Source organism: Falco biarmicus, chromosome 4 (assembly GCF_023638135.1).
Source record: "Falco biarmicus isolate bFalBia1 chromosome 4, bFalBia1.pri, whole genome shotgun sequence".
NCBI classification, from domain to species: domain Eukaryota; kingdom Metazoa; phylum Chordata; class Aves; order Falconiformes; family Falconidae; genus Falco; species Falco biarmicus.
Genome location: NC_079291.1, coordinates 53,689,896 through 54,732,972, shown reverse-complemented (window position 1 = coordinate 54,732,972; position 1,043,077 = coordinate 53,689,896). Strand labels below are relative to the sequence as shown.

At 41.9% G+C, this 1,043,077-nt stretch overlaps 3 protein-coding genes and 1 long non-coding RNA gene across 8 annotated transcripts; 2 read left to right on the top strand and 2 right to left on the bottom strand.

Moving 5' to 3' along the window:
* Window positions 1–39,161: 39,161 nt before the first annotated feature.
* On the bottom strand, window positions 39,162–53,704 carry XRCC2 (X-ray repair cross complementing 2). 2 transcript variants are annotated; one of them, XM_056334265.1, is made up of 3 exons: window positions 53,562–53,704; window positions 48,944–49,025; window positions 39,162–43,188 (listed from the first exon to the last, which is right to left on the bottom strand). In XM_056334265.1, exons 1-3 carry the CDS (start codon window positions 53,598–53,600, stop codon window positions 42,473–42,475), a joined length of 837 nt encoding a protein of 278 aa, XP_056190240.1. In that variant the 5' UTR covers window positions 53,601–53,704; the 3' UTR covers window positions 39,162–42,472. The 2 variants fall into 2 exon arrangements, with proteins under 2 accessions (XP_056190240.1, XP_056190241.1); XM_056334266.1 differs by lacking the exon at window positions 53,562–53,704 and adding an exon at window positions 50,607–51,137.
* Window positions 53,705–75,963: 22,259 nt separating this feature from the next.
* On the top strand, window positions 75,964–102,874 carry ACTR3B (actin related protein 3B). The gene is made up of 12 exons (XM_056336810.1): window positions 75,964–76,162; window positions 83,689–83,744; window positions 85,585–85,709; window positions 86,672–86,782; window positions 87,177–87,272; window positions 87,439–87,546; window positions 88,850–88,993; window positions 89,601–89,774; window positions 92,976–93,068; window positions 100,891–101,016; window positions 101,469–101,552; window positions 102,158–102,874. Exons 1-12 carry the CDS (start codon window positions 76,119–76,121, stop codon window positions 102,251–102,253), a joined length of 1,257 nt encoding a protein of 418 aa, XP_056192785.1. The 5' UTR covers window positions 75,964–76,118; the 3' UTR covers window positions 102,254–102,874.
* Window positions 102,875–200,468: 97,594 nt separating this feature from the next.
* Window positions 200,469–220,496, bottom strand: LOC130148320 (uncharacterized). Its single transcript, XR_008821522.1, has 3 exons — window positions 220,371–220,496; window positions 206,090–206,139; window positions 200,469–202,164 (listed from the first exon to the last, which is right to left on the bottom strand). It is a non-coding gene; the product is annotated as an uncharacterized LOC130148320 (long non-coding RNA).
* Window positions 220,497–465,256: 244,760 nt separating this feature from the next.
* DPP6 (dipeptidyl peptidase like 6) lies at window positions 465,257–1,037,561 on the top strand. 4 transcript variants are annotated; one of them, XM_056336842.1, is made up of 26 exons: window positions 465,257–465,449; window positions 855,255–855,369; window positions 861,953–862,051; window positions 886,853–886,947; window positions 890,359–890,433; window positions 910,326–910,378; window positions 927,247–927,328; window positions 948,370–948,490; window positions 978,073–978,227; window positions 979,361–979,458; window positions 984,318–984,441; window positions 985,304–985,342; window positions 993,492–993,599; window positions 994,188–994,279; window positions 995,882–995,929; window positions 998,112–998,230; window positions 1,018,865–1,018,912; window positions 1,023,188–1,023,286; window positions 1,025,661–1,025,730; window positions 1,027,686–1,027,880; window positions 1,029,153–1,029,207; window positions 1,030,116–1,030,221; window positions 1,031,083–1,031,141; window positions 1,033,541–1,033,613; window positions 1,033,713–1,033,786; window positions 1,035,320–1,037,561. In XM_056336842.1, the coding sequence occupies exons 1-26, from the start codon at window positions 465,390–465,392 to the stop codon at window positions 1,035,464–1,035,466; spliced, it is 2,409 nt and encodes an 802-aa protein (XP_056192817.1). In that variant the 5' UTR covers window positions 465,257–465,389; the 3' UTR covers window positions 1,035,467–1,037,561. The 4 variants fall into 4 exon arrangements, with proteins under 4 accessions (XP_056192817.1, XP_056192815.1, XP_056192819.1 ...); XM_056336840.1 differs by lacking the exon at window positions 465,257–465,449 and adding an exon at window positions 614,856–615,242; XM_056336844.1 differs by lacking the exon at window positions 465,257–465,449 and adding an exon at window positions 709,242–709,331.
* The last annotated feature ends 5,516 nt before the right edge of the window (window positions 1,037,562–1,043,077 follow it).

The window sequence follows — 1,043,077 nt, the reverse complement described above, 5'->3', positions numbered from 1 at the left end:
GATGTTTGTTATGAAGTCAGCAAACGACAGCATAGGTATATTGCTCATACAGCTTTGGATACAGGGACTTAATCTGTTTACGTGTTATGTAACAAAGAAGAAAGTGCCTTTGAATTTTCTTTACTTGGCCAAGATAGCAGAGTTTAACTAAAAACATGTAGTGCTATACAGGCCCAGACTTGGGTGGAGTAGAGAGTGAAAAAAAAAAAAAGCAGGGAAGGGGCGGGAGAGGGAAGTAAAAGGCCACAGCCTCTGCCCAGTGGGATTGCTGGTGTGGCATTTGCTAGAGTTGCCAGGTTGCCATCTGGTCTGCTAAAAAAAATGGCCATCTCCTGAAACACTGACTGTTCATGTGTGGATCTACTGCACATGTGCAATGGCCTGGGTGAGCCTAGGATGTGTCAGAGCTACTATGCATGTGCAAATTGATTGGAGCCAAGACACGTGAGCATGCTGTGGGCTCAGATCAACTGCTAGGTGTATGGGGAATAACTGTCACATCCCACAGCAGAAATATGCTCAGTGAAATTACTAGATTCACTTGTCCATGCATGGTTCATCCAGCCCTCCCATGTAAACATTGTTTAATTCCTTTAGATCACCCGGAAGTGGTTGAGCTTTGGGCTTTGCCTCTTGTGCAAAAGCAGATATGCGTTTTTAATTTTTGTCTCCATTGTTTATATTAACTATATTTATATGTAGCTAACAGTGTAAAACCTGAGTGGAGGCAGGATGAAGTTGGCTTTGCTGTAGCATGGTGTGGGACCATGAGCACATTAAGGGACTTGCACCTATTCATTACACTACTGTGCCTTTTCTCGTTACATGTCCAAACAAAGCTAGGCAGGTCTGTTCTGTGAACTGCTGCTGCCATTGCTGTGGCAATCAAAGGTGTGAAGAACTGTATAGGACTGAGAGAGACTTGTGAGCAGGAACCTAAAGCAGCGATGGAATAGTAGGAAACTATATGCTAGCATTATATATCGCTCAGGTGAAGGCAGGGGGACAAGCCTGAAGAAATTGTGTCGCCAAACATAAATGCAGTGTAGGAGTGCTTTGTTGATTCAGGACATTTGAACAGCTCTGTCAGGAAATTTTTTATGTTTATACCTGGCCCATACTGGCCACCTATTATAAATTATCTCTGGAAGACACACATTTTTACGGCAAAGATATAACAATAAATGGACAGGTCCTCTGCTTTACAGAGTGGTAAGAGTTCTTCTAGTTAATTGTAAACTTAACTCAGGTGAACTGACACACCTGATTTATTGGGGGTTTTTACTTTCAAGGGCAGGCAGATTTGAAACTTTCAACTAGAATTTGAGTTCTAGCCTTCCTTAAATATTTCCGTGGTGTTGAAATTGCTTCTGAAATACAAGTGAGACTCTTGCAGTACTGAATAAACAAGGCATGCTAACGGTTTTAACTTAAAAACATCTGAAGTTGTCCCAATGTCCTTTATGACAAAGAGTGATACTTTCATAACAGGAACAAATTGGAGACAGGACACTGCCTTAAATCAGCTAGTTAAGGAAAATTATCCCGTTCTAGAAATAATTACAGGAAAATGACAACTGGTATGAAAATACCATTGTGCCATTATACAACTAAAGAGGTATATGTTACAGAAATAATGACAAAAGTATTCCAGATTCTGCCTGGAATGGGATCCAGATACTTTCTCTGTTATTACATTGGTTCAGAACTCTGCCAGTTTAACAATTGTTCACAACTCTACATAAAACAAATAATTTTAAATTTTGTTGTCTTTGCACATGTGTTTCCATTGCAGAAAAGTTCACCAAGTTATCACAAAGGCTTCATTTAAGATACATCAGCCACATGCTAACATTTTAAATGTTCAGTGTATTGAACCACTTAACCTGTGCTAAACTGGTAACTGACTGTAGCAATCATCTGCTTGCTTCAATATGCTGCTCTGAAAACTGAGGAGATTTTGGTGCTGGTGCATTTGGCTATCCTTGCTGCAAGAGCAGCGAACTGCAGGAAAAATGTGCAATGGGCAGTTGAGGGTAGTAACCGTATCAACTGCCCATGGTAGGTTTTTTACATCTGCATTCATATTCACCCAAGTACTTTAGACATAGCTGAATTACTGTGTTTTTTTCAGTATTAAAAAAAACCAAAAAAAACCAACAAAACAAAACCAAGGTAATTTAAAGGAGTTCTAGAAAAGGCCTAAATCAAGTGGCAAAATTAGAATTACCTCATATAAATCCATGTCTCCTAGATTTTTTGTACTAAACTTGGCTGAACTAAAAGAAAAGTTGGCATATATTAATTGTCATACGCTAACAAATGCATTGTAGAAGTCTAGTTTTAAACTTGAAATGTTTGTTTCTTCTTTTCATCAGTTTTGCTTACTTGCCATCTTGTAGATCTGTCTCACTTTAGGCAACACCACCGCCTGGTATGACACACCCTTGAGTGATGGTAGCTTTTCCAGCAGTGTGGCGAGATGCTTGTTGCTGCAGATGGTAGGGAATAAGCCTCATTTCTCATCCTGACCAGCATTCCCAGGCAGCTGGAGAATTCCAGTTGTCAGGTGCTCCAGAGCGATGGACAGATAGTGTGGAGGTCTAGTCCCCCTAAAATCCATCTCCCTGCTTTCTTTGGAGGCAGTATAGTTCACAGTCGACCAGGAAAAAACATTTCATTCTATTTCTTGTTTTCCCACCTGCTCCCCACTGTGAAGTATCCTGATTTAAATTCTTCAACAGCTACTCCCCGCACAAACTAATCCAGAATTTGTATGAACATTGGCTTATGCAGTCCAGGCTCCCCATCCCCTGCCTGCTTTGACTTGATTAGTATGTGTTAAAGGCAGCATTGCCCACGCTGTGATATATGTGCTAACCTCACACCTTTACACCTTAGTCTCACCAAAGCCTAAGGCCTTTTCATCATATTAAGCTACTTTGACTGGGCTAATGTGACTGAGAAACACACCTTTTTTATCCATTAAGATGAGGCCAAAAATGTTAAGTGCTCAAGATGCAAGCCCCTAGGGCTTGTCTATATATCGAGTTATTACACGTGGAGGCTTTTATCTTCGTAAGAAAATGTTCTTTTTGTGCATGCCAAAGTGTGAATTTAAAACTAGTGGTTATACTATAACCCTCATTCATTCTGGCATCTTCTGGCTTTTTTTCAGATTAACTTCTTTAATTTTTTTAAATGAAATCAAAAAAGGTACCTGCATAGCAGTGAGTTTGTCCACATGAGGAATTTTGCTTGCCTGACTTTGGTAGCATTATTAATAATACCTTCCTATGTGGAGAAGGTTTGTCTATTAGGAATGTTAATTTTGCACGTTTGCACTTATTAAGGGCATCACTTGTTTACATTCCTGTTTTGACAAGTGGTAGCTAATGCACTACACTGAAATTCATTGGTATTCCATACCAAGGCGTGATCCTGGGGATGCTAAATTAGGCAGATAAGTGACTAAATGCATATATAGTTTCACTGAAGACAACTACCTCCTGAATAAAGCTTGTGTTGTGTTTAAGCATTTGCAGAAACACTGAAATTCTTCCTAAAGTAGCAATTCATATACTTTGTTGTTTTAAGAAACAATGGACTCTGCTGTGTTATGTTGTATTTTGTTTGCATCCATGTGAAGTCACATGAAGTATCCACAAGTTACTTGTGGACTTCAGTTCCATTCTTTGTGACTTGCCTAATTTGTTGCAATTCCCATCTTGCTTACAACTTTCTGAAACAGTAATTTTATAAACCGCAATATTCTGAGTTTTAGTTCTGACATATAGGTGGTGGTGGTCAGCAGAGAAATAATATTTTATGACATATTATTAGTTGCATGAGTTTTTAAATCCGAAAAGGTTGACTGCTAATAGTTTGAGTAAAATAAAATTAGTATTTGAAACCAGTACATGCTGAATGCTGGCTGCACTGCAGATATATGCAAGCCAGGAAAAACCCCACAATCAGTAGCAAGCATGCAGGGCAGTGGCTGGCCGTTTTGTGTGCACCTCTGGGGAAAGACAATAGACTGGTGTGAAGTTAGGACTTTATCATGCAGAAAGTTAAATAAATGTCTGAGCGGTGTTTGCTGTTTGCAGGAGTGGTGCCTTGCACTCAGATTACTTAATAGAAACAATACAAACCTGGCCATGAAACAGGGGAAAGGATTTGTTTGTGTGCATTCAATCATACATTTTTTTGAGTAGGATTGTGTTTTTATTCTGTGTTTTGTACAGCACCTAGTGCACAGGGGTCATGGTTCCTTATATGAGGCCTTGGGTGCTATCATAATAGGAATTTAGATACTATTAGTAGAAATGACCTTATCATGTATTGCCAGTTTTGCGAGGAAATAATCTCTTTTCCAGATGGGATGACCTCACTTTTTATGGAGTTGTTGTAATGTGGGAGAGGCAGGTGCCTTGGGTTGTAGTCAGGTAAACAGTAGGAGCCCAATCCTGTTTGCAGCTGTTTACTTCAATAAAACTACATGTCTGAGTAAGAAGGGAAGAATTTGGCCTTTGGTTTTTGAAGTTAATTACAGACAATTAATGGGAGCATGTCACATACAGGAGGTCCAGCCAGAATTCAGTCCTTTACTTCTTTAACAACTGATGTTTTGAACCAATTAGCTACATACCCATATGGAAACAATAGTAGAGCCTCCACAGTCAAGGCTATACCAAGATTCTAAATTACATACATTATAAAGGCTCTGCATGTGTTTTCTGGCTGAGAGCAATGTTATATTTCAGCCCCAAGCAAAAATTTTCTCCAAGCCATAGCCCCTCAACAAAAACACACTTTTTAATGAAAGTCCTGCCACCACCTTAATTGCAGTGCAGCAAACATTACCATTGTAATCCCATTTCATCCTTAGGCAAGGAGACCATCCCTGGGGGCCTGGCTGCCTTTCTTTGCTGGTGACCAGTTTTGCAGAAGCAGCCTTTCCCCAGTGCATTTTTTTATTTAACCTCTGTTGCACTGTTGGGAGGAGATGCATGGGGAGCTGCTAGTGCTCATCTCCCCACACTCCTTGCAGCTGTCCTGGCAGTCCCTGCAGCCCTGGGCCTGGAGGATCAAAGGGCACCCAGGGATTCCCAGCCTGGGGCCAGCTGTTTGGCGTCCCCACAGCCCCCCTGCCTGTCTCCCATGGGAGCCCAGCAGGAGCCAGAAGTTCAGGTTCAGCCCCTTTGTACCACATGGGTTTCACCCTGACTCTCCTGCAGCCTCCAAGCTGGCTGCTTTGCATATGCCGGTGCCCAGAGACAATCCCCTCGTTCAATGGCCAGCCACACTTCAGAAAAATCCTTGCTTTGGATCCAGTAATGCAGGGGAGAATGGCTCTCCCAGTGGCAGTCCTAATCCAGGTGGGTGAGGATAGAGCAGTCTGAAAAGAAGAGCTGTGGGCACGCTTGAGCCGACTGCAGTGTGCCCAGCGTGCGTCCATTTGAAGCAGCCTTGCAGTGTCTCCAGGCTTTTACATTGTTTGGATGGGTAAGTAAAATGTGATTAGTTTCTCACTACCATACTGATTCAGTGAGTAGATTTTGTTTGTGGACTGCAATATTGACAGGACAAATTTGCAAGGCTCTTTGAAGCTGGGATCTTTTCCTACCGGACATGTGGGGAGATACATATGTACATATAGAAACACAAGGGTATACTTGTGGTTCCTACATTTTTTTCTCCTGTCTTCTTAAATCAAAGTAATAAATCTGTATGATCAAAAGAGCTAGAATAATCAATCTCTCCTACATAATTGATCTGAAAATCCTCATTAAGGCTAGAGAGAAATTAAACATAAGGTTTCTTGTTCTCTCTACAATGTTGTCAAGTACAGTAGAGCCTTCTATTACGGAACTCCTACAGTTCTTATGTACAGAGTAAAATCATGCAGCTGAGATACTTTCCCTAAAAACAAGCAAAAGCCCTATGTCTGCTGTGAGGACATTTCTGTTACCCTGTTCCCTTCTATTTAGGTTCTCGTACGGTGTTAATCACCATGGTATCTTACAGCTTTATAAAAATACAGTGCACCATATGTCATAATTCATTAATATTAAGAATGAAGATGCTGGATAAAAATATCCTTCACAAATCTATAGCAGAAGATGTGCAGTAATGGACATACTCAGACAGCAGCCTGAATAAAAGGAGCATGTATATGAATACAGGAGATGGGGTCACAGTCATTCCTTGGGTGATAATGTCGCATCCAGTCACTGTATGTGAGTGTGAATGGCGTACTGACTCCATCCTTCCCTAGCCTGTGCTACAGCATGCTAAAGCAGAGGGACTAGGTGCAAGCCAGGTCCTGTTCCCTACTTTGCACTGCAGAAAAGTGCCTGCCTTGCCGTGTTCAAGGTCATCAGTCAAAAGAAGATAATTTGCCAATAAATGCAAAGTAAGCTTGTGCATTTATTGTTAAATAAGTGCACACATAATTACAATCCAAACATAAAGCAAAATGAGGGACTGTACTTCCATTGGAAAGAATGCACTAGAGCGGTCATAAGTTATCCCCCCAGCTGGTAATCTCGGTTACATATTTTCTCATGTTTTTGATGTCCCACTTAGTTTCAGCCAGATCTGTTTTCTATTTAGATTGTAAGTGTCAACACATAAATAATTTTCTCTATTGTATCCCTCACTACGAATTTTTCTTGATGAAATAGAAGAAGTAATTATATTTATAAATGGAATGCCTGTTTTGCCTAAGTACAACATGTAATTCCCTTCTCTAAGAGGGATTTTTATAATTCCTCCAAAAATGCCTTGGCAAGGATCAACCCACCAGTTGGTAGCTTGGATCCAGCCTTTAGGGACTGAGCTCAGGATTCTGATCCCTTTGGCCAACAGGCAGGAGGGCACCACAGAAGAAATGCTCTAGGTTGTTTGAGAGAATGGTGCTGATGTTAAGTATGTGTGGTTATTAAGCACCCCAGAAAGCAAATTCACCGAGAGTTGCTTCCCACCTGTGGATTTCGCTATTCAGCACAGAATTATTTTGGCAGCTGGAGCATTCTTCATTGTGGATGGCTGTGGGAAGATATTAATCCTGCTCTTCAAGTAAGACATACTCACTGATCTAGTAGACTGTTCCACCTCTACTGTATCATATTGTGAAAGGAAATCAAACAAATCCCAAGTGAAAGGATGGGTAATCTCGAGTCCTTATCCCCTTTCTACCTTCTTTTTCAGCTGCTTTCTACAGGCAAGTTCATGTCTGTTGCTCAATAGCAGCTGTTGTGAGCTCTGCATTAAGGGAAGTCCAGTTTTTCATCTCTGGGCACTCCTTGAGAAAACCTCAGTCGAAATCATTGTGTGGGGATGGTGGATCCTAGCCATGAACAGTTCACAGCTTGCTCACTGGATGAAACAGCAACAGGCCTCCTGGAGCTGCTCTGCCCTACAGCGAGACAAAATCATGACTTACTGGGTTGTGCTGTCTATATGTGCATGTGTATTCCTCTATTGTAGTTTCTTTAATATTTGCTTTGATTAAAGGTTATTTGAGGGTGCCTACAAAGCAGTGAGACATTATGTTCCTACAGATGTGGCAAGCTTGAGGAAGGTTGTAATGGTGCATTCAAAGCCCGTGTCCCATGTGGTTTGGGAGCTGCAGATGTAGGGGTCTGTGTGGAAGAGATGTGGCTGATGTAAGACGAGAGGACCTTGCCCTTGGTGAAAAGGTTGTCTAAACCTCTAGAGCCTCCCAGGGTTTGACACAGGGCCCTGCAGTGTGGTTAGCATTTCCACGGGTACCGGTTCCTCAGCTGCTGGAGCTTCCATTACCCAGTTTTCACTGAAACTGCAGTATGATTAGCAGAAACAAACACATGCTGCTCCTGAAGCTCAGCAGCTCCCAGTTTGGTATCTGTAACATAAATCAGTTTAAACTAACAGGGAAGTTTACTAGCCGCATCAGTGAGTCAGCACACATTTGCATCTGCCATCTCGGCAGGAAGGAGTCCTCCACTAGAAAGGCGGGGATGTCACATCTTCAGCCACTGCAATGAGATCCATAAGGGTAGTGAGCGTGAGTCCCAGGAGTGCCTGTGCTGCAGTGGCCTAGTTTATGCAGATGCTTTGAACCAGCTAGCTCATGTGCCTCTAACAGCGTTATTCCAGCAGTGTCAGCTACAGAATCCATCAAACTGGGTATGCTCCTGGGTGGTTAGCCCCAGCGCTCCGTGGCTCTATTGCTATCCTCTTAGTGAGTCTGACTGAGCTCCTTTAAACCTCTGGCTCCATAAGCTGCAGCCTCTGAAGTACAGAGAAACCCACGTCCATTTCCCACTCCACTGTACATTTGATCAGAGGCCTCTCAGAAGTTTTAGACTGTAGTCTTTCCTTTTCCCTGTGTACTCTTACGACGGGTTCATGTTTATTTAAGATTTAACTTTATGAGCAGTTTTCCTTCATCTCAGTATACACAGTACAAATTTGGTCTGTTCCCGCAGCTTTTGCATTCAGCTGGTTTGACTGATCTAACATTGCTGATTTACTGGTATAATTTAGCTTGTCTGAAAAGAAGGAAGATTGATGTTGGCTGAAGCAAAATTCTGAGATGCCTATGGAGTTTTATTGCCCTAGATTTTTGGATTGCTATTTATTTTAAAAGATAGGCAGAACTCTGACTTTAGATTTTCAGGAATGCCTACATTATGTCAGCGTTGCTAATTCTTTGAGTCAAGTCATTGTGGTTAGCCAATCTTGTTTTCTGTCTCTGCGGTAAGATTTTAAATCCAGAAGGCTAACCTCAATGCTCCCCCAAGAAAGCAGACAGAGATGACAATGCATTTCCTTCTTTGACCTCTATAGTTGAGTTTTATAGAAAGATGGAATCTATCCAAATTAGACCAAACATCACATCACCTGCATGAGAATGAAAGGGTCAAACCCTGTTCCTGTAGCAATATGTGGAAGAAAAATGTTATGAAACTTATTTTAAAAATTGATTTCCCTTTAAAAATTGTTTTTCTACTAAATTCAGACTATGAACTGTAAAATTTTCTCATGCTTGTGTGTGACACTTGGTTATGTATCACATCAGAGCAAACTTGAGGTTATTTGGATTTCTGAATTGTGCATTTCAGTGCTGCAAGATTGTGCATATATACTTGCTTTGAATTTCCCAAGCTTGTAACATTTGAGAGGGGATAATATTCAGATTTCTTTACATAATTCTGGCTTAACGTCATTTCTTTGGGGAAAATTCCATGTTCAATATACACTTCTGATAGAGGGAGGGGAGGAGGAAGGTTTAGAGAAATCCTGCCCTGCGTTAACTTCAGCCTTCATGTCCTTTCCCAGTGCGGATGCTAGTTCAGAGTTACAGCTTCATGTGAGCAGTGCCAATGTCGTGGCTGAAGGTGTGAGCAAAAATGCACCTTGCAGAGGGCCTGGGCAGCCCTGCTGCCTTCACACTGAGTGTGGAGCCCAGGCTCCGGGACAGCGTGAGACGCAGTCTGCTTCTGCTGTGACAGCGCTGGGCTGAGCCACTTCTGCTGAGACAAGGGCCATGTTGCAGACCCTCAGCACCTCCTCTCGGTTCACACACCGGTTGTGTCTCTCCTTCCAATTAGCAACGTAATCATCCATGGATGTGAACTAAAGAACTCAGTCCCACCCAGATGGGACTGGAGCCTATTTAATGAGTGGAAGATATAGAATATCAGCATTACATCATATAAAAAACTTTGGCTTATCACCATGAAATTCACTTGCATGCTCTGCTTCTACCACTGGAGCTGTGCAAAGCAGCTGAAGTGAACTGGCCATTAGATCAAGCTTAACTCCTACCGTAAATCACAGGATTATCATGATAAGAGCAGGAGTACTCATAGTGCTGGAGCTGCTCCTACCTCGCCACTCTGCAGCCCTGGCATTTTTCCCCATCAGTGGCAGATCAGAACAATGACAGCAGGTGGGTGACCAGGAACCCTAGCAATGACAACCCTCTGCATGTGGTTGAGAGGACCGGTGAGCATACAATTCCCTCATACTGGAGGATTTAAAAATATAAAACCACAGTTTGGAAAGTAACTCTAATAGTGGAGGGGCGACTGACAACTTTGTCACCACTGCCACTTTGGCATTACTTAAGACTGACTTGAATTCTTGCTCTGGCCAGACTGTTGATCTATAATCACAGTGATCCGTTAATTACCTGGCTCAATTACAACTGATTTATTCTAGCGAAAGGTTTAACTATATGTAGATTTGTAAGTTTCCATGTTACTCTTCACTGAGATAATTCTGAGGCATAGAAGACACCGCAAGGAATGCCTTGGAACAACCGATTCCTCAAAGAATGTGGAGCTTTACTGGTAGATTCTCAGTACAATGTTCTTCACTCAGGCAGTAAATATAGCCGTGAGAAACATCTTGTATTCTTCACACACACACAACAGGGGACTGGAATCCCTCTCAATACCATTTCAGCCATGCACTTACGACCTGTACTGCCATGATATACCTCTTCGCTGTGATATTAGCACCAGGTGTACCTACACCTACCTTTTCATGTTATCTCTGATAGAAAGATGCAGTTAGCAAATGGCATGCAGAAGTGACCTTTTAATGTCATGCACAGATACATGAAGAAAGAACTGCCACTGAAAACTTCTGATTAAAGATAAAAGTAGACAGCCTGTAAAAACATTAAGATAAAAAGTAAATCCATTTGCCCTGCGTTTCCCCTGCTATCCCACCTCCTACTCTAAATTGATGTTGTCAGCACTCATGATTTTATCACAAGTCTTGTGATGTTTGATGTTTCACTTACACTCCAGCTACTGGAGTTGTGTAATGAGGTTAGAAACTCAGCTTTCCTCTTTCTTTAATTTAAAGTAAGTTTCTAGTCCTAATGGTTAGAGTATAAAGCTTGTAAGTGTGACCCAGGTGCACCCTAACAGCTCAAAAAACAGAAAGCAAAGTAAAAGAGCTCCACATTTATCATTTTACAGACAGACTTATGATTTCGAGGGTCAAACTGTAATTGTTGAACATTTCGAGCTGGCAATAGTGGCTTGAAAAAATAGTGCCTGAACAAAGTACCACACCACGTTGCATTTTCGAGGGGAGCATAGTAGTCATTTTACCAACAGTGACAGTTCTCTTTATAGACATACACATTTTCCTATTTACTTTGTTACGCAACATCTCAGGGTTCAGCCCCAGCCTGACTGGGCCAGAGGGGATCATACTGGTGCGTAACCATACTGCTTGATGTTGAAGGGCTCATACTGCTTCCTTGTGCTAACACAGAGGAAAAGTTCCGCAGGGCTCCTTTAGTCCCCTGGGGCATCTGTGCTTAACACCTGTAAAACCAGGAATGTTCTGACCTCCAGCCTTGGAAGGCGATCTGCCTTTTGTAAAGGTCCAGCAAGAAACTAGGAATAACCCACCCCGCCAATCCAGCAACAAAGGGTCAAACCAACCAAGCATGCAAATATGTGAAAACAGTAACAATTAAAACGGTTGGGTTGACTTACGGAGCCCAAAATGTACCAAGTGCAGGTTTTGATGTACAGACCAAAAATACTCAGCTGTTGGTTTTGGAGAACCAAGCCCCTCACAGAAACAACTCATGATATGAAAGAGACACGATACTTAAATGGAGTTCCAAATTATCAAAGACTTAACAGTTTATCACTAAAACTAGGAATTATACCTAGAACTGAAGAAGTATCCAAAGCAGTGAGTGGAGCCTGAATATTGTATGGGCACATTGGTCAGAACTTCTCTGCAGTCCACAGACTGATGGTCCCAAAGGTCCTTCTCTCCTTGCCCTAACTTACTGTGTAATCCATTCTGGAGGTGACAACATTACAGATAGCTGTGGCAAAGTCTAATTGCAAAGATGAGGTAGGAGTCTCTCAGACTCAGCTTCTACATGAGCAAACAGAATACATAAGGATGTTATGTTTCAGAAATGCAAACATATGTGACAAGCTAAAATTTCATAATATTTTCAAAGAAGTAGTATTTGAAACTGAACTAAAGAAGCGCAATTGATCCTACACGGGCTCTGTTATTAATTTTGACCTTGAATTTCCATGAGACTGCCACGTTGCTTCCGAACTGCTTCCCCTGTAGAAAGCTGAGGAAACCATTATTGAGTCGTGATCACTTTGCTGAGTGTTTCAAAGGGCACATACATTTTTGTGCATCGTGACCTATTTAAGACTATGGACTTGTATTTTTTGTCTCTGTGTTAAAGCACTGTGGAAAATATGTGTCTTGCAAAAAGTATATTCTTCAGCCTTAGGAACTTCTAAATCACTTGGAAAAGGAATTGAAAATTCATCTCCAGGATATGCAAAACATTGGAAGGGTCTACATCTTCCTTATGTTTCTGTGAAGAGGAACTGCACTTTCTCTTCATGCTCTCTCTTTCTTTGTAATCTTTTCCAGCTTCTTTCTAGCTCTATTAACGCTAATTACTTTCAAATATACCCAAATCATCATCCCCGTATTGAAATGAACTGTCTCTCACTCTCAGCTGCTGCAGAGGGCTCTGCTGCTGCAATACCAAAGTCAGATGTATTTCTAAAATCTAAAATGTGTAAGGTTTAAAAGATTGGCCCACCTGTATTGTTCCTGCTTCCACTGCAGTCTGTGGCAGGACTTCTGTTAATCTAGCAGGACAATGTAATGCTTGTTGTGGTTGTTTTTTAAATAATGAAAGGTGTATTAACTCCTTGTGGTACAGCTCTGTGTAGGTACAGCTGCATTCAGGCCATTGATTTGACTTTGAAACTCCACAACGTATGAATTAAAATGCTAGAATTGCCATCCTGTGAGTCTGTCCTCTTTTTCTGCCTCACTAAGCATTAATTATTGTGGTCTTGACACTCTGTTCTGCCTTTTTATTCTCTTTCCTCCTCCCCACCCCCCACTGTCACTCCCAGTGGCTGGGGAGTCTTCCCAGTAAAGCAATCCAGTTCATCTCCCAATAAAGGGCCATCAGCCAACACATTCTGGGCCTAAATTCATCTCATAAATATTGGTACAGGCTTAAATAAATGCAGTCCTTCAGTTCATGTACTAGATTTCAATGGAATTACATAGGGAATTAATTTTCCTCTGTCTGTAGTCTGAAAAACAATAAAATCGGGAAATGCTTAGAATCTATGGTTCGGCTTTCCAAACTGGTTGAAAGACTGTTTTTTGCATGTTGCCCATTAATGTAGACTGTGGTGAGATGCTCCTGATGTGCATGTCTTTTCTATAGAAACACGTAACACATTAGGCCTTACTGATAAAGAAAAAAGCCCCTCTAGTTGGCAGCTCCGTAGAACGGCAGCCTGTAGGCCTGCGTGGTTATTTGTTACACGCAATGGCATGTATTTTAGCATGTGTGTAATTTCTGCTACATGTGATGAAGCTTTGGATAATAACAAGAGTTATAATTTATGTAGCACATCACAAAGCAGTGTACCAACAGCAGTTGCAGAAATTAATCTGACAGGGTCCAGCAGAGTGTATGCAGTGGGTCTGGCATGTGCTGGCGTATGCGATACTTCGTTAACTCTCTGTGCCTTGTGACTTGCTCTAGTACCTGAGCGAAAAGCTGAATATCAGGATATTCTAGTACAGCTGGATGGGAAGACACACAAATAAAGAACTCGTGATGAATTTTTGGCTAAAACTTGATTCTCTTTTCTTTTTTTATTCCATGCATTTATCTCCCATCCCTTCTGTCTGCGCATTATGCACTGTTCTCTTTCTTTACCATCTTTTCCCCCATTGCCCTGTGCCTTTTCCTCCCCAGATGAAACATCCCTCTTTTTCCCACTCATTGCCCTCAGTAGGTTCTCTCCATATAGTTCATAATTTCTCTCCCTCACTTCCTCCACTCATCCTGATGTCTTGGGCAGAAGCAATTGAAGGAATGGTTTCTGAAAGAGCAAACCATTCTCTAGAGTAGCGTTTCTCTCTCTCTAGAGAAACTCTACAGATCATTATCTTTCTGCCTGTTAATGGAGAAACAGAAAATGTGTGAAGTCAGTTGATAACATAGTAAATGTGCAGATGGAAGTCCTTTTGCTGCAGAGGTATCATAAATATAAGGTACCTACAGGTATTTATTTGATCTAAGCAAAGTCTTCCTTGACTCTTAGTATTCTCATTCCATATCAATGTCTAGCAGATGTCTGTAGAAGCCCACTGAAAATCCAGATCTGTGCATTAATTAAATGAATGGGGTTTTAATGTGGAAGATGCAAGAAAATATTTGTTTATCTCTTCCAGAACGGACAGCACACAGATTGTAATAGTTTGCCGGCTGATTGGTACTGGATAGAACTGAATCTGCCCAAGAGCCTTTTGCTGACTCTTTATGGGTCAGCTAGGTCTGTTCTCATAGTGAAGTATTTGAACTGTAGCGTTACCATTTCAGATTATTTTCTAACCGCTCTCTGAAAATAGAAGAAAAATAAGAATAAGATAGTCAGGACCCCTTATAAAACCTTCCTAGAGGAGTCCAAGGACGCTCACCATTGGTCTCAGTGGAACTTTCACACATCCTTGAAAGGAATTCATTAAGCTGGAAGAGCTGGCTAGAAACCAGTCTTCCTATAATGTCTTCCATAATTTGCTTCAAGGGACACATTTGTAGTCACTGAGCCTTTTTTATAGATCTTGTGCAAGATGAAGGGCTGGGTCACAATTGCAAGACTTTAATGACTAGATGTTTGTTGCATGCCACAACCCAAATAATTTTTCAAGCATCTCAGCACAGTGCAGTCTTTTCAGTATGGACTTTCCCAAGGAAATGCAACGGGATGGTAACTGCAGCCCCTGGAATACAACAATATAGTGACCATGTTTGTTCCAGGTGCTCCTTCTTCCATGCTGACCCATTCAGATGCAGAAAGAACACATCCAGCTACTGCAATTTTTACTCTTTATTTTTTTCAAGGACTTGAAGATTTCAGTTACTTCTTTTTTTTTTCATTTTAACTTCTCTACGGGCTTGCTTGGAGACAGATTGTAATAGAAAAGCTCCTCCAATTAACAAAACATCACTGAAACTTTGAATATTTATCAAACATGAGCAGATATCAGGATAACACACTGCTTTTCGAAATAATTCTAAGGTCTTCTTCATGAACTCAATTTAATTTATGAGAATTGTCTGTCATTCCCATTCCACCAAATGCTGCTATTGGATTATAATGGTTAGAGACAAAGGGAACCAAAAAAAAAGTTCGGGTTTGGGTGTGAAGCTCCTGGGAGTTTTAGAATAGTGAAGTAGAGTTGGCTGCTGACTTTTGATTTCCAAATAGAAATTCAGTCAGAAACTTTTTATCTGAAGGTAGCCCAAATTAAGAACTACTTCCCTTCCTAATTCTCCCTGTCTTTCCGAGAAAACTGGGCACATTGGCACTGGACTTTTTTGCTGGACATTTCCACCTGGTCACAAACATTGAAAGTTATGTCTTAGCATGGTATGGAAGTTATGCCTTAGCATGGTATGCCGAGTAGCTATTACACAAAGAAGCACTGAATGCGTTTATATATTGCAACAGAAACAGCCTTGCGTCACCATATTGATATACAAAGGATCGCAAAGTAAACTTTTTAATAGCAGCCAGGAATTTCTTTTGAAAATTAGTCTGTTTCTTTGACATCCCTACATATGGGCTGAAGGATGCCGGTACAGTTCTCTTTCTATCAAAATAGGATATAATGTGTGACTGTTCTAGAAAAGTGTTACCTTTTTTAACAGATTTATAATTTTTTAATGTCAGACCACCACAAAGCTTTCAAGCAATAGCTGCTGGCCAAAATTACATTAGGAAAGTGCACCTTATGCTCCATTTCCCTCAAGGAAGGGGAGGTAAACGTAGGCAATCTGGACTGGGAGGGCCAGAGCAGAGGCAAGGAGGCAGCCAGCTCCCCAGCATCTTGGCTTTTACTGTGCTCTTCCTAGGGTCTCTGCTGGATTGATCCGTGGCAGTTTCAAAGAAAGATAAGAGGCCTTTCCTGAAAGTATCAGCCCTTTGCTTTCACGTTGTATTCATATTTAAGAAAAATTGGTCCGTTACTCAAGAGAGGTAGCTGGTCCTCCACTTTCCAGGGCAGACCTGCTAGGCTCTGTGCAGACAGACACAAACTTCTGCCCATGCCTTCTCAGCAGGCGTATTAGCTTGGGCACCGAGCCACGCTAATACAGCTCTGCGGCTCCTAGGCAGGGGCTGGCACACGTCCGGCTGGCGTGGAGTACGGGCAGGGTGAGCTCACATCTGTCTGCACCTGTCTCTGCTGACAGAGTTAAAAATCAGGGTGGAAAAAGAAACAGGAGAAAACCTAAATGGGCACCTCCGCATCCACCTTGCGTTAGCAGCCGGAGCGCTTGGAAGTCGGGGGGACGCTGGGGTGCAGCCACGTGCACGGCAGGAGCTGTTGGGCTGAATCTTGCCTCTGCAAGAGGGAGAGAGGCTCCGGAGCCTGCTTGTTCCGTATTGCCCGCAGGAGCTCAGCAGGAACAACAGCTCTTGCTGAGTGTCTGCAGGCAGCCCATACACCCGTTTCTTCCCAAAATGGCAATACAAAAGTAGCAATACAACACAGCAAAGAAGGGATATTGTGTTCTGCTGAATACCAGCTATTCCGAGGACTAGGCAACACAGTGTGATTGTTGCATCCTAAAGGAGAGACAGAGATGGCATCCACAAAGGGGGAAACAATATTTATGGTGAATTAACACTGCTGACAGACATACCTGGTACAATAGGGCTGGGGGATGCTGTTCCTTCAATCTGCAGGGAAAAGCAATGTACTGTAAAGCTCAGTGGCATTTTGAAATACTTGTAAAATCTGTGCGGCACAACCTGAAACTTATTATTATCCAGTTAGTCACAGTGCTTCTAATTGTAAGTCACCTTATACCAGGGTAGCTGGGTTAAGGAACTGTGCTCGGGGAAAAAAGCCCACCTAATTTAGGTCCCCATTAGTCATGGCAACAGCTGAAATTACATGACGACTCCAGCAGGTCAAGCCGGGTCACCTAGGTGAGACATCTAGGCTTCATGTGCTGACAGTGAGTCAAAAAGCCAACCTGCTTTCCTAGGTGGATGAGGTGGTGGTGGGACATAGCCGGTGATAAACGCTGCGTTTGCATTTGCTGCCCAGGAGCTCCTTGCCTCAGGGCTGCCCACGGGAACCGCTGTCCTTCGGGCTCTTGGCCCTGGAGGAACCTCTTCCAGTGGGCACCAAACACAGCCGGGTTCGCTGCTTTTGTTTTTTGAGGAACAACCAGTGGCACTGGGCTGAGCAGAGCCTGCAGTGCCCTTGTCCTGCTTTCTGAGCACGTGTCCAAATTGCTATGAAAAAGATGGGGAGAGATTTCACCTTCATCATTGTATTTCTGTTAGCATTTGTCGGTGTCCTCTGAGTACGCCCTTCCAGTGATCTTCCAAGTGATTTGCAGGATTTGGCCTAAATCTGGGTTGCAGAAAAGCTTAGGTGGGAGACCAAGCAGGCTTGCAAGCTGAGCAGAAGGGCCCCTCAGGGATTAGGCAGTGATCGTGGTTAGGCAGCGCTCTCTTTGGCACCTCTGGAACCAAGGTGCTAAATTCTGCCTAAATCCAGAGGTTAAGGAACAGGAATAACACTCTGAGTACCTTTCTGAAAAAGCGGTCAATACATAAATTGCTTCTGCCCATAGACAGCCTGCATTGTTTGGTTCAGTGGCAGAAGGAAGCAGGGTCAGGTGTTTCTTTTGTGCTCAGTGAAATGATATCTGTGTGCCCAAGAAGCTGGAAGGGATATCTGAGGTCACCAAGTTCAGTCCTTTACTACTGCAGACAAACACGATGTAATGCCTTTCATTACATGAGCAAGCTCCCATTCTAAAGTAGTCAGTTCTGCTTGTTTTCCTTTTTTTTTCCCCTACTTGATTTGCTCTCCTGTTCTCCTGCAGTAAAGTCATGCCTAACCTTACTTTTGATTTTTGAGCCTATCTTTATTCCAAGCTGTGTTTTAATTAATTATTATACTCTTATGTCTAGCCCTTGTCTCCACATTTTTTGCATTTCTGGTGAGTGGAAATAGAAGAAGAAATGAAATCCACAAGAAACACGGTATTTGTGCATATTAACTATTCAGCCTGCTAGTGCTTGATTAGGCAATTTTGAGTTACAGGCAAATGATAATTACATTGGTCACAATACATTTAACTGGACATCTGAAGTAGCCATTAAAAAGCAAACTCTTCTAGAACAAGAAGAACTTTTATTATATTAAACAATTTATAATTCGGTCATGTGGTTCTTGAAGATACTTACAGCTGAATTATAAAGTAGCTTATTTCACTTAGCGTCACTTTACATTTTACCAGTTGGAAGATCTGCAGAGCATTTCACAAGGCAGAGATAAGTCCCCTGGAACCTTCCAATTTCATCTGAAAAACTTGGGCTCCTTTGCTCTCCCTTAGTCTTAGCACATTCCAGCTACCAGCGATGTCCCAGTCAGCCAGAGCCCCCGCCAGCAATCTGGCATCTCTTTGCTCTTCATCTCTGTCACATCAGACTTGAGACATGATTTGAAGCCAGTTTTGTAGTGGAGGTAGAACAGAAAAGCATGGGCTTGGGAGCAAAATGATGAGGGTAGAAAAATGTTCGCTAACTGTGTGCAGGTGACTGTGGTTAAAAGCAAGTGTGAACATTTGCTGGCTTGCCTAGCACAACAGAACACTTTGAGCGGCCTTCCCTTGTGATACATTCAAGGCAATTTTATTTTGAATTTCTTTCCAAGTAAAATTTTAAACTTGTTTTTTGATCAGTTTAACACATTGGTCCCTGGGACATTCTGCTCAATGCCTGTAAGACTGCTTCTTCTTCCCATCCGCCCTCAAAGCTTGGCTCTCCCGCATCAGCTATAAAACGTAAAAACTCAGATAGATGCAATCAGCAATATATTTATTGATTCACAATAATACAAAACCAGTTGGAATGTGTATATATGCATAATCAGCACTACATGTATTGATTCACAATAACACAAAGCCAATTTGAATTTATATGTGTGCATAATCAGCATTGCATGTATTGATCCACAATAATACAAAACTGATTTGCAAATATGTAGGTACTCCTGAATTGCACACAGACATTTGGATGTCTCAGCTTGTAGTTTGTACGAAGTAGTCACCTCTGTAGGCCAGTTCTCTAATTGTGACACAGGTACCTCCAGACCCTGGGTGCACCAACAGCCTCTGCAACACCTCGTCCTCCCTCCCAGGGTTTGGCTGCCGGTGCTCCGGGCCGGCTGGGATGCGGTGCGGCCGCAACCTGGGAGCGGGTTGCTGGGAGAGGGGCTGTGTGAGACGAGCTGGGAGAAGCCCCGTCGGGAGCTGACCGCTTCGCTCAGGAGCTGCCTTTGCTCCAGCCCTCGCCCCAGGTCCTTGCCCTGGTGATGCTGCAGCTGTGCCTGAGCCTGGCCACATCCCTCGCTGACCCTCCTTCCCGGCTTGGTCTCAGAGCAGCCTCACCCGGTGCGCAGGCAGGTGCTCCCTGACCCTGCGCAGGGGGCAGCTGGCATGCATGGAGCCGAGGGACGTGCTCTCCTCGCCTGCATCGGGGTACGCGCTGCGTGCTCTGGGGCAGGGGTGCGCAGGCACATACTACTCACACGCGGGATTAGCAGTACTGGGCCTTGTTCCTGCGCAGGCACCTGAGTGCTGTGGTCATGTATCTTTCTATAAATAATTACTTCACTTCATCACTCGCAGCCTCTTTTCATCACCTCTTTTCCTTCAGACTGATGACTGTTTGGGGATGGAAGGCTTTTTTCCTCTCTAGCTGGACCCAGGCCATTCAATGGAGTGAGCAGCAGGAGGTACTGAAAGAGAGATACTGTTAGTACTGTTTCCACACACCCGAAGACTGATCTTTATGCAGCTGAGACTACAAGGGATATCCCTTAAAATAAAGGCCAGCTTATTACCCATCTTCTCCAACTCCTGTGGAACTAAATATCCTGAAGTTGAGAGAAGCTGCTGCACAAAGCTTCTTTATAGCTCTCAGTGTGCCTTCTTTGCTGGCTCCAGCTGCCCCTACACTCTGTTTTTCCTCAGTCTTTTCTTCAATATTTTTTCCAGTTGACTTAGTTATTACAGTACATGGACCAGACTGAGGAAAATACACTGAAGGTTGGAGCTGGCAGAGCAGGGAGAGCTGCGAGGGAAGTGCTTTTGCCATCCACTGACATCATCTGCGCGTTAATTGGTCACATTCCCTGGGATGGGAGGCACTGGCCAGCATCCTTGGGCTCACTTCCGTGATACAGAACAGAGACGGTGCCTGTCTCCTGCCAGCCTCTTTCATTGCCAGCCTTCTGGCAAAGCTTAGGACATTTATAAAAACAGTACAGTACTTTATTTAGCCTCTAGTGAGAAAAAGTCACTTCACAGCTCCAGTTTAGGCACAAGGCACTAACAAGCAGATTTAAAAAAAAAAAATCCCTTACATAAAAACATTTCAAATGAATACATGAAAGTTGATTTGTATTCAAGATGACCTCGCAAATCAGGAGATTGAGCTGTGCCTTTTATCTCCAGCGAAATGGGTTCAAATCCTGATTAGCCCATAGAGGAAATTCCATTTAATGGTCTTAATTTTGGTGGGCTGAAAAGCTGTTCCCTGCCTAGAACCACCATCTATTATGGCGTGATTGGCAGTCTGTGTTCAAGACAGAACAAGAACTTCACCTCATCTCTACTCCTATTACTTCATCCTGCCATCAGCTCGCACTACCTAACCCTCCACTTCCAAAGAGCCTGAGAAAATAGACAGGGTTTGCAGCATGAACAGAGTCAGCCCAGCTGTGCCCGGGCAGCGCAGTGCATGCATGCGGCTAATAGGGGCTGCGGTGGTGCCAAGAGGAGAATGGCGAGGTGGCAGAGGGGAGCATGAGAAAACAAGAAGGAAGCTGTGGGAGGGAAGTTTCAATGTGAGGAGATGGAAAGTAGACAAGGTGGGGAAAAATAGGAAATGAGGATGGACGGGGAAAGGATGCCTGGATAAGCAAGGGGTGGGGTGCAGGTATACCCAGAGCTGAAGGCAATAAATCAGAACGAGTCTAACTGTCTAAACGGCAGATGGAAACGTCAGCTGTGGGAGGGGGTCTCTCAGGGTCACTTCCCTGAATGGCCTCACTGTGTCTGGTGGTCCAGGTTGGTATAGAAATGCCCTTAATCCTCATCTTGTGCTGTTCTGTGAGAAGAGTATCTTAGCGCTGTTGTTTTCTCAAGTCTTTATTCCTCAGAGCACAAAACTCTGTTCTGCAGGGGAGCGGAGAATTTGCAGGACTGATCAGCAGCCAAATCAGGCCTCCATCATCTCTTTGCAGAAGCCACAGATTTAAGAAAAAGAATGCTCATCTCCAGGAGGAAATGCCGTGTTCCCAAGTTGTTCCGTCGTAGTTCTCCTACCAGCATCAGAAGCCCGCAGGCTGTCCCCCTAGGTGTTCTCTGTAGGCAGAGCGAGCGGAGGAAAGCGATGGGAATTTGTACTGGGACACTGGTAAGCCTTGTGACCCTGTTCTGTGCGGTGCTGTGGGCAGGCACAACACTGTCACTCACTGTACAGTGGCTGCAGAAGTGGACAAGAACCCGCAGGCGGTGGCTGTGAAGGTATTGCTGTCGCGCGAGGATGGCATCTCAGCCCGCCCTCACTGGTCTCTTCATCCTTTTCATAACCACCTTGGCTGTGAGAACCGTGAAGGCGCTTACAAGATCCCTCTGTTTGGGGTGGTCTTACTCGGGGCAACAAAATCTGAATTTGGAGTGGCATTGATAATGGGGGGAAATGTTACGAGATCAGCCTGATGATTAAATGCGAACTAGTGCTCTTTGGGAGGAGAAATGGAAAAAGAAGCCCTCCCGGCTGGGCAGCAGCATCGGGAGGGACTGGGGCGCGGAGCGGACAGAAGGCTGGTTGTAAGCACAACAGCAGATACCCTTTCCTGGCCACAGTCACTCCAGCAGGGAACGCCGCTGTCCATTATCCCGTCACTCATCAACTCATCCCACCTCAGCTTCCAGCTTCTTCACACCTGCTTATACCTCAGCCTTGCCTGCCTGCGTTAAAGTGACGATTAGAAAAGCCCTGTTGTTTGAACTGCCGACGCTAACCTGGATCGTGTACCCAGATTGTGTTCGGGAGCGATTATACGGCAGTTATGCTGGTTGACCTGGAAGGGGGAGAGCCTGCAGCTGAGGGGTGGTGATAAGCAGCTGGAGTGGGTGAAAAGTTTATTTCTTTTCACCCAGCTCAGCTGCAGGCAGAACAGGATGTGTGAATGCAACCTAAGACATAGGAGATAATTATTCTACTCCACTTGGCACCGGTAAGGCCTCAGCTGGAGTACGGTGTCCAGTTTGGGGCACTGCACTGTAAGGAAAATGTAGACAAACTGGAGAAAGTCCAAGAGAGAGACACTAGTAATATTAGAGGCATAGAAGGAACAACCTAGGAGGAAATGTTGAAAGGATTGTTTGTTTAGTCTGGGAACAGCAGAGTCTGAGGAAGAGACATGATAAAAATCTTGCAATATGTTAAAGTTTATTGTGAGGAGGAGAGTGATAAATCTTTCCCTGTGGCCACAGGGGGGATAGGGAAAGAAGGAACCAGCTTCATTTGCAGTTAATAAAATGTAGGTTTGACACAGGGAAAACTTTCTAGATAAGAGGGTGATGAAGTAAAGCTAGCGAGGGGTTGCACGGGTCTTGTTAAAATTCATAATAAGGATGTTTTATTTTAATAATGAGCATCGAAGGAATGAAGATGTTTCTTGTTTAAATAACTGTTTTGGGCTAACGCCTGGGACTGGATTTCCACACACTGACAGTACAAGCGTGTGGATGCACTTGCAAGAAATAGCTCTTGGGCTGCAAGCTTCAGGGCATATACTCTTTTTTTCATGATCAGTGTGTACAAAACCCAGCATCTTGTGACTGATCATGTATTGTGGGGTCTCTACATGTTGCTGCAATACAAATAAGTCACCGTGTAACACAAGACACGTATAACATTTTACAAATACGGGAATAACCTTTCTCTTACGATTTCATTTCTGGGTCCGTTGTATTTTTTTCCTTGCAGGTTCGTATCCTATATCTCTAATCCCTTCTTTGTAGATTTGCTGTGTGTGCACAGCTAGAGATATATCCCCTGATTGCTGTTAATCCTTTGAGTGTTTTTACATTATACAGCATATGTCCAGTGAAAGTTCTGTTGTATGGTTTTAACGATCCTCGCTGCTCCTCCAGCAGCACTACTGGAAACAGAAAATCACACCATCGTGTTTCCATCCCAGCGAGTTCTCAGGCTGTGAATTGGGTTTTCTTCCACAGCAGCGAATCAAAGAACCTCTTAATATTTTCAGAAGCTCAGTCTGAAGTGTTTGCAAACTTGGGAAAGAGATGGCAGGCTGGTCTGAAGGCTGGATTTGGAGGTGGGGAGTCAGCACACAAAGGTTGGACTTGCCTGTGGCTTTGCAGATGTCAAAATCTGTGGCTGTAGCTGGTCAAATGTTTTTTTTCGTGAGACTTAGGTAGAATATGGGTTGTTCTCATTAAATAAACTCTACCAGGGAATATATTTGCACTTTCTAATAATCTTAATTGGTTTGGATTTTAAGTGTAACTTTAGGTATGAGGACTTTGAATTTTCTGCTGCTTCATTTTAGTTTAGTTGCAAAATCCTTTAGAGGTGTTTTACTTTAAATTCCCGATATATGTGCTTAACCTTCATTCTACCTTGAGATAATTTATCTGTAAATGAACACTAATCGAGAAACCTGAAGTCAAGGCTACTGTGGGATACTTCTAATATTTTGAAGATGGATAATATTAAGCCTTAATCCCATTTAAAGAGTATATTCATGAGAGTATTGGAGCAGCACAAATCAGCAAAACCAAACGGCCCGTTAAACTGGGTTTATAGTTGCTTTGCTTTCCACAAAAGCACAGAGCACCCACAGGGTATTAATTACCATATTAATAAATAATTTTTTCACAGTTCTTTGCAGAAGATAGGTGTGTACAGCATCTGTTGCAAAGAACCAAGAAGGGGTCAGTCTTGTCTATTAGAGTAAGCTGGGAGAGGAAACCATATCTCATGAATTTCCTCTGCTGAGGGGTTGCTGGGTCACAGGAGAACTTCCGGCGATGATTCGAGCCCACAGCTCCATGGTGAGCCTTCTAGCCCTTAACTCTTGGTTGTTCTGCGGGGGATTAGGGTAACCGTGTGCTCCCAGGTCTTCCTGTTAGAGCTGCTGCAACGTGACAGGTTTATGGGATAGAAAGAGAAGACAGAAAAAGGGTGGAGGGAGGAGAGGGGGGACGCATCTTCCCTGATTTAGATATTGAACAACTGGACTTCAAAGACTGTGTTAGTCACCCGTACAGTCAGTGGAGGGGAAAAGGAACTCGACAGAGATCCTTTCAGGACAGGAAATGCCTGTCTCTCTGCTGCCTGTATGAGACGTCTAGCTATCTAGCTACTTGATAGGTGAAGTTGGCTGAGATGGCCTGACACGGCCTATCGGTTACGGCACTCTCCTGGGAGGCGAGAGCCTGAGCTCTGGCCTCTGCTTCAGGGACTTGTGATTGAGTTTGTGCAGATTGCAGGTCATACAGACACAACCAGCAATGACCGCAGACCCTTCCTCCTCCCTCCTGCACAGGAGAGTGCATTATCACAGGGGCTGTGGTGTTGCTGAGGAAGGTGGGAGATGTGTGTTTGAACATCCTCCTACAGGAGCAGGAACTCAGTCCCCATCCTGGAGAGTGTTTTTACCATTAAGCAACTGCCCAAAAGTGGGAACCACCTCCTCTACAGTCTCTGCTCCGTCTGCGAGGCAGTAGCGATTACCGTTACCTCTTGTAAGGAGGATGACTCCACCACTGAGGTCTTGCCAAGACCCAGAAGCCCTGACAGGCTGGTTGCTTTAGGGTGTGTACGCTGAAGAGAAATTTCAGAGGCCCAGACGGACTTGGAAGTGAGCTGGGTGCTGAACTTTTCAAGCTTGTCAGGCCTGAGGCTCTACCTAGGCAGGAGCATGAAACATCCAAGTTAAAAAGATGCCTCTTCACCCATCCATACCTGGCACTGAGGCAAAGCAAACCTGACATCTCTCTCACAAAAGGTATCAAACTGACCTCTTGCTGGCCCTCCCCTGGGTTTCTGACAGCCCTTGGACGATCCACAGTAGATCACAGGGATGAGGCACCGGCTGAGAGGCTTTAGATGATGGCTGCTCCAGGGCACTGGTGTTTTTCCAAAGCCTTGCAGCACACCACAGTAAAAGCCTTGCAGGCAGAAGGCTGTGCTGTGGGCTGGTGGGAGGGAGAGCAGGAAGAGGAACAACACAGCGCATTACAGCCGGAGAAAAGGATTCTGCATCAAGGGTTATGTAACTTTTGACATGGCCTATATATCACGATCCAGTACCGGGGCGCTAACACTGCGCCATGCCATGTTAGCAGTGCTTGCTTCAGACAGTTATTGTTAAATGACATTCCCGTCTTGTCAGAGGTTCTCCAATTTCATGTCTACTGTGTCCTTACGAGGCAGCTCCTTAGGTAATGCCTGCTGCGTGGCACCAAGCTGGAGCTGCACGTGTCGGTGCCGGAACAGTGGCAAAGGAAGCCGCTCTTCTCTCCTACTTCAGCTGCTTGCAGTAGGAGGGAGGCTTACGGGCAAGCCCTTCACCCTGCTGCAGACCAGCACCCATTAGGACCTGGTTTGCATTTAATTGCACCCCAGGAATAGGAATTCTCATCGTTCAGGAAGCAAAACCCTTTGGCGCTGTAACCAGACCAAACCCATCTTTGCTGGCTTTATGGCCCCTGATAGCTTTTCCACATTTCACTAGGGACTGGGCTCTCAAATGCTTTTTACAAACTTTACCAACTCCCTCCAGTGCCTGGTGGGGCTTGTTTTCCCACTGATACTTTGCTTATTCCTAGTGAACTCCACACCTTGATTTTTTTTTTTTTTTTCTAGCAGCAGCAGTAGAGAAACAGGCAAGTGAAAGTGCATCACGTGTAACGTCTGTGAAGAGCGCGGAGGCAGCCAGGCAGCCGTTGCAGGGGTTTGGCACCTTGCGCGGGAATGAGCACATGCAGGTAGAATGTTATTCCGCTGCTCCTGCTGAGCGCTCGGCAGTTCGCTCTCTGCTGAATCCTAAAGTTGAGCAAAAAGCAGCTGGTTAAGGTGGAATTTGAAAATCAGTCATAAGATAAACAGGTTGCAACGTTAAGCACTCTCCAAGGGAAAAGCAGTGTGCAGCATATGTTCTTACTTTGGAAGATATTTTAAAAAAAAACTTTAATGGACCCTTTACTGGCTTATGCTAGTGGAGCTGTTAATTAATTAAATAACGATATGTGAATGGCATCCATTGGGAAAGAGCCTCACAGCTTCCAGATGCCAGTTATTGGCCCCATTACGGGCCTAAAACTATTACAGTAAATCATTACATGCTCCAAGATGAACTGGCACACGATTGCTGCGAGGAAGGATGGAGCTATTCTCACTTGTGCCATTTTGTGCCAGTTTTTATCTAGTGAGATTAATTAGTACTTTTAGAAGTGCAAGTCAGAGCTATAAAATATTAAGGGATATTCCATCAATGGAGTGGAGACATGCTTAAGCAGGGCTTTTAAAACTTTTGGATGTTGACGGATAGATAGGAGTTGGAAGAGATAATGAGCAACATCTGATTTTGATTATTTTTTTTAAAAAGAAAGGTCGGATTTATAGCTAGTGGGACTGCACGAAGTCTCCTTTGTGTGCTGTGGGAATACTCAGAGGAGGACATTAAAGTTTATCACTGAAGTTCAGGTGCCAGGTAAGCAAACAGTGTCTCAGGCCAAAATCAATCATTTAAGGCAGTTATTCCAGATACAAAATCAACCAGAAAGTATTAAATAACCTTTTAGCCTGGATCTCCTGCCGGGAGGGGAACATTTCCTGACATTGGATGGCAGCCTAGAATCTATGATCTGGCCTAGAAATGGCCTCCTTTTTTTTTTTTTTTTTTTTTTTTTTTTAATTAACAAGCTATAAATTTTCACCCCAAATGACCACTGTGGGCCTTTCTGTCTTTTTAGGCTGTGAGAGAGAAAACCACGGAGTCACCTACATCATCCCTTGCCCAGACAGACTGTCCTTTGAAAATATTCTTGCCTGCTCGGTCTGTTTTGAGCCCAAAAGCTGAGTACTAAAGAGGCACTCCAGGGACTGTTTATATAGTTTACCCAATAATTAGTTCTTAGAGACATGAATTCAGGGGTAGACACTTCCTCTGAGAAAGTATCCCACAGCTGAAAGTCCTCCCACAGCTGGACGAGGCAGAGATTTTACAGTCCATCAGCCGGAGCTTGGGAGAGGCAGTGCCAAGGGGACCTCTGCTGCCGTCCTCTTGCTCCCCGCGCCGGTCCGGACCACATGCAGCTCTGTCTCCTGAGCGTGGGAGTCCAAGCGGGGCCAGGGGGGCTACAGGGAGCTGCAGTGGTGCCTTTGCTGATGCTGATCACCAGCAAAGGCCTTCCCAGGCAGCACCACCAGGGCAGGCTGAGAGATGCCATCGCTGATAGACCTCTGCTGCTTACCACAGCAACCTGTTTGCTCAGGACAGGCGAGATCTCCCATGGCTCAGTGGGAAAGCATCCCGGACTGCTCTGGCACAACGAGCCTCTGTGTACGCCCCCGGGACACGGAGCAGGGGCTGGCAGGGGGGCTGCAAGTGAAACACAGCTCTGTCAGGCCAATTGCTTGGAGGACAGCATCCCTCTCCTACACCGTGGTGTATGGGTGTCACAGTCCACTCAGTGGACTCGTGATGGTTCATTAACTATGATCTCGAAGTGCAAAAATCAAGGCGACCACGCCAAGCGGTTATGCTTCAATTAAACAGCACAATTTTATTGTTTGCCCATAAAGCGGCATGTGATAGGTAAAAAGACAGAAAGTGAAGGAAAAGATACAGTAAAAAGAAAAAGGAAAGAGGATGATAGCTACCACCACGGGTCCAAGGCGTCCCTATGGTCCCAGGTCCTGGCAGCATCCCGCCGGTCCTTCCGATCATCGTGATCCTTGGTGGGGGAGATCTCCTAAAATTTGGTTGCTAAAGAGTCCTCTTTTATGCCGAGCAATACACGTTGCTTCTCCTCTGGCCCGTGGATTGTTGTCAGTCTCTGCCTTCTCGAGCAAGATTATCGCGCATGTTATGGTTCATCGTAACAACAGTTGTTATGCGACCTTATCGTCGTTTTTCCTTCCAGCGCCAGGTATCAGGGAGCGGCATAGTACTCCTCGTACCGTGCAGTTCTCCTTCAGGGTCTTAGCATCTCGGTGTCCTTGAGGAGCACATTGCATCTCCACGTCTCTGTTAGCAATGTTGAGACAATATTGTTCTCTTTAGACCGACTCTTACAATGGGGGACAGTGTAGACCACGTGTCCAATAACTCTTCACTGTGGGTAGAAGAATGAGGTCTTTATTGGTTGCGAGGAGTCACAAGAGTACTGATAACTCAGGAAAACCAACCTCATCTCGCTGCTTCTCCTCAAGCAAAGGTAAGGCCACAGTCAGAAACCGCATTCACACGAATGCTACCGGGAAGTGTGACTTACTGTATGAGAAACGCATGAGTAAGAGTTTGCTGACTAACCCTTTGTTAAAGAAAATAAATTAATTTTTTATATGAGCATGACAAATTGAGGCACCGGTCTTGCAAGTTGGGCTGTGTGAGCACATCTCTGCGTCCACGTGGCTCTGATAGGGCCCAGTGAGGCTGAGAACTGGGTTTTGTAATTGCTAACCTGGCAATATAGCTGGCTTGAGAGCAAAAGTTTGGAAAGTTTGTGTTTATACTTTCCTGATGCATCTGAGATTTGGGTGGGAGCCGTGGGACCTACGGCACCTAAGCTGAAGCACAAGGACAGACAGCTGCTTTGTCAGCAGGACAGCCTTCCCTGGTGTGTGTGCTAGTAGGAAAGCACTGCCTTTTCTGTTTTTAAATGAAAACAAATTGCTTTTAGGACCTTGGATCTGATGAGGGGAGCGTCACCATGTGTCCAACACAAACAAAAAACCGAGCTGAGCCAAGACCAGCCCAGTGCTTGTCTCCCATTCCCTGGCTGTAACCACAAGAGACTTCTCCTGGCTTGTGTGAGAGTGGGAGGGAATGCAATCACCAAGCAAAAAATGTTGTTTCTACTTGATCGTTTAATGTTACGTAGGCAGCAGTTATGCTTTTTTACTGAGCGTACTTTTCTATTCTATGAAGTCTTAGACTGGCCCATCCTTGCAGTAGAGAAAATGAAACTGGGATAGGAAAAATGCAGCTACTTTTTATCCACGACACAGATTATTATATTTTGTTTGGTTTTTTTCTGAGTGGAACATTTATACCAAAAAGACTACTGTGGTGTTAAACCATCGACGTGATGACTGATGTGTTTGATAGGAAAGTGCTACAAGTGCTTGGGCATGAAGAGTATAGGGGGCTGCCAAGATGTTTAGATCGTGGATTTTGATCCAGAACAAGGTGGAAGTGAGTGCAAGTCATCACAGTCTGGTAACAGGACACTCGCCTCTGTGCAGTGAGCCTGTGCATACCATCGACGGGCCTCTGAACCACAACATGAGCCGACAGCAAGTGGCAGCACAGCCTGCCGTCCTTCTCCAGTCACCACCAACTGGCTCTGTGTGTCCATGCACGTTCCTAGCCACCCCAGTGATTGCTTCATGTCCCATGTTCTGAGTATTTTGGGAAAGAAGTAGGAAAAAGGAAGACAGTCATATAAGATGATTGTACAGTCAATGGTGCACTTCAGGTTTCCAGTTGGAGCAATAATGGCCCAGTGTTAGAAATTTACTGCGAGGGTGGTGAGGCGCTGGCCCAGGCTGCCCAGAGCAGCTGTGGGTGCCCCATCCCTGGCAGTGCCCAAGGCCAGGCTGGACGGGGCTGGGAGCCACCGGGGCTGGTGGCAGGTGTCCCTGCCCGTGGCAGGGGGGTGGGAACTAGATGGTCTTTAAGGCCCCTTCCAACTCAAACCATTCTGTGATTCTATAAATCCAGTTCAGTTATATATGTTCTGGCAAACACAGCTGGAGAAAAGCGTTAAGTATAAATGCAAAGTCTAGTTTGACTTTGTAAAGATGTATGTACACCCTTACAGATACACATTTTCCCATTGACTTCCCTGGAACAATCCATGCATTAAACGTATGCATGAGCCTTTCTAGAAATAGGGAATATAAATGCAACTACCAAAATAATTAACCAGAAATACTTTCTGTACAATGAAATATGAAAATTTACAAGGAGTGTGCACAAAGGAGCTCTTAGGAATAGATAAAATCTAGGCCACATTGTTAAAGGACAAGGCATTGTTGCTTATGTACGTACAAGAGGGTGCTTCCAGCTACCTAAAGCACAGACTAGAGTGCAGTTTGCATTTGTTACGTTAATTAAGCAATTTACTGGAATTTAGCATGTGGCAGATTGGCAGGAGGCAACTTTGACTTGGGTTGTGCGGCTGAGATCCTTTCATTGCGCTGACAGCCCTGAGTCATGCCAAGAGAGCAGCACACTTGGTAACGCGTTTCTGTTGGTGGCTTCTGTGCAAAGTCAAGTATTAGAGCCTGACAAAGGGAATTGATAAAAATGAACAAGATCTACACTACTTAAGCAGTCTGCTGTGGGCAGGATACTCAGAGTCTGGTGATAAGTAACAAGTTATCATTCAATGAGTAGCTTCTCCAGACCAGTAAGACTTCTATTAGTTATTAGCCTCCTAATTATTTTTTTTTTTTATATTCACATAGGAAATGTTTCTATTTTTATTGTCTGTATCTGTTTCTTCATATTGTTTCAAGCCTGTTTTTCTTGGTAAGTTTATTGTTTAGTTTACACTGTACTCATTAGCGTTTCAATCTATAGGTTGTTCCGGAGTTGCTGTGCCCCATGTTTGTGAATGTTAGCTACACAAACATCCAGCAAATAAGCAATATTGTGACTTGAGCTAGTGGTTGGAGATGGCCATGAAGCCAGCCTAGAGCACCACTGAGTCCATTTGGTGGCTGAAGGCCACTTGTTTTTGCAAAGCTGCACTATACTCCAGCCTTTTAGACCTGTGTTTGCTAAATCATCTTAAAATGGACGTTCAAGCTTTGCTGTTTCATGGCAGAAGCTTTGGCAAGCTGCATTCTCAACTGTCCATCTACCATGTCTCCTTTCATGCATTAAAAACAGATACTTGGAAAAGGCCATCAGCTCTAAGTCTACAAGAAGGCAACCTCTTATTTAGGAGTACTTAAGGCTTTTATGCCGTTTCATAGGCCTGAAGGGGTTTGGTTCTTTGTATCAAGACTACGCTCTGACCGCTCCTTTCTTCTGGATTCCAACCTAATGTCACCCTACCCAGGATTATGAGGATCTGTTCTCAGTACTAAGACCAATAAACTAGTGAGGAGACCTGTGGGGACACAAGGCAGGTCCAAAATGAGACGAGGCTCCAGTGCCTACTTGTATTTGTTCTGATTTATTGTGGCCTTCTTTTGGCAAGGGCAGATTCTGCTCTGAGCTGTGGCACACTGTTTCAGACAGGGAAGACATCTGGGACAGGGGACGACAGTGTAAGAAAATGTATCCTGCATTCAGTTTTCATTAAGCATGCTGGAGCTAAAGGGTTTCTCCATTCCCTTTGATTGTTGTTTCGTATTGCAATGGCTTTGCAAGATGCAATGCCTTCTGTCCTGTCTCTGTGTTGCTGTTGTTCACAAGAATCCCAGAGGCAACTAAATGTATGGGTTTAGTTTTAGTATGTCCTACCCCATAATTATACCGAATGGTTTTTGGAAAGTGAATCTGAAAACCTACCTGCTTCCCAAGAATAATGGTTCTGGCTTCAAATGAATGGCAGGACGACACTAACACTGAAATCCTGCAGAGCAGAGATTGGCCATCACCAACTCTAAACACTGAAACTCAGCACATTTTGAACTTTCGCACTAATTTTTGGTGATTACTTATTCTAACAGAAAACACTTTCACTTGCGTTACCTTTATTTTCCTAGAAGCTATATCTTGCCCCTGGAGAAAACAGGTTGTAGGATCAAAAGATCTAGAAAATCAGCCTCCTTGTTCTGTGTCTGCACGTTTCCATCTTCAGGCCCTAACTCAGCTGTGCTGCCTATGTGAAAGTGCAAATTCAGAAGGAATAGCTCAGTTACACTGCTGGCTTTCAGAGGCTGCAGGATTCTGTTCTTTGTATCCAGTCTGTTCATTTAAATACCTCTCCCTCTGTAGCTCCGTCCGCACTGCCTTCTAGTGCTGCCTCCTACTTCTCCCATTGCCCATAGTATCCTTGATCAATCCATGAGCGGAACAACACTGTTGTGTAACGCGCAGCCCCAACTGGAGTATGGCTTCAGTTCAGAAGATAAACCCAGAGACTGTGTCCCCTGTGTCCCTTTCTTGCCTTTTGCCTCTCAGATCTCCTGTGGGTAGGATACCACACACACTGTGTGACTTACCAGAAAAGGAAACATTGGGAAATTTTGTTTCCTGGAAGAAATAGCAGTAGCGGCAATAAAACCCAAACAAACACGGAAAGAAAAGTCTGTTTTGAAATCTCAATGCTTTGTTATGCTGCTCTGACTCATTAACATTCAGTTCATGGCCAGTACTGCTAGGGTTGGGTAAAATGTCACCAAAACTGGGAGATAAAACCTCTGCCCTTCATTCAGAGCAGCAAAACCACTTGAGTTTCTTTACAAAACAAAAGTGACTTCAATGCAAAACACCAGCAGGAGATCCTGCCAGAGCAGAGCCACACAGAGAGCTAAAGAATTTGATCAACATGAGAGAAAGGGGTTTACTTGGTAGTTTCTGTACTCTGGGACAGTGCTTAGGTGTCACTGCCACCACACTGGAGCATTGTGCTCTAGAGAGGAGATAAGCCTGCTGTCCCCGCGCCACAGGAACGTCCCTCCAGGAGCCATGTGGCACCTCCCAGCAGGTGCCTCTGGGTGAGACACTCCTTTGGGCTCTGCTGCTGGTGGTCGGTCACGGGGGTAACTTACTGACGTCACTGTGAGCTGATCTGCAACCAGCAAAGACCTGAGAAATGTCAGAAAGTCCTGTTTCCACCACTGAGAGAGGCTGGTGTGCTACTGCGGCGAGCATGGTGAACATCAGGCACATTATGATTTATCTTCTGAGTCCAGCGGGGTCTCACTTACTCCCCTGCTGTGGTGGGAGATGAAACCTTTCCTGAGCATTTAGTAGCCAGCAGTGTCTTTGGGTGGCCGAGCAGCGGATCGGGGGCACTCTCTGGCAGGCACCAGGCAGCTGAGCCCTGCCTGCCTCCAGCTACCACTGGCTGTGCATTTGTTTATATTCATATACACCTGTGGGAGCAGAGGAGAGGGTTCAGGCAGTTGTTAGGGTGCTTGCAGACATTCCCACAAAATCAACAACGGTGCTAGCAAATGCTTTTGTGCGTCTGCTTTGAGGGCCAGGGTGTCGCCAAATGCGTCCTTTCAGTTAGGTCACTTAAAGAATCACCATCAAAAGTATGAGCGAAATAGTTTGAATATGAATTTGTGGAAATGGAACTTCACAAAGTTCAAGGGCAAGGTTCATTCTATTACTTATTATATGGATAGAACACACAAAGAAAATCAAATTAAAATTGAGTGATAATTGATTCAAAATGGGTTACACAGGGATCAAAGATGTAAATCCTCCTGTTGAGTTACGAGGTTTAGAGTGGACCCTCTTACTTTCTAAACACTTTTGATAGAGTTAGGTGCAGCTAGATCCAGTCTTACTCTCAGACTTGGTCAACAGTTATGTCTAAAACAAAAGATATAAAGAGTAAGACAAGAGAGTAAGTGAGACCCTCCCTTTGAGTCTGAGGTTCAGAACAGACCCCTGTGCCTTCTAAACTCTTAACAACACTTAGGAGTGGCTAGATCTAATCTTAAGTCTCAGACTTGGACAACGAGGTGTAGATCTGAAGGAATATAAAGAGGTAGGGGAATCCTACCGTTGAGTCATGAGGTTCAGAGTAGACCCCCTTGCCTTCTAAACTCTTAGTAAAACTTAGGTATGGCTAGGTCCAATCTTAGTCTCAGACCTGGACAACAGTTTATATCTGAAGGACGACTAAGGTTTATTCACAGCTTAAGGTTGACCATAGGATTTTAGCAGCACTTAATCTATGATTATTTTTAACATCTACATAGCGAGTCAATAGGATTTACTTATATTACAGAAGTGGTTCAACTATGGATTTGCGATTGTAATATACTATACTTACTATGAGGTATCTAAATAAATTCACACACATACACATACAAGCACAAAAGATATCTAGAGGGATACACACTAATGTACAAAGGTATACCTGTTAGAAAGTTCCCCTCAACTTCAGTAAGGCACTTCTCAGTGGGCAAAGGGTTAAGCCTGAAGGAGAAGGGGTATTGGCCCAGGCCCCGTCACCAGCTTTCAACGACAGTCCCCCAGTATCACAAACTTGGGAGTTTGTGAGCTGTGAGCGTGTCCGACTCCGAGGGAGACGCTGGGCGCAGCCCACTGCTGTCCAGGAAACCTCGAAAGGTCTCGCTTAGGACCACTGCTCGTAAGGTTATGAGATGATTGGCTTGAGTCATGTGTAAATTTCCATCCTGGCCATAACCTGAGCCGGTAATTTTTCAAAACTCCCGTAACAATGGTACCGTTCCACTCGGGCTACGACCCGGGGCAGGAATGTTCCAGGGCTGTCAGGGAATAACAGATTGTCTCCATTCTTGTTCCCTACTTTGACCAGTCAGCAGGAGTTCCTGGTACAGACAGTGCCGTTACCCACCTTAGCCATGCAAGACCTGCTGGTGCGATCAAGGGCTGCTTAATTGCCCAACTCATTACTCAAAATGCCGAGGCCTAATGGGAACTCCTCAGGCTGTAGAGCGGCCCGGGGAAGGGGGAGAAAGGCACCACCACACAGGGGTGTTTAAGGTATTCTCTTCAGCCAGGGGCTTCAGCCTTCATGTGCTCAGAGTGCTTGTGCAGGCCGTATCAATCAGTGGGAAGGGTTGTCGCGTCAGCCTGCAAGGTTTGTTGTGAACGGGATTGCAGAACAATCATATTTTGAAAGCCTCCATGGATTTTAAAAGCGGTGAGCCCTTTCCTTTAACTGCATGGGCTAGTCAGCCTGGCTTCTGTAACTCCACTGCCTATGCAATCAGTCTGTATCATTTGCTCAGTGTATTCATAGATTTTATTTAATAGCATGATTTTTTTCTGATGGGTGAAAATACAAGCACTTGTAGAATTTCACAGAAATGTGCCTTTATTGTCAGAAAAAGTGCCACGCATGTGTATGATAACCAAAGTGCAATCAGTGACAGTAGCTTCACTGCAGAACCACAAAGTTAAAGCACTAAAACAAAAAGGATGAGGGGAAGTTCAGTGATGACCTTGTAAGCAAAAGCTCCCCACCGTGGGGCCAGACTGCTCAGCGGCTGCAGGAACAGGGTGGCCTCCCACCAGCTTCCCACTTGCCAAAATGGGTTGAACTGTGTCCCATCTCCAGCTGGAAGGAGCTGTGACAGAAGCTCTGAGTGGCCATGCTCAAGGACATGCTCACAAGAGTTCTGGGAAGCAGAACAGCAGCTCTGGTGGTATGTCCTCTCCAGCCAGGTTTTCCTCTTCATGGTGGCCACTGGCTGCTCCTGCAACCTTCTGACCATTTCAGAGTCTGTTTGCTGTTTCCAGTTAAGCCATTCCTCGCCATTGTGGGAATTTTTTTACAGCCTCTTAAGTAAAACAGAGCCCTGCCAGCTTTTGATGAGTCTATGGCTTTCCTTTTCCCCATGCTTTAGCAAAGTGTCGAGGAGTTCCCCAAACGGCCTCCCCTTGTCTCTACCCCTTCCCCTCTCACTTCCCTACTCAGCCTTGGCAGCAGCTAACACCCAGCTTCTGGATGGTTTGGCTGTGTGAGTTGATAGCCTTGCTGGACGAGAAATTAATAACCTCTTATTCATTATTCAGCTTTGCATTAGACAGTTTTTATAAAATACTCTTCACAGTTTTATACCCCTGAGCCTCCTGTGGCATAGCTCTTCTACCGTGGAGACTCCCAGCTGCCCTTCCACGCATGTTGAGCCTGGAGTAGAAGAAAGCTCCATCATTTCAGGGGTGGTCTCAGGCGCTCGGGACAAGCTGGATTGTTCCTCCACTGCATTGCATTTCACATCAGCAGGGCAGCAGGTGATGAGCCTTCAGGTTAACTGTGGAGGGAACCAGCTGAAGTCCAGTTAGGAGATGTCATCATACTTGCACTGCTACAGCAAATTCATTGGAGAGCATGGCCCTATCCACGAGCCAAAACACTGAAGGCGTATGCAATTGCAAAACTGTGCAATTAATGGGTTTAGGAAAAGTGTGAAGGTTCTCCTGACCTTATAATGTTGGGGACACACTAGAGTAATTTCTGTACCTAAACTTCTCATTTTATATTCCCTGGGAAGATGGGTGGGGTGGGGGTGGGGCGTTTGGTTCTGCTTATGCTGTTTTATAGCAAGTCGTGGGTCTCTCTGGGACTAATCTTACTTGTGTCTTGTGAATTGTGGGGCGCCATGTGGTGCCTTGTTTACTTCTACAGTCATTCTTTACCAGATCAGAAAAACACTCTGCTATTTTACTGAGAATTGTTTATTTTAACTTTTAAAAAACTAGTTAAAAGAATTCTAACTCTGAGAATTTACTGAGCAGAAACCAACCTGCTTTGACAAGATCTCCACTAACATACACCATTTTTCTAAACCCATTAATTGCATGGTCCAAATACAGCGTAGATTTGTTACCTGACTGTAGGGTAATACTTCGAAGTTGTGCACTCCTGTAAAAAAGGATTCTCCAATGAACAAGGTGAACACACAGCACAAGAGGCTGAGGGTCAGCTGGGGGCTCAGCGATGGTACTACTGGAGTGCTGACAAGAGTCCGGAGGGTGGGTTTGCAGTTGGAGGTCTGGCTGTTCAAGGGGTGTGGACTTGCTATTGCATTTTCAGACCAGTGTCATCATGCTGGATGTTCAGTTGGAAAGCGTGGCTCAAGCCTGCCCCAGATGACGCTGCTCAGCACCGTATACCAATGTGCACGGTCTCACTCACGTCCAGTGCAGGCAAATGTGATGATGTTCAGTGATCTCTGCAGCACTGCTGTTCACATTGCAGAGGAAGAGGCTGAGAGTCCATGGGCATGCTGGGCTGGAGACAGAACTGTCAGTGATGGAGCCTGAACAGAGCTTTTGAGATGCACTTCAGAGACAGCACTTCCCATGTAGCACGATCTTCTTTCTCAGCAGTATGATAAAGTATGAGAGTATGCAGATATTCTAAGTCAAAAATCCTATTTATTCACCCTTTCACAATATGGACAGTTGGTAAGGAAGACGTAGAGTCTATTCCTTAACCTTCACCAAGCCACCTTCGAGGCCTAGATGTCTGCGGGCTGCTGCCAGGGACCTCATGGCCTTGCTTGGCCTCTTTTTGTAGCAATGGCCTAAAAATCCTCTCCTCCTCCTCTTTCCTATCTCCCCCCAGGGCTAGGAGGTCTTTAGCATAGGCCCAGCCAGATGTATGAGAAAGAAGCCTGGCAAATGGTTTAAATTAAAAACTATAGTGATCGTGCCAACTCCTGCAGTACGAGTGCCAAGATGCAGAACATGGCTGTTCACCAGCATTTGGCAAGGCGGTGACATCTTGTCACTGCTCTCCTTGAGCACCAAGGCCCACACAGGTACACCAACCAGTTGGTTAGGGCAGGATGCAAGGCAGTGTGGGAAAGCAGTGCCAAACTTGTCCCCAGGAAAGTCACTGCTATGTTTCTTCAAAATCATCTACTCTAATGTGACATTACTCCTGATTGCAAATAGAGTGAAGTCTCCAAAGCTATTTACCAGTTACACTGATGTGTCACATGGGTTCAATCTTCTATATTCGGGTATCCCAGTCTGCACTGGTAATAAAGAATGTACGCATAAACTCTCGGCAAAGGAGAAAACTATCCACTTCCAGTAAAGCATGGCCCTGACACAGAAAGCTGTGAGAGTGCTTTTGGAGCTGTGTGCTGACTGTTGGGAAGATGCCTAGAGCTGAAGGGAAAAAAAAGAAAACCATAAAAAAAGGAAGTCTGTTTTTACATTTAATTCCTCCCGAGTCCAGAGAAGCAGAGGTTTATATCTTCATTATAAATAAGTGGTACAGCATCTACATAGTGGAATCCATCACCAGTTTCAGCCCTTGGTGGGAAGAACCTGCAGGTCAACTATGGCCAACTTTGTATTTGAAAGCATTACCATGCTAGACATGCTAGTTAACAGTTCAAGAATCCTTTTTGTTGTACTACATGTTATTCACAGCTCAGTGGCATTCTGCTGTCATCTTTCACGCACAGGGATGGCCAGACCTTTCATTTCAGAGACTGTTGCAGGGCATCAGTTTCCTATCCAGCAGATCACGCTGATGTATTGTACTGATACTCCTTTCCCTGTCTGAAAGTTTTTTCCACTGCCAAAGTCTTCCAAGCTCTTCCAGTGATTCCCCTTCTTTAGAAAATACATGGGTCCTATGCTACTCTATAGTTCTTGGAAACATTAAACATGTCTGCAGCTTTTACACAGGTGTTCACTGCAACTTCCTACACAAGTTGAAGCTCGGTGGCGTGGCATGGCTTTCTCCTGAGGCGGGTATTAAGTTTGGCATAAGGCTTGCTGATTGCAAAATGATGTCACCCGGTACGATATTTGCATTATCCAAAATGTATCTGAATAAAGAGGTTCAAGAGACAATTATTACTGCAGCCACAGAAAATAACTCAGATGTCATGTTCCTCTACAGGACATGGTCCGAGCCTTATGTCCAGCAGCCATCAAAATGGTATTGTCTTTTGCCTTTCTGCATTAGTCTCCAGTAAAAATACAACTGCAGGTGTGCTTTCCACACGAGAACCTTTATCTTCTGCCGTTTCCAAACACTATGGGAAATTAAGTGGCTGGAATCAGTTACGTAAGAAAAAGGAAACTTGAATTCTATGCGCAAGTACGAAGTTAAACCAAGCAAACTGTTATTTGTATTTCATTTGCTCTACAGAAACATCTAGGAATACAAAGAACTTTTTGCTGAATATAAAAATCACATTTTCTTTCCAGGTGTCCACAGAAATACCAGTTTATTTTAAAATAAACATAAAACCTGCAAAATACCTTTATTTGCTTTTGCTAAGAAGCACTCTCATTATTAAAAGGATGGAGAAGAAAGAGTGAACTAGTTCCTCTTTATTTCAAGCTTGCTGCTTTAATTCAATGTTGCATATGAAGCAACAAACAAAAATTCTAAGGAATGTAAAAAGTTCCTATGCCTACAAAAGCCTTAATAATACAACACGGAGCTGAAGAACAATGACACTGACATGAAAGGATTTTCATTTCTAAGAAATACCTGGATAACTTAAGAGTTCAGGAATATATGCATTCTATCCTCCTACTTAATGATATGCGGTGGCACTTAACGTTTGCAGGGCTGATTTCCAGCAGCACAGATCTACTAACCCAAAACGCGCTTCCTCCCTGGGAAAGCGAGCTGCAGCAGCAAGGTCGTGCCAGGTTAGACAGTGGGCTGGAGACTGGGCGGTAACTTAGGTCTAGGTGAAAGAGGAGAATGTGGATTTAATATTATATACTAAAGATAATGCTACATTTAATATACTGTTCCTGATTCCTGAGGACAAACTGCATTCTCCACTAACTACAGTTTCTACATAGTTTTAATGGAGAAAATTCTCCATTAAAAAATGGTAAAAATAATTTTTAATACCCATGGTTCATTAGGATACAAGCAAAATCGCTGCTTCCCAGGTTCTTTATCACTGCATCTTTCTTAAGACTTGTATCCTAAAGGTTCATTTTTCCAAACAGCATAATTTTGGCAGAGGATAAGGTCAGTGCACTCCCAGATTGCATGCTGCCTATCCCTCCTACAAATTTACAGGGATATGCAGATGCTCAGCATCTCTGAAAGCTAGGCTTGTTACACATCTAAAACAAATGTGCAGAGCATGAATATTACAATTACCAGAGAATTAAAAAAATCTGTCTTCATTCAAAATAAAAATAAAACTGGGAAAATTCAAAATTTCCTGAGGTGCTCTTTTTGATCAATTAGAACTTTGGCTTCTTTTCAATTTAGGCATTTCTTTTATAGTACAATGCAAAATATAAACTACATTGTGAATAATATAAAAGCTTTTTTCCAGACAGGAATGCCGGAACATTTCCATTGTTTTTTTCTCAAACATATTTTTTAGCAAGTATGATTTTATGAAGCAGTTAATCTTCAGTGGAGCTGTATTCTCCAGTAGAAAAGGGGATTGTTGGGGTTTTTTGTAGTAGAAATCATGTAGTCTTATAATTTTCACATTTAAAAGTTCTGTAGTTCTACTTCAATCTTCTCAGTTTCTTTTTTAAAAAAAATTCAAGTGTGCCCTTTATAATAATTCCAAGTAAGCGGCTACTCATGTTAAACCATCTAACTTGGGTCCAGTCTAGGCTGAGGGGTTAAGTTGTATGTTTTTCATGTATTTGTGTACTTACGCAAGTTCTGAAATAAAATAAATAATGGTGGTGATGGAAGAAAAAGCACAAATGAAATGACAGTCTATAAAATCATCACCTCTGTGGAGATGTTGAAAAGGCAATGTTCGCTCATGTGTCACAGTGAAAGAACTGACAGCACGAAGAAGTGATCAGATGGAAGGTTTAAAATAAGAGGGGGAAAAAAGAACTTTACCCACAGAAAGAATACTTCTACTCTCTGGTGTCTGAGGTAGGACACACATTGTCTTTGCAAAAATCCAGCCAAATCACAGAGGTGCCCAAGTCTATAAACAACAGTATAGATCCACGCTTCTAGTTCTATATACAGAAGCCTTTTGAACTGTACACAACTGGGAATCCATATATACATGCGGCTTGGAAAAGCTGGCTTCAGAAGTTGCAAAATTAAAAGGCAAGTGTCTCTCAATAGTTTTTCAGGCATCTTCCTCAAAAAGATACTGTGCTAGATACTTCTTCTTAATATGCATTTTTGTTAATAATCTGTTCAATCTAAACTATAAAACGTGCTGTGCAACATGACTGAACGAATATTGCTGTGAGAAATATTTTCCCCTTGTTTGAGTAATTTAAATTTGTAAGCTAATGTAAGTTTTTGTATTAAATAATGTACTGTGTGCAATTTTCTTTCTTGTAAAGCACTTTGAAGCTTTCAAAGAGCACTCTAGGTTAAAAAATAATATGGTATTCTTTGCCAGAACTGTAGGGCATTTCCCATAAGTTCTGAATCTTCCTTGCCAGAATTGCAACATGTTGCATGCCAAATCCTGCACACAAATGTTCTACATGTGGCAAATACATACTGGTAAAGACCAGAGGCATGGCATTCCTGGATTTCTTAGAGAGAGTGGGGGAAGGGAAAGAAGTGGGAAGGAATAATGAGGGAGGGCAAAGAAAAAAAAAAAAGTCTGTGCATACATCTAAAAGAAAAACCCAGCAAAAAACAACCCCCCACACCCAAAACAACCCATAACCCACACTTCATTATTTCCAAAGACTAAATTGTTTTGCTGCATGCAGCAAAAACTCACAGGTACCCAGAGCTGGGTCTTTAGTTTTCCTTCAGTTATGGAAATCAGGTCTCCATTTCTGCAACAACTATAGATTCTTCAAACCCAGATGTTTGCAAGGGTCAAAACACCCGCAATCCTTGCTCCTCCAAGCACATGCTAACATAAGCAGAGAGGCTGCAAGCTTGGAGAAGCGTGGTCAGGATTACCACTATTTAACAGGCCGTGAAAATGACAGCTCTTCTTCAGGCAAAGTCGTGAATGCATTTCATACGCCCTGGGCTACTGGGAATAAACCAAGCCCACCGTATAAAGAGCAAACCCTTGCCTTTCTGCAGCCTCCCCCATGGACAAGGCTCCTATTTCTGTAGCTTGGAAGAGGAGTGTAAAACAGGGAGACCCAGAAATGAAGTCAATGCATTTGGCCACATACTACATTGGTTAGATTACTGAAGAATACTAGGGGTTTAAAATGTCTTTGGTTATAATTTTCTTGATTTAATCTCTTAATGCATTAAGCACAAACAAGTAATTTCAACGTGCCTCACTAGTTTGAACTGAACATCTACAGTAATTAAAGAATTCTACCATTTCTTTCACTAAATTTTAAGAAAATGGTGACAAAAATTCTTAATCACTCAGAACAACCAGTTTAAAAGGTACTAAAAATTACTTAGACCTCATCAGGCCTTAAGCATCAGGATTCACTACACATTTAAAAAAACAAACTGAAGTTAAAACTGCACTCCACATTCTGTAACACTAAATGAACGTTTTACTACATGGTTTCTTTTGAGGTGGCAAGAAACGACTGTAAAACTTTTGTTGTTGCCACAATTACATTGCCTAGAGAAAAATATCCTGTGGGTTACCATTTGTTGCCATGATTTGCAAAGATACGGTCTATAGTCTGCATCAGTTTCATGTTGAAGTTTTAAAGGAAAAAAGCTTTCTGCAGAGCTTGTAGATTTCTGCATAAGCGTCTGTGTTGTTGCAAAGAGGGCTAAGTGATGCTCTCTCACAAGCTTTTCAAGAAAGTTAGCACATTTCTTCAGATTCATCTCCTGCAAGTTAACACTCTCCCCTCCGTTGCTTCTGTCTATCCAATAGAAAGCAGATATGCTATCTAAAATCAAAAGGCAGAGAGAAGGGTGAGTGCAAAACATGTTTTCTAAAGAGTAGAGAGTGAGGAGTAACTGAGTGCTACTACTGCAGTTCACAAGAAAAAGCCTTCCCAGGCATTGCTTTATCATTTCTTCTGTCCTTTGTGCCAATCTGTTCTCAAGAATGGTAACTAGACGAAGCATATCAAAATGGTAGTCTGTATCAATGAACATGACTTCTACTTCCAGTCCTCCTCCTGATTTTGGAATGATGCAGCGGACTATTAGGTGATAAAGCATTTCCGTTTTTCCTGTTCCTTCTGGACCATGGAATTCAATGACATCTCCTGTTCAAAAACAAAGCAGCAAGTTGTCAGGCAAGAGCATTTTTTGCTCAGTTTTCTGAATCAATACTCACTATTCCACTAATCGGAAAACATTTTAGAAAGACAGATATGCATTAAATTGTTTAAATCCTGGTTAGCATCTGCCAAGAGAAATTTCAGTTGTCAAGGCAGGCCTCTAAAGTGAAGAAAAGCAACTGGGAACAAAGGTTGAAACGAACCCCTGCCAACAGCATCTAGGACATAGACATCAGTAAAAGGCTGGCAACTGGATTTCATCTATATCTTCACAGGTAGATGAAGGCTGAAAAAAAGAAAGCAGCTACACAAAAGTGGCTAAGAAACCACCTACTAACAGTATACACACAAAATTAAGGAATAAATAAAAAAGTAGAGGACAAGCAAAACAAAAAAGTTTGACATATTACAGGTCCAAATCATGTTGGCACATCTATTTTTATAGCACAGACTGTCTTCAGCATTTCATGTCTGCTATATGCTGGTTCAGTATCTGCATGTCACAAGATACCAACAGGAACCCATGACCAGTAAGGAGAACGCCAGTCTATTTATTTGGCACTTACATTCTTCTGTGGTGATCACAATATGAAACTGCTTCTTTTTACAAGGGGGACTCACAGATTCCTTCAACTCCAGGCAATGACTCTACTGTATGAAGCAAAAGATCTCTGTTCGCAAATGGACTCAGCCTAATGGCCTGATCCATGTGGATCAAGTAAATACATATAACATAAATCTAGAATGTTAATTAAAAAAAGCATTGTGCCTCACTAGGAAACCAGTTCTTTTGCTGGACGTGAATAAGAGATACTCTAAAGTCTTTTCTGAAGTTGCCTGATGTCTCTTATCAGAGGAAGACTCTAAAAAAAGTTAATTTATTAGTCACTCTTTATAAATCTTTGATTTTAGAAAATGGATTATTTATTTATGATATTTTGTGTTTTAGGCAGAAGGGTAAAGGCATGAAGTAAGGAGAATCACACAACTGTAACTGCAGGAAGGTGAGAGATTTTTATGGTCTTGGCAAGTGCAAATGGCATAACAGCTTTTCATAAGGGGGATGCAAGAGTAGAGAATTAATTGCAACTTTACTTAAACATGTTTGTGCCTGCCTGAGTTAACAGGGTTTTTCAAGTCATTACTCAACTTCCAGAGGATGTCCTTGTTCATAAGTGCGTATAATGTCAAGATGCAGCTTGGGATGAGGAGCAGCGGGTGGTGGGGAAGAAACTAAGCTCTTACTTCAAAGCAATTTACACCTGATGTGACAATTCTATCCATTTCAGTGACACTCAGACTGCCTGCCCCTCCATAATGAAATTCCTGCTGCTCCACAACTGCAGTTCCGCTGTTAGGAATTTCTGATACTTTGAAATTTATTAAAAAGCTTGATTGCCTCCCAAAGCCTTATCTGTTCTGAATGGCTCTCCCCACTTTTGAGAAGAAAGATGACTACACTTTGTATGACATAAATCTTCCTTTTCTCTTCCTGTTCAGAGGTTGCAATGTTCATTCAACTCTGCCACTTGCAGCCAGCAGCTGCTCTGCTGTCACAGACTGTGCCAGTGACGTAACTGCACCCTGTTAGGATAAGACACCAGCTTGGAAGAACTCCTCCTAAATGTGTTGGGTAGGTCATTCCCTCATATTTTGTCTACTTAGATATGTTAGAACAATAGTGCAAGGCACCTCTTGTTAAGGAACAAAGTGTAGCTTCTGTCTGCTGCTGCCTTCGGCACAGGACTTCTGCCACCCTAATTGGCATTTCCAAATCCAGACCAGTAACTGAATCGGGCCAATATGCAATACAGATTACTTCACCTACCTTTACAGCAAAATAGGACTTGTTTCACAAAAACCATCAACGCTATATGGCCACTCAGAAGCAGCAATGGGCAAATCCGAGTTACTGTTTGGCAATAATTAAAAAGAGTTATTCTGTGAAATAAATGCTTGACTTCATCCATTTGAAGATGTTCTGTCAGGATGCCCGTGTGTTACAGAACAGCATTCGATGAGCTTCTATTGGCAGAACTAACAGATTTATTTAAGCAAAAACTCTAAGTTGAATGAAAAATCATTCTTAGGAGGTTTTGTGGTCGTGGTTTATAAACTTTAACAGCAAGACAGCTAAGCACCCTTCAAAGCTTTTTCAACATTACTTGTTCATCTGAAAAGAGTTAACAGTTTAGACTGTAAGAAAACCCCAAGAGAACTGGGGATTTCTGTGCCTTCATGATTATCAAAAAGGCTGCCCACAAGAAGAACGGATGCAAGACAGAAGCCATTTATAGCAACATCTATAAATGTAGGGTTTCATTAAATTAGCAACCAGGCTGTTACAGTAAGATAAGAAGGAAAATTCATCCTCCTGGATCAGAGAGGACAAACCATGACACAGCAGAGGAGGAACTGTGGCCAGCAATGTTTGCAAGAAGCCTCTGACACCCTCACAATAGGTCACGGAAGAAACTTAGTTGTCAGTACTGGCATCATCATTAATGTCAAAATAACTTTGAAAGGAGGATTCGTAAAAAGACCCTATCACAGGATGAAAACAGTCTGAGAGGCAGAGTTGGAGCCAACACTTTAACATGGAAGAAAGATAATGAGAAATTTTCCTATTAGAATTGCCCAACGTTAAACGTATCAGTAAACGAAGTTCCATTAGCTTGGCAAAATGTGTAGAAAATGTAACTGGGTTAATAAAGACTTAAGTGCAAAAATTTAACAGATCAAGATGGATAAGGAGAATAATTTCACATGAAAAGCAGCACTGAAATTCAAGAAGTACGTTTTAAGCAGTCAACCAACACACTGCTTGGCCATGGTAGATTGAGCTGGCAGACTATGGGCAAACTGAAGAGTACAACAGTCCACTGCTATTCAGTGGCACACAGGATGAACTAAATGATGTTGCCTAAGTGTAAATATTCAACTAACACTAATATATTTTAACTGAAACACTGTGCTCAGTCCTAGTCACCAATTCAGCGTTATCTTTTGAATGAGAAGAGCCTTCAAGTTTTGTCTGTAAGCATTTACACTAGCAAACACTGGTTACACTTATTTTCTGACACTGCAGTTACAAACAGGCTATGAGAATACTCAGCAATAACTCTGCAGGTTTCACATCGTCAGATACCTTGAAGTTACTGGACTAGTAATTTACGATACTGTTCAGAAGCTGTCACTAATATTTGTACCATGTATAAGTGAAGTAGAAAGGCCTAATATTTATTCCAAGGGAATCCTGGGTGTCATACTATTGCTGAACATCAGAGCTTTATATTGACACACACACCTTCATAGCAATGGCACAGGAGAAATATGACTGGCAGTAGTGGAAGATTATTTAAAGCTCCTGTCACTTTTGCTCCATTCCAGAAGAGCTTAAATGGTACGTAATTAATATGCTTATGTGTTCCTAAATATGCAAGTCCATCATAATTAAAAGCAGTAACTAGAATATCACAGCATTACCTGTATTAGCTGTTCCTGACATACATGTTAAGAACACTTAACTACAATGTAACCTTTGGATAGTTTTTTGAAACTTCATATATATGTTTATTTATTTCAAATAGCATCAGGAAAAACAATAATTTAGGTCTTTGCATTGCTTTAATCACAGCATTTTGGACTAAGAGCTGTTCCATACGGACTTCCTGGGCAATATATTACAGTATTCCACAGTGACCTACTCAAAGTCAAGTTCATGACAAATGGAGAGGTAGGTCTTCAACACAGGTTTAAGACTGAGTAATGAGAACACACATCAAAATAACACATGGACTCAGTTAAGACTGTTGTATTAGAAGACAAAGCAAAAATGTAATAAAAGGTGAAGTTCATTTACATATATATAGCTGAAGATCTGTTCTAATGTTAGGCGGCTTCATTAATGTCAGCCAAAAAGTACGACCAATATGGATAACTGATGTCATTTGTTAAAAGCAGAAGAAAAATAAAGTGCTTCAGAAACTCAAAGACCGTGTTGACACAGAGAAACCAGTGATGAATTTAGAAGGTTTACAGCCATCTTAGAAGTGAGGCTCTGGAACAGTCTTTGGACAGACAAGAACAACCTACATAGCTTTAAGATCAAAGCTGATAAATTGATGATGGAGTTATGTAACACCATGGACTGTGACAGCAAGGGCAATTATTGACCCTCAGGAAGGCTTCTTACAGTCTGTCTATCAGAACACGGCCAATTTAGTCTCAAACATTTGTTTCTTGTGTGTAAATTTCATTTAAAAAAACCCCAAACAACAGACTGAAAGACCAGCGTTTTCTGTTGCTGCATTTCTTAAAAACAAAAGTACATCTCTTAAAAAAAAAACCTGTTAGGAATTCAGGAGACTTGTGAAGTACATACCAATTTCACTACTGGTTCTTAATTCTTGTGGGTAACACAGCAGTTCAGAATTAGAGGGTGTATTTAAATAATCTCTGCTCCATTTGCACTGGCTTACCAGTATTTCTCTGCCCTTTATCCGTTACATTGTATTTGAAATTTTCTGGGGCAGGAATCAGATATTGCTAAACCCCTAACGTATTCTCAAGTGCTGCAAAATAATACATGAATAGTCTCACAGTGACTGCATTTATAGACTAAGCATCATCTCTCATCCAATTATCCTGATTCTTTTTATTGCTTTTTCTGCTGTTTCTTCTGAACCTTCTATAATTTGTGGGAATTCAAACTGCAGACAAGTATGTTGATAACCACTGCAGCCACATACTTTTCATATGAAATCCATTTATTCATACATACATTCAACTATAGTACCTTGCAGCATGATCCTTACAGTTCACTATTTATATGGCTTTTTTACTATGTATTTCTAGCTTTGCGTAATCAGAGCACTCTCTTCCATTTTGAAATCCATAAAACTTCATATGATCTGGTAAACCTGTCCGACTTCCTGAATAATCAAGGGATTACTAAGTGTGATAATTTCTGTTTAGCTCAGTAATTTCTTTCATTAAAGCATGCAGTCTTGATCTTAGAAATTCCTGCTAGAAGAATCTACCTTAAAGTTGTTGTACTGGTGTCATTCGGAGGTAGCACAATCTCTCCAGTTTGAAATTCTTACTTGTTCACTAAAGGTCTATATAAGCCATTTCAATCCCAACATCACTGCACACTCATTCAGCTGATTAGTACTTATGTTCATAATGGAACTGTTTCCAAAGTGCCACCTAAGTATAATTGGGATTTTTCAGGCCAATGAATGGCTTGATGACTTGGCTTTATTGAAAAATCCTCTTTGCTCATGCCCTTTTTCTAAATGATCTAAACCAGTCCATATCACTGAAGTCTTTGCTATTTATTGAACCTCAAGTTCTTTGCAAATTTCTGCAGTTATGACTTTGGGGTGGTTTTTTTAGACCACGGATTAAAAAAAAGAAAGAAAAAATGAAGAGGTTAAATGACAGAATCTAGAACAAACTTCTGAAAAACTACTAGAAACAGACCAACATGGTTGGTATTTACTCACCTACACTTGTGCTTTGATACGCATTAAGTACATTTTAAAGTCCATTTAATAATGTTTGGAATGGTGACTGCATTATTTCATTTTATCTAGTTTGCATAAAACTACATCAACAATTAAAATTCTGAATTCAGGGCAAAAAGATCTACTTGTACGCTTATCTCTGCCATACTGCTATGAGAATAATTTTACATGAACATTTTTCCATAAATGGGGTAAAGACACATTTTTACCATGAACAGGAGATCCTTCCTCGGCAAACAGATAAGGTTCGAGATTCTTCAGAGAACCTCTACCCTCAAGTCGTGCAAGTAGCTTTTAAAGACAAGACAAAAGAGACATATTGTTAATCCAAAATAATGGACCTTGTGAATCAAATTTAAAGGATTCTAAGAACTGAGAGTTTTCCATGACAGCCTTATCAAAAAATTTGTCTGATTTTGAAAATGTTTTCATAAATACATCTGGAAAGCTATAGTCTGGACTACAGCAACAGTAGGTTCCATCTTTACAAACACATTCAATGGTAACAACGGGTATATATACATTAGGCAAAATAAAGCTAAAAAAAAAAACCAAAAAGAAAAAGCTGCACAGGTACACCAGCAAGAGGGATCACCTCTGGTATACAGCAGCACTGCCATTTGACAGAACAAAGGGAAAGAAGATAATTTGTAATAACCATCATGCCCACAACAAACTACTGGTTGAGAGGTGAAACATTACCCCTCATTAGTCTCCTGAGTCAGTTCCTCTGAGTGTAAGTGAAACCATGTACATTTCATCTGAAAAGTTATACAGGACTCTTCTGGACTACAATCCCGTATCATCATAGTTACTTGTTCAAACAGAGTATGGATTAAGAATGATGAAAAGTAATTAGCCACCAGTGGCTGTGCAAGAACCTTTCTAAAGCAAGCTCGAATTTGTAAAGCAAGTCCACTGTAAAACAAATTAGTCCAAAGTTCATGGACAATTTCTTAAATTGACAGGTATTTGCATAGCAAGTAGACAGGTATTCACATAACTTGTGTTATTTGTAGTTCTGGCATACATCCATAAACCAAGAATGAACATTTCACCCAATGCCAGAACTGTTATTCCCTACACGTATTAACACACAGAGGAAAGGACACGAGCAGGATGCTCAGAGCATTGCCACAGCAGGTACCCTGGTGCCAGATATTTCATTCTCCAAGACACACAGCTGTTATTTAAAGATTTAAATGAAACAAATCCCATTGTTTTATCCTGTCCTCCTTAAAGGCAGTCACCAAGCAAACAGTGAGCACACACCTTTACACACTCACTTATCTTGCTTTCCTCCCTGCTGCATCAACGAGCAACATCTGTGCTGAATTGTCTTAAAAGTTGTTTAAATAGTTGTGCGTGAGTGTGTTTGCCTTTAATAGCAGAGTAAAACTCCATTAAATGGCCCTGAATTTACTTCAAGTGGTCACGACAGGAACCCAAGTATGACGTTTTCACTAACATTTTAACATTCCCTTCCATTAATAAAATGTCAATGCGTTTGTGTGTTCACACGTATTCAGGAGAATTTTCTGACATGTCCACTGAAGGGCCATAAAAACACTTTGACCTTGCTCTGGATCTGCGGATCCTCCCATTACATTTAATGCATTTGTGCAGCACAGAACACACTCAAGACTGTGAACTCTTGAATATTCTGGGAACCAGTAGGGTTCTGTGACCTGGACAAAGCAAAAATCCAGATGGACATATGCACACAAGAATACAGGAATGGATCGTGGGGCGCACAAACCAGGAGCTTGCAACTACCAGGAGGGCCATTGCAGACCCTATGCACGCAGCCTGCCTGTGCAAGCAACTGCCTGCGCCTGGCCCTGGCCCCCAGTGAGGAGAGGCTGTACCCACCTCAGAGGAGGACTGGGAATCCCTCATCCCCTCGCCTGGCAGTGGAAGTTGAGAGAAACAGGAAAACCACCACAGGCTGCTGCTTTCTGATGCTCCTTGTTTCGTAGAAAAGGAAGCACTGCTCTGCCACTCAGCAATCGTGGGGGCTCGGTTATGGGCGCTGCTGGGACCAGGAGTCACAACTAGTGCTGGTATAAACACATTTCTGCAGCCTCCTGCTCCCAAATTTATTTGTACATTAATGAATACATCCTCTGTAGTTTATTTCTTGTGGAAATTATGTCCCCCATCTCTTCTTAGACTATCACCTCTAAGCTTACTGCTACAGCACTGGAAATACACGATAGATTGATCGCTATCGTTTAAATACAAATCTGCAGTTATTTAAACGACAAGTTTATATATTCATTTTAAATAACTACAGGTGCTTACTCTGAGCACTGCTCATGTAGGTAATTTATGGTAATTCGCTGCTGATAGCACACCTGTGTTTTTATCAAACTTGTATTTACTTCCGAGTTCTGAAGCAGAATCTCCAAAGGCACTTGCCTCATTAGTGTCACGCTGGGAGCAACGGGGTTCCTGGCAGAAAGAGCTAACAATTTTCCTTCGAATCTAACAAAGGTTTGTCCACACTACAGCACAAGTGATGGAAGCAAAGCTGAGATGACACACTACACAGGCATCCCTCACCACCTCTGCAGTATTAAAAAGACAGGGACAACACGAGTTTTTCCAAATCAGCAAAAGCCAACTTGGCTCTGTTCCAGGGGAGGCATTTCCATTTTGCCTTCTCACATTTTCTTCTCTAATGAGAGGGAGGGAATCCACAGCATTTAAAGGGTAATATGAATGGACATCAGGTGTCCCAAGCTTTGTCATGGACAGCATACAGAACACAGCAGCACAGCACTGCTGAAGAGAGCCTTTGAGTGGGAAGAGCTTGGGGGAAAAAAAGAAGCCAAACCAATTTCGAATCAGGTATTACTATACTTCAGATTCTATAATTTAACTGCAGATGCTCATTTCTTCTTTCATAATGTTCTTTTTATTTTCTTTTACACAAAATACCACCTTTTAGCAACCTGCTAGTGGTAGGCCTTCACTCTTAGATGTTCTTCAAAAGTGTAATTATGCAAGAAACGGCACATATGTGCAGTTACGTGTAGAAAACAAACTATACTGCAAGAGTTAGGCAACAGTTGCACTGAATTTCATTAATGACAAGGCTGATGGGCCTCAAATATTTCAACTATGTCTTTTATAATAAAGAAATATGCATACAGACAGTCCCACTGACTAGTACATTGTATGCTTATACTATATTGGTTTCAATGAAGCTATGCATAAATGTAAGTATACATGTAGGTCTTGTCAGGAATGAGATATTACTTCATTAAAATGTTAAAGAAATTCAAATTAAATACTCCAGCTCTGTTAGAAGCTGTGAGCTAACCTACAGGCTATTTACACATACAAACCTATCTCGAGTACGAGACAAAATTTAATTTTCAACCACTATAACCGCTCTGTAAACTTTGGGCACAAAGACATATGCAAGCAATTTATCATTTATTTTATTGTGATATACCAAGGGTGTTTTGCAAGAAGTTCTAATTTGTTGTATTAATTACATTCAATAATAAAGAGTACAAGACTGCGGTCTCAGTGTAACTCTCAGTAAAATGTGATCTTATGTATGAGGCTATTTGAGGAAGTATTGTTTTAAATGAAGTATTTTCTGTTTAAAGGGCTTTTAACATTTCTTCTGCATGATGTACTCATTTGTTAACCTTTCTTAACCCATCAGTTATCAACTCCCCCCTCAATGAGGTTCGGTTATCCATTCCATCACAGGTAGTTGCTGCCATGTGCATTCTGTCTTGGCACAGCTCATGTGAGCAAATAAATGCCTTTACCCACTTGAACACAGAACACAACTCATGTTCTTAATTTGTGTATATTCCCTGATAGCAGACAGCTGCTACTATTTTTTTCTCCAGCATCAAAAGGGCTTAAGAACTCAAGTCCCCACTGAAAAAACAGGGTGCTTTAACAGGAAATAAATACTGATTATCACGTTTCTATGCTTTTATGTGCACTACTCAGCATATTCTGATAGAGTAACACACAAATTTCCAAGTAATTAACTTGCCGATTGCAAGGGGAAGTCACTAGTAAACGAACCATCCAGCAGAAAGGGGGGGGGGGGGGGAAGCACCCAACAAAATCCCAAAACTCAAACCCATTTTCCCCAAAGAACAGGAAAGCAATTCCACCTTCCATACTGTTGATTTAAACCAAACCTCCCTCAGCTCTTCTTCCTTACCGCATCCACTCCAGCGTTGGGAGGAGGGGGGAAACACGTTTATAAAGGAGTTACGGGCACACCTGCACAGCCCCCCCCCCTCCCTCCGCAGGCCCCAAGGCGACCCGGAGACCCCCGCTCCCCTCCCCGGCCGAGCCGGCCGCCTCAGCCCGCCGCCAGCCACCGCTGCAAACCCGCCAGCAAAGCCCCAGTGTTTCAGGCGCGGTTGCACACCCGGGGGCCTCCCACCGCCCCCGCAACCCGCCTCAGCGAGAGGCGCCCCGCCGGGCTCCCGGCCCCAGCCCCGCTCCCCCTCACGCCGGGGAGGCGGCAGGCGGGCGGGGGAAGGGCGGCGGAGGCGGGAGGGCGCGGCGCTGCGGCGCGGCCCCCCTTCCCTCACACACGGTCCCTCGGGAGGCTCCGCGGTCGCCGGGCGCTCCCCTCCGCCCGCCCCGAGAGGGTGGGGGAAGGGAGCACGACCGGGGGCGGGCGGAGGGGAGCGCCCGGCGCTTCCCCTTCCCCGGGCTGCGGCCTCGCCTCAGCCTCCCCGGCCCGCCACGGGAAGGCGGTGCCCGGCGGCCCGCGGCTGAGGGGAACCCGGCGGGGGTTGAAGGGGGGGGGGGGGGGGGGGGGGAGCAGCGCCTCACCTGAGTGCCCGACTCCGCCCGCCGAAACGCGTCAGCCATGGCGCGGCTGGGGGCGGGGGGAGCAGCGCGCAGCTCCTCCTCCAGGCCGGCGGCGCTACTGCGCAGGCGCGCTGCCTCGGGCGTCCCCCGCGCCCCCCAGCGCCCCCGCTCGGCCGGCCGGCGGCTCTGCGCGTGCGTCCTTCGGGCCCCGGGAGGGCGGGGTGGCGGCCCCGTGCTGTGGATTCCCTGGTTCGAGTCCCGCCCCGGGCTAGTGTCGCGCCCGCCGGCCCAGCGCAGCTTGGGATTCCCGAGGGACCGCTCACTGTCGCGAAGTGGGTGTGTGTTTATTTATTTTAAAGAACCTGTCTTTGTATAGGTTTATGAGATTTTCCCCCCCTCCCCCTGGGGCAGGCAGCTGACTTGGCGTGACTCAAGGGATGCTCATCCGTGACGCTGGGGGTAGATGTGACTCAGGGCAAGCTCATCCGTGTGGCCACGGTTAAAGTCTTGACGCCTGCGAAACTGCTCTTTGCAAAAGCCAGCTGTCCATTATGGCTCAGACTGAAAGGGGAATGGAATATTTGACTCTAGGTGGCCTTGAGCGAGCTGGGCCCACGTGGCGTGTGATGCTGCAGGGCAGGAGGTGGCCAGTGGCAGGGCCATTTCCATAAGACGAATTTTTGAAAACACTGAGGTAAAAGTAGCTACTCCCGATTATCTGCGTATGAAAGAGCAGTCATGATACCGTCCCTTTGGGTTTAGCGAGGTTGTTGGCAATACTTCATGTTCTTACAGTTAGGAGGAGAAACAGGTGGTGGAGTTCTTTGTTTCTTCAAAGAAATAATGTTTATATAAAAAGAGTTTCTGCTAGCTTGGTCCTGAATGCACCACAAATCAGAAAAATCTAACCTCAGGTGCAAGGCGGTGCCTTTGTTTACTCTTTCAACCCTCTTTCAGCCCAGAATACGCAGCTCCGATTGAAAACACCCTGTTGTTGCCACCTGACACTTAACTCCAGGTTGTAGGTGGCTGCTGCTGGCCTCCGCAAGGCCAGCCAGATCCCACCCGGTTGAACCACTACTTTTAGTGTCCTATCACTGCTCATTAAACTACAGAAAGGACATGGTCTCTTTGCACAGCCATAGTAGCTGTGTAGTATGGATAGTAGCATAGTAGTATGGACACACCTGCAAAATTATCAAGAGCATGGAAGATGGTTCTCTGGGGAAAAAGACTTGGATGGCTGCAGGGGAGGGGCATGGCACAAAAATGCAACTACAATACTACTGGTTTATTTTTGTTGAAGGGACTTGCTGCCTTGCATTTTAGAACAAGTCACCATAAGGCATAGACGACCTTAAGAGCTGCCTGTCTGTTACAGCACCTTAGAGGTCTGGGCCACGTTCCCTGGAAGAGTTCAAAAGACTTGTTAATTAGAAGTGATTGCCCTTGAAGCTGGTTGAACCTAACACAAGTAGAGTGGACTTGCTGTGACTTATGACAAAGACACTACTCACTGTATCAACCACATGATATATTTTTAAAAAATTATAGGTTCTTTGTTGCTGTTCTCCTCTAATTAAAGCCATCGCACTCATTTTTAAGAAGTGATTGCTACTTGAATTCAGAGACATAAAATATACAGCACACATAAATGCCAGTTGACTGAAACCCACTCCTACCTCATCACTCACCACTGCCTGTATCCCAGTAGGGTCCTATGGGAGCTCTTCTACTGCATGGGTGAACACAGTTTTGGTATTACAATCTAATGCAAGATGAAGTATCACAGTTCAGTGGAGATCAAGCAACAAAGATTCAAAAGCAAGAAGCTAAAACCACTGAATTCACCTGAGCAGTAGAAAAAAAAAAAAAAAAAGGATATTTAATTGCTTGACATGTTTACTACATAACAGAAATGTGTAAATCAAATACACTGGTCACCTTGATAGGTGGATTACCGTAACTACCTCTCATGTGTTGCCTTTGCATTCATTTGTTCCATACAGTGTGGCTGGCATTATGAAGTTAAAAAATTGATACTTATTTGACAGCATTCTGCTTTAATACAGACTCACATTTCTGCTCTTTTCATTTATTTGTCTGTACTATCATCTCTTTTCTTTGCAGATCAAAAGCTAGATTTTGGTGATGATGCACACTTAAAACTTTAACCCCAAACCAGACTTATTTAGATCTCTGTCTATCTAAACCCCTGCCCTCTGCACTTCAGCAGTCAGCATTGCTGGCATCTTACCAAATATGATATTGTAATATTTTCTCGAAGCTGTTTATGTATTTCTCATCCATTCATAATATTCTTGGTTTTCTGCCAGCAAAGTAAAGCTCTGCATCCTTGTTCCTTTGGAGAAAAACAGTAACACAGGTAAGTAGGAAAACTCTTCACCATTGGCTTCAGCAGAGCCAGGATTTTACCCTCTGCTTTTTAGGTTTGTGGTGGTTGCGCGGTTTGGGTTTGGGTTTTTTTTTTCTGTTTTTAAATTCTGTCTGCATTCTTTCATATTTCTCTGTAGCATTTCTGAGTGATACTGTGTGATCCAGGAGTAAAGGATCCTACCCATTCCTTACTCTTCCTTCTTAAATAGCAGAAACCTCCTTAATGCAGAGTCCTCCTTAATGCAGTACAGCTATAAGTAGCTCATAGTATCCAGGGACTGTATGCCCCAGCACTCCTGTTTCTACAGGCAGAAAATTAGTCTTCCTTTGTTTGGCATGTGGGGAGCCTGAGGGTGCCCCTCAAGCCACAGGCACTGTTCATGTAGCAATTCAGAAGCGAGAGCAATGACTTTTCTAATAGCAGAAAGATCAGACTCTAGGGGTGTGCATCTCCATCTTTATGAAATGTGTATTGTGGAGAAAATTCCTCCTTTCCAGTCTTGATTTTGAACATTTTCTACACTGAGATTCTGTATTTTCCACTGCACATGTTAAGACCTTCATCAAAGGTCTTATTTTGATATTTTTATTGTTTGTTATAATGTTTGTTTGTTATATTGTTTATTATTAAAAAATGACAGTGCAAGAGAGGAAGGTATTTAAAGTGCAGTTGCAGTCCTGAGCAAAATTATTTTTTATTATTTTTTTATTGTTATAGTTATTATTATTAGCTAGTTCATACATTCATCATTGCTAATCTCGGCTAACAGAAGGAAACTGGGCTGGGTTCCGGGGAAGGAAGGGCTAGCCCAGGTACCCTGGGGCTGTACAGAACTGAGTCTACTGTTTATGAAAACATTTACTTTCTATTTAAGAAGCAAAGTCCTAACTTTAAATTGCCAGTTGGTCTACAGTACAGAGCCAGCCTAAAGAATTAATACCCTATCCTGGAACAAGGCTGAAGGTAAGACCTTAAACAAAAGGGAAAAGCATGAAGAAAACCAATGTGGTGACAAGAAATTCAGGTTGTGTGAAGATGCTTGCAAAAACATACACCAAACTTTTATATTTGATTAAGTAATAGCTAAATTAGAAACTGGAATATAAATGTTTCCTCCTTGAAGCATTTTTTTCCAGCCACAGAGATTTTGCTCCAACATAAGCTTCATCATTTTGAGCATATTGTCACTTAATGTTCCCTCGCAAGATTTGTGTGGGTGATATTCCAGCAAAAACCAGTTCCAGACAGATCTTCTAGGTTGAAAACAGTTTGTCTCTGTTCATAGAGTTGAATTAAACCCTTTCACTAAAGTCAGCTGTTGTTTTTCTAATCAACCTCTATGCTCTTAAATACTTTCAGTCCAAACGTGACAAATTGACTATCTGAAAAGTCATTAAACAGAAGAAATGAGAGAGAAATGCAGAACTTCAGTCCAAGCAATAGAAAGGTCTCATTTCCTAATTCTGTCATACTGACTCCTTTGTGTAGTAATGCTCAAAACCCAAAAGGTTTACCAGCATAAGACGTCTCAAAGTTGTAGGTAGACCTCAAAAGGGATTAAAAATTAAGAATTAATAATAATAGTAAAAATTAAGACTTAAGGTAGACGTTGAATCTGTATGTGGCAAAGGAAATGATGAACTGCCCGTCAGATTATTTGCAACCTCTCTGTTGTGTGACTCCTCCAATTTCGCATTGCTGATTTCAGCCCCACTGTTCCAAGTTTCTCTCAGTGAGTGAAGTGATCTGTCACTGGGTTTTATTAGATTTTTTTAGAGCAGATGGCTGATTCTTTTTACCTGGAGAGCTGCCACTTTCTTTAGATACATTTCAGTTTTTATGGTAGTCTAATTTATCTGTTTACTTGAGAAATAAGTAACTTAAATGACAAGGGTGTTATAATTTCACTGACCTCAGAAAAGGTGATAGATTTGCTGCATAACCTGGAAAAAAAACACAAAAAGAAAAAAATTTAATCCATTAGTAGATGAACTGCTGGCCATGAAAAAAAACAGTCCAGGGCGTTATTAAGTTCTGGCATCTGTGATAGAGTTCCGTAGCTGGTTGCTGGCTATTCTGCTTTACATTTCAGCTTGCTGATTTACATCAGGAATAAACTTGCTCTGTGAGGCCATTCACCTGTATTTATGTCTAGATTTCTTATTCCTGCAGGTTGCCTTTTATCAGCTTGTATTCCTGACTTGGAATTACTCTTTGTTTGTTTGTACCATGTTGTTCTCTTCCTGCTGCTTCTTCTGTCCTGTCTGAGTAATTCTGCAGTGGCTCATTGCGAAGCTGCCAGATACTTCTTACTCGGACGTTAATCACCCAGATAAGGACGAGTTTTGTATTGGTGACCTGGCCAGGAGTGTTTTCTTGCTTGCCTATGGGGCACAGTTTAAGGTTAGCAACAAATAAATAAAGGCTTATAGAGAAGAGCACTTGCCTGCAGCCTACGGAGGGAGAAGTCTTGTGTTTGACCTCATGAACCTCCTTCACTGCTCCTGTCCCACTGACAGGAATAATGCAAATATTGCCCTAGTCAAACATGCTTGTGAAAATGTTCTCTGCCTTCTACAGAGCTGTTCAGTGAGGTATAAATGATCTTTCTAAATTCTATTCTTGCAAGTTCCCCTTTGCTTGAATGTTGATGCTCTTAAAAGTCCCAGGTTTTACAAAGAAGCTCTGCAGGCAGTATGACCTTGCTGAAAAATTAACACAAATCCTAGGCCTGTCAGTAGGAATGAATCAGTATTTTAATTAATTAGCTATGTATGCCACCCTGGATATGCTGATAGAAGACACATCCAGGTAACTGGCACCAAGTTTAAGCTGACCGATATTCCTTGGCAGGCAAAAGCAAACCAGGATTTGCCCCTGTGGTACAAAGAACTAATGGTATAGTTCAAGTGTGCATTTCTAACCATGAGATAAAGCCCAGGAAGAATAACTGTACAAACCAGGCCATTTCTTTTTTTTTTTCTTTCTTCTTTTTTAAAAACTGACTAGGGAATCCCCATTTTACTCTTTTTACACAAATTTAGCATTAAAGTTTCTGTTTTCTGTAATCCCCACAGACCTCCTGTCAGCGTGGAATATACATCTATTTCTTTTCTTTTTGATCTTAACACTTGTAAGTAATAAATAATTGATTGCCAAAGGAATTCTGGGAATATATTCAGCCTTAAATTGAGCACTAAACTATTTGCAAATGTGCTTAGGCACTAGCCCAAAAGATACATCAAAAGAATGTCAATTGGATATTGGGAAGTGAAGTGCCATCATATGTTAGAATTAGGAAGCATAATATATAAGTAGAGAGATAAGAGCTGTCAGATCCGCTGCCAGTAGTAATCCAAAAGGTATGTTTTTATAGAAGGCTATAAACTTTTGTTCAAGCTAGACCACACTTTCATCTCAGTAATGACACCCCAGACCTTATTCAAGGAATGCCTCGTCTACGCTGCTGTGGGTTCGCTGTTTGTAGGGTCTGAGCTAACCTGACTACACCTGCACTGCTGTGCTTTTAACAGTCATACCCCAATATCTGGATATCTGTGAATAAATGTAGACGTTGTATGATGTTGGTCTTGCCACTGCAACTAAAGCTTAAGTCTGCTCTTCATGGTGCGCATCCTCTTGGAATCCATTTACAAACACACAAATGACAAGAAGGTAATGACAAGAGAGAGTGAAGATGAATTTATTTACCAATGGTAAATCATGCTTGACCAACCTGGTTGTTTTTTATGGTGAAATGGCTGGCTAAAAAGATGAAAGGAGAGTGATGGATGTACTATATCTTCTCTTCAATAAGGTTTTTGACACCATAGCATTCGTATCTGGAGGCTGAGGAAGTATAGCTTGGATGAATAGACCATCAGATCAGTTGAAAACTGCCTGGACCACAAGGTCTGAAGAACAATTATCAGTGGCCTGACGCTCAGTAATCGTGTACCCCAGGGTTGATGTAATTCAGCATTTTCACTGTGATCAGTGAGAATGTGAACTCAGAAAACTTGTGTGTGATGCTAAATTAAGGGAAATTATTTGCACCCTGAACAATAGAGCTTCAGTCTGGAGGGATCTTCAAACACTTGTGGATTGGACCTTAAGACATTCAGTGGTGTGCGTGAAGCTTAATACCTGGAGCAGGTTTAACCTCATGCAGCAGTACAGACTGGGAACTTGCTGTGAAAACTGGAAGCTGAGGGCAAATTTGAGGGTAAGGGCCACAGTTTGCATCTTGGGAGATTCAAACTGGACATTAGCAAAATTTCTTCAGTAGGAGGACAGTACAGCACTGGAATACATTATGTGGAAATGTCGTGGAATCTCGGTCCTTGGAAGTTTTGAAGACTCAGCCAAATAAAGCCATAGCTGATTTGATTTAGAGTTGGTGATAGTCTGGCTTTGAGTGGGAGGTTGGTTCAGATGGCCTTCAGGAGCTTATTCCAGTTTCTCTGATTCTGTAATCTTTGCTTCCACACAACAGCTAGAAGAGTCACAAGTGAGTTTGCTTGTGATGTCCCCAGATCTGTTAGGTTTTTCTTGCCTAGAAGTTTCTTGCATCTGTGCAAACTGGACATCTGTGACCACAGGCATAGACCAAAGATGGCTTTGCACTGGCTTTGTCAGAAGCCATTCTATCTTCTGGTACTGTGGAAAGATATATCATCCGTGACATATGTTACATCAGCCTCAGAGATTCTGTTGTGTAGGGCAACATGTAGTAACTCTTAGGAAGTTGCACATGTGGAGTGTTCCATGGAAAGCATGTTGCACCCATGTTCATCTAGCATGCTTGTGGTTCTTCTGTCATGATGAGGGAAGATGGTCACAGCAGTGACATAGAATTGAATCAGTCAACAGTCTACTAATCCCTAGTTTTCCTATCAGAAAATACAGGCTGGTAAAAACCCAAAAGTTCTTGTGGACTCTCTTTTGATTGAATGAAAATGGGTTGGCTGGATTTCTCATCTTCAAAACTTCAGGGAGAATTTTTTTGGAAGTTGTTGAGACATCATAAGTTAGCAATTTCAATCTAAGAACTGACCTGTGAAACAATTTTTCTGCTAGATCTTAAAGGTAATTATACTAAGATATTTGAATTAAAAAGGGCCACAGCTGAAATGAAACATTTGAAAAATGTTCTTGTTGGCTCACTGGTGAATTGGAGTACAAGACTTTGCCCTTTTGGTTTTGAAATACCAAAACTCCTGTAGGATGGGAAGCCTCTTCATAAAGAAAATAGCCATCTTATGTTATATTAGGCTAGAGTGGCACAAAATAGCCTTGTTGTGGCTTGGGAACACCATCCTGCAGTTTGATTTCCTATATTCAGTGCATCTTAACACTAGTGCGAAAAGTCACTTTGGGATAAGTAGCATTTCTCTAATTTTTAAATGTATATACACTTTGCTTGTGTTCATACCTATTTCAATGCTTGATTTTCTGCAAATGTCCTCACAATAAGCTGCTGGTAGGAATGTTCACTGAAGCAGCAAATTTGTAAGTGAACATTCAAGTATATCCGCAGAAAATGAATTCTAAATATATACAGATGTATACGTACATTACAAGATTTTTTCATCAACTGTATGATCTGTGCGCTCACCTAAGCAGCGATGGCCTGAATTTTCTGATGGTGCATGTTTATAACAAACTTGCTGAGGGATAGGTTACAAAAAGAGACTTCTTACAGAAAATTTTGAAAAAAAGGTTAGAACTGAGATTTGGTCATGGTAGCCTCTGCAGAAAAAAAGTATATGATAATGTTCTTTCTCTGCAAATGTAGTTTTCTGATGTACATGCTCAGATTATGTAGATCATGAAAACATGGTCACCTCTTTCACTGCCGTAATCTTTGACAAATAGTGCAGCAGTGAATAGTGTTGTATTGAAACATTAACTGTGAAAATTAAACACTTCAATAAAATAAATATGCACAATTGAAGATTTTCAATGTGCAGGCTAAGGCTGCAATAGCCTGATTGCTTTAAAACAACATCAATTCAAGCTGCTCCTGCAAGACGCGATCCCTCTCTGGGCTGTCCATTCTTGCTGCCTCCTTTGGGCTGTGCTGGTGGTTGTGTAGTGAACTAGCTCTGCCCTGCGACCCAGCTGAGGGCTGATGGAGGTGAGAGGAAGGAGTCTACCTTTGTTTTGGGTGCTCAGTTCCCTGATGTGGAGATGGCAACATGAAGCCAGAGGTGAGAGAGGGCAGGACTGCCTCACGCCAGCAGTGTGTATTTAGGTTGGCCAAAAGTGACTACAGAGCCAGTTGCAGGGAGACCTCAAAGCACTGATTAATCTCAGTGGTTAATTTCTCCTCTGTGAAATTTGTGGGCTTAAAAACAAAGCCTGCAATTCTGAAGCACAAAATGAAGCATCCAGAAGAGAACACCTTGTTGCTAGGCCATCTGGACGTGATCCAAAATGGTTTTTGTGACTGATCCAACACAGGGCACTTTCTACCCTTTAATTTGTGAGGGAACTGCAATAGATCTGTAGGCTAAAAAAAAATTCTGTATAAATCCTCTGGTGGCAGCAGAGTTTCAACAAGAGTGATTTCACCCAACGTAGCAACTGCAGCAAGAAATATGTTACGATGCTTCCCAAAGACCTGCACGCAAGCACTGGCTTGGATTTATTAAACAGATGGTCAATAATGAAGAAGATGATCTAAGACAATGTGGAAAGTTGGAAAGTAGTAGCAGACTTGTGGGAGCTGCACAGCCCATGAGCACAGACTCCTGAGAAACTCTCCATGTCCACGTGGCATTTCAGAAGTTACCCACAATATTAAAAATTACTACAAGGATCCTATGCATCAAGAGCAGGGTTTCTGACACATTATAGCTATCAACAAAGGTCCCTGGATTTCTGAGAGTTGCAGTTTCCAGAAAATCTTTCTGTTGCTGCTGCCATCCCACAAGCTGATTTGTGTCTATGTTAACTGGAAGATCTGCTTTTTAGGAAGAGATGCAGTTGTAAGAGAACGAAGCATGGAAACATCTGCAAAATATGTGCATCACTTAAGGGGAACCACTGGTTTGAATGGTACTAAGGATGCTGAGAGCAGAGGACTGGGAAAGAATGGGACTGGTTTGCAAGAAGAAGGGAAATTTGGGCTGATATGGTTAGGACTCTGAGATTAACACCATAGCTTCTAATTGAACACAACAGCCACTAATATTGATGATTTTTTTCCTGAATTTAAGGATAATATGGATTATTTAGGGAATTACATAGTTATGGGGACCCAGAAAAGCTTTCCTCACCCTGTAATCTGGAGTCAGAGAATCACAGAATGGTTTGGGTTGGGAGGAGCGTTAAAGATCATCCATCTAGTTCCCACCCCCCTGCCACAGGCAGGGACACCTGCCACCAGCCCAGGTTGCCCCAAGCCCCGTCCAGCCTGGCCTTGGGCACTGCCAGGGATGCGGCAGCCACAGCTGCTCTGGGCAGCCTGGGCCAGTGTCTCACCACCTTCACAGTAAAAATTCTACATGTCTAATCTAAATCTCCCCTCTTTCAGTTTAAATAAAGTACCCAGAATCTTTCTCTCCATTCTCCTTTCCCTCTTGACATTGGCAAACAAAGCCCAGACAGACAAAAGCCTTCACCAGTGTAATCCCCAGCCCCCAAAATTAACTTAAAAGGTAGCATGGAGGTAAAAAGAAAAAAAAAAAAAGTATAATCTGTGTGATTTTACCCATTATTACACCCTGAAGGCTGTATAAGTAAATGTTCTTCACCTCAAAAAATTAGGTGCCTCTGAGGAATTAAACAAAGCTAGATAGATGAGGAGTCTCAGGGGCAGTGAAAGGGAATACAAATAGATTTGCTTGACTTCCTTGGAAGCGACTCTGCTGATGTCTTAACACAGACATAAATTAGGGGCCTGGAGAAGGAAGAGGAAACAGTCCTTATAAGTTTGAACAATTGTGGAGGTATCTATTGGAGGTAGAATTCAAACTTCATCTGTACCTTCAATATCTTCCTCTTTCTCTTGCGATTCTGTCTGGAAAAAATATCACATTTCACAATCCAAAGGAATCAGCCAACAACTGTGATTTAAAACATTAATTCCAAGCATGTCTGCTTACATATGACTATGCATTGACCTTTGTATGGCTAGATGAACTCCTGTAGCACTGCTTTCATGTATCATTTTATCACCTTTTATGATCAGTCCCTTTCATCCTTATGGCATGTTGTCTTGCTGTGCTTTGCCTGTGGGGTATTTCAAGCCAGGTAGCAGCTGGATGCTCCCCTCTTCACAGGCAGTTCTTTGACTTGTGTCATTTTCCACCAGCATGCTCAGTCCTCAGTGGCAGCGGTGATTTGGCACAGAGAAGGATGACTGGGGGGTTGTCATAACACAGTCTGCACAGGGGCAGTCAGGTGTTGACCACAGCAAGAGTAATAAATGTTGATTTTCTTTTTCTCAGGGTCATCCACTCCCTTTCAGTTAAACAAGAGAACAAGGCCCAGCCAGTGCTGAGATGCCTGCTGACATTCTCCAGCTGTGCATGCATCATCTGCTTCTATTCTTTATTTCCTGTGCTCCCCCACCCCCTGCCTCCATTTTGCAGGATGAAAGTAATGATAATGTGGGATTCTAAATATATCTGAGCTGCTTGCAGGTTCTGTGATTGCACTGTAGGCTGTGCGAAATCTGCAGGCAACAGTACGCCCGCCTGCAGGGTTGCTTTAGGTGAGAATCTGTTTAGTGCCCTAAGACAAAGTTAGAGGCATCCAAATGCCCAAAGGCTAACACACTGAAGGAGATGTTGGCAGCGTTCGCCTGAAACCCTCTGTCTGTTAGCAGGTAATGTCCCTGCTGGAGAATAATGAGCACATTCTGTGGTAGATCTCCATTACAGTGAATTAGACACTGACTAGCGCACACAAAGATTTATCAGGTGAAGCATTTCAGGGAGAGAGAGAACGTCCATCCTCACAAGGGCACCCTAGGAGCACTTGATCCCAGCGAGGCAGTTACTTTTTCAGGCTGCAGGCCTCAGACCCGCTGAAGTGGTCCCTTCTGCTCCCTCACCTCCTCCTACTTCCAGCCACTCCTTCCCACGCCCATACTCCTCCTTCTGCTACGCTGGCACAAGCATTTGGGCATGTGGTGAAGTGCAAAGGGAGAGCTAATCTGGCTGAAAAAATCCTGGCTGAAAAAGAAGGGGTGGGGGGTTAGCCAGCTCAGCTGACTGCTCTGATTTATTTGCAGCAACCTAGGAGGTACAAGGAGGAATGATGTAGGAGCAGGAACTCTTTAAGCAGACAAAGCTGCTGAAAGTAATGCTCATCAGGCTATGATAGGATTTCCTTCTTGTGCTGACTTCTTCCTGCCACCCGCAAGGAGACAAGAGCCCTATGACAGTTTGCTTGGTGAGGATGGGGAGGAAATAACCCGCTCACAAGTGCTGGATGCCAAACTGGGCATTGAAGGGGAATTTAGAAGAAGCTGTCAAGTGATAGTCAAGGTCTTTCCTATTTGTGTTTGGTATATAGTTCAGTATAAAATAACAGTTTTCAGTGAAGCTCTTCATGGTTTGAACCTCACTACCTCCAAACAGAGGAAGTGCCACTTAGTTCAAAGCACTGATAAGAGAAACCAGTGGACCATCAGAGAATCGTCTACCAAAAGGGAAACGTCTGCTTGGTTTATATCCAGGAGTACCTCATTTGTACTTGGAAACTTCATGGTTTATATAATTTGTAAAATATCTTTCCATGCTTTTTTATTGTGGTGCTAAATATTATCATTATGTGCATACAGATAGATATCCTCCCCTCTTTTATATCCCAATCCTATTTACCTCTTGGCCTGAAGAGAAAACTGGAGGCTGTAGAGGGGCATGTTCAATGAGTCGGTCTGAGAGTTACCCTGGGGATCTGAGGGTGCACAAGTGCTTTAGAAATCATGACTGAGGACATGAATATCCCCAGTAGCTTCAGGCACTGGGTTAAAGTGAAATAATGCTTCACAACTGAGTCCTGGCCATCAGGCAGTGATTCCAAGCAGCTGACCCAAGTCCTGTGGGTCTCCATGTAGTAAGTGAAGACTGACAGCTCAGAGCCAGAGGCAATACCTCTCTTTCTCTGTGTAATGAACCTATGGGATGATGAAGCCTTTGGCTGAGGCAGAAGCTCTTGGGCTAGCTGGTGAGAAGTGATGGATGAAGATGTGTGTCTGAGACCAGGTGCCTGGCTTGGGACTGCCTAGGGAATGTCTCTGTCCCTTAGACATCAAGAATACTGAGCTCTAGGAAGGTAAGTAATGATAAGTGGACTCTTAAATAGAAAAATAAAAGCAGTCTCTGTGTGAGAACCAGATTCTTGCCTTCTGGAGATGTTTATTAGTAAGGAGTCAGATTCATATTTAGTGGCCTGCTGAATGTTGTCTTCTTTGCAGCTCAGCGCTGCGGTAGGACATGCATGGGAGTGGGACTGAGCATTTGATATTCTGATGGCTGGAAGATCTCACTGTCATGTAAGACTCTCTTGGCTATACCAAGATAAACCTTTTTTTTTCCCCAGGGAGCTTTGCAGGAAGGCAAAATCTTCACAGCAATTTTGAATCAGCCTTTAGGGGCTCAGCATCTTTCTTCTTTTTCAGACCTCAGGTAAGTTTGTATTCCAAAGCGATGACAGCAGTTGATATATATATATGTATATACACACACACACATATATATGTATACATTTAGTTCCTCTGGGAGCTATTTGGTAGTACAGTAAGCGGTCAGAATTACAACCTGAGAGTGAGTTCCCACAAACTGGCTGATTTGCTGACAATGTAGGTAGGAGGATCTAGCCTTCTGGCTATTAAATCAGTCAGGCTTGCTCTTTTTTTTTTTTTTTTTTTTAAACTGAGTTGTGTTAGAGAAGTACAATATAGAATGAGCCCCTTGTGTTTTGCTATTTTCTCATTCTCAGGAGTGGCTGGGGACAGGGGTGTGGTGCACAGAGATGAGCCATGACTTTGTCATTAAAAAGTGAATAAGGGTTTACAAAGTGATGATGCAGTAGCTGTGTTCTTGCAGTGTGCTGGGCAGATTGTGACTGCTGGATAATCTTTAAACTATTGCCTTGCTCTGTGTAACTTTGAGCTCCTGAATTACATTAGAATCTCATATTTCATCCATAAAGTTGTGAATCAGATACATTTTTCTTATTTTTTTCATGCCAATTCCACACCTTTCCTGAGGTAGTTTGAGTACCTGGCTAAGTGGAAAAGTAATAGTGGGTCTGCAATAAACATAAGATGAAAAACTTGCTCTATTGTAAAGGGTGCAGAGGCTTGGTTGCATCTGCTTATTTTGTCAGTGTGTGATACCCACTTTCTTGTTGTCAGGCTTTGAGATTATTAGTGCTGAATCTTCACTTCATTGCTTGCATCTACTGATTGTCTTTCTTACGTTCAACCTCATGATGTGATAGTCTCAGCTACTGTAATGATCCTGACTTTATGCACCCCCCACCCCACCCCCTCCAACAACAACAAAACAAAACCAGCTGAGGGAAGGCATGGCACCCACACGAGTAGCAAACAAGTACTTCTTCCTTAGCTGCTCTAAAGAGTTGCTACAGACCTTAACATTTCTCAGAGTGGGAGTATAGGCAAGAGGAAACTTGGTATGCAGAGACTCACAGAGTAGTGGAGTGGTTGTGCATGTCTGCCTCAGCTGGGGGTCTGCTTGTAGTGTGGTTAAATACATTTGATTTAACTTTAATCTACTTTGCTTGGGAAACAAGCAGGGTGAAGAGATCAATGGAAAAGCCACCCACTTGGTTAATCACCCACAACCCACTCCATGCTGCTGTGTTGTCACTGCTACCCATAGCTGAGATATATAGATTAGGAACAGTTTGCATATGGTTGCAGGTGCTGCAATTGTATTTTTTTTTCCAGTTGCAGAACTGATGTGTTGCTTTGTGGTGTATGTGAAGGTGTTGTGTGAAACCAGGTGTCCACAGACTTGGAAGTCTTTGTTTTCACAAATGCTGATGTTATAAGAGACTTGAAACATGGGGTGGGGTGTATGTCTTTATATGGTAGTAGTATCAAAAATTTTGTAATTCTTTAGCAAAATTCCATACTTCATGGAAAAGACCTACTTTGTCTATTAGTTGGTGTATATTTCAGCCCCCCCAAATAAGCGGAGCTGGATGCAGGGAGATATGAGCAGAGATACAGGAGCTGAGGGGGAAGAAGCAACAAAGAGTATTTGAGAAAATTTTTTCCATATAGCAGATGATGAAAATACTGGTTTGGGAAGACGGCTTTCCTGTGATATCTCATGTAGAGAAATATTAGGTTTTGATAGCGACTAAGCTGGCATAACTTAGAAATGCTGAGGCTGGCACAAACCTTTATGGTGCTTGAGGTAGAGAAGCTAAAAAAGTGTAAATCAATGGTCAGTAGGACAACTACTGCTCACAGGTCTGAGCACTCTGCAGCAGGTCACAGCTGTTGGTTGTTGGATCTGTGAGCTTAGAGTCAAAGTAACACCCCATACTCAGCATTTTTTACTGCTAAATGGATGCATATTTGCAGTGAGTTAAGTCCGACTAGAGATTTTGAGGATTCTTAATCAGTTTTAATATGCAAATACCCAATAAAGGTATATTTGTTTGAATTAGAAATAAGGTCCAGCTCCAGTTTTTGTGTATCTTTTTGTGGGGATTTTCCTTTTCCTTGGAGAAGGAAACAGCCCATTCCCCTGCTGGCAGAAAGAATATGCCATGATTTTTGTATTGCTGAAAAGAATTAGCCCCTGGCCTCTGTGGAAGGCTGAGTTTCCACCTCCAAGTACTGTGTGCCAGTACCAGCCTCAGAGACCTTCTGGTGTGTGACTTGTTGCAACCTGAAAAATTCACAAGATTTTCCTCAAAAGCCTTTTTTAAAAACAGTTCTGCTGCTTGAGAAAGTCAAACGAGTCTTGGAAATATATTTGGTATAAATAGCAGGGGTTTAGGAGACGGGGAATGGCGTGTTGCTTTTAATGGTGCTTCAGACCAGCTAGTGCCCTACTCCTGCAGCAAGGCTTGGTCAGACCCCTTTTTGTGCCTCTGGGGTTGATCATGCCATAGGCAGTTTGGGATGGCTGTGATTTTGGACAGCTGTATTCAGCTACAATAAATGTTTTCTTAAAGCCTGATAAGATCAAAATGATGTTTGTGTTGTGTGTGACAGTGCTTGTGGAGACTTGGAGAACCAAAGACTTAATTTCCATGAAGAGGCTTCTTGATATCTTGGTTTGGCTGATTAACACATGCATTTAGTAACTGGAAAAATATGTTGCTGCTTTGTTGATGTGTTGACTTATTTGATGTATTTTAAAAGAAAACAAACAACAAACTACTTGTCCAAACAAGTCTAGCTGACAAATCTGCAGAGGTAGGTAGGCTGGACTGGAGGATATCAAGATCGTCTCCCATCAGCTTATTGTGATCTCTTGTTTGATTCATGGTCCATATGAAGAAATCAGTTCTGTATACCATCAACTCTTCCGGGCCTCAGATGAGGTTTCATATGGCATCATTGTGACAAATAGATCTATGCTTTATGAACAGCACATTATGGGAAACTTAGCAAAACCGTGAAACTTGAGCATGTTTGATGTTGATAAAAACTACATTGTGTAAAAGTTATCAGAATGGTATTTTAATGACTCAGCCAGCAATAGGAGAAAACATTCCATTCAGTGCACAGGAGATGAGATGTGCAGTTTTCAAGCGAGAGTAATAGAGGGTTAATTTAATCTGCAGGCAATTTTATTTAAGGATGGAAACCACTGCATAGGAGGTTATACACATACATATGCATGCAGTTGCTTTTGAATGACGTGCTTCTTATAGTGGGGGTGGTTCTGTATAGTGTGGAGCTGGGTTATTGTTTGCATCCTGGAGCACCCCTGGAGGAACTTAAATCTCTCTCTTTTTTGGTGTGTCTAAACAGCCTGAATTGCCATTTTTGGAACTGGCTGTAATGCATCTGTTCCCAAGCAGATAAAGATTTGGGTGGCTATACATGCTCCAACAATGACAAATCCATCACTGTGTTGCTGCTTTCTGCACTGCTCTGCTGGCTTTCTGTGGCTGTTTTGGGCAAATTAAGGAAATAGTCCTTTAGACAGTGGCACCTGGGAAAGTTGCCTCTGCCATGTTAATTTGTTGTATTTAGTAATATAGCTGTGCTGATGCTGCAGGCTCTCTGTGAGGGTGATATTGGCCTTTCTCTGTAAGCTTCTTGGCTGTTTTCCTTGCACAACTACTGGAAATGTTTACATCTTTCAGGCCTCTATCTTTGACTCAAGCTTGGTTGAAGTTGCCCAGTGAGTTCCAGTTGGAGGGAGGGAAGAAACTGTCAGATAATACAAGCTTTTTTCCTAAGAATACCAAACAGAAAACTCAAAAGATGGAATGTGAAAGTGCATACTACAATTAATATAAAAACTTGACAAACACAGCTGACTATGCTATTCCCATGTTCAATACGGACAGTCGTCTTCTTTCCTCCCCCTTAATCTTACAATTCATAACTGTATCGCTGGTATTGTTTAGGAAGATAGGGATGAATGAAGTCGTTCAGACCTTCCCTAGGGACTAGCTAGACCTTCTGTTGTTTTCCAGATCACTTCAGAAGTGCAGGGGTAAAATCCCTTGATGTAAAAACAAAGCTTCTGGTGTATTATTTTTAAAATTAGAGGTGTTAATGCTTGGCAAATTCCATGGTGCAACATCACAAAGTACATAGAACTGAGTATATGGAACAAATTTTTGTGTTCTATTTTAAAACCATGTATTGCAGTTATGTCATTGTATATATACATATATATGCCGAGTTTGAGTGTATAGTTAATAATAACCAGATTTCAAGGTAGGCAGGCATGTTAGCTTAGTCGAAAGCCTAAGAGTTTACTGTAAGTCCGCTGGCTTTGCTTGAGTTTAAGGAGCTGCTGCTTTCACTAATTATGAACACGCTGTATCATAACATTTACTTTAGAGTAAGAGAACTATCAAAATAAAAGTGTATTATTTACATAGGTGTCAATTACTGCAGTTAATATTCTCAGCTAAAACTGTGTCCCAAGTCATGCTGGACTGGCTTCAAATTTCAGACTGTTATTTGCAAAGTGCAAAAGGGTAATTTCTCAGCTGGGGTAAGATGAAGTTGTTAGAATTCAATTTTAAAGGCAAAGAATCAGAGTGGTTTAAAATAAGCTTTGCATAGCCTCTACCTCAAAGATACTTTCTAAGACATTCAGCTACCATGGTGATGAACGTGGTATAAATAGAAAATAGATTAGATAGAATCCAAGATGTTTCTGAGTAGATTTAAATTAACAGTGGCCATTCAGAAAAGAGAGGTAGGAAGTCGCTGTGCAAAATTTAAGAAAATACACACCAATAGTAAATCTAGAGTGGTTTATGGAAATAGGAAGGTAGGAAGCAGCTGGCAGTATGGCTTGTAATACAGTACCAACAGCAGTATTGGATTCTGATTCTGTTCAACCATAGCACTGGAAAAGCAGACACAGGAGATGTTTTAGAAAGTTGAGAAGCACAGAAAGGTTTTTGCCTGGGAGACAAAAGCCTCTTTTGAACAGAGGTGCTTAGAAATGGCAATGTTCCCCCATGTATCCATGAAGCAAATAAAGGATCCCACAACAGCAGGATACACAACTAGGAAAGATGGTCAGAAATAAGTCACCTATTCTGCAAAAGACACACATCTCTGTCCCCTGTCAACCAAACCCTCTTTAACTTGTCTTGTAGCATAAGACCCCAATATAATTTAGAGACAGCGAGTACTTTTTAGTCTGTTTGCATAAGCAGCTTGTAGTTTTCTGCCGCAATATATTAAGGTCCACTGTTTGGTAGGAATTAAAGCTTGTTTAGACTCCAGTTTGCAATCTTACTTAAAGGACATACAACTTCAGGGACACAGACAATTCTGCTGTTTTCAGTGGGACTGTTCGTGTGCTCTAAATTGCAGTTGGACTGAAGTACCCTGCTGAAGAATGGTCTTGGAAACAGCTGTGTACAGGTCCATGTAGACATAAAGAATATACAATAGGTTAATGTGGACTCCACAGATAGGTCTTTGTATGAATAATTTGCACTGCTGCTGCTTCTTTTGGCTTTGTTTCGTCTGCAGCCAAGGGGAAAGCTTAGCTTCTCCAGCAATTTACTTTCCAGTGACTGAGTAATATTCTGTGATTGCTAGTGTGTGAACATTACTTGGTGACCTTTCCTAGTGATTGTATGATGACAACTGCTAACAGCTGCCCTTAAACTAGCCTCATGTTTGAGATGATCAAGGGATTAAAGACCTGTCTCTCATGCTGCTACTTTTTGACCTTCTGAATTGAGTCTTTTTTTATGTTGTCATCATTTCTGGTAGTCAGAAAACAAGGTGAAACTCCGATCATGTATTTGTGAACAAGATGTAAGCACTGGCTTTGGCTGCTGAGATGAACAAAATCAGAGGGTGTAGTTTATCTAACTCAAAAGTAATTAACTGTATATGATCTGATAACAGTTCTCCACTACTTACCAAAAATCAAAGTTTAAAGGAAGACTGCTGACCAGCCACTTACCTAGAGATAGACATTTTAGACTTTAAAGTAATTTAAAAAAAAAAAAAACATAGCTGAAATTATTTTGGATAGAGCATGACAGCTGTACAGAATGGAAACTTCAGGGGATGTGAAGTTTTACCCTTGTATTTCTTGATTCAAGACACTGATGACCCCTCTGTGAGGAGGCAGAGGTGCAGGAGAATGTTCTCCGGGCCTCTATGAAGGTGTCCACTAAATAAGGAATGATGGAAGAATATACCCTTACAACTATTCCTTTAACTAGAATTCACTATGAACATGTGGCCTGAAGGTAAGCTGTTCACCCAGTGTGAACCTAAATGCCAGCAGTACAGTCCTTCCACAGATCTTAGGTCTTATCAGTACCACTGAGATAGCCTGGTGCCTTCAGAGATCAGCTCAGCAATGAAAAAAAGCTGACTGAAGCTGATCTCAAGCAAGGGAGAGGTTATGTAAACAAAGCAAGCCTTTTTTGTAGCCTCACTTCTTTGAGGGCGTGCAAACACAATTGGTTAACTTGCTAATTAATTTGGTGATGGCCCTGGACTCTGAGCTGCCACTAACCTTGTGCAGGCATTTTGTTTAGGAACCCCTGTCTCTTCCTGGCAGATTACATATGTAACCAAAGCTGGGTTTCCATTACCCCTTCTCTGAAATAGCAACGTGATATATCTGGGTATGACACTACCAGCTTTGAAGATGCGTGATCTAGAACACAACATGCAGTTCATCTGAATAACATGAAGCTAGCATAAATGCATCAAAAACATTCTCTTCTTGCATACTGGCTTCATCTGAGTTTCTTGGGGGCTGCTGTTACTGTTGAATAAACTCTCATGGGAGTAAAGGGTTATCAAAACTACACCACCCTCTACTTCTTTAGATTACCTTCCTCATTGTAAACATACAGTAGCATCAACACTTTAAGATAAAACCCCTAAAATAAAAAGTAAAAAGACCAGTCCTCTCCTGCCTACACAGTTCTCCCTTTGAGACTGAAATGAAAGAATGGCAGATATTAGCCACATCACTTAACATATTCCTGGAAGGTATTTGGATACCGTGGTGAAAAGGGGTGTAGACAAACCAATGTAAAACAGCATTGCTTCAGTTGTGTAACTCATGGCAGGCTCTACAGATAGTCAAACTGAGACAACATACACTTCTTGTTATGTATGATCATTTGCCTTTCAGTATAGCTTAAATTTGGTTAACTGTTGTGGCCTATATGGTGTTGAGAGCAGAAGGACATGATGATCCCTGTGGGCTTAAAGGATGAAACAATAATTACAACAGATGTGTTCTGAGGGAGAGGCCAAGATATCCTCCAAGTGCCACATGATGATAGTTTCAGAAGAACCTTATAATTCAGTAAGTTGTATAGCTCAGGTATCTCCTCCTTCCTTTTCTACTTAAGGAACTAGTTATCATTTTTGTCAATTAAATAATCATTAGATACTTTATGTATCACTGGGATGAATCAGTGTTTTCACATCTCTAGCTGTTGTAAGACCGTCAGCTGATGTCTGTTATCATAGTTTCATGGCACAATTTTTGTTCCAGCTTCTCCACAGACTTGTCTCTATGTTACTTAGACTACAGATAGATGTCCTCTTCTGAATCCAGCTGGAACAGTTTAACATTACTATGCTTTACCCCTCCCCTCACTTCTGCTAACAAAGCAACTTATTTGAGTTCTCCCTAACCCACTTCAGGCACAATCAAGTGACTTAGTGCATAGCTTCTATGTAAACTGTTTGAATTATCTCAGCTGATTCTGCTTGAAGTGGGTTAGGGAGCACTCACACAAACAGCTAGCAGAGCTACTGGGGATCAATGCCCGAGGGACCCTGATAAACCGCTTGAGAAGAGAAGGGCAGGGCACAAACATTTCAAACCTCTGCAGCTGCTTGCAAACTGAATGTCTACATAGAGCCTGCAGGCTGCTTGTGAGCTATGGCACTACCTCTGTTTGCAGATGAGGTGTTCTTCTCAGCCATAACAGCTAGCAACTTCTTAAAAAAAAAGTTGAGAACTGTAAGAAAGTTTACAATGATGTGCCTGTATAGCATATGAGCAGATATTCTCTGAGCCCAGCACAGCATATTGTGCAACAGCATGAGAGAGAGGAAATTTTGGCCAGGAAAGTCAAAGCATATTCTTTCTTTTATCTGTTGGATGCTGAAGCAAGTGCCTTTCACGTGCTGTTTTGATTTGACTGGCCTGAAGAGGGGAGCAGGCAAATTTCTATCGAGCTCCAATCCCCAGTTCTGGAGCCTACTTATTGGAGTCTGAGTGTTAGCTGTTTTAACCCACCGATAAGTGAGCCCTTCCAACAAACAAATTGGGCTGTCTCCCATCACACTCCCTTCCAAAATCTCTGAGGGGAACAGAGTGAACAAATATGTTGAGCAAGTGTGCTCAGTTTGCAGTAAATGGCTGTACAACCACGCAGGGCATATGCAAAGTCTATAGCAATCACACCAGTGTCGGGTATAAGGACCAGAGGATACATCTCATTAATTTTCTTCCACAGGCCCTCGGTCTGCAGGAGCTTCTGGTGTAGCTGGGAGAGGTGATAGAAAACACCCCCCTCATAGGAAACATGTTTGTTCCCATGGATCATGCTTGGGCCCAGGCACACTGAGGATCCATTTCTCACATCACCACCTATTTGCAGGATGACCAGGGCTGAGCCACATTATCCTGTATGTAAATTAGGTATCAACAGCTTTGCAGGTGATGTTTGTTGCCATCTATTTTTGTTTTTTCTTTTTGTAAAGCACTTGAAGCGTACTACTAGGTTATATTCTGGGCCTGTTTACAGCTAACCCAGAAGATTTGTGGGCTAGAGCGTGGCCACCTGTGCCCAGAGAAACACAACTTTTGTGTTTTTTACAACTGACTGGTTTAATGCTGGTGCTTTTTTCCTGGGGCAAACCCCACCTTCACTGAAACGTGAACTGTGAGGCATGGCTGCCCGAACTGTGAGGCATGTCTTGCTCTGAAGGGCAGCCGCATCTGCCGTGTTTGCTGGGGGGCAGTGAACCCTTTCTCTCCACGCCCCACCCCCCCTCCCGCACTGTGTCCCTGTAGACACACATGGCTTTTAAGAAGCTTTTAAGCTGAGGAAACCCATCTTGGCCAGCAAGCCCTTGCTGGGGCCAGCCCTGGTTGACAAGGCCGAGGCACCAGCCTGGATGAAGGCACACCCTTCAGAAAGCCGGAAAGCGAGTCCGGCATCAAGGCTACAACCCTGTGGCCACACATGACCTCTGACAAGCTTCCCCACGCGCCCGCTGTGCCCATGCCAGCGGCCGGCGCCGCACGCAGCACCCCGCGCTGCCCGGACCCAAGATGGCGGGCGGGGCGGAGGCCGCGTCACGTGGGGGCGGCGGGCGGCGCACGCGCGCTGGGGGCGGCGCTGACAGGCGGCTGCATGGTGCCCGCCGCCCCTTCGCCGCCGATGCAGTGAGGCCGCGCCGCGCCGCGCCGGGGGAGCCGGCGACGGCGGCCTGGATGGTGGCGTAGGGCCCGTATTGCCGGCTCCCCAGCATGGCGACCTACCTGCCCCCCTGCGTGATAGACGGAGGCACCGGGTGAGTGCGGGGAGAGGGGAACCGGCGCTGCCCGTCCCTTTTCTAAGGAGGCGGGGGGGACGCGTCCCCGCCGTGCCGCCGGTGCGGGCCCCCAGCGGCGGGTCCCTTCCCCTCTCACGGGTCCGGCCTCGCTGCGTCCCGGCCCCCTCTCGGCTTGTCGCCCCTGTGGCGGAGGGTCTCCCTCGGCTCCGGGCCTGCGCCCAGCACCCTCCTGCTGCCCTTCCTCCCGGCTGGCAGCCGTGTGGCCCCGGGGGCGGTGTGTTTCCATGTGCCCTTTTCTCCTCTTGGGTCCAATTTTTGCTCGTGTTCTCTGACGTTCAACTATAGCATGATTAAAGTGCTAAAATTGGGGATGGGGTATTTCAAGCGGCAGCCTGGAGAGTGGGGACACGCGTGCCTGGGGTCTGTGACCCGGGGCCGGTCCGGCAGCAGGTGGGGTGTGCTTGTTGGGCTGTGGCGTTTCCGTGCACCTGGGCCAGGTGTTTCCAGCTGGATGGCATCTGGCTGTGCCTCTAGACAGCGTGTCCATCTCCTTGAACCTTTCCAGCCATTACCTCTGGGCAGCAATGGGATGGGAGCTGCCTGACTTACACTAGTGTTTTTTCTTGGTCATTAGGTCATCCTTTTTTCACCTTTGTCAGAGCAGTGTGAGGTCTATTCTACATTTAGCCAAACCACAAGTTTTGTAACTTAGGTATTTAAAGATAGATGAATCTAAATTGCAGAGGCTGTGCTTGGGTGGTTCAGGAACAGGTCTTTCCTACCTATCTGTAGCTAGAGAAGACCCGTTCATCATCTGATAGACCAGTTCTGCTGTGCCTCAGGCGTGGGAGGTGTCAGAGGGAGCTGTAATGAAGGTGATAATGAACGTGTGGTGTGCTTTTGCTAATATCTTTCCTTTGGCCCAACAGTTATGGACAGCTCTGAAGAGGAGAGGAGACGCCAGTCCATGAGTAACTTATTCAGCCAGTAACTTTACTTGTCAGGCCCTGCCTCAGTGTCACTGATTGCATTAATTTATTGCAATAGTAGACCTTTTCCCAGCAGTGAATTTACAGCACTATTTCCATTTCTTTAATGCTTGGAAAGCTACCTTTAAAATTTCCAAACCTGAGTCATCTTAAAAAAGCCAAAACCAGACCAACCAACCAACCAAAAATCCTGACCCCTTAGCTAATCAGAGGAATCATTTTTTCAGTGGTGTGGTGTCACACGGCCTTTTCCTGAAAAAGTGTTTCGTATTTTGAAGTACATCTGTATTAAACTGTCACAATACTTTTAGAGGTCCCTTGTCTTGTTTCTGTTTATACCTTATCTTACCAGAAATCAGCTCTGTCCCTTAGTGGAGAGTACTGGAGTCCATGTCTGGAAAGTTTGGGAGTAGAATAGAGACTGGGTTCCATCTTGCATATAATTTTGCCTATGCGCTAGATACTCTTTGGTAGTTTCCCAGGTTCCTTCTGATTATTTGCTGAGGATATTTTAAATACCTGTTCTCCACAGAACTGTTGGTGTTACAGGAATATTACTTGACGGTTTTGAAGAGTTTTTCAAGGAGAGAAATGGGGATCTCTAGGTGTAGCCTTTAAAAAGGCTACAATATAAACTACAAAATGCATAAAATGCAACATCTGTCTTTTGCAGGAGACCTCCTTTCCTCTCAGTGTGTGGAGCGATTGCAGTGTTGCACTAGCAGTAGATATTGTTGGCCAACAGTTGTACAAAATAAATAAGGACAGAAAATGGCTTATTGTGTCCTTTCAGAGAAATAATAATTTAAGTAGAATTTCTAAAATCTATTTAGTGTTTGCATGAGTAAAACTGGTGGAATTTGTGTATGGGGGCTTGTATATCGGTTTGTTTTGGGAAGGGTTCAGACAGTCCCCAAATGATGCGACTGCATTTCCATGCCTCCAGATGATCTTAAATCATATGAGACGATGCAATGTCTCTGCTGAATGGACTTTTGCTTGGCTTTGCTGCAGGGCACTCAAATGTGGAAGGCTTTTCAGTAAAGATATTACTGCATTTGAGATAACTTATCTTGCAGAATTCAAGAAGAAATGAGAGTTTGAACCAAAGCAGCCAGAAGAAGTAGCTTGACTCATTGATACGCAATCTCTGGAATTTTCCTCTGTGTGGGCTGAAAACCTTCTTATTGTTAGAATGAATCTACTTTGGGTTACAAGCTTCAAACAATTCATTCAAATTATTCATGAAAAGGCTTTCAGATGAAAACCTTGGGAGAGCATAGTGGAAAGGAGAAGGTATATGCAGACGTGCATGGTGGAACATTGTGTATATAAAATACATTTTTCTGCTTACATCCCTGGTACTGAATGAGGTGCTTTGTCCAGGCACTAATCCTCCTTCTTTTTGCATAAGGGGATTTAAGAAGTTTGTAAAAAGACTGTTGTTGTTAGTGTGTAAGGAGCCTGGTTTAATTTACCATAGGCCTCAGTCCTGTAAAATGATGGAATTTTTCAAAAAAAGCAATGACAGATACATGGAAAATTGGTATAGATCTTCAATGAGAAACATATCATTGTAGCAGGACAGGATAACATTTCTTTATTGGATAGATGACTTGAACTTCCTTTGTCAAACTGCTCACTCTTTAGTCACAGTTTTTGCATAAAGTGATACTAATTTGCTATCATCTTTTCATTAGTATTTGCAAATAACTTGTCCTACTTCAGTTTTGATGCACATCTTCGTTTTCTTTGCATGAGGTTTTCCTCGTGATCAGTTTACACATTGCTATCAGTCTTTTTGTGGAGAAGGGCATGCTATTTTTAGTTTCTAAGGCCTACCAGGCCTTTTTGCTGTTGCTGTTTTAAGTAGCTTAAACTTTGTAACTAGTTTTATTAACTGGCATTTAGCTGTGGGACATCAGAATGCTAATAGGTGGGTGTGCAGAACAAAGTTGTCTTAAAATATCTTTCTCCCCTTCAGAGTGTGTATTTGCAGTCGCTAAGGAGTACTTCTATTTTGGGTGTATTTTATTGAAGTCGCTCAATTTTTCTTTTACTAAAGAAAAATTACTTTGGTAAAATCTTACTGGTGAGTTTAGAGGTAAACGCTTGATTTCTGGGAGAAGTGAGCTGGACTTATCTTAAAACTTGAAGCTTTAGGTGGTTTTTTTGTTGTTGTTGCTGGGCTATTAAAGATAGCTGGAACCTCAGAAGATGTTTATTTTTACCTCTCTTACTATATTTCTGATGCTAAATGAGTTGCTTTAGCCAAGTATTACCACTGCTTCTTACATGTGAGGCTTGTGAACAGGCATTATTGTAATTGCTGTTCTGGATCCAAGGAGCCTGAGTTAATTAACTGCTGTTTATAATCACAAGCTTCAGCCCTGTAAAGTGCTAGACTCTCAAAAAAACCCACTGGCTCTAATGTACGCTTTATTCTTATAGTGGCTGCTGGTGCTTTTGGGTAAATTGTGCAAACATATTTTTTTCTGTTTGATATTTCCTCCTTCATACCTTCTTTCTTCATTCATATTCCTTCATCACATCCTTCTTTCAAAAGTACCTTTCCATATTGTTATAAAGAACTTGTTTCTTTATAGTTTCTCAGGCATATTTGTAATAATGATAGCATAGTCTGTTTATGGCAGCACTGCATCAGAGGTGTTCTGGCAGTAATAACTCTTAGTTATTTAGCGTCTTTGCTGTCGGAGAAAGTGTTCTCTTTACAAAGGTTATTTTTTGTTTGCTTATAGGACTTTCTTAAAGTATTTTGCTGCTTTCAGTCAGTTTGTATCTATTTTTTCAGAGCTTTTTTTTTTCTTTGTGTGTGTGGGTGTAACACATTGTTTTAAAGATCCTGAACCAAAAAGCAAAAGAAATTGAAGAAATGCTAAAATGTTCACAGCTGGGCTTTGGTCTTTTACATACTTGTCCAGAGAAAATTTGGATGTCTGGTATTTTGAGATGGCTAAAGCAACTACCTGAGTTTGTGAATGTGAATGCCTAAATTTTGTTGTTCTTGTGCTTTAGTAAGTTTCCAAAACATATCTCTGCTCTTTAAAGTGGTTGAGGGTGCAGCATCTGCTTCCAAGTTTTGTCCATTTGTATATTTTTGCAGGCCTCTTCCTACATAAGTTTGGGGTTTTTTTTGGTTTTTTTTTTTTTTGTTTTTTGTCTTTCCATGGTAGGACTTCAGAAGAGAACAGGGTTAGGATGACCTATTCCTCATGCAAAAGCTAGTGAAACTGATTTGTGTACTAACTAAACACCTGGGAAAAATAGTATGTAGGAGACAACACTATTTTTAGAAACTCCTTGTTTCAACAATGTATAATTTCCAGTGATTCTTTTTTTTTTTAAAAAAAAGATGAGTAGATCCTCCAAATCCACTTGCATGAAATAGCCTTAGTCTATTGGATCAGTTTTCTACTAATCTTTGATGCAGCCTCTGGTATCCTGTATTTTGGAGAGTTTCCAGTAGGTTCCCATCTCACTGGCAATAAATCTGCTACCTATAATGAAATTAAGTTGGAGTACTGATTATCTACATGTTCCCTACAGCTGTCTCTGCAATTTACAGATCACAAGATGTTGCTTTACCATTAGTCTGCTAGGCTGTAACCCAGGAGAAAGAAACCCATGTTTTAGGTGCTTAAATATTCATTGGAGAAGGGACTGGAGACCAGGTAGTAACCTCTCTAACTGTTTAAGTCCAGAGCCTTTCAGGTCAATGAATATTTAAATAACTTGTATAAAAGGGAAAAAATTCTGTAGGAGGTCCTGGAAGTGGGTCACCCAAACACTTTAATGTACTCCTGGGTATGGCTCTGGAAGGTGGAATGTGTTTGCGTCCTGCTGGGCAGAAGAAACATCTGGGACCAAATCTGCCATGTCCTGAGTGAATAAGCTACTGGGTAAGAGAGGGAAGTGCAACTGCATCATTTTTCCTTCTCTTCCTCAGCGGTTTTGAGAGTAGTTTGAGTTTCCTATTTGGCTTTCTCACAACACCTGAAATACAGCTTGTTAGAGTCCATCTCTTGTTTGATCCTAAATAGATATTTATTTTTTGAACAGCCTTTGTTTTCCTTGCCTTAACATTGAACTGAGAATTTAGTTATTAATATATTTAGTATTAATCCTCCATGGATTAGTGCCATGCAAAAGAAATCTTCCCAGATGTTCTCTTCTGTAAGATGTGTTCTTTGAAGAGAACTTTTTCACTGATACTTAGAAATAAGCTTATCCTGTAGCTTTAACTGGGATTAATTCACCTAGTGAAAAAATAAATCTGTAAAATATTGAGCTGTAGGCCTTTGGTAACTTTATAAGTTATTGTAGTAAAGGGATCTGATCCCTGCTTGAGAGGGAAGATAAAGCTATTGCAGACTGATAGCCCAAGCTAACTTGTAGAGGGTATTTTCTTTTTAATAAATGGGTATGAATTTAGCATGCGTGTAGCTGGGGGTGGAGAATGGCAAACTAAACTCTTGGCCAGAGTCTAATTTAAGAAGTGAGTTCTGGTTATATTGCAGGAACCTTTTAATTTTATATATATATATATGCTCACCCACATATATGTAAGTTGTATAAAAAGTATATGTGCATACTTACATGCTTAGGTGTATTCATGTATATGTATATATTGACTTTGGCTTTTGTCTTTGGGGTTTGAAGGGCTGTTTTCACGAGGTGTCTGCCTGATTGCCATTTCTAAGTTTTAGAACTAGGTCTCTTGAATCCAAAAACGGTTTCCTTGGTCCTCACTATGTGTATTTGAGCAAAACTCATTTCAGAGAGAGAAATGAAGAGGAAGTATCCTGTAATGCATCTTGAATCCCAGTGGAGCTCCTGTTGTTGCTTGTTATATTTTAATAATATTCTCTATGTAAGCCTCATTCTAAAAGGGGAAGAAGCTGTGCAATAATAATCACAAGAAGAATTCTTAATAGTAATGGCTTTCTTACAAATCGGTCTAATGTCCTGATTATAAGTTTTTGAGAGTCACAGAAAGTATGCATAAACATTTTGGATTATGCTGAAAGTATATGCCCATACAATGATGATTAAAAATATAATAAACCCTTGCCCCCAAAACACAGTCCTCATCTTTTTATGCTTGGGGAAAATGGCTTTTTAAACTATTATTTGAAGTCTGTTGAAGCTATAGCTTTGAAGAGATGTTGAAAATACAGTATTTAAATTCCGAGGTCATTGCTGAATCAGTTTTGATTTAATTCCTTTAGCTAAGCAAACTGATTCTTAATGAGTGTTTTTATACCAAATGTTCTCATAAAGGGGTACTTACTGTTTAAGCTGTTAATGAAGAAGCAACTCTCTGCTTTATCGATGGTATAATATTGTTTGCAAATATTGAGTGTAGGATGTAGACAGAGACCTTAAATATACTTTAGGATGGAGATTGTGATTGATGACATTTAAGAATTTCATGGGTTTAAGTTCTCATGGTAAAAATGGATGTGAGTAATGCTGATTTCCCTCAAATCACGCTGTTTATTGGACTTCTATTCCAGTGTAATTACAATACTAGAGAAAGACTTCAGTTTCTGCAACCATTAAGTTAATTTTGTTGGGTTTTTTTCCCCTGTTTTTTGAATTTCTTCCTTAATTGTTTGTGTTTTGTTTTGTTGTGTATCCTTCTGTCTGTGTGTGTGATTGTCGTGTCTGTGTCCCATCCCATCCCTTGCACCCCCCCCCCCCCCCCCCCCCCCCGGAATTAGAGCTGGTTTTTATGGTGTGTGATGTTAATTATTTCTAGTTGCTGAAGACCTGAACCAGCTTCCAGTGAGTAACACCATGCAGAGATTTTAGGTTTTGTGTGAAAATTCCTTTTCTTTCTTTCTTCCCCAAGTTACCAGTTGCTTTTTTTCTCTTCATCCTTTACCGGTTAAAATATATATTACATATATATTGAAAGACATGGAAAATGCTTTATATCATCTGCTGCCCGTTTTTAAAGCGTTTTATCAATGCATGCGTTGGTGTAGTATGTATGTTACCACACACAGATGCTGTACCTGTGACAGAGTGGTTTGTGTAAGGCACAAAAGGGAATTGTATCAGGATTGCAACTGGAGTTCTCAACTGTGGTTTGTACTTAAGACACACTTCTTTTTTTCCTATGTTTGACAATGTTAAACAGATATGCAAAGTCTAATGACATCTTTGGTCATGGTAGCTTTCTGAAAGATGAGATCTGCACAAAAGGGTGGAATATGGCCTGCCTGTCTTTTGTCAGAGCTGGTCAACAAGATTGAGAAAGTAAGAGATGAATCTTCACTTTTCAAATACTACAAAAATTTGTAAGCTGAAGGTGTTTGAAAAATAAATAACCCCTTAAAATATTTACCACTTCTGAGCTTTCTTCTCAGCAGGATGACACTTGAAAGCATAACCCAGAAAATGTAGATGTGGTATGTGATTGCTTGGCCTTCGCTTTAAGAGCTGTAGTGAATTGAAAGTGTTTGTTTGTTTTTTTTTTTCCCCATAGTCTAAATGGATCTAATAACTTCTTGATCATTTCTTTTCTAGGTATACGAAACTTGGCTATGCAGGAAATACAGAACCTCAGTTCATTATCCCATCATGTGAGTAAACTTTTGTCCTCCAAATTGTAGTGTACGCTGCTATCACTGAACACCTCCATGAGGGAATGATGTGCTTTCCAACTCCCAGCTCCACCTTCCTAGCCCCTGGTCCCTCTGGCAAGTGATACTCATTGCGTTAGTATCTTTGGCTACAGCGTAGCTAAACAGAACTCCTTGTTTGCAGTTAGCTAGGGCTGTTGCTCCTTAAATCAGCTCTTGGTTGCTATGACAAAGATGAAGAGAACTCTAGTCCAATTTCCTTTTTATCTCCATTATTTTTCTGCCAGGGCTCTTGAGTAGACAGAATGTAATTTACCTCCTGTCTACCTGACACCATGGTTACTGCCCGGATAATCTGGGGAAGGTTTCCTGTCAAATTAAGCACTAAAGTGCAGGTGGTGTCTGCCTTATTTACATTGTCTGGGACTGTAGACAGTTTAATATTCAAGAAAGTTGTTCCTATTAGAAAATGTTTTTTTGGGTGTGCGTTTATCCATTAAAATGACTTTGCATATTTAACATGTTTTGTTGAGCAGATTTACTCTGAATTTCTTTTTGTATGTTAAACTTGTTTAAAATGTTATACCTTTCTGGTGTTCTTGATTTTAATTGTTGTCTTAATAGTTTCTCTCACATGCTACATATATAATTATAAATAGTAGCACTGACTACATATTTGCATCTATAATGTCATCTGTTATCTCATGCTTATCTCTACTTAATGTTAAACACCGCCTTTTACTTTTCATAAGCTTTGCCAATTATCTCCTTATTAATGCATCTAGACTGCCTTGTAGCTACTCACAGTAGAAGGTAGAAAGATAAAGAAATAATAAAGGTCATTGAGGGCCAGAGAGGGGGAGGGGGACATGCTCTTTACCAGATGTAGCTGCAGTACTGGTTACAGTCTTACTATTTTAAGTTATTTTTAAAAAAATTAAAACCTAAACCACTGGTAAAAATTTAAATGCCTTATGTTAAAGAAGTTGGTTAGCAGGAATTTCCTGTGAATTTGTTATAAATCCTGTTTAGTAAAACTATACACTTGTTGGGGCTTAGATGTGTTTCCAAAAGAATTGTTTGCCTGTCAGTAATTTTTTGACACTGATAGTATTTGGTGTGTTTGTGGATGATGCCTGTCTGCGTTTTCTACTGTATGTTATTTGGATCCTGATTATGACCCATTAAAAGAGAACTGTATATAAATAAGGCTATGTTTTAAGAGTGCTTTATTCCATTTTTATTTATAGCTTGCCCCAGATTTGTGTTTTTTGCTGTCTCATCTTCTTGCCTATAGCAGCCATCATCTAATAATTTCTGTGATAGTTGCAGCTTGCTAATGGGAAGCATAAGTGTCTCCAAAGATTTCTCGTAGCACTGGAAATTGATTTCTCCCCTCCCCACTTCCTCCTTCTCACCAACCAGGATAATGACTCCAATACTTTTTTTCTGAAGTACAGTTTATTTTCTTCTCCACCTGTGCTCTTTCTCTTGACTCTAGAGTTGAAACTCAGAAAATCACGTTGCTTCCTGGAGCGCTGCACTTGCACAGGTTTAGTGACTGCTGTAGTCTGGAACATAACACATTTTTAAGACTATTTTTCCTCAGAGTTATTTACATGAATGAGGGATGGGTGACCAGAATCCTGTGTGACACAGTGAGAATGAACTCTGCTATATTGGATTGTCAGTAGATCACTTACATAATTTCTGCAAAGTATGCTTTCTATATCCGGATTTTTTATTTCTGGAAAAAATCCTGAAGTAAATAAATATTCATTGCATGGTATTTAGGTGTTTTAATTTTGTTTTCATTTTGGGGCCTGTGTGTTATTTTAAGGTATTGCAATCCGAGAATCAGCCAAAGTAGGTGACCAGGCTCAGAGGAGGGTGATGAAAGGTGTTGATGATCTGGACTTCTTCATAGGAGATGAAGCCATAGATAAACCTACCTATGCTACAAAGGTAAGCATTGAGTATTTTCAAGAAGTCTTTCCAAATTTTCATGTTTTATTATATAATGTTCTAGAACTTCTTGATAAACTTCTTGATAACCATTTAAAACATTTACTTTTTTTGCTGCTTTAAAAAAAAACATCTGATTTGGTTCATGGGTTTACCTTTTTTTTTTTTTTTTAAAAAAAAATGTCTGTTTTAGTAGTGCTGTCCTGTGTGATTGGTGCTTGAACCCTTGTGTAAACATCCATTGATACAGTGCAGCCATAAACACTGAATATTTAAAATCTTGCTAAAAGTGTATCCTCTTAACACAGCATATGAACTGGGGAATGTGTTGGATGCTTTTGCTTCAAGGAATGTCACAATTGTTTTGTGGAGGGCTGTCTTCAATGCAGCTTTTCTGTGAATCACATTTTCCATGCTTTAGTAAAGGACTTCTTGAGCTTACAAAATGTTACCAGCTTATGAATTATGTGGAAGAAATCATATTTTATACATCCTACTGTATTACTTAAATGTCAGCTGTGTTCTTAACGTTGAACAAAATGTAAACATTATCCCTGCGAGAATTTTAATTTAAAATAGCCTATATGGTCTTTTTTTTTTTAATAGATTGGAAGGTGTACTGAAATAAAGTATGATTCTTAACTTTATAAATGATGAAATTTATACAAAAAGAGATTAAAACAGTGCTGCAATAGAGCAATAGCAGTATTAGGAATAGAGTCTGGATTCTGGCTTCTAGTCTTGTAAGATAGAATCACAATTTGAAGTACCTGGGAGCAGGAGATAACTTCTCATAGTACCTCTAAATTAAAATTAAAATGGAGTATTTGATAAGATAACCATGAGATGAGGTGTTTTCATTCTTGCAGAAGATGTAAGGGTTTGGGGACTTAGGCTGTTCCTATGTCTGGGTTTGTTTATCCTTGTGTGGCCTAGAGTGTTGACAAGTTTTCTTGCTGTAGTGGCCTATACGACATGGTATTGTTGAAGACTGGGACCTCATGGAGAGATTCATGGAGCAGGTCATTTTTAAATACCTACGAGCTGAACCTGAGGATCACTATTTTTTAATGGTGAGTTAATGAGCCTGGGCAAGAAAATATTTTTGTGAGAGGATAACTAAATAATACTGCAAGTGCAAGGCTCTGTTGGAGAGTTTTTCTCTTTGTCTTTTATTTCTTCAGCAGCTGGGGGGAGCAGTGAAAAGAGGGAGAAAAATGTAATTTATGAAGCTGCATTATAACTAAACTTCGTTCATTTTGCGATGCATGCTGCTACAGGTTGGATTTTGGTTTTGAGAAGCTTCAGTCACTTAGTTTAAATTCTGTTTGAAATTTTCTATTTTGAGTGCACTGAGAATTTTAGAAGCTTGATTACCATGCCAAGCTAATCAATGCATGAACTGTTAGGACTCTGTTGGGGTGCTTTTTCAAAACTCCCTTTTAATTTTTTTTTTTTTTCTTCTAGACAGAGCCTCCGCTGAACACACCAGAAAACAGAGAGTATCTTGCAGAAATCATGTTCGAATCATTTAACATACCAGGACTTTACATTGCTGTTCAGGTGAACAAAGCAAATACATACTTCTAAAGAACAGTATGGCTGCAGTATGTATAGTCCGTAGGCACACATCTAAAATGTTTGAAACAGTATTTTCTGTTTGTAAATATTACTGATTGTAAATTAGCACACTCTGCCTTCTTCTAAATATAAACGCTTTCTCATGTAGGCAGTGTTGGCCTTAGCAGCCTCTTGGACGTCACGGCAGGTTGGAGAACGTACTTTAACTGGAATTGTCATTGATAGTGGTGATGGAGTGACCCACGTAATTCCTGTGGTAGGTAGCAGGGTGCAATTTAAAATTATTAGTGGTTTGGACAATTACAGGGTTTATTTACTATAAATTTAAATAAGTAGTGTGAAATGAAACTTTAAATTTTTAGTGTTGCTTGGTTGTATGAGATGTTTTGAAAAGTATGTATTATGTGAGCTTATTTATGCAGCTGATGTAGCTTGCACATTATAGAAAGGTCACAAGTAAGGAATTGTCAGGCCATCTTTCAAAGGCTATTTCTATGTAAAACTTTGCCTTCTGTTACTGTGGTTTCTTAGTTTAGTAATAATGTTTATCACAGTTTTGGATCTCCTGCATGCCACCAGCATCTGACAAGAAATGTCCTAACTGTTTGATGTCCTGCGTTTTGATTAATATAGCTGATAACGTGTGCTTTTTATATGATTTTATTGTACCATAGAAGTTAGTGAACTCTGTTTGTGTGGAAACGAGTACAAGCTTGTACAGATGCATGTTCATACACATGGTTAATCTCATACAGCTTAATTAAGTTATGATGTTAAAAATATAGTTATCTGTGCATACTGACATCTGTTCTGCTGATGTCATTTCGTGTATTTCTGAAGCATATAGTATGCTTGAATGATCAGTTATTTTAGAAATGAAAATTTGATTCCCTTTAACTCTGTCTTGCATTTTGGTATTAACCTGGTCTCAGTATTTTCTTCATATGGGAAATACTGGGGAAAAAACCAGCATTTACCGTATGAAACTCTGAAAAGTATAAACAAACAAACAAAAAAAAAAAGCAAGGGAGGAAATAATGTTGGCTCAGTGGTATCATTGTTTTCAGTAAATGTGTCTTGAAAAAAATTCCGCAAATAGATTTCTTGTTTTTAGGTTTTTATTGTGCTTATAATTAGATACTACTTAATTTTGGTTTTCTTGTCTGAGAATTTTAATAAATTTTATACATTTTCCTATTAATTTTCACTCTCAAACAGGACACAAGTGATGTATTTGTTACATTTGTTTTTCAGATTATGCCTAAAAGAAACCATCTGATCAGACTGTCTTCTAATATGTGCAAGATTTTTTTTGTCTTATCACATGTGTATCTATTAGATAATATCTCTTTATATGTGAAGTCAAGGTCTTTAGATAAAAATAATACCCATTTTGCAGTGGGTTGCACATTTTTAGAGTAATTATACAGTTTCAAGATTTTACTTCTAATTAAAAATGAAAACAGAATATTATAAAAATGAGTGTTAGTTTTGTTGTTAATGATTGATACATGGTAGGTTTTTCCCTAAGTATTTTTTTTTCCTCTCCTCCTACATAGGCAGAAGGCTATGTAATTGGAAGTTGCATCAAACATATTCCTATTGCAGGTAGAGATATTACTTACTTTATTCAACAGCTCCTAAGGGAAAGGGAGGTGGGAATTCCTCCTGAACAATCTCTGGAGACAGCAAAAGCCATAAAGGTACACCCTTCTTTATCTCTTAATAAATACATAAATAAAACTTGAGCTAATTTTTTGGCTTTAGTAAGTTGCCAGTGGCTCTCTTAAAAATGCAAATGTAGGCAGTGTATTGTAATTACACAAGCTTCTGTTAGTTTATCCAATCAAGTGCGGGGGAAGGAGAAAGAGGAAGAAAATCTTCATGCTAGACTGTTCAGAGTGAGTATGTTCTGCAGATTAAATCAGCATTTTAAGCTTTAGATTTGTTTAAAGTTTGCTTTTTAATATAATAAATGTATGTAATGTTAGTAGGGTGATTGTGTGGGTCTGATCTTGCAACGAAGGCTTGCCATTAAACTTCTCTATCGTCACAGACCTAATGGTTGCGATGTTTTCATTTTGAGAGAGACTAGATGAGTCAGCGTGTGATCTGCTTGAAACAAAAGTTTAATTTTTTCAATGAATTTGAATTTCAATGGAATTTCACAAATTCAAAAAAATGTGCATTGTCTTGTAGGGTTGAGTCTTCGGTAGTCATTTGGGTGAGAATTCTTGTGTTTTGACTGCGTTATGCTTTAATGATGGAATCATTTTTTGACATTTTTAAATGGATGGTATTTATTAACAGGAGAAGTACTGTTACATTTGCCCTGACATAGTGAAAGAATTTGCCAAGTACGATGGAGATCCTCGGAAATGGATCAAACAGTATACTGGCATCAATGCAATCAACAAAACCAAGTTTGTTATAGATGTCGGTTATGAAAGGTTCCTTGGACCTGAAATTTTCTTTCATCCTGAGGTAAGAATAGGGATTAAGCCATATTAAGTTATAGAAACTTTACTATGGGAGTGAAGAGAGGGGGGAGGGAGGCACTATCATTTTTGGTGCCAGTGCGCCATCAGGTGGAAGTAAGGATTTCAGGGAGTCTCCCGGTTGTGAGCCCCGTGCAGCCTCAGAGAATTTAAGCACAGAAGAATGTGAGCCCGGCAGTGTCTTGGTTTAACTCCAGACGGCAGCTAAGAACCGCACAGCTGCTCTCTTAACTCCCCCCCGCCCCGCTCCCCTGGTGGGATGAAGAGGAGAATCAGGAAAAGAGGTAAAACCTGTGGGGTGAGATAAGAACAGCTTAATAATTAAAGTAAAATATACTGCTGCTGCTACTGCTATGAAAAATTATAATGAAAGGGAGAAAACAGAGAGAGAAGAATAAAACTCATGAAAAACCAAGTGATGCACAATACAGTTGCTCACCACCTGGTGACTGATGCCCAGCCAGTCCCTGAGCAGTGGTCAGGGGCCTCCCCCAGCCAGCTCCCCCCAGTTTATGTACTTAGCATGGTGTTCTGTGGTATGGAATAGCCCTTTGGCTGCTTCAGGTCAGCTGTCCTGACCACGTTCCCTCCCAGCTTCTTGTCCACCTCCTCACTGGCAGAGCACGGGAAACTTAAAAGTCCTTGACTTAGGGTAAGTACTACTTAGTGACAACTAAAAACATCAGCGTATTATCAACATTATTCTCATCCTAAATCCTAAACAGAGCACTGTACCAGCTACTAGGAAGAAAATTAACTCTATCACAGCCAAAACCAGTACAAACAAATACTTTTTTTAATGTCCCATGTAACATTTAAAACATCTTCCTCCGCTTCTTTAAAGGCAACCTAAAATTGAGAACTTGCTTGAACTTACAGGTTTTGTATAGTATTTTTGTTCATTCTTTCAGTGTTGGTTTAAACCAGTATGCCTTTATACTGTGTATCTGATTATGTTGCCAGTCCCTTTGGGCACTACTCTGCATGGTAGCATTACATTGATGATAATCTAAATGTTGGACACTGACTTCTGATACTGAGTCAATTTCTAAAGCATGGATGCTAAAATTGTCCTTGAGGGAAGTCCTTTGAAATTTCTGGTGATGTGGTACATAAGTAACATTCTGGGAAACATTGCAATACCTAGTTTGTCAGGGTTTTGGTAGTTCAGTTTGAGTGAGCTTCAGGTTATTGTGATATTGTGGGAGAGGAAAGAGTCCATTTTTAATATGTTACAGCATAGCAGAAAAGGTTTTCTCCATTCCTGTGCAGTCCATGGAGTTTATTGCAGGCACCCATAACCTGTAATACTATTAAAAAAATTAATCAAGATCCACCATTAACATTGATGAACTTTCCCTTTGTCTACCCTCCTTCTATTGGAAAAGTATTAAAACCCTCATTCTTTCACCTTTTGTCTAAATTCCACTGTTAATATCTTTGTGGTCAGTTTGTAGCCATCTGATCTTGTGCCAACATTAAACCTCTGGGCTATATAGTTTGTGCTCCCTGCTGTTTACTGATGTGATCTTACAGGGAGGCATTGAATCCCATGTCAGATGTCATTTTAATGGTTCCTCTTTCCATAGTCCCTTCAAAGACTGTTAGGAACAGGATAAAGGACTAATTTCCATTTTCTTCATTTCTTGATAGTTTCTTGGCTCTGTATTGAAAAAAAAACAAAACACCAAACACTGAACTGACTTTCTAGACAAGAAAAACACTAGATGATACGTACTGCATCCAAAGAGAATTTCTCGCTGGACTTCATTAACTCCTCACTTCAAAGGGTATCGAGTTAGCTAGGTAAAAACTGCCTTTGGTAAAGCTGTCTTGTAATCTTTTCCTATTTTTAGTTTACAAAATTTGTTCTGAAGTCTTTAATGTTCTTGAAGTTAGGCTTTGGGGTTTGTAGTTATCCAGATCATTTCTCCACTTTTAAAATTAGGTATTTTACTTGCTATTCTCCAACCATATGGTAGCAGACTGCAATTTCACATGCCAGTTCTCTTGTCCCCATTCTTGGAGCATGTTATACTCTGCTTTGGATGCCATAACTCTCATTTCTACTTACTCCTTTTGCCACGCTGTTTTAGCAATATCTTTATACAGGGCTTTGGGAGAAGTTTTCAAGCTGTAGCTTGTTCGGATGAGAACTCTGTGTGAAACAACACCGCTTCTTTCTTCTCTTTTAATTTATGCGGCTTCATGTTTTAGCTTCTTGCATGATTAATTCTTACTATGGAAGTTAGCTTGAATTCTTGGGGATTTTTCACATCATTCTTATGGCTCCTGATCTCCAAGCCAACTTCCTTTGCTAATTTCTCTTTCAGTTCAATGTATACTTGTGTTCTGGCTTTTGTTATTCATCCAGTTAGATACTTTATCTTGTTTAGTTGTAAATCCCAAATAGTTTCTAGACCTTTGGGAAAGTTTTAAAGTTAAATAATAATATATTATTATGTATCAATAATTAATTTCTCAAATTTTAATCTCTGAAAGGGCAAACCCTAGGCTATGAACTGTTTTATTTTTTAAAGCTTGTGTTTTAAGTGGAAAATTGCCACTAGTCCAAGAATATTTTCCAGCTTTAGCAACTCTGACTCTCTCGTATGTATAAATGCAGAAATTTACATTAGCACTGTATTGATTGCATTGATGGGGGCTTCCACTCAACATCTTGGAGTATTTATGCCTTTTTGAATACTAGAGATTTTGTGTGTTTAGGAGAAAAACAACTTTTTGGTGGGAATTTAACAGAATTATTTCAGTAGGGTTGAAAATTTTTTCCAGGGGAACATTCTGATTAGCACACTGATGTTTTTGATTTCACTTAAAAGGAAAGACAGGACCACACTGCAAAGGAACGGTATGTTTAATATTTCAGGAGAACTCACTCATGTCACATGCAATAGTAGGTCCATAGTACATAAATCGTGAACAGTGAATTTATGACCAAGGAAGAGAATCTGAATTTCTCAGCAGGAAAAGGAATTCGCATTTCTTGTGTAGAGAAGTGGGTTTGTTATAATGTAGAGTAAGTGGTGAGCAGTAGTAATACTGCCTTTGATTTGCACCTGCTCCCTTTAAAAGTGCTATTACAAAATCTCTCTGCAGTCTCACTTCTGCCTTTTTGTTTCTCCATTCTTTGGGTGGAAAATCTAATGCCTATTCTATTTCATTTTAGTTTGCTAATCCTGACTTTATGGAATCCATTTCGGATGTAGTTGATGAAGTTATACAGAACTGTCCTATTGATGTTCGACGTCCATTATATAAGGTATGGTCTTTCTGTTGTAAGATTTAACTTATTTGAAAACTATCATCATCGTGAAGCATATGCATAGCTATCACTTCGCCCACTATGAGAAATGTGAACTTTGACTAGAAATAAAGTTCAGGTTAAAAAAGGTGCCATTTCTGAATGAAGAGTACTTGGTATTTGCTGCTTTTTATTTTTTAAATAAGGGTTATCTGTGACGGTGGCTTGGTACATAGGTAAGTATTATCCCTGAGGAACTGAGGCAGACAGATGTTACTTGTATCTGATGTTTGTAATGTGAGTTCTTGTGCATTAAGGTTTTTGGCTTTCGCCTGTTTAAGGGTTACATCATGGTCTCATCCCTCCACCCCCCCACTTACATCAAGCAGTGGTTTCAAATACATTTATTTTTTTCATGGTCTTGACTTGTATCTGTTCATTCTCTGCCATTTTAGCCAGGTACTGAACCCAGTATTAAAGTACATGAAGGCTTAAAATCTTTTAGGAGACAATAATTAGGCCTGCTTAAACTTGCCTGGGGTGTAGTCCAGAGAGTACTTTCAGTCACTGATTTTTTTAAGGAATTAAAAGGTAGGTACTGACAGACATAGCCTGTGGCAAGCTCCTTCTGTATTGGCAGCACATCCTATGCTTCCCGGTTGTTCTCTGCTTGTGCAGCAGCATCCTTTTGGAAATCACAGTGTAAAGTAATAGCATGGACAAGTTTGCTTGCTCATGTAGAAGGTGGTAGTTTTCCTCACCTATTAGAATGAGTATTAAGTTCCAACTAAATCGTATCTCAGGGTAATTCATAACTAGTACAATTTTGCAGTCTGTTCTACTTGTCTAGTAAACATACTGTGTAATCTAGAATGAGACATAGCAAAGGAGACATTTGCTTCAGAGCAAATCCGTGGAGCAGTTTAAAACGGGAAGTTAAACTACTTAACAGGCTTGTATGTGGGGTGAATTTTGCAGTAGATGTCTTCAATGGCTTCAAGCTTAGGTGTATTGCAGAAGGTTATAGGAAACTCTTTAGTGTCTGGTTGTGCTTGGGGTCTGTGCTTTTTTCCTGAAAGACCAAAGTTGCCATACAGTATAGCTTAACTGCTTGGTAGGGCAGGGGTTAGTACTGGCTTCTGAAATGTGGTATTTAAAAATTGAGGTTACGTTACTCTTTCCTCACCATAATCAGTGGGCAAATAACTTTCCTTTGGCTTACCACTGAATGAGACTTTGTTTTTCCATTTTGCTTTTCATAATACTTGCTTAATTAAAAGTGTTACACAATTATCTATTGAATGTAATGATAGATGTCAGTAGTTATTAATGCTAATAGTTACTGTCTTCTTTGAGCAAGCTCACTGCAAAGCTTCGAGCATCTCTGTTCTCATTGTTTAGAAGTATATAGGTGCAGAAAACCACTCACACTTTCTCTTGCTTTCTGTGGTTTATCAATTTCACTTGCCCACTGTGCTGCATGGTGGCCAGCCAAGACCCTGGGCTTTGGAGCTGGGTTTCCACCAAATGTATTTGGATTCTTCCTCAGTGTTCATCCAGAAAATACCCACAAGTATCCTTGCAGTTTATATGTGGTAGGTAGCCTTTGAAGCATTGCTTCATAACCCAACTTTTGATGTCCTGTGTTTCTTTTTCAGTTCTATTGCCAGTATCCCTGTTCCCCAGGCTAATCAACGTCTCTCTTATGAAGCCAGTTATCTTACCTTATGTTGATGTTTGGACCAGCAAGACCTTCAGAAGACTGACTTCTTCAGCCAGACCCCATAGCCTGTAGCTATTCAATACCAGGCACAAACATTCTTTCACATGTGATGAAGCCTTTTGTAACTATGTAGTGGTTGCCAGCAATGCACACTTCTAATTCTTAGGATTACACCATCTTAATGTGATTGCTTGGAAGAATTGATTTATATTCTTATTCTGTGTCTGTAACACAGAGTTGAGAGTTCTGGATTGCTTGGGATGAGCTGCTTTCTGCTAAAATGGAAGAAGAGACGTAGGCTGCTGGGTTTGGAACCAAGGGAGTTGCATTGAAATTTGAAGAAATAAGTGGACTGTATTTTTTTTAAAACAAACCCAAATCTTCAGCAAGTGGAATGAAATTTACAGTGAGTGCTCAGGTGAAATGGTAGAGCAGGTATTTTGGGTCTTGCCACATGGCTGAAATAATCTGGCATCCTTGTGAATGTTGATCATTCCTGTGTGTTGAATCCCACTGAAAAGCGAGCCATCCTGTGTGCAGCTAGAAATGTGGCCATGCTTTTGTGGGGCTCTGTGAGGCATTACATCACCCTTGGCATTCTTTGGGAAAAATGGTGTGTGGTTTGTCTAGTTCTGTTTTTTTGGAAGAATTCTGTAGCTTCCTTTTTTCTTAAAATACTGTTCCACACCTTTCCTTACACTTATCTTTACATAAACGCATAGCATAACTGATATCACAGAAATGCTGAGAAATTAGAGGGAGAGAGAAGTAGCATGATGGTGACTATGGTCTGCAGAATAACACAGTCCTTCCCCCCAGCTTTCAGGTTACTATGAGCATACTACTAAACACGGTGTAACTAACGCACACCTAGCTTGCATCAGTAGGAAACGTGTTTTGTGGTACAGCCACAACAGATGCTAGTGTTGGATGTTTTTAATACTAGATGCTATTAAAAAATATCTTTTCAACCTGGAAATGCTCTGAAACTTGTCCTAACATTTGTCAGTTAGGGCATGAATTTCTGACACTTAATGTAAAAAAAAAAAAAAGAGTAGTTGAATTTAAGTCGCCACCTAGTGAAGATGGTAATAATAGCTTCGAAGGTAGACAAAGGGCTTTCAGAAATTCTAAAAACTGTTTGATATTCTAGTAAATGGTATTTTTTGTTGGTAACAGATACAAAAACTGTCACTTTTTCTCCATACTCTACTTCATCTTCCTTTTTCCCCATCCAGAGCCTGTCCCCAGATACTTCAAGAGTTCAGGTGGTAACAGGAGATGAGAACAGTATTGACAGTTACGAGGCCTGTGCCTTCTACTGATGGAAAGGATGTAAGTGTAGGGTCATGGGCTGTCCCAACAATCGATTTCTTTCAATTTTCTCTGCTATGTTTTTGGCACAAATACATGGCTGAGAGAGTTTGAGATAAGTGACATCTGAAACCAGGCAAATTTTTTCAGAAATACCTCTGTAAGATCCTAGCCAAGCATATTTAAATACTCATGATGCAAATCGTGGTGGATCAAGTTAGAATACCCTCAACCTCAAACTTTTAAGCTAGTTTCTCAAGCTGAAAAACGTTGCTTGAGGTGGGGACTGTAGCATGTTGGCAAGTGTGGTAGTTTATTGTAGATAAATCATCCAGGCTTTTAGTAGAAACACAGGTGCGTGGAGACAGGATTTTAACTATGTTGGCTCTTTTCCTTAGAGGAGGAGATGTTTTAGCTGGGTGTGTGGCTGTTGTGGATGACAGTGAACTTTTGAGCTTGCTGATACAGTTAGGATTTGGATTGCGCTTGCTGTACTGGTGTTCCCTTGGAAGGCTGAGCTTGACTGCCCAGCTTATAACGAACCATCCTTAAAGCTTGGGGAGCTCGGGGGTGCAGGAGGCTAAAGGAATAGTAAATATTCCTTTACTATCGCTTCTGCCTTAAGTTGCCGGTACATCGGGTGCGTGAGAACAGCTTCACGTGCGCTGTGCGGTGAGTAGATGGCGCTGCCGTACCGCCGTGCCGGGCCGTACCGCCGTGCCGTGCCGCCCGGAGCCGCGGGGGGGGCGGGCTTATTGCTGGATCGGTTCTTGCCTTTCCTCTCTGAAACTGTAGGTATCCCCAACCAGAAGACTGGGTAGGGTTCAACTGACTTTTGCTTATCTACGCTTCAGCAGAATGACAGCGTTTGCTAGTAATTACTAAGCAGAGAGAGGGGAGGCTCTGTGGGGGAGGTAAGGTTGGAGAGACTGCCGGGCCACTGGATCTGCGTCATACCGGCACTGATGTAAGAGATGGGAAAGCAACGGTATTCCTGCTGGTTCAAGCGGACGCTCCAAGCGATTAACTAACTGTTGGTGTAGCACAGGAGCACTGAGGAGAAGCCCTGTTTATTCCTGTCCCGGCTGTAATTAAATTTGTAACATTAGCTGTGCTAGCTGCTTTAACAGTAGCTCAGTACATTTGCAGCATTCCATGGTTACTTTTGTGTCTTGAGTGCAGGCATATTTCTGTGGAACAGCGTGACCATAAGTTGTGCTGAGATCTTTTGCTGTTACTCAAACTCTTAAATGAACGTGGAAAATGATGATTTTAAAGAAACAGAAATTGTTTCCTCATCATTAAAAGTCAAACTTACTTAAAGTTTCTCACACTAAATTTACTGCTTAATAATATGTTTGTTGTTTGATATGTATAGTATTTCTCATTGTGCTTTCCATACAATGTTGGGAAATATTTGCCCTGTTTTAACTAAATTAAGAGGCATGTACCTTGATTCACTTGCTCATGCTCAGCTTGTGAACATTCCAGTTTTTACCCATAGTAATTTTTATTAACGGTTATACATTGTTCTCATTAAATCTCTGCGGTGGTGTGGTTGTGTCACGTTAAACAACTTTAATTTAGCATTTGGATGGAAGAGAAACAGATGTGTTGTTTAAGTTCATATTTATCACAAAAGCAGTGGATGCTTCTTAGTTTGGTGCTGTGAAATCTGAAGTGTCCAGCTGAGAGTTTGCTTATGCCACATTACCAGATGCGGTGTAAAGATGGACATACCAGTTCTGCATTTTGTATTTGGTGGAGATGAGCTCTGCAGAAGCTAATTTTACTTTTTGGAATTCTAATGTAAACTTTAGAGATTTTTGTTACCGTAGCTGTTTTTTTTTTGTTAGGTAGCTTCATATCTCTGCAGCATTACATTGTACATAGTACCAGAAATGGTATGGAGAGAAACTCAGTATCCTAGAGTTCATAAGAGAAGCAAAGGGGATGGATGAGAAGTGAGGAATTTCTTGCCAGCTCTGTGGTGTTTACCTCCCCACTACTGCCCCCCTCGCTTTCTTTCCAGAAATGGCCTACGTTCATTATTTACTTAGTGTGGTTAGCTTTTTCAGGTGTGTGGAAAGGTCTTCATCCCTCTCTTCTAAGGGAACACATTCTTTTGAAACAAATTTTCAGCCAGTTAGCTATCAAAGTAGAAATCAGCTGGAGCTTTCCATCAGATGATATGGTAATCAGTGTTAGCTCTGAAACCTGAGGTCTGCTTAGAGCTGTTAAACCAGCCAAAGTGTGTTTGAGCCGAGTAAGATCAGAAGTCTTGTTTAAAGGAATCAGCTGGAAACAGATACTTAAATCATAACTTCCTTGATTGTTTTTTTTTGACAAGAGGCCAGAGAATGCCCAGGCAGACTGAAAGTCCACACATCACTCGTAAGCTTTCTCCACAGACATATTTAGCAGGCTTCATTGTTATGTTTTTCATTAAGTAGTTACTGGAATTACTGTTATTCTAGGGAAGGTATTTGCTGTAGGGAGTGGTTTCTTGGTGTTTTTTTGTTGTGTGCTTTTTTTTTTTTTTTTTTTTTTTTTTATCTGACCATCTTTTCCCACCTTCTTTGGGTCTTTTGTAAGTGAGGGGTGGGGAATGTGTATGGATTCCGCTTTCATTGCGAGTGAGGACTACCTGGCTTCTGATCTCCTTGCAGAAGTCTGGCCTGCTGAGTTGTGATAACTTACTGAAGCCCATATGTGAGCAGCCTGCTGCTAAAGAGCACGGATTCGGCCCAGTGCTGACAAGAAGTGCAGGGAGCAGGGGAACTGTGAACTGTATAATTAACCATCTTATAATGGCAGTTGGTGTCACCTAGGTACTTATATCCCAAATTCTGCTTAGCCTGGCTTGTCCGAATACGTGATAATGAGATGACTCACCTTTTCAACAAATATACCTTAGTGCTTCTGTTCTCCTTGACCAGTATTATTGTTAAACTTATTTCAGTGTTTAGAAGTACTTGAATAACCGTAATCTGAGGAAAGTATAACTTCTTAGTTTTAACCTGGAATGATAAAAGATTCTCCCAGTATTACTGCTAAATCTTTAGTTACATGAGTTGATCTCAGATGTATTCAAACTATTATTCCCAGGTATATTGTAAAATCTATTTTTAGTGGTAGCATTGTCCACTTTATGGAGTATACATTTTAAGTTTAATTTGCTTTTAATAGAATTACTGCTGTCAGCATCTTTGCCAACTTCATTATCTCCAGGTAATATTTTCTGATGGCATCTTCCTTAATTGCTATTTCATCACTCAGGTTGGTGGCTGTCTTCCCCCACATTAGCAATTTTCTTTTCCCATGTGGAGTGCATGACCACTATGAGGCAGGGGAAGAGATGTTCTTGTGTATGGGGGGGAACAGTGGGAATCTCCCTCCTACTTAAATTTTAGGACCAGCTGTGGTTTCTGGCTCCTGCTTATACGTATGGCTCCTTTGCTCTTCTCTGTTCCCGTTTTGCTTTCTTTTGGGAAATATTTCAGTAATGTTATGGGGATTGTGTGCTTTTCTTTTAAGTATACCTGCCTTGCTATGCACTCTTTTATACTGTAGATAATCTGAAGCTGTGAAGAAATGAGTTTTTCCGACTGTAATGGTTTTTATGATGCGCAGAGAGATAATTTTTTTTGTAAAAACAAAACAGCTTTCTTCTCACTTAACAAGGAAAATCTTGTTTGTAACTTGTAATCTGCTGCTTAAAATCCAAGCAGTTACTTCTGTACCCTGCAAGTGTGAACGCTTATTAAGCATGTCTTTAACTCTGCATACCTCTGTGCAGGCTTTCTGGCTGAAAGCACTGGTTCAGGGATTCTTTTGTTACATTGCACAGTGTTGGTCTGTAGTGTCAAAAACTATTACTGAGAGATAATCGCTTAACCTGGGTATAATGAACTCTTGATCTCAGTTGAGTTCCTTGTGGACACGTATCTAAGGCATGTAAGTGGTGTTGGTAAGTGCTAATGGGCACTTTGGTTTGCAATTGCATCAATATGCAAGGGCACACATGCACTTTTGTCTTACAGGGTTCGTTTTCTGATTATGAATTGTGTTTTTGCTGCCACCGATGTTATGTACTAGAGTTTCTGTTTTGAATTGCCCCACCTTTGAAATGACTTTTGCATTATTCTATGACCCTGCAACATTATCATAATTAAGGATGGGACATTCTAAAACCCCTATTTAGAATCCAAGTCCAGAAGAAGAGGCTTTCGATTCTGCTCTAAAAACTATGTAATACCAGGCAAGTAGGTATAGATAAGACAAATGAAAAGGCATTGTGTCTTTCTCTGTACTGCAGTCCTCTTTGGAGGTGTGGTATCTTTCTGAAGAATCATTGGACTTGCTGGTTGCTATGTTAGAAGTTTAACTCTTAAAATAATAAAAAAAAATAAATTCTGGAAAACTTGACAGCTTTTTGAAAGACACTAAGAGTAATACGATGCGTCTAGAGCCTTATTGGTATCAGGGCTAAAACTGCTTACTATGAGCATCCCTGGGAAACTTGATGTAGTGTCTTATTTCTGCTGCTCTGCACATGTAGGGTACTAGCTCACCGTTTTAATGAAATCCTTCTCTGTTGTAATAACATGTTCTACATAAAACTCTTTAAAGGAGAAAAAAAAATGGACCTCCTACAGAAATTGAGCAGTGCTTAAGGTCTTCTGTGTAGATTGTCAGCTTCCTAATGATGTTACAATCCAAATAGTCACTTCTGCAGTGTTGGCTTTTTGCAAAACTTGCTTGAAGATGGATTTAAAGAATGTGTCTTTAATTTCTGCACAGAATGTGGTCCTCTCGGGAGGATCCACGATGTTCAGGGACTTTGGACGACGACTGCAAAGGGATTTGAAAAGAGTAGTGGACGCGAGATTGCGGCTTAGCGAAGAGCTCAGTGGTGGTCGGATAAAAGTAAGCAAGCATTTCAAGTGCATTAATTACATAAGTAGTGAAAGAAATACAGTTGAAAATTTTCACCTCACTAGTGAAAATGCAGTGTTGTAAAATTAATAGTGTGTATGTTTGCAAGGCTACCAATGCATTTATGACCACAATGTATGACATATGTCTTTGTTCACAGTAACTGTAAGATTCTTGTAGTCTTTTAAGGGCAATTCTGGTTTCCTTCTAGGAGATACGTGATCTTTAGCAGTAGGCAAGAGGGATTTAACTGTTGTGTCCTTCTGCATACTAATCATGAAGAGTTTTATGACTTAGTCTCCTAGGGAACATGACAAACTGAGTGATTAGTGTGAGATAGTGATGTGAATGGAAGGGTGAAGATGTGTGGGCCTGAGCATGTTCTGTTTGTAAGTATCTTGCCAGAAAATATAAACCAACTAAATACAAACTGTTTTTCTTAGCCCAAACCAGTTGAAGTTCAAGTGATAACACATCACATGCAGCGTTATGCAGTTTGGTTCGGTGGTTCCATGCTGGCTTCAACAGTAAGTCTTTATCAAAATTGTTCTGTCTTTTCTATATTGCCATGTATTATGTTGTCTTCTGGCTATATTTGGTTGAAGTGCTAAGTTTTAAACCTTTTCATTGTGACAGCCTAAACTGTGTCACATTCTGGAATCCTTACCCAACTTTTATCTCAGTAAAATTTTTACAGGGCAAGTGGGAGCTTTACTTGAGTAAGGATATTGTGACTTGACACAATTCTGAAGTAGTTTTTATATGATAATTGCAACGTAGTCCCTTTATTCTTGAAGTCAGCAGTAGGGATTAGTTAGGACTTCAGGAATATAGGATCCAAATCAATGGTCTTAAACGTGAGAGAGAAGCAAATACAGGAAAATGGGAGTAATTCCTGTCCCCTCCAAAGTGGGTTTTCTCATTACTGTGTTTAAAAGCAGTCTTCTGTTCAGACAAACTGTTCTTGATTAATTGTATTCACATCCTAATACTTCTCGTTTTACTCCATTTAAAAAATGTAATACAACATCGTAAAGCTGCAATTTATGAAAATATTAAGGCGTTTGTTTGTTGGTTTTCCTACTTTATATATTCTTATGCTGTTGAGGGGTTTTGTTTTATACTTTCATAGCCAGAGTTTTTCCAAGTATGTCACACCAAGAAAGACTATGAAGAGTATGGCCCTAGTATCTGTCGTCATAATCCTGTTTTTGGAGTCATGTCATAATGCTCGTCTAATGGAAACAAGATCGCTGATACCTTGCTGGTGAAGAAACTCATGTAATGCAGAGGAAGGCAGCAGATACTGTAAATACTGAAGCAAGATGTGGTTACCTCTTGGAAGCTTTTGGATCACCACCGTGCACTAAAGCACAACTTACAGCCCCAAGTCACTTCAGTAAAAGCCATTTCTCTGCTGACTACTTTAAAGCCTATCCTTCTCTCTTCCTAAATGTGAGGTAATTGAAAATAGGTAAGTCTCAGTTTAGGAGGTTGTGCAAATACTACTGAAACTGTATCTAGAAGAAGAAGAAGGCAGTGTTTTACTGCTTGTGGAGAGATTGAAGCCTTTCCCACTTGTGCCCTGATTTTGCAATCAAGTCTCTTAGCAATGGAGCACTAAATACCACATTGCCTTCAGGGGAGTTGGAATGGATGCAGGTACCTGCCCAAATAGCTCAGACTGCAGGATTGGGACTGTACTTTGTAAATGTAGGTTTTTCATATAATTTTGTATTTTATGATATCGGTAGGATGATTTGATGATTAGTTCTAAGCACGAACAGCTATCAATGTCATGGAGTGATGTTACACATTTCCAGGTGTGAGGCATGTATTGGAGTTGTGCTGGTATTTTTTTGGGGCAAAAAAAAACAAAAACAAGCAAGCCATGTATGCTAGAAACTGATGTGTTCATGTTTGGATGACACAAACCAAGTGATTTACAGTATTGTATGAAGTTCATTATAGCCACTGTTACTTTGTTTTGAATTTTCTGAAACTGTTTTATAGAAGATGATGTTTTGTTTTGATGTTGGTGAGTGGTGGATGACGCACGGGCCTTGCACCAGTGAAATAAAAGCTGTTAACATCTTTACAAATGTTTGTGGTAGTCTGATTTACATACTCCTCCACTTCATCGCACAAGGTTAGCTTGCCATTTGTATGTCAGTGTATGTGGAATCATAGTAACACTGAAGCTGGAACGGACCTCTGGAGATTTCTGGTCCAGACTCTTGCTCGGTGCAGGGCTTACTTTGAAGTCAGATCTGGTTGCTCAGGACTAGTCAAATTTCAAGTTTCTGTGAATGGAGGTTCCTGAACATCTGGGCAACCTGTTCCAGGGCTTAATTACTCTGGTACGGTTACATGGGCTCATGTTCTTTCGTTATGGACACATTTGTTCTGTGGTTTAAACCTAAATAGAGTAGGAAATCTTACTTGTTCAGTCTGTGCTGATATTTTTCTGATCTCTCAGCAGAGGTTTTGTAACAGTTCGTGTAGCCCAGTAAGAATTTTGTAAGACGCATCAATTTGGCTTTAACTTGCGTGGAGGGATTGAGACCAAGCAATTATTTGTTCACCATAAATTAGAAATTAAACCAAATAGGACTCCACGACTCAAGCCTGATTCCAAATGCTTTTGAACTTAAAGCTCAGCTCTCAGGAGAAACACACTGAAGCATGCTTTCCTCAATCCTCTCACTAAGAAAAAGTGGGTAATCTAACACAATGTGTACTATTTCAGCTTGTTCCAGTGTCGCATCAGCTTGTCTATATTGAAATCTGTCTCAAGTTTGTCACTGCACTGCTGGCTACTTGGGGTTTTGGCCTGTGCAGCAGAATCCAGAACCATGAGCACAATGTGGCTGGAGTGAGGCTTCAGAGGAAGATTTACTTGTGCACTGAGTAAGTGTGGGCTAAAGCACTGGCATGCTCACTTGGTGCTACAAAATAGGGAATGCTGGGGATGTGGCATAGTTACATGTGGTCTGCAACCAGTTTTAGCCTGGCATTGAGCTAACAGTTAGCAGGAGGTGGTATTTTTGCTAAACAATTCTGACACAAGCCATGGGTACCCTTTTTTTTGGGGTGGGTGGGGTGGGTGGGTGGGTGGAATTTTTTTCAAAAAGTAGGCAAGACCTGCATTAGAAACAAATGAGGAAATGTGGTCATGTTCACTCTTCATAAAAACCCCATCGACAGCAACAATGCTAATACAGGATGTTTGAATGTCCTGAAGCTGAGTCTCTGTTCTTCAACTTATTGGAAGGCTGACCTACCTACCACACTACAGACCATATAAGTTTAAAAAAGTAATTGGGCAGAAAACAATTAAAGATGTGTGATGTGTTGGAGGACAAATACAGATGTGAGTTGTTAGCCCCTTTTCTTTTGTCTTGCTGACTGCTGTTGGGTTAATTTTAAGCTTGTTGGCAAGTAAGCTTGCCTTTTCAGTTACAGTTTATGGAGTTTTTTGCAAACAGTTAATGAATAATCACAATGACCTGTGAACAGCAAGTTGAAAATGCTTCCCTCACCTGAGAAGGAGCCTGTGCATTGGCTTTGAATCCTCTTGGACAGAGGAAGGAATTGAACCCAGGACCTAAAGCCAGAAGGTGTCTAGTCTACCTCCAGACACTGGAGCACCAGCAGTTACGAGTGCACTTCTGCAAAGTGTGACTTCTTAAAGAGTGCTGTCTCTAAGCCTAATGCATCAGGGCAGATTTCTGGAGCTTGCTGAGTGTAATAGTTTGCTGCTGTAATAGCTGTTGCAGGAGTCGTGGTCCTGCTTTGTCCTTGGAACAGGCTCTGGTGATCACAGGACACTTCTGTGAGATGCTTTGACATTTTAACCTTGCAGAAAACTGCGCCCCCCCCCCCCCCCCCCCCCCCCAGACCCCAGTTTTCTTGAATGCAATGATCCATTAGATTGGTGCACCATATTTGGTGAAACTGCAAGTTTACTGAATAGAAGAATGAACCCGCACCTAAACTGGTCTTGAGCTTTGCTACTGGTTGCTAAATGAGTCTTGTGAAGTTTGTTCCTCTGCTTTGGTGTGTATTTTTTTTTTTTGTTGTTGTTGGCTTGTAAAATACCTTGAAAATCTATTGAAAAGCACTGTAAAGATCTAGGTGAACAGCATTGCTTCCATGGTGGGAATGCGTAAAGACAGAGCATAGGTAAGCTAAACTGCAACAAGAAGTTCAGCCTGATCTGCATAGTTATAATTAGGGCTTCTGACTTTGTTGATGGCTTATGATACCATCTGCCCATTAGAAAAGGGGATTAGCTGTCCTCATCAACCAATTAGCAGATAATGTGTTTGAGCATTGATTAACTTTGACTTGATTTGAGTCAATGATCTGGAAGTGGAAGGTATTGTTTCCTGCTACTGATCCTTTGAGCCTCTTCCTTTTTAAAGTAGTATTTAAGAGCACTTAAGGCTTTTATGAACCTGAAGAGCATTGTGTATATGTTCAGTGTGGTACTTTAACTACAATTAGTGAAGTCTTGACATGAACTGGAGTACTGATCTTCCTGTAAATAATTCATTCTTTATGATCACTGGGTCCTCTCTCATCTGGAAAAATTACTGTTGTGTCAAACAAGCGTTGGAGATGGAACAAGTGAAAACCTTATTTAAAAACACCAGGAACACTGAGCAGAGATACATAGGCCTCTGCCTAATATTATGCAATACACTTTGCAATTAAAGAGTGCTGTGTGGTGGCTGTCAGTTACGGTCAATGAAAACTCGGGTAAAACCATGTCAAAGGAATAGCCGGTTTACACACACTGGTCTCTAGCAAGAGCATTTTTGCAAAAGATAAGGAAAAACAGAAAGAAATTAGTGAAGGGGAATGTCTGTGTGATTTTTCAACTACTTAGGTTTATTTTCTGCAAGCTAAATGTACATGATACAAGAAAGAGGCAGAACAGTATGTATTTGTATCTTGCTTCTCTGGCCTTTTGTTCTTGCTTTTTCACATCTGATGATTCTCCTGCAGACACTCAGGGCCTGACCCAAAGTCAGTGGAAGAGACTTCTCTTTGGCATTATCAAACCTGTAATGTTCTAGATTCCACTTCTTACCGACACCTACTGTGTCAGTCTTGACCATGCTGCATCATTGTGGGCAAGTCACTTCATTTCTGTATGCATTTTCCCTCATCCTTTTCCTTAGGACTGCATCTTAAACAATGCCTTTGTCTGCTCTGACATAACTGTCCGATCTTTAGGGCAGATGTCTGACATGGGCACTTTGGCTTCAAAGAGAGTAGCAGAATTATGTCCTGAGGGTAAGGCACCTCATCCTAGCATATGCATCTAACTCAGGTTGGTTTCTTTGGTGGTGCTTTCTCCATTCAGTTGACTACAAAAAATCTGTGATGCCTACACAGATGTTGCATCTCATTCTTAAGGGCTCAAAGTTAGAGGAAAAAAAATTTCCACCCTGATTTTGGTCTTTGGGCGCTATGGACAGTACATGCTCAGGCAGTGTGATTGAGGGAGGCGGACTCACTGAGGAGGAGGGCTGATGGAGTTCACTGCACTATACCCATGAAAAGTGATGAAGGATGAGTGTTACGCTGGCTTTAGCTTCCAAACGACTTGAGGATTTTTTACCTTAACATTATTTAAATGAACAACCTCTGCAGTCCTACTTGCATGTTCACAGGTCTAGTCTAACTGCGCCAACCTGTTAGGTGTTGGTTACACTTTCTACTTGTTTTTATGAATGGTTTAAGGGTAACTCCTGTGAACTGCAACTTACGTGCAGGTAAGGGTGTGCTAGCACGGCAGTTTAGAGGTGCCTCAGGAAACACTAACAGCTGCCATGCTGTGTTCTCACAGCATTCAGCGCAGAGCTCCTGTGAGGCCATGGCTATCTCATGTCTACCAGCACTTGTCACATTGTTCCAGAAGGAAATTTTGACCCCTCCAGATGCAGTGCGATTTAAGTGGTGCCTGTGTCTTGCAGCGCTCTCCTGCCAGGCAGATGAAAGGCTCTGGAGCCAGTCTAAGAATCTGTCTGCTGCCTTCAGCTATTGTTGAAGTAGAGGTCATAATAAAATAGGACATTTGGGTTATTTTTCAGCTTTCCCTCTGGTGAGATTGGGAAGAAGAGTGAATGCTTTTTAATTCCTTAGGAATTTAAATGAGACTTGAATTTTTTTCTACCAATACATTACAATAAAAGCTAGGTGTTGTGCTGGGGAGAGGCATGGGGTTCATAAGTATGTGTAAATAATTAAACTCCCTGTCACTTCACCTGCTTCTCTAGTGCTGTTTCCTTTTTAAGTTCTCTTGAGCTAATGAATGTAACTAGGTTATGTTATTAGTCATTGTTTCTCACTTGTGTCTAGTTTGAAGTTTGGTGCTGCTTTGCTTGTGGTCCCAGGAAACTCTTGCATCTTCCAAGTTACATCAGCTCTTCTAAAATTAAAGATCGTACATTTCCCAACAAACACAGCATCTAGTTTTATAAATGAATATATGGAAAATCACGAAGGATTTTTTTCTCATTTTCAATTTATCTTCTTCTGTAATTAGGGCAAAGAAGTGACAAAGCTGCCAGTAGTGAGAGGTGCTTAACCCTTTGACCACATGGGAGACAAAAGGAGCGATGTGGATTTGAAAAGTCAGAAAATAGAGGGTATTTAGGAGAGTGATTGCCACCATACATCTTGAGTTTCTGATGCCTTTGCAATCACGTACATTTCCACTTTAAGAAGTGGTGCCCTATTATGTCTGTTGTACATAGGTAAATAGAGGAGCAGTGCAGTTTAACTGTGAGGCTGCATTCATCTTGAGCAATTTTTCAGCACTTTGCTGTGCTATTGTTTTTCTAGCACCCTGCAGGGTAATGACAAGAGTTGCAGCCACTTTTGTGACGGGAAAATGGTTTGCTGCCTTTGACGGGTGGTAGATACTGTATATGAAAGAGAGATACTTTTAATGTAAACCTGTATTGCTTGTAAGTCTGTTGCTACTGGTAATCTGTAGTTTAGTAGGTGCAAGGGACAGATGCTTTGTATCAGTTACAATAAGGATGTCATCAAAAGAAAATGGAAGATACATTTCTGAGGTGGTGGTCACCTCCCTGCCCACAGAGCAGTACAGAATTGGCAGCTGGGTGATAAGGGTGTCCCCTGATCTGGACTTCGGGTGACTGAAATTAGTTCATGAGCAGGGGCAGAGGCAACCTCTAGAAAATGCCAGGTAGGACTGTGTCCTAATTCTTGTCCTTTCTGTGAAACATTGGAAGTGCTTCAGGGAAACTTTGGATCCAGAAACAGGGTATGTTTCAGGATGGGGGTTGCCTTACACTTCTTCAGCGTTCTCTAACTTGGCAAGGCTCAGCCTTTTCAATGTAGCAGGTGTTGCCTCCTACAGGTACTAATCTTGTGGTAGGAACAGCTGTTGAGGAAACTTCTTACTAGGTTAGAATCATAGAATCATTTAGGTTAGAAGAGACCTTTGAGATCAGCAAGTCTGACTGTTAACCCAGGACTGCCAACTCTGCCACTAAACCATGTCCCTAAGCACCACATCGACGTGTTTTTTGAATGCTTCCAGGGATGGTGATTCCACCATGTCCCTGGGCAGCCTGTTCCGATGCCCGACCACCCTTTCAGTGAAGAATTTTTTTCCCAATGTCCAATCTAAACCTCCTCTGACACAACTTGAGGCTGTTTCCTCTTGTCTTATCACTTGTTACCTGGGAGAAGAGACTGACTGCCACCTGCCTACACCCTCCTTTCAGGTAGTTTGTAGGGAGCGATAAGGTTCCCCCCTGAGCCTATTATGCTCCAGGCTAACCCCCCAGTTCCCCCAGCCGCCCCCCACCAGCCTTGTGCCCCAGCCCCTTCCCCAGCCCCTGCCCGGCTCTGGACACGCTCCCGCCCCTCAGTGTCCCTCCTGTAGCGAGGGGCCCAACCCTGAACACAGGGTTCGAGGGGCGGCCTGACCAGGCCGAGCACGGGGGGATGCTGTGTGTGACCCCCGGGCAGGGCCCGGCACGGGGCCGGGGTGACCCTCACACAGCTCGCTCGGCCCCTCGGCCCGGCCTGCCCAGACCCTGCAGAGCCCCCTGCCCCCCGGCAGGGCAGTGCTCCCACCCAGCGCGGTGCCATCTGCAAACTGACCGAGGGTGCCCTCGATCCCCCTGTCCAGGTCATCGATAAAGAGATTAAACGGGACTGGCCCCAGCACAGAGCGCTGGGGAACACCACTCGTGACTGGTGCCAGCTGGGTGGCACTCCAGTCACCACCGCTCTTTGGGGCCGGCCGTGCAGCCGGTTTGTTACCCAGCGTACAGCACACCCATCCAAGCCATGAGCACCAGTTTCTCTGGGAGAATGCTGTGGGAGACGGTGTCAAGGGCTTCACTAAAGTCTAGGTAGACACCATCCACAGCCTTTCCCTCAGCCATTAGGTGGATCTCCTTGTCATAGAAGGGGATCAGGTTAGTCAGGGAGGATCAGCCTTTCATTAACCCCCGCTGGCTGGGCCTGATCCCCTGGTTGTCCTGCACATGCCTGTGAGGGCACTCAGGATGACCTGCTCCATAACCTTCCTCGGCACCGAGGTCTGGCTGACAGGCCTGTAGTTCCCTGGATCCTTCTTCCAGCCCTCCTTGTAGGTAAGTGTCACATTGGCTAACCTCCAGTCTGTTGTGATGTCTCCAGTTTGCCAGGACTGTTGATAAATGATGGAGACTGGCTTGGCTAGCACTCTGCCAGCTCCCGAATGTGGAGGGATCCCACCCAGCCCCACAGATTTGTGTGTGTCTAAGTGGAGCAGCAGGTCACTGACCATTTCTTCCTGGACTGTGAGGGCTTCATTCTGCTCCTCCTTATCCCTGTCATCCAGCTCAGGGGGCTGAGTACCCAGAGGGAAGCCGGTCTTGCTATTAAAAGAAAGCATTAAGTACCTCAGCCTTTTCCTCATCCTTTGTGGCAATGTTCCCCACCACATCCAATAAAGGATGCAGATTGTCTTTGACCCTCCTTTTGCTTCTAATGTATTTGTAAAAACATTTTTTGTTATTTTTTGCAGCAGTGGCTGGCCTGAGTTATAGCCGGGCTTTCACCTCTCTAACCTTCACCCTGCATAATCTTACAACCGTATAGTTCTCCAGAGTTGCCTGCCCCTTCTGCCAAAGGTGGTAAACTCTCCTTTCCCCTCTGAGTTCCAGCCAAAGCTCTCTGTTCAGCAGCGGAAGGTCAACTTCTTCAGGTTGAAGTCACGTCTCCTACTTTCAAAGTCTCTTGCGCTAGGGGAACATGTGAGAGGCTGGATCTCCATCTGGGGCTGGAGTGGGCAAGTTCAAGTTTCTACATTTGAACTGTTTGTTATGCATTTGTCATAGTGTCCTTGGTTAAAAAATACAAGTAACTCTTGGATCAGTGAAGAGATTCTTGAACACTGCATTACCTGCCTGAAAATAATAGCTAGGCTCCAAATTACGTTTCCTTTTAAGCTTTTTCTTTCTGGTCCTATATGCTGTACGTGGTCTTAGGGTATAGACAAGTAAAAGGTTTAAGCAAAGTCCTTCACCTTCCTTGGCTCTTATTTTCCAGGGTAAAACCAAAATCATTGACAATGTTAGTGTGGAGAATATAAAAAGATGACCTGAAGAACAGTCCTGAGCAGGACACGGGTGTACAGACTGTTGTGGTTTCACTTCATTTAGAACTGGATCAACGTCTACTGCAGTTTAAATCCTTGTAACTTCTTTCCAAAGAATTGCAAGAAATCTGTTTCTGTCCCTTGCTTGGTTGTTTGACATAAGCAGAAGTTTATGACAGATGTCTTTCAGTAGTTTTGATTTGTGCATCCAGTCAGGTACTCTTGAAGACCATCTGTTGGTGCAACAAGTAAGCAAAGTGAGAGTAAAAGTCCTGATGTTTCTGGTCTGTGTGTTCTGATGCTTATTAATCGTGCTTTTTGTTTAATAGCCTGCATCACTGGCTATGCTATCGCTTTTACTGTGGCTTGCTTACAGAATGTTTTAGCACATTTGTTCACCTGGTCGTATGGTACGTCTATAATGCATTAGATGATATTGGCAATTAAAGGATTACAGCTAGGATATAATTATGGCCCTGTGGAATGAAGTTTTTCAAATTATTCTGCCGCAGTCTATAATTATACTGTGTGTGCCCTGATGCCAAGGATTAATAGGGGGATTACAAACTGTTTTCCCAGAACATGCAGTTCACAGATATGCAGTTTACAATTCACCGGGTTTAAGGAGCTAGTGACCTTTCATGGGAAATGTCACTGAAGGATATTGTCCAGCAGAATGTTTTTGTGTTATATTATGCTTGTTTCCCTCCCTTACCATAACCCTCACCCTTACCCTGGCAGTGACTGGTCAGGGTGGCTCAGATCTTCAGTAGACAATCCTTAGATTGGAGTATTAAGGGGGTAAAAACAGGCTTCAGGAGACAGTCTTGCACTGTTAAACTTCTCTTCTGTGCTCTTCTTTCACACCAGAGACATCCTGGCTAGGTGCTCTGGATTCTCCATATCTGTGGAGTGGAGGTGGGAGCCCTCATGATATATTGTTGCATATTACACAAGGAGTAGAATTCAAACATTTTATTTCTGTGTATCTGAAAATGATTTACTCCAAGAACATCTTCAATCAGCAGTTCTCTGAAGAACTGCAGTTGTTTAGTTGTAATGAGGATAAACCAACACTGATGCTATTTAAAATGGATGAGAATGTAACTAAGGATCATCTTTGAAGTAGCAAATAGAGCTGAACTGTTAGTTGAATCCCCAAATGGGAAACATAGGCTTCTTTCTGCCAAATTACAAGTAAACTAAATGCCATTTAATTTTCTGTGAACTTGGATGACTCTCTTTAAAGGTATTATCAAACCTTGTATTAACTTCAAAATGCGATGTCTTGCTTCCTTTGTCAGTTCTGAGTGCTTCTATCAATGCTTGTAAACGAAACGTGCTCAAAGCCCTTCTTCAGCACTGAGACCCACTTGCATGAAACAGCCTGTTCTTACTAAACTCTCCTGACTTTGCCAGTAAAGTGACTACACGTGGACTGCTTTTTGGGCTGGGCTCTGGCCTGTGTTAATTCCTGAGCTGTGCTTTGTTATTAGTTGGCTCAGCGACAATTTGCCATGGCCAAAATGGTACTATGGATCATGCTTACAATTTAACAGTGTAGTTGATGGCACTCCGGTGCCTGGGAATATTCCTCGGCACTTTTTCATTTACCAGCATAAATTGTACCTGTATATTATCAGTGGCAGAGTGTTTGAAATATTTGGCATCAGGCTATTTTGTTTTCTTAAGGCTCCGGATCTTTGTCATGTTGTTTTTTACATTAATCTCATTTACATTTTAGGAGAATGCTTCTACTATAGTTACTGAAGAAACGTGAACCTTGGGCTGTCAGATAACAATGATGAATAAAGACTCTCCAGTTTGTTTTGAAAAAACACTGTAATTTTTAAGCCAGTGTTATGGTTCTTCATGTCAGAATAATAGTAAATATATAAGTTGTACATATGTAAGGGTACAGGTCAGCTTATATGCTTAACTTTCTGTAGTGCGGGGAGGTGGGTTTTGGAGGTTTTCATGGTTAACAGGGTTTTTTCCTTAGTCTTTTCATTTCACTATTTCACATGAGTTACCATCATTTAACCTCAGTAAGGCTTTCATTACAGAGATGAATCTAGATCTAATTTGTCATTGACAATCTTTCCTCCTGATGGGAGCATGTGAGAAGGAAAAAGAACCCAGCTTGACTTTTACATTTCTCTGGATGGCTTTACGGAACTATAAATCGAACAATTTGTTCTGGAGTATTGCCACAAATAAGGCCTGGCAGCTGGAACTAGCCTGCTATGTGCATTGCATGAACATTAAAGTTCTTATGTCTTTTTCTTCAAGCAGAAGCTGCTTTGAAATTGTAATCAAAATTCTTCTTTCTCCTTTTGTGTCTGTATGGTGTTTTCCTTGTTCCCCCCCTGTGCCAGTTTTCATCTGTCTTGTAGCTGAGAAGCTTGCATGGATGTTTTGATGAAATGATAAAATTAACAAAAAGATTGGCTGTGACAGGATGGCGCTTTTAAATGGAAAGGGGAAGACTTTTGGAGCAACTCTGCCAGAAATTGTTTCTTTGCATAGTCATTTTTTGGGACAAGGAATACAATTCCTGGTATGTGGCAGGATGCAGTCTTTAGAACCTATGCATTCCCAAACTGGTCAAAGTTAATGAAATTGTAAATCAGAATTAAATGTGCTGCTAGATGCCGTTGCCATTGTGGTTTGCATAGCAGCAGAATAACACTGAAAAATAAATCGTTACTGTCAGCAGATGACAAGTTCAGTGGTGTCATTTTTTTCAAAGCCAAGCATTGCTTTCTTTTTCAGAGGCTAGGCTGTATACTCATAATAAAAACCAAAGAAAGCAAATCTTTCACTGAATAGTAATTTAAATCTGTCTTGTGAGTTAGAGACGCTGGGTCACAAGTACTCCAAGTTTTAATAACTGAAGGTAACACTGAAATTAATTCCCCTTTCCTCTTCTGGGGCTAAATGTAATTGGGCAACAGATCAGTACTACAAGCAGTTAGACTGCACAGATATAAATATAAAAAAAAAATACACTAAGTAAATTGCAGCAAAGCCAACTCAGTTCTTTCCCAAGGGAAGGTCTGCTTGTTCCAATCATGATTTGTGCCACAGGCTTTTATAGCAGAACTGGAAAAAAATCATATAAAAATTGTATTAGAGTGGGATCAGCCACCCTTAAACATATTAAGCTTCCAGCTGTGAGCAAATTTGTCCCAGAAGCCCAGTGAGTTTTGTGCAAGGTTCCTAATTTTCTTAAAATCTTTCTTTAATGGTGTCTATTATTAAAGCTGCTTCTTCCTCCTGGGTGTGTACAGAGAAGCAAGCAACTTGTGATTGAATGCGTGTTGGGGTTCTTGGCCACAGCACTTACTGATTCACGAGCCATTGTGTCTTCAGCATCAAAAGACAATTACGCTCCAGAGAGCACACTTTAATTGTTCAAATAGGTACATTAAAGTTTTACACGTGAATAATAAATTATGTGGAAGCAGATCTGCCTCTTGGCAGCTACTTTTTATCTGCTCCATCAGAAATCACCAGGCCAAGCAGCAGCCCCCTGAGATCATTCCCGTAGCTTCTGACCATGTGCCGTGGGTCGGTGCTTACAGGTTACCTTTTTCAGGATTGCATTTTGGCTTCTGCTGCCTTTAGAGGGATAGTTCTGTAGTTTTTCAAAGCAGTTGTCCCTTGAAGTGAGATGCCCTGAATTAAGCATTAATGTTTGTTGTTGTTTTTTTTTTTAAATGCATGTAAGACAAGAAAAGGGCTGGGTGGAAAAAACAGCATTGCAAATGGTTTGTTTACTGGATTTTATGATCATGCAGAAGTGTAATGAGGCACAGCACTGATGAGCGGGAGAATGGACGTGACAGGCAAGAGTACACATATAGTGTGGACATCAAAGTAAAAGCTACCTTTCTTTAAATGAGGGAAGTTTAAAATAAGTTAGAATAATCCATTTTCCTCATTCCCCCCATTCCGGGCTCTGTGAAAATTCCTAATAACATATCAAGCAGCATCAACTATGGGGACGGTTTCTGGATCAGCACAACTGGGAGCTGAACTGGGATCAATGAGCTCATGGGAAAGGCACGGTCCCTGTTAGCTTTGGCTGTCCCAAAGTGGGTCTGGTTTAGTGAATAAGACTCAAGGAGGATTCGTGATGGGCTGCTCAGCATTCTCTTAACCAGATTCATTAAGTCTAAAACCCATTTTTTATTAAGCACTTTTTCATGAAAAGAATCTTTTTTTGTGTTTAGAAAATAAAGCATTTCAATCCCCAAACTAAAATGGTTATTTTCCAAATGATGCTAATGTAAGTATTACAAATCAGTTATGACTGTTGAGCTGCACTTTCACTGAGGCTGGCTCTGGCTGGGGTTTACCTTTCCTTTGGGATTACAGCCTAGCACTTGTGCTTCCAGGATTTCTCACTGTTTTTTTCCCTCACCTCTTTTGTTTTGTTTCAGTTTTTTTGGAGAATAAGTTTTCATTTCTTTTGACAAATCTTCTTAAAAGAGTTTGGTCAAAGAGCTCTTTTGATTTTATGAGCAAAGCTCCAATAAATCTAATATTTTGACCAATATTATGTACTGTCAGTGATGCACTCAGCATGCCACCAGAACTTCATGGCAATAACTAACAGCAGATAATAAATTTATTAAATCCAGATGATCTCTGATATTATCATGGGAACAGTGAGTAAACATATGGCACCCTGGCATGCCTGGTCAACACTTGCACCTTTTGCTCCAGTTTTCCCTTTTTTTTTTTTTTTTTTTTTTTTTCCCCTCTCCTATCTGGTCAACCATGCTGTTGTGTTTTTTTCAGCTCTTTGGGCAGTTCTGTGAAGGGCAGCAGCGTGGAGCTAGAAGTGAGCAAATCCACCTGGGAAGGGAAGTATTATGAAAAACTCGTTATTTTACAACCATTCCTTCTCCTGAAGGTGTCAGCTTTCAATGAGGAGAACAGTTTGATATTCTTGATTCCTCAGTGGATATTCAAGTAACTCACTGTTGCTTGCTGAGAAAATGGGGTTATAATTTTGAGACGTGGTGCTATTTTTTTAGGACAGAATTAATCTGTTCCACTTCACGATTCTCAAAGATACCTAAATCTGAGCTCATCAGTTTTGGCTCGCTTTATAGTCCAAGGAGAGAATTATGTGCCTGTGAGTGCAATTTGCGCAGTCTAAAATAGGTCAGAGGAATGACTCTGTGGCACTGCCTGTTGCTTTCCATGGAGTTACATCAAGATACGCAGCTGAACTTAGTTGAGAAACTCAAATCTGTGTCACAAGCTTGGGCTCAGATTTTTTGGTGGTTTATTTGATCTCTGACAAGAACTGATGTTTGCTAACCCTTCTCCAGAAACACTGGGTTTTTCTGAGTCTTGAGAGCATCAGATTAGGACTAAAACCTCTGAAAGGCTGAGAAAACCTGTTTACTCCTAGAGTAAATGCAGGGAAAGACCCTGCATTTCTTAATGAAATTTCTGCTAACATTTTCATGTTGTCCTGAATTTGAGTCAATTCAGACATCCATTTACCAATTACCAGCTGATAGTAGCACTAAATTGAGTGTAACGGTCATGATCAGATAAACTGTGGCTGTTTATTCTTTCCTTTCTGCATTATTCAGTTGTACTTCGTGATGCTGTATTTTAACTGCCCGGTGTAATTTGTATGAGTATGAATATTATATATTTTCAAAGGCGCTGGGTTGTTGTGCAGGATCAGAGCCAGGAAGGTTTGTTTCACATTGCTGCTGTTTCCGACAGTACTGCTTACGTTTAAAGATCTTCTTTTGTCATCTTTGAAATCATCTTACTCCTAGACTGTAGCTGGGGTCCTTCCTTGTTTGTGTCTCGTGATTCTACTTTTAAAATTATTTTGCTTCTTATCTTCACAGAGCTATCAACATGTCTTCTAACAAGCAGTGCTGCAATGACTTGCTATATTGTGATTTATCAAGTACTAGGGTATCAACTAAGGCATGTATTATAGCTTTGTAGTTCAGTAATAGGGAGTTCAGATTCTGGGATTCTGTATTATTATCCTGAAGGCAGCTGTTCACCAGTGAGTGTAATTCCTGTTCCTGGGTCTGTATCTGTTGCCACTGAAGGCAAAGACCAAACTCCTAAATAGCTTTATGTATTCATTTCATACCATTTGGGATTGCTGTAACCTTTTCCAAAAAAAGAACTAGAGCTTCCAAGGAAAAGCAGACAGAAAAGGAGGAGGAGAGCAGTGCGTTAGAGTTTAAACATGTGCGCACTGAAAAACAGATGGGGACTAAAAGCCTGAGTAACCCTGTGGGGGGAAGGAGGGCAGCCAGCTCTCCAGCAGAGCCTGTTTTTCCGTGTTTGTGTGCTACATGGATACCAAGGTGGAAGGTGCCATAGGGTCAAAGGAGCACCGTTACCGTGAGCCTCATCTTTTATTTTTATTTTAATCTTGATGGGAATTAGACCTAAGACAGCCATGCCATGGCTTTGCTGCAGGTGGCCTTTTCAACAGCTGGCCTGCTCTTTTTGGCACCTCTGATGGATTGCCGGTGGTATTGATGAAGAACGTGACTAGTATTGACAAGGGCTTGGATGATGATACCCGGTTCAGCAGTCCCTCTCGTGTTCTTCCACAGAGTGGGTGATGTGGTGCTGAAGGGCTTGGTGAAAAAGCTGTGCTGTGGTTCCTCTGGTGTCGTCTGAAGTCCCTGTGTGATCTGCTCGCTGTGTAGCACGAGCAGAAGTAAAGAAGAACTTGGAAGTCCCCAGTATTCCCTTCAGATAAATTTTTAACAAATAAACGACTAGTGCCAAGTTCATTGGCCAACAGTTCAAAAATCACTTTTAGCCAGTCTGAAGCGTCACTGTGGTCAGCTTAGCACTTGCCATTCAGGACATTTGGACAACTACACCTCGGTCGTGTTTTCATTGTTGCTATAAAACTGAATGCTGTGTTCCCTTCCCCTGCTCTCAGCTGCCATATGAAGTTTGGATGATTGTTATTATATGATGACCATCATATATGATGACCATTCAAGCTATTCAGCTACACAATATCCAGCTATTTGTCTTGCATTGAAAATTACTGCCAAGTGGGCTGTTCCAGTTGTGTTTGCTTCTTGTAAGGTCGTTACCTGGCTGATCCATTTACGTTCTGAGGTGAACAACATCAATTGCCGTTGACATCAAACTGCTGTAAGTCTCTGAATTTCGAGGTGCATCCCAAGTTGCTCATCACAAAGACATGATTCTAATGGTGAAAGTAAGTTAACCCAGAAAGAATGACTCCAAAGAAGCAAAAGACACATGCTGTTACCTACACCTGCTTGTACTGTTACACCTGCTCTTCAAACCACATCGTGGATTGTATGGTTAAAAAGGGTGTGCTCATAACAGGGAACAATTTATTCCGTGTCACAGTAAACACCCTCTGCTTCCACGAGGGCTTCCTTTTTGCAAGTCAAGGATTGTACAAGGTGACTAAATATTTTTATGGCCCCTTCACAGAGGCAGAGGACAGTAAATGACTTTGCTGTAGAGCATACAAAGGCTCAGTGGTGGTGGTAAAAACAGAGCTGAAGTATCAAAGGTTCCTCTCCGAGCCCAGGCTGGAGCATTTTCCCTGCTTACACACAAGGCTGTTAATATTCTCTTGCTGTGGGCTGCTGTTGTACAGGCACGGTACTCTCAGGATAGGCTTCTAATTAAATTGTTTACAGGTGGGTGATTTGCCGGACTACCCACACAGTGTCTTAATAAAACTGGCTGTCCTGAGGGTGTAGGGTGTTACAGTGAAAGAGGTCTTTCAGCTGCATTGATTGGGAGTGCCAAGCACATTGCGGGGCTTTTAGGTTCCTTGCAAGAATGTGCCCTGTGAATGCACCCGAGGAAGTGCGGCAGCTCGGCCCATGCTCGCTCTTTTCGCATGACTGACAGGAGCCATGCAAGCAGCTCAAACATCAGTCCTTGTACTCTATGCTGATGCTCTTCAGGAAAATACCATTTTCTTCATCTGGGCATCTGGAAATCAATTGCATGGGTTTCCTATGTGCTGTACCGGTGTCTTTGAAAAGCATAGCATGGCTCTGAGATGGTGGTGGTTGTAGTGGACCAGTATTTCATGGGTGAATGTTCCTGAATAATGTTTCTTTCTGTGGTTATTTGTTGGCAGCATTAGAGCAAGTTTTGGAGACACCAGCACACACACAGGGGCAAATGTCTCTTACCTCCTTGGCTGGGAAAGATCTTGACAGTAAATGTTTCTGGCAGTGAGGTGGAGCTCTGGGGTGCCCGGGAAGGAGTCACCTACAGAAAGCATGCACTGGGGAGAAGGTAGCAGACAGGATCAAGCAACCATTGTTTTTTTCCAGGCTAAAAAATAGAAAAGCAACAACAGTGGCTGCCAACGGGATCTCCTGTCACTCACTGGTACTGGGGAAGCTGTCTTCAGTTTATCCTTTTGCTTGAGAGCACGGTGCAGTTCTGTTAGTCAAGCTGTTACAATATGTCAGGCATAACTGTAAGAGCTTCCTTAGGGAGTCAGAAGTAGTGTTAAATCACTCAAATGGCTGCATTACTCTGGATTGTGTTGACTTTTGAACACAAAGAGTTGTGGGACACAGAAGGACGGGGAGGAAGGTTGTGCTGACATTTAGTATAAAGCCCATGAGCACCTGATGCTGTTTTCTCTGCCTGTGTTTGTTCCACAGGTGCATGTACAAGCTGGGTGAAATTCTGTATCCATCTTCTTTCGGAGATTGCTAGGTTTATCGTTGCATTGCATTTTGTCCTGCTGGTTACCGTAGTACTTCTGATAGTCCTAAGCAAGAACCTGAGCTCCCCTGCAGGTTCATAATGTGGGAGAAGATGCACTGATTTATCCCGTGTGATCACAAAGGAAAGTATTTATATTGCTCTGTACTTTTCTCTGAAGAAGTTGCTAAAAGTACAAATGCTTTTAAAGAGCTGATTTACTTTTGCCTATTTGTTGTTGTGCTTAACTTGAATAAGAATTTGAAAACATTTGGTCTTCTTAATTTTGGTGAGAAAAGTTTTTACAAAAAATTTCCCAACTGCCATCCACCACCACCACCACCTTGAACAGTGTCCATTAACCTTTCGGGTCCTGCTTTCCAGTCGGTTTTAAATCCTTCTTGTAGTGTTAACATCCTGCCATTACACTTGATAATTAAAACAAATCCAAGCTTCTGGCCAGTTCGTTGCATGATGTTTTAACTGACGCAAACCTTTTACTCTTCACTTAACATTTGTGTAAGCAGAATTAAATGGCACCACTGTGGTTAGCCTACAAGGTACAAAGTCATAGCTGTTGGGCAGCAAATTATTTCATTACTCTGATTTTTGTGTAGGTAAAGTACTTATGGTATGTTGCCATGTTTTCAAGGTCATTTCTATTTTGTGTATCTTGCTGCTTAATTCTGCTACAGCTGTCCCTGAGCTGAATTACGAATCCCTGTATGCTGTAACAGCTTCTTCTTAAAGCATACTTTAGTTATACTTTTCAGACCAGTGAAATAGCCAGGTATTAATAGAGGTGCTTTTTCAAGGTTTTTGAAGATGGTAAAAAAAAAATCTGTCATTCACCTCAGCGCTCTTTCCTGAAATTTAACCAGGGCACCTGATGGATGTGTGGAGGCAGTCCCAGAATCTGGACTTGATTTACTTTCTCCGTTTCAGAAGCGAGTGGGACTCAGCAGAGGAGATCTTTCAGGCAATGTTGATAATTGTGAATCTGATGGACAGAATTTGCCATTTTATTATGCCCTTTATACAGTCAAACTGTGTCACTCATTGGTCTTAGCAGGATCTGAAATTCTCAGTAATGATTCCACCTAGCACTGTCCAGGGCTTGCTGTTCCACTGGAGATCAAATGCAGAATATAATGTTCAGCGGTGATTTAAACTGGGTCTGGGAAGGCTGCTTGTTCCTTATATTCTATTTTTGTTATCTGCAGAAGAACAAAGTTTAGGAGAGGTGGTGGGGTAGGAGGATTCAATATCCAAGGGGATCTTGCAGCTTATTTGGGAAAGAGTGGTCTCAATTCTTCTCTGCTGCCTGTGTAGGATCCTGAACCTGGTGGGTGTAAATAGCAGCTTCTGGTCAGTGCAATCGGGAGAGGCTAGAATACAATCCAGCGTTTGATGCATAGCTACAATTTACATTCCGTTTAGGTGATATATACACTAACACTGTATGCATAGAAATGCTACAGATCACATAGTCTACTGCACCTTTTCCCAACCACAAAAATTGCTGCGTAGCTATTTGCTCCTCTAATTAACATTTATGTCTGGTAAGAAAACCCTTCGTTAAAATAGTTAGGGGTGGCAGGGTGGTGTTTTGTGCTTTTGCAGAAAAATGTATTTAGAAAAACTCAACATTCTGAAGCTGAAGGAACATTAGAGTGAGCAGCACCAAGCGAGCAGGGAGAAATAGCTCAGTACACCTGTAGGATAGTGTGTTTTAGTTCTGCCAGCTGGTACCGACTGCCAGCTCTTATTTACACCTGCCTTAGTCTGTCAGCCTGTGCCACAGACAGAACACGCTGTCCGCTGGGTGTAACAGCCTCTCTGTTGTTGTGCGCATGTATCCATCCTCTGCGACTTGTCAGCCTGCAGACCACACTCATCTAACACCTCGTTAGCATCCAGGTACCCAGACCAAGGGGTCTTCTGGCCCAAGAGAGGTGTGATGGGTCTCCACTACAATCAGAATTGTGCTGACCCATCTAGGAATCCCTCTGTCTTTCAATAAAACCAGTTAACTCTGGGAAAGCTGCTAAGTGGCAGCAGGAGTTTTCCACTTGCTTAGCTAGCTAGGCTGTGTAGGGAAAGAGTAGCAGGAAGGGAAAAAACCACAGTGGGTTTGAGTTTCTATATCCTAGTTTCTAATTTCTTACTTTTTGTAAGTTCAGCTTTTTCGTAGTTTGGTACTTAGAGTGGACACATGATCATAGAATCATAGAATAGTTTGAGTTGGAAGCAACCTTTGAAGGTCATCTAGTCCAACACCCCTGCAATGAGCCCTTCACCTCGACTAGATTGCTCAGAGCCCTGTTCAACCTGATCTCCAATGTTTCCAGGGATGGGGCGTCCACAGCTTCTCTGGGCAACCTGTTCCAGTGTTTCAACACATTTATTGTACAAAATTTCTTCCTTCTATCTAGCCTAAATCTACCCTCTTTTAGTTTAAAAGCAGTACCCCTTGTCTTATCCAACAGGCCCTACAAAAAATTTTGTCCTCTTATAAGCCCCTTTAAGTATTGAAAGGCCACAATAAGGTCTCCCCGGAGCCTTTTCTTCTCCAGGCTGAACCACCCCAGCTCTCCCAGCCTGTCTCCATAGGAGAGGTGTTCCAGCCTTCTGATTTTCATGGCCTTCTCTGGACTCACTCCAACAGGTCCATGCCTTTCCTGTGCTAAGGACTCCAGAGCTGGATGCAGCACTCCGGGTGGGGTCTCAGGGCAGAATCACCCCCCTAGACCTGCTGGCGTCACTTTTGATGCAGCCCAGGATACAGTCAGCAGTGATGCTGGATGGTAATTTAAAGTTGAAGCTTCTTGTCGTGGAATAATGAAGAAACTTTAGTTTTTGATCTGACTGAAGGCAAGCAGGAAAGCGCCTCTGAACTACAGCCTGGCAGGGGTGAGATTTCACTTCATCCTGCCCCATCCCTCAGTTGTCCCTTCTGCCCAGCTTATGCTGTGCTTGACTTGGCAGCCTCCTGTTTGGATTCAATGCAGTAAAGGGAGACCGTCTTTGGTAACCGAGTCCAGCCCAAATTGCCCCTGGACCCTAAGAGTAAAGCAGAGGTATTCATGAAAGCTGCCTTGTGCGTTTGAATGTTTTACAACAGCCATGTTGTTTGCAAAATGTTTTTGCTGTCTTTCATCTATTTCTTTTCTCCTCTAACCAGAAGTACCCTGGCCTCCTAGGTGATGGTTGCAATGGGTTTAATTTCATAATAGAAATACTCCATCTAGCAGTGTTTGGACATCACTGCAATGCGGTGACTTACTCGACCAGCCAGCTGCTGGTTGGTAGATAGGTGTTAGCATCCCCGTGACTCTGTGAATTAAAGTAAACTAACAACCTGGACTAGTTTGTTAGTTATGGAAAGGGAATTAAGGTACTGATTGTAAATGGGGTGCATAAATTTGACTGGCATGAGTAGGAAATGCCTGAGGATGCTGACAATCCATCTCTACAATGTTGTTCCTCAGAAATTCTAATTAGAGATAGCAATTGGGTTCTTTTCATTTTCTTCCATGTGCACTCCAAGCAACATGAAACCAATTAACTTTCTCATTGCATGGACACATTATGTACAGAACTAGTGATAGAAGACATTTCTGTTTGAATTCTTGCCTTTTGGCCTTTAATAGAAAATCAGATAGTTGCAGTTTATTAGACTATTAGAGAGTATATAGGAATGCAATTTTTTATCTTTTTTTCTACCAGAAAGGAAATCCTAGACCTTTCTATTCTAGAAACTTTTCTATATAGTGCTTGTGATTTCTCAGTAATTTTCTAAAACCTGATAAGAGCGCACATTAATTAAGTTTAGATGAAGAAGCTTCTTTGCAGTTAATCTCTGAAGTCCAACTGCTATTCTGTACATAAAGCTCTCATGGCTAGGAGTAGGTATTTAACCACAGTTTTGTTTTGTGGCGAGGAAACATGCAGGCTTGAGTCTGAGCACTGTGCAGATTCATACAGAGCTTTAATTGAAAAGAAGTGTCTTGATACAGCTTGGGATGATTAATAGATCTGACTTCTCCCTTCCTGGCTTTCTTCTCTTTAGGTAGGACTTCTCAGGGAAAGTTGTATAAAGCTATAAGCTAAAGTTTTATGGTGATTCTAATTACTTGGTTAGGTGTTGCCCTAACGAAGAGAAATACTTAATTGAGTCTGATGGGGGGGGTTGGGAGGAGGCAGATGCAGATCTGTCTCAAGATGTCTTACTCTAAGGCCTACTTCCATTTCCTTTCTTTATCAGTTCTTCCTTCATGGCTTATAAATCAAGAACAAGCATGATGACTTCTGAGAAACAGTGTCTGTGTTCGGGGAAACTCAACAAGGGGAAAATAGGCAAAGACTGAAATACCTGGCACTGTCTAGGTGTGGATTTATGGTATTACAGACCCCCAGCCACCCCCCATCATGGCTTCACATGGTGCTGTCTGTGCTCCATGATACAGAAGAAGGAAGAGGCTGTCTGCTCCTAATGTAGGAGCCTCCCCAGTCTTTATCGCAACCCTGTCCAGCTCTGATAGAGATCCAGACCCAGCTCTCTGTTCAGACATCACCACCAGACAGATGCAGCTGACCAAGAAACCAGATTCTCTATTGCTCGATAAGGCAATACAGGGCAGCTGTACTTTATTTTCCTCATAAACTGTGCTGACATCCTTGCCACAGGATTAAAACATGACTTGAGTCCTCATCATTTGCAGCCGTGTAGCCCAAACTTTGCAAGTGCTAGATTTGGGGAGTGTGACCCCATCCCCATGATCTCTCTCTCCATCAATGTAACCTTCTTTGCCCTCTGGAAAATCCACTATTTTCATCTCCTCTCCCACCTCCCCAGCCCCTGCAGCAGCCCCTACAGCCAATCTTTGAACCTACTTCTTACCTGCTACGTAACACACAGAGCAGGGATGTTGCTGCTGGGCATGTGGGTGTTTAAGAAGCAGGGATGGTAGCTCAGACCCGTGTTGAGTCTGTGCAAGCTCAGCAAGGGGTGTTAGGGCAGTCAAGCTGCTTTAAGACCTGTGCCCCACCTCTGCTGAGGACAAGACAACAGGCCCATCAGCAGGTTGGCTGGTAGACCAGGGCTCAACCCTGAATTTATCAGCATTCAGAGAGATTCTGAGCAGGTGGAATCAACCTTTTTGGGATTGCAGGGTGACGTTAATTAGCATGGCTGCAGTGAGTGTAGGCACTGCCCTCGTTAGGTTCCCATGAGTATTTTGCTGGAGGAGTACTTGTCCTTTTTTCCTGGCCGGTAAGTAGCTGTGTATCACAATCTGTTTCCACTGTGTTGGTTAGTGGGGGAAGGCTGACTCTCTACATTTGCTTTCTAAAAATGGGAGCTATCCTTTGGCTAGTGCTGCCACAGGCGTTTGAAGAGGTCCTGCCTCACCTCCCCCAGTGGCTGCACCTCAGAGGTAATCGAACCATTTCTGCTTTGCCATCTCCTGGCGAACCTGGGGGGAAAACAGGTGCATTACACAGACTGACGTAACAGTATTGAAGCTGTGATTTTATTTTTTTCCGGTAAGATGCCGAGAGAGTTAACAGAAGTGGCAAAACCACTTTTAAGCCAGATTGGATTTAACACTAAGGAAATAACCTCAGAAGTGACATCTCGGGAAGCTGTGCTTAATGACTGACTTGTTCATTTTTATCGCTGTTCTCTAACCTGCGGGGTGATGACATTCATACTGCGTATCCACTGCACTGCAATAGTTCCTGTAAAGTACAACTGGTGTATGTGCGGTGTTGCTCTGTGGTGCAAGGAATAGTTTTGTGCTACTGAACGCTATTGGATTAGCTACTAGAGGGAGCTCTTTGTCTAAGATATGTGCTGTTTCAGCCCTGCTGCTTCTTTAAACAGTAGTCTTAATATCACCAACCTGTCACAACTGTTGTTTTCCAAAGTGATTTTAAAATGACATTTAAAGATTTGGAATAGGTTTTCTCTGTAAGAAACTATTTTTTGTTGAGTTTGTTTGCCTGTCTGATCTCCAGAAAAAGTTTGGTCACCATGACAGGGGAATTTTTTAGCTTCCCTTGCGATGATTTCTGGCTACAGCAGAAAGGCAAATAATATCTGTTTAAAAAAATCTCCTTTTTGATGTCTGAAGTTGGTAGAGCTGTATGTAAGTGGTGTTTTCAAATGAGAAGCGCATTTGCTCATGTGCTTGCTCCCTAACAGCCTGACCCAAAGCTGTTTGCTGTCTGTGGGATGACGCTCATTGACTTCAACAGTTTGACCCCAGTTATTTCCTGCTGGAGTTGTGGCTTCACAGAGGAAGGATTCTGTGTCTGTTTTCTTTAAAAGTTTGTGAAGACTTTGTAGGTTTTCCCTTGCAGCAGCTTTTCCTTCATCTCACATTTTGGATTTGGTTAAAAAATTTCAGTGCTTGCTGAGTCTTGAATTAGCATTTTCCCATGTTCAGATGATCTTGCAACTCTTAAGGAAATAAACTCTACAAGATCACACAAGCCCAGCAATACTGGTGTTCCTGGTTTACAGGTGGAAGGTCTGAGGTGGAGCATGAGTCAACAGAGTACATCGAGACACGCAGGATTTCTGTGACAAAGCCATCAAGCCCCCAAACCTTCCTGTTTTCCTGCCTTTACCGTGTGACTTGGACTACAGCACGTGCAGGTTTTAGATGTGTCAAGAGTGCAGCTTGTGACCCTTTTCCTTTCTGGTCCAGATTTTGGCTGGTTTATTTCTGAATATCAGTACCTCCACAAAATTTGATGTGCCGGAGACAAAACAAAGTGCCTGGCTGGCCTATACCTCAAAATTCAGTTGGTTGAACTAGAGCAATAGTGAGATGTCTCAGATGTGTGCAATGGATTCATACCTGTACACCTTTTACAGCAAGATGGCAACTTGATCCAAAAATGTAATGTCTTAAAACTGGACTGTTGGCATTTGTAATTCAAGGCTGCAGGAGATGTTTTTGTGAGTGGAGGTAATTGGTGTCAAGTCTAAAAGACTCCTGCACAAAAGCAGCACTAAAATCAAGTGGAGCATGGAGTACTTTTCAGTGCAGATGAAATCAATGACTCTTTCAGTTCCAGCTGCCTCATGTGATGTCCCAGCCAGGTCTGTGCAGGAAACTGGTGGTGCTGGGAAGACTTCCATAGGCAGAGGGCTAGGTCAAGTACCTGACTCCATGGAGGGTCGGGAAGAACTGGCTGTGTAACTCCACCATCACTATGAGCCTTCTTTCTCAGTTCTGAGCAGGGAAAAACATCATTCCCATGTTTCCATTTAAAAATAAATATATTCAGGGTGAAAAATATGTTCAGTTTAAACACACAAAATACCAAATAATTTAGGAATGACAGAATAAAATACTTCGGGGCCCGGGAAAACTGCCTCATTTTTTCTCCTCAAAATGATTTAAATGAACTCATGCGAAATTTCACTTTCATAAACAGAGATTTTTGAAGGGAATTGTCTGGAAAGTTTTTCCCAGCTCTAGGCTTCAGCTTCTGCACAACACTACATGGCACAGTTGCACATTGGCTGAGAATTGTAGAAGTGTAGAGTAGATTAGATTGGAAAAGACCTTTAAGATCAGCAAGTGCAGCCATTAACCCAGGACTGCCAACTCTGCCACTAAACCATGTCCCTAAGCACCACATCAACATGTTTTTTGAATGCTTCCAGGGATGGTGATTCCACCATGTCCCTGGGCAGCCTGTTCCGATGCCCGACCACCCTTTCAGTGAAGAATTTTTTTCCCAATGTCCAATCTAAACCTCCTCTGACACAACTTGAGGCTGTTTCCTCTTGTCTTATCACTTGTTACCTGGGAGAAGATACTGACCCCACCTGCCTACACCGTCTTTTCAGGTAGTTTGTAGGGAGCGATAAGGTTCCCCCCTGAGCCTGCTATGCTCCAGGCTAACCCCCCCAGTTCCCCCAGCTGCCCCCCACCAGCCTTGTGCCCCAGCCCCTTCCCCAGCCCCTGCCCGGCTCTGGACACGCTCCCGCCCCTCAGTGTCCCTCCTGTAGCGAGGGGCCCAACCCTGAACACAGGGTTCGAGGGGCGGCCTGACCAGGGCCAAGTGGTGGGATAGTCGCTGCCCTAGTCCTGCTGGCCACGCTGGTTTGGATACAAGCCCAGGTGCTGCTGGCCTTCTTGGCCACCCAGGTATGCTGCTGGCTCATGTTCAGCTGCTGCCGACCAGCCCCTGGCCCTTTCCCACCAGGCAGCTTCCCAGCCACTCTCCTTGGATTATGGGAGTTTCATTCTGCTTCCCATCCCTGTCTTCAGGGGAGCTCCATCCTGAAGGGGGGATGCTGCACCTCAGCTGTGAGTTTGAAATATTTCTTCTGAACAACCTTGAGAGGCAAGGTGTGGTTTGCCCTTTCCTATCTCTCAAGTGACTTCTGCAAGAATTGCTTTTCAGATGCTCTTTAGGAATGTTAGTCAGTCATTTTGGTCTGTGGGGGAGCACAGATGAAAACAAAATTTTCTTCCTTATCTGCAGTCAAAGATGCTTCAATTGGCAGCTGTTGTTGAAGTCAGTTCCAATCTCATCTTGCAGAAATACGCTGCCAGTTAAGATGCACTGACTTTCACTTCTCCCCATCACAGATGCAGCCGCCAGGAGCTGGGGCCAGTCTCAGCAGGTAAAGTGGCCCTCGAGTCTGCAAGATGATGTGTGTATAGAGCAAGAGAGAGAGAGAGTGGGGAGATGGAAGAATGCTTTTTCCTAGGGATCTCATCCCAGACTGGGGATCCTGGACCCGGCAATGATTTTCTCTTTTGTTTGTTGCTTTCAAGTACATTTTGCCTGCAAGTGCCTGCCCAGGGACTGCCTCTCACCGTGTGTTTGTGAAGGGCTCAGCATTTCTGTAGTGCAAGAATTGATAGCATCAGTCTTGGGGCTGCTCAGGTTGTGTGGGTAGCAGTACCCAGATGAAACTCTTCTGTAGGAGAGAGAGGCTGTGACAACATTAATCACAGCTGCATTGGTGGACTGTACGTACTAGCACAGATTTACAGTGGACAGGCTAAGAAAGGTAGAGTCCACCTTGATCAGCACCAGATGCTGAAGCATATTCCCACCTCACCTGATAAAGACACGGCTATGTATCTGTGCAGTCCGTGTATCGCAACTGCATCTGGCCCTGTGGAAAGGTCAGAGGGATTCCCAGTACTGCTATGGTTGTTTTCTGGCTGGCAAAGCACTGAAACGGCTGCACAGTCTCAGATTTAATCTCAAAAGAGATTAAAGTTCCCAGTCCTGGGACATCTTCCATTACAAAATTTTGTGGCTGAAAAGTTCCTGCCAGGTTAATGTTTTCAGGCCAGGACAGGAGTTTTCTGGATAGTTTGTCTGTGGTGTAAATAACCTATTATACAGATATATGTTGTAAAAAGCTAATTTTGGGGAAAACGTTTAGAATGCAATTGTTCAGAGATATAAGCCAAGTGGTATGGGCTGGAAGTCTTGGAGCTGCTCCAGAGGCTTGACTCCACTGGTTCGGTGGAAAACAATGTAAAGTAAACGGGGATCGTTTGATATCTGGTTTAGATACCAAAGGTTTTATGGCTACAGTGTAAGCATCTGCAGGCAAAACAGATGTCTAGGCTGTGATAGCTGATGAAGATGTAGGCAAAACGGTCAGTGGAGATGGCTGCTTTACAGTGAATGGAGTCATTCTCTAAACTCTGTTGACTGACTGTCAGCTACATTGGGATCTTAGACACCTGGCTTCCACGTATAGAGCTGTAGATATCACTTACGTATAGGTTCATTCATCTGGAACTGAATCTTACTGTAAATTAATAGAAACGATAACTTGGAGAGATTGAAAACAACACTACAGTTGCTCAGCCCAAATCTAAGACTGAAGAGGAGCAGTACTAGTCATCAAATACACAGAGCACTGCTACCAAGAATTTTCCAGTTCCCTGGAGGATAAGAGGAGAATTGATGGATTTTGGTTGCTACAAGGAGAATTTAAAATAGTCATCACAAAAAACTTGGTAATGAAACACTGAATAAATTTACTGAGAAGGATGTAGTGCTGTCAACGTTTGAGCTATCTGTCAACGGGTATAGACAAATATCTGTCGGAGGAGGCTGGTTTGGATTCCTTCCAGTCCAGTGGCTGAAAGATAAGGTCACTTTACTATTGTAATGTAATTGAAAGACAATGTATAGAACGCTACACAAATCATGGTGTTTTCACAGAGACAGTTTTCCATCGTGGAACTGGGGATAGCATCAGACTGGGATGGGCCCCATCTGTAGGTTACTGACCATGCTGTTATTTTCCTGAGGAGTCACTGGTGTGACAGCAAGAAGAAGGATGTCTTTCTGGAGCAATGCAAAGGCAGTTTGGTTTTCAAAGGCTTAAGCTACTTATAAAAGCCAAGTGCTATGAGCATTGCTGCTAGCTTTTTGCCTATTAAAGGAATCCCATGCACCATTTTGAAACTGCAGGTCATCATGCCATGCATCAGCAGCTTCTGAAGCTGCCAGAGTCCTAGCAAAACCTGTGTGATCTACAACACATTGCACCACTTGTGCTCTGTCTTAAAGCTGAGAATTTGCAATATGCACATAAGAAATGCTTGGATACTGGATTTTCCTGGCAAAAAAAAAAAAAGAGAGAAATGAAATCTTCAAAGGCATTTGACATAAAGTAGTTTAAGCCTTGTGAACTGCTGAAACAGCATGTTTGGGTAGGGCTATCTGCTGTAGCTATTATAAATATCAAGCAATATATTACTGTGGCTGTGTTATCTCTGACAAGATTAAGTGCATTCCTGTCAGGGAGAATTTTCCGATAAAGATTTCATTGCCCGTTCCCCACATATAAAATGATAAGTGACCCTGATATTTCTCTGCTCCACTTTATCAATAAAAATTGTTCTGGTTGGATTATTTCTGTTTGTCTCCTAATGAAGTGACATTTTGTGATGTGTCAGTCAATCCTGGAATTGAGAAAGACATACCTACTCAAATCCACATCCTAAAAGTAGTAGATATGTACCACATGCTGAAATGTGCTGCGCTGTGCATTTAATCTGCTTTACTCATAAAAGCATAAATCAACCATTAAAAATAATTACTGAGGTGAGGGAATAGATATTTGATGAACCAGATTTCTCACTGTGAATCATAGCATCACTTGCTGAAACAGACATATGATGGTATGAAGTTGGAGACATCAAAACTGATTTAGGAAGAGACACTAGCAATGTTAAATCAAAGTTACTGCTTATGGAGCAGAATATATGGTTTGCTGGGCAGACATGCTGAGGACCACATGGGGTCCCATGAATATTAAATATTCCATGCCGCATGTGAGAAATGCAACAGAAAGGTCTAAAATATGCACAGGGACCTGAATTGATGACAGTGGCTGCTGCATTGAAGTCTGCCATCGTAACCCTGTCATCACTCGCTCATACTAATGCATCCGTTTCCAGGGAAACTCAGCAATGCTGTGATGAACCCTCCACAGTCAATTGGACCCGGCACAACAAAGGCAATTGGGATTTCGACATTGGCACAGGTGAGCTTCCCCAGAATAAAAGTTGCCCGTTAGCATCTGTGTGGGTTGGGAGAAGCTCATGAGGGCTGAGGCTAGTTTCTAGGGCTTCTTGTGAAGTGTGGATCCTGTTTTAAGAATAGTTTTAGCAATGGAGTGGTTTGGGGGTGCTAGAAAGAATCTGTGGCCAAAGAAGTAGGAGCTTGGAATATGTGACCATTCCTGACTTGGGATATTAAGGAACTGCTGGCACCTGGTGGAGATTACAACCAGAGTTACACCTCCACCAGGAACAGACCAAGGCACATGCTAGTCCCCCCCGTCCCCCCCCCAGGCATGACAGGAAGAAGGTGGAAAAGCATTTAGGAAAGGCTGAGGCTGGTGAGATTGTATCTGATTTAGAGTGTGGGATTTACTATCAAAACTGAGGCAAGGAGCAAAGCAAAGAGCCAAGAAAATGGAGCAATAAGGTGTGACTCGAGAATTGACCCCACAGCATCAGTGAATGATTTATTCCTTCCATCCAAAGGCCCTTTGGTTCATCTTAGACTGGCTGGTCTCGTGGACTCCGACTATCTGAGTACTAAGACCAGAGACTGAGAAAGTCGATGTAAGTCTGCAGCAGTCAGTGCTGCTGGTTCTAAAGGATCTGCAGCTGTTTTCATAGGTGACATAGTTTTCATTGCCCATTATGATGTCAAGTGTGTTAAATTTATGATGCAATGTGTTTATTTTAATGTGCAGTGTCTGCATCTCACCAGCCACATATATTTCAATCTTTAATGTAGCCATCTCATTGTATTATAACACTCTTGCATATTTACTCACAGTCTCTCTGAATGGAGAATTGAACAGTATCTCATGGCATTTTACTAATTAAATAGATTGTGTGTTTTGCTGGCAGTGTGTTGTGAACATTAACTTCTGAAAGCTTTTTCATTTGTCATTGTCTCATTCCTTGGCATTATGATTACTGCAATTTTATATGTGATAAGACTTTACAGCAAGTTAGACTGTACGTCAGAAATTCCTGCCTGCAGCAATCTGCTCCACGAGATAGAAGCGTAATGGGATTCATAATGTTCACTCACACTCTCTCTTCATCAGCATTTCCTCCCTCCTCTTGACTGGGGGTTTTATTTGTGTCTCTCCCTGTTCCATTTGGACTGTGGGGAGGGGGGGCAGTGCTCATTTTTTATTTCCTGCTTTAACCTTGACTACGAAACACTCTTTCTTATCAGGAAGCTGTTAGGTGGTGTTTCAGAAGGGGTTGGATGCTGGAGGAGCATATGGCTGTGAATAGGATATGTGCTCTGGCAAGCACTATTGAAAAAACCCTGCCTCTCAGGATGTGAAAGAAGCTGCTCCGTCCCCAAACCTCCAGCTCAGTGGCACTACTCTGTCAGGGGGTGAGGCATAAAACCACATCGCTGAGCACTCGCTTGCCCCTGGCACTGGGTAGGTTGATGTAGCAGTTTATAAATCCCCATGCTGGCTTTAGGGTTGGCACTGCCCTTGCAGCACAGTGGTATTGGTACCTGTTTGTGCCCATTTTCTACTGTAGAAGAGCCGTGGCCATCAGTCTGAGTGGTTTATATCCCCTAATATGGGATGTCAATGTTATAAAAAGTTGCCTCAACTATACTCCAGTATGGAATGGAAAAACGATTTAACTTTGGAAAAAGAGGTGTATTCTAGCCCTGATTTCAGAATCTGCTGGCGGGATTCAGGTTGTCCTAAATTTAGGGGTAGTTCAGCTCTCAAATCAAGGTGGCTGTGTGTGAGCCAGGTGCCTGAACTCCCATTTTAATCCAAGAAGATCCGGTTATTGGAGCCAGGAGAATGCAGAGAGCTGTTCAGCTATGCATAAATGTAGGATGAGACAAATACCTCTTAGGTTTCACTATGGGCTGGCTCTCTCTGAGTATAATGGGAGATCTGACATTTCCATGTAGACGCTGGCAAGATGTAGTGCAGAGGTGGTGGTGCTGGATGCTGAAGCTGTTGTCCTAGCTGCAGACTGCCCCTGGTATCTGTCCCTAGGGATGGCAGGGACCTCGAAAATTGCCTTCTCCAGACACCTCATATTTCCTCACCTGAAAGAGAGCCCTTCCAGAAACGCTGTTCAGGTGAACCGCAGCCTAGACATGCTTCTTTATTCCTTGTTGATGCTTCCAAAGGCTACAGGCTTTGTGTGTTGCAGACTGCTTCCCACCTGAGCAATGGAGTGTGCACAGCGGTGCATGTGCTGCTTTGCCGTTTCTGCAGGAATGTTGTACCTTGATGCCTGTTCTCAGCTGCATCTCCAGGAGCAGTCAATCTCCTCCAATCTGATGAATTACGTCCTTCTTCCTCCCTCTCCGGGTGGCCTCATTGCTTGGCGATGTGCCTGTTGTTTTGGAACGCCTCTAAGCACTCTGATCTTTGACACTTTTTAATGCTTATTAGGCCCTTCTATTTCTTTAAGGTAGGGAGCTGCTCTTGTAAGTTATATGTTTTGAATTGATTTTTTTTCTCAGGCAAAATAAGATCAATCAAATCATACGGCTAATAAAATTGATAAAGAACCAATAAAAGCCCAGTGACACACCATCTGGTATGCTGAAGATGAACGACGAGAAAAGCAAGCCACTGCTCAAATCTTAACCTTCCTTATCACATTAGAAGCTCATTCACACTTCATAATAGCCCAACATTTCATTTCAGCTACTGAGATTAATGCCAAAGAATACATAATCAGACAATAATTCTCTGTATCTTTCTATCCAGATGCATCGAGTAGAGTCATCAAAATAAACAGATCAGTTATTTATTCCCCCCTGATATTCACTAGCACTGTAACAGCAGCAACTGAAACAGAACCTCTGCAGGAACAGAGGATCCTGCTGTTAAACAAAAGGCAGCTGGAAAAAGCAGATTTTCCAAAGCATCAAAACTTTTTAGGAGGAGAACCTATTAAAATCCATGAGGTCTCAGCTTGTAACTCATGGGGCCTCATGCCATTGAGCCATCAATGGGACCTGGAAATTTTTACCTGAGCCTGCCAAGAAGGATGTTACCACAGAATGTAAAGTTGAGTCACAGATGGAGATCTGAGGTGATAGCACCACATTGCAGTCAATGGAGTTGTATCTTGCCAAGGGCTGATTTTGGCTTTCAAACTTCAGAAAGGAATTGCAAAAGCCAAACAGGGGTTATTGGAAGTCATAGTGCTGAACAGCCACGTCTGTAACATGAGTGACCATTTAGAAACTGTGTATGAACGTATCCTTAATACGGATTGTGACCCTGATGCACCCTGAAAATACAGGGTATTATAACAACTATTGACAAATCGACGGTATAATCATACTGGACAGGGCTGGACATTTGACTGCATATTTGAAGTATATATAGGAAGCTAAAGCTTCCTAAGTTACACCTGCCCCAGTACTGACCATTCCTCTAGTAATGTAGGATATCATGTACACGTGTGCTGAAGTATTGGGAGCTGTTTGCAGTCCAAGTGACGGGTTTTGGTAATCTGTCACCGCAAGTCCTAATCAGAGTGCTGCTTTGCTCGTGATACGTTGCTGTAATACATCTGCCCAGAGACACGGGTAAAGATTGCATACCCACACATCTGGCAAATGTATATGCCCTGCGTGGTTATAGATGTGCGTAGAGGTGTGTATGGGCACACACACGTAGCTCTGTACTGTTGCTCTCTTTGGCTTTAGATTAAAATTGTATTGATGTTTACGGCATAGCTCAGGACTCCCAAAGAGAGGGATATGTATCTCTTGAAATACCTGTGGGCCAAAATAATCCTTGGTGTATCTGCCATGGGGGATGACATGAACTGGGACCAATGACTCTGGGGAGAGGATTACAGAAATTGCTCCCAGTGATATTAAGTGATCATTAAACCATTTATTAAGCCTCACAATAAATGTCATATTAAACCATGCAAAATGACTCAAAAAGCTGACTTACCAGGAGATCTCTGTGAAAAGTTGTACATAGGGTGTATCTCAGTGTAATACACTTACGAATGATCTAAAGGAAGAGATTAGCTCATAACTAGCAACGTTTGCAGTTTGGAGCAATAGCTGGCAGTTGTGAATAATGGTAACGGAAGGGCATTTATACATTGTTTTGTAAGCTGGAATGATTTAAATAACAAATGCTTTTAATGTAACCAAATGCCAGCGTATGCTTCTGGGAAGTGGAGATGTGCATAGCGCTTACAGGATGTGGGGCTGCCTCCTGGAAGGCATTGACTTGGGGAGGGGATGGGAGGTCATAGTCAATAAACACCCTACAACAGTTATCCAATATAATCGTGCGGCAAAGAGAGCTAAGGGGAGCCTCAGGTGTATAACCAGGGGAAAACAGAGTAGAAGGAAGAAAGTGATATTACTGCTCTTTGCTGCATGTGCCTGTTGGTCAGAAATGATCCTGGGGTCTGGATAAAGGCACAACGCAGTAATTACTGCTAGAATAACTACAAATGTCTTTGTAAAATTATCTGAGTTTAGGGAAGATCTTACAAGAGGAATGTTACCTAGAAAGCAAGACGCTTCTTACTCACAGACTGTAAACACCCACCAGGAAAGAAATTACTGAAGACAGAGGACTGGTGAAATGAGCAGGTAAAGACACAGTGAGATCCTATGCCTGGAACTTCAAGCTGAACATATTCAGGGTAACAATATGAAGTAACTCTTATGGGGTAACGGCCCTGGTAATACTGCATCTAATGGTTTTGTGGATTCTCCATCATGGCTAGATTTCTCTTGGTAAGGTCTGCTTGGTTCAAGCAGAATTTATGCAGGAATTACCAGGTGAAATGTTATACCCTGTGTTACGCTGCTGGCATACTCACTGATCATAAAGTTCCCTTCTGGCATTACAGATCTATGAACCTAAGAAATGCATGACTGAAGGGCAGCTATGGTGCAGTCACTGCATTCTTAAGTGGAGAAAGCTATCTGGGTCATATCTTGGGAGAGAGACAGTGTTATGCTGGGGAGATGGGCGGAGGTGAGGACTGACCTTTGGCTTGTTCACAGGAATTGCAAATAGAAGTTCTTTGCAAAAATACACCTTTTCCTCCAGTCCTGCAAAGCCTTGTTTCTGCAGAGTTCTATAGACAGTACCTGACTCGCCCTGCACTAGGCTTTGGGAGGGGCACACAGTGGGCCAGGCGTTTTTGCAGAGGAGCATACACGGGGGTTGTAGCAGAGGAAGGCTATTTAGGTGGCTGGTGAATGAGCCAGCATGTTTCTACCCTATTCAAGCAACATTTCAGACCAGTATTTCCCATATTTAGCACTGTGCCATCCCCTGCTGGCAATGCTCCTCATAACGCAGCCCAGGATACCATTTACCTTCTTAGCTGCAAGGGCACATTGCCATTGAACTGGTTCATGTTCAACTTGGTGGCCACCAGGACCCCAGGGCCTTTTCTGCCAAACTTCTTTCCAGTCAGTCAGCCCCCAGCACATACTGGTGCATGAGGATATTCCTCCCCAGGTGCAGGACTTTGTGCTTACCTTTTTTGAGCTGCATGAGGTTCCTGTTGGCCCATTTCTCCAGCTTATTGAGGTGCTTCTGGATGGCAGCACAGCCCTCCAGTGCATCAGCCACGCCTCCCTGTTTTGTATTGTCTGCAGACTTGCTTACCAGTTCGCTAGCTTCAGTAGCCAAGCTGATGGTGAACGTTCTGCCATCTATCAACATTTTCACCGATGCAAGGAAGGCATCATGCCCGGGCAGCCTGTCCTTCCCAGGGCTGCGAGCTGAATGCCACATTTGGGACACCTCTGCAGAGCAGGTTGGTGGGACAGCAGCACCCTTCACTTACGTAAGCGGCAATCAGTGGCCCAGGAACACGGGTATCAAGCAGAGGATGGATAGGTTCTGGTTTTAGTAGCTTCAGTTTTGCCTGAGCTGCCAAAACCAGCCCTGTCTCCTTAACCCCCTTGCACCCTTCACTAGTGCAAAGCTACACTAGATCATTGCTTGATCTGTCCTGCTTTTAGTCATATCTATACCTTGTAGCTGATTTCAGTGCAAACATCAGCAGGTTAATGTGGAGTCATCTGTTGCAGACACAGATCATGTGACCTACTGAGGCATGTAGAGATGCTAGCCCAGAGCCTAAGAGAAATTAATTGCTCTTATCACACTGATAAACCCAAGATGATAATCTCTGCCTCTTAGTAAATCTAATGTACTCATAGACAGGGCTGTGCTGTTGTGGAGCCCAGGTGGTCTTCGTTTGTCCTGGCATTTCTGCTCCATTCAACGTGGTGCGATGCAGATGCGCTCTTAGATTCTTTTCAGACTCATTAAATCACAGCAGTTCCCAGGAACTGAATGGGGACTTGTGTTCTCTGCTCCCTGGAAGATGTGGGCTGTTATAGTGTCACCTCAATAATTGGACAGGCACCTTTACAGGCAAGTAACAGGGAAGGTAGGGGGATGGAAAGGTGTAATCAATAAAAAGAACAAAGTAACAGGGATGGAATATTTTTGCAGTGCAGATTAATTGCAAAGCAGTTACAGATGTAAAGCACCAGTTAAACAAGTTAGGTAGGCAAAAGAGAGCTGGATAGACAAGGAATAAAATGCAAAGTACAGGAACACGTGCAGTTTCAACAGGAAGTTTTATAAGGAATTATTGCTCTGAGGTAAAGAATCTGAGGCTGGAAGAAATAGCAATAAAGCAGAAAGAGTGTATGATTTGAAGAGGTTAAGGTTTAGGAGCAACATCTGTGATGGTCCTCTAATATCAGCAGAGATCTGAGTGCCCTTATTCCCCTGGGTAACCTTGAAACAACTCTGGGTCTTCTCCAGCCCACAGAATAAGAACCAGCAGTAGCCTGCCCTGTTCATGAAATGATTGTGGGTCCCTCTCCATAATTCAACAGCAGAGGATGAGAAACTCAGAGGTAGAAAATGTGAACCTGAAGGCTGAATGAATTTGATGAATACTTAACTTCTGCAATGTATTGCCCTGAGCTGTCACAGAGCCCACAGCATTCAGACAATTCATTGAAAAAATAGTCATAAGGAGAAAGGCTACGTTATATCGACAGGCTGACATTACAGCTGAGCCAGTCTGACCTATTGAGCTCGTGTAGGCAGCGTGTACCAGTTTTTTCAGCTGGTAGGCAGGTGATGCAGCTATCATCTATTCGCCATAGGTGGCAGCTCCTGCAGTATTCGCGGGTAACATTCCTGTCATTGAGGCTGCTTGACAAGCCCCACTGTAAGACTGTCATATTCAGTTGGCATAGCTTTCCCAGACATTAATAGTTAGGGAGAAACCTTCTCGGATGGACAGTTCAAGGAGGGTGGGATTGGTGATTTTTGTCTTCCTCAGCCTGTGTCTCAGCCATGCCCAGCTCAGGCGTGTGTGTATGATTTTTCTTGGTTTGGGGTCCCCTTGGGGCAGCCAAGGCCAGCTGCCTTCAACCGTTGGCATATTACTGATGTGTTAATTTTCCTCATTGCCGCAAAGGGTTCCAGCACACAGGTACAGAAGTTGTGTGTGCAGCACTTGTGTTTCCAGGGCAAGAGGAGTTTGATGTCTTTCCCTCCTGGTGACTAATGCAGAAGATTAAAACCTCTCATATATACTGATGCCTGATCCAAAACCCACTGAGTCAGTGGCAGTTTTCCAATGAAAAGCATTTCATGGAAGGTGCTTGAAAACCCCCTAAAGATTACCAGTGTCTTGCAGACTCCATGCTGCCCCATACTAGATGAAGGTCCTTAGAGAACTTACCCAACTCCATCACTTCATGTGTAGATGGCTGCCTTATGTACAAAAGATCTTTCTGACAAAGAAAAAAATATGCCACTTACACCTTTTTGGTTTGTTAACTTGTCCATGTAATAGGAAAACTGAGCTGACTACCAGCCTGAAGGGAGATGAAATAGTTTCTACTATAAACTTTACTGAATGAACAATTTGTAAGAACATGAGAATGACCGTACAAGGTCAGATGAAAAGTTTGTCCAAGCCTGTGTTTGGCACAGCCAATAAAGGTTGCACAGGGACAACGAGGAAGAAAATAGCAAGCAGACAATATACCCTCTTTGCTGCCATGCTGCCAGCACTCTAAGGTTTCCTTATATGTCTACCTTTTTTTTTTTTTTTTTTTTTGGTGGTTTATTCTCTTACCTTCACAAGCACAGATCATGGTGCTGAAGTCAGTAGCCTAGATTTATGTAAATACGTCTGGTGCTCTCATCAGGTTGGGGTCAGTAATGCAAGTCATCCTTAGGCAGACCTGCCACACTAATAAAAAGCCCTTTCTGCAGGAAAAGTCGAGACTTGGAGGTCTTCAGTGGTGAGATTTAGGTACAATTAAAGACCAGATAAGATTGACTGGCTCTCTGGGAGCTGGGATAGTGTTTGGACATTCTCGAAGGGTAAGAGTAGTCCTGTTTGACCTACCAGGGATTATATTTCACTAATAAATAAACTTTGGTAGTGAATTCCCTCAAATAGCTGCCAAAGATACACATTGGTGTTTCAGTAAAATGAGAAGCCTTGATGGTATAACAAAGCTGTTGTACTAACGCAAATGAAATTTTCACGTGGGAAGGCTTGAGATTCAGCTAATCAGTTCTTTAAAGCCAAGACCATTTATTCTTTTCATTACCGACTTTAGTCATATCATAACAGTAAATACAATAAAACTTGTTATAAATTGTGCCAGTTGTGTATCGTCAGATTATTTGTGGGAATGATTGCCACACGGACTAGAATTACATTACCTTAGGTTATTGGATTACATATCATGTCCTGCTGAATTTTAATATCATTTTGTTTAAATGCAAATGCTAAAATAAATGATAGCTTCTGCTTTAGGGCCATGGATTAGTTATTCAAGATGATCTTACTATTAACTGTGCAGGGAAGATAAATTGGTTAAAGGAAAAACTTGACATCTTATCAATTTTTTCTATACAGAGGCTTTAGTGGAAAAAAATGCTTGTTGCAGCAGTTTCTTTTTAGTTCCTTAATCATGTGTTAAGTAAGTCTGTACTAGGAGTTTAATAGAGAATTGTAAAGCTCATAGACCTGGTAAAACCGCGCTGAACAGCGACACTGTGGCAGCAGCAGGACAAGGCGTATTGCAGTAGGAACGGCCTAAACATGTCATGCCAGAATTCCTCCTTCCCAAAACCAAATTTGCCAAAGCATTTGTGGTGTCTGATGGCACCGAATTTGGGTGCCAGAGATTCACAGGAAAGGCAGGTAACTGCTGTGTCCTCCCAGCGAAGGAGGGACATGTGACTGTGCACTATCCCAGAGAACAGTGATGTTTTACAGCTCTGTACAAAACTTTTGAGAGAGCAAACTGCGGAGGTCAGAACATGAGATAGAGAAAAGTGAAATGAGAGGAAATTTAGAGAAGGAAAACCTGGCACAAAACCCAGGTTCAGTGGAAGGATCAAGCACGGGAGGAGTAGTAGGAAAGGGTGGGAGTGAGAGTGTGGGTGTTGTGGCAGGGAGCCATGGGACCATTGGGCATTGCCTCCACTCTGCCTGAGCTGGTGTGCCTGGAATTTTCTGGTCTCCCTGGGCAGGTCATAACTGGGAGACACTGATGGACTGGATAGAATTCAAGCACAGATAATAATAAGGGCCGTACAGCAGGATTTATGAAGAAAAGTTAAGCACCAAATGTGCACAGTTTGTCTCCGTGACAGCCTGACATTAGAGCAGTGTAAATACAGATGAAAAGGGAGAGGTGTTATTTAATATCATAGAAGGATGCTGTAAGCAAGGGCTTTCCCAGGTCCTTACTTCAAGGAAGTCTGCACATTAATGAAGACTAAACTCAGCCCCCTCTGTATGCTTGGCTGCTGCTGAGATCTGCCCCCCTGCCCCCGACTCCTCAGCGTGTGCCCTGTCCCTCCTCCCTGGAGAGAAAGCTCTATCAACTACATCCAGGTGGGATGAAAAGGGAGCCCTTCACTCTACTGGGAGTCAGCAAAACTCCCTTCCTGGTTCTCCAGAGGCTCAGTATAAATCTCCTCAGTCAATGTGGTGCACCCCCTGCTCTCCTGTAGCTCAGGCTGTGTTTGAGTTGTAAGTACTGAGATTGTTATCTCCAGCTATGAGTGTTCTAACCAAACACTGCTCCTTGGGGCAATGGCACTGAGAAGAGAAACATCTGGGTACGTTTGGCCCTAAGGAACTACTTAACCAGTGAAATGGGTCACAAAGTTACCAAACCTTAGGGAAAGCTTTGGAGGCCATCAGATGGAAAAAACCACCTGTCCATGGGAGCTGTGCCTCCTCTCTCTGTTGGCAGCTCTTCCTCCAAACATCGCCATTTCTCTGCTCAAGGGTAGCAGCTGCCTGAAAGCTCCTACAGCTCAGAACCAGGCAAATGGTGCTGAGCGATCAGGAAAGCATCCAGAAGTAGTAATTTCTCATTATTTCTTAGATTGCATTTTAATTATTGACAGGCAGACAGCCAGCATTGGATGGTGATGACTGCCGAGAGCCCAAAGGCGTTCTGTAGTAGGGGGTTAAATTTTGTTAATGATCTGAGATTCTGCCAAACTCACACTAACTAGACTTGGAGGCTATTTCAGCTAAGTGCTTTCACTTTATTTACATGAGCCATTTCATATAGTGCCACTCAGAAAATACAGAAGAGCGCAGAGAAGAAATAAGGATGGATAATAACCTCTGGGTAGCTGACCAATTTCCTTCCCCACGTTGTGGTGTTATTTTTCTGCAGCTGGGGAAGGAATTAGCTCTTACGTTGTCATAGTTATTTAAGAAAACTCCCTCTTTCCACTGATACCTGCCCTTCTGCCTCCCATTCCAGGAAATAATTTTATTAGGGAGTTTGGAAATTTTTGTATGAGAGGAATGTTATGATTTTTGAGCCACTTTATTAAGTGTGAACGTGTCTGTTTTATTTTTCCTTAATGCTCCAGCCCAAGCAGTCACACAGAGAGTTTAGATAATTTACTTCCTTCAACAAAGTCGCTCGTGACCTTCAGCTTCCTTCCTGGTTACCAAATCCATCTCTCCCCACCCCTACCCCTTACTTTTCTTGGGGATGCAGCTCAGCCCATCTGTATTTCACTTTTGCCCTTACCCCTGGTGTATTAAATCCGGAGATCCAGCTACCCATTTGGAATTCATTTTCATCCTTCCATTCTCTACTTCCTGCAAAACCATCTTTCTTGCATTACTCGGTGGTCTGCAGCAAACCATTATGCTATCCTATCCACCCTTCCCAGAACTCTTGGTAGACTCCTGTGGCTCTCACGCTAAACAAGATGGTGCTTATGCCACCAAAGAGTATTGCTGCCACCAGTTTCTTGGCCATAAGGAGGTTTTCCACAGGGCTTCAGTTTTTCCCACCTCCTACATTCCAGAGGATCCAAAATAAATGCATATAGCACTGACAGTATGCTCAGCAGATAAGCTGAATGCACGTGGTATTGCAACAGGAGATGATGCTGACAGGATGGTAATTTCAGCTTAGCATTCTTGTGGCCAATACTGTCAGGGCTGGCTGGCAGAGGGAATGGGAACATTCAGTGTCCGCCTTGCACCTGGAGAGTTTGCCTGACCCCTGCCCTTTCCTTGAGCAGTGGACACCTTTTGAAGACCTTGCAAGGTGATTACTTGGAGACTGAAGAACATCTAAAATGCGTATTTACTGCCCATACCCACACAGCTTGATTACAAACCTAGAAGTCTTAAGCAGGATTTAGGACTGAGAAGTGCGAGAAGTTGTATGTATGACTCCTTACTTTAAAGCAAGAAAGCAATCATCTGTCAAGGCAATCTGTTTTCCCTGGTTTATCTTCTGAGAAGAAATGTATGGCTGATAAATTTATAGAAGTTAGCATGAGCAGGTAGTTTTAAAGGAAATATTCACCACCCTCACAAAGTCCTTTCCTCTCAAATCTGTCTGGCCACTAAATGTCTTGCAGAAGGGCTAGTACTGACTGTTTTAATTCTCCCTCCTGTCCTCCACAGCTTTGTATTCTCAATCCCTCCCTTCAGATTAACCTCCACTTTATTCTGAAGGTTGCACAGCTGTGGAGAGGAGCAACATTTGTTCAGTACAAGAATGCCATCCACTTACGTACTATGTGCTACGAAAGAACAAGCAACCTCTATCCTGTCAACTGGATTTAAGCATGATGGGAATCATGATGAATGTCTGAACTGTGGTGGCTATTCATTCATTAATGTATCTCTCCTTGATGCTTACTGTGTTGCATGAGTCCCTATGATCGTGCTATGACTGATCTACTATAAGGAATGAAACAGGGCTTGCCTCCTGCCAGCCTCAGTATTCCTGCGTCTCGATCCCATCTCTGGGTTTCTTTGGCCTGTAGGTCTCTGAGTGGCTGCACCATCTGCACACCTGATGGATCTTCTTGTAATTACACTCTCACCATCTTCAGTGGTGTCTGCCATGATCCAGAATGGATCAGATGAACCGTGTCCATTAACTATGCAGAGACACCAGTGTGATGAGCTGAGCTTTGAAGTTCTTCACTGTAGACATCCAAAGTCTTGGTGCCTGGTACCCCCACTCTTCCCTGCAAATATGGGGTCTGCGGTTCTCTTTTGGTCAGTCACATCTGAAAGCTGTCCGCGACCATCCTGAGAGGGACCTATAGGGAGTATGAATTTAAAGACAGCAGGAAAGGAGTGAAAACTCTGTCACTTCGCTGAGATAAGCTAACATGCTGTACTCACGTGGCTACATATTCTGAACAAAACCAACTATTAATGTTCTAAGTCTAGTGGAGTTCTTTTCTTTTCTCTTTTCTTTTCTTTTCTTTTCTTTTCTTTTCTTTTCTTTTCTTTTCTTTTCTTTTCTTTTCTTTTCTTTTCTTTTCTTTTCTTTTCTTTTCTTTTCTTTTCTTTTCTTTTCTTTTCTTTTCTTTTCTTTTCTTTTCTTTTCTTCTCTTTTCCTTTTCTTTTCTTTTCTTTCTTTTCTTTTTCCACTTATTGTATAAATAAAAATCTAAGTGCAATGCAGATGAGTAGTGATCTTTCTTTATATTAGTTTAGGTAAACCAGGAGAGGACACTGTATAAAGCACTTAATCGAGTAATAGGCTTAGTACTAGCATATTGGGCAAATAGAAAAAGAAATTCCCAGAGGGCTCAGTGCTTTGTGTTTAGCTCACTGCCTTACCTAGTTCCTTATCCTGGTAATAGACTCCCAGTAAAGTAAAATAATGCTTAATAAAACTTACACTTGAAAAACTAATTTGCTTGGGCTATTGATTTAATTAACTTGAGTCCATTTGTTTAAGCACTGTTTGGTTTTAAATGCATAGCACAGAACCTACATAGCAGAATGTTCCTCGCTGCAGTTGGGCACTACGTACCTTGCTGCAGCGAGGTGATGTTCGGTGAAGCAGTTTCACTTTGCATGTGCCCTGTTGAAAATCTAAGGGTGGAGGGTTAAAATAATCCATTAATGACCTTGGGCCCCAGTTGAGACCTAGGCTGACATCTGTCCACTGGGATCCGTCGGTGTACTTGGTTTAATAGAATGTGTGGTTCTGGTAGGGAGAGTTGGCAGGTTTACATATATGGGGATTTTTGCCTGGAATTGGCTGGCTTTCCTTTTCATTTCAACAAATAATAATAATAAAAAGGCCTTTTAAATACCATGAAACTTTTCAGGCTTTGCAAAGCTAACACCTGTTCTACCAACTCCCTCTCTTTTTTTTTTTTTGTTAAATTTATTCATCTCTATGATTTTGTGATGCCAATATCACTTCGTTAGCTATGAGTCATTCATGAGATCTGACAGAGCAAGCGTTTTAGAAGACCTCATCTGTGAAAGATCTTTCGCTGAGAGGTGGAAAGGTCCTTATTGCGCTTTCTTACTTGGTTTAGGGCTGGGAAACAGTCTTCAGGTAGAAGCAGCGGCAAGTAAAATAAGGTGATTTTAGGAAACTTAACCCTTTAGTTCAAGAGTATATAAACAGATTGCCTTGGCTTTATAATTGCTACTAAGAGATGAGAAAATGTCAGATATCTCTATTTATAAAGCTGAGATGTAAAGAGTGCTTCTTTCAGCAGTGGCATTCCTTACTCCAGTCGCTCACTCTGAACTGGAAGTCAGTAGCGTTCTGTAGGAGTGTCTCTAAAAATTATAGAACTGATTAAAAAGTGTATTTCTGTAAGGTTTTACTGGACTAGTACAGAATAAAAATTGTAGGGCAAGGTTATAACTGCCTATTGAATTCTGTGCATCACTCTTGTGGGCATGAGAATAAAGAATTACATATTCTACTAATACTAAACTTACTTTGTACAGAGAGTAGAAAGTTAAGAATATCCTCCTCTTCAAAACCTGCAGAACAAGGTGGCACAACTCTGCCATCTGGGGATCCTGACAGGTCCTGTCACCACTTAATTTTTGCCTGCAAGGCTCTTCAGCCCATATTTCCATTCATGAAATTTGCTTAAATATATTTGAGTGTTCACACTCAGATTTCGAGGATTAAGGGTGGTATGAGAACATGAACAGGATGAAGTAAAAAAAAATAGTTTTATTCTGCTTCCTGTTAATGCACTGTATTCTTCATAAAACTCAAAGGTGGTTTTTATTTTCTTCTTCCAGCGTGATATAATTGTGTATATTGCCCTGACATTTCATTTCCCTCCTCTGCCACAGAGCTGCCACCTTCATTAGAGTTGGAAAAGGGGGGAAGGAATTAGACAACTCCACAGAAATCAGGAAGTCACTTGGTGTCTTGGTGGGGTTCAGGCAGCTAAGTGGACACATTCATGGTGCAGCTAGTAACCTCTACTCCTTTGACAGCCAAGATACACCCCATCAAGCCGATGATATACGACAAACTAAACACTCTCATTAGGTTTTGCAGTGAGGGACTCAACACATAAGCTATTGATATTTCAACTCATTTGGAGAACTCTCAGCATCCTTGAGGTGCCTGGTGCTTACCGACTGCTGGCCTTCATGTTTAGTGATGCTAATGCTCTGTTAGTTACGAGCAGGTTCATGCTCTTAAAAAATGCTGATGTGTTTACTGTCAGAGAAATGATTTCACGATCAGCGAAGGTTTGGACAGGAAGAGCTGTTGGTATTATTCCTCTTCTTGATTTAGATTCTCATGGACTTCAAAAGTGTTTTTATTAGTTTATTTAAGTCCCTTTATTCAATATCTCTGCCTAAAGAGAACTCAGAGCAAGAAGACACTGGGATTTATTCTGTCTATTTCCTAACATGAATGATATGTCAGAAATTTTTCAGATTGCAAATCCAGATATAAAGAACTTAGAAAATTACAGCCATACCTCTTCTTCTTTGTGCATCATTTAATTAGGCACACAAGGGAAAAAATGTGTGAAAGTGCAGTTAAAGATTTCATCGTGATGCATTTATGGATGGACTGCTTGCTTTGTATGGAATTTCACAGGGCTTTCTTTTTTAAAAGCTAAGATCACAAAGTTCACTGTGTAACCACTAGCACCTCAAGACTATATCTGAACATTGGAAAATTGTTTCCTCACGAGTATTACCCCGTCATCCTCTGGAGCTTTGAAATCTGTTCACCTAGGTGTAGAAACTGGGTTTTTCATACCAACATAGCAAAGATTATGTGTGAGTTCTAGTGTAAGAGCTGTGCAAGATGCAGTATAACATTACAAATCACCTCAGCCGTTCTACATCCTGTGAGCCCTTCTGCTCCTCACCAGTTCGCCTGTGAAACCACCATTTGCAATGTTACTGGTCATTCTGGGTAGCATCTCTCCTTAAGCCATAGCAGAGGAGAAAAAAAAAGGAAGCTGGGAGACCACTGGTACCATATTGATTGTGTGCAAATCTTTCTCAGTGCTGTTGAGAATAAGAATAAAGAAAAGGAACAGCTTTTAAATAATTAATAATTATATTAATTAAATAATATAATAGCAAGCAAGTGCTAGCTTTGTTTTTGTTATTAATTTTAAAGAAGAGCTTATTGTCTAGCCAAGCAGGATTTTTACTGCCTTAATGAAAGCAATCATAAAACCCATAATGTGTCCCCTTCCTCCCCATCGTCTCCTTGTTGAGCTAAGACATACTTGGCCAGCTGCTGCAGTGTACTGATACTTTTAAATCCAAGCCATCCATCTTATAATTGGTTGCAATCAGTGAGGTCAAGAAAGCTTTGCAGAATCAGCTTTTTTAGGCTCAATACATGCAAAAAAATTAAAAGCCCATACTTTTGAGCTGAAGAATTCATTCAGCAAATTCTTCCTTTAATCACAATCAAACCCGATTTCTATTAACACTCACTCAGCACTTGACTGCACATGTTATAGGAACCACAGTAAATGAGGTACTAGTTGTCTTTTTTCCTTTCCTTTCCTATGACCCTTAAATCTGTACAATATCCATCGAGTACAACTAACTACAATCCCCATATTTAATCTTAAAAAGTAATTAAAACAACGAAGTGTGAAATGAAAAGCAATCAGACAGAAAATACAGACTCCAGTCAGAGCACTTCTATCTTTTGTTTTGGGAATATAGATTGGACTGATCGCATAACTTGGACCAGTCTAATCAAAATAGTACTGGAAATCCAAGCCAGTTTTTGAGGAGAAAAAACAGATGTCATCCATAGTTTTTCCACTGTACAGTGGACAAAAAGCAGCCAACATTGCAAAGGTCTTCTCCAGTGTTGAGTCAAGCTTGGACTATAAGGGATGAGCCTGTGCTGGGAGTCCGTGGAAAGGCTTGGGTTCTTGTTCTCCAAGGGAGGGAACAAGTGCCAGCCCTGCCAGTTCTAGTTATCACTCTGTAGCTGCTGAGTCCAAAATTACAACAGTGGGCATGCACTCTTGGCCAAGTGAACAGCAGCCATGTCTGTTTTCATTTGGCATGTTTCTCACGTCAGATCTTAGCCATATTCTCCTCTGGTTTTCTATTTTTATCTGATCTTCACCGAGGAGGATTTGCAACCATTAAACAAATAGTTTAAAGCTTAATCCCTTCTGTGCCAGGCTTCCTACCCTGCAGGAAAAAAAAAAAAAAACAACCCAATAAAAAAACCCAGGAAAAAAAGAGAAAAGAATTTCTGAGTTTAGGAACTTCTTGGGCAAGGTTTGCATGATCTATATGTGTACAGCTCCCTGCCTAGCGGGAGCTTCATCTCTTTTGACTGTTTTCATGTTACCAGGATCCCTATAATAAATGAAAGGTTCATGGTCATGTTGTTTTAATGCTATAGATCAGCCCATTTGACTCAAAAATTAAATAATAATAATATGAACATCAGGTACTGATACAGATAATAAAGTTCTCAATCAGCATATCTAAGAGTGCTTCATGAAGGTGGTCAAGTACAGCAGTAACTAGACTGCAGACAAAGCAAATGTGTAATACTCAGCGTTCTCTTTCCCAATATAACACAGGCAGGGGTCCATTTGTCCTTATCATTGTCCTTATTGTGCACTGGCTGGGCTATAAACTGTTCAAGTGGCAAATTATTTTTTTTATCAGCGTTATCTATGGTCATGCAGTGGGAAAGCATCTCATAGTCTTTCATAGATGGTTTTAAAACAAACCTGCTGTGTGTCCTCTCAGGAACTTAAAACGAAAGGGAGGATCTCCAGCACCATTGGCAGGTTTTGCTCTGTTGGTAAATTCACTTCTGCATTTGGCCTATATCCACCATCAGTCTTTGGCAGAATTAGGATCAGTTCCATTGCTGCACCTCTTGGATGGATAGTGGAGGGAACTGTGAAAATATCCATGGAAAAAATAGCTTTCTCAAGGGCTATTTTTATCTTTATTTGAATCAGGATTATGAAAAATCTCAGGGCTGTGCTGTCCTTCCAGGCTGCAGATCTGATTAACATGAGCTCAAGAAGTTTGGGGATGAATCTTGCATTTAGCTATGGTTAGGTGTAGAAGGTGGAGAGCTATGCAACAGCAGGAAGAGGACATCCTTATCACCTTGTCCAGGCTGGTAGTCCTTGGGTCAGGGAGCAGCTGCTCCTTCCCAGACCGCAGAGCTCACTTAACTGGAGACACCTCTCCTTGATGTGAGGATGCAGTGTGCAGGGACTGGGAGACGTGAAACGGGGCTGTAGAAAGAGGAGGTAACCAGGAAAATCTGGAGGGTGTCAGGGAGCAGAGCCACATTCAAGCCGTCAGGGTGAAGGAAAGAGACATTTCTTACAGATCCGGAGGGATGCAGAGTCCACTGAGCCTCAGAAGTCACTAAGGGTTCCTGGGCTGGGATCCACTTGGGAGGAATGAACCCAACGTGAGGACCAGGAGAGATCTGTTTACAACTCCTTTACTTTCTCGTCCTGGTCTACCACACCTGTAAGACCCAAATTTAATCCACCTAAAAGTTACCTCCTCCTACTCTGTGCTCTGATAAAGTGCAGATCTTGGGCTTCCAAGACCTCTGGGAGTTTTTGATGGGGAATATGAAGACAGATCCCTTTTGAAGCCTGGTGCTTTCACACAGCACCAGAGAGCCCAGCCAGGCTTATGTTGGGGTCAAGCCATGGTGTCCAGCAGGGACTTCACCCTCAGTCTCCCCAGCACCGAGCTAAGACCCTCGCACCTTGTTTTCTGAGAACACCATTTGCCTGGGAAGGGTTGGGAAATGGCTCGGTGCAGCCAAATTTCTGACCACAAAGCCAGACCTCCCCCAGCAGGACTGAGTAGAAAAGAAGGAAATCCTGGAAATTGCCTTTGGTCCTCTCCAGTTGATAGTTTCCATAGTTTGACAGGAAGGATGACTCTGTATCTTTCATCTGGTCATTTTAACATGCCTCATGGCTTCAGGTCAAAGGGAAGAGGGAAGCAGGTGGAACACAGCATTGGATGGAGTGCTGCTCCAGTGCTTGCTCATCCGGAGGGTGTGCTGTCCACCAACTAGAGGAGAGGTTCTGGGTGTGCTAAGGTCTTCAACTACCCGCCTTTCCAGTCTGGCAACATGGCAACACCACAAATTAATTTATGTCCCTCATTCTTCCCACTTCTGGTAGTGTTCCTCTCTCCTCTGTTTAGTTTTCCTGCTCTCTGTTCCTTTTCTCAAACTAATTCTCTCAGCATTTTCATCAGTGCACTGCCAGCACTGTCTCCTAATTTCTTCTTTCATGACAGCTCCCTCTTATCTTCTTTTGAGCCCAAATTACTTTTGTTTAGTACCACCCGGTGTTCTCTCACCAGCTCTATTCTTCCTCTTTACAACCCAAACTCTGTTTCCCCAGGAGGCCTGGCTCATCCCAGCTCTTTGAATTCAATTAATTGATCTTCATCATCCAGATTGCCGTTGGCAAAGAAACCCAGCACGCTGACTGTCTTTGTGCTTTAACTTCTGTTTTATCCTCATTTAATTTGTGCCCTTTGCAGCTTACTGAGCCCTAATTACCTCTGCTGCCACCTTGCTGTATTCAATTATAGCCTTCATCTCACTGACCTGATGTCTCTGTCCTCATCAAATCTCACCTCTCTGACATTGCCCATTATTTTTGTACAAAGTCAGTACCCTCCACGGGGACCTCAGCTCTTTCCATCTCACTTTGTTTTCTTGACTACTCCCAAGCATGAAGGACATGCTTGCTTTGCATTTCCCTGCCTTCACCTCTCCCAGCTATTGTGGGGTCCACCAGAGCATGGATGGGCCAGTGCCACTCAAACAGTGGCTTCAACCAGCACACCTTGACCTGACTTGAGGAAACTTGGATCTATACACCAACATTTTACGTATTTTCATATGTAAATTCATAATTCATATGGCAGAATTGAGCTCTGGGTTATGCCCATGGCTCTGTCCTCTTTCAGCAGGTTTCTTGTCAGTGCTGGTATCTCTGTGGATCACCTGAAGCAAACTTTATCTACTGATGCCAATATACCACAGTCCATGGTGCCTCTGTATCTGTTAATTCCACTCATGTCATTAGTGCTTCTTGAAAAAAAAAAATTCTGCAACTGGCAACTGCTGCCATAGTGCCCCATGTCGGGGATATTATGAGGGGAGAAGATCTGGGCATGAGGACCTGCTGCAGGAGCCCAAGCCTATTAAAAAATACCCATTTGTGTAATTTATTTCTATTTTTTAACCCATCTCAGAGGTGAGGAGGGTCTGGGCAATTACCCTTTCTAGGTTGCATGAGCCCCAAACTCATTAATCCGGTTTCTGATTCCTTGCAACAGTCTGATTCCCATTTCAGCTCACTTCTCAGTTAGATGTTGGGCTTCATCAGTGATCCCAGGAGCTCCACTCCTCTGGTTTGGCTGAAGAGCGGCGCTTGTTTCTCACAGTGCTGATGGTGAGAAGTGGCCATGAGAACCTGTGTGCCATAGGTCTTGTGGTGCACGTGAAACCTACCCACCTGGGTCTTTCGCTGTGTGCAGGGAGCCAGGGGCTTGCAGCTGAGCCCCACCGCAGGGGAAGTCTCCAATACTGACCTTGAGCTTCTCCCTCTCACAGTGAGAGCTATTGCCCTGGGTGGGAGAGTGGCTTCTGAAATCCCATGCAAATTCCCCAGCTGCTAGTGCAATCTCAGATGAATATTCCTCCTGCGAGGGAGCAGGCTGTGAGATTTCCGCTGATTTTCTTACCTGGGACTTGCTCCAGAGGCAACAAGCAGAATTACTGCTCAATCTCTCAGTTGCAAAGGAGTGAAATATGGCATGCCAGGTTCCTCCTCTGACCTTATGTTATAAGAGAAAGTACTTTTTAGTACTTTTTCTTTTTGACATAACTGTACTCATTTGCCTCCTTCATATTCTTCCTGAACATTAAACTCCTATTGCAATCCCTTTGCTCACTACAGAAGTCCTTTCTTCCTCCCTCCCTTAATTTTGCTGTGCTATTTTAGAGAGAATAAAACTATGAGAAATGAGAATAAAACAAAAGAAAGTGTAAATTTGGAAAATACAGACCTATTTTATCTGGTTGCGCCATCCTTGAAAATACTATTTCTGTGTAGGATACTGTTGTTTTTTTTTTTTAAATTGGGAGAACTCTCTGCTTTCACTGCTCATTGAGATGTTTTGTGGTACACACAGGTACAAAAATTTGACAGCAGAGCTTCAGGTATGTTCAGGTTCCCATTTATCCCAAAGCTTTCCACGAAAGCAAAGTATCACAAGGTCATTGAGTGAGTCTTTTTTTAAGGCTCCCAGTCTGGACCCAGCCCCTTCCCAGGACACAATGAAATGATGTCTTCAACCCTGTTTCAATATTTAAACCAAGACATCAGAGGGGAGCGACAGAGTTGAATACTGTAATTACTGTAATTACAGTAGTGTTTTTTATCATGTCCAACTTATATCTCAGCTTTGCTTTAATTTACTTACCTTTAAGTTCAGTGTATTTATGCTCCAAATGTGCACTGTGGCTGTTTCTGCCTGGTAAAAAATAGATCATGTGTGTGCTTACAGCTTGTCATGAATGTGTATGGAAACACATTAGGAGTGTCAGATTTTCAGCAGATACAAACCAACACTAATTTCATTAACGTGTTTTGAAATACCAGCCAACTTGCACTGCTTAGAGGTATTCATAGCCATTTCCCCCTTGATAAAATGCATGGGTATCAGGGCCGCGGTTAGCAATACAACAGTGAAGAACTGGGTCAGACTGGAATGTCTGCAAGATGAATAAACTACTTCAAAGTGGTGGTGGTGCTGTAGACACCAGCTGACATCTAAATAGGCGAGTGTTAAGTGTGTGGGCTTGGGAGCTTAGTGTCTGGCAGGAGGGATTGGAAGTTTTGCTGCCTGTTTGCTCATGGACGTGCTGTAAGTGAAGCAGAATGATGCAACGACGATGGCACTGGGCGAATTACTCAGGGTGTTGTGCAGTTTGGGGCGTATCCTTCACCTAGCCACAGCCTCTGCTCACTGCGGTGAAATAAAGGTACTCCTCCTCTCCTCTGTACCGAGGACCTGACAGAAGAGCAGCTTTTTTTTTTTTTTAACATCAAGCCCTCATTGAGAAAGACAGGTCATCCCAGCCCACAATGTGCTGCCTGTGGGGGTGAACACCAGAGCTCTTCTGTTTTGAAAGTGAATCATAAGCCCTCCTGCCAATTTTTGGGTTCCCTGGGGGAACAGGTAAAGGCAAATCTCTACAACTTGCAAGAATACTCAGATGTTTTGTGAAACCTGCTCCTTTCCTAGCCTGGCTAACGGAGACTTTGCCTTGATGTCATGAAAGACACTTTTACGTGTAATGTGCTTTCGGTCCCCACACTCCTCCTGGCAATTTTCTTCCAAAGCAATCTCAGAGTTGTAATTTGGGAAGTCATGCTTTAAGTTTCCAATTCCTCTGTTGACAGACCTCTTTCAGAGTCCAGGTCACTCTTTTAATGGTGATTCACCTTTTGCCACTCTGTGCAATAGGTTTACTACTTCATAAATTTAAAGTAGGCTCAAAATGACACCTTCTGTTCCGAGGTGCTGGTAGAGCTGCAGCAGTGAAACACGGCAGCAAACCTCAGCCCATCTCTCATTTAGGAGCTCTTCCATCCTTTGGAGCAGCTGGAGAGGTATTTCTTACCTTCTGTGACATCTGCTGCATTTTAGGCATCTGTCATGCCTTGGGACAGTTGCTGCACTTTGTGCCCTGTTTGCTTTTAGGGTGGATGGGTGGGAGGGGAGCACGGGCGGCCAAGGGTGGCTGAGCGTGGGGGTTTACTGCTGGGCTTTAGCTGGGAGCCTCAGCTGCATATCGCTCTGGAGCTCAGGCTCTGGAGTGAGGAGGAGACAAGGAAAGCAGGCATTTGAAGATGAAGCATTTCTTAAGCAAGGAACATGGTCCTTGGTGCAGGGTCTCTCCAGGAGAGCACTGCACAGGAAAAGGGACTGTAAGGGAGGTGAGAAAAATAGCTTTTTTTTTGAATGGAAGACCTTAAGGAAGATATGAAAGGTACTGGCGAGTGAGAAGAAAACAGTTCAGTCCATTTTTGATATCTGTATTAATTATCTGTGCCTGACTAATGTCTTGGGACCAGGCAGTGATTCAGCCTTGCTTTTGTGCTTAGGGGTGTGCAAGGACCTGAGAGCCAAGACCCCATTACTCGAGATCTTCTGTGGCTGAAAGACAGCTTCATCCAAACAGACAAGATCTGGGACATTTTTGAATCTCTCATTGGCCTTCTGTGTCTTGTGTCTGACATGACCTTGAGTGGCATCACCATGTACACAGCCGAGTTCCCAGTGCCGACTCCAGTCTCCTTTCCTGGCTCCTGTTTGCAGATGACTTACTACAAAAGGGTTAATAATTCAGCTTAGAGTTTGTTCGTGCTCTGCCAGTGTTGCCACCAATAATGACTGAACAAACTTAAAGGCTAACCTGCAATGAATGAGGCTTGCTAAAGAATAATTCACTGACTTCCCAGGATCGTACCTTGCTGAGATATTTCTTCTCCTTTGGGGAAAACGAATGCTTATGTGACTGGTGCTAGAACTGGGCACAGTCTCTAGCTCCTCATCTTTCTGGCAGCATTTTTTCCAGGACCACTGGTAATTGCTTCAAGGCTGATGATGTTGAAAATTAATAATTCCCCACTTGAATTAATTAATGTATTTCATTTGTCTTAGTATTAGGAATGTAATGAAGAAAAAAGGAGATAGAGGGGAGGTGAACGCAGTTAAAATGTAATTGTTTTATTCAATTCAGTCTTGCATTAGTGAGTCTGTGAAAAGGAGCTTTTATAATTAAAAACAAAAATAGGTTTGATGATGACCACAACCACATTGGGAGTCCATCTACATTACAACAAAAAGAAATTCAAGATGCCTGTGTTTGGAAAGAGCATCTGCTATGTACCACTCCTTTCTGAGTTGCTAAGAGTTTATTAATCATTTACGTGTGAATAGGAAAAACCAGTCAGAAGAAGAAAATCTATAATGATCTTTTACATCTTTTACCACCATTTCTGGAATATGTCATGCCTCATGGTGGGGACCCTCCTCCAGCATGGTAAGGTTTATAAGCTTGATGAAATGACTACCTACTAACTAAATTCCATCTGTTCAAAATTCTCCAGGAAGTACCGCATTGCACTAGGTTTTGGCAAACTGTTATATGAAGTTCAGCCCTGTATTAGCATTTTAATTGCTGGCTGATTGCTTTTATGTTGCAAAACTCGGTTCACAACAGTATGTAAGTTGCAATTAGTTTTTACTGTGTGATTCATTAGTTCCTATAAAGCATGTCGTGCTGCAACATTTGGAAGGTAATACGCTAGAAACATTAGCACTCCCATTAAAAAGTGTGGAGTGGCATTGAAAATGTACTAGACCTGCCTTTCACAAACACATACTCGGCATTTGTTGGCAGACATATTCTCTCAAATGAGATTTAGCTGACAGCTGCAGATAAAATTGTTTCATAGTGACAGGTTTTCCATGTAAACAGCATCTTGGTCCCGCAGTCTGTTCCGTCTGGGTTTACATCTGCCTGGGATTTGACCGAAGTTGGTGGAACGGACACAGGTGTGAGAGTTTCCTTTATGAGAGCTTTTGCTGCTGAGCTCAGCCAGGTTTGTGATTTTCCTCCGGGGAAGTATCTGACATCTTTTTCATGCCTCAAGAATCACATGTTTCTTTTGGAGATGCTGTCTTGCCCACATTGCTGGTGATGGGGAGGATGGGTATGTTTAAGTTACAATAATCAGTTCTGCCCTGAGAAAGGAGGATAAATTAAACAGCATCTTCAAAACTTTCCTACCTCTAGCATCCTATATTCCTTAAGCAAAACAGCAGGCATTTTGACTGTGTTAAAAACCAGCCAAGAATTATTGGCTTAATTCTGATAAGAACTGAGGTTCATTTTGCTTTGTTCCATCTCTTTTGGAAATTGTTGTCTCTGGCAGAAAATTTCAACAAATAATGCATGAGGACATGATCAGCGAGTTTTCCACTACTTACATGCATGGTATGACAGCTTTTTGAGTATCCGTGTCACTCGTGTTATTTTTATCTTCCCTGGCTGGGTGAAACTACTCTGGAAAGGTTATTCTGCATGTGGGTGCTGGCAGTCCAGATTGCAAATCCAGGCTGCAGATGGTCTGTCTGGGTGGTGGTGCCACGTCTGCTGTGCCGTGTCATACATGGCCCTTCAGCACCCACTGTTAGTACCTTGCTGACGGCGTAAAACTCAAATTGTAGCCTATGCTGTTGATAGGGTATTTGAATTTTTCAAGGCTGATGAGTGAAGAATGGATGCAAAGAACAATAGTTGAAAAATCTCTCCCCCAGGGCAATTTCCCATTGTTTTTTCTAGGTTTTCTTTCTTCTGTTTTCACAAAAACCCTGAAGATTTGATCTGAAGCCAAAATTTTGTCCCTGTTGGCAACCAGAAGTTTTACACCAGGAGCATTTGCCCAGCAAAGAAACCACTGCTTATTCCTGCAGAAATATACTTAAGTCAAACTAAACTTGTACTTTTGTAATTGCACAGCAAATTAGGTAAAATACAAACTTTCAAGACTTCACCTCAGACTCAGCTCAATTTTCTAGCATATGCTTTACACCTGTAGAAGCCAAAAGCAGCTGTAGCTGTTCAGTCTTCCCCATTGATTGGGAATAAGCAGCAGCTGTCTCCTAACCCTGGTTCTGATCTCTTGGTTTAAGCATTTGCTGCTCACACCGCACTGTGATGCAAGGTGTGGTTTGTGCTGGGAGACTTTAGTTGTGGACTCTGGTTATATGTTGATAACTTTGGTTTTGGAATAGGAGTTTCTTCATTATTATTATTTTGTTTACTTAAGTGGTGCGACATGATCTCTGTTGTGCTAGAGCAGAATGACTACTGAGAGCGTCAATGCCATCGTCAGATGTACTGATGCAGCAGCTTGAAATGCAGGTAAGATGATGACTCCAAAGGTTTTGTGTCAGAGTTTATGGCTCTTTTCATGTTTTTGCTGTCTGGAAAGTGCAAACCATAGCAGTTGTCCTGCCAGCAACAGAGGTAACACTAAAGTGGGAGAGATGGAAATATTTCCCCTTCCTTTTCCTATTCTAATAGTGTATGGTGGATGGAGCCCAAGCAGCCAAAACCTTCACTGAAGTCTTGGGTGGTAGTCGCAGCTGGTCTGCTGTGCCAGCAGTGCCTGTGAATGATTTCTGTTTGAGTTTTTGTAGAGTAAGAACACGTGGGATTTCCTGAACGTGGGTTTGCCTTGCTCGGGTCTGAGGACCAAGTCCCACTTGACTGGTGTGAATCAACTGCTCTTCTTGTGGTGAAATAGGGGTGACTTTCCTGGGTGGCTGCACTTGGTTTATTTAAAGCCTTGCTCCAAATGTAAGAGTTCATGAAGCAGCGGCTGGAGAAACCATGAGCACCATTAGCTCTGCTGATCCGCCCCCTGCTTCGAGCGCTGTGGTGAACGGGCAAGGTTCTGAAAAAGTTTATTCTTTGAGTGGGAAGGTGGAAATATGGGGGGAGCGCAGAGCAGGTGGTGTGTATCAGGGGAGGGGAAAGAATGGGCAGAGATCTGAATGGTGTGCGGGGTGGAGGAAAGCGGACAGTGAGTCTACTGAGCTGTGACTGGTCTAGACACCCTGGATTTAGTCATGTGCCACCCAAACTCTCCCTGGGATGGTGGTTATTCAACACGCAGCAGAGCTGATCTCCAACAGTGTGGCTAAGACTCTTGCAAATCATAAGAATGTAACCATGAGGACAGAACTCCCTTGTAGGTCCCTCTCTGTTGTAGTGAAAATATTTTTTTATTTTTATTTTTTTTTTTGGCACAGCTTAAACTGGTTAAAATGACAAGCTAAGCTGGAAAAAAGGCCACGTTACGCTAGAGGAGTGTCTGTGGGGCATACGAGTATAACTGTAAGCAACCGAGAAGTACATGGTGCGTTATAGTGATCAAACTTCACTGCAGAGACAAATCCTTAGGCCGGACTAGTAATGCATTTGTCAGATAGCATGGCTGTAAGGGAGTCTTTTCCACAGTCATATTTTATGTGTAAGCTGTAAAGGAAAATGGTGACTTCTTTGATGTCCTATAAATTTGCATTCAAGAAATAAGTAAATACACCAAGAATTTTCTTTAAATGTGAAATTTTCTCCCCCCTCCACATTTCCCAAACATTTCTTTGGTGAAGGAGGGTGGGATGGGAGCGTCACCAACATTTCCATGTTTCATCCTAGCACTGCTGGTCTGTGGTGGGATTACAGTCCTCTGTAATCTGTACTGAATTCATATGTGGCTTCAGATGGTAACCTGCTCCTTCATCAGCCAAAATGGAAAGACGTATTTACATGTTAAGTGCTTTTTTGTCTGCTGGAAACTGAGTTTCTAAACTGACTAAATTAACTTGAGAGGTGTTTAATTTCAGAGGTTTCCGTCTCCTCTGGCTGCTGTTAGAGATTACCCCAGAGACTCCTTTTGCAGGGATGAGGAAGGTGTTTAGAGATAAGGCATTTGCTTTGTGATGCTGAGGGGAAACAGAGGAACAAAAGCTGATGATAGCATAGGTATCGGTACGTACTGTTTAAAAAATACATGGCAGCCCAGTGCTGCTCAGACTTCCAGCTTTCTTCTCTTGTTCTTTTTTTTGCGAGCACAAGCTGTAGGTGGGGAGAGTTGAATGGAGGTGGCAGAGGCATGTTGTGTGAATCTATACTCCTTTTAACATATCCCACATGTCACTGGGAGTGTTAGCCAGCACTGCTGCTTCCCTGAGATTTTTGATGGTGAGGTAGTGGTTTGCTCAAAACTTTCTGGATGTCCAGAAATCCTGGAAAGAAATTTTACTATTTCACTGTTTCTTATGGATTATTTTTCAAATGAAAAGCTGAACTTCTTTGCGACTCAAATCATACGGCATTGCAAGGGGAGAGGAGGGTTCATAGGCCAGCTTTGCAAATGGAAAGTGAGCGCAAAATCCTGTGTATGGGAGAAGAAAATTTGCTTCTTTCTTGGATGCCTGTGTGGGCTGAGGGAGGGGGGTTAAGGTAAGCCTGAGGTCAGCCTGGCATGGGTGCAAGGGGGTGTGTTTGGTGTCTGCTTTGCTCTGCGAGGCCATGCCAGGTCAAAGGTGTGGGCACATCTTTTGATATTTTGGCATAATGGAAAATCCAGTGTAACAGACAGCCTAACATTCTTAGGAGCTACCAGGAAACTCCTGCTCTTGTGAAGGAAATGGGAGCACAGGAAATTTTACCTTTAAAGAGAGTCTTTATATAGAAGTGTCAGATCAGAGGTGGCATAAAGCAAATGCATAAGATCCCCCCCACTCCCCCTTCTAGGTTTGGCACCAGACCAGCCGTATGCTCCAAGATGCTATGGGAGTGCCTAGTGGTGGCAAAAGCTCATGGTAAGATGAAAATAAAAATGTGGCAGTCACTTTCAACTTGGCAAACTAGCCAATCTCTATGCTACAGCAGATCCATTAATGGTTGATTGATTTATCTGTGTATTTCTCTGGCACACCCAGCCTCCGTTTCTGGAAAAGCAAAGCATTTGTGTGGCTGCAGCATGTAAAGAGTTGATTTGTCAGTGGAGTGGCTCAGGGTGTTAGTTAAACGCAAAATAATTTTGTGTATCTTACTAAATGTAATTCATCAGAAGCTCTGCAGATTAACTGGGTAGAGCTACAGTGAACACAATGGCATCTGCAGATAAAAAATGACAAATGATGATATTACTCCTGCTCTGTGATTCATTGGGAAGAACTCAGAAGCCAAGCATTTTCTTCAAACAAATTATTCAATGAAGACTGAACAGCGACTATAAAACAACAAAAACACCTCCTTTGCAATGGTTTTAAATATTGTTGTACATAAAATCTAATTTATATGGTACTAAAGGCTTTTCTTTGGACTACAAATCATCTCTGGAAAATGCTATCTTCAAAACGGTTCATCAAACACATCTCAAATACTTTTATGATTATTAGTAAATGGAATTAGAGCACCTTGTAGTAGTTTTATTACATTTTGCACAGCTGTAATGGATTACAGAGAGGCTCAAACTGCTGTAGTTCAGGCTGCATAGCAGCTTCTAAGTCCGTACACGTTTTTCATAGGTTCTTTTGCTTTCTGGGAAGATACACCACTTTGCTCTGAAATGATCCGTGCCTGATCTCAGCTGAAAGTGGGAGCAGCGGAACTGAGCTGCATAGGTTGGTTAAGAAAGCCCATTAGGTGTGCAAGTCCTTCGCCTTTACCACCTATTTTTTGTTTCTTGCTTTATCTGGCAATTAGAAGGAGATCTGCTACGCCCCACTGAGCCATTAACAAGGCAGAAGACAGGGAGGGGTTCACCTTTAGGTAATGTTGGGTGTTGCTTGCGTAGGGTTCAGGTGACGTTAGCCCCTAAGCTCCCATGCTATGCAGTGGTGCCAAGGGAGTGATGCCAGACCTGCACCCTGCTGGGGTGGCAGCTGGTGAGCGTGCGGGGTAACCCACGGCACCCAGGACAGGGCTGGGCTCCTGTGGTTATGGGGCTGAATCTAGCCCTCTCTCTGCAGCTAAGCTAGCCAATGTAGGCTGGGCTGGAGAGAAATTAGTACGTTTAGGCCATGAGCCACCTCCGTTTAGAGGTCTACTTTGTGGCATGTTAGTCTGCAACATGAATGTCTTCGTTAGGGCTGGACACGTGTATTTGGTCAGATGAAGCCAATGTGTTTAAACTAGTTGTGTGGGCTTTTCCAACAACACAGAAACAGAGTGATTCATCTTACCTTTCTTGGAAACCTTCGGGTGGGATGGATTACTATCTAGAGATGTTCTCCATTGCCTGCTGAGAAATCCTGGGTGACTTGTTTAGAGAGCATAGCTTACCTGTCACCAGCTCAGGTCAAATGGGATGAATCCCAGCTTTACCAGGCTGAAGAAAGATTTCGTCTGCCTAAAGTTTGCAAGTTTTATCCAGCTACATACCATGTAGTAAAGAATACTATTTTCTCCAGAACTCATGTATTTTTGTCCTTAAATTGCCATAGTTACAGCACTGTGGCTAGGTCACACTAGAAACTGGTCTTGCCTTCTGATTTGTATAGATAATTTAAAAAATATAAGCCATTACCCAAGTAGGTTAGTGTCTTATCCTGGTAGTGGCTGGCCTAATAGCATTGGTAGGACAGTTCTTGCAGCTCCCATGTTTTTTGCTATTCACAAAAGGGTCTATGTGCATGCTAGATATGTGTTGAAGTTAAAAGCACACACATAAGTGCCTTGTTGAACAGGGATTGATTAAAATACATGCTTTGGGGCCTTAGTTAATTATGTGTCAGGGACTGCATAATTGGCACTATACTGGAGACATCTAATAGCTTTCTTCTGATAAATTTGTACATGCACAGCGGTCCTGAACTGTAATTTAGCATGATAATGCCAGCTTCATCAAAGCCCACAGAAAAAGCAGAAAGACATTTGGATCTCTGAGTCCTTGTGAGCTGACTGAATTAGTGATTGTGGTCTCTGATCTGATAAAAAGCAGCTTCATTGTGTTGTTCCACTGAAATAGCTTCTTATTTGAGTGGAACCAAGGAATCCCTGGACATCTGGCAGAAGCTGAGCTTCCCAAGGTAATAAGGTATGTTTTCAGCCACTAGTCAGTCATGCTGACAAACAGAAGCACAAGGTAAATTCACTGCATAATTTAGGGATATTATAACGCCCTAAATAAGTTTTAAATGGAAGTCCAGTGTGTGGTGTGCAGGACACTCACTAAAGTCTGGGTATCCTAAAAGACATTAAACTATTTCTGAGTCCTCAGCCCTGCACTTTCAGGGTCATTAGAAAACTACTACACCACCAGCAGTGACAGAGCCTCACAAAACATGCACCTTTCCTTGAGATGCAGTTCTGCCCATTTTCTTCCTTTTTCTTGTAATACAGAGAGAAAAAGACACATTCTTGTGCTATCAGAGTGCAGGCATCTGTTGATGCCCACACCGAATACAAGCAGAAAGAGGCGGGAGAGAGACCGCTGAGGAAGGTGCAAGCTGTGATCCAAAGGCTGCACAGGTCAGCTTTCCAAATAAAAGTTGTGGATGTAACTACTGGTTTGCCATTCCTAGCCACGGACAGGGCTTACAACTTTTCTTCCCTGCTACTGTCTTTCTTCTCTTGGTCATTCTGCAGGGCCTTTCTCATGTCTATATGCTGGTGTGATCTCTGCTGAAGAAAGCCCAAATGAAGACTTGTAAGATGTGTTGGGGGAAAAAAATGTGGCTTTCATTGCAACTGAGAAGGCATTGATGTGTATCTTTGAGTTTTCCCGTGTGGTCCTGGAACTCAGCATGTACCGTATTGTGTAGCACAGGGAAATAAGCCTGTGCAATATTAATAACCCTGTGGCCAGGGAGTCTGTGGTGGGTGCAAGGTCCTCTCTACCTTTAAGAACCTGCAAGAAGCAGACAGGTGAATCGTGAAGTCATGAGATGTTTAAATTTGCCAAGAAAACTGGCATTTGCCAAGAAAAGCTTTTGAATACCCACCATAAAAGTGGGAAATGGTTACTCTGCAGGATAACTTGCTGCCTCCTCCTGCCAGTGCTTCAGAGCTCGTGGGAAGGAGGGGTCTGCCTAGCCTAAGGCCCACCTGGGGGTATTTGTCATGGGATTGGATTCATCCTACCAGCCCAGGTTCAGGGCCTTGTTAAGAGTGTTTTTTCCACCAAGAGGAGAGCTGATGACTTGAACAGATACTCTTTCCTGTTCATTTACTAAAACCATTCAAAACAAAGTTCTGCTCCCCTAGGGATTATAGAAGTTTGCAGTAGTGGAGGGTTTTACTACTAGAAGTTTCTTATCCTGTAGCAGTCCATCCCCAGTATGGTTTATTTTGTCACTCAAACTTCTAGGAAAAATATTTGGCTTATTTTCAATAAATCTGAAGGCCGTTAAGTAACGAGGGATTAGGTTTATGTGGACATCTATGTATCATCACAAAATGAAGGGAGGAGGAGAGTTTGCCTTGTGTATGTTAAAGTCCTACAGTGAGAATACTTTTCTGTGAGAGAAGAGATCCAAAAGCCATGCTCCACTCTGAATCTGGCTGAAGGAGTATTTCATCAGTTCTTCCGCTGTGCAGGGAAGGATGCTACCTGCTAAGCTGTCAGAACTGAAGGGTCACCTGGAGTGCACCAAACCTGCCACAGCATCTCTTCTGACATGTGCAACTGCAATCCACCAAACCCCCTTACTCATGTTCCTACAATGAATACTTTTTGGTCTTCCTGCTTCTTGCTCAGGCCTTCAGGAAGACCAGTGCTGTGCATGGTGGCTGCTGCAGTGTTGGACCTGAGGGCTCCATGCGTGATCAATGTAATGACAGGGTCAGACGTACCGAAAGCCTAGATCTGTAATGAGAATTATGAATGATTGCATTAGAAACACTCATGTTTACTGCCAACCATACTTTGTATATTGGTATTGTTGTTGAGAGCTTTTGAGGATGTAGAAAGCTACAAAAAATCCTTTAACACTCCAAAAAAATCCCCAGCATCATCATCTTGAAAATGGACACATTGCATTGCTAGGATGTACTTATAGCACCTCCAGCCAAGACTGACCAGATGAGCCACTGCTTATGTGACCTTACACTGTCACAACCCAAGGAGATCTGCCTGCAGCCGTTCACAGACAGAAGCATCCTTGGATGTTCATGCTCGCCTCTGAAGGCATGAGCACAGCCTCAGGTGAAGCTGAGACTCCCTGAGTGGTGACCTGGACATGTTCACTGTAGAGCTAATAGGGCTGTAGTGCCCCCACACCTGTTGCATGCTATGTGTTATGCAATGAGAAGGGGCAGCACAGACCCACTCCACCTCCAAGTGAGCATCTACAGCTTAAAGGTCACCCTGGTCAAAAGGCACTTTGAAGCTCTAGTGTAGGCTGCTACGTAGCCTAAGTCCATGCACGATCAAACACAGATCCCAAAGACATGGAGAAGGATGCATGACTGTCTGGAGGGTACTTCCATATGCAGACTGGCTCAACTTTGCCAGCAGCAAACTGTGTGAGAAGTGTCAGGGGACCTGGAGAGAGGGCAGATGGCACAGCTTTGGATATGCTTTGCACGCTGAAGAGAAAAGCTGGTTGCACGAGACAAAGCATTTGCCAGATTCTCCCATAATTATTATATTTCCAAGCATTTAAGAAACTGAATGTATGCTTTTCTTCTTTTTCTTTATTATACCTTCTGTTGTTTAGATTAAATTAATTTTCTGTTGGCTTCTCTAGCACTATTGTTGCAGTGTGTTTCTACATTACTAGGACTAGATGAATAAAAGGAGGTTAAATAGCTTTTCTTTGTTTATGAACATACTGCTGAAATAAATATTTTAATATCATTAAGTGGCTGCTCCTCTTCATGAGAGTGCTAAATATCATGGAAAACTGAAATAAATGTTATATCGGGGAACTCCAGGGAGCAATAAGAAAAATAGTCTTTAAATCAGGACCAGAACAGTAATTTATGTTTTTACTTAATTCTGTTTCCCAGGAAATTATCCAGGTTTATAGTATAAAAAGAGTGATCTTGTCCAAAGGGGAGATATATTTTACTAAATATTGTATCACCTTAAATCAGGACTTACTCCTTCTTGAATAAGGTGGAACAGATGTTAGAACAGCATAAAAGAAAACAAAGCATCTTTGACAGTCCCCTGAAGTTAAGCAAATGGCATGCAATTTTTAAATGGAAGGTAGAAAATGGGATGTAATTTTCTCGTAGGTTTCTTCAGGGGGCGGGGGGGGAGCGGAACTCCCAACCATTTCAAGATGTTTGGGAAAGGTGAAAGGTACAATCCAAAGAGATGGAGTTGTCTTCAGCAGAAGTGTTTGCTGTGCAAGGCAAACAATAAGTAGGCACAGATGCAGGTGGCGGTCTCATCGTGGCCTTGCTTGTCAGAGCTGGTGCCTCCTTCTGTAGCTGCAGGCAGCCCGCAGCTGTTCCAGGTAAGGTTTCTTTGGCTGCGTGAACCTTTGGAGTCCCTCTGCGATCCCTTTGTAGTCGGTAGAAGGTCAGTACTCGCCAGTAGAAACTGTATCGCTGGCATAGACTATCTACAGCAAGCCAGAGACTGTGTTCTTAAGGTTGTTTAATGGGAAGGAAAGGGATTGTGAGCTACCAGCTCAGCTGCAGCAGGTTTCCACAGGCACAGCAGCTGTGGCATGGGTGGCGAGTTTTTGGGCCGTGCCGCTCACTGTGTGCTACCTCCCGTGCTTTGCTGTTGAGCTTTAGCATCCAAGTATGAGTGTCGCTCGAGGGAGCGGGAGATGCGTGAAGGTGTGGGCAGGGCATGGGGATGTCTCTGTGCCCTCCTCACTTCACAGAGCTGCCCACTTTGTCTGAAGAACTATCACATCTATCCGTAGGGGCACACAAGAGGAATGGCAGGCATCTAAATTTAATGAGAGGTGTACCACAAACAAAGTAGGAGGAATATTAATTTAATGATTGTTAAGGCGCTAATAGAGAACCACAAAACTTCTGGGAATAGACAGTGATGAGGATTGAAGAGTTGTGAATAATTAACTTCTTGCCATCAGAGGCAGAGTGCCACTGGTCCTCTCTACTTCCCTGCTATGTGACTTAAATTCACCTTAGATTACAGAATCTGCCATAAAAATTAAATCACCTTGCTAAGAAAATTTCAAGGCCAAAGACAAAATGTTGAAGGACACTCCCACCTCTGCAGATGCTGGTGTTTGACAAACAGTAAAAATTTACCCAGCAGTTCAAATTTGTACCCCAGGGTTTTCTGCTGCATGTTGGTGACAATCTCACTGTTCCTTCAGTCCCTGTGTCTCCTTTGAAGGAGTGTCCCTTCTGGTTCGCTCCTGCAAAGGCAAAAAGGTGCATGTGAATGAGTGTAGCTCTGTCAGAGTTATGCACTGTGTTGTAGCCAGCCATGTGAGATATTCCCATCGCCTTGCCAGTCCTCTGGCTGTGTGACCCCAGTCGTCTCCTATTGAAATTGCCACTCCTCAAGTATTTGGATACTCCTCCCTCTTCTTGTGAACCAGATGGGATGCTTTTGTCCAGCTGTGCTATGAGCAGGGATCTAAGTGCTGTTGAATGGGTTCATCCCCTGTTTTAGCTGCATGCATCTAGAGGTACCACAGAGCAAGCACCCGAACCCCTCTCTGTCCTGCATCCCAGCTACTTTTTGTGTTTGTCAGAAGGTGAGTTGGATCAATGAATGATATAAGACCCTTTTATTTGCAGCTGAATTTTCAGCTGTCAATGCATCCTGATGTAGCTTGAATGGCTCGAATGGCTACTGGCCAGCCTGGCACTGAAATGCCCAGACAGATGGTGTGACCCTGCACTCGCTTATGAGGCAGGATTTTGAGCTTGCATGACTTTGACTCTCCGCTGTCTCCCATGCAATATCTTCTCCTTCACGCTGCTGTCACCAAAAAGCACGCGGGGATTGCTCTTGCAGCAGATTTCAGGCTGATAACAGTCCGTTGACAAATGGTGCTAGGTAATACAGAGCTCGTTCGTGTTCTGCTTTGCTCAGCTCTGCTATCAACTACCAGTTAGTTCTGGTTTCATCATTATCAGGCTGCTACAGAGACCTTAGTGTGAGGTGCAGTGTAAATTAAAGACAAAGAGGTGTATCCAATAACTCATGCCTTTCTCACTTCTGATTTGGCACTGGGAGAATATCACTTCCTAAAACAACATTTGGTGCTTGGCAAAATGCTAAATTTAGGTATTCATTGTCCCCTGTTTACCATTTTCATGCAGAAATAAATATTGCTTGTCAACTCATTGTTATTACCTTAGAAATAGTTCAGCTGCCCTAAAAACTTACTCCTTAATTGAAATGGGCAAAAGGTGTGACAAGTACAGAAAGCAGAACAGCTAGCAGAGGTGATGCCATGCCCTTTCCTTGTATACAACTTGATTAATTCCTATTGTTTACTGCCTGGAGGGAAATGTTGTGCATCACTTCTAGGTAAATATTGTAGGGCATGACTTCATCTTTAATACTGGAGGTGATGACACTGCATTTATTATCACATTCTTAGCTATTGCAATTTGTTTTTCCTGACAAGCACAGATCCCAGTGTAGTCTGTCTCAGAAGGACGTTGCTAGTGGGGAAGTAGTTTCTCCAGAATGGAACTCTTTGTGGGAAAATTAACAAAAGAGCTTCTCCTTTACCACTGCTCCCTTCCCTTGCTGACTTTGATAAGCAGATAGTAGGGACTGACCATAGCTTGTGCACAAGAACTTGCCGTCTACACATAGACTGTGCCCTAATTCATCTGGAGGCAGGACAGCCACCTACTCATTTGCTTTGGTGAATTTTCTGCAGTTTCCCATGTGAGTGTATTTTGCTTTTTTATTTTTGTTTCCTTTCCTGTTTTCTTGTCTTAGGCAAAAGGATTATCTTTGCCCTGTGTGTTTGCAGAGCCACCCACAAGGAAGGTTTGTTTCTTGACAGAAGCCCTGGGTGCTCCTGTATGTGGGTGAGCCATGAGTGTCCCTCTTGGTGCCAGAGCAGGTGTCAAAGCCACAAGGTGATGTAAACACACAGCTCAGGCTGTGTGTACAGCTGCCATTTCTTTTCTTAGCTGCTAACGTGCAGAAACTATGCTACAAAGATGCTATAGCATTAAGATATGAGCTCAGTTTTGCAATGTTTTACACTACTAAGAGCTGCTCAGAAGCTGCAAAGTGAATTTTGTTTGCAAACCACACCTGCCTCTTGCTGACTTGTTTGGCTGGCAGGCACAGGGAAGGCACAGGCCACTTGTTTCTGCTTCTATGTGAGAGCGTAGTGACATCCGTTCTGCTTGACGTTGCCTGTGCTTGTGTGCAGGATGCTGAAACACAGGTTTTATGACTGCTGCCTCTTCGGGAACTCCAAGAAAATTAGATATTTGTCTCACGAGGTTCTTCCAGGAGGAAAAAAATATTTAAATAACAGCACAAGTCTGGAGTGATGCCATTCTTTTCCCTTAAGGTGAGAAAGCAAATTGGTTTGGTTTTGGCCCTTCACCTCCGCTGTGCACACATTTTATCTCATGCTCCAGCTGATGGTTATCCCCGACAAAGAGAACAGGCTGATTTCCACAGTGCTTTTGGGCAGCATTTATACCAGTGCACACGTACCAGTTTTTAACACCGGTTAATTATAATTAATAATAATAAAAGCAGTATGTGGAAAAATTTAGATTTATATGAGTGTTGTGGAGCAGTGAGAATGACTCTGCATACACCTGTGCCTGTTAATTATTGGCCTGAATGAGTTAAATTTGACAATAACTGGCTATGTCTGTGTTAGGAAAGACAACCTGGAGCTGCTGGTGCTGAGCCCCCCACTAGAGCTACATACTATGATGGATTTTATTTCAGACTGAATTTAACCTGGTGCTCTGGAATGAGCATTTCCACCTTGCAGATAGCTTGAAGCTGTTCAAAGGACCAGCCCTTGGTTTGGATCCCCAAACCCTGGTTGGGAGTGGGATTTGGTGAACACCCGGGGATGAGCTTGTGCTGTAGTTTCCTCCAGAGGAAATCTATTTCACCCGTGGCAACACTACACTGTGGACCAAACCAATGCATCTGGAAGTCAGGATCATTTGGGGATTCACTTCAAAACCTCCTTGCTGCTTTGAACCAGAAAAAAACACTCCAATGCACACACAACCATTGTGAACTAGGCATGACTCTTGAGTTTTTTCACATGCCCTGTCCACATCAACAAGAACAAATCTGTCTGCTCCCACCCTATCTGTGTTTTGGCTGCAAATGGGAAAAACAATCAATAAAAAAAATGCACATAGGAATTGGATGGGAAGTGAGTTGTAAACCCTTTATTTATCACTAGACTGGGTGAATTGTGGTCCTGAGCCGAGGCACCTTGAAGCTGTATGGGATTCATTAGCTACAGCCCATGGTGACAGCCCAGCCAGGGGTCTGGCCCAAGGACCAGGACAGAAGAAACAACACAACACCCCCCCGAAAGACTCTTGAATCACATTAGAACCTGTATTTTTTGGCAGATTTTGTGGTCTTTCTCTCCCCACTCCCCTTTAATTCATATTGGTTTAAGCTTTTCACTTAAAGTTTGCAATTATCCTAAGAGAACACTTTGAATGAACACAATTTTCCAGTATAAGGCCATTATTAAACATTTTTGATCAGCTCTGTTGATTGTTGAATTCTTAAAGATTTCCTCTTGGCATGGTAATTCAGACTTTAAAAAGGAAATTTCTTATGAGAGGTCTCAGTGGTTGGTTGTAAAAAAAAAATGCAAACAGATGTGGTTAGCAATGAAATCACACCATGATGTCTTTTAATTCCATATTAATATATAATTGAGTAATAAAGTAGTAGCCTAATGTTTTGCATGCTGCAGTTTTACATACCCATAATTTAGCTTGTAAAGTTACCTGGCTTTCTTAATCTCATCACAGTATAAAATTGGAATTTCATTATTGGAATTAAATTCTAGTTCTGCTACGCTTTATGTCTGAATATGCCAGGCGGTACTGAAAGCCTTCAGGACAATTTACTAAAAGCTAAAAGTGCTGTTTATCTTTCAGTATAAGATGCAAATTAGACAAAATGACATCTTCCAGTAATGTGGGTAATATGCAAAAACTGATCTCTATTTAAAAAAAAAACACCAACAAACAAACGGTGTGTGTTTATTTATAATTAAGAGTAGGATAGTCCTTAAGCCTATAAAGCCAGCATCCAGAATTGATACTGAAATGTTTATGCCACAGATAGTCTGGTGGTTTTTTGTGGTTGGGGTTTTTTTTTCTCAGGAATCTGTAATCTTTCAGAAAACATACAAAGCCCTGGCTTACCAACATATTTTGAATGCAACTGAAACAGGTTTTTTTTACAGCAATCCTTCAGTGAAGCTTCTCTATTGCCTACAGATTCAGTTCCCTCTGGCTCACTCTTATGTCTAAATGTTTCTTATAGAACAACATTCCTGGCTTTAATGATGTACCAAATAAAAGTATAATTGTGCTTATTCCTGTAAGTCACGATCATTTCTGTAGGATGGAAACAATACATGTGTGATTTGAAAGTGGTGTTAATGCAGAGGCTGCTGCTGCTTCAAATGCTCTGGACATGAGATTGCTTTTGGATATGGGGAGAGAATTAGATTAAACACACAAAATGGAGATCATCAGATAATTTTGGAGCTCGTTTTTTATCTCTAAGCTGGGATTTTTAGAGATGCCTTAGCTAGGTGCAATGTTTCTAAACTGTAGAAGATTTGACCTGTTTTCAACAGCACATTAAGAAAAAAATACAAGGATAGTTAATCTGTGGATCTAGCAAATCATAAATGTTGCATTTAAAAGCTGAGGTAGATTTGATTTTTAACAGTAGCTGGTGTACCTGAAAAGCCTTGCTGAAAAATGAGGTTTTCTTTTGAAAATGCTCATTCAGCAAAGCCATGTTGCCGGAGGCGAAGCCTTTGGGAAGCGCTTTGGACTCTGTGTGCAGCGCTGGCGGACGGAGCCTGGTCTGATGTGTTTCGGAGAAATGCAGCCTGTGACCTTTTGGGACTAAATGGCTTTTTGGTACCAGGTCACAGCCATGGGGAACAGGTCTGAGCTAGGACAGAAACATGAAGTGCAGAAAAAGGCCTTTTTTTTTTTTTTTTTTTATTTTAGACAATTTTCCAGGAAAACAACATTTCCCTTGGTATATCACGTGTTTTTTTATCTCAAATGTATGTTTCTACTGCCTTCAAATGTACTGTCAGTCATCACAAGCCTCTATTTATTGGTGAAAATGCTACATGTTATCACCTTTCATATATTTCAGTACATTTTGTTTTCGTAAACCAACTCTTAAAAATCCATACCTGTTCCACTAACAATTTTAATAGAAGTTCAGCCTTAGCAGAATCCGTATTCAGCAAGCTGCTGCATCTGCCCAAATCCATTTACAGAGAAAAACATTCTTTCTGTTGCTGCACTAGAGATAGGAAGGGATGTAATAAATTTCATGTTTTTAAAAAAGTTGAGCAAACGGATGTCAAAGGTTCTGGAAGTCTGTGTGTACTCACTGTACCAAGTCACTAGGTACAAGGTATTTCTAACAGAAAAAGTTCAGATCCAACCTTCTTCTAAGGTTTGGCCCATCAGTGCTTGGGATAACCTTAAAAGTAACCTTTTTTTTTTTCCCCTTCAGAGAAAATGACTGATACGGGGTAAGATTACCTTATTTGCTGTGAAACTGGGTATCCAAGGCCCAACATACTTCACTGAATGAAATGATTTTCTTTTTTTTTTTTTTTTTTTTTCTCTGACATGTTTTTAGGTGAGTTACACTTCTGAGTACAGAATTTGTTCTGGTTATTTTTGTTATAACTTGCTCTTCAGTGAATCTTTTGTGTCATAGACTTGAATACACCCCAGATGAGACTGCTCTACTTCTAAGACAGCACCTTGAAATTTTTAGCATGCAATTTTAGCACATAATTAGTATTCAGTCACCAAAAATGTCTTTCCACTATCTTCATCTTTGCCACTGTGAAGAAAAGTTAAACTTCACCTTGACTCTACAGAAAGTGGTAATTGTTGGAGATAATTGTTTAAGAGCCTTTCAATATACATGCAATTAGTCTGGGTGTGCCTCAACATTTTGCTGTGCTGAAGGCTGACAAATGGATTTCCTATAATTTTGAAATTTCCTTGGCAGATGAAAAGTGACTGAGAGCTTATGTTACATAAACTTCCAGATCCAAGGATGGCTTTCTGACCGTGCTCTGCTGTGTTATGCAGTATGGGAGGGAAGCACCTGGGTGGAAGAAAATCATAGGGTTGTAGAATTATAGAATAGTTTGGGTCTGAAGGGACCTTAAAGACCACCTAGTTCCCACCACCCTGCCATGGGCAGGGACACCTGCCACCAGCCCAGGTTGCTCCCAGCCCCGTCCAGCCTGGCCTTGGGCACTGCCAGGGATGGGGCACCCACAGCTGCTCTGGGCAGTGTCTCACCACCCTTGCAGTAAAGAATGTCTTCCTTATATCTAATCTAAATCTCCCCTCTTTCAGTTTGAAGACGTTCCCCTTTGTCCCTATCGCTACATGCCCCTGTAAAAAAATCCCTCTACAGCTTTGTTGTTGACTCTTCTAGGAAATATTTATTCTTGTTTTCCTTTGAATAGTGAATGTATTAAAATTAGCAGCTCCAAGTGAGGTTGCGTTTTTCAAAGTCCCAGCCATTTATTTGATTGCAGTAACCTTTTTCCATCAGTAGCTACTCTAAATTAACTTTCGCTGCTGCCTGTCAGATAATCAGACAATGGATTGTTTCTCTTTGAAGCACAAAGAAACAAGCAGGTTTTGGAGACATAGTTGTATATCCATGATTTCAAATATTAGTGGCTGCAGAGAAAAAATAAGCTTTTTTCAACCATTTAATGTATTGGGTTTTTTTCAGTTGGAAAAGGTGTGTGTATATATATGTATAAGGTATGTGAAGGAAAGGCTGATATATTTTTGGCCATGCACAAAGCTACTGAGATACACCCTGTTATCTCTACGTTTTTTCCAAGATTCGCACTTACCTTTGCAGTTACTTTTGGGGGATCCCTGTGAGTGACTGTGAGTAATGCTAAAGGACTCTTCCATCCCTTCTATAACCTTGCTGTTTTCTATCTCCTCCAAGGATTTTGGCAACAAAGTGTTTCAACAGTCTTGCTCTTCAAAGCTATACAAATGTATTATGATTTGCTCCATTTTCATGCTGCCTTCTGAAGATCCACCATGAGCAACTGAGAAACTCTGCCTGCATAAACTACAATAAGACTTAAGGCGATTATTGCTTTCTTCAGTGATCCATGGAAAATCATATCTCCACTCATTTAAGAAAATGCAAAGCTTTTCCTTCTTTCAGGGCTTATGTCTTGCCTTGCTGATAGGATGTTAAAATCTCTGCCACTGTATTGGTCATAAGCCCTTTAATGCTCTAATGCAACCAACTGTAAGACATAAATAATCCACTGATTTGAGTTTAGCTCAAGTTCACTTAGTCTGCTTGTGTTCCCCCTGTGCTGGCTCATAGCTTCCCAGACACTGTGTCTAAGTATGATCAGTACTCATCATGGACAGCCAGCCCATGGTTGAAATCATTTTTGGAAAGTAAAAGAGCATGTGCATATGGTAATCTTCATGCACTAATCTCTTTTTCTGGCCAGGTTTGAGGCTGTTCTAAGAAATTGTTTCTCAGTTGGTGGTCTTGCCACATCAGCAGTGGTTGAAATTCCCTCACTTTGAAGTTTCTAGTGAAGCTTATGATCCCTTGTTCTTAAAAGGGTTGCATGACTGTATGATTTTTGTCTAGGATCAAAAGTAGTGGATATGATATTGAGTAATAAAGTGTTTCAGAGATACACTTCAGTCTTCCCTAAAGTCCATTTTTTTTAATGTGATAAAATTGCCAGATGAATAGCTTTTCTGGGAGTTGCCTAGTTTGTGCCCTTTGTTATACATTTGATTTTTTTAGACTTATTTGAAAGGTATCAATAAACTGTTGTGCTGCCTACCACGTACTTAATAATTTTAGATTACTACCTATGTCATCTCAAGGGATGGACACTGAAGAAGGAGTCAGTAGAGTTCCCTTCCTAGGAAGGCAGAATTGCTACTTCAAGAATGTTAACTGCCAGTTTAGCATCAGCAATGGATGCAATCTAATGGAACATTCTTCTGAGCTTCCCGGATCCACAGCCATTTCCACCTCCAGATGCTATCAAAGCCTTGTTAAAAAGGAAATACCACAGATTCAAAATCCTCTTAACCGTTGGAGCAGTTTCCTGGTAAAAACACTTCTGAATGTAATCAAAAAAACCTGGGCATTGGGACTCTAATGAGGGAAACTTCAAGGAAATCACCAAGGTGGGCTGCAAGCTGATCAATGACATGTAAGCTGCAGTACATCTCTCAGAAATAAAATATGTACTTGAAAAGACAAAGTGCTAATGAAGTATTGGGTAAGTGCAATACATTTAGATGAAGATGGGCAAGTAGAAAATAACTTGGCTAAGATGATAGGTGGAAGGGTTCCCACCATTGCTCATATAAATACTGCACAAGGTCCCTGGGCCAGTAGTTATTATCACTGTACATAAAATCAAGAACAAAACCAGAAGTGCAGAATACAGTTAACATTAGTAATATATACACTGCAGTAGAAAATGTTGCATTCATCAGAAACGAACCTTTTGCTAATGGCTTCCTAACTCCAGATTTCACAGAACGGTGAGTTGAAGCTTCCTAAGTAAGAGATGACATCCAAGTACAAAAGATGGTTTCCTTGCTTTGAAACGCATTGTAGTCAATCATACCTTTTCTTCTTGTGAAATTGTCAAGAGAGTCAAAAGTAGTTCATCGGAGGTACTACTAAGTTATTTCAGTGATGCCTTATGTAACTGCAGATGGAAAAATAGTTCTGCTGAAAGCTCATTTTGGTTCTGTTTGCTCTGGTCACTAATACGGATTTTCTGAAAACAGCGATGCCGTCTTATTCTTAGCAAATTAATGAGTTACTTGTACAGTTCTACCGGGTTTAGCCTTCAGAAGTTAGGATTTGTTTCAGAACAATGTGTTTACGAGAAATGTTGATCTTGCATGTTTTCTACTCCAGCCTGGAGCAACACAAGTAGACTGAAGAGGTGGGTGAGTGTAGGTGTCTAGGCTGAGCGGGATAACTGCTGATTGACTTTTTTACCTGGCTGGTAATACTGGAAAGAGTAAACAGAGAAAAGTCAACATCACAACACTGTATCTGCAGAATGGTTATAGAGAAATGTTTTTGGATTTCTGCTTTACAGATACGAGAGATTGCAAACGCTGAGAGGGAGCAAAGAATAAGTACCTGGATGCTCACATATATTCCCAAATAATTCTATTTTCTGGCTATAGGTCTGTACCGCTAATAGATTGAGTGTGGCTGAAACAGTGAGTGGTGTTAACAAGACATTAGCCAAATGGGACATCTCTGGTCATTAGAGCTCTGTAACAATGCAGAAAGTCATGGAATTAATGTAGTGTTCAGCATCTATAAGGAGATGTCAATTAAAGATGCAGAGAAATGAAACGGGGGTTAAACACAAACATTTATTTCAGGAACACAGGTGCAGATTACAAAATCCAATCTATAGTCTCATCAGCAAGCCAAACCTTACCACATTGCAGCCAGAAAATGGGCATAAAAAAGGATTAGAAAGATACGGTATGCAAATTGTCTATAGTACTTGCCAGCCTCTCTGATTCAGTTAACTTAGAACACCGAAAGGAAGGAGAATTTGTGCACATGCCTCCTGAGGACCATGATCCAGTGGCTTTCTGCACACACTGTTTGAATCCGGTAATGGGTACAGAACGGTCAAACAGAGGATTGCAGTCTTGGGCTCTCTGCCTTGTGTTCAGCAATGGTAACGGTTTTCTGGTGTATAAACAGTTGGAAGAGACTTGGACATGGTTTATTGACGTTAATGAATTTGCATTTTCCTTTGAAACCGTTGCATGGAAAACACTTTTTCCTGCTTGGCTTTTCAGGGGACTTCGGTAAGTGGGACCTTATTATGGATTTTACTGGTAAGAGAAAGCTGGTAAACCAAAAGCTTTTCAAAGCCCACATCAGTGAATGCCTTTACCAACCCTCCTGTGCCGAGAGGAGTGAATTTGAAGCTAATCACCCTGTTCCTGCTTGTGTGATGTGCAGACCATTAACAAGGAATGGGGCCATTCCTGACAGTGGGAACGTGATGGTGGGCAGGACACCTATGCTGCAGATGCCAGTGGGGTTTGTTTAGGTAGGTCATGGCAGCCAGGTGCAAAGCTGCCCCGGGGGCTGTGAAAGGCAGCTGTCTCCATTTTTGACAAATCAATGAATGCAGGTATGTTAGTAATGTGCTTGACTGTGTGGTGATGCACAAGTGTTACCAGTCAGAAGCCTGATGCTGAAGAGGAAAAGAGGGTGTTAGATCATTTCAATGAAGATAATAAGGAGGAAAAATTCACCATAGTGTCCGAAGGCTACATCAAGTGTCTCACAAGTGCCTTACCATATGTCTGATGTTCTTTCATCGGAAGAAAATACTGAGTTATTTATGTCACTTCTAAAAAGGAATGTATTACATATATTTAGTTCCTTGTATGTATTAAAAACCTCCTTTTTGAGTAACAAGTAGTAAGATTTAAGTGCAAACCTAAATAATATATAAGATTAAAGATTGTCACTGTTCAGATTACCATACTGCTGCTGAGCTATCCCTCAGGGAAGGATATCATACCCAAACCATGTCTGTGACCATAGATACATTCAAAGAGCATCTGCAGTGTTTGCCTTAACAGGTAAAGTCCTGGCAACAACTAGTTTGTCTGAGGCTGGTTCGCTGCTGATTGCCAGAATCATCTTTCTGTTGCGTGTCATTTGTTTATTGAATGCAGGAGTATTTACCAGGAGTAAATCACATTTTCAGAAGTCTTCAGCGGGAAGCGAAACTCTTATTGTTTACTTTATGTTGTCAATTCAATGTAGAATTGTCCAATTCTGGAAATCGGATAATTTTGTAGAAAAAGAGAATTCCCTGTATTTTTCCTTCGCATTACCTTCTGTTGGAGTACGGGGTATGTAGTCCACTTTTCTACACAGCAGCCTCTGACCCAGCTGTACTCATTGCTAGCTTGGACAGCACACGCTGGGTTGCCACGCTGCATGTGTGGTATGTGGATGATTCTCTCTTGGGAGCTGACCAGAAACTACATTGCTTTAAGTAAATAACATCTTAATGTGTTTATTTGGCATATGTCAATTGCTAGTGGCCTCAGGTCTAACCTGACTTCTGTTTTCAAAGGACTACTGGGACCATTTAGACAAGGCAGATTGTAAATGTGTTGGAAATACTATGAAGCCATTTGTCTGATATTTTTTTTTTTAAAGCATTGCTGGACTTAAGGGCAAACTCCCAGACTTCGAAGGTCTATTTCTGTCTCACTAAAGTTAGTGGGTATGTTGTTATTGATTCCCGCAGAGGGAAGGCTGAATGGTGCAGTGTGCAGCTTTGGTGCTTCATTTCCCAGTGCTGGAGGAGGTATGATGCGGATGAGAGCAGAGTGGGTGGTTTGAAAGCACCAACTAAGACATTGATCTTAGTTTTAGGTCAAAAATGACTGTGCTCCAGGGGCCTAATGAGAAATCCTTATGTGAGGCCAAGCACTTAGGCCAGAGTTTAAAGGCCATCCTCGCTAAGGAAAATACTATGCTCTTCGTGAAGTGTATTGCCTGTGTAGGTCTGACAGAGTTCAGTGGGACCAAAGCAAATAATTGAAGTTTCTACAGTGTGACATATTCTCTGTAGCATTTTTTTTTTACCCTGCTCAATGTATTTTGTGACTACTAAAAGAACACCTCATTTGGCATGTGGTGCAATCAGGCACAACAAACTTTAATCTCCTTGTGCTTGTTCTGATAGCAGCTTTTCCCCAGCATACTTCAGATGTGTGGGGATTCCTTCTTTAATTTGACAAGGGTAAGTAGCTACAGAGCTATTTTAATAAAATTAAGATGAGTTGTTGTTAGGGCTTTTTTCCATACTCCTTAGGATTCCTGTTTAGTTTTTATCTCTGAGAGATCTTTGGTCTTTTGCCTTTAGATGGAGAACAGAAAGTTGAGGACAGAAGCAATGAAGTAATTTATATTTAATTTTTTTAAATTTTTGGTTTATTTTTTAACGCTAGATGTTATTGTAGTGGATACATCCCATGATGCTGATAATAACGATGAAAGATCAGGCACAGATCATAGAATACTATGATGTAAGAGATAATGAATTAAATGCAACTGCATTTTTTTTTTTATTCTGAGTCAAGTTTAAATTAAATGTGACATTCAGATCAATGAGATGGTTTTGATATTAAATACCCCAGTAGCCTCTAATGGAACAATAAATAGTGATGTAGGTGTTCCTTGATAATAAGTCTGTTTGGAATACAGTTTATCTGACTGTAGAACACTTTAGCATTCAAATAATAATAACATTTAATATGTTTGTGTGTTAACCTGATATTTTAAGATTATTGGAACCACCCTTAGGGAAAGAAAATGACAGATGCAGATCTCTACATGAACTTGCTTATCACTCCTACTTAGTATTTCCAAGTTTTTTGTCTGAGAAGGTACTGCAATCAGTATGTAGTTAGACTTGCTAAACGAACAGTAGAAAAGACGTAATTGAAGGGAGTCACAATAATGAAAAAACAGACAGCATAGTTAGGGTATAAATCATGATATATTTAAACAGGAAAACAATGCCATGTCTTCATACCTCCACCCCTTGTTTCTCTTTATGCATGCAAGAGCAGGGGACATTAATTCAAAGTGGAAAAGCTAAACATGCAAGATTGGAGTTGTACGCTGTGTTTCTTGCCTATGCCAGGATTGACTAGGGCCTCAGAAGAAACTGGAGAACAGTGGGAGCTCTGTTAGCACTGTCCAGTTCACTGCAGAGGGACAACTAGGGGTACAGGGCTCTCAAGGGAAGAAGATCTCCAAGGGAAGGAAGTCTGTCACCTTCTGGGCACTCACAAGGCTGAGATCAGTGGCATTGTAGCCTACAACAGCACCATCCCTGCAAGAGGTACTCTGAAGGCAAAGCTCCTTTCTTCAGGTAGGGCTAGGTGGCTAGAACAGGTCTTGAGAAGGGTTTCCAACAAGATGAAGAAAATTCAACACACCAAACAGTAACAATGGGTTATCCTTTAACTTGCTCTTCAAACATGACTGGGTCCAATTCCTAGGTGGTGTGAATTATCATGTGTTCCTTTTTCCTTTGGGGAGAGGTTTTCTTGGACTGTGTGATGTTTTTAACTTCCCAAGTCCAGGCAATGGCAGTCTACCTTGGGGAGAGCACAGCAGTGTCGTTAATCTAAGAGACATGCAATGCTATGGGAAAAGAATTGGCTGTGTAACCGTGGGGTTACACAGGTTCAGTACACCTAGGACTCAGTGGAACCAGAGACCCACCACCCAACGTAAACTTCTCCTGTGAGTCACTTCTGAGGTCTTTTAACTCATAGACTCGTGGATGACATTTAGTTGTTTATGTGTATTCTGTTGAGGCAAAACTTTTTTTGAAGTACAAGTGAGAAAGCCATATTGCTTGGGTCTGATCTTATTAAGCAATCTCCTGAATGTTACAGTTATCCATTGCCTGCAAACTTTGCAGTCAGGCTGACTTCAAAGACAGAGTGGATCTGAAGAAGTATCTGACCAGGACCCAGCTTCACAAAGAAAATAAATGTGACTGGCTTATGCCGTGATCTGCTTTCCCCAAGATTCCTCCTGCAGTTCTTCCAGGGATGACTCTACTGTGCAGAAAATATGTCAGATATTAAACTCTGAAGGCAAAATTAGTGACAGAGGTCAGAATTCACGTCGTGCTGAGTGCAGTCTGGGAAGTCTGTTCGGGAGCAGTGTGAATTTCCCTCCCTTGGAAGCAGCTAAAGCTGGGCCCTTATGAGAGCTTAGAGAGCACTTTTAGAGCACTTTTTAGAGTTGTAACACTTTGAAAGACACATGTCAGCAGATGCAGTGCGTGAAAATTATTTCCCTGTATTCAGCTGTTTTGAGTACAGTGGAGGAGCATGTTTTAGATGGCATTTGTGATTACTGCAGTGTTTACAATAGACAAATGTGGTAAATAATACACAACAGCAATGGTGTCTCACATCTGGTGCACCTACTGCTGCTAGGTAAGGCATGCCAAATACTTTCTGTATAGCCTGATATTTTTAGATTTTTTGATTGCATTTTGTTTTTCCTGAGTGTCAAGTTTGTTTTGCCATTGAACAGAATATGAAAGTAAGAAGGTTTTATATGGGTGTGCTTTAGCTTTGCTTTGGGGTTTTTGGATGCAATACCAACAAAAAACAAAGGTTGGGCAATCTAAGCCTGATCTTGCGGTCTGTGTTGCTCCTGGGTTTAGCTTAGTGTTAACCCAATCCTCATTTTTTTGAATGGGAAGGGTGGAACTGAGCTCTTGTTGACCCAGTAAACCCCTTAGGTATGAATGAATTTTGTTTGTAAGCATTATATCATGACAACTTGTTTAGTCAACTAAAAAGAACATATAGGAAACCTTGTTTATCATAGGCATTGAGGTGGCTTGACCCTGGCTGGACATCAGAGGCCCGCAAAAGCCTCTCTATCGCTCCCCTCCTCAACCAGGCAGGGGAGAGAAAATATAATGGAAGGTTCATGGGTCGAGATAAGGACAGGGAGATCGCTCAGCAATTACCGTCACGGGAAAAACAGACTCAATTTGGGCAAAATTATCTGATGACCATCCAAATCAGAAAAAACACCTTTCCCCCACCCCTCCCCTTCTCCAAGGCTTAACTTAGTTCCAGATTACTCTACCTCACCACCAGCCCCAGCAGTGCAGGGGGATGGGGAATGAGGGTTATGGTCAGTTCATCACATGTTGTTTCCACCCCACTCCTTCCTCCTCACACCCTTTCCCTGCCCCAGCATGGGGTCCCTTCCCACAGAGACAGTCCTTCATGAACATCTCCAATGTGACCCCTTCCCATGGGCTGCAGTTCTTCACACACTGCTCCAGCATGGGCCCCTTCCATGGGGTGCAGCCCTGCAGGAACAGCCTGCTCCAGCGTGGGTCCCCATAAGGGCACAAGCTCTGCCGGCAACCAGGAGGCTTCAGACATCCCTCTGCTCTGGCATGGGGTCCTCCAGGGGCTGCAGGTGGGATATGCTCCCCCGTGGACCTCCATGGGCTGAGGGCACAGCATGTTTCACCAGGGGCTGCTGGGGAATCTCTGCTCCGGCACCTGGAGCCCCCCCTGCCTCCTCCTGCACTGACCCAGGGGCTGCAGGGCTGCTGCTCTCACAGCATTGCACTCCTCTCTCATGCTAGCACAGATATTTTTAATACATTATCCCAGAGGTGCCACCACCTTTGCTGATGTGTTTGGCCTTGGCCAGTGGCGGGTCTTGGAGCCAGCTGGCACTGGCCTCATTGGACATGGGGGAAGCTTCTGGCATCTTCTTACAAAAGCCAACTTTGTAGCCCCCCCCCCCCCCCCAAAAAAAAAACACAAAAACAACCTTGCCATGCAAACCCATTATAGGCATGCACAAGACTGCTCCTGCTCCCCCCGAGTGTATATATCCCCTGCTGTTGCCTGTTACATCACATTGAGCAAATGGCTAGTGTCAGTCTCCTGCCCAAACTTTGCTGAGTAAGTTAACATGCTCAGACCTTTGCTTCCATTGTGTATTAACTGTGGCTAGCCTGATCTTAAACTCTGTCACATTTTGATTAATGAGTGTATTAAACTCTGATCTTGTGATGCAGCAAGAAGGAGTAATAGTAAGGACAAGTGTGTTTCTGTCAAAATACGTAAAGCATAACTTAAGAAGTCTTGTATCTGACTTGGAAGCCTTCAAACCTTTAAGTACATATCTTAAAGGTTTAAGTACCTATCTTCTGTTTGTGGTCAGTGGGAAAAGCCTCCATTCTAGTTACACATGTGTGGATCCAAAATAGCTTCTCTTAAAACAATAAATCAAGGGCTTGGCTTTGCTGAAGTGATCTCAGGTTTACCAGGGTGAAGGAAAGAGCAGCACCTCGCCTATTGAAGGTGTCTAAAGGACCAAAGTAAACAGTCACTGGGACTTGGCTTGAGTAAATGGAAGAAGAGTTTGACTGAAAAGCTAAGTACACACCAAGACATGTAGTTACAGAAGATGAATTAATATTATTATTCTTTCCTTACTTTATTTCAGTTTACTTATAGCCAGGGAAGGAGGGGAAATTAAATGTTTTTTGAGAAAATAGAAATGTTCCTGCTGAAGCTTTTGGTTCGGAAACTATTATTTTCTACTGGAACTAACACTTTGACTGGCTGATCATTCCTCTGGCTGGCAGTTTATACTGCAGCTCTGTATATTTGCTTTCAGTGTGAGCTTGGTATGCCACGTTGTGGTCCCATTTCCTCACTGGAGTAGCTGTGAGTGTGTCAGCACTGACTAATCCACTGTGCTACATCAGTGGTCATCTTAATCCGCTTTGTACTCAAGTTGAGGCCAATATATTCTGAAATGAAGAAATCAATAGAGAGTTGGTGTCTCGGAGGGAGTGAAAAATGAAACTTGAGTTGTGAAAAAGATGCACATAAGTATGATGGTGAAAATGGCCTTAGGTAAAACAGTTTCACCTGCTTTGCTACGCCTTTCCTAGAGAACTGGTGACTGTTGTGTTTGCCAGAACAAGCAGCATTTTCTGATAGTTTTGCACCATTTCTTTTACTTGATGTGATGTTGCTCAGGTCACTGTCTTTGCTGGTCTGTCTTGCCTCCTTTTCTCAGTCTGATGTGTTTTAGGTAGTTCTTTCATTTGCCTGCTCTTCAGAGACCACGTGTTGTTCTGAGCCTGCAATGTCTCCTCCTACCTCGCAACTTACTCTTTATCTTTCTCTTGCTTCTGGCATCCTTCTACCATTCATGCAGCACTCCACACTTTTTGAATTGTTATCTTGTGTGCTGATTGCGATCCTTATCCTTCTTTAAATCTCATTTATTTTCTAAGGCTCTAATAAAAATCCCCCAGGCTCTAACAAAACCTTTTGAAATGGGCTGGTTGGTGCTTCTTGCATTGACATCAGCAGCCTCTAGATGAGTCTAAGCTGCTTTCCCTTAATATCTTAATTCATTAAGCTGCAAGACCTTACTGGTGAATAGCCTTCTTGTCTTCTAGCCTGCAAACTCCAAATATTAGTAAAGTTGGCTTATGAGTGAGTAAGAGTTAACTCACTAATGCTGAGCCTGCAAGCGTTGAGAAGAGCTGCAAAACTGAGATCCAGACAGGTTTAAAAATACAACGGTTTGCCACCAAGGGAACTGAAATCTTGGTTTCCTGTGGCTTTATATTGTGTGGTTGGATTATTCTCCATCAAATTAAGTGCAGGCTCTGACTGAAACTTTTCCTGAATTTGTAACAGCATTTGTAACAGTCTGCACTCAGGGGGATTCTCTGATGTCTAACTCCATAATTAAACTCATGCTGAACTAATTTAAGTTTCTTTCCTCTGCACTGGAATCTCTTTTCACAAAACTTTTACAGACTAAATGCATTTAAGACTTCAGTTCCTCTCTTCAGAGTTTCACTGACACTGGCTGAGTGGCTCAGATGTTAAGAGAACACACGGAGCAGTGTGATTGCCAACCCCTTTTTGTCTCAAACCAACCTTAGAAAAACGGTTGGAGCAGGATTCATGATCCAAATCTTTTGAAAATTGATGGCAGTTTCCTAGTGATGGGAATGGATGGAGGATCATCTACAAAATTCTCTGCTTGTCTTTAGTGTAAAGTGTCAGTAAAACTCAACAGATACTCGCTGGATGACAAATATACTGTCAGTATCCATCATCCACGGGCATGAATAAAAACCATTTTGGCATGTCAGAAGACGTAGAGAGCAAGGTTGATTCCTGTTTTACATATAATTTGTTAAGACACTTTCATTCTAAGTAAAAAATGGGAGATAGAACTTTGTAGAAATTTAAAATATCTCCCCTTTTCATGGAGTTATTTTTGAAGCGTGCTCCTATAGAATTAGAAAGCATGGACAACTTACTGTATAAATGAGGTAAAAAGCAAGAGTATAATTTGGTTTTTGGAAGTCATTAGACAAAATCCCAGATTTTTAAGCAGCCAGAGGGCACTTGCATACTTGCCTTTTGAAAGAGATTCTGCTTGTCTGGGTAGTGTACACATCTGGCTTTTATAGTTATTGGGCAGCACAGGGGGGCATGCTTGCGTTGATTTAGGTACTTGTTCTGAATGGGGAAACCACAAAAGTGGCTTGACAGGGTCTGGGTGCTGGTAGAGAGTGGGAAGGAGTGGGCTGCGGTTGTGCATAGTCAGGGAATAAAGTACTGGTGTCTATCAATCTAAGAATGCTGCCCGTGAAAACAGAAAGGACTGGCTCCTCCACCCCCCAGTTTTTCACGCTGATGAAGCTAGGTAATGGCACAGGGTTAAATTTGCCCCCATTCACTGTGCTGCCTTGCTGTGCATTAGGTTTGAACATTTTTGAGGCAGGCATCATCTTCCCCCGTTGAAATCCCAGTTGACGGCTAATGCCCATCTGCCTTGTAGAAATGTCAAATGAAAAAACAAAGATGACGTGGCCTCTAATGTGAGGAACCACTTCGAAAACAATTTCTGCAGTGCTTTCTGAACACAGTGTTATTTTCCTCTGCAGAAACACTGAGAAAGGGAGTGCCTGTAAAAGTGTATTGGGATTTAGTCAAGCCTGTCTTGTACTAAGTCTCCCTGAATAAACGTTATTTTTCCAAAACATGTATTTTAGAAAGGTGGGTTTTATTTAACTGCAAGGAATGGCCAGTGCCTTCTAGTCACTTGTAAGCATTGTGTAGTGATTAATTATTCTCTCCTAAAAATTTGGGTTTATTTCTTGCTGGAATTTGTTTCACTTCAGACATTGGACCATGTTATGCCTTTCTCTGCTAACCTAAAGATCCTGTTAAGTCAGAAAAATCTTCTCCTTTGAGTAGGTATTTACAGACTAATTCACCACTTAAGCCAAATTGAGCATTTTTAAATCTCTTGGTGCAAAGCTGAGTTTTACAGACCTTGAATTATTTTGCTTTATCCTTTGTGAACCCTTTTCTGACCTCCCCACTCTAAAAATGATGATGACAAAAATGTAATGGGCTGATCTCTGGTCATGATATCTCCATGGTCTTGTGAACAGGTGGTCCTATGTTCCCATGGGATATTCCTATTTTTAGATTTCACAGTTCCACAGCCATCTCAGAGTATTGTTAAGACATCACCTGAGGTATATAGAGAAGATGTATATTTATTCTTTTTAGCTTAATAATGTAATGCTTTGCCTTTTAGGCTTCACTGGAATTTTAAAGTAAACTATAGCATTTTATTATGTTTTTTCACTCTCTCCTCTTGCCTGTTTATCTGAAAACTTCAGAGAAATTAACTTCTTTTTTTGTTTTTGTAAAGTAAGATGTGCATGCTTAGGGGTAGAAAAGTCTCCCAAAAGGTTTTGCTGTCTGCTCTTCACTGCATCCCAGTCAAGTCCTAAGAGCTGATGAAACAGCAGTCACCGATGATTCAGAGAAAGCTTGTGGGTAACTAATCCATATTCCTCATCACTTCATTGTGTGTTCCTTGTTCTGGTGTTATCAGGCAGCAGAGTTAAAACATTTTTTTCACCCACCAAATATATGATTAAGCCACGGAACTTGTTGCTACAGAAAAATATGAAAACCAGGTGGGATGGGACAATTTCACACAATTGCTCCACTTTTGGCTATTAAACACAATCATTCAGCTGCAACCCTCAGTTCAGAAAATTGCTAGTCATCTTCTTGCTAGGAGTGTACATCATGTCGTCTTGTGAAGGAGACTTCTGCAGAGTTGTCAAAGCCAGCTCAGTGGGCATGAGTACCCTGAGGATAAGTTTCTACAGCACATGATTCCTGCCAATAGCAGAGAGAGACATCCCGGCCAAAAGGTGTCGTAAGCATCAGGGCTACAGGAATGAAAGGATTTAAAATGAGATTAAAGAAGAAAAATGGGCTTGTAATGACTGCAAGACATTCGTTTCTCAGTGTTGCTTGAGTATCAACAAGTCTCTGGGACCTCTGCTCCGCAGCAAGTGGTGTCTCTTTTGCCTCAGCCGATGCTGGGGTTACACTGTCCACAGTGAAACAAGCTTCTACAGAGAGAAGTAACCTGGGGTTTACTTCTGGGTTTGGTCCTATTAGTCTTTGCTTTTTTTTTAGAAGCACTCCAGCACAGCACATTCCAAGAAGGGCTTTCAGTAATAGGAACAGAGCTCAGGAAGCTATCGGGCTTCTTCCTCTCTCTGGGCAATAAGAAGATGTACTTTCTCATTATGGAGCTTTGTTGTGGGCACATTAATCTGAAACCAGGAAGAAAAGACCAACAAGTACTAAGGGTGATATGGGATTTGCTGATGTTTCGTGAAGGCAGCTAGATTGCTGCAGTACAGCTGGGAAATAGGAATATTAAAGTCTACTCTAAACTTCATTTTACTGTAATGATTCTTAAAATATTGGCTCTTTGCTTTAAGAGACTGTGGTTGTACAGTGGCTATGCATTTCTGGAGAAAGTATCTCTAAGTTGGGTATTAAGACTAATTTATCAAATTGAGAGGAAATGAGCAAAAGAGTTAGATTATTATTTTTTTTTAAGCCCAAATGTGATTTCTGGCCCCAGATTTTTTGAGTAAAAATTGAAGATAAATCTTAAGGTAAGAAAAAATAAACTATAAATGTAATAACTTGCTAGAGCACTTTATGAACCCTCAGTACAAACAATATTTCTTGTGATAGCTTTGAAGATGGAATTTGGTCATATTTCATGTGCCGATGCATACAACAGTAGCTGTAGTATGTGACAGACGTAATTTTTTTTGAGATAGCCTATATCCCATCAGAGCAAAGACCTACCACCCAGAACTCATATTATACTTTGTTATTTTGATCACTATAAATCTACAAGTGTTTTGTTGAGGGGAAACAAACGACAGCAAAAAGCTGGATTATCATCTCTTCCAGTTTAGTTGAGTTCTTTATTTCTTTCGTTGGACTTCAATTTGAAGTGGACTCTAGAAATGCTGTTTGCAATGAAATCATGTCAAAGAGCCAGGTCTTTAATTCATGAAAGTAATGACGCTCCACAGAAGTCAGCAGAATTGCTCCAGATAACCCCAGCGGAGGTCTGCTCCATCTGTTCGGTGTCAGAACAGCTTAAAGCAGGGCTGATATCATTCTTCCTAGGTTCAGTTTGCTGTACAGTTATTAAGGGTGACCTCATCCTGTTCAGCTCTAGATGTCTGTAATCTAGTCATCTGCAGCTGAACCCAGCCAGCCTGTGCTCCTTTTAGTCAACAGGTCAGGTGAATTGCACCCTAAAATTGTCTGTTCCAGGGAGATGGATGAAATATGAAGTAGGGATCTAACCTTTGTAAAAAGAGGCAGAAAACAGATATTTCAAGTCCTTTGTAGATGGTTATGAGCTTGTTTTGCTCTTGGTCTGCATTTGAAAGAAATGTACTTGTATTAATGTGAATGTGTCCTGTGTTTGAGTGGGCTATACACCTGGGACATACACCAGGTACCCATACTTGCTTGGATTTGAATTTGGAGCAAGAGAAGAGCAAGCGTGTCTACCAGCACAGTGCCTCTGAGGCTGCATCCTAACTATGACCAGCCCTATCCCATGCAAGGACCTGACGTGATTTACATGTACTAATGCAGCAAGGTGGGTGAGCAGCTGAGCCAGCACTACCCAGTGTCCCCCTCAGCTGTGCGAATCCACAGCTAGGTAGCATGGGATATGAGAAAAGCTGCTGTAGGCGTGCCTTCTGGCTGGTTTTACCCCGCAGACTGCTTTTGTGTTTCACAGGCATCATCTAGCACATCTCAGTCATTTGAAGCAGGTACCCAAAGAGGGGAAGGAAGATGCAGAGTGCGTAGCCCTCAGGACTAACCTGCTGATAAGGAGACAGTACACAGCGAGTATCATGGAAGTACACTTATTTACACCACATGTTTTCCTTTCCCTTGTTTTGCTGCTATATCTCAAGGAGGCTGCCTGTGTCTCCTGTTGCCATAGAGCCTGCACCAGCCAGGCAGCAAAAACGGAGTTGGGTCAGAATAGCAATTTTTGGCCTCTTGTGATTACTGCAGCCTAGTGAAAACTCAAAAAGCCTGGAATTTGTTGTAAATGTGAGGGGAATATGAAGGAAGCCTGCTAGCCATCTTTTCACATCTCCTTGTCATTTGTGCTGCTTTATTCTGCTCCAGCTCACAGTAGCTGCCCAGCGAACAAGCTGAAATACAGTTTAGAGCGCCCAAGCCAGGGCAGGAATACTGAGGATGACCTTGCCTTGCAACAAGGACCCCGGTGCTGTGCGCCTTGCAATATAATATTGTGGTGATGGGCAACATCAGTGTCCTTAAATTTGATTTTTACTCTCAGGAGCAGACTCTGGACAGCAGTTATTGCAGCAGGCTTTAAAGGGAATGGTGAGTGGCAAACACTATGCTAGAGAGTGATTTCTCCACAATTTACCCTTGACGCCTTCTCCGTCTTTCCTAGCACAGCTCAGAAAAGGTGTGAGGAAGTAGCAGCAGCTGCTTCATTGGAACCTGTGTGTACCTGCCAGGGTGGTGAGCTGGGACAGTGGCTCCGTTGCTCAAAAAGCAATGTGAGGATGTCGTTGTAGGAACAGATGACACCAAACTGTATCTCATCCTGCCCTGAGCCACTTCCAGTCCTGAATTCAGAAGTACAATGTAGTGGTGCAGCTAACACAGCCTGCTCCTCCTGTCTGCTTCTAACCAATACAGACTTTTTTCTGGATTTAGTTACTCAGAGAAAAAAAAAAAATTCTCTTAAAAGATCCTTAAATCTGTGTCCAGAGATAAAATTATATTAGTGCACAAGTTAGCCTGCCTCAGGACCTGGGCAATAATCTAAATCAGTCATCAGTCCAACATACAGCAGCACAATACGCAGTGAAAAAAAACCCCAAACCCACATCATCTTTTTCCCTAAGCAAAGACTCCAATATAGTGATAACATTTAACCTTCTCTCCTATTCTGTAAATATCTGTCCCCTGAGAACACAGACAATGGTTTAAACCCAACTGTTCAGTCCATCAGAGCTCCAGAGACATCCTGCTGTTCTAAAATGGTGACTGTGAAACAGGATGGCGATATGTCTAATTATAAAAATACCCTGTGATACCATTTGGGAGTCAATTTAGTATTCAAGAAGTGTCTTGGAGCAGGATAGAGGCTTTCTTATTTTTCATTCTCCTCTGTGATATCATCTGTGTAGGAGGCAGCTGTTAGAAGGCCTGCAGGAGCTTGAGAATTTGTCTGAAAGCCATAAAGTTCCACAAATATATTCAAAAGCTTTGTACAGTTTCCACCGGAATTTGGGCTGCAAGTTTATGATGAAACCAGAAAACTTTCTCTGCCTATTATCTTTTTTGATGTGAATGTTTCAAAACATCTAATTTGAAATATTAAAATATGTAATAAAGAAGAGGTATAAATACTTTCCTGGAATCAGCCCCCATGCAAGAAATTAATTACAGAAGAGAATTCTCTGCCACAGCTAGCCGTACGTCTGTTTGCATCTAGGGCTGCCGTTCATTGCTATTCAGAGGTACTTTCAAACTGTTTTGCACTATCGTGTTAATTAAGATGATGTTTTCATTAGTTTCAGTTCACATATTATTTTAATCTAGATATTTGAAGAGAAGGATTTTAGCAGATAATGGAATGTGGGCAGCGCGGTGGAGGCTACAGGGAGCTCATTACCCTTTTCTCAATTCATTGTAGTTTCATCAGTCATTAATTCCACTTTAAGCTTCCCTGTTGTTAGAATGTACTTTGTGAGTGACTTTATTTTTCATATTGAACAATGTGCCACTTTCTACACATAATACAAAGGTAGAATGCAATTATTGGCAGTATTAGAATACTTCAAAAGGTTTAAAGATGTGGAAGAAGGCTCCCTGAGGAGGGTGCGTTTGAGAGTGTTTGAGACAGCAACACAAATAACCTTGTAAGGCTGCAGAAAAAGGCAGAGAAGGGATGGTGTTGAACTTGATCTCTCTTATATCACAGAGTCATGGAGTGAGATAGGTTGGAAGAGACCTCTCTGGTCCAAGTCCCTGCTTAAAGCAGGGCTGACTTCAATGTTAGGTTGTGTTACCCAGGTCCTTTCCCAAGTGGGCTGTGAATGTCTCCAAGGATGGAGATTCCTCAGCCTCTGAGGATACTGATTCCAGGCTTTGACTACCCTCATGGTGATAAACTTTTACGTATATCTAATAGGAGTTTTCCTGGTGGGAAGTAGCATCTCTTAGCCCTTGTTCTATTGCTGTTCACCTCTGAAAGAAGTGTTGGTGTGTCTTCTCTCTATAACACTCCTGATTAGGAAGTTAAAGGCAGTAATAAGATCCTCCCTTAGATCCACTCTCTTTTCCAGGCTGAACTAACCCAGCTTTTACAGCCTCCCATGGTACTTTATCTGCTCCAGACCCTGGAGCACCGCGGTGGCCATCTGCTGTACTTGCTCTGGTATGTCTGTGTGTCTCTCATCCACGGGAGCCCAAGTGAGACGCAGTACTCCACATGGTACTCCATATGCTGTCTTTCAAATGGCAGACAGAGGAAAAGACCAATTCCCTTGACTTGATGTCTGTGCTTTTGCCTAGTATTTGGTTGCTTTTACTTGGTGCACTGCTCACTCATGTTCAACTTGTCCACCAGCACCCACAGGTCCTTGCCTGTGGAGCTGCTTTCCAGCTGGCTGGCCTCTAGCCTGTGCCACCGTGCAGGTTATTCCTTCCCACATACAGGGCTTTGCGATTGCTGAACTCCGGGAAATTTCTGCCAGCTCATTTCTCCAGCCTGTTAAGTCCCCCCAAATGGCAACCCTCCAGTGTATCGACTACTTCTCTCCTGTTTGCTGTCATCTGCAAGGTTGCTGACTGGAGTCCATGCTTTTGTCCCGTTGTCAACATAATGCTCAACACTGTTGGCCCTAGTATAAACCCATGAGCCGTAGGCCTCCAGTGGTGCTGTTAACCTCTTACTGCTGCTCCCTGTGTCTAACAATTTGGACAGCCATCCACTCATCTTTTACACAACACATCTGGTCCATATGTCACCACTGTGGCTAAAAGGATATCATGGGATGCCCTGCTGAAATATTTCTATATCAACCACCACTGCTCTTTTCTTGTCTTCTCTTACTGTAGAATGCAATCATGTTTGTCAGGTATGATTTGCTCCTGGCAAATCTGTCCTGGCTGATCCCAAACACCTGCCTGTCCCACGCATGGCTGGAACTTGCTTCAAGAAGGGTGTGCTCCATAGACTTCCCAGGGCTGGGGCAAGGCTGGTCTGCCATTTCCCAAGTTCCCCTTTGGTGCTGTCCTTGAAGAGGTATATGATGTTTGCCTTTTTCAAGTCATCAGAAGCCTCCACAGTCACCATGACCTTTCAAAGACTTAAAGAACAGATTCTTAATGACATCAGCCAGCAGCCTTGGATGCATCCTGCCTGGTCTTACATACTTTGGTACAGACTTACGTAGTCCTTAACTTGATGATCTTCTACCACAAGTAGCACGTCGCTGCCCTTGACTCTGCCCTAAGCACAGGGATGTGGGAGGACTGAGAGAAGACCTTTCCAGTAAAGACAAGGCAGTGAAAACACAAAATACCTCAAAATACCTCATTTTTCTGTGGAGGGTTAATGTCCACACCCACATAAATTCACACATATGTGCTCATATCTTTATATCCTCCCCCCACCTGATTCACACACAAGAACCAAGGGCAGCACTATGTATATACATACAAAACCTTGTGCTCTGACATCCCTGTCTCCTTTTAACTCTGCAAATGTATTATATGTGTATTACGGCCCTCACCTGGGAGCTGGAAGCAAGCTCCCCAAAATGGGTTGAGCTGGTGTGGTGGTTTAACCTCCAGCTGGCAACTAAGGCCCACACAGCCACTCGCTGGCTTCCTGCTGGTGGAATGGGGAAAACGGTCGGAAGGGTATAAGTGAAAAAATTCTTGGGTTGGGATAAAGACAGTTTAATAGCTAAAGCAAAAGCCACGCACTCAAGCAAAGAAAACAAGGAATTCATTCATTGCTTCCCATGGGCAGGCAGGTGCTCAGCCACCATCAGGACAGCTGGGCTACAGTACCAGTAATGGCTCCTTGGGAAGAAAAATGTCATCACTGAACATCTCCCCCTTCTTCCTCCTCCCCCAGCTTTATGTGCTGAGCATGATGTCATATGGTAAGAAATGTCCCCTTGGCTGGGGGGGCGGGGGCCAGCTGTCCCACCCGTGTCCCCTCCCAGCTCCTTGTGCCCCCCAGCCAGCGCTGGTGGGGTGAGGTGAGGAGCAGAGAAGCCCTTGGCTCTGTGTGAGGCTGCTGGGCAATAACGAAAACATCCCTCTGTTATCAACGCTGTTTCCAGCACAAATCCAAAACACAGCCCTGTAACAGCTACTGTGAAGAAAATTAACTCCATCCCAGCCAAAACCAGCGCAGCTGGTTACAGATTTATGGCTGTACTATGTTTCATTAATAGATTTACTCTCTTCTGTTGGTTGCTTATGAGGTGTCACAGCTTGGTCAGATCCAGAAGTGAAGGGTGCCCCTAGGAAAATGAAGTGATGGCAGGTTATAAGTCAGCTCTTAAGCAGATGTATGCAGGGAAAGGTAGGACAGAGAACTACCAATGATCAGAAAAGCTGAAGAATAATCCTGGCACAGTCATATAACTCACAGAGCATATTAGGTGCTGAAATTCTTATCCCTCATTTTCTTGATGAATCATGCAACAAGAGCAGAAAATGGCTAATATGAATCTTGTCTCAAGACTATGATTGCAGCAGTAATAAGGAATGATGTAAACTTAACTCATTCTTGTTACAGAGTACTAAAGGGAGTGACTTGGACTACAGGAGCAGTGTGCAGTCAGTGCAGAAGTTTGCTATGAAATATCTCTTTAATCACCATTCATAATTTTTGACCTCTGTTTAACAAGAGTGGTTCTTGTGTAAAAGTGACAGAAAACAAACGCCTCTTGGCTGTACCCTTTCATCAGCAAAGAGAATTTTATTTAAAGGAAGGATTTTTTGTAAGGATTATAGAATCATAGAATGATTTGGATTGGAAGGGACATTTAAAGGTCATCTAGCCTAACCCCCTGCAATAATCTCCAACAGGTTGCTCAGAACTTGAAAGTGTCCAGGGATGGGGCATCTACCACCTCTCTGGTCTACCTCTTCCAGTGTTTCCCTAAATATTACTGAAAAAAAAAAATGTGGTAAAAAATGCCATCCTTATATCTAGTCCAAATCTACTCTCGAAGGCCATGAAACATTTGCTCACAGGCAACATTCTGGCCAGGCTCAGTGCTGGTTTGCTTTACTTGAACATGAAATCTTGCAGAAAACAAAATATATGCTATAGAAACCATGGGAAAAGGAGGCTTCTGTTCCTGGAGAACTCTCTTTACTGCTCTGTCTTTTGATTGCTTTCTACCCGATTTTAAGTGAAATATTACTAAACTAGTAAGCTCTACCCCTTTAGTTGGCTTTTATGCAGCTTTAATGTGTCTCAGTGTCTTAGGACGGGGGCACAGCCTTTGGAGGTCACTTTTTGCAGTCCTCTGGGGCAGCACGCTGCTGAGCTGTCAGAACACGATTACCAGGTGTCTGCCCCTTTTACTTGATTCTGTCAAATTCTGAGGACTCTCAAAAGCTTGATTCCCTTAAAGATCTTGTCTTCATTTCTCATTAGTGACGTGATTGAAAAGATTCTTTCTGGAACATGATAGCTTGGCTTAGCACTGTCCATTTTGCCAAATTTTTGTCGCTTTTTTTTTTTTTTTTTTTTAAACTGTGGAATCACTTTTCTTCATTTGTTTGAAATGCTTTGTTATCAGCATCTCTGGTGGTTTTTTTTGGTACGTTAGTATTTCTTTAATGCCTCCATTTATCTATGGCCAAATGAGAACTGTCTCACTTTATTGGGATTTTCTGATTCTGGTATTTTCCTTTCTGTCACTGTAGGAGTTTGTTTGTTCAGTCCTGAAAAGAATCCCAGACAACAGTGTTAGTATTTTGATAGCAGAAATATGCGCACAGGCTGATTTTCTTGTATTTGCAATGTTTCTCCTCAAGTGATTTGTTTCTGGTTCACCTTGCAGACTTGCAGATTCAATGCAAAGCTTTTTATCATGTTTGCATGCAGGTTTACTGCTTGTTTCAGATCATTAGCTGCTCTTGAAAGTGTTTTTGCTATTACTAATGGCACCCAAGCTGAACCTCAGTTGTGATGAAGTACTGCCATATTTGCAAAATTCTCTGTGGTGATATCTGTTAGAGTTTCTTTTTTGGGTCTTGCAGCCAGTGCTCATTGATTAGTTTCTGCTTTGAAAATGCAATTCCAGAGGAAACTTGGAAATGTTATTCATAGATCCTTACTTAGGTCAATATAGAAAATGTACCATCTATTTCAATTTGTGTACACATCTTCAAGTAGCTCTCAAACCTGTGGGTGCGTAAGAGGCTAATAAACAACGTGCTCTATGGCTCCCAGCAGCACTGTTCCCAACCCTCCCTGCTGCTTCTGTGAGGAGAGTTTGATGTTTCAACAGGTCAAAAGTTGTTGTTTGCTGCTGATGCCAAAAGGTTCTTTTTTTCTTGTGCTCTTCTGGTTCTGTAGCATCAACACGCATTTGCTAATCTAGCACAGGTTCTCTGAGCTTTGCAGAAAGCTTACACTTACACCTCTGATTTTTGAACTGTTTTATCTTCTAGCCTTGACACATGTAATATAACTTGAAAATGAGTTTCATGGGACAAGGTATTTTGCACCTGAGAATGATAGGGTCTTGCTTGAAAGTAAGGTTTGGCTTCTTCTATGGCTTAAGATCCTTTGCTTTAGTTATTCCTAATGTTTGCTGCAGCTCAAATCCCTATGCCATCAGTATGCCCTTTCACATTTCTCAGATACACAATGTCTGGCTTGTTGTCCAGTGAAATTTCTTTGGAGACAAACATATTCCTATAGAATGCTTAAATGGTGAGGTTGGCATGGATGTAAAGGATTCACCTCTGCTTATCAATTTAGTACTCTGTTTTCCCATTTTGCTCTCTCTCATGGCACAGAAGCTGCAAGAAGTGTCATTGTGGATTATTTGCTGCATCCCATGGCCTCATCTTGAGGGAAAGGGAATGCTCAGCTCCTTCTCTTATTAATTTTGACACTGTTGCAACTTTTTGACCAATTGCATATCAGAATTGAAAACTGTGCAGTCCAAGATAACAGTCCAGAATTCTTCCAAGTTGAAGAAAATGGTGCCTACTGCAATAGAACTTACTGTGCAAGGGAAATGTGCTGGAGGGCCACCTCCCTCTGATGGAGTTGCATAAGTACACCCAAGCTATCAACATATGACACTTACCTAACCTGTTTTAGAAAACTGTATGAGGAATATTGAGCAGCTTCTCTAGATGGCATGCAAATATTTTTTTAATTTTGATATAACATTGCCTTCCTCCTTGCTTCACTGGTAGCCCAGGAGAAATAAAATCTGCTGATTTGGCTCTTCTCCGAATAACGACTCTTGCTTTTGTATAACAGATGCCACAGGCTCCACATCTTTTCTGAACTCCTGTGGTTTTGGTGATATACTGTGTTGAGTCATAGGATACTCTTTTGGTGAAACCTAGCAGTTCCCAATGTGCTTAATTTGGTTGCCTTCTTTAGCTATACTTGTTCCTCTGTGTCCATCTTGTATGTGTTAGGTGTGTTATTGGAATACTATTTAATTAACAAGATCTCTTAAGAACAATGTTTAAAAATCCTTTCTGTGTTTAGAACATATCTTACTGATTTGTTGGTATACTGGAGCATAAGCGTTGCACAACAGCATAACCTTTTTTCCATTGCCTGTGCAGGCTTGAACAGGAACGTTTCCTGCACTTGTGCTGATTGCCGTGTTTCTGGCATTGCTTCCTGCTTTCCACCCTTTGCAAAATACATCAAATGTCTCTATTGCGTTTTTTCCACAATTTTGCTTACATATGCTTATTGATATATCTTCCTGGCCTTTCTCTAGGGTTCTGTATAACTGTTTCTTTTGCTGCTTGATATATGCGTATCTGTATATATCTTGACTTCTGTGGTGTCAAATCCATCCCAGTAGAGCTCAGGAACTTGCTTTTTAATAGTTATAACCTGTCTGGTTTTTAATAAGAAAGTCTTTTATGACCCCATCTTCAGCGAAAAGAGTCCCTAAATTTGTCTTTTCATTCCATCTCCTCCTGATTGCAGTTTTTTAATAAGTAACACACAAGGCTCTAGACTTGCTATGGATCTGTAAACACATTTCCATCTTTGCTGAGTTTTTCTATTAATTTTCACAGAATACATTGAATTCACAGGATGAAGGAAAAATAAGGTAAATGAGACTTTCTTCAAAAAATTGGCAGAAACCTGACATTCACAAGCCCTAAATCTCACGGTGGACTTAAGCCACCATGGTATCTGCTGCAAAGGCCATGCAGCAGGGCACAAGCAACCCAGCAGCTTTCTGGAGGGCACTGATGGCCGCTTCTTGACGCAGATGATTGAGAAGCTGATGAGTAGGGAAACGCTCTGCTGAACCTCATGCTTACAAACAGGGAGACGGTGCTGGGGGATGTGAAGTGTGGCAGAAATCTTGATGACACTGACTGTGTGGATAGTAAAAGTCAGGGTTATGAAAGAAGGGAACAAGGCAAAAAGTAGAATCAGCGCTCCAGACTTTGATAGAACAAGTTTTGGCCTCTTCAGGGACCAGGGCCTTGGCCTGTCCAGTTTGAAAGTCTCCAAAGCCAGAGAGCACCACTCTCCCTGTGAATTCTTTTCCCCTCTTCCATTGTCCTGTCTTCTGTCCCTTCATGGTGCAGCTGCTGGATTGTCTTGCCTCTCTTCAGCAGCTAAACACTTTCACTGAACTGAACTGTTGAAGTCAATCTGCTGTGGTCAGCCATACAGACACAGGTTTCAATTTCAGTGACTTGTTCAGGTTTCCTCTTTTGTGGGGCTTTTATTCTCTCCAGTGAATGTTTCAGCACTGCAGGTCAAAGTGGTCATAAGGTTGCTGGGGAGAGGCAAGGATGAGAAAAAAAAAAAGGGCACAGCTGGTATTACTGTCATGCCATTCAGTCTGGGGCAGGTGTACAGGGAATGCCAACATGCATCTTGGAAGTAAATGCATGGCTACGTACCAGGAAGCTTTTGTTTTCCTTACCCAACAATGACGTTTGACATGGTGATGAGTAAAAATGGAGACCAGTGAAGATATTCGACTTGGAATTAGTCAGTCCCAGAAGTAGCATAAACAGTGATGACTTAAATGGATGTAAAAACCAGGCTGGGTTGTTCTTTGTAAAGTCATAAGACTGGATAGTAATCACTGTAATGCAAGAAGGATGAAGAATAAGCAGAAGGAGCTCTAAGTCTTTATGGAGGTTATTAGAAATGTATTTCAGAGAGTCTGTTTAGAAAGCTCTTTGAATATGCTTCTGGTGGACTTTGCTAAAGATGATTAAGATAACTAGAATAGGATGAACTTTGATTAGATACTGAACAATCGGAATAGACATTTGGTAGTGTCTAGACAAAGGCCAGGTTAGGTGAGAATGATCATGAAATGATACATCTATGATTCATAGGACTTGAAGGAAGGTAAGTAGCAAAACCGTAACAATGGTTTTCAAGCAGGAAGACTTCAACACTCATAAAATTTGTAGGTGTTGCCTGGGAGGCAAGCCTGATGGAACAGGGGATTTAAGAAAGCTGGCAGTTTCTTAAAGAGGAATATTAATAAGGCTCTCTCCTTGTGGAGGAGAGATAAGGAGTCAGTAAGAGATCATCAGCTTGGCTAAATTACGAGCCTTTCATTGACTTCAAACACAGGAGGAAAGCATACAGAAAGTAGAAACTAGGTCAGGCTACTAAGAAGGGGAATAAAGGCATTGCAAGAACTCTCATTGACCTAATCAAAAAGGTCAAGACATAAAGTGAGATGAAATAGCAAGGTGCTTTAGTTATGAGAAGTCCAGACGTTGACATTTAATAGACAGAAGATTTGGAGAAGCCTGAAGTGATGAATGCTTTATTCTGTATTGATCTTCACTTGCCATCAGGTGGACAGCACTATTAATACCAGTGCCCAACGAGTGAAATGCCTGCCTAGAGTAGAAGAACACAGCCAAAATGATCATGAGAAGTTTTTTGTTGAAGCAATTTTAGCAGCCCTTAGCATTTTTTTTTCTTTTTTTCTGAGGGTGCTTGGAGATAAGTAGGATACTTGGTGGGCGTAGAATGTGGATGGACACTAGGGATGTACGGTCTAGGGGAGATGACCGTACACTGATTAGTAATCTCAGAACAACGTAACACACAAGCACTTCATGTTGAAAGAAAGGATAGTGTCAGCGAAGTTCTTCAGGGGTGTCCTCTGAGTTTGGCTGTGCCCAGTGTTTGTGTTAGTGACACGTACAATGGAGAGAATACGGAGATAAGAATCCCTATCAGTGTGATACAGACCATAATTCAAAATTATCTTGACAGAATGGAGGTATGATCTGAAAAATGAGAATAGTATTTAATAGGGAATGGCTACATTTATGTAGGAATAATCAAGTCTATGAATATAGGATGAGAAAACTATCTGGACATTCAGAGATAGGTAGAGAGGTTATAGAGAACTGCAAACTAAACACAGGTGAATGACAGCAAGATGTTGCAAACCATTTAGTGTCACAGGGGACATGTGAACAGGAGCACAGTCTGCGATGTAATGCAGTTCTTCTGTGTAGTGAAAGGGTGGCCTTAGATGAAGAATTGTGCCATTTTTGGTGCTGTCCTTCAGGAAAGAGAAGAAAAAGATAACCTGTTCTCTAGCTGAGAACAGCTAGAAGTGTGATCTACAAGGAAATATCAAACCAATTGGGCTTGTTCAAGGTAACAAAAGAATGCTGAAGAGAACATAGTCTCTTCCTCATTTAATTTTATTATTATTTTTAATTATCCCCCCCCCCCTCCTTTTCTCTATTTAAAGAAAAGAAGAGAGTATCTTCTGTAAATGTATTTTGAAAATAGAAAGAGAAAAGGACTTGCAGCAAGGAAGATTCAAGTTGAGTTGTGGATACTCTATCATTAGAGCTGGTTTAAGAGCAGGTTTGACAAATATTCATCAGGAATGTCACCAAGGATCCTGCCTCAGGCAGGGACATGGGTGGACCAGTTAATGCCCTCTGGGATTTCTTCCAGCCTAATTTTCTGCGGTGTTCATGAATGAGATTTTTATTTTCACGGCTGTTTGGAGGCAATGACCCTTCTTACTAATGCCATACTGGCTTGTGAACAGAATGACATGAGGATGAATGTAAATAATGCTGACAGTAATCATTGTTTGTTGCCCTATCTTTAGTTTCAGACACCTAGTCACTGAAAAGAGGGATAACATCACATGCCATAGCCGACTGCTCACTTTATACCAACAGCTAGTGAAATTCAGATATAAGCGTTTGATTGAAAACTGTTTAACTCTGTAATGTGTAAATACTACATTCTCACTTCACAACAGATGAGTGAGCAGAAAAGTAAACATCTTTGTGATAATTTGTTCATAATACAGACAAATCTGTTCACAGTATGAAATTAAATCATTTTGCCAGCTTCTGAGAATTTTTTTTTCCAGTATTCATTATGCTTCAGAATTGAATTAATCTGAAAGAGCAACTTCAACAGGAAAAAGTATAATTGTTGAAAATAGAAGTTGGCCAGGGTGTTAGGACTAAGTTGTCCATCATCTGTCACCTACCAGTTGTAGAGGGGGCATAGATGGCTCTTGTTAGACTCTTGAGATGGTTTATGTTAAGACAGGGTTTGTTGTGGTCAACGGCATGAAAGCTGTCTGTGAGGCAGTATGTTTCAGCCTTTAGTGCTCTCAGTTCTCTAAAGTATTTGTAGATAGAATTTCCTAGAAATAAATGCTGCTGTGGGTTGATGAATATATATGAGCCCAAAGCACCCAAAGATGATTTGGCAACAACAAAAAAAACTTCTGAGGGAACGAGGACAAGAGTGACACTTTTCTTCCTAATAACTCTGTTCTCATAAATCATCATGAATACTTCTGATTTTTTTCAGCACAAAAAGCATCATGTTTCAGGGTTTGGTGTGGTTACGCTTACATGTCACTTGCTCCTGTATACAGAAAATAGCTGTATTCTGTTGAGGAAGCTAGTTTGAGTACAATCAGAATGTGTAATAAATTTTGTTTGTTTTAATATTTGTTACTTGTGGGAAGTTATGCATAATGCAACATCTGAAAATACCTTTAACGCCACTGGTAAAGAAAATCCATTTTTTAAAAATCTCAGGATTTAATGAATGCAGGAATGTGTTATTCCTTGCAGTCATTATTTTGAAGATTATCCCAGGTTATTAGATTTGATTAAAGGATTTTACGCTTGGCTTGCTTGAGAGCTGAGGATTAAGCAATAAGGAGCTTTCTCCTATGCTGTATCTTTGAGCTTATCATTTCAGTACTGCAGGGCGCTGATTCCTTACCCATTTTTGTAAAACATACAGATTTTGTTCATTTACAGCTTATTAGATCAGTCAGAGCTATCAAGCCTGCTAGGTGATATCCTGGCTGACAAGTCCTATTCCAGGCTAGGTTTGCTTCTGTTAGCTTGACCGATGTGTGTGTCCTTTGTCAATGCAGAGCACTCAGGCCATGTGGCATCTACAGGGACTTCAGTGACAGTGGGTGTGGAAATTGCCTCCCTGTTAGCAAATACACAGAAAGTTTTGGGATCAGAAGCTTTTTTATTTAACTAATATGAAGGACTTGACATTCTTCAGCTTCACCCAGAGAGAAGGACAGACACTAAGATGATTTGGGGGATGTCTGGCTGGACTGTTTGTATACCTTACTGTAGTATATACTCCTCATCTGCTTTTGCACAAGACCAGGCTTCACGTTGTGCTTTCTTCTAAAAAGTGTTTGGAGGGTAAGGTGAGGAATCCAGGTGCTCGCTTTACTGTTATAGTGGTTTCCAGGCAAGAGAAAAAAATGCATTTCCACTCTGTGGAGGCTGGAGACTGAAGATATATGTCTGTATGTCCCCTTTCTGAGGCAGTACAGAGGTGGTCAAAAGTGCATGAACAGGGTCAGAAAATCACTGTGAATTATCCTTCTGAGGAGGAAAAATTATCCTGCACATGGTTCTGCCTGCCATGTACCAGGAGTTAGGGCTAGGAGAAGTCTTCTCCAGGCTGATGAGTATATGCCTGGCTGTTGGGATGCATTTGTTCTCATCCACAGCAGTCTGTGTACTGGGGGTGTGGAGATTGGAATCCTGTCACTCACATCCCTCCCAGTTAAGCTGTGGCAGTTTCTGCAGATACTCTGCTGAAAGCATCTCTGCAGCTCAGTCTTCCCAGATACACTGTCAAGTATCAGGTCGAATTCAAGGGTGTGGGTTTGTATTTTGTGGTGTTCTTCAATTCCACTGGATGCATGTCACATAAATATGGTCTTTGTCCGTGACAAATGACTTTCCTGTCTCTAGACAGCTGCCTCAAGGTTACAGCTTGTGTTCCCCTGACACTCCCTTGTGATGGTCCTTCAGCTCATTTCCAGTGTGGGATGAAGGACCTTGGAGTTTAGGAAAAAACAAAACCTCTGTTTCTTCAACCTAACCTAGGTTGCCAACAGAAGTGGCCCAGCAGACTGTCCAGGCTGCTTTTTGTTATTTCAAGACCTTGCATGCTTACAGATTCCTTGGATGTTCTTTTAAGCATGTGGACTGGCGGTCACTTCAGTGTTAAACCTAAGTGTACAGAAGCAGATAAATATAGTTGCTGAGCTTTCACAATTGCTAATGCGTTTAATTGTTACTGTCCCATCTGACTTGATGTTCCCACTTTGGTCTTTGACTTTGATTTTTTTTTTTCTCCAGCTTTGACCTCTTTTCTGTATCAAAGAGAAAAACAGACACCATTCTCTTACTTTTTATTCCCTGAGGTCAGTTCATAACTTATTCAGCCTATTAATTGTGTGTTGCATCGTGCTTGGCTTATCTTTCTTCAAACAACTCATTTGCAGAGTTGCAGTTCGGTCTTGTTGCTGGAGTTCTGCTGCTAGTTCTCATTTAAAAGGACTTAAACCCACATTTAGCAGAAAACAGTGTCTGTAGCTAATAACCCATGGGAGCTCAGGGAAAGCTCTTGATTGTGCAGTGAGTCAACTTCTAATATGTAAGGTGGTCCGGGTGGTGATGGGGGCATAGGAGGAAAATGTTACAGCAATGCTGGAGGAAAGGTGTGAAAGGGAGCCAAGACATTTCTAATGCCGTTGATCATGTATATTCCTTTGCTTTTCTTACTTGCCATTGCTTGCCAGGACCCTCCTTCTCCTTTACATACTTTCCTCGGTAGAGGCATTTTGACAGGTTTGATGGTACAAGGGTGCATGTTTCCACATAAGCAAAATGCTCTGTTCAGCTGCTTTTCTCTCTGCTGTCCCTTTGTAAGGTTGGGAGGGATGGACCTGGGTAACCCGGGGGAGCAATAAACAAATTACAGTGACTAATAATTCAGACACCCTTCCTGGCTGAAACACATCATATTTGTTTGGTTTTGGTTTTTTGGTTGTTTTTTTTTTTTGGTATTGTTTTAATCATCCAATTAAACTTATTAAAATATAAACCATATTCAGACATCAAATGCCTTTCACCTAAAATAACTTTAGGTAGAACCATTTTATTTGTGTTCTTAGACCTCCAATGAAGAGTAATGATGGTAAATCATTAGTGTATGTTCTGCCATTTTAAAAATTAAATCTGTGCCATGATGTGTTTTACTGTTTTATAGCTATTATAGGAAGCCCCTTGGGATGTTCTCATAAAAGGTGCCCCATAAATTTTATATAGCCTTGTACTGCATTACAGTTTATTGCAATATTCCAGCTTTTCAAAAAACCTCCAAGGCATCATTTTTTTTCCTAAGGCCTCCATGGGAGAAAGACATCAAAATTTGTGTTGGCAATTTCTATTGCAAACACCTACCGTTTGCAATTGTCATCTCTGCTCCCAGTGACATATTGCCTTCTGTCATTTTCAATGGAAAAAGCTTAGGAGAAAAAGATACAAAGGGAAATAGAGCTGCAAGAATAAGAGGGATCTCTTTTGTAGGTATTTCTTCGGTGTCTGAATATACATCGGTTGGTTTCTCTCTGCTTGTTTTACCTTCCCACTGAGCTTCAGCATGCTTTCCTGCAGTTCAGCTACTTCTATAAAGACAGGTGAAGCCACAACCTACAGGGGAGCGCAGCGGCAGATGCTGGGTGTGATCCACACGCTCCCAACTCCTCATCATTGCCCCTAGGGTAAAAGAGTCAGCCCTGGGGCAGCACTGAAGCTTTGGGGACATTGCCCCATAACCCCTCGTGGTAGGAACAAACGGAGACATGCTGATTCTGTCAAGCCTCTGAAGGCTTGTAGACCCTACAGAGAAGAGGAAGGATGGTCTCATGGATGCTGGCCTGAAATTTACTACATAAACTTAATTCTGCTATATATCACAATGCACTGTCTGTATATTAGTATAACATTAGAAGAGGGCAGGTTTTTAATTTTTTTTTAAATTTAAAAAAAAAAACCAACAAAATTTGGGGTTTTTTTAGGTCTGAAGAGGCAGATCCTCTGTGCATTTTCAGTATAGGGATGCTGCAATGTTCTGGGGTGTTTCAATGGTAAAATATGGAGGTGGCTATGGGGAGGAGACTGTGGGGACAGGTGGCATCTCACTGAGTGTGTGGCACCCAAGGCAGTGCTGCCTGACGGGAAGGGAGTCTGTCAGGAAAGCAGTGCTGCTGGTGTCTGCGATTCTTGCATTCCAGAAACAACAGCTGCTCCGGCTCCAAGCTTTGATGAGGAGGGATTGCAGAAACCCAGCTGCTCAAAATAGACTTTTGCAGACATTGGGGAATACAGAGGAACTTCCTTTACACTGTGAATACTCTTCAACATCACATCAGTTGTTTCTTAATGTGGAAATGAGTTTGCTGCTAGTGCTTTGCTTAAGGATTGAAATTAGTCTTTGCTTGAATTACTTTGGGACATGCAGGAAGGATATACTTTCCAGGTCTTTCAATTTCTTCAAGATCCATCAATGCTTTTCCTTAAAGCCTTACTTGCAATGTTTCTCAATTATCAATTAAAATGCTCCCCTACTTTCCAAGTTAAGATCAGAAAACATTACAAACCAGAATTCTTAAAGCTGCTTTCAGAAGGGTCTCATGAGTTTTCAGGCTCCCGATGTTTCTGAGCACTTGTCAGCCTTTTCAGTTATTTTTGGCAGAACTGGTGATGTGCCAGCTAACTCTGCCCATCTTCAGATCTCAGTCAGTACAGGACATATCAGAGTTGCTGCCTCTGAGCAAATTGCTTGAGAAGTAATATCTCTTAAGTTGTGCCTTTTGAATGATGCATATATCTCCTACCCCCTTCGACACCCACTTCAGCTATGATCTAATTCAAAGGGTAAACTAAAACTGGAAAAGGAAAGACTGTTTCAAAGCATGTTCACTTGAAATTTTGCCTCCTGAGTTCTTCCCTTGTGATCTGGTTTTGCTGTTGTATTAGGTGTGCTGTTGTTCCTAATGCCTCCGTAAGCCCATTTACGGTTCTACTATTTGCTGTGCCTGATTCTGTTCATCATTATTTTCCCTCCTTGTCAGCAATTTTAACCACGGCGATGAAACCAGATTAAAACTATTTAAATATGCTAATATGGTGTCAGGCAATTGAATGGCTTCTTATAAATGATTCAGAATCAAACACAGCTTCCTGTGCCTCACACAGCTGCACCTTATTAGCTTTGATATTTCTGCTTGTCAAATACATTATATTGCCACTTACTTTCTTTGTGGTCTGACTTACCCTTTTGATTGCTCTCAGTCTATTTCACATTCTTCCCAAATTGCAGTCCTGTGTTTCTCTCATCACAAAAGTGGCTTCATAAAACTGCACCACCAATTGCACCTGATTGCATTTCTTATGCATCATAACCTACCACAGAAACAGGTGATCGGCCACGAACAGTTAAACTGTCATGTTAAACAGTTAAACAAGCCGACTGATGGGCTTAAAAGGCTAAATCAGGAATTCTTGGCATCCATTTTGCAACTAGGAAGACTGGAGACTTAAATTCAAACTTTAGAAAACACTGACTAGCAAGACATAGGAATGCACTGGTAGCACAGGGTTGCCAAATCTGCCACTGAGGGGTTTCAGCACGACACCATGACAGTTACAGGGCTGATTTTATTGCCAAGCTTAATTTGGTCAGCTAGAAGTAAGACTTTATTTCATGCTCCTGGCTAACCTAATTATGGTAACAAAACATCGTGCATTAGCAGCCTCCAGTGTAACCCTAAATGGAAAAGACAGCCCAGATCCCAGCAGAGAACCTGGCCTCTTTCATAATTCTGTCAGAGTTAGAAGGGGTGGGAATAGGAAAACAGTGTTTCTGGTTTGTGGTTGCAGCAGAAGTGGTTGTCCTGCGTGGAGTTCTGCGGCGGACACAGGCTTTGCTAGAGGATGGGATCTCTAAACAGCTTTCCTCAAGAAGTTGTTGTTTTCTGCAGTGCTTACAAACCAAGCTAGTGAAGAAACTGCAAGTTCATAACATAAGAATTGAAAATACTGGATTTTGGGGGGGTTTAGATGGCATTGTTTAGAGAAAACTAATTTGTGAAATCTTAGAGCAAAAGTTTTCCCAGATATTAACATTTCAGAAAAATTAGGAAAGTCTAATTTTATATATTGTCTTTTTGCAACATTGTCATGAACCCCTGTGTACTATGCTGTGCTGTTGTAAACCCATAGGTTAGGCTGGGACATGTATATACAAATACTTATTTGCAAGAGACTTTAAGTCTACACACATGTAGCAGTGGTTAGATCTCAACTGCGATGTTATATACATATATTGGTAAGACACTTAAAGAAAATGCTGAGCAGTCATAGACACCCTGGAGAATGAACTGTGGAAGGAGAGGCCTAGAAAATCTGACCTAAGTCTTAAATTTGCTGAAAATAGGGAGTACGAGTTTTGCAGTGCTCCAGGAGCTGGACAAGAAGTAATGAGCTTAACATGCAGAAAGTGAAATTCAGGTTAGAATTACATTCAGGTCAGGAAAAAGTCTTCTTGGAAGAGCTTTAGAGCTGTGTGGGAGATGTACAGTATCCATCACTGGAGGTCTCCAAGAAGCACTTAGTTCAGCATTGCTTAGGATGATTAAGGTACAGCAGATCCTCAGCTGGGACATAGCCTGTAGGTCTGCTAGAGCCCCATGTTTTCTAATTAATGAATCAAACGGGGTAATAATAAAGTATAAAGCCACACACACAAAAAAATCACAATAATTTATCATTTCAAATAAAATACAAACAAAAAAAAGAAAATAATACCTGGACGGCCAGAAACTCTTCCTTTGAGAATGAATTCCCAATTCTAGACTCTGCATAAATAAATGGTAGATGAATTCCATAAGAATTGAGGAAAGAGTTGGAGAGATCAAATAACATGCACATCATTCTTTTCTAAGCAAGATGCCATTTGCATACTTTGTACCACAACAAATATAAAAGTGCAGTAATTTGCCAAGTCTGTTTTTACTCAAGCAAAAATGTCTCTTACTGTCACCTACACCCAATATAGCCTCCTTGAAGGTGAGCTGGGAGAGAGTGAATTGCCTTTGTCAGAAGAAGCAGGTTGTGTGTTGAGGTTACCTTGGGATGCCTTGTCTCGTTACATCACCACTGCGTGCACCTAAGGAAGTTTTTCATGAGGTAACCAAAATCCAGCTCTTACAGGGATTTAGTCCAACACGATGAATCATGTCTGCTACCCAGGCATGAGATTAATCTTGATCCCATTGCTACTACTCATATAAGCAGGAGCTCACTTAATGTAGGAGCAGGCATCAAAAGCGGGCAAATAATTTTATTAATTTTCTGCCCTGGTATGCATAAATGAATCTACATGCACAAGATTTGCCTCTGAGTTTAAAGAGCTGATGGAAATAAATCAGTGTCTATAAAACCAAGAGAGAAACGTAATTAATGCCTCTTAGTGCACTCTTCTCCAAATAAGAAACCTCCAGCAAAACCGAGAAAGCTGCACCTGCAAGCGGCTGGATAATGTAAAGTGTCACTTACAGCCTCGGCTAATGGAGCTCTTGGTGCATAAAACGATGAGCTCCTAGCCACAGGGTTTATGGAAGATGTTAAATTGTTTAAAGCCTATGAACACAAGCTGAACTGAACTTGCTGCTCGCTTTGCCAAGTGATCTGCAAAAGGGAGATTTAAATGGGAGATGGCAGAAAGCTGCTGCCCTGGCTCCTATCCCCCTCCCCAGCCAGAGCAAGGCTCCTCTTCAGCGTTTTCTAGTGTTTGTCTATATATGATCTGTGATTGAGAGGGACAGATCTGAAGATAATTACACACTATTTTAAACATAGCTTTGAATTAATACAGAATTAGTGTTGGGTACTGAAGTGCTGTTATTCCTTTGTTGAATTATTATTGTCTTGCTGAGCTGGACCAGCCAGAAGATGTTTCTTCTTTTCTCACATAGACTTATGCTGCAGTGTTCTGTGATTAGAGCAGCAGAAAAGCTGTATTTCAATATCTGCCAGAAATCTTAATGTAAATGGACTTTAAAAACATCATTCCTTTTGTCAGCTTTTCACTGAAATTCTCAGCTTTAGTTTTGAATTTTGTACTTCATTTTCACCTATTTATATTCCAACCTGTGGCTTCAATAACACAAAATAGTGTATTTTATTTCTTTCCTGTTCTTTCCATTTTGTGTGTCCCAAAGCTTCAATGCCAGGTCTCAGCTATGAACCGTGGCACTGATTTAAATTCAGTTCCCTGAAAGATGTAATTAGGTTGTGGTCTGCAGAAGATCTGCTTTCCTGGAGTTTGGTTTCACAGAAGGTACGATTGGAGGAAACTTCCATCTCTATGAATGAGCAGCACTAGGCACAACAGAGTCTTAGTCTTGACTCCAGTCTTTAGGACCTTTTTAGTAAAAATAAATAATAATTAAAAAGTGGTTAGAAGAACATAATTACAGAGCTGTTACTCAGCATCCACAATCAAGTATTTCCCCTGGCATCATTGTTAATAGTGTTCAGCTAATCCTTTGAAAAAGTTTTTACTGCTTATACTAAATTCAATTTATTTTCCATTTTTACTTCTATTTATCTGTTTTTATGACAATGAAAGCTTGATCCACCATTATGTATGATGTATGATCTTAGTATGATCCATTTTTGAACACTTTAATCTGATTATACCAGCAACGTAGCACAGAGAATGTGAGCAGCAGGACATTGTCTGTCTTTTCTCTTGTGGGTAGTTTGTTTCAGGGGGTATTTCTATTTTTTTTAATGAAAACAAATGAAATGGCAGTGCTGAAGGGGAATGTAGGAGAAGAAAGGATTAAGTACAAGGTTTAAATGGGTTAATAACAGCCAGGCAGAGTAGTTGTGTGAGACCTTATTAGCATCACTCCCTCCCTGGATGGTATAACCGTTCAGGTGGGGATGGCTCCCCAGTGCTCTGGTCATTCATTTTTACTGGCTCTGTATAAAACCATAGATCTAAGAGAAACTTTAGGAAATAAGATACCAGTAATGCTATCAAAAGTGACAAGCCACAGACCAGACCAGACCAGACCTGTTTTTGATGTTATGTAGATAACCCGAAGCTGATGCCTTGTTGACTTTCAAGAAGAGTAAGACCTGAAGGCTGGCGATTGAGGGCCAGGGTAGTTGTATCGATGAGTATTTGGCTGGCCAAATGCAGGTGGGGAAAAGAAGTTTCTGCTGCCACAGCTTCTTCCTTTACCCTTGAGCAGTGCAGTGGCAAAATTACATGTGCAACACAACCACACTGCAAAGCTTTTGTCAGCACAGCTGTTGGTCACAAATCACAGCTTACCCGGCGGCTGGGTGAAAGTTGTGTAGCAGCAGCTGGTGACAAAGATCTCTGCTATTGGCCCTGTTCCTCCAAAAAACCCTCCTGCTGTAGCAATTCTGGCAAAACAAGGAACCCAGACCTTGCTTTGCTTATGACAGCGTAGATGCTATTAAAAGTTAATATCAGAACTATTTCATCCTAAAGCTGCTCCACTAAGTTGTATTGGGAACTAGTTTACAAAGCTTGAGCAGAGACAAGGTTGAGGCAGTTTTCCTTTGGACATAGTTCTCACCAGAACTTTTTAAACCTTGCCAAAACCTTTCTTGGCTGTTCAGTCTTAAGAGTGACGTGTTATAGAGGTACCAAGCTGTAGAGGTTTATAAAAACAGTATCGCATAATAAAAGAACCACACAAGTTATTCATTACCCAGATAATACGAATAAGGTAAAAATAAATAGTTATAAATGGAAGTTAAAAAAATGGTCATTTCCCTGTAAAGCATCTTGTAACTTCTTGCTGCACAGCCATATCCTGGTCAGCTCAAATCACCACTTTTCTCTGTGACACAGTAAGCTCCAGATGTGACAAACTGATTCCATAAGATCATTTCCCCCCCTCCCCTCGTGTCTGCACTTATTGCAGAGTTCTTGTGCATTTGTGTACCCATGCAGCAGACATTAGGGGACATTTTGCTGGCGAGCAAGGTATGTGGCAAACTTCCCTTGTGTAAAGCATATGTGCACACACACAGGTCTGCTACCACCGGCTTCTCACCAGCTAAGACACACCAAAGATATTATTGGACAAGGTTTTAAGCTTCTCTTTGCCTCAAGTCTTTTACTGTATCGAGGCTTCAAACTCACTAACAATTTTTCACAATCATTACCCCCAACTCCTAAAACCCCTTGCCCTGTAACGTAAGGGTTTGGAAAACATACGAGTTCCCCGAGGGGTGACCATCTCAGGGTCAGCTACCATATCCCTAGCCTGGAAAAAATGTGAGTAGAGCGATTTAGCTTCGCTTCCTCCTCCACAGATCAGATTAACTTGAATTGCATCATGTTTGTGGCAGGCTGTGAGTTGCCTATTCAGAGCTGGAAAGTGTGGGAGTGTGTTCAAATCCTCCTGTCAAAATCAGAATCAAGATCAGTTCAGACATGGAAAAGGTGGAAATCTTGGTAAGCTCCATGTGAAAAAGACGAAGGAAAGAGAGAGAAAAAAAAAAAAAAGGAGTAAGTTAGCAGGCACATCTGTGAGAGCAAGAAGCTGCTCTGCACATCAAGGCAGAGGGGTGCAAGCTGAGTGGAGTCTTGGTGCAGGAGAGAAACAGCAGGAAAAAAGATATTATAGGCAGATTTATGTTGGGCCTTTAAAGAAAAAAGTGGGAGATCTGGACTTGATCTATTAGGAAAGAATACCTGGATTCAGTTGGACAAACAATAGGAAGGAGATTAATGGACCTCTCTGGGCAACGTTGAGGACTCTGGCTTGTATGTCACTCCAGCCAGCCCTGTTTCCCCTGACCCTCGTATACTGAAGCATGGACCTGCTAGGAAAGCAATCAATGGAGAGGGGCCAGAGCACAGAGAAGGTGGCGAGCAGCTGGGGTAATGCGGGTGTAAGTGTGGCTAAAGGAAAAGGCAGTCACAGAGCTGCTGAGATCCCTGATCCAGCTGATCAACGTATTTCTTTAAGAGCTTTTAGCTTTACAAAAACAGTCTCCATTTGATAGGCAAGAGGAGGGAATCCTGCAAACTGATTAATCTTTCCCAAAGAGGACTAATAGCTCATACAAAGGCAGAATTATGTCCTAGCTCTTCTGCCACGAGCCGTTGAACTCACAGTGAAATATGAAAATCCCATTTTTGGCCGGATTGGATTAGTTAAACAACTGCATCTATTAGCAAAGCTTAAGGCACTGTGAGATACAGTTATCCCATGGAAAATAGTGTGCTGCAATATAAAAGGTAGGTTCATTTGGCATTCTTGATGCCTAATGGCTTTGAAACGGCTTTTGTTAGAACAGTGTGTGGGGGAGGGAGGGGGGGGGGCTTATGAATAGAAGCAAAAAAACTTTCATATATACAGTGTATATATAAACTGTGAAATGACTTAGGGAACATAAAGAACACAGTTTTCCCTTGGTAGTCGGTTCTTTCTATCATTTTGTGTTGGATTCTTCCTCCATTGTCATGTTGTCAAAAATAGGATGGAAAACATATGTTAGACAAATGGACAACTTGCATTCCAGGTCTGTCACATTTCATTTCTCAGTGACAACGTCCCACCTGGGACATGACAGAGGAGACAGGTACCTCAACCCAAATTTTCAGAGTAATTTTGATCCAAAAAAAAAGAAAAGAAAAAAGATTTCTAAAATAATGTTATTACAGTCTCATATTGTTTCCATGAAGAGGGAACAAAACATTTTCACCCATGTATTAGGGATGTGCACCCAGCTCTGCCTCTGAATTTGCCGCAGCAGACAGCTTGCTGGGGTAGGGCAGGACAAGCTGCCCTGGGAGGCTGCATCTGCCTGGGACGCTGCACGGGGAGCTGCAGTAACAGCATGTGTGGAAATGATGTGGTTACCAGTTCTGCCCTGGGACTGTCCAGTAGCTCCCCTACTGCACATAACATTTCCATGGTTTCAAGAGCTGGTCTACTGACTCCTTAAATTTTTAAAGTAGTAGGGTTTTTATCTTGCATTTATATTTCACGGGTATGCCACTGTTCCCCATAAGCAGACTTCACAGCATGGACTGTGTAAAGAGCTTGCTTAGTTTTCCTTTTGTTTCAGCTGCGTCTTGTATTTGCAACACGCAGCTGGGAGCACTATAATGGGATATTAATTGAATTGTAAAGACCATTTCCAGCGGATTAAAAAAGTAATAGAAACATTAGACTCAGGTTCTGCCTAAAAATAAAATTCACTGTAATATGCTAAATTTTAATGGATAGTTTCTGTAACGCTTGGGTGTAAAGAGTCTTCTAGACTAGGAGTATGTGGAAATATTAGCAGTCTGTGCTTAATGGTATTGCAGCATCCCAGTCTGTGTCAATATATCACAACGAATCCCTACATCAATACTTATTTTCTTTACGTACTTGCAAGACTGAATGATTAATTTAGCAGTTAAAAATAACAGAATGACAATTCCCTACTGGAGACCGCTAGAGGAGCAGCATGATTCCCTTTTCAGTAGGGCTGGAAGCCCATATGTTTTGTTACATCTTGTTTCCAGATAGTGCTGCTTAGGTGGTTGCTCAATCGGTTGAACAAAAGGTGATGCACGAGGGACTCATGGTGCTCAAAGTGAGGGATCATGTGACCTCTGCCTTCTCGTATTTCCACTGGATGTGGAAGATGGGGCAGGGGTTATCGTCTCAGTACACGGCCTGCCGAATCCTTTTCTGGAGCTCAGAAATTCCTGTACCACATTCATGCTTTGGACTGTTGTTTGGGGGTTTTTTTGTTTTTTTTTTTGTTTTTGTTTTTTTTTTTCCTGCACAGCTTTCAGTATTTTACTCAGTCATTGTTCAGCTGTCTCTTGAGATGGAGAGTCCAGCATTTTACTATGTTTATGAGTATTTTATAATACCCATACAAAATACGCTCCTTGTTTAGAGTCTGAAATTCATAGACTCATAGAATAGTTTGTGTTGGAAAAGACCTTTAAAGATCATCTAGTCCAATGCCCCTGCAATGAGCAGGGACATCTCCAACTAGAACAGGTTGCTCGGAGTCCTGTCCAACCTGACCTTGAATTTTCCAAGGATGGGGCATCTACCACCTCTGTGGGCAACCTGTTCCAGTATTTCTCCACCCTCATTGTACACATTTTCTTCCTTCTTTCTAGTCTAAATCTACCCTCTTTTAGTTTAAAACCATTATCCCTTCTCCTATCATAAAAGGCCCTACAAAAAAAGTCTGTCCCCATCTTTTCTATAAACCTCCTTTAAGTAGTGAAAGGCTGCAATAAGGTCTTCTCAGAGCCTTCTCTTCTCCAGGCTGAACAACCCCAAGTCTCTCAGCCTGTCTCCATAGGAGAAGAGTTTCATCCCTCTGATAATTTTCATGAACTCCTCTGGACCTGCTCCAACAGGTCCATGTCCTGCTTCATTCTGTCTTAAACATCTCATTCTACTTTCAGAAATCCTTTTTGTCTGTGGGATGCAAGGCTGACACAGTCGCTCTCTAGGAACCAAACTAAAACCACACCAGAATCCCTGAACTAAATAATTTCAGCTATGCCCACTGACCTCCTCACAACCAGCCTTGTGTCTGCTGTTGAGCTCATGTATACAATACGACTTTGAGTGTTCAGCTCACCTTGGTTCTCAGAGCTGGACACCTTGACTTTCTGTAGATTTCAGTAGTTGAGTCTTTCCCCAGAAACCCATTTAGAGCCCTTTACTCTTTTCAGTCTTTTACCTGGGGTTTTGCTCTCCCATAACATCACCTTCTTGGAGATGATGTCCATGCCAGGCTGTCAGATGCTGCTAATATTCCTTCTGCACCACCTCTTCCCCTAGGCTGCTTCTCAGCATTTCTGCTGTCAAAACCAATTCCCTTGGACTCTGTTATGGACTTTGAAGAACAACCTGAATGCTATCACAGAGAGGCTGTTTGACACTGAGGTACTTAATGAAATGATGATGGCGAAGCTTCATTTATTGTTGATTTCACCCCTTGCCCAGGGCAACTGTAACCCTTGTAACCCTTAGAAAATGTACTGCTTGATGCAGAAATGCTAAGTGGTGAAGTGGCATTCAGTCTCCAAGAGCAGAAACAAAAGTGGTGGTATATGAGCCACTTGTTACGGTAAATTTCTGCACTTTGCATAGAAACAAGGACACAGCGGTGTGCCTGTGTATGCATTACCTCTGGGGTCTGGTGGAGGATGTCACTTTGGCAGAAATAAGTTCAAATCCCAGCCTTGCCTAGCTGATAACAATGCTTTCCTGTCCTTGTCATCCTGGATCTGGTACAATTAGGGCGGAATTTATCTCTTCAGGCATCCATCTCCAGTAATAACTGTGTTTTCCACCCCCAGCCTCTGGTGTGAGTTGCAGGAAAATGCAGAACCCTTGCCAAATTTTCTTTCTGATCAGTTCTGTACAGAGGAGGTATTACAAATGGTTCGTTTCCCAGACATGTGGAGTAGTGGAAATTGTACTTTCTAATTAAAGATGGAATTGCCACTTAAGTAGCCAGACAGGCATTAAACCACATTCTGATCTGAAGGAAATGGCTCCATGTCAGAAAACAGGCATAAATCAGCTGGAGACATGAGCTTGAAAGTGGTTTGGTGGGTTGGTATATAAAGGACAGCTCTCAGAGCTTTTCTAAATAGCCTGTGTTCAGTTAAGAAATAACTTGAAATACTGAAAGGATATGCTTCAGACAAGCACTAATTACTCAGCTTGATGCAGGAGTGTCTTTGATAAAGGCAAGAAATTCTGTGGCCAGGTGACACAGAAGATAAGAGCTGATGTTATAATTGGTCTCATAGGATGTTGCAACCCATGGACACTGCAGGGAGGGGGAGAAGAATGTGATAGGAAATTTGCTTTGGGAGACAGCTGAACCTGTGGATGTCAAGACTTAAGGAAAACAATCAAGAGTTTAATTCAAAATGGGAAAAACATTTGCATTTAAAATATCGGGCCTTTTCATGCTTCTCCCTCTCCAGTTAGCTGCTGTAACTGCATTGAAAGATTCAGAAATACAAAAGATACTTACCATAGATCACATCTCCATCACTTTGTTAGTAAAAGATAATTTCTTCCAGAAAGACCACTATTATGCGCCACTGCCCCAGCACTCTGCTCTGTGGATAAGCCCCCGAGAAATCATATTATGTTAGTGGAGGAAGGTAAGAACTGCAATGTTGGTGGAATTGGTCCCACGTATCTGAAGATTAGACTTTTAGTCAGAGGGATTTTGTCACTTGTGACCTTAATTCCCTCACCGTTATCCATGGTGGACAGTGCCTCCTGCACATGTCTCCCCAGTGACACCAAAGGCAGTTTGTTTTCTTTTTGTGTGCCTAGGCTTCGTTTAGCGCAGTGGGGAGGACAACGGTGTCTAAGGGTTGAAACGGCGTGTGGGCTTTCCTGTGAGTAGGTGGAGACAGCAAAGAGTTGCTCTGTGTTTTTTCAGTGCTCACTGGCAGAAAATACCTTCTTGCAAGTTGTCTGGAGCCATTAGCATTTCAATTGTATTAGTGTGCTTCCTTCATGCATGTAATCACAGCCCTTGCCACTGCTTCTCTTAGAGGAAATAATTATCGAAGAGAGAAAGGAGACCTCAAGGTCAGTTTTCTATCCGAGTGCTTTGTATTTCAGACACCAGCAGTGACACAAGCCCTGGGACCTCCCCGGTGAGCCTCACCTGCCTAAAAATAGGTGTCTCGTTGGTGGAAAGCAGTGTTTCCACACATGTCCTCCATATAAGTGATGGAAGTTTAGATGCTTGCCTTGACCTTGTCACTTCCACATGGTTCCTATGGGGTGGAATGAACCCTTCCTTTACTGATTAAAAGGAATTTTCTCTGCTCTCCAAAAAAATGTGCCTTTCAAAGGGTTGGCAGTTGGTGTCAATGGGATTTCTTTATGCTTGGTACAAGTCAGTCAGACTAGAACTTGGAGATTTATGTATTTATGTACTTTAAAAGAAATTTACAGGTAAGTAAAACGGTATGACATCGGGCTTGACTTCCCTGTTTGAGGCTTTGCCCAATTTTTTTAATCTGTGGAAAGTGGGAGCAAACTTTGTTATTCTAAAATGCACTCAGGTCTCACCTTTCAATATGTAGAAAAATGACATAAAGAGCGAAGGAAAATTCAGTCCCTTAAACCTATTACATTAGGACATTGAATAGTCTCCGTTCCTTATATGATGGCAGCTGCTTAGCTGTGCTGCACAAAAGGGCGTGATGGCCAGGTTTTTTTGACACCGTTAAAACCTCCTCCTTTTTCTATAATACTTCATGCTGCACTTTCCCTGGGTTTTTGCCTGCCAATTGTTGCACCCATTGGCTCGTTGTAAATATTTTTCTCTTTACATGTCAGTCAGAGGGGAGCAAACTTTCAGGAGAAGCAAATGCCAGATGGAATTTTTGTAGCTTTTTGTGGACTTTTCGGAGCCAATGTCTTTTTCCCTTCCTTTCATCTGAGAATTAGCGAAGGCTGCCTTGAAGATCTAGCATTGTTTATACTTACCCATGTGGAATAGCAGGGCTCAAAACTTCACTGGTTTTGCTATCATTGCGCTCTGAGAGATGTGCTGTGAGGATAGGGACTCGACATAACATTTCTTTTCCTGTCATCTCTGATGATGCAGATGCACAAACGAGGTTCTAGCTGTTTACTTGCATGTTAATTTTAAGCTTAATTAGTAACACAAGGGGTGTGGGGAATTACTGTTTGACAAATGGAAAAAGACACATTCAGTAGGAAAATGAAGCAATGTTTACTTTTAAGCTCCTAAGAGGCTGTTGCAAACTATGAAGAGAAAAGGAAAACAAAGTTGAACTATAGGAAAAGTACTGAGAATGTTTCCTTTGAAGCATTCATTCCTGAACTTTAGAAGGCTAACGACTACAAATATAAAGAATGCAGCAAATTTGTCCTGTATTTCATTTGCTAGAGGAACAAGAGCCAGTTTGAACCTGGATGTTCTTTCACCAAAGATATGGGACTAAGTTACAAAGAAGGAAACATTGGCTATAACCTCTGTGCTGGTTACATCTTCCTCCTAAAAGTCCTACTTACTTCCTCCTACCTGGTCAAGTTGTTCAACTGACAGAGAGAGATTTACATTTTAAAAAGGTTTTGAGACATTTATACTCTTCTTCAAAGTTTCCTCAGTTTTATTTTGAGGGTCTTACCCCATCCATCAGCCATATCAAATCACAGTGGAGCACCTGATGTATTTTCTCCTAGGGGTCACCTGTTTGGGTGCTTTCCTGTTTATGACTGTGTCTTTGTCCCAAGACTTCCTGATCTTCTCTTAGTGTTGTCCAGACATGTAGGACTTCTTCAAGTTAAATGGATTTCATAAAATAAATTTCATGCTTAGGTTAGCTTCTACTTAAAAACCCTGTACCTCTGCTAGACCCACTTCTTTTCTCTTTCTCTTGCACTGATTTATTTGTTCCCTTCTGTTGGCTATGTTCAACCCAAAGCCAGACTTTGGCAAATAACAAAAGTGCATTTCTACTGAAGGATATGCTTGGTCTCCCTGTGGCCAGCAGGTAAATCACAAGCTACATGGAGAGGCTGGTTGAGGATCCAGCCTTCCCTTTCACAAGGCTGACAGCCATCCCACTCTGCTGCCCTGTATGTACTGAGGCTGTAGAAAGGGATCAGGGGAGCCTGAGAGCTGGGCTAGCAAACCTTGGCTTGGGATTGAAGTCAGGAAATAACAGAAGAAAGCATTCTATATAATTTTATTTTGGCCCCTCTGTGATTCCACACACACTTTATTCTAGCCTTGTGTTGGGTAAACAGTCAATAAAAGAGCCACGACTGGAGCACAGGGACTATGGCTTGGAGGACCCCTGCCAACCTGCTTTACCCCTAAACCTTCCCCTTCCTAGCTGAAAGCAGCCGTTGTGAAGAATCTCACCTGCTGTTATTTCTAAACTCCTCCTTAGACTGCAAAATGGTGCCAAGGGTCATATAAAAGCTGTTGGAGGGTGAAGACCTGGTCTGAGGTGTAGGACGTGTACAGATGCTAAGCAACTGCACCAGTTATTTGGGGACAAGATTTAACCCTGGCTTATGTCGTACTGTTGTCCTCAGTAGTCTTAGAGGCAATATCTCACCCTTCCCTGCTGTACATGCCACTCACTCACCTGGAAACATGGAACAGCAAGATCAAAGTGCGTGCAGCAGCTACATTGCACTTGCAAGGTACTTTAAAGTTTTGCACTTGTGTTCTCGGGAAGACTGCAAGCTGTCAGTTGTACAACCTCAGCAAAACATGATGGCTTTGCTCCACAGCTTGCTTTTGATTCTGAGTGACTCTGGAGGGCAAGCACTTGATTTATTGTTGGAGGAAAAGACTGTAAAAGCTCAGTAGGAGCAGGTGAAGGGTGGGAATTACTATGCAGCTTATGCATCAAAGCGGAGAGGTCACAGTTCCTGCAGCATTTAAGCTTTGAACGGTTATCTCTTTGGAACAGTACTTTGCACAAGAAACTTGTCTCAGGTCCTCCCAGCAGCTGGGGATCCTTCTGGTTTTGTTTTGTTTAAAATGTGATTCATCAAAAGGTCACATGGAGAGGGCACACTCAGTCACCCACGTTGAAGGTTATGAGAAACAGCTCAGCACTTCTCATCACCAGGGAGGACTCCTTCCACCGCTGTCCTCCAACAGGATTCTCCTCTTGGTGCATTTATGCCAGTGCAGGAGCACCATGCAGAGTTGCTTTGTTGCCTGGTTTGATTCTGGGAGTTGCCCTCACCTGTGCCCACTCTGCATGGACAGCAAAACCCAACAGCACCTTCTGGTTTTGCTGGTCCCTGGGAGACCTCCCATAAAGACATTAGGGGCTTCTTCCATCTCCCCCACCCCCAGCTCTGTCACTGAAACTTCAATGGCCAATTGTTGTTAACATTTGGTATAAGCGTTGGTGTTCAGCGTGTTTCTTCTTGCATGTACAAAGAGTTGAAGAGTAAAGAGCACGTCTCTGCCAGGTATCTATTCTGTATTGATCTGCAGACCAGGTTTGAAGACCATATGGGTTGTAAAACCTGTTGATGTGGGTTTTGTATATATGTGGGTTTGTGGTTTGTTTTTTTTTCTCCCCCTTAGAAAAATACAACTTTGGTATTTGGCATTGGGCTCTCTTCTGTTCCTTGCTAAACTGGTGAGTGTTGAGAGAAATTTTGGTGTGGCTGGTAGTGAAGCGAATTACTTGGGGCTTCTGAGTGGAGCAGCTGGCTGCACATAGATATGGCTTCATTGTTGTGTATAAGCTGATCTATACAATTTTAATTCTGCTGGTTTACACCTCCCCTGAGAAACCATTTGCTTTTCCTTGAAATAACAGGGATTGCAATGGAAAATGGATTGGATCCCAAATGCTGTAAGTCTTTTTTCCTGGTTTTGGGAGGGACTTTCAAAATCATTGACAAAGCTACAAGCACCTACAAGAAATCTATCTCTAATGTTTACACTATGTTAACTATCTTTATGTCTGTTTTTTTAAAACCTGTTACAACTTTTCTTAGAGCTTCAAGCTGTTAGGGCATTCTGTAGTTATTTATGGATAAAGGTAGTATATGGCATATGTGGGAAACTAGTAACCTTCAGCAGCCCTCTGCTGAGTTGCTTAGAAGGAAAAAGCCCATTCTATGTTTTAAATTTACCAGCTTTAATAAAAGTAAAAGGCATAGAGAGATTTCTCCTTCCTCCTTCAGACTGAGCTGAAGCCAAATATTTTCTGTCTTCCACAAGGGACTAAGTGAAGGATGTTCGGAGCATTCTCAGCAAGGTCTTCTGAAATCACAGGGGAGGGTCTCCTTGTCATGAATTCAAAAGGCGTCAGCACAAACTCTGGTTCTCAAACCAGCACTCACTAATACTTTTCTGTCTTTATCAAGTCAGCTTTCCCTAGATCAAAGAGGGAATTTTCTAGATCTAAGAGGCATGTAAGGGTATGTGTTCTGGTCATATTCGCTATGCACAGGTTATCTGATATTGTTCCAGAAATTTTCTGGACTACTGTTGCAGTGTTTTATTTTTCCATTGCTTAGCATTATTATTTGACCTGGCTATTTCAATGGAATGTTGATATGAAAATTATAACCCTATTTTCTTCTCCTGCAAAGAGAATGGTGGGTTTGGGTTTGATTTATTGGTTTATTTATTCATTAAATGTCAGGATGTAACTCCATTTTTGCTGGCAAAGTTTTAGGTCACAATCATCTTCTGAGTACATGGCTATTATAACTGAGTTGAATCTGACAACTTTTTGTCAGTCTTCTGCAGCTGGATGATAACTCTATTGAAGTTTGTGTAACGATTCAATCCCACTTCACCTGCTTTTGCCAGTCACTCATGCTCAAGTAAATCTTATTAATAAGACATAATGCTACAGACCTATGTTGACTTTGATCCTGTTCTGCTTTAAGGATAACTCCCACCCTTTTCCCTGTGGTATCAGTTTCCTGTTCTTTGTGCTCCTACAGATGATATACTGTATGCTTTCAGGTTTTGTGTTGGTCTTTTTGCTGTACTTCCTTTATGCATTCTGCTCACCTGATTGAAATTATTAATGTAAAACTTCCCTGCTCAAGTCTCTTTGCATTTTTATAAAAGTTCATATTGCTCCCCTCAGAGATACTCTTGTCTCCAATCTGCACAGTAACTTTCTCATGCACCTAAATTTTTCCCTCAGAAAAGAAATCCGTATCCTCTCTTAAGCTATACATTAAGATTTTTGTTCTGGTCTGTCCATTTGAATTTGGAGAATGAGAAAAGATGATTCAACTTGATCCAAATTTTTTTCAAAACCAGACGACATTTCTGTGCAGCTTGTTACTGAAACCTATCCTTATTACTGACACATTCTACTGTCTGGGAGCCCATTTAGAGACTAAGTTATCCCCCGTATTTTATAACGTATGTGGAAACAGCTGTTAGTTTCCCTGCTGGTGAATGCAGTGCTCTATTTGATTTTGTGCATTCATGCCTTTTTTTCAGCATCTTTAAAAATTATTTACAAAATAAGATTTTTACCTACTTTTAGAAAAAGAAGAGTGGTATTTTCTTCTTTCTTTCACAGACTGCTTCCACCCTTGATGAAAACCGAGCTGTTGGCACTACATCTCTTCGTGCCTCCTTACTCCAGTTCTTATATTAAGGGAGATTTGCTGGTTCTGTGTTGTCTAATCCAGTGGTTCAGGTGTTTCTTGTTAGCCTGGTTGGCTGCATTCCCATCTCTGTATGTGATGTTATAGTGCTGCTTATCAAGATGATAGATGAATAACCTGGCTCTGTGGGATCTTAACAAAAACAATACTGCATGGAAGGGAAGGATTAGTAAAGTAAATCAAAATAATGAAACAATTTATAGAAAAATTATGTTTCCTGGTCTTAATTCTGTCTGATATTCCCTTAATAGAGAAGACATTATCCTCACATATTTCCCTATCGTATCCAGATATCCCTCCTTTTCTTCTTCCCACCGTGGTGCTGTGTGTCTTACTCCTGTGTGGCTCCACAGAGGAAGTCCACATGGACCACGAGCAAGAGCAGTGGATGATTTGGACTACAAGAGGTTTTGTCTAGTAGAAGGTTGCGAGGCTCCCTGTGATGAATGGGCTGAATTTCTCTGACTCTTTGGAAAGACAGTGTGTGTATATATGTGTGGGTGTGTGAGAAAGGGCTGGCAACCCAGCAGGAGAGCAAAGCCTTCTGTTGGTGTACGCTCTTTTGGGAGGGAATGACCAACACAGCAGAGAAATGGAGGTGGAATTTTAATTTTGGCAGTGTAGGAAATAGTCATAAAGAACCAATAGTTTAAGGCTAAACACTCCATAGACCGATGCTAGAGCAGGCTGGTCTTTCTACTTACACCTTCCCCTGAGCCACCACAACAGAGTCACTGTCTTCTGCCAGTATGTCTGGACCTACACAGTTCATGGCTAATGGTCCTTTATATGAACTGAGCAAAGCTGCTTTGTTCTTTGGTATCTTGCCTTCCCTGGGGTGAAAATAATTTGCATCCACTTTTGCTTTCCTCTGCTGCTGTCTTTCCCTAGGGAGGAGCCCTGGTACTTTTCCAGTGTCTCTTATCTAGGTGTGTTGAGGAGACCTAAACACCACCACTTCTTCCTAAATCCTCTGCTGTCACTGGTAGTACTCTAGAGGTAAACATAAATCAGGACTAATGACTTTTCTTTCTCTGTGGTAACACACCTGGCTCCATTAACTTGGCCCCATCTTTCAAAAAACATCACTAGTCTGACACATTCAGGTCCTGATGTGAAAAGCTTGGTGGTGAAGGAGGAGGAGCGCCACATCCCACCCAACCTTCACACACTGTTCCTTCCCTGAAAATGCTTGTGTTTACCGATGTTGACCATGAGCATAGGGCAAGTCCAAACATGGAGCTCAGCATGAGCTGGAAAACAGCAATTTTAAATGAGAGACAATTTCCAGCAATCATCAGCAGCTGTAAGAGGTAACTCAAGGAGGCACCGCTGCCTTCCCACGCCATTAGCATCAAGGGCAGCCACTGTGTGGAGAGGGACACAATGCAAACAAAACAAGAGTCAAACTGTCTCTCCCATGGACTCTGCTCCTACCCCCCTAGAGGCACAGCTATTCTCAAGCCCCACTTTGCCTTCCAGTCTCCTGGTGAGGATGAGGGCTCTTTCCTGCTTCTTTCCATTTTATAGCCAGGATCAGTCCCGAAAAGCTTGGGAGATGAACATAGGACTCCTGGTTCAAAAGTTGCTACCGATTTTGCTGGGCTGTTGTCCTTTGCTTGTCTTTCTCCAGACATTAGGTTTGATTTCTTTTTAAGAGATGCCGAGTAAGCAAATGTTAAAGAATAAAAAAATTATAAGTAAGTGTCTTAAGTTGTAGTGATAGAAAGAAATAACTTAGCATGGTACTTCTTTCCCCTGCTGTCCCACCTCTGTTGTCTGAGGAGATGGTTATAAGACAGTTCAGAGCCTGGCCCATGCTTTGCAAAATACAGAGTGTCTTTCCCCACAGTGATGCTCTGAAATGGGTTTTTGGGAGGAATCTCTCATTTTGATCTTCCCACTCATCAGCTTTTGTTAATACTACCTGTAAGCTTGGGAAAAGACTAAATGGCCATAAAAGTCACCTGCTCACAGACTTTAAGGTCCTTAGACAGACATAAGAAAATTATGTTCATCCCTCTGAGATAAAAAAACTGTTTGTATTTATACATGTTTTCTCTCACTACTCATCTGATATTGGGAAGGAAATAAATAATTTTATCCATTTGAGGACTTTTAACCATCACTTACTGGTGAACACATCTCTGAATAATAGCGGTAGGGTAGGGCACTTGTATCTGTGCCTCCTTCACTGTATTTCTGTACCTGAGCTACAGCAGCTGAAATGAGTGGTGATAGATACAGCACAGGTGGAGCAGCTTGGTGAGGGTGTACTGGCAGCACACCCAGAGCAGCATGGGGAGCACTTGTGCAAGGGCTAGGCAGTGTCAGACAGCACCCCGAACATGTCTTGTGAACCAAAATTCCTCCAGTTTGTCAGCCCTAGAAGCAGCATCTCCAAATCTGTCCGAACTCACTGATGACGGAATCATCACTTTACAGGACACTCTCAGAAGCACATCTCCAGCAACACTCCCAGTGCTTATGTCAGCAGAACGATGGCAGTTTCACAATGTGAATAATTTCCTAACTCAAAAAAAATAATAATAAAATGAGGGAGTAAAAATGATAGCTTAGAAAAGTTGAAACTCATAAAAGTAAATTGAGTTCAGTAAAGTCAAATGAGATCCGATGGTCTTGTATTTTTTGGCTCCCCAAAATCTTGTTAATTTTAGGTCCTAGTCACTGAAGTGTTTTACATAATGAGTTCACTAAAAATAATTAGGTATGTGTTGCTGATGTAAAGGAAATTCCAGCAATGTTTGTATATAAACTGATAAGGAATGTCTGCTGGTCAAGTTCCTGAATGTTGGAGTTGGAAAGAAGATAATTATTGTAGAAATCTTGTTGACACTAGTCAATGGTTACATGAAACTGTCCTGGTCTCTTAAAGGCCTGTCCTGGTCTCTTAAAGGCAAACCTGTTTTCTCAGAAATAAGGCAAAATTTTTCACAACAAGGATATCATTTGGCATTGCTGCCATTCATTTAAGAAGAGCTATATTCCCTTCATAGAAGGAGGACTGTGCCTGTACATATAGAGCTATAATTTGGATAGGACTGTGTTTCAGATAAAACAAAAGGCACCTAAATCAGAGCTGGACTCATGGTTTTGGGTAAATTCTTATCTTTTCCTGCAATTATCAATTATTATGAAGATGCATCTCACTTCAAGCCATTTCCATCTATAAGATCACAAGGAACCGGTAGCTTGCAATTACCGCCAAGGATCTGGGAAACTGGGGGCAGAGGAAGCTGTGGGTACAAGCGTTATTACAGAAGCCTGTAGGGCCACAACATGTCTCTGGTACCAGCCCTCACCTCCTGCAGGATTTGGAGTCCAAGCCAGAACTATGGGGAGCCCAAAGGCATGGCTCAGCATCGCCCGAGGGTCAAATCTCTAGGTGCCCAGCTTGGGGGAAGCCATGGGGGGGTAAGTCCAAAAATACCCAGAAGTCGTCAGACTGGATTTTCCCTATTAATCTTTTTCAAAACAGCAGTCGCAGAGGGTGGTTTGCCAACAGCCTGCTTTTTTTTGGAGCCAAGGACAGCCCAGGCTCCTGGGTCTGTGCTCCTCCTGCGCAGAGGCATATGAGCATCTCCATCCCTCCATGTGCTGAGGTGTTAGGAATGTTGCAGGACTGAAGGTGCCAAGATGCACAATGAACTAAGTAGTTTTCCTTGGGTTTTTGATGGCATTTTCAAAGTAAGGCATAGAGGTTCTGCCTCTGCTGAGGAGCTGGGGAATAGCAGCTCTGTGAAGGAGGAATTTTGTCTTGATGTTTTCAGTCAGAGGGAAGGAGGGCTGGAGAATACTAGCACAAAATTCCACATACAAAGGCAAGGTTCACAATGAAAACATGGAGACTCCATGAGGGCAGGAATATCTGTGTGGCAAACGCTGCCTGCTTGCAAGCCAATTCCTCTTTGCACTTGGCTTGCTCTTGGCTGCTACTAATCATTGATCTTGGTGTGACCCAGCTAGTTCTCAACCCTCAGAGCCAGAGAAAGTGCTTTGAATCCTACTGTCTGCTCCACAACAACTGTTTTCTTCTGCTGTCAGCTTCCATACAGGCTAATAATGTCTTGTTGTTTTGGAAGTGGAAATGCTGCATGCCTTGGGAGGCTTAGGTTCATCTCTTGGCAGATAATTGAGTCTGAATGTCACTGAATCAGCTTCTTAAAATGATTCACTTTGATTCAGTGCTCTTCCATGAATTCAGAACTATTCTTTTGTTTGCTTCACTTTTTCCCTAAAAGCTTGCATGCCTTCAAAAGCAAACTCCAGGTAAAAGTGCCAAAACTTTGTGTTCAGTGCCAGCGTTAAAAAGATACTGGAAGCAGTTACACTGGCACTAATAAAGGTAATTGGAATTGTTTGGCTTAGAGGAAGCATGGTGGTTTTAAAAGCCTAAAAGCTACTGAACTCTGCAAATATAGAGATCATACTCAACAAGGAATGATTTCATTTATTGTACAGATGTGAGCTTCTACCCTGGACAATGAGTACTGAGAACAGGGTTAGGAATGTTTTGGCTTTTAGAATAACTGGCCTGATAACTTGAGTCATAGAAGAAACTTGACTTCTTAAATCCTGGTCTTCAGAAAAACTTTGTCGGAGTCCCAGCATTTGGGAGTCTTTAGACCAATTTGTATTATGAGGCCAGTTATACTGTGCTCATGCTTACAAGGAAAAAGAAGCTTGAACTGAAATCCTGGTTTCAGTAATAGTGAAACTGTTAAGTGGGAAAAATTGCCTTAATGACTTACGTTGGGAGAAAATTGATGTGGTTTACAGGTACTGTAAAAAGCGATTTCTTGTGTAAAATTAATCCAAACTGTCAGAAATGTCCACCTAAAAACCAGGGAAAGGCTGTTGGAAGCCAGTCTAAACTTAACTTTATAACTGAGGCATAAAATGTTACTCTGTGTATCTGAAAAGAGAATAGAATAGCAGAAATAACTATACTGGGAGCATTTGAAGTCCAGGTAAACATGAGTTAATGAGGTTTAAACTTCTTCCACTGAGATGAAAGTAACTTGGATTATACGGTGCTTGCTGTGGGCAGCAGTGCCTGTGGATGGTTATCAAGGCTCAGCTAGCCCATGGTAGCCGTTCCTCAGTAACCTGACTGTACATATGAACCTTACAAAAAAAAAAAAGAAAAAAAAAGGCTCCGAACACTTCATAAAGCACCAGGGCAAGTGAGAGTGGGATTTTTCTTTATCATTATCTGGAAGATCAAAGCTGCTGGCTGTCTAGTTTGTCTTCTCCTCTCATACTATGGTGAGCAGCCCATTTAGCCCATAGGTATGTAACAGATGATCAAAAGCTTTTATGCTTTTTCTGGCTATATCAGCTAGCCTAATAAAAATAAAGTCATCTTCCCTATGCACGTTGCTTCTCTTGTATCTTTAAAAGCCTATAGCATTATCACTGCCATACCCTTAACACATACAAAATGAGAGGGAAAACAGATGAGAAATGAAGAATTAACCCTGTATCATTCCTCCCCACTCAGTTAAGACAGTCATATAATGATACTCTATCTATTTTAGTGTTAAGAGTATTCAGGCTTAACTGAATACTATATTTTTGCTATTTCTTAATCGGCCCTGATCTGATCCACTGAAGTCTTGAAGCTTCTCTGTTGACTTTATCAAGCTCCCAATGAAAACCATTCAGCAGGTGGTAGAACCTGCTCAGAACTGTCTGCAGTTCAGGTAGGAGACACCCAGGTCTGCAAATATTGACTTTCTCCTTTGTACCCTGCTGTGAGTGGCATTTGTTGCTCTCTATTCTCTCCTTAAAGCTTGATTACTAATATTGAGGAGCTCAACATAATCCTGACTCCTTTTGTATTACTGAGCCAGTGACTCCTTTTGTGATATTGAACTAGTTAACCTCTGATCTATTAATATTAAATTATAAAATTCAATAAGTAAGGGCAATGCTTTAAATAATTGAGCACAGGCTAGCAGGGTAATTGGATATTATGAACTGGGGGTGAAGAAGATCTAATAATCTGGGGAGAGATGCAAATCCATAGAGAAAACATCTCTAGAGAGTTACTCCTTTTTCATTTCAGGGCTGCTAGGCAGACAATGTGTAATACATATGTCTGCAAACTAGTCTGTCAATACTGTGTAAGTTCAGGAGGAAAATATGTATAATGCTAACATGACCAATATGGAATATGTGCCAGCCAGAGTCCAAATCATTCAGATTAATATTTCTTAATTAGCTTAGGAAACATGTTGTAATTCAAATATATGAACACTCCTAAGCATCTTCATGATTTATTCACGGCTGTTCCTAGCTGCTCTGGAAGCAAACCATACCATACTACAAACCTCTTAGCTTCCTCTTGATAATAAAACCAAATCCAGTGGTAATTAACTCCTTATCAAGTTATTAGTCCTATGCCCCAGAAGATTTTTTTCAGGCAGCGCTGCAGGGAAAAGGTCCAGATCTCAAATTTTCCTTATTTCTGAATGAGATTAAAATACTTACTCAGAGTTTATAGGATCACTGCAGTTGGAGACCCCAGAATTTAAGGCAGGGATGTGAGGTCCCTTGGCGACCACCAGAGAGCTCCTGTTGACACAATGTGTTTAAAAATCACCTTTTGTTTTCATGAAAGACACTGGTGCTTTGATCTGAACATTTTCAAGGAAATCTTGAGAAGGTGGGTAAGTAAATGTCTCTTGCTATTCCCTCCTGACATTTGCTTGCAAAAGTTGAGTCAGTTTGCACATACTGTTGAAATTGCCTGCAAATATCCACCAGTTCACAGCAATTGCTCAAACTGTGATAGGGAACAAGATTTTGGTATGATTAAGTCAAGACAGAGTCTTACTGGGCTAATGCATTTTGAACTCAATGGGACCTCTCATGTGGTTAGAATTAAGTGCCCATATAGCTCTAAAATTAGTAGACAATGTCTAGATTTCACTATCATTTTATTCACTCCCTTTCTAAGGGCATATAACTGGAAATTGTGCATCTCAAAACAGGTGGCTATGAAGGGCATCCTCAAGTAGCTTTGAATCTCTGTTAGCACTTTGTTTTAAAAAACTGGATTCGAAAAAGGGGTATTTACTGCTCCTGAAAAGAGCAATTCATCTTCCTGAGCACCCACTGTTCCTAAAGAGGAGAGAAAATCCTCCAGGCAGTTGAATTACTGACATCTGTAGCTGGACCAGTCATCCCATCTAACTGACATGCACTGAATCTCTCTGTGATTCAGCCTCTTTGTGCTTTAGAGTTGCTATGTGAACTTACTCCTATAGCCAGCTGTATCCAGGGAAGATATGCTTGAACCATTTGCAATGAGAAGCAAAGAATAATTCAGGCTTATATCCTTTTCTGTTTGCCTTTGAACCTTTTTCTAACACAAAAAAATGGGGAACTCTTCATCTTCAGCAGAGAAAACACAGATGTTAAGTTCCGATACAGCAGCTATTCCTGTTGATGCAGGCCATTTGGGCAACTGTTCATATCCAATGAGTATTCATGACTGCCTAGTGATCTCAATAAAAACCCTGAGGTCCCTGGGTAGCACAGGAGGCAGAATCTCTTGGCTTAAATTAATTCTATTCAAGGCTTCCTCTGGAGTCCCAAGTAAAATCAGAATGGTGTCAATGTCCCTAGAAAGCATGAAGAGGCAGCTCTGGAGGTAAACTTAGCATCTCAGCTCAGCTTTGGCATTTATTCATTATGTGGTAATTCCCAGTGAGGCTCCTACAATGTTCTGCCGGAAATATACACAAATGGAAGTTCTCCAAAAGAGGGAACATAGATGCTGTTTATAGATTGAAAGTAGGTTATCAGGAAATTAAATTATTTTTGTAAAATTTTGGCAGAAAATCTTCAAGGTCTCTTGGGCTGAAATAAAAAAAGAAAAAAATATGCACTGATTTATTTCTATCTGTAATTTCTGATGACTTTGGTGGTCTGTAGAATTATGTCTTCTGTGTCAGCAACATTGCTGTACGGATCCAAATGAAAACATATTCCTCACCTTGAAGAGCAGAAATAAAGGCTATGAAAAGAGAAACAGCATAAAGTGTAAAAGGAATTTCCCTCTTTAATCCACTTTTATATCTATGCTACAAGCTTTGCTGCAAGACCCTTCATGCTAATCAGTCTATATCCTCCTTTTACAGTTTAAGCAGAAAAATGAGTGATTCAGCTTTCATATTCACTCCAAATACAAAGCTCACTGGCTTGTTTATGAATCCTTTCTTTGCTCTTTCTTAATTGCATCCATGTGTATTAGCAATCACTCATGTCTCTAATAATGTGGCAAAACTTACAAAGGGTGAATGCCAAGAGTGGGAATACTGAAGTGTGAGTGTGCTAACTAACACGGTGTTCTTTTTTTATTGTGTGGGTGTGGGATTTTGTTTTTGCAATGTGCTGCAGAAATGGCACCCCTCAGGGATGAAGAGATTGCTTTTAGTAACCCTAGCCAAAAGAAGAATTAGGAGTAAACAAGAGGGTTTTTCCTCTTTTTCTTTTCCTTTTTTTTTTTTTTTTAATAAAATCTTCCTAGCTTTGATTTTGTGTGAGATGAGAAAACTTGCACTTGTAGTAACTGTTTAATGTTATATTTAACCAGTAAAATATGTCAGGCCTCACAGATAGAGGTGATAATAGTGCATCTCAGGTGGCAATTTATTTATTTATTCATTTCCAATTTCTATATGCACATTAATGGAGCACCTTTTCCTGCGTCTAGACACCCGACCAGTTAAAAGTTCCACCAAATTAAGACAAGAAAGAGCCTTGGCAAAGTAGGATAAGCCTTTCTGGACACTAAAATAGTTGTCTGCAAAGACCAGATTTCTCCTTTCCACGTGTCCCTCAGATCATCTCAACCCTTATGTGCAAACACAGACGCTGTATCTCTGAAGCCCAGTAAAGACCATCCCCAATGGGATTTTCACATGCCCTCCAGAACAGCAGACCTGGGGTCCTTTGGAAGCAAAGAAAATGAGGATTACAAGCTGCAGCATTCTCACACAGCATGTTCCAGCAGTAGCTTCCTTTCATATGTTCAAAGCAGGGTTCAGCACTTCTGTTGGTCTTATCTGTGGGAACATAGGAAGAGAGATTGCCTTGGCTTAGAGAGAAGCTGTGAAGAGAAAATACACTGATCCAGAGATACAGAAGCATTGCCAAATGCTGAAACAAAATATTTCAAACTAACACAGAATTATAAAAGTTGTACCCATGCATTTTAAAATTACTTACTGGGTATGCTTTATTTTTTTCTTGTTATAAAGAAACCACGCAGAACTCACCCTCTACCTGTATGCATAAACATTTAAAGATGTTCAGCTTTGCAAGACCAATACCTCAACAATTTAGAAAGTGCCAGTATAAAAGAATTATACTCAGTCTTTTTTTGGTCACTTTGGGCATATGCTGTCATGGTATTGACTTCAATAATTTGTAAGCATAGTTGATTTAATTAATTTCCACAGGATTTCTATATTTCAAGACCACAGCTTTCCTATTTTTTTGTACTCTTAGATGTCACCCAGCTGCAGAAGGAGCAATGAAAGGGAATGTTTTGCCTTATTCCTGCAGTCTTGAGTTAGACCCTTCTCAGTACAAGCAGTATATTCGGAAAGTGAAGTATGGCTGCATGTGTTTGTCGGGGTTTAACCCCAGCTGACAACTAATCCCCACGTAGCTGCTTGCTTGCTCCCCCCTGGTGGGATGGAGGAGAAAATTAGAAAGGTGAAAGTGAGAAACCTCATGGGTTGAGATAAAGACAGTTTAATAGGTAAAGCAAAAGCTGTGTGTGGAAGCAAAGCAGAACAAGGAATTCATTCATCACTTCCCATGGGCAGGCAGGTGCTCAGCCATCCCCAGGACAGCTGGGCTCCAGCATCAGTAACAGGGACTCGGGAAGAGAAACACCATCACTCCCAGTGTCCCCCACTTCCTTCTTCTTCCCCTAGCTTTATATACTGAGCAAGATGTTTTATGGTATGGAATATGGAATATGCCTTTGGCTAGTTCTGGGATGTCCTGGCTCTGCTCCCTCCTGGCTCCTTGTGCCCCTGCTCACTGGCAGAGCACAGTAGTGCAATCACTACAGAGCAACAACTAAAACATCAGCATGTTATCGACATTATTCTCATCCTAAATCCAAAACACAGCACTGTGCCAGCTACTGAGAAGAAAATTAAATTTATCCCACCCACAACCAAGACAGTGTTGTAATCTCTAACCAGATCCAACCTCTAAATCCCCTTGATCACCTGGGCTGGGGTGAGGTAAAGTGAGTTTTGCCCTTACTGACTGTCAGGGGAGGCTGTGGGAAATATGTCATAGACAGATATCCAAGGCTGACACCTGAATTTCCTTTCAGGATTATTTAGCAAAGAGGCAGGAGTATGTCATGAGGATAGTGGTAAGTCTACAATGCCAAGTGGAGCCCTGTATGGCTGCTTTCTGAGGCACAGAAATATTTCCAGTTCAAGTGTGGTTGCTAGTCAGCAGAATGTATGGTGAATGCATATAATGACACGTGTTTTAGAGCCTGCCCCTGGTTTCTTCCTAACTAATTGCATGGACCCATTAATAATGGGTGTAGGTGTGTTCTTAGATGGTAGAATAATTGATCCATATTCTTCATTTCACTAAAAGCACATTTTCTGTGCATCTCATTAGTCACAGAGTGAGAAATAGGAGCGTGACATGCATTCCTGATGGCAACATTTGGCTGGGAGTGTGCTGGGCATGCTGGTGGCTGGCCAAGTGAGTATCCAGGTGGCAGGTGTGCAAAAAGCAACCTCAGTTGCAATGAGCTAACCCCAGAAGAGCCCCATGTGAAGAGAAACCTGAAGTGGCCCATAAATTACAAACCTGCTGCTTTCAGTTGATGGTGCTATAGGTGAGCCACTTGTAGTGCTATCTACAGTTTGCCAGCTCTCTGCAGAGTTTCAAGACTGGTTGCTTTTTGGGTTATGGACCTTAAGCTCCTTTTGGATAAGTAGTCACTGAAGCCAACAAACTTTCCACAGGAATTAACACGGAAAGAGGGCTTTAAGAACAAGCCAATGCGAAGAGCAGGGTCTGGTGGTTGGAACAGGGCATCAAGTGGACAGAGATCTGGATCGTACTGTACAGGTAGCTGGAAAATGGGCTGGTGTGGTAACAATGTCAACACAAACTCATAAAAGAAGGAGAAATAAGAATGCACAATTTATCTACCCTGGAATACTCTGTGGTATATAAATAGCAGACTGAGAAAGCTGCCTCCTCAGATAATCCAATGTACTTGGAGGACCCACTCTTCTTCAGTTGGGCCAGAAACAACATGCATTAGAAAGTCCTATGCCAGTTTGAGTTCAGCTTGAACCTGTTGTTCGAAAACTCATCTTGTTTCCAGTTCTGTGACCTCCCATAGCCCAACAACATTCTTCCCCCTAAGACCATCAATTGGACAATGCAGCTGAAAGATTGTGAGATGCCCCAGAGGCAGAGATGTAACACTGAGACACCTCATGTGCAGGCTATGTCCCTTGTCCTGTAAAGATTTGGACAAGGCAAGAGTAACTGGATGCTAATGATGCAAATGGCACCCTTAACTATTCTATGCAACAGAAGAGGTGAATTTTTGCTGTTGGTCGCACCTATGTGAACCCAAGAGAAACTTCCCTGGATTTCCAGCATGACTCAAGAGCAGAGCTTGATCTACTCTTTGTTTTTGTTCTCGCTTGTATTTGTCCTATCTGCTTTCCTCTATCCTTCAAACCCACTTTCATCTTTTAGAGCACCTCAAAGCATTGCACAAATGTAGGTTAATTAGCAGTTTCAGACCAGCCTTTAGAAATAAGCCAGAAGCCTTTATCTAACACAGGAAGGCTAGAATGGTTTGCCCTGTTTGCTTTGGATCTGAAGGATGATGGCTATCTGTTGGATAAAATGGGTATGTGCTGACACCAGGAATGATATTTTTTTCCTCTGGTGCGGGATGAAGTTTAGCTACAATGTTCTCAGAAACTTATAATAGTGACAGTCTACACCCCTCCCTGCTGCCTGTTCCAATTTTTAAATATTTGTACAGTAGGATAGTTTTCCTAGTGTCTAAACATCCATTTGCGTAGCTTAAGCCTCTTAGTTCTCCTAGCTATAGCTGGCATGAAGAACAGTTTATTTCTGTCTTTTTTGTATCTGTCTTCTACGTTGATGATGTTTGTTTTCTCAGTGTTCTCTTTCCACACCCAACTGACCCCATGCTTTAAGCCTTTCCTATAGGTCACCTTTTCTAGAGCTCTTGTTTTTCTCTACTCTCTCTGATCCATACATTCCTTGAACTGTGATGCTCAAAGCAAAACATAATGCGTTCTTAGCAATTTGATCAGCTTTGAGTTGCAAAGAAGGTATTCTGCTTCTATTTCAAGAGTTATTTTACAGGTGGTTTTTTTGTTTTTTTTTTTTAATGGCAGTTTGACATTTACTTCTGTTTACTTTGAGATCCTCTAGAAACTCCAAATCTTTTTTTGTAGAATAGCTGTATAACCAGTTGCTTCCCAGATTTTAGCAGTTGATTATTCTGTGGAGTCTGAGCTTGTGCTCTGCATCATGTTCCTTACAGGCCACTTCTCCAAGGGGATAGTTTTATCAACTCTTCACACTGAAAGGCAGAACTCACTAGCCTTAATTTATAGATATGCTAAACATATTCACTGTGCTTCTGTCTGGTTTAGTGTCCAGGAAAAGTGTGTCTGCACGAAATGTGGAAAAAAGCATGTAATTTTTCTTTACTTTGAGCATCTTTTATCCCATTCATGCATAATATATGTACACACTGTTAACTACTGACATGGAACCATTTTGGAACAGAGGAAGATTCACATCTAGAAGGACAAGGGAGAATTGTAGCTCACTGGAGCATTTTTCTAGTGGAGTTTTACTGAAATCTGTAGAAACATTCAGGATTTGATGTCTTGGTATTTTCTGAGGCTGAAGTGGCAGACTTCCCACCAGTATTTCCCACCGGCTCTAGGTCCGAGCTGTGTTACAGCAGGGCTTTTTTTACAGGCCAAGTTATACAGAAGATGTAGGAACTTCCTGCTCTTTTCTTTGCATGAGCCTGAGAATGTTAGCTACTGGTAGTTAATAACTAGTAGAAATTAATACATGACTAATATAGGGGAATAATTTAGGTCCTGCTTATGTTCTTCTGTAAAGAACAGCACTTGCATTTTCATGATCGCTATTGTCACAGCGTGACCTCTGATAGAATAAGAGAACTGGGGGTGTAGATCAATTTATGATCAACAGAAATATATTCAGTCTGGATGAAGCCAATTCAGTGACTGAAGAATCCTAAACAATGTCATTGAAACTCAGTGCTGTTCACTCAGTGACCGTGCCGAGGGTCGCTGCTGTATAAGCTGTAGTGTCACGGCTGTCATTCTTCGCAACTTCCAGTAAGACAAGGATCCTGCAAGTGAAGTCAGCCTGCTGCAATCTGCATATCTGTTCCTGGCTGAATTTTCACTTGGTTGTGTCCTCTTTCTTGGAAATAGTTTTGCACTGTCATGTACCCCCTGAGCTACTACCAGCACCTGCAGCTCTGTCCTCTGAGCTCATAGGGTGCTCCACGCTGTCTGCCAGCTAGAAGTAGCGTCAAATCTAATTACTATACACTCTCTCAGGCACCAATTAAAAATGATCTTAAAATGTCTTGTAGCATGTAGCCTTAGAAACCTGAGAGCTGTATTATGAGAAGTAGGAAGATTAGCTTTCTCCCATAATCATGGGAGTATAACACAGTATTTGTGAACAATGATTATAAATATTATATGCGTCTTTTCCATACCTGTTTTAAAATACACAGACTATTTAGGAGCTGGAATTAAATCTCTAAAACCTCTGTGAACTCTGCTTCACTTTTTCCCATCACAGGAACATAAATCTTCGCTAGGGGAACTATTTGCAAACCCAAGCAGGGGATTTCAAGGCTGTGTGAGCACCTCTTGCCCGTATCGTGGTGGATCAGTGAATACCACAGCAGCGCGATAATGCTCTGCATCAAAAATTCTGCAGGAGCCTTATCAAGACCTACCAGGGAATGAAGTTGTAAAGCGTTACTTTGAGTGCAAAGGCTGGCCACACATTTTGAGGGTGTGACTGTTAATCTCAGCACTGTCAAAAAGCATGGTACCTGGGGAAGAAAGAAAAAAAATATTGCCTTGCTTTTGTTTCATATAGGGAATGCAGTATTTCCTTTTCTTAATCCTGCTTCTGCCTTTCTCAACGGGTTTCCCACCATCGTTGTGTGATAGATCAAGTCAATAACTGATAGTGCCACTTGGTTTGACTAGAAAGAAGCAGATGGTATTTTTTCCCCTTTCTTTCTGTGTACTTTTGCTTGGCTGTCCATTTGTGGTATGCATATTTTACAGATTATCCTGGAGGACTCGGTTCCTAAGGCAGAAGAAGAAAAGCATTGTTACAGATTATTCACGTCATGCATATTTTGAAGCTGACTCTCCAGCATTTTGTTGCAATGCAGCTACTTTGGAAGGAAGTAAAATTGTATTTTAACCTACAAAGCATGGCTTGCTCTTGCTTCTTTTAGGGAAGAGATCATCATAATCTCTTCCAATAACACTCTTGTTAGTCTTACAGTATTTACGTTAATCAGGGCCAAACAGCTGACCTAACGTGACTCATGTAGAAATCAAGAACTTACTGTGTCTCTTAGCTCAGCATCAGTGTGATGGGTAATCAAAAGCCAATCAAGTGGTGTCCCAGTGGTTCTGGGCCATAATTTACCACTGTAGCCAGCACGATGGATTAAAGCAGTAATTCTACCTGATAAGATAGAATCCATGCTATTTTTCCTTGTTTTAATTCAAATGACAGAATTTCATCCTTTTGGTAAGGTAGATGATGCCATTTCAGAATATTGTATGTTTGTGATGTTTGTGGGTAGATTTAAGAAGGGAGGATATGATCATAAGTCACAGGGGAAAAGAGAAAGAGGTTGTTGATAGAGCAGTAAAATACAGACAGCACAGCAAGGTGGGCAAAAGAGCCCTTGTAGAGCTCAGCCCCTTTTTAACAAGAGCTGCAGTTTGGAGCAGTTCAGCTTATGCATCCTCATGGATGCTCTGAGAGCTTGTGTAGGAGGGTTTTTTCTGACAGAGGGGTTCCAATATACCTCCCCACCCCCAACCTCTTACTTCCTATTTCCTACTTTTCTCCTTTGAGAGAATCTCACCTACTTGGAAAGCGAAAGTGCAAAGCTCAGAAACTACAGGCTAGCTAGTGTAAATCACCATAGTACCTAGGGAGGCTTTGTTAGCTGTGAATCTGCTGTGATGTGTCTGTGAATGGTGAAACTGTCTGGATTGGTGCGGATGCATATGAAAATATGCACTGATCATCCTCTTGACTCAGTATTAATTTTGATTTATAGTTCTAGCAGGAGCTGCCACCCCAGCCATTTGGTACCCTGGACCACTCTCTTAGTAGCACAAATGGAAACACAGAGCTAAACACTTGAGGGTGTTACATTCGTATAAGTTAAGGTAAAAATCACAGTGCAGGCTAGTCATGGGAAAAGTAAATGTTTAAGAATCTGAGCCTCTTGAAGGCCTTCATGAAATTGTGTAAGATGTATCATCCTACACTTACTAATGTTAAAAAGATACTATGATAAATTAAGATGCATAATGCACTTTTTTATTTAAAGCTAAATGCATGCTTCAGAGACTGAAACCAAGAGAAGCAGGGTTGAACAATGCCAGGTGTGCTTTGTGGCTTCATCATGGCTTCCTAAAATTGTTAACAATAACAATAACATGCCTTTGCTATCTATCCTCAAAGCAGTGTCATTGCACTGCTTGCTTTAGTGAACGGAAAACCACTCTCTTCTCCTCAGCAAACTCACTTGCCTGGTGAGTTTGTCATTAAAACGATGCACTGCACTGAGAAGTTCAGTGCTTGTTTACAGTAAACACCACGACCTCATATTTGACTCCATGACATTTATCATTAGTGATAATTAGTTGTGGACTGAGTCCTACAGCTTTCTCTCTCCAACATGTTCTCTTCATTCTCCTTCGCTTAATTTTCCAGAGTTCTTCCTAGAGCATATTACACCAGGAATACCTGGTTACACTCGAGCTTGTACTTCTCCTTGATGAAGAATATGAAGCACATGGTTAGCTAAATTTAGATCTGAAAATAATCAACTATTAAGAAACACCTTGTTCTTACTACTAGCAATTAATGTAATCAATACCTTACTGTTTAGAAACACTTCAAACAGCATTCTTGGAGGGATGGTGTCCTAGCTGCAAACCACCAAATATAAATAACAGGTTACATTTTTGATGGCCAGCGTTATTTCATTCTTCCTTATACACTTCTGCTGAAGTGAGATACAGACTATGAACACACAGCTTTATAAGCCGTAACGTCAGTAGTGGATTTGAATTGAGAGAATTGCTAAGACTCCTTGAAAGCGCAGCTGCCACACAGTGACTTAATGCTGCTGTAGATCAGCGGCCCTTCTTTGGTGCTGAGCCAGCTCTGGGCATCCTCACATGGTGGTCCCCAAGGGGCTGACTCTTCTCATATGCCTCCTGGAACCCACCTGTGTGAAGAAAGAGGCTTTTATGGTGAACCTCTGTGTTGTTCCAACAAACCGTGCACTTGTTTCTCAATTCATTTATTTTCATCTGGTTCAGTGTTGTGCTGATTCTGCAATATAGCTGATTTTCTGCCCTTCCATAGCAATGACCGGTCTCTTAACAGGCAGTAATAAAACTTGACCTCTCGACCATTTATTTTTCCCAGATAGTGACTATATTTTAATGTGGAAGGAAATACTCTCTTGGAAAACATTTTTCAAAGGAGAAGGAATAAAAATAAATAAAGGAGTGAAGGAGTAGAAAGAAAATGGGACTTACTCTGCTTATTCCACTCCCTGTGACCTGACAATAATTTATGTGCAGTATTAGGTAAAAGAAAAGTTGCCATGAAGTTTCATATTGTCTCCCTCTTGAAGGTATAATAATAGTAAAATTGCAAAACCCAGATCCAGTTTACTGTTATAAATGGATTGTATATATGAATAACTTCTGGAGGTAAGTGGTGAAACTGTTGCTTATGAAGGTGTTTATTCTATATTGCTTTTGCATGCAGGGCGATCATTCTCCACTTGTTTGTGATTTTTATTAAATATGACGCCCACTCATATTTTATGAGAAATGTTTATGCAAAGTAATCTATTTGATTCAGCATCTTAATATTTACCTAATGAATATATACTGCGTATGATTAATCTTCTTATATTTTATTGCTCCAAGCATTTAAAAAAGACTATAACCAGAGTGGGCAGCTTCATGCTATGCAATAAACTGCAAATGAATAGAGGCTTTTAGCAGAGGTGTTTGAACTTATAGCTCATGGCTGTCTTGCAGTGTTTTGCTTTCAGACAAAATGAGTTTTGTAAAAGAATTCTATTTTTTTCTTCTTGTTCTGAACCAAACTGAACTGAAATGCCTGACTTGCAGTTTATATGATTTAAGAATTTGAACTGTGTAATTGGATGGCATCTGCAATCTGTTTCCATCCTGTGGTTGTGTTTGTCTCTTCTTGTTTCATCAGGTACTGCAGAGGGAAAAGCTAGCCCTCTTCATGGTGAAACAGAAAACGCCAAAAATATTTACAAGTTTAGACACCTTTTGCAAAGCCCTTTTATTCCCTAATATGTTTTTATAAATTAAAAACTCCTGGAAGTTGTTCTTTCAGTTACTGGTGTCAGGGCAAAGGGTGGACTTCCTTTGATACGCATTGGGATTCTCTCTTAATCACTATATCCCCAGAGGTGGAAGTTTCAGAAGCTCTGCAGACAGATGGCCAAAGTGATATGTGACACTTTTTACGTGACCCTTTTGTCTTGGAATCAAAATTGTGTCATGGAGGTCTTGGTCTGTCGATTCCCCTCCTATAGCTTTTGGTGCAGTTGGCCATTTTCACTCAAAACTGATGCAGAATTAAAGATGATCTTAACGATATCTTTTAAACTTAGGTAGATAAAAGACGAGAACACTGAAGAAGGAACTGAGTGAGACCCACTGAAAGAGGCATTTAGAAGGTAATTTGTCCTGAGGGGTAAAAGCCACCTAGCCAGCCTCCATCAGCCATGTCACATATGACCCAAATCGGTCTACTGGGAAGAGCTGGAAGTACTGGTTGGGGTGGATGGGAAAGAAAGCAGAAAGTGTGATGTAGGAAGTAGGACACATCTGTGAGAAAACTTTTTTAACTTTACCATTCATGAAACAGCTTGTTTATTTTGGGGCTGGATTGAGTTTCTGATATGGTTACAGCCATGCTGTGAGTCTCTACTGACAAGCAGGACACTTTTTGTTCATGACCGATGGTCCCTATATTGCCATGCAAGGTAACAGATTTGAAGAATTGAGTCTGTGGCAAAGTTGGAGTGATGGGGAAGTAGGGAAGCTGATTAAGATACGGATATTATCCCAATAAGTAGGAAAGCAAGGCAAATAATCCATTTTCCTATAGCCTGCCAATTTAAAAATTGTTTGTCCCATTGTTTTCACACCTCCTCTCATTTTCATGCAGATGGACAGCAGTTTGGTTTAGTGCTTTGTAAACATGGGTAAGAATAGTGTTATTAAAAATAGAAGAACCAGCTTCCTGGGCTAGACAAAAAGCATGTAGTCTCCAACCCTGTCTCTCTTAGCAATCACTGATTCACATGGATGAGCATTAATGGGCCCTGTATGAAGCTGTCTTTATCGGGTATAGCCTACCAGCTCCTGGCAAACAGCAGTTCAAAGAATTTCTGAGCCAGTGTTAATATGCAGTGACATCTTCTCTATCAATGGGTTTAAGCTCTTTTATGAACCAGGTTTTGCTTTTGTCTCTACAGTTTCCTGTGGCAATGAGTTCCACAACTTAATTATGAAGTGTATGAAAAAGTAATTTCTGTTGGGTTTGGGGTTTTTGTGTGTGTGTGTGTGTTTTTGTTTTGTTTTTTTTAACATTCCTCCTGATCATTTTATTTCAGACTGCCTATTTTTTGGGCATCGTGAATAATTATTTGCAATTTTTCTTGTCTGCACAATTCCTAGCTACACAGACCTGTCCTATCCCTTTCTTCCCTCTCTATAATTCCTACAACCTATAATTTTGTATGTGTGGTTATGTTTCTTTTTTTCCCCACAAATGCATTACTTTGTATTCATCAGTATTGAAATTCAACTGCAATCTTATCACCCTGTCACTCAGCATTGTGAGATCCTTTTGTGAGTCTTTGAAATCAGCACAGAATTGACTATTCTGAATAATTTTGTGTTATTTATTCCCTTTTCCAGACCATTTATGAATATGCTGAACTGAACAAACTCTGGGGCAGATCCTTGAGGGACTTCCCTGGCAACTTTCCTTCACTCAGAACTTCTTTGTTATTCCTTTTGTTTTTAAATTGGTTATTAATCTGTAAGGAGGTATTTGTTCGGTTGGTCTGTCCGTGCCTGTGGTCACAGTACATTGCTTCCTGTCCGTATTCACACGATCCTGCTCCCGCTGAGTGTTTATTTCACAAAGGGAGCCCTTCCCTACTGATTACATAGGGGCGAACTGGAAGCAAGGCTAGTGGAGTTAGGAGCAGCTCAGCAAACCTAGAGATCCCACTGGTAAGGGAGGCTGTGATACCTTTCTCTTCCCTTCATCACCACCAGGAGAGAACAACTACAACTACTGCAATAAACACAGCCTGTGCTCAGTGCAACAGCAAGACAAGGGAAGGGGAGAGCAGCAGACCTGGCTGGCCGTTAATTGAACCTGACAAGTGTTTACATGAGGAATCAGACTGACAGTGGCCTAAAAGCTCTGATTTATAAGGCTATTGATTAGCAGTGACCCAGTCAGCAAGAGAAATGGCAAACTGCTGCTTCAGCATTGCCCATATGAGCAAAGCTCAGTGCAAACGGCCCACGCGCGTGTATTTATAGAGGTATCCATATGCTCATTACCATCCCAGACTTCTGTTAACATGTCCATATATTACAACATCTATGCATTCACCAGACCAAACCCACACTCTGTTATCTTTCATATTGATTGGGTTTTTACACACATATTGAGACAGATGTACTAGATGCACTTGTTTTTAGCTGATACATATTTATAAAGGCAAACAACTAAGTATGCACCTGTGGTCACAGTTTATCTTCTGCTGCCTTGCTTTCCTAGGAATACAATGTAGCTCTCTTCAAGATTACTTCCTTTGTTATTGGTATCTCATCTTCCACACTGAAGCTGCTTCAGTCTCTAAAGTCCTTCAAATTATAAATACATCTTAGTACTCCCTGATGCAATACATTATATGTATGCATCTCACACTCCAAGTATGAAATATTCACTTGGTCTACTCGGCTTGCTGTACGTGGAATATTTTAATATTGTACAAATCAGCTTTTTCCAGGCAAATATTTTTTAATCATCTTAATATTGCAGGACTTTTTTCAGATGTGTAAACAAATCCAGTATTTTAAAATCCTCATTTATACTACTGCTTTTGAACATGAGATACAAATACAGTGCAAAACAAGAGCTTCATCATTTGCCCTTTCTCTGATAGCTGAGAGAAATATTCTATTTCAAGTCCACTTTCAAGTCCAGTGAGCTGACTCCCTCAAATGCCTTCTGTTCTGATGAAGTTCCATCTCCTGAGAGGATGTGAGCCTTTTAACAGTAAATTCCCAACCAGTTCCGACATGCTCTGTGTTTGAAACTCTGCAATTCTCTTTCTCCATCTGTGCTGTATCTATCTATTTACGCACAAAATGCTGAGAAATATGGATGCAGAACCCAAATGCGCTGGAGCCCTAGGGAGCCTTCTCAATAATATTGCCTCTCCTGATTTACACAGCTCATTCATATCAGTTGTTATTCACATTTATTATTTTTCCTTCCTCCCTTTGCACAACTTAGCAATGCTCAAGAGCCCTGGGGCTGGTGACTGGGAAAGCTAGAGCAGCCAAGGGTAACACCAAAATGCCCTTCTGCGCATCCAGACTTCCCCTGACCATCCATCAGGCAGGGACTTCTCCCAGTTTACCATCACTAGGTGAAGGATATTTTTCTTTCTGCTTCTCAGGTGAATCAGACCTGACTTCATGATTTCCACATGCCATTGAGTTTCTAAGCCTCTTCGGGAGGGTTCTAGCTGCTGGCAGGTGCCTCTTGAGAGATGGTGGCTGGAAGCAGGGTTTTGAAATCACAGGCTTTTCCTTTCAGAAGCAACATCGTAGATATTGAAGTCAGCCAGAGCCAGCAGCTAACACAGCTACCCAGTGTGGCACGGGCATACTTTGCTTCCTTGGGCAGCTTTTGGAGTCACCATCAACATCTGGGACTGAAAGCAACCTGGGTGTCACCACGTTGTCCCTACAGGTTAGATGTATTGCCATGAATCTTTGCTTGAGGCACTCAGAGGGGCCTGCTGGTTTAGTTCGTTACAGCGCCAGGGAACTTTTGGGATGGGCGCTGCAAAGTGCAGGATGAACAATATCCTTTACTAAAGAGTTAAGAGTGCAGAGTAGGGCAGTCATCAGCAAAGAGAGGACACAGTGCCATGAATGCCAGCTAGCAAAACACTGCAAAGTTTAGATTCTCTGTTAAATAAATAAATAGGTTTTTAACCATCGAAGCTCTCATTTGCACAGAAACTGTTCTGACCACTAGTCTGGAGTTTGCCTCAGATGTTACAGGAAGAAGGAATTTAAAAGCCAGAGCTGTGCCAATGGGCTTGGGAAGGAACATTATTTGTGAAGACCCATACTACAGCAATACTTGTAACAATACTTTTACTGGACTGGTCAGAGTCCCTGAAGCAACCCCCCTGTTCTCTCTGCCTCCTCCGCTTTGGTCCATTGCTGCAGCTCGCAGCTCCACGCAGTAACGTCTCATTAAGCAGATTAGTCTCCCACTGCGACCTGGGTAAGGCTGACCTGTGAGCAGGTCCTGGGTCCACATCGCTAGCTCTCTCCTTCTGGAGAATGAAACGAGCTTTTTTGGGAGACAGGCTAGAACTGCTCATCCAGCACCACCAGGACCCTTTCTAACTGTCTTTCACTCTTCTACTAGTTCTACAAGAATCTTCGTAGGAAGCTGTGTGTTCTGCAACTCTATAAATTGTCCTGGCAAGAAATCAATAAAGACTAAAGCTTAATGAATTAGGTTTCCACAACCGACTTCATTAGAGGCCCCAAATCAGCCAGGTGCTTAGGTAGGCTTACCTTTAAGCATCTGATCAGTCTTCTAGTCAGCTCCCTGATATCTTAGCTCCAGGCATGCAAGCAGTTCAAGTAAAGATGTCTTGATGGGGTAAGTTTATGAGTGTGATATATCATGATAAATGAAATATGTGCTTTGTGCTTTCCTAAGCATAGACCTAACCAAAAAAAGGGTGATTACTGGTCTGGTTTTGCTTTCAAAGTCCTTTGTATAGCAGTGTTCCTACTAACTTCAGGTAAGACTAAAATTCACTGGGCTGCACAAACAGAAAAATAACTAGAAGAATTTTCTAATGCACATTAGCTTTAATGCTGGGGAAAGTTCAGAGACTGCAGTCCGGATCTCCAAGCATCTGTTCTGAAGGCTGCTTTGGACACTTGCTATGAACAAGCCTGGATTGCACCTTTCCACCCCTCTGCTGCCCCTACAGCATGACAGCCTGGAGTGATAAACAGCTATACTTACACTTAACAATCCTTGTAACCTTTAGCAATGTCTGGCAATTATTAATTAAATTTCTTATTAGTGCCTATTATTAGAGAGGCTCTGTTTCCTTAACTGAGAAAGTGTGTTGGAGAGAGGCAGGATTTAAATGAACAGCAAGAACGGGGCTGGAATACTGAAGGTATCCTAGTTTGCAAAGTACATTCAGCTGTGACTGTTTTGCATATATCATTCTTGGTTTGCAGATAAATAGCAGCACAAATGGATTCACATGTAAATTTGTCCCATGATGATGCTATGTAACAGAAAAGAACATGGCTCTCCAGGGCTTATCTGCTTCAGTTCACGGGGTAGCAAGTTCCTCCGTAAAGCTGGATGATGTGCTCAATGTTTGCAGGAGTGAGACCAGAAGAAAAAGTGACAAGTCACATGAATTCTTTTTTTAAAATTTTTATTGATTTTGTGCAATTGTGAGCTAGCCTCTCCAGCAGGTTTATGGCATACATTAAAGTGTGTGGGGTTAAAGGGGCATATTTCTGTTAGGGAGCTGTTTTCCTTTAGAGCATCTCCACTTCCGAACCGGCACAGTCCCCGCCGCTGTTTAACTGCTGGTGCTCATCCCCCCGAGTGCAGAGGACAGGCACTGCATGGCTAAGGGGAGCCCAAGCAACCTGATGTTTTTCAAACAATGCAGACCCAGCTGTACTGAGTGATGGCACGCTTCTGTCTGCAGGAACGCTCGGTCCATTCCCCCTGAAAATCAGCTGTTTGTAATGGAAATGCAGTATCTTATCTGCAGTGACAATAATGGGGGAAACCATGAAATACACCCAGGGAGCCCCTTTATTGGTTTTAAAGTGGAAATGGAGGTACATTCACAACCGTAATCTGCTTAGGACAGAAATTTGCTCCTTGTTATCTGCAGGTCCAAATTTAATGTGGTTTTAATTGCCTATTCAACATACCTAGCAATTAAGGCAAAATGATATCTTTCCTTTTGAAAAATGTATGAGCTTTACAATTAGAAGTAATTCTTCTCGTTAATTGAAAGTACAGCTTTATTTTCTGTTGATTGTATTTTTTTTTATTAAAGGATTCTCAAGGCTTTTGAAATCCCCTTAAAGGGCAAACGCTACCATGTGCTTCCACTGCAGTCACAAAGGACAAACTTGGGGGCTCTTTAAGATCTGTGGGTATTCAGCATAAAGTTAGTGATACTTAAATATGCTAAGTTGTGCCCAAGTGTAACTTTCACACTGGACATCCTTTTCTCATGGCAGTCAGTAGGGCTCAGATTCTTGCCTCTTGGGACAGTGGCCATCGCTATATTATGTGTATGTGCTATGCTAAGGAAATAGTGCCGTGCCCTCGTGTGCTGCTGTTTGATGAAGGAAGACTAAATATAACTGCACTGCACACATGTAGAAGAAGACACTGGGGGAACACCAAGAACTTTGACAGGCCCGGAATATGGGGCACAGTGCCAGCAAATCCATAGCTGGACCAAGCAACCAGTCAAAACAGAGCACGCTGCACAGTGTCCCCAGCTGTGAAGGTTGCAGGAGGTCGGTGTGATCAGGCTGTTTTTCAAATGATCATCTTGTTCAGTGTACAAGGGAGAGCCCCCATCTGTTGCTCTAATGTCGCATGCTGGGAATGGTCAAACTAAGGAAGACAGGAAAAATGTTGAGCTCAGATGAAAATATTGAAGAAAATATATTTTGGGGACAGAAACACCAGGGCACCTCATATGTCCTGAACACCTCACTCCATATACAGTGGTATCTGTAATATAAGCTGCATCACGATTTTGGTTACAACATCACACCTCTAGTAGAGGAATAGGGACATATTCAATATCCAGGCTACTCTGACTGGCAGTGAATGCCAAAATTAAACATCAGTGCATGAAATGAAGCCTCACTGCTGTGCAATGATCCTGCACAAGACCCTCAGAGACCCTCTTTGCCCTTCAGCAGAGAGCTGGAGCGTGCAGAGGTGCACTGACTTATGTGCAAAGTCATCTTTCATCTTTTCTCGTCCATACTTTTGCAAATGGAAGTAAATGGACATGGCCAGGCTTTTCTTCTGAAAACTCCCTCTTATTCTTCATGTCACCTTTAAATTACTACATGCTGTGTTTCACAAAGCAGCTCCAAAGACAGACACAAGGCAACTGCTTCATTTAACACTGCTTGACAAAGTGATCCCTCCTGACCTCCCAGCAGCAACCTTCTCACTCATTTTAAGTACAATGTAATTGCTGGATGTCTGACTCACCTCGCTGTCTTTCAAGTGCACTTCTATGCTAACATTTTTAGACATGACTTCAAAATACACTGCTAAATATTATCTGCTCGTATTTCTATATTACTCTGGCATTCTGGCTGGGACATCTGTCAGTCAAATGGATGCTTAACCTTTCCTTCTGAGGGGAGAAAATAATGTGGGATAGTATTCATCGGTCTGTGAGAAATGACTACTTGAAAACTGTGTGCCTGTGTGTACTTGTCTGAGTGTAATTAGATATAATGGGACAATGTTTGGGTTGCTTCTCTCCAGACTTGGCAAACAGCTCAACCATTTGATTTGTGAGTTTTTCAGTCAGGGTCCAATTCAGCTTTTGAGTGGTTCACTGCCTTTCTGACGAGGGGCTGTGTATTCCCAGCAGAATACTGGAGGATCCAAGCTCACCGGTAACAGGAAAAATGGAACTGTGGCTGTAGTCAACATTAAAGCACAAATATATGGTTTGTGCTGTATTCATGTCCAGAGACCCTCACCAAAATCATGATCCTACTGAAGCAGAGGAGGAGTGGGCAACATCCCCAGAAGATAATTAATCCTGTCTTAACAGCGGTGTCTGAGCAAGCAGCATGTAGTACTCTCAAGGGGTGCCTCTCTTTCCTTTAATTGTAGTGGAAAGCTGGACAACTAGCCAAGCTAAATAGTATTAGCTGAAATGAATTCCCATCATGCTGGCTATATAATCACAGTGTGATTAATGTGTTGGAAAATACCCCATGTGGAAAACCCTATTTATTCTACAAAGGAAATTCATCCTCATTCTTCTGACATGATGGGCTGAACAGCTCTGCCGAGGTGCCCCTCTCCCCACCAGCTATTCAAGGAGCCCAAGAGTGGACTTTCAGATAGCCAGAGTAGTGAAAGCAACCCCAGCCTGGCTTGGTGAGCCAGATTGGCCACCTATTCCTTAGTTACAGTCTTTACATATAGTTTATTTATTATTTTTTTTTTAGCTGCAATGAATATATTTAGAAGTTTAAATATATAAATGGCACATTATAGTATAATACAATATAATACAATTTAAAAACACATGAATAACGTTCCCTTATTCTGGGGCATTCAAGATCATGCTACCATTTGGCACTAAAAATAGGTGTCTTTAAAACCCGTAATTACTTCTGATTCCTGCTGGGGAAACTGCACTTAATTTGGACCTTAGGGACAGATTTTTGGCTGGTGTAAATTGGTGCCTGATGCTCTGTCTTCAAGTGCCAGATGTTATGTCTTCATCTGGAGATTAAAATGCTTTTCACCCCTGAGCATGTGTAGTCCAATGCACTGGGCAGTCAGGAGAAGTCTTTCCTTCTCCTTGCTGCTGCTCTGCTGAGGCTAGCCAGATGCTGCAGTTTTCCATCCCAGAGCCCCTTCCAGCAGGGAGTTTTTAAAAAGTAGGGCTTGCCTCCTTCCACATGTCCTTGTCGATCTCATCTTTCCCAGCCTTCCCTCCTGGTGTAAATGAGACCTCATTCCTAAATCCAGAAGACAACTTTGCAAGAAAGTGATTACACAGGGTGTTGTTTACATTAAAAATTGTTAAAGTATGATGAGAATTTGGGGTGAAGCAATTTTGCTACCTGCTAAGGCTTGAATGGTACCTCAGATTAACTTATAGTACTCATTCCTATGTTCTGTAATTCGTATGGATTTTTAATGCTCCTTCAAGAAACATACTGCCTACAGTGATGTGCGTTTTTTACCTTATTTGTTTCTCCTGCCATTCCCAAGCTGGTAAGTGGGGAGAAGGCATCTTTGAGATGTAGACTAGCAATTACCATTTCCATACGTAATTTAGCCACAAGCAGTAGGATATGTCTGACTCAGTGTAGACTGAGTTGCAATGCAGATGAGCTGGTTGTCTGAAGCTGCCCAGGGTAATGGTGTGTGCTGGTTGTGGCTGGGATGGAGTTAATTTTCTTCATAGTAGCTGGTATGGGGTTATGTTTTGGATTTGTGCTGGAAACAGCACTGATAACAGAGGGATGTTTTCGTTATTGCCCAGCAGCCTCACACAGAGCCGAGGGCTTCTCTGCTCCTCACCCCACCCCACCAGCGCTGGCTGGGGGGCACAAGGAGCTGGGAGGGGACACGGGTGGGACAGCTGGCCCCCACTGAGCAAGGGGACATTCCATACCGTACCACGTCATGGTTAGCAATAAAAGCTGGGGGAAGAAGGAGGAAGGTGGGGACGTTTGGGGAGATGGTGTTTGTCTTCCCAAGTCCCTGTTACTGATGCTGGAGCCCGGCTGTCCTGGGGATGGCTGAGCACCTGCCTGCCCATGGGAAGCGATGAATGAATTCCTTGTTCTGCTTTGCTTGAGTGTGTGGCTTTTGCTTTAGCTGTTAAACTGTCTTTATCTCAACCCATGAATTTTCTCACTTTCACTTTTCCAACTCTCTCCCCCATCCCACTGGGGGTGAGTGAGCAAGTGGCTACTTGGGGCTGAGCTGCCAGCTGGGGTTAAACCACAACATGGTGTCAATATAGTACAGGATAAAATTTGTGTCCTAAAGCAGAGATTTCAACTAAATCAGATACATCATGTCTTCTCTCTATTTACTAGGAAGGGAGCTAAGAGCGAGTGGTTCACCTTTACAGTGTTTATACTGTAGCTGTCTGAAGTTGAATAAAGTAACACCCCTCACTGATGGGTCCCATGTGATAACAGTTTATTGGGTTATGCCCAGTCATTGTCTGGGCTATTGTTAGGGCTGTGTCTCTCAAGATCATGAGCTGGCCACAGCAAACGACATTTTTGTAGTTCCATAAAATATGGTGCAGCTGCTGACAGGAAATGCTGATGGGAAATAGAGAGTTGAAGGTTTTTGTGTGGACATTCATTCTCCAACTTGCAAATCAGAATAGAATTCTAGAGTTTTCATTCAGCCTGTCCCCAGAAATTTCTGTCCCTGCCTTTCTGTGGGGACTGGTCTCTGTCCCTCGGAAAAACTCTGAACTGCTGTAGCCCATTCTCAGGACATAAAATCATAGTTTATTGGGTCCAAGTTCACATTTGCTAGGAGACCACTATGTGCTGTAGAAATGAGTTGACTTTGTTGCTACAGGAATGTCCAGAGACAGCTTTGAGTTCTAAGCATGGCTATGAACTCATCCCACTCTGAGGACAGATGCCAGATACAGCTGGGGTGGGTGACCTGGGAGTTTCTATCTTCAGACCGGCATCACTTGCCTGTCTTTGCCTTGATCAGGACACAGCTGCTAATCTTGAAAAATCACCAAATAACTTTTATTTTGCTTATTCATGGTCTAAAGGAGTTGTGGAGTTGTTCATTATGAATTATTTAATGCTTTAGTATATATCATACTATTTCAGTGCCTTCAGGGAAACACTAATCAGGATGGGGAGATGACGGAAAGCAAACAAGAACTGTGTATTACCACTGAGGGAAAACCTAAAGGTACAGTTGTTTGTGATCAGCTTGGGTCCTACAAGAAAGACCTGAACCATCACATGTCCATTCCCTCAGTCCCTAGTGCAAAGGGCTGCAGTGGGCTGTGAGGACCAGTGCCTCTGTGGGCATTGATGGGAGCCAGGCACAAGAATGATGGAAAACGGTCTCTTAGGAGAAATAATTATAACCCTCATCTCTGTTTCACTTGCTGTGCCAAAAGGTAGGTAAGGCTACCCTGAATGTGGGGAAAAAATACATTGAAAACCTAAGAAAATGCTAAAACTAAAAGTGAAAAGCCAGCACCCTCCAATTCCCAAGTTTTCCTCTCACAGCAGCTTTCCTCAGTGTTTTCTGTCCTTTCACATATTCTTGGCAGATAACTCTGTTGCATCTTAGTGCTCTCCTGTGATCTCTTCCCATACAGGAACGGGTTTATTTTGATTTGTCATTTTAATGATTTCTGAGTGTTTGATTTTAATGATCACAGCATGGTCTGAGGTGAGGCAGTGCATGTGAACCGAATGGTTGATAATGTGGCTGATCATGACCTGAATCATATTAAGCAGTGTTTTCAGCAAACAGCAGGCTGGCTCCAGACAAAGGTATCTTCCTGGGAGGAAGGTAGTGTTTTACCTGGAATGTGACTGTCTTGTTTCATTGGTTGAGACTACTCACTGTGTACAGTAATGTCAGGGTAAAACATCACGACACAAACCATCCTCTGACAACCTTTTCCACTTTTCTGACGACTGACAGTGATATAAGGCTTCCCTAGCACCATGCTGGGGGGAACTGGTGTGAAGCAATTCTCTTTGCTTAGGATGCTAAATTAGTGTTTCATCCATACTATGGTTATGTTCTCCATAGATAACAGGGGAGGTGGTCCCAATTTTAGGATATCATGATGGAGCTGGAGGAAAACGTATTTGCAAAACATCATCAGTGACTTACATTAGTCACAAATTTTGGGGAGATTTCTCACCAGAGGGCAGTTTTCTCATTGGATTGAAGGTGGCTGGGGTGGGTTTCGTTGTAGAGGAGTGGAAAAAGGAGGTAAACCAGTTCTACAGACTGGGATGCAAGCATCCCTGTGCTGGGGCATTTCCTGGTAGGGTTGTAAGGATTAGGGGTGTGTCTGTTTCTTTTTAAACTATTTGTTAGTCCAAGTTTCTTGCCTACATTCTTGCTCATTCCCATTTTCCTTTACATGCTGAACTTCTTCCATTCCTCTGATGTTTCCTTTCTCTGTGTTTCTTTTCCCTGTGCTACACATCTGTTATTCTGTCTCTTCCTATTTATTTCCTCTTCCTACTGTCTAAAATCACTTAAAATCCTCCTCACTTCCCCCTTTCTTCTCTGTCAGCAACCCTCAGGCTTTCCATCTATTGATCTGTTATCCTGCATTTTGTCTTGTGTATTCTTGTCTGAAAAGTGAAGCTGAACTGTGCAGGGGACTTGTCATTCCTGCACCAACAAAGCACAGGACAGTTTAAATGGTATTAGACATATTTTCCAATAATAATCACCTATAATGTTTACATTTTCATGGCAAAATAATAACTGGAGGCAAGTTAGAGGCATAAATCCTGAAAATTGTAGAGGTTTCTAATTATGTGGCTACAGCAATGACTTAATCATTATTGATGGCAGTTCTGTTCTTTCTGTGTATGATGTGAGAAGAGAGGTAGCAGGCACCTGTTACAGAATTTTCCTTTTACCTCACCCTGCCTTTACCAGAATAAGTACCACCACCAATTCAGCACTTAGTTATTTTTATCACAAATTTCTGAGCTCAGAACAGTGCAGCATTTTACAAATCATAAGTAGCTTTGTAGTTATAGTAACGTATGGCAGAAGATCAATAAATAAAAGGGTGGAAGCAAGGCTTTTTTTTTTTTTTTAATGTTATATACTCACCACGTATTAAACTTAAGCTCGAAAGATTTTAATACAGTCTTTTATTACAGGTACACATTGAGCAGCAATGGGCAGGCCCCACACTCTCCAGAGTACAGGGGAATGTCACTGGGTCCTTTACAGTGTGGCAATGGGTGTGTAGATGATGGCACATCATCACTAGTGAGATTTTCAAATATGTCTCAGGAATAAATCCTTATGAAAAGCAGACTCTTAAGCATTTAACTTCTGCTAACATCAGGTCCAAATTAAGTTCCTGGGGGCACTGTTGAAAGCAAAAGATGTCAGATTATAAGAATGTGGCTTTTACTGTCACTTGAGTACCTAAACAAATCACAGATAGTTATGTTAACAAGCTGTTCCAGCACCCCAGCATAAAAAAATACTGCTTACACACAGACGAGCTACGCACATGTGTATTCCCACACTGGCATGCATACATACAACACCCCCCATACATGGGAAGAGAGAGAGGGAGAGGATTTTTTTTGCACCATTAATTTCAAAGATATTTTAGAACAAATTCAGGGAGATGTTAAGCTTTGTCTGCCACATTAAGTCAATGTGTATTAAAGATGCAATAACGATGCAAAGACATCAATGAGCACAACACCCGGTGCAGTCAGAACCGACAGGCTGAGGTCTCTGGAATACATGATTTCTTCCCTTTGACTTTAAAGCTTTTTTTTTTCAAAAGTAGCAGTGAGCATAATTTACTGTCCTAGCGAGATATAAATTTTTTTCTGCGAAAAACACTGGGCTTTTACCTACATATTTCATGCAGCTGCAATTATAGAAAAAAAAGTTTTAGGAAACTGGCCTCCTCTGATTGCATCCTTTACATTCATTTCCATTTCTTTGCTTGTTACAACTGCAAAGATGTTTTGTGGGTTTTATTTTATTTCAATTAGTGTTTATTTTTTAATCAAAACAAATATGTCATAAGAAAGATAGTCCTTTTAAACAAGGTTCCTTACCCACGGTTTAGGCATCTTTTGATAATTTGTTTTCTCTCTCAGCAATGATTCTTCCCCTGATGGTCTCACATCAAGATTAGTTTTCTTTAAGGGGAGATTAAAGAATCATTACTGGTGGTTTTTATTTTTGAATCAAAAGTCAAGATAGACAAGCTTGTGTCAGAAATGGCTGACACTCTTCTGATTCTGCATCTAAGGGCCGCTCCTAGTCTTGTTTTCCATGATTCTATGGTAAAACATCACCTCATCAAAGGAATTCCTGGACTAGTGTTCTGGGAGTGACAGAAAATGGGGAATGATATACCAGAGTTGTACTGTACTCTGTCATACTGTGTGTAAATTATGAAATTTCCAATGTTAGAAATTTTACAGGGCTGAGCCCTGACAACCTGGCTCAAGAAAGAGTCTCTGCTCAGAAAAGGTTCTGGGTAAGGACAACCTGTTAGTCATGTTCCACAGGGTCTTCCGTGTGAACCTAGTCCAACCTTATCATGCTCTTGTAGAACACTGCAATGTCTGAGTACAAATACCAGATCCATAAAGACCCCAAAGCCTATCAGAAATATGCAAGAACTCAGGATTTCTCCTCGATCCCTGGTGGAGCAGACTGGAGTGGTAACATCTTCTTCACACCTGCCAGTCAAACACCTTTACAAATACAGTCCTCTCTGCTGGCACATCTAATTACAGTGAACACTCAAAATACAAAAATTGTGTAGTTCTTATAAAAAAAAAAAAAAAAAAAAGAAGAAGATTTAGAGTAGTGCCCATCCTACACAATCTCACAGCCTTACCGGTCCTCCATCCCGAGGAACTCCTCCTCAGAAGCAGAGCCAGTAGTTGGCATCACAGCAGGACTCATGGCAGGGATGTATGTGGGTCTGCAATATACAGCAAGATGGTGGGTGCTGCTGGAGCTTTAAGCTGAAATATGTTTTCAGATATGGCCGGATAAGTCTGTCTGAAGTCTTTGAGGGCTGCAGGTACTTGTCTGAGGGTAACATTAGGTATGTTCTGCACGGAGCCAAGACTGAATGTGGTGTATGTGGCAAGATGCACAGAGCTTCAGCACAAGAAACACATCTTTTCAGGTCACAGTGGCAAGGATTGTAAGCTGAGCTTACAGTCTGGACTTGCTGGATAAATTAGTTCTCTTCTCTGGTTCATAAAACTAAACAACAGCTATTACTACAAGAGGTGCAACACTGAAATAGCCTGGCCCCTCTTACATCTCTGGTCAACCAGCATCCTCAGTTGTCCAGTTCCCTGCATCTACAGCTGCTTCTTAGATGGGGCTAAACCCCTACCTAAACCTCTTTTTTATAACTGTTGGATCTGATGTTGCTATTTACCTGCATTCTCCATAATTATTGGAGACTTTCTGTTAGGATGTGGTGTGCAATTTACACTTTGTTGCTAATTCTGAAGTTGAAACGAAGACATCTTCTACTTAATAATGTTTTTTGTAACAGTGCCCTTGAATGGGTAATTTAGAGCTGAAAACATAGCTCTGTCTGTTTTGTTGATGGATTAGGTATTTAATGACAGTACAGATTCAAGAAACTTCCCTTTTGAGGCAGGCAATGGGGAAGTCAAAGATATACTGTTTATTATCCCCAAACAATGGAAATCTTGGAGCTCTGGAAATCAATTTCTGCTAAAAGAAATATCCATGCCATGCAATCTAGATATTGTCTTAATCTGAATTCTTACTAAAGTTTATATAATGCATTCATTGTGTAGGGAGATGTTGAGGAAAAGCAAATCAAACTCTCACTCTAGACAACCACAAAACCATTCACAATTCACTCTGCCTGGACAAATTAAGTCATAAAATAAACTCCCCGCTTGCAAGAACTTCCCCAGAGGCAAGACATCACCACAATGACAATATGGCCTTTCTTCAACACTGGCATCCAGAGAACTTATAAACATGGGTGTAGCAGAATCTTTAAGTGCCTCTCACAGTCAGAACAAAAAAAGGCTGTGTCTGTGCTAGGTAGGTAGGCAAACAATTAATCACTGTTTGACACTTTATGAAAATTAGAAAAAATTGAACTTGGGGTTTTTGGGATGTTCTTACCTACTTCTGCATCTAATCATTTGAGTAATAACTATCTTTTTGCCCTTTAATGGGAAAAGAGAAGTCCTTTGGTGGGAATGCTCCATGGTCTCAAGAGATTTGTTTGGGTTTTCCCATAACGAATGACAGGGAGAAAGGCTGTGTTGAGAAAGACATGAAGAAAATCATGTTCTGCTTAATTACGGTACTTAAAGAACTTGTTCTTTTTTTTTTTAGCTGAAAATTTGATTCACCACAAATATAAAGAAAATTTAATTAGAGTGTGTAAGCTTCTAGCATCATGTTTTGTACAGTACACAGCCATACCATGGGGAAATGTTGTAAGGAAGGTCCGCTTGTGTTCCACTTGCTGGCTTTTCTTCCTTGGAAAGATTCTTTGATGATAAATGTGTTTAAAAATCCATTACAACTAGTACATTGGGTTGTTTTCAATTGGAAAGGGGAGAAGAAAGCAGCATAAACAATTTTATATTTCAAATGCAATTCATGCTGAAACATTCTGCTGCAGCATAATTTAAACTGCAGACAGATTGGAACAAATAATGCAGAACTGCTTTGTTTTAAAATATTGGTACAGATAAAAAATGTATTATTCAAGGGACCTCTTTGGACTAGTTCTGAAATAGAAAATAATGTATGCAGATGGTCTTATATACATATGTAAGCGAGAAATTTGAAGAGGCAGTAGCACATGGGACCCAGCTGTGATCTCATCAGATGCTCTACAGGGATGCTGTCTAGCTTGTAAAGTTTATTTTTCCTTCTTTCTCTTGCAATTCCAAAGGCCCTGGTAAATATTTTCCTTCCTTTATCCTCTTCTCTAACCTCCTTATCTAATCTTCCCTTGCCTTTTCCTTATTAGACATCCTTAATAAGGATACGATCATTGGTTAGCTTGCTTATACTTTTGTTTCCCCTGTTCAGTGTCACTGCTTTTGAGCTCTTCATCTGCAATCTGTCTTCAGTGGCTCCAAAGAAGACACCTTCTCTGTTCCCTACTCTGACCACCTCCACACCTCATTAGAGTGTTTTTTGGGTTGCTTGCACAGAGGCTGCTCTAATGCCCATGCCACATGCTCATGCTGTTGCTTGGTCTGGAAGGGGCCAGTGTACGGGTCTCCCTTGTGATACAGTGGACATTCCTTCTTACACAAAGGCCCTTTCTGCAGCCTCTCCATGAAGTCCTGTTGTCAAGATGCTTAAATGTTCTTGAACATCTTGTGTTTCTTCCATCATCCATCAGGGAGGTGGAGTCGTTGCACATTGTCCATTTTCAGAAAGCGACGGTGACCTACAGTCGCGGGGGGCACTCTAATTGCTGTAACACACTTCAGAAGTGGAAACTTTCTACCCTAAAAGCAGCTGGACAAATGTGACACTGTTATTTTAAAGCGGGGATCACCAGCGTTTTACTTTGCAGCACAAACGCTTTGAGTGGGAAGTGCCCACTTGCAGTAAATCTTTAGCCTGTAGCTCAGGGAAAATGTGTGTTAGTTGTTGATGAGGACTGAATTATGGTAGGTGCTGTATGGTCAGAAAACAAAGAGACAGTGTGTCTGCAGGAGTCTGCGGTGCTGTCCACTGCTCGAGGGCAACATGCTGCCTGAGAGGCTTTCTGGCACTGCTTGCTGCCAGGGAAATGCCAGCCCCGGGGTTCAGGGCTGGCAGGGAGATGGAGGCGTGATGGTGACTGCAGTCTGCTGCTTCCTCCGTACAGCTGCCTGTCCCCCCCCCCCCCCCCCCCCCCCCCCCCCAGCACATTTCCCCTTCTGTTCCCAGCACATAGTATTGAGAAAGGAGCTGGGATTTATCTTCTCCATTGCAAGCATCAGGACCAGTACTAGGAAATTGTCAGGGCTTACGCGTGCTGGTGCTTCCCTGGAGGGAAGACACGGGGGTTGTGGGGGACTCCCTTGCCAGCATGGCAGATCTGGGGGAGCTGGGGGGCAGCCTTAGCCCTGGGTATCAGGCATCTCCAAGGAGACAGGCTGAGGCCAATTCGCAATATTTCAACAACAACAACAAACACTGCATTTTTGCACTCAGACTTGCTATGGGAGAGATGGAAGGCATCTGCCACAGGGCTGGCAGGTATTTTTATAATCCTCTTCATGTCCAGCAGCTGTAGATAGGCAAAATTATCTCAAACCCTACCGCCTTTCTCTGCCCCAGGACAAAATATTGATCTGCTCATGAGTAAGTTAGAAGGAGGGTAGTCTTCAACAAGTGCCATCACTGTTCCCCTGGCAAAAATTACAGTGAGCCTCCAAGGGAAGCATCAGAGTGTTGCCCTCTGTGGTGGCCTGAGTTTTAACTTTTTCATCTCCTGTCAATAAACAGCAGCCAAACCTTTCTGATCACTTGAGATGCTCAGGACTACGTGAATCCACTTGCCATTACAGTCAGTTTTGATGCCAAAAATATAAGGCCAGTGCTTTAGCTAGAAAAGGTGTGGAGCGTACCCTAGGCATGATTTATACCTGTTGCCACGTACTGACATAGGATGTGGTTTAACTTATTCTGGGCTAGTGTGAATGAGGGATTAACATTTTCCAGTGTGCCTAAAAGACAGCTGTTGAAAGGGACTGCAAGCCTTATAGGCAAGGAGGAGTCTGTCTTCAAAGCCAATATTGCCATATTGTAGATGACTGAGAATCTTGTGACAGCCTTTCTTTTGGTGTATGAGTAAAGAGACAATGTAGACTAAAGTACCGGAGAAAAAAAATCAGTAGGCAAAACCACAGAAGGCAGAAAATCTATTTAATTTCTGTCCTTGAGAGAACTGGTGATGGGAGGGACATTTAAGAGCGAAGACTTAAAAGAGTGTTATTTTATCTTCCTAATGTGTTTTGCCATACATTTCTCTTCCACTCTTTCAGCCAAAGAAACTGTATGTCAGGTGACATTTTATGTAAAAACAGATCTCCATAAATAACCAGATAAAATTGAGGGATGTCTTTAATATCAGTGATGTACATAAGTACCTTTAATAGGCACAACACTAGCTGTAAAAGTGACTGCTCTTTATGAATACCTCAAATTGGTATATTCTGTTGGAACCTTTGATGTGTAGATGTAATCTGTCTTTAAGCAGTAATCATGCAGCTCACACAATGGTATTAGTATGTAGACCATGCAGTTTGACTCTGTAACTGCATTCTGCTGCAGCAGATGGAGTAGCAGCTTGTTTTTGAAATTGAATTGAAATATAAAAAACTAGAGGCCATATATTATTTGTGTGTGTGTGTATGTGCAGTACTGATTGTAATTTTGGAAGTTCTCAAGACAGCAAGATCAAGCACCTGGACCCTCTTTAGCTAAAACTTTAACACCGTGAGATAAAAACGTTGATTAATTCTTCACAATATAAGCATTCAGATTTTCAAAACCAACCAGTTATTTCTGGTGCCCCAGTTTTGAGTTTCCTAGATTTTTTCCACTATACAGAGACCTATTTTTGCAAAGAGACACTTCAGAAATCAAGCCTCTTCAATGAGATTTTAAACTGGATACACCAAATCCCTAGTTATTTGTGAATAATTCAGGCCCAGATAATTCTAATGTAAATACCCACTTTTTATCCATATCAGAATCAGTTAATACCAGAGAAACAGTTTAAACTGATATCAATTCCTTAATATTTTATGTGTATGCAAAAGGAAGGAATAAACTATTCATCACGTCCACGTTGGACAGAAAGTGATGAGATTAAGCACAATGGTTTAGCTTAAATATGAAGAGCAGCTTTCTAGTGGAATCATCACCTGAATGGTTTATTGGGGAGGTTGGGCAATCTGCTGTTCAAAGTTTTTGCGAAAAGCTTAGATACCTGCCAAGAATGATCTGTTAGATCTGGTCCAGCTTTGCAGGAGATGGACTAGGTGATCTCACAAGGTCTTTTCCAGCCTCATTTTCTATCATCCTGTCCATGTATCATAACATGCTATATGATACATACATCCTGAACATCATGTATGTGATTTAATAGATGTAACTGATTCTATTCCCACATACACACAGCTTACAGATCAACCTACACTGATAGTTTTCACATATGGCCTGCTGAATGAGTAGTTTCATATTTGAATTTCTAATTTTTCACCATGTAGAATGAAAGGCTAATCAGGCTAATAATAACGAAGGCCACTTAATTTGCCAGGTTGGCAAGATCAGAGCAGATACAGAGGTTTTGCTAAAGAACCCATTCTTCCTATCTGGCTCTAGGAAAAGTCTGCAACAGGGCCACAAGGTGGCAGATGAGCTGCAAAGATTACAGATTAATAGCTGCAAAATGAAAAACGGATTGCAAATGACAAGCTAAAAAAAAAAAACCGAGAAGAAAGAAAGCATTAAGGATAGAGTAATTACTGTGCTTTTGCGTGCTTTCCTGAAAAACCCAGCAATGCTTCCTATCACATAACAAAGTAAATCAAATACCCCCGTCCCCATTGCAACTGGTTTGGATTCCAATTGCACTCAGTGGTAACTATACGCACTACAGGCAGGTTTTGGGTAGGCTCCTTGTCTTGGCTTGTCTTGGAGGTATTATTCCAAAAAATGTGCCGTGTTTGGCATTTCATCAATGTTCAGACTGAATCAGTCCAAGCATGAATTACATTTTATCTGATGCTTTGGAACTGTAGTGAAGACAAAGAAGAGGCTGCTTGAGACTGGAACGTAGCCTATCCGTTGTGTGTTTGTGCTGGAGCCCACACTGGCTTGTTTAAATGCCTTTGTATAGCTGATGCCTGTAGCAGGATAGAGAGGAATGATAAAGAATTGGCAGCACCTATTTGGTGCGGTTCAGAACCAATGACCAGCAATAGGGAGCAGGGGATCCCAGTTCTGCTCTGAGTCGTTTGCTCAGTGTCTGGTAGACTCATTCGCTTTCTGATGGCTCCACAGTATACTTTTCCTGAACAACAGAAAGTCTGTTCTGCACGACTTACAACCAAGCTCAAAAAAAAGTTCTCATGAACTGCAATAATTTGTCTTTTGGGATGGACTAAATTATAGGTACTGTCTGAAGCACTCCCCACCTCAACAAACATGAAGCAGACAGAAAACATCCCAAGCAAGCTCTAGTTCACTTCATCCTTTCTCAGACTAAACAAGCTAAGCCCCATCCTGCACCTTAAACGCATTTAAGGCAAATTAATAAGCTTCCAGGATATTTATTGCTGCTTTAAACTACTGCTTCAATTTTCAGGTGCTATAAAACCCCACAGCCTTTACATATCAGCATGTCCTCTGTCCCTGGCCATCCTGGGGATGAGACCAGGAGGCCCCTGCATGCCATGACGTGTGGATGGTCATGAGGATGCTCGAAGTAGGCTGTTTTAGCCACCCGTGGGGATTCAGCATCCCAGAGCTGCCGTGGGGGCAAACAGCCAGCATCGCTCTGAGTGTTTTGCCTAAGCGCTAGCTGGTGGCCAGATCAGATCAAACCAGCCTCTGATAGACACAGCAGGTTGTGGATAGATATCTGAGAGCATGTGGAGCAGGGAACGCTGCAGATATCCTGGCCCCTTGACACCACCTCCCTGACCACCTCCCATTGCTTTGCAAGTCCTGTTCTACTTGGTTAATTTAAAGAAGACCGAGTTATCCTGCATATTATTCTCCGAGGCTGTTCTGATCCTGTTATTGCAAGAGCCATTTGAAGCACAGAGTAGCTTTCAGACAGTGACAGCCCCTCGCTAGCAGTAATAAACCTAATCGGAACAAAGACATGCTACTCGTTAATGGAAACATTAATAACAGTTCAATTGCTTTTTTAGTTTTAAATAATTTTACTGAATAATTAAACATTAATTTATTCTTTTCATTTTGAAAGCAGTCCTCTCACTCTTCAGCTTGTTTTTGTTATGTTGTTGATTTTCCTGTATTTGATCTTATATTTGCTATAAGAAGGATATATACTGAAGTACTTGCTGCCTGTAGTCTTATGAAAGGTCTTATGAAAACTATACAATTGAATCTTTTTTCATAAATAATTCAGTCATTATTAATTAAAATTTCTTGTTTAGTAATTACTGGGTTCCATGTCTTCTGTTTATTAGTTTTCCTGTTACTACAATAGCCTCTCATAAATTATTGTCATTAAAGGAACTTTCCAAGCATATTCCACAAGGATCTTGTGACAGAGTAAGTGGCTGAAAAAAGATTCCTGTCAATGTTTTTTTAAAGGTTCATCCAGTTTCTGTTACTTTTCTTACTTCCCTGTTCTAAGAAAAAGAGTAGCCAAAATTTCAGAGTGCCAAAGAGAAATGTTCGCAGCGCTTTTTGCTTTATGGTTGGTTATGGTGGTTTATCATAATAAATCAAGAATATTTAATGATTAAATTAATCAGAATTCAGCAAAATAAAGAATGCTTTTTTACTTTCTCCATTTCAAAAGGTAAGTATGAATTAGTAGCTTATACCTATAAAAAAAATCCAGCTTATTATAGTCAGAGAAAGAAGGAAAAAAGATGTTATGAGATTGTCCTCTTTTCGGCTGGGGTAGGGTTAATTTTTCTCCTAGTAGCTGGTACAGTGCTGTGTTTTTGGTTTAGGATGAGAATAAATGTTGATACCACACTGATGTTGTAGTTGTTGCTAGGCAGTGTTCACATTAAGCTTCTCACCCTACTCCACCAGTGAGTAGGCTGAGGGAGGCACAAGAAGCTGGGAGGGGACATGGCCAGGACCGCTGACCCAAACTGGCCAAAGGGATATTCCATACTGTATGATGTCTACCCAGTACACGAACTGGGGGGAAAGCTGGCCAGAAGCCGCTGCTCTGGAACTGACTGGGCATCAGTCGGCAGGTGGTGAGCAGTTGCGTAGCACATCACTTGTTTTGTATGTTCTCATTCTTTCATGATGATGATGATGATGATGATTTTCTGTTCCTTTTCTGTCCTACGAAACTGTCTTTATCTCAACCAACAAATTTTACTTTTTTTTCCCAGTTCCGTCCCCCATCCCACTGGCAGGGGGGGAGGGAGTGAGCAGCTGTGTAGTGTTTAACTGCCTGCCAAGTGAAACCACGACAGAGAGAGATATTTCTGGAGTATCAGAGCTGAACAACCAGAATGGTAAATTCCTAGCCTTGTGGTGATGTGAGCATCCGTAACTTTGACTGGCTTTGGGGGACTCCAGGGCATTCAGTGCACCTCAGGTGTGGGCACAAGCGCTGGAAGCATGAACAGAAGAGTCTAATGGCTCCTTGCTGGAGCTGGCACAGCAGAGACTGGAAGTGTTGATTTTCTCTAAGCTGCAGTACTTACACTAATGAGATAAAATAATTTGATTCAGGTAGTATTTGTTCACTCTTCTCCTCTGCATTTCCCAGTTTATCTTGGTTAGTTATTTTGATCCCTGAACAGCATTTTCAACAAAGCCTCATCACTGCAAAGAATATGTTTGTCATAGTTATCACAAACCTTATAAAAATCAAGTGCTCTTTTAAAATCAGCTCTTTTGATATTACTCATCAAAAAAAATGAACCCACTAGGATTTGCCATTCAGTGAATTGTTTTTTTTAGGGGAGAATGATATATATCATTACCTATATTGACCACACCACTTTGAGTATTTAAACGTTTAAGCAGCAGGGAAATGGCAGTTAAGAAGTTACGAGGAGTGCACAGTTTGTTAAGTCTTCTGGACCTTCTCAGTCTCTTGAATTGTGTTTCAAATTTTGTCTGACATCCTGAATGAAGTCAGTATTCTTTTGGAAAAACTCAAACAGTGAGACCCTGTGCACAGCAGTTACTTGCACAGGTATCTACATCTGCACTCGTCACCCTTGCCTCCCTTTACAGACACCAGAGTCAAAACACGGGACTTGTAAGGTGTTACTCTTCCCATCCTAAAATAATCTAAATTAATCACATCCTTGAAGCACCTAATTCTTCCTGCTGACCACAAAGAGACATTGAAGTATTAGTTTGGCACCTGACACCCTTTCTGTGGATGTATGAAATGAGATGAAATCCCACACAGACTTTGTGAGACAAGGCTTTGTATAATATAGCATTGAGAGAACTTAAATGGTGTAAACTTATATTCACTGATGAGTCAATGTCGAGGTTTTTGGAATAGCTAAATCAACATCATGACTATAGCATCAGACTTTTTGCATATTTATAGTTACAATACTGTGATTAGATATAATATTATGCCATAGTTACAAGGATAATATTATGATCATGAGTTATGCTATGATGTGTTTCCTAGGTCAGAAAAAAGAGAAGTTACCTCTGGAAGACTGAACTGAAATTATTACTGATTTAAAAGCCTATGTGCTTTCCTTATGGATCAGGTTTAAACATAGTATTTATAATGTAAAATAGGCATTTATGAATTCTTGCTCAGAGTCCTATCTGGGGGATCTCAGATAGTTCATATTCTTGTTATAAAGTGCTAATGTGATACCCCACTTGAGAACTGAAGTGAAGAAGCTCTGGCTTGGTAATAGCTGTGGCTGAACATTATCTCCATTTTATAACCTACTGTATGTTAGTTATACACTAGAGTAAACGGATATAGTACTTAGAAGGGGAATTTTTTCTGCCATTATATGCCAACAGTGCACATGAAGACCTGCCTTGCTGGTGGGCAATGGGATGGAGCGGAGGCAATACCAGAAGATAGGGATGACAATTATGGTTCTTGGCAGCTGTGGCAGAAGACATCTTGAAAACTAGGTTATTGCTAAATCTAGGTAACAGCTGTATTCCTACAACTTCCTACATAGAAATGAAAGCATGAATGGAGAAATCTGTGAAAGGAACGGCATGTTATAGTCTTGGAAACTGTTACAAGTGAAACTTTGAAGAAGGCAAGGTGAAGGAGATGATGGATTGTGAATATGTTCCCACTGATCCTGGCAACATGTACATGTCAGAATCTATCTTTAGACAACATCTCTTGTCTCACACTCCCATTATCTTACCTGTAAGGAACCTGCAAGAGAATACTCAGGGTATATTGTAGCAGATGAAAGACTGCCAAAGTTGATTAGCTGGCGTTAGCCTTCTTTATATAGTTTTTATCAGAGTCCTGAAATTAATTTTATGTCCTTTGGTATTGTGAACTCTATTTCTTCCAATGGCAGACAATACAAGACGGGATTTTCACAGATATAGGGTATATATATATATATATGCACTTTTCCTTTGCTTTCTTCTCTCTGGAGAAGGTCCTTTCTGTGGTCAATGTTTCATCCAGGTATAAGCTGGAAAAGCTCTGCACAATGACTCTATGAGTCAGTGTTGTGCAACACTGATAAAAAGTTATCAACAGCTGAATCCATAGCATATTCATTTTTCTTTTCAAGTCCTACCTACACTACAGACAAAAGATACTTGTCAGCTAAAAACATGTCCATTCAGTGGAGATGTTCTTATATATATATCTTTATCATCTGGGTTTTTTTTTCCTGTATTAACACTGCAGCCAACCCTTTGCTCAAAACCTCCTCAAACTAGTTTTTATAATACAGGAAATATAGACCATCAATTATAATATTCTTCACTCCATTGTAGCTGGCCACTCTTCAAAAATGCAGGGACACAATGGGCACCTGACTTCTACAACAGGACACTTCCACTGGGACTGTTGCCGATGAAGGTACCAGGAGACAGATTTAGCCCTTTTGCCTGCAGCTATGCTAAGAAATTAAACTTGTCTGGGACCGGCACAATGTTGAAGTGGCACCATACAGCCCATGTCCATATTGCCAGATTCTCCTACCCTCTAAAGTAATCTACTGGGAATGGCCAACTGTGCCCAGAAATCTTGTGAAGTTCTGGGAGACACTGGTCAAATCTGCCCTTGGAAGGACTCTGACAGTGCACCAAGGTGGACAACACTTCACAGTCTGGGGACATCGCCTGGCACTTTTTGGTTTAGTAGTGGAGATACAGTTTTTGCAATAACCAGAGTTACATAAATTTTGGTATCACAAATGCCAGTACTCCAAAAGCTGCCTTTATCAGCAATGCTTAAAGAGTTATGTGCCAGTTACATATGCTGCCAGTACAAAAAAAAAAAAAAAAAAAGTTTTACAGTTGCTGGGGGTGAGGATTAGGGGAAGAACACATGATTCAAGAATTCAGAAACTAATTTGTTCTATTAGATAGTATCCCTTCTAGACAAATACTTCTAAAAGCCAAGAGTTCACACTATACCTCAGTTGCCTCCATCCCGAGATACAGCTGCCTCCTTTCAGACATTGTGGCTATTGGTGGGAATTGAATCCGTGACCTTCAACACCCAAAGAGTAAAATCTGAGCCAAAAAAGTAAGCCTTTTATCTGTAAGAAACCAGTGGACTATTACAGACACTGGGGCTCGCTATTAGATGAAGACATGATTATATACTAAGCCAGCATATTATTACACTTTCATTTCCTCTGCTGAAAGGTCTATTATCCTCTCTGTGAGCATGATCTAATGTCTGTTGAAGCCAGTGTGAGCTTTTCAATGAGTTTAATCGGCTCTGAATCATGATCTAAATGTGTGAGCCTGTTCATACCAGCTAGAATTAAACAAGATATAAGAAGTATGAAGAGGTGATCTTTAAGTATCTATATCTACCTATCTATATATACACCTGTTTTCCATGTAAACACTGCTTTGGATACAACAGAATAGCTATCTGAAGATGATAACACAATGTGTGAAGGAATCCAGCCTGAATTTAATCAAGGGGTTGGTTGTAAAGGTCAATTTGTGTAGAACTGATAGAAAGACAAAGGAAATTTGTGGGTGAAAGGAAAAGAGGAGTCAGGAGTTCTCAAGGGTAACCTTCCCAAAGAAAGGAAGAAGCTGAGACATGGTTTCATGGTGGATGGTTGTCCTTCTGTTGCTCTGAATAACCTGGCTATCCCAGTTCTGATAAACACATTATCTTACCATAGTTTTTTTATAATCATCATATATTTGTTTGAGGATAATTTTCTACTTCTTTCTTTCTATGCTACTGCAAGGAATATATGGCTTTTTTCTCCCTGGGAATATTTACCTCAGAATTTTGGCCACTGATTTCATCATAGTTCTAAATAGAATATTAGAGTGGAGGGGCTCATTATAAAGTTGTATAAAGTCATTTGTTCTAGGTAAGACATCTAAGCTCACCCTTTAATCAATGGAGACTGATAGCTCCACAGAAAAATGTATAGCACACACCTTAGCCACTTAGGATGAAACACTTTTTTGGAAGATGCTCATCAGCTTGCAGAAGATTCCTGGGCCACTTATGCCTGTGAGTGGTCACCGGTGGTACTGGTTCTTTGCCTCTGTACCTGTGAGCTCCCAGGTCTTTCCTGTTCCAGCTCTTAAACATCTGTTTCATATCAACTGAACAGCTCCTACCCATGACCTGCCTGAGCAGCTCCATCAGTGGGCTCGTTTGCATTTCCCACTTTACCATGCACTACGTTTCACTACGAAGGCCTTAAACCCATGCGACAGCGAGTGTGACAGCTGTCATCAAAGGCTGGTTCTCTGAAGGTAGAGTGGGTCCAATCCAAAATCCATCAGCAACTAATCAGCTCTCTGAAGGTTGTGTAAATCATATGTAAAATTTTCCCATCTTTCTCATCCCAGACCGTGTGAAATAGGCCCCAAAGTCTGAATATTCAATTATTTGAAATTTTTGCCAGGAGGCAATGCTCTTATAAGAATAAGACTGGGGCTTTAGGGCAGTTTTATAGGGCAGGAAAAGGGTTCTCAGTCATCTTCAAGTACTTGACCTGAATCTGTTAGGTCTACTTATACTACTGCATGTAAGAATGACAACACTGGTCGAACCAAAGCTTTGTCTAGCACTTTCTCCTGTGGCTGACATTTGATAGGCACTGATATTCAGTAAACACATAGGAAACTAACAGAAAATCCATATAGAGGTGTCTTGTCGTACGTACCATTTAGCTTCTGTTAGTCAACAGTCTAGGAAATTTCTGATCCGTAGGTTTCATAAGTGCTATTACGTTTAACAGCCAGTCTCAGTCTGCCCCTCTGGCATTCTAGTTAAAATTTCCAGCAGAGTAGGGGATTTTCTAATGTATTTCTATCTTGACAACTCTGGCTTATTTGCATATATTCTCATGGCAATTCATTGACGAGCAACCGAGTCAGACTCTAAAAGGAGCTGTACATACTGCAGTTCTGCCTACACCTCAGATTTCCCAACTTTCGCCCACTGATAGAACTGCACAATTACAAATCTTTATTGTGACAGCCAAAACTTCCATTTCCACCAGTGGAAATTGCCCCTGTTGGAAAACAGGCAAATATATTATCCTGCAAATTGTGGTTGATTGTCATAAAGAGTCCATTCAAATGGAACTGCAGTTGTGCAGCTACAGGAGTAGATGGATCAGTTTAAATCTATAGTATAGACAAATATAGACATAAATCAGTAAACATTCTCAGTTGACTAGCTATTTCAGCCACAATTATTTATTGTAGTAGAGATTAACATACATTTGATGTGTGTATATAAAAGATGACGGAATATACCAGCTGAGAGTATTACATGGCATACAGCTGTGGGTTGCATACTGCTGGGATCAAATTCTCCTTTGCACCAAACTCATAGAAATACCAACACAATTTAAATCTTTTCGAGCTTGTCACTGCCAATAGAGAAATCACCTGGCCAGTATTATGCTGTCTGTAAATAAAGGAAAACTATCATAAATCAGTCACTCAATTTTTAAATAAAAAAATATGCTTAGTACCAACACAGTGCTGGCAATGTCAAGCTCTTGGAAGGGCTCATGGAGACTTGCATCCAAAACCCTCTGCAGAGAGTAGAAATAACTTTCAAGGATTTGGGTCCAGGCTTTCTGAATTTCTTTATCTTCACCTGCTTCTTCCAGTCAGCTGGCATCGACATCAATTACTGTATGTACTGCAAGAAATGAGAATGCTTTTCATACTGTATTATTGATCTACAGTTCATATTTTATCAACTGAACGTGGCAATTCAAAACAGAGACCAAATCATGTGTTATGTAGCAAGAACACAGGTGTAGGATGGGAAACACTGTGGTTTGTGTCTCTACTTTCTCCTGCCAGAGTAACGGAGTGGCCATGGCACAAAGCCAGAAGTCATCTCCCTGAGGGTCCCTGCGTTTCCAGGGACCTTGCCAGAAGACACATGTCTGAGGATGTGGCCCCATCCTGCAACTTCCCTCTTTCCCACCCTTCCTCTATCACATGACTTGATGTGGGTCCCTTTTCATCACTTGGTCCGAAGAGGCAGAGGTGCAGAAGGTAGTGAGAGGAGGCTGGAAGATGCATTTTCTGGAGGTCCAGGCCATGCTTGCATGCTGCTTTGGCACCCTGAGCATAGGATGCATCTGTTCTCTGTCGCATGTTCTGCTTGCCCCATAGGCAGCAAGAATAGCTTGGATTGTGACCATAACTGTGGATGAATGTTGCTTTTTTGAGAACAGCATTAAGCTTCTGCTGTGGACAACAAACCTATTAATAAAACTTTCTCTAGTAACAACATGGCATCCCTAGAGAGCTGGTTTAGACAGGAAATGAGGATAAAAAGGAAGGAAATATAATTTAGGGCAACAGTAATTATTTTTTTACATTACCATTTTGATGCACTTAGCAGGGGTGGGCAGGCTGTCTGATCAAATTTACTTTTGACCTAATGACCTCTGTCTGCCTTAATATCAGTGGAGACAAGTAGGTACTGCTAAGGCATGACTCATCTCCTGAAAGGAGACATCTGAATCAGATGAAGACCCCAGAAGTGCCTGTTCCTTTCCATTGATCATATAGGTCAGATGTAATTGCTCACATTATTGATATATAAAGATGGGGGGTGTGAAGCCTCCCATAAAGACACTACACGGTTCAGAAAAGCACTTCCTACCTGTCCATCCACATATAACAAGCCAAACAATTACATGATTAAATGTTTTAGGCAGGAGATATCTCCCTGAGATGCTGTTGCAGGTACAAGTCTTGGAAGAGCAGTAAAGGCTCTCAGTAATATCAGAAGAGAAATAATAATAATTTATATATCTTACTCTCTTTGGGCTGTTATCTGATTTCTAGTGAGCTGTGGATGTTCAGCATTTTGCAGTATGGAAGCTCAACCACTACACTGAGATCTGTCACAGAATCTATGAAGAACAACTGACATTAAAAGAAAGTTAAAATAAAGAAGGGTAATTTGGTAACCTCTTAACTATTCTGGGTGAAATTAGTTTTTATCAGTTTAGAGGATCATGTTTCCGCATAAACTTTTATTGGCTACGACATCTTTATTACTTGAATCAAACAGGGTCTGGTTTTCTGGATCTTATTTTGGTCTGGCAGAGATAGTTTTATTAGACTGTTTGATCTTGTCGAAGTGCAGCTGTTAATCAGGCCCTTTCTACATCCTCCTTTCTTGCTCTGTCTTTTCTGGAAAATTATTTCTGTCATTAAGACCAAACTCTGCTAGTCTTAGTAAAAAACATCTTGCCCATTGCCATCATAGGAAAAATTTACATTCTTTGCAGAAACCCAGATGCTTTCCATAGGACTCCACATCTATCAAGTAGGTGAAGGAAGATCTTTGTGGGTTTGGGCAGCTTTGTTACACTTGCCTCTGTGCTTTGGTTTAGGCTCTCAGGTCATTAGCCCCACACATTATTTGCACAGGATTAATGAGGATTTAGACCTTGGTCTTTAATTACATATATAAAATATTAAGATCTCATCTTTTTTTTTTTTTTTAATATTACACTTAAATATAGATGAATACTGCCAACAGGGACAGCTGTGAGATAACTTTCATTTTGTGCTTCTGTTCATATTTTTTTTTTTAGTTTAACCTAGTCTCAATCTTCTTGAATCTCAAAGGTTTTCTAAATGTTTTTTCTGTCTTTGTTTATGCAAGAATAAAAATAGCCTGATGCAAAATAAAGCAGGTATGTATTCTTTATAAATAGAAAGTTAGTTTGTTGTTTTACAGGTTGCAAGCTATCCACTGCTACACAGTTTAGAAATATATTACTAATTTCTGCAGAAAATCAAGGAACATGAATCAAAAATGAAGATGAAAAGAAAACTAATGTTGAACTGACCTGTTCTTTCAGCATCTATAATTGGACATTACAAAAATCCTAATTTAGTTTTACACCACAAAGGATATAACAAAGCTAAAAACAGAGTTAAATTAGCCATCCTATATCTCAATAATATACTATGTGAATGTATGTTCCTGAGAAAACAGCAGTGTTCCACATATACAAAAAGATTGAAAGGTATAGTTAGGAGTCTACTGTTCTGAATTGGATTAGTTTCAAAGGAGATAATGAGGTGATACAAAGGATGCTCTAAAGTTGTTCATTTCCTATTTATTGTCGACCTCTAAGTGCCCCCAGTGGGCGTTGTTAGTGGATATGCAGTCAGTCCACATCACTACCAGGTTATAATTCTGTCCTTTGCATCAGTGGCCTGCATAAGTAATTGCAACTATGCAAAAGGTTCACGAGCTGCTGGAGTTTGTGGGGTTTTTAGTTGTTTGGGTTTGGGGATTTTTTGTTTGTTTGGCTTATGATGTAATTTCAGCAGGTAGGATATAAATAGCCAGTCTTTCTAGCTTGGCCCTCAAAGGAACCAACATTTTCCCCTGCCACCTCTGTGCTGGGCTATGTATGGTACTGACATTCTCTGTACATTTGGATGTTTTCATGAACTGTTTGTGGAGGATTGCATTAAGCCAAGCGGCATAGATTAGCGCACTTCAAAAAGATCAAACCTACAAATGTCACATTAGAGACCACGCTTTGACCACTTTTCTGATGTTAACGTAAGCAGGATAACGGAGGCAATGGAGAAACATTAACCTCAGGAAATCATCTCCCCTCTCCCGGTCCATGCTGTAATTGTCCCCTAGCTGGAGAGGGGCACAGCCCCAGTGCCACGTCTCGCTCCTACGTGGTAAAGTAAAGTGGGTAAAGTGACCCACTGCACAGCTCAGGGCATGTTAACTCAGGGAAAACCCTGGGCTTACAAAATACCACCAGTCTTTTTAATTTGGTCCATTCCAAGCTGGGCACACGATTCCACTGTGTGTCTGGGGCAGCAGTTTTGCCTTGATTTTGGTTGGTTGCAGCATGTTGACTTGTAGGATGGAAGAAGTGATGCTCAGCTGCAATGACCTGGTGGTGTGTGCTCCTCTGCCAGCATACCGGCAAATAAATCAGCACATATTGTGTCTCCCTTTCAGGATATCTCCAAATGCTGATCATTAACCCATAGGCTCTTGCAACCCCTGTATCATATGGTTTGTGTACATAATATACTTTTTGCAGCTGATAATTGAGTCTAAAAGGAGGAATTACTGTACTAGCTCAGTGGCATTGCTTCTTCTGTAGCTATATTCTTCTTGTCCTTACCAGTTCATTCCCCTCCAGAAGCTTAACAGGCTGAGCCGGTCTTTGAGTTTGAAAATCTCAATTGTGTAAAATGCAGTTTAACAAACTGTGAAACTCCCGACAGTACCGAAACAATATTAACCGTAGATGATGATTAGAGCTATTGGAGCCCAATTGTTAATTGGATTGTTACAAATGAAACACATGGACCATTAAAAGGACATCGAACATGGTGGCTTGGGGTAGGGGAAGCAGGCTCTGGCAAAAATAGATTGTTCATTAAGGCCATATGATGACTGTAAGTAGCAGTCATTAACACCAAATTTCACTCTAATGGGATGCTCTTTGGTGCCTGGCTAATTTCCCTTCTCATCTTCTTGTGCTGCTTTAATGGGCTTTTTCTTTTTCTGTGTGTTTTCTTTGGATCTGTCACTGTCAGCTGCACACACTCTTGCCCTGACAGTCTCCTGACAGGTTTGCTGTTTACCTGTTTGTTTGTGCAGCCATTTCTTAACTAAGTCACTGACGTACACCAGGAGACACATCAGTCCTTTTTAGCCTGGTGGGAATGCTCCAGTGCACATGAGACCCCCTTACTACACTTTATTATCCTGCTTGTTTCTCCTTTCTGTTCCACTACAGCTACCTGCACAGCCACGCCAGACCTAGAAATACCTGTTGTCCTGTACCCCATCTGCTTCTTTTCTTATTTACCCTGCACAGATCAGAAGAAATTCCACCAAAATGACAGAATGTAATACCAGTGTATGCAAAATCAGGAGCAAGGCCTCCATAAAGAGGCCCTCCACATATGCCAAGAAGATATGTTAGTGCTCTAAGCAGAGTTGGTTCTGGGGGAAATGTTTCAGCTTGCATTTCTTAGGTGTTTTTGACTGATTTAATGATTGAACCTTTATTTTTCTAGTATTTCATTTCTGGAGGAGTTCTACACTAAGCAGCATTTAGCACTAGGCAGCTAGTGGCAGCATCTGAGCTGAGGACTGGGCGCATCCTGCCATGTGCCTTGAGGTCCTGCCTCCCTGTTTCCCATATCAGTGTCCTTGCTCCAGTGCTGGGTCTTGTCTGCAGCTGCTTGTGGAGGCTTTTTTTTTCCTCAAAGGAGCAGGTCAGGTGCATGTTGCAAACTCAGGCTTTGTCCCAAGCCCCTACACTCAGTTTGGGATATAGCTATGATATATACACCTTTGCTTAGGGTCTTGGAAATGCCCAGAGTTTGACTGCTTTTCCCAAAGAAGTACTGGCCATGGGCTAACAGCAACAGCCAGTGACTATGCTACCTCTTCAGATGGGCTTATATAGCTTTGCCTGGTCATGCAGTTGAGTGCAGCGCTAGATTTAGCACATTCCATCATTGAGAGCCTGTTTTATTGCTTCTGAGAGGGTGCCTGATAGGTCCAAGTCCCCAAAACCCCAAGCTCAATGCACTAAAGATAGAGTTCCTCTTTGTGTGTATTTGACCAGTTGTTTATACATTATGTAGCAATAGGAAAATCACTGCAATAGTTCTCATCAAGCATCTGTCCTGCCTATTTTTATTGCTTAATTACTTTACCATACTCCTAGCACACAAACTACCTCCAGTCTTTAGCCAGACCAAGTATTCCATTCATACCATGTATCTTTAAATGCTGTATTTGAACATTTTCCTGATCTACTCATCCTCCTCCACACAAATACCCAACGTGTCTTGTGCAGACCTGCATTAGTCCTCTGATGGGCTACAGGCAGCCTGCTCATTATTCTTTTATTTAATTGGTTATCAGTCACCCTCTTAAGCTTTCCATCCTTTGAGTTGCAAGGCTACTTTTATTGAATTTCACTTTTTTTCCAAGACTTTCCAGAATTTTGTTAGCTTTTGCTTGGATAGCGGAAGCCTCAAAAGTTTCTAAAGACACAATGCTGGTCAAGAAAAGAGTGAAGAGGGGAGGGATGCTCTATTACAGCTTTGTCCCAAATAGGTGAGGGACTTCTAGGGCTCACGGCAATGTCCTTTTAGCTTGATGTGGCAAAGTCCTTTCAGCCTGATTCACCCTCTTTAGTGGCTCACGTTGTATGTTTATATCCAGTGGGATCTGCCTGTATGCAGGCCTGCCTGTATGCAATCATGTGCAGATTCAGGGCAGGTAGTTCCGTGAACTGACCAAATGCTTATGTGCTTATTTAATCCGTGTGAAGCAACATAACCAGGTACTGCGCTGGGGGAAGGGGCTGTCAGTTTGGCATGTAGCTTTGCTTGAAAAATTAGACTGAATGAATTCATGCAGGTGCTCTGTCAATCAGTTGCTGCAGCTATGTGGCTTTGAGGTGTTTGAGATTCATTTGTGTCCTTCAGGGACAAGCCTGTGGCAGACATATGGTGTGATAACAGCATCCATCTCCATACAGACCTTGATTTTGATGCTGATATTGTGAGCAGAAGTCTCTTTCCATGAGAAAACCCTCTGATGAAGTTTTCCCAGGGTGGGCAGGGCCATCTGCAAACAGGTGACCATATTTGCAACATGGTGGCCTGTGCTCTACAGGAATAGAAAAGTCTTTGATAACAGACTTACTTTCAGTAAGGACTAAATAATGCTTCCCTCCTGTTGGTAAGATTAATACATCATATGTACTTAAATATTGTCTCTCAAGCTGTCTGGCTTAAATTTGGGGCAATGGAAATTATATTTTTTCCTCCTTCCCACTTACAGTACTCTTCAGTTGTTGAAGAAATAGCTTTCACAGGAGAGGCCACACTTGGCAATGCTTTAATTTTCGTAAACTCAGAAATCTGAAGTTTATAATTACTTCCAATTATTTCTTATAGCAGGCCTTTCTAACACTAAGGTTATTAATGTAACTGTGTTGGATCCTTGCTAGGCAAATGATATCCTGTAGAGTGTTTTGAGCAAAATTAATTGCTCTTTTATTGATCTGTTTGGTTCATGCAATTGATTTACTTTTTATTATTGATTGGCTGATGATATTCGCAATACAAGCAGATAGATAAATCCTTTTCTTGTGCCAAGTATCACAAAAAGAAATTGCGCACCAAAATCCTTTTCTTTGCAATAGGTGTTTAAGTGGTACAAAAGGAGATCTATCACAATGAATAAAAAGCAAAAGTAATTTTTTCAATGGGGAGAGATAATTTCTGAGAATTGAAACTGCTTTCTCTGGTCACGGATAGACTATTCCCTATGGAAAATACCCTTCTCCCTAAAATACCTTCTCCTGTAAATTTAAATGATCATTAAGTTCACTAAACCCGTTACGGAGAATGAATGATGGACAATGAATGCAGAATGAGACAGCATGTGAAGCTTTTTCTGTGAAATTACCCTCTGTAATGCCACTTCTTGAGGATATCCAAATTCATAGCTGGTGGCAAATTACATTATTGTTGAAAGATGCAACAGGAAGGTGAAGCCCTTTGACTGCTCTGTTGCCCTTAGTCAGCCTTTTCCAAGCCGTCTGGCTGAAGTAAATAGCCTGAGGTCTGAGTCCATCACCCAGTGTGTGTAAAGGCAGCTCTTGTTTGACTTAAACACGGCATGTGCCTAATGGGATGCTGTCGGTCTGCTACCTACTCTAGCACTGTAAGGGCCCTTTCTGAGAAAAGGCTTCGTTCCTTGTCTGGGTGCCAGGCTGCAGAGTGATTGTGCCTTAAAGTGTAGTGAGGAAGCAACTCACACTAAATCTGGCTCTCTGAGCTCACCTGCAGGTCAGGCCTGTGCACACCTGTCTGCAATGAGGGGCTGCCCAAAGCCTCCCAGCGAGGGGCAAGCCCACCACCTCCCCCAGTTTAAGTACCGGGGAAGAAGAGGCCTCCTCAGGTGAGCATGGAGGGAGTAAACAGCTTGGTGGAGTGTGAGCTGGCTGCAAAGGTGCTTTGCTACACCTGGGTGGGTAAGTGGTTGTATATAACCAGCACTTATGTGGGCAGTAAAGGATCTTACTTGGGGTCTGCGCCTTCATATGCCACATAGCACTATACTCCTTAGTAGTGCATCATAATAAGGGAGGGTTGGGAGTCTAGTCTAATGAGGTTTGGCTCCTTTTGTACTTGTCTTGCAGCAGCTTGAGGGGGAGAGTGGATGGCAGGCATACAGTGGTGGCTTTCAGCCAGTATGCTATGGAGTCATAAGCATTACCTTATGATCTGTGGTCTATGCGCCTTCTGAAAGATCTGTGAATTGTGACAAAGAGTGACTTTACCTGTGCTGTGTGTCCAACTGTGTATGCGAACTCTCTAAATTGAGCCTTACCCCCGTTGAAAGGGATCTACCAACCTGGAGAAGCAAGGCAGAGCTACTTTAAGAAGATGGAGAACCACTTACTCTTTCTTTTATCTCTCTAATCATCTTCAGGATCAGCTTTTAAATGCAGAAGATATCAAAGGTGTATAGATAGGTACAAAGTTTTTCTGAAATGAAAGCCTTAAAAAAACCCCAAAGCCTGCAGTATCATTGTGTAACATGGATTCAGTTGTGAAATGTGCTTGGACCCACTGTCCTGTGCCAGTCATGTCCTGGGGGATGGGAAGGGTTTGGAGACCATTGGCTTGTGAGCATTTTAACTCACTGGCCCTGAGTAGTAGGCTTCAATAAGATGTTGGTAACTTCTACCACCCCTAAACAGGAACAAAAGGTGTTTGTGGTCAGTACTCAAATTGTTGGTAGTTTTCCGATCCATACAGCATTGCAGGGAGGTAGAGTTCAGGTGCCAAAGTATAAGGTACCATTTACATGCGATTTTAAGTGAGTTCTTGGAAATCAAGAGAGGGTTATCTGTCCATAAAAACATAGTTGACAATTGGGACCCAAACTGCTTATGCTGAAGTTAATAGTAATTTCTGCCTTCTTTTTTTGCATGATCAGGAGCAGGACATGAGAAAGCTGCTTCCACAGGAGTTACTGAAGGTAGGAAATGATGAAGTAATCAGAATCCTGCCCTCTGATTATTTTCTGCTGCTCAGTTCTGACCTTCTGACCTGCTGCTTCTTTTTGTCAGAAAATGCAGGACAGTATTAATTTGTCTTACACAAACCCCACGTTCTTATTAAATAGACTCCTGCCCCAGGATCAGCGCTCTCCGAGAGCAACTTTGCATATCCCAGTCTCTAATTGCCAGCCACACTGACCTTCAAGATCTTTCAGCAAAATGCTGAAGAATGTCCAAGAGCAACGTTTTAATAACTTTGCTGGCATGTTAAAATATGGGAAAAGAGCTACTTTATTGTGTGGAGCAGCTGGTACTCATTCCAATAGGATTTACTGAAAAACTTTTTCACTTCTGGCTTTAGGATGAACCATAATTGATCCCAAGAGGATCGACTAATCTCTGAACAAAACATAATTATGATAAGTATTTTGGAAAATTTAATTATTCTGCCCTGGGAATTTACAGCCTTTAGAAGAGATCAGCTTCATACCAGATTTATTTGAACTAGTGATTTGTAAAAGGACAAATAATGTTTAACTCCCATTATAAAAGAACGTTAAATTTGGTGTCACGAAAAAAATGAATCAAGGGACATACTCTTTACTCTAAATTACATTGGTGTGTGAGCCAAGACCCAGGTCCTCAAAGGCATGCAGTTGTCCAGATAGGAGTTAGACACCTAACGTGCATTAATTTTGATGGAATTATTTGCTGAACTACCTTTGTGGATCTGAAATGAAATCCTAGTGGGGACCTGGGCTTTCAAGAGATGCTTGCAAGCACCAGCTGGCATATATGATGCTGTTTAAATGCTGATGTTACACAGCGGTGACTGAGATACTGAGAGAAAGGCTTTGACATGGTCTGTGGCTGATAAATGTGGGAGACTGGTAGTTTGGGCAGCGGAGGCAGAAAGCAGAGCAATGTCAATGCCATCAGACAGAGAAGGGTAATGGTTTCACACGAGGGGAGCAAAGACCATATCTTAACTTTTCCAAGTATTAGAAGAAATTTGCCATAATTCATTATTGCTCAAGCATATTCACAAACATCTCCTGAATGGCATCTATATTTTATGGGTTCAGACATCATCTAGAGCATCTGGCAAAAATATATTGAGGCAAAGACTGGAGCTAGAGAGGCTACATACTAGAGTAATAGCAAATCTTGGTCAGTCAGGTAACACTCAGATTTTGGTTTCCAGGACTACTGCTGGAGTTGTGATTCCACAGAAAAAAATTAATTCTCCTGTTGTATGGTGACTGGAACAACATATTCCTAGCTTGTTTTAATAGGGAGCAGAAACCAGTGGTAAATCTGCTCCTAGGCTTCAGCAGAGACAGTGTAGAAATATTTTGAGGAAAAAATTTTGTCTACAAGGTACAAAAAACCCCTTTAAAATGAAAAAAAAACCCGCACCCAAACAACCAAACCACAAAACAAAACAAGGAGAAAACAATGATATTTTCTACTGAGTTCAAATGAGCATTCAGTCTTTCTGTCTGTGGTAAAATAGTCAAAATAATTGAAAGAATCTATTTTGGTGTCCCACAAAAATAATGTCTGCTTTAGTTAAATAGTGTAAATATATTTTTGTTGGTTGGAAAAAATACATTATAATCCTAAACTGTTTTCTGAATTCCATGAGATAGTCTTAACGGGGGACCCTGAAGCTAAACAAGTGCTCACACTTAGCAAATTCATTGTCACTGCATACCTGACATAGTAACGCTTAAGAATGGAAGGAGGTTGGAGTCTACAGTGAAGTGTAGATTTAAATGTTGTGTCACTAATTTCCATCATACAAAAACTATATCAAGTGATAACGCTGATACCAAAAAAGATAGGGAGCTGGACTCTGGTCCATACACAGCACCGTCACTATTCAGTTGAATGTGTGACCCATCAGCTGTCACCTGTTGATGTTCAGATATAGAGTGCCAAAAGAAGGGTGTGTTTCTGCCGTATGCTAATGTCAGATCCAGTTAGGAGCTGCAGATGTTGGGACAGTTTGGAGCCAGATGTGGGAGCTCCAATAGGAGAAAGCTGCTCTTTCTCATGGACACAAACTGCACTGGTGCTGCTAGAGATAAACTTTGTTGTCATCTGGAGAGTGCAGATGGAAACACCCCTCAGGGAAACAGGCAGCACTTCTGAATCCAGAAAAGAAGGAGCCAAGCCTCATGGATTCAGTTACGTGGCCCCAGGTTTGGGGAAAGCAGCAACTGTCTAGAGGTGAAAAGCCCTGCAGTATCTATAAGCTGCAGTGCTTATCGTGGTGGAGGTGTCCCAAGGGTTCTGCACTATCAGTGCCACTGCTCAGGGTATTGTAAAGATGGTTAGCTACTATGATGTGCATGTATAATCACGTCTGTGTGTTTTTTCTTTGGTATGACTATGCTTTCTGGGGAGGGCTGTAACTGCAGGAAGCTCCCATAAGCTCTGCTCGCTGTGCTGCGGACCATATTCACGTAACTTGCACTCTGGAGAGCTGGAGAAAGTGGATTGCAGAATAGAAGTGTACAGGCTGGTGTTTCACAGACCTCTCCATAGATTTATTTGTCTTGCAAGTAAAAGATTCATTTATTCATTTCTGCCAAATATCAAGTCCAAATACGTACTCAAATCTGGAAGTCAGGCTGGAGACCACTTCCCATTCATCATCACTAGTGATAGGAGTTCTTCCTGTCAAGCTATCCCTGTTCAAATCCATGAGCCTTCAGCTGGACTGTAGGATTTCTGTAGCTGGGCTCAGTGCACAATTTGCATTCAATGGAGTTATACATTTGAAAATGTAGTGTACTGTCTGTGACTTCTGCTTTTGATCTACAAGATGATCTTTATTGGTGAGCCACCCTTTTCCCTTACATTTTTTCCTCTTCATTGTTTATGAGGATTTCAAACAGCTTTTTCTTTCTCCATCTTTTCTGGGGCTTTTTATTGACACTGATGGGCGGCTGTTGTTTAAATGAATAATTGAGTGGATTCAGGGTTAAATATTGATTAATTGTTAAGGAGTCTGGATTCAAGTGGGTGGCTGTACAAAGGGCTGGCACATGTGAGGAGGGAAATGCCAGGAAGGAAAAGATCATATTTATTGGCTGATTTTGTCATAAATTAATACATAGCTTTAAAAAATAATGTCATAAGCTTTCCAGCTCCTGATCTGATCCTGCTATAAAAAGAGAAAACTATTTTCCCTGTTACTCTGCTACAAAGCAAGAATTATGTGACATGCCTATGTCTCCTTGCAGAGATGCAAAGAGAATCCAGCCACCATATCCAGATGTTCTTGTCACACCGTCATGTTGCCTCATTGTACTTGAAGGGTGGTTGGTGTTTGAAATCCAGGTGCATTTCCCAAACTGTAAATTCCTCACCAGTAAGATTCCAGTTCCCCTAAATGCTCAGACTGTGAATGAGTCCTAACGTACACTGATATATGGAAGCTTGGAGTCTTTGAATTTATGGTGCAGCTATGTTGTCCTAATGGCAAATCCTTAGTTGAAACAAACAGTCTGTGTGCTATTGAAATCAGAGAAGTCACAGTGGTTTAGAATAGAATTGGAATAAATTTGTTTAGCAGAAGCAGTTAATGAAAGACAGAAATATCCTGTAGGATGTTGCAGCCCAATGGATCACCAGTTTTAGGAAGCAGAAGAATCTCTCAATTGCAGATCTCCCCTACTGTCTCCTGCATTACCATCTCTTGCAACAGGGGATCATAGCTGTGTGGCACTAGCAGTTACACTACTGAAACCAGCTGAATTGGTTTAGATTTACTACGGCAAAAACAGATTTAGAATTTGGTTTCTGTTTTTATAGCTCGGATGTGTGTCAGTTCATGTGTTTGTTAGGTCTCTGCCTAGGTGGAGATTGGCCACAAAGAGCTAGGTTTAATAGACAGATAAACCCATTTCTGTCGGGAAGCAGGAAGGAAAAAAAAAAAAGGCAACTCTTTGCTTGCTGACCCATACAAAACAGCCCATTTTTCTTTCATAACAAAACCAAGGAAGTAATTTTCATTCTGGAGGAAACTGCAGAAATGACATGAAAAGTGCTTCTTCCAAGGATTTTTCTCCAAGGCAGATGCACCTTGCATCCCAATGACAACTGAGGGCTGGTGTTCTGTGCAGTCCCTGTGCTCCAGAGGAGGATGCGGTTTATTAGTCCCGTATTACAGATGAATGAGCTATGTCCTCCTGCTACATTCAGATCAGGGTGATCAGTCTGTCCATCAGTCTCAGCAACCGGTGCTGCTGCCCATCGTTATGACACATTAGCACTCACCATGCAAAATTCACTGGCGATAGCAGTTTCTGATTTGGTTCCATTATCATTCATTTCACTATCAGGCTGCAAAACCCATGTGGCTAAGAGACTTGGAGAGAGAGTTAAAGGAGCCCATTCTGTGTGAAATAACTAGTAAATCTCTGATGCAGTTTTCTGTTTAGGTGTATCTGATATGCAAGCCTGGACATACTGTTTCTGGTAACATCGATTTATCCAATAAAGGGATGTAGGGTCACTCTCAGAAGCAGAAGCTCCAAACGTCTCTGTGCGTCTATGTGGAAAGTCAAAAGAAGGAGGGGATTCTGGCTTTGGCTCTTTTTGTTACATATTTTTGTGGAAACTGGTGATCTGAGGCAAGCATGAATTTTAAGAGGAAAAGTAAAATTGTAGAGACCAGTGCTCCAGAGATTTCTGCTGCTCAGCATGGAGCAATACATTTCCACAAGCCAGTGCATTTGTTTCTAGGAGGGGGGGGACAAATAGGACCGTGGGGATTCATTTTTTGTCCCAGTCAGCAGTGTTTGCTGCTTTGTGGGCTGGTTGGTAACCCCGCACAACGGCAGTCTTTATTACTTACTTGGCTACTCCATTAGTAGTATTGCTGCCTTCCTTGCTGCCACTTGGCTTTTTGTGCTGTCAAAGATCTGCGCTGCCAGGGTGAGAAACAGCCAGCAGGCTGGAGGAGAGGCAGCTTGGAGGAGGATGACCATGGGGAGATCTTCGCTCTTTTCAACAGCCAAACAAAAGACCGTTGTGTTTGTACTTTCAGATGGCGAACTCATGTCTTGTGATTTGATAAATCAATATCTCCAGAAACAATCTGGCCAGGCCTGGATATCAGACATGCCCAAACAGTAAACTACTTCAGAGCTGTGCTGCATGCCGGGGGTGAGCAGAGAGGTCATTTATCTACATCTATATGCTCCAGCAGAGCTGCCCTGTAGCACTGCTGAAGCTCTTGGCACAAATAAACTCTCTACTACCCAGCTGAGAACTAGAAAGCTGCAGTGTAGCTTGCCTGGTTTTAAAAGAAACAGAATTAGACTAGCAGTAAGTGATTCCTAAAACTTCAGCTCTCCTTGAGCATTTTTGACAATTCCAATTCTTTCTTTGATGCGCTACCTGCAGAAATGCCTGTATCCAGTATTAGTTTGAAGAAACTGCAGTTTTGCTCTCATAAATTAAAGCAACACCAAAATGCAGGCTTGGCCTTTTGCAAACAGCCAGGGCAAGATGCCACCAGAGTGTAAGAACATAAAAACAGCCATACCGATGGAGATCAGTCCCAGCAGTGTATCCACTAATCTCAGCAGCGTATCCTGTTGCTGCTCATGAAACTTCTATGCTCACTTCCTGAAAAACCCTGAAGTGGAGGGATGAGCTCCAAAAAACCCATCTCATGGCTGTATCAAGATCACTGGCTTTGAGGGGTTCGGCCAGTTGTGTTGTGTTTTCCAGCCCTTTGCTCCCGCACGGGCAGCAGCCCCTGGAGCTGGTGCAGTGGTGACAACAGCAGCAGTGGCTGGACTGACTGCCCACCCAGTGCTGAAATGAGGGGAGTCAAAGCTGAAACAAATCACATGTAATCTAACATTTCTGTTTTCTTTCCTTATTATGACTTCTACTAACTCGCCTGGTGCAGCTATCAAGCTTTCAGGTTGTTAGTGACCCAGGTCCCTCTGTGATCCTTTTATTTTCCACCCTCTGCCTGCCTCAGTTCCCAACGAAGCTTTAAGTGAAAGGTTAAATGTTGCCATTGGTAATTCTGCTATTTCATCGCTGGGCTCCCTTCAGAGGAATGGATGCCCTGGGCAGCTGCTAGTGTTCACTTTGCCTGTTTGTAGGCACCTCTGCTGTGAAAATTTCACTCTGAGACATACCTACAGGCTACCAAAGAGAATACAAAACACTTCCCAGTTTCTTCTACAGCAAATACCAGTACAAAGAATTTATTAGCTGCCTGGCAATGGCTTTGTCTTCCCTGAGTGCTCCTTGTCTACTGGGATTATCTGTTTGCCCTACAGACTCTTTGGGCAGGCCTTTTGCTTTTGGTGTATTAGAAGAAGAAATTACAATTTGTTTTAATCTTTTAGTTGATTGCTTCTAAAACTTTTTTCATCTGCCTGATTTTATTTTGTGTTTACTAAAAATAATTTATGATACTTCACTATTATTTTTGTTGTTATTATTTGGTTTGGGTACAGTTTCAGTCTGTTGAATGATGCCTTCTTAATTCTAACAACCTCTTTTTCTTTGCTGTGTCATCACACTGGTTTCCTTTTATCTTTTTTCAAGACTTTCTTAATGGGTGCTACTCACTGGTGCTGTGCTTCCCGTTTTGCATCCTTCAGTAGTCTTCATACTGCCTAAAAATTTTAATTCCCTTAGCTGCCTGTGTCAACTTTTTAACAAGCTTTCTCATTTTTACTGAAGCTGTCTTATGGAGTTTAGCTCTACTGTACTGGATTTTTGTTGGTCTTACAAGGATATTGAATCTAAGTGCATTTTAGGCACTGTTAAAATGTGCAGCTTCCACCGTGCAAGTTTGAATCGGATCCAGTGTATTGCTCAGCATTAAGGCAAAGGTTGCTTTTCATCTCACCATCTGCTCCGATGAACTACTGCAGATAACAGAAATCCCTGATACATTAAAAATGTAATTCCTGTTTCACCGAGGTCATTGCAATCGCCATTTTAGAGGATCCACTTAAAGACGCTACAAGTGTACAAGGTTCAAACCCATGCTCCTGAGATTATCCACTTAAAGCCAATCTTCATCAGTGGGGCGGAGAATAAATTGAGGAATGGGAGCTGTTCTTGAATTTTGGAGTATCATTTCCCCTTCCATGCATCTCATTTCACCAGCAGGCAGTCCTTAGTCTTTGCTGGATGTGATAACGCTGCTCCCTGGTTCACCCCGTTGTGCTATTTGCCAGTCTTGTAGAGACATCCTGTACCCACAGGGTGGCTGCAGGGTGGGAGAGGAGGAGATCTTAACAGTGTCACAGAAGGAAAATCCCCTCCAACTGCAAGTCAGACACAGCCTTTGGGGTTGTGCTTGTACCATATGGCACCGCACAGCACTGAAAAAGAAACCTGATGGAGCAGGCTTTGCACAGTCAACCTAACATGTTGTTTCTTGCTGTTATTTCACACTTCTTAGATGCAGCTCTGGGAAATGTTCAGCATATGCCTGCATAACCCAAATACATATTCTTCTTTGTCTTTTTTTTTTTTTTTTGTCTTTTTTTTTTTTTTTTGTCTTTTTTTTTTTTTTTTGTCTTTTTTTTTTTTTTTTTTCTGGGGTCAGTAGTATTCAGTAGTATTTGGAAGAAGCTGTAGAGTAAGGAACAAAGTGATGTCAAACGTACCTTATTCTGCACTGAGATAAGGTGATAGTCTAATTTCATTCACAAATGTCTGTTCCCTATTCTATATGCACTGATGTCTGTGATAAATTTTCAAGTGTTTTTAGGAGGAGCAGGATTATGAGACAGGGCTGGAGTAGTTTTTGCAGGAGAGAAAAACCACATTTCTAAATCCTGAATGTAGGATTTGTATCATCACAGGCAGTAGCTCTTACCCTGTACTGTTAAACACTTCTACAAATCTGGCTCCAGACACAGATGAGTTGAAAGCAGACCGATGCCTGCTGAAACTCTGGCATTTTTATTCTTGCACTATGAATATCTTTAGAGGAGAGGAAAACTTACCAAGGACGAAAGACATGGCTATGCCATCCTGGCAAAACCCATAGCAAGAGGAAGGTATGCAGGTAAGACAGACTAAGTAAGGGAAAACATTCTTCTCCTGAAAAATCTTATTTTTGTTTGAAAACAAACAAACAAACAAAGTCCATGCTCCAAAAGCAACAATAAAAATAATGCATTATAAGTATTTACCTCTCCCTCTTACTGTAACTGGGTGAGGACAAGTCCTGTTGCTGAGGTGCACTCATGCTGCTTTTGGATTCAGTTTGGCAATGGTGTCATGCTACTGGCAAGAACACAGGTGAACAGAAACCCATGAAGATACCTAATGACACATTATAATTTCTGGATGTGTTTGTCTAGTGGCTTGTGCATTCTTAATTACTTATCCTGCTGACCAGCTCTCGGCACTGACAGCCCCAGTTGTAGGCTTGGCCGCTGGATGGAGCGTAAAAGAATGCAGAGATCGATGAAACACAAGTAAAACACACATTGGAATCCCACTGTATTTCCCTGGGCTGTCAGATGACAAATATTTGATCAGTCGTAGATCAGTAAAGCACACATCCCACCTGCCAGGCTCTTTATTTGGAAGCAAAGCCTTTAGGAGCCAGACCATTGCAATACAACTCTTGTTAAGGGTGTGTAGAACGGGGAGAACGTGGCTGTTGATGGCAGTCTAATTTGCAGCCATTTGTAATTTCATTAGGATTTGATTGTTTCTCCTAGACAATTTTATGAGGCTTCTTTTTGTTGCTATAGATTGTTAGAGAAGCTCACACTGTTCTGTCAGGTCTTACAGCAAGTGCTCTTATGAACTCTGGATGCTATGTACACTATTGGGAGCTTTTGCCTTTTACGGTGAATTGCAAAACTGAAATGAGAAATCCAAGTTTGCACCCTTTATTGCTTCTTTATGATGCATAAAGGCAGTTTCAGTGTCTATTCTGCCACTGGCCTTTCAATACAAATATCAAGCCCTGAATACCTGGTTTTGCTCACAAGCTCTGAAATAGGTTAAATGGGACAGAAATATCACAACAGACAGAAGCAGAACCTGCTTTTTATTCCTCATTCAGCCCCTGAACTGCCGTGTGACTCCCAAACTTTACTTTCTCTGTGTTGGGGTCTACCTTTTTGCCAAGATTGATTTCCCTTAACTTTAGGTGTCACCCTTTTAAATCAAGGGAGTGAAATAGGTGTGTTTAGGGAGCGGCTCATGTGACCTATCTTAGATGACATCTGTAGTTTGAGAAGAATCACACCATTGATCCAGACACGCTTCACCCTGTCATAAAGAAGATACCCAGAACAGGTCAGAAGAATCACTTAAACTCGTGGAAGAAAAATCACTGACAGGAGAACTTGGTGCCTCCTTAGCCTTATTTGCACATAAACACTTCAGCTACGCAGCAGAGAGAGTCACCAAGGCCACCAAGGCCTTCATCCGTTTCCTGCGATCACATACTGAGCAGCACTATCTGATTCCCAGGGCACAGTTCTGCTTTATTTATGGGTCTGGTTATTTTAAGGCAGAAAAACATCGGAGCTTCTTCTGAAGAAATGCTCTAGCTTTTCATCCAAGAGTAAGAAGCTGCTTGTAGGCAAAATAAAAATCAGCTGGGGAGATGGGGTATGACAGTACCTTCCAACTATATTTAAGCATAAGAAAAGCAATTCCAGATGTTGTGTGGGTGGAGCTGGCTGATGGCACAAGCCGTGGTGAACTTGAGTCCTCGTCTGAGCAGAGATAGTGAAGACGCTCTAGAAATAGATGGTGGGTCTCACATACAACTCATGTTTCAGTCTATTTTGATCACTACCAAATAAACCCCAGGCTAAAAGGATAAAAGCAAACTTTCTTATTCTTGGTAGATAACAGGAAAAAAAACCCCCAACATTCTGATTAAAGGGGCATAGTGACAGGCATGTGAAAGATTGACCTAACACTTGATCAAACACTTCTAATATGCTAGAAAACGTATTCTTGTTGAATGCTGGTGCTGGTAGGCCCTCGGGACACATAACAAGGACCAGGCTTGAATATAAATGTGTGCTGGAAAGGTTGTGCTCTGAGCAGGGGAAATCTGTGCATCGTGATTGCCTCTCATGCAGATCACAGCAGCTGCTGGTGGCAATCTGTTGTAGATAACATGAATGTATCCCCATACTGCACTGTTATCCACACCTCCACCTCCACCAGAGTTTTATATACCCACACTTCTTAAGCAGAGGTAGGGAAGAAGGATAGAGAAATGAATGGAGGATTGTGTATCATCTTTGTCACATACCAAGTGGGTGTTCCGAGGCTGGTTAGGTTCCCGGTGGGTATCTTCTAAGAAGAGTTGATCCCACCCACAGATCTATTGTGTCTGAATATGGAGGAAGCCTTGAAGCTTGTTTAAATGAGACAGGTAAAGTGGGATCAGTCAGAGTGCTTGAGTTCTTCCTCCCAGAGACAAGAACCATTTTATCTTTACTTTATCTCCTTTTTCAGTCAATTAACATAAAGGAGCTATTTAGAGGATGATGTATACGATTGCTTAGACATCTGCTTTAGGGTGAGATAAATCATAACACTGATTCCCTTGACTGGACAGGAAGGCGAAGGTTGAGTCATGTCTAAGTGAATGTGAGCCAAACCTTACTGAATCTTTTCTGCCTCGAATCTCCTTCTCTTTTCTTCCTGCTCTCTTCTTGCTGTTTCACGGGCAGTAGTTAGTGCAGTGCAGAGTGATGTTGGTCCAGCAACACAAGCAGCAAACCCAGAAGTACTGAAGTATCACTTTCTAATAAAAAATTGGCAGGCAAATCTGATGAACGGGGCTGCGTGAAAGATACCTATCATACTGTATTTTGGAGGCAGCACTGGAGCATAGCTTCCTTGGAAAAATAAAATAATGTACTTCAGATTTTAGCTTTGGGTTGAAAAGTCAACATATGTAGTTGCCTGAACCAGTGGCTTCAGTTTCCTATGTTCACTTCTGGAAAATTGCTGCTCATCCAACTGTGAATATCTGACAGCGAGCCAGACACCCCTGAGGGCACCTCAGGAGCAGGCAGTTTCAGTGGATACTGGTATATCATTGCCTTATACTCGCCCAGCAAAAGTGTGCTTGTGAGTCCTATTCCCGAATGATAGCAAGTAAATCAGAAATAATAACCTAGGCCAAAAGATTGCATCTCCGGAGGTTGTTGTGGTGTAGTTAAATGGACAGAAAGTGAATGTGAATGACCTTTAGATGCAAGGAAAGAGAGGGAGGTATCTGGGTTTAATGAGGTAACTCCTGAGATGGAGAGGCAGGACTCTGAAGGGGGTTCAGATAGCAGGGAGCACTAACAGCCACCATGGAGATGGGACCGTTGTGGTTGGAGGGGAATTAGACTAATGTTTGCAGCTGGTGCATGAGAAAAGTGTCTCTGGGCAGGAGCTAAGTGAATGTCCCGCACCCTGATGAGACAGCAAATAGATCAAGTGGAAGACGATGGGGCTAAATCGCACTGGCAGCACGGACCTTGACAGACTGCAGCAACCGAAAATGGACCTGGGAGCAGGGTGTGGATTACAGGTGCATCAATCCAGAGGCACCCATGCCCGCCGCAGGGACCACCACTTCTGTTCTTGCACCAAAACCAGAAGAGCACAGTGGCGAGGTGACCGAGCCTCAGGCTGACCCAGTTATCTGGCTGGTGCACCCCACGAGGAGTGATGGTCTGTACTTGGTTCAGCTTCTTCGCTCTTAGCCAGCCCTTCAAGGGGCTAACTAAAGGCTTGCTCCAGCAGGAAAAAGTCTGGAAAAGCCAGAGTATAAACCCAAGACAGAGAACTTGGTTTTCTGTACTGATGAAATAACTTGATCCAGGCCAGCTAGTGTGTGGGGAGAGCCAGAGAACACCAGGTTTTAAGGGGAAGCCACTGTACTTTTGGGGTAAATAACAGAATTTAGCTAGACTTAAGCCAGTTAGAGTCAGAAGACATTTCGTTTACCAATACATGTATGGTACTCAGATCAAATGGAAGAGAAGAAAATTCAGGAAAATTGTTAATGAGGCTAAGCATCCTGTTGAGATGGTCTGGAAATGTAATTTTTCTCATCCAAATGTTTTGATTTAGCAAAATTCAGATGTTTTCCATGGAGATCACAGATTTTGCTGAAGCTTCAGTAAAACAGTGATCACCATGTACTTTTTGGAACCTTCTTGTGACCTTTGTGCCCTGCCACTGGCATGCACGTTCCTGGGGTATGATTTTGTGACACAGCCAGCCTGCTGAAATGAGCAGTGCCACTTTACCATTTCCCTGGCCCTGGCTGGCTATTTCCATCCTCCACTTTGTATTGCCACTGCTCTTCATCAAATCCTACAAGGAACTCTATCTTCCTCCACTTGCTTTCATTGTCATTTAAATATACACTTTTGGTTTTCTGCAAGCACATCATCAGTCCTCTCTTACAAGTGCCTCTTTGTGGCACTCAGACACATTGTAAAGACCATCTTAAATTATTGCACAGACACATCTGGTTTTATTTGCACTATTATGCTTCCAGTCTCATCCAGCCGAGGAATGGTGCTGGAGGTAGAGCTTGTAACTGGCACTGATTAGCTTTGGCATCTGTATGTCAGGGCACAGCCAGAGCAGGGCCATGCTGTGAGCAGGGGAGAGATGCCTGTGACAGCCAGGCTGGCATGGGATGTGGTTGGAGTCTGGAAACTTCTCGTATCTCTTTTTCAAACTTTGCGGATTTCAAAGAAAACTTATCCCAGATTACAGGTAACATCAGATGGGAGCAGACCTCGTGTGCAGGCAGCCAGAAACCTGGGAGGGGAATGAGAGAAAAGATCACAAAGGAAGATTGCAGAGAAAGATGGTGACAGGCTACTCCGGGGAGTTAGAGCCTGTTGGTGCACTCAGGGCTTGGCTCTGTGTGTTTCTCTCACAGACTTTCTGAGTATTTAAGTGCTTTTGGATCATATTTATAAGGAATCTCGAGAAAAGCCTAATTCACAGTCAGAACGGTGACCAAAGGTATATTTGCTTTTAATACTTCCGTGCCCGTTTCTTTCCTGGAGAGCAGAGGCATTATGCTTCCTTACTCCACAGAGGTCTTGGTGGGTGGCTGTGTCAGGATTAATGTGGGCAGCTATGGAGTTAACAGTTTCCAGTATGACACAGCTTGCTTGTAGGAGGGTGTTTTGCAAGCAAAAAGGACATGTCTGTATATTTTAAGGTAGAGTTATGTTTTATAGCATTCTGCACGATGTCTCCCCAAGGCCAGTGCTGATGTGTTGTATCTGCTACAATCACTTGAACAGAACTACTTCTGTTGCTCAAGAGAGGAGGGAATTTGCATTATTTTGTACTTCAGTCAGAGCAGGGATCTCACTCTGACGGTTTAGAGAGTCTCTTTGTTGGAAATGGATGGGAGCTCAGCTATCACCATATTCTGGGTACAAATCTGATAGCAACTTCTGCATGAGGAAAAGCTTTGAAGAAGTCCACATTTCCGTTTCTCCTCCTTTTCTGCACTGAACTTTTTCATAGCAGTATGATGTGCAAGGTCCTATAAATGGCATTTATTTTTAGCCCGTTGCAGCTGAAAAAGTGACTAATGATGTCTGCACAGGTGAGGTGGACGGAGGGCTTCCCATGTCTCATCTGAACCCATCCTTTTGCTAACAGTGAGTCCAAAGTGATTGTTATTAATACTATTTGAGGCACATGAAGTGCAGACCCTGTCTTGCCACTGGGAGGGTATCTGAGAACAGATTGCAGTTTCCTAACGTGGTTTGCTCTTCAGTCTTAATAAATCTGGGCTATGAAGGGTTTGGTTTTGGGTCCTGTTTTCTGAAGTCTGAACTCACTCAATCATTTGAGAGCATTTCTGTTTCTGTGGCTGGAGGTCCCCAGGATCTATCCCTGTTGCATCTGGTGGTGGCTGCTGGAGAGCCACGGGGTTGATGCACTGCTCAGGGACCCCGGCTGGGCACAGCTTTCCTCCTCATGCCCAGACCACAATTCCTCCCGCCACATCCCAGCATGGACACTAAGTCCCATTCCAGTGGAGCTTGCGAACTGATCTTCTCATCCCTTGCTAGTAGCTGACCACGTTAGATACCCAATGCTTCTTCAGTCTCCACCACAGCAGAGGTCCAGGGAACCAAACCCGATCCCCTGCTTTTGTCACTCTCTGCCATACCTGAGCAAGCCGATCCCTAGTGAAGAACCAAGCAAAGTGTGAGGTATGTGAGGTGAATATCAAAAATCACTGTGTGATGGAAAGCTCCACTGAAGGGCATGAGCGTGAAGGAGAACAAGGTAGCAGAGCTGCCTTCACACCACCTCACCAGGTATGCTGTAGCCCTTCGTGCCCGCAATGAATTGTGTTCAGCAAGTAAAACCAGATATCAGATTCATGTGAATCCAATAGGCTAAGCTATAAAACTGCTAATATGATATGGAGGTGTTACTCTGATGTAATAGGCCATTTAGAAAAAAATGGGTATAGATTTTCTGTCTTTTACCTGATCCATTTCCTTTCTCACAAAGGAACAGCTAAGAAGGAAAGTGCTGTGCTCTTGTTTCATAACCATTCCTCTGATGCTTATGGCAATGCTTTAATGGAAATGCTTTGAATCATTTTGCTTTAAACTGCTGTTACCTATTATTTTCATATCTGTTTTGCATTACAGTTAAGCCAAGCACCTGTTTAGTAATTCTTACCCAAGGCCATGAGCAAACAATAGCAAGACATTTAGTGTTACTAAGAAGCCTCAGGAACTTAGTGTGTGTGTCCATAAATTGTACAAATATTTCCATGAAGCCAAGGAGTTTGCACACATGGCTGGGATTTGTGCTTAAAGTTGTAGCGGTTAGTTGTGCAGGATTCTTGGCACCTGTGCTCCAGGAGGAGGAGATTTCAGTATTTTAATAAAAAATGATGGATTATGAAAGGTGTGAACACTTTTCTAATGCAAAGGATTGAGTGTATGTTGCATATCCCTCACACCTTGTCTGCAGGGTTGTTAGGCTCACAGCAATCCAAGCAAAAGCAAATCCCTTGCTGAAGCAGTAAAACTCCTGGATTTGGCCCTGGGGATCCTTAATATCAGTGTCAGGGCAGATGAGTGATGTGGCTGCTTCCAGATTTGATTGCAATTTCTTATTATTATGACTTTCTGTCAAAAAAATTGTGATTTCATTAAAAATAAATAAATAAATAAATAAATATATAAGGTCAACAGGAATCTATCAGCTTCAACAACATTTTGCTCAAAACAAATAAAATACTCTAAGCCACCCTGTCTCTCCCTGTCACACACAGTCACCCTTTGGAAACCTAAGGAAAGATTTTGAAGGCAGCAAAACATTCTGATTTTGACATTTTCTGAATGCATCATTTTTCACTGGAAAGTCATCTCATAGTTTAGAATTTCCTAAACCTTTGAGACTTATATTAAAAAACTGCACGAACGAAAGGGTATGACAACAGCAGCAAAACAGCACATACTTCAACTGAAGCCTTTAAATAAAAATGTTTTTCCCATTTTGTCTTACATGCGATGAGTCCCTTGAGTTGATTTGTTCTCATCTGGATGCTAAGAGATGTGGTAAGTTTGGGATTTGGCAGAAGAAAGGGTTCTGCTGGAGATATCCCATGCAATCCTTCACTTTTCAGCCTCTGGTAATTATTTAATTCTTCAGGCATGACATCGTGGATATACAAGTAGCATATTGGCACTTACCTGCATCTTACAACCAAGTGGTGTCAGGAATGGGAGCCTGGGGAGCAGTGGGAAGCTATACTGTAGTATATTGTATAGCATATCGTATGAAGCAAGGGACAGGTTCACTGTCTTTCAGCCATGAGGGCAAAGTCCATCAGCTGAGTGCTGTGGGAATGAATAAGCTACATCCCCTGACCAAAGTGGCTGGTTTATCCATATGTACCTCTTCACTTATATTAGGTGCCAAATGCAGGCCTCTTTCCAAATTTAGAAAAGAATTAGTTGGATGCAACCAAATGCAGTTTGAGCAAGGCCAAGAGAATTAATGATTTGTCAAGTCTGTGTTTAGTAAATACCAAAGCAGAAATTAAGACACTGTCAAAAAGATTTGCTTCAAAAGGTAAGTAAAAAGTTTTTATTATAAAGTGTAAATCAAACCCTTTATGTTTTGCTAATTCATACTGTCATGCTTAGTATTTATTATGTATCCTGTGGTTTTCCCACTACCTTACTCTTAATTCAGTGAGACAAACTTAGTAGGTGACTGATTCAGTAGTAATGTAATTAAAAGCCTATAAATCATATTGGCTCAGTGTTTAGCAGTGTTTGGCTTTCACTCCTTTTTGAAAACTTGTTCCCAAAGCATTAGGACATGATTTAGTGGACATGAGGGATTAATCTTTCTTTACTGTTCTTGTTTTTACAAGATGGTTTCAAAAAATAAATTAAAAAAAAGTTGTTTGAGTCACACTACAGTGCTAACAGAAAAAGGCACAAAAGAAATTATTCTCAGCATAATTGCTGCTGCAATTCCAGTGCCTGCCCCACCTGGTTTGTACAGTATAATAAGAAAACTGTGTTGGAGTTGTGATACAAAATTCTAGTTCCTTTATTACTGTCCACAGTGGGGATCACAAAGTACTTGCTCCCTAACCATTCCTAGAGGGTGTAAGGGGTTCATCAGTCTGATCCTTCAGCAGTCCCTGACTGCCCAGCCTGGATTTCAGCAAGTTCTCAGACAGCTCCATTTCAGCCAAAATTTCCCCCATAACTGGGAAATGTGCCTTTCTTATGAGCAGGCTATAGATTGCTCTATCTATCAAACTAAGGACAGATTTGTCCTATGTCCCAAAAGGCTCTTTCCATGGAAGAGCGGTACCAGTGGCAGCTTTGGATTCTCCTGGGACATCCTTGCTTGCTCCTGGGCCCTGTGATGGCGAGTGTGCTGGGATGGCTGGTGCACTCTCTCGGAAGGGGGTCTCTCCCCTCCCTGCCTTTATACTAAGCCCAGTCTCTCTGCAGGGGTCTTGTAGGTACCAGCGTAATGGTGTTCATCTTGCAGCGTAAGTGTGTGCTGTCACTGCAACTCCAAAAGTTAATAGGATTGTAAAATAACGGAGGTGGATAATTTGCACCCAAGAATTTTAAAGAAGCCGGCTCAGGTACTCTGAGTGTCATTAGAACGGATAGCTAGCAAGGCCATGACACCGCAGGGAAGTGAATACACCAGTATTTATAAGGATAAATAGAATGACTTGGGTAATTACAGTTCTTTGGGTATGACATTGATCCCAGAGAAGATAATGAAACATTCAATATGGGATTTGACTGATAAAGGATTAAAATACAGTAATGTAATTAATGCTAATCTACCTAAGATTATTGACAATAGATCTTGTCAAACTAAAGTGGATAACTTTACTTGATGGCTTTACAAACTCTGTTGGTAAGGGGAATAATATCAGTTTGATGAACTTAGGCTTTGCTGAAATATTTGCCTTAGTCCCAGACAGAAAAATGGAAAATCATCATGGATGCATTAAATTGATTAAAAGCTGCTAATAGGGAGAACTCAAAACATTCCTGTAAATTGGGTGAACTGCTAGTTAAGACTGCTGTTTAACACTTTTGTCAATGCATCGAAAAAAAGCTTAGCATCCTTCCTGATAAAGCATGGTGATGACAGTAATATTGGGGAAGCGATAAATAATGAGAGAAGGGGTGATGGCCATGGAGCGGTCTGAATCGATTGGTAAACTGAGCTTGGCCAAGCAATGTGCCTTTTACAACAGCAAATATGAAGTTGTAAATCAAACAAAGAACAAAAAGGCATTGATGCTGGATGAAGGCTGCTGCTCAAGAAGCTGATTGCCTGGAAAGGCTGGTCATGGCAGACAAAACTGACTCCTCAGATAACTGAGGGGCTCCTTAGATTATCAAATAGGGGACTATCCAGTTGGATTTTTGAGTTCTGAACATCCCACATCCAGCTAGGTTGTTGCCATGGACTGGTTTTGTTTTATTATATGTCTGTACATAACTAAAGCCTTCAGTTCACAAGATACATAGGACCATGCTAAGTCCTCTCTTCCATTAAGCATATGCTTAAAGAGTTTGCTGAGCTGGGGACCTTCACCACAAGATCTTCTTCCATTATCTTGTGGTTGTTTTTTCCCCCCTTGGTTTCATAAACTCATTTGGATGCAGTGGTTTTCTGTGGTTTAATTTACTTTTGCTGTGTTATTATTGTCTCCAAACTGTGTATATTTACAAAAGCAATTAAATGAGTACTATTTATTTTACAGCCTGTAATGGCCCTTTTGGAGGGAAGCCATTATGTAGATACTTATAACATACATCTTTTCCTATTAGAGAGCTCTCATGACATAAATACAACAAAACAAATATTGGGCTCCAGTTTCTCGCAAAACAGGCTTTATTTCCAAGAACAGCTCTGTAAAAACACTAAAGTATTCATTCAGCTTCACAGAGGCTGGGAGTGTCTCCTGATTTTATCCCACTACAGCAGATGTGTGGTTATAGACGTCTGGGTAGACGTGTCCTTAAAAAATGGATATGCTTGTGTGCAAACAATTGCATGTGCAAAAATCTCAACCAATTTCAGTAGGACTGTTCCTGTTCCTCCCAGTTTCAGCTCAGTAAGCAAACTTATGGTGATTTTAAAACCTTTTTGTGCCACAGAGTCAGTACAGAAAACTTAAGCAGAAAACTGACTCTGGAGCAATGTATTGAATTCTACATAAAAAGGTGAAAAAATATTTCTGTTAAAGTAAGAGAGCAGAGAAAAGCAGAGAAAAATGAGAGGGAGAGGGAAAGGAAAAGATGGAAAAGGAAAATAAAAAAGGAAAAAAGGAAAAGGGAAAGTAAGAAATAAAGGAGAACAAAGGAATGGCAGGAAATAAACTGTTCCCTTTGTGCCAAATTTGTTCCTTTCAGAAAGCTGATGAAAATAAAAGCATTGCAGACACCTGCAAACATATTTTTCTCTTTGAACAAAATATTTTAAAATCTTGGGATAATTCAGGTTGGAAGAGACCTCAGGAGTTCTCTAGCCCAATCTCCTGCTCAAAGCAGGTCAGCTCTGAAGTCAGACCAAGTTATCCAGGGCTTTGTTCAGTCAGGTCTTAAAAACCTCCAAGGATGGGGACTGCACAGCCTCACTGGGCAACCTGTCCCACAACATGTCTGTCTTCATGGAGAGAAATGTCCCTCCAGATAGCAACCTTGCCCTCAAGTATATCATCTGGTCATCCTAGTTTGGCATCATCTGCATTTTTGAGCAAGTACTCCATCACCTCCTCCAGGTCATTGATAAAGATGTAAGGACAGGACACCTCCCAGGATACACCCCTGTGGTACCTCACTGACTGCTGGCCTCCAGTGGATTATGACCCATTAACCGAGATGCTCTGAGGCCAATTATCTGACTAGCTTTTTATCCAGCTGGTTGCCTACCCGTCTACACTATAGCATCCTAACTTGGATACATGAATATTGTGGGAGACGGTGTGGAAAGCCTTGCTAAAACTGAGGTAAATGACATCCATCACTCTCCTCTTGCCCACAAATCCATTTGTTTTATCATAGAAGGCAATTGGGCAGACCAGGCATGAATTATTGTGATCCATGTAACTGTTTCCCATCACCTCCTTGTTTTCCATGGCCTGTGGAATGGCTGTATATTTTTCCCAGGGACTGGAGGAAGGCTGACTGGCTTGTTCTTTAGATTGCCGTTGGAGGTGGGCTCAACATTTGCCTTTCTCCAGTCTTTGGCGGCCTCCTCTGATTTCTGTGACCTTTCCAACAATTATAGAAAGTGGACTTTGTTATGAAATTGGCCCATTCTTTTGACACATTCAGATACGGCCCATCTGGTCCCGTGGACTTGTATGTGTAAATGCAGAATCTGTAACATGGAGGCTTCTCTGAGCTGTTTAAAGGTTTCATCCCCATCCTCACCCTGCCTGCTGGTTGGTAACATGCTGCCACGCCAACATCACCCTCACAGGCTTCTCCTCTGATCCTGACCCCCAAGCTCTCACGTCCCATCAAGTACCATATAAGAACTTCATATATCTGAGCTGCCGCTTTGCATAGAGGGTAACCTCTTCCTCATTTTCCATGTGCCTCCTGAAGAGTCTGTATCCATCCACTGCAGCACTTCAGTCACACGAGCTATCCCACCACATCTCAGTTATTCCAGAGGTGTTTGAGTTTGCTGACAGATGGCTATAAAAGATATTCAAATGTTTATTATATATCTGCTGGAAGCACCCACACCCTCTCAGGGTAGGGTTAAGCCAGCATCCCAGAATGTAAGATGTTGTACAAATGTAGAGCAAAAACTAGCACCTGCCTTGAAAGCGCAAGGCAGTTCCCAGCCTGCCTTGTCGTCAGGAGGTTGTTTGGGACAATGTCACGTGTTTCTAGCAGCCATGAGAACCAACTTAACAGAGGGAAAGTAAAGTTTGGGGTTGCCTGCAGTGCGTGCTATTCTCCACTTCCATGTGTCAGGGACACAGGGACAACAATGACTGCTCTTTCAAATTTTGGCTGGGGGTGCATTAACCCCCTTTGTCAAAAATGCATAGGTCTGCTTCAGCCTGAATGAAGCGGTATTTTAAAAAATGAGTGTACTAGGAAAGTTTTGTGGAGTGAGTATCATATATTCTGCCTACACTCAGTTTTGAAAATAATTTGTGTAGGCTTAAATGCAATTGGTCTACCACAGATGAAGCCAAGGGGTCTTATATTAAACATAAAAATTGTCTGGGTGTGTTTAATGGGACAACAATGATTTATCCCAGCTGAGAATCTGGCTCTGCATGATGATTTATTTTCTTTGTTTTCTTTCTCTTCCTTACTCCTATACTTGCCTTCTCTCATCCCTCCGTGCTCCTTCTGCCTTCTGCACACAGACATATATATATATATATATATATATATATATATATATACACCTAGACTTGTTTCTCATTCATGGGTTTTTTCATTTTGCTATCAGGCTTAAGTCTGATTTCTGAACAGAGCCAGGAGTGCTTCAGGTTTTAAACTCAAGAAATTTTTGCACTCTTTATGCAACTCAAACCCAACAATTTGTACAGGATAAAGGCAGGCTGTGACTAGCCAGGCTCAAATATTGTTTCTTAAATGCATTTTAATGCCAGAAAACTTGGTTCTTTTATTCTGGTCACTGCTGCTCTGTGGACACAGGAAAACACTTTTATTGTTTTTGTATGTCCTGGAAAATCAACTCAATTTTCTTTGAAAGCCTCTCTTGCAAGAATGCATCCCTCTGATGCAAAGCCTGGTATGTTGATCTTATGTCTAACTCACAGCTGGGTACCAAAGACCTTGAATAATTTACTTCAGAAGTGAGATGAAACAGATTTATCATCTACTGAACTGATACTTCTTGGGCAGCAAACATTTTTTATTTTTTTTTTAATGATACTCCCCATGTCTGATCCTGAAAATCGAGTGACTTAGGACTTTTCTTGTCACAGCCTCATTGATTAGCTGAGGCACTGGAGCCATCCATGGGACTAGTACTCTTAATAGTGATAAGCTGGTCAATCTTATCACTTTCTTCTGGCCATATCACCTTCCTGCTTCAGTCTTGGTGGCTTTCTATATCATATATCAGAGCTTTTGGACTCTGCATAGCTTCTTGTTCTATCCCATGCTCCAACTCAAGCATTAGGCTTTGCCCATGTGCAACTTACAGAAAATGGGAAATGTGATGTTGTTTCCAAAATTATTTCTTTGTTATGGAGAGCCCCAGAAAGAGATGTAAAGAAGAACAGTGGTTGTATAAATACTTCTACGAAGAATTTTGCCTAAATTCTTGCAAATATGACAAGCTACAATTAAATGAACCCCTTTGTATTTCCTCCCTCTTGCATGTGTTGGATTGGCTCTTACTTTCTCTTGCCAGTGTCTTTGGGTGTTCCCCATTTTGATTTATCTGTACAGATCTTTAAGGTTTATTGCAAGAAGTAGGTACCAAGAATTTTTCTGCTTCTGCTTTTGTTTGAAATTCACACTGACAATACTGATAGTTGGTGGAAAGGGAACAGATAAAAGAGAGTCCAAGTCTTTCAGTCCTTGGATTCTAGCTGGGTACAGCCAGGAGAGCCAGCCTGTGGTCAGCCCCATGTGACAAAACCAAGCACTTGGCATAGGGACATGAGGAGTAAAAGCAAAGCAAGGCAGGTAGTGCCTCATACAGTTTAGTTTGTGTCAGTTTCCATTCTAACCCCTAGTTTCATTAGCTGGTAAGTTTGTTAAATATAACTATTTTAGGTGAGATTTCCAAGTAAGATGCCAACTCAAGTTGATGTCTTTTTTTTTTTTTTCCTTTTCTAATTTCAGCTAAAATATTCAAAGCATGAATCTATGGATAAAAATGTTGTGTCAGCTGTGGTAAAGGCTTTTTTGCAGTCATGCTGTTGAGAAGCTGTAGCCTTCTGTGTTTTGAGCCAAAGGCTGATGTCTGCAGCTAGAAGGCCTGTGTTTCAGATCTGCGCTTTTGCCCTTCCTCTGAAAAATCTGCCAACATAAATCTAATGTAATAACCTTTGGAAAAAGGTGATTTGTACATGTTTCTTATCAGGTACAGAGATCCAAGGTCATGAGCATCAGAGAGAGTAGGGTGGAACAAGGACCAAGTGTGATGACATGCAAGGGGTTAGGAGACCAAAGACGGGTCTGGAATAAGAGAGGTCTAGTGATGAGAAACCCGAGATGATACTTTGCTGGGAACAGCAGAAGACAGCACCATAACCTTTGCAGTGCATCTGTCAGCTTGTAACCCAGCTTGCAGAGACTCAATAATCTCTGGCTGGTAGCAAACACTTGTCAAATCTAGTAGCGAAGTGCGTACTTTAACTGTGTTTGATGCTGATTCCATATAGGTTGATGACTGTTGATATGGGTAATGGCCCTATCCCTTCTGACAACGTAAGGGTTGAAGGTTTCAGGGGGAATTTTACCTGAGGTCTACTTTGTCCTTAGTAAGCAGAAAGGAAAAAAAGGAGAAAAAGGTAACCAGGAAACTGATGATTTCAGAGAGCACACATAAGGAAAACTGTTGCCTAAAACTGAAAGAGAGGAAAAGCTGTCATAGCAGAAGGCAGTAGAAAAATTCTGGTGACCAAAACACTGAGTGAATAAAGGGAAAGAGCCTTGCTGTCATGGTGGCTAGAAGGCCAGAAGTGCTTGTTGAAAGGGAACAATAATATTTTAAGTTACTGTTCTCTATGACAAGGCTAGCAGGTATTTGCTGATTGGTTGGCAGAGCTGTAAAGTTCCCACATGTTATGCATTGGATCCAAAATATTCCTAAATGTTTCTTTTAATGGTGCCATTAATTCAAGACTTCTTTGTTTTATACCCTCCCAGAATAGGGGGAGCAAGCAGAGAACCTTGTAAAACCAGGAAATTTGTAGGCAAGCTGTTGTCGTCTTAAGGGTTTTGCATTCCTCCATGTGTTTCACCTTCACTTAAACACTTGCATAGTTTGGAATTCCCTACGTTTGTAGACATTTCTGGGCTTCATCTTTCTGCAAAGAGCACTGACACCTCCATCGTAATAAAGGCTACTTTCACAGCCAACTGACAGCCAGACTTGGATCTGAGCGGTCAAGAAAATGAGAAATTTACCAGGTTAACAGGGGAATTGGTGGCTTTGCTGTCTCCTGCAGCCTTCAAATCAAGACTGGATGCCTTTCTGGAAGGCAGGCTTTAGCCAGACACTAATTATTGGACTTATCACAAGAGTAAGCAGATGGAACGGGATGGTTTCTGATCTGCTGGAGAAACAGGTAGTCCCTGCTGACTTTAAAGTGTGTGAATCTCTAACAAGCAGACATAAAGAAACACTCAGGCACTGTGCTGTTGTCAACCTGTTGCCAGTGTGGAGTGTTTGTGAACAGGAACTCTTCTTGCCCTACTAGATCTAATTTTCACTGTGGCTTTGGCAAAGAGCAGTTCAGCTCTTGCCTGTCATGCTTGTGTGGTCAACTCAGTGTCTTCTGTGGGACCTGAAGTGGGACTGCACAGGTACCAGCACTACCAGTGTGCTGATAATTGGACCAGGACAAAGGCAGCATCACATTATGAACTTTGCATCTCCTTTTTTTTAGTTGTTTACCTTGAATATTCGGAAAGGCCCAAGGCATAAGCAGGTAGTCTTTCTTCAGGACTAATACATTTTTGGGGCTATAGCAAACAATAGTAGTTAAGCAAGACATTTTAAAGGGGTTAAATTTAATCACCAACAATACTTTTGTGGTTGCAGTAGTAACAGTTTTGTTCACACTAAAGTTAATGGAAATCTTGAGCCATGGACTTCAGTACATCCAAATTGATAAGACCTGATGACCTTCTGCTTCCGTTCTTACAGTTAATAACGATGCTGCATTGTCAATAGTGGGGACAGAAGGAAGCCATAAGGAAAGTGTTTACTTCTAAATAATTTGTCTTTAAATGATTTCCACCCCACAGGGTACCAGGTCATAGAGCCTTAGAAAAATGGCTTAAGGCTGCAATTAGATTGGTGCTGCTTTTTTTTCCCTGTGCAATGCTCATCAGTGTCGTAAATCTAAAGAAAATAAATGCTCTGAAGCAAACTTATGTGGCTTCACGGACTGATCAATGGATTAGTTAATATAAGAAGGTTTAGCACCTCTCACAAACACTTCATTCTAGTAGCTGTTCATCATCTGCCTAGGAAAGGGTTGCAAGACTCCCAGATGCATCTCCTGCATATATCTCACTCTGCTCTGAACAGTGAAGGAAGGGGTGTCTAGGATGCAGGGATTAAGCTGTGGACTTAACAGGCAAGGGGAAGGAATGGTCAAATCTAAGGAGAAGATTTGGCATGAACTTTGTTAAATTATCACTGTTTTTTTTATTTTGTATGTGAATTTCATGCCCAGTATGGTTGCATGGTTGCTCTGTTGTGCTTTATAGGTTAAAAGATATCTGGCATTTATAAATGTCTGACAGAAATTCAATAGTTACTGTTTATATTCAAGGTCATGGGCCTGGGAAATTGGAACCAACCCATAGCCAGAAGCGTGCTCTCAGCTGTGGACTGCCTTTTATAATAGGAGAAGTACCTGATCTCGGAGCAATTGCAAGGAATGCTTTTGTTGGTTTGTTTTTGTTTTCTTTAATGCATGCATTGCAAATTACCACAGCCTTCAGATTTTTAGGGAAAAAAAAGTCATTAAGAGGTAACCATTCCACATTTGTAGGATGGTTCGCTGGCAACATTTGCTCTAATTGATCCATTCAGGAGAGTTATGTTGGTAGTGTGAATATAATCGACCCACAGCAGATTATTATTTCTGTCACAGAGCTTCTCTGCAGATGTGATAGAAAGTAACTTTGGCAGGGGCTTACAGGCTTCAGAGAATCTCATCAGCCTTGAGCAGTACACATACTTGTATGCTACTGAGATAAACATGAAATACAACATTCATAAATACCAGACCCTTGGGCTCTGAACACCTAATGAATGTGAAATGTGTTTCTTATATTTAAGTAGCTGAGAGGGAATGCTACATGCTAACTTAAAATAGAGTGCTATTCATAAAACATCCTTTGTAAAAATATGTATTTATGTTTATCCTTAATTAATACATTGCAATCGCATCTGTTCATATTATAGTAGGAAAATCGTATACTCAAATACAAGTTATGTGAACAATCCTAGTTCTCTGACTGACAGCTTGCTAGAAACATTCACATTTTATACCTGCATCATGACAGGTCTGGCAAATTGTATCTTACTAGCTCCCTAACATTCAGAAAAATATCAATAATGTCCTTGTTGGAAGATATTTATTTATTTTTGTCATCTATCATATAGGAAAAAAACCAACAAATTAAGTGAGATTTGTTTCAGTTTACCATGAAGACACTGTACTTTGTAAAGAACAAACTGTAATTGGAATGTACTGAGGAGCTTAATTAAAGGATATCTCTTGGTATTGGACTTAATACTTTAATCAAGTCTTTTCTGAAACCGTGGCATGCATGTAATCCTGTATTTATGGTGGTGGCAGAGAAATACCTTCAGTGGCCCACTGCTAATAGATTTTATAGAACCTGTGATTTGGCAGCAGCTCCCCAAATCCTAATTGTATTCTCTTCTTGCCCACCATCAGTACATTGCCAGGGTTTTTTTTGTATTTAAATTAAAAATGAAAATACATCATGTGCAAACTGTGAAGTAAGCCAGTATATGAATCATTTAAACTGCAATATATACCACTCCAGAAAGTGGTTTAGACTGTCTTTCTGAAAAGAAAATAGTTTGAAAAAATGACACCATCTTATCCATAGATTTGTGGCTTCCTATGTTTATTTCAGGAAGATTGCCTGGTTTTGGTGACAAATGCACTTTATTACTGTTGTAGCCAAGACAACTGCACAGCGAAGAGGCAATGAACTGTGCATTCGATTCTTTGTGTGTGTTATCATCAGAGTTTCTTTCCTGCCTCCAAGTTGTGCCTGTGCAAAGCCATTGAAAACAATGGCATTGAAAAAAATGCTTCTGTGAGCAGTTAAGGCTGAAAACCTTTTGCCTTTGCTGCAAAACAAATTTAAGATTTTCGGCTCTTACCTTAAGCCTTGCACACACAAAATAATCTATGAGGTGGAATGAGATGGTGCTTTAAAGTACACAGAGTAGACTGGTCTTTATAGGTCACGTAAGCCAGAATCTAAGTTCATGCAACTCATCAGATTTTGCAAGGCAATCATTTCATGGTTCCATACAAATCCTAAAAGTCTGTCAATGTCTTGCTGAAATGGTTTCCCCCTTTCTGCTCCTCCTGACTACAAAGACAGAAAAGTAGAAGAAGGCATAGAAAGACACAGTTTACAGCAGTGCCAAGAGTTTGGCATTCCAGAGCTGGAACCGAAGGCTCTCTTTGCATCATCAGATGATTTCAGCATGAGTCCCTGGCTCCCTGATAATCCAAACTGTAGTGCTTATTCAGGCTGGAACATCAGCACATCCTGGCTGGCCATCCTGGCAGGGTGATGGGCTCTGAGCTGTACTCAAGCTCTGATATGTTGTATGGATGCCAAAGCGTAGATTAGGTTGGATCCATAACAAATCTGTTCCCTGTTTAGCCCTTTTTGGCACCCTAGCAGGCTCTGCACCGCCCCCCCCACCCCCACCCCCACACTCACCCATGTCCTCCATGCACTCTCCATCACAACCCCCTTCTTGCTCATCTTTTGCTGGCAACTCAGTTCAGAAACACCACAGCCTGGGTGCTGGAGGAATGGAACTCATCTCTTTGTGGAGGCAGCATGGACACACCTGAAATTGTGCCACTGGCAAAACCTTTAGGTGCCAAGCTTGATGTGGGATTGGATCTATGACATATCCCGAGAGGAAAGGGTGAGGAAAGACAGGAAAGGGAAAAGGGAAGGCAAGTAGGATGAATGCAAGCCACAAACATGCATACCTGTATGGCTGGAAGCAAGACACTGGCAGCTTTTGTATTTGCCTGCGTGTGAGATAAATATGATACTCCACAGCTCGGGCTCCTGGATCACCCTGCCGCTGTCCTCCCCAGGCTCCAAGGGATCAAACAAACCCGTCCTGGGCCGCGTGTGTAACAGGGGTTTCACAAGGAGGATGCTTTGCTATGAGAAATGAGCTCTCAGCCAGAGTACAGGGTGTGACAAAGACCCTGCTGCTGCCAGGCTTACCCAGGGGCAGCCCCTGACATCTCTTCATCTGTGAAGATCACCCAGGCTGTGATCCTCAGGGCACCTTCATCTTCAGTCCCAAAGTGCATCCTAAAAGAGCAGATGTGTATCTCCTCGGATGGCACCCCTGCACACAAACAGCCAGCTTATCTATGTCCAGGAGGAGTAGGGATGCAGCTGTGGCAAGGAAAGCTGGCAGATACGCTGGGACATTGGTCTCGGGGCCACCATAACCTTCAGTATTATTTCTGGAGAGCTCAATTTCTCTTGGTTTTGTTTTTTTTTTTTTTTTTTTTTTTTTTATTTGACTCTCCAGCCAGACTGATATTTAAATTTATCTGGTATCCATAATACTGTACTGGCTCATGGGAGGACTGTTTTATCGCTCTTGATTTTGAGATTCCTGCAGCAGGCTTTACTGAGGTGAAAAGCTGTCGTTTAAGTCTGCAGAATGGTTTGTGGCTGCATCAGCTACACGCTGTGTGTTTTTTGCTTTTCTTTTGTTTCCTTCAGGAAAGTATGTTTGAGACTGGAGTAGCCCCGTGTGAAAATGACTCAGTTCCTGAGTCCATTTCATTTGGAAACCACTGAGAAGCAATAAACACGGAATCTCACACTGGCATTAATACAAAACCACTTTTTAGAGCAGAAGTTGACATTACCAGGCGCCAACTGATGCCTTTTATGAGCCACTGACAAAGTGCTATTTGTGGAGATAATTCAGCATATTAACTATGTAGGGAGAAAGAACCAGGGTTGCCTTGTTTTTATCAGATTATTTTGCATGAAACTATCACATTTGCTTCTCAAATGTTGACTTATTCCTCTTGCTGCTGCTTTACTTGAATGGATTAAGCCAAATTTCTATAAGGTGCAATTCTGACTTGAACTAAGGTAAAAGCCACCTTTAATCAAGTACCTCATGCTCTGCAGCTCCCCAGCCAGCCCTTGTCTATTATTTGAGCACATTACTTCCTTGTCATTTTAATTTTGTGTCAACGATTGCCAAGGTTGGTTGTCATTGTCCACCCTGACCAGCAAATACTTTAATAGAAACAGTTGGGGATGGCCAGGTTGTTTCAAACAAAAGAAAGCAAAGCTTTAGCACTATTTGTTTGTGTTGAAACTAGTCCCTAGAGCCTTCTTGGCAAGTGAAGAGTTCTGGTTTTTAGACAAACTCCTAGTTTTCAGGTGTCTTCTCTATTTCCATGCAACTTCAATGCCTTGGCTGATGAAGTGACAGAATTCTGGAGATGTTTCTCTATAGACAGGTGTTTTCGACCCTTGTAACCCTGGAGAGAAGGAGGGATTGCTCTAGGTGGCAGAGGGAAGCTCCTAGAGGGGTGCATATGGCTGGGGTTTGAGCTTTTGACTTTGCAGGGGACCCAAGCATTATGCCTTTCACATGTAAGCTCTCCAGTAAATAGAAATACCAGCAGGGCTTCTAAAATAAGCTGTAGGACTTGGAACAAAAGCAGAGTCTCCAGTTTATTTGGGATGGTTACTTTTTTGTTTGTTTGTTTGTTTTTAAAGAACAGTAAAACTTTTATTAACATTTGCCCTCAGGTTTCCCACTACTGCACCAGGACAGTTCAAGTGGCAGCAGTAGGAGAACCAATCTTTGCAGAACTAGTACCATCTATGCCAGGTCATTGAAATGGAGCTGGTGACTTCAGGCTGCTCCTTATTTCAAAACCTGGACTGGGCTATGTTTCTGAGAGAGAAAATTTGATGTGATCCTCTGGAGAGACCTGTTTTGTTTCAGGTTATGCAGTTGGTAAAAGAGGCCTCCAGAATCACCACTTACTTGAGAAAGTGCAGAAGAGTAACTGAAGCTAACTGTTGTCACTGGCAGTCCCACGGTGTACACCCCTGTTGGATTTTCCCTCATTTTCCATGGGATATAGTAGGAAATGTAAGAGAGCGTGGGTAACAACAGAAGCAAACATAGACTTACTGTCCTTGACAAGTTGATGAGATATGCTGACCACACAGATCTGCTTTACAGTTTTTGAGACATAATTTCTTTCCTCTTCTCAAAATAAGTTGACAGATCAAGGTACAAAACAATCTCTCTGGGCTGTGATTTGGATTGTTATGCCTTGAGAGGGGTACTGCTGTTTAAAGGGATATACTTACGTTTATAGCAAGACACTACAACACAGCCCTTGTGCAGAGACCTGTCAGTAGAATCACAGGATTATAGAATGGTTTGGGTGGGAAGAGACCTTAAAAATTGCCTAGTTCCACCCCCTGCCATGGGCACGGACACCTTCCACTAGACCAGGTTGCTCAAAGCCCCATCCAGCCTGTCCTTGAACTCTTCCAGGGATGGGGCATCCTGGAATATAATTAGGACCATAATTAGGAATAGAAACTGGTCTATTCCTAATAATACCCAAATATTTGCGGTCCAGACTTTAGAGGGCCCATTCTCTCAGAGAAAAAATCAGTCCAGGCACGAGTTACATAAAAAACTTTAAAAAAAAAAGAGCAGCTTTTAGCTGTGAGATGTTGAAAGCAAATCTTAATAACTGGATCATTTCTCATTTTGATTTACAATATTCAAATTCTATGAGCCCCAACATGTTACTTTAAGAGTCTGTTTTGTTCTGGACTGGTTTTCAGTGCATTTGGAACAGGCTCTGAAATGGGAAGGCACAGACAGAGAGCTACAAACAGTCTGGCTGGAGAGATACTGAAAAATCTATGTGGCCTGATTTTCAGCTTATGGTCTGTGGTCCCCTGGAGGGAGGATGAGGGCAGGGGGCTAAGAGGGTTTGTGCTTCCTTCTTAGGGATCCTGAAGGAGTAATTAGGAAAAAAAAATACTCTGGCTAACTATTCAGAGGTTCCTGCCTCTGTGGGAAATGTCCAAAGGTCTGCAAAATAATAAAAAAAAATAATAAAAAAAAGAGAGAGAAAGAAAGAGCTGAAACCCACCAAAATACACCAACATTGGAACAGCACAATGTTTCCAGACTTTGCTATGAATTTGCTTGCTTCCAGGGGATGCTGAGTGAATAATGCATAACAAATAATTTATTTGACCTGTTTGTTTGGGGTTTTTTTCTTGTTCTTTTATTCTGTCTGTATATTGATCACAATTTTTAACTGTGCCTCTGGGCTTGTTTGTAAAATGGGGGCCCTAATGCTCACCTATCACAGAAGGGTCTTGCAAGCATAGCTGGGTGAACTCTGCAGTGTGATCGTGCAGCCCAGTGCTGCAAGTTCTTGGAAAGTTCAATGAACTTCAGTGTTGAAGAGACCAGGCGGGATTTGCCTCACAGAGCTGTGCAAACAGCCTCACTCCAGGGCTGAAAAGGCTTTTGGGAGTGCTACACTGGGGTCTGTGAGTGTAGATCCAGCTTGTACAGATCCAAGGCTCTATGCAAACACTTAAAGCAGCCCTAAGTTGCTAGGCTTTGTTCATTCCCTCTGTAAAGTCCTCTTGAAGGATTAAAGGTGTTACCAGAGTACATGATGAATTATTAATTTGTAATAAATAGATGTAATTTTAAGTATAGTCTGCACATCTGCACATAGAGGCCATATCAGCAACAACAACAAAAAAAAAAAAGAAAAGAAAAGAAAAAAAAAAAGACTGGTATTTTGAAGAATGGCACATGTGGAAGGACAGTATATTATTATAAAGTAACGTAGGAAACATCCCAAGGCCGCCTTCTGTGTCTCATATAAATAGGAGTCCTGGGCTAATAGTATTCTGCCAGCCCATGGGGTACAATGATCATGACCCACAAACCACCTGCACGATTTACTGACAACTGGAGCACCTGCTTCTTTGAATAAACAGAGCTATTCTTTATGGCAAGCTCACAGCAGGATGTTTAAGTTCTAGATCCTTATGGTAGGTAAAGGAGGACATCCCCAGAGGTCTGTTCTGGGAGCGTTCATTGCTGCATGGAGATCTCCTCCACTGGGTGCATGAGTGTAACTGTGAAGAAGATGAAGTCTCATAGATAATGCTAGTTGCCATTCTGAGGCTTCATCATGGTGGGGGGTGGGGTGGGGGGGGTGGGGAAAGACCAACCAACAAATATTTAGTTTCCCACTTATAACTAATTTCATGTAAAAGAGAATTCTATAGGATTGTCCTCAAGAAACCATACCAGAAATTTCAGAGAAGCAGATCTTTTCTGAGATTTTTGATAAACTTTGGATCTAAGCTGCGTACATCATGACAACAATCTTTCTGAGAGTACATTTTATTCTAATCATAGACAAATCAAGAGGTATAATTTAAAAAAAAAAAAGCATGGAAGTTCACAGTATTCTTGTTTCTGTTTTTATTCTACCAGTTGGATATAGGTCTATGTGGCTTCTTGACTCTAATTTGAGCTATTGACCGTTACCAGCCAAAGACTGCACCCAGCTGATGGATTTATTAACAGAAATGACAGAGGTCTGCATTTGAGCTTGAATGTCTCAAGTTTAATGTCTCCTGACAATCACTCAATCTTGCTCTTAAAGAATTTGAAGCAATTTGCCCACAATTCCCAACTGCTAGTGAGCCAGCTCTAGTCAGTGTGTCCATCTCTTCGAGGAAAAATGTTGCCGTTTGTTCTCTGTGAAAGAAGTTCTGGTACTATTTTCACTTGGAGAGGGGAGAAAGCCCTGCATAAAATAACCTGATTTATCCAGGAGAGGTATGATAAGGATGTTATTTTTAATGATAGCTCAGCTAAAATAATACGTGCAATGACTAGGAGATTATCATTTGAGAATCAGAACCACACAAAGACAGAAAAAGGGCAGCATAAAAAATTGATCATAGGGATACCAATCTCACACAGAAGATGTTTTTCAAAGGGGAACTCCTTTTATGCTTTCAAAGGGAGCCCTACCACCTGAAAAGATGTTTATCAGAGACAGCAAGCAAGACTGCTGTAGAACTTGCAACCTGAAACTGAAAACTGCAGAAACACATCCCTGGCTTTGTTGCAAACTTGAAATTTTGGATATATTCACTGAAAGCTCTGGGTAAATTTGTGCAAATCTTTGAGCGAATCTAGGCAGGTTTAAGAGTGTCACTGAAGCCTGGGTAGCTGCAGTAAGAGATCATTTTTGGTTTCCATGTCTTAAAACATCCCCCCAATACATAAAACTTCAGGGAAGTCCTGGCCTTAGTCCTGATGTTGGGAAAGGGTCTAAGTGAGGTACTAGAAGTACTGCCTTTTCTTTTTCATGGGATTCTAGGAAGGACCGAAGTGGCCTCATTGTATGAAAGCAATGCCCATTACAATCAGTAGAAGCAAAAAGTGCTTAAGAACCTCAGAAAAAAAAAAAGGCCACATACCTATATGTTATTTATATATTTAAAAGACTACTTTTAGTTTGATGCAATAAAAAAAAGCTAAGATAAAACATGGAGTATATTTCAGTCCCTTCCTTTAGTTCATCCCAAATCCAGACACACAAGTCCGTGTGTCCTGAGTGCAGTTCTGCTCTACCAGATCAAGCTGGCCAAGTCTTTTGCATCAGGCTCAAATTTTTAATCTTTAAAACTCGGTTAGATTTTCCCCTCTGAGCACATTAGCAGTTGTACTAGTCTGGGCCATAAAACCTCACAGATTTTGTAGCACTGCTGCTAGATCTGCTGTTACGTCTCCTGGAGATGCTCCCAGACACAGGATGTAGCTGTGTGATATTTTAAAGGCTGTTATCAATAATGCTCTTGAGCTTGCTGTGAGCACAGTTTGCTTCTCACGCTTGTACACTCCTATTTTCCCTGTGCATTTGGTTTGGACTGATATAACAACATTTGCTGATTATGGTGATTTTTTGTGTGTGTGTCAGACTGAAGGTGCTGGAACTTGGGTGTATTTCATGAATATCTGGGACTGTTTTGCATCACAGATAGATCAACACTTACCTTGGCAAAAAACTCCAGGGATTTGTATCTCTGCGCAGAAGACAAGCACTTTCTTGAGCCAAGCTCACATTCTGACAGCTAATGGGATTAATGTTTTGGCTTTGCACACCACTGCCAGAGTAACTGATGCAGCACACAACAGTGACCTATAACTTGTCCATTCATCAGAACCTGAACTGAACAGGTTCATGGTGTTTTCTCTATGACTGGATAAATGGCTTCATCCCAATGCCACTGGAATCAGTGACAAGATTGTGTTAACTTTGCTGGGTTTTAGGCTGAACCCACAGATAGTAGAGATTTTTGGATGGGAGATATTTTTGAATGGCCTTTTGAAATCTGTCCTTCCAGACAGACCTCCTACATAGGATGTGTGCTGAAGGTTTAACAGTACACATCATCACAACTCATTAGGGTCGTCACATGGAGATTCATACACTTCTATATGGTTTGCTTAGCAGAACTAGGTATTTTATGGTCTCTAGAGTCTCAAAGTCCCTTCTAGAGGTAGATAATGTTCTTGTAGTTCACACGTCACTTCACAACTGGGATCCACGTTCAGGCTATGCTGCTTATGGCCCACTGATGGATTTACTGTTAAAGGTCATAGTTCACTTGCTATCATACGCAGATGAAACATTGCGCTGAATGTAGGGATTTTATGGAATAAATAAACCAGGCCAATTGTGGGCAGTTTCTAACACCTGTACTGGATACTTAAAAAACCTGTGATGCTAATGGTATCCCATTAAGGCCATGGCAGTCTGCATCTTGCTGAGAATACAAATGGTTTGCAGTAGTGCCTGTGCCTTGTGCTCATTGCCTTGCCAGGAAGTGAATACATATGGACTCGTATTTGCTGACAACCAACAACATGGTTTTGACATAAATTGCAGTTTTGGCATAAATGTCCTTTTGCATGGCACTCCAATGAATATTTACACAAAGCCAAATTCACTCCAAGGGCAGTGCTCAACTGAATTTAGAATAGGTGCAGAGAAAACAGGAGTATCCTTTTTTTATGGTGTGAAGTCTGTAGACCAATTCAGATCTTCATAAAAGCTACAGCATCTTCTTCAGAGCCTTAGAAACGCCAGAACTGATCATAGGAAAAGTAGGTGTCTTCTCTCTTTGCAGTCTTGTCCATTATCAGAATGGTTTAGAGGGAAAAAAAGCTTTCATTGGTAATGAGTGACCAAGGGTGACTGCTCCCCTGGCCAGCAGTAACACCACAGAAGCCATGAGAGCCTGGGCTTCTGAGAACCAGAGACAGGAAAATCACTGAAGTTTCTTGATGAACAACCAGGTAGATGGCCAGGGAGCTGGGGCAAGGTGATGGGAAACCAGGTCTCCAAAGCTATGGGGCAGGCAAAGATCAGCTGGCAATCAACATATGACCTGCTGAAACTTCTTCAAACCTAATACCTCCTTGGAGAACTTTCCCTTTCCAACAAACCAATAAGGTCAAATAGCAGAGTATCTATTAATACATATGACATCGATCTCTGTCTGATCAGGCATCAGCTTTCTTCTTCTCACAGTTAACTATGTCTCAGAGTAAGTTCAATTTTTGATCACAGTCTAGTCCTAGGCTTGTGTCCTTCCCTGGATCTGCTTCAGACAGCTGAAGCATAGCTGATGCTCCTGACAGCTTCAGCCTGATGGAAAGTTGTTTTACTTCATAGATTCTGAAAGGATTATATTTTTATTCCACCACCATTTAACTATATATTCTTCCAACCTCCATTAGTGTATTTGATATCATATTCAAGTTTATGTGCTTCATTCTAATCTGTAATGACTTCTTCCTCATGACTTCCATGACTTGCAGCAAAATTGGTGTTTTGGTATTTTAAACTGTAGGGAAAGGTAGAGAAAAGCATTGTAAGAAGAAAACAGAAGTGTCTGGCTCACCTCAGCAGCCTTTAATACAAAATCTCATACAGTCCTGGTTCACTTTTGAAAGTGAGTTACATCCTTTTGGACTGGAACAGTGCCATTGAACAAGTGCTACCTCTAGGCTCCTACCACATGTAAAGCCCTGTAATACCAAACTGGAGAAAGGAAGGACTAGTCTTAATTGTCTCTAACAAACATTAGAGAAGAAAAATATTTTGCACTTTAAAATGGTTGCTTTCCAACTGTGAGCTGAACAGAGATGTATAGCTTTAGTTAAGCAGCAGTTTTATTTTACAAATTAGGAGACTATGTGTTCATTTCCCCAGGATGAAAAATGAGATGCTTTCTTCTCCTTTTTTGTCCTTTGGAGAAAAACCGCATGTGGATGTTGTAGGAAACTGTTGTTGCCTGTGAAATAACAGAGGAGAATGTACAAGTGAGGGGAAAGAAATGCTTCATCCAAAGGTCAGAATTGCAGCAACACAAAATTACTATATTTTTTCTGTGAATAAATTTAGACTGGATTGCTCTAATTAACAAAACTACCTTTCAGTTAGTTTAATAAGGGCAAAGCAACTTGTCAACTCTTGAAGCAGAGCTCAGTAAGCTTGCAAGATAAACTGTAATGTAGTAACCGCGATGGGAGCACCGCAGCAGTGCCTGCAGCTGGCAGCAGCTGCAGAGGTCCCCCTGGGAAGGCCCTTCTACCTGCTGTAGACTACTGGGCACGAATGGCCAAACTCCTTTCCCTGGGCACATGTGCAGCCCCAAGCTGTTGCTGCTGCCACTGTCACCATGAAAGGTGCTGTGGAGACCTAGCTTGTCTGAAAATGTCATTCATTTTCTTTGTCTGTATATAGTGTGGGTTGGTTCAGTTGCAAACACACCTGGGGCTGATTGAGATGTTCAAGTGATTCCCACCCAACCAGTGTCACTGCAGCAGGCAAGTCTTCTGTAGATCTTCTGTCTTACCTGCAAGACTCACATCCCAGATACCCAAGGGCATTTTGCATGGCAAGTACACTTACTTTTAGGAAACTAATTATGGCCCCACACAGAAGTTTGTCTGAGTAAATCTACACATCTACAATGCAGACATCTGTATGAGTTAGTCAATATGTCCATTGACTACGCCATGACTAAATCAATTGAGATTTAGTCAGTATAAGTCACTGGGATCTATGGTGCAGTTCATCTAATCCTGAAGCAGACGTCTAAAACTGGCCACATGACTCCCATCTTAGAAGTGCCAATTTCTCTCCTTTAACTGTAAAGGGAGCCCACCATAAGGTGGTCTGATGTAACCCTCCATTTTCAGGTGTCAACAGTTAAGTGAGCTCTATTACTTTCTTGTTGTACCAGTCATGCGTGAACCCTGACGAAATCCAAGGAACCTCCCCACATGCATGAGTTTCTGGTTGGAAGAAGGAGAGGTACAGTTTTAATAACTTCTGAACCAAAGTTTTGTCTGAGTGATAGGGTCAGCTCGGCCATCCGCAGTGATGGCAGGCAGCCCAGTGACTCGTGGTGACTAGCTCAGCTCGGAGCAACAGCCGCAGCCTGACCAACAAACCAGCTGCTGAAGCTGCCCACCTAAACAGCTATGGGTTCAGGGGACGTTGCCCAGCTTGGAAATCAGAATGAAAAAGAATTTGTTAAACTGTGCAGGTGCATTATCCTGTCTCTTCTTTAACATTTATGGTATTTGCAGTATTTAAATATTATGCCTTTTTTTCTCCTTAGGCAACCAGTGGCTGGTTGCAGTCAAGAGCAGAACAGCTCTGTAGATATGCTGTGCTTGTTTCCCTCAGTACCTCTGAGGACAGAATTAACTGATATAAGAAATTATAAGACTACAAGATTCATAATTGACCTCCTTTGGAGTGACTATATAAGATAAATGGATATGATGCCACTAAACTGCTCTCTGATTATCCTTTAAAATCACAAACATTCTTCCATATAACACTTGGGATGTTCTGTAGGAACAAATACAAAATTCATTGATGGCATATTGATTTTATACAGTGACTCAAAGCATTTATCTTATCTCTACTTATTACTTAACTCCAAGGATGCCAGCAGAATCGGATTCTCACTAACGGAAAAAGGTTTTCAGGTTTCTCTGAAGAGAGGTATAAATTGTTTGGTAATAATATTTTGCATAATGACCTGTTTAAATAATTACCAGCATCATTCTCCTGCTGATGTTTTATAATAAACCTAATGATTTCTGAAAACATTGTATAACCTTCTCTAACTGGCCCAGACATGTCAAGGTTTTCTGGTCTAGCAGTCAGCAAGGTGAAGAAATCGTGCTTTGCATACATAAGCTTTTTTCCTCCCGTGTCAAAGCCAAATGTTTTGTCAAAGACCTTGCTCATGTGTAGTGTTTTCTGCACACATCCCGCTGACACTGCCCTGCATCACAGAGCTTCTTGGATGAAGAAGAGAGAAAACCGTTTTGTCTCTGGGATTAGTCTAGTGATTTATCTTTACAGTTTTCATGTTGATTTTTTTTTTTCAGATAGAGTAACTATGGTTATTTGATGCTGTTGTTTTAATCTATGATATTTATATAGTCTTTTCCTGTCAGGGAAGTGGGAAATCGACTCCTCAGTGGGGCTGAAAGTGTGCTTAAATAAACAGCAGTATAAAATGTAAAGCCTGTTGTGATTTTAGTTTGCCATTCCTTTCAAAATGGAAGAAAATTTGGAGGATATGTTTCAGTGAAAAACTTCCTTTGCTTTAATTATGATAGCATTTAACCCTAATGGAAGCCTGTAAGTTTTCTGCAATGACACACTGAATGCTTATGGCAGACAAGGGTGGTCGCATGCAAAAGTTTTCATAGATGTGAAGATCTCTTTTGCAGATTCAAAGTGTGTGGACCAGGTGGGTTCCTTCAGTGCTTATAGGTGCACAGTGTAGAAGAGTCAAATACTTGCCCTTAAAACAGGGAGATCATCTGTCAGAAGGTGAGAAGTCCTCAGTAAAAACAATCTGGAAAGAGTCAGTCTTAGCCTAGAACACGGGTTGAGTTTTGCTTCATGTTTCAATGAATCCAGAAGAAACCTCCCAGAAAAAGGAGACACTGCAATGACTTGTGGAGTTCCCAACTGCCAGGCAGTTTGCTCCTGTTCTTGCTCTGGAGCACAGCTCCTTCATCCATGCCTGCCAAGCTGTATAATGAATAAAACAACAGATCTGGGTAAAAAATATCTCTCCCTCCTTTTTTTTTTTTTTTTTTAATATATTTTTAGTTTGACTCGGTAGGCTCCATCAGTATTTGTGACACCACCATTCAGAAACTGGTGGTTTATAGCAGTGTAATAATAACCAGCACTGCAATAGCGTGACTTGTAGCTGTGATGGCATCAGACTGTGGCTCCAGCCTGGACACCTCATGGTGGCAGTGGCACATCCCTTTCTGGCTCTGCTGCTTGGTGGTTCATTCTACTGGTACTTGCCCTTTAAATTGAACAAAGATGAGATGTTTTAATTATCCTTCTCAGTTTAGTGGAAGCGAGGTCATTATTTAACTTTAATATTTTCTGTGTCAGCATCATTGTTTTTTCCACTAAATGTCCTTATTTTCCATTGTGCTTTCAAATCCCTGAGAAGATCACAGGTCCTCTGTAGAATGAAATTTTAAATATATCGATGTTAAAACCCATAGATACAGATAAGCCAGTATTAATGATTAAATCCCAAGGGCTTCCAAATGTCAAAGACAACATGGGGGTTGTGCAAGGAACTGATCTGAAAACTTCCACAAAGACTGCTTGTCAACAAACACTGATTTTCACTTGTTCCAGGCATTTCATTCAAATTCTTGTTCTCAGAAATTAACACTTAAGAAGGTTACACATTACTTCAGTTTCTGGGAGGATTGATTACACTGAGTGCAATTATCATTCCCAACCTGTGGTGCAATGAAGTACTTCATGCTAAAAGCAGCAGGGATGCTGGGTGTTTGGCCCCCCCCTTTTAAAAGCACATCGGTTTGTACGCACTGGATGTGCTGCCCTCTGTTTTCCTGCTACATCTTGTGGTTGGCTGTCTAGTGACTAATGACGTGTGTGTTTATGTTGCATCTTTTAGTGCTTTACAAGCTTTTGTTGGCAGCCAATTTTCATGAAACATCTCTAAGACTTCTGCTCTTATGTTGAATTTCTTTTTATTATAGCAGGGAGAGTCACACCGTTTCTCTTGCACCCACACATGCAGCAAATAGCTGCTTAAACTCAATATCTTCAGAGAAGGGGTTTAAAGAAGTCTTGGATGCAAATAGTTACACAAATTCTGAATTTGCTTGCTGGGTTTGCTTGTGTGCAAATCACTGTTGCAATGGTCGATTTATGTATTGACTAGTTGTTGCATGAGTCCATGCCTTGACCTTCCAGTGATGTTCTTGCAAAAGAAAGTTGCCTTGGGATTGTATACATCAGGGAAGTGTGATGGCTATGAATGCTATTGAAAAGAATTTACTGGTCTGGAGGGTTTTCTTTAGTCAAATGAATGCTAGGGGGTAGCACTTTGTAGTTTGAAACTTAGCCTGGTGATTGCAGTGAAATTACAGCTCGTGGCAGAAACAGATGATGGTTGTGTTTGGGACACAGAGTCAGAACATTTGAGTGAGGTTTTAATGAGGCAGAATATTGTTACCCAGCCCTAGATCCAATAGCTTGTCATCTAGTTGTGTGCAGCATAATTACCAGTGATAAGGATTCATTAGAAAGGTAACTTGCTTTTAAAAGGAACTGCTGTCAGAAGCTCAGCCTTTGGGCATTCAAACCTCTGAGTGGGACGCAGGGGAAGGCGATGAGATGGCAGTCAGCGTGCGGCTCGGAGGATTGGGATGGAGCAGAACACTTTGTAATGTCACCCTCCATTTGCTGAAGGAGTACATTGGATAGAAGTAAGAGGAAAACCCAGCTGTAAGAACTGCAACGGGTCTTATCACTCCCAACCTTTTTAACTATAGAAAATATGAAGAACTCAATAATATCTGGCTCCACAGATGTGAACAGACTAAATAGCAGGGACAAAGGCAGCAAATTGGATCTGAAATGAATAAGAGAGGAAAAGCATTTAGAGCAACAATGACTCCAGGAGCTTCAGAGGTGAAGACGCTTTTGGGGAGATAGGAAGAAAAAGGAAATCTTTTGTTCCTTTTAGGAACGATGCCTTCACAACTTTTTTTGCCCTTGGATCTTGTGAAGGAGTGATTTGGCTGACTGGCGGAACAGACAGAGCTGTAGAAGTTTGCTGGCTTGTATGAGCTTAGGAGAAGGGTCGACATCAATTTTTGCCCTCTTACGGAGCTACTTGGTGAGAGACTCATAGCTAAATGCCTTGAGATGAAGTTAGGAGAAAGTACACTTGTTTTGAGATTGGAAACACACCTTCCTCCATTGCTGGATGGGACTGTCGGGAGGGAGGGGACTGTCATTTGTGGAGATGGCAGGTTCCCTTCCCTAGGGCAGCCTGAGTGGGCAGCAAGTGGCTAACGCTGGAATATGCTCATGTTCTCACAGCATAGCTGGGTACTGCAATTAGACCTTTCACTTTGTAAAGCATTTCCACGTACTCATGAAAGCAGCCAAGGGGGTGTGATTTCACTAGTGGTTTGATGGCTGGGAGATATGTAACCAGCTCTCCCCACTCCAGCATGGACACAAGTCGATGCAAAGACAACCAGTTTGCTTTGCTTATTTTCAGTGTTCATTCGGTTCGGTGCCCTGGAGCAGCTGCTCTCCTGCCTTTGCAGCACCCAGACCCCAGCACACTGAAGAGGACCTTAGCCTGGGAGCCTGCCTCCCAGCTGAGGTTGTTGGCATGGTTCCCCTGACGCTGCTCAACTGAGAATCCTGGTGGTTCAGATACCTCCTGTGGACTTTTTCTTCTTGTGCTGGTGGTAATTCCTTCCTTTTAGAAATCTCACCAAACCACATTTTTCCTCTGACTGCCAGTATGTGAGTGGGAAGCGTGGAGGCTAAACTGAGGAGATAAAGAAGGAAAAAGCTTTGAGGTTTTTAGACACTTTTCTCCAAAAATTAGCAATTTTCTCAAGCCCACATTCACAATCAACATGGAGGGAGATTAAAAAAATGTAATACTAGTATTATATACTATGTATTTTGTGTATCGACATAATTTTACTTTATTAGCAGGTTAAGTGTATGGCTTTCTAGTAATTCTCTTTTCCAAGCTCAGCACAGTTATGTGAATTCCTTCTCTCTACATTTGGGAAGACTTTTGATGTAGCTTGCTTAGGGAGGAAGGGGACAGTGCACCCCTGCTCTAGTGGCTTTCCTGCACCCTTCCTCCTGGGGCCACGAGGTCTCTTCTGCTCTCTGTCTGTTCACCTCTTTTACAGCCCTTTAATACATGCCCTTCCAGAGCATGTGCAGTGAACCAAAACCCCTCAGGACCAAAGATGTCAGAATTTAATTTGCATTTTCTTGGGTGCCAGACCATCCTACTTGAGAATGCTCAATGCATTTTGGTCCTGTTACTCCAACAATTATTTTTCAGTTAAGGTTGAGCAATAAAGCTGAAATCCCACTCCTTCTCTCTCTCTCTCTCTTTACTCTTGTGGCACTGCAAAGCACATTTTAAGGCACATTTTTGTGTTCTGCCTTAGGAGTACACACTGACCAGGGACGAATGGTCCCTGTAGTTCTATCAATGTTAAATGAGGCTTTTCATAAATCATGACCAGATTTCCTATTACGTTATGCCAGAAATTCTTATCTTAGTGCTCAGTGAAATTGAAGTACCAAACAAGGATTGATATTTAAGTTGCATATCTACCTAAAAATATATTAGAAACTCCATTTAAAAGTTGAAGACCTTTTAAACACATTAATTTATATTAATGTCATTAAGTAGAAATACAGTATATTTTTAATGCTGAAAAATGTTTATCTGGCAGCTTAATGAAATATTTAGAACAAACAGAAACAGCTGAGATCTAATTTTCAAATGCTTCTGAGTCATATTTGGAGAAGGGTAAATATACCTGCATCTGTCTGCCTTTCCAAACAGAAAGGTTGTTAGCTACAGGGGATCACTGGAAGGTTTTTATGTCTCTTTTTGTCTTTCATCTACCTAAAACAAATAAAATTTGTGCTGCAGCTATAATGATGGAGGTAATAAGGCAAATGGTACGCAAGCAGAATTTAACACTCTGAAATCGCCTAGAAATGAGTTACTTTAAACGAATGTTTAAACTGCATAATAATTTATTGGGAGCTTGGGAAATGAGGACTTATCAGACACTGCAGATAGACAGATGGAGAGCTGAGGGTCATCCTTTTCCATGAGTTCAGCGCTCACTGATGAAAGTGCCCCTCCCATGGGTTGCTGTGACTTGCACACCTCATTCTGCAAAGCTCCATCCCTATTTCTATGTTTACACTTGAGGCCTCACCATGTTCGTACCACTTTGGGACTGACTGATCATCTGCACAGCCTCCTCCTCTCCCTTCAGATGCTGGGTTTGCAGGAATTGCTGCAACTGCCCTACACTGCCTAGTCCATCTCCCCCAGGCCCCTGCCTTGCACAGACCCTGGTTCCCCTGCGAAGGCAAGGCAGCACAGATGAGGGCTGGGAGTATTTACAGTATTTATCTGTGTGTCTCAGTTGACAGCATCTCCTAGGGGCAAGGCTGGAGGCTATCCCTGTGGCTGTATGAGCCAGAGCCATTTGAAGGAGAGAAAGCAGTGCCTTGCTTCTCTTTTGCTATTTACAGTCATTTGCACACTCATCAGTCAGTATGGAAGTACTTCACACCCATTTAGAGTGGTGAAAAATCACAGCAGGAGGTACTGGAGAATCCCAGCTTGGGGCCCTTTAGTGTCTGCAGACTGCAAATAGGGCACGACTGTGTCACTGTCTTGGCTAAACCTCCCTGGGTCACTTTGGCTTGTGCCAGTCTGGTGCAAAACAAGCCTTAGCACTGAAGGTGTGAGATGAATAGAGAAGTTCTGCAGAACCTGGGTCCTTCTGTCCCCCCTGCTCTAATTCCTACTATAGGAATTCATTTTACTGAAGCAGAGCAATGCAGCCTTAGAAGAAAAAGAGTTAGTACTAGTGTCAGTCCGCAAAAGTGGGCCCAATACTGTGGGGCTGGTGATGTTCCCAGCTAGTTCAAGCTGATGCATGGCTGAAGCTTTTCTCCTCTCCTTTCATTGTGTTGCCCTGTTCTGAGAGCACTGAAGAGCCTTCCTTGCCTGCTGGAAAATTCCTCAGGAAAACATGGCTCATTTTGGCTGGTCTTTCCTCATGGTAGCTACAAACCTGGCTACAGGAAAGATGTTAATGGGCAATATCCAATTCCTGGCACACCCGCAGGGATCTACAAGATACAACCTGCAGCAGCAGCAGTACGGCTGATCCTGAGGGGGTACCTGTGTCACCTGAGATGTCTTTGCTCATTTAAGCCATCCACACGAGGCTGGCAGATATTGTAAGGCATAAGAAGGACCTCATTGTTCCAGACGACAGCCTCCACATATGAACAGCCTCTAATAAAGCATGTGATAATATTTTTTCAGGAGCGCTGGCCCCAAAAGGGAGGTTTATCCATATGCCGGAGTCTGCAGACTGTGACAATGCACCTGCTTCCGAGGCAGCATCCCTGGCCGTGCAGTGGTGGTGTGTTTCTCTGTTTCAAAGCAGTAGATTACTGTTTGAAAAAGTTCAGTGGCCTTATAAAGAAATGTTTCAACTGGGTGAAATCTCTCGGGCCCTCTATTATTTTTGTACTTGCCAGCTTTCCCTATGGGTGAGTTTTTCCTCCTCTCGTTCAGAGGTTTAACAAAAGTCATTAAAATTGCCACAAAGCTGCCTGTGAGCAATTCCTGTGTGTGCAAGAAAACAGAGAGGAGGATGTTGGAAGAAACGTTTAGTTTTGAAAAACTCTTTTCATTCTGCCAATCTCCTTGTCCTCTTCAATCATGTGAAATAGAAGCAATCATTTAACTAATAAGACATTTGTGTAAAATTACTTTTTTCTTGCCCTTGTTTTATATTACATGAATCTATCCATTTCCCCTGCGTAAACAAACAAGATTAATAATTCCTGGACATCTGAGAATATACCTACCTCTTATCATCAAGCCCATTCAAATGATTAAAGGGCCTAATAAGAACAATATTTCATACAGAATAAAATGCCTTTTATTTGGGCATTAATGCACTGTGGTCCTTACTTACCAACACCCTAAGCAACAAAATTCTCATGAGGTAGATTAGCCTTTGAGGGCTAATCAGGAACCCGACAGAAGCACGTTTGAAGGGGCACATATTTCAGGAGCTGGCTGAAGGATGGATGTTAAGAAGTACTTTTGAATGCAAACTGCTCAGAGCAGAAAATGGTTTGTTGTCACCAGAAGTGAGCATGAATCCATTTTCCTGGCATGTGAAAAATGTTGAAGCTTCAAGGGGTTCTTTGTGTCAAACCCATGCACATTGGAGACCTATCAAAATGTTTGTGTTTACCTATTTATTTTTCCTGAGAAAAGAGGAAGGGAGGCTGAGAAACAGAGGAGGCTTGGGAGAGCAAATAGCTTGGTAGTCGGGTCCCTCTCCTGCATCCCCTGTGGGATGCTGTGCTTGTTAGGAGGGAAGGGGCTCTTTCTACCTCCCTTCCATGTCTGATACCACTCTGAGCAAACAACTCTGCATGACACATGTTAGAACAGAGTGGTTTGTGCCTCCTTCCTCTACTAAGCTACTGATGGGGGATTTTGTTTTCTCATCTTCTCCAATGAAAATGACCTGGTCTTGGGGGCAAAGAAAAAAAAATAGCAAAGGCTCTTGTGGCTTCATCATTTTTAAAGAAGGAATATGTTGCTGAGCATTTTCCAATCAATTAACTCTGCTTTTTCTGTGTTCAGCTCAGCTCCTAACTTTTCTTCCCTGTGCTAAAAGTGATGGCACTGCTGTGATACAGAAGACAAAAGTACTGCTTTGCTTCTTTCAACGCAATGAGGAGAGATTGAGACATAACCGGCAGCATTTTGTAAGATTAGGATGAGTCTTGAGCACTTGCTTGGTGTCTTAAGAGAGCAACAGCACAGGGAGGCAGAGGACAGACCCTTCAAGTCTTCTGGAGCCGGACCCAGTGGGCTTAGCCTGTATCAGCACCATTCCTACTTACGTGAAATACTCAGCTATGCAAACAGGAGTAACAAGGCAAAATGAGAACGCCCTGTCAGCATCAGGATGAAAGGGAGATAAGGCAGAGTCTCCTCTTCTTTCCTTATCCTGTCCCTTGACTCCACAACTTGTAGGTTTGATTCTTTATCCAAAGGACAAACCCTCTTGGCAGCAAGCATCCTTTTGAGATGGATCAGCTACAAGAGAAAGTATAAGCAAACTGATACATGGCTGAGCAGTAAAATGCACCGAAGAGGATGACAGTGACCATTTTGGAGCTGTACCATTACACGGGCAAATTTCTACCGGTGCAAGAGCATTCAGTGGGGGTCCACCTAGTTTGGGACCATCACCCAAGCCATGCAGGCACAGAAACATGGTGATGTTTATCTCTTTCCACTTCTCTTACTCCTTTCACCTGACCATCTTATGTTCAGTGTTTTAATGCTTCTGGAAACCTGAACTGAAGAAATCACCGGTGCTGCTGGTCTGATAGAAACCTGCAGCGTTCTGGTGGCACTCTACAGCCCACTCTTGTACATTCAGAGCCTCAAACATCTCTGTCCTCTGTCACATTCCTACTGGACTTGGTCTAAGTCACAAAGTTAATGGATATCTCTCTCTTCATTTCCCCTCCCTTTTCTTTCTCCTTTGGTCTATGGATATGGGAAAGATTTTATGCTGGGTTCATCTTCAGTTCAACCTTCATCAATAAACACTATAAAAGTAAAAAATTTACCAAAGAAAACTTATTCTGTCAGCGCGAACGTGTACTCAAGTCAGACGTGCTCAGACAGGTGGGTGAGGGGAGCGTTACGTGACCGACTTCAGAAGGGTTGTTCCGTCAAGTGTCACGGCTGCTTGAATTTAAAATGTCAGAGACTTGCTCCAGTTATAGCACCTGCTGGGCACCAAAGCCTGTTGAAAAACCCTAAAAGACAGCTGGAAAGAGAGTATCGTTAGAAATGTCAGTGTGTTTTAATTGACTGGTCTGAGCAAGGAAATCCACAAAATACTGAGAGGCCAAATCTTTGCCCTCAGTTGGCTTCAGGAGAACTTGCAGGTGCCTTCAAAGTGTACGTCACGCATTCCTGTTGTCTAAGAAGATAAGAGTCTAATGCAGCTCGTGAAGTTCAGCTTTGAGTTTGAGAGGTGTAGATCTGTGTTCAGCTCCACAGGTCAGGGGTTCAAACCTTGCTAACGACTCTTCAAGAAGCAAATCTCACACATGTATGGAAGTTCATTCCCAGAAGTTCAACACCGGTGAGTTCTCATTAATCTATTGAAAAGCAATACTGCGAAGAAGGGAAGCTTTCTGCCTTTGAAAATGCAATCTCCACACCCTACTGTATCTGAAATTCTGCTTTAGTGGTGGTGAAAATGTCACATTATCACCAGCGCTGAGCTCACTGCATTGGACAGACCTGCTCAAAGCAGACAGGGACCATTTAATATACTTTGGCAATGAGTAGAGACTGTCAGTGTTCAGTGCATTTGAGGAGATTTGACATTTGAGGACTAGCATTTGACCTAGATTTGAGCCAACCCACCAGGGAGGGATGCTCCATTTTCCTTAGTCACCTGTCTCTTCACACTTGTTCATGACTTTCTCCTAAAGAACACAGAAGGTGTGGTAAGGTGGCTTGCTCTGCAGAAGGCAGGAGAGCTAACACATCTCAGATATGAAGATGTGTTGTTATGGAGCTAAGGGCACAGGCCTGGGCAGGATGGCACGGGTCAAAATATCTTGAAATTCCTTTCAATCAAAGAATTATAAAAGCTTCTGGGAAAAAAAATATCGGTCAGGTATCACCTTCGGAGCTGATGCTACAATGTTTTTTATATGTAACTAAATATCAATAAGGCCAGTGTGCAGCAATTACTTATTTCTTTCATTCCTCTCATGCTGACTTTTGCTTACTTCCATATATGTGGGGAAAAAAAACCAAACCCCAAACCGAAGAGCTTTATTTCCAGTAATAGTAATATAGTAATAGTAATTTCTAGCTTTATTTCTAGTAATAGTTTTGTGGAGGACTTTCTAATATCTTACAGGGCAACAACAGCCGTTAGAGGTGCAGAACCAGGCACCATAGATGCAACTTTCCTGCATCTGGGACATGTGCAACATGTTGTGATGGTCATTGGAAAAGACAAAAAATATGGGAGAGGGCAGCAGCAGCCAAGGAAAGCTGGTAAGCAGGCAGAGGTGGCTTAAGTAATTTAGAAAGAAGATATGAATACCTATTCCTTGTGAAAGCCAGTAGAACCTACTCTGCTGTAAATCCCCTGGCATGATGCAGAAAGAAACGAGTGCTGTACCTTGCAGCACAGCCCTTTAAAGAGTGAAAAAGATGCTTTAGCTCCTCTGAAGTTTACTTCAAATAAAGTTCCAGTTTTGGCTTGTGAAGAAGAGAGCCACCTTGCTCTTTTGCATCCCTGCTCCCACGTGTGTGCACACAGTGTGTGCTGAGAGGAAAGCTCCCACTCCCGAGTGGTGCATCTGCTCATGGCAGCACCCAGGACAGGAAGGGAGCAGCTCAGATCTCAAGTGAGGGTGGAGGGTTAAAACAGAAACAACCTGAGAGGACTGGTATATTTTTTGTGTTGTGAGAAGCATCAGGCACCAAAAAGAGATGAAAGAAAAATCCACTTCTGCCCCCAGAGATCCAGCAGTATAAACAGACAAGTGAACAAAAGGTGGGAGAGGAAAGAGAAGCCTGGAGAGGTGAACCAGTGGCCGAAGGTCACAGAGCCAGGGCATGGTTCGTGGAGTCAAAGCTTTCCTGATTGCAGCCCATCCTTTGTCTATTTGTTGGACGATCTTGACTTAAGCTGCCATTTTCAAAGCTGAGTTAACAACTGTAATTGCACTCCAGTCATCTTTAGTGCATTCTTACAGTTTACTCCGACAGCCTTTTAGGCACAGCACTTTATGACCCTCTAAAATGGCAGGTATCTGCTGTGAGCAGCTCAGTTTAGACTGTGCTTAGCACTGTAAAGTAATGGCAGACAATAAACTAAAGAAGACAGGTGGGAGGGCTGTAACACTGAATGTGCTGATATATCAAAGAAAAGGTAATGAAATTCTACGTGGTCAGATCATCCTTCATCCGTAAAACAGGACAGTTCACAGCAAGGGAGGATTACATTTAAATGCAGCTCTACCTTACTAACAATTTTTGGCCATCTTCCCTTCTCTCTTGCCTGTGCTGTGCTGACCACCAGAATTCCCCTTTGATCTCAAGTTTAGTGGGTGAGCAAGGAAAGAAGAAGATTTTTATAACCTTTAAGGATGAACAAAATATAGGTCAAAACCTGAACGTTTACCTAGCATCACTTTTCAAACAAATGGATGAGGCTGGACCTGGAAGTAAAGGTGTGCTGGCCAGTAAGAATGCACATGTGGAAAAATACATTGCTAAAAGTAAGGGAATAGTGAACACCAAGAGATTAATGTGCTGCTCTTGGGGACACTGGAGAATCGCTGTTCTGCACTTCCAGCGTATTTCACCCAGAAGGGTGAAATTGCATTCACAGTGGCAATTCTGTAAATGTATGCTATGACTCTTGGAGAATAGTGTTGTCATTGAGAAAAAAAAGCAGGGAAACTGGTAGAGACAACTAAACAGTAATAAACTGATTGTAATTGTACCAAATGTCTTTGAATCTGTGTGAAAGCAAGGAACAAGGAAGGACATGGAGGTGAGAAGAAGGCAGACTGAAAAATAACACATTTATCAAAGGGAGACCATGTCATGCTGCCTGATATCTTCCTTTGATAAAGAGGTTATATCCATGGGATTTCCCTTGTATAAGAAACTGAAAAGCATTAGAGACAGTCCCACATGGGAAACTATCAGTAAAATCAGAAAATGTGAGGACCAGTGCAAGAACTGTTTGGTGAATAAGGAAATGTCTTTAGTAGTTGCACGGAGAGAAGCTGTATCAGTCTCAGGGAAGTTACTGACAATCTTTCTGAAGAATCCTTGCAAGATCATGCAATAGAGAAATAAAAGAGAAAGGTAAAGAAAGATAATACTTTTCTTCACAAGATGGCCATGAGCCATGGATGTGGCATGGCTATGAAAAGGCAAATACCATGGTAGGCTGCACTGGGAGAAGCACACCCAGTAGAGGCAGTGACACCACAGTGTAAGGCACTGGTCAGGCATCAGGAATTGTAACATTTTTCTATATGAAATATAAATGTAAAATTCTGGCTGTCTACATTCAAGTGAGAATAATCACTAACCGACAGGAGTGGGAAAATAAAGTCGATAGGAGCAAGATACTGTCTTTTACAAAAAGAGCGTAGAAGGGTTCTTGTGGCTTAACCCCAGCCAGAAACTAAGCACCACGCAGCCACTACCTCCCTCTCCCACCAACCCCCCACCTGCAACCCCACTGGTGGGATGGAGAGGAGAACTGGAAAAAGAACAGTTAATAGTTGAAACAAAGTAAAGAAAAAGAAAGAAAACAAACCCTCGCCAACTACAATAGAAATAATTGTAATGAAGAGGAGAGGGAGGGAGAGCAATAACTCCAAGGGGGAAAAACACCCAAACAAGACTGTGGGGTGCAATTGCTCACCACCTGCTGACTGATGCCCAGCCAGGCCCCGAGCAGGGACTAGCGGCTCCCAGCTGACTCCTCCCAGTTTATATACTGGGCATGACGTTCTATGGTATGGAATATCCCTTTGACTAGTTCGGGTCAGCTGTCCTGGCTCTGCTCCATCCCGGCTCCTTGTGCCCCTGCTCACAGGCAGAGCACGGGACACTGAAAAGTCCTTGACTTAGAGGAAGTACTACTGAGCAACAACTAAAACATTGGTGTGTTATCAACATTATTCTCATCATAAATCCAAACCACAGAACTGTACCAGCTATTGAGAAGAAAATTAACTTTATTCCAGCCAAAAGCAGCACAGAAGTATAACTTACAGCCTAGCAAAAGAAGGATGAGCAAGTAAGTGTATGACCAGTGTCAGCAAATATGTGAGGATGAACAAATGCACAGGATGACTACTCAGCACCAGAGAAGAAAAGATTAATGCAGCCAAAAGAACAGATATGCACAGAGTAGCTAGGGATACTCCTGAGCTAGAAATTTCTAACCATCAGAGGAGCAAGGCCCTGGAACAGTTTCTGGATAGGGTCAGGATACAACACTGAACTATTTTGAGGATGGTGTGTAATTTGGCTACCTGCAACAGCAGGGTCTAGATGCAATGAGCTGGGGAACCTCTTGCCAAGGTCCTCTACCTTAAGGAGGAATGGGCAATATCATGGGTGCATGTAAAATCTCCGCCTGAATTGTTATTCACTGCTCTCTACTGGGGATTTTTTTTGGCTCTCTTGGCAGTGTTTGAACACTGGCTGACTGAGTCTTGGATGTGATAACTTTTGGAGTAATCTGCACACCTTTCTTGCCAACCCTGAAAGCATCCAGCAGAGTACATCCCTGAGCATCCTGCCTTTCAAGGATATGTCCAAAAAAGCTGGGTGTCACTGAGAGAAGGCAATGAATCATTGAGGCGTAAAGGCAGGTATGCAGTTGTAAGAGACGCTCTGTTTTATATGTCTGCTGTGGGGAAGAGGTAGTGTGCAAAGTACAGAAAATAAACTGTGGGTCGAGCACTGCTTTTACGATTACTAAGAGACTTCACACTCCATCAATTCTAAAAAGACCTCTGGTCTTTAATCCAATAGCTGAGGCTTACAAACAACTTGCTACCATAACTTACTAAATCTTCATGACTCTGTGGGTCAGAAATGCAGCGCTGGTGATTAGAATTCAATAGATCTCCACCTCTTTACAGCATGATTGGGTCTGGACGCACAGTCATCCTGGTGGCCTCTGGCTTAGACTGTGTATTAATTTAGATACAGCATTTATCTCTGCAGTTCAACAGAGTAAAGTTATCAGTTATCTGAATAAAATAATATGAAAAGGAAATACAACTTCATTTAGAGATCTACAGGGATAATTTAGTGTTCCAAACAGCCTCTTGACAGGTACCTGCAAATTAAAGGTTACTATCTTCCTCAATTTAATAACAGAGCTCTCCTACTTGCATCCATCTTAGTAAAAAAAAAATAAATCTAATTTAGCAACTCCCACATAGTGCTAAGATATTTATAAGCAAGTAATATCTGAATTATTTCAGCCTTTAATAACTCTAAAAATATCACTTACAGCAAAAGACACCGATACTTCTCCTTCTGTGAGCTGGACTCACTAGGTTACCATTCAAATCCTCCCAAACAACCCCCAGCAGCTGGGCTTCAGACTTCTGGCTCCACAAGAAGCTACTAAAGTCAATGCCAGATTCATGATTTTGATTTATATTAGTTGTATACAGTGTCTCAGAGTGTATTTATAGCCATATCTCAAGATTTTCCCAGTTAAAAAGATTATCATCTTGTGAAAACAGGACTCTCCCTTCTGTGACATGTAGAAAAGAGCTGTGAGATCTGTCTGAACCCCATCCCAGAAGCAGGAGCTTTGTTCTTGCTAGCCCTACCAATTTCATTACTCAGTTCCAGCCAGGCTATGGCAAAGACGTGTTCCCCAGAGCTCTCCTTCTCAATTTGTTCCACAGGTATCTGGAGAGAGAGTGTGAGTTCCTGAACTTGTCAATAGATCCAAACACTTTGAAGGCCATCACTGTAGCTGAACTTTCAATGGCCTGGTTTGCATGCTCAGCTAGGCAAAAACACCCTGAAGCTTGGACCAGCTTCTTGAAGCCCAGACTCCTGACCAGCACTGTGTAAAGACTCTAATGCTACCTTGGTCCTTATTGGGATCTTTGGATGGTGCCATAGTTGAAAAAATAACTGGGAAGATTTTATTTTGTAAGGCTAAATCACTAAGGGTAGAGAGACTGCATAGGTCAAGCCTTATATCCAGTGATTCTTTTAAATTGTGCTGCCAGTAAGCGGCACAACCTTCATTTACCAGGATATGAGTATGTCTTGGTGCTTAGCAAGAGACAGCACTTAAAGAGAGGAACAGCACTTGAGAAACAGAAGGCTGCTGCTGGAAATGAGCAATCATTTCTTATCACGCCATTGAAGGATTATAATTTTCATCCTTGTTTTAATCTGCCATCCTGAGAAGTTTGTACAAAAAGAAGTCATTTATATGAAATGAATGAAGCCTTGGAAGACTTAGAGAGACCTTTTGAAACATGTATCTGATTTTATTTCAATTAATATGTGAAAATGTAAAGTTAAAAGAAAAAAGACAGGGTTCCTTTGCCACTGACAGTCGTCACCCAAGAAAGGTAACATAACTTCTGAAATAAAGATTTCTGTTCATTAACATCTAGGCTTCTACAAAATAAATTTTTGCCAGCATAGTTACTTTGCTGCTCATGTGATGAGGCTGATTTCATCTTGAACTTGGCATCCAGGCAAAAGGCCCTAGTTCACCTGTGGTGACACTGCCATTCTGCTGATACAGTTTATTTCCAGATGACTGAACTGTTGGAGGGTAGAAACCAAGATCCAGATTCTTAAAGGATGCCACTTAACTTCTCCTTCACCATCTGATTAACGACAATATCAATTTGTCCCCTTTCTTTGTTCAAGCAAAAAAACTTTGCAGTATTAACATAAAAGGTTCAGACAACATATGTCTCCTGATCAATTATCAGGGTTTAGCAATGTGGCCCTTCCCATCATACCTGTGTCTTCCTATATCTCTGAAAATTACTTGCTGCAGTGGCTGCTTTTAGTGTCCCAGGTGGAGGTGTTTGATTTGTGCTAGTCTTTGGCATTCTTTTTGGCCCAGCTTCATGGGACTGCAAGCAAAGCAAAGACAACAAAGAAGTATCTTGTATCTTGAGCTTAAAGCATTTTTAAAATAACCCAACTCAGTGCCAGAGTGAATAGAAGGTCACAGGGATCTCTGTCTAAACTAGGAAATTCTTGTTCCTCTCATCAGATAACCAATGTGCTTGGATAATAAATTCCTAAATTAGTAGCATGCTAATTTATTATCCCTAGTCTGAGTTATATGACTGGGACACAGCGCTCTGCATTCAGAGAGGATGGACGGGTAGTGCTGCTACCTGCCTGTGGCATTTTCTTTCCTCCCTGGGATGTAAACTCCTCTGAGTCACTATCAAACAACATTTCTGCAGTCTTGGTTCTCTGCTTAAAGCTGGGTTTCAGACCAGATCCCAGGAAACACCAAACGTATCTTTTAAATTCCTGTTGAAAAAGACACATACAGTGAGAGTCTTAACACCTACTCAGGTCAGGTACTTCTTTGATTCTGCTACAAAAGAGGGAAGCCGTGAGCTGCAGTTCCCGCAGAGTTATTCAGTGTTTATCTCCAAAGGGGTATGACATTTGAGGCTTAGTAAGGAGCACCTATCCTCCTAAGCAGACAAAGGTAAATGCAAATTTCATGGCAATGCAAATGCGGAATTTCCATTTCATGCTTGGAAGAAAGAGGTGGCTTTGTATGACCTGATCCAATTTCAGAGTCTTTCTGATCTGATCCAAACTAGCTGCTTCTGCCCTTGTGCCTGCAGTCCTTGCTGTTTTCTTGCTGTTTCTGTATTTCTTTCCTGAAATCTGATCATCTGCCCTTCCCTGTCCCCCAGCACTGGCTCCATTTCGCTGCTTTGTGAAGTTCCTGCTTCTGTCCCATGGGATTCATTTAGGAGCCCACAGCGCTAATCTAAACTCCTCTCTTTGGCCACCCCAGCCCACTCCAACATCTCCAAGTTCTAACTTCTCTCTATCTACAGCATTAACACTTCCATTGCCCACCCCATGTCAAAGCACTGAAATCACCTCCCATAGGGGACAGTCCTGCTGGCTGGTAGTGATTACTGGGATAACAGGTTGTAGGAAAGATAACAGCCATCTACGCTGATTGATTGATAAATTTTTATTGTGGTACCACTTCACTGTGTTCTGCACAAAGCCTTGCATGTGACAGCAACAGGAGCAGCCTCCCTAGGGAGCCACTGGCCTCTTCCCAACCCGATCCAGCTGTTACGTGCCCTGACAGGGCTGATCTATGTGGGGGTAGGGGGATGTGGTGGTTTTGCCTCTTTGGTTTTGGTAACTCTATTTTTTTTTTTTTTTGTAACTCTGTTTTTTTTCCCCAGATGAAAATCTGGCCTTGCCTTGCCTTTTGTTTTCCCCTTTCCCTTTCCACCATCAGGTACTCACCTACAGTATCTGTTGGCTGGAGCAGGTCCCAGATGGCACAGGGCAGCTACCCAAGAGCACATAGGTAGTCTGTGGTAGAGCAGGAAATCAGCCATTCACCAAAATGTCAAATCATCATTTTCAGAGACTAAAACGGTGACATTTTTCTCATTCTTTCATTTCAGAGCACAGACAAAATGCCAGGCCCCATGACTGCTGCTGTGGGGAATGGAAGTGACTCTGCTGACTTCATGTAAGTGTTGTCCTCACAGCAGAGATAGAGCCTGGGGCTGTCACACAGGGATACAAGTGACCCTCCAAATCTGCAACTGTAAAGGCTTGGGCTCCATCCTTGAACATGGACATGACAGTGCTGCCCTTCACAGAGCTGCTGTGTGGAGCACTCAAGAGCTTATTAACGATGTGCCCCAAAGATAGGAGTGAAGCTTTCACAGCTCCTGATTACGAATCATGAAACAAACCATGGCCACTCTGACGTCAGTTTGTCCACATTTTCAGGAAAAGTGGTGATGCAGAAGCGTCCTCTAAGGCTGCACCCCATGCTCCCTCCAGCCCTGTGACCATGGGCTCACAATAAGGGAGAGCAGTGAAAGGGTCTCACCTGCCCAGACTAGCCCATGCAGAGCAGGGTGAACACCTGGCACCTAACCCACAGCACACTCCTAAAGCTCTCCTCTCACTGCAGCCAGGGCAATGCCATGGCCTTTAATCAAATTCCTCCCCGGAGCAGCCATGCATGCAGTCTGGATCCTCTCACTGCAGTGCATTTATTCCCACTAAGTGTATGGTGTGTGCAAGAGGTACTGTCCTGATAACTATTGCTGTCTTAATATATTATTGATAAAGCTTCTCCTTGACAGATTGCAAAGCCAGGGAGCCCTGGGCAATTCCGCTCCTCCCCTAAAATGTTCTAACACTTCTATTTATCTGAAGAAGATATGCATGTTTTCCCTGATGACTTTGCAGCTTTTTTAATTGTCGTCTTCTTCAGGAACATGAATTCTTTGGCTTCCTGCAGCTAGGAAAACCACTTTCTCCCCTCTGCTCTCAACTTTTCATATTGCTTTTGGGTTCAATAGGGAAATACTCTGCAGAATATGTGATCGGACTGCTTACTGACAGATCATGCAGTATTAACTCTAGGCTGACAGTCGGCTTTGGTGTAAGTGGTCAACAAAGCAGCAAACTAATACCCAAACGCTGTTTTACAGTTGTAGCTGACTTGTGCTGAATGTTGCTCTGCGATCTTGTTGGCAAGGGACAAAGGCAGTACTGTCTCAAGTAGGCTCCTTAAGGAAAGCCCTTTTGGACAATGGGAATGAGCAGAAAGCAATGGGATGACTGCAAATATTTAAAGTACATGGTTCTGGTGCTCTTTTCCTCCTGTTTGTATGGGCTGGCCTTGTATGTACTTGTCTGTCCACTCTGCAGATCTGTATACAACCACAGGAGTGATCCTTTGGCTGTTGCAAAAGTCTGGGAGCCAGGATTATCAGGTTTTATTCAGGAAATGATCCTAACACTGCTGTGTGTTGCAGGAAACTCATTGAGCACTTTCTTGACTGAGCTAATCCATCTAAAACAGCAAACAGTGTCCAATGCTTTTTAAACCTTAAAAGCACTATGCATAATTAACAGATGTGTGGCAATTCTCAAAGGAGAGGCCAATGCCAGCAAGACTGATGTTGTTACTGGTTTTATTATTAATCCTGGCTCCCACCGGGAGCATGCAGTTTTTCATTGGGGTGGAGCAGTACTTCATGGGTTATGTTTCTGTACAGCTGCATATCTAAAGAGCCAAAGAGCTTGGGATTGTTCAGGTTTTATAAATGCAGGAGGTTCTCAGGTCAGCAGGAAAAAAATCATTTTAGTAGAGTTTTCCCAAACACAGGCTCAAATGGATCACCTGGGAGCCAGCATGGCAAATGGGAGCTTCTTGGCAGTGTGCCTGGAGGGGTATCTGCCCCCAAAAAAGCTGCCTGGTAGAAAAGGACCTGGAGATGCTGTTTGGCAGGTGGCTGAACATGAGCCAGCAGTGTGCCCAGGTGACCAAGGCAGCCAACAGTGTCCTGGCTTGTGTCAGAAAACGTGTGGCCAGCAGGACTAGGGAAGAGATCATCCCCCGTTACCCACCACTGGTCAGGCCGCCCCTCGAACCCTGTGTTCAGGGTTGGGCCCCTCGCTACAGGAGGGACACTGAGGGGCTGGAGCGTGTCCAGAGCCGGGCAGGGGCTGGGGAAGGGGCTGGGGCACAAGGCTGGTGGGGGGCGGCTGGGGGAACTGGGGGGGTTAGCCTGGAGCATAATAGGCTCAGGGGGGACCTTATCGCTCCCTACATCTACTTGACAGGAGGGTATAGGCAGGTGGAGTTAGATCTCTCCTTCCAGATAACAAGCAGTAGGACAAGAGGAAATGGCCTCAAGTTGTGCCAGGGGGAGGTTTAGACTGGATATTAGGAAAAATTTCTTCACTGAAAGGGTTGCCAAGCATTGTAACAGCCTGCCCAGGGATGTGGTGGAATCACCATCGCTGGAAGTGTTCAAAAAACACATTGATGCGGTGCTTAGGGACACAGTTTAGTGGTGGACTTGACAGTCCTGGGTTAATGATTGGACCTGATGATCTTAAAGGTCTTTTCCAGTCTAAATGACTGTATGATTCTAAGTCATCCTTTAATTTCTCAGACCATTAAAAACATGAGGCAGAGCCATATCTCTGTTGGAAACTCTGTTCCCCAGGCACATTCTGACTGCAGAAAGTTGCCTTGGAGGTCTGTTAGCAGGCAAAACCTGAATTCTCTCTAGAAGCAGACAGAATAACCTTCAAATGGCACTGTTGAATATATTTTACTGTTAGTAAAGCCACATACAGCACATCCTGTCCCAGGTTCAGCCAAGGCTGTGCTGGGTTCAGGGTACTCATAGCATCGCTTGAGCCAAACAGGCAGGCTTGGGATAGGCAGCTCTCTGGAGCCATGCCCATGCACAGGTCGTGTCATGTTTGTAGGGCTTTATTGGTTACTGGAAGCTGGTTTGCAGTTTTTAGAAAGTGGGGTAACCATCAAACTTTATATACTTTTCAATTTCCCTCAAGACATCTTTCTAAAATTCTGCATACATTTACTGTGCCAAAAATATTTTTAAATATTCCCTTTTAAGTCAGAAAAATCTCCTGCTATTTCTATATTTAACTTCAGTATTATTTTTATCTGCTCCGTTTTGCATTTCTGGAGTCAGGTAGAACTTCTTTGTTCTCTTTGAAAGCTGCAAATGCTCCACTACTGGGCTGGTTTTGTGCTGGCTCTAACCACCGGCTTCATGGACAGGGCTTCTTCAAATTCCCCAGGGAAGAGAGTGTAAGAAGGAGGAGGGATGGTCAAAAGCAGGTAGAGATTAGAAGACGGTCAACACTTACAAGCTCTGTTTCTGTGGGTGGTTACATATATTCACATTTGAAGCATTCAGAGCTGTCAATGACAGCCCTTGCATGGCAAGAGCTTTCACCTTCAGGGTTTTCTTTTTTAAATTCGACATAACTTTTATCTCCATAATCCATCAGATATTATGTCCCAATGGCCATTGTTTCCTTGCTAGGAAGCTAGGAATTAGCTTCCAAGCTAGTTTTCCTTCAGTACCCCTGTCCCATTGGGCCAATCCTTGTTTCACCATACGAAATATCATAAGTTCTATGTAAGACTGTTGTTTTCCCTGTATTTTTCACTATTTTCAATGTAGGCTTTCAGGCAAAAGCCACATACACTAAAAAACCACATTTTTTCTACTTCTTCTTCCAGACCTGATGTTTGGCTCAATTATTGATTCATGGGTAAAACTTAAGGGTACAATCCATTAACCCCATCTTGCTTTTACATATCTCCTTTGCTGCCCAAGACCTGCATTTGAAACTTTAATCCAGAGCGCGCTGATAGGAAAAGCATTGACTGCTGGCTAGAATGGATATTTCTAATTCACCTTCATCAAATGTACACCCATTTCAGTCTCAATCCTAAATTACAACTATTTTCTACATACTTGGGAAAGAGAGTTAATAGTGAAAATAAACTACCTGGAGTGCCCCAGGGCAACATCTGTGGTAGCAATTACCTTCCCAGGGAGGTAATCCCTCCCTTCAGCTTTTAAAGGTTAGAGTTTTCAGTGCCAGGATCTTTTAAAGTCTTCCATCAGGATGATGAGTTTTCAGAGGTCTTGCACTCTAGTTAGGATCTCTTTATATAAGGGTGGGTTTTCTTTTTTTTGCATTACCAGTGAATGTTTTTTAAATCATTACTGAAATGATCGTGCAAAAGGACACCAACAGAACTGGGACCTCAGATGCCCCCTGACCTGTTAGAGAGAGCGCAAAGCACTGTCTGCAACTAACTATGAACACAGTTTCTGGGTCCTGATCTGGGGAACGAGGGTCTTATTTCTGGAGCTAATATTGTAAGATTAATCTCAATTAAATCCTCCAGTCTGAGCATCTCAAAATAAGATCTCTTCTTGCCTATTTGACAGGTTTGGGGAAAAGTGTCTCAAATTTTCTGGACCACAGAAAGATCTCACAGCCCCAGCTGCAGCTCACCCATCCATGCCCCTGGTGAAAGATTTGTAAAGGCAGGAGGGATGTGTTGACTAGCTGTGTCAACTTCTAGAGTCCCACAAACTGTAACTGGGGGACCACTGGGACTGAGCCTCATGGGCATGTGCTGAACAAACTGAATACAAACACTGAATTACAGTCTGAATGCCCAAGAGTTTGCAACTTAAAACACAGATACTTCATTCCAGGGACTTTTTCAAAACTGGAAGAGTGATTTCACATTCAGTTTTGTGCCTTAGTATCCTAAATCATGGCATGTCAAACTGTGGGATAGAATATAGTATGGAGAAGACAAGGGCCAGTAGTGACCCACGGTGGCACAGCACACACCACGGTGCAGAACTGTGGGGAGATGTCAGCTGTGGTCTGGCAGCCGTGAAGCTGCTCAGGCTATGGTCCAGCTGACCTATTGTGCATTTCCACAGGACATACTAACTTGGATGACAACACTTGTACACCATTTCTTGTTCTGGTACTACCTTGGTCATCAGTGGTTCAGGGCTTGTGAGGCCACTTGGTAGGAAGCATATTAGGAACTTTTGAGGATGATGTTCTTGAAGCTTATGCTCCTGTCTGATAGGTATAGAGGTTATTTTACAAGGATGACACAAAGGATTTTTACAGCCATCCTAATTCAAACAAAAACAGTGCAACTGTGTGTTTCATTTCCACACTAAGCTCTGGAACAACTAGTTACTCTGCATCAAAAATTTTCAGTTTGTGGGACATAGATAAAAGTGTCACAGGGAAAGAGGAGATTTTTCCTAAAAAGGCACAATATAAAAAGAATTTTTCTTACATCATGTATATACTAGAAGACCATGAACAAGGCAGAAGCATCAGGCTTTCATATTTTCTAAGCGATCCTGCTCTGGATTCTGTTGTACTTCAAATCCATGTCTAATACATGTATAAGAAAACCATCAACTATTCTATTCTACTGATCCCCAAGAATTGCAGTTTTGATGGTATAGCGGTACAGCAGAACCTCTTGTCACCGGACCTATGACTCTGTGCTCATAGAATCACAGAATGGTTTGGATTGTTTGGGTTGAAAGGGACTTTTAAAGATCATCTAGTCCAACCTGCCTGCCATGGGTGGGGACATCTTTCACGAGACCAGATTGCTTTGCTGATCAAACCTGACTTTGAAGACTTCCAGTCATGGGGCATCTACAAGTTCTTTGGGCAACCTGTTCCAGTGTCTCGCCCCTCTCACCGTATGACACCACAGGAGCCTGTCTGCCCGCGTGTCCCCCCCCACAACCGGGCACAGACATCTGTAAGACAGACTTGATCTTATCCATCCAGTCTGCTCCCACCACTGCTTCCTGTGCCTCCAAGCTCACAAAGGCAATGCAACCTGCAGCTAAAGAAGGGGTTGGCTGGGAACCTTCCCAAGGACCATATACTTTTCAAAGGTATTTGGATAACTATGTTATTCCTGAAGGGTGTCCGAGATGGTTGGCAGATTTGGATATGAATAAGAGAGAAAAGAGTTTCTGAAGTTTCTGACTCTGAAGAGGCTGGCTCTGACCTGGGTCATCAAGTCCAGACACCTTTCACCTTTGTGAACATTGTAAATCCTGTTCACAATTTGGTCAAGCTCTATCTTGAAATCATCTAGATTTCCTTTCCTCCATTACTTTTACTAGCAGGGCATTTTAAATCCTCACTCTTCTAACAGAAACTGCCATACAGTTCTGAGCCCAAACTTACAGACAGCTAAGTCCCTGTTCCAGCACTTCTTTTAATAGTCCTCCCTCTGTGGTTTATACCCAACTCTTCATCTCATGTTATACAGCATGATCACCTCTCTTCCATTTGTTAAGTTGAGGAAGTTAAACAAGATAAATGGCTTCATGTTGAGAGGAGATCAGACTTGTCTCACAGAATTGCACAGCAACCCTGAAGCAACTCTTCCAAACTGTGCTTACTGTTCTAGATCACAGGGGGCTGGAGCTGTGTAGTGAAGTACTAAAGACAGGGATTTGCCGATTCCTGTGGAAAAATACCTGCCCTGACATAGCGTTACTGGAAATATCTCATCTGACAAGTCCCCAGCTCACAGTGATTATTTCCATGCTGAAATCCCTCCTCTCCCAGCCATGCTATTTTCCAGTCATGTGGGACTATTACCAATTCAGCAAGCTTTTTAATAGTTCCTGCTGTTGGGGTTGGATTTTCTGTGCTGTTTTTTCCAGCATTCTGGGTTGGAGATGCTTCAGTCCCCTGTGTGTACTGACATCTCTGGACTTGACTTTTACCTGGGATATGGCTGTACTCTTTTATGTGTGCTCCATTCTCCTGATCACCCGGGTTTTACAAGCAACGCTGCATCTTCCTCCTTGTTAAAACAAGAAACACAATGCTCAGTTCATGTTTTGTCTAAGGCTTTAGTCCTCTCCCATTCTGTACTGGCTCTGCCTCTTCTCTTCTTCCTTTTAGTAGTTAGACACCTTTCACCGCCTCATATTTATTTCTTTCACCAGAAATAACTCAGTTTGACTCTTGGGGCTTCTCATCCTGCTGACAGCATTAACAGATTGAATATTTTGCTAATGCTTCTGAAGGGATGGTCCCAATTTGCCTTTCTTATTCAGGTTGAATTATAGAAGCCATTTGCTAAAAGCGAATAAACAAGAACTCTTTACTTGTGAACAGAACTTAATTGGTAATGGAATAATTTAGGTAACATCACGGTGCCCTTCTGGCATGAGGTGCACCATCGCTTTCATGTTCATTGATCCTATTTAATTTCCATGGCATGCAGACTGCAGCTCCCATCAGACCTCCAGAGCCCACCATGGACAGGTCACTAGATTTGACATGTGCATTCAATTTAATGTCCCTCACAAGGGACTCTCCCTTGATTTCCCATTTCCCTGTCTCCCACCTTATGAGACATGCAAGCTCTGCTGGGCAGGCGCCACTCATCCATTTTGTGTGTGGACAGCATCCAGCCCAGGAGGAGTGCACCTCACCACAGGGCTCTTAGATGTCACCATAGTGAGAAAAAAATGGTGGTGCTTTGCTCCAGTTTAATCATATCTCTCAATTTTGTAAGCATTAAAACCATCCAAAGTATTTTGATGTAAGTCTAGCTGACAGCTTTTTCTTTGTGAATAATGAAAAAAAGTAGGGTGAAATTAAATACCTCTAAAATGTTTTGTCAGTTTTCCCCCTATGTTCCAACTCTGCTTTGCACTGACAGACAGATAAGATGCATATGAAAATAACATCGCCAATGAATAACGCATTTCTTCAGGAGAGCATGTAAAGTCAGGAAGATTGTCTTCCCATTTATGAATTTAAAGCATGAATAATTTAGCAACATACTGGCACACTAAATATTTATTTGTGGGACTGCTCTGAGTAGAAAAGATTAAAAAAGTCGCAGAAAACAAACTTTGACTATGAAGATATAAATAGGAGATTTGCAAACTGATTTAAGGGGTTTAGGAGCATGTACCACAATTGCAATAGAATTTATGTTATTAAAGCCTTGGGTTTCTTCTGGAACTGTCCTCTAACATCCTGTGTGGTTCCTAGACAGTTACATTGGTTTGCCTTGATGTGCCTCCTACTTATACAACTTTCTGAACACAGTATGTGCTAATATTCTGCAATCAGCAATTGAAAAAAAGACACATCGACTGCATTGCTTTTAATTATGAATATGCTTCATGCAATTAAAAATTAAATCCCCCAGCCTTGACTAGCTTTTCTGAAACCAGGCTGACAATCTCAGTACTTCTTTTGGTTTCTGCAAAGCAAATCATGGTCAGCCCTCTCTGGAATCGGTTTCTGGAGGGAAGATGGGGGTGGAAAAAGAGGATAGCAGGGTCTGTTTGCTGTAAATAGAGAGGAAGGAACCTGGGGATATGTTTGCCACCTCCTGGTTTCCAAAGATGAAAAGCAAACACCTAAATCCCCTCAGGCAACTCAGTGTCTCTGTTTTCTCTCTGTTGTCAGATGTCATCATTTGAAATGGTACTTAGGCTCCTAAATCTCTGAGTTACTTTTCTGTAGCAGCTTTACAACAGTGTATGAAGGGACAGCACAGAGTGGGCAATACATTCAGACACAGCCCCGCTTTTAAGTACTTGTCTTTATAGTTCATACACCATGATTTTAAGACCTGACTGCATGTAATTTTAGCTAGAGACAAACAACACATGCAAAGCTGTAAAAAGAGGTCATATTTTAAATAGAGAAGCACAGGATGCCAGAGCTATGACTGAGCATCTGAGTTTTTGCTTTCTGAGTCATATTAGGAGTATCTTCTCAAGAAGCTTTCTTCATACTGTGGATTTTGCAGCTCTCTTTTTTTTAAGAAGCGGATCATATTGTTTTCCTCTGCAAAGTGATAAGATGAACACCGCATTTTCAAGCTAGTAAATGGGCTGCCTGCATCCTGCAGCACCACTGCATTTAAACCCAGTGACTGCCAAATCTCCCATGAAGGAGAAGTACCTTGTGAACCTGATGGTCTGCCCATAGCAGAGCCTGGGAAACTCGGGCTTCAAATGCACTTAGTTCCCAGGAGAGGTGCAAAAAATTTAAAGTGTCAATGAGATGGCTTTCTAAAAGAGGAGTCCTAGCTAAAAGTTAGGGCAGGCATATGGAAAGGGTTGGATGGTGTTCTCTGGCCTGTGTTACGGCAGATGGCTGGAGTCAGACTGGATAATAACAATGATCCTTTGTGGTTGTATAAGCCATAAGTGGCATGAAGATAGCCATGTATATTTATGTTACACCCATAAAAACTATTTGAAACTATCACTAGGATTACAAAATCCAGTACAGAGAGGCTAGGGAAAGCCACAATTAAGTGAGGATTGCTAATTTGTGCACAGGCACTATGATTGTCTTTTAATTTCATAATTAATTACGCATATTACTCTGTGATGTGAGGGTTTAGGAGGAAAAAGAGCTTATTCTGACCTCTCCTGACCAAGCCAGCATGAGAAGACCTGTGTCACAGGCTGCTGGGAACATCTGCCTTTGGATGAAACCTGGAGGCAGGGACCTGGGCACAGGGCTCCCCTCTCACACTGCCCAGTCTGAACCCCCACACCATCAGCGGGGTTGGACTTCGGCTTTCTTTTGGATGAGCGCTCCAGCTGGTAAGGCTCTGAGCATCACCCCTGCAGACAGGCTGATGGTAACATCCAACCCTGCAGTGCCCCAGTCCATCAGTGGACTAGACCTCAGCCCTCAGGTCCCAGCTGGAAAACAGAAGTGAGAGTGTTTCCCTGCTGCACAGGGATGCTGTGAGGGCAGAAAAGTCCATTACAGACAGACGGCAAGGTGCTCAGATAACAGCAGTTGAACAAATGGGAAATGTCTCACACAAGCCAGTCAGCTCCCCCTCTGATCTTCTCCAGAGCAGAGGCTGGTAATTATAGCCCTGTCCATTAAATTAAATGGTGACTTTGTCCAACAAAGCATAAGTTAATTAATTTTTACTTGTTCTCTGTAAGATTTGAGCTGAACTCATTTGTGTTCAAAGGACAATGCCTTAACTCACTGCCTTAAGTGATTTCTAGTCTCACTGTCTTGGTTTAGCTACAACTCAAATCATATCGCTCTGGAGCTTGTGCTATTCACCGGCTAAATGTGTAAAAGCCGATTCCCAACCCCCACTCCACTGCCCCTTTGCCTGGTGGTAGGTGACTGCATATCTGAAATTAGAATCGTGGCCATTGTTTACTATTCCGAGTATAAAGTTTTCCTGCTTGAATTCCCTCTTTATTCTTGACATGGTTTCAGGCTTTTTAATTATTTGACACAATGAATATTTTCATCTTCATTTGATAACTTTGTATATTTTAATTTCTTCTCCCCTTCTTAAAAAAAAAAAAAATCATGATTTTTTTTGCCATTTGGAATAAGCAGTCTTCTGGGAGCTTGAGAGAGCATTCATCTTTCATCTGTAGGTGAAAACAAGCAGCTGCCATGCACTAGTCAATGGCACACACATGCCAGCAGTGTTCACAGTGGGACACTGTTCTGTCCTCTGCCTCTGAATCCTCTTTACTTGCACAGTCATCTCCTTGGTTTGAGGAGCTAGAGGCACTTTCCTCAGCATATCACTGCATCAGCTGGGTGTTGTTGATGGATTTTCTTGACGGGGATACTGCAGTGCTTTGGGCAGTCAAGCATGTGGTAGCTTCTGAAGAAGGGGTGGGATTATGCAGGGCGACAGCTACCACTGGGGGGGGCGGGGAGGAGAAGTGTTGTCCACCTCCATGGTGACCAGTACATTGGGCTCCTTAGGGCTTCCCTCCCATTTCTACCAGTGACCTTTCTTTGTCCCCTTCCCATGGCAGCAAGGGTCTGGCCCAGGCTTGGCACTTCTCTATGGATGGGGAAGCAAAGGCATCCCAGGAGAGCCAAGAATCTGTGCCCCCCCCCCCCCCCCCGCCTGCACAACCTGGCACTGTTTTCTGCACTATAAGACATTGCTGAAAGGTCCAGTCCCAAGCTGCTGGTGATTTTACTTATGTACCTGTGTTTTTCAAGCTCCAGGTCTCACAGGTAAGCTCAGAAATGAACATTTGGAGGGTCTGTTTTGTCAAACTCTGGATCTGGCTGTAGAATAAACGCTCAGCAACAAAGAAAGAAGCACCTAAAAGCTGGGAAATTTACTACCTAAGTATACATTTAGAAGTCAGGCTCTACAATGCATTGCTCTTGGTAAAAAATCATTTCCTTTGAGGAGGACTTACCTGTCTTCATTTGGGTATATCAACTGATCTTTCTTAAGGGCAACCTGCATTTTTTAGAATGGCTAACTGCAAACATATAGTAAATTAATATATACAGCACTGAGTGAAGGTCCAATCAAGAATACTCAAAAGTTAACTTAAACAACAGAAAATCAACTCCTGAGCCACAGTTTACAATTACTTAAATAAATATATAGAGTTATTCCTGCGTATATAGGTAAATGTATTTTTGCCTTAGTTTATACTTTCAAAGACTGTGTTGCAAATGGTTTATCTACATCAAAACGATAACTCTTTTTCTGCAGAGGAAGAGAAGTGGTTAATATGCAGCTTTTTATGGCTTTCTGGGAATAAAAGATGAGGAGAATGCTCCAAACTTTTTAGTGAAAGATGAACCAATGACAAAGATGTAAGAGAAACCCACAGCCCACAAGTGCCTTTCATCAAATACTGCCCAATCAATACAACTCTAAACAAAATTTAGACTGCTGGGGTAAAAATAACACATTCAAGATCACTTTAGAAATTGGACTAAAAATAAAGATCAGGTTTTGCCTTGGGATTAGATGGTTTAATTGTTCTTCTTTTTGTATTTTAATTTTTAAAATTGCAGGGTGGTTTGTTTAGTTGGGGTCTTCTGTTGGAGAAGGTAAAAAAAACCCAAAAGAGTGTTAATAGCAGGGCATCATAGCGGGAAAAGGAGAAAATACAAGATGTTTATCTCTTTGCAGAGGCAGTTCCCAGCCCTGCAGCTCTCCCCAGCCTACCTGCAGCAGAGCCTTGCTCAAAGCAGGAGGATCATGCTTCTGTAAGGAGCTGGAGGCTTGAGCTTTCTGGGTGTGACATCTGTTTGCTTTTGTGAAAGGTATAACTTCTGGGCAGTTTTCAAAAAGCCATAATATATTTGGCAGTTTAGACACCAGCTAAAACAGTTGCTGCGTGAGGTTGATGGGAGCAAGGGGATGGACAAAGTTAGCTCATTACTCCCTCTGCCACGGACAGCAGGGCTATCTCCTGCTGGATTAGCTCATCAGAAGGAATTAGAGCAGCAAAAGTGCACTGGCACTGGCATGTTTCAGCCAACCCCTGTTTCTTTGCATCCCAAGGCTACCTTGGGATGGAGAGGGCTTGACAGTCATTATTGATGAAAATGGTTTTACAGCGTGACTCTTTGAAAAGAGTAACAGAGAGCTATCTGAGCAGGGAAGGTCTGATCTGCAGAAAAGGTGTAAAATGGGTATTTTAAAATACATTAGAAAGGAGGCACCATAGGCAACATATATATGATGGGGTCTCACCCAGAATACTTCATCCAACACTGGGGCCCCAAGCATAAGAACACATGGAGCTGTTACAGTGGGTCCAATGGGGGAGTCGATCAAGGGGCTGGACCACCTGTGAAGAAAGGCTGGAAGAGTTGGGGTTGTTCATCCTGGGGAATAGAAGGTTCTGGGCAGACCTTACAGCAGCCTCCCAGTACCTAAAGGGGCCAAAAAGAAAGCTGGAGGGGGACACTTTATCAATGATAGGACAGGGTAATTGTTTTAAGCTGAAAGAGGGTAGATTTAGTTTAGCTATAAGGAAGAAATTCTTTACTGTGAGGGTGGTGAGGCGCTGGCACAGGTGAGCATGGATACAAGGCAAGTGTTCTGCTGAAGTGAGGCTCCCAGCTCACTGTGTGAGTTTAGAGAAAAAGCAAATTGAATTTCTGTCCATGATGCTATCATTAGAAGCAGATTTTAACACTAAAGCACAACAAACTAATTAAAGAGCAATCTATCTCAGGGTGAGTTGGAAGAGGAGGAAAATGTTTGATCTGCCTTTGAGTAGTAGAAGTGAGGCTTTTCTGTTTTATAATAAGACTTTCTCTGTTGAAAGAATTGATACACAACTAGAAAATTAGTGATCTTAGTGGGCTAACTAATGAATTTTTAATATCAAAGGAGATTTTAAAGAAACATGAAAGTCAGTCTGATGCTGGCATCTGTGTCATACAACCAAATTTGTATTGTAAACATAAAGATTTTATATTTTGGCATAATTATATTCCTTCTTATTGTTGACTAGCCTCAAGATATTTAAAAAGCAATTTTTGCTTACTTTGCTTTTAAAAAATGCAAAATGTGACATTTTTATACCTCTTAGACATGATTTTTATTGCTTGTTACCTGTTCATGGGAAACAGGAGCTATGTGGAAGAAGGAATGATAAAATTATCTGCTGTAACACAGGACTATATTCAGCCCTACTGTAACCTCACAGTGTTTTGGAAAAATTATTAGTTACAGCAAGGTTAAATTCAGTCCACACTGCCAGTTCATTTACTTAAATCTGGGGTGGACTGCTTAAACCTTCATATATGCAAATGCATTAGGGAATTAAGTAGTTGTAGACATAATCTGCTGGACAGCACATGTACTAATCCAGTGTTTCAGCTACTAAAATATCTTCTATTTGGTGCAGTCTGTACTCTATTCTCTTCCATTTGACCAACTTGCTGCTACAAATTACGATATTTTAAACTTGGTCTTCAATATTCTTTTAAACTTATTCTTATGTAGTTCTTAGCACTGCCCACTTGTTTTTCACAGTCTCTTACTGCAGTACTACACACACACACTTGTTTACTAAAATGGGTTGTATTAGCTAAATCTGATTTTTTTTCATCCCTGTAAATATAGAGAACCTGTGACTTGCAGTGGATTGGCATGCTTTAAAGAGAGCAGAATTTGATACTTCGTGTGTGGCTCACTACCTTTCTGTGGTTAAATGCTAAAGAAAGTTAGCTCTTCTCCAAAAGATTCATGTCCTTCCAGCCCACATCCACAAATTGATTCTTGCCTATAAATTGTTGTAGTGTTTGAGATGGTTTTACTATCCACTGAGGTTTCTGATTCACTGCTGTATTTGAAGTGGCACTTTCTATTTCAAGGCACTCTGATTCAAGCACTTCTGATCTTATTGCATGAAAAAGGTTATTTTGATCATCATTGCCTTCATGGAAGTCACAACGCCAAGATGATGCTGCACAGGTTGGGTTTGCACAGCTGCTCTCATCGTCTGGACAGTGTTCAAACACTCCAAGTTGACAAATGTCTCAGAAGTTGAGAGCATCCAAAAGGCCTCATATTCCCTGCTGTTTCTGGAAGAAAAGCTATCTTTGTTTACATGTGGAGATGGAGTCAGGACATCAGTGGCTTCTGGCTTCTGCCTTTAGAATGGAGATGAAGGTACCTGTCTGGAAATACATGTGGGCAGTGGAAGACAATGGGCCAACTGGAAGGAGAAATGACATCTGTCCAGTGAAAAGTAGGCAATGGCTAAGCTAAGGGTAGACCCTGAGGAACATGGAAAGACAAGTGAATAGGCTTATATCTGAAGGGATACAGAAGAAGACGTCATTGGAAAATGCAGAGTTAAAAGAAACAAAGCGGTGGGGAAAACTGCGTTGTCAAGATCATTTGGGGACTATTCTTGGGCAGAATTACATTTGCCAAGCCCAGAGCAGAGGGTGTTTGAAGGAACACAGGAGGAGAGGTAGACACCTGTCTCTCCCCTCTAATCAGCTTCTCAGTTCTGTTTGATTATTTTTTAGGTAATGTTACAACTAAATGCTTCTTGCAGCTAAACTCCTCCTTCTCTAATGTTAAATTGAATAGGACAGTTGTAGACATGATTATGAAATGTGATGTTACTAAGGAGAATGAAGAAGATGTGAATTGTTATTAGGAATGGCATTGGGGTTGTGAATAAGGTTTCTCAGCAGCAGTGGCGTTAAAGGCACTGTGTGAATTGTGTGCTGCAGATCTGGAGTGTCCGCAGAATGAAAAGAAGACATATGACTTACAATTTCCTGCAAGGAAATTGAGTGGTTGGTAAGGTCTGTCCTAAACTCCCGGGAGGAATCACTGAGAGAAGTCATTTGATTTCTCAAAATCGTAACAGCGTAGTATCGGAAAGGACCTCCAAAGGTCAGCCAGTACATCCACTGCCCAAGGCAGGACGACCTTTATCTGTGTTATTCCTGTCAAACTTGTTCTTGAAGATATCCAGTGCTAAAGATCCGTACGCGCCCCAGTCAGCCCCTTCTCTTGCACCCTGACCTGCTTATACTTGGAGTGAACTTCAGTCCTCACGCCTCTTTCTTTTTTGTCATGTGAGCACTACTGTAACATTTCTGAAACCTTTCCTCATTTTGTTATTTATGCAGAAACAATGCATTGAATTAAATAGATTCAATAGATCCAGATGCCCCAAAATGGCATTCCCAGCACAGAAAGAAGTCAGAGGATTAACCCCTTTGGATTTGTGCAGATATGGGGAGAAATTACTTATCCGCTTCAGGAAAAAGGGAAAGCAAAACAGGGGATAAAGGGCTTTAAGTTTTCATGTAAGATGTGAGCTCCTTGTGTCAAGAATTCTGCTTAACTGTCTCTAAACTGCTTTACATGTTTTCTGCTGTCATATTAATAATATCTATTAGGAATAATAAAATTGTCCTTGTGTCCTTCTGCCATGAGCTGGGGCAGACACACCAAAGCCAAAGTACCAGCACTTTGTTTAGTAGACACATATTTATTTAGTAGCACATATTTAGCAGACAGTTACTGTTTCTAACCATCAAAAGGTCCTTCCAAAGCATAAAGAACTTAGCGTATGTTTCAAATGCAACAGTTCTCCACAGCTGTGGAGAACAACATACTTGTCTTGAAAAACTGAGATCAGTTGAAATGCTGAAATAGCAACAACTCTGGGCTTGCACTTCGGGTGAACTTTGTGTCAGGTAAGGGTACAGGGACCTAAAGTACCAGGCTAAGGCATTTACACATGTGCTGGTAAAATGGGGGGTTTCTGCTCTTCCTTCCACCCCCAGCACACAGTTATCAGCACTTGAGAGTTCATGTCTGGTTTCTGCTCTTCCTCTGTCTTCCCATAGTCACTTGGGCAAGTCATAGCCTTTCTTTCTTCCTATCATAACTGTCTTTAAAGTAGGCAACAGTGCTTCATGGATGAAAGAAATGTACCCTAGTAGGTGAAACATTTCGTAGAGACATCTAGTTTCCATTCTTGACTCTGGCCTATTTGGTATCCACAGAGAAGTGTCATCACCTCACCCTGCCTCATTTTCCCCAAGAGTAAACAGAGATATTAATGCTTACATTTCTTTTTGCAAATCATTTTGTTCTTTGCTGATGAAAGATGTACCGAACAGTTAGTTGTTTTGTTATCAGTATTCATACTAAAGATTTCATACGTATTTTAGGAAGGAGGAAAATAAATGTACGCTGCCAAAAAAACCCCAAACCTGTCTTTCAGGAGCTGGATTGTTGTGCACTGGAGAGTGTGCATCTATTCAGATCTGGTGCTTGTATGGTCCTGGACGGGGCTGTGTGTCTTGTGCCATGCTCCAGGCAGTCGACTTCTGCCTGCAGTCTGCGGCTGGGACAGAGTTCCCCTTTCAAATGGCCACTGAGCACTACCAGGGTACTTCAGAAGTGTATTGAGACAGTTCATCCTGGAAAATGTGATTTCACAGTTAGTAAAACATTAGACATGGTGATAAAAAGGCTTAATATGTGTTGTTTGTTTTTCTGGCAAGACTGATTTTTTTTTTTTTATATTGCACTTTTGAAGCTGAGCAAAATGAAGTCTCTACAGAATTTTCTGAGTGATTTGGTTTTGATTTTCATCTGGAAGATTATTGTTTCCTCCCGGACAATAAAAAATAAGACCCACAAAAATAACTGTTTCTCTGAGGTTTTGACAATAACATGTGCAAGCCCCAGACACACCAGCCTTGCAGCTTGTCTGACATGCCCCCCCCAGTAAAACAGCCACTTCAGATGTAAAGGGGTGCTTTCATCTCTCTTTGTGTTGGCCTGTAAAACTATCAGATAAAGAATGTAGTTTAATACTGGTTTAAGACAGCCAAAGTCTGCACTGCTTTCTGCCCCAGCAGCCAGATGCTCCAAAATCATCCCTCCCAGCCAGGCAGGGAAAGCCCGAGGAACCTGACCCAGCACCATCCTGATGCAGCAAATAAATGGGGCTCCATCCAGAGCAGCTCCCGGGGACCGCAGAGCCTGTGGCAGGAGGAGGGATGGGACCAGCACTTCCAACAGTGATATCAAACTATGTAGCCCTGTTTTCAGGTTTACAGGCAATTAAGTCAGGACTGCTGAAGCCCAGGGCATTAATATAACCTGTAGCTGGCGTTGATTTACATGAACCCAGGGGCTGTGAACTGTAGCATTTCAGGGGTAGCTCTAAGCTCAGTTTGGGTACCACTGTGAGGAGGGAGACGGAGCTTAAACTTCAGGCACCCTTAAATTGACTGTGAAATGTGAGTCAGAGCCTTGATTTAATTCTTTATTATGACGGGAAGGTTCAAAGTGATGCGTTACATTTTACCTCTGAGCTTTTAGCAGTGAAGGCAACAGGATGGAAACAGCAAAAAGCCAAGCACAGGGGCAGGGGGATTAGTATGTCTGCTTCAAGTTTAAAGTGAACCATTTTTCTCACCTGCAGAGCATCAGTTATCTTCTGTGATGCTTCCTATGTTTTCCAGTGTCTCATTTTCCCTGAAAATGGGAGTTGAAAACTAAGAAGAGTTTTATGCAGTGAAACAGTCAATATCATGTCTGTGCAGAGGCAGGGCTGGGGCAGCAGGAGCAACTGTGGGCAGAGGGGTCTGTCAGGAGCTGCATAACACTCCTGTGTTAATGCGTAACATCTGGGATCAAATCAGTGTCAGCTGAAATGAGGGAGACTGGCAATAAAAACAGCGAGTGAGGAGTAAAATAGACAGAGAAGAAGTAGGGTTAGGTGTACCATCTGTTTCTTTATAAGCATTCCTGCTCTTCCTGTATTTGCACCTGGACAGGTGGGTACTCTTCATGCAACTCTAAGAGCTTCCTAAAAGTGAGGAGGGAGGAAACCTCTTCAGATCCAGTGGGAACCAAAAATGCCAATGAAATAAAACTCTCTTGATCAAGGGCATCAAAGACAAAAGGTGGGTCTAAAGGAATTGAACAGATATGTGGTCACAATCTGTTACCAGGATGATGGTGTGGGTTGTGGGTCTTGGAAATGTTGTTGCTTGAGAGCAAATTGAAGTCTCACCTATCCAGCAAACTTCAGGAAATAAGAGGCCCTGCAATCACAAAGGATTTAATCTTTTAACCTTAAAACACACTTTAGCCTCTCTGTTTAATAGCTGCCAGTAGGCCTGCCACCCACTAATATGGCTTATGATTAGTTTGGCTGTTAATCTACTTATTTTTCTGGCTTGTATGATACATCACAGAAATTAGTTTCACAATTTGTGTGGTGTTCATGCAGACTACTTATTCTTGTGGTCTGCTTATCCTACTGAGAAATAGTCAACCATACTCTAAGTGCAATAAGGCTTTCCAGCTTTTTTACCTGTTACCTTACAGCAAAGGTGACACCTACCTCCTGTAGGATAAGAATTGTGGGGCAGCTGGGATTTTTCACCTGTATTTGCTATTCCTTTGCCTCCCTTTTGTTTCATTTGCTGCCATGTACTGTCTTCAGACATTATAAACCACATTTAATTCATGTTTTTAGTGAGTTTTGGCACACTTTGGTACTCTGGGCTCTCCTTTAGAGTTTTGTGTTTGTTCTCATGTTGTTCATCAGCCATCTCTGCCATAGTGGCTCACAAAGTGAATTCAGGCTGCTCACCATTCTTTAACATGAGCCTCTGCTTCATGTAAGCAGTTCCAGCTGGCTTGGTGCACAGCCCCTGAAAATCCCCAGAGGCAGACATAGTTTTCAGTGGACATCACAAAATGTGGATTATTTCATTAATTAGATGCTTGTACCTTATCAGCTTGTCAGTATATAGCTTTGCCAGTCCATTTATCTTTCCAGTCACTGCATATAGAGTTGTCTCTCTAACTCCTCTGCAGAAGATATCTATCTGTACCTTTGCAGATGTCTTTCTCTGGCATCTCATTCTTTAAACCAATGCAAATCAGTGGATTCTTGACTCTCATGAGAAACATACTGGCAACGTACATAAGATTAAAATCTTTGTTAAAGGAGGCAAATCTAATACAAATAAAGGAAGCAAAGCTGTTGCTTTGACTAACAGTTGGATTTCTATGGTGATGGAGCCTAATTCAAATCAGGCTGCTACAAGTGGATACAAACTTTTTTTTTTTTTTGGGGGGGGTGGGGGTGGCAGGAAGGGTATACACTCGAGCACTACCCAAATGAAGGTATTAGTTATGAACCCACCAGATTGTACCTCTGCTCTGAGTGATGGAAAAATCCCTCGCTATGTATTGATAGGAAGGTTGGCAGATTATTTAGAAAACATAGAATGAAAGAATTAGTGGCATTATGCTGATCAAGGCTTAGGCCTACTGGTTTATGACAGTTATAAAAATTGAAATGTTATTTACTGGTCACAATAGTGCTCTCTGAACAAGCAGCACTGTAAATCGTAATAAAATGTGCATCTCCTAACCAGATATACTTCTCATGTATATACTTCTTGAGTAGCTTATACCTCTTATATGGCTTATTTACACTCCTCTAACTACCAAAGAAAATGCAATAACTTTGAGCTGAAATGAGCTGAGTTATTGTTTCTTGTGTCCTAGCTTGGGAAGGCCAAACAGGCAGGGATGCAAGGCGAGTCAGACCTAAGCTGCTTCTTGCATATGTACCCTCATTGTATGCACAGATGGCTAAATAAGCAGATCTCTGACAGCGCTATTGTATATATACCATCATGGTAGCTGGCAGGACAAGCTAAAGCTGCAGATATGAACGTATACCTGCTTTAACTGACAGATCTGTCCCATAGACCATGCTTCTGAATAAACCCTGTTTTAGGGGTGAACTGGGGAAGCTGAGCTAGGTTAACATTTTTATGAAGTAGTCTTGGCTCAGTGTTGGTTGAAGTCAATAGAAGTTTTGTGCCTCAAGCTATTTTTTTAGTTGTTACTATGTCAGCTATGGAAACCTGAAATTAGATGTTCATCCAAATAGTAAAGGTTCTATAGTACTGCAGCTTTTTCAGCCCTGGTATCAAATAGAGGTAAAAAATAGGTCCCAACAGAAATTTAGTCTTTGTGAAAATGTTGATGATGAAATGGAAGGTACTTAGAACACCACCTTGGAAAATGCTTCAAGTTATTGCAGGGAAAATGATTTAGTCTGGCCCACTGGTACATTAATTACAGTGTGATAGCTCTGATGTGCCTGTCCTTCCAAATGCTTAGCAATGGAAAGATTTTGACATATAAATGCACTGCTGGGGAGTAGTCAGTCACTCTGTGTCAGCTGCTTCATGATCATTACCCAGGTACATGCACTTCTCTTAGGGGACCTGACAGTAAATGTGAGGGATTTAGGGCTAACACACTTAATGAAAAAGGGACATGTTAACTTATATTCACTGGGGACTAAAAGCATGACCACAGGTCAGCTGTCATAAGGTAACTGGTATACACTGGCTTGTAAGTCTGTGGAAGGGATTCATATTTCTATATCGGTGTTTTAAAAACTGGTTTCTAAAAATCAGCATCCCCCCTATCTGAGAGAAACAGTACTCTGCAGTACATAAAAATGTACATCTCCATTTTATGAATATATAGTTTTTTCTTAATGATCAAATGAAGTCTCATTTTGCCCTTGTTTGCTGGCTGAAATTTCAGAAGAGATATTGTTATTCTTTACCTTGAAGTGTTTATGGGTCTGTGATGTGTCTGGCTTTATGGTTACCCTGTCAAATGTGTTTGGCAATTCTATCTGGATGGCCAACTGCACAAGCCTCAGAGGCACCCGCATGGTTTCTTGAAAAAACAGTCCAGTGAAACATTTAGGGCTGATTGCTAAAGCTGTTAGGAAATGGTGGTCCCTGTATCTAATGGACATAATTTCAGAAAGTTGATAATAAAAGTGTGGGAATGTCAGGGAAGATTGTGACTGAAATAGACACAGAGCTGCCAGGTGCTTAGATGCCCATTTCTTGCTGGCATGAAGAGCAGATGCTTTATACCCAGGGTGGAGGACTGTGTGTCTACCTCGTGTCTCTCCTTTGTGGTTGGGAAATGGACCATCAGTGGGGAAAAGAAGGCAGCAGTATTGAGAGATCTTACATTGTCCGAGCCCTGTTAGAGGGAGGTATCCCAGGGTAAATGGCTGCAGTAAATCAGGTTTGTCCTGGGAATGGCAGGCAGCTAATCAGGTCTCTGATTGCTGAATGTGTTCACTGTCATTTCCAAAGGAGAAGAGAAGGTGTTTAGTGCCACTCAGTGCAACGTGCCCGTTTCTGCCATAAGGGAAGAAACCATGAGTTGGAGCAGGTTTTTTTTCTGCTTCCTTCCCTCCATGTTACATCTGTACTCTGTTTTCTCAAAACACCTTTTCTGCTACTGGGCTTTTTGCTGTCCTTCATCATGTCCAGCCTGATAACCCTTTGGTTTGCTTCCTAGCATAGAATCACAGGATCATACAATCATTTATGTTGGAAAAGACCTTTAAGATCATTAACCCAAGACTGCCAAGTCCGTCACTAAACCGTGTCCCTAAGCACTGCATCTACACGTTTTTTGAACACTTTCAGGGATGGTGATCCCAGCACCTCCCTGGGAAGCCTCTTCCAGTACTTGACCACCCTTGCAGTGAAGAAATGTTTCCTAATATCCTCCTCTGGTGAAACTTGAGGCCATTCCCTCTTGCCCTCTTGTTTCCTACTGGGAGAAGACACTGACACCCACCTCTCTATAACTTCCTTTCAGGTAGTTGTAGAGAGCAGTAAGGTCCCCCCTGAGCCTCCTTTTCATAATATAAGCCTTAAATGTAAAAAGTTTTAAGTACTCTGAAGTCAACAAGCCAGATGCTAGATCTAACTGCTCTGACTCTGCTTTTATGTGTTGCTCTTTTCTCAGCATCTCCAGGCTCATGTGTTTTCATTAAGGGCATAGTATCTGCCCTGTTCAAATGTAGGCATCAAACTAATTGGCAACATCCTCAAATGAGGTTAAGGACTTAGATCATGAAGTCTTGATACAAAGATCACAGGGAAAATCCCCATAATCTTCTTTTTCCCCTCTATCTTTTTCTAGCTATACAGCAAAAGGAACAAGAAAAATGCAAGGCAGATATGCTAAAGGGTGTTGAGACAAAGTATGCATTGAAACTTCTCCCTTTGGAGAGATGAATTCACAGCATGGAAGGGGTTGAGACCCTCTGACCTACACAAAGCCTCCAGACACTCAAAAGCATTTCCTTGGCTGCTTGCAGTAGTAGTCTTTTGAAAATATTGCCCCATTTAGAGTTTCTGAACACCAAGAGTTTCTGAACATTGAGCTCAGTGAAAATGAAGACAAAACATCCCACAGCTTAGTGCTTACAAGGAGACAAAGTGCCAAACAGATCCCATTGCCAGATGCTGCCTACTTTGCTGCTTTTGTCAGCCATCATCTGCTCTTATACGCTCTGTGATTAATGTAGGCCAGTCCCTGGGCAGAAGTTGTTGTAACTAGATTAATATTAAATGTGTTTGGCTTATTAACATAATAATTTTGGGTTTGCCTAATTAAAATCTTTAAGGGATTATATATAATTTTTTTCCTCTCCATATGGCAGCCCTAAGAGCTCAGTAGTTATTGATCAGCCCTTCACCACGAATCCTAATAGAACCACAAAAGTACGTGATGCAGCTCTGATCTGTCTCAGCACTGCTAATTAATGCACTGCAAGCAAATGAGATTAACTGCAGCTTTATGTAGCTCATGCAGAAGCTTTCAAAATATATGAAATAAGAGTCCTTTTGTTAATTTTGATGTTATTAGAGATAAGAGTCTTATCATGACTTGCGGTAGCATCCTAATTTCTTTTGAAAGCTGCCAGTGTAAACCTGGGGCTCTGAATCTGCCCACTAGGGTTGTTGTGTTCTGCAGCAAGGGGAGATCAGCAAGAGATAAAGACCATGATACCACCACAGCCCTGAGGGATGGGGCAATGGAAATGGCAGCAAATAATGATCAAAACATATATGTTAAAGCTCAGCCCTGGAACAGTTTGCATTGTCTGTTCACTTTCTTCCTTTGTAAAATACGGACTGCTTCAAAAGGTCCTCATGAAACTCACACATTCTGTTCTGCTTCAAGGTGAAGGTGCAAGGTTAGAAATAGCGGCTTGACATGTTAACAGAAAAGGAAAAAGAGGAGTTTTGCAACTAGTCTTTCCATGTCCCTGCAGCAGGACTTTTGCAGTGGTAGGTACTCAAAAGGAGCCTTTAATGATGTTTCCTGTTTGACTGTGATGAGACCAAGTGCGACCGCTCTGCAGAGCATGGGAGGCCAAAGAGGCAAAGTTTGTCTCCAAGTGATTGGGACGAAACTTCTTGGGATTGACTCCTCTGACAACTAAACCAACTTTTTCATGTCCCAGATCTGGATATTGAAGTTTGATACACAATTCTGACAACGAGGGATGAGTTATGACCTCTAGTGTGGTGGCAGTTCATAATCCTATTAAGACTGTACAGGATCTCAGCACTTGTTTTAAGATCTTGCACTGTCCATGCTAATTTTCTTCAACCATCAATGGCTCAAGTCTTCATATTTTACATTACTACATCTCTAGGGTGCTACAACACCAAAAAAAACCCTTAATGATTACCAGCTCTTTAGATCCTGTGGTAATAAAGCCATATTAGTTGCCAGAAAAAGTGTCAGTAATTGATTGGGGTGATGCAGCATGAATCGGATGACAGTTTATTTTTAGGTAAGAGGTTTTCAACCATTTTAACATTTCACACTTGTTCTCAGAACCCTGAAACTCTAACGACGACCATTTTAGAAATTAAAAATGTATGGCATGAGGCTATTTGATGTTACCATTAAGGCACTTCACTGCTGTATTCCTGGATCATCAGGGGAGGAGGAGGAGGGGTGCCCTGCAAATTAGCAGCAAGCATTGGCAGAGCCTGAGTGCATTTTACTCGGGGGTGGGGGGTGGGGAAGTAGTGGTGGCCAGCAAGAGCTGCCTTATGTAAGAGAAGTGGCAAACAGCTGTTGGGTGCGCACTCAAGAAGGAGACAGGCCTCTGGACATGACATGTTAAAACACTTAGGCTACTTTGCCACTGCATCCCAGTTGTTCAGAGAGCCCAGTGGCAGCGAAAACATCCCACCACATACATGTTATTTGCTTTAGGTGCTTATTACTACTTTTAGGAAGAAACCATGCTCTGTCTTTCCAGTCACACCAGTTTGCCTTTGTCCTGTTACTGTACAACTTCTAACTGCCTCTGCAGATAGCTTTTCTCAGATGTCAGTGTCATGTATAAAGAACAGAGTTGGGAAAGGCCAGGGCTGGGTTAATTGTATGCTGCTGTTGTGCAGATGTGCTCAACACTTGCTTTAAGTTCCTGTTGGCTAAAGGGTTCAAAGCCAGGGGGCTGAAACTTGGCTGCTAACGCTGCATCTAAGCACCCAGATGGCGTCCATTGTTTTTTACAAGTCAGGCCATTTACAACAGGAATTCCCCATCCTTCTCTGGACACATATGGGAAATTTTCATAAAAAGACTACAATATTAGTTCTTTCATCTTCCAGCAGGGTAACCGTGAGGGCTTGACTAACGCTCAAGGACTGAGCTCTGTGGCTCCTCTGTTGGGCTCTTATGTTTATCCCAGATGAGCTGGAACATGGGGCAAGAGAAGGTCAGGACAAAATTGATGCCCTGAATCACTAACAGAGCTGGAAGGAAAAGAAGGCTGTAATCATTCTGTTTCTTGCTCCAAGTCGTCTTGTGGTAAAGCCTGGCTGATTATGTATTGTTGGTGCTCCTTATTGCCATTATTTTACTCTCTCTACTTCTGCAAAAGCTACCATGTTCGTTCTTGGCCTGGTTGTCTAAAGGAAGGGAGATCAGAGACCCCAGTGTAAGACAGGGTAAATAACCTCTGTTTGCCTGCGGGTGCTGGAGCTCCTTCTGGAGGAATGTGCAGCTCTGAGCCTGTCCCCACCTGATTGCAATGAACCAGCTTCTCTCAGGGCTTTGTAAATATTCCTCCAGACTGTACCCAGGGAAATAAAGCTTCGTGAAGTACTTCTTACTGTTTACATCACATTCTGGTATTGGGGATATTAAAAAAATAGTGTTCTGGGGCTTGACTGAAACTCTCTGAATGTTTGGCCATTTTCAAGAGCAACTTTAGGTGAAAGTAGATGAAGTTTTTCATCTTAGAGGGACACTAGTAATCAAGAAAAATATTTCTTCTGTAGACTTCAGTAGGAAGATTCTGATTTCTAGAAGGTAAAAAATACTTCATGTTTTAGGAAGATTCTGATTTCTAGAAGGTAAAAAATACTTCATGTTTTAATAACAGACTTCCATTCATGTTTAAATGAAGGATAGCTCACTATGGTATGATATGAAGACCAGCTCTTCCCAGTTCTGTGTTGTCATACAATGTTTCATCAAAAGCTCCTTAAAGGCTCACAGTGGTACCACCTGGGGCTCATTTTTGCACCCCCTGCTGGGGCTGGCTTAACTCCACAAAAAAACTCTTATCGTATTTTAATTTGGCTCTGAGATTTGAAGCTGAAACGGCTTCAGTGCATTCCCTCTGCAGTGGTGGGATACAGAAGCTGCATTTGCTATGAAACTTGTGGTACGGTACTTCTTAGTCCAGACGTGAAGCACTAAATCACGGGAGAGCAGCAGGAAGGGTTGCTCTGTGACTGCAAAGTTGTTAGCACTGCTGCGACAAGCAGATCATACTTAGTTAAGCAACCTGTTCCTTTTTACTCTTCCCGAGGAAGGGGTCAAGGGAAGTTCAGTGTAATTAACAGTATAAGAGATACATGGGATGGAAAAGTATGAAACAGTGTTTATTTAAAGAGCTATAAAACTGGTCGAAAAATGATTTTCCTACCAGAGAGGGAGCTATTAGAATCGGCTTTTGTTAGGAATGTTTCTGTACTAAAGCACTGCAACTCCATTAAAAGAGTGTGAAACTGTCTGAATAAAACCCAAGGAACAGATTTCTGCAGCCCAGGAGCCACAGGGGATGGGAGCACCAAGTATGGCCCATCGCTCTTTTACCTTGGGCTCATGTGCCTGTGGGAAGCTGCATTCCCACAAATGACCAGTCCATAATGATCTGCTATTGTCCAGTGGCTGAAATGGAAATTTAGGAGTCCCAGTGGGGAGCTACCCCTGCAGTGCCTGCATGAGAAATGCTGCAGTGCTTTCACAGTGCATGCACTGTAGCTCGGTACGCTGCTCTACATCAGTTCATTCTGACCACAGCTGTAACCCCTGGTAATAATGTTAGTAACTAACGCTGGGACTGATGATGGTCCTTGGCATGGGTTTCCCAAGATGCAAAGGTTTTTTTGTGCCCTAAGGCTGTCCACTGCTGTGGGCTGTTCCTTCCCCTCCTCTCCTAGGAGCAGTGTGATGGGAGAGGAATGAGGAGGATCACAGTCACAAAACTCAGAGCAGCTGAGCTGAGCCAGTACTGCAACTGAAGTGGGTGTGTGGGGATTGCACAGAGCCTCAGGGCGTGTGGGGTCCTACCAGTGCCCCTCCCCATCAAGAAGGGCAGCAAGCATGCCAGAAAGGACAGCACAGGACACTGACCTAAAAACTATCTAACTAGTAAAATTCCAGCAGTAGCACAGCTGTGCTTGGCTAGTTTGGGGCCACATGTTTATATTTTAATGCAGAGCCAAAATAAATGTTTAAACAAAGGTGAGGGATTTTTTGAGGGATGCTCTTAAACACCTTTCATGTCCCTGGGATCTCTCAAAATGCTGGTGTTTACTGGTGAGCACAAATATTCTTGTTGGGAGTTGGTTTAATGTTTAATTCATGATAGCTTTCATTTTTAAATTGTTTCTTGTCCCTCTCATATATTATCAATCATCTCCTGAGGCAGCTTCTCTATTCTAAAGCACCAGAAAACAAAAATAATAATTTCAAAAAATGTTCAATTGAAATTATGGAGTAATGTATTTGCTTTACATGGCAAGGTTTTGGTAGTAGGATGGGAGCTGCAAGGGTGGCTGCTGTGAGAAGTTGCCAGAAGCTTCCCCTGCATCCAACAGAGCCAATGCCAGCTAGGTCCATGATGGACCCACTGCTGGCCAAGGCCAAGCCCATCAGCGGCGGTGGTAACACCTCTGCCATAACGTATGTCAATGCATTAATATTTGCTTGCACCTCAAAACGAAACAAGCCTGTGGTTTAAAATTGCAGAAATTCTCCAAAATATTCATTCAAATATTCTGGAAAGGATTTCCCCCCACACGCACTGTTTCCATGAAAATAAACATGCTGTTTGAAAGTGCCAGTATTGCAAAGTATTGCTTCACAAGGAAATATTTCATTCTGAAACTCCCCATCAGAAAATATACATTATGTTTGTATTTCCTAGGAAGAACTCTCCTGCTCCATTGATTCCTATGCCAGCCGCCTCCTTCCTCCTTTTCCTCACTGTTTCATTGAGGATAAAAAGTTAATTGAAAATTAGTGGCCAGTTCCACTTATTACATAGATCACACACACTAGATCACTGCAACCAAACCAATGAGCAGAGATGCTGGAGATGTGTCCCTCTCGTATGCTTCTGGGCTTCCTACAGCTACCATCTCCTGAGTGCACAGACAACTTCCATCCCCAAAGTCCCAGTGATAGCTTCATGGGTGGCAGGTGCTTTACGCTTGAGCTCTTATTGACCTTTTATTTTGCTTCCAGTGAATCAGTGAGAGTCTTGCAATGGATGTAAGTGGGAGTAACTCCATGTCCCGGAAACAAAATATTTCATGAATTCTTCTTTTTGCCAAGGTGCTGAATTTTCATGGCAGGCTGGAGATTATTCTTTGCTATTTACCAGCAGCATGCTCACATTGAGTACAGTATGGGTTGCAACAAGTGAAATGTGGCCATCCGTTAACCTGGTTTTAACTCCAGCTCTTAGTTTGACCACATCACTGCTAACCAGGCACTTTCTTGGACCAGAATTTCATTACAGTGGCTCATTATTTCTTTTGTTTTAAAATGTATAAAAGGACATTTCCCCCCCACTTAGGATACTGTTGTGTGATCCTAGAAATATGAAATAGCTTCTGTAGCTGTGCTTATAGACAGAGTAATTGATATTTATGTATTTCTCAGAAGAATATGCAGTTATTCCTCTTACAGCATAAAGGACCTGACTGGTCACAAGGCACATCGGATTTGTGCTTTCTCTAGGAATCACCACTGTTGGGGAACATCTGAATCATTGTTGCAGTAGGTGTATCGCTGGTGACAACTTAAATCTGAGAGAATGATTGATCCACAAACAGTTTATTAAAAATTAATTTGATGTCTTGCATAGCGTTGGCTCCGGTGCTGCTTTCTCTGAACTCCTGCTTCCTTTGAAGTTTTGTCACTGTCTTCTTCAATAGCAAGATCAGATACTTCTTCTGCACAAGTGTTGCCATTCAGGGCATCGCTGTGTGTGACCTGTTTCCTTGATCAAGATTTTCTGTTGACCTATGCAATCAATTTGTATCTGTTATACTGCTGAACATTGTATAGCTCAGCTGCACAGCCAGGAAGACTTTCATGGTTTGCTTTTTTTTTCCTTTTTTCTATTTTGAGTGTGTGGCATTTGTGGGTTTGGTTTTTTGTTTGTTTGTTTGTTTTAAATATCCTGAAACAGTTAGAGATTTTGGGGTTGAATACAGTTAGAAAGGATTTTATGCTTCACATCCTTTATTCTTATACTATGCAATCATGGCGTCCCAAGAAAATCCCCAAGTATCTTGACGGCAGTTGACAAAACATACTTCACTTTTATTTATCATTAGACCTGTCCAAATGGAATAAGAATTAGAAGTCTGATTTTCTTTATAGCCTTTTGCCCTAGTCACAGAGAGCAAGTTCCCATTTATTAGGCTCCTGCCAAGTCACCAGCATTGCTCTGCTGTTTTGCAATTTCATCAGTTTATGACAGAACACTTACATTAGCGTGATTGTTTTCTTCTTCCAATTTTCCTTGCTCTGAAAGTATTCCTCCTTTGGATACTTCTGAATATTACTGTTATTATTATTTGCATTGCTCTCCTGAGGCATAAGGCAGCATATAAGTGTGTGTGTAACAATTTTTGAACCATTGCCCAGTTTCAGTCAAATTGGTGAGAAATGATGAGGTAGTAAGAATAATGAAATTCTAAAAGGTTTTGTGGATGGGCACCAAGCTGGAGTCTGTAATTGCCCCATATGAGTTAAAGCCTGCAGCCTGAAGTTCCACGGTATTATCAGAGATCCCAAACTGAAGAGGTGCCAAACTGAAAGGCAGGAGAGAGAAGACACCTTTTCTGTACTCCAGCCATGGGAAGCTCTCAGTCAGGTTCCAAGGCAGGAACGTACCAGGCAAGATGGGAAATGAAGCTCCAGTGCTCACGGAATTGTGTTGCTGCAGTTAATGCATAGAGTAATGCACAGAGCAGGACCACTGCCTCACCTTGCTTGTGTCTGTTCCATCACCTGCTCTGATGGGGGGAGCTCATAGTACAAGTAGATAGGACAGATACAGGAGATGGCGCTACAGCTGGTATTAGGAACAAGGAGACTAAATGTGACAATCCCGCAAATTGTCCAAGTGCAGGAACTTACATTCTTTAACCCCTGTTGGTGAGTACTTTCAAAAATTTTAGGTATATCACTCCACTGATTTAAGGACTATGAGGATCCGAGTGCTGGAAAATTGTCTCTCAGGTATGTCATTCAAGGTCACATATAAACAGCCTCTATAAGAGTTTGGATCAAATATTTTGAGACATGATTAGCCACAGGACCATGTGCCTTTTTGTTTATTCCCTCTCATGTGGTCACTGCAGCACCACACATTGTCCTCACTTACATTTGGCTAGTGGAAAAGTTGCCTTACAATATGCTGAGGATATTGCTTTGTCTCTTGTATTTCAAACATCCCGAACTACAAAGCTAAAGGAAACAAATGTCTTCAGCTCCTCATTTATCATTTCTGTTCTCTAAGGATCTGTCACTGCAGAATTTGTTTTCAAAGTAAGTTAAGGGGAAAATTCTTCTTAATTGCTAAACTTTTCTGGCTCTTCTCTTATTAGTTGCAATTAAACACACAAATTCATCAAAGATCATCATAAAGAATCTTTTTAAAGCGCTTCCATTTTCAGCAATTCTTTTCCCCTTTTAGGGATCATGTGATGACAACATAAGAGGAACTTGCCAAAATTGCTTTCTTGGGGGTAATAAATCGATGTAGTAAACATCAGCTCAAGTAATTTGAAGGCAAAAGGCTCTATGGAGATCTGCCATAAGTAGGTGTGTTCTCATCCTTGTGGATGTTTTGTTTGTACAGCTATCATATTTCACTGCCAGCATGTTATAATCCGAATCCTTCTGAGACAATAAAAACAACAGTCACGCTCATTGCTTCCAAATAGTTTGCAAATTATTCAATCCATTTTGCCATTTCCTCGGAAAATCAATTCCATGTCTCTATTTTAGCTCTGGTGAGCACAAAGACAGCTGTTTGGGAAAGTGCTGGTGCGCCAGGATGTTCTGTGTCCAAGTGGGATCGGCACCCGTCAACCCACAGTGTCTTTCCAACCTTAAGCTTTATATATGAACACACCTAGCAAAGAAATGCAAATATTTCATCACCTTTGAGGAAAAAGGTGTTATGGAAACAAAATGTGGTTACTAGCTTGCAAGTCTATGGTTAAAACAGAAAAGCAAGGAATGCACCTGCATGGTGTGGGTTTGGTTTTGGTTAATAGCAAGAAATAATTCCCTCTGGGTTAGCACACAGTGACTCATGCTGGCTCCTGCAGCAACAGCACACGGTAAATGTCATAACTAGCACCTGACATCTTTTTGTCACCCAAGAAGAACCAGGTTGGAGATGATTTGGCTGGGATAATGGCATAATTCTTGGCATAATTCCTTATAAATATGCAAACTCATCCGTTATTAGCTTCCACACAGCATTTAAATTGCTTGTCGAAGTTTTCAGGCAAATAAAGAAGTAAATGGGCATTTTCAGAGCTGCTTTTTGCATACGTGGGAGCGGTGAGATATCTACGATTGTTAAGCAGATTTCAAAACTATGTACAGCTTCTTAGCTAAATACTGGTTACCGTTAGACTTGGGCAGTGTAGCTCCTGTGCCTTCGCACTGAAAATCTTCTCTATTCTAATGTGGCTTCTGCCAGGATTTCCAGCTGAATAGAAGTTAATTTTTTTCCAACCGACTAAACTCTGATACCAGCTGTCTTTTTGTTTAAGTAACCTGTCTATACAAAGCAAGGAGCAATTCCCCAGTACACAGTTTACAAGCCTCTGCTCCGGCCATGCCTTCAGCTATGGCCACAACTCAAAACAGTAAACTATGACCAGCAGTTAAATTCCCACCACCACAGGAATAATATTTTCTGTACGGATTCAGGGTTGAAAGAGTGAAAGGTTTAGACAGTGTAAGATAAAGTTGCAACATGCTTAAAACTGCAAAGCCAACCAGCAGGAAGAGTTGCCAAGGAGATTCCCAGCGGATGGAGTTGCAAAGGAGATTCCCAGCGGATGGTCCATGTTTCCGTGGCAGGGAGGAGAGCAGCTCAGAGCGCTACCAAACAGCTGGTGGTGCTGAGCCGTGTGCAGCACCATCACAGGCCTGGGCAGAGATTTAATGGAGCAGAAAGTAGAGATGGGAAGGCAGAAGCATAAGATGGCCCAATTTTAGCTCCATCCCTACGGCTCCACCGCCCTGAGCATCACCGCAGCCACAGCAACGGCCGTAGGGCTTGGCAGAGCTGGCTCGCCAGCCCCCTCCTCGGTTGTGATGGAGCCTGTTTTTATGGGCATCTATTTACGCTGTAATCATAATACTTGTTTTGAAATGTTTAGTTTCATTTGGGTGGGCTGTAAAAGCCTTTTGTTTTCCCTCTGCTCTTCAAATTTAGACCTGTTTTGGAACGGAAAATGTGGCTTCAAGATGATAACTCAAGAGCTTCATTTTGAAAGCTGTTAAAATGAAAAGCTCCATCATGTTAGAAAGAAAATAATTTATTTGTGAAACTTGGAAACAAAACTTCAATATTTCTAAAATCTTGCCCTTTTTTCAGCAGAAAAAAAACCACCACCACCACCAAACTCTGGAAATCAGATATGAATCTGCAGGCAGTTCCACTCGCATAAAAGCTGCATTTCACTCCCACTGAAACTCCTTTCTCCATTCAATTTGGTGGTTAAAGGGGGGGGGGGGGTGGTTGAAAGTCCCTTCGCTGTGTAAGGAAACAAGCAGAAGGGAATGACAGCAATGTCACTTGCAGGGACTTGGGAGGTGCCAGCACTTCCAGTCTTTTTTCAGCTTCTCATGGGACTTTGACAATGGGATTTTAGCCTGTGTTTTGAGGGTACCAGAGATATCCTTGAAGTAGAAGCAGCCTGATTTTCAGAAATACCCAATGCCTTCCACTTTTGCTGACTGCACTGAAACATCACTAAACTGAAAGAAGGGACGTTTTAGTGTAGGTGCTTGGCCAGTAACACTCCAGTTACTTTATACACTGGATGTCAGCTATAAGGTATAGTTCCTGTTATTAATACCAGGTATTTTGTCTATAAACAGTCATGTAAGCATCTTTTGGAGAAGTGGTCAGGCTCTCAGAAAAGATTATGACAGTTTCACACATGTTAAAAAAATACCGCTTTACTGCATGTGTGCAGCTCCTGTGGGACTCAAGGCTACCAAAGCAAATACTTGTGGAAATTTGACACGAAGGCAGTCATGTTACAATGTTCTTTTTAAAGCCAGATTTAACAGTTATCTCTTGTTTTTCTTAATTTTTATTAGCTAACTGCTTTTCAAATCAAAATGAATAGAGGCAGAACTCCTCTGAGACTCTGGGAGTGTGCTGGGAGCATGTTGTGCTATATCTGCTTGTTTCACTTTGAATTGCATCAGATTTTGGAGTGTAATAGACTGTTAATAGGTGCTGTCACACGCAGTTTGACACAATTGTATCTCTACATTCTCAATTTGCAGCTCTGATCTAACCCCTGTTGGAGCCATGAGAAGAGTTTCAGTCCTCTGTAAGGGTCTTCTTTTAAATCTATGTCCATGCATTTTGGAAGAACCTTCTGAGGCTGCACCATTGCATAGTTGATATTGGAAAAGACTGGTTATTTTCTGCATCATAGGCCTGTTCCAGAGGTGTCAAAGTCAACAGTCTATGAATCCATTCATTTCACAGTTGCAGATCCCTGAGTGCTAGTGAAAGAGCCAGTTTGCACCACTGAATTTAAAGAGAAAGTCACTAATAAACAGCATAGCAATGTATGTGATCATGGTGTGTAGGAAAAACTAAAAGAATTCATGGATGCAAGTGGCTTTAGAAGAAATCTCGGTGAAGAAAAGGACTAGAACAGTGAGTGTGGAATAAAATTGAGAAAGAAACAGGTAAAGTTGGGTGCATAGGGCTGGTGTGAAGATAAAAGTGACATGAAGGAAAGTTCAGTCTATTCCACAGGAAAGAGAGAAAGCTTCTCAGATGTTGCAGCTACTGCAACTGCTCCTGCAAGCGGGATTCCCTTTGGTGAAGTTGCCTCTGAGATCTCAGATAAGGAAATGCAACGGGGAGGAAGATGTCAGGAAAGGATCACAGGATTCTTGAGTCCTCTAGGTAAGGTAAGGTCTTCTCTGCCTTTAAGACTGTCCATCATGTGATGCTACCACTCCTCTTTGCAGTGACCTGAGAGATCTTTGCTCTCTGTAGATATGTATGGGTAAAACAGAATCCAGGCTGAAAATGGGGTGCCTAAATTATATTTTAAAAGCAAATTAACTGCTTCCAGGAGGTAAAAACTATCACTGGATCAGTCCATTCCGGAGAATGTTGACCTAGACATGTAGATCTCCAGGGTGAGCTATTTGGCTTCAGCAGAGAGTTGTTAATTCACCCTGAGAGCCCAGCTGGAAATTTGCAAAACATTAAGCTTGCATCGGATACTTACGCAGTGAACCAAATTCTTGCCTTCAGCAACATTAATTTCAGACTGGAGTTAGCCAGTGGAGTTTCTCTGAACTACAGCTAATGGAAATGAGAGGCAAATCTGATCTAGAATCTCATGTGAAAACTGGCAATATAGATTGATCAAGACATTATTTTAGAAGTATTTCATAGTCAATACCATGACTTCAAAGCTCAATGTCATCTCAAGTCTCCTGGCATGAATACATGACATTTATTAATAGAGGTGCTGAAGGACTGGCATCCAGTTGATGTCATCAGACAAATTACTTCTCCATTATGTATTGATTACTGTTCTGCCTGGCAAAGAGTACGTGCTTGCTTTTCATACCAATGGGAAATAGCAAAATTCAATAGCTGACCACTTTCAGTAATTATCCAGTTCTTGAAACGCTTCACCTATGGCCAGAAAGAAACTGCGGCTTTTCCAGCACCCAGTAATCTGTCTTCTCAGCAGAAGAGTCTCAGAGAACTTATTGCTCTTGGGTTCCTCACATTTCCCTGTATCTTTTCTGTTAGAAAATAGCTTTAATTCACGCTCCTGTCCTTATTTTCCACAGGTGGGGCACAGTTAATCAAAGGATGACTTTATTATGTCTGATCCACAAAATAAGAGAGAATCATTAGTAGGGTGTATGAAAAATTTGGATTCATCAGCTTTCTACAAAAAATCACAATTATTTAAACAAAAATGCTTGTAAGAAGTTTCACAGAATATGACAGGGAAAAAGCAAAGTGTTTTTTCCTCTTGTTTTTCTTTAAGATGAAAAAGCTTTGTTCTGACTATATTGTCCAGACTCATTTTGCCTAGACCGCTCTATCACATGCCAATAAATATTTTCCAGTGTCGCAAAAGCATCACATAAACTGAAATGCTATTACCTTATCTCTGCAAAACATTTTGTCACTATTGAAATCAAATGCTTCTGTAGTCTCAAAACCAAACGTTCCTTTAGATTGCTGTGTATGAGAAGTCTTTTCGTTTCATTTTGTTTCCTACTTTTCATGAAACCACCTAATATGACCACAGATGTTACGATGTGTTCTGGTGACAGAATAGTATAATCTATTTCCTAGTCATAGTTGAGAATATAGTTAAAAGGTCCAGATTGGTTCTTGTTCTCAGGAATCTTTCCATAGGGAAAAAGCCAGCGTAACACTCCTTCCCAGGAAATAAACTTGATGGTGTTGCTTCTGTGTAGGGATGATGTGGAGGGTAACTGTTTATAGACCTTCTAATTAAACCTGAGGTAGGATAGACACGGCACGGAGAAGCATCATCCCATCTCAAGATGGGAATGCAATGGGTAAGTGTTCAGGGTACAGCCCATTGAAGAAAGGATGGAGAATGACCAAGTGCCCTTAGAATGCTGATGAAGGAAACTGTCTCTTTACAAGCATCAACAAAAAAGGGATTTGTCTTGTCCAGTCTTGTGATTCACTGCTAAAGATGCAAGAAAGCTCACTGGGCAACTCAGACCTTCTGATCCCTCTGTGAAGCCCAAGGACAGTGAACTGGGATGGACAGTGGCACTGGGGTGGAAAGAAAACTGAAATTCAGGGGAAACATGAGGGCAGCCAGCATCTTGGTGCCAGATTTCAGCAGTGGCCCAGAAGTTCATTATTAATATTTTAGTGCTTCCAAATACCTCCTTAAGAGGATGGATGTGAGGAGACATTTCTGCTGGAGCTAGGGAACAGCTGTACAAGGACACACAGAAGCAACCCCCTACCTCAGCACCCCTGTAAGCATCCCGGGTGTGCTCTGCAGGGCTGTGCAAGCACAGCCAAGTAGTTGATTTAAGACCTCTAAAAACTACATGGAAAGGACTTTGACACACCCTGCTCTGATTTACATCTTTCGCAACTACAAAATTTTAGCCAGCTTCCACAGGGAGTAAATCAGAAGAGGATGCGTCTCACTGATTTAGTTACTCTGCAGCTGCTTAGCAGCTGTCTAGGTAGACACACAACGGATAGGGAGCATCAGGACCCATTTTGATTTCTTGCAGAGCATGAGGTAATCAAAAAAATGCCTTTCTTTCATCTACATGCTCAAGGACAAAGTAGTGACCCACTGGAAAAATGGTCAGTGAGCTGGACTTGATCAGTTAAAAGAAAATAAATGCGAAGCCCACAGCCTTTGTTTTCAAGACTTGTTGTAACTACAGCTGGGGGAAGGTTGAAACCTTGCACTAGTCTGTATGCCACCCCAAATAAATTAATAAAAACCCAGATGAATAAAACTATTTAGAAAACAACTATTCAAATCTATTGTTAACATTTACTTCGCAGAGAAGGGCTCAGTACCTGTGGTTGTCCTACAGCATACCCCTTCCTCAGCAGTGAATCCGTGACCAAATCCTGCCTTCCTGCTTCCCAAACTGGAGAGAGAAAACACCCCACCAGCACGCAGTGTACATCTTAGCTACTCTGTAGTCTCTGCTTCGAAAATTTCAGACAGTTTCTGGACATCACATGGTTGTCTAAACACTCTGGTTATTTGTTAATATTATGAATGGGGAAAATAGGATCACCCATAAAAAGCCGAATGACCTCTGAACAGGAGTCAACACTGAGGAGCTGGATTCCTTATCTGCTGACGATAGTGCTTTGTATGTGGGAAATGGGTGCATGGGTGGTTGCAGAGCAACGGGAAGTGTGTGACTGATGAGGTGATGCTTTCTCCATTCGTGAGTAGGATCATGTTGTTCTTGCTCTTCTGCCTCCAGCCCTTTTGACCAGGGTGACTTTTCCTCAGCAGGACTGGAGTCTTGGCCTTTTTTCATTTGCACAGTGAGCCCTGTTGCTCCTGTTGCAGTCATGTACCTTTATCAGTCATAAGCAATAGTTTATGTATTTATCTATATCCATACTTGAGGGTTACTCGTGCCTCCCAGTGCTGACTGAGCTAGCACTCAGGCCATCTTTCAGAAGATAAATAAATGAAGAGACATTCGCTTTTTATTACTTCTGTGATGTATGTAAGTGCTCTTGCTAAGTGACTACTTCAGTTTTAGCAGCTGAAAGTTAAGCAGCCTTAAAAGAGAGTATAGTTTTGTGGTCACTGAAGTAGAAAGGATAACTTTTCTGGCATGATGGAGGTTTTTGAATGTTATTACATGCCCTGTGAGCAAGTGTGGTTTTAAGATCACAGTTCCAGAACTGAAACCTGTTGAGTGATACATCGGGGATTTGAGACTGAAATATAAGCTGTGCATAGGTCTGTTATCAAGGATGAGGCATGTATGGCATGTAATCAGCATCCAAAACATGTGAGCATGTCTCTTGAAAGGAAGTATTCTTTCTCTGTGAAATTGAGCAATATGCAGAAATTTCCAAATAAGCCCTGATCAGCCCGACCAGAAGCAGGAGCATGTTGGTTGTGTCACTGCAGTGGCATGCCCGAATGTTGTCCTAGGTACCAACTTCTCACTGTGCAGTCAGGAGAGTGCACTGGTGCAAGACTGCTGGCTAATGAGCAGAAATACCCTCTCTTCATTTTTGCAGAAGGACCCACAGCATTTGGACTGGCTTCATCTTTATTGTTCAGAACCCAAAGTAGAAATAATAAAAGTTTCCCAATGGTTGATAAGCAGGCAAAGCAATCTAGTCCATGACTTCCCAGTGTTGCTGGCTTTGTCACTGTGATGATGTCCACCGACTGTTGATTCCCAGTTTTTACTGTACCTCTTTTGATAGCATAAATTGCACAGAGATTCCTGCTCTTGTTTAATAGCACTTTCTGGAGATTGATTCCTTGGATTGACATCTTACCTTTGTTCAACTGTCAAAAATAATACATGCAACAGTGCAAAGCGTATTTGAGACAAATAATAGCACTATAATGAATATAAACCATGTAGCATTGCACTGCAGGTGAAACAAATGGGGAAGGAGATGAAAGAATTAATAACTACAAATTCTGGAAATGGATTCTTTTTTTTAAAGATAAATACAGGGTGATAAATATCAGCCTAAAAAGCAAAAATACGTGCAGCCTGGAAACAAGGTGTAGACAAGCAGAACACAGTCACTCCTTAAAGCAGCAGAAAAATAATTAGAAAATATCTGGCAAGAGAAACTAAGTCATCTTTAAAGCATGCCAACAAATAATGCATAATGCATTTGATTACATGCTTTGCTCTTTGTGTACCCGGAGCAGGTGTCAGAGGGAAATCTGGCAAAGTCAAAGGGGTAAAGTGAAGATCTGAACAGGAATCCAACACAAATTTTGCATCACTTACATCCTTCCCTGCCCTACATAAGCTTATAGGCTTTCATACCGTTGCTCATTACTGTAACACCTGAAAGCTCAGCAGGACTGATCTACATAATGTTACATCTGAGCTTATTTATCTGGAACAGCACTGCAAGTTTGGTTGAATCTTTTGGTGTTTGTTTGGTGTTTTCTGTTTGTGTTTCTTTTTTCTTCTTTTTTCTTTTAATGTAGTATTACATTAAATATCAGTGGTGTTCACACCAGAGAAAAGCTGAAATTTTGTCAAACTTCACAAAATAGAATTTCACAAGATGAAGACCTGATTTAAGCACATTTATGGAAGTCCTTAAATCCCTCACTGTTTAAAACACCACTTAAGCATGTGCATAAGTATGTTCTTTCAGCCCACTGCCAACAAGGTCAAGTAAATGTGTTTGCCCAGGAATTTTTCCTGGTGGCACAAAAGAACATTTTATTGTACAAGGTTCCTACTTAAAATAATATCTGTTTTTTTCTGAATAAGAACTTAATATAAGGCAGGAGGTGCAAAGGTGGGGCCCCTTCCTAGCCTGTCCTCAGGCTACTTACAAGGGAGAGATCTCCCAGGTTGTAGTCATGCTCCAGAATAACAATATTCTCCTTTTCCACATCAGCAAAGGACTGAGGAGAAGGGGGACAGGTCAGACCATGTTATATCACTTTCTAGCTGTAGGCAGGCAGCCTGGCCTTTGCAGTCACGCTGCCCATTAGTAGTGGTGGTTGGGGCAAGCATGAGAAGGGCAGATCTCATCGGAGTGGTGAAAATCAATTACTTTAAAAATTTTAGTTGTGCAAAAAAAATCTTTCTCCAAGCGAGGTGGTTCATTTTGGTTTCAGAGGCATTTTAAATCATTACATTTTAGAGGAATGGTGATAGTTTTGATCCAAGAGCTCCACTTGGAAAAGCAAACCGTGCTGTCCAAGGACATTATGTTAATGTCATATTAAACCTTTGTTTTGGGACTCCTCCTGGTCATCTCGGAGGCCAGGAAAGATTTATTTCCCCTGTTTTTAAGCCATACTTGGGCTTCTGGGAGGGAAAAACAATGAAAAATTGTTGTGGTTAGAAATGTGTGATAGGGAGGATGTGCTGGGTGCTCCTAGTGGTGTCAGTCTTTATATACCCTGTTACTGTGTTTTGTCTGCACTGCTCCAGAAGGGATTTTTCTCCTAGGTTTGTTTGTGGGAGCGTGAGGAAGTAGATTGATCTCCTCTGTGGCATGGGCTGCATTTGCTTTCCTAGGGTACCTGGGAAAAAGCACCTAGCAAAGGAGAAAAGGTACTTAGCAAATCCTCCAATAGAGAAGGTATCTAAAGTAGGAAGGAAAGCAGTTTTTGGTCCAGGAATTTTAGATTTATTCACTGTGTAAGCCACGTTTTCTCTTCTTTTCAAGAACAGTACCCAGCTATGTTCCTGGGAGGTGTAGAATTAAATCTCTATAAACAGAACCCGAGTGAGTCCAGGTTTGCACCAAACTGAAGGATCCATAGGTAAATAAAAGGGGCTGATACTACCAGTGGCACACCCAGGCTCCATCTGGACATCCAGACACCCAGAGTCCATCACACATCAGTGATGTGGCACATTACTCGCGTGGGTATTGGTTTCCCACTCTGCGCCTTTGGTCAGTGTAGGGTGTTGGGAAGGTCTGCAGTGTGAGGAAAAACATTCCCTGAGCCAGCTGAAGAAAAAATCAGAATGTTTCAGTTAGGGAATGTGGCAATGAAAAGTTTGGGGTTTGCCTTTTTTTCCCCACCTTTTGACTTTTGCCACATTTGACCTGAATTCATAGATTTGGGTGAAGAAGCTCAAAAGATTGAGCCCCTTTTTGGAAGGGAAGTGTTGTACACCAGTTCATTTGTCTCCTCTGGACCTACAGAGCTGTTACGAAACAAGAAGCTCTGGCTCTTTTCGAAGCAGGGGAAATATTTTTCCACTAAGCTGTGTCTTTCTCACGTGGAAAAATTGCATATGTTTTGTCTATGCCTAAAACAAAATGCAAGCTGGATACTAGAAAGCATTTTTGCATGTTGGTATTAAATGGGGTTTGTAAAGCACCTTGATGACTAATTTTCTTCCATTTCAATAGTGCCAGGTGATTTAGAAAATGCTGATAGGTATCTCTCTTACTGTTCTATAAATATCTTACAATATCTGACCTGCGTGACCCAGCTAAAAGCAGACAACACAGTTGCAATTTGGATGCTTTGTGGGTGGTAAATGATCCACACTGATTTTCTGCTTCCTCTCCCCAGTTAGAGTGTCTCCTCCCACGGTGGCCCCGAGAAGGACAGGACTTCCTGAAGTTAATAAGAATTACACGCATGAGTAAGGGAGTGGAGCTGCTCAAAGCGTGCGGACCGCTTCGTCTGGCAGCCAGGAGGATCCTCCTAAGATCATAGAGGTAACTTTGGAAAATATTCCTGCAGGGGACAGATCTTGACATCATCTGAGTCACTTAAACCAAGATTGGAAATAAGCAGGGCCAAATTTAAGTTATTCTGGCAGAGGAAATGTGGGAATAGCTGCATTTTCTAGCCTGTGCTGTTCTTGCCTCAGACACAGCTTGAAAATGGAGGCGTTATATTTATTTGCATATGGATTTGCCAAGGTGTCAAACAGTTTCTAATGCATCATTTGAAGATGTTCAGACGCTCAAGAGGCTCTCACCATGATGTGCTCACATCCTACTGTGGAGGGGCAGGAAAGACTTTGTGTACTTCTGTGTCCAACTCTTCTACTTTTTGAGACTTTCTTAGAAAAAAAAAAAGTTTGGGATTTCTTGGACTTTGGGAATTGGGGAATTTGGGCACTCAGGTTTAATTTTTTTTTTTTTTTAAATTTAAAAAAAGTCCTTCTTGAATTCTATAAGCCTCGAGGATTCTTTCCTTTCCTATTAGATGTTTTTGGGACCAGTGATAGGAAGTACCCTTTGCTCTATCACAAGACAGGAAAAAATCCTGTAGAGAACTGAGAGGCAAGTTCCATTTAGAAAACATTTTTGATAAGCATGCATCTCCATTGAAGAGGCTCATTTAATTTCACAAAAAGAAAAGAAAATCTCCCTTTCTCAAATTCTCTCTCCTTTTTTCTTCTTACCGAACTATAGCACTTAGCAACTACTGCGTGCTGGCATGTCAGGAGATTGGTGACAGGTGCTATTAACATTTACACGTCCTTGAATGTGGTAGGGAGTGTTTCCTTGATACTGCAATGGGTTTTTTTCTTGTTTGATGATCTAGCTTGTAAAACTGGTGAGAGTATACTGGAAGAGAGTGAATGCTTCACTTTTTCTTTTAAATTCCTGTCACCTGTTGTTGTCAGAAGCTATAATGTAGCAAGCTAAGTGCCACAGTACAAAAGCAGAGATATTTTCCTTCTAGAAGTTCGTTTTATTCTTCTGCACTGCCAGCTCATGAGTTAGTATTTGATGGTTGTGCCCTTCAGTTCAACTTTTTACAGATCCTCTTTACGTGTTATTTAAACTTTTCAAAGAATGCCACTAAACTTTCACCGAACATGCACCAAACACTGTACACCAATATAAACTTGTTCCCACCATTCTAGCTATTTTGGAGAGAAAAGTTAAAATAGAAAAATAAAAATAAAAATAATAAAAAAAAGGAACAATAAAACATAGATTGTTTCTAACTCCTGGCAGATCTTGCAGACATTTCCTGACTTTCTATCCATAGACATTCTGGTTATTAAAGCAAAAGTTATGAGTACTAATTGTGACTTGTACAGCATCAACATGGGAACAATGAAGCAAAATACAAGCAAGCAAGGGAATTAGGAGACTTACTGCAAAAATGCAGCATAGGTATGGCTCAAGATGTTGGATTCAGTAAAGTTCTGGCCATGCACTTCTGAAAGACTATCACTGAGTTGTCCAGCTAGAACCAAGGCCTCCAGATAACCTAAGTCAGACCGAGGATTGCTCCTTCCCAGCTCAAGGTTCCCCGGCTGTGCAAGACAAATGCTGTCTGGGTACAACACAAGAAGAGGATGTCAAAGGAGGCGTGAGACAGCAAGACACTCACATGTGGGGAATATAAAGCCAGGAGTGGGCAAGTGGAGAGAACCAAGGAGCTTTTCCCGTCTTTACCACAGTTGGGGTTGGCCAAGTGGTGGTGATGGACAAGGAGTAGACCTTGATGGTGATGTCTCTGGGGGAAATAGCCTCCCAATGAGAGCAGCAGATGCTCCAGTGACTGAGCCCTTCTAAACAGCATGGATTAAACACTGGAGCTATTAGCTCATGATCTCAGAGACTTATCCACACAGTAAAGAAACCATGCTAGGGTAAATGCCCTGGCTCTGAAGCCGGCTGGTGCAGTGCTGCTTGCCTCCATACAACCACTTCCCTCAAGAGAGTGGCATCCTCTATACTGCCTTTTGGGACCAGACACTGACCTATATGATCCCCCAGGAGACTAATACTACTGCCATACTTCCCTGTGGATGTAGGCTGGGAGATGTCACAAGTGAAAACCCTTCCAGGATTCCCCCAGCAGTGACAAGCGTGGGCTTGTGACCAAGCCCTGCTTAGCCTAGCTGTAGTCTGAGGGACCATTGTCCTGTAGGCGTAAGAACTGAAGGAATGTAACAAAAGTACAGTCTTGTTCCAAAGACTTTGTAGCTTTTTCAGAAATATTCTAAAAATCTTTATGAGACGGATGAGATAAACGTGTAGGAAAATACGTACAAGTGAAGAGATGTCCTCCAGAATGCAGTCATAACCTTACTTATTAGACACTTGGACCTCCTTACCATCTAGGGATAATCTCGTCATTTGTTTGTGTTAATAAACTTCAGTAAACTCTCTGCTAACCCTGGAATGGGCCCTGGGGTACAATGGCTAGAGAAGAGACGGGGTAACACTGCTTCCTTGAGCCCAGGGTAATTCAGGCAGATTTGCATCGCTCTCCTGGAGCAGAAGGAAATGTGTCCAAGAGACTGTGGAGGGCTTTGGGACAGGACTGAGTTTAGAGGGAGAAAGGACATGTAGGATAGCTTTTCCTTCTCTCCAGGCTTTGTCAGGTCTGTGCTGGCCAAGACAGAGCTGGTTTATAGATAAACAATACCAGTTTATCCACTGGTAAGGAACAGATGCCAGCAAATTAATTTTTACTTGGAATTTTCTGTACAGCCCTCCTAAGCGTCATTTTTCATAGGCTTGAGGGATGGGTTCAAATGCTAGCAGAGGATGATCTTGCTGTTCTTCATGCAGGGAAAAACCAGCTCTTCTGCATGTGGCTTCTTGGATGAGTCTGCATTTGCTTGTGGTAGAGTTCTCAGTGCAGCAGGGCTTTTATTTTAATGCTGTAATAAAATACCTGACTATAAACTCTTCTGTAATTATCAGTGCTCTGTTTTCATCAGAAACTTCCAATATACCCGACTTCAAAAGATAAAGTTCTTTGCCAGGTAGACTAGGTCAGTTATTTCTTGCCAGTAAATACTGTGTCTAATAGCACATCTATTTTTACTGAAGTCAAAATTATTCTTTTAATGCATTACTAGTTGGTATTATTCACCTGAATGTGTCACATTAAAGTATAACATTCAGCATCCAGGTGTTGCAAAAAAAACCCAAGATGTGAAGAAGCACAACGTCACCTGCAAAAATCAAAACAAGTGAACAGAGCCAGGCACTTGATGATCACCTTACAGGCAATGTCATAGCGAAGGGTCACATCCTGTCCCTAGTGTCCCCAGTGTAAATGCACCAGGAGCACTGGCAATGAGCATTTCCATTATATTCCTGCTATAAAGCAAGACAGTGAATGCGGTTCCTGGGAAGAACTGTGTTCTTGAATCTGGGAACCCAGCGTATGGAGCAAAGTGCTAACTGAATCAGTGAGAAATGTACGTGGCAAAGGTATAATGTGGCTTCTCAGCTGGCTTAAACAAAGTCTGCCATGGAAAGGAAGAGTCCTTCCTCATCTCTCATGCCCTCATCTGCATGGTTCCTCTCCTTCTCTTCATGGCTCATGCAATTTTACTGAGTGAGTGAAATTTTTTAGCCAGCTCAGTGGTGCTGGCTTGTGATGCTTAATTTGGCATTTCCAGTCCAGCAAAACTAGGGAACTTCTCATCTTCCAAGTTCAGATATGTGCCTTCATCACATCATGACCTCTTCTGCCTCATCCTGATTTCCACCAGATAGAAACCTAGATCTGTATGCCAGAAGGGAGCACGACACGCTGTGGCAGATCCTTATCTGTACATCAGGGCCACAGAACCCTGCGGTGGTCAAAGCCTTTACCCCTCAGGTAGAAACACAGGAAAGAAATGCATGGATATGTAAAATGCCATACATGAACTCTGCTTCAGAGCTGGAGATAATTCTCTTAAATATCAGTCAATAGTCTCAGTCACAAGGTCTTGAGATGTCATCAGCATTTACCACTGAACTGAGCTCTGCCTGAACTGGGGGAGATCGATACAAGTGTGATGACTCCTACACCAGTGAGCCAGCCAGCTTGGCTTGAGATCAAACTAGCCAGAGGAATATCACTGTCAATAAGTTATGGTTTCCAGAAGTCAATGTGTTTTAACTATTCTACCACAAAAGTGCTACTGGGACGTGTTTTCTATTATCTAATTTGGTGCAGCCCATCCTTATTTAACATTATTTCAAAGTTTAATATCATTTGTCTTTTTTTTACGTCACAGGACCCACAAATCAATATGTATTGAGTCAGCCAACCACAATGAGATAGTTAATTCTCATGCACTGTGCTTTCAGCACTGCCTGCATTGACTAGAGAAGGCAGAACTGGCTTCTTACACCGAAAAGCAAGGAAAAAACCCACTAACGACATTGCCAAAAAATGACCCCAAGTTATTTAAGTTGGAATTTTTACTGAATTAAACTACCAGTTCCTCCACACTGAGCAATGACTTTTTTAAACAAGCTCATAGGCATGCATTTGAAGCTTCTAGCTGCGCTGTACAGTTTATAGTCTATGGCAAATTTCAACCACATTAAAGGCAAGAATGCTACAACTGATTTATAATGACATTCAGGTTCTTTCTGTGTTGTATGAATTGCATTTTTTTGCAATTCACTAAGAAATTTCTATATAAGCCTGGGTGCCACAGGTGAAAATAAATTCACTGCAGGGTATTTGGCAACTAGGCAACACCATAAGCCCGTCTACACAGCTTATTGTTACACATAGACTTTGCCAGGTAGGAGCAAGCAGTTATCCCATCTGTAACAGTGTGAAAGGTTTTAGCTCTATAAAGCACGAGCTGTCACTGCCAATTTTTTCACAAAGGTCCACATACTCATTGTTTTTGTTCAAATGTTAGCGTTCAGATCTATGTGATCACGCACAGCTCTTCCTCTGATTAAAGGTAAAGACATTAATGGCTTTAAGATTAATGAGAAAAGCTTGGAAATGTAATTATTCACAACTTAAAACTCACAAGATGAAGTTATAATCCCAATGCATTTGGCTTAAAATTAGCAGAGTAATATGTAAATAAATATAAGTTGAAAAAACACAGACAAACCCCAAATTTCATACTGGCAGTTATGAATGGCCTGGAAAGGCAATTTATGGTTCACTAAGAGGGTGGGGGAACGTATTTGTCTCAGTCCCACCACAGCAGGATCCCTAACCCACGAAATGGTTGCCTAGCTTTACTAAAGCACACACAGGTAATATAGTTTTTCTAAGCGCCGTGCTCAGAGTCTTAGCATCTTTTAGTAATGTTGAATAGAAGATAATGCCTGAAGCAGCTTTCAATCTCTGGGGGATTAAGTCGATGACTGCCCAAAGCCCTATTGAATTATCACTTTGAGGATACCTACCAGGTAGTGAGAGACTAGAGAGAAGTCATCCCCAGTCTTGGTGTAACACCCTACAACACCACGGGCAGAGCGAGTGCCAAGGTGTGACTTGTGTAGCAATGATGGCACCCAAACCATGGCACGGTCATACCTGAGCTGGCACAGGTCCAGGACCTACTTGCCCTCCTTGTGGAACCAGGTCCCACCACCAGCATTGATGGAGGTATCTCACAAAAGTAGTGTGTGGGCTTCTGCTTATGCAGAGCTGGGAGTGCAGCCATTTTAAAACTCTTTTCCTTCATCAGTTCTTTACAACCTTCTCGATCCAAATTTTCTGTGTTCGGTTTTGCTTCAAGCTGCATTTACGCTGTTTTTGGTTAAAGTAGTTTCGCTTTTTCAGCAAACAGAGATGAGGAATTATCTCAGCCAGCTTCCATTGAGATTTCTTAATATTTTTAAGGACATAACTTTGCAATCTGAATTGTTTACTGCATTTTTGTTTAACCACGTACAACCAGGCAAAGGCCATGTACAAAGGGAAAAGCAGGCTCCTTGCACTTGCCACTTCTCTGGATTTGAGAAGTATGTAGTGGTGGTTTTTTTCTAACCCTCTTTTGGTTTATGAACACAAAAGTAGTGAAAATCATGATGTTCCTGTGACATTAAACTTTTATTCATAAAATCCCCAGGAAACAGCATTTGTAAAGGAATCAAGCCAAAATATTGCTAATATTTTTTTTTCTCATAACTTTGCTCATCAGGGAAGAATGTAAAATTACTGCTATTTTTTTCTCATCATTCCCCTATGTCACTATCTTTCTGTCTTTCTCCAATATTATTGTAATTCCTATTGAATTTTGTGTGTCTCATATATGACTATAGAGCAGTTTTCTGGGAACGTTTTTGTCTCTCCCTTGTATCAAACTCTGAAGAAGATGCTACGCTGTCATCTACTCAACTATTTTCCTACAGAAAGACAGAAGAGAAGGTAGCAAATAAAACCTTGGCAACTCTCTAAATAAATGCATTTAAGGGAGTAAGTTGCAGACAAGCTGTGGATATGGGTATTTAGGTTATTGTGATGGCATTAACACTACGGGGCTACGGCCATGTATAAATCTCTTAATCACAACCTTATTTTTCCCACCTGCAACATGAACTAGTATCAAGAGCAGATGATACTGTTGAGGATTAACTTTTAGTGCAGATGGTAATGTTGAGGATTAACTTTTAGTTACTTTTTGTGCAGTAATCCAAACGTGTGCAAAAGACCTGTGCTAACCTTACATTTCTTTAAATAGTCCCGATACACTGCCTGACGTGAGCTTTCAGTACTTGCAGAAAGACCTTTTGAAGCAGAAGTTTCTCAGTTCCTCTTAGTGCCATCAAAGCTGTTCCCTTGGATCTGGTACTTCACTTAATACCTAGGTGTTTTGTGTCTTTTTTTTTTTTTTTTTTTAAAGAAGCTGCATTTAGCTAAAATATAAAGAGACCAGCAAACTCAAAGGTTAGCTGTTTTGTACGTATGTTTTTTTCCTGAATGTATTAGCTACCCTCTCAAAATCTTTGTACAATATTGTAACTAAATCCTCAGAGTTTAAGGGTAAGGTTATAGAAAGTCTGTCTTGCATTTGTTCCAGTTCCAACAGAAAGCCTTTCTCTCAAATGAATCTGTTTCTGGTTTTGGTTCCAGATAAGATTGTGAACTTTGGTTAAAAGTGGTTTTTCTCACTCTGCATCTTCAAAATTTGGACACAAATGGAGTCTTTGCTAATGGCTTGCTTTATTTATGGCCTGTTCTCTGCAGTTTCAAATACGTACTTTTCCAGGGAGACTTAAAAAGGGAGGGTCCACTCATTGTCCTTGTTCATAAAGAGCAGCTGAGGTGGAAGAAAAATTGTCATTAAAGAATTTTCCTGGAAATCTTCCAAGGGAAAACCTCAAGAGTGAGTGAATGAGAAAGGCGATCTCCATCAGTTACACCTGACTGTTCAGATAATTAAGCTTGTAATAGGAATGATAACAAATGCATTTTCTGTCAGTGGGAGGTTTGCTGGCAAGGCTCGAGCCAGAGGAGGAACATCGGGCTGTACCAAAATTACCTAATGCTAATGTTAGTGATGTTACAGTTCGTATCTGCTGCAGCTTATTTTGAGTTGCCATACGTTGCCATTTTCTTGCTGGTGCTGGCAGGGGTGTTGTGCACTCACCGAAACAGGCTGATGTCACCAAGCCCATCCATCATTGCTGGTTATGTCACTGATAACTGAATAATGCAAACTAAGGCATCCTGCCTAAATGGAGCAAAAGCCATTTAGAGGCAGTCTTGCCCGCACCAGGGAGAAGAGAGGGGCAGGTATGTTGCACAAGGGACTATAAAAAGGGACAGAAAAATAGGTAAGTAAATTTATACCTGAATTGCATACAACAATTACAACCTCTAGTGCCACTGTAATAGTTTAATCAAAAAATGTTTGAGCACAGCTAATTTTAACTTTCATGGTTATTATCTCTGCTTTGATAAACAATGACAGCCGAAGCCAGACAGCAGCCTTTTGTTCCCATGTCCTGTGACTGGTTGAATCCTGCTGTATTTTGCACCCAAATCCAGTTGTATATTGGGGTCAGTGAGCAGAGCTATGGTGTGCCACAGGGTCCCTGTGCCACTGACCAGTGACAGGAGAGATGCTGGGACAAGTTCGCACTGGGACCTGGGATAATAGGCATTAACTCTGACGAGGTCCTCATTCTGTGATGTGAGGGATGGGAGAGAAAGCCAAGAGAAGGTAGGTTACCATAAGCAGAACCTCTAGTCCCACTACTACTTCTATAAACAAATAAGCAAAACTCTAAATAGTTGAATTCAGAAAAAAGAGCACCAGAGATGGAATTTTTTTGGTACTTCCCACAACTCTCTGCAATACTGTTTATGTCTTTTCTCTCCCTGCTATGTGGGTCATGGACATACTTGTCTGCTCCTAAAAAGTCATTGCATTCTTTTATCTGCCATCAGGACCAGTCATGCTGCTGCAGATCTACCTACCCCATACCCTGCCGTGGCCCATGAGTGTTATTTATTCCAACACATGCGATGTGCCAGAAACTGCATTTTCCTACAAAGTTGCGTTGTTATTACAGGTATATAAGAACTAGAGGGTAGGCTGTGGAAGGTGCACATGGATGAAAAGAAGGCGGCTGTATCTCATTTTCCAACCTCAGGAACTGCTCGATTTCCCTTAAGGGCAGCTCTCCTAAGCCTCCCTCCCTCTTTGCACAGAGCAGGGCTGGTCCCACAGTGTGCACTGCCTGCTGCCCGCTGCATGCTCCTTCTCCAGCTGCACCTGCTTGCAAACCGCTGTGCATAGCTCCTCCCTGCTGCTCCCTCTGTCCAAATTCTGCTCTCGTGGCAGGATGGCCCTCATAGGAAGGGTGCTCGGACCTGGCTGCAGCAGAATGTCAATTTATCTGCCTGTCCCATGACAGCAGAGACTGCTTTCTGCTCAATCTCTCCTTGGCAGCACCAGCTCAGGTCTGGTCACCTGCTTTGCTCCCACTTTGTCTTTTGACAATAGGAACATTTTTTTTATAGTTGTTGTTGGTTTTTTCCCCTAATCATGTACTACATGAGTACTAGGGACGAGTACTCCACAATCATGTACTAGGGAGAGAGTGTGAGACCTGCATTTCTAAGGGAATGGACACCAGAAAAAGGTGGGCACAGGTGTTTCCAATGTGTGCAGATCACAGTAGGGACCAAAGTTACCAGCAATGCCTGCAATACTGCTTATTAAATTATTAAATCAGTGCTCTCCATTTTTAAAAATACTTTAATGTGCTTGGAGCAGCAACATGCTTTATTTGCACTTCAGCTGGAACAAAGAATAGGCTGTGAGTTTATTAGATGCATTGCAATTGCTCCCATGTATTCCTCCAGGCAAGCACCCAGGATTTATTTACTGTAATGCAGCAACACTGGCCAGTTGGTGGTTGTGCGCAAGAGGATGGGAACAGGGGCAATTTCCCTGCCTGGCTGTCTGTTATTTTTTTTTTTTTTTTGCAGAAGCTGATTCCTGCCTTCCGTCTGGTTCCCTCCAAGCGGGAGAGAACATTGGCTAAAGATTTGTGCATTGACCTCCAGCTGGTCTAGATCAGAGCCCAGAGGACAGAGAAGTTTGCTGAGAAAAGAGAAGGAAGGGCACTGCAGCCTTTCAAAGGTCACTTATGCCTCCAGGGCTGATCAAAGAGTCTGAGAGGTTGTTTGGGCATGTCACTGACAAACAGGCATCCAGTCAATCATGTTGCATTTGAGATCCTTTGCCCAGATGGAGAGAAAGAGCTAAGACAAAAAGCAGCAGTCAGCAGAACACATCCCTCAGTGTATCAGCTCAGCCATTGCTGCCTTTGGCGCATCAGCTGTCTGTCTTTCCTGTTGGGGGACAGAGCTGCAAGATATTCTCACTTTGCATGATCTGTTAAGTCCTGCGGCTGAGCTTTTCATCATTAATAACTATTAGTAGCTAACATCTACCCAAAAGCGTGGATTTGGCAGTGATAGAAGAACAGCAGCCCTGGGTGATCCCTTCTGTGCCCAACTATCTCCACAGCAATGTGGGTTTAAGAGCAATTTCAGCATTAATTGCAGACGTTGGAAACTCCTCGGTCTTCTTTTTACTCCAGACATCTTTTCAACACAGCCTGTCAATGGCCTCTGGAGCCTTTCTGTGGATATCAAACTTCTTTTTCTAGTGCTGTTCCCTTCTTTCTTTTGGTTTGTACACAGGCAGTAAACATATCTGAATCCGTGGGATATTTTTGGAAAATTAGAAAAGAAAACATTGCGTTTATTTTGGGAAAACAAAGGCGGTGGCACATATTCTGTAACAGACCTAAAGTGGCTGTTTAAATTATTGATAGTGATACAGAAGGCCTGTTGACAGAATGATAGTTCAGCTTTGCATGTATTTGTCTTTCCCTTTGTTCTCCAATGAGACAAGGCTGTTTATTTATGCTGGGGGCAGATTGCATTGTGCAGATAAAGGCACTAAGAATGAATAACGAGCACACTGGACAGGCGAGGAGCATGCAGCAGCCCACCCCAGCCCCAGAAGGCTGGCTGTAGTTCAGGGTCATGCATGGTGGATCACGCATTGCTGGGGCAGGAGGGGAAAGCTGCCCCTTGAGCCCTGCCGTGCTCCTGCTTGGGGTGGATTTAACCTCACATGGCTTTGGACATCTATAGCATCAGCCTTTACAATCAGTAAGAGGAATAGACACCTACAGCAGGGTTACAGACGCCCCTGTTTTCAGAGGAGGTCACACACACACACACACACGCCCTGGTCCCCGACACTGCCCACCCCATTGCCTGGATCTCCGCTGACTCTGAAGGCAGCCTTGGGCAGCTAGTGTGGATTGAGATATTTAAGCACAAGTCGCCACATTTAACCATTTGGATGCCTCCTTGGTGGGTAGAAGGATGTTTTTTTTCCTTCCATCAACTAGAAGTTCTCTTTGCTGTAAATGTACACATTCCAACTTTTTACCTGCACCCATTCCCTGGCTTGGAATGGTTGGGGAGGATGCACATGTAACAAATTTAAGCCTACTGAAAATAAACTTGTTTTTCTTATGTAGCTTTCTCTGACTCCACAGCAATAGTCCTCCCGCTTGCTGGGCTCCATGGACAACAGGGTGTAAACGACCAAGTTTTAGAAAGTGTATTGTGAGCGAAGCTATGAAAATAACCTTAGTGACACCGCTAGTGGCTTGTGGTTTATGAACCAGTGAGGCACCTCCAGAGAAGGTAATAACAAATTATGGAGGATGGAGAAATCAGAAAATTTTGCTCTCCCTGCACTGATAGAAGTGTGGAAAACAGTTACCTGGCAGTGCTCATGGTGGGTTTTATCGAAGCGGTTGTTGGTCTAATTCTCCTCTCCAGTCAGGCAGGTTTTGACCTTCATGACAGCAGAGTTAAAGCAGCCTAAAAGTGTACTGCTTCTCTCCGTCCCCAAGATGAGTGCCTCTGGCGCTGGAAGTGTTGCAGGCATCCCAGTCCATGTGAACAATTTTACTGCCCTTAGACCCACCTTGACTTTATATTTGGGAATTATTTTGTCTCCAGGTACAGCCTCTAATGGTGGAGAAGAGACATCACAGGTGCTTTTCATGAGGCCTTTCCTTATGTGCTGTACTTATAGTGTAAGGAAAGGCTGCCTTGACTGAAAAGTACACATTTTTTCTTGGAAACGATGAAATCCATCCATTGCCTGCTGGCGATGAGGAATACCCGTCTATGTGTTTTGCAAAGAGACAAAAGCATTCTGCTGTTGCCCTATTAAAATAATGACTGGTATAAAGAACAGATTTTGAAAAATCAAGCAGGGGGAGTGAGACTGCACGTGAGCCTGTGTGCATGTTGAATAAAAGGCTGAGTGAGGATTAATATTATATTAGAAATTCAACATCTCTGAATCACTGCAGTTTTCATTTTAATGTTTCACCAAATGACTATAACCTTAAAAGTCAAATACATGACAGATGCACTTAATTACCTCACTGGAAGAATAATAATGCTCAGGACTGTTAAATGGAAGAAATGAAACATGACTAAGCTGGCGTTTGTTACAGTGCCTAGTTTTAGACTTTTCCAAGCCATTTGATGGTAAGGCAAGTCACTAAGCAGTAGGTAGTTACTAATGCCTTTTCATCTTCAGGGCAATGGCAGTCATGGTCAAAATCACACTTTCTGTGCCACTTCCCATGCTGGACATGGTGTGTGTTAGGTCCTCACCAGGATGCTTCTGCCAGAAGAAAGGGAGACCTGGGCTGAAGAGAGGGCTAGAACCTGAGAACACCAGTCTGTCCTCATCACTGTCACCACTGGAACTGGGGGAGCCACCCTTTCCAAACCAAGGCCCAGCGTGAGATGACCAAGAAATTAACAACTTTGGGAGGTTTAAACTGAACAAAGAACAATTATTTTAAAAATTATTTATCATGGCAAAATGCAATGCCCAGTGCCTCACGTGCATGGTTCAGCGTTCAAGAGGCATCAGCAAATGTAACATGTAGTTTTTGTGAGCAAACATAGCCAGGTGCTTAATGTAGACAAAATTACCAGCAGGGGGAAATGCTTTTTGACATAACTTGTGCTCACCTTTATCTGTTGAGAATAATTCTAATTTTGAAAAAAAAAACTTTCATGTTAATCGTAAATCTAGCCATAGGCTGCAAGAAATATACCTGGTGAATGTCCCTGGCTATTCCATGAAAACACAAGGTTTCTGATAGGAGTACTTTTAATGTAGTGTTTCTTTCTTCTTCTTCTTTTCTTCTTCTTCTTTACTCAATTTTTTATTCATTACAAAGTAAAAAACTGTTGAGCTGAAAAATAGTCATGTTTAAATTTATTTTATGTTAAATACGTCAGTGAAGCAGCAAAATGTTTTTTGTATTTCTCCATTGCCCAAGGCATTTCTTAAAGCCTTTTCTCATGAGCTACTTTTACCCAAATGCCTGGGAAAACAAAAAAAAAAAATATCCCTGAATGAACTGATTTATGAACACAGCTATTAGTTTTTAACACACATTTCATTTTTTGTTTTTCTCTCCTGCATGAAAGATATTTAGTCTATGAATATTATTGGTTTTAAAACCCCTCTCTCATATATCTCATGTAATCACAGAGATTAGAGATAGAGAAGACTTATTGGGTCATTTAATTAATCCCCTTACTATTACAGGACTGTCATCCAGAGTATATACAGTACTTTGTTTTGTCCAACTCAAGAAAATCTGGTATATGTGGGCTTTGAAAATGTCAAAAAAATAATTCCAGTGTCTCATCAGTCTGATATTGACCAGCATCAGTCGAGATAACCCAGCTGGACTAGCACGGTCACAGCATGGCTGTTTTTGTGTATAATTGCAAAGATCCAGTGGTGCAACTGCCACTACATGTGGCTGCTTCCACAGCCCATCCATTTCTACATGGCTCAGGCTAGGGCAGCTTTTGATGTGACCCTACAGCAATGTTCATACTTGTCCCTTTACACCCTTCCATCTCTTCCAGTTTGAGGGCTGGGAACAGGAGGGAGTTTTTGTAAAACTTTCATATCCTAGTTTCTAAGGATGCTCTGCAAACCAGCATGCTCTAACAGTCGTGCTTAGGAATTTCAGATATAGCTTTTTGGGTGGTGCTTTTTGGTATGTAGCTACTTGTGATTTTCATTCTTGGAGAGTTTTCAATCCTATGGAGCAGAGTGCAGCAGTAATTTTGCTTGTTGCAGATGGAAGATGCACACCAAATACTCTGTGTAACGGGGACTTTTCCTCAATTTTTCGCTTTTGCTCAGAATGTCCTAGGTTAAAACCACTCTTTGCTGGCTGTATCCTGACTGCAATTTGGTATTGGCATCCTCCTTCCCATATGCTGTTTTTTGGGGGCAGCTGAGATGCCAGTTGAAGTATGTAATTGCTCTTTTGTATGTGAGTGCCTTTGGCATATTCAGATATATTTATTTTTTAATCAGGAATGAGTATAACATCCTGCAAGGGCCAGGTAAGCGATTTGTATTTGCTCCTGACAAAGTGTTTTATTTCTGAGCAGAAAACATCACATTGCCCAAACAACATAAATGCTAGCTAAGGTCAGTACCTTTTCAACAATATTTTATTTTGAGGTTTCCATCAGTATTACACTTTTCCAATAACACAAAACTCAAAGATAAACAATTGACTGTCCTGTTTCCTTGAAGGGACTGGTGCCAGATCCATTTGCAAAGTCTATCACTGGGCTGAGTTTCCCATTACGTGTGGGGCCAGGGTGCAGGTTCTCCACAGACCTTTTGTGTCTGCAGCTGAGGAGCAGGCTTTTGTGTGACACAGCACAGTGATGACACCGAGCCTACACCAGGCGAGGCTACTTGTTTGAAAACCTACCAGTTTTTAACATCTGAAGTATCCAAGAATGAGGGTTGAGGAAAAAAGAGCAGAAACCAAGTCTTTCTGACAGGCAGTCCTTCAGGCAGCCTCGTGTTGAGGGTTATGAATGGAATGCTCAGGTTTTCCTACTTCACTGTTTGTTTTTGTTTGCTTGTTTGTCAACATGAAACAAAAGAACAGCTTCCACATATCTCAAGCACTTCCAGGGGGTGCTTTTAAGCAGTAAAGTACCTGCTCCTCTTTTTCAAAGCTGATATTTTTCACAGCCTTTAGTGCTTATTGCAGTAATCAATTTAGGAGACTATGGTGAACTTTTTTGTAACTTAAACTCCTAAATACACATCCAAGAACCAAAGTAAGTGCCTGGATTTCCAAGTGCCAATGCCCAGGATCTCCCATGGATACAAGGGACTGAGAAAAGAAAAAAAAGCCGAGGACTCTATAAAGATGCCTAATTTCATGTAGTTCCTTTTGGAAAAATAATGGTCTAGGAACATCAATATTTACCTACAGCCACTCAGGCAGAGTTTTAAAGCTCAGACTCACTTGTAGCACTGAGATGTATGTGCTGGCTATGTGCCATTCGCTATGGGGACAGCAAGGTCCCAGAAAAGGACCTCCTCAGAGACAGATCCACATGAAATGCTTGATGACCTTGGACAGGGAGTTCAGATGCCTGTGCACATGCAAAGCTGTCTTGCTGGTTCAGGGTGCTTTGCATTGAAAATGGCCACACTAGTTGGAGCCCAGCCAGATAGCCACTCGACCAGCATGGACCTGTCTTCTCTTCCTCAGCCCTCTAGTGCTGCACCATCCAGAGGCTGGCTCCTGCCTGTGAGCAGCAGCCTCGGGAATAGCCCCGGCTTGGCTCTTTCCAGCTTCGGCAGTGGCTGCTGTGTGGTGAACACAGTGTGTTTCCAGGGGACTGGTTGTGATCCCTCCACTGGCCTCTGCAACAGACTTTACAGGTTTCCACACTCTGTTGAGTGAATCTTCCTCCTACTAGATGGCACAACAGGGCTTTCATATTGCTCTGAAAGAGGTTTTTCTTGTTTGCCAGCTCATGTGGTGAAAATGTGATGTGCGAGAGTGATACGGTTGGAGGCAAGATTTGAAGCGATGCATGCAGGTTGTGAGCTAGAAGGAGTCTGAGGACAAAGCCTTGCCATTCTTGGCTGCAACACAGCACCATGGCTCCTCTGCTCAGTAGGACCTCACATTCCAGCTGCACCTGACATGGGAAAGACACTGCTAAGCTCCACCGAGTGCCTGCTAGACCAGGCTTTTTGGCACAGGAACACAGGATAAAGACCTTATTCCAGTACAAAGTTTATGGTGAGATTCAAGAGGGGCTGATGGGTTTTTTCTTCCCATGGAGTTACTCCAGCAGGGCTCCAAAAAGAGGAACTTTCAGAAGGAAGAAGATACTATTTATTATAACTCCTATAGACATGTCTTTCCTATGTACATTCTCATCCTGCCCACATCTACATTTGACCCTACTCTTCTCAGAATATCCCATAAATTAGGAGGCTTATTTGCTTGGAAGCCCTTCCTAGGCTATCCTCTCTTTGGCTTAATTTCTCCTCTCTGCTCTGTGTTCTGCTGCCTTTGGCTCTGGTGCAGGAGTGGGCACTGAAGTTGGTGAGATATCGGTGGGATCAACAAGAAGCCAGTGATGATTTTGTGAGATACTACAGAGACACTAGGCAAGTCCAAAGCTCTGCACTTGACCCTCCTTTTTTCATGTACCATGCAGGTGGTGATGGAGGGACAAACAATTTGCATAGTTTCATTCATATTATAATGAAAAGAACAGCAGCAGAAAAGAGAGCGGATACTATCATTAAAAAATCCAATTGAAAAATCCAGAAAGCTTAGCTCTCTGATGAGCAGTTTTAAGCAGCAAGTATTTTGTTTATTAGGATGTTAATTGATAGAAGAACTAGGAATACTGTTTCACAACTGGAGACTTTTCTTCTTCAGAGCAATGTTCCACTGAATACTTTCTTATAACTTGCTCATCACACAGATCATGAAAAGTGGAGGTTGAGAAACAGGGATCCAGGCAAACATTCTAAACCTATTATTTAAACGGTTACTTCTATTAATCATGTAAAATAAAAAGCTTTGGGTCTCAAAGAGTCATGCTGGGAAATTGAAGTTTAGAGTGTGAATACCTTTGATATATTTATTTTAGACTTGCTGGGGCTTGGTCTTCTTTCAGTATGGATTTTCACCTGTAGCAATCTAGCTGGCATCATCACTGTCAGTGGAGGTTTTCAGGGTAAATGAGATGGGAATCTGGCTTTCAGTGTTATAAAAAGTTTGTATTAAATTCAGCTAGGTAAACTTTGTCCTCTGCTCGGTTGCAGGTTTCTGCCCAATGGCAAAGGGATGTGGAGAAGAATGGGGAAGTAACTGATGCTTCTTCATGTTTATTCTTCACTAAGGCATCACTGAATCCTGATCCAAACATTTCTCCATGACTGTATAGCAGCAGTTTCTATTAATGTCAAAGAGTCTTTGCTACCTTTGCTGCTCACTGTTTTGACATTTTGGGGCTACATCCACACCACTTATGTAATTTTTGGCCTAGAAGACAGAGGATGACTGGTAGGTCTCAGCACAAGCTGTGTCAAAGCATAGGGTGGGTGGCTGTGTTTGTGCCAAGTGTTATTAAAGCAACAGCTGCCAGCACATGCTGGCTGAAGATACGGCTCGCTTTACTTCCAAAAAACAGCCTGCAAGGTGCAACACCCACTCATCCTACTCCAGCAAGTCATGTCTGCTTAAAGATAAGCAAATATCTGTGAATACGTTCACTGAAATCTACATTTCTGTCTGGATTAATGGTTGCACTGCTGTACCACTTGGAAGCTGTAGTCATAAACCCAGGCTCTCGATGTACGAGGTGCTGTACAAAGGCAGGAAAATTAATTTTGGGGTGTTTCTAATGTTTGTTTGGGTCTGCAGGGTCCCGCATCCCTGTTCACCCATCTGTTGGGTAATCTTAACACTTTCCTAAGCAATTGTGTTGTTCCTTGGGAAGGTACCATTGGTTACAATCCACTCTGACTGTTTTAGATATTACATTAAAATATTAGTAGTCTAGCAGTGTGTAGAGACAGACGATCCTTGGTATTGTCCTAAAAATACCATAATCATTATCCAGTTTTCTCTATATAAGGATGGAGCAGGAGGTCACAAAGTAGAAAATCAAAGGCAAAATCAGCAGTAAGCAAGATTAATAAGGAGAATGAATGGAATAACAACTGAGTAGCATAAAGCTGACAGGTTCTCCTCTTAGAAGAGGATGTGCAATACAGGTTTTTTCTAGTAATTATCATCATTTCTTATGAAGTATCAAAGAAGCTGAGGAAGGAGGAAAGACTGGGAAAGCAGTGCTTCCAATCCTGCTTGAGCAACAGCTTAAAATTCTGCCTCCCTCATGCAGCTGCTTGTCAGTGGAGCACAGGACTCCAAACCCATGTCTGTAATTCAGCCCTTTCAACTTGATTCTAAGCAGGGCACTGACAATATCTGGGTAATTGCAGATTACTTGCAGATATTCCCCGGTTCCCAGTATAAGGTCTCTCACAGCAACAGAAACAACAATAAAATTGCTTAGATTGTCACTTCAGAAACACTCAGAAATCACTGGTCTGCTTTTCAAGATGCTCCCATGAAGCACAATATTACCATTGTTTGTGGGGAAGCAGAATGAGAGCCAGCAGTAAGTGTTGTGACATACATCTGTAGTGGAAAAGTTTTGATGGGGAGTACGGAACATGGGTAGGAAAAAAGAGAGATGGGAAAGTGCTTTCCATAGCTCTTTGTTGCTGTGGTGAATAGCATCACAATATCTCTTAATGAAGCAGATGTTCAGATAAACAATTTCAGGCTACAAACACCAAAAAATAGAATCTTCCACAGGGCTTGAGTTCCAGCTCTGTTTCCCTTGTTAACCAGTTGTCATGCTCTGCTTGGCAACACCATAAGCACAAAGGCATCTAGTGGATAGAGAGTATTTTAGAAGAACTGCCAATATGATTTCTTAAGCACATCTTGCTTTGGTCTCCGTCATCTTAGATGGAAACTTTGGTTTTCAGACTCGTGAACTCCATTGCTATTTCTCCTTCTCATGTGGGACATTATGTCCCTAACACAGTCCTGTTGTAAAATTAGGAAATAAGTTTATGTGAAACAGATGCATTTTGCTTTATTTGCTTTTTGCTCTAATCATGTGTCAGCACTAGCTAACTGAGACTGTGTCAAATAATCTCCAAAGCCTCATGATAAAATTGTTATGTTAACATCCACATTTCCTAATACTCTAATACAATTACCTTTGATACTTTTGCTCATTTTTGGATGTATAGATGACAAAATTGTAAGGTGAAGGGGAGAAAATTGTAAGGTGAAGGGGAGAAGACCTTTTAGAGGAGAGGTCTGGTTTGTACAGTAAGTATGGGGTAAAAAAGTTACACCTCACTATGGAGAAACCTGAATCACCTGTGGGTCTCACCATTCCCAAAGTGGAAAACAAGGGATGGCTTTGGAGACTACTTTAGAGCACACAGCAGCTGCTAAAAAGGCTTGGTGCACCTAGCATTAGGTTCAGGGCAAAGACAATTAGACCACTGGGCCAAAACCAGTGTTAGCACTGGGAACATCTGCTCTAGGTTTGTGTCCAGACACTTGTGAACTTCTGTAAACAAGAAACTTGGGCATAAAGTCCAAGCAGCCACCTAAGGAGCATCTATCAGAGGATGTCAAACAGAGGTATGGGCAAAGGAACAAATCAGCCCTGTGGACACTGCTTAGCAATCTGCACTTCTTTTTAAGCTGCCATGGTTGATTTTGAAGTGGCCTGCCTGGCTCCTTGACGAGCAGGGATTTGGCAACTGGAAGCATAAAGCTGGCTAATGGGGAAAGGTGCACAAATCTCTGCAAAAACAATAGCTGGCTCTGTGCAATCTGAATGCAAAGCAGAAACCATCATGTGCACCGAGGTATAGAATGAATCAAATAAAAAGAAAAATAAAGACTGTAAAGGGCAACAACAGTGTCTGCAGTGTAGCTGTGCTGCTTATGGCCTCCTACAGCCCGTGTTAGCACAGATGCTGTAATCGCTCTTCTCGTGCTTTTGACTGAGGAGCCAAGTATTTTCCTCGCGGTGTGGAAGAGCCGTGTTATGAGGTGGTCAAGGCTGTGTGCCAGCACCTGTGCACCTGCCTACCTGCAGCACACAGCGCGAGAGCGCACGTCCTTGTGAAAGTGATACAGAAAGGCTGCCCTAACCTAACTCAAATTATGAAGTAACAGGGTCTTGAGAGCCCTGCAGTGAAACCTCTGTGAGGACAGCTGGAAATGGAGTAAGTCTACTACAATAACAAGAGGGGAGAGGTAAAATTAAAGCTTTGGAATGCAGCAGCGTTTGTGTAGACTGCGTGAATATACATGTGCTTAACTCATCATGCCTGGGCTCCACAGCTGAGTGTGGGTTTGTGTCCACAATGTGAGTCCTGGGCAAGCCAGGTGTGGGAATGGCATCTGTCCTACAGGACCTGCAGTGGCAAGTGCTGAGACACACAAAGCTCAGTTTAGTACTCCATAAGACAGACAGGCACCTGAATACGCAAGGAGGTATAGAGTGTAGAAGTCATGTGGATTATGCCAAATTTTGAAGGGCTGGTGTTAGGTTTTCACGCTTACTAACACCTACGGATGCTTGGTGTTCCTATGAAGACAGACTGGATGCTGAGACTCGTTATGGACAGGTTTCTTTCCTTGGCCACAAGGACACGCTTGTCTGGAGTCCACAAATGCAGGAAAGGGGTTGTATGGCTCGAAATCAGAATTTTGCCCTATGGCTTCCACATCTTCAGGCCTTTGCATCTAAAGACCACAGGCTACTCCTGGGCTACGCTAATACGCCTCAGGGAGATTGCTTTCCTGTTTGAGTCTATGTCAGGAACTGCAGCACCATATCCCCTTCGTTTATTATTTCAGTTAATGGCTAAAGGTGACTCCAGAAAAAGAGGGTTTGTGAATAAAAAGGACTTTGTAAGACCAAAGTGTAATCACACAGAAATCAAAATAACTTTCCCCATTCAGACTTATCAGGAAAATCTGTCTCTATGGGACTCTTTGTTGTCAATGGATAGAAAAAGACAGTTTTAAGAGTGGAGGTCATCTGACCTATTTTAGATGTCTCTCTCAGTACGATGCTTTTCCCCCCACCTCTGTCCCTATTCACTGGTTCTCCATCGACTTGAAAGGGAGCCTACAGTAACTAGCTCAGCTACAGACATCTCCATTTAGTCAGCTAAATCCACTGCCTGATACAGAGAATCTGGGTCACAGATGTCAAGTGCAAAACTAATAAAGAAATGAACAGACACATTCATCAAACTCTTTTATTGGCTGAAAAGCTGGTGCACTAGCAGCAGTACACAGCTATTTCTTCCCTTTCATTAAAACCTGCTTAACTTGGATTGCTATTCACTTAGAGGTCCTCCTTCACATTTCACCTTTTCCCTTAGAATTAGCCTTGGCACTCACAGCATTTTCTCTGAACATCATGACCTCAACCTGTGCTAAGATCGGGTTATTCTTTTTACCAAGATTGCTCTTGTCTAAACAATGCTGTATGTTAATTAGGTCAAAACACTAATCCAGTTTCCTTATTATTTGGGAAGGGGAGGGCATTCAGGATGTTTAAATGATGCTGGAAACCTAATTAAACAAGTCCAAAAGACTCTGAGTTTTCCCAGGTGAGAATATTTCCTGTGCTTCTTTCACTGATGCTGATGGTCCTTCCAGTCACCTCTGCAGCCCCTGGGAGGTGTGAGGCTTTGCAGAACGAGCAGTTTGCATAGGAAAATAAAATGTACTCAGCACTCATGGAAGTCTTCTGACTGATAACATGCCCAAAGCACAGCATGTGGACTGCTTTCTCTTCTTTGGCTGGGGGCTGGGTGCGGTGCACTGTCTGGAAGTCTACAGACAGCGATTTATCTGGACACCTCGCTGCAGCTGTGGAGGTGATGGAAGGAAGTTGCCAGGGTCTGAGTTCAAAGCTCAGTAAGTGCAGTACACTGGCACTAATAGCAGACTACTGTATTTCTGTCACTGAAGGCTCTGTCTGGCAGTGCAAGTGAAGACCTTTCCCAGACATTTAAGAGGAGCATAGGAGCCAGCAGCATGAAGGAAGCTGTCAGAGAAAATCCTCAATAGCATGAAACATAATGCTAACACAACACCCAGCCCTGGAACAATATGACATGACTTCTGTTCTTCATTTTTGTTGAAGTGCTACAATTTCCTGAAAACCAGAAGCAGCTTGACAGGCCAGATGAACCATGCCAGTCACAGGGATGATTGACTGCAGTCTGGGACTAAGTCTGTGAGGAGGAGAGCATCCCCTTCTGCTCCTGTTGACCTCCAAGGATTGCTGATGCTCCTCAGAGATGTACTCCATGCCTTCCAGAAGAGAACATCTGAGAGGCCACCTGTCTGTAGTCAGAGATTTTGTAAATCCCTTTGCTGCCTGGTCTCTGGACTTTGGATGATAAGGCTTTAGCGTGCCAGGCTGACTGTAGAGGAATTGTAGAGGAATGAAGGCAGGTTAATTAACAATATACAGCTGGGGGCTGGCTTCAGGGGTGGTGGGTTGGCTGACGTGGAGAAAGTGCAGGTGTGGCTGGTTCTTGCTAAGTAGTTAAATAGCTCTAAGGGGGAGGGAAGGGGAGTGTCTAATGAAAGGAGACCTGGAAGAAGCAGAGGGAAGAGAGAGAGAAAGAAAGAAAGAGAGTGTGAGAGTGAGTGCTTTGCTTGGGGTGCTTCACTTCAGTAGCAATCTCAAATTCTTTGCAATCAGTGGTTGCATGGGTCCTTTGCTCACCAGTAAGTGTCAGTCTGTGCAAAAAATAAATAGGCAAATGACTTACCCAATAGTCCAGTGGTTGTGCTAACCTTGGGCCTAACTAATGTGGTGTCCAGACCAGTTTGCTGCACTGACCACTTTTTTTCTGTGGCACTTCCAAGAAATTCACCACTGAGTGACCTGAGAATTTACCAGCCTATTGCTTCTCCTGCTGATCGTCTTAGGCTCCTTCTGCTGGGCCATAAATCATAAATTTTTCCTGAATGTTTGTACTGTGCATAGTACAGATGGAGCTGTGACCCATGGATGAGGTCATTAGGCCTCCTATAATGCCAGCAATAACAGAAATGATAACAATAACAAGCTTGAAAGAAATCTCTGCCTTCCTAGAGGTGCAGGGAAAGGCATCTGTTGTAAGCAATTCTTCCATACAAGATGCAAAGAAATACTGTGAAAGTCAGCTTGTGACTTGTCACTGATTTCTGTGCCATCGTTACCCTTTCTCTAATCCAAATATTTTCATCTTCAGTTGTTCCCATATTGTTAATCCCTTTATTGTCATCATTGTTTTGGTGGACACAATTTCTCCTCATAAGTGACTTTTCATTGTTATAAGCATTGTTTCATCACTGTATTGTGTTGTACAGCTGCTATTTTTCCTAGAATTGCATTCTTTGTGTGTAATTTCCTGCTTAGTACTTAGCACAAAACCCTATTGTCCTTGCCTATAATTTTTGCCTTTTCCCCTCCCTGGTCCAGTTTTGCTCTTGCCTGTGATTCAGCCTCCACAGACGTGTGTTCTGCAGTATCCTTTTGCCTCCTTGTAATTTGTATCTTTTGCAATATTCAGTCTGTGCCTTTCCCATTTCAAAGGAAACTTGCAGCAGTGTGTTAATCAGATTCTCTCTTTTCCTACATGCGGTTCTCTTCCAGATTCAGCTATCCTTTCTTTTTCCTCTCATGTCCACTATTATATTACCAGTGAGTTTCTTTCTTTATTATAATGCATTCTTCTCTGTGCTTTTATTCTGTTACTTTCTGCCTGTGCCTTTTTAAGCTTTGGCACGTTTCTGTACTTCCAAGTTTTTGTTCTCTTTGCAGTACCACATTCTTGATTTGCTTATATTTTCCCCACTCTCTAAAACAATTTCTGATACCGTCATGCTGTTCCAACTCTGGGCTTACACCATTTTTAAAGTTGATTTTGCTCCTTAGTTTCATGTCCTGCTGGTCTGTTCTGTGGTTTGGCAGGTGCTGGTGGCTGTGCACTGAGAACAGTGAATCCAGTGCTCAGGGACAGACTCTGAGCCCACATCTGTTGGTGGGTGGAACATCACCACTGCTAGCTGCAGGACTGGGCTTTTGATGCCCACCTGGATGCCTCAGGATGCTGCTGTTGAGCCCAGAGGGCTTAAAGGGGCTGGTGCAGGAGGGTGACCTTAGGCATGAGAGGGCTTTCCCTGCCTGTGCCAGTGAGCTCAGCCCTCCCTGGAGGCAGGCAGTAAAGCTGTGGAGGTTTGTACAGGGAAGGAGCTGGCTGTGTTTGCAAACTGGTGCTCTCCCAGCCCACTGCATGTTGTAGGGCTCTCTGTGGGCGCTGCACTTAATGGTGGGCAGGGAGCACAAACCTGCACTGCTCCCTCCCTGCCAGAGCATCGCTGGCATGAGCCTCCCACATTTCCCAAATAAATCACATCACCCTCTCCTTTCCCACAGAAACCCGACGACTGAGCGCTGCCTCTCATCTGCCTCTTACCCCCCACATCAGCCTGGTTTTCCCTTTCTTTCTTTGCCTCCCCTGCCCACCCTTTGCATCTCCCTCACTGAGCCACTATGTGTCTGCCTAAGCACTCTGACAGTGGGATCTAAATAATTATTTTGCTGTCAGATGTTCCATTTGCTTTTCCTTCTCCGCTCTATAATTCTTCTGTGAATGGTGACTGCATAGTTAATCGCAATTCATTACATGGCTGTCAGAAATCCAGGCCCTGGCTCCTCTTGATATATTCAATCAGTGTCCTTGGCTTGCATGCAGCAATGTGTAGTGGGCTTTAGATTAAATTGTTATTGTTTTTTTAACAGCTTATACATCTTCCAGTGCAGTCATTGCAGGACCTTGGGGGCGCTTGGATGGAGCGACAGATAGAGTGAGCAGCAGGAGAAACAACTGCCTCCGTGATCAGAAGAGATGCAACATTAGCAGTGGCTGGACCACTGGTGGGAGGAGGCCACTGCCCTGCAGCTGCCTCCTATGTTGTGTGGCCAGGCAGGGCTCAGGGATCTTGGTCCAGGTGGCAGCTGAAGCTGACAGCACTGCTTTGAAAAGTCATGGAAATATTTAGTAAGCTTTGAAGCTTGATAGGCCAAGGGTGTAAGTAAAGCGAATTATGTGGAAAGAGGTAAAATAGTTTTCTGGATCAGTTGTCACCACTGTCCAAAATAGGGAATCTTTTAGGTAAATAAGTCCTTCTTCCAGCCCAAAGCAAAATCTCTCACCTTCAAAGCTAATTGAAGTTGAAGGTACAGCTTAAACTACCTTGTTGCTAGCATTCCATGAAGGATACCCGCTGGTATTGCACCCTCGGTGCAGCGCAGCCTGTCCTGCGTGCCTACAGCCTCTGCTGAGGACCTGTCAGAATGAGGCCAACCTATAGGCTGTCCTAAATATATTGCCAAGTTAATCTTGCTCATAGCCCTCACCAACACCATCCCTCCAGCCTGTATGAACAGAAGCAGGCACCAAAGTGACTCCGCACTACTTCATCATTCAATACTTAAGAAGTTTAAAAAACCATAGTTTGAAGACAACTTTAACCAGCATTTTACCCGAGAAACACAGATGGCATCTTTATAGTTTGGGCTGAAAGCTTGGATTCCCTCACTGGTTTCTGTGATATATGTAGCACACTTCAGTCCTCCATCAGACTATTTCTTGAACAGTGCCTCTAGCAGTATCAAGGTCCAGCAAACCATGGCCAGCATAAAAATGGTAACCAAAAAACTATGTTATATAAAAATGTTCAAGCCAGCATACCCACCTACACAAAACCACCAGTCATCCAAAACATACCAAAAAGATATAATAGGGTGTCAGGTTTTCAACACCACCACACCTGCTTTTAGGTGAACCATACCCACCTTGACAGTGTAAAGAGGCTGCTTGCCCGGCAAATATTTTCAACAAAGACAGTAAAATATGATGCAACTTTTACAGTTTTCTGAGAAGCTTGCTTCCCAAACCTTAAGCTGCACCACCACAGAACATGTACCAAGTAGAATCAGATTATTCCTTGAATAATGTGCATGAAAATTGTCAATATATTCCCAATCTTAAAAACATCCCTCAATCCTACACCTGCTCCTCTCAAAATGTAATATACTTCACTGACTACCCAATGTTCTCATAGAAATTTTATGGATGAAACAACCCCCATGAATCAGACAAAAAGTTTCACAGCCAAAGCAAAAGGGCAAACCCACCCAGCTATTAGTAGACAACCAACTTTTACAACACAACCACTCAATTTCCACTCTCTCAGTCTTGATCCTCAAAAGAAAGCTACAAAACACTTTCCAAAGGTGACAATCAAAAGACATTACTCATGATAAGAAAAAGTCACAGCATCAACAGAGAAAAACATTTATGGCACGTAATAATTCTTCCCTTTCACCACCACTCCAACTCACTTCCCCGCAAAACCACCCAAGTGCCTTCAGCTATAAATTCTCACTCCCTCCTTTATCCCGCCCTGTCTGTCTCTTTCCAGTAGAAGATACTGCCATGTCACCTTTCACTTTGTAAAATCCTTTCTTCTATACCACAGGTACCAAACTTTTTTACTGTTTTCCCCCCTGATTAAGACAACCTAGTTAAATTCCACCCTTTGTTCTTGGCTCATCCTCAGTTTTGAAGTTTGGTGTGCCTATTCCTGGCCCAGCAAAGAGCTTTTGAGCCTGAAATCTGTTTGTTGTTTCAAAGTGCTATCAAAGATGCTACCTTCTCCCTACAAACTTTGCCAATTGTAATAAATAACTTAGAATAGTGCTGAAAAAATAACACTACAAATCTATTTTGTTGCATACATATTATTCAGACTTGATCTTCATGGCTTAACTTGTATTTTTTTTTTTCTGTATTTTTTTTTAAACAGGTGGGAGCTCTGGTTGGATGATACTGCTGGTCTTACTAGGAATTATATGAACTGACTTCATTTTTAAAAAGTGTGTGCAGATTTATGTGTATCAAATCATCTCTACATAAACCTGGATGGTTTGCTGTGGCAACACAACACTTCATTCCTGTTCCTTTTGTAACGCATTAGAGGTCGTGTTTAACTGCCTCAGCACCTACATGTGAAATACCAGGCTTTTAAAGCACTGTGCCTGTCTTAAGTTGTAATATCTGTGTTTGGGTATCATCTACCACAATAAGACTTTGATTCATGATTTGGTCCCCTAGGTACTACCACCAAGGAAACTCCACGCAGGCCCTAATCTTGCCATCCATCTGGAGTGGTGTCTTGAACTTAAAACTGACGGGGTGCTAGCTGTGCTGCTCAGCATGGGGGTTGCAGGCAGGGGCGAGCAAAAGGTCTTTTTGAACTGTGAGTACAGGAATCAGAAGAGTACTGGGTTCCTCATAGAAGCTGATCGTAGATGGAAAGCCCCCAAATGATTTACATAGTCTGGTACATCATGGTGAGCAGCGTCTTTGAGATTGGGAAGGTTTTGCCTTTCCTCCCACTGAGTGGAGCACGTGATGTGAGTGTAGAAACATGCCTCCTGCTGCTCAGGTGAGTGAAATGGTTTGATAGTAAAGCAGCCAACAGGCACGAACACTTGGATTCAGGCACCTCATTTATGCTACCTTTGAAATTTAAACTGGCTAAGTGACTCATCCCAAATTACTGTCATCATTCTGCAAGGATTATATTTTATCTTTTTTTTTTTTTTAAGACGTGTTTTCTTTCAGACAGTAAAAGCCCATCAGACTACAAATCACTTATGTACTCCCTGTGTCCCTAATAACAGCTTATTATCTCCTAATCTCTGTGTACAGGAATGCACTAGGGAAGCTCTTGGGGACTGAAATTCCAGGGAAATATTTCTCCAGGTGAACCGAAGCAGGTGGGATGGCAGCTTTTACTGAAACATCTCCCACGAGTGATGTTTCACTCCAGGGTAACATGTACCCAGGCCTCTCCCTGGGTTAGGTGCAAGCTACCTGTGTTGCAAACCTGAATAATAACACATTCAGTCCTGCTTCCTTCAATATTAAATTCATCCACCACAGATTTCATATGTGTGACCCTGTGGCAGAGTCAAAGTTACCTGCACACTCCCAAACTGCAGAAAATGCCTGGACGAAATGTAAGTTCTCAGGAATTGATGGTGCTTTGATGTCAGTTAATTCCTGTCCTTTTGGCATAGAATAGCACAAAAAAAAAAAAAAAAAAAAAAAAAGAAAAAAAAAAAGAAAAAAAAAGAAAACTCTATAAACGTGTCTTTGCTCACTGTTTATGGCAGGACTTGTGCCTGGTTCCTGTAGGAGATGCAAAGGGGATGCTATTGGAGATTATTTATTTATAAAAATGCATTAGATGCAGCAGTTCAGTGAAGACAAGTGCCTGGTTCCAGCTGGGTGGAAACAATCAGCTGCACAAAGCACTGGCTAAGGAGTGCTGGCATGGGTAACAGCGCTGCAGCAAAGAATTTGGAGATATGAGTAGGTGCTATGGCAAATGCATATTAGAGGATCATGGAATTAGTTATCGGTTGGGATGCTTCGGAATGGTGGCATAGGTGATATGTAGTTCCTTGCAGGAAAAGTACCGATTCAGCTCAACTGCTTCATTCGGTCCAGAGTGCTCCAGTAGTAACATGGACCACCTGTGAAAGATTTGAGGGGTTAAATGAAGTTGTTTAGTTACAGATGAGGGACAGTAACAGCCTTCAGAGATGCAAAAAAATGTTCTAAGCAGCAAGGGATGAACAGCTCACCCTATTCCTTGTGGGCAGGAGGGAAAGAAACGGCATTGGGCTGCCAGAACAAAGACTCATGTTAAGCATTAGGAAAAACTAAAGTTACTGAGGCACTAGGAGGGCCCAGCATTTCCACCTTTTCAGGTCATTACGAAGAAGCTGTGCAGACACCTTTCAGCGATGATATGTTGATGTTTCTGAGCAGCTGACCTCTGAAGGTCTCATTTGCTATGAGTGGGAAGGCAGCAGTTTGTGTAGTGCCCATACATAATTTAGGAAGCTTGCAACTGCTGCCTATAGGTTTCCAAAACCAGCAGTGCTGGAAAGTCCTTGGCAGCACTTTTCTGTCTTTTTCAGTGGCACCCAGGGGTGTGTGTGGAGGGAATTATTTTTTTTCTGTCTGAACATCAAAGTCCTCTGTTCACTTATCCTCGGCAAACCCTATGTGTTCATCGGTGAAGTAAAAGGCAATGGGTGCATTTTAGGAAGCTAAATCACTTGCTTTGCCTCAAATACTGGTTTGGTAAAACAGAATTTTTCTTCAAATGTGGGTCAAACTTAAAAAGAAGTATCCAGAAGTTGTTAAAAAACCCAACCTTTAAAACAAAGTTTCAGCCCATTAATTGCCTTGACAGTTTTTCAACAAGACATTTTATATTACCCTAGTAATCCTGGTTTTCCATTTTTTCCCCTCAAGTTCTGTATTTTAAAAGAATATTCAAAGAACAAAAAAGAATTGTATGAAGTAATTTTTCCTATTGATCCACAACAGTTTTTGAAGCTGGTTGGATACAGGCAAGTCTGTGCCTTACTTCTAATTATATCTACTCTGGCTACTTTAAGGTGCAAATAAACATCTGAGAATCCCATTCACAGCTTTTTCTGATGGTCTCAGAAAGTTCATTTCTTGTTGATTTCCCCATGCAGAAAGAAACTAGTGCAGCAGGGTGCTCAGGCCAGGTCCTGTATCACTCTTCCTATGAAGAAATGATAGGGTTTAGATTGGATTAGAGAAACGCTTTACTCTGCTTTACTCCCAGTTCTAGCAGTCTCGTAATATCTTAATCCATCTTTAACTTGATGCCACTGGTCTGATGAGCTTGACCATACTTTGAGAGCAGACAGAGAAATGCTACAGGGTAAGAAATGCAATGATTTTCTCTCTAGTGGGGAGCTATGAAAAAACATTAAAAGATGCCTCTAAGAAAACATATTTCTAGAGCCACCAGTGCTACCTGAAGAGCAGGGTGTCCTTGTAAGTTTATAGATTCTTTCCTTAGCCCAGCATGTGCAATATTTACAAGCTCATTGAGTAGATGTTAAATAATGTATTCAATTCCTAATTATCCTCGCAGATGAGAACAGCTATATCACAGCCATCATGTAGTCCAGCTCCACTTTTCTTATAAGCATCGATATTTGCTTAGCAGGTTTGCCAACTGGATGCTCCATTTTACTTGCTTGCAGTGAGCACGAATGTGGAAGATCTTATGATCCTTTAGCAAACCGTTAGCTTCTCTGCATCCTGACTCATTTCTGGAGAGAGCAGAGAGGTCTTAGCACCTCGCAAGGCCAGATTTGCACACAAGTGGAATAGTTTAACATGAAAAATACTGTTGTTGTCAGCAAAATATTTGCCTGTAGGATTAGTGAATGTAGCAGGAAAGCAAAGGAAGTTAATGTTTGCCAGAAGGGAAATGAGAAAGCTCTCCAGTATGGGGCTCAGCTGAGCAATCAATCCTGAATATGCAGCCCAGCACGCCCAGAGCCAAACACCCTACTCCTTCTTCCCAGCAGGAATTTATTAGTTTGAGACACTTTCCACAGGTTTCTCTCTGAACTCTGTTTTCATAGCTTAGAAATGCTCCTGCAGGGCAGGTGCCCTAAAAGTGTGATTTGGGTAATTGTTGCATTGCTCCTTGAGAAAAGCAAGTGAGGAGCCACACGCATCCCTTTCTCCGATCAGGCTGGCTGATGTACAGTAGCGTGTGTCTTCAACAGAAGAGGAGGGTGGCACCTAGATGCTTTGGGCAGGGGTGCCACCCCTAGTGCTGAGGCTGCTATCTCCTCCACGAGTTTTCCTCAGAGGAACTGTTAAGTGTGGTGCTGGGTTTTTGACCTACACCCAAGGAGAGCCTGTACCAGAACTGCTGGCTGAGCGCAGATTTTAAGACTCATTCCTCTTCAACGCCCTGGGCATCTATTGTAGGCCATTCAGGAAATATCTTAATCTTCCAGGGCATCACAGCGGAGATAGTGATTATTTTTAGCTGTAATCACTGCTTTCTTTAGGATCTATTGCACTTGTGAACAAGAGAACTGATCATCTTTGTCTCTGCCGTGCTGGGATAGCCGTGCTGGGGTTACCATGGATGAGACTTGCATTCATTTCACTGACTCCCTTGGGCTGGCCGCTGGGGTGGGATGACCTTGCTTAACCTGGGATGCCTGCAGAGTGGACAATTCCATCTCAACCAGTCACCCCTGCAGTCAGTGTGGATGGGTAGGAACAGGCAGGACGTAGTTAGACCTTTCTTTCAGATGACTCACTCTGAAAGCACCTATTGCCCAATGACTGTAATGGATGTCATGGTCTCCTCATGGCTCCAGACACCCACATTTGGTGAGAATCACCCCCTATGCAGACTTGTGTCACATGTGGAAGGTCTCTGGGGACAGGACAATGTTTCTGCCTACTATACAGTGCCTGACACTGTAAGGAACCATATCCCTTACTGAGACCACCAGTTCTAACGGAGAGTCCAAAGGTTCAATAACTAACATGCTGTTACTATAAACTTGTGATCAATAATAAACATGCTGTTTCTATCAACTTATTTTCAGTTTGTTTTCTGAAGAGGGATTCCCAAGGCAGTAGCAAACTGACCAGAGGTCGGATCAGAGGCTTTGTTGACCTCCGTTTGCTGGTGCCACCACTAAATCTTGAACACCCATTACAAAAGAGACCATGACATTTCGAACAGCCACTACTTAGTTTGAATGATGCTGTTATTTTTAAGCCTCCATCTGTAATGAATGCTCTCAGCCTGACAAATCTTTATTTTGTGGACTTGGTTAAAGATTTTGAAGAACATTTTTCAGGAGGAGACTGCTTTGATGATATACTTTGCACATAATACTTGAACAATCCCTATCTGAAAGCTGTGTTGTTAAGATATCATTTTACTTCTGGTGGAAGCAGGAAAATGCTGATGGATTGTCTATAAGATGCATGAGCAGAGGAGACAAATTAAACAGCGGGCTCTGGGTGAATAATTATTTTGTGTGCTTACCAGAGGAAATTGATTATCAGACATTCCTGATCAATTCATTTTCCCTACATCTGCTTTTTCACAAGAATGAATATATTTCACTTTATTAAAATTTCATGGTCTAAGGGAGCTTTTAATACTGTGAACCAATAATGCCAATAAACTGTTAGTATGAACAGTCCAGCCTAGTGGTGATGTGCAAAAACTTCAAATGTGGAAGTAAAGCAGTGGCGAAAGACAGAGCAAACAGGAACAGCTACATGAAAAGAAAGAAAGGTTTAGTCAGTGGTAAACTTACCCTTTGCCTCTTCCTCCTTGTGTTACTCATTGATTAGGGTTTTCTGGCTATAACTCTGTCTGGAACTGTCTCCTTGCTCTCTAAAGCATAGTGTGTGTGTAAGTTGAAGAAGAAATACTCTATCTAGAATGTCACAATGATTTTTGAGACTGGTTTTGCAAAATTAATGACATCTACCCAATGCTGTTACCAAAACTCCGGGCTTTGAAATTTGTAGCTCAGTACCTGGAGCCCACAGAAAGCAGCAATACAACAATGTGTCATTAGCCCAGAATTATACAGAGGGGACAGAAGACACACGCTTTCAGCCGTTCAGTGCAGTCAAGAATCATGAGTTTCTCCACCTACCCTGATGCTGTGGTTTGCTCCATCTGGTGGTGATGTGACTCTGCATGAACCTGCAGGATTGATTTACCCTCTTACTTTCTTCCTGGCTCTTCTTGCTGTCTTGTCAGCTGTGAAAAGGTCCATACAGTCGCTGGCTGGAGAGTATCTGCCACCTTTTACCTTTGCCTTTGCCAGCATTACCAGAAGCAGCCAGAAATCTGGCCCCAGAGATGAACTTTCACTCCTGCTTGGAAACTCCTAGGGGTGTGAGAGGAATTTTTGTTTAACTATTCGATGTTTGTGGCTGATTCAAGGTGCTATTGAATGTTAAGCATACATACTTTCTACCTCAACTTCAATTCTTTTTATTACAGGGTGTGTCTTGGTTCAACTGTGTCACCATACAGCATGGGAATGGGAGCCAGAAAGAGTTTGCAGTCTGGTAGAATACCTTACTGTGATGTACCCATAACTACTTCTGCAGGAGCTGCTGCGGTCTGGTAGAATACCTTACTGTGATGTACCCATAACTACTTCTGCAGGAGCTGCTGTGCTAAGTGGGGAGAGACCATCCACAGGCAGCGAAGGAGCTAAAGCCTGGATTCACCCAATCTAGCTTTAGCATCCACTCGGAACACCCAAGCTGGAAGCAAGCTTACTACCTAGTCATTGGGAAGAAATGGCACAACTAAATGGTGGCTTAGAGCCCAGTGGACTATTTTGGTTTGTTCACTGGTCAGGAGGCCTGGGTAGACACCTATGTTTGAGCAAGAGCTATGGAAGTCAGTGTTTGTCCTGCAGCAGCAGCTGTGGTGCAGCAGGGAGTCAGGGCTGTGCCTGTGCAAAAAAATATTTTTATGTTTCAGAGCAATTTGTACATTTTGACATGTTGTTTAATACCCTAGATGGAGAATCTCTAAGGTAGTTCTCACTGCAAAATTGATCAAATTCTACATAGATAAGAAAATAGACCATAGAAACTTCTCTTGCAGATACAGAAAGGGTCACAAAGGACAGGGTTTTGTTATTCTGTACTGTTGTATGTTTTTACTAAGACAGGAAATGTTTGTAGTTTAAGATAACCAATAACTACGAATGATGCATTTGCTGTAGTGGTCATGTAGGAGCTGGATGTAAGAACTGCACTTTGGGGAGTCTCATATAATCCAGCTGGAGATGCTCTTGCAAGGTTGCTTGCAACTCAGGCTCCTGACACTATCTAGGCAGCAACCAGACACAGTTCCAGAGTTTTGATACCCCATGGGAGCATTATCTTTTTCAAAAAATATCAAATAAATCAGTTTTTATCAAACATCTTGTTGATGCAACAGTTAGATGATGGAAAGTAAGTGAGACTCATTCATATCTGAACACATAAAACTGATTTCTACTACAGCAAATTACCTAATCAAGGAGCTAAATATGTCATACAGTGTATAGGAAAATTTATCATGGGTTTGTGAGATGCAGTGCTTTGTTGCAAATTCTATCAGTTCAGAGTAGAGTTCCGCTTATAATATTGTGTCCTCTTCTAGGAAATGCTTTCTGCAGCAGTCTTAAGAGTAGGAGTGTTTTCTTCACCAGCTGTAGACCAGTTGGACAAGAGGGAATAGCAGCAAGTACGAAAGTAATGTCCTTGAATCCTTCATAGAAATAATTCAGATTCAATCTGTTTACAGAGGTTACATACCAGTACATTATTCAAATCCCATTAGACTGTAACATCAAAGGTGAGATGGTATTTAGATAGATCCTGCAAACACAAATCTCCATTTTCTTTTCTTAATGCAGTTAACCTAACACATTTCACCTTACAGTGCAGAATAAGCACTCTAAAGAAGCAGAAAGGAAACATATTTAAAAGCAAAACCCCAGTTTCTTGATTAATCTTGCAAGCAAGATTGTTGTTTGCATGGCTACAACTGTATTGCATGGTTACAACTGTCAGGACTCATCTGAATTTCCAGGTTAAAGTCACAACTTTAAAATAAAAGAAAATACTTTTCACCATGCATTATGAAGGACAGAAGGACAGCCAAAAATGTTAATTTGAGGGCTCCTTGTTGACTGGAATACTTACTCACTGTGATCATTACTATGGAATTAACCTAACAGAATTTAGACACATACAATCTGACTTCTGTACAGGGGTTGGTAGTTGCCCTGGGCTCCCTGCGTGGCTGTTGGAAACTCAGCCAGGAAATTTTTAGAGAAGTTAAGATCTATTTCATCTCATCCTAAAGACAATTTCAATCATGACTTTAAAATGTTTGCTTCTCTCCATGAACTGAAGAAAACACCTTAGCAGAGTTACTCACTTGCAGACTGCAGAAGTGTAGTGTTAGTTTAGGTGACACCTACACTATTCATTAGTAAAAAAGAAGCCATAAGAGCATTTAAACATCTTGGCTGAACCTGTGAGTACTAAACTGGCTGCTTTTCTTGTTGTCTCGGTTCTGAAGAAAGGAGTCACACTGCCATGAGTCCATGAAATTCCCAAAGGAACCCCTGGGAATGTCCCCATCTCAGGCACATCTTATAAAACCTTGGTCTTGCCTCACGGTGTAGGACAATGGGGAGGGGAAATATCATGCTCATTTTCAGGACTAGAAACAGTATAGTTGTAAAAAATTGTAGGGGAAATTGGAAAACCTCTGAATCTTTGTTATCCAATGGGAGCTAGGGACCAGCCTGACTTTCTGGAAACAACTGCATGCAAGAGCATGCACTCGTGTGCATTTCTATGGCAGACCTCGGTCAGCAAGACCCCTTTGCTCAGTTGTAAATTCTGCTGGAGTAAGTAACTAGATTACAATGTTACAGCCACATACGATCCTTACACCCAGTGAATCAAAACTTCCCTGCCTGTCCAGAGTCACTGCTGCTGCCAAAACAAAGGTATTTTGCACCAAACTTGAAATCTATGACTTTAAGTATGTCTTGCTCCAAAAGCTAGGCTCACTTAAAAAACGATGGTTTAGCCGATGACCAGTCTGTTCATTTACCGAAGAGGTTATTGAATCTTGTCAAAATACAGAAAGAAAAAGAGCTGGGCTTTTCTATCACCACTAATAAAAAACGTGAAAGTGATGAGACAAACTGTGTGAATGGGAAATTAGATGTCTGGGACAAAACAAGCTGGTTAGCTAGAAAGGGAGCCAAGCAACCAGGAGACAGTGGCACTGCAATCATAAAATATCCCCATTTTTGGCTTCCAGGTTCTTAACAAATGCTCCCCTTGCTTCAGTGTTTTTCTCTCCACCTTCTGTCTATTCCTTTTCTTACCCTGGAATTAAGCTTCCCAACTCATTCCTGCTTTTCAGTTCTGTATTCCAGCTTTCTCAGAGTTATTCTGTGCTATGCTGTACTATCTGTACATCATGTCAAAGTATCCAGAAAACTATGGTACAAATTTGGGAATGACAAAACTTCCTCTTCCAAGTGTTTTCCCAGGAACCAGCACAGAGGCACTTCGCTCCATGGTGGAGTTCCTAGGTGATTCCGCAGACAGGTTCTGTCCCTTCTCATGGTCAGCCTTGTTTATTGTAAGATCTTGACACTTGACAGAGTACGAAGTTCCAAATGTGGGTAGCTAATATTAAAAGTATAGAAACAAACTATTATTAACGAAACTAGCCATCTTAATCATGAGGACAGTGTTTAGTTTGGAGTTGTTGGTCCAATAGTTGCTCTCCCTCCTTGAAGACCACCTTCAGGAAGAAGAAAGAGAGCCCCTCAAGCTTCATTTCGTGAAGTCTGGCTGAACATTGACAAGCAGATTCTGAGATCCAAGAAACTCTTCCAAAACAAGCTGATGCAGTGGTCCTTCAGACAACATGATATCTGGGAAACCCTGTACTACATAACATGCACGTGTGTAATCATGGATCAAAATCATGGACTTCCAGGATGACTGCACATCGACCAAACCTCATTTTCTGAGCATCCAACTAGCACAGCAAGGACTGTGACTGTCACAAGATACTATTTCTAAAACCAAACATTCACAAACAGTTTGAAGACTGGTTGCTGCTGAATGCTTATCGTTATAATTATTTTTAATTATAGAGCTTGTCATAGTGAAATGTTTATGAGGCTCCCAGCTTTCACTGACTGTCAAAGGGAACAGAGGAGCTTACTCCCTTCATGCCATTGGAAAAACTGGCACAGTATAAAACCATCAAGTGGAAACAAGGAATTAAGCATCAGTGGTTTGCCAGGGCTTTGGTGACAGCCTTCTCCTCCCCTCTTTTCATTGCCATGCTAACAACTGATAGATGCACAAGAAAAGGCAAAAGAAAAGAATCCCTTCAACAAGAGACAAAAATGAATCACTTTAGAATAAACATAATTCCTCAGCCATGAAGGGCAATTAAACTTATTTTACTAGTGAAAAGGGGAGCTTAATAAAGTTATGAGTGTTTTAAAACTCATAAAAGCAGTTTTTACATTCCCCCTTCACGGATGAGCTCTCGCAAGTCACAAGTTTGTGAGCTCATTATCAGCTGCCATTCGGGGAGCGGCAGGCTGTTACACTGCTTTGTCAACTCTCTCCGTTTCCAAGCTTTTCACCATTAATTCAAGACTCCTGTTTTTTTTTTCCTTCCATCCAAGGAATCGGAACTCAATAACAATTATGATTAAAAAGATAAATAATGCCTTCAGATGCCCGTCTCCTCTCTTTATTTCTGTACAATGATCAGCCAAATAACTGGTAGGTTTTCTGGTTTTTGTTTCTCCCACTCCATGTAGCTGTTGAAACATAGGTAAGCAAAACCATGTTACTTAGGCTCTGAACACACAGTGGGAGAAGTAAAGCTCAAGGCAATGTGATGGAGCAAATCCTGAAACATAGGAGCAATAAGCAGCTAAGGAGGTTAAAGACAGGCATTTGAAAGCCTGGAAGGTTTAACCCACGTGCACAATGGCCACTGTCTGAGTGGATCCATACTGCTTTGAATGTTTGCGTCATGTCTGGGGTTTTCTGTATTATTTGGATTTTTTCGCCAAGTCTGGATAACTTGACTTGCCACAGATTGACTTATTTTAGTGGCTCTGGCCTAAAATTGATTTGGATTTACTGATGGAAATTGCATTGTTTTTCAGTGCTTATACAATTTCACATATGATAGGGGAGAGGAGTGAGCTGGGAGGAGAGTTCTTGATTCATTTATGGTTCCTAGGAGTTAAAATACGATAGAAATGAACCTTATTTGTGACCTGCTGGTCACATTGACGATTCCCGCATCTGCAAATGCTTCAGGAAGTGAATGTAATTCCAATGGTAACAGTGAGTGAAAGCTGTATGCAGAAGTCCCATCTTTGAACAGCAGCTGCCTTGTACCCAGCGATATAAATCGTGAGCTGAGGTGCAGTGCTTTTGTCACACCTCGCCTTTCTGCAGTGAACCATACAAAAGGTACCAACTCAGATGAAATTTCAGACACTAAAATAATAGCCCAAAATAGACACACCCCAGGTGGTATTTCCAGTGGGATGAGCATACAAGCAGTTGTAAGGAGATTGCTAAAAACTCCACTTTCCTTCAGGCACCTCTGTAAGTGGCCACCCCTTAAAAGCCAGCCACTTTGTTCCTGCACATAAAATGTTGAAGGTTTCAGATATTACTTATCAAGACAACAACACAGCAAGAAAATCACACTGCCTGCAAATTGCCCTCCCAAACTTTTATTCAATCCTGCTGTCATGCACATTTTAATGCATGATATTAAATGCACTTTAATGAAAGGGCAATTAGGCTTCTGCAGTGGTAGCGGTGCAGTTAGCTACAGTTGCTTCTGAAGGCTAATTCTGCAATGTTTTTGCTGGACCATGCACCATCAGGTTTCTCCTCTGATTATCCTCATCAGGATCTGGGCGCTGTACAAGCACACATGTGTGCACATGTGTATTTCAGGAAGCAAATGCCTCTTTGAACCCTCAGGTATCAGGATTATGCGTATCACATTTGTTCTCTGGGACAAATATACTGTGTGCTTGTGTCTTACTTATTAAGCCAGAGGCCATATCGACAAACATACTGAAGATATTCCCAGTGTTAATCTTGTTTGTTTTTAAACCCTAGCACAGGAAACAATTTTTGAAACAAGGTGAACAACAACAACAAAAAAGCTATCAATTTTATATTTTTACAACCTTAGCTCTGCTGCAAGAATAAAATCACATCTAAGCCTTGCCACACCAAGATCCTCTGCAGGTTCCATGGGCCAAAAAGGAATCACATCTCTATATGCAGCCCTCTGCATGGTCACTGCAGAGTAACACATGGATCAGCATCATTTATAGCACCAAAGTCAGAAAGGTTACACTAGCACCAACTGCATGTTGGCAGACCAAACTTCTGAAAATAATGCACATTTTTCCCCCTTACAATGGTCATGTTTTTAACAAATGTCCCCTTCAGACACAAATTCAATAAGCCCTTGGTATTCTGTGCGGTGTCCATATATAATATCGTTATGTGATACACACCATTTTACTGTTTTCTAATATTACAGCTCTCCAGTGTGAAATACTGTTAATGATCAGCATAAAATACCGATCACTTTATTACAGTTGTAAATCAAAATTTATTTTGTACCTAGGCTGCCATGAGGGTATGATTAACTTTTATAAAATGGGCAGGATTTGGGGAGACATTTGATTGGTCAATATTAGCTCTAAGCCACAGGTATAAATCTTTATGACTAAACAGGTCGAAATTCATTAGCCCCGTGCCCCTCCTTCATATCACATTGCTGTAAAATGGCAAAGGAAAAAAGGGCCAGTGGAAAAAAAAAACCCAACCAAAAAACTTTGTGTTCATTCCCTGATTTATTTTCTCCTAGCAGAATACAAACATACTGTAAGCTTTAGGTCCACTCTTGCCACATGACAGTCCTTATGGGTCGGTTAGAGCCAGGGGCTGGCCCTCTTTGGACAGCCCCGTGAGGGCTGCACAGTCTGGGGGGGCTTGCAGAAGCCAGCGTGCTGCAAAAGATGCTTGCCCCTCTCGGCCAAGGCCCAGAGCCATCACTGCAACTTTCCTGCATCCAAAGCCAAGACCGAGCAGCATGAAGCCACCTGGTGCTGCTCAGAGAGCCAAAATAAGTGGAAAAACACGGCATGGATTGAACAGAAGTCCCTGATGTTATCCAGTCTCTGTCATTGCCTCCTCCATGGCCTGGGGCAACCCTCAGGGCAGCTTCTATTTAAATTAGAAGCACTTCATTTTGCTCTGTTTGTTCATTGCATGCTTTTAGCCTTCCTCCCCCAGTGCACAGGCATCAAAGCCCACAGAAGACAGGGGATTCCATGCCTACAGTGCTGCTGCCCAAAGCCATCAACACCAGCATGGCTGTGCTGGAAGGAACAAGGGTCTGCTTCTCGCTTGCTGTTTGATTTCCTCCCTCCCTGCCTGGGTAGACGTGGGTGCTGAGCTGCCTGGTGCACTGCGATGAAAATGTCCCGTGGGCAGCTCAGCCCCCCGCTGGAGTCATGAGGCACCTGCCTGTGCCAGCCACTGCATTGCTCAGAGGTGCTCATGGAGCTGAGAAGAATTTCATGTCTACCCCTCCCTTTGGGAAGGCATAAGGAATATCTCTGTGCCTCCTTGGAAACACTGGATTTTCTGCATAAAAAAAATAACCAAGGAACAAGAAGCCTTGCTACTGAGTGTGGGCACCTCCAAAGGTTTAGCCCTGCCGATGACCTGCTCTGCAGCTAGGAAATTGCCCGCCAGCCATCAGACCAATGAAGGGACCACGGGTGTGGAGCAGCACCACAAGAATGTGTCCTGGAGAAGCTAATGCCCACACCTGCTGCAGTGTATGGGCACTGAGCACCATACCTGGTGGCTTCAGATCCACAGCCACCAGGTACCTCAGAACCACACAGAGCTCATCTCCAAGTGATGGTGACAAGGACACATGGAGAGGCTGTGTCACAGCAGGAGCTAAGCCAGGACCTTTGTCATTCATCTGTGCCATCTGTCTGGCAGTAAAACTGTAATAATTGTGTCCAGACAGTTAATAGCGTGTTTCTGTACCAGTGTTTCTAACACTGTAAGTGATTCTTACCATCCCTTTAAACGCCTGCCTTCAGCCATTTTCAACTGCTGTTCCCATGAGATCTATAAATGAATATTATTCATCAGTGAAGAACGTTAGTGAAGGAATCCAAACTGAATCTGTTGCTTTATATCTGGGAATTAGTTGGCTTTATTATGAAAAGTCTTCTGAAACTTTAATTACAGTGTTACTTTTGACTGTGCATATTAAAAAAAAAATTCTTGATCTCTTGTAAATGCTAAATTATTGGCTCCAAAAATGAATCCAAGAAAATAACAGAAAATATCTAGTGAAATATTTTTTATTTTGTTTCTTTAAAGCAGTCAGGGCATGACTAGTGCAGAATCAGGATTAGGATAATAATAAAACCCCTATTAGATGCAAAATAGCTTTCTTTGCTCAAAGGAAACCTGAAGAGATTTCCGCACTCTAAACAACACATTTAAAAGAAAGTTTAATCAAAAGTGGAAGGAGCACACGTGCAAAACTTATTAAGCAAAGAGGACTCATTTCTCATCTGAGTGGTCAGAGGTTTTCCCTGTCTGTGGAGTAAATATCCTCTGCAGCAGATTTTAGCACCTGGTAGCCAAAAAAGTGCAGCCGAGCAGGCGAAAACTTGCTCATCGCTTCCTGGACACTCACTGCTTCTTGTTTAGATAAGAAGTGAGTCATCTGCAATTTTAATAGGCAGCATAGCTGGCCTCATTGCACAGACTTTTTGACTTCAGAGGGTAATTCCCTGCCTCAGACTGTTCCTTCCACGGGAGAATGCGCTGTTCTGTGTCTGGAGCAGCATCAAGCACAGCACAGCACTTTGATGCATCCAGGGTTCTTCAGAGCGATTTAGTCTGTTTGATTTGATTGCTGTTAAACAAACAGATAAATAGCTATGCTGATATAAAAGCTCTTTCCCTTATGGACTACTATTTCAGGAACGGAATACTCTCTTCTTTCCAAGCAGCGCATGAATGGACACATTTAGCTTCTTAGATGCAACCAGCAGCCCCCTTAACTGGGACTCATATGATGACACCATACAATGTATATAATGACAACAATAATCCCCAGTACCACTTTCAGATAGCATCTCTCCTCCATTAACAACAATGGCTGAGTGCAGGCTGGGCAGACCTTTAAATGTTCTTGTTTGACTTGTGCCCTCCGCATCCCGGGTTGATTCACAGTCTTTAGTGCCATCGCACAGCCATCTGTTCTCCTGGCCAGCTGCCCGGGGACAACCTGCTCCTACCCTCGCCCGTGGACATACGGTATCAGTGCTGAGCGAGGGCAGCCGCCGCCGCAGGGAGAGAGGTGGTGAGGGCAGGGAACTGGGAAATCTGGGGAAAATCTCCTCTGCATTCCCCTCCGCTCTCAGTCTCTGCTCCACCAGAGAGAAGCCAGGGAAAAGCCAGAAAATCCAGGGAAAGCCAGGCTGAAAAAAAATAGAAGGAGGGAGCCTGAGGGGTCCCAGGGTCCCTGGTTGCTCCTGTTGTTCCCAAAGGACTTACAGCCAGGCACAGGGGACCCGAGGTGGGCGACCCCCTTGGAGCAGTTTTCCCGGAGCTGCCTTGACAATCTACAGAGCTTTTTGAGTTACCCGCCCTCTGACTTGCTTCAGGCTGCGTTCAGATGAACACACCCAGCTCCAAAGGGAGATGGGGAGGGCTGGATCCTGTTAGACACCCTGCCCGCAGCCATCTACCCGTGGGCTGTGGGTAGACGCCCTGCCTGCTTCCTACAGGCTTCACCCAGTAACAGCTCCCACAGGATGCCGATGGGAAAGGCATTCTGGGGGGGAGCACAGCCCCCAGGCACCCACCCTTAAAGGCTAGATTTGCATTTTGCACAGATGGATGCATGTCATTTTAAGGTCTGGATAGCACAGCATCAAAACCATAGCTGCAGTTCTTCTAGGTGTAGCTTGTGGAAAGCTGATGTTCCCCAAAGCCGGTCTCCTTTTCACAGCAATTGCCAAAACTCATCTCCCTGAGAGTTTAGTTTGTGTACAGGCTGGCAGAAAGCAGCAGGTCACTCTCATCACAGGATAAGCGGACAGGGATAATGAGCTCCAGGCTTTCATGCTTAGGGATGATAGAGTTCTTTGAAGGGAGCAGATATCCCTAGGGGGATAGGAGGCAGCAGGTCCAAACCGATGGGAAATCATGGCAGTACTTCTTCTAGGAGATAGTCGATCTGCCATGATTTGTCACACATGTATAATTCAAAAATTAGTGTGCAGTTCTCTTCATTCGATAGTGCCTTCTAATGGTTTTTGAAAGGATTTATTTACAAAGTCTTGTTGTGATATTTATTAATTTCATTTCAACATTTTATTACAGACAGCAAAAGCTGAGAAATACTTTGAAATATTGCTACCTCTTATTATGTTCATAAAGTACTCTTGACTAGACAGTGCAATACTAGCTGTTTTACAAAAAAGTAAAATTAAATTCTTGCTTCATGGTTCACTACACATTTAGAAGATTCCTACACCCAAACAATGCTTCACACCTGCAGAACTGGAAAAAAATGGTTTTCAATGAAGTGCCTATAGAGTAGATTTAGGAGTAAATGAATAGATTAAACAGGCACAAATTATTAGAGCCAGATGATATTAATGCAAAGGTTCAAATAGTACTCAGATATGGAACTGAGGAATCACTTAAGTATTGTTTAACTGAGCCTTCCAGTACGAGCAATGCAGGGCAATAAATATAATCTCACTGGCAAATATATTACTACTCTTTAAAAAAGCTTTAGGAGAGGCATAAGGATTCAGAGATTAGTGATTCTGTCTTTTGCACCAGGCAAAAAGTTATAAGATACAATAAAGAAAAGAATTAGAAAATACTGATATGAAAACCTGATATATTGTGAAGAATTAATGGGATTTTTGTAAAAAAAGAAATTATGTTTTACAAATCTCTTAGGATTATTTTCAATGAATCAATGAGCATGAAGATAAATAAGGTTTTGTCAGTGTAAAGAAGCTGGAGTTTCAAAAAACTTAAATGTGTCACCAAAGACTATTAAGGAAACTAAGTTCTCATGGGATAAGAAGGAAAGTCCTACTCCAGATTAATTACTGGAAGCAATTAACGAGGAATTGCTTAATTAGTTAAGCAATAGGGTAGGAATGAGCAGTTTGCTTTCACATTAAAGAGTGAGAACAAGTAGGGTCCTGCATTAAAGATCTCTATTAAAGTCTGTGTTGTTGGCATGTTCAAAAATCACTCAGGAAAAGGGGAAGATATTTAACCAAATCAACACCCAACTGATGAGCTGTGGAAAAGTCTTGTGATATTCTGCAGCTTCAAGAAAAAAAGACATATTTCATTCATTTCAGATCCCTTTCCCAGCTCTCGCCAGCAGGTATGTTATATGGAAACGCCAGACATGCGTTATCCTTTCTGTCACTGGTAGAAGGGAGGTCTGTGAAGGATGTGGTGGATGTCTGTTGAAGCCATAGGAGATATTTCTTTGGAAAACCCTGTCCTTTGACACCAGACCTCTGGCCACTGTCTGATGTATATGCACATGGTTGGCCTGGTTTCAACTGGGATAGAGTTAATTTTCCTCTTAGTAGCTGGCACAGTGCTGTGTTTTGGATTTAGGATGAGAACAATGCTGATAACACACCGATGGTTTAGTTGTTGCTCAGTAGCGCTTGCCCTAAGTCAAGGACTTTTCAGTGTCCCATGCTCTGCCAGTGAGCAGGGGCACAAGGAGCCGGGATGGAGCAGAGCCAGGACAGCTGACCCGAACTAGCCAAAGGGATATTCCATACCATAGAACGTCATGCTTGGTATGTAAACTGGGGAGCTGCCAGTCTCTGCTCAGGGCCTGGCTGGGTGTCAGTCAGCAGGTGGTGAGCAATTGTAATGCATAATTTTATATTTTTTCCCTTGGGTTTAACTTCTCTCTCTTTCTCTCTCCTTTTCATTACAATTGTTGTTATTATTTTTTTAAATTATTTTTATTATATTTTACTTTATTTCAATTATTAAAATGTTCTTATCTTACCCCATGAGTTTTACCTTTTTCTGATTCTCCTCCCCATCCTGCCAGGGCAGTGGGGGATGGAGCAAGCAGTTGTGTGGTTCTTAGTTGCCGGCTGGGGCTAAACCATGACAATGGTGCCATCTGGGTTCCTTGTATATCCTGTGCCAGGGGCAGTGGGTAGGAGGAGCAAAGGAAAACATTTGGGCTCAGGAGTGAGATGCCCACCACCCCAAAGCAGCCACAGGACCATGGGCTTTGTGCCCATGCAGGAGCCCAGTACAGACAGTGTGAACACCCTTCAAAGGCAATTTGCCAGACTTTAATTTTATCTTGCAGTGCTCACGTAGCTCCACATATAAATACAGACTGAATAACAGAGGCTGACAACACATCACTAGCAAAATAAGTCAAACTAGATAGAAAAGGTAAAGCAATGTCACTGCGGTGAATGTGAAGTCCAATAAACCAAGATAGCAGTGATATGAATATATTAGAAAAAATATTTATGAAAGTCAATACTGTAAATCCTTTTAAATCTATCCCACTTCTTGGCAAAATGGAAACCTGCCCTTTCTGTGGCTCACTGTCCTGGCACCGTACACAAATCCTCCTAGGCAAATAAATGATGCTGAAATTTACTTGGGTTTGGTGGGTTTTTTTTTTTTGCTTTTAGTCTTAAACAAAACACAAGTGTCTCCTCGTGCTCAATCTGTAAGCAGTCAATGTTTAGATTACCAGCTGAAAATTGGACTTCTTGACAGCACACGCCATGTAAAGCCCAAACAGAGGAACTTTCATCCCATGTGAAGGGAAGGAGGGGGCATCGTCAGTACAGTCATTCACCACCTTGTGTTCGATCAGTTTTCCCTCAGTGCTGAACCAGTTCCTTTTTCTCCATGTCCTGTCTTTCCCTTACGTAGGGTGAATCAGTCCCACCCGGTATTTATGGCCGCCCTTATTTCATATTGATTATTTTTAGCTCTCAGTATTCAGCAGCAGCAGAATTCTCTATTGCAGTTCAATGTGAAATCTAACTAGAGCAGCACTCTTGTGATAATTATTTTATGAATTAATTACAGGTAAGTGGCTGTGTGTAAGGGCAATTGCAATTATCTGTATCATACAGTGAACTCCTGCAAACTGTCATGCACTTGGGCTAGTATAATTTTCCCCTGCCTCTTCAGAATAAGCCCACCGAAGCAAACAGAACTCCTTGCACCAGAATTTGGCTCACAGGCTGTGTACCTTGAATGTAATATTTCTGTCTTAGGCTTGTGAGTTTTTCCCCTGAAGATCCTATTAGCAGCTTTCTCTTCTTTTCTATATTCTTATTCAGTTGGTACACAATGCAAGTTTCAAGGTCAGGCAATATCACCATGGACCTTTATTCTAACACCCCTTCTTGGGGCAAAACTCTCATCAAAATTAATCAGGAAGGAATGTGGAGGCATCTTTCTAATATTGCTTACTTGTTTTGGGGATCTGGCTGATTAGTTACGTGGTATTTCATGTCTGCTGCTCCACTCCATCTTCTGAATTATTCCAAGAGGAGTATTAAGACTGAAGCCAAACAATCATGAAGTAATATAGACAATAAATTCAGGGCTTACGCATATCTCCCCTCACACATGCTCAATTGCAGTTTCATATCTCAGAAACCTTTATGGTTTGCAAAGGTCAAGAGCAGAACTGGGTGTCACTGGTGCATCCCAGAGTGTGGGGGGAGGTATTTCCCCAATATCTCTGTAGGGTCAGAGGTATGACCCGACCAGGATGTCCCCTGCACGAGCTTCTCCAGCAGGAGCTGAGCCAGAGGTGTCTCCAGCCTCCCCTGCTCTGCCTGCAGTCTCACACCCAGCCTGGAAATATTTGCAACTATTTCTCATTGCCACAGGTGCTCACCATCCCTGATCATCTTTCTTTGCTCCCCACATCCCTTGGCCTTCTTTAGCTGGTGTTTTTCTGGGCAAGACTCCAGATACACAGGAGCTTTTAGGCACTTAATTCCAGCACGGAGCAGGAGATTTTAGGCATCATTGTGGATCTGGGTGGAAGGAAACTATCCTTCCCCCAGCTAGTTCAGCTGTGAACACCTGTAGGAAAGACATCTAAGCTTGTTCAATATGGACTGGGGCAGAACTGCAAAGGCAGATCAGGGTTTAATGAGGGATTCTTAGATATTCAGAATCGATCAATATCTTGCACAACTAGGAGGGACTCTTTATAGGGGTATCGAAACATTTCTGCTGATCGGGAAGGTACCATCACAACACTTGGAGGTGGGCGAGATCATAGCTCAGCCCAGACCTGAGAGCTTAAGTGTCCCTTTGCTGTCCTCTTCTCTCATGGGGATGTCTTCACACCTTCTGTGTAGCCCCCTAAGATCAGCTCCAGAAGGAAAACTAGTTTTTGAAATCAGAGAAGATAGCTTGTGTGGGAAGAAGAAAAGATAAAATACTAATGAAATGGATCTTAGGAAACGAACCACAGCTCAAGCAAGAAAGAAACTAGGAAAGAGAGATCCTGTACTGCAGAGCTCCAATCTGGAGAGCTGAAGTACCCTGCACAGTCCGCAGTGAGACCAAGAATTCTTGTAGCATTTCAGTAACAAAGATGAGACAGGGTGAAAATAGAAACATTTTTCTACAAAACAAGCTACAAAACAGTCAAGGAAAACTAGAAGAATGTATAACCTCTACTAAGTGCTGTCTCAAATGTGCAAATTTTTTAAAAATGTCAAAATCAATATAAGTTATGAGGAATAGAAGTCATTGCCCCCAAAAGTGGCTCTGAGAACATTTTGCTTACAGTGTTGGAAGGCACAGCATGTTAACTGCTCTTCAGCCCTTTTTCAAGAAGTTCTGAGTATTTAAAACACCAGTGGAAGTTACGAGAGCTATAGCTTCTGAACAACTCCAAAAATCAATCTTTTAATGCTTCCATCTTCTGGCCACTGTAAAGCATTTTAATAAAATTTCTGGACGTCCACAAGGCAAGGAGCTGGTGTTCTTCTCTTTACACAGGAAAAACAGTTTGTTAGACTTTGATTCTTCCAAAATTCCCTGAGCAGAGCTAAATAAGAGAATATGGATTAGTAAAACGCATGGGAAAGGGTTAAAAGAGAGCAAAGGCTGAAACCTGGCCCTGTTGAAGCATATTTAAAATTGACCTTCACGGGGGAAGAACAACACATCTGCTTTGGAGAAGATGAGTTTCATTTTATAACAGGTTTACACAGCTGCTCTGAAGGAGACTCATTCAGCACTAATTGCTTTCAACTTTATGACAGTCTTTTGCAGCCTTCATCTTTGATGCTGAAATGGTTGAGAGGGACAAAAACCTAGCTGAGCTTTGGATTCTGGCCTCGCTGGGGAGGTGAACATCCATGTCTAAGAGCAAAACTGGAGGGTGGATTTGCTGGGATCTGAGGGCAGAGCCTTTCCCATCCATTTTGCAGTTTCAACGTATGCTCCTGCCTGGGATGTATCTATGGAGGGGAAGGTCTCCTGGAAGTACCAAGCTGACATTTTGCATAAGCCCTCACAATCTCATGATCTTGTCAAACCACAGGGTTTGGGGAAGTTGACGGCACAAGTAGGCTAAACACCCAGCAACACCCAAACACCTCAACCTTGCTTCACAGGCCTCTGACATTTAAACAAGTTGAGTGTTTAGCTCTTCTGAAAATCAGGCAATGAGGCTGAAATTTATCTGTGTGGTACACATATCTGAGCAAGCTGATGGAGGTCACAGAGGGGAGGAAACAGCTGAGCAGCCAGAGGTGGAGACTGTGAGTGGAAATGAGAAATCATGACCCCAAAGTGCCTATGGTCTCTCCAGTGACCATGAAGAGTGATTAGCTTGGTTCATAAGCTAGGTGAGATGAATCACAACCCTAGTTAGCTAGAAAAGTGTACACTGCATGAAAAATAAAGCTCTAGGACTTTGCTGGTTTGGCCCTCAATGAAGATACAAATTCCCAGATTGTCTGCTGTAATGGTTGTAGACTCAGAACAACTATTGAGCTTAGTAAGGAGGCAACTCAGCCCTCACCCTGTGTAGAGGGATGAAGGCAGTGGGCTGATTAGCATTGATAACATGCAGCTGTGGCCTTGCCTCAAGGCAGTGGGTTGATTGACATGGATGATGTGCAGCTGTAGCTCGTTCCCACAAAACGGTTAAATAGCCCTGAGGAGTGTGGGAGAGGGGTTTGGGTGGAGGAGGAGCAGTGTGGTCTGGCCTCTGGAGGAAGGAGAAATGATGTGGTATGGACAGTAGAATCTGACCAATGGTAACGCCTTGTTGCAGCCTGCTAGTTTGTTTGTGCTGTAACAATTGGTGCCCTGTGTGAGGCTGACTGAGTTGGACTCTGACTACAACAACTGGTGCCCAATATAGTTGAGACAAGTGGGAGAACCTGTGACCCATAACAGATGATGTGAGAGGTGAGCCATTGACAACTAATTGATATGGGTGTATTGTAATATTTGTTGTCCATCTTAACTCAAATTGCAACTACCCTGTAAAGATCTGAACTGCTCTGCAATTACTGATGAATGGTGATTTCCTGAAGAAGTTGAGACAGAAACTAAGGGTCATATCCCTTGCCTGTGCCATCAGGAATTCTTGCAATAGTTGGGGAATAAACCAGTTGCCCTTGTTCCTCTTAATTTCTGTCTCATGAATGCCTGTGAAACCATTCTTTCTCTGTCTGAAATAAGTGGCAGGACATAGCTCCAGAAATGTATTTCAGACTCCTTGCATGTTGAGTCACCTTCTGTTGTGAAGGGTGGAGAGCTGACAACGTGGTGTTTATGCTTCTTAGCCATGTCCTTTCAAAGAAAAATTTCCTTCACCTATTTGAACTGTTTGTTTAAATACTGGAAGTAAACATCATGGGTTTACTCCAGCTGGTAACTGCCCCACACAGCTGCTTGCATGCTCCCCCATGGTGGGATGGGGAAGAGAATCAGAAAGGTGAGAGAACTGGTGGGTTGAGATAAGGACAGCTTAATAGGTAAAGCAAAAGCCACACAGGCAAGCAAAGGAAGGAACTGGTTCACCACTTCCCATCGCAGGCAGGTGCTCAGCCACCCCCAGGACAGCTCAGCTCTAGTGCACCTAATGGTTGCTTGGGAAGACAAACACCATCACTCCAAACATCCCCTTCTTCCTTCTTTTTCTCCAGCTTTATATGCTGAGCATGATGTCATACGGTATGGAATGTCCCCTTGCTCAGTGGGGGCCAGCTGTCCCACCTGTGTCCCCTCCCAGCTCCTTGTGCCCCCCAGCCAGCACAGGTGGGGTGAGGAGCAGAAAAGCCCTCGGCTCTGTGTGAGGCTGCCGGGCAATAACGAAAACATCCCTCTGTTATCAGTGCTGTTTCCAGCACAAATCCAAAACACGGTCCTGTACCCGCTACTGTGAAGAAAATTAACTCCATCCCAGCCAAACCCAACAAAATAAGAAAGTTCTATTTACATGGAAGTAAATTTATTGTTCATCCCTGGACACATCCATAATCTTGTCTTCTACTGTGGTTGAAGCAAAGTCCAAAAGTGATGTGTGACCAAAGACAGGTTTATGATTATTTCCTTAGAATTACCTATTTATTTATGAGCTAGGTCAGCCTGGCTTAAGTAATGTATTTGGCAGTCCCACTTCTTTTGTCAGGAATATAAAATACCATGAGTGTTTGAGAAGTTGATTCTTATTAATTCTCAGCCCTTTCAAAAGTCAGTTTTACTGCTGTCCTTTCAAGTGTTCCTCTCTAAACCCAGGTGCTGACTACAGCAGCTCTCCTTGGGAAGTTATCAAAACCACTGGAGGAGAATACTTTCTGGGAATCAGCCTGGGAGAAAGCACATCTCATAGTCAGGCTGGCTCAGCTACCTAGAGATGCACAAAGTGACATCTGTCTCCATCACCTCCTACTCTTGGCTGTGAGTGGCTCCCACATCTCAGCTTGGATCAGCCCTTTCCTCAGAGCAGAAATGTGGGGTTCTGGTTGGTGTCCCAACATGACCTTGGGGAAGCCACCTAGCCATTTATGTCTATGAAATAGATTGTAAAACTGAATCCTGCAGGGACTAATCAGTACAAGCTGGGGTATCAGGGGAGGCAGAACATGTCTCAAATGTGGGTCTCTTACTTTCCCTTTCCAAGATTTTACACCTTCCTATTAAATCACTTTACACTCTAGAGCTGCTTTACAGAGTTGTAAACAATAATGTTTTTCCAAGTTGCCCGTTTTCGTTCTTTCACCTTTCCCTCCACACAGGTGAGCTCTGGGGGCTGAAGAATCAATTTGCATCTTCAAAGATTTTAAAGCAGCTCATAAGATTTATAAAGGCTACTTTCATCTCCAGATAAAGTTAGCCAACTTTTATTCACTGCTCTGTATGTCAAGATTTTCTACCCCTCCTTTAGAAAAAAAAATAAATAGTTAATTCTTGACCGGTATCCTATAAAGATTTGCAGACACAAAGGAATGTGGGCAATTACTGGGGACAGAACTAATTTTCCTACTGTTTTTAGATATTTTATGAAAAGGGCACTGGGAGTTATAACTATTGAGGGTTTTAAAGCTTCTATATATCTCTGTTACAATAAGTATTTACAGCAATGAAACATCTCTGTTGAAAATCTGCATTTCCTAATTTTTGACTGCTTGACTTTGCAGTCTCTGTAACGGTCTTCTAATTAAAGTTTTGTTTAACATGAAGGTTCATCCATCTTTTAAAAATCCAAACAGAACCTTCCCACAACACAAGATAAATCTCAGCATATGGTGTTGTATAGATTAGTCCATCTGCCAAAACTAGCAGAGCGGATGCATGGGGTTTGGTCATGGTCATCTGGACTAATAAAGGGCAGCAGTAGCAGGTCACTGTTACCAGTGCAGACTGCCACTGAAAAACAGGGCACATAGCTGGCTGGAGAGCTTTGCACTTCCTTGTGGCAGGAGAGTCTGATGAAGATCTGAACCTCTTTCCCATCCATGGTGGTCAGAGCTTTTTCCATGTAGCACAAACGCACTATGTTTCCCTTTTTCTCCTACTTGGTTCCAGTTTTACCCTCCTTTCCTTGACTCCTCTACCTCTTAGTGCTCATCTGTTTGCCCAAGCATTTTTTTCTTTCTTCCCTTATCTCTGCTTAATTAAATTACCTCCTTCACCAGGCACTGTCTAGCCCAGCAATTTCCCTCCCCACATTCATACTACTGGTTTACTGGGAACAAAGAAGAGAAAGCCATGGGAAGCACAGGAGAGGCAGAAACACTTTTTTCCCATGCCTGGCCTCCCCCTGGCACTAGGGAGCTGGAATGTGTTCCGGGAACATCTGGGTCTGCCCTGGAGGTAAGAAGAATAAGCGGAGTCACTGTGTTCACACAAGTGCAGTTCAGCAGGAGTAAGAGCTGAAAGGCTGGAGAGCCCTCAGAGGAAACCGGAGCTGGAAGATGTTAGCTTGTTAAGCTTTCAGAAGTGTCTACTGATCTGGAAAAAAAGGTGCCTCCCAAAAAACTTTGCCTCAACGGATTTTCTAGGGATTGGCACAGTTATCCTTGGCATAAAGGTAACTCTCCTGCCAGTTTCAAATGGGGGAAGGGGTACTACAGCTGCTAAGAAAAGTCTCAAGTGCTGGCTGGCATGAGCAGTGCAGCATGTTTTTCTCTATCCTCAAAACAGTCATGGGGCCTCTGCTGAGAGTTTCTGTGCAAGTCCAGCCTGAGGCAGACACATGGTGTTGAGTTTTATTCAGCTAATGGTTGTTTGGCAAAATGAAAAGCAACTGAAAGCAGGTTCTTAAACAGGGACCTGAGTAACCGTGCCGCACCCACGATGTGTGCAGGTGTGTGCCCTTTGTGTGTATGTGTTTGTTCACAAGTCAAGAAGCATGAAGGAAATTGTTTCCCATCAAGTGAGTAGTTGTAATAACTTGACAGAACCTCTGAATCAAAAGGTCATGGGAAAAGTCAAAGCACACAAAACCCACTTTGCTCTATGGGTCTTGCAGTTGGCTGCATAGGAATTGCTTCAAGGAATAATTCAGGCGAGCATCCTACACCAGCCAAGACGTGCAAGCCCTCACTGATGGGATTCAGAAAACAGAATGAAAAGCATGGAAGCAGTTTCATCTTGCAAACATTTGTTCAAAAAAGCAGTTCCACTGAGCAACCATGCTAATAAAAAAAGAAACTGCAATAGCAGTCATATCGCCAGGACTTTCATGCTCTGCTTAAGCTGCACCTTTGATCCTGCACAAAATCCCCAAAGCTTCATGCCTTCTCACGGCGATGCCCTATCTCCTGTGAATGGGACTGGTTTAAAGAAGGGATCTGTTTCTAAAGGACACACAATGTGTGATACAGGCTCTACTTTGGAAAACCCATGTGATTTCATAAAAAGAGGGTTATGCTTCACTAGTTTGTTAGAACATGTTGAGTTTTACTGTCAGTGTAAAGGCTTCTGTAATGAAACCGATCACTACACTAGGTAGGATATTCATAAAGCTTTTAACCCAATTCCTTGGTTTCCAATTAAAATAACATCCAAGAGGCAGAGTTACAAAGCCATGAGATATTAGTGCAGTACTTAAAATTAGGCTAATTCTAGAAACCATCTCTTCAAAAAAAAAAAATTAATGACCATGAGAGACTGCAGAAGCCAGATGTGGGATGTGAGTTTTGTTACTGTTTATATTAACACTGGGTATAATGACACTGAAATCAAGGTTTTCTGGTTTGTAAATTATGCTAAAGACCAACAAATGATAATGGGCTTTGAAATTGGACTCTGAAGTAATATCAAATAGTGAATGTGATTAAATATAGATAAACAGAGAACAATTAGTCATGGAACAAGAAACCAAAAAAGCAATTGCAGAAATGGAAATTTACCGCTGCAAACTGCCAAGAAAAGAGATTTGTCAAAGAAAGAGAAAATGGATCAGAAGATATCCTGAATTCAGGCAGCAGCTTCACTAATGAATGCAAACAGGACTTTTTCTGTACTGCTGGGGAATATAATAATTTGTAAACCAAAAGGAGAGGTAGTGCAGTGTTTCTATACAATGTATTAGCTAAAGACCATCTTTAGTAACTGTCAATACGCCTTTGAAAGGATCTCATTTCTCTTAAGGGGAAAAATAGAGATGAAGCCTAATATCATGCACCTCAAAGATTCAAATGATGAAGAAATGTAATAAAAATCGGGCTTCTTCAGTGCCCAAACAAAAAGGCGTATATGTAAACATTCTCACGTCGAATTGGTAACATTGCTCTTAAATAATACACAAGGGTAGGTGTAAGAGAAAAGAAATAGTCACTTCCAACGACTTTTACCCAAATGCCCTCCCTCCCATGCCCTGCCCCTGCCATACAAGCGCACCACTGTTCACTGGGCAGGTGGCGGTGAAATATTCAAAAGGGAGGTGCTGGAGAAGGTTTTCCTCTATGAGGTGTCCTTGGTGCAGTCATGGACATGCCAGAAACATCCTGAGGACCCAGTGACTACTGTTACATACCATTTACAAAGAGCTGTGCTCTGCTCTAGAGAGCTTTCTGTGCCAATAGGGAAAACAGAACCAGGGAAAGCAAGATGTTTATACTGACTTGGATGGGTGGTGGGAGTAGAAACAGCATCCCCACACACCACAGTTTTACAGGTTTAGAAATACACCACTGTATTTCTGAGGTGCAAAACATATGTGCAGCGAAGATTAATTCTCTTCAAAGCTTTCCCATGGGCTTTTTCAGCAACCGTGCTTCTTTTCATTTCTGACCCTCAATTTCCAGATCTGCTGTGTGCCCCACTCCTTTATTGGTGCTGCTGTAAAGCTGAGCTCTCTAAATGCATTTAATACATCCATCCTGTACAGCACGAGCTGTTCAGCATGAATGTATTGCTCTTTGCTTGTCTCTCTTGTGTTCCCACGACACTATTGTTGACAGGTTTTGAACATGTCACAGATAGAAAGGAGGGGAATGAGAAATGAATCAAACTAAAACCCCAGGCAATGAGCTTTCTTGCTTTTGAAACGTCTTTTTGCTTTATGTTTGATGAGAAAGTTCATTTATTACCCTGTTTTTACGTGAGTTGCTATTCTACTTTCAGGATCCTAATTGCTTTTCAGATTGGGTATATCATTAATACTGTATATCTTAATTTTCTAGCCTAGGTAGTAATCGAGCGTTCAGTCATTGTTATACTCACTGTTCTGCCAACATTTATTAAAATGAAGCAATTAACTATTGTCTTAAATGGAGTTTAGAGGTAAGGCTCATTAGTTTTAGACCCATTACCATTAAGTGGGATGATAAATGTAAAATTATTTTATTGCAGCTTTGTCCAGAAACCTTGTTTGATTATGGAATGTCAATGTTCACTTTGTGCTGTGGTTTTGCAGTTCATCTGGCTCCACCTGATGAAAACACAAATCATCACATGGACACTCATACCTGGGAAATAGTCCATCCACAGACCCTGTGTTTGACATTGGAGTGGTCCATACTCACAGCCAGTCCAAGGCAACTCCCTGGGGACAGATCTGCTGCCTTCTGAAAGCAGCCAGACCTTTCAGTCCCAGGAGCCGTTTTCTTCTCTGTCTTGCCCCCTTGGCATCTGATTTTTCCCCTCACTAGTTATGAGTACATCAGTTCAAAAAGGCCCGTACGTTAGCATGAGGAGGTTGTTACTCCTCCGTTCCCCTGGCGAGTCTCTCCGTGTCACTGTAAGCGTTGCTCTCTCCGGGTTAGCTGGTTGTGATGGACGATGTCCTGCTGGCAGGCCCACGAGCTCTTGAAGCTATGGTCCTCAAAGCATCTTGAGAAAGATTATTTATTTGCCAAGACACTAATGCACACCCATGGCTGGCAGAAAGAAAACAGCACCCTTCTAGACAAGACCTCCAAATCCAGATATCTAAAGCTAAGGGCTATCACACAGAGCAGCCTGGTTTCCCAGCTGCTCTGAGCTCAGCTATGAACCTTTCAGATGAAGTCTTTTTCTAATTAAGGTCCTTAATGCAGATGAACCTGATGATGTAGCTACGTGTTCAAGAGCAAGGTCAGAGAGATGAGGACTCCTGAAGAGGTCCAGGAAGAGTACTCTGGGGCATAATGTTAAGGCACATGATTAAGTACCTTGCTGAACAAAGGCCTCAGGATCTAAATATACCCAACCAGGCTCCCCAGAGGCCCCATACTGCATCAGTTCGGACCTAAACATGATACAGCTGCTTCGCTCCTTGAAAGTTTCTCTTTTAACACATAACTTCCAGGGTAGTATTTAACCATATTCCTCAGTTTGGCTTGTTCTTTCTCCACTGACACAAGGGGAAGAAATATTATTAATAGGTAAGATAGGAGAGTCTGAGGAAAAAAATAAACAATACTCCTGTCACAAGATACCCCCCTAGGACATAACTCTAAAGTATAGCTTTTCTGTACTTCTGGCCAGCAGCTAAAGAGAGCACTTTGAAGGTGTCTGCAGTTCTCAAAGACGGGGTATTCTTGCCCCGACATCCAAGTATACTCACTCTTGCGGGATGTCTTCTGTTGCAGCTTTCATGTTACTTCAGAGGTAAATAGTATCACCGCTTTGCTTATATTCATTTTAGAAGATGGAGGAAAGTCATCAGAATAGGGAAGGATCTGGATCTGCCTGGCTCCACGGATCACTAGCTTCCTCCCCTGTCTCCACAATGAGATAAAAAGGGTACAGTTGGTAAATGGCTCTTTGAAACCTGCCAAGTTTTTCTCCTGGCTCATGACAGCTTTGAGAATCCCTGGGCTGGCTGTAAAAATGTTGCTATTGTAGTCCTTGCTCTGCTCTCCTCGTGGTTGTGAAGCTGGGCTGCTAAAATGAAGGGTAATCTGGCTTCTACCTGCAGGGAGGTCGTGATCCAATACCTAAGAAATGCATAAGAAAATTGCAGAGTCACAAACGGTCTTGCTCATCACAGAGATGCTACTGGCAAAGGAAGGCTCTGTTCACTCCAGCCCTCATCTCAGGGCAGAGCCAGCTTAGCTCTGCTTGCTTGAGGCCACGTTCAGCTGAGTTTTGAATGTCTCCAAGAATGGAGATGTGTCCAGCCACCCATTAAGCGAGACAGTCACAGAGTACCACTAGACGGGCTTGCACAGGAGGGGAAATCCAGACTACGGACACATGATGCACCAGCCACCTGCCACTGCTGGGCAGCAGGGTGACAGTCATGCTGTCCAGCATCCAGCTATTGATGCTGCTCTACAAATGAGAAATATAAACAGCTTTTTCAGAGACTCTAGGAAAATGCGATTTCTATCCCAGCCACCACTCACAGATGGAGTTAGTGAGTGAGGCTGAACCTGTGCTGTGCACAGCGGCACCTGGGCACCACACCGGCTGATGGTGCTGATCCTCAGCACACAAGTTTCATGAGGAGAGATGGTGCCGTGGGAAACCTGCAGAAGGATTCACTATTCTTTCACTAGATCTGCAGGCAGAGCTTATAAAATGTCAAATATGACCCAAAGCGAGGACAAAAAAGCCAGTCTGGGACTTGCCAGCAGCTCATTTGAGAATCGATTATTTGGGGATGATATAAAACTTATATTATCGGTTTGGTTTGTAAAAACCTTTCCCTGAGAACCTACCACCTTAACGATTTTCCAGTGACAATTTTTCTATAAATCCCATTGATTCACTTTGGTCAGTGTTTTGACCAATTAGTTGTACAATGTAATACAACATACAATTTAAAATCACAAAATGAAAGCAAACAATTTCTGCCTAAACAAAATGACTTGATCTTTCCAAGAAAAAATATTCCAGTAAGGACAAGTACATTATTTCAAACTGTTCTGCATTAGGGGAAGAAAAAACCCAGAAACTACAAACAAATAACACCGAGCTTGTGTTTTCATCATGGTACCAGATTAAATTTCAAACTGAGAATGCTTCTTGGGTCAGAAATTTTGTTTTTCAGCTTGTACTCATTTCCTGGGAGAGTTGGCGAGGTAGCAAAGCAGACTCCAGAGAAACTATGGTTATGTCGAAAGATCGTAAGTAATATTGCAGGAAAGGTCCTTTGCCATTTTGGGGGGGCAGTGCCGCTTCCATGCAATCAGAAAGGGAACTTGTGCTTTTCAGGGGGGACTTCCCCAGAATCAGTCACTGCCATTCTTCAGCATCAAATCCTCAGGAACCAGCAGATTCATACTTCCAGCAAAGAAATAAGATCAGCACTGAATTGTCAGCTTCAGCAGTAAAATTCCAGGCAGCAAGCCTCATTCCTCTTGTTCGGAAAGGGAATTTCCATGAATGAAATTCAAAGCATCTGACTTACAGTGCCACCCTGCAAATGGCCTATAACTCCTGTAAATCACTCTCAGCTGCCAGCGTACCGCAGACTTTCTGCTCATGATACGATACACTCACTCTGATTTAAAAAAATCTGCTTGTTGCTCACGTAGGAAGCCCAGGTCACCTGCCTTCACCCCCACGCCCTGTGTTTACACGGAGAATAACGGCAGTGGGTGCACCGATTTACCAGATTAGACATGGCCCTACTTGGTGTCTTGCTCAGAACAGAGTGCCATGATTAGTAGCTATCTGTGAAATGTTCAAAGTGAACCGAGACTTAGCACTCTCATCTGACTCCCTAATGGTCTATAATCCCTCCGCACCGGGGTTGAGATGAGTTGATGTGACGTAATTTGTAATTAGACAGCTTGGCTAGCAGAGAGCCTTCAGCTAGCTGGGTAAATCCTGCTTTCTCCAGGGAGTGTTTTACACAGTGTAAGGAAAAAAAGCAGTAAAGCAACCACACAGCTTCTAATAAAGCCAAGAAACAGCCACTCATGCTGCCTATGGCTTCTTCATTTGCTTTCTCCTTGCCTGCTACAAATAACCTCTTTTCTAGGAGTTTCCCTATGCTTGATAATGTGGTTCATTTCCAGAATCAGTAGTTGCTTCCCATATCGGTGATGTGAATATCCCAGTTGTGGCTCTGCAGAAAAGGAAAGCAACACTACACTGATTCAGATCCTCAGTTTATGCTTATTTAGATCATCACTGACTTCAGTAACCCTGAAATAATTCTATTCCTGTTTGCAGCAGATTTAATGGTTGGTTGTCACTCTATTTTAAACGTTAATATCACAGTTTATTTCTATATATGGAAGACCTGGATGTTTTCTCAGGATTAAAAAAGGATATTTTTTGTCTTCTTTCTCTTTAATTTCCTGCTAGAATTCAGAAAGATCTGGATCCTGCATCTCCTGACTCTAAATCCTTGCTAGAATACAGGGGGTCTGTGTCAGGGCTCCTGGGGATCTGAGCCGTGCTCTGAAGAGGGCTGTTTCATATTGCAAGTTCATCTTAAGTCACTGCATTGCATTTTCACTGTTCAGCCTCCAATCCAAGATTATCTTTGCCCATCTGTTACTTATCCCACTGGTTACATGACCTGTGTATCACCCAGCTTTTCTTTTAAAATCTCATTCTGTTTATGTCCATTCATTATTTGCTGCTTATTTGGAAAAATGAAAAATAAAAAAAAATGCCAGTATGTAGTTTTACCTGAAATAGTAGTAAGATGCATAATGCACAAGAGAAGTGCTTGTGCACACCTCTGTAGCTACATGTGTTACTGCAACCTCAGCTCCCTGCCCTGAGCATGTTGTCTCTGTGTTACACAGGGAGAGCAGAAGCCAGGAGAAGCACACAAGTGTCCACTGCAGCCCCTGGGGAAGCCCAGATGGCCACGATGTGAGATTTCACATGTGTGATGCTCCTTGAACAAACGCATACCCATCAGTGTGAGCTGGAAATTGATATTAGAAATTTTCACTGATTGTTTTTTAACTGACCTCTGTAATCTGCACTCACAATCACCTAACACTGCCTGTGCATGAGCACACAGCCTTGCAAAAGTACTCTTTGGCGATCAGCTGATTTAGGGAGAAATGTTGCTGTCATCCCTGAATTGCTGTACTTCTGCCTTTCTGTCTTGCAGAAAGGTTTTGGCTATGCCTATTCTTGCTGAACATATGGTGAATGTTCTAGCACTAAGGTACAATCTCTGACCAAGAAGAATATCATGCCATCCCCCCCGGTGTCATGTCCTGTCCCCCCACCCCGTCTCCCCCCTAGTTCTAATCCAACTACAGTTATTGCACCTGAAACGTGAATTGATACAAAGCTGTACCCTGGGTTTGTGTGACACGTTGTTCACCCAAAGTCCCTTCTAGCTTTAAAGACATTCTTCCTGTCTTTTTTCATACTAAATAATTTCTCAAGAGGGTGACTGAAAATGTGATATTGCTGCTACGGATACGCACTGTGCATCACATTGCACCTTTAAAGCTTTACTCAGGGCTGTGCCCCATTATGCTGGGAGCTGTAAAAGCAGAGGGAAAGTCACTGTTGACCTCAGGGAAATCAGCTTTTAATTTAATTGCATAAAACAAGTAGCTGTGAAAACTTGAGGCTGCCAAGGCCTGGGAGCATGTTGTACAAATAGAGGGAAGAGGCTAATGGGAGTAGTTCAGACAGGAGGGGAATATATGGAAAGATAAATTCTGATTTTTTCCATTCTCACTCCTCTCCACTGCAATCGCTTGTTTAGGCTGCTGTAAAAGCAGAATTAGTCCCAACTGTTTTGTTTCCATTCCCATGTAAAATATAATCAATTTATCCAGTTTTAAATGCTTTGAATTCTTTACATTCTTTGTTCTTGTAAAACTGTTGCTATTACCTGGTGGTAAAGCCATCCTTTCAGTCAGGACCTGGATATGAGACTAATGCCTTACCATTTGCAGAGGGCTACTGCAACCAGAACTCGGAGTGGTGTCCTACCCCCAAGCTCAGCACGGTACCCACCAGCTGTACTCCCTGTTGCTCGCCCTTTCATGCGTGCGTACAAGTTTTTGCTACCTAAGGACAACTAATGAAAGCCCCAGGGAAAACACAGAGGTGCCTGGCATCAGCTCTGCCCTTCAGTGACAAGGAATTGGTGGACAGGGGAAGAAAAGCTAGGAAATGGTGTGAGGAGATATTACTGGTGTTGCAGGTGGGCTCTCAATGCTGAGCTCACAGGCTTATCTTTCTCTGCAGCACACGAGGCCAGACATCCTCTTCGAGGCTTGGGAAGGCAGCGGGAGGCCAAGGCAGGCTGCTGGCTTGCTCCAGGCTTGATTCCTTCCATCTCTCCCGTCCTGCAATGAAAAATACTGTCCTAAGTGGCTGAAAACTGATAGTCTAACGTGGTTTTAATGGGCCACCCACGGAAAAGAAAGTGCTACTGGCTCTGCCTGTTACATGATGCAAAGAGAACAAAGACATATTTGTGTTCTGAGAAACCGTAGTTTACTACCGACAGAAACAGGGAAGTCATGTTTTCAACCTCACAGCCACAGGAGGATCCCAAGCAAGGGGCTGTCCTCATGCTCCCTGAAACCTTATTCTCAGGTATGTGGCTCAAAATGCTTGTTGTTGCTCGTGGAAAGGAAAGGGAGCTCCCATGTCCCCTTGTCCCGTTATTGCCCGTGTCTGTGCAGAGACAGATAGGTTCTGGTAGCCATGTGCAAAGACACATTTAAATGGAAAAAAATAGCTTTTCCACAACACCAAATTAAAGGCAACAGTTTTTTTCTTTTTTTTTTTTAATTAATTTTTTCCTAAGTAGAATTTACAAGCCATTACCCATCACATCCAGAGTATTACCAGAGCTGTCAAGAGAAAGGAATCAGTGTAGAAAGATCATTCCACTGGGAAATGTAAAATGGCAACAAGTTGGTCCCTCTGCAATATGTCCAACACATAATATAAAATGATGTACAGCTAACCTGCAATGAGATCTGTGCAGCAGCTCTCTTCTGGGATGCTTGCTTGTGATTTTCTTGCTTGTTCAGAAAACCAGCTTCTTATAAAAAAAATCCATTTTTCCCATCTTTTTTTCAGCACAGACTAATGAAGAAGCTGAGTGATTCAGCTGCTGATGTGATCATAGAGGGGGATACATTTCATCATTTATGATGATTCTATGGTGATTATAACTCCTCACCCACTTTTCATGCTCTTTACATGAGTAACAGTTGGCTTCAGGCACTTTTCTGCAGTGGAGGGTTCAGTGACCAAGTCTCCTCTCTGATCTGCTTGCTGTCCCTGACTGCTTTGTGCCCTTCTCTCTTCCATTTGCTTTCCCCTCACATGCTCAGTCTCTTCCCAAAACTTCATTTTACATTCCAGCTTTGATTAACCTGTGCCAGTGCATGGTTAATGCAGCCAAAGGGGTCTCAGGGACACTGGAGGACTTTCCTGTGAGCATTTGCTCTGTGCTCCTTCAGCTCCAATTCCAGCTCCCAGGCTGAATCCCACACCAGCAAACTGTGGCGCAGTGGCTAACAGCTGCAGCCTCCTCCATCTTTCCTTCTTCATGATCTTGCCTTTTCTTCCTTCATTCTCCCTTGTTCTTCTTGCTCTGACTTTGAGGTCTCTTGCTCTTTATCCTCCGTTCTTTTCTCCATTGATGAACCTTGCATTCCCAGCTATTAGCTGCCTTTATTTCCTTCACAGCTTCCTTTCCTTAAGTGGTCCACTCCTTCAATGCTCAAATACTTCTGAGGGAAAAGGCACTTCACCACCTGAGCTAACTTTACCGGCTGTTGCCCATTACACCCACCACGTTACCCTCCCAGGTAACTGGGGTTAAATTACAGGGCTGTACTCCCCTGCTTCCCTGATAACCCTACCACCTCCCTGATATCCTGCTCCTCTTAGCTCACTGGGAATGCCGATGACAATGATGAATTGGAGTTTATATTCCCCCAGCCTTTTTTCTTTCTTGCTCTTCACCCAACTTTAGCTTATCCCTGAACACTTGCTGACAACTTTTTTTGGCCATGTCTCTAGATCTCTGTTCCCTCCCCATCCCCTCTGATGCTTAAACTTCTTCTAATGTTGTTTTTGTCTTTTTAAACACTTTATGGCCTATAGTCTCCTACAGTAACAACTCTCTTCTAACTAGTTATACTTGTATCCATGTTTTTTATTTCTGCTCTTTTATAGGCCTTCCTCTGATCACTTCTGTTCTGAGTGGTGTCAACCTCATTCCTCCCTCCATGGTCCCAGCAATCACCAGTGTGTTCAGTCCTGTAATCAGCTTTCTCTGCCACCCCTCCATTGTCTTTCCTGGCATCCCAGATGCATCACGCTCACCTCAATTCTCCATACACAAAAACCAGACAGGCTGGTAGCTGAGGAACAGCTTTCCATGGGAGAGCTTTGGTGTTGAGCAGCTTCCTGCACATTTTACACTTCCATGTAAATTCAGATGACCTATTTGTAAATAAATGTTGCTGAAATGGCATTTTATGGGTGATCCAAACATTTGTAAAAGTTAGGTCATAGGCAAGCACATTTTTACACTACGGCAGAATTTTTACAGCAGGAATTTCCCAGGACCTGCTAGACACTATGTCCTATTAAGATGATCTGTTGTAAACACTGTTCCTCCCTTAGGATACAGTAAAGAGTAATTCCTTATATATTATTTACGCTGAGCTCTAGCCTGGGCAAATATATATGGTAATGCTGAGTGTGTCATTTTGCACCTCGCTGTATCCATGTTATTTTACTCGCTGCGGTAATACACTTGTATGCAGTGGCTGTTTCATCAGAATATCCTTTAGCAGGGCTAGTATCGTCTCTCAGGCTGTGATGCATACATTTTCTGAGGGATACAGAGAAAATTGAAACAGAAGAGATTATTTTTTAAACCCTAAGATGTTTGTCACTTAGGCTGTAAATCAGCTGTGCGTTACACAGATCTGTTACTGCTTTTTAAAGTGTTTGTATTTGAAAACCAACTATGGAGGAAGTTGCAAACTCCCCCTGGACTTCTGTCGTTAGATTATTTTAATCATGCAGCAACTTCATTCTCATTTTGAATACAAAGGGCCCAACTTCCATTAACCTTGAAGACCCCCAGGCTCTTTGTAGTCAGAGCAAAGGAGTGTTACTAGGAGCAGCTCAGAACTCTTCACCCTTGTTCCCACTAAGCTGCCAGCTTTCATATGGCTGGGGAGAAGGGGATGACTCTGGTGACCAGACATCCCCAATGGGCAATGCCAGACCAGATGCTCAACCTCAGCAATGTTGCAGATGGATGGTGTGGCTGGGAGGTCCAGAGAGCACAACCCTTTGGAGGTGCTTGGGGTCCCTGTGGGCAGGAGCAGCCCATGGTGACAGCATCATGGTGTGCAACTCCCAGGGCTTGGTGTGGGTTTGTCACAACAGGAGAAGGTAGCAGGGGGCTGAGCATCTTGCTCTGGTTTTGTTGTTGTGTGCAAGTTGTCTTTACTGAATTTTCTTACCACAACTCTCTGAGCTAGACAGTAACTGTACAACGTTCCCTCATTTTGGAGTGGTATGAAGAATTAATTGTGCCTCAGCCAATGTCTTTTTTCCTCTCCAAGACATACAGAAAAATTTATTTGGTGCCATTCTTGAGTGCTGCACTCACCACACAACTAGGGAGCAGAGTGTGAACAGGCAGTGCTGCTGCCCCACTGCACTCACCCAACCTCCCACCATACCTGGTCCAAGGAACCCCTGGGACTGGGGTGGCACCTCTGTGCAACGGCGCTTCATAGATCTTTCTGCCCTGAACTTGTACAGTCATTTCTTTAAGTCTATGCAAACTTTCAGCATTTACATCACCTGTACGTCTGACAAAACTACCACAGCTTAAATATTCATTGTGCAAAAAGCACCCAGTCTGTCTTTTTTTTTTAAAGCTGCCACCTCACATTGTCCCTTGATGGCCTCTAATCCCTGTATTATGAGGACTGTATGCAATCATCACCTGGCCACCTCCACCATGACATTCACAATTTCTATCTCTGCTCAGTGGTTCTACTCAGTCTCGTCACTTGCATGGAAATAATTTCATACCTCTCTTCACCTTTGTGACCTCCTCTGAGCATTCTCCAATTGACTGTATCCTTTTCAAGACGAGGGATTAAAATGGCAAATGTTACTTCAGACGTAGGGTGATTTAATGGATTGATATAATGGCACAACGATATTTTCTGTTCTATTCTCTATTCTTTTGCTTTTTATTTTCTTTGATTGCCAGTGAGCATCCAGCTAATAGTTGTATGAATGTGACTTTTCTAACCTTCAGATGTTTTTCTTGAGTGGTAATAACTAGCTCAGAGCTCAATATCATGTATGCAAAGTTAAGACTGTGCTTTTTTTGTGTGTGTGTGTTTTTTAAAAGAAGTGCATCACTTTACACTTAGGTGTTAAATTTCATCTGTCATTTTATCATGTAGCCACATAATACTGCAATTCTTCTGCAATTGTTTGCAGTTAGCTTGTCTTTTACTACTCTGAATAATAAAATATGAGCAAGCTTCCCCACCTCACTGATAAGACTCTTCCCTGCATGCTCTATGTATAATTTGAAAAATAGCGTGCTGGAACCATCTGTAGGATGACACTAGTGACACCCTCCCACATTCCTGCCCTTTTATTCCTACCTTTCAGCTAGCTGCTCATTCATGCAAAGACCTTCTCATTCATATATGAAAACAGCTAACTTTTTAAGAATACCTAGTAAACATCTAGTTTCTCAAAAACCTTTAGGAAATGTAAGGAAATCTGTCATCTGACTAGAGTCCTTTGTCCATAGACAAGATTCTTTTGAAGTATCCCGATAGGCTTGTGCAATGTGATCTTTTTTTCTACAAAAGTCTTAACTTTTCCTGATATATATATCTGGTTTTGTCCACACACCTGCTAGTTTTGTTCTAAGCTGCAGCTTCTATCAGTTTACCCAGTATGAATGCCATCCTTCCCCAGAGTTAAAATTTCCTGATTCTTCGGCCACCATATTTTAAATCAGCATCATATTTGGGCACCATATGGCCATCTGCTCCTCTAGTATTAAGAGAGTTTTAAACAAAAGAGTAGGTATTACCTAGTAGCTCACCTATTTCATACTTCAGTACCTTTAGATTTTGGTGTATACCATCTAGTCTATGCCTTTTGTTGTACCTCACTACGGTCAGTGGTCGTATTTGGCCTTATATTTTATTGTTATGCCTTGAACATCTTTTGGCCCTTCAAGGTTCTTGCAAATGATGTGCCTGGAAAGGTTAGGCAAAGATTTAAACAAAAAGAATAATAAGTGGGTTTTGGTTTGCATTCTGCTTGTGCATTTAGTGTGATAGAACATATGATTTATTTTTTTTTTCCTTTGGACACATCCTCAGCATTTTATCTGTATTTCAGTATGTTATATTTAAACAATTCAAACATTCTTTAAGCTGCATGCCAGCTTTTTACCTTTTCAGATGAAACTAGAAGCTAAAGGATTAAAATGCTATAGGCAGACTGGGAATTGAGCGCTCAGTCGCTCAGGGGATTTATTAGCTAATTTTCTAAGCACAGTGACTTTACAAGAACTGTATAATCTAGGCAGGTTATATATACAGTTTAACAGAATGTACTAATCTGTCAGCTGAATTCAAAGATCTTTGAGAGAAACTCTTCATTGATAAGAAATTATCCAGTGGTCCACCCCTCTGCTGTTGCAGCCTGTGCTCAAATCTCTGCTTTGTCCTAGCTGCCCTGGATAGCAGGTGATCCATTGCAGCATGCAGGGGATCTGCTCCAGTGAAGTAGCAACAAGGGTCACTCCTGCAGGCCACCGGACTGAAAAACTGGTGTAACTGTATGAAAAGTAACATTGGTGAAAAATCTGCACTTCTGTAGGGTCTGCAAGTTGATTAAGGAGAGCAAGAAGGTAACAGGTGAACAGGTAAAGTCAAATCATGGTTCAGGCAATAGGTAATTTGTCCTTCAGACAGATCCAGCTGGCACTTCTGAAACACCTGGAAGAAAAACCCTGCAGCTTGAATGCCGGAGAGCTTTAAAATGGGGGAGCAGAGACAGAGGTGAGCAGGTTGATGGTTTACCTGCCTTCTGTGGAGCAGATGCTCTGTCTTTGGGACTTGATCAAGGCAGCAATGGGTTCCTGGGGGTCTACTGCATTGTGGTTCCTGATAATGTCATTCAGCTGATTTACTAAACCATACTGATCTGAAAGCTGTAGTGAGTTCAGACTTGGGGACCAGGAAGATGAAGGTATGTATGAAAAAATTACACTGGGTTTACATCTGTTGTTTTCCTTATCTCTAGATCTTGTTTCAAATACCAGCTCTAAACCTGTAGATTATATGCTTCTTGTCTTTTAAAGATAACAAAACAGGTTACATGGTTTAACAGAGCCTGCTCTAGCAGCTGAGTTCCAGCTGCCTGAGTAGTATTTCACAATTGAGTTAATGTATTCCTTTCAGTTTTTTCTTCAGAAAACATCTAAGCTCGAGATTCTGGGAGTGATGTTTTTGGGAGAACTGGGCAAGAAATGCTGTTCTGTGATCTCAGAACTTTCACTTTGCTGGTCCATTTAGTGATTTTCTTTTGCACTGCAAAATCCATGTATTAGAAATGAAGGGGGTGTACAGCTAAACACTGCTGGACCACAAAATTACTGACTTGCCTCCTACAATAGTTATGTGGCACTAAGATAAACAGTTACATGCTTAATAACAATTAAATTATCATCTGAAAAATATAGCCTTTGCTTAGTAAATCTTTGGAAGATATGGAAGCTCTGTAGGTAATAGCTCAGATAAACTCATGACTGGCAGGAAAACTTTATGATCTCATTGTATATACACAGGCTGCTTAGCAGGCCTTATGCAAGAACTTTTATTATCTGGTATACAGCCTTTACAATAAGGCTACGTTCTAAAGGTCTCCACTGGTGAAGGGTCACATTGTGCTGAGGACTCTGAATATAAAACCTGGGTAACAAGGGAGCAGCAGGAATTAGTAGGATTACAAAATCTGTTATGAAGTACTTGCCTTAAAACTTCTTTGAAGTCAGAAGGATTTTTAATGCAACGGTCCCTTGAGTTGAAATTCAGTCCTTTCAAGACTTACTACTTGCTTCTTAAATTTACTACAGACTATTGGCCCAGGTAGCCTTACTTCTTGCATACCAAAGACAAAAGGCTTTCATTTAGCTCTTCACCCAGAGTCTATACAAGGAACCTAAATTGTAGATAATCTTTAAGCACCTATGCAGGAGCAGTGTGTTTCTCCTCTAATGCTGTTGCTGGATTTCTGAGTAAAGCACCTGTTGGCCATAAACTTGCAGCTTCAAGTTTCTTTCTCTTCTTTTTCAGTCAACTCGGTAAAACTCTTCCTCCGCTGAAGCAGCTGAGGGATTAACCTTTGAATTTCCATAAAGCTAGGACTGAAAACAGTGACTCTAACTTCCTTCCAGTAGCGAGAATGACTTCATTGATCTAAACAGCAAAGGGATGAGCTACGTTGACTCGCAAGCTCCCATAACATGAACATACTGTTTGCAGACACCTGTGCGTCTGCTGAATTGCAAAGGGCTGAGGTGGTCCCAGTCTAAATGGAGAAGCAGGGGCTTCAGCTGCCACATAATCAGGGGTCCATATTTCCATCCGGGTGATGCTGAACAAATGTACATTGTGCAGTAGATGATCCTCAACACACATCAGTTTATGTGCCTGTGCTGTAGCACAGCTGATGTGTTATACATCAGACAATATCTGAATGTTTTGGACAATTATTTTTTTTCCACTAAAGCAATACTTCCTGAAGAGGGAAAGAAAGAAAAGAGATGATGACAGACACCAAGTTGGAAAGGTAATGCCTTATCCTTAAACTGAGTTTGCTCCTGATAGTTCTTAATCCATATTTCACACTGCATTAATTTGAAAAGGTTTGCAAATGAAAGCTACAAAAATAATTTCCTTGTTAGAGAAAGATGTCCTAAAGCAGGACACTTAGGTTTGCCCATCCAGTTAATGGAAGAGATTAAAATCAACTGGGATTGTTGTTGTGGGAGTACTGATATGCATGAAATGTCCTACTTTTAAAAGGGTTCTTTAACCTAGAAAGGGATAACAACCAGTGTCTGGAAGCGAAAACAAAGCTAAATTGGAAAGAAGCGTGTCTTTTAGCGTGGTGATGTAACTGCCAGAAAATATTCCCAAAGGAAATGATGGATTTTTCCATTTGTTTGTCAGCCAGCACAAGTTTTCTGGAGTAAATGTTACAAACACAAGTTTCTCAGCTAAATAACTGTATCTGTTTGTGAACTGGAATGGTGAGGGACACCAGAGGTCAAAATAAGGGATCTAATGATTTATTTAGTGTCTAAAGTCCTCTGAGTTCATGAAGCTGATCATGTACCTGGGTTCAGTACGGTTGTAGGGATGCACGAGTTACCCCAGATGTATGACCAGGCCTGATCATTTATTTGCAATTAGACAGATGGCTATCATCACGTAAAACTCGGACACCTATTGCATTTTTAGGAAGCGGGGCATCACCTTGGAGGGACAATAAGTTCTCAGTGCAATCGCGTTTGACCAGGTAATGACATGATCCTGAACAGGGGTATCAGCTTAAGCAATCAAAAGAAAAGGGTATCAGAGAAGAATTTCATCCCAGTTTGAACTCGGATTACTTGAGCCTACTTCAATATGGTTTTTTTTTTTTTCTTTTTCTAGAGAACATAAATCCCCTAATATTTAGGCTATCTACATTAAGAGTCAATGATACTGTCAACACAATTTTGCCATCTCCATTTGCTTTAACAAGATGCCACACTAAACTAAGACTCATCATCACAATGTAGGATTTTATTATCTAACCCTTTGAATATTGTCCATTCCTTAAAAAGTATGTTCCAATTTTCTAAAAGAAAAAGGCATAGCTCCCAGAAATGAAACTACTTTAGAGAATATAAAGAGCACCATTGCCATTTTTTGCATTTTCCATCCTAGAAAATCAAAGCAGAATTGTTAGGAGCTGTTCTCAGATCCTCTAATATGTTTACTAACAAAAATGTTGTCTTGCTTTTTTCCACTAGGTTGTAACAGGAAAAAAAAAAATCACAATCTAGCATCAAGAGGGAAACTTGGCACTAATTTCACGCTGTCTAAACAACTGTTTATGATACGTTTGCTAAAAAATTACATATATATGCTTAAATGCGTAGTTGAATCAGGACTTTTCTATGCAGCGAGACTGCATTCAGCCTTTTTTCTCCAGCACAACCAGAATTTGAAACATGAGGATGTGTAAGATCACATAACCTTAATCCTTCCCTCAATTCAAAATAATTAACTGAGATGCCTAAGAGTAGCTGGCTCAGCCACTGGTGGAAGTACCTTACTCCTGCTGACATGGGCCACGTAGGGCTACAAATCTCCATATACACCCCCCACCCCACCCCTGCCCTCAGACCCCTGGTGCGTAACTGCCATTTTCCAGCAGTGGGAGACAAAGCTATGAATCATTGGGATCAGCTTCCAAAGCAGTCCACCAGTCCACAAAGACCAGTAATTACATACAGTGCTGCTGACCTAAGGGGAGGGGGGAACAAGCTGCTGCTCCTCCAAATGCTGTCTCTGCCAAGCCAGCACTGCAAACCCTGCCTCCTCCCGAAGGCAGTGACCTTGGAAACCACTTACCCCAGCATTATCCATTATCATCCTGTCTTATTAAGGAAGTGGTTATTTAGTATGTCTCTTGTTAGGAAGATACGTGATGGTAAAGCTTAGGTTTCCATGTTCTTACCTCTCCATTTATCACCACTAGAATAACAAAGACACAAGAGCTTAATGCTGAGAGATGAAAATTATTGAAATGAATAGCAACTGAGCCTTATCTATCTGATTTTTATCTTGTGCGCTCTCTCTCTCCTCTGCTTACTTTTGAGAGTAGAGCTCTGTCAATTATCAGGCATCAACCGAATCAGAAAGAAATCATCAAGGTAGGTCTGTGTGCAGCTTTCCTTGTATTGTTTGTTCTCTCCCGTCTCTGTGCAAACCATGGCAATTTTTTTATTTTTTTTTTTGCTGCTCTTGTCTGTTTTTCTTTCCACCAGCTTCACAATTAATGCATCCAAAAGCTGTGCAGGATGTTTTGAGCACCACACAGAGAGCAAAAAGCTCTCAAAAGTAAGGTTAGAAAGGCAGGAAAAAAAATAACAACATGTGATTCCTCAGTAGCAAGCTTCACTCGCACTGTGAAGCAAATGGACTCCTTTCTTCAGGTCTGGATGAAATGTTTCATGCTTAGAACATCCCCACATCTCTTTTCTGCCTGCCTGGTTCAAAATGTAGATTATGGACATTTTACTGCTGGGGCCTGCTGTTTCCATTTATATCATGTCACTTGAATTCCCCCACCCCATCCCCCTTAATTGTATTTTTGAGATGGCCACACTGGAACTGCGGCTCTAGTGCTAACTCTGTGTTAAGCCCCAGTGATGGGCTAAGCCATGTGGAAATGACCTCTCCCCCAGGTTTCCCTAATTCCGGAGACCAGGAATTAATTTCCTATGGGAAGGAATCATCAACTACGTAGGAGGAGGGAGGAGAAGGGATCGCATCCTGTCCCCTTTCTTCTGTTATCCTGCTTGTTGAAGTGCTGCACCGCTGCCCTGGCAGAGCACAAGGGCAGGCAGCAGTGCTGCCTGGCTGGACGGGATGAGTGTGCCTGCAGGATGGAGGCAGCACGCAAATCAATGGAACAGCTGCTGCAGGCGTGGGTGAGAAGCATCGTGCCCCATCTGCACCTTGTTCTGAATTCATCTTATCTAATTTGGGCGTTTAGATGTGCTGGGAGTCCAGTCATTTCTACAGCTGGTGCAGGAGTCATTACATCTTACTGCGCTACTGAGCACAGCTGGATCGTTGGCCCATTAGCTTTACAGCTTGGGGTGCCTTAGGTCAGTGCCTTCAATTTGAGGAGAGGGAAAAGCGAGGACTCTGGACCTTCACTTCTGAAGAGAAGGAATATTTTTTTTCCTGTAGGGAAAGCGGGGAATATTACTTGAAGACCAAAGTAAGGGAAACCACCTAAGAAAGATCCCTTTCTCATCTAACATATATATCTGATAAGGGGAATAAAGTGTCAATACAGACCATGCACCAGGTAAGTGTATAGAGTAAATAAATTTCTTCTAAGTATGAAAGTCCCAGAGTGGATATGTGCTGAAGAAGCTTGGCTAATATTGCCGCTGCAAGATCAGAAGTGGATGGGTCATAAATCAACTTCATTGAAGCTGTAGGAAAACTGCCTGGGAAAACAGATTCTAATGCAGCTTCATGAGCTGCATGAGAAACCTCAGGCAGCTCAGCTGTGACTTCATAAGAAAATTAGATGTTTTCCCTAGACCTTGCCTTTTGTCCAAAACAGAAGTCACTCTACTTAAATTATTACCTTCAACATGTCTTGCATACATGAAATGAGCACATACGGTTTGACATCAACTGAACAAGGCCAATTTACTTCATTGGTGTTGGTATGTGAGCAAAGTTCTGTTACTGAAAACATTTTTAGTAGAAAATTAATTAATACATTGTGTTTGCACTGAACTTTGCTCTGTGATGCATCTCACTGGACTAAAAGTGGTTCTAGCAAAATGTATTTAGAAAAATGCAGTAGGCAAAAAGTTCTGTTACGAATTTACTTTTGGAGACTTTTACATGTTTCCTAAACAGCTTAATCTAGAAGGTGGAAAGAGTAAAGTGGGTGGTATATTTATCAGAAAAAGCAGATTTCTAATCCTCCATCAGATTTCCATGTAGCCTACTATAGTAGCATCTATTACATACTAAGTAATATCTATTACATGGCTAAATATGAGGTTGAAGAAGCATCTAGATATTACTCAGCCTATATTTATAATTAACAGTGATTTCTGTGATTATAACTATTATACCTCATTAACTGGAGTGTAACCATGGCACCACAGTCACCACCCCATCATCTGTGGTGTTGGTATGTTGGAATACTCTGGGTAACAGCAAATTCCAGGTAGCACCAATATGCTGGGGCAGATGAGGTCATTCAAGCTTATTAGTTTTGCTCCCCTGCCCCCAGACCAGGCAGGCTGCTGTGCATCACTGGGTTTTCACTGCACTCAGCTCTTCATGCTTGGTGTTCCTGGAGGAAACACAAGCCAAGGTACAATGCAAATGCATGGGACCAAATCTGGCCTCATAGCTAAGCAAACAAAGTGGAACCTGTTTGGATTCAGAAGGACTTTTCTGATCCAATCCCAGCAGTTCGGGACCTGGGCTCTCTTCTGTGAAGATGCTCAGGTTATGCCCGTACCAAAGGATTCAGGAGTACTTTCCCAGTCTCAGTCCCACATCCTGATTGCATGGCACCACCTGGCAAAAGGCATCCTTCCCCCCAGTTCCTCATTCCCCATGGTCATAGGAGTCAGTCTCCAGATGACAGTCTGGATGTCCTGAGACCAGTCATGACCTCACTGTCTTGCACAGTTATCTTGAAGGTGATTCTGGCAGATGGTTTGTTATCTTAGTTGTGATTCCCAGCAGGAACTAGGAAGATGCATTTGTCTTGATCCATCATGGTTGGAACTAATGATCCCAGCTCCGTCTGAGCCAACTGAATGTAGAATAGTAGGGTGGGAGTTCAGACCTTGGTCCAGCCCATACACAGAAGGGTACCCGTAAGAGCTCTAGATAGTGACTTCTATTCTGATCAGGTTTTTAATTCAAGTTGGCACAGTCCAAAAATGAATGGCCTTATTTCTGTCCCTGGAAATAATACAGCTGTATCTCCACGTGCTTCCTCAAACAGCACAGCTAGAGCTGAGCCAGCTCTGACGCTCTGGCACGGACAACCCTCAGCCCAGGTAGCTGAGAGTCAGCTGAACTCGGCAGTGCAAGATCTTACACATGCACTCTTCAGGAGGGCAGGAATTCAGTGAAGTGTTGGCATTAGACTTGAGTAGACGAACCTTTGATGTCAGCTAAGTAGCTAACAAAATTTATGCTCTGGGAGAGCAGACCATGTAGTTAAAAGGAACAAAAACGTTATGTGAAACCTAGAACAGTAGTCCTCACGTCAGCAATACAGATGTTTAACAGGTACAGCTGTTCAGCTCTCCATATGTACAACTCCCACTGACATCACCATGTGAATGTTTGCACAAGGGTGGTGGGATCAAGTCTGTGGTGTTCCGAGAATCTGTAAATGGGAGATGACTGCTTTTTATTAAAGAGGATAATGCACAAGTCCAAGACTAATTTAAAGTGTTTGGCCTCACAGAATTCCAGGAACAAAAAGATTTTTCATTAGAAAATGGCTAGTCAAAACCATGTCTCCAGTACAGAAAGTTTGACCCTTAGGCAAAAGGGATAAACCATATATCTTTCCTTGGAGCAGCCAATATCCCAATGGCCAAAGCTCCTTCACCAGAGGAGAAACCAAGGGAGAATGGTGCTTTAACTCAAGTGGGAAGATGGCTCACCAGTGTCCCAGTTTATGAGCTATTCTGAGGTTTCTCTGTTGAATTTTCCTATGTAAGATCTCATTTTTTATTCTGATCCTGAACAAAATCTTCAAAACCTTTTTGTGTGTGTAAAGTACGTTGTTTTGTTTTTCTGGCCAGGCCAAGCTGTCAGTTCCCTTGAGGAGAGGAAAGAGGGAACCCACACAGCATATGGTAATATTTGGCTGCATTGCTGTTCCCAAAGCAAGCTGCCTGGCTCTCCTAAAACATGGACAGCCAAAGCATGTCAGGAGAAGTACTGTGGACTAGCTCTGAAATGCTGTGTTATCACAAACACGACAGTTGGTGTGGTTTTTTTAGAGTAAGGCATAAAGAATCAATAGGACAAGATAATTAAACATATACTTAAAATAGTGAGCGTTCCTGTGTGAATGACTGAAATTACTCAATCTTCTAACCTCCCGGATTAGGTTTATATCGGTATGCTGAAATGAAAGTCTAACTATGCCTTCTCAGAGTTCACAAGTACAGCTAAACATAAGGTCCAAAGCATGGGTGCAAGAAATGGAACTCTGATTTTCCACTCCACTTGGTCATCAGCTGGCTCCTTGGCTGTACCACAGGCCTCCCTAGCTCCCTTTCTCCCCAACACGAAATTTGACATGGTTCTAGGGCTGTACTTTCCAGAGATGGTGCCCTGGAGGATGCATGGACAAGGGTCCCTTGTTAGGTCCCTTCCCCAAAAGCAGTCTTCCAGTAAGCCCAGAGCCAGGTCCTATGTAACGTGGATGTTGATGGTCTTCTCCAACGGGCTAGCCCAGAGCAAGGTGCACGCAACCCAGTCTGTGCGCAGGGATTAGGGACTAGACACTACCGCCTGACCCGCTTTCATTATATATGCTGAACAGTACATTTATAGTAGGTATGCTGGTAGATCCATAGCCCCAAGGCACACGCTAAGCCTGTATCATAGCCCTCAGTCTGAGTCCTAATCTGGTTACTGTTCATGAACTGCCTCAAGCAGTGTCTCGCCTAGCCCCTAAAACTCACCGCCTCTTTAGGATCATTGCAAGGAAAAGAGATCTTGCATCAGATTCATATGCAGTGTAAATGTACTTGAACAGGATTGCCTCAGGCAATCTTGTTCAGGTCTGTTCCTTTAAAAATTGTGCTGAGCCGTGTTGATTACGAATGCTCCCTGGCAAGCGTATTTACCAGCAGCACTCTTCCCAGCCTCGCTGGTGGTCAAATGCCTGCTGAAACACCCAGAAACCAAAAGCTTTGCAGTTTTAATTAAAATGCTAGTATGCCATTGAAAATTATCAGCAGCCTCCCTACCCCTGGTTATCAAAAGGCCTTGGGAATTAATAGTTTAGTGATAGCCAACAAAAGCTATCTGAAAAGCCCCCTCCCTGTCCTTTTCCTTTGTCACGACTTACCTGGTGACCACTGACCCTCTGATTTAAGTGTGTAAATTGTTAACATAGCAATTAGTGGAAAAGCTTAGAGCAGGGCAGGGACTTTGCCTAACAGCACGGATAAGGTACTTGAGGATTTTGCTAATCATTTAAGTGGATTTACTACGTGCCTGGCTTTCTCAGTTCTCAGGCAACCTTAGCTGCAAGTGCAGTTTTAGATAAGTTGAGGGGAAATGCACGTTATCAAAGATGATTCATCTGATATAATTTAGATGTCTATTCCACAGTGAGATTATGTCTTTGAGTGCACTGAGTGATAGATGAAATCTGCATTGACGAGAAAGTGAGCCCTTAGTGTAACTCAGAGGTAGACAACTCCACTGTAGCTGCCTACTGCCAGGCAGACAAGTCCCATACTAATTACCAGTCCCAGAAAGTCTGAGGCCCAGGATTTTTGACTCAAGCCACATGTGAAAGGTGAATGTGCCTTAAACTGACAATTTGGGATCCCTCTGCTTACATTTCAGTAATAGCGCTGCCAATGGAAGGGTGGTTGTTTCCTTTCATTATGCAATTGACTACCTGCTCTGCAGATCTGATTTTGGGGAGTAAAGCAATTGGGTATCCGAGCCCTGTAAATCAGTTTAATCACCCTACTTGTCTTGGTATATGGAGTGGCTACAACAAAGAATTTAGCTGACCATCTTTCTTCAGCTGTCAGCTGCTCTAGAGCAGTGGAGAGATTTCTGTCCTTTAGAAAGAGCTCTGCAGCTGCCAAGTGTCTAAAGCAATTCAGGGACCTGTCATAGGCTTTCCTTCTGACAGCCGTGAGTGAAGTTTCACTACAGAGGGGAAGGAAGTGAACATATTTTGCTTTTTTAGTATGGATGTAATCAGCATCATTACCCAAGGGAATTGAGCCGTAAATCTAATGTCAACTTCAAGGTTACTATCATCCAGAGGACTTCCTAGGGAGAGACGGGTTCGCTGTGATTAAGTGTTTTGACTTACTGCTGTTGTGTTAGTTTTGATTATGTAGTCCTGCAACTACACAAGCTGTCACCTCTGTGGCCATTTCCTACCGGTGTCCCCTTATGAAGGTGATTTTGCAGACTGAGATGGTGCGCCCTGCAAATCCACGTGTCAGAGAAGGGGTTGAAATGTAGCACTGGGGGCCAGGTCTCAAACTGCCGTGCTCCTTGGCCATCATAACCCCAAATCCAGAGGAGAGGGTGTCTCATGAAACAGCAACTTCAGGATGAATTTCAGCCCTAGCCCCTCCTTCCCCTGCAGTATCACCTTCCCGTGTGTAGGGGCTTTCTGCATGAGCAACGGGCCTTTCTTTCGCATGTACTTGCGATGAGATTTAACCAGCACCATCCAGAGCTGTGACCAATGCCAGAGTAATCTGAGCCACTGAATTCCTTCATTCCACCTCCTTCGCTTGGTCAGCTCTTCTGGAGAACAACCTTCTCTTCCTGGGGGTCTTCCAAGTTTCTTGGGGAACTCTGAGGTCACAGGCATGCTTCTCTCCCTTCTTCAGATGTTTGTCCATAAGTGAGTCTCTGTCTTTCCCTCTATTTTCCTTTTCTGTTCCTACAGTTCTTCAGGGATGGCAACCTCAGAGCTACTCTACAACAGTCTGTCAACCACACTACAGCCAAGCATGTTTCTCCAGAAGACCTTGTGCTTACAGATGTCATGGGAGAAAGAATATGGAGTTTATCTACAAATCAAAATAAACACAAAGCAATCACAGACCCTTAAAGGTAACTGATTTTAATCCTGTATGGCCTCATTTCCTCATAGCTCCGTGCAGTGTTATGACCATACCGAGTTATGTGACCACAATGCCCAGATGCGTATCCCTCAATCCTACAGGGTACGGTCTTTCACATTTTAGAAAATCTTCAGCAATCCTCTCCCTTCTTTACACTACTTCAGGCCCCCCAGAATGGTGGGCTGATGCCAGGCGCCTTGAGCTGACTCTTCCTGAAATAGTCTCCAGGATGGGCTCACACATGGCTCCAAAAAAGGACCCGACTGCTGTTAAAACCTTTAAGCACAAGCTTAACGATTACAGACAGGGGTATAAACACTTGTTAGAACTAAGTGTACCTCACAGTTCCTTGGTATATGATGACAGGTCATGAATTATATTGGAATGGTGGTGTTTCTGAAAGAAGCCAGAGAGGTTTCTCCAGCACTGTTATTTCCAAAAGCTGCATTTTCTTAGTCCCTTTCTTATGGGCCCAGAAGTACACCTTTCTAAATGTCTTTGTGGTGAAGGCAAGAATTTCAACACACAGAGATGTTACAGTCAGCAGCCTGATATTTATTGTAACAAACACTGAGGCACTCCATTGAGCACAGGCTGTGAGTGGCTATAACCATATATAATACAGGACAACAGGGGACCATCCCATGGAACATAGTTTTAAATCACAGATCAAAACACGAGAGCGAACAAAGTAATCACAGTACAATCAATGGTGCTGTTAACCAGCAAAGTCCCATGAAAGAGAAATGAAGGGGTTGTGGGTTTTTTTATCAAGACTGCTGACTGTGCTCCATCTTTAAGAATGAAACCTGCTTTATTTTACTAACACATTTCAATCCCAAATTGGCAAAAAGTCTCCAAATGTTCTTTCCCCTTTCTATCTCCTTTCCCATCTATGTTCCCTTCCCCATCTCTTTTTTTTCCCTGTATCCGAATAACCTGAATACTCGTGTTTAAACACCTGTAATTGGATATTTTTCTGTCCTAGCTCAAATGAATCTGTCCCCAGTGCATCACTTTGTAAACTGCCTTCAAATCTGAATACCTGCTGATGTTGGGTGGACATTGCAAAATCCTCTGTTGGAATTCCACTGCACTTTCTAAATTCTCAGAATAAATTATCACAGCAGTTCCTCCTGATATGACTGAAACGGTAGCAATGTTCCCAGTAAGATCATTCCAAGAGGAAAAATTTTCCTCTTGTTTTATTCCCATGTAAACCCACAGGCAATATTTCAGTCAAAATACTTCAAAGCAACATCTGCGTAACGAAAGTTTTTGATTTTGCAGAGCTCGGTAAGACCTCACGGGATCAGATTTCTCTAACCTGAAGCCTGGCCCTAATGCATATTTATGCACACAGAGGCTCACCACTGTGCAGCCAAATCATGTAAACTTCCATTTGTATATGATAAGCTTTACACATGCAAGGGCTGTAGTTGTTCTTGTAAACAGAGGGCTTGTGAAGGCACTTGCAATTATGTGCAGGGGTAGCAGGGCTCTTTTCAGGCCTGCTGGCTTTTGCTACCAAATTAGTGAGAAACAGACTTCAGCACCGCTTTTGTATAACCCTTTTTATCATAACCACATGACTTCTTCCACCGTTTTCAACTGAGATGCTGAATGTGCACCTCAAGATCTTCAATGATTAGCTCTGCTCTCTCTAAAGGAAGTTTGACATCCTACAGTTAGGCTGAAAAATAGGTAGCGTGCATGTTTCACTGTACACTCCTAAGTTTAATTTGTGCTATATAAGTTCAATTTCTACTATATAATGAAAGCTAATAAGACTAGAAACTGCTTTTGTAGGAAACCAGATAATAGCTTCTCCCTAGATTGCTTCTTGGCATAATGACTTTGTTTGGTGGCATCTCATCACAAGACTGATGGGGCTATGCCTCTTTGTGGAGAATGGATACTGAAGTACTGCAGTGAGGACCCGCCATTGTTTAATTAGGAACAAAATACATAATGTGCCAGTTTGTAACATATGGGGCAGGAAAGAGATTTGCAATGTAACACATTTCCCATTTTCTTGCCTTTTATTTTTTCAGCATACAAACTAATAATCTGTATCATATAATTATAATAATTAGAATTCTAGTATATAATGTGCATGACTGTAATTTAAACCAAGCAGAGCTGCACGGTGACAGCAAGAAGTCTCAACTTTCATGGCAGTATAGTTGTAATAGTCATCATGCATGTTTCTGTGAGTCCTAAGGAAGGATTAAGGCCATGTATTACTAGAGTCAGCTCTATCCTGAGAATGTTCTACCTACTTCTACTAATAATTGACGATATAGTGCCAAATAAATCTGGCTGTATATCAGTGTGCCTTTCACAAAATGACTGTTTGGTGAAAATGCCTATTGCCTCCTACGCGGATTCCTTTTCACAGAGCAAATGGTCTAGTGGGGAGAATGCTAACCCAGGTCCAATTTCTTGCTTTGCTAAGGATACCTTGAGAGCTGGGAGCAGCCTTTTAGTCTCCCTGGCCCACTGGGCCCACAAAGGATTTGAATACTTGGCCCTTGGAACTTCTAATTGTTCTTCTAGGAACTTCTAACGTCACCTCGCTGTCCCATGCAACGCCCGGGGAAGCCACATGCCTCAGAAAGGAGTTCACACCCCAGGTAGGAAGGTGGCTGCACCAGCTGACCAGAGATGCAGCAGATGTGTTTCTTAAATCCTGCTCTCTCCACAGTTCAAGCACTTAATACATCACTTTCTTCCATTCAGAACTGAGCCTGAATTCTATTCTTTCCTTGAGACATACAGCAGAGATCGATACTGCCTAAAAGAGGACAGGCGGCGGTAGTGGCAAGGCTTATGTATCATGCCCCGTGTTGGATAATTCAGCTGCCAAAAGGCACCAACATCACCTACAACCGTACTAAAGCCTTTAGCATCCACTGTCTATAGAGGGCAGTGAGCAAGCTTGCAGGCTCCTACTTCTCAACTGTTGCAAGCTAGTACCTAAACAGACCTAAACCAACCGCTGCTTGAGCCGTGCTTTTGGGTCTGGTGGATCTTTATTCAAAGTGCAGTGGAGCAGCTGCAACAAGAGCAAATGAGAGTGACTTTCTTGCTTCTCAGCCCTCCCTCACCACAAAGAAACCCCATACACATCCCAGGTTCACCTTCAGTCTTAAGGCAGGAGATGCACCCATAACCACCCGCAATAAAAGAAAGCTGAACCCAGGCCCCACAGATCCTGGTGGAGTGCTTTCTTAGCTAGTTATTTCTGAAAGATGGAGATCACACACCCAACTCAAGCAAAATTTTGAAGGAATGCAGCAAGTGTTGTTTGTTTTTTGGAGTTCAGCCTCAGCAAGATGCCTTTCAGGCCAGGGTCGGAAAAGCAGATGGAGAAACACAACCTTCTCCATGTTCTCTAGGCAGTTCTCCTAACTCTTCCCACACAGAGAACCTGAGACACGTTGGGAGTTTTAACATTCACATTACAGATGCCCAGTCTTTCACTGCCTCTGGGGTGAGGTGAGAGGGCAGCAGCCAGTGTTGAGGCTTTCTTTGGATCTACTCCTGGGTGTATCCATCTCTAATGGGAAAAAAGCATTATTGAGGGTAAATAGACTGAAAATTGCAATAAGGATAGTTAGATGTGGTGACAATTGGAATGTTGTCTCATCTGGGCAGAATCAGATTCCAGGCAAATCTGTCTGCCAGAGAAAATCAATCTGAATCAAAACCCAAATCAAAACCATGAAGAAAACAGAATTAGAGTGGGGAAAGTTCTAATCTGCCACTTTCCAGACCTTATGAAGAGAAAAGCCAATACAACACTCCACTGAAATGGTATTATTAAACAAAATGAAAGAGAATGTCAAGCCAACACTTTTAAATGTACAAACTTCATTTGTACATTTTTTTAAAAAAAATTGTGCAAGTCAAGCAAGAAAAATCTGTGGAATTTCAATTTTCTGCTGACACAAATAAAAGGAGTGACTGAAACCTTGTAACCTCTACTGGTTTTTTTTTATTTGTTTTTCTGTTCAGAGACCCTTTAAAGTTATAATTTCTGACTACATATTTTGATCTAAAATCAGATTGCTAAATAACTTTATTTTTCTGTACACTAATAAACATTTACAGCATAAAAAACTTCCTGTTGAGTTGACAGCTTCTGCCACATTCAGTCAAATTTACAGAGTTCACAAAAACACTGGACATTGCACTCAAGCTGTCACAAATGACAGCTAAAAACTGCTTAGCTCTAAAATCTGAATTAAAAATATATTTTTATATATGAAACTTGAAAACTAGCCAAAGATGAACTGCAGTTTAAATTTCCTACCCACTCCACAGCTCCAGAGGCAAGACCAGTAAGGTTTTGGTTAACCTATAGAGGTCAAAATGGGTTGGACTTTGCAATGCAGAGAACGAGTACCTCAGTAATGACTTCATAGGCTGCAATTAAGTTCATCCACTGCAAGACTCACAATAAATCTGTATCATTATCATCCATCAGGAATTATCAATTGGAGAAGAAATGAGATAGATACTGGCAGATGCATGGTTGATCCTTCAACTCAGTTTGCTAAAAATATAGATATAATCATACTGTGCATGTCTGGGTGCACATCTCTGGGCATATACGTTGGTCTGTTCCTCTGTAAAACCTTTTGCAGGAATTGGCCATTTTTAACCAGATTGCATGGAGAATTAAAAGTCTCAGAGTTATTTATAAGATCCGTGTAAATAGCTAGCCTGGGAGAGGAGGGATAGAGAGGAAAGAGCTGCAGCATGAAGACAGCTCATACTAGAGAACCCAAATTGAGGGCAGCTGTTAGGAACATCCCAGCTGGAACAAATGCTTCAGCCTCGCCTCGCCCTGTTTTGGAGACCAGAAAGCTCCCTTCCTTCCTAAGAACTTCATCTTCATTTCCTTAATGTTTGTGGGGCTCTTTCCCCTGATTTCCCCAGTGTTCTTCTTCCACTGGTAAACCTTTCTGTCTTGGTCATGCTGCACTGTATGAGAGAAATACAAAGATTTTTAATTCATCTGGAAGAGGAGAAATGTAACACTTCTGAAGAACCAGGATTAACTGTAGGGAGAAAAGAAAGGGAAGGGAAGGGTAGGGTGGGGTGGGGAAAGCAATCAGAGGTAGATTCACATGGTGGGTTTTTTTCAGTGAGCTTCACTTCTTTTTTTGTTTCATCACATTTGTTTTTCATGGTGACATTTTTTGTTGATTTCTAATGTTTAGTTTTCAGGAACTTGGTGTGGCACTCTGTCAAATGGGTGTTTTCATTTATTGCAGTCAACATTTCAGAACAAATAGTAAGAGCAGTTTTGCTGCTGATTGTAGCACTAAAGAAATGTGTGCTGAGTCACTTCGGATAGGCTTTGACCATAAAACAGGTGAGCTGTACACGCTACTGATTCAGCTGAGCACTCTCAGCATCTGGATATTCTTTGGATCACAGCTGCTCTGGACACAGCATATGTAGAAATCCTGTTCCCTCCTTTACTTTCTTCTACTATCTCACAGACCCCTCAGCAGCTTTTCCTGAAAAAAACATCAGACCGGGCCCAGTGACTTTAAAACAACAGCTGGGATCTAGTTGTTTTGCAACAGGTAAGTATGCACTTGCGATGACTGTTAATGCTGGGTGCTGTTTCTGTGTAACTTTTAATGAAGAAAGTGAGCGTTTTATATTTGTAACAACTATCTTAACAACGTACCTCCCAATCAGTCCTACACTGATTAATTCTAAATGTAACCTGTCAGCAAGAACACCCCAGTGGCTTAATTTATTTGTCAAATTAAGAGTATGCATGCGTTGCTGTAGAACCACCCATGTGCAGTGTGAGGTTAAAGTGTAGGGCTTGACTATAATGCTTCAGTCAATTGTTTTTATTTTTTTTTTGTTTGAATAATTCATCATTAAAAGAATCAGCTTAATTTCCCCCTCTCCTTTCCAGACAGACTGTAATTAACAGAGACCACATTTCTTAGGAGGTTTTACAACTTTAAGTACATAAGCTACACTGTGTTTTTGGTTTAGAAGACTGGACATCATTCCTTTAATATTAATTAGAATTAAGTAGTGTCTGCTTGGATTGCAAGTTTTTCATCTTATTGATGAATTCTTTTGAGTTCCTGTAAAGCATCTGTCCTGGTTTTAGCTACGATACGGTAGTAGCTGCTATAGTGTCATGCTTTGGATTAGCTATATGCCATATCAATGGTGTTACAGCAAAATTACCCAGATTAATGAAGAGTTAATGTTGATGATAGAACCAGACAAGCACAGAACTGGCTTCAGCATGCAACAGTCCAACATTGCACACCATCTCTTCTGCCCTGATGACTATGCTGACAGGTGGAGCCCAAAGTCATAGACTAAATTAACTCAATGAATGCTTTAAAAGGGTGACCCACAGACTAAGGGAATGATATCTGTGTGCACGTATCAAAAGAAAGGAAAGGTGATGGTGATTAACTGGGATGTATCGGAAAGTGTGGGACCTGGGCATGACATAAATGGTATAGAATAAGGGGTAGATACTGTCCTGGTTTGTGCTGGGATAGAGTTAATTTTCTTCCTAGTAGCTGGTTCAGTGCAGTATTTTGGATTTAGGATGAGAACAATGCTGATAACACACCGATGGTTTAGTTGTTGCTCAGTAGTGCTTGCCCTAAGTCAAGGATTTTTCAGCTTCTTGTGCCCTACCAGGGAGAAGCTGGGGGGGTGGGCACAAGAAGCTGGGAGGGGACACAGCCAGGACAGCTGACCCAAACTGGCCAAAGGGATATTCCATACCATATGACATCATGCTCAGTATATAAATTGGAGGGAAAGATGGCCAGAGGATGCTGCTCGAGAACTGGCTGGGTGTTGGTCAACAAGTGGTGAGCAATTGCATTGTGCAGCGCTTGTTGTGTATATTCTAATTCTTTTATTATTATTATTATTATTACAATTATTATTATTTTCTGTCCTATCAAACTGTCTTTATCTCAGCCCATGAGTTTTCTCACTTTTACTTTCCCAATTCCCTCTCCCATCCCTCTGGCGGAGGCGGGGGCAGTGAGCAAGCGGCTGCCTGGTGCTTAGTCGCTGACTGGGTTAAACCACAATAGCATCATAGTGTAAATTATTCCTCATTGATCTCTTATATGGAGGTGGGGGGAGAGCCTAGACAGAGTCTATGTTTCAAAGTAACTGGCTGTTAAATATTGATCCATTTAAGTTAACAAGAGCCTTCCTGTTGAGTTTTCTCTAAGCTTCCATATGGTTTTCATTTTATTTAGTAGTCTATACAAAAGAACTTATTTCTGCAAATGGTTTGATAAAGACACCAGAAACAGCATGCAGAAGGGAAAAAAAATAAATAAGAAAGGCACTTACACCTGCACAGCAACACATCGTTAATTCTTCCTGTAACTGCTATAGCAATGATTGCTTCATTTGCTGCCCTTGATGCAGGGAGAATCTCTCATCTCAAAGGTTTTCTCGTGCTATATATTAATTCTCCTGAATGTATTCTGCTCATTCTGCTGTGGGATACCCCACTTGTCTTCCCAGGCAACTAGAAGTTGGCCCCATGCAGGAATGCCACAAGTTAACTAACCCTGGAGATATAATATAGCCTGCTTTAAAACAAAACAAAACAAAAAACTCCAAAGCAAACAAAAAATAAACCTCAGCTAAACCATAAGACATGAAGAGGCTGAAATGCCCTGTTAGATAGAGTATGCTGTAATGTGTATTTTCAGGTTTTGCACAATGAGGGTACTTTCAGCTGTAATAGTTTTTGTAAATGTCTGATAGCCCTTGGCAGCAGGTTTTATGGACGCTATTAACTTGGAGTTAATTGGGGGTGCCTGACGATGCCACCTTATGTTGAGGGAAGGGTTGACCTAAGGCATGTACAGTCTAAGGGTTGATTTCAGCCTCCAGTTTGTTCGGGGCCATAGACCTGACCCAACCACCAGGCCCTTCCCCAAGGCTGGTTGTGTTGGATGTCCTGTTGTAACTTTCTGCTCACAGCTGGGAGGCACTGGGGTGAGATGGGGGTTGCAGCTGAAGAGCAGAGGGAAGGACCCTGGCAGACAGTCAGGCTAGCTGAGCCTGCAGGATGGGCCCTGAGGATGAGATGAAGGAGCATGTGCTCGGAACTACATTTACTCTAAGTTCAGACAGTAACTTGTAGGCAGCTAACATCAGGCTTCAGGAAAATATAGACCATAAGATACACAAGGTTGTTTGGTTCAGTGAATGAACAGCTAAAACTTACTACCGCAAGCTGTGCTTGAACTCTTCTGAGACCAGCCCTGAAACCCAAGAGCTGCAGAAGGTCTTGTGAGAAATGAACCCTATAGCACAGAAAGATTTTTGTCTGGTGTGAAACTTGACTTGTCTCCAGCTGCCTTTCAGGATCTCCCTTTAAGGTCAAATTTGGCATTGCAATACAGAGCAGGAGCTGCATCCTGCGGTAGAAGCTCCCTGGTTCCCAATTCTTAAGCAGCAGAGCCGCCTGTCCTGCTCTTCTGAATACTTCCACCCTTTGCAGGAGATAAGAAAAACTTGCCCCAAACTTTGTATTCAAGGTTAAATCCTGCCTTCTGGTGTGCTGCTGCTGAAGGGGGAAGGAAGACCTGACTTCTCTTTCTGTACAAAACTAATGCACCTCATTTACTCCTGAATTTTCTGTCCATCAGGTTGCAGCAGTTATCGCTATCTTTCAGCAGATGGGCTTGTTTTGCAAAGCGGAACATTGGCATTAGGGAGGTCTGTAGTGTGTCAGTTATGGTTGCCAACATGTATCTCTGTCTTTGAGTTCTGGGTTTGGGTTTTTGCTGTGTGGTTTTTTTTTGGGGGGGAGGTTTAAGGCTCGGTGTTAAGCAGTAAGTTTTCTTGTTGCTGCTTTGCAGATTTTGTGTGTATTCAACATCTCTTGTGATAATTATAAGTTAAATTCTGTCCAAGCCAATTATGCTTATACTGAAAGTGCAAAGTAAAATGCTTAAGAAACAGTAGAGGGAAGATAGAGTGGGTTCCTGAGCCATTACTCCAAACACTGTGTGACAGTCTGATAATTTCAGTGCTGTGTAGCTTCACGTGCCTGCTACGGTGTTCTCCAGAAATATATTTTTAGGATCTTTGACTTCTTCAGAGCTTGCGGTGACCATGATGGGAACAAGACTTTAACCCAGGGTCCCAGCCCCAGGCTTAGGCTGCTGAGCTGGGTTGGTTTATTGTGATGAAGTGAGGCATAATGGATATTCCACCCGTCTGCCTCAGCTCTACCAAACCGACCTGGTCAACCCTCCATCACGCAAGAGTGATACCACAGAAAGGATGCAGATTAAATGCTTCTGTGCAATTTTCAGTGGCTGATGTCACCTTCACCAGCTTATTTGTGTTTCTGTCCATCTGACTGTCGTTTTCAAAACCTGGAGTTTAAAATATTTCAACTTAACATTGCTTTTTGGGGTTTGGGTTTTTTTTGGCTTGTAAAAGTTGGTCGTTTGAACAGTGGTCCTTGGAAGAAAACAAGTAGTCTTTACATGGAGATAACAGAGGTTTGGTCATTGACTCTAACAAATGGGCAAACACACATGTGGCAATATTGCATTGATGTAGTTAGAAGAGACTATTTTACAGCAAATTGTATGGGCTTAGAGATTGGGGTTGAACAAGTTTTTGAATTGCTTCATCTTTTAACTTGCTCTTCCATGTCAAGAACAGGAGGATAAAGGGAGGGTAAAATCCCTTCTGACCAGAAGGGACTGCCCAGGCGGAGGTGTGGGGGGCTGACTGCTGAGGGGCTGTCCCTCCCAAACTGGAGGGACCTGCTGCAGGCTGGTGGGTCATATGATGCTCATTCTCTCCTGCAAGTTGACCAAATAGTTAAAAATGCAATTCAGAATTCAGAAGCTGCTATTCAATCTCTTCAGGAGCCTAATGCAAACAGTCTTAAAAGCACCTGATTTTAGGGAGTGAAAGCTCAAGGCTCAGCACTCTGTGAAAATGAGGAAGGTCTTTCAGGCTGGTTGTCCAATAACTGAAGCATTCAGAATAACTCATCTGGTTTCAAGAATCTTGGCTTAAAATATCTTTTTGCTATTCCTTTTCCATCTAAGCAAATGCTTTTGTTGCCTCGGGGACACTGTGTGTCTGTGTTGCACATCCTTCATGCTAAAAAGCAGTTCACACAGAAAGAAAACTAAGGCTGCTTGGGAATTTTCCATCAAAATTGACCCTTGAAAAATACTGTGCTGTCAAGTCAAAAAAGACAGGGTGGATTTCCTCACCTCCTCAAAGAAAAAAAACTTTTCTTAAGGGGGTGGGGGAAGACTTTAGTAATTTCTGCTGGAAAGTTGTAATGCTCTGATTTTGAAATATTATTATCTTTTATTAAAAAAAATCTATTTTTGGTGGATCCAAGCCTCCTTATCCTTCTCTGATGTTCAGGATCTGCAGCGGCACTGCAGACCCCATGCTGGATTTCCTGCTGCTTCTCCGAAACACAACCGTTTTGCCACAGGACAGCTGAAGAGCAATGAGAAGTGCAGGGAAATGGACTTGAATTACTGCTCCTATGAGCAACTCTGCAACAGTATTTCCAACTGCTTTTATTTATTTTTTTTTTTTCTGACATAGTATGGAACTTGACCTTTTAATTATTTTTTTCCTGATTTTTTTTGTTTGGTTTTCTATTTTTATTTTTCTTTTGCAAAAATCTTCCTTTCTAAGAAAAAAAATCTAACTTCAGCTTGCTCTGAAGAGAAATTTTCTCTGAAGAAGTGTCTAGTAAAACTTTTTCCCTTTTTTTTTTTTTTCTTTTTTCATTAGCATGGATTTTGTACATTGACAGCTGTCTAAAGTGGCTTGAAGTTCCAAAACATTGAAGTGGTGACCAGTGCAAGGGTCTGTGATGCTCTTTGAAGGGGTCACCCAACTTGTGCACGGCCGAAATTGTGGTCAGCAGGCTTATGGCACCACTGCAGAAAACCCTGCCCACCTCTCATGGAGGAGGCAGCACGGGAGCTCCAGCTAGATCGCTACCCTTCATTTTCACCACAGATACACCCATCTTTTATCCGCTTCAAACAGCTTGCTGCCTCTGCAAAGGTGAGATTTGAACAAAATTATTTCTCATTGATCTATTAAATTAAAAGACCTCGTGTAGCCTTAATCTAGCCTCAAGAACATCTGATGGCAGAGTTTATTGGATGATTTTTCTTGTGTTTATAATCTATATAAATTATGCAATATTTTTGTAACATGTCATATATCATGATGTGATTTAATATCCCATTTATATTCTTGTGCCTCAAAGTAATGTGGAGAGATGTCTTTGAAAGGCCATTAAGTATAAATAAATCAGAGTGAAAGCTAGTGATACTCATGAATAACATTCCTCGATAAGGAGGCCTCATAGACTAAATGGGATGAGTAAATTATTACTTAATAATGCCATGCTTAAAACATTCCTAATAGTTAGGGCATTCATCTGGGAGTGTTCATGCATCTGGCCGAAGGACTGCTTATCCAGCAGCTGCGTAACATAAAATAAAATGCAGTTCTAGAAGCAGGCACAAATCCCAGGAACACTATGAAAAAGCCCTGCTCACCAGACTGTAGGCAATGTTCACCTCGGACGTGTGCTCTCCAGCCTTATAAACCCTCACCTCTCTACTGGACAAGTTCATAGCTCTCAGGGGATGCGGGCTGAGCGCCTCAGCTGGGGCTTTTTGGGCATCCCTGGTACCCAGTGTGTTTAGGACCCTGTGGAACCTAAAAAAAAAAATACAAAAGTGAGGTTGGCTGTTTTCTAACTAATGAGGGTGTTTCACTTCCACTAAAGTCCTTTACCAAATCTAGTGTGTTGTCTGGGCTCCAAAGGTGTTAGAGCAGCTGCTCAGCTGACCTGCAGCTGGAGGAATATGTGGATGACCCAAGGAGCTGAAAGGAACCTGTGGATCAACAGCTGAGCCAAAAGCAAAGCTTGGATCCCAGATCCCATGCTTGTGCATAAGTGCTTGACCTACCGCTTCCTCCTGAATTGTGACGGTGGGATGAGGTAAGCAGGCAGACACAGGCAGGGGGAGTATTGGGGGCAAGCAGGGGGGTCCAGCATCTGTGGAATTAATTGGTGCTTGCTTTATTAAGCTCCTTTTTGCCGTCATGCCTTGGGGAACAACAGGCCAGGTAAAAGAAGAGATGGAAAACATAACTGAGGAGATGGGATGGGCTTGGTCAAATGAGGGCTGCTATGAGTACACTAGGAGAACAATCCCAGAGAAGTGTGGAGGTTTTTTGGATCTCTCTCACTTCTCAGGTGCATATTGGGTCAACTCCTTTCAGGAATGGTTTTGCCACCAGTCAGTGCTGCAGCCTGCAGGGGACCGCAGAGAAGCTGTCAGCTGGCTCTAAGGCCCGCTCCTGCCAGTACTGAAATCCCTCCTTCTTGGGGGGCGATATTGGACCAAGCTGGTCTCTGTGCTGGAGGCATCAGCTTGGGTATCCATTGAGCATTCACCCTAAATTAACAGCCAGCATGGATATGTCCTGACAGAGCCTGCTGAGCAAAGATTTGTCGTCATGATCTGGGTTTTGGGGGACTCAAAACACCTCTTTTTTCCCTGCTTCTTCACAAAGCCTGGAAGTGCACAGAGATGCCTCTGTTCTGGGGAGGTTTAATGTTCACATCAGTGTTACTCTACACTGGCATTTTCCCCACCCTTACATTAGCTTTGATTAACCTCCACTGCTGGTAGCGATGAAAGGGAAGCAAAAGTGGAGATCGGATCCTTGCAATTTCACTGCAGAGCCACTGAACACAGTGTGGGCAGAACAGGTCAAGTGCTGCTGGGGTTATTCCTGCTTTCCAGTGTTTGGCTGAGTCCACATCAGTGGTCCCAGCAGCACAGCTGCAAAAGGAGGTGCTCAGCCTTGTCTGCAGGAATCTCTTTTCCATGGTGTGAGAGCCCCCTCTTTGTACTCGTGGGTTTTTACCTCTATTGCCATAATAGAGACAAAAAGGTACTGCGAACCTCCTCTGTGTTGCTGTCATGAGAAGAACTGAAACGATCAAGCCAAATTCTGCATTAACTGTGTCCACTTGAGCGGATTCAAAAAGCTCAGTCAGGCTCCTGGCTATGACTAAATGATCTAATTATAGCCTTCCCGTGCTGTGCTTTTTGCATTCGTTCCTGATCCATCATTGCATTGATTTTTAGAATTGTGTTCTTTAGCACTCCATGGTCTCAATTTTCACATCCTCCTCGTCTCCTGTGCTCTCAGCTTCTCCGGGCCTACTGCATATGGACTACTCATCTTTTCCTTAAACCAGGCTTTTAATCACATTTCTTTTCCGAGGTGGACAGCAAGGTAAACCTTGATGGTTTCTGCAACACTTTGACCTTTGTACAAGTGCAAGTTCGCACTAGACTGTCTGTAGCCCTGTACTGTGGCTTTTGACTTGTGCAAAATGGATGTACCTTTCTGGTTAAGTTACAAGTGATGTCAAAAATTGTGGAGTGGTAAAGTGTGAGACTATCTCGGTCAGCTTTCTGCTGAAAATATCAGTGAAGGAAATGGGAAGCACGGTGACTTTGCCATGTGAAAACCTGAAAACTCCTGGAGCTCACACAGCAGTGATACCACGCCACAGACAGCTCAAATTTAGATCGAAACAGGCTCCTGGGAAGAACTTACAAACATGGGGGAATATTTCAAAGGTCCTCCTCTAAGACTGAGCTTGGACTTGAAACTGGCTGAATTGAACAGCGCTGGCAATCCTGCTGTTTTATCTTTGAGTTTTGTAACACTGGATGTTTTCCCCAAAAGCTTCAACCTTTGGAGTCAGGGTAAATATGTAAAGCTCTTGATTTTGATTTTCTCTCAATTTTACAGGGTTCATCTATGAAGTATGAAGAACAAAAAGAAGCACTCGGCACGTTATTAAATTTTGTGACATAATTCTGGCTTGAAAATTTTGTTTTGTTTTTAAATCTGGTGTCAGGACTGCATGAATTTTCTTGCGTTCATTTTGCGTAGCTTTAGCTCAGCTCCAAAGGCAGATTAGCTCTCTTTCTAAATGTTCCCCAAAAGTATGGCTGAGATTCCTTTTTAATACTGTTCTCAGCTGAGCTTATGTATAATCCTTTTCAAAGTGTAAAATGCCAAGGGATGTTTATATGCTACAGCTTATATGACAGTATATTGTTCCTTCACACTTCACTGAACAGTCACAGAATACTAATCTATAAATCACTTTTCTCACAGGCACTTCAAAACTTTGTGCTGCTTGTGGTATTGTCTGTTCTTTTCTAGATATATAAACCACTTCAGTTGGAAGAACAACAGATACTAATGATTCTGCATTTGTTTTTCTGCAGCGTTTAGGGACCCTCACTCTACAAGGGCCAAACAATGCCGGACTCTGTAGGCATTGTATGCCAATGCATGAGTACGTCCTGCCTTAGGGAAGCTGTACGCGGATGGGCAGAGGTAGGATCTTCCTGAACGCAGGAGGGGCACCAAAGGGCAAAGGAGGGTGGTGGTGGGTTTTCCCCCAGGATCATGTAGGGAGGCCTGGCCAGAGTTTGGAATTGGATCAATTCTCCCAGATTTCAAAGGCTGCACTTCCACTATGTGGTCAGCAGTCTCCTTTCAAGGGTTAGTAAACATCAGCATGCTTACTCGTATTTTTGAAAGCAAAAGCCGCCTTCTTGCAAACTCTCCCTGCTACCCCAGTTGGGAGCTGCCCTTTCCTGTATAGAAGGGAGGTCTGATGCTGATGCTGCAAGGTTTGTCTCGGTTTTAGGGAAGAATGCAGATTCCCATGAGTGGGGCAGGCATTAAGCAGAAAAATGAGAGGAAGCAGGAGACTTTCCCCAGCTCTTTTTTTGCCAGGGCATTAGACGAAACATGCCCTATGGTGAAGATAGACTCCCTGCCTACTCTAGCAGACTGGCTGCAGAATGGAGAGGCAGATGCTCCCTGGAAAGGGTAGTGGAGTGGTGTCTTTCATATTCTGCTTTGCTTCAGGACAAAACTGTCATAAACCAGCATGGGGCAACACTCCCATGATCAGTCTGTGTAATGTGAAAAATTTGTTGTGCGAGAAAGAATGTGTAGGCAGGAATACATTTTATTCTTTTTTTCTTTTTTTTTCCCCTGAAGAATTTGCCTTTTAGAGGTGGGATACGAGTACAGATTTGTCACCTGCTCCATATAGTGGCCAGAAGGGTCTGCCAATCTCTTTTTGAGTGGTTTTGCTTGCCTATCTCAGTTTTCAAAAATTATTCTACATGTTTTTACAACTGCAAATAATTCCAGGGGTTTCTGCTTGTCTCAGTGCAACAAACTGTACTGAACGAATATAATGCAGCCAGGGCCTATCGGATATGCAACTCAAAGTCTATAATTGGATTTATTAGCAGACACTTTGCTTGGGAAGATACGAAAACCAAACCACTGAATGGAGCAGTCAGGGCACTAGACTTCAAATCTTAATCAGTATAAAGAAGTAAAAGCCATCAGAAGGCTATAGCGGGGAATAGTAATAATGTGGTATTTGGGGCTGAGCATCCTTGATAGGTCAGCCAGGATGCCAGCACCTACTGCTCACGAAGGTTGGTGGGACACTCGTCCCTGAAGGGGACTTATTGGCAGCAGTTCTGAGCTAAACACCTTGTTCTAGCAAAGCAAGGGGAGCAGATGCTGCAAGATTAAGGAGCAGAGTATGGACATTGCAATACGAGAGCTCCTTGGAGAGGAAGGAAAGACTGTTTCTTCCTCAGGGGATGTGCTACTCTCATCAAACCTGTCCCTGGATGCCTGCACTTCTCCCAGAATCAGTGTGCCCTGCTGACGGGTGGGATGTTTGACAGCACACTGTGGCTTTGGGACCTCTCTCCTGCCTCAGAACTGAAAGGCCAGCTGCTCTAATCGTGTTTACCTTTTACCTACGCTTTCTTCGGCTATCTGCCTCCACAGTGGTCTCTCCAAATGCATTCTAGCCACAAGGCGGGAAGATACAGCCAGTTAAGCACATGGTGGGATATGTACCCTTCAGAAATGAAGGAGCGGGGATACTCCAAAGCAGTGCTGGCTCTGGTGCATGATGAGCAACCAGAGCACTTCTGTTCTTCTTAACCTGAAAAAGGAGCAACATCCAGAAAAGATTTTAATTATTTAAAGGTTTTAAAGTATGCTGTAGAAACACAACAAAAATACTCAAAACAATCAACTCTGATAGATTAATCCCTAAGAAAAAAACCCAAACATTTTGTAATATGAAGTATGGATGCTTTTAGCCTTGGCTATCCAGACCTTCTTACTCAGATATAAGGTGGGTTGGGTTTGGAGGTTTTGGTTGTTTTGGGGTGGTTGGTTGCTTACTGCTCTGGGAACTGACTTTCACCAAGTTTTTGTTGCAAGAACAGCGGAGGCAGCGTCTGGCCTCATGGGCTGGTTGGAGTGGTGAAACAGGGGTAGTAGAAAACATCTGGATAATGACTCATGACTTGGATTTTTATTTGTTTAAAAACCAAACTTAAACCACCAAATTTTGACCAGCAAGGCAGAGTTGGCTATGAGCCCTTATTTCGCCAAACAAACAAATAAGGAAGGGGAAACAAAACAAAAAGTAAAACAAACAAACAACAACAAAAAAAAACAAACCCAAAACCCAAAAAACACCTGAACTCTAGCACACCTGGAAAAGAAATTATGGAAAAAAGGAAGACCCCAACCCTACAGCTTGGTAGTAAGCAAACGCCTGCCAGTCAGAATATACCCAAGCATTTCATTTCAGTGGAAACAGCTGGGGTGACTGCCCTGGGCACCAACAGGGCAGACCCCAGCCCCAGCGGCAGCCTTGTCCGCCGGTACCGCCATCTCCACCCCCACCCCCCGCGGGAGGGGGCACTAGCACCGAGCAGCGCCCGAGAGGGCGGGGGCGCCGGGCTGGGTTGCGGGACCACCACGGCGTGGGACGGCGCGTCCCGCGGAGCAGCGCGGAGCGCCCCGGGCCAGCCCCTCGGAGCGGAGCCGAGCCGAGCCGTGCCAGCCCGCCCCGCTGCCGCGGCGGCCCCGGAGGGCGGGGGGCGGGCAGAACCGGGCTCGCCTCGCCTCTGCTTTGGAGGGCGGGGGAGGAAAGCGGTGCCGGGGAGGGGGGGAGCGGTTCGGGTTTTGTTTTGGAGCCGGGAAGCCGGGAGCGCCGCTAGCGCGCAGAGCCCGGCGGCCGGGGGCGAGGTCCCGGTGCGGAGTGGCCCGGCCGCGCCTTCCTGCCCCGCTCCGCCGCCCCGCGGGGTGCCGCGCCCGGAGCCCAACTTTCCTGCGCGCCCGCCGGCCCCAGCATGAACCAGACGGCCGGGGTGAGCAACAACGTCCGCTGCTCCAGCGGCAAGGGGCCCAAGGTAAGGCCGGCCGCCGGGCTCCGCGGGGCGCGCAGCGCGGGCGAAGCGGGCTCGCTGGGCTGCGTGGCGGGGCCCCTCCGCTGCGCCCCTCCGCTGCGCCCCTCCGCTGCGCCCCTCCGCTGCGCCCCTCCGCTGCGCCCCTCCGCTGCGCCCCTCCGCTGCGCCCCTCCGCTGCGCCCCTCCGCTGCGCCCCTCCGCTGCGCCCCTCCGCTGCGCCGGTGCCTGACCTGTAGCTGAGAGCGTGTGTCCCCGGCACCCCCCCCGGCACCCCCGCAGCGTGCGCCCCGCACTTGGCCAAGTTGGGCGCCCCCCCGCGCGGCTGCCCGGGCCCGGTGCGGTGCTGGCCAGGGGGGTCACCCCGCACCCCTCCGCGCAGGGCTGCGCCCCGGCTGCCGCCGGACCGGGCTGCGGCGGCCCCAGCGCGAACTCGTGCTCCTGCTTCAACCGGGCTAAAATGCCGCGAAGGTAAGGGTTTGTGCCGCGTGTGATGCGGGACCAGGTATATATATATATATATATATATATATTCGATCTGCCGCTTTTGCTTCTTGCCACGGTGTGTTTGCATAGCCAGCGTTAAAAAAACATAACTGGCTTAGAACATCTTGTTGTGCACTCCACTTAATTCAACAGTTATGTCATCAGTGCTCGCACTTCATTTCCAGATGAAATTTGCGTTAACCTTTTTTCCCTTTTTTTTCTGTAGTAATGAACATGGCCTTTGCATCTGCATTTACAGCACTGATACGCTGCAATATAGAGTCATGTAGATGTATGTGCCCTCTTGCAGACAGTTCTGTTGATGCTGTTCTGCAACTCTTTGAAGTGTTTTTCAGTGTTTATGTTTCTGTTTTAGGGTGCACCGCCCCCCCCCCCCCCCCCCCCCGCAGCGAAATATTCCAAGTGCCTTTTTGAGGCTAGCATTTTGTCAAGAGTCATGATTCCGTATTGGCTAATGGGATGTACCGTAAAGAAAAGCAATATTTACCTTTCACCAGAAATGGTGGTGTGCTAACTTCTTTTTTATTTTACCTCTTAATACTGGCCTCCTGTTCCATCTTCTAGACTTGATGTCATGTTGTTTGAAATGCTTTTTTGAGTGCTGCTGCTCACCTGGTTGGTTACTTTATGTTTAGTCGGTGCAGACCTGGTTCTGCAAACTCTTTAGGCACGCAGATGTGCCTCATACCTCTGCTTCTGTAAAGTGAATACAATTATTTATCCTTTTCTCATATGGTCGTTTTAGGATTAAACCCACTAATCATAAGGCTATGCGAGTATTAAAAGATGCAACATGATGAGGGCTGTGGAAGTACACAAACAGATTAGATGAGTCTGCTGAAATTATTTGCTTAGCTCCATGACTAATCATATATTTGAAGTTAAACCCATACATAAGCTCTTTGCATAATTCATGGACCTTCAATTTAAGGTCCTCCATGGATCTTGCCTGTAATTTCAGTAATTTCAACGTTGGGCCTCCTTTCTTTGGACTTTATGGTTTTCTTGGAGTTTTGGGTTGAACAGCTAAGGTTATTGCATATTAGTAATAATTTATTGTATCAAGCTGCTGACCTAACACTTTAATGCAGAAGGAAGGGATGAGGCTCGAATGTGTATATTCTTAGCGCATGATAACTGATACATTTGTATTTCTCTGGAAGGCACCTTCATCTTATCTTCAAATGCTGTGGGATGTGGATTTTTTTTCTAGTGGAAATAAATATATTTTTTCAAGCCAGAAGATTGACATGATTGATGGTTTCAGATTTTTTAATTAAAACACAGAAAGCTCCGTGCATGACTGATTCAGTTGTAAGGAAACCTTGCAGAGTTCAGAAATGAGAGTTTATCAAACCAGGCTGAAAAAACAAATAACTGATCTGTCAGAGGTCTGTGATGGAGTTGACAAGAGGCAGAATAGCCAAGTTTTTTGTGACACTGACTTCTAAAGCATAGAAATGCTTGTGAGATGTTTAATATCTGGGTGGGGGTGGGGTTCTGAAAAATGAACAAACAAAACCACAACCAAAAATAAAACAACAAAACCACAAACAGGACTTGTCTGACTTTCCAGATTTCCTAACTTTTGAACTAACTGGCCAATTTTAACCAGATTGACAGAACCAGAGAAGTGTTGCAAATGTCAACTTTCTACAGGTGTCACAGAAATAAATTGCTTAATAGAGAAAAGGGACTATTTGATACCTGAGCAGAGGAAGAAGCAGGGAGAAGCCTGCCCATCCCTCCTTTACTCACCCTGTCCCAGCAACCCAGTCAGCACATGGCTGTGGCTACCTCGTGGGCTGTCGTTTGCCCGTCACAGGCTGTGTAAAGATTGGGAGGGAACAGGAGAAAGGAAGGAGTCAGAAGGATGTTGTAGAAGAACTGGAAGTTTATGGTGGAAAAGAGGCAGCCATGAGCGAGAGCTGGAGTATTTGCAAGAGGGAGCGGGCTGAGCAAATAATGCAGGGCAAAAATCCATCAGAAATCAAACTGTTGTTTCCACTACTCATGAAATAACTTGTTAGGCTTTTTTTACACCCCCCGCCCCCCCCCCCCCAAAAAAAAAAAAGTCATCACGTTTGTGTCGACTAAAAGAGCTGCAAATGCCAACTCGCCGGCGCAAAGCCACTCTTCTTCCTGGCTTCACTCTGAGTTTTCCACTCACTAGGCAATGGACACCAAGACTTCAAATTTCCTTCACAAATTTACAGCTTTGCACAGTTGTGATGGGCAAGGGAGGTAACATTTTAAAGGAGGGATACAGTTAAAGCCCTTAAGTAGATAGCTTGATTCTAATTCCAAACTCTAGTAACACATGGCCACTAACACATACATATTTTCTGACATTTCTGTGTAACGCTTTTTAGCTGTTTTTAACCAAGATCTAGCTCTAAGCCACTTGTAAATGCTATTGAAAGACTGTGATTTATTGGCTAGAGAGAACTATTTTTAAGAAATAGTTTGTGTACATACAGCTTCTGATGCTCTTTTCTTCTGCCTGTGACTAATCTTACTGCCTTTCCTAAGAAAATTTGTGGGAGGAAGGCAAGAGGATTCACCCCAGTGCTGTAAGGAAAAGCTTCATCATCGGAACATATCTGATGTGGCTGGGGTGTTGAGCCCTCCAGCTGCTGAGAGTCTGCACAAAACTGGGCACCTCTCTCATGGGCTGGGAGCAGGCTGCGACTCCAGTTAAGAAAGTGCACCTTATTAGAAAGTTATTCGGATGCTGGCATGAGAACTTGAGGTTCAGTTCTGAGCTGTCACATTTCAACAGATTTCTTGAAGGAATTAATGAAGGCTAATTCCATCTGGGGACTCTGGCTTTTCAACACTGTGTGGTGCAGCTCCTGGCGTTTGGCTTTTATTCAGCAGTCCAGAGCCCCATGCTAGCCAAGGCAAAGCACAGGAATTTTGTCTTGAATTTAACTTATTTTCTTAGATTAGTACCAAGGACGATGCTGTGAGAAGGCACTTTGTTTCATGTTGAGACTCCCAATTGCATCTGTCTCAATGGAGGAAAATCTACAGAAAACATGGGGAGTAATTTCTTTCTTTAGAAACAACTCTATTTGGGGTCCTTCATCTGGGTACACTGAGCAAGGAGGTATCCCATGGAGCAGGATTTGTGGATCTCGTGGCCTTCGAAGTTTTGATGAGGATTCAGAGACCCACCAGCTCCCATCCTTCAGGGCGCTGTGGTATCCAGCAGGAGATGGGCTGCTCCACAGCGGGAGCCCTCCCATCTCCCCTTTTGGAGAGGGGCCAGCGCAGAGCGCAGGGCTGTTCTTTGGAGTGGGGAAGATGGAAAGCCACAGTGTCTTCTGGGGATAGGGGGAGGCACTGTCTCTTTGTTTTACATGGAAGTGCATTTAGGCACACCATTGGCAGACACACAGTCTGGAGGGCACAGTCTAAACCCCCAGCTTCCTACAGCAGCCTCGGCTGTACATTAACGCATACTGGTTGGCACAACGCTGCTGCTGATTCGGTTGCTTTCCACATCTCTCTGACCATATTCTTGAATGACTATAACTGTTGTAGCTGTTCTGTGTGGAGCTCGGTCTTGGACATGGTCAGTGTATATCTTCTGGATCAGGTCTCTTAACTTTGAGACCCGTGGTCAGGACAGCTCCTTTGGCACACACTCATATTATGGCCCCAGTAGGGCATCACTGATGAGTACCCAAGTAGCTTATGTGTGTTTTGAGGGTAATGCAGTCATTTTACTTCCTAAAATGCACTGCTGTTTTATTAGACATTTAACTCTTTTTGTGGATCTAAGCTGTAATGTCTTCCTGATTCCGATCACGTTGTGTGAGTAGGAGACAAGTGTTTTCCAGTCGCAACAGGAGTGATGAGAGTCACTTAAGCTGTATGGTAAAATCAAACAGCGCCGAGTTAAACCTGAGCAGATGTTGTGTGTTTCCATCATGGATTTCCTCGATGTGGCTTACAGGACTGTAGCAACCACCCTTCCTCTCTCAGCTTGTCAGCATTAAGAAACGCTTGTTGAATCAAAGTCTGGAGGTTAGGACATCTGCCAGAGTAACTGTAACCTGATTTTTAATCAGCAATAATGAATGCTTAAGGATAACAGCAAATCATTTGGACCGATTTTTATTTTTTTTTCTTTTAAAGGAGAGACAATTGAACTAAGTGGCAATATTGGTATGCAAGAAAGTGGGTGTGGAAACAACTCATTGTACTAATTTAAAGTCTTTGTTAAAGTACACTCAATAAGATGATCTGGAAATACAGTTTTGATTGTGCCCTTGTTTTGAAAAGAACCAAATTAACCTATAAGACAAGTAAATTGCTGATGTGGGGTGTTCCTCTAGAACTGCACTTTGCAGGGAGTTTCCCTGATCTAAAGGCGCAGTGCAGTGTTCGTACAGCCGTGGTCAACAGGTCAATAATATCCCTTTAACAGGATATAAGAGAGTTTGGTTCTGATAGTGGTTTATTCTTTAAACAGTTAATAAGAGATTATTGCATCTACACTGGGAGAATCTAGTTTTCTTCTCTTTTACATGAACTATTCCCCTCATGTGCATTGCACTGATTTCAGTTGAATTACTACTTATTTATGTTAGCTTAATTGCAAAGAGATTCAATACCTCTGAAGTTATGGAAGCAATAGAGCCACAGCACTTCTAGCACTCTTGGATGCAGAAAAAATGAAGAGCAGCTACGTTAGCTCCTCTGTATTATTGCTGAAGTGGAAAGAAGTTCAGTTTTACTTGCACATTGCATTTTACTGTGTGTGGTAAGTTACCATGTATGGGCACAGCTAAGCAATATATTTTTCGAGTTGTCCAATTTTAATACTCTAGTGGGAATGCAAGGTTGACTTCCACACCTAATAAGTATTAAAGTAGGACTTATGTAGCTCCCAGGGCTTTAAAACATGATCAGTCAGCTATCTTCAAAATCCAGCCTCGCTCAGGGTGCAGTCCCTTAGAAATTACATTTCTATCTCAAAAGAGTAACCTTTCATGGTCTAATACAGCATTGCACGAGAGCCCCAGCCAAGATCGACACCCAGCCCTGCTGGATGCTGTAAACCCCCTATAGCCAGACGTGGCTTTGCTTTCAGTGTTTACCATTTAAGTTGTCAAATAAGAAGCAAAAAGCTGGGAGAGGGGAGAATTGCTCTGGTTTTACAGGCACTGAAGTGAGGTGCTGAGTGTAACCCACCAAACCTGCCAAGCTTAGCAGAATGGTAACGATCCTAAATGCTGTGACAGTTGCAGGCTAGGTAGAGATGGCAGGATGAAGTTGAACTTGTCTGCCATGGAGAATGAAGGTAGTACTAGATATTGTCCATTTAAGAGCCAGCTGGCTCATCAGAATGTGCTCCTGACATCCCACCAGTATATCCCTCTCTGTGAAGCATGTTATCCCTTGCCCGGTGTAGGTGTCAGCAGGAAAAAGCTGTGGGCAAAGAAGGGGGAGAAAACAGTTGGCTTGGGTCGTCTGTCCATGAGGAAGCCAGGTGTTGGTTTGGCTTGTTGTGGAACAAGGTGGTGCTTGCATGTGGTGTGGAACTGTGTAGCATTGATTTAACTCTTTTGCCTATACCAGTTTGTATAGATCCTGTATCTTCTCTGTCCTTTGTGGGGGATCTTTCACAAAGCTGCAGAGGCAAAACCTGTCCTAGGAATGGTGAACTCTAAATCAGGGGGAAAAAACTGCAGGGAACTTAAGGGGAGGTGTTTGAAACTGATTTTTATCACATTCTCCGTCTTCCTTGTAAACTGTTAAGTTTTCAGTTGACATTTTCTGGTTGCAGGTGCAGATTTAGAGTTTTGCTTCTGTTGATGTAAAAGGAAAGAAGATTTCAGAAATTTCTAAGACCTTAACCAACCCAGCCATAAGGATTTTAGGAGTCATGGCTGTGGGAAGTTCTTGACCAGATCTTGTGTGTGTGGATGAAAGGAGTGAAATCCTTTCTTTATAATTCTACCCGTGAACCTGATGTTTTTTGTCGGTTAATTCCAGCCATGTTCCCTTGAGTGCTTCCTGGGACTGCCCAAGTGTCAGCTGTCCTGTAAACTTCCCATTGAAAGGAAATTTTACAAGGATGGTGATGGCTGGTTTGAGACTAGAAATTTCACTGAAAGGCTTAAACACCCCTTTGAAGGATGGGAAGACAAAGGGAGATGGCTAGACCAACCTGTTAAATGCCCTGAGTAATCAAAATCCTCCTGGCAGGGTTCATGCTTTCCCCAGCTGGAGGGAATCCAACTGCGAGATGCAGCCTGGGGAAGAACAGGCTCCTCTAGTCCTGGTGTTGATGGAGCATCTTGTCAAGGGTATGTTGGGCGATGGGGAGCAAAAGGAGCTGTGGGTTTTGTACCATAGTGCAGGTATGCACCAGCAAGGGTGTACTTTGCCTAGAACAGTTGTTATTTTAAGGCTTTAGGGGATGCATGAGAAAGGGGCCAGAGACAACCATTCTTCCCCAGTAAATATTTGCCAGGAGGGTTACGGCCAGGCTCTGTGGAGCTCAAGGGATTTCCAGTGGTGCCTAGTATTTCGTTCCCCGTACCTCTGCAGTGCTCTCCCACGAGGGGAGCCCTGAGCCCTGAATCTGGATGAGCTCAGGGGATCGGTGACACCAGAGCCGTCCTGCTCCCTGTTTATTTGTGGGTGCTGCTCTCTGCTGCTGTTTTTCATCTTTAATGAGGGCTGAACACACCATAAAATTTTATTGGGTGTTTATGCTAACAAAATTAACTAACAGTTGGTGCCTTAAAAATGCAGCCGGAGCTCTGAGCACTATAACTGGAATCTTCAATGGCTTTTTAACTGGTATAGGACAGAGCAAATGTGTGAGTACCAATGTCATTTAACAGTAAACCATTTTTATATTAACTTTTTATTGACCAGAACTGATTAATTGAAATTTTTTTTAAAAAAAAAATCTTAGCACGGTATGTGCTTAAACAAAATCATGTTTTCAGGCATTAGATAGCTAGAAGCTCTGTCAAAATTGTGTGGTTAATTTATAATACCAAGACCAATGGGCTGATAATCAAAATAAATTAGCTTAGCCATTTCAATACTTTAAAGCTTAAGTCAAGTAATAGGAAGAAGATGTGTTTTAGCATTTCAATTATTGTGTTTCCCAATGAAATAGATATAATATCATGCTGTGAATGCTGCATGGATCACTTGGGGCCATGACTTCAATGGGAGTACAAAGGACCTCTAGGTTATAGAAAAAAAAGAAAAAGGATTAAGTTTAGGCTCAATTTCTTGTTCACTAGAATTCATTTTGCTTATTTCTATATTAGTGCTGTTAGGTAAACATAGGGAAGTAATTTGCTTTCATTCATTTATTTATTGAGCATTTTTATTTATTTTCATGCAGTTTTCCCGCGCCTAGTCTGGAGAGAGTTTGATGTTTATGATCTTTACATTATGCTGGGGATTTTTATGCTGGTTTTAAAACAAAATAACCAGATTGACATGCTGGGATATTTGTGTGTGTGTGTGTGTGTGAATGAAATAGTTTGATTATCAGTTAGCACTGATTTACCACATATTTACCTAGGTATTAGGTAGGGCTGATTTGCATTTCGGGGCACTGCCAGAAATAAATTTCGGCTGAAAGACTTGTGCTAGCACTCAAAGGGAATGTCCCAGTTCCTGGATTAAGCCCTGAGTTACGCTGGGATGCTGGCCAAGTGGTTTAGGCTTTACATTTTCACGTTGTCGCATTATCATAGATCCCAGCTGATTTTCAAGGCCAGACACTGCTGCCATCAAGAAAATGTTCTCCAACCTGCTTTTAGCCTCCCGGTGTAAGGATGGTCTTGGGGATCTAACATGAACTCACAGTAGTCAGCGGTAGTCTCACTGAGACTGGGGCAAATATCCTGCCCATGCTTTAGTTTTTTCTGTTGGTAAAAATAAGGATGAGCATTTCCCTTGCATGGTCTGGCAGCTCTTTGGTGGAGGATAATAACCTGGTAACCCACCAAGTGGGCTTCCCATCCTTACTGTTGGCCTTACGCTCTTGTGCTTGACATCTGAGAATTTAGCAAACTTCAATGTCATTAAGAACATACCCTTCTTTGTCCCTCCTACACCTTTTTTCCTTTGTTCCAGAGGTATAGGAGGTTGCATGGTCCCTATACCATGACATGATATGGTCCAGAGGATGGCCTCGGAGGTTAGTGTACCCAAAGGAGTGAGTTGTGTTGCAAGCATAGAGCAGGTGGAAGATGGGAGCACATCAGTATTTCAGCTTACTTGAAAGGAAGGTTGTTAAGATTATAAAACCTCAGGTAATTTAAAAAGAGAGCATGTATGGCCCTCCTAGGTGTTGTGCCTTCAAGCAGACAGAATGAAAGCCAAGACTTCGTGAGAGCCCCAGGGGGAGGGCTGGGGGCTGGCAAAGTTGGTGAGTGCTGGGCTCATCTCAGCTCTGCCAGCAGGTTGAAAAGGGGCAAGACATCAACATTTGGAGGTCAGATAACTTGCTTATTTGCAGATGGTGTCTAGAATTGGAATGCTAGGAAGAGACTGAAATTATGGCACAGATGTGTGCTGCTGATAATTTACTGCTACTCAGGGCAGCAGATACACCATATGCTTTTCTTTTTTTCTTTTTTTTTTCTTTTTTCTTTTGATATATTAGTTTATGCTTCTAGGCTTTTGACTTGTCTTGGACTTCTGCTTAGCATCCCAAGATCCTAGTGTTTGCAGAATTTTAGCGCAGTTTTTTATTGAAGTCAGATTTTCTGGATAATGACCTCACACAGAGCCTTTGCCACTGCTTTAACTCTGCTCTCCTAAGTGGAGGATCAGATAGCTTTTCATAAGTAAAACAGTCCACGAAAGGTCCAGCAGCAGGCATTCACATCAGTGTTATTTCTATTGCGGCACTCCATGGGAACACTAGCTGCATGTTGGGATTCAATCGAACAAGAGGCTCTCCAGCCAGAAAGCATAATACTGCTTCTTACATCAAAGAGCTTACATTTTAAATTTGTTCATTGGTTCATGGTTGTCTCTCAAACTAACGATTTTATTCTTCACTTTATATTCTTGCTGCTTAGCATTGATTTCAGTGTGTGATCCCATTGATTGTCCTGGGGTTTCTCTTATGCTGCTTAACATGAATCTGGGTTGCACCTGGGCCCCATAGTATAACACATTTTCCTTGAAACGATGCATTGCCTCATTGCCAGTCCTCTTGTCTGACCACCCATTGCACAATTAATCTGCCAGCAGAGAGGCCGCCGAAGTTTTTCAGTCACTTATTCCAAGTTTAGCTGCTCTTTATTGTTATAGATCTCCAGCGGGTCACAACTATTCTTGAATGTCCCAGGTGCTGCTTTCTGTACCTCCATATTTTCTGATTTGTTCTGACTTTAGTCACTTGAGTTACCCTGATATTGCTAAAATTCTCTAAGGCTGCAGCTGTGTTACAGAGCACATCTGTACCTTGCCCTTGTCTTTCACTCCCTCATTTGGAGTTTATTCCTGCGGACTTCCTATACCTGCTCTGCTCCTACTGTTTTGATTTTTTTTTTAATTATTTCTTTTTAATGGCAGGGGAGAGCACTGAAGATTCCACCTTACAAAGAAGTTAATTTACTTCCAGTGAATAAAACCAGCTTCCCCCCCCGCCCCGCCCCTTACTTTACATGGTAAGGGAATTTTGCCTGTGCTTTTTGTTAATTTGTGTGACTTGTTGCCCATAAAGGGCATTTATAGCATAAAAAATAAACCACCTTGCTGGTTTATCCTGCTCAGGGACACTGAAGGACTGATTTGGGTTGAAACACAGGTATCTTCACACGGGCCTCTGAGAAGGTAATGATGGTTCTTGGTTGCTGCAGCTTGGGCTTTTACTAAGGTGTTTCAAGTTGCCACTCAGAAACTGCAGCTAGAATTTCTAGCCATGGATGATCATGATGGAGGTGACGAAGGTATTAGCCAAGGACAGAGGGAGGAAGGAAATTGTTTATGGACCCTCAAACTCTTTATTTATGGCATTAATTCAAGTGTTTGGATATTTCTTTTTTGTCTGTTGTCCCCTTTTTCTTTGTAGAACAGTGGGAAACTTCAGTGCTCTTTTCTGACTTTAATGGAAAGTAATCAATGCTGTGCACTATCACAGTATTATGATAAAAATACCTCAGTTAAAACCATCTTTGACAGCAAAATATTGTAAGTGACCTCCAATGGTTAGCCTTCCTTAGGTACTTCGCTGCTGTAGCTTCATTATGTTTTACAGCAGATATTTTTCTCCACAGAAATTCTGACTGGCAGCTGATATGGACTAGCTGAAACAGAGGGAGATTATTCTGGTTTTGTTTTAAGCACAGGAGAGATGTCCACATATAACTTCCAGTGATGTCAGGAGAAACAAAATACCTAAATCTCTTGTGTGCTGATAGAAGAATTGCCTCTAAAACTTTTTCAGTGGAAAGCATGAAGTTTATTGAAGAACCCAGTAATGAAGAACTATGGTTCCTAGTGCTTAAAATTTCAGTGATTGTACAAAAATGAAGCCTTGAGCACTTTAAATTATAGTTTTTAGGGACATTACCACAAATTACTTATTCTTTCTTGAAAGCTCCTCTCTTACTTCCTTGTAAGCATTTGTTAGATTTGGATTTTAATATGGACATCATCCAGGAGAAAAAAATAAATAAATCAGTGTTCTATTTGATAGGAGCTGTCACTTACTTACTGTCACACTTTGTAAATAGAAATTGAAAAGACTTAGGGGAAAGCTAGCAGATTCCAGTGTGGTCTTACCACTGTTATTACCAGACTTAGCAAATTAACTGAGACTGTAACACTTCCTAAGAACGACGACTATCCAGCTGAGGAATAGCTGTTTTTTGCAAAGGTTGAAGCACACAGATGCACTCAAATACTACAATAAGACGATAAAATGTGCTATCAAAGCAAAAGTGTATGTTTACACTGTGTTGTACGAAAGGTATCTACTGCCCCATGAGCTGTTTGAAAGCCAGTATGCGTGATCTTGTCGGCAGCACTGCGGAGTCCAGGTGATAGTGTTTGCCAGTAAAGGGATTGTTTTGGTGAGTGGGAAGGGTATACTGGACCATCGCTGAAAAGGCACCTTCTTTCTGATGTGTAAATGTGAATGAGTCTTCACATTTTGGCTACATGTTTGTGTGTGCTGTAACAGCACTCCTAAGTATTGCTGCCACAGCATTCCTAAGCATGAAATGTCATGCCTTTTCCAAGGTTTCAATTTTATTTCATAAAACAAAAAAAGAAAAGCAAAAAATAGCTCAAGTGTATAGCCAGTGTTGCTGCAGAGGTGAAAAAACACCATCAAAATGATGCAGAGGTGTTGACTTAACTCGTCAAAGACTGAAACTCTCTTCCTACACTAAATGGGTAATCAATGTAAGATGATCCTTCAAGGACAGGACTCAGTTTAAGGATTACAGCACCAATATTTAGGCATCCAGTTTCTGTTCACATGTGACCCAGGGTCAGGATTTTTCTGCATTAGTGCTGTGGAACATGTGCTGGTTATCTTTTCAGCTGCTGTAGCCCAGCGTTATGAATTTCCCACAGATCTTGTGTCTGCCAGCACCAGCAGTATGTCTTGCAGATGCCTGGACATCTCCAGTGATGCTGGGTATCTTCGTTTAGGCAGTGGAGTTGGACAGGCAATACCTAAGCTCCAATTATAGTCAATGGGACACCATCAGTAAAGTCTAGAGAGCGATGAAGCTCACTGTAAGGTCTCTGTGGGCTTGCTGCTCCCTGACTTGCTTCTTACATTCCATTTAATTTTTTTGACTGGATCCCTGTAGACTGTAATTGGAGTTTAGACACCTGGCACTAATATAAGCCCCTAACTGTAGGCATCCTAATCTCAAATAGCATCCTTCTTGTAGTGTCAGCCTTGTCTACTGTGTTACTAGTTATCAGTGTGGGTAAGAAAAACTGGGAAGAATTAAGGTATTAAATTCTTGCCTGCCATTTCCCAAGAGCCAGAACATTTCTTGTGGGTCAGGATGGATGGCTGAATACTACAGCGTAATCAGCGTACCTGAGACTGATTTATCTATAATAATACAAGGCACAGCAGTGAGAGCTTGGGGAAAAATGACTGGTTTTATTTTCCTGAAGTTCAGGTTTCAGAAAAGCTTGCATTATTCTGATCAGGGTAATTGTGCAGCAGGCTTAGGTTGATGTCTGCATTTCAATCTTGATGAATCCTTGGAGAGGCAGTCTGTTGTCTGACCAAGAGAAAAAGGATTCTTACGTGAATTGGGAGATAATCTTTTTCCCCTTTTTTTTTAAAGGTTAGTCCAGCCAAGCCAATCCTTTTGAGATGGGTGAATACGAGTTGCAGAAATGCTGATATCGGTGTGCAGAAGATTTATGAATCTCTATGTGGAGTGGAAGGCAGATGTAGATAAAGCAGGCGAGGTTAAATCATGCTTTGCCTGTAATTGTGAGCGTGATATCAGCGTCGGTGTCTTTGACTGCAAGGTCCCTTGGGAGCTTTATAGGGCATGGCATAAACATTAGCTGGTCAGCTACTACTCAGGCCATGCCTTATTTCGTAAATGCTGCTCTAAATAAATGTAATCAATAATGAGATCTTGTGTTAAAAAATACACTGCTTTCTGTTGATACTATTTTATTTTTTTTTTTGGCACAGCAGATTCCCCTCCCCTTACTGCTCTAAGAACTAAAGATGGGGTTTTCACGTCAGCGTTCAAAATAAGGGCCAAGGCTCATTCTTTACTCCCTTAACATGGGTTTAATGCCAGCATGGTGACATTTCTTTTAGTCCTGTTGTCATAACCTCAAGTGGACTTAATCCAGCTCATGGCTGATGGTAAAGAAAAATCAGGCTGTGTCAGTATTGCTAACAGCTCTTGTTATATGAACAGTCTTGGCAGCCTACCATGGTTCTTTCATATTTAGGAAATCAGATCTAAATTATTTAGAACTTTGAGATGAGCAAATGTTTGGAAGGTTATTTTTTGGGAAATATTGCTGGGTTTAGTCTCTTTTTTTCTGGTAGGCAGCTTTAGCTCGTTACATTTAGAGGTTGGTGGTTTTTTTAATTTACTTGGGTTTTTTAAAGAAGATCTATTTTTCTATTTAGAAATTACTCTAAATAACTCTATAGCTAAGTAACAAAATGATTTCTAAAAATCATTGGGGAAAACATCACCTCCTAGGGGAAAATGTGGATGCATTAGAAAGTTATTTTCAAAACTCTGCCAGAATTCAGTAAACTGTGTTTTAGAGGCATTACCATCAGGCGGGAGGAGGTCAGGAGTGAAGGAAGAGGCAATCATCAGCCAAACTATTTCTGTGGGCTTCATTACTCTGGTGTTTCAGGTCCTCAAAACCTCTAATGAGGCAACTACTGATTGCTGTTAGAATGGATTGGATTATGCTAGGTTAGTGTTACTCCAATGTTAAAGACAGTGGAACTGAGAAACAAGGGACAGCAGGAGCCAGGTTTTGAAAAATATTTAGTCACTTATGTGTTAAGACTTGGCAGGCATTTGCGCAGAGCCCACCAAATGCCATTACATGGGGGATGGGAGCTCTTTGTAGGTTTTTTTGGGTTTGTTTGTTTCTTTTGTGAGCATCCTAGGGGGTGCTTTCCTGAAACAGGCCAGGTAATTTTGAAGCCCACCTAATTCTCCTGGGTTCCTCTGTGCAGTCTGTGGAAGAGCAAAACAAAGGAGTCCAGGCTTCACCGTTGTCTGTCAATAAACCAGCTGCTCAATTATTTTTTCCTCTGGCTGGCAGAAGGTGTTTGTATTCAGGTGGTCTAGTGACATCCTTGGAGACCACTGGCTGTTGCTAGTGACCTGTATATCCTTGGAAATGTAAGTTCCTATCTTGCACTGATTTCAGTAGACTTACACATCTAAACACTTGAGATGCCCTAGCCCATTAAAACTGCTCCTGGGTGATTTTCACTGAGGAATATCCACTGCCGTCAGGAATAACAGTTTCATGTGCAGTCCCTGGCTTCCATCTTCTCACTGTCAAAAATGCAATCCATTTTGTGCTAATGAAACACTTAGACCATGATTTCAAGTAAATTTAAACATGAACTTAAAATTATTTTTAAATTAACTGGCATAATTGGATGGCATTTGTAAGTATTAATTTTGTGTAGTCAGAGCTGGGGACCATATATGATAATGGAAGGATGCTCCACAGTGGTATTGAGGTGATGTTTTGCAAGCTAAGTGCCATCAGCTTCACTGCCACTTAACTTTGGAAATAACTTAAGGTGCATCACCAGTGAGTTACATGACTTCAGTAGTCCTCAGAGCTTCATAATCATAGAATCATAGAATAGTTTGGGTTGGAAGGCACCTTTAAAGGTCATGTAGTCCAACCTCAGCCACTCAATGAGCAGGGACATCTTCAACTGGACCAGGTTGCTCAGAGCCCTGTCCAACCTGACCTTGAATGTTTCTAGGGATGGGGCATCTACCACCTCTCCAGGCAACCTGATCCAGTGCTTCACCACCCTCAGTGTAAAAAAATTCTTCCTTACACCTAGTCTGAATGTACCGTCTTTTAATTTAAAACCATGAACCCTTGTCCTGTTGCAACTGACCCTGCTAAAAAGTTTGTCGCCATTTTTCTTATAAGTCCTGTTAGGTACTGGGAGGCTGCTGTAAGGTCTCCCTGCAGCCTTCTCTTCTCCAGGTTGCACAACCCCAACTCGCTCGGCCTGTCTCCATAGGAGAGGTGCTCCAGCCCTCTGATAATTTTGGTGGCCCTCCTGTGGACCCTCTTAACAGGTTTGATAGGACTGAGACACTCAGAGCCTCCTATGTGTCCAGAGGCAGTGGGAATCTTGGGGAAAAAAGGGTTTCTAAAAGTCTGCTTAAGTCACAGGGGGATTGAACTGGGGAGGAGGTTAAAAGCAGGCCCAAAACATGGATGAGATTTGGTTTCTCCCATTTCCAGACATGCTTTAAAAGAAAGACATCAGCTTCTAGCGGTGCTCTGGGGAAATAAGGGTGTTGATTTGTCCAGGGGAAGAGCGGGCAGTGTGAATCCAGAGCCAGTGGAAGTCTGCTCTCAGCCCCAAGGAAAGAAGGGTTCAGAATTGAAGATGCCCAATTTTTTTAGCTTTTTGCAGCAGGCAGCTACTGAGCGGTTTCAGGAGGTTTCAGGCTAGTTTTCAGGAAGTCCCTGTGCAGTAAAGTGACAAGAGCCTGTTTTGAGGTGCTTAGTTCTCTGCAAGGCAGTAGATGTAATCTAGGGTTTTGGACTTTACCAATGTTTTGCTCTGTTACTAAGTTTTCTATGGGCTCTTCACATTAAAAATTATAAACAGTCTTCCTGTTCTTTACTACACATTGTAAAATATCATATATATCACACAGGTAAGGAACACTGATGCCCAGAACTCCTATGGGATGAATGTAGAATACTACTTACTAATTGTTTATTACTGTAAGCTCACAGTGCTGCCAAAGGGGGTTTTCTGGGATCTCCTGTTTCATCTGGTCAGGTCTGATGGCTTTCTGCATGGCATGCCCATGATAGGTGAAGAGATGTATATCCTTTGCTTGGCTTCTGCTGAGCAAAACTCCTCCATGACATTTAATTAGCTCCAGTTTCCAAAGCCCTGAACAAAAGTCACTGAGAATCTCCCTCCTTTGCTTTCTTCCTGTGTTTGCTGCATGCAGAGAACAGGAGCAGGGGACTGTACAGTGACCTCAGTGTTTTAAGCTGTGGTTTTTTTGCTGAGTGCTACTTGGCACCTTTTCACAGAGGACCTCCATTCCCCAGCACTATTTATGGGTGGGGAAGCAGATGCCTGTCTTGAGTGAAGCTCTGAGGTCTCCTCATTGAAGCCCAGCCCAGGTTTTTGTTCACTTGGACCCATAGACACTGTGCTAATCACTAGGTTGCTCTGCTGCTCCTTAGAATATTTTGATCATGAGATTTTTGGCAGTTTTTTCTCTCTGTAACACCCCTGTTTTCCCATTTCCTTCATTATATGAAGAATAAAGGGCAGTGAAAGATTGTGGAATACATGCATGCTTAATTTTCTGTAAGCTGACTTGTGTCTTTCTGCTTTGCTGTGGCTTGAAATGAATTTTAGATTTTTAGAGCAGTGATACACACCATTAAAGAGCCTTGCTGTCTAACCAGGCACAGTACTTCTGCAAAGCAACTTCTCAAATTGGGAAGATAGCAAACAGAGAAAACTATGCTGTTTAGGAATGAATAACATGTTTTATTGAACCAGAACAAGGGGGCTGCAGTGATGTGCTATAGGTGTGCATCATCTTTACTCATGCATTGGTTGTGCTTATGGGTTGATAGCTGGCAGTAGTTGACTGCTAGCTTAAGATCATAGCCGTGCCCTGTGCTTGAGGGCAGATTTTCAGAAGAAAATGTGTCGTGTGAGCAGTTACAGCATATTTTGACCCTGATCTTTTGGATATAGCCAAATACCACAAGGGAAATTCAGGAAAGCACAGGGGAGCAGAGATGGCTTTAAGGCTGCTGAAGCAGACACTAGCTTCCAGCATCCCAAGAAACTAGTACAACAGCCAGAGATCAGCAGTAATGGACCAGCTGAGTCTCAACACTATTGTGACTTTGAAATGTTTGAGTTAGGTACTCTGTGTCCCAACCTAACTCTGCCATGCCGTTCCCAGCAGAAAGCTATCCTTTCTCCTCCCCTCTGGAGTGACTGTTGTGTGTGAAACCTTGAAGCCAAAAAGGAGTTGCAGCGCTGTATTTTTCCAGCCAACACTGCTCCTCGCAGCAGGGTCCTTCTTACTCTCTGGGTGGCTGCCAGATGTTGCAACCCCGTCCTGCTACAGCGTGTCATGCAATGCATGTCCACACATTCCCAGCTTAGCAAGCTCTCTCTGCTCTTTGCCCTTCACAACACCGCAGTGATGGAGACCCTGAGCTCCAGGGGGTCAAGCCAGGAAGTCTTCATGTGCCGGTGGCAAGTAGAGACTGTTGCAGGATGTGCAATATTTAGCACGCCATCCGCCTCCTGAGCTACTTCTAAGGCTCCTTCTCTCCACCTGCTCTGAACAGAAGGTCTCAAGCCTGACTGAGAATCGGGACTGTTCTGTCTAATTTGGTGTTATCCTTTGGCAGCAGAAAATTAACTATTTTCTAATAAACCTCAGATATAACAGTAAGTTGCGTGCTGAATTCTTTGACTTTCTCTTCTTTAATTCAATTCTTGTTGTGTTATGGAGAAGCTACATTATTTTTTCCCCCTAGGGAAAACAAACATTATTGGTCCTGACTATTCTTTTTTGCCTGTCCCTTGATTTGTAGGCTGTGCTGTCATTTCAGTTCAGTTTGTGCTGATACCTGTAGCACTTGTGGTGGGTTTGCATATTTTCAAGATGAGTGGCAATGTCAAGCTATCCGGTTTTTATTCTGTTCAGCTTTTTAGCTCAGATTTGGCCTCTCTTTTTTGGTGGGTCGAATGGCCAGTATTTGCACCTGTTGACTGCTGTCTTGGCATCTGAATTTGGGTTTGGGTTCTCTGACAGTTCCCCCTGTGAAGGGACTGTTTCTAGAAGGGCTTTAGCTTTCCACAGGAGAAGAATGAGGTCATTTATTCAGCAAAGTTAGGTAGCTGCATATCAGTTTTAAAAAATCCTAACCAAAGTATACATTATTTTTTTTCCACTGTGGAATTCATCTATCTAGATCTCTTTAAAAAGTAGCTCTGTTTCATAAAAGGAAAGCATTTACCATGACATCCGTTTCATCCTGCCCCTTTCCATCTGAAAAGCCTTAAGTTGCCACCTGTTTGGTTTTCAGTTACTTCTGTAATTCTTTTTTAAAAAGTTCCTTTCATGGTGCACTGCAGAAGTTGAAAAAAAGACAAGACACGGAGAGATTTTATATGCTAAGGAGGCTACTTCAGACAGAGGCAATTAACTGGCGGTGTATAGCTCATACAAGAAAATTGGGAGATGTGAACTGAAGATCAGTCTTTGAAAATGTGGTTAGCAGGCAGAGCTTGAAAGACTCCTCGGCCCGATCGGCTGCAGCAGGGCATGGTGGTTTGAGCCTGGTCCTGAGCAGTTTCCTTACTGCAAACTGAGATGAGGACCTTGGTTCCCCCGATCCTCAGCTTGGCAGATGCAGGGTAATTCTGCATGGTGCTGGATAGAGGCAGCCCAGAAGTCTCTTATATAAAGGTAGCCTGGGATTATTGTTTTGTTTTATTACATATATCACAGATGGAGTCGTGCACTGGACTTGTAAGACAGAAGGGGAAACATGTCTATTGATACGAAACAGTGATTTAATGAAGTTTGGTAGTAAATGCGACAGTAGTTTAATAAGATTCGATGACAAAGGTACTTGATTACTTACTGCATAGAGGACAGGGCCAGGGAGACCCTCCCGTTGAATCATGAGGTTCAGTAAGGACCCCCTTCCATTTTAAACTCCTCCTCAGAGGGAAGTTTAAGTGCAGCTGGATCCACACTTAGTTCCAGAGTTGGTCAATGGTTTGTGGCTAAAGCGTTATATATGTGCTTTTTATCACTTAGCTAAAATTTCGAAGTTCTAGTGCTCTTATTCCCAACTAACTTACTGAGTATCTGATGCGGTGAGTCTCTCAACCTTGAGGAATAACCTTGAGAGGTGTCGCTGCTCAAGGGGAGGTCCTGGTGTGCAGCCCACTGCGCTGCAGGAATGTTCAATGGGCCCCAGGCTGTCCATTATTTATGGAAGATGATGATTAACTCATAGTCATATTTGCATACCGACTACAGATAGTAGTATCTTTCCAATTTGGCTGGAGTCAGACATTGACCAGTGCTGTAGTTAGGTGGGCACATTGCTCACATTAGCCCTTGGCTAATAGTTACCTGTCTCCCCTGAAACTGCTTGGAGCTGGGTGCAACCATCATGACCAGACACATCCATTATGACTGCCACTGGTGGTAATTGCTTCAGCAGGGTTATGGCAAATAAAAGTCAGGTTTGGGGTGGGAATTACACCGTCTCAACATGCCAGTATCTACTGAATTATTTTTGGGGTATTTATTAAAAAAAAAAAAAAAAAAACCACAAATGCTTTTCATCATAATGAAACAAGTTCTCTAAGCTATGTTGAAGGTCCCATGGGCTGTATTTACTCATTACAGCTGTGCAAAGCTGATGAGAAATGCTGCCAAAATAGAAATCCTCCGCTGCTTGGGAACAGCCTGTTTGAGAGGGGTGAGCAACTTCCCCACAGGTGCATGGCTGCTGAAATCAACCCTACACTCCTGCTGACCACGAGCTTAGGATTTAATTCAGCTCACTGGCTGGTAACTCAAACATAAAGAAGACTACCCATCTGTATCATCTTTGTTAGTGCAGGAACCACGCGGCCAAATTCTTTGTTGCTGTCAGTGCTGCTGGGGTCAGTGGAAATGTGCTTGTTCACACTAGCAGAAATTTTGGCACAGCTTTGTGGTAAACAGTCAGACACCCCCAAAGAGGGCTTGTGCGTATGTGGAGAGCTGCAGCTGCTCCAGAACTTCTGTGGGGGTGGAGGACTGGTTGGATCTACCCTAAAGTCCAGTCATCCAACAAGTGAAATGGTAAGATGGAGAAAAACAACTACTAATGCCTCTGCAAATTAAAATACTGGGAAAAGGTCCTACTCCAGCAGTACCAAAGGTGTACAGATAGACTTCACTGTGACTCAGGGGTCTAAATCATCTTTGAGCACCTGGGCAGCAGTCCAGTAAAAGCCAGATTTGTGCTACACAACAGATTTTCCCTTGTTCACCCTGAAACAATGCATTTCTGGGACATATTTTATGCATATGGAATACTGCTAAGAAAGCCGAGATGGAAAATTTGCAGATACCTTCTGAGACAGGAGTTGGGAGGTCTCTGTCTACATGAGATTTCTCTAACATCTTTTTTTTCCAGTCAGCAACCCAACTGTAAACCCAAAAGCTTGGGGTTGTCATACACAATTGTGACATACCTTGTAGACCAGCGGGTCTGTAAGGCAAGAAGTGATTTATTTTCTTTCATCAGTGTGGTTTTTCGCCATGAGAGGAATTATTTGTGTCCTTTGTTTAATACACAAAGTAATTCAGGCTGCTATTGTATGTTAAAAATCAGGGATTAGCTCAAGCTATAAAATTCCTTTAAACTTAAGGGCTTGGGGGGTGGGGTCCAAAGTGGCAATGCTCACACCATTGCAACCGACTGGGGAATAAGCCAGGCCAACCAGAGCAGCGACCAGTGTTCCTTAGGTGCCTCCCAAGATACAAACCAGAAGACCAACCACCTCAAGCGTATGTATACCAATGCCTGCAGCCTGGGGAACAAACAAGAGGAACTGGAGCTCCACGCCCAGTCAGAAAGTTATGATATCATAGAAATAACTGAAGCATGGTGGGACAACTGACATGACTGGAGAATTGTGATGGATGGCCATAGGCTATTTCGTAGAGATAGGCAGGAATGAAGAGGAGGAGTCGCGATCAATGTTAAGTCAACCACGGTGATTGTGGAAGCCTGGTCAAATGCCTCTGGGTCGAGATCAGAAGGGTCATCTCCAAGGGGGATCTTACAGTAGGTACCTGCTACCAACCTCCAAACCAAGGTGATAAGGCCAATGAAGCAATATTTGAGTCACTTAAGCAAGCTTTGGGTCAACAGGACCTGGTTCTTATGAGTGACTTACACCATCCAGACCTTCACTGGAAGAAAAGTACAGCAGGCTACGTATCATCCATCAAGTTCCTGGGATGTGTAGAAGACTGCTTCCTCATACAGATGTTAGATGTGCCTACCAGGAATGAGGCATTGCTTGACTTGCTACTCATAAACCAAGAAAACTTTCTTTGTAATATCAGAGTTAGTGATAGCTTTGGCTGCAGTGATCACAATATTGTGCAGTGTGGGATCCTGCTGAGCACACTGAAAGTGGTAAGATAAAGATTTTAGATTTTTAGAAGAGCAAACTTCAGCTTGCTCACATCTCGGGAGAGATTGCATGGGAAACTTCCATGGAAAATGAAGGAGCTAGCATGTGCTGGGAGTTTTTCAAGAATGCTCTTCTGGAAGCACAAAAACAGTTCTTCCCCTCTAAAGGTAAGGGCAGTAGGTGGAGCAAGAGACCCCAGTGGCTTAACTGTGAGCTTCTGAGTCAGCTAAAAACCAAAAGAAGCATACCAGAGATGGGAAAGTGGATGAATCCCCATTGAGAACTACAAAGGCATTGCCAGGGTGTACGGAGATGCAGTTAGAAAAAGCAAAAGCTCAGCTCAAATTTAAATTAGCTAGAGATGTCAAAAACTACAAGAAAGGGTTCTTCAGGTACATAACATGCAGAAACTGAAGGAAAATGTTGGCCCACTGTTAAACAGGTGAGGTGAACTAGTCACCAGCAGTGCTGAAAAGGCAGAGCTTCTCAACAGCTTCTTCACCTCTCTTTACCAGCACTGTTTGGCCCCAAGCCTGGGGAACAAAAATCCAGGTTGATGCAAACACGGGCTCACCATCAGTGAAGGAAAAGTTGCTGTGTGAACTGTTACCTGAGCTTGACACTACAAATTGACTGGCCCTGTCAATATCCACCCAAGGGTGTTAAGAGACCTGGCTGCCATCATTGCAGAGCTGGTCTTCATAATCTTTGAGAAGTCATGGAGATCAGGGGATGTCCCAAAAGAGTGGAAGAAGGCTAATGTCAACCCCATCTACAAGAAAGGCTTAAAGAAGGATCCTGGAAGTTATAGGCCCATCAGTCTTATTTCAGCCCCCTTGGAAAACTATGGAATGAATCCTCCTGGGGGCTATCACAAGTCAAATAAAGCACATGACTGGGAAAAGGCAGCATGGATTCACCAAGGGCAAATTATGCTAGACAAACCTGATCGCCTCTATGACAAAGTGACCTGCTCAGTTGATGTGGGGAGAGTGGTGGACATTGTCTACCTGGATTTCTCCAAGGCTTTGGATTTCTACAACCTCTTCCTGGAGAAACGGATGTGTTATGGACTAGACAAGTGGTCTGTGTGGTGGATGGGAAACTGGCTGACAGGCCACACCCAGAGGGTGGTAGTAAATAGCTCCTTTTCAAACTGTCACCCTGTAACGAGTGGGGTCCCCCAGGGATTGATATTGGGCCTGTTTGATATCTCCGTAAGTGATCTAGATGATGGGATCAAGTGTTTCCTGATGGAGTTTGCTGATGGTACCAAACTGAGTGAAGTGGACACTTCAGAAGGGAGGTCCATCCTGCAGAAAGATGTGGATGGCTGGAAGAGTGGGGTAACAAGAACCTGAAGAAGTTCAACAAGGACAGGTGTAAGAGTCTTGCACCTGGGACAAAATAATCCAGGAGTGCAGCACAGGCTGGGACCTACCCGGCTGGGGAGCAGCTCTGTGGAAAGGGACCTGGGGGTCCTGGTGGACAACAAGCGCAATATGAGCTAACAGTGTGATGCTGCAGCAAAGAAAGCCAACAGGATGCTGGGCATCATCAACAAGGGCATCACCAGCAGAGATCAAGAAGTCATTGTCTCAATCTACTCAGAGCTTGTCAGGGCACACCTGGAGTAATAGGTTCAATTTTGGTCCCTGCTGTGCAAAAAAGATGTGGACAGGCTGGAGATGTCTGGAGAAGGACCACAAAGATGATCAAAGGGCTGGGAAGCCTGCCATGTGAGGAAGGGCTGAGAGAATGGAGTTTGTTCAGCCTTGAGAAGAGAAGGCTTAGGGAGCAACTTACCACCATGGTCCAGTATTTAAAGGGTGGCCTACCAAGAAGATAAGAGACTCTCATTTTACAAGGAGTGATATAGAAAAGATGAGGGGTAGTGGGTACAAGTTACTTCTGGGAAGTTTCCGATTGGACATGAGGAAAATTTTTCACAAGAATAAAGAGCCATTGGGATAATATCCCCAGGGAAGTGGTGGATTCCTCAACACTAGGCACTTCTAACATTCACCTGGACAGGGTGCTGGGCCATCTTGTCTAGACGGTGCTTTTGTCAGGAAAGGTTGGACCAGATGATCCTTGAGGTCCCTTCCAACCTGGTATTCTATGAATTCATCTTTGCATTCTTAGGTTTTCCTACCTGATGTTTTCTGGGACCCAACGATACCCACGCAGCTGGCAGGGTTCAAGCACTGATGGGCAATTGGAGGACATTGTCTTTCTTAGTTTGCCTCAGAGAAGTTTTGGGCTCCTTGTCATTTGTCCTGATGTATATAATCTCTTGAATATAAATATCTGGTGTTCCAAATACTCTCTTCTTCTGGCTTTCCTAATTAGTGTGGTTTTCCAGATTAATTACAGAGATTTGTGGTGGTTAATTATGCAGATTACTTGTTCAGGGGTTGTTGATCAGGAGGCATTAGTTCATTGGTAGAGCCTAAGCTTTTTGTCTCTCTTTTTTCAGCTCCCTCTTTACTTTTAATCTACTCTGTATTAAGTGTGGATTGCTGACGGGTTCAGGGCTGATGATCTCAAGGGCTACTTCTATTAACCAAAGCCATCCACTTTGTTTCTGGAGATGGGATTTGTGCTTTGGGAGCTAAAGGCTGCAGGTTCACTACCACCTTTTATAGGAGCTTCTCTAGTTTCTAGTGTTTTATTTAGGGATTTAGGTAGAAGTCACTCCTAATAGCAAAATTTTAGTACCCGTTTGAAAGCTGCAGAATAAAATTCAGGCTTTGTAGCGTTTGAACCTGTAATACAGGCTGTCCCTACGTTAATGTAGCTGTTGGAAGGACGGAGGCTCTGCATCTCTCAGTAATAATGTGGTGCATTAGTCTGTGATTCAGTGTTGACTAAACTGCACAATTTTGGTTGAAATACTTGAAGGCAGAGCTCTGTTCACCAGTCCTGAAGTTTTTCTTGCAGCACTGCTCTTGCTCTAAGCATACAGATATGCATAAGAAGCAACCGATGCCCCTGCCATGCATGTTAATCTAATGCAGTAGTAACAGAGGGGGTTTTGCCCTCATAATATCAAAAAAACCACTGCTTCAAGTCTCATACCAGCAGACTGCAGAAGTGATTAATGTGTAATTGGATCCAGCTCTTTTTTTCTGCTCATTCAAGTTTTCTACTTGAGGAGCCAGTATATGCAAAAATCTATAAAGGATGAGGTTTCAGTTCCGTACGTTTTTTAGTGCATGAGTCAACTGCTGAGACTGGAGCTGATCAAAAATCAGAATTTACCTTTCCTCCAGAATTTTGTCAAAATTGGTATGACTGCATAAACAGATCTGTTTTTTCTCAATCTGCCTTTTCCTGATGGAAATCTGTTCCACTGGAAATCCTCTGCCAGATCTTGTTGAAGAGCATATGGATCCTAAAACCTCTGTGATTGAGGAATGAGACAGTTGCCTGCTTGTGCATTTAAAAATAAATAAATAAAATAAAATCCCCAACAACAACAAGAGGAACCACTGTTTTGGGACTTCTTGCTCTCCATCATCTCCAGATTCAGCTCTTGGTCTGGCAAGAATTCCTGAGCACTGATCTTCATTTCTGGAAAAACAGTTTTAGCACATATAGCCAAACACATCTCTCTGGAGAAAACAAAGCATTACACAAAACTAGATTCAAGGAAATTTAAATAAATTCAAGGAAAATTAGATAAATACGTTTACTGCCTGTGATGTAAAGCTGTAGGTATGTGACAGAGGCATATTCAAACTTAAGATGCAAAGCGTGCTATCAGGGAGCAGAATATGCTGTCAGATAAGTAAAAGCACTGTAGAAAGCAGCACATTCATAGTAACATTCAGAGAGATAATACATTCCAGATAAAAGACAAGCATCCTAATATATGTCCTTCAATTGCATGCACCAAGTTAAATCTTGGAAATACATTTTCTTACAACGAATACGAGCATCCTCTAACAGCAGTGCTGAATTTGGCTTATTGGCTCAATTTCATTCTTTTTGCTTATTCATATGAATAGTATTTCTAACACAGTTAATTAAGCAGGTCAGTTAGTGGGGTTTTGCCAGCTTCTATAGCATTTCTCCCAGCACAAGTGGTCACTGGCTAAAGATCCTCCAGGGAGGGTCAAGTGTTGGCAGGAAGAAGTTGCGGTTCCTGCAGGGACTTGGCTGGGGCCTGGAGTTGAAATGGAAATGTCACTGGTTTGCTGCAGTAGAGAAGCAAAGATGCTTCTTTGCCAACACTGACATCCCAGATGTTGTTCCCACATTATTTTAAATTCATGGAAATTAGATATTTATAGCACCGTGCTCATTAATTCAAATAGAAATGGAGTCTCAAATAGTAAGCAAATGTCTTCAACTTTCATGTGCTCAGTTGCATCAGCCTATTCTTAGTTTATTCATTCCAGGTTGTGATCAAACTGGATTAAGACGTGCATTTGTGTGTAGTGACAAGTTTGACGCAGTGCCTTGAAAGGTGGAAGGATAGTTAACTGATTTCCACAGCTATCAAAGTATTTGCTTGTAATTAGCAATCAGAATCATGAAAGGTTTTTGTTGCAGCAGGGATAAATCTTTAAATAATGCCAGCACATTTCCCAAAGCTTGCCTCATACTGGCCTCTGTGGTTAAGGCAAATTAATAGAATTAGAGATGAACCAGAGGGAAAAGTGGCACTGGAGGGAAAGGGGCAAAAATCTAATATCTTTTGAGAAGATGCGTATCACAGAATTGCTTTGCATTTGCGTTGCAGTGAGCCTTTCATTAGAGATGTGTGCTAGTTGTTTTTTTAAACCATTCTAAGAGAACATCCTTACTGTTCATCATCCCCCAGATAAACAACAAATAATGTATGAAACATGGAATCAGAGAAGCAAAGTCTTTTGCTCACTATCTCATTGCAGGTCAGTGGCAGAATGGGGGAGAGACTTGTAGGTCCCCAGTTCCTCCTGCTTACACATTACTGACTCTTCTCAGTAGCTTCTGTCTGGAAAAGGGCCGTTGAACCCCCAGCTGGCTTTCCTGGGATGTTTTTGATCCTGAGAGCTCTTGTCAATGAATGCCAGGAATGACTTGGGTGCCTCTGGCTGCTGCTGCTAAGTCAGAAATGGAAGGAACATGTAGCTCTGAGCATTAAACCTGCCTGTGTTTTGGGGGATGCACATGTGCTTTATACCCTGGAGTGCAAGCTTGAAACAGCTTGTTAGGGGAGGTCTTATACAGCTGGCTGCTAATTGTGGTAGGAAGTTTTTCTGTGCCAGGAGGGGACTGTCTCCAGCTGACCATGAACTGCAGGGGAAAACGTCCACCTGAGCATGCAGAACAGATTTCAGCTGAGCTCTGGAGAAACATGGGTGCTGCTCTGAGCCCTGGTGCCACTGAGGGCTCTGGTGCGGACCAGGAAGGTGGGGTCCTGCTTCAAGTGTCTGGTGGGTTGGGCAAGACTATTACCATCACGTTAAATGAGTTTGGATCTCTTCTGGACCAAGTCCTTTGGTTGTCCGTGAACAGAAGACTGAATTATCTGGTGTGGCCTGAAAACTGGGTGCCAGCAGTTGGCTGGAAGTCCTGTGCTGCTGTGGTGTGGTATGACTTGCTCCTTTCCCTGTTGCGTTCCTCATGTTAGAGCACTCTACAGCTACCCTGTAACCTGCCAGCAACAGCTTTTGGATTGAGACTTAGTGGGAATTAATTCATTGTCCCTGGTACTCCCAGGCACAGTGCTGCCTCCTCTGCTGCTGCTTCCCTATCTCTTCTGTAACGCCTGGTCCTTATGGAGAGGCAGCAGAAGGGTACGTGATGTCCCCGTGCAGAACAGCCTGCACATTTGTGTTCCCTTAGACTGATGGGCTGCCTCGACTCCAGTAGATGAAATGTGCCTGGGACAGTTCTCAGACACTGAAGCCATCTGGCATGAACTGCCTTCGTCTCCCTTGCTAACCTCCTGGAGCCTCCTGAACAGGGTGCTGGTTGCTTTTCCGCAGTGGGCCAGCACGCGTGTTAATGCCCAAACTGTACCCAGCAGTTGCTTGGGGGAGCACTAGGTGGCAAGGGCCAAACCCATGCCTGTGACTGCGTGAACAATTTAATTTCATGAAGGCCTTGGTACTAGTGCCCACGAATGGTCCTTGACACTGGTTAATTTATTAGCACAGAGGCACATGGCCTTTTTTCCTCCTTTTTTTTCTTTCAGGGGACCGGTCCCACAGTCATGCCCAGTGCCCCTGTGTGCACAAGGCACAGGAAGGTGCCAATTATTCTAAGACCGTAGAGAAGAATCTTTTCTTAAAATCATGCAGTTTCCTGATTTCCTTGCTCCCCTAGCTCCAAGCTAGGACTAAAATTCAGAGGAATACTTCTGAAATGTTTCGCTTACTGTCACAAGTCAGTAAGTGGTTTCATGGCATCTTTAGAGAATGGGAAAATGAAAGGACTGAAAACGAGCACTGGCATCCCAAAGGTGCCTTGGCTTGTTTTCAGTGTCTTTTTAAGGTAGCTATTCTGTTACTTAGATATCAGAGTTCACTTGGGCAGAGCTTCTTCTTTGAAGACCCCTGAATGGATAGACTACGTGTCAAAATGCAATTTCAAAATAAAAAAAGGCACATAATAAAAACAATATCATTCCATAACTCTCAGTACCATTAAACCAGTCAGCAGAGGATGTAGAAGTCACCCAGGAAAGAAAAAGCATGATAATTTTTTAGAAGAACATAGGCTGCTAAATTACTTTGCAGCTTCCAACCATCTGGGGAGAAAAATAAAGTATGCTCATCCCTGCTTGAACTGATGAATTGAAATTGCAAAAAAAGACTGGGTTTTTTTTTTTTTCTTGCTGGTCTGCATGTTAATTCAGAGCCTGGAGCTGGTGGCTCCTGCATTGACTGAGCTTAGTTAGCACAGCGTATGTGTTGAGAACTTGCCTCTGTGATGCAGTCGGAACAATTTCATTCTGGTGGAAATGGTTGCTCAATGACCTGTACAGAGAGGCAGATCTTTAGGCTGGTTTCCTGGGGAAATGAGGTGTTATGTGATCACGACGTGTGTGTGAATGCACACTTGCTTCTCCTGCTCCTCCCCGGCAGTTTTTTGATTCAGCTGGCTAATATCAACTGGATCTGATGAAAGGCCCAACAAGCTTCATGAAAATCAGTGGCTTCATAGAGGAGAGAGACCCTTTTTGTGCCTCCACCATATAAAAGACTGCAGTATGAATTTACTCACTGGGACACTGGAGGCACTGTACAAAGGAGGATTAATAGGAACGCTCCAGCCAAGAAAGAAGCATCAGCGGGAGCTGATACCTTGTTAGACATCAGAAAATCCAGCCGTGAGCCACAGAGCCATAGAAGACCAGACTTCAGTAGCTCCATTGCCCAGGGAGCTAATCTTTTCCCCCTTGTTTTTCTTTCTCTCTGTTCTTCCAGCCAGCAATGTAATGCTATTTTAAGGGCTATGGCTCACTAACAAATAAAGAAGGTATGATGTCCTGCTTAAGGCTTCTGGAAAGCAGCCAGCAAAGAAATTACTAGCAAAGAAACTGCCATCTAGAGCACGCCATCTTCCTGAGGCAACGACGTGATGGTGAGGCCTCGGGTCTCTACATCTTCCTTTGAACTTGTGGCCTTCCCTCTGTAAGGAATAGTTGGGCCCTTTGTGGGTGAGGAGCAGCTGTTGCTGCCAGGATTTGCTGTGCCACGATGGGGTTGTGGAGCTTTTGTATCACCGCCTGCGACCTGTGCCCTCAGGACCAGCAGGTGAAAGGGAAGTGTGTAGTTTTTTGCAGGTCTTGCTCGTTTTTGGATTGAGCAGGTTATTTGTGATGAGTTGTTGTGAGCGGTGGTATTCCTTGGGCAAATGACCCTTGTACAGAGCCCCAGGTCTATGGGTTTGGTGGTGACCCAGAGGAGGCTGAGCTAACACCCACTAGTGACTTTAGTGACAGCACAAGTGGAAACGGAAGGAAAGCAGTTTCTGTGGGAGCAGTTGGGCAGAAAAAAAATAATATCTGTGTCCAGACTTAGCATCCTTTCGTGCCTTTCAATAGCGTGGTTATGTGTGCAAGAATTAAAAGATAAAAAGGAATGAAAACAGCTAACGAGCAGTTTGAGCCATACTCGCAAGATGTGATGGTACATGTGAGTGCCGTTTACCTAGATAAATCTTCGAATAAGGACTTCCACATTTTCGTCCTTTGCATGAGAGGATCTCTGTGTAAGCATTCATGAAACTATCCCATTATCGTCCTTTATCAACCTTCAAATAACTGCCACTGTTCATTCCCTTCCCTGTTTCTCTCCTGTCTGCCTGTCTGTATCTGTTTGCTGTCTCCTCTCTGGAATTTGGCTTGAGATTTCTCATGCAGAAGCTCTCTTTCTGTTCTGATTTATACAGCACGTTACACAATGGGTCAGAACCCATATGTGATAAAAATATGGGTTTACTTTTGTAATAGTCACACTTCACACAGATATTTACTCCTTTTGTTGGAATTGAAAAGACAAATGTGTACTTTCTGGCATTTTGATAAAAAAAATCTTCCAGGTAGAGTTGTTTGTGAGTTTTTGTTTTATTTTGGGGGGCTTTTTTTCCTCAACTACAAGGGACTTTTATTCAGAATTTTACAGTGTTTGTGTTTTTCCTTGGGCCTGGCTGGAATTTGGCTAGTGCTTTATCAGGTCCTGGGTCTTGTTCCTACCTTATTTTTTTAATCTTTTTTAGCATTTGTGTCATTTTTGGTAGTAACCTGCCCAGTTCCATCCCTGCTATATCCATACAGTAGGATCCTCTCCTACTTCCAACAGGTAGCTTGGATAACAGCACCAGCATTTTTTAATTATGTGTGCATTAACTTTTAATGCACAGACCTGGTTCTCTTTGCCACAGGGAGTTACATGCCTGGGTTCATCCAACTTTACTAACAAATTCAAGTGAGAAGGCTGGTCCCCTGCACAGTCTCTTTATAGTCAGTGGGGTTTGATGGACATGCCCAGAAGTAATTTTTTCCACCTGATGTATGAAACATTCTCCACAAGTATCTGTCCCAGAGCATCCAGCTTTAGCCTAGGCAATGTCAGCATTTGGCCATTGTGTTTCACGTGCTGAAAAACGTTGCAGAACACTCATATATTAGGAAATTAGACTTGTGACATTACTGCTGTTTTGATTTCTATCATAATAAGAAATAAGACATTTGGTAATGAGTTTTTCTTATGTATTGCTTGTGGTTTATGACTACATTGCTGCAGTTTCTATGGCTAACTATATTCAACAAACTTAGAACCAAGGCCAACAGATCAAGAAAGAGATCGTTAAGGGGGATACATGAGTTACAAATGAGGAAGCATGAACTAAGATCTTTGGAGTCACCTGAAGTGCAGTGACAAAGGAAGCCTGAGAGAGCCGATCTCCCAGGGTAGAGACTGGCCAGCTGACACAAGGCGCTGATGATGGAGTAGGGTGACTGAGGTGTTGGATTGAAACTCTACCTTAGTAGATGGGCTGTAGTTTGACCTCTTCTGGAGAGGCCATAGCTGAAGTCATTGAGGGAAACCATTTCTGGGCATAAACTACTCGGTGTGAGCTGCACTCCCAACTTACTGCTTTAAGGCAAGAGCTAGAAGTCAGATGGGATGACTCTGGATCATTCTTTATCTTTTTGTACGCATGTAAAAACTGAGAGCCATGTCCTATGACTTTCACATGCGGCATCCATTCCATATTTTGCATCCTATATTTCTAAAATCTACCAGAGTATGTCTGGGGTGCAAGGGAGACAGAACCTGCCGATTTGTTAAAAGAAGTAATGTTTCATTTAAGTTACTCCATTGTTTTTAATGCGTTCATTGTCATGTTACTCCTGGAAGGCAGGGAAGTCGTCCTTGCCCCTTCCTGCAGTTGGAAACTGTGGCATGAAGAAGTCCAAGGTATTTCAGGAGGCCTCTGCTGGAAGGATGCTTGGTTCGAGGTCCAAGGCTCACTTCTGAATCAGTGTGAGACGAGATCTCACTTGGGGTCTTTACTGATGGGTTGGGACTGGCTACAAAGGTGGGCTACTTTTGACCAGGACAGATTCGGGACTTTGAAGCAGCTTCTACTGTAACTTCAGAGAGATGTTGGACACAGGGATGGTTAGGAGCTGTTTGGGTAATTCATTGATTTCAAGAAAGGGCAAGAATTTAATAAATAACCAACCTTTGGGGCTGACAGGCCTCAATAGATATTTTTTTTTGATGAATAATACCCAGTGTTCAGACTCACATCTGTCATATTTTGTCTTCTGCTGTTTGTGAGTTTCTCATCCAAGCTGGTTCTGTAGTTAATAATTTAAATTTTGCAGGCTTGCTGTTCACATTGTTTTGCTCTGCACTGCATTCTTTGAAAAAGCGTGGGAGCTTTCCTCGAGATGATAACTGAGACGAGGTACAATATACCCAGAGAGGTCTTATCACGTCTTTACAGTGTATAGCAGTTATAGTAGTGCTTTTGATTTATATTATATTCCCCTAGCAACCACACATTTTGTTTGCCGCCTTCATTTCAACTACAGATTGGAGTAACGGCTTTGGGATTTTTTTCTCACAGTAAAAATCCTTAATCTCTTAAACAGCTCCAAATAATTTTCTCGGTCAGCACACTAAATCTTTTCATTTTTATCACGGATTCTCTTTATTATTTGTACTGCTTCCCCCTGGCCCAGCCCCATCCCTGGCCCAAGGCCTGTTACTTTCTTCATTTTTGCATAAAATTTAAGATTAATACCTCTCTGTACAATTATTTTTTTTAGATTTGAGAGGTTGATATAGATACTCTTCGTCTACTCCAAGTTGGTATTTGCAAACTTACCAACCCTATCCAAGTCTTTTGTGCAGAGTAAAGGCTGGCACCCGGGAAGCATCTACTCCATCCACAATACTTCCACCGTTTGTGCTGCTGTTGAATTTCTGCTGTGAATGCCTTTAAGGGAAAATAGCATTTCCAGCCTCCTGCTATCCACTGGGAAGAGAAGAACCACTCCGAAGAGTTCATTTCTGTTGGGTGGGTGTTAATTTATTATGGTGTTCTAAATTTATGTATAAACAAATGTTAATTTGAGGGCAGGCAGCTTTTATAGCGACAGAGCCATCTGTAGGGGACTGATTCTAATTTCATTTCTTTATTTCTGTTGTTATATCTAGAGCACAGCTATCACTCAGCCCATAGTCGGTGTGAAGGCAGGTGAGGGCAGCCACAGGCAGAACCCAGTGGATGTTGAGATGCAACCCAGGTGGTGCTCGCCTGGGAGCTGTTTTCTCACATGAATTGCTCCGAAGGCATTTCTCCCAGTCTTGACCTCTCCGTGCTGTTTAATGTCCACAGGCTCAAACCCTAAGGCTCTCTTGTGAGACTATTTTGGCAGGCGCTAGCCCTGCAGCGGCATTAGGAGAGTAATGAGAGCAAGTGTCAGTGTGTGAGTTCAACTTGAACTTCATTTTCCCATCACCTTTAATGATTTAATCCCATGTGGTACAGAGGCCAGCCCAGGATCCTCTCATAAGCACATACTAATCATGAACTCAGGGCTTACTCCTCGCTGTTATTTATCCGGTCTTTGAGCCTATTCCAGCATCAGAGCAAGTGTCAGCCTTGGTTTGGGTGGCAGATCTGAGCATCAGTGGTGCTGAGCAGAGGCATGTGTGTATGGGGGGCATTTGGAAATTGGGGATATGGGAGATGATCTTTTATTTTGTGATCCATCCAAGACTATTGTGATTGTATCATCTTGGGAACGTTACAAGCAAATATGAAATCAACTCCTTTTGAAAAGGCATGTTAAATGTGAAAAGCAGCAGAGAATGAAGCATATGTGTAGAACTGGGTATTTTAGCAGTTTCCAGTCCAAGAACTTGCATTCCTCAATTGAAAAGTTTTCTTGCTTCTGGGGGGCTTTCAAGGAGTAAGATTTATCTCATTACAGTGCCATTTGTAGGGCATGCCCCTTGGCTTTTGTGGCTTTTGTTGTTTGTTTTGGGTTTTTTGTTTGTTTGTTTTTGTTTTTTAATAGTAAAAAAAAATCAGATAACTTGAGCACAAGATTTAGGAGTATGTTCTCTTACTCTGCATGTTTCAGAATGTGAAAAACTTTTTGACTTTTGCAAGTGCTTTGGATAGATTCAAATACAGGATGCAAGAAAACAAATCAACAAGTAAAATGTAGTGTTAAAGCCATAGTAGGAAAACACTGGAAAATGTCTGTGCAGTGTGAGAAAACTAATAGTTTCTGAACTGTAGCACAACATGGGTATGTGACATGAGGGCTCTAAATGGGCTAGGCACACTGATCCCATTTCCCCCTCTTTGGATGTCTCTGGAAACAATTTTCTTTTCATGCTGCTCATCTATATTTGTAATTGGTAGCATTTACACTGTCAGGAACAAGAGAAGTCTTGAAGTAATTTCAATTAAAATTGGATCTACATTACCCTAAATTCAAAAGATCAACCATTACCTTTATTGTTCATGGGAATACATTTTTTCCTGTGACCTTGGCACCTTAGATAGCACCCCAGGGCATTTTATCTCATCATCTCAGTTCAAGCAAGTTGATTATAGGGGGAAATTTCTGATTGATATAACAAGAAAGGAAAATGAAACCTGTATAAAAACTTTGGGCAATCTCTGGCTTAATACTAAATTATTGCTTAATAAAAAATGAATTAGCAGAGAACGTATTTGTGAAAGATGGGCATGTGAGAGATTTCACTCACAGTGATGATGCTATGAATTCCAACCAAAAAAACTTACAGAAGAAATCTCGGATGCATTGACAATTTATTTGGCAATGTTTTCTGTGTTTCTGTCCAGAATAAGCTCTGAAACCATTTTATAGAACACCTTTGGAATCAGGTTCTACAAATTTGAAGCAGTAGCAAGGTCTTTAAAAGACAGTGCAACAACCTGACAGTGAATGGTCCTGAAAATCTCACAGCTTTGATTTGTAGATCATTTCCGTGGAGACAGACCCTTTCCAATGGGTGTTTCTGTGTATTGCAGGAACTCACAGTTGACTTCTTCATGCTGGCTGATGACTGGTTTCTTTTAGGCCACACGATTTCAGTGTAGGTGTGGAGTGAGACCTAGTGCCATTTCAATACCAGTGGACTCCTAAACAAACACCTATCCCACTGTCTTCGTTGTTTCCCCACTAACTGCTGACCCTGAAATTCACCCCGAGATGAACAACCAGAGGAACATCAGATGATCGTTCAGGTGCAAAGATGCTTTTCCATCTTTCACCCACTCAGCCATTTCTGCTGCCCTTTTCTTCTATCAGCAGAAAAAAACCCCAGATTTGTAAAGCATTTAGTTGTATTCATCTCCAGGGTGGCTTCATGTCTTTCAAGGCCCAGAAGTCCTCAGGGATTTTTAACTCGTGCTGTGACCTGGTACAGTTGAAGGATGATAACTTAAGGTGACATATTTGCAAGGCAGTGACTATTAGTTAACTGATGTGAGTTCGCCTTTGGCAAGAGCCAGGTCATGTCAATGGTACTTTTGAAAACCCTACCCTCTACCTGTAGCAGACATAGCCTTCAGGTGTAACTGTCATAGGCAGATCAAAAAAATGCTGAATATTATAAACCACTGATAATCTATGTTAGCATACACTTTTCGTTTTCTTCTTTATTGTTTTGATGTTTGGGTGTTTTCTTTACATTTGAAGTGTTTGTGAGAGTTGTGCTTGGTGATTGGAACTGCGGAGTTTCAAGCATACACTTGAAGAAAAGTTAGATTTTGCCACGTTGACTTAATAAATTCCCCAGTCTGACTTCAAGCCGGGAAGCAGACTGGAAGGAGCAGTGATGGATGCATCTCACTACTTCTCTGGAAAGGAGCAGACTCTTATTCCCAGTTCTGCACCTTTTGCAGTGCTCAGCATAACTGACAGTGCTGTTCTGCTGTCCTGCCGAAGGATGGTGGCAGCACTCCAGGAAAATATTTTGTAATGATTGATGCTTTCCTTTGAGGACTGTGTGCAGTCCCCCAGCCCTCTCTGGATTTCCACAGTGCCAAAGTCTCATCCTCCCCCTACATAACTCAATTTGGTTGTCCCATAAGGAGGCTGCCCCACTCCAGCGGCAGCCCTGATGTCACCTCTGATCTCTGTCTGTCCCTTCAGTTTGGAAGCTAACTGAACCCAGGTACCAGCTTGGTAAAAGTTGCATTTGTAGGAAACTTTGTTTTCCTTGGGAACCTTTCTGTGTAGCACCACTGATGAATTACCTGTCTTCCTCTCCATTTTCTATAGGAGAAAGCACCTTATCACCCTGACCTCTGCAAACACCCCCTCCTGCTTCACAGGTGCACGCTGCCTTTTCTGTCAGGTGGTCTAACTGATTAGGATAATTCATTAAACTCTAAACATCTGCTAGCTTGCATTTGTTTTTGAAGATTGGTGATTCTGTGTCAGACCTGGGGAAGGTCTTTGTGTGTCCAAAAAGTTGACAGTTTTTCCAACTTTATCGACTGGTCCAGTAAAATATATCCTCTCTCTCCACAGAGAGGCAGAAAGGAAAAATCTGGGGGGACTCATCAATAGAAGGTAGTCTTCTGCCCGTGGCAAACTGTCAACAGAGTCTGCGATTTTGAGTTTTCCTTCCTAAACATTTCACAAACTCGGAATGGCACATAGCAATCTCTGACGCATGTGCGCACGCACACACACACACAAAAAAAAAAAAAAAGCACACTTTCCCATCTCTGGGGAGCTATATGCCATCTTTGCCAGAAATAATGCAGGCTTGATGGCTTGATCATACACTAAATGCCTTCAGTACTTCCCACCTCTATTATTGCAACATACTTTATCTGACCTTGAAAAGAATTATGCTTTTATGCCCAGGAAAAAAAAAATGTCAGAATGGAGCTGTAAGCCTCTCCAGCAACATGGATTACTGAAATCACATCACCTCTGCTCACTCCACTGACTGCCTATATAGAGCAGCAAAGGGATTATGCAACTCTCTAATAGACTGGCTGTCATAACAAGACCCAAAATCAGGTGATTTTGGTCTAAATTTGGGTTGTTGTCGATGCTTTTCAGGTAGCTCTATACAACTCCAGGTGTCTCATTCTGAGAAAAATGGAGATTCATTAAAACTTAACATCGAGCTTTCTGATCTGATTTTTATATTACACATAATTACATTTAGACTTGAAATCCCTAGCAGTCCCTTTCATAGTTTGTCTTAATTAGCACTGATCTGGACACACTGAGCAAAAGCTAAAATTTTAGCTTTGCCTTGTTCCATTCTTCCCTTTACTAGAGTAGTTTAAAGAATCAACTTGTCAAAAAGAATAAAAGACTCTCTCATGTTGAGAGTTCTCATAAAAAGCCCTAAGAGCTTCTGTAGAGCCATTACTGTCTATTGTGTGCAGCAGATCTGTAAAATACTGACATGGGGCTATATTTAATGCACTGAACTCTGTTAACTTGATTAGGAATCAGCATGGTTTCCTGTGGAATTGGGCATCTTCAGCCCCTCTCTCCCAGACAGCCCCGCTATTGTGTACTTTCCATTACTTTATTGCTTTGAAACAGTGTGTTTTGTGGAGGAAGAAAAAATGTAAAAATATGGGGGAAGACAGGAGACACTGGCTTTACAAGTATGAGTAAGCTTTGTGCCATGACAGTTTACATATCTAAAAAAAAGAACAGCTTAAGGAAAATTCATTTCTATTAAGAGTGAAAGAATGAATGTGAAGAAACATGAATGAAATGCATAAAATTGCAACAGACGAGGGAAATAGTGTGTGTCACAAAACTGCATCAGGCTGAAAAAAAAAAGCACAGGAGGAGATACTGAAACTTTGAAGAAAGATTGATGTGACAACAGCTGCAGGTAAATACTGAAGGGGAAAAAGTCATTCCTATAGAACGTACTGCAACTGTTAACTTTTAAATTAGTTTACAATGGCAGGAATACCTCAGCATGCATAAGGGTACAAAAGAACACAGAGGATTTGTGTAAAGGTAATTAAGACAATGAATTGTGCTTTTTTGGCAGTCTTGACCACTGAAAAACGTCGACATTATAGGATAAAATTATCCTTTGTTATTATTTTCCAGTGTCATATATACAGTCTGTGGCAGCCAGACTATCTCAGGGAAGACATACCAAGGCCATCTTGTACACTGTGAGATCTTGGCAGTTTTTTCAAACAGCTCCCCCAGCAAACCACCCCATAACTGCAAAAAGAAAAAGGAAATCAAGCCCATCTTAAAAAAAAAAAAATAATTCCTGCAGCAAAAAGACATTTTGTCAGCAAAGAGAAAAGTGGGTAAAAGGCAACAGAGTCCATTAAGAATTTTGCTATTATTGCCAATTTTTAAAGTCATGCTCCAGTACTGTGTGGAACTAAGAAATGCTAAAATAGCTGAGTGGAACTAATCGACCTTAAAACAAAGATCAGCTTTTTATGTGGCTAACAGAAATGCCCACTGTTACTACATGAAATGCTGCAAGCATCTTGTTTTTTCTGATTTCTTTGCTTGTTTGGGGTGCACTTTGTTTCTCCTAACTGAGGGCCATGAGAGTTATTTTCTGGGTGAACTAGTCACTGGAAGGATGATGCTCACAAGAAAGAGACACCTCAAGGACTGCTTATCACCAGCTGAGACATTTAAATGAATACTGCTGGAAATGCCCATTTCTCTCCATTGGCAGTATCTGATATTGATGCTAGAGGTTATGGTGTCAGCCTTCATATTTAACCTTAGCCATCACAACGTTACAATGATGGAATTTCAGGCTATAGTTCATGCTGCATTCTATGGGCTTTATTCAAGCAAGGTTCGTTTTTGCAAGGACGCTGGCTAAACTTCAGTAACTTGTCTAGAGCTTAATGATAGTGACAGTAGGGGCGAGTGTTTATGGGTAGGAAACAGGGGGAAGGCCAACAAGGCAGGTATCGTAGCAGGAGTCTGTTATACACCACCCAACCAGCATGACGAGGCAAACAAAACACACTATAAGCAGCTAGGAGAAGTCTCATAATTGCCCACCCTTGTTCTTGTGGGGGACTTCAACTTAGCAGATACCTGCTGGAAATACAATACAGCAGTGACAAAACAGTCTAGAGGTTCCTGCAGTGTGTGGAGGAGACCTTCCTGACGCAGCTGGTGAGTGAGCTGTTGTTTGTGACCAGAGAAGGACTTGTGGCACAGCGATCACAACACTGTAGACTTTTTGATTCTTGGAGAAATGAGGAGGGGGGTCAGCAGAATTGCTGCCTTGGACTTCAAGAGGGCCAGCTTTGGCCTGTTTAGGAGACTTGGGAGGCCAAGAGTCCCTTGGGAGGCAGTCCCGAAAGGCAGAGGGGTCCAGGAAGGCTGGATGTTCTTCAAGAAGGAGATTTTAAAGGCGCAGGAGCAGGCCGTGCCCATGTGCTGATAGATGAGCTGGTGGGGAACACCGGCCTGGCTGAGCAGAGAGCTTTGGCTGGAACTCAGGAAAATAAAGAGAGTTTATGACCTTTGGAAGGAGGGGCAGGCAACTCTAGAGGGCACCGTCTGCCACAGCATTTTCTTGGAGAAACTGGTGCTCATGGCTTGGATGGGTGTGCTGTACGCTGGGTAACAAACCGGCTGCACGGCCGGCCCCAAAGAGCGGTGGTGACTGGAGTGCCACCCAGCTGGCACCAGTCACGAGTGGTGTTCCCCAGCGCTCCGTGCTGGGGCCAGTCCCGTTTAATCTCTTTATCGATGACCTGGACAGGGGGATCGAGGGCACCCTCGGTCAGTTTGCAGATGGCACCGCGCTGGGTGGGAGCACTGCCCTGCCGGGGGGCAGGGGGCTCTGCAGGGTCTGGGCAGGCCGGGCCGAGGGGCCGAGCGAGCTGTGTGAGGGTCACCCCGGCCCCGTGCCGGGCCCTGCCCGGGGGTCACACACAGCATCCCCCCGTGCTCGGCCTGGTCAGGCCGCCCCTCGAACCCTGTGTTCAGGGTTGGGCCCCTCGCTACAGGAGGGACACTGAGGGGCGGGAGCGTGTCCAGAGCCGGGCAGGGGCTGGGGAAGGGGCTGGGGCACAAGGCTGGTGGGGGGCAGCTGGGGGAACTGGGGGGGTTAGCCTGGAGCATAATAGGCTCGGGGGGAACCTTATCGCTCCCTACAAACTACCTGAAAGGAGGGTGTAGGCAGTTGGCAGTCGGTCTCTTCTACCAGGTAACAAGTGATACGATGAGAGGAAACAGCCTCAAGTTGTGTCAGAGGAGTTTTAGATTGGATATTAAGAAAAAATTACTGAAAGGGTTATCAAGCACTGGAAGAGGCTGCCCAGGGAAACAGCTGAGTCACCATCCCTGGGACGTGTAGCTGTGGCACTTAGGGACACGGTTTAGTGGTGAACTTGGCACTGCTGCATTAACAGTTGGACTTGATGATCTGAAAGGTCTTTTCCAACCTAAATGATTCTCTGATTCTAACTTAGTGAACCTTGGCATTCATCCCTGCAGCTTTTCTCATACCTTTCTGCTTATTTGCTTTGGATGCCACTGTACTGCTGTGCTGCTGGTGGAATACCTTCTTCAAAAGATGTGTTTGTGCTGTGGGAGTGTTACAACACGTTGCAGGCAATGTACGTGCTTCCTGCCTTGCAGCCAAGCTGGCCAAAGTGGGATCCTGGTTTAGCAAGGGCTGAAAAGGTTTAAGCCATCAGGCAAATAGACTGAGTGCAGACACAGGAATCTGGGCATAGCTGCTGGTGCGGTGCCTGTCGAGTGTCCAAATGCAGGCACAGAGGAAGAGAAGAGACTACAGCATGGCCCTGATGAAAAAAAAAAAAAAAATATTCTTTCATAAAGCTTTTTGCCAAAAAGTGTGAGGTTCAGTATTGTATTTCAGGACATTACCTTCCCACCATGTTCAAGGAAATAAAAAGATTTTGCGAATGTTTTTCTGCGAATAAGCAGAATTATATACATCTGACTGTCATCCACCAAGAAAAAACATCAAAGATTGTCTGAGCATTCGGATCAAAAAGAACTCTTAATTTCTTTGATCTTGACCTTAAAACTTCTATAATTGGTTTCTGGTGGTTTTGCTAGTTCTTACCTAAATTTCAATCTTTAGTATTGCTGTCTTTTGTCTCCTGGTACTGTTGAACTTGTAAATCAGGTGGTAGCTCCTAGTATAACAACTCAGCCTCATTGATTTCATGCACCAGTCACTCTGTTACTTGAAAAAAAGTGGAAAAAACAGCTTATGTTTTTGCATTATCCAAACATAGTATTCCAGAATGCATTCACTTATAGAATCAAGAATTTGTTCCTCATGCCTTTTTTACTGTTTGATCAATTTATGTGTGTATAGTTGAAGTAGTTATTGCCCTGTTCAGAAAACCTGGGCTCTTTAGTTCGTTTCTCTATCTCAAAAGTTGTCTTTACCTTGCAGTGAGATGATAGAACCATGTCAGTATTTTTATATTCCAATAGCAAATGTCTGCATCCATGCAGATTCAGGAGCTTAATGTCTGCATCCGTCCAGATTCAGGAGCTTAATCTATTTGCAGAACTTTTTTCATACAGTGCTACCCCACTAATTAATTTTTTCAAGGGGTTGAATATATCAACCAATTTTTTGTTTTTTCATAGATAGACCATTGGCAATTCTCTCTGTGGAGCAATCCTGATTTGTAAGTGCCCTTTCTTGCTACAGGAATTTGAATTCATGCATGGTTGCTTTCAGATTTTTTGGCATTACTGCTTTCACAACACTGTAGCCAAAGTAACCTGAATTAATTTAGGTCTACTGGTTTTAGGAGCAATTTGCAGTAATTCATGATCTGTCCTTTATGGTTAATGCTTTTTATATGTGCTTATTTTCACTTGCTGCCTTAGCTTGGCACCAGAATTAAAATAGGTGAAGTTACTGCATACTTTTGTCAAATTTTGCCTCATACACATACTGGTCATTTGACAAAATACTAGATTTGATCTAATAATCCTGTCATTTGCCTTGTTAACGCACAAATACAGTTTCTGCCAGTGCTTCCTAGCCTGACTGCAGCTATTTCTCTCACTGCAGGTCTGGCCACTTCTGAGAACTCATTACCCCCCAAAATCTATAAACAGAGATCTTAGGAAAAAAACTCTTCCTATCCTCACTATGTTGAAAAGTGCCATGTATTCTTACTGTTTCATTTTGAACTAGTTTCCAGTCCATGGTGTTACTTTCTCTCCCAGGCTGTGAGTCTGTAGAGCCTAATACAAGCCCACTGAAGCTCTTGTGAGTCTCTTTCTGTTGCCTTTAGAGGGCTTTGGATTAAAACCAGTGTTTTCCCCATAGTGTCTGCTGAGGGATTTTATTTAAAAAAAAAAAAAAAAAAAAAAATTACAAATTGCTATGATATAATTGTTAGCCTTTTCCGTTCTGTTATGAAAGCGCTGTATGACGACAGAGGTCTCACTTTTTCCCTCTAAAACCACTGCATTGAGTGCGTCTGTCCCAGTGAACTGCACAGGGCCAGGGCAGGGCCTGACAGCTGCTTGTGGTTGTCCATACTGTTCGTCTGTTAACAGAGTTGCTGGCACAGTTGTCATCCGTCGCTATCCCCAGAAGTGTTCGGGCACGGCTCCAGACATAGCAGAGGCTAAAGACCTGTCCCAGTGGGCCGTCAGCATATGCTCCCTGTTTTGGAGGAGCAGGGGACATCAGCTGGATGGATGGAACTGTACTGCTTGGCCTCCAGACAGGAGACTGTTCAGTGGGTTATTTTATCTTTTAGCATAGACATAACTATGCAAACCAGTAATGAAACAAGCTGTTTTAAGCCATGTATTTTGTGTATCACGGTAGGTTGGTGCAGCAGACAGTGTTGCACTTGATGCATGAACTGATGGTGGGGAATTGAATGCCTGAGGAAAAACTGGCATGATTGTCACTCACTACTAGATGCTAAGAGGCACAGAAGGAAATGGGAATGAGTTTTGATGTCCTGTCCTTCAGTCTTTGTCTCCAGAGTGCCCTCCTACTTATAGCTCAGCAGGCATGAAATGTCCTGGGCTGAGATCATGACGGGGGTCATTCTCCAGGTGATCTATGCAGGATGTTCAGTGGTGCTTTTAAAACTGATGGTTGCCTTTTTAGTTAGTTGGACATTATGTGTAGGCAGTTGGCTGAGACAAAGATGATACCCTTCACATGTGTCCTTTAAGGCAAGAACATGCTATTTCATTAATTCAACCAGAAACAGTGAAGTTCACTGTCAAGTGATCCACATAAAGAAACTCCCACAACCCCAAACAAAAAGCACTATATAAAAATTTCAAACAGAAACTACAACGTTGCAGAGAGTCTTCAACTATACCATTTCACTTTTCAAAGGCAAAAGTAAGTACGAGAGTGACATTTAGATAAGAGACTATCCTTGCCCCAGAGTAACCCTGTTTATGAAGTGCAATTGTCTTCTGCCCTTAAATGCTATGTCTGTTGAAAACATTTTTGGTAGCCCCTTAAGTCACAAAAGGTATATTTTCAGTTCCCTCTGAGAGGGACTTACCTTTAAAAAACCTCCAAAGCTATAACAACACCCCCACCCACCCCACCCCGCAAAAAACCCAAAAACCCAACAAAAACCCCCAACCTTCTCCCACCCACCCCCACCCCACCCCCCCGCCCAACCCTGAAAACAGAGGGAGACTGCACCCTGAGGGAACCCTGTACTGGGCATTTCAGGGCATGTGGAAGACCAGAGATCCCTCCAAGATTTCTCAGCAAACCTGCCAGCCTCATAAGATGCTTTGCATTGGAACACCGTCTGGGGAATGAGAAGTTGCAGTTCACCAGGCTCACAGTTTTGTAGAGTAGTTGTTCAAGTGACCAAAGCATGTTTCCGTGCCTTAAAATAAATAAATTAATTAAATAAATAAATACAAGGAACTCTATTAATAGGTGGGATGAGATGTTCATGGAGTAGATGTAGTTGTGCTCTTCTATGTACACCTCCACAAAGGCATTGGCACTTAGCAAGGACAAGGCCAGTGCAGCCAGGGGGCATGACTGGGTACCAAGAAAAGATGTCACCGAAGTGAGAGGCAGCAGGAGAGCTGCCTTCTCAGGTAGCTGGAAGTGATGAACAGCCAGGAATGAGTAATCAAGAACAGCTCCTGTCCCCCTGACTGCCACTTGTCTCCATCTCCTTCACTCAGAAATTTATGAACTACCTTACTTCACAATTTTGCTTGAATCGCATTGAAACACTCAACGCTCGGTGTATAAAAATATCAAGTGAGAAGGGAATGTTAAGATTAAGAGTTGTAAGGAAATGGCCATGGTTTGCTTCCCTCAAAAAAGACTGTGCTTTCACAAGGATGGTATTCTTCTTGCCTTGGCTTACCTTTCTCTTTCACATGCGTTTCTTGTACAATGAGCATTTTAGCACCACACCACTTCACTTGTGCTAATGAGCTCTGTTGTTTGTGTCTGAAAATATAACTCCTGCATGCAGGGACCTTTTTGCAGTGTTTGGAAAGCAAGGTGCACATCAGTGGCACTGCAAAATGGAATCACTCAGAAAAAAACCAAAAAATTTGGAATTAAAAGGCATCATGATATAGCATTCAATAAGGATTTGAATTAACACCTTAAATTACTTAGGAATGTGGGGCTGTAAAGGATATCTGGGGCTGAGGCCAGCCCCTTGCCATAGCCAGCCTCTGTCAGATAAACGCTTTCATAAACTAATTAACTGATCCATCTTAGAACAAATTAGGTCATTTGCTACCATTACTCCCACTGGGAAATTGTTCAAGAGCCTCACTTCTCTGTTGCTTTGAAACGTTCTTCTAATTTTCAGCCTCAATTTATTCATGGACAGTTTATATCCATTTGTTCTTGTGCCAGTGTTGTCCTTTAGCTTAAATAGCTCTCCTTCCTCTCTTGTTGTATTCCTTGATGTATTTATAGACAACATTCATATCCCCTCTAAGCTTTTGTTTTACTAGGCTGAACAAGACAAGCTTCTCTTTTCTCGTAGCACAGCTTTGGTGTTGGTGTAATCATCCTCATCTTTCTTTTTAGCACCTGGTCTTGTTTGGTTTTGTTTCCCCTCTGTGTGTACAGTGACAAATAGAAATAATCAACAACAAGAGCAGACATCTCTATTCAGAGTTCAATAAGGAAGAAATAATCTGCATCAAAAATGGGAAATGATACCTGCAGTAGATGAAGTGGCAGTATTTCTTATTTTTGGTAGCACTTACACGATTCTGAGCTTATTTCAAACACAAAAGAAAACCTATTCCATGCTCCAGAAAGTTTGCACGTTGCTTTCCCCCACTGTCTGTATCTAATAGTGTGGGCCTTTTTTGCCACTTCTGGCTAATGTTTTCTCCTCCCAGGCGCTTTGTCAAGCCATTGGTTTCTTTTTAATGTCTGGGGTGGGCTCAAAGGAACAAGTGGTGTAACTTGTGCCCCTGTGTGGCCAGATCACTTCAGCAGGCTTTGAAAGATTTCCCCTTGCTACCCCTTCTTCACCTGCAATCGTATGCCAGAGAAGGAGCTGCTATGTCATTTTGCAGCACGCTGCCTCATTACAGCTAGCAGCACAGGTTTCCTCCTGTCCTGGTGCAGAGGTGGGTGGCCTGAGCACTGCCTTCTGCTCCAGAAGGCTTGAGGAGCTGTGACAAAGATGTGTGACATGGCTTGGGACATGTGGCATGCCAGCAAAGGGTCACACAGGGCATGGAAGTCACTTGGGTCCCTTGAATAAATCCAAGCCTTGGAGACTGGCTTCGTCTTTCGTCAAACAGATATAGTTCTGTTTCATGCTTTCACATGCCCCCCAAAGCATTTCCTGAAAAGTCATGATCTATTACTGTAGTTATCACAGTGTATTTGTTCTAGGGCAAGAAACAAAGATGTTGACAGCAGTGTATGAGATACATAGGAAAATAGTTTCAGGGAGTTTATATTCTGATGCTTCAGTACTGCATAGATTTAGGTATCTATTCCACTTGAAAAAAAATATGTGTCTTTTAAAAATACATGTAACATTTAGAAATATATGTTTATCTGCTTCAGGTTAAGTAACTGTGAAAGCATTTGAAGAGTCAGAGTCTAAAGATGCACATAGCTGAGGTGCACTGGGAGATGGAGAAAAAGTGTTAACACAGATTTATTAATTCAGTTACAAAAATTCTCCACATGTTCTTTATACTAAGAAATGTGACATTTATGAGCCTCACTGGTGAAGCAGGACTCCACTAGAAGGGTCCTAATAACCTGGTGCGTCAGGTGTGGGAGATCATTTAATGTGTAGGAACTAATAAGACATATACAATATTTCAGAAAAATTTCTGAAATCATGTGTTACTCCTTTCTCTCTTCATCTCTCTGACACATGCCATCATCAAATAGCCATTTCACATACCTAGTATCTAGTCACTCTCTGTTTTTCATCTAAAATACTTTCTGGTTTGAGCAGTTTCTAGACTTTTAAGAGGTCTTTCAGTTAGAGATGATCAAAAACATTTCAAATTTAACAACCATCAGGAAATGCAGCTTAATCAAAGTAGACACATTCTGCAGGAACAAATTGGTGTCAGTTTTGATACAATTTTAGATGGAGAATGAATGTAAATTAATTGTATCAGCTTTGTTTCATTTGAATAAACAAAATATTTCATTTTTACTGTTTTGATTCATTTTGTTTCAGCTGTCCTACTGTCGGTCAGAACACTGTTCGTATTGCTGCTCATTGTGTATATCAGTTTATATTTAATATTTAATTAAAATGCTTTGGGCTTAGAACGTTCCTGTATTGTGATGGACTTTTTTTTATTTTCTACCCTTTAGAGTTTTGTGTTGGTGAGAAATTTAGATGGTCGATTTTTCTTTCAAATTCAGAATTTCCTGCTTCCAGCAATAAACTTTCAGTGAGCCCCTTCATATTTCTTATGCCATGGGGGGAATAGAACTTCCTGAGATTTGGATTTTATTACTGAATGCTCCAGATCAGAGATCAGTCCTGCTCAGCCAGCCTTTGGCACCAGAGGGTTCATCCAGATGTCACTGAGTACCAAAAACTGGCTTGGCAGTTACAGATATGCCTTTCTCCAGGAGGTGATTCACTGTGTGGAGGACAGCAGAGGGGTTTGGAGAAGGTGGATTTGAAGACTGTCTCTAAGAAGCAAAGGTACAAAGAGTGGAGGAAGGCATGTTGAAGGAGCTTGGATGAGTCACAGGCTATCGTCAATGCCATTAAACAAAAATAAGTGAATTATTGTGGCAGACAAGTTTTGTAGCTGAGACCACAGCGTGGAAGGCTGGAACGGCACTGCTCGGGTTTGGGTACTTGTAATGTGGATTTAGCTGTCTTTGCCATCCAGTGCCCTGTGAGCAGTTTATTATCTGGAAAGTTTTAGAGCCCTGTATTTCACCGATGGTTGTGCATCAAGTGTTGCCTTGGTTGCCAGGCAGTGCTCAGACATCTTTCGAAATTATAGTAAATATTGATTTAGTGCCCTGCTTAAACATGCATCCCTGGCACAGACTTCAGCCAGTGTGCCTGTGTCACACAGAAGAATTAAATTCACAGCCAGAGTTCATTACAATAGCTGTCTTATTCATCTTCTGCTTGCCTTCTTGGAAAGCATCATGCTGTCATGTGTGTCTCTGAAGTACGTAAATGAAATAAATGTATTAAAATGTTAAGATCTTTGACAGTGAAATATCCCTAGCCCCTTAATGCCGGAAAAGTCACTTTTGAAAAGTGACTGTAAAAATGGTGTGTTAGGGCTGTGTGTCTCGGCTCCTAAGGGAGAGGCTCCCATCATCCCTTCCTCCGTTCTCCAGCTGTACTTCCCTTAGTTTCTAGCGTACTAGTTTCAGCTTGAGAACTTGTAGTGCGATGACTGTTGCATCTCACCCGGTATCCGAAATAAAACAGACATCCCTAGAAGGAGCAGTGTTCTTGGCTTCAGCAGTGAAACCAGAGTGTCCAGAGATGTGATGGACTTGAGTGTTCTGTGTGTGATGCCTGACGTGGAGTCCTTTTCAGCAGTGATGGGCCAAGGTAACATCTGTGAATAGGTAAGCTTTTCTGCTGAGATTGGCAGAGAAGCCTGCAGTGATTTATGTGGCCAGTGGTCTTCCTGGAGAACTTCCACGTGACCCCCTGAGAAGCACACTGATGTTACTAAATTGGGATCTTTGCTAATTCAGTCTAATAGTAAAATGAGTTTCTAATTCCTCAGTATTAGATGCCTTGACTATGATTTTTACAACAACAAAACCTGCTTATATATGTAAAATGATATAGCAAAGTAGAAGAGGGTTTAGATGGTTCTCTGGAATGGTTTGAGGCACAGAAAGAATTAAGCACACTCAATTTAAGAAAGAAAAAAGCTAACTTCTGCATCATAAGAAGCTATGTTAAGTTGTGCACACCCCATCTAGTTTTTGGGTTTTTTTCAGTGTATATACAAAGCCAAAAATACTATTCTCTTTGATGTTGCATAAAGCCCAGCTACTAGCAGTGTTTAGTAGCTACCACCTCTAGGAATTCATTCTACTAGAGGAATTAAATTTCTTTTATGAGATACGTAACGGCTGGCTGTACTGGATATGACCATTGGTCCAGTTTCTGGATATGAGGACTTTTACTCCTGACCAATATTGGCTCTGCTATTAACTGATCAGGTTCTGCCACATCCTGCAGGAATGGCACAGCCCTCAGCAGATGCATGAGGACATTTGCCTGGTAACTTCTGCTGCTCTGCTTGCACAGGACCTTTTCTTGGTCCTTCCCTTTTATGATGCCACCTGTGACCTGCATTCACTGGCAGCTTAGTACTCCATACAGCGTCTCTCCTAGAGCCACATCTTTTGTAATCTGCCTACATGCAATGAAATAAGTGAAGCCTTAGTTCTTTTTATTTCAGTGTGTAAAATGTGTAAAAATACGAGGTTTTGAGGTCCTTCCTTCTGCAGAAAACTCACCCGTGGTGAAGGGAGACACTGGAAATTCCAAAATGCAGGGAAGCATCTGCAGTTATAAGGGCAGGGGCAGGCAGCAGACACAGAACTTGAGGCTTTTTTCTGGAAAAGTGGATTGCAACCTTAACTTGGGCCCTGTCTGCGTCTAGGAGGTTAACTTTCCAGTTAGACATTTCTTCACAGCTAGACTTCACACTGAAAAGGCAAAAAAGAAAACTGGGCTGATTCTGAGCTCTGCAATAGCCTTTTCATTCTCTGAAAAGGTAAACATAGAATTAGATCAGCACAATATTTGCGCTGCTTACTTTTCTTTGTCTCTTTTGTTCCTTTGTGTCTCCCTTTCTTCTTTTCAATGCCTATACCAGACACCTTCAGAGGAAAGCATATGTTTTGTGGGAGACTTGAGGCAAGGCAGCTGCTGATGGCTCTGGGGAAGGAAAAGGACATAATTCTTGATGGTGTCAGTTTAAGTTACTGATGGGTGTCCCTAACAAGATCAATAATGAAAGGTTAGTTAATGACACGTGGCTCATTTAGATTAAGAGGGGCATCAGCTGGGCAGACCATGAGATGGATTTGCTGAAGAGGCATTGCAGCTGAAACTGGTTGTTCTTGCAAAAATGAGCTCTTCAGGTGGACTTTCCTTCACCAGCCTCATTGACTTGTGATCTAGGGGGATTTGCTTGAGTGTGCTTTACATACCATCGTTGGCTCCCTAAATATCTTAGAGAAGCTAAGGGTCTTCTGAGGGAGGATATCACTGATGGTTTCTGAAGAGCCAGCTGAACCAAATCTGGGTCCTACTGAGCACACTGGCTCCAGACCAAGAAGGTGTTTAACAATGTGCTGAACTTTCATCATGGGAATGGGCACTGTAGGTCAAAGTACATGCATAAATGCTTGTCTGGCTTGAGTTGGGTCGCTCAGCTTTTTGCAAGATGGAGAGAGACTGTAATGAGCAAGACTGCTCACTGGGAAATCCTGTGTTTCCCAGAATTCAGACACGATGGTGATTTTCATTTAAGCACTTCATACAGGCTGTTGTTTTGCCTCATTTTACTAATGGAGAAGGTCTTTTGCTCAAGATTACCCATCAGGCCAGTGGCAGATTCGCAAGTAAAAGTCAAATCTCTTGAGCCATGGCCTGTTTGGGGAGTTTGTTCAGCTGAACCTCCCTGAGGAGCCACTATCGTGTATGGATAGTACCTACTGGAGTGCAGCTCTAATTCCTTTGGCTCTAACATCATAAAAAGTCACTGTGTAAGGAATTAGTAGTTGCCACTTGGCCTCTGTATCTCATACTGGTAAGTCCATTGGGTGATGGAAGGAGTGAGTAGGACCCTTTCTTCCTTCAGTCACTGCGAACGATGACATCTCCACACGTTTTCCTGTGGGGATAAGCTTGCTGGGGGGGGGTGGTGGTGGCATGAGCAAGGGTGTCATTCATCAGGTTTCCAACAGGAGTGAGCACTACCACTGGCTGGTAATTTTACTGCTTATCCTATAGAAAGAGAGTTGTTTGAGTGGAGTTGAACTCCTTGCACCTCTACCTGTTTGTTGGCTGTGAGCCATTAGTTCTGTGAGAGGAACAGGGCATACATGTGAAGCAGTCTTCCAGAAGCAAAAAATGGTTTATTTGATGCATCTAGGCAGGGCCATGTAAGGTATTGTGGGGAAGGTTGCAGCTACTGTGCATAGCCAATAACAGCAGCACGAGGCTGTTTGTGCTAGAGGCAAGAGGTTCTTCAAGAAAATATTCTGCAAAAATGCTTGCATTCCTTCGTCTAACCCAGAACCCCGCATTTCAAGTAAATGCTTCAGTTTTAGACAGCAGCTAAGTGAAAATGAAACTGCTTGAAGCAGGTGTGCTAATGTGTATTAAGAGCAGGGAGGTGAGTTCTTAATTTCTCTGTTATATACATGGGCAGCCTCCAGAAAATAGGTGTGTAATTACTGATCAATCAAGTATTTGAATTACTGGGATAAAATGGTACATTAATGGAAAATATTCAAAATTTATATTGTTCCTTATCAGTTTGTTAATTTGGTAATAAATATTCATTTGGCTGAAGAAGCACTGAGTGATAGGTATGATTGATGCTGTTTCATCTTGTAAGTTCTGGTGCTGTAGGTTGCTACATATCTTTATAGGTTATCAAATGAAAGATAAATATGTCTGAACATCTGCTGTTGACTGTCTTAGGAACACTTTGAGAATATATAGGCTAAGTTTGCCCTCTACTGGATTGCAAAATCACATCACCGACTATTACCAGCTAGAGATGTTGTGTTCTTGTTATTCCCAAGGAAGTTTTCCATTATATGATATGAGATACACACTTCATCCTCAAGACTACGTAAGTTTTTTTTCTGTCATCTTTTCAGTCAGTCAGCTTTGCTGTGTGAACTGTTCCCTGAATTATTTTGTTAAGAGTTGTCCCTTTTTAAAAGGACTCTCTACGATGCTACTTTTGAATAGGGTTGTTTCGGGGTGTTTTTTTCTTTGGATGAAAAGTTTCTGCAGTGGGAGTAATTCCGAACATCAGGAATAACCTAACAACTGATTGACAGGAGCCATCTGCATGAACAGAGCTGCTCTGTTCTCTGACAGCTTGTCTGTAGCAAAGCCCAGGGTCTCCAGCAAGCTGTATTCACAGCCAGGGAATAGCCCCCGCGGGGCTGCAGCTCCTGCTCTTTCTCTGCCAGTTAGGCTGCCTGCCACGTATTTACTGAACACGTCCAACGTGGATGCAGCTACTTGCAGTCCAGGCATGAAATGACGCTGCATCCTACTTCTAAGTCTGTGCTGGGATTTTGAGGCTCATTTGATTTTTTTGCTTTTAATAATAGCAACAAGCATATACCTCTGTGACACACTGTATTTTGACATCAGCACAAGAATGATCCCAGAGTTATGAGGTCAGACCCATGAAAGCTAATTCTTCTGTAATGAATCATAAGGTATAGAAAGCCAGATGCTCATTTAATGTAAATCAGCATAAGTTCTCTGACCTGAACAGAGTTGTGTTGACTTGTGCTGGCTGAAGATTTGTCTAATTTTTAATGTCATTTCTCATTTGTTGTTTTCCTCTGTTGAATGAGCTTGTAATGAAGGTGTATTGGCCTTATCATGCCACTTCAAATTTCTCATAATCTTTTGGTTTGCCAGGTTCTGTTTTACTACCAGAAATGCTATGTCAGACATATATTAGTTCCAAAAAGAAAATCAATGGCTGACTGGACAGTGCTCAGTAGATCTTTGTTCTGACCCTGTGTCCAGATTTTATCGGTCCTGAAAAAGCACCGTCCAGCACAGTGGGGCACTATTGTCACTATCTGTGGCAGTGCCAATAACATGTTACAAGCAGCTGATGACAATTTGCAGGGCTCCTTTTACAGCTCTCTGGTAGTCTTCCTTGGAGCCCCCAGCAGGAGTGTGAAACAGAAAGCCATACTGAGAGCTGTTGTGCTGACAAAGTTCAGGTATTTTTGCTGTGAAGTTGTGTATCCGCACCATGGTGTGCTGGAAGGCTATGGTGAAAAGCCCTGAAACTAAAAGAGCTCTTTCCAACAGCGCTGTAGTTTTCCAGAGCCAGCAGGTTGCATTTTTGGCATGATGGTTTTATATATGGATAACCTGAAAGAGGCATAGAGATTGAATATTATCTGAGCTGCCCACCAGTCAGGGCTAAACTTGGAGGTGAGGAGGAAACCAGCATATCTTAGAGCATCGGGTAATAGAAGGGGAGATATTTCTGGCTGGCTGATTTATTTGCCTATTTATTTCACCATCAATTTTGGAGTTAAGGTAAGTCTCTGGGAAAATGGGATAGGCAACAAATGATCAGTGGTGAAAGGTGTATGATAAATTAATGTGCCCATGGTTCTATGGTTCAGCTCAGGGGCAGCACCTCCCAGGCAGTCAGAGGACAGTCAGCTGCTTGTGTTTAGGAAGAAAGCATTTTTAAAAAGAACGAAAAAGAAAAAAGGCATTTGGATATTTGAATGCTGGGTAGGTGGAAAAGGGGGACCACTGTATTAGTGGGGAGCCCACTAATTGCTATGGCCAGGGAGGCTTCTTTCAAAGTCTAGGGGGGTCAACCTCATTATCCTTCGATATGAGAATCGCCTTAGGAGAAGTCAACGCTTGGCATTTGTCCCAGTAATTCACATCTCGTAGGTTCCAGCCAGTCTTACAGTCTCTGTGGGAACTTTGTGCTGTAGTTTCTTAGGCTAGACAAATTCTGGTTGCACTGGGGAATGTGTCTGAAGGCAGAAACCAGCAGAAACTCCTCAAGTCAGGAGGTGTAACTGCACAGAGAATAGCTCTGCTGAGAAAGGAGTTTCTGTGATTTAGGGGTTGAGGTATTTTAAATCGTTCCCAACTAGCCCCTCTGTGCTGAAGTAGAACTGCATGGAGGTCCTATCCTGGATGTCCTGAATCTTATGTTTCCTGAAATCTCAGATTTCAGGACTCTTTGGGACGCACAGAACCCCTTCACAGGGAAGATGATACAGCTCTGCTTCGTAAGCTTTGTGAGCAAAGCTGGTGATGGAAGGCAACACACAGGGTATTCACCCACCGCATGGACCCTACTCAGTGCCTGGAGGAGCTGGAGGTGGTCTGCTGGGTGCAAGCAGATCTGTAAATTCTGCCATTTAATGTAAATTTTTTCCTCTTTATTGGTGAACATTCAAGAACAGAGTATGCAGGCAAGACCTGTATTATTGCTGGGCAAGCTCTTTTCTTGACAGTAGTGACTTGACTTCAGGCCTCTAAGAGATACTTGAGAAAATCCTGAACACAGGTACATCTTTTCTAAGGATAAGCCTGGAATAGAGCTAGTATTGTCCTAGTTTTTCCATGGACTGATGCACAGAGAAGATAAGATCTGGGTCCTCAGAGGTTTTTGGCACTTAACATCAGGGTTGTGAATGCACTAACAGGCCTGATTTGCCCTGATCAGCCTCATCTCAGACCTCTGCCTGTACTCTCTGCTCATGGCTCAGGAGCGCTGTTTCAGCTTGGGTCAGGTGTCCAGGGCTTACCTGAACTAAGTTGTAGGTGTCCTTGAGCCCAGCCCTGTCTCCTGCTGCCCTGGCACTGACTGCGCTCCCTGGATGGACCCCAAACCTACTGTGCTGGTAGCTTATCTCCGGACTGGTCTGCTGGAGCTTGCTACATAGACCTGGAGCTGACCCACCATTACACCTTAGGGCAGGACCTGTTCCCACCACGGCCCTGCTGAGTTGCTGTTTGATGGTGCCCTGTCAGTGAGGGTTGCTCTGTGTTGCCGTCGGCTCCTGGCCCATCCTCCCCTGGGGAGCAGCCCTGCTTTTGCTGCGCCCTGGCACTCAGCCCTGTTGAGGTCAGTGGGCCATTTATAGACGTTTCAAGAACTAGCCCGTGTCTTGCCTGAGGAGGAATATCAGCAGACATGAGAAGTCTTCATTGAACCATCTTTCTTTTGTGCTGCATCGATCCTCTGTAATTAATAAGATTTACAAACTTAGGTCCATTACTTAATTGCTTCTGTATTCATAAAAATGTCACCGCATTTTAGTTCCTTTTACATTTAGAGGCTAGAACTATACAATCTGTGGGGCAACATGCAGATTACCATTTTAATATAAACCTGGTAGATAAAAACATGAAAGTCTTTGTTGTTATCTCAAGCCTGAGAATTGACCACTGTAGACTACAGGCTATGTTAATAAAAACATACTTTTCACAGAGAAAGCGAAGACAAGCCGTGGCAAATAATTTTGGAAGATTAAAGCAAATCTGAAGGGTAGGTTGATCATTTGAAAAGATAAGCCCTTTAAAAGGGTTTTGGAGTAAATGGGGAGAGAAAGAAGAGAAGGGGACCGGGATTGTGAGCACATTGCTCAGAAATGGTCAGGGGATATGCGGTGCCTCTCATACAGGACACAGAACCGCTCCATTTTTCTGTAAGGCACATGAAAGGAGAAAAACCACCTGTGTCCGTTTTACTTGTGCAGGAGCCTGGCTTTGAACTCAGTTCTGTAGGTATCGCAGAGCTATTGTGCTAACTCAACTAGTAGTCTTCCATTTTCATTTATAAAAACAATAGCTATGGCATTAGAATGAATCTGTGAGAGTTCTAAAGGAACGAAAGTAATTTATCTTATGTTCCATCATCTCAGCTCGCATCTAATTTATTCACTTCATAGATGCATAAATTCACACAGAAGTCAGACTCAGCTGAAAACAGAGTAGATGGAGTATTTATTGCACAGGCAAAAGCAGCTCGAGGAACATCAGGAGAAAGAGAACACCAAAATACATATTCTAAACTCCTGTCTCATAAGCACCTTTGATTTCAAATTCTGTTACAAAGAAGGAAATAGTATCAGAACAACTGCTGTAACAGGCATTATGTTACAGCTGACTAGGGAACTGTTTCATCTCCTGTACCAAAAAGTGCCTACTTTCTATTTAATTTTTTTTAAAAGCAATGATTTTAAGAGGGAGTAAGGCATAATACCAGTAATGGCCCATCATTGGAATTACATCAAATTGCTCCACCCTGACTTTGGCCCAGATCTGTAAGACCTGTTTTCAGTTCAGAAGTTATTTTGTTTGCATTCTGTATAAATATTGAAGATGTGAATTTCAAGGCGATAGCAAGTATCTGTGTGGAAGTGAATGGGAGGCAGAGGAGAGAGTGAGTGGCTACCTGAGGTTAGGATCTCAGTCCACTTCTAACTACAATAGCAGATGTGGGAAAATAACTTTTGTCCCTCAGTAAAGTTTTGAGAAAATAATGTAATGCTCTCCCTAAAAACTGCTGCCAAGCTCTCTTTCTCCGCAGCTCTTCAGCGTATCTGCACGTCTCCCATAGCTCTTGGCCCTGGAGGACTTTGAGACCCAGCTCTTTCCTTGTGGGGAGGGCTGAGGAGAGGACACCTTGACCCAGAGCTATAGAGTGGTTGCTGGGTGTTGGTTTGCAGGCATCCCAAGCACACAGGCAAGCTCTGGAGCATCGTGGCTACTCAAAACCAGGACAAGGTGTGTCAGAGCCCAGGTGTACATGAGCCGAGGCCAGCTTTGCAGGTCACAAACCCCAGTGCCAATGGAGCTGAAGAGGTACCAGTGAGGTGTGGGCTGAGCATCAGCCATCATAAGACTCCAGTTTTAGACCCAAACACCTAAATTCCATTTATGTCCTGCTTTAGGCCTCCAAGTCTTCCACTGGCCCTAATTCCTTTTGCTCCATGTGTTTCCACTTAAGAACTTCTGTGGTAATGTTTTCCCAACTGTGCCAGTTCTGCAATGTGCTTGATCTCTGTGTCCTTTTACAGCATGGATTTGTTAAAATGTGCTGTTTACCTTTAGAATTCACCACTAGATCATTCTTGGAATCAGTGATTTCCCTCGTAAAACACATTATTTTTTTTTATTTTACAAATTATAATTGAGATGGGTTCACTTTGTAAAACACCTTGCAGATAGCTATCACAGAAGTCAACAGCTTTTGTTACATAAAATATGCAAGTATTGGTTACAAAAGCCTTCCTTTTTAAAGATATTTTTAGCTTAGTTTGTGAGAAATGGTAGCCTGATTTTTTTTCAGCGGTCTGTACAGTTGCACTTGATGCCACAGTTACTGGGAGCTTCCAGGACACAGCTTCTCTGGAAATCAGTGGTTTAATAAATACTTAAATATTTTCAAACAAAAAGATGCAGTTTGCAGGCTGTGATAAATAAAAGTTTTCGTGGCCAGGATTTCCACAGAAATATTCGCATTTTCTTTTTGCTTTTATATTTGGTTGCACTTGGAGAGGGGAAAGAAGTTTTTGCTGTCTCGTAACTGTGCTTTGGCTTTTCACACCCCTGTTGTTTCTGGTTAGGGTTCCTTCTGCAAGTCGCATCATTCTTATCCAGGATGTGTATAATACAGGTGGTAAAGAATACAGCAGTTTACAACAAATGTCATTTAACCAAGGATCCAGGTCTATTAAAAGACTTCATGGCATGTGAGCTCCCATGATGCAAAACAGCTGCATTTCAAGCCCAAGTTACTCACGCAGAATAATTTTTTCTTTAAAAACTTCAGCATAAAAATATATTCTGGTCTGTAAGAGGTTTTAATCAGATGCATTTCAAAATGTTTTCTCTTGCTGTATTCCAAACACCGAACTCCATTGTTTCGCTTGTATTGATATGTAATAAATTGGTTTTGTTTTTCAGCCATGACAAGGCAAGATGAATCTTGTGGAAAAGTACTGTCTAATGGAGATGTGGTGTATAATTTGGATGATGAATTATCAGAGAGCCGGAGTAGCCTGTGTTGTGGTTATTTTATTGTTCAGTGCAGTAATGGAGTTGAGTTATATTTACATTTTCTAATTGTATTTTGTTATGCAAAAAAATTCTACGTAAATATCCTCTTGCCAAACCAACCACTGAACTCTATTCCTCTCTCAGAAAAAACCAGAACAACTAAGACTGAAATAGAAAACAAAATAGATAATGAAAGCCCACTGAAATCACTAAGAGGCTCCACACTACGTTCCAGACAAGCATCCTGCTTTTCATCACAGCCATGGTGTTTGCTTGTCCACCAAGTCCACAGCTCAAGGTCTCCTCCTGCCAACAGCCTTGGCCAGGATCCCTCTCTCACTGCTGCTTTGGAAAACACATCTTTAAAATCCCTTGATTTTGGGATCAGCCAGGGAATGTGCTTGCTAGAGGTGGTAGCACCCGAAAAGCTGTTTGAAATTCTGCTGGGCTGTGCCATGTGCAAAGGAGCTATAATGGGAACACGGCGATCAGATGACAGCGTATGCCATCTTCTCCCCGCAGACTCCAGGCACAAAGTCCTTTGCTCCAAAGGGATGGCTCAAGCTTTAGTGCTTCTCCATGCAGGGCGGTCACTCAGGAGCCAGGTGAGCTGCCTGGGCTGTTCCTCCTCTGGGGTAATTACAGAGAGGGAGGGACAAAGCTTTGAGCAAGGGGTATTTTTTTTCATGTCTTTCTGCAGAATACCTCAGCCAGCTACTCTCTGCATCGCTGTATTGGAGCCACACGCTGTATCTGCCAAAGTTCACTGACCTGGGAGTCTACAGAGATCCCACTCTCCCATATGAGCGCCAATAGCTGAATTTCCTAAAACCCCTTACAGTCAGTGGATTTGGTTCATCCGTTTATATCTCTGTGCCGTTGTAAGCGAAGGATGTCATAATTCTTATTCTTCTTGATGGGACTTCTAGAGCCTGTTTTTTGCTGCTTTCCAGGCATTTGTTGCAACGAACATAATTTTCCTTCCTTAGGCATTTTCCCACATTTAAATGACTGTCTCTAAGTTAGACACAATGGGATGCATTAGAAAGCAAGTTAAGAAGATGTATTAATTCACGATTCCAAGGAAAATCGAGCTTATGACTATATCTTTTAATGAACATAAAGTCAGAGGCAAGTTTAAACTTTGGTTCTTCTACCTCAAAGCTGGCAATTTAACCTGATATCTAGAAAAAGTAATAACTTTCCCAAAGTTCCTTTTGCTTCCACTAGGGAAAGTGCTGGCCCTATGTTAGGCAGCACTGAGTCTGTAACTGAAGGCAAAATGATTATGTAAGTTATCATTCGTGTTCTAAATACCTTGATTAGAGCTGAAACTTGACAAAAGGAATTAGATCCTTGACTGTTCTTCCTCAATATTTTAGGCATTCAGAGACGAACTCTTGGTGTGAACCTGTCTTACTAACATGGGAAAACCGATTATTCCAGTGTAATATGTTATGTTGTTGGATAGAAGTCAGCATTGCTATAGCGTTTTATAAATGTTATAAAAAGTAGGCCCTGATCTAGAGGGGAAACTCATAAACTCTAGAGAGAAGATTTTCATAAACTCAAATAATGAAAGTTAAGTGATTGGCACAACATATTAACTAAATCCTTGACTTTGGTGAGCTCCATAACATCATCCTAACAACTGGTTCACACCAATTGACAGTACAGATTACCTGTAGGCATGATATCCACTTCTTCAGATGGATTTAGGCACCTAATCTCAAATAATTGGGAATTTGTGTTTCACTTACTACATACACCTAGGAAGAATAAATTGTGTGTTGTGCTGCCGATGTTGCAAGGTTTGGTCATCCACTGTAATGAAATTCCATTGAAAGTTCACTGAAAAGTAGAGCAAAAAATATCAGCAGGTGTGGTAGGAACATCATCCCACAGCTAGAAGCATTAGCATTGCCCTCAAGGTGAAGAACTCGAAGTGAATTGACAGGCTTATATCAACCTCTTGTCATAAAAAAAAAGGAGTAATGCAATTAAATGTAGTCTTATTTTGTGGAAATATTTTATGTCAGGCACAGGGTGTTCTGAGGTGATACAGATAATTAGCAGAGAAATTTAATCATCCATATCACAATGAAAGAAAAAAAAATTGGCCCCTTAATCAAAACATAGACTCACCTGATCTGAAATTGGAATGTTTCAGTATGTCTTCCAGGCTAGAAAGTCTAGTTAAAAATTAATGAAAGTTGGCAAGCATTAAATTATCTACCTAAAAGATCCTATACAATTTCGTGAATTAAATAGAAATATATTGATGTTCACAAAATAAGTTATCTGCAAGACTACAGCATTGAAACAGTGAAATGACATATACCAAAGGCAGGACGCCATCGCTAGGGCATGTATCAAAAAGAAAGTCCATTTGTGGGTCCAGGTTTTCTACTTGGCTCAAGTGGGAACTGTACTATTCTGTACTAATGGTGAGCCTGACGCATGGTGGTGTTGCACCTTGAAGGAAAGTTTATGGCTAGACCCTGGCTGCAGCTGTGGGACTCACTGGCAGGACTTCTGTTGATTTCGATGCGATAAGCTTGCTTGGCTCTTAACGCTTGGCATTTTCTTGGCAATATGTGAGATTCTTCTTCGTTGTAGGACTTGTGGTTTTGATAGCTTTCCAGCTTGGCTGGAATCACCGTCAGGAGTGAACACTCGAGTGAAGGGGACTGATGCTTTTTGCCTTCTCAACATAATTGTCATTAAAAAATGTAACTGTCAGATAGGTACTGAAATAAAATTGAAAAGGTTTTAGAGGATGAAATCTATTGCATAACAAACTTTCAAACACTTAACACAAGCCTGTCTATATTTTCAAATCAGTGTTAATGAAAAAAAATCTTAGCACATATGTTGCTTTTAGTTACTATGTTTTAGTTATACTTTTATGTATTTTTATGCTTGTTTCTTAAAACTCTGCAGTACCCACTTCTACTGGGAGAAGCTGGGTAGCACAGGCTGCCCTTACTTTAGGTACTCGAATTGGTGAAGTCCAGCTGGAAATCCAAAGTGTGTTTAAGGGTGAGGGTACTTACTAGAAAAGATTAATGAAGTGTACATGATTTCTACAACAGAACTTGTAGTTTTTAAAGTTTAACAAAATACTAACTCTGATTAGCCAGAAGTGTTACCTGCCTGAAAAGCAAGGTCTTGTAATGCTTCCTATTAGTGTTTTCCTCTTACCCCTAGTGAGTATAATGATTCTGCCCAGATTTTTCTAGCATTCCCGTATATTTAAATTTCATATGCCCAACCATTATGCAGAAATTATATTCTGAATGCTTTTCCTCTGACTCTGAATCTTTTAGCAACTCCAACAATTTCATTCATGGAAAAGTAATTATTTTGAATTCTGTATATTTTTAGCTTTTATTAATGAAGTTTCAAAGCTGGAAACATGAAAAAACAGAAGCTTTAGGGGGGAATCTATACTTTTAGTAGAAATCCTCCAGATTTTGCCCTCCTGTCTTAGCCCACAGCTGTGAATATTGCCTCGTGCTCAGGCTGCGCTGTGGAGTGTATCTGCTGCCTGTCTTAAGAGGAAATGTGCTCAGTGCGGATGGGGACTCTTTTGAGCCCCAGAATTTGAAACATAAACTGGGTACTTCTTCCTAACGAAGTAAAAATACAGCACACCCAATTAGTACTGTGGATCTTCGCATTAGACCTCCTGATCTACTTTTCTGAGAGCACAGGTGAAGTTTCTGTCTAGGCTAGGTGAGATGTCAGCACAACAACGTGAAGGCAGTGCTCCATGTGAGCCTGTAAACTCTTGGATTGATCATGGACTACATGAAAACAAGCTGAGGATCTCTGTACTGATCTCATGGTCTATTTGCAGCTGAATAATTCACTTGCCAATAATGGGGAGTTGACTGCGTTCCAGGTAGCTGTCCAGAGGTGATGTCTCTCAAGCCAAATCCCTGATGAATCTAACCAATTACCGGGTTTTCTGTCAGAGCACATATATGAGCATTTAGTGTCTAAGTAGTGTCAGGAGAAATGGGACGTGTTGAGCTCCCCACTGTTTCCCCCAGGATGGAGTTGATACATGACAAACTGTCCAATTATGCCTTTGGGAAAGTATGTTCCTCTTGGTGTCACAGGACCACATCGGTGAGTCTTTTCTCAAAGGCAAGTTTTCAGCTATGCCGTTGCAAATTCCCCAAGTGTGTAAAGTTGCTAAGTCCTGCGTCTCACTGGGAGGGACGAGAAGTGAATGGCCATACCTGAAACAAAATAAGGTGAAGAACATGGGGAGAGGAGGAGAATGTCATCATGCAGTGATAATGTTGGTAGTAACCCACCAAAATATAGGTAAAGGTTAAAAAGAATAAATAAAAGTGAACGGTCCGAAGACAAATAATTCTAAAATTCAGTGGCTTCTATCGTATTCCTTTTTTCCTGAGGAAACAGAGGAAACGGAGGATGTTTCCTGCGATAATGTAATTGCCTTTTTTCACAGTCTTCTCTCACATCTGGGTTAACAAAAGTGGCTTAAGTACCCTCATGCAGTAAAAGCTGGCAAATATTAACTTTTTAACAGCAGTTGCTCTGTTGTTATTCTAATTTATTGAAGAAGTAGCAATCCTCAGAAGTAATTTTTAGATTTATTTAACAATGTATTTACTTTATCTGTTTCCCCAGTGTCTTCCCTAGAAGACAAGCATAGACTTCTATAGAAGACGAGACTAGAAGGCGCAATCACTGCGGTTGTAAATGCATGGGCAAAGTTCTAGCATAGTAGGAGATTTTTCAGAGTAGACATGTAGCATGGCTTGAGTAACAGAATTCTCAAAATTGATCCACTTAGGAAGGAAAAATGCTTGCTGTAAATCTCTTGTTTTCTGTGTTGTACAACCAAATAGTGTTATAGAATATATTTACTATTACCAAAGATGTTTCTGACTTCCGTTAGTTTTGCACAACGTAACACTCAACCATTTCATTTGGCATATCACCAACCCCATTCCTCTTGAATAAGTTAATAGCAAAGCAAGTACTACAGATGATCTCTCCCTCAGCAATTACCTCCTCTTCTTGGCACTCGTGAGACCACGTGTGGTCTAGCTTTGGGCCCTCGGTGCAAGCCTGATACACATTGTAGCAAGTTCAACAGAAAGCCAGGATAGCCAGCGGCTTAGCCCTTGTGGAGAGGCTGGGGGAGCTGGACTTGTTAATCATGGAGAAGGGATGGGTCTGGAGGGACCTGACAGCAACATTCCAGTTTCTTGGAGAGGTTATCGAGAAGATGGAGCCAGGCTCTTCACCGTGAGGCATGGCAGGAGGATGAGAGGCAATGGGCGTAAGTTGAAACAAGAGAAGTTCAGACTGAATGTAAGGAAAATCTTTTTCACTGTCAGAAGAGTCAGCTTGCAGGCAGGTTGCCTAGTGAGGCTTTGCGGTCCCCATTCCTGGAGGATTTCAGGACATGACTTGACAAATCTCTGAGTGCCCTGGTCTGACATCAGCACTGACCCTGCTTGAGCAGGAGGTCAGGCTAGAGACCTCCTGACGTCCTTCCAGCCTGAAGGAATGATCTTATGATCTCAAGCATTTGAGCGGGGTTCCTTCTCAGCATTTCTGTTGAAAAGCACTGACTTCCCTGGCTGCTTGACAGAAAGTGAAAATCAGACTTCCCTGATGTTCAGTTCAACCTACTGGCCCAGTGAAGGGAAGAAGACATGGGTCATACCATGAAAACAGTGTGCTGTGGACCTGGGTCTGATGGGATGTAAGGGATGGGAAGAATTCAGGGTGAAGGTGCAGTATGACTTGGCCTGATCTTAGAGAGCATGGCCTTGGAATGAGGCTGGAGAGAAGCCTGAGCACAGGCTTGTAGGATCAGGCTGACAGGAAGAAGATGGGATCCTCACAAAAGGGGCTGACTGAGAAGAAAAAGCTCTTTGTTGTATTTTGAAAACATGGATTCTTTTATTTGGGAGAATAAATATAACCTTAAATTAAGGAGAGGAGGTGAAATCCCAGTACTCTTAGAACTGACTTTTAGTACAACAGCTGTTGTATTTGTCTGTGGCCTTACATCCTTAAAATATTTTTCTTTAAAAATACTGTATAAATAAAAGTCTGCACGATGCAGCCAGCTAATACTGTGTGAAATTAATTCTTCCCTTCTATTCAGAAGGACTGTTCCCAGGCTTGTTTGTCTAGTGAGAAGGAGAGCCAGCATCAAATGCACTGAATGGGTTTTATTTGATAAAATAAATTCTCCCACTCTGTTATCATCATAGCTTTAAATAAAGTATTGTGAATAGGATGTAAGCATTGTAGCCTGTGTTCCTTTTCAGATAAAGAAAGTCAGCCTTAGACTACTGAAACCCACAAAGAACAGAGTATCTGTAAGACTTTTTTTTTTTTTTTTTTTTTTTCCCCCACTATATACTTCATTCTGTGAGGGATGCGAGAAAAGTACATTTCCTCAAAATGGCTTATAAAAATGTTGGCAGATGAAGATGCCATGTCGGTTTTGTCATAGTATCTGCGATAATGCAGAATATCTCTAGATAAGAGATAAAATTAAGCCTGTCTGAGTTCCCAGAGTTTTCCTTCTGGTATGCACCTTGGATACAAATAGACCAATTGCAGAAAAACCTTCCTTATACAAGGGTTTCATTTAAGATCTTGCTGTTAAGATGTAACTGAGTCTGGGCTGAGCTTCCCCTGTTTATATCAAAAGTAACTCTACTGACAAAGGAGGTGCACCAAGACTAAACCAATAAATGCAAAACTCATGAATTTTGACAGTTTTCCTCCGATAAAAAGCCTGAGATGATGAAGAAACATTATCATGTTTTATTGAGGTTTCCTGGAGCAGATCTTTGGCCTTAAATACAGAATAACCACCAGCAAACTTTTAAACTACTTAAATTGTACTATTTTCTTGGGTCCCAGGGTGACTGGGTATCCTTCCATTTCATCCAAAGAAAGTAAAAAGACATACCCTACAAAAATGTGGATGAAATTTCAGATCCTCTTTCTGCATTCTCCATTTCACTTCCTAATCATATAAGAAGTTGATTCCTTATTCAGTGAGAGTATGTATTTGTTGCAGCTCTAGTGAATTTCCATTAAGATGCCATGGAGAACATCCATCAAGAAGAAAAGCTCAACAGTTGTTTAAATGCTAGATGAAAAAGAGTCCAGTGGGGTTAATGTACTCGAGGGATTAATGTGGTAATATCACTTGTAGCTGTCTTAAATGTCCCAAACCTGAAGGACAGTTTCATTGACTGTTTGCAATGGAATCACCTGGCCACGGCTCGGGATACAAATGTGCAGCCTCACACTTCAAGATCCGAGAGCAAGTCTTAGCTGTTGTATCAGCCAAACAAAAGCAGTTTAGACATGAAAAATAACAGCCAAAGTCATGATTGGCAGAAGCCAAAGTCTTCAGGAACTTGAAGGATGCAGTTTTGGAATCATCTTAGGAAGTAACACAACAGTCATTTCTTAGACATTGTAATTTATAATGGAAAAGGTCACTCCATTTGGAGTGGTGTGATCTTATGGGTCACAGGGTAATGTAGGCTGGAGGAGACCTCAGGAGGTCTCTAGCTCAACCTCCAGTTCAGACTGTTGACCATGTCTTTTCTTAAAGTGTCAAATGACTCAAAAAAGGAAGAAAAAGAGAACTAAAAGCTGTAAACAAGATTTTCTCTCTCATAATGGGATATTTTTGCCCCAGTATCACCGTCATTTTGCAGGGTATTGCATAACACTGACTTTTTTTTGCTATTTCTCATGAAACCTCTGGATTATGATGATGGCAGCATAGTTTGTGGCAGAAGGGGAAACACAATAATGTACAAATGCTGGCCAAATAGACCCTGGTTGGTGTTTAATAATAAAAAAAAAAGCTCAACAACCTGATGCTGTCAAAGGTAAAACTAAGCATTTTGCCAGTAGTCTCAACTTTAAACAAAGCTGTTTTAATCAAGGCAATTGCTATGGTTATGCCAATAGCACATAAATTAAATATTAAATAAAAATAAGCAGAAAACCCCAGTAACTGCATTATGACAAAGCTGAGGGAAAAATATCCAAACCTCCACTATTACCAGAGTTCAGTACATGGTAATTCTATTGGTGTATAAAGTAATGCAGGAGGCAAATGGGACTACTAACTGTGAAGCAGATAAATATTTTGCCTTCATATATAATTAAAACACCTGAGGGTAAAATACTGAGATGCAACAGGAGCTGTCTGATAAAACATCAAAATTGAAGTGAAGAAAGCAAGAGACGAGAGGTTGAGGAACATGATAATGAACTTGCTGCTCCAGGTACACCATGTATGAGGTGTAAGCAGTTCCCAGATAAAGACAAGGGAGAAAATAATCAAGACCTGCAAGTGAGGGGAGACATTTTTGCAGAACAACCACCCCCCCAGGGAATCTTCAGGGGCACCAGCATCATTTTCTGTCAGCATTTCCCACAAGTGGCTTGGGGTCTCGCTTCCCTATTACCCTTGTTTTCAAGATAACACACTTAATGTCTTAGATGAGAGATTTCAGATTTGAGTATCTGTCAACGGCTGGGTGGCTTAAAGAAAAATATAGTGTGATCAAGACTGTGGGATTGCACGTGTTGTATCCTATTGCTAGTGAACAGCCATTGCCTATGAAATGAAGATGCTGCAGTCTGTGAAGGACCAGAGTTAAAGGTGCTACGGATGGGCATAACAAAAGGACCCACTGAAGGGTCTGCAGTTCCCTCACCGATAAAACAGAAGAGAGCTTTTGCTGTAGCTGTTGGCTTGGTTAAGCCTTGGGTAAGAAGATGAGTTTCAGCTTTTTCTTCTTGGTTTCCCTTGTCAGATCTTAAGAAAATCACTTACTTTCTTCTCGGTTTCTTTCCTCCTTTTGAGCGGGCAACATCAGAAGCAGCCCTGTTCACGCCAAGTGAACTCGATGGGCACCTAATTCTCCTGGTGCTGGCTGTAATTACTTCTGGTGCATCGGGGGGAGACAAAAGAGACAGCTCTCCGCAAGGATATTTTTTTTTTTTTCCACGCGTGCAGGCTGAGGTGTAAACCTTTGGGATGGCTGGCAAGGCGGTGTGGAAAGCTGCACCAAGGCGAGGAGGGGCCACTTTCTCGCCAGGGCAGCAGGAAAGGCCCATCTCCAGCAGCTGCTCCAGCCACCTGTGGGGCAGCTCGGCTGAGGGTCCTGCAGCTCACGGCGGGGGAAGAGCTCCCAGGCCGAGGGCAGCGCTGGAGAGGGGCCGGGGGCACGGCCCTGGGGAGCTCAGCGGCGGGGGGGCTCTTGCCCTCGCATTGCCCGGCGGGGGGGCGAGCTCCAGCATCCTCCCCCCCTTCCAGCGGCGTGCTAGGAGGGGGAGGGGTCTGCCCCGGAGCCCAGAGCCTGGCGCAGGTCCCTGAAAGTGCCCCCCGCCCCCTCCGACAGGTCCCCGCGGGCCGGGGGGGGCAGCCATGGGAGCGCGGTGCGCGTCCCCGCGGCAGGCGCTGCCTTATCCCCACCCTCCCTGCACCAGCCTGGCCGGGGCCGCGCCGGCCCCGGCCGCTGAACAGTTAACACGGGAGGGGCGGCTCCGCTCCCCCTCCCCTGGTTGTAAAAGCGTATGCACCCCCCCGAGAGAGCAGCGAGCCGGGCACAGCTAGGGGAGGGGGCGGGCGCCCCTCCGCCCTCTCCAGCTCCCTCCTTATTCCCCCCCCCCCGCCCCTTTACTGCAACTGGTCTCCCGGGGTGGCCGCGGCTCGGCGGGACCGCCCGGGCCCGGGGGGCGGTGGGGCATGGCCGGGGCGGGGGGCGTGTGTGCGGCTCCCTCCTGCCCACCCCGCCCCGGCGGCTCCCGCAGGGCAAAAGCTGAATCCGGGCGGTGACTGAGCCTGGCCGCCCCCCACCTCTCCTGTCTCCCCTCCCCTTTGCTAGGGGCCTTTTTATTTTTATTGTGGGTTGTGGGTTTTTTGTTGTTTTTTTTTTTTTTTTGGGGGGGGGAAGGAAAAATATATTGAAAGGGTGGGGAAGGGGAAAAAAAAAAAAAGAGCAAGCAGGCAGCCTCCCCCTGTGCTGCTCGTAGCCCCCTCCACTCCACACCGAACCATCGCCAAGTGCACGCCAGTTCTTCGCGAAAGTGATCCAGCCGCTGGATTAAGTAACTCTCGGAGAGCAGCGCCCGCACGCACACACACGGCAAAAATGAAGGAAAAGGCGATATTTCAAACGGCCAAAATGCAAGGGAACATGATGGTAAGTGGCTGCTGCTGGCGCCTCCAGTGACTGGAAGTAAGTGGCGGGGCTCGCTGCTGGGGCTCGCTGCTGCCCAGACCCCTTCCACCTCCCGCACGGGCAGCGCGGACCCCCGGTGCGGGGGCTGAGCTGGCCGGGGAGCCGGGCGATGGGGCGCCTTTGCTTGGTGCCTGCCCCCCTACCCCGAGGAGGGTGGCGGGGGCTGCGGGGCGCCCCCCTTGCGCCGGGGAGCTGGGGGGCGGGGGGCGCCGGGGCAGGGGCTGGGCAGCGCTGGGCGGCGGGCACCGCGCTCCGGGCACGGCGCTCCGGCACGGCCAACTTCGCCAAGTTGGTGGCCAAGGGGGTGTGCGTGCCAGCTGGGGGGTGCGGGGTTACCTTGCCTTTCCTCCGGCATTGCTAGTGGAAACATTTGTCTTGATGCCATTTGGTGGGGGGTGGGGGTGGGGTGTCTAAACCGACTCGGGATGCCTTTGAAATCATCCCCCCCGCCCCCAGATAATAATAATTAAAAAAGCCAGCTGCTCTCCCGGAAGAAGTGCTGGTTGCCATCTTGTGCTGATGGAAATATATTTGTGTGTTTTGCCTGCTGGCTTGACCCGCTGGGGGCGGCGGGGTGCGGGGGCTGCGCCCCGCTTGCGGGCTGCCCCGGGGCTGCGGGAGGGCGGCTCTGCACCGCAGGGGGGGCAGCGCCACGGCTTCGAGGCGCTCTGCTCTAAAAACAACTTATTTCAAATAACCTGAGGCTTGTAAAGGGTACCTGTTGGTCTCCCGCCCCCTCCCCTCTTCTCCAGCAAAGCACTCCCGTCTGCATTTTGCCTCCCCTGTGAGGGGAATCGCTGATATTTAATACAAACGTAGTATGCGTTTATATCATTGTGTTGATGTGTGTGAGAAGTGACAATAATACAATATATCATTGTGTTGACGTGTGTGAGAAGTGGCCAAAGTATTCTCCATCCTTTAATTAAGTTCCATAGTAGAATGGTTTGGTGCTTTTTTTTAAAGGAAATGCTTCCCTTTCCAACTCAAATAATGCTGCTTTTTCCAGCGGTAGTTTTTAAGAGGAAGGTGCAATGCTATGTGACCTGCGAATTCAACTAAGGGAACTGAACAGGAACTTCTGCAAACATTTTTCTGGGAGAATTGCACAGCTTGTGTGACTGCATCATATTCCTTTCATTATGCCTTATAAATGCCTGGGAAATATCTGGTGCTGGAACTTTTTTTTTAACATGGGCAAATTTAGATTATTATTTAAGCTGCTGATCTTAAGCGTCATTATAGTCTTTGATTAGGATGTTCTCTATTAATAAGAAAAAATAATTAACCACCTGAGATGACATTGTTCGATTAAAGTACAGGATTAACCTAATTTACATATAAAATGTCACAGAATTAATAAAACCCTCTCACACGTTTTCCTTGCTCTGAAACCTGAAGCCAGGGAACGATGAGCGGGCAGGGATTCCCCCACTGCCACTCAGCAAAGCTGGAGCGGCTGCTGGGATTTTTGGCTAGTGCTTCTGAGCGGCAAAATGGATCCGCACATCCACACCTCTGCGAGATGAGCAAAGGCTGGAGCGATCAATCTGCACGCAGAGCTGTGTAGCAGGGGCTGTCCACAACTCAAAACCTGCTGCCAGAGACAATAGTTTTTGCCTCTGATTCAAACAGGAGCAGGATCTGGCTCCCCAGGCTGCTAAGTCACAATTATTTCTTGCTGTCACTCAGAGCAGTCAGTCTCCCTGGACCCGAATGCAAGGTTTTCATCTGAAGAACTCATTTCTGAGACACTCAATGAAATTTCAAGATGAGGAAACTGTTATGCTGACACAGATTTCTTTAATTAATGTCTGTGCCTGTTTTATGGGCCACCTAAAACACACACAGCTGGTTCCCATGTTAATCTGGTCTGTGGTTGCAAGTGGATCTGCAGTTTATTTAAGCAAGAATTAAATTTAGGTGAATATTTGAACTTTAAGATATTCGGACAGATTTTATATTTCCTCAAGATAATAGAGGACCTAATCCTGAAATCTCAGATAAGCTTTTGCTAGAAGTTCTAGCAAGTTAAGACTTGTACTTTCTTTACCTCTTTCCTTAAGCTCTTGTTAAAAAAATTAGTATTTTTACTTATTTATCTCTTTTGGTGCAATTAAAATTAGAAACCTGAACTAGTCATGTCTAAACCTAATGCTGGGAGTGTCCTCTCTGACATACCTGGCAGTCATTGAGAATACAGGGTTGGGGGTGTGTGGAGTTCCAGGAGGTGCATTACAGTGTGTGCTGCATTAATTGCCTAGCAGAATTTGAAGTGATTGAAAATTCAAAGCCCGCCACGGTTTGCTTTTTTTTTTTTTTTTTTTGGTTTGTTTTTCTGGCAGTCTTGCTGTAGCTTAGAATCTTGACAAGCCTCTAACTATGTATTGATTTTTCTTCTCTTTAAAAATCTTTCTTAAATTGAGCTATTTCATTCTTAAAATAATGTGACAGCAAGCAATAATACTGGCACGCTGGTCCCTTGCCATGCAGTGGGCCCTTTTTAAGTGCGGTGATAGCTCATGAAGTCACTACACCTGTGATTTCTTTATTACCTAATTAGACCAGCAAAAGCGAAGCCGTTCTTGTGACACTGAGATAAATGTTTTTGTCCCTGTGACACTATTTCACTAGGTTTTGTTTTGGCTTTTTTAAACAACAACATTTACCTGGAAAGGTGCCTATTTTTATTTTACTTCTCTATTTCCCATTCATCATTTGAGTCAGGGGAATGTAACTTCCAGAAATAGTTCAAGCTCTTACAATGGGATTTCTCTTAATTCTACATAAATACTGTAGGGAGTGATTAATGCACAGTGGATTCTTCTAGTAAGAACTGAAATACCCCATGAGTTTTCCAGTCTTTTTCAAGTTAATGTGCAACAGTAGGGTGTGGAGATAAATGCTTATCGCTTTTGGAGATAAATTTTATGCACTTACATTTAATCCTAACCTTAGGTACAGCTATAGAATTTATTTAATTAAAATACTCCTTTCTTTTCCCTTAAACATTCAGTTGTCAGGTCAAGGACAATCATGTCAACTGTTCTTGTTTTATTCTACTCTTGCTTGTGTCTTCCCAGGGACTGATCTATTATGTACATGGCCTTTTTCCCTTTGTTTGATGAATTTGCAAGCAAATACATCAAAAAAAGAAGCTGTTTTGGAGAGGACCTCTAGAGTAGTGCCAGATCCTTCTATTATGTACACCCATACGAACTGTAAGAACCCAATTTGGTAGAGGTACAGCTGCAGCAAGGATAAAAAGGAGCTACTGCCTTTGGAAGGAGACAGTTAAGTGCCTGGAAACGATGGGCTTAGAGTGCATAAGGGTCTTGAAGGCAAAATTCCATGTGCAGTGTGTGAGCATGCTGTTATTTTGGCACATTTAGTTGTCAGTGAAAGGAATGAACACTCTGCTGTAGCTAGCTATCTCTGTTGGAAGGGTGTGTTGCTGTGAAACTCTTGTTCTGAATTTCAGTCTAGCCAGCAGCTGCTCTAGTGTTTGAAAACTACCAAGAGAAACTGTGATGGATGTGTCACTTTTCTGCTTTGCTCTGATGAATAAATTATGAATGGGGCAAGAGAGGCAGTTTTGGTTCATGGAGAGGACTTGTAGAAGAGTCTGGAGATTTAAATGTTTAGTTTGACCATTTAAATCCCAACTCTGATAGCTGCAGTTTGGATGTACATATAAAAAACAAATGAAAATAATCCCAGCAGCAAGCATTATCCCCTAGGAAGTCTGCTGGCACCTATGAGGCCTCAGAGACCTCAAGGTACAATTGGCATGAAGACTAAGCTACTCTGTCATCCTTGGAGTGCTCCTGCTCTTCCTGGAGACACACTGGTGCAGCTAAATAGAAAAACCAGCTTTGCTCCTGCGCATTTTGTATTTCTGGTGCCTCTCATGAGCAGTAAATTCATATTAAAAACATAAATAAAAGACCTTGATGTTCCATTGTAATTTCCCTTATTTGCTGTATTTTACCTACAGGTTACAAGCAAGATTTCTTGCTTGCAGTGATCAATCACATTGCACTGAGACATGGTGTAATGCTTCTCAGCCAAGAAGGCAGCTGTCCTACCATGGGGTAAAGAAGCTGCATAGAGATTAATTTTTCTTGAAACTCCCACGCTGAAGTAGATGGTGCAGTTTCTGATCCCGTGCAGACTCCCTGCTACTTTATGCTTCTCTCTGTCTTAGATTCCACTTGACTCAGACACAAAATACAGTCCAGACTTGGTGTGCTATTCATTAGCTGTCTACTGCCTCGGCTAAAGAACAGGGACCTCTGGAGCTGAAAGCAGGGGAGCTATGGTAGCAGTTCCCAGATGAGCTATCGTACTCCAGCTGAAGTTTAAAGCCAGACAGAAATTCAATTGCCAAACTACAGCAAGAATCGTGGCAGAAAATCTTTGGGGCTGCTGCTGCTTAGTGAGAGGCAAGCTGCATTTTGAGGACTGTAACAGTCTGGTATCCTTTCTGGGTCAGGCATGAAGGGGAACAAGCATTCCCCTTTGTTAGGATAATATATGCAGTAGGAGGGACAATCCATAAGAGGTGCTGGAATCACTGCATTGTGGGCCAGTGGAAAAGCTGTGAAATGTTTTGAGCCTATTCTGATATCATGTTGTGAGCTGATGGAAATTAAAGAGTCTTTGCACATTTAAGGTGGGATGGCAGAGCTCCAGAAGGAAAGAGCCAGTAGGATCCCAATGTTGTCCGCTTAATGTAGAGTGTCCCTTTAGATACATCCTTACTTGGAGGATAGAAGTCCAAGCCTGCCCAGGGTGTGTTGGAATAAGGGACCACTGAAGTTGCAGGTTCCGTGAGAAATGCATGGGGCCAGGCTGTCTCAGAATAACTCTGGGAGCCACGTGAGGTAGTCCACATTGCTAGCTTGCTATTTAGCAATGTGAGAATGAAGGGGGGCTGGTGGTCTAACTTTAATTCTCATAATCGGGAAGCTTCAAAATCTTGAATCTGATGGTGCTCCTCATGCCTGCATCTCTCTTTTGAATGCTACCCAGCAGCTTGTCTGGTTCCTCTTGCTTGCAAGGAAAAAGGAAACTTGTGTTCATTTCTCCCTCCGTCCTCTGAGTTGTTTGACTGTTCATAGGATAGTCTGTCCTCTCCCTTCTCTTTCTGGACCCCTTCACTGCTTTCCCAAACAGGGAGAGAGGAGAAACTGAAGGGACTGTTAGGGTTTTACTGCTACCCACTTAGCTGTTGTTCAGTAGAGCCCTGAGCAGCAACAGAGCCACAGAGCTGTCTCTGCAGCTGGGAAGACAGCCCTGCAGTCATCCATATCTGAGAGTTACTTCTGTTCATTAATAAAGTCTGGATTTGCTTGTTCTTTCTAAAGATAAATACCTAAAATGTAAGTTTTGGAGGTGTTCATGGCCTGAGGCTTTATTTGATGAGGAAAGCTCCCCTCTCTGCCCAGTGGAATGAGTCTTTCAATTGTCGGAAAATACATCTTGCATGTTGCCTTGCACCAAGTGTCGCTCCTGTACATCTTGGAGGTCGTGTTCCTTGGCGGAGCTTTGAACTCGGTGTTGGTCTAACTGACTATATAAAGGGGAAGGCAGTAGAGAATCGTGCCTAAGAACACCTCTGGCTGGTACAAAGCCTCTAGTAGCAACAGGCTCTTTCATGTACCTGACAAAGGCAGAGCAAGATTCAAAGCTGGAAGTTGGAGTCAGAACATTTTGGACTAGAAGATGAAGTACCCAGTTTTTACAATGAAGGTGATGAGCTACTGGAGCAGCGTCTGTGGGCGTGAAGTCGTTTCTCTTACTCTTGAAGTTCTTCATTAGAACAAGACGGGAATAAAATTCCTCTGACTAAACATTGCCGCCTTCAGTATAGACATCTACATCGAAGTTAGTCAGCCGGGGCTTGTTCTGTAATTTAGTCAGTGGAGTCTGGGGCATGATTCATCCCATCTTCATGTAGATGTGTCAGATGGGCCGGAGGACCTGCACTATTAAACGCCAGTTTCTCTCCATTGATTTAAGGAAATACGGGGTACAAGCTGAACCACAAATGTCTACCTTGCAGATATCTAAGTCTTAAGTCTGTTGCTTAAACATAGTTGTAAGATACTCCAGAGCACCTCAGATGACACTAAGCACCCCATTAGGCCTCTGCTGTTCCTTGAGACAAGTACTACTCCACACATCTAGCCGGGGTTTGTCAACCACATCTGCAGTGGGATTATGGGCTACGTGAGCTGTGTGTTTGGAGCTTTACTCTTTCCAGGTCCCAGCATGCTTGTGTGGAAGCATGCTGGGTCTCCCAGCACCGCAGTCCAGCTGTAGTGAGAGAGAACCTCCCTCTCAACCAGATGCCGTCTTACTGCAGAAATCACTTGGTCCATGGTTTGCATATATACAGAGCTGCCCTAGAACATTATAATGCACTTCTGGCTTTAAAATGACTTAATCCAAATGGTTTAAAGCCATCACAAGTGCAATACATGCTTCTTTTTTCTAGGTCTGTGTGTTTGGATGTGTATTGTCTCTACCATATTATAATAAGCAGTGACTCACGTGAGATTAACAAGCAAAGCCCATTTATTAAATTGTTTTATGTACTGTAAATCTTATGTAATCCGCTAATGCATAATGCTGTCACTTAGGAACCTTAGCGTTTCTTCCCAATGGAGCATCACATTTGGCAAGTTCCTATAGTGTTCACTCCCTTTGAAAAGGCTGCAATTGAGAAGAAAAATTAAAAAAATAAATCTAATTTACAGAGTAAACCTAAACCATTAGACCCTCAATGCTCACGATACAGGGATAACTGTATCCCAGCTGTAGCATGTATTTACCTGGAGATGCTATGGATTTTCTACTCTTTTTAAGGACACTGTAGTAGCAAGCAGAGCTTGCATCATAGCAAGCAAGGCATTGTAGCAGGCAAAGTTTGCATTTCTAGTGTCCTGGTTGCCCCTGAAGTGGATTATCAAGGTTATGTTAAAATACTGCTTTTGCAAAAACTGGCTTTGTGCATCTGTGGTGGTATTGGTAAGGTCCTGGGTGTTCCTGGAGCATCTGTGGTGTAATGCTTACGCTCTGCACTGGGAAGAAGTGTGTGTCGTGCAGGTGGTCTCCAAGCACATTTTCCCTGTATGTCCAGTGATCTCTTCTTCATCACTATAGAAATGAAGGGTGGGAACAGGAGCAGTGGAATCGATGGTGTTTTGACCAGAGAAGAGAACTGTTGCATGTGTAGTTGAATCTGAGTTCAGCCCTTGATTGTAAATAGGTGGTTCCCCATCTGTACACTTACAAGGCACAACAGAATTGAAAACTCAGTGCATATCCAGCAACCACTACAGGATTTTGTTTGTGATGAGGCCTCTTTCATGGTGTGACAATGTTTATTGACTTTATTACCTCCTATGGAGTATTTCCGCCATCTCATCCCTAATTACAACAGAATGACGACTTTAGAGGTTACCCTGAGATGCACCCAAATGCCCAGTCAAAACAAGTATGAGAAAAGCAACCATTCAAGCCACCGGGGTTAGGTGCGGTGGTGTATGTTGCACGCCCAGGTGAAGCACTGGATGATAAGCAGAGTGGTCAATGCTGTGAAAAATCCCTCTCAAATTACGGGGAATACTAGCCAGAAGATTTTGTCAACTCAGGCATGTTTAGAGACAGTTAGACTTGGCATGAATTCCAGTCACACATTAGATGGCCTCATTCTGTAGTCATTATTCAGCACTTACTCAAGCAAAACTTTTGCTGAACTTAATGGGTTTACTACTCGTGCTGAAATCGGTAGGAGATTTGTCTGAGGCTCAGGTGCCTTCAGACCTGAGTCTCAACACAAAACCCCACATAGTCTGTGTCACTAAGGATTTTGCTATCTTTTAAAAACATTCTGAAACAGTGGAATTGACCAAAAAAGAGGGTGAAGGACAGGGTAAGAAAGCAAGCAGAAGAAAAGTGGGGTGAGGTGCTTATCCCAGAGGCTTTAAGAAAAGCACTCTGGAGTTTTTACTTCATCTGATTTTATAAGCTGTCCCCCACAGAGAGCCCCATCAGATGTTTCACAGAGCGTGCTGCATGCCTACACTTTTGCTTACGTTTGTCTTCACTGATGATGATAAACTGGAAGACATGCTGGAAATGAAACATTTTTGTTTGTTTGTCATTTGGGACTGAAGTTATTAAAAACAGGAAGAAAAATGGAAATGATAGCTTGGCATGTTTTCTGTAAATACTGAGTAGTTCTTCTGTAGTGTATGATATAACCAAAGTAACCTAGAAATGAGCTTGTATTGCTCTTTTCTTGTGCCTAATTATGAGGATGTGAAAAATATGCTCATATTAATTCCTTCTCATCCGGCAGTGAGGGGGCTGAAAGGACCTCTCAGGAAGATCTAGTTTGTAAAGCGAATGATTGTAATGCAGGAGGATTACTATTCATGAGCTCTGAGTTTAATGACTGTTAAAAACCAGATCTGTGGTCCACATGAGGGATATGTAGAATACTGTGGGTAGAGCAGTAATTCACATATAAATTGTAGTTCATATCAGTATGACTGGACCTTTCCAGATCTCACTGTTTGAGAGTTTTTCTCAGGGAAGGGAAGTTCATGCCATATTCCTTGTTGCTTGTATGTTGTTCTCTGTGCATTTTATTTCATTTGCATTAACTATGTAGGTTGACATTTGCAATTCGTTAAAAACTTTAAGGAAGATACTATTCAGTGTGATTTGGATATTCTTGTAGGAATCAAAATCTATAAAATATTTCAGAAATTTTGAAAATAAAATCTACTTTTCTCCTTTCTTTTCCCAGTATCTTGGGGTTTACAAATACACCTTGTTTTTTATAAATAAAGCATCTCTCACCATTTTATTGTTCAGATTTTAACAAAGCTCTCTTGGTAGGGGAATGAGGCTGTGGTAATATCTAAGGGCAACAAAAAAATAAACCTGTCTGTATGCAATAGCAATTAAAGCAACAATCACGTACTCCAGAGGCGTGCTCCTGGTTATGTTCCCTGTTCAGCAGCGTACTTAAGCACCTGTTTAACATTAATGGTAAGCATATGCTTAAATGTTTCTGCTGACTTGGGAGTTATGAGAAGTCTGCCTTGCACACACAGTAGTTGAACAGCCCGTTTTCCATCTGTGTGTGAGCCGAGAGCATGGTGCTAGCTGAGCATTTTCCAGGTTAATTAGATTGGCATAACAAGATCCCTAGTGAACTCTGTGCAGTCATCAGCTCTTCTGCTTCTGCACTTTCAGGCTATCGGGAGCTCTGCTTGAAGTTGTGTATCTTTTGCTAGCAGCTGAAACAGAATATTGCACTGTATTTCACCAGTGTGTTCAAATGGAAACAGATTTGAATGGATTGTGAGTACACCATAAATATCGATTTGTCTCCATATTGCTAGTGTGAATATGGTGCATCCTTCAAATGCAGTGTCTACCACAGACTGTCTGTTCTATAGAGCTACCAATAATAGCTGTGCTTTCATGAATTATGCATGTATTGGTCCCTAAACCTCACCTGACCATGATTTGGAGTATTTAAGATTTGAAGCTGGCTGTAAGTATGTATTGGGGTTATTTTTCATAAAATATAATGTCCTTACAGGTGTCTTTGCAATAGTAGTCAGTCCATCATGCCTGTATCTACAATTAAAAAAAAAACAACAAACAAACAAAAAAAAAAGGAATCAAAAGAATTCTAATTCCATAAAGGAAAGAAAGAAAAGAAAAAAAAAAAGAGCTTGGTGCTCTGAAGTCTTGCAAGAAAAGGCAAAATTACATGAAGTCAGAAGTCATCTATCCATCTATTCACAAAAAGCAAGAGAAATGAGATGGAGTCTCATTATAGAAATAAGGAGGTGGTTATTTACCAAATGAAGAAAGGAAAATGATCCCACAGTATGCCTAGAAGCAACTTGCCAAGGTGTGAAAATGTAGCGGTGAGAATCATATTAGCCATTCAGGTCTTCTGATGGGTTAAAATGAGGGGAAAAAAAGCGCATGCTTTTAGGGAGAGATTAAATAGATGAGGAAGAATGTGATCATTTTAGCTGAATTCAGTGGCACAAAACTTAACTTTGCACTATTTTCAGGGAGAGGCTGCCTCGGTTTCCTCTGAAGATTCCCTATTTTACCTGTTTATCCAGCCTACCACATTTGAATGTGATGGGTTTCTAGAGAATTCCCGAGTATTTCATTTTCACATCCAGGTTTGATGGGCATTTTTAACCTAATCCCTTAAGTTTTTAAGGAGTTATATCTTTGTGAAGCATTGTATATTAACAGTGACATCACAGAAAACATTAAGATGAAGGGGGCTAATCCACAGAATGGTGACAAATGGCTGTAGTGCTGCCCTGAGCTCTCTGCTTCCTGCTATATTAAAGGAGACACGTTATGAATAGATGCGACTAAGGAAAGGCAGAACAATGGAAAGACCAGAAGGCTTTGGGCAATTTGCATTTGGTTATTGGGAAAGCTTTCAATCTTCAGTCACAGTCTGAATCTATCCTAAATTGATAGTTATTGATGGTTGCTAACATCCGTTGCCTGCTTGCTAATCTTTGTGTGCTGTAGGAGAAAGAGAGCCCCAGCTGCATGAGTAATGGCTGTGAACCAGCTTGTGACCGCACTGCTCAGGCACTCTGGAGGTGACTGATGAGTCCACATTGCACATCACTTTGCAGGAACCTCCCTGGTCCCCAAGTGGCCTCATAGTTACTGGAATTTAAATAATTTCCATGCATCTTTTCAGATCGAAGGGCAAGATTCAGTCCTGAATGATGCTTTTGTTCTGTGATGTGCAAATGTGTGTGTGTTGCATGCTGTGGTTGAGCGTGGAAGACCTACTTAGTGAGACGAGGCTGGAGAAGAGTTGCAGAAAGAGGAGATGTGGTCTACGTGTGCACCATCTATGTGAGGCAGGCTCTGGCGTGGACTGTCTTTGTGAACTGTGCCTTTTGCAGGGAGCTAGCAGCATGCTTGGAAAGCAGCTTAGAGATAAATTGCCACATAAGAAGCACGGACACTCAAGTCCTGATTCCTGGAGTAAAATAAAGAATGAGCTAAATCTGTAGTCAGGACACATGCAGTCTCCACTTATGGGTAGAGTCCGTATGTCAAAGAATGCTGCAGTTGGTGAATTCATGCACAGGCACATTAAGAACTTGCAGTGCATAGGAGGTATTGGATTGGATGATACAGAGTCTAGTACCCAGCTATCTAAACTAATAATAGTGTAGTATCTTTCTTGTTGGTGTACATAGGAAAAATCGTGCTGGAAGCTGGTAGAGTCCATTGGATCACATAAGTTGATCCCAGTAAATACATTTACTGTCTGAAAAGTGAATTCAGTTATTTCTCTTGTGCCTTGTAAATGTGTCAGACTGGCAGATCCGCTCTGCTAAATTCAGTATCTTGTGCTTTCTCCTTTTGGAGATTTTCATAGTAAGCCATTCTTCCTTTCACATGATTAAACATATAGAGACTTGTAACAGAAATATTGGGATTGGAATGAATGAAATACGGATGCAAATGTGTTTCTGTAAACACCGGAAAAAATAGTGAAATAAGTGTGAGAAGAATGTCATGTATTGATAGTAAAGAACATTGTTCCCAGCAATAAAACTGGGAATGTACTGTGCTGTCAAGTGCAGGAGGCCTGGGCTCTAATAAAAGTCACAGTACAGGCATCTCTCCAGCACAGGACCCTGCTTTCTGAGGACGATAAATGACTGCAAGATACTAACACACCATGCACACTAGCACAATTCCTTCCCCTGTTAGGCCAACAGGGAGCTACACGGTAGCCGAGCAGATGTGTTTTTTCAGACATACTCCATACAAGCAAAGCCAGGTAATGAGCAGCAACCTGCTAATACTTACGAATGCCTAAGCAGGCAAGATCCTGTAGCAAAGGACCACCCCTTCTCAACTGTTGACTCACAAAAGATATAAAAGACATGCCAAAGAACCAGAAAAACTAAGTGTTGCTATGCGAACTTACTAGTTAATATCCCTTGTCCCCGGTGGCACGTACGGGTCTTCTCAGCAGGATCACCTAAACACACGTCTTGGTGCACGTGACAGTGAGATGAATGAACTCTGAGAGAATGAGTGTGAGTGGCTAAAACCAGCATATTCAGATTTTGTTAAGTACCATCTTCTTCCATAAGGTCATGCACTGGGGCTTGTTACACTAATTTCACACGTACCCAGGAATTGATGTCTTTCATTCACTGCGTGCTAACAGCAAGGATCTGTGTGTTGTGGTAGGTCACATCTCCTGACCTCTCCAACCATGTGATAGCAGCCATGCCAATGAAAGATGAGTCTGGAAAACATGGTAGCAGGGTGGGCTGGGGCTGTCAGGGTCCAATGATGGAATGTGTTCGAATAATGAAGCCACATGCATTTCCAAATGTCTCAGTCTATTGCACCTACATCATTGCCTTTATCAATCAAATCTGTAATTTCATCAAGAAATGAAATCAGGCTTGTTTGACAAGACCTATTTTCCAGAAACCCGCATAGACTAATATTAGTTATACTCGTATCCTTTAGCTCTTTATTAACTGACTCCCATATCAGCTTTACTACTTTTCTGTTCTTAGGAACACTAAAGGGATGCTAGCCAAGCTGTATCATTTCTGTGAGTAAATAGAGCATTAGTTTTGAAAAGGCTAGTTGTAAATGCTGTAAGTCATGAGAGTAAAATCAGCAAGGGTGAAGAGGAGAGGCAGGGAGCTACTTTGTGATACAAGGTGAGACAAAGCACCATCAGCAGGAAGGTCCGCTGAAGATTCTGTGGCACCAGTAAAATGATACAGTGCGTGTGTCCATAAGAGGAGAGGAGAGTATGATGCAGAGCAAATTGATTTTAGTGAAAGTCCTAAGTCGGTGGTATTGTTTGTTACATGTTCTGTTTTCAAGCAGTAGGAATGTATGCTGAAGGTGTGAGGGGAGGCAAAAGTGATATTGATGATTCTGTAGAGAAACAACTTTATGATGAGAAGAAAGGCACTAACAATTCTCAGCTATAATGAGGACAGTCTGGGGTGAGAAGCAAAAGAATACTGATGCAGTTCTGTGTATGCCATGCTGGAGTGGAAGTGTGTGTCACGCAATCTGAATGAAAAGCCCATGCCACATTGCTATGATATGGAGCAACTTAAGAAGTTGTTAATGCAAATGTGTCCTGCCATGGGGAGAAAAGCAAGTCTAGAGATTTGACTATAAAAGAGAGGAAGGACTAACCTATGGTAATGAAATGCAAAGTGTCTGATCAAAATTCAGCATGTTAATCTGAATAGTAAATCTTTTATATGAATGTGTCACTTGAGCCCCATAGTATACAAGGTTTTCTTCTTACAGTATGTATTGCCCTTGATGTCCGTTTTAATAGCAGTGTGGTAGCATTTCACTGCTGCCACTTCGTTTGCCTGCTGAAGCTGCATGGAGTCAAATGGCTTTAAAGGTTTCCTGACTACTGGAGGCTCCAGGATGTGTAAGGCAACTGTGATTTGTTAGTACGGAAAGTGTAGGGCCTTTGCATGTGAGTGAGAGTGTGTGATGTTTAACCAGTGGGCAGCGCGTCTGATCTAGTCTCAAAAAAATGAGATTTAAAATAAAAACTGTATTTAAATACCAGTAAGTTTAATGCTCACAGGAACCCATGCTGAGCCGTGGCTGTCGTGGTATCCTCAGCTTATCTCCTTCATGCAGACTTTGACATGTCATATGGTTTCTGAGGAGAAACGCTGTCCTGCAGTGAGTATTCTTGGATTGGCATGCAACAAATTTGTATTTAGAGGGAATATGATACTGATTTCTTGCGTGACCTTGAGCAAACCTCATAATACCACCGTGCGTAGGACAGCTGGTCAGTGCAGGGCAGCTCTACCACCTCCTTCAGTGGTAACTGCACCCTGCATGAAGCTTCTCACTGGTCTTTACCTCTGTTCCCCATTTGTAAAATAGGGATATTCATTACTTCCATTCCTTTTCTTTGTGTGTTTTGACTGTGGTATTTTGAGCTCCTGTACTCTCCACCTGTATTCATTTAGTACATAAATTGTGTCTTACTGTGCTAAGTTGAAGTACTTGTCTGTAATTAACATGATATTAAACGGTACAAATGTCATCGATCTATTGAAGATAACGATGTTCAGTAAGAGATGATAGGAACATGTAAATCTGTACAATAGCAGTTGAGCTACACTTGTAGAACAGGTTTATTCTAAATTACAAAGAAAACTGAGGATAAAGTCTTCTATTTGTGTCCACGCAAATTTTGTCTGAATTTGTGTCTGAATCGGGGTTTTATTATGAATCTAAACAGTATTTGCCACAGATGGTGCACAGCAATTAACATTTGTTACTGAATCAGGCAATATTCTGTGTATTAATAAATTGGTAATATTTCAGCTGATGATAAAATTCTGAAAGTGGAATCTAGTATAAAATATTCAGATCAAATATTTCTTTCTGTATTTGTGCCATAAACCTCATATAAGAACTTCATGGATTTGATAAGGCTTTGTTTAGAAAAAGAGAAATTAAGGTACTCTGCCAAAATCTGACATCTGGAAAAAACTTTGAAATGTAATCCTTGATGGCTGTTTGCTTTTATGTTATATAAATAATAGGCATAAAATTAATTATTTCAGTTTTAATAAAATGAGACATTTTGATTGATGGGAACTAAAATTTTTTTTACTGGGTAGTTTCTTTAGTCCTTGTTTTCATCTTGCTTGAGAAGGAAAACAAACATAGAAATAACTTTTCTGCTAAATGGAGATTTAATTTCCTTTCCTCACCTTGGTTTTGCTTTTTAGCACATAATTTTCCCATCTGTCTACAGCCTATCAATACCATTAAAAATGTATTGTAAATTGAACTGACAGAAGAAAGTATATTTAGACGCAAGCTATTAGTCTGTGCTTCATTCTTCATTTGCTGCTGCTAGACCACAATCTCCATGCATGATTCCTTTAATATCAAGCATGGTATTTCAAGCATGAATTGACTCCTTTCAGGTTGTTTATATACATAAGGTGAGCAGGATTGGATCTAGAACTGCCTGCAGGTTGGAAACATGTTATATTGAGGGGTGTCTTGTTTCTGTGTCTTCATCAGAAAAACAGACATCTGCCGTTTGAGATCTGTAATGGGTGTGCATAGCTTGCTTTATTTTGATGCCCCATGGGATCTGAGATGATTCCACAGGAGTCGTTACAGCTTTTGCAATAAGAACGCAACAGCTCCTTTGCAGCCATGAATATTCCCATAAAAATGTACTTTCAAAGTTGCTCATTACCAAGACTGCACTGATGAGTATTGAAGGTGTCCCTAAAGTCCTTGGCGTATGCCATGAGTTAGTTTCAAGCAGACTGTTCTAAGGTCTTCAAACGGACAAAACTTTCAAACATGCCAAGCTGAATGTGGCATCCACTTCTCACATTGGGTATTCACTCCGGTTTCAGTGCCACCCATTTAGACCTTGGCTCTCTATGCATGTCATAGGCGGCTGTGCCTTTCAAGAGAAGCGCAGAGAAGGAAATAATGCCTGTTGTGAAACCACTGCACATAAAGACATTCTTCATCCTATTTTCAAGTAATCAGCCACTGACAGTGAATCTGGGTCAGGCAGTTACTCTGAGCACCACGTTCCCATGACTTGTCTAATATCATCCCAGACCTGCTTGTATAGATGTATCACAGCTGCTGTCACACCCGACTACGTGACTACATTTAAACTTGCCCTTGATCACAGTCCCACCTCTGTTCATTTGTTCTGAGTACATTTTATTCTGTCTTTGTTTGCCTTGGTAAATTTGCTGAGATGTGTGTGTCGGGTTTAGACAAATAGCTCCTAGAGAAATACAATCGCTTACAGTAATCCTTATTCCATAGCAGGTTTGTGTGGCTGGTAGAGTGTGGGGTGTATTCTCAGGAGTGTGACTTTGGTAACACGTCCCAGGGTAGCTGGCAGCTGTCTACAAGAATGGTGCCAGCTGACACAGAAAAGTTATGGACAAAAGTTGGCCTGGTGGTTTGCTCTTTTTTTCATAAAGCAGACACCTCAAAGTTTACATTATAAGTAGTGTGAGCTTTTTTAGAAGGAAATATAAGAAAAGAAGAAGTAAAAGAAGAAAAGTGCTGAAGCTGTGCTGAAGCATAGCACTTTTGAGTTCTTTGGAGCTAATTTGCAAAGAATTACTAATTCAAATACTGTTTCAGTTTTTACAGTGTTATTACTCCTTGCATGGACCACATGCTTCTGGCTCATTGTCCAAGATAACTCTGTGAAAGCATCAGTTACAACATTTCTAACTGCAGTCCTAACCCGGTTGATTTTCTCTCAAGCATGAAAGCTCTACTTTCCACCCTCTCCTTCCTTCAGGCCTTTCCTGTGATCGCAAGTGTACCCACAGTACACCTGTGTGTGGTCACACCCTCCTCATGGTTTATCTCTCTGTACCTTTACAGGGTTATGGTGTATATTAGGTCATGGTCTTGTTATGCGGTGATGTACAGGAGGAGCAGACAGTCTCTGAACTTCACCAGGAGAGAATTTGGATGTTACACTGTAGTGTTCCTATTTCTTACTATTTTTTCACTCATCAGTGTGGCAAGGAGCACTGCTGTGTATACTTTATTTCAAAATGTAATTGATAAATATTGAATCCAAAGCACTGGATTTAGTCATTAGCAAGGTAGCTGCATATTTCTGTACACAAAAGCTGTCATGGAGTTTGGTTGCCAACTGCTATTGAGAATGAGGTGATGTGGCTTTTTTAAAGCATAACAAATCACAAAGCTGCAGTGCATAAGGGCTATATTTTTCTATCCATGCTGCCTGCAGTCTTCTCTGTTGTAACGACAGAAATTCATGGCTACTAGCGAACTGACCCGAATAGACTAAAGGATGTTTTTGTTGAAAAGGATGTTAGTTTCCTTTCCACTCGGGCTGCCCCTGCACTGCATAGCAGAAACATGTCATGGGATGCGAGTAGGATGGAGTGATCCTATAAATGACCCCAATAATCACTTTCATAAGTGACTCTGCATTTTCTAACGAAATGACCAATGAAGCAAAAGATATTGAACAAGATTTTCAATTATAACAAATGGAATCTGTGCTGTCTAATCAGATTGTTTTATAGGTGGCTGTTATTCATTGCTAAAAGTTAAAACCATTAAACTTAAGGCAGTCATTGGGCAGATTATATCAAGGAATTACTTCATTTGAAGATTTGGTAGTTTTGGGTTTGGTGGTTTGTTTTTTTTTAATGACTGTCTTTAGTGGAAACTGACAGTATATTGATTTTTCAGATCTGTCTAAAGGTGAAGCATTAATATTGGTGCCAAAACAGCTGCTGCAGGTAGCACTGTTATAGACTTGAAAACCTGAACAAATTTAATATTGGGTCCCCATTGTATGAGACAACAAAGGGAGTAGAAAGTAATTTAGCGTTTTCTTTTCTATTTCTTTTTTCCTTCCTAGCACATCTCTCCTTATCTGCATTTTCTGTGTCTGAGCTGACTTTACTACGTCCTTTCTCCTTTTCTTTCCACATGATCAAAGCTGACTACTTGCCTTTTAGACAAGTGTGGAAGGGGTATCTATTTTGGCGGTTTTGGAGACTAGGGTATTCTGGAGCAACACTGAGAGTGGATGTGGTCTCCCAGTTCAGTATGCAGTTATTTGCTGAGGCATTATGATCCTGCTTTGAAGAATAAAGCATACTGCTCCTTTGTAACATATTTATGCCATGGATTTGCACTGATGAAGCTACTTTGGTGCAAAAAATCACTATTTCAGCAAACTCTAATGGACCTCATTCTGTCTGTGTTTACCAGTTTGTAAAGTGGGCAACTTAACGTTTGTCTGTCACATGGGAGTGTTGTATGCTTGCTGAAAAGCAACTTTTAAAGCATTTGGAGATCCTTGGATGGCAGAAACTGTAGGGAAACACTGATTCTGTACACTATTTTGCTGGGTTTTCTTTTGTATTTTATGTCCAGTTCAGCACTTACACCGTAACATCAGTGCTTTGCTCCTGAACAAAAGCAGGTTTGCTCACTCTTTTGATTGAGAAGTGCTATTTGTATTCCCCATGCATGCACACAAAATGCCTTCAAAAATTAGAACAAAGCCACCTAATTCCAAGTAGATTTAATGCACAGCAGGGCACACTAGGAAGGTGCTTCCACATCTAGGCCAAATGTTGCCAGAATTCCTCAGCAGGCTTTAGTTACAGAAGCGAGGAAGAAAACAGAGTCTGTAGTTCAATTGCTCTTCACTTCAGGCGTGGTCATTTAGAATCACAGAACCAACTAGTTACTGAAGTGAGCATTGAGTCATAGTATGAGCATCCTTCTTAAAGGATAAAAGTTGCTGCTTAGTCGGATGTTTTCCAAAAGTCTTGATGAGATTTGAATGCCTAGCTCTCAGGGAACAGAATACTCCTCCAAGTGGCCTGAAGAGGCCCGGCTGAACACTGTGCTTTCAGAATAACCCGTGCTTTATTACCTTACGCTCCGGCTGGGGATCCAAAGGCGTTTCTTTGGACGGGCCTTTGGCGGAGCTTAAGACTCTTGGGGGAGGGAGCGGCCAGGGAGGCTGCGGGGGGGCGGCGCTGTCCGTGGTGCTGAACGCGGCCGGTTGTGCTCAGCCGGGGGTGGGTGGGGGGGTGCCTGCACCCCCCGAGTTCATCGCCCGCAGGTCTCTGCTCTCTTCTTGCCAGTCAGCGCACGGGGATTCGCCTGACGGTAACAAGTGATTGTAACAGAACCCTGTGTGCCAAGAACTGTGCAGAGGCTGGCTCCGGAGCTACCGAGGGATGGCGGCTTCCTCAAACACAGCTGCCCTTAGCTGTTGAGCGGCCAGTCGGAAAATGCAGCACTGCTGCTCCCTGCCTTGTCCGATATCAGCTTGTTCCAGATGAGGAGGAACATTTACACCAGACCACCTGCCCCTTCTCTTATTTCAGTTTGGACACTCTCAGAGGTCACCTACTTGGTGGTCCTCGGCAAGGTTCTTCTGAATTAACTAAATAGTTGTCAATGGGCTGTTTGAGCCAAATGGAACTCTCATGCAGAATTAAAGTAGCCTTCATTTCGTTTTATTTATTTTACTCATGAAGTGAATTAAGCTAAATTAAATTAAAGCCATTTTAATTCCATATGGGACTATCCTCTCAGACATTTAATGTGGCATAACTCGTCCTTCTATAAAGCAAATTTAAATGTATCTTCCCAAGAATCTCAGTGTAAACAGGTCTTTAGTCCTTATCAAGAAAACCTTTATTTGCTGTTTAACAGTATGCTTTGGAAGTGTTTAAGTTAAAATGAACAAGGGCACCAAGTGTTCACCTGGGGAACTGGCATGGGAAAGCAAATGGGCTATAAATTCACATCCTAGTTTAATTTGTAGTACTTTTCCCTCTATATAGAGAAAGCAGGTTTTGTCAAGGTCTGTAAGCATTGTCCTGTGGAATATATGACTATAGGCTCTGCTTAGAAACACAATGATGACAGGTTTGTAAAGCAAAGTTGGGATCTGAGGCCTGATTCAGCAGGGAACACTGTGCACATGCTTAGCTTTAAATATAGAGGTAGTTTGATTGACTGGTTAAGAATTGTGCTGAATCAGAGCCAAAGCGCCGTGGCTTTATGTGACATTTATATGGCTTCAGGATACAGATGTTCAATGAAAACTCCAATGACAGTCTTCCTTAATAATGCACAAGTCCCAATTTTTCTTCAGAATTAATATCAGTCTGGATGATACAATCATTCTGCAGATTTGAGTCCTGGCTGTATAAGGACTTATATTCAGGATGTAGCCTACTGATAACAGCTTTATTACAGGCAGCAGGAGCATCGGGCTGTGACCCCTTTTTTTAATTAAAGTTGTTTGTCATTTATTAAGGCTATTTTAAAACTATTTTTTAGTTCTCTGGGAAAACAGTGGTGTGCTTTCCAGCAAGTTTAATTTAGTTATCTTTATATATGTGCAGCTTTTACTACAAGAAGCCTCTCTTCATCATTAGGAGGTAAAAACATGAACAACACTTATCATGAAGTAATGCAAAGCTGTTGATGTAATTTATTGCAGTCACAGTTTAATATTTTCTGGGCAAGTAATGGTACAAAAGGATCACTGGGGAAGGCTATGGGAAGTCATGCAGTACCTTATAATCAGTATGAAATTCACACATTTTTGCCACTGTAAAGAAATCCTCCACCACTAATCCTCTTTTTAGTTTTAAAACTAAAAATAACTTTTTTAAATTAAAAAGAGCATCTTTGAAGGTGAAAAATAACCAAATGAATAACTGTAAGGATTTACCTAAGCAGTTGAAAATTTCTAATATGAGTGACTGTTCCCCTTCAGTGTCATTGGAATAGCACAGAAAACATCCAGTTTGTGCCCCTAACATTCCTGCAAAATACTGCAAAGCAACTGCAAAAAACACAGTTACCTCACATATGAGTGATCTGTCAGCGGAGCTTTAGGAAACATGAAGTATACTTCAAGAAGGAAGAATTTTATATAATGCATATATATTATTTGATACTGATAGATACGTTCTTTTTTTCAAGTCTGTGGACTGAGGTTACAGATACATTTGAATATGCTGAAAAACCTTAAATAGCTCAAAGTTAATATCCTAAAAGAAGTATCTCGGTAAACAGGGAGAAAAAACAAATGACAAAACAAGTGTATTTTCCTAAGAGCTTGAAAGGAGTAATTATTTTTTTTCCCTTGTAAAAAGTCATCTCTTGATTGTAATTGCAAACTTGCAATGGGTTTCTACACAGATGTATAAAGTAAATTTTGGAAAGGAGAAATGCATTATATATATATTAAAATATATATATATAAATATATATATATAAATCTATTCCGTAAGAAATAATGTGCTTACTGAAAAGTTAAACATAAAATTGAAACAGTTTGGTCCTGGCCGGGTGTAATTTTCCTCATTTGAGGCCTAGGTGAAAGCCAGGGGTTTGAATCTGTAAATGCTGAAGTGCATGAGCAACTTGCATCTGTGTTTCACACTTGGAACTCACTGGAGAGTGTGTGGTATGCAGAGATGCTCACGTGGATGAGCATTTGCAGGCCACCAGGGCAGGTCTTACACAACAGTGATGCAGCAAGTGTTCGGAGTGCACTAGTCCAGCCCTCCCCCTTTTCCAGCTTCAGGGATTGCGGCTGTGCCACAACTGCTTGTCTTCGAGTTCTTACCCCAAAGCATGTATCAAAGCATTTTTGATTGCTTGTATCCCTGTAAAAGAGGAGCTAGTGACTTCACTTATGCATGTCAAGAGGCAGGAAGCAAGGCGGTAGAGACAGAGGTAAGACAGGACCTCGAGGTGGGCTGAGGCAAATTGGGATTAATGCTGAGCTGTGCCTCTAAATCTCACTTAAGGCCCTGTATTGTGTAAGGTCAGCCCTACCCTACAACCTGTTCTAATATTTCATCGTTAAGTAAATTGATGTAACATTCATGTCCTTCCTATAAAGGAAATTCTACCGTGGGAACTATTACAGCTTTTTCCTTTAACTACTTTGTTCTGTGTTTTAGTACAGGACTATTTTAAATTAATGATCTTCTAATTTGTAGTTGAGGCACTCAGTGGCTGTAAGTGATAACATCTCCACAGTGCAGTTAATGTTGTTTCTTTGTGTACATAAATACTTCACAAATGCATTTTTCTCCAATATAAATTGAGATCTAATAGGCTAAACAGGATCATTTCTGTATAGTACTTAGCAATGCATTCCAGGTGCTTGAAAGAAATTTGGGGAGGGTGAAAAATTTCCACAAATCATTCATATCTTAGGATTTCTGTTCAGTTCTCCAGTAGACCTAATACTCGGTTAGTAGGAAATGTCAACATGTTTTTGAGTATGGATTTAGCTATTTGGGTGCAAAGACAGTGAACTAATTTGGATTTTCTGTATTTTTGATTTATTTAATACAGGTTCAGTTAGAAAATTCTGATGAAAAACATATTTGGAGGTTAAGAAAAAGTGAGGCATGATTCTCTTTATGTTCCAGTATAGAACATTTTTGCTATAATGGTGTGAAATCAAGAATTACAGGAGTGATTTGTGTAGGGGGCTTTTGTTTTTCCAGTGTTCAAGAGGACATTTTAAAGATTCTTGGTGGAGAATCTCTGCACTTTTGGGAAATAAGGCCCGGTAAAAGGTGGGTTGCACTGGAGAAAAAACTATGAGCTGTCTTGGAAATCTTGGTCTCTGGAATTACAATCTCCCATTAAAAAAAATGGGATAAGATCTAACATTTTCTGGGGTTCAAAAAAGCTGTGTGATAAATGAATGCTAGAGAGTAAACTTCATGTAAACTTCATATCTGTGCTGTTAATAGATTGTTTGTCTTATTAATCCATCCACAAGGAGAGAAAAAAAAAAAAAACAACAAACGTGGTTACTAGATGGGTTTTGCTCTTTTAGATAAAGCCCTAAACTTTTAAAGCACTCTCTGAGACATTTTTATGCATGTCTTGATTGTTATCCCTCCATCATTTATGCTATAATGCATTACTGGAAGATCTGGAGTAAATTTAATTTCCTTACCAGCTGCAGTCTTTTCCTTTTGGCACAGAGTGATTATGTTTGCCTGTGTTTAGAATAAGAATAGAAAAAGCTTTTCACAGGGCTTCTCAGATCTGTGGTGTTGTACAAAGAGCTGAAGTAGAAACTTGTCATGGGAGACACCCTGTGAGATGGGAAACGAGACATTCTGCTACAGCAGCAGAGTTCCTGTTCTGCAGTGACATTGCAAGAACTCTGAAGGAAATAACTTCTTTTTGCCAATACTGGGAATATAAACCATATTAATACTGCGGGCAAGATCACTGAAACTCTTAACAGTGAGAGAACAATCTGGGATATTTTTTATCAAGTCTTCATCTGGGGTGATGTAGTTAAAAGACAGCAAAAAGCTTGATCAGCAGTTCAGTGTCACAGATGCGATTACCAAAAGCGTCAGGCTTAGCAGTGCTCTCGTTGAAGTCAGCAAGTATTTTCTCAATGACATTATGGGTATGGGGAACTTGCGTGTTTTAAATAAGCAGTTTGCAAATGCATGTCCCATGGGTGCATTTCAGAGTGTCACTGCAAGAGCTCCATCATACACTGCTCTTGTAATTTCTTTTGATTGTACCATGCTAATGTTGGCTGTTCTAATATGTGGGGTAGGCATACTCCAGTATTGCTATTAAGTCTGCTCTGTTACTCATTAGCATTTATCTAAGTCCCCGGTATGACTGCATCTTTAGGAGTGGTTTTGCACATGGATGTTTGTTTCCCTGACCTTTATGTACTGTAGAAAACCCCTTAGAAAAGAACGGAAAAGATGAACACAGCATGATAACAGCAACAACTCAGCAAGCTTCATTCTTTCCTAAATGCAAATCAGCGCAAACTTAGACTAATTAAATTCTGCAGTTAATGACAGACTCTACAAGCCTGATTTAGCAGATCCTCTAATGAGACCCTTGGGGCTTGGAAAACAGAAGCATGCTGCCCTCTGAGGTTATTAAGGCATAGCACCGTCTTCACCTAAGACTGTGGAGTGACTACTGCCACTGCAGAGTGGGAGGCCAGGGCACCCGATAGCCAGCCCAGGTTTCCTAGGGCAAGTAAGAGCTAGAAGAAATAGTAGGGAAGCACAACACCCTGTCATTGCTCCCCTAGTTATTGCCCACTTAGCCTGAGAGATGAAAAGTTTTCCAAGGAAGAAAAATCAGAGTGTTTGGGCCTTTTCCAGTACATTATGCAACAAAAGATTCTTGCTTTTTGCCTGTAATCAGAAAGCTAATAACAAATGTGTTTTCATTTGCATTTTTGAGCTTTGAAAATTATTTGTGCACTGTTCAGAGAAAGATGCTTTTGATTTTTTTTTACCATGCAGTTTGGTGTGATTTGTTGGACATCTGTAACCAGTACCATTTTTGGCACATTTGACATGTTTGGAGTGTGTTGCCAAAAAAGTTAAATGTGGGGAAAGAATCAGTGCCATGTTTTGCATGTTGGAAAGATTCCATTGTACACATAAGCAAAGGCCTTGAACTTTCACTCTGAAGTCAGAGTTAACACTGATACCTGCAAGCTGTGAAAAACCGTGACATGGAAAGGCATTCTAGGGATTAACATGCAAATAAGGGCACAAGTCTTGTGGTTTGTTTCCGAATTCCCACATTCAGTACTGCTACAATAGACTTTTGAAAGTAGAGCAAAGCTTGCCCACAGGATAGGTTTATAAGATCACTACAGAAGCTTATTCACTGCTGTTAGATCTTAACACTCTGATGCGCTGATTTGACTTCTGTGCTAGGATCCAAATTCTCTTTCAGCACAGCTCCATTTTCACAGGAAAGCAATGTCAGAGCACTGTCAAGTGTAAGGTTTGGGTGAAACAAGCTAGCTGGTTTTGTTAAAGTGAGCTGTTTCTCTTAGCTGTGTGTACTTAGAAAAACAAACCCAGACAAAACCCCTTCAAACTGAACAATCGGATAATTTGCTTCTGAGCAAAGAAAGCATCTCCTGAATGCCTGGCAGACCACCACATTGTGTGATCCCTTCATGACTCTTCACTGACAGGCTAAAAATCTTCTTTTTTGCCAAGTTCCCATAATCTGCATCTGGGAGGAGATAAAATAAGCATGTACAGTGATACTCCATTGCTTGGCTAGTGCTTAGTGTCCCCATTGGGTCAAAGTGAGTATTTGTTCATACGGGTGGCTGTTTACTAGTTTGACAATGGTTTGTAGAGCATCTGGCACCGTAGGGCACAGACTGAAGTGAGGCCCTCAGATGCCCCAGCCCAGCAGTGACTGCCATAACCTTTTTCCTGCTGCCACATCTTCTGAGAGAGAAAGAAATGCCAGGCTGAAGTGGACATTTACACATTCACTGTGGTTCAAAAATACATCTAATTTTCAAAGAGTAACAAGGGAAAGAACAAAACACTGAGGGTGGAGGACAAAGCAGGAATCTCAGTGTTACTCAGCATTAAGCATTTTACATTCAGAACTGGTTTTGGTGGAAAGGAAGTGATGTTGGTGTAAATTTAAATATTGGCAGTTTCTCTTTGAGTGAAGGTTTTTCTAGGAGAGAGGACTAGTAATAAGGAGGGGCACTCAAAGGTGTTCTAAGGATGCAGATTGGGAAAGGATTCTTTGCAGATGGAGAATTAAATTTGTGCTTTTCTGCGTTATCTCACTACTTCTGTTAAAACAAAAGCAAACCTGGGTCTGTTGTCTGGAAAAAGGTATGAGACTGGATGGTGCAAATTAATTTCTCATCCTCCCAAGCCCAATTCCCTGCAAATCTTTATTCCCTTGGTCTGTTTCCTCCAGTCTGTCCCCAGCGTTATGGATAAAGATGTTGAGTCCATCTAGTTCCTCACTTGCCTCTTGTGTTTTGATTGTGGGATTTGTTCCATTCTTCAACCACAGGTCCTTACTCATCTCCACTGCTTGTTCTTGAGTGATTGGTGTATTCTCCAGCGTGATGGTGGATGATATCCTTCCCCACCACAGCACAGGGTGCCAGGGGCTGGGAGTCCTGAGGAGCTGCCTAGTATGTTGGATGCTGCTGGGAGAACTTGTTTTGAGCTCAGTAAAATTCTCTTAACTAGTGAGCCTGACTGAACAGCTAAAGCAAAAATGTTGTGAGATGTGGGACATGATATAATCATTGCCTTTAATTATGAATGGCTGTGTATGACTTTAGTGCACTAAAGTTACAGACCAGAACATGGCACTCAAAGCAGAATAAACACATGGTAACTGCCCCAAAAAAATCATAATGTAAGATTTACAATCCAGCTGGCTGCAAAAATTTGGAATCTGGAAATTGACTATGGTATCAGAAAAAAAGTTCACAAGGAAATGGGAAATCATTACTCTGAAGGCAGATGAGACCTGAGCAAATTTAGGTCTAACAAGAAATCTACCAGTTTGGAAGTAGTCATCTGGACGTAAATTATATTTTTTTAAAGCAGGTTTTGTTAATATAGTGGTTGATTATATATTCCCTGTGTCTGGTCCTTATTTGTTGAAAATACTTTTTTTTTCTTTTAAAAAGTTCTTTTCCAAACTTTCAGTTTTTCAAAAATATTGCAAGTTTTACAAATAATCATGTCACTGTGACTACTAGCAAAATGAGTAATATTTACTTATAGATATCTGTCATGTTAGTATCAAGGTCTACTTTCATGAATGGAAAATGTTGAGAATGACTTTCTCTTTTTCATAAAACTTTTAAATATTGATAAATGTGTGTATATGTACATGTATTTTCTGAGTCTGTTAAAAACATCTCAAAAAGAAACCATTTCAGTATTTCAAAACCATCATTTCATTTCTCAGCCAACTGTCTGATGAGATAGTTTGGGTACAGACAATGCTAAAGAAATACATCATTTCTCTAACACAGCATTAATGTCTAATTTTCAGCATTTTCAAGTGGCAGTTGAATTTTTTTTTTCACTACAATTTGTCTTACAAGGTTAGGCCTCCTGCTGGGGAGTAGAGTGCTGTATCACTGGAGGTAGCGGTCAAAGCAACGTGCTTGTTTTTTCTTTTTTATTCTTCTTCCCTTTCCTTCGTGATAAGGAATAAAGCATCCTTAAGGACCTGGCCTCCACTGGGAAATCTAAGTGTCCCACTCGTTCATCTACAAATGATGAACTATCAGCTGGCACTGGTGTTTTAATCCACAATCCTGAGTAACCCTGCTGAGAGCGGGCACAGCAGTAATGGCCCAGAGGTGATGAAAATTCCCAGGTGTAGTCAGAACTAAAGGTTAAGTGGTGTTCTCTCATTGTGGCTTTTAGGACTATCAGAGCTTTAGTTTGGGGTTTTTTTGTTTGGTTGGTTTTTTTGGCTCAATACTGTGATCTAGGTCCTCTAAAGACTCTTGCAGCAAAAAGAGGGGAGGATGAGGATCTGATTTTCGCAGCATAATAGATTCCAGGAAACCAGTACTAGCTTAGAAGATGTTTCTTATAACTGGGAAACTTTATTATTATTTTTTCATAACTTACTGGAATAATAAATTGATGTGGGGTAACTTGTGAAGGAGAATGGTGTAAAGGAGACACTTGGGACAAAATAACCAATTCTAAAGGCCGGAAGGACTAATTTCGTGGGCCTAGTCTTGGCATACTATAGCTGTGTAGACAGTGCTGAGAATTGCCAGTGAAAGAGAAAACACAAAGCTTAGGAGCTACTGCAGAGTTGCTACAGGGTAGAGACAAACCTTACTCACTATTCTCCAGTAATGCTTTGTGTGGCCAGTCCTATTCCATAACCAAATTGTCATTGTGTCGTTTTTAGAAATTAGTGTCATGGTCCTCTTGACCTAGTAAGGGAGGATGTTTCAGTGTGGTAAGAAAGGCTGAGACAGATCTGAGTGAACAAAGACTAGCAAATTCATAAGAATGATACAGACAGGGCATGTCGGAAGCAGGATGGTTTGATGCTTCTAGCTGGAATTAGTTACCTAAACTGAGGGGAACTTAAAAAGTCTAAACAAGGAGAAGAAATGTAAGACACAGGAAATTTTTACTACTTTCCTGTTTTGCTCCATGTGCTTCATCCTTTTGGGGAGCTGATTAAATAATGCTTCATGGTGGACTTCTAGAGCCATTTTAATCAGCTGACTGTTCAGATATCCCTTGAGTAGAAGAGCTTAGAGATGTCAGATGCAGTTACTCTTGTTGCATTGAGAGTGCTAGAAAATGGAGGAACAAGAGAAACAGTGGATGATCCCAATGTAGTTGAAGCAGGTGGTTCTGCTCGGAGTGTGGTGCAGAAATCCCAGCCTGTCATCTCAAATATAAATTAAAGAAAGATTCCTGGGGCTCTCTGACACAAGTCTCCTGGGGGCATGATGCTGTCTTTGTCTAATAAAAGCCTGTCCTCAGTAGGGTGAGTGAAAACTTATTCCCATATTTTTTTTTAATGAACTAGCCTCAAACCTGGTACCCTTGTTCCGTAGAAGCTTGAAGAGTTTAGGGAATCAATGTAAATCTGGATTTTCTTTTTACATCAGAAGTGTCTAAAAGTTCATCTGACTTCCCTTTGTGATTTCAGCAATTCAGATGTCTTTTTGAACTTGGTTCCTTTTCAACAGGAGTTACTCGGTTCTTATGGTATGCTGATTACACATTAGGAACAACTTTGAAATGTGCCGTGGGCAAAAGGTCACCAGACTACCAATTTATGAAAATCACTTAAATCATTCCTGTGAGGAATTCAGTTTAGATTTCAAGAAATTAATTACTTTTAACTAGATACAATTAATTTTAGCCCATTTTGTAAAACAGAAAAGGTAATTCCTTAAAAGCATTGAATTTTGGTGATATTTCTTGTCCACAGAGATAAAACTGCTTTTCAAAGGAGAATAAATGACTTCATTCCAGTTATTCAACAGGGAAACTAAGTCACCAAAGAGCTGACCTGAGCAAGACACATACCAACAAGCCATCTACAGTGGGAATGTCTCCATTTGTGTTAGTTATTCTGGGCTTCCCTTATAGCCAGTGGAGAGAAATTGGCATGTTCAGGGTATAATTCCTCTGACCTATTTTAGGTACCTACATTAGAAAGAGAGGAATCTTGCCTCACGGGCTGTTAGCTGTCAAGGAAGCTGAGGATGGCCAGTTCAGAAGTCTACAGTATCTACATTTGGTCAGATAATTCCTGTTCTTTATAAGTATTTCATTCTCTGGAGTGATTTGTTGCAGTGTCTTAGTTTCCCTTTATGGATAGTGAGCGCTTAGCCAAGGCCCACTGGAATCTGATGTGGAGGATGGCCAAAAATAAACTGTGGTAAATGGCTGTCTGCCAATAGGTATCTCTAAGTCAGGGAATGGTCCCCCTGTCTCTCTTTGCGACCCTCCACTTTTCAAGGCCCAGAGGTGAATCTGTGATACAGCTGATCACTATGTGAACCTCAGGGTGTCTCTTTGCCAGGAGGTCTGTACTGGGAGTGTTAGACAGTAGCTGGTTTATCAATTATCATTTTTGCATGTAGTCATCACTTACCATTTTCCTACTCTTAAGAGGTTCCCACTCCTTGCAGAAGAACCTGATCATCTTTACTGGAGATCTCCACTTGAAGTTTTGATTCAGTGTTTGCAACAACATAGGCGATGGTGGGAGGAATACGGGGTGATAGTGACAGACTGGTCAGCTGCATTCTCCACTTACGCATATCCAAGTACTTCTGTGCTTCTTCCCTCCTCCATCCCACATGGGAAATTTCTGACTCCTGAGGGGCAGTTTGAATGGCTGCACTCCCAGCAAGGCATTTTGCAGTCCAAGTCAGTCTGGAACTCTCTCCCATGCTCCCCCTCTCTGCTCTCATAGCTGCATGGTACTTTGCCTTCCCTTGCTCAGCAGCAGGGCTCATGTTCAGTGAGATGAGCTCACTGATCCAGCTGAAACTGAATCTTATTTTCTTTTGCTGGGTGTGGCTGGTTGAATGAGCTGATCTGATTCACTGAGCTACAGCATGACATCTGGGCCAACATGGAGCACACAGCAAAGAGGCTGGAGAAAGAACTCTGTTTAGTGTTGGTATGGTGTTAGAGGAGCTTAAACATGGCTTAATGAAGGGAAAGGGGAACCTTCTGTGTTTAAAGGTGATAATTGTTTGGGTTTGTTTCTTTTTTTTTTTTTTAAAATGTACTTCAGTAATGAACTAGTAGTTGTGCTTGCAAGGCAAAATTAGCAGTGACGATATAAATGGATGGAACTGGCTCAGTTCACAGTAACCCACGTGGTATGTACGGTGCAGCGTAGTGCAGTGTGGCAACAGCCTGGGTGGCTGTGTGTGCACTACCTGTGCATATGCTTCAGTTTCCTGCCTGTTTCTGAGAAAAAAGTTTCCAAAGGAAGAAGGAAAAAGGCAGGAGCTGCCAAATCAGTGAGCAGTGTGGCTGCCTTGGAACCAACCAGGGTGAATGCTGACACATGCATCAGTGGTTAATTGGTCACTGTAGCAATGCAGGGTAATAATCAATGCTGCAAGAACTTTTTCATTTTCTGCAAGTGAAAAGCAATATCGATAGAAAAGATTAATTATACTTCTCTAGCTACATGGGTCTTAATTTCAGAATAAACATTATTTCAGAATACAAGTTATTTTATTCCAGATTAGAGTATTTGTACTGGAACAATATTAATTTATTTCTAGCCATGTATTTTTTTTTCTGCGTTGTAGGCACAGCAGTTAATTTCCCCAGTAGCTGAATACTGAAATGGGTTGGCTTTGAAGCCGAAATGCAGCTGTAAGTGAGATGTGATACAGTGTGAAAATTGATCTGAATGTCACACCTTGTGTCATGTAAAGGACACAGGTACCTGTTAGTACCTGTAATGTCCTACTCCTCAGCCCCAGGCATGATGGAGTAATCACTCTGAAAATTATCCAGAGCAGAGGGCCATCTCAAACAATTTGCTGAAAATCAGTTCCTGTGTAGATGTTCCTGCTAAGCAAGTACCTCATTTAAGCTTCATGCTGATTAAGGAGGTCTTTCTATATAAAAGGATATTAAAATTAGGTTGTTAATTTTTTTTTTTTCTTGTAGATTTAACATTTTGTCTCCTGGGAAGAACTTTATTGTTATCAGTTTCATTTGTTAGGAAGTAATAAAGTTGCATTTCTTACACAGTAACCAAGGAGAGAGCCCTGGTATCTATGAGACTACGGACACAGAGGACCGGCAGCTCTTACCCTAAAAGCGTGTGGTCTGTGCGAGAGAGATCTGTGAGGAATAGGTCAGGAGTCCATAGCTTAGGCTTCATACAGGCATTAAGACAGTCTCATGTGCACGGAGCAGGGCAGTGCACTTTCATAATAGCTTCTGGGACATTTTACAGTGGTTCTGCTTATTCAGCTGGGACTCAGCTATAAGCAAGGCAATGGAATAGGTGTGAAGTGAAGCTTGAGGGCAGAAGATGTGAGAGGCAGAGGTGGAGAGAGCTTGAGCACAGAGCATATTAGTACACAGTGGAGGAAGTCCAGGCAGCACAGCAGGTGTTTCTGTGAAGAGTCAAAGGCTCCTCATGTATTTTCTTCCACAGTTGTTTGTACTTTATAGGGTGTCTGGAAAACTCCCTGCAGCTTTTCCTGGTAATCTTTGCTGGAGAAGGGGACGCCAGCAGGACTTCACAGTTGATAAACCATCCTCTTCTCAGTTTCTGGACCAGAGGAGAAAGAAGTTGTCCTCACTGGACATCACATTACTGTCCCTATCTTTCTCTGATCCACCTCCCCATCTGATAATAAGAAATTCTCAAGTAACATTGCTACTGGCTTACTGATAAGACAGGGGTTTGCTTCTTGCTCACTACAGCAGTATTTCTATCATTTCAGCTTTCACCAGTTGTAACAGAATTTTATGGAATGTAAAGATGTTGGCAATGTCAACAATGTTAGTTCTATGTAATTTCATGGGTAGCATCCTCTTTCTAGAGAGAACAGACAAAAGAGGAGTTTGGAAAATAGACCTGTAGGTGTTAAGTGAAATCGAGGGAATCACTGAGGTGTCCCAATCAAAAATAACAGAATTTTTTTAATTCAGACTGACATGACACCTTCTACCATCCTGTTGAAAACATGTGCTGCAAAATGTGCAGCAGCATCACAGCTGATTCTAGAATGAGATTGCAGAGCAAGAAATACTAAGCCTGAATCCCAGTTCCGACAGCTATTCCCACTGACCTGGATGATAATTTCTGTCCTGCCATATTTGCTTCATTCTAGGGCAGTGTGTGACTCCCAACAACCACACGCTGCCCCATACCCCTGCATGGATCATAGCACTTATTGCCGTGAACTCTAAATAATAAGCTCATGTACTGCAAGGGAGGGGGTCTTAAGCATGACATTTTGTCCCCAGCCCTGATAAGGTTGGTTGGTCCACCCCAATTCAAATGATCACTTCAGGGGGAAAAAACAAGACATCATCGTTAACCTCTATATCCCTGTTCCCACACAGTGGCAGAGGAATAAAAATTGAGATTATTAGACAGGTCTGTATCAGTAGTATTTATTGCCTCAGGACTTCACATTAATGCAGGTAATAAAATGCATATCAATACTGGCTCACATACAGCTGTGCATAAGAAGACTGTTCTGAGAGAGGGGACAGTTTCTCATTCTTTTCTAGAAAATGTCAATGAAATCATGAGCTTGGTGAGACCTTATAGGTATGTCTGTGGTAAAAATTATAAACACTGACAATTAGGGCTGTATTTAATTGAGCTGGGATTCTCTGGTAGTTTAAATGCAAAGTTGTTTCATGCCAGTGACTGTCACCAGAAAGGATCTATCTTGTTTGGTGATAGTGTATTGAAAAGATGGATCCCTTAGCCATAAAGAAAACTGCAAATATCACTTTAAATCTTTGAAATGTGAGATAAACCTTAACTGATGTGAGCTTTCATTCTCCCTGCCTATTGCAACCCAGGGAACAAGTTGATAATACCACTACCTACATGTCACCTCACTGTCAAAAGCAGCTTCTGATAGGCATCTAGCAGAAGGCTTTTTTATTCTCTGGAGTCTATGGTATAGAAAAGATGTTCAGTGTTACTCTGTACAGATGCTTTTCTGAAGTGTGTTAGTCTGGGGCTGGATTTCAGCATTTCTATGTGAGAGAGAATATCTGAAAGAAATGCAGTGTTCACATAGAATTGTAGAATCATTTAGATTGGAAAAGACCTTTGAGATTGTAAAGTCCAACCATTAACCCAGGACTGCCAAGTCCGTCAGTAAACCATGCTGCTAAGCACTGCATCTATGTATTTTTTGAACACTTCCAGGGATGGTGATTCCACCACCTCCCTGGGCAGCCTGTTCCAATGCTTGACCACCCTTTCAGTAAGGAAATTTTTCCTAATATCCAATCTAAACCTCTCTTGGTACAACTTGAGGCCATTTCCTCTTGTCCTACTGCTTGTTATCTGGGAGAAGAGACCAACCCCCACCTGCCTACAACCTCCTTTCGGGTAGTTGTAAAGAGCAGTAAGATCCCCCCTGAGTCTCCTTTAGCCTAAACCACCCCTGCTCCCTCAGCCGCTCCTCATAAGACTTGTTCTCTGGACCCTTCACCAGCTGCATCGCCCTTCTCTGGACACGCATATATAGTCTTTTAATGAAATGGATCTCTCGATGATAAACCTCTTTGCTATTATAAAAGGTATCTTTTAGAAGACTATATTGAGAAAGAAGCAAACATTTGATCAGCAGAGTCTTACACCACTACCTTAAAATCTTTTATTAAGATATATAGTTTCTCTAGGCAATCCAGGGATGACATAAATTTCTTGTTAATTATGGAGTTTGAGGTCTGGATAAACATTGGGCAGTAATTGCAAGGTATTGTAACTGAATATGTATATTACTTTTACACCTGTATTTTACTCTGAGAACATGCTTAAATAAAGTCTGTGCTGAGGAGGCTGCACAATGTGATTCTTCATTTTTATTGGTGTGTTGTTTTTTGTTTGTTTGGGTTTTTTTAATTAGTACATATTGGCCAAGTTATGATTGTCTTGGTTTTACCTCTACAACTATAAAATAATTGTGCCACTGAAAAAGCAGTTGTGACTCGACTCCATGAATTTTCTTAAGCAAGCTGGGAAAGGGGTATATACCTACCCCAAAATTAGAAAATTTATAAAGAAATATTCATTCATCTGTTTACTGATGTAAGCAGGTCATCAGCTATAGCCAACAAGGCAAAATTGTGCAAAGGTTCCTGTAACAGAGTGCAATGCTCATTAGCACAGAGACCCACCGGTCAGTTATGCCTGGGGTATTACAGCAAAAATGGTTTGAACTTCTAGAACTCAACAGTTCTACAACATTATCCTGTTCCTTTGAGTTGTATGTACTGAATGGAATAATTAGGTCAGTAATCAAGAGCTGAACCTTTGCTGATGGGTAATAATCCACTTTCTGGTAATGGTTGACCCCTGTGAAGAGTCAGCATGAGTTGCATTCATTAACAAGATAAGAGACTGCAGATTGATAGGAACTTACACTTATTACTGTAAAACAATAGACTTATTGTAAATTGCGTGGGCTAACAAATGAGACAGCAGGAATAAATTGATGCTTGGGCGTTTTGAGATCTCTTGATGGAAACCCCTGTATAGCATGAACAATAAACTACACTTCTTCGCTTTTAGCTTCTCTACAGGAAAGCAAAACAGACCAGTATAGCAGAGAAAAAGCAATGGATGTTCGCTAACTGGTTGTTCATGGTACACATTGGTATTTAAATTATTAGTCTACACAAATAATCTATGGCAAAGATCAAGAGTGGTGACAGAAGGCATAAATAACATGCTTGGTAAGCAACTGACCTCCTAGAAGCAGAAAAGAAAATCAATAAACTGTAGCTGGTAAAATCATATATATGCTTAACTTACAAAAAGTATATCTAGGACCTCCTCTGAGTAAGGTCTGAGAAGCTCCATGCCAGGCTTTATGCTTCCACTGTTCTCAGAGGTATGCAACATAGTGTCTATTATAACTACTAGCAAAGAACTGCCAGGAAGTTTGGGACAGACTTAGATATATGAGGTTACTTCCTTGAATCCTGTGTTATCACTCAGTTTTTCCAAGGAAGGACCGGGGTGACATCCCTTTGTAGATTAAATGCCAGAGGGGACAAGATCACACCCAGAGAGAAAGTTCTTTGTTGTGGACTGTGGGGTAGGAACCTCATATTTATAAATATTTTCAAAAAGAAAAAAAGGGGGGAAAAGATATATTTGATGGAGGTTTTACAGGCTCAATTTTTTTACTCTAGTCATAGAGGAAATATCTGAAGCAAAAAATAATTAAATATTGATTATGGAAAAAATATACACATTACCGAACTTTGTACTGTTTTGTAATTGGGACAAATTCCAGGAAGGAAAATTGTACTATAAAAGTAAAACCACAGCAGCAATTATAAATGAAAGCAAATAGGAATAAAAAAAATGTTGCAGAAAAATCCCCAGCAACGCAAAATGTTTCCATTCATTACGTGAATTTTCTGCTGACATCATGGAAAGAGGACTAGGAGCAAAGGTGCAAAGTTTGACAAAAGATGTTACTTAAACTGTCAAGACAGTTTTGATGGGCCTGTCAACGCTGCGTAGATACCTAATCTCACATGTGGTGCCAGGGCCACAAATTTGAGATAATTTATTCATGGAGAATTAATCTGCCAGTGTCAAATGTTTATTATGAGAGTTCCTTTACTGATATATGGCCTCAGTACAAAACACAGAAATCTACTCAGTGAAAATATCTTTAACACATTTTGGCAGTAAACACCTACATTCATTCATAACAAGAAAAAACATCCTCTTGGTCCTTACTATTGTTTGGTGATGTTCCTTCAGGGGGGTGAAATCCAGGTTCAGTGGGGGTGAGCATTCTTGATGCTTACTGTGTCCTATGTAAATCTGTTCCTGAAAGGTTCTTGTAACTGTGATCCAGTGCACAATAAGCTGCCACAGGCACTTGGTGGAACATGAAGCCTGAAGGACTTTTACGCTGCGTATCATGCTATAATGTTGTGTTTTAGATGGGATGAGATTATTCAAGTGGCAAGCTTATGCAACAGTGTATTTTCAAGTCAGCCAAAAGTTGTCAATAAATTTGCTCTGAAACTGTCAAATCACTTTGAACCCCAGAAAGGGGAAAGGAAGACTTGTAAGTCAAAATGTTTTGCTTTAGCATCTTCCAAATGAAATATTTTTACTTTTTCTCTCAAAACAGCATTTTGCTTTGTAGTTAAACAACATTTGCTTACTTTCTCCAAAGCACAAAGGTGATATGTGTTTAATAGAAGCAAAATTAATGTTTTCTGTTATTTCTTTATAAAGATACAACAGCCAACTTTTTGCCTAAAATCTTCACATTCATGCTCTCCATTTCTGTCTGGTAAGTCACTAGTGAAAAATAAGAGGTTCACACAACTCAGGTTTTATTCTTGGCAATACCTCCTGTTCTCGTTGAGGTCAGTGGAAAACATTTCAGGGTAACAGTAAAGGACAGGGTTAGATAATGTTTTCGTCTGCCTTAGAAACGTAGAGGTTACCTGTTGGAGTTCATCAGAACTTCTGGTTCCTTTCAAAGATGGCTGGGCTAACCTAATTTTTAGATTCAATTTTACCTTCTTAGAGGAGGAAGAAATTACAATAGCAACAAACCATTGCTTTCAGCAGGGTTATGAGCTCATCATGGTGATTCCTGAAGTTTGGAAGACTCATAGGTCTCAGTGAGAAGCTTGAAGGGATCAGCTTCATTCAGAGGGTGCTCTTAATGGATGTGGAAAACTTACATCTATCTATTCAATGACTTTTCCAGGTGGAGGTGGGAGAAACTTAAGATGATGAAATGGCTACATGCATTTCCTGAACTCTCAAAGCATGATTCTTCTTGTCACGAATGATGTGGTTCACCTTGTTTAAATAAAATCTCATGGTGGCATTAAATGCAGAATAAAGAAGATAATATAAAGAAAATTAAGAAAAAAACCCAACCCTTCTTTTGTAGGAAGTTGTCTTTTCTGTTTTTTTTTAAAAACATTTGTAGTGTCAGGTCTCTCATCCCTCTGACTTTGGGTGTACTTTTCCTTGTCCGCATTAATTTTGTATGTTATTTAATCTAAAATACTCTGTGATTTCACGTCTTCTTAAGAGTCTCTAGGGGATATTTGCATGTTTTGTGCTTTGGGGAGATGGCCTTTAATTTGGACATCACCACATCACCAGTCTATCACAAAAAACATCAGAGCAGTATTGCCTCATCAGTCATGTTATTATGCAGAATGCTGATGCTTGTGATATTATTTACTATACAGAACAAAAATAAAGGGGCCTGATTCTGTACTGCTCCTTTAGGCAAAGATCCTGCTGTAATCACAATTGGCTCCAGGATCTAACCAGAGAGTGCTAATGCCCATGGTGATTTCTATTGCTTTGCAACAGCTAAATCTTTATTTTATTGTCTAGCATTACCCAATATTTCAGACCAACCTGTTCTTTACTCCAAAGAAAAACTGAAATGGGATCAGATATGTGATCAGTCTCTTTTTTACTTTCTGTGTCTCTTGGGTATGCATAAACTAGTCTCATAATCCTAACTTGTGGTAATCAGTAACTAGGAATTTACTGCAAAATCCAATAGGTAAGATTAGATTTTGGAAAGCGGAGCAGCTTAAATAACTTTTTATTCCTAAATCAGATGAGAAAGTACAAATCTGATCAAAAATAATCTACACCATCCTTCTCCCGTTCTATTTTATTAATTTAACACACTGCAAGAATTAATTGGATCTGTAATAGTAATTGTTTTCTAGAGAGAAGGATTGTGGGCAGTGTGTTCAGATGAGTGTTACTCAGTCTCATGAGCATCTTTTCCTCCTGGTCTTCCAAATCTGTGTTTTGGGAGGTAAGCTAAAGACTTTTTGGGTTTCCCTTCCCCACACCTATCCCCTATGTAGTATTGATTTGTTGTCCCATTTTAAACACAGAGTTCAATATTCAGGTGTATAAGTGTGACATAAATAAGTGTGGCATACCCTGCTGAGCCCAAGGGGCTATTTTCCTGAGAGCTGCTGTAATTTAAGGTAGGCTTGACACCAGCATAAATATCGTTGGCTTGTTATCACAACCAAATGGTAAACTACTTTGGGCTCATGGCAGCACGGCTGTGACTGGACCAGCCTTGCACACTGCCACACATGGCTGGGGGAGGGAAGCTGGTTTCCTTGAATGGAGGAAATTGTGATTTTTGATTTGGCGATTGATTGAACTGTGAGGAAGGTGATGGGAGGCCGATGAAAAAACTGATGAAAAGACCCCAAGGCACAGGGACAAGATCCATCGGGGCCTGGAGTGGGGCAAGCCTTGACCTGACTGTAGGAAGTGGGATTTTCCTTCCCTTTCCCACCAGCTTTGCCACAAAGTCAGTGATGATTTCAGCTCGGCAGGTGACCACCACCACCTCCTCCTCAGCCTCCATGCCTCTCAGCAAGCCGGTAGATGTCCTGCCCTGGCACCCCAGCCATGAGCCTCCCTGGCTGCTCGCCCCGTCTCCCTGCAGCCCTCCTGGGGCAGGCCATGCTGAGTAATGTTTATCTATAATAAACATCCCTCTGGTTTGCCCACCCAGGAGAAAAACCTCCCCGGGCTTTGCTTATGGAGAAGCTCTTTCCCTCCGGCCCCGCTACACAGCCCGTGGTGGCTGCAGGGCTCGGCGCTGAGGAGGCGCCTCAGGCGAGGTGTGGGAGAGGGGGGATATGCCAACTGGAGCCGCTTTTAAAATACAGCCACAAAGAGCGCCAGTCGTAAAACCGAGGCATAAATTGATGTCCACCATGCAGTTTCACTGTTGCTGCGACCTACAAGGTCCTATGGAAATTGTATTTCTCAGCTGCCCCCGCTGCCGGCTCTCCTCATCCCATGGCCGCGGCCCAGCCCCGCGCTGCAGCCGGGAGCTGGTGGGACTCACGCTGCTGCCCGTTGGAAACAGCGTGGGGAGAGGCGGAGGGAGGGACAAGAGGGAGGACAGGGCCCCACCGAGGAGGGCAAGGCTCCTCGGCGCTCAGCAGGGCTGCCCTGCCTTCTCCCCGCCGAGCGCGGCGGGAGGGGGGCCGGTGCCTGGCGCGGCGTGGCGGGAAGCGGGCACTGGGCTGAGGCGCCTCGACGCCCCTGCATTGCCCGGCTGGCAGCGTGTGGGGCTGCGCCTGTCTCTGAGGAGAAAAACGGCTTAAATCTCGGTCACCGTTCTCCTCTAAACTCCGGGGAGCAGGGAGAGACAGTTTTATTCCCAGACAGCGATCTGGAGCTGTGCACAGTGCCAAACTGGGCGATGCGAGGTGGGCTGGTTATGTATTTGCTTGATGGATCCTCCTCCTGGATGCCCCTCCCCTTTGCCTTTCTGATAGTTGCCAGATTTTGGGTTAGTGCATGGCAATTGGTACACGTGTCAGTTTTTTTTAATATTAAAGAAGGAACTGTTATGCAGCATCCCTCATATTTCTTGCTGATGCTCTTCTGTCAGAGATGTGAAGACCACTGAACCAGAAGTTAGTCCTAAGATTTAGTTTATCACCTGCATGTCTATAAGATCAGTCATCTGAATGCCCTTAAGAGAAAGGCAATTTTTTTTTGAGGATTAATCTGAAAGTAGGGGGGAAACCATTCCCCAGGATAATGTCTCAGTAATGCTTCATCCGGGTTAAAATGCTGGTGTTTTTCATCCCTTAAGCACTGGGCTAATAGAAGGTAATAATTGGGTTGATTATAATGTTTAGTTTGTTTTGTTGGTTTATTCTGTTTCCTGCTGTGAGAAATAAATTTAAGGTGGCTTTAAATGTTCCATTTTGTAGCTTGAAATAAAAATTAATCATAAGGCTCTTTCTTCTTTTTAATATAATGAAGTGTTTCAAGTTGTAAGATTCAGCTTGCGTTGTACGCCATCTCATACAAGCTGCATGCTTCACGGAGTTAAATAACAGAGTCAGGGCTTTTAATCATAAGTAATGGCAAAGGCAGAAGCAAATTAAGGGCTGCAGGCAAGAGCAGAATAATGTGTCCTGGTGAGATTTGAGAGCTGATGGTTTATGTATTATTTCTACTTCAGGAGCACCTGTGGGCTTTGCTCATGGAAGAAGGGCCAGGTGTGGTAGACACAGGTTGTGCAGGATGTTCCTGATGGACAACAAGAGGCAAAAGGTGGACAAAATACACAGATGGAGCAGAGGATGATGCAACAGAAATATGCCCAGTAATGTTTTTAGTAGCTCTCTGGATGTTACAGACAATTGGCAGCAGCAGGAGTGGAAGAGGTCCGGTCATGGCTTCTTGAGGGAATTTGGTTAGTGTGTAGAAGCATGAAGAGACAGTGATGTGCACAAAGTGGTTCCAGGGCACAAGAGCTGCAGAGGAAAAGGTTTAAACTCGCAGTTCCCAGGTGATATAAAGAGACAGCAAGTAATTTCATTCTAGGTAGGAAAACCTCATTATGGAGGTGATGTCATACTTGAAGCTGGTTTGTTTGTTTGTTTGTTTGTTTAATAAATAAAGCTTTTAGTAATATTGCAGAAAATGCCAGCTCTTCCCTGGGAACTGAGCACACAGTTGCAAAGCCCTGAGAAGAGATTTGCCAGCTGAACCTTGCTGAAAATTTCAGATTTCTGGAAAACCAATGCATGGAAAATGAATTGATAGAACTTCAAATATTAAGAATTTGTATTAATATTTATCAGTGTGCATGTGTATAAAATATGCAAATTCAGTGCAATTTGATTATCATAGCATTTAATATGTTTGGCTGATTGCTTAACTCATTACCATTTCCAGCCTGCCTCTCCAATGCTTTGTGCTCAAGGCAGTCATTAACCGCCTGGGCAAGGAGGAATAACCCTTTGCCACAACAGAGTTGTTGTGATTTACTCTCACTTTGCATGAGTGGAAATCATTTCACATGCTGGGAAATAACCTGAGAGGGCTTGAGAATCTTGAAATAAAACAGCCATAGGTTAAGGGAAGATTTTTACCCTGACGTGACAATTTTGGCTGATACTCAGTCCATAGATAGACAGACTAAATTTGTGCTGCTCCTGTGAAGTTTTCCTGCTGCTGCCTGTGCACCACCCTGAGAGTCCCATGCAGTGTCCTATGTAATTCTTGTCTCTTGCATGGCAGCGTGCAAGACACATGGTTGCATTTTGTTGCACATTTTTGAATGTGGCTGTTAATAATAAACTGATCAGTCATTCCTTGTTGTTTTTGGTGTTGTAGAGGACTTCGTTATTGGCTGACACTGTAGTGATCCTGGAGTTCTTCAATGTAAAGCAAGCAGAAGGCTCTCTTTGCTTGCCCTATTCACCCCTTTTGGTCTGTTTCGCTGCATTTAGTTTAATTTAGTTTTAGTTTAGAAGGTTTCGTTACCTTCTCTACTGCTTAGTTATGTTCTCTGCTGCTCTCCCCCCACCCCACTTCACCGAGTCTGTAGCTGTTTAGTATGATGTGTTTTCTACTGCAGTTAAGCTCATTTCCTTTATGTGGATGTTTCAGAGTTGGAAGCAGCCCAGATCATCTGTTTGCAGTGGCTTTAGGTTCTTGGCTTCTTTGTGTCAGTAGGATGCCTCCCTGGTTTTGACTTCTTTTAGCGGCTTTCATGGCTTGATGGTCATTTTTCTGCTAGGCTGCAGTTGTCTATTCTGAAGAGACCAGGCAGAATCCCAACTCTCTGTCCGCTGGAAGAAGGTAATTGCAGTGTTTCAGCATTGTTGAGTAGGGACTCCATATTTTCCCTCTTGCTTCTGCTGTTTAGTCTCTTGGTTTTCTCTACTGCTGCTTCTGCCTGCCTTCATGGATAAACAGGAAGAAGTGGCACTATGATGCTTCTGTATTTCACCACATTCTGGTTGCATTCTACTTTAGTCTCCTGTCTGAACTCATCACAACAGATATGCTACCAATGGAAAACTTCCGTTTTGTTTCAACAGCCCATGGTTGAACATCTCCAGATCTCCTAGCTGAGAGAAACTGAAGCAGCAACCTGTGAGCAGACACATCCCCATTCAGTGCTGCAGAAAGTGAATTCAAGTCAAAGCCAGTCCTTGGTGTTCATAATTTTTTTTTTTTTGTCCTGTTGATCATCAACTCAGTGGTCATTTCAGTTAGTTCCATGATCTCTTTCAGTGACTCCCATGAATTCTGTATTTCATTAGCATCAATGACTCCCATGAATTCTGTATTTCACTAGCATCCTGAGCTGTATGGGTTTGTTGTTTCTAGATCTAGCTTGCTATGTTTTAGTCCCTTACCTCAAAATATGGTTTTTGATTGTAATGCAATGCAGCTTAAAGGCTCGGGTGACGGTTCACCCTCCTGTATCACATTGAGATTTCCTAATGTTTTACTGTAATTAAATCTGTAGCTTGTGCTTTACAACAGTGGTTGGTTCTCCTGTATGTCATCTACTGTGAACTTCATGCACTACTTGCTCTTGATTTTGTGGCTTTCTTACCGACATCTTGCATTTGCCCATTGGTCTCAACATAACTTTATTGTCTGTTATCAGCTCTTGCTCACACATATTATGGTTTGCTGTTACTGCCTTGTCAGTGTTGTAGGGACAGCATTGCAGCTGGCTGTTCGATCCTGCTGGAACAGAATTGGTCATTGACCTAACAGACGTAGCTGCCAACATGGTGATTGAATTGTTGGCAGTCCTTTCCTATAGTGTATACACATTGATAACTCTTGGATTTGCTGAGGTCACATTGTGTAGCTTTGTTTAATTGGAAATCTCTACATCTTCAATCACTGCCTACATTGCCTTCTCTCTTCTCTGAATGGTTGTGTTTTTCTAAAATTAAAAGGTAGTGATTTTCAGCACATGATATGCCTGTCTTTCTTTTGCCTTCTTCACCCCCAGCCTCCTCCATGTACCCTGGACCCGAATGCCTGTGTATTGGTTCTGCTTCTTGTTTCCTTTTTACCTTGGGCTTCAGTACCTGTTCGGACTGTTCCTGTTTTAACCTTTTGTCTGTCAGATCATTTACCTTTGCTGTTCGCAACCATTTGTCTAAAGTCAGATGCAATTCAAGCCTCTCTCCTATATGATAGAATCAAATGTTCCAAACATTTCTCTGATTAGGGTTCTCTGATGCCTGTAGAGTTACATGCTGATTGCAGAAAGCTCCTATTACTACCAGACGTGTCCCCTCAGCACTATGTTGCTCAGCAATGCTTGGTCAGCAATGAGGAACTGCACTGTTCAATTTCTTGGTTCTGGCTATATGAAGAAAGGTATTTCTCTCCAGGCTTCCCCGCCCCCCTTTCTTTTTACCCTTGAATGTTGGTACTTACTAAACACTCTTATTAGCTGTTACTAGGATTTGAGGCAGTATTCCTGGCAAGTCTGTCTCATAGGCCTTTCATTTTTTTCCCCCAATTAAATTGTAATAATTCTCATCTTTATTCCTGATATTTAGCTGTTAATACAGATTTTTCTTTCTTTCACTGTCCCCATGTCTGTGCAAACATTTTGTGCACAAAACTGCTTTCCTCCAGTTGCCAACCAGAAATCTGAATCCCCATCTGTCTGTCTTAGTTTCTAGCAAATAATCTTCTGTCCTGTTACTCTTTTTTTTTTTCTCTTTTTTTCTACGTTTCTGTGGGTTTGTATCAATTGCTAGGTCATAAGAATTCTGATTTTTAAAACTGAACTTTTGTTCAGAGAAATACTTGCAAAAATGCTGTATGTAATATGAAAGCTGTGTGAAAACATATTGATTGACCTACAATCTTCACCAGACTCTTTTCAAGATCTGTTTTATTCTCTTCTGCTTTCATGATGTTTGGCCAGTGTGGAAGACAAATGATTCAGCAGTATATGAGGCAACAAAAAACTTTATTTAATTTCTGGATTGAAAACTAAGTCGTGAATATTGTTACTCACCATTACATATCTATGTTTTCTGGGTATTCATCTTTATAGTCTTGCAACTGGCCATTTCCCAAGCTTTCAGGTCTATTGTTTTCTTTTCACACATGGCTAAAGTAAGAATTTCATAGTATTCTGGACCTCTGGTTTTCCTTAGTCCACATCAGTCCTATTTTTTGCACAGACTATGGGTAAAGTTGTGATACAGACATGCTTATTGTAGGGAATGAGAGCTTAATCCAAAACCAGGATTCAGATGACTAAAGCTGAAGCTGTCAAGAATTTAGCCATGTAAATCTAGAATTACAGTCCTGAGAGCCTTGGCTCAGCTACAGCCTAAAACTGAAGATACCTACATGGCTTTAATATCTTTTTAATCTTAGTCTGCTAAGTACCTGGACAGCCTCTCTTTTACGCTAAGGTTTGTCTGTTTTCCGAAGTGGAACAGCCTCCTGCCTGTGCTGTGTTAGGAGGAAGTGTCCAAGTCCCAGCAAGGCTGTTCTAGTAGGTGTACCTGCCAGGAATTCATGAAATCTTACTGAAAAAAACCCACAGCTGCTGCTTCAGGTAGAATGGTGGAGTACAGAGGAGAGAGAGTTTATCTTTTTTCCATAGGACCTAGTGGTTGGTTTTCACCTGTATAAAGTGCGAGACTCTTCCTCTGTATGAGTGGGCTCAAGCCTGTATTTCGCCTCCTAGATATAGAAGAGCATTTTCCCCCTTATCCTTTACAATGCTAGCTTGCATGCAGTTTGTGATTCATGGGACAAGGGACACCACAAAGACCCACTGGCCAGCTGATTAAAACGCTTGTCTTTGACTGGGGAGTCTTAGGTTCTCATTATTGCTTCTCTGTGTGTTTCTATATTTTGAATTAACCAGTTACTGGTTATGGCTTTGCGTCCTTCACACTGACATTGGATGGCTTGTTCCATTGTATTTGTAAATAGCATACCTGTCCTAAAGAGCCAGGTGATAAACTGTGTCTGTCAAATAAAAGCCTATTTAAATAAATGTAAGTATCCATTAGGCCAGGGAAATAGCAAGTTTACCTTGCTATTTTTGCAGTAATAAAAAAACTTGGGAAGAATCAGCACCTCAACTTCAAAAGGAGTTTTATACAGGAGAAAAATTAATGTGGGAGAAATATGTGCAAAAGAAGTTTACTCCTTTCAAGGCTTTCTGAAATCCCCCTTTGTTTAACCTTTATCCACAACATATACTTTAAAAGCATTCTCTCCATACCTGACCTAAGAATCCTTAAACAGATCTTCATCGCTTTAGTCTGTTGCAAATAGAGATTGGAGAGAAATCACAAATCTGGCATTTTATACACACAGCCAATAACCTCTAGTGAGGTGCTGTGACTTGTCTGTGCTGGCACTGGTACCTGTGACCTTGGGCAAATCCTGGAGGCTTCCTTGCTACTTCTAAAATGAAAAGAACCTACTTTGTAAGGGGTGTTAAGACGTACAGAGTAACATACTGAAATACTTCACTCTTCTGCAATTACTAGTTTTGTTACATAGTCTCATATATGTCTGAAAGTCAATCCAGGCATAGGTCATACAGCTGGGTTGTCACAGACCCTGTCCCTCCTTTTAGGAACCCTGGGAAGTTCTCATATAGCTGCACCAGGCTTATGCCTGACCATCACTTATGCATAGACATTGTTAACTCTTCTCCCTCTGGGATCCTAAAATCCAGTGAATACCTTTTGTAGCCATTGGCACAGGTGTTAGTTGGTAATTAGCAGGACTTCCTCTAGAAATGTGTATGAGGATTGATTGGCCTGTAACCAGACTTAGGAAGGACCCTCAAAAGACCGGCTGTATTCAGGCTCTGTACTTTGCAACTCAGTAGCAAAAAAGTAGCAGCTCAGCTGGGCATTAGAGTACGGACATGCTTCCTTCCCTGGGCTTGGAGAGCAATCCCTTGCCCTTAAGGCAAGGGAGAAACATCCATTGCTGCCAAGCACTAAAAAACTCTAGAGTGCTACTCTTGCTTGTCTATTGTCTATATACAAGCATTAGCAACAAGAAGAAATGTAATGGAAAGGTCAGAGCATAATGCTAATGAACTGGATGCTCCGTCACTGCATGTGCGTTGCCCCAGTCAGTTTGGGCAGACATAGATTGTCTTCCAGCAGACCTCTGCTTTAATTAAATTTATTGAGAAGTGAAAGAAGTACTGTGTTCTTACTGTCATTTTGTATTAATATGTTGCAAAATCACTAGACTAAGCTACTTTCGTGGTTTATGCATTTTAGATGTACATTTTCTGGATTGAGAAATAATTAATATTTATGTCAATGCAAATGTCTTTCCTGTTTATGCTATGGTCTCATTATTGTCTTATGTTCCTCTCCTGTCTGTTATATTTGGCTATTGTATTCTCATGTACATTGAGACAATAATAGCCTTTGTATTACCAGTTTTTATGGTTTTGAGAGTATGTCAGTGTTGCTTAACATTTTATAGTGAACTTTCTCCCATCTTACAGTCACAATCTTGCAGTCATGTTTTTATTGGAAAACCTAATATTCAATTACAGTCTTTTTAAAGGCAGTTTCTGTTCATGATGCTTATGAAGGAACTTTCAAATAGTAATTTTAGTCATTTGAAAAGCAAACAACAAATAAAAACACTGTAAGTAAATAATTTTTAGGCCTCATGATTTTTAGGCTAATTGCAGTATTTGGGGAAGTCGAGTACTGGAAATAATTCATACCTGTTGAAAACATTCAGCGCTGACTTTTTTGTGTATGTTTTTATATCATGTATTCAGTGATGCCTCTGGGTGCTATTTGGAAATATAATTAATAATAGCTTAATAAATTGGACAGAGTACAGTATAAAGAATTACAAGCATGCACATGCAGAGGGGAGAAAACACTGGTTTGGGGTGGGGTTTTTTGAAGTTTTTCTCCAGTATGAAAATTCCCATATGAAAAACACACTTTAAAGAAACATAATAAATCTTCAGTAGAGTTCTAAAACTTAACTGCAGCAGGTGCTACCAAAAAGATAATAGATCCTCCAGTATCTTCTCATTAATTCCAGGTTATTACATACTGTACTAAACATATGGCACCATATTAGCAGAGTTTCAAAAAGTACAGACAGGCAGAAAGTGAGAGTTTATGTACATTTTCCCTTATTTACAAGGAAATGTTCACCCAGCTTAAAAAGATACCAATTCAGCTTGAGTAGTACCTCTGAGCCCCATTCGCAAACCAGAACTGTGACTTTGTCTGGTGCTATGAAAACACTGCACAAAGTCCTAATCCAGGTGCTTAGAAGTATGTACAGTGATTTCCCTCTCTACTAGGATAACCACATGTAGGGGAAAATCCATACAGTGAAATAGGGTTGTTTTTTGTCCAGGAATGAGCCATGATGGAGATGCTGAAAGTGTTGAGGGATATACTTGTATGTCGGGACCATCTTTAACAAGTGTGTTTTTCTGCCATGTCCCCCTGGTTGTCAGATGCCAATCGATGTTTGACTTTCACCTCTTAAAATACATTTTTTTTTCTCGATTGAAGATCATTCTAAAAGCTACCAGTATCATAAGGAATAGTATTTCAAAAGTACTTTGTGATCGGTGGATTACCTTGGCTGTCTGCTTGTTTTAGTGAGATGTGGTATTTGTTCCAATATCCCACTCAATATAGGACTGAGGATCAATTTTAGTTTTGGTTAACTGCCAAGGCCCAAATAGTGCAGAAGTTATATTTGTGTCGGTTTAGGTATTGAAAACTCCTTGAAACAGAGTAAAGAGCTACAAATGCTGCTTGGTTTCCTGATTGTGAAAATACTGTAGGAAAAAAACACAGTCCTGCTAACAAATCATGTCAGCTTAAGGATATTTCTATTACAACACGTTCATCTAAATGTGACTGTTGTATAGTGTGTGTTTGTATGTCTTCTAGTGATGACTTGGTTACTAAATACTTTATTATGTTTTTAAGTACTTTATTTCCCCTCAAAAAATAAGTGCAGCCAACCAGCGTTTAGTGTTATGCATCATTGACGAGGTAGAAATGTTTGAAGTGTGACTGATAACATTCTGGTCTGCTTCAGACTATGGAGAGCTCAATTTAAGTCTGTGTTTAACCCCAGTGATTTTTTTAAAAACTCTCTATATTTCATGTATTTTCAGTACATCTTGAAGAAGTGAATAGAATTGGTCCAAGCCAGGTCTCATTTGTGACTTGGTAACAGAGAAGTTCTGTTGGGCCTGCCCACCAGAAAAGGGCTGCTATTAGACTATGTGCAGCCATACCTATCTTGCACCAGTATTTCTTTTTTGTATGTACTTCCAAAAAATAATACAATTTTTTAATTGCAAAACTCATCATTCTTATGAAGTGTGCATGTACAAAGAGAGAACAGGTTTTTGGCCTCATTGGAAAATCAAACTCCCAAGATTTTTCATAGGTAGTACCCTCACCAGAAACAGTTGTTTTGTGTCTGCACTCATACGCTTTTTAGACTCTCAGCAACTTAGGAAACTAACCAAGAGCTCACCGCTTGAAAGCCTCTGAAATAGTAAGGTGGATATTATTTCTGCCTTTCCTCTTTTGATTTGCATTTCTGAGCTTCTGTTAGAATTGCTGAGTTGCCCAGAAATGCTGCAACACAGTAAACAAAGCTATTTTTTGCTATTCTGTGCTGGGTTGAGGTCCAGACTTCCTCTTGTCTTGTACTGTTGCTGTTGAAGCTTTTCAAACTATATTAAAGCTTGAGGGCAGTACAGATCTGTGGGAGTAGGCAGGCCTGTCTGTGTTCCCTGGAGAAGACAGAAGCTAGGCCTTCAAAATCGTTTGTACTCCTCTGTGGACTACTGGATCACCTGGCAAGATGAACTGGATCTAATTTGGGTTCTGGCACATGCCCACATTTCTGTCAGCTTCCCTTAGCATGCATACTGGCTTTCAGGGCTGCTGTGCAAGACAGAACCACACCTGATCTCACCACAAGCCTGCTGGTGCAACCTCGACTTGTCCATACTTCTTTGCGTCATATAGCTAGAAGATTTTTGATCTGGTGCTCTGAGCCTTACAGCCAGATGAGCTATGGTCTGAGCAAGGAAATGTGACATTTAGAAATTCTTTACTTCTTAGTTCTGCTTGTAAATAGAGGGCAAGGACATACTTGTTGCAATAGGAATTTTAATAGAATAAGGTCTATTACAAACTTGCATGAAAATGGATTTGCATTAACAAGTCTAGTTTATACTTTTCATAAAATAAGTTACATGTAAGACATTTATAGCTTACTACAGATGCCAATGGCAAGTGGACCTGTGAACGCAGTGCACTCTGAAATCCCACTGCTCAGGCTGTCAGTATTGTTTTCACACTTCAGAAGTTGGTAAGACTTCACTTACTATTTTTTTCTAGGAGACTGACCACAGAGAGTAAAGAAGCCTTACAGAGGATAAACAGTTATTTTCTGAAGGCTTTGAGATCTACTCTGTGTTTGACTTTCACAAAGCATTTCACATGATGTTAATAGTTTAGGTCAGGCCTGTTGCTAAACTCCCCCCTCCCCCCACCTTCTGTTTTCAAATAAGAACCAAGAATGATAGTAATGTCCTGGTTTGACACTGCTTGTCAAAGTACCAGAGGCTAATACATGCCAAGAAAGATGCCCCTTTCCAGCCTGACAACTTGAGTAGGCTTTTGAAACGGGGTGGTTGAGTTGGTAGTAAACCCTGTCTTAATTTGGCCACTCTGCACTTGAATAATTGATCCATGTAGTAGACATCTGATTGTTGAGAATCTACTTTATCACTAGATAAGATTTAATGATAAAAACATAAACCAAATGTTTAGTAAATAAACAAAGAAACAAGAGTTACAATACCAAAACATGTCCCCAACATTATGCTTAGCAATAGGGATTTTCCTTACCTGTTCCAAGCAAGTCAGCTAATTAACTTCTACAACCCATCACACCTGCTGTGCCCTGGAGACTTCTTAGAGCTATATCTCCTGCTTTTCTTTTGTTTTTAGAAAGCAACCTGCTTTCTTTGTAATGTAAGTTAGAATATTCTAGCCTCAATCTGTCCTCCTTTTACAAGACTTCATTTCTTTGTTACTTGTGATTTGGTACTGGGACAGCACAGGTACTATGACAGTATTAAATAATCTTTCCCCTGTCTTTCGTAAGATTTCTTAATTAATACTTTTATGGCATATATGGATTGGATTATATTCCTGGCTTTAGGCTTTAATATGTCTACCCCATTTTATAGTCTTTTTAAAGGGTGATGAAATGAATTTAGAAAATACATTATGAGGAATATTAGCAGCCTACAGTAATCTTAAAATCTGTAATATGTAGCTCACCACAGACTTTTCTCAGGAATATATGTATATGTGTTTATGTATATATGCAGATAAAAGTTAGTCTTTTAGTGAACGTGTAAGGCTAGAAAATCAAAACTGCCTAACCCTTTGCTTCCTTTAACTTACACTTTGTTAGGTTTGAAGGGATTTGGCAGACTTTCCATTGCAAGAGTCTAGTGCTATACCGTATGCTCAGAGACTTATTTTAGGAAATACTAGACTATTTTCTGACACAATACCTGACTTCAAATGCAGCAGCCGTATGTCTGTTGCCTTTTGTTGTCTGTATCTGTCGTGCCAATTGCTATTGCTCAGAAGAGGTATAATTTTAAGGAGGCATTCCTGGTTTGGCTCCCATATCACCTTAAAACTGATGTCTTTGTCAGACTGGGCCGAAAACCTGTGTTCTATAGTGCATCAATGGAGGGGAAAAAAAAAAGCCAAAACAAAAAACAAAACCCAAATATACATATCTTCAAAGAATGCCAACATAAATTTTTGAAGCTGTGCATAGGAGTAAAAGAAGTCTTTTCATGTTCTCTTCTCACTTTCATTTGTCTTCTAGTTGCAAAAAGAGCCAATTTGACCTTTTCAGGACTTTGACTTTTCTCATATATACAAATTTCTAGTGGTCAGGATAGACTTTAAAAGAATCAGTGAAAATAATTAGAAGTACTGATGTGAGGCAGGAAGAAAGCTTGATTCTTGGTGTGTCCATGTGGTGGGTTGGCCTTGGTTGGATGCCAGGAGCCCACCAAAGCAGCTCTATCACCCCTTCCTCAACTGGACAGGGAAAAAAAAAAATTAACAAAATGCTGCTGAGTTGAGATAAAGTTAGGGAAATCGCCAATTACTGTCATGGGCAAAATTTTCAGACTCGACTTGGGGAAAATTAATTTAATTTATTACCAATCAAATCAGAGTAAGATAATGAAAAATAAAAACTACATCTTAAAACATCATCTCCCCCACCCCTCTTTTCTTCTGGGGGTCAACTTTACTCCTGATTTTTTTTATGTCCTCCCCCAAAATGGCACTGGGGGATGGGGAATGGGGGCTATGGTCCGTTCATCGCATGTTTCTGCTGCTCCTTCCTCCTCAGGGGAAGGACTCCTCACACTCTTGCCCTGCTCCAGGGTGGGATCCCTCCCATGAAAGACAATCCTCTATGAACTTCTCCAACACAAGTCCTTCCCATGGGCTGCAGGTCTTCATGAACTGCTCCAGCATGGGTCCCTCCTACAAGGTGCAGCCCTGCAGGAGCAGACTGCTCCAGCGTGTGTCCCCCATGGGGTCACAAGTCCTGTCAGCAACACTGTTTTTCAACATGGGATCCTCTCTCCACAGGGCCGCAGGTCCTGCCAATAGTCTGCCCCAGTGAGTGCTTCCCATGGGGTCACATTTTCCCTCAGGCATCCACCTTCTCTGGTGTGGGGTCCTCCAGGGGCTGCAGGTGGGATCTGCTCTACTGTGGACCTCCATGGGCCAAGGGGCACAGCATGCCTCACCATGGGCTTCACCAGAGGCTGCCGGGAAATCTCTGCTCTGGCACCTGGAGCCCCCCCGCCTCCTCCTGCACTGACCCAGGGGCTGCAGGGCTGCTGCTCTCACATCATCTCACTCCTGTCTGGCTGCTGATAAGCAGGGCTTTTTTCCCTTCCTTAATTACGTTATCCCAGTGGTGCTACCACTATTGCTGATGGCCTTGGCCAGCAGCAGGTCTGTCTTGGAGCTGGCTGGCATTGGCTCTGTTGACATAGTGGAAGCTTCTGGCGGCTTCTCACAGAAGGCATCCCTGTAACCCTCCTGCTACCAAAACCTTGCCACGCTAAAATAGAGTCCATTTTCCAGTCTTGTTCTTTTCTGTGGGGGAAAAAAAAACCCAAACCAAAAAAAAAGAACAAAAAACCCCCCACAACCCTCTGATGTTTTGGGCTGGAAAACTGGCGTGTATTAAAACATTTTAAATGCTGTAATTGTTTTACAGAGCGTTTTTCTCCAATGTAAACATCAGTCAGAGAGTTAACCATGTTGGCTGAGAAGTAGTTGTCTGACTGAGGCATTTTCTACTCCAGTGCTCAGTGTGGTTGAGGAGCTATAGGTACCGGTTCAAAATTAGTAGCTCATTATGTGCTAATCTTGCATGTCTCGGGATACATATTTTTGGGCAAGAAAATCAGTAGGATTTGTGGAATATTTCTTTTTTTCTTCCCCAGATAATTCAGTTAGCCAAAGGGCTCCAGAGCAACACGGGCTATTTTGTAAAGCAAGGTTAGTTTAGTGGCTTGTTGTAAAGCAGTGCTTGCAGCCCATTGAAACCCTGTGCGTGGTGGCCTTTGTCCTTCTGCAGGTGAAGAGTTACTAGGGCTGGGGGCTACTGCTTGTGCTAGGCTAGGAGAGGGACTCGGATGCTGTGCCAGTGAAGTATGCTCAGAGTAGGTTGTCAGACTGTGACTGGATGCCTGATTTTTACTGCTCCTTGTGTGCTGATGAGAAGGGGGAGGACCTCTAAGTTCTAATTTTTCTGCTGGTGTATATTTGCTTTTCAGTAGGTGGCTCTTCTCTCCTGACTGTTTTCTTGATGGATGCTTTGGCCAAAAAAGTGCTGTGCAGTGCCTCACCCTCAGTTCACTTCCAAGCATGATGCAATGGGGGGAGTCAAGAGATTATCTAAGGTGTTTGCTCATGGTAAGGGTCCTTATAGACGAATGTGTACATTTAGGATCTCTAAGAATAAAACTGAAGATTATATTATATGATTGCATTAGTTTATAACAGGAATGCATCAGGGGAAGCTGGTGTCTTGACAGCTGTGATGTCTACTGATTCGTTTCCAAAACAGACTTTTTAGTTCTTTGAAAAGCTATTGGAAAATCTACTCCTGCATAGGAAGAGGTTAAGGAAGGTTTGTCCTGTCATTACATCCTAGAGGTTTTTTTCTCTGAATTCATTGATAAAAGCAATAAGATGTTTAAGTGCAACTGTTAGCTAATGTCAATTAGGCCAGAGAAACTTACCAGGAATTCAGAGGACTCTTGTTGTTTGACTAAGCAAATAGACTCTTGATACTTTCCCTGAGTTCTGCAAATATTACAGTCTGTTACTGATGCAGTGGATACACACAAGGACTCTTAGGAATTTATTTTAATGTTCAGAGTATTGATTGAATAGTATTCTGAGTTTCTCTAATGTTGACATCAGTTTACAAAATTATCTCTGATAATGTGCTAGTTCAGATTATGGAAACAATCATAGATTTTGTGGCCTAAAGGGGATCATTATGCTAACCTAATCAGAGTTTCTGTGCAACACAAGTCCACAGGGGACCTGGTAGAGCTTCTGTGCTAGTTTGGCTGGTAGCCTTTACTTGCAGAGTGTACTGCCTCTTACCTTACATTAGACTGGAATGCTTTCTGACCATTCTTCTGCTCTATGAGTGTACTGGGACCCAATATATGACAGCCTTCTGGTCAATGCCAGTAGCTCAAAGAATCTGATGAGGAAGGGGAAATCTGGAAGGTTTCTTTCTTCTGTTTTTGCATGAGCTTGTGTCTGGTTGTGTGTTAATACTGGAGAGTTGTTTTGATGTTCTACAGAAAGTAACATCAATAACCCTAAAGAGCCTTAAGACAGATGAATGATAGAGATAAACAGGACTTTGATAAAATGTCAAGATCTTTGAGTAAAACTTTAAACAAGGACTTGGGGGTGTGAACTGAGGTTTCTTGTTTAGGAAACTTTGAATAAGTAATCTGAAAATGGTAGAAAGAACAGTCTTGCTAGAGAGTGGAAAGAAAAACAGGTGGAAATCCTGGCTTTTCTATTTGGAGAACTTAGAAGAAGATATAGGGGCCTTGTTGAATGTCGTGAGGTTTGCACAGGCCTACTTCTCAAACTTGTCAATGTCTTTCTGGATGGCATCACAATTACTAAAGGTTATGTGTGAGCAAGATCCAGTTAAAAAGGTGTATGAGTTGTAACTTTTCATCTTAAAATAGGAGCAAACTCCAGGTCTGCTGTTCCAAAAGTTTTGAGTGTACCCTGGTCCCTGCATTCAGGCCACAATTTTATTAGTTCTAGTAAATGGTGAATACCTACCTAAAGCAAAGCATACAATGATATTAAAGGGATGTCTGGTTCACGGACATAGCCAATGTGCAGTTTTATTTTGTCAGTTGATTTCTCCATGTCTTTGCTCTCCTGGTTTTAGTTCTCTGCAGTTTTTCCCAATTTTCCATGCAGTGGAAGGGTTATGAACTTATGATCGATGCCACCAGACCTGTTTTTTACATTCTTTTCTGAATAGCTTCTTGCAGCTCTAACTTTGAAATAGTTTCAAAAATGCAGTTTTGCTGTAAGCGCAGATCCACTTATACTGCTTAAGGCAACATACCTTTCATGCATACCCAAACAGCTTTACTCAACTACCATTTGTCAACAGCACTTCTCTTGCTCTAGGCTATTTTGGGTAGGATATGTCATTCAAAACCAGGTCATTCTAGCTATGTGATTATGTGAGTATCTTTAGTCATGCATGCGTAACACCTCCCCATTAATTAGTACTTGTTCCTTCAAGTTGATTAACAAACTAATTTATTCTGCTAATCGCCAAAGGATTTGACCCCTGACCTGGAGAATTATCATAGATTTGAAACAGAACAATGTTCAAGATTTCTTCTGTGACTAGCTTATTAGAGATCCTCTCAGCTGTTGACAGTCTGCACAATCAAGGGAACAGTTCACTCTTGAAATGGGTTCCCATCAATGGTGTACTATGTGAGGAACAGCAGGAGCTCTTTTACAGAGAGGAGAGGCTAAGCATTGCTTTTGGAGAGCTTATCTGATTGACGATCCACAGAAGTGTTCATGGCATCCTCAGTTAACCCCAGCTCTGGAGCTGAGATTGGGTTCCAAATGCTGGGGTTTATGGGCTGTCCTCCATTTTAGGCACTTCCTTTTTACTTCTCTTCTAGGATTCCAGCATCTTTGGCTTATATCATTTGCAGAAATCAGAAATTCTCCATTATAAAATTTCCCATGACTTCTCTTACAAGAAAAGTGTTAGGCAGGCAAAATTCCTTTGCTGTGAAAGTAATGAAACTCTCTTCTACCTGAAAAACACTTCTGTTACCTATTTATACTTGCAAGGGAAGATAATCTTTGTGATTATCAGCACTGTGGATTTCCTCAGGTTCAACCTTCATGAAAGAGTTTAACAACCAAAAAGGGGTCCTGACATATAACTTGATGTCTCCTGGTTCCCTAAAAAGACAGTTTGCCACTGCCAGTTATCTTCCAGGGGAAAACAATGTTTTGGAAGCAGACCTAAACTAGCTTTAATTTGTTTTAGGATTAGACCCTTTACCCTTTTGATTCTCTAAAAGACAACTATGTTCAGAGAAAAGCAAACTTAAAGTTACCTACTGTGACTTTCCTAGAGCCTTCAGAGGTAGAGTATCTTCTGGGATGTCAGGATTATTTACTCTTGCAGGGGCTCCAGGAAGGATCGTTTCAGCAATGCTGTCTTTGGGAGTTGAGTGTTCTTCATATTTAGTGAGTATGCCCCTATTTTGGGTGTAGGCTTCTTCAGGGAGTTCTCTGAGATATACAGAGGCAAGTTCTCATTCATGAGTTTTCTGTTCAAATCATACGAGTTCCAGTTTAACATTCTGAAGCTGGAGAAGCTTTATGTCTGTAAAAATGAAATTTGTGTGTGGAAGATGCCCACTTGAGCAATGATGTGGCACTGCTGGGGATCTCTGGTATTTTAATATTGAATGTAATTTTAGAATACTTAGTAGAATGTAGTTTCACAGGATCTTTCATTTAGTTTAACTTAGGTTAGATTTATTGTTGGGGTAATTCTTTTATGAGTGTTTCCTCAAATCCAGCCTGCATGTAAAATATTGAAGATCATTAAGGCTTTTGTCTAGAGGTGGACTGAGGTCTAAAAAGAGCCCCAGCTTTTCAATATTCCTTACTTCGTGCTGCTGCATTCATGAACTCAGAAGTGCAACTCACCAGGGGATGCAGTCACAGCAAGTAACTGGAAAACCCAGTCTTTCGGGGAAGCTTGTCTTATTCTGTGAGCATTTTCTTACAATGAGATGAATATACTCAGTCACTTCTATTGTTTTTAAACAGACTGCTGTATTCAGCAGCTTGCTGAAGTGCTTTTCATGTTACCTGTATTTAAGAACTGCTGGATTGCATTACAGATCAATCTAGCCCCAGCTGCAGGGTTCTGCAGGGGTTCATCGGTCTTTCCGTGCTTATGGAAGCAAGTGGTGTCTTAAAGAAACACATTCCTGCCACTGCCATCAAAGGGACAATTTATAGGCATAAATGAAACCTGGAGAACAGTAGTAAATTGCAAAAAGGCCCCAGAACATTAAGATCTTGTAATCCCAAATCCATTTTACTACTTTAGGGCTGGGTCTATTCTCATTTAGAATAGTGTAAAACCAGAAGGAATAATGTTATTGAAGTCAGCAGGAGTGGTGCCTGCTAAAGTGAGAACAGAATCAAAGTATAATCAAGTGAGATATGTGTAGTATAATGAAAATCATCTTTAAAATACCTACTCTGACACATGATGGTTTGAAGGCTCTGAAGGATTCTTGCAGAATTGTATCATTTCAAATGTGGCCAGTTTCCACAGAATAGAAAGATATATATTTTTGCACATTTAAGCCCTGCAATCTCCCATGAGCACCTGAGAGCCATACTGTGGACATTCCGTCTTGTTTACCCATAGGAGAAATAAAACAAAAAAGAAACAAAGCTCACCACTACTGACAAAAAAGTAGGGCTAAAAGGGAACATTCAGTTTTAGCTAGTTCATTGCCCAGCTGCAAGCCAAGATCAGCTTTGCCTTAGTCACTCTTGCTATGTGTCTGTTACTTTTTGAAAATTGTAATGAGGAAGGGTTGACAATCTTCCTGGGTGATACTGCACAATCTTTAGAAAGGTTTTCTATCCATAGAAAGGTTTTCCCTCTCTTACTGCTTGTGCTAACTTGTATGATCTGTTCTGCCCACCACAGACACGACAATTTTTGCTACTTCCTTTATAACCGGCTGTTAAAAAGCTGTTGGGCTTTTTTTTACCCCTCTCAGTTAAACAGTTTTCCTTTTGTGTAAGTGTCTCTCCTTGTTTTTCTCCTTCCAAACTAATCTGCATTTTGTGTCTAAAAATGGGCACAGAACCCTGAATGCTGAGTCAAGTAAAAATCTGACTGGAATTTTATCAAAAGCTTTTATCTCCTTCACTGGTTGCATCATAGTATTTACACTTCCCAAAACCATGATGTATTTTTGATATGAGATGATTGTCTCATACTGAGTTTGAGGTTCATTTTAATGCAACATCCTTTCCCTTCAGAACTTCCACGTATCTGGAAATTGCCCAACCTGTATTTGTGTACTTCATTATTCTCAGTGGAATGTGAGTTTCTTGTCCTTATTGTTGGGGTGGTTTTTTTTAAATTTTTCCAGTTTAAAATCTGTCTGAATTTTGATACTCTGGTATTGACTGAAACAATAGCGTGTTGATCAGCTTATTCGAAAATACGACATACCTGTGCACTGTAATGAGCTGGAGTGATATGTTACAGGTGTTGCACTTTGTTGACTTTGCAGTGGGTAGGAGGAGTACAGCTCTACCCTTGTCATGACAAAGTAAATGCTGATTGCATACTGACTGTAGATCTGTCCAGTCTGTGGTGTTAACATCACCTTTCCAAGCCAAACCTTAGTGGTTCATTAATGTAAACTGAAGAGTAAGACAAGCAATCTGCTCAGCTCCTGATATAGAGGTATTCATCTCTTTGCAGGATTATACCCAGCTGTATTTCATAAACAATGAGATACTACAGCGTTTTCCAAACATCTATTAATATCCAGGAAATACAAGTGCTAGTGATAAAAATCACTGCAGCATTTCCAGTTTCTTCACAGGGAGAATGTTGCTGTCATTCTCAGGCTGAAGGCAAAGCAGAAGAAATGTATTTTTTCTGTAATACTTTTAGTCTCCAAAGAAATCAAGGTGAAATTAAACCCATCATAGCTGAAAAATAAAATTTACATGAGGAGAATGCAGTTTGTCGGCAGAGTCCATTTTCTGCCTCTAGGAAATTTAGGGTTAATGCGTGGAATGCAGGATTAATTTATGATTGATTCAGGTTTCCTGATTATGAGTAGAAATATGGATGATAGACCCATTACATCTGAGCTGGTTATCCCAGTTTCCTACTGAAATTTGTGGGGATCTAGTGAGTGTACTTACTGTGGCTTGCACAGAACTCATCTCTGTATGAAATAGGTGCTCAAATAGATCAAGTGACTCCTAACCTGAAGTGGTTATTACTTATGAAGGGACCTTATGTGACTAGAGATTAGCTATAAATATTTAAATTGTGGGCGCTTAATGGTGCGAAAGAAAGCTCAGCTCATACAGTCAGGGTATAGCATGGCCACAGCTCAGGTGATAAGGAAACAGTGAGTTAACTATGAACTCCGTGCTTGGTTTCTATGGAAAGTTTGACACGCTATTGGCTTGAGATCCTTCTCTGTCACTGCTGGGTTTTTCTTGTGTGACCTTGCAGACATAGCTGAAGATGCAGGTTAAAAATGTGCAGCTGTGGTGCATTGGACCTGTGTAAGTATGTGTTCATCTAAATATCACAGAAGAGAAGATTCACTGTGTAAGGAGCAAATCCATAGAACAGAATGCATGTCTGCGTAGCGTACTTTACACTGGCCTATCTGTCTTGTTTCCACAACAGAGAACAACTTAGAAGGAGAAAAATTGAGCTGTTGTATTGAAATGCAGGAACCTGCATTTTGTACCTGCTGAATGGTTTATTGCATGCTGTTCGTGAAGTTATATGAAGAAGGAAGACTTACCATGTTGCTATGTGTAAACTCTGAGGCTGGTACTCAGTATTGATTTAGTCATTGTCCACAAGAACACTAAGAATTATGCCTGCTGTGGTTGTTACGCTTTCATCGTAAAGCCTTTATTGAGCAGCCTTGGCCAGTAATACTAATGGATGGAGCACTGTTAAGCTCACTGCTCTTGTAGGTCAAATGAAGTCTCAAAATTTAGTAGATGTTCAGTGTGTCCTTTCTTCATCAGTGATTCTGCCCACAGTTTTCCTGGAGCGTGTTGCAACAACTAAATTGTGTGAAAAATCTGGTTCTTCAAATAATGTGGCTTCAAAGACTAGACACATGAGGAACCTGAACTGACAGTTACTGGAGCCATTTGGAGCTATCACATAAGCTGAGACAGGATCTTAACCTGTTCTCCTAACTCTGAGAAGAGACCTGTATTCCAGTCCTGGATATACTTGAAGCAGGGACTTGAGCAGAATTTCTGGTGTCGGCATTGTGTTATCAGCTACTCTATTGTAAATACTGTTTTCCATCAAAGTGTTCAGAGTGTGGGAAAACCACTTGCTAGTGGTTGTAAACTGCAAAACTAATGGGCCAGATAATTGCATAACTGTGTCATCTGGCAATATTAACAAGTGGTTTTAAAAGCTTAAAATTTCCTGTGGATCTAATGAAAACTCCAGGTCAGCAGACCCTGCATAAGTATAGTTGTCTTTGGTTTCATTGGAATCAGATCTCAGTGTAGCTAGGTACCTAATTCATCTTGTAAACATCATTGATTTATTTGCACATAAAAGCTTTCTTGCTTTGAATGTTTTGTTCTCCGTTTTGTCAAAAGTAAGGAGGCATTGACAAAGAGTGGCCAGAAAGGAAGGCTGGTTTTAGCTGAAAAATATATCCACCTGAGGGAGTGGATAATGGAGAAGAATGTAGAAGGTATTTCTAGAGACAGTAGAGTCCATGGGCTTGTAGTTAATTCCTAGGAAAGGTATTGGATCCTAACAATTGTTGATCCTTAGGGAAGCAAGTGGCCTTTTGATGAAAGTGAATATTTGAGTTAGGAAGATCTTAAAAGATACAGATTCTTAATATGTTCTTTTCTGGTTTAACTTTCTAAGGAAATCTTCCTGTTCCACATAATTTTATTCCTTATATACTGGAAAGAGTCTTCTTGTTTCAAAGGACTTTAGAATATGAAATTACAGAATTAATTTTGTAAGGACAGACATTATTAGTCTATTTTCAGAAGCATTTTCCATTAAATTGAAATGTCAGTATTACAGTATATTTATTTAAATGGCCGCTTGTGAGTCATGGTCCTTCCTGACCCTGTTGAATACTGTGGTTATCTGCATATATGAGTGTGTGTGTGCTGTCTAGTACATGTATAAATAATCCTGTAATTACGGCATCAGCATCACCTCTTGATAAAATAGCCACAAGCTTTTCCTTCACTACAGACAGCTTGAATGCAAGTAACCCATCTTTAGTCTGTGAGTTTCTTCAATCTTGTGTTGCCTTATGTGGAGAAATTTCAGAGAACAGTCATTATTGTGAATTACATCATTTTTTGGTGGTGTGAAGTGAGACCTCTGGAATTAGTGCAAACAAAAATCAGTAAAAAACGATACAAAATAGCAGTACTGAGGAATTGCTTGATGTTATTCTGCAAAGACATTGTATTTTAGGCATGTGCAGGGTTTAAATTTCTGTCAGCTTCACCTGCTGGGGAATTTATTTTCTCAAGAACAACTTATTAAAATGTAGTTAAGCATCATATGTGAAAAATCATTGTGACTGATAGCCCTTTAAGAGGTTGGCAAAGGGCAGTCTATCATGATGCTTGTAAATCATAAATTTAATATAAATGTGTATCTAGGAGCAGAGACAGGTCTGAGACAGGTAAAAAAATCCATTAATGGACATATGTTAAGTCTAGCAAATTAAAACTCTCAAATGAAATTAGTCTCTGACCTTTCACCACCTTTGGAACATGCTAAAATATTTTAGTGGACAAGTTAATGGCAAGAGTTTTTCTTTCTTCACTGTAGTTTTTATCCTGCCGGTGTTTGAGATATGCCACAGAAGCATAACAAAGGCATTTGTCTATTCTTGGAAGTTGATGATGAACCTTGTAGTCATTCCCATACTTCTTTCAGTGGAGAAGATCATGCACACAGAGAGGAATAAATCTCCTTTATGCTTTCATAGTCTTATGGCTTCATACTTCAGGAGATGAGGTGACCTACTTAGGGAAAAAAAAAAAAAAAAGATGGTAAAAGAGAAATAAAGGACAAAGGAGCAATAACCTAGTATGGATTCATGAAGAATTATAGCAGAATAAACTGATAATTTTGGTTTCTGGAGATGTGATTCAGCTTGCTTTCTGCTTGGGGCTCCTCATACCTTAGCTTGCAGAGTTACTCCTGAAAGTGAAAGCATTCAAGGTGTCAAACTGTTCAGATCAGCAGGCAGTATGACAGACTGGACAGAGGATAGGCTTCAGTATTTGGAGGGAGACAGTATTACTCTTAGCTTTGCGACTGATTTTGCTGTGTGTATGTTAGTTCTCTTTCTTTTCTCACCTTCTGTCTGTCTTGCCTCTGAAGACTGTAAGCTCTTCAGAGCCAAAATTGGCTTCTACTGTATGTTTTTATGTTGTCTGGCACACTGAGACTCAGATCACAGTTGGAGTTGCTACATGCTGCTGGAATATAAATAATAAACCTCCTTTTTCTTTCACTAATTCTAACTCTGCATCTTTGGATATTTCCCTAGTAGTGCTCACTTATTTGACAAGATTGCTGAGACGTTTCAGAAAACGCACACTGTCCTTGCTTATCATCAGTTATCCTACTGATGTCAGAACAGAACTCCAGTGAATGCAGCTGAGCTTGGGATGGAGCATTACCAGAAATAAAGTTGAAAAAGTGGTCCCAAATGGCCTTCCAGTAGTGACAGGTGCAGGAATGGTGATGCCTTTCTGTACATGTGATGCAGTTTGTTTTGTGCACATTGAACTGGTGTAAGGAGCAATTGTTTCAGCCACATGCAACATCCTTCTCTTGCTGAAACAGTACTCTCATCACACCACATCTTAATAGCCACAAATATCCCAGGGGATGTGTCCTGTCTTTGCAAGAACAGTCTCACAAAAGCTCTGTACCTTTGAAATCTTGTCGCTCATTGGTTTTGTGCTAGATGCGCTTTGACATAAGCGATCCACTTGCTTCTTTCCCTAGAAGTGCTTCACAGATGCACAGTCACAGTCATGGTTTTGTGTTTCTGTCTTATTTTTCCTATTTCAGTAATTTTATAACCAACTCTGAAAGGCATGTGAGGGTAGAAGTCTGTATTGCCACAATTTTCTTTGAAAATAGGTAGTCTGGTAAGAAAAACACAATTCATAGACCCTTGAAGGGAGGCTGCAGTGTAATGTTTAGTCTTATCAAGCACTAGAGGCCTTATAAAGGAAGAGCTGTTATGAAATGCCTTACCTGCAGGACAAATTTCAGTTGGAGCTGATACCTCATTAGACACTAGAGAATCTAACCATTAGCTATGTCTTCATAGAAATGTTTGCTTCACTAGTTCTGCTGCTCCACATGTGGGTTTTTTTATCTCCTGCTTTTATCGTCTGCTTTTAGGCCAGTTGTTTGTTATGTGACTGGCAAATAGGAGTACTGCAATTTGCAAGCAGCAGTGCAAAAATCCATTTGCTGTGAATGACCCTCATTGCTATGTACCCATTAGAACATCACCAAAGAAATATGTTAAGGTACGATGGAAGGCTGCAGGAGACAGAAATGCAGCTGAAGCAACATTTTGCTGCACGCGTGATCCCATTGACACAAGTAGGATTGTCTGAAGTTTAAATTAGCATATAACCTGACCTCAGCTGTTTAACATTAAGCGGTAGGGACAAATCTATTTCCATTAATCATGGCAATGCTGGTTGTAAAATGTCTACATTAACTCATTGTGCTAATCGAAGAAAACAAAGGTTGCTGCACTGATTTGAGACAGTAAGAAATAGGAAGGAAATCAGTAAGGAAATAGGCAAAATAAGTGGTATCGAAAGTTGCTTTCATGCAGCCCTTTTTGTGCTGTGTTAGTTTTTTGCATTGCTTTGCTAAAAGGACACCAGTGTGATTCCAGCTGGAAAAGAACAGTGCCCGCTTCATACGGATTTATGGCATTGATATTATATCAGGCCACTGAACTTAAAGGTTCTTCTTCCCTTTTGACATATATAGTAGGTTATTGCTTTTCCTGTGCATATTTGCTTTTCAAACAGTAGGAAGAAATTTGGTTATTGTAGATGGTCAGTTCATTCAGGCTCATAGCATTTCTCAGCTTGTAATGTAGGAGCTTGGGCAGGCAAGCTAAACAATAAAATAGTATTCTGAACTTCTCCCTTTTTTTGGGTCGTCAACGGGAAGCAGGTTTTAGAAAGATTAAAATGTATTTTGTAGTTGTAATTTGCCATATATTTTACTGCATTGTAGTACACTAGTGAGATGACTGGTGGTACTTTGAAATATCTGCGGTACTCATTTGTGCCAGTCATGAAAGATGTGTACAGACAAGGGCATCACAGGTAAAGTTCAGAGTTCAAGAGGAGAGTTCAAGAGAGCCCCATTATATAAATAGAAAAGCCTACTGAAATATCAAAAGACTGCTCATTTAAACAAAATACTGTGGCTGTACTTTCTGTGCAAATAAACAAGAAATGAAACCTGGTTCTTCACATATAAAGAATCCCAGTGATGAATGTAGTATCTCATAAATGTTCTGCTCCCTTAGTCAGTACCTATCTGGGTTTAATTTGCCAGTCTTGGGAGAATTCCATTCTTCTTTCACTACACAGAGGCCTAATGTCTGGAGACTGAAAAGACTTCCTTTGTTTTTAGTGGACTTTGGATCAAGCCTGGGTTCCAGCTTCAGCCTGTCAAGAGTTGGGAAGCCCTGCATGTCTCCTGTGTGGACTGGGGTTCCAAACTTTGCCATGCCAGGGCTTTCTCTATGTTTGTATGTGTGTCCCAACATATTGATAAGCACTGACATATTTGCTAGCATTTTCAAAAGTGAATCTGGAGTGCTGGAAGTTAGCTTCTCTCTCCAGTCATGTCTGGGTGTGGATGAAGGTGAGCTGCTTGAACTTCATCTACAGCAATATGGAGGTCTTGAGGGTAGGAGGAGGAAGCAGGTATTACCTGTACGTCAGAAAGAAAGATTTGCACCTAATCCCCTTTGGACAATACCTGCTGGCCTTTCTTCTCAGCTGCCTTGTCTATGCCTGGTTCATCTACGGCCAGATTATTGACATACTGTCGCAGGCCAGCTGTGGAGATGCACAGATTTTTCTTCTGAGGGAAACATTTGGATTGACGTGGCAAGCTCAGGATCTCCACTGGCCACTTGTAGGTCGTGGGTGGTGCATAAGATGCCAATTTTGATCTATTGTGCCCGGAGCTTGTCCAGCATGAGAATCATGCTTGCATCATCAAGCTGAGATCAGAAGGGCACTTGACCCATATGCCCATTAAAAGCTAAAGCTATTAGCAGAGTGTTCTCCAGGACTCTGGAATGTGTTTCTAATCACAGATCTGAAATAGCCCATATTTAAAGAATTGGAGTATGTTGCAGAAGGCAGAGGTCTTTGGTTTTCTTCCTCTTGCACTGAAGCAAGTGATAGCTGTGAAAGTGGCTGGGTGACTGGGTTTCTGTAAAACTGATTATTTTAGAGCTGTCGAAATTTTATTGAGTAGTTAATAATGTTAGGGCACTGAGGCTGGTGGAGAGGCAAATTTGTTAATAATTTTAAAACTAAATAAACAAATAAGTTGTCATAGCACCTGCAGTTATTTCCATTCAGTTCTTTATGAATTACCTTTTCCTCTAGAACTCCCCTTTGCTCAGTGCGGCAGGCAAAAATGCATCTCATTGATTTAGTTACATGATTTTAAGGAATGGATGTGAATCATTCCATACTTTCTCAGCTCACCAGTAAACCTAGAAATAGGAAAGTAGCTGGGCACAGATACACTGCTTCTATACTCCTGCCTTCCCGTACTATGCTGCCCTGGATTGCAGAGCCCTCTGGCCATCCTGTGTGGAGAGACAGTCTGGAAGCAAGAGCATATGGTGCTGCTTGTGCCAGGGAAGCAAAAGAAGTTGGCATCGCGTGCTATTGGCTACATAGTCTGCTCTTCTGCTGCCTAAAGACCCAGAGTCTCAGAGAAGAAAGGGGAAGCCTGCCTCTCCTCTGCCCTTGTACTGGCACATGGTAAATCAGAATTGCTGTATGTAAAGGTGAAGTACAGGTATCTTCCTCTGCTATGTCCTGAAGCTTAGCAGAGCTCTGAAAGAGATATGTAAATGGCAGACTATGATGGTCAGTGTTTCTTTACACACAGCATCATGTATGTAGCTCTTTGCCCAACAAACAGCTTTCTCTGGGGTACCCAAACACCAGCTCAGAAGCAAAATGTCTCAAAGCAGAACATAAATAAGCACTCATGCCTAAACAGGAGGTGTTATTTCAGGCCTTTCCATAAACTTGATGGGAACCAGGCAACTTCAATACTCAAAAAGCTCAACCTTGAAATGCAGTGCTTTTGCAAAGGATATTCTAGCATAGACCAACCCTTTTTAAGAGTAAGGAAGACCTTCCCTCTTTGTACTTGAGCTAGGAGGGAACGAGTTGTGCAGACTAGGAACTGCCTGCCTGCAGTGTTTGGCCAGGGCTGTGTTTACGAGAAGGGTATGTGCATGCCATGAAGATGCACATCTGGTGATTGGGCTTAGGAAGCAAGGAGCTGTGTGTAGTGACAAGCTTGGCGAGAGCTGTCTGTGTCCTAGGGAAGAGGTGCTTGGGGAAAATCCCTCCAGAGCATGGAAAGATGTCTTCTAGAGAGAAATGAAGTAGGGTACTAGGCTGGGATAGCATGAAAGGAAAGATGAGTTTTTCAGCTGCTTTTTCTAGGGGTCCTGAATTAAAACACAGGGTTGTTGATAAGTCTTAATTCTGCTTTACATGTTTTTCACTCCCCATGAGGTGCTAGAGAAGTTACTAAGTACTGAGAAGTACTCAAGCTTTATCCTTAACAGGAAAAAGAATGATAGACCTGGAGAAAACAAGGAGTGAAAGAAGGATTGTAGATCCTCACAGAGTAAGGAGGAGGGTGCTAGTTTGAGGTGATTGTTCAGCGTGTTACCACTGTAACATAGAGCTGTAGCCCTGATCATGCAAAGTTTTCTGTGGAGACTGAATAACATTCCTTACAGGACTGGACCATGTAATCACGTTATTAGGATCACCCTTTTCTAAGGATGAGCATTTCCAACTTCAGGTGCAATCCTGCTGTTACTGAACTCAGTGGAGAGCTTTGCAGGTGCTTTGCTGATGCAGGATAGATGCTTAAGTAAAGAATATAATGCGCGAACACACACGTTTTCCTGCAAAGATTGGGTAGCAGATTGTAGTTCTGGAGTGTGTTCTAGCTTCTTGCTTCCCCTCCCATCCAGCTGTTAATTAATCTTCTGGTTTAGATCTTCAGGGAGGAATTATTTATCTTTTGCTATTGTGTTTCAGTGAAACATTAACAATCTCTTATTAATTGCCTGTGCTAATTATCTCAACAGTAGCAGTATTCCTGCTCATCTAGTGAAGCCATGAAGGGACAATATGGAGCAGGAATAAAGAAATCACTTTGTTGTTTCCTTTCTATGCACATTGCACAGGAGCAAAAGCACAGTGGGTCCTGACCCTGCTACACACAAAATGTGGTTCAGAAGACCTCCCTGTAGGAGGGCAGATACTCTGAAATGCTTCTGTGGAGAAGTTTGGGGTGTTTTGCAGTATGCCATAATTCAGTGTTTACACAGCTGTCACTCTCTCCTGTGTACCTTGACACAAAGCAACCACATGCTCCTTGGAATGAAATATTTCATCCCAAAAATCTGAATGTTTTAAAAACATTTGTGCATAGCAAACCACGGTGGTTTGATATGAGTGACAAGCGTTCCTCATTTATAACGAGTGCTTACAGACATTTTGCTATGATACCTGTTATTTACAGAAGGAAAATTAGAAATGTTACCCAGCATGTTACTGGTATAATTAAACTGACTGAAATATAAAGTACAGTGTGCAATAAATAATAAGATTATTGAAAAAGTTAAGGGCTGCTAACACATCTAATAAAAAAAGATTTTGCAATGGCAGACTTAATAAATATGCCTTTTCTGTAGTGCCGTTTTCCACAAAACATAAATCCTTTTTGTTAAATAAGATGACTGAAAGAAGGCACAGAGTTATGGAAATACACGACGGATGAAGAGAAGGTGATATGAGTTATTCTAATGTAAAAGGCTGTCTCATATCTCTAATACTGACCTTTTCCCAGTGAAATACATTTACAGAGTTACATGTTCCTTGTTAATAATTTCAACTACTCTGGTCTTTGAGTTCACAACTCTTAGCTTGAATATGTATTTTAAAGTAACTGTGACTGTTTTCTGAGAGACAAAAGAGTCTGATCATTTTTCATATGTAGACGTAACTAGGACAAATGTCTGTCCTTGGCATCCAGGTGCTTTCCTACCATTAATCTTCACAGCCCCTTCTGGGTAGGTGGAGGTTATTATGCAGACATTTTATTCCAGGGGTAATTGAAACAGAATCAAAGCAACTTGCCCAAAATTTAATCCTGGTCTGACTAAAATTAATAGGAGGTAAATGTATCACTTTGCTGGAGGCATAATTTCCCACATAGTAAAGATGCAAATCAACAATCAGGAGGTCTTGTCCATGCATCTGACAGCCAAATCACTTGGCTGTGGCCTGTTTACTGACTCTCTCTATATGTGTAGGCCAGGCTGGAACTCCATACAAACCTCTGTGAGATGGGCTCATGCTTTAAGTGAGGCCAAGACGGTATTCTACCTTCTTCTATTTTTGTCTTCGAAAAAAAGTCCCGACAGCAGTTTTTTTAACTTGTAAAAATTATACATATCTTTTATTTTGCTCACTGGAAATGTTCATCTGGTATTTGTGACCTTGTTATAGGGAAGTGGGTAGGTCTTGTGCTAATGTTAATGATGTGTAAAGGTATTTAAAATATTACCATTCTCAGAGGAATAATCAGGACACTGTCTGCGAAGTAATGAAAATTTAAAAATAACTAGTTGAACAATGCAATGTAGAAATGAATAGGCTGTAGAAAAGCACACATAGTGTCAAGATTGTCTGTCTATTTCTAACACACTTTTTATAAAGAAAGGGAATATTGACGTTAATTTCAGATGCCCTAATAAAACAGTGTCTTGCTACATAGGCTCAGGGTTTACTCCTCTCTCTGTAAAGCATCTACAGTAGCTTTTGCTCTGTTTTTCTGATGCTGAGTATTGCAATATAGGGGCCAAATGAGAGCTAAGGCCAAAGAAGTGTGTTCTTCATATCATTTGCAGAATGAATTTCTGGCTCTTACACACCTCTCCTTGATACATTCACCCTCATCTCATTGCTTTCCCTTTGGTGTCTTTTGCTATGAAAGTGAGGCGCAAGCATTTGTTGGGTTGTGTGTATGTACTCTGTAACAATGTTTGTTGGGGTTAAATTCAATCTTTAAAAATTGGGTCAGTTCCTTATCTATGTGAGTACAGTCCTGGGAAGTGCATATTGTGGATCGTGGGTGGTATCGATTTCAGCAGCAGCAGCAATTCAGCTGTTGAACAGTCACTGAAGGGATAGGACATGGGAGGAGGGTGAGACTGCCTCTCATTGCAAAGGACTATTCCTAGTACTCACCTGTTCATAGATTATATTCACCCTTGCAGCAAGGCAGTCTTACTCTTCCAGCTGATTGCAGTACATTGACTTCAGGCCCAAGGTCCAGATAATTATCATGTTTTTCAATAGTTTTAGAAAGCCTTTCAACCTACCATGTTCTACTGGGCACCCAGCAAAGAGATTAGAGCTGAGAAACTCGGGTTTCAAGGCTTCAAAAACTTTGCTGCTCTGAGTTGGGTTGGGAAATAGATCTTGGAAATGTCTGCTCTGTAGCAAGCCAAAGAATAAAATCAGTTTGGGTCAACTAAAATTTTTTATTTTTATTTCCGACTTTTTTTTTTGGCCATACTTCATCAGCATTTCAGAATCACTTCATTTTTGGAAATAAATGTGTGTTATTTTCAGTCTGAAAGTGGTCCATTTATATCTTCTAACCTTAAGAAATAAATCCCTCTCCACAAATGTCTTTGAACTGGGAATTTTCTTTTAAACCAGCTCTTTTTCTGCCAGCAGTTTTAACTTTGGTGGATCAGTGTTTTCCAAGAGTATCACCAAATAGTCCCTGATCAGCTCTCTTGACTGTCTGATAAGAGTCAAATAAAAGAACTAGAATTGAACATGCTTTCTAAACGAGAGCTCATTTTATGTGCAGTCACTATGCTTTCACAGATGTAGTGATTTCATAAGTTTCTTTTAACTTCATTATTGTCTGTTCTTTTTTTTTTTTTTTGTGGCTTTATATCCTCTTGAGAAAATAGCATTTTTTATGATAAAAGGGAGGCTCCACAAAATAGCAGAATCATAGATAATGTTTGACTCAGACTCTCCATTTAGGTTGCTGTGGCTTTTTTGAACCATTTTCTATTGTATTTTGGTATTGCTTTGTGTTTTACTGACTATTCAATATATTTCCCACAGAGACTAGTTCTGTGTGTTTCCTGTAGTGAAGACTATCAAATGGACTATAATCCTGTAATAGTTTATAGCAAAATCAATTTGATATGCCTTGGAAAACATTTGCTTGTACTACAGTCAAAGGAAATGTGTGCAGAGCTGAGAATTTATACTTGTAATGAATTTTTTGAAGTTTGAAATGCATGTGCTTGCATAATTGAGAGTCCTCTTTTGTTCTACTTAATTTTTCCTTTTTCCACCTCTTTTTAAGGAGAATCCTATTTTATCATCTTAATTAGTTATGAAGGTTTTAAGATTTAAACCTCTGTTTCGGAACAAGACCTCCTGTTCAGCTGTATTTTGTGTGAATTTAGCTCCAAATGTTTCAAGTGCCTCCATGGAAGTAATTAGGTGAATTATTGCCGTGTAGCTCTGTGTACAGTACCTGCCTGGTAGCACATCTTTGAGTTAATATTTAAGAACTACTGCAGCACCCTCAAGTGGTGATGCTGATCTGTATTTACAGGTTTTTTCTTCAAATGTTTATTTCTAGGGTTGTGAATCATTTTAATGTTTTGGGCTGACCTGCTCAGATATTGTCAGACCCTGCAGTCCTCACTCAAGTAAAGCTCCCACTGAATACAATTAATCACACTGGAATCTGAACAACAGACTCAGGAAAGTTTTCCTTGGATTGTCAAATGATTTTATGGAGGGCATAAAACATTCTCTGTGCTCGCAGTAGCTCTGACTTTTCTGTCAGTTGGGCTGGAATAAATAACCTGAGAACCCTACAGAAAGAGAAACCAGCACGTTAGGGTTTTTCTCAGGACTGCAGTTGCAAACATAGAACAACTGTGGCATAAGAAATACAATTGCTTCAGCACATACATACACACCAGTGACATCTGTAGTAATGACTTCGGAAGAATGCTGTTTCTCAGGGAAGTTTTACTATCTGTGTAGTGTAGTCCTCTGACTTCAGCTTTTTTTCTGTTAGCTGCCTATTTTATGCAAGCAGCTGTGTACTGGACCAGATGAATGGTCCTGATTGGGGGCCTGTTGTTTCCAAATTTAGCAAGTGGCATCTCTTCTGATGCTCCACCTCCTTCCAATTCGGCTGAGCTTTCCCACTGCTTGACATAAAGAGAGTTTGTTACTCTGTGGAATACACAGCCATAGGATGAAGTCTGTGCACTCTTCTGCCCCCAGTACAGACTTGCATGAACAAATCACTTAGCTCTGCTGGTCTCATCTGTAAAACACCAACAAGGAGTTCTATTTCAGAAGTTTACTGTAAGTCTTAATGGATGTTGTCTCCACTTTAAGGGCCTTAAGTGAAAACAGATATCAAAATACTTGCTCTCTTGTCACTTATAATAATGTGTGCTGGGCAGAGGGCACAGACTGGCGGGAGTGGAACTGCTCCCTTGCCACCAGTACTGCTTTGTGCCATATGTGCTAATGCTGCAGTTTAGCAGAATGGCACAGCTGCTTGTTTACCACTGCAACTTCTACCAGGTCTGGCATGTTTTCTTTATCAAACTCAGAGAACAGGCTTGACAAGCACTATAAACAAAACAATTTTATTTCTGAAGGGTAGAAGATGATCCAGACTTTTATTTATAAAATTGTATTCATCCCAATGAATTATCTTCAGCTTATTATTAAGAATTGATTAGTAATTATTAAGAAGATTTGAATTTTTTTTTCTTTTTGCCCTGTCTCCCAGTTATTTGACATAGGAAATAGAAATCACTATCATTTTAGGCTTTGTCCTCATGTCATTCCCTCTTTTTTGCCTCTTTCCATAAAAGACTTATTTAAAGTGTGCCATCTAGGTTGTCATGCGTATAGCAGACTGCATTGTGTTCACAGGAAAAGCATGTCAGTAGAGGGCAGGGTCCAACAGTAGTGAGTTTCCAAAGGTATCTGATAAAAAAATGACAACTATTTTCTAATATGAACTAGATAATAGGCAAAAAATATGTGCGATGGAGCATATTTAATATAATGTCTGTGCCTTCATCTTAAAGGCCTGCTGTCAGCTTAGAAATCACACTGTGAACATATCAGTATCTTTTTTATTTTTTCTATAGAAAGGCCCTATCGGTAACACAAAAGAAAGAGAAAGAGATTACTTTGTAAACTTGCCTTAGGCTGCTCCAAAAATAAGTAGAAAGGTGCAATCAGACCTCTCCCACCATGACTGCAGTACTAAGCTGGGATATGCTAGCAGTCTACACTGCAGCTGACCCACAAACCTACTTTAAAACATTTTGGAGCACATGTGGGGCTTGCAAGGTGGCAGGATGTGTGGCTTCTACTGTCTCTTAAATTAGGTGGCATGGCTAGAGAATTGCCCATGGTGGAGAGAGGAGCTCAAGTTCTGCATGAGAATCCCAGTCAACCATCAGTCATGAGAACAGGGAGTTCCTCAGACGTGGGTCATATGCTCAACACACAGGTACATTACAGTTAAAGCTGTGCTCCTCTACAGCTCTCTGGGAAAAGCAGGCCAAAGATGAAATCATTGCCTGTGTATTTATTTAGAAATAGGCCTTGGTGAGTGTTCTGAAAGTAACACTATTTTGGGCTTAAAAGACCAGCAAATTCCAAAGGTTTGAGCCCCTTGCAAGTGTTTTCTTTCCTTTTTTGTAGAATCAGAGAATCATTTAGGTTGAAAAAGACTTTTAAGATCATTGAGTCCAACCATTAACCCAGCACTGCTAAGTCCACCCCTAAACTATGTCCCTAAGCACCACAGCCACACATTTTTTAAATACCTCCAGGGATGGTGACTCAACCATGTCCCTGGGCAGCCTGTTCCAATGCTCAATAACCCTTTCAGTGAAGAAATTTTTCCTAATATCCAACCTAAAACTCCCCTGGTGCAACTTAAAGCCTTTTCCTCTCATCCTATTGCTTGTAACTTGGGAGAAGAGACTGACAGCCACATCACTACAACCTCCTTTAAGGTAGTTGTAGAGAGCAATAAGGTCTCCTGAGCTTCCTCCTCTCCAAGCTAAAACACCCCACTTCCCTGAACTCAGAAGACTTGTGCTCTGGACCCTTCACCAGCTGCGTTGCCCTTCTCTGGACAAGCTCCAGCACCTCAATGTCTTTCTTGAAGTGAGGGGCCCAAAACTGAACACAGTAGTTGGGGTGCAGCCTCACCAGCGCCAAGCACATTGAGATAATCACTTCCCTTGTCCTGCTGGGCACGCTATTTCTGATACAACCCAGGTTGTACTACTTTCTTGCAAATTCTGTGACACAAAGAAAGCTCTGTGTGTTTGAAGATGAGGCAGATGCCTTTGGTAGGAAAATCCCAGGTCCTTTAGATTCTTGCAAGTGCAGTGTGACGTCTGAAATTCTAGCCAAAACACATTTTTTTCCCCTCTTTGAGGTGACTGTCCCACTTTCTGTTTATGTCATCTCTGTTATCCAGCAAACGTTTCCACCTCTGACAAGTTGTTGCCTGCATTTGTCGTAATGTCAGTGTTGCATGTGCTTTATCTTGAAGAACCTGTACATTTCTAGATGACACAACTAGGCCATGCTAATTGGTTTTGAGGTGTCACACCCTTCCAAAAATAACAAGCAATACCAATACAAGGATATGGTCCTCTGAATGGAGATACTCTTTTCTCAGTAGAGGATATTTTCAAGAAATTTGTTATCCCCAGAATCAGTAGTGAATTCTGGTTTACTGAGTTACTGGATAGGCAAAGACATACTTAAATTGGTGAATAATGGCTAGAATAAACAATTCCCGCTGGAAAATGGTAAGCTTTGTTCAATCTCATGAAATTGGAGAAGGTTTTAGTGTGGTTATTTGTATGAAATCATTCAGAATGTAGTGTTGAGAAACAATTTAGTGATTATCAAGAACATTAAATTCCAGATAAATGGTGGTGCTGTTTCTGTCCGCTCATTGCTGCTAGTGTTCCTGGGGGGAGGCATCAACTGGCATAGCAAGTGGTGTTTCTTCAGAAATTGTTACTGCCTTAAGTCTTGGTGGCTTCATTTTTTCAATAACTGCTTTCAGTGTTGGTGCCTTTACAAAATGCATCTCTGGCTGTGTTGCTGAATTCTTGTTGATGTCACTGTTGCAGAAGCTGTGATGGACTCAAAGGTTGGTTCTTTGAGCCCTGTTGTGACATTTTTAGCTGCCTAGTTGCTGCTTGCCTGCTTTGTGGAAAAAAGAGGATCTGAATACTGCTGTGTGCTTGTGTAACTTGGAGGGAATTAGATTATTTTTCTCTGGAAGAGCAAATCAGACTTCTTTCAGAGATTTGAAATTATCAGTTGCAGTCAAAGTTTCACAGGATTGTCTTTGTCACAGTCATATTCAGATCATGATGAAGCAGCTTGTATTCTCTTGGTTAGCCGAGTCCTGGATTGCATTTATCTTTGTGGTGAAATTATTGAACATCCCTAAACTTAATTTTCACCCTTTCTTTAGTTTGATTCACTTGACATGCTTTTAAGATTTCTTGGCATATGCAAATAATTACGCATATAGATCTACCTCTAAGTAGAATGGACTAGAAATATGCATGTCTTGTTTCACAAAGCTTTGCGCTTATTTATTTTTTAAAGGTATTACTTAGTAAGCCAGTAAGATCTATATCGGCTTAACTAGCAACTAGGAATCAAATGCCCCTAAATTTAGGTGCATACAGTGAATACATCAAGATGCATGTGAATATCTACTGGAATTTTCCAAAGCAGCAGCTCATATTGATTACACCATTACTGATCTGATTTTGATAATTCCTATGTGTATTCCACTACCTCACATCACATCACTAAATAGCTTTGCAAACCTGACCTTAGTCCCTCTGTTTGACGTACTTCAAAAGAGTGCAGTAAGGTTAAAAGGAAGCACATATGTTGATGAGTTAAATCAGGGCACATCCTAAGAGGTACTTAAAATGAAAATTTCTCTTTGGTTGGCTTGTTTGCTGATCCTAAATAACTGTTCTCATAAACCTCTGTTAAATCGGTAAGGACATAATTTATTAATCTCCTATCAGTATTCCATTCTTGTCCTTGTGTCTCCCACTTCTTGAAAAATGAATACACTGTTTGGACAGCAATTTATAATCCTATATATTTGCTGCTACATAATGGCAGTTGACCAAAAGCATTAACAAACCTTCAAAATAGCTTCCAAGAGCCTCAGTCGTTTTAGACTTTTATGTTATTAAGACAGGTGGATTGAATAAATGGGGTAATTTTTACTTAGAAAACTATGAGTGATCTGGTAGGCTTTTTTTCTAATCAATTTATGAAGACAAACGGGTGTGAAAGAATATGCACCAGCACTAATAGGGAAGTAGCACAAACATCTACAAATTCAAATTAGTGCCAAATTTAAAAAGGAATTATTTAATTTTAGGTGATTTCAGGGGACTTCAGACAGCTAATCTAGAACTGTGTTCCATAAAGTCCCTGCTTAAAGTCCACTAACTCCAGATGACTGGAACTCATTAGATGCTTTTCTGTTCAGTCTGAAAACTTTCTGAATTACCTGTAGTGGCAGTTCTGTACATTCAAATCTGCCCTGAGAAGACACATCTCAAGACAGCTCCTCACCTGTCTGTAGTCCTGATGGGAGACAGAAACTGGACTGAATTGTACCTACAACCTTCAAGATTCCCTGATCCAGTATTTATTCCTAGAGAATATCCAACATGCACCCTCACAGGGTGGGTTTTTTTTACAAACCTCCATCATTGCTCTTTTCTTTGTAAAAGCCTGCAGGAAAAGAATATTTGAACATGCTGAAGCTGTGCCAAACTGGTGGAAGAAATCTATGGCTGTTAGGGCCAGAATGAGAACAACAGAGTGGAAGAATATCTTGTTAGCCTGATGGTAACTGGCCTTTTTGAGATGTCCATCTCCCTATGTATGCTTTTTTTTTTTAATTCCTTTTTCTCTCCAGAGTTTTCCTTCAGCTGTGGGGTTCCAAACCCTAAACTTGTGTTGTCATTACATCCCCATGGTCTTTTATTAGATGTAGGTTTTAGTTGTCTTCCAAGCGACCAGACAGCTGTGAATTTAGTGCCAGCTAGTCCAAGGAGTCACAGATCTGTTTAAAAAAAAAAAATCTCTGTTTTATAAAGAAGTCGTCTTTAAATGAAAGTATTTTGTCTTGTCTGCTCCCTTTGAAATCTGTGCCATGCATTTGAAATGCTGACTGGTTAAATCCCTTCAGTTTCTCTAAGATTCTGCATGCACAAGTTCTTTTCAGCAAGTGGAAATTCAGAATTTCTCCAAGGTATGCTGCTTCTGTGTGCTACCAATTTATAGTGCTGAATTCGAGAGGAATTGTATTGGCTTCTCCCAACACGGGCAATTAAGGATGTGCAGATGTGGCTCAGGCACTTAAGATGGAGCAGGAACCTTGTGCATCCCTTTCACATAGAGAGCTGAGCGTAATCTCCTTGCCTCAAGACAAGAGTCCATCTGAGGTAGCTGACTGAAGTGTCAGTGGATACTATTGCAAGATGGTTACTTTTTTGATAGACCTGCAACAGCCTGCTTTGCCTTTCTAAAAAAAAAAACAACAATAACATATTTCCTTTTCTTACTGAAGACCCCCTTGAGAGATCATATTAATCAGGCAAACTGGTTGTTGTCATGGCATATCTGACTTGAGCATCAAATACCGGCAATTTACAAAGCAGAGAAGAATATGCACAGTGGAGACCAGTTCAGCAACATTAGCCGAGTCTTGCATGGCTGCCAACAGCTCTTGGCATCTGAAGAAAAATTTATTTATCTGTAACTTTAATGCTTAACTTCCTGGGTTTTTTTTGAAGACATGGAATTGGGATCTCATCCTAATGCCTCTCAGATAAAGCTTCCAAAGACGGAATACTAATTAAGGCAAGAAAGACAGTATTCAGTGCAAATTTCCTATTTCAATGTATGGCCATACTAGGTATGGTGGTAGACCGGGACCCCAGTGTGGGGTGCAGCTGTACAAACACGTGTACATCTGCACCTTCTTTTACATAGGCTTTGCACTTACCTTTTCTAGCAGCAAACTTGTACAACCATTGATCCTGAGCACGCTCCTCTGTGGGTTTTTTTACTGCCTTTCATCACCCCCTGCACCAGTTGCAAAATCATAAAAAATCATATGGGAAAGACCTTCTTGGTCGTGTGGTTTATCTTTTTTGCCAATTTGGCAGGATTATGCCTCACAGCACATTTTCTAGTGCCTCATACAGGCTATTTATAAATGTCCTCAGCATTAGGACTTTCACCAATTTCCTTTGGAAACAGTCCTTCTCACACTACCAGGAAGTACTTGCTGATATTCAGCCGTGTTCTCGATTTCATTTAATTAGACCTAGGTGTGTATCAGGACTCTTGGTGGATAAAATCAGCCGTCTACTGACCACTGAGCAAACATTTATCCACCAGGTGTTGGAAGTACCCTCTGGAGCAGCTGGTCTCCCTGGCTTTGAAAATCCTCTCACCATGTGGCTCCAATTAACCTTGTACTGCTCCAGCCTGTCTCCTCGCTCTTCAGGTGTGTTGGTGCTTTCCATCTCTGCCAGTTTTGGTCCATTTCTTCTCTGCCTCTTTGACCTCACTTGCCTTCATCTCCTTTCTCGCTCAACCCTCCTGGTACTTCACTGTGTCCCTGCCTTTTCTATGTGCTTTTGGTTTCTTTCTTTGCTGCTCCCTCTGGCTCCATCTCTTCCCCTGAAGAGCCTTTTCTTCCAGCCTACTTTCTTTTTTTCCCCAAATTTTTTATCCTGTAAAGCCACTTTTGCCTACTGTTCCCAGTACTTGAGTAGCAGTGTTTTCCCCACAAAAAGCCCTCATTCAACCACTTGTGGAAGACTGAATTATTCTTGCAGTGCCCATAAAACTGATTTTTCCAATGCTTCTTTTAGTCCAGCCTGGAAAGCTAGACAGTTTGTTTGTTTAGGGATTTGGGTTTCTTTGGGTTTTTTGGTTGTTGGGTTGTTTTTGTGTTTTGGGGTTTTTTTTGGTTTTTTTTTTTTTTATAATTTTAAGACCTGCAAGATATTTTTTTGAATAATCTGTGTGGTGCCAGAGGTGCCTCTTTGTGTCCCATGCTCACTCATTGTCCAGTGCTTACTAGCGCAAATAATAACATAAGAAAGTGAACAGATCAGCATACTAATTCCACAGTATATAATACCCCTTAGTCTTCAGCATCCCCAGTGTCATGTATCCTTGCCACAGGGTATGCTCCCCCCAGCACACACGTTAGATCAAAATAAATGATCAAGTGTATCCTCAGGGACTGCTGAATTGCTGCATTTGATAAAGGAAAGAGAATTTCTGTTCTGTCTTGGTTTGGTTGGGCTTTTAGGTGACACCAGACAGTACGTATATAGATGATATAAGCCAGGGGCCATTAGAGATTCACAAGTTGGACGCTTTTGTCTTGGCTAACGATAGTAATAGACATTAAAATAGTGTATCTTTGTTTCTGTAGTGCCTGCAGAGTTGCTATTATAATAAATCAGAGGGATTATATTAATAAAAACAGTCAATGTAAGAGCAAATATTCATTTGGTGTTTTCTGGAGTGATACAAAAATATAATCAGGAAATTCTAAAATCCCTTTAGAAGTTCATTGGAAAAGGAAAATATAATATTTTAAATAATAAAAAGTGTACCTTAACTATTGAAAAATTATTTTTTATTAAAATATATAACTGTCACCACATGAAAACTAGAAACATGTTTAGCTGACGAGTTCAAAGTCTAAGCAAACAAAAATTTCTTAGTCAGAACAGAAAAATGGAACATGAATAACAATGCTTGAGTTCCCTGAGAGAGAGAGAGAACTAATATTTTTTTTAAATATCCAAGAGAAATATTGCTGGATTGTTTTCTTTTCCAGTGTTATTCTGAGAAGCCTTTTCCAGAAAGAGATATTTTATGTATAGTTTTAAAGGCAGTAGGGCTTGGGTCTGACCTGCTTTTGATAGTGTTACATTAATAGTGCTGAAATGTGGGGATGCTGTTTATTTATACAATGTGGAAAAAAACAAGTGTCGTTTTTATCTGCATGCTTTAAAAATGTCAGTAAAACATACTTTGCTGCTGCAGGGAAAATATGTTAAGCTAACACACTTTATTTTGATGGAAACATCACTAGTTAGGAATCAAACCTCCTCGCAAAACTTTGGATACTGAATTAAATATACAACTACGAGACACTTGAGGACACTGTTTGTTTTGAAATGCCTTGATTTTTTATCTTGGGATCTCTTGGCAGGATTTAGGGAAATAATATAAGATATAAGATGTTTGTTTAAAGACAAGAATGTTACATTTATACATCTGAAATATTTTGCCTCTTTAAAGTGTATTATGTAATGCAAGTTGCTTTCTTCTGCTCAGATCTCACGATAGGCTGAAATGGTCTTTTGCTGTTATGAAACCCCAGTTACTGATACGGTGTTTGTTTCTTGCCATTTTACTATCATGTCTCAACAAGTCCTGCATTTCTTTTTTTGGCTCTATCCTGTTTTCCATGCCTTGTTGGTGTGTGCACTGTATGACAGTGTCTGGTTGTATAACTGGGACATTGTAGGGGACTCTGGGCTCCAAGTCATGCACAGGTGAACAGCAAATGAACCATGGAATTGCAAGTGAATAGTACAGGACTTCCAGCACTGAGCTGTGACTCAGGAGCACTGGGTTGTGTCCCTCCGTGAGAGGCGGAGAGGACTACCATAATACATGCTTGTAGGGGACAAGCTACATCCTGAGATAACTTGTGTGCAGGCAGACTGAAGTGCTCTCCAGAGTCCCTAATGAAATCATCTGGCTCCCCTATGACTCAGAAAAACCCTTCTGCTTTCAATAACTGCATCAACAGACTGATTCTGGTGAATCTTATTGCAGGGGGTTATTCAAGATATTTCTGCCTCTAGCTGCCTGCTCAGCCCTTCTACACAAGGTCACTCTTGCTGTAGCAGGGCTACAGAAATAATGTGTCTTGCTGTTCCCAACTGGTGCAAACCATCTTCCTTCACCCACCATGATACCCGGAGCATGACGTGACTTTGCTTCTGCTGTCCCTGGTCTGTCATGGCGTAGAGAGCTGGAATCGGGAAGTCCTTTAAATAGCTGTAATTATTTATTTCAGGGCAAATGAATCACAGCCCAGAGCTGCATGATCAGGATTTTTTGGTGGGTGAGGACCATTTGGCTGGCTGTTTTTCACTGAGCTTTTAAAGTATTTGACTTCTAAAGTATTGCAATTTTATGTTCCCTTAATATATTTTTTCCATGAATTGTGTACACACATACATGCACGATATCTGTGTGCATGACTAGACAAACTCAATTATGTGAAAGCTTGATTCTTAAGAATTAAAACCATAAACTGAATGTATTTGGAATGGAAGTGGCTCTTTCAGTTTTGAACTGAGCTGTGAGGCAGAATGTTTTCTTTTTTCTGTACTTTGAGAATTTTTAATTCAGACATTTCATCTTTGGTGGTTTTTTCTGCCTCGTGGTTTCATCTTGCCTTTTTGTGGCTTTCTTTGATTATTCCTTTGTGTCCTAGTTTTCCTTAGAAATTAAAAATGTATTATTTCTTTTAATTTGATTCTCTTGTTCTTTTTTTTTTTTGGTGCTAGTTGTCACCAATTCCAAATAGTCATAAAGTCACTCTTTATGCAGTTCAAGATGGAATTCAATTGAGCTAACTGTCCAGATTTTTGGTAGCATGTAGTCAGTTTGTGTCCAAAACATAGGTTACGGGGTGTCCAAGTAGCTTTTGGAAGTTTACGTCTGTTATGACGTATGTCGCTAGGACTTAGAAGCTAGACCTTTGCATTGTGTGCTCATGTTGTCTTTTAATTAAATGTCAGGATCTCAGTAGTGAAGATCAAAATGATTCCTTCTTTCAAGTTCCATCAGGAAGGAGGCAGAGCGTTTCTGTTTGTTTTCTCTCTTGATGAGATAAGGTTCCTTTTTCATCTAAATGTTAAGACTTTTCATCCCTGACTTTGAAGATACAAAAAAAAAGCAGTGGATGAAACTACTCAAATGTAAAGATATTTTGATCAGGCAGTTGTTGAATTTGTAAAGGGGGGGCATAGTTGCACTTTAGACTATCATATACATGATTTGCTGAGGTGGGGTTTTCTTTAAGACTGAAGTTACATATGTCAAAGGTGGTATTTTCTTAACAGCTAAAACTTTAAGAACCATGTTTAGAAACATCACAGCCCATCAAGTCCACTTGCTAAAGTATAATCAAGTTTGTGAGCTCTTCAGCAGCAAGTCTCCCAGCCGTAATGGGCAAACTGACTTGTGCTTTGTGTGTTTCCCACAGGAGGACACCCAGTAATCCCAATATCTCTGGCAAATTTAGAGATCAAAGAGGAGGATGATTTTGGGAAGGAGAGGAGGTGACAGCAACTCTGCCACTTTCCTTTAAACCTGAGCATCTGTTGCTATGGAAACCCCGGAGCTTGATGATGGGGCAACAGGAATTGTTCCCCTCCGTCCCGATGCCGCCGTGCTGGAAGCGCCGGACACCCGCTGCCAGCTCCCCCGGTGCCTACCCGAGCACATGCCCGATTTCTCCCCGGGGAGCGTTAATTCGCGGCCGCGGTTTTCCGGGTCCCCGCGCAAGGGCCACTCAAAGGCGGCGCAAGGGCCGCGGCGGCGGGGGTCGCCGGGCGTGCTCCCGGGCGCGCTCCCGCTTCGGGCCGGTCCGATCCCGGTCCCGACCCCGGCCCAACCCGGCCCGGCCGCCCCCGGCGCTGTGACCGGGGTTGTTTATCCCCGGCCGGTGCTGCCGGGAGCCACTTTGGGTGGATTTCCACTGAGGGGCGCTGAAGCACGTTTTAATGCAGCAAAAATGAATTAATACAAAAATAGTAAGAGACACAATTTACCGGATTCTTTTAAAAAGCGACAACAACAACCTCCCCAAACCCGCAATATTCCCCCACCCCCCACCCCCTCCTCCCACTCTCCCCAGCCATGGGAAAGCGGGGTAAGGAGGAGGACAGGGTGGAGGGGACGGGGACGGGGCACTTGCCCGCTGTGCCGCGGCCGGCTGGGGCAGGGCAGCGCAGCGGAGGGGCTTCCCCGGCCGCCCCTCGCCCCTTCCCCGGGGCCGAGCCGCTCCGGACACACCGGCCTCCCCGCGCCCCTCCAGCTGCCGGTCCCGCCTCGCTCCTCCCCGCCTCGCCTTTCCTCTCCCCACCTCTTTTTCTCTCTCACGGCTGGCGATCAGGTGTCTGTTGCTCTTATTTTGGTTTTGGTGGTTTTTTTTCCAAGTTGTTTCCCCGGGAAAAAAAAAAAAATAGGAAGAAGAAAAACAAGGTGCCGAAAAGGAGATGATTGTAGAAGAGCCCTCCCTCCCCAGAAGAGCAACGTGCTTTGAATGAGGCTTCCCAGCCTCTTCCACTCCGTCTCACACACTCTGTCACTCTGCCTCTCGCTTGTGCACACTGTTGGTATGCGACCTCGGAGGCGACTGCTCCGCCACCTCTGCCTGGGGAGCCGCTGACAGCCAGCCATTGAGCCAGCCCCCCTTCCATTTTTTTTTTTTTTTCTCTCCTGCTTTTGCAAACACACGCACACCCCCAAAGCACATTTAATGCTGATCCACTCAGACGCCATTATCGGGGGTACGTCTTCGTGGAGTGTTTTGGTTCTTTTTTTTTCTTTCTTTTTTTTTTTTTTTTTTTTTTCCTTCCCAACACTGGATGGTGCAGCATTCCCGGGGCCTGTGGTGTTACGGCTCGATTGCGTTTTATTATTTATTTATCTATCTTCTCTCCTCTCCCCCTCTATTACTCCTCCGTCTCTGCTCTCTCGATCCCCCCCCCCCCCCCCCCGCTTCTCTCCGGGTGCCGGTGCAGAGGACCGGGGAGCAGGATCCCTCGCTCTCCCTTCCCCTGATGTGGGACTGATCCTCGTCCGCGTGTAGCATGCTGTAGCCAAAAAAGAAGAAAGGAGGGGGAGAAAAAAAGGGAGAGGGAGAAGCGTCTCTCTTTCCCTCCCTCCCCCTCGTTTCCCGCGGATTGACTTCATGGCTTCACTGTACCAGCGGTTCAGCGGGAAGATCAACACCTCCCGCTCTTTCCCCGTTCCCCCCGAAGCGAGTCACCTCCTGGGCGCCCAGAGCACCGAGGAGGACGGCGCTGCCGGCAAGACCCCGCGTCCATTGCAACAGGAAAGCAGCCGGCCCCGCTTCCAGTACCAGCCGCGAAGTGACTGCGAGGAGGAGGATGTAAGCGCCGGTGGCGTTCGCGTTGGGCTGGGTCGGGTTTCGGGTGTGCCCCCTCTCCGCGCCCCCGTCCTGCCGGATGCCTCAGTGCCCCTCCAGGCTGGCGGCGATTTCTCGTGGTTTGTCCGCTCTTCCCAGCGGCTCTTTGCGCTCCTCTTCTTCGCCCGAAGTGCCGGGGATAGTACGGGACGGAGCCGAGCCGAGCCGGGGGTCGCTCGCCCCCGCGCTGCCCCCGCACCGCTCCCCGTTACCTTGGCGGCTGGCGCGGCTCCCCGCTGCCGCGGAGCAGGGCTGGGGCGCGGGGGCAGCACGTTTGGAAACGGCAAGTGGAAGCTCCGGGCGTCTCCCTCCCAGCGAGGCGGCAGGGCTCCCCGCTCTCCGCCCCCCCCCCCCCTTTTTTTTTTTTTTTATTGTTATTCCATGTTTCACCCGTTAACATACCCTGGGGCAGAAGTCTTCACCTTGTTCCTCCCTCCTGGCTTTCTTGTCAGCCTCCCCCCCCAAGCTGGCAGCAGGGAAACTTTTTAACCCCTGAGCAGCCGTTTCTGCGTCTCCTTCCCTTCCCTGCCCGCCGCCCCGGGGTGAGCCCCGCGGGGAAGCGCAAACTTTGGCCGCGCACCTTGCGCTCCCGCAGTGCCTGCGAGAGCAGCGACTTCAAAGGGCGCATCTGCGTATTGTCTTAGTAACGAGTGACACCCCGGCCGCCGGCTCGCTGCCGCGCCTGATGGAGTTAAACTGGCTCGGGTCGATCGCGCCTAGTTCTCGCGGGGTGGGGGTGGGTGGGAAGAGTGGGTTCGGAAAGATTTGGAAAGCTGGGAGACTAAGGGCCGGCGGTAAATCAAACCAGGTGGCTCCCTATCGCCGGGTAGCGTTGGGTTTGCAGAGGGGTTTGAATGTGTTTTGCCTCTGTAGAAGCACGCACAAGAGGAAGCAAATGGCTGCTGTTGGGAATAACGTTTGCGTCTGTTAAAAATACTTCTTGCCCGGGTGGGACGCGGTAGCTTTGCGGCAGGGGTCGGCTCTGGCTCTGGGAGCCTTCCCAGGAAAGGCTTCCAGCCGGTCTGCCTCGCTCGGAGGAGAGAGTTGTCCTCGCAGGGAAACTTCCGCGGATTGTCGTCGAATTCCCTGTGCCTTTCCCCGTCCTTTCGTAAAGACTTCCGCAGCCCGTAGAAAAGAGCGGTTTTGCAGCACCGAGGCAAACCGACCTCAACCTCCCCGAGGTGACTGCCACACTCAGCCCCGGGGGCCAGCGGTGACAGGACCCTGAATTAACCCTTGCCCGTGACCCCCTCACCGATCTCGGCACTGTTGCTCCTTGGCCCTGGCCAACTGCGGGAGGGGACCTGTCCCTATGCCCGATCGCCACCCGCTCCCCTTCCCCGGCGTGCCGGGGGACACGGGCCCCTTCCCGGCGCCTTGCCGGGCTGTAGGTGTCGCTGCCAGCCAGCGCAGTGCCGCCGCCGCGGGCTCGGCCCCAGCCGCCTCGGGGCTTGGCTGTTGTCATTTCGCTTTCCTGGACTGGGGGACGACACATTTCTAGAGCCGCTTCTCTGATCACCACAACCGCTGAGCCCGGAAGCAAAGGACGCAATTTAGCATGTGCGAGTGATTTATGCTGACAGGCTCCAAAACAATATTAATAACATTAAACTGCTAAAAGGAGAGGTTTGGGTGTGGGGATGTGTGCCTGTGTTTGGGTGGTTTTGTTTTTTTTTTTTGTTTTTTTTTTTTTTTTTGTTGTTGTTGTTGTTGTTGTTCGTTTATTTGTGGGTTTTTTTCTCCCCTTAGGGTTTGTGTGTGGCTGGACAGCACTGTTGGGCAGTGCCATCTGTAGAGGGACGGGTGCCTGCAATGAAGTGTGAAAAGCGTGGCCAGAAACAGGGCTTTGGGGTGACTTCTGAACGCACGTGGGCACTTTGGGTGAATTATGTTTCAAGGAGGCAACGTGCCTGAGAAAGCGCAGTGGGGCGGCGCGGGCAGTTCCCAGGTGCCCCCGTCCAACAGATGCGGCGCTGGGGGTCGCCGGTAGAGGGTCGGTCAGGTCGGAAGGATGAAGACGTGACGAAGCCAGTAGAAATGGCCGTTAAAGCGTGTGCTGCGGGAGGAAGGGTCCTGTCCACGGGGAGCGTGGAGGCGGAGGGCAGGCGGGGCCGCCCGCCGTGCTGAGCGGGCCGGAGCGAGGCCGGCGGAGCTGCCCACGGTGCTGAACCCGCTCGGGACCGGCGGAGCTGCCCACGGTGCTGAACCCGCTCGGGACCGGCGGAGCTGCCCGCCGTGCTGAACCCGCTCGGGACCGGCGCCGACCTGGTGGCAGCTTCTCTCGCCCTTGGCCGTGGAGAGATGGCTTTGTCTCCCGCCCCAGGACGAGGGAATGCAGACCTGAGCATGAAATCCCCGAGGAACAGAGAAAAGCGAGGCAGGCAGCAGGCAAGGGCTATGGGCGCAGTGCAAGGAGAGCAGAGAGCAGGCTGTTTGTGCAGGGTGCCAGGAGCATGTGCTGTAGCTTATCATGGGGCAAAGCTTAATGAGACGGTATTGAAAACCATTTTCGAAGGTGATTAGACTTTTATTTTCTTTTTTACACAAACACTTTAGCAGGGCTTTCATGTTGTCTTTCATTTTTCTTCGTTAATCTACTAGGAAAAGCTAGAGCTTAAACATCTAGAAACAAAGTTTTGTTGCTTGCCCACACCAAAACAAACCTGAGAATGAGATTGTTCTAACTTTGTCATGTGATTAATAACCGGGAGAGAACTGAGTTTTTTTCATAGGGTACTGGTGATGACTTTCCCTATTGAAATACACATGCTGCATTCAGTACTGTATTTCTAAGCACCAGTACAGACCTCAATGCAGTACAAAACGGAGGGAAAGACAGGATCTTGCCTTTGAAGGTCACAGTATTGTTAGTAAGCATTTTGTCCACTGGAAGTACTATTGGTGGAAAAATACAAGATGAAACCTATATGAAGCTAAATAGGAAGCAGTAACTTGGTAATAAACAACATTTTAAACAAAGACAGTCATAATTTAATATGACAACTACTCACTTCACTTTGCAGCCACCATTGAGGCAGACTTGGGAACATTGGTTTTGTAACATGTAAGTGTAGCAAAGCAGAAGTAACAACAGTGTTGAAGTATTTTAACAAGTTTTTACTGTATTTCAAATTGTGGTAGGAATATGAGAAATACATAGAGTAGACCTAACTTGTGAGCAAAACTTGGGTTACATATTGCAAATTTTTCATGTTAATTATTAGTTTGTGGAGACAGTCATGTTATTTATGGGAGGAGTAATGAGGAAACTAGGTCCTGTATAAATGACCTCAGAAACCACTTCCCAGTTGTCTCTGTGGCAGTATTGATGCTGAAGTTAATTATTGCAATAGCTGTAAACAAGGGTTTGATGGCATTTTTGCTTTGTTATGGGATAATATTTTTGCTACATTCAGTTAGATATGAGGCAATTATCTGTGAAGACTCTTAATAAAATCTAGTGTGGTGGTATAGCAGATTACAAAGAATTTTGGTAATTTGATTCTTCTTTTTAGATTAATGAGGTTAGCGCTTTCTGTATTGTACTGCAGAAGGGGTTTTCTCCTAGATGTTGACTTGAGAATTTTTTCCGGTAAAATAGAGCTTCTTCATCTTTTCCAAGCTTTTTCTTCTTTGGCATCACAGTGATTAATGAGTTTAATTTTTGCAGGCAACTGCCAGGAGGTGCTGAGTAAGATGTATTATGCTGATTGTGTATAACCCCGCTCCTTTTAATTACTGGGATGATAACAATGCATTAATCAGGTGCACAAGAAATTCAGCACTTTTCTGTAACACAGAATATGGATTTGCTTTATAAGACACTGACTATACAGTGATCATCACAGAAGTCCCTTTTAAGTTAGATTTTGTATGGTAAGTTATGTGTTAAAAATATTGAACCCTCCACTGAAACATCGTAAGACTTTTCTATATACACAGATGTACACTGCATTCTACAGATTTAGTACTTAGCCAAAGCTTCTATTGGCTTTAATAGGAGACTTAACCATATAAAAATGGCCAGACCCAAAGTACAAGAGCTTTCGTTACTGTGGATATTCTTTCCATAACTGAATTCTGAATATTACTTTCTCTCCTGCATTTGCTTAAAACTACATATGGCCATATATTATACTTTACTAGTTTTGCAATTGATTATTCAGAATTATTTATATTTTGAGAGGTTTTTCATTCATATATATATAGTGATAATTTTTAAATGCCTCAGTAAAACTGTGTTTCCTGCTTGAATAAATTAAGGATTAAGTAAATCAAATATTATTTGTTAATAGATTGAGTCTGAGGAAGCGAGAACCAAAGCCATTAGTGTAAAAAAAATTGTAATTTAGGATGTCAGACTTGCTCTTGCATGTAATTGAAAGTGTTAATTTTCAGTTCATTATTTGTCTAATGAGAAGAGGTATTGCCTCCTAGAAATGTATGTCAAGGAGAGTGTTTCAGAAAGGTTGGGGCCTGAGCTGCAGACAACAGGCATTTCAGAAATGATGTGGTCTTTTCCCAAAGAGATGTGTGGTGTGATTGTATAGAAGGGTTTGTAGTTCTGACAGGAATCATAATGATACTGTAAGATAAGTAATCAGAAGTCTATCTACAGATCCAAACTGCTGTGCTTATTGACAGAAACTGCTGTTTGAGTCTCTAAGAATCTCCTCTTCTGCCTCTTCTTGGTGAGTTCTTGCATGCTGAACCCAGTTGTCCTACAGCCATGAAGCTGTAGTTAGCTGGGGGTAGTTCTTTCAGTGGAATTAGTTAGGCCCTACTGACATTCTGTAAGCTCACATTTTGCAATTAATAAAAAGTACAACTTGCTTCCTTCAAAATAAATAGTTACAAACGTTATAAAAATAATGGGGTTTATTTGCATGGAGGTCCATCATATATTTTGTGATTACTGAATAATGAACACTTTGCTCTGGGGGTGATATGTTTTTTATGCTTTGCTTTATAGCTATATTTAGAAGTAAGCCACCTTATGATATTTACTTCCAGTTTAAAATCAGCCTCTGATTCTGCAGTCTTTACTAGCCATGATGATGCATACACTAAAAAAATCTGCCAGAGAGAATGTATTTTTAAGTATTCAGGAATAACCGTGTGAAGAGGCTGAATCATCTTCCTAATAGTAGTGAACTGAACAATAAGTTGCGGTAGCTCATGTAGACTACTCAGCTCAAGTTATTTCTCCTGAGCAAGAGCTAGTAGCTCAAGTGCAGAAAGAATACACTGAACCCAGGGGCAAAGGAGCTTGTGTTGTTTTCCAAGGGGCTTTCAGAGTCTTAGGGGCTGGGAAGAATACCTATGAGTGTGTGCTGCTCTCTATTCCTCTGTATATTTTTGTTTCAGAAAAGGCCAGAAAGAAGACAGTTCTTAGGGCGTCCATCACAGCTTTGCAAATTATCTTTGGGAGTCAGATTTTGTCCCTTGAAATAAAAACCTTTACATTAATTTGGGCTAACATATTTATTCTTGTGATGGTTCAGCAAAATCTCCCATTAAAATTCATTAACTGCAAGTTGATTTTACTGGGATTTTTGCCTGGTATGCTGGATGCTTCCCACCCGGCACATTGCCATGATGTACGAGTATTTTCATCCTGTGACCAAGGGGTGGCAGTGTGTCTTGATTACACTGTTCCTGTGGAGCACTTGGCATTTCATTGCTTTTATAGTAAAGTACCAACAAACCATTTATTTATGTACTCGTACCTACGTGTGAGGGTTAGGTTCAATTCCTTATTGCTTTCTATAGATTTGATTGACCTAATGGCAGTTTTGTAACTCTCTTCTTCACCATCAGGGAGAAATATTTTGTTTTCAAAGCTCATAAAAAAAATGGTTCAACAACAGTTTTAAATGGTCCCGTATTCAAGCATGGGAGAAGGAGAGGAGAAACAAATCTTTTTTTTTCTGAGGGAATGTTTTTCTCTTTTCTCCCAAAGGAAAACAAAACCCTCCAGTCTTTTTCAAAAAAACAGGTGCATTGTGATACAGTGATCTGTGATACAGATTTTCAAACATACACACAGATAATTCAGGTTTGTAAATTCAGGCTTTTTGAAAAGATATTTGTGATCAAACCCCAAAATATGTATTATAATCTATTTCTTAATTAGGTGCATAAATACTCATTTTGGATCAGGTTCTTAGTCACTCATGCACCTTTGGTAAACGTTATCTGTATTCATTAAATTGCAGGTGTTTGGTAGAGTCTGTGCATTACCCTGCATGAAGAGATCTACGTGCCATGGTCTTTACTGCCGATATGTAACTAAAAATGAGAGCAAGACATGGGCATTGGGCACATGTATGTTTTGCAGCACATAGCAGTGTAGAAAGGAACAGAGGAAGAGTGTAGTGGTACAATGCAGTAAGGTGTTTTGAGGGGTGAATGGGCTGTGGGTTTTGTGTAGTGGAAACACGAGTACTTCACAACTTTTCCACCTGTAGAGTGTTTGGGAACCTTCATTTCCCACAATCAGTGGGAGTTTTAGTTACTTCTCAGCTTTTAAGCACGTTAATTTAGAGATCTTTCATACTTTGCTTTGTTAAAGTAACACTTGAAAGTCATAAAGATTACAGCAAGGACTGACACAGTTTTTAAGCCTCAGGACACTTGTAATGTGGAGCCAGGGAGAGAAGAAGAGCAGGGTCTGATGCTCATCCCCATTGTGAGAAGTAAGTTTAAGCAAAGCTAATGGAGTATGTGAGGTAATGTGTAGGTCATGTAAGGCTGATAGTGAGTCTCTGCTGATGAAATCTTACCAGACTTCCATTGAGCATATTTTGTAATTGCTTAGCACTGGTGTAGTGTAGATTATTTTCCTCTAAAGGTGCTTGTTGGTAAAGCTCTGCTGTTACATAGATTCTTCCATGAGCTGCTGTCTCTGTGCCTTCTGAAATGGCATTTAATGTTATTATCTTCACTTTGCAGGTGGAAAACCAGAGGCTGAGTTGACACACTGTCTCATAGTGCATCTCAGCTCTATGGCAGTGATGGTTTGCTGTGGCTCAGCTCTGTGAACTATTGCAGTTTCTGGTCCTGGGCCACCAGGGGCTTTAAGACTAAAAATTATTCCAGTTATCACCAAGGATATTCTTACAGGTGTAAAACTAATGGTGCAGTCCGACACATTTAAGTCATTGCTGTATCTAGCACTTGTTCTTGACAGTTTTCATGTGATGTTTCAAATGTCTGATGTTTTCCTTTAGCTGTTCGAGTGTTTAGAGTTTGCTTTGAGAGAAGAGAAATTTAAAGTATCCAAAAGGAAGGACAGGAGCATCTTAATACTTCCATTACATAATATTTCAGTGTGTGTGTTTGTTGGTTGGTTGGTTGGGGTTTTTTTCCCTGTGTTTGTCAATAGCATCTGCTCTAGCATTTCAGTAGATTTCATTCTAGGCAGACCTCAAAAGCAAATGTAAATTTCTCCCGAGGCTTGCTATCTTGGACATACAGAGCTACATGAAATGGAAAAGCAGCAGTGGGAAATGCCTGGTAACCTCAGCTCTAGTCATACCATAGTGATTAATTCTAAAGTGTTTATGACAACAGTATGTATGTGTTCCTTATTTTCCATTAAAATGAGCTCCAACACTCTGTAAAAGAAAGTAGCTGTGGTATTTTGGTCAGAGGAGAAATGAAACCTATTGGAGACTGAGCAAATACAGATGTTACAGCAGTCTTCAAGTTGTAGATCTGAAGCCACCTGGTGAGCAGAGCCAGCAGGAGTTTTACACAGGATCCCTGGGCCTGCTGCTTTCCTCCCTTTCTGACAGATGCAGAGGGAGAATAATGCCCAGCATCTGGGCAGCAGCAGGGGCTTGTTACTGCTCTTTGTCCCTTCTCAAGGGTACAAGCAGTGATTTGCAGAGCCCAGTCATGTAGAGTTTGTGTCTGTGAAGATGAACCCAAAAGTCCTGCAGTGCCTCTAGGTAAGGTGGACAAAAAAATACTTGTATTTGTAAGGGCAGCCTTTGGCAAAAGAAAAAGTATGAACTGCTGGCAGTAGCAAAACAGACATTTATGCTTGTGTCAGGGTCAGAGAAAAGCAATCTGGTGGCAGCTGTTGCTGCTGGCAGGTAGGGTGGTATGAGAGGTGGCTCTGGGGTGGATGGCTCTTCCCATTTACTCCCTAGACCTCCCAGTACCTTAAAAGCAATAGAGGCTGCAAGCACAGCTCGGCCTTTCCTCTCTCCGTCTCTCCAGACCTACCTCATAGGCGAAAAACTCAGTTTGGTTTGCACTGCCAGGAAGCCATGAGTCAGTCCGTCCTCCCTGTCTAACAGGTGGCTGCTGGCAACCTTATCTCTCTCTGCCCTGGCGCCTAAAGATGGATCTCCCAGCAAAGACCTCAGATGGCTCCTCTCCAGCAGCTTCACAGTGACATGCCCTCTGGCATTGCAAAATGCAAGTTTCAGCTGCTGCCTGTCTCCCTTGCTCTTCTTTCAGGACAGGCAGGTCAGGTTATCTCATGTTGCAGCGGAACCAGGAAGCCTCAAGCAGAGAGGAAAGAGGGTGTTGGGATCTGCTTTAAATAGCACTTGACCTCTTGCATAAGAGACTGATTGTCCCAAGATAAGTTTATTGCATACACAGCTCTGAGATTTGCAGAGATTGCTCATGGGATTATGTTTCATGTGACTGTAGAATCCTATCTTTATTTGCTTGTCATTTATTGCTAAATCCCTCCTCATGTTTGTGGATAATCTATATTAAATATGGTTTGTCTTTGTTTGTTTTTTTTTTTTTTTTTTTATTTCCTTTAGGTGCCAGAAAAGAAAGGTAATACTTAAAAGGCCAAATATCTATTACACTGGTAATAGGGAAGCTGTAGAAATCAACAATGATGTTGCCATAGAGACATAAATGGTTTATAGTGAACTGAAGATTTCCACTTTTACTAGTCTTCCTGCTGGGCATACTGAATGTAAGCATGTTATTGATACAGTTCTTCTGTCTGTTCTATATTAACTTATTTTTCTTTTTTTTTTTTTAAATTTGGGTCTTTGTAATCCCAGATACAAGTTAAGGCACCTGGAGAAAACACTAAATGCATTATATTGCTTCACAATGGTTCTCTAATAAAGTGGGTGCTGTTGAAGCAGCTTCATTGTATTGTGAACTGCAGTGCAAACAACATGTGTCAAAACATACAGTGATTCATTGCAAACGAGTAATTAGTAAAGACTGATGTAGCCAAGGTTTAGGACCACAGTAACCTGATCTATTGTACTTGCCTTATTTACACTCTGTGTTTGGGTTCAGTGTGCTTGGAACAGGCTTCTTCAGGGAGTGGGTAACTGTCACAGATTTCTGGGCACATTTCTATACCTTCTGTTTGAGGTGACACAGATCTGTGGTACAGCACTGGAAAGAAGGGTAGGAAACCTGCTGCATGACTTGCAGCTAGTTATTTATCCCTGTGGGGCAGGAACTGCATCTGTTGGCTACCATAAAGGAATCAAGGCTGTGACTTCATCTGTGGCTTCACTGTGGTGGTGCAGAATTAAATCATTTCTGCGTTCGGCCTAAAGCTTTGGGCTAAAAAGAACCCATAGAAACATGAGATTATTAATTAGCAGTGTTGTCGTTAATTCAGACAGTGGCAACATTTATGGGAGCATTGCTAATAACCAAAACAGGCTTGTTTGTGCTTGTTTACAGTGGGCTAAAGGTCTCTTTCATTACAATGTTTCACAGGCAGTGCCAGGAGCTGATAATCACTATAATGCACATTTTTCTTTTAGCTAAGAAAAGCTAATAAGCATCTGTAGTTTTGAAAATGTCAGATTGAGCCAAAGTGCATGCAATTAGATAAGGATAATGTAGCTGATAATAAGAAGATACATGATGCTGGATGAGCAGTTATCAGACTATTGTGTTTTGGCTGCTGAAGTGCTGTGTGTCATATAAAAGAAAGTGGTTGTTGGTTGAGGGAAAACATGCCACAAGTTGTCAGAGATGGAAATGTGAGCTAATGTGGTAAAGTGACAAGGTTAGTCCTGAGGGAGTATAAACATGCATTTCAGTCTCTTGATAGATGGGAGGGTTGTCTGGGTTAAAAGTCATGTACTTGGGAAGGTGAGAAAGGCCACTGAGAAAAAAAAAAAAAAAAAAAAGAAAAAAAAAAAGAAGCAGCAAATGTGGAAAGGAAGATGGGCAGAATGGAGTCATTTGTGGTTGCTTTCTCTAAGTTTTTTTTCCCTGTTTTCAAAGACTGTCTTGTGTCTGTGATGTCTGGGCTACTCTGGCTGCTTTAGTGTGTTAAAACCTTTCTAAGAGAACTTCTTTGCCCAAAAGGGGATACAGCCAGGATGCACTGATTAAGATTCTGGATGTGAATTTTCAAGCAGTGTCCTCAGTTTAATTTGCCATTGGGGGAAAGAATGAAGCAGACTCTAAAAGCAAGAGAAAACAGCAAGAAGATGAAAACCAGACAGGGGACAATGAAGGGAAAGAAGAAAGAGGGAAGCTGAGATGCACAGAACTGGATGCCAGCTCTAATACTGGAAATGAAGAAATTTTGCTTCTGAAATGTTTTTTGCTATAGGGCAAAATATTTCTTGTGATTGACACAGAATATTCTGCGCTTACCCTTTCCTCCTACTTAGCGTAATCCAGGAACTAGCTCTGGGCCGAAAGGAAGGTTCTCCCAAACCTGGGTAAAGAGGATTTTTTTGTCTCATATTTTTTCCCAAAATGTCTTTCACACCTTTATACCACCTCTGTTGAAATATTCTGATGTCCTCAGAGAGGAGAAGCTGGAAACCATTTCTCCCATATTTTGGTTCTATGGTAAGTTTTACCAGTTTTTTTCTCTTTAGAATGCTGCAAGTATTACATATCTTTCTTAAATACTTGATAGAAAAGCTGCTTGTGTATAGTTTGCATCCTCTCTTCTGTAATTTCTTTAGGAAGATATTCTATAAATGCATAATTAGTGACCAATTGTGTAGTGCTACAGCTGCAATCTCAGAAAAAAAAATGTATTATCCTTATTAAATGTTTGCATTGTGGATAACAAATTCAAGGTATATTTTAGCACTTACAAAACATTGTCCATTTCTGTTTCATTTTACACCCTTTTTGGTGTAACTTCAGCCTAGATTAACTGTTTGTATTACAGGGGTGCACAGAAGCATGTGTTTGATGGGTGTGTGTGGAGAGGTCTCAAGGACAATCTTCTTATACCCTCCGGTCTTCACCTTATGGATGGGAGCTGAGTTTCCCATGCTATCACCATTCCTGTGCTGCATAACATGATTGCACTTCTGTGTCTTTTCAGGCTGAGTCTTCAACTTTCCTGACCCTTCCCCATGACGTGTGGCTGCTCAGCTAGGAGATCTGTAACTGAAAAGCATGTTTTTGATAGCCCTTTCTTCTTGCATTCAGTCATTCTGAAAGACTTCTCCATGTCTGTCAATGTGGGTTTGAAAGAACGGAGTTCGTGGCATGGGCTCAGGTCAGGTTTCTGGTAAGAAAGCTTTCAGAAAGCATCACTGTAACATTCACTGTCTGGGGGCATTTAAGCTCAGGGTGGGTTGAAATTCTCTTCCTATGAATGTTCAGGGGAAGTCACTTAGCACATTCCCAGGACACAAATTCACAGCATGTGTAAACTTGGCCAAAAGGATTACTTTTGTCATATTTTTTTTGTTTGTTTGTTTTGTTTTTACAATTTGGTCAATAGAAAATTATGTGCTCCTTCATAAGCTGTTCTCCAGACCTTCGGCAAGCTTCATGTTAGAGGAGAGGAAGAAGATTGGAGATCAGCTGTCTCCTCTCATGTTGGGTCATGAGGGAATACTGTCTTTCACAGATACAAGGATGTTCATAGCAACTGCACAGCTCTGTGGTGGCTCTCTCCTCTTTGGATGCGCTAGAAAGAAGGGCCTCATGGGACTGGAAAGAGAAGGTTAAGAGCAAGGTCAAAGTCAGTTTAATTCCATTCTGTAAATCTGCATGTGAAATTCCTCAAATTACAGCCATGTTCCTTCAGTGTTTCTTCCTGTCTGTGCTAAACTGAAGCAATTCTGGAAGTGGGTTTTTGGCAGATAGCACAGAGCTATCGGGCTGGAAAGATATGTGAGAATGCCATAGTCAGCTTTTTAACTGTGCAATTTAGTATAAAGTGTAGGGAGCAGCAATGTGAATCAGAGGATTGAATTTGCTCTAAAAGTTCCACAAAAGGCTCCTCTTTTGCTGAAGACAGATTGTGTCAGTCCAACCTGAAAAACTGTAATTTAATTTGAAAGCACCGTTCTGCATTCCTCTCACCTGATCTCGATTGGTGACGAGCCATAAAATTTCTCTGTGGTCCGCTGGAGTTCAATAGATGAGAATTTCCTAACTTCATAAAATGATTAAAAGCACTCCAAATGTATATTATTAGCAAGGCTTCTGTGAGGCAACTTAATCAGGTTCAGGTGTCTTTATGAAAGGCTTGGTGAGCATTGTTTGAATGGCAGATTGCTGAGCGAGGTATTAATTGGGGAGAAGACTAATAAGATGTCAGGCTTTAAGCTTAAAGGATAGGACATGTGTATGACAGATTTTTCCTGTTTGACACAGTGTTGTGTAGATTAATTGTACAAAGATCAACATCTCTAGCAGTGATAAGTGATATCTGTGTGGCTGATTTGGGCAGTAGCCCACTCCTGTGTTTTTCTTTAACCCAGTGCCTTGGACAGCACTGGAAGGCAGAAAGAAGATTGGTTTTATGTGTACTGCCTGTATCTCATCTAGAAAACTCATCTTCTCCAGCGTGCTGTATCATAAACCAAAAACCAAATCTGCTTTCATCAAATGTTTTAAGTGATGGACCATTTCAGGACGGTTCTGTTCTGTTCAAGGCATTTCTACAAAGAGAAGAATGATTGATTGACTCACTGCAAAATGCATGTTGGGCATTACGGACGGCCTTCCCTCTCTCCCTTTCGCCCTTTCATGCAGGCTGGCTGTGACTTTCCAGACAAGACAATGTGATTATTTCTATATTATTTTTCTGTTCCATTTTTTTCCATGAACGCCAGGAAGAGGCTTATTAAGGAGTGAATGGGAAACCAGAGCCTCTTAAAATTGGTTTGAAATCCCACAATTTCTAAGATTGGATGAAGAAATCTAGTGGCTGATTTTAGACAAATGAGTTATTTGGGAGTTTGTCTATTGACATTGCGAAACTTCCTGATGAAATCTTAGAATAAATATCTGTCATAGGGCTTTCTTCTCTGTTCTTCCCCTGGAGCTCAGAGCACTCCAGCAAGGTACTATACCAAAATCTGTTCTTTACTTCATAGTGATGTAATCTTCAGTTTCTAAATGTAAATTCATGTGCTTGCTAAGAGCCAAAGAGGCTTTTTATACTTCATGGGTCTTATCTCTTATGAAAGCAGGAGATTAGAATTTTCTATGACTTTGGTAATGGTGGAAATGGAGAATCTATGCATCCTCAGGATATCTATTAGCAGAAAGTTTTATTGTCGGACCCAGGCATTCCCAGCATTTTTCTTGGTCAGCTCCAATAATCACTGCTTCTCATTTATTCAGGTCAATAGGCCTTTCTCTGGGGGACAATAAAGTTTTTTAAGATGAAGGGTATTGTTGGAATATGAATAGATGGCTGTAATCTGGTCATAAATTGGGTTAGGCTGGAAAGATCTTGAACACTGAAGTATTGGAAGAGCACACAAAGCTAAAAGTCATATCTAGCTTTAAGACAGACCTCAGTAACTCTATTTTTATGGGATTGCATACCTGCCCTTGGAACCAGAGAAAACATAAGGTCCCCTTTTACAACTAAATGTATTGAAATTTTGCATGCAGCCAGTGAAGACATCACTGCCTCCAGCTAGGTAACAGGAACTTCAGGTATAATTATGCAGGCTAAACATCTTTTCAAAGAATATCCTGAAGTGTTAAAGTTTATTATACTCAGTGGTTTTTGGGGGGAAAAAAAAAAAAAAGCAAAATGTATTATACAGGGCTGAATCCATCCTTTGCACATATTTTTAAGATTGTTCGGTCAGGTTTATTCAAGAGTCCCTGGGCTGCTGCATTGCTGCATTTTAAACAAATTGTGTCAGGTATACCAGGTATATGATATTTCTCTAAGAGTTTCTAGCTACCTCCCCTGTAGGCCAAACAATTTTCCATTTCAAGAGGCAAGATGTTAAGATGTCTGCCACTACAAGGGCAGCAGCATCTATAGGCATTTAAATTGCAGATGGTCTGTGTGGGTAAATCTAATTCAGAGCAGTTCTTTTCCCCTTATTGTTGTAGCATTGTTTCGCCAAAGTGCTTTGTTCTAATGTTTCTGCACAGTCCCACTTTACAGACAGTATCTTTGCTTATCTTCATAACAATGACAGATTGCAAAGGAAATTCTATAGCTGAGAAGCTATGGAAGAATATCAGACAGTTTGTTTTGTGTTATAGGACCACTATAGTGTAATCTGAATGCAATGATCTCCAAATTATATGAGTTGCAGGTCTGGATATCTAAAGAGAATTTAGTAGCTCAACAGATCCAAATGATTGAGAAAACTAGCTCAGAGTTTGAACAACCTTACTGGATGTTTCCCTTTTTAAACATAAATTATCCCTAGGCCGCAAGAGCAGTGCTGTTTGTGTGACAAAATTGCCCAGTTTATGTAAGCATCTAAGTCTTACATAAGTGTAAGCATCAGTCTCTCTGTGAATCAGAAACAGGCAGAGCAGGAGTTCATTTCACCTAGGAACACACCTGGTGCCCTTCAATAGCTCATTGTATTATGTAGGTTCAGAGTGGGCTTAACATACATTGGAAGGTCTGAGTCCCTTATAAAACACCGATTATTTTAGGAACTGTGCCTGGAGGAGGCAAAACTGCCCACTTGCTACATGATGCTCTAACAGCTGTGGCATTCATCTAGTGAAAAGTCTGGGTTTGGTTCTCAGCCTTGCTCAAAACCCCGTCTCCCAGGATGAGTTCTTGGCTGTTGCTGCAGACTCAGAAGGGTTCTCCTGTCTCTTGTCCTTTCTGAACACAGGAGAGACAGGTGAGTTGGAAAGGAAACTGAGGGAAAGCAACCGTGGTGGTGGGAAGAGCTCTGAGATGTAGGGCTCTGTTCCTTAGCAGATGGTAACTGTAAAAAAAAGGGGTACCACAGCTGCTGGGCAATTCCCGTTAGCTTCTTCCCCTCAGTACCCCTAATGCTCATTTTTCAAGCTCACAGTGGGCTCAGAATGTTGACAATTAGTAACAGCTTGAAAGCAGCTGTGTCCTTTACTGGATCTGGCCCTGAGCAATTTTTAAATTTTGACCTACGGCACAGACTTGTTTAAAACTAATGCAGCCACTTCAAATAAAGCGATGAGAAGCATACGTGTGAAGATATTTAATGTAGCAAGACTAAGGCAGCAAATTTCTTTCCGACTATTCCAGCATTGGCTGAGAAGAAGGGCCTCTTCCTTTTTGGACAATGCAGGAGTGGAGCACCAGATGTGGTGCTTTCTGAAATGGAGGCTGAGGGAGAGGTGGTGATGCTATATCAGTGCAGTTAAGAGGCAAGGGATGGAGATGACAGTTTCTCGCAAGTATGGAGAAGTGATTTTGGTGCATAGGACAGCAGGTATGTTGATGTGGTGGGAATCACCAAAGTAATCTCCAGTTATCTCATCCCAGCAGCAAAGGGAAAGCATGCTGCACATGAGCAGTAAGTCAGCAAACACCATGGCTGTAGCACATGACTGGGAGTTAGAAGGCTGGCTTCTGTTCTTCTATGCCACTTAATTTTTCCGGAGCTTTTAAATCCCTGTATAGTATTGGGCCGATTTTTCAGAAGATTTTGGTTATGCAATAAAAGCCATCTGATATTGTTTCTACACTGCTCTTAAGATGAAACATTTATATTATATCCTATAATCTTACTCCTGCTTTCTATTCTTGATGGTTTTTCTAAGTCCTGGGCTAAAAGGCATTGTGATAGAAATGATTCGCCCAGCAAAACGTCCAAACTCTGAAGCACTAAAACCCCTGCCTTTTTTTTTTTGCTTCTCAAGAAAGCAAAGATCAAGCGGTACAGCTTATACTGCTTGAAAGTGCTAATATATGTTGAAGACTCAGGGTTTTAGTTTCACATGCCACCAAACACACAGTTGATGTAGATCAGTGCCTCCCCAGGGCCATGTCTGCCCAAGGGATAAGCTTCCCTCGCGCCAAGGCTGTATGTGCCCAGCCCGGTGGGGTACTCCTGTGGAAGAGCTGAGGGTGCTGCAAGCACTGTGTTGTGCTGATGCAGTGCCATCTTTCAGCTGCTGCTCATTCATATTAGTCAGAACTAATTTAACTACCAATTACTCACATGCCTGTGAACTTCCAGTCGCTGATAGAGGTTGTTCAGGGCTCCTTTATATATCTTTGCACGTTATTACAGTATGCATCAGAGAAATCATCAGCACATCAAGCACTCAAAAGATAGGGACAGCGCTGGACTTAAAGTTTCCGGCGAATCTCTTCATTCAACTTTTTCTTGTATTCATTACTCTAGTTTCCTCATGTGTCTTATGTTAGTCTTTAATTAAATGATTGCATGTCATCGTGGGGTTTTTTTGCACAGGACCCCTCTTCCCATGCTCACAGTGGTTTAATGAAAAGCTCTTCAACGTTTCATTTTCCTCCCCATTGTTTAATGTATAGCCCTAGGCCTTAATCTGCACTCTCTTCAGATGCTGCTTAATTTTCTCGTGGGCTCTTCTCTAGCATTTACTGCCACAGTATTTGAATGCGTCTCAAAACCCAGTGAATTTGTTTTCACAGGATGGCTGCTGAACACAAGGAGGGGTTTATTCCCATTCCATAGATAGCAAATTGAGGAACAATTGTTAATGTGTCAAGAATACCATGATGTGGGGACTATTTTTATTGGAGTCCTAAACACAAGTCAGTGACCTCAGTGATAATGCTGACCCTCAGCATTTCTACAAATAGTATCAGAAGTCCCAGAGGTGAACATTTGTGAAATAACACTGTAGTACTCATTTAGCAGAATCCAGCTTAAATGTTTTGCCCAGCACTACAGGATCTGGTTGTACAAGATACAGGGAAATCACCTGTGTTTTCAGGGTGTCAGTCCACTTGCTTAGTCACGAAGCTGTCCTTCCTCTTTCCTTCCAGATCAGTGCTTCATTTACTGCATGCTGTTTCTTTTCAGTCATGCGTGTCACTGTGGGCCTTACTAATTCCCTCATGAGGTTGACGGCTTTTGTAGCAGAAATACCTGTGTGCTTGAAGACAAGGCTGAGTTAAGATTACATTAGACTACATCAGTTCTATGTAGATGCTCAATATTGTGCCATACTTAGTTTTAAAGCAAGACTTGTAGGGTGAAGTAACATCTTTTATTAGGGTAACTGGTCCTGTGGGTATACAAACTTTCAAGCCCTTCAGATTTGAAGTTATTCCTCTTACATTGGTTGACTTAATGACATGTCTTCCTCCAAATCCTGTCTCTTTTGTGTCCTCAGACCACTGAAGCAGCCCCATCTTAAAAAAGCAAGCAGGAAAACAAGAGATGACATTGTATGACAGCGAGTGGAGTCCCCAGTGATTCATCAGTAGGTTAGAAGTAGGAGATTGTGGCCACAGACCATTAACAGAGTAACTTGAGAATAGTTTTGTTCTCATCCTTGCTAAGAATCAGCTGTTGTGGGGAAATAGGTCCATCTTTTCTCTCTGGTTTCATAGCTGTCAGGGCACTGGACATACATAGTGATTTTGGGAATGCTGAATTCTTTTCTAATAATAGCAAAGGTCATACTTTTGTAATTTCTACTTGACTTACTAGGAAATTAGATCAACTGTCTCTGGCACATTTCCACTCTCTGTTCCTCTTTTGTATGCATCTGTCTGTCTTTTGTGTTGTACTTTAACAATAAATTATTTCTGGTAGAACTTACCTTACTGTTGGTATTCATAAAGTTCCTAGCACAGAGAGGATGAATGAGCTGTAATCTTTTTCCAAACTGTGTAATTTCAGTTTTCTTGAAACCAGCATGGTTGTCCTGACTTTATGGACGTTTTTGGCAATAAAAATTTAAGACTAAATTAAAAAAAGGAGAAGGGAGTTATAGCAATCTGCCCAGATGGGTGAAATAATCTTTCAGAATGTTTCCTAATCACCAAGACACAGGATTTTATGGATCTGCCTTATAGAAGCCATACCACCTTGTAGAGATAATTAAACGTTCCCAGTAGCAAAGTTTTAAACCCAAGTATCCAATTTCCCAAGAAAGTGTTAGACCTCGTGGTAGAGAACTGTTACTGTTCTCTGACCTACATAATAATTTAAGTATTCCATGCAAAGCGGATCAGCTTATGTTGAAAAGGACAGTATCCTCTCACAGCACAGTTCCGAAATCTTTAGCCTGAAATATGCAAGGGTGAAATTCCAGAATGTCCAGCGGTAGAGCAAAAACAAATAAGCTGAAAGAAGCAGTATGCATGAAAACATAAAGTACAACTAGTTTTTCATGATTCTTCTTGTTCTCATGCATGCTATTCTGGAATTTCATATTATTCTAGGTGTTACTGCACACAGTTTATTTCTGCTGAAGCATTTTGAGACACATTTATCTTTTGTATCTTCAGTGTTTTTGTTCCTGAGAAAGACTAATTGAAATCTGTCTCCGATTCATCTTCCTGCTCTGTGGGGTATCACATTTGAGTTAAGTTTAGAGAGAACTTCAGAGCTGATATAACATACCTAGAGAATTTACTTACTTTTAATAAAACAGAGCATCCTTAGGGCTTTCAAACAGTTCCTGGAGGAGTTAATAGGAGGAAATGTTCATCATTGCTTAATGGAAAACAATAGTCCTCCTGCTAAGAAAGAAATGCAGCACTGCAAGATCGGGTTTTTTATTATTATTATTATTTTTATTGTTTCATATGATGAAAGAGCTGCTTCCAAATTCTCTGAGGCTGGAGAAGCTTCATGTACCTGGAAAAGAGAAATCTTCCTGTGTCTTGAGTGGCTTAATGGACTACATTTGAGGGGAGAAATTAAAAGAAAGAAATGCACGAATGAATGCAGAAGGAATTATTCCTGTGTGTGGTCTGAGGATGTAAATGCCTTTTGGGAACAAGATTTGCATAGAGTTGGCTGCAAGAGGAAAACAAGTTTGAAATGTGGTTTGTTTGGAAGAAAGCTCAGTAAGGGTGATATTCCTGAGACTGTTAAGAAGTCATTCTGGAAAGAAAGTTCAATTTTAGTTTGTGGCCTGTTAATATTTAGTAGTTTGTGTTCAGGAAAAATAAAATAGGGATTTAAGATCAAACAGAACAGTATTTGGTGCTGTGTCCTATGCCAAAAGAGTAGTTCTGAAATACCCGGAGAAATAAAGTAGATGTATTCACTGTTTGCCATAATTATGTTGCTTTGTCTCATCCTCAGGTCGCAACATTCTGCTGCATTAGAACTATGGTTTTGGGTGTGGATACCAAACCAGCAAAGCTGGTAGCTGTGAGAGCACCAGACAGCAGTCAGTATTCCCCAGTCACCCTGAGCTCCTGTGTCAAAAAGGCATTTGCTGCATTGCTGGGAAAGTGCAGGCATATTCAATGCAGACAAGGGCAGCTTGCCTGCCTAATGTATGCAATGAGCTTGCACCTGCCTGGTAAGAAAGAAATCACAGAGTTTAGGTGCATGAGCTGTTAAGTGGCAGTTCTCAGGCAATGAGTGCCCTGTAAAGGCTAAACTAATCCAAATGACCTTACATTTGCCATGGACTAAGAGTATGCCTAAAGAAAGTTACTGCAAGTGATAGTTATGTTGCTTGCTGCAGCTTGCCTGTTTGCATGTGAGCCCCAAGGAGCGTTCCATCCTTTGGAGACAGCCTGTTTGTGCCTTGCCCAGTGGAGTCTTGATCTGTGAGTGGCATTATGACAATATAGTGATGGACTGATCAGTGTGAGTGAGAGCTATCTGCTGTGCCACTGCAAATCTCAGATTATACTTGTGACCTTCACTTGAATTTTGAGTGCATAAAGCCATCAGTATCCCTGCCCCTATCCTATCCATCTCATTCCATGCTTCCTAACTACCAATGAAGTATTGCTTTAACCTGCCACTAGTTTGGGAACTGTATTTCTCATTTTCCCTGAGACTGGTAGGAGTCTCTCATCTCCTCTGCAGATAACCAGCTCATACTCTTTCTACACCTTCCCAGAACAACCATCTGGATATCCCTTGGCTGATTATATCTAAGGATTTCTCCTTCACCCAAAACTCATAAGGATACTTTACTGGCATGACAATTCATCATGCCAACCTAGACTGGACTGTAATAAATTAAGAAATGGTGCACTTAATACAGATGTGTTTCTCTACTAGACAGTTAAAGTCATTGCAATCATCTAGTCTGTTGTGGTCTTCTGGTAGCTCACAGGTCAGATGTGGTCCATGGGTCCATCCATCTCTTCTAGCCTGGTGAAGTCAATAGGCAAGTGCTTGCTCAGGCACTGCTGCACTTCCTTTGCTTATGGAATAAGGGGAGCTGCTGCTGCCAGGGCTTGGTGGCAGATGCTGGTGGAGCCAGAATCATGTCTCATCCTGTTCAGGGTGGTCCAGCAATGCATGGAGTGTCAGTGCTGGTTGTGGCTGAAAGGCATCTTCAAAACTGTAAAGCGCTACATGAGGTTGAATTGATCTGAAGTTGTCTGACTGACAGTTGACTGCAGAACTGTTTGAGATAGAGTGTAATCAAACAAAAATACCCAGTCTGATCTGAGCATGCCCTGGTGACAGAGAATCCATCAAGGTGTTTAAGTCATGCAGTCATTAATGACTTTGCTCTTAACTGTGTGCCTCATTTTTCACCTGAAATTGTCTGAATTTGTCTGGCTTCAGATTTCAGGCATTGATCTCTGCTGAGAGGCTGAAAAACTTTCTATCATTCAAAATACATGGTAGGGGAAGAAACTGGTGCTTGATAAATGTGGGTCTGTGCTAATGTCACTTCCTTTTTTTCACTTCTTTTTCTACCTTTGACTTTGAATGTCAGAAAAAAACCCCTTGACTTGCTTGTGCAAAGGTTTGGAATGGAATTACTGCAACTGTGGGGCCAGAACTGCAACTCCTGTAGGCGCAGCCGTGTCTGGTAACAGGCTAATTTGACTGGGTGCTGTTAGGAGTTTAGTCCTGGCAGCACAAACCTCACTTGTGGGCTCCTTATGGCTGTCAGAGACAAGTTTGTGTTTGCATGGCCAACCTTGCTGAACTTGCTGCTGGGACTTAACTGCTATAGGGATCTGAACTTGCTAGAATAAAGGGAGTGTGGGCTGCAGTCTCCTATCAGTAGGTATGAAGATATACTGTGTTTCTTAATTTCTTTCTCCCTGATCTGTATCTCTTGTCATGAAATTCAAATTAATTTTTACCACTTAGGAGTCAGCAAATTGTCTGTTTATTGTCTATGGGACAGATGAGAATAGAAATTCTGTGGAATGATATTACTGAAGTTTGAATAAACAAGCACACTTCTGGTAGTGTCTGTCTTTCGTAGTTTTAACAGAAAACAAAGGTTTAGAAAGTACCACTCTTTAAAATCAGGATAAAAGATGTTACAAATAATAATTTGCTTGAACATTAAAGTCTGGCTATGTGAAAGAACTGAGCTCTGCAGGGCTTTGGCATTTAAATATCTCTGTGGAACTGGCCTAGAATCCTGCACCTTGGGCACCAAAATGATAGTTTTGTGGCTTCTGTGTGCAGACCCCAAATGACATTCAAGAACAAAAGAAACAAAAAGGGGGAGAAGTATCAGTAAGGAGGGGAACAGCCAGTTCTGTTGCCCCAAATATACTATAGGTATATGATGAAACACAGCAGCCTACTGTGAGACAAAATCAGAAGCAAAAATACAGTAATGGTGGCAAAAGGACTAAGAGACTAGGCTGGGAATATGTACAGAAAACATCTTGACAAGAGCCAGTACTGATGCAGAGGGAGAGATTAATTTCTCCTTCCTGTTGAGAGGGTATACGGGTAGATGGTAAGCTAACCTGGATAACTTTGGGCATGGCTAAACTGAAATTCATAGCTGCTGGAGAACCTGATTTGCAGAGATCTGATGCTTCACCAGATGCATCTGCAGGTCCTCAGCTCTGCAGCTAACGCTGGTTTTCCCGATGTGCTTAGGTCTGCTTTTTAAACAGATGCTTCACAGGATGGCCCTGAAGTTACTCCACTGGGCAGAACATTTTCCATCTTAAGTTCTTAACACAGTTGAAGTCATGAGGAGAGAGATGAGATCAAGGATGTTATCTCCTATCTTTCCAGAGCAGGCTTTTCTCCATAATACATTGTTGTGTTTGTCCATTTTGACTTTAAATTATTCAAACTATGGGCATCCCTGAAGTAACCTGTTTTGTAACCTGAATCTCAATGAGCCCCTCGGTTCACAGAACAAACCCTGCTGCATGCCTCCAAGAGCTGTGTGTGCTGACTTGGGATGGGCTGTAGACCATGGAATATAAATCGTTCATGGCCAGCCACAGGGGTTGAGCATGACCCTGTGATCTAAGCTTTGAGTCTCAGCTTAAAACAAACCAGCTGACCATGTGTGCATTAATCTCTTTCTGTAGGCATTTTGAAGTACCATTCTGTAAGGGCCACAGGGGGACTGGTTGCAGCGGAGCCTATGTTATAGCTGCTGTATTTAGACACCATTAATGGGATTATGCATGATCTGTGATTTGGCATTGCTCTGTCGTTCCTCTCAATTGCTAGTCTCCAGATCAATGTACAGAGTAGCAAACTCCTTCCTTTTAAGGAGCTAAGTCAATGGAAATCCCCAAAGAAAAATTGGACTCAACATTGATCAGTTGTTGGTAGCAGGTCAGCCGGGCTTATTTTGCAGCTTCAACTGTGCATGTCTGTTTTGCCATCTGGAAGTCCTACACAGCTTGCTTTCCCTCCCGGGAGTGAACATCAAGTGTGGCTGAGCTTCGCCAAATCTTTAATTTTTCTGCTTCTGTGTTGCTGCTGGGAAGGGGCAGAGGATATGGAGGCACTGGGAAGATTCACATCATGATCCCTGTTGCATCACAAGACCAGGCAGTGTGTCAGATGGCAGCACATGCACGTGCTGTTCTATTATACATGTCATCATAAACACATAGGCTGAGAGGAGCATCCAGAGCAATGCATAGCTCAACTCCTCTGTTCCTGCTGCCTCCCAGCTTCTTCCTGGAACAGGACAGCAGGAGAAAACACCTTTATGAGTTGAGCAATGCACTACCATGGAGAAAAGTAGCAGGCAAGCACTGAAGTGGAAGTGGTGCGGCATCAATGTTGCTGATTCCTAGCATCTGTAAACTTGAGCCTCCACATTTTGAGATTCTCTGAAGATAATCAGGAGATTTAACAATTCTAAGACTCCTTTAGGCCTTTTGTAATTTCCTTCTATGATTTCAGGCACTGGGGTTTTAAAAGAAATCTGAAGTCACCAAGTACATTGCAGTACTAAAGCGTAGCAGAGCGCATACTGGATCACACCAAAGATCAAAAGTGTTTCATACTGGATCACACCAAAGATCAAAAGTGTTTCTTTTTTCATTTATCTGATAATTGTCAATAGCAGTTGCCTAGAGAAAGAATATTAGACTAGCGTAAGCAGACTGTGTAGCTCCTCCCGCGTGCACTCCAAGCAGGCTGTGGCTGAGGATGTTTCTGTGCCCAGGGTGGTGTTGCTGGATTTTTCATACAAACACACGTGAACTTCTAGCATACACAACATCCTGGGGCAATAAGCTTTACAGTTTAGCTGCTGTTTGGAAGGGAAAAGAAAGAAAGAAAGAGGTCTTTTGTAAAAAGAGGAGAAAATATTAGTAGCATTATTGTTCCTGCACACCCGAGCCCTGACATCCCCCTTCACTGCTTGCCCTACCCTTGCAGCGAAACCATCTGTTCTGTATTTCCACATATGACCTGGTCAGCCCCTATCCCCTTTCCTTCTGAGACATCAGTGGGGTGATCCTTCTCTTGGGACACAGTGGAATAGTTTCCCTTATGTCCTGTCTCAGTATATCGAGGAACAGGGCTCCCTTCTGCAGTCCAAATCACTGTCTAGCAAACAGAGAAACTGGGACTGACGGAGGCTGACCTTGTGCCCATTCAGAGCAATCCATGGGCACAATGCAATAAATTTGCCAGCTATTCTAAGCAAGATGTGTATTATTATTTACCAGCGAGGTGAACTTGGCTGGTTTCCCCAAGTGAGGGTGAGCAGAAAAGGTCTGGATATTCTGGAAGTCTCTGGATTGCATTAGCAGTATGTTTGAAAAGTAGAGGTGGGGAAGGCAGAGGAGGTTGCTGTGAAGTTACCCTGCTGCTTCCCAAGAAGGTGTGTGTGAGTCCAGCTTTCCTGCCGCTCTTGCCCTCATGGCTTTAAGTTTGTGCTGGAGTGGAGAAAGCAAGCACCAGTCTCTCCTAAGCAGTGTGATGCAAACTTGACTTTGATTTTTAGCTCTCAGCTGGGAATTGTTTTAAAACTCACATGAGTTTCGAGCTGCTGTAGAAGTTTTCCAAGTTTCCAGGAAAAGAGGGGAAGGTAGAAAGGGAAGACAAACTGAAAAAGAGAGAACAGGGGACAATGCACACAAAAAGGAGAAATGAATAGACGTGTGTCACTGCTTTTCATCCAAGTGGCCTTGCCACCAGGCTGGCATGCTTGTGCATCGTAATGCATTTTTCAAGGTATATGGTGATTTGAAGCCATGTCTGGTATCAGAGACTGGAATGAAAGTAAAAAGCTGTCTGCCTTCTGCCCTGAAATTCATTCCTTGCCTTGGCTGTAAGCCACTAAACCGCAATTAAAATAGCATGAACAGGATGTGTCACTGAAATGGAGATCACAGTGTTCCCTCAAACCCTCTGGTTGTGCCCTCCGGAGACCCTGCAACAGAAGGTAAGCCCTGTGTATGGCTTGTGTCCCTTGGGCACCTAGGTACAGGTAAAAGGCCTTACAAGCACAGCCAGAGATTTATGGCAGGAACAGATGACGAGACAAAAACAAGAAAATAAAGCGACAGAACTGGAGACAAGGCAATTGCAAGTAAACTGCCTTTGCTTTTTCCTCCCTCCTTTCCCCTGGTACTTTAGTACCAAGAACAGGGCTCAGCATTGTCAGCAGTAAAGAAATGTTCTCTGTGTCTCCAAGCCATTCAGCATGTCTTCAGTAAATCAGCAATTTGACGATCGTTGTGGCAGCAGAAACCCTCCTTTGCATTGCCACTGCCGCCTGCAGTAGTGGATTACACAAGCTGATGAAACCACGCTGCGTGTACTTTGACTGCACATTCAGGGCCTAAGCTGCTGTCTGCGTTGGCTGTTTTGGCCCTTTTGCTGTACAGTTTCAGTCCTAACAGGAGACTGGTGCCACATGTAAAAGATTTTAGAAGGTCATTGTTTTTTGAGTTGCCTCCTGCTGTTTCATCATCCTCAAGGCCTTTGATAGTGGCAGAGCCCACGTCCTTGCCTAGTAAGATGATTTATCCTCCTGCGATAGGATCTTTCTGTAGAAAACGGTGGTGAATCAGTTGCCCAAGTTTGTAGTAATGGCTACTTAGATGGCCGGTTGCTCTGGCTTCTCCCACTCCTCCAAGTTCTAGTTGTGCCCCGTATTTGCTTGTTCTCTGACACATCTTCAGCTCAATAGCAGATCTGAGCCTCTTCAGTATCACACTGACTTATTGTGAGTCCGTGCCCATATCTGCCTTAAGCATATATCCATTGTGCCCCAGAGACCCACCAGGCCCTCGTGTGCTCTGTGTGCAGCTGCTGGAAGTTGGTTTGCAGAGGCTGCCTCCCAGAATGAAGAGTCATTCTTCATGGGACTCTTGGCTCAGCAGAAGATCCGTGTTCTCACAACATACTGGTTTAAGCATGTGCTTAAAACCGAGCACATGCAAGAGCTTTGCTGAGTCAGGGTAAGTGAGAGCAAACTGCTGTGCCATGAATAGCAATGAAAGCCAGACAAGATTTTTAAGGACACCATCAACTTGAAAATCACACTCTGCCTGAAAAGTTTATCTGTTTTAATTAGCGGTAGCCCTGTGACTGAGAGAAAGTAGCAGGGCATAAAATGTCTCTCCTCTTGGGTTGATAATTGTTCTCTTGATTGTACTTTGAGCTATGTTGTTCTTACTGCTTTATTTGTTTTTTCATGCCTGCTTTGCCATCTCCTCATGCATTAGCAAAATGGCCTTGCTCTTGCGTGCGGCACGCTCTTGCCGTGTGCTGTGCAGCCGGGCACATCCCGGAGCAGCTGCAGGAGGACTCACACCACTCTTGCGGTGTTGGGTCTCTGCAGGCGTCTTGCTTTCCCAGTGAATCCTCTGAGGGCAGAGGAACAGCCTTATTGACGTGCATAACAGACCTGAGGAGTGAGCAGGCAGCTTTCACTGCTGAGCAATAGCACCTTTCTCTCCCTAGCCCATCCTTGGGTGAGGGTTAAGAGTCTTTCAGATTTTTGGGGTCTCTCATGGCAGCGACGGGGAACTGAAACGAATAGTTAACTGTGAGCTCCCATGCTGGGAGAAAAGGGCAAATTCTAATGTAGGGTAAAACTTGACTTTCATCCCTTTGCTGGAGCTATTTCTAGCTTCCCCACTCTGTGTCATCATGTGGCCCCACAGACATCTGCGTCACTGGCAGGGCTGGAGAAGAGAGGACATCTTTTGGCTGTGGTGTCGGCTCAAGCCATCTTTGCAGCTATAGCACCATGGGGCAAATGAGTCCTGCTGTAATGAGAGCAACAGAAATGAAGTTAATCAGTTTCCCCAGGTGTTTCCAGTCTTTCAGCTATCATCCAGTCCCAGCTAAGTGCTCTGTGGGTCACGTGGAGTCTCTATTCAGGACTTCTCTGCAAGTTGGCACCCAACTCTTCCTCCACGGTGTAGCTCCCAGCCTGGGACTGGCAGGTTGTGGCATGGAGCCATTGGGCAGGGAAGAAGTTGTGATTTATGGGCCTCTCCCTACCTTTCTACCTGCCCGTCCAGATGTGTCTCAGCATGACAAGCTTTGTGCCAGGCCTTGCTGATGCCTAGCAGTCTTCAGGGGGGAGCAAAAAAAAAAAAACCACTGAAAATTCTGGTAACTCCTCAGTTTTGAAAGAGAAATGCAGTGCATACACCTGACAGCTCTCAGCGATGCTGCCAGTGCATCAGTAAACTCTGGCCACCATTCTAAAAATCCACTGACCTACTGATCTCTGCCCCTCGAGTGCTATTTTGGTTTTGATGACTGCTTGGATTTCGGTTTATAGCAATCATAAAGGTGTATATGCTGCAACCACATATTTTTTCGCACAGTGGGAGGGAGGCATACACCATTTATGTAGTTCAGCTAGAAACATTTTTGTTGTAACCTGATGCCTGTTTGGAAAAAGAATTTAGCAAATGGCTTTAAATATAGCTGTTGAATATGGTGTCTAAAAAAAAGGCTTTTACCAAAAATCAAGTACATATCTGGATTTCACAGTTTTCCCGTTGTCTGTGGAAGGCTTCGATTTCTGATTGTACAAATGTGATAAATTTAGTACCCTGATTATTCCAATCATTCATTTATTGTCTCTGTAATTTCTTTTGCCAGTGTTGCCTGGTGTTGTGTGACTTCAAAGTAGCAATGCCCAGTGTGTGAAATGTGTCTTTATCTCAGCTTTGCAGGTGTGGGGGCAGAGATGGGCTCAAGCATGTTCTTCTACACAGCAGCCTAACTGGCTGAAGCGTTTGCTCTTTCAGTGGCAGAAGGATGAGGCTGGACAATAATTCTGCTGTACTGTGTGATCAGTCTGGAAAGAGTGATGTTTTTTTTCATAGAACACAAAAGGGGTGAATACAACACAAATTCTTTATGTCTCTAACGCACGTGGCCCTTAGGGTAGGTAAGATGAGCACTTCTTTGAAACAGAAATAAACAAAAAGTACAATTTTTATTAAGACCTTAAGAGGGAATAAATAAAAGCCAAAGCATGCTACTGAATGGATTTTTGCTCGCATTTTTCATTGCAATGTACGTGTAAATCGGAAAAAAACCCAACCCAGATGTGCATCTACGTGTGGCACTAATGGCATTTAGTCAGCAGAGGGCAGGGTTTGCTGAGTAGAAATTCTTTCTGCTAGGGGAAATAAGGCTCAGGAAAGCGCTAAAGAGCCCCCGAAGGAGGAATTTTGAAGATGTCGATACTTACACTACCACCACTCCGCTCCCCCCGCCTTGTCGCCACCCCCACTTCAGTTCACCCTTTCTCAGTTTCAGCTTTGGCTTTCCTACTTCGATCTGCTTGAAAAAAAAGCTACAATTTCTGGCTTTCCACCTACAACATACCACTAACTTTGGTTTGGTTAAAGTATTTTGGATATATCTATGAGCTTTGTAGGTTTAGGGATAATATTTTAATTTTCATAAATACAGTTTGGAGAATCATTTCTGGCCATATTGTCTCTTTTGGGAAATGTTAAAAAAGTGGCAGAGTTTAACCAAGTGAAATTGCAATACAGAAGTAGTCACAGGAATATTTTTTTTTCAAAGCTGAGGTCAGGAAGAAGCCAAAAACTCTTGCAGGAAGGAGTTTCAATTACAGTGAACAAGTATAAATTCTGGACTTTGTCGTCCTAGCATGGTAATAAGTACCAGAAAAAATTGTTGGGGAGAATATTACATATGTTGGCAGTCTTTTACTTGAATCGGTGATAAAGACATTTGAGGTTTTAAACCTTTTGGACCACATATGACAAATTATTTAGCTATTTATGTTATCTGATATTGGTATGTAACACCTGTGAGCAGTGTGCTCACAGTAGCAAAGTTTGTTGAACTGCATAATAAACCCAGTATTTTCCCTTGTTTGTTAAGATTAGAATGAGTGGCACAGTGCAAGGACCCATAGGCAGTGATTAAGAAAACTATTTCCTTGTAAAAATCCCAGAAGGAAAAGCTGATTATGTGTTGGAAAACTTAGATCTAGACCTGCTAACTTTAGAAGTTTCCTTTTAGCTGCTCTTATCTGTGGCTGAATTTTAAGCAGGTTTACAAGTGATTGCACATATGAAACGTGTGCAAGGTTAGAGGAAAATGTCACTGGGGGAAAAAAAGAGCCACAGTGACAACCATGAAAATATTGTTTGTAATCTCTGAAATGCTTGAGATAACTTATTTTTGTGTTAGCCTAGTTCTGCTTTCACTATACTCTGGAGTTCCTATTGCTGTTCAGTGTATATTATTAGAGGAGTTCTGTTAACTTTTCAAAGCAGTTAAACTCTAGTAATCTAAGGAAATGCTACCGATGCTTCAGACATACCTAATATTGATGGGATGACAGAATCAGCTGCTGTAGCTCTTTTAGTTCTGATGAGAGCTGTTCCACTGAGATGCCACTGCTGTGCTTCAAAGAAATAGTAAGAAAGGCGGGAATATTCAGATCCTTGGAGTGGAATGAATATTTTGGAATAGTCACATCCTCAAGGGGGAATTAGTATTTTGTCTGAGAGAGGCTAGTCCTTTCGAGTAGCCTCTTTTAGGCACCAGCTGGTGTTCTGAAATTGGAAATTGGGATCTTCAACTAACAATATTCTCTTACTTAACCCAATAATATGGAAGAATTTGGGTAGGAAGCAGTTAATTGGTTCATCATTAATAGTTGCTTCATTTGCTCCTTTAAAAAAAAAAAAAAAAAAAAAAAAAAAAAGAGGAGGGACAGTGTAATGTCTAAGCAGAGAAGCAGTAAGTTGTACCACAGGGTGACAGTCTGGAGTTCTGGAAAGTCCCACACTCCCACCCGCTGACTGCACTGATGCAGTGTGTTCCCTTAATGCTTGAGATGATCACTGGTGAACTTGGTGTGTCAAATAGAGGGCTCCTCATACCATTTAGCAGGTGGTGAACTGAGGGAAGAAGAGGCAGAGAGTATTGCCTGTGCTGGGTGGGGAAGCCTGTGGCACTGAAAGGAATTAACCCTAGCTTCCAGGCTAACGCTTCTGACCGTGGTCCATCCTCCTTTCCTGCAGCTTTTATCATTTATTGTGGATAAAGGAATTACTTCTTGTGTGCCATGTCTGGCTCTCTAAGCAATGAGACTCTTGCAGAGGTCTTCTCTTGGTTCTGCTGTTCATACCTACAATCTTTCAGAGAAGTAAGCAGGTAAAAGTGAAGCTAAAAAAAATATTTTTTAGAACCAAACTTTGCCAGAAAGTTGATTTCCGAAGTTGTGGATTTGTTAGACATGTTCAGATTAATGTGCACTGTGGTGAATATTAAAGGAACTGTCAAGAAGGAAAGTCTGTGTACAGGATAAATTAGGACTCTCCAAGGATTAAAAAGATGTAGGATTTTTTTTAAGTAGCTAGCCTACTATTGAAAAATAATGAGTAGTTTCCATAGCAACCTCACTTTCACATGGCGCACACATACCGTAGCAACATAAAAAAGAACAGTATCAAAGAAGGAATGAAACTGAGCTATGCTATTTGGGTTTTTAAAAATATTCCTCCATCTTAAACTCTCTGTTTACAATGCAAAGATCAGTAAACCACAGAGGTTTGTGGGGTTTTTTCAGAGAAAGTAATTATTATAACTTTCATCCAAACACTTGGAAAAAGGAAACAAAGTGAGAAATATTGCTGAAAAGAGGACTGGAAAAGATTATGGTTGTTTCTTGTCTGTACTGTAGCTTTAACAAAGCCAAAGGTATCTCAGATTATCAGCATCTTCTGGTGGCCCTGTATCCCCAGTTGAGTTGAGTGTGATGGGAGACTGCTGCTGTTATTTCCTGAATGCATGTCACAGTGTTTGTCAATGTGTGGTACACACATGTTGATCATCATTTGAACTGTGCAGAATATTTGTGAGAAAGACCAAGGGAAAGTCAAATTCTCCTGGCTATAAGTTCTCAAAATTAAGGTTAGGTTCCTCTGAAGGTTGACTAAGGGCTATGATTTCTTCAGGCAAGGCTGGATTCCTGTATAGTTTCACAGAGAAATCAAGTAGAAACGACATCATCTTAAAAGAGAAAGTCCAACCCACAGCTGACAATTTTGACAGAGGTTTGCTGTGTTTTTTGCGTGTCAGTTTGAATCCAGAATTCCCAACAACTGCTGAAGGCCGTGACCTTCAGGGAACTGAAGCTCAGGAAAGTTTCAGATACCCTAACTTTGACAAGAGGATCTCTTCCTGTGTGTTCTGCTCAGGAATAGTCTTCTAAGTGACCTGACCCCACATTCTAGGAAAAATATACTATTTCTCTTTTCTAACCTATATGTTTTAGAGGAGAAGTGAAAGGAGACTTTTAAATGCAAAGAGGGAAGGGACTATAAATATAAGAATACTAAATGACGATGGGAGCAAAGAAAAACTTTGTAGTAGTAATCATTATAATAAATGAGAAAATTGAGTTTCTAGACCTTTGGTAAGGAAAGACAAAGATGATGACATCCTAAAGATCAAGTCTCGTCAGACACAAACTTTTTTCCCCCAAGAACGGTCTTAGCTGGGTGATGGATGTGACATCTGAGAGTTTCTGGCTCTGTACCACAGACCCCCACAGTACTTGAGAAACTGCAGGCGCACTAGTTCCACACGTGCAGCCTCCTTAGGCTGTCTGGCCAATTACTCTATCTTTGTATAATTACACATGGAGAATCATCATAGAGCAAATGTGCTTCTCAGTCCTGCAAGGATTGGTTCTTGATCCACCACCTCAAACCTTGTGTAAATTACCCGTAAGAATGCAGCAAGCAGTGGCAGATAAAGTTTTCTGATTATGTTATACTGATCTTTGTGTCAATACTAAAGATAATGGGACGGATCCAGGCTGGCTGGGATCTGTTGGTAAGCAGAAAGAACAGAAAAAACATCTATTTCAAAAAAGTCACATATGACAACAAAGAATATGGGTCATATCTGAAGGGTGAGGGAAGTAATGTCTATGAAAAAGACTTGGTGTCATTGAGAAATATCCAGTGAAGGACAAGCTCTCTGTGCATTAGGTGTGTTGAAAAACGTTCACATATATTTGACCCTTCAATAAGAAGGAAATTACAGTAGATCTTTGACTGACCCTGATGGAATCCTTAATTAAAAATTACACAAGTGACTAGTATCCATGCACAGTGAAGAGGATCTGGAGAAGCTCTGGTGTTGAATATGAGAAGGAAAAATACGCCTTGCTGAGCTGAATGTTTAGTTTATCAAAGTGAGAGTGCAGGGCTCTATTGCGTCTCTCCAATCTACTTGAAAAAGAGGTAAACAGAACATAGTAAAGGAAACTGAAGGTAAATAAAGGTTTCTTAATGAGGCAGGTAGGTGTAGCTTGCCAGTTTAAAAACTTGCCAAGAGTTATTTATAATCAACTTCAACCTGGGAAATTTTTCAGTGAGGGCTAACAAATTGTCTAATTCAAACAATTAAAATTCGGAGAAGACCTGCAGCTATCAGGATTTCTGAATAAATGACTATAAATGTCCTTTATGGTTGATGAATGTATTAATATCTTTGATTTGTGAAAGCTTTGCCATGTGAACCTGTTATTGCACTACAGAAATTGCTTCAGGACAGCTGCTTCAGGATTGTTGAAATACATCTGCCTTACTCCACCATCAACTCCTTGAGGTAGCTTGTCCCCCTTTTAACTCAAGATATCATTCAAGCAGTCTAGCCTTGATTAACTCAGCTTACCTTACACTTACATCTGAGCGCCAGGTCATAAAAGTGGATATGTGCATAGTTATTGCAGAGAAACTGATATCTGGCAATTTCCTCTGTGCAAGTCCTTTAGAAATGCCAGCAGGTAATGTACTATAAACTTTTCTTTTTTTCTGCTCCCAGCTTTCAAAAATAGAAAGGAACTATTTATTAATTGCAAACAGGTGAAAAAAAGCTATAAAGATCATGATATTTTGCTTTTGCAGCAAAAATTCTTCCAGGCGGTAAAATGTGGTAAAGTCTGTCCTGTCAAATGTAGATACCCACCACCTCAAACCTTGTGTAAATCACCCATAAGAATGCATAAAGCAGTGGCAGACAGTTGATGAACCATCAAGCCTGATACCAGAAGGCTTGTATCCCTGAAATTAAGAACTTGCTTATGTGATTTCCTGAACTGGGCTATTTATTTACAGGCAAAAGTGCCATTTTCAAGTCAGAATGCTGCAAGTGATTGTTTTTCTTGCTGATATTTTCCATCTGTTTTCCTTCTTCCTTGTCCAGAACTTTTCATATGGCTTTAGTTTCATTAATATTCAAATAAAATTTGACAATAATGAAAAGGTTCTGATTATAACTCCACAAAGACAAATTAATAGGTAAGACCAACAGTCACCTTAACCTTTCATTAATACTATCCAACACTTCTAGTTGTGCTACTTAGAGCTATGGCAGCTTTCTTCATAAAATACTTCTTAATGCCAAATGCTAATTATTCATGGGACTATGCTTTTCTGTAGCCCCAGGTTGTTGCAGAAAATGACAGCTTTTGATATTACTAAATAAAATAATATATTGTTTTTCCTGTGGCGTTTTAGCGTGTACCAGACTTAATGAAATGTAGATTTTTAAGGTCATTTCATTAGTGATGAACCCAATAGGATTCTTTTTTTTCTTTTTCCCTGATTGTACTGTGGTAGTTTCAAAAACAAGTTTCTGAGCAATTTTATTTTTCTACAGAGTTCACTGGAGTTTCTTAAACTTTTAAAGTCTATTTTCTCTACTTATATCAGGAAAAAAAAAATCTTATACGATTGCTTGGAAGAAAGCTGTGATGTGAAAAGCTGAAAAAGTTTCCAACTCATTTTGTTTCTGTGAAGATCTGAAGTGCATTTCCCCTTCATCAGTTATATGACTCTCCATCCCACATCACTTACTTTTCAATTAATATTTTTTTCCAATTCCATGCTCTTTGGGGAACATATTTTTATTACTTCAGGAATCCTCTGCTGCTTTTTACAACTCTTTGGATTATTTTAAATACTTTCCTTGTGAATTATGAAAACCTCTAGCTACTATGGAAAGACCTGGTGTTCACCAGAGAGTTGTTTTAACCCATGTCTGCAGGCCTGATGCTGACCCATATGAATCAGTAGGGAATTTTGCCAGTAATGCCATGGAGATGTATCCCAGTCACGTGGACGCAGCCTGCTGCGTTTTTGCAGATGAAGACAAAGCAGTGCCTTAGCTGTTGTCCTGGTAGGAATTTCCTCTCTTTGGAGTCCCTCAAAACCACTAACCTGTGTGAGACCACAAGTGGCACAAGATCAGCCTTTGCAAAGCCTGTCCCCACTCAGTACAGCCTTGCAGGATGCCTCAGTCTTGATTTTCCCATCCGCCGTTGCTCCAAAGGGACATTTCCACTCCCGGTAACTCTTTGAAACCACACTGTAGCACTGAAATGGTTAAATAACTGCCCCTTTTTAGGTACCACTACTGATAAAAAGCACCTTCTTGTTCTAGCTTCATGCCAAAGCATGTTGCTAGCTGCTGGTGATAACATCTTCTTCAAAGGATGGCTGCCATCCTTGCTTACTTCTCTGCAGAGAGCAAAGAGCCTTGGAAAGCTTCTTCTGCCTCATTGGAGTAAGGAACGCTTTAAAAAAAAAAAAAAAAGGGGAAAAAAAAACCCAACCCGAGAATCAGCTCAGTTGTTCAGAATTTTGCTGGATTCTGTGTAATTAATTAAGATTTTTTTTAAACATTGGTTGCTCTGCCAGTCTGTGTATCTAGGTTGTGCCAGTTTCCAGGATTCCCCTCCACCCCCATCCCCGCCCCTCGCCCCGGTTCCTTGCACAGACGTGAGCAGCTGCAGCAATGGAAGAGTTCTTTGTAGAGGAGGCAGCTCCAGTGGAACAGGTAGGTGGGCTGGGGTGGGCGCCCAGCGCCCTGAGTGTGCCGTGATGGCTGGCAATACTAAAAGCCAATGGACCTAGGCTCCAACCAGCTTACAAGCTCTTGCTACCTGCAAAGGAGCAGGGACGATAAGATCTCTCAGAGACACATCAGGTGTGGCTGAGTGTGGCGTCTAATGCTGAATGAAGATGCCCTAGTGTCTGCCAGGAGAAGGTTAAAAACTTCCGTGTGTGACCAGAAACCTCTGTGTTTTGCTCACGGGGGTGGGTGTTGCTGTAAGCAGAGCTCTTTCTTCCAGAGAGGAGGGAATTCAGCAGGCGTGAGGCTGAGCAGAGAAGCTCTGAAGTCTTGCGGGAGTGGGCAAGGAGAGGAGCAGGCTGGAGGTTTTCTGTACAGGCCCGGGTGCGACGGGTGTTTCACTGATCACTGCTCAGATGGGTCTGTCGGCACCATCATTGCTTCTGTCAGACTTTTCCATTTCATGTTGCGTTAGAGCTGGATAACTGAGGACATCATTGCAGTACAGGTTACATCAGGACCAGATTTGCCCTTTCTGCCTTACATTGACATGCAATGTTTTCTTCCTATGTGATTCCTTTTTTTTTTTTTTTTTTTTTTTCCCTGCGATGGTTACTCTTTAGCTACTTACCTCTTTTCTAACCCTCTTGCTTCAGCCATGCCCTAGACAGGCGTATTTCTAGGCAAACGATACCCTCCGACAAAACGGGTTATAGCAATCATTGCGTGGGGAAGAAATTTGAAGCTGGTTCATGTTATGGAGTTTGAACAAAACGATGCAGTGCAGCAGGTGACTTGATAATGTTGCAGATACTTTAGTCCAAACTTGATTTCATGAGCATTCTCTTCATTAGGAGAAATGACAAGTGCAGCAGTTACCTGTTATACTTCTCTCCACCATATTGATGCTGTAGTGTGTAGTGACACAAGTCAAGACAGACTGAAAAACACTATGTCTGCGTGGCTGGGTTCGGACAAAATGGCCTTTACTGTTTATACAAATTGCTTATATATCTTAGATAGTACATGTGTCAGACCCTGATAGGCTTTCTGTGTTCTTCTTCTTGCTTGCTATTTGCTGTTGCTGTAGGTGCCCGTATGCTGCGGCTCTAAGTTCCAGTTCTTCACATCCTGTTTACATACCTGACAATTTGTGGCTGTCCTAAAGGTACACGACTAAATCTTTCAACTAACTCATCTGCAGACCCACTGCAGACCCCAACAGTAGTGTTTGAAGAGTTGTACATTAGCATTGTTGCCTAAGATGCAACTGTACAAACTGAGATTTTGAAGGTGGAAAATAATGTTAAATATATGCTAATTTTTTGAACTGGCTTATTAATTGATGGGCATATTTTGAAGTGAGCTATTCTCTTTGGCCACATCAAGAATGTGGGCTGAGTGTGTTGCTGTTCGGGTAACTCCTAAAAACATCTGCTGCCTTAGCAGTATCAGAACCTGCTGCACTTAATAGTGATCCTAATCCAAAAGTAATGTGCAGGAAATAATAGCTGAGAGCACACAATAACCTATGCTGGCAGATAAACCTGTGAATGAAGCAGAGATCTGTACGGTGAATGGGAGTCACTGGATTTGGTGTTGCCACTGTGTCCCATGATGGTGCAAGGCCTGGCTGCCAAAGCAGGATGTTGTGTTTGAGTGATGGTTCAGATGGTTCATACAAAAATACATTTCTCATCTGGCTCCTGGGCAGACTCAGGATGCACCAACTTAGGGACTCACTATCCTGAGCTCTGCTGCGTGGATAGGCAGTTACACATCTATGGGGCTTTCACTGTGAAATGGGGATAATAGCATTCCTTACCTCCTGGGGATGTGGTGAGGGCAAATACTCATAAGTCTCCCAGATACTATGGGACCTCAGCTACATAGGAGGGACTGAAATGGGGTGAATATGTTCACATCATGCCTGAAATTGTGTTTTAAACCTGGTAAATCTGTGTGTCTGATTAGAGAATTGAAAAAGAATTGGAGCTTGCTCAGTAGCTTCAGAAGACATGCAGGACATTCATCTGATGATAATATTTTGAAGTGGAAGATTAATGTTTTGCAAAGTCATGTCATGTTTCCTGACTCTTCTTTGAAGTGAAAGCCCATTGTTTCTAAACTAATTTGGCAAGTAAATGTACATTGAGCTTGGCAATTTTTCTTTATGGATAGCTGACAGTATCTGTGAGAAGAGTGAGGAGTTGCATTCCTGTGTTAAATAATGAAGTAGGCACATCAGTAATAGGCTACCACTTCTTTAAGCAGATTTATTTGAGTGATTTAGATATAAGCTCATAATTCAGTCTATATGGGCAATTCTCTTGTGCTGGATAGCTTGTTTGCATCTGCATTGATGCAGATGTTTGGCTGCCAAGCAGAACAGGAGTCCAGCTTAATGTTAGTGCCAATCTGGAATTTATGAGTTTGAAAGCGCCCTGTTTAATTGCTTGTTTCCCCTGGGAGTGGTGTGTCAGCATGTAAAGAGCACCGTAGGACCCCTACAGAGGGTTATGTTCAGCCCTTTCTTTTAAAAGTACTCCTGGAAGGAGGTGCTGGGGGACAGTGGCTTTGAATTGGTCAAATTCTGACCTGGGGAAGGTTTGGTTTTTTTGTTTCTTTTAATAGAAGGCCTTATTTACAGTGATTATATCTTACTGTAGATTTACACGTGCTTGCACTGTTTTTAAAAAGGCTGATATTTTAGTATGAGGAGGAGAGAATGTACACTATAGCTATGTGTTTGTTCCATAAGCATTTTGGATAACGGAATAAGGATTACAATTAAAGTCTGCGAAATTGGTAATTGCAAGCACTCAAAGAGGACAAGCATAGAATTTTAGATTATCATGATAAATTTGAGTGACAGTGTGAAATCAGTAAGATAAAATTCAATAAAAACAAATGCTAAGTATTGTAGTTAAGAAGGAAAATCATATGACACCAGGAGGAAGATGGGGAATAATTGGCTGAACAGCTTTCTGCAGAAAAGGGGGTTTGTGGCTTCTATATATATAGCAGATGACAAGTTAAATATAGATCCAAAATGCATGCAATTGCAGAAGTGGTAATGCTCATTTCAGGATATATTGATGGATATGTTGTATTTAAGTTATGGGAAGTAATTATTCAGCTCTGTTTGGTACTGAAGTAATCTGAAATTGAGTACTGGCCCTAATGCTTGGAGGAAAATTAGGGAAACTGGAAGGAGTCCAGATGAACTCAGAAGGGTTGAGAAACATGACAAAAGTTTGAAAACCTGTTACTTGTTTAGTTGAAAAAAGGGAAAACTGAGCGAAACAATTTTAACAGTCTTAGCTGTGCAAAGACTTTTCTTGTTATGAAGGTTTCTTCTGGGAAATCTTAATTTGCAACAGTGAGATTTTGGTTAGATTTTAGGAGAAACTCTGTAATAATACATGGCTTTAGGAAGGATCATGGAGTACTTTTTTATTAAGAGAACAACTCAGAACAGAGAAGAGAAACGTCTGTCAGTGGTAGTTGGGAAACTGTGATGGAAGGGACTGGAAATTCTCCTGGGTTTTTTTTCAACAATGTCTTTCTGTAGATTTTATTGCTATGGAAAGTACATGCTATGTGCTCTGAAAAAAAAAAATAAAATTGTGCACTTCAGAGGAGTTTTGTTGTGGCATAGAAGAGATATGCAGAAACAAGACCTATATACGAGCTACCGTTAAGGTTCCGTAGAGTCAGTCGCAGTGCATAGCATCCTTAGCTGTCGTGGCTGTTTCTCAAACAGAAAAGTGCTGCTGCTGCTCTCCTTTGGGTTAAATGCCAGGGAGGCATTCCTATAATTCCTGCAGATGAACAGCTTACTAACAAAACATAGTTTTGTAAATGTCCATTTTGGATGAATTCTGGTTCTTTAAGTGATGCAAGTGATTGATCCTACATTGCTCAACACCATCCTTTACATCAAATAACAACCTGTCCCTACTGCAAAATTGCCTCCTGAGACATATAACTGCAGAGACAATCATTATTTTAGAGCTTTCTCAGTTTTTGACTAAAAGGAGGATATTTCACTGTGGTTGATGTTGAGGTGGGGGAAACATGAATAAGAGAGTGAGCTGGAGAAAGCTTTGAGGGTAGCTACTATGATTACTTTGCTGGAAAAGGTCCCGTTTTGCCACTTGGCGCTAGCAGAGGAAGAGCTAAACAGAAATGTTTTCCCCATGGGTTCTAGTAAACAAAACGGGGGATTGAGAGTTGTCATCTACCAAGCCAATTTTAGAAGGTCTGTAACCCTTGTGTGGCAGGCAAAAGATTTGTCTGGTGAGTCAGTGCCTAGCAAAATCCTTAAATGAAAATAAGTAAATGAGGCTGCTGCTGGTAGCTTGATATTCTTGGATTTCTAAGTCTGGTGATATTTACCAAGGTTATAATGCAAGGCATGAAAAACTCCTAATGTTTTCTGCTGAGAAGGGAGGTTGTTACAGTTTAAGCATGATTTAACAGAGCAAACTGACATTTTAAGGAGCACACTGATATGTCATGCATGTTTTGATCACTTTGATGGCATTCTTCTGGATTATCTGTGGCTGTGACAATCCAAAACTCTACTATAAAGCATGAAATGGGCTAAAGCCATTAGAGTATAGCTAGCAAACATGTTTTGCTGAAGAAAAAAGCAGCCTTAGTAACAACTCATTTCCTGGATGATCAAGACAGTATATCAGACTGTTTGAGTTTTCACAATAAAGTAAGAGGAAATAGAGAATGCTGTACTATGGTATCACTAGAGCTGGATCAATAAGCAATTAAAATAAATGTATCAAATTAACTTAGCCCTTTCATCTATTCTTAAGCTGTCTGCAGATCAGGCTTGTCTCCTGTGTATTTGTCTTTGCTGTTTGAGTACGAAACACATTTCAGCATCTAGATCCTCTTCCTCTGCAAATTATGATCAGAATGTTTTTCCTGTTCTGTGGTTGAATAACTAATAAATTTTAAAAAGGATACTGTAAAACCAACATTTTGTTTCTGGTTTGGTTATTTAGATAATGAAACATTTTGAAATTCATAGATTTTCAGGGTTCAGGAACATACTACTAGACATTTTAAAGAACATCTTTGTGGCCTCCAGCAATTTCATGAGCCAGAGCTCTCCATGCATTTAGTAGTCCTAAATTATTTTTTCTTCTATGAACGTGTCTAATACCTTTTGAGTCCATGTAACCTTTCAGGCCATTTTATATGATGTTGCATAGTTGTTATATCGGAAGATAGAATTAAGAAGCATACCCTGTTGACCTTCTCTCTTCCATACCTCCTTATATACATCCCTATCCTCTTGTCCCTTTCTGGGCTGAAAAGTCTGAGTTAATACGGAAGCCAGTCTCTATTTTCAGTCATCCTTCTCACCTTGTCTGTCTGTTGTCCATTTCTACTACATCCTTTTAGGGGCAGGGAGCAGTATGGGGACTGCGCACTGACTTCAGGATGAGGTTGTCCCATAGATTTGTGCAGTGGTATGGGGTTTTTTTTCTGTTTTGTTCCCTATTTCTTTCCTAGCAATTCTCAGCATTTGATTTGTATCCTTGCCAGCTCCTAATCGCTAAGCTGACATTTTCAGAGTCTTATTTATTATAATCCAAGCTCTCTTCCCTGCGTACTAATTGCTCAGACCCATCACTGTCTATGTAAACCTTAGGATTGTTTCTCCTTTGCGCATCACTTTACATGTATTTACATGGGGCTCATCGTTCAGTTACCCATGAGGGTTTGGTCTCAAGATACTTAACAGTCACTTGAGCAAATCTTAATGTCATTCCTTTCCTATCCCACTTACTGTCTGTGACATATTGGCTTTTCTGTCTTGTTATTAGAGCTGGTTATTGGCGTGAATCCTAGTTCTACTGAAACTGGTGGACGCATTCACAAGGAGATCACTGGGAGAGATGTGTGTCCTGTGCATGCCGTGTTAAATTCCCTTTCCATGTGGTCTCTAACCTGTTGGTTTGATTTAGTAGTTGACGTCTTGATTTTCTTCCTGGCAGCACGATCAAAGTTGCAGTCATTTTCTTCAGGAAGATAATAAGTTTGTTACAAGTTATATAATAAATCATAAAATAAACTGGCATTTTGGGGTTCTTCTTATGATTCTTGCAGTTTTACCACTAGACCTTGGGAGATTATACTATCGGAAAAATTTAATCACTCTACAGAAATAATTTGTCAATGGTTTGAAAATTGGACATGCTAGATTTATGGTTCTGGCAAACTAATGATCTCTTTTTTCAATGCTTTGTCAAAGCCTGGTATGCTGCCCATAAGTCAGCCTAAGCCTTGGTGTCTGTATGGGAAAGTGTTTTGGTGATTAACAAAGCGTTGTTTTCATTGTTATATATTTATTACAATGGATCTTGTCAGAACAGTTCTGATCCAGCACATTTTTAGATTGTATCTCTTCAGGCCATTGATGCCACTGTGATAGTTTGCTGTGTCTGGTTGCAATAAAATAAATTAAAAAAAATAATACCCAAAGAGCAAGGTATATATTTGCATAGATTGCTGGAAAAGGTGTTAGAGAAAATATTTCTGTGGTTTTATATTCTGGGAATGTCTTGACTTGCATCCTTCCACCAGCAGATAAATTCCCTAGGTCAGATATGGTTGAATGAATTTTTACCTTGGTAAGTCAGAATAAAGATGTGTCAGTTGTTTGGAGAATCCACAAGTTGAAAGGAATATGCAGTGAAGGTGGGAGAGTCCATATGCTTTCAAGGCCTAGAACCATTCACCCTTGATTAGGCTGCGTGTGTGATGTGATGCAAGCTCAGGTTTATGTCTTGATAAGAAGAAACCTTTCCTTTAACTCCCTTTCCTTTAACAGTAGCCCAGTAACTTCAGAGAATATCTATGTCCCCTTCTCTATGTGTTTGATGCGAGTTGCGCTAACACTATTGCTCACTAAATCTTGCTGTTAATAAAGACGGTAACCCTGTAGAATCCCTTGCTGTGATTTAAAAATACTTCAAGGGAGATTTTTCAGAAGCACAGCAGGGAATCAGGTGCCTAATGCTCTTTGAAAGTCAGCAGAAACAGTAGTAACTTTTGCCCCATATAATCCCAGACCAGAAAAGCTTGTGGTGTTGTGCCTGTTTCAGGGTTTGCACCACCGTGCTTTGGGAGTAGCCCGGTATCACTCCACAGTGACAGGTGAAACCAAATTCCTTTTGGCTTCAAGGGAAAGGTCCATGTCCTCCTCCGAGCATTAGTGCCCCGTATTGTGCTTTATCTGCCAGGACACAGATAGGTAAGCACCTGAGCCTGCTTCTTTCTAAGGTAGCAGAATAGTGCTGTAGTGGGTAAGAAGCCACAACAAAATAAGGCTACAGAAAGGGAAGGGAACATGTTATTAGCAGCCAGGGGCTGTTCGGTTTATTTTATTTCACTTTATTTTTGCTGTAGACAGGAGCTGGAGCTGCTACAAATAACTGTTCATTTTCTCCCCAAGTAAAGTATTTTACAATGTATGTTTTAAATACTTCCCAAATAATGTTTTCTAGTACACACTCTACTGTATTTATTAATATTAGTAAAAACAGTTTAAAAAATCTAGTTAATATCTGCATTTTTCTATCATATCCTGATCAGGCTTTTTGCTAGGCAGATTTTCTTGCCATTTTTCAGTGCACCTGATAAATGTCATGCATGGTTTTGTCCTTCTGGGTCTCCAGTTACTTTCAGGCTGCAGGTTTATTTAGCATTTAAACATTGTCACAACATCCACTTGTTAATCAGGGGTATGAGAGGCCTGGCAGCCATTTCCTAAGTCTTTATTAACAAAGAAGAACAGAGAAACATGGAGTGCATAAAAGAACATTGTTTTCTCTGGCATCATAGAGCACAGCTGTACTGTAAGGGCTTAGTAACAAAGGTCTCCTGGAAGAGCCCTCTAGCATGAGATGCAGCTTAAAATGCAGCAAGAGCTTTTTGACAATGTAGCTAGTGTTCCATTAGCAGAAGATACACCAAGTCCTTACAGAAGGCATGTGGACCTGTTGGCATAGGTATGTCAGCAGGAGGGCTGAGAAAATTAGCATGGGGGGAGAGGTACTAACTGCCTCATCTTACCGTGCTGTGCAAACAGCTCTTCCCAGTGTACACCTTTGCCTTAGGAAAGAACTGCGGTGTGACCTCTGATGCACAAGGCACAGCTGTGACTCTGTAATTTACTTAAAGTTTTCTACCATGCATGTGAATACTGGTGGAAGTGTTAGAAGCTCAAGCAGACTTCTGCATGGTGTGAGGCTGCAGGAGGATGTGCCTCAGCGAGGGCGTTACACCCACTGTAATCAAATACAGACACCTAATGTCAGTTCTCCCAGCTATTTCATGTTGTCCCTGCTGTGACACCCCTTCCCTTTCAAGTCTCAATGTAACCTGAGGAACTGATGCTTATTACTGTTTCTCAAGCCAGAGGTTTCCTTTGAAGAGACTTTTTCTTAAAGAGTTGTGAAGACTAATGCAATCTTCAAATTTTCTCCTTCAATCAGCTCCTCGCCAATGACCTCTCCTGCCCGTTCCTCTGAGGAAAGGCTTTGTGTCCTCCATCGGCCTTGCACAGACTGTGCGGCATGTGGCCCAGCCGTATCGCGTATCCGCTGCTTGCAGAGATTCAGCTGGGTGTGCGGTGCCTGGAGCCGTTAACACTGATCTCAGGGAAAAGAGTAGGAGTGATTTGAGAGGCGTTTCAGGAGACAGTGTATACCACATAGGCAGCTTAAGGAAGAGTGATTCATGTGATCAAGACTCATATGGGAATGAGATAAACAGGAGTTTAAGTTACACAAGAAATACTGTCCTGGTATATGTACTCATGGTAGCTTACTCCACTATTAGCTGCTTATGTAGCATTTCAGATAGTGTCTGTTCCTTATTTAATAGCAGAGACCAAGCAAGACCTCGAGCTGGGTAGATGTCAGTGTTTCGTTGGATTCATGCCTGGTGTCTATAGAAGAGGCTCCCTCTTTGAGTAAGAGTTTGGCTGTACCTATCAGGACAGACTTTGTGTGTAGTTTTAAAAGCACGGCTACATCTATTTATTCATTCAGCCTTGCAAAACTGTCATGGAAATTTATCAGCTCATCCACAAAGACTAATCTTCCAGCTTTAGCAGGATGGAAGTACTAATGACATTTTACTCGTCCATCAAAAATAATTACTCGTCCCAGCTGAGTGGGCAAGTAGAATTTGCAAGAGTCAATTAATACCTACATTTAGAGGAGTTTATATGATGTTCTTGTTATAAAGCACTTCGATCCTTACCAGAGCTGTATAAATTAACCACTTCAGTGCTTTCTGAGAAACCTCCTATGGGTCAGAACTCAGATTTTTGCACTGTTATGAGTAACTTGCACTGGGAAGCAGGTAATAGAAAATGTCTACAGTAGCAAAGTAATTGCTACTGAATGCACTAGTGGTATATACATAATACTAAATGATACATAATAATAAATGAAATGGTATTGTATAAAAAGGACCGGTATTTTCTCAAATCTTTTAATGAGACTTCAGTGCTCACTTAGCCAGTTAGGAGCCACACATCAAACTGAGACCCGCTGAAGCAAAGCCCAGCAATGAGGACTGGTGTGGAGCCAGTCCAGAGATGCTTGTGAAATGATGAATTTCATGGAGAAACTAGGTTTCTCACATCTTGCTGCTGTGCCTCCAGTGCGCATACCCTGATCCTCCAGAGGCCAGCCTTGGGGAAGAAGTCCCTTTGCTTTCTACTCTCCTTTAGAGAGAGTTGAAGAGGAGGCACTATGCTGTCCTGAGCACTGCAGTGAGCAGGTGCAGCTGGATTTTGGAGCACCTCTTACCTTAACGGTGTTATCTTATCATCAACAGGGTTGTGATAAGCAAAGTCCCCGGATTACAGCAAGCCAGTGTTTGCGATGAATAAAGCACAAGTATATCCACGTACCATGAGCCTTCCCTATAGTTACTGTGCATCAGCTAGTGATGATCCTGAGAAACAGGGGACCAGTGGTCATCACCTGCAGGGACACTGTGTCAGACCTATTTGTGCCTGTCGTTTTGAGGGAGGAAGATTTCTTAAGCTGTTTCCTAGGACCTTCCACATACCTTAGCAGCTAAAACATTGCTTCCAAGTAGCTGGTTTCCACTGCTGCAAAGGCATATGTTCTCCAGATAGGTAGTTCTGGGTCTAATTTCTGACAAAGAAGAGATTAGTTCAGGATTTATGTAATGAAGTCCTGGATGTAGGATAAATTGAATAGCTCCATTTGTTCTGACATAAATCGCAAAACACCTGCAGTCTGAGTGACTGTCCCTTAAATATCACAGGGACATGGGTCATTGTGGAAATATTACAGGTTTGAGTCACACACTTAAATAGAAACATGAAAATCGGAAATCAAAGAGGGCTGTCAACTCATCAGCTCATCACCTCACTTGTACTGAATATGCCCTAGGACCCATCCGGAGCAGTGTCTGTTGCCTAGACTGATACTCCACCATCATCAAGTCAGCTCACTGCAAATCTTGAAAGATACCAACTAAATATAAATGTGAAACGCTCTGATGACATAAATGCATTCAAAAATACATTTTTTAAAGTATGCCTGGCTAGGGCTTTGGATGGAATATTTCTGAATAGTGTAAGAAAATAAAACGACTCTTAACAAAAAAGACCATGACAGGAAGATTTCAGATGTGTTCTGATATGTTTTATAGCTGATACCGAGGCAGTATGCAAAAAAGGTCAAATAATAAAACATGTTCTTCTTAAAAACCAAAAAAGCTTACATCTACATTAAAACCTATGGACCACCCACCAGTTAATTAAGCCTACAGCAGCAAAATGACCATTCAGCTGCGTTAAGCACTCCAAATTAGGTAACAAATTTTCTCAGCCAGGCAGTGGCATTAAATAACCATACATAACCTCAGCTCATCAATAAATCAAAGCTACACAAAACCATTACTCTCTTGCATGTCTTATCTTCTCTGAGATTTCTGCTTCCTTTCCAACAATTGTGCACATTAATGGTCTTTCCAGGGTGCCTGTTGGAAGGGCATCCGGTTGAGATGGACAAGGAGAGGGAACAAGTGCCGTGCCTCAAAGAAGCAGTCTGATCAGGACTCCTTCCTGCAAGGGGCTTACAGCTCAAATGCCTCTCCTTTGTGTGAACAGAGGTACTCCTGGAGACTCGGCAACTAGTAGTTAAATCTGTTATGAGCAGATTAGTCCTTGTGCTCCATTTCAGTGTTTGTACAGACAGTTGGTCAATGCACTTAGTTTCTTGGTGCCTTGGTTTCCACCCTTTAAAGAGCAAACAATATCAGTTCCTTCTATCACAGAGAGAATAAATATGTAGTAAATGGTGAGACAGTCAAATACCAGACAAGTGGAGCCAAATAACTGCCTTAAATTATAGGACAATCTAAATCATGACCTGTGTGCTATAAGCAACCCAAAGGCCTGTCCACAGGGATCCTCAGCTCATCTGTCATGTTCTCCATGAAATGCTCTATGTTTATTGCATCACCTCTGAGCAGGTACAAGGTGAAGCCTCCTGGACAGTGCATTACCTTGAGCTCGTCTTACAGTTGCATGATTTTCTATGTCTTAAAGTCTAGAAGTTGCCTTGTGTTGTTATATAATGTAAACCTCTTTTGTTTGAGCATGGTTGGCTCATCCCATCAGACTGGACAGTGAAGTTCCCACCATGGAAAATTAGATTACTGGTCAGATAGCTGCTGGGAGACAAGCTGTGACCTGGAGGATTGTCCTTGCCACCAGCTTTTTCTTTCTCCTCAAACCAGACATTTATTCTGAAGCCTTCCCATGAGCAGATGTCACTGTAAGTTGTATGTCAATGCATGAAGTGTAGGGTGACAATGAATTTTCTCAGGAAAGAAAAAAAAAGTTAAAAATTTCCAAATAGCTCTGTTGAAACTCTGAAATAAACTTCTACCACTTCCGATGCTTTCTATGTGACTCTAAGATAGTTAGAAATATAAAGGGCTCAGTTTTAAAGGTTACATCTAAAGAGTGAAAGCAATAAACAAAGACTGGATAAAACTGCAGGTTGGAACTAAGTGAGTGGGCAAGAGGAAGGATGAAAAAGCTGTAAAAAACAGGTAGAAAATTATCTATCTGTAGCAGGCAGGAAAACTAACATGAAGTGTAGAAATAAAAACTCTTTTATGAATATCAATCTATACTCATGCTTTACAAAAATGGGCTGGGAGAAAGCAGAGTCCCCTCCTTGTGAAACTCACTATTCAAAGGGGGAAATACAGGACTGAAGAAAAGTGCTTGCTGTATGTACAGTTGTGTTTTCTGTATTCTATTATGCAAACTAGTCTCAAATTATTCCCCCCCCCCCCCCCCCCCCCCCCCGGCCTTTACAATTATCAGTTTGTCGTCATGGTGCCTTTTGGTTTCAAGAAATGTGGCATTTCATGAAGGAGAAATCAAATGCAAAATCAGGTACTTGTAGAAACAGACTCCAGAAAGCCAGAATGTATGATTCCTATAAACCCTGTATAGCAGTTCCTGCAAATTAGGCAAAGTGTAGCAGTTCAAGATTGCCAGTTTATCAGGTCAAGTGAAAAGTGCATCACTCAGCCAGGCTCCATCCAGCGCCAGCTGGATTTGAGTCTCTGGCAAATCTATGTAGACAGTAGTGGTATGTGAACAAAACCCCAGTTGATCAGGTTTGCAGCACAGACCCAAAATGAGTTTGTCACTCTTTTAAATTCCCACATACACTGGTGGAAAATTGCTGGAAAATGAAATGAAGAAGCGGCAGAAGCAGTTTAGTTTCCTGTCAGCTACAGCCTCACATGGATATGATACAGAGGCAAGCTCTTGTCAGCGTAATCTGGGTAGGCACGCTAGCATAACAGAGAAGGTGCTCAGGCATTAATAGTCCATGGCTGGAGTTCTGTTCCTGGATCTTAGTGGTCTCATCACTGCAGTGGATCTCTCTGTTGGCTCTTTCCTACCCTCTGCTGCTCAGGTAGGTTGAGCTCAAGCTGCTCATCCTACAGCTGGTCATATGAAAAACCAGGGGCAATCTGCCAGGCTCCTGGCAAGGCATGCACATACTTAAGGTTGCAGTGCTGGAGCTCCAAGTTTCTCGTGCCACACAGTAGCTCATAAGTTTACAAAGTAGACAAGTTTACAAAGTTTACAAGTAGCTACTAAGTTTACAAAATTTAAACATTTTGTTTAAATGTGAGCCCAGCACAACGTGGCACTGACTTTTGCTGGGCCTCAGGGCATAGTCTTAAGTTCTGTTTATTGATTTAAAAAGAAAAAGAAAGAGATGGGTGAAATCAGTAAGTTCTTTTTCCCGCTTATTATGAGGTTAGGTGGTGCTGTTGACTTTTAAAGTGGATTCAAGAACCTCACCTTGAGACACACTTCATATGTGGAACACTGTGCACGTGGTGAGTTATTTGGAATAGCTTCTCTTGAACATCTGTTTCTGGAGTAATTTCTGTTTGAAACAAGCCCTTGTTACTTGATAGTTTTCATTCTGCCAAGCTCAAACTTCTCTTTTTCTAGCCTCCTTCTAGAAGCCAGTTACAATTGCAGAGGTTGTAAAGGATGTAGAGTCCGATCGACTAGCATTGCAAGTACTCAGTTTTAGTACTAAGTTGGATTCCAGCCACTCTCTCTCATATCTGTGCCCAGATCTTGGGTACTGGAGAAAAAACAGGGGAGCTGAAAGTATACAGTATGTGCCTGTGGATCTCCTGAGAAGGGCTGAATATGTTATTATTTAATTCCAGAGGATATACTGAGATTTAAAAATGCAGTCTCTCAAATGGTCAGGTCCTTAGTAGCAGCAACAGTGTGACATACAAACTGAAACGGTGTGTGGGGTCACACCTCTCAGATGGCAGAAAGTGACTTACATAAGGAAACCCCTGTGATTACAAACAGGTGTCACATCAGTTTTTCTATTAAAGTGATCAAATGGGTTGAAACCCCCAGAGATGCTGTTATTGAGGTTTGTGCTTGGGGCTGCGTAGCCCAGTTGTTTGCAATCTCAGGGGAGGGGGAGCTTTGCACGGGAAATGAACTCTGGTCAGCTGAATATTTCTTTAATAATTGCCTCAAAATCTTATTATGTGTGCACCACATCAAATAATTACAGGTATCCCCCCTTTTTTTATAACCTGTTACCTAGGACTGTTTGGCTTGGAAAATCAAACTCCTTGAACTGTTTCTTCCTCTGTCTTCACTGCATTAAAGGATTTATCGCTGGGCAGAGTAAAACCCCATTAAGCAATAGTAATCTTAAAAGTATAGTGATAATGTGAATTGGCCAAGCAGAGTAAAGAGCACTGAAGTCCGGCTGTTGTTTCTTGCAGTGTTACTGATAAGTGGAATAAACCAATTTTTGGTGTTCACAGGTTTTACAAACTGTTCCTTTGAGCCATTTTCAGGTTCATCTTTCATTTTGCATAGGGCAAAGATGTTTATTGAAAGCAAAGCATTTTGTTTCACAGTGATGAATTATCAGCCAGTGAATTATTCCTGTGAACCCAGTGGATGTTTGTAATCTCTGGGAACCCTATCTTACCTATTCGTGCTACTCCTCCAGACTTCCCAATGAATAGGCTTCCATCTCCCTTCTTATGAATGGATTATTTTTTTCTTGTCATTCAAAACTAATAGAACCCAGGAGAAGTTTTAAAGGGAGGAGATGGCCTTCCTCCTGTAAGATGCCAGTGCCCTTGACTGACCACAACCAGGTTGTTTGAGAGCCCAGCTAAAAATCAAATACCTGCGCTTGAAAGCAATCCTAGGCAACAGCCTACATTAGGTGGCGGGTGATAAATTAAGCACTGATTCTCAGAGCTTCTTGGTGCTATTGCTGTGGTACCAAAAGGTGGGAAAGAGCGCACAAGCACTGGATTTTCCCTTGCCATCGCACATTTTCTGACTCTGGCTCTGATGGATATGTGCAGGTGCAGTGGAGCACACAGATGCTTGGAGGGAGTTTTGAATTTCAATTTCTGTTTCAGGCTGGGTTTTTTGCTTGCAATGTATGGGTGTGATACAGTGAAACCTACCACCACATTAAGTGGTTGGAATGATTTCTTTGCATTTGAAGTAGCAGCACTCATCTTTTTCTATCAGGTAACATTCCAGCTTTCCATGAATGCCCAATCCCAATTCCCTTGTAATTAAGCTGTTCCTCTTCAGTCATAAATATGGTTGAAATATGGTATTCTGTAGCACTGCACCCTTTGGACGGCAGTCCTTCTGCAGGTGTGCTGCAGTAAGCCATGGAAATGCAGCTGCCATGAAAGCGTCTGGGAGAGCAGGGCCCAAATTACTCCAGCTGCATAGCAATCAGGCTAAATTGCTGTCAGTTTGATCGAAAGGACAAATAGGTTGACAATAATACACGACCATATTGACAGACAGCCTTTCGCAACAGCTATATAAGCTGAATAGAAAAAAGGTAGGAGAGGACTTCAGTGCATAGCCTAACAATTAGATTGCCCATTTCTGTTTTATTTCTCCACTAAATGCTATTATACTTGACATTTATGTGTGTTCACTGCTATAATTTTAAATTGTATTATTGAAATAAAGAATGGTATGTGAAAGCCACAAATGATAGCTCATTTAGTGCTTTCCTTGTGGCTTTGGCTCATCATGTTTTTTGACTTACAAAAGACTTGGCAATTGCACAAGTGGACACACTGGGGGGAAAAAATACACACATTTTGGACCAGATTTTTAGGTTAGTTGAATCTTCTTTGTAGTGGATGTGTGTGGTCTGGTAGGACACGTCCACAAACAGGGCATTTATGTGGTCATAGGTCCTTGTGCAGCTGAGCAGACTGCTAGCAACATGTTGTGGGGGAAACTGTGACATGATGCTTTTCTGATATTTTCTACTCTAGTGTTGTGGTTTAACCCCAGCCAGCAGATAAGTACCACACAGCTGCTCACTCACTCCCCACTGCTGCCCCCTGCCCCAGTGGGATGCGGAGGAGAATTGGAAAAAGGTAAAACCCGTGGGTTGAGTTAAGAACAGTTTAATAATAGAATTAAAGTAAAATATAATCATCATAATAGTAATGAAAACAGTGACAATAAAAAGAGAGACAACGAAGACAAACAATGCGCAATACAAATGCTTACCAGCCAAAATGCCCAGCCAGTCCCCAAGCAGCGGTTGGCCCTTCTGAGCCAACTCCCCCCCCCCAGTTTGTATACTGAGCATGACGTTCTATGGTATGGAATATCCCTTTGGCTAGTTCGGGTCAGCTGTCCTGGCTCTACTCCATCCCAGCTTCTTGTGCCCCTGCTCACTGGCAGCGCATGGAAAACTTGAAAAGTCCTTGACTTAGGGCAAGCGCTACAGAGCAACAACTAAACCATTGGTGTGTTATCGGCATCGTTCTCATCCTAAATCCAAAACACAGCACTGTGCCAGCTACTAAAGAAGAAAATTATCCCAGCCAAAACAAGGACACGCAGGCAACAAATTACACGTTACGCTGTCAGAGGATGGATTGTTTTAAAAGGAAGCTTAGAAAGCCAGACATGAAGGAATAACACAAGAATTTGGAAAGAGAGGGAATTGAGCTGAGGCACAGAATAAGTTGCAGCAAGCAAGTCACTAAAAGACAGCAAGACGAGGTACTATAAATACATTAGGAACATGCGGAAGGCAAAAGAAAGTAAGACAATTACTTAATGTGGAAAGAAAAAAACCAAGAAGGCTAAGAAAAGGCTGAATTTTTTATTGTCTTTTGTTTCACTTTTCTAAAATAAATTTGTGACTCTATAATTAAAGCAATTAATTTTAATAAGAAGACAGGTGACCAAGTGGAAACAGGGGAGGAGAAAAGGCTACAAAATACATAGATAAGTCACATGCATTAAGTTCAGGAGTAACTGAAATTGCTTGTGAGTACTTGGGGAATGAACCACAAGGAGGAAAAAAGAAGCCTGAGAGAACGGTTGACCAGTCAACCTGACTCCTGTAGCACAAAGCAGAATCCATTAATAAGCCTGTAATAAGGAGATAAAAATAGACCATGTGGGTTTGTCAAGTATAAATTGTGTCATCCCTGTAAAAGGATAAGAACCGCCAAGTGGATAAAAAGTGGTAGATGTGATATATTGTGAATGTAAGCAAGGCTTTCAACAGCATTCCAAATGACACTTCCCAAGCAGTGCAGGGGAAAACACATTAGGGCACAATCATCTGAAGTGGTGTAGAGCTGCTTGAAAAGTGGTAGAGTAACCTGTTGATGGTTTGCTGTTGAGCTGGGAGAGCATTTCACTGGAATTTGTGGAGGCATCTGGCACTGGGGGTTGTTGTCAATATTTTCAGTGATTCAGGTGACAGAGGATAATCTGCCCTTTAATTTTTCCTGTTGATGCCAGGCTGGGATGGGTTGCAAACACCTTGAAGTACAGAATTAGAATAGAGAGTGACATGGATATGCTTGCCAAATAGCCTAAAATCATTAAAATGAAGTTAACTAAACACAAAGTACAAGACTGAAGGAAGAGAAATCAATTGCAGGCATATAAAATAGGGAATATTTCACGGGGCAGCAACAGTGCACATAGGGACCTGCTGTTAGAGCGGATCATAAACTAGACAGGCATTGCTGATGCTGTTTTAAAGGTGTACGGGAATTTCACGTGGGGATGTATTAGCAGGAGTATCACGAGCAGGATGTGGGAAATACTTACTCTGCTGTGTATACTTCTTTGTGCTTTGAGCCACACGTTAAGAATGATATGCACAGATCCAAGAGAGTCCAGGGGAAAGCAAGAAAAATGACAAGATTTAAAAAATAAAATATAATAACCCTGTTGGAAGGCTGAGTTTGATTTGAAATGAGAGGATTTCAAGTCATCTCCAATGCAGAAGAGCTTCTTAGAAAATGGAGAGCAGTGAGTCAGAAACAGAGTAAGAGTGAAGGGAAACAGAGTAAGGGCTTAATTTTCAGTAAGAAAGATTTAAGTTTATTAGCAGGAAAAAACCTTTATGATTCTAAGAATAATTAAGCATTGGAACAAGCCTGAAATGGTTGGTAACAGCAATAGGAAATACGAACTTGTCTGTTCAAAGATACTGTGCTCAAACTGATAATGATGAAGACACTTAGTAATTGTTTTCACTATCCACCACTCAGAAATTCTCAGAGTCATCAGGGCTGTGATATAAGGGCAAGTCATTGACCAAGGCAACTTTCATTTTCTGTGACTCACTCTTTGCCCGTCCTCAAATCCAGGGCAAGACTGCAATTCATCAGATGTGTCCTTGCAAAAAGGTCAGGTTCTTCCTTACTCTTTGCTGGCTATTCCCATTCAGTGTCTCAGATTCAACATACAGCAAACCTACAGCTGTTGATTCCTGATGGTTGATGATTGTTTAATGACAGATAACTAAAAAAACCCCAAATACAATGCAACTATTTGCATGATATCACATGTAATATTTACATATACTAATATAGCGTAATACAAAATGTTATGCCCAACACTTGACTTGAAATAATCCGAGGGCAGTTTGCATTGCAGATTTCCAGATGATAATTAGCTCTGTTTGGTGGCATTTGCCTGCGAGCATTAGGGTGGTTGTGCATGAGTAGAACTGTGTGATGCCAAAGGTGGTGAATGAAATCCTGGTCCTACTGAGATCCATGATCACAGCTCTGGTGCCTTCTATGAAGGGAAAATTGTACCAAGAGAAGCAGAGAAAAGAAATGAAATGCAGCCAGTTTGAAACTTATAAATAACAGTAAGTCACAACAGCTATGGCTGAAGTCCCAAAACCAAATGCCCAATCTGACTGAGGACCCATGTTTGTCAAGCCTGGGGATACAGGGATGTACTGTGCTGAGACAATTCATCTGTTTTCCCAGTCACTGGCAGGGGAAGTTAACTGTCCTTCATAGTAGGACATGTGAAGGGTGTTAGACAGTGATCAGCACTTGTAGTCGGCCTGCTGAAATCAGTACAGGTCACAGGCAATATTTCAGTGAAGCTAAAGATCTAACTTTGCCCTCCCACCCAGGGACAGAAGTCTTTCTCCGCTCCCCCCCATATATGGGGTGAAATCTAAAGAACTTAATAGTATAATTGTGCTCTTAGTAGGTAATATACTATTAATAATTATTTGGGATAAATATAATTTGCATTTTACAGACGTCTTACAGAGAGAGGATTTCTGAGAAAGATGCATCACTAGTCCCAGGTGAGTTTAGCATACACTGAAACAGATACATTGCCTTTTTTTTTTCTTTTTTTTTTTTTGGAGCCGGGAGGGGGAAGCAAGCTGTTCTGATCCGAAGTTCTTTTGGATCAAAAATATTTTATTTGATCAGTAAATGAAAGAAAAAACAGAAAGAAATTCTGTCCTTCTTTTGGTCCTAGCTGCAGGCTACAATATTAACTAAAGTTTGAGAAAGAGAGGGGGGTTTAAAGAAAGAAAACTAATTCTGTTTGTAACATGTCCCTTTTTTAACATTCCTGTTTATGAGAAAACAAATGCATAATGCAACATAGATCTTTGTATAATGCAAATTCTGTTTGAAATTGAAATGCATTCCATTTCAGAAATTGTATGCTGTTCTGAAAAGTTAAATATGAGCTTGAAAAATGTGGAAATAAATTAGGTCTTTTCATTCTCTCACTAGTAAACTTTAACAAATAAATTTTAATACCCTTGAAGGACAAATGATTCAGAGCACTGAAAGCAGAAAGCCTCCATGGATTTGGGTCATGCACTCAATCATTTCTTCTAAACTTAAACATAGCTATGAGAAACACCCAGAGTTCTTTATACATTAAAGCCTGGATCTGAACTCCATACTATTGTCACAATTTGATATTGAGATATAAATCTCTAAATAGAAATCTCCGTAAAGCCTCGTTATAGAAGGGGCTTCTTTTAGTATCATTGATGGATTTGCTGATTTACTGCATGCTCAGCATTGATCAGATGAAGTTCTCAGCCTGCTAAATATAGTCCACTTGCATCTAGGGAAGCTAGTGTTTATGAAATCAAATACACTGGAACTCAAGACAGTTGTGCCTTTCCCAAACATGGTTTGAGCTTGGTACCTCATTAGATTGTAACTGGCATTTGTAATCATAAGGCCAATTAAAGAAATTACTTATTTCTGAAAATGGGTTTTCGTTCCATGGAAATCCACAGTATTTAAGCTTATGCTTAATTCTGTTATACTTGTGCTTTAATTTGCCTGAATGCTACCCATGGTTTAATATTTATGTTTTGGTATCTAAAAGAAAGATGCTTGATTGTGTTCAATGCACACAGTTAAGCTTTTGAATTCCTATTTCTGAAAAAAAAAAAAAACCAACCAAACCCCCATTACTTTTCATTTTAATGCTTGTGTATTTATTCTTATTGTTGTTGTTGCTGTTATACAACTTTTGAGCCTGACAGATATTTGAACACAAATTCTGTTGAACACATTAGCACACATGTGGTCTGAAGTATCCAAAACAGACTCTAAGATATGGAGGTCACAGTCATCTGCTTGAACAAGTAATAAAGAACATTATTTCATGGCTTCTTCACAGAAGCAAGTGATTCCTCTTTTATTATACTTTCTTCATTCTTCATATTAAAGAAGGATTTTATAAGGTTTTTCAGTGCTATTGATAAAAATAAATGCAGGTGTTGGCATTTTTTCCTCATCTGCAACTAGTCCGAAAAATAAACCCATCAAACTGGAAGCACTTTGGTCATAGTGATGTGTTTATTTCTACTCAGTTTTGACTGTTTTATCTCATATCTTCCACTAGAAACAAAGTGAAGAAAGCTTAAGGAAAGGTAAAGGAGGAAAAGTTTTTTTTTCTTGGTTCAGGCATTGAAGTCCTTACTTCCAACATGGAATTCTTATTGTGGTTTGGACAGTATGAGTAGTTTACACCTCCTCTAAAATACACAGAATTTATTTTTTTCTGGTTTTAATCTCTTTTGTCATGTAAGGTTTGTCACTAGTGTTGTAGAGGACATCTTAGACCATTTTGATGTAACAACAGTCAAGGTAGAGGAGTGGTTGCAGCACTAATAGAAATAAATGCATGGATCTGACCTGATGTTTGCATTCAGAGTATGCGCTCAATAAAAAGTCAAAATAACTAAAAACACAGGTTATTGCAGATACTTGGGGAGCCATATCTCGTGCCTCATATGATGAGGAAGTATTTTTCATAAAAATCTTAGTGTAGTCTTATTCCAGCAAGAACAAATTCCTTCTGGGAGAATAAAACAGCTGAGAAATCCACAGCAAACCACAGCAGGTTCCATTTCAGAGAAGCAGGCATTCAGAAAAGCTTCTAAAATTCATACAGCAGGTACTTACGTGGGTAAAATGTGATCGAAACACTGTGATAGGCTTGTCTTCATGCTCTACACACCTATCAGTTCAGTTAGCCTCCCTCTGTCTGATGAAATAATTACATAGAGAGAATGATGATGCACAGTTTTAAGCCTGCGATTGCTGATGGCTTATTATGTTGTCTACTTGAACTTTAAAAAGTGCAAAGAATGTGAAACCAGAATGCACAAACCTCTGGTCCCACTGGCAGAAAGTTTGATTTACCGGATTTCCTCTAACAGCATGACTGGAATATCTGAAGAGCAAGAACAAGCGTGTCTTAGAAGCAAAAAATTAACACCCGATTTTGTCCTCTGCAGACAGCTCATTTGAAGCATGGAATGAATTTTTCTATGTGTGCCAGAGGAACCTGGGCTGTCCCTGGACAGCTGCTTGGAGGACGATCTGACCACTCTTGCTCCCTACCTGGTCTTCTGTCAGATTTGCCAAATACTGGACTTTTCAATATTTGTATCTGCTTCACCTAGGCATCTCCACTGTCTTGCAGCATGACATGCAGAGCTCTGCAGTACACCCTTTGCACTTCATGGGCAAAGTTCAGTTGTCTTAAATTGACTTGCCTACCAGGCTAGATTTACTGCATTAAGATTAGCTGGCCCTTTCTGTTAGACTTGGTTGTCCTTCAATCTGTAAATCTGTTGTAAAAAGTAAGTTTCATGCATTCTGTATCTTTCAACATAATTATACTGTCTATTCCAAGAATTGTGGTGAGAAAAATTCACCTTTATGTCTGCTGTTAAGATGTTTATAATCCATGTTACTTTATTGGTCAGTATATTTTTCACTTTGTGACTTCCAAAGCCCTGAAGATGCATCATCGCATTCAAAACAACATCAAAGTTGGCCATTTACAGCAGAAGGATGAACTTTCCCTGACTCGGAGATTTGAATTATATTCCAACTCTAACATAAGGCCCATCATTTTTAATGTCTTTGAAAGTGTTAAGTGATGGTCAGCATCTATCTCTATGGGATTAGAATGAGGTAAATGTTACAGCATTTCTGGCAGTTGCATGGTACAGAAGAGCGATAGGTCTTAAATTCAGATTGGGACAGTGAGAGGTTTTTTCCTTCCTTCCTTCCTGCTTTGGTAATGAACATGTCCCTTCTGCCACAGGACACAAGTGAGAACTGCACTGAGAAAGTCTGTCTTAGTGAAGGGGGTGTTTAAGAAAAAAACCCTTCAGTCCCAGACCTGTGTAAATGCCCTGAGTGAGCTCATCTAGGAAGCTGACAGATAGACAAAGGCATCTGAGCATATAAAACCCTTTAGTTTTTCTTCTGTGGTTCATAGATGTCAGATCTTGTTCCTTTGATGATTTTCTTCGAGCTCTTTGCATCTCTGGTAGTAACAGCTGAGAAGGATGAAATCTGCGATTTGTTCATGGTCAAGCAAAAGGTGCTTAGGCAGTGGTAGTTTAATTAGAATTAGAAAAGGCAGTAACACCATTGTGCTTTGGATTGTGTTATTATAGAGCATTAAAGTCCCAGTAAATGGCATGTCCTCCTTTGGTTAAATGCAGATGTTTCCAGAACAGTAAAATCTTGGCTGCCAGTTAGTCCATGGGCATGCTAACTTAATAAAGCGGTCAAAGTCATTGTTGACCTATCTATATTCCCAAAATACAGCTTCTAAATTCCCTTCAACTGAAAAGCCAAAGTTATTTTTCAAGTGTTTTAACAAAGACCCCACCAGGCTTAGTTCTGTACAAACACAGAGCAGACAGATGGTCCCTGCCCTGGAGAGCTGGACTCTGAGACCTTTCATTTCTCCTGGTGACTTTCTGGGTTTTCTCCAATTTAGACATAAGCACTGGCAGGCCAGCAGACCTTGTTAGCTCCTCCTTCCCCCAACTTCTTTCATATGTATGCGACATTCAGCAGTTTTAGACTTTTGGGGTTTTTTTCTTTTCTTTCACAACCCAGTACTACTTTATAAACTCTTTCAGAATCTGAATGGTGCCGAGTCAATGCAATCCTTCCTTGTTATTGCATCCCCTAAAAGCTCTATCAATCTGGTAATTGTCTGGTGCATTACTCCTCATCTGCAAGCAAATTGGCCTTCTGAATGGAGGTAGAAACATTCAATACGTAATCCACTATGGAAAATTACTCTTTGATGTCGAGTAAATTGTAAGATCTACAATTGTGCTGCTTCACATTAATAAAACACAGATACAATATTAGCAGAGTTGCTATCTTTTATTAATAAATCATACCTTACTTTTGTCTCTAAAGGGAACAAAAGTTCATTCAGGCTGGAAACACATAAAGGAAGTGACTTGTATTTTGTTCTGGAGAAGAAATTTCCTCTCCTTCCTTCGCTTTCCCATCCTTTTTACTTGATTTGGCCGTAAAGTTTTATGCCTTTTCAAAAATTCTCACAGCATTTTTTTCCACTGTTCCTGTCTTCTTTCCTTTCTCTCTGCTGTCACCTCTGTAGAGGTGAGGAAAGAAGGTTGCCTTTATCCTTTCTTTCAGATTTACTTGAAAAGAAGGAAGGAGAGGAAAAAGAGAAGACAGTAGAAACAGGAAAATCAGGGAAGAGAGCGGAAAAAAAAGAAACTTTCTATTTCACTATGAGTTTTCTAGTTTTTTTCCCAAATTTTAATTTTTCTCTGAAAGATTGACATAGCATACTTTTTTTTTTTTTTTTTTTTTTCAAAAAACCCAAACAACTACTAATATTGGAAATTGTTTTAGTGGATTTTTATTCTGAGTCTTATTGTGGGTATTTTCCATTAATTTTTCTTTCCATTTTTCTCTTTGTCTGTTGATGTGTTCCAAGATTAGTCTAATATGTCTCTTTCCAGCAGACACCACATGCCACTGAGCCCTAGTTCCCTACTCACTCGTATTAGCCTGTAGCGTACCAAACTGCAGAGGGTACTCTCCATACTCCTGTGTGTGTGTCTGAACTACATGCACGTTGTCAGTTCATTGGGACGCGGGGCTGCATCGTTTGCTTTGTATGTTTGTACCACACCCAGCACGATGGGATTCATTAAAGCCAGAAATGTGCCTGCCAGGCTTTTTGTTTATCAGCTTGTTGCTGCTCTTACCTTCCATATCTCCTCTATCTTTCCTTTTTCTCTGCCTGTTTCTCCAAGGCTGCCCAGTTTTCTGAGTCCTTAGTCTTCTTTTGTGCCTGCTGCACTCTTGTGCTCCCCTTATATCTGCTGCCTCCTTTGATTAATCTATCCCCAGAAGCCAAATTCCTTCCCTGCTTCACCTTCCTATCAACCTTCCTTGCCTCTCCAAGTCACAGATCTTGCTGCACTGTGGTGGCTTCCCCAGGGAGCAGCATGATGCATGGTCCTGGTGTTTAGGTCATCAGCACTTGTACACAATGATAATTAAAGGGTTAGTAAAGTAATGTGGTGTTAAGTGTAAAGGATGTTGGATTAAAAGTTATGCAATGAATTCAGTTAAACTGACAACAGCGAGCTGGGGAGGCAGGGGTTCAATTTCTTATCCCAACTGGCAGCTATTTTACCTCCTTGGCTATCATTAAAGAGAGAAAAAAAGTACCCCCTAGAGACATCCCTAACTGTCAGTGCAAATATTCTCATGAAAGCACAATAAAATCCTTAGCACGTAGATAGGACTTATACCTTCTAAGCAATGTACTTGACAGTCCTTAATCCTGTTGACTTAAGGCATTCTGTGAATATTCTTTTCACATTTCTGTAAGAATGTCTGAAAAGTGGGACAGGAGATTTTCTGCCAAAAATGGTATGTGAGCATCAAATCAATTTTACCGCTTGCAGATGTAGATTGTCCTGGAAGTAAACAGAGTGGTTTTTGAAGATAAGAGGAAACACCTCAGATCCAATTACATATAAGAGAAATAACCTCAAAGTCAACTGGTTTTGTAAGTCCCAAACAATATGTCAACTTTTGGCCTCCCCATACTGTAGCTGACCATATGATTCAGCATGAATATAATCGCATTTATAGATGTTAAGGTCAGAAAGGACTATCCCATGCATGCAGAGGTCATTAAACTTTCCCTTGACATCCTTGTGTTCACTCCAGTGACTTCCAGTAAAGACAGGGATTTTAAAACATACTGGGGAGAGCAAAACCAAGGAAAAAAAATACAAATGCAGTGTAGCTCCTTTGCTGTGGTCTAAGTGCTAACATTTTAGAAAAAGAAAGGCTAAACATGATCATTGCATCCCTTTCGTGTGATGATGTGGATGGACAAAAAGTATACTGTCTTTTTATATGGAGGTATTTTAAACAGGCTTCTTTTCTATCTTTTTTTAACAGAGTTTTAACAAGAATTGGGAAATAGGGTAGTTCTCTGGTCATTGCAGCCTTCCTGGCAGCCTGCTCTGAACAGCCACTCTATGCCACGTGCATATCAACCCGTTCAGTAGTGATATAAAGTGCTGGAGGTGGCTTAAATTCACAGATTAAGACACCTAAATATCAGTGTCTACGTGATTGTCTAAATTCCCATTACATCCTGTGCAGATCGAGCTGATACAGTCAATCCTGCCTAGAGAATAAAGGTGATTTTCAGGCTAATATACATCCTTCATTTTAGGTACTTTAATTTGCATATTGCATCCCACACCTATGTCCCACTGCTGCCTGGTGGCAGTCCCTAATAACCAGGCACAGATCTCCCAGAGGAGCTGTGGGATTTTTAGCCTTGTTTTCATCCCACTGTACACACATGTGGCTCTGGGCATTTGCCCTGTCTGTGTCAGATGCCACATTTAGGGAGCTACAGGGAAGCTATGGCTCTGGGAACAGCTTCCTAATCACATCAGGATTAAGTAGATGGAGAAAGCTAAAGCTTTACCCCGTTTGAATCTTTGAATCCTGTAAGGCCTGCTTTCATCAGCCCTAGAGTCGTTTCACAGAATCATGGAATCACCAAACAGTCAGGGTTGGAAGGCACCTCTGGTGACCATCTAGCCCAACCCCCTGCTAAAGCAGGCTCACCTGGGGCCTGCACAGAGTCACTTCCATGCGGGTTTTGAATGTCCCCAGAGGAGACCCCACAGCCTCTCTGGGCAGCCTGTCCCAGGGCTCCGTCACCCTCGGAGTACAGACGTTCTTCCTCACCTTCAGATGGAGCTCCCTGTGTTGCAGTTTGTGCCCGTTGCCCCTTGTCCTGTCGCTGGGCGCCACTGAGAAGAGCTTGGCCCCAGCCTCCTGCCACTTGCCCTTAAGATACTTGTAGACGTTGCTGGGATCCCCTCTCAGTCTTCTCTTCTGCAGGCTACGCAGGCCCAGCTTGCTCAGCCTTTCCTCATCAGGGAGATGTTCCAGTCCCCTCATCATCTTCACAGCCCCCCACTGGACCCTCTCTGGTAGTTCTCCATCTCTCTTGAACTGGGGAGTCCAGAACTGTTTCCACCTCTGATACTCTAGATCATTAATTATCTCCACCCTCACTACTGGGTCTGGCCACCTCCTCCAGCCTGTTCCTCTTCAGGAGTGTGCTATTATTAAAAGATGCTTTGCTCCCCACCCCAGAATAGGTGCAGCATCACAAGTGACATTGCCAGGAGATCAAGGACAGCATCATATTAGTAACCTAACAACTCCCTGTTCATGGAGGAGAAAGGAAACGGAGAAACATACTGCCCTTGCAGCAATTTCAATGTTATTTTATTGCTCCCCTGAGTGTGCCAGGCATTTTCCAGATGCGAAATGCTCAGTTTTCACTTTCAATAGCTTCCCACATAGTCCTAACTAAACAGCATTGCAGCACATAGTTTGGCAGGTCAGAGAACATTTTCTTGTGGTCTTGTGGACAATCAGCTTGTCCTAGTTGTGTCATAGCTGCTGGTCCTCAGCCTGGTCCTCATCCAGCCCACCTGTCCACAGTCATCTTGAAAGCCAAAAAGGTCTTTTGAAATCACTGTTTGTCAGTGCCCAGGTTGGAGGGAGGTGGCTGCTATTTCTGCTGCTTACTCTGAGGAGTTACCACCTCAACTAAACCTGTAGGGAAAAATAATCTCCTGTTAGGATCTTTATTTATATTTACTATATTATGAATCAGTTGTTTTTAGGCTGGTAGACCCTTGGTTTTATTCTTTTCTCATGTGAATCGGATTTTCTTTATAGAAGAAGTGCTGACATGGCTAACAATATTATTTTAAAAGTATTTTACATATCTGAGAGGTTCCTTAAAAATCAGTATACTTTAACACTCTAATATAAAAGCCAATACATTTCACATAACATCTGGAATTAGGCAGTTAGGCATATAATTAATCTGAATGGAAATAGTAATTTTATGAAATATTTTGGTGACAGTTCTGATACTTTACTAAGCATAAAAATTTCTGAGAAAGTCAAAGTTATCTATCATACTTTGATCTGCTTTCAAGTGATGCCCTTCTTGATGGGCTCTTGATGAGCTTGTTTGTTAGGATATAGAAAAGTGCTACTCTCAAATTGATGGCTATGTTCTGATTTTTTTTATTTTATCGACTCCTGTAGCACCTTTCTCTAGGTTTTTTTTCAAAGTGATGACTCTGAAACAAACCTAAAAAGCAGGCTATAGTCTTTGCAATGCTAGAGTTGGAGTATATTCCTTTATACAGACTAATTTATGAGATACCAGCATCTTCCGTATTCCTAATGCAGTGGAGTAATGCAGAACACACTGAAGTTAATCTGGACCCTACCAGTTGTCAACAGTGTGAGTCTGCTGCGTGCTTCCACCCAGGTGGTAACTCTCATCCTGGAAGTCTCACAGAAGAAATAAGGCACTGCTCAGAAGAATATATTGTACACTCAGCAGACATTGACTGTGAACATAAATCAACGCATTAGCTGGGAAATTTACATTTTTTTTCAGTTTTTCCAGAAGTTTACTTTTCCTCCCTGTGTTATTAGGAAAAGGGGATGTGTCTTTCCATTCATTAGTGTGCTTGATCTCAACACCTCAATTAAGCCAACAAATGAAAGCACAGAGTCACTTGTTCTGTGGCAAGAAAAGAACAAATTAGGTTTAAAACGACCTCTGATTCTGAGGCCCAATGGGAGATACTGAAGGTCAGGGTTTGTTTTTTTTTTAAAGTAACAAGCTCAATTAAAGCAATGTGATACCAAATAAAAGATGCCTATTTTTCAAAAACATAGGCACTGACTATGCTGTGTCTTTCATGAGTCTTTAACGACTGCATAGACTATTGTAAAGGATAAGCTTCAGGACACTGGAGTTTATGTGACCATGTATCACTGCAAGTGATGTAGTGACATTTTTTGGGCACATCTCCAGACAAAGCAGAGACACAGAGAGCAGCAGTGTCATTTCAACCAGATAAAATGTGGTTTATCTGCAGATGTTTCAAGAACAACTGCATCTGACCAGAGCATTATCTACAGCATCCAGTTAAAACAATAAAACTCAGAATAAACTCACCATTCAGTGGGTAGATACTGTTCCTGACAGTTTTTCAATAGGTCTTCTGACAAACCTGTCTTTTTTTTAAGATGAATAATCAGTGAGCCTTTATTCTATGAATTTTTCTTCACCATTAAGGTTACTGTATTACCTAACTCTTTCTTGGTGTAGAGCAGTATTTATAGAAACCCAGATCCTTTAGAAAGCCCAGTTCTCTTCCTCGGGGCAAACACAGCAAGGAGTTTTATTTTGCTTGCTTCTCCATAAGGATTAAGAAAGAGCAGCAGTTTCCAAAGCCAGGAGCACTGATAATCCATACCTCTCTAACAGATCTCTATCAACAGTCTTTAATCTGACAGATTCAGAGGGTTTACAGTGAACCATGTAGCATTACCTGTTAGACCACTTGCATTTTTCAGATGATAGTCACTTATATAGTGCTTATATAATAAATAATAATTCTGCAACTCATACAAAGAAAACAATACAGCTGATACAGAAAAGGCAAGCAGTACAGCTCACTGTACCAATATGAAACCAGTACAACACAAAATAATACTATGACACACCTTTTTTGGTGCCTCAGTCACTGAATTCTGCCATTGACCTCGTTTGAAACTGGCTTGTGCTTCACAGAGAAGCTAGACTGAAAATTTGAGGGCTGACGTTTTGGTTTTACTCCATCCGGTGGAGAACATTTGGCTACAGTTCCATGAGTGCTGAAAAGGGTAAAAAAAAAAAAAAATGTAATTAAATAGCAAAAAAATTAGTTTGATACTGCTGCACCATTTATATCATAGGATATTTAAACAATGTAAGAGAATAGAAAAGGCCATTTTCAGAAAAACAAGCCCTCCATGGGAGACAGCTGGAGCTCTGCTGGTACCTTGTGATATGTTGGATGGTGCCATCACCTGTGTTTAGGCAACTGAAACAAACCCTAAGGATGGGATCTAAACTGCAAACATCTAAACATGACCCAGACCACTCAGTTCTCATGATAGTGCAGGTTGTTGATTAAATTAGGGGAGTCAGAAGAATTCAGATCATGCTAAAACAGAAATCTATGTCTCATCTGTTGAACTGTGCCCAAAGCTCCATTAGCTGTATTGACTGGATCTCCATGATCTGTCGGAACACAAAGACGTGGTTTGTGTGGCCACACTTGGGCATCAGTCTGCAAGTTCAGTCCCACCCTAAATGCTGTGTAATGCTCCCTACTTTTTTGGTTTTAGCATTGCATGAGACTCTGCATATGCAGTTCTTTATAGCCTTATGAAGGTTGTCATAGACGCAAAATATATAGGGCATTTGGTCCAAAAAATGCCTGTGAAGTATTTGGATACTTTATGATAATTATAATTGCTGTTTTCATGTAAAAGTTTTCAAAAGGGAAACAGTTAATGAAGTGATTGTCGCAGTTCAGGGTTTATTTGAAGTTTGTGGCTGAGAATCTGTTGCGGAGACCAGAACAGATATTGCTCTTCCCCCCACTCCTCTGTTGCTTCACAGCCATCTATACGTTAAGGAGGAATTCAGTGGGTTTGCTTAGCTCACACATTCTAGGTTTTCCTCACAGCCCTTGCAGCTAGGAACAGCACTTCTAAATGAGAGATGCAATGCTATTTCATGTTAATGAAATGAATGTGACAGCAGCCTGAAAACGTTGCTAATCACAATTCTGCCTAGGGATAGAAGAGCATTATTCCTGCCCTGGTTGCTAGAGTATTAAATACTGATTAGACTCCAGTAAAAGTAACAGGTATGAGAGAAAATGAGCTATCCCTGTTTCAAGCAGTGCTTCCTTTTGTCACAGTGGGTAGTTTAACCTCTTTAGGATCTATTTTTCTAGCTATAAAAATGTCTGCAGATGATTGGGAATTACTGACTCCAGAGCACAAATCAACATTTTTGGATCTCTTAGCCCCCATTAGTCACAGTCCTGTTCCTTCTCCAAAACACTGTTTCTTCATCCTTTGGTCTTTTTTCCTCCCTTTAGAAGCAAGCAGGCACTGCCATCCCACTGCTTGGTGCACCGCACAGTTTCGGCTGCCTCTCAGACTTTCTATTGTGAGGTTCAGGTTCAGAGGGCTTTTGGAGAGAGAGGAAACTCGTGCTCATCCTTAAAGTACCCAGGGAAGTAGCAACTGGCTTTCTGCTGTGTCCTAAGCTGCCTGTGCCCCTCTTGAGAGCTCAGTTCAGCCTGAAATGTAAGTGAATGAGGAACTTAAAAGGTGGTGCAAGATGCTTTTCAATCTATGCTTAATTAAAAAGTGTAAAACCAGGAAAGAATGAACCTTTCTGTCTTTCTCAGATCCTTTATAAGAGCCCAGATTTTAATTTAAGTTTAACCTCATTCCTTTCTCTCATTTTTACTGACACTTATAGGCAATCCATTAAGACTACATCTAGTGACAATTAAGGAAAGTTCAGTAGGAACAGATTGTGCTCTGGGCTTCTCAACAGTTACCAATAATGATGTTAAAATGAAAGAACTGCTCAAAATCCAGAATGTGTATTTACATAGGGTACAAAGAAAGGATGCAGTGAAGAAGGTTTGGGTTGCAGGAGGCAGCAGCTATCCTTGGGAAGTCACTTTGTTCCATGTCCCTTTGTTCTTCTCTAGTCCTCCGTATTGAGATTTTTTTTTTTTCTTAATGGTAGTACTTAATGGCAAGGAGTGCCTCCTGGTAGATGTTTACATGACAACTAGTCCACAGGCTCTAATTTCAGAAGGGGCTGCGGCAAAATTATAAGGATCATTAATTATCTCTTCTGTAAGTAATTGCATTTTTTTTGGATGAGTAGCTTGTTTCCAGAACTATCAGTCTGCTAAATAATAGCACCTGCACATATCAAAAAATGTGAAGAACAAGAAAAGTCTCTGCCATTGACCATCTGAAGGATACAGTAGTTAATGCAAGACCCTGCTAGTTCTGTATTAGTATTTCTACTTTTTTAGGCACTTTTGACTCAACTGAAAATATGACATGTGCTGAACTCAGTTCAGTTTAAAATCAGCAACTTTTCCTATGATACTTATGGTGATACTGAGCCCCCTTATCCAAAGTTCATTGCAACCTTGCAATGAAATGGACAGTTTGTTTAGCAAGCTGTAAGGATTTCAGGGACTCTGAGGAGATGCTGAACATTTTTTTAGTATTTCCCACTTAGGGAACTTGAAATCTAATGGTCAAAATGCTTAAGTGCGTTTAAGCATCACTATGAGTGCAAAAGACTTCTGATTCACATGTGACCATTATGAAAAAGAGATTTATTTTATACTTTCTATGTTCTTTGTTATTCAACTGTTTGGTCTGCTTTTAGGACAGTGATTGTTCTCTTCAGCCTTTGAGTACTTATGTCAGTGAAAGACTAAGCTGTTTCTAGTTGTCCTCAAAATGCAGATGAGAGAAGGTTTTGTGATTTCACATTGGTGTGCTCCTTCCTCTGGCATCTATTGTTTCTTTTAAAAGGGGAAATAAAGCAAAATGTTCAGTTTAAATACAACATTTAAACTTGTGGGATTGTTTGCTTTGAATGTGAGGTAGGCAGGTGAATTTCTAAAGCCTCTGAGGTAGTTTTGAAGGCAGGAAACAAGCATAAGTGGTTTTTAAGTCACACTACCATGTGGCATTTATGTAAATGGACATTTGAATTGCTACATGCTTGGGAATTGTAGAAATGCACTTTTGAGGTACAGAAGCTATTTTTATATCTTGTTAGATAATTTCTGAATCCATCCTGAAGTGGTGCATCCCTTGTTTTAAGCAGGGAGTGGCTGTGGGATCCTGTTAGAGAGGGTGTGTTGGGCAGGAGTCAGAGTGGGTCTTCTCAGCAAGGGAAGGTCAGCCAGGAGCCGGGGGGCCAGCGAGGCTGGCAGGGCAGAGCAAGGCGAGCAGAAGTGGTCCAGGGATAGTAGCCAGGACGTGCCAAAAGGCCAGGTCTCCACACATACCTGTGGGATGATATAGGTCCACAGTCAAGTGAGAACTCAAGTCAGCAGGTCAGGACCAGCAGGGCACATGGCCAGGCTCAGACATAGCTGCAGCATCACCAGGGCAAGGACCTGGGGTGAGGGCTGGAGCGAAGGGGTCAGCTCCCAATGGGGCTTCTCCCAGCTCATCTCACACAGCCCCTCTCCCAGCAACCCGCTACCAGGTTGCGGCCGCACCGCATCCCAGCCAGCCCAGAGCACCGGCAGCCAAACCCTGGGAGGGAGGACGAGGTGTTGCAGAGGCTGTTGGTGCACCCAGGGTCTGGACCCACTAGCATCTTGTACCGACTGTCCCAGCCCCCAGGGGGACCGGCAAGGGCAACCTGCCTTTCCCTTGACTGCATTTCCCCTGCATGCCTCCCAGTTACCTGCAGGACTGCTGCAGAAGAATGAAGCTGGGTTAATTAGCATTGATAACATACAGCTGTGGGTTGGCTTCAGGGCGGCGGGTTGGCTGATGTAGGTAAGGTGCAGCTGTGGCTGGTTCTGTTAAGTGGTTGAGAGCCAGTGAAGAGAGAGCAGCCAAGGAAGAGAAGGAGAGAGTGGGTACTGGATGAGGTGAGGAGAAGGCAGCAGAGGGACTGGCACGAAGAGTATGCTGGTATGGGGTGGTAAAAGACCTTGTTGCAGCTTGATAGTTTAGAGAGTGCTGTGACAGACTGCCAGTGCCTTATGTCCCCGCTGCACTGTGCTGGATGTTACAGATGCTTCTGAGGCATCTGCAGTGAGTGCTCCTCACAGTGTCCTTTCTCACCTATGGCTTCTGGGTGTAGCATAAAACTGATGTCTTGACCACTGTGACTGCATCCCCAGCTTGTTGAATAAAAGTAGAGATGATCTCTACTCTTTCCTCACCATGTTTCAGTGTGGAAAATTTAAGCAGAGGCATGCAAGTTACTCTTGTACTTTCTATGCAGAAGGTTATCTTTTTTCCTATCTTCACCTTGCTGCTGTAGTAGATGAGTCAGAGATGATAGTGTGTCCTCCTCAGTGTTCAGACTGACCACATGAGTTTGCTGAAGGATGCATGAGAGCATGCATTAACTCAAGGGAAATTTTCAGGTCTCAAGTTCTGCAGTTCAGTCTCTGGGGTCAGTTCAAATGGCCTTTGCTTTCTTGTATGTATGTGCTGAAGTCTCATTCAACTGGAGGTCAGAGTGGTGCTTGTGCTATGCTACTCTGGAAACACAAACTTCTGCTTCAAATGCAAACACTTGGTAAGAGAAGGAAAAAAATCAACTATAAAATATAAGATATAAAATATGGTAGTTATTTTGATTTGACAGTACATAATGGCATTTGTATATATATCAAAAATATTAAGGAGAGCTCGGGTTGACTCCCAACTTCTGCAAAACCACTGTGCAGCTATGAAGGAAAGATGGCACTGTACTACCCCAGTAGCATTGAATATTTCTACGTCTTCATGAGACATTCAGAGAGCAACCTAGGGGAACAGATGGCACAAACCACCACATAGCATCCTTATTCTGATGCACAGCAGTACAGATCTGATCTCTCCCTCCAGGGCTACACTAGCATCTCATGAGAGCTGACTGGATGGGCTCACAGTGAGACATGACGTGTCGTGATTGCCACCTCTGTGATTCTAGAGATATTCTGGAGAGTCTGATGACGCCATCTGAGATTACTGGATGTTCTGTCTTCTTTGGCACATCAGACTAATTGGTTTCTACTTATATGAGAATACAGAAAGTTCAGTAGCTCCATTCCTCCTGGGTTTATTTGCTGAGAGCAAGCTGTTGAAAGCACGCTGCTTTATGGTATAGAGGATTTCAGGGTCTAAAGCTACCAAAGGCTCATGTATTTGTGGGTGAAAAGGAAAGTGGAGATTAATATGGGTAGGTTAAAGAGCAGCTCCCCAACACATTTGCACCTCTGCATGCAGAATGCATGGTCACAGCTGTGTTGAAAGGTGTAGATGTGCAGTGGTGTCTCATGGCTGCAGCCACCTTGGAGGGATGGGGAGGTCAGACTTTCTCTGTTCTCCCAGTAAAGGACTTCAGGAAATCAAGGATATGTGGAACAAAGCTGTGCTAGAAATGCAGACTCATTTTCTGACAAGCCTATTATAAAACCATAATTTGCTCACTGCAAAATGAATCCCTTTTCTTCTTTGCTTTGATAGGGAGAAATGGGAGGTAACATTAAACAAAGGTTATTCTTAAGAACTTAGACAGGAACTCCTTCCCTGAAGTTTCCAGTTTTGCCTTTGACAAGAGGGACTGAAGTTGTAATATAAAGCCCTTTTCTGAAATCTTTTAGAGTTCACAAAGACTCTGTGCTGGTCTTTCTTATTCAAAACAAAACGTCGTGTCTGTGGAGGGGAGAAAAGAAAATGGAAGTGGTTGAGCATTCAAGGAAAGTTCTAAGCTCCTAAGTAAGGTGCTGAAAGCAGCAGGAAGTACCTTTTTATAACATTGACAAGGGAGAGGAGGAATCTGGTGCAACGTTGTTTGTATGTGGAGCTCACAGAGCTCCCCTCTTCAGTCTGGAAAATCAGAGCTTGCAAGTAGTTAGAAATAAGCATGCATGAGGTCTTAAACTTTTAGGAAAATGCTGCCTGCAAGAAGAGGCAGCCGATTGCACAGGGAAAGGCAAGCAGAGCAGTGCACAAACTGCAGCAGGCTTTGAAATGACAGGAAACTCAAAATCATTGAACTGTTAATCAATTAAGAGATCATGCCGTGCTGTAATGACAAAATAATCTGATCCATTACTTTGCCCAGTAATTTTAAGAACTGAAATTTGAGTTTGGATAGTGTGATAGTCAGTAGCCTAATGAGGCCGGTAGCAGGCAGGGTAGGGTAGCTGGCCGGGAGGTGTCAGGTTTATGATCAAAGGTTGGAAGTCTCGTCACAGGTGTCTGCAGCATGTCACCCTGGAATAGCCTCATTTACATTGTAAACGTCGTTACAAAAAAACATTTTCAGTGTTTCAGTCGCAGGTTATTTGCAGTTCACGGTTTGTCCTTATTTTGTATGTATACTGCTTTTCAAGTTTCTATTTTTTATAGGATTTATATTGACAAAAGACCATGGGATATGTTTTTGGTTTGTTGTGGTTTTTTTTGATTTCACCTGTCTCTGGGTCAAACCCTGCAATTTGTGCAGTTTGTCATCCAGAAAGACATTCCTGTCTTATCTAGCAGTAAAAATACCAGAGAATCTTCCCATTCTCTTGGCAGGGATGTACACTCACTTGGAAAACCAGAATCTCTGCTATCTCTGATTTAACATGCAAAGCACTTTGTTTATGTGAAGGGAATTATCTCAGTGTCCTTAAACCAGGTTTGTTTCAGATGTTTAAGTGAATTACGACGGGGTGCATTGATTTCATTTAAACGTGTTATTGAACATGCTGTTCAGAGGCCACGTTGTCCATCCTGTGCCCACGTGTGCCCTTGGTACACAGAGGACACATGCATGGGTGTTGTGCTGGGTGGGTCTTGTGCTTATATCAACCATAGCTAAGACTGTGTCACCTGAGAACTGGGTCTGTAATGAAAATGGGGCTACCAGGCATCTGACCTATGACAAATCCCAGCAGCTCAGGATGAGGACAGACCAGGGTGTAGCTAACTCAGATGAAGATGTTTGCGTTCATTTTGGTAAACCAAAACATTGTCTTTCAGCAATGCAGATATGAAAAACTGAAATATGTGAGCAGAAGTCTTCCATGGAAAACGTTGATTTTTCTGGAAATTGTTTCCTACTGTGAAGAAAAAAGTTATTTCGGTGGTATATTCCCAACTCATTTTAATACAGAGTCTGTCTGAATCTTAGTAATGCCATCTGGCACCCAGTTGGAGAACCACAACAGCATATGCTTCTTTTATGTTACTATTTGATATTTATGAGTAAGACAACTTGATAATATATTTGGCTAACTACTTTTTAAAATTCCATGTCCAGAAAATTCATTGGAAATGTAGTGCAAAACTGTGTTGAACACAAATGAGCAGGAAACTGTTTGCAACCTGAAATAGAGAGGAAATCTAAAGCAAAGATACAGCGCACAACCACACTACAAAGGAAAGCTCATCTCTGCAACATGCTTGGTTGATCATGCGAGGCTTCAGTTCTCAGGTGGGAAGTGATGAGCAATCAGGGAGTCAAAATCGTGGGCTCCCAAATCAGAAACATTTATGATAATGTTCTAGTTGAAAATAATTGGTTCTAAATGTAATGGGTATTGCTGTCCTTGGGTTGACCCCCCTCTCTTCTATGCCCCTGAAAATTATGCCTGCTTTTTAAAGAACATCCAAATATGACATTCTGATTGAAAACCAATCAAAATAATTTTGTTTTACAAATGACACGACAGTGTTTCACATCATTCAGGTGCCTCATTTTCAGCACAGAGTGTGGCTCCTTAGAAAAATGACAGCTAAAACTAATCAGTCAGTGATGCAGCACAGTAGGAGCAGATCAGTAGAGCAAAGCAGTTGATGTGCAGGATCCTCCACTGTACACATCTCGGAGTTATGTCAGTCCAGATTAGAGTTATTCTGGTCTCCTAAACCAAACATCTCCACCATGTGTGTGATTTGAAGCTGTCTGGAGAAAAGCTGTCCTACAAACTGTTGCTCCTGTCCTGCTTGCCTCTGAACCTGCCACTCTTGGGAGTAACACACTACCACGTTTCATACAGATGACCATACTATTTCTCTGTTCTTCCATCCTCACTTATGTGCAGCCTCACACATGAAACAAGCCTTATTTCTGTTCCTGTCCACTCTGTTCCTGCTTGCTTATGCATGGCACCATAGCACCTGCTCCTGACCCCCATCCCAGCTCTCCATTTAGTCATCAGCAAAACAAACAAATGTTATGGGGAAAAATATATGCTCAATCCTGCAGCTACAGCAGCTATTGTGCATGAACATTCTGGATAAACTGAAACCATACCCTCCTAGAAATCCTCTTGCCTGGGGCCTCCTGGGAGACTTTGCTGCTGCAGCTGCTTTGTCTCTAAGCAAATGGAGGTTTGGAGCTGGGAGACAAGCTCAAGCTGATGGAACAACATTGTCCTTGAGACATGGAATAACAAGTAGTAGGTGCAAAATGTTTTGAATTTGGAGGTGCACAATAGAGACCCTCTGCTGTGAGCTGTTGGCAATGTTTTATCATTAGGTGAAGTTCCTGGAGTTCCTTCTGTATTCAAGAGAGTGACTGTTGCGCTGTGCAGTTGCACAGGTTCTGCCTCCTTCTGGCTGAGGGCTGAAAGGTTTTAGGTAGGATAGTTTTTTGTGGGCAAAAGCATGATCTGAGTTTTCCAGGGCTGTCCTCCAAACTCTTTACCAATGGTAAGACATTTGTGATACACCACGGCAAAACCACCTGAGCATCTACTCTACATGGGCTCCCAAACTGTGTAGGGGATATTTAGCATATTACCAGCTCAGCCCAGATCATCCATGATGGTTTAAATTGTTTTTCACATTCGTTGTGCAGGTCCTGGTGGACCACTGTGCTAGACTTATGGCCTTGTCAGAAAGTTTCCCAGGAAAACTTCAAGAGATGCATGTTTTTTGCTATTCCAGTCTCAGATTAAAAAGGAAAGTTGGCACCTTTCCAAGCAGGGACCAGATCATCTGTGGTCTTCGCATCCCTACTTTTATTGTCAGAGAAGCTGTATTCTCCCTGTGCAGGTGGCTTATAAACTTAGGTAATGATGGAGCCTGTCTCACATTTAATCGTGGCCTTACCATATACCACATGCCACACTGACCCAGTCCCTGTGTCATCTCTTCATCTCCGCATAAACACACACTCACACTCCCTAGTGGCACTTAGTCTCCCATTCCCTTTGGGCACACATGGTTACTCCAAATACATCTCCCTGTGTCCTTGTTGGCATTGTCTGTGCCTTGGGGTGTGCCTGCAACTGCTGTTTAAAGAGTCCTGAGGAGACCCCAGACCAGGGCCTGAGTTGTTTGCAAGGGAAAAATCCATCTGAGAAGCAGAAGATTCAGGAGGCAGCGTGGGGTCAGCAAGCATTTGGTGCAGAAAAGATTTACTTGGAAATGGCAGAGAGGGGAGAGCCCAGAGGAGAGGAAAAGAACTCTGCTAGCTGCTACACCTTGAGTGTGTGAGAGTTGTGGAGTAGTAGGGTGTAGCCAGAGGATCCCTACACCTTGTGGGACAGAGGGGCACACTCTTTACAAGGCAGACCCCCTCCTGCTTCCCTTCCCAGTGAGGTGACAGCTTTTGTTCTGGTTCTTTGTCCTCCCTCCTTTAAGGAGAATGATCCACAAATGATCCACCTCTCCTATCAACAACTGAAATACTTAGAGCATCACCAGGCCTTCCAGGTTTGTGATGGGCCTGCAGAGCCCCATGAGGCTGGTGGAGGACAATAGTTATGAATGGGATGGACACGTTTGGCCCTTCACATTGTGCAAGAAGTTCTTCTGGCTGTTGCATGAGCTCATAGTGGCTTGAGAGCATTGTGCTGGGGGACAAGTGCTCAGTACATGTTGGAGGACTTCACAGTCCCTTGGTTTGAACCTCTATGCTCTTCTTAATGGTTGGAACACATTACATGCACATCTCGAGTAGGGCTACCAGTTTGGTTTCCTCCAAAAGGAATCCATTCATTGTGCTGGACCCATTCTCTAGCTGACACCAAGATGTGGTAAGTGAGGACTGTCAAGGGATCCACCTCAGAACTGCCCTACTGCTCTGAACTGAGTGCTGAGGTCAGCCAGCATTTCTGATGTACTCTCTGCTTGAAGAGCCAAAGCCATGAGAAGTTGTTGTCTTTATATGTCATGCGGTAGTCCAAAACATCCAGGATGGGAGGCAGCTGAACAACAAATCTCCACTGGCCTCTTAGTGGTACTGCAAAGTATTTTGGATTCCCCTTCTTAAATCATTTACTGCTGAACTGTTCAGTAATTCAAGGAAAAAGATGGAAAATTACATTTTTGCTACACAGAGTTGCCACCTTTTGTGAAATACTTAGTAAAACAACAATAGTCCCTTTGAAATGTCCTCTCTGGAGCTCCCAGCATAAGAAGGGCATGGACCTGTTGGAGTGAGTCCAGGGGAGGGCCATGAAGATGATCAGAGGGCTGGAGCCCCTCTGCTATGGAGACAGGCTGAGAGAGCTGGGGTTGCTCAGCCTGGAGAAGAGAAGGCTCGGGGAGACCTTATAGCAGCCTCCCAGTACCTAAAGGGGCCTGCAACAAAGCTGGAGAGGGGCTTTTTACAAGGGCATGCAGTGATAGGACAAGGGGGAATGGCTTTAAACTGGAAGAGGGCAGGTTTAGATTAGGTATTTGGAAGAAATTCTTCACTGCGAGGGCGGCGAGGCACTGGCCCAGGCTGCCCAGAGCAGCTGTGGGTGCCCCATCCCTGGCAGTGCCCAAGGCCAGGCTGGACGGGGCTGGGAGCAACCTGGGCTGGTGGCAGGTGTCCCTGCCCATGGCAGGGGGGTGGGAACTAGATGATCTTTAAGGTCCCTTTGAACCCAAACCATTCTATGATTCTATGAAAATCAGTTCTGAATATCCTTAACATAATTAAAAAAAAATAATCTTCCATACAAACGTTTTTTTGACTAACGAAAAGCCTACATTTTTTTTTAAACAGCAGAACAAAAATAGCTGTGAAAGGTGTTAAGTGCCATGTGGAAACTCCAATAGAGTTCACTGGGCTGTTACTAGAATCCTGCTATAAGTTCTTATTAATTAATAACTGCAGAACTTTTTGGTATTATAAATAGCAGGCTTAGATGCGAAAATATCAAAACCTAATCCTTTAGACCTTAAACTGAATCCAGAGGTATTAAGGAAAGGACAGCCACCAACTCTGGTGGAAGCTGGCTCAGATTCTGAGAGACTCCATGAAACTATATATTACTTTAATAGAGCCACATTTCACAATGCAATGCAATTTAACATTTAAATTGCACAACAAAGAATGTACTGTTTTCTAAGAGCAGTATAAAAACTAAAGCTACCTTTGGTAGAGTGTGTGCAGAGAAAATGAGAAAGGAACAGATGGGGAAGCATTTACATAGGAGATGGCAGGCAATTTCATTTTTTCTATTGGCATGCTAATTAATGATCTTTCCAAAGAAGGAATGCTGTATAAATCTCCTAAAGGAAGGATAATAGCAAGGTCAGATGTATCTGCTAAACTGTGCAGGAATTTGAATGCACAAGTATTGCAAAATCCTGTGTCAGATTAATAACCTGTTATAAAGAAAAATTTGAAGTACTTGGTAAATACAATTTGAAATACAGATATGAGACAGGAGGGTGATGCACTGGAATTTCAAGTTGCAAAACTTGAACTCTTGAGCTGTCCTGGATCCTGCAATTTGTTTAAATCCATTGCACAGGGTGAATGTTGAAAAGCAGAGGGGGAACTCAAATCTGTCATTTTCTCCCCTTCCCTGAGTCAGTGGATGTCTTTGAAGGTCTGCATCAGCTAGCTGAGAAGTAGGGGTTCAAAGACTTCAAAGCATTCAGCTTAGCTGAGATAAACATTTGAAATAGAGGAGGCTTTTCTATAGTTTAGAATAATAGTTATAATATATGCGCTATTTGGTGTAACTAAAAGCTATGCAATGCTACTAGCTCTGTAGTGCTAAGAAGTTATCAATTACTCTGGCTGGTCCCGTACAGCTCACAGCTACCAGGTAGTCTGAGTTGCAGGGTTTGGTGTGCTGCTCAACTAAGGAGTGTCGCAGTGCCTTATGCACACCAAAACCTGTGGCAATGTAGGATTTTTCCCTTTTTCATAAAATAAGCGGTAAAATTGTCTAAAGTCACCTGGATGGGTTATACCAGAGAATATTAACCCAGGACTTTCCACCCCCAGCGCTGTGTGACTGCAAGGCTGCAGTGCCCGAGTGCGTTTCTGCAGTCTCTCCAGCCTCATCTCTCTCCTTATCTCATAGTCTCAGACATTTTTGGCTTTCTTCCTCTATGATCTTTGCTGACTTTCTGTCCCTACAGCCAAGTCCCTGAGAATTCAGGGTTTCGTCATCTCTGGCAATGCTGAATTACGTTTTTTAACACATAGAAATTATAAACCTAAAATACACTGTGGCTGGAGACCACTTAGAAAACATTTTGAATAGGATGACTGTGAGGGGAGTTAAAAGATGTTTTGAGGAAAAGACCACAGGGCCGTGCTGTGCCCGACAGGCTGGTGGAGGACTGCAGTTCTGGGAAGAGTTTGATCCATAATGTCTGTAGGAAATCTCTGTGCTCGCTCAGTGCCCAGACTGCTGACTGTTAAACTGAGCGAGGAATTGCTTGTTCCCAGCAGGTATTTGATCCTCACTTTGGATCGGTTCCACTTGTAAATAGCTCTGGGCTAAATTCACAAGGAAGATTGAGATAAGCTCTAAAGTCCAAAATGGAGAGTAGGAACAGCCCTCTGACAGCCTTCTTAGAAGCCCTGCTGCTGGTCTTGGGCAGAGCGATGAGCACCTTGGCAGTGTGGAGCCACCTGGTTTATGTATCTCCCATTGTAGGACTCACGGGCTCCATCCATTCCACTCCTTTTCTTGAGACCTGCCATACTGGCTGAGGCTCTTCTGCACAGGGGAATTTGTAATGACTTTTCTCCTCATCAGCCCTTAGTGTGAAGCTGAGAGTGTGGATTTCATATCCAGAAATTACCTCTGCAGCACTAGAGCAAAACTCCATGGATGCCTGCAAATAAACCTTAGGGAAACAAAGAGGAAAAAAAAGGTACAGGGTTGGAAATCAAGACCCTGAACAGTAGTAGCACAAATGTGATTGTTAAAAGTAGCAGCTGACAATATAAAACAGTAGAGTCTACTAATGAGTATTTGCACCTCACCAGGTGGAAAACTGTCCCCATCCCAACATTTAAAAAGAAGAAATTTAGATGGAAGAAAATAGCATTGGGATTTTGTTCTGTATTTTCAGTAATAGATGAGATTCCTTAACAAAACGTGACTTGGAGGACTTGACAAGCAAGTAGGATTCAAATGAGTATGCCAACACTGAAAAAATGAATGAACAGAGCTAGAAATACAAGGCAAGCATTGAAAAATATTTTTAACCTTGGGATTGCAGAAAATGTTAGGTGTTATGCATTGTTATAGTTGTCTGAAAAGGTGCAAATTCTGAACACTGCATGAGCAAGAAAGGCTAACATCTCCAGTAATACAGTTTCTGAAATTATTATTTTGTTAAAAAAATTTAGAGGTAAGGGCAGCTGTTAGCTCAGCTGGGATAGCATCTAACTTAATAGAAAATGAGGCACTGGCAATAAAATATATAATGCTCTTTAATTACAGTCACGACCTTTAGTAATTGCTGCATTGTTGCTTGGTATTGTAAGAGATGTATTGTATTTACTGAAACAATTGGGTTTTACCCCTGCAAAAACCATCAAGCATTGGAACTGGAAAATATCTATTAGATTGTCTGGTTTGTGTATCCCCTGCTATGCCCCCTGCAATGTCTTGCCTGGTTCTGCTGTAAATATCTCCAAGTGCTGTTTTGTGTGAAACGCACTAGAAGGTTACTCTACCGCCTGAAATACTGGTTATTCTTACCATGGAAACATTTTTGCCTCCGTTGAGTTGAGATGCAGGTTGCTTCCATCTCATTTCTGCTGTGTGAAATGTTTTTTTTTCAATGCTTCTCTTCATTTACAATGGTTTTATTAACCCATTCTTCACCGCTTTCACTCTTCTAAGAGTTAAAGCCATATCAAAAGGGAATACTTCTTGTCGACTCATATGACTGCTTCTCTGATATTGAAGAAAATATGAAAATGTGCATTTTTTTCATCAAATCTGTACAACATTTGTGCAATTATTAATGCAAAAAAAAAAAAAAGCACAAATAATGAGCGCAGTAGAGCTGGTGTTCTTTGAAACTGCAAACTCAGAGACATTCCCTGCTGCCCCTAATTTCATAGAATCCTAATGACAACAGGAGAAATTTCTAGGGCAAATGGTAGTAGTTTACAAGCAAAAAATAATAAAAAACCTAAAAACAGACCCCGCCTAGCATCTTTTGCATGTCCAGGCCTAGTGAATAATACTGGAAAGGCTCAATAAAAACTGCACTTCAGGAGAGGAAAATAAATGCAGGGAACTATAGCTAATATTTAAGATGTATAACCAGTAGATCATAGTCTGGCATATGTAGTGAGCTCTCACACTCTTCCCTCAGATAAAAATTTGAAGAATTGTCAGAAATCTGCAATGCTCTGTCATTCTGCCAGTTTATAGCATTTGGCTTTATTGAGTGGTCAGGTGAAATATATAAGTGACTGACAACATGGGACTCCTGGGTATATGTACAGAGGTTGACACGGGATGTGTGTATATACCTCCAAAAATAGATTAGAAAAATCCCTTATTAAATGCATCTAACTCATGCATCTGTTGTACACAGGAAATTAATATCTGAACCTCAGGGGGAAAGAAAAAAGAATAAATCAACAAACTTTGAAAAAGTTATCTGTTTTTAGAATAAATAAGTGTGCCTAAAGAGTCAGTGTTGAAAGGACACCAACTGGTTATTCTGCACCCTCTGCTGTCACTCCTCTGCAGTCCCCTGTGCCTCAGTTTCCCTTCAGCGCTGCTTTCTCGTTGGTTTCTTTCTGAGGCATGTGTGAGTGAGTGAGGACAAAGGTCATTTGTATGGCAGAAGGCAAATCCCAGCCTTGCTGGAAGCTGAACACCATGAAGGGACTTGAAATTAAGTAATTTATCCATATGAATAAAACATCAAGTGTTATTTTTAGAAGCTTGACTGTTCTGGCAGACCCAGTAATTTTTCGGCTAATCTCACCACTGGTCCTCCTGAGCCAAGGGCTATACCCTGTCCTCCAGAATTCAGAAAGTAACATCATTAATGATAATACTATGATTTTGATGGAATTTGCTACCTTTTAGCCAAGCACATTCCACTGGGGCCTGAAGGCTCATTTCAGAGGCAGTCTCCCTTAGATAAACTACCTTGGCCAAACTTTCAAAAACTCGTTCAGATTGTTTAATTGAACCTCTCACTCTTGCAAGGAGATATTGCTTATACTCAAAGACTTAATAAGTCTCCTGGTGAAGGTAGTTCCCTCTCTGATTATTACAAGAGGCAGGGCCATTAATATCAACTTATCAAACTTTGCTGCCCTGTCATATTTTCCCTTATTTTAATTTTACTGGAAGTGTTATATTAGCACAGTGATTCTGCAGAAATAGGAATTTTTTGTCCTGATTTTCCTCTTGACTGTCCATATTTTCAAGATAGGTTGTTTTGCTTATCAGCCCGTTGGAGCCACAAGCCTTTTATTTCCTTCTCAATGGATGGGAAACACACTTCACCTGTGATGGCTGCAAAGGGGGTCCTCATTGGGGTCTGACATATGCAGCCAGACCTAGAAATTCTTCTGACTCCCCATGTTTTAAATCTAGAGCTTGCATCGCCTCCTGCTGCTGCACTGAGCTGAGCTTGGGAGGTTGCAGCACCCTGTCTCCAGGCTCCATAAGGCTGCATTGCTACGAGGCAAATGGCTATGCATTAGCTGTCTGCAAGTCTCTGGAGTTGAGCACTTCTAGGCAGAGAGTCGCTCAGCTCGTCTGGCTAACAGCGCTATCAGATGGTGCCTCCAGAAATCATGGGCCATGTGAGTCAGACTTTCTGCAAGCAGGAGAAGCCCATGTCCATGTTCTCCTACTGGACCCACCTAACTGAATCCAACCTGAGCACATATTTGCTTGTCCAGTGGTTTGTATGCAGTATAAATTTGGGGTTTAAATGGAACATAGATGTCCCATGGTTTTTTGAGCCATTCCCAAGCTCATCACTTATGGGGGGAGAGCAGTGTGGGCTATCGTTGCCAATGACAAAACTGATCTGTCTTAGGATCCTCTTTCTCACTGAAAGCTGCCTGGATTGGTGATGCCACTTCAATTTATCTCTGATAGACACACAAGGGGCTCCCAAAATCTTGTTCTAGCTCACTAAATTCCAGTGGTGACAGAAGAGCAGCAGGTTCAGAGAAACATACTGACCAAGAGATCCAACAAGAAGCTTTGTTTAATCATCCTGCTTATGTACTGAATAGATTGCATCCATCTTTTGACACGTGTAAAAATCAACAAAAGTCATAAAAATTGCCTAGTAAAGCTTCTGCTATTATTTTCAAAGAAAAATGAAATCTATACCCTTTCAGAGAACTCGGTAGGACGTTGGCTTTTTTTTGTTGTTGTTCTCCTTATTCTTCATTGTATTCAGGATGGAATTAATGATTTTCTCAAAGGCTTGTTCCTTTCAGAAATCAGTTCAGAAAAATCATTTGTCTTGGCAAAACAGCCAGAACTCTTCCAAAACAAGCCTTTCTAACTAATGGATTGCTCCTTGAACTTCGATGACCTTTATAAAGACTTCAGCTAGGAGGAGATAGCTCTCGTCCCACAGAAACGTTGGCTGCAGTGTGCAGGGGAAGACAAAGTTACAAACGTGCATTACCCCACACACAAATGATGAATATTAGCATGGTCTTGAGCTTGCTTAATGTGACTTCAGACAGCTGAAGGTTTTGATGGAGGCAGTGGCGGGGGGGGGGGGGGGGGGAATGGAAAAAATGTGGAAGTTGTTAAAACATGTCTATAGATAGGAATCGCCATTTCCTTCTCTAAATAGGGGACAAGATGATGTTCTATTTTGGGAGCTACTGTGTCCCAGATAACATTTCTTCTGTCTGTCCTCACTTTTTCAGGACAGAATATCTTTCCTCTTGGCACCTCTCTTCGCCTTTTAGCAACCTCCCCCTCCTGTAACCTTTGCTTATTCATATCCTTCTCACCAGGCTACTTTATCGTGGTTTCCTTGAGATTCTCTATTTCTTTGTTCCCTGGCCTTCAATCTCCTCAGATGTGCTCTAAGAGGATCTTTCTTATCCCCTATCTTTCAGCTCTAGGCTTGCCTTCCTATCCACCCTCATAAATTCCTTCTCTCGCAGCCTCCTCTCCCTCCCTGCTCTGTGGGAAGGCTCAGGCAGAAGCAGCCCTATGGTGTATGGTCCTGTGCCTCCAGAGCGTACCCAGCACATCCCAGCCTGGACATCTACAGCCCCAGGAGTAGCACTCCTGGCAGGTTCCTTCCTGCCCTCGGGCACAGCAGCCCTGCACTGCTGCCCACATTGTCTTTCCCTATGCACTAGCAAATTCCTGCTGCTGCAGGGATGGTTTGCGGGAGGTATGGGGTGTCATGACAAGGCACCCAGAAGCTTTATGCCATATTTTGCAGAAAGTCCTAGAAAGGAATTTTCCATACCCCTCGATATGAATGTTTATTTTTTGCCAAACACAGACTCAGTGTGTGTGCATCCTCTGCCCTTCCCCATCCCCAGGTGCTTCCATTGCTGGAACAGCTGATTTGGAGCTTACTATGGAGTCTGGGAACCTGTTATATGAGACTGTATTAGTTCAGGCCTTTCTCTCAAGCTACTTTAATTTTTTATGTGAAAAAATGCAGTCGAAGTATTCAATTCAGTGCAAATTGGACACTTGGCTGTTCAGGTAACATAAAAAAAATTCTCCAAGTGACATTTCTGAAATAAACAGTCTCTTGGATGCCAATCCCCTGCTCAGGACTGCCCATGCAGATGCACTCTCACAAGGCTGGGTTTAGTCCAGCTGGTTTCTATTGTGAAAGCAGAAAAACATTTCTGGCAAATGCTTGTTCTGGAAGAGAGGCCACACAGATGTGAGGGGTGAGCTGAAAAAGAGGCATTTCAGCAAGATAATATCCTCTGTCTGAGCTCTCTGAGCAATGCGACCCTCTTTCGTAAGGTGTACAGAAACAGCAGGAGCCTCTTGCCCTTAAAGCTTGGCTTCTCTGGGCTCCAGGTGTCAGGTACATGGGTAGCATTTGCCTCTGGTTGCTCCAGAGTGCTCAGCTGTATCTCTACGGCATCACATGGGAAGGAGGGCTGCATGTCTGATGTCACCAGTAGTGACACAGCTTTGTGTCCTCTCTACTCAATGTGATGCCTTATTGGTACAAACCTGCCCCAGAGTTCAGTTCGTGCAGCAAACTGCGTTTAATCAGTGATGAATATGTCATTGCTGGTGCAGCCCTGTGAAACTCATTGGCAAAGTCACCACTTTGACATTTCATCACTGTAACTTAAGGGAACAAAGATCAGCCAAAAATGACATATGAATGTTCCTATCAACCTCTGAGTGCAACCATAATATATATTTTAAAAGGCCATACAGCAACAAGGAATCCTTCATGAACTCAACTGGTAAACAACAAATCTATTTCTACTGGGTGTTTTCAGGCTTTATTCAGTTTATAAAAATTAACAGGGGAAAATTATCTACTTTCCTGTGTTATTAAAAAAACAAAACAAAACAAAACAAAAAAATCATTCAATTTCTCAACTTGTACCAGCCTGTTCTAACAGAAAGTGAGGCAGTTTGCCAGAGGCTAATGATTCAGTTTTATATGATTAGTTTCTTTAGCTAGATCCAGATATTTAGAGGAACTAATAATTTGTTACACTGCTAATCCCTAAAATGCCTGCAAGGACTCACATCTAACTACACTACTGCAGTCATGACATTTTTTGTTCCTATTTTTTTTTCTATATTGTTTGGAATTAATATGTTAATGTAAGAACAGAACAATGACAAGATTAGATGACCCATATGATTTTTCACAGCTTGGCATTATAAGGGTGTATAAGCAAAAACAACGTAAGGGAGAAATACCTAGACAGAAGCTGGGGGTTTAATTAAAGGTAATTATGGGGCTATAAAATTCTCCATATTACACATAGCTGACCTTGATAATCAAACTGCCCTTAAGTGGGGGCACAAGCTAAACTTCTGACTGTGTTTCCATGGTTTAGAGCAGACTTTGATATTGCAGAGTGGCATTTCAATGGTGTCTGATACTTTGGGATGCCTTTATTTTTACGTGTGACATGGAAAGATGTCTGATATTCAGAAATACAGTGAAAATCAGTTCCCTTTATGGTCACTTCTGCTGGACCTTTTGCACTCTGATATGCTCATGATTACTGGTAATTTCTAAAAATGTAACCTTATTGCATGTTGTAATATAGTCAGGTTTTTTTCTGTATCCAAGTACCAGCCAACAGAACTGGGGTTCTTGAGGAAACCTTTGGGCATCTGTACAATGCTGACTGTAATCCCACTAAACACTGCATTTACTTGTACATATCATGCAGTACTTAAATCTTATAAAAAGTTTAAAAGGCATCTGCCAAATTCGCAGATAACAACTGTGGAAAATGTTCCCCTTTTCATTGCGTGTCTGAAGTCACAGTGGGAGCCCAGCTCTTGACTCCTGAAATCTGCAGTGCCCCTTTCTTCCTTCAAAGTACTGTGCTGTGACAGTCTCCATTAAAAAAAATAAAATGCTTCTCAATAGGAAGGGAGGATGGGGGAAAGGCAGTGTTAGGTTTGCAGTTGGACTCAATGATCTTAAAGGTCTTTTCCAACCTAAATGATTCTATGATTCTTTTCCTATAATAAAATTGACTCAGACTGGGTTCTGTGGCCAATGCCCATCTAAATTGTTGTAAAAATTAACATAGGAATTACCAGATCAGAATGTCACAAACCAATGCTCCATCTGGTCCAGTGTTCTGCTTCCAGAAGTGACTTATCCCAGATGCTTCAAGGGAGGAATAAAATATCAAATATTTAGAGGGTGCTACAAGTGCCCTAACCAACCACTAAAATGGTTGTTGGACAGCTGCTAGGAAATCTAGTGGCAGAAGGAGCCTGCCAGCATTTCTGCTTTTCTAGTAAACAGAGCAAAGAAATGCATGCCCCTGTGGGATACTGGTGTCTGCTGTATCCAGCACTGTGCGCTTTTATCATTCCTCCCGACCTCATGTACACACGTGCATCCAGATGCGCTCACAAATCCTGTTCTCTAAGTGCAAAAAATGTGCAAGGCTGGCAACGCAATGGATTTTGTCGGAGGTGAAAAGTTGCTCAGGAGACTCACGGGGCAGAATTTGTTTTAATCAAGCTAAGACATTTCCTTCTGATCTCGTCACCCTAGACCCCCTTTATAATCAATACCAGCACTTCCAGGTCATGACTCTTCTGACGGGGTTCAGATGTCTGCTTTAGGAGGCAGTGACTCCACTGACCTGAGCTCCATCGCCTGCGGGAGGAGTCCAGGACGGCAAGCTCACATGGAGACTCTACAGGGCAGATGTCTCTGTTTCGCCAAATGAGTCCCACCTTTGGTGGCAAAGCTAATATTTTTAGTATGATAAGGAGTTTTAAAGAATTAAGATCCAAAATAGTTAAGGCACTTGGGGACATATTTCAGTCTGCCCCTTTCCTTAGTCTCCCTTATCGCCTGGCAGTAATTACATCTAACAGAGTCTAGATGATTATGGGAGTGGGATAAGGAGCTTTTTGCTTTTAACTAGCAGCTCAAAATGATCTGTCTTCATAATGACCAAAATGTGTTACCAGTAGATGGCCATGAATGGATTGATTGCATCGCTAATGGTTGATCACACAAAATGTCCTCTGGATTAACATTAATTGTTCACCTTGGTGGAGACTTCAGATGAAAAATCTGTCTGAACAGGGGCAGTGACTGGGATTCTATTTCCCTTGTAGAGTTTGTCCTTTAAAAGAGGTGGAAGAACCCTGAGGGGACGGTTGCACAGCTGCTAGATGTACAGAGAGTTACCTGCCTTCTCTAAGTCTGGTATCTTCCAAAGTCACAATGTCTGTCTGTCCTAATTGCTTTATATTTTGTGTTGTTTATAAGTCAATTGTTGGTTATCTTAAATACAGGTTATGTTTTTAGGGGTAGAAACTAGCTTGCTGTGTATTTTCTTAAAGCCTTTTTTGTTGATCTTTTCATTTTATAAATTTTTGTCACCCGTGGTTTGGGACTAGCTGACTTTAGGTGGCTAGGCAACCCTAATGGAAATAATACCAGGGCTGGAAACCCATTACTGTTCCTAAGTACCTAGGTCTGCACGGGATATATAAACAAAAGCAGAAAACTGCAAGGCACAGGGTTGTATCACCAATCAATGTCAGAGAGCAACATAATACAGAAAGACAAAACACACTCCCCCAAGGAACAACACATTGTTAAATACTATGGAAATCTTTATCTGTACCTAATAAGGGAGAGAAACTGGAACTGCCTCTATAAAAGAATATATTATGAAGTCTGAGAATTAATATTACACCACGGATGGAAAATTGATTTGTAAAGTCTAAACCCAGGTATTGTTTAATGCCTTCCCTCACAATGACACACAGTGACAGTTTTTATTTCTCTAAAGAGTAATTGCAAAGAGGGAAAAACTATCACTAGCTCTTGTGTAGGCATGGCATAGAATAACGAGCTTGAAAAATTAACTTTTTAGCTGTAGGGGCTGGGATAGATTGCCTACAAAGTGTCAGGTCTCCATCAGTGGAATTTTCTAAACCAAGGTTGGACAAATATTTGACAGGAATGACTTAAATCTCTACTCCTACTTTTTAAAGTGTTTTGTTTTTTGTTGGTTTTTTTTTTTAATTTTGTTTCAGAGAATCAGGACTTTCTTATAATAAAAATGAAACACAAAAACCCAGCTGTATTTTGTTATATATTGAACAGTTATACAGTGCCCTGGTTTCTGAGCTCAGTCAAACTACAGAAATTCAGTGGCGGAGAGACCTGGACCTGCTTGTCCTGAAGGTTACTGCTCACCTGGGCAGCCTCAGCTCCAGGGTACCTGAAAAGCTGAGATGCTGGGTAAGATCTGGTAACTCAGACAAGTGCATCTTCCCACGGACCCCAGATCTCTTGTCTACATGTATTTGACAGTTTGTAATACATTTAGTCTCTTAATAGACTTTCAGGATAGTTGAGGTTTGCACTGTCTTTTGTGCTTCTGTCTATCCATTTCTCTCTCCTACTCACTTTCTTAGCCCTCTTGCTCCCCGGCAAGAAAAGCGGTTCACCCAGATGTCTCTTAAAGCAGACCATGGACCCCACAGTCCTCAGTCTCTGTTGCTGCTCCCAGTCCTTTCAGCAGTCCAGAAGTTCAAGACATTTGGCTCCTGAACACAACATCAGCACATCACGCTGGTGCTGCTGGTGAAGGAACGAGGACTTCCTTCCCAGTGAACCCAGTGGCACAAATCAGGAGTAGCTGTTGCTGTAAAACTGCCATGTGGGTGAGAATGGAAGTTTTCAGGTAGTTGATTTAGAAACTAAAATAATAATAATAAAAACCTGATTAATTACTGATTGTATTTACCTTAGATATGAATAAGAAGGTTTTGCCTCTTGGGACTGAATTTCATGAAGGCATAGGGTACCTTGGATACTGTGGTCTAAACACTCTGGTGGAGATGTGACAATGTTATTGCTTTTTCTTCTCTGAGTTCAACAGCTTTTATGTATGCTAAGATATAGAACATATGCAATGCAGGGAAGGAGAACTTACTAAATGCCTCATACTGAAACCCTACAGTCTGTGTAGCTGAGTTTGATGAAGACGCTGCTTGCAAAAAGTATAAAATCTATAACAAATGGGGCATTTCGTGACGGACAGTGGTGATGGCAGGCTGTCTCAGAGTATTTTGTTCCACCCAGAGCACACGCTGTTTTCAAGGCTTCTCTCCCACATCTCCCGCAGACTGGAATTTAGCCACTAAGCGTGGCTTTGAATAACTAAGCAATAGGTGCTACTTTTCGCAAAGACTCCATGCCTGCAAGTGTGCACACTCATATATGAGGATGGACTTTTTTTTGCTTTCATATTTCTCTACCACAGTGCGTGGACGTGACTGAAGTATTCATTTGAGTTAATATATATGCAAATAGTAGAGACCATTAAATATACATCATCTCCTCCTGCTAATGATCTTCAGTATTTTCACATTGCTGTACTGTGACTTCTTCCCAATGCTTTTTGCTTCCAAATGGCTGATTCTCACCCTGAGAGGGTTGCTGTTTCTAAGGAGTGGGGGGCAGGTTCAGGAGTTCACTGCAGCTCCCAGCATGAAGGGCTGGAAGGTAATGCCAGCGAAGGAAGCTGTTTGTCCTCAGCTTGCCAACGTAACTGCTTGCACAGCTGCAATGTGAGGCAGGTCAATGCACTGTAAGTGAACTGATCTGCCTTGAAAATAACCTGGTAAAAAAGATGATTTTTCTGATCCACCTCACAGCATGACCCCACAAGTAGTTGCATTGGCACAACCAAGGGGGCCGCACACTGCAGCATGCTTCATGTTTAAGGGAGTAACATCATTAAAAGTATTTTCTGGTCATTGGCACAACCAAGGGGGCCGCACACTGCAGCATGCTTCATGTTTAAGGGAGTAACATCATTAAAAGTATTTTCTGGTTTTGTCTGTTAAAGTTATTGAAGTGAACAGGAGTTTGTGTTCAGCCATCTTTGTAGCTCACATGGGCACCAGCTGACAGGGCAACGTGGGGTAGGCAATGGGCATGTTGTTCATGAGTCTCCTGATAGTGGCAGTCAGCAGGAAAGTGCTGTTTGGGGGTGACTTATCTCACTGGTGCAAGTGGGCAAGTGTCGCCATGCTAAGCCCTGCTTCTGAGCATGCTGCAGAATCAGTGCTGTCAGTGGCAGACTGAGCACAAACAGTCCTGGTGGCAAGGGAGCAATGGAGCACTTTGGTTTTCTGGGTTTTGGCCAAAAGCTGCTGTCATCTTTGGAGGCAAGAATGAGCAGCTCAGGCTGGAGAGATAGGGGAAAGGTCTAGGTGTAAAAATTTTTTCTCTCCAGGCTTTTGACCGTGAGCCACAAGTGTCTGTGGGCAGAGCTGAGCAAAGCATCTACCTGTCAGTGTAGCATTGAGTGTTTGCACCCATTTTCATCACAGTGCTCAACGGTAGTAGCACATGTCCTAGTTTCAGCCATTGTAAGATCTTGAAACAGGATGGAGGTGTTTCAGTTCCCCTTGTTTTACTTCTGGCAGGTGCTGCTTTTGTTGCAATACTAATTTTATTTTTTTTTTTGTCTGTTTTTTGCCATGGGTTTAGCTTCTCACTTTCCCTGTTCATTGGTTTGAGCTGTGGCTCTATGTATCATCCCCTTTTCCAGAGCCAGTTCATGAGCAACTATGGGAGTCAGTGTGTGATTCTGCTCCTCTCACGAGAATTTCATAAGCAAATAGGACTGCAGATTGCCATCTTTTCCTCTCTGTAGCTTTTTATTTATTTATTTTTATATACATATTCTTTACTTTGTTTGTTGGAGCATTCTGCCTCTCCTACCTGAGGTGCTGCCATGGTCTTGTGCAGCTACTCATTCTGTTAGCTGTTAGAGAAATCATGGTGTCCCCCAAATTTCCCCTATTAATAAGGATGGGGTATGTGCAAGCAACTAAGCACCTGCTCATTCCGTGTAGTCAGGAATCCAGGAAAAGGTTTAAAGGCTGATGAAGGCTGTTGGAGTAAGAGCGCTCGTATAATGGTAAACCCTAGGCTAAGGATGTCACATTTGAACTTGATAATGGACAAGCTTTGAGTGTTCTCACATCTGTAAACCAAGAGGGTCCTGTGCCTTCTTCAGCTTGGGAGCCAACCAACTGAAATGTGAGCTGAGTTAGCTTTGAAAGCCAAGGTTCAAACTCAGATGTGATCTGCAATGTGAACACATCGTTTGTATCTAATTTGCTGGCAAGGAGACATCTAATTCTGGTGGAAGGTAGGGCTTCAGCTATGCTGTCCTTTGGTTTGTTCCTGAAATAGGGCAGCTCTGCATGTGAACTTGGCTGTTGTGACTGATTCCCAGTGCCAGGGGTATGATCAGATCATGACCTAATGGGCAGGTAATGCCCTGGTGGCATATGGAGGATCCATGGGCTTATGTAAGTAGATGGTGAGAGTTAGAGCAGTCCTTAGACTGCTTCATGGGGCAGCGTATACTCACCAGAAGAGGGTCACAGCTGGTGCTCACAGTGCAGCTAAGCATTAGGCCCAGCATGAAAAGATGTTTGCCTAATTCTGTCACAAGAGCACTCTGAGGACTAGGAAATTACTAGTAGCTTCAGGGTAGTTTGCTCCCTTCATACTGCAGGCACTCTGTCGTCCTGTCCCACTTATTAACTATTTGACCATGATCTTAGACTCATGTAACATTTTTTCCCTTCTAGTCTTATTAGGAATTAAAGTTTCTTAATTATTCTTATTAGGAATTAGAGATTAAAAAAAAAAATCTTCTGATTTTTAGCTTACTTTTGTCCTTTCTTGTTTATATACATCTGTCCTGTCTTGGTGCTGACCTTGGGTTTAAATAGCTTTTCTTCCCCATTTCTGCTTCCTTCCCCAGTGTATTTATAGATGGCAGTCATATCCCCTCTTAGCCTTACTTTAATTAGGCCCCTGTAGTTTCTCTCACATGACAGGTTCTCCATTGTCCTGATCATCTGCCAGCCATTAGTTGCATCTGTTCCAGTTTTACTTTGATTTCTCGTGCATATGAGTGACCAAAATTGTACCCACTATCCAAATGAGGTATCAGTGGTACTCTTGATTTCCTACTAATATTTCTCAGTCTTTAATGGAAAGTAAAGACTTTCCCTGTAACTTCTTGCATTGCAGATTTCTTTTTCACTGCCTGCCACACTGGTAGTTTCTAATCCTGTGATCGATTAGTACAATATCAAATTTTATTCCTCGTCTGTTAATTTGAGAGCTGCTATAGGAACCTGATTATACTTACAGGAACACACATAGTGCTATTGTTCTCAGTAAATGCAGCTGAGGTGAGATTTTCAGCTTGCAGTAAGTATCTGGGATGATTTCATTCCATTATGTTTAACTGAATTACTGGGTAAAAGCTGAGCATCTCACCTTACTGGAAGCAAAGCACCAAAACCTGCCAACAGCAGTTATTGCTGGATGGCACAAAGAGCTTGTTGTGTAATCCACCAGGGCAACCAAATGGAGATGGTTAATACTGAAATATGAGCTGTAAGAACCTCAGGACAGTTTGATAGTTTTCATGTCCAAGGTGTTCCATTGCGTTTTTTACAAAACATCAATATGACGTTGTACCTGTGTTTGTCTCCTTTTCTTCATCTGGCTCTTGTTTCTTACAAAGCACTGGTCGTGTAGGAGTTCTAAGGTTCAATGAAGAGAGGACGGGAGTTCAACTGACACCTTTTACTTGCTCTAAGGAGGTTTATTTTGAGGTCAGAGTTTATGTGGAAGGGAGTTGGGGGACACGAGAGAGTGATTTGGTCATTAACAGCTGGGCTCTACTCCGACCTCATCCAGCTCCCTCACCTTGTTAGCAACACCTTGGAAATGCTAGTGCTTTGACATTTGTGGTCTTCAGACTTCTTAAATCGAGAGGGAAGCTATTTTCCTGAAGTGTGCCTGTCAGTGTAAGAAGTGTAGTGAATGAATTAAGCCATTTTATTTACGAATTAGAATTTTACCCTGAAACCGTGATAAAAATGTGCTGGAAGCCACTTTTCAGCACATTACCATGTCAAAAGCCCTTAAATTGGTGAAAGCATTGTGAGTGATTCTGAAGTGGGTTTAATTCAGAAGAAACATTTTTCTTGGCTTCTAACCATAACATTCAAACCACAAAGAAGAAAGCCACAAGGTAGACTCACGTTTGGCTTGACCTTGGCCTGGGCATGCAGTGTTATTTTACAAGCCCTGATCACACCAAGCAAAAGGAATTTCCTGAACAATTTCCATTATTATACTATGTAAAGCCAGCAGCTCATGTCCATCTTTTGAGGACAAAGAAATATAAAGCAGGTTCTTCTACTGCTTAGAGGAGCCATTTCAAGGGATGGCTCCATTTCATTTTGGTTATCACTGGAGTCTAGGAAAACGCACCTTCAGCTGTAGGTGTCTAGTGGTGTATAAGCAAAGATAGGAAAGAGGAGAAGAGAACTAAGAAACTGACCCAGCTTTTACTGGGCAGGCACGTGGTAGCATGAGGCATGACCATGGTTTTGGTCAGAGGCATAGTTCCGTGCAGAAGACATACACCGGCACCTTACCTGCACCCACAGTCAGTGCATTTGCTCCTGTAACAGCACTTGTCTGCAGGGAGCTTAACTGCAAGTGCTCGGTGCCTCGGTACTAATTCGACATAACATCAAGAAATGTTTCTAGACATTCTCTTACATCTAACTAGTCATAAACAAATACAACCAACAGAAAACACTAAGAAATTTTAAATATTCTTGTCTGTCTTTTCAGTGGCAGGCAGATTAAGAGCTTATTGTCAGAATGACTGAAAATTACATCTGAAAAATTATTGGAATGCTGTTGTTAGATAATTGAGAAGCTGATTACTAAGGAGGGATGAAGTGCTTACAGAAAATCTAATGAGGTATAGCTAGTCCTTTTAGATAAAAACAAGACATGAGTCACTTTTATTCTTTATTAAACGAATGTAAGATTCTACTGCCATTAAAATAAATGGGAATGCTCCTAGCAGAACAACATTAGGAGCTTGACATCAAATGTGAGAATAAAATGATGAAATGGAACCCTAGGACCAGTCTGAAAATAGCATGTAACAGCTCTTAAGTGTCAACTAAATTTGGTATCCTTGTCTGAAATGGAACTTTACATTTAGCAAAAAATCTCATGTACGTTGGAAAGTGTGGGTCAAGTCCTGAATTACCGGTAAATGCACACCCCCATAGGGGTTTAGCTCTACCATGTAAGTAATGACATATTGCACAAGTAGAACCTTGCCGCTTCAGGCCTGCAGCACTTCTGTCTAGACCTTTCCTTGCAGAGAAAGAGAGGGCAAGTTTAATAAGGACTGCATCGCTATTGACCAGTAATATCAAATATGGCTTTATATGCAGTGTACTCTGATCAAATACACACTGCACAGTGTTTTAAGATGGGAAGAGAAGGTTTCTGTGATGCCATAACACCACGATAAAGATCTAGGATAGCACTATGTGGCAAAGAAAGCAGTATCATTCGCATGAGAAAGTGTGATCAGCCCTTTTTTTCTTGCGAGAGCGCCACTCAGGATGCCAGATATTCAAAGCAAAACTCTTGTATGTATCTCTGCTGAAAAACTTCCTTCCAGCCACCTGAGTTGTTACATTACCAGGCTTTCAATTAGAGCTGACGCTTAAAAACGGTGTCCTCTACATCGTCACATCTGCAGGGATGGCTCATTGTGCACCACAGCACCACAGGAGATCAGCTTTGAGTTGTAGCTCTCTGTAATAAATCATAGTGTTTGTCACAAAATCTTATTTTCTCATTCCAGAAATGGACTTGAAATATGGTGGGGGTTTTTATGTTTTATCAAAGAGATCTATTTCACACATTTTTCTGCTTTGTTTTCCATTCCCTGAAATTATAAAAGGGAACATAAGAAGCCTAGACTTATGAACAATAAACCCAAATGGCTCTTCTCTATCACAGTGGTCTGTGAGCTGGATAACAAGAACTGTGATCAAGATTTTTTCATGATTGGGACTTTCCATGGGATCTTCCTCCTGGAAAGGTTCTCTCACTGCCGCCTTTCCATTAGAATAGGAACCAGTACAATTTCCTGAGTCATTCATTGATTTTCAGGAAACTTAAAAATTAGCATCTCTGAGACTTCTATTTTATATTATTTTTTACTTTTTATTTAAAAAGGGACAAAGGGTTAAAATTATTTGGGAGGAATGACAGGTGTGCACACTCTCACCATCATATAAACCTCACATCCTTAGGAAACCACAAAAATAAAGTAGGAAACACTACATGAAGTATTTCTCAGCATCATTCCATAGCACCACATTGCAGGTATTTTTGTAATATCCTGTGATTTCCATACATCTTAAGTAGCTTTCATATTTTATTTTTTTTTAATATAGGATTAAAACAATCCCTTTGTACAGACTCATCATGACAGTGCTTTAAAGTGCCATAACTCTCAGCTCACAAGTCTTCTTAAAATTGGACAGCTGACATAATAGCATCTTTTTTTTTTTTTTTCACTGACCTAAATCAAGTATTGGATGGATCAAGACTTCTCCCTCTGTGATCTCAAAGAAGGGATTTTTGTTTTTTTTTTTGTTTTTTTTTATAATGTCATGTTCGGCTATTGGTTACTTTATGCTGAGCTGTGAACTGTGTGGTTATTGGAAGCAGCATTAAAAGCCAGGGAGTGCCTCTGTTTTCAAGAATATCTATCACACTACTGTTTTAGGCACCCAACCGGTTGTAGGATATATTTACAGCCATATAGGATACGTATTTGACCTGCAGACATCAAGAGATGAACAAATCCAAATTGTCCCGAGTGAAGAGATTAAAAAAATTATGGAGGGTGAGTGAAAAATATGCATTAGTCTATTAGAAAGATTGCAATGATAACAAAGAATTACAAGCAGATAATTTTGATGTTTGTGGACAAGCTGTCCTGCTGCATGCATGTTATTTGATCAAACTTTTCATTGCAGGGTTTGATTGTGTGCTTATTGTTTTGCAGATTAGTTGCATCATTGCAAATCTGTAAGAGACATTAAGCAGTCAGGTTAATTTGACTTTCGAGAAAAGTTTTAGAGAATTTGAAACAACAATATTTTTATGGTAAAAACCCTTGAGGAAACTAACCTAAACCAATTTCCTGTGTGGCCTTTAAAAACGCCGTTTAAGGGTGGATGAATATAAAAAAAGCATTACAGAACCCCGCTCATTTCCCCTCGGGCTGTGCTTTAGTGCTGAGATATATTGTAGAGCTGAACTATATGGAATGTGCTTAAAGTCCATGTAGCATTGGAATCTAGCGTGATGGTCAAATGAATTAAATAATAATAATAATAGAACGGGATATTTACTTTATAAACAATTGCATGTCTTACAGGTTGGGAATAAGAGCACAGAGAAATTGGACAGATGATTCTTTACCAAATATGAAGTTAATTAGGTGCAACAAGTGAAATGGACATCTCTCTGATGTCTCATAAACTGTTTTTTATGGGGTTTCTTGAGAGGTTTGGGGTTAGTTTTTCCCATTGTTAAATATGATGCAAACAGTAGTAATTTTAAAAGTAATTAAAAAGTCATTCAATAAATTCATTTTCATGCTTTCAGAAGATAGGGCTCTGATACCAGTTAATTAAGTTACATAAATTGTCTTACATTATTAGTTAAATAATGTATATTTTCCCTCATCTGAAAATCTGTTGACTTGCTGCCTGATAATATTGATTTGTGTATTTAAAAATAGCTTTGATTTGAGATTCCATCAATGATGAGAAATGGCTGATTTCTGTAAGATACAGCAATTTATAGTCAGGGCATTGAGTAGCAGAGAATTTCCACATTTTTAAGTCTGTCTTCAGATAGAAGTAATGTCTCTATTTATGGTTTTGTTTGTTGAAAAGTGGTATTGCCTGAGTGAAAATTATATTTTAATCATCGTACAAGTTTCATTTGTGCAAACAGGCACAGTTTCCTTAGAAATTAAAACATATCCATTAAGCATAAGTAGATATTATATCATATTAAGTGACATGAGATAATTACCGTAGTCAAAGCATGGTACTTAAATGGGCTTAGGGAGCATTTTAGTTTTAAAAGGCAAAATGTCCTTCTTGGATAGAAATATTTTATTTGCATATAGCTGTGTATGTTGTTGTGCAGCTGAATGCTTTGTCCTTTACCTCCTATTTGTAAAAGCTATTAAACTGCAGGCTATTAAGCATCCTTTAATTGATGCGTTTTCTGCTCTTCTCCCTGAAGTATTTGTCCCTATTCCATCATTGTGGTGCCTGATATTTCAGGGTAATATAGCTCAAAATTAAATTTCTGCAGAAGCAAATGTCGGTTTTAAATGCTACTGTTTCTTTTTTTTTACCTCAAACTATTCTGGATGGAAGTATGACTAAATCTGGAAGAGGGCTGTTATGGTTGGGATTAAAACAAAAGGGGTAGACCTGTTACTGTGCAAAGTGTGCATTTATTATAAGCCATAATATATTTATGCAGGAGATTATATGTCTCTGATATGGCGCATACTCCCTTCCTCCACTTAACTCTCCGCATTAACTTGCTCAGTATTTATGGATATATCAAAATTATGATTTACACTGTACTTATCATTAACATCCCTTGCAATAGCTCTCCATAGTTCTTGCCATCCTTCAGAATCCAGTCATAAAATGAAGAGATTAACAGATAATTAAATTAAATCCTTAATTATTTGGAGATGATGAATTCACTCTGTGATTCCAGAAAGGTATAGAGAGCCTTTTTCACAAGCAGTATAAATTGAAACCAATGGAGCTGTGCTGATTTATGCCTGCTTGACGATCTGACTCATACTGTTAATTATCTACCCCTCTTTTAAAAACATATTAATAAAAATTGGTTGTAGGAACTGTTTATTAAAATATGAAGCTTTCAAGATATTTTTGAAATATTGTATACACTCCAAGATAGCACTGCTTGAAAAGTATCAGACTTTTTTCACACCAAATTTTCACACCAAATAGAATGTCCTTTGGCACGAGGCAGGGAGACTTCACTTTTGTTTCTCCAATGGTTTCTGACATTCATGGGAAGCTTCTCAGTTTTTTTTCAATTAATTCTTGATCTGGCCTGTGTTTCATGTCCATCTCCAAAGTGTTGGCATATATCACTGACAGTTAAATGTTCCAAAGTGTTCTGCAACTACCCAGTTCTGCTGGTGAAGTGTCTGGTAGCTAAAGACTCCTGAAAGTATGGCCAACTCAGCTAATTAAGGACAGAAAGACAAACTTATTGGAAAAAACAGGAAAATGAATTATAGGGTCAAAACTGGCAGCAACAATAGGCAATCAATCGTTCTGTACTCATTTGAGTACATTTGCTAAATAAATAAATAAATAAATAAAATCTTCTTACAGTCGTTATAAAGAAGATTACAGATTACAATATTTATTGGGCATGCTGGGCTGTTGTGAGGACTGAAGGTTATAATATTTAACTTACGTACTGAGCTGTCTCGAGACCTTATTAGTAATGTTTGTTAGTGATGCAGAGATATTTGGTTAACACTTGCACCAAGCTTGGAAGGAACGCTGTGACACGTTTTGTTTAGTAAAAAGCAGTAAAGCAATCGTCATGGAAACATGAAAATTGGTTTAAAAGTATACAATGCCTACTTCAAAGCCACCGAGTCTCTTGTGTAAACCTTTATTTAGAAAATGTTTAGAGCACACGTTATTTACTCAATAGTATAGCCCGTTGTGATCCATCATATGTGTAAGTATTTAAGCTCCTTTTTTAAAAATGGATTTTTGACCCAATAGACTGTGATGGCTATAAAACCTTACTATGGTCTTCCATGCCAAGTATTCGAAGGGATGTTTGGAGTAAAAATGCCTTTTTAAAAAATCCCTATAATCTGCTCTTGAAAATGCTTATGGTGGTGGGCTGAAGCAATTTGTTCTCTTTAGGAACAGCTCCTGGAACTGTCAACGATTCCTTCAGAAAGCTGTACTTTCCTGCTTCATAATTTGTGTATTTTAGGCTGTAAATTGATATAAAAGCACTGAAAAAATATACATATATGAGATATATATATATAAATATATATATAATAAAAGCAATTTCTCTGTCTCGCTCCTTCTTAAACAAGTGTCTTGATAAATATTATTTTAGGTGGCTTGCGTTAGGATGCACAGGGACTGAGATGTAAAAAGACTATCTTATTTAAGCGCTTTTGAAATGCATTATAATTGTAAAGAATTATAGTCTGGCACCCCAGCGCCAAAAGCAACAAGGCTGAAATGGTTAAACCTGTTAACAGATGTATATCCCGTCCTGTAATCCTGACATTTCAATGAAAAGGCTTTCACCCTCCCTCAAGTGGCAGTGACCCGCAGCGTCATGGCTGAGGCAGAGGGTGTGAGTGCAGGTTCCAGCTAGTGGGGCCTCGTGTATTCTGGTTGCTCTGCATAGCACATCCGTCAGGCTGTGTGCAGGGCAGATGCGTCTGGGTCCTGTTGTGTCATAGCAATCTGCAGGGGCTCTGCCTGAGAAAGCATGTGTGCATCATAAAAGCCAATGGCATGAGATTTGAATGAGTGAAGATGGATTTAGGAAAGGAGCACGCACCTCAGGAAATTTCTTGATGGCTTCTTTTCTGCCTCTCCCTCTAGCAGCTTTTAACAGGAGACTAATGGGTGCAAAAGTCCATCAATTAACACGCCTCCGCCCCTTCCATTTTCAAGGTTGTCTCTCTCATCCTCTGCAGCAGGCACTAATGGGTGAAGGATGATTGGGAGAAGAGTGGGAAAGAGGGAGGAGGCATCTAAAAGTCTTCAGGTGACCCTCAGCCCAGGAAGGCAGGCAGGCAGAGAAGGGCTTGGGCAGCCTCTGGCCCCTGGTTGAGGACCTCCTCCCTCCCTGCAGCAGAGAATGAGCCTGCAGCACCCATGGGTGCCTGCCCGGGCGGAGCTGGAGCAGCCGTCCTGCAGCGTGAGCAACGGGGACCTGCCTGATGCTGATCCGGTTAGTGCTGGCAGGTAGGAATGGGGGGCTGAGAGGCACAAGGGTGACAGAGACCCCCCCAGATCTAAGGTACAGGGGTGGGAGGTGGGCTGGGGGAACTGCTTACTGTGTCGGCACGGGGCAACAGAGGGGTCAGGATTTCTGGTTTTGTGGTACTCCCCTTTGATGGCTTTGCCATCAGCTGGTGGAGGAGAGGAGGAGGAAGGAGGGGTTTGGGTGTAGCAGTCACATCACCACTGCTTTTGCTGGGACCAGCTCCTGTCCTGCAGTGCTTGGGTAAGGAGCAACAGTGACTTATGTGGCCTGTAGTCTCCATCTTTGTGGAAAGATTCGGCCATGTCCCCCTCAAGTCCCCTGCTTTCAAGGACTTCTTCCCATGGCTGAGTCAGGAGGCTCTGCCGTTCTCCCCTCCAGACGGGTTGTTTGTGCACTGGCCCTGGACTCAGCCATGCTGAAAGGGCTCGCTTGGAAAGTGCTCAGATTAAACATCAACCAATTGCATGTAAACGTGAATCAATCACTTACTACTTTCTGTTTATGAAACTGAAAAATTCTAAATGTTCATCTTGGGAGGCTGCTTGGCACTGCTGCTCTGCATGTGATGCATTTTGCTGCTGAGGGTGGCTGAAAACAAACTGCATTGATTTTAAAATAATAATGGAAGACATTTTAATGTACCCCTGTGCATGGTAATTGGTGTTCCAGAGGTCTTCTCTGCAAAGGTAGTTTTGCCTGAACTAGTCTTAGTTGTTCAGGGCCTGTCTCTGTGCATGTGATACTAGTGGAAGAAACTATAAATCAATAGAAATGTAGATTACAGATATTGGTGTGTATTGTTCCTTTTTATAACTCCTATAATTACACTTGCCTATTAGTGTCTGCTGTATTGGTTCAAAATGAGAACTACTTAATTCACTGCTTACAAGTGGCGGATCTATGGCAGCTCATTCCCCAAGGTCAGGAAGGGACTCCCAAGTATGGTAAAGGAGTTAAATGTAAACTGGATTAGAGAATTTACACGTGCTTACAGATCTCAGTGACCAGGCTTTAAATTACTTGATTTAAATTTTTTAATGAATTTTGTAAAGCAATCTACAAATATATCCTATTACAACTTCAGATTAAAACATAGAATGAGTGAAATTACACATGCTGTTTTAAAATGCTGCTTCTGCTTTCCATTTGAATTTTCCAAACCTCTATGGCTAAAAAACAATATTGCAACTTAACACGTTGATCATGCAAAGCCTGATTCACGGAAGTGATTTCACTCGTGACAACAGTTATTTTAGTTTCTGTGGGGGCTGCCCATAAAACTAAACATACCTATAAATGTTTACTGCACCATCAGACAAATTTAATGAATTGCATTGTTAAAAAATGAAGTTAAGTGTTCATTATCCTGGCAACGTTGTGAGGTTTTTGTATAGAGTCAGTTGTAATATAGCTAAGCCGTAGTGACACAGACCAGGAGCCTAAGGGTGATCTTCTGGTGGATCGGGTATTTATCTCCCTCACCTGTGGGATGCACGACCCAGGCAATAAACTGCCAAGGGGACCTCCCAACATTTTGGCTGTCTTAGCAAGGTCCCTTCATTTGGAGGTGATTTTGTCTGAAGAGGGGCTGCTTGTTTATTAACTTCTCAGTTTGAGTTACAGTCACACCGGGGGTGACATCAGGATCCCTTTAGCACAGGGGCAGCATTTTAAATGAAATTTTACAGAAGATATAATGCTCTCAGAATATCATGCTGCAGTTCAGGCACTTCAGCAATGTAAAACTAATATGGAAAACTCAGCAAGGAAATGAAAACGTGCATTTAAACTTTTTTTAAGGTGTTCATTTTCTTTGTAAATGACTTTCGCTTGTGATCCTCATTTCACAATAGAACATGCTAAGAAGTTGACCACACATCTATTCGGAAGTCAGTCTTGCTGGTGCTGTGATAATGGCTGTTTGTAATCACCGTTAACAGTGACAGCATGCTGTACAAAATTTACTTTAGCATTTCTAGTCAGCATTTTCACTGTGAATGATGAGATTCGAGGTTTCTGGAGCAAAATCCTGGCCTGCTTGAAGTCATTGGCAGACCTCCATCAGCTTTGATAGGTCAAGAATCAGATGCTGAGGGTCTCTTCTGGGTGAATGCATCTAATTTAACAAGCCATGCGGTGTAGGGGCTTAGTTACATTGCTTGCACAGTTAGGTAGCCTCATATACTCTGCTCTTATTTTAAATGAGATGCAGCATACTCTTAATTGATTTAATTTATTTTTAAATTATAAAGAGAGGGGAAAGGGGAAAGACGGCACCGGAACTCAGCTCTCCTATTCAGGGACAACAAGAGCAGCTTCTCTGATTTTGCGTTATTTTCTCCAGGGCAGAGGGACCTTTTACTGCCACAGCTCAGTCTGCTTTTGCTCTTTTCTGAAAGTGCCCACGTGGGCTGCATCAGCATGGGTTTAGCTTCTGTGGACTGAGCTGCTTGGCGCTAACAAAACAACAAAGGGGAGCCAGTGCTTGGCCTTTGATTCATTTAATATAGCCACAATGGTAGTCTTTGTAGAGTCTCGGGGTTTATTAAAATAAAGGGTCCATATACCACTATTGAATATAGAATCTTGAGTCCAGTCCTAATTTAAGTTCCTAAATAGGACCTAGCCTTTCCTGTCCCTTTCCAAGCAGGAAAAAGGGTGGAAGCTGTGAGCAGCTTTGTCTTCCCAAATGTGTTAATGGGAGAGAAACTGAAATGTAATGTATTTACACTCAGCAAAAAATAGGGTTTTTTTATGCAAAACCCACGGTATTTTTTACTGTCCATATTTAAAGGACTGACAAAATGCTAACGTAAAATGAAAGCTCCCGTCTCACACAATTTTAGTACTACAGATCACTTCCTTGCTAGTCAAGTCAGGGGGTTTCGCCAACTGAGAACAGAGCACCAGTGGGTTGAATTGCTCTTGACTGGCAGTTGCATGGTGCTCTGGGGGGTTGTCCTTCTCAGCTCTGTGCTCTGGTCCCAGCACGAAGGCAGATCTTCTTTTGGACGGGCTACTGCCCCATCGCCCAAAGTGCTGAGGGGTCCCTAGGTTCTAGCAGGACTGTGGGAGCCAGGCTGTGTTGTGACAGAGCTTGCCAGTACCACAGCCGGTGGCATTTGTTCTCTCTCCAGTATAAAACATGGAGCACGGAGCAGTCCTTTCCCTTTTGCTGACATCTCTGTTGAGCAATGCCTTTCTTATAGAGGCTTTCTCCACACAGCTCCGTTACAGTTTGCTGCCTTCAAGTCGAGGGCAAGTGTTTGTTACCCAAGGGCTCATGCATCTTTGATACGAGGAATAGTTTACATTAAACAAGGAAGCGTGTGAGCCTGGCCCAAGCCAGCACCCAAGGAACATGGCTGGTTAATCTTGCACACACCCTGTGCTAGACTGAATATTTGATCTGAAAATGTTATAGATTATACTGATGCAAACTAATGTGCTGAATTTAATGGCAAATTACACAGTCAGTGAAGGCCTACTAATAGTCACTTATTATTGTTTTTTGGCTTGTGGGTTTTTTTAAGACCCGTTGAGATTGTACTGTGACTCTTCTTGACCCTGTCTCCTTAGAGGGTAATGGTTACTTTTCCTCCTTTGCTCAGCAACAGCACTGGAGGTTGGGAAGGTGAAAGTATCCTTGAAATGTGGTGCAGAATATCTGGTAGATAATTGCTGCATTTAGAGAGGGTACAGAATTAATGCTGTGGTGTCCTTCTGGCAAAAAAAATCACACATATTAGAGAAACAGTGCTAATAGCTCAGAATGCCTCTGCAAATGCAGAAATTTGCATAATTACACAAATTTGGTGAGTGTAAAAGCCATGTAAAAGTAATGATTTCTGATGGCAGTAAACAAAATGGCAAGTCTTTCAGTTCATAAAGAATTTTTTTTATGCAAACTCTGGAGTTTACTGAACTTTTAAGGACTTGCTGCTTTTTCATTTAAGTGTTTTACTAGGTGCTCTGAGATGAGATGTTTTTTTGCCTGTGGTTATCAGTTCATGTCTTCAGGCAGGATGACTGGCTTTTGCCCACACCTCGTATCATATTGTGAAAATCAGATGGAGGATTGGTCAGGAAGGCAGTTACCTCCTTCCTCTCCAGTAAGTTTTGGACAGATTTACCAAAGGTTAATAAAAAGAAAAATTTTTCTTTCCATCTCGCTACCAGAGCAACTCCCATATCCCTTTTGTCCTTGATTCAGACGTACCTTTGTTGTATTTATGGCCGTTTTTCTCCCATTATGATTTCCTTTTGTTACTATTGGCTTCCAAATAACTGATGTATGAGGTAAGGAGGGAAAGTATTTCTGTGTGTTGACTCTTTTCTCCTCTAATACCTAGAGGTAGGGGAAGAAGGGCGTCTTTTGCACCTTTCTGAGGTCAATCTTAATTTTGTCATTCTTGCTCATTGCTGAGAAGGAAACACCCTTTCCGTTTTCTGCACAAAGGGAAGGACAACATCTGGAGCCGAGCGATGCCAGCAGGCACCCTTGTGTTGGTAGAAAGCCCAAGAGAGGGTATTTAACTGAGAGGGTGGATGGAAACCTGGTAGGGTACATCTGAGAGCATGTAGCTGAATTCTGTCAGCCTCAGAGACTAAGAAGGGGAAAAATAAGGTCTTTCTTAATATGTTCACTGTTAGCATCAACCATCTGGGAAAGCTGGTTTTGTTATTGAAAGCTCTGTCATTCGAAGTACCCATTTGTTTTGAACATCTCTGTTGTGTTAATGCATTAGAGTAGCTGAGCTGCATTAAGTGCAGTAAAGCTGCGTCCCACAGATGTTCTCGGAGAATAGAGGTGCAGTGACTCAGAGGAGGGTATGTGATTTACCCCAAGATGGTATTCACATCTAGACTTTGGACTTGTACAAAGCTGAGCCCTTGCAAGCAGGGAGGCCTTAGAGTTGACTAGTTGACTTGGCTGGCCCTTTGGGAATACGGTGATATTGCTAGTTGGGAAGTCAATAGTAGGATAGAATTAATGATTGTTTGTTTTGAAGCTGAGATCTGATCTGTACGGAGTATGGAAAGGATTTTGAGTGAGCATTTCTTGCCATTTCTTCTCCTGTCCAGTTGTTGCTCCCCATAAAGCTTGGAGGAAGCACTTTCTAGACAACATGAATGAAACAGGCTTATGGCTGCTTCCTGAATTTCACTGCTTTTATTGCTTCTATGGAACTGTTCCTGAGAACTAAATATCTCTCAAATAGTAACTTGATTGACAATAAGTAGACGGGATATTACTCTCCTCAACATCTGCTACAGTTTCAGGCTATGTATAGCAATTGATAGGGTAAAAAGTCCTCTTGCAGAAGGACACATCATCCCAGTGTGTCTCTCAGTAAAGTGCAATTCCTCCTGGAGCATTTCGAGACTGATAGAGAGCTGCAACTAAAAGCCCCACTAGGGTGGACTGAAGTTTTTTGGCACTCCATTCTTTATAGAGGTACTGCAAAGAGCTGTGAGACAGAGACCTTCCAGCTCTCAGCTTCAGTCATGTTCCCTGTCAGCTCTGCCAGAAGCATTTGTTTGCTCAGAAAATGAAGCAGTAAAGGCATATATATCTTAGAATGAATTTACCTTATTTTAAAAGCAATAAAATAATAAGGTGGAGCTGATCTTTTTTGAAAGACACGTGGATGTCTCCCCACAAATCTTAGGATTTGTAGTGACTCATAAATTCCTTATGGATTCTTCTTCAACAATTTTTTGCCTTTTAAATGTGAACTAATTTTTGTTTGGTTTATGACTAATTGGTTTAGCCATCTTGATAATACAAAAACTGATATACGAAAACTGTAGATAGTAAGTGTGGCAAAGGCCTCTACTTTCCCAGTCCTTCACCGTGAGGTTTGATGATTTCCTCAGAACTTGCATCTTAGGTATGCATGCACGTTAATTTTGACCATTGCAGATCACGGACTTGATTTTGCAGTGGGGTTGTGTACAAGGGATCTATCAAGCACAGCCGTGATGCTCTCTAGGTTCAAAGTCTGTGCAGATTGCTCTAGCTGTCCTATGCATGTTGCTCCTCTGGCTGACAACCTAAATTAGATCCTGGTATCTGAATACTGGGTACAACTCTGGCAGACCTATGCCCTGCTGACAGAGTACCCAAAAAGCAGGGATCACAGTCCTTTTGGCAAGACTCAGCCCACTGCTTAGGCCAGCTATTAGCGTCTGTGGTAAATCCTCTTCCTGTACTCATTTCTCCCCTCTACTTCTAATCACGCCTCTGTATAAACTGATAGAATTTTCAATGGGTTTGCTTATAAGCACTCTAAACCCACTGGTCTGTTCCAAGGGCCACGTCTGCATAGCCAGTCAGATCTTGTGGAGGCTTTGCAGGGAGAGCGAGCTCTATGTAATTCATTAGTAAAAAACTCTCAGGCTCTTTCCTTCACCGCGGGGACTGCTCCTGGCTGTGAGTCTGCTCCTTCTTCCTCATCACCAAGTGCTCGGGGACGCACGGGAGTCCCCTGAGGAGCTCGCTGCTTGCTGTGTGGTGCAGCAGCACTGGGTGCAGGGCGCTCTGCCTCACAGGGGATAGCACACCTCCCTCGTGGCTGTGTTACTGCCGGTACCCTTCCGATATGTGTAAACTGTACCGATTTGCCTTCCTCGTCCTCTCTTCACCTGGTTTCTTGTCTGCCTGTTGTACATCAGGACAATGTAAAGAGGACTCTACCTCCTGGTTTGTGATAAAAGTGTTTCTAAGAATATCTTGGAGAGAACCCCTTGGCCTCTTCCCACCATATTAAATCCAGAAAATACAGTTGCCTTACCCCTGTTTGTTTTGCTTTCTGCTATGAATTTGTCTCCTTCAGCACTCTTTCATAGGATTACACCTGTAGCGAGAGGAAATGATTGAAGGATTGCAACAATTAGTGTACGAAAGAACATTAAAATACGTGTAAAATGCTTTGATTTAATGACAAGTAATGTAGAGGTGAGTTGTTTACGACTGTCTACAGATTTATGAAAGATGTAAACATGAGGAAAACGAGAAAATATTTGTCATAACAATTTGGAATTTAATTTACATTTAAGGAATGAAATTTTAAATAACATATGCTGAATATAAAGCAAAGCTTCCTGCCTGTAACATCTCTTCAGCTATGGAATAGTTCCCAGGGGATGCAGCTAAATCCCTTTGCCATTATATGAAAATTTTCAACTTGACCTAGAGGAAACACTAAAATATTGATTTAGGAGAACAGTCTTGCATCAGTAAAGAGGTAGTCTGAATGATCTAATGGTTGGGGTTGTTTTCCATCACTGATTCCCAGGATACAATGGTCTTTGAATTTAGCAAGATCTGCAGAGGGTAAACAATTTCAGAGATGTAGTTTCTAGGTTTTGTGCTATGCAGTGAGGATAAACAGCAACTGCTGACATGAATTCCAGCCTTCGTGAGGCTATGATGGTATCACATCTAATTGCTTTGCAGACTATATTATATTTTAGATTGATACTGCTTAGGGGAAAAAAAAAGTTTCTTATTTCCTTTCTGCATCAGCAGTGCTTTAATTGAGAAGTGCTAAGTTTGTTCTAGCAGAAACGGTGTTGGTGTGGTGTGGTTGATAATGGGTCCAGAGAAAACAATGTCAGACTACCTGTAGCAGAATTTATTCCTCAGCTCTTCCACAATATCTAGAAATTTCACAGGATAACAGAAGCAGTAATTAATTCTTGAGCAGCCCTCTGAGGCGAGCAAGCATCAGTATCCTCATTTTACAGGCTAGGCTCCTCAGAAAGACATTAAATCTCTCTCAGACTTAGAGGCATGTTGTGAATATCCACTGCTGTATGCACTGGAGTTACTCAGCCGCTTTCAAAACCAGCTTGCTTGTGAGTGTCTAGAAGTGGGCTTAGATCCTAGCATTAGTCTTCTATATTAGAAAACTGTATCTTTTCACACCAGCACAAAGGAACTGATGGTAAAGTCAGCATTATAATGTCTATGTTACGAAGTACTAGCTTTTTCCTCTATTCCAACTTTTATGCCTGTTCGCTTTTAAACAGGCGTCCTGCATTCTAGCGCTAGGGGTTTCTTCAAAGGTTTTTCAACAGCATCTGCCTGTCTTGCAGCCCAAGTGAAGCTCTCCTGGCAGAGTATGCACTGGGCAGATGAGGGAGATGGACCCAACCTGCAGGTCCGTAGGCTGTGATGTTTCCCCAGGCTTGCACGGGTCAAAGCCCTGCCACCCTCCTTGGCCTGACCATTACCCGCACCAGTGCAGACCTCCTGCAACCCCATTGCACAGCTGGGAGCTGGCATGGCAGCTCCTCAAAACTTGTGTCGCACCTCAGAGGTCTGGCACTGAGAGCAGTCTTGGGTAGCATTTCACCTGATGCGGAGATGTCCCATAATGCAAGAGAAGTAATACCTGTGCAAGGCTTTCAGAACCTAATTGTTTTGCATTATCAAAGTACATATACCATTCAAGATTACACACTAGTATGCAGTTTTCTTTGTGGACTCCAGATTGATTTGGAAAACATGATATTCAAAGGAAGAAAAAGCTGGAGACAGACTGTTTACAAGGGCATGTAGTGATAGGACAAAAGGGAATGGTTTTAAACTGGAAGAGGGCAGGTTTAGATTAGATGTTTGGAAGTTGTTCTTTGCTGTGAGGGTGGTGAGACACTGCCCAGAGCAGCTGTGGCTGCCCCATCCCTGGCAGTGCCCAAGGCCAGGCTGGACAGGGCTTGGAGCAACCCGGGCTGGTGGCAGGTGTCCCTGCCCGTGGCAGGGGGGTGGGAACTAGATGGTCTTTAAGGTCCCATTGAACCAAAAACATTACATGATTCTGTGATTTTTAAGAGCATTTTCCAAAGAAATTGGGTGCTTGCAGTACAAACAATTTTGCTTTGGGTTTTACATACTTAGGAGAAGGTGATACAGAGATGATGTGACAGATTTATGTATTACAGTCACACAGAACATATGACTGTGTGCTATGTGGACAAGAATTGATAAAGAAAAGAAATGTAAAAAAGAAGAGATTTTTTTAAAATCAAGCCAGAAAACAAAAACCAGTAGTAACAGGGAGATAACCTAATCGGGGAGAAAATCTTCCCTGACTTACCTCAGTTCAGAGGTATACATTAAGATTCAGGAGAGGTTTGGGGCCATCTGCTAATGTAAAGCAGGTATAGTGCCAAGGAACACCATTTTGGTATGAAACCAATCTGCCTTTTATTATCCTATAAGTTGTATAACGTTTGCTTAATTTCTCTAAGGCAACTAAATATGATATTATAAAATTATCTTAGTACAAGCATAGTAAACAAATATCCATAATGCTATTTATGAAGTTGTTTTACTCTCTGTAAGGTAATGAATATATTTGTTCACTGATTTGGAACCCAGCTGACTTTCTAACTTCTGCCTATAGAAAGCTCCAGGCCACTTCTTTTGAATATATTTTAATTCTAATGTTTTCTCAAAATCTTTATTTTCTATTAGCGTATGAAGCCTACAGTTACTACTTGTCTATGCTAGGCTCCTTCATGTATTGTTACATTATTATTATCTTATTATTGTTCTTTGTTTTATCTGTTGCTAAGTAATACATATAGGACTGCAGAAAGAGTTAAGATTAGGTGACAGGACTGCACTAAGCTCAGTCTTTCTGCCATTCTTCAGCATTACTTGGGATTTAGGTCAGTCATCTAAGGATTCATCTCCTAACTAGCAGATAGATTTTCTTTGAATCATTAAGTCTCACAGGTCTCTTCCCACATTTCTGAAGTGGTTCATGAGAGGGTCTTTCATTTATAAGCTCCTGGCATGCTCAGATAACTTTCCTACATGGTTTGACACAGTATCAAAGTCCATTATTTACTTACCAACCCTAATCCCTCCTCTGGCTTCCCTGTGGTGGAACAGAGCTGAATCACCAGCCTGTCTGGGACTCAGCCGAACCCTAGCTGAGGGAGGCTTCATGCAAAAGAGCTTTTCATAAATGACAAAATCCCCTCATTTGCAAGCCCAGTGCTGGAGGCAAGAATTCCTCTTATCCTCACAAACTCAATACAGGGGGGAAAAGTAGAAAAAAGGCAAAGAAATTTCATGCCTAAAAACTAAATAGCACTTTGACATAGATATGTAGTTCTTGATATCAAATGTGATTCAAAGGATTTCAGAAGCAGATTTGCTATATCTTTGTATTCTGTTTGTACAGATAGATATATATTTACTTATATACACAGGCATGCAAACTATATATGCCATAGTCACGTTATGCATGGCTGTGGATGCACATGTACAGTAGTCATTCTGAGGGAGAAGAGCTATATTGCTTCACCAAGAGGTGTTTAGAGAGAACTTTGAACACTGTAGTGGTAAAGCCATTCCAGCAGTACAAACTTAGGCAAGATGAACCTCTCTTAGCTGAAATGAACTCTGTGTAGGTTGAAAAACCTCTTTTTCAACACTGCCAAATCTTTGAAGTGGAAATCTGCCATTGTGAGGGAATGACTGAAGTGTGAAAATCACCTGCCCATGAGAAGCCTGTAAAAGATAGCCACCTGCACTGATTAGCGTGACTGTGTAATAGAAGCTCTTGCAATATGCTGCTCTGTCTTTATAGCGTGTATTTTTCCAGCCCCAATGTCAGTGTACAGCTAATGCCGTAGCACTGTGGAGTTGCCTGTCAAACGCAGTGTCTCAGGGCCACCCTGACAGTCTAATGGCCACGGGACACAGAACTGGGGCAGCCAGCTTTGCTGGTGAGCTGACAGGGTAAGAGGATAAAAAGCTTCATACCCCAGGCGTGCAAAGGAAAGTCCTGCAATGAGCAGAGATCGCATATCCAAGTGGTGCTGTTTGGGTTGCATCGGCATGGCAAAATTCATAGGAAACTTAACTGAGAAAATTAGAAGAAAACCTTGATAAAGGTTTCCTCTGTTTTTTATTTAAGAGAGATAAACGCTTTTGTTCTGGTTTTGGAAAACTCCTGGCAGTAGAGTTCAGACCCTGGAACCCCTTTGGTCAAGGGACCAGCACCTTCCTACGCCCATTTCTATAGGTACAAGGCACTTGCAAGAGTCCCATTCCAAAGCACCAAGACTCTGCTTAAGACATAAGGCTGCGTCCCCCAGGGATGTGCAGGCCCAGTCACATGACTGGGGTTTGCCTTGGTCTTTATCAGCTGTTCTCCGTCGCAGTCACAAACCAGGTTTCAGAAAAGTCTAATCAAGATGAAAGGATTGTGGCGGGCTGCTTGGGTTCTGTGATGCCTGAGCAGACAACAAAATAACACTTGGGTAAAGGTATTATTAAGCACTTGTGGTAGATATACATTTTTTTTCTGCAGGGAGAAAATAACCCTCTTTTTTTATTATTTTTTTGGGGGGGACGGGGGAGTTCAGTACCCTCATGTTTCAACTGTTACCATAAAGCAACCACTGCATATAGATAAAATGGAAGGCACACTATTGATGGCTTTTCAGAGAGTTTGACAATTTGATTGGTTGAATGCCCTATAAATGGTGAGTTGTGAATGTCCTATAAATATTTTAGAACTCCAGCTTCAGCTACAGCCTCACTGCAATCCATACTGAGGCTTCATTTTCCTGACAGCTGCCTTTGGAGCTGCAATTCTGTCTGTTCCTGCTGTTACAAAACTTAATCGAGAAGAACAGGACATTGCTGGTTTGAGCTTACTCTCAATGTATTTGGTTTAAGCTTGTATTTCAATCATCACCACCTTCTTGCATAGTCTTTCTTAGACCATTTTCCCAGACCGATGGGTTATAGGTCCCTTTGCAAATCTCTACAATGTTGTCAGGGGTTAGTTACACCAAACATTTATTCTGAGGCTGCGGGGGGCGACTAACTGGAGCTTACAGCCCTCTGATAAAAATGATGCCTCTTCTACCTCCTTGCTTCTCTTGAGATATGTTTTGTATGGTGTCCTCCATGCGCCAAACCCAAGGCTTTGTGAAAAGTGGGTGAGAAGAACGATCCCCCGGACAAGGCATGACTGGAGAGCCAAGCCCAGTCCTTTCCTTAGTCACAGATACTTTGACAAGTATATGCTTTATCTTGCAAATAGATAACCTGTATTTTTTCAAAAAATAGTTATGATAACACTTCCATACTGCACAAACATGCTGGGAAGATAATAACCACTGAGGAGGGAGAAGTTCAGACACAGAAATTATTAGGATTGGATTTCTGCATAGATCAATGACAGTGAAACACCCTTGAATTATCTCTGCCTCAAAGCAAAATTTGGCTTGCCTAATGATCTCATTTTGTCTTGTTGGGTGACTAAAAGGTTATGATAATCTCAAGGGATCCTGTAATTCGTCCACTGAATGACTATGTGCAATAAGGCTACTTTTTCTGCACAAACATGAAGGAAATTAAGAGTTTCAGGGCTCAGCAGGTGGAGGAATTTCCGTAACAGTTCTGAGTACAAAAGGAATGCAGCATCTGCCCTGCTGTCATTTGTATGAGGGTCACTCATACAAACAGAGAGGTGTAAATTAAACCCCACCTATGTGTACCAAGTCAATCATAGTGGGGCTAACAGGAAGGAGTGGCTTTTAAAAAAAACATACCCTCTAGGATTCAGCATAATTTTCTAAGTGGCCTACCTATGATATTCCTACCTACTGATTTTCTATAAATAGTCACTAGAAAGCTCCTAGACTTACCAAGGATTTTAAAATATATTTTACTATTAACTGATATCCTATAATATGTACGTGGCTTCTACTTTTCCAGATGTAAAGTCTTCCACCATCTTCCAAATTCTGTGGTTTTCAAAGGAACAAACCCCCTCGGCTGACTATCTCACTGAAATATTTCAGGGAGTCACTCCAGTTGTGTCTTGTTTTCTGCACTTTATAATAAGTACCAAGCAATTACACTGTGGTTATGTAATTTGCAAAATTGATCTGCTAACTAAAAGTCTGATTCACTGACAAAGGAAAAGTAAAGGCAAATGAAATGTCTTCTGTAAAGGTTAAGTGCATATTTTATTTGCAACAGAGGATTACGGATCTTCCCAGTAAAATGTTGTGTATCTGAGCAACCTTGTGAAAATGAATTTTCTTTATTTAAGAGCTTTAGTTCTGTAGTTAGTGAATTTTATGAATCCTGACTGTTGTGGATAGTCTCTGGGGTAGATTCCCCAGTGCCCACTAACTATAGATGATGTGTTTATCATCTATCACTTCGTTCTGTGCAGGAGTTAACTCTCATCTGTATTCCCTACCAGGCTCCCCATTTCCACAAAATTTGGGGGACCCTTAATATAGTTGTTGAACTTCTTTGCCAAATTTTGCTGAGTAGCCCCAAGTTCAAAAGTGAGCATATATACACATACATAACACTACAGTCACATCAGATTTGTTTCCTTAGAAAACCAGTTTGTTTTTTTTTAAAAAAAACCACGTTAAACAAGCAGCCAGTGAGGATTTATGTGAATCCCATTTTCAGTTTTTGAGGACATGATGGTGCTCTGCAGGGTCTCAGCAGAGTTGGCATCACAGTCAAAAGCAAAAGCAACGAGAGGGGATTTATGTAACTATCCATAAACTGTTCAGGATCCTCTGCAGCAGATTCTCTGCAAAAAGAGTGGGAGATAAGGCAAAGAAACAAGTAGAGCAAAACTTGTCTGAGCAGGGAGGGACTGCAATGGGAAGTAAAGCTAGAGATGACACCAAGTGTTTGCCCTCTTGCTCTGTGCCTTCTGCTTTCGGGGGCTCGCATGCAGAAAGGACATGCAAAGCTCTTCTTCCCTGTACTTAGTTTTTCAGGCTTTGCTGGTAACAGAGCTGCTTCCCTAAATTATGGATCTGTTGTCTCTGAGGGCAGATAGGCAGCATTAGTTTGTATTGTGCTCCACTCAATAAAGCACAGCAAGATTATATTCGGAAAAGAACTCGGACTTGATTGTTGCAAATCTTGCTTGAATATATTGTATGAAAATCATTTGTGTAATTTCTCTGTGTGGTGTCTTAGACTTGCAGTTTGTTACGCCCGTTCTGGAGCACAGGATGGAAGAGGAGGCATAAATCTCTAATCTTTGCAATCAAAAAAACCTGTGCTCCGTGTCATGTGAGATTTAACTACCTAGAGCTAGGGATCGTGTTTTGAGCAGCCTTCGGCCTGTGAGCCAACTTGTAAACCAATGGCACTGAATTAAGCAGCACACAACCTGTTCTAAAGCAAGATGAAATTATTTTTAAGTACCCAGCCAGTTGATGGGTGATTAGCGTATGCTTTTGCTCATTACTCCATCAAGAAACTTGCTTTCAGTCAAATGACAAGCAATGAGAAATCCTTTAATTGTTCCTAAATTATTTTATAGTAATTAGTCAGCTTCAGTCCTTAGGAAGAGGAATAATTTGAGGATAATGGCAATATTTCCTGAAGAAATATTTGTACCCAACAATGATTGCCTAAAAGCATGTTAATGCTTTACAGTCTTATATGTGCCTAGGAGGATGTGCGCCTATACCAGAGTCCTCACTCTTTGCTCTATGCTGTCTGGGTACTTATCAGCTGAACATAAATGCTAAAATTCTGACCCTGTTTTACATCTTGGGTCATGCTTCGTACATTCTCCAAGAGTTAATAACTACAGAAAGCATAAATAGGGGAACTTTATATATTCTTTACACTGTGTGACCTCCATTGTAAGGTTAAATCACCTAACCACAGTTCTCCACCCCATTGCCCTCCATTTACATTGATATGTCTGCCATTAGTCAGCTGTTAACTGTTGCAGCACAGCTCTTGTTTGAAGGTTTCTTGGAAAAATTTGAAAGCCACAGAAACGATGCTATGAATGGTGGCTGCTGCATCTTAGTCTATCTAATGGTAATGCAGGGATAGTTTCAGTGTGGGAGTGAAAAAACACCTCCAAAATTGAATGTATACAGCTAACTCTGTGTGTGCATGAAACTTTTTTTGTCTTTGTATATGTGCAGACTTGTACATGTAGTTTGATATTTCATTAATGATAGTGAATGAAAAATAGGTAAAGGCATAACTCTCAACAAATTGTTTAGAATCAGACCACTCCATAACTTCCTTGATAGCTTTTATATTTCTGGGCATGAAACATGTAATTTCTTCTGTAATCATGATTTTGGGATACTCCCAAAATGTTCCGTGTTAATCTACAAAATGTGTGTTTACTTTATCTAGTGCTAAATCCTATGTGAGTCAAAAGTAATTTTATTTTTTTCCTGAGTACATTTACCTATAAGACATCGTCTATTCTGCATAGGTAATTGAACAGCTGGCACTAGTCCTGTCAATGAGTACAAAAGGTACCACAACAGGTAGCCCAGCAGCTTTTCTTCTGTAGTTGTAACTTCTACAATGCATCCTGTTTTTTTCCCTATGTCTAAATCGGGCAGCTGTACAGCAATTACTGTCAGCATAAATTGAGCAAGCTTGCAAATATTCTTCAAAGTCATCCAAGAAAGCAACTGTATCCTTCAAAGTAACTGAAATATTATGTTGATATTATATACAATTATTCAGGTAATTTATAAGTTTTCTTTGGGACAAGTTAAGTGCACTTGTTGTGTTTTATCTGGATGACTCCTAATGCATGGAAATGTGAATTATTCATAAGCTGCTTTTTGGTTCCAGGAGTCTTTATATAGCTTTGTTTGCTAATGCATTTGATAGGCTATTTGCTGCACTAACACATTATACAGCTAATGCTGGCAATAAAATAAATGCTAAATTATACATTCTGTAGTTCTGCATTAAAAGCCAGTGCAGTGTGCTTCACCATTTTTCCTCTGTTCTACTTCACAAATCTAAAGATAATTGGTACCGTGAAACTATCATCTAGCTCTGCCGCTGAACTATTACTGTATATGTTGATGTAGAAATGGCATTGTTGACCAATTTATTAAAGCATTGAAAATCTAAATACCTAAGCCCGAAGCTTCAATATAATACCCAGAGTCCATTTAGGGCTTCTTAAATTTGTAATATGAACAAATAGAATTTATAGTTATCTTCCAAACAAAGTAACTGATAATGATCTTGAGTGCTTGTGTGTCAATGTTGACCTCTAGCTAAACTGATGACCTAACTCTGCTTTCACAAAGGAAAAAAAAAAAAAAAAAGAAAAAAAAAGAAAATAGAGAAGAGAGCAACCTCCTTAATTTTTCATCCAAAAAGACACAAGATCTAAAGGACTACAAACGTTTGTTGCTTCTTTTTATATCACAAAAGGTTTCTTAAGGATGAAAACATTGCCAAGGCAGTAGCTGTGGAAGTCTTCCATTGCAAAGCAGTGAACCTTTCCAGGGAACGTACTTAATTTGGTCAGTATGGTGCCTTGAAGCTGCTAAGCAGACCCAGATCTCTATTTTACTTGTGTCTGTTATGAACACAGAAGGTGGTTCCTGCTGGGAAGAGCCTGCCCATTGCTTTCCTGACGCGCTGTTCACAGTACGAATGAGCCAAGGTGCTTTAGGGAGGATTCTGCAAACACAAAATCCTGCATGATATGAAGGTGGCACAATAGCTGGCTCCAGCTACCTCCTGCCAGATCACCTGAGGTAGCAGATCCCTCACACCTTTCCCCAGTCAAGGATTGCTGTGATAATAATTAACAAGCATTTTTAATACAATGTGGAGTTTCAAGTGCTTATCGTAAAGTAGTACCTGAGTTAAGAGTATTCACTCGTGCTCTGGGGCGCTTTGCACTGCTGGATCTGTTCAGAGACATAAGCACCGTGACTGTTAGGCAGGGCTAAGCCCTTTGCTTTGGGTTGTTCACACTGTCCTTGGAAACAATCGCCGACAAGTTAGCATTGCTCATGGTCATTTTTCATGAGCAGCGTCATCTTAATAGACTTCTGTAGTCTCTCAAAGCCTTTATTAAGATTTATAACTCCTCTCTGCTGGCCATCTTGATGTAGGATTGCTCTTGAACTCTGGGTTTTCACAGCTAGATGGGGCCTATCCTTCCCCTCAAAGGTCAGCATTCAAAGGAATGGTTGAATGACTTAAACCCTGCTGCAGTCCTCCTATAAACTTGGCAGTGCTAACTCTGCCCCAGGTATATAAAGTGGACCCTTGTGGATTTGAACACTTTGGGACCACAGCATCATTCATCTTAGTGAAAGTTCCTATTATCAAAATGTGGCTGCTGTGGCAGATACGTATCCCTCGGGTACGCTGAGGGGATTTTTCACTGGAAATAGTTATTTCAGCAAAGACAGCAAAAGAAACAATAATCCTAGAAGGCAAGTACCAGGCACAAAAATTCTGAATTAACAACAGAGGCAGGAGCAGGAATGATCTTCTAAATCGGTAAGATTACCTTTTTATGTGGAATTTATAATTATGACTTTAGCCTAATGTCTTGGATGTTTCCATAGCCATTTGGATCCTTAGGTCACGCTTTCTCTACCATATGTAAGATACCTTTCCTTGTATCTATTTGAGCACCTTTTAGTGCTAGCACCATTTATATTACCTTTAGCTATTGTTGAGAGGCACTGGTGTAGATGTATGTCCTATTGCATATGTAGTAATTGAATTGCGGTGGTAAACAGTCACCATCTGCAATTTTGCAGAGGCTGTGTTCAGCTTGAGCCTGGCACCAAATACATGTTCCAAGTCCAGCCTGAGTCCCGCTTAGCATCTGGTTTGCTTGTTACTGTCAAAAAGGTGTTCATCTCTTAGGTTTGTATTTTGCCTTTGGCAATGATCAATATGTAATGTTTCAGAAAAGGAACTAAAGGGGGGGGAAAAAACCCAAACCATAATGCACTAAACCAGTTGTACAACACTATTAATTCATTCTCAATGCCCTATAAGCATTTTTGTGAATTCTCCAGCCTAAGCTGAGTCTGGCCCCAGGTTGCACAAATAAAATATAATTACTGTTAATGAACATTTTTAGCATCTGGATTCAAACTAGCCTATCTTAATTAACTCAGAGCTGCTTTTCCTTAGTTTTTGAAAAAAAAAGCACTCTGAAATACCACTAAAAGCCAAAGAGGATTTGCAGTGCATATTTTTCCGTGTTCATACAGACCACCAGAATCCTTATTTCATTGGCGCCATTCAGCTGCATTTATTAAACTTTTCCCATTCCTCTTGTATGGATTCACATAACCCCCACTGATATAAAACAAAAAGATCCCATTAATAGCACTATACTACTCTTAAGGATCGATCTGTGGCTATCCTCACCTATGAATTAAGCTTTTAAATAGTTGAAGAACAGTGGATGTGTTAACATTTCATAATTTAGATTAACAGTTATTACATGAAAACAATCTTCCATTGATTGTTTTAATTTGCAGATGGTTTCTCAGTGGTCTGCTGCAAATGTCCTTCCCCACTGCATTATCTTTCCTTTCGTTATGGATTTTTATTGCTTCGGATAACTCAGTTGGTAGTCATCTGAACATATTCATTTAGGGGAGTTGTACTTATCAGAAAAAATTGCAAAAGATAATTTATACTTTTGAAAAGGTTATAAAAAATGTGGTTTGTTTGTTTGGTTTTTTTAAAAGATTGTTTCACTTTTATCTTAAATTTTCAGAGCTTCTCTGAATTTCCAGGGGAGCCATTGGTTAAAAGTCATCAGAGTTTAGTTATTAAACTCTCTTGAATTAAGAGTGTGAATGGATGAGCAACTTTGGAGGGGATCCAAATCTTCATAAACTTTGTGAATTAGGATATAAGCACTTACTAAAACATATCATTATTCAATTAATCCTTAATATAATGGGAGCCTTGTTTCTATATTGCTTAATCTTTATGCTTATTAGCCTACAAAATATTTCCCAGCCTAGTAGAATATACTAAGGATTACTGCTTAAACTAGCTTAGGAACCTGTTTCTCCATTGCCTTGTGACCTAAGTGTTTTTTTCATGCTAGGGAAGATTCAGGATGAAATGGTCTTAAATTAGAATTCTCCATTCACATCACTTACAGCCTGATCCTACCCCATGCTTTTTTCATGGGTATGTAGTTATATGGCAAGAGCTGCAGACTTATATGTTGTACGGCTTCCTGGGGTTGAGAAGAGTGTGGAGATACCAAGCTTTAGAGGACTTCTAGGAGATAATGTGGTTCAGGACCAGAGGTACGTACAATATAAACACAGTGTCAGTCCTAATGAAGATTTAACATATATTCTTAATGGAGAAGGGTCAGCATGTTGTCTCATTGAGAAGCTTTGCCCCTTCTATTGCCTTTTGGTCCCTTTTAGAGCACATTATAGCTCAGAATATAACAACAGACGAGGAGTAGGGAACTCATTAAGCTTGCCTTGGAGCGTCAGGACTGTTGTCACACCCAGTCATGCTCTGTTAGCTGCCATCTCATGGAAATGACTGCTGTGGACTAGTCCTAATCACATAATAGGTTTGAAAAGTAATTTTTCATGGAACGGGATGTGAATGGAGTGTTGCACACTTTGGAGATCTTCTGATTTAGATTTTGTCTGGCTTTGATTCCTGATTAAATAAGTTCACCCACAAGAAGAAACTTTTAGAATCAATTGCAACTGTTTTTAGAAGTAAAATTTCAGGTAGGTCAACTGTGGAATGACAGCAGAAGGAAAAAAGATTAAAAGAGCTGTGCAGCTCTGAAAAATCAGGATGGTTAGGAAAGCAATTTCCTAGATACTCCTATCACTCCAAGTAAGGGGACTGCGTACTTGCCCCCTTGAATCCATCAGCAGAAGCTACTCACTGTCTCTTTGTGTGTGCCACACTTATCCACACTGAAACCAACATAGATTTGTTTTGTTGTTTGGTTTGGGGTTTTTTTTGCATTTGCTGCTTTTTTCTTCTCTGCTTTCCTTGTTGGGAAAACAATTTACAGAAGCCAGAGAGTTGTGGATTTCAACTCTCCAATTTATTTTAAACATAAGCCAGCAGCCAGAGTTTCCAAAAAGAGCAAATCTAATCTCTTCAGAAGTGCTTTCTCGTTCAAGATGTGAATTGCAGAATCTCTTAAATATAGTGTATAGAATTATTGTTAAGGAGATTAGGCCAATTTGTACAATTGGTTCTAAAAGCCCGTAATTTAATAAAAACATGAACTAAGTGTGGTCATCCTGAGGAGAAGAGAGAATATTAATGAGGCAATCGTAAGATTTGATCTCCAAAAATAAATTGATTGGTTTTTATTTTAACAGGGTAATTAGAAAAAATTATTCACATTTTACTAATTTCATTTCTTATTATCTGTATAAGGACATAAAAATTACTAATAAAATTTCTATGTGGAATACTGATTTAGGTATATCTTCTTAGTTTCCTACTTAAATTTTGTGTTCGTCGTTATTCTTCATGTATTGCAGTGCTTTACAGCTGAGATTTCTGAGATACACACTTCCCGCTGACATTAATGGGAATGGTACATCAAAATCCACTAGGTGGCTTTGAAAATTTCAGATATATTTTCAGTGTACTGTGGAAATACTGCTGAATTTATCCTTACACCACCCCTCAGAGACAGGTAAATATCCTTTAAATATACTTTATTGAAGTTGAACTGCGCAGAACAGAGATGTGAGAGACATAATGGGCCTAATCCTATTGACTTAATCTGGCATTTGCAGCATAATCACGAGCCAAAAACATTAAGCATTCATCAGCAAAACTAGCCTGATATTGTATTTGCCTAATACTGTTTAAAAAGATGAGTTAGGAGAAAAAAAATCTGTGGCACTCTGATTCCTTTTTTTGGTGTGTGGAGGGTGGGGAGTGCATTTTCATATGTTTTGAAGTGAAAACCAAAATCCTTATTTATAATTGGCACTGTAATTCTTCTTGCTTCATGGGTGACATAGCTCTTGAGATCCATAGTCCCTTCCCCTTGGCAGAGCTACACACCGTTTTCTCTCTTGGGCTCAAGAGCACCTCTGGTCATGCCCATCACAAAATACATTGCCTGGTTACTCTTTACCCATAGATAAAGTGGCCAATCCTCTGTTAGTCAAACCAGCATATTTTTTTTTATTACAGTCATTTGGTATTAACATTTGCTGCAAAAAGGAGAAACCTGTTAAGAACATTTTAATTGTGTCAAAAACAGTTTCTCATCAAAACAATGCTGACCAGCTGATTATTTGTCCAACAGACTCCACCAGCCAGGCCAGATGCAGATTTTTTTCCCCCCATTGCCTTTAATTTCTGTACAATTCCTCTGCACTTTATAACTGATCTTTCCCCTCTGTCCACCACTTGTGAGACCTCTTCTGGGGAACTGTGTCCATTTCGGGGATCCCTGGAAAAAGGAAGACATTGATAAACTGGACTGAGTTGAGGGGAGGCCACCAGGATGGTCAAGAGCTGGGGAAGGGGGTCTGTGTGGGAGATGGCTTTGTCCAGCCTGGAGAAGAGCCAGACTCGACATGCCTTGGAGGTGCACAAGTGAAAGGACCACAGGGCGGGGAGGCAGGTTACAACAGTAGCAAATAATGAGTTGCTGTAGAATTTCATTTAAATCATTGTGCATCGTGTCTTCACATGAGAAATAACAACACTGTGAGGAGGCCTCAGTTGAAAGTGTTGGCAAAAAGTGTTATGAATTGTGGGTTTGTTGTGATTATGACAAGAAATTCCAGGCTTCACAGTAATTTGTGATTGACATCAGACGTTAGGAGATAGCGGATCAGATGTTAGGAAATGGAACTTTAAATAAAGGGGGGAGAGAGTCAGCTTTCAGTAGTGTGGGATCCCCTTTACCAGGGGTGCTTCAGGACATCCTGGATGAACACCTTTCAGGAATGGCCTATGGGGAGTTTACTTAGTTTTTTGGAAGGGCAGTTAGACAAAATAATCTCTCCCAGGCTCTTCCACACCTGTTTCTATGGTTTTTTTCAATTAAAGTGTAGGGCAAAACTCAGGGTTAGTGCCTTGGCTCGGCTTCAGTCTTCTTGACCTTGGGTACCTCGGTTAATTTGAGCTGTGTTTCAACTCTTCGTCTCCACGATGGAGATTATTGTTAGTGTTTAGCATGAGAGGTGCAGTGAAGGTATAATCCATTAATGCTTTTAAAGCAGCAGCATATTACATTAATGATAAAGAAATGTCCTGGCCCTGCAGAATTTATACTCCAAAAAGATCAGACAAGGGATGTGAGAGGAAACATCAATATCCTTGCCTTACAGATGAACAACAGAGCTGCAAGAAGAAGTGATTTGTCAAACGTGGTAAAGCAGGGCTGAGACAAAACATTCAGATTTGTCGTGTATTCCTTAAAGACAAGACTGTGCTTCCTCTCAGCATAAGTAATCACAAATATTATAAGCAATTTCCTTTCTTTAAGCTCCTCTGTCGATGTTTCTTCACAGGAGTCATTTTTTCTGCCAGCTTCAGTAGGAGTAGTACAACCTGCAGCCATTCAATTTGGCTTTATTTTAAGACAGCAGCAAGTATTTCAAAATTAACAGGACTAACCCACTGGCATAGCACATCCTCCCATCTCCTGACCAGCCACAACCTTGTTCACGCTGATGTCCTCCTCAAAGGGTGGCTCGCTTTACACCGTGGAGGCAATGCTGTTAATAATCCATATGTTACTCATTTTTTATGGCTTCCTGCTATTGCCTGGCATCCCTTTGTGCTTTTTGACTTCGAGATCTTTGGACCAGCAGTTCTGCTGGTCACTTCGATGCAACATTCACTTGTGCTCAGAGTACTTGTCCTCCAGACTGCCATGAGCGTTGCCTCAGTACTTCTCTTTCTGCATAAGTAAAGATCATCTCTACAGCTTTGCTGGGTTTTGTAGAATATGCCGAGGCCTGAGGGAAAACACATTGAACAACTTATTTATTTTTAAAAAAATTAATTCATCCAAGAAAACACATGAAAGGGCTGGAGTGCGTTTTACCTTTGGGTGAGAGCTGTTTGCTGTGTGCACACTGAGTGAAAGCACACACAACCCGTGACTCATAAGAATATTATGCTGTTGGAACAGCCTGTCATAGGCTGATGCATGATGTCATGGCAGGACACCATCTCCTAGGAACTGCTCAGAGTTGCTGTCTTTACATTTAACCCTTCCAAATTTCCATGCACGCCAGGATGCCACCAGGATGTGTTTGCACGGCAGCTTCTGCTGCAATTTAATCAATACTTCTCTTCCACTATTCTTTGAACAATACAGGGCAGGCCAGAGGGCTCCAGCAGATTGACTCAGCTAAATGGGATGGATCAATCTGTGATGCCAATGTGACGGCATGAAACTTGTTCCCCTTCTTTTACCTTTCAGGTTCTTTTCCCTTTGCTTTTTAGAGGTGGGTTTCTTTCTACTTTATTGCGTGTTCAATAACTCCTATGTTTTCACTGAAGTCTACCTTGCATGGCTCTAAGTTCATGATATCCAAAAGGAACATTTTTAAATGATCAACTGGTTCAAATAAGGCAGGGGAAGATCCAGCAGCAGTATGAACTTGAAGACTTCTACTTTGTTATAGACTGGTATATTGATGATGCATCTCCATGATGCAGCAGCTCCTCTCCCATTCCCAGTTCCTGCCACATGTAAGAAGTGCAATGTGACAGTGGGACAGATGTTTCCACGCGGAAAGGAAAATTGGTAACAAAATTTTCTGCAAAGTCCTTCATTACACTTTTCTGAAAAAAAAAGGATATGGGTGGATTTTGTGGAGCAAATTCAATCTCAGCAGGCTAAGTAAAAGGAACTCTTGAGCCATTGATTTAGAGGTACGTAAGAGTTAACAAGATGAAGGAAGGTACTTATCAGTTGTATAATTGTAAAGGAATGGCTTGTGCCTAGGTTGCTGCGTTTAGTAAACTGTTGTCTCAGATCAGGCAGGAATGAACTTCAGTCTTTAACTCTTCTTATATGTCTGTGCTTTTGTGCTCGGGAGCACTTATCTGAATGAAAAGGAAACTTCATATTTTGCTTTTGATCTAATTTTTTTGAATCATTTAGGCATTCATTTAAACAGCATTAGGGAAGGTGGCTCAGTCCAGTTGCTGCTGGAAGTGTGCTGTTTGTACCAGTTGGGTGTACGAACTGACAATACTATCCCTGTGCTCTGGCCTTCAGCTCACATGCTTGTTGGCTGTCCCATCTCAAAGCATACACAGCAGTTAGACCTTTTTCTACCCAAAGCCAGTATGAGCTGGGAAACTGGCACTTGCTAAGCACATGCAAATTGGAAAGCTAATTTGAAAATTGAAAATTAACACCAAATGGGGTCCTCACCCCTCATGTTGATTCTCCGTTCCCAGGTCAAGTTGTGAATGACTGAGAGGGGTGGCAAGTATGCAGAGGCGAGGTGCACGCACCAGCTGTCTTCCCAACCTAACCTCGCATGCATCCTGACATCAAAGGCCCTTCCTTTATCTCTGCTCACCAGCACTAAAATCCCTATTGCAAATCACTTTGGTAGTAGCCGTCAATAATTTATTTTTGTGAATTAGCTCATTGCAACAGCACTGCTGCTGAATGGCAGTGCTTTGCTATAGTGCAATCTATGTTCATTACAGAAAAAAGTTTCAGACTCTTCACAAGTTTGTGCAATATTGCAAATCTTTCAACATCTATTAGAGCTAAAGCTTGGGGCTTGAATGCTAATGGTACTGAAACTTAACACTGAGGTGATCTGACAAAGTTGCCTAAGGAGGTTTTCATAAACCTTTTGTACAATATCTCTGCTTCTTTGCCAGTGAAAATTAACCTCTACTTGCACAAAACCGAAACTTCACCTAACTCATTTAGAAATAGCAGAGGGAAAGAGAAAATCAATCCATAATGAACAGTATCACATTAAGAAAATCTAATTAGCAATGGCTTCTCTTTTATTGCAGTGATAATGGTAAGCTTTAAGAATGACATCATTACAAAATCCAATAGCATATAACTGAGTGAATTTTTTAAAAAGTGTTTAAACTACCAGATCAATAATTTCACACACCACATAATTAAATTGTACAGAAATTCTCAATAAACACTAATGTTAGAAATGTGGTACTCTATTTTAAAATAAATTATATGTTATCTTGTGCTGCATGTACTTCTAAAATTGTCCTGATATTTCTGAAGAGTGAGAATCTCTCTTTACACAATATACTGAGGACAGTCTTCCCTACTTAGTCTTATTTGTCCTCAGCTGGAGTTGGGTGGAATAGTTTCCTGGGTCTATGCAGCAACTTCTCCCTAGCAATGTTACTCGAATTTGCATGGGTTGTGTTTTTGTTTGTTTGGGTTTGGGGTTTTTTTTGGTTGGTTTTTTTTAAGACTAGGACTTGAAGAAAAAGTAGAAAATTTCAAAACTGCACAGTGTGGCTTCCAGTATTTTCTTTTCAAATTATTCCCTTAATTTCTTCAGAAACAAACAAAACTAGGGACACTTCTACTAACTGGAAACTGGCCCTAATTGTAAAATGTTATCCAGGGTTCCCTCTGTTCCACAGTCTCCAAACCAACTTCAGTTTTACAAAAGTAAAACACTCACTAATGAGTTTTTATTCAGCTATTGCATGATTTAATACTTGGGATAATCCATCAAGGTTTGAATGCAGCTAAAATACAATAGTGTGCTTCGTACCCGTTATATACAATGGCCTAAGGTACCATTTACCAGTGGCAAAATTATTTTTTCTGAATGTGCACAGATAATCTGCGCTCACATATTATGCCCACTGAGGGAGCAGCATATCTTACGTGTAATCTTTTTGTAATGAGCCTATTACTCTGGTTTCTAGGTAGAGTTCCACCAGGCATATCTGTGGGCAGTTTTGTTCGTACACTCATTAAAAAATGTCTTAGTAAGATTAGCTGCTGTTTGGCAATTTGCATGGCTGGATGTATTTGTTTATAACAAGAGCAAGAGATAATTAATACACTTTATACAGAAAGCTTCAGCCACGAAAATAAAGAGGTACAAGACAAAATCAGTTCTGTTTTCTTTTTAACCAGTCAAGTGTTGCAGGAGTTTCAAAAAGTGTAGGAAAAGGATTCAAGGTTACACAACAAAAGAATTTCTCTAGCATGGAACTTGCAGATAAGAAACAATGTACTGCACATAATACTTCTGAGATTTGAATTAAAACCACCAGGGATATTGGCAGTGGAGATGAGCACTGTTATGCAAAAGGAGTTCATCACTGGTAACAGAATTTGAATTATGCTTTACTAGATTTCTTGCATATGTCAAAAGTAAGTAATTGCCAATTATCCTGCTCAAAAGAGCTGGTGGGATACAATCATTTCACTTAAGCGTTAGTGCAGAGCTGCAAAGCGCTGAGGAAAAAGCTCTGCAGAGGGAAAGCTTCAAGTAGTTGCTGATAAATGGAGATAACTTCAACTAAAGCAAAGGCTAATTTTAACTTGGTCCTAGCATGCAGATGTTCAATAGTACTTAATAATCTGCAGCAGCACACCAACGAAAGCAATGGGTTAATTCTAACAATGCGCTTGCTCAATAAGGCAATACCATTAACTTTATTGCTCAGAAAAGAAACAGCTACAGAGACTGTGGCTTGCTTGGAATACTTGTGGAAGACCAGGAATGAACCTGGGTCTCTTAAGCTCACCACCCTATGCACTGCAGTCTGCTTTCTCTGGATGACCAGAAGAGAATTAATGAGAAAATACAGTCCCTTTTTTAGTAGGCTCGGGTTTTTTTCTTTTTCTTTCTTTCTGCAACATTTATTGAATCCGTATAGGAGCCAGAAAATTAATGGTTAGATCAGTGTTCAGAGCCAGAGCTCCAAATTTCTATTCCAGATTCTGCTGCTACTTCATTTTAGGCAGGTCACTTGTTACCTTCCTCAGTGGCTGAAATAGAAACAATTATATGGAGTTTATAGTGGTACTATGAGACATACTCATTTTAGATTGCTTTGGGATCTTTGCAGGAAAGATGATAAAGACATGTCAAGAGTTGAAGTATTGCAATCTTTTCAATGCCTGAAAAGTTATGCCTAGAAACTGTGCACACAGTAAAAAAAAGAATGATAGAACAAAAAAAAAATTATTATAAATTATATAACCATATCATAATTGTATAGGTTTGCCTATAAATATACTCACCTTATACAATGCTTGGTATGACTAAACTCCCTCTGGCACAGGTAGAACTGAGTTGGACTCCAAATGTCAAGCAGTTCTAGGTTTTGCATGTTTTGGGGTTTCTGTATAAGTTTGTATGATACATGTATTGGATCAAGAAGAGATATGGTAAATAGATTTCTGTGAGCCAGGCTTGACTGCAGTTTCGAAGTGTTGGGAATTTACTAAAATCACTTAAGTTACATCCCTCTGGTCCTTGGTGCCTACACATAAATTCTCAAGACCTGAGTATTGCAAATGGGACCCATAACCATCATGTGGGAGACAGCCAGAGAATTCCCCAGGAGCAAAGCAAGCAGCCAGATAGTCTCCTGCAGCACAAAGCAAACGCTATCAGCTACATAAAGCAGGGGAAATCATCACCTAAACCTTCTCAAACCCAGCCTGCTGTGGGGCTGATATAATTAAATTATATATAATTAAATACTGTAACTAGCACATCTGTGCAGAGGACTGGTCGGTTCTGCCCCAGGTGATCCTCTTTGACATCTCAGGATCCTGGGGTAGCTCTTTTCCTCCCTGGGTGCAGAAGAGCAGCTGTCAGCAGGTTGTGATGGTGCCTCCAGGCTCACAAGATTGCAGTGGGACCTTGTAGAAGGCTGCCAGGTTCCTGTAGCCTCTGGGATCTGCTCAGCACTGAATGTTTTAGGGACTGGAGTTGGAGGACTAAGAGTACTGAGAGGTGCTTATGCAGCTTGTGCATCCTGGAGTCCCAGGTGAGGATTTGATCTCAGTGGTTCCCTGGGTCTAGACTTGGGTTCCTGAAATGGTGGACAAAAACTGCTAAGAGTAGCACAGCAAGTGGTGAACTTCACCCCTAAAGTTAAATGGGTCTTGCATTACCATTTAAACTGATCTTTGAGTTTTCACTTGACCCCTTCAAACTGTTTATCTGACCTGACAGATCTGGCAGCCAGATACTGAGGAAATGCAAGGATTGTTTGCTCGGAAATTTAGAAGAGAAGTTATTTAAGGCTGTTGTCTTTAAAAAATCTTATTAGCTTCTTAGTTCGTCTGAGTCCTAAATTTAGAGAAGGACAACTGATGAGGAAGAGACTGGTAAATGTAGACGTCTGTGAAACTCCAGCAAGATCTGAGACGGTTGCTGTGGTTTTACCATCCACTTTGGGGTTTTATAGTATAGAAGGTGGCTTGTGCTCTGCAGGGCAATCTGCTGCCTGAACCTGTCACCAGTGTCACGTGGGTTCCTCTGCCAGCTCCAAACCCATGTCAGCTAAAATAGCCTCATTGCACACAGTGAAGTCACTGCAACATCTTTTTTTTTTTTTTTTTTTTTTTATAGGATTGTGCCCATCTTAAGAAAATAGGGTCAGAAAAAGGTGGTCTTTCAGGTGAAAGCAAGAATAAATCAGGTAAAAACTTTTTTCCAGGTTTTTTAAAAATTATTATTTTCTTTTTTTACTGTAAGTACATAACATGTACTTAACCTGTCAGTCAGCTTGCTCAGAGGCTCGATAACTTCTGAGCTAGGCTGACCTCTGGGAGAGAATCCATTCCCTTCCCTGTGCATGGGAGACTGTGGCCTCAGTGGGATTCAGCTGTGGAGTGCAAACCCAGCTGTGTTCATAGCACTGCCTTCTATGGGGAAGCAGTTGCTGCATTTTAGTATCTGACTGGAGAGAAAAGTAGGTTAGAAGGTTTTGGCGTCCCCCCTGGAGCTTCATCCCTGGCTGAGCAGATAATAACTCTCTAGGAATGCACTCCAGAGGTCTGGTGGTTTCAGTCCTCCTTCCCTGAAAAACCTGCTTGCTGCTCTTCCATGAGGAGGTGAGGAGGGTAAACCTCTGCAATTAGCATCTGATCTTGCATGGAGCAGCTCTGGAAGGTTTGACTGGCATTTCAGGTATGGAGTGCTTTTGAAACAACTGGTCCATAATCTTCACCTGACATCCCTCGGTAGTACGGAAAAACTGATGTGCTGCAGGCAGGACCCTGTTTTGCTGTGAATCTGGTCTGTAATGCCGGCATGTTCTGTAGGGTTTGATACACACTTGCAGTAGGGAAAAAAACCATGAGAAGAGAACGGTGCCTTAAAGACAATGATACCAGGCTGTTTGTGATCTCTCTCTCTGAAGTATAAATGTCAGAAAAATTCATGCCTGGGTATATATTTGACTTAAGTCACTCCAGGCTCTTTCTAAAGTCATAGAAGAGAAAATGGCAGTTTAAAGGTGTGATTTCTGACCTGGGTTCCCTCAGGCTTCCCGTGGAAAATATTGGCAGATAGCTGGAAAGCCAGTGACCCTATGGAGAGCTCAGGTGTGGGTATCTTCCTTTAGTCAGGTGAAGCCCATGCCCAGGAGCTGGAGCAGCCTGCTCCTCTCTGCCATCACCCTGCAGTGTGCCAAGAATAATGCACATCTAATACTACACTTTCTTCCCTGAAGTCTGACAGAAGTCTATTCCCCTCCGTCCCTGGGTTATTACCTGAATATCATTCTGAGGAAAGCCTGTTTGGAAGGTCTTTTTGGAAATCCACTGTTATTTTTCAGCTTTTTTGTTATGTCTGTTCTGAGAAAGAGTAACACGCTTAGTGGCTTGACCCCAGCTTCCCCTTCTCATCTTATTTGGCTCAATTGCTCTGGCAAATACTACAGTGGTTTGTGGGTTTGGCCATATCTGCCGTTCTTTAGAAAAAGAACTGAATTGCTTTTTCCCATCCTTCTCTTTCTCATTCAGTGTCCCCTCTGCTCATCCCTGTTACTGAGACAAGACGGGACAATGCGTATCTCATAGCCCTCTCTCACCTCTAACATCCTTCTTAACACACAGGCATTGCTTTGGCCACCCCCTCCCAGTTCAAAGCTGTGATTCAAATGGTTTAATACTAAAATACACGTTTACATTAGTTGCTCACCTTCATTTCTTCTACACTCTTGGAGTGATACCAACCAGCCTGAGTGATTTATTGCATTTTAATTTATTGAACTCTTCTTTCACCTCTTTTGTCAATACATCTGCCTTTGTGAGTGCCTCGGCTTCATTACCTGTAAAGTGTCACCTTGGGGTGGATATTTCTCCTTCAGCTTCTGAAGTGAAAGAGAAATTAAAATAAATCCATTTAGTTTCTCTGCTCTTGGACTGAATAATTTACTCTATCATTCTCTTTGATCGCCACTTTTACACCACAGTGGTGCTGCTAACGAACCTTCCTGTGGGCTTCCGGCTGCTGGCAAACCAGGAGCTGGGTTATCCCTCACCTGTACAGGCTTGGTTAATTCATCTTCACCTCTACCAGCTCCTCTTTAGTAGGAAGTTTGCAGCAGACCTGGAAAGTAGAAGTGTGCACATGGGTGAATGACTATATTATTTGCCTCTCTTTGCCTGAATGTTTTTCTGGCCTGATACCATGTGCCCTGCTGGTTAATTGTATTTGGAGAAAGGAGAGGAGCTCTCTGGTAGTTTTGATTGATTTTTTTTTTTTCTTCTTTTTTTTGTGAACTTGCCTGGATCCTTACAAGTTGGGCGTTATTAAACTGCACACAGATTTTGTATGTTTTGTTTCCAACCGGGTGTGTGGGGAGGGGGAAATGAAAAAGGATTTTAAAGAATTTACTGTGACTTTCTTTGTTCTTTAGAAATGCCCTAAAAGGAAAATTTAAGAGAATAACAAAAAGTGTCTTAAATCAGCATGGCAGTATATAAGGAGCACCTTGCTGGAGTTCCTGGAGGGTTTTCAAGTCAGTAAACAAAAGCAGACACGCATACGAAGAAATGACCCATTCCATGGCTTTAAACCGCTCCAAGAGGAAGGGGATTAGTGCTGGTACTTCAGGGCTTTCCCTTTCCTGGGCAGTGGGTGAAGGGCGCTGATGTTCCCCACCTGTCTGCTCTGGGGATGGTTTGCTTTCCCCTATTTACCTAGCCATAAGAAAGTATTATATCAAGAACAGCATTTCTGCTGCTTCTAGCAAAATCTAACTTCAGGATTAGTCTATTTAAAATGTGACTGCTTTGACTTGTTGACTCAGTCACCTCTAATTACAGATTCAGTGCTTGTATGATACTGGAATTTATGTAATTTCCTCATTTTTCCTTTACAGATTTTATTTATTCTCATTCTACATTTTCTTCTTGGTATTAAAAATCTCAGCTCTTTTTTTTTTTTTTCAGTTCAGCAAAAGTGGATATTTATAAATATCAAACAGTTTCTGAATTAAATTAAACATCTAATTTGGTCCAGTGTTTAGACATCAGGATCGACTACACTGTATTTAGCAACACCAGGTTTACCTTTTCCTATCAGGCTTCTTGGATCCATTCTCATTAGACTATCCTTTCTTAGCCCTGCCTGCCAACATCTAAACCACTATTATCTGATCCGTATAAATACATAGTTGTGCTCCTCATAGAATTAATCATCTGACATGATTCTTCCAAAGCGCCTCTTGGCTTCCTTTCCCCCACTTACCAAACCTCTTGTACCAGTTGCCCAGATACTATTTATTTTCATTACCAAGAGCATGCATCATTTTTTGTCTGGTGTGTCAATCAAGCCACCTTAATAAGCTCCATCCTCAAAAAGTTCCCTGGCGCCTGTTTAAGTTAACCGTTCCTCATTATTCTTCTACCCTATCATGTCCTTAACACATGGAGACAATGCAGTTATGGTGGGGTTTTTTTGGGGGGGGGAGTGTTTGGTTTTTTGGGGGGTTTTTTGGTTGGTTGTTTTTATATGTAGCTACATCTGTTTTAAACCTTAGTAAAACACAACAGTTGGCAGTTTACCCTGCCACCCGAGCAGCTGGAATTCAGCCCTACTCTTCAACACCAATACAGGTTTGCAGCCTGGGTCAAGCATCAGCTAAGAGGTGTGTTAGAATAGAGTAAGATTTCACGTCCTTTGCATTAGACAGAATTAGTTCTTATTGACCAGCACCTCTTTGTATCCTGGCTTATCTAGGGAAGTTCACCATTCTTTCATCTTCTACCCTAATTTTTTAACAGAGGGCCTGAATCTGACATGACATATTCAGCAGCTCCAGTGTGGTCTTCTGTTGCACTTTTCTGTATCACATATAATTACTACATGCTTTATACTGAACTTTGTATTTCATTATTGTGAGATTTTATTATTTCTTAAAATTCTGCTGTATTGGAAGTGCCCTTTAGATTACATTCTCCTAAAAAAAACCAAAACAAAAACCAAAACAAAACCAACAACAACAAAAAAAAACAAAACAAAAAAACAAAACAACAAAAAAAAAAACAAACCAAAAAAAAACACCTTAGGACTATCCCCTTCTTCTTTATTAGTCCAGAGACTACAATTCCCATCTTACATGAAAAGACCAGCAGCTATTGCCAGAGTTCACTGTCCAGTTTCCAAGCCTTAAAAACTTCTCCATCTGGTTCCTCCTGCGGGAAAACCAGGGAAACTACCATCAGCAGCCATCCCTAAACTTCTGTGACATTTCCCAGACCCATCCAGCACCACTGAAGGAGCACGGAAACCCTTTTTAAAAGAATGTAGGATTTGAATGAGTGGACTCACTGTGGAGAGAAACTTACAGTAGCTGGCACATGTCCTGTAGAGAATAAATTACCTTGTCCAGTAGTGTTGGCTTTGTCCTCCAAAAGGCTCCCCTTTGGTCACGATGCTCACCTTGCCACCACACACAGGTATCTGAGGTGGGACACATTCTTGTGCTGTTTGTGGGACATAATCGAAATTCAACATCCAGTCTGTGGCCTTGTCCAAATACAGAAGTTGTTTAATTTTACCGTTAGGGTCATGGCTAATACATCACTCCTGGTGTGGAGGCAGAGTGTGTAACGTAGGGCTGGTGTAGCCCCATCAGCAGTAAAAACCCCTCTGGTCCACGTAAGGATGTGGGGGCTCTGCCCCACAGCAATAGCAACAGAAACTGGGCAGCGTAGATGGGGCTAAAAAGCAAGGAAAGGCTGTTGCATTTGGGCAGGCAGGCAGAAATGCTTTTACTTGTTAATGCAGATGTGGAAAGTTCTGCATTGAGTTTGCCCTGCTTTACTTTAAAGCCTTGTCACTTAGAAGACTCTTGCAAAAGATAAACAGTTTCCAATAAGAAGATTTTTGGTTTTCTCCCACTGGAAATGTCTTACTTTTCCAGCCAATCCTCATTAAGGACAAAAAAAAAAGTATTTCTGAATCACCTAGATGCCCAGAATTCCTTGGAAGTGAAAAGAACATAATGAACAGTACTTGCTTGAGAAAAGTTACTGGTTTAAAGGAATATGAGAAAGAAAATGTGAGGTCTAGGTTTGCACAGAAAATCTTTTGCAGAGCTGTAATTAATACAAAAAAATTCTGATTCAACATCCAAGGCCTCCTCTTCTAAGTACAAGTATCTAAATGAGCAGATAAATAAATAACTAGAGCAAAGCCAATTGTTGCAACTGAGAAATTCAGAACAGAGAATTAAATACAAGAGATGAGGATGAAGGGAGGTAATTAAAACAAACTGGAAATCTTAATAGGTAGAAATAAAAATGGGGAACTTTCTATCAATGACTAATCTCTATTGCCAAAGTACTTGCAGGTGGCTTTCAGCCTAGAGGATTTCAGCTGGGAGTACAGTGAGCTCTGCAAGTGCTGACCCATAGTAAATACCTAACCTAATCTTAATTTAAAATATCTGGGGAATCAGGAAACAACTGACTCTTACCCAAGCTTTTCTCAGGTGCGTTTTGCAAAGGCTCCTAGCAGACAGAATGGAGCTGCTCACAAAGACATCAGCAATCTTCCCAACCTCATCTGTTCTTGTACGGACTTGTATTAAAAATGAAAGAGCCCTGGTGAAATTAATGCAAAATACAGTTGGGAACATAATGAAAATGCTTTTCTGACAGTCTTTAGGCTGCTGCAAGCATCCCTCACTTCCCTGTTCCAAAAAGGATATAATAGTCCTTTTTAGTGTTTTATTATATTGGAAAGAGGAACACAAAAGTGTTTTCTACTTTTTTTACCATTTTTTAGTAACCTAAATGCAAATTGGATGAGGACAACATATAATGTCCTCGCTTATGATTTTTTTTTTTTCCTGCAGAAAAGATACGTTCAGTATTTTAATAGCACCATCTGTCACAGTAGCAAGTGCCAAGCTGCAATATTGATCTTGTCACTTTGGGGAACGGTATGATATTTAGGATTATAAATAACATTTTTCTTTGCTCTGTTCATGTGTTTAGTTTTTATATAGAAACCAAATTCAAGAAACTGCTCTTACCACCTAATAAGACAAGTACTTTCTTAGAATCCGTAGCAGAGGTATCATTAGGACCTGAAGCGGTATTTGTATTATTAGCTGCCACACCTTAGTGATGTGAATAACCCAACTGGTCTATGCGATTTATACAGTAACAACTATAGTCACAACTAAGTGAAGATGATGGCTTCTAGTGACCATAAGTCATCATTGGGCACTAGTTTTATAAAAGAGAGATGATTATGCTGATGAGATTTAAATGAAGAGCACTCAGCTGAGTTTACAAAGGAAGCAGGTCCTGATTTTTTTGCTATTTTATATATAGAACAGCAGTCTTGGGTGTTTAAGAGCTTTGTCCCCTTCATATCATCTGGATTTTCTTTTAAATATTCATTTTAGTCTGCCTTGGAAAAGAGGAGATGCAGTATGTAGCTCATTTTTGTCTCCAAACAGACTCTCTAGAGAGACTAGAATGGTAGGATCAGGTTGAGGTTATATGAACCTGGAAAGGTTTCCCTGTGTTGAGCTGCTTGATTCAGAAGGAGACTTTTCCTGGCAGGTTGCTGCCAAGGAGGAGGCAGTTCTCCTGTTCATGTAAAAACTCGTGGGTGTTCCCTTCCTGTTTGCATTTCTGGATCTAGCTGCATTTTTCAGTGCACTAGGCAAAACTCTGGTGCTTATAGATGATTGAACACAAAGATGCTGGATAGATGTAAGGGGTAATGAAATTTTCCAAGTTATAGAGATATTTTCCAGGATTTACAGGGCTGAATACTTTTGTCTGTACTAGTCTGTTGAACATGGTTAACATTTTAATATGCCAGCTTTTTTTCTTCCTACTCCACAAACTTCTTTCTTTTGGGTTGGACGTTACATGAGTTCTATGCCTGCTCTAGTAAGATTTCTCTTGGGATTTGTAGTGTTAAAGTGTTAAAATAGAAATACTTTAATACCGTTTCTTCTGTTGGTAGTTCTCCTGCTGATGAACATATATTTACCCTCTGCATGCAATTTCACTCACAACTTCAAGGCAGCACATGGTGCTCATAAGTACTGCATTTAATAGATTTTCAGCAGTTGTCATTAAACAGCTCTTTTGGGGGAAAAAAACCCCACAAAACCCAAAAACATTTACGCAAAACATCAAAAGCTTGTACTAAAATAATCCATTATAATCCTATTCTTCATCTCTCACAGTCTGTGCAAATTGATTTCATCCAAGATATTGCCCCACTGTATTCAAGGTTGGGGCTGGTTCTTTTATCAGTTTCATTTCTTGTAACTCAGAGATTTACAGAGTGCAGTATTTTTACTGGGAAAGAATAAAATCTAGTAAATAGTTATCTGAATGCTTGATGGTGAGATCTGGATAATCCATTCTCTAAATCATTGCTGGGTTTTGCTGCCTGATTGCTCTGACACTTGCTCAGCTCTTTCTGAGTGTCAGCATTTCATTAAAGTAATACCCGGTGTAGAGGACTGCCAAGCTGTAGCCATGGATGCAGTGGAATTATATACAGATAGCACATCGAGTTGCTTAGAGAGGCTATTGTATGTAGATTTTCAAGCAGTCTGTAGTAGACACCAACCCATTACTACAGAAAATTTCACATGTAAGTGTGTGTGTATGTATATATCATGAGATAAGGGCAGCTGCCAAAGACTCTCCCTCGTGGTCCTAGCATTGCCTTTGGGTAACAAATGTGATTCCTTTCCTAGTATTTCCTGTGGCTACCAAATGTGAGTCCTGTGTAGCTTTTCAATGTTGTGTGACGTTCTGGCAGGGTCTGATCAGCAGCTCTCAAGGCCGTGGGAAGTCTGGTCAGGCAGTGTCCAACCTGTGATTTGTGGGAACTTGTCCTGCTCTCCATGCACCTTAGCATCATGGTGGATGGGCAGCACGCTAGTCTGGGAGGGTCCAGGGTCCCTGCTTCTCCAGAGGGAAACTATGGATTAGAATAGGAATAGGCATTGTTTTCCCTAATTAGGTGGGAAAAAAAAGGAGGGATATTTTTTTCCCTTTTCTTCCAAGTAAAAAGGAATATCTACCTCACCTTCTCCTTGCTCTCTGGCAAAACTGGTACAGAGTAGTCCTGCATCCATTACCTTACATCTGTAGTTATTTAATGCTAGTGTTTTCCTACAAGTGGGTTGCTGCTTTTGGGTGCTAACTGCTGATCTAACCTCCTTTACTGACGCCCCGCTAGCCCTCAGAGCCAGTAATGCCTGGCTACACGCGGGAAAGGAGACAACAAGAAATGCTGCTCTGTTTGAGTCGTGACACAGTCAGCTTTTGTGTATATGATCGTCTGTCTGGTGGTGGTGGAGGGGAGCTGTGCGGTCATTATCAGCCAGCAGGATGTTTTAGGGGATGTGTTTGTACAGTGAATCTGAGTCCCCTCGTGACTTAGGCACCTGCCTGCCTTCCCAGGTGCAGAAAGTGGAGGAAGTGCTGGGCTGTCTGGGTTGGCAGGACCCAAGCTGCTGGGGAGAAAGGCGAACTGGCAAGTCTCCCCTTTTCCTTGGAAATGTGGGGTGATCTGCCTGGCCTGGGGACACCAGGGGTTGTGCAGAGAGCCAGGGCGGGAGGAGAGCTGCAAGGAGCTGGAGGGGATAGGGTGAGAGCATGTTTTGTAGGTAAATCAGTGGAAAGAATGGGGGGAAAGGATTACATGAATCTCTGTGATCAATAAAAAAAAGATTTTGTGTGTTTGTTTGACCAAAAGTTGCATCTTCTCTCATGGCTGGATTACATGACTAGCTCTCAGAGCTGTCTTTCCCTTTCAATGATCAAACAGGAGAGATGCATAAAGTTACCTAAAGTGTCTAGTTAAAACCGAATATCCCCCCTTACAAAAGCCCATGCTGACAGTTGTTTCTAAATATGGGAAGTTTCATCCAGCTGTATCCAGCCCATACATACAAGGCTATACCTGAGAAAAAGAAGCAATTATTATCCCCAGGGAAGCAGAGTGTGAGTGCAGCAGGGAGCACCAACCAGAGCAGAAGCATTGGTCTGAGGACAGGGAAGAGGGACAGGCACTCTGAGTGCAGGTTGATTAAGCACCAAATTTTATCTGAGGTTTATGGGCATGACTATGAAAGAAAACATGTCAGACTTATTACAGTTAAAAGTATTTATGTCTGTAAATAGGTTGGATGAATTCACAAATCCAAAAGTGCAGAAAAAAGCAGCTGGTTTGGAGATGAGGATAGATGTAGGAAGGTAGACGTCCCTTCATCATCATGATGGAAGTGGCTAGGAAGGGTTTGTGGGGACTAGTACCCTGTGTGATAGCTAAGGAGGAATGAGTGTAGAGTGATGCATAGCCTTGTTTGTTAAGGAAAAGAAAAAAGGGAAGATGCTTGTCTGTAAGTATTAGCAGAAATAAAGACTAGAGGCAAATGCTTGGAGGCAAGTGATCTCTTGTAATAAATTGTGCTGAATATCACAACACCTCTTCGTTACAGAGGCCAAGAGGATGGTTAGAAGTGTAAAAAATGCCAATAACAACTGCAGCAAGACTTGAGGAATATCCTGCCTCAGTGAAGGGTAGACCAAATCATGTAACAGACAGCAACGCTGCAAGCATCTTCCCTGTCCTTAGTGGCCCACTGAGATTGACATTTCCAAATGATTTACAGGCAGTTGGGTGTCTCCCTTCCCTGGTGTGGGTGTCTTAGTGGAGGATCCAGAACTGAGATGCTCTCTGATGCCCAGAGGAAGGACTTTCACCTCGGCCCCAGCATCCTGAGGTGCAGCGGTTCCAGCGCTTTCCTTTATTACAGCATTTGCTGGATTTCTTGCCCTTGAAATACAGAATTGGCAGGGGACTGAGCATCCATTGCTCAGCCACAGGATCCAAGGGGAGATGCAACCTCAGAGAAGCAGCGGATGCATTTTGGGTCTAAAATGTGAGGCTTAGGGCTGCAGGGCTTCTGGCTGTGACAGCTGCTGTCTGTAAGAGAAGTTTGGGCAGGCGACCTACTCAATCAAAGCATCAGAGAAAATAGGAATGGAAAGGATCTCTAAAGGTCATCTAGTTCACCCTTTTGTCCGAAGGCAAGTTTAATTATACCCACACTGTTCCTGAGAGATGTTACATCTCCTCGGCCTCTGCCTCTCTAAATTAAACCATCTGAATTCTTTCAAGCTTTTTCTCAGATATGATGTATTTTTGGAAATCTGTAAGCCTCTTCTGGACTCTCTCCAATTGATTTGTGTCCTTCGACAGCCAAGGGCTGAGTGTGGCTGGTACCTATACATGACCTCTCCAACTCTGGAGAAAACCAAGGGTCACCAGTCTTGTGTCATGCCGTTGACGACTGCATAGATGTGTTCAGCTTTTTGTACTGTTTTGGAGGGAGTATCCACAGAGATCAATTTAACGTCTTGAAAAATTCTTGGGTTTGTGTTATGGGCCTTTTTAAACTAATTTCTGTCAGGGTAACATAATGGGCCCAGTCTAAATGTGAAAACTTGTAGAAAATGCCTCAATGTAAACAACTTTGAGTGGACTGAAATTTAGTACAAAGTTTTTGATAAATGGCAAAGACTCTATTTACAAGGAAATGCTTATTGCAGCTGTCTGTGTTAGGTCAGGTCTCATTTAGCATCTTCATTTAATGGTCCTGAAGAGGGAGTAAACAGCCTGTTAATGAATTTGTGTGTGATGCTATATAGGGAGGAACTGTGAGTAATAGGCAGAAAAGAAAAAGACTACAAAGGGACATAGAGATGATAAACACTCACAGATAATGGAGTTAATTTCATCTCTGCATAACACAAATTAATGCATTTGGGTGAAGTGGAGGAAGGGAATATGCTTTAAAAACCCTGGCTAGTTGAAAGCCTTTTAGAAGAAAAGTAGACATGTTTGCCATGTGATATTACTCCCCAAGAGCTGAATGCCTGTTTGGACTCTTCAAGGAACAGGTCACACATAGGTGGGACATAGGAATCTCTCCTCTCTAATCACTGCTGGTCTCTGTGCTTTAATATCAAGGTGATGCTTGAATATGCACAAAAATAGTAGTGAAGATGAAAGGGGAACCAGTTAGTGAGACTGGATTAAAAGAACTTGGATTGGCTGATTAACCCAAGCGACAGAGCAGCCTATGAATATAGGTTTCAGCAAAGAAAACAGAGGTAACGTTATGGCAAAAGGGGAGATGTATAAGAAAATGCATTTAAGAATGGGGAAACTGGCAACAGCAACAAGGCATTTGAGCCGATTGTGTGTGTGGGGGGTAGTTTAGATTGGTGCTTAGAAAAGTCTGTGTAGTATATGGGGAAAAAGCAGCAGGGAAAAGCTGAATGGCTGGGAAAGTTGGCATAGACGATAAGGGGTGTCATCCTCATTCTTATTTTAATTTATTTTAACTCCTTCTCACATTGTTCTGACAAGAGTAGCACAAGAGGAAGCTTAATGTAAATGAGAGTCTGGCCCAAAAAGCCGCAGTTGAAAGCCAGTACCCTCCAGTATTTCAGCTCTTCAGTCCCCTCTGCAAACAGAGCTGAACACGAGGATCAGACGTATCGGAAACTCAAAGATTCGGGTGTAAAGACTACAGGTTTTTATTTCAGATTATTTCCTCTCTTCCTCTTGTGAGCATCCCAATATGCTGGGGGTTTGAATAAAGAAAATTACCGATCTAAACTAGAACACATCCAAAACCAATTCCCAAATTAATGTGTGTGTACACATGTATAAAGAGAGTGAGGGGATGTTTAATTATGGTTTTCCTTTAAAAAAAAAGTTAGGCCCTTTTTTCAGTGCAACTATCAGTCTTATCACATCATTGTGAGAAAAACTTTTCAAAATAATAATAATTTAAAAACTGCACAAAGTAAAAGGCATCCAAAAATTAAGACGATCCAGTTAGGCAGTAAGTGGATTATGAATAAACAGCAGCAATGTCCTTAAATATCACAGAAACAATGTAGCAATGCAGAGGTTGACGAGGGCATTGAGAGACATGAGTAGGGAGTGACAGATGAGGTTGTCATTGCAAAAGATCATCCATGAGTTCTTTGCCATTAGTATTAAGAGAAAAAGCTGAAGGTCGTATCGGAGACTAAAATACATTTTCCTGGGGGCAATACAAAATGCTAAAAGGTTTTATGGTTATGCCAGAGCAGATAGTTAGGCAATTAGAGCTGTTAAAAGTTGTCAAGGCACTGGGTCCAGATGAGTTACATCTGAGAAGTGAGATGGAAGCAGCAAGTGGAATTGAAAGCTTTGGCAGATATTTTTTGATCCATCTCCAAGGATGGGGTGGTTCAAGAGGATTGGGCAGAGGGGCTAATGCAGTTGCTATATATCAGCAATGGTCATGAAAAAGCTTAGTGCCAATGCAATTCTTTGGTAATAATATAATTGATAAGGGAGAAATATGTTTCACTTCTGCAAGCACATGATAGAGGATTGTTTGCTTGGACTCAGGAAAAGGGAGGTCTTGGCTTATAAATTTACTTGAGTTTCTGAAACACATTATTGCACCAGAAGACAAATGTCAAGCAAAGTCCATAATTCATCTGACTTTCCTGAAAGCGTAGCATGCAAAATATTGGTCTACTTAATAAATGCACATTATCTCCTGAAAATGATTAAAAAATAGCTCAGGAATAGTGTCAGTAACATTGCAGAGGGACAACAGAGAGCCGGAGAGCAAACATGCATTGTGCGCTGTCTGTTAGCATTAGGTGGGCTCTTACACATCCTTGTGCAACATTTGCATTGTTTTGAGCATTAGGCTTAAAATATTGTAAAGGAAAAAGGGGGAAATCTTGTTCTTCCTTGTGTCACAGGTCACGTTCAGTAAGGGAGAGGGCCATGACAAGCCATTGAAGACTGTGCCTGATAATTTTTAGTCTTTGTAAAGTCTTATGTCCACAGTTGGCAGGGGCTGCCCTTCAGGCACAACTGCATATTCAAAGGAGCTCAGCTCTGTCAGGGGTGATGATCAGCCTCATAAGTATTGATGATGGCCAACTAGATTGTTTCAAACACAGCTGAATGTGCTGTGAGGAAATACTTAACAAAAGGTGAAGAATGCAGTATGATAGTTTCAACATTTCTCTTTGTGCTGAGCTCCTTCCCTAGGGAGGATTCCCAGAGTTGATGGGAGACAGGAGCCCCCAGAAGCAACAGCAATGAGCAGCTGTCCATCCCTGTCCTGTGTGTGATGTTCTGTTTGGCTCCTTACCTTTCAAAGGGATAGAGGTCAGTGTTACATCGACCCTGCTGTGTCCCAAGGCAGTAGACCTGGACTGGAGGTGCGACCTTCCCCGGCCCCACCACTTTTGGCTATATGCATTTCTTTCTTGGGGTGTTTTGTCGTCTTTTGCAGACAGAAAAAGCTGTAAGAGGTTTCTTGCAGGTGAGATTTTTATTCAAAGCAGATGGAACTATAGTCATACCACGACACTGTAGGATCCGTCCCACTGTGTAGAGGGAGCATGCTTCTCATGCATCCCTCCGCTGCAGTTCTCTGTGTTGCACTCTACCTTGCCAGAACAGCTCTCTTGCACTGACCCAGCAGGAATGCAAATAGGAATTGTAAGCACTCAGCACCTTCAGGGATCTGGCATTGTGGTAATCTCCTCCTCTAGCATAATCTTCATAGCTGAACCACTGTTAATGTGTTTGCTATTCATCCGTTCTAGCATTTAAATAGTAATTATTAGTGGCATATTCTTTTGGGTGATCAGCCCAAAGCTGCAGTGGAATAGGGTGACCTTGAGTTTTTCTATAGACAATGGAAATTATTTGATAATGGACAACAGTAATTGCTTGGATGACAGTGCACCTCTGGAGCTACAGCACCACAGTACATCACCAAGGCCAGGAGCTTAGCAGGATTCAGAAAAAAGGCATTAACAAAATGCAAACAAGATGTTAAAATGCATAAAAAATGGGATGGAGGATAATGCAGAGGGTAATTATAATGTAATTATATAAATATAATTATGTAAGTAAGCACTGTAGCTTCGTTGGGAACACTGCACACAGACTGGGCTGAGAGATGGCTGATGAGTATGTTTTGAGGCTTGAGCAGATCTAGCACATAGGGAAACTGTTAAATCTTGATGTTATTTAGTTTTGGAAAGGAGACCACAAAGAGGACATCAAACTCAGCGCAGGGCTCTTCAGGTGTCACCATGGGCCAGAGGTAGCCCTGAAAGGCAAGCATCTTGCCACGAGTTCGCATCCCCAATTTTACCCCGTGCATGAGGAGAATGAGAAGTTGTGGATGAGGAGCTGAGGACACTGCGGAGAGGGGAGCTCTGCCCTACTGCTCTCTGTCCCTAGGGTGGTGAGGGAGCCTGGGGCACGGAGGGTGGCTGCAGAAGAGGGATGCAGTAAATGGACCTGTGGCATGGCTGGGGGATAGGAAGGTCCTGGGATGGGGGATCTGGGTGAGTGTTTGAGAGGTGCTGAGGTCTGAAGGAGCTGGGCAGAAACAAACAAACGGCGTCCTGTATAGGAGGAGTGGGTGGCTGAGCAAATAAAGCTAAACAGTCATTCAGCAGTCAGGCAACAGGAGGTGTGTTTCTGACTGGGAATGTACAAAATAACCGGAGGGGAGGGGAGGGAGGGGATGTGTGTGTGGCATAGGGTCAAGGCACCTGCAAGTCTGGAGCCCTTTTCTCTCACTGTAGAAGAGGGCAAAGCAAGGAGATGGGATGAAACCTATTATCAGGACATCTTTTCCCCTTCTTCACATGCAGATGGACAACCGGCTATGGTCGTTGTTGAACAGATACACCAGAAGATAGAGAGAGGAAACCAGGGTAGCAGAGAACAGAGTAATGAGATTATCCCACCAAGACTCCTGTTAAATAGTTTTCCTTCTTACCCACTTCCCCCCAGTATTTCCCCATATACCTGAAGTTCTGCTGCAAGGCATGATCTGGAGAAGGGAAACCAAAAGGTTTTGAACAAGTGGAAAGCCTGACACATCCAATGTTTGAGTTCAAACTGAATACAAGGACATTATTTTCACTCACAGCTTGCTGCTACAAGAAGGTGCCGAGAGAAGTATTCTTCCAGGTTTGGGAAGAGTATGGAAACTTGTATCAAAACTAAGAATGCTGCTGCTGTTCTGGTTAGCAGTAGCACACTTTAGAAGGGGTAGTCAAACTCCATGACTTAAGTCAAATTTTAATTATTAGGGATAAAGATAGAAAGCTAAGCTGGAAGCACAGCATCTTTCCTGGTTTTTGTCATTTTCTAGAATTAATTATGCTTTCTGCACAATTAATTCACCCATTTCTGCTTTCTAGTCAGGTCTTCTCTGTGCTTCTGTGTTTACATGAATAAAAAACACTCATAGGTGTAAAGTTTAGAAATGTATAAAAAGGGCTTTTGGAAGGAATATTAATATCTCTCAAGAACAGAAACTTCATGCCTTTAAGCAGGTTTCTGAAAGTCTTTTTGCACTTTGGCTGATTCTGGCTGTCATAATAGGAGCTGCGCTAAACTGATCATTGGTTTGATCCAGTGTAATGTGTTTTGTGCTTTTATCTTGCCTGCTGATGCAAAGATATCTTTCATTTAGAAATGGTCTCACCTGTAAGGTGGATGTACTTAGAGGCTCCAATTTTATTGCAATATTTGACAGATTGATGCACTCATTCAGTTTAGTATTGCTGTATCGCAGATAATAGCAAAACTAACTACAAAACCAAAAAAAACCTTTAACTTTTACATATTGAAAATGAGCTTAAATTCATTTTTTGTCAGGCAGCCTTCAAGCTGAGGAGAAAATGTATAATTTCATTACTTTGTGTTAAACTGTTATTTTTCCTTTGGATTTTCTCCAGTGAAAGCAGCATGACCAAAATCTTGTTCGCTTTTGATTGTTTTTTTCATGAAACTTGAAAATGGGTAATATTTCTGTGATTTTTCCACTCCATGGTTTTATTGCTGGGACAATATTGTTTCTGTTATGGCTTGTGAGCAGTACTTTGTATCTGTTCTTAAACAGATCTGATGCGTGAAATGATGATGTTCCTGTGCTTTCTCAGGCTTTGAAGTTATTAGAGCTAAGTATTGTCAAGTTTGCTAAATGTTTGGGTGGACGAGCTGCTGTACTGTCAGACCTGAATGTTTAAAAAGAAATAATCCATACTAACAAGAAAAGAAAAAGAGTATCAGCATTTAAAATAAAGAAAAAGGATATTGGCGTTTTAAAAATGAATGTATTTTCGAGCCTTTTTATCTCTCTTCTGGGTTTTGCACTTTTTGTGTTAATGAAGTCAAGCATTACCCTGTCTTCAGGAGGGCCAGGAATTGATTGTTTTCTTCTTTTTAATGGAATTTGGGCTTCTCACATGCCTCACTGAGTGAGGCGTTTAAAGAAATCTCCGTACATCGTTCATTCCTGAAGATTTAGTCACGCCTTCTAGCATCCTCTCCAAACATGCCTGTCCACACTATCCTTTATCATAAGTACTTTCCCTATTTGCAAATGTATTTTAGTCCTGAGTAAAAGACCAATAGCTGAAGGAAATCCTGGAAAAAATGGGCCAGTGCTATTCCTTAGTTGCTGACTGACTTGTCATTAGGGTTTGCTGTGATTTGGGAAGAGCTGCCTCGCTTCACCCCAGCACTGACTGTGCTGCTGTAGCGGGTAAAGCAATTATTGTTGGCTTGGCTTGTAAATGTTGAAAGGCGGCTGCTGTTCCTCTGAGGTGAATGGTGAAATGGAAATTGATACTGATAATAAACATAATTATAAGCAAGGCTGCTGGAAAGACTCCTGATCTGTAAGGGAAAAGTGACATTTTAAGAGCTGTGCTATGGATCTAATGAGAATCGGTACTGCCTTCTTAACCATCATACTGAGGCTGGAATGATGTCCGATCAAGTCACGCTCATTATGTGACACTATATTGCAAAAAGTTCTTGTTATATCAAATGTCCATGATGGCACAATGGGTGAGGCTGGAAATTCTTTCACCCTGTACCTCATTTTCAAACCTCTGGGTCTGGGCTTTCATCGAGTTTTGGGATGGTTGGTTTTTTAATACAGAAGGGAAAGAAGTTTAAAGACATTCCCTTTGAAACCTTTCCCGAGTTCAGTAAGGCTTAGACTGGCCAATCCAGACCATCATCAGGGACCTGCAGGGTTGCAAAATACGAAGAAATATGAGTATCTGGGTTTGGTGCAAAGTGTCTGGCTTGATGTGCCTGCACAGTCTAGTCTTGCAAATAGCAATGTTGAAGAGGATGAGAACATGTATTATTCTAGAAGATCCATGCTACCTGGTAGTTTATGAGCCAGGTGTCTCGACTGAGGTCACAGAATATCAGCCTTTAAATTAGAGACAGCTTTGTGTAAATGTCAGTGGCCAAAGAGTCGAGTTGAAAATAACATTAAATAATTACTGTGAAATTAAAGGACTATTTTCAAGTTGTAATCGAGTTTGATGCATCTTGATTATGTTATTGGTAGCAGTTCATGGCTCATCCAATGTTATTACTGTAGAATCAATGTTTTCATTTAATGTTTTCTGGATCATTGTAATCTTCTGTGGTACTTAATTGAATAAAACACAAGATTCACTTGGAATAGATGCAGATGCAAAGTACTAAATTTCTCAGAGGAAGAATGTTTTCACTTTGTTTAACCCAAAGCATACGTTTATTTGCAAATGTAATTGATACTGCCTTGAAGAGCATTCCTAGAGTACATTAAACAGGACAGCCATAACAACAGTATTAGATTTATGGCAGATGAGTGTAAATAGTGCAATATTAGCTGTAATGGATCCTGGACTGTAAATAAGCCATCACGTCCCACTATGTATGGATCAGGAGTCTTATTCATGAATGACTCTTTAGATGTGCATTGTGCGAAAGGAAAAAAAAGCCCTGTACTTTGAATTACCTCCTGATACCTAACACAGAGCTGTATGTTTCTGTACCTCTGAGCTTGCAGGGTAAAGCCCAGGTCCCGGCCCCCAGCAAGGCTGCGGTCTTGGTGTCCAAGCCCAGCGCTGCACGTGGAAACGCAACGTTGAGTTCAGCGGAGGCTGCATCAAACCTCAGCTGCCAATGGAGGGCTGGCAGAGGCTGGGAACCCGGGCAGGGGACTGCACCTTTTAAATTCTTGCTCAACCCAAATGGCGGTGTAACATCAATGGAAGCTACTGAATGCTGACGTGAACCATTCAAGCTTTTTGTTATCTAGGAAGGGCGCTTTGAAACAGTCTATGAAAGTATGAGGAGAGATGCAAGGCTGCACGCACAGAAGGAGTCTTTTAACAGGGTGCCTCAGAAGTGAGTACTGGAAAAAGAAATGTCTGTCCTATGTGGGCAGAGAAACTCACTAATAGTAAAAATGGTCTCTTTAGGAATAGACAGCAGCATGCTGGGCAGATGGCAGGCAGAATGTTCTTCTTGGGACTCTAAGTTATTTTCAGCAGGGTCTCTTCTTTTGGAAACAGCTCTAACCCATAGCACAGGGAACCCTGGGCTGTGCAGCTCTTGGGTGCTGCTGTAATACAAATAATTAAAACCAAAAAATTTATTTTTTTATTTAGTATCATTACAATTAATTCCTAATATGTTGACTAGATTGATTGCATGCAACTATACTACAAGACTACTTTATGAATAGATGCTTTCGGGTTTTGACTTCAGCACAAAAAATGGATTTTCATTTATACTGTGTCTGCATTGCACTTCTCTGACTGTAAAGAGGCTTTAAAATTGATGTGCATTGCACTTACAGCCACTTATAGCCACTTTGCAGAGCCAGAGTAATGTCAAGGAGCTTTAGTGCCTGGGAGAAGAAGATGCATAGGATTTTGCCAGGATGGAAGCTCTATCAACCTTTAAAAGCAATCAAGTATCTTTGATTATAAAAATTTAAACCTCATTTACAGTCCAAAATCTGATGAATATACTTAAGTTTCTGTCTCCCAGAAAAGAATTTGTCCCAGGTAAACTAAGTGCCCCATTTTCCATATGGAAGAAAGTCAAAGGTGAAGAGGCATTCTGGTACCATGCTCCACAACACAGTGGGGGCTCTACTGGTTCAGCAGATGTCTACGTGTATCATAAGGGTTTATTCTAACATTCTGTGTTTGTGTTAACCTCTGTTAATATGCCATACTCTTATTGGGGAGAAAATTAAATCGTTAAAAAAGGTTTCTCTGAGGGGACTGCTTGAATCCTCTAAGTGTGTTGCTAAGGAATATATCAGTACCAAAGAAAATGATACTGCAGAGTTTATTTGGCAATGAGATAGAAAAGAGTCGATTTGTATTACCATTCATACCATCCTAACAGGCCAGTTGATAAAAAAAGCATTAAAATGCAACGCTGGATGGATTGTAAATGAATATTTGTTTACTTTCTACTACTACCACATAGGTAAACGAACAGTCTCAGCCTAGTACTTAGCTGGTAAGATGAGCTAATGAATCAGGTGTACGTCATTCTGCTGCCAATACTATTTGAAGTGAAATCAGTTTTAATAAAGTACCAAATGAAAGCATCCTTTCAAGAGTGCAAATGACTATGCTGCTATTTTTGTAATTTTAATCACATGCAGCCTGTCTCTGTCATCTATGAAGGGGAAAAAAGCATTGAAAATAGATTAATCTGTTTTGGAAAGCTTGTCTCTTGACTTCATTTCTGGACATAATTAAAAGACTGGTCTGTTGGTTAGAATTTTCCCATTTACTTTGACTTTTCTTTGACTACTGGAAGGGGAAAAGGGATCAGGGGAAGTACTGCTGAAGAACCCTGTCAGTTAAAGCTTTGTACAATACTTTTCCTTTCATGCTGAGCTCAGATTTACTGGCAAGCATGAATGTGTATACTTTTCCCATCAATCTATTATGCCTTCTCCTCGTATTAATCCTTTCAGAGTAGTTGTTGCTTGTTCTGATATCACCAAACTACAACACGAAGTGAAAAGTAGTTTAACCAACTATGAAGTGCTCTGGATTGCTTTATAAAGCGGATGGAATTGATTTCCGCCCCCCCCCCCCCCCCCCCCCCCCCCCCGCCTTGGCCAACCTCTATTTCCAGTATTCCAGGCTCTTGTGGCTTAAGCCTCTAAATATCCCATTCTGCAGCCACTTCCCACACCAGCAGAAGCTCAATCTATAGAGGAGAACAATAGAAATTAAAAGACTGTTGATTCCGTGAATAAATATGAGCCCCAAGCTGCCTCATTATCCCTGGAAAACATGTCCAAACGACTGTCTTTGGGTAGTACTTGCAATAACAGGCTGGTAGTGTTCCCTGATGTGACAAAATCTGCCCCTTCTTGTTTTATACGGTCTGATTTGCTCAGCAGAGCATGCAGTGGTGGGTGTTGCAACTTTTTCCCAATGTGAGTTCATGGAGGAAGGTGATGCTCTGTAAGCTTTCCAAATGCAGCACGCTGCAGTGCAGATACTTCACAGGCAGAGCTGGGCGATGACCCCGGGGCGTTTCAGAACTCGTTGTTTAAGGGAAAGCGTCATCTGAGGACATGGTATCGATCGGCTGTTGCCTCCTACTGCTGACATTTAGCCAATGGGGTTTAGGTCCTTCTGCATCTCTTGTAACTAGGCCCTAGGCTGGGGTAACAGAAAGCTTGGCTGACAGCTGGAAGCAGGAGTGGGCTCAGCTTTTGTCTCTTTGCTGTTGTACTACAGCATGTATAGACAATCACGTGCCACTTGTATCGGTGATGTACACGTGATGTGATTTTTTTATATGATGGGCATACTGCATATAGAATCATAGTATCATTTAGGTTGGAAAAGACCTTTACGATCACCAAGTCCAGCTGTTAACTCAGGACTGCCATGTAATTACATGCAATTTGAGAGTTATATGAGACATGCATTAGTTATGTGTGACAGCCATATAGTTCTGTCTGGTACTTTATCACACTCAAGCTCAAATTTCATACTCGCCTGGTTTCCTAAGGGACACATGTTTTGGCGGAAAAATACACATTCTCGCATAGCTTTTTTATTTTTTTAGCTCCTAGGATTTGTAGGAGTTGCTTAGCAATGTTATGGCACTATCTATTAGTCTCCAGATATCTCAAATTCCCATCCTTGTGCTATTTTCTAAACTAAGGGAAATCACAGATATTATTTTTTTTTTTTTAATGGAATGATTCAGACACATGCTCATTTATTCAGCTGTAGGCTACTTTGAAATGTTTGTGTCATTATTTCTTCTTTGTCTTCAGAATACGGTAAAATGAAAAGGTCACAGATATCGTATCAAACAATAATACGGTGAAAGCTGTTACTGGAGACAAACTCATTATAGTGAGTGCTATAGAAAGGATGCATTTGTTGATTTGGGTTGTGTGGTGGAAGGTATGATTGAGTATATCACAGTAAGCGTCTGTGCAATGTTTTGGCGTGGCTGTAATGTATTTTATTCATTTTCACAAACAAGAATGAAGCTCTGCAAATTGCAGTGGGACGGTCCCAAAGTCATATTGAGTCACTATGTGTTAAGCAGTCTTCAGTCCCTTACTGAATGCTGCTCACTACTCCTGAGACCCTACAGCAGCACTTAGACATCCAGGGCAATTACATGTACCCAGATCACTGCCACTCTACTGCTTCACCCTTCCTCTGCCTGGCTGTTAGACCTCAAAGGAACAAACATATCAGATGCAAAGACACCAGGAGTAGTCTTGAACCCTGGCAAGAGAATTTTATGCTCCCTGTACCTTTTGGCCATCCCACCTCTACTGCTGTTGCTTTTGTGCTGCTGGCAATTGCAGCCTTTTAAAGCCTTGTTCTCACTTCCAGTACTGACAGGTGGGGAAAAAGTTGAGGCACTCTTTGTAATTTCAAGTAGAGATGTGAGGGCTTTCACACCGCCTCTGCTAGCCACACATCAGGTGCTGTGCAAGCTGCCCTTGCTCCATCTCTGCCTGAGTGACCAAGGTGGCCTTGCTCAATACCTGCTATGTCTCTGTAGTTAATGAACTTTATAATGCTAAGTAAAGGATATCTTATCCCCTTTTAGAGGTCTTATGGTGTGCTCAGATCCCTAATGTTCTCCAGGAGATCTCAGTAAGATGTGTAGGATATAGAACTCTTACGCATCCCTTCGGCATCAATTCTTTTGTGTTACAAGCAGATCAAATAAATGGATGGCAACAGGACCTTGCTGCTACGTTAATTAAATTACTTATGCTATTTAAGTTTGTATTCTGGCAGCTATGTATTTTATATGTTAGCACATCATGCAGTAAGTTTTCCACTTTCTTTATTGTGTTGTCTGGTTTCAGGTGAGTTGGGGACCTGGTTTCAATTCAACAGAGGAGTACCCCACTAAGGCAGCTAAAACAAAGCCATAGTGCCAGCCTGCTTTCGAAGAACACCTCTCATTCGCTGAAAACAAAACCTCTCAAAGGTGCTCCAAGTGGCATATCAAGACTGCCGGTCAATTTTTAAAAATTAGAGCAAGTCATTGTTCTGGTTTCTGTTTGCTTCATCGCAAGGAAAGCAGACTATTGAGGCTGTACTAGTAAGAAGTCTGTTTATCCCCTTCTTTCTCTTTTTTAATGGGCACATACCATTACCTCTGTGTTAGGGATTCCGGGTAGGCTTTTCCATAAATAGCATTTCCACTAGAGGGCATTCAAAATACTGGTGGCAAGTTTTAGCTGTCCTCTGCTTTGGGCCATGGACTGTGGAAGACCCCAGCCCAGAGAGGTGGATGCTGAGGAGGTGCTGAGGCACAGAGAGTGGGCAAAGTGACATGTATCTGTGCACCATATGTTTCATCCAGCTAGTTAAGTAGAATAATGCCTCAGTGTTGCTTTCTGCCTCTTCCTTACACCTTCAAAGACTTGAGTACAGGAATCTGAAAATATTTTGGGGTTGCCTTCTCCAAAAATAAAGTAATGAAGCAGGCAGGAAGGGCCTTGAATCCCTTTGTGCCTCTTTTAGAGAAGACAAGCATCCGCAGTGTTTTCATTATTCAGACTCTTGAAAAGGCTATTTTGGCTGGTGGAAAGGCTTATCTACCATGGAGCTAGTAAGAATGCAGCAACCTGTATTTACCATAACAAATCTCACTTGAAGAGATCTAGAAACACTTGAGAAAAAAACCACGAGTATACAAATGCTTGCAGCCATCACGTCACTCAGCAGTCACTGAGGGCAGTGACCACCACAAGCCACCCAACTCCAGTAAGCATTTTGCGGAGACAGTGAACTCCAGTGCATATCCCAGTGCAGGTGGCAGAGCTGACACCCCTCTTGGTGTTTGTTGCTTGGGGACGTTTTTGAAAGTTATCACGAGGCTCATGGTGTTCAGTGGCTCACCACCGATTATCAGGGTCGCATGGTCGCACCCTTTGCTAGAGGTGGTAGCAGTCCCAAGGAGATCCCCTGCACTGTGTAAAGCTGGGCTCAGCCCTGCCCTGCCTACAGGATCCAGTGCAGCCACCTGTCAGGTTATACATTCCAAAACTGAGGACATTTGGTCCTTATGCCTGCATCACTTGTGAGATCTCGTCAGTTGTGGTGGTATAACTTCCATCTAAATGTGCCAGCTTTAAGATGAGTGTATATTATATGTACCTATTTAATAGTGACAGAATTTTGCATAACCTCACTATTGAAAGTGTATGGATCGTGTTATAAGTTCAAGTACTTTTTTTCTTTTTTTTTTTTTATTTTTGGTTAAAGCTAATATAAAAGTAAATGAAAAATAACAACCATTGCAATGAAAAGTGTACTTCATAAAACAAATGCTTAAAAAGCCACTTGCTCCAGCTGTGGCTTTTATGTATGAGGATCTCTCAGGCAATTGTATGTGCTTACATAAGAAGTCTTTCACAGCATTTACATTTAAACCAGTCATCATCTTATATGCAGATCATTTATTTGTCCTATAAATCACTGTTGCAGCTAAAAATGAAGATGAGGCTCTCCCTTTCCCAAGCAGTAGGCTGCTAAATAGCCTCACATGTTTGCAGCTGTTATGAAGGTGGGATTCTGTGTTTGACAGTGATTGGGGGTGTGGGGGTGTGTATGTTTTGTTATCTCTGTTTTCTCATCACTAGTGTTCTCTTTTACATTTTCTGACCTGGATAGTTGAGTTACAAAATATGTATTATGGCTATTCTGTAAAACACTGTATTTGAATAAAGGGGTGGGAGTAGGGGGGAAGTAGGGAGCAAAGAAATAAATCCTTCCAACAGTTAAAAATGAGGAAGGAATTCAGCTACCTAGAAATAATCAGAGAAGGGAGGAAATGTCAGTGAAGATTGATCCCTAAGATTGCAGGGAGCAGAAATACTAAGCCAGACTGTGAAGAGGCAAACTTTGAAAAAACAATTTGGAGATGATTCACAGCTGGCACTGAAGTTGGGGCCTCAGAAGTCTCTCTCACACAGATAAACAAGCGAGAAAGAGGCATCTGTTGCATTACAGCTGCCAAGGTCACACCAGCAGGAACAGGCAGAGGGGAAGAAAAAAGCCAACGGTATGGTCCGTGTTCCTTGCAGGGATAACACAGTGCCAAAGAACTATTGCACTGCTAATCATGTGCCTTTGAGACCGGAATGATGTATTAAAATATATATGCTGCCTCAAAAAATAACCCCACAGTGGATCTAAAGTAATGTTTTTGAAAACATAATCCACTTAAATAGGAAAGTCTGACTATGAGTACACATGCTTGATCTTTAGGGTAAGCAAACCAAAGTGGATACATAATCCAGAAGTGAGAAGGGCACAAGTACCTGCTGTGTTCCCCAGAGTCATGCTCCAATTTAGGCAGGAAAGTGCTATGCAAAATATCTCTAGCTGCGCATGAGCGAGCAGACTTCACAGCTTGCATCCCACGGCTGTCTTATTTGTTTACCATGAGCTGTGGGGTCCTGGATCTTGAAACAGCAGCAAGAAACAGGAAGCGGCAGAATATAGTGCTTCATATAAAACTTTTATAATCACTTTAAACAACCTTCTCAGGCTCAAGTTGAAAAAAAAAAAAAAAAGCAACTTAGTGATGCTTCGGTAATGCACAAATAGCAGCTACACCATGAGAGAGTTATGCAGAGCCACAAGTCATTCTTGCAATGCCCATTGTCTCCTCTGCTGCACGTACCTGCTGTCTCAGACAGCAGTTCTCAAGCTTGTAGGAATATTTTGAAGTGTATCCCCTGTAGGAACAGATATTCATGCAAATAACTAATTAATAGCATTGACTAAATAGACTGGATTTGATCTGTTAAATGAAAATACCACTCCAAATTGCTTTCTTAATGATCTTGGTCATGGGCAATGGAAATGTGTTATATTTTTATCTGTAACTATATTCATAATCTATTATTGCCTCTAGCATGTTCACAGAACCTTTGAAATCTGGAAAATCATCTGAGTGGATCCCCAAGCCACAGAGGTCCTCAATGGAGCCTCTGAAAATTGGTCTGGACATAGAGATTCCCTCGTGACTAACCCTGGGCAGAACCAATATGTTGGAGACAGCTGGAGAGGGGCAACAGTAGCAGGGCTGGTGCGAGATAAAGCTAGCTAATACGTATCCTTAAAGGCCAAAGCTTTTCCCCCCTTTATAATAAAACTATTTCTGTGATGCCCTTTGACAAGCTGAGAAGTCTTGCCAAAGATAGGGATTAATTTGGAACAACAATGAGTGTTCTTGTGGTCTTCTAATAGGAGCAAGGTTGAGAAGCAGTGCTGGGGATGCTGTGTAAGCAACAGAGATGCTCTGCAGCCTCTGTAGGAGTAGGGCTGGTGTCAGCTGATCTACCATCCAAGTGTTTCCAATTCCCAATTCCAACTGGGGTCATTGCTGTGCAATAATGTGATATTACTGTTGTCACATTCTTGGAGAAGGGCAGGGCACAAACCGTGCTTTCAGAACAAAACAAAATTAAATTCTCCCTCTCCAAAGCTTATTCAGATGAACACAGAACAGAAATCTCCAGAATGAACAGCCAGGATGTCTGGCTGCCTCTGCAGCATCTAAAAGCATAAACTCCTGTAATGAGAGTTTTTAAGCATGCAGCCCTCGTGGTTTTACAGCAATCTGTTCTGCTCTGGCATCTCCTATATGAGGAGCGCTTGACCTCTAGAAGGATCTGCAGTGGAGGAGCACAGATCCCTCTGACTTGTGGCATCTGGGCCATAGAGGTGCAGCATGAAGAAGAGATTTGCCATTGCTTTTTGTGTGGATGAGATGTTGGCACAGGGACTCAGGAGAGCGAATTGTTCACCGGCATGCCTTGGCACATCTGAAGGACCATGATGGTGCTGTGGACAGCCTGCTTTGTACAGTTCCCTCCTGTTCCTCTTCAAAATTCTCTAGGAAAGCTGGAATGGTGGGGCTATAGGGCAGTTGCAAATGTATTAAATCAGACTTGGAGATTAAATGGATTTAACTTTTGGGAAGTATGCCACTCTTCTTAGAATAGTATGGGTCAGGTAGACCTTTTTCTCAGATAGTTGCTAGAGGAGCTGCCAGGACCTGCCAGCCTTGTGTGCCCACCCTGCTGTCTCCATCTTGGAAAGCAGCCCAGCGTATACCAAGCACTGTTGCCCTTGCATCCTGTGGGCCTGTTTGATCCAAGCTACGTCAGTCACCTTTCAAATGACTGAATGCTGAAATCCATGGCTACAACGTTTTTACAGGCTCATCTCACCTTTCTTATAGTGGATGTCTGTGCTGGCAGAGACAGCACGGGATCATAACTCTTCCTGAGTTACCTTACTAACATCTACTACCTCCATAACGCTGCATCCTAAAAAACCTGATGCCCTTAGGACTTTTCCTTTGTAACCTACCTGTAAGCAGGTTTTTCAGCTGTCATAGCTTGCCAGAGTACATGCTTTCCTGGGCCATGTGTCCTCCCTGAATGCAGCAAACCAGCCAAACCAATGGGAACTGTAGGGAGTGTGAAGCTCCGAGGGACTGGCTGTACAAGCAGAGATTGTGTGGTGTGTTCTGCTGGAGGTAGCACATTACCACATCCCAGTTACTAATGGGTTAGACCCATTAAAATTTCAGATATGTAGCTGCCCTTTACCTGGAGAAGGGAGAACATCAGCAGACTCTGCAAAGGTAGAGTTAATGAAGTAGAATTCATTTCTACCCAGTCTGCCCACTGGTTTCAACTTCCTTGATGTGGTAATGAAGGGGGACTAAATAGCCCAGTGTGGCAGAGCCAGAACCCCAGGTTTCAAAGGAGCAGAAGGGTTCTGCATCCAATAACTATACCCACTGCTGCTGCAGACTAATTACTGCCCTTGCATAGTCTATACTCCCTTGAACAGATGCGTGCAGCTGGAGGGCTCCCTGTGAGCACAGCCTGCCGTTGGATCTGGCAGAGGGGATGTGAATGCTTCGCACTGACTTCTGAGAGCCCACTGCTGCTTCCCATGAAGGGACTGCCCTGCATCCGCAGACAGCAGAGACCTCTATCTACCTGAAGGGGTGGAATCAAGGATGGTCTTAGCACACTGATCAACTTAAAAATGTTGGGAGCAATAACCGCTTCTTTCCCTGGCATGCGTTGCGGTAATATGTGCTCATAAACAATGGTTGTTGTGCTTTAGTTCCTAAGAGTTCATAGGTCTTCATGGCAATGACTTTTGAAGTTTTTAATCCACCTAATCTTCCAGAGCCATTGCAGCATCATTTTCCATTTGCAACGTGCAAGGTTTGCAATGATCTTTGAGAGTGAGGGAGCTTTGTGCTGGTGGTAGAGATGCTCTCCAATAACTGCAATTAGTGTTTTGAGAATGATTCCAGACCACAATCCTGTTCCTGCCAGTCTCAGGAGAATGAAACACTTCCCTTCTAACAGGAAAGGCTCTAGGACATGTGTGACTAATTTGTTACAAGGTAATTAAAATTTATCTTACTGCAGCACTGCATGATTTTGTTGAAACAAGCACTCTGGGTGAAGATGAGTTGAGAAGCTGGGAACAGTTCCTTTCACCTGTCACTGATTTCTCTCCCGATGGGAGGGAAATGACTGTCTGTCCTGCCATGGTGCTGGGGGAGCTAATTGCTGTCAGCTGTGGGGATGCCATTCACATGGCTGTAGTTGGCACTTTGAACATGCATCTTGGTTAACAGGGAGAGCTGTCTGTGCTCATAGCAGTGCTCCTGAGCTGTCCCAGTGGTGGTATGGTGTGGACTACATGGAGTAATGGAGGATGATCATGACGGGCGTGCAGCTCGTATGACAAGGAGCAAGCCTGGAGGTAGACCCTTCACATAGGCCAGGCAGCTCTTGAAGACAAACCTGTTGCAAATGATGGGTGGTAGGGGATGAACCCTGATGCATCTTCAAACCTGGCAGGGAGGAAACATGTGTTCCCTATATTCCTGTGATCAGCTGGGGTGTTGTGGGGTGGGATGGATGGGAAGGTCATATTTCTAGGGTTCTTATCTGCCAGTGCTTCCTACAGTGCCCTAAATGGGACTGTCTGTGTAAATCCTTCTGCCTGGGCAGCTGCTAGGGTTGGTAGATAACTGATTATTGTCCTGTGATATGGATGTATTAATCTTTCATAAGCAATGACTCAGCTAAGCAGTAAAGTTGGTACCCTAAAACAGTACAGAGGTCAGGATGGATGGCCTCAGCCCTGCTAATATGCGAGCAGATTATTCTGTGTTGGTTAGTAATGACTATTTCTGATACGGCAATGGCCACTGCTTCTTCCTCTAGCATCTCCCCAGGAGATGCTTGGTAACCTCTGAACCCCTTTGATCAAGGAAGGATGGTGGCAGAGAGCTGGAAAACATGACCATCCCTTGCTTACATGTCTTCCTGGCAGTGAGCAGCCACTTAGGGCTATCTGAGGGGATGAAACCCCCTGCACAGGTCAGGTGTGACAGAGAGGTACTGCCAGGCAGAGAGATCAAGGCATTTCAATAACACTGGGGTAGCTGTGCCAAAATGTTGGCAGGTGCAACGAGAACAGTAATGCACCTGTGTAATGAGGCTAAGCCATAGGTGTTTGCATAACTAACTGCAGGACTAGTTAGCACAATCAACTTCTTATGTGTCCAACAACATGCTTAGTGAGAAAAATCTACATTGTAAGGAAAAGTGGCCATTTCCTGAAAACTAGTGAAAACTGTGTGTCTTAAATTGTTAACTGTGAAAGAACTGAATACACATGGAGAGAGCATGTGAGAGTAAATAGACAGGTACAAATATATTTATTTTCAATAATAGTGAAGTCCGGTGATTGCCCACCTACTGAGGGGTCAGGGACACAGTGTATGGTTTGTGTTCTGAAAGGGTTCTGTTTTGCAGAAATTTCCAGGATATACTGTAAGGAAGTATAAAAACCACAAGATACAGTTTTATTTTGTTTGAATTCCTCTTGGAAAGAAAAACAGCAAAGGTGTGGATTAAAGCAAACCTTCATTACTACCCACAACAGGTAGAAAAATAGACCAAGCCAATTGGAAAATTCAAACTGATCCACTTATATAAGACCTTGAAAGCAATTCTGCTCTGATGGCTGGGGAAAAATGTATGAGCAAGAATAACCTCACTATAAACATATACAAAATATTGGGGCTAAAACTATTGGGACTAAAGAGATGAAATTGCAATGTAAGCTAGGACTATGTCATAGTATAACCCAGCAAGAGGTTGATACAGGCTGTTAAATTTAAATGTAAATTATTGCTTCTTGTTAGAGAGGTGCTATTCACTTTTTTTTAATGAGCTGTTGCCTGGATCCTGGCGCCTGGGACCAGGCAAGGTTGTCGAGTTTCCTACCAGCACAATTCTGTGTTGCAGATCTTGTATGTTGTAGTTTCTGTGAACTGATGTAATGGTGAAAATGCAGAAACGCTTAGGAGGTGTGAGTAGTACCTAGTAGGTAATCTGTAGGAAAGCTTGGCCTGCCATTGATCGTGTCCATGAACCAAGGGTCAAATTTATCCCAGGTATAAAGGAGAGGTTACCTCTAGCAGAGTTGAGTTGTGTTCCTGGTGAATGTGACCTTGTATAATTAATCTGTGCTGTAAAATTGAGGATCAAATGGAGCATAATCACTTCCTTGTCAGAAAAATGCTCTGATGTTCCCTTTCCCTAGCTGGTTATCCGCAGACTCAGTAGAGAGCCCAATATCACGTGAGTGAGAAAACATTTAGCTTTATACAGCACTACAGCACAGGGGCAAGCTCCGGGCTTGATCCAGCCCAGTACACTGGGGAGGGGGTGAGGAGGTGAAAAGCACCAACATGGCAGGTAGATGTTGCCTGATGTTGAGGTGAGTGAGGGCTTGCATCAGTCCTGAGCAAATACTGAACAGCCTGCGCGCTGCTCGAAGTTTTGCCCAACTATGTGAGGTCCCCTGAGGGTTACTGGAGAGTGGTTCTCGCTTTATGCCTCATGCTCAGGCACACCCCGTGTCACCCCATGCCACCAGCAAGGTGGGCGAGCAGGCTAGGAAGGCTTGTTTTACAGCCCCATCGTGTTGGAGAGATCTCCATCATGACAGGGAGTCTGCAGGGAGCTACAGCAGCATGGAGTGGAGCAGGCAGCACACGCTGGTGTGTCACCCTGCAACGTGACCTACATGGCAGCTGCAAGTGCACAGGAGGCAGCCATGGTATCACAACCACAAAGGGACCCCCGTCACGTCAGGGACATGGACGGGGCCGGGGGAGTCTGGGGGCATGTTTACTTTGGTGAACGTGTCACCCTTTGGCTGCGAGGCAAGCAGCTCGCTGGGGAGTGCTGGTGCTTTCTGTGTCACATTGTTGGGCACCTGCTTCCCTGGGAGCGCACGCTGCATCCTCCAGGACTGCCCTGACCGCGGGGCAGAGGCTGCCCTTGGCACAGCTTCCCGTCATAGCCGGGAACTGCCTGGGCACTGAAACCTCTGCAAGTTGGGAGAAGACAAGAGCGTGTCTGCCAGAAACTCCGCATCCACGGGATTCCCGTCGCTAGCAACGCAGGGAAGGCAGGATTTAATTCCCGAGCACAGGGTTCCTGCGGTCCCTTTCCCACAGCTGCAGGAGGGGAGATGACTGCCGAGCTCCAGCTCTGCACATCGCCAGCGAGCAGCACATTGTGCTACGAGGCGGCCGGTGCATGCGCAACGCGCGGGCTGCCGCCGTGGAGGTGGGGAGCGAGGAGGACCACATCGCTGCCTCCCGCTCCGAGCTGCCAGTTGCTGGTTGCCAAGCAGTTATCATTGTTTCTGTGACGATTGCAGAGGCTGTTGCTAATTGAAGAAGCCCCCACAGCATCCTTCTCTCTGCTCCTGCTTCTGCTTTTATTTTAGAGGCTCAAGGGGGAAGACAGCTAGACTAGTGCTTTTTTACATTGCATTTTTATTTATTTCTTTTTGTGGGGGTGGGAAATTTCTCAGCTGGTGATTAAGTGATGGACTAGTTACTCATCCTTATCCCTGTAGTCTTTGTGTGTGTGTGTGCGCGTGTATGTCTGAAAACACACGGACAAGCTTACACACACACACACACACACACACACTGTAAAATCCTGTTTGCCACTGCAGTGGGCACAAATAGGTGAGCATGACTACAGCCAAGGAGCAAAATGCATCAGGGAAACAAGCCCAACAACAAGAACAGGTAATGCTTATTTTCCTCAATTTCAAACAAATACAGATTTGCATTGTATAGCTCTATGTTTCTTGTATGATTTTTTTTTTCCTTGAATCTTCTTGGTGTGCATTCCTAAAATTGTCAACTGAGTCACCAGCCAGTGGCAGGAGGAAAGTACTGTGTGGCTGGGTTCAAGGTCTGCTTTCTCGGTGTTGTGGAGGCTGGCAGGGGGAAGCTGAAACTGTGCTATTTTTAACAGCCTGTACCTCTTGCTGAAGGCTATAGAGGTTTGTTCTGTAACTTGTTCCTTACGTGTGTGTGTGGGGCAGGATGCTGGGACGGAGGCCCCTTCTTGCTGGAGGAAGGGGGTAAGGCTTTTTAACAGCCCCTCTGCAGATGGATGTAAAACTGCAAAAGTGGGGTTTAGCTTCTTTGTTGTGCACTTTCAGGGATTTTTTATTTTTTTTTTTATCTGTCATTTTCTTAGAGGGACACTTCAGAGTATAGCGTGTGCTTAGGCTGTGCGTGTGCAAGTGATGGGGGGGCAGGAGGGGGGCAAAAAGCAGCTGTAAGTAGGTATAACTCCCGTTGACTTTGGGGAAAATTGCAGTGCTTACACCATATCTGAACTTGACTCATTTATTTCTCTTGGTAGCTGCTTTATGTGTTTCTGTAGAGGCAGAAAGTTAAAGACTTAATATCCCCTGTCATGCCAGTTTTCTAGAGGGTATTTCTGTCTGACTGCACTTACCAGGACAGGATGAAGTCAAAACTTTCCCTGTCAAAAAAAAGCAGCGGGTGGCAGAAAAAGAGGACAGATCATCAGCTGTAAAGGATAGGCATAGTTAGGAAGTGATGGCATAAGGGAAAGTCTGGGTACGATCTCTGAGCTCCAGCTGAGGACGCCAAAGGTTCCTGGGCTCCTGGTGCACCGGCAGATCAGCAGCTCCATCCTCACCGGCACCCGCTTGCCCTCCCTGTGCTCGGCCCCGTGCCTGGGGGGACCGCGGCGGAGCCCGTACGCTCCAGTTCTTCAATTTTCGTCGTCTCCTTAAGACATTGGAAGTTCACCGCTTTAATCTTCGGTTAGGACAACACGGGAGGATAATTTAAACAGATCTCTCAGGGCACAAATTAATTCTTAAATTAGTTCTTCCTGGCTTGATAGGCTGAGTGCCTCGCACGTTGTTTTTCTTTTTTTTTTCTTTTTATCTTTTTTCTTTTTTTTTTTCTTTGTGCTTTATTTTAGAGAACTGGGGAAGGGAAAAGCATGGAAAGACATGAGGCACCACAAGTAGCATCATATGATCAGCGTTTTCTGGGTGACATTTTACTAATGGCCAAAAGAGGCTCAATGGTTCAGTGAAAACAAGAAAACAACTTTCATACTGAGAGTAAAGAAACTGTGTCTTCATCTAACCTTACATCTGTCAGGCTTCTCTGTCTGTTGCTTTTAGAATGTGCATTTTTGTCACTGTTTGCTGCAGATTAAAATCAGTCTCGCTGTGTTTCTGGGAGGCAGGGGTGTGTAAGTGCCATTTCTGAACAAAGAGAGCTGTGGGGCTGTCCCCTCCTCCTCCGTAAAGCTGTGTAAAAGTGTCGGGGGTTGTAAGTCAAGAAGTGTAAGTCAGCTGCCTTTTATAAAGGAGCAGTGGTTTTGTTTCAGGTAGTGTTACCTGCCTAATGCCATTTTGCTAGTGGTATGCCGTGTCTTTGCTACTTCGCTCTTCACATATGAGGTATAAAATGCCCAAAATAGGTCTTTGGTATTATACAGTCTTGATTGAATATATTCTGTGACTGATTGAGTTGCAATTATACCCATATGGTATGCCTAAATATTCTGAAAGTACATGCTCTCTCAGCTCTGCTCTAGTGTGAGCATGAAATAGAAATATCAAGCATATATAAATATCAATGATATCGATGAATATTAACGTTTGAGTCTGTAAGCAACTTTGCACACTCCCATAATTTCTGGTTGTTTGTTTTCACAATACATTATTAGTCAAATGGCTTGGCACTGGGGGGTTGAATCCAATCTGTGTCCATTGATTTGAGTGCACTTTTATCTTCCAACACCAAAACCAGATCTAAAGCCTTATTTTATTTCAAACAGTTCATAACTGAAAAAGGGGTCTATCCAAATTCTACTTCCAGCTGAAATTCTATTTCCAGGCTTGAGCATAACAAGAATTCCTGAGATATTTTTTTTTTCTTGCTTAAAACTGATCAAGAAACTGAAAATTGTAGCTGGGAGAATATTGAAGGCAAAGTGCTAGTCTGTCTTTAGAGGGACTGAGTTTTTTCTCAGAAGCAGCGGCTGCTGTCATAAGAGATTGTGACCATCCTTTTTCAGTATTCCTTGCTGTGGCATTCCCTGCATCCAGACACATGCAAGTGACACAGTTGGCTTAAGTCTATGCTGTGTCCTTCCATGCTAACCCAAACAGGTGCTGGGCACAAAAAGATACTGCAGGAACAGAGCGGGGAAAGTTTGAAAACGTCTGCAGAAGCTTTGTAGGCATAAATTTAAAAATCTAATTCAGACCCATGTGCCTATATGCAAATAAAGTTCTGTCTTGAGATTTGCAAAAATTATAATAATTAGAAAATGATTGGGACATGGAGATAAGCAATGCACTGCCTTACCTGCTTGAAGCCAGGTAATTAACATCTCTTTCTTCCCTTTGTTAATTAAAAATGTTTCAATACAGTTTCCTTCTGATAAGCAATGTTGCTCACCTCCACGCCAGTTAAATTATTCAGAATTTTAATCATTTATCTCCTTGCTTATCTGTTTCCTGGGTCTGAACTTTAAGTCTTTTGGGCATCATGTGCAGAAAACATGCTGTAAGTGATATGTAATACCGTCTCTTACTGTCACGTTGTGATTGCTTGATCAAGATGTAAGTGGAATGTGGTTGCCTCTGTAGGCGTAGGTGCTTTTGACACAGCTATGGTTTCTTGTTCAGATGGCTGGAGCTGGATGCCGTGCAGTGTACGGTGATTACAGTTGGCTTTCAGCTGGACCCCGTGCTCAGAAGTCTGTAGAAAAGCAGCAGCCACTAATAGACTTGGGATCTGGCTCAAGAGGACGAGTGAATCTTGTTCTCTGTCTTGGGGATTGTTAGCTGGATGTGTGAATATACCATTAAAACGACTTTTCCATTAAAAAAAAAAAAAGGAGAAGAAAATAGCAACAACAGGTCAAGTGCTGGGTCAATGTGCTTTAGTAATTTACTTTGACTGAAGATCCTTGTGTTTTAACATAAGCCTGTAAATTTGTTATCTTAGTTTAGCCCAGTTCTTGTTACTTTTAATGGCCTCTGGGAATGCAAATAGCTCTACAGTCATACATAAAAATGAGGAGGCTGAGTTTTTTTATGAAAATGTGGTAATAGGCATAATGCTAAAATGAGACGTTTAAGTATTTTTAAAAATGAGTCAGCATATCAAGGATAACAGAATCACAGATTCTCAAAGAACACCTTTTATAAAACATACTTAAAGAGTTGATTGGTTAATTTGGTACTTGAACACTCAGAATAAATGATTTTTCCCATTTCTTTTTCTGTATAGAGAACTATCATGGACTTGCAGGGAGCGAGATCATGTCCTAGACAAGGTTGTTAATGATTGTTTGCATGCAGGTCCATGCAAAAGATCAAAAATTAAGTAAGAAGGAAAAATAGCTTGAGGGCTGCCTTTTATTGAAGTGGGGTCCATGGAGGAGTGGAGTCAGATCAATAGAACAGTTCTGCCTATTAGTTGTCATTAAGGTAATCAATTTTGAATTTTACGGAACAGGTGGAATATCAAATAGTAAGTGTCTTCAAGTGGAGACAGAACACATTTAACTTGGAAAACCTAGACCAGACTCAGGAATAAAATGATGGAAAGATTAATATTTCATGCTTCTAATGTTCCCCTGCCACTCTGTACTTCACAGAAATAGCCTGTAGTAGCTTGAAGAGTGAGTACAGCTGGAGTATCTAATATACCATGCTGAAATGTGCCTCTATTTGAGTAAATTTATCCAAATAAGAAAAAAAGGGTGCACTTTAGGTGCATTATGCAGGTTCTTCCCATACATACTTATAATTCAGGTAATTCTGGGATTCTTGCAGCAAGGGTTGTCAACCCCTGTGCGCCCTGACGTCTCCCTTGAAGGTCATAAATATCCTCAAGCATCGTGAGATAAGTCCTATGCTGTTACCTCATTCCCAAAGTAGATTAAACTTAAAAATATGGGTATGCTTACATTGGGAAGTAGTGTGGACCCACCCCATGAGAGTGAGAGAGATGGTATTGAGCTCCCAAATACGCATTTTTTCAAGCTAGTTCCAGACTGGTGTGAGTGTTCATTAGTGGTTGAACAGCATCTTCTCATTTAGCTTCATCCAAAAGGAAACTAGTCTGTGTGCTCTGAAGCCACTATAAAATACGAGTTAGAGCATGGTAGATAGGAACAACTGGGAGATTTGGTCAGTAGTGCAGTTCTGAATTGAACAAAAGTACTAGATTCACCCCACGTGTCTTTAGTAGGGATGGGGGAATACAGTTAAATAAATGTAACTTAACGTGAGCTATGTTCCTGTGTCTGAAGATATTCTTAAATGGTTTGTTTGTTTGTTTGTTTCTGTGAGGTGTGACTTAAAATCATTTGAGATCTGCTCTGCTTACCTGAGTGCTGTCTAGAAAATTATCATCCCTGGGTGCCAAATGTCTTAGTTCAACATGCTGTACCTGAAATACTGGAATAATCCTGATTCTCTGTGACACTAAAGCCTCCTTACATCACATGAGCAATACAAATTGGGTCCAAAGAGTGCAGGACCCCTTCACCTTGTAAACAGGCTGCAGTGTGCGGCTGGTTCAGGCACGTATTGTAAGTTATGAATTTCATCTGTCGAGATAGGGAAGGGACTTCACCCTTTTATTTGTCAACACTATCCCTGGTGTATTGTAGACCACAAAGAGCCACTACTGAATCCTTTACATTTTCTTAGCAAGGTTGGAGATGACGCGTCTATGTTCGGAAGCAGGCTGAGCTGCGGATTTGTTACCAGAAAGCCCTGATTTGCAGTGCCACTAGCTGGCACCGTCAGACTCCCCACTGCAGCACCCCAGTGCCATAAAAGCCACGGAGAGGAACTGAAGAGCAGTGTGACATACCTCTGCAGTACCCAGATTCAACAGTGGGCTGAATGGAGCTTGGCCTGGAGCTGTTGAACAGGTGGGAGGGAGTATCCCAGGAGATGAGCTAATTTAGCGTATTATCTCAGTGACTTGTGATAGCAGAGCTCCTACGTTCTTGGCTGGAGATGAAAACTGTCAAATCCCAAAGGTGAGTCCCTGCTTGTGAGAATCCCTCATTCTCACTGACTTGCTGCAGTATTCTGGCTCTGGTTATTACAGCTGTGCAGAAATCAGGGAACTATGTCCGCTTTTGGACTGCGTCTGCCAAAGAGAAGGGGAAGAGGAGAAACCTGACTCACTTGCATAAAAACCAAAGGATTTTTAATTTTTTTAGGGTTTGGTTGTTTTTTTTTAGTTTTACTGGAACTGTTTAGTGTTAGCTGTTTAAGCACATAATTTTTTAAAAATAAAATTGTTGATATGAGATAGCACTTCTTTTTTCTTGATAACAATTCTTGTAAATTACATCTCCTGTTGTAGACCCAACACAGGCTTTCTCCAGGAAGTCATAGGGAACATTTGTGTTTCATTCTATTAATGATATCTAATCTATTTCTCAAGAGGTTAAATTTCCGTAATAGTGCTGCTGAGGATACTGTAGTCAAGAACATGAAATTGCATCAAACTGGCAGCCTTTTCAAGCTGTTAATTTGCCACCAGGAATGCAAGCAGCTGAGCCATGGCAAGGGGGAGACAGAGATAGAAAGGACCATGTCTGGCATAAAACTGGAGTCTCAAAATGAGAAGGCTGTAGGAAAGCTTTTTTGGTGTTCAGTACTGAAGTGGAAGTGCTTCTGGAAGGCTTCAGACGTGTCAAGACCGTGCTCTAGTTGGTGATCCTCTAAGTACACCACTTCTAAGGGTTGGTATACTTCCATAGGATGCTGCTTGAGATTAGCTATGCTATATGCTTTGGCTGTACCTTGATAGGTCAAGTGGGAGATGTTCTGCCACTTGTCTTTGGGACCGTGCTGGTTGCTGCTGCTTCCTCCATTCCTGGCAGAGGTACCCTGTGTTGCAGTCTTCCTCATTAAGTCTTGCTTTTGCTGTTGAGTCAAGATAGAAAAATTTGTCTCTGAAGTTCACCAGTTATCTAGGGGTCATGTGAGAGTGTTTGAGCCCTACAAGAAAAAAAATTTTCTTAGATTTCTATTTTTTTTAAAACTTTTACCTCAGAGCATTGGATCCTTCATTCCAGTGGTGGTCCATTAGCACCACTGTGCATTGCTGCAGTCATTTTGTGAACAAAGGTTTTTCAGTTCTTACGCCTTTAACGCTGCTTCTTTGTCACCTTTATCATGCATTAACTTGTGGTGAATTATGGTCACTTTGGATGATATGAGAGAAGGTAGGACTTTTTAAATTATGTAGCATACAGTAATATATATTATTTATGTAGTTTATTCTGCATGTTTTGCATTCAAGTCTTTTGTTCTTTTGCCCTTTCTGTTTTCCTTCCTTTCATCCTTTATTTTGTCCTTCTACCCTGCCTTGTGTGATTCTTAAATGAGATTTAAGCAAGTGAAATAGATTCAGAGAATGTCAGCAGAAATAGAACAGGAAAGTTGAACACATTTCTCCAAAGGGCTGCTGCAGCTGTGGGGAAGAACTGACTGCAGAAGTGAGAGGAGTGCATTAAGCAAGTTTGCAAAACCTTTGTTAAACAGAAATTTGGAGAGGGACCTATATTTGAAATCAATGAAGGTGATCAAGAGTGGAAGGGTGAGTTAGTATCTATTTCTGATTCCAGAGCAAAATTTGAGTGGGATTATCAGGTGGCTTTGAGTGACAGCTCAGCTGGTTGGAGCATGGAACCTCGTGCTTCTTGTGCTGCAGACTTCCATTGCAGCTTTGAGCAAGAGTGTTAGACTTAGGTCCTCAGTGGCAGTCCGCAGCTACTCTTCTGCTCAGATATTCCATTGAAAAAAAAAAAAAAAAGACCTTGGATTCTTGTGAGGATAACTGCATGAAATACAAAGTTCTGAAATACTGTAGTAACTCAGGCTGCACAAGTAGCTGAGATATCAGAGAGACATACTCCTTGACGTTTAGAGAATGTAGGGAAAGGGTTATAGGAGAAAACCTGAAAGTTAAAACTCATTCTGAAGACATAGATATGAATAAAAATTTCAGCAGAAAAAGATCAAGATAAAAGTAAATCCTGGCAGGACTTCAGGTAGTTATAAGCAAACTTGCAAATGAGAGAGATAATGCACAGAATTATGGGATTGTGCCTGACTCTAGGATTTTGGGAACTTGAATCAATTTTATATTTTGAGGTAAGATAGAGATGCATCCTTGCATTCGCTGTTCCATAATGCAATTAGACCTTTTCCGAGAAGGAGTAATTCAATTTTTTCAATAGGAATACTGTGGTGTCATTAGGAGCCATAGAGATTAAATGCAAAAGTGAATGGGGGGAAGATGAACCAGGGATATGTGTGGTCAAAGGTAAAAACAAAATCTGTCAGAAGTGGGGGCTAGATGCTGAAGTTTGGGGGCCAGGAGGTCAATAGAGAGCATCTTCCTGAAAGTCAGGATAAGACTATGAGCCATGGCTGGAGCCCAGAGCCTGGCACTTGTAGAGAGAAAGCCCTAACAAAAGTTGTGGAAGTTGTGGAGAGAGCCCTTAAGTGTGATGGAAATGGAGAGGCCACAGCTACTTCTCACCACCATTGGTGAAAGTCCTCCACAGGTCAAGGAAAGTGAGAGAGGAGAAGATGAGTGGGCTAGAGAATAACTCTTAACTATCTGGAGCAGAAGTAGGATTGGTTTTGGTGGTGAAAGGGGCTTGTGGAGGAAGAAGCTGCAGGTAGGCAGGTGGTTCATAAGGAAGTAGGGAACACATGGCAGCACCCTTCCCTGTTCCACAGGAAGGTGGCAGCAGGAGCAGTGAGGCAGGGAGAGGAGGAAAATCAGCTATGGCCACGTTGTATAGGGTTGTGGTTAGGGTGATGGTCCGTTGTCAAACAGCCCGGTTGTACAGAGCTGCAGTGACTCCTGTCATTCCCAGGAATGCATTCAGTGGAAGATCTCAGCAGGCTTTGTGACCTTCCTGAGGGCTCACAGAGCGGGACAGTGGCTGCTCTCCATGCAGCGTGTGGGTGATGCGGTGGCACCAACAGAGGAATGAGATACAAGGTGAGGGCTAGCTGCAAGCCTTGTGTGATGAGGGAGTTCAGGGCACTGCCTCTTCTCTTGCCTTTGCCAAGTGTTGGAGTTGTGGCCTTGGGCAGTGCTTTGTCTCAGTATCTCCATCCTGTAACACACCAGTAACTGTTTACTTGCCGGCCTGGAGTGAAATGGTGAAGATGGCTATATTTGCCAGCTTTCAGATACCCTGTGTCTCTTCAGAAATACCCTGCCTTTAAAATAAGTGCTTAAGTAACACATTAACCGAAGTCACTGCCTTCTATTCCTCGCATAGGGGGCTGCGGTGGGGAAAGAGCCGCAGCTCTCTTTGCCAGGGGAGAAGATATCCAGAAGAACAAGAGGAAGAAAAGGGTTAAGGTCCTCTTCTCACCCAGGGAAAAAGCTCTGCTTCCCTCATCCTCCTTTGTATTACCATCCCTGAATGCCCGGGTTGCCTCTGCCCCTACTGCTGCTGGAACAAGGTGTTTGTGAGACAGCCTGTATGCTGTACGCGTGATGTATGGTAACTGGCAAGCAATGTATGGCTATCACTGTTACAAGGTATTGTGATACTGTGTTGTGATAGAAATGGCAGGTGAAAAGTGCAGACAGCCCATGATTTCTTAGAGTGGGATTTGTCCCAGTCTGCTGGACAACATCTGGTCACAGAGGTGTAACAGAGACTCTGTTTTGGGATCTTGTTAAATAGCCCTGCAGTGCCAGCAGTGTGGCTGTGCCTCCGGGCTCAGCGCTGTGGCAGGAGAGGATGGCAAAAGGATGGAACAATCTCCCTACATCCCTGCAAGTGAGGAGTGCTGTTGGAAGGCTGTCTCCATGACCGTGTCTCCGTGACCACCTTAAAAAAGCCAAATTGCAGATGATCATGTGCAGAAGATAGGCCAGTTTCCTTAGAATTGGTACATGCTGGGATGGAGAGACTTAGTCCATGGGATCCTGAGGAGTCACCAAGGGAGCAGGAATGTGGAGACATCTCTCTGCTGGTGCCTCAAACTTGGTGTGTCCCTTACAGCTCTTTGGTGGACATACACGCTGCCACCATCCCCATGTGGGAAAGCCTCCTGCCCTCATTGCATCTGCTTGTACAGGTGTGAAGACCCAAATCTAAGCAGAGCGGGGAATCATCCCTGAGTATGTCTCGTGGTGAAGAAGGATGAGACAGGCTGAAGCACGCACTTAGGAGGAGTTAAGCTGAGCTTACACATTAAATGATCTTGTGAAAACCCATTAGCAAGGGGGAGAGGAAGAGTTTGTGCAAAATAGTAAACAAGCAAATCTGAAGGCTGAACTGTTGTTTGTTTGTTTGTTTTTTAACCCTTCAGCTTTACATCCTTACCTTTGTTGGTCTGAAAACAAATGGCTGTTTCTTTTATTGTTTGTAAAAACCGAGAGAGATAAAAATAAAAGCAAATTTTATATAAAGATTCACAATGCTTTGACTAAAGTAGTTTGTATTATTGCTTAACTGCTGCTGAGCTTGAACTTGGAGAGATAATAAGCCTTCATCTGAAGCAATTAGTCTGCAGTTTTTGACTCCATTACCTTCACTTATGTCTGTAGCAAATAGTTACATGCAGATACTTAAGGCTTTGTTGTAGTATATTATTGTCAAAAGTTAAATCACAATATAGACATTAATTTATTGTTAATTTAGCTTGTCAGAGTTACCACAAGAAACATGTAATTGACTGGGGGTGAATGTATACAGTAGCATATTCTGTGGAATGCATTTGGGGTCTTTAATTTAGCTTAATCACACACTGTGACCAACCTCTCAACTCTTTCTGTCTAGGGTTTAAAGGGGTCTGATACTTAATCTTAATGTGGTTGTAGGATTTAATGAATGGTACATTAAGCTGTAACTATCCTTAAGTGTGCTGACAGCTTTACACTTTTATCTTTCTGTTTTCACGGCTAGGAGCAAACAGGTTATTTTCAAGTGCATATGCAGTATTCTGTGATTACTGGTAGAAAGAAAGTCAAGGATGGACAGGGGAAACATATTCCAACTTCGCTCATACCAAAATGAGAGAGAGAAGAGGCACAAAGTCGTAGGTTTTTAACTGTACAAAATGGTCTATGGCAAGGCAGATGATATAGCTTGAGGGATGTAGTAAGCAAAACCTTCAGGGGTTTTATTATTCTGAGATACTGTGGTACTACATGAAAAGGAGGAATTGCTCAAGGTGGGGAAGGATAATGAAAACTTCTTTAGTTTTTATTACCTAAATTTCATATTCTGTAGATTCCATTGCTCTGAGTGTAATAAGCATTGACTAGTCCTTGTAGCAGGAAATTTGTACCTAAACTTCGTTTCTTCTAGTTAACAAACCCTGGCAATTCACAGTTTAGTAGAAACTAATACTAGCAGCATTCTTTTTTATAATTTTCATGTTCCAATATCTGTGATGTAAAAGTTAATTTACAGACATTGCTGAGAACGCTGATCCATTGAATCTAATGAGTATTTGAGATTAATCTTTGTGAGCTTAATCGTTGGAGGCTTCAGTGGCATTAAATTGAATTCTTTTCCATGGTCTTTTCCTCATAAGGTATGATACATGGTTTTACATGGATTATATTGATGCTTGACTTTGCTGTTGCAAGTCGTGCTATAATTAGAAGTTTTATTCCAACAATCCAAGCTAAACTAGCCAGATAAAACAGAGCAGTTGTGAATGTATGGGACAGCAAAATCCAAGGAGAAATTGATTGAAATAGCCCTGGTAAATACATAGCACATAAAATTTGTCCATTGCTAGAATGTATATTGACTAGGAAATGTTTTGACTTTCCTTGCTGAAGGCTCTCCAGTTCTCTCTTGTTCAAATAGATATCTGCTGGTGGGACTAGCTGACTTAGTTGCTACTTATTTACTTAAGAAATGTAACCTTCCTACCCATAACATCTTTAAGGTTGATAGCAAGTAAATAGATGATGTCTTCATTTGGCTTTGCTCCTTGTTTACAACCTGGACTTTCTAATGCCCTTCTGAGAGATTAAGAGACTGTGTTGTTATCTACTAGGCATCTTTCACTCAAATGTGTTGAGGAATTCAGCACTGATACTGGGCTGCATGTTGACAGAGTATCCCTGTAAGAGAATTTTAAGGAATTCTGGAAGGTGAATTTATCTAAAATGTTATGAAGAGATGGTTGGAGCAAGTGGTTAAATGGAAAATAAATCTATTGACTTCAAGCCTTGAGCTGACCCCTGTACCATCTTTCAATAGTCTGAAAACCCATATGTAGAAAATTGAGGCTTTAAGTCTGCAAGAGCAACAAACTTAGAACTGTTTTATTCCAGCTGGCCCATTCTGTTTTCATGTGATTTTTGTGATAGAAAAAGCTGATAGCATAAGTGGCTCTTCTCTGTACTCTTCTGTCACGATGGGGAGAAATGCTTCTTTCAGAAGTCGAATTTCTCTTAGGTACTCAGATATGTGAACTCTTATGGAGCTCTGTCTGAGAATGGACTTCAGGATTAGGACCACAATATAAATCAGGCTGTGTTTACATGCTGGAATAAGTTTGCAGGCCTGGTTTCCTCGTCATTTGTTTCAGAAGATTCATTTTAGCACCCATTGGCTCCCATCCTCTTGCTTGGGAGGAAATACTGCACACGTTGGTCCTCTCCTGACCTCGAGGTGGGAGGTGACTACAATGCACTTGAGGATCAAGTCAGTCCACTGCCAAACCTCCATGCTAGATAGTGTTCTTCCTATAAATTCCTGTAGTTTCCTATAAATTCTTGTAAGTTGCTATAAAGTTTAGAACTTCCTCAGTCAGTTATAATGCTCTTAGCATTTTGGGTGGGTCAGTAAATAAATTGTCATCTTGTATGTCATGCCAGAAGGGAGCTTTTTTTTTTTTGCTCTTCAGCATCCTGCTGTGAATTCCAGAAAGACTACAGTGATCAATAGCACACAGCCACTGTCACAGGCTAAGCCCAGGTTTTAAGTCGTCAGTGTTCACCCTGCTGTAAATTAGAGCAGTTTGAAACTATGATGCATAGGTTTTGTTCTGTAAAATGCAGTTCATTCATGCAGGGATATTCCCACTATATCATCTAAATCAAAGTATTCTGGAGGCACCTTTCAAATTTCCATAGAGTTCTGCCTGGGGATACAGGAGTTGCTGACTGAGAGCTTATGGGTCAGGATTAAAGCAAGGGGTGGGGACAGGTGACATTATGGTGAGGATCTGCCATTTTTGAGAAGGGAAAAAAGGAAGACCTGGAGAACTACAAGCCAATCAGTCTCACGTCTTCGCCTGTCAAGGTCATGGAGCAGATCCTCTTGGAAGCTATGCTAAGGCACATGGAAAATAAGGAGGCGATTGATGACAGCCAACATGGCTTTGTAAGGGCAAATTGTGCCTGGCAGATTTGGTGGCCTTCTAAAGTGGTGTTACAGCATTGGTGGATAATGGAAGAGCAACTGATGCCATCTACCTGGACCTGTGCAACGCAATTGACACAACATCCTTGTCTCTAAATTGGAGAGACACGGATTTGACAGGTGGACTGCTCAGTGGGTAACGAATTGGCTGGGTGGTCACGCTCAAAGAGTTGTGGTCAACAGCTCGATGTCCAAGTGGAGACCAGTGACTAGTGGCATTTGTCAGGGGTTGGTACTGGGACCAGCACTGTTTAATGTCCTTGTCGGCAATATGGATGGTCGGATCAAATGCACCCTCAGTAATTCTGCCAATGACATCAAGATGTGTACTGGGGTCAACATGCTGGAGGGAAGGGATGCTGTCCACAGGGACTTTGACAGGCTTGAGAGGTGGGCCTGTGAGAACCTCATGAAGTTCAGCCAGGCCAAGCACAGGGCCCTGCACATGGATCGTGGATCAAGGCAGTCCCAAACACAAATACAGACTGGGTGGAGAATGGATTGAAGGCAGCCATGAGGAGAAGGACTTATGGGTGCTGGTGGATGAGAAGCACAACATGACTGGGCAATGTGCATTTGCAGCCCAGAGAGCCAACTATATCCTGAGCTGCATCAAAATAAGTGTGGCCAGCATAGGTCAAGGGAGGTGATTCTTCCCTTTTCTCAGCTCTCCTGAGACCCCACCTGCAGTGCTGCATCCAGCTCTGGGGGCCCCAACGTAAGAAGGACATGGACCTGTTGGAGTGAGTCCAGAGGAGGGCCATGAAGATGATCAGGGGGCTGGAGCACCTCCCTTATGGAGACAGGCTGAGAGAGCTGGGGTTGCTCAGCCTGGAGAGGAGAAGGCTCCAGGGAGACCTTCCAGCAGCCTCCCAGTACCTAAAGGGCCTACAACAAAGCTGGAGAGGGATTTTCTTAAAGGGGCCTGTAGCGATAGGACAAGGGGGAACGGCTTTCAACTGAAAGAGGGGAGATTTAGATTAGATATAAGGAAGAAATTCTTTGCTGTGAGGGTGGTGAGACACTGCCCAGAGCAGCTGTGGGTGCCCCATCCCTGGCAGTGCCCAAGGCCAGGCTGGACGGGGCTTGGAGCAACCTGGGCTGGTGGCAGGTGTCCCTGCCCATGGCAGGGGGGGGTGGGAACTAGGTGATCTTTGAGATGATCTTTGAACCCAAACCATTTATGATTCTATAAACCATTTATGATTCTATGTTGAACATGTCTGGACCATAAGTCTAATTTTACTTAAGGATTTATATGCATCTACATTAAAATGGAAAACCAAAAAAGATTGAAATCAAGATTTGATGGAATGGGAAGTTACCAAATCAAAAAATTCTCATTGTTCTAAAAATTATTTCTGCTGCCAAAATATGCAATAAGCTTCTGGTTTTATTCTTACGGGTTTAAAATACCTGAAAACTGGAAGTTTGTCCGTTTGTGATACAACTGGAGTTAATTACACCCCTCAGTAAATATTGAAAAGGTCTTCCCCATCTTGCTCTAGGAAAGAAAAGAGGGCTTTGGTTGCTACTTCTGTAATAAAAATTTCTGGGAATACTGTTTTATGTACACAAAGATATGAGGTAATTGACCTCAACAGGCCATGTAAAATACACATGAGAAATAACATGTACTTGAGGCTAAAAATATAAGCCTAAATCAATCCAAGTGGGATGCTTGTTGCTCATGCTACTTCTAGTCCTCTCACTGAAACTAGAACTTATTTCTCTTTGTTTTGTTTCCCAAGTAGTTTCTTTGTCATTTTTTCTTGACCTCTATGAAAAAGTTTGAGTAAGAATCAATTCTTTATTCATCTAAGTTGCTATGGCATGGTCTACTGTAATACCCAAGTTGTGTGTAGTCCTGCAAGAAGAAGAATAGATGTGGCAGAAGTTTGGGGAAGCAGTTAATGAGACTATAATGAAGCTACACGAGTGTGCTGTTTCTCGGGGGAGTCACTGTGTAGGGACACAGTGATGAACATTTTTCAAACCATGTTCCAGATTATGTTTCATTCTGTTCTATCCAGACTCATATTTTTGATCACAAATGCCTATGGGTTGCAAGAAACACAGACTCTGATATCCACTGAACTGATGTTTTGTCTTTCCTTGGCCCATCTTTTGAGAAAATGCCTTGTGTCAGTCAAAAAGAAGATTTTTTTGTGAGGAAAAAGGGATTGCCTTCTTGCAAGCTATTCACCAAATACTGTTTCTACTTTTACTTGTGGTTGGCTGCTTGTCAGGTGTAATGCATAACTTTTATTTATTTTTATTGCTGAAACTGCTGATAAAACAAGAGATGACAGTTCCTATGAGGCTGAATTTAGGTGACACTCGAATGTTTATATTTCATTATTTTTCATTGTCTTGACAGTTTCCATAGAGTTTCTTTCTATCATATAAGCCTTCAATTACCAAATGAAGATTAGTCCATGGCCCCAAGCCAAAAATTTTTTGAACAGCATTTTTTATATTATTCATCAAACTTGTATAATATAAGTAACTCCAGAATAGATCAACTTCAGCTAAGGCATTCTTCAAGGCTGGTTGTGATGTCAGTGTGCAAAAGGGGAGACCGAACTCTGTCTGAAAAAGGTGTGGCATTCACTTGTGCTAACTCTGTTTGCAAAACGTTACCTATCATTACTTTTTCCTTTTGCTTTCATCTCCTGGGAAGGAGGGAAGAATACACAAAAAACACATATTAAGCCAGACTATTAGCTTAAGCAAACAGATAAAAAAATAAAATCATTGGTGTCTGCTTTGTGAATTTCCAGGGAGCGAGAGAAGACTAGGAGCTTTCTTTAAAAAAGAAAGAAAGAAAATCCACCTGTGACTCCTGCCTGCAGGAATGACGGATTTAAGGGAAGACAAATTTTTTGCAGAAGTAGCTGCGGCCGTTGCTAGTCTCTGGGATCGCCTCCTCCCTGCCTGAGCGGGGGTTTGTGGAGGGGTCGGGAGAGGGAAGGCAGTGGCTGCCTGTGGCATTCGTCCCCCAGGTACCTCGCTGCGGCATGCTCCGGCACCAACACCGCGGCAGAGGCAGATGGCTGAGGGTGGCACTGGAGGCTCACGTCCATTTTTAGCAGCAGATCCCAGTGCCTGCTAGCCATTTACTCTTTTGGTCAGTTGGTCGATGCTTTAAACTTTGGCCACATATTCAGCTTCTAAAAAGCTAGGGTAGCTCCTGATTATTTTAATTTTTTTTAGAGCAATTGGGACAAATATCCTTCTGGGTTTTTTCTCGGTCGTGCCACTGAAAATGTGATCCTGTTTTCTGTGAAATGCACTCTGCATACACAAAACACAGCTATAACTACTGAATGAACTGCAGAGTCCTATTTAGGTAGCTGGGATTTGGCAGGAGATGACCAGTTAACACAAAAAGCCAGAGAGAAAATCAAATAGTTGTGGGAGATGTTGAAAGTAACAGATAAGAAGAGGTTGGTTGCAGAATTTTGATTCTACGCAATAAATTACTGCTGGCAAATTGAACTGTTGCCTGCTTTTGAGTGACATTAGAGAGCTGGAAATAATGCACATTTTGGCCAGGTGATCATATACTGTCTTTTATTGACAGGTAAGTAAAACTTGAATGAGGAAAAAGACTAATTAATCACTACTGCATGTAACCTTTAGCAGCATGAAACAGCTTTTACATTTGAGTCCTAGTGTGCAGTATTTATTTAAATTAGGTCTGGGTGGGTTGGTTTTTTTTTTTCCTGTAAGATCCAGGAATAAAACACATGAAAATACTTGGGGGTGTTTTAGGGGAGCCTAATAGAGTGAGGTGTCCAAGTCCAACTGAAAATGACAGTCTCAAATATCTGAGCTTTCTGTATACCACATAGCTGGTTAATAATGCCCTGGGGGGAAATTGTTGAGTCCTGATAAATTGTTGAGCATCCAAAAGCTATTCTTGGTCTCGCTGGGGACCGCTGATAGCTCAGTGCTCTTGAAAATCCAGCCAATTATGTAGGTGCTTATGCACAGGCTTTGAAGGCTCACTTTTCTTGTGTATTAAAAAGGATGATTTTTTAAAAAGCTTTCTGCCCTTACTGGCCATTTATTTTCCCCTCTGTTTTCTTTTGAAAACACCTAAAAAGGTAACACACATTTATCAAATGCATTTGAACTGCTGTGCGGTCAAATTATGGCATGTGATGCTGAGAAACTGAGGGTAGTCTGTTCGTCAGCATTAAGAAGGAAAAGGTAGCAGTTTCTCAGATTTTAGGGCATTAGATAATCCTGTTGAGCTCTTTTTCTTTGCATCTAAAGGATAATAACAGAACTGAATTGCCATTTTAGTGATAGAATATAGTTTGTTTTCTTTTTCAATTGGGATGTAACAGACTTTGAAAGACCTCAGGACAGGAGATGCTCTAAAATAACTATTTATACTATTAATGATAATGAAATGTAATTATAGGGTTATGTTATTTAAATATAGCCTCCCTACAGAAAGGTGTGTGTTGCTAAAATGGCACTTTCCACATGTAATAATAATACCTAATGCATTCTTCGTGCTTTATGTCTTCAAATTGCTTTAAAAAATATTCTTTCTGACATCTCAGTAATGTAGGTAAACTGTATTACTCACACTTGGCAGAAAGGGAATCTTAATAAGAGAATTAAGTGACTTGCCCGGGGCTAAATTGCTCCCGTGTTCCAGCCTCTGAGCCCGTACAATGCGATGTTGTTCAGTGCTGTGGGGACCATCAGTTGGGCCAGCACTGGCTTCAGGTGGTTTGTTGCAAGGTATAGATGTGTCCTACATTGCTTAAGCATTTTGAAAATGCTAACAATGTTTTATTTATTCATTCATTCAGTATACTCGGGTTTCGGTTCTTTCAAAGAAGATCAGACAACCTTGGGCCTTTGAACCTTTGTGGGCACCTCTAGAGATTTTATAGTCATTTAAAGAAACTCCTCCTAAACCAGACTTTGTCAAGTAACTGTGGATATTAGCACTCCATCAGGAGAACTTGTGCACACTAGGATTATATATGTTCACGTGTACATGCCCAAATATGTAGACATACAACCCTGTCATGAAAATAATGAATCCTTCTGCTGACAGCATCTATTAGAACCCAAGAGCAAGAAATCACTGCTGTCAGGCCAAGATGCTTCCAGAAAGATGCTGGGCAGTATTTCTCCTCATTGAGAGGCAGTATTTTCCAGCTTCTACTGGATTTCTACTGGCCTAAGTAATAACTGACTTGGGAAAGTAAAAGCAGACTGGTATACTGCTCTCAAAAAATGTATCATCTCTAGAGCAAAGAATGGTGCCCTTCCCTTGCAGATGGTTTTAAATTTGAAGTGGTTTGTGAATTCTTTGCAGTGACAGGAGACAATGAGCCCCAGAGCTGCATATCAGATGTGCTGATATAACCTCCTCCCGTATCTGAATGCCTCACGATTGTTAATGAATTTAACCTCAATGGTAGGGGTGCTGGCTTAGCTTATGAAGCCTGAACAGACTAATTTGGTTACCTGCTTAGTCTTCCTAACTATCAGAGGCTGCACACTTCATGCTTCTCCTTTCACAGAGAGAGGACAGAGGCACAAAGAGATGATCCAGCTCTGTCTCAGACCCAGCGCTTAACCCTTGCCTCCCAAGTCATCAGTGCTTTCACCACCGAACTAGCCTTTCTCCTCGAAAATTCGGTATTTCCTGTCCTCACCCAGCAGCGACAGGAGTATTTCATAACCTGGGAATGGGTTTGCTTCCCTTGAGGGGCAGAATATATGTCATTCCTTAGTGGGCAGATAGGAATGGCATGAGGGATGTGCGAACAGTGCTGCTTTTAGCTGTCCTGCTAAACAGAGAGTTCTGTGGCCACAGGTCACTGGCCCGGAAAAAAGAAATATGATGATGTTTCAGGAAAATCCCTGAAATTTTTTTCTTTCTTGTTTTCATGGCATGGCGAAGAAACTGCATTTTCAGTAAGCTACAACTAATGAGGACAAGGAGGGCCTAGGGAAAGTTGGAGGCTGGAGGAAAGGGAACCTTCCCTTGAAAATAGATGTAGTAGTGTGTTAAAAATATGTATGTGGGGAAGACGAAAAATCACTAGGAAAATAAATCATCATCACCCTCTGGTTTTTGTTCTTTCTGGCAATTCTGTATCAGAAACTACCAGTTTCTGTCCTGAAATACTCCAAGTGGGCTTTCCAGTCTCTGTGGCTCTAGCAGTGTTATTGGCATACTGCTGGCCAGACAGTGCTGCATTTTCCAAAAGACAAGGATTCTGGCACTTGGTTGGCTGCAATAAATGCTGTTTTCAATAAATGTTTTCCAATTAAGTAAGATAGCCCTTCGCCGCTAATGATTTCAAATGACTCTCCTTCCTCGCCTTAATAGTTCAACTTTAAATGTATCTATGATAGATATGGTGTTGGTATTTTGACTAACTTTGACTCTTCTGTAAAGGTTCATAATATGGAAATATTATGAATACTACCAGAATATATCTTTTATTTTAATTACATCCATGTATTATGAAGCAATACATACAAACGTGCATGTAAATGGCCATACCCACCCACCCAAAACCAACCTCTCCTATCCAAAGAAACAACCGAATAAGACTTGAGCCAAATGTTAGGAAGCTTGAAAAAAGCCCAAATATCTAATTTAAGGGCTTTCAGAAAAGCAGTCTTTGATATTAATGGTGATTTTTAGAGTGTAATACAGATGCGTTTACCATTTAGGACTTTGAGTTCGGTTGTTGAAGGTATCAGATAAGGTGTAGGGACCGAGTAAGATGGTCTGGTGGCTGAGCAGGTGGAATGCCATCATGTGGCCCCTCACACTCTTGTGCCGTAGTTTCTGTGTGATCCTAAGGGATCCTTTTAGCCAAATATTTCACAGTTTTCATAGTTCCAGTTTGTCACTTTATTTTTTTTCTGAATGCTCAGCTGGTTATAGCTGCTCAGTAAGGCTCTGGATTCTAAACGAGTATAATTTTTTTCCTGACTTTCAGACATTTCCAGCTACAATTGGGCTAGATAGGAGCTATACTTAACTATATAAAGTTATGATAATTACTCTGAAAAAAACCCTGATCTTGGGCATCTGAAATTGAACACCCTAAATTAGCAAAACTTTTGACCTTAATCATTCTGACACAGCTCCCCATCCGTGCAATGGGATGATATCTTCTCTTCACCATGCAGAGGTGCTGTGGGAAGAAAGCGATGAATATTTGAAGCACTCACATATTGTAGTGACGAGCTCCATAGAAACCGCTATAAGAAAATTGATAACTCTGCCTTTAAAGCAGGTTGGGATTGTGTGCTGCAAATAAGGCCACACACACAACAGTGAGGATCAAATGAAATACTGAAGAGGCCTCATTACGCGTGAGCACCAGCTACTTGGTGCAACATCTGAGGCGGTTGAAAATCTGTAGGATATGTGATTAGACTGTAGCAAAACAGAAATGCACAAGGGGCTGAATTACAGCTTGTGGACCTTGAGCCTTAAATCTGACATTTCCCAACTTACTGCCTGTGTATGAACCTTAACCTTAAAGTAGTTATTGTTGAATACAGGTGAGATTTTCAAAAGCGCTTGGCTCTGTCCTGTCTCTGTTGCCAGTAAAGATAACAGGACTTTATGGATGACTTTAGTGGGAACAGAGTTAGGCCAGTGTTGAGTACTTTCAAGTCACAAACTATGATTTATGTTGCAAATTGTCTGAAAAATACAGTCTGGGAAAAAATGCAGTACTTAATGCTTGAACTCCGTGAAGCTCTTGTCATTCCTAAGGGCTGTTAGCTTTCTCTATTAAGAACAACCTTGTATGTGAGATGCTAAAATTAGGTATTGGCAGTGTTTATTGTTGTTTGCTAGTGCATAACATGAGTAGGCACAATTTCTCTTATTAACCCTGAATGCGGAATTTCATGACCTGATTTTGAACATCAGAAACCTTGAGGTAAGCTGCAGAGGTTTTTATCTGATGTGCACTGGGTGGTATTTAAATGACCCAGAGTTAAGTTTTAGTATTATTTATATTAGGGAAAGCATCACAGATCAAACCCTGATTGTGTCAGGTTCTTATCAAACACTGCCATGAAGATCTGGCACTATAAATCGACAAATGGACTTTTCTTGTTCCTGTTTTACATGCAGAGGAGGCAGAATCTGGCCTGCAGGGAACAGAACTTGTTTTATGCTCACTGAAGAAGAGGAGAGACTTCCTCAAATCAGGCACAAAATCTTTAGCAGAGTCACTAACAGAATCCAGAGCTGTTGGGTCAGAACTGTAATTTTAGCAGCGTTAATTCATTTATCTTCTTTGCAGTTACAGTCTCCCAGCCTGCATGCTGAGATTTTGCCTTTTTTTTTCCCCTTTCCCTTTTACATATGCAATGTCTTATGTTAAAAGTAAATAACTACCTTTACAAAAGAGAAATTTTTTCATCGTAGCTGTACTCATGGCACCTACCATGTCTTTTTTGGACTTTGGAAATGAGAGTGTACTGAAGTCAATACTACGGAGCATTCCTCCCACCCCCAGCATAATTTTCTACTGTACCCTTGGCATAGCCTCCCCAATCCTGCACATTTTCTTAGCAGTAAAGAAGAAACATTTTAACTGCTACAATTTATGGGACCTCACAGGGAAAACATTATGTCCTTAGAAGTTGCAGAAGCAAATAGAAGTATTCCTCACAGTGAGACTTCAAGTGAGCTAGCAATTGAATTGAAATACCTGTCTTAACTCCCAGAAGCTGTCCACTTTCAGAAACGAAGGGAGTGCTTTGGAAAGCATCTTGTCAGCCTTCTCCCCTATGGAAGCCCATTGCTCCAGCACACAATATTTTTCCTGCTGTTTCATGGGTGCCACCTACCATGGTGAGTTTTGATATCAAATAGCAATAGTAATTTTTCGATAGCTCAAACATGGCCAGGTACAAACTGACATGCACGTCATGGAAGAATGTCTCTTTACTGTGCTGGACAGGGTCCGTCATGCTGAATTCTGTTTTAGAGGCAACCACATCTGCAGGTGGCTAGACTAGATGAAGATACTGTCCTTTCTGGGAAATAATTGTCTAAATTTTTGTCTAATTTTTCTAATTCAGTTGACTTTCCAACACCCTTTATTCTCTCTTAGCCACAAATTGTAACTCGTATTTTTAAGTTACCATGTATTTATTCATATTGTAATAATATCTAGTAGCTCTGGTCATTACAGTGGTCTGTATTTCCAAAGAAATAAAGATCTAAGTGTAAAGAAAGAGATCATGTTGACGATGAGCACAAACAGTGAAACAGAAAGAATGCAATAGAAAGGACACATTTTTTCCTAGAATTTGATAAGGATCTTGAAGTACAGGATTATACACTGAGCACATTATAATACATAGGATCAATTAGTAGAAATTAATAAGGTTCTTGTCCCAAAATAATGTGACTTTCAAAATCAGTGTTTTCTTCAGTGGGATTCTGAAAGGAAGGAAAAATGGCCTGGCAATCCCTTCTCCCGTTGTCTTTAGGAGGGAAGTTCAACCTGCAGCTCAACAAGCGCAGCTGGATGGTGGCACAAAAAGAGACTCTGCATTGCTTGTTGCCTGCAGTGGTTCTGGCAACACAATTCAGAGTGGAATTCAAAGTGATTTCATTATTCCTTCTCCCCTAGTATCTCATCCCCTTCTGTTTTATGAGTACTGAAGTCTCTGTCTTAAATTTGTTTTAAATCACATTTCTGTATTGTTTCATTTTTTATTGTGTTTATTATTGCCAAAAAAAATATTCTAACAACTCTAATGAGATAGTAGCAGTCCATATGATGATGAGATTTTAAATGTTAGATATAAATTAGTCTTAGGAATAACAAGATTTTATTTTCTTACACAACAGGAATGTATCACTAAATCTCTAATATGATGTGCTAAATGTGTTCTTAAGAGCAGTAGGGATTTCACATGGTGTGCACTCATATAAGCCCATCTGTAAGAGATGAGTCAACTTCTGGAAGTTTCTGTTACTTTGTAGCTTGAAATCTCACTCGTCTATCTACCACACTTAAATATTTATTCTTAAAAAGAGCAAAATTATATTTCTGAAAGACCAAACTGTGTGCTAGTGCACACCTGTGGGTTTTGTGGGTATCTGTGAGATTGCTGTCTGTTCCTCTGAAGGAAAAACATCAGTCCCTTGTTCCAGCTTAGCTGATTTAGTAAGAGAGAGAGCAAAACTTCGATCCCAGTAAATTTCTGTAAAATAAAGAAAACATATGAAAATGAGATTTCACCAGAAATTGAATTATGGTGTGCACTACAAAGCTCCATTTAATAGTGAAGGTAATGTCTAATGTATTTTCATATTCCATTCCCTCTGAGACTTCAGCTGTTCTTCTAGAGCTGGATGGAGAAGCTATTCCTCAGCTGAATAGGAACAGCATCCATCGTTACTGCGGCAGGATGACTCTTGGGAGAAGTTTATAGGAAATAACTTTTCTCCGCTGCTAGAAGGTTTCTGCAGCTCTTGAGCTGTTCTGTTTCTGCAGGTCGGTCCATGGAAGAACCTGGACCATCATCCCACTCTTTGCAGAGTACCTCTTTATCTGCATGAGCTATTGCAAACAGGTCCATCACTGGGATTATTTTCTTGAAGTAAACAAGATATGTTCTTCCATGTCTCTAGCAATTGGTTTAAATACTCCATTTGCTACCTTCTGCAAGTCATGACAGAAAACACTTACAACCAAACCATTCAAAAACCAAGACCAACGTGTAATTATGGGAACTGGGATTACTATTTATGAGTAGGAAGAGAATGTAGTGTAATCAGTAACCGCACATCAGGCTTCCTGAAATGTTAGTATTATTTTAAAAGTACTTACAAGGCAAGTGATACTTGGAGGCCCTAAACCCTACTACTTGAAACACTGTTATCCTTTTAGTTGTATTGATTTCTTTTCTGACTCTTGGTTTCTTTCCCAGGAACTTACAATGCTTGCTAAAAGCTTGTGTTATTTATCTTCCATGAACTCTTGCAGATCTATGATATTTCAGCCAAAATCTACTTCTTAGCAATCTGCTCCAGATGACACATTTTTTGCAGATTTTAGCCACAGGCTAGATTGTTTTTCATCTGATATCCACATTATTCGAAGAAGTGATGTCTGAGAGATGCTGGGAGCAATACAAAGGAAGGATTCTGGAATTTGTGGGTGCAAAACTAGTCAAAAGCAGGACTTTTTTAGTATCTCTCTGAACCTTACAACACTGATTTAATATTATTCCATGCTTTCATCCCTCCTTGCTCCTGTCGAGCTCAGGATGCCAGTCATATCAATGTGGGAAAATGTCTGCAAGCTACTTACAAATGTCTACTAGCAAAGAATGCTGGGCTCAGTTTTGCTTGAAGTATGCCCAAATTATGGGAGCTATTCAGTAAGTCTTAAATTACATGTTTACTACTACTGCATCTACTACTGTCTGGGCTGTTGGTAACTGCATTGCTTTCATGCCTTCCTGAAACACCTTTCTGATGGTGAATTTGGGTGAGATACCCTCTCTGTGTCTACTGGGGCAACATCTGCTTCTGAGGAAAAGGAAATAAACTGTTGGTGTCTGCAATTAGCATGTCTGCAGTTGTTGTACATATTTCTCTATCGGCAATTGTGCAGGAATGAGCGTGTTGGAAGCATTTTCTGCTGTGTAAATATTACAAGCCTTTCCCTGTATAGTTCTAATAAAACATTTCTTAGTTCCCGCTTTTAGCTTAGATACATCAGAGACACTATTGATCTCTGTTGATAAGCAGACTTCCAGTTATGCTTAGTGGCTGCTGTTTATTATAATGATATTTTGCAACTTTTTATGTGTATGACTTATGAATAGTTCTTCACTTTTCAATTTCTGTCTATTCAGTTTTATTACTGATATTAGAAAATGTGTGGTATTTAGTATTTTTATTTGATACCTGTAAACAGAAAAATGGCTGCTCAGCACTGCAGGAACCTTGATAGATATCTTTGGCTTACCATTATTGCACAGAAGTCATTGTTACAGAAAGTGTAAATGTGCTTGAATGAGCAATAGGATATTGGAAGTTTCTGTAGGAATAGCCTCGCAATGACTTGGACATGTTCTTTGAAGTGCTGTGTTGGAAGAAATACTCTATTTCTGATAAAGATATTCTATCTGAAATGGATGAAATAATCATTACTTACTTCAACTCCTTTGGCCAATGAACCTGACAACATCCTCAAGCATTAAACTTGCATTCTACTTAACATCCCTACTGTACCAAGGCAAAAATAATGTTGAGAAATTTCATTGCTGGTTATAAGTAGGGATATCATTAGTCATCAAAGTCATTATTAAATTATATGGTTTGTTTAATAGACCTACAGTATATTTCAATTGCTGAAAAATCGATTAAATTTTTTTTCTGCATAAGGAGTTATAGGAGAGAGCCCACGACATACATAAATAGAAATTTATGTGAGACTGTTCTAGTAGTAGCTAGACTGAAGACTGAACTGCTGTGATAATTACTGATTGTATAAAGCGCTTCTTATTCCTAAGAGCTGGAACTTGGTCCCATTGAAAGATAGCATTTATGTCACACATGTTTGTACTTTGACCTTAAGTCAAAGCTTGAAGTTAGGCCAAAACATTGCCCATAAGCAGTCATCACCTCACAGTTATTCATTGTGCCTGCAAATTACTTCAGATATGATTGTGGGTTTTTTTTCCTAGCATTAGAAATGGCATTCAGTTATTTAAATGTAAATGCCTAGTGCCATTTTCATGCCCTTCATTGTCCAAGAGACTTGTGTAGCATTGACATCTACCATATACAGAGATCTTAAGACCTGCATCTTTCTGGAGTGGCAGAGGGAAGCCAAGCAGAATGCCCCACGGCATCTAAAATAGTATGTAACATCTGCAATTAGGGAACAGAATCCTACTGTTATCCTTTTAGTTATATTCATTTATTTAGTGATCTTTCGTTTCTATTTGGTTTCCTGCAATGCTCTCTAACAGCTGTTGTTACTTGCCTTCCATGCCATCCTGCAGATCCACAGTACTTCAGCAGTATTTAGTTACTTAGGAGACTGTTCCAGCTAATGCTTTTTATAAAGATCTTACATGAGTTTTCTTTCCTGTAGTGTCTTTTGTATCCCATAGCTGTAGTTCCATATTAAGTTCTGTGTGCTTCATCTTGGATAATAATGATACACATTTATGAATGACTTAAAGATAACAAATGTTTTTTTGTAAAATATATGCAGACATTATTTCAACTTCCATAGAAATGAAATAAAAGTGCTTGGCATTTACAGAATATTTCTTGTCTGCCTGAAAGAATTATAGTGTGGATTACTTTCTGTAATTTAAGTTTCTAGTATGTAAAGGTGATTTTTTCTTCTATATTTATCACGAGCTAAACACTGCATATATGAACCACAGAATCTGGTTCATACAAGACAATGTAGACAGAATAGACTAAATGATTATGACCTAAGTTAGAAATATGTGCTACTTATGCAGTCCTCTAAAAAGCAGAATTTTTGCATTTTGCAAGAATGATGGTATAAATTGTTTTGTATAGCTCAGCAAAGAACAATGATTGCCAAAAGATTCTGTACCTACTTGCTGTAACTCATATAGAAGAAATGTCTCAGTTGCTTACATTGAAACTAGATGTAAGAGAGCATGCAACCGGAGGGGATCGTAAAAGTAATTCTATTGTAATTTCAAAACCCCAAATTCTTGAACTACTTTTTGTTCAGGAATGCAGCTGGAAATACAAAAAGTGGTAGTGGCTGCTGGAGAATGAGAAAAAGTATACCAGGTATTCTTATAGTCTGCTTGGAAAATGACAGAAAAATGTAATAGAGTTATTTGGTAGATAAGTTCATACCTGCAACTATACATTCTGGTAGGACAAAGCCTTTACATATTGATACCGAAAACTCTTAATAGAAAAAACAACTTCTAGGGCTTGATTAGGAAGGGTATGAACAGCCATGCTTTTTGTTTGTGCCTTCAACTTTCCGTCCATCTCTACCAGTAATTGTGGAATCCAACAGCTGATTTCAGCCAAATGTGAGCAAGCAGGCAGTCATCTCAAAATTATTAAGTCCAAATATGAAAATTAGTAGCTGCATAGGCATAAAGAAACTCAGCTTAATTCCTCCACGGGGGGGAAGGATGGAGGATGAACTTGACAGTTGCGTGGTCTGGCTGCCCTGCCAGCTGGCTGATTAACTACTGAGTAGTTTTCTTTTCTATGGCAAATTTTCTGCTTTGGGCTGTAAATCTGTCCAGATCACAGCTGTAAAGTTCCCTGACCCTTTTTCTGTGGATTGGAAGAGGTTTGATACTCCCTTTTCAGCAACAGTAACTTTCAGGGGAACAAAATAATCAGAATTCATAAACTGTACATAGGCAGTCGAGTTAATGTTGAAAAAGTGTCTAGGAGGTGAAGTTTGAGGTTCTGAGCAAGAAAAGTGTTGGAAGTTTTTCAGTTTGGCGGCAGTAGGTTTTAGTGCTTGTCCCAGAAGTTTTCCTCAAGCAAAGAAGTTTGGATTTAATGGAGCTTAGCGACAGGACTATTGCAGCTTGGGAAGTGGGCTCTAAATCCTGGGTGGCTCTAGTAATTCCCAAGGGAATAGCATATGTCACCACAAATGAAGTGTGAAGCTGATAGCTTTTCTGTCTCAGATACATCAGAGAGAAAACACATGTAGTAGGGACTCAACAGCTTTGTAAATCTCCACCTAAAGAATGTAATTTGCTTGAAGGACTCCAGGCAGACTACTGGCTTCCAGCTGGAATTGCATGGATGTGCATTTTTTTGTATGTTGGTTAATGTTATATTAGCGTAAGAAATGTTTCTTTCCTGTGGAAGTCTGAATAGGGAAACAATTTTAGAGCTCATCAAATCAAGAATCCCCACACAGAATATAGCCACTTGAGATTTATAGCTGTAATGTTTAGCTTTCCTTAACTTCCATAATTCTAGTTTTTCTCCATCAGTCTGCTCATCTGCCCCCATCTCCACACAGAGATACACTGACTTTCTTAAGCTGTTTTTTTTCCCCCACCATAAACTCTTTAGTGCTTTTTGGTTCAATTTTCTTTTTTTTTCCTTTTTTCCTCCTTTTTTCCTTTTTTCCCTCCCTTTTCCCCTTTTTCCCTTTTTCCCTTCTCTTTCTTTTCTATTATAACCTTTTGTTGGTGGTGGGTTTTTTCTCTTAATACATAAAGTTTTGGTTAGGTGCCAGCTTTGCTCGTATCGTCCACACAATCAAGTTACAACCTGTGTCCAAAGTTTCCAGCCAAAATGAGGTAGGCTAAGGTTAGCCTTCAAACGAGTGTGCAGAAGTCAGTGTGTCATTGCCTCTACTCCTGAAAATTCAGGACTTCCCTGATGCCCAGAGCCAGCAAGTCGATAATCACTCATCAGGAGAGTTCATGGCCCCAGACCTTTTTCCTGTAGCTGGCTGCTGTCAGACTGGATGTTTGTGCCCATGCAGCACCATGTGGTCTTCACGAGGATTCTGCAGGAAGGAAAATGTGCCTCTGAGCAAAAGCTATTACAAATGGCACTAATCCTCCTCTATAATTCATGCCCACAGGATGTACTGATGGGGATGATGCTGCCAAATTGGGATTTGAAGTCACATGCAGTTCAGGGCAGGATCTGTATTTCTGCTGATTTCTGTAAAGCATCCAGGACAGTCCCATCCTACACAGATGTTTTATTATTGTATATTAATATGCATTACTAAAATACTACCTGAAGGCCAGGAACAATTTGAGCTGTATTGTGCTGGGCATGAATAAAAATAACAGTAAGCAACAGTCACGGCTCCCAGTGGGCTGCTGTCTGAAAAACATGGACCATGCGGAAGAGATGGGCAGAAGTAGGAGGTACTGATGGGAAAGAGAGGCAACTAACTACTAATGAGATAAATGCAAGCCCAATAAAGACTAATACCAGGTGTGGAATAATTCCAATTAGAGGTAGAATTTATTCAATAACAAATATTGCTGTCCTGATGAGCTGCTTTCTCCAAGAAGACAAGCATAGCGAAGTGAGGTGATCTGTTTCCATAGGCATTGTTGTGATTGTGTGTGCATGGCAGTGCTTCTGATTTCTTCCAAATGCAGTTGAGACAAAGAACTTCCAGCTACTTCGGAGCCAGATAAAAGTGTCACCAGGAAGCTTAATTTTTCAAGATGTGTTACGAATATACGTGATTTAAGTTGTAGACCAATGCATTTATTAAATACCAAGCTGCTCTGTGCCCCCTTTTTCACCTGTATCTTTTGCACTTCTTTCCATTTCTAGTTACATAAACGTATTAATTATGTATCTGTAATGAATAAAGTATAAGTTGTGATTGCAGTTACTACCTCCTCAAGACTTTATACTACTGGTTGTGTTACATTTATGGGCAAATCCTGAACACCTGACTTATGCATTAAGTTTAGAGGGGGTTTCTTTTAATTATTTTTTTTTCATATAATAATGACAGATCAAACAATGACACTCAGCTGAGAATTTGTTTGTCAATATTCACTTTTATTTTAGAAGTGCCCATGAAAACACCTTTTGTTTTCTTGGACTCTCCTCACCGTATGAAACGCTGAAGAGAGAACCGTAAAATTCTCAGACTTTAAATCCTGCATCACTTTTGGGATATCACAGTCTGCAAAAAAACTTTTGTATGAAGTTTCCAAGCTGTCTGCAGCCCAAGAAAACAATCCACTGCAGGAAAAGCAAAGCTTATTTTAAATGGTCCTGTAAACTCAGAATAAAAGACCATTTATTCTATGCATAGATATCTCTATACTTGCATTTTCTGCATTCTTTAAAAATGTTTGAAACATCAAGAATTCTAGGGTTTGATTTCTTATTTTGAAGGAGTACAGAAAGTCAATTGTGTTGTCTCTTACTTTATTAAAATGGGGCCAAGGCTATTGGATCTTTCCCAAAATCTTTTACTGAAAATTATAGGTAGTCATTGAAAGACATAATACACGTAGCTATATAAAGCATAATATTTTCATAGGCTGTCCATTTACCATAGCCTCTCTGTATCAGAAGGACCTGTATCAAGTAGAGGGTAAGAAAGGATAATGGAATAGGAAGCAACCATTTTAAGTCTTTGTTTATCAGAATGAAGCAGAACTAAAGTGCAGAGGTAAAATTAAAATGCCTTGCTGTCTGAAAGGGTTCAGGATCATATATGTGTCTGTGTATATATATTTGTGTATATGTTTTGCATGCAGCATTATGGAAGTATTAGCTCTAATTTTCTATTTCCTAATGCATTATACACAAGATTTTTTAACTGCATAGAGAATTTTCAGTCTTATTAATGCAGATTATAACTTAAACTTGTTCTTAGGATTTTGCTATAAGCTTGGGACATCTACTTTAAATATTCTACTGCTTATTTACTGTATGTTTTATAGGTTTGTCTAGGTGTGAGGCCCATTTACAAGCAATATTTTGATTCAAGAGAGAAAGTCTTACAGTGGTAGCATGAGTATCTTTCACCGAGGCAGCAGGTGTTGGCCTCGGGGCGCTCACTGAGATGGCAATGGTGAACGGGTTGTGATGAGGTACGTGTGGGAATGGTATTTTGCATCCCTGTGTGCAGAACGTAGTTGGAGATTATTTCTTTCCCCCCAGCACATTTTAGATAAGAGACTTTTTTTTCCCCCCCTCAGTGATGATGCTTTCAGTTTTAACTGCTGGCATTTTATTCTTCTATTTCACAAAATAGTTTTGACTATCCTATGTCATCTTTTAGTAAATATATTTTTTGTCACTATCAGTTGCTGGATTATTTATTGATCAAGCGAATCAGCATTATGAAGATGAATTTTTATCCTAGTTTACCAAGAGCAAACAAGAGGACGCCACATAACCTTAAATGACAGTATTTTTAACCTTAACCCACAAAGATAAATACACATAGCCTCCCTTCCAGAAAGCAGATTAATGAGGACACAGCTCTGACCTGAGATTAGTCCTTAACTTTCATCATAAAATCAGAACTAAAATTATAGAAATGGCCTAGGAACCGAAATATACTGAAATATTCCTTTGCTGAGTCTGCAGTATCTATTTTTATGGAAGTAAATAACGTTCCTAAATTACTTGAAGTATTCGCTAAATCAGGGAGTTTTAAACTAGCCCATCCAGGGCCAGGATTTCTGCTTGTCTGATCCTGCCTGCTCTCCAAGGCATGGCTCTTTGCACAGAAATGTGCTGTTACTAGTCCTACTTGTTCTGGGTTTCTCGTAGTTGGCTGTGGAGCGCAAATGCATCTCTTTGAGGTTAAAAGTGTTAGTGACGCTTGGAAATAGGGTACCCACTCAGCTAGAGCATCGTTCTGATCCTCAATATAGAATCTAAGGTTCACTTTGTTGTTTTGTTCAGTTTGATTTGACTCGACTGGAGTTTGAAAGTACTAGGGGAATTTTGTCAGTGTCCTGTTTCAAGGAAATCTTATTAATCACTTTCAGTCCTGCTGCATAGTTTCCTGCTGTGTATTGTGCTAAAGAAGGAAATTCCAGCCTGATATTTTCATTAATGATTGCAGAAAGTTGGACTGGTACTACCTACAAACACTGAACAAAAAGGGGTTATATGAAGACTTTTCATAATGTGAACTACATCGTAAGAGAAGAGTTGTACCATGGTCATATTCTGTCTCCATTAAGAATTACACTACATGAAAGCAGCAGCTAAAGCAGTTACCTGCAGAGAATAGTAGCCTTAAGAAAGCATTGGAGGTATTTCTAGCTGTCTCTTTGTATGTTGGAAACTTGCAAAAATATAGGGAGTCAATCTCTCAATGGGTTCTTGTAAAGTTTTTGTGGTTTTTTTTCCTTTAATGCAGCTTAATGAATAATAACCAAGGTACACCAGCACCATGAGATCATCCACTTCTGTGAATGCTCTGTGTGTTTCCATATATCAGTGTCTTCACCCTGTCTTATTCAAGGACTATATACCCTTTAGAAAAGAATTTCAAACTTGTTGTGCAGAATTGCATAAGAATATAAACTTTAGGCTAAGCTTTGCATTTTCATTTTTTATTGGTATTTTTTCTCTGGTTTATTTGTATTCTTGTTTTCCCATGTGGGAATCTGTGTTACCTTTGGGGAGGCTGTTTTGTGAACTGTGTTTTGGTGAAACGTGGACCAGTAGTGGCCCAAAGACTATTGATGGAGGATACACTTCCAGGCATCACAGTCTGGGAATCCATGAGCCAAGCTATTATCCAGTGAGTCATTAGATACTTCATGAAATGCGTGTTTCTCTAATATTAGAGGATGAAACTCCTCAAAATCCTCTGAAAATGTAGTTCAAAATTAGATGCCTGGAGTCAATTAGCCTAGCTAACTTGCTCTCCTACTCATCTGTTTTACGTGAAGGATCAAGATTATGCTTCTACTTATAGATAGTTGCGTATTTGCAGACTCCTGATTCATGGTTCGTATTGATATATGGCGTGAATTGGTTTTTGAAATATATTTCAAATCCCATTATATTTCCAACGTATTCTGAGTATAGAGCTTAATATGCAGTGTTTCATCATGATTCAGAATAGATGCAAGCAACGCAGGATCAGGGAGAAGTGAATAAATTGTTCTGACTGTCCCTTAAGGCATTTCTGTGATAAGGAGATACTGGGAAAGGATGCGACTATTGCATCAGAGGAGCATAAATTAAGTCAGAGGAAGAAATTTGAGTGCCGCAATGGAGAGTATTGATGCTCTGGATTGGATAGCAGATAAGACGCCTGTAGATAAAAGCCAGTGCTGGCATGCTCCAACATGCTGTTTGGAGAAATATAAACTACAGCCTCAGAGATTTTAGAGAATAAAGAATTTAGAGAGCAGTACTATGGAGAAATATTGAAAGGGAAAAGAATTAAAAGTTTCTCTGTGAAGACAGCTATGACTCATTTGATATAAATTCTAGCTGATATTGGTTTACATAGTATGTATTAAGGACTTGTTTGATGTAAATGAGGTTCTGTATCCTTTCTTAGCATTTGAAGTATTGCATAAAATGCAACAATACTTTTAAATAGTTTATCATATGTAAGTAATGAAAGTGGTTTCATATTTTTTATTTCCTCTTGATAAACGATTTGCTTAGCTTGTTGAAGCAGGACTTTTCTATTGAAATCTGGTGGAAACCTCCGTGAATGATGTATAAGGTCTCACTTAATTGGTCTTTTGGTCTTTCCATTGTCTACTGAATTCACTTTGCTTCCTGACTGAGTTTAATGAACTTGCTGTCTGTAGGGAACATTGATATTAATGCTGCAGTAGTGCTCAAAGGCCGCAGGCAGGACTGGTGCAAGGTGCTGTGCAAACACACAGATGTGATCATCAGCTTCAATTTCATTTTGCCAAACTCGTTACTTTAATGCAGCAACTTCAGCTAAAAAAGGTTCCCTTTAAAACCACATTGTGGTGGTATAGTAACTGCTCAGCAGCAACAAGGGCTGTCCCTGGAACCCTGCAGAGGAGGATTCAAGGGACTGAATAGCTGGGACCATTAAAAACGTTGTCAGCTCTGTCCATGCCCTCAAGTGGGAATTGTGCAGAAATAAGAGCAACAGGTCCTTCTGTATTGGCCTCAACAGCTCAGCTTTCTTGAGTCGGGTTTGCAGGTTTAGTTTTTCTGCATCACCCGGTTCATTCCCATATTACTGCATGGATCACCATGTTGTGTGATGAAGGGGACATGAAAAATATCCTCCCAGTATTAAGCAGATATTAAGGTCTTGCTGGAGCTCTCATTCTGCAGTTTAATAAAAGGGTAATGTGGAGCACGGAAGGCACTCCCCTGCAAATATCTGCTTTAATGAGAGAAGAGGACATTTACCCAGGAATGGACACAGAGCTGTGTCACACTTGTGCTCACATCAACTGGACATGTCTGATTGAGCCTTGTGGGACCCCTCCTCCTCCCATGGCAGCACGGTGCTGGGACACTCGCAGACCTCACAGTTATTGCAGCGGCCAGTTGGACCTGGCCACCTGCTCTGTGCCAGACTGGGATGTGCCAGGAGACGGGTATTCTGTCTTAAGTTCTCTAGATGTATGATGGGTAAACAAAAGAACTTGCAGGCTGTAATTAAGAAAATATAAAGATGGAATTGATATGCAGGCAGAATTAATTTTCATTAATGTAAATTAATTTTTAAAATTTAAAATTAATTAATTTTAATACAGTTGTTTCCATTAGGAGCTGAGTGCTGCAGTCGGTCATTGTGATCACCTCTGCAACACAGTTGCAGAGAGAGAAGTACTTTTCCAGGTTTAATGTATGAAAATTGGACTCTCAGTGTTCCTATCCCTGTTTCCAATTTTATCACCAATTATTAGAGTAGCCTTGGTAAAATCGATTATTCACCCTGGACCTTCTTTCACTTTTTTCCTCTAAAAGGACTCTGTAGAGTAGCTTTCAGTTCACAGGGGTAATGTAGTTTAAGCTTTCATAAGTATTGTAAAGTGTTTTGAAATTACTAGATGAAAACAGGTTATCGGTGCAGGGTATTGTTATTTCACTGCCAGATGATTCATCTCGAGAAGTTAAAAATAGGGTGCCAAGGGGTTTTGTTTTGCAATTATGTCGTGACTCTGGAATTACATTGCTGCAGTTGCACAGTCAACTCAAAGGCCGTGTTGCCCTACTGTAACAAAGAGTTCGTAAGCATCCTTCTGCTCTGATGGTCTGCAGGCACTGGAGTTGTTTGTATCTGGGGCAGATGTTCACGAGAGACTTCACTTTGAGCAGGGAGGGAATTGAATAATGGAAGAGACTTTTCCATGCTGTTGTGAGGGAAGCTCTACAATTCCTTATACTCTGGTCTTACACTCAGAAATGCATTTTGTGATGTTTGTAACTGCAGCTGGAAGCTTTGCAGAGAACATGCATTACATGTGTTTCTGCTTTCCTGCCTCAAGCGAGTTTGATGAAATACTCCCAGTTATTCACCTCTCGACTAGATTTATTTCCTCATTCAAGCTGAGCAGTTTCAGTGTGCTCCTCAGCCAGATATGTCGAACAGTCACAAAAAAAAAAATTATATCCATTTCTTTGGTTTTGGTTCCTATACTTCTGGTTGTTTCTTGGTTTTGTTTTGTTGAGGTAGGTGAAGAAAGGTAAATGGAAAAACGAGAGAGGAAAATGTGACTTCCCACAATGATTTCTGTTGGTTTGGTTTTTGCTTATCTGAGGTCAGACTACGACATTTAAACCTTTTAGGTTTAGAGAAGAATATTAAAACACAGCAGTGAGTTTTCTCACTTGACACCACCACAAGTTAGCATAAGTTACATGTGATGGAAGGAGAAACCAGCTCCTGCCTCTACCTCCTCCATCTGACTATGGCACTGAGTCCTCAGGTTTACACAGACTTGGTGTCACCCACATCCTAGAGTTTTCCATGGCTAGAAAGGCTTAGGGGCAGCCAAAGAAGCAGCACTATATGTTGGGATCTGAATGAGATCAAGCCTGTGTGAAACTGAGGCAGTGGTGCTCCACAGAGGGATCTGCCCTTCCACAGAAACCCCTTCCAGTGAGTTCTGCTCAGGGCCACCCTTTTTGTTTGCTCAGAGGCAGTTTGGCTCCCTTGGAAAGAGAGGTGCTTTGGTTCTCTGTAGAATAACATCTGTAATGTGAGCTCAATCATTTGGCGCAGTAAAGGCATGAAGGCATCTCCGTAAAGTGGCCTGGGAGGGGATGGAAACTGGCGGCTCTATTAATTTGAGAGTGAGCTTTGGTGAATCAGGTTGATTCAGGCAGGGATGACTAGTCCTTCAGGTAGTGAATCTCCTGTGTGAGACTTCTGAGGAGCTACAGCATGGGGATTGCGACAGGAGAGAGGAAAGCAAACTAGCATGATAGACTTGTCTAAGCAGGAAAGAAGGCAAGAGCATCTCAGCATGGTGCAACCTGGTCCCATGTCCAGAGTTACAGCCTTCCTAAGGTCCTACCTTGCAGTTTTGCAAAGCAGTTATACTTCCAAGTTTTCTATGGTCTTTCCCAGAGCCAGATTTGGCCATAAATCTACAGGCTTGCTTTGTTATTCCCATGTCTCGATAAGATCCCCAGCTGCCCTGAAGACAGTTCCTGGGCAGTATTCCCAGGCTTAGCCTGGGCCATGTCCTTTCTCTCCATTGTGTGAGATACTTTGTCGTTGCTTGACTAGAAGCATTGTAATACCGAGTTCAACTGGAGAGCCCACCAGCAAACTGAGCTCCTCTGAAAGTGTGGCAGATCCTGTCCTCACAGTGCAGTGCAGCTCACCGACAGATGAAGGATCCATCAGTGGCTGTATCTGGTACTGGGGGAAGGAGTGTAAGAGAGGCTGCAGAGCCGCATAAATGTAACTGCAGGGATGTAGGGAGTGGGATGCAAAAGTGTGGTCTCAACCTGAATGTACCACACTTAACAGGTCTGATTATCCTTTTGACAACAGCTGAATGATGCAGAAGTCTGGTTGGGTGGAACATTTTGTGGCTTTCTGGAAGTTCTGGATGGCTTGCTGGAGATCTCGTATGCCTCTCTGGAGACCCAACAAGTATCTCATGCAGATGCGTATTTCTAACTAAGAGGTGTGTGGTGAACTCAAAATGTGTTTGTATAACCTTGATATGTCTATGTAAAAATTAGCTTTTACATCTGGCAAATAAAATACTGTGTAAACTTCCTGTGACCAAAAGATGACATTAACACAAAATGAATTGTAATTAATCTTAGTTGACTGCTAATTACCTGTAAAATCTGATTAAAGGGAAAACTAAATTTGCCTGCAGTAATTAGTGTTTTAATATGAAGTCTGTGTCCATGTAAATATGTCTAGTTCTCTGTGCTAATTTATCACCACTGTTATTTATAAGCTTTTCTTTTATTTTTGCGAAGGTTACAGAGGATGAAGGACAAAATTAGAATAATGAATCTTTGGTTATTAACACAGCAACAGAACAAATATTGTATAGATATTTTATAGATGCCAACATTATGATAGTGTCAGAGAAAGAGGTTTCAAACATATTAGCATAGAAATAGGTTCATTTCCTATTACTTCAAATAGTTCTGCTTGCGCTGGTTTGTCATTCAGCTGTCAGTAGAAAGGCAACAAACATTCAGTGTGAATTGACCCCCAAGAAAGGACTGGCAATTCTGCTATTCATTGACAAATGGATTTTGAAATATTCACATAATGAAATCCCCAGAGCAAATGGACTTTAATAGCTGATAGGGCTTTGTAAAGCAACATAAAATCACAGCTGGACATCCAGAGTGAATTTTCAGTAGGGATAGCAAGCTAGTATATACCCACTTACTAGTGTGATTGAAAGGAGTAGGGCATGTAATTCTCCAGTCTGACAGGTAGTAAGTCTTCTCTTTTTAGCACCAATTCATTAACTCCCTTGTCCTCCATCAAATTGTCTTAAGAATATTCCTATACCAGGAAAAGTTTGTAGGAATCATGTTCAACTGCAACAAGAGCAATCTATAAAGTATTCTTCACAGAAGACTCACAAAGCTACACTTACTGCTGCACTATTCAAAGCACACCCCATGCTCATGATGTAGTTAGACGTCGCTGCATCTGCGCTGGGGGCAGATGCACATAGCCCATCTCAGCCTTCTCGGCACAGCTATCAGTGCAGCAAGATACTTTTCTATGGAAATAATTACATCTTTGAATAAACCACCTGAAGAACAACACACTCAAGCACACCACTGGAAAATGTCTAGGGGCTTTACGCTACTGCCCAATATGGGATACAGGAGATCGCTCCATGATTACCTCCTGCTTTGGAAAAATAACATGCTGATCCTCTGCCTTCTATCCTTTAGACAGCTCTCCCAAACCTCACCAAACTGATTATCAGAAGCCTTATTATAGAATTAGGTTGTTTGGAAAAAAAAAAACCCCAAAAAAACACTAAACAACAAATAAAACCCAAATACAAAAGCTGCCAAAATATCTCCAAAGCCACCACACACACAAAAAATGTTCTTGACAACCACTTCACCAGTGAACTCCACACGTGGAAACCTTAGAGTGGGATGTACTTTCTCTAACATACCAATTACCCTCCTGGAGTTCTGTGAGTAAAACAGTGACTTTGCACCAAAGTACTTCTGCACTGATAATTGGAAAAGGACAGAAAAGAAAGTTCTCAGAGAAGAACATTTCTGGCAAACAACTACTTTATCTCTGACTTACTGAGCCTGGTTCTCAAGGGAGATGTACAAAATACCTTTGAGGGAGGCGATTTGGGATAAAATGCATAACTTTGCTGGATATTAGAAAAACAGACAGAACAGATTCATTTTTATTCTGAATTACAATTTTTCCTAAGCCTTCCTACTTGATAAACCCATTCTGTTCTACCTTCTGTCCCACCGATAAGGAAATGAGCCTTATCGCCTCTCCCCTTGGTTACCCTTCATGACGCTCTTCTCTCAAGTTGTTTAGCTGATTAACATAACTAAACGAAGCTCAGAACAGTGTGTCCCACTTTGTACTGAGATTAAAGTTTGCTGTCTCTGTTTCAGCCCAAACTGTATCAATTGCCCTATAAAAGTTATCCAGAACTTCAAATCTTGCCAGTTTCATATGGATAAAACATGGTATTCAGATATTTGTAACAAGGCTACTGGTAGCTCTCTCTTGAAATTGCTCTCCCATGAGAACAAGGGAGCAAAAGTTGCGGCAGGTTTTCTCATTCAAATAGGAACTGGAAGGATATCAAAACAACTCTCTGGATGTGATCCTCTTTCTCTGTTTCTCCTTGGAGTAAGGGTGAATGGATGTTCTCCTAGAAGATATGTACTGTAATGCTCTGCTTATACAAAGTTAATTAAGAAAACTGTAAAAGTTTTCAGCAAGATCTCCAAAGAAATGCAGTTCTGAATTAAGCCCTTAACACTGCCCTAATGCACCCAAAAATTATTTTATTAATGGTTAATTACTAAATGATCTCATGACACAAGCTATTTTACCATCTGTGTATGTGTCTCTGAAAAATTGTACTGTGACATAAATCTAGGTGGACCAGAATTTGTTTCTGTACAGAGAAATTGATAAAACATTTATGTAATTTAATCTTGATGATATATCCTGGGTTATTTCTATGCAATCTCATGATTTTCAAGGTCTAACCATTTGTTACAGTCAGCAAAATTTACCAAGAAATACAAATAGACCGTGTGTATGTATATATATATATAAACAAAACCAGCAAAAAACTGTTTGGTAGTTTCTATGGCCTGTACTTTCTAACATTTAATCTATATTACGCTGTTGTAAATTTAATTGGACAATGCATAGTGGCCAGACCAGGGTCTCACCTGATGACTATTCAGTGGTTTGTATAGTTGTTAACAGGCAAAAGTCGTCAAGAAAACTTTGTGTGTCTCTGAAACAACGATGCTGTCTGTCACCCTGGGAACCATTTCACCAGAGGTGCCACAGACCATGCCCATGGAGCCTGAGCTGCCCAGTTAGTCCTTGAGTGGACATTTCCATGTTCAGAGCTTAATCCCAGCTAGATATCTGAGAGTGTATATAGCTACGTTCTTACGGGTTTCTATCCATTACTGTTAATTTACCCAAAAAGAAGGGATACTATCTTAAAACTAGTGACTTGATTGCTTGATTCTGTAAGAAAATTGACACTGGATTTGAAGATGATCAGGGTGTGCATTTATGGGACTGTCTTATTCTATTCGTGTTACCATCATTCTTTCTTCCTTTCTTTTCCACATTCAGTCATTTCATGCAGTTCTAATAAAACTCTGCTTGTCTTTAAGCTGGGGTCATGCGTCAATTGCAATGCCTGAAACTGTGAAAGCAGTTTCAACTAGAGCATTTTGCAGTAGAAATAACGATTCCAGTGAAAACCTCTCTGATAGGTACAAAACATTGCAAAAGCATTGTAACGGATCCTTTGTGGCAGATTTTCAGGCTACAGAGTTTGCTCTCGTTTTGAGATGAGAAGGCATCTCTTATTTTATTGTGGGGAGCAGAAGGTGAGCTCAACATCCTTTAAATAAATGTTTTGTTTTTCCCCCACTGTATTCCTCTGCAAGGGTTCCCTTGGATATTTGATCATATTTAAAATTCACTCATTTGGTTGTGTTTTTCAGGAACTGTTGGGTCAGTTGCTCATATTCAGCAGATTGAAACCCAGGTGGTTTTGGTCATTGGGTACTAAAGAAACTCTTCTGTCTACTCTTCCCTAACACTTACTTGCATCTTGCGGAGAAACAGTTGTAAAATTGCATCTCTGCTTTATCCACCTTGTAGGTAATAATTGGCATCATTCTGAGGGGCTGAACTACTGATGCTTCCTTTGGCAATGCAGCCCAGCAAAAAAGCCTACAGAGGTTTTTGCTGATTTAGGGGGCAGGGAGTGTGTCTGTATTTCATTCCTCCAGTGCAACTCGGTTTCTCTCTAGAAATCCATGAAGAAGAACATGTGAATCAATGCTCTTAAGCCAGCTTGAGTTTGTCCCAATACTGCTAATACAACCTAGATTCTCTGTAAATAGGACTGCAGTTATACAGTAGTAGCTTAATACTTTGACAAGTTTCAACTACTAGGAACTGTTTGTCACTGATTACTCTTGTAAATGCAGTGAAATCTGTGTAGCAGATCCAAACTTCCTCCAGCCAAAACTGTTTAGAAACCTGAGACTGAGAAAAAGGATAAAAAAATCCATTAGTTGCATGGCACCTTTGTCTTGCTGGGTGTTGCAACGCCTTTAATCTTTTTGTTTTCTGAAACCCTCCAGTCTTCCAGGTGAGTTGATCTGGTAGGCAACCGTTACATCCTGCAGTAACAAATACCTATTTTCTCAGAAGAGCTAATTCCAGCAGACCTGAGTCGATGGGAGATGGAGGAAACCGCCTATCCCTCATGCCACACTCCTGAGCTGGCTTGCTGTAGGCTTTCACGCCTGGCCTTGCTTCCTTATAGATTGAATTTTCAACTGATCCTCCTGTTATGACAACCGAATGTGTTAGAAACACTTAAAAGATCCCCAGGACAAGAGCAAAACTTAGAGCATCTTCATAAACAGCAATAACTTGCCTTGCCAGGAATGACTGAGCTTTTCACTTCTGGCCGGGAGAGCGGGTAATATCGTCACTTTGACTAACACCGAGAGCTGTAGCCATTATTTTTGAAACAAGCTGCTTTCATTTCTCTTCCTGAATGCTGTGTGCAGCAATGATTTCAGAAATTAGTGTCCCAAGTTTCAGAGAAAATGAGCGAGCCTTCATTAAAAAGCAGCCGCCCCAAGGAGCAGATAGTGCTTTCTCTCCAGCGCTGGGCTGGGGTTCGTGTCCTTCCCTACGCCTCGTTCCTGAACTTAGGGGTGTCACATAGTAGGATGACACTTAGAAATGCATTTGAGAGATAAGGTCATGAACCTTTCTCTGCTAGAGAATATTTTGCACCAGGGTGATACATGGAAGCAGACAGACCTGCCTGTGTCACGTGGAATTCCGTTGGTAATGCCAATGTAATGTCATGGAAATGCAGTGAAACTGTCTTTTATAGGTAAAACTTGTAATCTGATTATAGAAATATGTAGATTTGAGAGTGAGGGGAACCTGCAGGTTTTTTTAAAAAATTAAAATAATTGGAAAAAGGAGTTTATAGGAGCAGATGTAAAAATGTAAAAATGGGGTAACGTGCATCTAAACAGTTTTAGGTGATAAAAGGTACAAAATGAGAAATGACTGAAAATGCCAGGTGAATTTTCCTATGAACAATTTAGGGACAATTCCATGTAATTGAATAGGGTGAAGTATGCCTTTCCTCTGATGATAATTATCAAAGAGCTGGTAAAATACCTAACCAGATTAAAAGATCTTTGGTTATTAGGCTTGGGCTAAAGGGATTTTAACAGTGCTCTCTTTATGCAGTGGGCATGTGGGGGTTTTGGCACGGGGAAGTAGAGTGGGTTTTTATTCCTCCTAGTGTTGAGATTTAGCTCTGATTACTGAGGCTGATTCTTCTTTTATGTAAGAGACAAAGGCAGCCAATGATTCAGTCTATTAAAGCCGAACTGTGTCGAAATGACTGGTGATTCTGTGCTGGAAATCAGCAATGGGCTACTGCTTGCATCAGAATAAAAAACAATCCTGATAACATCATCGATTCAAGACTATCCAGCCTACATCTTTAAAATTCACAAGAAAAACAAAAGGACACTTCACTGCTGAATTAATCAACACAAGCTGAACTTCTCTCCAGCAAACAGATTATCTTCAGAGGAAAAATAAAAAATAAGAAAAAAAAAAGAAAGAAAAAAAAATAGAGAAAAACTGAGCAAGCAGATAAGAAAGATGTATGACAGGAGCGTAAAATGGAAGCTACAGAAAACAGACCTTGAGCAAGCTTTATACACTTCTGATGCAAGAAGCCAGGTAAGATTAAGTCCCTTAGGTTCCTAAGAAAAGAGTAGAGCATCCTTCCCCTGGCTATTGCAACAGAAGACGGAGGTGAGAGGGTCTGAGACAAGCTTGCATGTCTTTCAATGCTCATTTCGAAGTGCCTTTTTTGTTCCTAATTTCTCTAGGCTTCCAATATACCTGTTACACTGACTCAAATAACCTGAGGGCTAACCATGTGCTTGAACCATCCTTCAGAAAATAAATGGTGCAGCAAGACAACCCAGCAAGATATGTTGAATGAATGCTGAAGGCAGAAATAATGTGCATCTTCATAAATCCTAAGGAGAAGATAGTTGAAAGCAAGTAGCCCTCACAGCAGCAGCACGCTTCAGTCTGTGCCAGCCCGTTCCTTCCTCCTCCCACTCTCTGCAGGAGCCAGAGCTCTGAAAGGACTGATGCTGGGTTTCGCTGCTGGAGGTTTCTGGAAGTCTATTCAGCATAAACTGTTGCTCTCAGCTGTTTCAATTCTCTAAAGGAGCTGTGATCAATGACAAGTCAGGGTGAATGACAGGTTTCCTAATTCAGATCATGTCCGGTAGTGGATTTTGTATCACCAGGCTACTGCATGTAAACTGCATGGTTTGAGCTAGATTTTCTTTTCCAGATAACATTCAAAATGAAACATTTTTAGCTGAAGTTAATAACATTAGGCCAGATTCTCAGTGGGTGCAAAACAGCTCTGATTTTCTGTGGAGATGCTGAGTACTGTCTCACTCTTCTGGTCCATCTGGGATTATCACATTGCCTAGGGGAATCTGGCAACTTCATCAGTTGCCTAATTTCCTTTTGGTGTTTTGAAAATACCAGATGTGATTAGTGGTTCTTCTTCCACTGTGGACTACAGGCTCTTTTCTTTCCCCATGATTTCCAGGTGCATCTGCAGGGTATGGGAAGGCCATAGGACCATGGATCTGCTCTTGCCTCTTCCCATTCCCCAGGCTATGCAAATGATCATTTTTTCTTTCTATAGCAGTTCTAAGGCAAAAAAGAAAAATGGTTCTTCCCCCAAGGCTGGGAAAAAATTAATAGCTTTGAACCAAATTAAAAATGTTGTTGTCTGTCTTCACCTTTGAAAAGAGACAAGAGCAGGCTCATTTTGGAAACATCACAAGGGAAAAATCAACTTTCTATTAATCAAATGTTTTGCAGAAACTCTGTTCTTGTTGCTGTTATTAATATAGCGTTTTGGCTGGCTCTAGGTCCACCTTGCTCCTGCTCCTTGGGGCTGGAGCTCTGGTCCACTCCACGTCAAGGCAGCTTTGCAGTCTCAGTGCTTTACTGAGGCCATACCAGGGTTTGTCTGTGCCTGCATCACATAAAGATGCATAAAGGAGTATTTATTCTTCCACGACAGCCTACAATTAAAAAGTATTTAGGCTGTCTGTCATTAGCAAAGGTTTCCTGCAGTCGTCCATATTGTTATTCCATAAGCTTCCTAAGTTGAGGTTCTAGGTTAGAAAAAAAGTTTATTACAGAGTCAGGTGTCTGAGATCAGGTTAATATGCTGTTTGAATGCTTTTAGTGGTATCGTGAATGTAGATTGGTTGAAACACTGTATCTCTCTCTAATCATATACCTACTACTGGAATCAATAAAGTTAAGCACGTGGAGATCTGTTTGAAATACAAATCCAAAGAAAAGACACTTACCTTCTTTAATCTTGGGCCAATACTTGTATAGAGGCTGTTTCATTAAAATATTATCTCTGAAAGGTAACTGGGTTTGTTGGAGTTGAAATAAGATTAAATGAATCAGCTATTGTAGTTCATCCGTTAAATCACAGCACTTTGCTCTAGGTTTGTAAAATAATTTCCAGACTAATGAAGTAGGGTCAATCACATGCATTTTTGCTGGAACCAGATTGCCATTAATTGTGTCACAGCTATGGATAGGTCAATAAATGTTGCCGTTGTACATTGACTATTGCAGAACCAGAAGATAAGCCATTTTTTCATTACGTGTTGCAGATTTAGACTCTGCACAGGTTAGTGTCTAATTTCTGCAGCGCCGAGGCTCCCCACATAGCTCACCTTTCTTGCAGAAATATCACTGGCTACTTCATCTGAAAATGCCCCGTTGCTGAAACTGCTGATTTAGCTTTGGGCAGCTGGTATTTAGCACTGTGGTAGATGTAGGAATCATTCAACTCCCCCACAGATCCCTTTGTAATTTCAGTGTATTGAGCAACTTCTGAAAAACATATATTATCCACAGTGGTGCTGTTTCGGCTTGTGGTTCACTGGCAGATGAGAATGGCAGGAGAAACATTTGTGATAAGTAATGCATGCAATGTGTTGACTAGCTGCTGCAGTGATTTCATCAAGGCACATAGGGAGTATTTAATTTGCTTATAAAAAATAGCCAAGAATGGAAAGGAGAGGGAGAGGGAGGACAGTGTTAGTTGGTATGTCACACCTCCTGGTTGATGTTTCAAGGGATATCAGACAATGTAGAGCCATCTGCTTTGATACGCACCTCTGACACTCTGCAGAAGAGGTTTAACCAGGCAGAGAAGACACAGACAATAGCAATGACCTTGGGGGGGATTTCAAAAGGGCAGGTGAGATGAGGTGAAAAGGAGAGAACAGCTGCCCCATCTCAAAGGGGGTGGGGTAGGAGTGCCCTACGTAAAAGGCTTGGGTAAACTAGATCTCATCATGGATTATTTTTTTTTTCTCTGTATTAGAATTTATTTTTTTTTATTCAGTATTTATGTTTGTTTCTTTTGTGAAGATTTGATAATCTTTGACCAATCTGATCACTTCTGCTAGCCTTGGGTTGCAATCCTTGGAGAAAAAAGGGCTCCTGGAGCAGAGCCTGCTGTGAGATGTCTTCAAAAGGGAAGATCCTTTCCTGAAAAGCAGATATGAGGAGAGTCTCATCAACTCAGTCCATACAGGAACCAAAGTTGCACTACCCTTTTTATTTGTGGTTGTGTGTGAAGAGAAATATTTCTGTCTAACAAAAAATATAGTTTGTGGTTTGTTTGGGGTTTTGTTGTTTCGTTTGGGGTTTGTTTTTTCTTTTAAGATACGGGGTTTTTTTCCTTGTTTTGTGTGGATGAAACCCCAAGAACTGAGTAAGCTCTTGGTTAAAAAATAGAGCTTAGAAGAGCAAACTGCAGAGAAATGAAGGTATCTGCCATTCTTCAACCTCCCCAAGGAATGTGCTAACCATTCAGCAGTTAGCTGCTCTGGGCTCCGTTTCTCTCAGTCTTTCTTGCTGCAGCTGCATAAACAATTAAATATTAATTGGACTAGAAAAACAGATTGGTCATGCAGAGAAAAAAGATGGTCACCTGGGACATGGGTGGCCAAGTTCAGCTCTCAGCTCTGAAACTGGGAAAGTAAATTTTTCTGACCTGTTGGTCTTGGTCATCCGGTTATATTTTCTCTCTCTTTATTGTTATCGCCTATGGTCTCTCTTACGTTCAGACCATTCTAAACATAAAACACCTTTTCTAAAGATTTCATCAAAATTAGCGCATTCCCAGCAGAAGTGTTGTTTTCAGTGAGTAGATTGTGTCAGGTTCAACATTTTTGTTTCAAAAAATTTCACTAGCTCCTAAGTGTGAGAAATATTTCTTCAAATGGACCCCCCTGCCACAGTTTTTTTCCCCCCAAATAAACCTTGGAAGCTGAAGCATGAAAACATATGCCTGTTAACTTACTCTGCCCTTTCTGCTGAGAGGATGAATATTATGTTACCTTTTGCGACTTGCTAGATGCTTTCTTAGACAAGACAAAGCGTATGCCATTTCTCTGTCCAGATGTATTATAGTTGCTCTTGGGAATCCAAATACTGAGTTTGTTGCCTCAGAGGAGCTCTCAAGCCCCTGTATTTTTTCAGCACACAGTGCAAAAAGGCCAAAGAAAGGAGTCTGTTGTGACTCATAACATAATGTAACGTCGTAGCTAACTCAAAAAGCAAACAAGAAGTACTGGGTGTCCAAAATGTCCCCAGGGAGTTTTGCATGTTTATACATTAGGAACAAAGCTCTGGTTTTGCACTATGAGCATAGAAATTTCTCGTATACCAAATCGCTGTTATGACATAACCTCTTATGTACATTCAGGCTTACTCGTACTTGGCATTCCAGCTGGAGGGGAATGCTCAGAGACTAAATGGAGACTATTGCTCAGAGAGGACTCTTGACTAACATTCTTTCAGCTGTTTTCAGCTTTGAATGTGATCCCTTTTGGTCTCAATTGTTAATAATCAAATGTGATACTTGGGATGCCATTCTGTTCCTGGTTTGCTTATAATTCTCTCAAAATTTCTGTAACTGAGATTATAAAGTAGCTACTGGACAAAATTTAGCAGCGATGCTCTGCATCATGTTCTGAAACCCGGGCTTAACTGTTCTCTGTTTGCTGTGATCTTCTTTGAAGCTAGCAGGGCTGGCGTGGGAAAAACAGCATTTGACTACTGCTTTTGCTGTCTGCTGCAGCTCATCTTAAAATTTTAAACTGGGTAAGGCACAAGGGAATTTTTCGGGAGATCTCAGTTGTGAAAAGGGCACGAGATTCCCAGTAATTCTCACAGAAGAGCTTGGGTTCTTGTTGTCATTGTTTTTAACACTGTTATAACAAGTGTGGTCTGTATTTGTCAGTATTGCAACAACATAGTATGCTGTTAAATTCAGCTGGGTAGCAGCATTTGCCAAAAAATGTTATTCAATGAGGCAAATAAACAAATGAGGGGGTGGTGGTGGCGTATTTTATTTTTTTCTTTCTTATTAATGAAATGATTAAAAGCCAAGTCACATAGATGCTCCTTTGAGCTATTTTAATCAGTAAACCTGCAGGAGCAAATGTGTTACAGGGGCATCTGTTAGGGGAGGGTGGAAATGATCACAGAGGGGTTTGAGCCATACAAGTAGGATTTTCAGGGGAAGGGGGAATCTGTTTCTTAATGCAGTCTGGGTTCAGAGTCACTGCCCAATGCCATCCCCGCATTCGGCTGTTGTCACTGGAGATATAGTCAAGGGCAATGAGGCAAACTGTTTTAATCAGGGATCTGTTCTGATTTTGTCACCCTGCCGGTCTTTTGCATTCGGAGAATGTGACTTTGCCAGCAGCACGTTTTTAAGGACGAAGCCTCCAAAATCTGCAAGTCATTGAGATGCACATTTGTTTTTCACTTGTCCTTCTTGCACTTACGGGCAGCGCATTACCATCTCCAGGGGGCTCCTGAGAAATCCAGCTGCTGGGTCAGCCCAGAGCAGGCATCAGGGAGGTGCCTCGCAGTGAGATAGGGTTGAGCGTTGTCCCTTGTGCCACACTCAGCACACCAGTAGATTGCAGTAGCCCTGCTAAGAATTGACACTGCTGCACACAAGGTTCCTTTTTCATGTATTTCTGCCCCACCAAACCCCAGCTGCCAGGGCAGTGTTCACTGGTAGTTGCTTCGAGAACCGGTAGATGCTTACTGTGCTGGTCAGCTAAAGCAACAAAGGGGTTTTAATCATCACAGAGGTGTTGGCCTCAGGGGTTTATCAATCATCGTTTGAGTTCTCAAGAAATTAGTGATTGCCCTAGAAATCAGGAAATTTAAACTGTTGTGTTGTCTTGAATTACCTTTTAGATTTCTGAATCTCTGAGGGGTCATTAAAATCATGTTAACAACTTCCCCTGCACTATAAAAGATTTTTTTTTTCCTAAAAGGAAGCATTTTTTTATTAATCACATGGCTAAAGGAATAGGAGCATTAAGGAAGTATCAGGAGTTTGCCAATATTGATGAGTAAATCTGCAGGCCCACAGCTCTTGTTAAACTAAGTAAGAGTCATGGGAATTGGAAGACTCTGGAAAGGAAGTTTTAAATCATTAAATCGTTCTGATACCTCCATGGGGGCATACGTTTTCTATTTTATTTACAGCCTTCTGGCCCCTTTACTCATCACTGATCTTTACTTATAATGTTACCTGGCCACACCAAATCAAGGGACCAGTGCCCCTGGCTGAGCACTGGACCCCTCAGAACTGCTCTCAGGATAGACGTGGAAAACAGACGCTTCCAGCCTGTCCCAATTCCCGTTTCCCAGTGCAGGTCCTGTGGGTAGGGTAGCATTCTGCTAAGAGAGAAAGAGATGACAGAAATGCTTCTTTGGAAAGGGTTTTGATAAATACCGATCTGTAGCATGTTTGGATGAGACATCATAGGGAATTTGAGGTTTGCAGGGTAGCGCTCTGCTGTTGGAGAAAGAACTAACTTGTGTAGCAGTTGGTCTTTTCTCAACATGGGCTGTGTTTGGGAGCTCTCGGCCACAGCTGTTCCCTCTGGTCATATGTCTGGTTGACTGGTAACTAGGAAAACCTGTTAAGTGTGAACATGATTTCTGATGGTCCTTCAGCTTTTGGGCCATTAGTAGATGGGAGCAACAGGGTTGGTAGCAACCTGCTTTTCTAGTAGTTTTGTGGCTCTTACTGGTGTGTAAAATATGCACTGTGTTATAAATCTGAGATTATTTATTTTTTTTCACCATAAGGGTGAGGAGGTCCATGTTTGGTGGTTGGGATACTTACTGGAGACCTGGGTGCTCTACTGGGTGGCACTGGAGGAGTCCAGCAGGTTGGACTCTTCCTTCACTGGAGCCAACGGAGCTGTGATTTTTTTTCCTGTTAGTCTCTGTACCTTGAGCCTCCTTGAAGTGAAGTGAGCCCAGGAGTACTGCAGCATTTCACAGGAACGCAGGGAGGACAAGTCCTTATGATTTACCTAGAGTGAAGCTAGTACGGCTCAGCCTGACTAATGATTTAAAAATCCAATCAGACACTAGATCAGATGAATGGAGCTGTGAAACTTCTTTTTCTTTTGACATGAATTGCTTCTATAAAGCATTCCTAAAAGCAAGGTACCCTTCTGCTGATTAATCTTACTTAGCAGGGGGAAGCAGGAATACAGCCACAGTGTTCCACACGGTCCTACAGGGCTGAACTGATCCAAGCTAGTGTGTTCCACTGCTTCAAAAGACAGATGAAGTAGAGAATTAATTATAATATTGATTCCAAATTAACCAGGTTAGGTTAAATGGTTTGTTCAATACCAGGTGATTTTAAAAATGTATTAAACAGTGCATTATTTACAATCTGCACTTAAACGAGAGGGTCCAAATATTTTATGCAATTAAAGAAATGGATTCTGAGGTGTAACTTTACTTTACTGGCTAAATTAGTAGGCTAGGTGCACTTCTGAAGATTTTTGCTCTACAAAAAAATGTAAGAATGGCCTTAGGAGGGCAGGAAGAGTATCCGTCTTGTCTAGTGCATTGCCTTGGACAGTGGTCAGGAGCAGAGAGCTGCAGAAGAGCATAAAAAAGGCAAATGCACAGGTGTATTTTCTCAAACCATTTTCCCAGTTTCCAGTTGTGTGTGGAGAAGGGCTTGCACCACCAAATACAGCTTTCTCTAGGTGTAACCGTGTATTATGTCACTGAAATCAGTGGTATTGCAACAGATTTACACTGCTGAAACGAGTAAAGTCTAGCTTTTTAGCTTCTCACCAGGAGAATGCCATTGAGTCCCTCACTGACTCCAAAAGAAATGAACAAGAAAAAGTGATTTTATTGCATTATGCCTCAACAAGGCCAAATGGACACCTTTAACAGGAATCAGACTACAATAAAAGCCAGGAGTGCAGTAGTATGTCAGTGATAAAAATCACATATCAAGATTATGAAGATGAATTATACAGCAGTTTGCTGTTTCTTTGAGTCTGCAGATTTCTCTAGAGAATTTGAGATTTAGATATAAAATGTTTCTGGCTGATAGAGCTGCTCACGTTGTTGCCATATCTTCCTGATGTTTTCCCCTAAATTGATATATTTAAGTAACATCTAAGGTTTGTGTCCTGCAGTCCTATCAGTGCTGACACTCCTTAAGAGACAGAAAATGAAAGGAGATGAGTATCTCTGAGCTGAAGAGACTGGTTTTCACTTTAAAATTTCCAGGGGTAGCCAGCGTCTCTGGATTGTCACTGTAACTATGCTTGGGATGTGGATCTCATGATCCAAAATTTTATCTTCGGCACAGATGGCTCAAAGGCCTGATGCATTGCTAGGCTGAGATGTGTCCATGAAGATGGAAAAACAGGAAAAGTTTACATTCTCACCAGTCCCCACGTGGCCTGTTTCTCATCAATTCCCTGTTGCTTGTGTTCCTGACCCATCCCATTACAATCCTGACCACACACCATACAAATACTGCAGCCTTTTCTCCCACTGCCAGAGACAGTCTGTAGACACCAGCATCTGCAAAAGTTTCGAGTGAGGTCTGGAGAACAGCAGATCTGGGGCTTACCTGGCTTCCTCTGGCAAAACATGGGTGGAGGGGAAGTCTTAGCCGGGTTGTAAGCCACAGTTTTTATCATAGTTCTCACAATATTTGCCATTTCTCTTTAATGTCCCTGCTCCACGAGGAAGTGGCTACATGCAGACTTCAACTTAAAGCAATCAAACAAGTGAACAAAAAAGCCCTTGAAATGAATGAGCTGGAAAGATCAAATCCAGAAAGCTAATGATACATTTTAGGTTTTCTGCTTGAAAATATTCATGGCTTTTCAAGTAATCCCAATATATATACCAATACATATATACACCCAATAATTTGGTGTATATATGAGCCTCACTCATGACTTTTTCATTACTGAAAGGTTGGCAATGTTCAGTTATCAAAAAAAAAAAACAACAAAAAAAAAACCCCAGCCCTGGAGAATGGTGCTTCTCTGTCTTTATGGGCTATAGTATCAGGTATTTGAGTCTCCTGTGCAGAACAGAGTTCAGCATATGAGATCTGTGAGGATGAGCCCTGGCTTGCAGCATGTTTTCCTGGTGACTGGGAGAACTTCCTAATGGAAGAGTGTCAAACCATGCTTTAAAGAGGGTTTGTGTGCAGCAAGGCAGGGAAAATAGCCACAGTCAGACAAAGTAGCTCTGCTACACATGGAAGGTAGAATCCTGGAGCGCAGTAGAACTTCTCCCATACCTGTATTTTTCAGTTTTCTTAGCTGTTTTTTTGGATGAGACTCCAGCCAAATCTGTTCTCTGTGCTGGTGAATCAGTGGGAATGCTCTGTGCATACTCATTAGACTTCAAAATCCTCATGCATGAAGAGGGCTCACAGTCAGGGCAAGTGATTGTGTTCAACCAGCTGCATTCTTACTGAATTTCTTTTATGTCCAGTGCTGAGAAATGTTGCACTTTAAATTGTAGTTTGGCTTTTTTTTTAATTGCTTTTTTTTCCTCTTAGCATGTGTTTTCCTTTATGGAAAATATTGTGCTGCTTGGTAGATGTTAAGCAATTAATAAAACAGCGTATTTTGCATCCTATTATGTGGATGGAATGACAAAGCTCTTCTTGTGTGAACAAAGGCAGCAACAATAAATTCCTGTTGTACTACTAAAACATGTTCTATGTTAGACTTGCACTCTACTGCTGTTGTAGGGATGGAGGTTTTTAATGTTATGTAGACTAAATATTTTACATTGTGTTTTCTTTTAAAGGATTTTTTTCTTTCATTATTCAAAGCTGGAAGCAAAGGGTTTTTACATAGTTTCTCTCAGCCTTCTTTATAGTATTAGAAATCCTATATGGAGAGTCAGTTTTGTCATTGGCTTGGGACACAAAAGATCTGAGTTCATCTTCTTCTGCCAGATACACCCTATGTGACTTTTGAGGGCTGGGCATTTGTAATAGCCTTTTGCTATAAACGGATCAGAGGCAAAGAAAGATTGCTGACAAGCCATGGGCTTGTAACGACTCTAACACCTTGATTATCATACAACAATTATGATTAAAATGTGGTGATTTATTTAGAGAACTTAACACCACCACCACCACCACCACCCCACCCCCCCCACCCCGAATCCTGCAGTCATTAATTTAGGGTCATATCACCTTCATAGAACTCTATACAGAACAGTTTGCAAGTCTGTACTGAGAGCGTCTCGATGGGTCTGTAGGAGGCATGGTCAGATCCTCCTCTGAAATCATCTGCTTAGGACTTCTTCTGCATGGTATACCAATAATCAGAGAACCATATGCTACATTTGATACTCAAACTGAAATAGCCTTCATTTCCACTGATAAGAGTAGTAGGAATACTGTCATATTTTGCATTTAATTAGGAAAAATGAGTTGAGAGAGTATGTCATTTTCTTTTATATGACAATTAGAAACGTGCCAAAAATTTCAGTCTGGAATTTATGTGCAGCTATCCTTTGCAATTAGTCATCTTATTTACTGCCAAATAAATGTGTTTTTAGCAGAATTTCTGTGAAACTGCAATTACATCTAGGGAACGAATAGATTAATCCCATCTGCATATGCCGTATGGATCTTTCTGCAGATACTCTGCATCCCATCCCTACGTGCGCTGTTTGTGGGTGACTTTCTGAATCCAGTAAGACTGGAAGAAGGAAATTCTCTTCTCTCTTCAAATGAAAAAGTGAAGCAATATAACTTAACCTTATTTACCAAAGAAATATTACATTTCCCTATCCACCTGCTATCATGGCAATTGTGAGCAGGCAGAATGCATCGTTTTGCTTTGAGGAGAATGTTGGCTGGAGGTCAGGACCTAATCCTTCAGCCCTTCCTCCCTTTGCTAAAAGCAGGGTGACTTAGAAGAGAAAGGACTACAGGATCAGGCCATGGCATAAAGAACAATTGGATTATTGCATGAGCTGCAGGGAATAATAAATCATGTCAGGATTAACTTTTTGTTTGTCTCTTTCAGAGACAGTATGTGCTTCCAGAAACTCCTCTTCAAAATGAGTATGGTACAGAGGTCCTGTTTTGAGAACTAATTGGGACTATTTCTTGTAAGAGTTGTTAGGTCATAAATTCAGATCACGCTTTGAGAATGTCAAGAATCATGTTTTGAACTTGTATACAATACACAAAACCTTGCTCTTTGTAGGACTGTGCACTGGTGAAGTCTATGTGTTGTAAGACAGCAAAATGTGTCTCCCAGACATACTCATGTACCTACACATTGCAGCACATATATGAATATATGAGTTGACAGCAGGGCTGGACAGAGGCCTGAGCACTGTCCCATTAGTGGTCCTCGGTACTCTCTTGGCACATGACAATCAGTGTTCTTCCAGGAACACCAGAGACACAGTTTGGGGTATAAGACAGCCCATGAGCCTTCCAAACTTGACCACCATGCTTTGAGGAGCAGTTGTGGCATTTGGCCTTGGAAAGGGGGAATGGACTCTGGCCTTCTTTATTTAACAAGTTGTAGCTTTTCAACATCATTTACTGATGCACATGCTGGTCTTACGTTTTTCATACCCTGGAAGATCTTCCAGCTGCCTCAAATAAGAGTTATTTCAAAGTGAGAATCATGGATTCTGAGCTTGACATATTCATTATCACTGATGGTAAATCAGTTAATCGTGGTCATGTTTAAGTTTTTATTAAACTACTTTTTGAAAGTGAGGAATATCTGCGGGAAATGTCCTCTGAAATTTTACCGATGTATTTCACTGAATGTACCCAATCAGAAGGCCCCATTCACATCTGCAGGTTGGTATTTCTGCAAATATTGCTATTTTAATATGTCTTAGGAGTTAAACTGTACCCGTATGATGATTACAGCCATTTGCTAGACCATCTGTCTTTCAGGACCATCAGAAAGTCTAGATGGATGATACTATAATTTGGAACTAGGTATTTCATTCTCTTGAATTTACTTATGTCAGACAGAATATAGCTCACTACTATGTCCAGTAATGATGATCTAATTGCCTCAGCCAAACTGTAGCATCTCACTGGGTATATACATTGGTGTGATTACTCAGTCATGGGGAGACCTAGAAGGGATCGTGCATAAATAACCTGTCATACATGAGTATGATTGTACAAATGTGTCCTGGTTTTGGCACCGTACCTTCAAAATTAAGTCGGTCAGCAATGTGGCCCATTTATTTTCTTCTCATTTTGAACAACAAGCACGTCCGTGGTGCAGTGGGGGGAGTCTTTACACCCCACTGTGCAGCATAAGATGTGTGGAGGCATCACAGGAGAGTCACAGGAAGGCTTAGATGTAAGGTACCGCTGCAGTAACCTAGCCCAAACCCACTCCAAGCAGAGCTAGAATGCAGTTACATCAGGTTGCTCAGGACCTCGTGCAGTCCAGCACTGAAAGTCTTCAAGGGTAGGGATGACATAGCTTCTCTAGCCCTTGTTTCAATGCTTTACCATGCCTACTATGATTCTTTTTTAACGTCTAATCAGAATTACCCGTGTTGTAACTTGTAGTCATTGCACTTGCACTTTGCTGTGCCTGGAAGAGCTACCAAGAAGCCTTCCTCTGTTCACCAAAGGTCTATATAAAAAAGAGAAGAATCAGGAGCACGAGAGAAATACCATTAATTAGCAGTGCTTGCTTAGAAGCTGCCTGTAGATTGATCAGTATAGTCAGGCTGCATGCAAATATAAAGTGTCCGTTACCTATACAGGTATCCTTGCACAGTCTTTAATTACATGTTCACCCCAGGTGTTTTTTTCATTGGACTCTCTATCCTATTCAATCTCCAGGCTTGATGACTTCAGAGATAAAGCTGAGGTTCTGTAGTAAAATAAATTGTCTTCAAGATTGGTTGCAGGAGCTGAGGCAGACATGGTGAATGTTACATTAGGCATCTCAAATTAGAAGTCAATTTGGACATTTGTCTGTCTAGGTGTTGATTCTACATTTGTAAGAAGAGGATGATAATTCTCACTTCCTTGAAAAAAAGTGTTAGGAAGAAAAATTCCTGAAGTGAATAAAGCCTGAGGGTTTTAGACTGACGAACACCGCAGAGCATGCCCACACTGCTAGGTGAAAAGCAGGCTCACCAGTATGCTATTCACACCCGTCTACAGCTGGTATGTGGCCTGTCAACATTGACACCTGTGGTATATAATCTTAATAATTGCAAGTCTCTGAAGATGTGGTGTCCAGATATTTATTAGCGGGCTGGGCTGCAATACACTGACACACCATGCCCAGTCCATCCGGGCAGGAACGAGAGCTTGAAGCAATGCTGAAGCGCTAAGCCTTGTCCTGGAGGCTGTCTGCGGCAGAGGATGTGCTTGCAAATCCCTCGTGTGAACAGTGGGAGAGTCTAGGCTTCACGAAGCGCTCCAACCTTGTCTGAGGGTGTACTAATGCTAGTGGAAAACTTTCGAGGGAGTTAACAATCTTTAAATGTAACCAGATTTGAGTGGTGAGTAGTAAAAAGGTAAGATACACAAATGGAAGAAAAATAATTAGTGAAATAGTTGCGTGGAGCATACCCACAGTGTGAAATAAACTTTGTGAAATAGATAAGATAGTCTCAGGCAAGGATACTTTATGACCAGGGTATGGGGTTGTGTCCAAATGCTTACAGCCTGAAAAGGCAAAATAAGTCTTGGCTGTTCTGAATTCCTGAGACCTGACTCTGCAACCCAGCTAATTTAGTTTATTTTCTTTTAAACATTTAATGTTATTAGTATTAAAGCATCCAAAACTGGGCCAGCATTTTTTAGAGGCCAAATACATTAGCACTCATCCGTAACAAACATGTTGCATATTCAGATTATTCAGATGGTGCTTTGGAGAATCAGCTGGTAACGGGTATTTTGCTGGACATGTGGAGATTTGTGATTTGTGGTGAAGGACAGACTAGCCATGGATTTGAGCAGATGGTGGTCATTACTTGTGCCAACATGTGACTGCATTTAATTATAACAGAAGTGCTGAGGCAGATTATTTTGCTGGGCTCTTTAGATATATCTTCATAGCAAAGTGAATAAGTATTCAAAGAAGCATTGCATATAAAGAATCAGAACTGCAACAAATTCAGCGTATCATACAGCAAACTATATCATTGCTGTATGATACAATGTCTAATATTTAGAAATTCATGGTCCCATGTATGTTTCCAGGTAGATCTTTCACTTGAGAGCAATAGTCTGTTCTTCTCAATGTGCAGTGACCACTTATGCAATTCAATTTGATGGGAACTACATTTTTCCTTGAATTTGTGAAGCAGTAGAGTTAACTGGCTGCACGTAATAAATATGTCTGCACACTTTAAAATACAAATACAGCTTGCCATTTTAAACTACATTGTATGGAATTATCTGTAATGCAATATGATTCCATCTCAGGGACCATACTATTTTATGTTTATATGGTCTCACTGAGTCATATTTTCAATTTTTATGGGTTATTTTATTGTTGTTTTGCTAATGACACTCAAACCTCTTTCTTTCTCCCACATAATGCATCTTCAGTCACAGCTATTGTGTTCTCTTGGCTGTGAGTTTGCGGTTGTGGAATAAATTTTAGCAATTAAACACTTTATTGATTAAACTGTCCCTTCTGTTCCATGATTGATGTCACTAGACAGTGCATAGTGAACACAAAACAGCTGCAAAGAGAACAAAGTGTAGAGAAGAAGAGGCTTGTGCTGGATTCTCCTTCACCAACCCTAGCTTTTACAGCTAACTTGCAGCCTCAACAACATCTTGCAGCCAACAACCCTTGCTGAAATGCTCTGGTAGAAACCACATACCACATGCAGAAGTAGCGCATTGAGCAAGTGCTGCTGGAAGCCGTACTGGAATTTCCTACGTGCTTTGAGGTATTGACTGGAAAAGTGGCAAAAAGATGGTTACAGGCTTAGCAGCCTGTGGCGGTGTCTTGTCTGCCCTACCTGGTGTGGCTTGGGAATAGGCCTGCAGAAGCTGGCATTCAGTGTACTCTACTTTTATACTTAGAGAAAAGGCTATCTAGCTTTTCCAGAGATTTCATCTCCCTGCCTGTATTCTACATCCCATACTGGCTGTGTTATGTCCTGTGGCTTGAGTTTCCCTGGGCCAGCACGTACACTGTCAGAGGAATTATGATGAAACCAGATGGAAGCATTTGTACATGCTCCTTTATGAATGTAAAAAGCAGTGAAAATAAAACTCTTCCTTCTTTTAAAATCTTATGTTTGTTGTCATATGGCTGATTTTGCTGCCCACGGTTGCTGACCATCTCCTAAACCCAGCTGGTACCTGCCTGCCAGGGTCACTGGTACCAGCCGATATTGTACAGCTTTTCAAATGTTTCTATATATATTTTTATGTGCTTCTGAACCAGCACTTCTAAACTTGTCTCTATCAACACCTTATCTGTCACCATAATTTTGTTAATATTCTAGTAAAAGGGGCTTCTGCTTCATCCATCACATGATGCAAAGGCCTTTGGAGGCTGGTTCCTGGGCATCCTCGAATGATGGTGTTTATATTTAGGGAATTTTAGCTGCTTGTGATTAGGGCCTCGAGCACTTTTAATGTGTGTGGGGTGGATGCAGAGTAAGGAATTTCAGTACTGGGTAGGGTTTGTAGCTCTGTGTGGGTATCTAGGGAAGAGGAGCAGACCAGGCATGTCTGTATGGGAGTCCTTGGCTCTCTCTGGTGTGGGAGAACAGGGTGAGATGTGTGGGGCGAAACGGGCGAGTCTGGGGTGAGGAGCCATGTTCTCCTGCTGAGGAGGAACTAGAGGCAAGACAAAAATCTTGCAATTTATTCTTTGAAGCTTTGCATGCAACTGACCTTGACTTAAGCATTTTGTACTATATAAATATTTCAAGTGAGCCATGAATCAAGATTAATGCATTAGGTGACTACCAAATCATTAGCAGTGCAGGATGTAATAAAGTTGATGCCAGGGCTTTATTAAACAGGGCGTGTTAGTCATTAAGATAAAGTAATGGTGTTGTGTAAATGTGAGAGCAGAACCCCATTTCCTCTGGGTGTCTCATCTTAAACAGGTGGTAATGTTAGGAATGGCAAGTAGCAAGGTACGAAGTCAGAGATGGTTTAAATCCTTATGGTGACTGGATTCTGATTAACTTATTTTCTGCATCTCTTCTCACAAGGAAGATGATGCTATATCTTATTTCCTATTTGGCCTCACAACTGTAATCTGGAGGTGCTAAGAAAGCTGATTTGTCAGAGTCAAAACCAAATACTGAAAATAACAGAGCCAGGGAACAAGGCAAAACTCATAGATTACAGCAAGTACACAAATGTCTAATCTTCTCCCTTTTCTTTGGTAGTAACTGAATAAGAATAGGCAATGAAACGTTTTTAATCAATGGTCAAAGCAGACTTTTCAAGAATAAACAGGAAAAAACCCAGAACCCACAAATTCTGTTTACGCTTGAAAATTCCCAAGTTCAATTGGTCATCATCCATTTAGTTTAATTTTATTTGGGCTTCCACATAGTCTGAGTTTATGCTGTGGTTTAGATTTAAAAAAAAAAAAAAATCTGCAGGTTTCTGGCTAATACCTGAAAAGTTCACTATGCTGGCATCTTCCTTTGTGTCTATTTCTGTGAATTCCCAATGATGAGAACATCAGCCTATTTAATAACTGCAAACCATGATTTGTATTCAAACCTGTATTCAAACAGGAATTCTTCACTTGCACCTGTGTTCACACGCAGAAAACTCAGCATTCCTTTCCCATCTCTTGGTGGGCCGTGGTTAATCACCCAGAGACCAGGGAGATAAAATGACCTTCACTTCTCTCTGGTGTCAGCAGGTTTCTTCCCCTTTCATCTGCTGTAACTCAGGCTTGCCGTAACTTTTAGACCACCAGTGTTGATTTCATAACTATTTTGAGCTCCTCATGATTTGTTTTTTTTATGCTTTTAAATTAACCCCTTGAGATATTGGTGCTGATTTCCAGTTTTAGTCTTGTTCTACCATGTTCTCTTCTATCTCAAGTAGAAACTTTGCCACTCCTCCTCTCACGGTTTCTGGTGAAAACCCTGTTTTTGTTACCTTTCTGTGCCATTTAGCATTTAATTAGTCACTGGCTTTTCTCACCCCCTTATACCAATATATTTCAGGGATCCATCCAAACATTAGATCCATACTGACAGTAGCCACCCAACCTTGGCTGCAGTGATCCTCCAGCCAGGATGGGAGCCTTTGATTTTCTTTTCTCTTTCATCTTAAAACAAATTTCGCAGATTTAAGATTTTGATCTGCTCCTTACTCGTGCAGTGGGGTTTTTTTGTTCACAGGTTTCTCATCTTCAGTTTTCTTCTTGAAATGTCATTCATCATCTTCTTCAGGTTGTTTCCTTCTTTAGCTGTCAGGGAGCCTTTATGTGTGTGGTAGTTACAGGGTGAAAAACTAACACGCTTTCCAGTGGCCAAATTCTGCAAACCAGTCATCTGCTATTATATAGGTTTTGAGGAAAAAAAAAAAAAAAAGCCCATGGTGACTTTAAAGACTGATAGGCAGGACTGAAGTATATTACTGAAGAATATAAACTTCATGTAGATACGCATTTTTGCTGATGGCTCTGCCTTGTAAACTGCCCTGTCTTTCATAATACATTGTCCTTAGCTGAAGTAAACATATTTTTCACATTGCTTATTTTTTGTGAGCAATAACTAACATGTGATTTAAATGATCAATTTATAACTATGGGAGGCTTATACCTTATCTTATGGTGATTTATTTTTGTGTAGAATGTGCTTTTACTACAAGTGACATTTCAATAGCATATTACAGTCTCTGGAGTCCTTGAACTATTTCCAAGCAGTGAGCGTGCTGGGGTGTAAGCCAGTTTGGAAATCTGTCTGTTGGGTTGATGGATTATAGTCCATGTAGTGAGCACTCAGCCTCCACAAGGTTCATGGCATCTTCACCTTTAAGTATCTAATTTATGTAGAAATGCCAATAAATTATTTAGAAGGGCATGCTTGCTGATATCAGCAGTTCTGGAGCAAGTAAAAATGGTATGACTTTGAAAATCATTGGAAATGTTGGCAGATCTTCAACAATTCTTTATAGGTTCTAGCTATTAAATATTTGAGGAGAAAAAAACCATGTTTTTCTCCTTTCTCCCAGGATTTTCTTGTCAGTTCTTTAGAAATTTATCAGCTTGTTCTTGGAATAAAGTCCACATTGATTCTGGAAAAGCATGCAACCCAGAAAGGTATGAGAGGACAGCGAACATTCAATACAATATAAATATAAAAGAGCTTCTTCCTTTCTTCCTGGCTTATTAGGAATTTGTTCCTGAGTTTGCAGGAACCTCACATCTATACCAATAAACTAAACGCAGTAATGGCCCGTTGAGTGATGGCAGGGCACGCTCGGACACCTCCACCCCGTTCAGCTCTTCAACGCTGCACATCGGCTTGTTCACTTGATGCTCCTGGGCTGAACTCAAAACTTTCCTCTGGTCTTTTTCTTTTTTTTTTTTTTTTTTTTTTTTTTTTTTTTTTTTTTTTTTTTGTGGCATGAGTCAAAGCCATGCCAAGGAGTTGCTATGGTATGGACAGCTCAGTCCCACTGCCTGGGCCAGACCACGTTAAATTACTTAATATAGGCACATCTATAGGGGCAAGGCAAGAATCCAAGTGAGCACAACAGGCAGCACATTTGATGATGTAAAAGTTTGCACTGAAAGCCTCAGTAATCCTGCTGGAGGAGTGCAAATGTTTACTTTTCAGGTTAAATACCTAAATCTGTCTGAAGGTGTCTATCTAAATGGCAGTGTTTTTGCAAGTGCTGAACACCTACGTTCTTTATTAAATCAACAAGAATTTGGCTTAAAGGAATCTGCTTTAAAAGAGAGAGAAAAACCCAGTTATGCCATTTCTACTCTTGGGGTCTGTAAGATACCACCAGTCAGAGGGGCATTTACAAACTCTAACAGCCTCTCTATCCCCCAAAACTTCTCTCTGCTCCCCCTGAGATATCCCTGAAAGCAAAAAAACCATGGAAAGCAAAGACAGAAACTGAAAAAAATAGCTTGACTAATTTTTTTCTTTATTATTCTTGAAAATGCAAATTGTCATTGCAATGCTATATCAGATGTCTAAGAAAAGGTAGGTGCCACTGTGATGCCTCCCCTTTCAGTGGCTGTTCAGACCCAGGGCTTCTGCCTCCTGAGCCACTCCAAAAAGTGCTTTACTTTACAAGGACATTACTTGGCCACCTGTTGTAAAAAGAAATGTGTCACTGAAAGCTGGACTTAAATTTTAACTTCATGTGCAAATGAGAAAACAAGCTATACTGCAGATAATATTTTGCAGCAATATGACACAGTATATCGATTTTCTTTAATCCTGAAATTCACTGGAATAGTGGTGCAGCTTTGTTCTTAGCTTAGATCTGTTTATCTAAAACTTTAATGACTAATATTTTTTTTTTTTTTGTGAAGCCTAATTGAATTTTACAAACAGGATTAGATCTTTAAACTCTGAAGCATAGCTGGGAACGGTTATGGCAGACCGAACTAAAGCAGTTTTCTGTTATTCGCAGTGACAGCATGGCAAGCTGCTTTCTCAGGGCGTCATGTGCAAACAGCTGTTATCTTAGCATGGATCTGGCTTAGGACTTTACAGCAATTTGGAAAGCTGGTGGGTTTTCACCTGAAAGAGTAACTTTGGGCCACAGAGCCTGATTTCTGACACATGCTGCTAAGCTGGGGAGCAACGTGCATCGCTTGCTACGGCAGGTAGTGCCACCTGCTTGGGCTTTGGTGCTGTGCTGACTGCTACTACTGCATCCATGTGGTAGCTCATTGCCTATTTCAAAGGAGATATCCATCACATCTGTGCAATAATCTTATTTTAACCAGTAAACATATGGTGAACATTGTTGCTTTTTACTGTGGCCAGAATACTGCGATTTTAGGTGTGACTCTGCTGCAGGGCATCAGCTTGAGACAGGATTTGGTAGCAGAAGATAGACCTTCTTGACATAGATCCTAATTCACATGAATTTGATTCCTATTAACAAATAAACTCTTTGGCATTGTGTCAATATGTAGAGGTTGAGGGAGACTCCAAAAGCACTTTTTTACGGCCAGGGTTGGGAGAAGCACCTTGACAGTTTCAGAGAACATCATGGTTTTCAGCTGCTGGCTGCTTCAGAGGTATAATAATGATTTTAAAACATTTCAGGTTGTCAAAAGTGATTTGCTTATCAGAGGCTCTAGGGTCAACACTGCCTTTTTAATTACACTCTTTACATGTAATGCTAGGATAGTTTTTAACACAGGGAGGTCATAGTTCTGATGGGAAGTTTTAGTGTCCACTGTCAGGACTGCTGAGAATTTGAAAATGTGGTTATTAGCAGAATGATAGTTACTACTGGTAAATTCTTTTCTATTTCTTGTGGATATATGAGTATGTGTATTGCCTGCATCTTGCCCTCTCCATGCGATGCCAACCTAACCATTGCCATCTTCTTTAGAAGCTGCAACATTCCTTCTGGTAATTGCCTATTTATCCAATCACCCCATTACCTTACTGGAAGGCTGGCTGAATTTAGAGGAGTCTGTAAATGAATTACTCTGAGGAGAAATAATATCTGAGAGAGGAGTAAAGGAGTGGTGTTAGTGTAGGAAATTTCCTTTTTTGAATAGGTATGTGTCAGTTGTGATCATTATATTTTGTTCTCCCATATGTTTCTTGGCTGCTGCAGGAATGCTTTTAGTTTTTATTAATTTCCAAGAGTTTTTCAAATTATTTGATGGATGCTGGGCTTTCCCTTTTAGCTCTATCTGGAAACATTCCTCAAGGACAAGTAAGGACCTGTCTGGCTATCTCAGGGACTGTATCTCTCATAGCTGCTTTGATGAGTAAGTAACCACCTGTCTTGCAGTAGCTGGAGTTCATTTAGGAAGAAAGACAATTCAGAGCTACAAACCAAAATAAAACTAATGGTTGCATCCTACAAAATGTTACAGCATTGTCCATAAGAGTCTTGTTAGTTAAACTAAATGAGCTGCCTCTTGAAATGTTTAAATGTCTCTCAGAGAATTCCCTGTCTAAACAGAGGAAACAATAGAGGATGCTATCCTCCCTGAATAAACATGCATTTAAGAAGGCTTATAGGTATATAATATGCTTTTAAAATAAGAAAAATACAGTATGAAACATGATGAAAAAGGCCGTCAGGAAGAAGATGAGTATGAGATCTGTATTTCAGGTTTAATTTTTAATCACTATCAAGTCTATTAGAGAAGCTAAAATAGACTATGATCAATTGATATAGAAGTACTTTTTCCAAAAAAGTTAACAGCTTTATTATGAAGTAGCACCTGCTACTGCATCGAAAGTTATTAGATTGTATGTGCATGAAGTAATACTCATAGAAGTTAGATGAATAACCCGTAATAAATCATATACCACAAGGGTATGCAGTTAATATCAAGATTAATTACGCACTGATTTGTAAGTCATTATATCATAGGTATCAATGTTGAGATTTAATTTTTCTCTAAAAACTGATTAATTCTGATATAGCTGTTTAACTATTTCTAAACACTCTTGAGATGCAGGCTAAAGCAAGACAAGGAGACATACCACTGTTTTGTTCGTTTGCCTTGTAAAATGGAGTGGTTAAATCTACAGTATCAATTATATCAAAACTCATTTATAGTTTCTGTTTTCTGACCCAGCCTTCTAAACACCTTGTTGTGTTTTGTCTTCCAAGGTGTGTGGTAGCAGGCTGTTTTTCTTACTTTTACACTCCTTATAATCTTCTCTTGGAATGATTACATTGTGGCATCCTTTTTATCTGATTTATTACAATGATTAAAAAGCAGGAAAACACAGGGTATATTCTGCCATGTTGATGAAGTTTTAAGAGACGTTTAATATGATGTGTCAAATATAATTTATAGCTTTGAGTCATTAGCATGTGAAACACCATAATCTTTAGTTCCCTTTCCTGGTTAAGGGCCAGATCCACTTAGAGACAGACACCCATAAGCTGGGCTCCGCTCCCCACACTGTGCACAGGGAGCGCTGGGTGCTGCAGGGAGCTGATGAGTTTGTGCACAGGGCAGGCACCCTCCTGCCAGGGAAAGGATGCCCCTGTTACGGACACCTATGTTTTATCTTGAGTCTTTCTCTGCAGAGGAAGCGTTGATGTTGGTAAATTATATACCAAAATATCTAGGAAGTGCCTAAGCACACATATCTGCATCCCATTGAATTCCGTGGGACTTGAGCACAAGTTTAAATGGTTTCCTTGCTGCAGAAAGGCATCCCATTAAATGCTTTCCTGAGTTTGTCTACATCTGAGCCTATGGGGCCTGTGGGGCCAAAGGAAACCATTGCCCTTTCCCAGCAGTATTTTCCCTGTGGATGGAGAGCATCCTATCAGAAAGGAGGCAGAAAAGCCGTAGTGCAGTATTATGCATTAACTGACAGCCACATTTCTTAATTGTTATCAAAAGGATTTAGTAAGATATTAAATACAGTTACTGATTTTAGGAGCTGCCCATAATATACAGTGTTAAATTTATATTTAGGTGAAGAAATCAACAATACTCCAAGGCACCCTCTGCAGTTATCTAACAAAACATCAACAGGCAAACAAAATATAACTATAACAGAGTCATGTTTTACTCTTCTGGAATTTACCTGTTTTCTATTCCTTTTTTAAATTGCCTACGTTTTCCTTAAAAAAAACCCAAAACCTACATGCACACATGCAGTTCAGAAGAAGTGCACACAACCTCCTCATACACTATGCATCATCCCTTTGAGCTCAGAGCTTAAATGGTGCACAGAGGGTGATGTATGTCGTCTGGACTAAGGAAAATGTCATCCTTAATGGACATGGGAAGCGTTTTTCTGGAGGTTGATTTCAAGTGCAGCTCCATTATCAGGCAGGCCAAGCGTACCCACCTCTTGCTGATGCCATGTCTACCCACGGCAGTGGTCTTTGCTGAATCAGACTGTGAAAGATACTCAGGCAGTTTGCTGTGACTGTTACGATCATCCCAGCAGACACAGAGGGAAACGGGATTCTTCTTCCCTCTGCAACAAATGGTTTAATAATTGATAATGAAAGTGGTAAGCTGGAACTATACATGGTATTCATTCAAGAAGCCTAACAGGAGCTAATAAAATATACGGAGATTACATCTGCCTGTGCAGAACAGCAGATAGCGAACAGCATGCCCGATGGTATTCTTAAGCCGAGTTCAAATGCTCCTGTCCTGACAAGGCGATGAAGGCAGTTGATTAGCTGTAACCGCCTGCTCCTCTCACTTGAAATGATGTCCTTACCTCCCCCTTGCTGCTCGCACCACAGATGTGCTGCCTGTGGGCATGGATGCAAGACCAGCTGCAGCGCGGGAACATGTGTTCCGTTATCTGGCCATGGCTCCAGAGGAGACATCGCTGGCAGGCGGGAGCAGGGTGGGAGGCTGGTGTGCCGCGGGGGAGCTCTGGCCTCTGGTGCTGAGCAGGAGCAAGGGGAGCTGCACCCTTGCTCTCCGCCCTGGCCAGCAAACTGCTTGTGCTTTAACACTAACCTTCGAAGGTTACGCCCCTGCCTCAAAACCCTCATGGGGGATTATGTTTTTTGCTGTATGTGAGGAGGAAACCCGTAAGACTATGGCTTCTAAAAGGTGCTATCTCAAATGCAGAGGTGCTTAGGAATCAGGGCATCATTTTGTAGGGGTGTTTGGGAGCCTTGCCTACAGGGAAGCTGAGGGCAATCAGGCACCTAAGTGGCTTTTTACAACCTAGCCCTACTTTCGATGCAGTTACCCAAATACCTTGTACAGACGGCCTGGTAAACCCTCCATTTTCCCCACAAATCTCTGTTCCTGGAGTGAGGATGTCTCATCTCCTCACACTAGGAAAACTGTGGAGCAAACAGCGGCAGCAAAAGCTACAAACAAGGGATGAGGCAGGAACGTGCAATTAGGGGCTTTGCGTCACTACTAATGAGGTTTACAAATATATATACACTGGATAGTATATTCAGTACACTGAATATATGTAACTGGTCAGTTACTGGATCAAAACCTGGGCCCATACCATGGGCTCCCACCATGCACGGTTAGTCACTTCTACCATGGAGTGACCAGCTGATGGGGAGAGGGATTAGTTCAAAATCAGAAAACTGAACTAGTACAAGCATGGAAAAGTCTACAAAAGTTAAACTTTTTTCCATCATTTCACTCATTTGGGCTTTTCCACAGGTTTTTTTTTTCTGCAATAGATGCATTTGCTAGTTTAGAAATTTTAATTCTTAATATAAGGCTTACTTATAAGTGAGAAATTGAGGTGTAATTAAGAGGTATGTAAAGTGTAGATGGAATAGTATTCTATAGTATTCTATACCATTCTATAGGTGGCTCGGGGGAAGTCCATGCTCCACAGGAACCCAAGCATGACATTGCATAGACTCATCTTTTGAGGGCATCTGGGTTCAGGATTCTTGTTGTCAAAGGATCAGTATTATATCAAGACATCTTTCATTCCCATGGGGGATAATGACTTCCTGCCTGGATGGCAAATGTTCTCATTTCCCATGAAAAGCTGTAGGACAAAGGTTAAGTACCTCCTGTAATTTCACAAAGAAATTTGATACAAGCCTCTAGCTACCTTTTCTACCTGTGCCAGACATTTTTTGTTGTTCTAGAAGCTGACTGCATGGTACAGCCTGTAACACAGGGGCTTGCTAGGACCTTGGAAGATTGATTATTTTACATTTCATGTCTTCAGCCTGCAAAGGGCGATGTGCTGTGTGACTGCATAACTCACACTGAGAGTACCTCCTCACATGGCACTTGCATCTGGACTCTCGGCATTGCTGGACTCATGTTACAAGACCCCAGGGAAAAAAGTAGAACTGGGTTTATTCCCTGCAAGGGAATTGTTTTGTTAATATATCTTTTGCAGAAGCACAACAGAAGCAGACAGATTCCATCTCTTTGTCCTATTACCCAGGAGAGATTTTATCCCTCTCAGGAGGGGAAAAAAATACTGAAATAACAAATAAATAGTGATGAAGCCATTAAACAAAATGGAAATTAAAGGAAAAGTGGGAACAAGATACTGTTGATGTGAATTTTAAGAGTCCTTCACAAAGGGTTATATAAGAGAAAGAACTAGATTCTGATTATTTTTTGTTAAATTCATGCCAAGAAGATGAAAAAAAGAACATTTTGAGGTTTGTAGTGCCCCATTAGATTGCTATGAGGTTTCCTAAAAATAATACGATTTTTTCATTTGACATTATAAGGCTATGATAGCAATTTTTTATGAAAGCTAAATACTACGTACAAAAAAGCAATGCTTTTTCTTTTCTATTCCATGACCGCAAAAAAGTCTTGTGCACTAAGGTACAACCTTAACATATTTCTTGTTAACGAGGAGAGGTCATAAAACATACAGGTTTTTCCTCCTCCATCCTCCCCCTACTAAAAAGTAAATGAGAACATGTCTGCTTTGCAGTCACTGTCACAAGTCCGGGCTTTAAATTAGCTCGCCGGGGTCCCAAGAGCATGTGGCTGCAAAAGCCTGAAGGCCAGCCCAGGCTGACTGCCCCAGCATTTATCCCAGCTTCGCAGGCAGGTGGTGTAGCACGAAAATCCTTGTCTCAAACACAGTGCAGCTCAAGCTGCCCTAGTGACCTGCTGGAGACACAGGGTGGATACATCACACCATCAGCCCCATGCTCCGAGGAGCACACAGTGGCGATGGACCGTGCTTTCAGATTTAAGGGTCTCTCCTTCCCCCAGTCCAAAGTAGCCCGTGGGAAAAACAGAAAGAAAAGGAAGGGAAAAAAAAAAAAAAAAGGAAACTACTAGCTTTTACTTCTGCAGTTCCTCTGATTCTTTTGAACTTCTGATCAGACGTATTTTTCATTAATTATTCACTACAGTCATAGTCCCTCACCATATGGGGATGGGATTAGCTGAAACAATGAACCTCTGCTGCAGTTCACCACTGGTGCTTGGTCCTACCCAACAGGGAAGGGGCTGCAGCTACCGACTCGTGAGCTTTCTTCGGAGGAGCCAAGGTCCAGCTGGCTTACACAGGGACGGTTTGGTTCACATTTCAAAAGAGATGACAACTGATGGGTAAAACCAAACTGACTTACTGTACAGACCTAAGTAGGGGTGTGTGTGTATAGGGTGAGTCTCTCTCATGCCAAGAAATTGAAAGAAAAAAGGCATGTGTGTGTGTTTTTTATATATATATAAAATAATAAGGATATATTACACATATATCCTTCTCTGCTGTAGCAATAGAATGCAGTGAATGAATCTGTGCAAGTCTAATTGGTTTTGCTTGGGTTCTTTTGATCCTGCCTCCCTCATTCCCCATCATCCAAATGAATATCACAAAAATGAATGCAAATATTTCAGTACCATGGCTTGCTTGTTTGGTTATTTTTGATTTTTTGGTGAAATGGTGGCTTTGACGATGTGTTTTATCATGGCAACCAAAAGACTAGCATTTGACACTCCCTTCATTAATAGCTCAAACCAGCTGTAAGAGGAGGGAGTAAATGGTCCACAGCAGCCTGGTCACATGTGAAAGGCTATAGTTATGTATAGTCATATAGTCTTGACATTATTTATCAACAGATGAAGAATTTCTGGAGAGAGGTAGAAAATCCCACAGTACTGTGAAGGGACAGGCTGGGCAATGTGGGGCCTGATCAGCAACATGGGGACGCTGCAGGAATGAAAAATGCCAAGAGCAGAACAGTCTTGGCCTTTCTTCTTCAAGGCAGCAGCATTTGGCAACGGTTGAAGATTCATCTGTCACCATTTCTTTACATTGACAATTATCTGCGCTCTGTAGAGGGAGGTTTCATTGACGGACCAGATGAAAAGCTGTTGAATACACAAGGGGAACAACGCAGGTAGTTATGTCAATGAAGTGGAAGGAAAATAACACAGCTGATTTATCTCGAGTAGCTCATACGACCTGTCTGTCCCTTCATTGTGCTGCCGATATCTTTTGGCACCCAGCACAGCCGCCACCGTATGATCACACATCAGTTGTGTCATATTCTTTCTTCACTTCATTGACGCAGAACGTGTCATCAAATCTTGCTGTCCTCAGCGCCACTTTAAATTCCTGAGCTTGGTGACAGCAAATGTCACTTGAGAAAAGCACAAGGGCTATGACTGGTGATAATTTTGGGGAACACCATGTGGGGCTGTGTCACCTTGAAGACGTGTTCTCGTAGCCTAAAGTGTGAATGTCACTGTACTGCTGTGTGTTCTCTCCAGGTGAAGAAGGTACCCTATGTATAGTCATTGTGAGCGGGAGAGGAGTCCGTAGTTTGCAAGTCAGATAATGGGGAGTAAAGAGCCTGTGGCAATGCCAGCAAGTTATGGGAACCGTTTTAAGCCTCTTGAAAAAAGCAGGATTTCAGCTGAGGTTCACTCTTGTGCCAGTTAAAATTGGTGGCAACCTGAAAACTGGTTCAGATCTTCCATACAGGTACCATGAGTCCAATAGCTTCATTGGTTTTGCCCTTATATTTCTCCATGTCTTCAGCTACAGCTAAGCTGCTGTAAGATCTCACTGAATGGGAAGCCTGGCGTTCAGAAACTGAATCCTGCTTTTTCCGAGTATATGGAAGCATGTGCGACTGGAGTGTTCGCAGTCTGGTGAACGTGAGGAGAGCTGACAAATGGGATTTCTAAACAGAACGACTTTATATTACATTACAGAAAATGTTGAGCTTTGCAGGCTGGTAGGAGGGAGAGTCCTGCTTCTAATTATGATGCAACATTACCTTTCACTGATAATAGCCTTTTTGTAATCAAAGAAAGTAAAAATGAAATGCATGTTGCTGATTTTTTTGTGTGCACCAATGAGCAATGCAATCACAATGTAGTTTTAAATTAAATCCTTTTGTTCCTTTTGTTAATTTGAGTTTGATGGTTTTCCCCGGTGCCAGAGCCTAATTTACAGCAGAGAAAATTCCCTTAAATTGATTTTTAAAAATGCACTCACATACACTACGCTAACCTTTTCATTCCCTTATGGTGCATGCCAAAGAAAAATGATCCCTGTAACTCCGCTTATTGGAGAGATGCATCTGTAGAGTATATTAATTGGTAGAGTTCCCATTCTGCTCTTGACAGATTTTTCACATGGTTAATGAAATCCTGGCTGTGCTAATGCTCGTGTCTCTCTTTAAAACCAGTACCCCAGCCCCCGTCATTTGCCTTCTCTCACTGCTTCATATCTGGTCACTTCTGAACTCTTTTATTCATTAGGGAAGACTTTTATCTTTGAATTTAGAGGGAGAGGCACCAAGGCTCAGGTCCATAGGAGTGTTTCTGTGCCAGGCTCCTGGTGAAGCCACAGGACACCTCTGAGGACCCTGTCTGTGCGTGGTGCAGCGTGGGGTTTGCAGCAGCACGTGAGAGGGCTGGTGGGGTGCTTGACAGGGAAGTCAGTACTGGAAGGTTTGTTGCAGCATCACATGAATTTAGGATGTCTTTGATTCTTGAGAAGTGAGAGAGATGATCAGGGAGATGAAGATAGAGGAGCTTTTTGCTTGCGTTTAGATCAGGAGTTGGTCTGAAGCTCTGCTTAGCACCATAGGGAAATGTGGACGTGGCTGTCTCTGCCTGCTGGGTCTGTTAAAACCCCTTCATTTCAGAAGGCAAACCCTGCTCCTTGGGAGAGTAACAGGCTGGTGAGGTGTGGAGAAGAAACTCCTTTCTTGGTCACTTGCCTTTTTCCTTCCCATCTCTGGAGCATTTTTTCACGGGATGCAATGAAACTGCCACACACAAGTCATTGCGTCTGCTTGGGTGATTTTTCTCTTTTCAAATCCTACAGCGTGTTTAAATCAATATGATAACCTTACATTTAACTTCAGTCTCAAATACAGAGGGTACCTGTCTAACCCACTGTCTCTCACTTTTGACGTCAGAAGTGAGTGTGTCCCAAAATTAAAAGAGGAGTTTTGATTACAGCGGAAACTTTCCAGCGTGAAGCCAGTGAAAAGCAGACAGATAAACCAGCAGCATGATGCAGGAGAAGAGATACTTTTATCAATGCTGTTTAGATGCTGACATGAATTGTGCAGGGAGATAAAAAATGATCATGATAATGCAGTGGCTTTGCTGCTGGGTGGCAGTGACCCCAGTGGAATAGATCTTCTAGGAGAAAAAAATTGCAATTTGTGTGTCAGTCAGTTTTGCTTGCTTTATTTATTTATTTATTTTATTTATTTAGTGGGATTGTGGCTGTCTCAGTTCCATTCTGTAATTCACTTACTGAGTCTTGGGTTTGTATTGAATTAAGGGTATTTCTTTCAAATGAAAAATGAGCAAGAAAAATGTTCTTTTCATAGAAGGAGCCATGCTCCTGTGGTGGTGTGCCGTGGTTAACATAGCTCAGTATAGGAAAGAAAGTTGGTGTCTTGCTTTCCCAAGGAAAAATCACTTACTGTTTGCTGGTTGTGTTCACTGCCGCCCAGAAAATTTTGAAAATGAAAACAAATGACTTCGCAAAGCTCTTTGTAATGTGCTGTGAGAACCCTAGTAAAAATAGAAATCAATTAAAACAGACCAAGCATAAGACTTTTAAACCTTTGGAGACTTTGGAGTCACTTTGCCTGACAGCAGTGCTCGGGGCTGAGCCAGCCCGCTGGTGTTGGACACCAGAAGCCCGAGCACCCTTCGAAGAATTCTTTGAAGTACAGTTTTCCTCAGCTAGAGCTGGACAAGGGCCAGGGAGAATTAAGACTGTTCGGGTTTTTTTTAAACTTCATGAACATCAAATCAGGATATCCGTGAAGTGGTTTCTGGTTCAAGAATAGCTGAGAAAAGCCCAAGCACATCCCAGTTGAGGAACTGAGATGTCTCCCAGCTATTCTGAGGACAGTCTCACAGCCTGTGGGCTCTGCTCCCTGCCTCACCATCCAAGCACCACGCATGGAAGTCAGGCAGGCTGCTGCCAGCCAGAAGGAAAGAATTAACATTATAAACCTGGGAAAGACAGCCATCCTTTTGCTGTTGTGTCCCTTGCTCCTTGCTTCTGTGCGAGCAACGGTTCGAGCTCAAGCGAATGATTTTCCTTAAGAGTAAGAACTGGAGAACTGTGGGTGGGTTGGGGACCGTAGCTTAGGTTTAGGATCTGGGATTCGGGTGGCGTTAACAGCTGCATTTGAAGTGGCCTGAAGGTTGCAGAGGACCAAGCATAGGTCATTACTGGTGTGGTTTGTTAGTGTGCTCCCAGACGGTGTTAGCCCATCACTAGCAGGACTGTCCCGCGGATGCTGCAGCAAAGCCTAGGGTCCAGGTGGGCCAGGGGCTGTTTTGGTAAAGAAGTTGTGACATGATCATGCTGCACTGCAGTGTCAGAGCGTTTGGCTGTTGTGGGTGAGAGATGTGCTCTGCCAATTGCTCTTGAGACGGGAGAACAGATTTTGGTCTGCTTTATTTACTGATTTGTGTTTACTTATGAAACTAAAAATGAACGATTGAGGAGATGAGAAGAAGGGGAGAGAGACCACACAAAAAGAACTTGGTTGTACAGGCTGAGGAGAAGGGGGCTTAGCTGGGAGAGAAAAGCCTTCATACTGCATCCTACTCCAAGGCCTGCTAACGTCTTTTCATTTAAAAGCATTTGTAAAACACAGGCCCACAATTCCACATTGTTTTTCCATTGCTCAACATCTTTAAAACTTGTATCAGAGAAGAATATTCCTTCTCTAATTTTCATTAAAATCTTGACTACCTACTACAGATGGAAACAGCATTAGAGACCCGCAAATAAAATATGACTTGATCCTAGAAACAATAGAAAATGAAGATCCTCTTGAAGGTAAAATTGTAAGATAGGTAGCATCTTAATATAACTATTGCTACAGTGATGAATAATGCAAGTGCGTTGTCTTTGAAACATCCATACATCAAACAACTTGCATTTTTCAAAACAGTGAATGACTGGTGCTTGAAATAAAAGTTGTGTTAGAGATGTATAAAAATAATCTGTGAATTTTAGCATCCAGAATAACTCTAGAGTTTGCGTTTTACATGCCACGTACACTGTACTTTGATTTTAATAGGACACTCAGATGCTTGAGTGTCCAGCACCATAATCTGATTAACAATGATATATGGAAAAGATTAAAGGACTCAGGCATGCTACTAAAAATGTTGTTATTGACCTCAGTAAGGGCAAGTTCTGGCTTGAAATGGGGATGAACTTCTGTCTCTTGTGAGATCCTACTGGCTTATTTGAAGGATTTTATTTTTTTTTTCCTGAACTCAACTGTCATGTAAAACACACATTGCTTGTGTCCCACGGAGGGCAGAAATACATGATTTTTACTGGTTCTTTACTAGATTTATAGAGGGTTTTAGTGAGCACACAAAATAGATTTTATCATAACATGCTTGTTTGTTTGGACATTTTTCTTTGTTCAGTATGTAAAAGCATTTTATGTTGTGTCTTATCATGGAGGTTCAGGTAATTTTCATTACTTTTGAAATCCCATTATTATGGGCTCTGATCAGATGTTCTTTCCCTGCAAAAAGTTCTGAATTGGCACTGCAGCCTCCTCCACCCTGCAGTGCCATCTATGCCATCCTCTTACCCCTCGGTCTGTCCATGTCCCTCACCTGCCCATGCAACTCCAGGACTCAGGGATCAATGCTGTCTCTGACCTGATTTGACCAACTGTTCCCACAGCTGTAGGACCTTCAGGAGCCATCACACTGCAGCCCTCATGCCAGCCAGGGACCTCATTTGAAATCCTCAATCCACCATCATCTTTAGTGGGATTGTGGATGTCTCAGTTCATCAGTAAGAAGTGATGACAAGAAAGATGCATTTTGAACAAAAAGCAGTTGATATGTTTCAGAAAGTAATGCTAGATGGTGGTTGGCATGGGAGGTTGTACACTTAAGGACATGGTTTAGTGGTGGACTAGGCAGCACTAGGTTAATGTTGGACTTGATCTTAAAGGTCTTTTCCAACCTAAACAATTCTATGATTCTAGGCATGAAGCTTTGCTGCATGTTAATGAGAGTCACGTATGTGGACCAATGGAAGAGTGACCATCCCCTGGCCCCCAGCTGCTTTAATTCACACATGAATTCATATAATAATTACTCTATCACAGAAGTGTTTGCAAGTAACCTGGCGAGGTAATTTTTTCTTTCTTACCACGCAGTGCAATTTTTGCATCCTGAGTTTGATGGACACCTCAGGAGAGTGCAAAATGAAATTGATAAACCTGTTTTCTTCCCCCCTGCTGTACACATGGTTTTTGTGTTTCTCTTCTCACTGTCTCTGCAGTGCTGTGACCTCAAAAATTGGCTGTTTTCACAGCTCTTTCTCACCTTGTTCCCAAACAAATTATTTAGGAATTAGATTTTGTTCACATCATGTTTTCCTTCCTCTACCATTTAGAAACAAATTATTTACAAACTAGATTACAGAAAAAAACACCTAGGAGTTAGTAGAATATAATATTAAACAGAATTTCTAATGCTGTCTTTCTACCCAGGGAGATTAAACACCTCACTACTTTCCTTATCACAGATTCTTCCCTGGTGTTCAGAGTCATAAATTGAATGATATTTTCTTTTTTTCTGCAATATAGTTTCACTAAAAATTGTAATTGCCTTTTTACAAATGTAAGCAGAATGGCATTTCATTGGAATTGGGGGAGACGACAAAGCTGAGAGGTGGTTTTGCCAAGCTCTGAAATCTTGCAGAGAAGCTTCTTTTCCCATTTCTTGAGAGCATAATTCTTCAAGAAATAGAGAGATGTCATCCTGGTATGCCTTGGCAGTATCACCTTTGCAGATGCTTTCTGCATGCGTATGAACTGTTTTCAAGGCTCATGTGTGTGTTGTGGCTCGGTTTGGAGGGACCCAGGCTGTCAGAGCATCATAGTGGGAAGACTGGAGCTGAGCAAGGGCTGTGGCATAAAGGAGTCCTGGAATCAGTGATATTATCTGTGTCTTTGGGGTTTGCCAAGCTTTTTCATGGGTTTGATGAACACACAGACTCTCATGTAATAAAATCCTAAGTGTCAAACCAGGTTTTACTGGTGCCATGGCAGATATTTCACCCTAGGAGATGATTTGTTTCTGTTTTAGTGGATGAATGTGTGTGCTTGTATCAAACACTGAAATAAAGAAATGCTGTTGGGTTTATGGGATCTGTCACTGTTGGGAATGCATCTTTAATTATGACTTGAATTACAGGAGCAGCTAAGGGCCCCTGTGAGGGTTCACAGTCCCGATGCATCAGGTGCTGTAAAAACATCTAGGTTAGCACAGATGAATGAACCAAACTGATGCTGGGAAAATGAAGAAGATCAATAAAATGACATTACATAAGATCACCACAGTTCTCGTCTAAAAGTATCTCTAATCACATATGTCATGTGCCATACAGATGTACAGTATGGCCATCTCCCTTTTCCTGGACATGGGTCAAAAGATGGCCATGCCCTTGGCTGGAGCCACTCTTAGTGCAACAGGTCCAGCTGGTGTTCACAGCTTGAATTTTTGTCATCTTGAGAACTAGGCAGGATTTCAGTGTCCACATTGCCAACTTCTAACTTATTTTGGAAATACCATCTACTCGCTCTGTCCCTAAGCACTAGGAATAATTTGGGAATGCTTCAAACAGCAGCACTGCTTATTTCTGCATCATAAGGGGGTAGGAGGATGTTGCAATGTGGTTACTGTAGTTAGGTACACAAGTCATGTCAGATGCCAGTTCAAAATATAGAGATACTAAATGAATATTTTAGTGCTGCCAGGTCTGGAGGTGATCCAAAACTGTTTCATCATAATGCTTATAAAAATAATGGGAAGTTATTAAGTATCTATTTCTGCAATACCAGTACAGCTAGGAATTCCAGATATTACTGTATCTAGATCTTTTTACAGATATTTTTCTTTTTTAAAATTTAGAAGTAGCAGTGGGTTTCACTCGTAGCTGACACAGACTGGCTTTGCTCCAGTGGAGCCAGTGATCTGTGTCGGTCAATGCTAGCTGAGGATCTGATGCCTTCTGCTCTAAAAATGTGGGAGAATCGTCATTTGTTAAAGGTAACGCTTAGGTGTAAGGTGCAGATGGCATTCATTTTCTTCTGCTGGCTTTGTAATAGAAACTTGTAAGACTGAAAGCTCTATCAAAGCATAAAAGATGCAAGGTTTATTTTTTACAGAGAGCTGAGTGTTACAGATACAGTGTTCTCCTCGTTCGCTCTCAAACCCTCCATTAATGCCCAACCTCAAAACATTTGCGTATGTGCACTTTGCAGAAAATTGTGAGCGGAGATGGAGCTACAGGGCCAAAAGGAGTGGCTTTAGGGCATTCATAAAAGAGCCTCCCAGAAATGCAAGGCAGTATAATGTGTTGCCTTGTGTGCAGGGTAAAAGATTTTTCTCATGGTGCTGAGGAGTAGACAGTGAAGATGTTAAATGTTACTAAGTCATTGCTCCCTATCACTAAAAGCATTTATTATCATCAGAGAAGGAAGGAAAACATAACGTAGTTGTCTCTCATCACCGCAACAGCCAGGATGGTTTCATCCCTCTGAATCTTTCTCTTGGGGCCTTGCAGGAAAGTCCACATACATGCCATGCCTCATTTATAAAAACAGACCAAGTTTTTAATCCTCTGGCTCTAAAGTGTCACCTTTAGCATCTGAACAACTGAGTTTACTGTAGCCTCAGGCTCAGGCTCTGAGTCTTATCTGCAAGCTGATTGATATTCAGCATCACACTTCAGCTGGAGCACAGCTCAGGGTGGTCTGCAGCAGCAAGAGGGGAGGGAGGCGAGTGGGGAGGAGAGGAAAGTTAATAAATAAAAAGCCCTGGACAAAACTAACTCAGCTTGAATTCGGAGATGAGGAGGATGCAGTTACATGCTTATTATTGTTTATCCGTGTTACGATACTGCTAAAGTTCTTTAGTGATTGAGGTTTCCACTGTGCCAGGCAGGGTACAAAAAATGACTCCTGCCCACAAAGAACCTCCATCCTAAATTTAAGGCAGGAGAACAGCAGAGGATCCAGGCAGACGGAGGACTGCAATGAGACAGTGAGGCAGTATCGATCACAATAACCAGAGGTCTCAGAGAACCTCCTGCTGTAACCACTGCAATGCATCTAGTTTACTGCCATTGTCATTGCAATTAATATTTCTTTTTTGCAACACAAGTCTAATAATCTAACCATATGGGTTACCTACTCTTTATCTCCTTTGTTGTACTGTTTAGCAGTTATAATCTGCAGCAATTTTGTATTGTAAAGAACTAATTAACAGTGAAATTATTTTTCCACTGAACATCATAGGAGCTTTTGCCAGGGACAAGTGTGTTCCTGTACTTTAATTCCTCAGCATAGTTTTTATTCTGCACCATGTTCTGAAATTGGTGAGCTGACTTGCCAGAGTCATTGCACTCACTGTTGCATCACCAGGCAAAAGTTTTAATTCAGAACAAGGTAGGTGAAGGCAGAATACATATTTTTTGATTACATGTGTGTTAAGAAGCTTGCTAGATTATTTTTTTCATTTAGTGTGTTTATGAGTGTAGTATTTCAGGTTATTTAGTCAAAATGTAGAAACAAAAAAAAAATCAAGAAGCAGAGCTTGCAAGAATGGCAAGCGTGGAAATCGTGCAAAGCTACTGCTATAAACCCCATCCTGCCATTGTTTCAGACCATTAATTTCTTGGGGTTTCTTTTTCTTTCTGCTTTCACTGCTGTACCTGAGATGACAGCTCAGTCTCCTGTCCCCAGCCATGGCCCAGTGTCACCTGGCCCAGCAAAGGCCCTCACGTACAGCGCATGGATCTGGAATGTGAATGTTTTGGTATAACACACCTAGATTTTGTTGGTATTGCACAGAAGTGGCAACTCCATGTTGAAAAAGACAAAGAGGCCCACCATCACCACCCCACTGTTGATACTTCAGAGAGTTTGGTCCAGGGCATACAGCTTTAATTAAATAATGCCAATACTTGACAAGCATTGTCCATATTGTCTTGCTTTCATTTAGCACTATAGACATGGCTATTAAAACCCAAAAGCTGTGCTTGATGAAACTTTTGTTTTAAGAAGCTATTACATTATTGTAATATGGCCACTGTGCTGGCAGACTTCTGGCAGGTTTCAAATAAACATGCCAGAAATAATTTTGTTGACAGCATCTTGGATTGGAGCACATCCAGCCTTCATCCGTAACATGTCAGTACAGTGATTCTTTCACAGGCAGGAAAATATGTCATCACAGATGTGTATTTTAGAGTCTTAAAATACTGTAGATGTCTGGATTTATGGCTTCAAAGTCAACTTCACAGGTGGTTAGGGTTATTTTTCAATCAGAAATGAAGATGAAAGCGATAACATTTACAGTTTTTCATACGCAGCATCAATGAAGTGTGCTTATGTTAAAACCTGTGGTAACATCTGTTTTACTTTCCTAATCCAAAAACAATTAAGGTTTTATGTAAGAGAAAGAAGGGGCTGGAAAGCTAACAGCAAAAGAAAAAAGGAGAAAAAAAAACAGGCTGCAGGGCTTTAGCTTGCTTGCAGAGGTCGTGCAGGCACCGTTCTTCATGAGAAGCCGAGAGCAGGTGACTCCTGCCAGTGACTGCCTTTGTTTTAACGTTCCCTTTTATGTTATTTTCAGTAGAATCACTTCATCAGAGCAGAAACTTTGTGCATTTGGTTTATATCCATTTGTGCACTATGCTCAGATTTCAGCATTAAATCCAAAGCGGTTCTTTTAGGATTAACAGCCGTGGTTCACGAAGGGTATCTGCCTGCCGGCTGGTTTAGATCTCTGTTTGCTTCGGTGAGCTGGGATCATGCGGGAATGGGCAAACTAAAGCTTTGTGCTGTGCTGGAGACAAACCTTTTGAGGTGCCACTTCAAGAACGTTATTTATGTGCTTGGATTTGTACCTGCCTAGGGCTTAATTAAACACCTGCTTGGCTTCAGTCCCAAGCACAGAGGCTTTCCTGGGCACGGTGAGCATGTGTCCGCTGGTGGGAACCCCTGTAAAAGGGTGGGAGCTGGCTGCCGAGGGCATGGGGTATCGTGGACCGGTGGTGAGGCTGAAATCTCCTGGAAGTAAAAGCTGGTCGCAGTGACAGAGCAACATCTCTCTGGAATTAACAGAAAAATAGATAGGAAAGCTCTGAGGTGGTGCTATCACATACGTGTGTGTGCAGCAGTTTGGTGGTGATTCCATCGAAAGAGACTTCAAATGACTGAGGAGAACAAAAAAGCTGCTTTCCAAACCTGTGCAGAATAAAGCTGTTTACATTTATTTGAAATGCCATTTGTCTTTTCTTGCTTTTTATCAGGGGAAATTTCCTGATGGGATTTTGAAAATAAAGTGAAAACATTCCTTTCTGCTTCCTTGCAGTGTATTAAACCCCAAACTTGGGATCTTGAATAGTTTTCCTCCTCTTGATACACTAGAAATTCCCAGTCTTTGTTGTTCTTTTGCTCAAATATTGATTGGATGCTTGAAGAATGAATGGATTATGATGTGATAATGGATTCAGGGGAAGTATTAATGTGCTGAAAACTTAAGCATGTCTGTGGATTTCTATCACACTGGGACTCATGGATTCATGGATGAGGAAACCTCACTTAATGCAAGGTTTTATTAAGCTTTTGAACTACATCTGGGTTTGTACATCTAATTAAAGTCCATGAACTTTTTTTTGTTGTTGTTCAATTTTAAAACTTCTGACATTCAAGGGGAAGAGAGTTGTGAGATTATTTTCAGGAATTGACTGTTGCCATCAGACCTGTAAAGCTGTGTCTTTCCTCTGTCCTTGGACACTGTTAGGACTTGGCTGGGTAGAAGCGCTGTGGTTTCTCAGCTGCATCTCCCCAATTCTCCTGTCACCCCTCTAGGTCCCACTGTGCTCTGCTGTGAGAGGAAGAATATTTCTGTCACTTACTGAAAAGCCCTGGATTCTTTTCCTGGCTTTATTTCTCAGTTTGTGCATAACCCTGGGAAAGTCACAGAATCTCTTTTGAGCCTATTTGCATCACCTGAAAAATGGAGACCGTAACAGTTTCCTAAAAAAGGTGTTGGAATACAAAAAATTAATTAACATTTGTATTCGTGCTTAGGGTGAAGACATTATAAAAATGCACGTATTTGTATTCTTTCTGTTTGCTTGTTGGCAAAGTTGCATTTCTCAAGGCTCCTGACCTACTTTTCAGATCTTTCTGCAGTGAGAGTAATAAACTATACATTTGTTCCTTCTAATTATTTTTCATTTTAAATAGAAAGCCAAATGCAAATGAAAGGAAGGCAAGGCAGAGGGTGGGTGCTAACTTCTACCCCTTTTTGCCAGAAGGAAGGGAACCATTGTGTCTTCTCCAGAACTAGAATAAATAATGAAATACAGATGCTACCTCAGATGTTCAGTGCATCAAACCTGGCTTTCCACTGCAGTTTTATAGCCTTTGTAATGGATTCATCCCCAAACATGTAGGAAGAGAGTCTCAACATTATCTTTTTCTGTGAAATGGATTCTTGATTTGGAAAGGCTGAAAAATATTTTCCAGCATTTTCTGAAATCAAAACTGTGAGGTTTTCCTGACCTCCCTGTTCAAGTCATTTTGCTGTGTATAAGAAAAAGTTACAGTGAGTGAAACACTTTCTCTGAATTACAGAACTCAGTCTATTATAAAGCTTTTTGTTTTCCTGCTAAAATTAAAAAAGAAAAAAAGAAGAATCTTTTAAAGAGGTACCAGCAGGTCTGTCTTAGACCCTCCTTCCCTCATAATCAAAGAAATAAGGCAAAAGTTCTAACCTGGTGAGGTAAATGAGAAGGAGGAGCATCCAGAGTTGTTCTGGCTGTGAGGCCAGATCCCTTGAGTGAATTCAGCTTTCCAGGAAAGTGGAGTGTGCTGATATTTCATACAATTCCTGGGGATGCTTCAATGTGTGCATGAAATCTCATTTAATGCACAGTGCTAAGGGGAATCCAGCAAAAAGCATGAAAGGGATAAAGTGCAATAAATATTTAAGATCATGTGAATGCGAACACAGCACTTCATAAAAGCCTCAGTCTCGAGAGCAAGGGTGCTGTATACATCGTAGACAGAACATATGGTACAACCACAGTGAAGTCAAAGCTAATCAGTGAATAGTGATGGAGCTTTTATTCTAAAGTTTTAAGGATGTGATTAAATTTAATGTATGTGCTAGACATGAAGCCTGTCTTCACATTCTCAGACCTACCAGCCTGCGAATGAATGCGTGCAAGGTGGCCTGAGAAGATGTGATGTTTTCTGGGATGGCAGGAGAATTCACCATGGGGATATCCTTATTGATTTTTATCTCCATACATGCCCCTGTGAATTATTTATCTTCCTGTATTCTTCTCTGGCATCTTATTATAAAAGTCTCTTGAAAGTTACAGTAAAGCTCTTTATTCCCAGACTTGATGAGGGTTGGTAGGAAATTGGCTTTTGATAAGTGAGTTTGGATCGGTGCTGGTGGGGGTGGCTGGTGCCTGTATGCAAGGAGGTGATGGGCAGTGTGGGTTTCACTACCGTATATCCTATGGGTGCCTTGCGTTTATTCGTTGCACAATATGATTTGGCGTGGATTCAGTTAATAACACAACATATTCTAACAGCATGAATTGTATTTGGCTGACAGGCTTCACCCACCATGGTCGCAGGGTGCATGTTGTCGTTCTGCGGATGTACATTGCTGTTTGGGTTCTGCTGTTTGTTTCCTTGTCTAAGTGCCTTTTCTAAATGTTCACTTTCCTTTCATGTTTCTAGGAGCTGGTGGGGAGTAATCCTCCTCAAAGAAACTGGAAAGGAATTGCAATTGCCTTACTTGTTATTCTTGTTATCTGCTCCCTGATTGTCACCTCTGTTATACTCCTGACACCAGGTATTTATAACCTTTAACTCACTTCCATTCTGTTTTTCATCTGTAATTTTACACTTCCAAGGGTAAAGGGATTGCAAACTGACTGCAAAGCCAACATCAAAGGAATCATCCTTCCTGTTCTTTATCTTGGTGTGACACTGAGTTCAAGGCCATTCTTAGGTAGATTGTTTTAGAGATTTACACTTCAATTCAAAGATCAGGGCTGTTGAGCTGAAGGTACAAGCCTGAACCTTGGTGGCCTAAACATGGATGGGGAGTGTAATTTTAGATGTGCCAGGGTATGAGAAACATCTGCATAGAGCAGTCAGTCAGGTCGCAGAACTTCCGGAAGTTCAGCCACATGGAGCAGCAAACCCAGGTGGGTGGCATATCCCAGACCCAGACCATCTGAAATGGCATCAGATGCCTATACTTAGGCATGTGACTCCCATCCCATTCATCTGGATTGACTTTTTTTGATCAGACTATAGTATTTCAGCTTTACAAAGCAATTCCAGATAACTGTGTGTCAGATAGCACTTAACGACAGCAAATAATTAGTAACTTCCCAAGAAGGGATTCTTTGCATTAATACCCTTACCAAGCTTCAGCAAAGTTCTGTGCATGTAACCTCTGTAAATTACTTCTCTTACAATAGCTGCTGAGCTTGTAGGCTTGAATTTTAATGTGGTATCATTATGATTATTGATTATTACATATTTATACAGCCCTGTAAATTTCTGTGCCTACTTATGGCGTAGAAATAACGTGCTTGTGTGGCTCTGAGAAGATTGTGATCTGAATATGAGAAGGCAAACAAGTGAGAGACAAGACACAGAAAAGAGAAGTCAGTGTCTGAAAGGGTGAGGAGCTACAAAACACAGGAGAAGGCAGAATATCATCTGCAGAAGGACATAGAGGAGAGGAAAAGGGGCTCCTTCTTGAATGAGTACATGCGAGGGATTCTAGGGGACAACAGAGCAAAGAGCACAGAGCTGAGGAGGGGAATGGACACGAGGGAGAAACAAAACCGTAGGAAATGGAAGAGCAAAGGATGGTGAAGTGGAAAAAATGAGGTGGAAGTTGTGTGGTAGAAATTTGTAGCTCATAGCATGTGAATCACTACGTTATCCTTTTTTTATTTATCATGATTCCATGTCCAGTTTATTTCATGCTATCCTGAAGTTTTCAATGGAAATGTAAGTAGCACATTGTCATGCCAGAGTAATTAAGTATTTAAGCAATTAAGTTAATTAAGGTTAAACATAATTAAGGATCATTTTTACATTACCTTTGCTAGGGTTCAGATTCAATACTATTGGGCAGTGCAGTTCATCTCTGAGATGTTTTGGGGTGTGGTCTGTGGACCGTACTCAAATCAGGCACCATGTACTTGCAGTGAAAAATATCAACCCTTACGCATTATGTGCGGAAATGTTGCCTTCTGTTTTAGAGAAGTGCAGTCCCAGACTTTTCAAAAATGCAGGCTGAAGCGCAGGTTCCTTAACCCATACCTGTGGGCTTCAAGAAGCTGTTGGTGACTTGCACTGCATAGAGGAGATAATGAGTGACACTTCCATTGAAGAGCAGGATTCTGTATAGATAGATACATAGGGAGAAACATAAAAATAGCTTTTTTCAGTCCTAAATACAGTCAAAGTCACAAATATTTCCTTTTACAAGACCATCTGTAAGAATGATTTCTTTATAAGGTTTATATCTGGTGAGGATTATCAGCTCTGAATTCAATTCTGAGCTCCACTGTAGACCTCATTTAGGAATTCTCCTGAATTCTGCTCCCATTTCTCCATAAAGAAAATCACATGTAAATCCACTAACGACTATTATGACTATAGATACTGCAGTATCTATATGCAGTAGTCCAGATAACTACCTAGGCAGAAAAGGTATTGAGACCCTGGAGTTAATGTTCTCTAATGTAGGAAGATACAAGTAAATATGGGTTATTGTGATGACATTCTATTTTACGTAGCATGAAGTAGGAATGTGAAATACCCACATTCAGTTATAAATAAAATTCACAAGTGTATTTGTGTTTAATTTTTGTATTTTCATAGAAATATATGCACACACAAAGTGTTTGGGGTATGTATGCACACACATGCATACGCACAAATCACACGGGTGTTAGTATGTACTTAGCAACAAGTCCAAGCAGCACAGTTAAAGAGTGCTTAATATTTAGGAATATGCAAAGTTATTTTCCATGCTAGAATTTCCATTCATGGTTTTTGAGATTTCCAGTTACCTGATCTGCTGGTAAACTGGATTTGGGTTGTTTCTTCCCCTGCTGGTGTTTCAGAACTGTCCCCTACATGCAAATACAAAAACTCTGAGCTCAGTACTGCTTCTGTTTTTAATATGCATCCAGACTGCTTCATGGTGTGACTCTGCAAAGGGTAAAATAGATAGCTTAGGTTGCTGCTGTGGCTTGGTAGCAGCCGACTTCAGTCTTCGTTTGGGCCACTGGCCCTGGAGCTTGTTATGAGGACATGCTGTGGCAGGGGGTAACAGCAGGCTCGTTTGGCAAGCATTTCCCACCAGCCAGTGCTAAGCCAGACACTGAGGCTGGTTTGACAAACGTAAAACATATTACATTGATAATCCTGGCTGGGGATAGCACATTCTGACAAGGTAGGAGTAGGGGAGATGGAGGAGCCTGTCTGAAAGGAGATGCAGAATCTGAATTTCCCTGCCATCAAATAGTGCACTGGAAGAAGGAATGTTTATCCTTTGGTAGTCAAACTGAAAAATAAGTGATGGATATTGGAATAAGGTGCAATGAAGGGACAGAAGGACAGTGAAGGAAGGAAGTGAAGCAGTTTTTTCTATGTTCATGGGGAGCTACTGCCAAGTGCAAGACTGACATCAGGAAAAAACAAAAAAAAAACCCTCTTCACTGGAAATGTCTCAGGTGGGGTGATGCAGTCTGGCATGGGCAAAGCACAATGCCTGAAAATACTTTTAATATTATTTTTAAGTTGGTAATATTTTTAAGTCTTCCTTCTTTTAAGAATGTTGGCATCGAGACTGACACTGTCATACCAGTACAAATAACCTGTTGCATTTTACTTCTGAATGCCTTACTTATTCCTGTCTATCTTGGCCCTTTCCCTGTGTGGGAAACCGTTATTCTCTAAGTATTTGCTGTTGGTTCGAAGGCCTGTTTCGCAGTGCAATACCAAGGCATGCAAAGCAGAGATGCTGTAAACCCAGCACTGCACATCATGTGATCCCTACGGAGAGTAATCTGGGACATGTATGGGATGGAGTGCAGCATGCAGGCTTGTGGTCCATGTTCAGGCAAAGAAAAGTGGTTAACTGGACCCATAACTTGCATCACGATGGTGGCATTTCCCAGTACTGTGAAAGCTGGGGTAGTCTCCTTGGTAGTCTCCTGCAAATGCAAGAGTGAGTGGTAGAATGGGGAATGGGGAAGGTTTGCTTAACAGAACAGATAATGATTAAGGTATTTAATAATTGAGGGAAAAGGGGATTTATATATCTCTCCAAGAATCTTCTGCAAAGCAGGCCAAACCTTTAAAGAAGGTTTTAACTCTGGATTCAGCTGCGGAAAGGCTGAAATCTGTGCTGCTCTGGGTTTCTCAGAGGCAGGTCACTCACCCTGCTTTAAGATTAGCTCATAAACTGAGAACAGCGCTCTTTGCATTCAGCAGACATTGTAATTACAGTAGCAGTGCTTTATTGCTAGCTAATGCTTAGGTCTTATGTTATAAAATCCTAATAAAATTTCAACATCTTTATGATTTGTGTATCCTGGGTACTCTCGAACAATATTTTCAAAAGAAGTAGTAATGGGTGGAAGTTTGCATTTAATTACACAACAGCACACCACATGCGCGCAGTTGCCTACGCTGAGGTTCTTTGATTTCGTGTGTGTGAGTCCTGCCATTCCACCCACCTTTGAAAAGTGTGAAGCTATTTATACAAACGATAAAAGTGTGGGACTGAGCCTTTCCTAATTGGCGGTTGCTCACTTGTCACAGCATATGGTCCCTGTATGGGTCCCGTCCCAGCAGTGTTTGTGTATTTATATGAAGACACGTAAAACTATAGATATGCATGTGTGCACGTGCACGCGCACAAATCTGAAGAGAGGACCCAACCCTACAGAAATATTACTGCAGGAGGCAGTAAGGGAATCTCGGCAACATGCCTTGGGCAGGCTCCTGGGCGTGCATGCTTCACTTGCTCCCTCTCCCTCCTCCTGCTGTCCCTCAGGAGGAGTTTGAAGCGCTGTGAAGATATGGAAGTGGTGCAGCTCCCGGACTGCTGTCTCCACCCTGCACAGACAGAGGGAATGAGAAGGGCTTCCCACCCTGTCCCTTCCCAAATCTCCAGCACAGAGGTTTGCTGGTGCCTGTCCTTATGCCCTCATGGTGGGAAAGAGGGTATCCATGCCCTCAGGGTGCGTTTGGGAAGTGATGCCTGGTAAGCCCAGGCTGTGCGTGTGCTCCCATCTCCTGCTCCGCACCACCTGGTCTGCCTGGGGACCCAGTGCTGGGACCTGGCACCATGGTGGGAACTAGCTGGCACATTTCCCTGGAGTTCCCCTGACCTGTATTTTCCATTTTAATAAATAAAACAATGCAGAAGAACTTGGCATAATGCTGTCACAGATAAGGATTTGGCTGAGGACCCATATTAATCTGTCTTGGTATTTGGGAGCACATTGAGCAGTGTGATTGCTCAGTCAGACCTGGACAAATAAGAAAATTGAAGAATATAATTTAATTTGGTAAAAATTATAGTTTCTATTGGAATACCTTCTAGCCGAACAAAACACTGTAGGTAATTTTCAATCATCTCAGGTAGCTCAGGGGCTTCAATTTAGTGTAGTAAAGAAGACTTTTTTCCTCTGGTAAATGGCTTCAGAGAGTCTGACTCCACTGTTTCTAATCACCTGTATGTTCAGTGTAAGTTTATCACTAAACAACATTACAGATCACTCAGGCTGCATGATACCAATAGGCCTCAGGCATGAGGATGCTGTAGTGAGCAGAGATGCTGAAGCACACATCCCTGCTATGGAAATACTCAGAATGTGGCTTCATGTGTTCCATTAAAGAGCAAATGTGTTTAAAGCTGACTGAAAGGTTTCCACGAAAATATTTTTTTCAGCAAAAAATTGAATGTTGAAAACATTATTTATAGAAGGTGATTGCTTGTCATAGCAAAAAAAAAAAAAATCACTGTTAAGAGCAAAAAAGAAAAGAAGGAATATATTAATCAAAATTGTTGGGTTTCGTTTTTCTCTAAATGTTTAATCTTTGAAAAAATTAAAAAATATTTTCATATAAACTAAGTACCCACTGTAGAGTTCTGTGATGAAATATATGTACTTTTCATCTGTAAGGCCCAAGAATCCATTGATTCAACATAAACACTTCAGTTACGGTCCCAGGAGCCCCTGGGGAGTGTTTATGAGAACTGTTATGTAGTGGAGACATGGTGATAGAAATGAGAAGGTATAATTGTGGCATGGGGGAAGATGCTAACTGCAGCAAACTTCAAGTGGTTAAATTTGTGCCTTTATTCTATTCAGTTGGACTTAAGCGCGTTTAGTCTTGGTGACATCCTAGATGAGACAGATTTCCTTGTAGCAATAATATATACACAGAAAGAAATCAGTTCTGCATTTTCTTCAGTTTGTGCTTTGTCTCAGAAATCTATGGACAGTCTCTGGCTGAATCACGAGAAATGTGGAGAGGACCGTGTAAAGGACAGTGGAAGAAGAGATACAGCACGTATTTCTTTGGGGGGGAAAGTGCTACAGAGCAGAGGGAGGAAGAATTAACTAAATGAAGAACACTTTTGTTATTACAAGTTGATCTTACAGGATCTTAAACTGACAGTCTGGTTCTTCATTGTAAAAGCTGTCCAGATTCGCGTGTTTGCAAAAGAAACCATATATCTTTTCACTAAAAATTAAAATCAGTATGGGACAGCTATGCGACACCTAAGGATTTAGGGTTATGTCTCTCAGATTTTTCAAAAGTGTTCCTGCAGCCAAGTGTCTGATTCCCATGGAAAATTTTTTATGAATTCCTGAAGTAATCCGTATGAGCCCTTCTAAGGCTAAATAATTTTCAAATGTGGTTCTGCATGACAGTTTTTAAGGAAATAAAAACATAAGCTATAAAAACTTGGTCACTTTTAATTATGATTTTTAAATTTATCTGATGATTTCAGAATAGTCTTAGTGCTAAGTAGCTTTATAATTCTTCAGAATAGTCAGGATCGTATAGCACTATGACATCTGTAGGCTTGTTTTCATAACTTTAAAAATCTTTTTGGATCAGTTTATGCCTGAAAGTGTGTAACCACATCTTGGTTTTTTTGTAGTTGCTGAATACATGCATAAATAACAAGGAGGTTTCTGTTCATGACCCACTGGATGGTCCTTTTATAACACTGACAATGGGAAGGGGCTTAAGCATGGCAGAATGCCTAACGTGGACTGTTCCAAATGAGATATGACGTGGCCCTATTCACAGTTGCTGTATTTTCAGATACATTTCAAAGTTGAAGTAATGGCAGTTTGTTTTCAAATCTTTTACAGTTGAAGACAACAGCTTGTCTCAGAAGAAGAAGATAACAGTGGAAGATCTCTTCAGTGATGATTTCAAAATTCATGACCCAGAGGCTAAATGGATAACTGGTGAGTGAGGCATGAAGATGTTGCAGTGTCTTTGCTTTGCTTCCTTGCCCTCTGAGCATCTTTTTAAATTTTTTTAATTTATTTATTTATTTCTGTATTCCTTCTGTTCTTTATTTTGCTTCTGAAATTACAGAATCAAGGAGTGGTTGTGGTTGGAAAGGACCTCAGGAGATCACCTTGTCCAACTCCCTGTTCAAGCAAGGGCAGCCAGAGCTGGTTGCCCAGAGCCATGCCAAAATATTCAATCATAAAATTCCTATTCCAGCTTTCCTCCTCATAAATATGCAAACACTGCTGCTCTGTTATTATAATTTTTTTTTATTTAGGGCTCTCCAGTGGGCTCATAGCTATGCATTAAAAACTAGAACCTTTGTCCCAAAGAGCATTCAGTAGGTGATGTAGCATGAGGTTGGAAGAAGTGGTTGGAGCACTATCAGTCATTATTTTACCATAAACAAAAAATCAGGTTTATATTCCCTCATTGAAACTCTTTTTTCCAGCAGAGAAGTGAAGTATTGCTAAGCAACAGGCAAACAGTGGTCCAGCAGCAGCTGGGCTGGTGCTTGCACACAAGCTATGTGCTCTTTTTATCCTCTGCTGCCTTACATTTTCTAGTCAGGGGAAAACCAAATAATGCTTGAATTAATGCATGTAGTATTTTCTGGAGCAGAGCTGTTTGGGGGGATGTAGATTCCAGCTCTCGCTGGAAATCGCTGCAGTTGGAACAAGCTTTGGCGAGAATAAAATGATTTGTGGTATGCTGTTCATGTAGGTTCCAGTCCAACTCCTATTATCACTGAAGTTATTAGTTTTTCTTTTGAATTTAATGGGGAACTGGATGAAATCCTTCCACGTGTTTGGCTTTCCTTGTCTGTTATGTCCATTGGGGAACAATTTTAATACCTGTACTGAAAAGAGAGAGTGTTAAAGGGTAGTGCTGAATAAACATGTTCCCCAGCTGCCCCCAGCACAGCTGTCTCCAACTTCTCCCACCAATTCAGCTACAGGGGAATGCAATTGCAGACATCAGGCACCTTCACAAACACACCTGACGATGGGCAGGAGCTCTTTTTCAGGCTCAGTGTACTCCTGGGAATGGTGCTGCCCATAACCACTCTCTGGGAATAATGATAATGGAAACATTAGCTGCATCGCAGTTCAGAATTATTTGTCTAGCATCCTTTTTTTAGCACTGCTATCCCTAATAGCCCTAATGAAGGAAGAGGTGTCTTGTTGAGAGCTTTACTTCTATTTTCTTTCTTTGGCAGAGTACAGGGGAATGATGATGTTAATGCATTAGCTTAATTCATAAATCTAATTCATGAGTTTATTTAATTACAAACTTTTGCACGAACAGAGAATGAAGTATTGCCATAGAGCTAGGTGTTATATCCCCCCTCTGGTGAGTATAGCTTTACATGGACAGAAGGCATATTTTCCACAAAACTGCAGTCTTCTGTGAAAAAACAGTATTTCTCATGCTTTTCCAATTATGGGCACATACTGGTGCCATATAAAGTTTTATTAAGACTCCAATCTTGAATGTTTTCAAATCCATCTCAGTCCTCCCATGTACTCTTAATGTCTGCAGCACAATTGAACATCAGTCCTGCCTGATCTGAAATTACTAAAATACTGTTTCTGCAATGGACAAAGCACAAAATAGTATTGTGCAAACATGCACAGATATTTTAGAAGGGCTTGTTCTGTTGTTGTGCTACTAATACCATTGATACTGACTTTAATACATCCAGAGGACGTTTTATAAAGCCGATAGATATTCCTGAAATTTACCCAAGGGTGACTTCACATTTAAGGGCAAGATGCTAATCTGAAATGTCACTCATCCAAGGACCCAAAGCCATTTTACAACACTAATTACTTTTCTGCATTATAGTTGTTTTTCACAGCTTTCTCTAACTGGCTAAGTGGTGAAATCTTGATTAAGGTCCCTGATAAGCAAGATGAAAGACGAGTAGCCCAGTTCCCAAGCACACATTGCTGTTGGTCTCCCATTCTCAGTTTTTAGAATGCAAATTAAAGAACCTGAAAATGCCAAAGCCAAATTCATAAAACATTATAACAAGAGTGTTGGAATGCCTTAGCAGAATAACTGCATATTTTAAACCTGCATGTTTAGAATGGCATGACTCACAAAATGAATTAATGTTTTGTGGGGAATCTGCATAATTGTTAAAATATAGGTAGCTGTTGTGTATCCTTCTTCCCCTTCTCCTGTTAATTATACAGCAAAATATCATGGTCATTCTGAGATCTGCAGAATTCAGTCTTCTTGGCTTCTCAAAGCTCTGTTTCTTTCCTTTCCCTCTTCATTGTTGCAGAAGATAGGAGTTTGGTGGTCTTGCGAAAGATGAAGCATGCTGCACATTTAGGAGTATTTGAATCATCTCAGGGATTTGCTCTGAATATAGTTTAGTCAGTAAAATATCAGTGTTCTTCCCAGTAAGCAAGGGGCTAATCCAAACCATCTGAAGGAGCAAGGTCTTTCCTTTGACCTGAATGAGTCTTAGAACAAGTGTTAAAATAATAATTAAAAAAAAAAAAGTTATTTCTATTCAGGGTGGCACTTAAAAATATGTTCAAAGCTCACTGATTGATGGGATGAGCTGATGTTTAACTATTTTCTGGATTCCCAGCGGGCAAGTGGAAAAATAACATATTTCTGATTGATAGCTTTGTCATTCCATTGATTTTAAAGGAGCTAGGGAGAAAGAGAAAAAAAAAAAAGAAGAAAAAAAAAAGAAAGAAAAAAAGAGAGCCAGTCTCAAAGCTGTCATAACTACACTTTCAGTGCAAAGGTTAGAGGCTTTCTCTAAGCTTTCAGTCACAACTTGTGGCTGTTTTGTGGATGTTTGCATCTTTTTCTATTGGAATTGCAATTAAATTTACTTACACGAAGTGAGAGATGTGCAAAGATGGAACTTTGAACTTTTGACAATTTTTGTGATGCTACTGTCATTTCAGATTTCAGTTTGCAGTTTTTATCCAGTGGTTTAGTGAAAAAGAAAGATTATTTTGTTCAATTAGCTGCTGTCTTTTACTGCCCTGACCGTTGTTGTTATTGAATCAGTTAAGAGCACTCGGGAGGTGAGCACATTCATAGACCAGAACTGACTGCGCCAGTTATTTCTAGTTTCAATTCCAGGGACTGCTATTGCTTAGATTTTCCCTGTAGTGTATGTAAATGCTGTATTTATTGCAAAGGTTTCACGTAGAGGAATTACAGAGGAATTAAGGCAAGTTAATTAACATTGATAAAATACAGCTGGGGGCTGGCTTCAGGGGCGGTGGGTTGGCTGACGTGGACAATGTGCAGCTGTGGCTGGTTCCTGCTGAGTAGTTAAATAGCTCTAAGGGGGAAGGAAGAGAAGCCCTGGAGGAAGAGAGACCTGGAAGAAGTGGAGGGAGGAGAGGGAGTGCCCTGGATGTAGGAGAGGCAAGAAGCAGAGTGGACTGGCCTGAAGAGGATGAAGAAACAGCACAAATGGTAGATGAACTTTTGAAACCTTGTGGGGTATTGGTGGCTGTGCCGGGGCAAGGTGGGGGAACCACTTACTGAAGTTAACCTGGTATGGGATGGTGAAAGCCTTGTTGCAGCCCACTGGTTTGCTAGTGCTGTGACAGTTTCACTTCTCAGGACAACATAGTATATAGTAGTATAGTATATATGGTACACAATAGTTGGTATAAAGCAGTGAAATACAGGAGGTCTGACATTGTGCTGGTGATCAGATGCCATCTCCCTGCCCTGCAATCCAAGTGCAAAGAAGCTGAGCTGCATCTCTGTTCCAGCCCCATCCATCTCGTGCCTTCTCCTGTGCTCATGCCTCGGTGCATCACACCACACACAGTTCTGTTATCATCCTCTGTTGTGAACTCCCCTTTACTATACTAGAATCATGTTGTCCATATGCTAAGCATGCATATGAGCTCCAATTATCAGCCCGTCTCATACTGTGTATCTTAAATGTTGTATTTGGTCATTTCCTCGTTTTTGCGTATCCTCTTCCATACACTGTCAGGAGTGTCCTGTGCCAACCTTTCGTTAGCCCTCTCGCAGATGACTGATGGCCCACTCGTTAATCTAGTTTCTGACTGCTTATCAGTTCTTCTCTTGAGCTCTACATCGCTTCTAATTAGGCTTTACAATTACTAGGCTTTTCTGGTAATTTCTCTCACACAGGACTTTAACTCAGGTTTCTGAAAAGCTCAGTGGGATGCTGCAGTGTTCCCATAAAGGTGGTCAAAACCCAGGATAAAGAAAGGTGCTAGCATTTCAGGCTGAAGAGCAGCTCAGTTGCCTGATTCATCCTGAAATCAATAATTTGTCATTGTTACCTGGATCTGGCCTAAGAAGCTGGTCGGGCAATGAGTGCTGCCTTTGTAGCCCTGCACAACTGCAAGGATTCCCGTCAGCTGTGAACCTCACCTCCAGCATCTCAGAACACTGGGGGAAAACCCTCCTTTTTCACGGGGTGGCAGCATCCTGTCCAATGTCAAAAAAGGCAGCAAAGACAGAATCATATATACCGCTTATGGAGACTTATGCTTATCTTCTGTCTTTGTACTTAATGGCAAAAACATTTTGCCCACGTTGAAAGTACTTGGCTGCTGTTGTAGTTAGAAAAACATAATAGCATCCTGTAATATACTGCCTGTGGTTATTGCGATTGATTGGATGCAACAAGCAGTCATTATTTACTTCTTGGAGGATGTTTTTCGAGCCTTGCTGTTGGCATCTTGCAAGACAGAGTGTATGTATCAGTGGCTGTTGCCAGGATTTTTGGCTGTATGTTAGTGACTGGAGGCTCCAAATAGGAGTGCATCTTCTGTCTGCTAGACACTGGCCAGACTCGGCGAGACAGTCCTTGCACAGAGGTTGTAGCCAAATGAGAAGAATAAAGAAAATGAAGAGCACAATATATTCAAGCAGTGAGGAGCACTGAGCCACAGGATACCAAAGGACATGTTCAGGGCATAGGAAGTTGACTTAAAATCTGAAAATCAAGCCCTCCTCTCTAAGGTCCCTGCCCACTTGCTTCACCAGTAACACTGGCAAAATAATATTTATTCTCATCCGAAGAGGCATAGTGGGTAAATTAGCAAAAGGCTCTGAATGGCATTTTCAGAAAAGGCTCAGTTATTTGGAAACCTGCCACCCAGTGAGAGCCAGAACCACCGTGTGCCTGGCTCACAACTGAGAATGGCAGCGAGGCTTTTATATCAAAAGTCCTGAAAAATGTGCTAATAACTAATATGTAAATATAACAGAGCAATTTTTTTATCTTTAATACTGAAACACATATGTTTTGTGGCACGTTTTGCTAATAACATCATAGAATCTCTAGGCTCTTTTAAAGTCTAATATTGAATTTAATGACCTAGAACTAATAAGTTTTATTTACCATGCTGAAAAAAATCATCATGTAGTAACTAAGGTAATTTATTTCAGTTTACCTTTAGTAATAATGCTCAGATCAACAATACTTGGATAGCCCAAATGCCCTCAAGTCTTATTTTGTGCAGTGTAAATTCATTGCACTGTATTGATAAAAGCAATGATGCATTTCAAATGGTGCAGATGCATGAGGAGGAAATGAATTATTTATCGTTTGGTTTGGATACATACTAAGAACTTTGTAAGAAAGTGCTAATATTTTTCATTGTGAAAAGGGTTTGCATTTAGGTACCACTCTGACAGCCCTTCAGACTAAAATTGCCCTGCTTGAGAGCTACAACAGTTAGCTGGAGTGCAGCTTCCCTGGGCTGCTTGTCCATGGGCCGAAAGTTTAACCACTTCAAGCAACCATCCAAATTGTAAGGCAGCAGAGGCCTTTCCTTTGGCAAGGATGAGCTGTTGGCATGAAAGAAAACCTCGTCTTTCTGTCTATCATCGGAGGAACAAAGTTGCCGTGCAGTTTGCGGTCTTGTGGGTGTTTGGGGTCTGCCTTAGGAAGGAGCTACACTGCCGTGCAGGTGTGTTTGAGGTGCTGCCAGGTGAGCGCCCCAGCATGGGTGCTGCCAGACGAGGGCCACACACTCACCCCAGCCCCTGCCTTATGTTAAATGAATGTGAGCTAGAAACTGTTCACAGGTGGTTTTGTTAGTGTAAACCTGGTGAAGGCGTAAATAAAATTGGGATATTTGCTTCGTTGTCCACCTTGCTAAACAGAGATACTAAATTCAATCTAGTTTAAATATGTGTTAAAAAGGCTGAAGTGATTGGGTTTACTGGTCTTAATCGTTCAAAGAAAACTTGCCCTATTCCCAATTTAATATCCTACCTCATGGTAGCTTGTTTCTGCAATATTTTTTGTGAGAGCTCTGGTTTTTCAAACACTCTTGAAATATTTTCGAAGACATGCAGCAAGTTACTTGGAGCACAGCACTTCGGTTTGTGGTGTTTAAGGTTTCAGTGAACTTCCTGCCCAAACTGCAAGGAGCCCCACAATCCTGAGAAGCTGTAAGGATGACCTTATGCTGAGATAAAGACAAGCCACTAAAGGAAAATGCTGTGTGGACCAGAGGGAAAGACTGGAGAAGGATCTTCTGGTCTAGCACTGCACAGAAGTGTGTGGCAGTGCTGCTCCATACCGACGTGGAGGTTTTGTTGGGGATGGCCTTCAGAAACCCTCTGTTGTGATTCATGGAGATATGCTAGTTAAGGAAGCCCACAGTGAGCTTTTAGGTAGTGGTGGTGTCAGTGGAAGTATCTGTGCTTTAGAGATGGGTGATTACTATTCTTAATCTAAATCACAGAATCACCGAACAGTCAGGGTTGGAAGGCACCTCTGGTGACCATCTAGCCCAACCCCCTGCTAAAGCAGGCTCACCTGGGGCAGGCTGCAGAGAGTCACTTCCATGCGGGTTTTGAATGTCCCCAGAGGAGACCCCACAGCCTCTCTGGGCAGCCTGTCCCAGGGCTCAGTCACCCTCAGAGTACAGACGTTCTTCCTCACCTTCAGATGGAGCTCCCTGTGTTGCAGTTTGTGCCTGTTGCCCCTTGTCCTGTCGCTGGGCACCACTGAGAAGAGCTTGGCCCCAGCCTCCTGCCACTTGCCCTTAAGATACTTGTAGACGTTGCTGGGATCCCCTCTCAGTCTTCTCTTCTGCAGGCTACGCAGGCCCAGCTCGCTCAGCCTTTCCTCATCAGGGAGATGTTCCAGTCCCCTCATCATCTTCACAGCCCCCCACTGGACCCTCTCTGGTAGTTCCCTGTCTCTCTTGAACTGGGCATGCCGTTGCATGCCTTCACAAAGTGACATCCTGTGCTGCCAAAGCAAAATAGGTAAGAGATCATGCTCTGCCACAATAAGCAAGAAGAGAAGAGTATGTTAAACCATCTGAATGATAATTTTGGGTTTGGAACCCATCCTGGATCATCTTCTTTAGGGACTTCTGTGGATCTGTTCTCTGAGAGCACCAAAGAGAAGTTGCCCTAGTCCATCCTTCCAGCTGCCAGGCAATTGCCAAAGTTCAGTAGTGACAGTAACCTGTTCACTAAAGACAGGAAACCCAGGAATTGATGGCTTTTTAACACACTGTAATAGGCTGTGGAGGAGAGCACTTCTGCCATGTAGCTGTTTTGTTCATTACTGCTAGAGAGAACGAAATGAGAAATCAATTTGGCTCTTTTAAAAATTAATACAGTCTGCAGGAGCGAGCTGGGGAGGAGCTCTGTACCTTGGCTTTAGCAGCCCCTCCGTGCCCAGCTGCTCTGCAGTGCTGGGTTGCTGGTGGGGCACGTGTGCTGCTGTTAGACTGAGAAAGTCATCCTTCCACGTGTACAGCAACTTCTGAATTTAGAGGGAGAAATGTACTGGAGAAAGTCCTGTTTGTGAAAAATATTGCACCCTAGAAAAGTGTAGTAATGTTGTAATGGTCAGATGGGTGTGTGTGGGGTGTTTGTGTTTTTATTGAGTAGTTCAATGTCTTGAGGATGTCAGGTTTTTCATATGTGCCTAACACTATATTTAGGAGCCTCCATAGGTAACCTGATTTCTCCAAAACCTGCTCAGTCCAGACAGTCCCCTGTCTGTCACTGAGTCAAATGTCCTCTTGAGGTACCAAAATATGGCCTTAGCTATTGAACATCTAAATATCCACATGCAGTAAAAATGACCTCAGACTTTCAATGTGGTGGCTTTGTATTTTATGTCTCTGCATCTTGCCAGGTTGAGTGAAGAGTCTGGCCCAGGGACAGGGCTGGTGGCATGAAGGACACCTGGGAGAGGTGAGATGAAAGGGAACATGTGATGTGGAGGACATTGGCAGCATGATGCTGCACAGGGAGGACAGGCTGCAGAGTCGCTTGGGGAAGCCCAGGCAAGCGGGGAGGATCTTGGAGGTGTACAAGGAGGAGCAGGAGCTGGAGTTGTGCAAAGTGTGAAAATGAGCCTGGAAGTCAGTCCTGTGATGTTGCCTGAGAAATGGCTCAATGGCCTAAGATTAAGAGCTGGAAAACACATTCAATTCCTAAGGTAATATCAGAGGGAATGATTAGCAAATCAAAGACAGCTGGAAGAGGCAGGAGATGTCCTTGGACTTCACTTCGTGTCTGGGTTCTACTAACACCTACTCCCTATAACTGCCTAATTCTGTTCCCACTGACTTTTTAAAACAAAGCAGAAAAAACAGGCTTCCCCCCGACAGGCAGCATGATGGTCACGCTCTCACATGTTGCACCAGCAATCTGGGTTCCTACACTTTCTATAGCCATTAGCAGAAACAGATTCCCCATTTCCCTTTCAAGCCTGGCTCCACTAAAATTACTGCTTTTCTCTCCAAGTAACTCAGCAGGGAGGCTGGTGGTGCCTCCTGTGGGGATGGGGTCTGCTAGTGAGGAGCAGCTTTGGGGAATAATTTGAGGTAACAGGTGTGTGAAAGCTGGGACCGCTTGGGCTCCTCTGTGTGTTACATTTGTTTGCAGATTTGTGGTGAAACCCCATGGGAATTAGGTAGATGCTGCCTCCTTTGCTCCTCCCCGCCGTCATGCTTTGTCACACCAAGGTGTGTTTCTGTGCTCTGTATTGCTGGCAGCGAAGGCAAAGCTGCTAAATTCAGTGCTGGGTCCATTTACCCTGCCAGCCAGGCAGATGTACTGCGGCTGCACCCAGTTCACAGGGGGGAGACTTTTGATTAAAGAAAAAAAAAGGGGAGAACAGCAGGAATGGAGACAGGAAGGAAACAGCACACTGCCACGGGGATCGCTGCATCTGTGGGGGACTTTTGAAGATGCGGCTCACATCTGCAGCGTTTCTGCTGATGGAAGAAAAGGAACACACATGGCAGTTCTGCCTACGTGCTTAACAGTTTGAATCCAGTTAGAAAAGGATTGGGTTTTTGTTGGGGTTTTTTTTTCATCTGTTTCAAAGCGGTTTGAAATCAAAACCTGCTGTTCTCAGAGCCAACAGAAAAGCACTGGTTTTAGCAGGGTTTAACTGGGAGAGGGATTAGGTGTTCCCTCAGTGGGTGCTAGCTATAAGCCCAGATGAACAACTAGAGGTACAGCCTGACACCGGTAGATGCGCTTCCCCAGCTGACACCTGGGAAGCAGGTAAGGGTGAGCTCCCAGCTGTCCCCAGGCCCTGGGGAAGGGGGGAACTGCTGCAAAAAAACCTACCTTCGATAATCCTTTAAAAGGGTGGTTGTAACTGGAGCCTGGCTGGTTGAATTTGTACTAAAATAAAGCTAGGTTTTTTTTCCTTTGACTCTTCAGATGAGTACAACACAGGAAAGAGGAGGGAGAGGAACAAGGAAAGCCATACTCCTGGGTGATGGAGCAAGCAGAGGGTGACAGTCTTCTCCTTTGCCCAGGAGGCTGGCAGTGTCTTATCATGATCAAGGTTGCTTTGGGAGGGAGTAAGAAATATGTTTCTTCTAGATCCAGCACTGCTAAGGAAATCTGGGCAGGTAGGTAGGGACTCAGTTTTGAACTGCAGGTAAGGAAGATCAAGAATGAGGGGCTGCATGAACTCGCTGAAGGATTTCCTAACAGTCAGGCTGGTGGAAGGGTAGAAAAGTTTTGGAAAAGGAGCACCTGGGAGATGAGAACCTAGGAAAAAACAGAGGGAGGAAATGACGTGTGTAATCACAAGATATGCTGGGCAAGAAACACATTCAAAGGAGGATTGTAAAGGGATGATGGAGAAAGGAGAGGCACTTCAGGGTGTTTGGGCCTCTTAAGCAGCTGGTCCCAGTCACTGGATACTGCTGGTACCTTCAACAGTGATGGCCAGAAAGGTTTATGTCTTTTGACACAGTCCGTCTTTAGGTGCCCTCTATTCTGCAAGAGGCAACTTCCTTACGTTTTCCTTTTCTTGTTTGGTTGTTTGGGTTTTTTTTAACTTTAAACTGAAGTACTTTTCCATTTTTCACACTGCCCTGTCCAACTCTGCTTCCTTCTTGAAGGTTTTTCACTTGGTGCAAAGCACATTTTCCTAATTCAGTAGCTTTTCCTGAGCTTGCTGCACTGCTCTTGGACTGCTTACCAAGGATTAATTAAAGCAGTATGTGTTCTTCTACTTGTTCCTTTTAATGAACATTAAATAAATATATGCTGAGATACCATAATTTCATAATTTGGAGTTGGGAAATGCTGTATTTCTGGTGATTAAACTTTATATCAGATATTTATAACTGAAAATTTAGCAGGCAAAGATTTACTTATCTAAGAAAAAAAGTCCCTGGTGAGCCTGGATCTCCTGACTGTATTAAGCTGTTGAACACATAAGAAGCAGTACTTTTTTTTTTCCTTACAAGAAGTAGCACCAGACTTATATAATTCATTAAAAGACATTTAGAATTAGATAATTATCACTGATCAAGGGAATATAATTATACTTTAAAATGTAGATATACAAATCTCACATCAGTGAGTATTCAATTAAGAACTGAAGAGACCAAAGGTTTGCCCAGCCCCGGATCCTGTTTCCACCAGAGGTGAGTTGTATGTGCACAAGGACTGGAGGGCAGGGACACACTTTTTAGCTCAGGGAATTACCAGATCCTCTTGTAGTTTTTCTGTTTAGTAACCCCAAATGTTTTGCTCTTTGAAGTCACTTGCCAAGTGCCCTCCAGAGCCTTTTGCATCCACCACATCCTTCAGCAACCTGTTTCACTGGCCTAAGACCTGTTGCGTGAGTAACTGCTTCCTTCTGCTTACTTAGGAGCTTGCTCCTCTTTGCTTTGCTTGATGAGCCTTAGATTAGTACCTTGGACCATCCTTGCCATTTCTTGACTGTTTTGCATCTCTAATATATTGGTTTAGAGAGGATGGGATGGGAACTACAGGCAAGGATTACACAGGAGTATCAGGGTTGGCTTCTCAAATGTGCTCAAATGATTTGAGATTCATGGCACTTTAAGGCAAGTGCATGCATGTAATATAATTTGTTTGACCCCAAGGAAAAGCCAGAAGATTTTGCACTTTGTTAGAATTAAAATCTATAGGTCCCAGTACCAAGTTATACCACACTGAGTGATCACGATGCCATAAAATCATGTAATGTAGGTCCCCAGCAGGACTTCCACAGCTTTATGTGGAACCAGCGCTGGGTCTATACCCATACTCCTGAGTTTTAAAACTGATTACTTTGCTGACATCTCTTTCCATTGCCTGTAATGAGAAATAATCTCTGACAGAAAATAAGGTGATCCTGTAAGTGATCACGAGACAGAAGTGGCTGTGCATGCTGAGAAACAATCCCTGATGATCAGAGTCTAACACCTCTAAAAGCCACTTCTAGTCCCATGCTTAGCAGGGAAAGAACTCAAGGTAAGAAAGCCAGTATGAAGAGATGAAAGAAGGAAAACAAAACACAAGGACAAGAAGAGTGGGGAACAACTCCCTAGGACATTGGATTGATGGGGAGAAGGAGCTGAACAGGTAACCAGGTTTGTGTATGGCTGGGCAGGGAGTTTGCCTTCACAACACTGCCAGCTGCCTATGATGCCAAATGTTAATTTTGCTACTTGTCTTAAAGTTCCAGCTTCTGGGGACAGGTGACATACAACAATACTTAGTCTGAATAAAAAAGAGAATGAAATAAATTTTAAATTTTTTAGCAGTCAAAGACATTATTAAAATTATATCTAAATGGCCATTCAGAAGCTAAACATAGCTGGAAGGTAAATGAAAATCTAGTATTTGATTTCCTTAGAAAATCTATTTTTAAAATGTCAGGTTCCTTTGAAGACTTATACCTGATTTCTCAATGTTTAAGATTAACCAGATTTTGTGAATTATTATAAATCAGCTTCAAAGCATTTTCACTTTCCAGAGAAGGCAGATTACAGTGGTGTGGATGGAAAAAAAGTAAACAAAGTCTAGTAAAAAGGCAGGGGAAAAATTCGAGACTCAAGCCAAGAAGAGAAAAAACATTTCAGCTCAGAAACAATTTCCCCATAAAGGGCAAAATTTTTGATTTACTGGGATAAATTATGGATACTTTGGCATGCAGTGGGTGAAAAATCAGCTGTACATTGAAGGGGTGGTATATCCAGCAGTTCAAAGAGACTTTGGGCTCGTTACAGTTACGTTCAGTGTGGTCACTTATGCAGAGTAAAGTCAGTCCAGGTGCTGCCTGGAGGTGTTGGCCGTGCCATGCATGTGCTGTGGTAACACCTGAATACCATGTTACCTTCAGGTACCCTCAGCTACAAAGAACCAGCAAGACATGGACATACATATAAAATCCACCAATTCTGCCTGGACAAAGCATCCAGAATTTTTTCCAGGCATCTAATTTATTATCACCCTAATAAACACTTATTCTCGGCTCGACAGTCAATTTTCCTGTTTCCTAGTGGAGAAGAGCCCACTGCCAAGCCCTGCTCCTGCAGCTGGTGCTGGTTGCTCACCTGCTGGCAGCAGCAGCAGAGAGCGGAGCTGGCGAGGGCTGAGCTGGCCCATCCGCGCCGTGACGGGGTTCATGTACATATGCGTGTACGTATGTGAAGCTGTTATCACTGCTGTTTGTTACTGCTTAGGCTGATGGACTGACTCATTTCACAACACATACTTCTTGGAAGGCTTGTGCGTAAGCCAGGACTCTTATTCATAATTTGGAGGTATCTTTTAGTTCCTTATTCTCCTTCCCAGTGGGAGTGCGGGCTGTGATTAGTGGCATAAAAATTGCCTTAAAACATTTTTTTTAAAATATCACCAAAAGTCTATGTGTACATATACGTATTTGTTCCATGTGTTCCGTATTTTCCTTCTTCCAGTTTTTAATTTCAGGGGCAGCATTTGTAGAGAGTTTACTATTAACTTTTCCTTTGAAGCATTTAGTTGATGCCAAACTTGGTAGCATGCATAAAACAACATTAAAACATGCCTTAAAACAGATTAACCTGTAATGTTTAGTCTTTTTTCTTTTTCTATTTTTAATGCTTCACAAAGGAAGATATTTTTATAAGCAGAATTATATACCAATAATTCTAAAAGTCCTGATTTTTTTTCCTAATGGGCACAGAATGGCTAATTTGGCTAAATTATCAAGCCAGGATAGTATGAGTATGAAAAACAGGAAAGGATTTGTTAGAATTCCACGTTTTATATTTGCTTTCCTTCTCTTGGGGCAGAAAACTAAGAACAGATAATAATTTCTCCTTTGTAATCAACTTTTTTAGGGGAAACAATATTGCACAATACTCAGGAGATAACAATACTGAAAATAACATGGTTTTATCCAGTTTGAGGCACATTATCACCTTGATCACTACAGTGAGTTTGGGTTGCTCCATCCTAAAAAAATTGATTGTAGTGTGAATAGGCATGGTCCAGAGAAGGATGAAGACCATGACAGAGGAATGGAAATGCGTAATAAAAAATTGCCCTGAGTAACAAAGAAATTATGTAAGGATAGAAAATAAAGAAAAATAGGAAGAAGTCAAGTCCTTTTCATTGAATAAGGGCATTCTTTGGTTTTAATGCCATCTGCTGAAAACTATTGAGAAGATATTTTTGGACAAAAGGTTGGGGTTGACAAGGATACAGGAAAGGACCAGGCATTCATTTGATGTAGCCACTTTTCATCTGTTGCACTTAAACCAGGTGTTGGTATCAGCCCTTCTGCTTCAGCACCTGCCTTGGCATGTCAGCCCTCCCAGCAGCAACCCCCCATTTATGCAAGGCAGTAAATGATGCAGGTTGTTGGTTCATTGGTGCAGAGGGGAGTAGGAAATAAATCAGAAATTCAGGAATCATTTTTGGGATTTGGTATGGGACTCCCTGCAGGAGCTGGCCCGGTTGCTGCAGGCAAACCAATTTGAGATGTTCAGGGAAAGCTACTTCACTGACACAAATTTTTTTCATTCACTCATCAGCTTAAAAATGATGGGATTGTATGTATAATTGCAAACTGCTCCTCCAGTAGCAGTTCTCTCGTAGCTGGGTGCAGGGTGTTTCTGTTCTCCCCCAGGTGCCATTCCTTGCCAGGTCCACTGCCCAGCACTGCATCCAATTATTTATTAATTCTTCTTTGCGAGTGTTTAATGTGTTTCCATCGGCTCTGTAATATGGTGCCCTCTTGTGACCAGTCCAAAACCGGTAATCGTGCACTGGTGGCCACAAGGTGTAGGATGTTGGATTTCATGACGTACCCAGCTTGATTTTCAAAAGTGTGAAGTCAGGGTGATGGCCATGACTCTGCCAGACTCCTTGCACCGTTAAACTTCAGTAGTCACACTTCTCCAAACACACTGGAAATGATAGAGTAGCGTAAAAGCAATCATGAAATATTACACACAAAAATGATTTAAAGTTTATCCAGAGCTGTATATTTGTGTATTTGTATATCCAGTGAGTTTGGATATTTGTATACGCAGTGAATTTGCCTGTTAATATACAAAGATCTCATTCAGTCTGTACCAAAATTTCATTATGCTGCCCATGATAATAAAAATGAAAAGGAAGAAAAAACCCAAACACTTCATATTTTCTTTCCATCATGGCCACTAAACGAGAGTAATTTGGTTGGGGGCAAAGAGCAGGAGGCAAGGAAATGCACAGAGGGATTAAGCAAGCAAGCTGTGGGGTCACATTTTAATGAAAATTTATTCATGGATTCCTTTTTTTTTTTTTTCTCCGTGTCAAATGGATTATTACATTAACATGTAACGTTTTGGGTTATGCACTCCCCTGTGCGAAGCCGAACTAAATGAGGCAGATAACCCCGGTGCATTAGGCAGAGAAGAGAGCGGTCACTGCACGGTGCTGCACTGGCCTGGGGGACAGCAAGGGAGCGCTTGGAGCAGGCAAGGTGGGGACGAGCAAGCAGGAATGACAGCCTGAGCTCTCAGAGGAGCTGAAAACCACTATGGCAGGATCCCTGGAGGTTTTTATACCCCCAGTACCCACACCGACCGCGTTGCAGAGCTGGGATAAGCTGATACGCGCAACCTGTTGTCCGCACTTTGTTTTGCTGTTCAGATCCATGGTGAGACCATGAAAAATATGTGGGGTGTGGATAAAGGCATTGGGGACCATTTCCTGGGAAACTAGTTGTTTGGGGTTAAATTGCTTTTGGCCTGTGCTGAATGCAGGAAGTTTCTGGCAGGGAATCAAAGGGATGAGTGTAATCTGGTATCTCCAGCTGTCTGGACTCGGGTAACCTAGGGGTCATCTGCACTTTTCCTGCTATAACGTTAGGGTTTGAAGAGCACATGGCATGAGCACAACTGAACTGGAAAAGGAGATGACAGAGAATTTTTGAGGAAGATTTCTGAGCTCTGGGATACACCAAAGTCAGCTCAGTGTGCTGCAAAGTCCCCATGCTGCTGTCAGTCATTACGGAGAGATAAACTGAGGGCAGCAAGCAATAAAATGTGTGGGTTTGCTGCTGTTGTTAGGATTCTATAGCAGTTTTGTAATCAGGATGATTTGGCCTGGATGGAGTCAAAATGGATTTACTCCAGAGGATTTCTCATTCATTTTTTCCCTAATTGTAGCATGTCTCTTCACACCACCACCACCACCCCCCACCCCCCCATGTGTTACAAAAGCAGGTAGAAGCAGAGAAGAGGAGTTATTTGAAGCTGAAAGGAGTTCTCTGTGTCTCACGTGGACTTCAGCTTTTCATGCCTAGGCCACTAAGCCGTGATCTGAGCCTACAGAGTTCCCAGACTGGGGCTCTTTGAAGCGGAGTTCAGTCTCACAAATGAGAGGCAGCAGCGGAATTGTACCCGGTTTCAAATTTGGGACTGAAATTTCAAAGGTGTGCTCCTCCTGGATTTCAGGCTTGGTGCTGAGGTCTTCTCTCAATGAGATTGAATTAGCTTTTTTTTTTGTTGAGTTTGGATCTTGAAAGATTTGGGATTAGACAAAAAAGAGGAACAAACTGGCATTAGTGATTTTTATAGTTTTAAGTTTTCCCAGGACAGCCTTCTTCAAGCTTTTGTCAAGTTTATTTACAACCTTGCTAGCGATGCACATGGATATGGGAATTTTTCTGAGCTATAATTGTGTTTTATTTTACTGGTACTACTGTAAAGGCACTATATTGGTGCACCAAGTGCAACTGTATTGAGATGATGAGCAATTAAAACCACTTCTTGCATAACAAAGCACATTCTATCATGTTGCACTTACTTAATATACCAGTGCAATATGTTATACAGCATTTAGCTAAATTATGGTAAATCACCTATTTAAAGAAGTTTTCCTTTCAGCCTCTCATGTGAAAAAAAAAAATAGGCTGGAAACAGTAAAAGGGTAATGACCCATAATGCCAGAAAGATAAAAATGGGATTTCAGTCGTCTCCTGGAATTAAAGGCTGTAGCAATGTTGTTAAAGGCAAGCTGTTCCCTGTCCCCTGTTGCTTCCTTGCATCAGCATCATGAAGTATAACCGACTCTTCCTTATTTCTGCACTGCAGAGTAGCAAGACTGAAGAAAAAGGAGTTGCTGGTGGGGGCAGGTGTGTTGAAGGCAAAAGGCAGGGTGGTGGCAGGGGGCTGTGATGAGATACAGGTGTCAAGGTCTACAGGGACCATCCCTAAGGACCAGCTCTCACTGTGGGTGGGATGAAGCTACAGGTATGGAAATGGGGTTTCTTTGCTGTTCACCGCTCATGATCCTTGCTGCCATCTCCCTCGTTATCCCAGAGCCAGCTTACTGCAGCACCAGGGGACAGGGGATGGGAAGCCTTCCCTGCATTTTCTCTCTGGGAAGCAGCTCGGTATCAAAGCAAGCTTGGCTTCGGCTTTGGGGAGGGAATTTCAGATTCAGTTGTTTTATGGGTACATGCTACAAATATCAAATAGATGAACTGCAGGACTTGAAAGAACAACAAATCATAGTATTAAATGCATCATCACAATGGTCACCTTTTCCACCTCAATTTGGGATTGCATCTGTCTGGACACCTGAACAGGCTTCCATCAGGGGCTGATTGTGCTTTTATTTTGCTTTATGTTCTATGTGGTTAAGTCCTAAAGCAGTTAGTGACCATGCATGGTCCTTGCATTTGTTGAATATTTATTCCCTGTGCTTTTCTGAGGCGTAAACCACACCTCCCCCAGGGAGTGCAGGGCCACTCTCCTCCAGGACTCCAGTTAGGCAGATACTGTCCTAAATGAGTCAATAATCCTGCAGGCTTACTAAATAAGATCGTTTCCCCTGCCATGAAAGCACAGTAAAATAAGTATTTCCCCAAGCCTGTGTTCATCCTTCTCCCTGTTCATATCATGTTCCACCTTCTCCCTCGTTTGGTGCTTTTTGTTAATGTTTGCTGGGGTTTTTTTCTGTCAGTTTTTATTTCCTCTGTGAATTTCCCGTGTGCTGTCGTTTTCCTCTCTGCTTCCATTGTTTCCCAAAACCTCAGGCTCTCTCTCTCTCACAAGCAGTCTCTGAAGACAGTAGGCTCATGCTTCTGCTGCATCTGGCAGGATTAAGGGATTTTTTAAGATCTTGACCCCACACACCGCAGCCTGTTAACCTCAGCTTATCCTCTTCCCTCCCCTGTGTCACTCAGAAAGTGCATCATTTTTTTTTACAGGAAATCCCAAGTCCCCCCCAGTTTCCTTGCCATGGGAGATGCTCCCAAGCTGTGTGGATGGCTGTACCCACACAGGCGCCTGGTGCCTCGCCTGTGCTGACAGGCTGCTCTCTCCCCTCGGGGCTGTGGGTGGGTGGGCTGGCTTGCGGGTGGGAATGCCGGTAGTCACAGCAGGGAATGCTCCCTGCTGCCCACCCCACAGCTTGCCCGGGTACCCGCTTCAGTCGTGATGCTGTTCCCACGGAGACACACTATATTTCAGTGTAAACTGGCAGCCTCCCCCAGTCCTGCAAATGTGGGTAATCACTTATAAGCCAGTTTGATTTGGTTGTTTTAGTGGTTTTTTTTTCCCTGTGTGCCACAGGTCAGCTGTGGATAGTCCAGGTTTGCTCTCTCCAGCCAGCCCCCCCTCTTTGCCCCCGGTGTGTGCGTGCTGGGGGTGAGGGCTGTGGCATGCCAAGGGGCATACCCCTTCTGTTCCCCACCTCTGGTCTCCAGCCCCTGTGCTGGGGCTCACCTGGCAATCCAGAAGACTTGCTGGGATGCTAAACAAGCAGAAGATTTTTTTAATTTTAATTCCACTTCCTCATCTTCATATGTTTTTCCAAATGAATATGGCTATAGTCCATGCCATTGCCAGCCTGAAAATACCAATTCCGTCTGAAAAAATATCTGTCCTACTGTTGCAAACATTCTGCCCATTATCTTGTTAGATGTTAAGTGCTAACCAGTTGTGTGTGATCGATACCCACCTGGAAGGATGCCAAGAAACCCTTTGCTGTTTCAGGCATTGCTGTTGTGTCAGCCAAGGGGGGCTCAGCCTGGCTTCGTGCTGAGTTATGCCCTGCACCGCGGTGGGCAGTGCTGCAGGGCTGGTGGAAGGCTTGTCCTTCAGATGGAAGATAAAATTCTAAAGACCTGACTGCTTTCCATCGTTAAAAACCTCACAACACCTTTTGTTTTTTTCGGAAGAGAGAGGGTGATAGCATCAGGCTCTTGACTTGTTTCCAGCTGCAGTAATCAGTTTCATTGGGTTGGACAAGGGGGTTGCGAAGCTCAGAGGAATCTTCCAGGGGTTCTGACCCCACTGTAAAGCCCAGCAGATGCAAACAGCCTGCCAGCTGCCATAGGTCATGCCTGAGGTCAGGTCGAGCAAGGGCCTTGCTACAGCAGCAGGGATGAGAAATAACAGGAAAGTGCCAGTCCCCTCTTGGTGGCCCGGTGACGTTCGCTGCGCCAGCGCAGAGCTCCATCCCAGCAGCACGTGGCCTGCCGCAACGTGACCTCGGTCCCTGCACAGCAATGTGGGCTGAGTCCCGCAGGACGTGCTGCCGCCTGCTCCCTTGACATGGCATCATTTGTTTGTCAGGCTTGTTGTTCATGCTGGTATCTGGAGGTTTACTTATCTGAAATGGTTCAGAACAACTTCAGGACTTAAATTCCCTTTATTCACCAATCTTCCTTAATCTTAGGGATTGAGAACAATAATTCCCTTGACACTGCCTTTCATCAGACTAAGACTCATTCAATTATCTTCCGCGTCTGTTGATCTGAAACTACAGGACTTGGGAAGTTGCTTTTTCCTCTAAATCTGTGGCTCTAAATGATGGGAGCTGTCCTAACAGTCCTGATACTGCCTTCTGCCTTTTGCCGAGTCCTGCTGCTGACTTGCTGCATGTGAATAATTTTTTTTCCCCTCTGTTTTTCATTTGTCAGTTGCTAAACTGATAGAAAATTACAGTTTCATCAAAAATATTTTTTAGAGCTGGATTTAAATTCTGATTCCTTCTCATATTTTATCACATAGTTCTGCTTTCTGCTCTCCGTAATGTCTGACAAATAATGAAAATTCTCCTCGAAAGCATGCTGGTCCTGCTGTTACCTTACTAACCAGTCTCTCATCTCTGATAGCGTGTAGTTACTTAGTCTCATCAGAGGAGCTGTACAGCCATAGATTTGTGAGCCTTGACATTAATGCAAATCTGTGTTCCTGTAGCAGGATGCAATTCCTTCCATTCTTTGCGCCGCCAGCACTCAAACTTACTCCTAGAAGTAAAATTGTCCCAGACATTCTTGGCCACTGTGATGAGTTGCTTAGCCTGGTGCCTGGTCTGACACACTGCAATGTAAAAAGAAGTGGGTTTGGCACAGGCAAGTGCTCCTCTAGCCCAGTGCTGGATCTCTCACCACGGCAATAGCTGATGCTATGTTAGACTTAAGCCTGGCCCCTTTTAGTGGTTCATAATGAGGCAGCCCTGCATTAGGGATGATCGATAGTATATCCTAGCTTTTTTCTTTAATATCTGACAGTTTATCAATTGCCCATGAGTTTTTGTACTCCCTTGTTTTACATCATGGCAAATCATCTGTGCTGTCTTGCTCTCTTAGTGATGTCCAACGTTTTGTTGGCTGTTTAGGATGCCTCTGCCTATCGAGCTGATAATTCAAGGTCCCCAAATGATACCAGTGACAGCTTCATGATCTTTCTCCTGAGTTACAACTGCCAGTTGCAGGTTCAGCAGCACAGCAGCACAGGTGGGCGAGTTTCCAGAGAACCCTGTGCCTTTCCTGATGGTCAAACCTTGGAAAGGGTTGGCCAGGTAGCATGCCTGAAAATGCAAAACCTGCACTGGAGCCACAGGGCATAATGAATTGTACTTTTAAGAAAAATCCCATGTTTTTGTCTTGTTTCATCCTAAACAAGAGGCCAGCGGGCAGAGCTGCCAGGCTAAGCAAACCCGTGTGTGTGCTGTTCCTGCTGAGGACTCAGCGACTGCAAAGGGCACGAGCTCCCTGTCACTAGATCTGTTCTCTCTGCACGTGTATTTCCTGACTGAATTTAAAAGAAAGATGTGTACAAAGAAGCTGGGAAACTCTGACACTGCAAATATATCATTGGTGTTGGGTTTTCTGCTTTCACTCGTTCTGCTTAGCAGGTTTTTAAAAATTTCTGCCAAGGCTGCCCCATTCCTCTGTGCTGACTCTCTGCAGCACCAAGGCTGCTCTGCTATTTCTAGGTATCACTGCTTTTTGTAATCAGTCACTTTGTGAGCTTGACTACATATCTGTGTCTACACTCACAGACACGTAATATATCCTACCAACCAGACATCTTCCTGGAAGTTGAAAGAGGGGGAGGAGTTGGCAAAGTGAACTCTGCTGTTAAGAAATGGAGTACATGGCTTTATGCCTGAAAGTTACAATTTTCAGCATCATTTACACTGAACACCAGCCCCAAAGAAAGGCAGGTATGAAAAATAAGATGCAGTGATGACCTTTATCAGCTGTGGTGACAACTATAAATCAGGCTGCAAATTCTCATCAGCTCACTGAATGGAATTCATTACAGGCAGAGGCTGCTGCATTGCTTTTTGTCTTTGATTGAGGTATGTCCCATTTAAATAAATGCTCTTGCACTGGAACAAATCACACATTTCAAAACAAAGTCCAGGAATATTATTCATTAATTGTTTTGAGGTCCAAGATAATACAACTTACAGACCAGCTAAACCTCATGGTGTTTTGCTTGGAGTATAATGCAGAACAATTTGTTCTTCTCTTAAGCAGACCAATTTTCTGTTCATTAATTCAAATGCTGTGTTGATGGCTTGTATTGAATATAATAGCAAGATTTACAGCCCTAACAAATCAGTGCTGCTTCATTTATTCTTCCTTATTCATACCAGAAGTACATGCAGCAGATTAGCACCTGATTTTAAAATTGTTGCACTTTAACAAATAATGAGAAAGTCTTTCATCTCCTACTTCCAACTACGGAGCAACTTTTATGTAATCATCTTGAAGTTTCACAGTTTATTAAAATGTTATGTTTTTCTGGAACACAGGGAGCAATAAAAGTTTAGTAGCAATTTCATTACGGGCACTAATGTAACTTCCATCAGTTCGTGCAATGTTCAGGAAACAGCTACCAAGTATTAACAGCCCCACAGACTCATTAGATTAATAAGCTACTTTACCTGGGTACTGAACTTTGAGCTGAGTTTCACTGCTAGGTTGGGGTTTTTTTCCCCGTAATTAGGATATATCCTGAGAGGCTTACAATTATCCAAATGCTTTGCCGGCCATATTTAAAATGTGATTTTTCTGCCTAGAACTTAGTATGTAATTGGAAAACATTCTGTGTTGTTGTCATAGGGTGATTATTAAAGCAGCAATCTTTTTCAAAATGTCTTGTAGTCAGGTAATATTCAGTCTCTCAGTTGAGTTATTCTTGCTATTTCTGGAATGAAAAAAAAATTTGGACGGCATACTTTCCCCATATAACAAATGATGCCTCAGCCCTAGTGGCCTAAGAATATAAAGGCAAGGTATGTAGAAAGCATTAATACCTTTTATTATATCAGTCCCTAAATTGTCAGTAAAAAATACTTTTTTAGGGATTTGGCCACAGAAGCTGGAAGTTAAAGCTGTAAATAAGTCGATGCTGGATCAGACCCCAGAGGTTGTCTCTTCCGGTGTATGGCCTGGGACAAGAGCAAATACCTAGGGAAGATTTTTAGAAAGTAGGTGAATTTCTCAAGATGATAATTTGGGATATGCTAGTAGTCCCTTGCAATTGAAGGTTCAAGGGCTTTCTGAAAAGTGCCTCCCCTCAAGACCCACAATCTTTGATGGATTTTTCTTCCATTTTTCTAGTTCTTGCTTGGAGCCACATGCAGTCCTGGCACCTGCTCTCCTCTGGGACCATGACTTCCACAGCTTGTTTACCTTCTGCGGGAAGGAATAATCCCTTTTATTTGTGCTGAACCTGTCACTGGCTGGTGTCACTTAGTAACTCCCCATACTTATTTTTGAAAAGCAGGGAATGAGCATTCATTATTTATCTTCACGCTGCTTATGACTTTTTTGACTTCTGTCCTCGTTCTGTTCAATCAGTTCTTTCCCACCCAGGGTTAAGAATCTTCATTTGTTCTGTTATAAATTGTATGAAGCAATATTGTAAAGTCCTGAGTATAATAAGGCATACTTAGGAAAGTGCCATGCCCTTGGACAACACTCCAGAACTATTGACAAAATTTTAATACTGTCAAACCCAAACAGGAGCTCTCTTCATTATTCTGGTCTCAAATGCAAGTCTTAATCTAATTCAGATCCTGCATATTTTATTCATCACTGAAGATGTTGATAACATTTATTCTGTAGTTAAAAGAAAGAGGTGCTTTGAGAATTTTTTTGCCTACAAGTGTAAAGGGCTGCTGCTGTGATTTGGACACTGAGAATCTTTCTAAGTCTCTAATATCTTGTCTGTTTGGAAAGGATCATCTGTTTTACAGCAACAGCTTGGCCTCACAGAATATGATTTGTCCCAATCTCAGAAAAGATTTTTTTCTTCCTACGCTTACATATAAAACTGTGATATGTGGGAGATGAGTGGTTTTGATAGTAATAAGTTGAGCATAGAAGCTTTCATCTACACTTCCAGAGCTTTTTACAAAGATGGTTAATGACTGTAATGAGGATTGTTGTCTCCAGCTTAGAAATAAAAGAAGACTGAGAAATAGGTAGGGAAAGAGTATGCTAGTTCCATACATCCAGGTTTTGAAAGAACTGGGTCTCTGTATCCAGTGTTGTCTTCAGGAGGTTACACCGAGCTGGGCAGTGTGTACCTGCTTGTGGTTACAATGAGTTGGGCCTATGTTTGAATAGATCCCATAGGACATAAACTCGTGGATAATGTTTAACCATTCATGTGTCCCTAACACTTGTGGAATGCATCATGGTAGCCACCCTGGGGTAGTCACAGTGGGGGCAGGCAATGAGGAATCATTTTCCTAACTGAAGCTGAAGGCAGGCATTTGGTAGGATCCATCAGTTCTCAATCTTAGTTTAGCCAGGTTGCAAAAAAGCAATAACCCTACTCCCGTGTCAAGAAAAGCTGTCAAATATTTTAATGGAAATGTGCTCGGGACTTAGGTTTTAGGTTTTATCTGTGGGGCAGTGCATGTAAGGACTGGTCAGACTCGAACTTCAGTTTATGACATCTGACAAGATGACAACCCTTTACTGCTGTAACATTTTTCATCCTGAACCTTTGACCCTTACTCATTTGGAGTTTTTTTCATGTGTCTACCCCAGCCTTTCTGTTAAGTAGGCTTTGAGCTTTGAGAGCTGGAGACTCTCTCCTGCCTGTGCAGAAGCTACCACCAGAGGGGATCCTTGTCCTTGTCCACATATCCGGAGTGCTGGAGTAGTCCCAAAGTGCCAGAGGGACAAGCCAATTTGTCTCGTTTCATGTGAAAATTGCAGTTCCTTTGTATGCATCTCCTTTCTGGTGTAGGTTTGCAGGACAAAGGGTGGAGCTGGAAGATCTGCACAATATTAGGTTCCAGAATCTGCTTTGTTAGAGGGTGATTTGCTTTTAACTTTCAGAGAATTTCCAGGCATCTGGCTAATTAAACTCCTACAGAAACTGAGGATCTTACAAACCTTTAAGGATAAGGAGTGGTGTTCGACCTGGAATTTTTTCCTACACTAACCATGAAGCAAGCTGCGTATGTACTATTCAAAACAGGTCCCCCTCTTGCATTCAGGTCTGCAAAAGTATGGCAGAATAAACACATGACAAGCGCTAACCATGTTGTTAATGACTAACCTGGAAGCCACTGTAACATCACAGCAATGGCTGCGTTAGAAAAAAAAGTATCTGTGTTCTTTAGAGGGAAGTTCCCAACAGTACTTTTGGTTCAAGTCCATAGTTAGGTTCAACACGAACAGACAATTTCAGATTTCCTTAATGTTCTTTTCTTTTTCCTCCTTGCAGATAATGAATTCATTTATAGGAACCAGAATGGCACAGTGATTCTGAGGAATGTTGAAACTAACAATTCAACAATATTAATAGAAAACAAAAAAATTGTAAGTATTTTCTATAACAAGTAGCAGAATTTCACAGTTTCTTGCAGTTGAATCAGTAAAGCAGAAAATTAGTTTGGTTTCAACTTCATGTATTGTCAAGGAGAAGCGATACACCAGTAATACTATGGGCTACACAATGACTGATAATGTGAAATTGAGCTCCAGCTTTTGTTATTGTTCTGCAAGCTCAGTTTCTTTCATGCTACAGGAATGTATCATATAGATATTTGAAACTAGTCTTGCATATCATATATAATTGAAAGATGCAGAATTCTCATCTTTGCATGCTTAATAGAAATGACAATTGATATAATTAACTGTCTTTTGGTAGCATTCTCCACATTCTGCCATGCAAATATTTATATTTTTAATTTGTGGATTTGCTGATTTTTCTTGCCTAATGGTCGAGATGTAATTTCAGTCTTGTTATGAATAGTGTTGATGAATGGAAGTGGAGTTGCATATGAGAGAAACCCTAAGAAATTATTGGGAAAAGAAGTTAGGAGGTGGCTATTAAAATAAATGAAAATAAATTCACTGCTGATACAGAGTATTATTTATAAATGATCTAAGTGTTTTGTAGCATTGTTTTTCATCACAGATGAAGCCAGCATTGCAGCAGAAGTTAGTAAATTAAATGTCAGAGCGTTTTCTATATTTCCAGCAAGAAATTAATTTCTGAAGTAAAATACACTTACGCGTATTTATGATGACATATGAATCATGTTGTCCTGCTAAAATTGTCACTTATGCAGGACCTGCTTAAAGTTTTGGTTAGCTTGAGGTAGTTTTGTTGTACTGTCTCATTGTGAAAAGCAGAGGATGGCTAACAAAGACTGATCTTAATGACCCAAGTTCTGCCAAAAACAGCTTTAGAAACTCAAAAGCTGAAAGTAAATCTACAAGAAAGCTATAAAACCACATTCCAGGTTGATTTTATTTTGCAATATGAGTATATGACTCAAAAAAAGCTCAAGTACAGTATTAATCCTTTTTTAATGAGACAAATAATTTATCACTGAATTATTATTGCAGAACCCAACCTTAAACTTCACATGCTGCCATTTAACCTTACACCTTTGCTACATCACATAAGCAGTCCTCTTTTATCAGAGTGGAACCCCTTTGTTCACACTGCTGTTAAGGCTAAAGGAATGGGCTGGCTTCCTTTAATGCCGAGGTCTGTTGAAGTCAATCTTCTTCCATTTGGCCTCTGTTTATTCCCCTGGTTTTAATTTTTTTCAATCTGTAAGAAAAGCACAGTGTTGCAAGATAATCCTACTTTTTCATGCCATGGCCTCCCTACTGCCTGTCCTACCCTTGCTCCTCTGCCCTCTCAGTAAATCAACCTGCAGAGCATCACCTCCACATCAATCCAGAAAGTCCCGATAGAAGAGCTGCTGTTACACCTTATCCAGGCACGCTGTCTTTGTCCTTTTCCTTCCCACCCCTGGGTCAAAGAAACTTTTGCTGCCTTGGCATGTTTTCCTTTCTCCGTGTTATTAATATAACAGTAAGTAAAATCTGTCTTCATGCTGACACTGCTGGCTCTCACACTCCCCAGCCTGACTCACACTGTCCATTACCTCGCCCGAAGGGGTAGATGCCACATCCTTTGAAACACTCAAGGTCAGGCTGGACAGGGCTCTGAGCAATCTGACTCTCATGGTCCACTCAGTGGACTCATGATGGTTCTTTAACTATGATCTCGAAGCGCAAAAATCGAGGCGACCATGCCAAGCGGTTATGCTTCAATCAAACAGCACAATTTTATTGTTTGCCCGTAAAGCGGCATGCAATAGGTAGAAAGACAGAAAGTGAATAAAAGGTAAAGTAAAAAGAAAAGGAAAGAGGATGATAGCTACCACCACGGGTCCAAGGTGTCCCTGTGGTCCCAGGTCCAGGCAGCGTCCTACCGGTCCTTCCGATCGTCGTGATCCTTGGTGGGGAATATCTCCAAAGTTCAGTTGCTAAGAAGGCATCTTTTTATGCCAAGCAACACACCTTGCTCCACCTCTGGTCCATGGACTGCTGCCAGTCTCTGCCCTCTCGAGCCAGGTTATCTTGCCCCAGAGGCGGGTAGCTTCAGACCAGGAGGCATGTTCTTTTTTGTTTTCTGGTTCGTTGTTATGACCACGGTTGCGATCCATCTTCTGGACAGCTGTTATGTGGCCTTATTCAATCCCAGGTGGCAGGGAGCGGCATAGTACTCCTCCTCGTACCGTGCAGTTCTCTTTCCCAGGGTCTTTGTGTCTTGGTGTCCATGAGGACCACATTCCATCTCCAGGTCTCTGTTGGCAATGTTGAGACAATATTGTTCTCTTTAGACCGACTCTTACACTGACTTACACTCAAGGTCAGGCTGGACGGGGCTCTGAGCAACCTGACCTAGTTGAAGATGTCCCTGCTCATTGCAGGGGCATTGGACTAGGTGGCCTCTAAAGGTCCCTTCCAACACAAACCGTATGATTCTGCACCAGTCCCCTCTGGCTGTGCGCCGGGTGCCCACGCAGCACCTCCAGCCTCACTGGCAGCGGGGAGGGCTCGTCCAGCGGGATGCTGTGTGTCTCCCTGCAGCCCAAATTCCCCCTTCCGTTCTGCTCCATGGGAATCTCTCAAGGACTCACATCTAATTCGTGAGGTGAGAGGGTGAGATTTAAAAAGCCGTGGGTGAGCGGTGTGTTAGTGGCACCTCTCTTTGACCTTGCCGCTGTGTGTGCCAGCAATGTATCATATCGAAACGTGCTGGAAAGGAGAAATGTCAGCACTATACAAACGAGCAGTGGAGCAGCGAAAAGGTATTTCCTGACAAGCCTTAAGATATTTTGGCATCTCTTCTTGTTAGGAAGACTTACAGCGCAGCTTTTTGCAGAACCCAGGTCAGGGTGCACCTGGAAAGCTGTATCACCACAGCATCCCAAAGACTTGTATAACTGGGTGAAATGGGATGGTTTTCCTCAGCGTTGTCTTAATTGGAAGAGGTAGTGGTGGCTCTTTATGCTAATTTGCTCCAGCAGCTATTTACTTGTTTTTATCACCTGCTCTTTGGCCAGTGACTGCAGGGACTGGGAGGGAATTATTAAACTGAGTTTTCTACTCAGAGCCTTCAGCTACCTGCTGCCCGCAGCCGCCCCACCAGCCACTGTGCAGTAAGTTCATAAGGAAAATCCTGATTTTTTGAGATAGCTGCCTGCTCTCAGTCTCAATGCAGTAATGCTTTCTCTAATGGGCGCATATAAGTGCCCACTTAACATTTCTGGGTTTTGAAAAGAGTTGTGTTGTATTATTTTTCAAGACACTTCGTCTGGCAGAATTCTTCATTGCTAGAAAGATGGTCATAACAATTAGTTGTAGAAGTCATTGGCTTGAAAACTGAAAAATATTTATTTCAATGTTTGATTTATTTTCTAGGTCTCCTTAAAGGCTATTCGATATGAAGTATCACCTGACCGGGAATATGCACTATTTGCTTTTAATGTTGAGCCAGTAAGTAAATAGATTTTATTTCAAAATGCACTGCTTCCCCCCACCCCCATCCCCACCCCCCAGTTCTATGCCGGTAAGATATTTAAAATTAATTGCTTCCTATGAAACAAAGAAAACCCCTCACTTAGGTATTCTGAGAGCGTGTCATACTGCCATCTAGTAGAGAAGGGAGGTAGAAAGTACACCGTAGAGGAAACACTGCCATTGCCAAGATTTTATGGTCTTTGCGAGGGGGATTGTAAGGACATGTCTTTGCTACAAGGATTTCTATTCCTCTTCTGTGATTTTTTTTTTTTTCATGGTGCCTTTTTCAGTCACACTATAAATTTCTTCCCCTGAACAAAAAGCAACTGTCAGTGTCTCCCACAACTGAAATAATACATTAATTATGGTGTCACTGTTCCCAGTGCTGCAGTTAGGGTTGAGCTATCACTTTCATTATAAATTCTTTTCTTCAGATGGTTAGGTATAAATCATTCGTAAGAAATCACTGTTGGGTTACTACTAAGTTTTAGATTATGGTGAATTTTCTACCAAACTTCAAAAAAGAAAAGTGTAATGAGTCATTTTTAAATGATGACTAAAGAATCAAACGCATGGGAAGCAGTTCTTCAACATGAATAATATTTATTTTCTTTTTAAATCCTACTGGTAGAAGACCTGAAATCATTGAAGGGTAGCTATGTTGTACTACTTGGATAAACTATAAGCCCTATATATTTTCTTTCCATAATCTAGAATTACATTGATTCCTCAAAATGAAAATAATTAATTCACTAGCAACTGTAATTCTTCTTCTGTAAAATAAATCAAGTTTCAGCTGCTAACCAGAGGAAATTTGTTGGTCCTTTAGGTGGTAGAGGTTGTGGCTCTGTTGCTCATCTGATTTCTCTGCTGTCATCTTTGGAGTTACTCCTGACTCACAGTACTATAAAAGTCAGTTGAACCATGCCTGGTGTTAGAAAAAGTTCAAATAAAACTGTATCAGAAACTTCAGGGATAATTCATAATGGCTGCTTCTTGGGAAATCATTGCTGGTGTGACTTCATTTACCCGAAGCATTTACCTAGGAGAGCTCTAGACAGAGATGCATGTGGAAGTGTGAAGTTAAATGTAAATATGGGGAAGACAGCCTCATGGCCACGGAGCAAGCAAAGCCTTTGCCTAAACCCCCTCCACCCCACCTTGTGTGCTAGGGATGTTTTATAAAATTCAATTATTTAATGGAGATTGGCCTTTGGCTGTGGCAGCCCTTTGCTGATACTGCTCAGATGCGATGTGCAAGCTGGAGGAGCCCCAAGGAGAGAGGCCTTCCTCAGTTCCTCTAAGAACGAGGAGGAAATGTCTATAACAACAAAAAGTATAATAACAAAAAAAAAAAAAATCATTCCTGAAAAGCAGCAGTAAGAAATTCACTTTTTATTCTCAACCTTATTTCACCAAAAGGACTGCACACTCCTAAGATCTGCAAGAAACCAAGTTGCAGCCTGGACTGTGTTCAGCCTGCAGAGGAATGCTTGATGTAGGCAGTGGAGGAGGAGGAGGAGGATGGGGATGGAAAGGGGTGGGCTGGACCTGCTTCTTCTGCATCCTCCTCCCTCCATTTCAGCGCTTGCAGATCTGTGGGTTTGAGGTACAAGCGAAACACGGAGTGTGTGGTGCTTAAGGCACCTGGCTGGAGGAGAAAGAGCAGCACACAGCCAGGTAGTCCCTTCCTCACACCATGTCCTCTTCCAGAAAGGAAAACCCAAGGTGGCAAGCTGGAAACATGACCTTTGGGAAGATTTTGGGATGTGAAATACATTCAGTATATATATTTATTTAATATGAAGAGAGCATTGCAAATTGTTCACGTATTCATATAGGGGTTTATGATAGCAAGAGTTCCTGAAAGTTTTCTGAAACAAAACCAAACCAAACCAAACAAAATTAACCCCCCTTCTTTTTCCTTTAAGATCCATGCTTGTGAAGGGTACAAAGATATTTTTTTTTAAGAAGCATACTAACAGAGGGATGGTGAGATTCACTCTTTGATGTTGCATCCTTAAGCCATGCTGGGTGGCTCTTTGTGCATTACAGTTGCAATAATCCTTAAATTACTTATTCGGCTTTCTTCTCACTTGGTATGCAGACTGTGGCTACAAAATTGCATGTTAGTTAGCTTTTCACATTTTCTGCATTTCAGACTCTATTCTTGGACAAAATTCAAATTATGCTGTTTTCTGCAACACAAGAAATTGATTAGCAAAGCCTTGGGCAGTTGTCCTTGTTGCAAAGTCAAAGGGAAATTTCAGGAAATGTAATGGCAAAGGACATTTGTTGGAAATTTAATTCTACAAACACTTTTAAAAAAGAAACTTCTTGAAATTATTGTGTACTTATTTCATAGGTGTCAGAAAGTGTTGCTTTCATTTTTGCCATTTGAAAGTGTGATGTGGTGCCTTTTAATTTTTTGTGAGTATAGATGATTTCATCATTTTTTCACACAATACATTTATGCTGCATTTACATATGTGTATAATATCTTCATATACATAATATGAGTTACTCATTTTATAGTTTATGTATAGTTTATAGCTATATTTTATATAGCTGAATTCTAATATCAAATGGGTTCAGCCTCTATTTTTAATAACAGCTAGGAATAAACATCAAATCAGAAGAGCATAATATGTTGCTGAAAATTTCAATGAAGTGAAATGTTTTTTAAGAAAATGCTACAAAGTCATCCCCTGCCACTAACAGTTCCTTCTAAGAATTTTCTATTTATTTGCACAGGAGCATCTCTGCTCAGTGTTGGTCTGGGTAATGGCACTGACACCCACATTTGAACAACACAGCCCTGAACTGGCAGACACCTATTTTGCAAAGATATTGAGGCAACTAATGTGTGTTTTCCTGTTGTATCTCTTCATCGTCTTAGAGGATGATGAATTAAAGTGTGTTCCCAAAAATATATTTCTCCCAGGAAGCTTGGCACGCAGTTGCGAGACTGGTGTGGGTACAGTGTGGCTGGTTGGGCTGTCAGGTTTCATTCTAAATGCTTTTTTGCAGTGCTTGTATTTACAGAAGCTTAATCTTTCAGGCAGCAATATTCTGGGTAAGCCTTGTGCTAATAGGGAGCTTTTCTAACCTTGAACACAGAAGATTTGGTCTTTTTCTGGAAAGGTCATAGGGAAGGCAGTTGGCTGCTTTGTCAGTAAAATACTCTTGCAATTTTTCTGTTGTTTGTATGTTTTTGGTTTCTTTACACTAAAACAAGGTCCAACCTCAGGCTGAATTCACAAGGTAAGTTTTGGGCAAACATTGGGGAATAAATACACCTGTAGAGAAACAATGGTTTCAAATCATCCTTCACCAGAAGAAGTGTGTGGGGCTCCAGCTATAGAGCTCAGTAACCCCAAAACACATAAGCAAATCAAGGTTTAGCCACAGCATCTCAGCAGAAAGGGTGCAGAGGGTCAAGGCTGCCTGGTGGTGTCAGGTCAAGGTCACTCCTGCCCAGCACATGGCTCCCCCAGCACTGCTGCCTGAGCTCCGCACTCCCTGCCTGCCTCCCAGGGAGACAGCAGAGGTCTCGGTGGTGTTGGGGCTGGCATCACGCTTGTGGGTCTCCGTGGCCTCCATGAGAGATTTCCTAAGTAGCCCAGTGACAAACCACCTCTTCAATTCCGCGACTGGGAGAGCGATGGTGTAGGAATAGTGATGAGTAGCCAGGCACACGGCGTTGCAGCCCTCCGCGGTAGTCAGTTACCAGTGGGGTTTGTGTAACCGCGATAAAAGAAATAGAGGAAAGAAAATGAGAAGAAAAGTGATTTTCTTGAGTGACATGGTAAGACATTAAGTAGAGAATATTTAATTGCCTTTATTATGAATAGCTGTCTTTGTAATGCAAGAGAGGAAATAAAGTGGCCGAGGTTCTTCTTAAAGCTATTTGTTCTTCATTTCCAATTTACCAGTCCGTTACTGTGTTTGAGCTAGTTAAGAGCAATTACACACAGGAAATCCTGGCTGATTAATATGGACCAAACTGCTAAGTCTTCTGAACAACAATTAGGGCTTAGAGACTTTTATAGCTGATACAACAGACGCTATTACCTATTTTGCAGTTAAAGGAATGCATTTTTATAATGCTGAAAGCTGCAAAGAATTAATCATCGTTGTAATTAGAACAGGCCTGACTATTTTTTTTTTTTCAGTAGTTATGTGGTGACTTTAGTATTTCTTTTCTCCCTGCCTGTTGCCATAGATCTCATGGGAGTGGTGGGACCAAAGAGAGCTCAGAAAGCCCTGGTCCAAAACCTGGACTTCGTATTTAGAGCATGAATGAAGTAAAAAAGCATTATTTAGGAAAAGCAGCATATTAGTATTGTTGTTATTACTATTTTTTACTATTTGTCCCAAGTCTGGTTGTTATGTGGAATGAACAGGTTTGGTGCTTACAGCTCCAATTACAATCTCAATCTGCTTTAATTAGTTGTGTAAAAATTAAAATAATATAAAGCTTGTTATTTCCCAAACAGTAATGGGTATAAATATTAATGAGTCCTCACAGCATCCTTTTGAGTTAGGTGAGAACTATTATTATGATAAATATACCTCTGAAAATTAGACACTGTCATAACTATCATCAGTAACACTGCTAATATTATAGCTATGATATTTATTACTTAATTTAAATGGATTTACCAGTGCTACAAATAGGTTTGCATAAACCTTTTTTCTATCTGTGGCAATAAATATATTTCAAATTTACTTTTTTCATACCCACCCAATGTTGTTTTCAGGAACAATTGAAATGATATAGTGATTGCACTATGTAAATTGAGCACAGTTAGAACATTTGTACCATGAAATAATGCTACCTGGTTTCGTGATTTGTTCAATTTTTGGTGTTTGTTGTAAACCTGTAGAATTTTTGAGTGGAGCATTTTGAGGGAAAAAGCTTATATTTATAGTTTTCATATCCTTTTGTTTATTTGGATGTAGTTTTGAATCTTTGTTGCTCATAAACCAGAAGGACTCTTCTATTGTAAAGCTGCACAATAGAAGGACAGCGTTGGCATTTATCAAAGGCTAGGAGCTAAACCTTTTTCCCCAACATTTTCAAGCCTAAAGCAGTGTAACTTTGTTTGCTTATGAGAATTAGTTGCCTGTTATTAGGATAAATAACTGTAGTTTCACTTCCTACATAAAAAAAAAGAAAAAAAAATCAGTCCTGATAATGTGAAGTTTTCCTGATATTACATCTGTGCATGTGTTTATCTTCAAGCAAAATATCTTCTCATTTCTGGGTTCACCAGAGGACTGTAGTCATTCACTGCTGCTGGGATGAGCAGAAGTCAAGTTATTAATGAATTAGTGCAATCACATAGACCAGCCACTCATCAGATCTGATGATTTGCTAAATCTCGGGTCTTTTTCATGAAAACAACATCTTCAATTGATTCCCATAGAATAAATATTATTAATAGCACTCAGCTAATATTTAATATTTCAGTGAAATGCTCAAAACTTCTGAAAATTACAGCGTTTTTATGAGCATACCTGTGTGGGGCTTTAGCGAGGTGATTCTGGAGCTCCAGGGCTGAAAGTGGGGACCACCTTTTGTCTCCTTCTTCTGCCATATTCTTGCATCCTGCTTTGAGTCATATTATTTCAACAGCCAAGATCAGTAAATATCCTTGTTCAATAATGTGCTTTTTATCTGTTTGTAGTAATAAGGAGATCAGAAGTGGTCCGGCTACATTTACATAATAAAAGCTAAAGCTTGTGTATCCAGAAGTGTCATATTAGCAAGGAAGTTTTGAGAACATAGGAGAGGTTAATTTTTCTGGGAGATAGTTTACTTTGGACTTGAAGCTGAGGCAGCAGCTATTATTTGACAGAATTTAGAGCAAGTAATTTATTTTAAAAGGAGAGTGTTGTGGGTTGTTTTTTGTTGTTTTGGTTTTTTTTTTAATTATGAATCTGGTCTACTTAAAATACCCATTATGAAAGACTGCCTATCTTTTCTAATCTCTAAGCCCACCACAAATAAATTCCCTAATCTGCTATTTTCAGTGCGAGCAACACTGAACGGCAACGAGATAGACAAAAGAGGATTTTGAAAGGCATCAGAGAAGGTTGATTCAAAAACATTTCTCTGCTTCCATTTGCTTTTCTGTTGGACCTGGAGGTGTGCAGCTCACCCAGGACACCAGCACTTTGCGGTCACCTTGCATTAAATAAACTAAAGCTGCTAATAAATGAAGTCTGGGCAACGGGGAGGTTTTCCTACCGATGAATCTCAGTTCAGGCAGAAGTAGCAATATCTCTGTCAGACATACCAACATGCCGAGTTTTTCTGTTGTGTGTTGGTATCAGTAATTGGTTCCGCCTAATTAATATTTGATATCTGCAGTGGCACAGAGAGAGAGGGAATTTTGCCACACAACTCTAGAGGGATTTATTGGTTTTCAAAACTCTATTACAGCATTGTGCAAACACTGTCTTCTCAGGTGTCCTCAGTTGTACCTTCAGCAGCAGAGCCCTTTGGATGCCAATTTTTTTCCCGCTGCACATGCTTGCAAAATTAAAAATTCTTGCTATGGGAGGGTGAATAGCCATTTTAATTGAGTAAACATGTTATCAGGTGATGGGAATATTTGTTCTTACTGCTCAGCAGTCATCGGTCTGTCCGATTTCTGTCACGTTGTGTGTTTAGAATAGAAATTTTTGGACACGGACACAGGACAGTAGGGCAATAATTAGTGACAGGTTTAATCCTAGAGCTCCCTTTTGAAGGAGAAACTACAGAAACTAATCTGTCATGGTTTAGCCAAAACCAGGACAATTTCATATTGGTAACTTTCAGGACAAATTTGGGACTAACAAGGGGCAGGGGGGGGAGCAGGTGTAGTTGGGAAGAGGCCAGACCTGTTCTTTATTTTATTTGTGTTGGAGGAGCATCATGGTTCATTTCAAATCCCTACAAAGCTCCAGCAGAAAATGTGTTCCTTTATGTAGCCTGAATGTGGGGTTTTTTTGCTCTTAGCAGCAATCCTGATCTGGCACGGCTCAGTTTAATTACAGAAACATTTCCAGCTTAAACAAGGAGTTAAGAGTGGGGTTAGGCACTCAGTGCACAAACTGCAGGGCCATTTCGGTAGTTAAGTTCCTTGGGCCATGGGACAGGGGATTCTTATTTAAAATTAAGGGTCTGTAACTCTGGGTGGATGCAGCGACAAAAATCTTGGAGTGAAATGACATCTCCCATATCTTTTTCTTTATTTTCCATTCGTAATACAGGAGAAATGAGGCACTGAATCTCAGCAGAGTAGTGGGTAGGTGCAGGCTTCCTGTGTTTATTGTCCGTGGAAAAAGGTGTTTGCACCCCTTAAATGCAAGGAATGGGTCCCCAGCCCAGCATCCCATCCCCCACAGGTACTCTAGGAATGGGATCATCTCAGTGTTGAAGGAACTGGTGGGGACCCTGCATTTATCGTGAGTAGCCACTGTGGTTGCTTGTGGGCTGCAGCTTCTTCCTGGAGCAAACAATAAAACCATATTGGGATCCCAGGTTTTTAGCTCTGTTGCTCCCCATTATTAGGGAATATTTTCAGCAGGAAGTGGGTGCATATGAAATGATGATCTAGATAAATTCTTAAAACACAATATGATGTGTTTGCATGAGCTGAGAGGCAAAGCTCTGCCCAGCAGGTCTTCCTGCGGTCCTCATTCCCTACAGTCCAGTTTTGCTAATGCATGCTCCCTCTATAGCAATGGTTTCAGTAAAACTGCATCAGATCTCGATTTCTCACTGAGTCTCCATTCTGGCAGTGTCATTTAGTGTGATTATTGCAACAAAATACTAACTGCATGAAATGGAGTGCATTAAAAACTGAATATGCTGACTTCAGCTGTTGTGCCACCTCTGAGCTTTAACTAGTTTCTATTAAAAACAAAGGATTAAACTCTTGCTGTTCTAATAATGTAGATAAATGGAGTTAGGGCTCAACTTTAAGCCTCCTGATTTGAGCTGGTAGACTTCAGCACAAATTGCACAGACATGACTGAGTGCAAAATAATATTTCAGACTAAGTTGGACAGCCTTGCTCACGTAGCAGAGGCCAACAAACAGTATCTTCTATTTATTCACAGGCACAGATATACATCAATAAACTGAAAAGCAAATCCACAGTTCCAGGGAAGACTACAGTAATATCAGAAGTCAGAAATAATTAGCCTGTCATGCAAGAGTACATAGGTATATTATGTATCAGTATCAGCCATCAGCAGTCTTCCTCTGTAAATATTTTCTTTAGCAAATGAGATTTTCATCACACAGAGAAGGAAAAATAAAAACACTCAAGGCAAAACACTATGGTACAGAAATAACCAATTTTTCTTTGCTTGGATAAGATTAGATTTTTCATTCTACTTCCTTTTCTGAGTGTATAGGTGAGCTAACTTGAAGAGACAGACTGGCAGAGATTAATGATCCAACAAAATTCACAAAACATCTTAAAAATAATCTGCAATTTATATTTGAATAAAACATAGGTAAGGTAATTGTACAAGGGCTCCTAGATAGTCAAAATCAGATAGACAGCAGTAAAATTATTGCAGTTTTCTTTCTTGCACTCGTATGGGAATCCATCTTAGTGAAACACAGGGGAACATTCTTTGCTTTAAGAGGAATGAAATAAATGTAGCTATATGAAAACTACTGGAACAACATAGAACTTAATAAAGAACTAGGTTCCTTGCAATGTACAGAGGCTTCAAAATTACATTACAGGTGAGTTCCTGGTTTTAGCAAATTTTGCTTCCTAAGTTTTTAGGGACAATAAAAATCCCACTTTGTTTTGGACTATGATAAGTATAGATAGTTATTTAAAAATGCTATGGAAAAAGATATTAAAAATAGGATGCAAAATGGGAAAACAACAGTAATTTAAAAGGCATTAGAAAGCAAACTAAGCAATAATTTAATTCTGGTGTTTGTGCAGAAATATAGGAAGCAGCCCCAGCCTGCAGGAGTTTATTTTCTAATTCTTCCGATTTCCCGTCTCTTTATTTTTTTTTAATCACTGAAGTAGGGGGGTCAGGAAATATATTTAGTGCCCTCTTCTGGAAAACCAGCTCTTCCTGTGCAGGGCACCCCAATGAAATTCCTGTACTGAGAAATACTGATCTTCTGATGAAAAGATTCTCCACTTTAGCTGAGTTACATGGCTAAATCCAAGGAGCATGCGGCTCTGTGTTTACCCTGAACAAGTGCCTTTTATCTCTTTAACTGCCTGCAGAGCTGTCTTTTATCAGGGCTATGTTAAAACCAGTAATTAACATTCCTCCTTGGGCAGCTAATGACCCAGATTTGAAAATGGAATCTTCTATTCTCTTTTCTTCTATTCTCTGCTCAAAACAAGCTCTTTCTTCAAAAGGGACACAAATCATAGGGCTTTAGTCAGGTCTTTAAAAGCATGAGTCCCCAGACTTTTACGTGCAAGAGTGGAAGAGTACCCGTGCAGTGATGCTGTTGACGGTGGTGCTGTGAAGGGTTGTGCAGCAGGCAGGGAGCAAGGGATGCTCTGTGCTTCCTCCTGTCCTCTTTGCTTTGCTCCCCCCACTTTCTGAAGGGATGCCCATCATCACCACAGTCCGTTTAGCCCCTGGAAGATGTCCACAGTATCACAAAGATGACACACAAAATGTCCCACTGTCTTGCGTGATTTCAGTTTATTTTTCCTTATGTCAGAAAATAGCAATGTCGCCTCCAGTGAGTTAGTTCCACGTGTACATCGAGACACAGCTCAGAGTCTTCTGACCTCATATGGAACTGGAAAATGAGTCTTTCACTGAACAGAGAGAGGATTTTGGACCAAGGTTCCTGGCATGTATCTGAATACTTTCATTCTTCTTTCACATCCACTCCAGTGCTCTTACTACTTTCCAATGCTTTTTGAAGGTCTCATCTTTCTTGTCTTGGATTCCTTTCTTTGAGACTTCTAAGGGTGCCCTAAGCCTATGACCGTCATAAAAGATTTCAATGACAGTACTAACATCTTTGTAATATTATCCTTCTCAATTGCTATAGTAGAAAAAGGATTTTTTATATGCTAAGAGTAAATTTTAATAGAAAGAACATATGCTGTGGTTCTGTAGTTGCTAATTTCTGCCACTAAAGTGAGTTATTTAAAAGTGAATAAATTAATTAGATACACTAAGCATTTAGCCCATTTTCATGGCTTGGTTCTCACGTAATTGCTACAAAGCTGCACCATTTGCATTGTAAGTGTCACAAAAAAGAGTTTTTTAGAATCTTTCCACATTCAGTCTGCTCAGCTCAAGAAATGTTTCATTTAAAGAAGGCATTATCTAATGTTTCATTAAAAGCATTGATTTTTAACCATGGATTTCTCATGCTGTCCTTGAGCCCTCACACCTGCAACTCCAAACTCAACAAAGGTGAGTGTCAGTCAAGGTGTATGTACCTTGTGTACAACAGAAGGTGAGTGTACCTGTGACCAACATAAACTCATCTGCATCAGCTACCCTGGGCTGCCTTTATAATTACTGTACTCCAGGGTGGAAATCTAAGTCATCAAAGACTGGTCAGAGGAATCGTACCCTAAACAGCCTTTTGGCATCATTGTCTGGGAAGAAGGTGTTACTACATGAGGTTGTAGGTGCAAGAAGAGTAAATGCTTGTGAAGAACAACTGGAGAGGTCAATGATAGGGATATCCCTCAAGGCAGACAGCTGCAAAGAGAGTGGCTCCAAGCTGCAAACTGCAAGAGCCTGGGAAAGTTTGGGGAAGGATGACCATAAATAAGATAACTCTAGTCTTCATTCTGAAGAGGATAGTGAACTGGGTGGACTTTGGGTCTGACCCAATACTGATATTATTATGACCACAGATATTGCAGGAGAATCACGGTTGTATGTTTTGAGTGTGATTGTATGGATTTGAAGGGCTTCTGTTTCCTGGGTTTGGAATAATCATTGTCTTCTTCTAAAACTTTTATTCAGCCCTAGGCTACTTCTGTACTCTTATTCTTATTATGTAGTAATATTGTTTGCTTATCTTTTACTTCTTTCCCTTAGATACATTGTTTGGTATGTTAGAATCACAACATTAATTGTATGCTAGATAATTTAATTCTCATTTCCACATTACTGAAGAGTACTATAAAACAGGCAAGTGCAGTGCTTGGAGAATCTCCATCCAGTCTTACACTATGCCTGCTGCAGAGTGGGAGAGGAACCTAGGGATTTATACCACGTGATGAGAATACTGATAAAAGTTAAAAAAAAACCAAGATTAACATCAAAACAAGCTCATTATTCATAACCCTCACTCATAATTCTTAGTAACACAGTTGCAGATTCTTCCCAATAACCTGAGCAACAAGTGCACAAAGGGTGGTGCAAAAATCTGACTGTTTTGTAGCTGCCTTTTTATTTACCAGGTAAAAATGGAGCAGTTGTCCTTTAAGCCATGGCTGCAAGTGCCTGCTGGTGCTGCCGGTGCCAGCGGAGCGCTGTGAGGGACAGGTGGCTCTGGAGCAAAAGGAGGCTTTTGTAATTGCTTGGCAGGGCAGAGCTGTATTAGAGTGCAGCAGCAGTTGGCAGATTGGATTAACGCTCTCCTAGGGGTGAGATCTGGCACACGAGCTGTGTGTTAATACCTGTAGCCTAAGTTGGTTCTGGAGCTGCATTTGTAACAAAAAGAGCATCCAGTTTACCTCCACCATGTCACAAAGTCATAAATCCTAAAGCCAGCCTTGAAATTCCCTTTCGGCATTGTCAGCAGGATAAAGCTTTCAAAAGTGTAATTTGGCAACATATCTTTTAATAAAGAATTATTATCATGAAACAACTGAGATAGATGATCAGTTTGTGGAACATGAAGTAACAGCATTATCTCACAACACTGCAGTCTGTCTATTACTCTGGTGAATGTTGCCATCACACCTTATTTATGGTTATTTTGCAAACTAGAGACACCATGATTTGCAAAGGAGTAACTCCTTGGCTTTTCTTGTTCAGAGACCTTTGGTTTGGTGGTGGCTGGAAAATCAGCTTCTAATCCCAGCACCCTCCCTGTGTGTCTGTGGGAGAGATTTACATATTAACCGTGCGCGTTGCCTGCAGCACATGACCCGATTACGATTGGCTTGAGCTTGAGTCACAAATGCTTCTAAAATGCAAGTCCCTGTGACATCAGTGTGCTGTCCCTTCCTGATGTCACATTGATGTGAAATTGTTGCTCCAAGGAAGCTTCTCTGGTGTGGGTGACAGGGCATTCACAGCACTGCGTGACTGGAGAGCTGTTCTGGTTGTCCTCTACGCACCAAGGACAAGCTTATGGAGAAAGGCTCCTTCAGGCTTGTATTGCAATGATTTAATTTTCAGTCTGAGACATTAAATTGTTAACATATTTGAAAAACAGAGCCATGCAAAGGCTCTTCCTGATGATCCATTGTCTCTTGTTCTTCCACTTTCCATCCCAGTATTAAGCATTTCCTCCAAATAGATTGCTAAAATTTCTTCTTGGTTCTGGAGATATCCAACTGCTGATCTTTGATTTTCTACAACATTGTGGAGCAGCTCCACATGCCCACTGGTGTGACTGAGATAAGGTGCTGACCTGTTGGGTCTCTCTGAGACATTGACCTCTCAGTGTTGGCTGTGTCATTTCACCCAGGCACCGTTACACTGCTGGGTTGGGATCCTCCCCTCCTCTTTCTAAGAAAAATAGTTTCCTCCCAGAACTCAACTGTAATACGTGCATTCCCGAGATATCTTGCTCCTTTTGCCCAAACGTGAATCTAAATTAGTTCCTTTGGAACACAGAGACAATTATAGCAAAGGCAACCAGTCGCTAAATGCTCCGTATGCCAACTGACCCAGAGACCCTTTCTTCTTATCACCTTTCCAGCTCAAACCTATTTATTTCCCCCATCTCTGCCCTTTCCTGAGCTCCCCAGACCACCCTGGAGGGGCACAGCTCTCTTGGTGTGCATTTTCTGTAGCTGTGACTGCATTGCACATGTGGCTGATCAGCTCAATACAGTGTAGTGGGAAAGGGCATCCCAAATCAGGTGTTTGGTAACAGCTGTGGGTTATTTGGCTGCCAGCTGAACCAATGCACAGGAAATGCTCGTTGATAGCATTTCATTATGGTTTTCCTCATTTATCTGAGGCACAAAGAGAAATGGGCAGTGTTCCTTGGAGGGTTGTAGAAGCAGGTTGGCACATGGTGTGAGACTGTATTAGAGGTACATTACTTGAGAAGTGATAAAGTATAAAAGGATAATTCAATGTAGAATTAAAAGAGAATTTGCTGTCTCAGAAGAAAACAAAACAGGTCAGTATCACAATGAATTTGAAAGGTGAGAATGTTGAAGAGACCTCAAATTATATGCCTTTATTGATTTGTTTAGATCTCACAAGCAATCGAGCTTCACTGAGTGTAGGGTACAAAATACCGGTATGGATTTTGGTGTGGTGGTTGGTTTTTTTATTATTACAGTGACACAAAAGGAATAGATAGCATGTGGGTTTTGAGAGAATCTAATTCCGGGCGGGTTACTATGGAGTGCCTATTAGCAATAAAAAGGTGGTAATACATTGCTGAAGCGGTTGGGCTGAGGAGAATACTGCTACTGGTCTATCTCCACTGATAGGAAAATGAAAAGACTGTTACCTACCTTCCCGCAAACTGTGCCTCAGCCAGAGGTAACCCCTTGTCCTCTAAATCATGAAAACATGAGAGAATGAGGGATCAGAAATTAAGCATTACCAAGAAGTTGGTGGTTAGTTACTGGAATGGATTTTTCATCCCTTTTGAGGGCCAGTTCAACACATAATGGGAAAAAGAGGATTTCTTCCTAACGGAACAGAAGGGTTCAAGTTACTCATCAGTTTTCAGGTTACACAGCCCCAGAAAACCAATGGTATCACAAAGAATTTTGATGAAGGTAAATGATGTTGGCGTAAGTGGAAACTTAGTCTTTGATGTCAACTTTCTTCAAAAATACAGAAAATTCTGCGAACAGGTACAGTGACCTGCTTTAATTCTCCACATAATACCATAAAGAAGTACAGGAGTGAGGTATTTTTAGTCAGACAATTATCTTTTTTTCTCTACTGGAAGATCTGTGCGAATGGCATAATTAACCTGTAAAGATAACACAACATTTGCTTGTTGGTGACTGGCCAATAGCAGAATCAGTGTGGCAGTGTGGTAGTGACTTGTGTCATCCTTTTCTGTGCAAGGTATGTGCACGCAGTAGAAAGAAACACAACTTCTGGCTAACGTTTCCTTGTGGCTTTCCTTATGAACCTGTTTTTCCCTCCCTTTCATGCCTTCGTTAGATAACGGGGTACCAAATACGTGAACTGTTTGCCAATGCAGAGCAGCAGCCTTCCTACATTCTACTTTAATCTCTTCTCCCTCTTAATTTGTCAACTTCAGAGCCTGGTTAAATATCACAGATATTAAAGGCCAAATGGCAAATCATCTTTCACCTGCATATTTTGCATCACAGCATGAGTTACTGTTTAGGGGTGCCAGGACCGTTTTGAAAGGTGGAGTATGTAATTATGGCGAATGTTTGGGATTATTCAATTGGTTTGACATTCACATGTGCATTTGGGAATTTGGCTGCTCATAGCACAAGTAGGAAAATGGGCTATATAATCCACTTGCATCAAATATCTTTTTAGAGACTATTCATGGGAAACCCTTTTAGTGGATCTGGCAGTTCCTGTTCCACTGGCCACTTGTGCTGTATTTTTACTGTCTTACTGTAGAGTATAAAATGGAATAGATTATGAAGATAATTTGGGTCTGTTAGCAATCCTGAGGGGATCTATTATTTGCAGGTATTCATTATTGTTACAGAATTAAAAGTGATTCCTTTTACCCAGCTAACTACCAAGTGCTTTATGATTAATTACATTAAAACATATTCTTGCTGTTTTCAGACTTTAGCCAACCATTGTATAGTTTTATTTCCGATGACTATTTAGCGTGTTCATTTTTATTTGGGGATACCTGGATGACTTTTTGGATGAAATGTAGTTCCTGAAAAAAAGAAAGACACTAAATATTAGAAATTTTGTACTAAGCCTTGCAAACTGCTTTATAACGCAGCTTGCACTTCTACTCTGCCCTGTGGCGGTTTCAAACTTCAAGTTTTATGGAGGTTTTGTGAGTTTTCTAGATGATTCATTAATGTAAATAACACTCCTGCTTGAAGGACCAGGTGGCAGTATGGAGTAATTTAGAAAATGGATGCAAAAGATGTTTTATTCCTGCATTTATCAAGTAAGTAATAATCATGAGATCATGGCAGCCAGTCCACCTGGTTTTTAATCTCAGCTCTGCAAACTGTTTGAAATGCTGAGTGGCAAGACCCTAAATTAGCTGATTTGATAGAACAGCCTGTTGAAAGATGAGAGGATTGGGCTGATCTGGGGAGTCCTCTTCTAAGGGGTTTTTTCCCTCCTTCTTTGCTTGTAAACCTCCTTGGAAGAAAGTCTGCATGTGCCTCTTGTTTGTATGAGCATAGAAGAAAGCCTTTTGATGCCAATTACTGCCGGTGCTAGCACGGTATCAGCCCACAAAGTGTGACAGGAATAGGCACAGAAAGTGGAAGTGTAAACTAAACTCTTCTTTTTTTTTTTCTGATGCTAGTGATAAATCCTCAGCAGGTAGCGTAATCTTTCATACCAGCAAAAATAGGCTGAAAACACATTTCACAATCGCCTTCTAAAAATTCCCTAATTGCAATCTAAATCTTTTCCTAATCCTTTGTGAGTGGCACAAGTGCTGCCAAATTGAAAAAAATGGTGGCAATGTAAGCCTTCTAACAAGAAGTTAATGAAGGTGAAGGCTCTGTGTGTCCACTTTACGTCTGTGTGACAAACCAGGTGAGATGGAGGGAGGTAACCAGGATCCTGCCTGTCTTTTTGGACTTATATCGAGTATTTGTGCACTTACTTTGGGGCGAGAACAGGAGCTATGGATTCTAATTTAAAGTATATGAGTAGCCATAAGGAATAAATGAGTCCAAATCCATTCTATACCTAAATAACATGTATTTCCTATTGAAGTAAGCCCTGCTGGACTAGGACCTCTCTCCTTGGAGATGAAGCAGGTGCTTTCAAGAAGGCGTTACTCCACCATTCACACCATACTTTGCCCAGCAGTGATGTAGCACAGAAATTGCTTCTTCCATTTTGTTTCTGTAGCTTGTAGGAACCACAATTTACTTGTTATTTTGGAATCTGGTGGTGGGGAAGAGGTGGATGCTCTTCTCTGCTGCTATAAATGCTGCAGCGTTTACATTCCTGTTGTCACCTGGCCAGGTCCAGGTTTCTTTTGTTGATTATATAAAATGAGGTCAGTGGCCTCAGAAAAAAGTGTTGTCATATATAATTAGTCCTGCACTTTTCTGAATTTTAGAAAGATAATTGCCTTTCCAAGACAAGTGGAAACAGATAGATCAGTCTCTTAGACTCTTGGTGATTTCATTGTAAACACACACATGTTGCAGAATGTAATGCAGATGGAAAGTAAGCAAGATCTGTGCTGTGACCTGGGATGAGAAGCCCAGTGGGAGCATGTTTCTGGCACAGTGGTTTTAGTATAATGACTTTTACAACATTGGTCGCAGCTGGCATGGGAGCTTTTGTAACCCGATTTTGGTAACACCTAGAACCCTTCAGAGCAGTCTCAAACCTGTTCTAACTTATGTTGGCGTGATGACTTGGCACAGAGGGTCTACAGAGCAAAATGTTTGCCAAAAACTCTGCTACCTTCAAATATGCCTCTCTACTGAGAGGAGCTGTGTGCTTCTGCGATCCAGCCAAAATCAGGGCTAAGAGCATCAGATCAGTGCAATGGCTTTTACTGCACCCCTTGGGTAGAAGGGAAGCAGAGGGAGTTAATACCATTATTTTTGTAGGCTAAGCCTCAGGAACAGTGAGGTTAAATGAAATGAATACTAACTTTTAAGCACTGTCCAGTTTCTGAGGCTTAGCTTTAGAATTCAGAAAAATGCTTATCTCTTTCCTTCACTTTTCCCTGGTGTTGGGTTTTCCTGCTGGTAAGTGAATAGCCTAAGTCAGCTCGACCCCAGCAAAAAAGCCAAAAATTTAGTTGAGATATTAAGCAGACATAGTCATCCTCTTGAAAAGTTAACGTAACTTCATTCGATTTTCATATCTAAGAGGAAAGCAGCCATTTCATTTCTCAAAAAGGCATTAAGTGATGTTTTCCCTGGATTCCTGTCTGCTAAGGAGGATTGTTCACAGTGTGTTTTCCAAACAGGTTTGAAATAGTAGGGATGAGGACTTTTGAGCTGCATGTACTCTTGTCCTAAAGAACTATAATAAAAATAAATGTCTAATCCTGAAATCTTTGCTCATAAAAGTAGCTGTTGTTTACATGAGCAAGCCCACTGATTTTAAGGATTTATTTGAGAAAGGATTGCTCCTGTAACTGAACTCTGCCAGCTGCAAGCCTTTGAAGGCTAGATGCTGCAGGAACAGCTGATGTGAGATATTTCAGAGTCTGCCCAAAGACCCAAGAGGATGACAAATGATGTTCAGAAAATAAAGGAGTTCTTTGAAAGTCCCACAACTTACGTCTTCCCCACTCCTAAACTGTCTTGGCAAAGAAAATGTTTTACCTCAGTCTCCATTAGTGGCACTAAGACAACTCTGAACACTCGAACTTGGCTGTGGGGACTCTGTACCACAAGCAGGGACATCAGCAGATGTCCTGCTCGAAACTTCCCTAGCCGTTTCTTTTCTCTCCAGCCTGACACATTTCCTTATTTCCCCCTGAAGTTGTCCAAGCTCATCTGGGGGGTTGGCTTCTGCCTCTGATAGCTGACAACACAGCATGGCTTGTGACCTTGAACACCAGTCCTTGCCTCAGATCACAACTGATATATCTACATCATTTTCTACATCTTACTACTGGGATATTTGAAGACAAAAGTTGCCCAGTATTTAATGGCAATATGGTATTAGGTTTTTCAGCTCTGTGGAGAAATTTAGTCTTCCAGTGCATTTTCTTTAAGGAATTTTAGCAGCCTTAGAACTTCAGCACAGCTGGAATAAAATCTAAGGCCGCATGCATCAGGCAGGTTTCCAATATCAGCACTGTAAGATTCAGGAGCTCTTTGGTATGATTGGATGGAGACAAGATAATGCTAATTTATTTGACATCATCTGTAACAGGTGGATCCAAAAAAACAGCTGTAGTAAAATAAATGCTGGTTTGCAGTGAATTCAGTTGTGTTGCTGGGGCCTCCCTGATATCCATATACTACAGACTCACTGGGCTCGAGGAGTCTTTATGTATCTGAATGCCTGAAAGGAGATAAGGTTTTGGGATCTGACCTGATGATGTCCTTGTAACTAAGGGAGTGAATTGCAAGGAGAAGAAGGGGATCACGCCAGTCCAGCATCAGTCTCTTCACTTCATAGGCAGATATCCAGCGGGTTCACCTCTGTACTCTGGTGGTAGCTTTTTTTCAGGGGGTTCATGCAGTAGCGTAAGGATTTAGAGTCTGGATTCAAATTGTAAGAGAGAAGTTTTTTTTTAATAGCTACAGGATGATGTGCCTTGTGTTGATCTGCCTCTCTACTGTGTCTCCAAAAGATGTAAGCCTACTATAGATGCTACTATGCAGGCTTGCCCTTGAGAGTGACGGGTAGTAAGTCATGGTCACCTGTCTGTAATGCTAGCAATGTGCTTGGGATGGCCACTGCTGAGGCTGGCAGCACCATCCGGAACATCTCGTGGGCTCTTGACATAAGTTAAAAAATATATATATATAGCTGAGCAAAAACAGAGGTACCTAGGAAAAACAATTTGATCAGATAGACTTCATTGGTGAAGCAAATATTCAAGAAGTTTTATCCTCTGGGACAGGATGCTTTATGAGAGCCACTGGAGAGCGAGTGGCTTAAAACGTAAGTAGAAGTCAAATGAAATGACTGTTAGGAGACTTATTTATTTAGTAGCACACAGTAACAGGACAGAGTTGGAAGAGTGAGTGCCTGTATAAATGTGTATAAAGTCATTCATAGTTAGACCTTTCACACTGGTGCCCTGACTCTTGTGTTGCTCAGCATTGCTCCCCTTGGGCAACCACAGATCACTGTTAGGGGTTGCGTTGTCACTAGTAGAAAATCACCAACTCTTAAATCTCTGACCTTGACTCAGTATTATTATTATTATTTACTACTTAGAATATAAGTAATAAAGCCTCCCTTCTGAGATGACCTGCCATGCTTCCTTCCCAAGGCCCAAAGAGTGCAAATTGATATGAAGATGCAACTTAGCAGATCAAACAAACGGGAGGTCAGCTTTACACCCTAAGTCAATAAGGTTTTATTTGATGACTGACAGGGGTCTTACAACCTGCTCTGAGATCACCCAGCATCACTCCCTGTTTTATTTATGTGGGAATAAAGAAAAAAATACACATATAGCCCTGTCGTGTCTAGTTATAATGATGGAGAATGTCTCCAGCTGACCAAGGTGTCCTCATTAATGATTGTTCTATATTTAGCCCTTGCAGAGACCATGTGCCCCCAGTTTAATCAAAGACCTGGTAGTCATGGTAACGACACAGAGCATCTGGATGTATACGATTTGCCAAACACTGTAATAAAGTGCAAGATGAAAAGAACACACAACAGCATTAGGTGAATTATTGTATTGTTCTTTTCTACTACAGATTTTGAAATGTTTATAAGAGCTCCCTAGCCATAAATGCAAGATTGTTTTTGCAGAAAAAGGAGCCCTGTTAACACAGGTGACAATTACTAATCTCTTTTTTTTTTGTTTTGTTTTGTTTCTTAATTTCGTTTTGCAGGTGTATCAGCATTCATATACGGCATATTATGTCCTCAGCAAAATACCTCATGGGTAAGCAATTTTTCAATGTCTTCATTTTAGAACTCAGCCATTAAGAATTCTGCAAAATAATGCATATTGTGAAAAATGGTTTCCTGTGACAATCCTTTGCAATGGTCTGGCATTCAGCTGCAGCCTCCACTGAGCTGTGTGTTTTACAAAAGATGACATAGTCTGGAAACAGAAATACTCAGCTTCCCTGGGGAGTCAGACTACATGAATTTCATATTCCAGTTTTCAAGTTTTTGGCTAGAATATAGATGTGTTGGCATCTGGCTGAGAGCTGTGGTTGGCCACCTCCCAGAGCACTGTCAGAGGATCTATCCGAGGGTGTTTAGTCCCTTAAATTTGGTCAGAATTGAGGCATTGCCCTTCAGTTTTGTGTGTCTTGGCAGATTCCCTTGATACAAATGCTCTCTCTAGCATCCCATCTGAAGGCAGATAGACCAGTAGTCTGTTCCCAGGATCCCAATGCTGCTTAGATACATGCACTCACAATTACACTGAAGCTACGAGCCTTTGGGTTTACAGTTTATCTTTTCAGAGAGTGTAAGTGCAGACAAGCAAGAGTGCCACACAGGCTTTACACAGCATTTCTAAACTTAATGAAAGCATATTGCTTTACCTAAAGCACGTAGCATGGAAGGTTATTATCGTTGCAAGTAATAAACTTCCATCACACAATGCCTCTTCATTTAGGTCCCCCTATCCAGGAGGTCCTGATGTAGGTTCAGTATTTAACATAGGCATCATTTAGCATGAAGGGATCCTTCTTTAGCTTTGATTATTAATTGCAGTTTTTTTAGTCACCCTTTCTCAACTTCTGTGGCATTGTAGGTCACCTGCAGCTCCATCTCCATCACCCTGCAGCTCATCTCATCTGTCTTGTTTCTCTAGAGTTTATCCCACAGTTCTACCTGCTTTTCCCTTAAAAGATACCTATTGTTAAATATATATACTTTAAGGACTGGCCCAACTGGTCAGGAGTGGGATGCCACCATACCAATAAGACATGTGTAGGCATATGATGATATATGGTGTTTCAGAGTGACATTTCCATAGCACCAGTGGAAATACGTAAGTTGCACAGCAAAATTCCTCACATCATGGTCAGTAACACAAAGCTAAAAGCCAAGAAGCTGATGCCAGGTTGTGTTTTTGAAGTATCATACTGGTGATAACTGTGTGGGAATGGTATAAAGGGACAATATACTTGTGCTCTGGCCTTTCTGTAGAACATTGCACATGACTGATTACAAACCACATAATTTCAGTATTTGCTACACTTCTTCACTAAGTTGTCACTTCTATACATTATGGCTAAACAGGCAGTAGATGCTTTGGATCCTTGGGATAGATGGCAAAACCTGCAAAGTTTAAAGAAATCTGCCTGGTTTATAGACAGGCTAGAAAAGCAGATTACTGAGAGCTTTATCCAGCTGAGTTTTGAAAACCTGCAGGGCTGGGGACTGCACAGCCTCACTGGGCAACCTGTCCCCTGACTGTCCTCATGGGGAGAAAGTTTGTCCTTATATCCAGTCTGAACCTTCCCCTTCAGTTTATACCCACTCTCTCTTACCCATAGCACTGTATTAAATGGATTACTGTGTTCTCTGACTTAGGAAAACACGGGGGCATGTCCTAAAGTCCTGTTGATTTCTGCATCCACGGGCCAGGCGCCTGCCCCTGAGAGAAGGCAGGACCCTGGCCACCCCTGGGTGCTCAGTGTTTCCTACTGCTTTTGTAGGCAGCTCCCACCATGCCTGTGTCCAGCGGCTCGGCAGCCTTCCCACTGGGCACTCCTGGGAACCTCACTGTTTACCACAGGAATGATGTTTTAAAGGCAAAAGTCCTAAAGTCAGACACTGCAACAAACACCTATGTTTTTGAGGCTATGTCCTTTTTCCAGTCAGGTGTCTTTGGTACAGTAACAAGGGGTTTTAGCAATAGAGAAGTACAGATTCAATGGCAAGATAGAAACACATCACTCAGCATTTTTTTCCTTGTAAAAACTTCAGTGACATTCAGATGTTCCTCAAGGACAAGCACACTTGTACATACACGCACATGCAAAAAACCCTACAGAAAGAAACAAAAAAAACCAAAACCAAAAATCCTCCATTCCACCCCCAAACAACAACAAAAAGCTGAAATAACTTTCTTTGGCTTCTACTTAGCAACAGAGACATAATACTTTGTACAAAAACATCTGTACTAGGCACATACATGTTTTAAAATCTGTGAGCCCTGGAGCTTGTGCAGCCTGCTTCCCTACAGCTTGTATCTGGTGATTGACTCACCACAAAAAATCATGAGCTCAAGGTTAAGTTGTTTCCATGTACAGTTAGAACATGGGAATCAGGACATTTCTCACTATCATCCATGTCAAAGCTCTGGTCTCCCAGTGTGATGTGCTCCAGACTTCTTCGGTCTTTCCTTCCCTGCCTCAATCTGGTCTTTGGTTTTGCACACACACACACATACTCGAATATACTGGCTTTATTTAATTTTTCAAAACTTCTCTCTGGCAATATATCCGAAATTAGCTTGTGGGCTGAAAGGGTGTAGAAAACCAGGATGAACACTCAGCATGAGCACATAAGCTTTGTATCTGCAGTAATCCTGGCTAAGAGCAAAAGCACTTGACTGACAGCACAGTTCTATTCCAGACAAAACAAAGGTGGAAAAAATAGAAGTATCACACATAGTAGGCATTAGAAATGCTAAAAAATAACAATATAGTGGTCCAGGAAGTTTGCTACTACTAATTCATCATCCTTTTTCATCCCTGACAACCAGCTTCTTGCTCCCCGTAGCTTCAACTATATTGCACATTCAGCTGTGTTTCTCTTTGCTCTCCATGTTTGGTTTGGTGCAGGCAGCTGGGGGGCTGGATGTGTCAGAGAAGTACCCAGTATAAGGGCAAGATTTGGAAAGTGAGGGGGTGCCAGAAGGCACACAGGTGTGTCTGGCATTGGTGTCCCCGCAGTGTGAAATAGTGATGGATCAGGCAACCAGTGGCAGGAGGAGGGCTGGAAGGATTGCTATGTGTCCTGTTGGTACAGGTATGGTTTACACAGTGGTTTGGGCTGTAGGTACTTATATGTAAGGGCCCTTTCTGAGAAAAGGCTTCGTTCCTTGTCTGGGTGCCAGGCTGCAGAGTGATTGTGCCTTAAAGTGTAGTGAGGAAGCAACTCACACTAAATCTGGCTCTCTGAGCTCACCTGCAGATCAGGCCTGTGCACACCTGTCTGCAATGAGGGGCTGCCCAAAGCCTCCCAGCGAGGGGCAAGCCCACCACCTCCCCCAGCTTAAGTACCGGGGAAGAAGAGGCCTCCTCAGGTGAGCATGGAGGGAGTAAACAGCTTGGTGGAGTGTGAGCTGGCTGCAAAGGTGCTTTGCTACACCTGGGTGTATTCCAGGGCAGAACCTGGGTGGGTAAGTGGTTGTATATAACCAGCATTTATGTGGGCAGTAAAGGATCTCACTTGCGGTCTGTGCCTTCATATGCCACACTTACAGAGGTATTGCAAACCATATTGCACAGTAGCAATTGCATTGATGTTTTGGGTAGTCACAGGGCGTGTGCATGGTGGAAAGGGTGGCACATTACTATTTCCCTGGAATGTGGGCATTTATTGTTCGTTTGGAGTTCTGCATGTATTTTAGGGTGGTGCATTGAGAGAGAGGACAGGTGTAGCAGTTGAACATGATGTAACAGGTGATGAAATACTTCAACTGAAAGTGCAGCCTCTGTTGAATGAAGGACTAAAAATCTCTTCATCACATATTTCATATTTAGGACAGGAACATTGGTGTGATGGATATGTGTGGATGAAGATTCTTGAGGGCAGACCAAGCACACTGACACAGCACAAGGTTCAGTTCAGTTTGATATTCCAGGTCCTTTGGTGATGACGAATTTGCAACTCAAAGGCAGCATCCTTGCCTTCCACATGAGTGACAAAAGTTCTTGGCACTGAGCAACAGCTCCTTTGCCATTTGTAAAAACTGTTTTCCTGCATTAGTCATCTTCTGCAAGTAGGCACCAGCTTTCCACCCCGTCAGTGTGTGCCAGTGGTGCCTCAGCGTACTTCCAAACCAGCAGCCAAGGCAGTGGCTGCTAGTGAACAAACTCATTCCCCTCTGCAATATCCCTCCTGCTCATTAAACACTCCTGGAAACAGGCTGTGACAGTGTGGCTTTCCTGGTGCCCTTCCTACCCTGTTCCTCATCTCAGCTATGATCTGCCTCATCAGGAAGGCCAGACAGTACAGACTTTGTACCCACTCATGCCCCTGCTAACCCCTGCTGAGACTAACTAGTAAGTAAGCGAATTAATCTAATCTGTGGCATCACTTTTTAAATAATGTGACGTTAATCTGCCAGCATAAATTGCTTTTTAAAGGGAAATTTCTAATTATTTTCACTGTGTTCTGCAGACTTCCCAGGTTCAGGCTTTGTTTGAAGTCAAAAGGGGCTTGTACCAGCATTTTCCAAGTTTCATTCTGAGCTCTCCATAAGTTTGACAAGCCAATTTGGCCATGTCCTTAACACAAACGTTTGAAAATGTTATTTTATACAGGGTGCAGGACTGCAACGCTTTTCCCTGAAGCTGTTGTGGAAGTAAACTCCCCGCATGAGGAGCAGCAGCACAGTTTGGCTCTCTACAGGGCAACTAATACATGCCAATGACACAGACTCCAAGCATCTAGTCTAAAAATTTAAATAAACCCAAGGTAGGAGAAAGAGTGAATATCTCTGCAGGGGTACTTACTGCACAGATTTCATTTCTCCTCCGTTTTTTTCTTACTTCAGCCTTCTGACTGCCTCTTGCTGAACTTGGGGTAGAAACCCCCTACCGTGCTTGCCACGTTTGCCTTCCGTTTTCAACAGCCCATAGTTTCCAGTTTTCACCGGGGGAGCCGGCTGAGGCCCGCAGTTCCCATTTTCCTGTGCTGAGGGGTGCAGGGGGGTCATGTTCGGCTCAGCGTTGCTGCCGGTCACCCCGCGTGTCCCTCCAGCTGCGCGCCCAACCCAGCCGCTGGCGCCGGCTGCCACCTGGTGGAACCAGCCCCTGCGCTGGCTGCCCGTGGGCTCTGCCACCACATCGCCCCATCGGCTCTCCTCCGGTAACTGCTTACAGCTGTCTCCATAAGAAATATTTTTGCAAAGCTCCTCTCAGACCGCCCCCCCCCCGCCCAAGTTTTGCACTTGCCGCATTGTAACTGCCAGCCAGTTGTAATTTATCGGTGCTGCGAGAGCATCTGCAGGTCTAGAAGCCGAACAGGATGCTCTCGTGCAAGGTACTGGGAGAATGTGGGACACAAATATCATATGCAGTTATTTCCTAGCATTATTTGTTCCTTATTTTGGAAAATAAAAATTTAGCAATACGATGTAGGCAACAGCCAACTTATGAAATCCAGTTACTGGAAATTGTTTTATTCTTTCGTGGGATTTAATAATGTTGCTCCTGCTGAGTCCAGTATGGATGAGCGTAGTCATTTGCATCCTTCACTGAAAGAAGGGAAGAAGCTTAGTTTGTTTAGGGTTTTTATGGGCAGGCTCTGACTGGCCAGAGCATTTCTCTGACCTTCTTGCAGGATTTCCCTCACCAGTGTTAAAGCCATTTCACACCCGTGCGTGCTGCTGGACCACTGGTTTGATCTAGGTCCTAAGCAAGAGCTAATTTTAGATTAACAGCTGAGGGGGTACCTCTATGCTTTAAGGTTTTGCTGTGGCCAGCAGAAATCTTATACTTTTTTACACTTCTCTGTGGTGTTTGCATACCCCAAAATAAAACATCCGTTTCCTCAGACCTCATAGTGTTCATCCAGTTCTGCATGAACTGTTTCCCTCTGAGCACAGCTCAGTGGCAGGGGTTAGTGCTGACCCCCCGGTGTGAGCTCTCAGCACAGTGTTAGCACATCCAGCTGGGGCACGTCAGTGGGAGCTTCCAGGCACGCTTATAGGGATCAGAGAGAAAATCAGTTATTCCCACTCCTCATTGGTTTTGTGTATGGGAAGGAAGGAGTTACTTCACAAGTTACTTCTAAGTGGCATCCATGTTTCTTCCCAAATTTATATGGTGTAGTGAGAGGAACGTGGTAAGTAGATCAGAGGAGCAGTCACAGAGCTGAGCCGTCTGCATTGCTGAGGACCTGTAAAATCCTGCAGGCATCGCCCACACTGAACTCCCAGTAACCCCAAGAGAAGTCCTATGAGTGGAATGAGTGCAGAATCCACACTGGAGACCCACAATAGCGATAACAGGAGGAGGAGCTGTGCCCATGCTTCACTCGAGTAGATTTTTAAAGTCATGTCTGTAGATCTGTCTGCAGTGCTGTCACTAATGTGCCTGTCTCCTCCTTTTATGCAAGCTACTGGATGGAAAGAGGTTAAAGTTATTTAAAGAAAACTTAATCAGATTTGTGCATACCCTATTGTAGAATATTTTGAAAGACAACAAGGTTTTCCTTGCACATGCTCCCATTTCCATGTTCACAGTAAGAGGAATACATGTTTCATTATTTAAAATCATGTTTTAAAAACTTCAGGGAACTGGATCTGCTCCAGACATCTGTCTGTTTGACCAAGACCATTCTATTTTATCTTATTTTGCCTGTTATGCCCCTTCTCTGTAGCATTAAAGAGACTTCCCGTGCCTCAGTGTCCCCACCTGCAGAGCAAGGGGAGAAATATTGCTTACCCAACAGAGGGGATAAGCGATAATTACTGTAGAGTGCTGCACAATTTCACTCTTTAACATTAAGAAACTTCTACTAGAGCCCACATTTTAGAGGAAAAAGTATTGTAATTAATAGTCTGTTCTCAGCTAATTACATTTTACTTAGAGGAACTTAATATTTTCACCCAACAATGATATATAGAGGTTGAAACAAGCCCTTATAAAAAGGTATGTGAAACCAAAGAACAATGTGAAGTTTGTTAAATAAGTAGAAAAACATATTCTGCAGTTTGTAAAGAATCTGCCGTTGCTAGTTCTTCTCTTTCCTCCCTCTTTAAGGATAGTTATTCCATAGTTTTTATCGTCTTTTTGAGAGAGCTTGTAGAGTTAATTAAGGCACCTTTGCTGCATAGTGTGGTGTAGCCCTTGGAACAGGTAAACTTGATAGCTTGATTGTGAAGCCTGACCTTAAATCCTCTGAAGTGGATAGGAATATTTCAGTTGAGTTTACTGGCATTTGGCTCAACCCTGATGGAGCTGTTGAGCTTCTTGCTTTTTATAATGATCTGAATTAAATATTCTGTAAATCACTGGAACAGTGGTTAAGTCACATACTGGCTTATTGCTTGCGAATACATTTTGTACCTCTTTAAAAAAGAAAGAGCCAGCATTTTATTAAGCAAAGCCATTATTTGAGCATCACTCACTTCCAGGCAGTGGCAGGCTGAAAGCAGCTCAGCCTTGGAAGGCAGTTCAGGCAGGACTCAGCTGTGCTGGTGGGAGGAAATCCACTTCAGCAGCTTAGCACCATATCATTTCCCCGGGGGATTTGCCATTTGCTCGCCCATGTTGGTCACTCCATAGCATTTTTTATATGAAAAGTTCCTTTCCTGTGTAGGCAAAGCAATTCTTACCACATGCTTCTCTCTTCCAGAATCAGCTGTGATGTGGGTGGACACCTTAGAAACCATGTATAGCGATAATAATGAGTAGTCCCCTGATGGGAGGATTTGATATTAAGGGTTACAGTAACGACTGCTGAGACTGAAAAAAAAAAATCCCGGGTAATTAATAGCTAGATGCAGATGTTAGCAGTTTAGCAGAGAAAAGCCCAGCAACCACCTCCTTATGTTACAGAAAAGGTCAATAGCTTATGGCTCATCAGGGGGAAAAAAACAGAAAGACAAAAGGTTTGAAGCAAACTCTCCCATAGTGTTTGTCTGAGGCAGTACCCCCTGAAATGGAGGCAGGGCACCTATTAAATTCTGTTCTTGAATAAAATATGCTTTGCTGGTGAGAAACTTCTCTGGATTTGGAAATGGCTGCGTGTGTCAGTGCGAATGAACCTCCTCTGGTCCTCAGGCTGCAGTCAGCCCCAAACCGTAGACACTGCTGCAGGGTACACACACATCCCCACACTGACCACCACCAAAACTTTGCACGTTGGCATGGGTTTTCCTACTTATTCATTCTCAACAGGGTTGAGTTAGTACATAGAGTTTTGACAGAAAAGGGAAATAAAGGTGGAGGAAAGAGAATGTGTAAAATGATGGTGCATAGCGCTGAATAGGCAATTAACCACAGCCTGTACAGTTGCTGTTCCCATGCATTGCTTTCCTAGAAATAAAATTGTTCTGTATGTGGGGATTTCATACTATGTAGGGATGTTCATAGTGGGGATGGGGATATTTTTGTTTGTATTTTTTTCCTAATATTCAAGATTCAGTGGGGTTTTCCACCAAAACAGGAATAAGAAACATGCATCTCCCAGGGGGCTGGTTTTGCCCCATCACTACATTGCTACATCCTGCAGCCTGGACCTTGATTATTTGCTGCTGTGGTTGGGTGATAAGCTCTTTCAGCCTACTTCAACTACTGCATTGTTGTTTGATTACACAGCAAAAAGAGTGTGTACTGCATGTTACAAAACACAGATTCATTTTTTTGTGAGCACTGAAAAAAAAAAAAAAAAAAAGCTAGTTTTGAGGGCCTGAACCTGCAAGATTATGGGCATTTCCTTGCTGTTGTGGGGTTTAATGGGGCCTGGGCTGAGGTTATATAGTGAGGGCTGTAAAGGAACCTGTGCCCAGTTGCTGAGGGCTATATAGTGACGGGTGCCCCACCTCTGAGGTATGTGTAGCTGTCTGTGCCATAACACTTGTGTGCCTCAGCAATGTCCTGGGGTTCCCTTTCGTCCTTGCTACCTGCTTCTGTGACCACTTCATAGGTAGACACTAACCAAATGTAATAGGCTGAAAATGTCTTGTAACCCAAAAATAGGCATCCTGCCTCCCTGGAGAGCTCAGAACATACAGGGAAGAAGGGAATGGGAAACATAAGGAAATGCAAAAAAGGACCTTTGGGTGGAGAAGGGATGCTACAGCCAGGGCTTTCGTTGGTGCAGTAACCACTGAGAAAGTCTCTATGGCAAAAGTGAGATAACTCCAGGCTGATAGCCCAGGCCGTGTTACACCAGCCCTAACGTCTCTTCATCCCTTACCCTAACCCTCTGTTTATTGAATGCTCCACTGCAAATTTAAGAACAGGAATAGAAAAGGTTGTTTTCCCATGTCATGCATGAGAAGGAGGTAGAGGAGTGAAAGGACCATCCAGATGCAGAGTTGTGATGGCAAAAGTTACGCCCCATTTCAAATGCAAGCATTTCCTCTTGTGTGTATACTTGAGGTTTATACATCTCTGTTATGGGGCAGAGACGTAGGACTAGAGCGGTACTTTAGTCCTTTAGATAAGGAGAGTATTTTAGAATCCACTTTTAAACTGTATCTGTAATCAGGCTAATTGTGTTGTTCCTTAAAAGTGATCATATCACTGTTGATAAGAAATGGAAATAATGGCTCTGTTAAGTGTATGCCTTGTTGATTTTAACTAATGAGGACACGGTCTATGTGGGGACAGGCTGTTTAGAAGAGTACTATGTTTCGATATTTGTGAGAACCTATGCACAAACCTCCAGGAACTCATCCTGTTGACATGAGAAAAAACAGGATTTGCTCAAAGACTCTTAGTTTTCAAAGATACAGAGAATACTGAGTCATTCTGATTTTGTCTAAAACCCAGTAGCACAAACCTTTAGATCAGTTTAGAGCACAAGCCCAAGAATCAATCTCTTGCCCCAATTAAAAGTGTGACCTAGCATCCAGTGAAGTCAGACTGTAACTAGGTACTTCTGCTGGCTCTGGTAGCAGGAGATCACAGCTGTATCTCATTTTAGGTACTAATAATCCCATATTGCTCTCTGCAGGCATCACATCATGGTGCTATATTGTTATTAGGGCTTAGAAGTCAGACAAGGTCAGCTGGATGGAAATGTTAAGGTTTCATCACAAACATCCTTTCCTGGAGACTGGCAGAGTTGCTCTGAAGAACCATGTACATTCATCCCAGAATCATCATTGTTGAGCTATTACTAGTGCATTTTTAAACATCTTGGTGCTTACTGAGTTGCTTTTTTCAACCTGTATTTTTTTGCCTGTATTTTGGATAACTGATCCTTGGCTAGCTGTAATCCTGACTAGCCTTCTTGATAGCATTCAAATATTTAGTTTCTCGTTTTTCCCTTCCTCTGTTGTGGATAAGTAGACTTGAAGTCCTGATAAATGCATTACCTTAGCTCATGCCTTGAGTAGCTCTGAGATCAGAGTTGGCTGAGAAACCTCGACAGAGTAAGGAGAAAATTACATGAGTAAGAGAAAATTACTTTTAAGTTGTTGTGTTTATCACCTGAGTGCTATCACCTCTCATTGTCTGTTTAGGAGACAAAATATGACTCCAGGAACAAAAGTTCTTTTAAAAAAATGCAGTAAAAATTCATTCTGTCATCCACGATTTAGAGGGGTCACATGAGAAACGTGATAATGTCATCACTTAAAAAGTAATGCTGCCGGTATCTAAGGACCATTTCCAGTGTTTGCTTACTCAGGGAAACCTAGAGATTTTGATCAATGGCTTGCAGTCCTCCAGCCTGCATTACCAGGACTCCTAGCCATGTCCTAGTCTCCAATGCGTTTTTAAATAAGTTTTTGCAGACCTTCACCAGAAAGGCAAGCCTGTGCCATCATTTTACATGATACCCAATGGACGTCGGTGGCTTCTTTTCTGACAAGTGATTGATTTTAAAGTGGTATTAGTATTGTGCAAGATTTTGCAGCCCCACTGCCAGCTCTTACATTGATGGATGCTTTACAGACACAGACTATAATCAAAACCACCTCTGAGCTCATGTTGTTGGCTTGAATCTGACTGGATTGCCAAATTAGGGTCAAATGTTTTAGATTCCCTCGCTTTTTGCCTTTTATGCTCTAAATCCATAGAATTCATTCATCTTGGACAAAATGGTTGGTGAGTTCAGTTGTTTTCAAGGGCAGCTGAATGATCTGATGTGTATCTGTGGTTGAAATTAATAAGTTCAAATTACTTCCATTACCTCCTTCTACTTTTGTTCACTGAAAAGTGCTGTCAGGAAAATATGTGTATGCGTGTGCATTAAAAATTTTATAGCGGACAAGCTTAGATGAATGGAAAAGCCTTCCCCATCCATTTAAGCACTTCCAGTAGGATTCTTTTAGTTGCATCTTCCAACAGTCTGATTTCTTGACTATCTGTTCTGGCAAGTCTTTGATCCCCATTGGTATTATATTTTATTCTATCTCACTGGGAGTCTCTGCAGAGCTGTGTCTCTCCTGGGAAGGAATTTTCTTAATGGCACCTGTCTCCTTTTCTCCTTGGTGAATACTTAAGTAAACAAGTCATTTAATCATTTAAGAATGCATTTTTGCTTCTCAAGAAATGGCATTCCTGCTTCTTGGAAATCTTTCTCTCTTTCTCCAATTCCTTATCTATGATTCTTTGTACATTTCTGAACACGTGTTTTACATGCTTTTATTTCATTTTTCAAATTTTCTTCAGTGTGCTTTTTTTTTCAACATGCATCAAAAACTTTTAGATATTATTTCCAGTTCTTTATAACCCTTCCAGTTTCTTCTCTACTTGGTAGTTTGTATCTCTTTCTTTATTTTCTTTTTTCTAAGGAAGAAGAAATTGTCTAAGCTGCTGTCTGATTTTATGCTATTAGATGTAGACATGAAGACACCGAGTTCTGGTGCTGAGGCAGATAATTTAGACAGATAGATACTTTTTATAGTTAACCATGAAAAATGCTTAAAGTACTGTGAGCTGATGTGCTTAGGGCTGTTGTCTTTCAAAATATTCAGTGCTGGCTTGATGCAAATAACAAAAAGGGATATTTCTGCCTTCCCCACACTTTTTTTTTTTATAACTGTCTTTATTTCTCCAGCTTCTTTGCATATACTACGGAAATCTTAATATACTTTTTTATATTTTCCAAAATTATGGCATAGTTAAGCAAGGAGGTTTGAAGTTTTCCTTAAAAACTGACTCCAGCTTATATGCATAGTTTGGGTTATTTGTTTGGAGAATGGGCATGTCAGCAGCCCTTGGTGCAAACTACTGTATGTTTGCTCACATTGGCAGCACGTGCAAATAATTTCCATACAAAACCTGTTGTTCTGTATTTGAAATTAAAATTAAAAGTTATTAAAACAGACCCTAAAAGAAAAGCATATATCATACCACAGACTTCAACTGCTTGTTCAGCTTCAGAATTTTTCAGTCTGGCATTGCAAAATATTTTTCTTGAAGTAAAAGGAAGCTGTCCCTCAATTACAGTGGAAAATTTCTATTGTTTTTTTAAGTTGCTTTTGAAGAACTTAATATAGAACAGTTTGTCATGTTTGTGCTCAGGGGGAGACTCAGTGCCGTGAAGTCCCTGAGGGAAATTGGTCTTCTTAGAACAGCAGAAAATGTCAGAAGAGGGAACACAGATGTAAAATTTTCAGGAAAAATAAAAAAAAAGAAACAGTTTCTTTTAAAATAGTTCCTCATTAATCATAGTGTCTTTTTAAGGTCAAAACCAGGCAACCTGATATGATTGATAAGATTTTTTTATTGTTCCGATCTAAATTACAAGCAAAAATGATTTGGCAGACAGCATGCTAATTGTAGTCAGAAATTTTCCTTATTCAGAAATTTTAAGGGAAGACATTTTGGCAGAAAGCTTCATTTAAATGAGCAAATGTAACAGTTTACTACTTCAGTAATTTTTTTTGAACATTGTGCTGAAATCATGCCTGTGTCTGAAGCAATTTGTCAGCCTCTGGTCCAGACAACGTCGTCTTAACACAGGAGAGTTTATACAGCACCTGCTCCATCTTCTGTCTGGCATAAAACAACATTATTATTCCCTTCTTTCCTGGGCTTTAAAAATCAATCATTTTAAGAGAGGAAAGAAATAACACAACCCTTTAACAAGGTCCTGCCGTTTCTTTGGCTGGAAATGAAGATTAAGGTTCTTTTCTGTAAGGAAATAGTGAAGATGGTGAGAGGATGTGGTGAATCTGGTTCTTCATGCAAACCAGTAACAGGAGATGCCCAGGCTGCCTTCCGAACAGCCCGTTTGCAAGCCAGCATCCAGCACAAATGAGCTCACAAGGGGAAGGCTCAGATCCAAACAAGCCCTAATTATGAGGGTCTGTGAGGAGCACTGGCTCTTTGGAGAGGCTGAGATGACCCATGATATTGATTGATTCAATAAAAAAAAATGCAGGGGAATTCTAAGCAGGCTGTTTTGAAGGAGAAGGAAGGGTGTAGCTGTTGAGGACTATAGCTTATCAGCAATAACATACCTCCCAGAAGGAGCTGACTGGCGTGAGATCCCGTTTATGCAGCACTTGGAAACTGGACGAGTGCTCCCGCGGAATAGGTGTGCATTTGCTCTGAGTCCCTTAAGGGATTTTTACCAAGGAGAGTTAAAAGGTCCAGAATAGTATGAGATAAGGAAATGTGTGTGATAGCTGCTCTCCAAACGGTTTTTCAGTTTGTGGATCACTGGGAGCCTTCAGGGGGAGAGCAGTAGAGGGTTATGGCCATCCTGCCTAGAGCAGCTGTGTAGAAAACTCCTCCTCCTCTCTCTATAGGTGATATAATGGGTTTGTAAAGGGGTTGCTTGGATCTGCCAGGGAGGGAGTCCACACATACTCCGCCACAGACCATGCACCCAATGTAGCCCGAGTAAGTGTGTAGGAATCTGGTCTTTCATGGTAAGGTTCACAAGTAGGTGAACTCTCTTTTCATGCCACTGTCAGGCTTGCTGACAGCCTGGTCTCCCCTGGCTACTGCTAACAGATCCCATCTCCAGATCATTCCTGCAGTTTCTCTGAAGCCTGCTGGATCAAGCCTGGCAAGGAGGGATGTCTTCTCAGTCCCCTTGTGCATCAGGCTGAAGTTTCCTGCAGGTGAGGGAGTGAATGCTGCTACTCTAAGGAAGAGGATTCTCTTCAGAAGAGATGAGGAACAAGCCAAAATCTACCAGGAGGAGAATGTCCATCTCTCAGGAGTGTTTAGAGGGGAGAAAGTAGGATCTTAGACTGCTTTCTTAGCCTGTGGTAGAAAATAGCTCCCAGCACAAGGATGGCTGCCTGGCTACGCCTGCCTCCATTGGGCTGCATCACAACCTGGACGTGCATTCTGTTATGTGATGAATATCGGGGCAGTTTATGATAACTAGGTTTGTAAATCAGGCACCTCCAGACAATGTGCAATTCCATCAGTCAGCCTTTCTACCCGCATTATTTATCAAAAGGTTTCAAGGCAAACAAACAAGATTTTGCTACAAAAGAAGTTTTCCAGCCATTCTGAACAACTTAAGAAGGAATTCAGGAGATGCAATTCTGTTTTTCGTCAGCCCTACCAGAGAAAGGAAGATGACTTTGCTTTTTTGTCTGCAGCAGAGCTCTTTGCTGGTAGATCGAATGCAGTGCTATTCCTTCTGCCTTATTAGCTACCAAAGCTGGTTTATGCAGCATTTCTCATCGTGTTAGAGTTTTCCTCTTCTAAAAGATGATACAGTGAGCAGAACTGACAGGACTTGTCTGGGCTCTGCTCTGAATTATTGGCTGTAATTGGTATGTCTGTCCCTTAGCTCCGCCTGTGTTATCTGAAGCATTACAGGTTTAAATTCTTCTAATTTGTATAATCTGTTTATTTAAGGATTCTATTTCCCCCTCTGCTTGTAATGTCTTGCTCCTTTTCTCACCACACCATGGGTAAAATAACCCAAGAACTAGATAGTTCATTTGACAGTGAAGTACTTTTTTTTTTTTTTTCCCTCTTCCCTTCCCATAAGAGGTTTTGATTTAATTCACTATTTTTCTCTCTTCCTTCTGCACTCAGAGGTTACTCTCTGTTAAGATAATAAAGACAGCCAACCAAAGAGATTGAGTCTTAACGGGAACAGCTGACTTGAAACTTAAGTAGCTGATTTATACAATCTTGGAAAGATCCAGAAGAAGTTGTATGTCTATTCTTACTGGAATAGGAATTCTGTGGCTGCTATTAGTAGGAGTTCAGTAAGTTCAGTATAAGAGTTATGTGTTCTCTTATCCATGCCTTACAAAAATGACTTTAGGCTACTCACAAAGAAATCTTCTGGTTAAAAACCATGAGGAGAAAAGATTTAATTTTACTCCACCAGCAGCAGTTGCCTATAGAGCCAAAAGCTATCTGGGCACCCTGCAGTATGCTCAGACTTGAAGGGTCAGCGGCTCAACAAACCGCTCTTGCCCTCCACGTTCCTACTGGATCGCATCTGCATCAAACCTCTCATTTTGAGCACTTTAATTTTAATCGGCTCCACAAACCTCTTCCCAGGGGCCTTGCAGACATTACAGATTATGGTTTGTAACCACTGATAGAAACACCTTCTAGCTGGAGAGCAGAAGTTGCTGTTCCAACGGCAAGAGTTATGGAAGGGGAAGACTGTAGGCATCAGTGTCCTCATCTGGGATCTGTCCTGATTCTAGCTGGCCCTTTGGACAGGAAAAGCTAGGGGGTTTCACATTGGAAAGACTGCACAAAATTGATTTCTAAACATTCCTCTTGCTGCTATCTTTGAACTTGCTACAAGAGCTCCAGCGCAGCAAGAACGTGCAGCCAAGGGAATTCTTGCCTGAAAGGGCAGAGCCGGAGTGTAACTGTGGAACAGCCCCAGGTCACAAAACAAGCAATAAAGAGAATTCAGTTAGTGTCTGATTATCCCATTCAATTCTGTTCATTTTGAAAATATGGTCTGGAAAACATTTCCTTTAGTGAAGGAATGAACTCTGTAGAAGAAGAGAAGAGAAGGCCTTTTGCTTGAAGGCTGGGCAGGCTTTGGCTCTGTCTTCAAGTGATGTTGGCCCCAAATTGCCTTGTTATTCCTATCTCTAGACCAATGATGATAATACCCTTACTTTTTAAAGCAGTTTGAGATATGCTAATGAGATATGCATACTGTATACAGGCTTTATTAGTGTTCTTGTTTGCAGAATATTACTATACACAGAGTTGTAGCAATGTGACTTCAGCATATGTAATGTAATTACTTGTGCTGAGAATAAATACAGTCAAGGCAATGCTGCCTGTGCTGTGATAAAATGACATTATGCTGCTCTGACATTTACCAAAAAGCCTCCTTTTTCTATATTGCATTTGCTACATCTCACTGATGTTCTGCTACAAAATGAAGGTAATGGATGAAAGAGCAAGAAAAGCATTTTGATTTTCTTTTCTTAAAAAAAAAAAAAAAAAAAAAGAGATATTTGGTATTAATAGCAGCTTTTCCCTTCCAAGCCAGGCTGCACATCAGTTATACAGTTGCTAAACTTTTCTGACGTCATGTTCAAAGGAAAATTATTAGGCAGAAAAGCCACAGGGTAAAGAAGATGAAATTATATTTTTCTTGTGGCAGTATGATTCAAATATATAATTGTTTATCCTTTGTGGACATCGTCACTGTTGATAAATACAATTACTTTGTTTGTCATCCCTTGACTAATTCTTAAGGCTTAGGCAAGTCAGCAGTGGAACTAATGTGTTTAACTTCATATTAATAAGAAACAGAAATTTTCAGTTAAATACTTGATCCTACCAATGCTTGCTAGTGTTATAGTGCTTACCTTACGGTAAAAAAAATCTACTGAAATCTGACACTAAATGATAGATGATTCCAGCTGAAAGACGCCTTATGAGGTCATGGTGGATTTCCAAAGCAGGTGTGCAGCAGCTTAAATAAGGACATTTCTGAGGCTGAAATCTTATTTTTCTCTTTTTGCAGGGATCCCCAGAATTTGTATCCCCCTGAGGTCAGCAATGCAAAGCTTCAGTATGCTGGTTGGGGTCCAAAAGGGCAACAGCTGGTAAGAGAAAGAACAAGTGTGCAAATTAATTTAGAGACCATGCTGCTATTGTTTGGAAGTAAAGAAAGAATAATTCTTTGTTGACTAGTTTCTTGAAACCTGTGGGGTAGCTGCTAGCATCTTTATGGGGATTGTTTTATCATGTAATTTATTTATAAAATTCCCATGTATATATTTACTGCAAAGTAATCGTGTCTAAAAACACAGAGGAGGAACACTCTGGAAGCTCTTTGAGAGGATGCACCTGCTTCTCCCAATGCTGGACACAGGACAGATGATAGACATGATAGTATGATTTAGTTAGCATGTCATTGCTTCACAAGGGCATCTTCAGACTTGCAAACTTGGCACTAGGGATATGTTAATATTAGCAGCCCTGTTTGGAGAACACATCTTTCTAGAACAGAGTTGCTCTGAATTTGACCTGTAGTTGTTTGCAAAAGTAGGAGCGTATTCTGGGAAGTTTCCAGAGCTGGCTTTTAACAAAAACAGTTTCATTGTGTTTCCTGGAGCCTTTCATACTGCAACAGTCCTGAAATCTCAAGTGTTTTGTCCCTCAACCATTGCCATCTTGGATTTGCCCATTTTTAGAGCACGTTATTTCCTGGCCAGATCCCCTGGCTTCATTTCCTTGTGCAAATCCAGTATTAAGGTTTTACGTATTCCAAACGCTCTCTTTGTACTGTAACCAGAAAAGAAAAAGTGGCAACTTCTTTTTTGATATTGAATTTTCATACCAAGAAATGAGCTTTGAAAGCTAATTATCCAAGAAAATCTGGCATGTGTGTCCTGTCCCTAGTCCTCTCTCGGGGATTTTTTGTCTGTGTCCTTAACTAGATTGTATCCAAATTTTGTAATTTAAAAAAATAGCAATAGGAGACAGTATAATTGCCAGTCTGCAAATCAGGTTGGAGGAAACAGAACAGATATAGGCACAGGAAAGTCTCTCCTCTGCTCCATCAGGAAAATCACGTTTGTGAGGGTTATCGACCTCAAATCTGATAGGAATGGAGATGCAGCAGCCCCTTAGCTCTATGCAAAATAACTTCTGAGGAGCTTATTTTTTTCACTGCACACTGTACATGCCTCACCTTCATCCTCTAACATGTGCCATTTCAAATTCCTTGGTTTCCTGCCCAACAGATCCCTGCTGAGCAATGTGTGCCGATTCTCAGAGATTGGGGTCTGATGAGGACCAAACGCTTTCTTTTCTATTCATTGGTGCAGACACATGTGATCTCATCACCAGGCTTCCGCCCAACTGATAATAATATACAATCAGTTGATAACACGTTATGTTCAAAACTAGAGACTACCTTTAGGACATGGCAAAGAAAACAAAAACAGACCAGCAATTTTTTATTCACTGTTCACTAGCTCTTTCTATTTTAGGTATAACAAACTGAGCTTCATAATGTATAATAGAAGATACATCTGCTAGTTGAAAGCCAATATTAAGTTGCATTAGTGATTTTCTCCATTTCACAAGTGAATCTTCCTTTCTTTAATACAGTTTTGCTTTAATATAGAACTTGCATGCCTTCAGCGCCTTGAGTCACAGCATGTTATTGATTCACATTCCTGTTAGTTTTACCAAGCTGACTGGGTGTACTTAAATTCCACCTTGAAAAGAAAATCTAATTTTTTTCAAGCCAAAGTCAAGATGATCAATTTACTCCCTCCATTGTCTTCTCTACCAAAGGAACATAACTATACAGAAAGGAAAAATATTAATACCTAAATGGACAATTTATATACACAACAGGACAGTATATACAGTCCAGGAGAAGAAAAGTCTTCTTTACTCCCAGCTTTATCCTTTAATGCTGAAGTATTTAATACCACTTTCCACCAATTTTTATTAAAAAATATATAGTGAAAACTTAATTCCCTAAGAATTTCCCAAGACATCAAGCTCATTACTTGTCCCTTCTTGGGATGCATGGCAGGTAATTTTTAAAGTACTTTCAGATATTGCTGTTACTGTTGAATTCCATATGAATCTTAGAAATACCTTGCAACAGTGGATTTGTTCTGTATGTTTCTTTTTTCCTTACAATTATGTCAATCTGTTGGCCTGTAATTCAGCTGTATTCTCTGTTCTTGCGTTTGGAATCAGAGTAGGTGAGGAAAACCTTACCGGTAGTTTAAGCATTACCTTGCATACCTCTAACATAAGTCCCTTTTTTCTCTTTTCCTTGCCACTTACTTACCTTAAAATAAAATTATAGCTGTACTTTTTGAAATAAGCAGGCTTTTACATGTATCGATATCATCTATTTATAGGTAGTGATCAACAGAGAATTGCCAGAGAAAAAAGAAGGTTTTTTTAAAAAAAAAAATCTACAAGCATTATAAATGAGGTAGAGAAAATACACAATGATCAGTGTTCTGTATTTCAGGACTAATTGAGTTACTCAGAACATAATTGCCAGTGAAATTTATGTCTCCTTCTGTGAGGACAACATCAAGTGCAAAGACAGAGAAAAAATAAAGTCTATTTAAACGTGATAGTGTGAAGGTGTTTGCTAAATGTAGGCTGGGTTGTGTTGCAGGAGAAGGAGGGAAAAAGAGTCAAGTGGGATGGAAAGGAGTAACGCGCTTGGAACTACGTGTCAGCTCCCCTGGTTCTAGGTGGTTACAGGGCCGAGTATTTGAGGGGGGTCCCCCACCTGTGCTAAGGTACCCCAGCCTGTGCCAGCTCCAGTGCTGCTCACGGCAGCAACCCTCTGTGCACAGCCAGCAACCCGTGCTGTGTCTCCCACAAAAGGTGGGAGCAAAGGGTGCGTGGGGTTTGCATCACCTTGAAGATACCCCAAATTTCAGGAAATGAAAAGCTTTCTCCTTGAAATCTCCCAGTTTATTCTTCTTTGACAACACAAGGGAGAGGCCGGGCAGGAGAGTGGGAGGGTTTGGGTCTGAAATTTTTTATTCCCTTTGTAGCTTCTATTTCATCCTTCCTAGGGGAACTTTTGGTTGCTGTGTCTGACCTCTTTCTCCCTTGCATGTTGAATCATTCAGAAAAGAAACAAATCTGAAACAGAAGCAGCCTGAATGATCTGCATTCTTTGTGATTAAAAATAAACAGTGGAACTTTCCCAGGAGCAATTTTCTATTTATCTTGTTTTCTTTTGTCCTTACTCATTAAATTACATGCCAAGTTTTAGATGATGAACTCCTCAGAGCATGGTTCTTGACTTCTTACTAGCCTGCAGAATGCCACACATGCCAGCAGAGCTGTATAAATGATGGCAGATATTGGATCTGAGAAAATCTATGTAAGAAGATCAGAATGCAAAAAACCCATTGCTTCTGGCACCTCGGAAGAATGCTTCAGCCTTTCTCAGATGTCAGCCAGCCTTACCAAATAAAGTCTTCCAAAGCTGTTAGAAGAATGGGGCCCTTTCAATAGAAAGAGAGCCCCGAACTTCAGTGCAAGAGCGAACACATTCCCTACGTGCGACTGTTATTAGAGCTCATCCCTCTCTTGTGTCCCCCAACACAAGCCACCATTTATGCCGTTGTGTAATGAGTGGAAAACGCTGTTGGATTGGAATAGCAGTATGACGGGTGTAAATGACTATGCAGATGTCTATGAAAAAAATCCGTCCTTTCCACAGTGCACCCAACAGCCCAAAGTCCTCCTTAGTATTCAATGGCACCAGCCCACCAGCCTTCAGCATGGTGCTTGGTGGTTTTCAGTGAATAGGCTCTATTATCCTCAGTTTGTGTGATACTTTTGAGCAATATGAGGATGTTGAAGACACAATAGGTCTGCAAAAAAGTGTTAGGCTTTACCTTTGCCCTGTTCGGTGTGTGCTTATCTTTGTAAAGATCTTCATTCCTTAGATTTCCTCTCTTTTTCTGATCTTACCATTTATGACGCAACAGCTACCCACTTTTGGAGTTTCAGTTCTGCCACGAAAAAGCTTCTGTTAATTGATCTTATTGGAATATTTTACCAGTTTCGTCACCATTACATCTTTTAGAGTGAGGTTCTGCCCACGTGCAGAGGGCTTATGTGAAGTTTCTGTGGTACATTTGCCTTAGTGCTATCTATGCAAAGGTTAATAGTTACTATGACCTTGAACTCAGTTTTCATAAAACGTGTGGCTGACAGGCTTGTACAACCCTAATTATTAAAAACAAAACAAAACAAAAAAATTACAGTGTAAAGAGATTCCCTTTTCTGGTTTGCTTGGCAGCATGGCTGAAGTCAGGGAGTGCTTTGGGAGCAAGAGACTGTCTAGTACATATCTGTAGCTGAAGAGCTCAAGGAATCAAAGCACCCTAAAGGTTTCAGGAGGCTTTTGTCTAAATTATCCCAAAATGAGCCCATTCAGGTTCAAAATATTTGCTTTAAGAACAAGCTAGGTATATACATGCGCCCTGTTGTCAACAGGAAGGAGCAAGCAGCAGGACTGCTCTGATGGGCAGGGAATAAATATTGTTGACATTTCTGTGTTGACAGCAGTAAAGTACAGTTTGCAGGAGTTGTTAAACTCCGATTTCAAAACCACAAGAACTTCTGCTGTGCTGCTACTTCCCTTTTTTAAAAACAGAATCTGTAACGGCCCTGACAGATACTAATGGTAGCAGTGACATATCAGATGCTGGGAGAAGCAGTTCTGCGCAACTATAGAGGCAGCAGTTATATTTAAAAAAAAATATTTCTCTCATAGATCCTAGTATTTATTCTTCAGCAAAGAGAAACATTTTTTTGAGGTTCTCCTGGCCAGCCAGTCTTTTAATGTTCCACTGGTTTTTTTAAGTACCAAAAGCATACAGGAAAAGGATTACAGTTGTTGGGAGTTCTGTGTGCCCTGCCACTGGCTGCAGCCCCACAGAACGGCCAAAACGGGATTCTCCTGCATTCATAGTCAATAAACCTTTCCCAGTGTCAACTCTTCTGGAGCAGCAGCTAACTCTCATTCTTGTAGATTATGCAGCGATCAAGTGTATAATTGGTTGTAAAGTAACAGAAGTTATATTTCACAGCAGGTGCAGAAGTTGCATTAAGAAATCTTTATTTCAGTGAAAGGCAAATGCCAGGAAAAAAAGGAGGAGCAAGTCTTTCAGCCCCTACAATGTTAGGGTTTTGGAGGTACCCTCAAACAGTGAATGCTAATGCTTGTAAACAGCTTATTGTCACACATATTTCTTTTGAAAAGTGCAATACAGTTAAGAGAAATACTGAATTTCCTTCATATATAAAACATTTGCATGATAGATCCTGCTGCACAGGGCCAGAACCTATACATCTCATTTGTTGTTATCAAGTTTTTTTAACACTGCAGCACAGTGTCTTGCCAACTAGAATATCTAGATTTAAAAAAGCTGGTTAAGTGATGACACCTGGAACTAAACTGGAGTGACTCCTCTAATTAGCAGGTTTTTCCGTGCTTGAATTTGTGCCTGTCATGCCAGCTTAGTTCCAGGCAGAAGGGCTCCACAGATATGAAGTGAGGAGGACTATTTTCGCAGGAGGTACTGAATCATCTGCTGTTGTTCCTAATTCAGCAGGGCTTTTGAACTGCTGGGTGTATAATTGCTGTAGGTCTATCTGTCTCCACCATTATTTCATAGATTTTTACATCATTATTTTCAAGCTGCTGTTCTCTCTTTTTCTTTTTGCAACGACTTTGAAATCAATATTTAGCTGTGGTCTGCTGTACGTAATTATTCTGGCTTGGTTATCTTGTGAGCTGCAAGGAAGAAAAGCCTCCCCCTGCTCCAAAGTCTATATAAGCCCTATTTAAGCATGGTGAGGGATATTCAGACAGCTTTTTACACGATCCCTGCATTCTGGGAAAACAAGAGTTTCACAATAATAATGTACTGTCTCCCCCTCATCTCTGTTTCCAGTTGCAGAATATATTATTTTTTTTAATTGAAACTCCAGTAAGATACATTACATGTACACTGAACACTTGGACAGTTACTCTGGTCAGGCAATTCCCCTTCCCCTTTCCCCACATTTTCTTCAAAGAAATTCACTGGAAAAGTGCTGGTTTTGTTTTTTTCTTTTGATTCTTTGCTCTTTGGTTGCAGTGGCAATAGTGTCCTATTTTTATTTTTGCACATTCTTGACATTTCCTTTGGCATCAGTAAGCTTGATGTGTTTGGTCCTTGTTCACCAAAGGGAAGCTTTGGCACGGTCGATGTTATGAGCATTGCTGAGAACAGTCGTGTCTCTTCCCATCTCAGTATTCTTGGTACTACATATTCATCAGTGGCAAAAGAGCAAGATGTCCAAGATAATTGAAGATACTGCAATAAATGTTACTGAAAGAAGAGATAGGTTATTTTATTGTAAATAAGATGTTTCTCTCTTTGTGGGTGTGAAATATTGCAGAGGAAAAAATGAAATTGATTATTTGCTGTAGAGGTCTTACCAATAAATTAGAAAAACATTTCTACTCTCATATCCAAATGTGAGACGCAGGATGATGTAGCATTTAGTGCACCACCCCTGGAGGTGAGACACTGCCACAGGCTTCCTCTGTGACTTCATATATGTCGCTTCATTTTCTGGTTAAGCTACAGCATGAAGATGACAATATATTCCTACCTTACAGCAGACTTACAGAATTAATATATTAAATGTTGTGGACATTCACACTCTGCATTAAAGAAACTGAGTGTGTACCTACAGGAAATGCACGTATTGATGGACTTGCTAGCTTACAGCAATTCACCAGCTTGTTCCACTATAGGGCAAATACTGAATTATCTTTCTTTATACGTTACCACATTTTGTTACATGCAACTGCAATTGCGTAAAGTGCAAGATTCCTAACAGTGCAGCACTTTAGCATAGGGTCATTTCCACTGAAAGTAATTCCCTCCTTTACAGAGATCTAAAATGTTGATATTCCTTTAATTTCAGTTGTGCTTTATGGATATTGAACATGTATCCTTTGTTAAGGGCATTTTTCATTTCTGAGTTGAAATGCCTAGAAGTACCTCCTTTAGGTCTGTGCATAAGGGTTTCTGGCATCTTACAAAACTGTGGTTGGTAGATGATGTCGACTGAAATCAGTGCTTATGAAAAGTGTTGTTCTTGGAAAGCTGTTGTTTTCTCCTGTGAAAATAGTTCCCTTTCACTTTAGATAGCAACAGTCATTGGTGAGAATAAGTGAGAGTGAGAGATGGTAGGATGCTAGAAGCAAGACCAAGCAGTGCCACCTAAGGGATATGGAGTGGCTCACCTTCGATTGTGGCAGTGGTCTCTCCTTCCTCAGAAACTGCCATTCATCAGAGCCACGAGAAGGCTTCAGGAACAGCTCTCTTAGCTCTGCTCTTCAGCTGATGTAATAGAAATTATCAGCATCTATTCCTAAACATTGTATTAAAGGGGAATATTACACCTACTAGCTCGCTGTCCAAGGTCAGATGTGTACCTGGAGGAACCCTGAATCCCAGTTACCAGTTTCATTATGCTGACAAGTGATCTCTGTGTTCTCGTTAGCCTGATATTCATTCTCTAACACAATAAAATATTTAAAATTAAGTACTGTATCATCTCACATTAAATAATCTAATTTATAGTGATGCCCTACATAACCATCAGCAATATTAGGTTACAGAATACAAGATAATCCATCAAGCAGAACTTAAAAGCAGAATCAGAGTTCCATACTAAATGGTACATTTACTGATATATTCTTTAAAATAACCCCAATTAGAATCCAGGGCAAGAAGCAGACATGGTTCTCTTTGTTGAGGTGAAATAAATGCTTTTCTTCCCTGAAGAATAGAAAATAGGACGGCATATTTTTCTTGAAAAGTACATTTTTAAATTTCCAGAATCATGATAACTGCTTATTTGGCTGGACTCTGCCACATTCTAGGTGTGATTAGAATCTGTGTTGTGGACTAGCCTGTTCACAGAATACAAATGGAAAAGCACAGCGTTTGTAATGAAGCAGTGTCAAAAATGTAGAGAAGTTTGTAGAAACCTGGGGAGAATATTAATGCACTTAAGAACTTAAGCTGGGAGAAGCAAGACAAAAACATCTCTTCTGTGCCCAATTTGAAAGGAAAAAAACTTTGGGGATGTGTCTCCAGATCATAGAATTCAGTCATTACTCCTCTAGTCAATTACGTGGGACTTTATCTCGAGTTTCGGTTTTGCCAATTTTGGATTGTCTCTGAAGACCTTAGAAAGCACAGGGTCTTACAAACTTTTCGGCTTTCCAAAGGGAGCCTTAACATTTCTTGGAGAATAGGTCTCCAGACTTTACTGAATATTGTAGACACACCACAAATGTGGTTTAGTATGAATGATAATCTTGGAAAAACCTTAACTATTCCTAACAAGGGATTGCAATATATAGGCTTTATAGAAGATGCTTAATAAATAATATTACTTGTAGCAGATCTGGATTTTCCCTAGACTTTCCTTTGCTGCTGAACGTACCTGTAGCAGCCATTCTTACTGCCCTTCACGTCCCTCACTGAATTCAGCTCCAGACAAGCTTTGGTTTTCCTAACTCCATCCATGCACAACCAGACAACGCCTCTGTATTCCTCCCAGGTCACCTGTCCCTACCGCTACCTCTTGTATACTCCTTGGTTACATTTGAGTTGTGTCAGGAGCAATGTACTTATCCACACAGGCCTCCTGCCTCCTTTGCTTGCTAGCATACACATCAGAGTGGACCATTCTCAGGCTTGGAGGTGATACTTGAAAATCCAACAGCCTTGCCGGACCTCTTTTCTCTCCAGGGCTGTATTCCATGGGATTCCTCCAAGCAAGTCCCTGAACTGGCCAGACTCTGCTCTTCTGAAGGCCAGGGCTTAAAGGCTTTTGCAATGATATTTCCTGTCATGATCCTGAACTGGACTCTGGCAGATTATAGGTGTGATTAGAATCTGTACGTGTTATGGACGAGCCTGCTCACAGAATACAACCACCTCATGGTGTGTGCAACTGAGGCTGCCCCCAGCTTTCACCTTCCCCTGCTGTTTGTCCTTGTTTGAAAGCGTGAGGTCCAGCAGAGCATCTCCCTTCACCAGCACCTTGATCACCTTTGTCAGGACGTTGTCATCAATGCCTTCCACACACCTCCTGCGTTGTTGTGCCCAGGTTGTAGTCCCTCTAGCAGATAACAGTTAAGGTTCCCCATGGGGATCAGGGCTTTGAATGTGGGGGTTCTTCCAGTTATATGAAGGAGGCCTCATTTACTTCTCCCTGACTGGTCAGTTGGTAGCAGATGTGCACGACAACATCACCCACACTGGTCTGTTGGCAAATCTCGACCTATAAGCTATTGTCTGGCTCTTCATGCATCTCCAGGTACAGCTCTGTGCATCTCTGCTGCTCTCTCACGTCAAGGGAAACTCGCTCTCCTCAGCATCCTGGCCTGTCCTTCCTAAAGAGCCTGTATCCATCCATCACAGCACTACAGTCGTGTGAGCTGTCCCACCACAGCTCCATGATCCTATTGAGATTTTAGCTCTACAAATGTACAGAAACCTTAATTCCTCCTGTTTATTCCCCATGCTGCATGCATCAGTGTATAGGCACAGAGAGGCACCCAGCTGTGATGGTTTCCCAGGAAAAGTATGAAAAATCTGCTCAGGGAGTTGTGTGCTTGGCTTCAGCCCTGTTCACCGGACTCTCCCTTGTCCACATCTCCCTTTTCTTGCCAGCCTGGTCTACCACTGCCTTGCCTGCCTGTGGTCCGCCACCTCCCTCCCCCATTGTTCTGTGTTTAAAGTTCTCCTCCCCAGACAGGACAGAGGTCCCAGCCCCAGAGCCAGGGCACTGAACCCGGTGTGTAGCTGCAGAACTGTCGGCAGAGCAAGACCCTTCCTCTTGGTGCCTGAAGTCACCAGCTTCCAGCCCTTCTCCTGTGCAGGAGTCTCCATTTCCCAGCCCAGTCAGCTCAGGCTCTACCTGCCCTTCCTTTTCTGCAGGATCTCAGAGGAGATCCTTCAACATCCTTTTTGATACCTCTGGCGTCGCAGAGTCTTCTGGCCTTTTCCCACTGCTCCTTTACTTACTCCACCAATGCCCACCTGCAGGCAAGGTGATGATCTCCCCCAACCCCAGAGAGAAGTCACCCCCAGACCTGGAGAGCCACATCCTCTCTTGAGAGCTCTTAAATGGGGCCCAGACACTGTTCGTAGAAACAGAAAGTACTTCCTTATTTGAAGACATGAAGGAATGCTTTTCCATTCTCTCAGACTTCCTAGTATCTTTGTTGATCACGTGCAATGAAAGGAAAATTAAATTCTTAATGTTTATTTTACAAGGGGTATTAGCAATCTCTAAGACATGTGGGTAAACCCAGGAGATCTGCACAACTTACAAGTTGCGACTCTTCCCTTTCCTAGATATGTAATCAAAGCCACTGAAGGCAGCAGATTTTTCCTTTGTCTTTTACAGTAACTGACGGTTTTCCTTTGCAGAATCAATTACATTTCATTGCATTGATTTCCATGCAGTTAATCTCTTACACTACTGATATCAGATGTGTACAAGCCTTCGATCTCCACTGAGAATTCATGAGTACTGGGTTTGATGTGTTTATGGATCAGCATGATTCTTACGTGCATCAATTTGTACTACTGTATTCTCTGGTTTTAGTGGTCCCCTGGGGTGTTTTCAGCTTCTCTGTTCTGAAAGCTTTCCCGCAGAATTATTTTAAAACTGATGTAGTCCTCACTTTGGTCTAAACATCACCATTGTCCATCTCTGGGTAGGGTCAAGTTGAATTCAAGTAAGCCATTTCTATTTGTTTTTTACGTTCAGAAACTTCTGTGTCTTCTAAATCCTTGGCTTGGTAAGGAGTTAACTTCTTACTCTGAATTAAAGCAAAGATAAACCCTGGTACACAACCCAGAAACTGTCTATGCCAATAATTTATCAAGATGTGATTCTCTGCAGTGTGTTGATTGTGTGGAAGAGTTTCATTGGTTTATGACTGATTTTAATAATGACATTTTGGTTTTGTAAAGAAAAGAAGTTGATTTAAAAATTCTTTATCTCACTCCTCCATCATAATTGCTGTCTGTCTCTTTCCTAAGGTGCGAACATGAACCATTTGATGGAGAGAATGAAAATATTTTCAAGTATTTTGTGTTACACTTTTTTTTCCCACCTGCTATTGAGCTATATTTAAATGACAACAAGAAAAGCCTAATTAAAATCCTAGCTCTCATTATGTAAGTTCACTGGTGAGGCGCAGTTTATAGCTTTATTACCTTTTTTGAAGAACTGATAAGCATTGGCGTAATCATGTCATATGCATTAAGAACAACGCTCATGACAGTGCATTACTGAAAGCTATTTGAACATCAAAGTTTGCATTTTATGAGGTTCAAAAGAAGAAATTGATGGATTATTCATTAAATAACGTGTAGTCAATCAGCAACAGGCTTTAGGACTGATTTTTAATTGATCACACACTTTTTCTGCTGTGGTAAGAATGAGAACTGCAGAATGCCAAGACCTTTCCAGTACCATAGTCAGAAGATTTCCTTGATATCCCAAAGTGAAAACACAGTTATCATATCTGCTTCAAGATGTTGTGTGGGCAAGGATGGGCATGCTAATTCCTTGTAGTAAGGACAAGTTTTAACTTGGACAAAACAGCGGCAAATCTTTCTCTCTTTGCAGTTTTTCATTTTCACAGTCCTCAGCTTCCAGGTTTCATGTGGCAGTGGAAAAACAAAACTGGCTTGAGAAGGGTTATCTCCAAAATATTTGGATGGAATTAGAGAGCACTAGAAATGGAGGGGAGAGGAGAGGTCCTTTTGTGTGTGCATTTCCAGGAAGAGCTTGATCATGTTTAAAACTGGTTTTGTTTGTGATCTGACATTTCCAAACCCCAGTTACATGCTGTGACTCTCTAGTTACTTAGCATATAAATAAAGAGGTAATACTTTTCTACCTCCTGGAAATATTGGGAAACTAAATCTGTGTATTTTCCTGAGGCTTTCAGACCAGTGTGATGTGTAACGCCATATAAATATGTAGATATTTAATACACAGTTCAGCACAAAGCATTCCTATCATTCACACCCAAAAAATAAATGAATAGAAATTAAAAAACTTTAAGGAACTATCTTACACTGAAAAGTTAAAAAAATGTCCTTCATTGAAGTGTAGGGCTGTTGTAGTGAGTTGACCTTGGCTGGCTACTAGATGCCCACCAAGCTGCTCTGTTGTTTCCCTTCCTCAGTGAGACTAGAGGAGAAAATACTATGAAAAGCTCATGGGGCAGGATAAGGACAGGGACATCGCTTAGAAGTTACCATCATGGGCAAAACAGACTTGGCTTGGGGAAATTGATTTATTGCCATTTAATTGTAACACTCTAGGACAGTGAGAAATGAAACAAAACTAAAACCACCTTCCCTTCCCCCCACCCCTCCCTTCTTCCCAGGCTTGACTCCACTATCCCCTCTTCTACCTCCTCCCCTGAGCAGCGCAGGGGGGATGGGGAACAGGCTGCAGTTGGTTCATATCACTTTCTCTGCTGCTCTTCGTCTTCCATCCACCTGCTGCAGCGTAGGGCCCCTCCCACGGGAGATGGTCCTCATGAACTTCTTTAGCATGGGGCCTTCTCATGGGCTACAGTTCTTCACACACTGCTCCAGCGCGGGTCCCTTCCATGGGGTGCAGCCCTGCAGGAACAGTCTGCTCCAGCATGGGTCCTCCATGGGCCACAGGTCCTGCCAGCAACCCTGCTCCAATGTGGGCTCCTCTTCACAGGCTGCAGGTCCTGCCAGGAATGTTCTCCAGCTCGGGCTCTCCAGGGGCTGCAGCATCCTTCAACATGCATCCATCTGCTCCAGCATGGGGGCTTCCATGGGCTGCTGGGAGAATACCTGCTCCACCATGGACCTCCACAGGCTGCAGGGAACAACCAGCATCACCATGCTGATCTCTGCTCCAGTGCCTGGAGCACCTCCTCCCCCTCCTTCTTCTCTGACCTTAGTGTCTGCAGGGCTGTTTCTCTCACATTTTCTCACTCCTCTCTCACATCCGTTGCACAGCATTTTTACCTTTTTATAAATATATTGTCACAGAGGCAGTACCAATGTTGCTGATGGGCTCAGCTCCGAGTAGTGGTGAGTCTGTCTCAGAGCCGTTTTGTCGGACATGGGGACAGCTCCTGGTGTCTTCACACAGAAACCACCCCTGCAGCCTTCCCCTGCTGCTACCAAAACCTGGCCAGGTAAACACAATACAAAGCACTCTTGACTGAAGAGATAATTAACAGAAAGTAGGTAGAAACCTTAAATTGCGCATAGATTGATTTCAGGCAGTTGAACTCCCACTTACATACAAGACTGATGTGGTCCTGCACCATGCAAGAACTGCCTGACCTTACAGAAGTCTGGATTTACTTCAAATGATTAATTTAATTTGCCCCCACATATTCTTGTAGGGCTTGTGTGGTGAAATGAGTGGCAGTTGCTTAAGAATGTGTTGTGATTGGGGTTTAGGTAGAAGAGACCAAGGACTTGGATGTGGTTAGGACTATGAGCAACAGCATTGAGGCAGTAGTCACTGAACATATGCTACAGTCCTTCTTTTGAGGCTGTGTTGCCCTGCAGCTGGAGGAGAGGGCCTTTGGAGACTTTGAAGGATGTGCATGAGGAGGCCAGAGTCTGGCTTATTAGTAGGACTGGGAGGGAGGATGTTCTGTTCTCCAAGATTGTTTTCATGGTGCATTTTAATTTTTTTTTCCCATATTAATCTATTGTTGGTCTAATTGGAATGCATGCTTGTGTTACCATTACCCTCAAAGAGCTAATGGATCAAAGTTTGAATGGATGAAGGCAACTGATACTGGCTGTTTGAACTCAGTGGAAGTGCTAGACATCTATACAAACTGCATTGATGGACTTTATTTGGACTTGGGAGCACCCAGCATACCATAAAAGCTGCTGTAGAATAATCGCTGGTGTTAGGCAGACTTTATATTCCTTTCTGTCTTTATTGGTACATGCCTCTCTCTGCTGACTCTGTTTGGCATCTGTCTAAGGCAGACTAGATCATCATGCCATCTACAAAAGGCCACAGAAAGTTCTGCACAAGGTGAGGTGGTATTGAATCCTACCAATGTATGTTGGCAATGTACAATGGCAGATGTAGAGAGCAAGATACATACAAGAACTAGTTTTTTCTGTTATTTAGCAAAAGGGATTTTACAGTGGCCATAGGTCTGCCTTTGCAGGAGTAAGTGTGAGTTCAGGTAAGTATCATGTTGAAGCTGACGATGACTCTGCTAATAAATAGATCTGTTAGATGTGCAGTTCAGGTCTAACATGCAGGACGGTGCACGTTTTGGATCCCTTTTCTCCCAGTGTTTACAAGCTTATAATAGTCTACCTGAAATAATTACAGTAAGGATGATTTTATGGTTAAGTTGTTGGAACAAAGCTCAAGCTACTCAGGTCTGACTGATGGTTTTGCAAGTCTTCCTGTGTGACATTTAAAATAGGATTTGCCTGCTTAAACATAGGTTCCCAGACCACCTCAGCTGAATAGTGTTAAAAGTATGTGGCCTCTAGATGCTACTCTGTGAGAGCAGAGGTTTCACTTATGTTCTGTATCATATCTGCCAGATGTTTTAAACTCATCAAGGGCCTTAACATGGCTCTAGGTGCCTACATTTGGGCAACTGAGTCTTGTCTTCAGCATCCCTGTCTCTCATTTTTTCACATGTTGAATGGGGACAATAGTACTTTTCTGTCTATTAAAATGATTGCGTAAAATATGCTGTTGGGGGCAGGGACTGTCTTTTCAGTGCATTTATTCAGCATCTACAACAGTGAAGTTCATGGATAAGTACCTTTCACAGATATTTTTACTGATTCTGCAAAATAAGTATCAGCATTTCTGAAAGATGCACAGAATTATAAAATGCATCTGTTATTTTATTTCTTCTGTAGAATACACCCTCAGGTAAACTGGTTTTCCAGCAAATAAGCAGACTTCTACACGGGGAGAAAAAAATTAAAAGCTTTAACATTAAAACTAGAAAATAATTAAGTACCTTATGTTGGATGAGGAGGGAGTAGCATGTTGATTTGTAGTTATGTTTCCCCACTCACTGAGTCTTCCATTTTGTGACTGTTTTTTTCAGCCTCCAAGGAAGGTTGGACTGATTTGGAATTTAAAACAGTGTCAAAGCAAGACTTTGTGCCTGTCTATACAGGAAGGCCAGTTCTCGTTGACCAAACCCTCCATGTTAAATGGCCAACCTTTCCGTGGTAACTACTCTCTTGTAGTTAAATCCTGTGGACTGGCCTTGCAGTGTGGAAGGCTGCCTTCTAATGTGTAGAAAACATTCACACTTCTACAATGTCCTAATAATGTAAAGTAATAAGCATCCAGGCATTAACTTTATGCTTGGAGATACCAAATTTGAGTGATGTCACTTATTCAGTTGACAAGTTACATGTGTTAGAAACTATGGGGTAAAGAGAATATAAACTTAGAATGCCACCCTACAGTTAGAAAATAAATAGAAGCAGTAAAAATGCAGATTAGTGCATATTAATTTATTTTCTCTTGGTCTGTGAAGGAATAGGAACTTCACTCACCTCTCAAAGGAAGGTGTGTTGAACAACCATAAAAGCAAGTGTAATGTTCATCTTCTCAAAATAGTTGGTCACTGTGACTTTTGCAGTGGTCTTAAAGAGATTATTTTCATTAGATTCCTGAAAAGGTCCATAAATGAATCCATGTAAAAGTATCAGTATTTTAACTACTGCAGCATAATTACTTAATACCACTCTGGGTGGGTGTGGCAGAGGACATTACTTCAGAAGCCCTTAAACAGTTGCAAAAACATTTTAAACAAATCCTCATTAAATCAATCAGTGTTGTTGAGGCTCTGTATGTCTTAAGTGAATTAAGTTTATTTTGTTGTTAGTTTAAACATTTATCTTACTGTATATATTTATCTTATTGGATAAATACTTAATCTCTGATTTAAAGTTCTCCTGTCTCATGATTGTGGTCCAATCAGCCTAGTGTTTTTTCTCCACTATTAGTTGTGTCGCACAAGGATGTCAGATGGTTTGAAGTAACGGGTTCTAATACAAGTTGCAAACAGGCAGAGCTGTCTTCCCAGCCCACATGATTTAGTGGTGTGTTGATACCTGAGGCTAAATGGATTGTATCTTATGCTGAAAAGTTTCAGGTGACATCCTGAGCCACATAAAGCCAACAGCAAAATCTGCATTGATTTTTATTACCCTGGGATTAAGTGAATGCATTTAAAAAAAAAAAAACCCCAAACTTTATCTTAGTGCCCCTGGGCATTCCAGTCCTCTTTGTTAAGTATTTCATCTTTCGAGCACCTATTATAACATCCAGCAGGAAGAGAATGAAGTTCTTGTCTTCCAGTGGCAAGGAGTTCCGTGCGTTAGTTCTGATTTCATTACGAGAAATATTTTTATACCCTTTTAAACAGCTTTCTTCTAGGTTTCATTTGTTTTCCTGTTGTTTTGGAGAAATAAAAGGGTGAAAGCATCCTTTTCCTTTTATCTGTATCCTCTCCATTATCTTGTACAGCTGCTGTCTTCCTTGTTTATTCTATAGAGTTAACAATTTCAATTTCTTCAATCTGTGTATGGATGTTTTCATTCCTCTTACTTCTTTCAGAATATCTTCTCTTTTGTCTGTGTTGAAAGTGTCATGATGAAAACAAAAATGCTATTCAACGTGGGGCTATTTTCCTGACATAACACAGGTTTATTTTCCGTGCCATTGGTTGTGCTCAGTGTTGGACTTTATGTGCTGTCCATGATAAAAAGCATATGTATTGGAAGAATGTCAGGGGTAAAGTCTTGCTTAAATATGTGCACTAAATGAGAAGATATCAGAAATTTTGGGTCTGGTCTTTGTCTCCAGCCCAGAGAGCCGCAAAACTGAGCTTGACCCCTTCTGTTGCCAATTTACATTAGTCTAGAACTGCTAGGTAAAGCAAGTATAAAATAATGTGAAAGTGATCTCCATATATTTTTTAATTATTTTTCTTTACTAAAAATACTTATCCTATGATTATCTGAAAGGTTTGTGATCAATTGATAGAAAGGACTGCTTTGATGTCATAAAACCAAAACCGTAAAAAATATTATATAGGTATTTCATAATATCATCTAATATCTTTCTAACCCAGAATGTGAAGTAATCCAAAGACATTTCTTTTTGATGAATAACGGAAGTTCAAAGGCTTTTTCTTAATTTATAAGATACATTACACAGAAATCTTCCTTGTGCCGCTTCAGTTATCTTTTATCTTGATTATGGCTGACGTTTTTAGGGTACAAGGCACTGTAGTTAGCAGGATAATTTTAAATTCTCTATGAGGTGCTGCAGTTTGGCTCTGAATTACATGGGAGACAGTTTGAAGCCAAAGCACTATATTATTTTTCCATTGCAGCTACTGGATACCTCATGCAGCCTGATAAGTGCAATGGAGCTTTGAAAGACAAAACACTGAAGACAGAAAACATTGCAGTGCTTTACAAAGCAAAAGGCAGGAACAGGTTGTCAGGCCACCTGCTTTATTTTTTTTTTCTGTAAACTCATTTAAAATTTAATACAGTACAAAGTATTGCAAAACCTTCATTTGCTGGGAGAATCTGGGCAAGGGGAGGGTTGCATCACTTGAATAACTCCCCTCGGTGGTGTGCCTGTCACATAAGAGCCCCCACACAAGCAACCCCAGTAACTTTATCTCTTAGACACAGAGATTTGGATTCATTTGGCCCCAGAGTCTTCCTGATTTTTATGTACATTTAAGCTTGAACAGCCCTCCCATATGCAGACTAGCTGACACATAAAATTCTTTACTTGGCATTCCTCCTCTGGCTTCTTTGATTACTAAAACTCAAGATAGGAAAGAAAATGTAGTATCTTCTGCAACATGTTTTTTACTTTCAAAAAACATTAATTGGATGCATCTTTTCTTAATTTAAAAGGAATAAAAGCACGCTATGGTTTCAGTCATACTTTTTACCTTTAGGCAAACTCGCTATAACTGCTGCCAAAATTAAATTAGGATCTATACTTTCTTCTGGAATCTTTCCAGCTCATCTTTAGGTGAAACACATACCGTAATAGGATGTGAAATAGAAGCTGAAAGCAAATATTTTTCCCAGTTCTGTCTTTTCATGAGTATAATGTGAGAAATTGCATTCTAGTGTCATAGTAAAGATACCTAACATTCCAGTATCTTCAAGTGTATAAAAACCCATCTGTAGACGTCTACTAAATTATATTAACAGTTTGTCTTTCAGTCTAAGTGGCTTCTTGATATGCTGTTCAGTACATCTTTGCAGTCTGAACAGAGTTTAAAATTATTTTAAAGATGGGGATGGGGGGCAGAATGAAGCCCCTGTAATCCAAGGGGAAAGGTCAGCGACCTGCTACGCCACTTAGACACATACAGGTCTATGGGGCAGGGTGAGATCCACACGAGGGTACTGAAGGAGCTGGTGGAAGTGCTCACCAAGCTGCTTTCCATCATTTATCAGCAGTTCTGGCAAACCAGGGATGTCCCAGCTGACTGGAGGTCGGCAAACATGATGCCCAGGGCAGGAAGAAGGATCCAGGGAACTACAGGCCTGTCAGCCAGACCTTGGTGCCGAGGAAGGTTATGGAGCAGGTCATCCTGAGTGCCCTCACAGGCATGTGCAAGACAACCAGGGGATCAGGCCCAGCCAGCGGGGGTTAATGAAAGGCTGATCCTCCCTGACTAACCTGATCCCCTTCTATGACAAGGAGATCCACCTAATGGCTGAGGGAAAGGCTGTGGATGGTGTCTACCTAGACTTTAGTGAAGCCCTTGACACCGTCTCCCACAGCATTCTCCCGGAGAAACTGGTGCTCATGGCTTGGATGGGTGTGCTGTACGCTGGGTAACAAACCGGCTGCACGGCCGGCCCCAAAGAGCGGTGGTGACTGGAGTGCCACCCAGCTGGCACCAGTCACGAGTGGTGTTCCCCAGCGCTCCGTGCTGGGGCCAGTCCCGTTTAATCTCTTTATCGATGACCTGGACAGGGGGATCGAGGGCACCCTCGGTCAGTTTGCAGATGGCACCGCGCTGGGTGGGAGCACTGCCCTGCCGGGGGGCAGGGGGCTCTGCAGGGTCTGGGCAGGCCGGGCCGAGGGGCCGAGCGAGCTGTGTGAGGGTCACCCCGGCCCCGTGCCGGGCCCTGCCCGGGGGTCACACAGAGCATGCCCCCGTGCTCGGCCTGGTCAGGCCGCCCCTCGAACCCTGTGTTCAGGGTTGGGCCCCTCGCTACAGGAGGGACACTGAGGGGCGGGAGCGTGTCCAGAGCCGGGCAGGGGCTGGGGAAGGGGCTGGGGCACAAGGCTGATGGGGGGCGGCTGGGGGAACTGGGGGGGTTAGCCTGGAGGAGGCGGCTGAGGAGACCTTATTGCTCTCTACAACTACCTGAAAGGAGGCTGTAGGCAGGTGGGATCGGTCTCTTCTCCCAAGTAACAAGTGACAGGACAAGGGGAAATGGCCTCAAGATGTGCCAGGGGAGGCTTAGATTGGATATTAGGAAAAAATTCTTCACCAAAAGGGTTGCCAAGCACTGGAACAGGCTGCCCAGAGACATGGTTGAGTCACCATCCCTGGAGGTATTTAAAAGAAGTATGGATGTGGCACTTAAGGACAGGGTTTATTGTTGAACTTGGCAGTGCCGGGTTAACAGTTGGACTTGATGATCTGAAAGGTCTTTTCCAACCTCAACAGTTCAATGATTTTACTTAGAACAGGATGCGGTTCACTGTGGGATGAGGAGGGGACAGGATCTGTGACATCAGTGACAGCAAAGCACAGAACAAAGCATTTCACCACATGATAAAGATTGATGCCATGGAACAATTTTTTTTTAAATGGCTGCCTAAAGCTTTGCTTACTGATCAGCACTTAAACACCTAAATAAACAGCCTGATTCCCAAAAGCATTCTCGTAGCAGTAACACTAATGTCTCACGTGGAATTAGCTTTAAATAGACCAGGAGCCTTATGTTAGGCTCCTTTCCTGAGAATGGTGAATTGAAATACGTATGATTGAAAGAATTTTCGATTTATAAATTCTTCTCCGGGATTGAATTTCTTTCCCACCGACAGCACCAGCTGTGTGAGCAGGTGTTTGCAGAGGCAGGCTTAGGTACCCGATGGTGATCCTTGGTGTGGACCTGCCCTTGTCCTCCCAAGGAGCTGCGAGTTCCCATGACATTTTCATCATGTAAACTTTCAGCAACCTGAATCCACTAGATTTTTGCAACAGGAGGGGAGAGGTTTCCAAAGACAGGCTGGAGGTTATGGCAGCTGCATCCATGCTGGTAGGGAGGTGAGACCCCATGGGTGCCTTTGTCCCACCACCCTCGTTTCTGTAGGAAGGTGACCTGGGGACCAGGGCAGGACTAGAGGTCTAGCACACCCCTCTGGTCCTTGGCACATGTGCACCTCCTCCCCGGCCAAAACACCGACCTGCTGTGCGTTCTTGACGAGCACGCTGCAGTCACAGAGACTGCCCCCTTTTCAGTAGTACAAGTTGTTTTGTTGAATCTGCATTAAAAACTGGATTCACATTTATTTAATGGGTTGCCAGCTGTGTTTTAAGGAAGCAGCAGCAGCTGGAAACGAGCAAGAAGCCGTTTCCAGTAGCCAGTTCAGTCACCACATAGCATCAACAGCAGCTCTGCAAACTGCTACTGTGTCCTGGGCCACTTTTTCAAAATCCTGAGCAATGTCATTCTTCATTTCATGCCCTCTAACTGCACTGTTCAATTTCTGAAATGAAGACAGGAGCAAGAAAAATAAAGCTTGTATCAAAGGACCAAGGCTTCAGTTTGTTGTAAATTAGCATCTTTCTATTAGCTGATGACATTGGAAGCAAGCTGTGGAAATCCTTTTTTGACAAAAGATGTTATAAAAATGTGATATGTGATTTTGTACTGCCAATTACTGTAAAAGCAAAATGCAACATTTTATAATGGAGCCACTGCTTAATGCTGTTCTCTTTTTCTTTTTCCCTTCAAATCAGATATTTATCTTTGAGAATAACATCTATTACTGTGCCCATGTGGGGAAACAAGCCATCCGAGTGGTCTCCACAGGAAAGGAAGGTGTTATTTTCAATGGGCTCAGCGACTGGCTGTATGAAGGTAGGACACCGCATTTAAGGTAGCAGTTAGCTATGACTTTAAATTGCACCCTAGATTTATAGAACTGTCTGGAATTAGACATTCAGCATTGCATTTCTGGGGACTGGTGGACCACGGAACTGAAAATCTGCTGTACTAACAGTTGTCTAAAGTGCTGGACTGGAAATAATGTGAAATGATGTAAGAATTCTGTTTTCAGGCTGTTTTTCTTTCCCTTAGTCCAAAGGTAATAAATCACCAGTCTTTAATGAACAGAACTGCTTCATTATTTAATGGCACCTCCAATCACTCATGGACGTGCCAGTTTTCAAATCACAGAAAAGGACAGAAATGGGGAGGGAAAGGGGTTTTATTTTAAAGGAAGAAGCAAGGAAACAATTTTACTTGATGAGTTGTTTGCCACACCACTAGGTGGGCCCTGGGATCTGCCCAGATCTTGCTACTTAAAAATTTTCTAAAAGCAGACAGGTCCTCACGGTAGATGGGTTCTTTCCCTTGAAAATGGGCCTGATGTGTCATCACTGGAGCACTTCTTTACTTGGGTCCTTTCTGCTGGCAAATGGCCATTTAGGTGTCCATGAGTAGCTGCTTGCAAAATAATCTCACCTGCTCACTAGCTTAGTAAAGGATCCCAGCTATCCCCAGTTCTTTTGGGGGATGCTACAGGCTAATACTTCACGAGATTAAAAGTTAAAGTATATATATTAGCTTATGTGTATAACATGCACACAACATGCATCCCTCTCTCTGTTGCTGGCTAATGCTGCCAGCAGTTCCTTTTTGCAAGGATCCTTGTTTTGGGACCTGGCAGTGTCTCCTTACTGTGACACAGTTTCCCTCTAAAGTCACACTTTCTGCTGCAGGTCCCAGCACAGTCCCAAGCTTGTCCTACCTCTACAGAAAGACCTGTCTACGAACATTATCCACACACATCTATTAACTGTGCCCTATTGGCTGCTCCCAGTTTGCTTGAGGCTTAATGGAATAGAACAGGTTGCAAAATGCCATTCACCATGAATTGGTGTAAAAATATGAATCATTTCTTAAATTACTCTGTCTCACAGCTCAGCTGGGGCTGTTGGACTTAAAAATGAGGGAATTATAATAAATTATTTGGTTTGCCACTCCCAGAGAAGCTGGTCCCATAAATCAGTGTACAAACCCGTCAAACACATCAGTGGAAAAATCTGATAGCAGTTTAGATTACTTTTGATGTTTAATTGTGTGTTTACATTGTACCACAGAATATTTGCAACTGAGTGTCCTCCTTGTGGTCCACTTTGTAACTAGAGGAGTGGCTAAGAAATTACAAAATGTTAATTTTCTATAAGTTTTCTTTATTTCTTAATTTGTTGCTGAAGCTGTAGGCAGGCCTGTTTGTAGGTCAAATGCGCATATTAGTACTCGTATTTTGCTGATAAACATCATCCAGTACAAAAGGTCCTCTTGTAGAGTCTTGCACACAGCACCATGCTGAGAGGAGTTTGTCAAGCCGGTGAACTCCAAGTACGCCGGCAAGCCTGTGGTGACACTTGTTTTGCTGACACGTATTTTTATTCAATTACGGGATTGCTCAGGCAATTTCCTGGCTGACATTGACTTTCAGGTTTGTCCTTTATAATGAACTTTCTTGTTACCTTTATGTTAATGTACTGGGATAAGAAATGAATGTATGATCAAATACAGGCTGGTTATACCGGGCCAGATTCTGTAACCTCTTGGAGCAGCGTGTACAGAGTAGGACCACTGAACCTGCTGTTCACTGGGAGTACATTTTGCAGCAATTAAGAAATGACATCCCTTTGGAAATGTCACTTTGTGTCCAAATACGGTTTATATTGAAATAAAAACGTCTCTTACTTCACAAGCAAGGTGTAAAAGGACCCACGGGAAAACCTGAGATACAACCATTGCAAAGTGATGAGGTGCAGGATCCAAAATCAGATCCAGAGCTGGACTGTGTGAGCTGAGCTCCTCCTCTTGCACTACATCACTAATGCAGTGCTCATGGAGGTAAACCTGGGACCGGAGTCAGGACGGAGGGTTCATGGCAGATGCTTGAACAAGCTGTGGGGCCACAGGATCAGGTGGATCTGCAGTGTTCAGACGTCAGCTCTCTGCGTGCATGGATGGATGGAGTGGGATCCCAGAAGAAACTGGGTATTGCATGGTGGTAAATGGGTAAGGAGCACTGGGAGATGGATGAAAACTCCCACCAGAGTCCATGGGAATTCAGGCACTGTTGCCTGAGGCTGAAGTTTTACCCTAGCCAACACACTGTTTCCAGTGCCTTTATTTTTCCAAAATCTCTGCTTTTTTTGGGTGCCTCCTCTTCGGTAGGATAGAGTGAAACATTTAAATCCAAACTTACCTGACTGGAATTGCTTGAAATCTGGGCAAAGATTGAAATTTAACAGCTATGGGCTATTTTTCCCCTTCCCCTGTTCCCACTGACATTTGTAGATGTGTCTTCCCCACCTCCCTAACGAAGCTGGGTGGGATGCTCAGACCTATGTTTGTTTGCGCTGCCGCCATCTCAGCGAGCTACCAGGATGTATGCTGAGCATATGTAGAAATCTTGTTCCATCTGTGCAGCCGTCTCCAGCAGACAGTCTGCAAAGGAGCTGCGAGAAATGCTGAAACAGGATCACAGAGAGTTCAGCACAGTTCTCTTCCCTCGCGTGCTCTTTTTGTTGCTGAAGTTCACCACCTCCGGCAGTGGCAGCCGAGCCTCCCCCCACAGCACCCGCTGGGTTACTGTGACAGCTCACAACCTGCTTCACACTTTCCGTAAACACAGTGCAAAAAAAAATAAAATACCCCCAAACCTCGATGTTTTCTATTAGAGGAAGTAAATTTTTGAGATCTTTTATTGCAATCAGCAAGATCACATCAACAAAAATCCCACCCACCCTGCCCCTTTCCAAGAGCGGTTTGCCCAGCATGCGATGTGGATGGCAGTCCCAGCAGCACCACTGTTTGGGGTAACTCTTGATGCTTCATATGAATAGTAGACCCAGAGGGAACACTTTTCTTCATAACATGATTGCTTTTGTCATGACATAATAGATGCACCGTACTATTAATCACAAGTTTTCACTAAGTCCAGAAGCAGAGCAGATCTAGAGTAGATTTGACAGGCTTTTTGCCCTCGAAAAATGCAGAAGTTCATTTCAATTCAAGTTAAGCTCTGCTTTTGTAAATCTGCCAAAGTGGAAAAAATTTCCACAAGGTATTTATGCTGCTCTGTAAACTTTTGATAATATAGTGAAAAACATTTCAAATCAATCAGAGCTTAATCTACTTAGTGCATTTAGCTGGAAGGTTGTAGATTGATACATAGATTACTGTAACATGAAAGCATAGATTAAACATGGGTTTTATTACTAAAATAAGCATTGACAATGTTTTCATAGTCTGACAACATTTTCAGAGCTGTGCCTGATAGATGCTTATACTAAAATGGAGTGATATCCTATAAAAAAGAGTTTAAAGTTCTGCAGCTGAAACCAGCTAAACATTTAAATGCATAGCAGCAGCAGAGTGTTTTATATTTCAGTTTGCTGTATGATGGTTTGAGAATATGTTTTAGCAACAATGAGTCTTAAAGAGAATTTTAAAGTGAGTGGTAGTATAGCACAAAGTACTTTCAGTGCGATAGGATAAGAGTATTTATATGGGTTTTATACATATAGTACTTTAATAAAAATAATGTACATTTTAAAAATTAAAGTGCAGGTAAAATTAATTTCATTTAAACACTTTGTTAGAGCACTTTTCAGCAGAAATGAATTCTGTCATGGTGCAATTAAACTATCTTCCTTGCTACCAAGCACTGGGAGAGACAGTTCAGGTGTTGTGAGAGAGTGGCAGCAAGGTGCCAGAGGTCACCTGTGTGATCCTGCTAAGTGACAAAGAGAAGGTTGTGGCATCCCTTTGTTGCAGTTTGGAAGCTCATCGAGTTTGGAAGTGTGTGATGCTGAATTCTGGAGAATGGGGCAGGAGGGCCTCTCTACATGCTGGCACACTGCTGCCAGACCAGGGACACCCCAGCAGGGTAATTCAGGGTCCCTCCCCATGGCTCATGTCCCCATGAGCAGGACAGGGATGTTTTCAGTGCTGCACTGCTATTAAGTCCTGGTGCAACTGTTGAGCAAGTCTGTGTTCACAGATAGAGGTCAGACAGGGTGGTGGATGCTCCTGTCACTGGTGGGAGGGGAAGGAAGGATTTTTCACCTATATATGGGCCTGTCCCATCCCTAGAGTGTAGAACCGAGTGTTTTCCTTGTGTTTTGCTGCATGTGTCATGATGTGTCCTCAGCATGTGTCCTCAGATGTCCCTTAGAAGCTATTTTGCAACTTGGTCTACAGGACACCTTTTTGGGTTTTAGGGGCTTTGGTTGCAAAAGGAAGAACTGCATGTGAGTTACTCCATCATCTCATGTCGCTGTCAGAGTGATAAGGGATCGTCCTGTAAGTCTCTAAAGATCATCTCAAAGTGAGCATCCCCATCCCAGACACAGTCCTGACACCGTGGCTGTGATGTCTCATCTGGACGTCTCCCCATCCCCATGTCAGAGCCAAGCAGCCAGGCACCAGCTCCAGCTCACACGGCATACATTTAAAACCCTAACACAAGATGAGCTATACGTATCCATCATTTAAAACTGATACTCTCCTCTGTTGAGCTTAATGCACAGCAGTGTTGCAATGCTTTATTTTTGGCTACGGAGCAAGAGGGGGAGTGAAAAAAGACTTTTTCAGCGATGATTCGTATGCCTTATTAATCTTCATTCTGCCTGCATCTTACGTTATCACCCACAGATCCTCTTATGTGACTTCGCAGTGACACCTGGTGGGAGAGGCCAGGATGTCATCATCATTAAGACAATGAAACTGCAGAATTTTTTTGCTGCAAGATCTAGTAAAGGCTCCCAGTTTCCCCTCACATACATTTCCCTGAAACATTCTGAGCTTATGGGAACTTTACATCCAAAGCTACTGGCTGATTCATGCTAATAGTGGTTCTGTTTCTTTTCTATACTTTATAAAGAGAGGAAAGAGAACACAGTAATAAAGAAAAATCTTTTCTGTAATTTAATCTGCATCTCACAAAACTCAGAGGGTATATTTAGAACGTGTGGCTGGTCTCAGAAGTGCAGTGCCTGGCAGCAGCTGCCAAATCAAAAAGCAGTTATTTTGAGCAGTATCTTTTATGCTTATAGTATTTCAAGCAAATGAAGTAGATAGATTTCTTGAGTTTAGAAGTATTAATCCTGGGACTCTGGAAGTGGTCTTAATACTGGGAAAATGCTAGACAAGTCTGCTGAAATAGTGCCTTACCTAATTTGTCTGTGTGCTATTTTTTTCATGAAAATGCTGAACTTCTGCTGGGAAACAGGAACTTTGCTGGTCAAATTATACCTGAATTTGAAAACAGACATTGATAATCAGGCTGAAAGCATGCAACTCCTAAAATTCCTGTTCTGTGTCACCAGAGAAGGAGATCAGATATCCTAATATTTCACACTGTAAGGCTAACCTTTCCTAGTAATTAGTAGCTCCAAGACCTGGTGGGTGAGGATGAGATGAATAATTAGACTGAGTCATCACTGAATTCCTTAAGATACTCCGGATAAATAAAATCTGTTGCCAAGAGAATGCTAAAGCCAGGGCTCCAGATAGTAAAAGGGGCCAGCCCTTAAGGAACTACAAATAATTCCTTTTTGACAAGGTATGTAAAGAATCACTGGGACAGTGAAAACAGATTTTAATTTGTTTTTAAGATCTTCCACATTTTCAGTCACAAAGAAAATATTTCATGGACATGGATAAATTTGCAGTTCTGCACATCTGCTGTGGGGTAGGGAAATACTTGGAACTGGGAAATGCCATCAGGGAGTGCCACAATCGCACCCCAAGTCTAAAAATTACCAGTTTGTCCTCAAGTATGTGTTGATGTTATTCACGGCTTTTGAGGAAACTGTGTGGAACTTGTTCCCTTGTTTCTGTGCTTGTTCAGGTGAGTTAGCAAAGCCAATGTGATGCTTCAGTGACATTGTCAGCATACTAAAATAGAAAACTTTCCTCTGTTTTGCATATTGGACATCATTCAGTGTTGCCCATTCAGTACATGCAGCTGTTGTGCAGCACTTGGGGCTGTACAATTTCCAGTTGACCATTATTTTGCTGCCTATTGAACACGTAGGTGACTATTTTTTGGTACTTTTATTTGCATGCTCATTTATACCAAATGCACATAAAATCTGGCCATTTCAGTCACAGTCAAAATAAGAATGAAGAGAAGCTCTTGGCCTCAGCCATGTGTTTGAAGCAGACGTTTCCACTGTATATAATGCTGTTGCAAGGAAGATTAATCACATGCAACATTATTTTGCCTTATTCATGTTCAAGCAGAGGAAAAGAGAGCCTTACATTTCACCAGATCATATTATGAAAGGTTTGGTAGAAGTTCCCTCACCTTCCTGCTTTGGTGGAGGTTTCCCTGTCATAGGGAAGCCCCCATTATAGACTGCGTCACCAGGAACAGGCTCCTGGCCCTTCTCAGTTGGCTAAGGTCAGGGAAAATTGAACCATTTACAATGCACATTGCGGATGCCTGCCTAGAAACCAGCAAGCTCCTGAAAACTTTAAAATGTCTGTTACCTGGACTGGCTTCAAAATCCAGCACCGCACCACGATAAACCTTGCCAACTCTAGCCCAGTCTTTAACCTTCCCTTTCTGTAGAAGGTTGTTTGGAAGGGGGCTGCCAGCCAAACTCGACACCTGTCATCCTCTAATTTTTGGATCACCATCATTCAGGCTTCAGGATGGCTTTTGGAAGGAAAATAAAATATTATTTACTGTGGCCAGTGATCTCCTTGGGATGGTGGAAGAAAGCCAGTTGTCCATCCTGATGTTACTGGTCAGCCAGCAGCTGCCAGTACTCTTAAGGCAAGAGATGTCCAGCGAGTGAAGTTGTTTGTGTTTGTCCTGAAGCTGTGATAGTTATCTGAAAATAGATATTGTATCACTGAATCAATTATTTTTTTTAAAAAGGTATATTAAAAGTTGTATAACAGAGCTCTTATGATTTTCTGCTTGTACATGAGTTCTGTGTCTCTGTACCAAATTCATTACAGTAGCCTTGGGTTAAATACTCTATTGGAGATCTGTGTCCCCATTTTCTGATTATGCTGGTATTTTTAATAACTAATTAGTGTATTAGTACTTTAGATATTGCAGAATAGGTTTTGACTTGTGTTGTGCTAATCTGAGGTCTGGAATATCTCCATGGAAGCTAATAGTGGTGCTCTGGGTCTGCACCAGGGTGCTGATAGCGAGGTTCTTGCTGTAACATTCATACTGTATGTCCATTATCAGGGTTGCAAAGGAAATACCTTAAACTGACATTATTCCCAGAAAAAAAGTGTGAACGTTAGAGAGTATTTGCAAATTCACTCAAATTTGAGATCTATGTTTTTCCTGCATAAAATCCTATCTGTGGTTTGGTATGGTAAAACTCAGAAAATACATTTAGGTGATCAGGTTTACTGCAGATAAAACAAAAATGCGTGATTTCTGTGTCAGTAGAATTCAACCTGGGGGCTAGGACATGCATAAGAGTCTTCCAGGCTATAGAATGTTGTAGAAGATTAAAAGAATTGGGTTAATTTGTGTAAAAATTATGTACATTAATACTGGGGAAAAATATACCTGCTAGGGCATGTTGCCCAGGGATACTGTAGGGAATTCTGTCCTGGGGGATTTTTAAAAGTGAATTAGATTTTTGTCATAGGTTGTTGAGATAAACATCAATCCTATTTCAGTGCAAGGGGGGGACTAGAAGATTTCTTTGGGTTTCTTCTAGACCTACAATTATAGATTTTATGTATAGTTTTGATGACTCTCTGATCTCTTTGCAGTTAGACATGTTGGCTCTGATTTTACAATGCCACTGTAAAAGCTTTTGGAATATCCCTTCAGAAGTTACAGAATACCTGTTTTTATATACAATAGGGTAAATACGCATAAACTGCTTGCACAAGATATGTGGAGGCAATGGAGCTCTCTGTCACGATACATTTACGTTTGCCTTATTATTCTCCTGAAGGAAATCAGTGGTTTTCTTCTTCTAAGGGTGTCCATGAACTTTTTGTTGAAGAACATGTTTTAAAGAAAAAAAAATTCCAAGCCTAATGTTTTTTTAAATGCTGCAATCATGAAGTGGTAAAAAGGACAGAAAAAACAACCAAATTGAAAGATAGCCATAGAAATTTTATGTTGTTCCATCAATTTGACCTGAAAAGTAAATTTCTGTAATTTTTTTTTTTCCTTGATGGACCAGTTCTTCCTTGGTGTGGCCTTGCTTATGGAAATTCAGGGGGCAGTGCAAAAACCACAGGCTGTTGAAATAGCTATCCTCTTTGTCTCACTGCTCCTTGGCCTGCAAAAAGAGTATCTGCTGTAAGAAATAAAAAAAGCAAAAATAATTGTACTCTGTCCAAATTGGAACGAGTGAAACCTACATGAAAGGGATGAAAATTCTGCTGATATGTGATTCTCACTAGAGCGTTGGCTTATCCATTGTTGTATGATAGTAGGGAAATCAAAAGAAATCAGAAATAATGACAGAAGTCAGCTCATAATTTGTGTATGTCAGCTCTCCTAATTAAAAGAAAAATGAAATAAGGAGGGGAGGGGGGGATAAAAAAAGAAACCAAACTGAAGTGCAGTTAAAAAACTACAACTCCAAATCCTAATGCCAGTCGGTAGCAGTCAGAGGCTGGAGTGGGTCTTTGCCTGGAAGAACAGAGGAAGCAATGACCTGTGAAATGCAAAGGGTGTTACTGCCAAGGGCCAGCTGGAGGTGAGGGATGCCACCACTGAGCTGAAGCCCACTGTATTCTCCAGCAGAACAGGCAGGAGGTTCAATCTTTGTGTGTGAAAAACGACCTTCAACATTCTTATCTGTGCTGCACATTCTTGACATTGCAGGACTCATGACAACCAGCGTGCTCAGATCCTGGTACTGGGAAAACAAAACTGGTTGTTGTTGGGGTTTTTTTTGCACCAGCATTTCAAGCTACCAGCTCTCCATGGGACTTCAGACCTTTAGTACATGAGGGACGTTGGTGTTACAGTACAAGGTATCTTTCAGATTGGGGCCAAGAAGCCCAGTGGTGACTGCAGTGTTGATGCCAACCAGGACATGTAGATGACTCTCCCTGGATTTTGCTCTGAATCAGGAGAATTAAAGAATTAGAGCAGATCTTTAAAGCGATCAGATTGACATACCAGCAGTTTCTAAAAGATGAAGCATCCAGGGATTATATCACCCTCAACACTCAATTAGTTTATGTTGCTATAAGTAACTACCATATGGCGTAGCTTCTGTACCAGCTGTTTTTCAGTCTTCAATGGGTCCAGGTCTACAAAGGAAACTATGCCACAGAGCTAACAGTAATTAGAAAAGTGAAGGAAAATAGCGTATTTTAAAGATGATCTTAAAACTTGCAGATGGATAAAAATTGAGTGGTCAGGGATGGTGTGGCTGTCATGTGTCAGGCTGGGCATACCAGGTGCCTGCAAACACCACATGCCTGCAGCAAGGTGGGCTGCAGAGGTTACAGCTGCTCCTGGACTGCACTGCTGCAAAGCAGCCAGCATGGGACAGCAGGGACCAAATCTGGGCAGACGGCAGAAACCTTTAATCACATCCTGGTATCCTGGGACACGGGCTGAGGTCTGCAGGAACCGAGGAACTCTAACCAGGAGATGTTTTCCTTCCAGTCCATGGCAAACTATGGCAGGCACTGCTCTGACCTGCACAGTGCTTCTGTCTCCCTGCAGCCCTCACCCGTGTGATTTCTTGGGATCTGGAGGTGGGATGATACGTCATGAGCCAGGTTTCATTGCCCACCATCCACACTGGGGAGAAGACAGGAATAAATCAGTGTTCCTACAGCTGCTCAGGTCTGCAGCCTCCAGCCAGAACAATGCCAACTGCTGCTGTCTTTCCCCAGCCTTTTTGCCTGCTTTCCACTCTTCCCATTGCAAACTGGGTTTCCTGCTTTGAGAAATATTTCCATGGTGCAGCTGGGCCGTGTAGAGCTGTATTTGATGCCGTTCTCCCCAGTTCTTTCCTTCTAAGGGTACCATGGCCACTTCTGTGTCCAGCTGTGTCATCTTGGTGCTGAATGATCACGCTTTCAGTCAGCTTGTGCTACCGGCTTGACAAGCTACTGTTTGCATACCAGAAAATTATGATTAGACTACCTTTTTTTTCTTTCTTTTTTTCCACCCCTCCCTGGATAATGACTGAAAAATTGCTGTGCCCTAATCTCCAACTAAGTTTTTAAGACAACACAAGAGCTTGCATGGTGCTCTGCACTGGAAAATTTTAGTCTGCTGTTTTGAATCACATGAAACAGCATGAAAAAACAAGAAACATAAAATGCTGCTAAGAGGTAATTTATTTATAATTATTTAAAGTGCTTTTTATTAACAAATTTCTTAATTGTGGATTTTGAAGGAATCTCTTTTCACTTTTAAAGGATTTTTGAGATTTTTGTGAGAGTGGAAGCAAACTATCAAGTGCTCTGTGGTTTTATCCATAAAATTTCCTGTCATGTAGCTAGGTCTCCTGTATGGATTTCCAACTGTAGTGGCTGTATGGATGTAAGCTACACCATGAAAGCATTTACATTTTTTCTTAGCTGGTACTGATTATACAGTGAAGGGCAACCACTGCAATCTGTTGGGCAGAGTATTTGAATTCCAATCTATTATCAGAAAAATATTTTCCATAATTCACACAAATGAGCCAGAAAAGTAGACGTAAAGTTCACAATTACAATCTCATTTAGTATGTACAATAACCTGTTTTATATATTAGGTCCAGAGCAAAATTATACAGTTAAGCAGAAGTTGATACCTCTAACATGCATGTTCCTTAAACTTCTGAGTTTTGCTTCAAGGGTTTTTTTTCTTTTTTTGAGTGTTTTCACTGACTTATATAGTGCTGTATTCTTGCATATAACCAATTCAGCCTTAAACCTGTGGTGTCTGGGCTGTGTCCAGAGAATTATACCGTTCTACTGAGACCTGGTAATGTTATATTCCGATCTGAGAGGTATCAACAGTTTTTCAAAAATGCAGAAAAAAGGTTTACATCATAGTTTAGATGTAGACTATCTCTACATACTGATTTTAAAATGAAGTAGTAACAAATAGATTTTTTTTTTATTTTCTCAGTAACACAGTCATTTAAAATGAAGACTACAGGTTTACAAAGGCCTGATTTCTAATGGATAACCTTATCTTGTGCATCTGTAATTCCCTTCCAGGCTGAACATTTTACTGGTTGTTGTTGCTATTTACATTTTCCTAATTTTTCTTTTTTGTGTTTCACGTGTTCTTTTAAAGCTGGTTTTAAATCATTTGAGACTTGCCCCCGCCCCCCCCCCCACCCCCAGTTCCAATGAGGGGGCAAAATGTGACATAGACTAAAGGAAAGAGGTACTGTCTTGGAGAAAAAGAGTTAATACAGAATGGCATACGAAATTCGCTTGTTGGCGGAAAGCAGTAATTCCAGAATGGTCCTCAAAACTTCATTAGAGCTCAGAGAAACATGCAATATTGCATTAGCTGAAAGAAAACCTCTTATATAACAGAGCTTAATGTCCTTGGAAATGTTGCAGAGTTTATTTGAAAAATAAACCCAACAGTACTCTATTAAATTTATAGAGGAAATGGAAAGCAGAAACTCAGAAGACTGTAATTGCCACCTACAGATGTAATCATTAGAGTAAAAAGTAATGAAGGGGGAAATCAGAGGCAACTCACCTCCTTAGCAGGAAGGTGGAAGTTCTGTTGCCACCCTGTGGTAAGCCTATGGAGAGCTAGGAGCAGCTATCTGCACCGTCAGGATTCGATAGGAGTGCCGCAGCCAGAAATCTCCATGAGTTGCTGGAAAAATATAGTATGCAAATAGCATCCTGATTAGAAAGAAGCAATGCGAGTTGAAATCCCATTTTGCATTTAATTAGTGTGCATGGTCAGTTCTTTGGTGGGGTGGGGTGGGGGGGAGGGGTATTGACTCGCATTTTAATTCAAAACTCTTACATGAAATATTCAGTGGGAAAGAAAAGTGAGCAGAGTGAAGAAAAGAGTTTTTTAAAGTTCTCTTTTTAAAATGAGGTCATTTATAAGCTTTTATGAGTACAAAAATCCATCATTCTGTTGCATGTCTTCTTGAAATCATCTCTAAAGTTTTCGCATTAATTTTGATTTTTTCTCAAGTTCTTCTGATAATCCTGGGATACTTCATAGTTCTAGTACATTTAGAAATATGAGCGTTAGTGTTTCACAAAGAACTTTTTAGAGCACACTGTATAGAAACATGATTATTTTTCAAATGGGAAGTCTTCCAGGTTTGCCTACAGCAGGATTTGGGATTCACAAAAGTGTGTCAGCTTGTTCTTTCCCCCCCAGCTTTAGATCGTAATTCTTCATGATGTGACAACTGGTTGCTGTAGAAATTATTAGGATTCAAGAGCATGATTTCACAGCCTGAGTCGCATGAGCTTTTCACAATCCCCTTTTTGATCAGATTAACGCTGGCCCCTGAGCTGACCCGCAGCCCAGAGAGCCAGACAAGCCTCTCCTGCCAGACCAGGGATTGCTGGCAGCCCGCTCACTTTCCCTTTGGAGAAGTCTGTCCTGCTCCACTGCAAGGTCCCTTTCTCCACTGTGATGCTAACCCTTCTGTCATGTGTATAACATCACTTGCGCGGGGTTGTTCTGGTGTCGGTGTAATGAAGTGCTTGAATTTCATGCTAAATATGGTGATCGCCTTTGTAAGAACAGCTTTCCTAAGAACTCACACACTTGTAGCTAAAATGCAAAAATGAGATTAAACAGGCATCACAGATGACGTTCAACTGTATCTCTTGGTACACGTCTAATTATGACCTTCACTGAGGCAATTATTCTGTCTTGATCTTAATGCCTTTTGCAACCATCAATTAATAAAACTTCACATAATGTCCTGGTAGAACAGGAATTACTACCATCTTTTTAGAAACAGGCAAACTGAGGCATAATTGTTGACCTGTTTTTAGATGAGATGAGAGAAATGAGGACGCAAAATTTAGGTAAGACTCTCACCTTGGCCCCTAGACACCAAAATAAAATGCAGAGAATTACACAAAGACCCAGATCTGGCTGTTCTTAGCACGTTCCTGGGATCGCCTCCAGCACAGACCCCTGGCAGGTCCCCTTCAGGTGTGGTATCGGGGCATGAGGGATGCACAACTGGTGAGATGTGCCTGAGGGGGTCACTGTACAGGAAGGCTGGGCTGGTCCCTCAACAGGAGCAGGAGCCTTTCCAACCCGTGGGGCACCCCACAAGCAGAAGGCAAAAGTCTGCTGTAAAAGCTGCCCCAGCTCTGCCAGGCTATTACTTCTCTTTTGTGTTGTGGAGGTGCTGATAGACTCTTACCTGACTTGCAAATCCCAGAAAATACAAGCAAATCACTTGAATCCTTCCCTTTTTTTACACATATGACTCACAAACATTTGCCTCCTACATTAGTGTTGCTTTTCCTCGAAGTTGAGTCATTGTCTTGTATTTGATTTAACAACAATAGCAAGGAAAAAACCACAGCATCAGTTGCTACTGTGTAAGACTAGATCAAAAGCAATTCTTTAAAGGAGGCTTTCCGGATAGCTAGATTAAAGATTTGAGAGAATGGTAAAAAATAGAACCGAAGAAAAACAGCTCCTAAAAGCAAAACATTACGTTTTCATGCTATTGTGCTTTTAAAATTGAAGGCAACAGTCTGAAAACAGACATCAAAATAAATCTGACTTGATGGGAATTATCTGGAGATCATTGTATTTATTGCATTTGTTTTGATTTTCCTGTCCCTGCCTCACACAGCAGGCATAGATATGACTTAAAAGATTCAATATCTCATTTCAAAAATTAAACTTCACTTGATTATCGAACTGACCCATACTAACCCAGAGAATGTTATGTATTATTCTGGAGTATCACCAGCAGGCTGGGAATCGTGAGAGTAGGACAGAAAGCAAAGTCTCTGTGTCCCCAGTATTTTAAGGGTTCCTGATAACTGATGCTGTGCTGCCCCTCGGAGGCACGGCACAGAGCTGCAGGAATGAGGAGGGAAAGGATTCATTCCGGTGCTTTAAAATTATCTTGGTTTTTTGCTCTCCCTCCTCTCCACCCTTCTCCCCCCCCCCACACCCTGTGTGTTGCCCAAAGGTCTATACGTGTGGAGTCTCTTGATAAGGGTCTGAAAGCCCTATCATGTAGCATTTCTTGCCCAGATTGTATTACGTGCAATGATACCCTGGAGAAATATTTTTCCAGCCAAATGTGGGTATTTTAGGATCCTTTCCTACTTCTCAGCTCATTTCTCTAATATTTGGCATCTGGTACAACTGTGGAGCTCGTATCATCTATGGAGTATAAAAAAAAATATGATGAGTGGGTCAGGAGAAGGTTCAGGTAGTTGGTGCGGTTATTGTCGAGCATTATGGAGCAGGGAATAGATTTTGGAATTTCCCTGTGAATTTCCCCCATTTTAGCCAGGTCTCTCATTGAAGCTGCTGCTGTGGCTCCTGGGCACTGCTATCAGCACCAGACCCAGAGCAGCAGTGGGAGAAGTTGGCATTCTTCTGCTTGTACAGCTCCAGTGATAACATATTGAGATGAACAAGAAGTTCACTTCTGCCCACTCAGAAAATCAGGGTTCTTAAAAAAAAAAAATACTTCTTGGGAATGCTGAACTCAGTTAAAATCTTATGTTGTTTGAGTAAGAACACCACAAGGCTGCATATGAGGCATCTCCTGTTCAGGAGCCTATGAATTTTGGTCGTCTGATTATGACCTTGCTAATGAGAAGAATTTGACCTGGATGCTGACCTGGCAAATGGTGAACCAGGAAGGTGTGGCACGCATCAGAAATGTTCAAGTGCTTTGGTGAGATTTACAGTGATGCAAGACAGAATAACAGCCCCAGAAAGGAGAAACAATAACTTTAACAGGGTGGTTCTGGCTCTAGCAGCAGAGAGCATGTGGTGCCCGATGAGAGGTGGGAGTAGTAAGACAGAAACGCAGACATAACAACAATTTCCTTCTAGTTTGAGCTGCCATTTGGAAGTGTTGTAGTACATGATCTACTCATTACCAAGGCCCAAGATTATCTTCAACGAGCAGATCAAGCAGCACAGCAAACTGAACACAGCTGAATGGCACCTCAGCCTGAAGGGAAGTTGCAGGAAGAGTGGAGAAACCAAGAGGCGTGTTTTCCTCCATCCCGTGGGAGTCTTCAAAGTGGCAACTGCAGAATCCAGTCGTGGCACAGCTCCTTTCCCTGGGAGAGGAGGAAAGTGGCAGTACAATGGATGTAGTCATGTTGCTCAAAGCCCAAGCGCTGTCCCTGACTAAACGTATTAGGATTAAAACAGCCTTTCTGTTCCCCTCCCAGAACTGATATTCAGCTGCATGAATTATTGGCTTGGACTGTGTAGAAATTGCAAACGCAAGTCCATCAGGTGCTTGGTAGTAAACAGTGGATCACAAAGCATTTGGCTTTGGTTCCAGCAAGATAACATTCCTGGGAACGTCCAGAGACTGTCCCTGACCAGCGCTGTCCCATGTTTGACCTGTTCTTCTCCAGGAGAAAGTATGCCTTTGAAAGCACAGCTAAGATATGGTTTAGAGGGGAAAGCAGCCCTTTGTCTTCCAAGCAGGAGCTAAAATGTGCCTGAAGGTCAAGAGTCACTTCTCCTGTCTGACTTTACTTGATTTTAAGCTGATAGTTTAGATTAGTGGAAACAGTGTGCACTTTGCAGCCCACTTCAAAAAGGAAAGAAAGCACAAAATAGTTGGTTGGCTGCATGGTTTTCCTGAGTAAATGTCTATTTTGGTTTTCAAGTGGAAAAAAGTTAATCGCATAGTACATTCACACTGTATGAAAGGAGTGGATTTGGCTCCTTTGAACACATAAGTACTTACTGGGCAAGCGTAACAGTTACATTTCTTTATATAACATTGAAAACCAAGAATTGGATCCTTAGTTGGTGTGTATCACTGGATACATTATTTATGCCAGTTATGGATTTGGACTTAAAACTGTACTAAACCAGCTCTCTGAGTACACAAGGCACAGAAAGATAATTTAGAGGCAATTAGTCAACGAGGTGGTTGTGCTCATAGCAGTATATCATGATCCTTTTTTCAGTTTGTGAATGTAGATCTGCGAAACAGAAACCAGACATCCTGGTAGCATTCCTTAAAGAAATGTTCTTCACTCTGAAAAATAATAGAAGTTGGTGTAATCATGATGTAACCACGCTTTGAGTATTTTCACATGCTGGTGGAATCCTGCTAAGCCTGATGAAGATGAAACCTCACACCTAATGTGCCAACAATGTAATCGGGATTTATAGCCGCAGACTGGAGCATGCAATCTCTGGGGGCTGGAGGGAGTGACAGAGAAATATCACTCTGAAGAAGCCAGAAGAGTAAATCACAACCTCCCTCTCTGATGGACGTTCCCACATGCAGGTCTCTGTCCCCGCAGGAGCAGGGCAGAGCACCCACCTCAGGGGCTGCTGCAGCCATGCATCGTCAGTGGGAAGGAATGTTCAGCCAGCCCAGAGCTGCTGTGTTTTCCAGGGGGAACGTTATCATGAGAAGATGAAAAGCATCCAAGGAAGCCTTAGAAAGAAAGAAAAATACACAATGAAATTGGCATCCCTGGGTGTAACCCACATCCAGATACTCCAGGAATAACATGACTCAGAAAATGACTTTTTTTAGCAATAAAGAATAAAAGGCAAGGAGTACAACTCAGTGGTTCTGGTCCTGCTCACTGAGGATGATGGTATTTTCTTTGCAATTTGATAACGTTTGCCATCTGAACACCTTGAGGCATTTCAAAACATGCATTTCGTAGTCTGGTGGTGGGAAAATACTTGCCAGCTTGGTATGTCCTATGGCCTGGCTGTGCCTAGCACTAAGCAAACACCCCATGAAACCATCCAGCCCCTGCACTGCTGAAGGGGATGGTGAGACATCAGTCAGCCATGCTCTAATGTCGTGGGGGTCATGGTAAAAATACACCAGTGGAAAAAGAAGCTGCTATAATGAGTCTTTTTTTTTTATGTGGGAATTGTCCTCGATACTAAATAGGAAGTGTTTAAGGGTAGAGCAGGCTGTGAGGGGCCTGGAAATGAAGATTAGTCTATGTTAGATATAGTGAGCTATTAGGTAGATAAAAATGGAGCCATCTCCATCCTGCCAATAAATGCAACAGATAAAGAGGGGGAAAGGGGGAGGACATTTTTTTCCAAAGCCACCCTTAATCAGCAAAAAACAGCAGACAAAATTATCTTTGGTAGAAGGGGATTTGTGGGGTATGGGTTACATTTATTATCTGATAGGTTATAAGCTTGATTTTAATTTCCGGTATTTGCCTGCTACATCCTAAGGAACAATAGGAGCTGGATCTTGTGCGTGTCATTTATAACTGTGTGCATGTCATTTATATGGTAATGGGGGAGTTTCCCCTCATCCCCAGCGATTTCTGCAAAATTCTACATGCTGGTTCTCAGTATATTTAGCTTACTCCAGTGTAAATTAAAATGCACATTCATGATCTTTGAACAAAGCGGGCAAGGATAATTAGTAATTTGATGCCGTTCTGTACGATGCAATTCAAAGTAATACTTATAATTTGCAGTTAATTAATCAGGACTTTTCCCCTTAAAATTCTTAATTGCCTTTCTATGATGTTCATTTTTAATAAATTTTTTCCTACCGGTTTTACATCCAATTATGCAGACAATTTCTTTTTGCTGTTACTGCATGGTTGTATGTGTATGTGTTTATATGTACATTTCTATTCATTCTGGTGGGGGTTTTTTCAGAAATTTTTATGTGTTGGCTTATGGGTGGGGGTTTTGTCAGCTGAAATTAAAAAGTTGAAAACAATGGAGTCGGTGCACAAGTATGAGAAACAAGATACAACAGGGAATAGAAAACTCAAATCGACAACAAAATTAAAAAAAAAATCTAAATCTCTGGAATGCCATTGCCACTATGAATAGTTAACCTCATCTGGTATTTAATTCACTATCCAATTAAAACTCTCATTAGAAGACTCTAATTGTTGTAGCTTTGAAGTAAAACCAGCAGTCGTTAGAGACACAAACTTTGAACTCTCCAAGGAAATTAAAATGGTCATAAAGTCAAAAATAAAATTGTTAGCAAATGTAGACGTACGTGGGGGTGGTGCCTGTGGTGAGAAAGGTGTCACGGACCATCCCTTCCCCGCGCAAGGCGCTGAGTGCTCCGTGCCGGACAAAGCCCAGCAGCTCCCCTCTCGTGAGCAAGAGCTGGGTGACACCCCCTTGCTCCCCCTGCCAGTGTCACTTCCCTTTGTGAACAGAAACTTTCTTTCCAGCTCCTTCCACCTCTCTAGAAGAGGAAGTGTTTCCCTCATCTGTCCTTGCCTGGGTATGTGCTTATTGCCTTAATACAAAGGGCTTTTTAAGTGGTTGTTGCAGAAATGGCCTTCACTGCAAATTGACTTACATTTTGCCAACATTCCCCTACTGGGCACTCCACATATGCAAAATGTTGGGATTTATTTACTGTATCTCACTGACAGGAGTTGCTGGGCTGTAGGTGTTACACAGACTTGGTGCCCCAGCCCGAGGTGCAGGGTACCACACAGCTTTCCCTCTTGCGTAGTGCAGCTGGAGGCATCACCTGTATCCAAAGCATCTGTAACTGTCTTTTGGCCATTAGTGGGGTTTAACCTGAGGTCTGCAGCTCCCTGGAGAGATGTGGGGTAATTCTGAGTGGTCCTAGGAAGGTGACTATGCAAGCTTTTGCCAGCAGGTTTAGAATTGCTACGCAGTAGTCCACAGCTCAAAAATATTGGGGAAAAAAAAGTAGTTCCTGGTAATAGAGAGAAAAGAGATTTTGATGGGTGGACATTATCCTAAAGGTATGTTTGTCTTTTCTGTGTGCTTCTGCACATCCATAGTGGAGGTCCTTCAAGACTTGCACCTAGGAAAAACAGAATTTCTGTTTAACATGCAAGTGCTGCCACTCTGATAAACAGTTAAACCGCACTGATCCATCAGTGACATAACCTTATTATATGCCATTACTTTCATTAATAATAAACATTTATGTTATTTAATAAGAGTATTTTTTTCTGAAATATTGCTATAAGCTAATTTGAATTCTGTTTGTATCCTGCTCTCTTTTTTATTGTTCCTGGGTAACTCTATTGATCTTGGTAGTTCCTCTGATTATTCAGTACTGGAAAATCAGGTTCATCCTCTAACTCGTTATTGAACTGAATCTCTCCGTTAGCCAGATCCTGAATCACTGTTCAGGTTGAAACCTCTGGGAATATTGCTGTAGTAGGGCAATATAAACTCTGAGTGGGTTTTTAGTGGTGTTCAATGACTGTAGCAGTTTAAACTGGGTAAGAAATTTGGAGCTAAACTAAATTCTGTCAATGTGCTACACTTTCCATTTCATAAAGCAGGTCTGTATTTTGCTATATTAGCTGGTGTTTATTAGCACTCATGCTAGGTGACTAGCAGGTGCTGCTCAGGGTGAATAAATCATGCAAGTGATGCCGGTGAAAGACAGCTTGCAGAGGTCCATGGGGTTGAAGAATCAAGTTCTTTAATAGTGATGTCAGGCTGTTCAGTCTTCTTATCTCTCATATTTCTTTATGAAACACTAAAAGAGATTGCTTTTGGGCACTTGTGTTCTTGAACTATTGCAATCGTCTAATGAATTTTTGATAGGCGAATTCAGAGGGTTTTGTGATCACTAACTTTCTTGATACGTCTGTAGCTATTGAAACGGATCCCCTGTGTCAAGGTTGGCTGTCCATCTTCCTCCTATCATAAAACACATAGATTAGTTGGGAAGAACCTGTAACTTTAATTTAAAGGAAAGGTGAAGTGGAAGCTACTTGAGCAGGTTTGAATAGGGTAATATTCAGCATATAATGAAAGCCTCGATTTGTCTCACTGCATTGCACAGATAAGCAAATTGTATTTCCAGACGTGGCAACCTGTTAAGTGGCTGGGGGGGGGGGGGGGGGGGGGGGCAGGGAAAGAAAGAAAAATAAAAAGGATTTGACTATAAGGAGCCCTACTGCATCCAGTCAGTTGGGCAACATGAATTCTGTCTTGTCTAGGTCCTTAGCCATTGAAAAGGTACGGTATGACCTTGCAGTGAACATTTACCCGGAGCAATGAGCTGCAGTGCAAATTACTCAGAATCCTTTTACCAGGAAAAGTTTCTACAGATTTAGTGCCTCTAGCTAACAGGCTTTCATGGAGAGCTGACAGCAGGCTGTGGTCTTATGTTTATGCCAGGTGATGGAAAAATACTTTCTTATTATGCATCAGTGTCATGCAGCAGTGTGCCACTGCAGACAGGTTTTCTAGGTGCATTTGGTCTTTGCAGTGAGTGCTAGAAACAGGAATATCTGATGATGCGATCTCCAAGTAATATTTCTACTTTTGTAATTCAGTCCTCATTTTCATTATTACATCTGGACATCCTGACAGATCACAGAATTGCCTGCGCTGATGAAATGTCTGCATGTCAGTCTAGCCAGGATGATCCAAGAGGTTTTTACCATGGCTGAGACTGACTTACCACACCAAAGGAGGAAACCTGCTAATTGCTAGGAGCTATTGCGAGCATTAATCATTAATGCTTTTGAAAGCAAACAACTCTAGGGTTACTAAGGATGGTGCGCAGGGGAGAAAAAGCCAGAAGCACAGAGAAGGAAACTTCTGAGAAGAGCAGAAGGAGAATGTGGAGGCAACTCAGCGTTGTTCTGCTGTGTTTGTCCAAAGAGGACAGCATTTCTTGCAAAACAGGCCCCGAAATACTGATGTGCCCTCAGGATAGTATGGCACTGTGTATGACACAAGGTCACCCTGCCTGCCATGGCTGCCTGCCTGCCCAGGTTGCTCCGGAGGGGGTGCCAGACCTCCTGGGGAGCTGCTTGTTGCTCCTGGTGGAGGCACAGGGTCCACATGAGGTACGGCTCCTCACCAGGGCTCTTTGCACCTCAAGTAGGAGTTGTACAGCTGAGTGTGCTCAGTGCGTGCGGATGTAAAGATGGCCTGGAGGAGCCCCCATCCCCTCTGGATATTTTCAAATAGCTGAATTCTTCTCTTATTTGTGAGAATGCATCTGACGTCTCAGGTGACATCACACACTTGTGTGCATCTGTGCTGTTGGGTTGGTTTTCTTTCCACAAATCTGTTTGTATGAATGAGGGAGATTTTAAACATTCATGCTTTCTGTTATTACAGCCTGAGCCTTGCCTCCTGCATTTGTTCTGTTAGGAGCTGCAGAGATGTACCTGAGGACAGGATCAGGACAGTGGTCAATGCCACCAGCGTTTTGAAGCCCCCCTAGACACTTAGACAGCCAAGAAGGTCTGGCAGCTACTTGTCAATAACCTTATGAACAGCACCCCAGTGCCCTGGCTCATATAACATCTACAGGATCCTTTAGTGTTGGAAACACAACAAATTAGAAGAATCAATGGACAGGGGAAAAAAAGAAAAAAACAGGATCATTAAACTAGCAGTTCTGATGTGAGTGAGATGAGTAGCCTCAGAAAGTCTCTTCTGTCAGCAGCTTGATGTCATCCTAACATGATTTCAGTACTTCTCTTTGGGGAAAGGCATCCTAAAGACTGTCCTCAGAGAAACACTGGTCGGTATTGCTGGTAGTTGGGGCTATGGATAAGAAGCCCAGGTTGGAGCGGTCAGGATTTAGCCAGGGTGGCTGGCAGAGGTGCCTCTGATGTGCACACTGTGGCTCTGCTAGACGCTGGTTACTCTTCATCCCTGTGTCGTTCCCTCAGAGGTCCTTTCCAGGTATCAGAGAGCATCTAATAGTGACACATCTGCTGGAACACAGCAGCCTGTGGTGTTGTTACACTGATCCACCTTCATCTTGCAGAAGCAAAGGTGGACCAAGGCCCATTCACCTTCAGAATTCGTGGAGTTTGCCTGTTTGCTGAGCTTGGGCTTGGCTCAGGCCATGCAGCAGCTCTGGGGCCCCCGTAAGAGATGTGCAGGTAAGATGTGACCTTGTTGACCATGCAGAACACATGAAGAGTCCCATGAGGTTGTCCTCAGCACTCAGCATGAGCCACCCCAGCTGAAACGAGGTTCTTTCCAGGTCCTCAGCATCTGGGCACAGGGAGGCAGAAAGCGCTCACCAAACCCTCGCATGCTGCCTCGACACAGTGCTCTGCAGGAGCAAGGGGCTGCAAAGCTGTGTAACCAGAAAACATGTGTTTCAAGCAATTAAACCACATGACTAAGTGGAAATTAATGACACCTGCAGCCCACACCTTCCCTGGGCTTGCAGAGATGCAAATCTCATGGCTGGGCTCCTTTCCCTGAGATGAGGGGCTGCCACCTTCTTGCAGCTCCTTGCTGCCGTCATAACGCTGCTGCCATCAGGCGGTGAGCTTTTTGGAGCAGGATTTGATGTTTAGAACATGCTCTCTAAAGCATGTCCTCCAAAATGCCATGAAAGCAAGTGATGTTTTGTTCTTCATAAGCTTGTTGCCTGTCAGTGGCAGCGGAGGCTGTGTGCTTTGAGTATATATTGTATATGTCGAGAATAAAGGGTCACTGGCGTGAGCGTGGCAAATCAGGCTTTCTTAAGGACCTCTTGGATGATGACACAAACACCTTGAGAGCAGTTGTTTGCATACAGGGATTGTGGGATTGGGCTGAGCCTGGAGCTTGGGCTAGGTTAAAAAATAGTTTAGTTTTTTTTTTTCTACAAGAGGTTGTTGAATTGTTTAGTAGCCCTGTAAAATTACTTTGTTTCCACCTGGCTCAACTAGACAAGTGGGAAAGAGGATTAATTTCATTGAAATCAATAGTGCTGCAGGGTTATTGCTGACATCAGCACAAAATAATGTCAACCCAGGAAAATGTAGATTGGATATAGTAATATAAACCAATTTTACACCATTTGCACACACATAACTACTTTTACACCCATTTTATACCTATAACGATCACTTAATGGAAGTTGGTGTAGAACTGCGCTGGAGCAACTGAGAGAAAACCTTGTACGTGTATGAAGATGGCTCGGTGGTCTTCTAAAGCCATCCCTGAAACACGTCAGTGATGGCCAATACAAACAACTAGTTTTCCCTGACTGAGTAAAACTACTCGTTTTCAAACTATGCAGTAGCAATTGATTTGGATGTGTGGTTGGTGCTTTGAGATGATCTAGTAATTGATTTTAAAACAGATGGCAGCTGTCAAATAAGCATTTGTATTTGATGTTTCTGTAAGAACCCTTGGGGGTTTGCTACCACAGAAGTCTTTGTTTTCGCCTTTCCTAGACCCCCTTTCTGTTTGATCTCTCATCCTCTTAAGTTCTTCTGACATGTCCTACTGACAAATTCTTTTGAGCTTTCTTTCCTAATGTACCCCATGGCCTTTATGTTAGGCTTTCATTTCATTTTGTTTAAAATTCCTTTTTATTAACAGTTTTAATAGAACAGCAAAATGTCTTCAGCACACCAAATACTGATCTGAGCATCAGCTACAATACGTTGCACTAACAAAACCATTGGTTACGCTTCCTGGAATTGCTGCACTTCACCACATCAACAATAAATAACATAGAAAAGGAAGTTCCTTCTGTCAGACAAAATCTTGCTTTACTTTCTGTAAAAATTAAAATATTCTGAAATTAATGGGCCTACTGGCAGAAAACTAGATATGTTTGCACGTGTGTATGTGAATGTATCTATATCTACTTAGAGGAGAATTAAACTGTTTAGTACATGTCTTTTTCTTCTGTGGGCTGACTAATGATACTGTTTTGATTTCCTACTGAAGAAGAAAATACAAGGTCTGGAATGAGAAGAGAATTTTACTTGTATAAAAGAAATTGGTTTATTTAATAGGCAAAACCTCCTAAGTGCCTCTACCCATTACACCCTTATTTTGACCTCCTGGCATGCAGAAAGCCTCTACTTTTCTAGATGCAGTTAAAAACCTCTTTCTGCTCAGTTTCCAAGATCACCTCCTCAGTTGTTACAAATGGAAGTTACTTTCTTGAAGTTAGTGACTCTGCAGTTGTTATCTGCAGCACATCTGTATAACACGAGGGGCTTCACCAAGGGTGCACACACCATTCGGATCTCCAGAAGATCTCCTGTTTAACTGCAGTACAGATCTATGAGTCATTTTTTCTTGGAAGAGAAAAGGTTGGTTTCTTGGCATTAATTGTAATATTTTTCCTGGGCCACCTTATTCAAAGACATTAGCAGTTAAAGATTGAAAAGCTCTTAGACAGGTCTTTCACCAACTTACTCATTCCTTTAGAAGGGCCTTATGTGCCACTGCTTGGGAGGCTGTGCTGGCATCATCACCACTGCCGTCCCAACGAGGGGTGGCCTCTTGGCCACATGGGCATGGGCACATCTGGAGGATGGCTGTGGAGTGACAGGATCCTGCCTTGCACAGAGCAGAAGCATGTGGGTGGTCAAAGGAAAGTGGCTTATCAGTGTGGTGTCTCCAGCTGCTTTCATTGTACATGGGAAGTGGGGTATTGATGCTTGTAATATGTATAACGTCAGTATATAGAGCATGCAGCTAATACAGCTATGTGCCCCTGTTGATTGTGATGACAGAAAAACATATTTTTTCACTTGAAAATGATTTTTTTATTCCTTTTTCTCAGTTTTTCCTCCTGACATCATTTTTTTTCTTTTTCTGGAAGAGATAGAAAGGGGTTGCTGTGGTACCTGTCAGAGGACGGCTGTGTCCAAACATCCTTGTGCAAGCCTCTGTTTCTGTTCACTCACACTGGAAAATTACAAGTTATTTGTGACAACTGCAAAAATTGGAAGAAACCTCTAAGCTACCAGTGGATTTCCCAGCCAGTCATTGCTAAAGGCTTCATCCTTTCCCTAACAGCAAGCCAGAGCTTTGTCACCTTCAGCAGAAAGGCATAATTCCCAAATGTGACTCAGGATGGACAAAGGCTGCAGAACTAGTTAGATTTTTAGAAATGCATGAAGAAACCCCCATGGCCATGACATTGACATGTACTTATTAACAAAGAGGAGCTCTGCCAGTCTAGGACTCTGTGCAAGCCTGGGAAGTGGATTTGTCATGGAAATGTATGTAGAAATACTACAATGGCAGATTACGGTTCACAACATTAAAACCATCTGTGTGGATTTCCAAATGTGGTCTATATGACAGGTTTTATCCAGAATCTGCTGGTTGCCGCTGAAGTTGCAGAAGATAAAGCCCTGATGTTTTTCCCTGCATTGACTCTACAAGGCAAGGCAGCGGTCTGGATGCACTTCAGTGGGACTGTTCAGTGCTCAGACAGAGATGGGCATGAAAAATGAAGTGTTTGATTTCTATGGCCAAACCTCTGCTAAAGGTGCTATACAAGTGTCAGAAGGGATAGCAAAATTCAATTGTGAAGATTCTCACAGGGTTGGGGTAGATATTGTCCATGGAGGAAGGAGCCAGATAATTTTTTTAAGTCCCTTCCAGCCCTGTTTCCTATGATTCCTTGAGGAGTTTGCTACCTAAAGTAAGATACAAGTCTTGCATTTCATTGCTCCTGCAAGTACTGCTGGCTTTAACTCAGTTTGAAACAAGCAGGTGCTTCCTTTCCTTTTACACATGTGCTGGGCTAGTTTTGGATAACACACCTCGCAGACATGTCTATCCAATCTCTGATCAACAGTGCAGTCCATCCAGGAATTGCCTGTATGGTATCACAGCCAAATGCTACATCCAAATCCAGATACATCACACCTCGTTCCTTGGCAGCCAAGAACCTCAGCACAGGACTTCTTTCTGCATCCTGACAGTAAGCCAGAAAGCATCTGTCAGGAAACATGTTCTTCTGAATAGATGGCATTCCTGCTGGGCACAGCCTGACTAACTCTGGATGCTGTTCAGGTCTTGATACCAAAGATGACCATCTACATAATGCACTGAATGCAGCACCCTTTAATTCAGCTCGGGTAAGATTCCTCTCACCACACCTCTGTTACCATCTTCAGGTTTATTTTCTCATCAAGTGATAGTAAAGTCTCTGAAATGGATATATACCCAGCTCTCACTGAATACGCTCCAACCTAGGACTTCAAATGCTCCTCCTGAGCATGAACTTAGAAGACTCTTTGTTTCACACCACTTTGAAGTGGTCATTTGTAGAGGATTTACAGAGGAATGAAGGCAGGTTAATTAACATTGATAATATACAGCTGTGGGCTGTCTTCAGGGGCGGTGGGTTGGCTGACGTGGACAATGTGCAGCTGTGGCTGGTTCCTGCTGAGTAGTTAAATAGCTCTAAGGGGGAAGGAAGAGAAGCCCTGGAGGAAGAGAGACCTGGAAGAAGCAGAGGGAGTGCCCTGGATGTAGGAGAGACAAGGAGAAGAATGCAGCAGAGGCAAGAAGCAGGGTGGACTGGCCTGAAGAGGATGAAGAAACAGCACAAACAGTAGATGAACTTTTGAAACCTTGTGGGGCATTGGTGGCTGTGCCGGGGCAAGGTGGGGGAACCACTTACTGAAGTTAACCTGGTATGGGATGGTGAAAGCCTTGTTGCAGCCAGCTAGTTTGCTCGTGCTGTGACAGTTGTTCAATTGAATCTTACTCAGCTGGAATAGAGATTGAAATGTGCACAATGTGACACTCCTTGAGCATAAACATGTCACTAGGTTACCAGTTAGCTCCTATGTGTCCCAGCCAAAGAGTCACTGCTTGTGAGCAAGGTCATCCAGCTGTTTCAGAGTGGTTCAATTTTGAATGTGATAATGTGGAATAAGCACTGACTTGCCTCAGACACTGGGCTTGAACCCAGCCATCAAGTCTGAACAGTCCTTGTTCAGTGAAGGTGACTGCACGCTTCATTCTCACTATTTTTAAGGTTTGCGTGCCCTGGTGTGATGGTTGGCGAGCAGAGCTGTGGTGAAAGGAAAAAGCACAGAGCCACCAGCAACTGACTGTGAGGAACCTCTGCAGCTCACTCGCAGCATCCCTACATCATCACGTAGCACCCAGCAGGTGCAAGCTTTGAGGAAAAGAGCAAAAGTTTTGATCAATTATCACTTTATAGTCTAAGAGGTCATGAGGTATATGTGGAGAAGGGGTTTGGTTTTAAGGAGAAAGTGGTTTCTTATATATGTGAGACAGGATCTGAGCTAACTTTAGAAAGACCCAGGAGTATTGAATGCAGCTGGTTTTCTGAGCATGTAGCAAATGCAAGCACAAGGAATAAAGCGTTCCCAAGAACAAATTGTCTGCAAATCATGTTTTACTTTCAGCTGAAACTTCTGGTACTAATGTATTTTATATTTCATAAGAATGTTCTCTGGTTTGCTAAAACTAACTGATCTCTAATAATCTGATGTCTCCAATAATGGCAAGGTCCTGGCTTTGTTTCAAGACAAAGGTTCACACAATTAAATCTGATTAACAGAGGACCGCAAAACCTGCACTAAAACCTTTCTTGGCATGTGACCTTCAGCAGGACTGCTTCATTAAGTCTGAGATCCTGGAGAAAATGTTTGCTGAATAACATAATTCTTAATTAATGTTAAAATGTCAAGGACTCATCTGCCAGCCATTCTTACTCCTTTTCCTTTATGCTCTTAATTATCTCTTTAATGAGCAACCAATATAAAAGTCAAAAGCAGCATCTTTTAAATGTACACACAACAGGTGGGACAGCGCAGCAAAGTAAATTTGCCAGATGTGCTTTCCCACGTAGTATTTGGAACTTCCTAGACATCTTTTCAAAACCTCACTTACATGTTGCCATTAAGTATTGACTAATGAACTTGTTATTTGTAGAAAACACAACTACTGAGGATGATTTTTCTCTTGCATCCTTTCTAAGGTTACCTTGAGTTTTACCTCAAGCTGTATGCAAGCCCAGATTAATAAAGGTGTTCACTTGCTCTGTGGTGAATATAATTGCCTGTCTGTTCTCCAAGGGTCACTCATCCAAGATTTTTTTAAAGGAAATTAAAAAGTCTTTGGTGAGTTTCTACTCTTCACACCAGAGGGACATCTCTGTTGAATTGAGGGGTCCTCATAGTGTGGTTGTACAAACATGGTGGGTCTGAACCCTGAAAATCCTCATTCATTTTTTCCAGTGACCAGCGATAGCAGCAGATGTTGGAGCTGCTTGGACTTGTGTAGCAGGACTTCATGGTGAAGGCTTGGAAACACTCTGCAGCCTCTTTAATTCTTATTCTCACATTAATGAGACCTGTCTTCCTGCCCATCAATCTGTACAGCATATGCAAGCCCTTCTGCTATGGTTTAAATAGGAATAACTCGTATGATATTAAGCCTCTTAATGAAAATGGATTACATTATTGCCTTTTGCAAAATGGGAGGTTTAAAAAGCCAGGTTAGTGTCTTCCAAATGTCAGTAACTGGAGACACTTTGGACAAAGAGTGAATTTTATAGCTTTTCTGGATATCTATGAGCTGAAGTCATCTTTGCAATGAAGGATATTAAATGATAAGAAAAAGCATTAGAAATTAGAAGTTCTTTAAATTTGTGTTTAACGAGAATTAGGTTCTGCCAGTCTTGTTTTCTCCTTACAGACTGGAACTCTGATGTTCGTACTGCATCTTTCTGAGTACCTTTTCAATAGCAAATACATTATTCAAATCATCAAAAAATCTGTAAGCCCAAAACTCAGCGGTAACAAGGATCAGTCTCTAACCCTGACTACTTATGGAAAATTGCTTTGCAAAAGTGATTTTAAAAATTAAATAGGGATAAAACTCAGGGTGGTGTCCAAGTCACATTCTCTAAGCCTGGTATCTTGTAGTGTTTCAAAGTTCCAGCATTGCATAGATTATAGAAAATTGCTGGTTTTGTTTATTCCCAACTGGCAACAGAGCTCAGGAAGACTTAAATTGTAGCGGAGGCACTTGTGTCCAAGTATAAATGATGTTTGCATCCATTGATATGTGTCTAATATGGCTTTGTGAAGCCACATTTTTTTATGGAGAAGCACTAAACCTCAGTCATTACAGTTCCCCATTAGCCCCAGGGGACCCTCGGATACGTTGCCATCCTATTCCTACCAGGTAGGAACCCAGTGTACATATATATGTTCACATATCCATGTACAGGACACACAGTAGGAGTAGCAGTGCCTTTTGTGCTGTCATGAATATGTGTACTAATATGAATAATATGATGTTTCTTGAGCAAGATAATTATACTTAATAACCTATATATTCAGAGTAATTGTTATCAATTGTGTTCATTTGTGTATACAGCATAATTTAATGAGTGTTTTTAATTGATATTCCTGTGGCATTCTCCCTGTGCTGTGATTAGACTGGAATTTTCGTATCTATACTGTTTCATTTATTGCTAACTATAATTTACCCCTAATAGACTTTTTTTCTGTTCTTGCTTTTTTTTTTTTTTTTTAATAATTAGAGGAGATCTTGAAGACTCATATTGCTCATTGGTGGTCTCCTGATGGTACCAGGTTAGCATATGCAACAATTAATGCCTCCAGAGTCCCAACCATGGAGATCCCGGTATACACTGGCAGCCTTTACCCAACCGTGAAAACGTATCATTATCCAAAGGTAAGGGAAAATAAAACAAACAGTCCTGTTGTTCTATAATTTTTTTTTCCCAGTAGGCTCAGGCAGGAGACTGTATAATACTGCACATTCATAGGCAATGAAAATAAACAGATCTAAGGGAAGATCAGCTGTTCCCCAGTGAACATGGTCCTCATTACTCTTCAGTTGTATTTGTAAAATTTCAGTTTCCTGATTCCGGTATTAGTCATTCTAAATATAATGAAAACAAAATTTAAAAATTCGTCCTCTGTACACACACAAAGGCAATTGTGCTTCCACGCTAGAATGGAATTGTTGATGCCTGAGAGTTTGGAAGCCAACTTTTCTACAATAATACATTTTATTTTATAATTAAGGGAAATGCAGTATCTGGGCTTCCTTAGATTACCCAGGATGGCCTGATGTCAGAGGAGATAGCCTGGGCTTGGAGACACGTTGTGCCTGAGCATTACAAAGAACACAATGAAGACAGAAAAGGCTCTAAAAGCCCATCTCTCCTTGACTGTGGAGACCTGTACAGCAGCCTTGCAGTGGGTACACAGCACCGGCAGAGCTCTCTGCCAGTATTGATACACTGCTGCTGTTATTGCTGTAATTTTCTGCTATAAAACAGTACAGGAGTGTACTGTGCTGCAGTCATTTCTTCTGGGTGTCTTGCTTTATGCGCTGATTACCTAAGCCCTCACATGTTGGTCCAAATTGAACCATAATTTAACAGGAGAGGTATCCACATACATGCAGGTTTTGTGGAAAGTAACAGTGATTCAGCAGGGGATGCCCTTTCCTACAATACAAAATGAACCCGTATTTCACTCTATCGACCATCATCCTGTTAGACAACCTTTTATCAAAAGATACATAAAATAGCAATATTTCTAGTCACCGTGAAAAGTGGCATTTTTTACCAAGGCTAGAGGTCTCCTAAGTAAAATTAACCCTTGGTTGTGATCACCAACCTTTCCACACCTCTGTGCCACATCACTACGGTTGCAGTTTCCCTGGGAATGACCACAGCAGTCCAGTCCACAACCCCATACAATGGGAATGCATTTTGTAATTCATGGGGATATAATAAATCAAAACCATTGAGTGTTGTATAAGGTATGATAATTTATTCTTATTTTAAAATCCAGGCTGGAATGGAAAATCCAACTATTTCTTTGCATGTGATTGGTCTGAATGGACCTACCCATGACCTGGAGATGACTCCCCCAGATGATCAGAGAATGAGGTAGGTGCTTTCTCACCCTGGGATGCTGGACCCAAATTCTTTTGGGGTTTGAAATCAGGCTCACTCTGAGTTTTTTCAAGATCATTTTACAGTATCTTTCTTTGCCACTATTAAAGAGTTCCATTTTGTGTAAATCTGCTTGAAATTTTTCAAATTATTTTTCTTCTTCCTTGTATTTTGTAGACCATTATTCATTTTTTACTTGAAATTGCTGTGACACAGACTGACTTCAGAGTAGGGCTATTTTTGGAGAACTTGGCAAAATGTCCCCATATCTGTAAGAACACGTTCATTTCACATGTAATCACTGTGGAAGGGATCTTGTCTGCAGCCTGTATGAAAGACTGTGAAGCAGGAACAGGGCAGCCCTATAGCACAGCAACCACGAGCTCACTGCTTTGTGACATAAACCAGTGAAACCAGGCAGACATTCTGCAAATACATTGCCCAATCTTCCTTAAAAATAAAAAGGAAAACTCTTTGTTGCTTTTAGGGCAAGTGTATTTTAGAAGTTGGCCTGCAATTCAGCCAACTACTTAGACACTCATTTCTAATTAAGTAAGCACTTAAGTCTGCGTGCAGCAAAGTTTAAAAGTTTGGCTTGGACTTCAGCATGTGGTACATAAGCTGGAGCTGCATTTATGTTTATGTTGTGTGTGTTTATGTTACATGGTGTATCATGTTTATGTTTACATTGAGCTAACTTTCCCTTGTTCAGCAGAGAAGCAGCTTTAGGGAATGCATGGCACTCCTCCCAGCAGAGCTCATGGATTAGAACCCAAATCCAAATTTCAGTAGCTTGAAGTAGCTTTATGCAGGGCAAGAGAAACCAGACTCTGCTTCTACGTCTAAAGTACCCGTAGCGACCCTGCCAAATGTCATGCAAGGTTATCGTTCCCAGCGCATCGCTTGTTCGTGTAGGAGCGTCCAGCCAACATACGTACTCACCTGTTTTTATCGATTGCTAAATGAGATTGCTGGATCTGTAATTCCAGTGCCAATAAAGACAGAGATACAGCACAGAGCTGATGAAACAGGACAGCTTGGAGGGCAGGGGAGGGTGCAGGGGTGATCTTTATTATGCAGGATAAATATATAAGGCTGGTGGATAAGCTGTGTAGTCATCTGGTGAGTGGGTACTAAACCAGTAGGATCATTTATGGTGGGAGCTGCCTTTCTTTGCTAGAAAAGGTAGTGTCAGCCTCACAACATGTTTTCACTGAGTAACTCTAAAATACTCCAAATCTATTTATGCAACAAAAAATGTATATGACCTGTGACCAATTCAAATGGGCATTAATGCACTGGCCTTTCAAAAATACAACTTCAGGTCTGTATAGAGCAGGCAGCAATTCAGGATTGCAGCATCCCCATTGCAGTATCCCAAGCACAGTATCAGAACTGCAGCTCCTGGACAATATAATTTTTCTATTGCTAGCATACTCTGTAAACAGCAAGACTCAGAAATATTTTAATTATAGTAATAACTTCAGACTGCAGGATCTAAGTGTTGTTAATAAATTTGTTCTATATGGTTATGGGTGGCTGCAATTTATTTGGTTGCAATCAATATTTTAAAATGATGCAAAATATATCATAATTAATTACTCTCTGTATATTTCATCAAAACCGTGGCAATTGCCATCCCTAGGGCATGATATAAGTAGTCCTGCTAGAGCAATAGGGGTGCATTTTCATTATGCATCTGTTTTCTGAAATGAGAGGATTAGTGTGATAACAATTCATTAAAATAGGCAAGAGGGATGTACTGTACAGTTAGTTACAGAAGGGAGTTTCAAAGAAGCAGGGGAAGCTGGTGATAAGGATCTTCAAGCAGAGCGGTCCTATCTGAAGCATTTCAGTGTGCTCAATCTGTTCATGCAGATGATATATGGACACAGTGGTGCTTCTCGGTGTTCCTTTTATCAGAGCAAAGTGGTTTAGTACAATTAATAAAGCTGAGAATAAAGTGCAGATATACCAGGGTCTTTTTTCTTTCAGAATTAAAGGAAGTCAGAAATTTTCCACACAATTGGGGTATTTTTCAGTTAAAAACAAAACAAGAAAGAAAAAAAGCAAAGCTGATGATGGGAAAACATATTTTGGGGGAAAAGGTACAGTTGTGATAATTCTTCCTTTTTAAATTTTTTTTTTTATTCCAGCATTTTTGCCAAACTTTCTCCAATGCCACGCTTTTCTGGAGGAAAAAAAGGGATGGGAAGGGGTAGAAATTGCAGGGGGAAAAAGAAGTATTATAACATTTAGTGCCTGACAGGCGTTTTTTATTTTGTTGAAAACCATTGGACCCCAAGAATTACATCAGCAGGTGGTCAGAATTAGACCATGATCTGACCTATTTCTCATGTCATATTTGCATCCCAGGTGGCAAATTAAAGAAAGATCTTATCTCCCCTGCGTGCAGAAATCATCAATGGTCCTTGCATAGGTCATGAGCAAATAAATAATGGAGAAATCAGACAACTGGAGTCTGGATCAGAGGCTGGAGCCAGCTGTGCCCCAGGGACGGCGGGCTGGGCTGCTGCCCATCATTTGGCCACATAATGTGCCGTTGTCTGTTCTTTGTGGTGTTTATGGCTTTATCACTGTTGTCATGCTTTAAGTATTCATATTGTAGATCCATACCTCATATTGTAGATCCATACCTGCAGAAATCAGCCAAGTAGAGCTAGGGTATGAATAAGGGCGCTGCACAATAATCAGTCTCAGGTGATTGCAAACCCAACCACCAACATCTTTACTGGGATGGAGAAATATACCACAAAGCTCAGCATAACTGCACCCTTCCTGAAGGAGCTTAGTTGAGTTGTTCTTTTCCTGTGGGAGGGTGTAACCCTGTGTGGATGCCTACAAACGAAGTGCTCAGGTCCCAGCTGGTCTAGATTTCGCTCTATGCAAAGAAATAGCTTCTACTTAACTTCTGCTTAAATCAGCTCTATATAAAATCTTGGACAGGTCGGGTGCAGAGGGCTTGGGAAGTGCACAGACTCCCCATGTCTCTCCGCTGGCTGCTCAACCGGTGCAGCTGCCGGAGCTGCAGATGTTTAAAATTAACTGCAATGAATCACACCTTATTGTCTTATTTTCCTCTGCAAAATAGGAAACATAAAACTTGGTTGTCCTACCAAAAAGATGTGAAATGAAGTAAATGAAAGACTCCACGCTACTCTGAGACTAGAGTAATAACTGTATGAGCATCTGCAGTTGTCTGCTGGCTGGCGTATCTTTGGGCTTGATGGGTGGGAGAGGCTTCAGAAAGAAATTGAGACTCCATGCCCATCTCTGGGATGGTAGGGAAGAGAATGTTTGACCTAAAATAATAATTAAAAGTTTCTGAGAAAGAACTGTGGCTCCTGTGTTCAAACAGTGAGAGGGATGTAAAAATTGAATATATGTCCTTCAAACTTTAAATTGGATCTATGGAAAAAATGCTCCAAGCCACAACATGTACTAAATTCACATTGCTTTTCTGGGGAGACTGTATCTGCTCAGTTAATTTTGGAAAGAAAGAAGAGATGGTTATACAGTTTAATTTTGCTTTGTTGTTTTTTTCCTCTTAGGGCCTATACTGTTGCTGATAAAAAGTAAAATTACAATTCTATTTCAGACACTGAGTTTTCAGACTGCTGTTGTCTCACCTGGAAGCATCCTTCCTTCCAGTGCAGCGGGTGCAGTCACTGAGGTCTTCTGTTGTTTTTCCCCAGCCAAATTCAAGCACTAAATATTACTGAAACCTACAAAATCAATTTCCAACTTGTTATTTCGCTAGACAAACAGGCCTTTGTTGCTTTTGCCCTTTCTCTTCAGTATATGCAGGAGCGCTTGCCAGAACACAAAGTACTCTCCAGTGACACAGCACATTAATTCCAATGAGAGCAACAATTCCTTGTACATATTTCACAGCAAACAAATGAACTAATAAATTTTTTACAGACTGTATGCTGTGAAAAGTCATATTACAATTTAAGGATGTCTTTGGCCCACGTAGCCCAGCAATATGTTATAACATCACCGGTGTTATCAGCTCAGCCAGTTTTACCCTGCAGATCAGGTGGTGAAGCCCTAAATTGCTGCAGAGGTGGACAGCTGTGGGTACCAATGCACGCTGGCTCTGTGAAGGCGGCCATCGGGGTATTTACTTGTGATCCTGTATTTTCCAGCCCAGCCCGAGTGGTTCCATTACTCACTGGGGATTTACTCCAAGTATTGCCACAACTTGAATATGTCCAGCAGTAGTACAAGGAGTGTGGGATGCCAGTTTTGCCAATTCAGACTTGCATCTCTGCTGATGTTTTATGGCAACCAGATGCTTTACAGAAATCCTGTGTCTCTAAACCATATCCTTCTTGCTGTTTTCCTTTTAATGCAACACTCACGGATATTTTGGTATGTAGTAGGCATATTTAGAGGCCATTAGCTCTTCGTAAGCATAAAGAATCCAACCATTGCTGGTGATGGGTCTGAGTCAACTGCTTAGTGTGCTCAGAATGGAATTGATTTGCAATTTCTTTTCCACCTGTGCATAAATTTGTAGCTGAAGGTGTTTCAATCCTTCTCAGAGATGGAATAACTTTAAAGATTCTTTATCTCTGCGTTCGTCCCTTCTTTGAAAATGACTTTCAGAAGTGGCAGATAAAACACCTGCGCAGCCCTAAAAATGTCATTTTTAGGGGTTAAAATCCATACCTAAGGCAGCCTAGAGATGCCAAGACACAGCTTTCTTAATAACCAGAGATCTCTCCTGGACCACTTGCCTTCAGCAGCCTCCGACTGCTCTGCCATGTGCCAGTTCATTGGGATGTCAGTATCGTGAGTTCTTTGATTTATGTCTGTGTTTGCAGGGACTACTACATAACCATGGTGAAGTGGGCAACCAGCACCAAGGTGGCAGTAAACTGGCTGAACAGGGCCCAGAACGTGTCTATCCTGACGCTGTGTGATGCCACCACGGGAGTCTGCACAAAGGTAGGAGAGATGAGCCACATGGCCTCTTGCCATAGGTTTTCAGAACCCACACAAGGAGAAAGTATTTCAATTTTACCTGGCGACAGCTCAGCTGACACACATTTATTTAGGCAGACATGGAATATAAACAGTTTGCAATAATTACTTGTTGTTTGGGGTTTTTTTACACCTTCTAGAAAGCCAGAAACACTCTGTGTGTCTGTGTGCGTAAGAGAGGCATTACTTGTCTTGAAATAACTGTACACATGCGCAAGCACACACACACCCCAACAGTTTGTAACCTTGATATCTTTTCAACATTCTAGTTTAATGGCGTTATATATATTTAATTCCATTTAAAATGCTTCGTGCTTATCTACCTGCATTTCAGTTGTAGTTAATTAATCCCTTCTCTAGACACATTAATGTAAATGGTGCAATGATATAACCTGTGTAATTATCAGCAGATACCATCTTTTAAACTGGCATAGGTGTTTCCACAGTAGAAAATTGTTCTGATACATCCATCCCTTGAAAAAATGATGCAGGACTGTTGCATACAGCACAGTGCAGAGTCTTTTCTTAACAACTTTCATTTCAACCTTTATTTATTTCTTAACAAGCTTTATTTCTTTGGCAAATAATGTACCTTGTGCATTTATGTGTTTCATCTGTATGAGTAAAATGCTTTCTTGAATGAGTGCATGCTTATTCATCGGAAAGACAAGCAGAGCAGCAGTGGATAACACTCCTGAAGCACATATTTAAACAGTTTCTTTGTATTTCTGAACAACTTTTCAGATTCAATCCAACTGCTTCCTGCACTAATAAGCAAAATGTCATACATGCAAAGTCTGGTATTAATGATCTTCTTCTGTTTTAGAAACATGAAGACGAAAGTGAAGGCTGGCTGCACAGACAGGTAATAGCGATCTTCTCTTTGCAATCAAGTTTTTGGTAGGCTTTTTGTTTCATTGCTTTTCCCCCAAAGAGAAAAAGCTGATTTCCAGACCTGAGAAAGCTGCTTGGAAGATGGCACGATTTGTATTATACAGAAGAGTTTCTTAGTAATAAACAAGCTCTTATGGAAGGTGCCATCTTCTCCGGTAGGTCCCGTAGTTCTTGCCTGCAATTTACTTGGATTTAAGAGATGAAAAGCTGATGCTGGTGGAAGGTCACCCTGACAGTAACTATGTAAGACTCATCAACCTCAGAGGGAGTCCTTCATATCCTTCTTTGAGACTAATGATGATTTTAAACAGTATGGTGGTTGTTTTCTGGTCCTCTAGACAGGAGAGAAGTCTACTGTTGAAAAGAGACGATCAAAGGTCATTTTATCAAGAGGGGCTATGTCCATTCAGAGCCAAAATCATGCAGACAGGACTTTTAAGTCACTTAAGCTAAAATCAACAATTTTTTCTGTGTTACTCTGCAGTTATTTGCAGATGTTAGAAAGGTGAAAAAATGAAGCTAAGTTGTCGATGGGGCAGTTAAAACAACAAGGGCTTATGTGGAGCACAGAACGGGGAAAAGCTGCCTGATGGATTTTAATACCCTGTTTTAACAGACAACAGTGGCACATAATTCTTCTGACACTGTAACTTATGCATGACATATTACTTTATATAGCTACATGCTCCCATCCCCCAAATGAAATAAAACAAAGATGAAAATAAACTCTGGGGAAAAGAATAGGTATACAAAATAGGACAGAACATTTTAACCTGCAAGAAGTTTTGATTTATGGGATTTTTCTATTCCTTTTTTTCTTTTTCCTTTTTTTTTTTTTTAATTTTTGGAACAGAGTTGGGTTTTTTCAGCATATGTCTGTATAAAACCTGTAGATTTCCAGCATGTAAATCTCTGGAAGATCATTTATAACACTTCCCCAGGAGTCAGTTTGTGAAGTGACCTCAGATTTGATTAAGCTGTTCTTGGGAGAGAAGCTGCTGATACTAATTCAGCCACAACACTGAACTGTTTTTCATGGAATATGTGAATGCCAGGCAGGGAGTAGCATGTCAGATAAAGGTCTTGTGCTATATTTTTTCTAGTCCAGATTTAAAGCATTTCACATTTTTGTCACAGCTTGTTCAAAGGATCCAAGAACCTGTAGAAACCGCAGTTCATCAGTTCATGGCAAGAACAATGATCTCCTCTGTTCCAGTGACTGTCCTACAGCAATGGGCTATGTCTGATCCAGATAAAAATGGGTTTTACAGAGGAAATAGATTTTGTGCTCCAAGCATTTGAAATAATCTTTTGCTGGTATACTCAGGTATAGAATAAAAATGCTGCCAAAGTATTCTTTACATTCATAAGAACAACGTTGGATTGAGTAGAAAACAAAAGCTTAAAAGATAAGCCAAGTAAAGAGAAAATTAGATTCCCCAGGTTTTGTATCTTAAAAAATAATAATCTTCAAAGGATTCATTTATTTTATAGATCCAAGGATACTTTAATACTTTCACTGCTATTTACTGGGGCTTCCATTAATGCAGTATAGTAGAACTTGTGTTTTTACACTGCCGTGGTTCTTTGTGGTTCTTTAGTCATTTACCTACTACATAGACAGACATTAAAAGATGGTGCTTTGCACTGAATAACTGTAGTAAATGATCTGCCAGCCTCTAATGGGCCTGCTCCAGGGAAATATACCTAGTTTTACTGCATCTCCAAACAGCATATACTTTAGTTTGAGGTTAGAGAAGCATGTTCATTACAGCCAAATGGGTCAGACATCTCAGTACTAAACTCAGATGACATTTCCTATGGACTTTGGAGACATTTGACAGTATTCTCCAAAGGCTTTTGTAAGAGTCTGAGGAATGATAGAGCTCTTTCACCTGTATTTCTGACAGCAAAATTACTTAAAATTCTAGTTTTGACTCAATATATGATTACTAGGATAATTGTATTTTCTATATTTACCTTTTGTTCTATGACACATTAATTGAGACAACCAGAAAGTTATTTTCATGGCATGTGTGTCTGACTGTGAGAGTGATGTGAAAATGTTAAGTGCTGGTGTGAGTCCCCTAACCTCTTTAAGAGAGAGATGAATTGCACATTCGCCAGCTACTGAAGGAACTCGGGAGTGTGACTCAGCTCAGGATGAAGACTCCCTGGTTGAGACGTTTTAATATAGGCAAATGCATATGAGCCAGGTGCCCAGTTCCCCTCTGTAGCTAGCTGGTATGGTCACACAGTCAATGGACCAACCTGTTCCGTATGCTCCCTTGACCAGATCTCCTTTTGAGCAGTACCCCAGTTTTAAATCAGTAGGACTGAGGAACTGAACTGCTTGCCTCATTCTTTAAAATACTTCTTCAAAGTCCTCCATACACCTGGTTTGAAAATCATACAGGAGCTTTACCTTTTCATTGGGAATTCAAGTGCATCTGGTCTTCCTGGAATAGGGGCAAACTTCACAGTAGGCTGGGAGCAGGAGATGAGGAGAGAACATCCATATCAGAACATACCAGGGGCCAAGGATGGCAGGGCTGACTTTTTTCACTGGTCTGAAATAGTGGGAATTCTGAGATAGGGCATAAGACATAAGAATTTGAATTTTGTTTTTTTTTATAGTAGTTTGGTAATGCAATGACATTCAATAGTCTGCATATGAAAGTTCATAGTAAATGTTCTCATGTTCCCTTCTATACTTAAGTTCACGGATAAATTTCATTGAAATCCAAAATCTTTGGAAAGCCTCTCTCCAACACAGGCAAAGAGAAATACTGCTGTCACTGTCTGTGGAGCTGAAAAATAGGATAAATTACTCAAAGTATAATGAGAACTACACTGTATTCACACAGGCTTTGCTAGAAAGTATCTGTCACTCCTTGCCAGATGATATGGACAGTGTTTTCAAACCTTTTGCACAGATAGGAACAGACACATGTTCACCAAAACTGCCTGGGACTTTGGAAGTTTTTACTGCTTTTATTTATATATCTGCTTGTGCACTTCTGAGCATAAGAGCCAGACTGAACTTTACTCATACTTTTGCTTAAATATACGAATTATTTGAAACATTAATTCTAGCTGTAAACAATTTTGTTTCAATGTTTGGGAAGAGGCCATTTTCCAACAGTGCCAGTGATGTCATATACAGACAATGAGTCAGCCAGGGAGAAATAGGACAATTTCTGAGCACCTGCTGAAGATAAATTTTACTGGCATTTTAATCAATTTATTTAATTATGAATGTGGCCTGAACAAATCTAATTATGACCCAGGGTGCAATTCCAACTCCACCAAAGGCTGTAAGCTTTGACATTGACATTGGCAGGACCAGGAGATTGCCACAAGCTTATTTAGAGACATATGACCTCCTAACCCACCTGCATGGGCTGACTGGCCTCCCCTGATAATAGTTCCTTTGAGCTGCATTTTTCTTTCCGGTCCTTCTATTTCCCTAGTGTTTCAGATCATCTCAGTCTGAAACTAAAGACTCTTGCTTTGTCAAAAGGTTGAGATGTTGAAAACCTCACACCATTTTTCCTTCACAACTTCCTTGCCTTAATGTGGCGACGAATTGCTGGAATATGTAATCATTAATCTGCCTTACTGATAAGCCAGTAATGATTCTTACACATAGTTAATACACAGTATGAAATGAGATTATTAAAATAAAAAGGGGTCAGAGACCCTTACAAACAAGACTGACTTTGTCACCCTGTAAAACCCTTTTGTCATGTAACAACCCCATAACTGACCTAATGTTGCCCTGAAGACAAAGGATGCAGCAGAAATAGGACCTAGAGGCCCATAATTCAAATACCCAAATTCATCTGCCCGAGTTAATGAAGCAGCTTCTGGCTACAAACAGAGCCTCTGATGCTTAAACAAAGAGTTCTGATGTCATCCAGTTGAGGGATTGATACCCAGAGGCATGGGCTCCTCTCCTCGCCAGTTGATGACCCTGTATCTTGGTGCAGGTGCCCTGGCTTCAGAGGTGGCGGTTGGTGTGGTGCACCCAAGCACAGATGAGCGTGTGGACAGGGGTGGAGCATTGCCACAGGGTGCTGAGTGTGGCAGGGGATGAAAAGAGAGCTTCCCTTTGTGCCCAAAAGAGGAGGTGCCTTCATTGTCACAGTAAAGCCAATGCACATTTTTAACAATTTGTTGGATTTCCACAAAGTGTTTACCAAAATGCAGAGTTAAAAGGATTCATGTCACACCCAGCTGTTTGTCAGAGCTATGGCCCTGTGACACTTCAAAGTACTGGGACATTTCCATGAAACAATAAATACCTGCAGAGCAAAATCATGAACTATGGGATCTGGGCAAAGGTGGATCAGACAGAGAGGCGAGGAGACCATGCTGAGGAAGGAAAAAAGCATCAGAGGATCAGTTGGAAGGGATTAGGTTATTCAGATTATTTGCTTTCCTTTCTGAAACTTGATGATGAATCAGAACAACATAATTCTCACCAAAGTATAATTCTTAGTCTGTAATAAAAACAAATTTCAAAGAATCTGCATTCCCTCTGATTTCCGTGAGGAAATACATGGAGTCCAGCCAAAAGCATGTGAGGCACTATACTGCAGAAGAGCAGGAGGCAGGGAATGTGTTGAACCATGAAAGCACAGGCAGGCCAGTTTGGAGCTGCAACTTGTGATGCTGCAATATGATGAGTGTTTGGCCCATGTTAATGTGTGGGTGGGTTTGGTGGTGCTGTACTTAGAGGGCCACATGGATTTCTTACATTCCAACTCACCGTAAAGGGGGCAATTTCTCTTTCAATGTTCATTGCAGTGCACGTTTGGTCATGCAAATCCTCCAGGTCAGAGACACCTGTGCACTCCCCACCATCCTGCATGCTCCTTGCCTTTCCTGCTTTCACCAGAGGGGTCTTCCTCAGGTGGCTGCAGATCCAGTGATGCTCAGTGATCCCTCTCCAAACACAGCTGAACACGCTCAATACATTCTATCTTTTTTTTTTTCCTTTTGTTATTTCTTACTTCAGGACTTAATGCCCCACTCTACAAGATACAGAAGCTCAGACTGCATTTAGCATGTCCCCTCATCCATCCTGATTCTACCTAACTTGGGATAAGCCTCTGAGGCACTCCTTGGTTTCTTCTCCCGACCATTTGCAGATACACTGACCTGTGTTGCGCAACTCTGAACTGCAGCACTGACCCTTCCAGAGTTACAGTGCCCTCCTGCAGCCTGCCATCACCTTATCTTTTCCACCAAAGCTGAAGTCTTTGGTGGCATCATTTTGATACACAGCGGGAAACACGTTGCTAGAGATGGAGTTGCTGTCCCTTTCTTTTGCTGATAGCAATGTAGGTTTGTTAGTCCCACCGATTGCTTCTCCAGCCACAGGGTCATCCTTTGTTTAGTGATTTTCTTTCAGCTTAGAGGCTGACTGGGCAGTCCTCAGCTCCAGCCTTCTATGTCCTTCCTCCTCCACCCAGGGGACACTCGCCCATTGCAGATGAGCAGTCCTGGGTAGATCTGCTTCCTGAACCACTGTCTGTTCACATGGGTCCCAGAAGGGCCAGTGGCTCCAGGGACCCACACTTGGTCAGATTTAAGCTTTAGTTTAAGCTGCTGTGGATTTGTTTCTCCCTTACACCTAAGTCTGAGAGCCCTGCGTTATTGCTACGTGCAGCTGACATGAGAACAACTTTGTCCTTCATCTGCACAAAGTAGAGGATTTTTGGACACTGGCCTTGACTGTTTGGGTAGAATTCATGTGTCTAAATACAGAGATGTAGCTGAGCAGAAGGGCAAGAAGAGCCATAAGGACTTAAGAAGTGCCCTGAGTCTCACCGCTGCTCCCTCTGCTCCATCATTCTGTCCTTACCAGGCACAGCAGCTGATGGTATTTAAGGACAGTGTGTGAGCCAGCTGCTTTCCGCCCTCCAGTCCTCTCATATTTCACCACCATCCACAATAAAATGGTTGCAGACATTTGAGACTATATCCATGTCTATTCTCTTTAGGATCTGTTAATGAATCATGAGTTTGTTCAATCCCTTTTTGCACCTTCTAATACCAACTGCTTCCATAATCCTCCTGTGGCAACAATATCCAAAAATTCCCTACATACTGCATGGGAAAAGTATTTTCTTTTACCAGCACTTAAACCAATCTCCTATTGTTTTCAAGGAGGGCTATTCTGTTCTAGAGTTGTTTGTGGGATTCAGTCAATAATAGTCAACCAAAGGCTCAAACTGTTTGTATCACATGCAGAATATTTTAATTATGTGCCTGTTATAGCTCCCTACAGTATAAAGTCCTGTTCCAAAAGCCTTTCAGCCTGATGTCCTGTCCCCCTACATTTGCCATCTGGGATAAGTCATCATCTCTGCCAAGACCCTAAACAAAGTTCTGGTTGTATTAATGCATTGTCTTTCCAGCAACAGAGGCAAACAGGCTGTCTCACAATATCAGCCGAGTGTTAAAGCCTCACATCTGTCACCTGTGCCATGTACCTCCTTCCCCTGTAACTCCGAATGAACCTCAAACTAATCTGCACAACGCCTGCTCTCGCTGGCAGAGACCGATTGCTGGAATATATAATGCAGCAGGCACAGATACAGGGATGTAGGGTGAACTCATTGCTATTTACCTCAGTAAAGGAAAACCTATCAAGCAGAAGGTTTGCCCAAGTTATCACAGTTGTTTTTCAATGAGGTTTCTCCTGTCATGAAAGACATTTGGAAATAATATAGAGTTTCATGTTTCAGGTTCCAGAACAATGTCAGAAGCAAGTAAAACCATTATTTCATAGAGCTGCAACAAGCTGTAAATGGGCATGTTTTAAAATATACTGAAAACCTAAGCAGGAGGAAATAAAAGGAAAAACAAACAGTTTGAACACCTAACGCAGTATTGATAGATCTGATAAACAGTGGAAAAGAATTAATCAGTAAAGAACTGGGAACAAAAGAACGTACAGTAAGAGTAATGTGTTAGCTTATGAGAAATAAAAATGTTTATTTCTTTGCTGTAGGTGTTTGCATTAGCCATAAGTTCTCCCTGTACAATCAAGTTCTTGCTGGCTCCGTGCGCTATCTCGACATGGGCCAAGCAGAAAGCTGGTGTGTTTAACACTGAACCAAAGGAGGACCCCGAAGAGGCTGAGCAGCAGCTCCCCTGTTGACTGCCCTTGAAGAAGAAGGATCCACAAAGCTGGTCCAGGGAAGGCAGGGCTCAAGCCAGTCCCCAGAAAAGCCTGACATCACAGGGGAGGTTCAGCAGAGGTTCAGCTCTAGTTTTATTCTCAACTATTTCAGATTCAGAGTAGAGGAGCTTCATATAGCTCGTTCCCTCGGTACAGTGCTACTGTGCCACACCATATGGACCATCCTTCTGCTTTCCCTTGTAATCTGTTGTTCAACCATCTCCTGCAGTGGAGACTTCCCCTGTGCCTCAGGGTTCCTGTACAAAAAGAAGACAAAGACCCTTCCAGGAAATGCTTGCTTGCCATATGTGGTATTTGATTTCCTTCTGCTGAGTCTCTTCTATCTGGTTGAAAGTTCTAGTCACCCAATAAAAGTCAATCATCACGTTCACCTGGGAGCTCTGTGTCAAAGATGGTTTTTCAAGATATCCTTGCTTTCATAAATAATTCAGTGAAATAAGCATTTGTAAGAGAGTAGGAAAAGACAGCAGTTAGATGCTGGTAGTTGTGTTTCCTCGAGGACAGAAATAGATCAGTTCTTCCAGGAGAGTAAACAGGGTTTGTCATACTTGTGCCAGTGAGATTCAAACCATTTCTAAAAGCTTTATTCCAATTGCCCCGAGCAGTCAGCTGTATGTGTGTATTTTGCTTTGCAAATGGGAATTTACTTTGTAGCCCAGGAACTCTCCTTGCTGCCTTTCTCCCTGTCCTCCCACAGCTGAGAGGTGTCTGCTTTCCTGAGAGCAAGGAGCAATCATCTTCAAAACTTTCTCCAGTTTTCAGTGGGCTTTTCATTTGCCTCAGGTTGCTGTTAAAGAGCACTCCCTATTCCGCTGTGAATTAATTTGACAGGTTTTTGCAGTGCTGAGCAATTTTAAATACAATAAATTGCTGTTAATACAACCCTCACATTTGCCGCTTACAGAATGAAGAGCCAATTTTTTCCAAGGACGGGCGGAAGTTTTTCTTTGTCCGAGCCATTCCCCAGGGAGGACGAGGGAAGTTCTACCACATCGCCATGTCGTCATCACAGGTGACTCACTCGCTGCCACTTTCCTGGGTCTCACCTGCAGCAGAAAGCAATAAAAAGCAGTATCTGTGCTTCTGCTGGCAAGAGTGGAAGGTGCAAATGTAGAATGTGGGTCTTGCGCATAAAAGAAAACCTTGAATGATGCTATTTGGGGCATAAGATAACATGAATTTCCAAATGAAAAACTCAGAAGAAAAAGATTGACCAACTGCCTCTTGCCAAACAATATCATTGCTTTGTTTTGGTTTTTTAATGCCGCCTGAATTGTACGTAAATAAGTAAATCCCTGCACTGCCATGAAGGATTAATCAGAAGCTCGTGGGCATGCTGGATTAGAGGAAGGGGTTTGAAGCTGTTCTGTGCTGTGTTCATCCCATTATCTTCACTGGAGTTATGGTTGAGTCTGACTCTCTATTATTTCTATGCCTGCAGATTCACAGAAATAGCAGGGGGAGGGGTGGAAATTGCAGATGCCTGGTTTATTTTTAAAAGGCAATGGAGTCTGAAGAGCTCCCTTTTTCAGAAGAGCAGCTTTGCTCAGATATCTTCTTTTAAGGATAAAGAAAACTAATTCTCTTTCCTTTCCGGCAGCCCAATAGTAGCAGTGACAACTTACAGTCTATTACATCGGGCGACTGGGATGTGACAAAGATATTGGCATATGATGAAAAGAGGCATAAAATGTAAGTCAACTTTGGTCTGATGAATCAGCTGTCCTTTGTTTAGCCCTGGACTATAGGGTTAGTTACAATGGTGGTGTCTATGTGCCTGAAATATTTGAGTATAAGACGATGGAGATAAGAGAGGAGAAGCTCTCTCCGTTTTGGCTTAACCTCTCACACCATTACTTATATCTTTTGCTTTGTTTTGATTTCCTCTTTATAGTTCGAACCTCTTGTTCTGTGACTATATAGAAAGTGCTGTGACTATACATTTGTGCAGAAGAGCGATTTCTCCTGCTACAACTTGTGATATTAACCTCTGAAGGAATGAATCTATTTTCATTGACCACCTAGTCAGTTTTAGGAAGAATCCTTCATTGACCTGCAAAAATATCAATGCATTAGAAAAAAAGTATTTAGTTAGAATACCAAAAAAATGCCTTCTTCACACTTGCCCTTTATGTTTGTAAAGTAAGTCCTGTAAATGTTTATTTTTTTTTAAATTCCTTTCAAGAAACTATGTAAGAAAATGTTTGGAAGGCTTGCTGAAATCAAATACTATATAGTTTCCTTTCCAGGCAAAGTTTCAGGTGGGTACAAGACTTTCACCTCTCAGTTTCTTAAGGTCACTAAATAGCTGAGTAAAAAGTCTCTGGAATATGGCAGACTTTGAATGATCATTAAGAGCACGATGCTCCTTCAAGGTTCTGAATGCCCTCAATTACCAATAACTTCAGTACGATATAAGTGTCTTTAGCACTTGGCAGAGCTGAGCAGCAAGCTAACACCAAAGTCCTATTTGCATTTGAGCTGGCCAGTCAAGCAGAAAACACCACGTACAATTTGTGCATCAGAACGTACATCTAGGCAAGTGCAGGTTCTTGGAAGCAGGTCGGCAGGGCTGAATATCCTGCCTGATGTGTGATTCACCCCACGGACACTACATTTGATCCTGTGGTCTGTCATTATTCACGTGAAATGCACCTGGGGGATCAGTCTGGACCTGCACGTTGGGCTGAGGTTGGCCACCTCCAGCGGCACCTCTCTGTTACCTTCAGTGCACAACAGGGCTGTCACTCTTTAGCCCCAGAAGGAGTTCACCACAGTCTCGGCACAAAACAAGGGCAACAAGGGATTCTTTAACTTCATACTCGTCTTCCCTCAAAGTCCAACTCCCTTCTTCAAAGAGGACATTTCAGTGAGATTTGCATCAGACCCTGGTTAGATGTGTATCTGGGCAAAGAACGAAAAGTGGTAAGAGAAGTAAAAACTAGTTGTAAAGAAAAAAGAAAGGTGTTGAAAGGAAATTCTGAGCCATAAATCTTGAGGCAAAAATGTGAAGTTCTTTCACTTAATCATTTGATCCTTTTTGATCCACTGCCATGACCACTCTAGGACCATTTCTATGCTTGTTTTAACTGTAGTGCAGCCTACAACATACTTGCTTGAACCTCTGCAGCGGTGTGTCCCTCTGTATGTTTTTCCAATTCATTTTGAACTTTCCTTGCCTTTACAAGATCAGGAAAATGGCAATGTGAATGAAAATCTTGTGTGAAATACTTGTAAATGCCCTTCTGATGATACAATTATGATACAGTTGTCTTTTGATTTTTTTCTCCCCAGTTATTTCCACAGCACAGAAGATTTGCCAAGGAGGCGACATTTATACAGGTATGTGCTTTATTAACTTCACATACAGAATTTCCCATTTTTTCAGTCTTACACGAATCATTACATAAGTGATGGCAATAGAAATAGTTTCTTATGTGTTTGTCTTTAATGGCATTTCAAGATTTTGCAATGTGTCACTGGAATAGATAGAACAGTGTAACAAGAGAGCACAAAATGCTTGACATTTGGAAATGTTTTACATTTAGCAATTTTCTCATTTTAATGCAAATTTTAAATTGGTCTCAAGACTGATAAACTGTCACAAAACTTTCCAGCAGAACTGCTTAACACTTGAAAGAATTCAGAATTACATAAACTAATGGTATAAACTGGTTTTATACTTTCAGATAGCAGTTTCCCTGGAAGCTTCTAGCACCTCACCTTTTCATGAAATTGAGAAGAAATAACAATATGTTATGTTTGCAAATGTTTTTTTTCTGAAATTCCAGATGTCTTTAGTATTCTACCTAACTGTATGATAAATAAAAAACTGGTTTATAGTAAGCTATCGGTAGTGTAGCTATTGTGAAGTATCATGGGAGCAGATTAAAAAGGGGAGGAAGCCCCAACTTTTTAATAATAATTCTGGAATCACTATTCCATTTGTCCTATTTTTCTTCTCAATCACCCTGCTGTCATCTCAGCCTCTCCAGCGAAGGGCAGAGCTGGCTACAGCATCAGTTGATGAGGGACAGTCAGTACGTTTTCCTGCTCTAACATGATATCATACCTTTTTTCCCTCAGTGGAAAGGAAACTAGAGTGAACTAAATTACCTGTAATTGAATCATTTTTCCCTTTCGAGACCTCTGTGCCTTGCCTCTGCACTCCGCATTTTTTTGAGAGTAGCTCAGCTCAGTGTTTATTTTCTTGAAGAGAAAAAAAAATCAAAATTATATTGACCATTCATTTCTATTAAAATGGGAAGAAAATCTCATTTTAAAAGCCAAGTCATGAGCTGCTGGCATGAGTCAAACTGCTTCCCACACCTTGCTCAGCTTGGCATGCAGCTCATCCTGGTTCCTCATTAACCTCATCTCCCCACATAGGCAACAGGTAAAGAGATGCCCAAAATGTCAACGTCCTTGACCTTACTTGGATTACACTGTGACCCTGGCCTCACTTCAGATTTCTGATTTCTTGCACTGGGTAGTCTGCCTGTCTCTCATTCCAGCCCAGGGACATCAGCTCAGCAGCAACCTTGGCATATATTCATTCACAGAGCTCCACTGGAGCTCTGACAGCTTATATCAGATGAAGATCTTTCTGGTTTTTTTGTTTTGGTGTTGGGTTTTTTTTCTTTTTCTGTTTGATTTAGTAGCTTTAAGCAGGATTTAAGTCAGAGACACAATCTGAACCATGTAAGATGCAAGAGCTACTCATTTCAGTCTCTGTGGCCCTAAACAGGTTGCTCAGCCTCATCTCTTCCTACCATGAAACCGTAGCAAAAAACACTGATCTGCTTTACAGTAACACTGGAAAAATCTATTAGTTAATATTCGGAAAGCATTTTGAAGTTTCAAAATGCTATAGCAATGCAAAATGTTATTTATTAATATTTGCTCATAATCTGCTCATTCTTCAATGTATAATAGACCCTTACAAGGCACTTCTGAGCATATGGACAGGCCACGTTACCTTCTTCAGAAACAGATCCCTAAATACAGTCTTTCCTTTCTACTTGGATGTTATAAGAGCATCTATTCAAACCCAAAACAAGGGCTTTGGCCTCTGAGGCACCTGCTAGCAAATCAGACCTGTGAGGCAACCAGTAAGAAGCTTTAAGAAAACAATTCCAGCTCTTCATTTTCTGTCATAAGTAGGTGTAGAAATACTGCTCCATTGTTTCACACCTCTATTCACCAAATTATGACTTCCTCTTATGCAATTGCAACCATCATTTTCTTTTAAAAACTATACCTTCCTTCATAACCACCTGACCTTGCAAAAAAAGACCAGTATCCTTTTATACATTCTCCATTCAGGGGGGAAAAAAAAAAAAAAAAAAAAAAAAAAAGCCATTACTGCTATTTAAACTCAACCAAATGGAAATGCTTTGTCTCTTACTAATGTTGGACACATTGTATTTATGTTCTTGTTCTACAGTACAGTAAGGTTGAAGTAATGTTGCTCCCAGATAACATTTGCTCAGTGACCTTCATGGACTTGTATTAACTTTTTCAGCGCAAGCACAAATGGAAACTTCAACAGGCGGTGTCTGTCTTGTGATCTGATCGAAAACTGTACTTATTTCAGTGCATCCTTCAGTCACAATCTGGAATACTTCCTACTGACATGTGAAGGTATGTTGGGGGTTTTCATTACAGTTGTTGTGCCTAAGGATAGCATTTAGAGCCACCACCGATATCTTTAGATATCCTGTGTAACTGTGGCCAGCTTTGAAAGACTGGCCGTAAGTATCTGAGTCACTTTGCATTTAAATTACTCTTAATTTTTTTTTCTTTTGTGTTTCCCCCACACAGACACACACACTAGAAAGCAGATGTGTGCAACCTTTTTCTGACTTTTGGAAATAGAGGTACATTCCTCTAGCCACTCTGAGCATCCTTAAATTAAAGTAACAGCAAAACCTAGAGAACATAAAATGTCAGAAAGCTTGTGGGTCATAAGCCAGCCAGGTGGGAGGAATTGTGGGTGACTGAGACTGAGTTCCCAATGTATCAGCTCATACCACTACTGTGAACAGGGGGATTCAAAGTTACAATGAAAAGACATTTTGCCAAGAAAGGGCAGTTTTCAGAAAGCTACGTAATGGGCAATGTGAGTAGAGAGTATCTAGTGTTTCACTGCTCCTTTTCACCATAAATTTACCCTGACTTGGAGTAATCTCCAGGTCCGACAGAGATTTCCTGTGATGAAAATGCCATAAAGTATCCAAAAGGCTAAAGATAGAGAACATTTCAGAAGAGTCATAGAAGAAAAAACTCCAGGTCTGTTAAGACAAAATGCAGAACTCCATAGCATTTAATCCTATGTAATTTAATTCTGCTTGATTATCCTAAATTGCACGCACAATGCATGCACACCAGTCATCCGCTGCTATGATCAAAGCTGCGTAAATGGCTGCATGCCCTCTAAAACAACTATTGCAAAACAGCGAGCCAACAAGAAATGCCTTATTTTCAACAGCTCAGGAGAAAGCAAATGTTTGTAGCGTAAGGAAAAGTATATGCTGTCACAGAGCAGCTTAGTCTTGTCTCTGCTGAACATCAGCAGTTTGTTTGGCAATGCATGGGCAGCCCCTTCTCTGGCTGGCGAAAATTCATTGGTGCCAGTGCCTGTTTGGGGTGAAGATCAAGGACAGAGAAGTGTTTCAGATGGCAAAATGGGAAAAAACCAAGATAATCAAGATAAAGTGAAGAAATAGAATGGTTAACATAATACCAAGCAAAATGTCTGGACATGGATTTTTGTAAAAATATGTTCTGCCCCAAGAAGGAAAGACAGACTGTATTTTAGGGGCGTTTATAGCTATTCTAAAAAACACTTGGCAGTACAGTACAGAGAAGTAGCATTAATAGTACAGTGGCCTAATTAACTTAATGGACTACCTGTATATCTCTGAATCTATACTTACGGCACACGTATGCAGAGAAGTGTCATTTCCCATTAAACATACAGTTCTGTGCTAAGTGTTATCATATTTATGAAGTCTATCTCTTTAAAAGAAAAACCCTATATACTTTTCTTCTTGTTTTCATTTCAAGAATAGCTGTCAGTAGCTGCTAGAGACAGTGTCCATTTCCTTTGCAACAAGATAATTGTTTTACTGTAATTAGAAGCTTTTGCGAATAACAAGATTACAGTTTCTAAAGGGTCCTATCAACAAGTTATGAGGTGATATGTTTGGATTACATTATACCTCGTTCACAAAACCCTGCAGTGATACCTAAAGAGATTAATGAGTTTTATTAGCATGTACGTTAATCCAAGTATACAAGAGAATGATTTTGCATAACAAGCTGTGGGCCAGATTCTCAGCTGCTGTAAATAATAGTTCCATTATAACATCAGTAGAGTTAAATCTGTTTACATCTGCTGAATATATCTTTGAATTTTCATTATACAGGACTAAATTCTCAAACTGTATTTTCAGTGTAGCACAAATGCAGCAAAGCTTGAACTATGGAGCTGATGTCAATGTCTCCAGATACATTTGCAAATTATGTGTGCAGGAGAAAGTAGAGATACCTTGGTAGGATTTCCATTTTCAATGATTTTGTTAAAATATCATTACATTTGATGGAGTTATTCCTTACTTACGTAACTGAAAGTGAGAGGTCTTTCAACCTCTTTGCTTTCAAGCAGTTTACAAAAACATTTCTTTTTACTGCTTTTTGTGTAGAAACCATTTAACTTCAGATATCTGCTGTGGGTACATTTACAGCAGAGACAACTCCACTTGGTTTCTGTTACAGCTGATGTGGGTGAGGTCAGTGGAAACATCTGTTCTGGCTGAAATGCAGACTTCTGGATAAAAGTAATCTTCCCATCAGATTTTGGCCGTACAACTGGGGTAGAGCTGTTGAGGTCGATGGAGAATCACTCGGATGAACTAATAGAGTTCCTTTGCCCCAGCTCCTCGGGCTGCTTTGCTAGACCTTGCCCTTGCCTCACTTCCTCAGGGTATTATTTTGTTGCCCATAAGCGGTCATGCTCTAGTATCTTTTTGATTAGCAGGAAATCATATTTATTCATATGTACATATAACACAAGGATGGAAAAGCTACTTGAACAAGGCTATATAAAGGAGCCCAGCTTATCCTGCAGTTGATGAAGCAGGTAGAGCAGCATCTACCCAGCAGAGCAAACAACTGTTGATCTTAAAATGTCTGTTACCCAAGCGCTTCTGCCAGGAGTTCCCATCTCTGCTTCCCCCAAAAAATCACAGCTGGAGTCAATGTTAATGATCAGACAGTGGCAGGTAGTACTTAGTGCTGTTTGGTGCTTTCTTCTACATCTACGTTGTATAAAAAACACCCAGAGCTCAGGTCTTGGTGTATACTCTGTGACTGCCTGCAAAAGTGTGTGTTTGTAGCAGTAACTGGTGTATGATTTTATGTCAGACCCATATGTATCTTCAAAGGTAACTAAACATAAATTATTTTTCTGTGATCAAGCCTGAAATAATTTTAAAAATGGTATTTTCTCAGCTGTCCACAGGACATATGCATAGGCAATTATTTATGGCTTGAAAACAATTTCTGTACTGACACTTAGAGACTAACTTCCACCATACCTCAGTTTCTCTCTATCCCTTTTGTTAAGTTGCTTTGTTACGTTCAGTTGCAAACTTCACTGAGTTTAGAGACAAAGACACGACTGTGACTCAGCTTAACTTCTCTAAAATGGATGGCAAGATCTCAAAGATTTGATTAAGCAACTAATGCTTATAAAGTACTCTGTGATACTTAAAGGAAAGTCAATGGAAAGGGAAAATATATAACTTGAGAAACAAACAAACAAACAAAGAAAAGTCTGGCATTGCTTATTTGATTCCAGTAGTCAAGAGTTGGTAGTTTTCTGCTCGCTGCTTTGGTACCTTAGAGACAGCATATAATTGTCCTATAGGATTTTTTGCTGTCCTGCCAGACTAGGCTTGACAGCAGTGCTACCTGGCACAGACTGAAATGAGAGAAGAAGTATGCTATAATAAAAGGTAACCTCTCTTTCAAGAGGACAATGTAATGCTTACTGTCAGGAGGCAACGTTTATTACAATCACTCAGTCCCAGAAGGCTAGTTACCTTATTTTTCATCTAATTTTATATGCTCATGATTGAATTACTGTAGCAGGATCTAAGGAAACATGATGCTTTGCAGACTGCTGTTAGATTATCTCCTCTAGACACTGTCAAAAAAGCAATATGTACTGGACCAAGGTCACTCCTACTGTCATTTTCATCATAAAATATGGGCTTACACTTCTGTCTCCTCTCGTAAGGCAGCACTGGCACTGCCACGGATTCCCTCTAAGATAAACAGAAAGAAGATCTGAATGGAAGAGTTTTGCTACTTCATACATAAATTTAATTGAGGATGAGGTTTTTCTCAGTTGGAATCGGATGTAAATTTTAATTGCATAGAGAAAAGGATAAGAAATTACAAGATTTGGCTGTGGAAAGCAATTTATTCCTATTTCTTTAATGGGGCTCAGACATGTACGGTGCAAGGCTGGATGACACTGAGCCAGTAAAAAGCACTGAAGCCCATTTTTAGGTGATAGCTCCTTCTCCTCTGAGGGATGAAGCCTTATCAACAACTACCACTGTAGTCAGCTGTGCAGTTTTAGTATTTCCACCTTAAAGAGATGCAACTTGTCTTCAGTGACTCCTTCCCTCACTCCCCAGTGTAACCTGCCAGCACTATTAAAACGAGTCCTAATGAGGTTGTTCATGGGGGAAGAAAGGACGTGCAACCATTTCTGTTGCAGTCTGACTTGTACTCCATGTAGCTGATTTGGTTACAGTGTCTTCACTCTCATAAAAAAAGTCTGTGAAGTCTCTGAGGCTTTTGCTTGAATACACAGAACTGGCAACGATTTTCTGGACCCTGGAGTTCAGGTCCCTGCTTATTGCGGTCAGTGGCATCGTAGCATCCTTTACATTAGCTGGTCAGTCTCCACCAACTGACCTCAGCCATAAGCTGACCTTGTCCAGCTCAACGCACTTGAAGAGGTGTGAGGTTCCCCACAAAGGGTTAATGCCTTGTAGCTCTGAGACAAGAGGAATAGTGAAGAAGACCTCTGGCACATGCATACGTTGCTGCAGTTAATGCCATTTAATATACGATGAAAATTATAGAGGGGGTGTTGTTCATGGAATGCCTACCAGCCTGCTAATTAAAGTTCTCTGTAATCGTGCGTTATCAGGGAAGTATTAATCATTTTTAGGGATGACACAAAGAAAATTGTTAGTTACACAGAGGGGAGGGGACTGTAATGAGGATTAAGAGAAAACTATTGTCTCATGCTTGGCAGGGTTGCTGGTGATAGAGCAGTGCCTTTGCTGCTGCTCTCTGTGTTATCCTTTCATGCACTGACCAGTTTGGGAAAAATCAGCTTTCACTTTCATAAGAGATCAACAGAACAGGGAACACCGTCTTCTTCTATAGGTCTCAAGTCCTTCCGCCTTTTCCAGAAACAGTAAGATTGTTTTGATTCAAAATACCATAAAATCTCTATAGTTTAGTGTAGCTCTTTGAAGATTATCTCTGCTGGAACCCATGTTTGTAGCTGACTGGTCAATACTGTCTACTGTCAGTATTGTGCAGGTCAAATGACTTTAAAGTCACTCTCCCTTTGGAGAAAGTAGAGTCTTCTAACAAAAATGGTAAAGTATTATCACCTGATTTGAATGTCCTCTCTATCACTGTGGTTATCAGCAGCTTATCCTAGAGGCTGTAGATCAGTAATTGCAGGTAACAGGAATGAAGTCATTTCTGCCTTTCCCAGCAGACAGTTTTGTGGCTGTAGACCAAAATGATATAACTGAGCTGTGCTTGATAAAATACCTAAAGAACCAAGAGGAAAGGGATTTATCTGGGTATACATCTGCTGTTCCCCAGGTATGACCTGGGAGACAGCAGCCGTGATGCCAACAGCTCTGTAACTACACTCCTGGCCCTACGATGCTGAAGGATGCCTATAGGCCTGTGAAATCTTTAAAAATAGGATTTATAGCTCTTAGGTCCTACCAGATAAAATCTTGGTTCAGTTCCATAAATAGGGAACAAGTGGTGCAAAAGCACAGAGTAGGAAAACTTTGCAATTTAAGGATCTCCTTCGAGGGGGAAGCAACACAAGCAAATTTACGATAATCTGAGTCAGGTTCCTCATACCATTGTACATGTAATTCATTCTGTCTGTGTATTTATGAGTTTCAAAGACAAGTGCTGCGGGTTTATTCTTTATAGAGGCAGCCATGTAGCTATAAACTTCTCAGCTCCTTAAACTGTTTCTTGAGAATTTAATTATCTTCTTCCCTCCTTCTTGGTGGAATATGGAAGCACCATCTGGACATGGGAACACTTAGCATTACTTGCTGCTTCCACTTTCTAGGTTTATTCTGAGCATTAAAAAGTCCCTTCATTATTCTACATTTCTTTTATTTTCCAGATTTTTGTTGGCATCAGCAAAGACTTTCACTACCAATGTTCATCAAATCATCTGGCTCTGCTTTCTGGCAGGGTGTCCTGACCTCGCATTTAATGACATTTTAACACCATTGAGTCCAGGGCATGATTTAGCAAGGTTCAGCCTTTCAGTATGGAGAGGTCTAAACCCACCTTTGGGAATCGTTTTCCAAATCTAAATTTTTCTGCTCTCTGATGTGGTAACAGCGCAAGCTGCTGCCCACAGAGATGATACAAGTCTGAAATGTATGGTTACACTTCTGGAGGATAGCATATGCACAGAAATTTTTAGTGTGAGTCTAAGTTGTGAAAGACATTAAGTGACTTGGTTAATTTATAATAAGGGCTGCTTTAGAGGAATGCATCAGCTCAGCTTTCATGCTTGTTGGGACCAGAATTCAAAACAGGGCTCATGCCCTTGATCAGTGCAATCTTTCTAAACCCAGTTAGTGACTGCTAACCGGCACCTCTCCTGCCTTCTTTTAACAACGTGGCAAGGGCTTTTTACTAAAAACCACTAGCCAGCAGCACTCCTGTGCAGAAGAACTTTTAAAGGAGGCTGGAGGTGGTCGGGAAAGCCAGGTCATTGATGCCGCTTCATGTACAGCCCCATGCTGTACAGCATGAGATAAACTCGGCCAACAGCCAGGTGGGTGGGAACACCCTTGGAAATGCCAGCATCCAGAACCATTACCATTGCCGTAGTACAGCTCAAGGATTTAAAACCCATGATTATTTTTTTTTTTTTTAATGTAAGTAAACATAAAATTCTGGGCATTGTTTCTAGTATTATGGCTATTACTTACATGCCATTACTGCATAAAGACCTTGTCTTCTTTAAGGAGGTCTATACCTTGGAAAATCTCCTAGTATTTTATTCTCTCTTGGGATTACCAGCTAATTTGGATAGCATTCCAAAGAAAAGCTAAATTAAAAGCAATAAGGTGCTTGGATTTGTTGAGGAATTTCACTGTAACAAACATTTTACTTTTCCCATCTTCTTATGGATTCAGTCAGTTTCACCTGCATGTTTTATAATTCTGACTTTCAGGATTTTTTTTCCCTTAAAATACCATAAAATCCTAGAAGTATGAGTTTTAGTCAACAAATCTTCACAAAAAATGGCCTAGTTCTAGCATATAGCTCAAGAGAAATTTTTGCCTGTAATATTCATCACAAAAAAACCAGAGGCTTCTACTGCTAGCCACTGACTTTCTGAATAAAAGTGCCTGAATCCATTCTGCCTCAGTAAAGAAGATCACGAGATTTGTCTTTCACCATGGGTGAGTTAAATCACATTTTGATTCAGTTTCTCCATTGATATGAGAGGGCCATGGGATCATTACAGAGATATTATTGGCAGTGATTTATACATCTAAGTCTCTTTTAACAGGAAAAGCTTAATATTATTTATTATCTCAGGATAATTCTATATTGAGATTTATCAGGATACAGGGAAGAGAGTGTTGAAGTTTTATTGTTGGTAAAATAAATACTGCACTAAGTGTTTCTTTTGAGTTATGAAAAGACGTGTAAAGCCCTTTGCAACCTTTCCCCCGATGATAATTTTCATGCTTTTACCAAGTGGGGAGCAGAGGTACAGCGAGAATTAGTGGGTCGCCTATGGCCACATCTCAAGTCAAGTATTGTGACCCCCATTTCCTTCCTCATATTGCAAGACAGCACTCCAAGGGAAAGCACCATGGGCTACTGGAACAGAGCAGAAATGCATCTAGCTCTGTAGCCTGTCTCCATCAGCACATGGTGCATAATTAACCTCTTCAGGATTTTTGCAATAATGTACCCATCAGGGACGTGTCTGCCCAGCTCTGCAATAAGAGGTTGGTTCATGCCTTCAGGCAGGAGAATAATGAACCTTTCTCAACATCTTTCTCAGTTCCTTCATTTAATCAGACCTTTTAACCTGTGCCATTTGGGCCAGGCCAACCATCCCCGGAAAGCAATGGAAAATCTGGAGACAAGGTTTTTTTGTACTAACTATGGACAAGCAGATGCCAGGAGCTGCGAATCAGTAGATGTTTACCAACCATTGATAAAGCACAAGTTCCTAAACCGATGTTTTGTCCACAAAACCTAACCCCATTGCTCATATATTGCCTTATGTATCACCCAGAAATCTTGCACATCACAGTCTCATCAATAGCACTCCTGGAACCAGACTGTTCTTAGTAGTTTTTATGCTCAGGAAAACATCACTGCAAGCAGTAATGAAAGCCCACAGCTTAGCTCTTCCCTGGGTATATTTGGCTATTTATGGCCTATTAAACAACACAATATTTAGGCAAATGTGTCTGCAAAAAGTAGATGAGTTGTTTTCTTTTTACCCTTTCTATAACAAAATAATATTATTTGTATAGTACTGTTGGATTCTCTAAATCCTGAGTTGAATGTGGTCACCTGTGATACATATACTTATAAACAGGTGGGGTTTATGATAGTTGTCCTAATTTATTGGCTTGTATGTAGGCATGGAGGGTCAAAGGCATGTTTGGTAGCAGTGGTCTGAGAAGTCCTAACCAGCGGCAAAATGCTGGTTAGGACACATGGGTTTGATTCTTTTCTCTGCCACAAGTTCCTTTAGAGAACTGAAGCAGGTCTTGTATTTCCAGCTTCCTAGAGGTGTTGGGAAAATAAAATCCATTACTGACTGCACTGTTCAAATGTGCAGTAACAATACAGGGCATAGAGGTTCCTAGATGGATAAATTACCAGAGTGGTTTTGAAAGATTCAGTGAATCTTCAATCTTTTCACTGCAGGGAAACCTTCCCAGCAGAAACCCAGAGATTAGTATGCAGGAGAGTGCTCCTGTAACAAACCAGCATGTAACATGATTAAATCATACTGTAGTGAAGAGTTAACAAGGCATGGCTGCACACGTTTGCTGTTAGCTCACAGCACCACACAATGTTTCGTCTCAATGGCAGTTCAATAACTAGTCTGTAATTACATCGCAGGCCTTAATAAGTGCAGGGCCAGTCCTCCCAGGTGCTGGATGCTCTTAACTCCCACCAGCCGCAGCGGGAGCTGGAGGTACCCCAAGAAGCAGGGGAGCCCCTTGGCACATTGCGGGATGGGTCTGCAGCAAGACCGGCCTCCCACAGCACCATAGCATCGCTCAGTGCCTTCAGAGATAGGCAACGATCTCTCAAAAAGGGATTGGATTTTGAGTTATAGCAGCAGTAAAACAGTTATGAAAAATATAATAACCCATTTTGGCTTAAAGCACGTCATTATGTATTTTATGTTTTTACAGCACTGTGAGTGTTTCAGGCACTGGGAGACCCAGTGCTACTCCCAGGGGGAATATCATCCCACGGTTTTTAGGGTTTGGAGGATTATTAGATGCGTAAGTGTGTGCGTTTTGCTCCTTGTGGGTGATACAGAAGTATTGATATTCTAAGCAGGACTTGAACAGGGGAAGAAGTGTTGGCTTGTCAAAGGCTACAGGGCCAGTGTTTCATTGGAAGTGCTTTCTGTCAGTAACACCCAGGTTAGAATCGTAGAAAGTCTTTCTCGCTTTTGAGAGATGAAGAAAGTGAAGTTCCTATTTAACCTCTCCAGGTCACCATTCCACATGCCTTGGGACATCTCTGGCAGGTATCTGGGGAAAACTTGCTGCTGTGGGTACAAGTATCTCACTCTAAGGCCTGAAGCAAACCTTAAATGCACAGAGGGGAAATACCTACATTTAATCACTACTTAAACTTAGTTACATAGAATGGCAAAGCATCTTAGAGAATCTCCAAAGCACTTTTTACTGAAATTCAAGTAAATGCTTTCTAAGGCCAGAGCTTGGCAATTCAGGTGACCTTTGGTGAGGGTCATAATCAATGATGTCATTGAGGTAGCCTAAAGAGACTTAATTAGATGCTGAAATAACCACTAGTGCTGAAAAGGAGTTTTATTAACCAACCCGTGAGCCTATAGATAGAGAAGTGCAGTAAACCCTGGTTTAAATAAATGTGAAAGGCTGATTCCTGCGTCTGGGAGGGCGATACACCAGCTGCCTCCACACCTCAGTGTAGCCATGTCAGTAGCTCTGAAGTCCTCAGCCAAGGCTTTAAGTACTTTCAAGTCCTCAGCCAAGTACTTTAAGTACTTTCCTTACTGCAGGTGCCATAAGCAATAGCTCCCAGGTGGTGACTAGGAGGAGGAGGAGGCTCACGGGAAGGTGGTTTCTACCTGCTGTCCTGAGTGATCATGCCTCTCTGCTCCCCATCTCACCGTGCTGTGAAATGCAATAACGCCCTATAAAGCACTTTGTATTTTTCATCAGTGCGTCTCAGAGGACCACAGCACTGTATGTCCACAAGGACTGGCAGACAAAGTCAGTGGTGCCATTGAAAGAGGCGACTTCATCCTCTGTCCACCTTGGGGGCTTTTTCACCAGTCTGCTATTAGTGCCACAGCGAGGCTCGCTGTGAGCTGGGTCCGGGAACTGAACTGAATGAAAATTAAATATTATTTTTCTGCTAGGATCAGTTCTAGAAGCTCTTCTGCTATTCTGCTGGATGGTTGTACAAACATTTCTGATCACAAGAAATGCTTGGGATGGGACCAAGTGGCCAAGGTGGGGACGGAAGTGGATGGTACTAGTTTAAATTTTTAAGGGAACCATAGAGTGAGGATTTGGGAGTATTTCGTGGGCCATCTGATGACTGCAGCTTATTACTGTTGTCCCCCAGAGTAGAGTAGTATCTATAGCGTCTATTATTCAAAAATACGTGATGTTTTTATCTGCCATTATTTTCCATTACAGCAAGTGTTGTAATACTTGAATATTCTTGAATAAAAATAATATTCTTCAACAGAAAGGTTTGCTACTTATTACCTTATGTGCCGCTCGTGGAGGTTAAGATTTGCTGAACTATCTGAGCTGTCCTTGGCCTGGATCTGGAGTCTACCGTTAGGGGTGGCAAGCCAGTGCCTGACACTCTGTGCTACCGAGGTCTGAGCATGGCGGTGTCTTTCTTGGTAGAGCAGCACAGGCAATCCCCAAGAGCATGCTATCCTTGTGCTACTGCACAAGGCAGGCATCCCCGCCAAAATATCTGGCTAACAACATCTGAGTTGCCTAAGAAACATGGACATCATGCTGAAGTGCTGCTAAATGTCCTGCAATGTGATAACGGCCTCCAGGAACCAAGCATGACCCAATGGTGTGCACGCATCTTCCCACCCAGCTGAATGCTAAATGAGCACAGCGCCCGTGCTTGTGCCTGCAAGGCATTCCCGGTGGTTGCTCACATATTAGGTCACTGGGTGACTGTTATCTGTTGTGACCAGAATGGTTTCCTATACAAGGATGATTACGACAACGCTTGGTTTTTTGTATACCCAGTAGCGGGAGGCTGTAATTAGTGCTTCCAGGCAAACTGTGACCTTTTGGAACTTTTCCTGAGGCTTATGAGGCTTAAATTAGTTTCTGCTGTTTGAAAGCATGCACAGACTTAATCTCTGGGTCCTATTTATATTATAATTACTATATAATTCATATTTGCATTCACTTGACTCTCTTTCTTACTTAACAGCCAAGGTTGGCTCTCGCGTCTCCACTCCTTTGTGTGTAGTTCATGGGTCAGAAATCCCGTGGGTAAAGGCAGGGTGGGGAGTGCTCATTCTCGCTCCCTCACATGCTCGTACGACCTCAGAATAGCAGGCTGGTATGAAAAATCCCTTTTGCACAAACAGAAGATACCACAAGGGCTTTTTCTCCAGGAAAAGAGAGGATGCTATTAGTGGTTTGGAATTTGAAAGAGAACTTCTTTTCTATCAGCTGTTAACAATGTTGTGATTAAAGTAGTATGAGATTAATTTAAATGATTGCTTTTGTGGCTGTTCTGGTCGCATTTTGTCTTCCTTTAAGTAGACTATTCATTTATGCTATAAAATATTTCACTGTATTGTTATACATCTTTAATCTAATGTGAAGTACCCATAAATACTAGGTAGCATAGAGTAAGTGGGGGAAAAAAACAATATGCATGAATATTTAATAAACAAAAAAATTGAAAATACCTGTAATTTCCAGTGTATGAAAAAGTATTGTGGAATGAATGTGAAAGTCCTATCCCCTTTAAAATGCCCTCCTCCTGCAAAGCACTATGTGTCCCTTGCTTTTACATGCTTTGATCCTGTTTTCATTTTGATTCTTGCTTGTAAATATGAGCTGTCTGGCATTGCCCAGAGGAAGGTGATCTATCATCTGCTTACAGCCAGGGTTCTTGTCATTCGGTCATTCTGTATATATAAAATTTTATCTGAACTCCACTCGTAGGAGATAAATGACCATGACAACAGGCTTCCTCCAATGCTTCAAATAATGAAGCTTCACAAATCAGGCAGTGGCCTCCTGCATGTTCAGACTAGGGTGCATGTGCGTTATTTCCAGCTATATGAGCGACCTTCGATGAACTCATTATTCTGCAGTGGATAGTACAGATGTTACCATGCCGCAAGATTTAAAGCTTCCTCTAAGGAAAACTGCTTCTTTCACCTTGTTTGCCAGCTGGATCAGCTGTAAGGTTTATTGCTAGCTTTTGTTTTCTGTTTGCATGATACTTGTTTAGTCCCTTATTAATGCAGTCAGTGCATTAAGGATATATTAAAACCTGAGAACTCATGAGAGGAAAACAGCTTAATAACCAGAAAATGTGAAGCAACATTATTTATGGTTTGTTGTTGTTGTCATTTTTAAAGTTAATATCCAGCATCAGTTATTACGTAAGTAGTTAGGATATCATTATTCTATTGCAAGAGGATTTTACTCATGGAAAAGAATAAATTAAGATTATTTAAATCAATTTCTACTAGGCTTTTAATGGAACAAGCACAAAATATACAATGAAGTTTTATTCTGTCAGTGTTAATGAATTTTAAATGGCACTGAAGAGAGATTGTTTTCTTTCATGCTGCGATTACAAGGAAATACCCTTTTCCCTTGAATATATCAGCAGTAGGTTTGTTAGACGAGCTGGGAAGAGTAACAGGGACTGCAATGCTCTTCCTCCCCTTCCCCAGCTCTACCGGGGGGACATGGCTACACAGTCTCTCCATCATGACAGTCCTGACATTTGTGGTACTTTTTAATCATGGAATCACAAAATCTTAGGAGAATTCAGGTTGGAAGGAACCTTAGGAGGTTTCTAGTGCAACTTCCTGCTCCAAGCAGTATCAGAGAAGAGATCAGAGCAGGTTGCTCAGGGCTCTGTCTAGTCTTGTCTTCAAAGCCTCCAAGGATGGAGAATGCACAACCTCCCTGGGTATCCTGAGTTATCCAGTGACTTCCCAAGGTAGACAGAGAATACAGAAAACGTCAGGCATGTTTCTTCGCATATAGTATTTCTCTTAGGATTAGCATATACTAATCCAATAAGAAACCTACATTTTAAAAACAGGGACAAATGTTAAACTTTTGCTTTCACCTCTTTTCAAAGTTTACAGAAAGCCTGGATTAATTTTGAATTGAGAGAGGTTAAATTAATGAGGAATTCAATTAGAAATAGCAGGAAATAGAACACAAATTGGAAAAAGAAAGAGCTGGGTGCAGGGGTTTCTCTGTTCAGATTTGTTCTTCCAGCCATAGCCCTGAACCAGCACGCTAGAACAAAACACCCTGGCCTGTTGGGAAGTCAGTGGTCCCCAGGTGAGCTAGAGTGGTTCCCTCCTGCCTCTGGTACATCTCCAGGTACACAGTCGTGGTGCACTGTCAGGTTCAGGAACGCTGCAAGCAAATTTTCCTCACCTACCTCCTTTTTACAGCTGATCTTATCACTATGATGGGTGAATGTACCTGCAGCATTTCTTGAAGGTCTTGGGTGTTTTGTGCTCCTCTTTGGAACCGTCCACATGCATTTATTGCTTTATGGCTTTTGCAAACCTTAGCCAAAGCCTCATGAAAGGAAAGAAATACTTTCACTCAGCCCACTCAATGTGATACCTCATTGGATGTTATTAATTAAGATGGAGAGGATGGGGATTAGTAAAAGAATTGTGAGGGAGCCATAAATCAAAGGCAGTAGATTATGATGAAGAGAAATATAAAGCTAATTGGAGATCAGCAGCAGGGTTCATTAGGATCTGGTCTTGGGAATGACCTTGCTTAGATTGTTCCCTGGCAGCCTGGGAACCCAAGGCTAGACACAGCTAATGGAATTTGTTAAGGCCACAAAGCTGATAAGCATCATCAGAAGGCAGAGAGAAATACTGGAGAAGCTGGCTGTCTTGCAGGGCTGGAGTGGGAGAAATTAATAGTACAAAGAGCAAAATTAAGCACATGGTGACTCAGGGCAAGGGTTTGTCTCATGTGCTTGAAGTTCAAGAGTTACAAATTCCCCAGAAGAGCACATGGGTGCCTGGGCATGCAGTGCTGGTCACTGGAGTCTGCAAACTGCTTACCGGCTGCGGTCGTGGAAAAGGCAAATGCTCTTTTAGGATGGAACAGGGAAACAAGTGTCTGTGGAACCGGGCAAGTAGCAGTTTCACTGTATAAGGACCAGTTAAGACACCCTCTGCAGCAGGGGTAGAGTCCTGGTCATTAGTGTTCAGGAAGGAGGAACTGAATGTAAAACGCTCTTGCATTAGAGTGAGAGAAAAAGAAACTATGTCTTACAAAAGGGAGCTAAAATATTCTAGTTTATCCTACTGGATGAGAGCTCTGGGACACGTGACTGCTCTAAATATAATGGGAATACTCATGATTAGTAGAAAACAGCTTGTTGGAACAACCCCAAAAAGGTGTAAATCAGAGTGACATCCAGGGTAGCTTCAAGTCAGAAGGCAGCTCCAACCAGAAAAGCAAGACAACAGTAGGAATTACATCAGTGGAAACAGATTTAGAGGGCATTTGTCAGTACTTTTTGAATACACAATTACCTAAAGAAGCAAGAGGGGGTCTTCTCAGACCTGGAGGTCCCCCATCCTTCGGTGTTTCGGAGACCATAGAGGGAAGTCAGTGGGATGGAACCAGTTAGTGTCAGTCCAGCTGCCCACACCGCTGCTTGTAGGCGCCTCTCAAAATCCCATGGAACAGACTGAGGACCTGACCATGCCTATTCACTCAAGCAACCTTTTGAAGAACTCATCGGACCTATTTTGTGTGGTATAATTAAGGACAAAGCTCTTGCTCATTTGCCTCTAGTCACTGCTAACTGAAGCCACCTCAGAATAACCAGATTTATTTCTGCTCTACATAAAGTAAGCATGAAATTTATTACTAGTATCAGACAGGGCAGAAACAAGCAGTACCATCCGTGTGGTTTGTGCAGTCCTGCATCTTGCCCGAGAACAAGACAGTATTGATTATTTTACAAGACAAGTTACATTTGAGGAAGTAAAGATTAGATTAAAAAATTAAATGCCTTGGGGAGGGTGAATAGCAGCACAAATCTGTTTGATGTTTGTGTCAACAAGGCGGCCAAAGCAAGCAGCACGAACATCTGTCTGTAGTGTACGCTGGAAAATACTGTGAAGAGGGAAATATTTTAATTGTAAGCACCGGTTCACAGAACTCCCCATGTCTTTATTTATTGGGCTGATAATATCACCCCAACATATGAACTTTATGCAGCACACATAAATAATTCATGGATTAGCAAATAAAGAGATCTGGAATCTGTACACAGAGATGGCTGTTGACAATTATCTCACTTGTGCAGAGCCAGACCCTCTCAGCTCCCATCGCTTGCAGCTGCTCTTTTAAATCATTCATCAGCGCTTAAGAGATATGCTGGTGGCGCTGGCAGAGAGTATTTGAATTTTCATTGTTTACACACTGTGAATTTAGCTTCTGGTCTGAAATTATCTGCCACATTGAAGCCTTTGAGAATATGGATGAGGAGAAAAAGACAATTCCTCTTTTTTCCCTTCCTTAACACTCAGATAACTTTGAATACCTTTTTTAATTTTTTTTGCAATTTTAGTTCATATTCTTTTTATAATCACTACTTATATTTTCAAGTTGAAACTGATATAATTCCCGATGCTGTTTAGACCATGAAAACATCGGGAATACTGTGAAATAATTCTCTTTAAAGTATTACCAAAAAAATGTCTGGTAAATATTTTGTTGAAAGTTGTACGATTTTCCATTTTTATTCTGGAAATCTATACCTTACCACCTAAATATCCAGAGTTCCTTCTTTCTGATGGTGTCTAAGCAGAACCCTGTTGGAAATAATAATGAAAGCTGCTTAAAAAATTGATGACAAGCCACAACCAATGCTTTTTCTTGTCAAATTACTGAGGCAGTGAGTTTCTGTGCACTTTCAGATCACAGCGGGTAGTACTTCCTTCATGATAAATTTGCCCATGTCATTATAGTAGTACGGCTTAATTTACTTCTAGCATGGAAAATGAGAGTAACATTTTTAAAGTCATAGGCCTTATGATGAAGCCAGACAGAATTCTACCTGTATTAATTGAAAATCTCATTCCTGTAACTAGGGATTTACGCCATGTTATTAACTACGCGTCTATCCAGGAATGTATAGACATACACAGAGAAGTTCTCCTGTCAATAGTTTTGGTCCTTTCTCTTAGGCTATAAATAAAGCAGCAGTATTAAAACAGCTGTCAGGTTACTGGAGTTAGCTGGTGCAACGCTGGTGCCGAGGAGAGGGGAGTGGAGCCTGCAAGCCTGGTGAAGCAGTTCCAGCTGACAGCACTCCAGCGCTCCTGGTCCTGCTCCTGCCAGAGGGATGCAGAGAGGGATCACGGGGTTACAGAGCCCCTACGGTGCCACCCAGCATCCTAAAAATTCTGGGGGAGATGGCAGGGAGCAGCAATGCCAGGTCCCACGCCTCGGGGTGTATTGCAGCCCTGGTTGTAACTACCCCTAGGCAGCCAGGACCGGGGGAAGAAACCCAAGAGCATCATCATCATCCCCTCGGCATGCAGGGAGGTGGCCCGCCCAGGATTTTGGGAACAGCCATCCAGGCTATGCGGTATGCGCTGGGTGTCTCTTTAACTTTCTACATCAGGGCCAAAGCAGCTTGGTATCTGCTTTACTTTCTTAAAGGGCAGCACTTTGTGCTTTATTCTGCATGGGCCACAGGCAAATGCTGAATTCCAGCCTGCGCCTGAAGTTGATCTGCACACAGGACCTGTGTAAGCAAGAGGCAGAGCGTTTGCAAAGTTTCCAAGGGGGACAGGCAGCCACGGGCACTCATCAGCACTGATTAAAGAACAGAAGCAGCAGAATGTGCCAGGGCTCAGGAGTCCCAATCAAAGCCCGTTTGAAAGGGCTCTGGAGAGAGGAGACACGGAGCAGAGGATGTCCTCGCTCTGCTTCTGTCAGCTCCCAGCAGTTCACTGAACAAATTAGGTTTCACTCTCAGATCCACAAATGACAGTGGATGGCATTTACCAGATGGCATGTGTAATGGGACTGTCACACCGTTATAGGTTTAAAAATAAAGTATGGGAGGCAGCTAATGAATATACACTTCCTAATTTCAAGAATTTCTTTCTATCCCTGTCAGGTGTTAGGCACTCAACTTGTGAGTGTTGAAAGACTTTTGATGTGTGTGTATGAAAAGACATAGTCTAGCATGTAACTAGGTTGTTTTACTTTAAAAATTGGCATTAAGTAATTTACGTCATTCCTAAAAAAGTGATTTTTCTTCTTAATGACTTTCAGCCTGCTCACAAGTAAAATGCATTGTTTAACTGGAATGTCATCTTTAGGAATATTTAATATTGACAGTAATCTTTCCCATAAAGCTGGTGATTCTACTCTGTAGATTTCTGTCTTTGCCATTCTTCCTCATTTGTTTAAAAATAAAAATTCAGCAACTCAGAAGTCTTATTTTTTCAAGGATAATCATGCATATTTTTAAATATTTTTGTTTTACATTACCTCAAACTGAATATCTTTGTATGGGACCTCACTTTAAAATATGATTTGAGGAGACAACAGTAAGGCAGTGACAGACCGAGGGAACACAATATGTAATAAGTGGAATTTTCTAAACTACATACCAGCTTTTTTCTTTATTAGCTTCTCACAGGTTTTCCAGTGCCAACACAGAAAGAAAAAATAAATTAGAAAATAAAAGGATTATATGCATTGTATTTCTCTCTTTATTGTTTTCTTTATGTTAGGCATTTTTGTGTTAATTAAAGGACAGCTCTAGCTCCAATTGAAGCCATTTGGGAGGATTGCTTTTATTTTCAGTGATGATTTTATCATGCCCATGTTTATTAGATTTGTTGCTTTTCCAGCAGACTGGCTTCTGGGACTGCAGGGAAAAAGCAGGGCAGATTTATAAACAGGTATGGTCAGCATATCAATGTGTATTGGCAGTAGAAAGGTAGATTCAGCTAAATCCTGATGAGTAAAACACAGTTTTCCTCTGTGCATTATACTTACCTAGCTGCAGTCTAAGAAAATGATGCAAAGAAATTGGCTTGTTAATGAAGAAAATTCTCAATTACTAGGAAACAAAAGTCAGGTTGCCATATCAGTCAGGTTAATTTTAAATAAAACCCTTTTCTGCCTCTTGTCTGTATAGGTAAGACCTACACAAAACACTCTTGATTGTATGGGATGGGATGGGATGGGATGGGATGGGATGGGATGGGATGGGATGGGATGGGATGGGATGGGATGGGATGGGATGGGATGGGATGGGGAAAGCCACCGGCACAGTTATACCGCCCTAAAGTCTTTTTATCTCTCAAGAACTTATTTCGCTTCCCAAACCAGTATGGATGGGGATGGCTCAGTGACCCGTTTCTGTTGCCATTTGTGTGCACACTTTCAGTTACCGTGTTTCAGAGGGGTTTTTTTCTCAACCAGCTTTACACAAATCGCTGGTGCACATGACTGGTGATGACACAGGATTTGCCTGTAGGTTCAAGGACTCAAGGCATCTTAAAGGGGCTTGGCACCTTGAAGCTGTCTTCATTTTGAAGCATAAAAAAAAATTGGGCTTTTTGATATTCAATGTAGTTCAACAGCAGGTTTCCCCTGCACGCTGGCAGCATGGCCCCAGACTGTCAGAGCCTGAGAAAGGAGGAAACATGGTTTCTAACACCCTTTCTTCCATGGGTCTTTCATAAAGACAGTTCCAAATTTTGCCATCCCCACCGATTTCTCAACCTCATTACATAGTAAATTTGAACTGGGAATACAGCATATACAAAAGAGAAATCCTGGTACCTCAAACCCTGTGCTGGAGCATGTCCAGAGCCGGGCAGGGGCTGGGGAAGGGGCTGGGGGACAAGGCTGGGGGGGGCATCTGAGGGAACTGGACGGGTTTAGCCTGGAGAGGAGGAGGCTGAGGGGGGACCTTACTGCTCCCTACAAATTCCTGAAAAGAGGGTGTAGTGAGCTGGGTGTGGGTCTCTTCTCCTGGGTAACAAGTGATAGGACAAGAGGAAACAGCCTCAAGTTGTGCCAGGAGAGGTTTAGATTGGGTATTAGGAAGAGTTTCTTCACCAAAAGAGTTGTCAAGCACTGGAACAGGCTGCCCAGGGACATGGTTAAGTCACCATCCCTGGAGGTATTTAAAAAACATGTAGATGTGGCATCTCAGGACATGGTTTAGTGGTGGACCTGGCAGCATTAGGTTTATGGTCTTGAGGGTCTTTTCCAATGTAAATGATTCTATGATCTATGATCTTCACCAACACGCAGCGTGGGAGGACTCTGGCTCTGCTGCTGGGGTCTTTGCTGGGTGTAGGGATGATCTTTTCCCCAGCTGCTCACACTTGCTGCTGCTGCTGCATCGTATCGCATTATTAGGAAAGGGAAGGAAAGTAAGACAACCACTATCTCTGAGGTTAAGAATTAACAATTTGCATCATTGCAGTACTTCTTCCACCTTCCTGATCAGTATTATCAAACTCATTGGAAAAGCTATGAACGGGTATGGTAGTAACATACAGGTGGTTGTACTGTGTCAGACAGGAGTTCATCTTGGCCCAGCGTCCTGTCTCCGAGAGCAGCCAGCAGATGATAACTGCAAACCAGACAGAAAGAAGCTGACGACAAAATGAACCTAATCTCATGTACCATCCCATTTTTCTATCAACCAGCCACTTGGTGACTTTCTGAAGAAGCAGCTGAATCCAGACCACTGTGCTAAGGGCTATAGCATCCTACAGCATCCTGTGCTGGAGCCTGCAGCATCCTGTGGTAGAGACTATAGCATCCTAAAGACTGTAACATCCTACAGCAATCAATTCTGTGGTTCAGTGATGTGCATTGCATAGTAATGATAATCCTCTTTGTATAATACTGACTGATTTCAATACCCAAATGCTGCATTTTAAGATAGCATATGTGGTTGTCTTTAGTGTGAGCGCCAAACTGGTATTTAATTCATTTAAATTAAAAAAAAAAAAAAAAGAAAAAACTGAAAGCAAACAACTCAAAACATTTGCAAAACAGCAACAGTTACCCATGGCATACAAAATGTAAATGCTTTGTGCTGTGATGTTTGGGTGTCATTAGAATAATTTTAAAGCAAGTGATTTAATTGTGTTTGTGCTAATTATAATGTTTACAAATTAGGGAAAGATGCATTTAGTGGTCTGTTGGGAAAGGGCTTTGAAGCCTCAAATGTCTTTGAGTCTACAGTACTGTCATTTATTCATAGACTCTTTCTAATACCAGGGTGATTTGCTTTTTAGATTACTCTTGCATGGAAAGCCAGTCTCAGGAGTCTTCAGCTCCGTGGAATTCAAAACCAGGTTCACGTGTGTCTGTGTGTGCTTCAATAGAAATTTAATCAATTTCTTTTCTTCTTTTTTTCAAGGTCCTCGTGTCCCGATGGTGACTGTTCACAACACAACCGACGCACAGAGTAAGAATGGGCTTGAGCTTTGCAATTCTTCAGAGAAGAGTAGCCAGGCAGGACAGTGAGATGTGGTTGCTCTTTGGTAAACTCACACCAGCAAGGAGCCCAGGCTCTGCCTAAATACAAGTCTTCTGCAAGGGAAAGGGACTTGCAGAGCTGTTGTGGTGCCATCACAACACCTTGGTGTTTGGAGTACAAACACAGTGGTTTAGGCATGATGTTTGTCATCACCTTTCTCAAAAAAAAAAAAAAAAGCAAAGTCCAGATCTCTCTGTCTTTTGTTAGTCTTCCACAAACTTTGTTTTACATCCCACTCAAGACAAAAGAAAGATTTAGCTTAATCTATGGGTTTAATAAAACCACTCTGATAGGGATTACCAGGCTGAGAGAGATAATGCAGAAGAGTAAGCCCCACAACTTGTACCTCTGCCTGGTTTCCTGACCTGTTCCTGGGGATTGTAGCACCTATTTTCTGGTAAGGCTTTTTCATGCTAATGATTCACATCTACACCACTGTGAAGCTGAAATTACTCCAAATACAAGCTTCTTCCCTCAAAATATGTGGTACTTACTGGCTGTGGCCATTGCCAGACTGGTCAGGACTCCTTGTAGAGTCCAGAGAGCCACTAGGTTTCTGGGTTTCCTCCTTCACACCCGTAGCAATAGAAATTATCCAGAAAGATCCATTTTTTACCCCAAGTCAGCATGGCTGGGAGCCTCAGGGATAGAGCCTTTCTCTGTCCCTACTATATAGGGGTCTTAAACCAAGATGCCCCTTGCTGTTTTTCATGAGTCTGGGAAGACTTCATAGCACGGTGTGGGATTCTCACCGTGAAACCAAGATTTATCTGCTCCCATCATTTTGATGGGAGACCTTTATCTTTCATTTTAATGTAGACTTTAGCCCAGCTTTAACCTACAGTTAAGGACTTCAGGCATTGCTGTGATCCACATAATAAGCAACACTTTTATTCTACCTGCTTTGTACATGGCCGGTATCAGTTTATCAGGTATCAATTTCATTTAACTGGATTTACAGCAGCTCACTGCTGTTGCCTCTGCAAAGAAACAGACCAAAGCAGGTAATCTGGCTCTTATACTAAGGTTTTCTGAGAAATGCTGAGCTGCTTCATTTCCCACTGAGGGTGACAAGTGTTAAAGCAAAGAATCCCATAGCACCAGGACATGTAAGAGAAAAGCACAGGATCAATCTTCCTGTATACAGTTTCTGTGTGTTCCCTGTTTTATTCCCTGTTTTCTCAATTTCTGTTGGCAACACACATTTCAAGCCCTTACCACACCTAGAAAAGTTTTGCTTGTAAGCAGGATGTGTAAAGTGCAATACCAAATTCTGATTGAATTTTTTTAAAATCCAATTTACAATCAGATTTGTGGCATATTGTATCCTTTGCCATTAAAATAGAAATACTCAGTAGTGTTTCACTTAGTGTCAGCAGTGTCCAATATTGTTAATGAGATATATTGTACATTTAACACAAATCTATCCACCGTTTTCCATAAATTTTTTTCCAATTAAAATGTTCCTTTGGAGAGAAAGACGTGCATAACATTTAGCAGCATCTTGGAACAAGTTAGCTTAAAGCAATATACTGCTGCATGACTGTCCTGTAAGGATAGCAAGAGAAATCTTTGCTGCCGGAGAAAAGCAGTGCAACGTACCCTGGCCCATGGCTGAGACCATCTGCCATCACCTTGCTTATGGGGTGACTGTGAAATAAATGCTTCATTTCCCCATGACTCAGTTTCCCCACCGCTCTTTAATTTCTGGATAAAAGTGCCATGATGGAGCTGATTGATTTTGCTGTCCGGAGTAGGGCTCTCACTGAGGAACCAGGGTTATTGCTGCTGGCAATGGTGGGCTAGAGGTATAGCTCCATGTGCCTGTCTGCTCCCTTGTGAAACAACTTCTGCTGTAAATATGCAAAAGTTGGCACACGTAGCTAACTATTCTGGTCTACAAAAATACAAGAATTGATTTTTCAAGCAATACAGAAAGCAAATTGCAAGCTCCTAGCTTTTCAGTCTCTCTGCACCAATGACCACTGGTATCTCAGCCAGTGCACAAGGATGTCTCATCTTTTCCTCCCAGCAGAGATGTGGGTTTGGCAGTGCCCTCACTGAGCATGACCCCAGGGCAGCCCTGGGGATGCCTGCAAGGCTCTACAGCCCACAGACAATGTTGCCACAGGGCCAGGAGAGTTTCTTAGCTCTGACCTGCAGCTCCAATGTCACTTTCTGGTTTTTCCCTGTTAAACACACCACCTTAATTTTACCATAGGCATGGAGATGGCTGACTGGCTGTAACAGCATGTACAGAATAGTGCTCTCATGAACTGTGTTATAGCCTGCTGCATAGTTTTATAAAATACTTCTAGGTGAATAAAATGAGAGAGACCATAAAACAAGAAACAGCAAATGAAGGGCTTGAAAAAGTAACATAAAACACACTAAGACTAATTTTATTCTGACAGGTATATATGTGTAGCATTTATTACATAGAGAGCTCAATCTAGTCATGTACAGAACACATCCCCTACTGAAATTCATGATTTTCTGCATATGATTAGCATTTCCCCTGGTTCCTTTTTTCCCCTCATTCTTTTCCTTTTGAATAAAGGGCAACTGACAGTTGCATGTTACTGAATTTACTTATTTAGTATGAGCCCATTACTCTATAAAGGGAGTTTGCCTCTGTATTCTGCAATAATCTGATAATAGTGAGTTGCACTGAATATTATAGCGTGCTTACATTTAATTAAGCAATGACCATTTGTACTCCACAGACTCAAGCTCCCTGTGGTCCTAAAGCAGAAAAGAAAGTCCTTTAGGAGATATGCCAATCTTTTTTATTTCCTCCACAGTCTTCTTGGCTTTCTGTGAATGCAATTATATGAACAAATAAAACGGCTTGACTGAATTCCCCTACGTGGCAAGCCCCTTTCTGCTGATAAAGCTACTTGTGTGTGCCATAATTAAATGAGATTCTTAATATTTAACTAAACGTAATAGGCTGTTGCTTTGGCACTTTTGAGGGGGTTGTGCTTTCAATAGAGATGAGCCAAGCTTTTCAGAAGCAGGGTGAATAGTCACTGAACCAATATACTATTGCTGAAAGATCTGTGAAATGTATTAACTGGGAAGGGCACGGTTTTGTGCTGTGCCTGCCTGTTCAGCAGAGATGTGCAATGAAAGCATGATAATCAGGTACTATAAGTATTATTTGAGGAGCTGGGGTTACACAGCTATTGATCAGTGTGTCTCGAAGGGGAAGTTACAGTCAATGAAACACATAATTTGGTGTGAAACCTCAAACCCTCCTTGGGTTCGCATGGCAGAGACAATGCCTGGATCCCCCTGGTTCAAACGCAGCCTGATGCCACGGGGATGAGCCCTGGAATGGGCTCCCCCCAGACCAGGTTTCACTGCCCCCACCACGGCATCCCCTTGGCCCCTGGATCCCTGCTCCGTGGGACTCAGGAGCCTCACCATCACCAGGAGACGTTTCCCACCACTTAGGACATACAGCCTGAAATGTGTCCTAAAGATGGGCCCTTTCCTTACCACCTGGGAAGGACTTGCTCTTTCTGGTGTTGGAGATGGACTTTTTTCTAGAAGAGGCTCAGCGGTTAGAGCGCATGGCCAGGATGTGGGGAATAAAGGTTAAACACTGGGAAGGAGGAAGGATTCCTCTATTTCATCCCAGAGTCCCTGGATAAGACACACAAGCCAAATGGACAAATCTTGAAACACTCCAAAAAACAAGGTTGCTCCAAAACCTGACATCACAGGTTTGTATGATCTTTGTCCTCTCTTCTTTCCCCATGGCTTTCCTTCCCACCGATTTTCTCTTGTGCAGCAGCACAACTTTATCCTCAATCCCTCCACAGACTCCTCCCTTTCCCCATTCTTTATGTGTAACTTGGGCATAGACTTGAGGACCACTTCAGTTGATACCTAGCTTTGCATGGCAGGTAGATAGATGTCTGACTGGGACCCATAGCAGTGTCTCAGCACTGAAGGTCACATTCCATCTGCTGTAAGTCAGGTGAATGCCACTGATTTCAGGAATATAGCTTTATGCCAATGCAGAACCTGGAAGGGGTTTCAAAGACTTCACTGAATTAGACATCTGTGAGGACTAGAAGGAAATTCTTTCATAAGGAAATTTGTGTTACGAATACTAAGGTGACTATAAAATGTTAAAATGCTTTTTCACAAACAATGCCCAAAGTTTTTATGTTCTTGTCCTTATTCTTTCAGAAATTTTTGAGCTGGAGGTAAATGAAAATGTGCAGCTGGCTGTAAACGACAGGCAAATGCCTAAGGTAGAATACATGGAAATCAAGATAGATGATTACAGTAAGTGGCACCTTTCCTCTGTCTTATTTTTATTTTTCACTGCCATTGCTGTGAAATGATACAGTCATCTTGGCTAGACTGGCAGGAGGAAAAATGACTTTGTCTCTCAATAAACTCACACAGTTTGCAAAGCACTCTCTTAGGATGTGCTACATGAGGAGATTATTACAGAGACAGGATTTGATGAGCATGCAGCTGAAGAAAGGCAAATTATAGGGTTGGGTTTGGGGGGTTTTTTGCCTTTTAATGTTTTCTTTGCAGAGAAAAATCCACTTTGGGAAATGACACAGTGTGGTGCCCCCATTGTTCAGGGCATTTGTGCTAGCTGGACTAGTGGAGATGGGTTTGAAGTGGGATACTGTATGTACTTGCTGGCTACAGCTGTGGCTGCCTTTCAGTGTGCAATACTGCATGGGAGTGAATGAAAGCAGCTCACCAACGACCGCCCATCAGAACCATTCAGGATTCTTTGAGAAAGCCATATCATTTGACAGGGTTGGGGGAAAAAAAAACAAAAAACAAAAAACAAAAAAACCAACAGCTTTATGAGAGAAACCAAAAGAGATTGCACCTGGAATAAAGAAGGCAGAAACTTGGAGTGGTTTATATCCACAGCTGGTGCATTGTTTGTACCACTTGTATAATCAGTCCCCACATAACTATATGCCTGCCAAAAGGAGAGAGAAAAGCCTCGTGACAAACAGCCAAAGTGTAAGCATTTTCTGCCTGTCTCTATAGTTGTACCTGAAACAACCTAAAAAGCATCTTTGCTGGCTCTAAGCAGATATCTCGTCTAGATGTGGAAAATCCCCATACTGAGAGTCACACAGTGGCTCCCCAAAATCCCCATTTGCGTGTACAGTGGCAACTCTAAAAAAAAAAAACCACCCCAAAGATCCTGGGTTCAGAATATGACCCGTAATATCTCCCATGCCCGAAAGGAGCATACCTCTCAGATTGGATGCATTGATACGGGAGCAGTGAGGTGTGATGGATGGCGGGTTACTAATTCCAGCCATTACCGGGTGTTATAAAATGTGATGCAAAGGCTGAGAGACAGTTGCTATTTGAAAAGGATAATAATGGCCCTAAAATGTTCTGCTTGTCACATGGGCATTAGGAACATAAACCAGTGCATAAAATAACAGGAGCAGACATGCACTTCCAGGCCTTATGGGCAGGGAAAGACGGCGGGGAAAAACCTGTCATAAAGATCACATCTATCCCCCCGTGAGCCATCTATCTCATCATGACGCTGGCAGCTTGTTAGGAGTAACTCAGCTTGATGCTGAATTTCTAAACTGCAGGTAACACTGAGATGCAATTTTGCTCATTTAACCAAAAATATATGTGTGTGTGTGTGCGTGTGTGTAATAAATGCAAGCTGGCCGCAGCCAGGCAGCTGTTCTGTGCCTTCCCTGCATCTTCCAAGCTTTGGGCTGAACAGCCTTGGGAACGCTACACGGAGTGCTCAGTTATATTTAAAGTCAAGCGATGGCCTTTTTGGCTGTCCCTGGGCCATTGATCCAATTTGCAGCTATTAGCATTCAGATGGAATAACTAATTAGGCAGAGTGTCAGACAATGATTGCAAAGCAAACCACTTAAACCGCGCAATTAATCTGTGTATTAATCTACTGAAAATGCTTCTAATACCGATTTAATTGCTGGGCCTTTGCTAATCTGGATTGTAGCTAACATTTTAAAAATAAATGCGCTCTCATTAATGTGGAAGGCATTTGTATGGCAGCATTTTTAGCTGTCGATATGAAGCCATAGGAAGCAATTAAATGAAGCTTTGGTGAGCACGTCCCTCACTCATATCGGTTCAGTACCAGTACAACAACGTGGGCTTCAGCACAGCTACCTCCTGTTTTACAGGAAAATTAAGCCCTCTGGAAGTTAGGATTAAAATACGTTTCTCTATCTGTCTTCACACCGTTACAGCAAGATAATCCTATTCTCTCCCCCAGCCCCCACACTTAATTGGGTTTTAAATTATCATTTTCATCGCCAATTTTTCCCCTCCTCTGCTGCCCTGAAATATTGATTTCTGGCTGCGTCACTCATCCAGCTGCCAAAAAGGAAAATTATAGCTATTGCCAGATGTTAATTGAATGCTGTAAAAGTGATGCATGACTGAACAGCTTGCGCCGTAGTCCCGATTTACATTTCTTGTCACCTCGGCTATCATAATATGGGTCTTTTCTTTGACAACATCTGTGTTTCTAAGGTGTTATTTACCAGTGCCTCTGATGAAATGCCATTTTATTCCTGCTTGTAAGTGGCCGAAACACTAGAAAAATCTATTAGAGTTATGTCAACGTTTCCACGCTGAAGATATGTTGTTATTTGGTTTGGGTTTTTTTGTCTAGAATTGCCAATGCAGATCTTAAAGCCAGCGACCTTCTCGGACACTGCGCACTACCCCTTGCTTTTGGTTGTGTAAGTTCTCGCTCATCTTTTCTTTCTCTTCATGTTATTAGGGCAGCATGGAAACCTTGGCCACAATCAGAGCCTTTTTAAGATATAATTTGTACAAGGAATGCCTGTCCACTTTAGCACCTGAGTCCAGCACATTGGTCCCTAGCCCCTGCCTCCCCTCGGGGCTGGGAGAGGCTAGACATTGGTCCCTTCTCCCCAAGGGTTTCAGCTCCCAGGAGGGTACCCTAGTGAAACGCTGCAGAATAAATGGGAGGGGGTTCTAAAATTGTTCAATTTTGTAAAATTATTCAATAATTTGGGGGGCAGAAACAGGAGGGGGAAGAATAAAAGCTGGACGTTGACCTTCTGTCTCAGTGCTTAGGGCACTCACCCTGTGCTTAACAGGTAGTTTTAGAGTGGGATGCTTTCAGGCTTACTACAGCTTAAATTTTAGGCGCCCGCATGCAGCAATCCTTCCCATGTAAATGCTGGTGTTCCCTGAAGTGACAGTAAAGAGAGAGCTAGAAACCTTTGAAGATCTCCACAACATTAGCATTTATATTAGGTAGGAAGGATTTCCTCCTGGCAGGCATAGCAGATGGGTATTTCTTTATGCAACATTTAGTAATAATAATACACATTACTGAGCTTTTTCTGGCAATTTGGAAAGGAACTGAGGGAGGGAAGTCACTGACCTTGGCAGAACCCGTTTGGCCCTGGCTGTGTCCCACTGCATCGCTTGCTCCCTGCCAGGGAACTCCCCGCAAAAGAGCTGCCTCGTATGGGAGTGATGAATGCCTGATGAACGCCTGAACACCGCCCTGCATACCCCTCCATGAAGGACAAAAACACTGCAATAAGTGTGTCGTTACATCATAAAATTACTGCAGAGAAAATGTACTTCATTATACAAGTGCTTGAGGAAGATTGGTGCTCATCAAGCTAACAGCACTTGATCAGGCTGCCTCTGAAGCTGGATGCGCCTGGGTCTCGCTTGAATAAATGCAAATGACTGAAGTCACATGCACATTAAAATCCTGCAGTGAGTTGCCTGATGTCTCAAAGAACCCCAAAATGGACAAGAAGTAGTTGGAAGAGCCAGCGGCTCTACAGTATTGCCAGTCCTAAAATATTACTTACAATCAGCAGCAGCAGCTCTTGGTTTTTCCGAGCTGCCTGCCTGAAGTGTGATCAATATTTCTTGAGACACTTCCCCTGTACAGGATCGGGCCCCAAGCAGAAAGGTGAAGAGAGAGTGTTGCCCACCAATTTGGGGCCAACCTGGGCAATTTTAAGCATTTAAAGGTGTCCTTTCCCTCTGTACTTGCATGAAGCAGTGGTGGCAGCAGTGATTGACAGCTCCATCTACGGCCCCTCTACAGAACCCGGTGGGAGAGAGGAGGTCTGAGCTGGGTGAAGGGGGGCAGCAAATGAACCCCCAATGCCTGCCAGTGAAGGAAAGGATGGTTGGTGTCTGCAAGCTTCATCCAACTTATTTTGGCAGTGCCAGCGCACCTCAAAGACAGGCTCCTCACAGGAACCCCTCCACCAGAAAAATACCGTCTTTGGGGAACAGAGTAAACAGATGTAAATTAGGACAGGTGTGTAAAGGGAAAACTCCACTGACCTCTGTATTGCTGCCCAGTTTTACTCACAGGAGTAATCGTGCCCGATTAGTGACATGCTTGCTGGGCTTGTTCAAAGCTCAGCTTTGTGCAGCAATAGCTGCTGTGCAAAGAGGGAGGTGGAAACCAACTGCAGCTTCCACCTCAACCTCAAAACCCACCCACACAACAGGCACAACCTCTGCACATTATTATTGCAGAGCCTGGTCTCCCCTTCTTCAAACCTGCCCTGCCTTATGGTGCACATGGGAGCTGCTCGTCCCCACTGCCGTGGCATGCTCACAGCCCCGGGAGGGTGTTTGGCCCCAGCATGGTGCCATTGCCTTTGCTTGATGCCTATTTCTGTTTTAGAGACGGGACACCTGGCAGCCAGATCGTAACAGAGAGATTTGAAGTGACGTGGGAGAGCGTCATGGTCAGCTCTCACAACGCCATCGTGCTGAAGTTTGATGGCCGCGGGAGCGGCTTCCAAGGCACCAAGCTGTTGCACGAGGTTAAGAGGAGGCTGGGCCTTTTGGAAGAGAAGGATCAGCTGGAAGCTGTCCGGTGAATGACGCTGTTATTGAAGAAATTAATTCATTCATTATAATTAACCCGAGACTGTCATTATCCCTGGTTGCTTTAGTGGTGTAGGGTGGAGCAAGGAGGTGGGAGGGAAGGACGATGTAGTCACACAGCTGTGACCAAGTGATGGCATGTAAGAGAGCTCGTGCTAACCAGTGCAGAGGAGAAAAACAAGCCTTAAACAGAGCTAAATTACAGCACGCTTATCTGTATCACTTGTTCAAAGCCTATTTATTTTTAGCTCTGTACAGTCATACAGCTACAAACAAGTAAGCCTGAATTTCAGCTCCCACATTAATTTTTGCTGGCTTGGTAGTTGTAAAAAAAATCCACCTTTAAATGTAGTGGAATGAAGCTGGGTTAATTAGCATTGATAATATACAACTGTGGGCTGGCTTCAGGGGCGGTGGGTTGGCTTCAGGGGCGTGGGTTGGCTGATGTAGATAAGGTGCAGCTGTGGCTGGTTAAGTTAAGTGGTTGAGAGCCAGTGAAGAGAGAGCAGCCAAGGAAGAAGTAGAGAGAAGAAGCAAGAGAAGAGAGGGTGGGCACTAGATGAGGTGAGGAGAAGGCAGCAGAGGGACTAGCATGAACAGTATGCTGGTATGAGGTGGTAAAAGACCTTGTTGCAGCTTGATAGTTTGGAGAGTGCTGTGACATTTAAAATCTTAAACTTTTTAAAACAGAAAAAGACAGTGCAAAACCCTAAATGTCAAGTCCTGTCATATTAGGTTTATTCTGCACATGATAATACTAAAAACACTATTAGAGTAGTGTCATAGCATTGGCTTTATTGTGACTTTCAGAGGCAGTGTAGCTTATGTGTTGCCATTGCTTGGTCAAGGCCAGCTCAACCGGTCACAGGATTAAATAGAGGAGAGACTCGTGTGAGAGCAGTGTGCAGCAGCGTGATTTAGGTTGTCTACATCAAGTGGGAATGGCTTTAAACTGAAAGAGGGGAGATTAAGATTAGATATAAGGAAGAAATTCTTTACTGCAGGGGTGGTGAGACACTGCCCAGAGCAGCTGTGGCTGCCCCATCCCTGGCAGTGCCCAAGGCCAGGCTGGATGGGGCTTGGAGCAACCTGGGCTGGTGGCAGGTGTCCCTGCCCGTGGCAGGGGGGTGGGAACTAGATGTGATTCTTATGATTTTTTCCACAGCCATCCCAAATTCAAGCTGACAAAAATCACACTATGTTTGCTATATCTAAGGGGAAAGAATTTTTAACCCATTTTTTCTCCTCTCTCGTGTTCTAGGACCATGCTGAAGGAGCATTACATTGATAAAATGCGAGTCGGTGTGTTTGGGAAGGTAATGTTTTTCCGTTGTTCCTCTGTGCTGTTCTAGTTTGCTGATGTGGCTAAGTAGCTGGGCTAAATCCTGATTATTTTTTTTTTAATATGTCAGTGATGGCTTTTTTATTATTATTTATTTTGAGATAGACTGCCTCTTGCTCAGAGATGTTAAAGATGAAAGTTTCATTTTATCAGTGCATTCATCATTTTTTTTTAAATTAACTTCCAAGTGCAGAAAGTGACTATTTGTCAGAAAAATAATGTTGGATAATTAATTATTTTTTTCCCCTTGCAAAATTTCATTTCATTTTCATCTCGTCCCTTAAGACCTATGGGAATGTGGCTAGATCTAGTTCATGTCGTACAAATGTACAACAACAATATTGATTTCTGAGGGTGATTTGCACCACTGTGTGCCCAGCTGGGAAACAGCAATTGCGAAGTACACGCGGTTTGAAATGAGAATGGGACTGTGAGTAGAAATTGTTTATTGTGGGAGATGCAGGCTTAGAGCAGGCAAAGAGAGCTGCACATACAGCAGCATCTCTGCAGGGAATTGTTAACAGGCTGGCGGCAGACGCTGAAATTGTGATGTCCATTTTAAATAACGAAAGACTGGGGTGATATTTTGGAGAGGTAACATACCTGATCAGATGTACAGCCATAAAGTGGGGTGAAAAGAGGCAAGCTCTTAGGCACCACAGCCCTGCTGCCTTCAGGAGAGTGTAATGAGTACAGAGCTCATGTTCAGCCGCATCTACCAAAGCTGGGGCAATGCCCCTTGTTTTATATTTTCAGGGCATGATGTTAAAGACTCTACAATGGCTGAAAGTTTGCAAGGTCTCAGCTGCCCTGTTTCTGTACCCAAAAGCAGCATCACCTCACACCAGGACCACTGATGCCTCTGTCCCCTTTGTGTTCCAGGATTACGGTGGCTACCTGAGCACTTATATGCTTCCAGCCGGTGAAGAGAACCAGGTGTTCGCCTGTGGAGCTGCTCTTTCCCCACTGACAGACTTCAAACTATATGGTAAACCCCATCCCAGAGCCCACAGACTCTCTTACTGACCACAAATGATGTTTCTGCCTTATCCTTTCCAGTTTTCTTTCTTCCGCAAGATCCTGCCTGTTTTGTACTGTGTGTTTTCTTAGGACTAGCCATAAATCCTTCTTTCCCCCTCAAGAGCAATTCTGCTGGCCCCTGTGGGACCAGCAATGGTGGTGAGAGCAATCAAATAACTTTTATTACTTGCTTCTTTTAAATAAAGAAGAATTGGCTCTAAACCCCTCCAGCCTCTGCCACCAACCTGCACCACTGCCTTGAACGTGCTTCTTTCTTGCCTGACCCATCCACCCATGCAGCCTGTGGTCCAGTCTCCCTGCCCCATCATCTCTGTGACGGCAACATCCACTGCACATGGTGGTCCTTTCTCTCAGGGATGCCAGTTCCCTGTGCACTTAGTGCCAATGAAAATCAGGGGACTGCCGTGAAAGTCAGCGATGTTAAGCCAGCCTTCAGGTCCTGTAAAGTTATCCCCGAGACCAATGGGAACTTGCAGTCAGTTGTTGATGGAGATGGTCCCACGTGAAAGGAGAAAGGGGCACAACAAGATAGTGCTCTTCTCTTATATCTCAATTGCATTTAGGAGAAGAAAAAAAAAAGAAAGTCTCTTCTGTGACTGATTTAGAAACCATAAGCTCATGGTGATAATGAAAGACTGTAGTATCATACATATCCTTAGTACATTTTCAAAAACTTTTAGAAATATGGCCTCTGTAATTAAAGCAATGTTAGAAAATAAAGTCTTTTTAACATTTGCAATGTTTGACTCGGAAGCACCAGTGTACTCACTTATGACTGAAAAAGATGTTTTCATTTTTTCTGTTCTAGCTTCAGCCTTTTCTGAAAGATACCTGGGCTTGCATGGGATTGATAACAGAGCATATGAGGTAACTGCGTGGACACTGTGTTTCCCTGATAAAACATGAATTGGGTTTTAACTCTTTAACTCCGTGTTAGGATATGCAGGAGAGACTCGCTAGTAAAACTGAAGGTGTCCTTCAGCCTGCTTACTGCTTTTCTTAAGAGTAATAATGGATATGTTTTTTATTGATTAGCCTTCATGTCTGCCTCTCTAAATTGGGTAAATACAGTTATTCCAGTTTTACAGATCGAAAGAGATAATAAGGATGAGTGGCTCAGATGCCCAAGTGGACACAATGTCAGGACCTCCTTTAAAGTTCATCCCAATGGCCTTGCCACTTTCATTCTCTTTGAGATATGATTTTTGACCCAATGTCAAGTGAAGCTCAGCTTCTCCTGGCTTTTTTTAAAGTAAGCACAGATGTGATACTTCAGGTAGGCAGAACTCTGTACCAAAATTGAACAGGACATGGAAAAGGAGACATGGCACCAGTTAACAAAGATACTATTTAATATGTGTGATGGGATCATTCGGTTCACATGCTTTAATTACTTGGAGGAAAATCCTAGGAGTAGTCACACAAACAAAATTTGTTATAGATAAAACCTTGTTAAGTTTGCTAAGTCTTGTCTTCAGCTAGAAGACATGAAGGCAGCAAAGGTTTGAAACTGTTTTCTTACAGAGAAGGTAGGTGGCATCCTATGCCCCTGCAGCAAAAGTTTTTTTCCTGGTCATTTAAACACTGAGTCCAACATCTCCCAAATCTTGCACTCATGCTCATTGCAAACTCTGAAGGCAGGTCAGTAGAGGTGAAAATATTCCAGAAATGAGAGCTTTGAATTGTCACATGTTCTTTGTATATTGAAAAGTTGGCCTAAGCAAATAGTGGTACTTTTGGTTGATTTGGGATTGACTGCTTGGAACAGCACCAGAGCTCTCTGCAGAGCATGGCACTGTTCCAGGCTGGGTCCCTAACTGATACACGTCTCCTACACACCATAGTTGAACCACAAATTGCTCAGGGAGAAGAACTGCTCCTAACCTGTTGGCCAGACATTAGCTTTATGGAGGTCACGAAATTAAAGACCTGATGTAGATTCCAAAAAGCATGTATTGTGGTAGGTGACATCTGGGGCAGCAAAGGAGCCATATAGGGGGAGAACAGAGCGCAAGACATGTACACACCATCAAAAGACTTAGGCATCACAGCCCGCAATCTGGGGATAAGAGAACTCATTAAATCAAATGATATAGGGAAGTTCAGAGGCATCCTTGCAAATTTTGCAAACACTTGCTGACTTCATGCAGTGTGGAGCTGCAAGAAAGCCAGAAGAAGCCTGCACCCAGCAAAACTTCCCAAAACTTGCCTCCAAGGAAACATGAAGGGCACCTTCTGATGTTCAGGGCTGCTTCACTTTTTAAAAGAGGAGAGACACATTTAATCTGTAACCTAAAATGACAGTGACCATATCTTAATAATACATACCAATGTTTTCAGCCTAATTTAATCTCTGTAGCCAAACATGGAAGGTCCTGTTGCTGTTGGAGATGCTTTAGTCTATCTTCTGTGGAAACAATGTAGGACAGTGGAGAGATGAAAGTAGGTGTAAGGTAGAATTGATACAAGGGTGTCTTAACTGAAAAACACACTAACTCACACAAGTGAACCAGAGCTAGGGCACATGAATTTGAACAGGGAAGGAAACACAAATTTAAGGTGAGGCAGGTATTCTTCCCTGCCCCCCTATAAAACAGTAACATCTGTGACTTGAGACACACATTCCTTTTGCCACTCCAAGACCTTTCTGGAGTCCTTTGGAGTCTCTTTGAGACTTGTGTTCTTCTGAACAATACGGCAAAAGGGGGATAATTCCTTCATTTCTCTTACCCTGTACTGTTTGCAGTCACTCAGGTTTGTATTTATTTCCCCCGTGCATTTGAAAGACAGTTTGGGGCAAAGGCATTCTCAGCAGCGGACACTTGAACTGAGTACCAGGTCCTCCCCCGGGCTGTCAAAGCTCTTTGAGGTTGGCTTTCAAAGCATACTAAAGTCACGCCAGCTCTCTGAAGAGTTCTTAGGCATAGGTACCTGGGCACACTTTTCATCAGTGTTTTGCATTCACTGGAAATTTGCTTTGACATTTTCCATGTGTTCTGCAGTTCAGGCTTTTAGTGAACATTATCAATACAGATGAGGGTCTCTGACCCCTTCCTGCTGCTGATACTGAGCCTTGAAGGACAGGGTGGGTGTCTATTTTACTTCTAGATGGATTCAAGTAGCCAAGAGAATACGCTGTGCTGGTGCCTGCCTGTTATCCTTGTGATGAAGTATCAAACGGAATGGAGCACTTCTATATTTTTTTCCATAAAAATTGCTAATTTCTAGCAAGATTTTTAACCTTATTGCAACCTTTGCCTTCACAGATCAACAAATTAGCACACAGAGTCTCATTACTGAAGGAACAGACGTTTTTGATCATTCATGCTACTGCTGATGGTAAGTCAGCTCATCATTTGAGCTCATTATATGTTTGGGATGGCTTTGATTTTTCTTAATTAAATTTGCCTCTTTAATGATTGTAATCTGTTTTTACAGAAAAAATCCATTTTCAGCATACTGCGGACCTTATCACACACCTAATTAGGGCAAAGGCTAATTACAGCTTGCAGGTACAGTATGTGTTTCCTTTTTTTCATATTTGAACAGTTATTTCCCAGTTTGATCTCAAGCTTCTGTTGTAAAGCAGACTTTGAAAAATCCAGTTGGAAACTTAGGCTGGCATTAGAAATAGCACTAGTGTATGATGTGTTCCTGTGTGCTCCTGTGCTTATTTGATACCACTATTTTGGTTTGGACAGTTGAAGAACAACTATTAAATTACAGTAAATTAGGTTTTGAGAGACATATCTCTAAGGAATTGATGCCTGTTGACTTTCTTTAGGAACAACAGGCCAAATTCAGAGTTGCAGGGAAATAAGGATCTAAATTAAATCAACCATAAACATCAAGGAGAGAAATGTTGCTTAAATCCGACATCCCGCTGTGAACGACATACTCTGGTCTAGAAAACTCCTCTGTTCACCCAGTTACATCTCTGATTTGCTAAATGGCCCATGTCCAAGCCAGTAAAGCTTCCCAAATGAACCCATCCTCCAGCCACGGGGATGGTCCCTACCCTCTGCCACATCCCAAGCCACAGCCAGGAGAGTGCCAGTAGCCCAAGCTCAGTACACACTATGGACCATGCTACAACTCACCTGTATAGACGGTTGTGTTGCAGTGCCCAGGTCCTAGTAAAGCTTGATTTACTGAATACCAGCTCCCTCTGGCTGCATTTCTGCGGAGCTTCATGTGATGAGTATGCTCACTCCATCATGCTCCATCATGCATCAAGGCAGATAGGACGGAGCACAGGCACAGGCGCTAAGCAATGAGGCCGGCTTGGATTTGGTCAGTGCTACAATGACTGCACATTTCCCAGTGCAGGAGCATGAGTTCACTGGAGCTTGGAGGTACCAACGGGCCTGATGCAGATCAAAGGTTATTTGAAAACTGAATGGAGGGCTGAGGGATCTGTATCTTGGATTGAGGTGCTCGGAGCAGCAGTGAGACACCTCAGTCCTGCCTGCAAGCATCCACTCCTAGAAACTCATTTTTCCCCCTTCAATATCCCAGTCTAGAGAACCTATTACGATCCTCCTTTCCTTCAACCTATGCAGAAGTTACCTGTTCCATTTAAATGGAAAGTTGTGCTTAAACTATTTAATTTCTAGCTTCCCACATCTTTTCCATTAAATTACTTCCCCAGCAAGCTTATCTTTTTTATTATTTTTTTTTTTACTTTAAAGCCCTCGTTTTAGTTGGTAAAAACCTAACACCACTTCGCTCCAAAGACTTTTGTGCGGGTTTTTTTCAGTTTTCACAAGGAGCAAGCACTGTTATTTGTAAGCATGTTCTGGTTCTGCTTACCCTGAATTTGTTCAGAATGGAATTAAATGGAAAATCCTCCCCCCAGAAAAAGTTCCTTTTGAAGGAGGGTGCCAGTCTGAAAGCACTGTGGTGCCTGAATTAGCCTGGACCTCATGTGTGCCTACAGGAAGACGCACAATGCTGAGGAGCAGCAGAGCTCAAGCTCCAGGTGTGGGTGGCCAGTGCTGAGGCTTGAAGCTGCTAACGGGGTGTGTTTGCCTGCTCCTTTGCAGATTTACCCTGATGAAAGCCATTACTTCAGCAATGTAGCACTGGAGCAGCATTTGTACAACTCCATCGTCAACTTCTTTGTGGCGTGTTTCCAAGTTCAGGACAAACTGCCCATAGCCCCACTGAAAGAGGAGGAGGACGACGATTAACTCTATTTGTCCGTGCGAAGCACAAGGCAGATCTCTCTAACAATATGCAACTGGATCATTTTCCTGAAGAAACAGATGTTACATTGTTAGCATGTATTTTGAAAAAACAAAACAAAACACTGAAAGCAGCTCATCTGCTTTACTTGACAGCAACTCCTTCCTAAATGGAAGAACATTAAGCATGATGAACTCAGCAGAAACTGCTGTCTGAAATTAAACCATCACAACCAACATCTTTTTCTTTGTGTTTTTTCCTTTTCTTTTTTTTTTTTTTTTTTTTTTTTCTTTTTTGGTTGCCACAAAGTGACTTCTAGCATGAAAGTGGTAAGACATTGAACTTGAAGGAACACCCGAAGAATCCACTTTGAGGACTGGAAGATTTAATGTCTCTCTACATTCAAGCAATCAAGCAGTAGCAGTGAAATCCATCATCCATGTTAAGGTTACTATAGTTAGCATCACACTGTGTCAGAAAAAATCTAACCTAATAGATGGAAAAGATTATAGCACAATTATTTTAAAGGATACTGATTCATACGTATTTGCCTGCTCTTTCCCATGTTCAGAAGGTTTGTCGTTGCTACAGGACATACAAACTCAGTTGTGTGAAATACCACTATAGTTACGCAATCTTTACTTTCCTGTAATTATTTCTTAATTTTGTATGGATTTCATTGGGTCTCATGCTTACCTTAGTAGCTTCTGAGCTTGCTCTGGATGGGGAAAAAACATTCACAGATGTAAACAACTCACTTTAGACCTCAGAGGTCTAAAGAAGCAATAGGAGTCGAGGTACCCAGATATTAAAGAAATCTATTAGAAGAAAGCAAAGGAAATTTCACTTATTTTCCCTGCATAGCCTTTGCCTGCAAGATTGAGTATTTTCTTTGGCAGCCTTGAAAAATATGCACATAAATAAGCTACATCAGCTTAACTGAGATATTTCTATCGTATTATATTAAAACATACGACAGTCACAATTGTTCTTTTTCTTCTTTTAGTGTTGGAACAATTGGTGGCCAACCAGTTGGGGAACGGCTAGATGATGCTATGGTAGCAGGACTTTGTACCAGATACTTTGCAGATCATCTCATAAAAGCATTTAAACAGAACTAATGTGCAGAGATTTATTGCACATGCTGTCTGCAGCTTTGTTTTATTCCAGGTCAATGATTAGCATATTCCAAACACATTTAATTATCTCTTCTGCTCACACCAGCTTTGCCAAACATAAAAGAAAAAAAAAGGGGGGGGGGGGGGGATTTTTGCTTTAAAATATCTAACACTTCATTATAGCGGTGCAAAGCAACTTCTAAAACTTCTTGTGAAAACATATAACTCTCAGAAAGAAATCCAGCCTTCACTCACTTCCACTTACTGCGTCATAAGAATTTTGACTAGTGTCGCTCCTTGTAAAATATTATGACCAAATGTACAGCCAGTATTAATACTGTATATTTCATTTTGTTGTATATAAAGGAATGTAAGTCAGTTATCCGTCAGGTCCCCAATCCAATATTAGTCTTGTGTTCAGCATGCATGCGATAACACTTCTTTGCTGATCAGGACTCTTTAGAAGTACTAGCTTGGAAATATAACAATTAATGTAATTTCTCTTCCTGTTTTGACAGCTTGAATGTCAATGCCAGTTTCTACTTTTTACATAGTACTGTGGGTAAACTCACATCCTGACAGCAATGATGATGTCTCCTTGTGTTCTTTAGTGTGTCTTTTTTATTATCTTTATTTTAAGCTTTGAATGTTGGTTGTACTTTGACTACCATAAAAAAAATATATTGATAAACCACAGAAATTACCTAGTTTGGTTTTGATTATCTTCTTTAATTTACAGTGCATCAACATTGTGTGAACAAGAACTACTGTATAAATCTGCTTTATCTGGCAAAATGCCAAATAGACAATAAGAATGCTGCGTGTCCAGATTTTGCTACACTGATCAGGCTCAAAAGCCTGAAATGAACTTGACCCAAGAAATGTAAAAATCTGCTCTGTCCACAATCTTTTGTAGAGACAACTTTAGGATGTGGCATGGTAGTGTTTGTTCATTCATGGAATAAAACATTATTTTACCACCCTGGTTGCTACTGCCGTTATTTAGCATTAAGTATTTAAATACGCATCAAGTTGCTAGAAATGCTGTTCCGGGTTGAACTGAACCCAAACTCCAGGGTGCAGGTCAGAAAGATGAAAACAAGTCTTTATAAATCAATACGCATCACCATTTAGTCTGCCTGTAAGAACCTGGGTAAATGGTGTCACCATGGTAAATGGTGACTGCTTTGGGGGGAAATATGAAGCAGCACGAAGTGGGTTCAGTTGCAAAGTAGCAGTTGATGAGAAGACCCCTGTCCCCCTCTAGCCTTTGGTTAAGATGCACCTTTCCTTCTCCCTTTCTGCCTGCTGACCTGGCACATGGGCTTCCTGAGGGCATCAGCCAGCCATGACAGCTTGATCAAAGGGATTGTTGCCATTTCATCCATTGTCCTTTTCCCCAAAAGTCATGTGTGCATTGTCAAGTGGGAACAAACCACTAAAACTTATCAAGTCGGCTATAGCGGATTTTTCTGCAGATGATGCTCCATCAGGGAAAGGATAAGCAAGAGGAGGAAGTCATGCCACCTGAATTCCAGTGCGCTTCCCTTCAGGCCAAGCAGAGAGCCATGTACCTTCCAGGGCCGCCCTCAGACACCTGCCTCCAACAAGCAGCAGCTTTTCCCTGTGCCCGGTTTGTTCCGCTGGCTGCAGGGACAGGAGCAGCTATCCCAGGCTGAAGCAGCTGGGGACAAGTGAGGGCCATCCCTAGCTGTCCCCTGTAACAGTATTTGTGGACTGCAAGATCAGCTGGATGTTCCTACACCGTCTTTACTCCTGGAAAGTGAACCCTTTCATTTAAAAGCTTTCCTGGGAAAATTGAGATTTTTCCTCAAATTCTGAATTCTGGCTATGACTGCCCCTGCAATAATACACTGTCCTCTTTACCTCAAGCAATAACTTCAGGAAAGATTTAAATCTGCACAAACATCCACATCTCCAGGCCTAATGAAGACATGATGGACATTTTTTCCCTAAAAGACTATCCCACACAGCAAGGCTGCAGTGCTAACCAGATGCTGTGTAGGATACAGGGGTGACCAGGATGGCACCTGCTGACTTGCTGCTGCTTATCAGTGTCCAGGGTCATGTCCCACCGGCTGGTACCAACTTGTCTGAACTGGATTTACAGGAAGATAAGTTTAATATTTCACAGCAAATGCAAGAAACTGTTGTGGACACTTACTCTAATTTTTGGTGCCAACAACTCAGGAAACAAGAAGCTTGAGCACTGGTACAGGGCAGGCAGATTGCACTAGTGCAAAATAGCTTTGCTGTTATTTTGCTTAATTACCTAAATGTAACTAATATTTTTTGATTGTCCAAACAAATCAAGCTTATAGTCTCAACTAACTGGCATTTCTGGATGCCATAATGTTCAACTGTGGCATCCCAAAGTGGAAGAGAACTAATGAACGGTGCCCTACTAATGCAGAAGGAAACCACAGAGGGAAAAAATGAGGCTTTGCTGGTAGCTAATTAACAAAGCCAGGCATCCAGCCATGTTTGTAATTGTCTATGGGTTCAGGCATGGAGCATATAAACCCATCCAAGCTCTGCCTGCAAGCTCAGGCCAAATAAATGCTGCATCTCTGAAGGGTAGGAAGGGGGAAAAGAGTGAATGAGAAAGGATATGCGGGATGCTCACATCTTTCCCATGAGAAGACCAGTGGAGAGCACTGTTACCTATGGAGAGAAATGGGTGTTTAGTGGGGGAGACCAAAGGAATGAGGCCGGTGCTGGTACCCTCGTGGAGCTGAGCTGGTACCTGGAGAGGAGCTCTTTGCTTTGGCTCGCACACTCACATTCTCCCCACAGCTCACTCAGGCTGGAGGCAGTAAGGCTCTGGGTGTTTTAACTTTATGTGTCAGGTCATAGGGCACATCTGCCCTGCAACACTTCCTGGGATGCAGCGAGGCTGCCAGGCATGCCTCAGTGAGGGCTGGGGTGAGGGCACTTTCTTCCTTGCCCTGGGTAAGTACTGGCTCCTTGGTGCTCATTCTTCCCTGGACAACTTAGCTGCTATTTGCAAAAGAAGAAGAAAGAGCAAAAATGGAAAAGGTAACAGAGAAGCTCAAGGTCTCAGTTGCCAGTTCCTTAGTCACTGCCTCTTACTGAGCCAGCTGTTTGTTTATATTCTATTTTGTTCTCCCAACTTAAGCTTCAAGCTGGAGGCTCTGAGCAGAGCTAAGGGCACTTGCTAAGACCTGTCTCCTCTTTCCACTTCATCTTTCTGTCTTCCCCCATCCAGCGTGATTACAGTCTGAAAGCAAACCCAGCACCCCATTGGAAACCAGGAGCAGACAAATACAAAAGCTGTGTGGTGAGCCCTCCCAATTAGACATAGCCAAAATAAAGTCTTTATTCTAATAGCTAATTCACGCCTGGCCTGAGTGCTTTGCATGGTGGTCATTCTTCGGCAGTGAGGGAATAAAGAAGGGAAGATCCCCAAAGGTGAATTATTTGTCCTCCCTGTCACATCAGCCACCGCCCAGCTGGCCCTCCATCTGCCTTTCCAAACCGATGGTGGGTGCAGGACCAGGAAGCCCTCAGAGGGAAGGGAGTGGGTGGTTGGGAAGGGTAGGAGACCATACCGTGGCATTCCGGTTTTGACAGAGGACAGGATGAGCGTAGAGAGGCCTGTAGCCAACCAGCGTGTCCAGTTGTGGTGTTCAAAGTCATGCAGGGTCCCACATTACCCTCCCGCTGCCCACTGCAGCAGGCAGGTAGGGCACTATACTTCTGCTGTTGGAAGAATCCATCTGTTTGATATAGCCCTGAGCAGGACATCACCTATTACCCACAGTAGGTGCCAGGAGCTCACCTCCACGGTGACACAAGCCACCGAGCAAGCAGCTACATGGAAATAAAGCTTTGGTCTTCCCTCCTTTTTGGAATTCTCCACCTAATTCAGCTCCAGAGCCAAGGGGAAAGTAGGATATGTCTAGTCTGCATGGCAGGAAAACTGGGTAAACCGTGAACCTGCCCTCCAGGAGCATCTGCCAACAACTTTGTTAACAGAGGCAAATCTTCAACTGTCTCAATGTCACAACATCGATGTGACCCTGTCACTTTTCTTAAAACATCCCAGTGTGGGACCCAGGTGTTTATATAAGAACTAGAGTTCTTATTTCCAAAACAAGCCCCAAAACCCAACCACTGTCTGCGGCTTATTGTTGCGATTGGAACAACCTGAAAACACTGCCTGGCTTTTCCACTGCAGCTCAAGAAATGAAGGGCTGAGGACACCCTTTTTCTGAGTGCCCTCAGCTGGGATCACCCTGGCCAATCATCTCCAAAGGGCACAGAGGGAAAGTGGAGGGACCTTTGAGGACAGGGACCAGTGGGAGAGGTTTCTCCTGGTGCAAGGCAGCTGGGGCAGGTCTCCAAGCCACCAGCCTTGGTCCTGCCCCAGGATGGGGGAACCAGCTTCTCCCCATCCCGCTGCCAAGTGCAAGACCATCCTCCCAGAGTGGTCTTGGGTCATATATTTAGCCACAATAATCAATGTCCTTTGTAAGCAACAATTTCTGCTACAGCAGTTGTATTGCCAGCAGCTGTGAAGGAAGATTTAGAAAACCTTTGTAAAATGGATTATTTTTTTTTCCCCTTCAAGACATTCATTAAAAGCCTCACATTAAATGAAGCTACATTCTACCTCCTCACTGGGATAACAGCTTTAATCAAAATGTCCATTTCCATGATCGAGAGAAAAGAGTAAAAAGCAAATATAGATGGAACAAGGCCCCAGGAAAGCACAAAAGTAAACCATGTTCCAGTATTCTTGTGGAATAACAAGGTACCCTCCAGGTTTTTTTCCTTCCTTCGTTATAAATGTAGCTTTTGGGTCATTTTAAAGCAACAAACACCTCTTTGAGCTGATGTGAATGCTCTCATCCTTGCTGGAAAAGGTACCCAGGCCTTACACTGTCTTTGCAACAGCTGTTATCAGTGTCCTGAAATGTAGTTTGTGCTGAGCATTTCCAGTAACTCGAATTGACATGTAATTTGTAGTGAGCATTGGTAACCAGCCTGCACAAGCTCCTGAGAACCTGCTCCCCACCACCTCATCTAGGGGCACCTCCAAGTGGGGTAAATCCTTCACATGGAAAAAAACAAATACAGAGCAAAACATGAACAAGGAAAATCCTTTGCTCCGCGTTCTGCTCTGAAACACCACGGGAAAAGGGTGCAGAGACTCAGGAGCCCAGCTGGGCAGTCCTTTGCGACAGTTTCTGACCAACTTTTTTTCCCTGTAAATTCACATTTGGATGCACAGAAAGCAGGAAATTCGGGAAATTCAGGCTGTTTTACCTGTACTTGGCTCCTTCATCAAAGCAACGTAGCCACCGTGTGAGGCAGGGTACACACGAGGCAGTGTAGCCATCGCATGAGTCTGGCATGCCCCCAAAAGTTTACCACCTATTACAAAGTGCTGCAGAGGAAGGGGAAAAGACAGAGGGGAGCCCAGAGATGAAAGAGCCTACCCTGAGGTGCAGTCCCTCCCCTGGCATGTTAGGGTTATTCCTGTGAAAAACAGAGACCCTCCACCTGAGACATTTTCGGTGTGTGCACTAGGAGATCCACAAAAGGCAGGCGAGAAAAGCAAGCCTAGCACTAGTAAGCTTAAATTTAGTAGCTAGCAAGCCTCAGTGGGAAATCTTTAAGAGTCTAGAAATCAAAGTGATGTGAAAACAGCCGAGATCTGGCTTCCAGCTGGTCCCCTGAGGCAGAGGCCCTGAGCTGCTCATCTCAGCCTGCACCCTCAGAGCTGCCAGGAGCAAGAAGCACTGCACTCATGATGATGCTGAGGGGGGGCGGGGAGGGGAGCCAAAAAGGGCATGTTCTCACCCAAAAGCTGCCAGCCATGCCTGCAATGTTATCCTGCAACTTATGTTCATGAAAGTTAATGGTCACTGAGGAAATCGGCGGTGGCAATGCGAGCAGCAACCACTTCAGCAGTGCAAAGAATTGCACTGAAAGCCAGAGAGGGTCTGGTGCTGTAACAGGAATAGAAACTTCTGGGCTATCAACACTGGAGCCAGCAATAAGGTGTTCGTCATCTGATGATGATGATGACGATGGTGTGGTAGGGGAAAGGAGCAAACAACGTCCCAGCTTTGAGTGGAAACCAGAGCTGGTGTTACATCAGTATTTTTCATCCTTGTCAAGCCTGCATGGTGGGCGGCCGTTCTTTTTGAAGAGGCATTTCTTGACTGTAAAAGGCCTGGAAACTAATTTAGATTCAAACCTCACTAACTGTGTAGGATTTCTCTGTGATCCAGTAGACTTTTGGTTTTGCCATGATGATTCTTATAATTACAATTTACGAAGAAGTTGGGATGGGAGAAACTTTTCTCACTTGCCTCTAGTGGCAGACTAAATCTGCCATGCAACAGAGCAACAGCAGCCAAAAACTCAGCCCCAAACTTCCTTGGAAAAATCTGCAACTCCAGCTCGACAAATAACAGTTGGAAAAGCACTGCCCTTTCCTGCATC

Coding starts and splice junctions, on each gene's coding strand:
- XRCC2 (XM_056334265.1), bottom strand. CDS start 53,600: ATGGCTGACGCGTTTCGGCGGGCGGAGTCGGGCACTCAG. Junction 49,026..53,561: donor GGGCGGAGTCGGGCACTCAG/GTGAGGCGCTGC, acceptor TGTCTTTAAAAG/CTACTTGCACGACTTGAGGG. Junction 43,189..48,943: donor GGAAGGATCTCCTGTTCATG/GTAAAAATGTGT, acceptor GTTTTTGAACAG/GAGATGTCATTGAATTCCAT.
- ACTR3B (XM_056336810.1), top strand. CDS start 76,119: ATGGCGACCTACCTGCCCCCCTGCGTGATAGACGGAGGCACCGG. Junction 86,783..87,176: donor AGGATCACTATTTTTTAATG/GTGAGTTAATGA, acceptor TTTTTCTTCTAG/ACAGAGCCTCCGCTGAACAC. Junction 101,553..102,157: donor GTTCCATGCTGGCTTCAACA/GTAAGTCTTTAT, acceptor ATACTTTCATAG/CCAGAGTTTTTCCAAGTATG.
- DPP6 (XM_056336840.1), top strand. CDS start 615,042: ATGGCTTCACTGTACCAGCGGTTCAGCGGGAAGATCAACACCTCCCGC. Junction 886,948..890,358: donor TAATAGAAAACAAAAAAATT/GTAAGTATTTTC, acceptor TTTATTTTCTAG/GTCTCCTTAAAGGCTATTCG. Junction 985,343..993,491: donor AAGGCTGGCTGCACAGACAG/GTAATAGCGATC, acceptor TGCCGCTTACAG/AATGAAGAGCCAATTTTTTC.